The following is a 1153433-nucleotide window of genomic DNA, read 5'->3' as shown; positions in this document are numbered from 1 at the left end:
GCCAGTTCAGTTTCTTCTAAATCCAGCCGGCCTTGGTGGCCATGCGGTTCTAGGCGCTCCAGTCCGGAGCCGCGCTGCTGCTACGGTCGCAGGTTCGAATCCTGCCTCGGGCATGGGTGTGTGTGATGTCCTTAGGTTAGTTAGGTTTAAGTAGTTCTAAGTTCTAGGGGACTGATGACCACAGCAGTTGAGTCCCATAGTGCTCAGAGCCATTTGAACCATTTCTTCTACATCTTCGTGACACTCTTGCATGGGTCAAACAAACCTATCACTATTAGTACTGCCTTTCATTGTATCCGTTCACTTGCTCCTATTATGCTTATTTGGTACAGGCCCCACACACTCGATCAATATTCTACACTGTGAAAGGTGGCTACACTGAGCCACAGCGCCAGAGATTGCGCCAAAGAGTTTTATTCCGCCGCCTCCACTGGAGTGCTTGTCGAGATGTGTGCTTGTTGAGAAGTAGTAGGAGTCTAGTCGTTGTTGAGATGTCGTCGTAGTGAGTGCTTGTGCAGATCTTGCTGAGACGATATTGATAGCTGTGCTATTTGTGGCCATGCTGTATGCAGTTGTTTGATGGGCTAGACAGCAGATGTTGTTCGAATGGAGTTATTGTAATGATCAGGGTGCTTTTCGTCAATATATATGAAGGTAAAAAAAACTCCTTTTTTTATTGTGTCTTAAACAATGCCTCGTCACAGGTTCAGTCAACAAGCATCTGACATACTTTTGAGAAACCAACAGTTATACGTAAACATGCGGAGAGGACAAGGATACCGCGCCGTGTTCCGGCGGCGGCATATACTCAAAGCAACAGTCAAGTCTGCGCGCCGCACAAGGCAGTCGTTGACCGCAAACAATCACTTCCCACGTCACGCGCCTACAACTGATCGAGCGCTCAGTGCGAATGCACTGACAGCCGTAAAAAAAATACACAGTATAATTTCTCTGATTAAATTCAGTATAAAGCTATAGTGACTTGATAAATCATGTTATTAACGTTCAGTATTTTTCAGGATACGGTTGTATAAAATATTTAAGACCTTCAGGTAAATCTTGTATGTGTCCGACGTTAAGAGGACTTGCTATCGAGAAATTTTCAGGAAGAATGTCATTTCCAAGAAGAAAGTAATAAACTAAAAAGGTAACTATTAATTGAGTTCATTTTTCAGGTAACATATTTCCACTTAGGTACGTACTTTAGACATAATTTGCTGCTCGCGATTACGTGATTCATACTTCGTGTTAACTGATATTGACAATGATTGATTAATGAACAGGGTTGTTACTTGTGTATATTATGCATCGCTTGGCTGCACTGCTTTTTCACTGACGTCATATTTTTTTTTTTTAATTATGTGGTTATGTATGTAGGTTACACTTTGTGATTTATCTGCTTGCGCCTTCATGTTTACTTATTAAGATTACATATGAACATTTATTTGCTTATGCTGATATGATGCTAATGACCTGTTTATTATGTAAGATATATATTTGCTGCTTTGCGTATGGATTGCATATTTACACATTTCTGTCATAACTACTCTTTAATTAGGTATATAGAAATGCTCACATACTGTGTATGAACATAGAGTTTAGGTCACACTACGGTATTAATTATAGATTGTTTGCTTGGCAGAGCCTCGTGGTAGGAATTGTGCTGCATCCACTTGTTGACATTATGTTCTCTACTGGTATATTTACCCGCTATTGCATGTTTTTCTTACGCTCAGTGCCTTATATTTTTAAGATAAAAAAATGAACTGCTATAATTCGACGAACAACATTAGTACAAGAAACTTCATAGAAGTCACATGAGCTGGAGGTTTTATGGAAGCTGTATAAATTTATGCTAATAGGAAGGAAGCTAACGACATGACATACCAACACTAGGGTTAGACCATTGACAGTTATTACACTGCATTCTTCGTGAGCAATTGAAATAGGAAGTGACACTTGACACAAGAAATACTCCACATGTATGTTTCTGATTTGCCATGATTCTTGAAATGGTGTACACACTGTGAAATATTTTGATCATTCACACTCCGTACTCGTACTTACTTACTGAAAGTTATTCAAACTAAAGGCTGTTAGAGGTCATGTATGCATTTCTTTTATTTAATGATGGACAAGGTAACCAAAATGTATTTTATGATTCATAATGAGTAGAAGATTTGGGTCAGATGGATTACACAGAGGTTGTGTGTGGAGACTGTGTCTTCAGATTGCATAGGATGATGAATTGAAGTTTGCACTAGGATTTTATCTGTACTTGTTCGAGGAGACTGACTAGAGCAAAGAGTTGTTATGGAAGTGAAATGATATTGGTAATAAGGTTTATATGTATCGACGTATTAAGAGGTATTATTGAGGTATTGAGATTATGTGAAGTTGATGATTATTGGAGTTTTGGTGGACAAGAGGTAAGGTAAATGATATTGATGATAAGATTTATATGTATCGACGTAAGAGGTATTATTGAAGTATTGAGATTATGTGATGCTAATGATTATTGGAGTTTTGGTGGATAAGAGGTAAAGTAAGTGAGGAGCATATTTTTTTTGTTGGTTTATATGGAACGAGGAGGATGAAGATGGCAGACTAGAACACTCAAGTAGAAGGAAGATTGTCTACACGCACACTTTGTTAAATCACTAAGCAGTATATACTTTTTTTTGAGAGACGAAGCAATTGCATGTCTTGGCTCACTGACAGTTGTTCAGCAACCGTACATTTTGATCTGGCTTGGCAAACATTGGTCTTGACATGATGACTATGACGTTGACTAGCTATTATTGACTGTTATACATTGCTGCCACTACTACTTGATACACATGATGAACATCAAATTTTGACAGAATTGCATTTACACAGTTAACACTATTCAATTACACAGTAGCACTAATGTGGACGAAAGATGAGTGAGTGTGTTTTGTGTGTTTTCCCTTCCTAATCCCAGATAAGTGGTACCGACCTATCTCCTAAATATTATTTTACTTATTTGTTGTCGCTTGCACTGACACCCATAAATATTATAGGTTTACTGTTATTTGTGTATTGTAATAGTTAATATGACAATTATCTGATATCATTAGTGTGTTTATTATAATTTGTATGTTTAGTGTAAGAGCATTGATAATAATTTTGTAAAAGCAATTGTGTGTGCATTCAAACTGTTGTTCACACCTGCACCTGCTCCTGTTTAACATTGATGTGTGACACTTAGAAATGTTTAATTTCTGCTGATGAACTGTGTGATTAGTGATAGTGAATATTATGGACTGTTACTTGCACTTTTTCTACATGATTGGTGCCACTAGGACATGTTTAATTTCTGCTGATAAACTCTGATGAACAGTGTGATTAGTGATAGTGAATATTATGGACTGCTGTCTGCACCTGCTCAACATTGCTGGGTGCCACTGACGAAACTGTTTCTACTGACATAATGTCACTTGTTGCTGTCTGCACCTGCTCAACATTTCTGGGTGCCACAGATGGAACTGCTTCAACTGAAATGAAGTTACTTATTGGTGTCTGCACCTACTCAACATTGCTGGGTGCCACTATTGGAACTGTTTCTGCTGAATGTTGTCACTTGTTGCTGTCTGCACCTGCTCAACAATGCTGGGTGCCACTGATGGACTGCTTCTACTGAAAAGATGTCACCTGTTGGTGTCTGCACTTGCTCAACATTGCTGGGTGCCACTGGTGGACTGCTTCTACTGAGATGATGTCACTTGTTGCTGTCTGCACCTGCTCAACATTACTGGGTGCCACTGTTGGAACTGCTGAACCAGTGATGAGATGTCACTTGTTGCTGTCTGCACCTGTCAACATTACTGGGTGTCACTAATGGAACTGCTTCTGCTGAAAGATGTCACTTGTTGGTCTGCACCTGTTCAACATTGCTGGGTGCCACTGATGGACTGCTTCTACTGAAATGATGTCACTTGTTGGTGTCTGCACCTGTTCAACATTATTGGGTGCCACTGATGGACTGCATCTATTGAAATAATGTCACTTGTTGGTGTCTGCACCTGTTAAACATTGCTGGGTGCCACTAATGGAACTGTTTCTGCTGAATGATGTCACTTGTTAGTGTCTGTACCTGTTCAGCATTGCTGGGTGCCACTGATGGAATTGCTTCTACTGAAATGATGTCACTTGTTGCTGTTTGCACCTGTTGACCATTGCTGGGTGCTACTGCTGGAACTATCAACTACTTGTTTTTTGAATCATTGAAAGCATTTTATGTGAACATTTGTATAAACTGATTTTTTGTGTATTGTGTAAACTATTATGTAAAGTCACATGTATGAAAGAATTTGTATTGCTTTCTGTATTTTATATGTTAGGATATGGAACGGTCAGTGCAAAGCCAAAATTTTATCTAATTATGTGATATTTACGTATTAATATTATCTTTCATTTTTGTCTGTATTTTTGTGGACGAATTTGGTGGTATTTTCACCACCAATCCTGGCAAAGATACCATCAAATTCTGGCCCGTGGAGGAAGGGCATATGAAAGGTGGCTACACTGAGCCACAGCGCCAGAGATTGCGCCAAAGAGTTTTATTCCGCCGCCTCCACTGGAGTGCTTGTCGAGATGTGGCAGTAGTGAGTGCTTATTGAGGAGTAGTAGGAGTCAAGTCGTTGTTGAGATGTCGTCGTAGTGAGTGCTTGTGCAGATCTTGCTGAGAGGATATTGATAGCTGTGCTATTTGTGGCCATGTTGTATGCAGTTGTTTGATGGGCTAGACAGCACATGTTGTTCGACTGGAGATATTGTAATGATCAGGGTGCTTTTCGTCAATATATATGAAGGTAAAAAAAATTACTTTTTTTTATTATGTCTTAAACAATGCCTCGTCACAGGTTCAGTCAACAAGCATCTGGCTCGTGTTCTTGTATTAGAGTGTAATTCTGGTTTTCTTGCGCAATTATAGTATTTCTATTTTTTTAATTACTTCAGTATAAATGATATTTAAAATTTATTGTCTTACTGAAGAAGAACCGTGCCAGATGTGTACGTTGAATCACACTTCCACACACAGAACAGTTACACTTGTGCTTTGGTTTCGTACATTTTATAGTTGCTGGGGACTTAATTAATTAATTGTGTTAATGGAAACTTTCTTTCATTCTTTGTTGTTATTCTATGCAGTCAGATTGCGTACTAAAACTAATCAGGGCCAACCGTTTACGAGACTTCGTAATCGGACAGACAGCTACTAAAAAGAATTAAAAAGTATTTGCATTGCATTCATTTATATTTAATTAAGCCCCCATGCAACTGCGTATAACAATTAAACGAACATTTTTTCGCCGGCCGGAGTGGCCGAGAGGTTCTAGGCGCTACAGTCTGGAACCGCGCGACCGCTACGGTCGCAGATTCGTATCCTACCTCGGGCATGGATGTGTGTGATGTCCTTAGGTTAGTTAGGTTTAAGTAGTTCTAAGTTCTAGGGGACTGATGACCTCAGAAGTTAAGTCCCATAGTGCGCAGAGCCATTTGAATTTGAACGCTTTTTCTAAACGCCGTAATTATTTCCTATTGTGGCGTACAAGTCTGAAATTTGGCTCAAAGGTTCCCACAACCTTCCTCTGGAATGGTGCAAAAGCGTATCACTCTGCAACATCACTCTCGGGCTCAGCGACACTTCAAACAGCAAGGCGCCGACACATGCGAAAACGGGTCAAAGCTCAGAAGTTAATGTGACACAGGTGGGTTTATGATGCCACATTTGCACCAAATGGGCAGGTCGTCGTAACTATTCTTACTCATATTTTACCTCTTCTTTAACGCCTCCACTATTGTGTTTACAACCGCGAACACTGATGTTGAAATCACGCGGTTTTTTTTATGTGTGGCAGAGGAAAACGTTTCATACACAGCCGCCCTAAAAGGCATCAGAGTGTGGCATAAATGGCGTCAATGAAATCACCCCTTGGCTTGAGGCGTTGATTCCCACACATTTTGCGGCCGTAAACGACAGTTCGCAGAGCGCTGCTCTAAACACATCGTTGGTTATCAGTTCCACTGAAAATGATCACACCCCTTTCGACTGCAGTGAGTCCCCAGCTTTCGCTTTGGGGTACAGTGTGGATTCGCAATGGACCGTTCAAAACCATTCGATGAAATTTGAACTTGACCCGAAGCGGCAGGGGGTGCTTATGCTTTTTCTGCCCTCCTCTTTTGCTCTGTCCTGTGGCGTGATCACAAAGGGGACATTTACACAAGCGTGAATAAAATGGCAAAGGGTCCCTTCAAGCCCCTCACTTCCATTTTTGCAATACTGCCAGTGCCACACACCCATGTCTGTAGAGCACTACAAAACATATACTTGCGCACAGAAAACCCGTGAGAGGGTCCTGGCGACCTTTATACACTGAAGCGCCAAAGAAACTGGTATAGGAATGCGTGTGCAAATACAGAGATGTGTAAACAGGCAGAATACGTCGCTGCGGCCGCCAACGCCTATATAAAACAAATGTCTGGCGCAGTTGTTAGATCGGTTACTGAAGCTACAATGGTAGATTATCAAGAGGAGTTTGAACGTGGTGTTACAGTCGGCGCACGAGCGATAGGATACAGCATCTCCCAGGCAGCGATCAAGTGGGGATTTTGCTGTGCGACTATTTCACGAGTGTACCGTGAATATCAGGAATCCGGTAAAACATCAAGTCTCCGACATCACTGCGCCCGGAAAAAGATCCTGAAGAAAATCGTTCAAGGTGACTGAAGTACACTAGACTCTCGCTAATCCGCCCCTCAGTAGTCCGGCCTCTCAGTAATACGGCGCACATCCACAAACACGTGCACAATGAATTATCTTGTGCAACAATGCTTAATTAAACAATGTTTTTTTTATACTGTGTTTGAAATTGTAGCTTTCGTTACAGTCCTGAATCATGTCTTCTAAAAGCAAATACGTTACGCTAGACCTCAAGCAGAAACTCGAAATTTTACGTAGATAAGTTAAATCGAGGTTCTTCGCAAAAAGCCATCTCTGCTAAGTTCAATGTTGGAGAGCAACAATTTATGACATCAAAAAGAAAGAAGATGTTATTGGACAGTACACATCACAAATGCATAGTGAGTTGGGAAAATGCAAGGTTATGCGAAAGAGTGAGAATGAAGAACTGGACGTAGCTGTTTATAGATGGTTCACACGGCAACACAGTAAAGGAATTCCAGTCTGTGGCCATATTACAAAGGAAAAATCAGCTGCATTTAACAATTTGGCGGTAGTGACTTGTTTGCAGGGAGCGAAGGTTGGCTATCAAACTGGAAAAAACGACATGGCATTCGGCAGCTGACAGTCACCGGAGAAAGTCGCTCAGTTAACGATAAGGATGCTGATGAGTTTGTAAGCACGATACGGAAGGTAATAGAAGAAGAAGATTTAACTGTTGATGTCTTGTATAATGCTGATAAAACAGGACTCTTTTACAAGATGCTTCCTTCAAAATCATTAGCTGCCAAGAACGAGAAGAAAGCTCGTGGTTACAAGCAACAGAAACAGCGAGTAACATTAATGGCATGTTGTAATGCAAATAGGAGACGTAAACTAGCCCTTATGGTGATTGGGAAATCCTAACATCCACGTTGATTTCAACACACTGACATAAATAAAACTCAACCAACGCAGTTTTGTGCTCAGAAGAAAGGGTAGTTGGACAGACAAATATTCCCTCGGTGATTGCATGAAACGTTTGTACCAGCAGTGAGAAAAGAGCTACAGAAGAAAGAGCTTCCACTGAAAGCAATCCTTGTAATTGACAATGCTCCCAGTCATCCTTCAGATGTTTCTCTAAAGTCCGATGGTATTCATGTAGAAGCACTCTTTCTCCCACCCAATGAGAGAGCCCTACTTCAGCCCATGGACCAGTGAATTTTGGAATCAATTAAACGTCATTATCGACATTCACTTCTCTTCTCCTTCCTGAACGAAAGTGAAAACGACCCTATCGAGACTATGCTGAAGGCGTGGAAAGCAATTAACATACGTGATGTTGTTTTCCAAGCAGCCGAAGCATGGGATAAAGTGGAGAGCGCTACCATAATGAAGAGCTGGAGAAAATTGCGGCCATCCACTGATGCCGAGTTGGATCCAGTAGTGATTAACAGCGATGAGCCAGTCAATTCGGAATTATCAATTACTTTGTACACTGACATGTTCCACAACATTACATGAGGAGAAGAAATTCAGTATGAAGATGTTACTAAGTGGCTGAAGAGGAAAACTGTGATAAGGACCAAACTTTAACAGATGAAGAAATAATCAAAAGCGTGCAAGAAGGTAATGATGAAAGTAATGAAGAAGAGGAAACAGGAGGAGAGGGCATGAAGATTTCTCACACCGCTGGTGCTGAAGATGCCGAAGTCTTCCTGGAGTACATTATGCAACAACCAGATTCATACAGTACCGATGTAATGCTTGTAAAGCGGTTGCGTGATAAAGTATGTCACCGTCGCGTATCATCACTGCGAAAGTTAAAAATTAGGGACATGTTTCATAGTGAGTGATGGGACTGTATAATTATGTACAGTATATTGTACATTCAAGGACTAAGTTTTCTGAAAATTAATGTATTTAATAAAGTTTATCCTCTATGTTTTAAAATTGTATCGTTCCGTTTAATAAAGCACAACACACTATATCCCCTATGTTTTCAAAATAAATGAATAAAACAAATTTCAGACACTCAATAATCCGGCACTTCCGCTAATCTGGCACCCATATGTGCCAGGAATGGCCAGATTAGCGAGAGCCTAGTAATCCTTCCGCAAATTGCTGTAGATTTCAATGCTGGGCCATCACGAGTGTCAGTGTGCAGATCTTTCAACGAAACATCTTCGATATGGGCTTTCGGAGCAGAAGGCCCACTCGTGTACCCTTAATGACAGCACGACATAAAGCCTCGTCTGGGGCCGTCAACGCCGACTTTGGATTATTGATGACTGAAAACATGTTGTATGGTCGCACGAGTCTCGTTTCAAGTTGTATCGAGCGGATGGAGGTGTACAGGCATGGAGACAAACTCATGAATCCAAGGACGCTGCATGCCAGCAGGCGACTGTTCAAGCTGGGAGATGCTCTGTCATGGTCTGGGGCGTGTGCAGTTGGAATGACATGGAACCCTGATACGTCTAGATACGACACTGACAGGTGACACGTAGGACAATGCGACACTCCACACGTCCAGAATTGCACACAGAGTGGCTCCAGGAACACTCTTCTGATTTAAACACGTCCGCTGGCCACCAAACTCCACAGGCATGAACATTATCGAGCATATCTGGGATGCCTTGCAACGTGCTGTTCAGAAGAGATCTCCAGCCCCTGGAACTCTTGCGGATTTATCGACAGGCCTGCAGGTTTCATGATGTCAATTCCCTCCAGCACTACTTCAGACATTAATCTATTCCATGCCACGTTGCGTTGCGGGACTTGTGCGTGCTCACGGGGGCCCTAAACGATTTTAGGTGGGTGTATCAGTTTGTTTTGGCTCTTCAGTGTAGCAGACATGTCAGAATGGGGAAGTGTCAAGTGGTTGCTTACTTGCAGGTGTCTATGACTCTCGTCACGGGTTTCCTCTCTACAGGTACATTTTTAAAGTGCTCAACGAACGAGAGCTGGTGGCACCGAGGGTGTTGCCAAACGGGGGGATCTCAGAGGGACCATTTGCGGTTTTACTCACGCCTGTGTAAATGACGCAACCCTCCATGATCACGCCACAGGAGGGCGAAAAACAGAAGGCCTGAAAAAGCATAAGCATCCTTTACTGCTTCTGATCACGTTCAAATGTCGTCGAATGGTTTTGGACGGCCTCTTGTGGCTCCAGTGGACGATCTCTTGTGGTTCCAAACTGTACACCAGAGCAAAAATGCCAGTCGCATTCCACTCCAAAGGTGGGGCGATCATGTTCAGTGAGGTAGCTGGCCCACGATGTCTCTAAAGAAGGATTAACCCTTCCGTGGGGTGTCAACAGCATCAAAGATTCTCAGGAATGTCGTCCTGTCAGTCATCACCGTATAGGATGGGACAGACGAGTGCTCTATATGCGCAGTCTCTTTAGCAGACCGATTGTAGTTCCCTAGTGTTGTTCTAATCAGCTGCAGTCTAACATTAGTTTTACGTATGGCTCAACCTATGTGATCGATCCATTTCGTAACCCTACAAAGCATCCAAGTATTTGTATGTGTGACGTCTCTGCACACCAGATGTCCATGGCAACTTTGAGGGGTGCGCCAGCAGAGCTTCAGTCGCACCAGTGCTGCAGCGAGAGTACGTTGCTGTTGGGAGAGGCGCTGCACCATTGTTGTCCGGAGCCAAAGTAGGAGGCTGTTGTGTACTACAGACAGAATGTCGAGACCCACAGTGAGAAGAAGACTGACCACTAGAAGGCAGAGGCAGTCAAACAGCAAGCACTGACGGGGGCACTTCGATAGCTGCTGGTTCCTGGACAGTGGTTACAAAAATGTGAAGTTTGATTGTAGCAACTATGGCACATCTGGTGTGGTTTCAGTGAAGCAGTCTGTCCTGTTCTTTTACTGGACTGTGATATCTGGATTTAGACTTGAGCTGTCTGTGTGTATGAACCTGTAGTGCATGCAGCTCTATCCAAGCTCCAGTGCATGTTGTAAGTCTACCTGTGGTACTGACGGTGCCGTACTTACAGGAAGGCAGAACGGCATACTGGATGTATACAGTCGCTCTGTGTAAGTTTGACTATATTAATTTACATGTGTGTTGAACGTTTATGGGACTGATTTAGAGCAGAAGCAATAAACTGGATTATATATTTACGTGATGTTGATCAGTTAACTCGGCCGCGGTGGTCTAGCGATTCTAGGCGCTCAGTCTGGAACCGCGCGACTGCTACGGTCGCAGGTTCGAATCCTGCCTCGGGCATGGATGTGTGTGATGTCCTTAGGTTGGTTAGGTTTAAGTAGTTCTAAGTTCTAGGGGACTGATGACCACAGATGCTAAGTCCCATAGTGCTCAGAGCCATTTGATCAGTTAACTAAACTGGCTTTGTCTTAGCATTGCACACATATCTCAGAAATAGGCTGTTCGACATACGTCAGGCGTAGTGTTGATCCTAGTTAATTCACAGTGACCATTTCAGCAGGACCACGGGCTCTCTTAAGTGATACTGAAAATCCTGAGTATTCTGTAGGCTAATTTTATTTGGTTCTGTGCTCTCACTTGCATTCACTCTGTGTAAACCTTTTTTCTGCATTTAATGTTTTAATTATAACTGAGTACTGCACTGAGTGAACGGAGACGAAAATTTAATAGTCATGGGTGACTGGAATTCGAGTGTAGGAAAAGGGAGAGAAAGAAACGTAGTAGGTGAATATGGATTGGGGCTAAGAAATGAAAGAGGAAGCCGCCTGGTAGAATTTTGCACAGAGCACAACTTAATCATAGCTAACACTAGGTTCAAGAATCATAAAAGAAGGTTGTATACATGGAAGAATCCTGGAGATACTAAAAGGTATTATAGATTATATAATGGTAAGACAGAGATTTAGGAACCAGGTTTTAAATTGTAAGACATTTCCAGGGGCAGATGCGGACTCTGACCACAATCTATTGGTTATGAACTGTAGATTAAAACTGAAGAAATTACAAAAAGGTGCTAATTTAAGGAGGTGGGACCTGGATAAACCGACTAAACCAGAGGTTGTACAGAGTTTCAGGGAGACCATAAGGGAACAATTGACAGGAATGGGGGAAAGATATACAGTAGAAGAAGAATGGGTAGCTCTGAGGGATGAAGTAGTGAAGGCAGCAGAGGATCAAGTAGGTAAAAAGACGAGGGCTAATAGGAACCCTTGGGTAACAGAAGAAATATTGAATTTAGTTGATGAAAGGAGAAAATATAAAATTGCAGTAAATGAAGCAGGCAGAAAGGAATACAAACGTCTCAAAAATGAGATCGACAGGAAGTGGAAAATGGCTAAACAGGGATGGCTAGAGGACAAATGTAAGGATGTAGAGGCTTATCTCACTAGGGGTAAGATAGATACTGCCTACAGGAAAATTAAAGAGACCTTTGGAGATAAGAGAACCACTTGTATGAACATCAAGAGTTCAGATGGAAACCCAGTTCTAAGCAAAGAAGGGAAAGCAGAAACGTGGAAGGAGTATATAGAGGGTCTACACAAGGGCGATGTACTTGAGAACAATATTATGGGAATGGAAGAGGATGTAGATGATGATGAAATGGGAGATATGATACTGCGTGAAGAGTTTGACAGAGCACTGAAAGACCTGAGTAGAAACAAGGCCCCACGAGTAGACAACATTCCATTATAACTACTGACAGCCTTGGGAGAGACAATCCTGACTAAACTCTACCATCTGGTGAGCAAGATGTATGAGACAGGCGAAATACCCTCAGACTTCAAGAAGAATATAATAATTCCAATCCCAAAGAAAGCAGGTGTTGACAGATGTGAAAATTACCGAACAATCAGTTTAATAAGCCACAGCTGCAAAATACTAACACGAATTCTTTACAGACGAATGGAAAAACTAGTAGAAGCCGACCTCGGGGAAGATCAGTTTGGATTCCGTAGAAATACTGGAACACGTGAGGCAATACTGACCTTGCGACTTATCTTAGAAGAAAGATTAAGGAAGGGCAAACCTACGTTTCTAGCATTTGTAGACTTAGAGAAAGCTTTTGACAATGTTGACTGGAATACTCTCTTTCAAATCTTAAAGGTGGCAGGGGTAAAATACAGGGAGCGAAAGGCTATTTACAATTTGTACGGAAACCAGATGGCAGTTATAAAGGTCGAGGGATATGAAAGGGAAGCAGTGATTGGGAAGGGAGTAAGACAGGGTTGTAGCCTCTCCCCGATGTTATTCAATCTGTATATTGAGCAAGCAGTAAAGGAAACAAAAGAAAAATTCGGAGTAGGTATTAAAATCCATGGAGAAGAAATAAAAACTTCGAGGTTCGCCGATGACATTGTAATTCTGTCAGAGACAGCAAAGGACTTGGAAGAGCAGTTGAATGGAATGGACAGTGTCTTGAAAGGAGGATATAAGATGAACATCAACAAAAGCAAAACGAGGATAATGGAATGTAGTCGAATTAAATCGGGTGATGATGAGGGAATTAGATTAGGAAATGAGACACTTAAAGTAGTAAAGGAGGTTTGCTATTTGGGGAGCAAAATAACTGATGATGGTCGAAGTAGAGAGGATATAAAATGTAGACTGGCAATGGCAAGGAAAGCGTTTCTGAAGAAGAGAAATTTGTTAACATCGTGTATAGATTTAAGTGTCAGGAAGTCATTTCTGAAAGTATTTGTATGGAGTGTAGCCATGTATGGAAGTGAAACATGGACGATAAATAGTTTGGGCAACTAGAGAATAGAAGCTTTCGAAATGTGGTGCTACAGAAGAATGCTGAAGATTAGATGGGTAGATCACATAACTAATGAGGAAGTATTGAATAGGATTGGGGAGAAGAGAAGTTTGTGGCACAACTTGACTAGAAGAAGGGATCGGTTGGTAGGACATGTTCTGAGGCATCAAGGGATCACAAATTCAGTATTGGAAGACAGCGTGGAGGGTAAAAATCGTAGAGGGAGACCAAGAGATGAATACACTAAGCAGATTCAGAAGGATGTAGGTTGCAGTAGGTACTGGGAGATGAAGAAGCTTGCACAGGATAGAGTAGCATGGAGAGCTGCATCAAACCAGTCTCAGGACTAAAGACCACAACAACAACAAACTGCACGTTTCGTACAGTGGAATTCTTTTTGGATTCTGCTTATTTTCAATAGTGTTAACTCATTACCTGATTTTAATATTTTTGAATCTTACCGCTCTTACTCTTTGGGGTTGCACAATCACCATGAATTTAAATTACCCATTATTGTCTCCTGCATTTGGCTTCTATTGAGGAAGCTAACAGTGTCGTATCTATAGGAAAGCAATTCTTGTTGCTGTTTTGGTTGGACAGAAAATTAGAAATTAAAAACATTTTAATTAAATTTTGTAAACTGAAATTTAATGTGTTTAGTAAATGAATGATGAAATAACAGCTCAATTCCATCCTCCCATTCCTGCTGCCACCATTACAGTATGAATTCACTAATTCCAACTCATTGATATTGTAAATTCCTTCCACAAGACCTGGCGGGTTTATCGTTACTGACCGACCATCGTATCTTACTCCACCGGTTGCGTCATTGGGTGCGATTTAGAGGGTTGGTTGGTTGGTTTGGGGGAAGAGACCAAACAGCGAGGTCATCGGTCTCATCGGGTTACGGAAGGACGGAGAAGGAAGTCGGCCGTGCCCTTTCAAAGGAACCATCGCGGCATTTGCCTGGAGTGATTTAGGGAAATCACGGAAAACCTAAATCAGGATGGCCGGACGCGGGATTGAACCGTCGTCCTCAATGCGAGATTTAGAGGGGTTTGGAGCCATAGGACAGTACGTTTTTTCGTTCCGTGAGATGCACCATCCCGGCATTTGCGTGGAATGCTTTAGTGAATCTGAATGGCCGAATGGGATTTGGTCCGTCGTCATCCCGGATGCGAGTCCAATGTGTTAACCAAGAATGCTATTATATATGGTAACTGTAATGTTGTGCAGTATGGGATAAACGCGACTCGGTGGCACCTGTTGCGTCATGATCACGCATTTGGCGAGTGTTTCGACAAGTGAAACTAACGCAAGATACGTTTCTTCCATCCCATTGACTGTCAAGGCGCAAGCCCTTGTAAGGAAGCGATTCTTTTGTCGCCTTTAATATCACAGCATTCGAAAACAGAAACTCCAAAACTGCCTGACAGAAAGGAGTGGCGAGGCACACTGAGGGTGAACTTGTAAGGAGGAAGATGTAGGAGTAGCGTTCAATAAATAATATAATACTTTTTTTCCTTGCCCAGTTTCGTTGAAAAATGTGAAATTTGCTGTAGGACAATAGCGAAATATTCCCGCTGCAGTCTCTATAGTTTCAGGAAGTTTCGATAGGTGGCGGCGCTGTACATAGCCTTCAAATTGGGATCTGCATCGGTTGTGCGTTCCAACCAGAGTTATATCCTTACGTTTCTCTTGGCGGCCAATCAGAGCATCGCAGATATACATAAGCGCTTGAAGAATGTCTGCAGAGACCAGACAGTGAAAAAAGGTGAGCCGTGCTGGCCCCGGCTTATCCGTTGGTTTAAACCTTGACTGTTACTCTGCGTTTGGTTTCCCGTGGTTATTGTGGTTATGCCGTGGTTCTTCCTCTTTCTATGTGTGGCAGCAACGGTGTGTATCGGTATTCACTCCTCATACTATCTTTGGTCTGGTGCTGATAGTTTCCGGTTAGCCGGTGTGCGGCAGTCGGTCGGTTGGTGTGGATCAACCAGGAAATCTCCGAGCGGCGCAGTGGGCCGGGCCCGCTGGCGGTCTCTACGCAGTGTCGGAGTGTGTGGGAGCTGTTCCGATTGCTACGAGGTTCGTGGTTCACCGACCCAGGATATCAAAATTGAGTGATGATTTAATTGCCGAAGCCAGTCTGTTCACATTGTGCTGTTGGTTTTCATGGTTGGCTGTTGGTAGTGTTCCCATGAGCAAAATGGTTCAAATGGCTCTGAGCACTATGGGACTTAACTTCTGAGGTCATCAGTCCCCTAGAACTTAGAACTACTTAAACCTAACTAACCTAAGGACATCACAAACATCCACGCCCGAGGCAGGATTCGAACCTGGGACCGTAGCGGTTGCACGGTTCCAGACTGAACCGCTCGGCCACGCCGGCCGGATCCCGTGAGCAGCAGCGAATGTTCGAGTTGGCGAAAGTTTCGCCGCCATACGGTGGAGTTTAAGTGTAGTTTGGTTATTTGAAGTCTAAGTGCACCACGGAATTTTCTGTCTTGTGGCCCTTAGTGTTCCGGTTACCTGCCCTGGCCGCTGACGGACTTCGCTTAACGACCGACAGCAACGAAGTTCGCATTCAGTTGTCAGTACTAACTAACAAACAAGCAACACTACATTAAATAAACGCCGAAATCAACGTGGGAAATACGACGATCCTTTCGGGTAGGACTGTGCGGCGAAATCTGTTGTTAATGGGCTATGGCAGCAGACGACCGACGCAGCGAGTGCCTTTGCTAACACCTCGACATCGCCTGCAGCGACCCCCCCCCCCCCCCCCCGGCTCCTGAACATAACGATTGAATCCCAGATCCCAGACGACTGGAAAGCCATGGCCTGGTCATATGAGTCCCGATTTCGGTTGGTAAGAGCCGATGGCAGGGTAAGAGTGCAGCGCAGAAACCATGGACCCAAGCTGTCAAGAAGTCACTGTGCGAGCTGGTGGTGGCTCTTTAATGGTATAGGTTGTGTTTACATGGAATGGACTGGGTCGTCTGTCCCAACTGAACCGATCATTAGATGGGAATGGTTATGTTCGACTACTTGGAGACCATTTGCAGCTATACATGCACTTCATGTTTTACGCATAACAATGCGCTATGTCACCGGGTCACAATAGGTCCCGATTAGTTTGAAGAACATTCTCCAGAACTCGGGCAAATGATTTGCCCACCCAGATCGCCTGACATGAATCCCGTCGAACATTCATGGGGCATAATAGAGAGGTCAGTTCGTGCACAAAACCCCTCACTGCAACACTTTCGCATAAATGGACGGCAGGGGACTTCCGACGACTTGTTGAGTCCATGCCACATCGAGTCGCTGCACTATGCCGGGTAAAAGGAGGTCCGATACAATGTTAGGAGGTATCCCACGACTTTTGTCATCCCAGTGTTATAACATGGCTATAAAGTTAAATGTTCTTTTCTGAAAGTCTTGTCACAATTGGAAACGAAACGTTAACAAATGAATCAAATTGGGGAGAAAAGAGCGTTAGGGTGCATCATAACAGAAATAAGGGAGAGTTTGACAGGACACATCCCGAGGCATCAGTCAACAGTCTGCGAAAGTTTGTTTAATACATAACTTGGAACGCCATATCTACTTGCAGCAATCACTATAAATTCCGTGGACGCCAGCACAGTTTTTGTTCCACATCTGCACTCCACTGGCGAATTCGGTAATGCTTCATAATTGCTAAATCTCCCTCTTCACCCTCTCTCTTTCCATATCCTCCATCCCCTCTCCTTCTCAATCTCCTTCTCTTACCCCCTCTCTTTGTCCACCACCTGCTTCTCCCCACTACCATGGCCCACCTCCTCCTCATCCCTCTATCTACCCATCTCTTCGTCCCCCTCTCTTTGTCCATTTTCATTCTCCCACTACTTCCTCTCTCCATCTCCTCTTCCCCTCTCTATTTGAACTTCAACCTTGTTTATTGTTTTTGCAAACGAAACGTCTACTGGGAAGATGAAGTCAATTAACGAATGGGTAAATCGATTGGGATCATTAATATAAGGTTACAGGTGAGACTTCTCCAGCCGCTGAATCTGCGAGGATAGTATCTTCAGTGACAGTATAGTTTGCATCTGTTAATAAGTAGGACCACACTTCCCGTGCCAGCCGGAGTGGCCGAGCGGTTAAAGGCGCTACAGTCTGGATCGGCACGACCGCTACGGTCGCAGGTTCGAATCCTGCCTCGGGCATGGATGTGTGTGATGTCCTTAGGTTAGTTAGGTTTAAGTAGTTCTAAGTTCTAGGGGACTTATGACCACAGCAGTTGAGTCCCATAGTGCTCAGAGACATTTTTTGAACACTTCCCGTTTATATATTTTATATAACTTTATGTAGCACGTATATGAAAGAAACATATAGCTTATGTCCATCCAACTGTATATTAGAGTGCCATGTAAAAATTTGATTTAAATCAGTCAAGTAATTTTCCAGATATTTGCTAACAACGGTTATTATTTACACATGCTCTTTATATTTCTGCACCATGTATATTACAAAATATGTAGACTATGTCAGTCTAAATGTTTATGACTAAATGTCACAATGTTTATTTGAAGTAAATCGGCCAAGTGCTTTTCGAGATTTTTTGTAAGAAAGTTAATCAATTACTTGTCGTTTCACAGAATGTTCATAAGAGCATAGAGTAAAAATTTCATGTAAATCGCTCAAGAACTCTGAGACTTTTGGTGAAAACTTTAAAAAACGATCTGCCTTTTATAGCTGTACAGACTATGTATTAAAAATGTGTAGCATTCGTCCATCTGAATGTTTTGTCGTGTAAAAATTTGAAGTACATCGGTCATAAACTTCCCCTTTTATAAAGTATATACGAGTATGTCTACACGCCCTATACATAAAAAATTAAGTAGTCTATGTCCAGCTGAACGTTTATTAAGTTGTCATGTAAAAATCTGAATAATTCGCTCTAGATGTTTTTGGTAACAACGTTGATTCAAATGGTTCAAATGGCTCTGAGCAATATGCGACTTAACTTCTGAGGTCATCAGTCGCCTAGAACTTAGAACTAATTAAACCTAACTAGCCTAAGGTCATCCCACACATCCATTCCCGGGCCAGGATTCGAACCTGCGACCGTAACGGTCGCTCGGCTCCAGACTGTAGCTCCTAGAACCGCACGGCCACTCCGGCCGGCGTAATAACGTTGAACAACTACTTATTTTTATGTAGTAGTATTATAGATATGGGTTTTTACACACAACGTATGTTAAATATGTGTAGTCTATGTCCTTCGGAACGTTTATCAGAGTATCACGTAAAAATGTGAAGTAAATCGGTCAGAAACGTTAAAGAGTTTTTTGCTAATTAAGTTTCCCCATTATGTAGTACAGATTGATATACCATATACATTAGAAAATATTTGTGGCTTATGTCTCCCTGAACGTTTGTTAGAGTATCGTCCAAGAATTTAAAGTAAATCGCTCAAGAACTTTTCGAGCCTTTTGATAAAAATTTTTTCTTTTTATATAGTATACATACTTTTGTATACCATGTACACTAAAAACGTGTGGCCTATGTTCGTCCGAACGTTTGGAGTAAATCGGTCAAGAACTTTTCGAAAGTTTTGATAACAACAACTTGCCTTTGTACAGGATTTATAGAAGGGAGTGAGTACATATTATATTGAAAAGGAGCCCATGTCCGGAAACGTATCGTTTCCGTTCTACAAATGTTTCAGTTCACATGTTTAACTCATTCACTTATGCTTGAAGAATTGAGTTAGGCGTGATACAGTGTAATTATTAGCTAGCACTTCGAAAGGAAGCACAACAAAGCATATTTGTTTCTGTTAACACTCTAACATTGTGTTCTGTACCAAACGTTTACTGGGTTCTGTTTTGTTTTGAAATAATATGAACGTGTAATGAATAAGTATTAATACAAACTAATGTTCTTAGTTATAAATGGATGTATTATTATGTTTCCTTTCGACTTGTTACCCAATAATTGTACTGCCTCACGCCTAATTCAATTCCTCAAGCAGAAGTGGATGAGTTAAACATCTGAACTGAAACCGTTGAAGAACATTCCTGGACAAAGGTTCCTATTCAAAATATTTTGTACTTACTGCCCCCTCAAGTCCTAGATGCTTGTAATGGGGATTTCCAACACCCTGTCTATACATTTATACACTATACAGGGTGGTCCATTGATAGTGACTGGGCCAAATATCTCACGAAATAAGCATCAAACCTAAAAAGTACAAAGTACGAAACTTGTCTAGCTTGAAGGAGGAAACCAGATGGCGCTGTGGTTGGCCCGCTAGATGGCGCTGCCATAGGTCAAACGGATATCAGCTGCGTTTTTTTAATAGAACCCCAATTTTTTATTACATATTCGTGTAGTACGTAAAGAAATATGAATGTTTTAGTTGGACCACTTTTTTCGCTTTGTGATAGATGGCGCTGTAATAGTCAAAACGTATAAGTACGTGGTATCACGTAACATTCCGCCAGTGCGGACGGTATTTGCTTCGTGATACATTACCTGTGTTAAAATGGACCGTTTGCCAAATGCGGAAAAGGTCGATGTCGTGTTGATGTATGGCTATTTTGATCAAAACGCTCAACGGGCGTGTGCTATGTATGCTGCTCGGTATCATGGACGATATCATCCAAGCGTCTGGACGGTTCTCTGGATATTACGTTATTTAAGGGAACAGGAAGTGTTCAGCCACATGTGAAACGTTATCCACGACCTGCAACAAAATGATGATGCCCAAGTAGGTGCTTTAGCTGCTGTCACGGCTAATCCGCACATCAGTAGCAGACAAATTGCGCGAGAATCGGGAATCTCAAAAACGTCAGTGTTGAAAGGATGTCGTTAAACACATTGCTAAATGCACTGAGGATGACGGACATCATTTTCAGCATTTGTTGCATTAATGTGCAATTTACAGGTAATCACGCTGTAACATCATGCGTTCTCAGAAATGATAAGCTCACAAAGGTACACTCTTTGCCATAAAACTCGACCGGCGGCCGGCCGCTTAAGAGGCTAAGTCCTCGCCGATCGCGACATGGGACAAAAAAACTGGCCAACTCGCTAATTCTCTAAGTCCGGTTATCTGCACAATCTGGCAACACTGTAGACTGCGGCACTTCCTGGAGGAAAACTAGTCCCATGATAGAGAACCGCTAGGCTTATTACGCCTATGGATCAGTCTGCTTTCGGCCGGTGAGCGGCGAGGACGTCTTGTTTACGTCCCGTCCGCAGTGTCGCGGTCCCGTCGGCAGAGTCGCGAGCGCGCGTAGTTTGTTTACTTCCTCGCCGCAGCTAATACTCGCGTCCGTTAACACTGAGTCGCCATGGCTCATTCGTACAGAAAAGCTACCATCAAGATCAGCTTCCAGCCCGACTACGCACGACCACGAGCCTTTGAAGTCGAACGATTTATCCGTGACGAAGTTCAAATACCAACACAGCACATCATCGGTATCCACCTATCCATCACAAGCAGCGTCGTTTACGTCAAGATGGTCGATGACGAGTTATGTCACGCAGTTGTGAACAGATGCGCGAACACTCTCAAGTTCAAACACTCCGATGGTCACATCGGAGAGGTTACTGTTGACCATGCTGGACTAGGATTACGCACACTAAGAGACTTCGAACTCCCTTTCGAAGTACCACCGGACGTCGTTACCTCAGCTTTCCGCCCTTATGGGACGGTAATTAGCCACGTGGCCGAAAAATGGAACACCTTCGAGACGTACCAAGTCCTCAACGGCGTCCGACAAGTGAAAATTGAATTAAAGAAACATGTGCCGTCCTACTTAGTCATAGGTGGTTGTCGAGCAATAATAATGTACGACGGCCAACCTCGTACTTGTTCTGGTTGCGGTCAGGAGGGTCATGTCCGCTCGGCGTGTATTCAACGTCGGATTACACAACTTCCATTGCATGACACGACACCACCTCCTACGCTCACGGCCCTCCCCCTCAATTACGCAGAGGTGACACGATCGACCGTCATGACAGACGACAACCCCCCCGGAAGACAGGAAGCGTTAGAATGCGCACCTGTCGCCGGTCCTGGATTGACCAACACCATTACGGTGTCTGCAGGGGTTGAAGAACGCCGCCCATCGACTCCACAAGAAGATTCGGACGAGAGAATGGAACTCGACGCTAGGGTTGTACCGACCTCTGCCTTTCTCCCTGAGGGGGATGCTATACGGGAACCACAAACTCTTTCGGACTCAGAAACCCACGTCCGCAAACAAAGGTCACCGAGAAAACATAAAAAGCGACGTCGCACACCCTCAGACGATTGCCTCCAGCGGACGTCTTCTCCAGTTGACGACCGGACGGCCGACGGAACGACGAGGAGAATGGATGACACGAGATCGCCCTCACCTGTCACTTTGTCTGATTTTGACAAATCCGTTTCCGCTCCCTCGGACAAACGGATGGCCAGCACAGCGCCCGCCGTTGGTACACAACCGGAAACAACTGCGGATTCACCCTTAGTCACTCAGCCCACAAGTGTTCTGCCGCCGCCACCGTTAACTTGCGGACCTTGGGCGGATGACATTGAAGACGATTCTACGGCCGCTGTGGTGGATGAGGAGAGGGGTCTCTCCTCCCACACCTCGGCCCCTCCCGAGTAGCAACAGATGACGGCGCGGACGCGGCCAGCAGATCACAGGCCCCACCTTTTACGGCGACACTGACGGCAGCCCCCACCGCAGGAGACGATCTACAAACCTATCGCTTAACGACCATCAACATTAACACCATTCGGACACGTACGAAGTTGTCGCTGCTCCAAGACATGCTCAATGCCGCAGACGTTGACATTGTCTTTCTCCAAGAAGTCTTCGTCGAAGATTTCCCGGGTATGTATGGTTATACGGCTCATGTGTCCCACGCCTCGCCAACTAACAGTGGAGTCGCCATTCTCCTCAGAGAGGGCCTCGAGGCGGACGAAGTCCGATATCTCCCCGACGCTAGAGGAATGGCCGTAACGGTGCAAGGCGTCCGGTTTATCAATGTGTACGCCCCTTCCGGAACGAATCGCCGTCGTGACCGATCGCTCTTCTTCGCAGAAGGAATAGCACCGCTTTTTCAGGGCAGGCACGATGACTTGATATTAGGGGGCGATTTCAATTGCACCCAAGCACCTAAAGATCAGCTGCCACGCCATTCACCGTGCCCCGAACTTGGGACACTCATCGGCGATCTCCAGCTGGTAGATACATGGGAACATGTCCGAGGAAATAGACAGGGATACACCCATTTCACGAGTCACTCGTCTAGTCGCATCGATAGGATTTACGTCTCCCGTTCTCTCGCGGCAACGGTGAGTGACGCGGAGGTGTGGCCAGTAGCCTTCTCTGATCACGAGGCCTATATATGTGCCGTCACCCTTCGTCGCCAGCGGGTGTGGCGCAGCCGACATCCCTGGAAATTAAACCTTGCTCATCTCGCTTCTCCGGATTGTCGACGCGCCATCGAAGACACGTGGAGTTTGTGCGTCCGCCGCCTCCCAACGTATCCTACGTCGATTAGTTGGTGGTTAACCTGCGCCAAGCCGGCCCTACGGCGAACCTTTATTACGTATGGTCGTGAGACTGCTGCTTGGAGGCGGCAGACCCTTGATTTTTATTTCACCGTCCTTCGCGAATGCGCCTCCTTGCCACCCACACCGGAACGACAGCTGACAGTTCAGCGTGCGAAAGCACAGATCGTAGCCCATATGCGCCGACACCTCGAAGGGACGATCGTCCGAGCGCGGACACCAGACAGACTCGCAACGGAACGACCCACCATGTACCACGTCATCCGAGAACGTACACTGCGAAGACGGGCGCTGATACATGCCATCACCACTGAGGACGGCCTTCATCACAGCACACAACGCGATATTGCTGCAGCCTTCTTCGACCATTACGCACGACTTTATTCTGCTCAATGTTCCGACCCGATGACGGTGACAGCAGTCTCACAACTGGTTTACGGCATTGTCCCACAGGATTTACAAACTGAATTATTGAACGACATTACGGAAGACGAAGTTATCGACGCCATCGGTAAAGGAGCGGCGAATAAGTCTCCTGGCCCCGACGGGCTCCCTGTGGAGTTTTATAGAACTTTTCAGTATTTACTGGCTCCCAAGTTAACAGACATCTGTCGGGAGCTTATGTCCCCCGCGGTGCCGCTCCCTGCGGCCTTCGTAGAAGGAATAATTATACCGGTTCACAAGCCTAAAGGTGGGGCTCGGATACAAGATTACCGCCCGCTAACACTCGTCAACTGCGACATGAAGATATTCACCAGACTATTAGCAAACCGTCTACGACCGACCCTACCTTACGTCATCTCGCCAGATCAGACTTCCCTAGGGGGTATCAACAACATCCACACAGCACTGTGTCGATACCGTGACTTAATAGCCCTAGCCAGGGCACGCCGCGTCCCGGGAGCGCTGGCATCACTAGATTTTAGCCAAGCGTTTGATCGAGTGGATCACGCATACCTAACGTCCGTTCTCCAGCACATGCAGTACCCACAGCAATTCACAGCCGTCGTGATGCGCCTACTCCGAGGAGCGACTTCCAAAGTGCTCGTTAACGGGCGTCTCTCGCAGTCCCTCCCGATTTTCCGCTCCGTCCGTCAAGGCTGCCCCTTGTCGACGTTACTATATGCTCTGGCACTGGAACCGCTCCTCTGTGGTCTCCGTCAACGCCTCACCGGTCTTACCCTACGTGACGTCACATTTCGCTGTACAGCATATGCAGACGACCTAGTTCTCGCGTTCCGCAATCGCGATGATGTCAACAGAGCACTAGAATGGATTACCACGTACGGTGTGGCTTCCGGCAGCTGTCTCAACGTCGCCAAATCAGTCGCCATGGCCGTAGGAGACGGGTTGACCCCAGCGTATGTCGAACCCCTACAGCTTCGTGGCACTATCAAATGTCTCGGAATAGAGTTTCATGACGACATACGGCGCACCGCGGCTCTTAACTACCGCCGCTTATTACAACAAATTCGGGTCCAGATCTTCAACCTTCGTCTGCGGACCCTCGACATTCTCCAAAGGACACACTTCGTTAATGTTTACCTCGCATCGCGCCTTCCACACATAGCGCGTGTTCTCCCAATACCGTTACTGATGGCTCGACGTCTATTAGCGGCATTCGGAGCCTACGTCAGTACAGGCATGCTCTTCAAAGTCAGTTATGAGTCACTGACCCTTCCCCCAGAAAGGGGAGGTCTTGGCCTAGTCCATGTCCACGACAGAGCTGTGTCCCTGTATGTCAGCTCACACATCAAGCTGTGGCGCCACCACCCGGAAAGTTTGACAGGTTTGCTGTTGGAGTCCTTAGCTCCGCCGTCCATTATGCCCCCACTGACGACGCAAGACATACCCCCACCTTTCTACTACTTCGGGAACTTTTACATTGAACACAGCTACTTCCGTATCGCAGTACCACCGACGAAACAGGCGTCGGCGCGGGATATATATCATGTCCTACAGCAGAGGCGCCCACCAAACATCGTGGAGACGAAAAGCCCTCAGGTTCATTGGAAGGTGGTGTGGAAGACGATTCACGCAATTCCACTGGACACAGCCGTCCGATCCACATGGTACATCACAGTCAATGGTAAACAGATCACCCGATCACGCCTCCACAAGATAAACATGGCGGAATCGCCTCTCTGCGTCGACTGCGGGATACCAGACACGGACGAACACCGTCTCACATGTGGCGCGGCAGAAGACGTATGGCGCTTGGTGCGACAAATTTTGTCGTATTTTCTACGAGTGACTCCGGAACACATTACACCTCGGTTTCTACTATTTCCGGATCAACAGTATTTCCCGCGCGCCAAGACCAACGCTGTCACGTGGATCCGTGCGCATGCGGTACACTACTTATTTCACGATGGACCTAAAGATGTATTCGACTTTTGGAACTACCTACAAGAGCGTCATTGCAAGATCGTACGGAACCCAAAATACAGACAGTATTTTTCTAACTACTTAGGGTGTGCCCTACGCGACCCTCCACGCAGCTGGATCATCAACAGGTAGGAGAAGATACCCATTGAGTGAGCTGACATGACTAAGTTCGATTCTCGGTGGAACAACATGATATACGTGAAGACGTACCTGGATGATGAAGCGTAAGGAGTGTAGCGACACACCCTTCTGTATCCTGTATGAAGCACTTTTTTTTTCGTTTTCCCCATATACATTACCTCGGTGTAGGAACGTGCCGAGATATTGTTTTCTTTTTCTCAGAGCACGATGCGGTGCTAGATACATTTATTTTTGTTGTGGTATAAAGTAAAACCACATTACGAATGTATTAAAACAGTAAATAAAAATAAATAAATAAACAATAATTCCTACAAAAGATTTCCCCTTCCCATCCCTGATTCCTTGACGGACGAGGGGGACACTGCGACCAGGCCTCGGGTTACGACCCCTGATCGCTCTGCCTTCCGCGCCCTCCCACACCCACACATTCTTAAAAAAAAAAAAGGTCCTTGGTAAAAAAAAAAAAAAAAAAAAAAAAAAAAAAAAAAAAAGTAGCGTAACGGTGAGCGTCGCGATCCGTAGATAAGACTTCGCGAGTTCTATTACACTCGCTGCTAAATTTTTTAAAACGTAATTCTGCTGTCTGCTGATGTTATCAATTTAATGGAACTTTGAACTTAAAAAAAAAAAAAAAAAAATAAAAAAAAATAAAAATGGTCTAGCGGTAGCGTGCGTGGTTTCTGTTCATAATGTCGGTGGATCGAGAGCAGCTGGCATAAAATATTTTTATAGCCTCTTCTCTCTGAATGCTGAAGACGTGAACGTAATGGTAGCGCAGATTGAATCTATTTCGCTTTCTGACACACCGATATCAAAATTTTATCCAGTAACGATTTTGCGGCAGATTTCCTGCAGACTGTCCTCCTCTGGACGCCGTATGCGGCAAAGCTCCGGGATCCATTTGCTGGCTACTGGCAGCGGCCGTGGCGACAGCAGCGGCGCTGCACTCCCCCGTTCTTTATCGAAAGCGCCTGCTGCCGCTCATCGCTTTTGATGATTTAAAACGCTTTATTATTCAATGTTGCTCCACAGAAAATTTCTACAACTTCCATTCACGCTCAAAATCAACGGAGACAGACGCCCTGATTAGTAGGCGGGTATGAAATGAAATGAAATGTCGTGTGACGAGGGCCTCCCGTCGGGTAGACCGTTCGCCTGGTGCAAGTCTTTCGATTTGACGCCACTTTGGCGACTTGCGCGTCGATGGGGATGAAATGATGATTAGGACAAAACAACACCCAGGCCCTGAGCGGAGAAAAATCTCCGACCCAGCCGGGAATCGAACCCGGGCCCTTTCTATTGAAAGTCTGTCGCGCTGATCACTCAGCTACCGGGGCGGACAGTAGGCGAGTATTATATTACATTAATAAGCAAGAGCTGAGTATGGCCCGAAATTAATTTTATAGACTGGGACGAAATTAAACCACCTCACTACATTCGATGAATTTATAAATGCTTTATACCTCGTTTCTTTTCCTTTCAAACTCAATTATTTGTGCAACTTTAGGTCAATGTTTGGATCTTTTCGTCAAGCCAGCGTGAGGGTCTGTGGTGTAAAGTGTATTACAGTTCTTGTTTCATTCCTCATGGTAAGCCTATGCGATAAATTGTGTTAATACCTTGCAATGCATGCTCTGTAGCAGTGCAGGAACACTGCACATTTGGAGTTCCATGTATGGGTTCATGAAGTATTTAATGTTGATCGGAAGTGGTAGTTAAGGTCGTCAGATTCAAAACCAGAAAAATTTGTCGTTTTGGAGGTTTCAGAGAACGGAAAGGAATTGCTAACGCCGGTGTTAGAAAACGTATACAGTTAAATGCTATTGCAAAAATTTAGAACAAGTGAACTATATTAATCAACATATGCAATTCATGTCAGACCTACATGACGAACCAAGATCAAATTTATATCGTTGGTCGGTTTGAAGATTTCAGGATCTATTTTACAGTGAAGCACCTTGGCATTTGCAAAGCAGACATCCATGATATTAACTTAATTTACTATGTCGAAATCGGACGAAGATTGATGTTTAAAGGCATTCTTCAGACTTCGTATAAGGAATTTTTACTAGCAGTTTGCAACTCCATTAATTAAAACGGAAAATAAAAGGTTGTAGTCAGCGGCTTCTACCGAGATTGGAACTGCTATGTTATACAGTACGAGCACCTCAACGCACAACGGAATCTCTTTTTTTTTTCAATTTTGCTTTTTTTCTTTTACTTTTTTTTGACGATTACCCCTTTTCTTTCTCTCTTATTTTAAAGCTCCATAGGAAAATGGCACTAAAAAAAGAAACTAAGTGCCACCGACACTTTTCATCCTATAACAAAAAAAAAAAAAATCTGGTCCACTTCAGGGGTTGGCTCCTGACTAAACCTTCCACAGAGAGCTGCCTATTTACCAGGGGAAATATGGGAATTCAAGGTTAGGGCTATCCTTACAAACAAAACAAAATCTTCCTTTTTCTGAATTTTATTCTTATTTTCATTTTTTTTGTTTATTTTTGTTGTGTAATTGATCAGACGCCTTCGGCGCCCCGCTGGTAATATGTTGAGTCACGTCTTCTCGAAATTGATGTGTTCTGTTCAATAGTTCAGAAATGTTCATTGGTTCAAACAGGAAACCTTCTTCACTCTTGCCTTAACACATTCCAGCTGCGAGGCGTCAGAATCTAAAATAAGGATACAAACTTTTGTGCCTAAGCGACAATCGAACTGCACACCTACCGTGCAGACACCTAGCGGGTCGTAAGAAAAACCGATACGTAACATTTGATTTTTCTTAGTTAACAATCCGATTACGTGTTGAGTTCGTATCTCCGTCACAGAACTTCACATCATGCACTTCATCTTTAAATGCATGCACACTTTGTTTCTTCAGAATGGAGGTATATCAGACATTTTTCGTGATTAGATAACAGGGACGAAAGGGTCTTGATAGGAGTCACAGTTTATTGCAAAAATTGTCGTCTTTTATTTTCAAGTTTAGAATTGGCAAAAATTTCAGTAATTCATGACTCTTCATGGCTAGTCATCAATATGATGTGATTACATTAGATTAGATTACATTAGATTAATTCTTGTTCCATAGATCATGAATACGACATCTCGTAATGATGTGGAACGTGTCATTTTAATGAAAGATTTCTTTAAATACCATGATTCAATTTCTTTACAACAATTTTTACACTCCCACTCATTGCTTTTTATTTCTCTCTCTCTCTCTCTCTCTCTCTCTCTCTCTCCCTCCCTCCCTCTCTCTCTCTCTCTCTCTCTCACACACACACACACACGCACACACACATTCACATTCTTTTTTATTTTTATTTGTTTGTTGTGCTCGACTATCGGCGAGGCACGAAAACGCCTGTGAATGAGTTTCTTAGTTTTGAGTACACTCACGAAAGAAATATAAAAACAACAATGAGAGTTACTGATTTATGATGCTTAGTTTGCAGTCAGTTCTGAGCATTATTAGTAACTACGCTCCAGTCCCTAAACCTAGTTACAGAAAGCGAATCAGACGCATTACGTATTCCAGGCCGTAGCAGCTGCGACTTGGAGACACCAGCTATGGTCACTTCCCAGCCCGCTGTAGGATCACATCGGTTCGTCTTCTTCCTGCTGGTACTGTAACTGAGATTTGGCAACTCTGTGATCGACGAGTTACTTCCTGGTGTGCACGGAAATAAGCCTCAAAGTTCACTTGATTTTACCTGTCATTTCCATTGAATAATCTGAGTTATTATCGCTTGAAGGGTATCAAAAGATTGTAAATTTACGGTTTTCAGCCCAGGAAAGTCGTTGCAGGTTCAAATCGCAACTAATCTCGACCTTTAAACAGCGGTTTACGAGTTCTAGCTCACTATTGCCCTCGTAAGAGGAAGCTCAGACCCATACCTCTTCGCCAGCTCTGTGGTAACGTGCTGACCTGTGAAAAAGCGTCTGTTATGGTTCCAGTCTCACTGAGTGCAACGTTTTTATCCCTTCTGTGAAAGAGCTACAAGCAGTCGGATCAAACATCAATAAGGAAATCGCAAGAAAATGCTTTCGGCTCATAGTGCAATGTTGAAAAACTTACAATGCTGCACAACAGGTAACGCCTCTTTCCGCTGTTGACAAGCGAATTTTGGGTTTCTAGGAATACGTAACTATATTTATGAAATGCCACATTTGCATACCTCTTGAGTATGACACAGCATACCAATTAAACACAGACCCAATCAAAATCTAAGAGAGTAGTATTTTACTAATTCGTGTCGATAGAGGCACGCTTGTGTACAGATACTCGGTTTTATTAAAACAGACTTTCGTCGTAAGGTTATCGTGGTTAGTTTTATTTCATTTCTTATAATACAGTGCACAATTATTGTAAGGTTTCCTTTAGTGTTGTTAAAACAATAGTAAACATGAGAGAGAAATTAATCATCAACGATATATGCGAATTCTCTGATGTTACCTATGACAGTCTGACAATGCACATGCAGTTTATTGATTACATGCATGTAGAAAACTTGTTCTGAGTTAAAGCTGTCAAACAAAGTTTGAAGAAGAATAAAATCTCACTACCACACGACAGATAATGTAAAAAATACTTTTCTGACATATTATGGCACGATGCGCTCTCCCTACACATCTTCGAGATGTATCTGCTGCCTGCTATCTATTAAACCTGAATAGAACAAAATGTCACAGTAGTTAGCCCTTTTTCCACATGCGACTGCTTTGGGTTGAGAAGTGAAGGGAATTGTGTTCAAAGTTCCATTAGATTGATAACTTCAGCAGACAGCAGAATTGCGTTTTAAAAAATGTAGCACTGAATGTATTCGAACTCGCGACATCTTATCTACGCTATTAGCTGACACGTAGCTACAAGAGCTCCCGAGCTCGTCAACTATTCCTCCAGAACTTTTGAATTCCACAGCACTGTGAGATTATGCATATGGCCAGGTTTTGACTTCTGAGAGACAAGCAGTTACAGCTTTTCTTTTGGACAGAACGACGTTTTCTACAAACAGATAGCGCAATAGAATAGCTCAAGTGGAAAGGAACACTTCCTATTTAAACTTCTGCATCCTACACTGTTGGCAGTTGTGTGTAGGTGGCAGGTACGTGATTTTATTTCGGTGATTACAAAATAGAGTCGAATGTATGCACTGGGTAACCGAGGCAGCTAGTTCATGGTGATTCGGTCAACCAAGTAAATGAATTTAATGAACAATCTGTAAATTACTACAGGGAGCCGTGTGTCATAATTCTTATCCAGTGTGGCGCAACGGCGTTACGATAGAGAAATGAGTAGCAGAGAAGAAGATTTGGTGGTCTGTTGGACGGATGGTAGGTTGTTCGATTCCCACTTCTGTCAATGATTTTTAGATAGGGAGAGACAGATTCCATTTTCTCCTGGCTACACCAAGTGAAGAAGATATAATGGCAGTGTGGTCTGAAAATTCACATTAAAGATGATATTCCTTCTCAACCAAGTAGACGGTAGGTTGAACCACAATAAAGTCTGGAGTGGCGACATGTAGAAACTCTATCACCAGTAACCTTTCTTATACTAGTTATTTAATTCAAGTTGCGAAACAAACGCTATGTATGGTCACAGGACACTTATTCCATCTTTTATCCGAGCTTCTGTATGTCGATGAAATTGGTTCTGAACTGGGAATGCAACTCAGACCGCCCTTAACGCGGAATTTGATCCCTTCGTGGCAATACAGCTCAGCTACAATTTGTTGTTTGTTCAAAACTGCAGATTCCTCAACATCTCCACATATCACGCATGAATGGGAACGAATCCTGGCCCGGCACTAAAGATTTAATTATGTATTATCAAGCTCTAGCATGAGAACACCTATCAGCTGGTGGATAATAATTTTGATTTTTAATGTATTTTCATTCGTTGTCAACACTAACGATATCTGACGTTTTTAACTCCCAGTGAGACACAGAACTATTTGCGAGATGACTGTAAGTTCAAGAAGTTATTCTGAGCAGCTGGTGGAGAAAAATTCGGTAGCTGACGTCTCTTTGTGTGTAGTCAACAACGATATGTGTGGGGCTCTATTCCCAGTGAGAGCTGAACTCTTCGTCATATTATTTCTAGTTCAAACATGCTCACATGTCACTGCTGGTGCAACAAACCCATATTTAACGTTCGTTTTCTCTAGAATATAACAGCGATAGGTGCCGGGTTGGAGTCCTGGGAAGGAAAAAATTAATGTTTCGTCTCGTCATTTCAGTTAAAACATCTAGCTACTGCCGCGAAAATCCGATATGTCACGTTTGGCTGTGCTTCGATAGCAATCCGATTAGGTTCTGGGTTTGAATCCATGTCCAACACAAAGCTTTACCTCACGGCATTTCAAGTAAGTTACTTGTGAAGAAGCAATATTTAACATCTCTCGTAGTTCGTTAAAAGGGACGATAGATGCTGGGTAGGAATTCGCGTCTGTTAAAAATGTTTGCGTTATGCAATTTAAAGTTGATGTTTGCTAACTGATACTGTCTAAAGTCGAGGTATATCACTCTCTGTGTGCCTAATCAGGAATGACTGTTAGTTTCCGTCAGTCACGAAATCTTTGCTTAGTCTACGTGAGCTGGGTTTGAATCCATATGCGGAACAAGACGGTTTGTCGTGTCATTTGAAGTTCATAGATATTCTCAACTAGCTGGTCGTGGATAACTTAAATTTTTAATGTCATTTTGTGTTAAATAATAAGTACGGTATGTTACTTTGAAGAGGAAATCATGAATACTACGAACTTACTACGTGCATTACCAATCTGACGTAATAATGAGAGTGGTAACGTTACAGGTATGTCATTTATTGTAATAAATGTGAGCTTACAAGCCTTAAGGACAGTCTTATCTGTGATAAGGTGTTCCCTGATATTTGTAGTATCGTGGTATTACTTTACATCTTGAGTTATTGCGATACAGAGCAGTGTTTCCTAGTGGTGACTTATTGGAACCATTTTCAATAGCCAAACGACTGTACCAAGGAGCGATTAGAGGACCTTCTAGACAGCTGCGTTATGCTGGTTGCATGCGAATCAGGCGAAATGCAATTCAGGTCGTTCGGATACTTTTGAGCACGACTGTACATCCCGAGGTGAAAACGTACGAAAATGCACAACTGCACTTTTGCGAACTTCTGTTTTATCTATACTGTTGTGAACCCACCATCTGGTATCAATGCATTACATTATCATCCATTATATATAATCATCTTGACAGTACACTTGATATTGTAGATGAGTAGGACACAAGACATGACATAGATAATGTCCGTTTGACGTCAACAGTGTGTCACATTTTACTTTTTTTGTATAGGATAATGTTCCTCTCCAATAATTTTTAGATTAGTTACAATAAGCTTACGCTGCAAGAGAATTCGCTTGTATTTTTCAATATGTGGTCGGTTGTCGGTTTGAAGGCCTTCCATTACATCGGCAACGTAGTGTAACTCCACCGAGGGCTGTCTGGAGTAGTGTTGAGATAGCAATGTGAAAGTTGCGAGCTGTCGAAGACGATCTTCATATTCCTAATGCGATTAGGACATCGTATACTCTTGACGACGTTTAGCACCTGTGCGGTCAGTCACCCAATTTCAGAATTCATGTTGAATAATCCTGCTAAATTCCCATAATATTGTCTTTTTATATTGATGAGTAATATGGATAGTCGTCACGTTCATGTGCCGTCTACAACGCAAATTTAATGTTACTGTCCTAGGAACTAACCTGCAATACGTTTTGTATTTCATAATCGGAACTATCTGCATTAACCGTCATCAGAGCAATGTCAGGGAACAGAATGCAGCAGTGCCTTGGTACCTACTTGGGGACCTGCTTGAGTCGTGTTCTAAGGAAAGGGTAGTTGCTGGTTCACATTATATTGCACTAGCGAGAAGTACCGACTTTTCCTTTTCTCTGCAAACATCCAGAACTAAATTCGGTAACTAAATGCTAAGAATATATTTGCATAGTGCCAACTCAAAGATCAGTAGATTTAGATGTAAATATAGATTTTTATATTTAAAGCCATTCTCGTTCTGCGTTGGAATAAACTTCATTCATTACTTGTTTGTTCTTGTTACGAATGTTATTGTCATTCTCTCACTCGCAAGAGTTTTCACATTCCTATTTGGTATCGATGCACATGAAGAGTGGCTATGAAAGAAGGGAATACTGAATGTTACGTCATGCAGAATTCACTCATTTGCTTCGGCTCCTCGTGATCAACGCTACAGGAGAAGTGAGATACATAAAGTTGACAGTGTGAGGACAGACATGCTGGCACAACTCTGCAACTACACAGTGTTGCCAGATAAAATGGTGCTGCGGAATCGAAAGTGTAGTACGGACTTTGCCACAGTAGCTGACAGCTGCTAATTTCGGACCATGACCGTGGATTACACTTCGGTCAGTGCTGGTTAGAGTGTTGCAACTGTAAATGGAAGGCTTTGTTTGATAGCCTCGTGCTGATGCTGTCTGAATAAATTATGCCACTGGATAAAAAGCGGTTTAGTTTTGAGACCTAACCCACGAGCGGGGAAAGCACAGTGGTCTGCTTCAGGAATTCCAAGCAAAAAGACACAAAAAACAACCCAGGAAGGGTTCGAACAGCTACTTTCATGCAGAGACATGCATTTGGAATCTGTTCATCGTTACGGGGTCAAACAAGAGTGTAACATAACTGAAACAATGATCGGGCTACTTAGTATATAATAGAGCATACAGATTTCAAGGAGAAAACGTATGAAGACGCAGACTTCCTCGTTATCAATATGTGCGGCATATCTTTCGTGTTAACGAAATCAGTATATCGCTTTACCTCTTCTTACGTATCAAATGAAATGAATGCCATGAGGAATATTTGTTGACTGCGTCTCTTCTCGCTTCCATCCTTACCAACATATTTCTTCATTCTCGTGGTAATCATGACATTCTATGTGTATGTTGCAAAAGATTGCACGTGGACAGATTCGACATGGAGGTGTAAAGCGTTTGGTATCTTATATTATATTCAATTCGAATAAGCTTCCAATGTATTTTTACTTCGTTTGTATTTTTAGATGATTATGAACGTTACGGAAAATTATCTCACATGCTTTATGTTGAATGAGAAACATTGAATGACCCATTTTGCTTTCCCAACGTTGAAATGATATAATGTCGGCGTCAACAGCCTTCTTCCACGCCGGAAGCTGAAACTTGTATCATTCTAGATTAATGATAATTGAATGTCTCAAATGTATACATAGCCCACAAGGCGACGTCAGAAACCATCAGAGGAGAACGCCGCATAAAAACCAAACGTGCGCGCGCGTCTCCACTCTGAAGAACCGTATCGGAGAATCACGGCAAGCACTTCGCTGAAGAGCTGCCTCGTAAGAGAGCCGAGAAATGCCAGCGTCGTAGCAAGTATTTGTCAACACTCAGATAGTGCATTTACTTCCGGGTGTAGGCCGGCATTACCTCGCTAAATTCACTTCCCATTCGTTTTCCACATCGAAGACTCGTACGTTATAATCCACTGTAAGATGACACAATTAGAAAGTATATTTAATTTCTCGACTCCAAGAACGGCGTTCTTCACATAAGTAACACCTGTTTCTGTGTGCATTCGGGAGGACGACGGTGCAATCCCGCGCCCGGCCATCCTGCTTTAGGTTTTCAGTGATTTCCCTAAATCGCTTCAGGCAAATGCCGGGATGGTTCCTTAGAAAGGGCACGGCCGATTTCCTTCCCCATCCTTCCCTAAGCCGTGCTTGTGCTCCGTCTCTAATGACATCGTTGTCGACGGGACGTTAAAACAGTAATCTCCTCCACCTCTGTTTGTGTGTTTAAGGTTGCGTTTTGAGGCTCAAGCAACATCGCAGTGACTATAGTCCGTCTCTTGCTCACAGTGTGTAGTTAGCTCAGAGGTTCCCTTGTGAGTTGCAGTGCTCGTAGTATATGACATAGCAGTTCCAATCTCGGTAGAAGCCGCTGACTACAACCTTTTATTTTCCTTTTTAATTAATGGAGTTTCAAACTGCTAGTAAAAATTCCTGATGCGAAATCTGAAGAATGCCTTTAAACATCAATCTTCGTCCGATTTCGATTTAGTAAATTAAGTTAACATCATGGATGTCTGCTTTGCAAATGCCAAGGTGCTTCACTGAAAATAGATCCTGAAAAGATTCAAACCGACTGTCAACGATATAAATTTGAGCTTTGTTCGTCATATAGGTCTAACATGTCAGAAGGTTGTTTATGAAGTGCACATGTTGATTAATATAGTTCGCCTCTTCTAAATTTTTCCAATAGCATTTAACTGTATACGTTTTCTAACACCGGCGTTAGCAATTCCTTTCCGTTCTCTGAAACCTCCAAAACGACAAATTTTTCTGGTTTAAATCTGACGACCTTAACTACCACTTCCGATCAACATTAAATACTTCATGAACCCATACATGGAAATCCAAATGTGCAGTGTTCCTTCACTGCTACAGAGCATGCATTGCAAGGTATTCACACAGTTTATCGCGTAGACTTACCATAAGGAATGAAACAAAAACTGTAATACACTTTACACCACAGACGCTCACGCTGGCTTGACGAAAAGATCCAAACATTGACCTAAAGTTGCACAAATAATTGAGTTTGAAAGGAAAAGAAACGAGGTATGAAGCATTTATAAATTCATCGAATGTAGTGAGGTGGTTTAATTTCGTCCCAGTCTATAAAATTAATTTCGGGCCATACTCAGCTCTTGCCTATTAATGTAATATAATACCCGCCTACTAATCAGGGCGTCTGTCTCCGTTGCTTTTGAGCGTAAAAGGAAGTTGTAGAAATTTTCTGTGGAGCAACATTGAATAATAAAGCGTTTTAAATCATCAAAAGCGATGAGCGGTAGCAGGCGCTTTCGATAAAGAACGGGGGAGTGCAGCGCCGCTGCTGTCGCCACGGCCGCTGCCAGTAGCCAGCAAATGGATCCCGGAGCTTTGCCGCATACGGCGTCCAGAGGAGGACAGTTTGCAGGAAATCTTGCCGCAAAATCGTTACTGGATAAAATTTTGATATCAGTGTGTCAGAAAGCGAAATAGATTCAATCTGCGCTACCATTACATTCACGTCTTCAGCATTCAGACAGAAGAGGCTATAAAAATATTTTATGCCACCTGCTCTCGATCCACTGACATTATGAACGGAAAGAACGCACGCTACCGCTATACCACAGGCGTAATCAACCTAGGATTTCTCTATCATGGGACATGTTTTCCTCCAGGAAGTGCCGCAGTCTACAGTGTTGCCAGATTGTGCAGATAACCGGACTTGGAGAATTAGTGAGTTGGCCAGTTTTTTTTGTCCCATGTCGCGATCGGCGCGGACTTAGCCTCTTAAGCGGCCGGCCGCCGGACGAGTTTTATGTCAAAGAGTGTGCATGTATCACATTGGAACAACTGAAATAAGATGTTCAAACGTACCTATGTTCCGTATTTTAATTGAAAAAAACCTAGATGTTACCAACTGTTCGTCTAAAATTGTGAGTCATATGTTTGTGACTATTACAGCGCCATCTATCACAAAGCGAAAAAAGGGGTCCAACTAAAACATTCATATTTCTTTACGTACTACACGAATATGTAATAAAAAATACGGGTTCCTATTTTAAAAAAACGCAGCTGATATCCGTTTGACCTATGGCAGCGCCATCTAGCGGACCAACCATAGCGCCATCTGGTTTCCCCCTTCAAGCAAGACAAGTTTCGTACTTTGTGGTTTTTTTCGTTTGACGCTTATTTCGTGAGATATTTGGCCCGGTCACGATCAATGGACCACCCTGTATACATTTAAAAAAATGTGTAGGCTGTGTCGGTCCTAATGTTTTTCGGAGTATCATCTACAATTTTGAAATAAATCAGCCAAGAACTTTTCGGGTTTATTTGTAACAACGTTGAACTAAAAAATCTATAGTGGTATAGGTTTATGATCATTGGCGATGCACGCCGCGAGTGTGTCGTTCGTGTAGACTGTAGATGGACGAAAAGCTGAGTTGTGCCCGCGGCGCGTAACGGTCAGTGGTCGGCAGGTATTTAACGCGCCGCATCATCCTTCGTTCGCGATTAGTGGCGGATACGGCTTCTTGCTGAGCCCGGTACGCTTTAATTACCGCGGCGGCGTCCCGCCCATGTCTCAGGGAGAGTGATGGCTCTCAGCTGCCATTACTCTCGAGTCGGGCGCTATCCCCCGACTGCAGCTGCGAACGGCCGGCGATGAATGTGCTGTTTCCGCATTGCCGCCAGCCTGTAGTACTTAAAGAATGGCTGAAGCGTTTCGCTTTCTTCCCATTCCATGCTTTATGCGCGTCATTCTCACTAAGTGCACCAAGCACCTGTACCTTTACATTTTTTGTGCCTTCAATCACATCTAATCTAATGTTAAGCGTTGCGTGCTCTGTACTGGATCAATACAAGACGAATGCAGGAACAGTAGGCGTCACAAAAAAGATTAATTTTCGTAGCGAGTAAGCTGAATTTTCCATGTTATTGGTAGAAGACATCGGGGTGTTGGTGTATACCTTTCACGGAAATACTGTGCTTCTTAATACATATCCCAACACGTTTCGACACTCTTTTTTCGTATTTCAATACAAATATTTACATTGATATTTTGTGTGAAGCTTCCACGTGTGTTCTTCAACTTATGCACTACAGTCGTCTTTTCGTGGTTTTACAGCAGTCAGAATGTCTTGTTATTTTTTTTGTGCCATGCTACAAAATTATATTTTGTTTTTGTCTGCTTTGCCTCCCTCATCGTGCAGAAACCCACACACACTCAAACCATTAGTCACACTGCTTCCGCCAGAGTGGGGGCTGTCTGGGATAGATTTTCTGCTTCTTTTTCTCCTTTTCTGCTGCTGTTCTTCTGTATAATTTGAACACAACACCAGCAATTACATGAGCAACCTGAACTCGCTGAACAGAGCTATGGCGAAATTCATTAATCGAAAGGGTTGGGGAGAACGTCAAAGAGCAACCTGCCGCGAGATTTATTCCGGCGTACGTGCCTTGGAAGGAACTAAACCGATTGAGGTCTGGGGTGTCACAATGCCAGATGAACCCTAGAAAGTGAATGTAGAAGAGTCCTATGAGTGTAGTGAACTGCAGGACCTACAACATATCCTGATCTGCAGAAACGTGCCTGATCCTTGCATCACGTAAGACCTGCCTACTGCAGCAAGCGATTAGCTCGTCAAGGCAGCGAATTCTGAAGCTTTCGGTCCATCTAATAGAAATTCAACATTGTCTTGCAGAATATTGTTATTATTTTGTATTACTATGTTGTACATTTACATGTTGCATTTTTATTATTTCGTGTTTTCTAAATCCTAGACACGTAAAATAAACAAAAATAACTGTTTGTTTATACGAAATCAAAACACAGTACAAAGATATTACGACTGTATGCCCTTCCAAAGAGTTTGGACACAGTCAGAGGTGTTCCACTTTTCATGGATTACCTCATTTATATCTTGTTGTCACTTATAATGTCTATCCTAACACTACCGACATTTACATACCATGTATATTCTATTTCATGCTATTTTGTTTGAAATATTAAATGGAATGGATGAAAGAATGAACAAATTTATATATTTTCTATAGGAATTATACACATGGGAAACATTTGAAGAAATTAATCGAGACACTACCTGTTTTTTCACTGAGAACTTTTTGTTCTCAATTTTTATGATGTACAAAAGCTTTCAGGTATTCAAATTCACTGTATGTGATTTCTGGAAGCGGTGGCATGTTTTAAGATGTTCTTTAATGTTTGTCAATGCTTGTCAAGTGTGTTTATGTCTATTGCTATTGCTGATTTTGTGAACTGTGTTCAGCGTATCTAGTGGAAAGCTTCTACCAGCATGTCTATGCCGTAGCTTGAGCATGTTCTATGCGTGATTTTGTATAGTATTTATCTTTTTTTACGGTTTAAGTTGTGAACTAATTCCTGATGTAGATTTTGTTTGTGGAAAAAGTTACTTTTCACTTCATATTATCTAAGTAGGTTTGCTATTCCTTGGGAAACGTTACTTATGTAAGGTATCCTGGCCACATAGAACACAAGAGACAACGCGAAGCTGAACAGTAATGAAAAATCTGCCACAGGTCACACACTAAACAAACTCCTAGAGAAGAACTAGTGAGATATGACAATAACAGCTGTAGACACATACAGGAGATTCAAAAATAATTAGCGGTATAAACAAATAACTAAGAACCAGATAATAACTACAAAAGCGCATATGTGGATTTCTTCACAATTATGGAAGCGCAATACCTGTAAAAGGCAAACAAAAAAAAAAATTATACTTTCTAACGCTGTCACATAAAAAAGAAGGGATTTATAAATTCCGGTCTTCTGATAGCAGTGCAACCACAAATAGACTGTTCCAGTGCAAGAGAGTCAGAACAACACATATGCAAACATCACACTCAAAGCAGTATAAATATTTTCACTTGATTATAGGAACAAAATTCTCAAAACCTATACGTTAGAAAATGCGTAATAGGTGCAATGTTTTATTTTTTTATTTATGGATTCTTCCGGTACTTATTGGTAGAACAGTTATGTATATAATTTTGAATAAGAAATATACTGTTTTGTTCTACTGATTTTTGTTTATTTCAAACTAGTTTTCGGCTAGTTAGGCCATCTTCAGGAAACAGCTGATCAGCGTCTGAAAGGGCCACTAGTTCTTTTATTTATTCTATCGTGAGTGACACAGTTGCCTGCTTTCCAAAAACATTGATTCTGATTAGATGAAGAAAAATTCCAGTTGTAAGGTTACTTTTATTGCAAATAACGCGTTCTGCCGGGTTAAGGCTTCGCTAGATTTTATCTAAAAAGAGTAGAAGAGCAAGGGCACAGTCATACAAAAGTATAATCCTAGGGCGCGATTCCAAGGTGTGCCAAAAATTAATTTTTTATTTAAGAAACGAGGGAACATATCTCACGAAAGGCTATCAAGATCATTTCATATTACCGGCTGGAAAGGTGGTTGATCAGAACTTACAGTAAATAAACGATCTAAAATTTATTGTGTCGGACCAGATCCATTGAAACAATACCATACGGAAGATGGTAACAGGAACAAACCAGGAGTAAATGTATAAAAGTAAAAGAGATGTCTTTACAAACCGATAGAGGTAACGAAGACTTAGTTGGAAATCGTGACCACTACCGAGCGAAGCGCAACGTAAATCCTCAAGTACGTTATGTGACGTACCTGAACCTGAAAATCAAGTAAGTAAACCGTCTACGTGGGGGCTACTTTGGAGCTAGGATGCGAAGTGAACACGTAGTCCCCGCTAGCTGAGAGGAACGGCCACAGAGGGCATAAGTGTGGGGAAGTCTTCGACTAAATAGGGAACGTCTCCAAGTGTCAATAAGCGATCTTCATGAGTGTATAGAGGGAGCAAAATAATGCAACACGTAGTTTTCTTGTGCCCAGATTTACTATTAAGGATAAAACACACCGCAAAACGAAATTTAGCATATTAGGTTTGGAGAGAATATCTTCAAAGCAATGATACATAAAAACGTTTCTCATGTAAAAGTTGATAAATAATTTATGCTCTTGAAAACAGTAAAATCGAATTTTAAAATAATTCGAAATTTTGCAAAATATCCCATCACCATTAATTAATTTTGAAAAATGATAACTTTTGTTACAACATATATTACATTCATTTCAAAAATACATGTATATGAAATAGTACACTAAAAACAGAAAAAGTAATCTAAAACGTAAAATAGCAATTTAAAACATAAGACAAATTTATGTAAAATAATTAAGTAAATTAATAATAAATGTTTGAATGTTTTAATTAGGTATGCTGGAAATACTCTGACAGCACATTGCGTACAGCTTATTTTCCAAATACGACATTTCGAAAAAGTTTTATTGTGCATGGATGTTTGTTATTGTTGTGGTCCTCAGTCCCGAGACTGGTCTGATGCAGCTCTCCATGCTACTCTATCTTGTGCAAGCTTCATCTCCTCCCAGTACCTACTGCAACCTACATCCTTCTGAATCTGCTTGGTGTATTCATCTCTTGGTCTCCCTCTACGATTTTTACCCTCCACGCTGCCCTCCAGTGCTAAATTTGTGATCCCTTGATGCCTCAGAACATGTCCTACCAACAGGTCCCTTCTTCTTGTCTAGTTGTGCCACAAACTCCTCTTTTCCCCAATTCTGTTCAATACCTCCTCATTAGTTATGTGATCTACCCATCTATCTTCAGCATTCTTCTGTAGCACCACATTTCGAAAGCTTCTATTCTCTTCTTGTCTAAACTATTTATCGTCCATGTTTCACTTCCATACATGGCTACACTCCATACAAATACTCGATGTTAACACATTTATCTTCTTCAGACTTGAAAGCTTCTTTAATTTATGTCGTAACAGAAGTTTTCACTTTTCAGAATTAATTAATGGTGGTGTAATATTTCGCACAATTTCAATTTATTACAAAATTAGATTATACAGTTTCCAAGAACGTTAATTACGTTTTATATTAGAGCAATATTTCACATATAATTCTTTCGAAGATATTCCTAATAAATCTAATTCACTAAATTGCCTTTCAGCATGTGTTCTACTTACAAGCGAAACTATTCACAAAAAAAAAAAAATACGTATTGCACCATTTTGCCCCCTCCATACACACGTCAACTTTTATCAAGATCATTTATTGTCACTTACGGACGCTCCCTTGTAAAATGGGCATAGAACTATAGAAGAAAATGACTGAAAGTTACAAGTAAAATTAATAAAAAGCAAATTATCGTTGATTTCGAGTAATGAAATTAAAATTGTGTTCCGGAGCGGAGCTTATACCTGAACATTGTAGCGATACAGTCCTCCACTGCAGTTATTAAAATGAACTAAAGAAAAAAGGCGCTTGGATTCTGTAGATTCGATTTTCCGTGCTGGACAGGGCGCATGCCACGGGCGGCTTGCAGTGACATTTATGATCAAAGACGCCTGAGATTCTCAGAAATGAAGGCCAGCACGTAGGTATACGTGGGTTTCTGCGAGCAGCAAGGGCGCTTAACACGGTCCCCCCAGGGAGTGGCCAATAGTGGCCGCCCGCCAAATGCTTTCTCGGCAAATGACACTATAGAGGGAATTACAGAAATACAATAATAATTACAGCTAGATATAAGCGTGAGAGTTTTTCACTCCGAGAGAGTTTCTGCGAGTAATACGTGCCGTGTAATCAAGGCTAGAGTGTGAGAGTGGGGCAAGATCTAAGATAGTCGCGCTCTGCGACCTCTCGTGTAGACAGCCAAGTCCGTCTTTCGAGACATGCTCGCCGTAGCTCTCAGACAACAAAAACTGTACTGGCACTGTAGGAAGAGATGAGACTTCTCGGTGAGGGCTTAGCAGCCATATTTTATCCAGGATTTATGTGGTATTTCTCAGACTTTACGCTACCGCATCATGGTAATATATTTTGCCGCAGTAACGTACATATCAAACAAAAGTAGTAACGAAACTGCGTGCTTTGGGACAGGATTTGTGGCCATGGCATGTTTCTGAGGGAAGGAATGGCTCGCTTTACCTCCTACAAAAACAGCACGAGCAGCTCTAGACTAAAATGCAGCGAAGAACTTATAATAACGTAACCGACATTTTGAAAAGTGACAAGCCGTTCAGATCATCTCTTTTTATTTATATTTGATAAGAAATTCGACCATACGTGATCTGAGTTAGACAGGTCTGATAAAATGAATTTTGATATGTATTGATGCGGTTACAGTGGTTGTACGTGCTCATTAATCTACTTTTTTAACATTCTTTAATTTAAACAGGTGCTGGCTGTTTCAGCTGCTTTTCTGGGTGAGCTTTAGCACTGAGATGTGCTAAGGACACGGGACAGGAAAGTCGCAAAAGTGGCACACAGAAACCGCGCTACTGAATGCTGAAGGAGTACACCCTCCGCGGAACGACTACCAGGAGCTGTACTCACTAGAGCATTCATTACATTCAGTATGTCCTGTAATTCATTCTCACTTTTATGATGATAATAATGTCATTAGCAAATCTAATCGGGGTAATATCCTATCTCTCCGAATTTTATCCCCACTCCTCAAACTTTCTTTTATTTCCTTATTTGCTTCTTCTACGTTCGGGTTAAGCAGTAGACGCAAAAGTCTATATGCCCGTCTTAGACCCAACCTAACCTCAGCACTTCATTCTTAGTCTTCCATTCTTATTTTTCCTTCTTAGTTCTCGTACGTATTGTACAATCCCCGTCTTCCCCTGTAGAATGCCCCTATATTTTTCTCAGAATTTCTATCATTTTGCACTGTTATGCACTGACAAACACTTTTTCTTAAGTCTTGCTTCCATCATCAGCCGCTGCCTTCTCGTGCCCTTCTCTTTCAGAAAGCCTAACTGATCGTCGTCTAATAAAACCCCAATTGTCTTTTGCATTATTCTGTATGTTATTAGTTACAACCTCCACCAGCTTCGTACGTGTAGTACTAAGTATCTATGGCTGGACTAATTGTCTGGCGCAGCTGGAACAAATAATATAAACAAACCTTCCTTTTGAATCAGTCTATCTATTAGTGAAAGCTGTATCAAAATTTCTACAGTAGTTCCTGATATTAGTTTTCACAAACAAACAGAAAAGCGGGACAGGGGCTGTAATTCGTCATAGCTCAGTTAGTTCGCGGAAAATATTTATTGTTTATATAGACACTTCTTCCTCGCGAATCACTCTATAAGTAGAAACTATATCAAAATCCCTACAGAAGTCCCTGATAATAAGTTTCACATATGGACCGGAAAACGATGTGAGTGTGGGTTTATAATATGTATAAATACATCGTTGTACAAACACACCTAATTTTGTTTCTTTTGGACCATTGTTATTAGTGTCGCAAACTACCAAACAGTGAAGAGAGGAAATGAGGAGTCGTATGGTATTGTTGGCTGTAAGAGCTACAGGAATAGCGTCAGCCTTTTAATCATCTCTTACACACAATGACCTCCTTCCTGTTTGTCGGATCAGTATTATATCTGCACAAGACGTGTAACTGTAATGGATCCGTCTAATTGATTCATTACTTTTTTATGATGAGAGCGATATGACGCGACCTGATGCCAGCAGATACAGTACTCCTCTCGAACAGCACCGTCGCCGAGCTTAGCAGACCCAGCAGACGGACGAAACACTCTCAATACTGACACTTCATGAGATCTGTGGCGGCGTCTGCAATTTAATCGAAGACGTTGGCGGGAAGTCTCTTGATCAAGATCTTTCCACCAACACATCTCTTCCTGTTGACGCGCAAATACAGGTGTTGAAAATACACTCCTGGAAATGGAAAAAAGAACACATTGACACCGGTGTGTCAGACCCACCATACTTGCTCCGGACACTGCGAGAGGGCTGTACAAGCAATGATCACACGCACGGCACAGCGGACACACCAGGAATCGCAGTGTTGGCCGTCGAATGGCGCTAGCTGCGCAGCATTTGTGCACCGCCGCCGTCAGTGTCAGCCAGTTTGCCGTGGCATACGGAGCTCCATCGCAGTCTTTAACACTGGTAGCATGCCGCGACAGCGTGGACGTGAACCGTATGTGCAGTTGACGGACTTTGAGCGAGGGCGTATAGTGGGCATGCGGGAGGCCGGGTGGACGTACCGCCGAATTGCTCAACACGTGGGGCGTGAGGTCTCCACAGTACATCGATGTTGTCGCCAGTGGTCGGCGGAAGGTGCACGTGCCCGTCGACCTGGGACCGGACTGCAGCGACGCACGGATGCACACCAAGACCGTAGGATCCTACGCAGTGCCGTAGGGGACCGCACCGCCACTTCCCAGCAAATTAGGGACACTGTTGCTCCTGGGGTATCGGCGAGGACCATTCGCAACCGTCTCCATGAAGCTGTGCTACGGTCCCGCACACCGTATGCGTGTTTGGCGCCGTGCAGGTGAGCGCCACAATCAGGACTGCATACGACCGAGGCACACAGGGCCAACACCCAGCATCATGGTGTGGGGAGCGATCTCCTACACTGGCCGTACACCACTGGTGATCGTCGAGGGGATACTGAATAGTGCACGGTACATCCAAACCGTCATCGAACCCATCGTTCTACCATTCCTAGACCGGCAAGGGAACTTGCTGTTCCAACAGGACAATGCACGTCCGCATGTATCCCGTGCCACCCAACGTGCTCTAGAAGGTGTAAGTCAACTACCCTGGCCAGCAAGATCTCCGGATGTCCCCCATTGAGCATGTTTGGGACAGGATAAAGCGTCGTCTCATGCGGTCTGCACGTCCAGCACGAACGCTGGTCCAACTGAGGCGCCAGGTGGAAATGGCATGGCAAGCCGTTCCACAGGACTACATCCAGCATCTCTACGATCGTCTCCATGGGAGAATAGCAGCCTGCATTGCTGCGAAAGGTGGATATACACTGTACTAGTGCCGACATTGTGCATGCTCTGTTGCCTGTGTCTATGTGCCTGTGGTTCTGTCAGTGTGATCATGTGATGTATCTGACCCCAGGAATGTGTCAATAAAGTTTCCCCTTCCTGGGACAATGAATTCACGGTGTTCTTATTTCAAGTTCCAGGAGTGTATATTTCAGTAGGGGTAAGCCTAAAAATTAGACAAATCGGAAATAATTGCTACAAAAGGTTTTATTGTTTTAATGGCTTCATTTTTGGCCCAATATGACTATCCTAGGTTTTCCCCCTCGATGGAGATGTGGAAAAATCGTGGGGGGGGGGGGGGGGGGGGAGCAAAAATGTACCCGAAAAAAGGGTATTTTTCGGTTTTGTCATTATATCTCGTAAATGACGCACAATATCGAAAAATAATACAGTAAAAAATTGTAGGGCGTGAAATTCTGCATTGAATGAGACCATCCGAATATTTTTTGGAGCACCTGTTTCCATACCAGTGATCTTCAAAATTAGACCAATTTTACATGTTCATCATTGAAACTAACCCATCTATCAATAAAGTGGTTCATACAAACGATATAGAGGAATAAATTCTGCGTTTGATGAGACCAAAAGTGAAATGGACAGGGATGTATACAGGGATTTAAATCTGAGGTGACCATTCATGTTTGGCTCTGAGCACTATGGGACTTAACATCTGCGGTCATCAGTCCCCTAGAACTTAGAACTACTTAAACCTAACTAACCTAAGGACATCACACACATCCGTGCCCGAGGCAGGATTCGGGATTCGAACCTGCGACCGTAGCAGTCGCGCGGTTCCGGACTGAGCGCCTAGAACCGCGAGACCACCGCGGCTGGCGACCATTCATGGGGAGGATATACCAGGGAACCCTGAAACCATATTCCGCCGGATAGCACTTCTCAATAAACCTGACCAACAGCTTAAGGAATTCTTCCGATATGAGCTGGCACACTATCCTCTCTCTCTGTTCGATGGATTTGGAATGAGGAAGACTCCCAAGTCAGTGTTATATGACTTGTTCTCACCACTGAATGATGTAAACCTGGAAGTAGCAGCATTTGTCATCGATTGTGGATTTCTTCTCCACCGGGTTGTGTGGAAGAATGGTGGAACATTCCAGTTAATGCTAACCAAATACGTAGACCTGCCCACCAAGAGCATCAAATATGCTGAGCGCCTCCGCCGAAGCAAAACACACTACTCCTGAGGTCATCTTCACCGAGTGATTATGACTCAGGAGCAATTCCTTTCCAATGACAGAAATAAAACACGTCTATTAGCTTGCTTATTTTGAGGCTTGAAAATAAAGGCTTCTCAGTAAAGTAAGCTAATGAAGACCTAATTGTTGTCACAGGAACATGAGAAGGTTGTGGTTGTTGGTGAGGATACGGACGTTCTCATCATGCTCAATGCCCTAACCACACCATCAGCAAATATATATTTCTTGAAACCTGGAAGAGGAAAGACCTCATCAAAAGTATTTGGTTCCAGCAGTTTCAAACTGGCAAATAACATAATATTGCCACTCATATTGCTCCACGCCATAAGTGGATGTGACACAGCTTCAGCACTCTTCGGTCAGGGCAAGAAGAAGGTGGTCAATCTACTGGTCAAAAATAAATGTCTTCTGTAAGATATCAAACCTTTCTTAGAGCATGACACTCAAGAGGAAGCTATTGTCGAAGCTGGTCTCCGATTTTTAACAACCCTCTATGGAGGTACAGCAGGTGACACTTCAGACAAATTGCGATTCGACCTGTTTTCCAAAGCGACAGCTCGCCAGCATTGCTTGAGGACCTACTTACAAGTACAAATGTGGATTGGACACCAGATGGATCCGCTGCTCTGGGGATGGCAGGCTTCAGAGTCTGGTCTTGGCCCCGTTCATACCTCCAAAGAACCAGCTCCACAGTCTCTTCTCTCAACAATTTTCTGCAAATGCAACAAGGGCTGTGCAGGTAGTTGACGGTGTAGGAAGACTGGTATTAAGTGCTCATTAATTTGTGTCAACTGCAAGGGGATCTCATGCACTAACTCCCTCCAACCAGATGAAACTGACGAACCAGATGTTGACGAAGACCTGGACTGTATATATGAGGTGACGAAAATTACTGACTTTGAGAAGCGGAGTGACGGGGCGTCGGACTCGGAACTTACAGACTTTGAGGAGTCGAGTGGTGCAATGACAGTCAAACGTCGACGTATTTTGTGTACATACCTTGCTTTTATCCTTTTCATCTCATACATTTATGTAAAACTTTGTAATTACGAAAGATAATAACCACTACTTAATGTCAAGGAATGTCTCTCTCTTCCTGCCTCCTTCATATCAGTTGAATGGGTGTCACTATATTATATCGAGGATTAGGAAACGGAGACCACGAATCTGACAAAAGACAGATTTTACAGGGGAGCTAAAAAACATAACTTTTTTTTATAAAAATTTTGATTGCTTTAATTTTTTTATTTAGAGCATAATCATTTATTACTCTCAGGTTGTGCATTGTCTTTTTTGCATCATTTTGTCATAACATTTTTTTTTTTACTTACAAGTTTTTTGAGCCAGGAGGTTTTCTGGCATCTGTCAGATACGAGGTCTCAGTTCTTAACCCTCGATATATGAAAAACATTTTTAATATTATTTACAAATTTTACAAAATTTTAATATTTTATTCTATTACTATAAGTACAAGACAATGGGTTACTATAGTTCTGTGTTCGAAAGAGTGTACATAAGAATTACTGAGGAACTACATTTGAAATTGTCTTCATTAATGATGAGAAATGGTCCAACTTTAATGAGGAGCTGTACACAAATGGGTGGTCCAATAAATTCACTTTTGGTTTCATCGAATGCAGAATTTATCTCTCCATATCTTTTTTATGAAAGACATTATTGATAGGTGGGTTAGTTTCAACTATATTACCAAAAAACAGAGGTTAAAACGAAAATTTTTCAGGAACATGTCAAATTGGTCCAATTTTGAAGAGCACTAGTATAGAAACAGCTGCTGCAAAAACAGCAATGTTTCACTTAGGAATGAAATAAATAGAAATTGCGGGGAAGCAAAAGCGAAATAGTTGCAATAAAAACGTGAAGAATCTAAAAAGAAATGTTTGGCGGAACGGCACATTCAGTCTATAGAAAAGTCAAAGCAGTCTTCTGCGAAATTAAAAACAGAGCTGTCAGTATTAAGGTGCAAGCGGAATTGCAGTGTTATACACAGAGAAAAGAGTGGATAGGTGTAAAGACTACACTGAAGGGGAACTATCTGTCTGATGTGATGAAGGAAGAAATGGGAGCCTATTTGGAAGATACAAGGGATCTGGCTTAACAGAACTTTCCAAGACTTGAGATCAACTAAGTCAGAATGCATAGATAACATTCCTTCGGAATTTCGGGCATCATTCGGGGAAGTAGCAATAAATAACGATTCAGTATAGTTTGTAAAATCTACGAGACTGAAGATATACGATCAGACTTCCTGAATAATAATATCCATGGAGTCCCAAAGAGAAGAAGGGCAGACAAGTGGAAAACTATCGTACAATCAGAATAAAAAATCATGGGTTGCTGAAAAGAATTATACAGGATGTAACAAATATGTATGGCAGAAATTACTGGATACATTCCTCACAGGTAGACGAAAGTAGTGGGACAACAGAGGTGTCACCTTACTCTGCATTGCTGACAAATTTATTTAAGATGGCGGATCCAAGATGCCGGAGATAGATATGGCAATGTCGCAATGACCTCATGGTGGGAAGTTCAGATTTTGGTGGAAAGATAGATTGATTGGGCTACCTCCCCTCCCCCTTCCCCTCCGCCCTCCTCTCCCCCCAGAAAATGGCGGGAAGTTCAAATTCCAGCAGGACAATGCAACACAGCACATCTATGTCCAATAACCTAAGAAATGGTGGGAAAAAATGTCACTTGGGTTACCTCCACTAACTTAAGTCATCTGACTGCCACCTCTTTCTAGAAATTGATGGGAAAAGGACCCAGCCTGTGCTGGATAGGATGGACATAAGTCTTTATTTTCAGTCTTTATTTAAACAATTTGAGGCAGTAGCTCCATCCAGTGTGTTCACCTTAAGGTCCAGGGTCCAACTGACCTAGTACACAGTATTGCCACCAGAGGGCACTGTAATCCCTTCTGTGATGTAATCCAAGATGGCAGTTGGCGGTAAATGGCAGGTAAAGGACTCAGCCTGTTCTGGGCTGCTCAAGAGAGGAATAAGTGTACTTTACATATTTTGGGACAATTTATTTAGGGATGTATTTGATGGTGTGGGTTCCTGTTGTCATGTCCTAGTTCATGAACCACGGTCAACGTATGAGTGGCCAAGTAAGTGGTCCTGACAGTCAGGATACCAGTTACATTGGAATAAGGCTGGACATCTCGGACATATTCTGAGTCGTGGTCACCTTTGTGCTCAGATGGCAAAGATTACCAAATCCACCGGTTAGTCCCTCAACCGTTAGGGGTAAAACCCAATGGGACTCGGGGCAAGTAAGGCTAGCAACCTGCTTCCCTGGTACTTTAAATATGATGCTGGCAACAATCACAGCAAAATGCCTCGGACCTTTGGAGGAGACGGAGCTCCACTTCCAATTGACAAACCAGGGACTCCTAAGACATGACTCGGCAAACGAATGGTAACGAGATGGGGAGCTATTAATATCAATGGGGGCTACTCTGGGAAGAAGGCAGAGGCTGCAAGTAAGATGGGGTTGGACGTTTTAGCTGTTAGTGACATTCGGATAAGGGGTGAGAAAGAAGAGGAAGTGGGAGAATACGAGGTTTACCTGTCAGGAGTCAAAGCAGGAATAGCACAATGGGGTGTAGGGCTTTACATCAGGAAAGAAATGGAATCCAGCGTAGTTGCAGTAAGATACGTAAACGAACGACTGATGTGGATAGATTTGACAGTGTCTAACAAGAAAATTAGGTTTGTGTCAGTACATTCGCATTGTGAAGGGACAGATCAAGATAAGACGGATAGTTTTTATGACGCACTCAGTGACATAGTTGTTAGAGTAAAAGACAAGGACAGTGTTCTGCTCATGGGTGATTTTAACGCCAGGATTGGAAATCGAACAGAAGGGTATGAAAAGGTTATGGGTAAATTTGGAGAGGATATGGAGGCCAACAGGAACGGGAAACAACTCTTGGATTTCTGTGCCAGTACGGGCTTAGTAATCACAAACTCCTTTTTTAAACATAAGAACATTCACCGGTATACTTGGGAAGGCAGGGGAACCAGATCTGTCATTGGCTATATAATAATAGATCAGGAATTCACGAAGGCTGTGAGGGATACACGTGTATTCAGGGGATTCTTTGATGACACTGATCACTATTTAATCTGCAGTGAAATTGGGATTGTGAGGTCGAAAGTGCAGCAGGTCAGGTCCATATGTAGGAGGATAAGAGTGGAGAAACTTCAGGATAAGGAAATCAGGCACAAGTACATAACAGTGATCTCAGAAAGGTACCAGGTAGTTGAATGTCGGCAATTACAGTCACTGGAAAAGGAATGGACAAGGTACAGGGACACAGTACTAGAAGTGGCTAAAGAATGTCTTGGAACAGTAGTGTGTAAAGGCAGGATGAAGCAAACAGCTTGGTGGAATGACACAGTCAAGGCAGCCTGTAAAAGGAAAAAGATGGCGTATCAAAAATGGCTACATACTAGAACTCAGGTAGACAGAGAAAGGTATGTTGAAGAAAGAAACAAAGCCAAACAGATAATTGCAGCACCCAAGAAGAAATCTTGGGAAGACTTTGGAAACAGGTTGGAGACTTTGGGTCAAGCTGCTGGAAAACCATTCTGGAGTGTAATTAGCAGTCTTCGAAAGGGAGGTAAGAAGGAAATGACAAGTATTATGGACAGGTCAGGAAAACTGCTGGTGAATCCTGTTGATGCCTTGGGCAGATGGAGGGAATATTTTGAAGAGTTGCTCAATGTAGGTGAAAATACGATGAGTAATGTTTCAGATTTCGACGTACAATGGGATAGGACTGATGATGGAAATAGGATCACATTTGAGGAAGTGGAGAAAATGGTCAATATATTGCAGTGCAATAAAACGGTTGGGGTGGATGAAATTAAGTCGGAACCCATCACACACAGTGGAATGTCAGTTCTTAAATGGCTACACAGGATAATTGAAATGGCGTGGGAGTCGGGACAGGTTCCATCAGACTGGACAAAAGCAGTAATCACACCAGTCTTTAAACATGGAAACATAAAAGATTGTAACAACTACAGAGGTATCTCTTTAATCAGCGTTGTGGGTAAAATCTTCTCAGGTATTGTTGAAAATAAAGTGCGAGTATTAGTTGAGGACAAACTGGATGAAAGTCAGTGTGGGTTTAGGCCTCTTAGAGGTTGTCACGACCAGGTCTTTAGCCTACGGCAAATAATGGAGAAGTGTTACGAGTGGAACAGGGAATTGTATCTATGCTTTATAGATCTAGAAAAGGCATATGACCGGGTTCCTAGAAGTAATTGTTGTCTGTTCTCCGAGATTATGGAATAGGAGGCAAACTTTTGCAAGCAATTAAAGGTCTTTACATAGATAGTCAGGCACCAGTTAGAGTTGACGGTAAATTGAGTTCATGGTTCAGAGTAGTTTCAGGGGTAAGACAAGGCTGCAACCTGTCTCCACTGTTGTTCATATTATTTATGGATCATATGTTGAAAACAATAAACTGGCTGGATGAAATTAAGATATGTGAACACAAAATAAGCAGTCTCGCATATGCAGATGACTTAGTTGTGATGGCAGATTCGATTGAAAGTTTGCAAAGTAATATTTCAGAGCTAGATCAGAAATGTAAGGACTATGGTATGAAGATCAACATCTCCAAACCGAAAGTAATGGCAGTGGGAAATAAATATAAACGGATTGAGTGCCAAATAGGAGGAACAAAGTTAGAACAGGTGGACGGTTTCAAGTACTTAGGATGCATATTCTCACAGGATGGCAACATAATGAAAGAACTGGAAGCGAGGTGTAGCAAAGCCAATGCAGCTACGATTTACTCTCTTCTACAAGAAGGAAGTCAGTACCAAGACTAAGTTATCTGTGCACCGTTCAATCTTTCGATCAACTTTGTTGTATGGAAGCGAAAGCTGGGTGGATTCAGGTTATCTTATCAATAAGGTTGAGGTTACGGATATGAAAGTAGCTAGGATGATTGCAGGTACTAGTAGATGGGAACAATGGCAGGAGGGTGTCCACAATGCGGAAATCAAAGAAAAACTGGGAATGAACTCTATAGATGTAGCAGTCAGGGCGAACAGGCTTAGATGGCGGGGTCATGTTACACGCATGGGAAAAGCAAGGCTACCCAAGAGACTCATGGGTTCAGCAGTACAGGGTAGGAGGAGTCGGGGTAGGCCAAGCAGAAGATACCTGGATTCGGTTAAGAATGATTTTGAAGTGACAGGCTTAACATCAGAAGAGGCATCAATGTTAGCACTGAATAGGGGATCATGGAGGAATTTTATAAGGGGGACTATGCTCCAGACTGAACGCTGAAAGGCATTATCAGTCTTAAATGATGATGATGATGATGATGTATTTCACATAGTTCATTTATTACACTGATACAAAACACTCTCCCTGATGTGCTTGGGGTCACGTTACATAGCCTACAGACCTGCCAACTACTCGCAAATCACCGAAATAATCCGGTACACTGATGTGCAGGCATGAAAAAAATTCGTAAATTATCAAAATAACGCATGTAAAAGGCTCTGAAAACATGCTCACTAATTGTAAACTGTCGAAATAATGCAGTACACTGATGTACAGACACGCAAACAACTCGTAAATTGTCAAAAAGTAAAAGGGTCTGCAAACACACTCACAATTCTTAGACAGCCGAAAATAATGCTGTGCACAAACACTCAGTGCATGTAAAAAACGCCTTTGAACTATCGTCAACTATGACATATCAGGAAACTGCTCCAATGCACACATGTGCTGACACTGCACAGGCGCTTAGCAGAGCCAGTTGGATGCAAGCCAGCGCCAAAGTTGAGCCATCACTCTCACGCCGCAACTGCCTACAGCAAACAGGTGAAGGTCACGTGTATTTTCGGGTATACAGTTATAATTCTTCGATAGTTATACTGACGTCACATGTCTATGTCTCTGGACATGCACGTGGCCACAATCCGACGCCTTGGGTTCACTGTCATCCATCATCCTCCATTCACTCCTGACCTGGCCTCATCCGATTTTCATCTGTTCCCATGACTTAAGAGAACAATTTCGAGCTTTGACAGTGATGAAGCGGTGCAAGCAGAGGTGAGATAGTGGCTCTGCCAGCAAAGTCAAACGTTCTATAGTGACCGTATTAACAAACTGAGACCTCGTTGGAAGAAATGTGTTCGTTGCCTTGGACACTATGTTGAGTACGTAGGAGTGTGGAATAAAAATGTATAATATTACTAAAGTTTTTTTTTTTACACTGAAGCGCCAAAGAAACTAGTCTAGTCATGCGTGTTCAAATACGTACATACGTATACAGGCAGAGTACGGCGCTGCGATCGGCAACGCCTATGTAAGACAACAAATGTCTGTCGCAGTTGTTGGAACTTTTACCGCTGCTGCAATGGCAGGTTATCAAGATTTAATGAGTTTGAACTTGGTGTTATAGTCGGCGCACGAGCGATGGGACACCGCAATTCCAAGGTAGCAATGAAGTGGGGATTTTCCCGTACGACCATTTCACGAGTGGGCCGCGAATACCAGGAATCCAGTAAAACATCAAATCTCCGACAACGCTGCGTCCAGAAAAAGGGGACCAACGACGACTGAAGAGAATCGTTCGACGTGACAGAAGTGCAACCCTTCTGCAAACTGTTGCAGGTTTCAATGCTGCGCCATCGACAGGTGTCATTGTACGAACCATTCAACGAAACATCATCGATATGGACTTTCGGAGCCAAAGGCCCACTCGTGTAACCTTCATGACAGCACGACACAAAGTTTTACGATTCACCTGGGCCCGTCAACACCAACATTGGAGTGTTACTGACTGGAAATATGTTGCCTGGTCGGTCGAGTCTTGTTTCAAATTGTATCGAGTGGATGGACATGTACGTGTATGGAGACAACCCCTTGAATCCATGTAACCTGCATGTCAGGAGGGAACTGTTCAAGCTGGTGGAGCCCCTGTAATGGTGTGGAGCGCGTGCAGTTGCAGTGATATTGGACCCCTGATACGTCTAGATACGACTCTGATAGGTGACACGTACGTAACCATCCTGTCTGATCACTTGCATCAATTCATGTCCATTGTGCTTTCCGACGGACATTCCAGCAGGACAACGCGACACCCCCCACGTCCAGAATTGCTACAGAGCAGCTCCAGGAACACTCTTCTGAGTTTAAACATTTCCGCTGACCATCAAACACCTCAGACGTGAACATTATTGAGCATATCTGGGATACGTTGCAAGGTGCTGTTCAGAAGAGATCTCCACCCTCTCGTTCTCTTGCGGATTTATGAATAATTACGCCGGATTCAGGATTTATGGACAGCCCTGCAGGACTCATGGTGTCAATTCCCTCCAGCACTTCCTCAGACATTAGTCGAGTCCATACCACGACGTGTTGCAACACTTCTCCGTGCTACGCAATATTACGCGGGTGTACCAGTTTTTTTGGTTCTTCGGTGTATACAAAAAGCTTTAAGAGTGCAGAAAAAAGTTGAAGACATTACTTTCCAGGGCGCCCTCTTAGAGTACTTCAGGCCTCCAGATAAAAAACTGATGCTACCACAGAAGATTACTGACGCAAATCTTTAGTCTTTCCCACTGTGTAAAATAAAACTATGAACACGGTGTCATAGCTACCGGAAATAGGTAAATGGATAAAAAAGGCCTTAATCCGTAACGAAAGCGGAAGCGTGGAACATCGTAAGGTACTGCTAGCTTTTTAGGGTTCCGCATCTCAGTCGTTAAGAATGGAACCCTTATAGGGCCACTCTTTCGTCTGTCTTTCTGTCTGTGTGTCCGTCTGTATGACTGTCTGACTGCTAAGACTTGTTTTTCTCAAGAATGAGTATATGTATAAAGGTGAAGTTTACATCACAGACTGATGTCTAAAGTCGCTTGGCAGTGGGATAAATTTAAGCTTCTAAGTCAAATAAATCAAAAGACACGGCCATTTTGTCACATATTTGGATACTCGCAAACTCACTAATCAGAAACTGTAGGGCACTTCCTGTTGACCTAGAATCATGAAATTCAACAAGAACCAGGGTTTCACAGTACAAATAAAGGAAAAACCCGAAAATTGTTAATTTACAATTATGTCACATAGGAACTTAATACACCTTTTTATCAGGAACGGTCATAGGCAATTTATGTCAAATACTTGGCAGTGGAAAAAATTTAAGCTTCTAAATCAATGCAGCTAAAAGAGACGGCCTTCTGTAAAGACCCATTTTTCTCAGTAACGGGTTGAGATGCCAATTTGAAACTAATGTAACATAGTAAGAGCTATGGTCCCTTGGCCGTGTGAATAATTTAAGCAGCTAAATCAACGCGATCGAAAAATACGGCCATATATGTAGCATATTTTAAAAGTTGCGAACTCACTCGCCATAACCTGCAGATGAAGTGTCTGTACACATATGGGACCTCGTAGTGTAACAGTAAAGCGCATGCCTGGGAACTCAGAGGTACTGCGATCGAATCTCGGTCGGACTAAGGATTTTTCAGTCGTCGTTCTAACCTAGCCTTCACCTCTCCACTATGTGAGGAGTCGCCAGAAACAACACGCGGTTCGGATTCCACGTTATACGGAAGGTCCCATTTCGGTAACTAGGTTCGATTGAGGATAAGCAAATTGCCGAAGTGGCGTTCAATTGAAAGATTTGCGCCCGGTCACTGAGCCACCGACAATTACTATTATTATTATTAACATACGCAGTTACGTTTGCGCGGAGCCCTCAGAGCTCGAGTCCGACTCGCACTTGTAGGGTTTTTATCTGATGTTGTTGGAAAGCGGCAGTCGATTTTTCTTCTTCCCGTTGCTCAGTGACAGACAACGAGGAATCATCGTTACTCGGGAGCGAAAGCACAATGCGACTGTCACAGGAAAAAGAACTCGCAATTACCTGGCGTCTCACGGCACGTCAGAAAGTAAGAAAAACGTGAGTTTCCTTCATTATTTGCAATTAGGATGGCAGCAGCGGCGTGCGTTTTCAAAACAAGTCGAGGGCTTGCGCAGCAGCCCGCCTCTGGAATGCAAATGGCGGAAGTGGGACGGGAGAGTCGTAATAATTGCCGCCATAAATCGGTGCGAGGTGCGTACCTGTCGACGCACGCACACGGCAGAGCGTGCGTAGGAGCGCAGCGCACCCACTGCGTGCTGAAGCGGTGACGGAGGAGCGATGCTTTGTCGTAAAGGTGGCAACGCAAGCATCCGGTACCGTACGTGGCCGAACACACATCGGCAGTTTGCTTGCACTCGAACACTGCCACACGGTTGACGATCAAGTACACGGACGGAAATAAAAAGTTTTGCACCAACAACATCTTAATCTAACCCAAACCAACAGATGCTGCAGTATTTTTCGGAACACTGTTCGTGGAAAACAGCGATCAAAAATTAGAATAAAAGTGTTTAAATAAAAACATACTAGGTTCGCATTTAAGCTGTTAAAATTTAAAATTTATTAATGGGGTGACCTGTCGTAATGTTTATAGCAGGTTGTTCCTCGCCACTATCTTCAGCCGTCATCACGGAGTTTTAATGCTCTGATGATATCGAAACCGGTGGACTCGCATTCGTGGGCAGGACGGTTCAAACCCGCGTCTGGCCATCTTGATTTACTTTCTCCATGATGTCCCTAAATCGATCCAGGCAAATGATGGGATGATTCCTTTGAAAGGGCACAGCTGGTTTCCTTCCCCACCCTTGACACAATTCGGATTGCTCCATCTTTAATGTCGTGGGATGTTAAATCCAATCTTCCTTCCTTCACCTGATCATCTGGTTATATTTTTTAACTTACATGCGATTCTAGGCTGTTCTTATTTAAAATCTTTGGTGGTAGTCCAGTATTTCCTCGCGTGTGGAATGCTGTACCTGATCAAAAGTATTCGGACATCACTATGTAATCAGGAACTGACCACTAGATGTCACGAGCGGCAGACGGCCAATATAAAGAGAGGTGGGGAGTGTTATGTTCCACCTTACTCCACTTGGCCTGGATCTCCGCCCCCCCCCCCCTACCTTTTATACATCCCTTCAAATCCTTGAACGCCATGCTCTCCACCTCGCCTATCGCATCCGTCTCCCCTCCCCCACGCGGATCCTGTACGATCTCATTCCGTTCCCCCACCTCCTCCTTTTCCTTGAAAGGATACGGATCCTGTACACCTCCCGCAAACTCGATCCTCCTCACCCACTTGTCTCGCCCATCCTCTCCCGCCCCCGCCCACTGCCGTGCCTGTATTCCCACGTCCCACCCGGTCTCCATCTCTCCACCCTCCTTACCAAGGTGGATTCCGCCAGCTCCCCCTCCCTGATGATGCCCTCCTCCCCTCCGTCTACCCCTCCTACCAACTTTGATCCTCCCTCCCTCTTCCTGTTTTTGGCTCCTTTGGGCACCCTCCCACCCTTCTCTCCCTCTTCCCTCCCTCCTCCATTTCTCCCCACTCCTCCCCCAGGCTTCCCCTCCCATGTCCCTCTCCTCCTCCCCCCATCTCCTCAGCTCAGCCATTGGCATCTTTGTTCTTTCCTCTCCCCCACCTCACCCTTCTTCCTCTCTTGGCAGGTCCCTGGACTCGCACACGCTCAGTGGACATTCGCGCGCCGGAGATCATCGCCATCAGTGTCTCGTGTGTGCCGTCGTGTTTAGTGTTCAGTGTTCACGGTCACACTCCATCGTTCACCTGTGCCATCGCCATCTTCAGTGTTAGTGCATCGTGACAACAGTTTGCAATGTGGATTATCGTCGAGTGTGAACGGCTCCGTGTTTGTCTTTATGTGTCTACTGTTTTATTACCCACCGTTATGTCACATCTGTGTATTCTTTCTGTTGTTTATTTATCTACTCTATGGCTGAAGAGCGGCGTAACGTGCTGCTGACAGCCTGTCTGTTTGTACGGGTTTGAAAATAACAATAAAGGAAAAAAAAGTGTCATGTTATCAATGGAAAAGCGGTAACAACAGAATGGGTCGGACAAGAGACCGCAGTGACTTCTGTCATGAGCTGGTCTTTAGATTTAACGTGCATAACAAATCCTTCAAAGATAAGAAACCTTCTAAAGCTGCGCCAGTCGACTATTGGTGATATTACTGTCAAGTGAAAACGCGAAGGAACAGCCACAGCTAAACCACGACCACGCAAAACCTCAGGTACTGACGAACTGGGATTTGCGTGCACTGCGGAGGGTGGTTGTAGAAAAATCACATGATCAGTAGAAGGGATCACTCGCGAGCTTCAAAGCACTACCAGCAGTCCAGCTAGTACATTGACTGTGTGGACGAATCTGAACACATTTTACAGAACTGTGCGCCACGGAAGGTAGAGAAACAGTTCGGACGCGATGCCTGTTTCTAACAACACGACAGTCTACAGGGTGGTCCATTGATCGTGACCGCGCCAAATATCTCACGAAATAAGCATCAAACGAAAAAACTACAAAGAACGAAACTCGTCTACCGTGAAGGGGGAAACCAGATGGCGCTATGGTTGGCCCGCTAGATGGCGCTGCCATAGGTCGAACAGATGTCAACTGAGTTTTTTTAAAATAGGAAACCCCATTTTTTATTACATATTCGTGTAGTACGTAAAGAAATATGAACGTTTTAGTTGGAGCACTTCCTTCGCTGTGTGATAGATGGCGCTGTAATAGTCACAAACATATGGCTCACAATTTTAGGCGAACACTTGGTAACAGGTAGGTTTTTTAAATTAAAATACAGAACGTAGGTACTTTTGAACATTTTATTTCGGTTGTTCCAACTTGATACATGTACCTTTGTGAACTTATCATTTCTGAGAACGCATGCTGTTACAGCGTGATTACCTGTAAATACCACATTAATGCAATAAATGCTCAAAATGATGTCCGTCAACCTCAATGCATTTGGCAATGCGTGTAACGACATTCCTCTCAACAGCGAGTAGTTCGCCTTCCGTAACGATCGCACAGGCATTGACCATGCGCTGACGCATGTTGTCAAGCGTTGTCGGTGGATCACGATAACAAATATCCTTCAGCTTTCCCCACAGAAAGAAATCCGGGGTCGTCAGATCCGGTGAACGTGCGAGCCATGGTATGGTGCTTCGACGACCAATCCACTGCTTCAACCGCACACTAGCTATGTGCCGGACATCCAACATGTTGGAAGTACATCGCAATTCTGTCATGTGGTGAAACATCTTGTAATGCCATCAGTAGGAAATCAGCATACATTGCACCATTTAGATTGCTATCGATAAAATGGGGCCCAATTATTCTTCTTCCCATAATTCCGCACCATACATTAACCCGCCAAGGTCGCTGATGTTCCACTTGTTGCAGCCACCGTGGATTTTCCGTTGCCCAATAGTGCATATCATGCCGGTTTACGTTACCGCTGTTGATGAATGACGCTTCGTCGCTAAATAGAACGCGTGCAAGAAATATGTCATCTTCTCATAATTTCTCTTGTGCCCAGTGACGGAACTGTACACGATGTTCAAAGTCGTCGTCATGCAATTCCTGATGCATAGAAATATGATAGGGATGCAATCGATGTTGATGTAGCAGTCTCAACACCAACGTTTTTCAGATTCCCGATTCTCGCGCAATTTGTCTGATACTGATGTATCGCCTATTTGGGCATCATCATTTTTTGCGTCCGCCCCCGGTAGCTGAGTGGTCAGCGCCACAGAATGGCCGGCACGGTAGCTCAGGGTGTTCGGTCAGAGAGCTCCGTGCTCTCCGTAATAAATAAAAAAAACTGAGTTAAGGAATCAAAAATCAACTTGAACGGATGTCTTGTGACGTCCACCCAGACCAAACGCAACGAACTATATCTAACAAAATGAAGAAAAAAAGCGGTAAGAGATCGGATTTGCATTTAAAGGGTAGCAGGTTCGATTCCTCCTGGTAGCAAATATTAGCCGGCACGGTAGCTCAGCGTGTTCGGTCAGAGGGTTAGCTGCCCTCTGTAATTAAAAGAAAAACTGAGTTAATGGATCAATAACGAGCTGAAACGGGTGTCTTGCGACGTCCACCCCGAGCAGATACCACGAACGAAACCAAACAAAATAAGATAAATAAAAATGTCAGTCCTAAGGGCCCGGGTTCAATTCCCGGCTGGATCGGAGATTTTCTCCGCTCAGGGACTGGGTGTTGTGTTGTTCTAATTATCATCATTTCATCCCCATCGACGCGCAAGTCGCCGAAGTGGCGTCAAATCGAAAGACTTGCATCAGGCGAACGGTCTACCCGACGGGAGGCCCTAGTCACACGACGCTATTCTTATTGTTATTATTATTTGTTGCAGGTCGTGGTTGACGTTTCACGTGTGGCTGAACACTTCCTGTTTCCTTAAATAACGTAACTATCCGGCGAACTGTCCGGACACTTGGATGATGTCGTCCAGGATACCGAGCAGCATACATAGCACACGCCCGTTGGGCATTTTGATCACAATAGCCATGCATCAACACGATATCGACCTTTCCCGCAATTGATAAACGGTCCATTTTAACACGGGTAATGTATCACGAATCAAATACCGTCCGCACTGGCGGAATGTTACGTGATACCACGTACTTATACGTTTGTGACTATTACAGCGCCATCTATCACAAAACGAAAAAAGTGGTCCAACTAAAACATACATATTTCTTTACGCCGGCCGGGGTGGCCGAGCCGTTCTAGGCGCTACAGTCTGGAACCGCGTGACCGGTACGGTCGCAGGTTCGAATCCTGCCTCGGGCATGGCTGTGTGTGATGTCCTTAGGTTAGTTAGGTTTAAGTAGTTCTAAGTTCTAGGCGACTGATGACCTCAGCAGTTAAGTCCTATAGTGCTCAGAGCCATTTGAACCATTTTATTTCTTTACGTACTACACGAATATGTTATAAAAAATGGGGGTTCCTATTTAAAAAAAAACGCAGTTGATATCCGTTTGACCTACGGCAGCGCCACCTAGTGGGCCAACCATAGCGCCATCTGTTTTCCCCCTTCAAGGTAAACAAGTTTCGTTCTTTGTAGCTTTTTCGTTTCATGCTTATTTCGTGAGGTATTTGGCCCTGTCACGATCAATGTATATCTCCCACTATATCAGTACTGCACAAGCCACTTCATGAGGGTGGAGGGTACATTTTGCACCACTAACTAGTCCCCTCCTCCAGTTTCCATCCAGGAATGACGCGAGCGGAAAATGACTGTCGGCAAGTCTCGTATTAGCGCTAATTTCTCGCATTTAGCCGCGCGGGGTAGCCGCCTGGTCTAGGGCGCCTTGCCACAGTTCTCGCGGCTCCCCCCGTCGGAGGTTCGAGTCCTACCTCGGGCATGTGTGTGTGTGTGTGTGTGTGTGTGTGTGTGTGTGTGTGTGTGTGTGTGTGTTGTCCATAGCGTAAGTTAGTTCAAGTAACATGAAGTGGTGTGTAAGCCTAGGGACCGATGACCTCAGCAGTTTAGTCCCATAGGAACTTACCACAAATTTCGAATTTTTTTTCTCTCGCATTTTCTCGTTGCAGTCATTTCGCGAGACCTATGTCTAGGGAACACTGTTCCCGAAAAGTGTTCTCACTAAATTGCAACAGTAAACCTCTCCGTGATGCACAACGCCTCTCTTGTAGCGCCTGCCACTGGAATATCTCTGTAACGCTTTCGCGCTCACTAAACGATCCTGTGACGAAACGCGCCGCTCTTCGTTGAATCTTCTCTACATCTTCTACCAGTCATACCCGATAAGGATCTCAGATTGATAAACTATACTCAAGAATATGTCGAACAAGTGCCTTGTAAACCACTTGTTTAGTGGATGAACTACGTTTTCTTAAGCTTCTTCCTAAGAGTCTCGGTCTCGTACCTGATTTTCCTGTTATTTTTTTATGTGGTCATTCCACTTAAGGTTGCTCTAGACAGATATTCCTGAATATTATATGTTTTTTATTGTTCCCAGCAATTTGTCATCAATAGTGTAGTTGTAGACTGGTGGATGTCTTTTCCTATATATGCGTAGTATGGTTCAAATTGTAACCTCCCCGTGAAAATAAAAGACAATGATAATGAGCCAAATGTTGACTCCACACAAAAATGAATAATAAAAATGAGCTAAGCGTAACCTCCTTGCAAAATTAAAGAATAATAATGGCCCATATGTAAACTACCCACAGTAATAAAACTCAATGATAATAAAAATGTGCAAAAATGTTAAGTCCCCACAAAATTAACGTTAAGATGAACCTGATAAATTTTATAAGGGCAGCTGCGCTGACCTTCGGCCCTGTGCAATAATTAAACCTGAACACAAAAACCAAAATTCTTACCTCAGTAAACTGCATCTATATCTGCTCTTATTTTATAGCACAGCTTCGTGCAATGCTGGCCCATGTTTAATTTTGATTATTGGAGGGAATGCATAGGAAATATTATTTAACTTGAAATGAATCTTTTGTTTAAAACATTTACTTTAAAAGAAAATTATTATTGGGGCAATTCCTGAACAAATTAATTAGAATTAACATAAGTCATTAGCTGAGCGCAATGCTGCTTCATTACCTTCGATAACAATATACCTCGTCCAGAACTGTGACCAGAGACCCATGTCGACGCCCGCTCAGTACAACCGTCCACTCGCTACTGCTACTGCCGACTTCTCCTACACACAACTACCGACTGAGTCCAACTCACAACTACAACTTGCGACTCCCTACACGCAACTGAACACTCGCGCGGTCAAGCGTAGACTACCAACGATAAATAACTCTCTGGTCAGAGATTCTGTCATGCCTCGCCATCGCTGTTAATGAATACACTGAACACATACGTGTTTCAAAATGGCTCTGAGCACTATGGGACTTAACTTTTGAGGTCATCAGTCCCCTAGAACTTAGAACTACTTAAACCTAACTAAGCTAAGGACATCACACACATCCATGCCCGAGGTAGGATTCGAACCTGCGAACGTAGCGGTCGCGCGGTTGCAGACTGTAGCGCCTAGAACCGCTCGGCCACCCCGGCCGGCTCCCATGCGCAACAGCGAGTGTTCGAGTTGGCGAGAGTTTCACCACCGTACGGTGGAGATTAAGTGTATTTTGGTTATCTGAAGTTCAAGTGCACCACGGAATTTTCTGTCTTGTGGTCCTTAGTGTTCCGGTTACCTGCCCTGGCCGCTGACGGCTGCATAGTAAGTCACATTTATTTACGCTCAGGGTTAACTGCCAGTCCCTGCACCATTCATCAATCCTCTGCTTTTACCAGCTACTCAGGGAGGTAATACGACATTTTTCAATCCTCTGTAGGTCTTGTGCAAATCTTTACTCTCTGGTATTTCTACCTTCTTATATGCAACCGTGTCATCTGTGAACAGCGTTAAAGAGTTTCAACGTATTCGACAAGATCAGTTATCTGCATTGTAAACAGTAACGGCCCATCACACTTCCTTGGGATGCCCCCGAAATTACCCTTACATATGTCGATTTTGTTCTGTTAAGCGCGACTTGTTGGGGAGTCTTCAATGAGGTCTTGATATCAGTTGTACTTCTGCTGTTAGTGGCGACGAGAGGTTTGTAAATTCGATCCAGATTGCACTCAGCCCTGGATATACACGGTCCAGTCACATTAATGTGATGACCGCCTGTGTTATATGTCAATGTGTAGGTGGCAGCACCATCTGTGGAGAATGTATAAAGCATGTCTTACGGGTGCGGTGGACGCGGAAACAACCAGTCTTTGTCTCAATGCGGCAACGGAGCGATTTACCTGAAGTCCAAAAGAGCGCGAGCGGCATCTTTCCAGTCAAAGGCTGAAGCGTTTTCGTAACGGCTAAGTTGTACCCTGTCCGTGGGCAGCCGTGGTTAAAGTATACCGTGCATGGCGAAATGGAGCTGTCCAAAAAAGGCGTTGATGCAACTGTTGTGCACCACAGGCCATAGATGACAGGGATGAACGACGACTTGCGGAGGTGTGTACTGGCGGATACACAAGCAAATAATGAAAAACTGATGTCCGAGATGAACCAAGGAGCCACCAACAGTGTCTCCTCAATGGCCGTTCAGCGAACGTTGATAGGTATGAGACTCCGCAGCAGGCGCGTGGTGCATGCACCCATGCTGATCGTTGTTAATCGCCGATGAACGTCGCAATTTGCGCACCAATACGCAACTGGGCAACCACTGGGCGGCGACTGGTTGTCTTTTCAGATGAATCACGTTTTATGCTCCACTGGACAGAAGGCCGTTGGCTTGTACGGCATGAAAACTTCTGAAAGCAAACATCATCGGAAGGGTCCAGGCAGGAGGAGGGAGCGTTTTGGTCTTGGGAATGTTGTCGTGGCTTCTATGGATGACCTCATCATTCTGCAAGGCACATAGATCAACAGAAGTATGCATACATCGTTTGAGACCACGTCTATCACTACATGCAGATTTTCTTTCCTCGGCACGATGGCACCTACCAGCAGGACAATGCAACGTGTAACACAGCTCGCAGTGTACGTGAGTTGTTCAAAGAGCACCAAGATGAGTTTACCGTAGTCTGCTGACCACCAGACTCTCCGGATTAAAACCCGATCGAGACTGTGGGCTCAAATTGATCGGGTATCATCGAGAAACGTAGCGTAGCTGACTGTGGCCCTGGAGTCGGTATGGCTCCACATTCCTGTCGGTACCTTCCAAAACCTCATTGTCTCTGTTCCTGCACGTCTCACAGTGGACCGCATCGCTAAAGGAGGTTATTCAGGCTTTTGACAGGTGGCCACATTAATGTGACTGGACGGCGCACATTCTGTATAGTTCGCATCGATCTTAGGTTCCAAAATGGAATCATGTGACTACAGGGAATAACTGCATGGCTGCTCTGTTGGAGGATATCTTCGTAATATATGGAAGATTAAATAAAAATCTGCGGAACAACAGTACGTTTCTGCCTACATATAAGATGTGACATCAGAGATGGGCGGATATTCAAAGTTTTGCAGATAGCGGTGCCCACCCTCCGCCCCATTCTCCCTCCTGCCACACTGCGTACGGTTAAATCTTCTAGAACTATAAACCGAAGAAGCAACGAACAGAGATCATCAACTTGTCTATTAGACAACACTGCTGTCTACAAGGTCAGTTAGACTTGTTACATACGAGTAAGTTTGGCTTCACTCATAACAGGTGAAATACGATGCCTGGCGATAAAGCGAGGCACCCAGAATACATGTTCGGATGTCAGTGTAATTTCGTACACTTAAACATCTTCGGCATCTGTGTGAATGATAAGAGTTGCAGTTCTCTTCGACTAGTAGAACGGCCACCAGAGAGCATTAGTGTTGTTCGTGTTTAATGTTCTTACCAGACCTAATAGGTTCTACAGGGTGAGTCACCTAACATTACCGCTGGATATATTTCGTGTACCACATCAAATACTGACGAACCGATTCCACAGACCGAACGTGAGGAGAGGGGCTAGTGTAATTGTTTAATACAAACCATACAAAAATGCACGGAAGTATGTTTTTTAACACAAACCTACGTTTTTTTAAATGGAACCACGTTAGTTTTGTTAGCACATCTGAACATATAAACAAATACGAAATCAGTGCCGTTTGTTGCATTGTAAAATGTTAATTACATCCGGAGATATTATAACCTAAAGTTGACGCTTGAGTACCACTCCTCCGCTGTTCGATCGTGTGTATCGGAGAGCACCGAATTACGTAGGCATCCAAAGGGAACGGTGATGGACCTTAGGTACAGAAGAGACTGGAACAGCACATTACGTCCACATGCTAACACCTTTTTATTGGTGTTTTTCACTGACGCACGTGTACATTACCATGAGGGGTGAGGTACACGTACACACGTGGTTTCCGTTTTCAATTACGGAGCGGAATAGAGTGTGTCCCGACATGTCAGGCCAATAGATGTTCAATGTGGTGGCCATCATTTGCTGCACACAATTGCAATCTCTGGCGTAATGAATGTCGTACACGCCGCAGTACTTCTGGTGTAAAGTCGCCGCAGGCTGCCACAATACGTTGTTTCATATCTTCTGGGGGTGTAGGCACATCACGGTACACATTCTCCTTTAACGTACCCCACAGAAAGAAGTCCAGAGGTGTGAGATCAGGAGAACGGTCTGGCCAATTTATGCGTCCTCCACGTCCTATGAAACGCCCGTGTTTGTTACAACACGCAACTGAACGTCGGAGGTTTCAAGCGTCAACTTTAGGTTACAATATCTCCGCATGTAATTAACATTTTACAATGCAACAAACGGCACTGATCACGTATTTGTTTGTATGTTCAGATGTGCTAACAAAACTAACGTGATTCCATTTTAAAAAACGTAGGTTTGTGTTAAAAAACATACTTCCGTGCATTTTGTATGGTTTGTATTAAACAATTACACTAGCCCCTCTCATCACGTTCGGTCTGTGGAATCGGTTCGTCAGTATTTGATGTGGTTTACGAAATATATCCAGCGGTAACGTTAGGTGACTCACCCTGTATAAGGTGCGTTAACAGCGTCTGATGCTGAGTGATTACTAACAAGGCCAAAGGGATGTCGCGCCCTCTTATGAGACAGCGTTATCAGCACCTGACACAGTTTGAAAGCGAAATTATTTGGATCTAAATTTTGGTCCGTAATCTCCTGAGATGTGGGGCATTCGTGTATGACAGTGGCCTGATGTTGGACTGCACGTCTAAGTGTGGGCAGGCTTAGTCGTCCTCAAGTTTTCGGTCGACCACGTTTGACCATCACAAGGGATATGCTACACCAAGCATATCGTAACATCTTCATACCTGTGACTGGAATCTGATAGCTAGCAATGAAGTCCCTGCATCCTTCTGGGGTACCCCGCATCATTGGTTGGAGACAACACAGTCGGACTAGAGAATTACAGTCACATCGTGTAGGCTGCCGTTAACACCACAAGGCAAACTGCTGAGTGTAGAGTGGTACCGCGACCGGGAAACATCGACTGCTGATGAGTGGCATCTGATTGCGTTCAGCGATGAATCGCAGTTTTGCATTGCCTCTGGTGACCATTGTCAGCGATTACGGCGGCGTCTTCCATTCTTTTGGAGAGGCGCAACTGAGTTACTCCTGGCGTCGTGATGTGGGCAGTCATCGAGTACGACTTCAGGTCACTGCTGTTAGTGTTTTAAGGAACTCGGACTGCACAGTGTTAAGTCATAGGCAACCTGCATCCTCATGTGTTGCCTCTCATGGACCGTTCGTGGAGGCCGATGCCTCGATGAACAATCTGACAGATCCCCTGATCTGTTCCCGATGGAGCGTGTGTGTGGCAAGCTTGGACATCGACTCCATTAGATTGCCAGAATCCAGTGTACTAAGGACCAGTTACGACAGTTGTGGGTCAGCTTAGCTCAGGAGATGAAACAATGGCTTCATGTAACGTCTCAAGGCACGCATCCTACCGATAGATGGGCTCATACTATCAACTTCTTTGTAAATCTAACTCTATTTTATAATCACTGAAACAACAAACACCTCATATCAACTCAGCCCATGAAGTTTAATTTTGTTTCCTCGTCTTTTTCTTGGCGCTTCACCTTTTTTGTCAGGCAGTCTACAAAGATAGAGTTGTTGGTCAGTACTTACCTCAAGGAAGCGAAACTTCTCGTCTCTTGTTTGAGAAGGAATAGTCTCGCCTTTCGTCCCAAGAAGTGCGTGCCTTACATCCTGGGATCTGAATGACCCTCAGTTTTTCTGCTTCCCCAGACTATCCCTCATTCCTCGCTAGAGAAAGAATGGAAAATTCCGAAAACTGGAATAATGTGGAATAATGATTATGTTTACCGACTGAAGTGACAATTGAAGGTACTCGCCAGCAATCTTGTTCCACAAAGTTATAGTTTTCTCAAGCAAATTTCCCATTCGCTAGAGCTAATTATAGGTAAACAGCGATATCGTAGAGCCACCAGTGACTGTTTTAATGTATGTTTATCTCCAGAGAACTAGTTTGGTCAAGGAAACACCTTCAAGTCACTGATTAAGACCACATCAAGAATACGAAAATTCCTTGGCATCAGAAACATTTTCGTTTTCAGATTCAGCACCAATAAGTTTCACACTCATTTTTCAACTGCCAACTAGTGGAATGTTGACAGAATGTCACACTACTAAGCGTAGTATCTCGTTAGCTCGTAACAGGAATCAAATTGTCATAAATCATAGACAACAATAATCACAGACCACAACTAGGATAGGCTGTAATAAAATCAAAACATTTTAAAGTCCACTTCAGATGCTGGTTGATCTCTTATATTGCCAGCACCTTAATATACTTGGTTATTATCACAGAAATAACAGCAAAAAGTGGCAGCAATGCTGCTGAAGGTGTTTAATGCATAAATAGTCGTATGGTATTGCAGGTTGGGCGACCCCGGAGGTAACTCAGCCGCCTAATCGCGAAGTGTTTTCTTCCTCCACACATAATGGCCTCTTACCTCGCTGTGTGTAAGCGTTGTGTTCTAAGTGTGTCTGTTGAATATGGCGAAAATATGTGTGGTGTCGTATCTGGTTTGTGTTGTATGGCGACGAGAGAAGAGGGAAGGTGAAATCAAATGCATTCCTATAGTCCCACTCCTCTCGTATAACACGAACGGGGACCGCAGACCTTGACGTTCTCACCCAACGCACAGATCATACCTCTGCTCTTCTTGTTCCGTATCTTAAGTGCTGAAAAATTCGTTAACTATGTTTTCATTATTGGCTTCCAAAAATTCGTTGAAGGACTGACTCATCAGTTTCATAGGTACGAAAAGTGAGTCGCTACGCTTTCAGCTACCTAGTTTCAACTACTTTTCAAGGTCTTGTAACTATCTACATACCATACATGTGCATAAACTTTATTCTTGCATATACATCTAAAAACATGAAACACCTCATTGTTAATTTTTATCTGATGTAGTTTTAATAATTTTAACTCACAATTTAAATGTACATATGTATTGCCATTTCCTTGTCCAGCCAGTAATGTGACACATACAAATTAGGAATATTCTCAAATTCTAGTACATATCTAATTTTCTTCCTGTAAAATATCTGTGTTATGGCTTTAACAATTAGATCTGTTCCTGCCCACAGTTCTTCTCGGCGACAGCATTCAGGGATTTTAACTTTGTCTGATATCTTCTGCATAACACTCTTGTTGAAAACCTCCACATCTTTCTGGATGTACGTTGCCAACTATTCTGCGCCACACTCTTGCAGAATTTTTTTAAAGGTTTACAATTTTTGCAAATGAGTGTCCATTAAATATTGCTACTCCATCGGTTTTAAACTCTGCAAATGGCTGTTCTGTTTCTGTGTGCTCAATATCCTGGAAGCCAGAGTCAGAGAATTAACATTCCTTTTTAGCAGATCCGAATGGGAATGGAAATTTATGAAAATTTGTCGTGTGTCTTTTAATGTTTTAAACATTCTTGATCCGACTGACTTCTGCCAGTGGTCCGACACGTTTACTGTAAATGTAGATATTTTATATTCCCCAATCGTAGCCAGATTTCGCCATACACTGAGTTTAAAGCAATATGTAAGCCTTGCTTGCCCATCTGTAATAGCTCCTCCTTTTTCAATTACAGCTTATATTTGTCCTTTGTGGTAGTTATCTTCACTATTTGCTCCAGTTTTCGTTTTTGGCTTCGATGTCTTCCATTTTCAGTTCTATTTTTCTTACACACAACACATGAACTGCACTTGAAGGAGTAGTTCCTTTGTTGGGAAATACATTTACTCTTTTCCTTAGAACTTGTGGGATAAGATTCTTTGTGCGAACCAGTTCTACTTTGGTGATATCCTTATTTAGTGGTATTGTGGAGAAAAATGTCCTGGCCTGCGAGAAATATATTTCTCCTCCTTAATACAGCACTTCTTGGTAAGACATATGTTGACCTTGTTGTAGTCAGTGTTAAGAATCTCCACGTAGTTTACAGGTAGATAATTAAAACTGCATCCAAACAGAACATAATATATAAGCTTTTTATGGACTAGAGTGTCAAGGAGTTTCATTTGTAGACAAGTCAGTTTTCGAGTATTCTTATTATCCCAGTCGACAAACTACAGCATATTGTTGAACACCATACAGCAGCTCTTCTGCAGGTTATCCGTTAGATGACACCACATGGGCACATTGTAAATACTATTTAATAGAGTTTAACACACATAAACACTCTTGCGCATGGTCAAACACACGATTCATTCTGTAGTAGTATATTGTAACCTCCAGCCTGCTAATACTATGTTCTTTAGCCTAGGAGCATTTAAACATTTCACATAGTCACATGTCTGGGCACTTTACAAAAGCTGTAACATGATTACCGATAATTTTGTTCACGCCTGGGTTTATGATATGACGTATAAATTTGATGTATATCTTTAATCTACAATTAGATGTCATCCGCGGTTCATACCAACTGTCTTACCGTTGTCCACAACAACACCGCTGTTTCCCTGGCAATCTCGTTGCATGCAGAAGTCGTGGACTGATATTAGGTGGTCGCACATTTCCATTTTATTAAAAATTTCTGCAAAAACTTGCGATATGTCTAAATGAAAAAGATAATAGTCGCCTACACAAAGCTGTTGCAATATTCCAAGCAAGTCTTTCACTGGAACATCCAATTTAAGTTGGCTAATTATATGGTATAGCCAAAGACTCTTTATTTTTGATTGAAATATTTTTAATGGCTTCCTGCGATTTTTTCCTGAATTCTTCTTGCTGTCACACTGTTGTTCTCATGTAGGATAAAAGGCAGCTTTGCCTTGACCCAATGTCTCACGGTGACGAACTTGATTAACTTACTATGCAGATATTAGTTAAATGACCCAATTCTTCTTTAACTTTACAGACCACCCCTTCACATACCGCTCCTGACAGTCTAGTTCATCACAGATTTTATTTAACATAATGCTATCCCAAAATAGGTCTGTAATGGGTGTAAGTGTATTTCAATTCTTCTTGCTAAGGAGATACCATTTTCGGTGTAACAAGACTGTCCAGGTTCGTGTACGAAAAATGGTAACGTAAAAGATTGAAGTCAAAAAACTAAAATTGAGGTATTTGGTGAAGGCAATTGCGACAAAGGACGAATATAAACTGCAGTTGGAAAAAGAAGGAGATATTGCAGTTGTGCAAGCAAGGTTTACGTATTGCCTTGATAGGTCAGTTCGTGCACAAAATCCTGCACCGTCAACACGTTCGCAATTATGGACGGCTATAAAGTCAGAAAATGGTGTAACGGGAGTAGAACTCGTTATGAATAGGAGTGTAGGGCAGAGAGTGAGTTACTGCGAACTGCTCAGTGAGATGGTCGTTCCTATCAGAATCGACAGCAAACCAACACCGACGACGATAGTTCATGTACACATGCCGACGTCGCAAGTTGAAGATGAAGACATAGAGAAAGTGTATGAGGATACTGAACGTAAAGGGAGTTGAAAATCTAACGATCAGGGGGCTTGGAATGCGGTTTCAGGACAAGAAACAGAAGAAAGGTTGCGGGAGAATATGGCTTGGTAATAGCAATGTCGAAGGAGAAAGACTAATTGAGTTCTGCAATAAATTTCAGCTGGTAATATCAAATACTCTGTTCAAGAATCACAAGAGTAAGAGGTACGCTTGGAAAAGGACGGGGAACATGGCAAGATTTCAGTAGAATTACATCATGCTCAGGCACAGATTTCGAAATCAGATGCTGGATTATAAGGTGTATAAGATGTACCCAGGAACAGATATAGACTCCGGTCACAATTTAGTAGTGATGAAGAATAGGCCGGTTTAAGAGACTAGACGGGATCAATCACTACGCGAAGAAGTGGAATACGGAAAGGAATGAAGGGCTACGCTTGAAGTTCTCTGAGGCTATAGACACTGCAATATTGAATAGCACAGTGGGCAGTTCCCTTGAAGAGGAATGGACATTGCTGAAAAGGGCAATGACAGAAGTTGAAAAGGTAAACATAAGTATAAAGAAGATAATTGTGAAAAAGCCATGGGTAACAGAAAAAATACTTCAGTTGATCGTTAAAGAAGGAAGTGTAAAAATGTTTAGGGAAATTCACGAATACGGAAATACAAGTCTCAGAGGAACGAAATAAACAGGAAGTGCAAGGAACTAACACGAAACGGCTACGTGAATAATGCGGAGAAATAGAAAAAGAAATCTTTGTCGTAAGAACTGACTCAGCTTATAGAAAAGTCAAAACTACCTTCGGTCAAACTAAAAGCAGGAGTGGTAACATTAAGAGTGGAATGGGAATTCCATTATTAAATGCAAAGAAGGAAGCAGATAGGTGGAAAGAGGGCAGTGAAGGCCTTTATGAGGGGGTAGACTTGTCTGATATGATAGAAGAAGAAACAGGAGTCGATATAGAAGAGATAGGGGATCCAGTATTAGAATCATAATTTAAAAGAGCATTAAAAGACTTAAGATCAAATGAGGCAGAAGGGATAGACAATATGCCATCAGAATTTCTAAAATCATTGCCGAAAGTGGCGACGAAACGCGTATTCACGATGGTGCGTAGAATGTATGAGTATGATAGTGTACCACCTGGCTTTCGTAAAAATATCAGCTACACAGTTTCGAAGATTGTAAGAGCCGACAAGTCCGAGAATTATCGCACAATCACCTTAACGGCTCATGAATCCAAGTTGCTGACAAGACTAATATATAGAAGAATCGAAAAAAAATTGAGGATGTCTTAAATGAGAATCAGTTTGGATTTAGGAAAGGTAAAGGCGCCGGAGATGCAGTTCTGACCATGAGGTTGATAATGAAAGCAAAACAATAGATAAATCAAGACACGTTGAAAGGATTTGTTAACCTGGAAAAACGTTCGACAATGTCAAATGGTGCAAGATGTTCGAAATTCTAAGGAAAATTGGGGTAAGCAATAGGGAGAGAGGGGTAATATACAGCAAGTAAAAGAGGCAAGAGGGAATAATACGAGTGGAAGACCAAGAGGGTGTAAAACAGGGATGTAGTGTTTCGCCCCTACTGTTCAGTCTATACGTCGAAGAAGCAACGTAGGAAACAAAGGGAAGGTTCACGAGAAGAATTAACATTCAAAGTGAAAGGATATCACAGATAAGATTCGCGGATGGCATTGCTATCCTCAGTGAAACTGAAGAAGAATTACAGGATCTGCTGAACGGGATGAACAGTCTAATGAGTACAGAATTTGGACTGAGACCAAACCGAAGAAGGACGAAAGTAATGAGAAGTAGCAGAAATGAAACCAGCGAGAAACTTAACATCAGGATTAATGGACACGAAATATATGAAGTTACGGAATTCTACTGCCTAGGCAGCAAAATAACCTGTGACTGTAGGTGGCAAGGAGGACATAAAAAGCAGACTAGCACTGGCAAAAAGGGCATTCCTGGCCAAGAAGTCTATTAGTATCAAACATAGGGCTTAATTTGAGGAAGAAATTTCTGAGAATGTGCGTTTAGAGGACAGCATTGTGTGGTAGTGAAACATGGATGGTGGTAAAACCGAAACAAAAGAGAATTGAAGCCTCTGAGATGTGGTGCTACAGACGCATGTTGAAAGTTAGGCGAACTGATATGATAAGAAATGAGGAGGTTCTGCACAGAATCGGAGAGGAAAAAGAATATATGGAAAACACTGAGAAGAAGAAGGAACAGGATGATAGACTTCTGTGAAGACATCAGGGAATAACTTCCATGGTATTAGAGGGAGCTGTAGAGGGTAAAAACTGTAGAGGAAGACAGAGATTGGAATACATCCAGCAAATAATTGAGAACTTATGTTGCAAGTGCTACTCTGAAATGGAGAGGTTGACGCAGGAGAGGATTTCGTGGCGGCCAGCATCAAACCAGTCAGGAGAATGATGGCTCAAGAGAAAAATGGCTCAGTATTTCTGCAGAGGACTTCCAATGACAAGTTGAATCCAAGTCATGTCGATTTTCTGCTTTAGCCGGGTAAAAGGAGGTCGACACTACATTAGGATGTATCCCATGGGTTTTGTCACCTCTGTGTAAAGCTTCCATAGGCGCAGTAATAGTGACATCCTTTTTACGCATTATATTCAGGTTCTTCTTTAACACAACGTACAACGTAAGAATCAAGTCATCATGTCGTAATTCCTTATTGTCTGCGTTCCTGCTGTCTCTCACACCCTTCTCCGCCCTCCCCATAAACTCTCTCTCTCTCTCTGTGTGCATGTATGTGTGTGTGTGTGTGTGTGTGTGTGTGTGTGTGTGTGTGTGTGTGTGTCTTTCTTTGCACAGCGTGTTTGTAAACACATAGAGCAAACTATTGCAGACTTGTTTGCTCTTCACATACCGCGATATAGCAGCCGTAAAGGGCGTGAGAAACAAGTAGAGATAAAAAGTGGAGTTCTGCACATGAACGAATCTGCGATCCCGGTTATTAAATAACGCTCTTTCAGTGGCGTACAAACAGAATTTCGTTTGCCAATTACAGAAGTCCAATAGAAGCGTCAAATCGAGCTGTTTTTTTTACTTTTTAAAAACGGTGGCGAGTGTTAGCAGAAAATGCTCATAATTTCTGGAAACGGTGTTTTCCACTTTGCGAGCTAAAACATGTTCGTGCCCCTTTGGAAGAGGCCAACATCAATAAATGAATCTGTCATTATATTTAAATATCGGAGCTGTTTACTTTTGCTCTCTAACAATCATAATATTGAGAGTAAGCTATTCTTTATTGCTCCAGATATTTCCATGACTTTTCACCACTGCGTTACGTGTCATTAGCCTGACAGTTACCACCGTATTGTCGACATAAATTTCTTTTCATAATGTCGTCCTAGTATTACACAATACTGTACATTTATCTATTCTAAACACGCCTGCTCTGCTAATCTTCTCATATTTTGGGCCACAGTCATGTAATAATATTTGAATGATATGTTCGCCATTTGACTGTACAAACTTCTTTATTTAACATTACTATCGTTATTTCGGCCGTAAGTCAGTATCAAGTACAACAATGTTGGTAGACTCTGTGAAGTTAACTCATTGGCAACTCCTGCTCAACTGTGTGTCCCAGCATGTAGATAACTACAAAATCACAAAAATATTTGATACACAGGTAGTAAACATGTTTTTCAATCATAGAACATTTGAGCAACAGAATGAACATCGCTATAGTCGTTACATGTGCAGTGAACATGGTCTGAAAAAATAGCATTTAAGTTATTCGTTCTCAGCTGGTCAAAGATGAACAGTCTGCCGTTCATCTTTTACCACCCGTCAACCAGCGGTTTCCACAGTATATTTTCAGACAAAGTTCACTGCACGTGTAACGACATATTGATCTTCACTTTGTGACTTAGTTGTTCTGTGGATGGAGAACGTGTTTGCTACCTATCTACCATATATTTTTGTGATTTTATGCTTGTCTACACGCTGGGACAAATAGTACAATGTTGACGATGATCTCACTTAACAAAGTCTAATCATACCCAACATTGTTGTACATGATAGTAGCTTAAGGCCGACATCATGATAGTAATTTAAAATAAAGAAGTTTATACAGTCAAACAGCGAAAATATCATTCAAATACGTGTGCAATGATCTTGTCATCAGTGGGAGATGGAACATCAATATCCCTCTCCCCTACTTCAATTTACAAGCTCCTGGTACTCATTCGATAAAACCTCTGTCTCCTCAGAGGTTAGAGTATAGCTGTCACAAGGCAGGATGAAAGGGGAGTGTTGGAGGAAGAAGACCTCAAAATACTCGTATATTGATCCAACTGTACAGCATGGTACGATGTCACCAGAGCTGTGGTGAAGATTGCAACTGTCTGGAAGGTTAACGGGATTAGGTTACCGGGAAAACGTCTTGCAGTAATAGCAACCCTTTCTGTGGGGGTTGGTGCACGTCCTGGAACAAGGAAGCAGCTCATCCAGAAGTTAAAATTGGCTGCAACTGTGGTGGTATCGGCAGGTGTGGTCGAAACGACTAATGACTGTTGCAGCAGGATGTGCAATGCAACAGAAGACCATCCCTTTGCCAAGTAAATGCAGTCCTCTGAACGAAAAAGTCATGATGCCTTTCTCCTCTAAAATATTCCGAGGATAACATAGTCCATTCGGAACTCCACACGAAGAGAGGTCCATTATTGATACGTCAATGACGACGTTATTGGAGATGGAGCGCAAAGCCCGATTGGGAAGGCATGGAAAGCAAATGGGGAAGGTCGGAGATTTCAACCGTTGTTCTCCGGAAGCGTTTAGAGTGTCTTACCACAGCGCAGCCTCGCTTAGTGGTGGGTAACTACTATTTTCATTTATGTGGCCGTATTATTTTCATTTGTTATGCTAAAAGAACGAGTGAATATGTGAAAGCAGCGTGTATGAGGGGTATTCAAAAGAAAAGGTACCAAACCGCACTGTGAGTGTAATTGAAGTCTTTATTTAAAAGTAATCACCAGAGGTCTGAGCACAACTATCCCACTGATTCACTAACCCGAAGGATTACCTGCTCGCAGAATTCCTGTGGTTGTGACACTGTATCCTTTAGATCCTAGTCCAACTTGAAGTTGTAAGTGGGCTGCTTCTGTGTTGGCAGCGCTGTGTAGCGCTTTGCATTGGATTTCTGACTGTGCTTTCTTTGTAAGAGACTCTGTAGCTGGTTGGAATCGTTGTTGGAAGTTAATCGCCAGTAGCGTTGGGCAGTTGGAAGTTAATCGGCAGCAGTAATGGAAATACTTCTGGGTAGTTGGGGTGAACAGCCAGCAGTGATGGATGTTAAATGTGAGAAGTTAGCATTAATGGAGGGTAGATGTCTGAAGTGTTAGCGTAGGCTAACGATCTGCAAGTATCCGACTTGGAGATTGAAAATTATTCATGATTATATATCTTTGCGCTGCATGTCAATGACGATTTATATTCGTGTTTGAACTGGATGTCACATTATTAAGGTAAAAAATGCATTCTTTGGTTTGCAACAAAATCTTTCCTTTGCTAACCACATGTCTGTTAGTAGTTAATGGCTTTAGTAGTTAGAATCTTTTATTTAGCTGGCATATTGAAGCTCGCTGTATTTCAGTAGTTCGGATAATGAAGATTTTTATGAGGTAAGTGCATAATGAAGTGTATAGGTTATTGGCAGGATTGCTTGTTATTCAGGGCCATTCTTTTGCATTAATTATTTGAAATCAGGTGGTAATTTTTTGAGCAGTCAGATTGCGATGGCTAGAATATTGTGGGTAACTGTTGTCATGATAAGAAAAAGTAAAGAGAAAGTAGGCTCAGTACGTTCAGTTTTACTCAACTGTGTCAGAATCAAATAACGTAGATGTTTCATCTCCTCAGAAATTCAGCAATTTAAGTACAGATTCACACATTTAAATAAAGGAGTTTCAAAGTGCTTACCTTTGAGATGTTTCTTTCGCAGACCAAATACAAGGAGCCGGCCGTTGTGGCCGAGCAGTTCTAGGCGATTCAGTCTGGACCCGCACGACCGCTACGGTCGCAGGTTCGAATCCTGCCTCGAGCATGGATGTGTGTGATGTCCTTAGGTTAGTTAGGTTTAAGTAGATCTAAGTTCTTGGGGACTGATGAACTCAGATGTTAAGTCCCATAGTGCTCAGAGCCATTTGAACCAAATAAGAGGCAGTCTGGGCTTTAGGATGTATGCTCAAGTTGCTGCAACGTGAACTTCGCCATGAAGATTTCTGTGACGTGCGTTATCATGGAGCAGAATCAGTGCCTCCGTGGGCAGTCCAGACTATTTGCTCTTGATGGACTTGCGTAGGTTAAAGGGTGTCTCAAAACAATCATCAACGTTAAATGTCTTTCGGTGCTCAAGGAATTTTTTAAAAAAATCGTCAGGTTAGCGCGCGCGAACGCAATCCCGATTTCCAAAAATTATGCGCCTGAAGGAAGCGGTTCATATTTTTTTGTGAAATTTATTTAGTTATTTACTAACATTACATCATTACAACATAACATCTTAACAAAAATACATGAACAGAAATGTAATTATGAATAGCAGGTGAATATTATACAGAATCTAAATCCTCTAAAGAAAACAGAATGCCGGCCGTTGTGACCGAGCAGTTCTAGGCGCTTCAATCTGGAACCGCGTGACCGCTACGGTCGCAGGTTCAAATCCTGCCTCGGGCATGGATATGTGTGATGTCCTTAGGTTAGTTAGGTTTAAGTAGTTCTAAGTTCTAGGGGACTGATGACCTCAGATGTTAAATCCCATAGTGCTCAGAGCCATTTGGACCATTTTTGAAAACAGAATGAAAACAAAAACAATTGAAATGTGTGACAAGTTATCCACAGAGTTCTTTTGGTAACAATCCTAAAAGAAATGTGTGTTAGTTGAGTTCGATGAGTATCGGATCTCGGACTTCGAAACAGACGGTGAGCATGACTTTGCCTGCTGAGGGATCTAATGACCCTCCCTTGGCCACTAGAAAAATTATTAAATATTCCTGATAAGAGAAAGAAGAACAACCAGACAAGCAGCCTCGAAATTTTCCACTACAAAATTGATTATTACTACTGTCTCCTACACTTACCAGGTCCTCATTCCTTTCTAGTATTAAATGATTTAAATAAATCTGTCTTTTTCATCAAAAGTAAAATATTTAGTGCTGTGGATTGTGGATCTTAATTACTATCATATTGGCTGAAAAAGAGTAAATTATTAATTTTGCCGTAATACCTGGCGTCTCCGGAGTGAAATCGGGCGCACCCAAGGTTAAAGTTCCTCTGAGCAGCCAGTGTAAGAAACAGCTTGTCAAGATCTGCATCGTAATTTAGCTCTCAAAAATTCTTGACACTGTTATTGAAAAGCAAGTCAGATGGTTACTATTCTGAACAACTATGATAGTCTGTGTCGGTAGTGCAAGTTCCACAAATTTTTGCTTTTCACAAAAGAGAATCTGTTCATTCCAAAAGACCGTGATATTAAACAGGGATCTCACAGTACTACCTAGCATTCAAAATTCTAAGTCTTCTGCTTACTTGCACTTTCTACCGTAATTACTAGGACAGGAAAGATGAGCATAATATTCACTTAAAAAATCAGGAAAAGTTTACCTTTTAATATAACAATTATTATTTCATAAAACGTTCTTCTCAATGGTCAAATATTACGAGATTCGTCATCTTATAAGAGTGTTGTTGTTGTAGTCTTCAGTCCAGAGACGGGTTTGATGCAGCTCTCCACCCTACTCTATCCTGTACAAGCTTCCTCATCTCCAAGTAACTACTGCAACCATACGTCCTTCAGAATCTGCTTAGTGCATTCATCTCTTGGTCTCCCTCTACAATTTTTACCCTCCGCGCTGCCCTCCAATACGAAATTGGTGATCCCTTGATACCTCAGAACATGTCTTACCAAACCGATCCCTTCTTCTAGTCAAATTGTGCTACAAATTACTTTTCTCTGAATTCCCATCTAATCTTCAGCATTCTTCTGTAGCACCACATTCGTAGGCTTCTAATCTCTTCTTGTCTACACTATTTATCGTCCATGTTTCACTTCCATACACGGCTAAGCTCCACACAAATACTTTCAGAAGAGAGTTCCTGACACTTAAATCTATACTCGATGTTAACAAATTTGTCTTCTTCAGAAACGCTTTCTTTGCCATAGCCAGTCTACATTTATATTCTCTCTACTTCGACCATCATAATTTACTCCCCAGATATCCAATCTCATCTACTACTTTAAGTGTCTCGTTTCCTAATCTAATTCCCTCAGCATCACCTGATTTAATTCGAAGACATTCTATTATCCTCGTTTTGCTTTTATTGATGTTCCTCTTATTCCATTCCGTTTAACTGTTCTTCCACGTCCTTTGCTGTCTCTGAGAGAATTACAATGTCATCAGCAAACCTTAGAGTTTTTATTTCTTCTCCATGGATTTTAATTCCTACTCCTTATTTTTCTTTTGTTTCCTTTACTGCTTGCTCAATACACAGACTGAATAACATTACAACAGCGCATACTGACAAAAATTTATATTTTCTTATATCTCGCAGCAGTGGCGGCTGTCGTTTTCTTTCTAACAATAGAAGTACACTTCCTTTGAAAATACTTCCTTCCGTAGTCAAGTCGACTATCAGAGAAAAAACATTAGTAAAGTCACGGAATACAAAAGTGTGTTAAAATTCACGGAACGCTAACAAGCCATCGATATTATTTACAATGCTGCGCTCTCGCAGGCGACAGTGACAATTCAGGTGATTAAATTGTACTGTATAGCTCTTGTGTGTCACGGAATTGCTTTACATATTTAGTTGTCTATCGCTGCTTTATGACTCCAGTTGGTTGAAAAGTTTTGTATCTGCTGGATTAATTGCATATAATAAATTAGTCTTATTCGTCCGGGAAAAGCTGCCTAAGAAAATTAACGGGTTAAACCTGTAGAATGAGATTTAATTCACAAATAATAAAGTTTCAAAATAATGGTTCAAATGGCTCTGAGCACTATAGGACTTGACTTCTAAGGTCATCAGTCCCCTAGAACTTAGAACTACTTAAACCTAACTAACCTAAGTACATCACACACATCCATACCCGAGGCAGGATTCGAGCCTGCGACCGTAGCGGTCGCGTGGCTCCAGACTATAGCGCCTAGAACCGCTCGGCCACCACGGCCGGCAATAAAGTTTCCTTTTGACAAAAAAATTAAATGTCTCAGATCATCAGATACACATGTGACAGAACAAATACTTTGAAATAGTGGTAATTTGTTCGTTGGTTGTCAGTCTTTTTGATTTTAATGTACACAATGCATAGTATCATTCTGTGTGTTTTAAAGTTCGTACGTTTTGTATACAATTGCAAGTAATACGACGACCACGACGGGGAGATGCTGTCGAAGAATGCCGATGGTTGCAGAGACGGACATCGTCATGAGGTGCTGTTGATTGCGACGATGGTGATGGTGGAACAGTGGAACCGAAGGTGGGGATGGTCTGGATCCAGACCTCACAGCGCCAAGATCGACTCCCCGCCGCATGAAACAGAATACAACAAGAATAAGCAAAGACAGATACTAATAATCCGACAGCGCCTAACTGAAAAGAAACGGATTAGCGTTCAATTTCTAACTGGTCGCTGTAGCAATCAGTATTTTTCGGTTTGTGTATAGATGCACCTTTTCGTGTCCACAAACGAAAAGAAAACGCGAGGGAGCCACGTAATCTGAAGATAGCACTTCAACTACACCATTGTCTATAATATCCGCAGATACATATACTCCGACACAAAGTCTTCAAAGAAGAATCGGTGCATTCACAGTACATGTTCCTAGCAATTGAGCAGTAAATCACTGCCTATGCTTAGTCACATGTCTGGCAAAAAAAATCACTCCCGTCACGACAGCAAAATCACTGTCCACGGCACAACAGTCCAGTTGAAGATCGTTGCATGAAAGGATAACTCCACATCACAGCAATAAGTATTCACTGTTCACGGATATCGCAGAAACCGATAAACACATTTCCAAAAGATACTGTTCGTAACGGACACTAGTCAGGGTTTATGTTACACAATAAAACTGCACAATTAGATCACAATTACGTTTACAGAAACATTTTACCTCTTGACCTTTTCAGGAAACCAAAAGGAAGATTCCGTCTGTGACCTCAGGTATGCTCTGAATGTGAGCAACAATTCCCTATTTATCTGTTAGGTAAAAACAAAAAATCAAACCCGAAGTCTAAACAAGGAAAGGACTATGCATGAAAGAAAACAAAGACAAAACACTGAGAAGAAAATAACTAATATAATAGACTCTCATGCCAATCAGCCAGTTCAAAAATCGTTCAAATGGCTCTGAGCACTATGGGACTTAACTTCTGAGGCCATCAGTCCCCTAGAACTTAGGAGTACTTAAACCTAACTAACCTAAGGACATCACACACATCCATACCCGACGCAGGATTCGAACCTGCGACCGTAGCGGTCGCGCGGTTCCAGACTGAAGCGCCTAGAACCGCTCGGCCACACGGGCCGGCGATCAGCTAGTTACCAAAGAATAAACTTGTAAATGCATCACACATATACTCTATCACATTCAGCAGAGAAATATAACTTCAGATAATCTGATTTGAATACTAGCATTGCTTGCTGCAAAACATGACTTACATATTTACATAAACTTATACTAAGGTAAAAATAATCATAATTCAAAATCATTTATCATGACAGTTGACTCATGGATTATTTAATCACAAAGAACACACATAACAAAACATTTCATATATCCAACCAAAATCATATACACTATAGCTACGTAAGAAACACTCAATTTTTACTGTCTTTAACAGTCATTTGTAAAATGGTTTCGCATCTTGATGTGGGTAAACACCTTTTCTCTTCATCGTAGCAGGACATGCAAGTACATATGCCCCTGGACGTGGTATATTTACAATCATATACGGGTATTTAAACGTCATTTGCCATTTGCGGTTCTTCTTCTCCAAGACTGAAGGTTGAACATGTGATTTCAGCAATATGAAGTCACCTTCAGCATATATTTGTCTTCTCTTCAGCTTTCGGTCATGATAAGTCTTCATTCTTGTGGCCTTCTCCTTCATATTCAGGTAGGCTGAGCTAATCTTTTCTTCCCATGCAACTTCCTTTCGAGGTAATCTTGATAAAGTCTTGATCCATTCATTATCTTTTGTTTCTTTAAACATAAGCTCCTCAGGTGTGTAACCTGTGGTTATGTGCTGTAGCGTATTCACGATTCCTTCAAAATACTCTAAGAAGTCTATCCACTTAGTTTGTTTTGTGGCACAATATGTCCGCATGAATCTGTTAAGTTCGCGAAACACGCTTTCTATGGAACTGGCCTAAGGTTGGTAAGCTTTATATGGGCTTACAAGTCTTATTCTTTGAGCTATGTCGTTTAGAAAACTGACAAAGGTTTACACTTAGGTTCACAAACAAGTTCCCTTAAAGAGCATAAGGACATACACAAGATATCTACAGCTCAAATTTTCATTCAAACGACTAGCAGTTAATGTCATTACTGCTTTTCAGACTGATACCGGTGTTTTTAAGGTAAGATTTTCGAAGCGAGAAAATTTTTTATGTTTTTCTTCGCATCGAAGCCCTCAATCCGGACGTTCTTTGCCCTGAAAGTATAATCAACGGTCTCCACGCATGCACGAATGCATATTTTGCAGTATCTGGATGTAAGTTCTCTACTAAATCTTTCAATTTCCAGTGCAGCCTTGCACAATTGGACCATACCTTCACGAATACTATTTTCTTTTTCTTGCGGATTTTCTGATGATGCCCCAGAAGAGCGGAATGCTTCAATATGAATATTGTTCTCCCCAGCAACCAAGACTGTTTTCCTTTCGAAAATGCAGTTTCTTCTCTTCTAGTAGCATTCGACAAGTCCGCTTCGTTCTTTGTAAAATACCCTCAGCTGGCCAGTTAGTTCACACTGTAAAGGCGGCTTCTTTCTAAACAGTCCGTGTACGCACGCTAAGCGGCAACACATGCCTCGTAAACAGGCAGTTATCTAGGACCTTTCCCATGCTCACACCCGGGAACGTACTTCCCACCACTTTCTGAACTTTCTACACTGCAAGGGCAACTTTACTCATTCCTGATTACGGACTCCCGAAATGTGCCCCCACACCATCTCCACAGAAGAGCGCTCAAAATTCGCCTCCTGCAACGCGCCAGGGCTGGCGACTCGACTCCTCGATTGCGCCAACTGCCCACCGCTGCGCGACTTTCTTTTCGCATGCAGAAGTTTCAGCCAATCAGCCTCCAGAGAAGAAAGTAGGCACTTGAGTCCATTTCCTGTTAACGCTCGTAGTACTACGCAAAATTTTGCAGTCCGCCCACATTTTCAAGTTTGTTCCCAAAGGGTGCTAGGAAATGCCTACCATCCTGTGAGAAACATTCATCATTGAAAACTACCAGGTCAGGCCAGGCCACCACACTTTAGCCTATTAACCAAAGATCGGATATTTTTCTCGAGTTTCCGCGTCCCCGTTCCCCAGAAGCCAAGAAACCAACACTGTCGTTCACAATAGCGACCAGCATTCGCCTACAATAGCGACCTAAAATGATTTATTGCGACAAATCTAGTACAATATCCCTAAGGTCATGTAGCCACTTTAAGGATTCTAGATGTAAACTCTTTACTTCTGTCCTCAAGCCTAATAAAGATGAAATTATTTTCAGTTCATTTGCTTTTTGGAAAACACTAAGTTTGGAAAATTATTAAATTAAATTAGGAATTGGGGCTTGGTCAAGAAGGGAATCGATAAAGTTATCTGCGAATATCTATGAAGTTCGTTGGCTACAGTATGTTTCAGCTAACCAGAATTGAGAATGATGGCGCATTTCGTAAAAATGATGTATGTATGAAACAGAGTATTCAGGAAAAGGATGAGATGGATAGTAAGCAACGGTTCTGAAAGTTTCGAGAATTTTAGAGAATTCTGTGACTTTCTTTCGATGGGACAAAGAAGACAGTATGGCGTGCTAAGCGGTCGACATTCCCAAATTTCAGATTACTGAATGTTGATGAATCGCGTAATAATGAGGGAGCATACAAAATTGATAACAATCATGGGAACCTTACAACTGTTTACTAGTTGGTAAAAGTTGATGTTCTTTTGATAGCAAGTCGCGAGTTCTGTAATTAAGCTGGCTACTATTGACAGGAGTTGCTACGTGCATGAACATGATAATGCTGAAAGGTAACCCTTTGAGGACTGTATAAAAGATTGAGAATGAAGCAAAATTTACTAACAATATTTATTTTATAAAACCAGACATTAATTATGCTAAACAATTTATTGATTGAATACTGTAAAGAACTAATAGGTGGTTTAAGACCACAATGACCAAGGATCTTGTGTGGCATAAGTGAGTCAAGTAATCTGGCCCTAAAAATGTGGATAACGCAATCTGAATTCATTTGACGCTGAGCAGACTTTGATTGATCAAATCTACTGTGGTTTCACTACACAGGTGCAGCTGAGAGCAAGTGGCGATTGAGATCTTTACGCCCTGACAATGCCTGAGCGGCAGTACGTTACCCTATTTGCTTCAAGCGACGATGTAACTTGCATTTGGCCAAATGTGTGCGGCAGAAGCGAGACGTGAGGCGGCACCTGTGAATCGATCGCGGCCACAAAAGAAATGCAAAATTCTCACGGTCTAAAATCAGGCAGACAGATCGCAATTTACTCTCTACCAGAGCCCTGAAATAATGACTGATTTCAGTGTGTGACGCACCCATTCACTGATCGTACCAAGGACCAATTTGGCTCACTTATACGACAGAGGGCACAAGGACACCAAATGTCAAGACTGGTAAATCAAAAAGTGTGCCCTCGGCAAACGAGTGGTCCGAGACGTTTGAAGTCACTCTATCGGTACAGTAAGAACTTCACCACAGGCTTCCCAGTCTAAACTACTCACAAGTGAAGTCAGACTTAGGATAGGTCCCAAGTACCAACCACACATGCCAAAGCTTCGACCAGAAGTGCCCTTACCAGACCAAAGTCCAGCACCCGAGTGCCTCGCATCTCTTCAGAAAAAAATCCGTTTTCCCGCAAAGTGCACGAACGACACCGCCTTCACGCCATCTTGGGTAAATCACAGGGCTCTAGAGGCCCTAAATCTCCCCTCCCACACGACAGCACAAGCTCATGTCAAACCAGGGCAATAGTTAAGAAACCTGTGTCTCTGGACAAAAAGTAAACCGCCAATTACTGTTTTTTTTTTTAAGTTTTCGTGGAGGGGGAAGATGATTTTCACCAAAGTCATGCCACTTCCCACAGCAACAAGAGAGCAGATACAGTCTTAAAGATCTTTATCTAAATCGCTTGTTCATTGGAGCTTGTTAGTCCTAGCTATGTGGTGTAATAAAGAATCTATCTCCGTTTCTCAAAATGGTTCAAATGGCTCTGAGCACTATGGGACTTAACATCTGAGGTCATCAGTCCCCTAGAACTTAGAACTACTTAAACCTAACTAACCTAAGTACATCACACCCATCCATACCCAAGGCAGGATTCGAAGCTGCTGACTGAAGCACTTAGAACCGCTCGGTCACAGCAGCTGGCTAAACATTTCTCATACGCCGGATTTTTCTTATACAACCGAGGCAGCTGGGGAATTGGTTCACTAGCCTGCTTGCACTATCTGAAAACACGAAAACAGGTGAATTTTTATTACACATGGCTCTGCACACAATGCCCAGTTTATGACTCCACTGTGAAGGTGTGTTCCTTCAGTCCATCGCCCCCAGCCAGGCCTTCCAACGGCGCCACAGCAGGTAGCTTGGCATTGTTCTGCTGGAGACCTGTCTTGACAAGGGTCAGCCCTGTCTGCCCTGTATTGCTGTGGGCCTGTCCGGCAAGATTTACTGAGGGATGGACTTGCCACCAATTGCTTTCAACTCCAAACATGCCATTTCTACGAGCTAAGAACCATAAAAATACCTCATGCTTTTAGCACCCTACCAGGTTCCATTAAAGTCTGCTCAGGCCATTAACTTTCTAGAGTCTCGTTCAAGGGGCGTCAGGTTGTAACGAAATCTAATAATTTTCCATATGTGGGAAATAAGTGAGAAAGTAACTTGTCCTCTCGCAGTGCAACTATGAGCAAATGTGTGTTTTTACGTCAGGGACTCTATGTTAGGACGGTCTTAATAGCAGCATGCATATTGTTAAAGTAGGAATATGGCACTAATATTTTAGACAGGAACTTCTTTTACTTATCTTCAATTAGGCGTGTTGTAAAGAGCCCTTTTTGCAGCAGGAAACCGAAAGTACTACACATATAGTGCTTCATCTTAAACAGTTTTTTGGTTGGACCACATTATGGGCTGCTTCACGTTGGGCTATGGTTCTAAGAAACTCATAAAGCAAGTAACAGAAGTTTCATTAGACACTACAACATTGGGCAGGAATTTCCACAGCTTGCTAGATACGAAATTCTGGAAATGGATTCTGAACTAATTACTGCATAAACTATGAGTTCAATGTAATGGAGGATACAGTCTCTGAGACTAAAAGTTATTAAAAAAGGTGTGGGTCAAGGCAATTTTTCTATAAATCGAGCAGACCCATGCTTCTTTCAGTAGTATTTGAAAATATGTTATGTATTGTCTCCTGGAAATGGAAAAGTACTAAAGAAATATTTTCATTCGTGTGAAAAGAAACAAAGGGACAAACTAAGATAATAATCGTAACTGCAATGAAACAAATCAAAGAAAATACAATGTTCATTGTTAACTCTATTTGCGTAGACACTGAATACTAGTAAAACTTAGGTCTGTTCCAGTCCTTGCAAGAATAAGACGCAAACTTGCACGCTGACATTCTGTTCCATGGATGGAAAGGTCTGTCATTTAATAATTTCTGTTTGTTATCTCAGAACATAATTATTGTTCGTTAACATAAAATAACGGTTTTTCTGTAATGTTCGTATGTCTATAAAGCATCTTTCCTTCAAGTTATTGCTATTTTCATTCTAGCAGATGTACGTTAATTGTTGGCCGTCACTGCTGCAACGTTCTCTAAATTCACCAAAAGCTAGGCGCGACGCTCACATATCGCTAAAAAACTGGCTTCATTAATCAAGAGACATAAAATGTGCAAGCAATACAAGCACATATGGCCAGAATTTTAAGTTATTTCAGGTTCACCAGGACGCAGCCAGCCGTGTGTGTTAACGTCGCAGCTCTTTTTTTTTAAGCTTTTTATGAATGTTTTCTAAGTCATTATCAGCTGTACATGCAGAACCAAAATTTACTTGAAAATAAGATAGCTTATGTTCTCCTATTAATTTCTTGTTTAAGAGAAAATTCGTCGTCATACTGTAAAGAAGCTACCCACATCTTTAAGGAAATAGCAATTATCGTAACACTTTCGGCTTTAACTTTACATGAAATCGACAGCATTCTCTGAACAGTGTTGTATATATCCAACTTATATGAATCTCGTATGAAACTTAAAGAACTTTATATTTTTCATCAACTTTGGGGAAATTAAAGTGCAACATTTTTTTGCTCCCCTTTATTCATCACACAATTTTTTTAGTAAGTTAGTATATACTATAATGGTGCCCAACGTGGGCACCCAGAGAATCATAATCTTTATGTATACAATGACGAACATTTTTCAATATTTGTTGATAACTGAAATTGTGTACATGTAAATACCTTTTTTTAATAAGTTAATGGGATTGTAGCTTCTTTTTTATGTGCGGCTATCGGGAACCTTGAACTTGAAAGAGAAACATACTAACTATTGAAGAGAACAGACCACTAAAATTAAACGACATTAACAGAATCAACAGCCTACACAAGATAAGGAACTGTGTGCATGTTTTTGCAGTTTACAGGTCCCGTATCACTGAGACTGCAGGGCACACAGCTAAACAGATTTGCGTATAAAATTCTTAAACAATTTACGCCGCACCAATTGCTTGACCCTTAACTAACATCAAGAGTAATTTTCTCATGCCAATAAAAGAATTTTATGTATGTATTTGTGTGTAGTTAGTTGTTATTAGTGCAGCATTGTGTGTTCGTACTTACTGGGTTCTCATTGTGTATCATTACGGTTAGGCCAAAGAGGGAAGACAGGACTGACGTGGAAGAAATCCCCAGTGCAGAACATCACGACAGTTTAGCAGATTTAGACAGTACTGTTAACATGAACAGAATGACTTACGAAACCCAAATTTGCGGGACAGAAGGGCGTGGCGAAGGTTTTGAGATACTAAATCCCGAGCGCCGAGATGTGTTTAGTGAAAGTGTACTTATGGTGTTAGGTAACAATAAAGTTGTCGATTTTACGGGGTAGGCAGCAGTCACAACTGATCCTTTGCCGGTAATTGGACAGAAACTGGATCTAATTTCTGTATTGCTGTAGAAGTCATAATTTCATGAAAAGGAAAGAGAGCAGGAATGTTAAGAAAAACAAGGAGTCCTAGAACAGGAACGCGAAGAAAAACAGAAAATCTTAGAACAGGAACGAGAAGAAACACAGAGACAACTTCTCGCTGACTTTGAAAGATTATAGTATCAAGGAAGGTGTGTCACGTGTACGTAGTGACATTAGCGCTTTGAAAACAAGGTGCCAAAACTTACCACAAACTGTGGAATAACATAGTGACGATGTGGCAAGTTTACATCTGAATCAGGATCAGTTAGAAGAAAATGTGGAAACGCTGGCCACATCGTAGACGTAATAAACAAAGACATGAAAAAGACAATTAAAGAGGCAGTTAAGTTAGAAGTGGCGAATGTAGCATCAGACGTAGCCTCTGGCAAGGAACATAACAGCCAAGAACTGCGAGGGGAATCTGATAGTCTTAAGAATTTAGTTCAGTCCACGTTTGCAGCGTGGCAGTATCAAAGTACCAAGCAGGTCCGAGAACCTAAAAAAGAAATAGGAGGTGAAAGACATTACGAACAAAGGAATGTGTCTCGTTCTTCATCATAGCAAGGGAAAAGATACATCACCATTTGAAACTGTGTTTCATGGAGATGCCAGTTGTGTAGGTTCACATTTCCCGGAGGTAAACAGAATGAGTACTAGCTTGGACCAGCAGTACCAGAATTGGCCAGTCTGATGCAGGAGAAAGGCTTGAGTAAGCATCGGCATTTCCAGAAATTTATACGTTGCTGCGGTAATGGACTCTCGAGTCCGGTATGACCAGTGAGTAAGTAAGTAAGTAATTCCAGAAATTTAATGAAACCAAAAAGACAGTCCACCCTGTTGTATTTGTAAGGAACTTCAGTAGTGTTTTGCCTCGTTCGTGGACAGAGACAAAAAATACAATTTGCAATATCACACATAACAAGAGACGCCTCGTTGAGGGCGCTACAAGTGGCGGAAAGTTTTCACATTTTCACAGAGTTCGAAGAATGTTTCCTTGGAGGATTTTGGTCAAGTTCTGCACAAGGACGTTCACGTAAACTAATATTTGGCGCAGAAGTAAATAACCCAAAACATGGCAGTCTCAAGAAATATATTGAGAAGTATCTAAACACGACAAGGTATGGGATGAGCCAATGTCACACATAGATGTGCTGCGAATATTACAGACACGTGTGCCTACCTCGAAAAATGTGTGCATGTGCCAGGAACAGATGTCGAAAACTGCTTTGCTGTGGTTGACCCGTTGGACCTCACACAAGAGGATGATTTTTTTTAGGTCATCAGTCTTCTGACTGGTTTGATGTGGCGCTCCACAAGTTCTTCTCCTGTGCCAACATCTTCATTTCAGAGTAGCACTTGCAACCTACGTCCTCAGTTAATGGATGTATTCCAATCTCTGTCTTCCTCTACAGTTTTTGCTGTCTAGGTCCCCTCTAGTACCATCGAATTCATTCCCTCATGTCTTAACAATGTCCTATCATCCTGTCCCTCCTCCTTATCAGTGTTTTTCACATATTCCTTTCCTCTCCGATACTTCACAGAACCTCTTCATTCCCTACCTTAGGAGTCCACCGATTTTTCAGCATTCGTGTGTAGCATCACATCTCAAATGCTTCGATTCCCTTCTGTTCCGGTTTTCCCACACTCCATGTTTCACTATCATACAACTCCAGACGCACGTTCTCAGAAATTTCTTCCTCAAATTAAGGCCTATGTTTGATACTAGTGCACTTCTCTTGGCCAGGAATGCCCTTTTTGCCATTGCTAGTCTGCTTTTGATGTCCCCACTGCTCCGTCCGTCATTGGTTATTTTACTGCCTAGGTAGCTGAATTCCTTAACTTCATCTACTTCGTGACCATCAATCCTGATGTTAAGTTACTAGCTGTTCTCATTTCTGCTACTTTTCATTACTTTTGTGTTTTTCCGATTTACTCTCAATCCGTACTCTGTACTCATTAGATTGTTCAGTCCGTTCAGCACATCATGTAATTCTACTTCACTTTCACTCAGGATAGCAAAGTCATCAGCGAATCGCATCATTGATATCCTTTCACGTTGACTTTTAATTCCACCGCTGAAACTTTTTTTTATTTTCATCATCGCTTCTTTGATGTACAGATTGAAGCCTAAAGGATTTATTGGTGGCCAACTCCTTCTACTCCACTGATGAATTTCTCAGTAAACCAACTGATATATATATATATATATATATATATATATATATATATATATATATGTACAATATAACTTTTGCGCAATTTCAGTGCAGTAATGTCTTCATTGTAAATGTGTGTGTGTGTGTGTGTGTGTGTGTGTGTGTGTGTGTGTGTGTAAGTACAATCGAACTTCTGCACCATTTCAGTGCAGTAATGTGTTCATTGTAAATAAGTATTTAGTAGTTGTATTACTTGTTTATTACCTTATAAATAAATAAAAACTTTTTTATTTTAAATTCAGTGCATTAGTATTTGTAAAATGACTTTCATGTAGCGTTCATTAAAAAATGACGATCATTCCACTTGGGACCTGTGGAATGGTACATTAGCTTATTTGTTTTAGTTGTAAATATTTGTCATGTATTGTTGTTTTTCTGACATGTTCCACGTCCTGGAGGACCTCCTCACTATGGATCAGTTGGATTGAAAGTAAATCTAATCTAATCAAAACAGCAGGGGAAAGACTGCATACCTGTCTTACACCCTTTTTAATCCGAGCACTTCGTTCTTTGCCATCCTCCTTATTATTCCCTCTTGATACTTGTACATATTATGTATTACCCATCTCTCCCTAAAGCTTACCCATAATTTTTTCAGAATTTCGGGCATCTTGCACCATTTTACATTGTCGAACGCTGTTTCCAGGTCGTCACATCCTGTGAAAGCGTCTTGATTTTTCTTTAGTCTTGCTTCTATTATCAACCGCAACGTCAAAATTGCCGCTCTCGTTCCTTTACCTTTTCTAAAGCCAAACTGATCGTCATCTAGCACATCTTCAATTTTCTTTTCCATTCTTCTGTATATTATTCCTGTCAGCAACTTGGATGAGTGAGCTGGTAAGGTATTGTGCGGTAATTCTCGCACTACTCTGCTCTTACAGTCTTCGGAATTATGTGGAAAATATTTTTTTTCGAAAGCCAGGTGGTATGTTGTCAGACTCATATATTCTGAACTCCAACGTGAATAGTTGTTTTGTTACTACTTTCCCCAATGATTTTAGAAATTCTGAGGCAATGTTATCTATCCCTTCTGCCTTATTTGATCTTAAGTCCTCCAAAGTTCTTTTCAATTCTGATTCTAATGCTGGATCCCCTATCTCTTCTAAATCGACTCCTATGTCTTCTTCCCCCTCATAGAGGCTTTCAATGTATTCTTTCCACCTATCCGCTCTCTACTCTGCATTTATAAGTGGAGTTCCCGTTGCACTCTTAATGTTACCACCCTTGCTTTTAATGTCACCGAAGGCTGTTTTGGCTTTTCTGTATGCTGAGTCTGTCATTCCAACAACCATTTCTTTTTCGATTTCTTCACATTTTTCATGCAGCCATTTTGTCTTAGCTTCCCTGCACTTCCTATTTATTGTATTCCTCAGCGACTTGTATTTCTGTATTCCTGAATTTCCCTGAACATTTCTGCACTTCCTCCATTCATCGAACAAATGAAGTGTTTCTTGTGTTACCCTTGGTTTCTTCGCTTTTACCTTCTTTGTACCTATGTTTTTCTTTACAACTTCTGCGATGGACCTTTTTCAGAGATGTCCATTCCTCTTCGGCTGTACTACCCACTGAGCTACTCCTTGTTGCTGTATCTGTAGTCTTAGAGAACTTCAAGCACACTTCGTCATTCATTAGTACTTCCGTATCGCACTTCTTTACGTATTGATTCTTCCTGACTAATGTTTTAAACTTCAGACTACGCTTCATCACTACTATATTGTGATCTGAATCTATATCTGCTCCTGGGTACGCCTTACATTCCAGTATCTGATTTCGGAATCTCTTTCTGAACGTGATATAATATCTAACTGAAATAATCCCGTATCACTCGGCCTTTTCCAAGTATACCTTTTCTTCTTGTGGTAGAATTTGGAAATTTGTGGTAAGTTCCTATGGGATCAAAATACAGAGGTCATCGTTCCCTAGGCTTACACACTACTTAATCTAACTTAAACTAACTTACGCTAAGGACAACGCACACACACCCATGCCCGAGAGAGGACTCCAACTTCCGATTGGGGGACCCGCGTGAATCTACGGCAAGGCGCCGTAGACCGCGGGGCTACCCGGCGCGGCCCTCCTCTTGTGATTCTTGAACAGAGTATTTGCTACTACTTGTTGAAACTTGTTACAGTACTCAATTAGTCTTTCTCCTCTTCATTTCTTGTCATAAGCCTATATTCTCCAGTAACCTTTTCTTTTACTCCTACGCCTACAACTGCATTCCAGTCTCCCATGAATGTTATATTTTCGACTCCCTTTATGTACTGTATTACCCTTTTAATGTCCTCATATACTTTCTCTATCTCTTCATCTTCAGCTTACGACGTCAGCATATATATGTGAACTATCGTTGTCGGTGTTGGTTTGCTGTCGATTCTGATAAGCACAATTCTATCACCGAATTGTTCAGAATAACTCACTCTCTGTCCTACCATCCTATTCATAACGATTCCTTCTCTCGTTATACCATTTTCTGCTGCTGTTGATATTATCCTATACTCATCTGATCAGAAATCCTTGTCTTCTTTCCATTTCACTTCACTAACTCCTACAACATCTAGATTGAGCCTTTGCATTTCACTTTTTAGATTCTCTAGTTTTCCTACTACGTTCAAGCTTCTGACATTCCACGCCCCGATTCGTAGAACCTTATCCTTTCGTTGATTATTCAATCTTTTTCTCATAGTCACCTCCGCCTTGGCAGTCTTCTCCCAGAGATCCGAATGGGGGACTATTCCGGAATCTTTTGCCAATGGAGAGATCATCAAGACATTTTTCATTTACAGGCCACATGTCCTGTGGATACACGTTACCTGTCTTTAATGGAGTGATTTCCATTGCCTTCTGCATCCTCATGCTGATTTTTCCGCCTTAGAGGATGCTAAGAGGACAGTAATGGGAAAGGGGTTGGAAATCACAATAACCATCGGAGTGATGGTAAGCATTAGAAAGTGGTTTCAATCCTTATACCAACAATAGCAATGTGACCATCGGTTGCTATAACCAAGATTCGAACGACAACGTTAATCCTAGTAACAGTATACAGCAGTCTGAAAATCCAAATAATCGTAACTACCAAAACAACTGGAACAATCCAAATCACAAAAGATGAGGTGATAATGGATTTAATTCCAACAGGCATAAGGACATGCACACTTAAACGGGTCTTCGCGGGATCCCAGACCCAGTAGCTGGAATCCACAACAGCAACAATAACAACAACATGCACCGCTAAAACATGTTACCGCGATGCCAGTGACTGAGACATCAAACCAGTCGCAGTGTAGCAAATATAAGCAAATACCGCCGCGCTGCATACATATTGTGGAGGTAACGGAAAACCATCGAAATTAAACTTCACAAGCGTCAAACTAGGCACGGCCCCTGTAAGCCTTTGGCAGGAGGTCGTGACACGAGTTGAACGCATACAGTATAATATCGTAAACATGGTTAGATATGGTGACGGTCAAGACCTCAGTCAAGAGTCGTCTGAGGAAAACCGCATATGCAAAAAGGAATGTGTCGAAATATCCGCAGTATAAATGGTATTCAAGTGCAGTTAGTAATTGATACCGGCGCAACTGTTTCGGTTATGGATAGCAATTTCAACAGACGTGGGAACCAAGTTGAGAGGTTACCCATCCTGCCGGTACAGAATTGCAAAGTAGTGGGTGCCACTGGGGCAGAGAGTTAAGTAATTAAGCACCAGGTGCAGGTCGAGGTGGTTTTCAGGAAAAGAAATTCTGTGCACTTTTCTTTAAGTGAGTAATGTATTGGTACCTGTCATCCTACATTGGGACATTATACGAGAGAGGGACACACAAATTGACCTCTCCCGTGTACTTATTAGCTTCAGGGACCATTATACACAGTTGGTGCTGGAGATGGTGAAAGCTGTAAATGGTAATTTTTGTCAGGCAGTTCGTGTCCGGTATATCCAACCGAATATATTGTGGGGAAGATAATCAATCACAAGAGGGTTATTGTCAGGTTGGGAATCGTCACATGCCAGAAACACAAGAAATACCTGACTTAATAGAAATGAAAGTTAAAGGATCTCAGTACCTAAGCCCGCCACAGCAAGGTGAATTATTACACATTTTGAAACAATATGAAACCGTATCTCCCAGAATACGGCTTCATATTGTTTCAAAATTCTGGGAGATACCAAGTGTTATTCGGGGATAAGTGTGTGACAAGCAAGTTTATGAGCATCAAACGTACTGTTGAGCTGCCTACTAGCTGCTGTGGATCCGAAAAGAAGCTGCCATGACGGAGATAAGAAAGATGCTGGCTTGAGGTATAATATAACCGTTATTTTCCCTATATAGTAGCCCATTATTGGCTGTTGTGAAGTCAGATCTTATCTTTAGCTTGGTACTCGACGCTTGGAATATAAATAAAATAATAATCCCGCAGAGGAATGCACCTGAGAATTTAGAGGAACAGCTACAAAAGTTTTTTGTATGAAATATCTCACCTCGATTGATATGTGGTCATCGTACTGGCAAATAGCATTGCCTGAGTCACCCAGAAAACACACTGCGTTTACATTTGCTGGACAAAGTTGCCAATTTAAGGTATTACCATTTGGTATTAATGTAAGTGCGGGCGTGTTTATTGCTGCACTTGATACTGTGTTAGGTCCTGAGCTGATAGACCAAATTGCTGTCTATGTTGATGACTTATTTGATGCCACCAGTACTTGGCAAGGGCTTGTAGAATTGGTGGATAGTTGGCCGCCATCACTACAACATTTTCTAAATTCGCCTAAAGCTGTCCGCAGAGCTCATACATTCACTGAAAACTGGTTTCATTAACCAAGAGAAGTAAAATTTGCAAGCAATACAGAAACATAAGGCCAGAATTTTAAATTATTTCAGGCACAGCAGGACGCTGTGTTTGTTAAAAAACGATGCAGCTCATATTCCTTTACTTTTTTTCAGCTGCTTATAAATGTTTTCTAGGTCATCAGCAACACACATTTAACTTGAAAACAAGATAGCTTACGTTCCCCTATTTAATCTATTGTGTAACAGAATAATCGTCATCACACTCTTATGAAGCTAGCCTTATTTTTAAGCAAATAGTAAGTATCGTGAGACTTTCGACTTTAACTACGTGTAGTATTACATGAAATGGACATCGTTCTCTCAACACTGTTGTATATATCCAACTTATATGAACCTCGTATGAAACTTAAAGAACTTTGTATTTTTCATCAAGTTTAGGGAAATGAAAATGCAACTGTTTTAGTTCCCCTTTATTCACCACATAAATTTTTTTGGTAAGTTAGGATATATAACAGTTGCAATACTGAAATGTATTAAAAGCGGTCTACTCTTTTTGATTCCTATTAATCCAGATAGGCAATACCAGGTAGAAATCTTCTACTCCCTTCTCCAACTGTACCCCCAACAGGTTTAAATGTCTAATTTGCCGTTATCTTAGTAGAAGCACTTTTTGACATGTAACCATGTACCTTCTATTCACCTTGGACTAGAAAGGGGGGATATTAATAGTTTATTGATATTTTTGCTTACCAGAGCAGTATGACGTAGACAATGTCGTCTATTCCTGGTAACATATATTTTTTACTGAGCCCTGAACGTAGTAGGGAAGCTAGGAAAACTGAAAAGGGAAATGCTAAGGCTCAATCTAGATATAGTGGGCGTCAATGAAGTGAAATGGAAAGAAGAAAACGGTTGCTGATCAAAAGATTATATGTAACATCAACAGCAGCAGAAAATGGAATAACGGGAGTAGGATTCGTTGTGAATAGAAAGTAGGACAGAGAGTGAGTTACCGCGAACAATTGAATGATAGAGCGTTTCTGTATCAGTAACACACTAACGGATTTCCGCGTTTTCCTGGTTCATCGGCTACACTTCGTTCTACATCTGTGACAGTTAAGTTTGGCCAATGAATAGCGAGATTGTGCTCGCCTTACTTTGGCATGCTGGTTTTCGAAAGAAGGAAATGGCAGGTGTAGTTTAGTAGTCACCTGGAGTACATTTGTTGTTGTTGTCGTAGTTGTTGCGAGCAGACAGACAGTACTGACCCACAAGTGCTTGCTAGTTGTTGTATGTGATAGCCTGACAACTTTATGGTTTCTTCAGTTATTTAACTGCTGTGAAGAGAAGACGTGTTCCTTTTCTTGTTTTATCGGCTACTGTGGGCTGTCAGCACCGTTACAATCAAGGATGAAGAGAAGTTGCAATGGACGCTGGCGGGAATCCAAAATGATCTGTACAATAAACTTTCTAATTAAAGGCACTTTGTTTCTAAAAAGAAAAGTAACATAACTTCTTTGATGTGCTTCTGTGCCTCCTATGCGCAATTACTTCTCGCAGAACGCAGGCTAATTACCGTCTTCCTATCACTCAGTACCGAAAGTCTCGAAGTCTGCGACCGAAATGGAGCCGACCACTGATGGTCGGCTGGTTAAGTCAGCGTCGACAGGGGGCGCTCAACTCGGTCTTCTTCGAGATATGGCGCTGCCCGCTCTTTCCAATGAAGCGCGGGTGAACGCCTTCTTGATGCCGTTTCACGGGGCTGCGCTGGTCTGTGTGCAGTCGATACTTTAAGACCGCACAGTTTTAATGCGTTAATGAGCGTCACAACAACAAGACGCACTGAAAGGGGCAGAGAGAGAGAGACAGAGAGAGGGACTTCTAAGAGTGCAATAAGAACTTTGTGGGTACGTGAGAACAACAAGCATATATCACTCCTCTCTATTTGTCCACTCACCAACACAGGATCATGTGTACACTTCCTCTGCAATTTTAGATGTTACACTGTAGCAATGTGGTCGATCACGTACTCTTGTTAAATGTGCAGCAGAATGGCAATAACGTCTACTACGCCGGCCGCAGTGGCCGAGCGGCTCTAGGCGCTACAGTCTGGAACCGCGTGACTGCTACGGTCGCAGGTTCGAATCCTGCCTCGGGCATGGATGTGTGTGATGTCCTTAGGTTAGTTAGGTTTAAGTAGTTCTAAGTCTAGTGGACTGATGACATCAGAAGTTAAGTCCCGTAGTGCTCAGAGCCATTCGAACGGCTACTACAAATGTGTGGCACATCTTGCTCTGGTTATGTACTGAACTCTACTCTTGGTCGGGTTAAAAGTGCGTACTTCAGAATGAGATTTTCACTGTGCAGCGGAGTGTGAGCCGATATGAAACTCCCTGGCAGATTAAAACTGTGTGTCGCACCGAGACTCGAACTTGGGACCTTTTCCTTTCGCGGGCTAGTGCTCTACCGACCGAGCTACCCTAACACGATCACGGCCCCGACCCCCAGCTTCAATTCTACCAGTACCTCGCCTCCTCCCTTCCAAACTTAACAGAAGCTCTTCTGCGAACCTTGCAGAACTAACACTCCTGGAAGAAAGGATCGGCGGAGACATGGCTTAGCCACAGCCTGGGGGATGTTTCCAGAATGGCATTTTCACTCTGCAGCGGAGTGTGCGCTGATATGAAACTTCCTGGCAGATTAAAACTGTGTGCCGGACCGACACTCGTAGTTAGTGCCTTCAGTAGTTATAATCTTTTATTTATCTGGCAGTATTGGCGCTCGCTGTATTGCAGTAGTTCGAGTAACGAAAATTTTTTGTGAGGTAAGTGATTCATGAAAGGTATAGGTTATTGTTAGTCAGGGCCATTCTTTTTTAGGGATTTTTGAAAGTCAGTCTGCGCTGCGCTAAAAATATTGTGTGCCAGTTTAGTGATGATCAGAATAAGGAAAACTGCTTGAAAATCAAATAACGCAGGAGTTTACCAGCACAGTCATTCATAAATTTTTGAGGGGACGTTTCACTCTCTACGACAGTTATTCGCAATTGCGGAATGGAATTTGTTATGGGACATCCTGGAATATTCCTGCTTCAGCACCTATAGCTTCATGAAGTACCGATAGATAGCGACACTATAGCCTTCAAAATGGCGTCTGTAAGGGAGGTACGTTCCAATGCAGGGAGCCGTCATTAAGATTCTTTTGGCGGAAAACTAGAGCATTGCAGATATTCGTGAGCGCTTGGAGGATGTCAACGGAGACCTGGCAGTCAACAAAAGCAGGGTGAGTCGTTGGGCGGGGCGTCTGTCATCACTGCAACAAGATCACGCAATCCTGGCCGATATCCCACTTGCCAGCTGGCCACACACAGCTGTGACTCCTGCAATGTTGGGATGTGCGGACACTCTCAAAATGAAAACGAATTTCTACTTCTCCATCAAACCATCCCGTCTCCTCTATATCTCTTTTGTTACGCAACCTTCCCTTCTACAATAACCTATGAAACCTTCCCTTAGGATTTCTATCTGTTGCTTAATAATAACAAATGAAATCTGCCCTTTGAAATTAATTCTCTTTCTCAATAGTAATAAGTGTAATCTTCGCATATAAATTTAAATGCTGCTTATTAAAAGTGATTTGCTGATTATTTCGACGAAACGTAGAATGTGTCGTCGTCGTGGCCCTGAGTCGTTACATGCAATAACCCAAAACTGTTCCTTGCCTTTTATACTGTTACTGGATCGCCATCTGACTGCTACATCGAACTACGACATGAATACACTTACTCTGTTTTACTATACTCTATTAGCTGCTGGTGGGCTGTCATAATAAGCGGCTGCATTTATTAGCAAAGCTGACGTTATTCTTCAATAGCGAAGCTCACGTTATTTTTTAATTAATTTGACTGAAGTTATGTAACTCATAGTTAAACTTTTTCTTGACAACAATAAATTTTGCAAAGTTTTACGTTGATGGTTTTTGGGATGGATTATAATCAGTAGTGCAGTATTGCTGGCAAAAATTAATTATATTCTGAAAACGATTCTTCCAATATTTACTGTTGGCAATGAAATGATTTTACAAACGTTCAAATGGGACTTCCTTTTTACAATAATCTTATAACTAGCATTGCGCAAACATACCTTCAGTAGTCACGAGTTTCTCAAAAAAATTAATTCAATAATATGAATTCCTCTTACGATGATAATTAGCTGATGTCTCTGTACATCCGTTTATAATCTCTTGTAAATCATAGCTGGTGGCTGGCAGACACACCACTCCTCTCAAACTCTCGCTTCAGACCTGGTACCGACTCGCTTCACATCTCGCTTACTACTTACTGACTTCCTACGAACGCTAAAGTGCGGTCTCTCCCGCCAACAATGCTTTCTGGTGCAGGCAATCCCCGCTACCATTACAAAATGTATCAATGCGCGGTCTTTCCCGCTCTTTTCTTGAAATGTATCCATACGCGGTCTCTTCCGCCCTTTTTAAAATTATATCAATGTGTGGTCTCTCCCGCCAACAATACTTTGGTGCAGACATTTCCTGCTACCACAATTGTTTCCAAAATAACAAATATTAATTATTCCTACTTAATCCTATTAATAAAATATAAACATTTTTCTTAAATTGTGATTTGACAATAGACAATAGCAATATACACGGCTTACACCCATGATAACACAAGGCCCTATATACGCGTAAGTCTGCGCAGCCGAGAGGAGCTCACAAAACTTCATTAGACTGTTCTTCCTACAGCCCGGAGCTCTCACCCTCCGGTTTCCACCTGTTTGGCCCAATGAAGAAGGCACTCCATGGGAAGTCGTACGTGGATGATGGGGAAGTTATTCATACAGCAACACGTGTTTCCGATGTCGACCTATAGAGTGGTACCATGCAGGCATACATGCCGTCTTAGGATGGTGGCCTATGGGCTCCTCATTGAAAGGAAGTTATGTTGAAAAATAGGGTTCTGTAGCCATAAGAGTGGGAATAATATGGTGTATTGGAATCCTGAATGAAACCAAACAGCTTTCAGAAAAAAATGTGTTGTATTATTTATTGAACGTCCCTCGTAAGTACTAATAACACTCTTCTGTAAAATGCTGCTTACTACCAGCTTTTTAAAAACTGTATTCCCTTCAGATGATGGTGAACACCTGCCACTACGGAAAAATCACTCGCTCTTGAGCCAGCCCTGTATGTTTCTACAACAATCCATTTAGGAGGGTTTGGGAAAGATCGGGTCATCACCTCGATGCTGGAGAAAGCCTCCTTTCTCCGCATACCTAAAACCGGCTGTAGAGTACAAAATAGCAAAAGGACGAACGCGCAGGCGCGGGGGCTACAAGCACTGAGTAACATAGACTACCGGCCATTAAAACTGCTACACCATGAAGATGACGTGCTACAGACGCGAAATTTAACCGATAGGAAGAGGACGCTGTGATATGCAAATGATTAGCTTTTCAGAGCATTCACACAAGGTTGGCGTCGGTGGTGACACCTACAACGTGCTGACATGAGGAAAGTTTCTAACCGATTTCTCATACACAAAAAGCAGTTGACCGGCATTGCCTGGTGAAACGTTGTTGTGATGCCTCGTGTAAGGAGGAGAAATGCCTACCATCACGTTTCCGACTTTGATAAAGGTCGGATTGTAGCCTATCGCGATTGCGGTTTATCGTATCGCGACATTGCTGCTCGCGTTGGTCGAGATCCAGTGACTGTTAGCAGAATATGGAATCGGTGGGTTCAGAAGGGTAATACGGAACGCCGTGCTGGATCCCAACGGCCTCGTATCACTAGCAGTCGAGATGACAGGTATCTTATCCGCATAGCTGTAACGGATCGTGCAGCCACGTCTCGATCCCTGAGTCAACAGATGGGGACGTTTGTAAGACAACAACCATTTGCACGAACAGTTCGACGACGTTTGCAGCAGCATGGACTATCAGCTCGGACACCATGCCTACGGTTACCCTTGACGCTGCATCACAGACAGGAGCGCCTGCGAAGGGGTACTCAACGACGAACCTGGTTACACGAATGACAAAACGTCATTTTTTCGGATTAATCCAGGTTCTGTTTACAGCATCATGATGGTCGCTGCGTGTTCAGCGACATCGCGGTGAACGCACTTTGGAAGCGTATAATCGTCATCGCCATACTGGCCTATCACCCGGCATGATGGTATGGGGTGCCATTGGTTACACGTCTCGGTCATTGACGGCACTTTGAACAGTGGACGTTACATTTCAGATGTGTTACGACCCGTGGCTCTACCCTCCATTCGATCCCTGCGAAACCGTACATTTCAGCAGGATAATGCACGACCGTATGTTGCAGGTCCTGTATGGGCGTTCCTGGATACAGAAAATGTTCGACTGCTGTCCTGCCCAGCACATTCTCCAGATGTCTCACCATTGGAAAACGTCTGGTCAATGGTAGTCGAGCAACTGGCTCGTCACAATACGCCAGTCGCTACTCTTGATGAACTGTAGTATCGTGTTTAAGCTGTATGGTCAGCTGTACCTGCACACGCCATCCAAGCTCTGTTTGACTCAATGCCCAGGCGTATCGAGGCCGTTATTACGGCCAGAGGTGGTTTTTCTGGGTACTGATTTCTCAGGATCTATGCACCCAAATTGCATGAAAATGTAATTACATGTCAGTTCTAGTATATTTGTCCAATGAATACCCGTTTATCACCTGCATTTCTTCAGCAGTTTTAATGGCCGGTAGTGTATATAGTGTTGCGTTGAAAGTGAGAGGCCAGTTGCCGCTTCCCGGGAACCCGACCTCGTGATAACGAAATATCGGCTCCGGCGAGATTATACCAGGGAAGTGAAGCGTACGTGCCGAGAACGCGGATGGCTGGCGTCGGCAGGCAGATCGTTCGGAAATGAGCGCGCTATCTGGCGAGCAGGATCAGCGCAGGGCGGCAGGTGCGTGCGACTGGCGGCTGGCTAGCACGGTGGTCCGGCGCGCTAAGCAAACACCGGCTGATAAATGGAGGCAGATTGCGCCCTGACCTGGCGCCCGTCATAAAGACGTCGCTGCCGGCCTGCACTAGCTGAGCCGGTCCCGGGCCCGGGTCCGACACCTGCGCCGTGGGAGCCAGACGGACTTCTCGGCTAGTGTGGTAGCGCAGATGGTGCTGCGAGGCGCACGCTGGTCAGATCCACTGTCGCCGACCGTGCGGTGGGATCTCCGAAGTCGCGATTTGTAAGGCACTCTTCCAGTGTACGTTCACGACAGTAGCCAACTAGAGGTGTTTGACGAATGGTAAAGGACCTCAAAACATTTGTAGAGTGCAGCCTTTTCGTCGACTGACCACAAGGCCTATCGCCAGCCTGTACTGCCGCACGGTCCAGCTCAGTGACAAAGGGAGAGTGTACAGATCAAGCTAAATCAATAACTTTGACTTCAGATTCGGGTTGTTCGTTAAATTACTTTTCGTCTGATATACCGCTAGAACTGATAAAATAATTATATCAGAAACCTTATAATTAATATTTAATCGTACAATCTCAAATTAATTTCTCCCACGACTTGTTACTACCGTCGGCGTGGATAACCAGCTGACTAGGAGCTCGTAGAGGAGGACGAATATTCAGAGGAAAAATTCAGTTAAATCTGCAATTCCCCAAGATGGCGAACATCGGCAAAGGTTAGCTTCAAATTCAGGTCACGGCTACGCCGCTGAAGGACACACGAAGGCCTGCCGTTCCCGCAGAATTCCTACCTCTGTAAGAGCATCAACCTCCGAGTAGGAGGACTCTCTTCGCTAGACAGGGTTGCTAATGGTAACAGCCACGTCGGTTGGGTTGGCTACACGCCCCTCCTCTCGTCGGCAGAAGCATATTATCACGTATTTTTTTTATTTTTTGTAAATGAGTTAAATTAGAATGACGTCATGCAACGATAACTGTGCCGTTATTCCTATTACATGAAATGTTTGTTAAAAGCCACGGCTAATTTTTCTCAGGGCACTATCGCCAGAAATATCATACGTATCCCAACATGAAGACATCCATCTTACTCACGATGGATTAAAAGTCTTTCTTTAATATTACGCAATGTGCAATGGCAGCTTACACATTTGTAGATATCATTATTAATAAAAAAACTGTACCTCTGGCCTAATATGACTTGGAAAATATTGCAAGACGCCGTTTTCAGTTTATTGAGATTATTCTTTTCAATAGTTTTAGTATTAAGTGACTGTTAAAGAACTTATATGATTTTTGTCATCAATGGCGTCGCTACAGTAATGAGTCTACACAAAATGGCCTGGGCAACATTTAATTATTACGTAACTGAATCATATGCAGAATAGGAACACGCTACTGACAAAAATACGTATTACCATAATTAATTTCATATATATTAAACAAAATGCTATTATTCCTACAGATAATTGTATCAGTTACAGACTGTGAACAATAAGCGACCGTCAGCTAGAACACCAGAATCGATAAGACAATGAACCAAAAAAATATGCTCACTCTTCTTCTACAAAAGGACAAAGATCATAATACAAATTGCTATTCTGAGAGCGCAGATTACGCTTCAATTGCTGAGTATCGATAACTTATTTATACTCTTTTTAACCGGAGGCTGTGCTATAATATCGTGCTGAAGGCTCCTCGTGTAAGTGACGAGAGACGGCAAGGAAAGGCAGTTGTTACTAGTGGATTGAGTGGAACAGTCATCAGTTCGGAGCCAGCCGCCATCTTAGCATCGCTAATCAAGTTTAGTACACTGTTTCCCGCAGTGGTCAATCCAGTCGCGAGACGATAGACAGTAATTTCTATCAAGACCTACATTCAGCGGGGATCGCTGTTATGCTAATTATCGTGCGGCAGTCCAAAGGCAGGGCGATATTTAAGATGACTGCTCAGTAATTGAGTGAAGTGCCTTGTCCGTGCTTCCGTTACCTTTCTTGCCGACAGTCAGCGCTCTCCGTAGTTTCTCTCCTCGCACTCTCGCATACTTCAGTAGCTGGACCATGCTAATTCAAAGCTTTTCTATCGATTAAATGATTTATGTGTAGTATTCTTTACCTGCAGCATGAAGAGACAAGAACTACTTTTTATAGATGTACCACCACACTTATGAATCAGGCTACCTTAACTTCCTGGGACTACAACATACTACGACTTTACCAGAACAGATGCATTTTCCCTGGTCTGTAGCTTCCCCTGTTGCCCCGTTTGTTATTTCAATCAACCATCAACTAAACCCCTGCTAGAAGAAAAGAAGTTCGATGCCAGCCACATCCGAACAGCAGCCGATAGCTAGGTAGATGTCACGTCTCACCGCTTCACAGTGAACGGAGAATTCTTATGCTCCTCTGATCATCTTAATTAAAGTTCATTAGTTATCATGTCATCGTCTCTCGCAGAGCACTGGTGGCTACACATTGATGACAAATTGCTGGAAACAGTATCTACCGCACAATATCTAGGAGTAACTATCCAGAGAGACCTTAAATAACTACATAAAATAAATAGTAGGAGAAGCAGATACCAGGCTGAGAGTCAAAGGAAGAATCTTAGCTCATTGACAAAGGAAACGGCTTGCAAGGCTTGTTCTATCGCCTTGAATGCTGTTCAACAATCTGGGACCAATTCTAGGTAGGAATCACAGAAGTGATAGAGAAGACCCAACGAAGAGCGGCACGTTTTGTCACGGGGACATTCAGTCAGCGAAGGAGCATTATAGAGATGCTCAACAAACTCCAGTGGCAGATGTTAAGTTAGAGGCGTTATCCATCACAGAGAGGTTCACTACTGCAATTTCGAGTGAACACTTTCCGGGAAGAGTCGGACTCGTATTACATACTTCAAAATAACCATAATGAAAAAAAATTGAGAAATTAAAAGCTAATACAGAGGCTTACCGAAGCGCCATTCTCTTGGAAACTGGGAAGCGGGGATCTGCTAGTGGTTCCAGACCTACCCTCCGCTACACACTGTCAAGTTGGCTTGCGCAGTACGATGTAGATGCAGATTCCACAATGTATCTCGAATGGCGGCACTCACACAGGCCGTCAAGGTACGGGACGGATCGGAGCGAGACGTAGAAATAAAGTTTTGGGGAGTTGTATGGCATTCATCAGTCTATTATTTACGTAGTCGACTTACAGATCCGCAAAGCCCTAATACACTATCTGATGAAATGTATCCGCCTACGCCTGTGTAAAGCGGAATTAGTCACCTGACGTCACGAGTCATGGGTAGAACAGTGTAAAAGGGGGCAGGGAATATAGTGTTGTAGCAGAGAAGTAGTGATAGCACAATGTATAGATCAGGAACGTTCAGTGACTTCAGATGTGGTTCACTCATTGGATGTCAGCTGAGTGACAAATCCAGCAAGGAAATTTCAACGGTTCTACGTGCCCAGATTTACTGTTGGTGATGTAGTGGTGACGTAGAAACATGAAGGAACAGTTAAACGACGGCCTCCTGTTCTGATTGACAAGGATCGTCGATCTCTTGCGAGGATGGCTGCAAAAATCACAAAGGAATCACTCGAGAGTTCCTTTGTCGTTTTTTTTTTTTTTTTTTTTTTTTTTTTGTCATCAGTCTACTGACTGGTTTGATGCGGCCCGAATTCCTTTCCTGTGCTAACCTCTTCATCTCAGAGTAGCACTTGCAACCTAAGTGCTCAATTATTTGCTTGACGTATTCCAATCTCTGCCTTCTTCTACAGTTTTTGCCCTCTACAGCTCCCTCTAGTACCATGGAAGTCATTCCCTCATGTCTTAGCAAATGTCCTATCATCCTGTCCCTTCTCCTTATCAGTGTTTTCCACATTTCCTTTCCTCTCCGATTCTGCGTAGAACCTCCTCATTCCTTACCTTATCAGTCCACCTAATTTTCAACATTCGTCTATAGCACCACATCTCAAATGCTTCAATTCTCTTCTGTTCCGGTTTCCCCACAGTCCATGTTTCACTACCACTACTGCTGAACTCCAGACGTACATCCTCAGAAATTTCTTCCTCAAATTAAGGCCGGTATTTGATATTAGTAGACTTATCTTGGCCAGAAATGCATTTTTTGCCATAGCGAGTCTGCTTTTGATGTCCTCCTTGCTTCGTCCGTCATTCGTTGTCCGTCATTCGTTGTTTTACTGCCTAGGTAGCAGAATTCCTTAACTTCATTGACTTCGTGACCATCAATCCTGACGTTAAGTTTCTCGCTGTTCTCATTTCTACTACTTGTCATTACCTTCGTCTTTCTCCGAGTTCCTAAGTGCTACCAAAGGTCCAGCTAACACAATGACTGTGAGTGTGGACTTAATAGGATGGGGTACAATAGCCGATTGGCCCCTATAAACCACGCATTTGCGTAATCAGTGCCAAGCGAGGTGGTGTAAAGAGCGGCGTCACGGCACAGTGATTTACAACTGAATTGGAACCATGGACCTTGCCGTTGGTGGGGAGGCTTGTGTGCCTCAACGATGCAGATAGCCGTACCGTAGGTGCAACCACAACGGAGGGGTATCTGTTGAGAGGTCAGACAAACGTGTGGTTCCTGAAGAGGGGCAGCAGCCTTTTCAGTAGTTGCAGGGGCAACAGTCTGGATGATTGACTGATCTGGCCCTGTAACCCTAACCAAAACGGCCTTGCTGTGCTGGTACTGCGAATGGCTAAAAGCAAGGGGAAACTACAGCCGTAATTTTTCCCGAGGGCATGCAGCTTTACTGTATGGTTAAATGATGATGGCGTCCTCTTGGGTAAAATATTCCGGAGGTAAAATAGTCCCCCATTCGGATCTCCGGGAGGGGACTACTCAAGAGGTCATTGTTATCAGGACAAAGAAAACTGAGATTCTACGGATCGGAGCGTGGAATGCCCTTAATCGGGCAGGTAGGCTAGAAAATTTAAAAAGGGAAATGGATAGGTTAAAGTTAGATGTAGTGGGAATTAGTGAAGTTCGGTGGCAGGAGGACCAAGACTTCTGGTCAGGTGAATACAGGGTTATAAATACAAAATCAAATAGGGGTAATGCAGGAGTAGGTTTAATAATGAATAAAAAAAATAGGAGTGCGGGTAAGCTACTACAAACAGCATAGTGAACGTATTATAGTGGCCAAGATAGACACGAAGCCCATGCCTACTACAATAGTACAAGTTTATATGCCAACTAGCTCTGCAGATGACGAAGAAATTGAAGATATATATGATGAGATAAAAGAAATTATTCAGGTAGTGAAGGGAGACGAAAATTTAATAGTCATGGGTGACTGGAATTCGGCAGTAGGAAAAGGGAGAGAAGGAAACATAGTAGGCGAATATGGATTGGGGCTAATAAATGAAAGAGGAAGCCGTCTGGTAGAATTTTGCACAGAGCATAACTTGATCATAGCTAACACTTAGTTCAAGAGTCATAAAAGAATGTTGTATACATGGAAGAATCCTGGAGATACTAAAAGGTATCAGATAGATTATATAATGGTAAGACAGAGATTTAGGAACCAGGTTTTAAATTGTAAGACATTTCCAGGGGCAGATGTGGACTCTGACCACAATCTATTGGTTATGAACTGTAGATTAAATCTGAAGAAATTGCAAAAAGGTGGGAATTTAAGGAGATGGAACCTGGATAAACTGACTAAACCAGAGGTTGTACAGAGTTTCAGGGAGAGCATAAGGGAACAATTGACAGGAATGGGGGAAAGAAATACAGTAGAAGACGAATGGGTAGCTTTGAGGTATGAAGTAGTGAAGGCAGTAGAGGATCAAGTAGGTAAGAAGACGAGGGCTAGTAGAAATCCTTGGGTAACAGAAGAAATATTGAATTTAATTGATGAAAGGAGAAAATATAAAAATACAGTAAATGAAGCAGGCAAAAAGGAATACAAACGTCTCAAAAATGAGATCGACAGGAAGTGCAAAATGGCTAAGCAGGCATGGCTAGAGGACAAATGTTAGGATGTAGAGGCTTATCTCATTAGGGGTAAGATAGATACAGCCTACAGGAAAATTAAAGAGACCTTTGGAGAGAAGAGAGCCACTTGTATGAATATCAAGAGTTCAGATGGAAACCCAGTTCTAAGCAAAGAGGGGAAAGCAGAAAGGTGGAAGGAGTATATAGAGGGTCTATACAAGGGCGATGTACTTGAGGACAATATTATGGAAATGGAAAAGGATATAGATGAAGAAAAAATGGGAGATACAATACTGCGTGAAGAGTTTGACAGAGCACTGAAAGACCTTAGTGCAAACAACGCCCCGGGAGTAGACAACATTCCATTAGAACTACTGACGGCCTTGGGAGAGCCAGTCCTGACAGAACTCTACCATCTGGTGAGCAAGATGTATGAGACAGGCGAAATACCCTCAGACTTCAAGAAGAATATAATAATTCCAATCCCAAAGAAAGCAGGTGTTGACAGATGTGAAAATTACCGAACTATCAGTTTAATAAGCCACAGCTGCAATATACTAACGCGAATTTTTACAGACGAATGGAAAAACTGGTAGAAGCCGTCCTCGGGGAAGATCAGTTTGGATTCCGTAGAAATGTTGGAACACGTGAGGCAATACTGACCTTACGACGTATCTTAGAAGAAAGATTAAGGAAAGGCAAGAGAAGCTTTTGACTGGAATACTCTCTTTCAAATTCTAAAGGTGGCAGGGGTAAAATACAGACAGCGAAAGGCTATTTACAATTTGTACAGAAACCAGATGGCAGTTATAAGAGTCGAGGGGCATGAAACGGAAGCAGTGGTTGGGAAGGGAGTGAGACAGGGTTGTAGCCTCTCCCCGATGTTATTCAATCTGTATATTGAGCAAGCAGTAAAGGAAACAAAAGAAAAATTCGGAGTAGGTATTAAAATCCATGGAGAAGAAATAAAAACTTTGAGGTTCTCCGATGACATTGTAATTCTGTCAGAGAAAGCAAAGGACTTGGAAGAGCAGTTAAAAGGAATGGACAGTGTCTTGAAAGGGTAAGATGAACATCAACAAAAGTAAAACGAGGATAATGGAATGTAGTCGAATTAAGTCGGGTGATGCTGAGGGAATTAGATTAGGAAATGAGTCACTTAAAGTAGTAAAGGAGTTTTGCTATTTGGGGAGCAAAATAACTGATGATGGTCGAAGTAGAGAGGATATAAAATGTAGACTGGCAATGGCAAGGAAAGAGTTTCCGAGGAAGAGAAATTTGTTAACATCGAGTATAGATTTAAGTGTCACGAAGTCGTTTCTGAAAGTATTTGTATGGAGTGTAGCCATGTATGGAAGTGAAACGTGGACAATAAATAGTTTGGACAAGAAGAGAATAGAAGCTTTCGAAATGTGGTGCTACAGAAGACTGTTGAAGATTAGTTGGGTAGATCACATAACTAATGAGGAGGTATTGAATAGGATTGGGGAGGAGAGAAGTTTGTGGCACAACTTGACTAGAAGAAGGGATCGGTTGGTACGACATGTCCTGAGGCATCAAGGGATCACAAATTCAGCATTGGAGGGCAGCGTAGAGGGTAAAAATCGTAAAGGGAGACCAAGAGATGAATACACTAAGCAGATTGAGAAGGATGTAGGTTGCAGTAGGTACTGGGAGACGAAGGAGCTTGCACAGGATAGATTAGCATGGAGAGCTGCATCAAACCAGTCTCAGGACTGAAGACCACAACAACAAACAACATCGCCAGTTGGTATTTGTTTGTGATTTTCCCATTTCCCTTGATTGTGTAGATCATGTTACTGTCTTGGAAAACTAAATTTTTAGGGGATCGTTAGCTTTACCGCTTAAATTTTGATTACTAATATGCATTGGCGGCTGAAGAATTCCGGCATAAGAAGTCACCCTCATTCTGCCAGCGGCGTTGTCAAAGAGGGCGGAGGAGCAGACAGAGGTTCGGGCACTCTCTTGTCCTTGGAATGGGAAACTGCCCCTAAAGGCGGAAGAATCAGGAATGATCAACGGCGTGAGTCTGCAGAAGGCAATGAATACCACTGCATTAAAGATACGTAACGTGTATCCACAGGACATATGGCCTGTAGCTCAAAAAGTGTCATGACGATCTCCCCATTGGCAAAAGATTACGGAATAGTCCTCCTTTCTGATCACTGGGAGGAGACTGCCAGGGGGAGATGATCATGAGAAAAAGATTCAATAATCAACTAGAATATCAGAAGCTTGAACGGGGTAGGGAAACTAGAAAATCTGAAAATCGAAATGCAAGGGCTCAACCTAGATATAGTAGGGGTCAGTGAAGTGAAATGGAAAGAAGACAAAGATTTCTGGTCGAATGAGTATAGGGTAGTACCAACAGCACCAGAAAATGGTATAACGGGAGTGGGATTCGTTATGAATAGGCAGGTGGGGTAGCGATTGTGTTACCGTGAATAGTTCAGTGCTAGGATTGTTATCAGCAGAATCGACAGCAAACCAACACCGACGACGATACCGCTGGTATAAATGCCGATGTCGCAAGCTGAAGATGAGGAGATAAACTATATGAGGATATTGAAAGGATTGAAAGGGAGATGAAAATCGAATAGTCATGGGGGACTGCGAAGTCATGGGGGACTGTAAAGCAGTTGTAGAGGAAGAAGTAGAAGAAAAGATTACAGGAGAATATGGGCTTGGGACAAGGGATGAGACAGGAGAAATACTAATTGAGTTCTGTAAAAAATTTGACCTAGTAATAGCGAATACTCCCTTCAAGGATCGCAAGAGGAGGAGGTATACTTGGAAAAGGCCGGGTGATACGGGAAGATTTCAGTTAGATTACATCGTGGTCAAACAGATATTTCAAAATCAGATACTGCATTGTAAGGCGTACCAAGGAGCAGATATAATCTCAGATCAAAATGTAGTAGTGATGAAGAGTAGGCTGAAATTTAAGAGATTGGTCGGGAAGAATCAGTACGCAAAGAAGTTGGATACGGAAGTACTAAGGATTGACGATATACGCTTTAAGTTCTCTAAGGCTATAGATACAGGGAATAGCTCAGTAGGCAGTACAGTGAGTCTAAAAAGGGCAATCAAGAAGTTGGTAACGGAAACATAGGTACAAAGAACGTAACTACGAAGAAACCATAGGTAACAGAATAAATGCTTCAGTTGATTGATGGAATAAGGAAGCACAAAAGTGTTCTTGGAAATTGAGGAATACAGAAATACGGTCGCTGAGGAATGAATACATAAGAAGTGCAGGGAAGCTAAGACGAAATGGCTGCATGAAAAATGTCAACAAATCGAAAAAGAAATGATTGTAGGAAGGACTGACGCAGCATATAGGAATATCAAAACAACCTTCGGTGAAATTAAAAACAGTCTTAGTAACATTAAGGATGCAACCCGAATTTCATTGTTAAATGCAAGGAGAGAGCGGATAGGTAAAATAGTACATTGAAGGCCTGTATGAGGGGGAAGATTTGTCTGATGTGATTGAAGAAGAAACAGGAGTCGATTTAGATGGGGGAATTTAAGGGAGCTTTGGAGGACTTAAGATACAATAAGACAGAAGGGACAGATAACATTCCATCAAAACTTCTAACATCATTGGGGATACTAGGAACAAACCGACTATCGTGTTTGTATGTAGAATGTGTGTCTGGCAAAATACCATCTGACTTTCAGAAAAATGTCATCCATACATTCCGAAGACTGTAAGAGCTGATAAGTGCGAGAATTATCGCACAATCAGCTTAACAGCTCATGCGTCCAAGTTGCTGACAAGAATATATACAGAAGAATGGAAACGAAAATTGAGAATGTGTTAGCTGTAGAAAGAGATCTACTGCTCAGAATGACGCCACATTTGAACAGCATGTTATTGACGCAGGGGGAAATGAATGTCATGGGACAAAAAAATTAACTAAAATTTGACCAATAGATGGTGCTGAAGCGTCAGAATACGCAAGCCAACATAGGCACAGGACACTGCAGTTTGCGTCCAAAACCTACAAAATGATTGTCTCCATGAAGAATAGCGCACTGCTGGTGAAGCTCTTTATACAAGAGTTGTGTGTGTGCGGCAGTAGCCCTGCAGAAGTTCCGGACACCTAAGGTATGAGAAAAGGCTCTGGTCCGATGTCCGCTAAGGGTCTGGAGAAAATGATTACAAAATATGAAAAGACATGTTCTTCTGAAGGGCAGTATTGCAGAGGGGGAAAGCGGTTGATTGACGTCTGTTGGACGTGAGGGCATAGTACTGCGGGAGGGCTTGAGCAGTGATGTGCACACATGCAGTGCACATGGAATAGCACAAACGCTGGACATGCATGAGAGCACAGTGCATAAAATCCTACGAAACATCCTGCATTACTATCCACACCAACTCAACCGTGTTCAGGAGTCTGCCTACCCTCAGCGAGACAAACGTTGCCCTAGAACGTTTTGCTCGCATAGAAGTGAATAATGAATGGCCAGGGAACATTCCGTGGACAGGAGAAATCCATTTCCACCTCCAGCGATATGTCATTACGCGGAATTGCAGAATATGGGCGACGGAAAATCAAAGTGCACATCAACCGATAACCACTTCATTCTGCAAAGGTGGTAGTGTGGTGCGGGTTGACGGCATCGTGTATCGAAGGGGTCATATTACCTGTACCGTCACTGGTAAACGTTACGAGAGTCTTTCGGGCACCAACGTCATTCCAACCCCTCAGCATCGTAATTGTTTGAGTAGGAGCTTTTTGTGCATGATGCCGCTCCTTCGAGTCAGTGAAGCGGCTGCCGCAGAGGCAACTAGAATTACCAGCCGCCGTTTCCTTACAGCCTGGCCGTTGAGATCACCCGATATTAATCATGTGACTTCTGTCTGTGGGGTTATCTGGAAGATGTTGTGCTCAGCGCTGAACTGAAGACACGCATTGCGCAATGCATTTTGAACGTTACCTCCGAGCCACTCCGATCTGTTGTGTAACATGCTGTTTCTCGATTTCAGCTTGTGGCAGAAAATGGTGGACAGCACATTGGTCTTGCGCTAGACTCACGACTGGTGTCATTTTGATTTTTAAGCGGTTTGTGGCCCCAGGACAATTAAGAACGGATATAATTTCGCTTTTTATGCTGTTTTGGTCTCAGACAGTTAAAAGCCGATTTTTCCTATTCGATATGGTACGACATTGCATGGTGGATAGGCATACCTATCTATCAGTGCCACAACTGTTGACTGCCGAACTTTTGCAGTCATGCACATTGAACAGTACGAAGGGTGTAATGTACAGTTCAAGCCACAGTCATTGCGATTCATCTGTCATTTGTAGCCGACCCCATTTACGTGCATTGATAAAATTTTCATTAGTTCTTTTTTTCTTGACATTTCCTTCTGCATCAATAGTATGCTGTTCAAATTCGATGTCATTCTGAGCAATGGTTCTTTTCCTACAGCGTTTTGGAACTGGAAATGAAAGATGACACCATGTATATTCGTTTCTTTTGGAAAAAAAACTACCGGTCATGACCACCGATTACTGAATGTTTCAGGCCTAATGATTCTACAACAGTAACGTAAACAGTCGTGTTTTAGCAACACAACAAACAACGAAGTCGTATCACCAGTAGCAACGCTAATGTCGTTTGAGCGCATCCTCGTCGTAACTTCACTCGGAGAAGCGCACGTAGAAACTGCCGCACGCTAGTTGCTTCTGAAGGTAGGCCAGCGCGATTGTGGCGGTACGGCTGTAACAAGTTCTGCGAAAGCCGAGCTGGCCCATTAGCGGATGTGTGGCACGTGCGTGCCCGTTCCCGTCCTTAATCATTGCCCATTACAAGCGAAACTTACAGCTGCGGCGCAGGAAGTCGCTAAGTTGCCCGTATCACGTCTTAAATCTCTACACGCGATTTACCTTAGGCCTGCGACTGTTTCGCCCACACGCAACTGAAGTTAGTCGCAACATGTACATACGCGTGTTTGTGCAAAATTTTAATTCAAGGAATTTACTCGTAACGAGGTATCGTCGAAATTTCGTTTTCAGCAACTTGCTCCTCAAAATACAGAGAAGATGAAAACTTACTCTTCCGTCTTTTACCCTTTAATTGAAAAGCAACAGCGATATCTAATAATTGTTGTACGAGTAAACACCTATAATTTTTACAGAAACCAGATGGCAGTTATAAGAGTCGAGGGGCATGAAAGAGAAGTAGTGATTGGGAAGGGAGTGAGACAGGGCTGTAGCCTCTCCCCGATGTTATTCAATCTGTATATTGAGCAAGCAGTAAAGGAAACAAAAGAAAAATTCAGAGTAGGTATTAAAATCCATGGAGAAGAAATAAAAACTTTGAGGTTCTCCGATGACATTGTAATTCTGTCAGAGACAGCAAAGGACTTGGAAGAGCAGTTAAAAGGAATGGACAGTGTCTTGACAGGGTAAGATGAACATCAACAAAAGCAAAACGAGGATAATGGAATGTAGTCGAATTAAGTCGGGTGATGCTGAGGGAATTAGATTAGGAAATGAGACACTTAAAGTAGTAAAGAAGTGTTGCTATTGGGGAGCAAAATAACTGATAATGTTCGAAGTAGAGAGGATATAAAACGTAGACTGGCAATGGAAAGGAAAGCGTTTCTGAAGAAGAGAAATTTGTTAACATCGAGTATAGATTTAAGTGTCACGAAGTCGTTTCTGAAAGTATTTGTATGGAGTGTAGCCATGTATGGAAGTGAAACATGGACGATAAATAGTTTGGACAAGAAGAGAATAGAAGCTTTCGAAATGTGGTGCTACAGAAGAATGCTGAAGATTAGATGGGTAATTCACATAACTAATGAGGAGGTATTGAATAGGATTGGGGAGAAGAGAGGTTTGTGGCACAACTTGACTAAAAGAAAGGATCTGTTGGTAGTACATGTTCTGAGGCATCAAGGGATCACCAATTTAGTACTGGAGGGCAGCGTGGAGGGTAAAAATCGTAGAGGGAGACCAAGAGATGAATGCACTAAGCAGATTCAGAAGGATGTAGGTTACAGTAGGTACTGGGAGATGAAAAAGCTTGCACAGGATAGGGTAGCATGGAGAGCTGCAGCAAACCAGTCTCAGGACTGAAGACCGCAACAACAACATACACCTATATCTACACCCAAAAAGACAGCTTATGGTGTGTGCCGCATACTTTATGTATTACTGTCGCTCCCTCCTTTCCAGTTCCAGCCGCGAGGAGTACTCAGGAAGAACGATTGTTGGTATGCCTAGGTGCGAGCTGGAATTATTCTAATTTTGAATTTTCGTCGTCTTTTCGCCAATCACACAAAAAGAGAAAAATAGACTTGCGACGAAGGAATTATCCGAATTGGCGGAAATCAGTAGATGTGATGTGCACGTATAGACAAACAAATGATTATACAATTTCAGATTTATCCAAAAGAACGAGCATTACAAATTGAGCAAGACTGTAATGCGTTGGGTCACCTCCGGTTCTTCCGCAAGAAGTTATTTGGTTTAGCATTGATTGACAGAGATGTTAGATGTTGTGCTGAAGGATAGCGTGCCAAATTCTGTCCAATTGGCGCATTACACCGTCAAAATCTCGAACTGGTTGGAGAGCCCTGCCCATAACGCTCCAGACTTTCTCGATTGGGGAGAAATCTGGCGACCTCGTTGGCTAAGACAGGGTTTGGCAAGCATGAATACAAGCTGAAGAAACTCTTGCCGTGTGCGGACGGGCATTATCTTGCTGGAATGTAAGCTCACGTTGTCTTGCCATGATGAGCGACAAAAGGGGCGTAGAATGTCGTCGACGTGTCGCTGTGCTGCAAGGATGCCACGGATGACAACCAAAGAAGTCCTGCTATGAAATGAAATGGTGTCCCGGATCATCACTCCTGGTAGTTGGACCTTATGGCGGGAGACAGTCGGACTGGTATCCCACCGCTCTACATTGCGTCTCCAGACACATCTTCGGCCTGGAATCTCATTGACTGGAGTAGAACTGTCTTCAGTGATGAATCCCTCTTCGAACTGGACATCTATGAGCAGCTGAGACGTATCTGGAGAAGCCCCAGACAGTGATGGGGTACCAACCTGACTGCTGCCTCCATACGCCCTGACAACCAGGAGTGATGGTCTGAGGTCCGTTTTATTTTCATGTCATCCGCCACGTCTTTACAACACTTCATTACATTAAGCCTCGGCTTACATTTCAGCAAGATAATGCCCGCCCGTACATGGCGAAAGATTCTACTGCTTGCCAAACCCTATCTTGGCTATCACGGTAGCCGGATCTCTCCCCAGTTGACAACTTCTGGCGCGTTATAGCCAGGGCCTTTCAACCAGCTCGGGATTCTGACGATGTGACGCGCCAGTGGGAAAGAATTTGGCACTTTATCGCTCAGGATTACATCCAGAAACTCAGTCAATGGACGCCAATTCGAATAACTGCTTGCATAAGGACCAGAGGTGAACTACCGCCTTATTGACTTGCTCAGTTTGTTAAGCTCTTTCTTTTGAATAAATCACCCAGTTTTTCTGAAACTGTAAACCTTTGTCTGTACATGTGCACGACATCTACCTACTTTCGCCTCATTCGGATAATTCCTTCGTGGAGCGTCGTATGTTTTTTTCCCAGTATATAAGCAGATGAAAACATATTCGTTGACTATTCCAGGAACGTGCACTCTCGGCATTTTAAGAGAAAACCACACCATGATGCGCAACGCCTCTCGCGTAGCATCTGCTACTGGGGTTGGATGAGCATCACTGTTACAATTTCGAGCTTAGTATCTGAATATTTGACGAAACGCATCGCTCTTCTTTGGACCTTTTCTGTTTGCTCTATCGATCCCAGATGATCCGGGCCACAGACTGATCAACATTATTCACGTATCGGTCGCGCGAGTGTTTTGTAAGTTACCTGTCTCGTCGGTGAACTGTAACATCTCTCTGGATTCTTCCGATGAATCTGTCTGTTCCACCCTTATAAATAAATAAATGTCGTGTGACGAGGGCCTCCCGTCGGGTAGATCGCTCGCCTGGTGCACGTCTTTCGATTTGACTCCACTTCGGCGACTTGAGTAGGACAACACAACACCCAGTCCCTGAGCGGAGAAATCTCCGACCCAGCCGGGAATCGAACCCGGGCCCTTAGGATTGACAGTCTGTCGCGCTGACCACTCAGCTACCGGAGGCGGACTTCCAGCCTTATGTACTAATGTGTTTTAACTGACTTATCAGTCTCAGTCATTCATTGGGTACGCACGTACGGCAGTGACCATGTTCGTAGCACGATGCTGGATTGCCACGCACGAGGGGCCCGGTTTCGATTCCCGGCTGGGAAGGGAGATTTTCTGCCCTCAGGGACTGGGTGTTGTTCTGTCTTCATCATCATTTCAGCCCCATTGTCGAAGTGCAGGTCGCCTAATGTGGCATCACACTCAATAAGACCTGCACTTGGCGGCCGAACTTCCCGTCTGGGAACTCCCAGCCACCGACGCCATACGATAATTTCCATTTTTACAGCACAGTATTTTGTCGTCAGATGATACATTTATGGCGGACAGCATGAAATTTATGCGCTGCCAGATGGCACATGCTATTTTGATTTAGTATTATTGTAACAGTATAATGTAACATTTTAGTCAGTGAAATAACTATTTCATACTAAAAACTCACATATTTTTTAAATAAATTTATATCAACATTTCATTACACTCTAGAAGCCCCACATAATGCAAAAATAAAAGTATGCCGTATGTCTCAACACTTCGAATATGGGTAATGTCGGACACTTCTGCACTTATTTAAAAATAGAAAATCCAAAATTTATCGTATACTGAAATTTTTTGCTAGCTCCAGTATGGCCGGTCGGGGTGGACGAGCGGTTCTAGGCGCTACAGTCTGGGACAGCGCGACCGCTACGGTCGCAGGTTCGAATCCTGCCTCGGGCATGGATGTGTGTGATGTCCTTAGGTTAGTTAGGTTTAACTAATTCTAAGTTCTAGGGGACTGATGACCTCAGAAGTTAAGTCGCATAGTGCTCAGAGCCAGCTGTAGTGTAAGTCCAGTTTTCGATCTCTATCGCCATATCTGATATGTCAAGAGAGTCCGCTGAGTCCTGATCCACATCCACTGCACTCCCCAACTCATGGGCAACGAATTTCACTGCCTGCACTCCCCAACTCATCGGTAACGAATTTCACTGCCGCACTTAGCCGAAGCTCGCCTGTATTCGCTGCATTACAACGTATTGGTTTTAGGTCCGGGCTCGGCGTATCCCGCCTCAGCCTGTAGGCAATTTTCTACTCTATGCACTCCTATCCGATTTGCATTGATACTTTTCCGTAATACATCGCGATAATTTAAGAAACTCGAGAAATTCCATTTCATTGTACTATCTTGTAATTTTTGTGATATACACTTCGAGTCCAGGAGGGCTTGTAGCACGGGCACTTCAAAACAACTCTCTGACCACTCAAAATGAATAACTACTTTATGAGTTTCGAAGTTGTTTTTGAACACTTGTTATAACTTCGAAAACTATTGCACTCATTTCGAATGAGGTTTTGCTACCGTGAGTATCGGAGTTGTACGGGCACAAACTTTCATCCTTCCAAATAAAACTCCTTTTCGATATTAGGACCCGTTATTAAGAAACAGTAGAATGTGGCGTTACGATCGTTTTTGTAGCATTCCGCTACAGGGTGACTAACCTGCTGCATTATATTGATGGTCTTCCCTATAAATTGCCCTATTTCTGTTGTCACAGACAACGGATGTCACTTTCTGGAACGGTGTTGGACAGTACCAAGTAGAGACACCTTTGAAAGGCCGTTGCCTATGGTACTCTGGCAAATGATTGCCAAGTAATAGCGAATCGGTAGTTTGTACGAAGGGGTACCATTGTCCTGGCCGGCCGGTGTGGCCGTGCGGTTAAAGGCGCTTCAGTCTGGACCCGCGTGACCGCTACGGTCGCAGGTTCGAATCCTGCCTCGGGCATGGATGTGTGTGATGTCCTTAGGTTAGTTAGGTTTAAGTAGTTCTAAGTTCTAGGGACTGATGACCACAGAAGTTAAGTCCCATAGTCCTCAGAGCCATTTGAACCATTTGAACCATTGTCCTGCAGCTAGACGTCAATGCCGCACTGCAGTTCTCTTGTGATTGTTGCTTTATACCGTTAAGACCGGGTCTTCAAGCCCTGATGCCTGGCTAGCTCACGCGTCACGTTGGACTGGAATCGCTGGCGGTCAGACCGTCAGCAGTTGGCGGCTATCCTCTGCGTTCACGATCCTCATGATCTATAGTGGTACTGGATAGAGTAGCTGGAACAAAGGACTGAATATTAAAACTTCGTCAATGATAAGCCTATTACTGTGGCGGAGAGAATAAGCAGAGACTGACTTCGCACATGCTCCTGAAGAAAGAGAGAAGAACTTGAACTTCCACGACCAACAGCAACAGCAAATTGATAATATTAGTAAAACTTAACGTCTCAACATAGGTATGAATAGAGCACGGTAAGTAATGTGCCGATACCTAGTTTGATCATTTTTCGGAAGGACACAGCAGTATAAATGGTATTGAAATTTTAAGAGTTTGCGTTTGGACGTGATATACAGGCGAATAATTTTTGATTTCTTTGTAAAGTTTATCAGCTACCGTATTTTTCTGTTCTTGTTTACGACTACGCAAAGCAAGCGTGACGGCAAGTGTCAAATACGTCGCAAGGTCTAAAAATAATTTTAAGCCTGTACGATTTTGATATAAGGGGTATCTGTTACGCTCTGTGGGACAATGATAATGGTAACTGGATAATTATTATTATCTTTGTTGCGACTTATGCTCCATACGATGTGTTTTCGTTAAATCTTGGGATTCAACATCATCTTCATTGGGAGCTACGCTTAGTACACTGAGAATTTTTATTCAAAACATCTTAGAACTTGAAAAGAAATGGCGAATAGATTTGGATATTTTATCTTCTGAAAAACGAACTTCTAATCAAAATGTAAGTAGTGCCAATTCTTTTAAGTATACGTCTAGATTCCCTCGTATTGTATCTGACACAGAGATTTTGCACTGTAGCCAATTAAATCAGGAAAGATCCTTTCGTTATTTACTCAAAGGAGTACGCAGAAAATTTTATTTTAATCTGACTGGGTATGTTACTGATTTTTTTTAAAGTGGTTGCTTGACCTTAAATTCATATTTAAATATAACTTTTTTCTTTCCTTCATAACCTAACGGTTACAGAGTTATAACTGTACTGGTATTAAGGAATCAGCTCTTTCCATTAACCATAGAAATAGGTTTCTGAACTACTTGTTACTTTATTTTACCAAAATCAGCACACTCGTGATCGTGGTGTTGAGTCGAAAACATCTAATTATCCCACTACTTGTGTATTATATCCGAATTAAGCTTACTTATAACAAAAACGGGAAAGTTGGAGCAGGACTCACGCACCGAGGGTTTCGTGCAAACTTAATTATATAACACTGAAGAGCCAATGAAACTGGCACACCTGATCGTGTAGGGCATCCGAGAGCACGCAGAAGTGCCGCAAAACGACGTGGCATGGACTACTGTCTGAAGTAGTGCTGGAGGGAACTGACACCATGAATCCTGCAGGGCTGTCCATAAATCCATAAGAGTACGAGGTGGTGGATGCCTCTTCTGAACAGCACGTTGCAAGACATCCCAGATATGCTCAGTAATGCTCAAGTCTGGGCAGTTTGGTGGCCAGTAAAAGTGTTAAAAGTCAGAAGAATGTTTCTGGAGCCACTCTGTAGCAATTCTGGACGTTTGTGGTGTCGCATTGTCCTGCTGGAATTGCCCAAGTCCGCCGCAATGCACAATGGACATTAATGGATGCAGGTAATCAGACAGGATGGTTACGTACGTGTCACATGTCAGAGTCGTATCTAAATGTATCAGGAGTCCCATATCAATACAACTGCACATGTCCCACACCATTACAGAGCCTCCATTTAAGTGAACAGTCCCCTGCTGACATGCAGGGACCATGGATTCATCAGGTTTTATCCATGTCCGTACATGTCCATCCGCTCAATACAATTTGAAATGAGACTAGTACGAAATGGTTCAAATGGCTCTAAGCACTATGGGACTTAACAGCTGAGGTCATCAGTCCCCTAGACTTAGAACTACTTAAACCTAACCAACCCAAGGACATCACACACATCCACGCCCGAGGCAGGATTCGAACCTGCGATCGTAACAGCCGCGTGGCTCCGGACTGAAGCGCCTCGACCACAGCGGCCGGCGACTATTCCGACCAAGCAATATGTTTCCAGTCATCAATAGTCCAATGGCGTGCTGACGGGCCTAAGCAAGACGCAAAGCTTTGTGTCGTGCAGTCATCAAGGGTACACGAGTGGGCTCTGAAAGCCCGTATTAATGATATTTCGTTGAATGGTTCGCAAGCTGACACTTGTTGATGGCTCGCCAATGAAATCTGCAGCAATTTTCGGAACAATTCACTTCTGTAACGCTGAACGATTCTCTTCAGTCGTCGTTGATCCCGTTGTTGCAAGATCTTTTTCCTACCGCAGCGATGTGTTACCGGATTCCTGATTTTCAATGTACACTTGTGGAATGGTCGTACGGGGAAATTCCCACTTCATCGGTACCTCGGAGACGCTGTGTTCTATCGCTCGTGCGCCAACTATAACACGACGTTCAGCTCACTTAGGTGTTGATAACTTGCCATTGTATCAGCAGTAACCAATCTAAGAGCTGTGCTAGACACTTGTTGTCTTAAATAGGCGTTGCCGACCGCAGTGCCGTATTCTGCCTGTTTATATATGTCTGTATTTGAGTACGCATGGCTATACAAGTTTCTTTGGCGCTTTAGTGTAGATAGATCATCCATTCCGACTATTTTTGCCTGTTATCGATATCGAAAAAAATCTGTCATAAATGACCTTATCTTTTGACTGCATTGAAGTAGAAGCTTAAATGCTTTACGACACAAAGGAGCGTGGACCCTAGTAAGTGACATAAATATCAACTTCATACGTCCACCCGTTCTTAAGAAAATGAAGTCTTGACTGACGGACGGACAGACAAACAGACGGATGACAGAAGTGATAATTTTTTTTGTGTGAGACAATCACAAATGAACGATTTTCGGCTTTTTCTTTTACATTTACAGTGAAAGCTTACTGCTTGCCAAATTTCATAATTCTTTGTCAACGGGAAGTACGCTAAATGTTTTGACGAGTGCGTTTGCGAGTGTCAGAATATGTGACGTAAATGGCCGTATCTTTTGAGTGCAATGATATAGAAACAAGTTTTTTACACCACCAATACACCTTAGACCTTAGTATCTGAGATAAATTTGAAATTGATACGCCTTCGGGTTACTAGGAAAAAGGAGTCTCAACCCACACACAGACACTGTCGGATAACAAATGACAAGAAAAAGTTTTTGTTTGAGATAATTACACATTAACAATTGTCAGATTTTTTGCTTTAATTTAACTGTGAAACCTTGCTTCGTGCCAAATTCCATGATTCTAGGCCCAAGAAAAGTGCCCTAATGGTGTTAATGAGTGAGCTTAAGAGTATCAAAATATGTGATATAATTGGTTGTATCTTTTGATTGCATTCACGTAGAAGCGTAAGTTATTTACACTGACACAGAACCGGAGATCTTCGTATGTGACATAAGTTTCAACTTCATAAGTCTACCGGTTCCTGAGAAAAAAGTGTCTTAAAAGACGGACTGCCAGGCAAGCGGGCAGTCGGATAACAAATGAGAAATTTTTTTGCGTGAAATAATTACAAATTAACAATTTTAGAATTTTCTTCTTTTAGTTTTACCTTAACACTTTGCTACTTTCCAAATATTACGCTTCTAGGCCAAAGGGAAGTACCATATAGGTGTTGATGAGTGATTTTGAGAATATAAAAATGTGTGACGTAAATGGGCGTATCTTTGACTGTGTTAACTTAGCACTGCATTTTTTACAGACGAACAACAAAGTGATCCTGTAGGGGATCCACTTTAGTTGATTGAGGTACAGAACCCTAAAAATAAAACAAAAATTGTATTTAGTCTTATTTGGGACCTCCACATTTCAGCTATAGTACTCTAACAGTACGTCTGAGCTGAGAATTAAAATACGCTCCTTTTAATATCTTCCCAGCGTGTTATCATAAAAAATCTTATACATCACCAAATTTCAATTGCTGACACCGATTTCATACTCTTTATGAAAGTTACTTGAACTAGAGAAACTGTGTACAGCGTTTCTGTATATCTTAAGCTCTCTCAAGCAGCATAAGATAAATCCAAGATACTAATTACAATAAATACTAACCTTCCTGCCACAACATAGAATATGAGGACACACGTCACAAGGCCGTGTCGAACACAACACTTAGCTAAAAAAACTTTTACACCTTACAGGTGTTTCAAAAATGACTTTTATGTTGTGGTTCTGTGCAAGCTTCTTCATTTCGCAGTACCTACTGCAACCTACATCCCTCTGAATTTGCTCGGTGTATTCATCTCTTGGTCTCTCTCTACGATTTCTACCCTCCACGCTGCCCTCCAATACTAACTTGGTGATTCCTTGATGCCTCAGAGCATGTCCTACCATCTGATACCTTCTTCTAGTCAAGTTGTGCACAAACTCCTCCCCATATCTATTTAGTACCTCTTCATTCGACTTTGCAATTTTACAACTTTAAAAATTCATATATACATATTTACTGAAAGAAGATATAGAGCTGGGTTTATTGTTGTTCTGTAGGGAAACACACCAAGTTTTTTTTTTTCTTTTTTTTTTCCTTAGACTAAAGATGTTGCACGTGGCTTCCGTTGGTTATCGTGCACACATCCCATCGGAAGTCAATTTCTTCCAAAACTCGCTGCAGCATTGCAGGTGTAACTCGCTCAGTGGCGGCGTCAGTTGAGGTTGAGAAGTCAGCACAGGAGTTACAAACGCCATATCCTTGATGAATCCCCATAAAGAAATCAAGTGCTATCAGATCTGGGGAAAGTGCGGGGCCATGTAATTGGCGCATTGCGGCCAATCCATCGACCTATAAAGAAGTCACTGAGAAAATCCCGGACGTCAGCCAGGTAGTGGAGTGGTGCACCATCTTGAATGAAGTAAACATTTCGTTCTTGATCATTCTCATCGATGTGGTAGTAAGGTTAATATACATAATACGGTGTCAATTGGTTCTAAGCGCAATTCTTCGTTAAAAACTATTTAATTATAGTCTCGATATTCTGAGTGGTGAAAATATGTAACAATAAACACCCACTGAAATCAGGTGAATAAAATGGTATCTTTCAATTGATAAACTACACACAGAATTCAAAGACGTGCTAGATAGTATAAAATGAGCTCAAAGCACTAACTGCAAAATTGGACTTGTGGGGGAATAAAAAAGTCCAACAGTCTCCATCGAGTTAACTATACAGAGTACACCTGCCACAAGATGAAAGCGAAAAACTGCTGTATGAAAAGGAGACGACGGAATTACCCTGGGTAACAGCTGCAGAAATAGATTTGGAGACAGACTGACACAATTCTGACGATTGTGCAACCACTACTTATTAGTAGATCCACAACGGCGGTTCATGGGAAAGGAAGCTGCATTGCTTCTACGAGAACACGTCTTCCTGTTAACTACCCACTGTGTGCTACTCAGTAGATGGCTTGGTGTACTAAGGTGTCCACTTGGGTACGGGGAACGCCAGTATCTCTAGAACGACTGCAGCAGAGAGGCACAAATGCAGTGCAGAACAGCGGGTCGAAGGAAATCTCAGCGCATCTTCGGCTGGCTTAAATATAAACGTGAAGGCTCCGAAGCGAGTTTCCCCGGCGGTGTGTGTGGTGTGATGAGTGAGCTGCCGGCGGCGCGTCCGGACGTGCTGGTAAGCGGCACGATTTTTAATGGCGGCGCCTTACAGAAACCAGGGGAGAACTTTAGAGTCGTCGTGGCCGCTATTCAGAGGGAAAAATATCACGGAAACTTTCATCGTTAAGGCGCGCACGTGAGGGAGTAAAAGTTAAAATCGTAAAATTATGGTGCGACCGCGTCCGAAGGGACGGTCGCGCTCTTTAACGGCTGCGTGCGAAGGGCGCATAACCGCGCCCACTTCCGTCAACAGGTCATTCAAACTTGTCTGCTCTGCCTACCGCGGGCTGCGGCGCCGTAATCCCGCCGCCAGCTGGCGATTTGATTTATGACCGATGGAGCACGCTCTGCGCGGCTGTTCTCATCAGGAGTACAATTAAAGAAATTAATGGGCTCGTAATTCCCACCAACGCCACTGGGAGTTATTGAATATGTGTGAAGGTACGATGAGGATGTCATACCAAGAGCGTTCATTCGGCAGTGGAGGGACTCTTTCCGTCTGAGATACGAGCATAAACACAGCGTCCGAGGGCACACGCTAGTTGCTAGCGTATAGCATTTCAAGATTCTCCGCACCCGCCAGGGATTTTGAGCCCTACTTAACAAGTGCTGGCTCGTCGTCACAGAAATTGCTTCCCTTTCATTACTTGCAAGTGTTCATATTAACAGCTATGCGGGGTCTGTTATTGAACTGAGCTTCGGTTTTTCGATTAATACACTGCGCAGCAGAAGTACAGGATTTAATTTTCGACATCCCGTAATTGTTTCCTGTCGGGACGCAAAAGCTTGAAATTTGGCTTAAAGGTGCCCCTATATCTTTCACATCGATTTCAATTTCTTCTTCTATCACACCATCAGCCAAGTCCTTCTCCTCATAGAGGCCTTCAATGTGGTCTTTCCATCTAGACGCTCACTCCTCTGCTTTTAACAACGGAATTCGCATTGCAGTCTTGCATACGCCCACTGTAGCAAATTTCAGTAGTCAATAATTTTTTTGTAAATGACTTTATGCGTCGTACCGTAGGCTAAAGAAACAAAAAAGAAATAGAAGGCAGACGCGCACTAACCTAAAACAGAAGTAATCAAGAAAGAATGAAAACCATTCCAAAGAAATACGCGAGCAAGTAGAAGAATGTTTTAGGATATCTAATTCTAAAGCCGGCCGAAGTGGCCGAGCGGTTCTAGGCGCTTCAGTCTGGAACCGCGCTACCGCTACGGTCGCAGGTTCGAATCCTGCCTCGGGCATGGATGTGTGTGATGTCCTTAGGTTAGTTAGGTTTAAGTAGTTCTAAGTTCTAGGGGACTGATGACCTCAGAAGTTAAGTCCCATAGTGCTCAGAGCCATTTCTTTTTTTTCTAATTCGAAATGTGGTTTTCAAATTAACAACACTCTAAAACTTCGTGTAAAACGTACGTTGAGAAGTGCATACAACAAATTCGATATCTCTGGGATATGGAGCTTTGGCTGTAATAATTGTGGTAAGTACTATATCGACCAAACCGACCGCTCGTTTAATGGAAAATTTCAGATGCATTTAAAGACACGTAACAAAGCCGCCTTATGACTGCATTTACCAGAAACAGACCACACCATAGGAAGCACTGAGAACAGTGTGCGTAATTCATACAGCGCGTAAAAAGGCCGTGCTCTCTGTTTGTCACAAACGTTTAAAATTTATAAATGCTAATGTCAGGAGCCATCAACAGTGCTCAATGGACAAAGCGAAATCGAGAGCAGCTACTTTGTTTTGTTTAACAATGTTTTACATTAGGCTCCGAATGCCTCTCTTGTTTATATCGTGTCTTGTCTTAATATAGAGTAGAATGCATTACATATTTGCTTCGTTTCTTAATGTTGATTGTATTATCATCGGGTCTGATCCTTCTTTGTTTATGCTCTTATAATGTATTATTTTTATCTAAAATCACAGCAAGAGTATCTCAGGATCATACTTTATCAGTTAAACATATCCTTTTTAATCATTTTAAAATGTAACTTTATTCATATTTTAAATACGAATTCCATTACCGTAATAACTTACAATCAGGTAACAAAAGTTATGGGATAGCAATATGCACATACTCGTATACAGATAGTAATAGTATTGCGTACACAAGATACAGAAAGGCAGTGTATTTGCGGAGCTGTCATTTGTACTCAGGCGTTTCATGCGAAAAGATGTCCGTTGTATTTATGGGTATTAACAGACATTGCTCACGGAATGGTGGCTGGAACTACAAGCATGGGACATTCCATTTCGGAAATAGTTAGGAAATTCAATATTCCGAAATCGACAGTTTCAACAGTATGGTTAGAGTACCACAGCAGTAGCACCGGCACATGATCAACATGCCGTATATTGTTCTTAATACGGTGAGGAAGTTGCCTTCCACCTAAATATTAAGTTGTGGATGTATGTGTACGTAATTTTTAAGTATCTGAAATTTTCCGGTTTTATTGCATTGAACATTTTTAGTTAAATTCTGTTCTAATTAAGCTCTATTTAAACAATGCATTGGAGTCTGTTTTGCTATTCAAATTGTTGAGCCTGCCTACAAAATACAAGCAAAATTTTTCTTTCACTTTACGGCAAGTTGAATAAACGAGTGACTGCAGTACACGCGAGGTGCCTATTTGCTTCCAGCACCCTGAGTGGCATGCGTAAGTTCTTATTAATGTTGACCAGTTTGCAGTCTTCTATAGTTGTTGTCACTTGCACAGAAAACAGCACGTCGGTTGATAATCAGTTATCTTGAATTTACAATGAAATGTAAACCCTTAGCTGCTTACAGGCGTTGACATACGTCAACGGTGACAGATGAAAATGTGTGCCCCGACCGGGACTCGAACCCGGGATCTCCTGCCTACATGGCAGACGCTCTATCCATCTATATATACTCCTGGAAATGGAAAAAAGAACACATTGACACCGGTGTGTCAGACCCACCATACTTGCTCCGGACACTGCGAGAGGGCTGTACAAGCAATGATCACACGCACGGCACAGCGGACACACCAGGAACCGCGGTGTTGGCCGTCGAATGGCGCTAGCTGCGCAGCATTTGTGCACCGCCGCCGTAAGTGTCAGCCAGTTTGCCGTGGCATACGGAGCTCCATCGCAGTCTTTAACACTGGTAGCATGCCGCGACAGCGTGGACGTGAACCGTATGTGCAGTTGACGGACTTTGAGCGAGGGCGTATAGTGGGCCGGGTGGACGTACCGCCGAATTGCTCAACACGTGGGGCGTGAGGTCTCCACAGTACATCGATGTTGTCGCCAGTGGTCGGCGGAAGGTGCACGTGCCCGTCGACCTGGGACCGGACCGCAGCGACGCACGGATGCACGCCAAGACCGTAGGATCCTACGCAGTGCCGTAGGGGACCGCACCGCCACTTCCCAGCAAATTAGGGACACTGTTGCTCCTGGGGTATCGGCGAGGACCATTCGCAACCGTCTCCATGAAGCTGGGCTACGGTCCCGCACACCGTTAGGCCGTCTTCCGCTCACGCCCCAACATCGTGCAGCCCGCCTCCAGTGGTGTCGCGACAGGCGTGAATGGAGGGACGAATGGAGACGTGTCGTCTTCAGCGATGAGAGTCGCTTCTGCCTTGGTGCCAATGATGGTCGTATGCGTGTTTGGCACCGTGCAGGTGAGCGCCACAATCAGGACTGCATACGACCGAGGCACACAGGGCCAACACCCGGCATCATGGTGTGGGGAGCGATCTCCTACACTGGCCGCACACCACTGGTGATCGTCGAGGGGACACTGAATAGTGCACGGTACATCCAAACCGTCATCGAACCCATCGTTCTACCATTCCTAGACCGGCAAGGGAACTTGCTGTTCCAACAGGACAATGCACGTCCGCATGTATCTCGTGCCACCCAACGTGCTCTAGAAGGTGTAAATCAACTACCCTGGCCAGCAAGATCGCCGGATCTGTCCCCCATTGAGCATGTTTGGGACTGGATGAAGCGTCTTCTCACGCGGTCTGCATGTCCAGCACGAACGCTGGTCCAACTGAGGCGCCAGGTGGAAATGGCATGGCAAGCCGTTCCACAGGACTACATCCAGCATCTCTACGATCGTCTCCATGGGAGAATAGCAGCCTGCATTGCTGCGAAAGGTGGATATACACTGTACTATTGCCAACATTGTGCATGCTCTGTTGCCTGTGTCTATGTGCCTGTGGTTCTGTCAGTGTGATCATGTGATGTATCTGACCCCAGGAATGTGTCAATAAAGTTTCCCCTTCCTGGGACAATGAATTCACGGTATTCTTATTTCAATTTCCAGGAGTGTATATACTAAGATGGTATCTTTTCTTTCGGACATGTCCACGGAAGACAAACAAAGGGGTCCTGATATTAAATGAAATGACGTTCCAGATCATGTTATACACTAAATGTTCGGACATGTCCGAAAGAACAGATATCATCTTAGTATATAAATAATTCTCAGCATCTTAGTATATAAATAGTTATCTTGAGGCTGTAATAAACTCTTAGCGAGGAACTGATGTTTTATAAATTATTAAATTTCCAATTAATTAATTTATTTGGGATGTCACTTGCTTTTTATTGACAGAATACGAGAAACCGCACAACTATATTCCACTTTATGAATCATAAATAATCTCCAGTCTTCACACTTTCATAAAAAACAATGAACTGAGGTTTTGCATAATTACTATCAAATTGTTCTTAATTACGAGTCCACATAACCAAAAATTGCGAATAAAGTCTTAACTGGCACGGACCGCGGCAGAGAACATTTCTGTCCTACGAGACTGCCGAACCAGTTCTCATCTTACAGCCAGACCACTTCGCCCGCCATCCAAGTTAGGCGCTAACGGAAGATCTCCGAAGTGCTACGTTTGCCTTTTTGTTTAACAACTGTCTATTAATCTGCTGGTAATTAGCACATTTGAAATAATGGAATGATAGCCTGTTATTGAGAGATGCTTTTACATGAAATTCATGTAAACTCACTCTTTAGTTTTCCTAATATTAATAACAGAAGATTATCATTTTGGCGCTCAACTGCCGAACGCAGCAATCAATGGCGGAGAAGGGCCACAATTTAAGTGGCCTTCCTCACGATACCCGTACCGAGCGAACCATCTGTCATCAGAACCTCACACCACATTACTTCATCTTGCCACTGCTGCCTTTTCAACTTCTTTAAGAGAAACTTTTGTACCCGAAAATGATGGCTGTAAAGCCAGAAATATTCCAACTTACTCTCCGTCCGAACCTTGGACTTCCATCTGTTGTGCTATTCAGATTGTTGAGCATTCCTGTGAAACCAAATTTTGTTTAATTGTTTCAGATAAATTGTTCTTTGATTAAAGTCTGTCTGAAAGTTCATAGTGAATCTCGGTTGCGCTACTTAGATTCCTGAGACTGCCTATAAAATCAAATTTTGCTCAATTGCTTCAAGTTAAAGACTTTGTAATGTCTCTTGCAGCGGTCTCTCCGCGATATTTTCAGAAATTTTATAAATTATATAACTCAGTACATATCTCGAAATATCTCTTCTTATCTTACCGATTATCAATGCAAAGTAGTTTCAAGCCCAATTATTCCTTGGAGCGTTCATTTACTCCATGGAATAGCTTCTCTGCTATCTATGTTTTCTCTTTTGAAAGGAATGAAGGAATTCTTGCCGATTAGTCGTGAAAGAAGGAGGATGTATATGTATGTATTGTTGAGCTAGTCGCCATCTTGATGAGATTCTGTATGAGAAGGAATTTAATACATGAACTAAGCTAAAGTAAGTGTGTTCGCGTATTATTTAACTGATTATTATTGACAGTGTCTGCTTACTATGCTGTGTTGCACGGGATCTGTGGGGAACGTCTGATTTACACTGGACGAACCTGCCGTTTTGTATGCTCAAGATATCCAGTTACTTCAAATAAATAGGCTAACACGGTCTTACCAGCAGATCTCCGGTCTTCCCCATGTGATCACCGAAAGTTAATAATTATTACAAATGTTTACAGGAGATCGACTGACAATTTTCGTCGCACCGAGACTTCGAAATGGCTTCACTGCCTTATGGAATTTAAGTTAAGCTCAATTTCATCAGGATAGAACAGTATTGAACTGTGTGACTGTGATAAGCCTGCTTTGTGAATGAAAATTCCCTTAATATACGCATGTTTTTACTTTCCTGATCAGTGAAGCTAAATCAGGCCGGTGTGAGAGACATTTTTTTAAATTTTAGATCCCACAAAAAAAAAAAAAAATATTAAAACTTGCCTTAATTAAAGTCTGTTTAAAAATTTGTTCTGGATCTCGGTTGTGGTACTGACTCTGCTGAGCCTGTCTATAAAATCAGAAGTTGCTTAATTGTTATATATATGCTACTAGTGTATTGTGTACTGGCAAACAAAAAATAATCGTATTTTTGCTGTAGTCTCGACTTGGATTTGGTCCTTCCACTCCAGCAGCCCGTGTCCTACTACCCTAACACACCGTTTTCTTACATCGGAAGGAGTGCGCAGAACGGAAATTCTTCGAAGAATCGTGTAAGTTTACGGAGAGCACTGAATGTGCGTTGCAGCTCCGCCGCTCAGTCCGACCTCTGGGGTAATGGCTGCCAAAATAGTTGGCTCTGAGCACTATGGGACTCAACTGCTGTGGTCATAAGACCCCTAGAACTTAGAACTACTTAAACCTAACTAACCTAAGGACAGCACACAACACCCAGCCATCACGAGGCAGAGAAAATCCCTGACCCCGCCGGGAATCGAACCCGGGAACCCGGGCGTGGGAAGCGAGAACGCTACCGCACGACCACGAGATGCGGGCGCCAAAATAGTTCGCCGTTCTTCAATAATAAGCGCTTCCTCTTACTGGACAATTGCATTGATCTAGACTGTGCGTGGTCGGCTAACAATATCCGTCCCCTGAACCGCTTGTGCCACAACTTGGCCCTTGCAAGGGACATGCAGTGGCATTTTTTGATGAATGCCCGTTCCTCGCACGGCTTACCCTTACGCTGTCAAGAGACACACTACAGCCGTTCGTTCTTATTTTTAAACCTTCATTTCTCCCTACTGAGCACGATTGGGTGCATTGGATGGCCTCCGCTTGAGGTGCTCACTCCGTCGTCACCTGGGTTTGCGCCCATGTCTCTCTAGCAACGAGTTTGGACCTCAGCGCTCTTACACAGACCACATCTTATTCCGTAGGCAATGCTATTACAATCCGTTCAACGGCTCGTTTCTTTCTGAATGACCCTAATAATTCGCTTTCAAGGTACCATAATTTCTTCAATTCATCTACTTGTTGGTCAGGAATTTTGATGTTAAGTTTATCGCTCATTTCTGCTATTACTCAGTTCTCTTTTCACTTTACTCTCAGTCCATTTTCTGTACCCAATAGACCGTTTATTCCACTCAACGAACTCAGTTTCACTGAGAATAACAACGTCATCCGCGATCATTGATACACTATAGATACGTTAGTATATGTATTACTGATACACTCGTCATTCTTACACCTGAATTCTAATTGCACTCCCGAACCTTTCTTTTATGTCCGTATTGCTTCTTCGGTGTATTGGTTGAACAGTAGAGGCTCAGGACTAAATACCAGTCTTGAGCCCTTATTAATCAGAGCAATTCGCTCTTGATCTTCCATTCCTGTTGTTGCTTCTTCGTTCTTGTACATAATGCGTATTACCCATCTTTCTCCTACAGCATATTGCTACTCCGCACAGGATTTCGAACAATTTGCACTGTCTCAGGTCGTCGAGCCCTTTTTCTACGTCGAGAAACCATGTGCGCTCTTTTTTAAATGTTCTGCTTCAGTTGTCAAGGGTAAAGTCAGAGCAGCTTCTCTGTCTATCTTCCCTGTCCGAAGGTCAAACTGTACACCCAAGAGTTCTTCAATTGTTTCCCATTCTTCCGTATCTTATTCTTGGCAGCAAGTTTGAAAGAGTTCTATTACAGGGTATAGCACGAAAAACCGCCCCCGAGTACTAGACTGCTCATTGTCGCTCGCCAGTTGTCATCTACATAGACTTATGCATTAGTTATTTGTTGTTTGTTTATTACCTAATTATTGCATTTTTATCTATTTGTCGCTGTATCTACCCGTGGCGGGCAACAATTCCTGCGTAATTGGTTAGCATTCTGCACTCGGGGTCGGTTTTCCGCGCGTCACCCTGTATTATCGCGAGTAGTGCGGTACTAAATATGCTGCAGTTGTTACATTTTGCTAATGACTCAATACAGGAGTTGCCAAATGCCTGCACAGAAATGATTAATACAAAATAAAGGAAGATGTCCTATAGTCTGTTTACTGATTAGAAGCTATCTGTTACGTAAAAGAAGATTTGAGCCACGAATTTGTCACAGGAAACAACGACAGTCACGTATAAGTATGGCTTATGGCCTTTGTCAATCTATATTCAAATTAATCCATATTCAAACAAGATGAGATCAGTTAACTACCGAAATGACGTCAAGGAGAATTCGATTGCCTCACATTTATTTTACAAATAACTGCCCACATGGGAAAAGCTAAAAATGGCCAACGTCTTCGTTCAAAATAACGAGAAGCACATGAAGTATTAAACTGTGCCAGTTACAAGTAATGCATGTATAATTGGTCTGCATGATACTGGGAAAAACACAGTGTAAAAGAGGCACTACAACAGAGATCGCGACTGAATAGACTTTAAATGATGTGGCAGAAATAATTGCGTAGTCCACGATATTGAGGAGAGCTTAGACATTATCCAGCATTAATAGGTGCATAAGGCAAGTTAATGTGCAAGTCAATGGTAACTCGAGATTCACTGTAACACATGTGTGTCCCGAAATGTGAAGGAATGGAATTTAAAAGTTAAAAATCATTAGTATAGTTGTAAAAGAACTCTAAATGCTTAGTTTAATTAGTGTGTAAACCTAGGGATCGATGACCTCAGCAGTTTGGTCCCATAGTCCTTACCACAAATTTCCAATGTCCAATTTTCCTGAACTTCACACGGCGCTGAACTCGATTAAATCCTGACATTCTGTCTGTCGCCTCGGATCTCGAATTAAGACGAACTGCTTTCCATCGATATCAGAACCAGGAAGCTGTTGTTCTCTACCTCTTTCCAAAACAGAAAGTTTTCTCCACTGCTCTCCGGAACAGAATGTTCGTTGTACTCTTCGTTTCTCTAAATCTGGCGTCTCTACAAAAGTAATTCCGCCAAAATCTCACGTCAGCCAACTATTGCTCAGGCTTAATCGTTTGCTCTATCGGAAGAGAGAAAATTTTCCAGTCGAGCCCCCACCCCATGTCGTCTTATCAACTTCAGGAAGATCTACACCACATATTTGCAGCCAATAAGAGTATCAATCTTGGCGTCAGCCTACGAGACATGAGGAAAATGCTCGTTTCTCTCCCTCGCATGCTGATTTTTTTTTTTTCAAAATGTCAATACGTGTGCTAAGGCTACTTGATCAGCAGACTTCCTAGTGGCGCCTGGGGGCATATACGGTCATCAGTCTCTGAGCTGATTTTTCGGTGCTGGAGCCAACCACCCCTGCAACAGGGGTGTCTCAACCGTTAATCAGTGAAATGTCGTCCCCTGTGTCTACCGCTGAGGGCGAAACATGACAAACCCCTTCTAGACTTGTAAAGCGACCTCCCCGGGCAGGGTCTGCTCTGAACATATTACGTGAAGGTTCTGCATTGCGCGAGTGACACAACGAGGTCACCTTGCCAGAAAATGTGAGCGAAATGCATGTGAAACTCAGTCATCCTAAAATTAACTCACACAAACAGAAAACTATTATGTCAGCGAGATTAGACTTGCTTGTTGCTTGACCAGATAAGAAAAATACTGAGTTGTCTGTCTAGATTCTATTAAAGTGAGCTAATGACAAGAGTGGTTGCAATTTTTTCTACTCTGATTTAAACGAAATTACTGATGGAAACCAATCTTAACTAACTTCTAACCGCAGCGAGCCGATGTCTCCGTCAAAATGCAAGTAATGAGACACATTCCAGCATCTTACATTTTCCCCTTATTAATCTTCCTCTTTGTCGTCTGTTGTCAGACTGGATTATCATATTAGTCGGAGTAGGAAGGAAGTGAGAATTGCGGGTCCAGCTACCATTTGTGAAATGTAGAAACCTGAAGAAAATAGTGACACACTTAATTTCCGAGCCCTTGGTTGTTTTCGAAAACATTTACCAATTGACAAGAACCAATCAACAGATTAGTAGGCAAAAAGATATGAAATGGATCTGACGGATCTCTCTCAAATTGTGCCGGTAAGCTGTTTGCGCTATAGGTGTCGCACTTATCTGCCCTTGCTATCTTCTCGATTGTGAGTACTGTATTTTCATAGTCCGTCTATTGACAAGTTGCAATTTTTTCATGTTGCACTTTTGCTGCTAGGGCCCGCCATCTAATAACTTTTGTCTGGGCCGTAGTTCTCCACCCAGTCGGCTTAGCCAGAATCAGAGGCCCACATCGTACTGCTGAGGCCACGCACCACCACGTGGAGGTGAGACCACATGGGGATCTTTTCTGCTCTTTCTTTGTGCAAATAGCAGCTGTGTTATAGTGATCAGCCAGAACATTATGACCACAGACCTACTACCGATATAACACCGTTCAGGTGATAGCACCGTCAGTTGGCGAGGACTGACTGCTAGTCAGACACATGCACGGTTCACGTACTATCAGCGAGCCTGCTGTCTGTGTCCAGAATGGGTAAGGCGCGCGAACTATCCGAGTTTGACAGAGGGCAGAGTGTGAAGGCCCATGCAGCATGACCACTTCGACTAATGCACTACTTGTCGTGTGTTCGAGAAGTGCTGTGGGGAGGTTATTCAACACGTGATGAAACCAAAGTGGAACCACGTCCACGACGTCGAGGGGTTGGGCGACCACCCCTCATTACAGATGTCGAACGTCGAGGGCTGGACAGAGTGGTAAAACAGGACACGCGACGAACTGTGGAAGAACTAACATTAGACGTTAATTCTGGGCAGAGTACAAGTGTGTCTGAACACACTGTGCAGCGAACGCTCCAACGATGTGCCCTCCGCAGCCACTGTTAACACCACGACATTGGCAGCTATGACTGAAATGGGCACGTGACCATCGGCACTGAAATTGGCGTAGTGGGAGAGCGTTCCATGGTCTGATGAATCTCGATACCTTCTGTATCAAGCCAATGGGAGGGCACGATTCCGTCGTCTTCCAGGGGAACAGCTCCTTGACACATGTACTGCGGGACAGAGACAACCTGACGGAAGCTCGATTATACTCTGGGAAACATTCACGTGGGTGTCCATGAATTCAGTGGGGCCTATTCAAAGCACCACGATGGTTAAGGAATATTGTACAATGGTTCAATGGTTACAGACCAAGTACACTCCTTCATGACGATCGTGTTTCCTGACGGCAGTGGCATTTTTCAGCAAGATAATGCCCCGCGTCACAAGGCCAGGAGTTTAATTGAGTGGTTCGAGGAACACGGTGGCAACTTCCTATTGATACGCTGGTCCCCAAACTGGCCAGATGTGAGCTCGATCGATTACATCTGGGTTGTGAATGTACTTGGCGTCAGAGCTCATCATCCCCCTCCCCGGAGTTTACGGGATTTAGGTGACTTGTGTGTGCAGATGAGGTGCCAACTCCCTCAAAGGACCTACCAAGGCCTCATTGATTCCATGCCGCGACACCACGTCGCCACTTTCATCCATGCCAAGGTGGAGATACCAGCTATTAGGTAGGTGGTCATAATGTTCTGGCTGAACAGTGTACAAAACTATTGAACATCATATTGGAGAGAGGAAATTATAAGATAAAAATAAGAAGATCCTCGTTCACCACGTTGACAGTTACCGTCGGCAGAAAGTGACAAGTACTGTAGCTGGAGGTGCCCTATAGGGATCTGCTCACAGACCCCTACAGTCGTCAGCAACAGGGTGCAGAGGTAAGGACCTAGCTACGCTCCAGGGCACCAAGAAAAAATTATTGGCAATAACACATTTGTTAAGCAGTAATATAGGATTGCCTACCAAGACATCGCGGTACAGTCGTACCGGCAGAATGACAATCTCGTCAACAGGAGGAGGTCACCATGCACTCGACTTGCATTTCCGCCAGCACATTTGCATTTCGGGTAGCAGTGGTTATATCACTGGGCAGCCATCTCTAAATATCGACCTCCAAAGTGCTCTTATTGATGGCGAAGATTTGCACTCAGGAGGCACACCCGCAGGTCCTTTTGGAGTACTCGCTGTCATGCAGGGGTCAGCCTTCAGCACCCATTTAAGACACAGGTGCCAGCAGCATTGATGTCAGCAAGAGGAGCGGGATGAGCAGCAGCAGTGGCCCTTCCTGGCGGAGCTGGACGGTGGACAGCGTCCTGGCAACGGAAGCCAAGCCTCCAACAAGCCTACAGTGTGATGGGAGTCTCCACGCCCCATCACCGTTGCTTCGGAAGTTGGCACTGCAGTTGGCCATGTCAGACTCCTTCCAGCAAGACTTGTGGCTACACAGGAGATGGAAGACGGCTAGGCGTGCTGAAGGTCGACTCCCATAGCTCCACTCTCACTGGGTAGCTGTAACTTAGACAAGGGCTGAGACTACGCACTGGGCAGTTGGCAGTCAGCACTCAGTAAAGAGGCACTTACGTTGGCACTTTCAATGCGCTCTGTGACAGTGGAGATGGAAATGACATCAGGTGTCCTGGTTTTCTATCTCAGTTACACTACTGGCTATTAAAATTGCTACACCACGGAAATGACGTGATACAGACGTGAAATTTAACCGACAGGAAAAAGATGCTGTGATATGCAAATGAACAGCTTTTCAGAGCATTCACACAGGGTTGGCGCCGGTGGTGACACCTACAACGTGCTGACATGAGAAAAGTTTCTAACCGATTTCTCATCCACAAACAGCAGTTGACCGGCGTTGCATGGTGAAACGTTGTTGTGATGCCTCGTGTAAGGAGGCGAAATGCGTACCATCATGTTTCCGACTTTGATAAAGGTCGGACTGCAGCCTATCCCGATTGCGGTTTATCTTATCGCGACATTGCTGCTCGCGTTGGTCGAGATCCAATGACTGTTAGAATAATATGGAATCGGTGGGTTCAGGAGGGTAATACGGAACGCCGTGCTGGATCCCATCGGCCTCGTATCACTAGCAGTCGAGATGACAGACATCTAATCCGCATGCCTGTAACGGATCGTGCAGCCACGTCTCGATCCCTGAGTCAACAGATGGGGACGTTTGCAAACGACAACCATCTGCACGAACAGTTCGACGACGTTACAGCAGCATGGACTATCTGCTCGGAGACCATGACTGGGGTTACCCTAGACGCTGCATCACAGACAAGAACGCCTGCAATGGTATACTGAACGACGAACCTGGGTGCACGAATGGCAAAATGTCATTTTTTCGAATGAATCCAGGTTCTGTTTACAACATCATGATAGTGGCATCCGTGTTTGGCGACATCGCGGTGAACACACATTGAAAGCGTGTATTCGTCATCACCATACTGGCATATCACCCGGCGTGATGGTATGGGGTGCCATTGGTTACACGTCTCGGTCACCTCTTGTTCGCATGGACGGTACTTTGAACAGTGGACGTTACATTTCAGATGTGGCTCTACCCTTCATTCGATCCCTGCGAAACCCTACATTTCAGCAGGATAATGCACGACCGCATGTTGAAGGCCCTGTACGGGCCTTCTGGATACAGAAAGTGTTCGACTGCTGCCCTGGCCAGCACATTCTCCAGATCTCTCACCAATTGAAAACGTCTGGTCAATGGTGGCCGAGCAACTGGCTCGTCACAATACGCCAGTCACTGCTCTTGACGAACTGTGGTATCGTGTTGAACTGCATGGGCAGCTGTACCTGTACACGCCATCCAGGTTCTGTTTGACTCAATGCCCAGGCATATCAAGGCCGTTATTACGGCCAGAGGTGGTTGTTCGGGGCACTGATTTCTCAGGATCTATGCACCCAAATTGCGTGAAAATGTAATCACATGTCAGTTTTAGTATAATATATTTGTCCAAAGAATACCCGTTTATCATCTGCATTTCTTCTTGGCGTATGAATTTTGATGGCCAGTTGTGTAGCTCTTCTAGTGCCTCCAAACTTTGGCACCTTCACCTTTCAGAAGCTTTTTTTCTGCTGATTCGGCATGTGTATACTTATTGTTTTGTTGTGCCTAGGCCTTCCTTGAGACACTCTCCTTGGCCACTAGTATGGCGTTGTCTCTCGGCTACCACGATGATATTATGCTTCGGTTGCAGACTTGGGCAGTGGGTCGTTCCGTGCGGCCGCCATAGCATCCGTGGTTGCCACAATTCGTTCAGCATTTTCCTCTGACAGTGTGTTGATCGTTGACACAGGTGGTTCGGCTTCCTAGAGTTGCCAAAGTAGAACTTGGACGAATGTTTACTGTCCACCTTAGATATTATCCTCGGGTGTAAGAGGGCCACAGGCAGTCAGGAAATGAACCGTGCCACGATGTGCCTCTACAGACAGTGGACAGTAGTCCCCCTGGCGAGTGCCGGCGGTAGGGGCCTCGTACCGGAGTGGCAGGCGAGACACCGCTGCTCCGCCGCAGCCGCCGCTGCCGGCGCTCGGCGTCGCGTCGCGTGGCGCGGCGGCGGCTGCTGCTGGCGGCTTGTTAGCGTGCGCTGTCGTGATTACCCGTGATTTAACGTGTCGGGGCGCGCAGTGCCTAGCGCCGCCCGCCACCGGCCATTAGCCGCTGCCGGCATCGGGGCCGCGGATGGGGGGCGAGGGGGGCGCGCCACTTGGCTAACAGGTGACACTGTCACAGCACGGCGATTACCCGCCATCGATCTGCTTCGGCGGCTGCGAAAGGCCGCGGCGCGGCGCAGCGGCCCGCCTCGCTCCGTGCCTTTGTGTAACAGTTACCGCGGCCCGGCCCGACGCCGCCGCCGCAAATGCCGACGTCTCTGCGCCGCGCCAGGCGACGCCGCGTGGAGGAACGCGGGACATCGTTGCCCTCGAATTGGCTTCGTCATACATAGTGTCACCAACATATTTGTGAAACTCATTTTTCGTAACACTCGACCTAATATGCGAGTGGCGTTCAATGAGTAATGCAACACTTTTTTTCGCAGAGTTTCCGTTGAAACAATGCGGAACTTGTTGTGGGACATCATGGAATATTCTCGCTTCACAGAATGAGATTTTCACTCTGCAGCGAAGTGTGCGCTAATATGAAACTTCCTGGCAGATTAAAACTGTGTGCCCGCATCTCGTGGTCGTGCGGTAGCGTTCTCGCTTCCCACGCCCGGGTTCCCGGGTTCGATTCCCAGCGGGGTCAGGGATTTTCTCTGCCTCGTGATGGCTGGGTGTTGTGTGCTGTCCTTAGGTTAGTTAGGTTTAAGTATTTCTAAGTTCTAGGGGACTGATGACCATAGATGTTAAGTCCCATAGTGCTCAGAGCCATTTGAACCATTTTTTTAAAACTGTGCCCGACCGAGACTCGAACTCGGGACCTTTGCCTTTCGCGGGCAAGTACTGGCAGAAGTAAAGCTGTGAGTACCGGGCGTGAGTCGTGCTTTGGTAGAGCACTTGCCCGCGAAAAGCAAAGGTCCCGAGTTCGAGTCTCGGTCGGGCACACAGTTTTAATCTGCCAGGAAGTTTCATTCTCGCTTCAGTTCCTATAGTCTCATGAGGTTCCGACAGGTGCAGGCCCTATACATAGCCTTAAAAAAGGCGTCTGTAACTGAGGTGCGTTCCAAGCAGACAGTTTCTTTTGGTGGAAAACCAGAGAATAGGCACTTGCTGAATTTCTACGTGAACAAAAGCCTGGTGAGTCGTTGGGTGAGGCGTCTGTCATCATCGCAACAAGGACGCACAAACCTATCCGATCTACAGCGTGCCATGTGGCCGCACACAGCTGTGACTCCTGCAATGTTACAACGTGCGGACACTCTCATTCGAGGTAATCCACCTATCACAATAAAACGCCTCGCTGCAAAAATGGACGTCTCTGTTGGTAGTGCTGACACACACGTTCGCCAGGTGTGGTACATACATGTGTGTGCCCGCTAGTTTCGTCACCGACTAACAAAAGATCATAAAGAGTAACTAATGACTATTAGTGCGGAGCTGCTTAACGCGTTAGGAGGTTGAGAGTACAATTTTTGTTGAATTTGCTTACAGGCGATGAACCATGGGTTCATGACCTCCAACCGGGAACAAAATGGCAATTCATAGAGTGCGGTCACACCACCTCTCCTCCGAAGAAAAAGTTCAAAGCCGCAACCTCAGTCAGGGCGACGGTCTTCTGGGACTCTGAAGAGGTCATTCAGTTTGATATCCTCGCGACGCAACGATCTGCTCGGAAGTGTACTGTGGTATCCTCAGGAAATTGAAGAAACGACTCCAGTACGACCGTCAACACAAACATGCAAACGAACTTCTCCTTCTTCATGACAACGCAACACATTTGGACCTCACAGTGGATTCATGTAAACAGAGTCAGATTGCGCTGTAAGAGAGATTATTTCTGGAGAGAATCGGTATAACTTCTATCCCAATATATACTTTGCCAATGAAACACCATTCCTTTTCTGGTCTGTGTCTGTCATGTTTGAGTAAAATTTATCAGCTAGTTGTATTTACAAAAGGATTAATAAAACTTGTCATTATCTCGTGAACTTAAATACGCCACTGTTCCCGTTCACACAAGTCTCCGCACACGAGATGAGCTGCCGGCCGATGTGGCCGAGCGGTTCTAGGCCCTTCAGTCTGGAACTGCGCAACCGCTACGGTCACAGGTTCTACTCCTGCCTCGGGCATGGATGTGTGTCCTGTCCTTAGGTTATTTACGTTTAACTAGTTCTAAGGTCTAGGGGACTGATGACCCCAGATGTTAAGTCCCTTAGTGCTCAGAGCCATTTTTCGAGATGAGCTCACAAGACTTCATTGGACTGTTCTTTCTCACCATCTCTACAACTCGGAACTCGCACCTCCCGACTTGGCCCTATGAAGGGTGCACTCCCTGGGAAGCAGACCCTGGATGATTGCGGGGTTATCGATGCAGCGAGACGATTGCCCCCGACGTCGACGGATAGAGCGGTACAGTGTAGGCATACAGACCCTCACAGTGAATCCAAACTGAGCTTTTCTCTAAAGTTTTCGGTTGCAACAGGAGGAGAGTCTGGCGGTCGACAGGAAGATCGAGTTACAATCTTATGCCGACCGCTGATTGGAGTCCAAACGATATCACAGGCAGCTTCAATTTCTGTCTCGGTGGATTTGAGTTTCTTGTCTACTGAGACAAATACAACACCTCCATTTCCCATTAGCCTATCCTTTCGACACACATTTAATTTTTCCCCAAAAACCTCGCTGCAATCAATTTAAACCAGCTTTCTGTACCTAGTACTATGTGAACTTCACTGTTTTTCAGGAGCGCTTCAGACTCTGGTATATTGTTGAGAATGCTTCGAAAGTTAACAGGTGGTATTTTAATATTCATGCCTATGAATGGCACATACCTTTGGGTCTTACACAACTGATTTCGAATCTCATCTACATCCATTCAGACAGCCAGACAGCTCTGAAATCATTGGCAGCTCCTGCAACAAGACCTAAGATCCCTGGCTACTCAGGGATCTGTGGCAATGAACAAGCCGACAGATTGGCTAGGATGGGGACAACAACTCCATTTATTGGACCGTAACCTGTCCTGACAATCACCAAGGCTATGATCAAATTAGAACTACGGAACTGGCTCAGGAAGCAGCACGTAGGATACTGGACCAAGGTCCAGAAACAAAAACGTGGTAAGGTAATGACGCCCAAGCCATGTTTTAAGAGAAGCTCTGTAATTCTGGGATTGAACAGGAAAGAGATCAAACTCATGACTGGACTGATGACCAGCCATGGGAATTTCAAAAAGCACCTACACACAATGGGTATAACGGAAGAGGACCCTAAATGTAGGATTTGTGATGAGGGTGAAGAAACTGCATCACATCTAATCTTTGAATGCAGGGCATTGGAGAGTAAAAGATACAGAGTCTTCGGGACAACTAGACCTGAAGAAATTATGTCTAACAAAAAACTGGTAGAGGGACTCTTTGCACAATTTAAGAGCACTGGTTGGCTTTACTAGATAGACAGGAAGCGATACCGCACAATAAACTTAGTTTCGGTGAGGGCAGTGGCGGGTTGGACCTAAGCTATTTTTGCTTCCCTGTTATAATCAAATCAAATCAATTTCGAATCTTCTACGGTGTGGGCACGGGGAAGAATCTCCTGATATGAAAAAACCCTTGTGTGCACCCCACACACAGTCAACCACCTGGTCAGCAGCCTCTGACGTGTAGTGCACTCCTGACCCATTTATGTGGAGTCTACGGTTCTCCACTCTTTTGTGCAATTACAGGACGTTGCAGACTAGCTTGTCACAGAACCTTCGAAGTCTGTGGTTCAATCCTTCCACTAGACTCAGAACCATGAAACCACGATCATTTCTGGGGAAAATTCTGCAAATTGTGGGCCTCTTTCTAACTCCATGTGCAGGGCTGGTCCGCTCAATCTCTCTGCCAGTCACTGGCATGATCCAAGTATGAACTTGGATTCCATACACAGATATAGAATCTTTCCAGGTGGCGTTATTGTTAGATTTATTTGTATTCGTCAAGCTGATTTAAAGTTTATAATTGGCCTTTTTCTGCGCCACAATGTGCAGTTGGTTGCACCGTGTTCCCTCAATGACTGCTGGAATAACCTCTTCATCATCTTCAACGTACAAGCCGTCGTTTATATGTCTGAGTGACGCTAAATATTATTTTTACATAAAGAAAAGTATTATCTTCTCAATAACCTTCAAATCGTGAGTTACACTCTTAATTTTTGTATGTGAATTGATGAATTTGCTTACGGCACTTTCGTTGCCTATTCCTGTTGTCACTTTCAGATCTTAAATTAATAATCAAATTAATTAATTTAATAAGGTTACACCTCAAATTGCTGTTGTACCCCTGTACTACCACAATAAAATAAGAACAGTGAATAGTTGATGGAGTATGAATCATAACAGTGGCATATTTAAGTTTACAGAATAATGACGAGTTCTATTGATCTTTTTCTAACTACAACTAGCTGATAAATTTTACACAAAAATGGCAGACACAAATCAGAAAAGGAATGATGTTTGATTGGCAATGCATACATTGTGGTGCAAGCTACACAAATTCTCCCCTGAATTAATTCCTTTTACAGCGCGCTCTGACTTTGTTTATACGAATCCACTGTGAGGCCTAGCTCTATTCAAATGGAATCGACTACGACCAAGTAAACCACAAACTATGGTTCACCTGAGAATAGATAGCTGTGAATATCATTTAACAACCCTACCCCGGTGCAGCAATATTTTACCCTTTCAACTTGATTCTGGTGGCAGCTATGGGCGAGGACCGACACAATGCGGCAACTGTAATGTTCTGACACATTCAGGAAAATTTGCAAACTACGAAGCAAATTTCAGTGTGAACCCATTCACTGGTCTGGCCAAACCAAATTGACTTACAAGCACGATAGTGTGTGCAGGAATTGTCAAGCATCAGGCAGTCGATTTAGGACGAATAAGTTGACTCTCGTGACACTCGATATGTCCGAGATGATATGTAGTTCACAGTCAGTACCGTTGGCAACTGACACTGGCTCATAGTCCCCCATATTATATAGACCACAAGTCTCACCCACTAGGGAAAGATCTGAAGTTCTCCACCAGCGGAGGACCAGAAGACGAAGAAAGAAAAGAATTACAACCACTTTCCACTAAGCCTTTGTACAGGAGCCGAATAAACAAAATGAAACTGCCCCCACTTTGCACAAAAAATCAAACTACCCTGTACTCATTGAATCTCCCCTCTTGATTGGTAGCCTGGTAGCCAACTCAGACACAGCACTGGGGCTGCAAGCCTCCACTTTGCATATCCCGAGAAGATCCTATCAGCGACTCCAAATCTCCTATGAAACAAGATTTTAGACTGAGGAGGCGACGTTCTCATGATAAGCATGGCCATGTTTTGGCAAGAAATATCAGCCTAGATGAGACCACAATCCGTAATTTATAGAGAGATCTAATCTTTTCAGATTCTGAAAGAAGGCTGTTACGTTTCCCAGACAATCATTCCTGTCGAATATATGTTTCTGCCACTCGCTTAAAGAACCTGGCGGCAGAGAGGATTACAGTCTTGCCTCCACTAAACACGTACACCAGCCACTACGTCTGTATCGTTCCAGCTTCTAACAGGAGAATGCTTGGAGTTTTATGACCTTCCTACCGTTTGCTAAAAGGGCCAGTTTACAGCATTCTTTCCTAAATGGCTTCCTCCACCCACTTTATGCCAAATGGGTGCCGTCACGACTGACTGGCGCCTGGCACAGGTAAAATGTTTTGTGAACTGTCACCCCTCTGTCTGACCCTAAATGGGAAGCAGGATATTGCTTTGGCCAGAAGACTCTCTGCAGATACGATCCACTGAGTGCTGCTTCGCAGAATAACTCACTGCTGGTTCGCTGCACTCAGTATTTATGGCCCCTGATTCACTTCTCTCCCTGTCTCCATCGCCTCCATTACGGCCCCTCGGGTACAAGTTTGGTACAGCTTACTCATGCAGTTATAAAAACAATCTGCTCACAATTTCCTCACGTAAAAAGTCATAAACCACAAATACCAAATGCATTACTGGCGGACACCGAGATCATGACCCAAAATATGTCCGTTAATCTGACAGACGAGGTTGTTAAGGTGAGAGAGTGGTGTGCCAGCTCTCAAATGAGGCGCCCAGGCATACACACTGAGGGCATCTGGTGTCCCTTGCTGCCATTTTTCTAAGAGGCACCATTACCTGTCATATTGTTGAAATGCCCATACCTTCTCGCGTTTGTGTCCTCTTGGCACAGAACAAAGCAGGTTGCCAAACAAACGAAGTGAATCCCACTGGCTCAGTTTCAGTGGAAGACAACATCTCGAGCCTGTTGATTGGGGGGATATCCTGACTCCTTCCTGGTTCCTGTCAACCCCATACAGCAGGCAGGGCACTCTTTGGTGATCCATGGACCTGATTCTCATATTTACTTCTCGTGAGCCACTTCGTCATGTGACGCGACAGCAGTGCTCCTTGCACATGAAATCACAACTGCAGCGTCCTTTCACGTTAATATTCATGGGGTAACGCATCGATATCAATGTCACTCCTTTCACAAGACGCCAAGCCACGTTAATAAATGCCTCAATACACGAGTTTTTAAGAGTACATTCATTTAATGTTCATCCCATCTTCAGATGTTTACATTTATTTACGTGTTCGATCATTGTTTATTCTCTCTTGCCGCGCCCGGGTTCCCGGGTTAGATTCCCGGCGGGGTCAGGCATTTTCTCTGCCTCGTGATGACTGGGTGTTGTGTGATGTCCTTAGGTTAGTTAGGTTTAAGTAGTTCTAAGTTCTAGGGGACTGATGACCATAGATGTTAAGTCCCATAGTGCTCAGAGCCATTTTGATCATTGTTTCTTTGCTTACGAGATTTTACAATAGCTGTCTTAAAAACTTCCATTGCAAAATTCTGCAAGTCCGTTAGTAAAGAAACAGTACTGACGACACACCATTAAATCTAAAGATCTGGAGATAGGACGCCAAGCACATTGAACTGTCATGAGAAAATAAATGCCTATGAAAGCAAATAGTTGCAGCTAATTCATTATAAAATGCCTTAAACAGTTGAAACTTATTTATTTAAATGTGTGAATCTGTACTTAAATTGCTGAATGACTGAGGAGATGAAACTTCTACGTTATCTGATTCTGAAACAGTTGAGTAAAACTGAACGTACTGAGTCTACTTTCTCTTAACTTTTTCTTATCATGTCAACATTGGCCCACAATATTTAGCGCAACGCCATCTGACTGCTCAAAAAAAATTACAACCTGACTTCAAATAATTAATACAAAAGAATGGCCCTGAGTAATAAGCAATCGTGCAATAACCTATACGTTTCATAAAGCACTCACCTCACAAAAATCTTCATTATGCGAACTACTGCAATATAGCTAGCGTCAATACTGCCATCTAAATAAAAGATTCTAACTACTAAACCCACTAACTACAAATAGGCGTGTGGTTAGCAAAGGAAAGATTTTTTGCAAACCAAATAATGTATTTTGTACCTTAATAATGTGACATCCAGTTCAAAAACGAACATAAATCGTCATTGACATCCAGTACAAAGATATATTATCATGAATAATTTTCAATCTCCAAGTCGGATACTTCCAGATCGTTAATCTACGCTAACACTGCAGACCTATAGCCTCCATCAGTGCTAACTTCTCACATTTAACATCCATCACTGCTGGCTGTTCACCTCCAACCGCCCAACAGTACCTCCATCACTGCTGGCGACTAACTTCCAACTGCCATTACACTACTGGCGATTAACTCCCAACAATGGTCCAACCAACCATAAGAGTCTCTTAGAAAGAAAGCGCAGTCAGATATGCTACGCAAAGCGCTACACAGCGCTTCCAACACAGAAACAGCCCACTTACACAGTGTTCTAATACATCCACAATGAACATGCATTATTACTGATGTCAGTACGAGAAATGCTTCGGTCGCAGGTTCGAATCCTGCCTCGGGCATGGATGTGCGTGATGTCCTTAGGTTAGTTAAATAGTTTTAAGTGTAGGGCACTGAAGACCTCAGACATCAAATCCCATAGTGCTTAGAGCCATTTGAACCATTTTTTGTATACGAGAAAGAATAGGTGGTATTGTTGAGCGCTGTGTTTCGTAGAAAAGAGCCTTTTAATAGCGTCTTACTTCGCAACAGATCGTGATTCAATACACAGCAAGTAAACAGGTTTGCCTTTGTACATGGTACAGAAACAATCCCTCGTCCATATCTCCTGGAACTGGCGACGTTCAACATCTACTTTTATCTTCTTAATGAGAGACATTTTGCGAACAAACTAGGTACAGATGCACGGAAACACCAGCACGAAATTAGCAAACAACTAACACACATTTTTACGCGTGAATGGACAACAGACAACGAGTCTGTTCATAAAGTTCTGTCCTCTGCTACCCTAGTTCAAATCGGCACATGTCACGAGTAGTCGATAATTTTAGTGCAACTGTCGACTACTAGTTTGAGATATGTTGATGTCTAGCACTGACGTAGTAGGCAGTAACCAGTAAATAACGTGTGTATGTTGGTAGCATTGATCCAGAAGTGAAAATACTTCTCCCCACACTTCCTCACGGTAGTGGGCTGTTTACCCCACTCTCCGCACGCCCATTAGCCATAACTTCGTACTAATACTGGAAACGTGCTTCTTTTTGTAGCTGAAATCAAGCGGCAACGAAATGCCGTTGTTCTTGTGCGAAGTAAGCAAAACGTTCTCTGGTCTGCGTCGTGAGCAAACTCGAGGCGAGTCGAGTGTCGACGCAAATATTCGAAAATGTGGTCCCGGGCGCAGTACAACTTGAACGTCTCGCTCTGTCTTCAATGCATTTTTTCCGCGAGCCGGATTGAAACCAGTCGAGGGCCGGAACCGCCGTTGCCCACCCGTGCTGTACGGGATGCCTATAACTACCAGACTCATCACTTGCAGTCAAGTGGACAAGTAGTGACAGATCCGCACTTCCTGCAGTGCAGGCAGGATTCACAGGAGCAGACACCTTAATAAACTCTGGTACACGACTCTTCACAGTTCCACCAACATACCGATTCACAGCAGCCAATCGCTTGACAGTACTCTGGGAGATTTCCAGCTGCTGAGGGACGTCAGCTAACTCATCCTGTGTTTCGGAACAGCATTCACAGTGAGGTTGCATTGTGGCTGGTGCAATATTATGTGACAGTAAACAAATAACTTTAAATTAAACCCGGTGATCGCCTTTTAATCTCTTGAGCTAAAAGTAGCAGCTTGAAGCAGTTAGTACGTCAAAAGTGATTTCTGTTAAGGCAACATAATAATTACGAGACCTGTTGTTGGGAATATAGATTAAGGCTAAACCGTCGTAAGTAATTAGGAGTACCAGAGTTGAGATTAGCGATAAACTTAACATCCACATTGGAGACCAAGTACATATAGTAAAGGAAACGAAGGAATGACAAACTGTCTATTGGCTTCTGTCTCGGATTCTTCGGCCGACGTTCATCTAATGATTTTTCTGACGTTTCGCCAGCACGAGTGGCTGGCGAAACGTCAGAAAAGTCATTAGATGAACGTCGGCCGAAGAACCCGAGGCCGGCCGAAGTGGCCGTGCGGTTAAAAGGCGCTGCAGTCTGGAACCGCAAGACCGCTACGGTCGCAGGTTCGAATCCTGCCTCGGGCATGGATGTTTGTGATGTCCTTAGGTTAGTTAGGTTTAACTAGTTCTAAGTTCTGGGGGACTAATGACCTCAGCAGTTGAGTCCCATAGTGCTCAGAGCCAAGAACCCGAGACAGAAGCCAATAGGCAGTTTGTCAGCAAGTGGCAACGAAAGCCTTAACAATTTTGTAAACGAAGGAATGATAGGTTTGTTTCTTAACAACTTTACTGCTACCAGTCAAGATTTTATTTTATTTATATTTCACAGAAGGGTTTCAAAAAATGTTTCCCATTTTGAAATGCGTTTTCCTCTGTGTAAACCATCAGTTTTTTCGTAATTTTTTTATGTGTGTGGTACTGCACTGTTCTGTTGCCTTTACTGCAGAGTATGAAAACGCGCAACTTTTTTGGAAGAACTTGTACTTACAGTTATCTTGTGGTCCATTTGTGCAGAGTGTCACGCATGTTAAACATCACTATTTTCTGTGCACAGTGAGACGTGGTTTTTACTGGTATTAAGGAACAACGTGGACGGGAGGACCCACCAATGTAGCTTTCTTTTCACACAACCTGTTTATTTAACAATATATAATCATCAATTTGTTTCGTTTACAAATAGACAAATTTGTGAAATGAATAAGCTTTTGCAAGAGAAGTCAAAACAAGAACAACATGACAATAATTACAAGGGCCGGACCTACAGCCCGCCCGTTATCGGGTGAAACAGCGGTGTTTACTACCGCGCTAGACACAGTTTCTCTTACTAAACGCCCTTCTGCAACACATGAAAGCATATAAGTAATATTGTGGCAAGAGAGTTTCAATTACTCAAACAAATACCTACAACCTTTTTAATTTTTTACTAGGAAACTGTATGTCGAAAGGTTCGGGGTTAAGATAGGCACCTATGCTTAAAGGTTAAACAAATTAGGAAACAATTATGTCAATGACGAGTCTTACTTAAAAGCGAGCAATCTTGTCGTTTCAATCAGCAACAAGGTGCGACTGGATCCCAACCCGTCCCTTTTGATTGTCTTATTCTGACTGAAGCCCTGGTGACAGTTGACAGTTGTTGTTGTTGTTGTTGTTGTTGTGGTCTTCAGTCCTGAGACTGGTTTGATGCAGCTCTCCATGCTACTCTATCCTGTGCAAGCATCTTCATCTCCCAGTATCTACTGCAACCTACATCCTTCTGAATCTGCTTAGTGTGTTCATCTCTTGGTCTCCCCCTATGATTTTTACCCTCCACGCTGCCCTCCAATACTAAATTGGTGATCCCTTGATGCCTCAGAACATGTCCTACCAACCGATCCCTTCTTCTGGTCAAGTTGTGCCACAAACTTCTCTTCTCCCCAATCCTATTCAATACTTCCTCATTAGTTATGTGATCTACCCATCTAATCTTCAGCATTCTTCTGTAGCACCACATTTCAAAAGATTCTATTCTCTTCATGTCCAAACTATTTACCGTCCATGTTTCACTTCCATACATGGCTACACTCCATACAAATACTTTCAGAAATAACTTCCTGACACTCAAATCTATACTCGATGTTAACAAATTTCTCTTCTTCAGAAACGCTTTCCTTGCCATTGTCAGTCTACATTCTATATCCTCTCTACTTCGTCCATCATCAGTTATTTTGCTCCCCAAATAGCAAAACTCCTTTACTACTTTAAGTGTCTCATTTCCTAATCTAATACCCTCAGCATCACCCGAGATTGAATAACATCGGGGAGAGGCTACAACCCTGTCTTACTCCCTTCCCAACCACTGCTTCCCTTTCATGTCCCTCAACTCTTGTAACTGCCATCTGGTTTCTGTACAAGTTGTTAATAGCCTTTCGCTCCCTGTATTTTACCCCTGCCACCTTTAGATTTTGAAAGAGAGTATTCCAGTCAACATTGTCAAAAGCTTTCTCTAAGTCTACAAATGCTAGAAACGTAGGTTTGCCTTTCCTTAATCTTTCTTCTAAGATAAGTCGTAAGATCAGTATTGCCTCACGTGTTCCAGTATTTCCACGGAATCCAAACTGATCTTCCCCGAGGTCGGCTTCTACTAGTTTTTCCATTCGTCTGTAAAGAATTCGTGTTAGTACTTTGCAGCTGTGGCTTATTAAACTGATTGTTCGGTAATTTTCACATCTGTCAACACCTGCTTTCTTTGGGATTGGAATTATTATATTCTTCTTGAAGTCTGAGGGTATTTCGCCTGTTTCATACATCTTGCTCACCAGATGGTAGAGTTTTGTCAGGATTGGCTCTCCCAAGGCCGTCAGTAGTTCCAAAGGAATGTTGTCTACTCCGGGGGCCTTGTTTCGACTCAGGTCCTTCAGTGCTCTGTCAAACTCTTCACGCAGTATCGTATCTCCCATTTCATCTTCATCTACATCCTCTTCCATTTCCATAATATTGTACTCAAGTGCATCGCCCTTGTGTAGACCCTCTATATACTCCTTCCACCTTTCTGCTTTCCCTTCTTTGCTTAGAACTGGGTTTCCATCTGAGCTCTTGATGTTCATACATGTGGTTCTCTTATCTCCAAAGGTCTCTTTAATTTTCCTGTAGGCAGTATCTATCTTACCCCTAGTGAGATAAGCCTCTACATCCTTACATTTGTCCTCTAGCCATCCCTGCTTAGACGTTTTGCACTTCCTGTTGATCTCATTTTTGAGACGTTTGTATTCCTTTTTGCCTGCTTCATTTACTGCATTTTTATATTTTCTCCTTTCATCAATTAAATTCAATATTTATTCTGTTACCCAAGGATTTCTACTAACCCTCTTCTTTTTACCTACTTGATCGTCTGCTGCCTTCACTACTTCATCCCTCAGAGCTACCCATTCTTCTTTTACTGTATTTCTTTCCCCCCATTCCTTTCAATTGTTCCCTTATGCTCTTCCTGAAACTCTGTACAACCTCTGGTTCTTTCAGTTTATCCAGGTCCCATCTCCTTAAATTCCCACCTTTTTGCAGTTTCTTCAGTTTTAATCTGTTGACTGTTAATATGTCAAAAGTTAAATTGCTTCTCAGTTATGAAGGTCACTCTGAAGGAACTTTTTAAAAAATTACGTATGAGCACTTATTACAAGAGAACTCACTCGGCGGAACCACACGATCCAGTTAAAAATACACCAATAACGACCCTGTCTTTCAAAGACAGGAACGCACATCTTAGTACAACAGGTAGTTCAGATTATATCAAATACAATTACAATCAAGGAATTGAACCGATTGACTTCTAAATCTAACCTCAAGACCCCTGTTTGTTTAACGGCAACCTGTGCCTTGGTACAATTGCTCCGACTGTATTTCCGGCCAGGAGCTGATTCATTAAAACATTAATGATCGGGTATGAACTATAAAGGAATGGTAATATATCAGAACAAATTTTCGAACGACAACTAGTGTCTAGTACAATACTACGGTTATATTTACGACCAAAGAGCCGGCCGAGTTAAACTCTGAGGGTCGGGTACAAACCAGAAAATAATAGTGAGGACAGGCAGACAATGACACAAACCACCACGAGTATTATAGAATGTTACTTCCCTTTATCACCAAGCAGCTCCACGGATCCACGGTGCGTCGCGGCGGTTACTGTGTGGTGCCGATGACAGCCAGGTAGAAGGAGGCAGCCAGGCCACGAGCGGTCGTCCGACTCGAATGTTGCCAACCAACAGACGGGATCGACTCTGATCTTGGTGAAGTCCTCCGGTATCCTTCCTCGGCGCAGGCCCTCCTTGCACAGCTCGTGGCTTGGGCCGCTCGGATCTCTTGACCGCCTCTTGTCGCGACGCTATCGCCAATCCTCAAACGTGGTGCCTCCTCCCTCGGGCCAGCGAACCCGTATGTATATATCCACAAGCAAAGAGCTTCTGAGGACACAACTCACCGATACCAACTGTTCCTCACAGATATTGGCAACGAGGCCGCAAGAGGGATAGTCGATACCATGGAGGTAAGAATAGAGGGAGACGCCGTGACGTCACAGCTGTGAAGCTATGTGAAGCCGAGGGTAGCCATCTCAATCCGACCAAAACATTGCTGCTGTAAGCTTGTGTGCATGGGCTTATCGCTCGCTTTTGGAAGAATTTTGCGCTATTATGGTGACTTGTGTGGTGTTCGGATGTGCGAATCGTTCTGATTGTGATGCGAAATCGAAGGGAATAACATTTCGTGTGTAAGTTGTCTCGTTAAGTGAGATTTTACATCTTCATTGTGAACGAACGTGTGCTACATCGGTACTTGTACTATAGCGTGTTTTTCTCCTGAATGATTTTAGATTTCCTAAAAATGAAAGTCGGAAAGCTCTGTGGGAGAATGCCGCGAGGAGGAAGAATTGGCGTGCGTCTAAATGGAGCACTATATGTTCTCAGCATTTCCGAGAAGAGGACATAGACCGAACTTCCCTTTCAACAGTAAGGCTGCGTGAAAATGCTGTACCATCAGTTTTCCCTACACACCCAAACCATCTGCAAAAGGTATGTTAGTTCAAAGAATTAAATTCTTAGTTTTCAAGTTCACGTTTCAGTATAATACGTAAGTATCGTCGATAATCCAAGTGTTGAGTAACTCACTTTGTCTTCATCATGTACCAAATTAAAAGCTAACACAACATTAACTGGCGTAAAGTATAGGCCTAAACAGGACACTGTGTAGATTTGCCGTTCTATGTACCGTATTTCAGTAAATATTGGTGCTAATGAACAGTGTTTCCCAGTAGTGTAACGTAACTGAAATGTCCCAGTACGTATTATAAACAAGATGTATTTATGAGGCTTTGGAGGGAGGGTATAGCTAACTTAGTTTTCAGTTTCTATTATTTAGTTTGTGATACACGTTTATTACTGAATTAACAAAATTGTATCGTTTACATTGAAGACTAGCTATTCGTAATATTACATTAAAAACTATTTTTAATCAGAAGAAACGCGGAATTTCGCCTTTACGAGATTTTATTTTAAACAAAAACTTTGAAACAACCAATCTGATGACGTTAGATGCGTATATGGTGCAATTAGCGACTGTAATACACGCAGCGCTATAGCACACTGGCAATGTTTTGGTCAGAGTGTCATGGCAGCGAGCCACGCCCCCATGGCTTCAAAACGTAGTACGGCTGGGATACGTAGCGCCATCTCCCCTTATTCTTACCTCCATGGTCGATACTACCCTTGAGCTAGTAGCGCCAGACAGGTCTACTAACTTAATGGCGCCACGGGTGACACAGTACACATCAACAAATAGTGACAAAGATGTTTTTAGATGTAGTCAACAGAGATAATGCTACAGAATGTGATATACCTTTGTGCAGGGTATTTAACCTAAGCGTCTGGGTCATAATTTGCTAGCTCTGGTACGAAAGCATATCATACTCTGCGCAAGAGCTGTACCATTATCTCTGTTGACTGCATCTAAAAACATGTTTGTAACTGCTTGTTTGTGTACGGTTGCATTCTCAATGTATACTCTGCACAGAAAACTGTATGTGATGCTTAACATATGTGAGACAAGAAAACTGTAAGTTCAAATTCTTACAAATTTCGCCACTAACTATATATAAAGATCGATAATCAAACACAACCTTCGCTTTTTTTGTTTGTTTGAATACATGGTGTCTGTTCTTATAAGAGAACAGACACCACGCAGATCCCGCAGCTATGAAACATTATATGCAAACTGCAGGGGATAACCGCTATCTGCTGAAGTGGGATACCACGCATTCAAATAACTGACAAGCCTGGCTGGGCACTGGATCCACTTTCTTCAGTGCGAACGCACAAATACATCCAACCTCCTGTGGGAATCTCTAAGTAGCGAAATGGAGTATGATGGACAGGGACTGCTGACAGATGGTGCGCTCCGTGGTAGTGTGGAGCGGCCGTGAGACGTGTCGAGATAATCCTTGCGGTTCCGATGTCACCGTGTCCCTGATGGCGCAGTGGTTACCGCACATGCCTAGTAAACAGGAGGTCCCGGATTCGAATCCCCGTCGCGTACGTATTTTCGTTGGTCTCCGTTGATTCCGCTAAGTGTCCCACTGCAGCTGATAGATCCCGCTTCAATGTACATAAAACACTGGCTTTTGTATGTATTGTAGTAAAGTAAACAGAACAATTCAGAACCTCACACACCAGAAACATTAGCAAAAAATGGCATAGTGTACAGAGAAAAATGCACTTGAAAATGGAAACATTTCACAAAACGCTTGTGTAAAACGCAAGTAAAAGAACATAGTGATTGGGAGCAGAAAAGAGATTTATAAACAGATCTATTGTTTCCGCAATGGAAGTCTTTCACAAACCATTTCTAATGGATCCAATCAGAAGTGAAGGAATTCTGCTACCTTCGAAGGAAAATAACGCATGATGTACGAAGCAAGTAGGGTATCAGAAGTAGTCTAGCGTAGGCAAAGAGAGCGTTCTTGGCCAAATGAAGTCTGTTAGTATCCAACAACGGCCTTAGTGTGTGGAAAAAGTTTCTTAATATGTATTCTTGGCTTATAGCACTGTACGGAAGCGAATCATTGACAGTGGGAAAACCGGAAAAGAAGACAGACGAGGAGTCTGAGATGTGGTGCTTTGTAAGGATGTGGAAAATTGGGTGGGCTGCTAAGGTTTTAAGGCTGTCCAGAAAATCTGCAACGAAACGAACATGCGGAAAACTCTAAGAACGGACAGGATCTTAGGAAATGCCTTCGACGGTACTAGAGGGACATGTTGCGGGTAAAAACTGTAGGACAAGACAGACATCAGAACATACAGGCGGTTCTAGGCGCTACAGTCTGGAACCGCGCTGCTGCTTCGGTGGCAGGTTTGAATCCTGCCTCGGGCATGGATGTGTAATGTCCTTAGGTTAGTTAGGTTTGAGTAGTTCTAAGTCTAGGGGACTGATGACCTCAAATATTAAGTCCCATAGTGCTTGGAGCCATTTGAACCATTTTTTGAAAATCGTCATAACTTCTGAACGGTTTCCATTAGAACATTCAAACTGCACGGTTTGCCGCGGGGCATGATGGGACTTAGTGTGCGCATGCATGGTTTGGTTTAGCCACGAAGCCCATTTTCTTTTGGATGGGTTCGTCAATAAGTAAAATTGGCGCATCTGGGGGACTGAGAATCAGGATTTCGCGACCGAGAAGTCTCTTAACCCTCAACGGGTGATTGGGTGGTGTGCAGTGTCTAGTTTTAACTGGGCTGGCAGAGCTGTGTAGCGCTTTGCATTGGATCTCTGACTCCGCTTTCTTTGTAAGAGACTCTGTGGCTGGTTGGACTCGTTGGAAGTTAATCGCCAGTAGTGTTGGACAGTTGGAAGTTAGTCGCTAGAAGTGATAAAAGTACTGTTGGGTAGTTGGAGGTGAACAGCCAGCAGTGATGGATGTGAAATGGGAGAAGTTAACATTGATGTAGGATAGAGGTCTGAACGTTAGCGGAGGCTAACGATCTGCAAGTATCTGACTTGGTGATTGAAAATTATTCATGATTATATATCTTTGTACTGGATGTCACTGACGATTTATATTCGTATTTGAACTGGATGTCACATTATTAAGGTAAAACAATACATTATTTGGTTTGCAACAAAATGTTTCCTTGCTAACCGCATGCCTATTAGTAGTTAGTGGCTTTAGCAGTTAGAATCTTTTATTTAGCTGGCAGTATTGACGCTCGTTGTATTGCAGTAGTTCGCGTAATGAAGATTTTTGTGAGGCAAGTGCTTAATGAAATGTATAGGTTATTGTTAAGATTTCTTTTTAGTGAGGGTCATTCTTTTGAATTAATTATTTGAAGTCAGGTTGTAATTTTTTTGAGCAGTCAGATTGCGTTGCACCAGAATATTGCGAGTTAGTGTTGACATGATAAGAAAAAGTGAAGAGAAAGTAGTCTGTGTACGTTCAGTTTTACTCAGCTGTTTCAGAATCAAATAACGTAGAAGTTTCATATTCTTAGTCATTCAACAATTCAAGTACAGACACACACTCATTTAAATAAAGAAGTTTCACAGTGACGGAATAATAGGTGTGATATTCCTTGACGGCACGATGACTATCGAACGGTACGAGAATATTTTGGAAGATGATTTCATCCCCATTATCCAAAGTGATCCTGCTTCCGACAAGATGTGGTTCATGCAAGACGGAGCTCGACCCCATCGAAGCAGGAGAATGTTTTCTGCCCCGTAGGAGCACTTTGGTGACAGCATTCTGGCTCTGGGGTACCCAGAGACCACTGGTATCGGCCTCGATTAGCTGCCCTGGATCTGACCACATGCGACTCCTTTTTGTGGGGCTGTATTAAAGACAAGGTATACAGCAATAACTCCAAAACCATTGCTGAGCTGAAAACAGCCATTCAGGAGGTCATCGACAGCATCGATGTTCCGACACTTCAGCGGGTCACGGAAGATTTCGCTATTCGTTTGCGCCACATCATCGCCAATGATGGCAGGCATATCGAACATGTGTTAGCAAATTTGTGGTAAGATCTTATGGGCCCAAACCGCTGAGGTCATCAGTCCCTAAGCTTACGCACTACTTAATCTAGCTGAAACTAACTTACGCTAAGGACAACACACACACACCTATGCCCGAGGGAGGACTGGAAGCTCTGACTGGGGGAGCCGCACGGACCGTGACAAGGCGCCCCAGAGCGCGCGGCTACCACGCGCGGCTATCGAACATGTCATAACCTAAATCCGATGTGAAGTGACGTTAACATGTTGAATAAAATGTGTGCATGTCGTAATTTGTAACTAATTTACGTTTTTTATATAATTCAATATTTGTAGCTCCGAATATAACAAGTAACTGAAGTCGTTGGATGCAAGCACCACTCTGAGGTGAAGAAGTTGGCACAGAAGTGGACATCTTGGCATGCTGTATCAAACCTGTAAAAACACAGAGGAATACAAAGTAAAAAGAAGAGACAAAATAGTGTCAGTATACATAGGAAGAAACGTGCTTATAATGAAATTGAGATCCCTTCATTTTGACGGCAGTTATAATGAATATATCGATAACAATGTCGACAGCAAGACGGAATAATCTCAATAAAAAACTTTGAGTTTTGATGTCTTGTTTATGTGTCAAGTTACGAAAAAGAAATCACTCCTTCCTCCTCTACTGACAATTTGATGTTTTGATTCGAACTGTGAGGGAACCTCGGATTACGCAGCTGGTAACGCATTGCATGTGAGAAATAGGGACCTGAGTTCGAATCCCGACGCGACGGACAGTTTTAACTTCTCACAAGAATTCAGAATAACATATACCCCGCTCAGGCGTATAAATGCGTCGTCTACATCTATAATCACTTCACATTCCCGTATTCCTTTCAAATGAAACGAATTTAGAACGCTGTGAGATCTGGTATACATCCGGAAACAACATTTGCTGCTGCAACAACCGCACTCTGATAATAGTTGCAGGACGTTACGTACCAATGTTGTTAATCAGTCCCACATAGGATTTCACTTTGAGATTTTTCTCTTTTTGCCACAGTCGAAACCTACACCTAGCTATCGATGTTTTCAGACTGGCACTATTGTTTTTCTTGTTGCGGTCTTCAGTCCGAAGACTGGTTTGATGCAGCTGTCCCGCGTCAGCCTCTTCATCTACGAATAACTTCTGCAAACTACATTCTTGTGAATCACCTTACTGTACTCATCTTTTCGTCTCCCTTCCACCCCCCACACTTACGTCCAATACTACATTCGTGATCCACTGATATCTCAGAGTATGTCCAGTCAATCGGTCCCTTCTTTAAGTCACGTTGTGCCACAAGTATCTTTTCTCCCCAGTTCTGTTCAATACCTCGTCATTAGTTAGGTGATCTACAAATCTAATCTTCAGCATTTTTCTGTTGCTGCACATTTCAAAAGCCTCTGTTCTGCTGTTCTGCTCTTGTCTAAACTATTTCTCGACCATGTTTCAGTTCCATACATGGCCACTCTCCAGACAAATGCCTTCTGAAAAGACTTCTACACTCTTAAATCTATATTCGATGTTAACAAATTTCTCTTCTTCAGAAACACTCTTTTTTCCACTGCCAGTTTACATTTTACATCCTCTCTACTTCGATCAACATCAGCTATTTTGCTGCCCAAATAGCAAAACCCATTTAGTACTTTCAGCGCCTCTAATTCCCTCAGTATCATCTAATTTAATTCGACTACTTTCCAATAAGGATATTGTTTTTGTTGCTGTTTATCCTACAGTCTCCTTTCAATACGCTCGCCATTCCGTTCGATTGCTCTTCCAAGTCCTTTGCTCTCTCTGACAGAATTACTACGTTATCGGCAAACCTCCTAGCTTTTATTTTTTCCCCCTGAACTTTAATTCATACTTCAAAATTTTCTTTGGTTTCCTTCATTGCTTGCTCAGTGTACAATTTGAATTCCATCTGGAATAAGGTACAACGCTGCTTCACCCCCTTCTTATCCACAGCTTCCCTTTAATGTCCCCCGAATCTCTGCCGTCTGGTTTCTGTACAAGATGTAAGCAGCCTTTCGGTTCCTATATTTTACATCTGCTACCGTCAGAATTGGGAGTATTCCAGATAACACTGTCAAAAATTTTCTTCAAGTCTACAAATGCCGTAAAGGTACTTTTGCTGTTTTTCAACCTATCCTCTAAGAGAAGTCGTAGGGTCAGCATTGCCTCCTCCATGGTGGCAGTATTATTTCAGCAATGAAATAGACTCCAGTCTACACGCCTCTTACTTCACAAGAGCACGCATACACATCCCTCGATAATTCAAGGAGTGCTGTCTTCTTCAACTACTCAAGTAACTAGCAGCTGTCTAAATCGTTCATCTGGCAAATTAATTCTATACTCGTGAGGTACAAGCGCTGAATCGGCGACAAAAGGAATACATGGAAAATACTGACAACAAGAAGGGCCAGGACGTGTATTAAGACATCAGGGAATAACTTACATGGTTCTAGAGGGATGTGTAGAGGATAAAAACTGTAGAGGAAGACAGAGATTTGGATACCAGTACATACAGAAAATAATTGGGAACGTAGTTTGCAAGTGCTACTCTGAGATGGCTCTGAGCACTATGGGAATTAACTTCTGAGGTCATCAGTCCCCTAGAACTTAGAACTACTTAAACCTAACTAACGTAAGGACATCACACACATCCACGCCCGAGGCAGGATTCGAACCTGCGACCGTAGCGGTCGAGCGGTTCCAGACTGTAGCGCCTGCTACTCTGAGATCAAAAGGTTGGCACAGGAAAGGATTTCCTGGCGGGCCGGATCAAATCATTCAGAAGACTGATGACTGGAAAAAAAAGACTCATGAAAGTGTGACAGCTATCCAAACAGAACATACTCGCACGTCGTCGCTACCTTGTGTCTTGCTGCTGTTGTTTACAATACTCTGTCGTGTCACGGGCAATTACACCCGTATTTATACGCCCTGCACTTCGTGAGGGCGTTCCTTTTACCATAAATTATAGAGGGTTATTGTTATGACCTAAGATAATTTCGGAATAAGTACGTCTACAAGGCATTTACCATCACTGTGAAAACAATGAGATTTTTAACGTTTGTTCCCCTTTTCGTGAAAGTTCCTTGTACTTCGTAGCACGGAGCACTTCCGACGTCTAATACGACGTAGCAGAGGGATATCTTATCGGGGCACACGTCACGGTATCAGATTACACGGCGTGGAGGACGCTCCCCTGACCAGAATTCATCGCCCGCTCATTGGCCTCACCCTTTGGCCCGACTTCCGAGGCGACGTCTCACGGAACGGTGCGTGGCCGCATATGATTTACGTTGCCCCGCGTCCTCTCGTTAATATTAAAACGTGCCGCAAATACATCTGCGTCGCTGGGGCCCAGAGATGTCGCGGGGGAGGTATTAATATTTCAGTAAATATTTATAGCCCTTTGCTGCCACTACAGTGGAGTAACCGATGCGCTGGCGCAGCGACGAGGTGATGCTTCACTTGTGATTATCTTATCGCCCCGCCCATCCCTCGTGCCGTCGAAACGCAAAGAAAAATTCAGACATAAATGCCTGCGGGACGAGATAAAAATTTTCCTGAAAGATATTTCACGGTCAGTTACTACACATATTTTTTTAAAGTCTAAAAATTACATAATTTCCATCTTTCCTATTGGGTAACAGGAAAGTCCAAGGACTTTCCCACTCAAGGTGTGCGTGTTTAGAAAGTTACATACCATCTCAACTGATGTTACGCTCTAGAGTCACTCTCCCATTTTTAGAGCATAGTTACATACATGTTAGCACGGTTAACTTACATAATTTAGTTGTATGTTTATCTTGATCACGGGTATTTTATCAATTTCCTAATACGTTTCGGTCACTGGCCATAGTCAGAAGTCACAAAATAGGTTTACACAGAGCATCTCACCAGTGTTGTCGGTACAAATCATAAGTGCGAACCGAATTGAAGACGTTTTATGTGACAAAATGAGTCATTAAATTAATAAAATATTTGTACTCCAGACAAACAGACAAACATAAGAGAGGAATTCAATACCTAATGTAACACGTTTCTTTCCCCGCCAATTTCGAATGAAAAACGCGGAATTTCTGGTGGGACACATGAATATTTTCGCTAAAGCCCCAATAGTTTCATGAAGTTCCGATAGATGGCGGTGCTACAGGTATCCTTCAAAATGGCGTCTGTAGCGGAGGTACGTTCCAAGCAGAGAGCTGTCATTGAGTTTCTTTTGGCAGAAAGCTAGAGCTTCGCAGATGTTCACAGGCGCTTGCAGAATGTTTCACCTGGCAGTGAACAAAAGCACGGTGAGTCGGGTAAGGCGTCCGTCACCGTCTCAACAACGTCGCGCAGACGTGCCCGATTTCCGGCATGCGGACTGGCCGCACACAGCTGTGACTCCTGCAACGTTCGAACGTGCGGACACTCTCGTTTCACCTGGTCGACGGATCACACTCAGACACCTAGCTGCAGAAGTAGACGTATCTGTCGATAGTGCTGACACACTCGTCCACCAGTTGTGGTACACAAAGATGTATGCCCGCCGGGTTCCTCGCGGCCTAACCATAAAGAGCAACGAACGACCGTCTGTGCGGAGTTGCTTGCGCGTTACGAGGCTGATCGTGAAATTTTTTTTGCCAAACATTGACACAGGTGATGAAACATGGGTTCATCACTTCCAGCCGGGAACAAAACGGCAGTCCAAAAGTGGCGCGCCGGCCGGAGTGGCCGAGCGGTTCTAGGCGCTACAGTCTGGAACCGCGCGACCGCTACGGTCGCAGGTTCGAATCCTGCCTCGGGAATGGATGTGTGTGATGTCCTTAGGTTAGTTAGGTTTAAGTAGTTCTAAGTTCTAGGGGACTGATGACCTCAGAAGTTAAGTCCCATGGTGCTCAGAGCCATTTTGAACCATAAGTGGCGCCTCTCCATCTCTCCTCCGAAGAAAAAGTTCAAAGCCCCAGCCAAAGCCAGTAAGCTTGTCGCGCCGGTCAACTGCAACTCTGAAGGGGTCATTCCGTTTCATGTCCTCCCTCATGGTGCAACGATCAGCTCTGAAGTGTATTACGCTACCCTCAGGAAACCTAAGAAACGACTGCAGCGTGTTCGTCGCCACAAAAATGCAAACGAACTTCCCCTTCTCCACGACCACGCAACACCTCACACAAGTCTGCAAATACGAGAGGATCTCCCAAAACTTCAATACTTATTGAACGCCCCTCGTATAATGAAACTATACCGATATACACTGATCAGCCAGAGCATTATGAGCACCTACGTAATAGTTGGTATGTCCATCTTTGGTACGGATAACAGCGGCGACGGGTCGAGGCATCGAAGCAATGTGTCCTTGGTAGGTCACTGGAGCGAGTTGACACCACATTTGCACACACAACTCACCTAATTCCGTAAATTCCGGGAAGCAGAAGGTGAGCCCTGACGTCAATCACATCCCAGATGTTTTCGATCGTGTTCAGACCTGGCGAGTTGTGGTGTCAGAATATGAATTGGAACTCGACTTTCTGTTCCTCGAACCACTTCATCACACTCCTGACCTTGCGACATGGCACATTATCTTTTATGGTTGGTTGGTTGGTTTGGGGAAGGAGACCAGACAGCGTGGTCATCGGTCTCATCGGATTAGGGAAGGATGGGGAAGGAAGTCGGCCGTGCCCTTTTAGAGGAACCATCCCGGCATTTGCCTGGAGTGATTTAGGGAAATCACGGAAAACCTAAATCAGGATGGCCGGACGCGGGATTGAACCGTCGTCCTTCCGAATGCGAGTCCAGTGTGTAACCACTGCGCCACCTCGCTCGGTATCTTTTATGAAAAACGCAACTGCCGTCGGGATACTTTATCGTCATAAAGGGGTGTACGTGGCCATCATGGTGCGTTGTACGAGCTCCAGTGAACCCATGGATGTCCACGTGAATGTTCCGCAGAGCGTAATGGAGCTGCCGCCAACTTGTCTCCGTCTTGTACTACAGGCGTCAAGGAGCTGTTCCCGTGGAAGACGATGGTCAAGTTCCCATTTCAGTCGTAGTTGCCGTTATCGTGGTGTTAGCATTGGCACATGCGTGCTTCGTCCGCTGCGGAGGCCCACCGTTAGCAGTGTTCGGCGCGTCGTATGTTCAGACACACTTGTTCTCTGCCCAGCATTAAAATCGAAAGTTAGTTCCACCACAGTTCGCTCTTGTTCTATTTTACCAATCCACCTAGCCTACGACGTCCGACATATGTGATGAGGGATGATTGCCCAACAGCACAATGACTGGACGTGCCTTCATCTTGGTTTCGCCACCCGTTGAAGACACTCACCACAGCAGTTCTAGAACACCCGACATGTCATGCAGTTTCCGAAATGTTCGTGCCGAGCCTTCGGGCCATAACAATCTGCCCTCGCTCAAACTCAGATGGCTCGCGCGCCTTCTCAAGTCTACATACAGACAGCACGCACACTGGTACTAGACTCATAAATTAAGGATAATTGCAGAATGTGGTGCCACACAACGTGGCACTACACAAAACTGGCCCTAGCACAGGCGCATAGAGAACACACACGATGAAAACCCGGGGAGAATCAATGTGCAGACTATTCCTCCAGTGACCCTGTACTGTGTTCTTGACACCAGACTTTACGGGCTCTCCTGTGACCAGGGGTCAGTGGAATGCACCTTGCAGGTCTCCGGGCGAATAAACCATGTCTGTTCAGTCGTCTGTAGACTGTGTGTCTGGAGACAACTGTTCCAGTGACTGCAATAAGGTCCCGAGCAAGGCTACCTGCAATACTCCGTGGCCGTCTCAGGGCACTGATGGTGAGATATCGGTCTTCTTATGGCGTTGTACACTGTGGACTTCCAGTACTGTAGCGCCTGGACACGTTTCCTGTCTGATGGAATCGTTCCCATAATCGTGAGATCACACTTTGTGGCACACGAAGGGCCCGTGCTACGACCTGCTGTGTTTGATAGCCTCCAGTCGCCCTAGTATTCTACCCGTCATAACGTCATAAACATGTGTTCTTCGAGCCATTTTCAACACACAGTCACCATTAGCACGTCTGAAAACGCCTGTACACTTACTCGCTGCACCGTACTCTGACATGCACCAAAACACCTCTGCGTATGTGGACTGCTGCCAGCGCCACCATGCGACGACGGCAGGTCAAATGCACCGCATGGTCATACCCCGAGGTGATTTAAACCCTCAAACCGCTCACCAGAGCGTTGTTTCACCATGTATCAGCATTATCCATAATTTATGAGCATGAGTCTACATGCACCGTGCATGTGTCTGACTAGCAATCATTCCACGCCAGGTGACGGTGCTGTCGCCTGGGCGCGTCTATATCGATAGTAGGTCGGTGGTCATAATGTTCTGACTGATCAGCGCATATGGATGGTGCTTGTTCCCTTGGATTTGCATGTCCTCGCTCTGTGACGTATCGCTTTTGCGACTTAACGTGTCACAATGTGGTGCCGCACACGCAATACACACCAAATAAAGGTCACTCTTTAAGAAGAATAACACAGATCCGCAATCCAGGATCGAGCACGCCAACTAAGTGGTGCTAACACCACACCCAAGTCCACGAAAGGGATGCTTAGTAGAGCGCAGAGCAGCACCAGTTGCAAAGTATCGCCTATAGGCATGGCGTCTGGTGCCCACGAATATGCCGTCATGTCACCGAACCAGAAGATCGCTGCAATTGACGAGCTATTAAATGACATTGGGGCGGAATTAAAGGCCAAACACGTATCGAGTAGTGTACTGAATACGATAAGGAATAAAATATTCCCTTTGGCTTTCCAAGTCACGTAAGTAGAAGCAAAGGTTGAGCTGCTGCAAGAGCAGAACAAAGATCTACTGCGCGAACTTCAGCACTCAGCTGAGCCAGTTAAGGACCTTAGAATTGAGTCTCTCACAGAACAGGTCAACAAACTCGAGGAAGACAATACAAAACTCGCTGAAATAAACCAAGAGCTCAGGGACCAAATTAGGGATCTGACAGGAAAGGTTACTGAACAGGCACAGCAACAGGCCAAGACACTAACATACGCTGCGGCACTCTCCACCGCACCCAAAGAACATAAACGCATTGAGGTGGCAAAAGCCAAGCAGGCAACCACTCTCTTCATAAAGTCTACCAACAACCAAGACACGAAAACAATAAAACTAACGTTGACAAAAAACATCAACCCAAGACGAGACAACCTACACATTAAGTCAATAAGAAACACGAAGACAGCTGTGATTGTCGAAGCAGCAACACAGGAGGACTGTAGGAAAATAATAGAAAAGACGAAAGATATTGAGAATATCGCGTGTGAGGGGCCCAGAAAGCGGCAACCTTTGGTGATAGTCTATCGAGTGACAGACGCTATCTCGGATAGAGAATTTCTTGAGTGTCTATACGACCAAAATTTCAGTGACGATTTCACAAAAGACGAATTCGACAAAGACATGAAAATCAGATTCCGCACAGGACCCAAAGGAAAGGGATACAACCATCAAGTGTTGGAAGCCACACCCAGAATTTATTGGTATGTCACCAAAAAAGGAAGGGTGTACATAGACTTCCAATCCCTATCTGTCAAATACTTTACGTCAGTGAGCCAGTGTTACAACTGTTGTGACCTTGGCCATACAACCAAAGCCTGCGCAGACACAGGTACGACCCGTTCAAGGTGTGGCAAAAAGGGCCACAAACGCGCGGACTGTCGAGCATCAGAGCCCATCGATTGCATTCCGTGCAGGAACAGAAACCGAATTTGCAATAAGAGCAGGGGTGGAGTCTGCCAGACATACAAACAGCTGCTTCGTAGACTAATTGACAGGACTGACTATGGCAACTGAACATCCCCCTGAGTCAACCAACATACTCCATAAATCAACCCCTGAAAAAACAAGATCATACAAGTCACCATCCACCAGGCACAGAAACCATCTACGTGCAATACTCTGGCGTAAGAGGCAAAAACTATTACCTGACGACTACCCCAACAATGGTCACATTCCAGGCTTGATACACAATACAAACCTGGAGGACAGCCATCATGCAATCACTGAATACATAGACGACCTAACACTCACAGGACAAATGTCACCAGAAGCCGCCAAACTAATCAAAAGACAAATAATGTACTGGATGACATTCCAGACGACCCTTATGAACAGGATAGACGAACTCGAAAACGAACTACTAAGAATAGACATGACAACCCCAAATCCTGATACCGACAGACCAGAAAACCATACCACACATGACCAACCAAAGCAACTGCACAAAACAGCGTTGCTAACGACTCAAGATCACCCATCCACTCCAGCACAACGACGCACATACGACACTACAAAATGCGAAGAACGCGTCAAACCAATCAAATTCATACAAGGTGAGACCTTGAACCCAACGGTGCTAAACACAACCGTAACGGAAGCCAGCACAACTGGAGCCGAAACGGAAAACATGGACCAATCAGACACCTCAGACTGTAATCAAATCAAACGCAAAATAACTCTCTCTGACTCACTGACAGAGGAAGAAGACGACGTCTGTTATTGCCCTTACGCCAGAGATTGTAGTGTTCATAACAATGATATTCGAAACCGTAATACCGACCTTGAACAGGCCACAGCGCCGGCAGACACCACAAATGCCACACAAAAAGCCGCAGCAACAACCGCAACGAAAGTCTGCGGAGGGTCTGGCAATAGAGGCGACAGTGCGCATAACATACCAAAAGCTGTTATGTCTCAGATAGCGTAGACGAGCAGTCAAGTGGGAACCAAATCACGTCAAATCAATGTAGAATGGAGGCACAAACAACCAACACATCTGATACACATCAAGACTGCACAAACGAAACACACACAAAAAACAAACGAATCATTACAGCCTTTAGGAAACTAAACCGCATAGAAAACCCAAACAGCCTAAGACAGTCAAGAAAGTGAAAGCGTGTGACGAGCAATCGCGGCAGTCGCAGGCTGCCTCAAAACCTAGTGATACGAAAGTGCATACCCCTGATGATACCAACACCTTCGCAGCCCCCCAACCAACTACCTCAATGCCGACACCCAAGGAAACCCCCATAACAACCAACGAGGAAGCCAATCCAGCGCCCCCCACAGAGGTGCACAGCAACGCCACTACACCATCACGACAAGTCACGGCTGCAGAGACGCCAACACACGCCATCGACACCGATAGTTTTAGTTACGACATAAATGTAAAATTAAGTAGGCTAGAAAAAAAAGAGACATCTTAAAGACAGCACAGCGGATGCTCATCCGCACCCTACACCCGTACGGCCAATCTGTTTGTTTCCGTACATCAGAGCAAACCGACAGACTGATTCTCAAAACGGAGAATATTCCAACAGATCCAGACAGCCTACTAGATCTGCTCATGCAGGTGTGCGCCCGCAGGGAGGAACCATTCGATATGGACAAGCTTTACAACGATCACGTAAGGGCTCATGGGAGAACATACTTCGATTACAGTCAAACTGGCAGCAAGTGCTACGCCACCATTAAACACCCAAACTGCTAATAGCACAGCTTAATGCTATGCGGAGTATACTTGTAAATTCGGAGCTCCCACGGGTCCTATGTGAACTAAAAAGTGACATTCTATGCATACAGGAGCCCTACACTAGACAAGGGCATATCTCCAACTTTCCTCCAAGTGCGGTGACAGTTGTGGAGGGGACAGGCTGTATGGCATCTGTCATAATCCTAAACAAAGAAATACATCCAGTCAAAATTACAGAACTCTGTTCCGAGCACCTAGTTACAGTTGAAGTCACACACAAGGGGGATACTTGGATCATCGCGTCGCTGTACGCTCAATTCTGTCATTGCATCAAACCATATGCAGACCTCATCAGAGATGTTGCGCAATACGCTGGCAACAAAAAACTTCTCACCTGTGCAGACATAAATGCCAGATCAACCCTGTGGCATTCAGACAGAACTGACGACAGAGGTAGAATAATAAATGACATCATCCAAGAAAACAGACTACACGTACTCAACAAGGAAGGACATCACCCGACTCACATCGGACACAACGGTCATTCATCAAACATAGCCATCACCCTCGTTAATAATGCCGCCATCAACCACGTACGAGACTGGACCGTACATGACCAGATCACTCCTAGCGACCACAACATCATCACACTAACCTTAAGTGGTACATCAAATGTCAACACAGAAACACTACCAAAAAGACTATTATTTGACAAAACAGACTGGGACAGGGTCAGACAAAAAATACATGACCACATACCGCAAGACATCACCGGCAGTGTTGATTACAGAGCACACATGCTGACAGATATCATCACACACACACAGAACACCTGCATACCCACACAAAGAATGACAAAACACCAAAATATTCCCTGGACTACACAATTAACACGACTCAAACAAGACTCAAGACTCGTAAGCTTTACCAACGAGCAATTTCAGATAGAGAAAGACAATTACGACTACACGACTACCGGCTTGCCAAGGACAAATATAAACTTGAGCTGAATAAGACCAGGAAAGACCATTGGAACAGCCATGTAGCAGCACAAACACAACTAAACATTTGGGGGGAACCATACAAAATCGTGACAGAGAAAATTAAGAGCCCACTGGTTCTGGGAACGCTGCGACAGGAGAATGGTGAGTTGACTAAGGGCTGGAGACGCACAGCGGAGTTCCTGCTGAGCAAACTCCTGCCCGACGACATCGCAGACACAGACACACCACAACATGCAGCACTGGGACGCGAAGTGGATACAGTATACACCACATCAACCGTCACCTGTCCATTTGCGCAGGAAGAAGTGGCGACAGCGATCTCAGAACTAAAAAACAAAAAGGCGCCTGGACCGGATGGTATCCACTCTGAGATACTGAAACAAATTGCACCGCAGATCACCCCGTTTCTCACAACGTTGTTAAACGATGCATTAAGGCTGGGCCGTGTGCCTGCAGTGTGGAAGACCTCGAAGGCGGTTATCATCAAAAAGGCTCCAGACAAAGACCCATCAGACCCCAAGTCATACAGACCAATTTGCCCTATCCATACACTCGGTAAAGTACAAGAAAAACTACTCTGCAAAAGACTACAAGCACACCGAACACTACGGGGACTGACACCACACAAATACGGCTTCAGGGAAGGGAAATCTATAGACGACGCAATTAACAGAGCACTCCAAATAGTACACGACACACCCTCCAAATACACACTTGTAATTATGATAGACATCTCAGGTGCCTTCGACAACCTCTGGTGGCCGGCCTTGTTCAAGAGGCTCAGACACCTGCAGGTACCGGAGTCTCTGTATAATAGTTTCATGGACTACTGCAGAGACAGAACGGTCGTTTGGCAAATGGACAACCAGAAAGTGACTAAACGAATTACAAAAGGCTGTCCACAAGGGTCGATCTGCGGCCCCATCTTCTGGGACATAGTTATAGAACCGCTCCTACAGTTACTAGAGGAGCACATCCTGACAGATGGAGTTGTCGCTTATGCTGATGATCTACTCGTCGTAGTTTCAGCAAACAACCGTGTCCAGCTAGAAGAAAGAGCCGATGGAACACTTAGGACAATAACCCAATGGTGCACAGATAATAAATTAAAGATAGCAGGAAACAACTTACGCATTGCTAAAGGGTATCCTGCGCAGGAACCCAATAGTCAAAATCGGGGACACAAACATAAAAAGACTAGCAGTCACACGCTACCTAGGAGCATACGTTGATGAACGATTGAACTTCCACGAACACATGCGAATATGCACAAACAAAGCAGAAAAGATACTACACAAACTGGCTAAGCTAAATTCGGAACAATTCAGACTATCTCTGTCAGTGACACGAACATACCATTGCGCTCTCTTCGAGTCAGTACTACGCTTTGCTGCCAGTACGTGGGCCCACAGGTTAAATCTCTCAACCAACAGAACCATTGTACGTCGAGGCCAAAGAAGTGTTCTACTTCGACTAACAGGGGCATTCAACACAACATCAAATGACGCACTATGTGTCGTCATGGGAATCTTCCCCATAGATATCACCATCAGGTACCGCGCAGCAATGTACTGGCTTAGGATGGGGAGAATAGACCAGGTTCGGCAGATCACTGGTGTACCGATTGAGACAACACGCCAACTCAGAGCATGGCGAGTGGATACCTGGCAGAGCGAGTGGGCCAACAGCGATAAGGGCCGCCGAGTATACAACTTCTTCCCTGACATCCGGGAAAGACTAAAACTAAAACATGTTGATCCCAGCCACGGTATGGTACATTTCATCACAGGACATGGCCCTTATCCCACGCACCTGTACCGCGTGAGTCAGCAGCAGACTAATAGATGCACATACGGGGAAGAAGGTTCCCCTGAACATATTGTCTTCTTCTGCGGACAACGCACGAACATATGGCACACAGTACACATAAATCGCCTGAACATACAGAACGAACTATATACCATAATACGCGACCCGGAAAGGTGGACTGAACTCAACAAACTAATGGACGAAATCTCGAAGATCCAACAAATAGAATACTTGCGCAACAGACCCTACCGAAGGCAAGTCGGTCCAAACAGACGTCACGATGCCCAGGGGGACACAGATGTGATTAGCACCACGAGTGATGAAGAAGAAACAGATACAGACCAGGGCACCAACACAGATATTGAAGCGTCCAGCGCGGATGATCCATAGTGTCAACCAAGTCAAATTCAAAGAACAGAGTGGAACAACCGACAAGAGGTGCACAAGTCACACACAATCCTAAAAACAGATTGCACCTTATATGTAAATAGTTAACAGCATCTCCATGTCTAATGAAATGAAATGAAATGTCGTGTGACGAGGGCCTCCCGTCGGGTAGACCGTTCGCCTGGTGCAAGTCTTTCGATTTGACGCCACTTCGGCGACTCGTGCGTCGATGGGGATGAAATGATAATGATTAGGACAACACAACACCCAGTCCCTGAGCGGAGAAAATCTCCGACCCAGCCAGGAATCGAACATCGGACCCTTTGGATTGACAGTCTGTCGCGCTGACCACTCAGCTACCGGGGGCGGTTCCATGTCTAATAAGTGCTTAAAGCTGGGTACCTCTTCAAGGGACCTACGCCTTCCGTTAAGAGGCAGCGCACAGTCTGGATGGAAGGATCTTAATTGTGGTCCCTCTCTTTTGAGCCCAACCCGACGGATACCTATGGTAGTTCGGGGAAAACCACCGTTCAGGCTGTGTTGCTGGCGGGGCCGGAAGGTGCTAACTGCCACACCACGTATCATTGTAAGTCTCATTGGCTCAGCGTGAACTGTTTGTACAACCAACCTACACAGCCTACACCTCAACCTCCACTACACTAATAACTTATGATCTGAAGCTTAAAGTTAGGCACCTCTTCAAGGGACCTACGCCCCGTGGTAAGAGGCGGCGCACGTCCTGGATGGAAGGATGTTAATTGTGGTTCCTCTCTTTTGAGCCCAACCCGACGGATACCTATGGTAGATGGGGGAAACCACCGTTCAGGTCGTGTTGTCGGCGGGGCCGGGAGGTGCTTGCGCCTGATGTACTCTACTAGGAGCCTTGTAGGTTCAGCACAAACCGTTAGCGTCATTACCTTATTACTTTTACCACAAGTAACCTTTCATTAGCAACTTTGAGCCAAGCGCAAAATCAGTTACCTCTCTATTGTATATCGTAAATAGTTTAGCAGGCTGGACATGGAGGTCTTAGTCTTAGTTTCTAGCTTTAACGTACTCTAATCTCTTCTAGTTAAGTTAATTTTTAGGATGGTAGATGTTAAAGGTATGGTGAGCGACGGGCAGCGTCTTGAGGGTCATTCCAAGACACGAGCCGCCGCCCACAACCAGGTGACGGGCAATATTATACCTATCCCTTCTCTATTCAGTTCTCTTCCTTCCTTCTTTCTAAATATTTAATTTCGTTTTGTTTATTAATATCTTACTTGATTTTGTATTAGTTATAAGTTTTTCTAATGCTGCACAAAAAAAATATCAAATGGATCTAAACAAATAGAGCCCGCCTCCACGTGGCGGGACACGGGCAACGGTGTGAGTGGAGACGGGAGCCGGGGTGGTGTTACTTTCAGTCACTCCGGACCCCGGACCCAGTCACAGCGGATAAGTGGCAACATACGACCAACCATAAGAAATTAGACGGTGGGTCATAAAATATAAGCAGCTAGTGAAAAAAAAAGTGTCCGGAAGATCAGATAGTTCGATCGACAGCTATAAACAAGACATGACGGAATAAGTATCAGATATTTAGCTGCAGTGGGGCTCTGAGAGAACTCAACGGCGAGATATGAAAATCTGCGCCGGTCCGGGATTCGAACATGGATTTTCCACTTTACTCGAGCAGTTGCCTTAAACGCATCGGCCATGCGAGCACGACCCCCCCCCCCCCCCCCCCCGATCCAAATGTCCATCCGCCGCACGCTGCCGTCACGTGTTCCTACAGGAGGTAGTATTCGTCAAACCTACAAATGGGTGGGAAATCTTATGGGACTTAACTGAAAAGGTCATCAGTCCCTAAACTTACACACTACTTAACCTAAATTATCCTAAGTACAAACACACACACACACACACACACGCCCGATGGCGGATTCGAACCTCCACCGGTTCAAATGGTTCAAATGGCTCTGAGCACTGTGGGACTCAACTGCTGAGGTCATTAGTCCCCTAGAACTTAGAACCAGTTAAACCTAACTAACCTAAGGACATCACAAACATCCGTGCCCGAGGCAGGATTCGAACCTGCGACCGTAGCGGTCTTGCGGTTCCAGACTGCAGCGCCTTTAACCGCACGGCCATTTCGGCCGGCCCTCCACCGGGACCAGCCGCACAGTCCAGGACTGCAGCGCGTCAGACCGCTCGGCTAATCCCACGCGGCAATTTCCTATAATGATATGTCCGGAAACCAATACCTGCTAAGGTATAGGCCGTTGAAGATCCGCAGTTCACTGCCTCCATTTTATTTACAGATGAAGTTGGATTCACAAGAAATGTCATAGTAAATTACCACAAGGCGCACTTCTTGTATATACAAGTCTTCGAGAGATCATGATGGCGAGACATCAAGATCATTTCAGTATGAATGTATGGGCAGAAATTATCGATGACAAATTCATATCGCCTACACTCTTTATCAAAGAGATTAAAATGTGTATCATCAACTGCTGCGCGATGCATTGCCAGCGACATTGGAGAACGTTACCCTTGCAGAAAAACAGCGACTGTGCTTTATGGACGACGGTGCATCATCCCATTTTGTACATATAGTGAGCTAGTGCTCCACCGCAACGTTTGGTGGGCGATGGGTTGGTCGAGGCGTTCCAGTAACATGGTCTGCCTGTTCACGGTTCACGAGATATAAATCCATTGGATTTCTGCTAAGGGGACATTTAAAGCCATCGGTATACGCCCAACCTACTGACAACGTGCATACATTACAGGAGCATGTGACCAATGATTGTGAGCCAGGTGTATTTGAAAGAGTACGAGATTCATTGAGAAGAAGGACTAAAAGATGTTCAAAAAATGGTTCAAATGGCTCTGAGCACTATGGGACTCAACATCTTAGGTCATAAGTCCCCTAGAACTTAGAACTACTTAAACCTAACTAACCTAAGGACATCACACACACCCATGCCCGAGGCAGGATTCGAACCTGCGACAGTAGCAGTCCCGCGGTTCCGGACTGCAGCGCCAGAACCGCACGGCCACCGCGGCCGGCACTAAAAGATGTGTCAGGAAGCATGGTAACTACATGCAACGCTGCCTGTAGTGTCTGCTTCTACGTAACACTCAGATAGGAAGGAAGGGACAAGTTTGCCTATATCGCAGCAGATATTGGTTTCCGGACATATCATAGTGGGAACTTTTCTTCTAGCTTTGGCCAATACTACTGAGCCGTGTGCGGCTCGCGTTCATGCCTTTTGTTCCTTGGCATTTTGTCACATCGAGTGGCGTCCTGTTTCTTCCTTACTTACTGGCGTAGCGAGGTTGCTGGCTTGCCTCCTTGAGTGGCAGCAGCAGCGCTTATCGATACTAGTACTGTCTTACTATCTTTGGTATAATAATAATGTCGTGTGACTAGGTCCTCCCGTCGGCTAGACCATTCGCCGGCGCAAATCTTTCGATGTGACGCCACTTCGGCGACTTGCGCGTCGATGGGGATAAAATAATGATGATTAGGAAAACACAACATCCGTCCCTGAACGGAGAAAAACCCCGACCCAGCCAGGAATCGAACCCAGCCCTTAGGATTGACATTCTGTCGCGCTGACCACTTTTTTTCTTTTTTTATTTCTTTTAATAATTTGTATTGAACAAACTAAAAGTATATATATATATTCACTATGCAAGAGTTCTTCAAGGTGCCATTTAAAACATATACAAATGACTGTTAGTTAAACAAAAAAATATTAAAAAGAAAAGCATTAAATACAACAAAATGTAGCATATTCTGTCTTCGTCCATTTTTTTTAATTTGTTTTTTTGGTCGATGCATGAGAGCGTGGATAAGGGTGTTGCATCATGTTGGTTGGTTGGTTTGGGGAAGGAGACCAGACAGCGTGGTCATCGGTCTCATCGGATTAGGGAAGGATGGGGAAGGAAGTCGGCCGTGCCCTTTCAGAGGAACCATCCCGGCATTTGCCTGGACTGATTTAGGGAAATCACGGAAAACCTAAATCAGGATGGCCGGACGCGGGATTGAACCGTCGTCCTCCCGAATGCGAGTCCAGTGTCTAACCACTGCGCCACTTGCATCATGTGACAGGTAGGTATGGTACACCCCAACTTTGAGGGGGCTCAAGGAAGACGCTGCGGAGATAACCGGCAAAAGTTTCTCGGTAAGATGGTTTTCGGGTGAGGGTGCTATGCGAGGTCACAACTTTGTACCAGAAGTCAAGGACTGTATGCGGACCCATCAGCTACCGGGGGCGGTGGTGGTGGTGTGTGTGGTAGTCAATCGGTTGGGACGGAGCAACGAGGAAGTCTCCGCAGAGCGAGCCAAGCTGGGACTGCTGGCGGTGTGCACGCGCTGTCGGATCGTGAGGCGCTAGCTGCGAGAGTGACGAAGTTCATTGCCCACCGAACCTAGACGCTGAAGTTGAGTGATCACTTAACCTGTTATGAAACCTCAACTATTGTGACATCTCTTCGTTTATTTGCGGGTTGTTGCACCCTGGGCAGTTCGCGCTGGGAACAAAGTATAATGTGTTGGAGTCGGCGAAATGTTGCAGCCGTCTTCCCATATTGTGATTAATTATGAAATTGACTGTTACTTGCCAGTGAACTGCACTAGCGGTGTTTAGTGCCCTGTGGCCGTTAACGCCCCAGTTACCTGTCCTGGTGGTTAGTGTAATTTTCCGGCAGTGTGCCTTTCCTAGTCGTGTTGATGCTGTCTGGCACGGCGTGTAGTTCGACAGCGTCTTAAGTTGTTTGGTTCATATTTTGCTTAGACTAGTTATTGTTCCCTTGGCTGTTTTTAGACGCCAATTTCTGAAGACGTAGTGTTGTTCGTATCCTCGTCCTCGGCTGATATTTTCCCTTGTTGTGCCGTTGGTCGGACGGAAGGGAATTGCTGAAATTGTTGGTCGGAACTTGGGCCGTACCCAGTTCGGGTTGCCATCCGATTAATTAACTTCAACTCTTAGCTGCCTGTCTCACCGTACCTTACGTTTGAGCTACCTTCTCAGGCCGATCTTGGAACACTACTGAGCACCACTTGTTCTGTTTGTTTTAGTTTGAGATTTTCATTGTAGTTTGAAGTATTGTACGAGGCCTCCGGCCGTGTATTAATTCAGTTCTTTTTTAATTTTACATAAAGGCCTTCAGCCGTGTTAAATTAAAATTTTGAAGATTGATTTTATTTTTAAAAAATATTTTTTCCTTAAAATTTGTTCTATCTCAAATTGTTTGTAATCCAGGCCCTAAGCTGCTAGTTGTTCGATGTGTTATGTGTGCCTTCAGTCAAGGTTTTACGTGAACCACTCTTAATAAGGCCTTCAACTGTGTGTACTCTTTAAAGAAATTTTTTTATAAGAAGCAAGGGGTTTATTTTAAATTGTTTGTCTGACTTGTTGTTCAGGCCTTCAACCGTTGTTTCAAATTTGTTTGTGGCCTTCAGCTGTGCAATAAGTTAATATTTCTTTAATTAGGCTTTCGGCCATTCTGTTGTAAGTTTCAAATAAATTTCTTGGTTAGAAAAAATTGTTTATTAATGTGTTGTCCTTCAGACGTGTAGTGTAGGTCTTCAGCCGCTAATTGTTTTCAATTGCATGTTTTTCTTTAATTTTAACTTCTATTTTTAATTGCTTTTGATTTCTAAGCCTTCAGCCTTTCTTGTTTTTGGTGTGGTTTTGGGCCTTCAGCCCAGAACGCATCTCAAATTTTCTGTAACTAAGGCTTCAGTCGTATTATATAATTGTGATCTTTTAAAGCAATGTGTAAATAAGTGGTTCTAAGGAAAATAAAGTTGTGTGTTTGATTGTGCAATTCACAGTGTTTACGGCCCCATTCACAATCGTAACCTTATCCTGTGTAGTCTCTGAGTACCTACCAACCAGGTTTCAACTACCATGTGTACGAAGATGTGACACCTCTCTCTCAAACTCCCATAAAAGCAACTACGACTACAAAAATGGTTCAAATGGCACTGAGCACTATGGGACTTAACTTCTGTCGTCATTAGCCCCCAGAACTTAGAACTAATTAAACGTAACCAACCTAAGGACATCACAAGCATCCATGCCCGAGGCAGGATTCGAACCTGCGAACCGTAGTGGCCGCGCAGTTCCAGACTGAAGCGCCTAGAACCGCTCGGCCACTCCGGCCGGCGAACTACGACTACAGCATCTCATTTTACGTTAACGCAATGTATTTCTAGGGGAACGTTCATGTAGGGGAAATGTATTCGCAGCTGTGAATAAGGAAACGGCGAACATGAAAACTTGTGCCGGACTGGGACTCTAACCACTTTGGCTATCCGTGCACGACTTACGGCCAGTCCCAAACCTCTATGTCGTCGTTCCTGCATGACACTGTGTACTCGTACACACATTATGTAATTCCGGTTCTGGGGAGGACATTTTAACTGAAAGCCTCTTCCCGGTGTCGTTGGATAAATGTGATATTGCAGTGCCTGCGTTGCTAGGAAGAACGATGCATCGTTCTTCCTAACAACACTGGCAGTGCAATATCGTAACTTTCACGTATTAGCAGAATATGCTTTGCAGAGTTTAAACAGGTCGGTAGTGCCTGGATTCCACTCTTACTACAAACTGTTCAAGACTGTAGACACAAAATAAAGCATTTCATAGTTAACATTGCCGGCCGCGGTGGTCTAGCGGTTCTAGGCGCTCAGTCCGGAGCCGCGCGACTGCTACGGTCGCAGGTTCGAATCCTGCCTCGGGCATGGATGTGTGTGATGTCCTTAGGTTAGTTAGGTTTAAGTAGTTCTAAGTTCTAGGGGACTGATGACCATAGATGTTAAGTCCCATAGTGCTCAGAGCCATTTGAACCATAGTTAATATTGGACTGCTGAATTTCTTTTACACATAACGTCGAAATCCCATGATGTGATACCTCTATGCATCCCAACACATTCCACCGGTATTCGGGCTAGTCTATGCGGAAAGTTCCATCACTGGAGCCCTCATTAACGTTGTTGGCTTATCTCACATAATGTGCGCCGCAGCATTTTTTTAAAGCTAATCAGAATATCTAAACAAGGTCTTTGATAAATAATAATATGCAAAGGGTTAATACTCGTACTTATCTACCGAGATACTGAACTGACCACTTTTTTCTTCATAAATAGAATACCACACGCATTAACGCTGTCGATACAATATAACGAGGGAAGTATAGCGATGCAACACACGCTAGAATTAAGGGTTAAACGTTCCCCAAAAAACCTGATGGTGTGAAGGCGAAGTCTGGTTACACAGAACATAACGGATAATTATAATACATGAAGTGTCCTGTATTGACCCGCAAATACCTGTGTATGTAATTTACTGGCCGATTACAACTGTGTGCCGTGAACGGTATCTATTGAAAGAATATGATCGTTACATTCAATATACTGAATGGTATATAAAAGATATGTTCAATAAACTATGTATATTCAGATTTAATTCAAAGAGAATTTAATGTAAATTTGGTTCAGTGTCACAATTAAATAAAATTAAACGATTGGTGTACAATTACAACACATCACGATCACGAGTGGAGAAGGTGGAAGAAACACAGATACTTGATAAATCAACATATGTGCATGTAAAACAGATGCAAAAGAAACATGAATTCAAAGAATGTATGGAATTTTTCCTGATAATTACACACTCAGCTACTGACTCCTCCACCTGGCATGATTTATTAAGCGCACCGAAAGTATGAGATGCTAAGGACATGGGAAATGCAGTTAAATTTCGGTAAAACATTATTGATTGACTCATATAGAGCCTTTTCAGCCACTGCAGGTCTCGCATCTATGATCTTTTTTTTTCTTTTCACAGGCAAGTGCCCTACATATTGAACTAACCAAGCACTATCCGCGCCCTCCTTGACAGCTTTACTTCCGCAGGACTGAACGCTTTTTCAAATATATTTAGATGCTCCTGCGCACAAAATGATCAAAATTAGAGTCGCTTTACTTTCGAGCGGGGTGTCTCCTCAAGCTCTGTTATCAAGTAGAAGATGACCAACTGAATCCCTGTCACCGACTGACTTGATGATTAACATAAAGAATAGGGATAATGATGCCATGTACTTGAGAACATACTGCATTCCTTTAACAAAGCACATTGGTATTCAGTACATTCGCCTCTAGAATGGTGGACCGAAGGGGATAACAGCAACAGCATCATCCAAGTTCAAATACAACATTTTATTTAATAAAACATGCAGCAAAATATCCACAGCATCTTCGTGAGTCAGTGGCGTGACAGTGACGAATTATTGCAAACAAATCTTACTACAATTGTTTGGATTATTTCTCATAAATCGTTGAAACTTCTACTTGAAATCCAAAATTATTTGCAGGTGTTAAGTTAATGAATTTAACGAATTTAAAAGTAAACAAAATTCAGAATCTTGAAAACTTAAGTTTAAACCATTTGCTAGTTGCATTAAAAATGAAAAGGTTGTTCTTAAATTTAAAAAAACCAACTGAACGAAGTGGATCAGTAAAAGTATCCATGATTAAAGTTAGCAACATTATATAAGATACAACAATAGTAGAATGTTTAAGGAAACTGCTTAGTTCCCCAGGGCTCCGTGTGAAACCGCGGTGGCTTTACGGTCAGGTAGGACACCGAAAAACTGTCCGGGAAACACCGGCCGCTTCCGCGCGCCAGGGCACGTTCACAGCCTGCCAGACCAAATGGAGCACTGCCGAAACCTATTTCAAAAAAACGAAAGTTGTATTACATAATTATAGGCCAGTTAACACACGAAGTAACACATCGTTAGAAGGAGGCGTGAGAGGGGCGTGATAGTAAAATGAGCAGGCTCATCTGACAACGCCTAATGCTGCAGAAGGTCTTTTAAAATTTGTCAGTAGCGACAGCAAAATTAAGTTAAGCATTAATGACAAAATTGAAGAAATCATTTCGTAACACGCCAGACAGACATGGGGTTAAATATGTGGCCTAAATATTTCGCCAGCTAGCACCAAAATCATAATTACAGACGCGCGGGGTAACCGAGCGATCTCAGGCGCCTTGTCACGATCCGCGCGGCTCCCCGCGTCGGGGGTTCGAGTCCTCCCGCGGGCGGGGGTGTGTGTGTCGTCCTTAGTGTACGATAACATGAGATAGATTAAGTAGCGCGTAAGCTTAGGGGCTGATGCCCTCAGCTGTTTGGTCCCATAAGACCTTACCGCAAATTTCCAATTTTTTTCATAATTACATTTTGGGCGAATATTCAGGGAACTGTTGCTATTACTAAGCAATTAGAATAACTCAACCTGCATCTAATGGCCTTTACGTAAGAGTAATCATTACACTCCTAGAAGTCCAACTCAAAACAATGTTCTTACTCAGGTCGTAGTTTACAGACAACTAGGAACCCACGACATAACACGCGGCCAAAAAGCTTAATCAATATGCTTACTTAAAGATGCTTATACAACTAACAAGGAAGGAGTTCTATATTTCAAGACTTTTGAAAATAACCCACAATAAGACAGCCGTTACGGCTTGTACCGCAATACTACACTACTGGCCATTAAAATTGCTACACAAACGAGAAATGCAGATGATAAACTAGTATTCATTGGACAAATATTTCATACTAAAACTGACAGGTATTACATTTTCACGCAATTTGAGTGCATAGAACCTGATAAATAGATACCCAGAACAACCACCTCTGGCTGTAATAACTGCCTTGATACGCCTGGGCATTGTGTCGAACAGAGCTTGGAAAGCGTGTACAGGTACAGCTACCCATGCAGCTTCAACACGATACCACAGTTCATCAACAGTAGTGACTGGCTTATTGTGACGAGCCAGTTGCTCGGCCACCATTGACCAGACGTTTTCAATTGGTGAGAGATCTGGAGAATGTGCTGGCCAGGGCAGCAGTCGAACATTTTTTGTATCCAGAAAGGCCCGTACAGGACCTGCAACACGCGGTCGTGCATTATCCTGCTGAAATGTAGGATTTCGCAGGGATCGAATGAAGAGTAGAGCCACAGGTCTTAACACATCTGAAATGTAACGTTCACTGTTCAATGTGCCGTCAATGCAAACAAGAGGTGACCGAGACGTGTAACCATCACGCCGGGTGATACGCCAGTATGGCGATGACGAATACACGCTTCCAATGTGCGTTCACCGCCGTGTCGCCAAACACGGATGCGACCATCACGAAACTGTAAACATAACCTGGATTCATCAGAAAAAATGACGTATTGCCATTCGTGCACCCAGGTTCGTCGTTAAGTACACCATCGCAGGCGTTCTTGACTGTGATGCAGCGTCAAGGGTAACCGCAGCCTTGGTCTCCGAACTGATAGTGCATGCTGCTGCAAACGTTGTCGAACTGTTCGTGCGGATGGTTGCTGTCTTGGAAACGTCCCCATCTGTAGACTCAGGACTCGAACCTCCGCCGGGACCAGCTACACAGTCCATGACTGCAGCGCCTTAGACCGCTCGGCTAATCAAAAATGTTCAAATGTGTGCGAAATCTTATGGAACTTAACTGCTAAGGTCATCAGTCCCTAAGCTTACACACTACGTAACCTAAATTATCCTAAGGACAAACTCACACACCCATGCCCGAGGGAGGACTCGAACCTCCGCCGGGACCAGCCGCACAGTCCATGACTGCACCGCCGGAGACCGCTCGGCTAATCCCGCGCGGCCGGACGTCTGTTTCACTCCACATTTTCAGATTTCCAGAAGGGTGTTGATACCGATAAACGACTTTCAATTAAGTTGCATGACTATGGGTTGTTGTCTCACTTGTGTGACTGGATTAGTGGTTTCCTGCCAGAAAGGTCACAGTTCGTAGTAATTGACAGAAGGTTATCGTGTAAAACAGAAGTAATATCTGGCGTTATCCAAGGAAGTATTACAGGCCCTCTGCTGTTCATGGTCTACACAAACGACATAGGAAACAATCTCAGAGGTCCTCTTAGATTGTTCTCAGATGATGCAGTCATCTACCTTCTTGTAAAGTCGTCAGGTGATCAAAACCAATTGCAAAATGATTTAAACAAGATGTCTGTATCGTGCGAAAAGTGGCAATTCACTCTAAATACCAAAAGGTGTGAAGTCATCCATATGTGTACTAAAATAAATCTGCTAAATTTCTGTTACATGTTAAATCACGTGAATCTGAACGCTGTAAATTCAACTGAATACTTAGGGACTACAGTCACGAATAACCTAAATTGAAGTTTGACCGTTGGGTAAAGCAAACCAAAGACTGCGATTGGCAGAAAACTTATAAAGTGCAACAGGTCTACTAAAGTGACTGCTTACAGTACACTTGTCCGCCATCTTCTGGACTATTGCTGTACAATGCGAGATCCGTATCAGATGGGACTGACGGAGAACATTGAAAAAGTTCAAAGGAGGACAGCTCGTTTTGTATTATCGCGAAATAGGGGAGAGAGTGCCATGGACAAGATACGTGAATTGGAGAGGCAATCTAAAAACAAAGGCTTTTTGCTCATGAAACTTCAATCAAAAAATTTCTCCTTTAATGGTGTCCACCAACACAGAGAGAAATAATCATCATGAAAAAATAACACTAATCCGACCTCGCACAAAAAGACTTACGTGCTAGATTTTCCAGCGCGCCGTTCGAGAATGGAACGGTAGTAAAATAGCTTTAAGCTGGTTCGATGAATCCTCTACCAGGCTCTTAACACTGAATCGCAGAGTAATCATGCAGATGTAGATGTAGAGGTAGAGAAAGCTTTTGACAGTGATGACTGGAATACAACCTTAGAAATTCTGAATATAGTGTGGATGAAATATACGGAGCGAAAGGTTGTCTACAACAACTTGCATACATTGGAGTCGAAGGGCATGAAAGAAAAATGTTAACTGAAACGGGAGGGAGACATATTTGTAGCCCATCCACGATGTTCTTCTGGCCCTGTGGTAAACATGCTGTAAGGGAACCAAGCAGAACTTTAGAAGAGGAAGGGGAATTTACGTTCTTGGAGAAGAACTTGAGACTAAGATTTTCCGCTGTTACTATAGTTCTGTCAGACATCGCAAGGGAGTTCCAGGAGCAGCTGAACGGAATAGATAACATCTGGAAAAGAAGTTGTGCAACGAACGCCAACAAAAATAAAACGAGCGTAATGGAATGTAGTCGAATTAAAGAAGGAGACGACTTTTGTTATTTGCATTACAAAATAACTCAAGGTGGCTGAAATAGACAAGATATAAAATGCAGGCTTACAACAGCAAGAACAGCGTTGTTTTAAAAAAAGAAATTTGTAAACGTCGAATAGAAATTTAAGTTAATAATTGGATTGTATACCACTACTTTATTTCCGATACAAGCAATCGATTTTGGTCATCAGTGTGACCTTCTTCGTGTCCCAAAAAGGTGTTCAGTTGTGCATTGTACAACTGCAAAGCCCGATGAAACCCCATAAACGTTCCATTCTTAGCACAGCAGCCTATAAAATTAAAATAGCATAGCTGCGTATTATAAAGTGCAATTTTACTTTCACTAAAGCTGTTTAACACCGCCTACGAAAGTTAAATGTAAGTATTTGAAAGTACGAGGCTTTTTTTTAAAGTAAGGTCCGTTTTGTTGTAGACACTAGTAGTTCGCGCGAATACCGCAACGAGAGCTTGCGTCGTGTACAGGCATGCCTTAGGAACAACTATTCTCAGTTCCAGCTCTGTAGCTAACATGTACGGTTCTGTTAGGTGCTTTCAAAATGTTTAAGACTATCAATTCGCCAGCTGCGTGTGAGGTTCGCTCAGTGATACGGTTTCTGTCAGGAAGAAACATGTCTGCTGCAGAAATGCATCGGCAGATTTGCGAAGTGTACGGTGATACTGTTATGAGTGAAATCAAAGTGCGTAAGTAGGTTCGAGAATTCAAAGATGGTCGGGACAACATGCATGATGAAGACCGCTCCGGTCGCCCTTCTTTGATTACAGACGATTTGGTGGCTTCAGTTGAAGCGAGGATTCGTGATAACAGGCGCTTCACGCTAACAGGTCTCTCAAACGAATTTCCTGACGTGTCAACATCAGTGCTTTACAACATTGTTTCTGAACACCTAAAGTTTAGGAAACTGTTCTCCTGTTGGGTCCCAAAACTCCTAACAGAGGACCACAAAAAATAAAAATTGAGTGTGCGATGAAGTTCTTGACCTGTTATCATGAAGAAGGTAACAGCTCCTTGAGTCAGATCGTAACTAGAGACGAAACATGGGTTTCACATATCACGCCCGAATCGAAGCAACAGAGCATGGAATGGACACATACACACACACCCCTACACATACACACACGCGAGCGCGCGCGCCTGTAATGGTGAAGGCCAAACAGACTCTGGGTGATGGCCAAACAGACTGTCTCAACGCAAAATCATGGCGTCGGTGTTTTGGGATAGGCATGGTGTTTTGTTGGTCGACGACTTCATGCAACGAAGAACCACTATCAATGCAGAAACATACTGCCAAACCATGAGTAAGCTACGCAGAGCGATTCAAAGCAATAGATGCGGCGTGCTGACAAAGGGAATTGTCGTTCTCCATGACAATGCAAGACGTCACACTGCAGGTCAGACCCGCGATTTATTGGACAGTTTTGTCTGGGAAGTTTCAGACCACCCACCCTACAGTCCTGATCTTGAACCGAGCGTTTACCATCTGTTCCTCCACCTCAAACAACACCTCAGTGGCAACTGTTACAATTCACGTGAAAACGGCAGTGAATTCTTGGTTATTGGAGCAGGCGGCAAGTTTAAAATTAGTTGAGAGGTATGATACGTGTTTGAACAAACTTGGCAACTATGTCGAAAATTAGAGTGAAGTATGTACTTCCCGAAAATAAATTTACTTTTTTGAAATAACCTTTCGTTGTGTACTTAAAAAAAAAAACACGCCTCGTATTTCCACGTGCTATTTGTCTGTAGAGTAGCCTCACTTCAGAAGCAAAACATCAATGATAAACTGTTCAGACGGAAAGCGATGTTTTTAAAAAGTGCTGCAGTGGGAGAACGCTTAAGATTAGAAAGGTAGTAGGGGAGTGTGGCTTGACTGCAGTAAGCTGATTCAAATGGATGTAGGCTGCAGTAGTTTGGAGATGAATAAGCTAACACTGGACTGACCGTCGTGGAGAGCTGCAGCAAACCAGTCATCGAACTGAAGAATGCAACAATTGCTGCTCTGTTGGATTTATTCGGGCCTTTGTGTCTGTGTGATGATATTTTTACAAACATTGAAACGAGCAGCTGGTACGACCGTTGCTGTGTGAGCATGACGTGTTGGCACTCGGCACTGGGAAGTGCTATCTGCCTGGCACACTTTCGTGCTGATCACACAAACGATATTCAGACTGGTGTAAGTCTTATATTACTTTTAGCCAGCAAAGTGCTAATCACAGAAATTGAAACTGTTCTGTGATTCCAAAACTGTTAAACGTAAATGAGAGCAATTCTCTTTAGTCGTTTATAATATAAATTAATCACATTTCTCACCGTATGAAGGCACCTACTTTAGGAGTGCAAGCCATCCCAAAGAGCACAATTAAGTTATGCGGAATAAATCGTTCAAATTTCTTTATTGGTGTCGCTTGATCTAATTTGTTGTAGTAGCAAAGAAAGAAACACTCCAGGCCACAAGTGGCCCATCGGGACCATCCGATCGCCGTGTTATCCTAAAAAACAAAATTGTTCAAATGGCTCTGAGCACTATGGGACTCAACATCTGAGGTCATCAGTCCCCTAGAACTTAGAACTACTTAAACCTAACTAACCTAAGGACGTCACACACATCCATGCCCGAGGCAGGATTCGGACCTGCGACCGTAGCAGTCACGCGGTTCTGGACTGAAGTGCCTAGAACCGCACGGCCACAGCGGTCGGTTTGTCATCCTCAGTTGAGGATGCGAATAGGAGGGGCGTGTGGTCAGCACACCGCTCTCCCAGTCCTTATGATGGTTTTCTTTGACCGGAGCCGCTACTATTCGGTCGAGTAGCTCCTCAGTTGACATCACGAGGCTGAGTGCACCCAGAATAATGGCAACAGCGCATGGCGGCCTGCATGGTTACCCATCAAAGTGCCGGCCACGCCCGACAGCGCTTAACTTCGGTGATCTGACGTGAACCATTGTAGCCATTGCGGCAACGCCGTTGCCACTACTAAAGAAAAGGAGAAAAACAAATCAGTTCTTTTAAAGACTAGATTTTTTTTCCCGAAACTTGTTCACAAGCGAAGTAAATATTTTCTCAAAAATGAATCTATGAATAGTTTAATATTTAATGCTCAGATAAGAAACAAATTGTCTGTACAAAAATTTAACAAATCAATTACCACTACGAAATGCACGTTTATGTGCCATAAATAATCGTTTGAGCAAACCTCTCTTGTGAGAGGATTTTCTGATACCAAGTGGTTTAACTGAACAGAAGATTGCTATGGAACAGCGATAGGCTATCCAAATTCTGTGCAGATCGTAACCGCAAATTAAAACCAGATCCAAGATCCAAACAAGTAAACACACCGAGGACGAAACACAACGTGAGAAATTTACCTGGAAAATTGTCAGCTGCTCCGAGCAAAAGCCGGGTTAACTCCAAAAAGGAGACACTTACTCAAAAATGGTTCAAATGGCTCTGAGCACTATGGGACTCAACTGCTGTGGTCATAAGTCCCCTAGAACTTAGAACTACTTAAACCTAACTAACCTAAGGACAGCACACAACACCCAGCCATCACGAGGCAGAGAAAATCCCTGACCCCGCCGGGAATCGAACCCGGGAACCCGGGCGTGGGAAGCGACAACGCTACCGCACGACCACGAGATGAGGGGCGACACTTACTCGATCGATTCAGCGTAAACTGTCATGCTGCTACCAGTCGCCCCCCTCTCTCAGTGTGACCTCTTGGACACTCGTCCTCACACCAACTCCAAGACTGACTAACGCTCCTCCCAGAAAATTATCACCTGGAGGAGAGGATTTACAACTTTCACACAGTGACGAACAAGAATTGTTCTTAACACGCTGAAATTCCAGGGAGGCCTGCCCAAACTTCTCCACCATCGCGTACAGTATGCCCATTAACTGCCCAGACGTTGGTACTGTCGTGCACGATTTCGTACACAACGGTAAGGAGAGGTGGGCTGCAGACTGTCGTAGGAAAGCTGGACAGGAGCAGAAATAATTAGTGAACACGTTAATACAGTAATCGAAGAATTACTTAACTTGTATTTGTCAACTACTAAGACTGACTACAAAATGGTTCAAATGGCTCTGAGCACTATGGCACTTAGCATCTGCGGTCATCAGTCCCCTAGAACTTAGAACTACTTAAACCTAACTAACCTAAGGACATCACACACATCCATGCCGGAGGCAGGATTCGAACCTGCGACCATAGCGGTCACGCGGTTCCAGACTGAAGCGCCTATAACCGCACGGCCACACCGGCCGGTGACTCATTACAAATAATGCAGCAAGAAACAGTCTGGCAGGCAATGTCAACAAGGATGAGGCCCTCTCAACCAAAGCACGGACAATGGTGACGGAACCGCAGCTAGGTGGCATCTCCGTACTATCACGCACCGAGTAGGTTCGAAGCGCTAATAGGCTGTCCGGCTGCCGCAGGCCGTCACATACCGCGGCGGCAGAGGGCCCTCGTGGAACAGAGCTGCTGAAGGCGTAACTTAGCTGTTAGGTCCATTTCATCCCGCACCAACGCTATCGTTGTCTGATGCGAATTACTCGCCATTAAAATTGCTACACCAACATTAAATGCAGATGATAAACGGGTAATCGTTGGACAAATATATTATACTGGAACTGACATGTGATTACATTTTCACGCAATTTGGGTTCATAGATCCTGAGAAATCAGTGCCCAGAACAACCACCTCTGGCCGTAATAACGGCCTTGATACACCTGGGCATTGAGTCAAACAGAGCTTGGATGGCGTGTACAGGTACAGCTGCCCATGCAGCTTCAGCACGATACCACAGTTCATCAAGAGTAGTGACTGGTGTATTGTGACGAGCCAGTTGCTCGGCCACCATTGACCAGACGTTTTCAATTGGTGAGAGATCTGGAGAATGTGCTGGCCAGGGCAGCAGTCGAACATTATCTGTATCCAGAAAGGACCGTACAGGACCTGCAACATGCGGTCGTGCATTATCCTGCAGAAATGTAGGTTTTCGCAGGGATCGAATGAAGGGTAGAACCATGAGTCGTGTCGGCCGGGTGGCCGAGCGGTTCTGGGCGCTACAGTCTGGAACTGCGCGACCGCTACGGTCGCAGGTTCGAATCCTGCCTCGGGCATGGATGTCCGTGATGTCCTTAGGTTAGTTAGGTTTAAGTAGTTCTATGTTCTAGGGGACTGATGACCTCAGAAGTTTAGTCCCATAGTGCTTAGAGCCACTTGAACCATTAGAACCACGGGTCGTAACACATCTGAAATGTAACGTCCACTGTTCAACGTGCCGTCAATGCGAACAAGAGGTGACCGAGATGTGTAACCAATGGCACCCCATACATCATGCCAAGTGATACGCCACTATGACGATAACGAATACACGCTTCCAATGTGCGTTCACCGCGATGTCGCCAAACACGGATGCGACCATCATGGCGCTGTAAACAGAACCTGGATTCATCCGAAAAAGTGACGTTTTGCCATTCATGTAACCAGGTTCGGCTTTGAGTACACCATCGCAGGCGCTCCTGTCTGTGATGCTGCGTCAAGGGTAACCGTAGCCATGGTCTCCGAGTTGACAGTCCATGCTGCTGCGAACGTCATCGAACTGTTCGTGCAGATGGTTGTTGTCTTGCAAACGTCCCCGTCTGTTGACTCAGGGATCGAGACGTGGCTGCACGATCCGTTACAGCCATGCGGATAAGATGCCTGTCATCTCGACCGCTAGTGATACGAGGCTGTTGGGATCCAGTACGGCGTTCCGTATTACCCTCCTCAACCCACCGATTCCATATTCTGCTAACAGTCATTGGATCTCGACCAACGTGAGCAGCAATGTCGCGATACGATAAACCGCAATCGCGATAGGCTACAATCCGACCTTCATCAAATTCGGAAACCTGATGGTACGCATTTCTCCTCCTTGCACGAGACATCACAACAACGTTTCACCAGGCAACGCTGGTCAACTGCTGTTTGTGTATGAGAAATCGGTTGGAAACTTTCCTCATGTCAGCACGTTGTAGGTGTCGCCACAAGCACTAACCTTGTGTGTATGCTCTGAAAAGTTGATCATTTGCGTATCACAGCATCTTCTTCGTGTCGGTTAAATTTCGCGTCTGTAGGTCGTCATCTTCGTGGTGTAGCAATTTTAATGGCCAGTAGTGTATTTACTTAAATAATGTTCAAAAGTCGTCATATATGTATCAATTCATGACATCAATCTTTACAAATTTGCTTTTTCTTGCGGACACACGTCCAGGTCGTCTGCTTATGGTAACTTCTCAAAACTCTGGCATTTCTCTCTCCACATCCACCACTGCTGCGTCTCACCTCCAACTGCGCAACGCTACGCGCTGTTCCCATCCAACTGCCCAACACTACACAAGCGAATATTCCAACAATGCCAACCACCCACAGACTGCACACAGCACAGCAAGTGATTTTCATATAGAGCGCTACGTGGCGTTACCAACACAAAAACCTAAACAGCCTACTTACACAGGTACACTGCACAATCTATTTCACTGGTTCAGACATTTACGCTACAGCACCTATGCCGATGAGCCTTCTGGTTGACTGACATCATCTGGACAGTTAGATTCTAGAATTTCCTCACACTGAACATGTCACAATATCGGTGTCCCATACTTGCAACTGTCGGTAGGAAATGCAGAGTCGTTAGACAAGAAATGCTCCACTATCTTCCAAGACTGTGCCACCTCGCAGACACCACAGATCAGTCAGCATGTTGCCACAATATTTTTGCAACCAGCAGCCCAGCAGGAGAGAGCTTAAGCCTCCGTGCATTCACAGCGCTGGGGCCACCCAAGTCCATTACTGGTCCCTCACAGGAATGCCTTGGGGAATGGAAATTCACGAATCTTACACCAGAAGCTGTGTCGCTACCACTCGGGTCCGTACACCGTCGTAAGTAAACTTACGGTGTACTCAACGAATGTAAGATTTTAACACTTTACTGATATTTACGCCCGAAAGAGCGTGAATAGAGCACTTAATTGGCGGAGCGGACACAGGAAAAATTCACGATCACATGTGGGAGCTGAATCTAAACTTTGGTAAAATAACTCCCTGAATTCCGATTATTCAACAGCACGAATCACCGCCTTGTTAATATCGGATTGCGTGAGGCACTTTTAGCATTTGTTAAAACTGAAGTCTGCATGGAGCGTTCATGATGACAAAAAAAACGTAAACCTAATCTCAGGGATTGTATTTCGTGTTATCAGATTAAAATATTGCTGCAGGATATCTTTACTGTAGTGAAATTTAATTAAAAGAAACCTTGCACTGAAAACAAGTATTTCCATTTGTCATAATATAATAATCTTCGTCTTGCCGAGAAGCGGCCAATATCTGAACTTAACGGAATGTTCTTAGTTTTTACTTATACAACATAAAATAGTATATTCACTTTCTTTTCTTTAGTAATTATGGTGTAAGTCTTTTAATACATCCGTTGATGATGGAACGCAATGAAATTTATAATGAAATTTTTCCTACGCATGATGTCTGCCAAGAATGGTCCATTGTTCGATCTCTCTTGTCGTTTATCTAACGTGCTGAAAACCTTACAAATAATATTTTTATTTCTGCATGAAGGTCACTCCGCATATCAAGGAAAAAATACACGGTCAGCACAAATTATCGTATGTTATTTAAAATTTACAACTTACAATGCTTAGTGGACGCCGTAGCGTATATTAGCTTCGAGACTAGAACAATGAGTGAGTACTAAGGTTGGTCTTTTTCGTTTCTTTCGTCAGCGAGTAAAAGAATAATTAGCACAGAGATCTTATACCATTATCTTATAGAGTCTGTTTGTAATATTATTGTTTCATTTTATTATAAATTGCCGTTATGAGAGCTAACTGCACGCTCATTTTCAGAGTTTTTTGCTATTTTCATTTTACTTTGTTTTGTGTCTGACGTTTCGTCGCACGTTTTAATATTTTGTACAGTATATCGGTACAAAGCCCCTAACGATGTATTTCCGTCCCGCACAGTTAAGAATCTTAAGCTGCCAATTTTACTCGATATCGCAGTGATACACTATGTGATAAAGTATCTGAAAATGACTTTCAAGTTCATGACGCAGTCCATCGGTAGGCTGGAATTCAGTATGGTGTTGGCCCACTCTCGCAGGCATACGTTCAACCAGCAGCTGGAAGGTGTCTTGGGGAATGGCAGCACAGTCTTCACGGAGTGCTGCACTGAGGAGAGGTATCGACGTCGGTCAGTAAGGCTTTCCAAAACATCCCAAAGGTGTTCAATAGGATACAGGTCTGGGCCCTGTGCTGGCCAGTCCATTACCGTGATGTTATTGTCGCGTAACCACTCCGCCACAGGGCGTGCATTATGAACAGCTGACGATAGTGTTGAAAGATGCAGTCGCCATCCCCGAATTCCTCTTCAACAGTCGGAAGCAAGAATGTGATTAAAACATCAATTTAGGCCTGTGCTGTGATAGTGCTACGCAAAACAACAAGGGGTGCAAGCCCCCTCCATGAAAAACACGACCACACCATAACACCACCGCCTCCGAAATTTACTGTTAGCGCTACACACGCTGGTAGATGACGTTCACCGGGCATTCGCCGTATCTACACTTTGCCATCGGATCGCCACATTGTGTACCGTGATTCGTCACTTCACACAACGTTCTTCCACTGTTCAATCGTCCAATGTTTACGCTCCTTTCACCAAGCGAGGCGTTGTTTGGCACTTACCGGGGTGATGTGTGGCTTATGAGCAGCCGCTCGACCATGAAATTCAAGTTTTCTCACCTCCCGCCTAACTGTCATAGTACTTGCAGTGGATCCTGAAGCAGTTTGGAATTCCTGTGTGATTGTCTGGATATATGTCTGCCTACTACACATTACGACCCTCTTCAACTGTCGGTGGTCTCTGTCAGTCAACAGACGAAGTCGGCCTGTACGCTTTTGTCCTGTATGTGTCCGTTCACGTTTCTGCTTCACTACCACATCGGAAACAGTGCGCCTATGGATGTTTAGCAGTATAGAAATCTCGCGTACAGACGTATTACACAAGTGATGCGCCGGCCGCGGTGGTCTAGCGGTTCTAGGCGCTCAGTCCGGAACCGCGCGACTGCTACGGTCGCAGGTTCGAATCCAGCCTCGGGCATGGATGTGTGTGATGTCCTTAGGTTAGTTAGGTTTAAGTAGTTCTAAGTTCTAGGGGACTGATGACCACAGATGTTTAGTCCCATAGTGCTCTGAGCCATTTGAACCATTTGAACACAGGTGACGCCCAATCACCTGATCACGTTCGAAATCTGTGAGTTCCGCGGTGAGCCACTTTCTGCTCTCTCACGATGTCTAACGACTACTGAGATGGCTGATATGGAGTACCTGGCAGTAGGTGGCAGCACAATTGAGGTGTCCGGATACTTTTGATCACACAGTGTATATGTAATGGCACTATCGCAGCGTGACTGTATGTGTCACATGCGTTACCTTTCCAAATTTCGAGGATTCTTTAACATACTGTATAATATTCTATTTCAGAACTACCAGGCTATACATACTTTGGCGCCATAGCTAAAAAGGTGAGGTTTCTTAGCTAGTATCACTGTTGCGATTCTCTTACGCAAAGTAGCTGAAGGCTACGAAGTATTTATATTTTGGGCTGTAGGTCATCTCTTGAATGTCACCCAAGCGATGGAGCAGTGAGGCGTCATGCTGATAATCTACAGACGTGAAAGGTATCAATCAAACGGTACTACTAGTTGACAGCTGTCAGCTTTCGCTGTGTAAACGACTGGATCAGAGTTCCCTTGTGTCAGAGGCTCAGGAAATGCCGCTCCGTAGGTGACACAAATATTTTGCATCAGTTGACAGGTGGAAAGAGAAGCAGATGTATAAAAAAACTTCAAAGGTATTCCTACCGTTGTAAAAATAAGGTAAACCTTAAAATAAGTCACAATGACATAAGCTCGATCTACATCTCTGCAACTTCCGATGTATTTCTCGTAATCGTTCACGACGTGTCGCTTTGTGGTATGAATTCCAGTGTGCACGCAATAAAAAGCTGTCTCTGCAGCTGCTACAGGCTTGTACGTTCACAAACGGGTACACTACTAAAACAGCTCACTCACTGTGTTGCTAAAAACCCATTTCTCGGAAGGTACTAAATGTAAAATATAAAAATGTTGAAAAAACGGTTCAATGTTAAGTGAAATGATTCGTTTAAAAGGAACAAATGAAACAGATTATCGAAACATTTCACACGCCTCATTTGCTGCATGGAATCTCGTGCATCATTCAAAGGCGACTCTAGTGTTTCATAATCTGATTAACTTCTTATTTTTAGGCACATCACAACAAACTGATATATTTTTCATTTTTTTTTTTTTTTTACTTTCTGATTTGGTTCAGAGAGCCTTTTTGTTGTTGTGGTCTTCAGTCCTGAGACTGGTTTGATGCAGCTCTCCATGCTACTCTATCCTGTGCAAGCTTCTTCATCTCCCTGTACCTACTGCAGCCTACATCCTACTGAATATGCTTAGTGTATTCATCTCTTGGACTCCCTCTACGATTTTTACCCTCCACCCTGCCCTCCAGTACTAAATTGGTGATCCCTTGATGCCTCAGAACATGCCCTACCAACCGGTCCCTTCTTCTTGTCAAGTTGTGCCACAAACTCCTCTTCTCCCCAATTCTATTCAATACCTCCTCATTAGTCATGTGATCTACCCATCTAATCTTCAGCATTCTTCTGTAGCACCACATTTCGAAAGCTTCTATTCTCTTCTTGTCTAAACTATTTATCGTCCATGTCTCACTTCCATACATGGCTACACTCCATACAAATACTTTCAGAAACGACTTCCTGACACTTAAATCAATACTCGATGTTAACAAATTTCTCTTCTTCAGAAACGCTTTCCTTTCCATTGCCAGTCTACATTTTATATCCTCTCTACTTCGACAATCGTCAGTTATGTTGCTCCCCAAATAGCAAAACCCCTTTCTACTTTAAGTGTCTCATTTCCGACTCTAATTCCCTCAGCACCACCCGAATTAATTCGATTACATTCCATTATCCTCGATTTGGTTTTGTTGATGTTCATCTTATATTCTCCTTTCAAGACACTGTCCATTCGATTCAGCTGCTCTTACAGGCCCTTGGCCGTCTCTGACAGAATTACAATGTCACCGGCGAACCTCAAAGTTTTTATTTCTTCTCCATGGGTTTTAATTCCTACTCCGAATTTTTCTTTTATTTCCTTTACTGCTTGCTCAATTTACAGATTGAATAACATCGGGGATAGGCTACAACCCTGTCTCACTCACTTCCCAACCGCTGCTTCCCTTTTATGCCTCTCGACTCTTATAACTATCATCTGGTTTCGCTGCAAATTGTAAATAGCCTTTCGCTTCCTGTATTTTATCCCTGCCACCTAAAGAATTTGAAACAGAGTTTTCTAGTCAACATTTTCAAAAGCTTTCTCTAAGTTTACAAATACTAGAAACGTCGGTTTGTCATTCCTTAATCTATTTTCTAAGATAACTCGTAGGGTCAGTATTGCCTCACGTGTTCCAACATTTCTACCGAATCCAAACTGATCTTCCTCGAGGTTGGCTTCTACCAGTTTTTCCATTCGTCTGTAAAGAATTCGTGTTAGTATTTTGCAACCGTGGCTTATTAAACTGATAGTTCGGTAATTTTCACATCTGTCAACACCTGCTTTCTTTGGGTTGGAATTATTATATTCTTCTTGAAGTCTGAGGGTATTTCGCCTGTCTCATACATCTTGCTCACCAGATGGTTGAGTTTTGTCAGGACTGGCTCTCCCAAGGCTATGAGTCGTTGTAATGGAATGTTGTCTACTCCCGGGGCCTTGTTTCGACTTAGGTCTTTCAGAGCTCTGTCAAACTCTTCACGCAGTATCGTATCTCCCATTTCATCTTCGTCTACATCCTCTTCCATTTCCATAATATTGTCCTCAAGAACATCGCCCCTGTATAGACCCTCTATATACTCCTTCCACCTTTCTGCTTTGCCTTCTTTGCTTAGAACTCGGTTTCCATCTGTGCTCTTGATATTCATGCAAGTGGATCTCTCTTCTCCAAAGGTCTCTTTAATTTTCCTGTAGGCAGTATCTATCTTACCCCTCGTGAGATAAGCCTCTACATCCTTACATTTGTCCTCTAGCCATCCCAGCTTAGCCATTTTGCACTTCCTGTTGATCTTATTTTTGAGACGTTTATATTAATTTTTGCCTGCTTCATTTACTGCATTTTTGTATTTTCTCCTTTCATCAATTAAATTCAGTATCTCTTTTGTTACCAATGGATTTCTACTAGCCCTTGTCTTTTTACCTACTTGATCCTCTGCTGCCTTCACTGCTTCATCCCTCAAAGCTACCCATTCTTCTTCTACTGTATTTCTTTCCCCCATTCCTGTCAATTGTTCCCTTATGCTCTCCCTGAAACTCTGTACAGCCTCTGGTTTAGTCAGTTTCTCCAGGTCCCATCTCCTTAAATTCCCACCTTTTTGCAGTTTCTTCTGTTTTAATCAATAGATTACTCTATCTTACCATTATATAATCTATATGAAACCTTCTAGTATCTCCAGGGTTCTTCCATGTATACAACCTTCTTTCATGATTCTTGAACCAAGTGTTAGATATGATTAAGTTATGCTCTGTGCAAAATTCTACCAGGCAGCTTCCTCTTTCATTTCTTAGCCATATCCATATTCACGTTGAACGTTTCCTTCTCTTCCTTTTCCTACTGCCGAATTCCAGTCACCCATGACTATTAAATTTTCGTCTCCCTTCACTACCTGAATAATTTCTTTTACCTCATCATACATTTCATAAATTTCGTCATCTGCAGAGCTAGTTGGCATGTAAACTTGTACTACTGTAGTAGGCGTAGGCTTCGTGTCTATCTTGGCAACAATAATGCGTTCACTATTCTGTTTGTAGTAGCTTACCTGCACTCCTATTTTCCTATTCATTATTAAAGCTACTCCTGTATTACCCATATTTGATTTTGTATTTATAACCCTGTATTCACCTGACCAAAAAGTCTTGTTCCTCCTGCCACCGAACTTCACTAATTCCCACTATATCTAACCTTAACCTACCCCTTTTTAAATTTTCTAACCTACCTGCCCGATTAAGGGATCTGACATTCCTCGCTCCGATCCGTAGAACGCCAGTTTTCTTTCTCCTGATAACAACGTCCTCTTGAGTAGTCCCCGCCCGGAAATCCGAATGGGGGACTATTTTGCCTCCGGAATATTTTACCCAAGAGGACGCCATCATCATTTAACCACACAGTAAAGCTGCATGCCCTCGGGAAGAATGACGGCTGTAGTTTCCTCTTGCTTTCAGCCGTTCGCAGTACCATCACAGCAAGGCCAGATCAGTCCATCATCCAGATTGTTGCCCCTGCAATTACTGAAAAGGCTGCTGCCCCTCTTAAGGAACCACACGTTTGTCCGCCCTCTCAACAGATACCCATCCCCACCATCGTCAAGGTCCATGGTACATGGGGGGGGGGGGGGGGGGTCAGAGAGCATATAATCCGTATATATTATAAAAATATATGTATACATTTATGTATGTATGTTCCACATCTACTCCTGAACTGCAGAGGCCGCGCGGTTAGAGGCCCCATATCACGGATTGCGCATTCCCTCCCGCCGGAGGTTCAGTTCCTTACTCGCGCATTGGTATGTGTGCTGTACTTATTATAAGTTGAAGTTAGTTTAAGTAGAGTGTAAATCTAGCGACCGATGACCTCAGCAGTTTGGTCCCTTTGGAATTCATACACATCTGAACACGTTTGAACTGCTGGATCCATTCTAAGCAAACTTCCTACACATACACGTTACAGCCAAGCAACAATCGCTGTGGGGGTGGGAACCACCTATCTATAAAGGGATGTGGGTAAGGGTGAAAAATAAGCGTAGCCCTAGCCCGTGAAATGTGAATTCCCAGTCTTTATTAGTCCATCATTTGCAGACGAGAGCACTTAGCGACTTGCTCCAAACTTTACAAATACTTTCAAACCTCCAAAAAAAATTTTCACTCTGACGACCTATACAAAATTATGAAAGAAAAACTGATTATAGCTTACCACTTTTCCGCTGTCCATGCAGTGAAAGTACCGCATGAGTAATGACGTTACAGTTTATTACTTCTTCATTACTGTTTGCATTCGTGACACATTTCAGAGACATTATGGGCACATACTACTGAACTTAAGTGCAAAATTGCATCATTATACGACACACATTTCAGCATGAATGACGCCATAAATAGTGAGATGCGTGAAAAGCTACCGCATTATGCCTGACGTTTAAATTTATTACATCTTTGCTACTAACTCCATTCGCAGCGCACTTTGCAGACGATATCCACATATTCCGCTGAATGTACCCACTTAATCATATCGTTGTACGACACACAGCTCAGAACATATGATGCCATAAAAATTAAGCACAGCTAGAAATAAATACCTGGGAGCGCAGCGTTTTCCCGCTAGTATAATGCATTTAAATATCGTATCGGCATTCTATTAATTGTTATTAAGAGTGTATAGATAAGGAAAAAGCAGAAAAGTTTCAATTTACGCTGTTAATCTGACATTTATTTTATTTTTCCATAATGAAGGAAAAAACTGCACGATTTCCACACCAGTATAACTTTTTACCCGAAAGTAGCTAGGTCCTGGAAAGATGAACTTTTTGACACTTCATTTACATAGCTAGCGGCAGCTGTTCTTGAAAAATTTCAATTTTTCTCAAATAACTAAGTTTTTCTTAATTACCCTGATTATTTTCAAGCAATTAATTACTTTTTTGCAAAAAAAGGTCAGTTTGATATCCAATTCGTCCTTTTCCCACTCTTCGTTGGCGATGAAAATTCGGACGAAAATCTTCCATCACTAATTACGTTTTTCTTCATTACCCGTATTACTTTCAAGCAATCAAAAGATTCAAATGTCAAATGTGTGTGAAATCGTATGGGACTTAGCTGCTAAGGTCATCAGTCCCTAAGCTTACTACTTAATCTAAATTATCCTAAGGACAAACACACACACCCATACCCGAGGGAGGACTCTAACCTCCGACGGGACCCAAAAGATTCCTTGGAGAACTAGACTTCTCGCTGCTCTATTTGATAGCCCATTTTTTCACTTCCCATTCTTCATTTAGCTAAGAAAATTGGGATCAAAATCTGTTGTGTTTGTTTCTAGAGAGCTTCGTTTTCACTACGAACATTTGATCAAAAAGTAAACAAAACACAATTATAGATCGATGAAGAAGCCCATATTCAGTTGCAAATATTGAAAATATTGTACAGTAGTTTGACTTAATGTTTTAGCTCTAGAGAGTGATAAGCAACTATCAGTATTCTCGGGAAGACCTATACGTACACTGGAGCCATCGAACTCGAAAACTCACACGAAGTTGTTCAGAGAAAGTCGTTAGCAGCTTACGCGTCATTGACCCTAGTCCTCTTATTTAACTTTAGAAGGTGATTAGTGCTCTTAAGTAGAGTTATAATGCCGCGTTTGAAGGCTTTAATTTTATCGGCATAACCGGTCCTGTCCGGGCAGGTATGCCAATCTCCAGACCACTACATTCACATTAATTACACAAATAACGTGTTTAACAACATTTCATAACAGTTATGGTGCTGCGCGAAAAAGTATTTAGGCTATTAGCTTCATTTTCCCTTGATTTAGAATGACTAACAAGCCTTTAAAACCCTACACTGTATGCTATACATTTAACGTCAGCTATCGAAAGAAACAGAAAGGAACGAAAAATCCCAAATTGACTTCCTTGCGTTCCTATCATTTTTTTAAATCCTCCGTTAGTTGTAAGAATTTTTGTGAAACCACACATTATTCCTAAAACAAAACAGTGACTATTTTGATCGTACGAATTCATACATTCATACGCCGTTCTTTTAAATTGCAGTTCTTCACAAGAAGTAACATTTTGATTTATTGTTAAAGACTTCGTGCTAAGTAAAGCTGCATAGATATTATCATAGTTGCTACAACTACAACTTAGGTCTTGATAAAACATGTTGGACAAATGTTACATAATAACGTAATGTAATTCTTCAGAGCGCACCCTGTTGTGAAATTTACGCACTACGAAATTAATTCAACAAGAGAAATTTTCTATCACCCTGAAAACGGCAGAGTTATTTTACATACATACTGTCACTTAATTCAATGATAATTGCAAAATAACTGACTTTTCTCGACTGTTGACTGTGTGCTGTACTTATTAATGGTCACATCCAACATCGGTGGCCTTGTAGCCACTGACACGAACAGTACCATTTCAGTTCCGTAACTGTTACTAACGTCTTTGAAATTCAAATAGCTGTAAACATTATTCTGGAATCTCCTACATGTCTAGTGTTAAGCCTCAAATCCTCAGTTTCAGCTTTCCAAGTCCTAAGTATGCAGAAGCACGGGACACAGTTAAAGCAGTCAACTAAATTCCAATCCTTTGGAACATATTGGTTCCGTTTATATTTCTTCAACACTTTTTAAGTATTACATTCGCTATTCGTCGTCTAAAGCTAATGAGATGACAATGCAGATGACAAGCAAGCTGTTAACTACTTTCTCATGCGATTTTTCAACTTACTTGGCTGCAGTAAATGTAAATGTCGTGTGACTAGGGCCTCTCGTCGGATAGACCGTTCGCTGGGTGCAGGTCTTTCGATTTGACGCCACTTCGGCGACTTGCGCGTCGATGGGGGTGAAATGATGGTGGTTAGGACAACACAACACCCCGTCCCTGAGCGCAGAAAATCTCTGACCCAGCCGGGAATCGAACCCGGCCCCTGAGGATTGATATTCTGTCGCGCTGACCACTCAGCTACCGGGGGCGACCTTGGCTGCAGTAAACGCACCAGACTTGCAGAAAATAAATTATATCTACATATAATTCCCTGTATCTACCATCTGATGAGTCATATTCTCGACGTTTTCACAGTTCCGCATACTGCCGCGTTGTTTACGCTGTAATGTGGCTGAAGTACCTCCTTCTGATTTTTATACGCTTTAGATCGTTACCCCATTTCGCGCGAAGCGTGTTTATTGACTCCATTTGCATCCCACAAGTAAGAAATTCAAGGAGAAATAGATTAGTTCACATCGCCACAATATTTTTACTTTTCAAAATTTTTCATCTGGCTTTTGACGTCATGATTAGACAATTCTTACTTGAAACTTCTGAAGAGAGCTTCTGTGAAGTTTGGGAGGCAGGAGACGAGGTACTGGCGGAATTAAAGTTGTGAGAAGGGGTCGTGGTCGCGCATGGGTAGCTCAGATGGTACGTTATCAACGAATGCTAATGAAATCAACAACAAGAAATTGCTGTACATGGACGTTAAAGCATTTCCAGTGTGTGAGGCAAGAACACTCACTTCGTTTATATATTCTTTCCTCTACTATGTCTTTAACGAGGGAGGAGAGTCAATATCTGACTTTCAACAACACAGCATTCATGAGAAACAAGCGATTCTCACGAATCCATGGACAAGAGAAAAGTTTTTACCATTTACCCACATTATCTAAAAGTAAAAAGGGAACACAGGGCACGGACTACAAACCAAAGATATGAGCCCAAAGAAACCGTCGCCAAACGAGATGCGCATCTCATATGTACTACCAACACATACTAATTTCTAAATGCAAAAAATTTGATACTCTAGAACATCAACTGGTTGGTTGGTTGGTTGGTTTGGGGAAGGAGACCAGACAGCGTGGTCATCGGTCTCATCGGATTAGGGAAGGATTGGGAAGGAAGTCGGCCGTGCCCTTTCAGAGGAACCATCCCGGCATTTGCCTGGAGTGATTTAGGGAAATCACGGAAAACCTAAATCAGGACGGCCGGACGCGGGATCGAACCGTCGTCCTCCCGAATGCGAGTCCAGTGTCTAACCACTGCGCCACCCCGCTCGGTTTAGAACATCAACTGTCTTGTCGTTCAGACAGAAAGAAAGTCACCTTTGCAAATTCCTGTGGTTTAACCACAAACCGCAACTGTGTTCCAGGGAATTTTGCACTCATGAAGAGAGAACATAACTTCATAACTTCATTACATATAATGAGGAATGATTTTAGTTTCATCACACAGCAAGCAGAAATTTTCTTACTTTACTTCAGTTCGATATATTCCTGAGGGGAGGAATTGTTTCTTAAACAGTTTTTAACAGTTCTAGGAGTCACATTACTTTGAGTTTTCTGAATGGCAAAGAAGCCAGGCCGATGAAAGCATTTTTGGTGAGAGCAAGGAAGGGGTACAAGGAGAGTTGCGAGGCCCTAAAACAAAAACCAAAAAAAACAAAAAAAGGGAAGATGGTAGAACACTTAACCCGCGAAAATCAAACGTCCCGAGTTCGAATCTCGGTCCGTGACACAGTTTTAATCTGCCAGGAAGTGTCATATCAGCACACACTCCGCTGCAGAGTGAAAATTTCATTCTAGAATTCTCATTTACTTACTTTTGTCCATGATCCTTTCATTTGATTAGTGAGCTGCTGTATCCGATTTTATGATCACTTTGTAGCAGTGTTCATATCTGCTTTCTTTCAGTTATAATAACGTACAATTTCCTTTCCAAGTATATCGACTAGTGAAACCCATCGAATTTGTTCATATTCATGCTATTATCAACTTCCAACTACATATTCTGTATGTTTTGATAATTTTATTAGTTTTTATTTTCTCTAGAATCATATAGAATCATTACAATAACACTTAATGTAAGCAATTAACATGTCTTTGTAAGTAATTCTTCTGCATCTGTACCAGCGATTATCTTCCTTGACTTCGCGAATTGTAAGTAGTGATTACAATATGTTGCCTAGTTTTAGAGTGGAATGATTAGAAATTGATTATGTCATTTCGTAAGAAAGAATTTATGTCTACTGACGATCGGAAAAAATACCTGCGTTCTGTTTCATTAGAAAGAATTGTGTGTCATTTTATGAGCATTGTAAGAGAGTTTCTACTGATATTTACAGCGCAACATGAGATAACCACCATACGTATCGTCACTATACAGGTAAATGTGCTGTGCTTCTAGCAAGATGTTTACGCTGAATTTACGTCGCTTAACCTCAGAATACTTGCTCTTAACTCGGGGTGAATATAGCTATTCGCTACTATAACGTACGCGTGGTTATTCGTACAGATAAATTATAATTTCCAATTATTTTAAAAGCTTACTGCGTCTTACGAAAATTAGAATGTCCTCGTGTCTCATTCCTCTCAGGTCACTTCTTATTTTTCGTATAGAATCACTGTGCAAATAGCAATTGCTACGAAGTGAATTAAAGTGAAGAAATTTTTAGAACAAATTCCAGCCAATATAAAAATGTAATATTAAATATTTCCATTTTGTTGAGGGGATACCAGACTCTAAACGAGGTATTTAGTCATCAGGATACTGGCGTACATTTAGAAACAGTTGATGTCATACTCCGTTCGGGGTAAAAATTGTAAGTGGTGGTACCCGATTTAAAAATACATACACTTTACTAAACAAACGGAGTTGCTTTCCAGATTGTCATTTATTGACTAATTTGCTTTACATTTGAATGATTATTTAAATTTTGTTGATTATGAGATTTTTTTCTGAAAATTCTGCGTTGGTTTTCCCGACAAGCGAACAGGAAAAATTACGTGCTTTTTAAACTAAATTCGAGAATTCTTCCAAAGAGAATACTTACAGTGACACAGTTTTGCAGTGATAGTTTTCTCAAAAGCAGGCGCGAAACTATTTAAATGTGGGGAACAAGGCTGCCGACATAGTGGAGTTTGGTACCGTTGCAACGTAAACAATGCTTAACGATGTTCAGAGCGATGTTTTGGCCTTATGTGAACAGTTTCTGTCTACTGTTTACCAATAATTTCACGAGGAACTGTAAGAACTTTATGCGAGAGCTTCTGACTGGTTTTAAAACTGTCAATTTACTAAATAATAGAGTTGCTCCAGTAGCACAGTAGCCTATAAAGATACAAATATTAACACTATGACAAAGGACTCACCCCACAGTACGACAAAGAACTCACCCTATTGCGTCTATCATTCGTTGAAGTATTTGTTTTATTACATTAAATCATTCTTAACCGGGAAGTCATACACATAATACATACAGGGTGTTTCAAAATGACCGGTATATTTGAAACGGCAATAAAAACTAAACGAGCAGCGATAGAAATACACCGTTTGTTGCAATATGCTTGGGACAACAGTACATTTTCAGGTGGACAAACTTTCGAAATTACAGTAGTTACAATTTTCAACAACAGATGGCGCTGCAAGTGATGTGAAAGATATAGAAGACAACGCAGTCTGTGGGTGCGCCATTCTGTACGTCGTCTTTCTGCTGTAAGCGTGTGCTGTTCACAACGTGCAAGTGTGCTGTAGACAACATGGTTTATTCCTTAGAACAGAGGATTTTTCTGGTGTTGGAATTCCACCGCCTAGAACACAGTGTTGTTGCAACAAGAAGAAATTTTCAACGGAGGTTTAATGCAACCAAAGGACCGAAAAGCGATACAATAAAGGATCTGTTTGAAAAATTTCAACGAACTGGGAACGTGATGGATGAACGTGCTGGAAAGGTAGGGCGACCGCGTACGTCAACCACAGAGGGCAATGCGCAGCTAGTGCAGCAGTTGATCCAACAGCGGCCTCGGGTTTCCGTTCGCCGTGTTGCAGCTGCGGTCCAAATGACGCCAACGTCCACGTATCGTCTCATGCGCCAGAGTTTACACCTCTATCCATACAAAATTCAAACGCGGCAACTCCTCAGCGCCGCTACCATTGCTGCACGAGAGACATTCGCTAACGATATAGTGCACAGGATTGATGACGGCGATATGCATGTGGGCAGCATTTGGTTTACTGACGAAGCTTATTTTTACCTGGACGGATTCGTCAATAAACAGAACTGGCGCATATGGGGAACCGAAAAGCCCCATGTTGCAGTCCCATCGTCCCTGCATCCTCAAAAAGTACTGGTCTGGGCCCCCATTTCTTCCAAAGGAATCATTGGCCCATTTTTCAGATCCGAAACGATTACTGCATCACGCTATCTGGACATTCTTCGTGAATTTGTGGCGGTACAAACTGCCTTAGACGACACTGCGAACACCTCGTGGGTTTATGCAAGATGGTGCCCGGCCACATCGCACGGCCGACGTCTTTAATTTCCTGAATGAATATTTCGATGATCGTGTGATTGCTTTGGGCTATCCGAAACATACAGGAGGCGGCGTGGATTGGCCTCCCTATTCGCCAGACATGAACCCCTGTGACTTCTTTCTGTGGGGACACTTGAAAGACCAGGTGTACCGCCAGAATCCAGAAACAATTGAACAGCTGAAGCAGTACATCTCATCTGCATGTGAAGCCATTCCGCCAGACACGTTGTCAAAGGTTTCGGGTAATTTCATTCAGAGACTACGCCATATTATTGCTACGCATGGTGGATATGTGGAAAATATCGTACTATAGAGTTTCCCAGACCGCAGCGCCATCTGTTGTTGAAAATTGTAACTACTGTAATTTCGAAAGTTTGTCTGCCTGAAAATGTACTGTTGTCCCAAGCATATTGCAACAAACGGTGTATTTCTATCGCTGCTCGTTTAGTTTGTATTGCCGTTTCAAATATACCGGTCATTTTTGAAACACCCTGTATGTTTTTGCGAAAGGCAACAGGCTACTCTAATTTTATTCTTCTGCTATGTACATGGTTTATATTTAGTATTTGAAACTACCATAATTATCTTTCGCTGCCTGCTCTTTCTCGTCTAATGTCTATAAAAAAAGTTTTGCTTTTTGTCCTCATTCATACATTAGTATCATCATCATCGTCAGTTTTCTGCAGTGTTAGCAGGTCATTTGTGTCTGTATTTCCGGCAGTCCATCGCTTCTCCCTTGAACGCAGCTGTATGTGCTGCTGTCTAGCACTTGGTCCAGGAATTCCGCCATGCAGTCTTTTCCTCCCTCCTCCTCCCTTACTCGTGCCCTTCTAAGGCTGTTTTTATTAGCTAGTTTCTCTTTCTTATTTTCCTCTTTCTTCTTCTTTTTTTCCACTCATTGGCTGTCTCTGCTCTCCCACTTTTTTCATTACCTCGTGGTTTTAGTTGCTGTGCTGCACTTTCAGTTGCTTTCTTTTCTGCTTTCTAGGTATTTAAAACTTTGCACATGCTCTAATGTTACTCCACTGAGCATTCTCTTCATCATTTTATTTTCTGCTATTTTCTTGTGTTTTCACACTGATTTTCATTCCGTAGCTCTTTTCTTCAGCTACAACGACCTCCGCTGTTTCCTGAAACTCTTTTTCTTCCGTTACTAGAAGGATCATACCGTCTTTAAACCTCGAACTCTGTACCCTTCGTCCTCCAGTTTGTACCCCCATGTCGTCCAGTGGGCATTGCTCAATCTTATTTATCACATTCAGACTGGATATTAATCTAATCCAGTTTGTACTTTCTCTTCTCACTCTCACTTCTACTTTTACGTTTAAATGTAACGAGTTTGTAAATCTCCAGCTTTGTCAGTCAAATGATATCCCTTTGCATAGTTGTAAGCTTATCCGAAGCATCGTGATCAAATGCCTTTTCCAGGTCGACAACCACGTGTGTAAGCTGTCCCTCAATGTGATCAGTATGATTTTTAGGAGAGGTACAGGCGAAGAAACCATGTAACATAGCAGCCAAAATGATGGCTACGCTACTGCTCTCAGGCACGTAGTACGCGTTGTGATTTAATATTTGAATCTGTTCACTGATATTTTAGTTTTTTTAACCAACAAGTTGTTTATGTTATTTACTTTTACAGTGTTTCGGATACCTGATACTCTGAAAAGGACTCTTGGATTTTGGTCTCTTGACTAATTCGTTGCTAAAACTGAATGTTGTGCGTGTCGTTTATAATATACAGGGTGTTGCCGGGGGGTGGGGTGCGAATGGTCAATATTCAGAGAAATGACAGGAACGATCATTCGAAGCTCTCCTAGTACAAGCTCTTTGCTTACCACATTTCGAGAGGTGGTAGTATGGATAAAAACAAGAAAAACTGTAGTAATCACGGGCTCCAAAGTGCGTAATTTAACAGATAAGAGCACTTGTTCATCTTCGCTACTGTGAAACCCGTTTCTACTGAACAAGTGCTCAAAGCTCGTAAGGAGAGGTTTACTATCTTTTGGTTCAAAAAATCGATTTTTTTAATTGCATTTTTGGATCAACAAAAGTGTTTAGCATCCACCCCTGCAACGGTTTTTCCTAATACGGAACGGAAATGTTTGTTATTCGTGGTTGAACAAAAAATAATGCACCTGCCTGAAATCGGCCTTTTCCATGCACCAGTTTTTTTTTTTCTTTCGGAGGAAGAGTTATTGTACCGGTGCTTGGGAGGAAACGCACAAAATTCAAATGAAAGTTTGAACAAGTGTGTTTGGAAGTTAGCCCCCAAGCATTTGCATTCTGGTGCGAAGACTGTGGAGATTACGACTTTCCTGGCAGTGGGCAGCTTCAACGAAGGGTATTCAGCAATTCTGAAGTCCATGACAACGATGGACGTCACCGTGGGACTCTATTCGACGCAGTTCGCCAAGCATTCGGACGACCACCTGATTCAAGCGGCCGAAAACCGCTTGTCACCGGCCGTACGAGCGGCTCTGGAGCAGCGCAGGATGGCCCAGATCTAGCAGAACGCCCTCTATGAGGAAGAGGAAGGACTAGTTTATGGACCCGATATAGCAGACAGAACGTAAGTTGCATAATATTGCATTTATATGTAGTCTAAACTTCAAACGCGTTTTTCTCCTAATGACTTTTTTTATCGCGCAGTATGGTAACTTCACATCTACTGAACCGAATGGCATGGTTCTTTGTTTCCGACGAAGTTAACTAAATTGTCTAGGAGTTGTACCACTTTTATTCCGATTCATCAACTATAAATAGTTTTACTTGGCCGACGAAGTCGAAAAATCGATGAAAAAAAACCTATTTTTTTCAAATGGCCACCATTTTGTTTCTTATGGCCCAAATAACTTAAGCGTGGTACAACTCCTAAATAGTCTTATATACTTTGCTAACGTCGACTCAGTTTTTATTTCAGACGAGCCGGCTGACCTGTGACATACCACACGTGGAGGTGTACATCGAAATATTGTTTCGTTCCGACGCCACTTCCGCCTTTGCTCTTCGATATTTCCGGTCGAAAAAATTCCAGTTTGTAGAGGAAATGTTCATAAATATTTTGACAAAATTTGACATTGATATCTAGAAGACATCCGAAGAAAAAAATTCTCAAAGAACATGCTTTTTTCGGGCCAAAGGTAGTAAACCTCCCCTTAAAGTACCCATTTCAGTTCAAATCTTTACTAGACTTTTTTTCCTGTTTTGGACCCTACTACAACCAAAATATGAAACGTACAGGGCTTGCGGCAAAAGAGATTTGTTTCAAAATATGAAAGATAAAGGAGTGTTCATAGCGCTCTTAACGTATGCATTTTAGAGCCCATCTTTTTTGCTTCGAATGATCGTTTCTTTTATATCCCTAAATGCTGACCATTTCCTCCTGGGACACCCTTTAACCTCAAAAGGGTACAGTAGTGTTTCACTTAACTAAAAAACTAGACGTTTGATGAAGTCTCTATAAGAACTTCACATAGCAAGGTTTGAACAGTACGACGCGACAACAGAGACCGAAGGGATAAGGTAAACTAGCACCTCTACAACGACGAAGGTGCGCTATGTAATTACAAGTACCGGACCTCCATTAGTGGACATTTATGAGTGCTTGAATTCTGCTGCGGACACTTTCAGTGGGGTGTCTGAAAGTCTGTGGAGAAATAGCAGCCCATTCTTCCTCAGGAGGCGAAGCTAGAGGAGGTATTGATGTTGCACGCTAGGGCCGGGAGAGAGGTCAACATTCCCAAAGGTGTTTCGTTGGTTTGAGGTCAGAACTCTGGGCAGGCTGATCGATTTCAGGAACCTTGTTGTCCAAAAAACCTTGCCTGAGAGATGCTGCTTTATGAAATGGTGCATTGTCTTGCTTATACAAACAATTATCATCTGCGAACTGTTCTTCTAGTCTACGTAGTATGTTGTAAAAGTGTTCATATCCTTCCTCATTTAGCGGTTCCTTAAGTGCAATACGGGGATCATACACTGACAACGAGAAACATCTCAATACCCTAACACCACGGCTCCACAGTTCGGTGTTGGTACTACACATGATGGTATGTAACGTTCTCCAGGGATTCGCCAAACCCATACCATTCCTTCGGATTACCACACGCTATACCGTGAATCATCACCACAAATCACTCATTTCCAGTCATCCACTATCCTGTGGCGTCGCTCTTTACACCACATCACGGGTCGTCTAGCACTGACTAGATTTACCTATGGTCACTACTTCGCGTTTCCACTTCAGATCACATTACCAACAGTCGACTTGGGCAGTTTTAAGAGGGTTGCAAAGCCCCTGATGGAGTTTTTACGCAGATGATATCCAATGTCTAGTCCACGTTCGAAGTCAGCTCTTCTGATCACTCCAATCTACTGTTCTTGCCTCTCTACTGACAACATAACACTCTTCGCCTCCAATTATACTAGCGGATACGCCTCTCGTAACATCTAATGGTAAATTCCGTATTACACAGGGGAGTCAATACACGAAAATTGTCTGGATCTCTTCTTTTATTACCAGCAGCCGGTTTCAAACTACTCTGAAAGACCATCTTCATCTACATCTACATCCATACTCCGCAAGCCACCTGATGGTTTGTGTCCGAGGGTACCTTGACTACCTCTGTCGGTTCTCCCTTTTGTTACAGTCCCGTACTGTTCGTGGAAAGAAAGATTGTTGGTATGCTTCTGTGTGGGCTCTAATCTCTCTGATTTTATCCTCATGGTCTCTTCACGAGATATACGTAGGAGGGAGCAATATAATGCTTGACTCCTCGGTGAAGGTATGTTCTCGAAACTTCAACAAAAGCCCGTACCGAGCTACTGAGCGTCTCTCTTGCAGAGGCTTCCACTGGAGTTTATCTATCATCTCCATAACTATTTCACGATTACTAAATGATCCTTTAACGAAGCGCGCTGCTCTCCGTTGGATTTTCTCTATCTCTTCTATCAATCCTATCTGGTACGGATCCCACACCCGGTGAGCAGTTTTCAAGCACTGGACGAACAAGTGTACTGTAACCTACTTCCTTTGTTTTCGGACAACATCTTCAGGTTTAATTAGACCAGGAAAAGAGGTAACGACAATAAAAGTTACAAAAGTATGACATTACAAACATTACCATCATACGCTGCAAAATTAAAATATAGCTTTAATGAAAATAAGCTCACACAAAGTAAAACTAAGCTAGGTGTGCATTTATCAACGCATAAACATGAAATTACTACTATTGACAGTAACATGGAGGTTTTGCGTTGAGCAAACTAAGGGTGGTATCTTTAAGTAGTTGAGAAACTTGAAATTTATGCTGCAAAAAGAAAAGAACCTGACAAGAGTCCTAAAGAACAGAATTAGTTTTCTTTAATGTTTATGATGATTCCTCCAGTAGGTACGCAGTACCGGGTGTTCTTCGTTCCAAAAAGAAATTAATTTGTTAATGAAGATAGGAGGCAGTCAGCGCGGAGTACAACTAGTGATAGGCATAAATATACTAGCGCATCACACGTGCTCGAACTGCTCACTCTAGCGGCCGCTCTATGTCTCACACTGTTATCAGTAGACGTCTTTATAATTGCCGGTCGTTGTGGCCGAGCGGTTGTAGGCGCTTCAGTCCGGAACCGCGCTTCTGCTACGGTCACAGGTTCGAATCCTGCCTCGGGCATGGATGTGTGTGATGTCCTTAAGTTAGTTAGGTTTTAGTAGTTCTTAGTCTAGGGGGCTGATGAGCTCAGATGTTAAGTACCATAGTGCTTAGAGCCAATTGAACCATTTTTTTCTTTTTATAATTCGTATTGTTCGCAGAAAAGTTACTGTTATTCTTGGAACTGTATTTCCTCTTATCCCTTTTTTTTTTAGTAATGGTTCTCAATATATTTGTATTATTATTCATTAAAATGAAGGGCCTTTCTTAAAGTTGTATTTTAACAAATGGAAGACTCGAACTATGCTGATCAGATATGTTCGTTAATTTTTCAGCGTTGTTTAAAGTGTAGAAATGAGAACGAAAATGTACGAAGTACAGTGTACTGCAAGGTTGTTTTCTACGCCTCTTTTATCTTTTATTGTATGACGCATCACACTTACGGAAATTTATTTCTTGGTCACGTCTTTTAGTTTATTTTATTTTGTGATGCAGGAATCCCTTTGACGCTGTTGTTTTAATATACTAGCCTATGACATATGCACAATTTTTTTACTTTAGTTACCAAATTGCACTTTACAGCGCCAGGTATGTGTGGTTCTCATAGTATTTTGTTGTTAATTCAAAATTGGCTCTGAGCACTATGGGACTTAACATCTGTGGTCATCAGTCCCCTAGAACTTAGAACTACTTAAACCTAACTAACCTAAGGACATTACACACATCCATGCCCGAGGCAGGATTCGAACCTGTGACCGTAGCGGTCACGCGGATCCAGACTGAAGCGCCTAGAACCGCACGGCCACACCGGCCGGCTGTTGTTAATTGTGCAACCTCTGATGTTAATGTTTGTAATGTCAAGCTTTTGTAATCTTTATTGTAGTTGGTTCTTTTTCCTGTTCCAAACAGACCAGAAGATGTTCTGCAGCACAGATTGCAATCGGCAGTCAGCAGTAAAAGAAGTGATCCACGCGGTGTTTGTTTACTTTTTACAGCAGCAGGGATCACAATTCCGTATGAAACGTCGTCAATTATGAGTCTCGATACTTTTCATCAGGTCAAGGAATTCCCTTGTTTCACGGAAGATGAGTTTTATTGATGCTTGCAGTTAATAGCTTGTTTTATGTATTGAGTGACTAAATCGCTCAAGTAGTATATTTAACTACACAGGGTGTCACAGGAGGAATGATCATTATTCAGGGATATAACAGGGAAAGGTTTCTGTTGGTTCAGGCAACCTTCATTTCGATTACGAATTTGTGCGTATCGATAGCGGGAGAGTTCTTTGGCATATTTTTCGACCTCTCGCTAGTGGACCTAAATATCCCTCTGCTACAGAGGAAGTATATAGATGTCACGAGTGATTGTGGAGTGAGTATCTTGGCCAATCAACGCCTAGAGCGTAGTCGTGCCATGTGAGCATGAATTTGAGGGAAGGAATGAGGCTGTGGAAGGGAGGTAGTTGTAAGGCGGCAGCTGTATAGCAGAAGCTGTTCTGTGGCAGTCAGCCTGTTTTTGTCTGATGTGCGCAGTCCTAAGAGGTTTTTTCATTTAATGCAGTGCATGTTATTATTAGTTAGTCGGTGATGAGCAATTTTGCGCGTGAACTGCGTGTTGGTGCGAGCAGACAGTGCTGAGCCGTAGCAGGCCGATTGCAAGTTGTTTGTATCAGACAAGCTGTGGTCTCATAATTATATTGCCATTCAGTTGAAAAGAAGGAGTGCATGATATTGGTACTGGTGTTGAGAGTGGCTGCAATGTTAGTTTTGAGAGAGCAAGCTATGTTTTTTTTATTGACTTTGACAAGCGCATGTTGCTCCTTCCTGTGTATTGTTCTCAGTGAACCGAGGTGAGGTTAAGTTCCTTGTTCTTACGGCTTGACGTGTGTCCAGTGGCAGTGTGCCTCATTAGGTTTCCTGGCGAACAACGTAGGAGAGTGACTATTAGGCTGAGCCCAAAATTCGGTGTTTGGTTACTATAACGTCCAGCATTTAACTCGCAATAGGGAGTTAGTAAATCATTGTTTTCACTCATCGAATAGTCGGAAAATACTTATGTATTTTCTTAATATTACCGATTCAGGAATTGAGCCACATGTAACTTTATTAAGTGTAGCAGATGCCATGTGTTGTATTAAATTATACAGTGATTGTAGTAATTATCCTAATAAACCAGAAGTTTATTTGAATCTTCCTGTTCCTTCACTTTGGTCAGACTAATACTCCCATCTCATACATTTTCTAATAATCAATAAATATTTTGAATAAAAAGTTCTCAGACTTCCCCATGGGAAAACCGCGCTGCACTAACTAACGGAGTGATGGAAGGATCCGAGGAGGTTAAGCAGCGTGGCTGCAGTTCCTCCTTGATCTTCTTTGGTGATGTGATGACCTCTCTTGTAACTTGACATAACTCTACTTCTTCAGGTTGTTGAAGTAAGCGATGGAGGCAAGACCTTCTGGGGCAGACTTCTTCCTGCCTGAGCACCACTCTTCCTTTATCCACTTCTCCGAGACTCGGTAGATGTGCTCCTAGTCCAGGGGGGGGGGGGGGGGTTGAAAATCGGTGGGCGTTGATTATGCGTAGCTCCTTCCTGAACGCCACCTTGTACAACAAGCCACGAATGTGGCTGTGGTCCTACGGATAGTGGTGAAGGGGAGGCTTGGGGTTGTCTGCTGGCGTGAATGGGTATGGATTGTACCAATGGGGCAACTGGTACCCCCTGATGTACATAAGCAGCCGGCTGTAACGTCAGTCTCGCTCACAGCATCGCGGTATACGAGGTGCGACAACAAAGTAATGAGACTGATGTGAAAAAAAAGTTGCTTACCGTTTTAGTCGAGATTAGTGTTGTCTCCTTCAAAGTAGTTCCCTTCTGATTGCACACACTTTTTCCAGCGCTTCTGCCATTGATGGTAACATTTCTGGAACTCATCTTCTGTAATATCCTCCAAGACCCTCGTCACAGCTTTCTGGACATCTTGTGTTGTTTGAAAATGGTGTCCCTTGACCACCGTTTTGACTCTTGGAAATAGAAAAAAGTCGCACGGAGCGATATCTGGTGAATAAGGTTGCTGTGGTAGTACTGAAATTTGTTTTGAGGTTAAAAATTGCTGTACTGAGAGAGCAGTATGGGATGGCGCATTATCGTGATGCAGAAGCCAATTATCAGCAATGTTGGCGCGGACACGAAGAACTCTTTTACGAAGTCTTTCTAAAATTTCTTTGTAGTAATATTGGTTAACTGTTTGTCCAAGAGGCACCCACTCTGTATGAACAATTCCCTTGGAATCAAAGAAGCATACAAGCACGCATTTCACTTTTGACTTTGACTTGCGAGCTTTTTTTGGTCTGGGTGACCCCTTTGAGCACCATTGCGAACTTTGGCGTTCTGTCTCTGGATCGTACTGAAAAAAACAACTTTCATCACCAGTGATAACACGGCTGAACAATTCTGGATTGATTTCCGTTTGCTCTAACAGATCGGCTGCCACATTTTTCCGTGTTTTTCGCTGTTGTGGTGTGAGATTTTTGGCGACCATTTTTGTACAACTGTTTCTCATACGAAGATCTTCAGTTATTTTAAGACGAACCGTTTCTCTACTGATGTTCAGTTCCTCTGCAATCATTTTCATAGATAATCTTCGATCAGATCGTACGAGTTCACGCAGCCTGGCCAAGCTGACATCCGTCCGTGAGGTTGATGGTCGTCCACTGCGGTCTTTATCTTCAACAACGAAAAACTTGAGCTCTTGATGTAAACTCCTCTCCAAAGGCCTTCTGAAGCTTACCGTAAGTTGTCGTCACGTTTTCGCCTAATTTAATGCAAAAAGAAATGGCATACCGTTGCGCAGTATTATGCGGTGTCATTTCTGTGACGAGAGACACAAACACGTGTTAACTTATTACAGCACAACTCACGACTGAGCAGTTGCATCGATGTGCCGCTTGGACTAGAAGCAGCTTATAGACCAAGGTCAAAGATATTGTGCCTACGCAAGCCTGCAGGGTTGCCACATCTTGCAAAGAAAATCAGTCTCATTACTTTATTGTCGCACCTCGTATGAGCATACCAACAATCGGCGTTCGATGTGTCCACTTCTACTGCGCAATCGCTGGATCCCACGCTGGGTACTGTCCCTAATTAGGGCGTTATCGGTGATTTTTCTTTGAATGGTGTCTTTAATTACACAGGCAAGAAGCTGTTAGTGCGAGCCACAACAGGGATTTCATCAGCTTTAACCGGTGGCACTCAGCCAAAGCGGACTTCTCGGGATAGTGTAGGCGATAAAACCTCTCATGCTCCTTCCTGCGTTGTTCTGCAGTTTGTACTGTTTGTCCGACGTAAGACGGCCACAATCGTAAGGTATCTTGTAGACCCCAGGTGTTTTCAACTCGTCTTAGTAATTGGATTTTTGTCAGAGGCCTGAAAATCGATTTGACCTTGTGTCTGTTCAACAGGCGGATTATCTTCCCCGACATGGAGCCACAGAATGGCAAGAAAGCAAATCCTTTTTCCTGCCTCTCGTCGGTGTTCTTATCGTGATTCTTGCATGAAATCCCTTAATTTGATGAACGTTATAGCCATTGTTACCAAAGTCCTTGTGTAGCTGGCTCACTTCAGGGAGTAGGTTTTCAGCGTCTGAAATCACCATGCACGATGCAGCAATGTTTGTAGCACAGTCCGCTTCTGTCTCGGCTTCTGATGGCTAATGGCGTGCAAATCGGTGGGGTAGATTTTCTAAAGACGCTATGACCAAGGCATCCACTTCACTTGCGACGGGCGAGGACGCCGAGGAAGGGTAATGCATTGTCTTTTCTGCCTCCATGATGAACTAGATGTTACCGTTAGTGCCACTGAGGTGTTCCAAAAATTCTAGTGACAAAGACGAACGTCTCGTCAACGTATCGAAAGAAACAACTAGGCTTTAATGGTGCCGTGTTTACAGAAATATCCTCAAAATCCTTCATGAAGAGGTTTGCCGCAGCTGTGTGGACGGTATTATTAAAGAAGCCACTCAAATAAAAATCAGCGCTGACGCGTAAATAGTTACAGCGTGGGATCCAGCTAACGCGCGGTTGATGAGGGAGTCAACGTATGCTCATATATGGCAACGCCGCGACCACCAGTGACGTCACAACCAGCAACTTGTGTATATAAGGCCATACCAGCAGCCCACTTGACAATGGCCTAGGAGTGACTGGCCGTAAGCTCGTGTAGTTTTAGTCACTTGACGCTGCTGGAGATCCGAGAAGTTCTGTTACGGCCGGCAGACCCTGAATTCACACAGTAAATTTTTGTAGCTAATGTTAATGTGGATTGTCTCCTCAGCACACAACGGCCTTGCTGCAGTGGATACACCGGTTTCCGTCAGATCACCGAAGTTAAGCGCTGTCGGGTGTGCCCAGCACTTGAATGGGTGACCATCCAGGCCGCCATGCGCTGTTGCCATTTTTCGGGGTGCACTCAGCCTCGTGATGCCAATTGAGAAGCTACTCGACCGAATAGTAGCGGCTCCGGTCACAAGTTTTTACCTTAATCTTTTTACTTGGTATGGCGTTGTCAGTCCATGTATGAGTAATTGCATCTGCGATTTAATTTTTTATTCCCATTTCTAAGGATAGAACTGCTCGTCAGTAGCTTACAGAACTTGTTTATTAATCGAGGGCACCAGAACATCTCTAAAATTCTGGTAGATTGTACCTTTGCACAGTACATGTATTGGCGTCTGTGGAACGATGCTTCGATTTAGTCCAATGCTCATCATCGATTAGATATCTTCTTTTAACAGACAACATACAGTAGGAACAAACATACAGAAGGAACGATCATTCGTAGCGGAAGAGTCTAGTAAATGTGGGCTCTAAAACGCTAACCTCACCAACTATGAGCACTTCTTCATCTTCGATTCTGTGAAACAAATCTCTTCTGCCGCAGGCTCTTTTTTCCGTATTTTGAGAGATATGGAACAAAACAATACAAAACAAAACAGTAAACATAGGCTCTATAGTGCGTACCATAAGAGCTTTCAGAAGTTGTTCATCTTAAAAAAATTGTACATTAATGGTAAGGTCATATGGAACCAAACTGCTGCGGTCATCGGTCCCTAAGCCTACACTCTACTATCTAATCTGCCCGGCGGGGTCAGGGATTTTCTCTGCCTCGTGATGACTGGGTGTTGTGTGCTGTCCTTAGGTAGTTAGGTTTAAGTAGTTCTAAGTTCTAGGGGACTGATGCCCATAGATGTTAAGTCCCATAGTGCTCAGAGCCATTTCTTACTATCTAATCTGACTTAAACTAACCTACGCTATGAACAACACACACAACCATGCCCATGGGAGGACTCGAACCTCCGGCGGGGGGAGCCGCACAGACCGTGACAAGGTGTCTACCGCGAAACAACTGTTCTACTGAACAAGTTCTCATAGCTCCTAAGATATGCGTTGCAGAGCTCATATTTAGTTACTGATCATTTTTTCTTATTTGAACCATACTACACTCTCCCAAAATAAGGAAAGCCAAGATCTTGCAGTTGTAGCGTTGCTCTTGGGGGGGCAAAAAGAAAAGAATTGTTTTTTTTTTTTTTAATGTCGAAAAAGTGAATATTTTGGTGGGCCACTTGGCAACAGAATCAGGGATTGATTACACTATTATAATAACATACGCTGAGCATTAATTACCTGAATAAGAGAAACATTATCATTTCTGAGCATTTTTATATTCGCGATGTAGTCATACTCGGAGCAACACGAAGGGACCAGAAGATTTATAGACTTTAAAAGAAATGCAACACTACACAATTTAAAAAAAGTTGGTTCAGAAATAATAGGAAAACGATAACGTTCCTTCTGCCTCATGCTGCGTTCAGCCCATCATCGTGATCGTAATTTCTGGTGATGAACTAACACAAAATAATTATCAAATAAGTAAATGAGGAGATGGAAATCATCAAGGTTAATTTACTAAAATAAGCACACTTATCCTTAACACACTTTTTTTTAATGCTACGCACCTTTCCACATTAAATTACAATAGATGACCATTGTGGTTAAATATTTTATACATAACAGTCAAAATGTCCTTTTGATGCTGCCTGTTCGTAATCAGTTACAAGAAACTACATGTTTTCTGATTGGAAAAAATAACAATTAGCATATTCACTCAATATTTTCACATGAAATATAAAATACCGTTGCGGAACGCAGCAAGTCCGCGTCCGCCTTTCATGGAATACAAACAGTAAAAGGTGTGGCGCCAAATGCCTCACGCGTCCGGCCATCCTGATTTAGGTTTTCCGTGATTTCCCTAAATCACTCCAGGCAAATGCTGGGATGGTTCCTCTGAAAGGGCACGGCCGACTTCCTTCCCAATCCTTTCCTAATCCGATGAGACCGATGACCACGCTGTCTGGTCTCCTTCCCCAAACCAACCAACCAACCAACCAAATGCCTCATTTGTCTTGAAACAACAAAATTCTTTTTTATATCATTAATCGATACATGTACATAGAGATTTACAGACACCGCGCAAGAACGGCAAAGATAAGGAATAATCGATTCTGTCGCTGCTATGCGATGGTTCATTTCTTTTACTTTACAATTCTTCGATAACTTTAGGCCATCAGGCGTTTACTACTGAGCGTATATTAATGTTTGTTAGGCGAAAATTACTAATATTACACAGTATAAGAGGTTTGTTTCACAGTATCAGAGACAAAGAAGTGAGCATAGCTCTTAAGGTACACCCTAGAATCGATATTTACATTTTTTTCTTTGCAAATGTTCCTTCCTGTCATATGCCTGAATAATGACTATTCCTCCCGGGACACGCTGTGTGGGACTGTGTTGTTACTTTGCAATAGGTTTCATGCAAATTTTGGGAGAGATGTTTACTGAAACAGTACATTAATGCACATCGATTTTTGATCTTCTCCGATTCTTCTCTGTATTCGTTAGTCCCTCTTCACGTTACTGTTTTTCTTGAAATTTATTTTATTCCTCTCCCCTTCACCCACTCCCCCATCCCTCAGTTTATTGCTTTGCGTATGCTCCCCGCAAAAGTTTTTGTAGACGTCAGTTTATGTGGAGAGGTTTCGTCGCCCGCATGCGTAAGTCAAACCCCTCGAGTTCGGTAGCAGGGACAGCCGACTGGCTAGCTCTGACGCTCCTCCAGCCTGCGGAGCGGGTGCGCGTGGACAATAACTCGGAACGAGCGCAGCACCACCTGGTACGCGGGCGCCGCTATAAAACCCCTTCCCGGGGCGGATTTAAATTCTCCACCCCCGCCGCCCCCGCCGTCCTTCGCGCCGACGACAGTGAGGAGAGAGAACGCGTTTGTATCTGGCGGGAGGTGGCACCGCTCGCCCGGCCGCTCTTGTTAGCGACACGAAGGGTGGCGGCCGGGGCCGTTCTTTAACAGCGCGCCAAGCGCAGCGATAAAACTAACTGCTTCCCCCAGCTCGCTCCCTCCGGCGTCGTTTGCCGGCTCCAGGCGCACCTGCCGCCACTTCGCGCCGCGCGAGTCAATTGTCCGGAAGGCCGCGCACTCTCCGTCACTTCGGATCCCGAGTCCGCCTCATCCTCTCCTAAAGACGCACGGCAGCTCCTAAAGAGCAGTCGAAACGCTCACCCTGTTTCTTACCTCCACACGAGAGGGGGAAGCCAGTGAAAATGGGGCTACACTGTGTCGCAGTAGCAGTTACTTCCCCATCAAAGCCTTGTTCGCAACTGTATCATTAAATAAGATACATTCTTCTTACAGGACTGTTAATGCAGGCATAGATACAAGGAGCGAGGGTCATGGGGCTAATGTTCAGAGATTTGCTATTATTAACGTCCTGTACGGAACACCGGCTACTGGCACATGTATAGTCACGTCCCGGCACAGCCTCACTATACCAGAATGAAGTGAGTACGAACTGCGTAGCGCAATCGGGACGTTAACGACAATGGGTTAGTTATAAATTGCTGTCAACCTTTATATCGGAGATGAGAGGGAGAGAATCTCCTTGGTTTGAAGCAAATAAGTTTCCTGAAAATAGGTTACAGAACTGCAATAGGCAGAAAAGATTGGTTAGTTTCTATCAAGTTTATTCTCACATATACTTATGCGAGGTGTTGTACCATAAACCTCTTAGTAAGATTCAGTCTATTTATTCGGACTTGATGCTTCAAAGCTAATTGCCAGTACATATAAGAAACAAGTACAAAGCAATCACTTGTTCTTGGTTAGCACTGAAATCTCTCTAAGTAATTGAGACAATGACTGACAGCCTCTGTTCAACACTATTCCAATGAAACTCTAAAAATCCTACTTGACCTGCAGTTCCTGAGTGTCCACCAGAGTCTATCACCGTCTTCTCGTAGTTGAAGTCTTTATCAGCTGTATCGGCTGCTATGGGTCTACTCGGCCCCACTGGCGTCTCGCTGTGGAATCTCCAAACTGCCGGCACTGGCTCTGAATCTGCATCTGAATCTCTGCCTTTAGCCACTCCGCTGCCTGGCCTTTTATTTCGTTTCTCATGTACTTGGGTGCACATAAATTAATTTGTTTCACACGACCCTTTCATTTCTAAGTGATCGGATTGCACAAGACTGCCTATGGTTCCACACGACACTCTCGTTTCTAATTGGTCGGCTTGCGCAAGAATGCCTTCGGTTCCACACGACACTTTCGTTTCTAGCTGCACACAAGTTAATTTGGTTCCACACGAGTCTTTTCCGCACGTGACTGACACTCTCTCTTGCTGTATTATCGCCCTGGTGTTCGCGTCTTCCATTGCGCAAGTTTGATTCATGCTGCTTCCTCTGGCAGCAAGTCAAACACTAAGTTATTTGATCAACATGCCATACTTGGCAGCCTCCGCCGCTTATGTTGTCCCTACGTCCTGGTGGACTATTTCTTAATGTCGGCTGGCTGTTTGCCTATGGAGCCTAGACCCTTATTATGGTCACAAAAGCAAGAATAAACATTAAAATTTTCTACAGTCACAACATAGTTTCGAATTTGAGTCATAGAACGCCCAGGTTGTCCTCGCCGCCTAAGGGCATCTAGGTACATCCTCGGACAGTAAGCAGGCTATATCAGCGTCCGGATCTTTGAACAACGTGGTCACTCATTGCCACTTTTTCGACACCTACTCTGCCTTGTGGACCGGTGTTCCGTATAGTGTAAATTTCTTACCCTTCTGACAAAATGCTATTTCTCAGTGTGCGTATTATTCACTTGGCCTCAGAGACTCGTGTTCCCTTTGTCGTGGAACAGTTAATGAGATCGATGTTTTTCTTTAGGTAAATTTTGGAAAGACTTTGTTTTTTGTGTTTTTTTTTATTCATATCCAATTTTTCTATAATACATACTCACAGAACCTGTATCATTTGTTTTGTTCATCAGATTGGTGGACATGAGCAGAGCACCCACCAACATTTCTGCGCGGACTAGAAAGGTTTTAGGTCTTCCATTAGCTGCAAGTTCGGATGAGGACTCGACCTCTACTCAGAAGACTGTTACGTTCCTTCGGAAGATGATGAGGACGTTACAACGCAGCTCTGACAGTTGAAACTTCCCCTTTGAATGAAAAGAATGACTGTGCTGATAAAACTTCTACGTTACTTGATTTTCAAATTCCAGAGTGAAACTGAACGTACTGAGACAGTTCTCTCTTTACTTATTCTGATCATTTCTAAACTGACACACAATATTTTAGCGCAACGCAATCTACCTTTCAATATTCCCTACATAAGAATAGCCCTGACTAACAATAACTTATTCCCTTCATGAATCACTTACCTCACCAAAATCTTCGTTACTCGAACTACTGCAATACAGCGAGCGCCAGTACTGCCAGCTAAATAAAAGATTCTAACTACTGAAGGCATATAGTTAGCAAATTAAAGATTTTGGTAGAGAACAAACAATGTATTTACCTTAATAATGTTCAAAAGTAATTTTATATATATATATATATATATATATATATATATATATATATATATACACTCCTGGAAATTGAAATAAGAACACCGTGAATTCATTGTCCCAGGGAGGGGAAACTTTATTGACACATTCCTGGGGTCAGATACATCACATGATCACACTGACAGAACCACAGGCACATAGACACAGGCACATAGACACAGGCAACAGAGCATGCACAATGTCGGCACTAGTACAGTGTATATCCACCTTTCGCAGCAATGCAGGCTGCTATTCTCCCATGGAGACGATCGTAGAGATGCTGGACGTAGTCCTGTGGAACGGCTTGCCATGCCATTTCCACCTGGCGCCTCAGTTGGACCAGCGTTCGTGCTGGACGTGCAGACCGCGTGAGACGACACTTCATCCAGTCCCAAACATGCTCAATGGGGGACAGATCCGGAGATCTTGCTGGCCAGGGTAGTTGACTTACACCTTCTAGAGCACGTTGGGTGGCACGGGAAACATGCGGACGTGCATTGTCCTGTTGGAACAGCAAGTTCCCTTGCCGGTCTAGGAATGGTAGAACGATGGGTTCGATGACGGTTTGGATGTACCGTGCACTATTCAGTGTCCCCTCGACGATCACCAGTGGTGTACGGCCAGTGTAGGAGATCGCTCCCCACACCATGATGCCGGGTGTTGGCCCTGTGTGCCTCGGTCGTATGCAGTCCTGATTGTGGCGCTCACCTGCACGGCGCCAAACACGCATACGACCATCATTGGCACCAAGGCAGAAGCGGCTCTCATCGCTGAAGACGACACGTCTCCATTCGTCCCCCCATTCACGCCTGTCGCGACACCACTGGAGGCGGGCTGCACGATGTTGGGGCGTGAGCGGAAGACGGCCTAACGGTGTGCGGGACCGTAGCCCAGCTTCATGGAGACGGTTGCGAATGGTCCTCGCCGATACCCCAGGAGCAACAGTGTCCCTAATTTGCTGGGAAGTGGCGGTGCGGTCCCCTACGGCACTGCGTAGGATCCTACGGTCTTGGCGTGCACCTTCCGCCGACCACTGGCGACAACATCGATGTACTGTGGAGACCTCACGCCCCACGTGTTGAGCAATTCGGCGGTACGTCCACCCGGCCTCCCGCATGCCCACTATACGCCCTCGCTCAAAGTCCGTCAACTGCACATACGGTTCACGTCCACGCTGTCGCGGCATGCTACCAGTGTTAAAGACTGCGATGGAGCTCCGTATGCCACGGCAAACTGGCTGACACTGACGGCGGCGGTGCACAAATGCTGCGCAGCTAGCGCCATTCGACGGCCAACACCGCGGTTCCTGGTGTGTCCGCTGTGCCGTGCGTGTGATCATTGCTTGTACAGCCCTCTCGCAGTGTCCGGAGCAAGTATGGTGGGTCTGACACACCGGTGTCAATGTGTTCTTTTTTCCATTTCCAGGAGTAAGTATATATATATATATATATATATATATATATAATTATATATATATATACTTTTTTCCATTTCCAGGAGTATATATATATATATATATATATATCATTGCTTGTACAGCCCTCTCGCAGTGTCCGGAGCAAGTATGGTGGGTCTGACACACCGGTGTCAATGTGTTCTTTTTTCCATTTCCAGGAGTAAGTATATATATATATATATATATATATATATATAATTATATATATATACTTTTTTCCATTTCCAGGAGTGTATATATATATATATATATATATATATATATATATATATATATATATATACTCCTGGAAATGGAAAAAAGAACACATTGACACCGGTGTGTCAGACCCACCATACTTGCTCCGGACACTGCGAGAGGGCTGTACAAGCAATGATCACACGCACGGCACAGCGGACACACCAGGAACCGCGGTGTTGGCCGTCGAATGGCGCTAGCTGCGCAGCATTTGTGCACCGCCGCCGTCAGTGTCAGCCAGTTTGCCGTGGCATACGGAGCTCCATCACAGTCTTTAACACTGGTAGCATGCCGCGACAGCGTGGACGTGAACCGTATGTGCAGTTGACGGACTTTGAGCGAGGGCGTATAGTGGGCATGCGGGAGGCCGGGTGGACGTACCGCCGAATTGCTCAACACGTGGGGCGTGAGGTCTCCACAGTACATCGATGTTGTCGCCAGTGGTCGGCGGAAGGTGCACGTGCCCGTCGACCTGGGACCGGACCGCAGCGACGCACGGATGCACGCCAAGACCGTAGGATCCTACGCAGTGCCGTAGGGGACCGCACCGCCACTTCCCAGCAAATTAGGGACACTGTTGCTCCTGGGGTATCGGCGAGGACCATTCGCAACCGTCTCCATGAAGCTGGGCTACGGTCCCGCACACCGTTAGGCCGTCTTCCGCTCACGTCCCAACATCCTGCAGCCCGCCTCCAGTGGTGTCGCGACAGGCGTGAATGGAGGGACGAATGGAGACGTGTCGTCTTCAGCGATGAGAGTCGCTTCTGCCTTGGTGCCAATGATGGTCGTATGCGTGTTTGGCGCCGTGCAGGTGAGCGCCACAACCAGGACTGCATACGACCGAGGCACACAGGGCCAACACCCGGCATCATGGTGTGGGGAGCGATCTCCTACACTGGCCGTACACCACTGGTGATCGTCGAGGGGACACTGAATAGTGCACGGTACATCCAAACCGTCATCGAACCCATCGTTCTACCATTCCTAGACCGGCAAGGGAACTTGCTGTTCCAACAGGACAATGCACGTCCACATGTATCCCGTGCCACCCAACGTGCTCTAGAAGGTGTAAGTCAACTACCCTGGCCAGCAAGATCTCCGGATCTGTCCCCCATTGAGCATGTTTGGGACTGGATGAAGCGTCGTCTCACGCGGTCTGCACGTCCAGCACGAACGCTGGTCCAACTGAGGCGCCAGGTGGAAATGGCATGGCAAGCCGTTCCACAGGACTACACCCAGCATCTCTACGATCGTCTCCATGGGAGAATAGCAGCCTGCATTGCTGCGAAAGGTGGATATACACTGTACTAGTGCCGACATTGTGCATGCTCTGTTGCCTGTGTCTATGTGCCTGTGGTTCTGTCAGTGTGATCATGTGATGTATCTGACCCCAGGAATGTGTCAATAAAGTTTCCCCTTCCTGGGACAATGAATTCACGGTGTTCTTATTTCAATTTCCAGGAGTGTATATATATCCAATTTAACGGAGTTCCTTTTTCTGACGGACAGACGTCCAGATCGTCCGCTCATATTAACATCTCAGAACTCTGGCCAACTACACTGGCGAATAACTTTCAACAACGAGTCCAACCAGCCACAGACTGCACACAGCGCAATCAGCGATTTTAATGCAGAGCGCTACGTGGCGTTACCAACGTAAAAACCTAAACAGCCTACTTACACAGTGAACTCTCGTATGATGAAGGCGAGCAGGCAAATTCAATGAGAGCAGAATATGTGGGATCAACTACCGACAAAGAGAGCCGCGAGTATATACTCAATGGCAGACCATCAAGGGGTGATTTTAGAGGGAGGAATTATATTTGGATAAAAGACACTTACCCATAAACATCCGCTCGAGCAAAAATATTATAAATATTAAAACATCCACTCTCAAAGACCCCGCGAAAATTTACGTCATCCCTGCCCTGATGACTGGGGACTCCTTCTCACTCATGATATTCCCGAAGAAATTGTCACATGGATCTGAAATTGAATTCTAGGCGAGAGAATAGCAATTTAAGTGATAACTTATATCCGCCGACAAACGTCGATGAAATAAATGTGTTATTAATATTGTTGATTTTAAGCTGTATTTACAAATCGGCTAGAGTCACTATCGTCCCTTTTTTTTCCACAGGGCCGCGCATGCAGGTCAATATACCACGCTGTGATGTCAGAAAAGCGATTCAATATCCTTATCAGAGCATTACGGTTTGATGACTCCAGTACTCACCGTACCAGGGAAGGAAAGGATCCGGTAGCTGCGATTTCTGAAATATTCTGTCGGTTCATAAAAAGCTACCAGCAACTCTACGAAATCGGGGCCCTTTGGCTGTGTCGAGGAGACACTTGTCCCATTCCGGGAAAGAAACAAGTTTAGGACGTATATGCCTAATAAACTAGCTAATTATGGCATAAAATTAGTTTTCCTGGCTGACGCTCGACATTTTTACCTTTCACACGCTTACATCTACGTCGGAAAATATAGTGATGGGCTGACTCTCACCATTGAAGAAAGAAAGTTAAAAAGCCGAATCGAGCGAATGGTACGGTTAGCCAAGCCTTTCTACTGCACCAATAGGAGCATCGCCGTAGATAATAAGTTTATGACTATGAATCTAGCAGAATATTTGTGGACAAGTCCTTGACAGTCATGGGGATGCTAAAAAAATTCCAGAAATTACTGCTGTTCAGTCATATTTGTGTGGAGTCACCAGATCACCAGAGGATTGACACTTTTATCGCATGTGCCTAAAAAATCCATGGCTATCATTCTCCTTTCACCAGTGGATCACGAAATATACGTAGACAATAACAATAACAAGCCGGAGATAATTTCATTTTGTAATTGCTCGAAATCTGGAGTCAACACGTTGGATATGAAGTGCAGCATGTATTAGGCCAACCGAAAAACCAGGAGATTGCCTCTGGTAATTTTTTATCATTTCTATTCATTTTCTGCAGCAATGGCTACGTCATCTACGAAACATATGACAAAAACAAAGATCTACGTCGACTTGACTTCATAAACAAATCAGGGCTGTCACTGGCAGCAAACCGTCTTCGACGACGACTTACCATTTACAACCTCCCAGTGGGTGTCACAGCAACAATAAAAAATTTCCTGACAAGCATCCATCCTGGAGACGGCCCATACCAGAGAGAGACGAAGACTAATTGCTCGGCTTGCTCTATGGAAATATGCACGGATTATGTCTCGAAATTATAATATAATTCTAGCATTCATCCATTTGTTTCATATCTTCTTGTGACATGAATCTGTCGTCTAAATTGTTTTTATACTTTATATGTTTCTTCTTAGTTAACTGTTCTTTTTTCTATTTCTTTTTATTTTACACTTTTTGCATGAATGACATCTGCATGTGCTTTTAATTTGGTTCAGGCAAAGTGTGATAATTAGCTACATAAAATGTTCGTAACTTCATAAAATAGCGTTAGTTCCTAATCCCACGCTAATAGTCATATTTCATTTGGCTCCTCCGTTGAGGCCTGTCGCACTAGAATGGTTGTGCCAACAACTGTGCCGCTGCCTTCATCATTTAACCGTTTATCGTTTACCACTCTACATTCAAACTATTCTCAATGTACGAGGCGTGTGTTTTAAGGAAGGTCCGTTTTGTTGTAGACACTAGCAGCTCGCGCGCATACCGCAACGAGCGCGTGTGTCGTGTAGCAGCATGCCTCGGTAACAACTGTGCTCAGTTTCAGCTGTGTATCTAACCCGTACGGTTCTGTTCTGTGCTTTCAAAATGTTCACGACTATCAATTCCCCCACCGCGTGTGAGGTTCGCTCAGTATACAGCTTTTGTCAACAAGGAACCTGTCTGCTGCAGAAATTCATCGACACATTTGCGAAGTGTGCGGTGATACTGTTGTGAGTGAAAGCAAAGTGTGTAAGTGGGTGGAATTCAAAGATGGCCGTGACAACGTCCATGATGAGGACCGCTCCAGTCGCCCTTCTTTCATTACAGACGATTTGGTGGTTTCAGTTGAAGCGAGGATTCGTGAGAGCAGGCGCTTCACAACAACAGGTCTCTCAAACGAATTTCCTGATGTGTCGAGATCAGTGCTTTCCAACATTGTTTCTGAACACCTGAAGTTTAGGAAACTGCGCTCCCATTTGGTCCAGAAACTCCCAACAGAGGACCAGAAAAACCAAATATTTGAGTGTGCGATAAAGTTCTTGACTCGTTATCACGAAGAAGGTGACGGCTTCTTGAATCAGATCGTAACTGGAGACGAAACATGGGTTTCGCATATCACGCCCGAATCGAAGCAACAGAGCATGGAATGGAGACACACACACACTCGCCTGTAAAGGTGAAGGCCAAACAGACTCTGTCCCAGCGCAAAATCATGGCGTCGGTGTTTTGGAATAGGGATGGTGTTTTGTTGGTCGAAAAAGGGAATTGTCCTTCTCCATGACAATGCAAGACCTCACACTGCAGCTCAGACCCGCCATTTATTGGACAGTTTTGGCTGGGAAGTCTTGGACCACCCACCATACAGTCTTGATCTTTCGCCGAGCGATTACCATCTGCTCCTCCACCTCAAACAACACCTCAGTGGCAACCGTTACAATGATGACGACGACGTGAAAACGGAAAACGGCTGTGAACTCTTAGTTATCGGAGCAGGTGGCAAGTTTTTATGGAGAGGTTATTTTAAAATTGATTGATAGGTATGATATGTGTTTGAACAAACTTGGCAACTATGTCGAAAAACAGAGTGAAGTATGTACTTTCTGAAAATAAATTCCCGCTGTGGCCGAGTGGTTCTAGGAGCTTCAGTCCGGAACCGCGCGACTCCTACGGTCGCAGGTTAGAATGTCTTTAGGTTAGTTAGGTTTAAGTAGTTCTAAGTTCTAGGGGACTGATGACCTCAGATGTTGAGTCCCATAGTGCTCAGAACCATTTTGAAAATAAATTTACTTTTTTGAAACAACCTTTCGTTGTGTACTTATGTCCAAACGGACCTTGCTTAAAAAGCAGGCCTTGTATCAAACTGGCCAAAAATGAGAGGACTAGAAAACTATTATAAGCTTGTAGTGACAATTAAAATTCGTGACAGAACGCAAAAAGCTCGATAAATGATAATTTTATGGAAGAGTTTACTTTTGAGATATCGACTTGGTCTTGTTGCTCCATCTTCTTTAAAGATGTTATATCTCTGTCGTTGTCTCTGTCTAAACAGAATTAGTCAGGAAGTTTATGCCACCATTTCTCTTCCACCTTTCCTTCCTGATATGGTATTTGCTCATGTCGTTTCCTTTTTGGCTATATTGTATGAGAAAGATTATGTTACTAGCTTTATAAAATAGCGTTAGTTTCTCTGACTCCAGCGATCTTGTTCTCGGCTGTGCGGTACTGGTGGTGCGGCAGAGTGCTGTCACTGTGAGACATGAAAGCGGCGCTAGTGTCTCCATGGTCGTGCTGCGGAGAGAATTCATAGATTCGAGCAGTCGGCTGGACTCAAGTAGAACGGACACCTCTCTCACAAACAAGTACCAAGTCCGACATCGGGGCCACTGGAGCGCCGTCGATGGTCAGTGCGGCAAGGAGGTCTGTGTAGGCTGTCAAGGCTGGAGGCTCAGCCTATGTTTAGAGATGGACAGCCAGTGACAGGGAATTGTTGCAGAGACCTCGAGGAAAGTAGTCCTGCGGAAAGCCAAGAACCTCACCGAGTTGGCTTACAGTGGATGGACACTTCCAGCATGGGTGGTGCTGGTTCGCTGTCAACAACTTGTAGGAGCCCATGCTGTTTTCTCCAGTCTCTACAGAAAGGTGAAAAAAAATCTTTGGCATATTGCAAGGAGCACAAACGGAGTGTTTTTGATTTCCTGGTGATATCCTCGTGCTCTTGTGTTCAAGTTAGGTCACAGTGTTTTAGGCAAAGACGCTTTAAGTGAGCGTAATTGCAGCTCACTTCATCTGGAAGTTGTGAGTGTTTAGTTACGGCCTGTTGTGGCTGTTCCACATGTCGTCTTGCTAAGTGAATATTGTGTATTGCACCTGGAGTGAGCTAAAGTGAATATTGTGTCATAAAGCAAGTCGGCTCGTATCAGTATGTGCAGTGCGTGTGATTGCGCAGAAGTCAAATTCAATTTAAAATCTTGTTACAGTGGTGGATCTGTTACTCTGTGGCTTATATTTTGATTCAGTATGGATCTTTTTATTGAATATGTGGTTCATTCATGTATATGACGAATTGTAATTGGTGTACTGATACTTAGACGTAAGCGTGGGTAGTTGAGTAGAGTGTTAATAGGTGTATTGCTGACTGGACGAAACTAGCAGTAGCCACGCAACCTGTAGCTAGTAACAATTTTACTCAGAAAAGTGAACATTTCGTTGTATAATGAGTTACTATTTTCAAGAGTGATGGAGACAAAATGGCGTATATTGAAAAGGTACATCGTTATTTCGGTCTCCCATGGGAGGCCATGTTGAATTGTTTTGTATGAATTATTGTTACTATTTCAAGGAGATATTCTGTGTTATTAAAGCTCTGTTTCAAGTTTATTCAGGTCACGAAGAATCGGTTGTTTACACTAGTGTTTTCTGTCTTTTTAAATTGGGTTTTGCGTGGTAAATAAAGCGGTAGTAAAAATATTAAGCCGCACGGCTGCACTACCCACAGCCCAAACACTACTCCACATAATTCCCAAACTACAGTAGTGACATCAATATTTTGATTTGTCAGTATATAGCTGGATGTGTGATATTGAGCCACGTTATTTATTTATCAATTTATTTTTAAAAATTCGATCATGTAAGTGAGGGAGATAAGAGAAGAAGAGTATGGTACACATTTTTTGAAACTTGGCTGTTTGTTGTGGCTCCTGGAGACAAGAAGTGACAAGAAGTGAGAGTGAGAACGAAGAGGACAAAGATAATGTTAGTCTTAGGCCGCACGCAAAATTGATCTCACCAGGAAACAAGAAAAAAAAATTCTTCTGTCGTTGTTGTGGGAGGAGTGTGTGTATAAGGGGCAGTCAAATGAAAACAGGACAGATGGAAATAAGTAAGTAAACAGTTTATTATTTCAAAATTAGTCGCCATAATTCCTAATACATTTCTCCCACTGTGAGACAAGACACCCAACGCCTTCCTGGACAAATGTTTGCAGTTCTACAGAACCATGTTCTTACACAGACGTGTACCCCTTTGTGCGAAGCAAATCTACAGCCACAACTGAGAGAGGCCAAACCGTTTTGGCTTGTACTCTCATTTATTTTCTTCAACTGCCCTCTCGGGGAATGATGTTGGGAAGGTGATCGGGTATCAAGGGCTCTAATTACTCTTTGCTGAATTTAAATGTGATAGGTCTTACTCCATTTTCTACATTTTTCAAGATCTCTTGGTTGACATTTTGTGCGGGAGAGGCATGTGGGACAGGGGAGTGGCGCTCCATTTCAAAGACACCCTCAACTTTCTCTCGGCTGGAGGGAAGGCAACGAGGATTGCGTGTCTCTCTCAGGGCAGCGCTGTGGGAAAGAAGCCACAGCGGTTTCTTTTTCTGTCATTGCGTCCTTTTGACTTGTACCCTGGTGACAGGTGCTGAGACCCACGACCAGGCACAGTTGGCAGCCATCTTAATTTTTTCGGAGTTTGTGTAGATAACTGAATTTCTCTTGAAACTCTGTTCTGGACCACCGGAGAGGAGAAGTCGTGAAACAGAGATTGGAGATTGGATGCGTTAAGAGTATTCACTGTGTCAGTAGCTCGGACAGAGTTTTTGCAGGTGCCGATCCGGACTGCTGGTCAGCATAACTTGGGCTCGATTTCGCGACTTATGGGAACATCGTCCACAGCAACAGCTCGTTAAGGTGGTCATCAGTCCTGATTACACCCTACAGTGTAGTCCATCGCTGATAGCTGAATCCACACGAATTGCCACAGCGTTTGGTAAAGTATTCGGGTATATCTTTTTATAACGGGTTTTATTCAAAGGATTTAATTCTTGAAATGGTTTGTTTAAGATGAATTAATAGTTTTAAACATGGCTGCTTGGTTCAGTGGCCGTTCCTAAATTAAAATTGAAACAAATGAGCCCTCGGTCACAATTACTTTTAGCTTTATTGACCAGGTTTCAACACTTCTAAGAGTGCCTTCATCAGAATTAAAACAATTAAAATGGCCTATAACATAGTTGCAGATTTATAGGCCATTTTAATTGTTTTAATTCTTATGAAGGCGCTCTTAGAAGTATTGAAACTTGGTGAATAAGACTAAAAATAATTGTGACCGAGGGCTCATTTGTTTCAATTAGAAATAATTTTTTTTTCTTTATTTTTTTTTTCTACAGGCAGCTGCAGTGCCCCCATCACCGCCCCTACCCACACAGTGCCCAAAGCAGGTTTAATTTACAAGTGGGAAGACTGTACCAGAAATTAGCAAATAGCAATCTTTTAGGATAATCAGCCCACTGAGAGTGGACGAAAGGGGATTACGATCATTTGATAGACCCCCACTTCAACTCTGGCAACTAATTATTCATGGAAACTTGTTTTACTTGTCATGTTTTTGAATAGTCACATACCGTCATAATATTTGAACATTTCCTTCATTTCTGCTTTAAATCAATAAATCTCATTGTGATAGCAAATCCCTCTATCGTTTCAGTAATTATAGAACCACATATGAATACCAAGCAATTAATCACATTTTTGGGGGAGGTTATTAAGTACATGTAAATTATGTAAAGTGGCCAATCCATGAATTGTCATTAAAAGACAGGGCCAAACAGATTCTTTTTCATTCAGATATCCTTGCGCAGAACAGGGAGAGTGACAGTTCCTGGCATGGTGTGTATCTTCACAACATTGAGATGCAGGTTTTACTCAAATCAGTGCACTAGTTTCATCTCGCGACCAAGCATCCTTTCATGTCTTTCTTCAGAACTTGAAAAAATTAAAATCCCCTCGGGAGAGAAACTCGAAGCGCAATAATAAGTCCAAACGCCCAGGAATGTTGACGGACTGCATCATTCTATTGCAGGATAATGCCCTCCCACATGTTGCCAAGGTTGTTTCGACTACGCTGTAGAAGTTTCGCAGGAAAGGCCTTACACATTCATCATACAATGTCAATATCTCCCTATACGTTTTCCATATTTTTGGAGCCCTGAAGAAAGACATTCGTAGACGTCGATTTGCTTCATACCTGGGTGCAGTCATGGTTCTGCAGGCATTCGTAAACATTTTCCGAGGAGGGTAGTGACCATCCTGTCTCACAATGGGATTAATGTATTAACAGTTATGACGATTAAGTTCGAAGTAATAAACGGATTAATAAGAAGTTTACTTACTTTCTGCTATTTACATCGTTTTCTTTTTACTGCCCCTCATACAAGAGCAACTGGCTTGACAGCTCGGCAGGAGCCAGTGCAGGAGGTTATCTGAAGCCAGCTTCCGAGCAAAGGACAATAGATTTCGTGGTGGAACAAGAGAGCTCTGTTAGAAACGTGTCTTGAGGCAGTCTCCGAGGAGGGTGAGTTTCTGAAACTGGGTCTATGTTCCCTTGAGGTCACTCACCACAGGAAACTACGTTACAGTCCGCAGAATGGAAAAAGTTAAGTTGTATGGCGTTGTTGGGTGGGAGAATCCGAATAGTATGATCAGCCCCCTAAGTGGAAAGGTTCGTGGGCAATGACAGCTTTCCTTCGCGAAGTGTGACACTTGTGTGTTAAAATGTATCCGACAGGTGTAAATGACTGTAGTGTGTGTGTGTGTGTGTGTGTGTGTGTGTGTGTGTGTGTGTGTGTGTGTGCGCGCGCTTGAATGTGGTGTGTGTGTCTGAATGTGGTGCCCGTGTTTGAGTGTGGTGTGTGTTTGAGTACGGTGTGTGTCTGAGTGTGGCGTGTGTTTGTGTATGGTGCGTTTGTATGTGGTATCAACGTCTCCATTCGATGGGCAGTCACCATCAAGTGTGTCACGTTGCCCGCACTTCGTGACCCACCGAGGGGAGGTCTGGAATTTGACACAGAACATTGATGCAAAGTTTTCGACCAGGAACTTCATACCACCGTACTTCTTCCACTTTGCCTTAAAGGCATAGAGAAAGGAGCAAACAGCCTGTGACATACTCAGTCGTTTATTCGTGCAAGTTCTGGCCTCATCTGACATTGTTTAGCTTCGGCGATCTGACGAGAACCGATGATTCAGTGAAGCAAGGCCGTTGACACGTGCGGGTTAACTCCCCATGCATAGCGCAGCCCCGGTGCGACTGCTGCTGAGATTACTCCTATGGCCAACGACATTCTGTAAATTATGAAAGCCAGTAAGAATATCTCTGGTTTTTTTTTTACCACGATCATTATGTTTACAAAATCACTGTGTTCGCATGCTTCATTCATCAAATAGACGTTAATGCAGCATAATGCTGAATCATTTTAACTTTCAATACACTTGTCACTGTCAGTGTAATAACCCTTCCATTCTGAAGTCGTAAAGATTTTTAAGAGGGCCGTTGACAGATTCATTGATCTTATACCAAACATTTCTAGTCATACGTGATACACAAACAGCAGCCAGACCATGAGACAAAGTTTCCAATGGATGCATTACCCTAGAGCAACCTCCAAGGTAGCTTTATGACAGTTTTCAGCAACTACACTGACCACTGTTACTGCAAACGAAACAGGAACAAGTTCAAATGGCCCCGAGCACTATGGGACTTAACATCTGTGGTCATCAGTCCAAATAGGAACATGTAAGACATAAAACAAATGCTGGTACGGTGGAAAAAGGATGCATGCGAAATTACACATAAAATCAGAAAGAGGGGTGTTTTACATGTCAACACTGCAGCTTCTCTTTCCACTACACAGTGCATTGAAACCAATTTAGTGGCACTTCCTCCCAAATGGGTTATAATAATTACTTAATAACTATTCTTATTATAGGTCGAAAGTAATGCAAATAGACGAAAATCGTAATACCGGCACTGTTTTTTAACTTTTGCAAGGGGTGTCCAGAAAGTAAGTTCCGATCGGTCGCGAAATGGAAACCACAGTGAAAATCCTATGAAGCTTTGCACGCATATGTTGGACAGTGTCTCTAGTATGCCTTCGATCTCGTCACGTTGCAGTTTGCAATTCTGAGATCACAGTGAGTACGTAAAGATGCCTAGAAAATAGCGTCTCCCGCCATTTGTGAGTGCCTGTTGAGAGATTTCGCATGATTTCATGCAGCTCACATAACGTAAATCTCATGAATTTTCTTCCTCGTGACAATTGTCTTGTGACAGCCAGAGCGAGAGCACCAGCAGCAGCGAGTACTGTTTGTATAAAGCGTTTATTTTGCATTTTGTTTACGACCTTCCACTAAGGAAGGGATTCTATTTGTGTTTATCTGCTCTGCATAGTAACTAACAGTTCTTGATAAAACTTTACGTAGTTTTCGTGTTAGATTTCTTAGTGTTTTCTTGATCGTTTAGAACAGAAAGCGCCCTAAAACCGTCTTTTGTTTGTTTCGCGGCCGTTAGCCACTAGTCACTTGAATCAGCAGTTGTCTTGTGACAGCCAGAGCGAGAGCACCAGCAGCAGCGAGTACTGTTTGTATAAAGCGTTTTTGTACTTATTTGGTGCGCTTAGCTTTTAAATAGTTTTTCTGGGAAAACCTAGCGTAGTTTTCGCGTCTCGTATTTCAGTGAGTGTTTCTTGATTATCAGAGTAGCTCATCAGAAGATTATCTTGGGAATTTGTCACCGTATAGAGTAGGGTAAACATAGTCATGTGTAGGGACTGTGGTTGTTGTGAGCGGACGCAAGGAGAATTGGCCACTCTTCGGGGGCAGGTGGAGGCTTTGTCTGTTAGGCTCATCGAGCTCGAGGCGCAGGCGTCGGCTCGTAGTGGCGTTGGGGCAACTGTGGTGAGACCTATGCCTACTTCGGTGGCCTTGGAATCACATGGAACCCCTGATGTCGCTGCGTCTTCCGGCAGTGAGCATCTTACCGGTCAGCCATCACTCCAGGGTGAATGGCGGACAGTGGTGGGCTCGCGCGTGCCTGGCCGAAAGGCGAAGGTGGGATCTGGCCGCGTGGCAGCTGCCTTACCCCTTTCCAACAGGTACGGGGTGCTTCCTAGTGGTGATGACATCGTTTCCGAGCCACCACAGGATGCCTCGCCTGTTGGGCCAGTGGCCGATTCTCCGGCAAGGTCCCGACAGTCACAGAGGGCGGGCCTATTAGTTATAGGGAGCTCCAACGTTAGGCGGGTTATGGAGCCCATCAGGAAAATAGCGGGTAGGTCGGGGAAGAATGCCAGTGTGCACTCGGTGTGCTTGCCGGGGGGTCTCGTCCGTAATGTGGAGGAGGCCCTTCCGGCAGCTATTGAACGCACTGGGTGTGACCGGCTGCAGATAGTAGCACATGTCGGAACGAATGACGCCTGCCGCTTGGGTTCTGAGGCCATCGTTGGTTCCTTCCGGCGGCTGGCTGATTTGGTGAAGACAACCAGCATCGCACGCGGAGTGCAAGCTGAGCTTAATATCTGCAGCGTAGTGCCCAGAGTCGATCGCGGTCCTCTGGTTTGGAGCCGTGTGGATGGTCTAAACCAGAGGCTCAGACGACTCTGCGACTATAATGGTTGCAAATTCATCGACCTCCGTTATTGGATGGAGAACTGTAGGGCCCCCCTAGACAGGTCAGGCGTGCACTACACACCGGAAGCAGCTACTAGGGTAGCAGAGTACGTGTGGCGTGCACACGGGGTTTTTTTAGGTTAGAGGGACCCCCCCTTGGGCGAAACGATAAAATACCTGACGGCTTACCAGAGAGGACATTATCATCGTTGATAAAGAACGTCCGTCCTCAGAGACCAAAAACAGGAAAAGTTAACGTAATATTGGTAAACTGCAGGAGTATCCAGGGCAAGGTTCCTGAATTAGTATCTCTTATTGAAGGAAATAGTGCGCATATAGTATTAGGAACGGAAAGTTGGTTAAAACCGGAAGTGAACAGTAACGAAATCCTAGACACAGAATGGAATATATACCGCAAGGATAGGATAAACGCCAATGGTGGAGGAGTATTTATAGCAGTAAAGAATTCAATAATATCCAGTGAAGTTATTAGCGAATGCGAATGTGAAATAATCTGGGTTAAGTTAAGTATCAAAAGTGGGTCAGATATGATAGTCGGATGCTTCTATAGACCACCTGCATCAGCAACCGTAGTAGTTGAGCGCCTCAGAGAGAACCTGCAGAACGTCGTGAAGAAGTTTCGTGATCATACTATTGTAATAGGGGGAGACTTAAATCTACCAGGTATAGAATGGGATAGTCACACAATCAGAACTGGAGCCAGGGACAGAGACTCTTGTGACATTATCCTGACTGCCTTGTCCGAGAATTACTTCGAGCAGATAGTTAGAGAACCAACTCGTGAAGCTAACGTTTTAGACCTCATAGCAACAAATAGACCGGAACTTTTCGACTCCGTGAATGTAGAAGAGGGTATCAGTGCTCATAAGTTAGTGGTTGCATCAATGACTACAAGTGTAATAAGAAATGCCAAGAAAGGAAGGAAAATATATTTGCTTAACAAGAGTGATAGGGCACAAATCGCAGAATATCTGAGTGACCACCATCAAACGTTCATTTCTGAGGAAGAGGATGTGGAACAAAAATGGAAAAAATTCAGAAACATCGTCCAGTACGCCTTAGATAAGTTCGTACCGACTAATGTCCAAAGCGAGGGGAAAGATCCACCGTGGTATAACAATCATGTACGAAAGGTACTACGGAAACAAAGAAAGCTTCATCATAGGTTTAAGAGTAGTCGAATCATAGCTGATAAGGAAAAGCTGAACGAAGCGAAAAAGAGCGTAAAGAGAGCAATGAGAGAAGCATTCAACGAATTCGAACATAAAACATTGGCAAACAATCTAAACAAGAACCCTAAAAAGTTTTGGTCATATGTAAAATCGGTAAGCGGATCTAAATCCCCTATTCAGTCACTCGTTGACCACGATGGCACCGAAACAGAGGACGACCGAAGAAAGGCAGAAATACTGAATTCAGTGTTCCGAAACTGTTTCACTGCGGAAAATCGTAACACGGTCCCTGACTTCAGCCGTCGCACGGACGCCAAAATGGAAAATATTGAAATAAACGATATCGGAATTGAAAAACAACTGCTATCACTTAGTAGCGGAAAAGCATCCGGACCGGACGAGATACCCTTAAGATTCTACAGTGATTATGCTGAAGAACTTGCCCCCTTTCTATCAGCAATTTATCGTAGATCGCTGGAAGAAGGTAAAGAACCTAGCGACTGGAAGAAAGCGCAGGTCGTTCCCATTTTCAAGAAGGGTCATAAATCAGATGCGAATAATTATAGGCCTATTTCGCTTACGTCAATCTGTTGTAGAATAATGGAACATGTTTTGTGTTCTCGTATTATGACGTTCTTAGATAATACAAATCTCCTTCATCATAACCAACATGGATTCCGCAAACAGAGATCATGTGAAACTCAGCTCGCCCTATTTGCCCAAGAAATTCACAGTGCCGTAGACACTGGCGAGCAGATTGATGCCGTATTCCTGGACTTCAGGAAGGCATTTGATACGGTTCCGCATTTACGTTTAGTGAAAAAAATACGAGCTTACGGAATATTGGACCAGGTTTGTGATTGGATTCAGGATTTCCTAGAAGAAAGAACACAACATGTCATTCTTAACGGTTCAAAATCTGCAGATGTAGAGGTAATTTTGGGAGTACCGCAGGGAAGCGTGATAGGACCTTTATTGTTTACAATATACATAAATGACTTAGTTGACAACATCGGTAGCTCCGTGAGGCTATTTGCAGATGACACGGTTGTCTACAAGAAAGTAGCAACATCAGAAGACTCGTACGTACTCCAGGAGGACCTGCAGAGGATTAATGCATGGTGCGACAGCTGGCAGCTTTCCCTAAACGTAGATAAATGTAATATAATGCGCATACATAGGGGCAGAAATCCATTCCAGTACGATTATGCCATAGGTGGTAAATCACTGGAAGCGGTAACGACCGTAAAATACTTAGGAGTTACTATCCGGAGCGATCTGAAGTGGAATGATCACATAAAACAAATAGTGGGAAAAGCAGGCGCCAGGTTGAGATTCATAGGAAGAATTCTAAGAAAATGTGACTCATCGACGAAAGAAGTAGCTTACAAAACGCTTGTTCGTCCGATTCTTGAGTATTGCTCATCAGTATGGGACCCTTACCAAGTTGGATTAATAGAAGAGATAGACATGATCCAGAGAAAAGCAGCGCGATTCGTCATGGGGACATTTAGTCAGCGCGAGAGCGTTACGGAGATGCTGAACAAGCTCCAGTGGCGGACACTTCAAGAAAGGCGTTACGCAATACGGAGAGGTTTATTATCGAAATTACGAGAGAGCACATTCCGGGAAGAGATGGGCAACATATTACTACCGCCCACATATATCTCGCGTAATGATCACAACGAAAAGATCCGAGAAATTAGAGCAAATACGGAGACTTACAAGCAGTCGTTCTTCCCACGCACAATTCGTGAATGGAACAGGGAAGGGGGGATCAGATAGTGGTACAATAAGTACCCTCCGCCACACACCGTAAGGTGGCTCGCGGAGTATAGATGTAGATGTAGATTCTTAGCTGCACACTGCAACGGCCATGAAATCGCTCCTGTGGATTTTCGATGGGATATTTTTGATCATCCGCCACCAGCCCGGACGTGGCTCTCTCTGTTTTTAATCTCTTCTCACATGAACTACTAGCTATGGAGAAAATATTTTGGCGCAGACAAGGAACTGCAGACGAGAGTAGGGAACTTACCGAAACGACAGGTGGCTGTCTTCTGTAACAAGGGTATTGGTAAGCTGGTACAACGCTACAACAAGTGTCTAAGTCGGAGCGGCGACAGTGTAAGGAAGTGACTGGAAGGTGTTGCTAACTGTTTCAAATAAAATATTTCTGATTTTCACTGTGGTTTCCATTTCGCGACGGACTGGATCTAATTTGTCCACGACCCTCCTAGTTGTTACTGTGAATATTCACATATTCATTCACATCTGCGGAAACGTGTCATGGTCAGGGTTTTCTGCTCTGTAGATTGCTCCTCGTCCTACACTAATGGACATTTTTCATTTGGTTCCTCCTTTGAGGCCTGTCGTACTAGCATGGTCGTGCCAACAGCTGTGCCACCGCCTTCGACTTCGTTCACCATTCATCATTTAACCGTTTAACGTTTACCATTCTACAATGTATTAAACTGCCCAAAAATGAGAGAACTAGAAATCTATTATACAGGGTGAGTCAGCTAACTATTACAACCTAGAATAACCCGAAAGTATGATAGTAGCTGAAAAGTTTGTGGGACGAATGCTGCATGGGACAACGGGAGCCATAATATGACGTTGGTCTTTTGCTGTTAGGTGAGGTCGCGTCAGAGATATGAAGGTCAACTTTGTTTCTTTTTAAATTGGGATGCTATAGTTTGGTAGTTATTTTCTGATAACGGCTAACGAGACGAATGCAATGATGTGTAACAGTAAAGTCTTTGAAGGTCAACGAAGGTCACAAAGGTGGCATGAAAGTCCATTTACAGGTGTTCGACGTGATGACCATTGGTATCAATGCAGTGCTGCAATCTTCTTATCATGGATTCAGTAGTATTCCTTATCACTTCGGCGCTTATCGAAGCACATGCTCTGACAATTCTCTTTCGTATATAGTGCAAATAGTAAACATTCGCCGAATACGGCGCATCCATCTAACATGCCATTGACATGTAAACGCCATTCGACGGTTTCTCAATACAGCACTAATAGGAACGGTAAGAGCATTATCACCTAATCAAGTGAATGTGAATGATGTATTTCTTCGAAGAGCAAGTCCATATGCTTCTCATTTACGGACAATGCCAACAAAATTCAGTGAGAGCTAGAGACTTAAAAGCTGAAAGATATACTCAACGTACTCACACTACACGTCGTACATTTAAATATATGTCTGTGATAAATTGAGAACAACTGGATCTTTAACGTATCAGAAACATATCCGGCAAAGGAAAGTTACTAACGAGGAAACGGAAATTGATACTCTTGCCACTGTGGTTCGAAATCCTTATGTCAGTTCGCGTCAGATCGCAAGGGAATCTGTCATGAGCCAGAGTAGTGTTGTTCGTGTTCTGCATCGCCTTAAATATCATCCTTACCGTAACAGTCTCCGCCAAGAATTAACTCGTACGGATTGTATGCGTCGCGTTGAATTCTGCCAATGGGCTCATCTTCATTCTCAGAGGGATGACACATTGATTTTATTTACTGATGAGGCTACATTCACGAACCATGAGAATGTTAAATTGATTAACTGCATTACTGGGCAACTGAAAAGCCATGTTGGCTGCGGCGAGTTACACACCAAAAACCGTGGTGGGTGAATGTATGGTGTGGGATCCTGGAGGACAGAATTATAGGCCCCTATTTCATCGAAGGAAAATTCATTCAGACAACAATCTAGAAGGTGAAACCGCAGCAGAACTCCATGCAGAATTTGCAGGCTTGGCAAGACGTACAGTTAGTGAGAGCGACAAATCTGACTCACGAAAAAACGTCGCAGAGCTATGGAATCGCGTTCGTCGATTCCTGGAGGTATTAGGGGAAGATCACAATTTGAGGGCGTCATGCAATTTATGCAGGAAGCAGAGAAGAAGAGGCAGGAGAAAGTGAAGATAGCCACGAAGGAGATGAGGGACGTAATCACTAAATTGACGTGGGAGCTACGGATGGTAACTGAACAGCTTGTTGAAAGTGTAGAGCAGGTTAAGAAGGAAGTCGCACGTATTAAAGAAGAGGCAGAAAGCGTCAAGAAAACATCAACAGAGACGCAAGAGATCGTGAACAAGGCAAAACGCGATGCAAGGGCGGCAACATTAGTAGCCGAAGGTGCACATAAGGACGCTTTTTTAGCTAAAGAGCATTCACAAGACGCCAAAACCAGATGTGCTAAACCAAAAAGGTACTTGCCAAGCTCCAAGGACGGGGAGGAATGATCGTAAAGGAAACACAAGAAAAGAACAGTGAGAACGTAAAACGCTTCGAACAGATCATGAACAAACAGGCAGAAATTTCAGAGGTTAAAGAAGAGCAGAGTCGGATCAACTCACAGCGGAACGAGCTAGCAAAAGACGGCCTGCAAGCAGGTGAGCGGGTTGCGCAATTGCAACCATGGTCTGGTACAGCAGCATTCCAACATGACCAGGGAAGCAGATAAGAGTATGTATTACTACATTTTGATGCGCAGTATGAGGCTACATCACCAGCACAAAGGCGAATACCGCAGGGGAAGACACCAGCCGCCATAGGGCACACGACAGAGTGCGCCGTCGATGACGCAGAACAAGAACACGATTGTGTAAGCATTACTCCGTAAGTCTGACGACACAAGACGAGGCCTTAAGGGGCTCCGGAACGCCCTATACTTGCAATGTTAAAATAACGCTTATAAATTACATCTTTCCTCACAAAGTATTTGAGGTAGGAAGTTGAACTTTTTACAGATTATTTATTGAAATATGGGCTACAACTTAACACAGGGATTTTACAAAATTTTAGTTCAGTTATTAAGGATGATTTTTTTTCAATTGTAATGAAAATTCACAACATTTTTTTGCAATTTTTTATTTATATATTCAAAAATATACAGTTTTTTGGAAAAAGGCTGTGTTAAATTATGCAGAAGGTACTGTGTAACATTTACTGAAAGTTTGAAACAAATATGTTTGGAAGATCCTTAGAAAACGTGTAATTAGTATGAGAAAATAAAAGTTTTGGGAATCGAGCGACAAAGATTGGATTAACTTTTTAGTGCATTCCAGGTCCATAGGATGGATTATCTTCATGCTCTGCCAACTCCTCCTCCAGCTTCCTCTTGTTGCTCCTCCTGTTTACTCTTGCTTGCATTTCTAGACTCTTTACAGCCCTGTCTGCAGCCCGAAGGCGTTCCTTTTCTAAAGCAAGCATCGCTCGTTGTTGTGTTCGTAGATTTTGCTACCGTTTTCTTCAGTTGCAGTTACTGCAACACTGTTCCAAAAGGTGGTCATGTATGAACACTTATCACATTTCAGTTGTATTTCACTAGCAAGTCCTACGTGCTTTATTATGGAGAGTTCCAGACCAACTTCACTACAATGAATACATCTTACACAGTTCGAAAAAATTCCTTTGAGAACCGACATATCAAATATTTCATTCACATCCGATTCGCCCATAAAACATTCATAGTTTTCACTCATTGAACCGAGCTTCTTCTGTGAAGTATTTTCTTTCCCACTTTGACTGCTATGGGCAGGTGTACTTGAGAGGTTAGGTTCACTCACTTGGTTATCGTCTTTATTGTTTACAGTAATAACACATACCTTTGGCTTTCCAACATTTCTCCTTTTCTTAAAAGCCTTCAGAGGATTTCTAATAACTTTACTTTTACTCATTATTACACTTCAACAAAACAGAGACTCAAGAAACAGAATTAATTACGAATATTTTCGAGATAACGACAGATTAAATAAACATGAAACAATCGACAATCACACCAGCGATATATATTGAACCATCACAAGTTAGCCACAACACATACTTTATCTCACATCACTAAAATGTACCTGATGAACACGGACGTTAATAATAACACCATTTGATAGCAGTTTAACAGCGCCACAGTGGGTCACGCCCATGTAGAACACATTTCAAAAAAAATTTAAAAATAGTTGTAGTCTTCGGAATTGAATAAATTATATATCTATTAAAAGGTAATAGTCTGCAGATTCAGGAAACGCAAAAAAGTAAAAATTGAACTTTTCATGATTTTGAGCCTTTCCGGAGCCCCTTAACAGTGCACGAGGATCTACATCTATATCTACATCCATACTCCGCAAGCCACCTGACGGTGTGTGGCGGAGGCTACCTTGAGTACCTCTATCGGTTCTCCCTTCTATTCCAGTCTCGCATTGTTCGTGGAAAGGATTGTAGGTATGCCTCTGTGTGGGCTCTAATCTCTCTGATTTTATCATCATGGTCTCTTCGCGAGATATATGTAGGAGGGAGCAATATACTGCTTGACTCCTCGGTGAAGGTATGTTCTCGAAACCAACAAAAGCCCGTACCGAGCTACTGAGCTCTCTCCTGCAGAGTCTTCCACTGGAGTTTATCTATCATCTCCGTAACGCTTTCGCGATTACTAAATGATCCTGTGACGAAGCGCGCTGCTCTCCGTTGGATCTTCTCAATCTCTTCTATCAACCCCATCTGGTACGGATCCCACACTGCTGAGCAGTATTCAAGCAGTGGGCGAACAAGCGTACTGTAACCTACTTCCTTTGTTTTCGGATTGCATTTCCTTAGGATTCTTCCAATGAATCTCAGTCTGGCATCTGCTTTACCGACGATCAACTTTATATGATCATTCCATTTTAAGTCACTCCTAATGCCTAGTCCCAGATAATTTATGGAATTAACTGCTTCCAGTTGCTAACCTGCTATAGTGTAGCTAAATGATAAGGGATCTTTCTTTCTATGTATTTGCAGCACATTACACTTGTCTACATTGAGATTCAATTGCCATTACTTGCACCAAGCGTCAATTCGCTGCAGATCCTTCTGCATTTCAGTACAATTTTCCATTGTTACAACCTCTCGATATACCACAGCATCATCCGCAAAAAGCCTCAGTGAACTTCCGATGTCATCCACAAGGTCATTTATGTATATTGTGAATAGCAACGGTCCTACGACACTCCCCTGCGGCACACCTCAAATCACTCTTACTTCGGAAGACTTCTCTCCATTGAGAATGACATGCTACGTTCGGTTATCTATGAACTCTTCAATCCAGTCACACAAGTGATCTGATAGTCCATATGTACTTTGTTTATTAAACGACTGTGGGGAACTGTATCGAACGCCTTTCAGAAGTCAAGAAACACCTCATCTACCTGGGAACCCGTGTCTATGGCCCTCTGAGTCTCGTGGACGAATAGCGCGAGCTGGGTTTCACACGATCGTCTTTTTCGAAACCCATGCGGATTCCTACAGAGTAGATTTCTAGTCTCCAGAAAAGTCATTATACTCGAACATAATACGTGTTCCAAAATTCTACAACTGATAGACGTTAGAGATATAGGTCTACAGTTCTGCACATCTGTTGGACGTCCCTTCTTGAAAACGGGGATGACCTGTGCCCTTTTCCAATCCTTTGGAACGCTACGCTCTTCTACAGACCTACAGTACACCGCTGCAAGAAGGATCGTTTGGACACCGATTTTCGGAGACACTTGCTACAGCAAATGTCGAACCATTCGACCACAAATATTTCTTATCCCTTCAAAATTTACAAAATATACAAAAAGAATAACAATAGATTACATCCAAAAGTTTGGATAGCTCAATACGATCAAGTGCTAGTGGAATCATGGCCACTGAAATACGAGCTGGAATTTATCTGCGGACTTTTAGAGGGTTCGATTGCGGCACATATGCACAGAGATGCTGAGAGCTGTCACTCATGCAAAGAGTTCAAGGACATGTTCCTTAACACATATTGGTCGCAGAATACGCAAGAAAGAATCACGCAAGAATTGTACTGGACAAAGATCTAGACACGTCAGGATGCCGTAGTCTGGTGAAGTTCTTTGAGTCGCTAGTCAAGAACAATCGGTTTTTGGACCAGCCGTACAGTCCCAAGGAAATTATGAGGCACTGTTACGTCAAATTACCTGTGCACCTCCAACAACTCCTCATCGGAAGGTGCAGTGATTCCACTGACTTCTTCCAGAGCGCGTTAGGCGAATTAGACTATGTTAACGAGATACAAAACACAAGAGGCAGGCACAGAAACTATAACCGCGGTTGGCAAGGTTCTTCAGAAGAGAACGACAACAGACGAAATGGGGGAAAATGTCGAGCACAGTGAAACAGCAGTTCAAACTAAGGTTGTCACCTTAAGAAAGCACCATACAGACAGCACAGAAAGACATATACATTGTACAGTAACAAATCAACCAAAAGTATAGCAGATAACGGGAAACACATAAAAGAAACTTCATTCACAAACAAGGCTTATCCCTGAAATACAATTCCTCAGATAAATCATTGCTACACAAAATTCAGGCCTCATAGCGGCCTCAACATGTTTCACCAAAATACAGTTCAAACATACAGCGCACTGCTCCATGATTTACAGGCCCATAAGAGGCCACACAGTGGTTCATCAACTATAACCTTGGCAATTTCAATGGGTATCAGGACAAAATGGTGCTCTACACGCCTGTCTTAAAGGAAGCATTCTTAAAGGAAACCCCTCTTTCAATAGCAATTTGTCTCTCCTAGCTAGCGTGAATGACCTTGGCTGATTCATTAGTATATCATCAACACAGACTTCCAAGACGATAACAGCCACACAAATCTGTGAATATCCCAAGGAAACGACATCTCTATGTAACATGGAAAACAATAAAAACTTTTCAAACATATTTAAACACATCAACATTTAAGACTGAGAAATTCCAAGAATCAGGCACGTACAACTCAATGCAGTGCAGTGTATGCTCGAGTGATAAGCAGGGATTTAAGTCCAAGATATAAATAATATATCACATATTGGAAGTATGACATTAATTACTCCACATCTGCAGAATAGAGAACTTTCCGCGTCTCAAACATCTATGATGTATATATGCAGAACAGCGACGAATGAACATTTGCATCAAGGCCAGAATCAAATACAGCAGTTCACCTGCTCACTAGCCACATTCTCTAACCACTGTGCCACATTATCACAGTGCCTCCCTCCTCAGTAGGAATGTAGACTGAGAAGGGAGGTGCGCTACGGTATTCTGTGAAGTTGTGCAGAACCACTCGGCGAGGGTGGCGTAGTGATTAGTGCATCTGCCTAGTGAGCAGGAAACCTGGGTTCGAATACTGGTCTTGGGACAAATTACATTCTTCGCTTCAGTCTGCATATATACAAAATAAACATCACAATTATTATATCATTCAAAAGCAGTAGTGGAGAGTGAACAACAGATAAAACACCAGACAAACAAAAGTAACAACGAGCTACTGAAACTGCCCTCTCACTTTCTCTACCTCCCTCACCCCTCTCTGTCTCTGTCCCTCTCTCTCTGTCACACCCACGAAAATATATAACTTTTGTCCACAGATTCACAAAATGCATTCCACAGCTGGTAAAACTATATAACACAAAATATTCTAACAATATATTAAACTTTCAAAACGCTGTAGGAATGACACCACTGGTCAGAATGACGTCAAATTGCAACGGAATACTGTCGGAGAAGGGGAAAACGTAGGGCAGAAGGAAAAAAATAGTATGAAAATTGATCAAGGATGGCGCTGTATGTGTCAGAATACGTAAATGAAAACACCTGCAATGCGCAGAACCCATTGAAGTTGGTATAAACACTGCGGGTACACGGCTTTTCCTCTTTTCGCATCTGCGACGTCCGTCATGACTGTTTCAATGCACGATCGCGCTCTGCTTGTAATGGTGACTGTGCTCACGTCGCTCCGCAGAAGTACCGGACACTTAAGGGTTTGAAAAATGGCGTTGGTCCGATGACTGGCATGGGTTTGGAGAAAATGATTCGGAAATTCGAAAAGGCAGTTTGTTTTGGTGTGCATCCTAGTAGAGGAAGGAAACGAATTGATTCGACGTCACTGGAAGCAGTGGCCACAGCACTGCAGCAGGGGACGAGTGGTGGTGTGCAAACGTGCAGTTCACGGAGAATTGACAGATCATTGGACATACCAGCAAGCACGGTGCGTAAAATCCTAAAAACATCCTTCTTTGCTATTCATTCAAAATTACCATGTGCACGAGTTGCTTCCTGTTGACCTGCCAGCGAGAGAGACTTTTGCTTTAGAATTTCTTGCTCGCATGGAAGTGGACGACGATTAGCCGCGGAAGATTTTGTGGACAGACGAAGACTACTTCCATCTGGCAGGACATGTCAATACACAGAATTGTCGAACATGGGCAATGAAAGATCCACACGCAAATCAATCAGTACCACTTCATCCAGAAAAGATCACTGTGTGGAGCGGGTTTACAGCATCATTTATCATAGGGCCATCTTTTTTCGAAGAGACAGATGCTTCCGGTCCTGTTACCTGTACCGTCACTGGTAAGCGCTATGAGTGTCTTTTGCGCAACCACGTCATTCCAGCTCTCCAACAGCGTGGATGTGTGGATGGGATCATTTGTATGCAAGACAGCGCACCTCCGCACATTGCAAATCGAGTTAAGCAGCTGCTGAAGCGCCATCTCGGAAATGCCGCCATTTCCCTACAGCCTGGCCGTCGCGATCACCTGATCTTAATCCGTGTGACTTCTGGCTGTGGGGCTGCCTGAAAGATACTGTGTTCAGTGATCCGATAGCAAACTTAGTTGCATTGTCAGCACGCATTGCGCAACACAGCCTGAACGTGACCCCGGAAACACTTCCATCAATTGTGGAACACGCTGTTTCTCGATTTCAAGTTGTTGCGAAAAACGGTGGACACCATATTGAACATACAGAGTGATTATAATTATGCACATAAATTAAGGATAAAGCTGATATGCTGATACATTGTGAAACAATTCTCTGGTGGGCGGTTTGCGGGTTTAAGCCACCGTGGGGTACGTCAATGCGGTGCATTTGACCTGCGGTCGTCGCACGGTGGCGCTGGCAGCAGTCCACATACGCAGAGGTATGTTGGTGCATGTCAGAGTACGGTGCTTCGAGAAAGTGTGCAGGCGTTTTCAGACGTGCTAACGGTGACTGTGTGTTGGAAACGACTCAAAGAACACATATTGGTGACGTTATGAGGGGTAGAATACTAGGGCGACTGGAGGCTGGTCAAATACAGGAGGTCGTAGCGCGGGCCCTCCGTGTGCCACAAACTGTGATCTCAAGATCATGGCAATGATTCCAGCAGACAGGAATTGTGTCCAGGCGCTACAGTACGGGACGTCCACAGTGTACAAACCACAAGAAGACCGATATCTCACCATCAGTGCCCGCAGACGGCCACGGAGTGCTACAGGTAGCCTTGCTCGGGACCTTACCGCAGCCACTGGAACAGTTGTATCCAGATACACAGTCTACAGACGATTGAACAGATATGGTTTATTCGCCAGGAGGCCTGCAAGTTGCATTCCACTGACCCCTGGTCACAGGAGAGCTCGTAAAGCCTGGTGTCAAGAACACAGTACATGGTCATTGGAACAGTGGTCCCAAGTTATGTTCACAGTCGAGTCTAGGTATAGTCTGAACAGTGATTCTCGCCGGGTTTTCATCTGGCGTGAACCAGGAACCAGATACCAACCCCTTAATGTCCTTGAAAGGGATCTGTATGGAGGTCGTGGTTTGATGGTGTGGGGTGGGATTATGATTGGTGCACGTACACCCCTGCATGTCTTTGACAGAGGAACTGGTGTATCAGGACGTCATTTTGCACCAGTATGTTCGCCTTTTCGGGGGTGCAGTGGGTCCTACCTTCCTCCTGGTGGATGATAACGCACGGCCCCACCGAGCCCCCATCGTGGAGGAGTACTTTGAAACAGAAGATATCAGACGAATGGAGTGTCCTACCTGTTTTCCAGACCTAAACCCCAACGAGCACGTCTGGGAAGCTCTCGGTCGACGTATCGCTGCACGTCTTCAAACCCTTAGAACACTTCAGGAGCTCCGACAGGCACTGGTGCAAGAATGGGAGGCTATACCCTAGCAGCTGCTCGACCACCTGATCCAGAGTATGCCAATCCGTTGTGCGGCATGTGTACGTGTGCATTCTGATCATATCACATATTGACGTCAGGGTACATACGTAGGAAACAGTGGCCTTTTGTAGCACTTGCGTTTCGGGGCGGTTTTCTCAACTTATCACCAATACCGTGGACATGCAGATCTGTGTCATGTGTCTTCCCTATGTGCCTAGCCTATACTATTAGCGCCAGTTTTGTGCAGTGCCACATTGTGTGGCACCATTCTGCAGTTATCCTTAGTTTATGAGCGTATATATATATATATATATATATATATATATATATATATATATATATATATATATATACGTGTGTAGTTTATGCCCCGTGGTGAAAACAGCATCGTCACCGGCACTACATCAATAGAACATGTAGAGAAATATTAACAAATACAATGCAAAGTAATAAAACACTTACTGAGCAAAAGATGCCTACGTCAGAAACGTTTGTAGTTTACGCAGTCAGAGAATACGTAAATTGAAAGTGCTTCATGATGATAATGAGTAGGCCACTGATGATGCCTTAATAAATAGAGGCGAAACATGCACACATATTGCCTTTATTTAGTTGCATACAGACGGTCCTAAACTAAACATTATTAATGTGTTGGTGTGCTTGTCCCCCTCACCTAACCCCCAACATATCAGAATACTCGTGTTTGTTAGTACACCACCTCCGAGACTCGGTGAGGCGCGCCGACAGAGTAAGTAATAAAACATGTATTGACCAAAACGTCCTTAGCTCAGAACTGTTTGTGGCTTATGCTTGCGTGTACGACAAGAGAATATGTAAATTGAAAGTGTTACATACAAATGACAATGCGCATGTATTGGGTTGGTGCTTAAATTCGTAACGTTTTTCCATACGTTCAGATACACGTAACAGAGACTTTAGTCATCATTCACTATTTACAACAGTCTGCCACCGCTGGGGTAGCTTTTCGATTCAGCGACTGTAGAAATCACGTGGTTTTGAGGCGAAGAACTCGTCGAGTAGTGCTCGGAACGCATTTTCATCCAGAAAGAAAGTTCCTTGAAGATTCTTCGATAGAGAGCGAAAAAGATGCAAATCTGAAGACGCTAGATCAGATGAATAAGGTGGGTGCAGAATAAGTTTCCAACCCAAACTCCTGTGTAGTTTTTGTCGTCAAGTGTATTAGTATGCAGCCGGGCGTTATCGTGATGTAGCACACTTCACGCAGTCTTCCTGCTCGTTGTTCTTGGATTTCGTCCGCAAGACGTCTCACTTGTTGACAGTACATGTCAGCAGCGATGGTTACACCTCGGAGAAACGATTCATGGTACAACATACCGTTGTTGTCCTACTAGATGCACAACATTATCTTTTGTGGATGCGCGCAGGTCCTATTACGGGGAGTTGCTCCATTGTTTGGGCTCAACCGTTCTATTCTTTTCCTTACGTTAGAATAAAGACAGCATTTCTTGTCACCGGTAATGATATACAATATGAATGGTCGGTATTGTTCAGTGGATGACGACCAAGCAGAGATTCACTGTATGTATGACCACCTAATGATCTTGGCTTAGAGCATAAGGTATCTATTCACCCGATTTTTGAACCTTCCCCATTGAAGGCAACTATCGCACGATGGTAGAATGATCACAGTCCATCATATTTGTCAGTTCTCGAGTAGAGTGACGAGGATCATTGTGTATTAATGCGTTTAAACTATCTTCATCAAACCCCGAAGGTCTCTCTGAACGTGGAGAGTCACTGATATCAGAACGATCCGCCTGCATACCAGAAAACCATTTTCTCGCCGTCCTCTGTCCAGTGGCAATACACCGTACATGGCCCAAATGTTTCTGACTGCCTCCACTGCTGTCACCCCTCTATCGAACTCAAACACAAGAATATGTCCAAATTGCTCCGATTTCTCCACTTAGCACTCCATCTTCTAGCGTCCACAGCTTTGCAATATGTAAACTCAAATAGTAACAGTCAAATGGTTCAAATGGCTCTGAGCACTATGGGACTTAACTGCTGTGGTCATCAACTTAGAAAAATGGTTCAAATGGCTCTGAGCATTATGGGACTTAACATCTATGGTCATCAGTCGCCTAGAACTTAGAACTACTTAAACCTAACTAACCTAAGGACATCACACAACACCCAGTCATCACGAGGCAGAGAAAATCCCTGATCCCGCCGGGAATCGAACCCGGGAACCCGGGCGTGGGAAGCGAGAACGTTACCGCACGACCACGAGCTGCGGACGAACTTAGAACTACTTAAACCTAACTAACCTAAGGACATCACACACATCCATGCCCGAGGCAGGATTCGAACCCAGATTGTAGCGCCTAGAACCGCTCGGCCACGACGGCCGGCTAGTAACAGTCAACTACAAACAAAAAATGATGTTATACAAATAAACTCATAGCGACCGAAATACCAACATGCAAAACAAAGCCGCTACGAATTTACGCACTAACCTAATATTTCATGCTACTGCTGATGCCTTAATAAATAGAGGCGAAACGCGTCGTGCAAAACAAACGTTTTGCCTTTATTCAGTTGAATACAGATGGTGGCAACACAAAAATTATTAATGTAATGGTGTGTGTGTCACCTCTCCCTAGCCGACACTTCCGGGCTTTGGTGAGGTGCTGTTGCCCCCCCCCCCCCCCCCCCCCCCCGGATCGAATCTGCCCAGCAGATTAACGACAAGGGTCGGTATGCCTGCATGTGTTTTTAGGTGGTTTCCCACATCCGATTAGGTGAATACTGGGCTGGTATCTACGTTCCACTTCGGTTATACGATTCACAAACAGTTCGATAAAACGTTCTCACACTACACGCAAACAGATGGGGAGCACAAATTCCGTTCCGGAAGGGGTAGGGGAGGGGGAAGAAGCGAGGGTGGCCACAGGAAGGGCATTCATCCATCCTGTGCCTGCCGAATCCAGAACAGAATAACGTATCAACTCCGTGAAGGTAAGACCAAGTAAAAAGAAGAAAGAAGATGCCCTCCACTTCTTTTTTTCCACTGTCCAAAATCCATTGATAGATACCCAGTTTAGAATGTTTAGTGAGGTCGGTCGAATGAGATGTGAGGCAGGATGTCTCTGACATTTATGGGATATGCAAAGTATCGACCGATCACTCAGACACTCGTGACAGAGTTAGTCGCGTGCAGTTTGCGGTTAGGAACTTAGACCTCTGCGTCCATATCAGAAATCAAAGATTCTCGTGCAACGACTATCACGACAATTTCGCATATTACCAAACATACTGTATGCTCAGTCGGAAGAACCATAACTAATTCAAAACCTCGACAAGTAGGAAAGCAAAATAATGGAATACGAACGATGATAGCAATTTCAGACGTAACAGTACTAAACCCGGTAACTAACTTTCAGACATTCGCCGTGTAAGGGATTTGGGATTTGTTTGCTGTATTCTGTTCCTACACGTACTTTGTACATACATGCATGCATGTATTCTATTACAGGCAAATTTCCTTTAGATTTCAGTAAGTATCTAAATCAAAAGGAGTGAAGTTATTTATTTAAAAAATATTCATACACCAGTTCCACTGAGTGGTAAGCAAAATGCGACTTAAAAACATTACAGCAGGGACACAATTCGAAATCGTAATAGCGATGGATAAATTTCTGCTGGAGGTTCTATTTACGTTTTCTTGTCTCTAAACGCTGTTTGAGGTATGTAGTTAGTTACAAGTCTCATAGATCACATTCACAATAAATGTTGTGATGCGGATCATGTCAACTGAACAAAATTTGCACACATCTCTAAAAAAAAAAAAAGAAAAAAAAATGCTGCCAAATGCCAACCTTTGACATGTTTATACTTCTACTTATTTATGTTCAAGATATCCTCGATGTCACTGGAGAAATTTTTAAAAAATTAACTTTAATCCACAGTTGATAACACTGTAGCGATCAGTCAGACCTTTTATTTCCATGGGTCAAATATGTTTATTAATGTGCATTTCAGAGAGCAAGATGTCTAAATATCATCAAACACATAAATCGCCCACTTTAATGTTCTCAGAACCAGATCGTTATTAGAAACGAGTCTCACGATTTTTGGAACCCATTCTCTAAAATACCCTTCTCCCTGAAGCTGTTGATAGGAGGTCGCGGGGAGGAACTGAGAGAGGCTGCGGACAGGAGCATTGATGGACGAAGTAGAAGGTAGAAGTGTTCAAGATCCCGTCTGAGTCACCTCATTAATCTGGCAAAAATACGCAAGAGTACGAATGAATTCGAACATGCATTTAAACAAAGTACAAAGATTTACTGGCAATAAATGACAACTATGGTGGACATATTTAAAGTTGTAATTGTGTTTCTGACAATATTTCATCCTAACTTTGCAAGCAGAAGCTGTTGAAACAAAGAATTACAAGTACGAGGGGCGTTCAGCAAGTAAAGCAAAACATTTTTTTCCTCCCAATTTCGGCTGAAAAATGCGGCATTTGTTGTGGAACATCGTGGAAAAAAATGTTCAAATGTGTGTGAAATCTTATGAGACTTAACTGCTAAGGTCATCAGTCCCTAAGCTTACACACTACTTAACATAAATTATCCTAAGGACAAACACACACACACACACACACACACACACACACACATGCCCGAGGGAGGACTCGAACCTCCGCTGGGACCAACCGCACAGTTCATGAGAACATCGTGGAATATTCTCGCTTCATCCCCTATAGTTTAATGAAGTTCCGATAGATAGAGCTATATGTGGCCTTCAGAATGACGTCTGTAAGCGAGATGCATTCCAGGCTACCACTAAGTTTCTTTTGGCGGAAAACCATATCACTGCAGATATTCATAGGCGCTTGTAGAATGTTTACGGAGACCTGGTGTTTCGTTGAACGAGGCGTCTGTCATTATCGCATCAAGGTAGCGCAAATCTGTCGATTTTCCGCGTGCCAGCAGACCGCACAGCTGTGAGTCCTGCAATGTTGGAACGTGCGGACCCTCTCACTCGAGGTGATCGACGGGTAGAAGTCAAACACATCGCTGCACAACTGGATGTCTCTGTTGGTAGTGCTGATACACTCGTCCACCAGTTTGTGATACTCAAAGGTGTGTTCCTGCCGGGTTCCTCGCCCCCTAACAGTAGACCGTGAACAGCAAAGAAGGACAGTCTCTGTGGAATTGCTTGCGCGTTACGAGGCTGATCGTGACAATTTTTTGTCGAACATCATCACAGGCGATGAAACGTGGGCTCATCACTTCGAACCGGAAACAAAACGAAGAAGATATTCAAAGCCGCGCTCTCAGCCGATAAAATAATAGCGATAGTCTTCTGGGTCTCTGAAGGGGTTATTCTGTTTGACGTCTTCCCTTATGGGACAACGATCAACTCTGAAGTGTATTGTGCTACCCTCAAGAAACTGAAGAAACGACTTCAGCTTATTCATAGCTGTAAAAATGCAAACGAACTTCTCTTTCTCTATAACAACGCAAAGCCTCATACAAGTCTGGCCACTCGAGAGGAGCCCACAAAACTTTATTACATTCTACATCTACATCTACGTGATTACTCTGCTATTCACAATAAAGTGCCTGGCAGAGGGTTCAATCAACCACCTTCAAGCTGTCTCTGTACCGTTCCACTCTCGAACGGCACGCGGGAAAAACGAGCACTTAAATTTTTCCGTGCGAGCCCTGGTTTCTCTTATTTTATCGTAATGATCATTTCTCCCTATGTAGGTCGGTGGCAACAGAACGTTTTCGCAATCGGAGCGGAAAACTGGTGATTAAATTTTCATGAGAAGATCCCGTCGCAACGAACAACGCCTTTGTTTTAATGATTGCCACTCTAATTCACGTATCATGTCTGTGACACTATCTCCCCTATTTCGCGATAATACAAAACGAGCTGCCCTTCTTCGAACCTTTTCGATGTCATCCGTCAGTCCCACCTGATGCGGATCCCACACCGCACAGCAGTACTCCAGAATAGGACGGACAAACGTGCTGCAAGCAGTATCTTTGGTAGACCTCTTGCACCTTCTAAGTGTTCTGCCAATGAATCGCAGTCTTTCGTTTCCTCTACCCACTATATTATCTATGTGATCGTTTCAATTCCGGTTATTTGTAATTATAATCCCTAAGTATTTATCTGAATTTACAGCCTTCAGATTTGTGTGACTTATTGCGTAATCGAAATTTAGCATATTTCTTTTAGTACTCATGTGAATAACTTCACACTTTTCTTTATTCAGAGTCAATTGCCACTTTTCGTACCATACAGATATCTTATCTAAATCATTTTGCAAGTCGTTTTGATCATCTGATGACTTTATGAGACGGTAAATGAGAGCATCATCTAAGACGGATACTCAGATTGTCTCCTATGTCGTTAATATACTCGTAGATCAGGAACAATAGAGGGCCCATAACACTTCCCTGGGGAACGCCGGATATTACTTCTGTTTTACTCGATGACTTTCCGTCTATTACTACGAACTGTGACCTCTCTGACAGGAAATCACGAATCCAGTCGCACAACTGAGGCCATCTCCGTAAGCACGCAGTTTGGTTAGAAGACGTTTGTGAGAAACGGTGTCAAGAGCACTCTCAATTTCGACTTGCGTGTGTTTGGCCCAGTGAAGAACGCACTCCGCAGGAAGTAGTATGTGTATTATGGGGAGGTTATTGATGCAGGAAGACATTGTCTATGACGTCGAGCAGTTCAGTGGTACCGTCTGGAAATACAAGCACCCCCTCCCCCCCCCCCTCTCTCCGCCACTCCCCTCTCCCTCCGCCTTAAGGTGGCGTCAGACCTTTGCACTGAACTGAGATTATGTTGAAAACTAAGGTTTTTTACCCAAAAGAGTATAAGAGAGGGCAGTAAACTTTCGCCCATGGCGTTGAATGTATACGTCGTAGAAGCAATAACGGAAATAAAAGAAAGGTTCAAGAGTGGGATTAAAGTTCAAGATGAAAGGATATCAATGTTAAGAATCGCTGATGACATTGCTATCCTCAGTACGAGTGAAGAAGAATTACAGGACTTCTTGGATGGAAAACAATCTAATGAGTAGAGAATATGTATTGAGTGTAAAGATATGAGAAGCAGAAGAAATGAGAACAGCGAGAAAATTAATTGGTGATCACAAACTAGATGAAGTTAAGGAATTTCGTTACCTAGACAGCATGACAACCGATGATGGACGGAGTAAGGGGGACATTAAAAGCAGTCGAGTACTGGAACAAAGGGCATTCCAGGCGAAGAGAAGTCAGCTAGTATCAAACACAGACCATAATTTGTGGAATAAATTTCTGGGCATGTGCGTTCCGAGCACAACATTGTATGACAGCGAGATGTTGACTGTGAGAAAACCAGTACAGAAGAGAATCGAAGCATTTGAGATGTGGTGCTCCACAAGAATGCTGAAAATTAGTTGAAATGATGTACTGTTTCTCCTGGGTGGAGTTGGGTTTAAAAAAACGTAAACTAAATATTACGATAAATTTTATAAATAATCGACAAGTACGCCAAAGAAGAAGAGATAGAACTACAATGGACATGTTATTCCATGGACTCTTGCCCTTGTATGCATGAACTATCTTTCCTTTGTTTTACCTGCTTGGATTCGGACCTAAGACGACGTTCTTGTGTAAAGCTCATCTTGCTGTACCAGCTGATAATGTAAGTCGTATTTAAAATCCCAAAAATATAATGGTTATTTTGTCAAAAGAATTTGTGTATGTGGTCAATCAATTGGTAGTCTGATACCTGGATTGTCTTAAGTAAATATGGGCGTCAACAAAGAATTTTCATTGTTAGGCGCCATCTTACAAAAATCTTTAACATTTTTCTTGTAGCTCATGTACAAGACGTGCCGTCGGTTAGGACAGTTAACTTTATTTCAGATCCCACGAGACCGGAGGCAGCTACTAATAATTTAACAATTTTACTTACAGATTTTCTTTATATAACGACATAACATCACAGGCAGAAAAGATCTGCTCACAGGATTCCAGTTCCATAATAGGATTTCATTTATAGATGCTACTCTTGCTATCTTATATTGGGGAATCGAGACGAAACCACGATGTTAAGTTACGTATTGCAGTAGTGTGCATCGAACAGACTTGGCAAATAGTCTCTGGTGCAATAAGCATACGACTTCTCACGAGCCTGGAATAGTATCAGCAGTGTTGAGTAAATAAGAAAAAGACAATTAATTATCGACGATTACGTAACTACCCTGAGAACTGAGCTAGTTTACTGAGTGCTTATACACGTCGGGCTAAATTAAACAACATGTTACACTGTTAATAATATTCATACATTAGTTATTTCTCTTTTATGCTGAGCCATTGCATTAATGTGTGTTTCTTTTTTAACTAAGTCACGGCTCATATTCATTCTATTACATTACACTGACAGCAAAGGAAAAGGAGTCACAAATAATTTTTATTTTATTACATTAAGGTAACGAATGAGGAGGTACTGCACAGAGTCGGCGAGGCAAGTAATCTATGGAAAAGACAGACAAGAAGAAGGGACAGGGTGACAGGACATCTGGTAAGATATCAGGGAATAACGTCCATCATACCAGAGGGAGCTCTAGAGGGTAAAACAAAGATTGGGATACAGCCAGCAAATAATCCAGGACGTAGGTTGCAATTGCTATTCTGAGGTGAAAAGGTTGGCACGGGAGAGAAATAAATTTGTGGCGGGCCTCATCAAACCAGTCAGCACACTGATGACTCAAAAAAAAGATGAGTGGGGAATAATATGGTTTATTGGAATCCTAGGTGAAACTAACTAATGATTGAGAGTAGTGTGAGGGAATGGATGGAGCAGAAGAGGAATAAATGAAGGAGGATTTAGCTGGGAAGAAGAAATACAAGAGAGGAGAAAACCTCTTGGATTTTTCAGGAAATTAGAGAGACGAACAAATAAGTGCTCTTCCAAAGTCTTAAGGTGAAGTTTACCTGGGAAGTTGACGTACATCATTATAGTAGAGTTGTTTGTGTGGAAATGTGACCAAATGGAATCTACATTTACTTTCCGCATTCAGAGATAAAGCTGATATTTTGTTCACAGAAAATGTTCCTTTGAGATATGTCAGAGCATCGGATGCTCATTTTCACACAAGTAAACAATTACGCTAACACTTAAACTGATTAAATACTATTTTCAAAATTAAAATAACTATTCATTGCTGAAGTTGTTGAGATGGGATTAACTGAGCTCTGAGACACGTCATCGACATAGTTTGGTCTGCACGTTGTTGTTGTAGTTGTCGTCTCTAAAATTTCCCTTTCATTTAGCAATAATTTGTAATATTAACACTGTCTTTAAAACAGCCTAGTTATTACTAGAAGAATTGTCTATCGCATTAGCCGTTGGAAAGATGATAGCAGTGAAAACATTCCCGACACTGACTTGCCTTCATAAAAGACGGACATCTACTGCCTATAACACAGTAGGGTATGTATCTTAGCGGCACTGATGTCTTGGAGCCGATAACAGTTAGGGGGTGTACTTCCTCTCCACGTTGGCACGGAGCTGCTCCGAGTGAAACATTTCGTTATACGGTGTCTCACTATGTCTTGAGACTACATCACGACTTCAATGGCTCCACAGGAACACAGATGGCACCACACTGATTGCGAAGCGACTAAAAACTATAAAGGAGTTTGTATCTGAACTGTAAACATTAGATCCGTAGGCATGTCTCGATTGTTACAGCCGGCCGCTGTGGCCGAGCGGCTCTAGGCGCTTCAGTCCGGAACCACGCGGCTGCTACGGTCGCAGGCTCGAATCCTGCCTCGAGCATGTGTGTGATGTCCTTAGGTTAGTTAGGTTTACGTAGTTCTAAGTCTAGGGGACTGACGACCTCAGATGTTAAGTCCCACAGTGCTTAGAGCCATTTCACCCATTTCGATTGTTCTTGTCCTCCGCTAAATACATAAGACGAATAAACATTAGAAATTAGTTTGATTCTTACTTGTTACGGGGCCACATTTTGATTGCGACAGCCATCTGCGATTACTTTGTACGGGAAGTATTGCCATTGTGATGTTCGATAGTAAGATCAGGCACTTTTAGTACAGAATGAGATTTTCACTCTGCAGCTGAGTGTGCGCTGATATGAAACTTCCTGGCAGAGTAAAACTGTGTGCCGGACCGAGACTCGAACTCGGGACCTTTTCTTTCGAGGGCAAGTACTCTACCATCTGAGCTACCCAAGCACGACTCACGATTCGTCCTCAGAGCTTTACTTCTGCCAGTACCTCCTCTCCTATTGGGTAGCTCAGATGGTAGAGCATTTGCCCGCGCAAGCAAAAGGTCCCTAGTTCGAGTCTCGGTCCGGCACACAGCTTTAATCTGCCAGGAAGTTTCATATCAGCGCACACTCCGCTCCAGAGTGAAAATCTCATTCTGGAAACATTCCCCAGGCTGTGACTAAGGCATGTCTCCGCAATATCCTTTCTTTCAGGAGTGCTAGTTCTGCAAGGTTTGCGGGAGAGCTTCTGTAAAGTTTGGAAAGTAGGAGACGAGGCACTGGCAGAAGTAAAGCTGTGAGGACGGAGCGTGAGTCGTGCTTGGGTGGCTCAGATGGTAGAACACTTACCCGCGAACGGCAAAGGTCCTGAATTCGAGTCTCGGTCTGGCACACAATTTTAATCTGCCAGGAAGTTCCACTTTTAGTGCAGCCTAAGTACGTCACGCTTCAGATGGAACCATTTGGTTCGCACTATTCGCCAACATATGTACTGCAAATGTGACAGATTTGTTAATCGAACGGTTGATGAAATATGAAAAATTATTTGGTCTGTCACAGTAATGTGGAGCGTACTTTACGAAATCCCAACGTACTTAAATTTGAAAACGCTTACTGTGTTTGAACCTAGTTCTCTCTCTATAATTTATACAAGCCATATTTCCCTGCATCACCTAGCATACGATTCCTTAGTGCCTCTTTTAACCAAGGTTGCCTCGTAAACTTTTTTTCTTCCCAGTTAGATTTAGTACCTCCTCTTTTGTTATTTCACCTACCAAGCCAGTCTTCAGCATTCTTCTATAGCATCATATTTCAACAAATTTCATTGTGTTCTTGTCTAAAGTGTTTATCGTCCAAGGACAAGACAGACGTTAGGAAGTAGAATGTAATGGAAAGGTAGTGGGTCTCTTTGCCTATTTGTGCGCAACAGATTGCTTTTACTGACTTTAAAAATTGATTAAAAACAATCTTGACCAAAATACAATATTTATTTGAATGGCAACCAGTTTCGGGCAGAATTTGGCCATCTTAGCACCATTTATACTGACATATAAGTACAGAATGGATTTAGAGGGAACTTTTAATAGAAATTTAAAAAAGTAATTATACCCATGATGGTTGGTGGTGGCGGTGAAGAGAACAGGTGTCGTGGCTCTACGAAAGTCAGCTGCGTAGAAGAGCAGTGGAGTCACTGCTTAAATACACGGTGTTCCGCCCACCGCATAACGCGTTACGTCAGCAATAGCCAATCAGGCGTGCAGGACGTAACACAGTAATAACGATACGGTATATTCAGAACAGTTACACAAAAGTTAATAACAAATGAACAAATAGGTACATTACATTATATAAAGTAACTGCTATAGACAGCTTTCGTCAATATGTGACGAAATATGTACGGAAGACATAACCAGTAATAATCAGTCGCGAAAAGATGGGTAGCGTTCTGTGGAGATTTGCCAAAAGCTCGTTGATGGTATGACAGCCAAGATAGTGGTAGACTGACGCCAATAATTTCCATGGAAACGGCGTAGACATACCAGTCTGCACCATTCAACGGAGACGAGTTCAGAGCTGCAGCAGCGGCTGGGTATTAAGAAAGTACTGGCATGCAGGAAGAAATGTAGAAATTGTCTGTCAGGTACTCTACAATGCACCTAAACGTAGTGCCAGTCAAAACAGTGCTTGAGCGAAGCCGTTATTTACCATGGAGGTGGCGTGGAAATGAAGATGATTTCAAAGCTGCCAATGGGACTAGATGTTACAGAATACTGGTGTGAAAGAAAGACAACTGTATGTCAGATCTCCAGATTATGATCAAGTGGCCAAAGATGTAGTAAGGAAAGCAGGGGTACAAAATATCATAAGCATGGCCGCTGTCGCAACTCTGAAATCGTCTCCACTGGATGACGCGTATCGAAACCTACACGCCGTTTCCATGGGAACCATTGGCATCAGTTAATCACTATCTTTGCAGAAATAAATCTACCAGTTTTCGGCAAATCCTCTCAAATGGCTATCGGTCTTGTCACAGTAAGCTTTTGTGTAACTATTCTGTATACACCTTATTATAATAACCGTTTTACGTCCTGTACGCCTTATTAGCTATTGTGGACATAATGCGGTACACTGTGAGCGGAGTATCGCATATTTACGCAACAACTCCGTTGCTCTCCTCAGCAGCTGACACCTGCTTTCTTCACCGCCACCATCTACCATCATGGGCATAATTTTTTTTAACGTTGGTTACATATTTAGTATTTTAAATGTCACTGCCGTTAAGACTTCCCTCTAAATCCATTCTGTATTTACATTTCATTATAAATGGGCGAAAGATAGTTACATTCTGACCGAAACCGGTTACCAGTCAGGTAAATACACTGGTCAAAACAATTAGGGGATCAGTTGAGATATCTAGGTTCTGAAGTATTGTCATCGGCAGAATGAACTAAAATGGTTCGACGTCTTTCTGTCGGATCTACTGAGTAGAGACAACAACATTACGGTCACCGAGACGGTGGTAATAACGGAAATTTGCTGCAGAGAGGGTTATTGTTGACTTGTGTTTACTTTACCAAACGAATTACACAAGCAGTTGGGTTCAGATAGTGAGCAAGTAGTGCAAAGTAACAAAAACGTGACTCACCCGAAGCTGTGGCATGAAGAGCTGTAGGACGGTTGGAAGCAGGACAGACACAGATGGAGGTGGCTGCGGCTATTAGACTATCCCAAAGTGTAGTTAGCAGGACATGGACGCGATTTCAGACAACAGGAACCGTTAAAAGAAGGCAAGACCAAGGTCGTCCACGGACAGCATCAACAACAGATGAGCGTTGGTTAACAGCCCGTCGAGACAAGAGGCTGAATGCAACTCGGGTGCAGCTTACCCTCCAGGCAGCAACAGGACGCGCAATATCGACACAAACAGTCCGAAATCGCCTGGGAGGAAGTGGCGTCTACGCACGGGGGCATATGGTGTGTGTCCCATTAAAACTACGACATCACTTAGCCGGCTGAAACTGGGTGGAGGAACATCAGGATTGGAGTAGTAACGAATGGCCTCGGGTGGTGTTCACAGATGAGTCAAGATTTTGTGCTCAGCCGAACAGTCGTCGTTCCCTCATCTGGAGAGAACGTGGAACTCGGAACAGTCCTGCTTATTTGCAAGGAAACATTGCCATATCATGGTGGTGGACGAATGGTGTGGGCAGAAAGAATTGGCGGACATACAGACCTCTATTCCGCTCAGAGTGGCGCTTTGACTGCTCAGAATTATTGAGACGAGATCCTTCGACCTTTTGTTGCGCCCTACGCTGGTGCCATAGGAGGTCGGTTCCTTCTGGTGGACGATAACGCTCATCCCCACAGAGCCGCATTGGTGGACACCGTGGTTGAAGCTGAGGGAACTGAACGAATGGAGTGGCCAGCCTGTTCACCGGACTTAAACCCGATTGAGAATGTCTGAGATGGACTTGGCAGACGCATTGCTGCCAGGCCAGCACCTCCTACAACTGTTGCAGAACTGGATATTGCACTCATGGAAGAATGGCCAGATATCCCTGAAGAGCTGCTTGATAACCTCATACTGTCCATGCCACGCAGGTGTGCAACTGTACTGGCCGGCCAGATTCGGGGGGGGGGGGGGGGGGGTTGGGTTGTTTTGGGGAAGAGACCAACCAAACTGCGAGGTCATCGGTCTCATCGGTTTAGGGAAGGACGGGGAAGGAAGTCGGCCGTGCCCTTTCAAAGGAACCATCCCGGCATTTGCCTGGAGCGATTTAGGGAAATCACGGAAAACCTAAATCAGGATGGCCGGACGCGGGATTGAACCGTCGTCCTCCCGAATGCGAGTCCAGTGTGCTAACCACTGCGGGCCGGAGTGGCCGAGCGGTTCTAGGCGCTACAGTCTGGAAACGCGCGGCAGCAGGTCCGAATCCTGCCTTGGGCATGGATGTGTGTGATGTCCTTAGGTTAGTTAGGTTTAAGTAGTTCTAAGTTCTAGGGAACTGATGACCGCAGAAGTTAAGTCCCATAGTGCTCAGAGCCATTTGAACCATTTTTTGTAACTGAACTCGCCGTCCGAGGTGATCACACATAATATTATAGGGCAACGAGATTGACTGTTTCACTACTATGGGGCCCCAATGGTGCCTCGCTCTACGTAAACGCCATGTAAACCTCAAGTAAAGAGTTGAGACAGAAAAATATCTTACTGTATGACACACAAATTACAATTGTAACCAATATCTGAATGAAATACATTAACATGTGTCTATCGTGTGTGATATCTCACCTGATCCCCTAATTGTTTTTAGCTGTGTATTTTACTACAGTAAAGTATTTTAATGGGGGTAGGACGTCAAACGGGGTGACTTGGAGCAGGAGAGGCATCACAGGACATTTTAATTTCCACTATCTATACTTTTACAAATAAATTCATGAAATTTTGTCAGCATGACCAGGAAGTATTCAGAATTTACACTCACAGCTGTGGAAGTTCGAAAACATAAGAAAATAATTTTTTTTTTTTACATGTGAAATTTCATCATTTCTTTCACTTACTAATGACAGCATTTGTTGCTATAGGTACACTTTTCTTCATAAGTAAGAGACATTCTTCGATGAATTTTGCACAGCATTCAAACCATACGCAAAGGTGTATGAAACTCTAGGATTTTACAAATGTATTAAAAACGGTGGTAAAAATTGAGGTAATTAAGTAGAAAATTTGTGTTTTTTCTAGCATGAAGTTTAAAATATAAAAGCTCATTCGTTTTTTCATAAATTAAATAAAGTCTAGAGTTTGATACACCTGTAAGTATGGTGTGTATGCTGTGCAAAATTCATCGAAGAATCTCTCTAACTTATGAAGAAAAGTGTACCTATAGCAACAAATACAGCCATTAGTAAGTGAAAGAATGATGAAACTTCACACGTAAAAAAAAAAAATTATTTTGTTACGTTTTCGATCTTCCACTGCAATGAGTGTGAATCCTGAATCCTTCCTGGTGATGCTGACAAAGTTTTATGAATTTATTTGTAAAATTATTGAAACGTCTCCTTAGAAAAATTATAAATGACTGTCCTTAAACTGACACACAATATTTTTCGCGGAACGCAATCTGACTTTCAATAATCCCTACAAAAAAATAGCCCTGACTAACATTAACCTATACCTTTCACAAATCACTTACCTTACAAAAATCTTCGTTACTCGAACTACTGCAATACAGGGAGCGCCACTACTGCCAGCTAAATAAAAGATTCAAACTACTGAAGGCACTAACTACTGATAGGCATAGTTAGCAAATGAAAGATTTTGATGGAGAACAAACAATGTATTTACCTTAATAGTGTTCAAAAGTCATAATATATACAGCAGTTCATGGCATCCAGTCTTACAAATTTACTGTCTCTGATGGACACACGTCCAGATCATCCGCTCTCAAAACTCCGCCATTTCTCTCTCCACGTCCACCACTGCTGGCGGCTCACCTCCAACTGCGCAACGCTACGCGCTGTTAAACATCCAACTGCCCAACACTACAATAGCAAACAACAATGCAAACCAGCCACAGACTGCACACAGCACAGCCAGTGATTTTCATACAGAGTGCTACGTGGCGTTACCAATAAAAAAAACTAAACAGCCTACTTACAGTATAGACAGGGGAAATTAAAATGTCCTGTGATGCCTCTCCTGCTCCAAGTCGGTCCGTTTGACGTCCTACCCCCCCCCCCCCCCCCCTTAAGGTATTTTAGCCAGACCGCTGACTGTCTGCACAAGAAATGTTCTCAAAACTTGCATTTATTTACGTTCGGGGACAATCCCATTTTGAGAGTCAGGGAGGCGAGGGAGGAGGGGGAAGATTTCAGCTATGTGAAATAGTTTGTCTCGACGTGCCTGTTTTCACGGTCACTCATAAATTTGCCTTCGGACCTCCACTCAGCTTGCTCTAGCGCCGCGTAATTACGCGATTTGGGGTGTCACACTGACGCCGCTTACAGCGTAAAGAATTTGGGCCTGGGTGACTCCGGTTGCTTTCCCCCTGAGCTGTCAGGGCGCGTGTGCGTTAAGCGGCTGAGTGTTTTCGATCGACGAGCACGGAGCAATAACATTTCCCAAATGGCGGTAAAACACGTGTATTCCGACAGGCAGGCGATCGAGGCCGTACATCAAAGCCAGCGCGCGGCTTCATTTTCTGTCTCCTGCAGGAACAGCCACGGGGAATGGCTCGGGCAGACGGCGTGGCGTGGGAGGTCGCAAAGGGTGACGGGTAGGGGTGGGGGTGGTTGGGGGGGGGGGGGGGGGAGAGTGGCTGAAGTGTGGGAGAGGAGGTCCGGGGCAGGAAAGGGTGGCCAGCACGAACACGATTTATCGACGATAATTCCAAACACGAATGCTCTTCTGCGGTCTGAGCCGGAAGGGGGTGGACTTTACAGCATTTCGGACCTCTTTCTAATGTCCCAGTATTATTTCCTGCGTTATTAATAGACAGTGGCCCAGCAGTAGCTCATCAGCGTGCCGCACAGCCAACTTACATTAATGAGGGACCCTGACTCGTTCTGCTTCGTTCCTGGCGGTGAGCAGCCAGCATTCTGTCGTGACTGTGTGGAGGGTGCAAATCAATTACACACCTTCACGCTCGATCCAGATAACAGATGTCGGAAATTTACTGTGTTATGACGGGTAGAAAAATATGACTTGTGTGACGCATCGTGTCGTGAATTGTAGCAATAAAGACGTGGATCTGAGCCAGTTGCTTGATTTTGTCTTCAGTTGTAGAGATATTAGGTAAGAAATGTTTCTCTGCACGACACACAGAACTGTACTTACTACAAGCGTAATGTCGCACAATGAATCTGTGGAATATGAAGTAGTGTCGTGTGACCGGCTTAATTAGCTGTTTTTCAGCGCTTGTGATCCCTAGTAGGAAAACAGTTTGTGAAACATCCCCTTTGAAAAATTAATGAAGGACTGTGCTGGTAAAACTCTTACGTTATTTGATTTTCAAACAGCTGAGCAAAACTGAACGTACTCAGACATTCAGTAAACTGACACACAATGTTTTTACCGCAACGCAATCTGACTTTCAGTAATCCCTACAAAAGAATGGCTCTGGCTAACAATAACTTATACCTTTCATGAATTCTTACCTCACAAAAATCTTCGTTACTCGAACTACTGCTATACAGCGAGTGCTAATACTGCCAGCTATATGCAAGATTCCAACTACTGAAGGCATTAACTACTGATGGCATACTTAGCAAATGAAAAATTTTGATAGAGAACAAACAATATATTTACCTTAATAGTGTTCAATATATATATATATATATATATATATATATATATATATATATATATATATATAAGTTCATGACATCCAGTCTTACAAATTTACTCTTTCTGATGGACACACATCCAGATCGTCCGCTCTCAAAATTCTGCCATCTCTCTCCCCACATCCACCACTGCTGGCGGCTCACCTCCTACTGCGCAACGCCACGCGCTGTTCACATCCAACTGCCCAACATAGCACAGTCAGTGATTTTCATACAGAGCGCTACGTGACGTTACCAACATAAAAACCTAAACAGCCTACCTACAAGTTGCTTTAATTTATTGCGTGAAACTTGAAAGCTTCGTCTGGCACAACAGATCTGACTTAAGGAGTGGAATGTTTGTTATAAACCAAAGTCTGGATCACGCAAGAGGAGCAAGAGTAATGCTTGTTTATTTCTCTGAAGTATTAGTGTAACTGATCGCTAAGTTTGGCCACTGTGCACAGCGAAAACTCCACCACATTAAAAAAAAAAAAAAAACTGGATGTACAACAGGATATTTTTGTTATTTTTGGGTCGCCCAACAGGGAAAAAACTGAGGCTGTTATTTATTTGCTCTAATCATTGATACAAATAGCAGTAAAATTAAAAGACAGTAAAGTTATCTAAAACTCATTTCAAATTACAAAATGACTCTTTAACGCCATGGGAAGGCACCAAAAAGGGTGGAAGATTGTTTGGAAAAAATGTAACAAGATCATCTCATCTGGGCAGCTCGCAGGATCAGAGTTAACGATAACCAATTTAAGCAATGCAAGTTGGGTTGCAAAGTGAGCAAATAACGAACTGCCCAGAATGTAGACCACAGTACCACAGTTTGTGACGCTTCCATTCTCCAAACCAGCTAGCGTGCACAAATGGGCACCATCCAGCCGGAGGCGACTTCGTCTCATTGACGGCCCAGAGACGAATGCCCAGAATCTACGTTCACAGACTGCCGTTCTATGGGGTATTACAAACTCAATGACAAAACTACAGAAATTGATTCCTCATGTAACAATGTAAGTAGGCTGTTTCTGTTTTCTTATTGGTAACGCCACGTAGCGCTCTGTGTGAAAATCGCTGGCTGTACTGTGTGCAGTCTGTGGCTAGTTTGCATTGTTGTCTGCCATTGTAGTGTTGGGCAGCTGGATGTTAACAGCGCGTAGCTTTGCGCAGTTGGAGGTGAGCGGCCAGCAGTGGTGGATGTGGGGAGAGAGGTGGCGGAGTTTTGAAATTTGTAAGACTGATTGTCATGAACTGCTATATATATTATGACTTTTGAACACTAGTAAGGTAAATACATTGTTTGTTCTCTATCAAAATCTTTCATTTGCTAACTATGCATATCAGTAGTTAGTGCCTTCGGTAGTTTGACTCTTTTATTTAGCTGGCAGTAGTGGCGCTCGCTGTATTGCTGTAGCTTGAGTAACGAAGATTTTTGTGAGGTAAGTGATTTGTGAGAGGTATAGGGCCATTCTTTTGTAGGGATTTTTGAAAGTCAGATTGCGTTGCGCTAAAAATATTGTGTGTCAGCTTAAACACAGTCATGTATAATTGTTCAAAAGGGTCATGACATCCAGTCTTACAAATTTCAAAATTCCGGCATCTCTCTCCCCACATCCACCACTGCTGGCGGTTCACCTCCTACTGCACGAAACATTTTACATCTATTGTCTTTCTAGTTGAGAGATTGCTCATTTTGTTTAATATCTGGTTTCCAGCTGTGTTGCAGCATTGATTTTATAAAATAAAATAAAATGCATTTGCTAATGTGAACACTTTCTGTCAACAGATCTATTAAATAATTACTTTATGATCCACATTCTTCGAAAAAGGAGCTTTTAGAATGGAAAGAACAATAAGAAGGGACTAATAACAGTAACTGCATATATAATTTTCTTTTCAAGTACTTGGTAATTTTTGTAGAATTAGTTTTTGTGGTGCACCACTTTAATGACATAGATAAAAAATATTGTGTGTCAGTTTAAAGACAGTCATGTATAATTGTTCAAAAGGGGACGTTTCAACAAGAACAAAAAAGGCCGTGTCATCATTGGTGCTGAAATGCATCATTACTACTTTATTCGACCTCCATTTCCTAGGAGCTGTGCTGTAAGCCTGTAACGCCAGGTGGTGCACACTGGTTATGTATCAGAGGAAATATTCAAAGTGATCCCCTCCAGCCTGAATAGGGGGCTACGTTCGTCGCCTCACTGAATTCCGTACACGATCAAAAATGCCTGGTGTAGTTCGTACTGTATCAAATGCTGCTAGAATGGATGCATGGAGAGTAGGTCCATCCACAACAGCACTCGAATACACAAGGGACTTGACAAGTAGTCACAGGTTAAAAATACAGGATGTGTAAGTGAGGAAAATGTGGATTCAGGTAGCGCCGGTTCAAATGGTTCAAATGGCTCTGAGCACTATGGGACTTAACACCTATGGTCATCAGTCCCCTAGAACTTAGAACTACTTAAACCTAACTACCCTAAGGACATCACACAACACCCAGTCATCACGAGACAGAGAAAAACCCTGATCCCGCCGGGAATCGAACCCGGGAACCCGGGCGTGGGAAGCTAGAACGCTACCGCACGACCACGAGCTGCGGACGGTAGCTCCGGATAGACAGACTCAAATACGAAACACAGTTGTTGACGAGAATACTCGGGCATTGCAGTAAGCAAGAAATCTGTGTACTTATGTCCAGTAAGTCCTCCTGGAAAGACCTAGGGCTCCAATAAGCAGTCTCCAACAATAGTTTACCAGATGTTAATTGAGGACATCTGTTAGTGAGACGATTGGCTGTTGCATCAGAATTTGTGTCCATCCACACGTGATGGTTGAGCAAATTTTGGATTCCGTCCCTTGTGAATGTCACTTCATCTGTGAAAAACACGACAGCTGCGAAGTCAGGAGTCATAAAACACTGCTGTCGGAATCACTGGCAGAACGTTGTCCTTGGACAAGGCTTGTAAGCGCTGCAGATGGTAAGATACAGCACGTCTTCACGTAAACGTCTCGAGATCGTCACGTACGGCACATTCCTCTGCAAGCCAAGCCGCCCTGTGCTGACGTGAACGATAAACAGCTCAGACAACAAGATAACAGAAACCTTTGAAATGTGGTGCTACAGAGAATTAGAAGGGTAGGTCGCATATCACTAGGGGTAAGACAGATACTGCCGACAGGAAAATTAAAGAGACGTTTGGAGAAAAGAGAACCACTTGCATGAATATCAAGAGCTCAGATGGTAACCCAGTTCTACGCAAAGGAGGGAAAGCAGAAAGGTGGAAGGAGTATATAGAGGGTCTATACAAGAACGATGCTCTTGAGAACAGTGTTATGGAAATGGAAAAGGATGTAGATGAAGATGAAATGCGAGATATGATACTCCGTGAAGAGTTTGACAGAGCACTGAATGACTTGAGTCGAAACAAGGCCTCGGCAGTAGACAACATTCCATTAGAACTACTGACAACGTTGGGAGAGCCAGTCCTGACAAAACTCTACCATCTAGTGATCAAGATGTATGAGACAGGCGAAATACCCTCAGACATCAAGAAGAATATAATAATTCCAATCCCAAAGAAAGCAGGTGTTGACAGATGTGAAAATTACCAAACTATCAGTTTAATAAGTCACAGCTGCAAAATACTATCGCGAATTCTTTACAGACGAATAGAAAAACTGGTAGAAGCCGACCTCGGGGAAGATTAGTTTGGATTCCATAGAAATGTTGGAACACGTGAGGCAATACTGACCCTACGACTTATCTTAGAAGATAGATAAGGAAAGACAAACCAATGTTTCTAGCATTTGTAGAGTTAGAGAAAGCTTTTGACAATGTTGACTGGAATACTGTCTTTCAAATTCTGATGGTGGAAGGGGTAAAATACAGGGAGCGAAAGGCTGTTTACAATTTGTACAGAAACCAGATGGCAGTTATAAGAGTCGAGCGGCATGAAAGGGAAGCAGTGGTTGGGAAGGGAGTGAGACAGGGTTGTAGCCTATACCCGATGTTATTCAATCTGTATGTTGAGCAAGCAGTAAAGGAAACAAAAGAAAAATGCGGAGTAGGAATTAAAATCCATGGAGAAGAAATAAAAACTTTGAGGTTCGCCGATGACATTGTAATTCTGTCAGAGACAGCAAAGAATTTGGAAGAGCAGTTGAATGGAATGGATAGTGTCATGAAAGGAGGGTATAAGATGAACATCAACAAAAGCAAAACGAGGATAATGGAATGTAGTCGAATTAAGTCGGGCGATGCTGAGGGAATTAGATCCGGAAATGAGCCACTTAAAGTAGCAAAGGAGTTTTGCTATTTGGGGAGCAAAATAACTGATGATGGTCGAAGTAGAGAGGATATAAAATGTAGACTGGCAATGGAAAGGAAAGCGTTGCTGAAGAAGAGAAATTTGTTAACATCGAGTATAGATTTAAGTGTCAGGAAGTCGTTTCTGAAAGTATTTGTGTTTAGTGAAGCCATGTATGGAAGCGGAACATGGACGATAAATAGTCTAGACAAGAAGAGAATAGGAGCTCTCGAAATGTGGTGCTACAGAAGAATGCTGAAGATTAGATGGGTAGATCACATAACTAATGAGGAGGCATTGAATAGAATTGGGGAGAAGAGAAATTTTGTGGCACAACTTGACTAGAAGAAGGGATCAGTTGGTAGGACATATTCTGAGGCATCAAGAGATCACCAATTTGTTATTGAAGGGCAGTGCGTGGGTAAATATCGTAGAGGGAGACCAAGAGATGAATACACTAAACAGATTCAGAAGTATGTAGGTTGCAGTAGGTACTGAGAGATGAAGAAGCTTGTACAGGAGAGAGTATCATGGAGAGTTGCACCAAACCAGTCTCTGGACTGAAGACCATGACAACAACATCGCGTAACTTACGCGGAAGTACTGGAGGGAAAAGCAGTTTGTGGCATAACTTGACAAAAAGAGAGGATCGATTGATAGAACACTTTCTGAACCCTCTAGTAATCACCAATTTAGTATTGGAGGGGAATGTAGGGGTAAAAATTGTAAAGGCAGACCAAAAGATGAACATAATAATCAGGTTCAGATGGATGTAGGTTACAGTAGTTATTCGGAGATGAAGAGGCTTGCACATGTAGCGTGAGGAGCTGCATCAAACAGTCTCCTGACTGAAGAGCAAGACAACAATACACTGTAATTATTACATCAGTGTTGGAATAGGTCACAGTATTTGTCTTGTTCAGTGTCGAATACATCGCTTTTTCTTTCGAGATGTTTAGTGAATGAGTCCGGTTGTTGGTGTTCTTACCGCGGGAGCCTTGGATTCTACTGCTCAGTCGTTTGATCACAAGCAGTTGTCAGAGAGAAACCTGCCAGCAACGATACCCGAATGCACACACACACACACACACACACACACACACACACTGAGGAACCAGCCGGCGGCAGCGGGCGAGAGTAACGCGATCAGTGCGCACGCAATATCCGTGTGAAGCGGCGCGTACAAATGTCACGCGGAGGTCTTTGTGTGCGTGCGGGGGGACGCGTGCGTGCGTCATCGCCCCCGCCCCCGCCCCCGCCCTCTGCCCACCTCCACCCAGCTCCGTATGTCACGTCGCGTCACGACCAGCAGGAGTCGCAGGCGCTAGGACTCGCCGTGCAGCAGCGGCGCCCAGCTGATAACTGGACGCAGCTCCGCAGTCGCGAAAAAGCATTCCGTACGGGACCGCAGCGGCGGGCGAAACACACAAGGTGGCGTTGTGCAGTCGGACCTGCTGCAATGAGAATTTCTGAACTAGCCCAAGTCTCCAGAACGAATTTTCGCTTTGCGCCTGTGAGGCCGGCTGGTGGGTCCTGACTGGGTGGCTCTGTAAGTAGAGCTTTTGCCCGGCGAACAGAAAGGTCCCAGGTTCGTGTCCCGATCCGATACACAGTTTTAATCTGACAGAAAAAGTCAAGCAGGAGATTTGTTAAGTAGTAGAGTAACTGACAGAGAAAAGTACCTCTTTAACGCAAGGTGTCAGCTAAAAAGATCATTTTTAATTAGTGCCTTCTAGATCTTTTCCGTTCAGCCATAATCCGATACACGATGCTCTACAAATCGTGAGGAACAATTACAACACGTTACCAATACGACAGACATTTCAGTCATGTCGCCGGCCGCTGGTGGCCGAGCGGTTCTAGGCGCTTCAGTCTGGAACCGCGCGACCGCTACGGTGGCAGGTTCGAATCCTGCCTCGGGCATGGATGTGTGTGATGTCCTTAGGTTAGTTAGGTTGAAGTAGTTCTAAGTTCTAGGGGACTGATGACCTGAGATGTTAAGTCCCATAGTGCTCAGAGCCATTTGAACCAACAGTCATGTCATAGACTTCTAAGATATGATAATCCATACACATTGTAAAAATGGATGTGAGTGTGTGTGTGTGTGTGTGTGTGTGTGTGTGTGTGTGTATGTGCGTGTGTGTGTGTGTTTCACATCTCCTCCTAAACCACTGGACAGATTTCAACCAAACTTGGAACGCGTATCCCCTACTGTCAGACAGCAACCGCTGTGGGCTAAGAACCACCTGCCTATCATAGTTCAGAAGATATGGTGACACAAACACTGAGATGCATGAAAAACTGCCGTATCATGTATAACGTTTAAATAGAGCTACAAGCTCTATTCACAATAAATTTCCCAGGTGGTTTCCATAAATGCCACTAAATGCACCTACAAAATTATGTCATGGAACCACACATAGTACAAGAGATGTGGCGTCGTAAACACTGAGATGCGTGAAAAGCTGCCGCATCGTGCATGACATTTAAATTTATTACTTTTTTGCTACTGACGCTATTAGCAACATATTACGCATCTATCCATACATGTCGCTGATTGTGCCTATACAAATATCTCATTGTTCAAGAGATATGACGTCATAAACACTGAAATGCCTCAACAAATTCCGCTGTACAAGTAACTGGAAATATTGAAACTTCCTGGAAGATTAAAACGGTGTGCCAGACCGAGACCCGAACTCGGGTCCTTTTTCTTTCGCGGGCAAGTGCTCTACCGGCTGAGCTACCCAAGCACGACTCACGACCCTTCCTCGCAGCTTTAATTCCGCCAGTACCTCGTCTCCTACCTTCCAAACTTTACAGAAGCTCTTCTGCGAGGAGTTGTGCTTGGGTAGATCATACGGTTGCCGGCACGGTAGCTCAGTGTGTTCGGTCAGAGGGTTACGTGCTCTCTGTAATAAAAAAACTAAGTCAAGGAATCAACGATCAACTTGAACGGATGCCTTGTGTCGTCCGAACAGACCAAACGCAACGAACTATATCGAGAAAAAAAGAGAAGGTAGAGCACTTTCCCGTGAAAGGCAAAGGTCCCGAGTTCGAGTCTCGGTCTGGAACACAGTTTTAATCTGCCAGGAAGTTTCATATCAGTGCACACACCGCTGCAGGGTGAAAATTTCATTGTGGAACTATAAATATTGTTAATAATCAAACTCTGAATTAAATAAACGTTACAGAGACTTTGTATGTTGCATACTACGTTTCTTAATTTGTATAATGCACTTGCACATTTCTGTATTATGCATATTTCTTTGTACGACTCGTTCATAATTTAGAAGCTGATTTCATGAATACATGGAAATGAAATTTTTTCGGAATTGCGTTACAAACACAGTTCCCTTTCTCATTTCTAGGAGAAAATTTTCAGCTAGTAGTAAATAAAATACTCTCAACTTGCAGTTGTGGCTTTTATTTCATGATTTCATGATTGATTACGAGACTTCATGTCTCATCTTCAGCTACAGCTGTGCACATAGTATAAATTTTAGTCAGTCAAAGAATATGTCGTTGTTGTTGTGGTCTTCAGTCCTGAGACTGGTTTGATGTAGATCTCCATGCTACTCTATCCTGTGCAAGGTTCGTCATCTCCCAGTATCCTACTGCAACCTACATCCTTCTGAATCTGTTTAGTGTATTTATCTCTTGGTCTCTCTCTGTGATTTTTACCCTCCACGCTACCCTCCAATACTAAATTGGTGATCCCTTGATGCCTCAGAACATGTCCTACCAACCGATCCCTTCTTCTAGTCAAGTTGTGCCACAAATTCCTCTTCTTTCCAATTCTATTCAATACCTCCTCATTAGTTATGTGATCTACCCATCTAATCTTCAGCTTTTTTGTAGCACCACATTTCGAAAGTTTCTGTTCTCTTCTTGTCTAAACTATTTATTGTCCACGTTTCACTTCCATATATGCCTGCACTCCATACAAATACTTTCAGAAACCACTTCCTGACACTTAAATCTATGCACGATGTTAATAAATTTCTCTTCTTCAGAAATGCTTTCCTTGCCATTGCCAGTCTACATTTTATATCCTCTCTACTTCGACCATCATCAGTTATTTGTCTCCCCAAATAGCAATACTCATTTACTACTTTAAGCGTCTCATTTCGTAATCTAATTCCCGCAGCATCACCCGATTTAGTTCGACTACATTCCATAATTCTCGTTTTGCTTTTGTTGATGTTCATCTTATATCCTTCATTCATGACCATGTCCATTCCTTTCAGCTGCTCTTCCAGGTCCTTTGCTGTCTCTGACAGTGTTACAATGTCATCGGCGAACCTCAAAGTTTTTATTTCTTCTCCGTGGATTTTAATTCCTATTCCAAATTTTTCTTTTGTTTCCTTTACTCCTTGCTCAACATACAGATTGAATAACATCGGGGATAGGTTACAACCCTGTCTCACTCCCTTCCCAACCACTGCTTCCCTGTCATGTCCCTCGACTCTTATAACTGCCATCTGGTTTCTGTACAAATTGTAAATAGCCTTTCGCTCCTTGTATTTTACCCCTGCCACCTTCAGAATTTGAAAGAGAGAATTCAAGTCAACATTGTCAAAAGCTTTCTCTAAGTCTACAAATGCTAGAAACGTAGGTTTTCCTTTCCTTAATCTATTTTCTAAGATAAGTCGTAGAATCAGTATTGCCTCACGTGTTCCAACATTTCTACGGAATCCAAACTGATCTTTCCCGAGGTCGGCTTCTACCAGTTTTTCCTTTCGTCTGTAAAGAATATGTACATAAGATTATTTCTTGTACAATATGCATCGTAAGCTAACCAGTCTACCTGTCATAAGGTTGGGTTAGAGGTCTTGCGCTAAAACCATGTAACATAGCAGCTATAACTAGTCACACCAATACCAATACCAGCTCAATAACATTTTCTGTCTTCAAATGTTTAAATAGTTCTACAGTTTCCGGGTAAAGTGAACCTTGAGTGTATAACCACTCTCTGACACAGTAATATTGACAAGTATTACGCCCCACAGTCTATACATTCGAAACGAAGTTATGCCAAGATCCTCTTGTAGGAACCTCATGAGATAATATAGAACAGATAACAGAAATAGTAATTAATCACAGCAAATACTAACACTAAGTCAATAATATTTTCTGTCCTTATATGTTTGTCATTACACATTGTTACCATTCATATACTAGGTGGAATGAACCGAAATGCGCTGTTAGGTATGCATGCATGTCGGGATGAACATTACATCGTAATTCAGAATAAGGAAGGCACTGCAATGTCGTATTTATCCGGTGACACTGGGCAAGCGACTTTAGAGAAAAATGTCTCCCGTGTACGGGAATATGAATAGTAGCTGTACGAGTACAGGACGTGGACACGTCGTTGACGACACGTGGAAGCCTGGGTCTGAACGGGAGTGGTACTCGGATATCCTAATGGTAGCCGGTACGGTAGCTCAGCGTGTTCGGTCAGAGGGTTAGCCGCCCTCGGTAAAAAAAAAAAAAAAAAAAAAAAAAAAAAAAAAAAAAAAAAAAAATACCTGAGTTAATGGAACGACGATGAGCTTGAACAAGCGTCATGGGACGTCCGCCCGAGCAAATAGCACGATCAGTCACGACCAAAATGAGACAAAAAAAAGCTAAGGCAACCGCTCGCGATATGCAGGAAATCGGGGCTCGAGTCCCGGTTTGTCGCAAATTTTCATTGTTTTCATGCCACTATACAGCTGATGGTTGTCCGTATTCGCAACTGCGAATACATTTCTTCATTTTAAGACAGTTAGATCTTTATTTTTTCAGCTGCTAATAGGTGGAATATATGCTTCTGTATGGATACTGTTTTTGTTTCAAGCACTGTCTTCTCTCCGGTAAGAGTTTATCCAGCTGCAACAGACTGAGTGTTGTTGCTTGGTACCGCTGTGGGTAGTCGAAAATGATGACGTCGGTCTTTTCTTCTGTGTCACAGTCATTCAATGCTGTGTCAAGCCGTTGTAGACGGTGTAAGTCTTTTGAGAAATCAGAAACGAAATATTGTCAGAAAAAATGTTCTATGGTAAATCCCAAAGAAGTACCACAGTCACGTGAGGGTACTCTGCACTACGTATAATTAATATTTTCTCGTATGTTAGTATGACAGGTGCCACTTGTTACTCCATAAGGCTCTGATTTTCCGTCCCACATCCTGGCTAAGGTCTGTGTATGGAACACGGTCATACGTATTAGTTCTACGGTGGATATCACTCTGATCAAGAGTCTCGACAATTTCGTTTCCTCTGATCAGTCCACAACATCGTAACCCTCTTGTCGCAAGGTGTAGTATTGCAAATCGTTCTCGTATTTGGTGCACCAATTGATTGTTAATGACCATGTTGTTGTGGTGGTGGTGCAAATTAGCAAGTAACTCCGTTTTAAAAGTTAATTACATCCTCACGGCCGGCCGGAGTGGCCGTGCGGTTCTAGGCGCTACAGTCTGGAACCGAGCGACAGCTACGGTCGCAAGTTCGAATCCTGCCTCGGGCATGGATATGTGTGATGTCCTTAGGTTAGTTAGGTTTAATTAGTTCTAAGTTTTAAGCGACTGATGACCTCAGAAGTTAAGTCGCATAGTGCTCAGAGCCATTTGAATCATTTGAACCATCCTCACGGTTCAAACAAAATAGTGTCAATGTGGCGAGAAGGATACGTAAATTACGAATATCGATTATACTGGCTATATTCTCTCTGAAGACCATCTAGCTAACACGTTCTGCCTTTGACGAGCGCAGGAGCTATGACACTCTGTGCCTATAAACGTCACTGTCCCAAATAAACTTAAATTCGTACCATGACACCTGCGCGTTACAAATACCCTGTCTGTCTGTCTGTGACATGGTTTCAGCTTGGTGCCTGGCCTGGACTAATTAGTTACGTATCGTACACAGAAAAGGGGACTGCTGTATTGAGCAGTGTAAGTGGTTATATTAGAAGAATGTTAAATGTTAAGAAAAATGCAAGAGTTGCAATGTAGATGGAAGATTATGAGCAGGAGATAAGTGACCGTCTAGATCCGATGACATACTGAAAGCTAAGCGCGCAGCAGACGCAGCGTATCATACGGTGTATGAATCGGTCAGTCTAGGCGTCTTCTCTCTCGGGAGATGTACAGAGGAACCTGCACAACATAAAAGCTCTATCATCTTGGCTGTACGAGTTAACGGTACAATAAAATCGAGAAAGATGGTGTACATTATGACCGATAGCACGCGTTCCTCGCTCACCGAAGTATTAACTAGCGAAAACTTTGATCTCTCTTCTTCAGCTGCACGTGGAAAAGACGAACACAAACTCGGGAACTTACGCTCCGAAGTTTGACCAGATGATATTATGGTCAGCTTTGATGTTGTTTCTTTGTTTACCAAAGTACAATTCAACGATCTCTGGAGCATGTCAGTTCTATTTTCGCGCAGAACTTAAGCTGTTTTACGTACTTTTACCTCAAGCTACTTCATGTGGAATGGTGATTTCTACAACACCTGGAAGGCGTCCCATGGGAAATGCACTCAGTTCGGAGACTGCCAATTTCTTCATGAAACATTTCGAAAGAGAAGGGCTGGACTTGGCACATTGCAAACCAGACTTGTTGTAGAGATAGATCCGCAATGCCTCCACCGTGTGGAGACATTATGAGGAACACCTCAGAGTATTCTTAAGACATCTGAACAGTCTCCATGCCATCATCAGGTTCACTACAAAAAAAAAAAAAAAAAGAAATAAAGCCACACTAGCTTTCCAAGATGTGTTGGTTACGAGGAATAGTGAGAACCCAGGGCCACAGCATGTATACAAAACCGATACACGTGGACCAATACCTGCACAAAAATTCAAATTTTTTCCCTAGCCAGAAAAGAGAAATGGTTAATACGCTCGTAATGCGCGCAAGCACATCGGACGCGAGTTGCTACATCTGGAATGCGTTCTCAGGAACAATGGGTACTGCACTAGCTGTATAAGAAGAGTCACGAAACGTAACAATTGGCGAAATAACAGGTAGGAAGAAGGAATGTCGGGGAAGGTCTTTCTGCCACACATCCCAGGGGTGACGCACAGAATCGACCGTACATTGTGCAAACATATTTACAAGCCGACCAAGAAGATCAAACGACAAAACGGACACACTCGCCATGTTGGGAATATACTGCATGACTGGGAGAACCATCAGCGCTAGGATCATCAAACATAAAGTGTACACCAGTTTTAGGCAGGTGGAGAAATACAATGCAATATCGTATTTTTAATCGTTTTTTAACAGTTGCACAGTTATATTCTGCAGCAACATTGAGGTTAGGGCCAGTTTTTCCAGCTCGGCTTTTATTTGAATATCATATGTGGCAAACTATCCGAGCAGGTTCTACTTCTACATCTACATGGATACTCCGCAAATCACATTTAAGTGCCTGGCACTGTTATTACAAACTCGTATAGCGCGCGGGAAGAATGAACACATATATCTTTCCGTACGAGCTCTGATTTCCCTTATTTTATCTTTGTCATCGTTCCTCTCTATGTAAGTCGGTGTCAACAAAATATTTTCGCATTCGGAGGAGAAAGTTGGTGATGGGAATTTCGTGAGAAGATTCCGTCGCAACGAAAAACGCCTTTCCTTTAATGATGTCCATCCCAAATCCTGTGTCATTTCTCTGACACTCTCTCCCATATTTCGCGATAATGCAAAACTTGCTGCCTTTCTTTGAACTTCTTCAATGTACTCAGTCAGTCCTACCTGCTAACGATCCCACGCCGCGAAACAGTATTCTAAAAGAGGACGGACAAGCGTAGTGTAGGCAGTCTCCTTAGTAGGTCTGTTACATTTTCTAAGTGTCCTGCCAATGAAACACAGTCTTTGCTTAGCCTTCCCCACAACATTTTCTATGTGTTCCTTCCAATTTAAATTGTTCGTAATTGTAATTCCTAGGTATTTAGTTGAATTTACGGCTTTTAGATTGATTGATTCATAGTGTAACTGAAGTTCAACGCGTTTTTTTAGCACTCATATGGGTGACCTCACTCTTTTCGTTATTTAAGGTCAACTGCCACTTTTCTCACCATTTCGATATTTCTTCTAAATCGTTTTGCGGTTTGGTTTTATTTTATGATGACTTTATTAGTCGATAAACGACAGCGCCATCTGCAAACAACCGAAGACGGCTGCTCATATTGTCTCCCAAATTATTTATATAGATAAGGAACAGCAAAGGGCCTATAACACTACCTTGGGGAACGCCAGAAATCACTTCTGTTTTACTCGATGACATTCCGTCAATTACAACGAACTGTGACATATCTGACAGGAAATTACAGATCCAGTCACATAACTGAGACGATATTCCATAAGCACGCAATTTCACTACGAGCCGCTTGTGTGTAGTTTTTCCACGAAGTTTTTAGTAGTTTTCTTCCCGTAAAAATATTCAGAAATCGTAAAAGAGACAGAGGAGAAGTTCCTCTAGACGCCATGTTTGCAGCAGTGAAGACGTTAAATAAAGGACGGATTACCAATTCGTAAAACTCCAGTTGATTATCAAAACAAATATCAAAATTTAACTGTAAGAAAATTCCTCAAGATGAAATTGACGGACGGTGAAAATATAGTTCAGCCTTCCATCACCGTTTGTTATTTTCCAAGCAAAACAGTGTTTTCTCATTATGGCGAGAAAGAATTCAAGAAATGTGTTCATAAGACAGCTGAGGTTTACTATGTTTTAAAGCCAAGACAAATCAAAACTTCGGCTAATGATCTACACTCCTGGAAATTGAAATAAGAACACCGTGAATTCATTGTCCCAGGAAGGGGAAACTTTATTGACACATTCCTGGGGTCAGATACATCACATGATCACACTGACAGAACCACAGGCACATAGACACGGGCAACAGAGCATGCACAATGTCGGTACTAGTACAGTGTATATCCACCTTTCGCAGCAATGCAGGCTGCTATTCTCCCATGGAGACGATCGTAGAGATGCTGGATGTAGTCCTGTGGAACGGCTTGCCATGCCATTTCCACCTGGCGCCTCAGTTGGACCAGCGTTCGTGCTGGACGTGCAGACCGCGTGAGACGACGCTTCATCCAGTCCCAAACATGCTCAATGGGGGACAGATCCGGAGATCTTGCTGGCCAGGGTAGTTGACTTACACCTTCTAGAGCATGTTGGGTGGCACGGGATACATGCGGACGTGCATTGTCCTGTTGGAACAGCAAGTTCCCTTGCCGGTCTAGGAATGGTAGAACGATGGGTTCGATGACGGTTTGGATGTACCGTGCACTATTCAGTGTCCCCTCGACGATCACCAGTGGTGTACGGCCAGTGTAGGAGATCGCTCCCCACACCATGATGCCGGGTGTTGGCCCTGTGTGCCTCGGTCGTATGCAGTCCTGATTGTGGCGCTCACCTGCACGGCGCCAAACACGCATACGACCATCATTGGCACCAAGGCAGAAGCGACTCTCATCGCTGAAGACGACACGTCTCCATTCGTCCCTCCATTCACGCCTGTCGCGACACCACTGGAGGCGGGCTGCACGATGTTGGGGCGTGAGCGGAAGACGGCCTAACGGTGTGCGGGACCGTAGCCCAGCTTCATGGAGACGGTTGCGAATGGTCCTCGCCGATACCCCGGGAGCAACAGTGTCCCTAATTTGCTGGGAAGTGGCGGTGCGGTCCCCTACGGCACTGCGTAGGATCCTACGGTCTTGGCGTGCATCCGTGCGTCGCTGCGGTCCGGTCCCAGGTCGACGGGCACGTGCACCTTCCGCCGACCACTGGCGACAACATCGATGTACTGTGGAGACCTCACGCCCCACGTGTTGAGCAATTCGGCGTTACGTCCACCCGGCCTCCCGCATGCCCACTGTACGCCCTCGCTCAAAGTCCGTCAACTGCACATACGGTTCACGTCCACGCTGTCGCGGCATGCTACCAGTGTTAAAGACTGCGATGGAGCTCCGTATGCCACGGCAAACTGGCTGACACTGACGGCGGCGGTGCACAAATGCTGCGCAGCTAGCGCCATTCGACGGCCAACACCGCGGTTCCTGGTGTGTCCGCTGTGCCGTGCGTGTGATCATTGCTTGTACAGCCCTCTCGCAGTGTCCGGAGCAAGTATGGTGGGTCTGACATACCGGTGTCAATGTGTTCTTTTTTCCATTTCCAGGAGTGTATAAGTGTTAAGTTTAAATAAATCTAATAAATAAAAATGGGTGTCGCTGACATAAATGCTTCGCTGATTTTTTGAAAAGACAGCCAAATGTGACAATCTTACCATGTGATTCTAGCATCAACCAAAAAGTACGGAAACTTTTTTCAGTAATACGACAACAGTTCACAGAAGACGTAATCTACCTGGTGTGTAGAAAGTAAGATTTGGTCTCACGAAACTCGCATTTATATGAATGTTATAAGGGTGCACTCAAAAGTGACTTGGCTAATGCAGGATATGTTCTTAAATACTTACTTAAATTACTATTCTATTGTGCATACTGGTCTTCAATATGCATTAGTAGTTTATCACTGTCAATGTTCGATATTACTTTCCTTAACAGAACTTCTTTGAATAAATAATTTTATTTTTGCTATCTAAATATAGCGTGGCAACCAATCCCAGTGTCTGTGACAATTAACCTGGAGTCGGGGCAAGTTGGCACAAAAATTTCCTCCTACAGAACTTTTCTTTCTGGAAAGTCAATTATTACTAAGGCCTCGAATTAGTGGTAAAATATAGGCAAGGACACATACCACGAGATGAAAAGACAGAAAAGGAAACTGTTAACACTGCCTCATCAAAAGTTAAAAAATCATAAATTGTCGCAACCAGTCCTGGTGTCTCCTACACCTTTATACATTTCAGGTAATAGCTCCAAACTCAAAGTAACCGTAAACGCAATACGCACAGCCTGAGAGGAAAAAATGAAGCACCCAGAAGGAGAGGAGGAGAGAAATGACATCTCACGGGTTGAGAGGGTATGTCGTGTTATTTCAGTGATTACAAAGTCAAGTTAAATTAGAAAAAAATTTGGCAGTACCAGTTCACTTATCAGAATGAGGCTACACGCCAAACAGCTGGATACAATTTTGAACGAAACTAGACGCATTTTGACTGGCTGCCTATGACCAATTCCTGTGACCCACAATTTATCAAATTACGGGTATAGCGTCACCTGACAACCGCAGAAGAACACTAGCAGAAATGGAGAAAAAAAGAAACAGGAAATCGATCCCACATATCCCCTGTCGGCAAAATGCTAGGCAAAGGTCAAGAAGGAGTTTCATGTACACAACATCAGCAGTTCCACCAGTACCTGGAACTCGTCGAACAGAGCTACGCTGAAATTCATCAACCAGAGTGGTTGGGGAGAATATCAGAGAGGAACATGCCACGGGATTCCATCTGTCGCAAGTGTGACATGGAGGGCACTAGATCAAATGAGGACAGGAGTGTCGCGATGCAAGAAGAACATTAGGAAGTACAGCTTCATTCGTGAATACGAGTTCTGTGAGTGTGGCGACGTGCAGGACCCTCTCCTAGTCTGCAGAAACATGCCCGATCCTTGCGACACAAAAAACCTATTTGCAGCAGGTGATAAGGCCGTACAGAAAGAGGGATTCTGGAGCTTACAGTACATTTGACAGAAAATCAACAGCATCTCGTAGAATTTTGTCATTAATTTGATTTACTTTGTTGTATTTTCATTTCTTGTACTGTATTTTTATTATTTTATGTTATCTAAGTCCTGGACATGAAAATAAATAAATGAGAATGATTTACGTATGTTTGCAGGTAGGGATATTCAGCCACCAAAGAATTGTTAAAATTCATGGTGAAACCTTCAGCTGTCATTTACTTTGCCCAGTTGGCCACTAGTTTCCGTCAGTGACCATTATCATGGCTTCAATGCCGTATTAGAAAAGCGCTACGTAAACAAGAGCACTTCATCTCAGATACAAGAGAAATAAAAACCTAGCTGGCAAACAAAAGCTGAACGAATCGAAAATGAGCGTAAGGGGAGCAATGAGAAAAGCGTTCAATGATTTTGAAAGTAAGACGTTGTCAACCGACCTGAGTGAAAACCCTAAGAGTTTTGGTCGTATGTAAAATCAGTAAGTGCGTCAAAATCATCTATTCATTCTCTCAGCGACCACACCGGCACCGAAACGGAAGATAACAGAGAGAAGGCTGAAATAAAGAATTCGGTCTGCTGAAGTTGTTTCACCGCGGAAAATGTTAACACTTTCCCTCCCTTCAAACGTTGTGCGAAAGTCGCAATGGCAGATATTGAGATATCCGATCGTGGAACTGAAAAGCAGTTACAATCGCTTAGTAGTGGAAGGGTGTCAGGACCAGATGAGATATCTGTAAGATTCTATAAAGATTATGCGAAAGAGCTTGCTCCCCTTCTGGCAGTAATTTATCGTAGATCGCTTGAGCTACGAAAGCTACATAACGACTGGAAAAAAGCTCAAGTCATTCCTGTCTTTAAGAAAGACCGTAAGACAGATCACACAATTATAGACCTATATCGTTGACGTCAATATGTTGTAGAGTTATGGAACATGTTTTATGCTCAGGAATTATGACGTTTTTGGAAAATGAACACCTCCTCTATAAAAATCAAAAATGCTCAAATGTGTGTGAAATCTTATGGGACTTTACCGCTAAGGTCATCAGTCCCTAAGCTTACACACTACTTAACCTAAATTATCCTAAGGACAAACACACACACCCATGCCCGAGGGAGGACTCGAACCTCCGCCGGGATCAGCGACACAGTCCATGACTGCAGCGCCCGAGACCGCTCGTCTAATCCCGCTCGGCTCTATAAAAATCAGCACCGATTTCACAAACAGAGATCCTGCGAAACACAGCCCGCTCTGTTCCTCCATGAGATCCACAGCGCAGTGGTCAACGGCCCTCAGGTTGATGCCGTGTTTCTTGATGTCAGTAAGGCATTTGACGCCTTCCCGCATTGCCGTGTAATGAAAAAAAATACGGAGAATCGGAGGAGACTTGTGATTGGATTCAAGACTTTATGGCCGATACAACACAACACGTCGCTCTTAAAGAACAAAATCGACAGATGTAAAGGTAATATCTGCAGTACCACGGGAAGTGTTATAGGACCGTTGCTGTTTACGATGTATGTAAATGATCTAGTAGAAAGCGTAGAATGCTCTTTAAGGCAATTCGCAGATAATGCAGTTTTTCATATCTAAGTAACAACGCCAGAAAATAGTAAGAATTTGCAGAACGAGCTGCAGAGAATTGATGGATGGTGCAGGCTCTGACAGTTGACCCTGAACGTAAATAAATGTAACATACTACGCACTCATAGGAAAAAAATCCACTACTGTACAGCTAAACTATTAATGACGAACGGCTGGAGACAGCGCCTGCCGTAAAATATGTAGGCGTAACTATCCAGAGCGACCTTAAGTGAAGTGACCTCATAAACAGATAGTGGGAAAAGCAGATACCAGATCACATTCATCGGAAGAATCTTAAGTAAATGTGACTCATCCACGAAGGAAGTGGCTTATAAGGCACTTGTTCGCCCGATTCTTGAGTACCGTTCATCTACCTGGCATCCCTATCATGTAGGACTTACAGAGGAGATAGAGAAGATCCAACGAAGAGCGACGCGTTTCGTCACGGGATCGTTTAGCTGGCGAGAGAGCGTTATGGAGATGCTAAACAAACTCCACTGGCTAACGTTACAAAAGAGGCGTTGTGCGTGACGGATAGATTTACTATTGAAATTTTGGAACAAGACTTTTCAGGAGGAGTCGGACAACATATCGCTTCCCCCTACATACATATCGCGTATTGACCACTAGGAGAAAATTCGAGAAATTAGAGCGAATACAGAAATACAGAGGCTTACCGACCATCATTCTTCCCACGCACTATTCGCGAGTGGAACAGGGTTGGAGGGATCAGACAATGGTGCCGAAAGTACCCTCCGCCCCACACCATTAGGTGGCATTCGGAGTATGATGTACATGTAGATGCAGCTGGTGTAAACAGCAGCAGACTATACCGTAATTTGAACAAAAGTATTTTGCTCTTTTAAGTCCACCATAGTACGTAAAAAATTTCTCACGATAATTACTGTGTACGATAATGGAAAAGGAAGAGAACGAAATGTAGTAGTTGAATATGGATTGGGGCTAAGAAATGAAAGAGGAAGCCGCCTGGTAGAATTTTCCACAGAGCATAACTTAATCATAGCTAACACTTGGTTCAAGAATCATGAAAGAAGGTTGTACACATGGAAGAACCCTGGAAATACTAGAAGGTTTCAGACAGATTATATGATGGCAAGACAGAGATTTAGGAACCAGGTTTTAAATTGTAAGACATTTCCAGGGGCAGTTGTGGATTCTGACCACAATCTATTGGTTATGAACTGTAGATTAAAACTGAAGAAACTGCAAGAAGGTGGGATTATAAGGAGATGGGACCTGGATAAACTGAAAGAACCAGAGGTTGTACAGAGTTTCAGGGAGAGCACAAGGTAACAATTGACAGGAATGGGGGAAATAAATACAGTAGAAGAAGAATGGGTAGCTTTGAGGAATGAAATAGTGAAGGCAGCAGAGGATCAAGTAGGTAAAAAGACGAGGGCTAGTAGAAATCCTTGGGTAACAGAAGAGCTACTGAATTTAATTGATGAAAGGAGAAAATACAAAAGTGCAGTAAATGAAGCAGGCAAAAAGAAATACAAACGTCTCAAAAATGAGATCGACAGGAAGTGCAAAATGGCTAAGCAGGGATGGCTAGAGGACAAATGTAAGGATGTAGAGGCACATTACACTAGGGGTAAGATAGATACTGCTTACAGTAAAAATAAAGAGACCTTCGGAGAAAAAAGAACCACTTGCATGAATAGCAAGAGTTCAGATGGAAAACAGGTTCTAAGAAGGAAAAGCAGAAAGGTGGAAGGAGTATATAGAGGGTCTATACAGGGGCGATGATCTTGAGGACAATATTGTGGAAATGGAAGAGCATGTAGATGAAGATGAAATGGGAGATATGATACTGCGTGAAGAGTTTGACAGAGCACTGAAAGACTTAAGTCGAAACAAGGCCCCGGGAGTAGACAACATTTCATTAGAACTACTGACGGCCTTGGGAGAGCCAATCCTGACAAAACTCTATCATCTGGTGAGCAAGATGTATGAGACAGACAAAATTCCCTCAGAAATCAAGAAGAATATAATAATTCCAATCCCAAAGAAAGCAGGTGTTGACAGATGTGAAAATTACCGAACTATCAGTTTAATAAGTCACAGCTGCAAAATACTAACGCGAATTCTTTACAGACGAATGGAAAAACTGGTAGAAGCCGACCTCGGGGAAGATCAGTTTGGATTCCGTAGAAATGTTGGAACGCGTGAGGCAATGCTGACCCTGCGACTTATCTTAGAAGATAGATTAAGGAAAGGCAAACCTACGTTTCTAGCATTTGTAGACTTAGAGAAAACTTTAGACAATGTTGACTGGAATACTCTCTCTCAAATTCGAAAGGTGGTAGGGATAAAATACAGGGAGCGAAAGGCTATTTACAATTTGTACAGAAACCAGATGGCAGTTATAAGAGTCGAGAGGCATGAAAGGGAAGCAGTGGTTGGGAAGGGAGTGAGACAGGGTTGTAGCCTCTCCCCGATACTATTCAATGTGTATATTGAGCAAGCAGTAAAGGAAACAAAAGTTCGGAGTAGGTATTAAAATCCATGGAGAAGAAATAAAAACTTTGAGGTTCGCCGATGACGTAATTCTGTCAGAGACAGCAAAGGACTTGGAAGAGGAGTTAAACGGAATGGACAGTGTCTTGAAAGGAGGGTATAAGATGAACATCAACAAAAGCAAAACGAGGATAATGGAATGTAGTGGAATTAAGTCGGGCGATGCTTAGGGTATTAGATTACGAAATGAGACGCTTGTACCCTCTTCTGAGGTAAGCAGGCCTTCAACTGTTGTAACTGGTCGTTGATATCCTCGACACTGGCACAAAGACGGGGTTGACGTCCGAGCTGCTCCCATACATGTTCCATCAGAGACACATTTTGGGATCTTGTTGGCCACTGCAGTACCTCGACGTCACGTAGACAGTTGTTAAAGAGACCGGGCGTGAGTCGTGCTTCGGTAGCTCAGATGGTAGAGCACTTGCCCGCGAAAGGCAAAGGTTCCGAGCTCGAGTCTCGGTCGGGCACACAGTTTTAATCTGCCAGGAAGTTTCATATCAGCGCACACTCCGCTGCAGAGTGAAAATCTCATTCTGGAGACTGGATAATGTAGTTCAGCTGACCAAGCTATACCACAAAGCCACATGCAAACGTATGCTTGAGCCTGCTTAACTTGTGACACCTTTAAGCAGCACACATAGTTCGAGGCATTAACCTCGATTCATAATAAACGTTCACAACCAGCTTGTGATCCAACTCGGCACTTTATAAACAGTCGTTACACGCAGGTTTGCCAGACGTGCAGCAATGCTCAGCGCTTTCAATCGCCGAAATTAGTCCCATCAGGCATCGTACCCAGTGGTATCAACATGCAAGAGGCCATCATTTCACAGCTCCACGGATCACTCTACCGAAGGACAAGCGTTGCCGACCAAGGCAGCAGCAGCCGATTGATTCCGGGCCTTTCTCCACACCCCGTGCGGGCACACAAGACTCCTCTCGGTTCCGATCGACCTCTCGAAATTCTCGCAAAGATCTTCTTGCTGAATCAAAGCGACCCCTCGCACTGAGCGCCCAGGCTCATGGTGACCCTCTTTTGAGGGGTTCAGATTTGGTCGGCAGACCGTTGAAAACTAGTACGCCTGGGGTCACTTTCCCATGGACCAACACCGGCCCTCTGTTACATCCGAAAGCCCCACAAGTCTTGGTAGCCGGTGAAACTGAGGACCACAGTACGGTCTCTTTCGAACTCCTTTAAGTGCTGATAAAGCACATACGAGTAATCGGCATCTCCGTGACCTTCAGAGTGATCAGTCAACAACTGAACTGTTCACGCCTCTTATATACGTTGCCCGGTCTAGTAAAAACGCTAAACCTGAATAACAGTAATGCTCTCTGGTGCCGTTCTAGCTGTCACAGGGAACTGCAATTCAAATCATTTTCACTACTGGCCCTTAAAATTGCTACACCACGAAGAGGACGTGCTACAGACGGGAAATTTAACCGACAGGAAGAAGATGCTGTGATATGCAAATGATTACCTTTTCAGAGCATTCACACAATGTAGGCGCCGGTGTCGACACCTACAACGTACTGACATGAAAAGTTTCCAACCGATTTCTCATACACAAACAGCAGTTGACCGGCGTTGCCTGGTGAACCGTTGTTGTGATGCCTCGTGTAAGGAGGAGAAATGAGTACCATCACGTTTCTGACTTTGATAAAGTTCGGATTGTAGCCTATCGCGATTGCGGTTTATCGTATCGCCACATTGTTGCTCGCGTTGATCGAGATCCAATGATGGTAGCTGAATATGGAATCGGAGGGTTCAGGAGGGTAATACGGAACGCCGTGCTGGATCCCAACGGCCTAGTATCACAAGCAATCGAGATGACAGGCATCAACAGATGGGGACGTTTGCAAGACAATAAACATCTGTACGAACAGTCCGACGACGTTTGCAGCAGCATCGACTATCAGCTAGGAGACCATGGCTGCGGTTACCCTTGACGCTGCATCACAGACAGGAGCGCCTGCGATGGTGTACTCAACGACGAACCTGGGAGCACGAATGGCAAAACGTCATTTTTTCGGATGAATCCAGGTTCTGTTTACAGCATCATGATGGTCGCATGCGTGTTTGGCGACATCGCGGTGAACGCACATTGGAAGCGTGTATTCGTCATCGCCATACTGGCGCATCACCAGGCGTGATGTTATGGGGTGCCATTGGTTACACGTCTCGGTCACCTCTTGCTCGCATTGATGGCAGTTCTAACAGTGGACGTTACATTTCAGATGTGTTACGACCCGTGGCACTACCCTTGATTCGATCCCTGCGAAACACTACATTTCAGCAGGATAATGCACGACCGAATGTTGCAGGTCCTGTCCGGGCCTTTCTGGACACAGAAAATATTCAACTGCTGCCCTGGCCAACACATTCTCCAGATCTCTCACCAATTGAAAACGTCTGGTCAATGGTAACAGAGCAACTGGCTCGTTGCAATACGCCAGTCACTATTCTTGATGAACTGTGGTATCGTGTTGAAGCTGCATGGGCAGCTGTACCTGTACAGGTCATCCAAGCTCTCTTTGACACAATGCCCAGGCGTATCAAGGCCGTTATTACGGCCAGAGGTGGTTGTTCTGGGTACTGATTTCTCAGGATCTATGCACCCCAATTGCGTGAAAATGTAATCACACGTCTGTTCTAGTATAACACGTTTGTCCAATGAATACCCGTTTATCATCTGCATTATCGCAAGTCCAACCAGTCTTCCGGGTGCTTCACACCTTTTTGACTGACAGTGTGAATGAATATTTGAGTCCAACAAATGGCAGCCATTGCGGAAGACTGTGAAGAGTCTGAAAAATTTGCCGCTTGCACTCAGAGGTGACGCCGTAACAACGCCTACGCACACATGCCCGCTTTATTGCAGTAGCTTCCGCTTCAGGCAGCCCGTTTTTCTGCTCCGGCGTCGTTACCCGCGACACGGCTGGCTGGCGAGTAAGTTACGCCAACCATCGTCTTCACGTCCACCAACGCGGCCACAATGCGACGGGAATAATGCCCGAACTCGGCCCGCCGGCTATCTCCGCAGATTATCTAAATTTGCCGCAATTATCAGATCCATATTTCTGCCGTGCGCTCGAGCACCCACGACATGTCGGCGCGGTTACGGCGGCAGAGCGCGGCGGAAACGCTTCCGGAGCGAATAAAAGAAACATGGTAATGAGCCGGCGAATAATGGGCCCCGAACTGCCGCCCACCCCGCGACAAACTCGTGGACGCTCGCCACGGAGAGGCGAGCCGAGCTGCTGCTTTCAGTTCTGTGCAACTTCTGTCCCACCCTGTGCCCTGCGTGACTGGTCGGGCAACTTTTTAAAGAGCTATATCATCAGCAAACGTCCACCTCTTCGAAAATATTGTTTCAAGTACAATGAGATGGCGCCAGGTAGCGGTGACAGAAAATAAGACGTAACCAGAGAAGTACAGAACTATGTGAAAATTTTATCAGAACACTCACGACATGGGGAAACATTGTTTAGTATGCAAAGGTAGATCAAAAATACAAACGAAATAACTGGGCGTACTGTTATAGAGATAAGTAAAGCGCTGTGGATTTGGATTGAGAAGGGAAGCGTGCTAGGTTGTCCGTGCAATTGTGCAAAGCCACTGTGACCCGCTGGCGAAATGCTTAGTGCACCTGCCTACCGAGCAGGAGACCCGGAATCGAATCCTGACATTGAAACAAATTTTCATTTGTCGCTTCAGTCTGCATTCATGCATCATGAATGTTTGACACTTCAATAGGTGTCTGTGACCACATACAGTGAAACCTCTCGAGGAGACATCAGCTTTAAGCCGATCCCCTCTCTAAACAGTTCTGTTTTTTCCTCTGTAGTAAAGAGTCATTGCTTCTTCAAGTAAGAGAAAACTAGTTGTTCTTTCACTTGAAAAAGCGAATTTTTGCTATCAGGGAGAGTGAAAAAGGAAAGTCTGAGCGTTGGTTAGCGAATGACTTTAACTGCGGAAAAAGTCAAATACAGAATACAATTGCAAATAGGGAAAAGTATGTTAAGGAATGGGAAGAAAACGCCAGCAAAAATTCAAAGGAAATACGGTGGCAACCATTTGAAGATGTTAATAATGCAGTCTCAAAGTGATCTAATAGAGCACGTGTCAAAGGTTTGCCTATTAGTGGACCGATGCTGCAAGAAAAAGCTCTCAAATTTTCCTCTGCTCGCGGAATTCCTTATTTCAATGCAAGCAACGGCTGGTTGGGCTAGTTTCGTGTTCGACACAGTATTGTTTTCCGAGGATTCTGTGGAGGAAGAGCAGAAGTTAATTAAGACGTTGAATCCGATTGGAAGTCGAGGCTGGGCGTAATTACAAGTGCATATTGTGATAGAGACATTGACAAGGATGAAGCAGGTCTATTTTTTAAACTTATTCCAGACAAAACACTGACTGTGAAGGGTGGACAGTGCAGAGGCGGCAAGACAGAGAAAAACAAGGATCAACGTTCGGTCTTCGTGCTAACCTCTACGGTGAAAAGAAGAACCAGCGGAGATACATACAGCAAACCGTGCTTCAAAACCAGTAGCATTTCCTTCAAAAACAATGACATTTTCTTGCTTGGTGTCTCTTGGCATTCAGATAAAAATGCATGATTGACGTGTGACATTTCTCGTTCTTGGCTGAATAACGTAAGTTCAAAAATGACCATCCAGAAACGTAAAATCCTACTTTTCGTGGATAGTGCACCATGTCTTTGCAACGAAAAGTTATCAAATGTGGAAGTAAAATTTTTTCTGCCAACATAACACCGTGTATTCAACCTCTTAATCTAAGAGTCACCCGGCCTTTAAATTATCGAAAGAAGTTTCTGCGTTCCCTAGTTACGAAAATAGACAACACCACGACCTAGCTGAGTCTGTGAGCATAGGTGATGCTGTCATCTGTATTATAAGCGCGTGGAATGCAGTGGAAAACGATACAGTTAGATAATCCTTCATTAATCCCGCTTTTTAGTCTTCACAAAATGTGGACGCTGGAAAAGGAAGCAAGACTGGCAGTCCTTGCCACGTCAGCCAGCCGGCCGAAACCAGAAGAGAAATCTCTTCTGATCCGAAGCGACACACATCGTTGGTACCGACGTGAGCCACCACCGGCAGGTAGCTGCACCTTCTGCACTTCATGGTATCCGGAAGGACCCTTTCCACATCTGTAATGACTCCACCCAGTACACACAGGGGGTGCACACTGGACTCCTTCCCCTCCTTTGCAGCCAAGTCCCTAAGGGTCTCCATAACGCGCCTAACGTTGGATCCCACACCTACTAGCAAACCCACCCTCTGTGAATGTTCAGACCTTGTGGGTGGAGAGGTTTCCTCTACGACAGGGGGAGCATCTGCATCTGACTCAGCGAAACCATCAGCCACAGATAGTGCCTGAAACCTGGAGGTGTAACCCAAGGGTCACCAACTCAGCTCGCATCTATACACACCAATCACAGTCTCTATCCATACTAACGAAGGTGTACACTTGACAGTTAACAAACGCAGAACTGCTCATGAAAAATAACTAAGCACAAAACTAACGACTTTAAACCAAAGAGCACTCAAACATGAAAGAAATTACAAAAATAAACTATTAACTACACAGATAACTGAAAATAAGTCGCTCCTGTTTGCAGCTTGTAGAAATATGTAAAAGGCGTATTCCGAAAGCAGGGTCGGATCAGTCGTGAAATGGAAACCACAGCGAAAATCCGTTAAAGCTTTGCATAAGAGTGTTCCACAATATCTCTAGTATGTCCACTGTTCGGATCTGTCTTTTTAGTTTTGAGTGTACATTGAGCACATGAAGATGCCTGGAAAATAGTGTCTCCTGCCAAGTATGGGTGCCCATGAGATTTGATGCAGCCCACACAACATAACTGTCAGGCATTTCCTTCTTCATAACAGTTCATGGCCGCACTCTGCAGGGCCAACGAGGACGCCCCAGCAGCGTTTTCGATGGGAAGCGTTTGATCGGCCTCCACACAGCCCCTTCCATGGACCATGGACCTTGCCATTGGTGGGAAGGCTTGCGTGTCTCTGCAATTCAGATAGTCATATCGCAGGTGCGACTACAGCAGAGGGGTATCTGTTGAGAGGCCAGACAAACGTGTGGTTCCTGAAGAGGGGCAGCAGCCTTTTTAGTAGTTGCGGGGGCGACAGTCTGGATGACAGACTTATCTGGCCTTGTAACATTACACAAAACGGCCTTGCTAGGCTGGTATACGGAAGGCTGAAAGCAAGGGGAAACTACGGCTGTAATTTTTCCCGAGGGCATGCAGCTTTACTCTATGATTTAATGATGATGGCTTCCTGTTGGGTATAACATTCAGGAGACAAAATAGTTTCCCATTCGGATGTCCGGTCGGGAGGACGCTGTTATCAGGAGAAACAAAACTGGTGTTCTATGGATCAGAGCGTGAAATATCAGATCCCATAATCGGATAGGCAGGACAGAAAATTTAAAAAGGGAAATGGATAAGTTAAAGTTAGGTATAGTGGGAATGGTGAAGTTCGGTGGCAGGAGGGACAAGACTTCTGGTCGGGTGAATACAGGGTTATCAATACAAAATCAGAGAGGGGTAATAAAGGGGCAGGTTTAATAATGAATAAAAAATAGGAGTGCGGGTAAGCTACTACGAACAGCATAGTAAACGCATTATTGTAGCCAAGATAGACACGAAGCCCAGGCCTACCACAGTAGTACAAATTTATATGCCAAGAAGCTCTGCAGATGGCGAAGAGATTGAAGAAATCTATGATAAGATAAAAGAAATTATTCAGATAGTGAAGGGAGACGAAAATATAATAATCACGGGGGACTGGAATTCGATAGAAGTGCAGGAAATGTAGTAGATGAATTTGGAATAGGGGTAAGGAATGAAAGAGGAAGCCACCTGGTAGAATTTTGCACAGAGCATAACTTAATCATAGCTAACACTTGGTTCAAGAATCATCAAAGAAGTGTGTATACGTGGAAGAGGCCTGGAGACACTGGAAGGTTTCAGATAAATTATATAATGGTAAGGCAGAGATTCTGGAACCAGGTTGTAAGATATTTCCAGGGGCAGATATGGACTCTGATCACAATCTATCGGTTATGAACTGTAGATTAAAACTGAAGAAACTGCAAAAAGGTGGGAATTTAAGAAGATGGGACCTCGATAAACTGAAAGAATCAGAGGTTGTAGAGAGTTTCAGAGAGAATATTAGAGAACGATTGACAAAAAAGGGTGAAAGAAGAAGAATGGGTAGCTTTGTGAGATGAAATAGTTAAGGCAGAAGAGCATCAGGTAGGTAAAAAGACAAGGGCTAGTAGAAATCCTTGGGTAATACAAGAGATATTGAATTTAATTGATGAAAGGAGAAAATATAAAAATGCAGTAAGTGAAGCAGGCGAAAAGCAATACAACGTCTCAAAAATGAGATCGACGGGAAGAGCGAAACGGGTAATTAGGGATGGCTAGGGGACAAATATAAGAATGTATAGGCATATACCACTAGGGGTACAATAGATAATTCATACAGGAAAATTAAAGAGACGTTTGGAGAAAAGAGAACGACTTGTATAAATATGAAGAGCTCAGATGCAAAATCAGTTCTAAGCAGAGATGGGAAAGGAAAAAGGCGGAGGGATTATATAGAGGGTCGTACAGGGGCGATGTACTTGTGGGCAATATTATGGAAATGGAAGGGGACGTAGATGAAGATGAAACAGGAAATATGATACTGCGTGAAGAGTTTGACAGAGCACTGAAAGATCTAAGTTGAAACAAGGCCCTGGGATTAGACAACATTCCATTAGAACTGCTGATAGCCTTGAGACAGTCAGCCATGACAAAACTGTACCATCTGGCGAGTAAGATGTACGAGACAGGCGAGTACCCTCAGACTTCAAGAAGAATATAATAATTCCAATCCCAAAGAAAGCAGGTGCAGACACATGTGAAAATTACCGAACTACCTGTTTAATAAGTAGTGGCTGCAAAATACTAACACGAATTCTGTACAGACAAATGGAAAAACTGGTAGAAGCCGACCTCGGGTAAGATCATCTTGGATTCCGCAGAAATGTAAGAACACGTGGGGCAATCCTGACCCTACGACTTATTTTAGAAGATAGATTAAGGAAAGGCAAACCTACATTTCTAGCATGTATAGACTTAGAGAAACCTTTTGAAAATATTGACTGGTATCCTCTCCTTCAAATTTTGAAGGGGAAATGTTAAATACAGGGAGCGAAAGGCTATTTACAATTTGTGCAGAAACCGGGTGGTAGTTGTATGAGTCGAGGGGCATGAAACAGGAGCAGTGGTTGGGAAGGAAATGAGACGGGGTTGTAACCTATCCCCGATGTTATTCAATCTGGATATTGAGCAAGCAGTAAAGGAAACAAAAGAAAAAAATTGGAGTAGGAATTAAAATCCACGGAGAAGAAGTAAAAGCTTTCAGGTTTGCCGTAGACATTGTAATTCTGTCAGAGACAGCAAAGGACATGGAAGAGCACTTGAACGGAATGGACAGTGTATTGAAAGGCGGATATAAGACAATCATCAACAAAAGCAAAATGAGGATAATGAAATGTAGTCGAATTACATCAGGTGATGCCGAGGGAATTAGATGAGGAAATGAGGCACTTAATTAGTGAAAGTGAAACATGGACAATAAATAGTTTAGACAAGAAAAGAATAGATGCTTTCGAAATGTGTAATTAAGTAGTAGAGGAGTTTTGCTATTTGGGGAGCAAAATAACTGATGATGGTCGAAGTAGAGAGGATATAAAATGTAGACTGGCAATGGCAAAAAGGCGTTTTTGAAGAAGAGAAATTTGTTTAAATCGAGTATAGATTTAAGTGTCAGGAAGTCTTTTCAGAAAGTATTTGTATGAAGTGTAGCCATTTACGAAAGTGAAACATGGACAATAAATAGTTTAGACAAGAAAAGAATCGATGCTTTCGAAATGTGGTGATGCAGAAGAATTCTGTAGATTCGATGGGCAGATCTCGTAACTAAAGAGGAGGTACTGAAGAGAAGTGGGGAGAAGAGAAACTTCTGGCACAACTTGACTAGAAGCAGAGTTTGTTTGGTAGGACTTGGTGTGAGGCATCCAAGGGATCACTAATTTAGTATTGGAGGGCAGCGTGGAGGGTAAAAATTGTAGAGGGAGACCAAGAGGTCAATACACTAAGCACATTCAAAAGGACATCGGTTGCAGTTGTTACTTGGAGATGAAGAGGCTTGCTCGCTGCATCAAACCAGTTTCTGGTCTGTAGACCACAACAAAAACACAGCCCGAACTTTGCTCCCTCTGATTTTCATCTCTGTTGTCATGAACCGATGGCTATGAAGTCAACGTTTTGGCACAGACAACGAACTGCAGATCAGTGTAGAGAATCGGTGAAAAGTGCAGGCGGCTGCCTTCTATGACGAGGATATTGGAAAGTTGGTACAACGCTACGCAAATGCCTCAGGCGGAGAGGCGACTGCGTAGAGACGTTGCTGTAACGAGTGGCTAACTATTGCAAATAAAATACTTTTTGATTTTCACAGTGGATTCCATTTCACGACTGGTTGGGCGTTACTCTCGGAATACGCCTATCAACAATCGAACGGTGTATTCGCTTTGCTAGCTGCAGGAAAGCGAAGTGCACTCACACTGACGTTATAACCGTATACGACACGAGGGTCGATACAAGCGGCGATAACAACGGTGGTAAAATGGCTCTGAGCACTATGGGACTCAACTACTTAAACCTAACTAACCTAAGGACATCACACACATCCATGCCCGAGGCAGGATTCGAACCTGCGACCGTAGCGGTCGTGCGGTTCCAGACTATAGCGGACAACGGTGGTACTCCACGCTACACTGTTATTAAAATTTCAAGATGTGGGGCCTTCCAGATCCCCCGATATGAATCTATGTTACTTCTGCTAATGGGGATATCTGAAAGATCGTGTCTATCAGGAGCTATCGAGACTCTTCTTGATCTGAGCGATAGCGTACGATGACATATCGCTCTGATTACTCCGGATATGCTGCGAGCAGTTGTCGACCATGCCGTGTTGCGGATGCAGCATGTTGCTGAGTCGGAAGATCATATTGTAACTTTTGACCATATCCTAGTAAGCATGCCGGAACTACCTTTATTATTGATCTTTCCTCCCCTTTCCTGCAGCTACATATTTTTCTCACTGCTTACAGCGTCATGTTTTCACCTAGTGTCAAGAAGAGTAACTATGATTTTTTTCTGCATTCTCCGCGAGCTCACCGATCAATGAACACACCTCCGATGTTTCAGCGTCCTGAGAACCACCCTGTATATTGAGGATCCGGTAGACATCGTCGGAAGCTCCGTGTGGCTCTTTGAATACGGTACTGTTGTGTATATAAATGTTGCAACGCCGGACGACTTTAGCGAAATGCAGGAACATGTGCAGAGCTTTGATTTGATCCATAATGGATATGCGGTCGTAGTTCCAATAAGCAATGTTAAAATGGCCGTTCAACCATCAGTTTACAGTGTAACAAACAACAGAATTTACGCGTTTTGCAGGTCGCACTATCATCAGAAATGCTGTACAAAAACCTGTAAAAGTGAAGAATACAAAATTTTAACAGTAACAATAAACTACAATAACTTGGTTCTTCCCTTGCAGTAGTTTCCTTGAGACACAACGGAAGCACCAACTTTTTTTCGTTTGTTTGTTTATGTTTTATATTGGTCGCTTTTGCAGGTTCTTGCACAGAAATTCTGTTGATAGTTTGAGCTTGATTTCTAGTGTTTTGTGCACCTACACTAGTTCAGCTGGGCGGTCTGTTGCTCAGCAGTTAACTGCACGTCTATTCGCCCGCGCACATCTCACCCCTGTTATATATGGCCCGTGGTGCACCGCTGCTGCCTTGGCACCGGTTTCAGGTAGCGCCGTTTTGATATTCACGGTGTACTTTAACCATGGGAGGATGCGGACAAGTTGCAAACTTAGTCGTTTCGCAATGCTCTCACGCTTGGCCCGAAAGCCAATGATCATGCCCTTTTGAATGTCACGTAAATCGCTCAATTTCCGCATTACGACAATGACTGCACTGTTTCCCGCTTCCCCCCGACATGCTTTGTATGCCTTCCACTGCTACTGTTGCCACTGCCGCCTGTGAATGGTTTTACTCGATGACGCCGAACATAGGAGGTGGTCACATTAATGTGATTGGACCATGTAAGTATACTGAATTAATCCGTCGTTGGAAACGAGGTTATTTCGTTACTAAACACTCTTTCTTTGTACAGAATTGGACTGCACAGCTGCTCAGGATTCTCCACGTGTGTTACATTTCTCAGAAAAGTCTCAGGGTTAGACAGAAGAACTACAAAGCTCAAAGTCGAAAAACGGCCACCGACTAATACGCATCGACGAATAACCATACCGGACAAAAGATTAGTCGCTTGTAGGAAACAGCAAGGTAAAACCGTAACAAGGCGAAAAAGTGAGTCAAGAAGTTCCATTAGGTACGCTACACCCAGATGAAGACCTTCGCTGATTATTAGATCCAGTATGGCTAGCATGTAGAGAGGATGTTGATATTTACGTTTTTCGCGATGACACACATAGCTTGTGTAACTAAATGGTTCAAATTGCTCTGAGAACTATGCGACTTAACTTCTGAGGTCATCAGTCGCCTAGAACTTAGAACTAATTAAACCTAACTAACCTAAGGACATCACACACATCCATGCCCGAGGCAGGATTTGAACCTGCGACCGTAGCGGTCGCTCGGCTCCAGACTGTAGCGCCTAGAACCGCACGGCCACTCCTGCCGGCGCTTGTGTAACTGCGTAACCTCTTTTGATGCTAGTCAGTTGTCAGGATGAGCATTACTGCAAAGGGCATTTGATTCTAAAGCTTTATGTCAGGGTGGAAAACAATAAATTACTTTTTCTCTCTTAACAACATGTGGGCAGGGTGGGTTCTTCCTTGGCTCGGGTATGAGGTAGAATGAAACAGCATTTTTAAATAAGATAACTTTTATTGAAAGTTTTGTACAATGGTTTCCTTACTGGATTGTTCTGGCTGGGAGAGCGGCAGCTGTGTCGTTTGCGAAGCCTTCTGCTGCGTGAGTGGCGGCGTCTGATTACCCCTGACGGTGTGTATCCCCTGTCGCTGTTTCGCCCATTTGACTGGAGACGCGCATCGTGACGTCGCCCGTTTAGTTATTGAGAACGAAGTCGTGAATCGGATGGTGATTCCTTGGATGTGGCGTCCCAGTGTTTCTCTTCTCTATGCGGCCGCATGTGTCAGTGTTGTGCGTCGGACAGCGGAGCGGCGCGTGCGGGGCAAGGCCAGTGTCCCGGACAAACAACGGACTCCAGCTTGCCAGTCTTCGGCTGTCAGATCTTCATCACCAGCTCACAGGTGACTGCTGATGTGAGGCCGTCTCCTTGCCGTCCTCACGAGTCACCCGGGTACGTAAAAATCAGCCTTCAAATACCTTCTAACTTCTGTCTTCTGGCGGTGAGGCTGCTGCTTGCTATGCCATTACAGCGGCGGACTTGGTGCTTCTGTGTACGATGTAGCCTCTTCCTGCATGACGGTCTTCAGCACCGACTGAACTGTACTGGAACTGAACTCGAACCTAAACTGAACTGAAAACTACTGTCATACTCACTGCGTCTCGCGTATTTATTTACTTCAGTTCATTGGAGGTGAACGACTTCACGGTCATTGCCTCTTCTGTCACACTGAAAAGCTTCCCGAAGAATAGTCTTAACGTTGGTCATTGGCCCTTGGAATGTAGGCGAGGGCCTTTGATCACATGTGACAATTGAGAAACACGTGAGCCAGTCGGGTGATGCCCTGACGGCTGAATTGACAGCTTCCGCTTATATGGAGAGGGCGATGGCTTCTCCTGAACGTGCTGACTTGGAAGTGCCGGCCGTTGCCACTGCTGTTTGCCAGTTAATATTTATTTCTAATTTCTACACACTGATCTTGCCAAAAGCCGAGAAGCGATTCTTCTTAGTGTTGTAGCCCACTGGGGCACACTGGGATGCTCTCAGGGCACTGTGGGATGCTCTCTGGGCACTGTGGGATGCTCTCTGGGCCTGTTTTTGATGCTGTCTGTCGACTCTCTGATTATCTATCGCTCAGTTTTTGATCCTTTATCTCTTATTTTTTATTTTATTGTTCAGTATAAAGTTGTGAAGCATCCTTATCTATCTCGTGATTTTTTTTTTTTAAGTATACCTCTACTTAACTTTAAGCTCTTATCTTTTAGATCTATTCATTAATTAATATTCATTATTATAATGTATGGGTTGCAGGGGTTCCGACCCCTGGGGAGGTGGGTGGGTGTATATGCATGGCTGTGTTGACTTAGCTGCTGCAGCTACATACAGCGCCAGTGGCTACGTAGTTCGCCTGGCTGCCGCTAGAGCTCGGAGGATCGCGCTATAATTCTAAAGTAAACTAAGTGTTTCATTTATTTTCTAATTTCTACTTTACTTCACATTGATTTCAGTAATTTATTTACCTATCTTAAGTATCACTCAACACTTGACATCCTTCCATGAGATAAGGTTGAGGTGGTGTAATGGGGCAGTCGAGGTACAATAAGATCCCATTGTGTTCGCGAAACCAGGAACTTCTGCGTGCAGTCCTATGAATGAACATGACTGTTGTCATGCTGGAAGGTGGGAGTGTCCACAGCATGCTCACAAGAAGATGTAGAAGAAAGGAATACACTAGGCCACAACTGAGAATGTAGAAATAAACGACCTGGTTCACATTCATGGTAACCTGAACGAGTCCCCCCAGGTGACTCGTAGTTCTTTCGTGAGTTTGTGCGCGGTGGACAGGAGGCCCAAAGGTACTGCAGCCCGTTCTTCCTTCCCTGACTCCAAATCCTTCAACGTGCCCCTCCCTCCCTATCCTCACTCCTTCCCCATTGCCCCCTCCTTCCCCTCTCTCAGTGTCCTGACCTACGTCGACCTGGCTAGTTCCGCATATTGTTCGTAATTTTGCCCCTCCTGCCTGTTCTCTTTCATCCTTTCCAGTGTTTAGGTCCCCATTTGAGGTTTGACCTCCAGTTCTAAATTTTCTGTTTTTAATGTGAGCCTCCCTCCCTAATGTCTATGGCAAGGATTCCTCTCCCTCTTTCCTTCTCCTCCTCCTTCCCCACTGTAGTCCCCTCTATCCCACTAGTTCACCAACATGTATACCCAGTCCTTGTGGTGGGGCTGTTATGTATCCATCTGGCTGAGCCCCCTGACAACACAGCTATCACACTGCTGATACCTGAGCTATTTCCTCCCCAAGTATGCCAAGGAGTGGTTGCCTATCTTCCTGGAGCATCAGAACTCCCAGAAAAAGTCACTGTGCCAGGTGGCCCATGATGAGCTGGATGGCGTGCATGGGGAGAGCACATGATCGGAATGGATGGTATCAGGGTGGGTGCTTGCCGCACGAAACATATCGAACTGCAAAAATCTGGCCATTCTCAAATGGCCGTATCTACAAATGGTAAAGTATCACTGAACAATACTTCGTATGACCTGGCAGCCATCGCTTCCCTGGTTAGACCCTGGGAGGAGGGTCAGGTTCGACATCTTGGGATGAAACGCCTTCCCTGCTACCTCATCTGTACTAAGATAGTGGAGCCTCTCAGTAAGATGCGATCGGGCTCCCTGTTGATCAAAGCTTCTTCTGCCTCCTAATCTGCTGCTCTTCATGCTTGTAACATGATCCAGAAAGCAATTTTTCATAAGGGCCTCAACCTACAAACTGATGAGGAATTCCGGGCTAATCTGGAAGGACACAGTGTTCATTTTATTCGATTTGTGCAGAAGGATCATAAAGACCACCGCACTGATACTGGCACCTTCATTCGGGCTTTCGAGGCAGATACCCTCTGATAAAAGCTCTAGGTTATGTGCTACAGATGTGACTTGAAGATGTACATCCCACCACCTCTGAGGTGCTTTTGGCGCTTGCGTTCTGGGCATATGACTTCCTGCTGTATGGCGGACCCTCTGTATGTTGGCTGTGGACACACACACCAAGAGGGAACCCCCTGTGTGTGTCAATTGTCATGACCATGACTGCCACTCTCCAAGCTCGCCAGATTGCAAAACTTACAAGAATGAAAACAAGGTCCAAGAGTACAACTCCCTGGATCATCTATCTTACGCTGAGGCTCACCAAAAATATAATAGTGCCACTTTCTTCAACTTTTGCGTCCTTTACACCCTTTTCCCCTCCTGCCTCTTTCTTACCTCAGCTCCATCTTCCCATCCCCTCTCTCTAGGAGAGAGTTCCCACACCCCTCTGGGAGCCACTCTTCTCCCCAGCCAAAGAAGTGCCCCCTTTCTTCGACACCTGCCGGTGATGGTATTCCCTATGGGACCCCTCCCCCTGGTGTCTCTCAGGCTGGAAGCCTACTACTACAATTCGCCCACAAGATGAACCATCTGTGCACCCTAAGGTCACCCATTCTCTTTTGGTTCCAGAATTGGAATTGTAACGAATATTATCGTCACCTACGGGAAATACAACGCCTTTGTTAATTTATGGCAAGTCTTGAGTTTGAGTCCTGTTATGTTAATGACATAATCTTAGTTACTAGAAAATGGCATAAAAGCCCTAAACCAGGGTCGTAATTAAAAAACCAACAATTCAGTCAAACGGCAGTGTCATCATTTAAAACTTATTGTATGACTGTTGTTCAGCAACACAGAAAAAAATTTGTTTCCTACACTCCTGGAAATTGAAATAAGAACACCGTGAATTCATTGTCCCAGGAAGGGGAAACTTTATTGACACATTCCTGGGGTCAGATACATCACATGATCACACTGACAGAACCACAGGCACATAGACACACGCAACAGAGCATGCACGATGTCGGCACTAGTACAGTGTATATCCACCTTTCGCAGCAATGCAGGCTGCTATTCTCCCATGGAGACGATCGTAGAGATGCTGGATGTAGTCCTGTGGAACGGCTTGCCATGCCATTTCCACCTGGCGCCTCAGTTGGACCAGCGTTCTTGCTGGACGTGCAGACCGCGTGAGACGACGCTTCATCCAGTCCCAAACATGCTCAATGGGGGACAGATCCGGAGATCTTGCTGGCCAGGGTAGTTGACTTACACCTTCTAGAGCACGTTGGGTGGCACGGGATACATGCGGACGTGCATTGTCCTGTTGGAACAGCAAGTTCCCTTGCCGGTCTAGGAATGGTAGAACGATGGGTTCGATGACGGTTTGGATGTACCGTGCACTATTCAGTGTCCCCTCGACGATCACCAGTGGTGTACGGGCAGTGTAGGAGATCGCTCCCCACACCATGATGCCGGGTGTTGGCCCTGTGTGCCTCGGTCGTATGCAGTCCTGACTGTGGCGCTCACCTGCACGGCGCCAAACACGCATACGACCATCATTGGCACCAAGGCAGAAGCGACTCTCATCGCTGAAGACGACACGTCTCCATTCGTCCCTCCATTCACGCCTGTCGCGACGCCACTGGAGGCGGGCTGCACGATGTTGGGGCGTGAGCGGAAGACGGCCTAACGGTGTGCGGGACCGTAGCCCAGCTTCATGGAGACGGTTGCGAATGGTCCTCGCCGATACCCCAGGAGCAACAGTGTCCCTAATTTGTTTGGAAGTGGCGGTGCGGTCCCCTACGGCACTGCGTAGGATCCTACGGTCTTGGCGTGCATCCGTGCGTCGCTGCGGTCCGGTCCCAGGTCGACGGGCACGTGCACCTTCCGCCGACCACTGGCGACAACATCGATGTACTGTGGAGACCTCACGCCCCACGTGTTGAGCAATTCGGCGGTACGTCCACCCGGCCTCCCGCATGCCCACTATACGCCCTCGCTCAAAGTCCGTCAACTGCACATACGGTTCACGTCCACGCTGTCGCGGCATGCTACCAGTGTTAAAGACTGCGATGGAGCTCCGTATGCCACGGCAAACTGGCTGACACTGACGGCGGCGGTGCACAAATGCTGCGCAGCTAGCGCCATTCGACGGCCAACACCGCGGTTCCTGGTGTGTCCGCTGTGCCGTGCGTGTGATCATTGCTTGTACAGCCCTCTCGCAGTGTCCGGAGCAAGTATGGTGGGTCTGACACACCGGTGTCAATGTGTTCTTTTTTCCATTTCCAGGAGTGTATTATTCTGCGTTCTGTCTTGCTCTTCAAGAAACGCTCTACTGTGATGACCCCTCTCCAGAGTTCCATGGTTTTTGGGCGTTCTGTCGGAACAATGCCGTCCCCAGAATAGCATCTGGAGGGGTCTAAACTTTGGCTCGAGCCGATGTCATTAGTGACTGAATCCTACTTTGTACCAACGGGGATGCAACAGCGGTTAGAGTACAAACGACTCCGACAGTCACCATTTGCAATGTCTGCCTCCCACCAGGTAGGTCATTTCCTTACGTTGAACTGTCTACCTTAATACAGCAACTCCTGCCCCCATATCTCCTCTTCGGGGACTTCAATCCACACCGCTCCCTGTGCAATAGTGCCAGTTTGACAGGTAGGGGTCTTCCAATTGACCAACTTTTTACAGATTTGTGTCTCCTCAATGACGGTTCCCCTATCAACAACAGGGGCTCTCGTAGCACCTTTACTACTATCGGTCTCACGATCTCTTCCCCTGCCCTCGTGGCTTCCCCATGACGATCTTTGTGACAGTGGCCACTTTCCGGTGATTCTATCGTTCCCCTGCCACCACCAGGCAGACAGGCCATCATATTGTGGATTCCACAAGGCCAATTGGTTTTTATATACTTCTTCTGTGCACTTCGACACCTCTCTCTCGAACTGCATGGATGCAGTCGTGCAGGGCATCTCTGCTGCCACTTTTCTTCGTGTTTCTGTCACTGCTATGCCCTTATCCACAGGTGCCCCTCGTCGTCAACCGGTACCATGATGGCCCAGTGGGCCATGGACGTAGCAATCGCTGTCCAGGATCGTCGACAGGCGCAGCAGTGATTTAAACGAAACCCTTCACAGACCAGTCTCCTCTCTTTTAACCGTCTCCATCCTAAGACGCGCTATCTTATTATGCAAAGTAAAAAGAAATTCTAGGAGCACTATGTTTCCTTTCTGGGAATGTATGCTTCATCATTGAAGGCTTGGTCCAAGCTGCATAGCCTTCTGGCCCGCCAGCGACGGTCAACCATACAAAGTCTTATCCTCCACGGTGCTCTGTGTACTGATCCATTGGTCCTTGTAGAACAACTCGCGACACACTTTGCGACAGCATCGACATTCTCTTCCTGTCCTGTTACTTTCCTCTGGCAGAAATGTTGAGATGAACAGACTCCCCTCTGTTTCAGCTCCCACCAAGCTGAACATGTGGGATCCTGCCCACTCGGTTCTTACAGGGTGCCTAAGAAGCTGTTTCCGCGGATAGCTAGACAACATACAAGTAAATCATTTTAATGGAGTTTATGACAGTAATTCAATTGACAATACTTAACTTTCGTTTCTACATGATGGGTCGCGAGCAAAGGCTACATGCAAACAAACAGTTTCCTTTGATAGATACAATTTCCATGGAAGCTAATCACGCAAGTTCATAAGTAACTGCTATCCTTGATATCACTGCAGCTCTTCTCGTGCGGCTCTTCTAGTGCTTGCTTCCAGTGCGTGGCCACGGCTAGGCGGCGCATCGCTTTTATGCTCTTCGTGTTGATGCCGCTCCTATCGTGATGACGTCCTAGTCAGCGTGCTGTTGGTTCACGTCGTCTCACAGCTATCTCTCCCGTATCGTTCTTCACCTTAGTGCTGGTGCTTGTTACGCCGGAACAGAGCTCTGTACTGAATTTTTGCAGGCTCTTACCTCTGAACATGACATGGCGCCACATCCGGATTCCATCCACAACTAGATGATCCAGCACTTGGACGTTACAGGGTTCTCAACCGCATTTGGCTCACAAATGCCTACCCTTCTCAATGGCGAGACAGTATAGTTACCCCGTTCTTAATCCTGGGATGAACCCAATGTTCTGGACAGCTACCGCCTGATTGACCTGACGAGCGTACTTTATAAACTGCTTGAGAGGATGAAACTTCCTGGCAGATTAAAACTGTGTGCCAGACCGAGACTCGAACTCTGGACCTTTACCTTTCGCGGGCAGGTGCTCTATCAACTGAGCTACCCAAGCACGACTCAAGCCCCATCCTCACAGCTTTAATTCCGCCAGTACCGCGTCTCCTACCTTCCAAACTTTGCAGAAGCTCTCCTGCGAACCTTGCAGAACTAGCACTCCTGAAAGAAAGTTTTAATCTGCCAGGAGGTTTCATATCAGCGCACACTCCGCTGTAGAGTGAAAATTTCATTCTAGAAACAACCTGAAGGCTGTGGCTAAGCCATGTCTCGCAATATCCTTTCTTTCAGGAGTGCCAGTTCTGCAAGTTTCGCAGGAGAGCTTCTGTAAAGTTTGGAAGGTAGGAGACGAGGTACTGGCGGAATTAAAGCTGTGAGGACGGGGCGTGAGTCGTGCTTGGGTAGCTCAGTCGGTAGAGCACTTGCCAGCGAAAGGCAAAGGTCCCGAGTTTGAGTCTCGGTCCGGCACACAGTTTTAATCTGCCAGAAACTTTAATATCAGCGCACATTCCGCTGTAGAGTGAAAATTTCATTCTATGCTTGAGAGGATGGTTAGCTTCCGATTATGTTGGGTACTCGAATCTCAGGATCTTTTGTGTGACTTCAAGGGAAGGACGATCTCCAACTGACCGTTTACTCAGATTGGAAACAGCAATCCGACAGGCTTTTAGTAACAGCTGGCACCTTGTTGCGGTCTTCTTTGGCCTCCATACGGCATAAGACAGGGGTTGGCGACATCACATTTTAGTTAACCTCCATGACTGGGCTTTCGCGGCCCCAATCCGATTTTTATCAGCAGGTTTTTATCCCACTGGCTCTTCCAGATTCGAATTGGCACTTCTCTCAACGCCCTTCAGATTCAGGAGAACGGTAGACCACAGAGTTCTGTGTTAAGTGCCACACTCTTCCTCATAGCCATCAATGGGCTTGTAACCTCTTCTCGCTGAAGACCTTGCTGTCGTGCGCCCCCAACACCCCTCTACTACTACTACTACTGTAACCTCTTCTGGGCCTTTGGTGACCCTGACGCTGTATGTTGAAGATTTTTGTATCTGGTACAGTTCCCACTCGGTAGCATCTGCTGAGCGCCGGCTCAAAGGCGCCATCCGACCGGTCTCTGCATGGGCTATCTCCCATGGCTTCCAGTTTTCTCCCTCCAAATCGCGGGTTATGCATTTTTGCCTTCGGCCCATGTACACCCCGATCAAGAACTTTATTTAGGCGATCCGCTCCCAGATGTTGTAGCACAGTCCCATTTCTTGTGCCTAATTTTTTATAAAAAGCTGACGTGGCTGCCCCATTTTCGCCACCTGAAGATGATATGCATGCGAAAGCTTAATGCTCTCCTCCTCCTGGCCCACACATCTAGGGATGCAGACTGTGCTAATCTTCTCCATCTTTACCATGCTCGGGTCTTGTCCATACTAGATTATGGTAGTCATGTTTATGATAATGCAGCTCCTTCCCCTCTGAAAATACTTGACCCAGTTCACCATTGTCAGGTGCGTCTGGCTATTGGTGCCTTTTGTGATATTCCCATTGACAATCTCCTTGCAGAAGTGGGGATTCCCCCTGTACAAACACGACGGAGCCAATTCCGCCAACTCCTGGTTTCTTACGCAATCGCCATTCGCCAATTCCCTGACCACACTGTGTATCCTGTTCTCTTCGCAAATGAGGGATGTATGCCTCCTGATAACCACTCACAGGTGGGATTGCCGGTTGGAATGCATCTGAGTTCCCTCTGTCAGGATATCTATCTCCACTCACTGGAATGCAAACTGTGTATTTCCTTCCACACATCCCTTGGAAGGTGCCTAGACCATGGATTAGGACCGACCTATTCCAGTGTCCTAAAGTCTCTATCGCCCTTATTGTGTTCCGGGCTCTACTATGTTCCATCCTTGCTACTGTCTTGTACACTGATGGTTCTCAGACGATAGGTAAGTTCGGATACGTTTTCACGTCTCCTACTGACTTAGAGCACCACTTATTGCCGGAATCATGTACTGTGTTCACGGCAGAGCAGCTAGCCATTGACAGGGTCCTCCACTTTGTTACTCAGGCCTCCCTCCACACTGTTTTAATATGTACCGACTCAATGAGCAGGCTGCAGGCAATCAACCAATGCTACTCTCATCAGCCTTTGGTCTCTGCTATCCATCACCTTCTCTCTACCCTTGACCATGCCGCCTGTTCAGTTGTCTTTCTCTGGGTCCCAAGACATGTGGGTATCCCATGGAATGAACTGGCCGATCGTCTGGCTAGAGAAGCAGATACTTGCTTCTCATTCCCTTTCATGATTCCAGCCGCAGATATGTGGATCTTCGTCAAATATCTCTTCACCCAGAAGTGGAATGACATCTGGTGCGCTTCTGCTCCACACAGTCAAGGAGACTACTGCGGTTTTGTGCTCTTTCTTTAGTTTTCTCGGAATGAGTCTACTGCCTTCTGCCGTCTACGCGTTAGTCATAAAAGGCACACCCATTGTTTCCTCTTGCGTAAAGAACCACCCCTACAATGTGGTTGTGGAGCCAGACTGATGATATCCCATATATCGGTGGAATGTCCCTTCTTTTGGCCATCCAGTATAGTCTTCCAGATTCCTTACTTTTAATATTAGCAGACGATACGCGGGTGGTTCAACTGGTTCTCAGTTTCCTTCATGACAGTGGTCTTTATTTTCAGATATAAGGTTTTGCTTTACTTCTGGAGCAGGGCCTGGTGGTTGTGGTTGAGTGATTCATGTTTCCTCGGTCTGGGACCACATGACCACTCCCACATGGAAACACCGCACTTTTTTCCAGCTTTTATATTTGGTCTAACTAGTTTTAGCTGATCCTCTCTCTTCCGTGAGTAAATTTGGAATCGTGGGACTGATGATCTGTTTAGTCCCATAACCACTCTCAATCAGTCAATCAATCAACCCAAACGAGTGGCCTCACGTTATGGCACAAGAAACACCCAACCACATCACAGAAACACCTCTAGCCCGAACCGCACCTTCCACCAACTACGGGCTCAATGCCTCATTCGACCTGCAGTGCTCTCGACGACTTGCCTGATTTGAAAATAGGAAAAATCACGACTCGTCAATTCACGCCTCCATTCAGCTGCTGTCCAGTTTCTGTGTTGTTCGTCCTGCAGAAGAAGTGCTGCTATGAGCAATGGCATTTTGCACGGTAACCGTTTCCACTTGTTGATGGGAGCGGAATACGCTGGATGCTATGTTTCTGTATGATTTCCTGTCCTACTCGGCGTATGGCGAAAACAGTTTATAACTCGAACTGACGATGACACAGAGAACCGGTGGAACAAACTGCCAGTGCTTGAGGTCGCCGATGGTGGAGTTTGTAAAGTGAAAGGCTTGCAAGAAGCAGAAGTCCAGAGCCAAACATATGTACTGTAACTTTGACAAAGTTGTTAAAAAACGCTTGATGGAGCAACAAGTGGCTGAAAAGGGCTTTGCCTTCCTGGAGCCCGCAATCCGTCCCAGTGATGAAGTAAGGCTGTTTGGAATCCACAGTCCAGGCAGAGGGTAATCATAAAGCCATAAGTCATAGCACACGAAGAAGACGGCAGGGTCAGTAGTCGAAGTATTGTGCGCAAATGGAATTACAAATTCGGCTGAACATACAGAAGCACACGATTAATTTGTAGCCACTCATTTCCGTGTATAAATGGCTAACAGAAAAATACCAAATGAAATACATTGCGGCGATAAAAGTCGTGGGATACCTCCAACTATCGTGTCGGACCTCCTTCTTTCCGACGTAGTGCAGCAGCTCAACGTGGCACAGACTCAACAAGTCTTTGGATGTGCCATGCAGATATATTGAGCCATGCTGCTTCTATGGCCGTCTATGATTGTGAAAGTGTTACCGGTACAGCATTTTGTGCACGAACTGACTTCTCGATTATGTCCCACAAATGTTCGACGGGAATCACGTAGAGCGAGGCGATCTGGGTGGCCAAATCATTCGCTCGAATTGTCCAGACCATTCATCAGACCGAACGGGAATAATTATGGCCCAGTGACATGGCGTATCGTCATTCATAAAAATTCCATCGTTGTTTGGGAACATGATATTCGTGAGTGGGTGCAAATGATCTCCAAGTAGACGATCATAACTGAGCTGTGCTGCGGCTCGCGTTGGTGCTGTTTGTAGGTTTCTGCCCTCTGTTGGAGGCCAGACCACATATCCTTTAGTTGGCATGGTTGCAGTTGTCCGTCTTCTTCTCGTCTTGACTGGCACCCCTCGTTTCGTAAGCGTTGTCTGTCCGCTAGTGGCAGCAGCGGCGGTTATCGATATGTAGTAGCTGTTGCCCTATCTTTGGGGCGACGTCGTGTGAGTATGGGAGTTCGGTTGGGGATTCAGGAGGAGCCAGGTCCGCACAGTGCGAGAACACGCTGGGATCGCTGGCGGCGCGCATGGACTGCCGGATGGAAGGGCTGTGGTCACGAGGGTGCACGACCTCGTCGTAAACCAGATTCTGCAGGCTTTAAGACGAGTGCATTTCAATTCAAGTAGAGAAACCTCCACCATTGTGACACCTCGCGATTCTCCAGTGACTTGGGTTTGTGTTGCTGCTCGTAGTGTTGCCGAGGTGAAGAGCAGCGAGTGGAGTCCTTGGGGAAGGCGGATCTGGTTAGTCTGATTAGCTTTCCTCGAGTTCTTATTACTATTTACTGCGTTCAGCTTGTTACAGTTTGTTAAGTTTAACCAGCGGTATTTTTCCTGCCTGGTGGTCGCTAACGCCCCAGGTACCTGCCCTGGGGGTCAGTGTATGTAATGGCAGTGTACGTTTCCTCGCCTCGCCGCTGCTGTCCGGTGAGGCGTCTAGTTTTGACAGCTTTCTTGACTGTAGGCCGTTTGTGATTCTTCTACTCTGGTGGCAGTGAGTTCCGGGCGCTCTAAGCGCAGTATTCTGGGGGCGTAGTGGAGTCCGCCGCTTTGGCGTGTTGTTCCATTCTTGCATTTGGTATATTGGACGTCCGGTAGCTTCAGCAAGATTATCATTAGTCATTCGTTTGACTCCCACTAGTCTTACTTACCATCTTGTGAAGTGAATGTAACTCTTGGCTGGCTATCTCATCGCTTGCGAAAGTGTATGTTGCCGGGCCTTCTCAGAGGTCGATTGCTGGAGCAATGTCTGTGACTGGTCCTTGTGTTTTATTATTGTATTATTTATTACCATACCTTGTAATGCTTACATTAAAGGTTATGTATATCTAGTTATAGTTCCGGTCACCTTCTGGAATAAATCTAGCAGTGTAATGGTTGTGTTACAAGGTTACGATCATCTATCTTATTTTACCCGTTTGGTGGTCAGTTGCTTGTTTCTTTGAGTTAACCTTTGCTTGTATTTGCGGTTTTACAGCAGGTTTCTAAAGTTTTTATATAATTGCCGTTCCTGGCGTATAAGGCCTTTAGCCATGATTGTGGTCATTTGCTTTGAAAAAATATTTCGATATTTCTATTTTAGTAGTAAGCCTTAAAACCTTATTTATAGCCATTCCCGGCGTCTGATACCTACTGCTGTGTTTATGGCCACTTACTCTTTAATATTTCAATACCTGTAAGTTGTAATTGCAGCGAGTTCTTAAACATTCTTAATTTATTGCCATTCTTGGCGTGTATGGCCTTCAGCCGTGATCACAGTGGCTTGTTTTTTTAAACATTTGCTAAACTGTAAAGCACTGGAAACACTATTATTTACACAGTTGTTTATTCCTTCATTAATAACGTGTGCTATTTTGTATTTATTGTTGAGTCTGGAATTGTGAAAGGCAATCAATAGTAGCTGATAACGGCCCCACAGTCGTAACCGAATCTGCCTTCCCTTGACTATAAGGTTTCAATAACCTTCCCCACTCAGTGATCCATGTAATCATAGCTCGCACCGTTATGAAGCCACCAATAACTTGCACAGTGCCTCGTTGACAACTTTTGTCCACAGCTACTTGGGGTCTGCGCCACGCCCGAAACCTACCATCAGCTCTGAAATCGGGACTCGTCTGACGTACTACAGTTTTCTAGTCGTCTAGGGTCCAACCGATATGGCCACGAGCCCAGGAGAGGTACTGCAGACGATGTCGAGCTTTTAATAAAGGAACTCGCGTCGGTCGTCAGCTGTCATAGTCCATTAACGCCAAATTTCGCCGCACTGTCCTGACAGATACGCTCGTCGTACATCCCACAATATTTTCTGCGGTTATATCAAGCAGTGTTGCTTGCCTGTTAACACTGACAACTCTAAGCAAATACTGATACTCTCAGTGGTTAAGTGAAAGCCGTCGGCCATTGCGTTGTCCATGGTGAGAGGTTATGCCAGAAATTTGTTATTCTCGGCACGCTCTTAACACTGAGGATCTCGGAAAATCGAATTAGCAAACGATTTCCGAAATGGAATGTCCCTAGAGAGCCTATATATGGAGAGAGTGGCCAATCGGTCCGTAGCCGCCAACGTTTTTACCAGATCGCGCGCGGGACGTGCAATTAGGTAGCGACGCAAGCAGAAAGCTAGCCACTTCACGAGTAAAATAAGGCATGTGTTTGACGCACGAGACCAAAGAAGATTTTCTAGCTTAATACTCAGTACATGATTAAAACAAATGCCATTCGTCTATGTTTATATAGGCCTAATAAATATGTGAGCCAATGGAAGTATCATGAAGCAGTGTGTATGTCTGCCGAATTTCAACAGCTGTATTTTATGATGCTATATAAGCACTGACAACTGATTAATGGGAAAAAGAAGTTTCATTTAATGTATCTCAGAGTACATGATGCTATTTCAGATTTTTCCGTACGGATATTCATCGCTGAAATTGGTAAACTCTTGTCTGTTTCCGTCCCCACATAATGTACACTCCTGGAAATTGAAATAAGAACACCGTGAATTCATTGTCCCAGGAAGGGGAAACTTTATTGACACATTCCTGGGGTCAGATACATCACATGATCACACTGACAGAACCACAGGCACATAGACACAGGCAACAGAGCATGCACAATGTCGGCACTAGTACAGTGTATATCCACCTTTCGCAGCAATGCAGGCTGCTATTCTCCCATGCAGACGATCGTAGAGATGCTGGATGTAGTCCTGTGGAACGGCTTGCCATGCCATTTCCACCTGGCGCCTCAGTTGGACCAGCGTTCGTGCTGGACGTGCAGACCGCGTGAGACGACGCTTCATCCAGTCCCAAGCATGCTCAATGGGGGACAGATCCGGAGATCTTGCTGGCCAGGGTAGTTGACTTACACCTTCTAGAGCACGTTGGGTGGCACGGGATACATGCGGACGTGCGTTGTCCTGTTGGAACAGCAAGTTCCCTTGCCGGTCTAGGAATGGTAGAACGATGGGTTCGATGACGGTTTGGATGTACCGTGCACTATTCAGTGTCCCCTCGACGATCACCAGTGGTGTACGGCCAGTGTAGGAGATCGCTCCCCACACCATGATGCCGGGTGTTGGCCCTGTGTGCCTCGGTCGTATGCAGTCCTGATTGTGGCGCTCACCTGCACGGCGCCAAACACGCATACGACCATCATTGGCACCAAGGCAGAAGCGACTCTCATCGCTGAAGACGAAACGTCTCCATTCGTCCCTCCATTCACGCCTGTCGCGACACCACTGGAGGCGGGCTGCACGATGTTGGGGCGTGAGCGGAAGACGGCCTAACGGTGTGCGGGACCGTAGCCCAGCTTCATGGAGACGGTTGCGAATGGTCCTCGCCGATACCCCAGGAGCAACAGTGTCCCTAATTTGCTGGGAAGTGGCGGTGCGGTCCCCTACGGCACTGCGTAGGATCCTACGGTCTTGGCGTGCATCCGTGCGTCGCTGCGGTCCGGTCCCAGGTCGACGGGCACGTGCACCTTCCGCCGACCACTGGCGACAACATCGATGTACTGTGGAGACCTCACGCCCCACGTGTTGAGCAATTAGGCGGTACGTCCACCCGGCCTCCCGCATGCCCACTATACGCCCTCGCTCAAAGTCCGTCAACTGCACATACGGTTCACGTCCACGCTGTCGCGGCATGCTACCAGTGTTAAAGACTGCGATGGAGCTCCGTATGTCACGGCAAACTGGCTGACACTGACGGCGGCGGTGCACAAATGCTGCGCAGCTAGCGCCATTCGACGGCCAACACCGCGGTTCCTGGTGTGTCCGCTGTGCCGTGCGTGTGATCATTGCTTGTACAGCCCTCTCGCAGCGTCCGGAGCAAGTATGGTGGGTCTGACACACCGGTGTCAATGTGTTCTTTTTTCCATTTCCAGGAGTGTATTTTAAGTGTGTGTCGATCTTATGACGCCTCGCGGGATTTGCCGAGCGGTCTCAGGCGTTGCAGTCATGGGCTGTGCGGCTGGTCCCGGCAGAGGTTCGAGTCCTCCCCGGGCATGGGTGTGTGTGTTTGTTCTTAGGATAATTTAAGTTAAGTAGTGTGTAAGCATGAACCATGGACCTTGCCGTTGGTGGGGGGCTTGTGTGCCTCAGCGATACAGATAGCCGTACCGTAGGTGCAACCACAACGGAGGGGTATCTGTTGAGAGGCGAGACAAACGTGTGGTTCCTGAAGAGGGGCAGCAGCCTTTTCAGTAGTTGCAAGGGCAACAATCTGGATGATTGACTGATCTGGCCTTGTAACACTAACCAAAACGGCCTTGCTGTGCTGGTACTGCGAACGGCTGAAACCATGGGGAAACTACGGCCGTAATTTTTTCCCGAGGGCATGCAGCTTTACTGTATGGTTAAATAATGATGGCGTCCTCTTGGGTAAAATTTTCCGGAGGTAAAATAGTCCCCCATTCGGATCTCCGGGCGGGGATTACTCAAGAGGACGTTGTTATCAGGAGAAAGAAAACTGGCGTTCTACGGATCGGAGCGTGGAATGTCAGATCCCTTAATCGGGCAGGTAGGTTAGAGAATTTAAAAAGGGAAATGGATAGGTTAAAGTTAGATATAGTGGGAATTAGTGAAATTCGGTGGAAGGAGGAACAAGACTTCTGGTCAGGTGACTACAGGGTCATAAACACAAAATGAAATAGGGGTAATGCAGGAGTAGGTTTAATAATGAATCGGAAAACAGGAATGCGAGTAAGCTACTACAAACAGCATGGTGAACGCATTATTGTGGCCAAGATAGATACGAGGCCCACGCCTACTACAGTAGTACAAGTTTATATGCCAACTAGCTCTGCAGATGGCGAAGAAATTGAAGAAATGTATGATGAAATAAAAGAAATTATTCAGATTGTGAAGGGAGACGAAAATTTAATAGTCATGGGTGACTGGAATTCGGCAGTAGGAAAAGGGAGAGAAGGAAACATAGTAGGTGAATATGGATTGGGGGTAAGAAATGAAAGAGGAAGCCGCCTGGTGGAATTTTGCATAGAGCACAACTTAATCATAGCCAACACTTGGTTCAAGAATCATGAAAGAAGGTTGTATACATGGAAGAACCCTGGAGATAGTAAAAGGTATCAGATAGATTATATAATGGTAAGACAGAGATTTAGGAACCAGGTTTTAAATTGTAAGACATTTCCAGGGTCAGATGTGGATTCTGACCACAATCTATTGGTTATGACCTGTAGATTAAAACTGATGAAATTGCAAAAAGGTGGGAATTTAAGGAGATGGGACCTGGATAAACTGAAAGAACCAGAGGTTGTACAGAGTTTCAGGGAAAGTATAAGGGAACAATTGACAAGAAATGGGGAAAGAAATACCGTAGAAGAAGAATGGGTAGCTTTGAGGGATGAAGTAGTGAAGGCAGCAGAGAATCAAGAAGGTAAAAAGACGAGGGCTAGTAGAAATCCTTGGGTGACAGAAGAAATACTGAATTTAACTGATGAAAGGAGAAAATATAAAAATGCAGTAAATGAAGCAGGCGAAAAGGAATACATACGTCTCAAAAATGAGATCGACAGGAAGTGCAAAATGGCTAAGCAGGCATGGCTGGAGGACAAATGTGAGGATGTAGAGGCTTATCTCACTAGGGGTAAGATAGATACAGCCTACAGGAAAATTAAAGAGACCTTCAGAGAATAGAGAACCTCTTGTTTTTGTTTGTTTGTTTTTTTTTTTTTTTCATCAGTCTACTGACTGGTTTGATGCGGCCCGCCACGAATTCCTTTCCTGTGCTAACCTCTTCATCTCAGAGTAGCACTTGCAACCTACGTCCTCAATTATTTGCTTGACGTATTCCAATCTCTGCCTTCCTCTACAGTTTTTGCCCTCTACAGCTCCCTCTAGTACCATGAAAGTCATTGCCTCATGTCTTAGCAGATGTCCTATCATCCTGTCCCTTCTCCTTATCAGTGTTTTCCACATATTCCTTTCCTCTCCTATTCTGCGTAGAACCTCCTCATTCCTTCCCTTATCAGTCCATCTAATTTTCAACATTCGTCTATAGCACCACATCTCAAATGCTTCGATTCTCTTCTCTTCCGGTTTTCCCACAGTCCATGTTTCACTACCATACTATGCTGTACTCCAGACGTACATCCTCAGAAATTTCTTCCTCAAATTAAGGCCGGTATTTGATATTAGTAGACTTCTCTTGGCCAGAAATGCATTTTTTGCCATAGCGAGTCTGCTTTTGATGTCCTCCTTGCTCCGTACGTCATTGGCTGTTTTACTGCCTAGGTAGCAGAATTCCTTAACTTCATTGACTTCGTGACCATCAATCCTGATGTTAAGTTTCTCGCTATTCTCATTTCTACTACTTCTCATTACCTTCGTCTTTCTCCGTTTTACTCTCAAACCATACTGTATACTCATTAGACTGTTCATTCCGTTCAGCAGATCATTTAATTCTTCTTCACTTTCACTCAGGATAGCAATGTCATCAGCGAATCGTATCATTGATATCCTTTCTCCTTGTATTTTAATTCCACTCCTGAACCTTCCTTTTATTTCCATCATTGCTTCCTCGATGTACAGATTGAAGAGTAGGGGCGAAAGGCTACAGCCTTGTCTTACACCCTTCTTAATACGAGCACTTCGTTCTTGATCGTCCACTCTTATTAATCCCTCTTGGTTGTTGTGTATATGACCCGTCTCTCCCTGTAGCTTACCCCTACTTTTTTCAGAATCTCGAACAGCTTGCACCATTTTATATTGTCGAACGCTTTTTCCAGGTCGACAAATCCTATGAAAGTGTCTTGATTTTTCTTTAGCCTTGCTTCCATTATTAGCCGTAACGTCAGAATTGCCTCTCTCGTCCCTTTACTTTTCCTAAAGCCAAACTGATCGTCACCTAGCGCATTCTCAATTTTCTTTTCCATTCTTCTGTATATTATTCTTGTAAGCAGCTTCGGTGTATGAACTGTTAAGCTGATTGTGCGATAATTCTCGCACTTGTCAGCTCTTGCCGTCTTCGGAATTGTGTGGATGATGCTGTTCCGAAAGTCAGATGGTATATCGCCAGACTCAGATATTCTACACACCAACGTGAATATTCGATTTGTTGCCACTTCCCCCAATGATTTTAGAAATTCTGATGGAATGTTATCTATCCCTTCTGCCTTATTTGACCGTAAGTCCTCCAAAGCTCTTTTAAATTCCGATTCTAATACTGGATCCCCTATCTCTTCTAAATCGACTCCTGTTTCTTCTTCTATCACATCAGACAAATCTTCACCCTCATAGAGGCTTTCAATGTATTCTTTCCACCTATCTGCTCTCTCCTCTGCATTTAACAGTGGGATTCCCGTTGCACTCTTAATGTTACCACCGTTGCTTTTAATGTCACCAAAGGATGTTTTGACTTTCCTGTATGCTGAGTCTGTCCTTCCGACGATCATATCTTTTTCAATGTCTTCACATTTTTCCTGCAGCCATTTCGTCTTAGCTTCCCTGCACTTCCTATTTATTTCATTCCTCGGCGACTTGTATTTCTGTATTCCTGATTTTCCCGGAACATGTTTGTACTTCCTCCTTTCGTCAATCAACTGAAGTATTTCTTCTGTTACCCATGGTTTCTTCGCAGCTACCTTCTTTGTACCTATGTTTTCCTTCCCAACTTCTGTGATGGCCCTTTTTAGAGATGTCCATTCCTCTTCACCTGTACTGCCTACTGCGCTATTCCTTATTGCTGTATCTAAAGCGTTAGAGAACTTCAAACTATCTCGTCATTCCTTAGTACTTCCGTATCCCACTTCTTTGCGTATTGATTCTTCCTGACTAATGTCTTGAACTTCAGCCTACTCTTCATCACTACTATATTGTGATCTGAGTCTATATCTGCTCCTGGGTACGCCTTACAATACAGTATCTGATTTCGGAATCTCTGTCTGACCATGATGTAATCTAATTGAAATCTTCCCGTATCTCCCGGCCTTTTCCAAGTATACCTCCTCCTCTTGTGATTCTTGAACAGGGTATTCGCTATTACTAGCTGAAACTTGTTACAGAACTCAATTAGTCTTTCTCCTCTTTCATTCCTAGTCCCAAGCCCATATTCTCCGGTAACCTTTTCTTCTACTCCTTCCCCTACAACTGCATTCCAGTCACCCATGACTATTAGATTTTTGTCCCCCTTTACATACTGCATTACCCTTTCAATACCCTCATACACTTTCTATATCTGTTCATCTTCAGCTTGCGACGTCGGCATGTATACCTGAACTATCGTTGTCGGTGTTGGTCTGCTGTCGATTCTGATTAGAACAAAACGGTCACTGAACTGTTCACAGTAACATACCCTCTGCCCTACCTTCCTATTCATAACGAATCCTACACCTGTTATACCATTTTCTGCTGCTGTTGATATTACCCGATACTCATCTGACCAGAAATCCTTGTCTTCCTTCCACTTCACTTCACTGACCCCTACTATATCTAGATTGAGCCTTTGCATTTCCCTTTTCAGATTTTCTAGTTTCCCTACCACGTTCAAGTTTCTGACATTCCACGCCCCGACTCGGAGAACGTTATCCTTTCGTTGATAATTCAATCTTTTTCTCATGGTAACCTCCCCCTTGGCAGTCCCCTCCCGGAGATCCGAATGAGGGACTATTCCGGAATCTTTTGCCAATGGAGAGATCATCATGACACTTCTTCAATTACAGGCCACATGTCCTGTGGATACACGTTACGTGTCTTTAATGCAGTGGTTTCCATTGCCTTCTGCATCCTCATGTCGTTGATCATTGCTGATTCTTCCGCCTTTAGGGGCAGTTTCCCACCCCTAGGACAAGAGAGTGCCCTGAACCTCTATCCGCTCTTCCGCCCTCTTTGACAAGGCCGTTGGCAGAATGAGGCTGACTTCTTATGCCGGAAGTCTTCGGCCGCCAATGCTGATTATTTATCAAAATTTAGGCAGTGGCGGGGATCGAACCCGGGACCGAAGACGTTTTGATTACGAATCAAAGACGCTACCCCTACACCACAGATATTAGGCTAATAATATGAATATAAACACTCAGATGGAGACCCAGTTCTAAGCAGAGAAGGGAAAGCAGAAAGGTGGAAGGAGTATATTGAGGGTCTATACAAGTGCGATGTACTTGAGGACAATATTATGCAAATGGAAGAGGATTTAGATGAAGATGAAATGGGAGATATAATACTACGTGAAGAGTTTGACAGAGCACTGAAAGACCTGAGTCGAAACAAGGCCCCGGGAGTAGCAACATTCCATTAGAACTACTGACAGCCTTGGGAGAGCCAGTCCTGACGAAACTCTACCATCTGGTGAGAGAGGTATGAAACCCTCAGACATCAAGAAGAATATAATAATTCCAATCCCAAAGAAAGCAGGTGTTGAAAAATGTGAAAATTACCGAACTATCAGTTTAATAAGTCACGGCTGCAAAATACTAACGCGGATTCTTTACAGACGAATGGAAAAACTAGTAGACGCCGACCTCGGGGAAGATCAGTTTGGATTCCGTAGAAATGTTGGGACACGTGAGGCAATACTGACCCTACGACTTATCTTAGAAGATAGATTAAGGAAAGGCAAACGTACATTTCTAGCATTTGTAAACTTAGAGAAAGCTTTTGACAATGTTGACTGGAAAACGCTCTGTCAAATTCTGAAGGTGGCAGGGATAAAATACAGGGAGCGAAAGACTGTTTACAATTTGTACAGAAACCAGAAGTCAGTTATAAGAGTGGAGGGGCATGAGAGGGAAGCAGTGGTTGGGAAGGGAGTGAGACAGGGTTGTAGTGGCTCTGAGCACTATGGGACTTAACAGCTATGGTCATCAGTCCCCTAGAACTTAGAACTACTTAAACCTAACTAACCTAAGGACATCACACACATCCATGCCCGAGGCAGGATTCGAACCTGCGACCGTAGCAGTCGCACGGTTCCGGACTGCGCGCCTAGAACCGCGAGACCACCGCGGCCGGCAGGGTTGTCGTCTCTCCCCGATGTTATTCAATCCGTATATTAAGCAAGCAGTAAAGGAAACAAAGGAAAAATTCGGAGTAGGTATTAAAATCCATGGAGAAGAAATAAAAACTTTGAGGTTCGCCGATGACATTGTAATTCTGTCAGAGACAGCAAAGGACTTGGAAGAGCAGTTGAATGGAATGGATAGTGTCTTGAAAGGAGGGTATAAGATGAATATCAACAAAAGCAAAACGAGGATAATGAAATGTAGTCGAATTAAGTCGGGTGATGCTGAGGGAATTAGATTAGGAAATGAGACACTTAAAGTAGTAAAGGAGTTTTGCTATTTGGGGAGCAAAATAACTGATGATGGTCGAAGTAGAGAGGATATAAAATGTAGACTGGCAATGGCAAGGAAAGTGTTTCTGAAGAAGAGAAATTTGTTAACATCGAGTATAATTTAAGTGTCAGGAAGTCGTTTCTGAAAGCATTTGTATGGAGTGTAGCCATGTATGGAACTGAAACATGGACGATAAATAGTTCAGACAAGACGAGAATAGAAGCTTTTGAAATGTGGTGCTACGGAAGAATGCTGAAGATTAGATGGGTAGATCACATAACTAATGAGGAAGTATTGAATAGGATTGGGGAGAAGAGAAGTTTGTGGCACAACTTGACTAGAAGAAGGGATCGGTTGGTAGGACATATGTTGAGGCATCAAGGGATCACCAATTTAGTATTGGAGGGCAGCGTGGAGGTTAAAAATCGTAGAGGGAGACCAAGAGATGAATACACTAAGCAGATTCAGAAGGATGTAGGTTGCAGTAGGTACTGGGAGATGAAGCAGCTTGCACAGGATAGAGTAACATGGAGAGCTGCATCAAACCAGTCTGAGGACTGAAGACCACAACAACAACAACAACAACAAGCTTAGTGACTGATGGCCTTAGCAGTTAAGTCTCGTAAGATTTCACACACATTTGAACATTTGATCTTATGACATTTTCTTATGCTGGCAAAACACATCATTCTGTACATACTTTTAGGAACTCTATACCACAGAAAATCGGAAAAATGTCAATACATAGGTACTCTACTGAAACAGCACAAAGTAATTCAAAACAGGTAACTGAATATCCACACGGTAATTATAATTTACAGAAATGTGAGTAGCCAAGACTACAGAGCCAAGTGCGAGTCGCCAATAGGAAGTACGGAGACTTAGGGTTCCGCATACATGTTAAAACACCATTAAAAGTCTAGAAAATAACGTTCAAAAAAAACCTGGATAGAGCAAGATTCTAACTCACGACTTTTGGATTACAAATTTTAAACTCAACCATTTTTTTTAATCTCATTTCTTTCGTTGTATCTGCTCGGGGCGGACGTCGCAAGACACCCGTTTCAGGTCGTCGTTGATCCATTAACTCAGCTTTTTTTTTTTTTTTTTTTTTTATTACAGAGGGCAGCTAACCCTCCGACCGAACACGCCGAGTTACCGTGCCGGCCCCTGTCTGCTACAACGCCACGTTCGTAGAGCTTCAGTGTTTATATACTTTTACTTTCCTGGAGGGGATGTATCAGTAAAAAGATTGTTTTGTAATTTTTTAATTTCGTTTTGTAGGCATCATAAGCATATAGAAAGAAATTGATTGTTCGATACACAAAGAAACCAAACGAGCTTTCTTACAGTTTCTTCATTTCTTGGGAAAACGAGCATCTTCACTTCGGTTTTTGCACCCAACACCGGAGCAACCAGGAATTCCTCTTGACTGTCCTTGATGATTTTGTAATTCATATTATCAGTGACGCTCAGTAAATCACTTTAAATAAAAATTTTGCCTCTAAAATTGCTGTGAAGTTCTAAAAGTATCGTCATAGATCCGATCAACAGAGTAACTGTAAGGCAATTTAAGCAAATAGAACCGACAGAGAACATGCAAAAGTACTTCAATATTACCGTATTACAACCTGTACATAATTGTACAATGCAACTGGCGTCCGAAGCGTTGAAGAGAACCAATGGTACAGAATTACACACAGTATTTACTTATACTCGTACCAAGTCAGCGTCCTCGGCTCTTAGCCAGTCAGCGACGTTATCACCATTGGCCACTCTCTCCCTCTGTACAGGGTGTTACAAAAAAGGTACAGCCAAACTTTCAGGAAACATTCCTCACACACAAGTAAAGAAAAGATGTTATGTGGACATTGGTCCGGAAACGCTTAATTTCCATGTTAGAGCTCATTTTAGTTTCGTCCACCTACGCTCAATGGACCATGTTATCATGATTTCATACGGGATACTCTACCTGTGCTGCTAGAACTTGTGCCTTTACAAGTACGACACAACATATGGTTCATGCGCGATGGAGCTCCTGAACATTTCAGTCGAAGTGTACGTACGCTTCTCAACAACAGATTCGGTGACTGATGGATTGGTAGAGGCGGATCAAATCCATGGCCTCCACGCTCTCCTGACCTCAAACCTCTTGACTTTCATTTATGGGGGCATTTGAAAGCTCTTGCCTACGCAACCCCGGTACCAAATGTAGAGACTCTTCGTGCTCGTATTGTGGACGGATGTGATACAATACACCATTCTCCAAGGCTGCATCAGCACATCAGGGATTCCATGCGACGGAGGGTGTATCCTCGCTAACGGAGGACATTTTGAACATTTCCTGTAACAAAGTGTTTGAAGTCACGCTGGTAAGTTCTATTGCTGTGTGTTTCCATTCCATGATTAATGTGATTTGAAGAGAAGTAATAAAATGATCTCTAACATGGGAAGTAAGCATTTCCGGACACATGTCCACGTAACATATTTTCTTTCTTTGTGTGTGAGGAATGTTTCCTGAAAGTTTGGCCGTACCTTTTTGTAACACCCTGTATAGGCTCTCTAGAATGTCCCACGCGTCTAGCTCCACCTACCATTCGGAGTTCAAAGCCTATTAATTCCCGTTGCGTGGCCGTAGCCACGTTGGAAACCTTTTCACAAGAATCGCCTGAGTACAAATGACAGCTCGGTGAGTCCACTGCCCTTTTAAACCTAGTGACCGCCGTCTGCATAAGACTATAAGTGCTATCGATATCCCGTGACTGAACTGTGCGGCTGGTCCCGGCGGAGGTTCGAGTCCTCTCTTGGGCATGGGTGTGTGTGTGTGTTCGTCCTTAGGATAATGTAAATTAAGTAGTGTGTAAACTTAGGGACTGATGACCTTAGCAGTTAAGTCCCATAAGATTTCACCCACATTTGAACCTTTTTATCACGTGACTTTGTCACAGTGTAAACTTCAAAGAAAATGTCGACGAATATTGTCAGTGTATTATTGGACACGTGAGCGGTTAGCGGATGCGGCTGCCGGCGCAGTTTGTCCTGCGGTGGCCTTCCAGCCGGCGCGGCCGGGCCCCCGCGGTGACGAGTGGTGTAGTGTGTGAGTGTGCACGCTGCCGCCGCCGCCGTCGCCCCCGCCGCCCCCGCAGCCTTCCGGTGTCGCCCGCTGTGCTCGGCGAGGCCAGACGGCGATATTTTTCCACGCCAGGGCCCTCTGCCCTGCCCTGCCATGCGCGGCCCGGCCCTTCCTGCTGGCCACGGGGAGCCGGCCCGCTCATATCCATCCACACACCCACCCACCCTAATGGAGTCATGCGCGCCGCCACACTGTGCTCCGCGGGCGATTACAGACGGCTTCCTGCCGCCACTCCCCACACCGCCTGTCGGCGCAGCCTTAAGGTGTGCCTAATGGCGGTTGCCTGCCGGAAGCGCCTGGGAGTAATCAAAAAGCTGCAGGTGGGCTTGTCTAGCGCTAACTGGCTGTAGCTCATTTGGATTACAATACAACATCAGTCCTGCGCAACTGTGCTCAATGACTTTTCATTTTGAAGGTAAAATCTTTTAGCCTGTTACACCATGTCGAGTTTGATATGGCGCGTGCCGCTATCCTGTGATGTTTAGAGCGCGCGCTGTAATCGATTATAGTTCGCTGTTATGGTGCGGGTGGTGCTCCGGTGGTGATTTGCTATTACGTCGCTGGCGTGTGTGTGCGGTGGCCGGCGGAAAGCGAGAGGGTAGTCGGTTTCCGGGTATTGCACGGAACGTGAAGTTCGCTCTGCCTTACCTGCTGGTGACGATTCAAATGGCTCTAAGCACTATGGGACTTAGCATCTGAGGTCATCAGTCCCCTAGAACTTAGAACTACTTAAACCTAACTAACCTAAGGACATCACATACATCCATGCCCGAGGCAGGATTCGAACCTGCGACCGTAGCACCTGCGTGGTTCCAAACTGAAGCGCCTAGAACCGCTCGGCCACAGCGGCCGGCCCTGCTGGTGACTAGCGCTAAGGTTGTTGTGCCTCGCAATATGAGCAGAGTGGTCTGGGGCGGAGTTGACTCGCCGCTGTGCTGGTCATACGGTGGTGATTAATTGGAGTCGGCGTACTTGATCTGCCTGCCTGTCTGATGTGCAGGTCCGGTGGGGTCCTGTGATACTCTGGCCAGGAGACAACTAGTTGCTGAATTTTGGAGTCGTCTGCCAGGTTAGGGTGTGGGCTCTGTTGGCTCGTCAAATTTTCCGCTCGAAGCTCCAGCAGCGGCTTCTGAACTTCATTCTGTGGGATGGCGCTGATGGAAGTTTTGCTGTGTGTGTGTCGCACGTTACGATATTTGTTGGTACTAATAAGCTCAACTGGAGTATCTTTTGGTTATCCCGCTGAGTGGGTCGTTGCCCACCCGGTCTGCTCAGCGCTACCTTTGGTGGTGCCTGTTTGTTCCTTTTTGAAGAAATTCACATAGGTGGTTCCTGTTACCTGTCCGGAGTTCCGTTCATGTATGGTATATTTGGCATTTGACGTGTTAGGTAAAGTCTGCCTAAGAAAGGCGGTTTTGGACAGTATATGCATAGTGAATTACTGCTGATTGGTTTATGTAGTCTTCTGGGACCTGAACAGCACGATCTCGTTTGGTTTGTGTAACGGCATTTAGTGGTATGTTCTGTATTTTCATCTCACTGTATTATTATTAACTTGGTGGAATAGTCGCGTTTGCTGTCGTTAAGGCATTTCTAAGACTATAGTTTGATTATTCATGTGCGCTTGGCTTTTATTGATTTGTTTTAAGAAGCGAGAATAGTTTATTAAGATTTGTGTGTTGGCTTCTGGCACTTGTTAGGAGCGCCCGAGTTAACGGCGCCGTGGCTGTCATGTGCTGTCGGGATGTTATATTGTTATTTGAGTTTTGAATTTTATCTTGTGTTGATATTATCTGTCGTGTGTTACAGAACATAACCAAGGTGCGTAAGTGATGGGCAGTTGTGGGAGGCATGTCGCGGAGCACTCAGCGGTTTATTTCGGGGACTGTTTCTAGTGGGAAGGTTCCGAAGTGTTGAGAGCTCGCTCGTCTGTGATTGCGTTGGGAGTTGCCCTTTCCCTCTGGTTGTATCAAATTCTTATTTTGTTATTATATGTATTGGTTGTGTGTTGCCCTTATTTGATTCTATGGTGCCAAATGCCACTATCTCTCTCAAAGGGTCCGCAGCTCGTGGTCGTGCGGTAGAGTTCTCGCTTCCCACGCTCGTGTTCCCGGGTTCGATTCCCGGCGGGGTCAGGGATTTTCTCTGCCTCGTGATGACTGGGTGTTGTCTGCTGTCCTTAGGTTAGTTAGGTTTAAGTAGTTCTAAGTTCTAGGGGACTGATGAACATAGATGTTAAGTCCCATAGTGCTCAGAGCCATTTGACCCATTCTCTCAAAGGTTTTTATGTAAATGATTTTAAGTTGTATTGCCAAGTTAACTTATTATTGGATTTTGTCTCTTGGGTAAACTCTAAAAGCACTATTGTAAAAGGTTCTTTGATTTTATGGCGGCAAGCCGCCGTTATTGTTTTTAAAGCTCATTCTTTTAACCATTTGTTAACTTCTGCAAGTTATATGAATTTGTTGTTACTTAAAAGAGTTTAGTTTTGGCAATTTAATAAATTTTGTACAGAGTCTGCTGTTCGGATATTATTGGGAGGAATCCTTGGATAGTTGTCCTATAAGAACACACATTCCAGGGTTCGTCTCCAATTTCTTCTTCACGTTCGAGGATTACATCACGGTGATACGATCTTCCTCAAGATCTTCTGGCGTTCACGGTTAGCGGCTCAAATCCTGAATAAGATCCCAGCAGATGCTAAAAATCGATCGTGGCCAAAAAAATTCAAGAGGAACGTCAAGCAAGTTTGTAACAGTTGTGCAGTGTGATATTTGTGTGGAGATAGAATGTGTTGACATTACTGCGGAGCCCAAGACACTTCAGGCAAGTTTTCGCTTCCACATTCGTTAATTTGGCCAACTCACAATCAGACTGTCACATTCCAACGTAACCAAGAACTCGGGCTAAGCTACAGACCAGACTGTCACCAAACCAGGTTTTTTGCTTTCACATCTGTCGGCTTCGCCAGCTCACTACCAAACTGTCACTTTCCAACCTAACCTAGTCCTTGGGCTGCGCTGCAAATCGGTCTGTCACCACAGACAGGTTTGCCACTTTCACGTTCGTTGACATGGCCAAGTCGTAAGCAAACTGCCACATTCCAACCTAACATGGACCTTGTGCTAAGCTGCAGATGAGTCTACCACCACAACCAGGTTTTTGCTTTCATGCTCATTTCTTCACCATCTCACAACCACACTGTGCGGTCTACTCTAACGTAGACCTCCGGCTAAGCTACAGATCAGTCTGTCACCACAAGAAGAGTTTTTTTGCTTTCACTTTCGTTGGATTCACCAGCGCACAATTGACCTTTCACGTTCCAACTGGCTGGACGGTGTGGCCGAGCGGTTCTAGGCGCTTCAGTCTGGAACCGCGCGACCGCTACGGTCGCAGGTTCGAATCATGCCCCGGGCATGGATGTGTGTGATGTCCTTAGGTTAGTTAGGTTTAAGTAGTACTAAGTTCTAGGGGACTGATGACCTCAGATGTTAAGTCCCATAGTGCTCAGAGCCATTTGAACCACGTTCCAACTAAACCTAGACCTCGGGCTTTCGCATTCGTTGGCTTCGAAATCTCACAAACAGACTACCTACAAAAGTCCTCTTATTTCAGCAAGAGCCCCATGCTGCTTAGAAATGTGTCTACATAGATGTGTCACTACGCACAAGTATTCCAACCCCTATCAAGCGGCCTAATGACTTAGAACATTTTACCTCCATTGATAACGGCAACAACCTATACACTTTCAATGTTCTTCCCAATTTTATATTTTTTTATTAGTATTTCATTTGACCCTCTAATGGCTACACAGATTCACTGGTTGGCTTTATTCTTTTCGTTCTTCTTTTCCTCCCAAAACTTCTTCATCCTTATGGTATTTTCCCATTCGCTTGGGGACATAATTCAGCTGACGTATTTACGCAGTAAAATAGTCCGCGAGATTTTATTAGCTTATACTTAGCTAAGACGGCCTGGATATTACGAAGTAGTCTGCAATCTCATGCCGGAGACGTCAAACGTAATTTAGATCATCATATATTTTCGTACGAAAGCTCCACGTTCGAACAGTAATTAACAAATTGAACTATAAAGGTAATTACTGATAATCTGTACTAATTATACAAAATAAACCACATATTTTGCGTTCATTCTTTAAACAAATGTGTTATACTGCGAATTCTTCCGTAGCGCCACGTTTAAAATGCTTCTGTTCTCTTCGTGTCTTTGCTGGTTATCGCCCGCATTTCAGTTACCTCCACTGAAACGCTAAAAGAAAATGTCTTTAGAAAAGACTTCCTAACACTTCAATTTATATCCGATGTTAACAAATTCCTCTTTTTCAGAAATGCTTTTCTTGCTGTTCCCAGTCTGCATTTTATACCTTCTCTACTTCGATCATCTTCAGTTATTTCGCTGCCCATATAATGAAAGTAATCTACCTCATTTCCTAAACTAACTCCTTCATAATTGTCTAAGTTAATTCAGCTACTTTCCATTACCTTTATTCTAGTTTTGTTGATGTTAATCTTATAACTTGTTTTCAAGATATTACTTATTCTGTTCAACTGATCTTCCTAGTTCTTTGCTGTGTCTGATAGCATTATAGTATCAACATCAAACCTAGAAACTTTTATTTCATGTGCCTTATATTTAATTCCCTTTCCAAATTTCTCCTTGGTTTTATTCTCTGCTTGCTCAATGTACAGACTGAACAACATATGGGATAAGCTAAAACACTGTCTTATCCCCATCTTAACTGTCATTTTCGTTTCATGTCAGTCGACTCTTAAAACCATAGTCTGGTTTCTTTACGATTACAGGTAGCCTTTCGCTCTCCTTATTTTATGTCTGCTATCTTAAGAATTTAGAAGAACGTATTTCAGTAAACATTGCCATAAACTTTCTGTAAATTTGCAAATGCTATAAACTTACGTTTGCCTTTCATTAATCTGTCTTCTACTATAAGTCGTAGGTTCAATATACAACCATTATTTGGTAATGTGAAGATCTAGTGATAGACTTGTCATTCATTGAACCCCAGTAACAGCACACAACACACTCACTATATACTAGGACCATAATTGTGATATCTGCTTTCCATTCTGAATACTGCAACTTCCCATTTCTTTGTTAAAAAATTGAGTGAGTGAGATGTTAAGGTCAGAAATTAGAAAATTGTAGCGAAATGCAGGAAGATCTGCAGCGGATAGGCACTTGGTGCAGGGAGTGGCAACTGACCCTTAACATAGACAAATGTAATGTATTGTCAACACATAGAAAGAATGATTCTTTATTGTATGATTATATGATAGCGGAACAAACACTGGTAGCAGTTACTTCTGTAAAATATCTGGGAGTATGCGTGCGGAACGATTTGAAGTGGAATGATCATATAAAATTAATTGTTGGTGAGGCGGGTACCAGGTTGAGATTCATTGGGAGAGTCCTTAGAAAATGTAGTCCATCAACAAAGGAGGTGCCTTACAAACACTCGTTCGACCTATACTCGAGTATTGCTCATCAGTGTGGGATCCGTACCAGATCGGGTTGACGGAGGAGATAGAGAAGATCCAAAGAAGAGCGGCGCGTTTCGTCACAGGGTTATTTGGTAACAGTGATAGCGTTACGGAGATGTTTAGCAAACTCAAGTGGCAGACTCTGCAAGAGAGGTGCTCTGCATCGCGGTGTAGCTTGCTCGCCAGGTTTCGAGAGGGTGCGTTTCTGGATGAGGTATCGAATATATTGCTTCCCCCTACTTATACCTCCCGAGGAGATCACGAATGTAAAAGAGATTCGAGCGCGCAAGGAGGCTTTCAGACAGTCATTCTTCCCGCGAACCATACGCAACTGGAACAGAAACGGGAGGTAATGACAGTGGCACGTAAAGTGCCCTCCGCCACACACCGTTGAGTGGCTTGCGGAGTATAAATGTAGATGTAGATGTATATGTAGAAAGAGGGTAGGATGTTATTATTATACATTGGCGGTTTTTTTTTATTTAAGGTTTCCTGGAAAAGAAAAAACGAAATTATACAGCGATAAATGTTTTGAAGTGAGGTAGGTATTTTCTTACTTTTTACTTGTGATACATTTTTACCACATTCCTATTCTGTGATTTGTTAGTAATCCGGCACCATGTAAAATATATGCTTGAAAGCAACTTCTTAACCGCTTTTTCAACAAAGATTTTGCTAGTGTATTTAATCTCAGGCAACTTTTCAGTTTTTGATTTTATGTTTATACTTTCTTAGTAAATGTAAATCCATTATAGATCTAATTTCACAGTCATGGAAAGATTTTTTTGTGTAGTAATTACAAGAATATTTTATATGAACTAGTAAATGCACTCACATGGTACAGATGAAATCCTCAGTGCTTTGAACAGATCTATGCAATATACCCGATTACTGTGTTTGTTATTGTTACGCCACTTTTCTGTAACTAAAAACAGTACTCATATTTTCTATTTTGTTCCACAGAAACGAACTCCATAACTAAGGACTGAATACATATATGTATAGTAAGTAACTAAAAGGCACTTGCTATTACACATTGATCATAGTTTTTTAGCGGCGTAACATGTTGATGACATTCTGCTTGCAAGTATCGTTGTGTTTTGATACCACATCAAATAAGAATCGATATTCATTGTTATAAATGTTTTGTTTCTTACGCAGTCGTTAGCGGTACCGTCTATATTTAGTTCAACAGTGTCATTTTCCCTCTTCAAACTGAAGTTCATAGGTTCCGTTTTTTTTACGTTTAGAATAACCTTATTCCTTACTGACCAACTGAAAACTTCCGTGATGGTTTCACTTGTCTTCTAAACAAGGAGTTCACTTGTTGCTATAGTGACTTTAACGTTGTTGTTATCAGCAAAATGAATTTTTATACCATGAGTGACACTAATTGGGAAAACCATTGATGCTTAAATCAAGAGCAGTGATGAATGACCTTGAGTCACTCCTACATTCACGTATTTTGGCTGTAATAAGTGTTTAACCTTTTTTTTAGGTTTATTTTATCTTAAGCCTATATATCTATTTACTACGTACGATCGGGACCAGTCGTTAGCTACACCGTTTACGCCTAATGATTCCTGCTTATTTAGTAGAATGCAATGTTCTACAGTATGAGAAGCTTTAGACAGATCTAAGACTGTGCCTGTGACACACAGGTATGCAAGTGAATGTCAGGCGCTGCTCTTAAATAGCAGAAGAGATTCATTACTTATCAATTTTATTATTGGTACTAAATCACTGGACACATTAACAACCATAACATACCTATGGACACCCATCCGGATCGATCTCAAGCCCACTTATTACATGTAATTAGTTCTAAAAAGCAGATGCCAGGCTGAGATTCATTGGAAAAATGTTAAGGATATGTAACTTGCCCATAAAAGAAGTTGCCACAGAATACTCGTTCAACCAATTCTTACGTATTATATGTCTCATTTGTACTGTTACTAGATGGGCTTAATACAGGAGATAGCGAAGATTCAAGGAACCACGGCACGTTTACTCACGGGTTCGTTTAGAAAGCGGGAGAGCGTTGTAAAGGTGCTCAACTCCTTGGCAGACACTACAAGAGAGGCACTGCGCATCGCAGAGAGGATTAATGTTAGAAGTCCGAGATCATTCGTTCCATGAAAGCCTTGGCAACATTTGTCTTCCTCCCACATCTTATTTATTACTTTAATTCGTTTTTTTTTTCAGTCATCATTTTTCTGACTGGTTTGATGCTGGCCGCCCCGAATTCCACTCCTGTGCCAACCTCTTCGTCACTGAGTAGTACCTGCACTCTATGTCCTCAATTATGAGTTGTGTGTATTCCAATCTCTGTCTTCTCCTACAGTTTTTACTCTCTACAGCTCCCTCTACTACCTTGGAACTTACTCGCTGAAGATATTCATATCGGGTATCCAACCGGAACATAAGTTATCTTGACACAATATTTCTGCGGTCCGCCTGGCCGCATTCTTAAGGTGAGTAAGTCGTCGCACTAACTCTCCCGGCTGCGTGTAGTGGCCGCACGGTTTGAGGCGCCATGTCACGGACTGCGCGGCGTCTCCCGCCGGAGGTTCGAGTCCTCCCTCGGGCATGGGTGTGTGTGTTGTTCTTAGCATAAGTTAGTTTAAGTAGTGTGTAAGTCTAGGGACTGATGACCTTAACAGTTTGGTCCGTTAGGAATTCACACCCTCTTTTTTTTAACCCGCCGGAACAGAAATCAAATAGCAGCGGCGGTTCCTTAATACCGCCTGTAGGTCCTCCGCGCGTGCGCGGACGTAACCGCCATCTACGCAAAGGACGACACCTCACCTGTTGGCGAAAACTCTCGCAAACGATAAATCTAAACCAAACACTGTTGACATCTTTTGATGGCCGAAACAAAGACCGTTATCTTTTAATGTCAGAAAACAGGATTCCAACTCTTACTTAAAGGATACCGACTTATCTCTGTTTATTACAGTGTCAGACACCGGATTTCAATAGCTTCTTTCACTATTAAGTCCCAATAACGCGACGCAGGGGTAATCACTTGCGTCTCATCATACAACATTTTATGTCATTCTGTAAGGCAATTTTCCGCAACAGCGGATGTGTCTGGCTGAAATGAACGCGTGTGGCGATGGTGTTGCTCGTATCGATCCTGGACCGTACGAATTTGTGCAGTACCGGCTTTCCCGCAATGGCAGGGAATTTTGTAGACACCGGACTTCCTCAAACCCAAATCATCTAGTCTTGGCTGGCGGATGGAATACACCGTTAATATCAAATCTTAAATTATTCCTATTTTTGAACATATGCTTCCGCGAAAGGTAGGAACGCCACCGATTTGCTTGTACGAGGGTAAGTCAATTATTATCCGCAAAGTAGTTATAAAATTTTATTGTCATCAAATAGGAAACTTACAAGAAAATCATTTTTCGACATAGTGTCCTTGCGTTTCAACGCACTTGGTCCATTGTTGTACAAGCTTCCTGATGCGCTCATAAGAGAAGGTTCTCGGTTGAGCTGCGAGCCAGGAATGCACTGCTTCTTTCACTGCTTCGTCCGAGGCAAATCGACGGCCCCTTAATGCGTGTTTGAGTGGACCAAACAAGTGATAGTCAGAAGGGGCAAGATCGGGACTATATAAAGGATGTTCAGTACTTCAAATTTAAGTTTATGGAGCGTTTCAGCAGTGTGGGCAGCAGTATGCATTGTCGTGCAAAACACAACAGCTTTTGACAGCAATCCTCGACGTTCGCTTCGAATTGCAGGCTTTAGCCTGGCAGTAAACAAATCATTGTTACGTATACTGTTTATTGTTGTGCCCCTTTTTTCCCCATAATGTTCCAGTACTGGATCTTGTGCGTCCCAAAAGACCGTAAGCAGCAGTTTTTTTGCGGTCGGTTCGGTCTTGAACATTTTCTTGCAAGGCGACTTTGGATATTTCCATTCCATACTCTGCCTTTTACTCTCCAGCTGGTAATGATGAATCGATGTTTCGTCACCAGTAATGATACTGTCTAAGAAGTTGTCCCCTTCGTTACCATAGCGATCCAAATGTACTTTACAGAAGTCCAAGCGCGTTTGTTTATGCAACTGTGAGAGTTCTTTTCGGGCCAAAACTTTATGAAACCTAAGTCTGTTGTGGATGATTTCGTAGGCAGAACCGTGACTAATTTGCAGACGATGTGCTACTCCGTCAATAGTTAATCGTCTAAGAGACTCACTTCACGTGAAAGCTCAACGGTTTCTTCATTTGTGGCGGTAAACGGTCGTCCGACTCGTTCATAGTGCGTAACACTTGTGCGACCATTTCGGAATTTTTCAAGTGGTTCAAATGGCTCTGAGCACTATGGGACTTAACTTCTAAGGTCATTAGTCCCCTAGAACTTAGAACTACTTAAACCTAACTAACCTAAGGACATCACACACATCCATGCCCGAGGCAGGATTCGAACCTGCGACCGTAACGGTCGCGCGGTTACAGACTGTAGCGCCTTTAACCGCTTGGCCACCCCGGTCGGGGGAATTTTTAAATCCATTCGTAGATGCTCCGCTGTAGCAAAACACTGTTCCCGTACTGTACCGAAAGTCTTCGATGAATTTCGGCCCCTGATACGCCTTCCAGCCACAAAAAACGACCACTGAACGTTGCTCATCTTGAGTGCAAATACACAGCGGAGCAGCCATAATTAACCGCACGACACCGATATTGCAAAGATACAATAACAAATAAACAAAGCATACATCATCAACGTAAAACCAAAGTACTACCAAAATAAACAAAAATATAACTAAATTTCGGATAATAATTGACTTATCCTCGTATCTTCTGTTTGTGAAACGTCCCCTTTGAACAATTATACATGACTGTGCTTAAACTGGCACACAATATTTTTTTTTAGCGCAACGCAATCTCACTTTCAATAATCCATACAAAAGAATGGCCCTGACTAACATTAACCTATACGTTTCACAAATCACAAATCACTTACCTCACCAAAAATCTTCGTTACTCGAACTACTGCAATACAGAGAGCGCCACTACTGCCAGCTAAATAAAAGATTCAAACTACGGAAGGCACTAACTACTGATAGGCATAGTTAGCAAATGAAAGATTTTAATAGAGAACAAACAATGTATTTACCTTAATAGTCATCAAAAGTCATAATATATATAGCAGTTCATGACATCCAGTCTTACAAATTTCAAAATTCCGCCATTTCTCTCCCCACATCCACCACTGCTGGCGGCTCACCTCCAACTGCGCAACGCCACGCGCTGTTAACATCCAACTGCCCAACACTACAATGGCAGATATTCCAACAACAATGCAAACCAGCCACAGACTGCACACAGCACATACAGAGCGCTACGTGGCATTACCAATATAAAAACTTAAACAGCCTACTTACATTTGTTCCCGCGAGGGTCCATTGTGTACAGCACGACGGATCTGATTGTCGATATAACCATCCTGCTTCAACAGTGTTTTTAGGTGATACAGTTTTTGTGTCAAACTATCTGCATCTGAGTTGGCATAAGCTCCTTTTACCAATGTAAGTATGATCCTTTGCGCTGGGACCCTGCGGTTTCATTTCAGTTGTGGTGAGTTAGTGCGACGGCTTACTCACCTAAGACAGCGGCCAGGTGGACCGTCGAAATATTGTGTCAAGATGACGTTAGGTTCCGGCTGGGGACTCGATAAGATTATCATCGATTACTACGCCACGAAAATTTACGGAGCTTTATTCACTGATGTCTCAACGCATGTCCTACCATCCTGTCCCTTCTTCTAGTCAGTGTTTTCCATATGTTTCTTTCTTCGCCGATACTGCAGACAACATCCTCATTCCTCATGTTATGTGTGCACCTAATTTTCAGAATCCTTTTGTAACATTATATCTCAAACGCTTCAGTTCTCTTCTGTTCCTTTTTTTCCGCTATCCATGTTTCAGTACCATGTAATTCTATGCTCCAAACGTACGTTCTCAGATATTTCTTCTTCAAATGAAGGTCTCTTTTTGATGCCAGCAGAGTTCTCCTGACCAGGAATGCCCTCATTGCCTGTGGTTGTCTGCCTTTTATGTCCTCTTTGCTTCGCCCGTAATTTTAGTTTACTTCCAAAATAGCATAGTTCCGTAACTTTGTCTATTTCGTGATCACCAATTTTTATGTTAAGTTTTTTGCTATTCTCATATCTACTACATCTCATTACCTTTATATTTGCCGGTTTACTCTCAAACCATACTCTGTAGTCATTAGACTGCTCATTCTGTCCAGCACATCCTGTAATTCTTCCTCAGATCCACTGGTGATAGAAGTGTGATCAGCGAACATTTTCATTGAAATCCTTTAACCCAGAAATTTAACCCCACTCTTGAACCTTTCTTTTACTTCCGTCATTGCTTATTCAATGTATAGCTAGGACAGCAGGGGCGAAATACAGCATCCCTGTTTCACACCGTGTTTAAACGAGCACATCGTTCTTGGTCTTCCAGTCTTATTATTGCCTGTTGGTTCTAATACATACTGTACATTATCCGTCTTTCGCTATAGCTTAAAACTACGCGTGTTGGAACTTTAATAGTGGCAATTATTTATTTACAGCTTGTACAAAATAGATACGTGTGTTTTACTGACCTTCAAAGTAGTACAGCCCGTTGCCAGCGATGTGGAAGTCGTAGGATACTCTTAGCAGTGCCAGTTGCGTTGACAGTTCGAGAGGCGCGGTCTATTGCCCGACGAATTTGTAGCAGAAAGTGTCATCACTTCTGTCTGTATGCTGTTCATTTTTGGAACACAACCTACGACCAGCTTAGAGACAGTAGTGATGACATTTTCTGCAGAACCTGACCATCATTTTGCAGGGCAATGCTCAAGCACGTACAGTGCAAGCTGTTACTGATTCTGGCCGTGCGGTTCTAGGCGCTTCAGTCTGGAACCGCGTGACCGCTACGGTCGCAGGTTCGAATCCTGCCTCGGGCATGGATGTGTGTGATGTCCTTAGGTTACTTAGGTTTAAGTAGTTCTAAGTTCTAGGGGACTGATGACCACAGATGTTAAGTCCCATAGTGCTCAGAGCCATTTTGTTACTGATTTGTTTGATTGATGGGATTGCTATGCGCTATACCACCTACTGCACTCCCCTGACTTAAGCCCTCGTAAGTTCAACTGAAGGAAACACTTCACAGCATTCGCTTCAGAACTGCTACAAATTCGTCGGGCAATAGACCGCGCCGCTCGAACTGTCAACACAACTGGCACAGCTAAGAGTATCCTACGACTTCCACATCGCTGGCAACGGGTTGTACACAATGCTGGTGACTACTTTGAAAGTCAGTAAAGCTTCGAAACACGTATCTATTTTGTACGAGCTTTAAATAAATAGCTGCCACTATTAAAGTTCCAACCTTCGTATTTTACTCAGGATTTGTAACATCTTGCAACGTTTTACATTGTGAAACGTCTTTTCTTGGTCGACAGATCCTATGACCGTGTCCCGATTTTTCTTCAGCCTCGCTTGCAACATCAAACGCAACGTCAGAACTGCTTCACTGGCAGCTTTACCTTTCCTACAGACCAAATGATCGTCATCTAAGAGATACATTTCCTTTTATATTCTTCTATATATTATTATTCTCAGCAGCTTGGGCCCATAAGCTATTAAACTGACAAAGTGATAGTTCTCGCACTTATGTGCCCTTGCTGTCTTCGGAACTGTATCGATGATACTTTTACGAAAATCTGATGGTACGTAGCCAGTGATCTCACGTTTACCTCCCACGTAGACTCTAGTAATGACCACGACCAACAGATCATAGAAGTCACTCATTTGGAGGTCTACTGGAGACTACCTCCGACTCAAGCGCAACAGGACAGGCGTGCGTTAGTGACGTTTGGGCCGGGGATTGGGGAGGTATGGTTTTTACATTTGACCAGGCTAAAGATACACAAACAGGTCGAAAGACTTTAATTAACTCTTTTTGGGTATTAGACCGTCTCATTATGAAGCGCTAAAATAACTAAAATACTGATCTTCTTTGCAGCGGTCCTCTTCACGGCGACAAACTGCACGATCCTAGTGATGGTCTCCCCCAATACAAGATGATTATGCTAAATGGGCACAAACTGCAGGAAGTGCAGATATGCCTCGCCTTTGAGACGTTGTGGAACGATGACTGGTCCTCCCGGGACGGACGCCAATAATCCCCGCCCACATATTGGATCTGAACCCCCATAACATGGGGAATGTCCGAGGCGCACAAGCGTGCGTTCTGAAGGTTGACGATACCGCAGGGTCGCATAATACAGCCGCTATAACACTTCTGTTTGACGAGAGGACATTTGCTCAGACGTTTTAAGCCCTGGTGTGATTACATGTAAGTACATTCTATTTGTACATAATTTATAGAAGTAATTCTATCAAGTGCATATTATTCCTATCCATGTTATTATATTTTTAGGTATTCCATGTAACTTTATATTCTGATGAATATGGCTCTGGTGCAATCTAAATTTGACAAAATTGACAAAATTTTGTGCAACTGAAGTTGCTGTATATACGTCCTGTAAGTTTTCAGCGTACGGTTGATGGATCACAGCCAATCAAAGGTTTCAAAAAATTTTAAACTAAATAAATAAAAAAGCTACACACACGTGGGCAGTGCCCAATATCCACCCTTCCTCCATTCTCACCCGAACACCTCACTTCAATCTCCGAATATCCATCTGTCAGTTTCCATGATCCCTTAGTCTAAGACAAATGACCAAGAACAGTGCAAACATGTGCAGCTTTCTATGGTATAGGCTATGTGCAAAAAACTATTTACTTGAAGATATCTATACCATGTGCATTTAGCTGCCGGCCGGTGGAGCCGAGCGGTTCTAGACGCTTCAGTCTGGAACCGCGCGACTGCTAAGGTCGCAGGTTCAAATCCTGCCTCGGGCATGCATATGTGTGATGTCCTTAGGTTAGTTAGGTTTAAGTAGTTCTAAGTTCTAGGGGACTGATGATCTGAGATGTTAAGTCCTATAGTGCTCAGAACAATTTTTTTCAGTTAGCTCATATGATTAGGAAATGAGACACTTAAAGTAGTAAAGGAGTTTTGCTATTTGGGGAGCAAAATAACTGATGATGGTCGAAGTAGAGAGGATATAAAATGTAGACTGGCAATGGCAAGGAAAGCGTTTCTGAAAAAGAGAAATTTGTTAACATCGAGTCTAGATTTAAGTATCAGGAAGTCGTTTCTGAAAGTATTTGTATGGAGTGTAGCCACGTATGGAAGTGGAACATGGACGATAAATAGTTTGGACAAGAAGAGAATAGAAGCTTTCGAAGTGTAGTGCTACAGAATAATGCTGAAGATTAGATGGGTAATTCACATAACTAATGAGGAGGTATTGAATAGGATTGGGGAGAAGAGAGGTTTGTGGCACAACTTGACTAAAAGAAAGGATCGGTTGGTAGGATATGTTCTGAGGCATCAAGGGATCACCAATTTAGTATTGGAGGGCAGCGTGGAGGGTAAAAATCGTAGAGGGAGACCAAGAGATGAATACACTAAGCACATTCAGAGGGATGTAGGTTGCAGTAGGTACTGGGAGATGAAGAAACTTGCGCAGGATATAATAACAAGGAGAGCTGCATCAAACCAGTCCCAGAACTGAAGACCACAACAACAATAACAGGAATACAAACGGCTGCATGAACAAGACACAAAAATGAATGCAAGCAAAAACAACACAAACATACAATTTCAAACAAAAGTAGTTAGATCCAAGCAAACTGAAAAAAATAATTAAAACGCTACAATTCTCACATCAAAATATAAAACATGTATAACTAAATAATTTTATACGTATTATAGACCACTGAAGATGCCGAACATGAATAGGCGAAACATGTCTGGTACACAAGAATAAATTTCAGTTTTCTTATCTATATGATGAAACATAATTGAAGTTATTTGCTACTGATGAAAATGGCTGAAATTATTGACAATACCACGAGCTGTAAGGTATAGTGAAAAAAATAACAGAAAGTTACAAAAGAATTTATTCTTGTTGTTCGTTTACCTTATCGAGAGGTGTGCAGTTGCTACTCTGAGATGAAAAGATTGACACAGGAGAGGAATTTGTGGTGGGCCGCATTAAACCACTCAGAATACTGGTGACTCAAAAAAAAACTTTTATTTTTGTTAGACGAAAATAGGTTAAAATTTGATACATGTAAGCAAAATATATTACTGTTAAATGAAAAGTTATATACAGAAGTAATACTGTGCAATTTCTTGAAATAAAAATTATTTTATTTTGTTTCCATGTCGTACTCTTACTGTATGAACGGCGAAAAAGTAGTAGGCGAAGACTTTCTTCCTTACGTGGCTTAGTAGGAGTTGTCAATGAGAAAAAGTTTCCTAAATGTTTGACGTTATGTGTAAAGTTTGTGGCAAGTCACTGAGTGCGTTCATTCTCAAATACTTGGTGAATTAAGTCTGGGAATTCACGCGTTGCGGGAAACGCTTCTTTTTCACCAACAGCCCCATCGCTTTAATTAGCTATTTGGTCCTTACCCAACAGCGATTGTTAACTGACAGTAAGGTATTGTGTACCAAGTTTAGTTGTAACCGGTCCAGTAGTTTAGGACGAGATATGCAAATACGCGCACCCACTTATACATAAATACATCCCTTTTTTAACATTCATGGATATGAGATAACTTGTTTTCTCCATTAACAGTTGCATTTGAAACTTCCTGGCAGATTAAAACTGTGTGCGCCGAACGAGACTCGAAATCGGGACCTTTGCTTTTCGCGGGCAAGTGCTCTACCATCTGAGCTACCGAAGCACGGCTCACGCCCGGCCCTCACAGCTTTACTTCTACCAGTATCTCGTCTCCAACCTTCCAAACTTTACAGAAGCTCTCGTGCGAACCATGCAGAACTACCACTCCTGAAAGAAAGGATACTGCAGATACATGGCTTAGCCACAGCCTGGGGGATGTTTCCAGAATGAGATTTCTGCAAGGTTCGCAGGAGAGCTTCTGTAAAGTTTGGAAGGTAGGAGACGAGATACTGGTAGAAGTAAAGCTGTGAGGACCGGGGGTGAGTCGTGCTTCGGTAGCTGAGATGGCAGAGCACTTGCCCGCGAAAGGCAAAGGTCCCGAGTTCGAGTCTCGGTCGGCGCACACAGTTTTAATCTGCCAGGAAGTTTCATATCAGCGCACACTCCGCTGCTGAGTGAAAATCTCATTCTGGAAACAGTTGCATTTGATAATAAATAATGAATCTAAAATAAAGTACTAGTGACAATGGAATAAGTATAACACACTATCGTTTCAGCTAATGACGATATAACAACTACTTTTTTTGTTTTTGTTATGTCAGTGAACTTCAAAGCCTCTAATTTTAAAGGAAATCGAAGAGGACCACTTCGTAAAGTCTCCCCGTAAGTTCAAACCAGTGGACTGACGATTACTGTGACGGCAGCACTGCACTTTTCTCGCCTGGTTCCGAGTTGCCCCTGGCGACTACGCTGCCCGCGGCGCGCCGCGGTGCCGCTACTGTGGTGTCGCCGCGACGGAAGCGCGCTGGCGGGCGCGCCCTGTCGCCGAGCCTTATCTGCCATCTGCTTTTCGGCGTCGGCGTCAGGAGGCGCCGCGGCGCGTGACGCCTGGCTGCGGCGCGGCGTTTGACACAGGATTTCCAGCGGCGCGCTTCCGGCGGATGGCCGCCGCCTCAGGGCGTTGCCGCTGGCACCGGCCGGCCGTGGCCGCGCAGGGGCGCGCCCCGCTATTAGGCAGGCGCTCTCATTAGGTACACGGCGGCGCGGCGCCGTCTGTGCTTTGTTCTGCCGCGGCCCGCTTCCTTCCCGAGATGAGTAACGCTCTAAACGGTGCTCACTCTGTCGCCGAGCAGGAAATTCGCCCTCGTGTAAGTCGAGCTGGAAGCTCTCCATCAAATCATCCGGTCGCACGTTGTGCCGTTGTCGAATAATTCCGACTATGGATTGGAGCAAAGGCCCCCATATACAGGCCGATCAGTCAGCCAAAGTCTCCACTCCCCCGCCGGGCGGGTCTACCTCGACCCGCTCACCGTTGGGTGGGCGATTTTATAGCAGTCAGGTCCGCGGTGTGTGTGCGTCGGTTGACTGGCGGACCTCTACCTCTCGCCGCGACCATTGCCTGCCATCCCACCTTTCATTGGTGCAGGCAGATAGTGTCAGTGACGCAGTCACAGTGTGCCCATACATACCTGCACAGACAAAGTAGCGCCAAGTATCTGGGCGTCTACATTGATGAGAAGTGGACCTTTACACCTCATATTGGTCGAGTTGCCACCAAGGCTATTACTTTCTTCGGTAAAATAATAAGCATTGGCCAAAGACAGTTTCATCTGCCTGCAGAAGCCACAAAGATTTGTCACAATGCTATATTAGCACCAATAGTCGGGTACAGCTAATGTATATGGACCCACAGACTCACTTTGGTGAGGCCAGCTATGATGGTGAGGCGAATAAAAGGAATTTCATCATAAGATGTATCGGAACGCCGCCCACTGACGCTCTGTTGCCAATAATGTGGCTATGTCGTTTGTGTTATGATGATGACGAACAAGTCGTCGCCAGTGTTGAATAGTGGCCAATGCTCAAAAGAAACATATGAATCGCAGCAGGTTTGTCAGTAACGTCGGTATGGTGCTGGCTGCATGGTCTGGATCTGCAACGACTAAAATAATTAGAAGTCGTTGGTAAAAAATAATACATATTGTACTTAACTGGTTGTACAGGATTCTTCTTGGCTGCATACATATAATTATAAACAGATAGCTATTCAGTCCTCACTTAGGCCATAGGTTACTAAGCGCCTTGTTAGAGGTTGCTTCCTATCAGCTGAAGGCTATGCTACTTTACTACTTGACGTCCGAGCAAGAGTGGGCGAGAGCTCGCTAGAAACTTGACACAAGCCGCGGTGCGGCGCTAGCGGCGTTAGCAGCGCTGGTCGAGACTCACGGGTCCAACGATACTAATACAGACCGTCGTCGATAACTGCAACCCCAACAAGTGTGGTATCGAACGTTGATATCACAGTTTGGATCTTCTAATGAGACAGAAAGCAGCCGTTCACTGGCTTAAGAAGAGTAATCCAGGAAGGGTAACTCAACTAACTGGAATGCTATTACGTACAATTAAGAATATTAAAATTCGAATAAGAGAGTTGCGGCAGTCGCAGTGGCAGACGTCAGACATGGATCGAAGAGTATTCGACCTCTTTCCGAACATCGATGAAAGACTGGAAATTAAATATTTGCAATTAACACAGGGACATGGTCCTTATCCTGCGTATTTACACAGAACAGGGAGAAGGCCGACTCTCGGGTGTGGCTGACGAGCTCCTACGAGAACGCCAGAACATATCGTATATTACTGTCCAGACTTTGCACAGGTTGCCTCTGAGGAGAAGCGATTTCTCTGGACAAATGTGAGTCGGGATATTATTCTTAACCGAGAGAAATACTTCGTATTCCAGAGGATGGTTAATAAAGTCTCCAGGCACGCTAAACAAGAATTCGTGCAAAACAACTAATGATTGAAACTTAGGAGAAAAAAGCCCCACCCCCAGCATGAACTGAGGTGTGCTGGCATCCATCTCAAAGTCAGAATACGAGAAGTTATGACCTGGCTACATCTCGTTATCTTAATACTCGTTTGAGACAAGACAGTGTAGAGGGCAGAGTAGCTGTGCTGGTAAGACTCCCCTGTCTTCTAGAAGATAGAGAAGGAGGCTGGCTCAGGGTGGTTCCTCGCTGATGATTGCTTCCGCAATAGTCCACACTACGAACAGTTGACTCGGGACGAAAGAGACCATCCTTTAACATGCAAAGAATGAACATCTAAATCATATTTCGTATCCGTGCAAGCAATAGGTTGTTGCAGGCCCAAAAGGCGCAAAATTGTAAACTAAATCGTTTTTGTATAAAATGGTAATGGTATAAGGTAGTTATTATATTAATATAAGGGTTGTGGAGGGAACAGTAAATTAAAAATTACAGACAGTGGTTAACAGCTAGTACGGCCCCACTCAACGTGCCTAGGGAAGGGCAACGTCCTGGGGATTGTCCTGGGCGGCTAAGACGCCAAATGTAGATTAGGAATAGTATGCACTGTCTAAGATGTAGAGTATGTAAAGCAGCATAGAAATGTCTACTAAAATGTACTTTGGTGGAGAGCTTGGTTTGGATAATAAACTTGGGAGAAAACTTGGGAACTTGTGCCCATACACAATCAGATGGGTCAGTCAGTGGGTGAGGGAGGGGAGTACTCGGCCGACCAATCAACCAGCCCCCATGCTAAGCTGGTCTGCCCAAAACGTTCGCCTTTGCACCGGCCGAGATTACAGTCGTCGGCTCCAGCGTCCGGTTGCGTCGGCCCCACCAGCACGCCGTTGCCTGCCACCCCACGCCCCATCGTTAACTCTTCCCTTTTGGCATGGTGGAAACTGCCTTCCTGCGGCCATCCTGTAACCCACCCCTGGGACAGAACTCCCAGCTCTCTGCATGTAGTGCTATTCACGTGGAAAAAAGTGAGTTTCTTCAAAATGTTGGCGAATCCTGTATCGGAGGCGGGGTTGAGTGCATATCCAGTTCAAAAATGGTTCAAATAGCTCTAAGCTCTATGGGACTTAACATCTGAGACTTACAACTACCTCAACCTTGTAAGTAGGCTGTTTAGGTTTTTATGTTGGTAACGCCACATAGTGCTCTATATGAAAGTTCTGACTGTGCTGTGTGTATTCTGTGGTTGGTTTGCATTGTTGGAATATTTGCTATTGTAGTGTTGGGCAGTTGGATTTGAACAGCGAGTAGCGATGCGCAGTTGGAGGTGAGCAGCCAGCAGTGGTGAATGTGGGGAGAGAAATAGCAGAATTTTGAGAGCGGACTTTCTGGACGTGTGTCCACCAGAAAGAGTAAATTTGTAATATTGGATATCATAAACTGATATATATGATGACTTTTGCACATTATTAAGGTAAATACATTGTTTGTTCTCTATCAAAATCTTTCATTTGCTAACTATGCCTATCAGTAGTTAGTGCCTTCAGTAGTTAGAATCTTTTATTCTGCTGGCAGTATTGGCGCACGCTGTATTTCAGTAGTTTGAGTAACGAAGATTTTTGTGAGGTAAGTGATTCATGAAAGGTATAGGTTATTGTTAGTCACGGTCATTCTTTTGTAGGGATTATTGAAAGTCAGATTGCGTTGCGCAAAAAAAAAAAAAAAAAAAAAAAAAAAAAAAAAAAAAAAAAAAAATGTTGTGTGTCAGTTTAGTGATGATCAGAATAAGTAAAGAGAGAAATGTCTGAGTACGTTCAGTTTTGCTCAGCTGTTTGAAAATCAAATAACGTAAGGGGTTTATCAGCACTGTCATTCATAAAATTTTTCTAAGGGGAGGTTTCAACCTAACTAAGCTAAAGACATCACACACATCCATACCCGAAGTAGGATTCGAACCTTCGATTGTAGCAGCAGCGCGGTTCCGGACTGAAGCCCCTATAACCGCTCGGCCACAGCGGTCGGCGCAGTGAGCTGTGTGAAACAGAGTAATGATGACACAAAAGGGGTCACACGTCAAATGTGTTCAAATGTGAGTGTGAATTCCTAAAGGACCAAACTGCTGAGGTCATCGGTCCCTACGCTTACACACTACTTAAACTAACTTGCGCGAAGGACAACACACGCACCCATGTCCGAGGGAGGACTCGAACTTCCGGCGGAGGAGGCCGCGCAGTTCGTGACATGGCGCCTCTAGCCGCACGGCCACTCCGCGTGGCTCAAAAAATGGCTCTGAGCACTATGGGACTTAACATCTGTGGTCATCAGTCCCCTAGAACTTAGAACTACTTAAACCTAACTAACCTAAGGACATCACACACGTCCATGCCAGAGGCAGGATTCGAACCTGCGACCGTAGCAGTCACGCGGTTCCGGACTGAGCGCCTAGAACCGCACGGCCACCGCGGCCGGCTCCGCGTGGCTGTATCACATTTCTCAGTGATCTAAAACACACATAATGAACAATTGTAACCCTTGTCTTAAAATGAAATGAGCAACTTCATCCTTTACACTCTAAAGGAAGGAGGAACAGTTTCACGAGTAATGTGATTTGAAAAAAACAAGTAATGGAGCTAAAACAGATCTAAATTAGGGGCCCTGTTGAATAAAACTCTATTCTTGACTACGACTTAAACAATGTTTTAACAATACTTGGACAAAATACGAGGCATTAAAAGATTAAAACAAGTTCCCCATCGTATGATTTCAAAAGCACCCTGGGTGACATGAACCACAGATTAGCTAAAATCTGTCATTCTCTAAGGGAAACAGATCTCTAATCTTAACCAAGAACAGAGCTATGGAAATATATTGGGTCTTTGTGGCAATTAAAAAAACACATTGCAAGGATGAAGGTGTCTGCTCACACATAATTTTTCAAAACACTGCACCAACAAGCATCAACGTGAGTACACAAAACTTAAAGGCACTCTACCAAAAAAAAAAAAAAATAAAATAAAAAAAATAAAAAAAAAATACTGAAAGGTCTCGAAACCGTCTGACTACACAGTGTACAACTCGCAATAAAGTCTTGAACACAATCCTCTCAAACACCTTGAGATCACTAAACAATATTAATCGGTGGCGTACATTAATTTCAAGGATGACAAATGTTTGCAGATCAAACTGCAAAGCTATTCGTTTATTCGTATGGACTGTCCCTTCATTTGCTACGATGAAAATCCAGAAGCAGTACGGCGAAATCCGACCAAATTTCTAAATGACACGAGCAGCACATGTGGCGCTTGTTGAAGTTTGGATAAAACACACAGCACATACACAATTCTTAGTCCGGACGGAGAATTAGCTGAGCTAGCAGGCATAACACTTTCATGTCACGCTTAGTTTAAACTCCAAATACATCTGAATTCCACTTCAGTTACAGATGACCCTGCGAACATCTACTGCAAATGCTGCCACCGAACTTCCGTCCAAGGTAACACTTTGCCATCTCAGCCGTATCAAATTCACATCTGAACAGCTCCCCCGTTGTCCGACAAAACTTATACTTCTTGATTCGCTGGAGATGACAAGACCTTGAGCCAGTCCGCGTATAGTGCTTTAAAGCCACATCGCACGAGTCGGCCTACACCTGGCGAGACGTCGGGGAAGGCGTTACCAAGAGACGCGGCCTCGATATCTTCGAATATCGATAGTGGACAAGCTCAACTGGACAGGGCATTGTTACGTCACGTTCAGCGTCACGTGCATAGCTGTCATAGGAAGTGGAGGCGAGCAAGCAACTGCCGGTATGCCTCGTCGATGTCAAAGGGTGCGATATCTGTATGTGAGTTCGAACAGGTCTCTGGGAAACAGGTTTGCTGTATCTTAACAATGCGGCTTTACAGGGCAAGCTGCTATGACGGTGGTGCGTGAGTGAAAACAGTGGACATAAGAGGGTCGACCACTGCCACGGGCGCGTTACAAAACGTGACCAGACAACTAAATGACGAAATGACGACCGTCTTATCTGCATGGCAGTAACCGACATAACACCTTTTCCTCAGTGTTGGCTTGCCTTTGGAGGACTGCAAAGGCTGTAAACATATCTGCGTCGAAGCCGCCAACTGAGGACAACTTGCGGCACGCGTGCCACTCCGTCGGTTTCCATTGCCCAGAAACTACCAAGTCAAATGCAAAGGGCATGTGAAAGCCGTCACTGGAGTGTCTAGGGGCAAAATGTTGTACTTTCGGACGATTCCAGGTTCAGTTTGTCCTACAGTGATACGTACATTAGACGCTACTGAGGTGAACGCAATCGAGCGGAATGCATTGGAGTGTCGCAGCAGACAAAAACCAAGTTCGATGCTTTGGGAGAATTTGGCTATAACATCCTATCTAGTTTCCTATGTATTCAGTACTATTTGAACAGCAAGCGCTAAATCACGCTGTTTTTAGAGCTCGCGGCACTGTCCGTCCTGCATGCAGCTCCATATGCCACAAACATACCCGCAACCATGTGGTTCATGTCGGATGATACCCTCTACCACTACGAGTCACTTACTTTACTGTTCCACTCTCAGTTGGAGCGAGGGAGAAACGATTGTCTTAATGCTTCCAAGCGATCCCAAATTTTTCTCGTCTTCTGTTCGTGGTCCTTGCGTGAAATCTAGGGGAAGATGGCTATCGATCGACCACCTAAGGAAAATTTGTAATAAAAACCTTCGGATATTTAATAAACATTTTATTATCAGTGTACCTTAAAAATTTTCTTTTGCATTTCACTATAGCAGGCACAGAAGTCATAAATATACACCAATAATGAAATATTTGAAAAATAAAAAGATGTCATTGACCCAATCAATAGACCGGTTTCCTTCAGTGGGCTAGGCATTTTCCGTAAATGGAAACAATAACTGTGTAATAACTGGCAAATATTACACACATCCGAACAAGTATCAGTAGATTTCATTTTTTTTATTTTTAGCAGCTTTTTGTTGGCGTCTGAAACCGAATAACATGTATTCGAAACCAAGGAAGCTGAAAACAGTAATGTCATATTTTAAGGTAAAAAAAAAGCAAATTTCACTGGCTATCAAAACACAGACTATTAGGAAACATATGTATAATAAAAACAATTACTTAAATTTTGCTCATAGTGGCCTACTTCGTCCTAATATTAAACAAAATTTGAGGAAGCTCACTCATGGCAACTCGCACTCCGTAGGTTAACAACACCAAGTCTCCGTCCACAGCACGTAACTTTATATTGGCAATACGTCAAAATTCTGTGAATTGCTCATTCTCTCCAATGATGGCTGCAAAAATTTAATCACTATTACTACATCACTACGACGTTTCAATCATTAATGCTAGTCAATTACAAGAACATAGTGCAAAGTCTACCATTTTTCACTGTTGTTTCGTGCCTTCGTGGAACAAGTCAGCAAAAAGAGGACAAATCTGTGGCAACACAAGGTAGACTTAATGCCAGCTAGTATGTGCCTATTGTTAGTAGCCAGAAAGATATCGAACTGGCCCGTCGGTGGAGTCGGTGCATGGATAGGAAACCCTCCCTACGTTGATGGGAGTAGACCCGCAGTGCAGTTACCAGCGTATGCCGGTTCTCTACATTTTCTAACAGCGTTCCGCGCGGAGAACGTAGTCTTCCTTCCATGGATTCCCATTAGCCTTTACGAAGCACTCCCGAAATTCTCATGTGTTGATCGAAACTACAAGTAGTAAACCCAGCAGCAAATATCTGAATTTGTTCAATCTCTTCCTTTCATTTGACCTGGTGAGGATCGTGCTGCAGAGATGTGTTCCACTTTCTCAGAATTCTCCCAGTTAACTGAAGACGACTATTCGCCTTCCCTACTACCTACCTTACATGCTCTTTTCATTTCAAGTCGTACTGCAACGTTGTGCCTACATATACAGGGTGGTCCATTGATACTGACTGGGCCAACTATCTCACAAAATAAGAATCAAATGAAAAAACTACAAAGAACGAAACTCGTCTAGCTTGAAGGGGGAAACAGGGATGGCGCTATGGTTAGCCCGCTAGATGGCGCTGCCATAAGTCAAACGGATATCAACTGCGTTTTTTTTTTTAATAGGAACTCCCCTTTTTATTACATATTCGTCTATTACGTAAATAAATATGAATGTTTTAGTTGGACCACTTTTTTCGCTTTGTGATAGAGGGCGCTGTAATAGTCACAAACGTATACGTACGTGGTATCACGTAACGTTCCATCAGTGCGGACGGTATTTGCTTCGTGATACATTACCCGTGTTAAAATGTTTACCAATTACGGAAAAGGTCGATATCGTGTTGATGTATGGCTATTGTGATCAAAATTCCCAACGGACGTGTGCTATGTATGCTGCTCGGTATCCTGGACGACGACATCCAAGTGTCCGGACAGTTCGCCGGATAATTACGTTATTTAAGGAAACAGGAAGTGTTCAGCCACATGTGAAACGTCAACCACGACCTGCAACAAATGATGATGCCCAAGTAAGTGTTTTAGCTGCTGTAGCGGCTAATCCGCACATCGGTACCAGACAAATTGCGCGAGTATCGGAAATCTCAAAAACGTCGGTGTTGAGAATGCTACATCAACATCGATTGCACCTGTACCTTATTTCTATGCACCAGGAATTGCATGGCGACGACTTTGAACGTCGTGTACAGTTCTGCCACTGAGCACAAGAGAAATTACGGAACGATGACAGATTATTTGCACGCGTTCTATTTAGCTATGAAGCGTCATTCACCAACAGCGGTAGCGTAAACCGGCATAATATGCACTATTGGCAACGGAAAATCCACGATGGCTGCGACAAGTGGAACATCAGCAACCTTGGAGGGTTAATGTATGGTGCGGCATTCTGGGAGGATGGATAATTCTCCCCATTTTATCGATGACAATCTAAATGGTGCAATGTGTGCTGATTTCCTACGTAATGTTCTACCAATGTTACTACAAGATGTTGCACTGCATGACAGAATGGTGATGTACTTCAACATGATGGATGCCCGGCACATAGCTCGCGTGCGGTTGAAGCGGTATTGAATAGCATATTTCATGACAGGTGGATTGGTCGTCGAAGCAACAAACCATGGCCCGCACTGTCACCGGATCTGACGTCCCCGGATTTCTTTCTGTGGGAAAAGTTGAAGGATATTTGCTATCGTGATCCTCCGACAACTCCTGATAACATGCGTCATCGCATTGTCAAAGCATGTGCTAACATTACGGAATGCGAACTACTCGCTGTTGAGTGGAATGTCGTTACACGTATTGCCAAATGCATTGAGGTTGACGGACATCATTTTGAGCATTTATTGTATTAATGTCGTATTTACAGGTAATCATGCTGTAACAGCGTTCTCAGAAATGATAAGTTCAAAAATGGTTCAAATGGCTCTGAGCACTATGGGACTTAACATCTGGGGTCATCAGTTCCCTAGAACTTAGAACTACTTAAACCTAACTAACCTAAGGACATCACACACATCCATGCCCTAGGCAGGATTTGAACCTGCGACCGTAGCGGTCGTGCGGTTCCAGACTGAAGCGCCTAGTACCGCTCGGCCAAATGATAAGTTCACGAAGGTACTTATATCACATTGGAACAACCGAAATAAAATGTTCAAACGTACGTACGTTCTGTATTTTAATTTTAAAACCTACCTTTTGCCAACTGCCCGTCTAAAATTGTGAGCCATATGTTTGTGGCTATTACAGCGCCATTTGTCACAAAGCGAAAAAAGTGGTCCAACTAAAATATTCATATTTTTTTACGTATTACACGAATATGTTATAAAAAATGGGCGTTCCTAGTTAAAAAACGCAGTTGATATCCACCAAGCGGGCCAACCATCTGGTTTTCCCCTTCAAGCTAGACAAGTTTCGTTCTTTGTAGTTTTTCGTTTGACGCTTATTTTGTGAGATATTTGGCCCGGTCACGATCAGTGGACCACCCTGTATAACGTCGTGACTTTGTCACGCCGCACACCTCTAATACAGTATTCCGAACATTAGAAGATTATTTCTCCCAGTCGACTGTCTTAACTTACACTTTTTCCTACACTTATAGCAAGCTGCCATTCATCACATCAAACAGAAATTCTGTCTAAGATATCCTGCATCCTTACCTACAGTCACTCAACGACGACACTTTCCACTACACTGAAGAGTCACCAGCAAACGTTGCGGACTGCTGCTCGTGTTGTGAGCGATTTCATAGACAACTGTAACGAGAGGTGCAGATCAGAGTGTTGCAGCAAATGTCATTGCAGGAAAGCTGGGCAGCAACAGAAATGATTAGCAAGCAAGTTGTCATGACAAACAGAAGATTAACTTAACTGGTATTTCTCCAAGCATACAATGACTCAATACAAATACTGCAGCAAGAAACAGAGCCCAGCTTTCACAGAGTCAACAAGCATGAACGACGGAGTTGGAGTCGCGACTTAGGCGGTACCTGTGTTGTGAAGTGGTTCCAAGCGTGAGTGGGCTGAGTTGCTGCCGCCAGCCATCCTACACTTCGCGGCAGAGGGTGCTCTTAATCCAGAGCCGCTGGAAGTGTGGCTCGGCGGACATGCTCCATTGGGTCTTCCGGGTCTTGTAGGACCACTGTCGACGTTATGGAAACTTACTTCATTGCTAACACTGAAACGCCAGCAGGGTGACATCGATACGCGATACCACAGCTCGCCCTTCCCATCAGATCACTTTTGTAAACAGGGTGTTCAGAAACTATTCCTTCAAATTAATGCTAGATATAGAGAACATCAGAGCAAATATACACTACCGTTTGTGAAAATTGCAACACCAAAAAGGAAACACATGAATTCAATTAATTTAATACTACAGGTTAGGTACATGACAAGTAACAAATGATTACCTTTTCAAATCTGCACATGTCCTTTGAGACCTACTATTCAGTATGTCGTGTGGCCACCATGCGCTGCAATTAGAGCTGCTATATGCCGTGGCATTGAATAAAAAAGGTTCTGAATACGTTCCTGAAGGATTTCCCTCCACACAGTTTGTGTTGGAGCCCACAAATTTGTGACACCAGTTACTGGAGGACCGTGAGGCACCAGGTACCGACCAACCGTATCCCAGACATGTTCGATGGACGACATGTCTGGCGCACGTGCAGCCCAGGGAAGTAATGGTACCCGTCACTCTTCGAAGAAGGCCTGTACATTCCTCGCAGTATGTGGCCGGGCATTGTCCTGTTGAAATGTGGCCTGTGGAGATGCCTGGAGCAGTAGGAGTACCTCAGTCTCCACAACCTCCGTTGGGCACCGGTTATCGGTTGTTGCAACCAATGGCGTCCCAAACTATGACACCTGGTGTTTGCCCGCTATACCGTTCCACAATGCAGCCCTCCAGGTTGCGCTCATCACGGTACCGCCGAACACGTATGCGGGCAACACTGTAGGACACTTTGAAGCGGGACTCATCCGAAAAGATTACATGTTGCTACAACTCAGCACCCCAATGACGGTGTTCACGTGCCAATTGCAATCGGAGGAGCTTGTGGTTTCCGGACAATGGAAGCCGACGTAATGGTGTGCTTGAAACCTGTCCAACCTACAGCACACTGCGACGAACTGTCGATGCAGACAAGTTCACACTTGTTGCAGTGCTCCAGCAACGAGCCAACACTATGAATGACGCTGTACGGTCCGTAATGGCCATGCGGACAAGATGCGTAGCAGCATGTCCAGTACGAGCCGAAATGTCACGGTATGACAATCCCGTTTCCTGGAGACCGATCATTCGGCCGCGTTCTAGCTGGCTCACTTGACGATATGGCTCCCTTAGACATCGACGAGGTATACTGGCACTCACTGTATTGTTTCCACCTTTTGTGACAGCTTTGCTCCGACTACACTAGGCGCAACACCAACCCTTTCGGACCGACACGAGGGGGCTCTGTTCGGCCTATGTGTACCCCATCTCACTGCATAACATATCACGTATTGCTTGCAGACCTGTCGCCACTTCCACCAAGTGTAGCGCTATTCGGGTAATTCCTTCTCGGTGTTGCACGTTTCACAAACGGCAGTGTATTTCCACAAGAAACTTATGGTCTCTGAAGTCAGCTTGTAATGTTATCGAACATTTTGTTAGTGGTGCGGACATAAGCTTTTGTGTCGGTGCCACTGAGTGGGAATGTGTACTGATATTCAAAACTGCTCTGTGCGCAGATGGTTGGCTCTGAGGTCTGCTTGGAAATGGACAGATTCATTTGCGAGTATCACCGCCTTGTCGCAACACCGGTGATTTCCTTGTAAACACTTCGATTCAGTCACAAGTATTACCACCTTGTGACAACAACAGTGAATATGAAACGGTGCTAAAATGGCTGACATGCATGGCTCTAAATGGTTCAAATGGCTCTGACGCACTATGGGACTTAACATCTGAGGTCATCAGTCCCCGAGAACTTAGAACTACTTAAACCTACCTAACCTAAGCAAGGGGCACTTCTTGTGTATGACACTGCTGTAACTAAAATGCTAAACTACCTTCGGTGTACAAGACATGTATTCGCAGTTGCGAATATGGACAACAATCAGCTGTATAGTGGATTGATGACAATGAAAATTTTTCCCAGACCCGGACTCGACACCAGATTTCCAGCTTATTGCGAGCGGTCCCCTTACCATTTGGCTATCCGGAAGTTTGGGTCTGGCCTTGGATGGGGCTCGGATAACCAAATGGTAAGGCGACTGTTCGCTAAATACGGCTTCGTGTCCCGGTCTGACACACATTTTCACTGTCGTCATTTCTCTGTACAGCTGCTGGTTGTCCATGTTTGAAACTTCCAATACATTTCATAACGGGCCCCAATGGCTGCTGCTTTGGACATGCGTGAATGTCCCAAAGAACATTACAAGATTGTCAGTGCTACTCATTTGCATTAACTTGCATTTTTCTACTTTTCCAGTAAACTGCCATTTGTCACACCAAATAGAAATTTTATCTGAGTCATCCTGTATCCTCCTACAATCACTCAACAACGACAGCTTCCTGTACATTACAGCGTACTCACCAAACAGTCCCAGACTCATGTTCATTCGACCCGTAAAATTGTGTCCGAATATAGAAAACAGGAACGGCACACCCACACTTCCCTGGGACATTCCTGGCGACACCCTTGTCCATGATGAACGCTTGCACTCCAGGACAACGGACTGAGTTCCATTCCTGAAGAATACTTCGAGCCATTCACGTATCTGGAAACCTATTACGTACGCTCCGACCTTAATTTACGGTCTGCATTTGGGAACTGCAACAAGACAGTTCCAAGGCACATGGGACGAAGAACATACAAGCCCTCTTCGAAGAACGACCGGTGTAACTACTTCCTTTGTTTGCGCATACTCCTTAACACATTGCCGATCGATGTTGTCTGGAACACGGTCGGTCGGCAGCATGTTGATTCTGATTCTAATGCAACCACTATCGATGCTTTGAGGACGCGCCTACATATCATGATGCAGTGTGTTCTGCGGCATTATATCCATGCCTTATTTGTCTCCATGCGATGTGGTCTAGAGGCTCGTTCGGCATCTTGGCACCGTAATAAATTCTCACACTCAAAGAGCTTGTACAGGTTTGTAATTCTAATCATTTGTGTAGTATCATTCCCTAATCTATGGATTAATTTCACTGTAATCGCTGAGGAAAAGGTTGTAAGGTGTAGCACCTTTCCAAACATGTAGCTACACTCCTGGAAATGGAAAAAAGAACACATTGACACCGGTGTGTCAGACCCACCATACTTGCTCCGGACACTGCGAGAGGGCTGTACAAGCAATGATCACACGCACGGCACAGCGGACACACCAGGAACCGCGGTGTTGGCCGTCGAATGGCGCTAGCTGCGCAGCATTTGTGCACCGCCGCCCTCAGTGTCAGCCAGTTTGCCGTGGCATACGGAGCTCCATCGCAGTCTTTAACACTGGTAGCATGCCGCGACAGCGTGGACGTGAACCGTATGTGCAGTTGACGGACTTTGAGCGAGGGCGTATAGTGGGCATGCGGGAGGCCGGGTGTACGTACCGCCGAATTGCTCAACACGTGGGGCGTGAGGTCTCCACAGTACATCGATGTTGTCGCCAGTGGTCGGCGGAAGGTGCACGTGCCCGTCGACCTGGGACCGGACAGCAGCGACGCACGGATGCACGCCAAGACCGTAGGATCCTACGCAGTGCCGTAGGGGACCGCACCGCCACTTCCCAGCAAATTAGGGACACTGTTGCTCCTGGGGTATCGGCGAGGACCATTCGCAACCGTCTCCATGAAGCTGGGCTACGGTCCCGCACACCGTTAGGCCGTCTTCCGCTCACGCCCCAACATCGTGCAGCCCGCCTCCAGTGGTGTCGCGACAGGCGTGAATGGAGGGACGAATGGAGACGTGTCGTCTTCAGCGATGAGAGTCGCTTCTGCCTTGGTGCCAATGATGGTCGTATGCGTGTTTGGCGCCGTGCAGGTGAGCGCCACAATCAGGACTGCATACGACCGAGGCACACAGGGCCGACACCCGGCATCATGGTGTGGGGAGCGATCTCCTACACTGGCCGTACACCACTGGTGATCGTCGAGGGGACACTGAATAGTGCACGGTACATCCAAACCGTCATCGAACCCATCGTTCTACCATTCCTAGACCGGCAAGGGAACTTGCTGTTCCAACAGGACAATGCACGTCCGCATGTATCCCGTGCCACCCAACGTGCTCTAGAAGGTGTAAGTCAACTACCCTGGCCAGAAAGATCTCCGGATCTGTCCCCCATTGAGCATGTTTGGGACTGGATGAAGCGTCGTCTCACGCGGTCTGCACGTCCAGCACGAACGCTGGTCCAACAGAGGCGCCAGGTGGAAATGGCATGGCAAGCCTTTCCACAGGACTACATCCAGCATCTCTACGATCGTCTCCATGGGAGAATAGCAGCCTGCATTGCTGTGAAAGGTGGATATACACTGTACTAGTGCCGACATTGTGCATGCTCTGTTGCCTGTGTCTATGTGCCTGTGGTTCTGTCAGTGTGATCATGTGATGTATCTGACCCCAGGAATGGGTCAATAAAGTTTCCCCTTCCTGGGACAATGAATTCACGGTGTTCTTATTTCAATTTCCAGGAGTGTATTTTGACAGCGACAGGACAGTATATGCATATGGGGACATGAAATGAAGCACTTTTATTTGCACTTTCTTGTGTGACTACTGCATTTGGCTCCTTTTCCCTTCTATTCCACATCTAGGCAATTTTTACTGATTTTTACCTGCTTGTTTAGTAGATTAGACAGTATTTTTTCTCTTCTTGCATAGGATTTAAAGATACTGTTTAATCAGATTTTAACAATGGTCAACAAGTGTTAAAATACAATTTATGGAAAGCACAGTAACTATTCATACCCCAGGTACAATCGTCAGCTTGAGCAGCAACACTGAAACTCAGTAAAAGCTGGTCAAACTGCACCTGGCAAATCAAATCAAACCTAAAAACAGTCAGTGCTGGCATGAGCAGTTCCTATTTGTCGATTGCGTACTTTCTTTTTGACAGCATTGGTGTTTTACCAGAATAGATCTTTCAAAACAAAATCAGGCCGCAAGATAAGAAGGAGAAGTTGCGTGCCCATTCCAAAGAGATCAAGACTCAGTTTATCGAAACTAATGGCATATTACTGCGATGTGCCCCCTCTGAAGTAAATATTGCAATCGATGAGCTTGCATCAAAGAAACAGAATAAACCAGCACATCCAGCCCAAAAAATGTTCAAAGACCACTGAGCCACGCAAGTCGCAACCTGAATAAAGTTCCGTGATACAAGCCTTCACTTCAGGATCTGAAAAACAGCGATCATTGAATTAGTTTAGTGACAATCTTGCAACAGCATTATTCCCCTCAAGGATTCCAATCGACAAGGTAAATAACTCCGCACTCATGTCATTTCTTGAGAAGTACACATAAAGGTCAATACGGAATGAGATCTCGGAGAAAAAGTTACATACAACCAAATTTTGGAGAAAATAAAAGGCGGTCGCCAAACGTGAAATGGGATTCGTTTGGATCAAATGTTGTGAGCTAAAAATATATACACTACTGGCAATTAAAATTGCTACACCAAGAAGAAATGCAGATGATAAACGGGTATTCATCGGACAAATATATTATACTAGAACTGACATGTGATTACATTTTCACGCAATTTGGGTGCATAGATCCTGAGAAATCAGTACCCAGAACAACCATCTCTGGCCGTAATAACGACCTTGATACGCCTGGGCATTGAGTCAAACAGAGCTTGGATGGCGTGTACAGGTACAGCTGCCCATGCAGCTTCAACACGATACCACAGTTCAACAAGAGTAGTGACTGGCGTATTGCGACGAGCTAGTTGCTCGGCCACCATTGACCAGACGTGTTCAATTGGTGAGAGATCTGGAGAATGTGCTGGCTAGAGCAGCAGTCGAACATTTTCTGTATCCAGAAAGGACCGTACAGGACCTGCAACATGCTGTCGTGCATTATCCTGCTGAAATGCAGCGTTTCGCAGGGATCGAATGAAGGGTAGAACCACGGGTCGTAACACATCTGAAATGTAGCGTCCACTGTTCAAAGTGCCGCGAATGCGAACAAGAGGTGACCGAGACGTGTAACCAATGACACCCCATACCATCACGCCGGGTGGTACGCCAGTATGGCGATGACGAATACACGCTTCCAATGTGCGTTCACCACGATGTCGCCAAACACGGATGCGACCATCATGATGCTGTAAACAGAACCTGGAGTCATCCGAAAAAACGACGTTTTGCCATTGGTGCACCCACGTTCGTAGTTGAGTACGCCAACGCTGGCGCTCCTGTCTGTGATGCAGCGTCAAGGGTAACCGCAGCCGTGGTCTCCGAGCTGATGGTCCATGCTGCTGCAAACGTCGTCGAACTGTTCGTGCAGATGGTTGTTGTCTTGCAAGCGTCCCTATCTGTTGACTCAGGAATTGAGACGTGGCTGCACAATCCGTTACAGCCATGTGGATAAGATGCCTGTCATCTCGACTGCTAGTGATACGAGGCCGTTGAGATCCAGCACGGCGTTACGTATTACCCTCCTGAACCCAACGGTTCCATATGCTACTAACAGTCATTGGATCTCCCAACGTGAGCAGCAATGTCGCGATACGATAAACCGCAATCGCGATAGGCTACAATCCGACCTTTATCAAAGTCGGAAACGTGATGGTACGCATTTCTCCTCCTTACACGAGGCATCACAACAACGTTTCGCCTGGCAACGCCGGTCAACTACTGTTTGTGTATGAGAAATCGGTTGGAAACATTCCTCATGTCAGCACGTTGTAGGTGTCGCCACCGGCGATAGCCTTGTGTGAATGCACTGAAAAGCTAATCATTTCCATATGACAGCATCTTCTTCCTGTCGGTTAAATTTCGCCTCTGTAGCACGTCATCTTCGTGGTGTAGCAATTTTAATGGCCAGTAGTGTATTTTGAACGTATTGTATATTTTTAATGAATGGGTAAAACTCATGCTTCTAAAAATGTACCAACTCGAGATAACAAGTTCCTGCGCTATAATGCAGTCATTCAACGACTCATGAATGAACCTGTGGCCAAAAGGCTTACAATGCGAATCAGTTAGGCTGGTGGTGACTGATCCAGCACGCTACATGCTTTTGGCTTTTCAATAATTGCAGGGCATGTAAGCCAACCTCAACAATGTGACACGTATTGCACATTATGTAAGCCGTGTGTGTGAAAGTATCAGTCGGCATTACTGCCGTATAAATGACTTCATTACTCCTCTGAAGAAGATTCTGGTAAAGACTCCTAGTCGTTGAGTTACGTATCAAGAAATGATTGAATCAATACCTTCGCTACGCAATAACAATGGTAATGTTAGTGATGATAACGCACTAACAAAGAGTTGTTAAAGAAGTTTTTTCCGAAATTCCTTCACAAAATAACACGAAGTAAATATTTCAGAACCCGAGTCAAGAACAACTGACAAGATGAGTAATTTAGAAACAGATATCTTCGTTATATCGAACCAGCTTAAAACGCCTACGAAAGCCAAGGCCCCTGGTTTACACTGTATTCCAGTCCGATTCATTTCTGAGTGTGCTGATACAGTAGTTCCATACTTAGCAGTCATATGCTAGACTGGAAAGTTGCACAAATCACACGAATACCAAAGAATGGAGTAATCCGCTGAATTACAAACCCATATCAAACTTCGATTTGCAATAGGCTTTTGAAACACATGCTGTGTTCGAAGATTATGAATTACCTCGAAGAAAAAGATTTTGACAAATAGCCAACATGGATTCAGAAAATACAGTTCTTGTGAAAAACGACTAGCTCCTTATTCTCACGAAGTAATGAGTGCTATCGACAGGGGATGTCAAATTGATTGCATATTTTTAGATTTCCAGAAGGCTTTTGACCACCGTTCATCACAAGCGACTTCTAATTAAGTTGAGTGCCTATGGAGATATCAGTTGTGTGACTGGATTCATGATTTTCTGTCGTAAGGTCCACAGTTCGTAATAACTGACAGAAGGCATGGAGTAAAACAAAAGTAATATCTGGCGCTTCCCAAAGAAGTGTTACAGGCTCTCATGTGTTCCTGATTTACATAAACGGTTTAGGAGACAATCCGAGCAACCCTCTTAGACTGTTTGCAGGTGATGCTGTCATTTACCGTCATGTAAAGTCATCGCATGATCAAAATGAATGGCAAAATTGTTGTGTCCTGCCTACTCGTCGAATGTGGGGTGCCTAGGAAACCTGCTTTCTCGGATAGCTAGACAACAATTCAAGGAAATCGTATTAGTGGATTTTTATTACAGTAAGATAAATGAAAATACTTTGAGCATTTACAATGGCGTGTTGCAAGCAAATGGCGACAGACAAATGAAGACGAGGATGATGTTTGGTTTGAGGGGTGCTCAACTGGGCGTCCATCAGCGCCCGTACAAAGTCACAATTTTTACACAGTCCAATGTTTAACTGAATCCAATCTAGAAACTGTCACGAATGATGGTGAAGATGAAGATGATGAAATGAAGAGGACAACACAAACACTCAGCCCCGAGCAGAGAAAATCCCAACCCGGCCGGGAAGCGAATACGAGAACCGCGACAGACAAATAAGAAGGCTCCTCGGTATATACGCTACTGGCCATTAAAATTGCTACACCACGAAGATGACGTACTACAGATGCGAAAATTAACCGACAGGAAGAAGATGCTGTGATATGCAAATGGTTAGCTTTTCAGAGCATTCACACAAGGTTGGCGCCGGTGGTGACACCTACAACGTGCTGACATGAGGAACGTTTCCAACCGCTTTCTCATACACAAACAGCAGTTGACCGGCGTTGCATAGTGAAACGTTGTTGTGATGCCTCGTGTAGGAGGAGAAATGCGTACCATCACGTTTCCGACTTTGATAAAGGTCGGATTATAGCCTACCGCGATTGCGGTTTTTCGTATCGCGACATTGCTGTTCGCGTTGGTCGAGATCCAATGACTGTTAGCAGAATATGGAACCATTGGGTTCAGGACGGTAATATGGAACGCCGTGCTGGATCCCAACAGCCTCGAATCACTAGCAGTCCAGATGACAGGCATCTCATCCGCATGGCTGTAACGTCTCAACGGCAGCTACGTCTCAATTCCTGAGTCAACAGATAGGGACGCTTGCAAGACAACAACCATCTGCACGAACAGTTCGACGGCGTTTGCAGTATCATGGACTATCAGCTCGGAGACCATGGCTGCGGTTACAAGAAGCTGTTCAGCTCAAAGCAACTGCGACATTGTGTCAGAAACGCTGAAATGATGTTTGTAATCCAGTGTAACAGAACCCTCTAAACGGGATAAAGAATGTTAATGTAGATGGTTTACACCCAAATAACATCATGTGCATCTTTTTTGCACCTTTTTGTATTGTTTTCATAGTCTTTTTCCCTCCTTTTCTGACCATAATTCGCACCTTAAAATTCTTTCACTAGTAATCACACTCCCTTGCAATTTTCACAAACAGTAGTGAATGCAGAATTCGTTTATGTCAGAAACTTGCAACGAGCAACTCGGTAAGAGCCTTAGAACACTGACGTTGATGGGGTGTGACGACCAGCGTAGGTATGGAAGGAAGACGGAAGCGTGCCTGAGCCGCAGAAGGCACGCGCCCACACGCGCACGCAGGTTTGCTCGCGGTGCGTGAGACACGCATCGCCTGTCCACCGAGACGCGCGTACCGCCCGCGTTTATCTGAAGCGCGGCTCGCTCTCTTCCCGAGGGACGCGACCTCCACGAGTTCCCCAGGGGACACTAAATACGGCCCACTGGCAGCGGCAGCGGCGTCCGTATGTGCGATAGCAGAGGCTTCTATTGTCCGGCGCTGTGCATCGCGGGAGCTCAATCAGCCGAGATAGCGGGGAGCGTGCGAGTACCCGTCTCTACCGCGCGCTGCTAATAAGGATGGAACGTCTCAGAAGGGAAGGCCACCACGCTGGGGATCACAAATTTACTCCAAACTTTGTACGCTTTTAGTAGAACATTAACACGTCATAATGTGCAAGGAGTAAGGTGCACTACACTGGCAATTACGAGAAAATCAAAAGAGAAGTTTTACTCGTCTATTATGTAACTGATCAAAATCAAATAGGGGTAATGGAGGAGTAGGTTTAATAATGAATAAATAAATAGGAGTGCGGTAGACTATTACAAACAGCAAAATGTTCAAATGTGTGTGAAATCTTATGGGACTTAACTGCTAAGGTCATCTGTCCCTAAGCTTACACACTACTTAACCTAAATTATCCTAAGGACAAACAAACACACCCATGCCCGAGGGAGGACTCGAATCTCCGCCGGGACCAGCCGCACAGTCCATGACTGCAGCGCCTGAGACCGCTCGGCTAATCCCGCGCGGCTAAACAGCATAGTGAACGCATTATTGTGGCCTAGATAGACACGAAGACCACGCCTACCACAGTAGTACAAGTTTATATGCCAACTAGCTCCGCAGATGACGAAGAGATTGATGAAATGTATGATGAGATAAAAGAAATTATTCAGATAGTGAAGGGAGACGAAAATTTAATAGTCGTGGGTGACTGGAATTCGATAGTAGGAAAAGGAAGAGAAGGAAACGTAGTGGGTGAATATGGAATTGGGGGTAAGGAGTGAAAGAGGAAGCCACCTGGTAGAATTTTGCTCAGAGCACAACTTAGGCACAGGTAACACTTGATTCAAGACTCATGAAAGAAGGTTTTATACCTGGAAGAGGCCTGGAGATACTGGAAGGTTTCAGATAGATTATTTAATGGGTAGACAGAGATTTAGCAACCAGGTTTTAAATTGTAAGACATTTCCAGGGGCAGATGTGGACTCTGACCACCATGTATTGGTTATGAACTGTGGATTAAAACTGAAGATACTCCATAATGGTGGTAAATTAAGGAGATGGGACCTGGATAAACTGACAGAACCAGAGGTTGTAGAGAGTTTCAGGAAGAGCATGAAGGAACAATTGACAAGACCAGGGGAAATAAATATAGTAGATGAAGAATGGGTAGCTTTTAGAGATGAAATAGTAAAGGCAGCAGACGATCAAGTAGGTAAAAAGACGAGAGTTAGTAGAAATCGTAGGGTAACAGAAGAAATATTGAATTTCATTGATGAAAGGAGAAAATATAAAAATGCAGCAAATGAAGCAGGCAAAAAGGATTAAAAACGTCTCCTAAATGAGATAGACAGGAAGTGCAAAATGGCTAAGCAGGGATGGCTAGAGGACAAATGTAAGGATGTAGAGGGTTATCTCACTAGGGGTAAGATAGAGACTGCCTACAGGAAAGTTAAAGAGGCCTTTGGAGAAAAGAAAATCACTTGTATGAATATCAAGAGCTCAGATGGAAACCCATTTCTAAGCAAAGAAGTGAAATCAGGAAGGAGCAAGGAGTATATAGAGGGACTATACAAGGGCGATGTACTTGAGGTCAATATTATGGAAATGGAAGAGCATGTAGATGAAGATTAAATGGGAGATATGATACTGCGTGAAGAGTTTGACAGAGCACTGAAAGGTCCAAGTCGAAACAAGGCCCCTGGAGTAGACAACATTCCATTAGAACTACTGTTTACGCTGGAAAAAAATTAGCTCCAGGTTTGGCCGTCAAGTGCAAAAATCTGGCGCTGGAATGCAAAAAATACGCATAGAAAAATTTCAATATTTAATGTATTAGTAACAGGACGTGGGCAGAAAAAGTGAAACGAGTGAGAATGCGTAATGTTGATTTTATTACTAACAGCTCTTACAAAAATTATTCAGTACGAGCATCGGAGACGGCGACGAGAAGCTGCATTCGTAAAACGACATGATCAACAGTTGCTCGCAGCAGCTGCAGTGGAATCTCAGCAGTGCGTCTCTGTATATTGGCCTTTTCAGGTGGGGAACGAACGTGCTCTGGAAAACGCGGTTTTGTACATATCCCCAGAGCCAAAAGTCAAATGGATTCAGAGCAGGTGATCTTGCGGGCCTTGTATCTGGAAAACCTCTGAAGATAACACATTTGTGGAATGTTTCATTACGCAGACCTTTCACTGGCCGAGCGACATGAGGTGTCGCCCTGTCTTGCATAAAAACCATGGTTTCCACACAGTTGCACTCTTAAAAAACAGGAATCAAATGCTGCTGAAAGAGGTCTCGATAATATGCAGAAGTCACAGTGCCCCTGACAGGCTCCCTCGGTGTATTCTCTTCAAAGAGTAGTGGGTTGAGAATAAAGATGTTTGTGAATCCACATCACAGTCACATACGCATGGTACAATGGATGTTCGTGCACAACACACTGTTTAACAGTATCTCAAATTCAACAGTCCTGTGTAGCCACTGCAGCTTGTAGTGTAAAATGTGCCTCGTGACTCCGTATAATCTTGCCCAGCCACAAAGTCGATCCTTGCCAGAAACCGAAGAGCAAATTCAGAACTTTGCTGCGGGTCATGAAATTTCAGTTACTTTACCGTCTGGATCTTGTACGTGTGCATGAAAAAAAAGAGTGTAGAGCCTGTAAGACGTCGTGGTCTCCTGACCTTCATTGCTTACATATTCTGCCCTCACAATCACATTCCACACATCAAGACGCTTCATTCGAACCCGAACTCGATAAGATAAAATCAATGTTGTATGAATTCATGTAAACGATATGCAAATAACAAGTTAGCACTGGGGTTGAAATACTGGAGGCTGGCATACACACACTCATTCCAGACACGACGGTCACAGGAGCTTTTAGTTCGAGAGAGGCAAACCACACACCGGAAGGCCGGTCCCTTCAGAGGATAAGTCAACCTCGGTCGCCCGTGGAGCAGACAGCGTGTGCCCGAGTGAAAGGGGAAACGACCCCGTGTTCGGCTTAAAAGCAAATTCCGCTACATTGTGTGGGAGCGTCCAGCCTACGCATTCTTTACACATAGCACGCAGTTTCAGAGATTTTCACAGGGAGACAGCAAACGCCAAAAGCCGATACTACAGATTTCCGGATTGGTCGCCTTAAACGAAACGTCCCGTTTTAGAAGAGCAATGCTGATTGGCAGACGATATTTCTGACGCCTTGAGCTGAAGGAGTAATGGAAGAGACCGAAAGATATACCCCATCAAGTCTGGCGTGGAGAGGCGCCGTTCCGTTGTCGCTCTTGGAGTGAGGAACAAGTCTCTCCACCGTACTTCACTGGGAGAGCACCTCTGTCGAGAGCGAATCGAAGTGCGACTCTATTTTGAGTCCTTGCGATTAAGCGTTGTTCACTGTGTTGGCCGACACACTTACCGTGCGGTGTGAACGGACAGAGTTATAGTTAAACGCCTGCGAGCGAATTTTTGAGTGGCATCGCGGTGGACTGGTTATCTGACCGGTGTACCACGCCAATAGTTAGACTAGGGGCGAATAGGAATCCTGGACTTCATCAAGGCGTAGTGGGAGTTTGATTGTCGAAGGTCAATCCAGATAGAAGGAGAGTTATCTCATTTGTCAGCAGCGAGCGGCGCAGACAGCAGTCATCGCAGCTTAGGGTATTGTGTGCTACAGCTATTGCGAGCCCCATATTTCCTCCACAACAGTACACTTCATTGCATTTCACACGTGACAGCGTCGACCGTACCTAGCAACATTCTAAAGCATAGTTATTCAAGTTGAGTAGGCGCGCCTCTCAGCCATTCTGCCAAGTCAATAACAATCTTAAACTTTGTATAGAAATTTCATTAGCGAATCCTATCCTTGAGAGGTAACTTCACATTCCGAAAAGAACCAGGATATAACTTGTTCAATTCATAACTAAAAGTGCCATTGTGATTTCTCAGAATTTTTGCAAAATAAATAATAATTTTCGTTAGTTTCATGTTTTTCTTATACTAACTAGCATTACTCCAGTTCCCAAGTATCCCACTAGTTACGTAAGAAATTTTGTGAATTTTTGTGTCATTTCCTTACAGCGGACGACTCCAGAAGATATTTATTGCTGAAAGCTTTTCAGGCATTTCTCTTTAGAACGTTAGGAGCGTCTGTCTGACTTCTGTAGTAGTGTGGGGGTGGAAATTGCATCTTGCAGGAGCCACAGGGTAAAGGGTACATCTCAGATTAATCCGTTGCGCAGAATAACAGAATAGCAGATCAACCCCACACCACAGAAACCTTCCATACTGTTGACTGTGGACTGGACAATTCTTGTGACATTGCATTACCACTACCTGGGGCACGTACTGCATGGTCAGTTGCAGCAACAGCCGCGCCGTCAATAACTCCCATTGGGATAGGACGTCTTCTCCTTCCAGGTGCCACAACAAACTTACCCGAATTTTCGAATTTCAATAACATCTTCTTTAAAGTATTTAATGGCATGGGACCTTTCCTCAGACCCTTCAGTGGACGATGCCTTCTCAGTGTAGTGCTGTCATTTCTGCTGTTCACATAAAAGTTTCACTTACAGTGCACGGTCCCGCTTCTCGACAGCCATACTGCTCACTCACGTTGTAGCTTGTCAAATAACAGCGTGGACGTCATACCGTCAAACAGACAGTGTACAGCGCCAGGTTTGCACCTGGTGGCCAAAACTGGAACTAACTTTTTCCAGCGTACATCGGTTCCACATTAGCGCATTAACAAATTTCCCACGTTTCGCTGCCATATGATAGTTACAAACCCCAACGGACCTCTGTGAATAGCTGCACTTTAATTATAACCACCCAGTATTAGTAAGTTGAAAACCACACGAGACAGTGTATTCCACTTGCCAGTATGTGGGGTGGCGGGTGGAATTATGTCAATGTTATGTTGTTTATATAAATGTTAGGTTTGTAGAATGTAAAACCAATTCCTATTATTTAGAATGTTATTTATACTGTCTTTCGCCGTTCTCAACACTGGCTCTCTAACTACAATATTGACAACCAGAAAGTGATTAGCAAAACGTGAAGCCTGTAATTAGAATTCCTAGTGCCCACTTCATCTGAGAATACACTTATAGTTACAGCTTATAGCTCTGATGAATTAGGAGATTGTCTGGGATTTATAATCAAAAACGGTCGTGAAAAAACGTTCTGTATTCTCAAAGTCACAGATGAAAACAAAAGAATCCACACGATCTAACAGAGCACTTCAGAGTCTAATGCGCTGATGCAACTATAAATGTCCAAATTAAATGTTTAAATGAATGCTCGCCATAATTTGATGATTAGGTGCCGGCCGCGGTGGCCGTGCGGTTCTGGCGCTGCAGTCCGGAACCGCGAGGCTGCTACGGTCGCAGGTTCGAATCCTGCCTCGGGCATGGGTGTGTGTGATGTCCTTAGGTTAGTTAGGTTTAAGTAGTTCTAAGTTCTAGGGGACTTATGACCTAAGATGTTGAGTCCCATAGTGCTCAGAGCCATTTGAACCATTTTTTTGATGATTAGGTTCATCAAACGCCACGCTAAATAATGGTAGAATGTTTGTCCCGCGGCGGCACGTGAAAATACAACAATACGCAAACTGAAGATCGATAATTAAAGTCATCCCAGAATTAACACTTCACTCGAAAATGATTTCATGGTTACGCGTATCCCGAGTAACTTAATACGGCATCCGAGGCTGTTTGTAGCAATGATACCGACGCGACGCGACGCGACGCGACTCCCGACACAGATGGCGTGCTATTCAGCGTCTGGAGAGAACTGGGGCCTTGCTTCCTCTCGCAGCGTTCTTATATATAAAGCCGCGGTGCGGACGGCTAAGGGAATGCCTGATCAAATCGGCTCTCCCGACTAGCCGCTGGGCTAGTAATGCACCACATTAAGTTACCGAATAAATCATAACTTCTTTTGCTGATGGCCGATTAAGCTCTTAATTTAAATGTGCATTCAGCACACAGGTAAGTAATCATAATAAAAGTTTGACGTGGCTAAGTTAAATATTTTGGGCGAGAGAACTAATTTAATTACACTTCACGCAGTAGATGAGCTCTGAACTTGCCCTTTTGAGATACGCTATCGCTATAGTTTTATAGTTATTCAAACGAAACTTCTCACATCTTTATGGTTATAGCGGATCTCCATTCTACTTAAATATAAACATCCTAGCCTAATTTATTAGCCTACTTAATCTATCTTGCTTCCTTAATTTTTAAGACAAAAACCAGAAAATCATGAATTTCAACTAAAATCTTAATTTGTGAGATCCAGAAGACTGTTTCTATTAAATTATTATTGAAAAGGAAACTAAGTATAAATTTTTAAATCTCTAGCTCTTTTCTGTTGCGCCAATGATTTTTACAGAAAAACGTCGAAATATCGAAAATGGTTAAAGTTATCGAACTGATATTCAACACATATTAATTTTGTATCACTCCTGACATGCTAGAAACATTTTAGGTTATTTACTTGATTTTTAAAGTATTGCGCAACATTTATGACGTCAGAGCTAGTTACAGCGGACTGGCAGGCACACAATGGAAAGACTGATGTGAATTTAATATGGCGTGAGTAGGCTGCTTCCCTACAAGTAGAGTTCAGACAACGACATAGATACTCTCTTTTGGAGGATATTTACGCTGGATGGGATGGAGCCCTTGATAGGTTAGCATCATCACTTCGAGTAAACGAACTCTCTGTCAGCATATGGCTAATGGAAAAAGTAGATCGCCCAAATTTTACGTACGCCAAACAGATTGAACTTCTGTTGTCCACTTTAGAACATTGTAACGTAGGAAATAATAAAGCAGCTTTTGATACTCAATTGAAAAAAGGAGACATCAAGTACGACATCTACACTCCTGGAAATTGAAATAAGAACACTGTGAATTCATTGTCCCAGGAAGGGGAAACTTTATTGATACATTCCTGGGGTCAGATACATCACATGATCACACTGACAGAACCACAGGCACATAGACACAGGCAACAGAGCATGCACAATGTCGGCACTAGTACAGTGTATATCCACCTTTCGCAGCAATGCAGGCTGCTATTCTCCCATGGAGACGATCGTAGAGATGCTGGATGTAGTCCTGTGGAACGGCTTGCCATGCCATTTCCACCTGGCGCCTCAGTTGGACCAGCGTTCGTGCTGGACGTGCAGACCGCGTGAGACGACGCTTCATCCAGTCCCAAACATGCTCAATGGGGGACAGATCCGGAGATCTTGCTGGCCAGGGTAGTTGACTTACACCTTCTAGAGCACGTTGGGTGGCACGGGATACATCCGGGCGTGCATTGTCCTGTTGGAACAGCAAGTTCCCTTGCCGGTCTAGGAATGGTAGAACGATGGGTTCGAAGATGGTTTGGATGTACCGTGCACTATTCAGTGTCCCCTCGACGATCACCAGTGGTGTACGGCCTGTGTAGGAGATCGCTCCCCACACCATGATGCCGGGTGTTGGCCCTGTGTGCCTCAGTCGTATGCAGTCCTGATTGTGGCGCTCACCTGCACGGCGCCAAACACGCATACGACCATCATTGGCACCAAGGCAGAAGCGACTCTCATCGCTGAAGACGACACGTCTCCATTCGTGCCTCCATTCACGCCTGTCGTGACACCACTGGAGGCGGGCTGCACGATGTTGGGGCGTGAGCGGAAGACGGCCTAACGGTGTGCGGGACTGTAGCCCAGCTTCATGGAGACGGTTGCGAATGGTCCTCGCCGATACCCCAGGAGCAACAGTGTCCCTAATTTGCTGGGAAGTAGCGGTGCAGTCCCCTACGGCACTGCGTAGGATCCTACGGTCTTGGCGTGCATCCGTGCGTCGCTGCGGTCCGGTCCCAGGTCGACGGGCACGTGCACCTTCCGCCGACCACTGGCGACAACATCGATGTACTGTGGAGACCTCACGCCCCACGTGTTGAGCAATTCGGCGGTACGTCCACCCGGCCTCCCGCATGCCCACTATACGCCCTCGCTCAAAGTCCGTCAACTGCACATACGGTTCACGTCCACGCTGTCGCGGCATGCTACCAGTGTTAAAGACTGCGATGGAGCTCCGTATGCCACGGCAAACTGGCTGACACTGACGGCGGCGGTGCACAAATGCTGCGCAGCTAGCGCCATTCGACGGCCAACACCGCGGTTCCTGGTGTGTCCGCTGTGCCGTGCGTGTGATCATTGCTTGTACAGCCCTCTCGCAGTGTCCGGAGCAAGTATGGTGGGTCTGACACACCGGTGTCAATGTGTTCTTTTTTCCATTTCCAGGAGTGTAGATTATCTTGATATCTGTCATTACGTTCTGTAAAAAGAGCGGCAGGTGTTCTCTGGTGGTGGATGGTGCGTTGGGGTGAGTCACTGCAGCTCGTTGTCAGTAGTAGCCTTTACTTCTGTCCCAGAGTATTCCATGAGGTTCGTGCCTACATCTGACGAGGGCTTGGACAGTGAGTATCGTGGTCTCGGTCGCCTGTGTACAAATGTAGTAGTGACGTAGCCTGGCTGTCACTTACATATAGCTCAGCACAGTGGCACAGGGACCCCTTGGCATGATCGCGCTTAGGGTGCCGACTACGCTGGCACAGCTGTGGAGCGAGATGGCATGAATGGTATTGGCTATGACGGTGCTGCCTGGCTGGCAGTGTCCGGTGCCGACGGGAGTCCAGTGACTCAGTAATTGAGAGGGCCTCTAAAATGAGATTTTCACTCTGCAGCAGAGTGAACGCTGATATGAAACTTCCTGGCAGATTAAAACAATGTGCCGGACCGATACGCTAACTCGGGACCTTTGGCTTTCGCTGGCAAATGCTCTCCTGACTGAGCTACCCAAGCATGACCCACGACCCCTCACAGTTTCATTTCTGCCAGTAGCTCGTTTCCTACCTTCCAAACTTCACAGAAGCTCTGTTCGACACTGGCCCATCAATGATGCAGTTGCACTCTCTGGCAGATGGTCCTGTCAAGATGATGGAGCTGTGTCGGCATCACGCCAGAAGCGCGTCCTACAGCGGACGCCAACTCTATGACTCACCGACGGCCAGTATTTATCTACATCTATATCTACGTCTACATTTATACTCCGCAAGCCACCCAACGGTGTGTGGCGGAGGGCACTTTACGAGCCACTGTCATTACCTCCCTTTCCTGTTCCAGTCGCGTATGGTTCGCGGGAAGAACGACTGTCTGAAAGCCTCCGTGCGCGCTCTAATCTCTCTAATTTTACATTCGTGATCTCCTCGCGAGGTATAAGTAGGGGGAAGCAATATATTCGATACCTCATCCAGAAACGCACCCTCTCGAAACCTGGCGAGCAAGTTACACCGCGATGCAGAGCGCCTCTCTTGCAGAGTCTGCCACTTGAGTTGGTTAAACATCTCCGTAACGCTATCACGGTTACCAAATAACCCTGTGACGAAACGCGCCGCTCTTCTTTGGATCTTCTCTATCTCCTCCGTCAGACCGATCTGGTACGGATCCCACACTGATGAGCAATACTCAAGTATAGGTCGAACGAGTGTTTTGTAAGCCACCTCCTTTGTTGATGGACTACATTTTCTAAGCACTCTCCCAATGAATCTCAACCTGGTACCCGCCTTACCAACAATTAATTTTATATGATCATTCCACTTCAAATCGTTCCGCACGCATACTCCCAGATATTTTACAGAAGTAACTGCTACCAGTGTTTGTTCCGCTATCGTATGATCATACAATAAAGGATCCTTCTTTCTATGTATTCGCAATACATTACATTTGTCTATGTTAAGGGTCAGTTGCCACTCCCTGCACCAAGTGCCTATCCGCTGCAGATCTTCCTGCATTTCGCTGCAATTTTCTAATGCTGCAACTCCTCTGTATTCTACAGCATCATCCGCGAAAAGCCACATGGAACTTCCGACACTATCTGTTAGGTCATTTACATATATTGTGAAAAGCAATGGTCTCATAACACTCCCCTGTGCCACGCCAGAGGTTACTTTAACGTCTGTAGACGTCTCTCTATTGAGAACAACATGCTGTGTTCTCTTTGCTAAAAACTCTTCAATCCAGCCACACAGCTGGTCTGATATTCCGTAGGCTCTTATTTTGTTTATCAGGCGACAGTGTGGAACTGTATCGAACGCCTTCCGGAAGTCAAGGAAAATGGCATCTACCTGGGAGCCTGTATCTAATAATTGCTGTGTCTCATGAGCAAATAAAGCGAGTTGGGTCTCACACGATCGTTGCTTCCGGAATCCATGTTGATTCCTACAGAGTAGATTCTGGGTTTCCAGAAATGACATGATATGCCAGCAAAAAACATGTTCTAAAATTCTACAACAGATTGATGTCAGAGATATAGGCCTATAGTATTGTGCATCTGCTCGACGACCCTTCTTGAAAACTGGAACCACCTGTGCTCTTTTCAATCATTTGGAACCTTCCGTTCCTCTAGAGACTTGCGGTACACGGCCGTTAGAAGGGGGTTAAGTTCTTTCGCGTACTCTGTGTAGAATCGAATTAGTATTCCGTCAGGTCCAGTGGACTTTCCTCTGTTGAGTGATTTCAGTTGCTTTTCTATTTCTTGGACACTTATTTCGATGTCAGCCATTTTTTCGTTCGTGCGAGGATTTAGAGAAGGAACTGCAGTGCTGTCTTCCTCTGTGAAACAGCTTTGGAAAAAGGTGTTTATTATTTCAGCTTTGCGCGTGTCATCCTCTGTTTCAATGCCATTATCATCTCAGAGTGTCTGGATATGCTGTTTCGATCCACTTACTGATTTAACGTAAGACCAGAACTTCCTAGAATTTTCTGTCAAGTCGGTACATAGAATTTTACTTTCGAATTCACTGAACGCTTCCCGCATAGCCCTCCTTACGCTAACTTTGACATCGTTTAGCTTCTGCTTGTCTGAGAGGTTTTGGCTGCGTTTAAACTTGGAGTGGAGCTCTCTTTACTTTCGTAGTAGTTTCCTAACTTTGTTGTTGAACCACGGTGCGTTTTTCCCATCCCTCACTGTTCTACTCGGCACGCATTTTAGATTGCCTTGTACTTTTTCCATAAACGCTCAACATTGTCAGTGTCGGAACAGAAATTTTCGTTTTGATCTGTTAGGTAGTCTGAAATCTGCCTCCTATTACTCTTACTAAACAGATAAACCTTCCTCCCTTTTTTATATTCCTATTTGCTTCCATATTCAGGGATGCTGCAACGGCCTTATGATCACTGATTCCCTGTTCTTCTCTTACAAAGTCGAGAAGTTCGGGTCTGTTTGTTATCAGTAGGTCCAAGATGTTATCTCCACGAGTCGGTTCTCTGTTTAATTGCTGGAGGTAATTTTCGGATAGTGCATTCAGTATAATATCACTCGATGCTCTGTCCCTACCACCCGTCCTAAACATCTGAGTGTCCCAGTCTATATCTGGTAAATTGAAATCTCCACCTAAGATTATAACATGCTGAGGAAATTTATGTGAAATGTATTCCAGATTTATACGCGCCACAGCGGTTTTGTTGGTATGTGATTGCGGCAGGTGTAAGGCATGCCATGTGTCGAAGTGTCCCTGGTTTCGGCAATCAGCCGGTCGCCGACCGGCAGGCGGGCTACTCCGCCTAAACGGGTGTTGTGGCGCAATGCCGCATCAGCGTACTGCAGCAAGTGGCTGTCTGGAGCTATGTTTCCCCTTGCGTTAGCCGCCAGTGTGACATTATTAACCCACCTAACACCTAATATGAACTTTTGAGCTCTGGCCTTTTCTTCGCGAGTGTCGACATCTTGCTGTTTGAAGCATATCCGAGCCCGAAGATAACATCGCAGAGCGCCAAGCTTTTGGACCATTACAGAGGAAGATTGCAGGCACCTTTGAACCAGATTTCAAACTTCTGCGTCGTAATGGGAGACAATTACGGATCTTCAAAAAAGTTAACCTTCAATTACGCTGCGCCCTGTAGCTACACCTAGGTATTTGTATGAGTTTTCTGATTTATGGCTCATTGAAATTGTAGTCGAAAGGTACAAAGTTTTTAGATTTCTTAAAATCTGAAGTGAGTTTCCAATCTTTGCACCATTCTGAAAGTTTATCAATTTCTACATGAGTATTAGAGCAGCGTTTCTCGTACGATTCACTACGTCCATTGAGAATGGCGAATTGCAGCAGCTATTTAGACGGATAAATTAGCTGGTTATAATATGCGGATATGAAGCCAGTGACTATTTTTTTTAAATTTTGATACGATTTATTTTCTGTACCATTAACTAGTTCCGAGACACTGCATGCTCTTCATCAGATGGAGGAATATTATGTAGACGATGTACAACAAGACGCTGACGTCGTGGTGCTGGTAATAATAATGGCGTGTGACGAGGGCCTCCCGTCGGGTAGACCGCTCGCCTGGTGCGAGCCTTTCGATTTGACGTCACTTCGGTGACTTGTGCGTCGATGTGGATGAAATGATGATGATTAGGACAACACAACACCCAGTCCCCGAGCGGAGAAAATCTCCTACCCACCCGCGAATCGAACACGGGCTCTTAGGATTGACAGTCCGTCGCGCTGACCACTCAGCTACCGAGGGCGGACGTGGTGCTCGTGGAAATGACGGAAATTTAGTTACCTGTACCTAAACGTTTACGAAACGAAAAGGTAGTCACGTTTTAGGATACTTACATTGCATTGCCTCGTGTTAGATATGGGAAATCCATCCTCATAATGCACATTTTGCAGGTTATGAGCACATATACACAGTATTTAACTGCACTTGACTTCACAGTCATTCACTGTAAGTAAACACCGACCGTAAGTACATAGAATGTAAGTATGCTAGATACCACATTTTTCCGTCTCGCAGTCTTTGACTTGAGGTGCTGTGCACTATAGAATAAATATTTAAAGGCACAGATAATGTATGCGCGGAAACACTGCAAGCTGCAAGCTGTTGACAATGTACACTATGTGATCAAAAGTATCCAGACACCTAGTTGAAAATGACTTACAAGTTCGTAGCACCCTCCATCGGTAATGCTGGAATTCAGTATGGTGTTGGCCCATCCTTAGCCTTGATGACAGGTTCTACTCTCGTAGGCATACGTTCAACCAGGTGCTGGACGGTTTCTTGGGGAATGGCAGCCAATTCGTCACGGAGTGCTGCACTGTGGAGAGGTATCGATGTCGGGCAGTGAGGCCTGGCACCAAGTCGGCGTTCCAAAACATCCCAAAGGTGTTCTTTAGGATTCAGGTCAGGACTCTGTGAAGGCCAGTCCATTACAGGGATGTTATTGTCGTGTAACCACTACGCCACAGGCGGGCAGGTGCTCGATCGTGTTGAAAGATGCAATCGCCATCCCCGAATTGCTCTTAAACAATGGGAACCAAGAAGGTGCTTAAAACATCAATGTAGGCCTATGCTGTGATAGTGCCACGCAGAACAACAAGAGGTGCATGCCACCTCCATGAAAAACACGATCACACTATAACACCATCACCTACGAATTTCGCTGTTGGCACTACACACGCTGGTAGATGACGTTCGCCGAACATTAGCCATACTCACACCCTGCCATCGGATCGCCATATTGTGTACCGTGATTCGTCACTAGACACAGCGTTCTTCCACTGTTCAATCGTCCAGTGCTTACTCTCCTTACACCAAGCTAGGCGTCGTTTGGCATTTACCGGCGTGACGTGTGGCTTATGAGCAGCCGCTCGACCATGAAATCCAAGTTTTCCTACTTTCCACCTAACAGTCATAGTACTTACAGTGGATCCTGATGTAGTTTGGAATTCCTGTTTGATGGTCTGGATAGATGTCTGCCAATTACACATTACGACCCTCTCAACTGTCGGTGGTCTCTGTCAGTCAACAGACGAGGTCGGCCTGTACGTTTTTGTGCTGTACCCGTCCCTTCACGTTTCCACATCACTATCACATCGGAAACAGTGGACCTAGGGATGTTTAGGAGCGTGGAAATCTCGCGTACAGACGTATGACACAAGTGACACAAAATCACCTGACCACGTTCGAAGTCCATGAATTCTGCGGAGTGCCCCATTCTGCTCTCTCACGATGTCTAATGACTACTGACGTTGCTGATATGGAGTACCTGGCAGTAGGTGGCAGCACAATGCACTTAATATGAAAAACGTATGTTTTTGGGGGTGTCCGGATACTTTTGATCACATAGTGTACATGTAACATGAATCAAAAATTTCCACAAAAAATAAACAAATAGAGTGAAATCTTTACGACAAAGCGTGAGTTACACCTCTATATGACAGAGCTTTTCTTCGTGGGTTCATTGGCAATATAAATAATAAAGAACAAAATGGTTATGAGCAAACACATCCTGACACAAAAACATTCTACAAAAACGACATAATATATATTCATCCTCCTCCATAGCTACTATTATTAATAGGTGTAAGGACTATGTCAGTCTGGCTTTTTCTTTCTTTTTTTTTTTTTACTCATATCTGTTTCGCTCTTTGTTATTTATGCCGTCTTGGTACTACGAAGAAAAGTTCTGTCTCATATAAGGCAGTAAGACGTTCACTCTTTAATTATACGGTAAACATTTTGCTCTACTTCTTTATGTTTTGTGTAACATTTTGATTCATATTACGTGTACGGGTACTTTGTCAATTTATGACATCGTCAATTTCTTCGCAGATAACTGATAACCTACAAAAAGTTTGAAAACAATGTTAATGTGTCTGGCAGGTCTCCGTGAGTTGTGGATGGCAGCTGATCGGCCATGGATCAGGATACAGTTCCATATCACCTTCGGTGTCTCGTAGCGTCAAAACCACGATCACAGTCGACTCGTTGTCATCAGCGTCAAATAGGATGCGACAAGCTCCTAGGTAGGTGAATCTAAATCAGTTGCTGACGACTGTATAAAGACGATGTTGCGATATGTATTGCATATTTCTGCTTCTGTCCCACTATACAGTGTGTCCATAAAGTTCCACCATCATTTAAAAAACACACACAATTTAGAAACTATAAGAGACAGAGAATTGTGGTTTGCTGTAAAATGTTTAGCAGCTCTCAAAGTTTTTTCCTTTGTGCTTTGACGTGGTTTTGAAATGGAATGCTTCAAAATGGCGACAGATCGGGTGAAGTCGGGAGGTGTCATCTGGCGTGCAGAATTGTGAGAAATATACTGTGGGATTATCGAAGCTGATACGGGAGAACACCAACGACAAACAACAAGCACAGTGTGATAGTTCAAAAGCTTTGAAGAGACACGCATTGTAAAGACCTTCCTCAAAGTGGGCATCCTGCCGTGTCTCAAGAACACATTCACAGAGTGCAAACTGCATTTCAGCAAAGCCCCCAGAACTCATTTCGTCGTCCATTACACTAATGGCAGGAAGCAAATCAACTGCTACTAAAGTGTTACATAAGCGGTTATACGCCTTCTTGCACGCAGAGTGCAAATGATCCGAGCATTGCAGTCTAATGATTGTGCTCTGCGGTACGTATTCGCGTGTTCCACCCTGGCCTCCACAGACGCTGACAATGACTAGCTGAAAAAGTGCCTGTTTTTAGAGGAGGTAACGTTCTGGAATTGTGAATCACTACAAAATTAGGACTTGGGGCACTGGAAAACCATACAACACACGTGAACACGTTCGTGACAGACCGAAACTTAATGTCTGGTGTGGCCTATTGCACGGTAGGGTGATGGTCATACTTTTCTTCGAAGAGAAAACCGTAATGGGAAAAGTTTATCTGGACAAGCTCGAACAATTCCTGCTTCCAAAGATCGAAGATGCGGCAGCCGTTCGTCGCCTTACAGCAATGCAGTTTGAACCCGATGTCACGCCGTTAGACTTCTGTTTGTGGATTACATCAAGGTTTGCGTGTACGCAACATTGGTCAATGACATTGCTACCCTTCGACCACGAATCAATGAAGTGATCAGAATTGTTGATGCTGCAGTACTGGCCAGTTCTGGGGCATAACTCAAATACCGCCTGTAAGTGGTGCCACACACTGAAGTTCTGGTACAACGGAAAAAAAACCATTGAGAGCTGCTAAATGTTTTACTACAAACCACGATGCTGTATCTTTAATAGTTTCCAATTTATGGTTTTCTGAAATGATTCCGGGAATTTATGGACATAAACTGTACAGATATTAATCACTCATGTTTTCCACACACACGTTGTGACGTTGGAGGCAGTCAGAACAAGTGACTAGTCGTTGGAAGACTCTAATGCTCCAGTCACAGAAGGAAATACGATAACAACAGCGTGCAGGAGACATAGCAGCCGAGCCACTGTAGGTCTCGTACTGAAGTGCAGAACCCTCGCGAGGGCGCGCCTGGCGGCTGCGAGTGACAACTTTAAGACACGCACTGATTACCGGCCGCCCTCGGGCGAGAGCGGGGTGGGGGTCTGCGAAACAGGGGCGACAGCGAGAGGGGGGAAGGTCGGTGGGAGGGGGAAGGGCGGGGGGAAGGGAGGGAGGCAGTCGCGAAGAGTGTGCCCTGCGACGTCCAACTTTCGTTATTTACTTAATTTGTCAGGGTGACCCCCATATAAGTTGCGAGCACAGAGCGGACCAGAGGGAAATTAACTCGTAACTGCCGGGGAGCAAGACGTGGGGGCGGGGGTGTTCGATGTGTCTGCGGGGTTTGTGTTCACTCACATGTGTCCAAGTGGCCGTGGGGCTGGGAGCGAGTGGGTGACAACTTCCGGCTGCTTCCCGATACGTCGCATCCCTAACAGGTGAAGTTGCGCACTTGTGGATAAACGTACAGAATTGATCAAAGCTGTTCGGGTTTTTCCTTAGTAAACGGAGTGCACTGCACAGTAAGAAAAATAAAGACATCTTTGTAGGATATGTCGACCTATAAAAAGCTTTCGACAAAGTAAAATGGTGCACGATGTTTAGGATTCTCAGGAAAAGTAGATGATATGGAAGACGGATAAAAGGTCGAAGAATTTACGATAAGAATTAAAAATCAAGAGAGAAGTGCTCGCACTAATAAAGGCACAAGACAAGGACACAGTATTTCTCTCCTCTCCCCCCCCCCCCCACCCCCCCCCACCCCAATTCTGTTCGACCTCTCTATCAAAGAAATAATGAAATATTTTAGTTGCCACGTGTGCAGAGTTTAATGCTTTGGAAATGTAAAATTGCATCATCTCACAAGAAGGTGTGCACTTCAAGATTGCCGATGACTGAGGCTAGCTGCTTATTGTAAACTAGGTGCATCAACGTGCGTTTTATAATTTTTTTATAAATTCTTTTGGTACCTGTGGGGCAAGTAACGCATTTCTGTAAACTGTGTCGTTTTCTGTAAAAAGCAGCACTAACCTCTAGTCAAATAAAACAACTTAGGTTTCTTGGTTAACGGCCAGGAAAATGAAAATCGTGAATTTTTTTTCTGATTTGTACATTTGAAAACGCTTATGCTATTCACAGTAAGTCATTACACAAGTATGCTACTCGTCAGTGCGGTGTTTTCCAAAAAGGTACATTGTTTCAGACGCGCTACCAGAAGCTGGTCACTCGTGGCCTCTCCGAACGAGGCGCGCCTGACATTTCTCACGTGCGTCGGGGACTGTGGCTATATTGAGCCAACCACGAGGAATTTCGGTTGTGTGAAAGCGTGTATTCTATTTAGTTCGGACGCCCCTGGCCTCATAACTGTGAGGTAGTGGACTCTGGCAGCAGTCTTCGTCAAGCTGCATCGTGCTCGCTGGGTGGGACTGAAACATGCTCTACATGCAACACTTTTCATCGATGTCAGAGTGCATTCGTTTAGACGCGTTAGTTTATCGAGTCATAGTTAGCCGGAGTAAACTTTCATGTGATGTGATTGCTCAAAACAAAATGTAATTTGGCTTTCCTTTATTATCAGTACTGGGTTACATGTCCACATGGATAGTAATATGCAGTCGTATCTCAATCATCCGTGAGCATATGTGGCATCCAGACCCACTCTCATTCTGTTATGTGTGAACAAATTGAATTACGAAAAATATTTTTTGTGAATATTGTAAAACTGTGTATATTGTGTGCCTTTGTGTAACACCAGAAATTGCTTATAATCGCCTGTGTAAACCTGCTCGTTAGGAACCTCAAATAGTCAGCACCAGATTCATTGTACAAAGCTATCTGCATTCGCCTGCTTACTGCCTTTGTTAATTCTCTGAATTACATGGTTTGCATGTTCGCACCCAACAATCGTTGTCTTTGTCCTGTTTAGCGGCTATGGTTAAACAAGCCACGCACTTGGTTCGTAGCACCACATGTTATTCTCCATTTTTGCATTTGTTTTGTATTTCAGTCTTCCGGTAAGTATTTTGCTGCTCGCTGCAGTTCCGCAGGCAGCTCTATTCTTCAGACCAGAGTCCTCAGCTCGTGGTCTAGTGGTTAGCCTTGCCGCCTCTGGATCACAGGGTCCCTGGGTCGGTACCCGGCCGGGTTGGGGATTTCCTCTGCCCGGGGACTGGCTGTCTGTGTTGTCTTTATCATTTCATCCTCATTCGTGACAGTGGCTAAAGCGAACTGTGTAAAATTTGGGACTTTGTACGGGCGCTGATGACCGCACAGTTGAGCCCCCCATATATCCTGTGCAGCAAGCTACGTAAATTTAAGTATTAACTGTGTTTTTCTTACGTGTCACTTCTTTTTCCGTGTGTTTTGCTTTTAGGTTCAAATGGCTCTGAGCACTATGGGACTCAACATCTATGGTCATCAGTCCCCTAGAACTTAGAACTACTTAAACCTAACTAACCTAAGGACATCACACAACACCCAGTCATCACGAGGCAGAGAAAATCCCTTGCTTTTAGGAAGCTTTAATTTTCGAGTACTAGTAATAGTGTTCCACAGATGTCGTGTTTGTTGTGAATACTGTCCGGTGACAGTTAGTGCTTATTTTCATTGTTTCCAACAAGAAGTGTCTAGTAACCACAGTTTACTCAGCTATCAGTCGCCTTTAGTGAATTAGCAATCTAGTTAAAAGTTGATTTCTTAACTCTCTACAGTAAATTATTGGTTTCTTAAGATGGATAGGATGTGTGAATGCTGTGTACGGACGCAGGAGGAGCTGGCCACTGTTCGCGAACAGCTGAACGTGCTGATGGCCGCGGTCAGCCGTCTTCAGGCTGCTGCCTCGGGGTATAGCGGCAGTGGGGAGTCAAGTGCGCCGCATGGTACACCCAAGGTGTTACATGCTTCACCCACGGCCCCTGCTGTCGAGACATCTTCTCGGGTACCGAGAGCGGTTGGAGCACCCTCTCCCGAAGGGGAATGGCGGGTTCAACGGCGTTCGCGTCTCACGAGACGGAGGGTCAATGTGGAGGCTGGCCGTGTGGCATCGCCCGCTCTGCCTGTGAGTGGCCATGTGGCCGCTCCTTCAGCAAGATCCGAGCAGGCACACGGGGGGAGGGGTTTATTAGTGATTGGGAGCTCCATGTTCGGCGGGTGATGGAGCCCCTTAGGGAAATAGCGGAAAGGTCGGGGAAGAACTCCAGTGTTCACTCTGTCTGCTTGCCGGGGGGTCTCATCAGAGATGTGGAGGAGGCCCTGCCAGAGGCAATAGAGAGCACTGGGTGCACCCGACTGCAAATTGTTGCTCATGTCGGCACCAATGACTCCTGCCGTCTGGGTTCAGAGGTCATCCTCAGTTTATAGGGGCGGATGGCGATGTTGGTGAAGGCGGAATGCCTCGCTCGCAGGGTGGAATCTGAGCTAACTATTTGTAGTATCGTTCCCAGAACCGATCGCGATCCGTGGTTTGGAGCCGAGTGGGAGGCTTAAACCAGAGGCTCAGACGATTCTGCGGAGATCTGGGGTGCAAATTTCTCTACCTCCGCTATCGGGCGGAGAAATGTAGGGCCCTCCTGAATAGATCAGGCGTGCACTACACGCAGGAAGCGGCTACAAGGGTAGCGGAGTAAGTGTGGAGTGCACATATGGGTTTTTTAGGTTAGAGAATTCCCTCCCTTGGCCCGACAAGACGCCTCCTGAGACGCGGCAGGGGAGGAGTAGGGAAAATGCAACAGGGAATAACAATATTAATGTGCTAATAGTAAACTGCAGGAGCGTCTATAGAAAGGTCCCAGAACTGCTCTCATTAATAAAGGGTCACAATGCCCACATAGTACTAGGGACAGAAAGTTGGCTGAAACCAGACGTAAACAGTAATGAAATTCTAAACTCAGATTGGAATGTATACCGCAGACAGGCTGGACAGTGAAGGGAGAGGCGTATTTACAGCGATAAGAAGTGCAATAGTATCGAAGGAAATTGACGGAGATCCGAAATGTGAAATAATTTGGGTGAAGGTCACGGTTAAAGCAGGCTCAGACAGGGTAGTTGGATGTCTCTATAGGCCCCCTGGCTCAGCAACTGTTGTGACTGAGCACCTGAAGGGTAATTTGGAAAATATTTCGAGTAGATTTCCCCACCATGCTATAGTTCTGGGTGGAGATTTTAATTTGCCGGATACAGACTGGGAGACTCAAACGTTCATAACGCGTGGTAGGGACAAAGAATCCAGTGAATTTTTTTTAAATGCTTTATCTGAAAACTACCTTGACCAGTTAAACAGAGAACCGATTCGTGGTGATAACACATTAGACCTTCTGGTGACAAACAGACCCGAACTATTTGAAACAGTTAACGCAGAACAGGGAATCAGCGATCATAAAGCGGTTACTGTATCGATGATTTCAGCAGTAAACAGAAATATTAAAAAAGGTAGGAAGATTTTTCTGTTTGGCAAAAGTGACAAAAATCAGATTTCAGAGTACTTGACGCCTCAACACAAAAGTTTCATCGCAAGTCAGATAGTGTTGAGGATCAGTGGACAAAGTTCAAAACCATCGTACAATATGCATTAGATGAGTATGTGCCAAGCAAGATCGTAAGAGATGGAAAAGAGCCACCGTGGTACAACAACCGAGTTATAAAACTGCTACGAAAGCAAAGGAAACTTCACAGCAAACATAAACATAGCCAAAACCTTGCAGACAAACAAAAATTACACGAAGAGGAATTTAGTGTGAGGAGGGCTAGGCGAGAGACGTTCAACGAATTGGAAAGTAAAGTTCTATGTACTGACTTGGCAGAAAATCGTAAGAAATTTTGGTCTTATGTCAAAGCGGTAAGTGGATCAAAACAAAATCTCCAGACACTTTCAGACAAAAATATTACTGAAACAGAGGATGACAGACTAAAGGCCGAAATACTAAATGTCTTTTTCCAAAGCTGTTTCAAGGAGGAAGACTGCACTGTAGTTCCTTCTCTAGACTGTCACACAGATGACAAAATGGTAGATATTGAAATAGATGACAGAGGGATAGAAAAACTATTAAAGTCACTCAAAAGAGGAAAGACCGCTGGACCTGATGGGATACCAGTTCGATTTTACACAGAGTACGCGAAGGAACTTGCCCCCCTTCTTGCAGCGGTGTACCGTAGGTCTCTAGAAGAGCGTAGCGTTCCAAAAGAATGGAAAAGGGCACAGGTCATCCCCGTTTTCAAGAAGGGATGTCGAACAGATGTGCAGAACTATAGACTTATTTCTTTAACGTCGATCAGTTGTAGAATTTTGGAACGTGTATTATGTTCGAGTATAATGACTTTTCTGGAGACTAGAAATCTGCTCTGTAGGAATCAGCATGGGTTTCAAAAAAGACGATCGTGTGAAACCCAGCTGGAGCTGTTCCTCCATGTGACTCAGAGGACCATAGACACGGGTTCCTGGGTAGATGCCGTGTTTCTTGACTTCCGCAAGGCGTTTGATACAGTTCCCCGCAGTCTTTTAATGAACAAAGTAAGAGCATATGGACTATCAGACTAATTGTGTGATTGGATTGAAGATTTCCTAGATAACAGAACGCAGCATGTCATTCTCAATGGAGAGAAGTCTTGCGAAGTAAGAGTGATTTCAGTTGTGACGCAGCGGAGTGTCGTAGGACTATCCACAATATACAGGGTGGTCCATTGATCGTGACCGAGCCAAATATCTCACGAAATAAGCGTCAAACGAAAAAACTACAAAGAAAGAAACTTGTCTAGCTTGGAGGGGGAAACCTGATGGTGCTATGGTTGGCCCGCTAGATGGCGCTGCTATCGGTCTAACGGATATCAACTCCGTTTTTTTTTATAGGAACCCCCATTTTTATTCCATATTCGTGTAGTACGTAAAGAAATATGAATGTTTTAGTTGGTCCACTTTTTTCGCTTTGTGATAGATGGCGCTGTAATAGTCACAAACATCTGGCTCACAATTTTAGACGAATAGTTGGTAACAGGTAGGGTTTTTAAATTAAAATACAGAACGTAGGTAAGTTTGAACATTTTATTTCGGTTGTTCCGTTGTGATACATGTACCTTTGCGAACTTATCATTTCTGAGAACGCATGCTGTTACAGCGTGATTACCTGTAAATACCACATTAATGCAGTAAATGCTCAAAATGATGTCCATCAACCTCAATGCATTTGGCAATACATGTAACGACATTCCTCTCAACAGCGAGTAGTTCGCCTTCCGTAATGTCCACACATGCATTGACAATTCGCTGACGCATGTTGTCAGGCGTTGTCGGTGGATCACGATAGCAAATATTCTTCAACTTTCCCCACAGAAAGAAATCCGGGGTCGTCAGATCCGGTGAACGTGCGGACCATGGTATGGTGCTTCGACGACCAATCCACCTGTGATGGAATATGCTATTCAATACCGCTTCAACCACACGCGAACTATGTGCCGGACATCCATCATGTTGGAAGTGCAGTCGTGCTCAAAAGTATCCGAACGACCTGAATTACATTTCGCCTGATTCGCAAGCAACACACATATCGCAGCTGTCTCGCAGGTGCTCTAATCGCTCCTCGGTACAGTCGTTTCACTATTGAAAATAGTTCCAACAAGTCACCACTAGAAAACACTGCTCTGTATCGCAATAACTCAAGATGAAAAGTAATACCACGATACCACAAATATCAGTGAACACCTTATGACAGATAAGACTGTCCTTAAGGTTTATAAGCTCACATTTACTGCGTTAACTGACATATCTGAAATGTTACCACTCTCATTATTACGTCAGATAGGTAATGCACGTAGTAAGTTCGTCGTAGTCATGATTTCCTCTTCAAAGTAACATACCGGTCATATTATTTAACACAACATGACATTTAAAAAGTAAGTTACTTACGAGCAGCAAGTTGAGAATATGTATGAACTTTAAATGACACAACGAACCGTCTCATTGTGCATATGGATTCAAATTCAGGTCATGGAGACTAAGCAAAGATTTCGTGACTGATGGAAACTAACACTCATTCCTGACTAGGCATACAGAGAGTGATATACATCGATTTTAGACAGTATCAGTTAGTAAATATCAAATTAATTTACATAACGTAAACATTTTAGCGGATGCAAACTCCTACCCAGCATCTATCGTCCCTGTTAACGAACTACGAGAGATGGTAAATATTGCTTCTTCACAAGTAACTTACTTGACATGCTGTGATGTAAAGTTTGCATTGGACAGGGATTCGAACACAGGACCTAACCGGATTGATATCGAAGCACAATCAACTGTGACATATCGGATTTTCTCGGCAGTAGCTAGATGTTTTAACTGAAATGACGAGACGAAACATTAATTTTTTCCTTCCCAGGACTCCAACACGGCGCCCATCGTTGTTATATTCTAGAGTAAACGAAGGTCAAATACAGGTTTGTTACGCCAGCAGCGACATGTGAGCATGTTTGAATTAGAAATAATATGACGAAGAGTTCAGTGCTGACTGGGAATCGAATCCCACACATAACCTTGTTGACTACACACAAAGAGACGTCAGCTACCGAATTTTTTTCCACCAGCAGCTCGGAATAACATCCTTGAACTTACAGTGTTCTTGCAAATAGTTCTGTGTCTCACTGGGAGTCAAAAATGTCATATAACGTTAGTGTTGACAACGAATGACAATACATTAAAAATAAAAATTATTATCCACCAGCAGATAGGTATTCTTAAGCTAGAATTTGGTAATACATAATGAAAACTTTAGTGCCAGGCCAGGATTCGAACCCATTCACGCGCAATATGTGGAGATGTTGAGAAATCTGCAGTTTTAAACATACAACAAATTGTAGTCGAGCTGTATTGTCCCGAACGGATCAAATTCCGCGTTAAGGGCGATCTGAGTTGCATTCCCAGTTCAGAATTTATCGACACACAGAAGCTCAAATAAAAGATGGAATGAGTGCCCCGTGCCATACATAGCGTTTGTTTCGTCACTAGAAATAAATATCTAGTATAAGAAAGGTTACATGTCGCCACTCCTGACATTATTGTGGTTTAACATAACGTCTGCTTGGTAGAGAAGGAATATCACGTTTAATGTGGAGTTCAGACCAAATGCCATTATACCTTCTTCACTTAGCGTAGCCAGAAGAGAATAAAATAGGTCTCTACCTATCAAAAATCATCGGCAGAACTTGGAATCTAACCCAGACCACAAAAAAAGCGAGCATAACACCAATCCAACAGCCTACTGAAACATCTTCTCTGTGACTCATTCATCTATCATAACGCCGGTGGGCCACACTGGATGAGAATTCTGACACACAGGCTCCCTGTAGTGGTTTGCAGCATGTTCAGTACATTCATTTACTTGGTTGACCGAATCGCCATTAACTAGCTGCCTCGGCTACCCGCTGCATACATTCGACTCAATTTTCTAATCACCCAAATAAAATCATGTAACTGCCGCCTACACAAAGCTGCCAACAGCGTAGGATGCAGAAATTTAATTAGGAAGTGTTCCTTTCGACTTGAGCTACTCTATTGCGCTATCTGTTTGTTGAAAACGTCGTGCAGTGCAAAAGAAAAGCTGTAACTGTCTGTCTCTCAGAAGTCTAGATCCGGCCATACGCATAATCTCACAGCACTGTGGAATATTGAAGTTCTGAAGGAATTGTTGTTGACTTCTGGACCTGCTGCAGTTACATGTAAGCTAGTAGGGTAAGGGTAAGTGTCGTGCACAGCAGACACACTGACGCGAGTTCGAGTACATTCACAGCTACATTTTTTTAAAAAGCGGTTCAGCTGTCTGCTCTAGTTACCAATCTAATGGAACCTCGAACATAATTCCCTTCACTTCTTCACTCATAATAGACGCATGTGGAAAAAGGGCGAACTTCAGCGACATTTTGTTCTTTTCAGGTTTCGTAGATGGCCAGCCAGCAGATGCATCTGGAAACTTTTGTGTTATGTATGAGGAAAGTGCATCGCGCCAAAATACGTCAAAAAGTATTTTCTACATTAGCCGTCTTGTGGCAATGGCATTTTATTCTTCTTCGAACTTTGTTTGACAGCTTTTACTCAGAACAAGCTTACTACATGCATGCAATCAATAAACTGCATGTGCATTGTCGGACTGTTATAGATAACATCAGAGAGTTCGCATGTATTGTTGATGATTAATTTCTCTCTCATGTTTACTATTGTTTTAACAACACTAATAGAAACCTTACGAAAATTCTGCACTGTATTATAAGAAATAAAATAAAAGTATCCAAGATAACTTTATGACGAAAGTCTGTTTTAATAAAACTGAGTATCAGTACACTAGCGTGCCTCTATTGGCACGAATTAGTGAAATACTACTCACTTAGATTTCGATTGGGTCAGTGTTTAATTGGTATGCTGTGTAATACTGAAGAGGTATGCATATGTGGCATTTCATAAATAAAGTTATGTATTCCTAGAAACCCATAATTTACTTGTCAGCATCGGATAGAGGTGTTACCTGTTGCTCAGCATTGTAAGTTTTTGACCATTTCACTGTAATCCTAAAGTATTTTCTTGGGATTTCCATATCGATGTTTGATCAGTCTTCATGTAGCTCTTTCACAGAAAGGATAAAAAAGTTACAGCCAGATATACTGGAACCGCGAACCATGGCAATAGGATTTTCACTGGTCAGCACATTACCACAGCTGAGAATTGGCAACGTCGTCACAAACATTTGGCAACACTGTGACAGTGCTTTCACTTCCTCATATGGTACTGAACTGACTCGCTAAATTCACTTGATATTCTCCTTCCATTTGAATGACTCGTGCTGTATAGTCCTCATGTAAACTAAGACACTGAGACAGGAAATTCAATTTTTGGCTAAAGAAATGATATTCTTTACATAAGTGATGACTTTTATTATCTTTCACGATGCGTTATGAGGCTGAGCGACCAATACCATAATGAGAGTGGCGTGCTGGCAGAAGTGTATCCGTAGCCCTGTGGTACCTCCCGTGTCTCGTGTCGCAATGGCTCAAAGAATCGTCAGATCTAACTAACAGCGGTAGAGGCCAGCGTGTGCGAGCTTATATATATATATATATATATATATATATATATATATATATATATATATATATATATATATATATATATATATTATGGAGCTAAGAATTTCCAAAAAAAATTCTGTAACGAAATCGGAAGAAAACTTTTACACATCAAGTCCTTTTGGTAGCTCGACTCAGTAAGTTGTGTTAATGGTCATAGATCTCGGCTTTCTGTCTGCCAAGCTACTTCACAATACAAGCGTCTCTGAAGAAATTCGAATTGACTGTCAACGACACGAATTTCAATATTGTTCTTCACTTAAGACTCATATGCCAGAGTAATAACTATGAAGGAAATGAACCTCTTGATTACTATAGGGCCTCTATGCTAAATTTACACAATAGGAATTAGGAACTATATGCAGACATTCACTAACAGCGGCTATGGCAACTTACTTTTTCTCTGGATAGCTTCAAATATGGGCAATTATCAAGTGACAGAAAGTGAAATATATTGTAGATTCACTTCAGTTACACTCATTGCTTCAGCACCGAGAGGAAAGGGGCGATAAAAATTTTGTTGATGTGTGCTTTCGGTTGCCAGACGTCATATTAGCTAGTCTCGCGTTTTACCTCAAAACTACGGTCGTATTCAAGAGTGATGTACTCAGACTTCAGTAAAGACTTCCTCTGGGAAGTGCTGCAGTTTAAAATGTTGCCAGATCGAGCATATTGCCGCACATAGATTTCTGAGGGGAGCACGACCGTACTGTCTACCTTACGTGAACGACGCGGCGGTCAAATTTTTTGTCTAAGACAGTATCTACAACACAGATTGCACGCTGAACACACAGAGCAATTAAAAAACAACATTAGTTTATGAGAGCAATGTTAACTATAGCGTTCGACGTATTCATAGGATTGTATACGTTTTTGTAAACGCTTCCAGTGCCCACTCAGGGAAGACAAGGCTACACAGCCTAGCTTCAATATTATAAATACGCCTACATTTGTGGATGAACTCAGACGTAGGTTCATAACCATTTGGAATATTTAGCAGTACTGTACCCATTGGTGTTAAATTCGTTTTCAACCAATGATTCCCACAGCTACAGGAACACTACTTGTGACACCTCTTAAACAAAATAGTTACGCAGTGCTATCAGACGAAAAGATCAACCTGACACAAACTGTGGGATGTTTGTTTTACAACCTTCGTACCTGGATAAAGAGCTTTTCCTATTTGAGATATCTGTGAACGTTGCTGCATAAGACGATTTAAGAAGAAACTAAATTCCTTCAGCTACGACAATGTTTAAAGAAATCGTCTTACCGGCACTAAATCGTGGTTTGTGAATAGTTTACCGGCCGTGGTCTGCCGCATTTCGCTGGTTGGAAGGCAAAAAGTTTAGTGAAAAATTTTACAGAAGGAAAAGGGGGACGAAATGTCTCCCACTGGAACGTCATGTTGTTTTATTTAAATGATTACAAAATCGGGTAAAACGAACAGTGAGGCTGTCAGTGTAAGCACATTACTGTTGTCAGTAACATGTTGCACTGCCCAGAGCATGTAATGATAAAGGGCCCGTTTAGGTCAGGCATATTGTATACAGAAGTGGTAGAGAGAGCACCACTAAATTCTACCATCCGTATTCATTGTATACACACAGAAAATACTGTTACAGTATAATTATAGAGCCCAATGAGTGAACTGCGTATTTTCCGGTGAGAAAGAGCACTGGCAAACAGTCTTCGCTACATTAGGTTATTTACACTGGTGTCACTCTGAGCTAGAATTTATGGTCAGCGACTAAGTGTAAGGTCAATGAGTCGGATGCGAGTTTTGCAACTGTGAAATACTTTGCTACATTATAGAAGCCAATATTGAATTTGAACTAATATTGCGAAAATTTTGAAGTTGGATAGCTTGGAATGAAAATCCTTCTGTTTATTGCAAAGGAAAACAATTGATCTTCTAAAAGATTCTGTCACAGACAACTTCAACAGGTCACGTCGACCAAATCATATGGAAGAACTGACAGCGACGTATGTCGGAAGGCAGTTAGACCCCTTGGCTTTTTTTTTTGGCAGTATTCGGCAGCCATTTCTAGGCGCGAGTAAATTAAGAAAGCCAGCTCGTTTTTGTTATCAAGTAACGTCTTCATCAATTGCTTTAGTTTTAATGTAATCTACGAGTAATTGCTGATGTTTGATATTAACATGAAAAGGATTCCGTAGACAGGGAAAGAACCTGTTCTCGGGCAACTACTTCTATAGTGACCAAAAGGCATTAAATCATCTTTAAGCACATGTGTTTCAGCTGCAGTATGAAGAAAATGATAGTAATAATGACGGTAATAATCGAATTATGATGTAACCTCACACTTCACAGTGGATTTTCTCAAACTAAGAAATTAGCTGAATTAGAGGAAATTTCAAAATGGCTTCACATCGAGGCTATGATGCCTAGAAGACTCTTTACGTCCTGCTGACATGAGAATACCATAATCTCCGCGTCAAAAGCTTGCATCTCCTTGACCATTTAATAGACTCGCATTTTTTCCACCGTGACTAATTTTGTAAGCTAAGCACATCATCCGATACAGCACACTCCTGGGGCTGGGAAATGTGGCCACAAGGCCACAATGGTCTGGTGGAACGAACTATCACAGGTGCAACGCGTGGGTTCAGGCATTTACTTTTAAGATGCACAAACAGATTTACTTTACCTCTGGTAACCTCAAGAGAAAGACGTTTAATCCAGAATCCGCATTAAACGTCATGTTCCTTCATTACCAACTGGGCAGAGCCGGTTTACGTTGGTAAATGACATAGGCGGAAGTCATGGTAAACAGAAATAGTGTCGCCAGTAAACTTACTTACATTAGGAAATTTTATTTTATTTGATGAACCGATAGCCAGTTAAAGGAACCGGGCTCTTATTTTACTTGTACTTGTTTGAACTATAGACGTTGAAAAATTTGGTGCTGGGCTGTGATTCGAATTCGTATCTCGTCTTTCGAGGATCTGAATCTCTCGGAACAGTATATTTCCTTTTCCCAAGAGTGCAATCTTCTCTAGGTCTCCTCCACAGGTAAGTAGGTAGGTCCTAATCCTGATCCAGTACAAAAATATTCATAATTTCGTTTCAAGCCCCATCAAGTACACACCGGCCTGCTAGTAAAATTAACGTGCGTTTTTAATGTCTGTACATGTGTTCCCAAAAATCACAATAGGTGTTGTTCTTTTTGGTCAAACACACACACATCTTACTGTTGGTGAGTAACCAACTGATATTTAAGCTATATTCGTGGATGATAAAGAAGGACGGTAGGTGTACTGTTCGACTGTCGCTCAGGCACAAAGGTTGCATCCTTATTTTAGATCCAAACACCTAGCAGCTGGTAAGAAAAACCGATACGTAATATTTGATTTTACTTAGTTAACAATCCGATTACGTGTTGGGTTCGTATCTCCGTCACAGAACTTCACATCATGCGCTTCATCTTTGTTACTTCTGAATGGAGGTATATTAGACTTCTTTCGTGGTTAGTTAACGGGGACGAAAGGGTCTTCATAGGAGTCCAGGTTTATTATAAAAACTGTCATCCTTTATTTTCAAGTTTGGATTTGGTTACTGATATTGGCGAAAATTTCGGTAATTCATGACTCTTCATGGCTAGTCAGCAATATGATATGATTAGATTATATTAGATTTAATTATATTAATACTTGTTCCATAGTTCATGATTAGGACATTTTTAATGATGTGGAAGGTGTTACTTTAATGAAAGATCTCTTTACATACCTTGATTCAATTTCATAACAACAATTTTTTACTCTCTCTCATTTTTTTACTTTTATCTCTCTCTCTCTCTCTCTCTCTCTCTCTCTCTCTCTCTCTCTCTCTCACACACACACACACACACACACACACACACACACACACACACATTCTTTTTTATTTTGATTTGTTTGTTGTGCTCGACTATCGGTGAGGCACGAAAACGTCAGTGAATGAGTTTCTTAGTTTTGAGTACACTTACGAAAGAAATATAAAAACAATTATTAGAATTACTGATTTATAATGCTTAGTTATATAGAGTATATAGAGGGTCTATACAAGGGCGATGTACTTGAGGACAATATTATGGAAATGGAAGAGGATGTAGATGAAGATGAAATGGGAGATACGATACTGCGTGAAGAGTTTGACAGAGCACTGACAGACCTGAGTCGAAACAAGGCCCCCGGAGTAGACAACATTCCATTGGAACTACTGACGGCCTTGGGAGAGCCAGTCCTGACAAAACTCTACCATCTGGTGAGCAAGATGTATGAAACAGGCGAAATACCCTCAGACTTCAAGAAGAATATAATAATTCCAATCCCAAAGAAAGCAGGTGTTGACAGATGTGAAAATTACCGAACAATCAGTTTAATAAGCCGGAGCTGCAAAATACTAACACGAATTCTTTACAGACGAATGGAAAAACTAGTAGAAGCCGACCTCGGGGAAGATCAGTTTGGATTCCGTAGAAATACTGGAACACGTGAGGCAATACTGACCTTACGACTTATCTTAGAAGAAAGATTAAGGAAAGGCAAACCTACGTTTCTAGCATTTGTAGACTTAGAGAAAGCTTTTGACAATGTTGACTGGAATACTCTCTTTCAAATTCTAAAGGTGGCAGGGGTAAAATACAGGGAGCGAAAGGCTATTTACAATTTGTACAGAAACCAGGTGGCAGTTATAAGAGTCGAGGGACATGAAACGGAAGCAGTGGTTGGGAAGGGAGTAAGACAGGGTTGTAGCCTCTCCCCGATGTTATTCAATCTGTATACTGAGCAAGCAGTAAAGGAAACAAAAGAAAAATTCGGAGTAGGTATTAAAATCCATGGAGAAGAAATAAAAACTTTGAGGTTCGCCGATGACATTGAAATTCTGTCAGAGACAGCAAAGGACTTGGAAGAGCAGTTGAACGGAATGGATGGTGTCTTGAAGGGAGGATATAAGATGAACATCAACAAAGGCAAAACGAGGATAATGGAATGTAGTCGAATTAAGTCGGGTGATGTTGAGGGTATTAGATTAGGAAATGAGACACTTAAAGTAGTAAAGGAGTTTTGCTATTTGGGGAGCAAAATAACTCATGATGGTCGAAGTAGAGAGGATATAAAATGTAGACTGAAAGCGTTTCTGAAGAAGAGAAATTTGTTAATATCGAGTATAGATTTAAGTGTGAGGAAGTCATTTCTGAAAGTATTTGTATGGAGTGTAGCCATGTATGGAAGTGAAACATGGACGGTAAACAGTTTGGACAAGAAGAGAATAGAAGCTTTCGAAATGTGGTGCTACAGAAGAATGCTGAAGATTAGATGGGTAGATCACATAACTAATGAGGTGGTACTGAATAGGATTGGGGAGAAGAGGAGTTTGTGGCACAACTTGACCAGAAGAAGGGATCGGTTGGTAGGACATGTTCTGAGGCATCAAGGGATCACCAATTTAGTATTGGAGGGCAGCGTGGAGGGTAAAAATCGTAGGGGGAGGCCAAGAGATCAATACACTAAGCAGATTCAGAAGGATGTAGGTTGCAGTAGGTACTAGGAGATGAAGAAGCTTGCACAGGATAGAATAGCATGGAGAGCTGCATCAAACCAGTCTCAGGACTGAAGACCACAACAACAACAACAATGCTTAGTTTGCAGCCAGTTCTGAATATTATTAGTAACTACACTCCAGTCCCTAAACCTAGTTACAGAAATGCGAATCAGACGCATTGCGTATGCCAGGCCATAGCAACCGCGTCTTTGCGACGCCAGTTATGGTCACTTCCCGGCCCGCTGTAGGATCACATCGGTTCGTCTTCTTCCTGCTGGTATTGTAACTGAGATCTGGCTACAAGGTAAGCTATGTTTGGCAACGTTGTGTTCGACAAGTTACTTCCTGGTGTGCATGGAATTAAGCCTCAAAGTTCACTTGGTTTTTCATATCGTTTCCATTGAATAATCTGAGTTATTATTGCTTGAGGTGTAACAAAAGATTGTAAATTTACGGTTTTCAAAGCAGGAAAGTCATTGTAAGTGAAAATCGCAACTAATCTCGTCCTTTAAGTAGCGGCTTACGACTCCTAGCCACTATTTGCCTCGTAAGAGCTGTTTGCTAGCGCTGTGGTGATATGGGAACCTGTGAAAAAGCGTCTGTTATGATTCGCAGTTCCAGTATATCTTACTATAACGTTTTTATACTTTCTGTGAAAGAGCTACAAGCAGTCAGATAAAACATTGATAAAGAAATCGCAAGAAAATACTTTCGGCTCATAGTGAAATGGTCAAAAACGTACAATGCTGCACAGCAGGTAAAGCCTCTTTCCACTACTGACAAGTAAATTTTGAGTTTCTAGGAATACGTCACTTTACTTATGATATGCCACATTTGCATACCTCTTCAGTATGACACAATATACCAATTAAACACAGACCCAATCGAAATCTAAGTGAGTAGTATTTCACTAATTCGTGCCAATAGAGGCATGCTTGTGTACAGATACTCAGTTATACTAAAACAGACTTTCATCGTAAGGTAATCGTGGGTACTTTTATTTTATTTCTTATAATACAGTGCACAATTTTCGTAAGGTTTCTATTAGTGTTGTTAAAACAATAGTAAACATGAGAGAGAAATTAATCACCAACCATACATGCGAACTCTCTGATGTTATCTATAACAGTCCGACAATGCACATGCAGTTTATTGATTGCATGCATGTAGTAAGCTTGTTCTGAGTAAAAGCTGTCAAACAAAGTTCGAAGAAGAATAAAATGCCATTGCCACAAGACGGCTAATGTAGAAAATACTTTTTGACGTATTTTGGCGCGATGCACTTTCCTCATACATAACACAAAAGTTTCCAGATGCATCTGCTGGCTGGCCATCTACGAAACCTGAAAAGAACAAAATGTCGCTGAAGTTCGCCCTTTTTCCACATGCGTCTATTATGAGTGAAGAAGTGAAGGGAATTATGTTCGAGGTTCCATTAGATTGGTAACTAGAGCAGACAGCTGAACCGCTTTTTAAAAAAATGTAGCTGTGAATGTACTCGAACTCGCGTCAGTGTGTCTGCTGTGCACGACACTTACCCTTACCCTACTAGCTTACATGTAACTGCAGCAGGTCCAGAAGTCAACAACAATTCCTTCAGAACTTCAATATTCCACAGTGCTGTGAGATTATGCGTATGGCCGGATCTAGACTTCTGAGAGACAGACAGTTACAGCTTTTCTTTTGCACTGCACGACGTTTTCAACAAACAGATAGCGCAATAGAGTAGCTCAAGTCGAAAGGAACACTTCCTAATTAAATTTCTGCATCCTACGCTGTTGGCAGCTTTGTGTAGGCGGCAGTTACATGATTTTATTTGGGTGATTAGAAAATTGAGTCGAATGTATGCAGCGGGTAGCCGAGGCAGCTAGTTAATGGCGATTCGGTCAACCAAGTAAATGAATGTACTGAACATGCTGCAAACCACTACAGGGAGCCTGTGTGTCAGAATTCTCATCCAGTGTGGCCCACCGGCGTTATGATAGATGAATGAGTCACAGAGAAGATGTTTCAGTAGGCTGTTGGATTGGTGTTATGCTCGCTTTTTTTGTGGTCTGGGTTAGATTCCAAGTTCTGCCGATGATTTTTGATAGGTAGAGACCTATTTTATTCTCTTCTGGCTACGCTAAGTGAAGAAGGTATAATGGCATTTGGTCTGAACTCCACATTAAACGTGATATTCCTTCTCTACCAAGCAGACGTTATGTTAAACCACAATAATGTCAGGAGTGGCGACATGTAACCTTTCTTATACTAGATATTTATTTCTAGTGACGAAACAAACGCTATGTATGGCACGGGGCACTCATTCCATCTTTTATTTGAGCTTCTGTGTGTCGATAAATTCTGAACTGGGAATGCAACTCAGATCGCCCTTAACGCGGAATTTGATCCGTTCGGGACAATACAGCTCGACTACAATTTGTTGTATGTTTAAAACTGCAGATTTCTCAACATCTCCACATATTGCGCGTGAATGGGTTCGAATCCTGGCCTGGCACTAAAGTTTTCATTATGTATTACCAAGTTCTAGCTTAAGAATACCTATCTGCTGGTGGATAATAATTTTTATTTTTAATGTATTGTCATTCGTTGTCAACACTAACGTTATATGACATTTTTGACTCCCAGTGAGACACAGAACTATTTGCAAGAACACTGTAAGTTCAAGGATGTTATTCCGAGCTGCTGGTGGAAAAAAATTCGGTAGCTGACGTCTCTTTGTGTGTAGTCAACAAGGTTATGTGTGGGATTCGATTCCCAGTCAGCACTGAACTCTTCGTCATATTATTTCTAATTCAAACATGCTCACATGTCGCTGCTGGCGTAACAAACCTGTATTTGACCTTCGTTTTCTCTAGAATATAACAACGATAGGTGCCGTGTTGGAGTCCTGGGAAGGAAAAAATTAATGTTTCGTCTCGTCATTTCAGTTAAAACATCTAGCTACTGCCGAGAAAATCCGATATGTCACAGTTGATTGTGCTTCGATATCAATCCGGTTAGGTCCTGGGTTCGAATCCCTGTCCAACGCAAAGCTTTACATCACGGCATTTCAAGTAAGTAACTTGTGAAGAAGCTATATTTACCATCTCTCGTAGTTCGTTAACAGGGACGATAGATGCTGGGTGGGAATTTGCGTCCGCTAAAGTGTTTACGTTACGTAATTTAAAGTTGATATTTACTAACTGATACTGTCTAAAATCGAGGTATATCACTCTCTGTATGCCTAGTCAGGAATGAGTGTTAGTTTCCATCAGCCACGAAATCTTTGCTTAGTCTGCATGACCTGGGTTTGAATCCATAAGTCGGCCGCGGTGGTCTCGCGGTTCTAGGCGCGCAGTCCGGATCCGCGCGACTGCTACAGAGTCAGGTTCGAATCCTGCCTCGGGCATCGATGTGTGTGATGTCCTTCGGTTAGTTAGGTTTAAGTAGTTCTAAGTTCTAGGGGACTGATGACTACAGCTGTTAAGTCCCATAGCGCTCAGAGCCATTTGAATCCATATGCACAACGAGATGGTTCGTCGTGTCATTAAAGTTCATACATATTCTCAACTAGCTGCTAGTGAGTAACTTAATTTTTTAATGTCATGTTGTGTTAAATAATATGAACGGTATATTGCTTTGAAGAGGAAATCATGACTACAACGAACTTACTACGTGCATTAACTATCTGAACCGAGCGAGGTGGCGCAGTGGTTAGCACACTGGACTCGCATTCGGGAGGACGACGGTTCAATCCCGTCTCCGGCCATCCTGATTTAGGTTTTCCGTGATTTCCCTAAATCGTTTCAGGCAAATGCCGGGATGGTTCCTTTGAAAGGGCACGGCCGATTTCCTTCCCAATCCTTCCCTAACCCGAGCTTGCGCTCCGTCTCTAATGAACTCGTTGTCGACGGGACGTTAAACACTAACCACCACCACCACCACCACCACCACCTATCTGACGTAATAATGAGAGTGGTAACATTTCAGATATGTCATTTATTGGAGTAAATGTGAGCTTACAAACCTTAAGGACAGTCTTATCTGTCATAAGGTGTTCCGTGATATTTGTGGTATCGTGGTATTAACTTTTCTTCTTGAGTTATTGCGATAAAGAGCAGTGTTTTCTAGTGGTGACTTGTTGGAACCATTTTGAATAGTGAAACGACTGTACCGAGGCGCGATTGAGCCCCTGCGAGACAGTTGCGATATGTGTATTGCTTGTGAATCAGCCGAAATGCAATTCAGGTCGTTCGGATACTTTTGAGCACGACTATACATCGCCATTCTGTCATGCAGTGAAACATCTTGTAGTAACATCAGTAGAACATTATGTAGGAAATCAGCTTAAATTGCACCATTTGGATTGCTATCGATAAAATGGGGGCCAGTTATCCTTCCTCCCATAATGCCGCACCATACATTAACCCGACAAGGTCGCCGATGTTCCACTTCTCGCAGCCATCGTGGACTTTCCATTGCCCAATAGTGCATATTATGCCGGTTTACGCTACCGCTGTTGGTGAATGACGCTTCGTCGCTACATAGAACGCGTGCAAAAAATCTGTCATCGTCCCGTAATTTCTCTTGTGCCCAGTGGTAGAACTGTACACAACGTTCAAAGTCGTCGCCATGCAATTCCTGGTGCATAGAAATATGGTACGGGTACAATCGATGTTGATGTAGCATTCTCAACACCGACGTTTTTGAGATTCCCGATTCTCGCGCAATTTGTCTGCTACTGATGTGCGGATTAACCGCGACAGCAGCTAAAACACCTACTTGGGCATCATCATTTGTTGCAGGTCGTGGTTGACGTTTCATATGAGGCTGAACGCTTCCTGTTTCCTTAAATAACGTAACTATCCGGCGAACGGTCCAGACACTTGGATGATGTCGTCCAGGATACCGAGTAGCATACAAAGCACACGCCCGTTGGGCATTTTGATCACAATAGCGATACATCAACACGATATCGACATTTTCCGCAGTTGGTAAACATTTTAACACGGGTAATGTATCACGAAGCAAATACCGTCCGCACTGGCGGAATGTTACGTGATACGACGTACTTATACGTTTGTGACTATTACAGCGGCATCTATCACAAAGCGAAAAAAGTGGTCCAACTAAAACATTCATATTTCTTTACGTACTATACGAATATGTAATAAAAATGGTTGTTCCTATTTTAAAAAACGCATTGGATATCCGTTTGACCTATGACAGCGTCATCTAGCGGGCCAACCATTGCGCCATCTGGTTTCCCCCTTCGAAGTAGACGAGTTTCGTTCTTTGTAGTTTTTTTCGTTTGATGCTTATTTCGTGAGATATTTGGCCCATTCACTATCAATGGACAACCCTGTATATAAATGACCTTGTGGATAACATCGGAAGTTCACTGATATTTTTTGCGGATGATGCTGTAGTACATCGAGAGGTTGTAACAATGGAAAATTGTAATGAAATGCAGGAGAATCAGCAACGAACTGACGCATAGTGCAGGGAATGGCAATTGAATCTCAATGTAGACAAGTATAATGTGCTGCGAATACATGGAAGGAAAGATCCTTTATCATTTAGCTACAATATAGCAGGTCAGCAACTGGAAGCAGTTAATTCCATAAATTATCTGGAGTAGATATTAGGAATGATTTAAAATGGAATGACCATATAAAATTAATCGTCGGCAAAGCAGACGCCAGACTGAGATTCATTGGAAGAACCCTAAGGAAATGCAGTCCTAAAACAAAGGAAGTAGGTGACAGTACACTTGTTCGCCCACTGCTCACCGGTGATGGATCTGCACCAGGTAGGGTTGATAGAATAGAGAGAGAAGATGTAACGGAGAGCAGCGCGCTTCGTTACAGGATCATTTAGTAATCGCGAAAGCGTTACGAAGGTGATAGATAAACTCCAGTGGAAGACTCTGCAAGAGAGACGCTCAGTAGTACGGGCTTTTGTTGAAGTTTCGAGAACATACCTTCACCGAGGAGTCAAGCAGTATATTGCTCCCTCCTACGTATATCTCGCGTGGAGGATAAAATCAGAGAAATTAGAGCCCACACAGAAGCATACCGACAGTCTTTCTTTCCACGAACAATACGAGACTGGAATAGAAGGGAGAACCGATAGAAGTACTCAAGGTACCCTCCGCCACACACCGTCAGGTGGCTTGCGGAGTATGCATGTAGATGTAGATATAGATCATCATCATCATCATCATCAGATCAGATCTCTCAATACATTCTTCGAAAATCACTAGATTTAAGAGGTACACGACTTTCTGGTGTGCAGTTCGGATTTTAATGCTAGTTGAGACCACAGAAATGCACGAGTGCCTATAAGATCTCTTATGCTGAAATTATCTAATATATTTCGTACTGCAACACGTGAACAAATGTTACGTTACAGCTTGCGAAAGTTTGATCGTTGTCACTGAATATTTTTGGGTTAGACTAAGTTATCACACAAGTCTGCCTAAAATCTGGTTAAAAAAATTATTAAAAATGTTCCAGAATTTTATTACACAGTCATGTTAAAGCTTCAAGGCAAGGAATGTATTTCAAACTAAACTGGGTTTTCAAAACTAAAATTTAATTGTGTCTAATAAGGGAAATTTACAACGACCGTGTTTCAAGTTTTGCCTTATGTCAGTGAGACATTGACATTCAGTGTGTTCAAACATCTCAGTAAGGAATGCAGAGCAGAAAGTTAGGAATCATTAGAAAAAATAAAAACAAATATACAGATCAGAGAGCAGACTGGTATGCATGACACAATTAGGAGATCTAGAAGGCTACCTGAGAGACGGATGATAGCAAAAAGAACTTGAAGGAGTAACGTAGACGCATATTGCTGAAATCAGTGCATGGAGACATCTGGAGTTGTCTTTTATCGAGCAGTGGATACTAAATACAATCAAGCACAAGGAACTACAAGTAAACAGAAACAGTCTCGACCGTAAGAAACCTTTATTTGTGTTGTTACCGGTTTCGGTTAGTAACTGACCAACTTCAGGCCACATAACATGATGGTAGGCGGTGGCGGAGAAGGGAGCAGGCGTTACGAAGTCGTTCGTCTGCTATACTCCAGGAGAACGTTCTTAGAAGTTTCTTCCTCAAATTAAGGCCTATGTTTGATACTAGCAGACGTCTCTTGGCCACGAATGCCCTTTTTGCCATTGATAGCCTACTTTTGATGTCCTCCACACTCCGTCCATCACTGGTTATTTTATTGCCTAGGTTGCAAAATTCCTTAACTTCATCTACTTCGTGGCCATCAATTCTGATGTTAATGTTCTCGCTGTTCTCATTTCTGATGCATCTTATTACTTTCGTCTTTCTTCGATTTACTCTCAGTTCATATTCCGTGCTCATTAGATTCCTCATTCCATTCAGCAGATCATTTAATTCTTCTTTACTTTCACTCAGGATACCAATGTCATCAGCGAATGCTATCGCTGATATTCTTTCACCTTGAATTTTAATTCCACTCCTGAACCTTTCTTTTATTTCCATCATTGCTTCTTCGATGTACAGATTGAACAGTAGGGGGGAAAGACTACGTCCCTGTCTTACACCTTTTTCAATCCGAGCACTACGTTCTTGGTCGTCCACTCTTATTATTCCCTCTTGGCTCTTGTACATATTGTATATTACCCGTCCCTATAGCTTACCCCTATTTTTCTCATAATTTCGAACATCTTCCATCATTTTACATTATCGAAGGCTTTTTCCAGGTCGACAAATCCAATGAACGTGTCTTGATTTTTCTTTAGTCTTGCTTCCATTATCAACCTCAACGTCAGAATTGCCTCTCTCGTGCTTTTACCTTTCCTAAAGCCAAACTGATCGTCATCTAGCATATCATCAATTTTATTTTCCATTCTTCTGTATATTTTTCTTGTCAGCAACGTGGATGCTTGAGCTGCTAAGCTGATTGTCCGATAATTTTCACACTTATGAGCTCTTGCAGTCTTCGGAATTGTGTGGATGATATTTTTCCGAAATCAGATGGTATGTCGCCAGACTCATACACTCTACACACCATCGTGAATAGTCGTTTTGTTGCCACTTACCCCAATGATTTTAGAAATTTTGATAGATTATTATCCTTCCCTTCTGCCTGATTCTAATACTGGGTCAACTATCTCTTCTATATCGATTCCTATTTCCTCTTCTATCACAGCATCCAAATCTTACCCCTTACTGACACTTTCAATTTATTCTTTCCACCTATCCGCTCTCTCCTCTGCATTTAGCAGTGGAATTCGCGTTGCACTCTTGATGTTACCACACTTGCTTTTAATGTCACCGAAGGCTGTCTTGACTTTCCTGTATGCTGAGTCTGTGCTTCCGACAATAATTTCTTTTTCGATTTCTTCACATTTTTCATGCATCCATTTCATCTTAGCTTTCCGGCATTTCCTGTTTATTTTATTTCTCACCGATTTGTATTTGGGTATTCCTAAGTTTCCCGGAACATTTTTGTACTTCCGCCTTTCATCGATCAAATGAAGTATTTTTCCTGTTACCCAAGGTTTCTTCGCAGTTACTTTCTTTGTACCTACGTTTTTCTTTCCAACTTCTGTGATGGCCCTTTTTAGAGACGTCCATTCCTCTTCAACTGTACTGCCTACTGAGCTATTCCCTATTGCTGTATCTATAGCCTTAGAGAACTTCAATCGTATCTCGTCATTCCTTACTATTGATTCTTCCTGACTAATGTATTAAACTTCAGCCTACTCCTCATCAATATTATATTGTGATATGAGTCTTTATCTGCTCCTGGGTACGCCTTACAAGACAGTAATGTAATCTAACTGAAATCTTCCGGTATCACCTGGCCTTTTCCAAGTTTACCTCCTCCTCTTCTGATTCTGGAACAGAGTATTCGCTATTACTAGCTGAAACTTGGCAGAACTCAATTAGTCTTTCTCTTCTCTCATTCCTTGTCCCAAGCGCATAGTCTCCTGTAACCTTTTCTTCTACTCCTTCCCTTACAACTACATTCTAGTCTCCCATGACTATTAGATTTTCGTCTCCGTTTACGTACTGTACGAGAAGGTACCTGGATTCTGTTAAGAATGATTTTGAAGTAATAGGCTTAACATCAGAAGAGGGACCAATGTTGGCACTCAATAGGGGATCATGAAGGAATTTTATAAGGGAGGCTATGCTCCAGACTGAACGCTGAAAGGCGTGATCAGTCTTAAATGATGATGATGATGATGATGATGATTTACGTACTGTATTACCCTTTCAATATCCTCATATACGTTCTCTGTCTCTTCGTCTTCAACTTGCGACGTCGGCATATATACCTTGAAACGTCCCCTTAGAAAAATTATGCATGACTGTGCTTAAACTGGCACACAATATTTTTAGCGCAACGCAATCTGACTTTCAAAAAAATGGTTCAAATGGCTCTGAGCACTACGCGACTTAACTTCTGAGGTCATCAGTCGCCTAGAACTTAGAACTAATTAAACCTAACTAACCTAAGGACATCACACACATCCATGCCCGAGGCAGGATTCGAACCTGCGACCGTAGCGGTAGCTCGGTTCCAGACTGTAGCGCCTAGAACCGCACGGCCACTCCGGACGGCCAATCTGACTTTCAAAAATACCTACAAAAGAATGGCCTATACCTTTCACAAATCACTTACCTCACAAAAATCGTCGTTACTCGAACTACTGCAATACAGCGAGCGCCACTACTGCCAGCTAAATAAAAGATTCAAACTACTGAAGGCACTAACTACTGACAGGCATATTTAGCAAATGAAAGATTTTAATAGAGAACAAACAATGTAATTACCTTAATATCATCAAAAGTCATAATATATATAGCAGTTCATGACATCCAGTCTTACAAATTTCAAAACTCCGCCATTTCTTTCCCCACATCCACCACTGCTGGCGGCTCACTTCCAACTGCGCAACGCTACGCGCTGTTCACATCCAGCTGCCCAACACTACAATGGCAGACAACAATGCAAACTAGCCACAGACTGCACACAGCACAGCCAGTGATTTACATACAGAGCGCTACGTGGCGTTACCTATATAAAAACCTAAACAGCCTACTTACATAGCACCTAAACAGCCTACTTACAACCTGAACTATCGCTGTCGGTGTCGGTTTGCCGTCGATTCTGATAAGAACAACCCAATCAATGAACTGTTCACAATAACACACTCTCTGCCGTATCTTCCTATTCATAACGAATTATACTCTCATTATATCATTTTCTGCTGCTGTTGATATTACCTTACAATCATTTGACCAGAAATCCTTGTCTTCTTTCCATTTCACTTCACTGACCCCTAAGATATCTAGATTGAGCCTTTGCATTTCCCTTTTCAGATTTTATAGCTTCCCTACTACGTTCAAACTACTGATATTCCACGCTCCGATTCGTATAACGTTATCCTTTCATTGATTATTCAATCTTTTTCTCATGGTCACCTTCCCCTTGGCAGTCTTCTTCCGGAAATTCGAATGGGGGACTATTCCGGAATCTTTTGCCAATGGAGAGATCATCATGACACTTTTCAATTATAGGCCACATGAGCTGTAGATACACGTTAAGTGTTTTTAATGCAGTGGTTTCCATTGCCTTCTGCATCCTCATGTCATTGATCACTGCTAATTCTTCCGCTTCTACAAGCAGTTAAAGGCATCTTACGTAGACACAGGTAACAGAACACTTGTTTTCTGCGTTTATTGTAAACTATGAATGAACTGTTAAGTTTTAAGTTTTCTGCTTATGTTTTGTGACAAGTTTGTTGTGGCCCCTCCTGTCTTTAATTTTTTAAATCAAATGGAAGATTGTACTTCATTGATACCGCATTTTGTAAAATACTTCCAGATTAGGGTTGGTATCAATCTGTGATACACCTGCTGTCCGAAGACGAAAGTGAGACACTAACATATAGCCCAGATGGGAAAAGCCGGCCGGAGTGGCCGTACGATTCTAGGCGCTACAGTCTGGATCCGAGCGACCGCTACGGTCGCAGGTTCGAATCCTGCCTCGGGCATGGATGTGTGTGCTGTACTTAGGTTAGTTAGGTTTAAGTAGTTCTAAGTTCTAGGCGACTGATGACCTCAGAAGTTAAGTCGCATAGTGCTCAGATCCATTTTGAACCAGATGGGAAACGTCCTGCACACTGTGTGTGCACGCGTACCATCTAATAGCCCACAACACATGGTAACAGGTACATTATTGTCTCAAGAAAACTGTATCAGTTGTTACGCCATGTGTTTGTTGCTCGTTTCTGTCAGTATTTTTATTCAAATAGCACTGATGCATCTCCCAATTTCTTTGATAACACAATATTAAAACGCAATGCAAATTTTATAAATAAAAATTACTCGTTCTTTAAAAAAGGTTTGTTTAACAATGAAAATTTTGGCACTGGTTGTATGCTTAATTGATATTTCGGTATTTTTGCCCTGTTCTCGTCACTGAATTTGATAACACGTTCAGGTTTGTATGTAAATCTGTTCGTCTGTGCCATTTCGGATTTCAAGTTGCGTAGCTTTTCAGATTTTAAGTCGTGTAGTCTCGGTAAATTGCTCGCATTAAACGCGTTGCGCGAGTCTGACAAATGTTCGCAAAGTGGCGTCTGCTGTGTTGAGTTATTAACTGAAATATTTTCATATCTGTTACCTCTTGCTGTAAATTTGACAAATTTCTCCGTAATGAGTGATTAGCTGAATCGATCTCATTGACTGTCTGTTGTAGATTTTGAAATTCCGGCGTTTGACTGAATGAAACCGGTGAAGTATCGTCTGATTTGTTGTCATTACTACTTTCTATAACGTCACACGACTGGCCAATTCATCACATTTTTCAGTCAGTATTTTTACCTGCTCATCAGACTTAGTGTCAGAGGCATTAATCTGTTTTTGCAATTTACGTGTTGTTTCGTTCAGTTTTTTAACGTCAGTTTTGACGACATCGGAATCCTGTGTTAGTTCTAATTGTTCGAGTCTGTCGGTCACTGTTTTAAAATCGGTTGTGTATGTGTCTGTTTTCGATTTAAGATCAGAAATTTCGTCACGTAATTCTGTGTTCGACTGTTTGATGGAATTAATTTCGTCGCACACTGTAGCAATATTGTTATCTACATATGTCTTCGCTTTCGCGAACATTTTACGTTTGTCTTCTTGTCTCTGTGCTGTGATTGTTTCCATTACTTGTCGTTTTACTTTGTTTTGATCCTGGATAAATTTACGGAAACGCGTATCACTGTTTTGTATGTGAAGATTAAAGCGTTCGTCGATTTGAGAGTTCTGTTGGTCGAATTTCGCGTCTATCCTTTCATCCATTGCGCGCGAAAGTTCTGCTGTCATTGTTTTAAACTCGTCACGTAATTGTGTAGCCTTTTCAGAGCATTGTTTAGCGACTGTACTAATTTCCGCTCTAAGTGTTTCTGTTGCGGCTGTTTGCATTTCCCTTAATTCTTGAGCAACGGATCTAATTTCTTCGCTATTTTTCTTTGAACAAGCCTCAATTTCCTCGTGTAACTGTTCCTTAGTGTCATGACACTGCGCGGCAACGGCTCTAATTTGTTCACTAAGCTGTCTGGAATTGTCGTCTAATTTTTCATTTAACTGTCTGGAATTGTCGTCTAATTTTTCATTAAGCTGTTGGTTCTGTTCACTAAGTTGTTTGTTACCCTCACTAAGGTTGTCTTGTTTTTCAATAATTTGGTTAACTCGTTGCAGCAATAGTGCCATAATTTGATCCGAGCCAAAATTAGCATTTCTATTCTCAGTGCTGTTTAGTGGTGTACCTGCAATTGTCGCGCTTTGTGTGACCATTTGGTCATTCTGCAATTTACAAAAAGGATTATCAGTCGGATGTACACTGTCAGACACTATTTCGGAATTAAATAAATCCGTCGTACTTTGTGTACACTGTTCATTTTCACTAGAAAAATTTGTCTGTACATTATTTGAATTTTCTAAAACGGGTGTGTTACGCTGGGCAGCGCTCATTACAATAGAGCTCCCCACATCATCAATTGTCGTCAAATTAACACAGGAGACAATTGAGTTCGCTTGTTCATTATTAAGATAAATATCATCATTAGCGGTTGGAATGCACTGATTCTCAGTGAGCGCAGGATTGTCATCATTGCACTGCGTGACACAAGTCCTATCGGTAAAGTTGTTTGAGTCGGTGATTTCATTCATAATACCTCGCGATACACTATTCACAGTCTTTCGCGGCATTTTTACAATAGTCACAAATTATTCACAAAATAAATAAGCACAATGCAAAAGCAACACACAAATACAACAGAGCAACGAATTGTCGTTGACCTGTGGAAAGAAAGTCACAAGATTAGTAAAAGCGTTGCGCCAAATTCTAATTATATCTAAGCAAATAAGAGCAGATATCTGACTGTTTTTCAAAAGACTCTCAACGAAATTCGATCCTGGACTGGGTGTCGCCAAGTGTAACCTCCCCACCGAAATTTTGAAGATATTATTTTAAATGCTAATGCACATTGAGCTCAGTGTAAGCTCCCCAGAGAAATTTTGAAACATAATAGTTGAATGTTAACAAGAATACAACCTAACGTAAACTCCCAGCAAATAAATTTAATGACAATAAAAATGAGAATCGCAATCTGACTCGAAGTGTAAGCTGTCACGAAAATAATGAAAAACAATTGAATGCTAATGAGACTTCAGTGACAATGTAAACTCAATTAAACCAAAATATCGGTCTTTGACCCTGTTCATTAAAAGCATAATTAATTTCTTACCTCATTGAAGCTGCATGTCAAAGTTCTGCTCTTATTGTTGACCACGGCTTGGAGGAAATACATTGCAAGTATTATTTTTTTTTTTTTTTAATTTAACTGAAACTTTTCTTTAAAGGAAATGGAAGGAAATCGTTCGTTAAATTAAATAGTTCTACATCTACATCTACACTGATACTCCGCAAGCCACCCAACGGTGTGTGGCGGAGGGCACTTTACGTGCCACTGTCATTACCTCCCTTTCCTGTTCCAGTCGCGTATGGTTCGCGGGAAGAACGACTGTCTGAAAGCCTCCGTGCGCGCTCTAATCTCTCTAATTTTACATTCGTGATCTCCTCGGGAGGTATAAGTAGGGGGAAGCAATATATTCGATACCTCATCCAGAAACGCACCCTCTCGAAACCTGGCGAGCAAGCTACACCGCGATGCAGAGCGCCTCTCTTGCAGAGTCTGCCACTTGAGTTTATTAAACATCTCCGTAACGCTATCACGGTTACCAAATAACCCTGTGACGAAACGCGCCGCTCTTCTTTGGATCTTCTCTATCTCCTCCGTCAGACCGATCTGGTACGGATCCCACACTGATGAGCAATACTCAAGTATAGGTCGAACGAGTGTTTTGTAAGCCACCTCCTTTGTTGATGGACTACATTTTCTAAGCACTCTCCCAATGAATCTCAACCTGGTACCCGCCTTACCAACAATTAATTTTATATGATCATTCCACTTCAAATCGTTCCGCACGCATACTCCCAGATATTTTACAGAAGTAACTGCTACCAGTGTTTGTTCCGCTATCATATAATCATACAATAAAGGATCCTTCTTTCTATGTATTCGCAATACATTACATTTGTCTATGTTAAGGGTCAGTTGCCACTCCCTGCACCAAGTGCCTATCCGCTGCAGATCTTCCTGCATTTCGCTACAATTTTCTAATGCTGCAACTTCTCTGTATACTACAGCATCATCCGCGAAAAGCCGCATGGAACTTCCGACACTATCTACTAGGTCATTTATATATATTGTGAAAAGCAATGGTCCCATAACACTCCCCTGTGGCACGCCAGAGGTTACTTTAACGTCTGTAGACGTCTCTCCATTGATAACAACATGCTGTGTTCTGTTTGCTAAAAACTCTTCAATCCAGCCACACAGCTGGTCTGATATTCCGTAGGCTCTTACTTTGTTTATCAGGCGACAGTGCGGAATTGTATCGAACGCCTTCCGGAAGTCAAGAAAAATAGCATCTACCTGGGAGCCTGTATCTAATATTTTCTGGGTCTCACGAACAAATAAGGCGAGTTGGGTCTCACACGATCGCTGTTTCCGGAATCCATGTTGATTCCTACATAGTAGATTTTGGATTTCCAGAAATGACATGATACGCGAGCAAAAAACATGTTCTAAAATTCTACAAGAGATCGACGTCAGAGATATAGGTCTATAGTTTTGCGCATCTGCTCGACGACCCTTCTTGAAGACTGGGACTATCTGTGCTCTTTTCCAATCATTTGGAACCCTCCGTTCCTCTAGAGACTTGCGGTACACAGCTGTTAGAAGGGGGGCAAGTTCTTTCGCGTACTCTGTGTAGAATCGAATTGGTATCCCGTCAGGTCCAGTGGACTTTCCTCTGTTGAGTGATTCCAGTTGCTTTTCTATTCCTTGGACACTTATTTCGATGTCAGCCATTTTTTCGTTTGTGCGAGGATTTAGAGAAGGAACTGCAGTGCGGTCTTCCTCTGTGAAACAGCTTTGGAAAAAGGTGTTTAGTATTTCAGCTTTACGCGTGTCATCCTCTGTTTCAATGCCATCATCATCCCGTAGTGTCTGGATATGCTGCTTCGAGCCACTTACTGATTTAACGTAAGACCAGAACTTCCTAGGATTTTCTGTCAAGTCGGTACATAGAATTTTACTTTCGAATTCAATGAACGCTTCACGCCTAGCCCTCCTTAAGCTAACTTTGACATCGTTTAGCTTCTGTTTGTCTGAGAGGTTTTGGCTGCGTTTAAACTTGGAGTGGAGCTCTCTTTGCTTTCGCAGTAGTTTCCTAACTTTGTTGTTGTACCACGGTGGGTTTTTCCCGTCCCTCACAGTTTTACTCGGCACGTACCTGTCTAAAACGCATTTTACGATTGCCTTGAACTTTTCCATGGAAATGGAAATGAGCGTTTGGCGTCATTGGCCGGGAGGCCCCTCGCGGGGCAAGTCCGGCCGCCATAGCGCAGGTCTTATTACATTCGGCACCACATTGGGCGACCTGCACGCCGGATGGGGATGAAATGATGATGAACACAACACAACACCCAGTCCCTGAGCGGAGAAAATCTCCGACCCAGCCGGGAATCGAACCCGGGCCCAGAGGACGGCAATCCGTCACGCTGACCACTCAGCTACTGGGGCGGACAACTTTTCCATAAACACTCAACATTGTCAGTGTCGGAACAGAAATTTTCGTTTTGATCTGTTAGGTAGTCAGAAATCTGCCTTCTATTACTCTTGCTAAACAGATAAACCTTCCTCCCTTTTTTTATATTCCTATTAACTTCCATATTCAGGGAGGCTGCAGCGGCCTTATGATCACTGATTCCCTGTTCTGTACATACAGAGTCGAAAAGTTCCAGTCTGTTTGTTATCAGTAGGTCCAAGATGTTATCTCCACGAGTCGGTTCTCTGTTTAATTGCTCGAGGTAATTTTCGGATAGTGCACTCAGTATAATGTCACTCGATGCTCTGTCCCTACCACCCGTCCTAAACATCTGAGTGTCCCAGTCTATATCTGGTAAATTGAAATCTCCACCTAAGACTATAACATGCTGAGAAAATTTATGTGAAATGTATTCCAAATTTTCTCTCAGTTGTTCTGCCACTAATGCTGCTGAGTCGGGAGGTCGGTAAAAGGAGCCAATTATTAACCTAGTTCGGTTGTTTAGTGTAACCTCCACCCATAATAATTCACAGGAACTATCCACTTCTACTTCACTACAGGATAAACTACTACTAACAGCGACGAACACTCCACCACCGGTTGCATGCAATCTATCCTTTCTAAACACCGTCTGTACCTTTGGAAAAATTTCGGCAGAATTTATCTCTGGCTTAAGCCAGCTTTCTGTACCTATAACGATTTCAGCTTCGGTGCTTTCTATCAGCGCTTGAAGTTCCGGTACTTTACCAACGCAGCTTCGACAGTTGACAATTACAATACCGATTGCTGCTTGGTCTCCGCATGTCCTGACTTTGCCCCGCACCCGTTGAGGCTGTTGCCCTTTCTGTACTTGCCCAAGGCCATCTAACCTCTTCTTTGTTAAAAGTATTGCTTTGAAAACCAAAATTATTATTGGGCCGATTATTGCACAAATTAGTTACAGTTAATTTACATTATTAGCAGAGCGCACTTAAAAAATAATATACCTCATCCTGAATCTTGACCAGAGTGCCATGTCGACGCCCGCCGACTCCTCACACACACAACTGCACTGGGCTGCTACTACCGACATACTGCTCTGCCCTACTGCTACTGACAGACTGCCCACTGACTACTGCTCGCAACTGTACTGCACGACGACTACTGACAGAGTACCGCTCGCAACTCTCGCGCGGTCAAGCGCAGACTAGCCACGATAAATGGCTCTCTGGTCAGAGACTCTGCAATGCCTCGCCATCGCCGCCACACAACATACGTGTTTCAACTAAAAGCGGAAAAAAGCCGTCATGGGAACAGGGAGGTGAGCCGAGGGTGGGAAGAGAAGAGAAAAAATATGTAAGAAAAAAAACAGCGGTGACCGCGGTGTGGTTTTCCGCTCGGCGAGGCTGGCCCCAGGGAGCGTCGGTGCGTGACCAGCAAACGAAATGAGCGCCAGGCCGGAACTCAGCAGATAAGGTAGACTGCGCTGCTGGCCCGGCTCTGCTCTGCTCTCTATGGTAATGCGGCCGGCGTCCCTCTCCGTCGCCTGAAGCGACGTGGTCAGCGGTCAGCCGAGGAGGCGCCCCGGGCGGCTGCACGCAGTTCTCGCCAGCTGCCGGCGTTCCACGTGCTAGAATGTCTACACTGCTTGACAACTGCTGAGGGACAGAGATATTGTTGGATAATCACAGGAAATGATGGACGACAAGACACAAAGTACATAGATAACAGAGATGGAGTCGTACACTACTAACCATTAAAATTGCTACACCACGAAGATGACGTGCTACAGACGCGAAATTTAACCGCCAGCAAGAACATGCTGTGATATGCAAATGAATAGCTTTTCAGAGCATTCACACAAGGTTGACGCCGGTGGCGACATCTACAACGTGCTGACATGAGGAAAGTTTCCGACCGATTTCTCATACACAAACAGCACTTGACCGGCGTTGCGTGATGAAACGTTGTTGTGATGCCTCGTGTAAGGAGGAGAAATGTGTACCATCACGTTTCCGACTTTAATAAAGTTCGTATTGTAGCCTGTCGCGATTGCGGTTCATCGTATCGCGACATTGCTGCTCGCGTTGGTCGAGATCCAATGACTCTTAGCAGAATATGGAATCCTTGCGTTCAGGAGGGTAATACGGAACGCCGTGCTGGATCCCAACGGCCTCGTATCACTAGCAGTCGAGATGACAGGCATGACTGTAACGGATCGTGCAGCCACGTCTCGATCCCTGAGTCAACAGATGGGGACGTTTGTAAGACAACAACCATCTGCACGAACAGTTCGACGACGTTTGCAGCAGCATGGACTATCACAGCGATTCCCAAAGTGGACCCCAAGGGGTCGATTTCGGTTTCCTAGGGGTCAACATAAACGAAAACTGATTTTGGGGCTCGATGAGGTCTAAAAATCGACCCCTATTAAATTAACACAAGTTCTTATTTAAAACTTTCAAGATAGGTAGGTACTGTATTGTTTATGCTGTGTTACGTGTACTAAGAATAATTAATATTTTTGTAGGAAATAGCATTGTTGTAGTAATGTAAAGTCTCAAGTTCGTACAAGATGAAAAACTCGGCAAGTCTGTGTGGACAAGTTTGTGCAAGATAATGAGTTCTGGGGGACTGAGGTAACAGTTAATTTTGGAAAACGGGTCACTTGTCCAAAATAGTTTGGGGATCCCTGGACTATCAGCTCAGAGACCATGGCTGCGGTTACCCTTCACGCTGCATCACAGACAGGAGCGCCTGCGATGGTGTACTCGACGACGAACCTGGATGCACGAATGGCAAAACGTCATTTTTTCGAATGAATGCAGGTTCTGTTTACAGCATCATGATGGTCGCATCCGTGTTTGGCGACATCGCGTTGAACGCACATTGGAAGCGTGTATTCGTCATCGCCATATCGGCGTATCAACCGCCGTAATGGTATGGGGTGCCATTGGTTACACGTCTCGGTCCCCTCTTGTTCGCATTGACGGCACTTTGAACACTGGACGTTACATTTCAGACCGTGGCTCTAGCCTTCATTCGATCCCTCCGAACCCCTACATTTCATCAGGATAATGCACCTGTACGGGCCTTTCTGGATACAGAAAATGTTCGACTGCTTCCCTGGTCAGCACATTCTCCAGATCTCTCACCAATTGAAAGCGTTTGGTCAATGGTGGCCGAGCAACTGGCTCGTCACAATACGTCAGTCACTACTCTGGATGAACTGTGGTATCGTGTTGAAGCTGCATGGGCAGCTGTACCTGTACACGCCATCCCAGCTCTGTTTGACTCAATGCCCAGGCGTATCAAGGCCGTTATTACGGCCAGAGGTAGTTGTTCTCGGTATTGATTTCTCAGGATCTATGCACCCAAATTGCGTGAAAATGTAATAACATGTCAGTTCTAGTATAATATATTTGTCCAATGAATACCCGTTTATCATCTGCATTTCTTCTTGGTGTAGCAATTTTAATAGCCAGTAGTGTATATTTATAACGAAAAATGGTACCGATATTACCACACTGGAAAGCAGGATAACATGCATAAGAAACGTTCTGGTTTTTCACCGGTCAGGCTCGCAACATACAGGTCGATATAAGACTCCTAGTAATGAATATGTCCTCCTCGGGCACTAATGCACATTTGGCACCCGTTATTCATGGTGGCTACCAACCTGTTTAGGAGTCCTTGTGGGATATTGTACCTCTCCTCTTTCAAGGTGGTTTGCAAATATTTGGGGAGACGGTGTTCGTTGAGAAACACGTCTTCCAAGAGCATCCGAGGCATGCTCCAGAGGGTTTACGTCCACGGAGTATGCAGACGATTCCATACATTCAATATCTTCACCTTCCGGAGTGTCCAACAGCTCTACGGTCTTATGTTGGCGGACACTGTCATCCACAGACAGAAAGTTGGGACCTACAGCAACCCTAAACAGACGGACCTAATCTCCCTACTGTAACAGTACCACACACAAAGATATGCAGCGGTGGTCACTCGTTGTACATAATGACTGCGCACATCATAACGCCAAGGCCATACCGATGATGTTCATGAACATTTTAGTTTTGTAACTCGTCCACCTCTCTCCATACTGACTGGTGGCCAGAATCATTTGCCACAGTAAAAAGAGTTTCGTCGGAGAATATCACTCTTGACCCCAACCAACATGCTCCCCGTTCCAAAGAACTCTTACTCGGCGAAGGCATTTAACAGCCTTTCGAGCATGCAAACCTGCCTGATTTAATCGCCACGAAATGGTTCTGACCGAGACGTATGTTCATAAACGGAAGGGTTTCACGACCGGATGATTCACCAGCAAAACAGACACTTCTACCGATAGTGGTTGCAAGGTCTACAACGATCTAACTATGAGTGAGATGGCTGTTCCTTTTCGCCACTAGTGCTACGGTGTGCTGCGGTGTGGTGGTCTGCCTACGATGGTCCGTCTACGACCCTTCAGCGGTCTGTTTTAACAGCGAGATGACACTTTTAGACACCCCCATTACTGTGCCCATAGTAGTGGCACTTTAGTCGGCCAGGCCGGCCTCTATGGACGAGCGGTTCTAGGCGCTTCAGTCCGGAACCGCGCGCCTGCTACTGTCGCAGGTTCGAATCCTGCCTCGGAAATGGATGTGTGTGATGTCCTTAGCTTGGTTAGGTTTAAGTAGTTTCTAAGTCTAGGGGACTGATGACCTTAAATGTTAAGTCCCATAATGCTTAGAGCCATTTGAACCATTTGAACATCTAACAGTCTAGCTGCTCGTCCACAATAATAAACACTCATCTGGTGACTTGCACACATGTTGCCGTACCACTGGAATGTCGAACTAATCTGTTCCACAACAACCTTCGTAGCACACTGTACTGCATGAACTATCGAATCAATGCAGAGGGTTGGTGTACAGGCTTCGCTGCAGTTAACACGTTCCGCCCTCTGCATTTTCTCCTACTATATAAAAAAATTGAGGATGTGTTGAATGACAATAGGTTTGGGTTTAGGAAACGTAAAGGCACTAGAGAGGAAATTCTGACGTTTCGATTGCAAGACGTTTCGGATGCAAGACTAAAGAAAAATCAAGACACGTTCATAGGATTTGTCGACCTGGAGAAAGCGTTCGACAGTGTAAAATGGTGCAAGACATTCGAAATTACGAGAAAAATAGTGGTAAGCCACAGGGAGAGACGGGTAATACACAATATGTATAAGAACCAAGAAACGATAGTAAGAGTAGACGAGCACGAACGAAGTGCTCGGATTAAAAGGAGTGTAACGTAGGGATGTAGTCTTTCGCCCCATTGTTCAATCTCTACATCGAAGAAGCAGAGATGGAAATAAAAGAAAAATTCAGGAGTGAGATTAAAATTCAAAGTGAAAGGATATCAGTGACACGATTCGCTGATGACATTCCTATCCTGAGTGGAAGCGAAAAAGAATTACATGATCTGCTGAATGGAATGAATAGTCTAATGTGTACAGAAAATGGATTGAGAGTAAATCGAAGAAAGACGAAAGTAATGAGAAGTGACGTTTGAAGTCAGTTGTGCACTTTGCGACATATTTACACTTAGTCTTAAATATGGATATTTGTGGGAATGCACTTTGTTTGTTTCGTCACAGTCTGTGCGTGTAAAATGTCATCAACTTTTAATGCATATCCTTTGTCAAATTTGTGAGTATCCGTTGAAACTGTCCAAATTAACTTTTATTCACTTTTCTTTTCTCTAGTCGATTTCAGTGGGTTCATTTTTTGTTACGTAATCCTTAGATTTAAGAAATTTGCGAATTTTTCTTTATATTTGTTTTTGTTTACCTTAGGTTGTGATGCTGTGTAGTGGTATACAACCCGATATCTACCTTGTCTACCTTGCTGTTATTTTCTTCTGTTAGTATGTAGCGGATTGTAAGTCCTTTGATCCAGTTCACGGCATTGCGTTTCTGGGTTCAGAAAATATATTGGTGTAATGTATTTCAGGGCTGTTCTCTTTGTACTCACTAGCTACAACCTGACAACTTGCCAAATTTCAGTTGCTTTTGTACGCACAAATCTCTACTCTTCGCTGTCGATTACAACAGACACGATGGTGAGTCTCCTAGGTCGAAATCAGAAAGTCTTGAGTTGCTCCATACTTTTCTGTTAACTGCTTTATACCAGGATGCCTTCACGTTTGATGGTAGATTCCGACACTTTTTTTCAGATGGCTTTCGAATCATAGGCTGGAAATTTTAATTCTGTCGCGTTTTTCCTTTTGTTTTCCATCAGTTTGAGATATATTTCCCTTGTTTTCGTCATATTCTGCATCGAAATGTTTATATAAATATAAAACTGAATTCGATTAAAAATATTTTCAGATGATGAAATCCGGTTAGGACACATTGCACATTTATAGGCGTATTCACAATTAACTGTAGTGATTTCGTTGAGCAAATGGGAAGTTAACCTGTTGAATGATCTTTCCCTAAGTTATACATTGCACGTATAAATAAGGCTTTAAACTACATACTAACATCTACGAGCTTTATTCCACGGCTTACTGCAGGGAGAGTTAGAGAGTGTCAAATTTAACTTCGAATAATTTTCCACGGGTTGCAGTGATCCAAAGGCGACATGATTCTGGTAGCCGTGTCTCAAGAATGGGTATCGCTTAAGCCACGCAAATGAGTTTTGCAACGATATGTATGTCTGCCAGGGGTAGCCCATGAAATTCTCGGAGTTTCCTCACGCTATGCTCTTGTACACTTACCCATACGCGTGCGAGTACTTTTTCTGCGGTTAGCGGCGATGGTGTGCTTCATGTTGGATCTGTAATCGATACTTGATATTTTCATATGGGAGACAACCTTTAATTTTCCTGAGTTTTTCATGGTTTTGCTGCTGACACCAGTTCGTACTGGCCAGTGATTTGTAGGACCCTCTTTACATCATTTTTATTGGTAATCACGAGACCCACGTCATGAGCGTGTGCCCTACATGCGAGCATTTATGTTTATTCCGCATAACTGTTGTTCAGAGTGCCTAGTAGAGGTTCTAATGCGATGGCGAACTGGGCCATCGGCACTAGACATCCTTGTCTTACCGAACTAATGCAGTGAAAAGTTCTCGTTAGCTCATTGTTTATTGGGATTCTGGACGAATCATGGCTTAATATCCAGAGTGTTAGTTTGAGAAAGCGTTGTGGAAAAACCATTGCCTTCATCTTTTCGAATGGGTAATGATGGTTTACTGTGTCAAGTGATTTTTGAATGTCCAGTTTCACAGTTATCGCAGTTTCAGGTGAGCAGTTGAAACAAAAAAAATTCAAATATTATAGTTTTGGGGCCGCAAATAGAATAAAAATCGTGAAATTTGTATGAACTTTTTACAGAAATTATCGAGACCGGCAGAAGGTGTCACGTAGGTTTCGAAACATGGTTTGGTAAAGAGACAAAGAAATACATTGTGTTTTGCAGGACGCGGAGTTTAAAAACCCAAATTTAGTCTGCAGACATCTACATCTACATCCATATTCCGCAAGCCACCTGACTGTGCGTGGCGGAGGGTACCTTGAGTACCTCTACCGGTTCTCCCTTCTACTGCAGTCTCGTGTTGTTCGTGGAAAGAAGGATTGTCGGTATGCTTCTGTGTGGGCTCTAATCTCTCTGATTTTATCCTCATTGTCTCTTCGCGAGATATACGTAGGAGGGAGCAATATACTGCTTGACTCTTCGGTGAAGGTATGTTCTCGAAACTTCAACAGAAGCCCGTACCGAGCACAAGGAAAAAAGTCAACAGGAGCTTCCAAGCCTAGCGAGGCTGTATTTGTTTATATCAACAGACAGTTACGGCCGTTAAATGACTGATACGGCTCTAGAAATCCCACGGAAACATCAAAAGATATGGAGGCGGTACGGGATGTAATCTGTGTCCCTGATGGCCCTCATGCGTCTCCTCCGTTCTGACCCTCGACTGCGTTCGACCTCTGGAGACGGCGTGGGGACCGGACGTGGCGTGGTGAGCGATCGAGACGTGTGTCGCCGGCGCCAGACGGCCGGCATCACCCCCCCCCCCCCCTATCCTGCCCCCTTGTCACCCCCCCCCCCTCCTCCCCAGAGTTCTTTTAAAGAGCGCCGCTGGTCCGGCGTAACTCGACCCGGGGCGCCTAAACTGCGCCCCCAGCACCCCCTGGGGACAGAAACGGCCGCCTCATGCGGGCGCCTTGTTCTTCATCGCAGCAGGGTGGCGGCAGCGGCAACCGTCCGGCCCATCACACCGACACGCTCTGCCTTCCCCGTAAGGTCACTACACGCCGAGGTCCAGCCAGTACTCGACGTACAGTCCACTCGTGTTATCGTCACCACGCGCTACAAGGAGTTTTCTATGCTAACAAGGGAAACTCCCCATCGCACCCCCCTCAGATTTAGTTATAAGTTGGCACAGTGGATAGGCCTTGATAAACTGAACACAGATCAATCGTGAAAACAGGAAGAAGTTGTGTGGAACTATGAAAAAAATAAGCAAAATATACAAACTGAGTAGTCCATGCGTAACACAGACAACATCAAGGGGGGTGTGAGCTCAGGAGCGCCGTGGTCCCGTGGTTAGCGCGAGCAGCTGCGGAGCAAGAGATCCTTGGTTCAAGTCATCCCTCGAGTGAAAAGTTTACTTTCTTTATTTTCGCAAAGTTATGATCTGTCCGTTCGTTCGTTGACGTCTCTTTTCACTGTAATACGTTTAGTGTCTGTGTTTTATGACTGCGCCGCAAAACGGTGCGATTGGTAGACGAAAGGACGTGCTTCTGCAATGGGAACGGAAAACGTTTGATCGCAAGGTCACAGGTGAATCGATTCCTCCACAGGAAAACACGTCTGATATATTCTATACGACACTGGTGACGGCATGTGCGTCACATGACAGGAATATGTTGTCGACCCACCTAACTTGTACACTTGGCGAATGGGTAAAAAGATTCTCCTACCTTGTCCCATTTAAGTTTTCTTGTGGATGTGATAATCATTCCCAAAAAAGTGATGAAAACGTAAGAATTTGTCACATAAATTGCAACAAATGAATTCAATAGTTTCACAGTCGCACAGTTTTCCCTGTGCTCTGTCAAAACGTATGTTTCTAACGTTTTCAGATTTTTCCGTGTGAAGACCGTCAGTTACCTCGCATCGGACGGACGGACGGACAGACAGATAATAATTGTCTGAAAATAAAAAATTAAACTTTTCACTCGAGGGAAGACTTGAACCAAGGACCTCTCGTTCCGTAGCTACTCACGCTAACCACGGGACCACGGCGCTCATGAGCTCAGACAGTCCTTGATGTGGCCTATCTTGCGCATGGACCACTCAGTTTGTATAATTTTGCTTACTTTTTTCATAGTTCCACACAACTTCTTCCTGTTTTCTCGATTGATCTGTGTTCAGGTTTTCAAGGCCTGTCCACTGTGCCAACTTATAACTAAACCTGAGGGGGATGCGATGGGGAGGTTCCCTTGTAAGTGCTCCACAAACGACGCAACCGGCGCGTCTGCAACTAAGCGGGAACAGGCATCCCAGTAGGCAGGTTGAGATCGCATCATGACGCTGCGACCCCTTCCCCCAAGTCTGGCGGATATACTCCATTCACCGAAACAAGAGACGAACTGTAAACACGGCAAGGCGCGTGGCCACAGCGCTGCCATCGAGGGGTGTACAAGGCAGGGGCGTCAGAAATTAAAAAAATGAAAGTCGTGTTTTTTTATAATTTGGCACCTGAACATGATAAAGTGATCCTAGAACTACCTTCCGACACCTTTTTTTACATGACATTAAAATTTATTGTCACTGAAAAAGAGAAATATTTAAGCTCTCAGGAAAAGTTGTTTTTCGCGTTACTCTATATTTATCACGCCATATCTCCTAAACTCTGTGTCGCACAGCAAAACAATTTTATAATTGCCTTCAGTACTATATATTGATGACGTCTGCAAATTTTCTGCTCAATAGAGTCAGTAATAGTGAAGTAATAAATTAAAATCTCACGTCTGACGCAGAACTTTTACCAAATCATCATCCGAAATATTGTAAGCAACAAACTTTTCCCCTTTAAATTTTTTTGTGGAGGTGTAAGCGAGAAAAGTTTCAGAAAGGTTTGAATTTCAATTTTGTAGTTTGTTTGATTGCGATGGGTGCAACCGTTTGTGCTTCATGAGCGAAGCATTGTGCGGTTCGCAGGGGCGGCGCTCAGTCAGTGTGGCCGTCTCAGTTGCAGATGTGAGTTCGTTAGTGGGTGTTGCACAGCGACGATATCAGGATATCTTAAGTTCATCTGTAAAGACCCTTGAAAGACTAGTTGTTGATTATTAGAGTAAGTATAAGTGTTCGTAGTCACGCTGAGCATTCACTGTTTATCTGCGCATCCAATAGCATCGCATGGTTTCTTATTTTATATATTAACTTATTTCATTAGCATCACATACGGCTGTCCTCATTATGTCATCCACGGATTCAGCGAGCGAGGTCGACGTGTCAGTTCTGAGTCCACCAAAGAAGCGAGCAAAGAAGAAATTATTAAGTTCTTCTGAGAAGCACATGGTGCTTAATGAGTATAAAATGGAACTCTTACATCCACAGCAGTCGCTCAGTGACATTGTTTCGAAAACAGCTGCAGCTACAGGTGTTGGACGTTCTTCAGTGTATCGTGTGATAAGTGAGTACAAGGCCACACACTCTTTGAAGTCTCCCAAGAAAGGAAAATCACGACAGAAACTTTCTGAAAGTGTTGATGACTTCGATATATATGCGATACGAAGGAAAGTACACGAATTTTTTTTTCGTAACGAACTTCCAACAACTGACAAAGTGCTTACAGTCGTGAACGAAGATGCAGATCTGGGCAATTTTCGGAGAACTACATTTTATGAGTTATTGAGAGATGAATTTCAAATATGTCCGGCGTGGGCGCCATAACATGCTAATGGACAGGGATGACATCATTTTATGGAGGCGGCGTTATCTTCGAACCATTAAACGGTTGAGAGATGAAGGCAGACCCATTTACTATTTGGACGAGACGTGGGTGAACGCAGGACATACCCGAAGTCGAAGTTACGTCTGGGCAGATGACACTATAAATTCCTCAAAACAAGCTTTTCTGTCCAGATTATCCTCCGGAAGCAAGGGCCCATCAGGTAAAGGGAATCCTCTGATTATCGCACACATTGCCAGCAAAGCAGGGTTCGTTGAAGGGTGTTTGTAGACTTTCGAATCCAAGAAAAGTGGACATTATCATGAGGATGTGCGCCGAAACCTTCGAGAAGTGGTTTCAAGATGTTCTTCCTCGACTTCATGAAAATGCAGTTATTGTTCTTGATAACGCGCCGTAGCATTCTCGTAGAAAAGAAAAAGTTCCCAATGCGAATTCCAATAAGCACGAAACATCAGAGTGGCTAAAATCTAAAAACATCGATTTCGAAGACGGTATGTTGAAGAAAGAACTTTTAGATATAGTTAAAAATCACAGAACAGCGCACAACGAATACGCAATAGATGAAACGGCGAAGAATGCAGGGAAAACTGTTCTCAGAATTCCTCCGTACAACTGTCAATTAAACGCCATCGAGTTATTGTGGGCCAGAATCAAAGGCTATATTGCAGCGATAAACAAAACATACAAAGTGCCAGAAGTTGAAATACTGATAGAAGAAGCAGTAAGAACAGTGACTGCAGAGGATTGGAACAAGTGCGTCCTCCATGTCGTAGAAAAAGTGGAAACTCAAGTGTGGAAATTAGACTGCATTATAGAGGAGAGGACTGAGCGGTTTGTTATAAACCTCAATGAAAACAGTTCAAGTTCGACAGAGTGAACCTTGTTTCGTCCTTTATCATTATTATTAATGGTATTGTTAAAATTAACAATTACTTGTGTTTGAATGGAGCGTTTTGTTAGCAACCCGAATGAAAATAAATCTGCTTCGACAGAATGAACTCAGTTTAACATTATTTTAGCATTATTGTTAAATTTATTTCGTACATTGTTGCCCAGAGTTCTCACGGTCCGCTGTGACAGCTCGACAGCCAGCCGAACGCCGTCAGCTGCAATGCGTGCGCCAACGATTTTCCACACACCTACGTATCACGTGAACACCGGATGCTTTCTCTGGAAACAAGCGTAGTCGCTCACGTGACACTGTTTATGTTTCGTCCCAGCTCTCGGTGAATAGACTTTAGACTACGGTACTTTTTCTTGTAGCTTTGGTCAGTTTTGATCGTAACCGCTTTACCTGTGTGTTGCATACCTATCAGGTGTTATCTCAATTCAGTCACTTTGTTTACATATGTGATCAGCGTCTGGGCTGCGCAACCTACAGAACATTTTGGTATACATACCTATCCTCCTGCCTGTTACTTAAAAATAAACAGTATTTACGGCAAAATTAAGGACTGTCATTGTTTAATTCAGGTCTTATTCGAAAATTGTTGATTTGTATTGAGAAACTAAGGGAAGTTGTAGCCAAAGAAAAAATATGTATACAGATATATCATATAGCGCTAGAAAACGCAATTTCCTCAAAAAAGTTAAAATTTTAAAAAGTGAATTAACAAAAACATATCAAACATAGCTTCAGTATGTCCTTGAGCACGTGTAAAACATGTTTCTGTTACTTATTAACAGCTTTCACACTTATAAATAATAACAGGAAACTCTTGCCCTTGATCATGTTGAATAAATTTCTACTGGGTACAAAATGACATCAATAATTATATAATGTTCATGCAGGAAAGTGTATTTGCATCAACAGAAATTGCTTTGCATACACAAAATAGCAGAAGTTCAGTAATGAGTTAATTTTTTTACTTACAAAATGCAGTTTATATTTTGTAAGGATGTAAAGTACGCAAGGAACTGATACCGAATAACGTGCGGTTCTAGTTAAGTGCAAAACAAACAGTCAAACAAACTAGAAACAGAGAGAGGTCCTCAGCTCCCAGTTTCTCTGTCACACATTCATTTATTTTTCTTTCCCACCAATGCAACCAGTACCACCGGTAATACTACCGTTTACTACATCGTTCATCTATTGTTCTATTGTACTAAAACTACTAGTTTTGGTACAGAGCAAATCTAGGCAGGTGGCGTATCGCCCGTGTAGGCGAGTCAGTAGCGGCCTTGACACGAAATGATTGGGCCTTAAGGTAGTAGATGGTCGTTACGAAACCAGATGGCTCAAAGTCATAACTTCAAGTTGCAGTGTTGTGAGTTAGCAGCAATTTCAAATATTAGTAAAAACACCGAAAAAATTTACACATTATGAAGTATGGGTAGCTACAAATTAGTTACAAAAATGACCTTTAATTGTGCAAAAGGTAAATGTCTTACATAAATATTTGATACGGCACTGAATACACGAATGTCTTGGAGCAGTAGTGTGTAAAAGTAGGATGAAGCAAACAGCTTGGTGGAATGATACAGTCAAGGCAGCCTGTAAAAGGAAAAAGTAGGCGTATCAAAAATGGCTACATACCAGAACCCAGGTAGACAGAGAAAGTTATGTTGAAGAAAGAAACAAAGCCAAACAGATAATTGCAGCGTCCAAGAAGAAATCGTGGGAAGACTTTGGAAACAGGTTGGAGACTATGGGTGAAGCTGCTGGAAAACCATTCTGGAGTGTAATTAGCAGCCTTCGAAAGGGAGGTAAGAAGGAAATGACAAGTATTTTGGACAGGTCAGGAAAACTGCTGGTGAATCCTGTGGATGCCTTGGGCAGATGGAGGGAATATTTTGAAGAGTTGCTCAATGTAGGTGAAAATGCGATCAGTAATGTTTCAGATTTCGAGGTAGAATGGGATAGGAATGATGATGGAAATAGGATCACATTTGAGGAAGTGGAAAAAATGGTCAATAGATTACAGTGCAATAAAGCGGCTGGGGTGGATGAAATTAAGTCGGAACTCATCAAATACAGTGGAATGTCAGGTCTTAAATGGCTACACAGGATAACTGAAATGGCCTGGGAGTCGGGACAGGTTCCATCAGACTGGACAAAAGCAGTAATCACACCAATCTTTAAACATGGAAACAGAAAAGATTGTAACGACTACAGAGGTATCTCTTTAATCAGCGTTGTGGGTAAAATCTTCTCAGGTATTGTTGAAAGGAAAGTGCGAGTATTAGTTGAGGACCAATTGGATGAAAATCAGTGTGGGTTTAGGCCTCTCAGAGGCTGTCGGGACCAGATCTTTAGCTTACAGCAAATAATGGAGAAGTGTTATGAGTGGAACAGGGAATTGTATCTATGCTTTATAGATCTAGAAAAGGCGTATGACCGTGTTCCTAGGAGGAAGTTATTGTCTGTCCTACAAGATTATGGAATAGGAGGCAAGCAATTAAAGGTCTTTACATGGATAGTCAGGCAGCAGTTAGAGTTGACGGTAAATTGAGTTCATGGTTCAGAGTAGTTTCAGGGGTAAGACAAGGCTGCAACCTGTCTCCACTGTTGTTCATATTATTTATGGATCATATGTTGAAAACAATAGACTGGTTGGGTGAGATTAAGATACGTGAACACAAAATAAGCAGTCTTGCATATGTGGATGACTTAGTTGAGATGGCAGATTCGATTTAAAGTTTGCAAAGTAATATTTTAGAGCTAGATCAGAAATGTAAGGACTATGGTATGAAGATTAGCATCTCCAAAACGAAAGTAATGTCAGTGGGAAAGAAATATAAACGGATTGAGTGCCAAATAGGAGGAACAAAGTTAGAACAGGTGGACGGTTTCAAGTACTTAGGATGCATATTCTCACAGGATGGCAACGTTGTGAAAGAACTGGAAGCGAGGTGTAGCAAAGCTAATGCAGTGAGCGCTCAGCTACGATCTACTCTCTTCTGCAAGAAGGAAGTCAGTACCAAGACTAAGTTATCTATGCACCGTTCAATCTTTCGACCAATTTTGTTGTATGGGAGCGAAAGCTGGGTGGATTCAGGTTACCTTATCAACAAGGTTGAGGTTACGGATATGAAAGTAGCTAGGATGATTGCAGGTACTAGTAGATGGGAACAATGGCAGGAGGTTGTCCACAATGAGGAAATCAAAGAAAAACTGGAAATGAACTCTATAGATGTAGCAGTTGGGGCGAACAGGCTTAGATGGTGGGGTCATGTTACACGCATGCGAGAAGCAAGGTTACCCAAGAGACTCATGGATTCAGCAGTAGAGGGTAAGAGGAGTCGGGGCAGACCGAGGAGAAGGTACCTGGATTCGGTTAAGAATGATTTTGAAGTAATAGGTTTAACATCAGAAGAGGCACCAATGTTAGCACTGAATAGGGGATCATGGAGGAACTGTATAAGGTGGGCTATGCTCCAGACTGAACGCTGAAAGGCATAATCAGTCGTAAATGATGATGATGATGATGATGACTGAATACAGCGTATCTTCAAATTTTATTTACAAATGTTCAATGTGGCTTAATCTTGTAGCACAACAAATGTCTCGTCTGTAAACAGTTTCCTCCCAAACCCTACGAAGCAAGTCTTGGTGTTTGATAGCAACTGACAGTGTTGTATGTTGTCCACAGTTCGTTGACGCTCCCTAGAAGCAGAGAAAGAAACACTCTGTGTTTAATGTAACCCCATACTTAGAAGTCCATTGGGGTTAAATCAGGTGATCCTGGTGGCCAGAATATTGTTCCACGACTTCCAATGCATTCAGCACTTTCCTACAGAGATATACGATAACTTCGCATTGATAATGTAGTGACGCACCGTCTTGCTGGGAAATAAATTCTGTTTCCACATCGTGTTGTAATTTAACCGTTAGATAATGTTCAACAATGTCCAGGTAACACTGCAGAATTTCTTCAGTTGCTGCTTCGGAGACTTCCAGCCGACCTTGACCTGGCGTCCCATTATGGGACTTAACATCTGAGGTCATCAGTTCCCTAGACTTCTAACTAGTGAAACCTAACTAACCTAAGGACACCACACACATCCATGCCCGAGGCAGGATTCGAACTTCGACCATAGCAGCAGCGTGTTTCCGGACTGAAGCGCCTAAAACCGCTCGGCCACACCGGCCAGCTGATTACTTTTGTATAACTAATTTGTAAACCCCCTGTACTTTCCAAAAGAAATGTCTTGAAAGTCACCACGAAAAAATCTAACAATTGAAGTTAAACGTTTAAAATAATTACTTGGGTGAAAGCAGACTGCATTGTTAGCAACAATGAAAAACTAGACGAACTTGCTTAAGAAACCATAACAGCACAGTTACATTTAAATATAAAATTACCATTATATAGATTTTTACAGCGTTTTCTAATCTAGCACTAATTTCCTTTAGCAAGAAGACTGGAATTCATCAAGACAATTAAAGGATGGAACGTCCCCTTTGAACAATTATACATGACTGTGCTTAAACTGACACACAATATTTTTTTTAGCGCAACGCAATCTGACTCTCAATAATCCCTACAAAAGAATGGCCCTGACTAACATTAACCTATACCTTTCACAAATCACTTACCTCACCAAAAATCTACGTTACTTTCAACTACGGCAAAACAGCGAGCGCCACTACTGCCAGCTAAATAAAAGATTCAAACTACGGAAGGCACTAACTACTGATAGGCATAGTTAGCAAATGAAAGATTTTAATAGAGAACAAACAACGTATTTACCTTAATAGTGTTGAAAAACCATAATAGACATAGCAGTTCATGACATCCAGTCTTACAAATTTCTAAACTCCGCCATTTCTCTCCCCAAATCCACCACTGCTGGCGGCTCACCTCCAACTGCGCAACGCTATCTGCTGTTCATATCCAGCTGCCCAACACTACAATAGCAGACAACAATGCAAACTAGCCACAGACTTCACACAGCACAGCCAGTGATTTTCATACAGAGCGCTACGTGGCGTTACCAATAAGAAAACCTAAACAGCCTACTTACAAGGACAGTCACTACGTAGCAGCTCAAGACGAAATCCCAGCGAAATCTTGGTTCCACAAAATAACAACGATGAGGCTAAACCAAGGGAATTTTCCAAGCCTTTTGTTGGGCTTCGGTCTTTGTGGCACATAAACACACACGTACACACACACACACACACACAAGGCCCTTGTTAGGGAGTCAGCAAGAAGAATATATCATGGAAAAATGTACCTATCTCTTTGCCCTGTAGCACTCTATTGGGATTCGGAGTGGTTTCTGTCGACGACGTAGTTATAAGATACCTATACAAAAATAGTCTAGGCGACGGTTGTTCAGTAAGTAATGCAACACATTTTTTCCCTCGGCTAACTTCGGTTTAAAAAATGTGGAATTTGATGACACATCGTTGAATATTACCGCCTTAGCCCCTATGGTTTAATGAAGTTCCGATGGATGGCAGCACTGTACCTAGCCTTCAAAATGGCGTCTGTGACGGAGGTGCGTTCTAAGCAGCGAGGCGTCGAGTTTCTTTTAGCGGAAAACCAGAGCATCGGAGCCATCATAGGCGCTTGTAGAATCTCATCGGAGACCTGGCAGTGAAGAAACGGACGGTGAGTCGTTGGGCCAGATGCCTGTCATCGTCGCAACAAGGTTGCCAAACCTATGTGACCTTCCGCGTGGCGGCCGCCCGTCAGGAAATTGAAGAAACGATTTCAGCATGTTCGTCGCTTCAAAAATGCAAACTTACTTCTCCTTCTCCATGAACAACGCAATCACTCACACATATCTGCACACCAGAGATGAGCTCACATAATTTCATTGGACTGTTCTTCCTCATCCATCGTGCAGCCTATGTCTCGTATCTTCCGACTTCCATCTATTTGGGCCCAGTTAAGAATGCACTCTGCAGGGAGCAGTACGTGGATGATGGCGAGGTTATCGATGCAGGAAGACGTTGACTCTGACGTCAACCAGTAGTGCGGCACCGTGCAGGTATTAAGGCCCTACCAGTAAGGTGGCGTAAGGCCGTCGCATTGAACGAAGGTTGTGTTTAAAAATTGGGTTTTGTAGCCAGAAGAGTGGGGAATAATATAGTGTATTGTTAGCCTTATAAAACCAACCTGCTTTCAGAAAAAAAACGTTGCATTACTTATTAAACACCCCTCTTATACAGGTTGAGTCACCTAACGTTACCGCTGGATATATTTCGTAAACCACATCAAATACTTACGAACCGATTCCACAGACCGAACGTAAGGAGAGGGGCTAGTGTAATTGTTTAATACAAACCATACAAAAATGCACGGAAGTATGTTTTTTAACACAAACCTACGTTCTTTTAAATGGAACCACGTTAGTTTTGTTAGCACATCTGAACATATAAACAAATACGTAATCAGTGCCGTTTGTTGCATTGTAAAATGTTAATTACATCCGGAGATATTGTAACCTAAAGTTGACGCTTGAGTTCCACTCCTCCGCTGTTCGATCGTGCGTATCGGAGAGCACCGAATTACGTAGGGATCCAAAGGGAACGGTGATGGATCTTAGGTACAGAAGAGACTGGAACAGCACATTACGTCCACTTGCTAACACCTTTTTATTGGTCTTTTTCACTGACGCACATGTACATTACCATGAGGGGTGAGGTACACGTACACACGTGGTTTCCGTTTTCAATTACGGAGTGGAATAGAGTGTGTCCCGACATGTCAGGCCAATAGATGTTCAATGTGGTGGTCATCATTTGCTGCACACAATTGCAATCTCTGGCGTAATGAATGTCGTACACGCCGCAGTACATCTGGTGTAATGTCACCGCAGGCTGCCACAATACGTTGTTTCATATCCTCTGGGGTTGTAGGCACATCACGGTACACATTCTCCTTTAACGTACCCCACAGAAAGAAGTCCAGAGGTGTAAGATCAGGATAACGGGCTGGCCAATAAATGCGTCCTCCGCGTCCTATGAAACGCCCGTCGAACATCCTGTCAAGGGTCAGCCTAGTGTTAATTGCGGAATGTGCAGGTGCACCATCATGCTGATACCACATACGTCGACGCGTTTCCAGAGTGACATTTTAGAGCTACGTTGGTAGATCATTCTGTAGAAACGCGATGTATGTTGCAGTGCTCTCCGATACACACGATCGAACAGCGGAGGAGTGGTGTTCAAGCGTCAACTTTAGGTTACAATATCTCCGGATGTAATTAACATTTTACAATGCAACAAACGGCACTGATTACGTATTTGTTTATATGTTAAGATGTGCTAACAAAACTAACGTGGTTCCATTAAAAAAAACGTAGGTTTGTGTTAAAAAACATACTTCCGTGCATTTTTGTATGGTTTGTGTTAAACAATTACACTAGCCCCTCTCCTCACGTTCCGTCTGTGGCATCGGTTCGTCAGTATTTGATGTGGTTTACGAAATATATCCAGCGGTAACGTTAGGTGACTCACCCTGTATATGGTGCATATTCGTAATAAGGAAAGCATCTATATATATTCATAAAAAAATTAACATCAATTAAAGAAAAATTAAGATTGCAGTGTTTAAGATGTGTTATCAATAATTATTCTAATATTTCTCCAAAACTTGAATCTACACACTCTTTGTTATTGTATTACCTGTTCAGCATCTTAATTAATATTTTTCTTCTTGTGTTTATTTTATACAAGTGTGTACATGGAAAGATGGTTGTATGGCGAAAAGGCCGAGCACCAATAAAGAATCAATAATAATATTAATTCTACAACTTTGCTTCCGCCGTTTTGCAATAGACGGCAGTAGTGGAAACTAGTGGTGTAAGTGTCATACAGTAAGCTTAGGCATTTGAGAAAATAACGCCATCAAAATATCAGTCGATTTTTGATTGCATCATAACGCTATTCTTGACTGAATAGTCAACTTATGAGCTCAATTCTCGTCATCAGCAGAAGGTTTTAATTTTGTGCTTTGATATGAAGAAATGTACGGCTGAGGCACATAAAAAGTTGGGTAAGACCTATGACCTATGATGAGACGCCTGTTATTGACAGAACTTGCGTAGAAAATGGTTTCCATGCTTCGGGAATGGTGATTTTGACGTTGAAGACCGGCATCGTTGTGAAAGAGAGAAAGTTTTCGATGCTGCTGCAACCGACGGGAACAGTCACAGGAGATCGTTATCGAAAGCAGTTGATGTGTCTGAGCTGAAAAACAAACGGCCGTAATACAGCGATAGACATGAAAAGGTGATTTTGCAGCATGACAGTGCACGACTCCATGTCGAAAATCCCGTCAAAACATACTCTGAAACGTTGAAATGGGAAGTTCTACTCCACCCGCTTTATCCTCCAGATATTCCTCCCTCTGACTGCCATCTTTCTCGATCTATGACACACGACCTAGCTGACTAGCACTTGCACTCACATGAACAAGTGCATAATTGGATCGCTTCATGGCTCCCCTCAAAAGATGCCCAGTTTATACTCTGCGGGATTCGTATGGTACCATAAAGCTAGGAGAAAGCAGTGGCCAACGATGGCCAATACTTTGAATCGTAAATTCTTTATAAGTTTTTCACAATAAAGTCTCGAACTTCGAGGAAAAACGGCGGGAGAAAAGTTGTAGAACTAGTAATAAACTCAATCGCCGGTTCTACAAGCAACGCAGCAGTGAACATTTAGACTGTGAAGACGTAAATACAAAATTTTAGCAATAAGTCTGAGAGGTGGCATGAGCCCCCTCTCATATTTCTATCTTACGATTTTCGTCTCTAATTGCACGCGGTGAAAAGTTGCTATTCCTTCACTCGCGGACTTCCCACGCAGCGTCTCTCGTCACCCAGGTGGTCCGGTGACAGGCGGGCTCTGCGGATCTCGAGAGGGTTAAGCCGACGAGTGTGAGGCAGTCGAGTGAATGCTTTCCAGACGCCGACATTGTCAAGAGACACGCCCGCAGGGGCCTGAAGTAGCGGCTGGGCTAGAGGTTCCGTTACTTCGCAGAAACTTAGCGAAAACACTTTCTGGTGGGCTACCAGCGAGGCGTGGGAATGACTTGTGTACCCAGGCAGTTGTGGCGGGAAAATTCCCGCGCTTTCTGAAAAATAGTAACTGTGATTGGCTTGCTCAGGGCATAGCTCCGTGACGTAGCAAAATCAGCGCAGAAATTGGCGCCAAGAATCTCCATTGGTGGAATGGTAGTGCTCCGGCAATAGAGTGGAATTTTCCACCGGTTTTCGAGTTGCCGATTGGAACGTTTAACCACGGCCACTGCCGTGGGGGCGGGAATGTTGTGTGTTCGACCTGTACGGGTGCTCTTGTGTAGTCGGCTCTCGCCTTTCAGTCGAGGACGTCGAAGCAACCAGCCATCGCCTCCGGTACGCCAGATCGTGTTCTGGCAGTCAAGAAGACAGTTTGGTAATGTATGTCCGCAGCACCGGCAGATAGGGATTTTCCTAGTCAATCAGAGCTCAGCAGAGCGCGCCTGTTCGTCTTTTTCTAACTTTGTTCTGTCTTGAGTAGCAGCAATTACTGTTGGTTAGCTGTGTGTCTCTCTTAAGATTTGAGTGGCAAGGAATTGGCTTCACATACCACTTCGTCTTAAACCTCACAATCTAGTTTAGGGACAACTTCACCTTCACAGCGTTTGTTTGAGTATCCAATTTAAGCCAATTTGATGTATTATAAATGTTTCATGTGTTTTTGTTTATTATTTTGTGTTTAGTCTTAATAAATCATATTGTTATTTTGGACAGAACTTTCATTCTGTTAATCGGTAGAGCAACCCTATCATTCCTCACTATGTTAATGAAACCTTCGTTTATTTAACTTATTTATCAAATTAAATTATTGCAGGTGCCAAACTCTCTTCTACTCCACTGGCAGGGTTGATTAGACTCAGTTCGCGTGTTTTTTTTAATCCTTGTGCAACAGCAAAAGTCGGAGTTAGAATAGGGGGGGCTTAGAGCATCATTTACATATGTAGATTCTAGAAGAATTTAGTGTTAAATACACTGCTAGCCCCGGCACCTCGCAAGTCATTATCGACCTCGCTCCTGTGCAAATCTTTTCGTGTATCAATAACCATGAAATCCTACATCCAAATGAATCAGCTTATTGTATTCAAGCCTTAATCTTCCGCCAGACTCTTTACTAGGGGTGCTATAATCCAAGAACCAAGTCGAGGAAATAGTCCAAGCATTAATGGCGTAGGCAAACGAATCGTTATTAACGAAGAAAATTAATTTTAGTTTGCATTAACCAACATTTTAATTAAAACATTAAACGCAAATTACTAAAATATACATAACTGCGTTGCTAGAGCTGATATTTATTGTACACTAAGCTACGTACCACTCATATTTCTCTGAGCTTTGAACGGGATAAAGGAACTTGCTTTGATTCTGAATGAATCTGTGAAAATCAATGGAACATTTTTCATGTACGAGTATTTGGAGCATTGTACTGATTGAAGTTAATGCCAGCCTGTTCTTTTCTTGTGTACGGTGTACATTCACTAAAGAAAATACTCTCTCCACATTAGCATTATGTCCCGGAATGGAGCACTAGTATTGCACAGACTCGAGCAGTTCTGAATACTGCTGTGCAGGAACACAACCTTTTAAAAAATACCCTCGTACTTTTTACGAGGCATAATCTCCAAATTCTTATTCTTTGGCTCTCCTTGAAAACATTTCAATTTTACTACGTGGTCAAACAGCTAACCCCCACCCACTTTGCAAGTTGCATTTCCTTGCATCCACTTCGATGAAGATCGTACATTTTCCCAATCAGATACGGCCTTCAACAGTACCCGTCAAAATGATCAAGTTGGAATAAATGCTGCTGACTATTAACCTCATAAAAAACACAGAACAAGAGATACAAACCCGAGGTAGACACCAGAAATTTAGGAACCAGAAACAGCAAAATCCTCAGTGATGGTTCAAATGGCTCTGAGCACTATGGGACTTAACATCTGAGGTCATCTGTCCCCTAGAACTTAGAACTTAGAACTATTAAACCTAACTAACCTAAGGACATCACATACCTCCATGTCCAAGGCAGGATTCGAACCTGCGACCGTAGCGGTCGCGCGGTTCCAGACTGAAGCGTCTAGAACCGCTCGGCCAAGCAGGCCGGCGACGGTTCTGATCAGAGAGTAAAGTAATATGGGAGTATAGCGTTAGCCACGGTATTGCCATCCCTAAATTTCTCTCGCAAGGATTGGTAAAACACCTGAACGGCGGCCGGCGGTAAAACTCAGGGTAATATAAAAAAAAAACTGAACACTCGCTTCTTTCGCAGACTTTTATCTCTTTATCCAGGACATACGTCTCCTAGCATAAAATCGAGGATTTTCTGCGATGTATTGCAATCCTACTCTTTTGTCAGTTACCAAATTATCTCTTGATACTTCATGAAGTTTTCTATAAAGGTATCCCTTCTTTTAGGTAGAATAGTGTGATGGAGCTCTTTTACTCACAATTCGATTCGGTATCTCTTCATTAGTTACTCGATCTCTCCTACCTGATCTTCAACATTTTTCTGGTGCAGAATATTCCTTAGCATTTACTCTGTTGTTGTCTGTAGAGTTTGTTGTCCACGTTTCACTTTCATATAAGGCTTAATTCTAGATAAATACTTTCAGAAAAGATTTGCTAGCACTCAGATTTATCGGGTGATCCAAAAGTCAGTATAAATTTGAAAACTGAATAAATCACGATATAATGTAGATAGAGAGGTACAAATTGACACACATGCTTGGAATGGCATGGGGCTTTATTAGAACCAAAGAGAAAAATACAAAGTTCAAAAAATGTCCGACAGATGACGCTTCATCTGATCAGAATAGCAATAATTAGCATAACAAAGTAAGACAAAGCAAAGATGATGTTCTTTACAGGAAATGCTCAATATGTCCACCATCATTCCTCAACAATAGCTGTAGTCGAGGAATAATGTTGTGAACATCACTGTAAAGCATGTCCCGAGTCATGGTGAGGCATTGGCGTCGGATGTTGTCTTTCAGCATCCCTAGAGATGTCGGTCGATCACGATACACTTGCGACTTCAGGTAACCCCAAAGCCAATAATCGCACGGACTGAGGTCTGGGGACCTGGGAGGCCAAGCATGACGAAAGTGGCGGCTGAGCACACGATCATCACCAAATGACGCGCGCAAGAGATCTTTCACGCGGCTAGCAATACTTTGTTTTTGTTTTTTTTTTTTTCCTAATAAAACCCCATGTCATTCCAAGCATGTGTGTCAATTTTTACCTCTCTATCTACATTATTCCGTGGTTTATTAAGTTTTCAAATTTATGCTGACATTTGATCACCCAGTATGTTCAAAGTTAACATATATTTCAACAGTTTACGTCCCCTCTACTTCTGCGGTTACTTTGCTCCCTAAATAGCACTATGTTCAGCGTGTCATCTCCTAGTCTAAATGTCTTGGCATCACCCGGCTTACTTCGGCTATACTGTTCCATTGTTTTAGTTATGTTAATCTTACAGTCTCCTTTTAAGACACCATTATCATCGGCTTACGAAGTTTACCTTCCTTCTTACTGGACTTAAATTCCCTTTCCAAGCATCTCCTTAGTTTCCTTTCCTTTTCTCCTGGCTTAGTGCAGCCACTGAGTAACTTGGGGGATAGGCCACAATCCTGTCTCACTCCCATCTCAATTACTGTCTCCCTCCCACTCTTATCAACTACATAACCCAACCCGACACTCCCTCATTCATTACACTCCATACGCGAAACAAATTGCAGTTAAGACTCGTGACACGCAAGCCACCCGAATGGAGACGGCTACAGATTTCCACCAGTGTATGAGAAATAAAAAATAAAAGTCGCACGAGACTGCCAAATCACACTAAATATTTATTAGTGTTGTAGTCACCTCCTTGGTCAACTATAATCTGCACGATGATGACATATCTGCAACCAATGTTCACGTTTAATTGATAAATTAGTGCCCCTCCCTGTCACAAAAATACTTTTTTCTTCTTACTGTGCAATGTACTGAAAGCCCTACGGCTCTACCTTTAGATGCTTTGAATCTTATACAGCGAAATGTGCCCTCTCGATTGATAAAGTTCATCTAAGGAACAATCCACCAACTAAAAGACATTAAAAAATGCGAATGTTATGAAAGTTTCGAGTGCGTATTTCGCCGCGTCACTAAGGCATATTGCAACGGCGGTGGGATTAGCTTTTATACTTATAAAGGACGTAAAAGCCTGCTATAAAAATGTGATAGCTATCTGAAAAGATGACAGTTATCTGTAAGGTATATTCCTATTGCAATTAGAAAAAAATGACGATATCTCAGACAAGTGCGTTTTGGTTGTCTGCTGTCGTTCTGTGCGTGGCTCCCGACCGTGAAAATTTAATAAAATTCTTACAGTGAGAAAACGTAGAAATTAATGTAATCAGACATCGATATTAACGAAGATAGGTTATTTCTCTATCAAGAAAATTATTAAAGAAACATAACAAAACAAGTTCGAATCGTTTGGTCGTTGAACAATCCAGCTCCGCCCTTTAAAGACGAACTCTGAAAATCATAAGAAGCACATGTAAGCATAATATGTTATTCACATAGGGTATTTTATCTACGAAATTAAACACAGTTAGATAGTTAATTTTTAACTTATTATTCCGTAAGTGGGTAGTACGTGAAACTTGCGTGTTGCTTCCATCTCGATCAGACAGAGAAAGATAAGTGGGAACATAAATGACAATTGAGGCTAAAACGTAACCTTGGCAAACAAAACAAAGGTAGCACGCTAGGCTAGTAGGCTCGTCTCCTTAGTAATATTCATTGATATTTATACGTCTAGTGATGAAAGTTTATTATTCGTTTGATTTTAAATACAGTGTGTACAAAAAAATGTTGTCTCGCCTTTTTTACTTTGTAATTAAAAAAGGTAGTGCTATAATAATTATCTCTTGACAGTCCTTACAAGTTTTTAAATTTCGTAATTACAGAAGCAATTTTTTTGTTGTAGATAACCGTTGCCGAACAAGAATAAGATGTAAAATGTTTCTCCTATCGGTTTCATTGGTAACGTTCTTAACTAGATTTTTTGTTGAAGAGTAGCTTGATAGTAAAGCTCTCACGAAACACAAGTTTCTTTGAAGACCACAGCACTGTTTTACAATAAACAATCTACAATTGGCTGTGGAATCCGACCCTAGCCTTGCCTGACCTGACAACCAGCTGTCGGGTAACATAATGTATTATCGAGTGAGAGTAGCGGAGGAGGGGAGGAGGGAGCTTGCAATTTCGCGTGAAAACAAAGGAAATGTGTCGTTTGATGTTTCCATTTATGAAAAACATTTTCAGGAACGAACGAGACGTTTAAGGCTCACAGAAAATCCTAGAACCCAGAAACTTTGCACATTTTGGCAGCCTCACTGCCCTTAGACATACGTCGTTTCCGGACTGTGTTCTAAAGAAGGCTGTTGAAATACGAGTGGTCGACGGCCTGATTAATAGAGACAACGACTTCACTCTCAGTAAAGCGAGGAACCCAGAGCTTAGCCAATTGAAGCCACTGGCCTCGGTTCGGTAGAGCAACTTGCGCGCCCGACAGGGGTGCAGCACATCTGAGATCGGTCCCCCCCCCCCCCCCCCCCCCTCCGATCACCATCGCCATACTCCACCCGACGCAGCGTGCAGCTGGATAGTGGGAGAAGGGGTGTGTGGCGGTAACAATATAAACGAGGCGCGATGTAGCGAAGATGGTCATTCTATAGGTATCGCCTGAAGTTATGGGTAAAGTACGCTGTCGAAAATCGTGTTTCATAAACGGCAGTAGCCGGCTGGACACCCGAGAGCAATACAAATTACTGGACAAGCTCCGAAATATTGTCGGTGGAATTATGGGTCACCCTGTACCCGTTCTCCACCAATGTCTTTATCAAAATACCAGTCTATTTAACTCAAAACACCAATAACGAGCGCCGTTTCCAACAAGATAGTGTATTTCCAACACTATTTCAGGAACGTAAATGTACCTTCACTTGTGAAAATATCCTCCTTCGGTGCCATCGAAGGAAAACCAAATGCGTCTATGTCGCTACGTTTCGCTCCGGGAATACTTGATTACCAAACGTCTCACTCTCGTGTGTAAATATTCTCATGCAACACAAAATTAAATAATGTGTTACCTAAGGTGACTGGCAGTTAGGTTGCTCATTTTCTTGCTTCAGGGGTCGGCTGTGAATTAAATAGAATCTCGAAACCACCTGCTGTCTTTCTAACCAGTCACTTGCAGACCACCAAATATTTCTAAACGCCATTTAGTTTTCTTGTAATGTATAGTGGCAATAATTCACCATTTCGAGCTATATGTCTTTCGCTTGCCTATTGTGCTCAAAGTACCTTCATTTTCCTGTAATGCATCGATAGTATTGTACAATATTCGAGACTAGATTCCATGGTAAAATTCGTAAAACTGCCGTTGGACACAACCCAAAGGTATGTGGTTTTAGTCGCGGCGGAGAAAATACTTTTCGTTTTAGAAATTCTGAACCCGACAACAAAGAAAATGTTATGATGGATGGTTGCGAGTTTTACTACCATAAGCATATCCATTGATTTCATACCACCATTGATGCCATGTAATTCATTCTATTAAGTAAGTATTTTGCTGTGTGTGAATCGTCCAGTTGTTTAGCAGACGAGTAGCTCCAATTTTCCTGACATTTTGTGCCTTTGCCCTTGTAATATCTTCTTCTTTTCCTCGTACCTTTATCCAACAGTTTCTCAGGGTCGGCATGATTGTGGTAAGATTTGGTAGATTTAGTATATGGGGTGGCTGGATGCCCTTCCTGTCGCCACCCCGTTACGCGAATGATGATGACGATGTTGAAATGATGAGGACAACACAAACACCCGGTACCCAGGCAGAGAAAATCCCCAACCCGACCGAGAATCGAACCCGGGACCAGAGGCGGCAACGCTAGCCACTAGACCACGAGCTGCTGACGCCCTTGTAATATACCAAAGGAATAGTTTTAACTAAGAGTAATTGACAATTACAGATTTTTTAAAAAAAATGGGTTGTATATTGGTCTTCGTTGGACGGAGCAAACGTAATTCAATTATTTTTTATCCTGCCACTGCACTATTTTAGTCCGTAATTATCTAAGAGTGCTGACACATCTGGCGTCTAGCAGCTCAATAGAAATCATCTCTCTTCTATGGTATTGGACATAAAGTTATTAATCCCATAAAAATGTAGGTATCATAAGGCGCAGTTAGTTTGACTGTGATATAAACATTTAAACCCTTTTGCATCTGTTCGTTAGCTGTGCTGCGCAAGAGTTAAGTGTTGTTTCGAATGTGTACCTTTCTCGCGTAGGTGGCAGTGATGGGCGCCTGTAGACAGTAATATCTTTACTGTTATTCATGATGATAAGAAATTATCACATGGCTTTCTCTTATCGAACGCTACCTAGGGGCGTCCCTCGGGAAAGGACATTGTCAACAGAGTCAGCAACCCCTCGTGCGTTAGATCCTACTAAGACGTTTGCGAATCAGCATGTGACATTGATGCAAAGTGTAACTAGGAACTTTACGCACTACATATCCTTGGCGAAAAGATGTAGATTGTGAAAATTTCTATCTTCCAAGGTGAAAAATATATATTGTGAAAATTTCTATCTTCCAAGGTGAATGTCACTATTCTGAGTACGTTAGCAACGTCGCCTGTGGATTAACGCAGCACATCTTCTTTACTGTATTTCAGTTACATCGTGCCAATCCAGACGAGGTGCTTCAAAGAAAGTTAATCGTTGCTCCGCAGGCTAACCACAAAATCTGACGTAGACACGAGAGCCCAGATACACCACTTGGGGAAGAGGGATAGTGCGGCACCCTACACAAAGCCATTCGCGATGTATAGTCATAAAAGCAAACGCGACGGGGCGTACTGTAACTGCCGCATTTAAAAAATGATGAACGTAGCGGAGCGTATTGCGGTAAACCATGTTTCCTCTCGCCCAGACACTGAGCAGAGCGCTGCTATCACCCCGCGATGACATTTTAATATACAGCGTCAGTGGTCGCCGCGCAGTTTTAGTAGCAGTAACAGCGTGTGATGGATGACGCGCGTCGCAAAACGTTAAACCCGAGGCGGAACAACTGCCGCGCGCGCGCCCGGGACCATCAGTCACTGCGCGGCGACGGTGGCGCCGGGCTTCGCGCGCGGCCGGATAAAACTTCCGGCGCCGCCGGTGCTGCGCCCAGCGGAGCGTGTCGCAACTAAATCACCGGCCAGCCGGCCGGGCAGCGCGCAGTAACTGCGAAAGCGGACGGGGGCGAAAAGGGAGCTGCGAAAAATAGGGTAGGAGAGAAAAAAAAAGAAACTAGGCAGGGGAGCGTGCACAGAAGGAAGTGAGGAGAAAAAGAGAAAAAAAGGACGCCGTGCCGCGACTTGTAAGGAACTGTCACGCGCACCCACATGCGTCCGGAGTCAGCCGCGCGTCCAGCGCCAGAGGAGGGTACAGGGACAATAAAATAAGCTGTAATTTGGCGGAACCGTAGCCATCCATATTACATGACCAACACATATCTGCGTTAAATGGCTGGGAAAATTTCGACTAATAAATTTTGTGTGCTAGCCGTCAGCGTGGGCAAACCACCGCTGCCTCCACCCTCCCGACACCCTTCCTGCAGACACACACACACACACACACACACACACACATACATACACACACACACACACACACACACACACACCAGCTGACTGGGCTTACTGACTGTCGTGTCTGTGTAGGCGGCGGCTAACACGTCATTCGTGGCATGGTACCGGCTAAATGTATTAAACGTTGCCCCGTTTTCCACGCTCGGAAACTCACCATTCCGCTCCATCTCCACCCGCTGCTGATTGGAAGCGAACCTCGCGGAAGGACTGTTTATTTATGTAGGATTTATTCAACATTTCATCCGAACGAAGATAACGGAAATGACTACATAACCTATTGCGAATATCGGCTCTTTGTTCTTTAGCTTTATTTCAGGGAGGGCACAACTGGAACCTAACTATGGTGTAGGTCGTCTAGCTAAGAAACGTAGTGAGACGCCCTGCTACACCCGCAGGACAGGACAAGTAGTAGAAATTGTGGAAGGGGGCCAGAATGAGCAGCTGTCAGCAACACTCCAAACATAACACTTTATTTAGTTGTCCAAACATTACAGCACAACTTCTAAGCTTGAACATCGACAGAAAACGTCTTTAATTCTAATCGTTTACGGCTGAAGGCCCATCAATTAAATACAACTCTTTTTTTTTTTTTTTTTTTTTTTTGAGACAAAAGGCTCTAGGCCTTTAATCTTAAATAGTATTGAAGGCCAAGCGATGTAAGACTTGACTAGTCAGATAGATTAAATTTTTTAAAGCGGCTAAAGGCCGATAAATTTAAAACAACATAACTACAATAACCTTTCAATCGGCAGAAGGCGCAAGCTTTATAACCAATGAGAAACCTTACTCCAAAACGGCTGAAGGGCTTTGTTTAAACAACAAAAAAAACTGCAACCAATTTTCCAAGGCAGAAGGCCAAAAGCTTTTAACCTTAAATAGTATTTAACAATAAAAAATACACAATCAAACGCCAATAAGGAGGGCAGTATAGGCAACAGCGCAGAAGTTTCCAGGGGGCTCAGTCTGCCCTTGAAATCTTAATATTCGCTTAGATGAGACAAGAAGTCGGCCCAACTAAACTCGATCCGCCGCCAACACAACCAATAGACAGTCAGGGACACACCGGCAAGACGACTCCCTAACCACCGACCAGTATACGAGAATTCCAAAGCTACAACGTTACAGACATAGCCGCCCACAACCAAAACTACATTAAGCTGTCAAAAACTACACACCATGTTGGACAGCGACAACAGGTGAGGAAAGGACACTGCCTGAATTTACGTCAGCGACCAGGGCAGGTAACCGGAACACTAACGGCCACAAGGCAGAAAATTGCGCTGGTGCACTTGAATTTCAAACCGGATTCCACCACACGGCGGCTAAATCTTCACCAACTCGAACACTCGCTGTTGCTCCCAGAAATACCGCCAACAGCAAACCACCAACCAAGAGGACAACGTGAACAGATGTGGCTTCGGTAGTTAAATCATCACTCAACTCTCATGTTCTGGGTCGGTGAGCCACGAACCTCCTAGCACTCGGAACAGCTCCCACACGCTCCGACACTGCATAGAGACCGCCAGCGGGCCCGACCGACTGCGCTGCGTGGAGACTTGTTCGGTGATCCGCTCTAACCGCCCGAATCACTTCCAGTATGCCGACAACATTCGAAACAAGTTGTCGGTGGAAGTGACACCAACTACACACACAGTTTGACAAACACTTGCACGAAGACTTGAGCGACACTCAGCCGTGGCTGTGCAATCACGAAGACAAATCGGGGGTCGATACACACACACAGCCAACTCATCAGCGATCAGCAAGCCAATTCACGACGTCCAGTAGGACGACCGACCGACGATCCACGAAGACCGTCCCCGGCTCAAGTGATGCGTGGCGGCAACGGTCGGGCGAGCCATAAACTCCCAGGCCTCACTGCTGCTCCAACCCGACTGAACTAGTGCCGCGTTCCAACTCCACGACTGGCAGGTTCCTACTCCCTCCACGACAGACGACAACCGGGAAGTAATAGCATTGCAGCAAAGATAACATGTGAGGGCTATATCGATAGCTGCTGCCGCTGACGGGCAGACAAAGCAGCAATAGAAATGGAAACTAACATAACGAGGTGGCAACACGAAAAAAAAAAAAACAGGATATAAAATAAGAGATGGCACGAGCGCGAGCCACGCATGGCTCACGTAGTTTGACGCTATCATCATCTGCAATGCATATATATTCTGAGAATCGCTGCGATTATGGATGGGGGGAGGGGGATTCCCTACACTAGTTCTTTTGAATGATTTTGTTCCATTAGCGGGTGACTCCTGAATAGTGCCAGCTCCCACAGCACTGCCCAAACAATAGTTTATGCCACGTCATCAATATTCCTTAGTGAGCGATATATCTGGGACAAAAATCCTTACTCTGAGAGTTCCAAGAAATAACTGTTCAACTGCACTCTCTGGTTGCTGAAAACCAAATTCAGAAATATCAAACCACAATACTGCTACCTAAGGCAAAGATATTACGCTGTCCAGTCACATCAATGTGACCACCTGTCAAATGCCTGATTAGCCACCTTTTGCAGCGCAGACAGCTGCAACATCTGCAGGAACAGCCAAACGAGGTTCTTAAAGGTACCGACAGGCATGTGGAGTCATGCCGGCTCTAGCACCGTGGCAAGTTGCCCTAGGTTTCTCTGTTGAGGGTACGTGGCGCGAACTACCGGAACGAGTTGACCCCACAGATTCTCGATTAGCTTTAAATGCGGGGAGTTCGTTGAGCAGGGGAGTACAGTGAACTCATGCTGGTACTCTTCGAACACGCACGTGCACTGCAAGCTGAATGACGCGTTACATTATGGTGCTGGTAGAAGTCATCATGTCGAGGAAAAATAAACTGCATTTAGGGGTGAACATGTTCCAGAAGGATAGATTCATACTGGTGTTGACCCATAGTACGAGGTGCATTCAAGTTCTAAGGCCTCCGATTTTTTTTCTAATTAACTACTCACCCGAAATCGATGAAACTGGCGTTACTTCTCGACGTAATCGCCCTGCAGACGTACACACTTTTCACAACGCTGACGCCATGATTCCATGGCAGCGGCGAAGGCTTCTTTAGGAGTCTGTTTTGACCACTGGAAAATCGCTGAGGCAATAGCAGCACGACTGGTGAATGTGCGGCCACGGAGAGTGTCTTTCGTTGTTGGAAAAAGCCAAAAGTCACTAGGAGCCAGGTCAGGTGAGTAGGGAGCATGAGGAATCACTTCAAAGTTGTTATCACGAAGAAACTGTTGCATAACGTTAGCTCGATGTGCGGGTGCGTTGTCTTGGTGAAACAGCACACGCGCAGCCCTTCCCGGACGTTTTTGTTGCAGTGCAGGAAGAAATTTGTTCTTCAAAACATTTTCGTAGGATGCACCTGTTACCGTAGTGCCCTTTGGAACGCAATGGGTAAGGATTACGACCTCGCTGTCCCAGAACATGGACACCATCATTTTTTCAGCACTGGCGGTTACTCGAAATTTTTTTGGTGGCAGTGAATCTGTGTGCTTCCATTGAGCTGACTGGCGCTTTGTTTCTGGATTGAAAAATGGCATCCACGTCTCATCCATTGTCACAACCGACGAAAAGAAAGTCCCATTCATGCTGTCGTTGCACGTCAACATTGCTTGGCAACATGCCACACGGGCAGCCATGTGGTCGTCCGTCAGCATTCATGGCACCCACCTGGATGACACTTTTCGCATTTTCAGCTCGTCATGCAGGATTGTGTGCACAGAACCCACAGAAATGCCAACTCTGGAAGCGATCTGTTCAACAATCATTCGGCGATCCTCCAAAACAATTCTCTCCACTTTCTCGATCATGTCGTCAGACCGGCTTGTGCGAGCCTGAGGTTGTTTCGGTTTGTTGTCACACGATGTTCTGCCTTCATTAAACTGTCGCACCCACGAACGCACTTTCGACACATCCATAACTCCATCACCACATGTCTCCTTCAACTGTCGATGAATTTCAATTGGTTTCACACCATGCAAATTCAGAAAACGAATGATTGCACGCTGTTCAAGTAAGGAAAACGTCGCCATTTTAAGTATTTAAAACAGTTCTCATTCTCGCCGCTGGTGGTAAAATTCCATCTGTCATACAATGCTGCCATCTCTGGGACGTATTGACAATGAACGCGGCCTCATTTTAAAACAATGCGCATGTTTCTATCTCTTTCCAGTCCAGAGAAAAAAAATCAGAGGCCTTGGAAGTTGAATGCACCTCGTACCTCCAGGATTACGAGATCACCCAAAGAATGCCTCGAAAACGTTCCTCAGAGCATAATGCTCCCTCCTCCAGCCTGGGCCCTGTAATGTCTCTTGCAGCGGCCTCTTCGCGATATTTTCAGAAATTTTTATAAATTATATTACTCAGCACATATCTCGAAATATCTCTTCTTATCTTACCGATTCCTAAACTTTACTATACGATGATTATAAATGCAAAGTAATGTCAAGCCCTATTATTCCTTGAAGCGTGCATTTACTCCATGGAATAGCTTCTCTGCTATCTATGTTTTCTCTTATGAAAAGAATGATTCAGATCTTGCCGATTAGCCGTGAAAGAACAAAGATGTATATGTATGTATTGTTGAGCTAGTCGCCATCTTGATGAGATTCTGTATGAGAAGGAATTTAATACATGAACTAAACTAAAGTAAGTGTGTTCGCGTATTATTTAACTGATTATTATTGACAGTGTCTACTTACTACGATGTGTTGCTCGGGATCAGTGGGGAACGTTTGATTTACACTGGACGAACCTGCCGTTTTGTACGCTCAAGATATCCAGTTTATTACTTTCAATAAATGAGCTAACACGGTCTTACCAGCAGATCTCCGGTCTTCCCCATGTGAACACCGAAAGTTAATAATTATTACAAATGTTTTCAGGAGATCGACTGACAATTTTCGTCGCACCGAGGCTTCGAAATTGCTTCACTGCCTTATGGAATTTAAGTTCAGCTCAATTTACTCAGGATAGAACAGTATTGAACTGTGTGAATGTGATAAGCCTGCTTTGTGAATGAAAATTCCCTTAATATACGCATGTTTTTTACTATCCTGATCAGTGAAGCTAAATCAGGCCGGTGTGAGAGAGGTTTTTAAATTTAAGATCCCACAAAAAAATATTAAAGCCCCTCCGATGATTGTTGCTTTCCGTCCCATGGCGCATAGCTCATCTTAAACGCCACTCAGTGGACGCCCAGTTGCGGTAATAACCTAGAAAACGTGATAAAAATTAAATTTTGTACATTTGCTTCCACGATCATAGTTTCATATCTCAGTGAAATGTGGATAAGAAATGTCAAGGACGAAAGTGGAATCCAGATGACAAAAATGGAGCGTTTTAGACTTTTAACAGATGTGTGAGAGACTCCATGTTCCGAGACTCCTGCCCCGGCGCGTGTTAAGGCAGGTTCACAATGAGCGCGCCGCGCCGCGTCGCGCCGCTGCAGCCCGCTCACAGCTGTAGCAGAGAGGAGTGCGCCGTCCGCGGCCCGGCGCGCCGCTCCGAGCCGCGCACCGTGTTCCAGTTGGAGCGCGAGCACGGTATGAAGATGGAGCGAGCCGAAGCCCCGTCTAAACTGAGCGCGCGCAAACGTGCCACTTCCATTGATGTACCGACAACAGCCGGAAAACTGCGCGGCACGACGCGGCGCAGCCTGGTTCGCCGTCCACACTGAGCGCGCAGAGCCGCGCACCGCAGCGCGGCGCGGCGCGCTCAGTATGGACCCGCCTTTACAATTCGAAGGCTGGAGAGCTGTTCTGTCCACTGTTATCTCTGGCTTTTGTGTATTAACTTATTTACTCAGGCACTAAATGCTGCTTTACGTAACTGTGCAACATTACGGGATACTGCTAGAACAAAAATTTACATACACTACTAGCTATTAAAATTGCTACACCAAGAAGAAATGCAGATGATAAACGGGTATTCATTTCTCAAATATATTATACTAGAACTGACATGTGATAACATTTTCATGCAATTTGGGTGCATAGATCCTGAGAATCAATACCCAGAACAACCACCTCTGGCCGTAACGGCCATGATACGCCTGGGCCTTGAGTCAAACAGAGCTTGGATGGCGTGTGCAGGTACAGCTGTCCATGCAGCTTCAACACGATACCACAGTTCATCAAGGGTAGCGACTGGCGTATTGTGACGGCCCAGTTGCTCGGCCACCATTGACCAGACGTTTTCAATTGGTGAGAGATCTGGAGAATGTGCTGGCCAGGGCAGAGTCGAACATTTTCTGTATTCAGAAAGGCCCGTACAGGACCTGCAACATGCGGTGGTGCATTATCCTGCTGAAATGTAGGGTTTCGCAGGGATCGAATGAAGGGTAGAGCCATGGGTCGTAACACATCTGAAATGTAACGTCCATAGTTTAAAGTGCCGTCAATGCGAACAAGAGGTGACCGAGACGTGTAACCAATGGCACCCCATACCATCACGCCGGGCGATACGCCAGTATGGCGATGACGAATACACGCATCCAATGTGCGTCCACCGCGATGTCGCCAAACACGGATTCCTCCATCTTGATGCTGTCAACAGAACCCGGATTCATCCGAAAAAATGACGTTTTGCCATTCGTGCATCCAGGATCGTCGTTGAGTACACCATCGCAGGCGCTTCTGTCTGTGATGCAGCGTCAAGGGTAACCGCAGCCATGGTCTCCGAGCTCCATGCTGCTGCAAACGTCATCGAACTGTTCGTGCAGATGGTTGTTGTCTTGCAAACGTCCCCATCTGCTGACTCAGGGATCGAGACGTGGGTGGACAATCCGTTACAGCCATGCGGATAAGATGCCTGTCATCTCGACTGCTAGTGATACGGGGCCGTTGGGATCCAGCACGGCGTTCCGTATTACCCTCCTGAACCCACAGATTCCATATTCTGCTAACAGTCATTGGCTCTCGACCAACGCGAGCAGCAATGTCGTGATACGATAAACCGCAATCGCGATAGGCTGCAATCAGACCTTTATCAAATCGAAAACGTGATGGTAGGCATTTCTCCTCCTTACACGAGGCATCACAGCAACGTTTCACCAGGCAACACCGGTCAACTGCTGTTTGTGTATGAGAAACCGGTTGGAAACTTTCCTCATGTCAGCACGTTGTATGTGTCGCCACCGGTGCCAACCTTGTGTGAATGCTCTGAAAAGCTAATTATTTGTATATCGCAGCATCTTCTTCCTGTCGGTTAAATTTCGCGTCTGTAACACGTCATCTTCGTGGTGTAGCAATTTTAATGATCAGTAGTGTAGTTTGCACAACTGAACAAAGGTGAAAACTAAATCACCCTTGACAAGCTACCCGTTGGCTTCTGTCTCGGGTTCTTCGGCCGACGTTCGTCTGGTGATCTTTCTGACGTTTCACCCTCCATTGCTGCTGGTGGACTGAAGCCGAGCTCGCGGCCGCAGACTATATGTACCTGGCGCGCCAACGTCCGAGGGCTTCTCCGCGGTCATTTCCGGTGCGGTTCTCTTCTTGCTGCCGGCCGAAGTGGCCGTGCGGTTAAAGGCGCTGCAGTCTGGAACCGCAAGACCGCTACGGTCGCAGGTTCGAATCCTGCCTCGGGCATGGATGTTTGTGATGTCCTTAGGTTAGTTAGGTTTAACTAGTTCTAAGTTCTAGGGGACTAATGACCTCAGCAGTTGAGTCCCATAGTGCTCAGAGCCATTTGAACCATTTTTTTCTCTTCTTGCTACCTGCGACGGTCGTTCCCTGCAGCACGAGAAGCCAGGATCAGTTTACCTTGAGGCTTTCCTCTTTCTTGTTGAAGCTATTCTCAAAAAAAAAGAAAATGGCTCTGAGCACTATGGGACTCAACTGCTTAGGTCATTAGTCCCCTAGAACTTAGAACTAGTTAAACCTAACTAACCTAAGGACATCACAAACATCCATGCCCGAGGCAGGATTCGAACCTGCGACCGTAGCGGTCTTGCGGTTCCAGACTGCAGCGCCTTTAACCGCACGGCCACTCCGGCCGGCAGCTGTTCTCATGTTTGTGTATTTATACAGATTCTCTGAACAAACGGGTGTACAGTTCTTCTCTACAGTCAGAACTTCCGTGTCGGCGAATTTTACTTCGTGGTCGCTCTCACACAGCGCGTGCTCTGCCACAGCCGATTTATGCACCTTCCCCAACCTGCAATGTCGTTTATGTTCTGTAATCCAGGTGTTGATCGATCGTCCAGTCATTCCAACGTAAACTTTTCCATATGCACACGGTATGCAAGTAGGTCCCTTTTCTCCTTTGCCGATCTCAGACTCTCTTCGATTTTCTTTGTCGGTTTGTAACTAGTCCTTATGCCGTGTATGCGCAATATACGGCCGATTCTGTCCGTCACTCTGGGAATGTACGACAGAAAGACCGTACCCGACATTTCTTTTACTGATTTCTCACTTTGCCGAGTTTTTGGCTCTATTATGCTTCTATTATCACTTGTGGTGTACTCGTTGCTCCTCAGAACAATTTCCAAGAGTTGTATTTCGCGTCTGAGGAGCTGTGGCTCACTTATCCGTCTTTCCCGCTTTACGAGCGCCTTAATCATGCCTCTTTTCTGGCTCAGGTGGTGATTTTATAGTTTGTGCAAGTATCTGACCGTGTGTGTCGGTTTCGATACACGCTGTGTTCCAGGTTTTCACGATCCCTTGTGACCAGCACATCCAGAAATGGTAGTTTTTTGTCCTTCTCTACTTCCGTAGTAAGTTTTATGCTGTCATGGAGACTGTTGAAGTGTCTTAGGAAGTCACCGAGCTTTTCTTCACCATGGTTCCACACAACGAAGGTATCACCGACATATCTGTATCACACTTTAGGTTTACGAGGTGCGAAGTTCAGTGCCTGTGCTTCGAAGTGTTTCATGAAGAGGTTGGCCACCACTGGACTAATTGGATTACCCATGGCGAAGCCTTCCAGCTGTTCGTAGAAGTTGCCATTCCACGTGAAATAGCTTGTGGTGAGGCATGCAAGGAAGAGCTTTGTGATGTCTGCGGGGAGATGGAACCGACGTGCTCCAGGAGCGCTAACAATCGGTCTTAGTGGAACGTCATTCTTATGGATCTTAGGTAATCCACACAGCCGAGGTGGTAGGGCTCCTGTGTTGCGCAGGTTCCTCTTTATGTCCGTCGGCAGAGAAGACGTCGTGATTAACCGATTCGTATTCCGTGTGGTACGCTGCGTCGGATCTGCGCTTAGTTCCCGGTACGTCGTCGGGTCTAATAGGTCTCGGGTCTTTTGTTCATAATCTTCGGTCTTCATTACGACAGTCGCATTTCCCTTATCAGCAGCCAGAACCAATATACTCTTGTCGGCGTTAAGGTTCTTAATGGCTTGTACCTCTTCTTTCTTGAGGTTTCAAGCTGGTGATTTTGCTCGGCGCAGTATCATGACTGTTTCAGTGCGTATTTCCTCTGCCCTTTCACAAGGAGGAGTCCGAATGGCCGCTTCGATGTTAGCATAGGTTCAAATGGTTCAAATGGCTCTGAGCACTATGCGACTTAACTTCTGAGGTCATTAGTCGCCTAGAACTTAGAACTAATTAAACCTAACTAACCTAAGGACATCACACACAACCATGCCCGAGGCAGGATGCGAACCTGCGACCGTAGCAGTCCCGCGGTTCCGGACTGCGCGCCTAGAACCACTAGACCACCGCGGCCGGCTCCTTCATAGGTATAGTGCACGAGATGATAGAGAAATTCCCTCCTTTTTGAAGAACGAACACTTCCTCTTCGGTCAGTTGCCTATCAGTGAAGCTGAAGACTGTGCGTGACATGTCGGGAATCACCTCGTCAGTCTTCTTCCGGCATCTTGCAACTTTTTTCTTCTGTCGCTCAGTGCAGCGCTCGAGTTTGTTCCGCATGCTCCTGTGGGTGATGCTGTCGATCTTGTCTCAGTCGTCTCGATGCATTCTGCTACTTAATTGATAGTAAATGTCCAGAAGTTCCTCATCCGTTCTTGACAAGTCCCTCCATGTTATGTGAATTCGCTCACGAAGAAAAGCCCGTTCCATTCTGTCGTAGATACGATGTGCTTGGGCGGTGGTGAATAGGCGCTTACATTTCAAGAAATGTCTACAGGAGATGGGGACGCAAGTACACGTATGTCTGAATGGCACACAAATGACAATTCCTACCTTGGTTCCAGAACATAGGTAGAGGTCGCTGATAAACAAGTTCACTAGCTAGGTTGAAAAAGCTCCTGACTAGTGCAAAGGTTCACAGGACTTATTGACTGCAGTAACTTGACGTAGGGGTGTATATTAAGTTCAACCGTCGGAATACTTTCCTTGAATCACAGAGTCCAATGAGGTTGTGGGCAGTGGAGAGAAAGCATCCGTGGCGACTGCATGGCTGCTCGTCATGGTGCTTCTGGTCGATCCTCCAGGACAGGTGCTGCAGTTGGAACTGGTGGCTCTGATGTCAGGAAGTCATTTAAAAACAGACCCAGTGAATGCATACTTCCCGTGGACTCAGTGGGAAAATGATCCGTAGAGGCAAAGTAGTGTCGTGGATGTAGCACCGCCTGTAGTAATCCAAGTTATATAAATGCACTTTTAATAACTTGGAGTTTAATCTCGTAGTGCTCTTCGTTATACCTCGGATATTTGCGAAAGAATAGGCACCACGTATTCATGTAATTAATAGGCCTAGCTGGGCAAAGGATCCGCCTGCTTCAGAGCGGATGCACAAATACGTCCGACCTCCTGTGGGAGTCTCACAAGGAGGCGGCACGACCGTGGGGTCCGGGATTTGTCCGAATTTTTGTGTGGTGAAAGAGGACCCCTGACACCTCACGTGGTTAAAATATTAGGACGCACTACCCGGAAAATCCCGGGAAAAATCGATGCAAAGTTTCTTAGGTGCCTTTTGAGTATAAAATCTTAGTCCATTGCCGAGCCGCCTTCTGGCCTACATGTTTAGGACTCGGACTCTTACGCCAGAGGACTCACCAATCATCTGTCATGCTCGCAGCCGAAACAGTGTCAAAAGTATGCACAGTAGTACTACCAGTTTTTTTTAATTAACTTTTCTTCCATTGTTTGTACTATACTGAATAGGAAACAAGCATTACTTAGTGGAAAGTGCCAACTAATTATTATTATTAGATTTTTTTTTAAATGATTTCCTTTACTTTGTGCCTATAAAATTCTATTGATTACTCACACTATCCTTTCTGCTTCTCTTATGTAATATGACAAAATTTTCTCTCTTCTTCAATTTAGGTATATTCTGTAGTATATGTAAAAAAAGAAGTTTCTTCCACTTCTGCTCCATCTATCATGGTGACGTTTCCCTCATACTGTCCCACTTAACAGTGTAACTAGGGGAAGAGATCAAACCAGAATACACAATGTGCCTGTGGCATCACAAGTGCATCACATACAGAAACATAAACTCAAAATCAATGCATCGATGCCAAATGGCCATGTAAAAGGGTTTAAGGAACAACAATAAGAGAAAAATGAAAAAGGAAAATATAAAAACGAAAACATATAAAATGACAGTAATATTAACCAACACCAGGAATATAATAGATTAATAGAATAAAATGTCTTTTTCTTAAATGTATCGTTGTTAATATATTTAAATAAGTATATACGGTTACAAAAAAAAAAGAGGACTAGGGTTCTATTCTTCCTTTGGCACTTTTTTTTCTGTTTCATTTTCTTTTGTTATTCCACCAATTATTCAGAAAGTTTCCCAAACCTACATTATCTTTAACAAATTAGTCACATTATTGAATAAAAATTATTTTCTTTTTGTCCAACAACACTATTCATGGCGGTGGGTTTTCCATTTTTCATTGTAAAGTATTTGAGGAGAAACATTGGATTTTTAGTCAGAATAACAAAGTCGATTGGGAAACATTCAATTTTTATACACATAATAATTATAAACAAGAACAGCAATGGTAATTATCGTAAAAACAAACAAAGCAATAATGTTTGCGACGTCTTGCACAACATATAACAGCGGATTTTTTATAATCACAGGGAGTTAGCAATAAATCTGTACAAAAACATGCCCCATTAACATTTACGAAAATATTTCAAGTTCCTGATAATTTTGAGGCAAAGCAGGAATACTGAATCATGTCTCGGAATATTGGTGACGATAATTGATGGTGGTTTATAGAATGAATTTTTATACAATCTTCCCAGGAATTAATTTCACAATTCTCCTGTAACAATGCGCTGCAATTTTGCAAGCAACAAAAAAAAAAAAGTGCCGGAGGAGGAATCGAAACCGAGACCTCTGGCGTAAGAGTCCGACCGCTAACCACGTATGTCAGACGGCGTCTCGACAACGGACTAACATTTTATACTCATAAGACACCTAAGAAACTTTAGATCGATTTTTCCTGGGATTTTCCGAGTAGTACGTCTTAATATTTTAACCACGTGAGGTGTTGTAAGTAGGCTGTTTATGTTTTCTTATTGGCAACGTTACGTAGCGCTCTGTATGAAAATCACTGGCTGTGCTGTGTGCAGTCTGTGGCTAGTTTGCATTGTTGTCTGCCATTGTAGTGTTGGGCAGCTGGATGTGAACAGCGCGTAGCGTTGCGCAGTTGGAGGTGAGCCGCCAGCAGTGGTGGATGTGGAGAGAGAAATGGCGGAGTTTTGAAATTTGTAAGACTGGATGTCATGAACTGCTATGTATATTATGATTTTTCAACACTATTAAGGTAAATTCATTGTTTGTTCTCTATCAAAATCTTTCATTTGCGAACTTTGCCTATCAGTAGTTAGAGCCTTCAGTAGTTTGAATCTTTTATTTAGCTGGCAGTAGTGGCGCTCGCTGTATTGCGGTAGTTCGAGTAACGAAGATTTTTGGTGAGGTAAGTGATTTGTGAAAGGTATAGGTTAATGCTAGTCAGGGCAATTCCTTTGTAGGGATTATTGAAAGTCAGAAGTCAGATTGCGTTGCGCTAAAAATATTGTATGTCAGTTTAAGGACAGTCATGTATAATTGTTCAAAGGGGACGTTTCATATGTCGACCCTTAGCCGAGGATACCTCACTGGAATCTTCTGATTTTTTTCTTGTAGTTTGTGTAATTAGTGTAGCTATTGTTTATTGCTAGCTCGTAATTGTAGAGAGAATTTCCTTTGTAGTTGTAGTTTTTCATTCTTGTATAGTAAAACAGTTGTGGCATGCATGTAGATTTGCACCAAGTATTTCGCAGCTGCGCTTGCAATTAACTAGATATTATTTTCAGTGCTATGTTAATGTGTTTTCTTATTTTGCTCTTTAAATTGTGCTTTTCTGTGTTGTCGTGTGAAATATTGTGACAATAATGGCGTGTGAAAAACATAATACTAGGCTCCAAAGTAAACTGAGAAATGACAGTGAAGTCGAAAGCAGTGTGTTAGCGCCACTGTGTAATGAATTAACTAATGTTCAAAGTAGTAATTTGGTAATTGTGCATAGGGAAATGGAGCGGGCGGCGAATAATAGTGTAGACAGTGAAACAATTAGTGAAAAGGGAAGCATTATCGATCGATCGGTCAGCAGCAGCTCGTCTCAGGAATCCGAAATGACAGGACACAATCTTGCCAATACTGTAGATTCAGGTTTTGCGTCCTCACCGTTTTCTCAAATACGCAAAGACACATTTTCTGCTTGTCAAAACGTGAATGTTGCCGGTGCAAATTCACTGCCGAAAAACACTGAGGAACATGTTTCAGACACCAGTGCATTGTTATTACAATTAATACAACAAATGAGACAAACACAGCAAAAGCTTCAAAAGTTATACACAATGGAACAAAATCTTCGGAAGTTAGACACCACGCTTGAACAAACACATGAAGATTTAACTACTGAGTTACATAACATTGAATCTAAATGTCAAAAAGTCTGTAATGACGTAAAAACACATATTTGTGAGCATTTTCAACCTATTTTTTCACGGCATGAAAATGCATTACAGAATCACGAAGCAGCCATAAAAGAACTGCACACTATTGTTCATGAAAATCATGAGACCTTGCAAGCTAAAATTGACTCAGTTGCATCTACCGATTCGGTTACGCAACTTGCAAAAGTTCAGGAAAACTTAAAGGACACAGTAGATACTCTGAAAATTGTTTCAGAAAGACACATGTAGGAAATTACTTCATTATCAGAGAAAGTAGTTGAACTTTCGGATCAGCTAAATAATTTATCAACGAAGGTAGATGATAATCTGAATGACACAAAACCGGTAGTCTTTAATGACACAGAAGAGTGCGAACAAATTAGGAAATTCAAACAAAATCAGAATCAAATTAATACGTAACACCAAAGAGAAATCCGGGAAGTACAAGATCAGCTGACACAGGTAATACAAGAATTACGTATTTCAGAGGAAACTCGCGCCCCAATATGGGAAGAGGGACATAGAAATACGGAACAGCCACAAAATAATAACACAGCGCATTTCGGAAATTATGAAAGAAATTGGCAAGGTGCACCGAATTTTGAAATGGAACCGCCGAAACGACGTAACAATGACCGATATGCGACTCGCCGACATGATGATTTTGATTATAAGCTGTTCATTACTACACATAAATTTAAAACATTTAAGAATTCTGGCAACGACATTCATCCACAAGCGTGGCTCCATCAATTCTCTCATTGTTTTCCTCCCAACTGGTCATTAGAGCACAGATTAGAATTTATGTGTAGCTATTTAGAGAACGAACCAGCTGTAAGAATGCAATCGGTCGTTCACGATTGTCACAGTGAAGGAGAATTTTACCATGCCTTCCTCTCAGCATATTGGTCTCAAGCTACACAAGACCGAGTAAACCATAGCATCATAATGATGGAACATTTCGAACAATCTGAATTTTCCAGTGTTGTGAAATATTTTGAAGACATGTTGCACAAGAATCAGTACCTGTCAAACCCATACAGCCCCTCAGAACTCATCCGCATTTGCTTAATCAAATTCCCTGAACATTTACGACATATTATTTTGGCAGGACGTTGCAAAGACGACATTGAACCTTTTCAGGGACTCTTACAAGAATTAGAAATTGACACTGACAATCGTGGGACGCGAAAACAGGAACACAACAATTGCAGATCACATCCGTCACAATTCCGCCATAAAAGAAATAATAACTGGACACGACAAGGCTATTCTCACAACGTAAATCGTGACCAAAACAGACACCACCCATATGACAACAGTTGGCAGAGTAGTAATAATTACAGGGAAAGATCACCTCTCCGCGGTAGTAACTATCACAGAGACAATAAGAGAAACAGACAATTTGGGAACCAAAATAATTATTATCACGGGAGACAGAGTAACTTTAGACGCAATGGTCCAGCGCGCAGTTACGATTCAGGGAGAAATTCTCCATCACGTGACCAACAAGAAAGAAACTATGGAATCTACCGACATGACGACAGACGATATGATCGTAACGACAGAGCTGAATTGCATCAGAACTGGCGGGATTCAAACAGAGCAGGGCACTCCCGACAAGGTGAATTTGTAGAAGTTAGGTCTCCTAATCCCAATAACGACGCGCGCCAACAAAGAGGCAGACGATGACTCGCACCGCAGGCAGCCACGTGTGCCGGCTGGCTCAGTGAAAAATAACATAGACGCTAACCTTGAGAAAAATTTTAGCATTCTTTACCGACATATACCGCATAATTGCGTTCAAGTTGATTTACTGAGGAAAGGTAAAGGATTACACCACATTTCACTTTTAAAACCGTTTATTGAGAGATAATTTGCTTTTTAACTTTGTCTTTGCCATAAAACGTTTCACTTCACGTTACTAGTATGCTTTGTCAGACTTAGAAACTGTTACCAAGCAACAATGTTTGAAGTTAAATATTCAATCAAGAACCAAGAGAACTTATTTAAACAGAAATTACGAATGCATTGTTATAGTGAACAGACGCCACAGTGTTATTGTGTGTGTACATTCTTGCTTGTTAGTTGCACGATTACATAACGACTATAAGGCTTACATACTTAGAACATATACTGGTACTGCTAATGAGATTTTAGTGCAACATTTTGGTTTACTTGAAAATACATTCTGGATTTAAAGTACTTTCTGTGAGATACCAGATGACACAGTGGTTAGTTTATGTGACAGCTACACGATTTTATCATGAAGCTATTAATGAGTGACAGTTTACAATGTTGCTTTTGCGGTGTTTCTGTGTTATATCTGTACAGTTTTTCTGTATTATTCTGGAAAGTAAAACATGTTTTAGTAGTAACTTTTGTGGTATAGCTACAATGAGACTGCCTTTTCCATAGCACAACAATACGTTACAGCACAGTACTTTCTTCATCATGGTAATAAGCGTAATAACTAAGATATCTATACGCAAAGCATTTCACTTTTGTTTATCATGAAGTAAGTACATTGGCTTCTGCAGAACTTAGCTTTCGGAGGATGATAACTATGACACTTCCACAGAGATTATCTTACAACAAGACGCACAGTTTAGTGCTACAGTACACGTATTTGAGTGATTAAATTTGTACTTAAAACATTTATTTTTAAAGATATTTGAAGTACAAAGATACAAAGGTTTTCCATGATACATTTCATTCCATTTCTGTAATCTGTAACACCTGAGGGTATAATTACATTAATCCTCAGGGAGGTACACACTTACTTTGTGTACCATGTGCCTGGCAAGCACAAGGAGCCCTAGCTAATATGGTATTTGCTTATACAACTTTACACATCGGTACCACACAACTTACACAGCTATCTGATCATTTAACTGAGAAAGACAAACATTTATTTTACTACATCAGTGACAGATGTTTACGTAATTACACCGTTGGATAACTTCACACTTACGAAAGTGTATTTTGTCTGTACTTTGTGAACTGTTCATATTTTTTCGGAACCATTGTGACACTATGAGAGCTTTGAATGATGTATTTGGTAAGGGAGCATGATTTTAAAGTACGTTTGAGGTAGCTGACACTATTGAAATGAGCAGAGAATTTTTTCTAGGTTTTGACATTATTGCAGAAAGCTACAACGTTTTTGAGATTTGACTAAGGTGTTATGATGTTATTTTTACGACAACGATGTGTATTATGCTGTTGAGGTATGTTTATGACCAATAAGCTGATGTTATATGAGGAATTTGATTATGCTACGTATTTATTAAGATGAAATATTGAAGAAGTGTCGACGACTATGTATATGTGTAATAAGGTAAGGAATAATGAGTAGTGGTTAGGGACTCTGACTTGTGAAAAAGGATGTTGGAAACCAAGAATCATACTTTAAGAGTTATGAAATGTGTGTAAATGCGTGAATGTATCACAATGCAGGTGAAAATTTTTTCACACTGTTATATTCATAGGATTTTGTTTCTACACATTTGTAACGCAAATTCTCGAACTTTGAATTTTTTTTTAAATGAGACTGTCACTGTAATGCAAACTGGTGTCATAAATATTTCAGTAAGAAAGTTAAGTGACCACTTTCACGTAATGAGTCGTGGGCACCCAGCTGTGTGACAGTCACCTGGGAAAAAGCCATTAGTGTGTGCCTTTCAGAGGCACAGGTGGAAAAAAAAGGGGCCATTATCCTCGCTATTGACATTCCTTTGTAGAAAGCATCGCAAATACGACACGCCCAAACTTGAAAATATATGATAACACTGTGGAGCTCTTAATTTATGATATTTACTGAAATGCCTAATGAAATGATGAGAAATATTTTTATGTCTATACACCTGATTATGACTACTGTCTTTCTAGTTGAGAGATCTTTTTACTGCCTTATGAAATGCCATATGGTTAATGAATGGTGTTTCATGCCTTCCTTTGTACATATTTGCTCATTTTGTTTAATATCTAGTTTCTAGCTGCACTGCAGCATTGGTTATTATAAAATTTAATAGATGTACTAATATCACTGTTTTCTGTCTACAGACCCAGTAAAGAATACGTTTATGATGTACTTTCTTAGAAAAGAAAGCACAAATAGACATTTCCCTTCACAGGAATTGCATAAATAATTTTTTTAACGACTTGGCAACTTTCTTCCAGAGTAAGTTTTTGTGATGCATCACTCTAGTGTTAAGATGTGACATAGGTATTAAACATAGCCATTTTTACTGTAATATTTTTTCTGCTTGAGCTATGTCATGTTTAGATATAAGTTATTACATTTACTGCTGCTAGCTTTGCCAATCTGCATTTTTTTATTGCTGTTTGTATTAATTGTTTGTTGCTGCTGCATTGCCTCGTCCCTTAGTTTAGCATCTGAGCTCAGTAGATTTAAGTTAGCTTAAGAGGGGGTAGACTATACAAGTGAATGAGTTGTGTTGAATTGGAAGAAATGCATTGAGAACTTATACAGAAAAAAAGAACAGAAAGCAGTTATAGGTAGGGTTTTCTTGGAAATAAATGATGAGGTAAGATAATGGAAAATAAATAATGAGGTAAGAAATGTGTGAACATATAAATACAGAAAGCCTGCTTGGACAGAATTTTTTTGGTGGAAACAATTGTTGAAATAAGAGGAAAGACATATGGAATGAAGTTTTGGGGTGGACTGCAGTACCAAATGTCACACTGAAAACAAACCCTGCCGTTTCCTCTTGTGTTATCCCAGTATGTGTTTGTGTACCCTTGGGTATTTGTGTTCTTCCTGTCTTTATGTGTTTATCTGATGAGAGTTACATTGTAGAATTTTTCTGATAATATGTTATTTACTTTGTAAAGATGTTTATACATTATTTATTTATTCTATTTTGTTGCTCATATGTGAAGGTGATGTTTCAAAAGTTACTCTGATCTTTATGTATGTACTTATGTCATAATTCCTGTAACACTGATGTATATGTTAGTTCAATTCTTTTGTAAAGCCCACATTATGACAAATGTTATCTGTATTGTTATGTTCTTTAATGATATATTTTGACCCTTTGTTATTGTATTCTCATGTTACAATATTGTAATTGACACCAGTTCAGCAAATTAAGTAACTTGTAAGCATTCATTTCACTGCACACGTTTCTGTTGGTCATAGTATATGCACAATATGTAAAAAAAAAAAAAAAGAGGACTGTTAGTGCTCCCACGTGTGTTGATAAGTCAGCAAGGGACTGGGTAATAGCAATGCTGGTGCTAAGGACAATTCCAAAAACTTTGTGAGTGCACAAGTGGTGGTTATGGACTTGCTATATTATCCACAAGACCCTTCAATGGTGATTGTGCACCTGCACAGTCACAAATGATGGCTGCTGGCCATCTCTACAAGGACTACAGTCGGTCTACACCTTTGATGATCCAACAATACCATTATTTCTACAAGGACTGCAGTGGGTCTGCACCTTTGGTGGCCTACCAATACCATACTCTCTACCAAGACTATAGTGGGTCTGCTCTGTGAGGACCTACCTACCAATATTCTTCAAAACGTCGAATGACTCTGCTGTGGGTTTGCTCTGTTGAGGCCCATTACCTGTCTGCATGTCGAGAGTCAGCACTGTCTTTCCGTTGGAAGGACAACACTACTTCTTCAAGACTGCATGGAAATCCACTACTTCCGTGTGCAGTTTCTTTTACTGCTCCGACTTTGCGAAAAACACTGCAATTTTACTGTGATGAATGTTCAGGACTGTCTTTATAGACTGTGAGAAAATTTTAGCTTTTGACCAACATTGTATCAATAACTGTGTGCATTTGATATCTTTGTTATTGTAATTATGAAAAATTTTATCAAATCATTGTTGGCCACTGCCCAAAACAATTTGTAAAATTTTTTGTGGGGAGCATGGGGGCTATGTAAGTAGGCTGTTTATGTTTTCTTATTGGCAACGTTACGTAGCGCTCTGTATGAAAATCACTGGCTGTGCTGTGTGCAGTCTGTGGCTAGTTTGCATTGTTGTCTGCCATTGTAGTGTTGGGCAGCTGGATGTGAACAGCGCGTAGCATTGCGCAGTTGGAGGTGAGCCGCCAGCAGTGGTGGATGTCATGAACTGCTATGTATATTATGATTTTTCAACACTATTAAGGTAAATTCATTGTTTGTTCTCTATCAAAATCTTTCATTTGCTAACTATGCCTAGTAGTAGTTAGTGCCTTCAGTAGTTCGAATCTTTTATTTAGCTGGCAGTAGCGGCGCTCGCTGTATTGCAGTAGTTCGAGTAACGAAGATTTTTGGTGAGGTAAGTGATTTGTGAAAGGTATAGGTTAATGTTAGTCAGGGCCATTCTTTTGTAGGGATTATTGAAAGTCAGAAGTCAGATTGCGTTGCGCTAAAAATATTGTGTGTCAGTTTAAGGACAGTCATGTATAATTGTTCAAAGGGGACGTTTCAGTGTTCCAGGGGTCCACTTTCACCACACAAAAATTCGGACAAATCCCGGACCCCACGGTCGTGCCGTCTCCTTGTCAGAGCAGCGAACATGCAGTCAATGGAAAGAGACTGCGGATAGGTCGCGCTCGATGGAAATGTGGATCGGTCGTGAGGCGTGCCTATATAAACCGCGTAGTTGCTATAACGCTTTGTCCCAGATGACACAGTTGTTAACAAACATACCTAGCAAACAGGAGATCCTGGATTCGAATTCCTGTCTGATATACATTTTCGCTCGTCGCCGTTGATTCCGCGAAATGTCCCGCTGCAGCTGACAGCAGTGATTCCCTTCAATTTACATACAGTGATGCAAGTGCAAATGGTTGCGATACGGGCGCCACACGTTCCCGTGGAGTCCACCATAGGCTAGCATGTAAACATAGTACCGTGTATCGGTCTGGCGATGTGCGAAGCCGGCGGTAAACTTATAGCACGCAGCCAGCCGGTTGCGGATGTGTAACAGGTAGATGCAGTCGCAGGATAGAGCACATACCGGTTATAATTAAAGTGACGGTGTTCCAAGTGCTGCAGAGTGTGCAGCGCACATCGCAGGACGCTCTCATAATATGTTGAAAAAATAATAGTTCCCCTTTCTGCCCCCAGCTGAAAGAGTGGCGATGTAAGCAGTCTGAATGTAGTGTGACGGCAGGAAAAGGGGAGATACGGTCAAAAACAGGATAAAGGTGGTTCTGGCACTTTTTTTAGGATACGTTCACACGTTACAATATGTATTCAATATACTCTCCCGACTCAACAATGTGCCGCAAATTGGGTGAGAAGGAGATGGAGAGAGGATGAGAAGATGGACAGAGAAATGGAAGTGGAGGAGGTGGACAGAGAGAGGGGCGCAGAAGATGGGCGGAGGGACGGAGGGATAGAGTGAGGGAGAAGGTGGAAATCTACTAGAAAAAAACTGGAATAAATGTATAAGCGGGAGACGCCAGATACTCAGCCAGTAATACACTGAGGGAAAAAAAAATCACAACACCAAGAAGGAGTTGTGCGACATGAAGGAAAGTTGGTGGCGTATTTCTACATCTGAAATATAATATGTATTCGAATTTCACGCCAGTCGCGTAATAGTGGCTCTAGCAGTGCCACTTCCAGGATGCAAATCAGGTTTGCTTCAAATACAAGCTGTAACGATCGGAAGCGTTAGTTGTCTTTGAGACCGGACGTGGTGAGATGGTGTTAGTCATGAATGCCTTGGTGACAAAGACGCCATTATCAACATCTCGCTGAATTTGAACGCGTTCGTGTCATAGGGCTGCTAGAAGATGGATACTGCAGAAAGACTATACAGTAATCTAGCCACAACACATGTGGCCAACGGCCTTGCCGCAGTGGTAACACCGGTTCCCGTCAGATCATCAAAGTTAAGCGCTGTCAGGCTGGGCTAGCACTTGGATGGGTGACCATCTGCCGAGCTCTGCTGGCAAGCGGGCTGCACTCAGCCCTTGTGAGGCAAACTGAGGAGCTACTTGATTGAGAAGTAGCGGCTCCGGTCTCGTAAACTGATATACGGCCGGGAGAGCGGTGTGCTGACCAAATGCCCCTCCAATCCGCATCTGGTGACGCCTGAGGGCTGAGGATGACACGGCGGCCGGTCGGTACCGTTGGGCCTTCATGGCCCGTTCGGGCGGAGTTTAGTTCTTTTTTTAGCCACTGTACATAACTGATGGGAGCCGTGGTGACGAGAATGTACAGTCGCAAGGAGACTGGGCTTCGGACGGCCACGTTGCAGTGCCAAGAGGGAAGATCATCGTGTTCAGCGTATGGCTCTGACACATCGTACTGCATCTGCAGCAGCAGTTTGAGCAGCAACTGGCACCACTACGACTCGACGGACTGCTACAAATTGGTTACCTGAGGACAGCTCCGAGCCAGACGCCCTGTAGCGTGCATTCCTCTGATCCCAAACCAGCGCTATTTGCGACTTTAGTGGTGTCAAACGAAATCTCATTGGAGGACAGATGGTAGGGGGTAGAGATCCTGTTTTCTGATGAAAGATGGTCCTACCTCGGTGCTAGTGATGGCCGTGTGTTGGTTAGAAGGCAGCCAGTTGAGGGCCTACAGTTAACCTTTCTGCGTGCGAGACACACTGGAGCTATACCTGGAGTTATGGTTTGGCGTGCGGTTTCGTATGACAGCATTAGCATTCTCGTGGTTATCCCACGTATCCTTACTGCAGATTTGTACGTCAGTCGGTGATTCGGTCTGTTGTGCTACTATTCCAGAATTTCAGGAGGAGTTTTCCAACTGGATAACGATCTCCCAAAAACCGCTGTTGTAACCCATCATGCCTTACAGAGTATCGACATGTTGCCTTGGCCTGCTAGATCACCAGATCTGTGTCCAAACGAGCAAAAATGGGACGTCAGTGGACGAAAACTCCAGCGTCATCAACAAATAGCAGTACCTGTCCCTGTCTTGACCTACCAAATGCAACAGGCTTGGAACACCATCCCACAAACTAAAATAGGTACCTGTACAGCACAATGAATGCACATTTGCATGCTTGCATTCAACATTCTGGCGATTATACCGGTTATTAATGTACCAACATTTCACGTTTGCAACGGCTTATCTTGCGCTTACATTTACCTGTGAACTTGCAATGTTGAACACTTCCATACGTTACCTAGACAAATGTATTTACGAAGTTTCGTTACTCTACATTAATTATTTTTGTTGTTCCGATTTTTTGAAAGTCGAAAAGAGTACAATACTGTGTATAGATAGTGTAACTCGTCAAGGTAGTCGGCGTTTAGACACGATCCAAGCCAGATCTTCGTGTATGCCACGATTTTAATACTTTCCATTTGCGAGTTAATTATGTTAGCTTTGTCAGAAGTGTTATTTCTAAAGTTCACGGTGATTATTTTCAATAAACTAATCATGATGGCATTCCTATTTCCCATTTGTTAATGATACCTATTTGAATTTCTATAAGACGCCAAGCTTTGTCAATTAATAGGTCGATGACGCTACTGGCTATGATGGCCATTATCAAAAGAACTGCTATAAGGAGCAGGTAGAACAAGGCCTAAATTGCTAGGCGGGAGGGTAAGTCGAGGATGGTTTAACTTCACCTTGCATTTGTCAGTACCATGATTTTGCCCGGTATATCGATATGACAGCAAGGTCGTTGCCCACGGGCAAAGCGTCTGCTTCCAATTAACAATGTTAGATAGCAAAGCATGACGGGACTGTTGCAATTGGGGTAGCTTTCAGGAGAACGGCGGTTCTAACCTCCGTCCGGCCATACAGATTTAATTTGTACGCAGTTTACGTAAAGCACTTGATACAAAAGACAAAATGATTCCTTTGGAAAGGGCACAGTCAATTTCCTTCCTTACCCTACTCCAATCTCAACTTGTGCCCATCTTTAGTGACCATGTGTGACACCAGTCGTTAAAACCTAATCTTCCTTACTTTCGCGCTGTTGAAGCACCAACAGTTAAGCTAATCGTATTTAGCCTGTGCACGTGTTTGGTTGTGTGTTTCTATCCTCAGTGCCTATCAACAAAAAATAAAGAAAGCTGGAGTTTTTAGAGGATTGCAAGCTTAATCTGGAAGTGCATTTCAGAAGATTTTGTTAATAAAAATGTGAGAACAGACCAGTGAAAAGCCCACGACCTAACAAAATTTAAATATGATAAACTAAGAAATATAATGAAGAGTCAGGTTTTAAATAAAATGCTGTACTTGCACATGCGGGGTCCGCCTCAGTAACGGAGCATTCGGCATGCCTGATTGCCAAACAAAGAACATGGGCTCAATTCCGCCTACTACTAGAGATTTGTTCCTCGGTGGGAGGACTGGGCTGGACTACATTCAGTCTGGTGAGGCAGTTTGAGAGGTTTCTTGAATGAGAAGTAGCGACTCCAGTGTCTAGAAAGCCGACAACGGCCTCGAGTGCGGTGTGCTGACACCAAGCCACATCCAAATCACATCATATGACACAGGATCACATGGCGTCTGCTCGGCATCGCATGCCCCTCTGGACTTGATCGCAGCGTTACGGTTTTCAGTTGCTTCTACTTACAAATGTGGATCTGTGACCGAAGAATTTCGTCATCCGCTTAACGTTCCATAAGTCTCTATGAAATGTCAGAACTTTTACAGTTTTAGAAAAATCTCCAGTAGCAGATTAATTAATACGTTATATTATTATACCATTCTTATCTGAAACGAAATAAAATGTCAGTCACTTGGTACTTCCTTCGCTTACATTGTAGACACGGGACTGATCATACCAAGACAGCTGACTGAATTACTGGTGTGAATTTTCGTCGTGTTTCCATTTGTTCGGTGTAAACTCCAGCAGCCACTCGAAATAATTGCTACATGTGCTGGTGCAGGAGAGTCAAAATCAATTTTGTGTTGGATTTCTAATAGCATGATCTGTTCGTGAATGTTACACTGTGATACGTCTCTGAACAGGTCTTGAGGAGAGGAACTGGGTTAAAGAATATAAATACAGGGCGATATTTAAAGGAGACAAACTGCCGTTCATATCTCGTAACGAACAAAATTACAAGAAAAACAGTCATGCTGGTTAATGTCAATCTGATAGCTGAATAATATTTACTCGATACATTTTTTTTCTTTTTTTTGGGATGGTCATACGTATTATACGAGACTATCTGTAACTGTGATGTCAGCTCTCCAACCATCAACTGCCGACTCTGTTGGCAGTTAATGGTTGAAGTGCTGACATCACAGTTACAGGTAGTCTGTATAACCAATTACGTTGGCCATTGATGCAGCGCATATGTGGATCGTGATAATCCCTTCACCATGAACAACGGCCTGAAGATGGCACGCTGATGCGCCGAAACTGGTAGCTACACATTAAGTAAGGTCATAAGGACGGCTGTAGGCGTTTCATTTTCTTACAATAGTGAACGGACGTGGTCTCCAAGACCTCCAGTCAAAAGGATGGACGTATAAAAACTTGTGATTCTTCAATTTCTCCCGGGGTACTTCATGACGAAAGTGTTCACGGGTGAACAGTCGGGTGTTAGTGTCTAACGCGCACAGTATTTCGGCAAGCGACCACGTTGCCATCATCAGGTCCACAGACGAACTGAGCCCCGAGGCGTCGGCGCAGGACGCCGGGCTTTTATCTCCTCCCCCCATCCCTCCCCCCTCCAGGTGTTACCAACGCGGTCTGCGACCAATCGCGGAGCGCCCAGCATCCGTTCCGTTCGCGGTCCGTGCCCAGGGGCACGTGCCGGCGGCGTCTTCTTAGTATCTCTGACAGTTCTCGAAGTCAGTTCGTGGTGGGATGTCTTCTTTCTCCTTTTAATCAGATTCAAAGCGAGTTCCCAGGCCTTACTAATTATGTAACCGCTATCTCGATTGATCAGCGGTTCCGTTCTCGAATCTCGATAGATTCTTTAATGACACAGTCCTAGTATTTGCACACGTCTTTGTCAGAACCTTCATCTGGTCGTAATTCATTCTGTGTAATTCCGAGAGGCAATGTTCAGCAACCGCCGACTTGTTAGGCTTCTGCAGTCTGGCGTACCTTTGGTTATCTTGGAAACGATCTTCGATAGTACGCACTATCTGCGGGCTTTCAAATAATGATGAAATGATGTGATGGTGGCCCTCTACTACGTATCCTCAGACTCAGAGTTGAAATAGAAAAGTTTTGGCTGGTATCGTTGTCTAAGGGCTGGGATATGTAGTTGACGCATTACAGGCCGAATACTGCTGAGTCGACAGCATGCAATATAAACACACACATGAATCGAATGGTTGAAGGTTCCTATCACTCGGCAATTGCGAAATTTGAATGTTATATAGACATTTGTAAATTAAAGATTGCAATTAAATAAGTTCTGCAGGTACTATTTTAACGACTTTAAATTTGAGTACGATAGCATAAGTACGTTTAAGAATGCCCTTTATTACGATAAAACACTTATTGGTGTCGATGGTCCAGCAATTAAATAAAATATAAGAGGAATAACAGGGAAACAACAGATTCCTGCTTCACGTAATTAGTTATGAACAACAACATAGTTCGCAAGATATTTACTTCTAAATGCATACTATGTCTTCACTGCAGAATCCATGGAAATCTCACAAGTGCACAAGTCCGCAATACGACATATTTCCATCTCTCGCGACCACGCGCAAACTTCTCCACTGTCCTAGTCTTTCCTGCGACTGTGCGTCCGTCGTGCCGTACTGTCCAGCTCTCTCCATCCAGCACCTCCTGTGTCATGTGCTATACTCCCTCGTACTGTCCAGAAGCCCCTCCATTCACTTCGGTAGTCGCCTCCCTTAGTAACGAACGCTGTGATTGGCGACAGCGCTCCCGCCATGTCTCCAAGCCAACGCACACTCACAAACATTTTGAAACACATTCGAAATACTGGATTTACATTTAAATACCTTGAAATTAAATAAATATTCCTACTGCTGGACCATAAACACGCTCTAACACACGTTATTAAATACATAAACAAATTAAATAAACATATATCAAAGGAATGGAACAGCAGTAAGCCAGTAGCCTAATGTCTCTGTGCTTTCTGAAACACAGTAAATAACTGACCAATTTCTTCATGAATAGTATATGTCAGATATAAACAAAGACACAGATGAATTAACATATTAATGAGCATACTACTACCGTTTTTCGTGTAACTGTGGAGCACTTATGGACTGACACGATCGATTACATGCCTGTAATTTATAGCAATTTAAATTTACACTAATAGCTTTCTAAAGGCACGTCAATCGACAAAATCAGATGAACCATTTAGATTTTGGAAATTCGTTGCTGGGTGTTACTCGTATAATTTATCGTCAGATACTAAACTTTAAACTAATACAGATATTGAAAATCTGATTACACCATCGGAATAGTCGTGCAAATAATGGTAAGGCACATGTTTCTGTTTGGGGTCTCATGATTCATCTGGCTACTATTAATTTCTATATGAACTGTGAAACGGCTGCCATTAAGTTTTCACAAAATCCGCCATCTTTGGCACTCCCAGCATGTCTCCTTTATCGACACAGCCATCACCAGGGAATTCCCAGCCACGTGGTCGGCCTGGCCACCGGCTAACGTACGGCACCACGGGGCTGCCGACGAGCCATAGCCCGCTGAGAGGCCCCAGCGCGGCCACGCCATCTCAAAACTTAGAATTTTTCAGGGCGTCAAAACTCGCCCGTTACCTCACACATCTAACTTATGTAAGTCAAGCCACATTTGCAGGGTATATGGTAGACTCCAGATTTCCGTAGTCCTAGATCGTCCTTGACATTACCAAGCAGTGCCTGTGTCTTAATTGGTGGGAGGAAGACAGTCTTCACTTGATGTTTTTGAAGAATTCCATCTATCTTTCCCGATAAAGCGCCACAGAACGGAATAAATGCTATGCCCCCATCCTGCTGAGTTTCCTCTTTTGTTTCCTCCAGTTGTACAGTCGGTGTGGGACGAAGAGCTCTCCGAATTTGCTTCTCTGTGTAGCCGTTTCTTGCGGTAAACCGACCTGAAAAGACTTGACAAGCTGCACCACAGGAGAAGCCGTTTACTGAGAGCATTTGCATTCCTTATGAGATGCGGGAAGAGTGTACGGTGCCGAACTCCACCAAAGGTGACGCATCACAGTGATTCAGCTGCAGCCAGAAGAATCAAGAATCGTGCCAGTCTTGCCATTGAAAGAATACGTTTTACTCGCTGGAGCCTAGAATCGACCAACAGAGAACCTCTCAAACTACGTCTACAGCTGGCCAGCCAGGTCAAGTCATGGACGTGGGAATGGATTGATGGTGTCACACGGGCCTCAGCAGTCTCTACACAAAGGAACGCCACTGTACGTCAGACATCAAAATTCGAGCGTTTATCACACGACAACCTTCTGAGGCTCCCTGCAAGACCATCATCAATCTAAAGGCCAGGCAACTGGATGAGGACGCGCTCTCAGCTCTCAAGAGAGGACTCAACTTTGCACTAGCTCCTAAATCGGCATCTATAATGGATATCATCCGTGCAGTGGAACAGGCAGCTGCACGACTTCCAGCTGAAGCAGCTGAAGAAGTAGGTCGCGAAACCTGTCGTGCTCTCACGCAAACTAAAACTGTGAAACGAACATCTCTAGCCGGGAGAGGACGGCCACACGGGAACTACGAGAAGATCCAGATATCGCGGTCTTACCAGCCAACAACGCAACTGTGATCGTATCAGGATTACATTTAGAAAATGAAGGACTTGCTAGAAGGCAGTGCATATCGGAAGATCAACACTGATCCTACCAAGAGAGCGGAGAGGAAGACCATGGCTCATCTCCGGGAATCCGATTGTAAAGAAGCTACAACGGAGACCATGTGTTCCACCGAGACTTTACGGACTCCCGAAGGTACACAGACAGGGACTGCCTTTGCGTCCGATTATTAGCAACATTGATGCTGGAAATTTTATGAAAGATCAGTTCTGAAGTCTAAAGTGTAGCCTGAGTTTTTGACCAGCCTATACTGTCTGTAATAACTTATGCCTATGAGACATGGTCATTAAACGAAATAATTATAACAAATCTAATAGTAGCCCAAAGAGGAATGGCAAAATCAATTTTGGGCTGCTCAAAGAAAGAAAGCAGTTGATATCAGGCAGATAACAAAGGCCAGTGACATAACGTAAAAGACGAATACCTAGAAATGGCAGTGTGCTGGTCATGACACTCGAAGAAAAGGTGAGACTTGGTCAAACAGGTACTAGACTGGATCCCAGTTTGATAAAAAAGACGAAGGGGAAGACCACTGGACAGATGGGACAGGTATTTAAGGAAGCAAGATTGAACAAGCAACAGGAAGCTCAAGATAGGCAGAAATTTATGTTCCATGCCAACTCAAAGGGGCCACTTCACCAAGTGATCAAATGTGGTTCAAATGGCTCTAAGCTCTATGTGACTTAACATCTGAGGTCATCAGTCCCCTAGACTTAGAACTACTTAAACCTAACTAACTTAAGGACAGGATTCGAACCTGCGACCGTAGCAACAGCGCGGTTCCGGACTGAAGCGCCTAGAACCGCTAAGCCACAGCCACTGGCCCCAAGTGATCGAACTTGCTGATGATGTCGATGATGGTGGTGGTGATGAGTCCAAAGCCTACCAATAACTCTCAAGAAATGGACGAAAGAGGTTCTAACTGCTGGTCGCTGCTTGTTTCCAGCGCGGCTGGCTGTCTTGGAATTATACTCGCATCATGAAAATCTCATGCTCATCATTGCGGAAAAAAGTCATCAGATTGCAGCAGGGAATGAGTATCCTTTCTGTATCTGATAAACAACATTGTACTTAGTTTTGTTAAAATAGCCCATTAGCGTAATGTTTCAGAGCTGTCGTGTGGAGACTGTGTTAACTTAAGGTAAGATTGGGAAAATTTAAGGAAAATTGGAACGAAAATGAAAAACAGCGACATTCTGCAAGTTCTAGGGCGAGTTTGTTTCAGCAGCTGTTTACTATGAGCCCTATATCGTGAAAATAAGTAATTATCTAAACGGTTCAGTCACATTAATGCGACCACCTCATATGTTCGACGCCAACGTGCAGCAACCACTCACAGACGGTGGAAGCACTAGCCTAGCAATGAATGCTGGACAAAGAGTGTCGGAAGCAGGGTGGAATGCTAACTGCTGTTCATCGGCGATGAAAACTGGAATTTGCACGCAATTTCGCAACAGGGCTGTCCACTGGGTGGCCTTTACAGATGAATCACGTTTTGTGCTCCATTGGATAGATGGCCTATGGCGTGTACGGCATGAAACGTCCGAAAGCAAGTGCCCTGCATGCTTATAGTCTGAGGAATGTTTTCCTTGCATTTCCTGGGTGACCTCTTCATTCTGGAAGACCCAATGAATCAAAACGATTATTCATCTGTCCCTGCCGACCATATTCGCCCCTACATGCAGTTTGTTTCTACTCGGCGCGAGGGCATCTACCAGCAGGACAATGCGAACGTGTGACACCACACAGTGTACGTGAGCATCTGGACTAGTTTACCGTACTACCTTGACCACCAAACTTCTCGGATTTAAACCTAATCCAGAATCTGTGGGACTATATGAACAGGGATGTCAGTGCCATGGATCGCCAACCGAGAAAGCTAGCCCATATGGCCATGGCACTGGAATTGGCGGACGATACATCCCTTTAGGTATCTTCGAGATACACCAATTCACCACTTAATGTAGATTATCGCCAACCGAGAAAGCTGGCCCAGATGTCCATGGCACTGGAATTGGCAGATGCTACATCCCTTTAGGTATCTTCGAGATACACCAACTCACCACTTAACGTAGATTATCGCCAGCCGAGAAAGCTGGCCCACATGGCCATGGCACTGGAATTGGCGGAAGCTACATCCCTTTAGGTATCTTCGAGATACACCAATTCACCACTTAATGTAGATTATCGCCAACCGAGAAAGCTGGCCCAGATGTCCATGGCACTGAAATTGGCAGATGCTACATCCCTTTAGGTATCTTCGAGATACACCAACTCACCACTTACTGTAGATTATCGCCAACTGAGAAAGCTGGCCCAAATGGCCACGCCACTGGAGTTGGCGGACGCCACATCCCTTTAGGTGTCTTCGTGATACACCAACTCACCACTTACCATAGATTATCGCCAACCGAGAAAGCTGGCCCAGATGGCCATGGCACTGGAATTGGCGGACGCTACAATCCTTTAGGTATCTTCGAGATACACCAACTCACCACTTACCGTAGATTATCGCCAACCGAGAGAGCTAGCTCAGATGGCCACAGCACTGAACTTGGCGGACGCCACATCCCTTTAGGTATCTTCGAGATACACCAACTCACCACTTACCGTAGATTATCGCCAACCGAGAAAGCTGGCCCAGATGGCCACGGCACTGGAGTTGGCGGACGCCACATCCCTTTAGGTATCTTCGAGGTACACCAACTCACCACTTAATCTAGATTATCGCCAACTGAGAAAGCTGGCCCAGATGGCCACGGCACTGGAGTTGGCGAACTTTCTTTTAGAGACATGATCCGTAGGACGTTTCATTTTATTTCATTCATTATCCTGTTCCTCCTTGTCTTAGCGACGATCCCTCGTAGAACGCGCATCTCTGTTCCTTGTATTCTGCTCAGATATTTAAGTCCAAAATTCTAATCTATAGGTTAAAATTCTTAGAATGTCACGTAACACGATATCAGGAGATGAAACCGGTATCAAACATAGGCATTAATTTTGACATGTAACGAAAATCTGTGTTCTAAAAGCAGCGGAAGCATTGTCTATTCGTGTACTCATCTAACTTCAACCTTGGACCACACAGACTAACAGACTATGCACACACGAGAAGGGTAGTGTTTACCGACCGTGTGACTTCCGACAGGCTGAGCATGACGAAGTAGGCTGCGCTTCAGAATATGCTTAAATATAGCAACCTTCAAGCAAGTGACTCCTATGTAAGTCAGACGTAATTTTCGAGGGCATCCATAATATGGTATTATACAGTGGTGACGGGTATTAAGTTCGGGACCCGCCACCAAAATGGAAGACAGTACGGTAGGAATCTGTGACGCTACTCCTGTGTCGCTCGTCGCCAGGCAAAGGACATAGAATAATTAGAGATATCGCCTTGTACCTTCACGAAGGAGATAGGCGCGGTTTTGTAGGAAGCTGGATTGAACTGCTGCGAACTCTGAGTTCATTACAGGAATCACTGACAAGGAACCCCTTGAGTGCGTGCACGAAGAAGGCCAATGCTGTCTACGACGTTCGACGCCGCACATCTTGTCTGCCATGGAACCACAATATTGGCTACTAATGGCAACTTGGGAACGGGAACGGAGTTATCCAACGATGAGCACATCATGACGCTACGGAGCATAGTTGAACAGCTTAGTCGACGAGTAACTCACAACAGTGCTACAGTTCTAGTGATGTTGATGCAAAGCGTAGGAATGGCAACGACAAACAAATCAAACATTGCATTATATCTACAACAACAGTTTCCGAAGTTGACGTTTCTTGGCCGCGCGGGGTAGCTGTGCGGTCGGGGGCGCCTTGCCACGGTTCGCGCGGCTGCCTCCGTCAGACATTCGAGTCCTCCCTTGGGCATCGGTGTGTGTGCTGTCCTTAGCGTACGCTAGTTTAAGTTAGATTAAGTAGTGTGTAAGCCTAGGGACCGATGACCTCAACAGTTAGGTCCCACAGAACTTGCCACAAATTTCCAATTTTTTGACGTTTCTTCAGAAAGAAACCCAAGAAAATTCGTAGAGTGAGAAAGAAGCTGAAGATGCAATAGTAGCGTTTCTGCAAGATGAGTCAGTGGAATAAGTGCGTGTGCGTATACACGCGACTATGAGGACAATGTAGGCTACGTGAGGAGTACAAGGATGACGATACGTGCTTAGCAAGTGAAATTGATACTGAAATAGGTGTTGAGCCATGTAGTTCATCATTCTTCTCGGACAGGGAGCACACTTCTCGTCTCCAGTGAAACATGGTAATGGACAATCGTTGTCCAAGGAGTGGTTACTAAACGTAATGACTTACATGGTAGATCATCCGCACCGTAGTACAAAAAAATTGAGTAGATTTCGTGTAAGTCCTCAGCAATATGATGACGTAGTGCACACGAAAAACTACGGATATTCAAGGGAGAACGAGGGGCACTTGTTACGAAAACTGACGTTTGTACGTTTCGGTGAAGCTCGACACCATTTGCAGGCTGTGCATGATAGTGGCCTAATACGTTACGCACATGGAATTGTGTGCGAAATTACAGTGATTTCAAGGGAAGCGGTTGATGGTTGCGTAACTTCAAACGCCGGTAATAAGATAACGAAATTTCAAGCAAAGCGATAAGCTGACGATGCACACCAAACTACGAAATCGACCGAAATATTTGTGGATGAGATAAACAAACTATTCCCATCGTTCAGTAAGGAATTAGTTTTCACCTCTGACTAATCAAGATTAGTAGAGGAAACACATATGAAAGGAACCCTGGAAATTAGAGATACCAGGAAAGTTGTATCAAGATCAATTAACATCAGTGCCATAACGCTTATGTATGCAACTATGCCGACTGTTAGTCTGGATGGTAAATTGACTGGAAAGTTATTTATTGTGGTGCGAGAAGCTGGAGGTGCTCCGGCCCTACAATTCTTTCTCATGTGTGTGATCTTGAAAGGGCTGACGGGAGTATTTACGTCACAACAAGCGTGGTTGGGAAAATAGGCTTAAGAGGACTACAACTATGGTATGAGCCCTGCTTTTGGCCAATATGTGCTCAAAATAACTTGCTTTTGCTTCATTCCTTGTCTGCGTATAACAAATCATACTTAATTAGAGGAAACTGTCCCTCCTGAAAAATCTCTCGATGTTTATTTTTTTTCGGTGCCTGTAAAACAGATTAACGCACTATCTGCAGCTAGTCCTTAAAGGATACCCGTTTCCATGACAAGCTCCACACAGATTGTTTCGCGTTCGGTTACATACCCTTACATTCCATCACTCCCCATCACGCTTCTATATGCTTTCTTTAAGAGTGTATACCTAGCTGAACGTCCTGCACGGTTTGTAGCTCCCAAGGAGTTCCCCTTCGATGTAAATGTAAATCTCGTGTGACTAGGGCCTCCCGTCGGGAAGACCGTTCGCCGGGTGCAAGTCTTCCGATTTAACGCCACTTCGGCGACTTGCGCATCGATGGGGATGAAATGATGATGAGTAGGACAACACAACTCTCAGTCTCTGAGCGAAGAAAATCTCCGACCCAGCCGGGAATCGAACCTGGGCCCTTACTATTGACATTCTGTCGCACTGACTACTCAGCTACCGGGGGCGGACGCCTTCGATCTTGATGCTGCTTACCTTTGTGATCACTGTGGCGCCCCATTTTTCGTTCTGTGGTGCAAGTTAATGATTTGTTTTGAACCTTTCTTGAATGTCGACGATATCCATTTTATGAAGTGTAATACAAACATCCCATAGAAGGTTGATCTCTGCACCTACCAGACATTTATTTTCTGTCGCTTTCCTGATGCACAGGATGAGTAATTAGGAGTTTCTATTTTCCGGTCGTATTTTTAAAACAATAATTTGAAATGAGCCTTACAAAAGATTGAATTCGAGACTTCGCACTCAGTGGGTTCCTTGTGACGCAGAACCCGTCAGTCAGTAGTACCAGGAACAGATTTCCGTAGTTATGAGAGGTTATTATGACTTTCATTTACGCTGAGTTTGCTTCAGAACTACACCGAGTTCCGTATCACTGAAAACACTTTGCAGCCTTTAGGCGAGTCGCAGTTGGAGTTCTGCAGGCTGCCCACACTATCGTCCCTCACCAATTGCGTCGATCGAGGTTAAGATCCCTGTCGTCCACAAAGAATCCTTCTTCTCCCTCTCGGGACAAGGCAAGATAATATGACTTGTAGATTATGATTTTTGTTGTGACAGGTCTTTTCCAATTTCTAATTATAGTCCCTTCAAGTTTAGGAAACTAAATACTACACAGTCATAAGGCGGCTCCATATTGTTTTGACTTCTGTTGTGGAATGCTACAATACCTTGGAGAGGTGATTTCAGTCCTTACCAGTACTGCAGACATGTACCAGCAAACAGAAAAATTAATTACGTGATATTAGTTTTCGATGTGATAAACTGTATGAGTGACCCTGCTGTGCGACGCACTGGTGTAAGCTGTCAGCATCGAACATGAAATCTACTCGCAAGCTGAATAAGGAAATGACGACAGTAAAAATCTGTACCGGACCGGGGCTCGAACCCAGATTTCCCGCTTTACGCGAGCGGCCGCCTTAGCTGCTTTGGCAATCAGTGCAGGATTCACAGCCATATCCAAACTCCCATATGTCGTCGTTCCTGTGTCACAAACTGTACTCGTACACACATTATGTAATTCCTGTACGGGGGAGGCCATTTTAATTGAAAGCCGCTGCATGGAATCGGCGGGTAAATATGATATACAGTGCCTGTGTTGTTAAGAAGAAAGATGCAGTGGTCCTTCGGAACATAGGCACAGCAGTGGGGTATTTATCAGCCGACAATGGGCAAGCAACTTTCAATTAAAATGTCTCCCCTACACCAGAATATACACTACTTGTCATTAAAATTGCTACACCACCAAGATGTCGTGCTACAGACGCGACAGGAAGAAGATGCTGTGCTATGGAAATGATTAGCTTTTCAGAGCATTCACACAAGATTGGCGCCGGTGGCGATACCTACAACGTGCTGACATGAGGAAAGTTTCCAACCGATTTCTCATACACAAACAGCACTTGACTGGCGTTGCCTGGTGAAACGTTGTTGTAATGCCTCGTGTAAGCAGGAGAAATGCGTACCATCACGTTTCCGACTTTGATAAAGGTCGGATTGTAGCCTATCGCGATTGCGGTTTACCGTATCGCGACATTGCTGCTTGCGTTGGTCGAGATACAATGACTGTTAGCAGAATATGGAATCGGTGGGTTCAGGAGGGTAATACGTAACGCCGTGCTGGATCTCAACGGCCTCGTATCACTAGCAGTCGAGATGACAGGCATCTTATCCACATGGCTGTAACGGATTGTGCAGCCACGTCTCGATCCCTGAGTCAGCAGATGGGGACGTTTGCAAGACAACAACCATCTGCACGAACAGTTCGACGACGTTTGCAGCTCGGAGACCATGGCTGCGGTTACCCTTGACGCTGCATCACAGACAGGAGCGCCTGCGATGGTGAACTCAACGACGAAACTGGGTGGACGAGTGGCAAAACGTCATTTTTTCGGATGAACCCAGGTTCTGTTTACAGCTTCATAATGGTCTCATCCGTGTTTGGTGACATCGTGGTGACCGCACATTGGAAGCGTGTATTCGTCATCGCCATACTGGCGTATCACCCGGTGTGATGGTATGGGGTGCCATTGGTTACACGTCTCGGTCACCTCTTGTTCGCATTGACCGCACTTTGAACTATGGACGTTACATTTCAGATGTGTTACGAGCCGTGGCTCTACCCTTCATTCGATCCCTGCGAAATCCTACATTTCAGCAGGATAATGCACCACCGCATGTTGCAGGTCCTGTACGGGTCTTTCTGGATACAGAAAATGTTCGACTGCTGCCCTGGCCAGCACATTCTCCAGATCTCTCACCAATTGAAAACGTCTGGTCAATGGTGGCCGAGCAACTGGCTCGTCACAATACGCCAGTCACTACTCTTGATGAACAGTGGTATCGTGTTGAAGCTGCATGGGTAGCTGTACCTGTACACGCCATCCAAGCTCTGTTTGACTCAATGCCCAGTCGTATCAAGGCCGTTATTACGGCCAGAGGTGGTTGTTCTGATTTCTCACGATCTATGCACCCAAATTGCGTGAAAAAAATGTAATCACATGTCAGTTGTAGTATAACATATTTGTCCAATGAATACCCGTTTATCATCGTGCACGTGCAGCCAAGGCGGTTAAGACCACCACTCGCGTAAATTGGAAAAAGCGGGTTCGAGTCTCTGTCTGGCGGAAATTTTCATTGTCGTCATTCCGTTATACAGCTGAGGTTGTTCGTATTCGCAACCGTATTTCATAACGGCTGCATTCATGTCAGAAGAACATCGCGTCGCTCTTCTTAACGACACAGGTTCTGCAGTACGGTATCCTATGAGTATCGGCTCGACTCGGGAATGCTGCACGGAGTTCTTCCAGCAGCCTTGAGTCGGAGGAGGCCCGGCTAAATGGCACGCCTCAGGGGTCGCGAAAGATCCCCCAGCACAAACCGGAGCGAAGGAACCGAACGAATCAATAAAAACGGAAACGAATTGGGGGTCTTAACTAGATTGCAAGCGCCGACCACCCCAGATCCACCAGCCCACGCCCCCGCTCGATGTCGCGGCCCAGGCTGACCCCCCACCTTCCCCTACCCCTCTTCCGGAACACACACACACACACACACACACAATGCCGCCCGCTGGATCGGCCAATTCGCGGAACCTAACTTCATGTGACATGTTGTGGCAAATTGCGCGAAAGTAGCAATCCCTTAATACCGCGCGTGGCTGGGAGACGGGCCTAACAGCTTCCTCCGTGACGGTACACCCGGAGGCAGCCACTCATGACCCTCACCAGAGCTCCCCCGCAGAGTCAAGCGTTTCGCCGCTACTGTCTAAATACTTCCTCCCTGTATTCCCTCCAAGTAAAGCGGTATGGCGTTGCTTTCCTCTGCAGTGGTCGCGAATGTTTTGCGTTAACTGTTAAACACTGTCGGAAAATGAAAATGCAGCACCCTCTGGACAAGGTCATTCTATTCACGAGTGAGAGTTTAGAATCCTATGAGAATACTTTATTGGCCTAGATCACAAGTTTTGTTATCACTTTTAGACAGGTCAATAGCCATTTTCAGATCCATGGTCACAGAACTCATTACACATTGTATAAAATGCTAATCACTCACATGTAGTGCAAAAAAAAAAATGGATGAGAATCCCACGTGTATGATTATCATACATTTTCTGAGATAATAACCACAAGCAATGTAATATGCTATTCTGCATGACATGGGAACCAATTGAAGTTGTGCCACCGACGGAAATATTTTGCAAGTTTTGTGATCATGGATCTAAAGACGGCCATTGAATTGGCTGAAATTGGTTATCTACGTAACAAAACTTGCTATCAAGGCAATAACGTATTCTAAAAGGATACTAGAATCTCGATTTATAAACTCGCCACCTGGTTCCACTGACTGTAGTAATCAAAATATTTTTGACAAGTGATCATTCTAGAAGAATATGATAACAAATTCAGACCAAATGAAACACACAGGGGGCCCAAACAGTCGCATCAATACACAGCATCAATACAAAGCAGGCGTGTATTCTCGCATGCAAACAGTCATAAAGGAGCATACGCAGCATCAATACAAAGCAGGCGTATATTCTCGCATGCAAACAGTCATAAAGGAGCTGAAGAACATCCTGCGATATTTTGTCTCAAGCGTCTTGCATATTTTGTTGCAATTAGAATCAAGCAGGCTTTTGGGAACGAGTAAGTTCCCGCTTCACCACACCCATATGTGCTCAGTGGGCAAGTGATCTGGTGATCTTGCTGGACAGGGTACTTGTTGTACGCCATGTCGCAGTCGCACATGGATATGCATTGTCCTATTGAAAAAGGCATCATTTTCCTGTCGAAGAAATCTCAGAGTAGCACTGGGATAACAACCTGTGCACTAGTTACTTTACCCTGCAGCAAAATAAAATGTAATTGCAACTTGTAACTGATGCCCTCCTCCCCACCATGAAGCCTGAGATGGGACCCGTGTCTCGTGCGGGGGTGGGGAGGAATGAACATACATATGCCTTACATATGTACATACATCACTCGCATGCAGAAAGAAGCTACTAGCATCACTGAAGACAACAGAGTGCAGTTCCACTTCCCAGTCGACTCTTAAACGACACCACAATAGCTATGCTTGGTGGTGTCCAGAGGCACACATTTCCTTAGTGTTGCTGCAAGCAGACGGTTCCCAATAGTCCTTCATGACGCAGCAAGGCTAACAAGTGTCCAGATTTCTTCCCTGGATGATATTCGGTCGGCCACCACTGCTCGCAGAATGCGTCGATTTTGATGTGCCTCTGTACTACTTGGATTTACAGGTGCGAGAATGTTACAAAGGTCACTGCTGAATGCAGCGACATGCCGTCGATACATTATACCCAACTTCTGCAGCAATCCGGCGATATGTCCATTCAGTTCCTGTAGACCCACAATGCGCGCCCGTTCACCTGGTTAATGTCGATCAGTAGGAGTACGCATTTGGCAGTGGAACGTGGTTGTACCCTAAAACGAATGTTGCAAACTCTGTCGACCTCTAAACTCAGCACAGTTATTGGTTGCAGAGTCGCGTACGGGCCTCCCAAGAGCCATCTGATCTCTGATGACGACGACAAATGAATCACAACTACAACCCCTTTGTATGCAGTTACTGTAACCCACTGCCACTGAACACAATCCTTGAAGATGTTCCGACTTTTTTCCAGCAGTGTAGTTTCACAGTCTTCGAGAGTAAAACTAGTCGAATGAAATAAAGTTAAGGGAATATATTTCTTCACATTTTCGGGTTTTTATCCCGTAATAAAAATAGCAATTTTCTCAATACAATGGTATTTAAATCACTTAACATCTCCCTTTGGAAGTATTCTCTACCTTTTTTTTAAAAAAATATCGTTTGCACCAGTTTAAAATGCAAAAGAAAACATTTACATACATGATAGTTAACTGAAACCCTCAGCTGCTGACAGGTGTTATTGATATACTTCGATGGGGATAGCTGAAAATGTGTGCCCCGGCTGGGACTCGAACCCGGGATCTCTTACTTACATGGCAGACGCTCTATCCATCTGAGCCACCGAGGGCACAGACGAAACGTGCCGGCTCAGATGGATAGAGCGTGTGCCATGTAAGCAGGAGATCCCGGTTTCGAGTCCCAGTCGGGGCACACATTTTCAGCTGTCCCCATCGAGGTATATCAACAACACCTGTCGGCAGCTGAGGGTGTCAGTTAATGATAATTTATTCTAGATAAGCTGCACGGTAATCAATGGTATTTGTTCTTTCGAGAACACTTACTGTCTTCATATACATTTACATACGTTCAAGACCATGAACAATAGGTAACTTTTTATATAGAAGGCTGTAGATGGGAGCGTTACAAAGGTGAAATTATGTTGTTTCCATTGGCAGCACTGCCGAAGCTTTTCATGATATAAGTTTGACATATTAATGAGCACCCCTGGCGTAGAGAAACAACTGAAAGATTTGAAAGCAAGTAACTAACCAGGTCTGGATGCAATCCCAATTCGTGGTTACAAAGAATACTCTGCGGCATTGGCCCCTTGCCTAGCTTGCATTTATCGCGAATCTCTCGCCCAGCACAAAGTTCCAAGCGACTGGAAAATTGCGCAAGTGACTCCTGTGTACAAGAGGAGTAAAAGATCGGAACCGCAAAATTACAGACCAGTGTCCCTAGCTTCTGTTTGCTCCAGAGTCCTTGAAGATATTGTCAGCTCGAATATAATAAACTTTACTGAGACTGAAAAGCTTATTTGGACGAATCAGCATGGTTTTAGAAAGCATCGCTCATGCGAAAACTTCCCCTTTTCTCACATCACATACTGCGAACTACGGATGAAGGGCAACAGGCAGATTCCATACTTTTAGATTTCCGGAAAGCATTTCACACGGTCCCCCATTGCAAGCCGTTGACGAAGATACGAGGGTACGGAATAAATTCACACATATGTGAGTGGCTCGAAGACTTCTCAAGCAATAAGCCCCAGCATGTTGACCCCGACCGCGAGTGTTCATCAATGAAAATGATATCGCCAGGAGTGCCCCAGGGAAGTGAGATAGGTCCGCCGTTGTTCTCTATATACGAGGGCAGTTCAATAAGTAATGCAACACATTTTTTTCTCGGCCAATTTTGGTTGAAAAAACCGGAAATTTCTTGTGGAATATTTTCAAACATTCCCACTTCGTCTCGTATAGTTTCATTGACTTCCGACAGGTGGCAGCGCTGTACGGAGCTGTTAAAATGGCGTCTGTAACGGATGTGCATTGCAAACAACGGGCAGTGATCGAGTTTCTTTTGGCGGAAAACCAGGGCATCTCAGATATTCATAGGCGCTTGCAGAATGTCTACGGTGATCTGGCAGTGGACAAAAGCACGGTGAGTCGTTGGGCAAAGCGTGTGTCATCATCGCCGCAAGGTCAAGCAAGACTGTCTGATCTCCCGCGTGCGGGCCGGCCGTGCACAGCTGTGACTCCTGCAATGGCGGAGCGTGCGAACACACTCGTTCGAGATGATCGACGGATCACCATCAAACAACTCAGTGTTCAACTTGACATCTCTGTTGGTAGTGCTGTCACAATTGTTCACCAGTTGGGATATTCAAAGGTTTGTTCCCGCTCGGTCCCTCGTTGTCTAACCGAGCACCATAAAGAGCAAAGGAGAACCATCTGTGCGGAATTGCTTGCTCGTCATGTGGCTGAGGGTGACAATTTCTTGTCAAAGATTGTTACAGGCGATGAAACATGGGTTCATCACTTCGAACCTGAAACAAAACGGCAATCAATGGAGTGGCGCCACACCCACTCCCCTACCAAGAAAAAGTTTAAAGCCATACCCTCAGCCGGTAAAGTCATGGTTACAGTCTTCTGGGACGCTGAAGGGGTTATTCTGTTCGATGTCCTTCCCCATGGTCAAACCATCAACTCTGAAGTGTATTGTGCTACTCTTCAGAAATTGAAGAAACGACTTCAGCGTGTTCGTAGGCACAAAAATCTGAACGAACTTCTCCTTCTTCATGACAACGCAAGACCTCACACAAGTCTTCGCACCCGAGAGGAGCTCACAAAACTTCAGTGGACTGTTCTTCCTCATGCACCCTACAGTCCCGATCTCGCACCGTCGGATTTCCATATGTTTGGCCCAATGAAGGACGCAATCCGTGGGAGGCACTACGCGGATGATGAAGAAGTTATTGATGCAGTACGACGTTGGCTCCGACATCGACCAGTGGAATGGTACCGTGCAGGCATACAGGCGCTCATTTCAAGGTGGCGTAAGGCCGTAGCATTGAATGGAGATTACGTTGAAAAATAGTGTTGTATAGCTAAAAGATTGGGGAATAACCTGGTGTATTTCAATGCTGAATAAAACAATCCCTGTTTCAGAAAAAAAATGTGTTGCATTACTTATTGAACTGCCCTCGTACATAAATGATTTGGTGGACAAGATGGGCAGCAATCAGCGGTTGTTTGCTGATGATTCTGCGGTGTATGGAAAGGTATCGTCGTTGAGTAGCTGTAGGAGGATACAAGATGTCTTATACAAAATTTGTGATTGGTGTGATGAGTGGCAGCTAGCTCTAATCGTGGCCAAAAGTAAGTTAATGTGGGTAGGTAGGAATAACAAACCTGTACTGTTCGGGCGCAGCATTGGTTGCGTACTGCTTGATGCAGCCACGTCGTTTAAATAATTGGGTGTAACGTCCCAAAACTATATGAAGTGGAAAGAGCATGTGAGGACCATCATAGGAAACGCTAATGTTCGACCTGGTTTATTGGGAGAATTTTAGGAAAGTGTTGTTCATCTGTAAAGAACACCTGTTCTTGAATTCTGTTCGAGTGTTTGGGATCAGTACCAGGTCGAATTGAAGGAGGATATCGAAGCAATTCAGAGGGGGCTGTAGATTCGTTACCGGTAGGTTCGAACAGCCCGTAAGTGTTACGGAGATGCTTCCGGAACTCCAGTGGGAATCCCTGGAACGAAGGCGACGTTCTTTTAGAAGAACACTATTGAGAAAATTTAGAGAACTGCATTTGAAGCTGACTGCCAAATGATTCTACTGCCGCCAACATACGTTGCGCGTAACGACGATGAAGATAAGGTACGAGAAATTAGGGTTCATACAGGGAACAGGATAGGAAATGAGTAGTAGTGATACAGTTGCCCTACGCCACACAGCGTACGGTGGCTTGCGGAGTATCTACGTAGATGTAGAAAAGATATTTTCTGATGGTGAAAATAACACTATTGATGCACTACAGCAGTATTATGAAATTGTCATTAGAAATAACATATGATTTGTTCAGAATGAAACAGGCAGTGTGAGTTACCTTCTTCCGCAATCTGTCAGCAGATGCCAAATTAATACATCAACTTTTTCCTCCTGGACCAGTTTCACGAAGCAAGCATCAAATGATCAGTCCTTAAACATTTCATACAGCCATAAATATTCCATCCCAGCAGCACTTACGCAAGTCCTCAAGCCCGTTTACAGAAAGCTGGCACAACCTGACTTGCTAATGTGTCTACATGGGCAGCCTCAGATTGCAAATGAGTCTTTCAACAGTCTCATATGATCTCGTATGTCAAAAAATGTTTTTGATGGAAGGAAGACGCTAAAATGCGAAATCTATGAGGTTGTTACTGTCTTAATGATAGCAGCACTACTACGATAAAAGTACTGCATCATATGACAATTAATCCTGGACTAAATTACGTAAGAGAACTTCAACAGATGAATGGTGTTTCTTCGATAAAGCACAGTACCCAGCAGAAACGGCCACTGAGCGATCCAGAAGGGAGAAAAGAACGTGATCTATGGAAAATGAATAATCGTATGATGCACCATATTGTGCAGTTGTGCATGGAAGGTTTTAGTCATTTCAAATTGAGGAATCTCTTGGAGTACGGAATCAAATTTTCAGGGAATTTCGAAATACGTGTACTGCGTCCACTGAAACAACGAAACATAATTAAAAATATTTTGGGGGAAGTCCGAGAGATTTATACAAAATTTTAACCACAATGTTAAAGAATTGGTTTATCCAACCAGGTACTCAAATGCAATGATTTTATTTCAGGACAACAGAGGGTTGGGTTGTCTGGGGGAGGAGACCAGACGGCGGGATCATAGGTCTCATCGGATCAGGGAACGACAGTGAAGGAAGTCGGCCGTGCCCTTTCAAAGAATCATCCTGGAATTTGCCTGGAGCGGTTTAGGAAAATCACGGAAAACCTAAATCAGGATGGCCGGACGTCGGACTGAACCGTCGTCCTCCCGAATGCGAGTCCAGTTTGCTAAACACTGCGCCACCTCGCTCGGTAGTACGCTAAGAATATAGCTTGTAATGTTCTATAAAAGTGTCATGTACATTCGAAGTGGTTTCTGAAGTACAAAGAAGCCAAGTAACAACATTTAAGTGTTAATATAGGGCACTCTAGCTCCACTTAATAAATGAGACACTAAAAATTGCAAAAGATTTTCGCTATTTCGACAGCAAACTGGCTCAATTAGAAGGTGTATGTGATACACATTGATAACAGCAACAAAAACGCTTCTGTAAAAGCGATAAAAGCGAAGTAGTTCAACATTAAAGGTAAATCTAAATTTTAGAAAAAATTTAGAAAATTTAAGAATGTGGTGCAAGAGAAGAATACTGTAGATTAGATGGGCTGGATGTGTTAACTAATGAAGAAATAATTACTGAATCGAAGGGAGAAAAAAAATCTTATGGCTCAACTTGACTAAATGAAGGGAGCAGTTGATAGGACACATCCTGAGGCATCAATGAATTGTCATTTTGGTATGGAGCCACGTTTGGGAGTAAAAATTGTAGAAAGACACCAAGGCTTTTCTACAATAAGAAGGTTCAAATGGGTGAGGGCTGCAGTAATTAGGCAGAGGTGAAGAGGCTTCCACAGAACAGACAGTTCTGAACAGCTGCATCGAACCAGTCCTCAGACTGAAGACCACAGTAACATAATCTTCCCTTAGCGAATAAAACCATCTAGGTTGGTAAAAAAATTCTTTGTTTACTACGACGTTTTGAATACTGGCATAATCAGATATCAAAAACTTTGAACTTGCGAAACAAGGTTTGAGAAGTACCAGCCGGTTCCCGAGCTGTCACTTCTCACTTTTAATAAGCAAAGGAAGGGAAAGCAGAAAAGTGTAAGGAGTATATAGAGGGTCTATACAGGGGCGATGTTCTTGAGGACAATATGATGGAAATGGAAGAGGATGTAGATGAAGATGAAATGGGAGATATGATACTGCGTGAAGAGTTTGACAGAGCACTGAGAGACCTAAGTCGAAACAAGGCCCCGGTAGTAGACAACATTCCACTAGAACTACTGACAGCCTTGGGAAAGCCAGTCCTGTCAAAACTCTACCATCTGGTGAGCAAGATGTATGAGACAGGCGAAATTCCCTCAGACTTCAAGAAGAATATAATAATTCCAATCGCAAAGAAAGCAGGTGTTGACAGATATGAAAATTACCGAACTATCAGTTTAATAAATCACAGCTGCAAAATACTAACGCGAATTCTTTACAGACGAATGGAAAAACTGGTAGAAGCCGACCTCGGGGAATGTCAGTTTGGATTCCGTAGAAATGTTGGAACACCTTATCTTAGAAGAAAGATTAAGGAAAGGCAAACCTACGTTTCTAGCATTTGTAGAGTTAGAGAAAGCTTTTGACAATGTTGCCTGGACAACTCTCTTTCAAATTCTGAAGGTGGCAGGGGTGAAATACAGGGAGCGGAAGTCTATTTACAATTTGTACAGAAACCAGAGGGCAGTTATAAGAGTCGAGGGTCATGAAAGGGAAGCAGTGGTTGGGAAGGGAGTGAGACAGGGTTGTAGCCTCTCGCCGATGCTATTCAATCTGTATATTGAGCAAGCAGTAAAGGAAACAAAAGAAAAGTTCGGAGTAGGTATTAAAATCCATGGAGAAGAAATAAAAACTTTGAGGTTCACCAATGACATTGTAATTCTGTCAGAGACAGCAAAGGACTTGGAAGAGCAGTTGAACGGAATAGACAGTGTCTTGAAAGGAGGGTATAAGATGAACATCAACAAAAGCAAAACGAGGATAATGGAATGTAGTCGATTTAAGTCGGGTGATGCTGAGGGAATTAGATTAGGAAATGAGACTCTCAAAGTAGTAAAGGAGTTTTGCTATTTGGGGAGCAAAATAACTGACGATGGTCGAAGTAGAGAGGATATAAAATGTAGAGTGGCAATGGCAAGGAAAGCGTTTCTGAAGAAGAGAAATTTGTTAACATCGAGTATTGATTTAAGTGTCAAGAAGTCGTTTCTGAAAGTATTTGTATGGAGTGTAGCCATGTATGGAAGTGAAACATGGACGATAAATAGATCAGACTAGAAGAGAATAGAAGCTTTCGAAATGTGGTGTTACAAAAGAATGCTGAAGATTAGATGGGTAGATCACATAACTAATGAGGACGTATTGAATAGAATTGAAGAGAAGAGGAGTTTGTGGCACAACTTGACTGGAAGAAGGGATCGGTTGGTAGGACATGTTCTGAAGCATCAAGGGATCACCAATTTAGTACTGGAGGGTAGCGTGGAAGGTAAAAATCGTAGAGGGAGACCAAGAGATGCATACACAAAGCAGATTCAGAAGGATGTAGGCTGCAGTAGGTATCGGTAGATGAAGAGGCTTGTACAGGATAGAGTAGCATGGAGAGCTGCATCAAACCAGTCTCAGGACCAAAGACCACAACAACAACAACAACAACAACAATAAGCAAATCCAATCTGACTTTGTGTGAACAATGGCACTACTTGGTGGCTAGCAGGTAGCGGTTTGCTGTGAAATTGACACATCCAGACCACAGACCCGCCCACTAGAAAGTCACCCATACACAGGCAAACTGGTCAGGGCAGACACGCTCAACAGGGGGGAGGGGCCAGTTGACTGGTCAGCCTGTGTATGGGGCCTTTAGACAGGCCAGGAGAAGTGAGCCAAGATGCCCCACTGTATTAAGGTCCTATACACGGGTCAACCAATCAGCCAACAACCCCTCCCAAACAGGTGTGTCCTGACCCATTCGCCTTTGTGTGGGCGATTTTACAGTTGTTAGGTCTGTGGTCCAGAGGCATCAATTTGTGGCGAACCTCTAACTGTTTTCCCCAACCGCTACCTGCAATCCCACACTCCATCAGTACAAGCAGGCACACTTCACCACAAAGTTACAGGACGCCCAAACACAGTGGGACGAGTTGGCAACCCACAGAACTGGGGGAGGGGGGCAGTCAGCTGACCAACTGGGCTGTGAATGGGCAGCTTTACTCTCCTAGGGATTGAAGGTGACTTGTTAAGTTTTCGCGGACCAGGGTGGTGAGATTTTGACCCTAGCCAGTTGAGGCAGGTATGCTGCCAGCCTTCTTGTTTCTTAGCATTGTTCTGGTGCCTGTAGCAAACGTATTCCTTGTTATTTAGAAAACAGTGAACAGGGTGAGAGTCCAGCACAACGTTAAAAACAGTGACCCATGCAGATTTGACAGAGCAAACGAATTGCTGTTTTACAGCTGTGGGCATTGTACCTTGGTCAATCACTTCTCAGAATGCTGGTGGAAGGGGGTTCCATTACATTTCTAACAGATGGCTATCTGCCTGCCTCTCCCAAAGGCAACCATACTATTCACACTCATTCTCCATGATTTTTACCTATTGGTGAAAGTGTGTTTTGATAGACAGATGTCAGGACGTGGTGCGGTGTGAGATTTTCTTTTTTCAGCTCATGGACAAGAAAGAAATGCATTAATTGTTCTTAAAAACAGCTAGAGTGGTCGTCCAGGACCCATTTTTTTAATTTTTGTGCATGAAAAGACGAAGCATTGGTAGTATAAATAAGCGAGATGATGGTGCAGGCTCGCAAACCTCAGAACAGCAAAGGTGAAAAGACAGGCGATCAGAGATTGATTTTTACACAGTTTCTGGTGAGGGAAAACAGTAACATAACAATTATACCATTGGTTGGAGCTGGGCGACCTTTTTCTTATTCATGAGTGTTTTTGAGACGTGAACTCTGAGTGGAACAGGTACAAGAGACTTTGATGCAGAGACCCAATGATTTCATTTGGAAGTATAGATATGGAGAAGCTAGATTTGCACTTTAGACTCGGAGGAGGAAGACAGGTGCTTTAGGCTTCGTGCTGCTTGTGAGACTGCTTGAATCGGCAGCTGAGTTCCGTTGACATCCAGCGGCGCCATTCACAGCTGTGATGAGTATATAGAACAACATTGGCTGGTTATGATGGATCAAAGTTACGGGTTTTAGTATATTTCACTAACTTCATATAGGCTCATCCACGACCAAACAGACAGGAATTGTTGCATTTTTAATTTCATTTCTCCTTCTGCTGTGAATGCACAATCACTGATATCCAAACATGGCTATGAGTGCTGAATTAGTATGTTCGGAAGATGATTACCACTGGCCCCATCTCCTTGTCAAATAAGTTTGTCAAAGTTATTAATGTTTATTACAGTGTAATTTCAGGTTTCAGTTAGATGTACTTTGGCATGTGTTCAACAAAATTCTGTGAACTTCCTTATTAAATTGCACAAAGTGATCAGTTTGACATAGAAATTGATTCAAATTAGCCAGGTTTTTGATTTTTTACTTAGTGAATCCCTCTCTAATGCGATTTACTGATACTGAATTATGGGATGCCAGTACCCAAGAGAACGAGTGCTGCACCCAACCTCTTCTATAACAACATTACATAAACTCTGTTCCATAATATTTTTGTGGAGTATGCGATTTCTTCGAGGAGAATCTGCCTCACAGCATCTCAACTGATGCAGACCATTATAGTAGTAGGACAAAGCTGATGTGGCCCCATTCTCCATTATTGCAAATTAAATCAAGATGGCGAATTCAAGATGGTGGCAATAGATATGACAATGTGTGAATGATGTCATGGCGGGAAGTTCGAAATTTGGCGGGAAAAAAGGTCAGTTGGGCTACCTTCACTAACCTAACCCCCTCCCCAACCCACTCTCCAAGAAAATGGCGGGAAGTTCAAATTTTGCTGGGAAAAAAGGTCACTTGGGCTACCTCCATTAACCTACGTCATCCGACCGCCACCTCTTCCTTGCAGTTGGTGGGAAAAGGGCTCAGATTCTGCTGGATAGGATGGAAGTAAGTCTTCCATCTGCATGCTGTGTTTATTTAAGCAATTTGAGTTGTTATTGGCAGTAACTCTACATAGTGTGTTCACCATGAGGTCCAGAGTCCAACTGACCTAGTACACATTACTGCCACCAGAGGGTACTGTCATCCCATGGCAGTCTGGGGGAAAATGGTGGGAAAGAGACTCAGTTTGTGTCCAGCTGCTGGAGAAAGGAAGGAGTGTACTTTATTTATTTTGGAACAATTTATTTAGGGATGGATTTCACCTAGTTTATTTATTACAATTATACAAAACGACTCACATTGACGTGATTGGAGTCACAATACACAGCCTACAGACCTGTAAACTACACGTTAAATATCGAAATAATGCAGTACACTGATGTACAGACACGCAAACATTTCGTAAATTACCGAAATAGTGCACTGCAGAGCCCACAAACCTGCAAACTACTCGTAGATCACCGAAATAACGTACGTAAAACGCTCTGCAGACACGCTCACTAATTGTAAACTGTCGAAATAATGCATTCCATAGCCTACAGACCTGCAAACTACTCGTAAATCACCGAAATAATGAAGTACACTGAGCTACAGACACAAAAAAACTCGTAAATTGTCAAAATAATACATGTAAAACGCTATCCAAACACGCTCGATAATTATAAACTGTCGAAATAATGCATTGCACAACCCACAGATGTGTTCACAAAATAATGCAACAGACAAGAAAACAACTCGTAAATTGTCAAAAAATAATGCATGTGCAGCATAATGCAAACACACTCACAACACTTAAACAGCCAAAAATGTTACACTGCACAAACAATCATTGCACATAAAAACACATTCGAACCATCGTCAACCGCAAGTTATGAGTGAACTCTTCCCTACAGAGCTCCAAGGTGTGCAAGCCGGGCGGCGCACTCACGCCAGTCACATAGGCGAGACGCTTCTGGGCTGTGTGCACATCTATACCGTTGCTACCACGATGTCTTTCTACCTGCGATCCATCAAAGACCTAATTGCTGAGCAACTCACCATCGTAGGTGCAGATACAACGTAGCCAGTGGTATACCAACGTCACAGGTCGTGCTGTAGAAGTCTGTTACAATGCTCCCCAGAATAGCACAGGGTGCATTGTTCGTACCAATCCTAAAGGTGCATTTGAGATGCATCTAGCTGCACACGTGTTTACTGTGGCTGACACATAGCTGCATGTAAAGCATCAAGCGATAGACGTCTGACTAGCTACTCACCACCACAGACACAGCTGAAAGATTCTCAGTGTTACACTGACTTCACATGGCTATGTAAATAAGAGCCACGTCTGCCTCTCAGAAATAGTAAAGTGCCACAGAAATAATTAACGGTCGCATTTGTAGGAGCTTTTGTGATGTCTCAGCTTATCCGCATGGAAATTCTTGCCCTAACAGCAGCTGTTAATGAAAATAGCTCAGAATAACACCGAATGCATTCTTCCTGATGATGCTAACAAGACATCCTGTGCTACGCTTCCTGGAAATCGTAATATCCTGCTTTCATCATACATCTCAGAAATGGTAAACGTTCCCACCACTATGTACAGGCTCCTACCTCCCAGCAAAAAGGATGTCTTGTGAATGAATGGAGCATTCTGATTGGCTCTTACTGAATTTACCCACCAAACTGCTGCTGCTACTGGTGCGGGAGCACTGTCCACCATTTTTTTCTGCTAAAGAGTCTTTCAGCAGCAAAACTATTTTGTACAGATATCCATATTGCGCTGAGAGTTAAACCCTGCGAAAGTGGCCTACAGATCATATGGAAAGACATTTGCTCAATTACACTGCTCTGCCACTGCGGACAGAAGCTTGGATATTACAGCATGAAACCAATCTCCAACCTGCCAATATACCATCGTGTACCGTATCAATGTAGTAAATATACAATTTGTATCCTGTGCCATACAAAATCGCCCCTTTTGCATCATGCATATAGCTATTGACCGTTAGACATTCGTCCATATATCGCGAAGACAGACAGAATAAACACATACATATACACCTCACAGCACTAGATATTTTCCGCAAGGTCGGGCAGTCATCCACCACAGCCGACGATCACAAGTCATCTGGTCCCCGACGTGTGGCCAGAGTGTCCTCATCGGACCGAAGTATCTCTCCAAACTGTTCTACAAAGTTGGTGTTGGTTCCCCTCGGCACAAATGCGTTAGTGTTTCTGACCCCGAGCTGCTTGCTTGCTTGCTTTCTACACCCATCTCTGGACTCTGGGATTACGAGTGCATATGTAATTTCACAAGGTCTGCCTGAATATCGTACCATTTTCGCGATACTTCTCGATATCAAGTACATAGCAATATCGCTTGCACAGCAGTATCACTTCCACAGTATAATTCCGAAGATATAGACTGGAAATATATTTCTCTAGAAACCCGAAACTTAAGCGAGGTGCAGCATGTTGTAAACCACTGAGTAACTAGAAACTTATCTCGTCTGGAATGACCTTTACGTGAAACCTCGAAAAAATAGGGGAAACTCATATTTCCAAGCACAAATACCAATGTCGGTGGTATAAGAGATTCCAAATCATCCTTTTGGCCTCTACAGCTCCATGGAAGTCATTTCATGATATCTTAATTGATGTCCTATCATCTTGACCCTTCTCCTTATCAGTTTTTTCCGCATTTTACTTCCTTCTCAGATTCTGTGCAGAACCTCATCATTCCTTACCTTGTCAGTCTACCTAATTTTCACCAAGATTCGTCTGTAGCACCACATCTCAAATACTTCGATTCTCTTTTATTTCTGTTCCCATAGTCCGTGTTTCACTACCCCAATGCTGGGCTCCAAACGTACATTCTCAGAAATTTCTTCCTGAAATTAAAACCTACGTTTGATACCAATAGAATTCTCTTGGCCTGGAATGCTCTTTTTGCCAGTACTAGTCTGCTTTTGATTTCCCCCTTGCTCTGTCCATCATTGGTTATTATGCTGCCTAGGTAGCAGAATTTCTTATTTTCATCTCCATTGTGACCATCAGTCCTGATGTAGCTTTCTCGCTGGTTTCATTTGTGCTACTCTTCATTGCTTTCATCTTTCTTCGATTTATTCTCAGTCCATATTCTGTACTCATTAGACTGTTCATTCAATTCAGAGCAACATGTAATTCTTCTTCACTTTCACTCAGGATAGCAATGCCATCAACGAATGGTATCATGGATAACCTTTCACCCTGGACACAGTTCAAAATTTTAATTCCTCTCTTGAACCTTTCTACTAGCTTTTATGTAGGGCATATTATCATGTCAGGAAGTTCTAAGCTCAGTGTTTACATAAATTTGTGTATCCAAAAAGTTACTTTAGATAATAAGCTAATTCATATTGTTGTTAATTATTATTATTATAAAATTTTGTACAAAGTTTCATCACATTTGGTTATGGCAAAGGTCTGTTTCAATTTATATTAAAGAATATGAAATTATCTTCAGGTACCTACACACAGGACATGACTCATTGCGTGTATCAAATTAGCTACAGTCTGATTTTATGTGTGCTATACACTGCTATGCCACAAGGTGACACAAAAAAATTATGTTGCAGAGAATCAATGATCAACGACTCACTTCGAGAAGTGTATGAGAATATAATAAATAAAAACTCTGAGCTCCAGGTTGCAATTAGGTGGGTGGGTGGGTGGGAGGGGAGGGAAGTGAGAAAGGATGAGGCAAGTTCCCCTTCCCCTTTTGCATCTCCTTGCAGGTCCCTGTGATCACATGTAAGTTAGTTATTTAGGTACAGGTCTGGAGTGTGCTTAAATGGATATCACAAATGCATGTTGTATGAGGAGATGCTGTTTCTTTTTCTGTAAGGGAGTACCTTGATAAATCTAAACACATATTAATTTTACAGTGTATAATACAATTTTAATATACAATATTGCAAACTTGTATACTTTTATTGGATGTGCTATTTTAAAACTCCTCAATTTCATGAAGACAGAGAATGGACCACTACTGAGGACGGTTTTGAAAAACGTCCTAGGCAGCTGAAGTGTTATTGATCTAACACATATTGTCATATAATGACGTATGCCTCAAGAAGTTTGTAGGACAGTCGTTTATCCTAAAAGGGACAAGGTTGTCTCAAGAACTTAACTAGACATGAAGTGCACTAAACTTAATGTATTTTAAATCATAGTTAATTATTCACTCAATATATTTTATAGGAGCATTTTTTGGTACTTGAATGGTAAGCGTTTTTCGCCAGTATAAGTAAAATACATTTTTTATTATTAATATGGTTGGTTGGTTGGTTCAGTAATTAAAACTTCCGGGCTAAGAGGCCGTGGTCCAATAGCAGAAATACTTCTCCCTGACGTTTCGTCGTCAGCTGCGGGCAGCATCATCTGAGGTGAGTCTACGACTGGCTGCTAGGCCGTGGAGGTCCTGTTTATATAGAGCGCGTAGAGGGCGCCACCACTCGTCACGTGTTGTCAACAGTAAAACTATCTCTGGCTGACGTCATTACTCTCGATCGAAGGTAATTGATTGTCACATCTTTGGTACGAAGTCGCCATATCTTATCTAACTTCAAGCCTTCTTCTTTCCTGTTAAAATTATTGTGGTGTTTAAAAGTCTCTACAGCCTCTCTATACATACGTGCATAATAATGCGATGTCTTAGCTAGCACGCTCGTCTCACTAAATTTTATTTCATGGTCACCCGTTTCAAAAACATGTTCCGCTGCAGCCGATTTGTCCGTGTGTCCCAGTCGACAGTTCCTTTTGTGTTCAGTTAGGCGAGTATTGATACTTCTTTTTGTGGTTCCAATGTAAACCTCCCCACAACTACACGGAATTTTATACACACCAAAAGTAGCTAAAGGGTGTCGTGCATCTTTCGCCGATCTTAAGCATTCACTAATCTTCTTGGTGGGTATGAAGATTGTTTCAACTCTGAACTTGGCCAGCACTTTCCCGACACGGTCCGTAATATTGTGGATGAATGGAAGAAAAACTTTCCCCACCAATGGTTGTTGTTGCACGTTTTCGGACATTTTTCTTCTGGGATGGAGTGCGCGATCTATCTCCATGCCAGTGTACCCATTTTTCTGGAAAGCGGTTCGCAAGTGGTTTAATTCCTCTTGCAAATAAGTTGGCTCACAGATTTTATTAGCCCTGTCCACCAATGTCTTGATAATACCTCTCTTCTGCCTGGGATGATGGTTCGAATCCTTATGAAGATAACAATCGGTATGCGTATCTTAACATTTAGATCCATGGAACATAGTGCAGAAGTGTCTACAATAGGCAGAAGAAGACGTTTGAAAATCTACAGAAGAGCAGACAGGAAACACCGGTTATAGACAATTCTCGAACGGTTATAAATTTGTCCGGAAAAGAATTATCCAGGGAAGAAACTTCTGTTCTCTCGAAAGGAGGAAATTCTGCAATTACTCCACTGAAGATTCCAACGGAGGATATTGTAGCTAATATAGAGGCGGGGATTCGGCTATTACCATCACACACTGCTGATGAAGTTAGGATGGAATCAGCCAGGATACTGCGTAAAGCTAACCCACCTAGCAGTAATCTGTCTCAAGGAGAGAAGAAAGCATTACGGGAGATTAATGCGGACAAGAGTATTATTGTAGTTTCTGCTGACAAGGGAAATGCTACCGTGGTGATGAAGAGTGAAGACTACCACAAGAAGATCAGTGACCTTTTGGATCTTACCACTTATAAAAAGTTGAAAAAGGATCCTACAACGAAAGTGTTGACAGTTACCAATCAATTAATAAAAAAAGTCTTCTATTCCTTCAGAGGATAAAAAAGATCTTTGCAAAACGGAAGCTTATCCTCCTAGATTGTATGGGCTACCTAAGGTGCATAAACCTAATGTCCCACTGAGACTGATAGTAAGTGCTATTGGATCCCCCACTCAAGAGCTGGCTAGACATCTTGCCACCATGTTACAACCGTTAATTGGAAAAACTGATCATCATATTAAAAACTCTATGCACTTCATCGAAAAATTGAAGGAGATTACCGCCAGCCCCAGTGATATCCTTGTCAGTTTTGATGTGGTGTCTCTGTTCACCATGGTTCCTGTCAATGAAGCTCTTGCTTGCATATCAGACATAGTTCCTACTGATATAGTAGCTTTGTTTAGACATTGCCTTTCCACGACTTATTTTCAGTACAATAATGAGTTCTATTAACAAATTAATGGAGTGACAATGGGTAGCCCTCTAAGTCCAGCAGTTGCTAATATTTTTATGGAATTTTTTGAATAGCAAGCACTGCAGTCAGCCAGAAAAAGGCCTTTGAAGTGGTATCGGTATGTGGACGACACTTTTGTTATATGGAATCACGGTGAAGAAGAACTGAACCGTTTTTTGAAGCATTTGAATAGCATCAATTCAAAAATACAGTTCACTATGGAGACAGAGAGTAATGGACAGATTAATTTTTTGGACGTCTCAGTAATTAGACGAGCGGATGGGACACTGGGTCACAAAATCTACAGAAAAGATACGCATACCGATCGTTATCTTCATAAGGATTCGAACCATCATACCAGGCAGAAGAGAGGTATTATCAAGACATTGGTGGACAGGGCTAATAAAATCTGTGAGCCAGCTTATTTGCAAGAGTAACTAAACCACTTGCGAACCGCTTTCCAGAAAAATGGGTACGCTGGCAAAGAGATAGATCGAGCACTCCATCCCAGAAGGAAAATGTCCGAAAACGTGCAACAACAACAACCATCGGTGGGGAAAGTTTTTCTTCCATTCATCCACAATATTACTGACCGTATCGGGAAAGTGCTGACCAAGTTCAGAGTTGAAACAATCTTCAGACCCACCAAGAAGATTAGTGAATGCTTAAGATCGGCGAAAGATGCACGACACCCTTTAGCTACTTTTGGTGTGTATAAAATTCCGTGTAGTTGTGGGAAGGTTTACATTGGAACCACAAAAAGAAGTATCAATACTCACCTAACTGAACACAAAAGGAACTGTCGACTGGGACACACGGACAAATCGGCTGCAGCGGAACATGTTTTTGAAACGGGTGACCATGAAATAAAATTTAGTGAGACGAGCGTGCTAGCTAAGACATCGCATTATTATGCACGTATGTATAGAGAGGCTGTAGAGATTTTTAAATACCACAATAATTTTAACAGGAAAGAAGAAAGCTTGAAGTTAGATAAGATATGGCGACTTCGTACCAAAGATGTGACAATCGATTACCTTCGATCGAGAGTAATGACGCCAACCAGAGATAGTTTTACTGTTGACAACACGTGACGAGTGGTGGGGCCCTCTACGCGCTCTATATAAACAGGACCTCCACGGCCTAACAGCCAGTCGTAGACTCACCTCAGATGATGTTGCCCGCAGCTGGCAACGAAACGTCAGGGAGAAGTATTTCTACTATTGGACCACGGCCTCTTAGCCCGGAAGTTTTAATTACTGAAGACGCCGGCCGTGAAAGCCTACACCCTATGATTGGTTGGTTGGTTGGTTGTTTGGTGGCAGAGACCAAACAGCGAGGTTATCGGTCTCATAGGATTAGGGAAGGATGGGGAAGGAAGTCGGCCGTGCCCTTTCAAAGGAACCATCCCGGCATTTGCCTCGAGCGATTTAGGGAAATCACGGAAAACCTAAACCAGGATGGCCAGACGCGGGATTGAACCGCCGTCCTTCCGAATGCGAGTCCAGTATGCTAACCACTGCGCACCTCGCTCGCTCTGTTATTAATATGAAATTGATATAAAGTTTCTTCAGTTAATGATCTTGAATTACAGCCTTATATAGTAAAATCAAGCTTATGCGATTAATAAGGTAGTAAAGCTATAAAATCTTCATGAGGTATATCTCTCTTTATATTGTGGTAATGTTTGGCTCATACTGAAATTTAAAAATTGGAAATATAAATGGGGTCAGAACCACACAGAACATCTTTCTGGATATTATCAAAATGAACCAGCAAGCAAGTCCATTCGTTACTATTTGAGACAAGAAATAAAATTTACGATCTCATTTATACAATTTGTTTATAATGCTTTATAGTGGATCGTTTTAACGAATCTACTGCTTTACTTACATGTATGACATTACTTTCACATATCGCTAAGTAATATTGTTTGATTTTCTGTCACTACAGGAACTGTGGGTTTGGATGAGAGGTCCACTCCTGCTCTGGTCTCAAGAGTCCTATTGCCATCTGAAGGCAGTTTTGAGGAAGTAAGACTACAGTTTGCTTTGGGCTTTTGTGAGTAGAGCCATTATTCGACCTGGCTGAGGACAGGTGACATCATGCCACCACTGTGTGTGCAGAGAATAAATGAGTTAGAGATTGTTGCCTTTTTTGTGTTGAGACCAGACGTCGAGACGCCACAGTTCCGCCTGGCCAGCATGAGAAAAACGGATGCTTCAGTCCACAATTTTAGTCACCCTGTCCAGTTAAGTTGCCACACCAACGTGCTTGGCACATAGAAGCTTATCAATCAAAGAGATACTGCAACAGCTCGTTACCCCCATCATGCATGTTAAAATGTTAACGTGCATTTTTTGTGCTGTGTTCTCCTGTTTTCCATGAAATAAGTAACTCGCATTCTGGAGGGCGACGGTTCAATCCCGCGTCCGGCCATCCTGATTTAAGTTCTCCGTGATTTCCCTAAATCGCTAAAGGCAAATGCCGGGATGGTTCCTTTCAAAGGGCACGGCCGACTTCCTTCCCCGTCCTTCCCTAATCCGATGAGACCGATGACCTCGCTGTCTGGTCTCCTTCCCCAAAAACAACAACCCACCCTCAGTGAAGCATATTTGGTTTCTGGAATTGTAGAAGTACCATATCAGCTGTAGCGGAATTTACAAAAGTGGTACTTGATGCACTAGACACAGATGAAGGTATTATAGCTATATTTTTACTTTCATCAAAGAACTTTAATACTTGTAATGTAACATACTGAGACTCTAATACTGAAGTACATAATGCATCTATATATTACCAAATGTGATACACACTTCTTAGTATAACACACAGTGTATGATATCAAATATTCCAATATTTGATAGTCACATTTTCCATTTATTATTCCTTACATAATTCTGCGAGGAAATATTGTGAATTATATGACTTTTGATTATAGAATCATTAAGTCATTAACCAAACAAGAAATTTAATAATTTGTAATAAGTCATTTATGACTTTATAACTAACTAAATGAATATTGTCGAATTTAAAAGAACAGCTAGTTTTGAAAGAACGACTGTTTTCTTATAAAATTATGATTATGCAAATTTTGGAGAAATGAGAAAGTAGTACTAAATATCTTTGGTATTATACACCATAATGTACAAAGAAACAGCTGAACTATAATACAGAACTCCCGAATGATGTCTTGTGTGAATGTTGGCAATTGAAATATTTATGTAATAAAGAAGGAGTACAGAGTTTTTTGGAACTAATATTTACAGAACATGCAAGGTTTGCAGGAGAGCTTCTGTTAAGTTTGGAAGGTAGGAGATGGGGTATTGACAGAAGTAAAGCTGTGAGGATGGGGTGTGAGTTGTGCTTGGGTAGCTCAGTGGTAGAGCACTTGCCCGCGAAAGGCAAAGGTCCCGAGTTCGAGTCTTGGTCCGGCACACAGTTTTAATCTGCCAGGAAGTTTAATATGGTATATTATTGCTAAGGAATTTTCAATCATTTTGCTTAGTCAATGAATGCCAAATTGATGTTCCTAACATTAGTTGTACATAATTTTTTTCTCTGTTATTACATTTCCAGTGAGAGCGCTTTATCAATATGATATACATAAACTTTTTAATATAATTTATAATGACATATTTCATGATACATGGAATTGAGTACTGTTATATCTTGTAACCATATGTCACATGTATTGTTTTCTTATTATTTAATGTTATCCAGAAATATTGGTAGTTATATGCCTCTTGACAATAAAGACTTGATGTCATTAACCAAAGATCAAATTTAAGTAATTCGTAATAACATATTTACAAATGTATAGTTAGCTAAATGATTGTTGTCAAATTAAAAAGTATATGATCTCAGTTCTATGGTGCACCTATTTGCCTAAAAATTATCACTTTGAATGTTCTAGGGAAATGACAAAGTAAAATTAGACCTGTTTAGAAGTGTATATCATAAAATACAAAACATCAGCTGTACTTAAATACACATCTCCTGAGTGACTTCTTGTGTAAATATTTGTGATTCGAATAATTGTCCAATTAAGAAAAAATCTAGAGTTTTTAGAACCAGTTATTTATAGATTGCACTTTACTAAATGTTGCACAGAAAATAAAATCTTTTTCGAATTCATTTTATGTCTAATATTTTCCTCCAGTTTGTAAAGCATAATATTACACTTTGATGCATGTGAATGCATAAATTTTCGTTATAAGATAAATAACTATTTGAGTAATATGCTTGTAATCTTGTATCGTTATACACACCACTGCCACAGCACCCACACACTTAAGTGGTTTTTATGATATAATCTGACAGTAATTGTATTGAGTAACACTTATGACCTGTTAATTTGTAATGTCAAAATCGCAAACTGGGTTAATCTGAAAAACTGAATAGATTTTTGCTGAAATTTGTAAATTTGTCTGCTGCGCCTGCAAAGAATGGAAGCTATACACTTCTGGTTCATATTTACACCATAGCACCTATAATACAGAGACTTTGTGTAGGTACACAACACGCAAAATGGCATAACAGCAGTCAATGTCATTCCTTATAACAGATAAAGAGAGCCAAATAAAATTAATTTCATAATGCCAAACACAGATTCAAGTTTTCCACAAAATTCTGAGCTAATTGATGAGAATCTCAGACTGGACATATAGTTAGTTAATTGAAAAGACATTAAACTCAATCAATCAATTTATGTAATTAAATTAATTTGCACCTACCAATAAATATTGGCGATGGATTGCCTACACAGAGGGGCTGAAGTAATTTTCACATTCAGCATTGGGTAATTGTAAAAGTGCTCAAGATGACATAGTTCTTTAAAAGTCTCTGGCCATTACAGTTGAATTTAAACTGAAGCCACATGGTGGAAGAGGCATATCATGTCACCCTTATTTGGGGAACTGGCATCCAAACAAGTGTCCCAAATTAAGAGTCAAAGAAACTGTCATGCCCATTGGAGTGAGACTGCACTAGCAGTTCATTTCTTCCCCCTTCCTTGTTGGTTATGGGAACCCATTTGTTATCTGCAGATGCACACTGCCAGGCAACACCTGAGTTCACAATATCCTGGACAGAAACTCCTCTCCAGGCCCATTTGTATACTTCACAAATAATAGTAGTATAGCAATTACTGCTGTTTCGATAAGGAAACGTTGCCTTCCATCACCTGTGGGCTAGCCATATGTTAAGACTATCCGGTTTGAGCAGCTTGTTTCAAGTTAGGAAACGTGCAGCAGTTACGATGGTTGCTTTTGTGTGATCACGCTGTTTTTCACCACAAGAACCCAATATTGCAGTTCCACTGACTGCAATGTGGGGATCTGTGTCGTTCACCCTTGGCCAGTGTGTATGTAATACAGAACTACAGAACACATGGCTTTCAACTCTCAGTTTCTTGATTAATAACAACTTAGAGTAGATTAGATTAGATTTACTTTCATCCCATTTGATCTGTAGTGAGGAGGCCCTGCAGGATGTAAAACATGTCAGCATTTCTCACTCGCTTTCTCTAGGCTCTACTCTCATTTACAGTTCTCATTGTGTGTGTGTGCTTTTATTAACTTCTTGTCCTGCAGCAAGGTGGTATCTTGCCAAATGATCCAGAATTGCACATTCTTTCTATAAAACACTTGGACAGGCACCTCACATTCTTGCATCTTCCTACAGTATATATTTAAATTTTATCTCATTTACTATCATTTTTCTGTAGATTTTCCTCTGTCCCTTTTTTAAAAATTAAGCTATGGATCAATGAAACATCCGTCACTAGAAGAACCCTGACATCTTTACGGCCCAGGGACAGAAGATTAGCAAATCTGTGCTACTACTTGTCCAATAGGAAAATGGTCACTCGCAGTGATTTTCCCAGTTTAATTCTTACCAGTCATCAATTGTCAGCCAGTTGATACAAACCCAGGACCTTTTTATTCAACATAATTGTTAAGTATAGCATTTTTTTCTCACTGATAACCAATCAGATATAGACTTTTGGTGATAACTTATTTGGTTCACGTTCCTACTAAATTGCAATGTGAATACATTTACGCAAAAATCAAATAATTAATTTATTGACCTCAAACAGTCGTATTGGAACATTAGATACTGTTGACCATTAAGTTCTCCTAGAATCATTAGTGTAAGAGAAACTGGCAGTGACTGGTTCAGTTTAGGTAATAAAAGCTTTAAATGAAGCAAAGGTTTGGAGGAAAATTATTGGATTATTATTCAATATATTAACATAAGAGTCATTCTGGGCAGCATCTTAGAGCCAATATTACTTTTAATATGCATGAGTGACTTTCCAGACAGTGTTACATATGGAGGAACAATTCTTTTTGGTGATAACAGTAGCATTGAAATCACAGTTTGTAGACAAGAACTGCTACTAGATAAAACAAATGTAACACTAAAAGATGTTTATAACTGGTCATCACGCAATAAATATATGCAAAATGTAAAGAAAACGAACTGTATGAGTTTCTGGTTAACAATGTAAAATAATTCTGTACAGTTAAATGTGAATGAAAATTTCATAAATTGTATAGCAAATACAAAATTTTTAGGAAATAGTGTGACTGTCACCTGACATACAATGAGCACCCAAGTACACGAAAAAGGAATGCAGCAATATGCTAAGTACTTGGAGTCCTGTCATCAGTGTGTAGCAGACAATGCCTTATTGTTACATGATTTCCTGTATGCACCCGATATTTGGCAATGGAATCGTCTTTTGGGAGTCCCACATAAAAAAAACATGGTCGCATTTTACAAGCTACAGAAAATGATCAGTAGAATAATAATTAAAATTAATAAATGAGTCAGTCTAAAGATCTGTTTAAACAGAAGGGGATTCCACTTTCAGTACGCGAGTGCCTCTACCGATTGGTTACATGCACCAGAAAGAACATCAGTTGTTATCTCAAAAACAGTAGCATTCATAACCTAGACTAAATTTATAAATGCAAAACAACATATTCTACAAGGGAATCAAACTTTACAATAAATTTCCAAAGAAGAGTAGAGAGCCAGCTAAAATCCAAATACTCAAAAGTCACTTAAAGCATACCTCTTATACAGGGTGAGTCACTTAACGTTACCGCTGGATATATTTCGTAAACCACATCAAATACTGACGAACAGATTCCACAGACCGAACGTGAGGAGAGGGGCTAGTGTAATTGTTTAATACAAACCATACAAAAATGCACGGAAGTACGTTTTTAACACAAACCTACGTTTTTTAAATGGAACCACGTTGGCTTTGTTAGCACATCTGAACATATAAACAAATACGTAATCAGTGCCGTTTGTTGCATTGTAAAATGTTAATTACATCCGGAGATATTGTAACCTAAAGTTGACGCTTGACACCTGCGACGTTCAGTTGCGTGTTGTAACAAACACGGGCCACGGTCGGCGAGCAGCATTTGCAGGGACATGTTTACGATGACTACCGTGTTTACGAGTGTGGCTGTAGTACACTGTTGTGGTTTGGTCTAGCTGTCGCAGTGTCCGCATGTAGCGCTTGCTGCTATTGTTAACTCTGCGTTCGTCTCCGCACGCAAACCAACTGTAGTACACCGTGTTACCAGACGTCTGTGATAGTGTAGTGTTGTGGGAACTGGGACCATGGTGTATTCGAACTCTGAAAAGGCGGAGATGATACTCATCTATGGCGAGTGTCGACGAAATGCAGCTAAAGCCTGCTGGGTGTATGCAGAACCGTACCCGGACAGAGAGCATCCAACGTGCCGCACATTGCAAAACATTACCGCCAACTGTATGGTCGTAGCACGCAAACGGGTCCGTAACAGGCCCGTCACGGGAGAAGCGGGTGCAGTTGGTGTGTTAGCTGCTTTTGCCATGAACCCACACATGAATACACGGGACATTGCGAGAGCCGGTGGACTGGGTCAAAGTAGTGTCATGCGCATACTGCATCGTCACCGCTTTCACCCGTTTCATGTGTCGCTACATCAGCAGTTACATGGTGATGACTTTAATCATCGAGTGCAATTCTGTCAATGGGCATTAACAGAGAATGCGTTGCAGTTCTACCTGTTTACCGATGAAGCGGGTTTCACAAACCACGGGGCAGTGAATCTACGGAACATGCATTACTGCTCCGTGGACAATCCTCGATGGCTCAGACAGGTAGAGCGACAGCGACCGTGGACTGTAAATCTATGGTGCGGAATCATTGGCGACCACCTCATTGGTCCTCACTTCATTGCAGGGGCCCAGACAGCTGCAACATACATCGCGTTTCTACAGAATGATCTGCCACCGTTGCTCGAAAATGTCCCACTGGAAACGCGTCGACGTATGTGGTATCAGCATGATGGTGCACCTGCACATTCCGCAATTAACACTAGGCTGACCCTTGACAGGATGTTCGACGGGCGTTTCATAGGACGTGGAGGACGCATAAATTGGCCAGCCCGTTCTCCTGATCTTACACCTCTGGACTTCTTTCTGTGGTGTACGTTAGAGGAGAATGTGTACCGTGATGTGCCTACAACCCCAGAGGATATGAAACAACGTATTGTGGCAGCCTGCGGCGACATTACACCAGATGTACTGCGGCGTGTACGACATTCATTACGCCAGAGATTGCAATTGTGTGCAGCAAATGATGGCCACCACATTGAACATCTATTGGCCTGACATGTCGGGACACACTCTATTCCACTCCGTAATTGAAAACGGAAACCACGTGTGTACGTGTACCTCACCCCTCATGGTAATGTACATGTGCGTCAGTGAAAAAGACCAATAAAAAGGTGTTAGCGTGTGGACGTGGTGTGCTGTTCCAGTCTCTTCTGTACCTAAGGTCCATCACCGTTCCCTTTGGATCTCTTCGTAATTCGGTGCTCTCCGATACACGTGATCGAACAGCGGAGGAGTGGTACTCAAGCGTCAACTTTAGGTTACAATATCTCCGGATGTAATTAACATTTTAGAATGCAACAAACGGCACTGATTACGTATTTGTTTATATGTTCAGATGTGCTAACAAAAATAGCGGGGTTCCATTTAAAAAAACTTAGGTTTGTGTTAAAAAACATACTTCCGTGCATTTTTTTAATGGTTTGTATTAACCAATTACACTCGCCCCTCTCCTCACGTTCGGTCTGTGGAATCGATTCGTCAGTATTTGATGTGGCTTACGAAATATATCCAGCGGTAATGTTAGGTGACTCGCCCTGTATAATTCATACTACAGAGTCAGTATTATTTTGATAACACGGAGTATGAGCAATAAAAGATTAACATTCTTCGGCAGTAAACAACTGTCATTCTACAGTAAACTATCATAGTTTAGTGAATCTTATTGTAAAATCCTGTGCTCAATATCTATGATGAATAATCCTAACCTCTTTCCGTTTCCTTGAGATGATCATCTCTTCCACTGCACTGATGTGTTAACTCAACCTTAACAGACAGGCCAAGGCAACAATACGAATTCAATGAATGGCAGATACATGAACAAGATCCTATTGTCAGCCAAAAGTGTGTGTGTATATATGTATGTATTTGTGTATGTGTCTGTGTCTGAGGTATGTGTGTGTCTGTGTAGTGACCAGTGATGTGATGAAAGTGAATAGTGTAAAAGTATTTTGTTAGATTAATTGTAAACTTGTTTGCAAATATATAAGAAAGACTCTGCACATCGTATCACAACTAACAACAAAACATTTTAACATGATTCATATGAGGTAATGCAACTGTATGCTTGTCTGAAGGAAAAATATAATTTCTAATGAACAACCATGCAGGAAGACCAAATGTAAACATAGTGACTGCTAAATCTACAGTATTTCCGCTTGCCAGGTGCAGGTCCAACGAGGAAAGGGAGAGGAAATCATGGAGTTCATGACCACTGTGGTGTCACCGCCAGACACCACACTTGCTAAGTGGTAGCCTTTAAATCGGCCGCGGTCCGTTAGTATACGTCGGACCCGCGTGTCGCCACTATCAGTGATTGCAGACCGAGCGCCGCCACACGGCAGGTCTAGAGAGACTTCCTAGCACTCGCCCCAGTTGTACAGCCGACTTTGCTAGCGATGGTTCACTGACAAAATACGCTCTCATTTGCCGAGACGATAGTTAGCATAGCCTTCAGCTACGTCATTTGCTACGACCTAGCAAGGCGCCATTACCAGTTACTATTGATGCTGTAAAACATGTACCGTCAAGAGCGATGTACACCAATTATGGATTAAAGTTAAGTATTCCAGCAGCAACGTACCTTATTGGCTATATTAATTACATTGTCCTGTTCCAGACCTCACGCCAGCCTGCGTGAGCTAAAACGCGTGCCTTTCGGCTTCCTCTCAAAACCGGGTTGGCTCTCTTGCCAATCCACAACAACCACCCCTCTCCAACAAAATACACTGCACAACCTGCATTAATATTTTAAATAAATCGATGTCCAAATTATACAGACAACTTTTGGAAAATAAAGTATCATGAAAACCAAGAGTGGTAACAAATTCTACAAACTACAAGCTACACTTACATATATATCATACTCCGCAAGCCACCTAATGGTGTGTGGTGGAGGGTACTTGCAGTACCACTATCCGATCCCTCTAACCCTGTTCCACTGCGAATAGTGCGTGGGAAGAATGATTGTCGGTAAGCCTTTCTATTGGCTCTAATTTCTCACATTTTCTCCTCGTGGTCAATACACGAGATGTTTGTGAGGGGAATTAATATGTTGTCCAACGCCTCCTGAAAAATGCTGTCCCGAAATTTCAATAGTAAATCTCTCCATGATGCACAACGCCTCTTTTGTAACGTCTGTCAGTGGAGTTTGTTTAGCATCTCCGTAACTTTCTCTCGCCATATAAACGATCCCCGACGAAACGCGCCGCTCTTCGTTGGATCTTCTCTGTCTCCTCTATCACTCCTACCTGATAAGGATCCCAGATAGATGAACAATACTCAAGAATTCGGAGAACAAGCGCCTTATAAGCCACTTCTTTCATGGATAAGTAACACTCCCTTAAGATTCTTCTAGTGAATCTGAGTCTGATGTCTGATTTTCCCACTATCTGTTTTATGTGGTCATTCCACTTAAGGTCGCTCTCGTTAGTTACGCCTAGATATTTTACTGCAGACGCTGTCTCCAGCTGTTTGTCATCAACAGTGTAGCTGTACAGCAGTGGATTTTTCCTATGTATGCGCAATACGTTACATTTATTTACGTTCAGGGTCAACTGCCAGAGCCTGGACCATTCATCGATTCTCTGCTGGTCGCTCTGCAAATTCTTACTATCTTCTGGCGCTGCTACTTTGGTATAGACAACTGCATCATCTGCAAATAGCCTTAAAGAGCATCCGACGCTTTCTTCTACGTCATTTATGTATACTGTAAATAGCAACGGTCCTATCACACTTCCCTGTGGTTCTCCGGACATTTTTTTACATCTGTCCATTTATTTTCGTTAAGAACGACGTGTTGAGTTCTGTCTGCAAGAAAGTCTTGAATCCAAGCGCAGGTCTGCCCCGACACTCCGTAAGCTCCTATTTTTTTTTCATAAAACGGTGATGCGAGACGATGTCAAACGTCTTATCGAAATCAAGGAAAACGGCATTAACCTGTACACAGATGTCCACTGCGCTGCGGATTTCATGGAGGAACAGAGCGTGCTGAGTTTCGCTGGATCTCTGTTTGCGAAATCTACTTTGATTTTTATGGAGGAGACGTTCATTTTCCAAAAACGTCATAATTCTTGAGCATAAAATATGTTCCATAATTCTACAACAGATTAACGTCAACGATATAGATCTGTAATTGCGTGGATCTGTTTTACGGCCTTTCCTAAAAACGGGAATGATCTGCGATTTTTTCCAATCTTTAGGTACCTTTCGTTGCTCAAATTACTGCTAGGAGGGGAGCAAGTCCTTTCGCATCATCTTTATAGAATCTTATAGGTATCTCATCTGGTCCTGAAGCCTTTCCGCTAATAAGCGATTGTAGCTGCTTTTCAATTCCGTGATCGGTTATCACAATATCTGCCATTTCGATGTTCGGCCGACGATTGAAAGGAGGGACAGTGTTACGATCTTCCGCGGTGAAAAGACTTTGAAAGACCGAATTCAGTATTGCGGACTTAATAAAGATTACTTTTTCAGTTGCTTATGTGGGAGCCTGTACATGTGGCTAGGATTATGACTTGACTGGTAACATGCTAGCCAGGTAAAAGTGCACATACCCAGGCTGACTATACCTGCTATTAATAACCATAGGAAGTTGAGTAAGGGAAGCCAGAAAGCGAAAGACCACCCATTAAGAAAAACAGAACAGGAGAAAGACTGACATAGGTCGTAATGACAGAAAGAAACAACATTTGTTTACGTATTCACGTGATCAAACACTTCAGACCCGTTGGTATGCTCTTAGTGCTAAGTAAAGTACTGATAATGGTGCGGTAAGCTTCGATTTTATTGTCTAAACTACACTCCTGGAAATTGAAATAAGAACACCGTGAATCCATTGTCCCAGGAAGGGGAAACTTTATTGACACATTCCTGGGGTCAGATACATCACATGATCACACTGACAGAACCACAGGCACATAGACACAGGCAACAGAGCATGCACAATGTCGGCACTAGTACAGTGTATATCCACCTTTCGCAGCAATGCAGGCTGCTATTCTCCCATGGAGACGATCGTAGAGATGCTGGATGTAGTCCTGTGGAACGGCTTGCCATGCCATTTCCACCTGGCGCCTCAGTTGGACCAGCGTTCGTGCTGGACGTGCAGACCGCGTGAGACGACGCTTCATCCAGTCCCAAACATGCTCAATGGGGGACAGATCCGGAGATCTTGCTGGCCAGGGTAGTTGACTTACACCTTCTAGAGCACGTTGGGTGGCACGGGATACATGCGGACGTGCATTGTCCTGTTGGAACAGCAAGTTCCCTTGCCGGTCTAGGAATGGTAGAACGATGGGTTCGATGACGGTTTGGATGTACCGTGCACTATTCAGTGTCCCCTCGAAGATCACCAGTGGTGTACGGCCAGTGTAGGAGATCGCTCCCCACACCATGATCCCGGGTGTTGGCCCTGTGTGCCTCGGTCGTATGCAGTCCTGATTGTGGCGCTCACCTGCACGGCGCCAAACACGCATACGACCATCATTGGCACCAAGGCAGAAGCGACTCTCATCCCTGAAGACGACACGTCTCCATTCGTCCCTCCATTCACGCCTGTCGCGACACCACTGGAGGCGGGCTGCACGATGTTGGGGCGTGAGCGGAAGACGGCCTAAAGGTGTGCGGGACCGTAGCCCAGCTTCATGGAGACGGTTGCGAATGGTCCTCGCCGATACCCCAGGAGCAACAGTGTCCCTAATTTGCTGGGAAGTGGCGGTGCGGTCCCCTACGGCACTGCGTAGGATCCTACGGTCTTGGCGTGCATCCGTGCGTCGCTGCGGTCCGGTCCCAGGTCGACGGGCACGTGCACCTTCCGCCGACCACTGGCGACAACATCGATGTACTGTGGAGACCTCACGCCCCACGTGTTGAGCAATTCGGCGGTACGTCCACCCGGCCTCCCGCATGCCCACTATACGCCCTCGCTCAAAGTCCGTCAACTGCACATACGGTTCACGTCCACGCTGTCGCGGCATGCTACCAGTGTTAAAGACTGCGATGGAGCTCCGTATGCCACGGCAAACTGGCTGACACTGACGGCGGCGGTGCACAAATGCTGCGCAGCTAGCGCCATTCGACGGCCAACACCGCGGTTCCTGGTGTGTCCGCTGTGCCGTGCGTGTGATCATTGCTTGTACAGCCCTCTCGCAGTGTCCGGAGCAAGTATGGTGTGTCTGACACACCGGTGTCAATGTGTTCTTTTTTCCATTTCCAGGAGTGTATAATGCTTACAAAGTTATGACTTTTGTTACTGTCATAGTTCTTAAATTAGTTGCCACGTAAATTTTATTCTGAATTTTTCAATGCTGTGTACATTTGATCTGCTGTAACTTGGATGTTATGTATGTTACTGTAGTTATTATTAAAATAACATGGACAGTATGTGTGACCACAAACAAGGCATAGTTCTCACTCAGGCGGTACAATATGTGGTATGATACATAATGCAACTTGTGATATGATGAAGAAGCAACCTGAGTTGGTGGAGTGCATAAAAAAGTAATTGAAGTGATTTAACTGGTTCACGCTGGAATAACAACGATATGACACCGACAAGTATCTCTATCGTATCACCTGGTGCAGCCCGAGTGCTGGTTGTTCCACACAGCTGGAGTCACCAGAAGCGCCCCGAAAAAAATTGTTTATGTAAATGACGCTGCTGTGCGACTAATTTTTCTAAATCTATCCCGTAGCTAATATAATTTCAGAATATAAAGATGCCTTAAATCGGAAAAATTATTAAACATCGAGAAATGAAAAGCATATTAGTACCAGTGATTGTCAGCAGTTAATTACCTTAATTTACATTTTTATTCGGGTTTGTTTGGGGTATGTTGGGTTTTGACACTCAGGCGGTTGGCCGCAGAAATTGAAGCGCCCCGCTAAACACAGTTAGTGTCAGTCGTTCTTATATCGTACATGATAGTGCACGAAACTGCTCAGCCTTTGGTTCGAGTTTGATCCTTAATATCGCCCCACGTCCACCTATTACATCGCTCTCTTGTCGAACTTTAGGTAACCGAACGGAGAACTGGTTTGACGTCACCATCTCTGCCTGGACACTTAAATATGGGCACGCAACAGCCTGATTGACGAACTTCAAAGTTAATTAACTTAGGAATGGCGCAACATATCCATTTTTGTCTTAAAATTAATTTCTCAGTACAATCTACCCTGCAGCATCCTTACCGGTTTTTCAGACTGTTTCTGAACACCCTGTATAAGTATGAAGCCATTTGGAGGCTTACTAGGATGAGCAGCCAGCACTTGATCAAGGTTCTGTAGCTGGATAGGAGGGCTGCCCCAAAGGAGTTCTTTGAAGTACACGCCAGACAGGGCACAGGTCAGTGCCACCCGCTTGACCAGAATTCCCTGGAGTTGCCTCAACTGGACGCCGTTAATCCTACAAGCAACATAGACACAATCTGCCAAGGCATAAGGCCTCCAGCAGCCAATTTTTATAACTCGAAGGTGTAAAGAGGAGAAAAGCCGGTTTTAGCAAGGTCCAGAAAACGCACTATTGTGAAAAAAACGTAGAAAGCCATCTCTCTTTGGAATTACCGGACACCGCAAGTAACATCTAGGAAATGGTGTTTGGAACCACTTTGTAAACACAGGATGCTACAGAACATCGAATTCACAAAAACTAAATATTTAGGCAGTAAATAAACCTGAAGTTAGAGAGAGAAACTTGACTGTTCTACTAAGGTCCCACTTCATTGCCCACAGAAAGCGAGAGAGATACCATTTCTTCAGCACTAAATGCTACAAAGCTCATTACTGGTTAACCAGCTGAAGAAAAACTAAGCAAAGAGGACCACCATCTTTTAAGGGATCTTTTTAATGACTGACTCCCGGAATAATTGTATTCCAGCTAATCCATGCAAACTAAAGAACACAAAAAGCATTTTCCTTTTTATGAATTAGTAGGTCAAAATTCATTTGACACTTCGACTTCTTCTTAGCTTGACCACTTTGTAAGAATCAGTCAGTACAAATTAATTTGACACTAGGCCTTCTTCTTCGCTTGGCCACTGGGAGCCGTCTCCTCCGTTGGCCTTTTTCCACTGGCGGGATCCATCGCCTAGCAGTTGAGCTAAGTGATTTAGAAAGTTTTGGGTTGACTCGACCTTGGCCACGGGTGTGCGTTGTTCGTGTACTGCCAGTGACTGATCCTTCAGCCGCTTCAGCCTCCACCTACAGTCTGATATGGTGATATCGAGCCGCGACAGCAGAATGTTCAGTAGAGATAGTAAAGTCATTTTTCATAATTTCAGTAATCTCAGTCTTCACTCTGAAGACTTGCTTTCAGCTTCGAGTGACCAATTTTCTTACAGCTCTAGCCACAAATGAAACACATTCCTTTCTTTAGTACTATCTGTCTTTTATACTAACATTGCGACAATCGTGACACAACTTTGCGACTGTAACTATTTCATTTTCGTATTCGATTATTACAGTCTTGCCCCAGCCCCTTCAGTCATATGTGCCAACGTATTAGTTAAGAATTACTATCGTTTGTCAAATGATCCGTCCCTTCACAAAGCAAAGTCACATCTGTCTTAGTAAAGCTTTTACACTTGATTAAAAAGTTAAAAACTATGGTTTTTATTTATTTATTTATTTATTTAACCTGGCAAGATTAGGGCCATCAGGCCCTCTCTTACATCTAACCAGGCATTCTACTTATTTTACATTCATATGTTTTAGTAGGCATGTTAAACTACATCTAGTACAAAAAGTGAAATAAACAATTAGAAAGGTACACCTGGAAAAATACATACATATAGAGTTTGTATTCGTAGATCATAAGTACTGTTATAATTAGACATTATTGAAGAGACAGATTTTAGATAGGAGTGCTAGCAGCAGGGAGTATGAGGGAGACTCATGATGAAGGGAGGAGAAGAATAGAGAGACACGATGAAACATAATTAAGGAAATATAAAGGAAAAGAAGATTGCGTGGCTAATAGAGATAGATGAAGAGGAAGGCATCTCAGGAGCAAGATAGGAGACGCTAGCTTTGCTATTTGACAGATGACAGGATTGGCCTGGTACATTAATTTTGTGGAGAACTTTATGAGGATGATAGTAGGAAATGCTTCAATTTCTTCTTAAAAGCAGCAGGAGATTGAATTTTGCGCAAGGTAAGGGGCAGTTTGTTCCAGAGGCGGACAGCGGCAACTGAGAAGGAGTTTGCAAAAGTTTTTGTTTTGTGAGTGGGCACAGTTAGGATACCAAATAAGAGTGACCTCGTGTTTCGATTATGATGGCATGACAGGTTTTTAATCTCTGAAGCAAGGTACTGGGGTGCTTGCGCGACGAGGAGTCGGTGAAGTAGACATAGAGTGCGGTAGTCACGCAATTTGTCCGACCGCAGCCACCCTAGCTCGGAGTATGAAGCACTAACATGACCATATCGGCGAATGTTGCAGGTGTAACCCACACAGGCATTCATGGTTAGCTCTAGCCGTCTTTTGTTTTCACTACTCGTGCCTTGTTGAATCACATCACAATAGTGGAGGTTCGGTAGAACGAGTGCTTGCACGAGCTGGCGTTTCAAGTCCTGTGGAAATATGTTCCGAAACTTTCTGAGAGCATAGAGACAAGCAGACGTCTTTCGGCACACTGCGAATGTATTCTCCGCCCAGTTGAGATGCTCATCCAAAGCTACACCCAAGTTCTTCACTGTTATCTGATATGGTATTGGAGTACCGTCGAGCAGAATAGGAGGTAGCCGTTCGCGGAAATCTGAACTTATTAATTTCTGATGGGCTATTAAGATTACTTGCGTCTTTTTTGCACTTAGTTTAAGCCCCAGGTTTTTCGCCCATGTCACTACTGAAGACAGATCATCATTCATCTGAGCGATTGCAGTGTTTACATCTTCAGGTCTGACGCTTAGGTAGAGCTGGAGGTCGTCGGCATAGAAATGATATTTACAGGAGGACAGGACCGACGAAATATCGTTGACATATAAAGAAAACAAAAGTGGTCCTAAGACTGATCCTTGTGGCACTCCCGAGGAAACATGTTTCCAGGAAGATTTTTCATTTACGCAGACAACACATTGCTGTCTGTCTTTTAAGTAGCTTTCAAACCATCTCGTTGCACTATCAGAGAAATTAAGCTATTGCATTTTTCTGAGCAATATGTCAAAGTCAACAGTGTCAAAAGCTTTGCTGAAGTCCAGTAGCGTCAATATTGTTGCCTTTCGATTGTCGATGGCGTATTTCAGGTCATCAGTTACTTTAATTAGAGCAGTGTTTGTGCTGTGATGTTTACGGAAACCGGATTGAAATTTGTCATATTGGCTGAATTCATGCAAGTGTTCAGTGATTTGGTCATGAACAATATATTCAAGTACTTTGGAAACAGCAGGCAATATGCTAATTGGTCGGCAATCACTAGGCAATTGCGGGTTTTCGATCTTAGGGATGGGTCGAATTATGCTTCTTTTCCATGCAGTGGGGTATATTCCGTTCACGAGGGAAAAATTAAATATGTCAGTTAAGACAGGTACTAAGATATCGGCAACATTCTTAATCATGGTTATACCGATACTGTCGTTGCCTATTGCATCAGAAGAGATTCTCATTATTGCTTTTCTTGCCGTATTTGTTGTTACATGTTTTAGATGGAGGGTATCGTTGTTAGTTATCCTGTTTGGGGATTCTTGTGGACGGTAATTATCAGCCGTGCTGGTATTCAGAGGTGAAGAGAAGAATTCATTTAATTCGTTAGCTGACACATGAAAAGTAGTTTCCGATTTTGCCTTTCCGACCCCCAAGCTACGGAGATTCTTCCATAGAATCGTGGGCGTCAGATCGCTGCATACAAGGGAGCGAGCGTGCCTGATTTTAGCATTGCGAATGCATTGTTTCACTCTGTTCCATAGCTTTCTATATTCTTCGAAACGCTCGGGTTTCGGATCCGCCTTGAAACGCCTGTGGGCAGCATCCCTATTAGTCATCATTTGACGTAATTCAGCTGTCAGCCATGGAGCAGGAGATTTTCTTACACGGATTGTGCGCACAGGTGCATGTTTGTCACAGAGGGCGGTGAGTTTATCACCAAGTTCATTAATTTTGCCGTCGATTGTAGGCTCTCTGATTATTTGATGCCATGAGATTTCTGAGCAATCGGCTGTTAGAGCATCAAGGTCAATACGTTTCATGTTCCTACAAGTTATGTAACGCGATTTGATCCTTGGGGGCTGCACAGAGTAGGCCAGGAATATTACATCATGTGCTGAGAGGCCAGGGGCCGATGTTTGACCAACATCTCTTACTTTGTCAGTCTGTTTCGTTGCGATTACGTCTATAAGAGTATGACTGTGCGCCGTATAGTGTGTAGGTTGTAATGGAAGAATGTTCATGCTATTGCAACTAAACAGTCTTCTTAGGTTTATTGCGGAGGGAGTGTCTCTTAGCAGGTCTATGTTCAAGTCACCCATTACGATGACATGTTCGTATTGACACTGAAGTGAATGTAATTCCGACTGGAAGGAACTCATTGAGTTTATTTTTGGCGGCTTGTACACGACGCCAGTCAAGAATTTCCGACTTTGTATATTTATTTAAATGAACATGAATTCAGCCTCTTTTTCTTCAGCAGGATTTGACGTACATAAGACTTTCGCTTTTAGATCTGTTCGTATATACGCGCCGACCCCGCCACCTCGCTTTTTTGATCTGTCTGCCCTAATAAATGTGTACCCTGGGAGATGAATAGATGCAGAGGGTATGTGTGGTTTCAACCACGTTTCGGATAAGAGGATTACGTGGTAGTTTAGTTGGTTGAAGAGGAGGCTAAGTTCTTCGTAATGTGCAGGCAAAGACTGGATGTTGCAGTGAGCTGCTAAAAGCTCTGACGCGTTCCGCTGAGCAGCCTGGAGTAGGGTGGCAGACTGGCTTGTCCCTTTGTTAGGCACTACCTGCCGCGAGGGGCACTGGCAATATTTTATATTTAAATGTGTAATTTATTTTTCCCAGGGGCATTTTGCCTTTTTCTTGCTCTAAGGCATCGTCAGTGGGATTTATAACGACACAATTTTGTTATTTTTAGATTATCAAACAGTTCACGTGGCGATTTTTTATGTAAATAAGTAATTACTTACGGTTTGCTGTGATCTGCGTTTCCTCTCATCTCATCTGGAGGTAGCACTACCACTTTATGCTTATGTATCGGTAATAAATCATTAATCATTCTGCAGAATTCATGGAATTTGTGTTTGTTCTGACAGACCTCACGACAAACCACAGCCGAACTATGTTTGATGTTTGTAGTATTGTATGGCTGCACCCAGTAGGTCGCAGGTTCGAATCCTGCCTCGGGAATGGATGTGTGTGATGTCCTTAGGTTAGTTAGGTTTAAGTAGTTCTAAGTTCTAGGGGACTGATGACCTCAGATGTCAAGTCCCATAGTGCTCAGAGCCATTTGAACGTTTTTTCCACCCAGTACGACTTTCCTTTTTTCAGTTGTCTGAGCTTTAAACAATGATAGGTCACAATAACCTCCTCTTCAGAAGAGCACATAGTTGAAACTGAAACAGATACATAATTCCTACTGTCTAGTTACTTTTCGTATCGCGAGTCACACTGCATGTTGCATTATCCAGTGTGATCACAAATGTTGCACGAATAAGCGTCGCACCGCGCGACCTTTATTGCACCGAGTGGTATCGCAAGTTGCTTCGCCTCAGTGAGAACCGTACCTAATATTTGGTGGAGAAAGAGAGGGGGGGGGGGGAGGAGGGGAGTAACGAACTTTCACACACCTCCGTAACAGAATCAAACTCTGAATCTGCACTTGACCGTCGCACTTGTCAGTATTCTATATGCGGTTTAGTAGACGATTATTTCTGGAACTGTGTGAGAATTCTGCCATTACAAATAATTAAAAATTATGTACCCGAGATTCCAAGAGGGGCAAAAGGTCTCTCCCTTCCAAATGCCTATGACTTCAGCTGCAAGCTAACAAACAATGTTCTCCTAATGGTTCTTGTAGTTCGTAAGTCTGCTGCTTTACTTGTATTAATGCAAGATACAATCGGAGAGCTAGCGATGGTAATTTATTTCAAAACAGCAATCAGTTTGTGTTCTACAAAATACTACTCTGCCAGCAGATTATTGCTTGATTGGTGACAATACAGTCCCCATCAGACCTTGCTTAAAACATTTCTAGCAAGCCAATTGACAGCTATGCATAATACGCTTTTCAGGAACAGTACTACGAAATCTTATAGAATGATCGAGTTCTTGGGAGTCGAATGTGATTTTCTAAAATGACTGTCGGAAATTTACGAATCATTCTATCAAAAATTTAAATAAACCTCATACTCATCAACAAGTTAAGGACAAATATGGTTATTTAAAAATGTTTACGAAATTACGACAACTTTCGATTTTGGTAGCTTCTGTATTAATATTATGGAAACCTTTGCCTAATATCTTCAGCCATTTAATGCGAGGCACATTTACTGTGTCAGTGGCTTTTCGAATCCTTGACTTTGTGAAACGTATGAAAGTATGTTGGTTTGTATGTCTCTAACAATAACATAGTTTCCCTAATAATACTGTACTATACTGTACAATAAATGTATAAATAACAAGTATAATACATCAGTACCTGGAAATTTACAGTAATATCACAAAATCCAATATCATGATGTATCACAGAACTGCTCTTCGTAATATCGTCCTAAAAAGTTCAAAATATATATAAATTATAACTTAATATTTTCCGTTTACTGGCATACCGCCTACTCTCGAAGTCCAAGTATTCCCACTGCGTTTTTCAGCTCATGGGCCAGGTCTCCCTAGGCTAATTTTCTTCTGTACAGTGGACATTTCGCAATTACTCCTGGCCCAAGTAAGGAACAAATTTGATCAGTTATGGAGAGGGGGCAGAGAGGGAAAAATTTTGACTATAGAAGAAAATAAGAATTGCGTCTGACGTTCTTCACCCATCTAAAGCTTTCCTAAAAACATAATTTATGCTTAAACCTTCCCTTAATGGCTGCATTTATGGACGAAAAAAAAAATAGGGAGCTTCAGGTAAATGTCTTACAGTTATCTCTAATGAGACCCTGTGCAGTTCCTCTAAACCCAGTAAGTAAAAGAACGTAAATAATTAAAATGGGCATTAGTCTGCGACTGTTGATTCTGTAACTGGGTTGAAACAAGGGAAAAAAGAGGATGTGTAAAATTTTTAGCTGTAAATTTAAATGTTTCTACGCTATTAATAAGTAAATAAATTAAATAAATAATGTGTAACTTACATTCGGAGTAGCTCTAAATTCAAAGAAGTACTACTGCAGGAGTCATTCCTCATTGATATTTTCCTGATGAATGGCTCTTTTTCAGCAAGTCCACTTTACTACATAACATTTTTAAAAATCGACACAGGTGTGATTAAAGTTCTCCTTCTTAATAAATGTAGCTTCCAAAGTATGTACTGAAAGAGTGTTCTCGTCATTTGTCCACAAACCATTAATTAAGGGACCATTTTTGTAACTGCTCAGTACCCAGAATGCAACAGTGCTCTGTAACAGTTGCACGTTATTAAAGCTTACAACGAAATGAATAATAGTTGGCACAACATGATAATATAACAAACACAACCTAAAACACAGGCACATTCCTCGTCAGTGTATAGTTAAAACATACTTAAATCTTAAACGTTTCTAAACAGAGCACACCATTTGCTTAGGTAACTACACAAAGATTTTAACACTCATTTGTTCATGCTTCCATACTTCTGTGGTGAATGAATTTGATTCAGCAAATGTTTGCTTCCCCTATAAATTTAAGAAGTTCTAGAATTACAAACTCTCTTTATTATGAATGGGTATCTGTTTTAAACGTAAATGAATTACATAAAGTGTGAGAGTTTGTTTGCCCAAATTTGACGTAACTAAATCAGGGTTACATCACATTTTTAAGATTTAAGTATGCTTTAACTATACAGTGACGAGGAATGTGCCTATGTTTTAGGTTGTGTTTGTTATATTGTCATGTGGTGCCAACTATTATTCATTTCGTTGTAAGCTTTAATAATGAGATTATGAGTACGTTGCTTACATTTCCTGAAACTCTGAATTGAAAATGTAGTGCCGTTTTGACATTGTGGAGTTGCTTGCAGTCCAAACAAAGTAAACAAAGAACCTATTAGCTGTTCTAAACATCCTGCAGTACTCACACCAACGAAATAAAAGTACACATGGAATCCTTAGGGTTACTGCTCAGAAAATTCATCTCAGTAATACCAACTTCAGAACAATGATAACTGAAGATCTTGAACTTGAACACGTCATGACGTAAGCCATGTGAACACATTTCATAATACGGCGCATCATGGTATTTTAGATTAGGGATACGATACGGAAATGAAGTACAAACACTTTTACAACGCTAGAAATATAAGAAGTTATATCTTGAAATCGTGCACTACCGAGAATTTGATTTGATTTATAAAAACCGGAAAATTTTGGCGACCTGGCAGAGACTCTGATGGGGATAAGGGGACTGGACTCAAAAAACAGGAATCGTCTTTGTCAAATCCGGACGTGTGGTCACTTTACATTCATATGAGAAACATTCGTTCAATGGGGGCGTTAGTTCAGGTAAACAAAGAAGAAATTTTAATATTTTAAGAAAACTGGTATAAGGCACATTGTTCATATTACAATACGAAATAATTTCTACCCAATAGTCGCTAGGCGATGTTTTTTTTCCTGTTTACATTTTTTCTACTATTTTCGATGATATATATTGTTTGGTTACACAACTCATCGTCTATTATACTTGAAGGAACCAGTTCACAAACAAAATCTTCAGTCTTTCATATGCCCATTAATTGGGGTACTCCTGCCTTATATGTTACCCAGCAGCAGTTCCACATACTTTTAATGGGTTGAAGCCACTTAATTAAATATTCAGGTGCAGTCTGAAAATATGTATGAACATATAGCTAAAATTTTGCAATCTCTGATAGTAAACTCGCGTTTACCAGTTTCCAATTGCTCTGGTAGCTGATGTTATGAAACAGTTCTCATCCTTCGAAAGTAAATTAGTTTTTAAATCAGTTAACTCAGAAATTACTTAAAGGACTGTAATTGTTTCACCCTCTACTCTTTGAATTGCAGCGTGAAAAGTCAATGCTTTGTGGTGAGGAAAGTACAACCAAGCTTCTGATAAAAAATTATCAAACAATGATTTGATGACAAATGGACATTTATTCTGAGATTCGAAATATTATTTCAGAGAAACAAACATAGTCAAAATACATTCTATTGCAGGGAGTAAAGCAAGTTAACTTGTCTTGCTATAGCCTAAAACTTATTTGTACTCATGGTCTACAAATTTACCAGATGCCTTAAGGTTTTCAACCCCTACAGGATATACAAGAAAAAAGAATAAGTTGTAGAAACAACATCTTCAGTATCAATAGGAAGGATATCAGGAGATATCTGGATAGTACCAGTACTGCGTTATATGAGCAGAACACCCATTCCCAAGTAAGTTATGAACTAAATTTCCACTCAGTTTTGTGAAGGAGTTGTTGATGCCCTTTCTACATACACCTTCAACTTACCACTGCGAATTATCTGTACAATTATTTGTATTTTTTCTTTAAGTTATCACTTTCCAAACACGCACTCAAAAACATACCAACGATTTGCGAATTTTCTCCAGGGAAAGATAAAAAACATACCAACGATTTGTGAATTTTCTCCAGGGAAAGATTTCAGATCCAATATTTTAACTTGAGTCTCATCAGCAGAATCCAAGTACTTAACAAATAATGTAAATGTTTTTCTGTCCTTGTGTTTCGATGCATTCGTCATTACTGAAATAAAATTAGCTTTCCGTAAATCAAATTCTAGTTGTGAAATGGAAAAAATGGGGTTAAAACATTTAATGTATTTGCTTTGGATTTGCTAAGGTTACAAACAAATTTGGTTCAAAAGTGCGATTGATAAGTTTAGCAGTATAGACTGTTGATCTGAAGAGTTGGTTTTGATGGACAGTATAGTAAGTGAACGCTCCTTCAACAGCTGGTAATTTGTATGTTTACCATCAAAACCTTCATTTTAAAAAAGTGGTCAATATGATGCTGAAGAAGTACTTGTATATGCCATTAATTTATGTTTTTCACTATTTACGTGTTGCGGTATATCAAATCATGCCTCATGTCTAACACTGAAAGCGAATGGACACTTATTACATCGAACATCAGAGTCAGAAATCTTTTTTTTCTGATGTATGGGTATTCCTTTTGTAGGTCACTATTAAAAAAGCATTTCCTTTTCGGCAGTGGTATATTATTAATTTCAAGTGTTTTACCACTCGCGGCTTACAAAAGTTCATCGTGTTTTGTTTCACAAATACAGAGCACAGTACCATGTACTGTCTGCTACCAAAGTCACAACTGTAATGACTTTCTTTTGACTCACACTCAAATATATGCAAGGCCATGCTAGGCGTTTTGCCGGCCTAGTCTGAACAGATTAACGACGCTCCCTCTTTTTTACTTTCATTAGTTTCCCAGATATTCTCCCTCCACCATCACCAACATCCAACGGCACAACAGTGCAAATTTTCTATTATACTTTTAATCATTAATCTTAAGTGACCAGACGTCCTCATTTTCTGGTGACAGTCCTCAGTTTTCAAGCTTTGTTCTTTAAAACTGACTGAGGGCAATAGCTGTAATCGGTTTCTTATTTTTTTGTCCCCAATTTTTTTCGAATTTCTCGAAATAACTGAACTAGGAAGATTTGGCGAACATTTTAACTAGAACTCAGACTGAATATACCAGTGCAACCAAATTTGGTATCAATAGCTTATTTTATTTCATTAAAAAAAATGTTCTGATAAAGGTGTGGAACTATTTTCTGGTGCTAATGAATCTTTCCTTGAATTCAGAACTTACTTTATACTAATGGGAGACATTCCGAGCCTCAAACCTAGTCATCTGGATAATGTGGTGTTATTTCGTTTCTCTTTTAACTGAAATATTTTTAAAATGAGGAATAAAGCAGTCTTTTTTGCCATCCACTTTCTTACGATTAAATATATAAATTACGCTTTGTCTGCATTTTTTTGTTGAGAGTTCTACAACTTTTATTAGCCGCCCCCGTGGCGCAGTTGTCTCAGCGACTTCTGTTTTGTACACATAGTCAGTAGCGGCAGCTTTAGTTTTGAGGTAGGTGGAGGCATTGCCTAAATTTTCACCGAAGTAAGTAAAGACGCCTTGTCTGCATTTTTCGAGTAGAGTGCTACACCTTTTATTAACCGCCGTGGTGGCGTAGTGGTCTCAGCGATTTCTATTTTGAAGTCATAATCAGTAGCGGCAGCTTTGCTCCTGAGATAAAAAAATGGTTTAAATGGCTCTGAGCACTATGGGACTCAACTGCTGTGGTTATCAGTCCCCTAGAACTTAGAACTACTTAAACCTAACTAACCTAAGGACATCACACACATCCATGCCCGAGGCAGGATTCGAACCTGCGACCGTAGCAGTCCCACGGTTCCGGATTGCGCGCCTAGAACCACGAGACCACCGCGGCCGGCGATCCTGAGATAGGTGGAGGCATTGCCTTTACTTTCGCCAAAGTAAGTAAAGACTGTTATGTAACTGTTTTACTTGCTTCTTTTTCTCGTTATTTGCTCAATTTTTTCGCTGTTTGATTTGAGGTTAATTTTTGCCCTAAGATTCTGCCGCCCTAGGCTGCTGACCCGTCTTGCGGAATGGTGGAAAGGGGCCTGAAGATATGAGTTCACGGTTTCCGTTACTGCTGGCAGCTTTCACGTTAAACACAAGTGATTACCATTTGTTGTTGATAACGCAGACAGGCACTGTTCAATCGTAGTACGCAACTATGCTTTTCCAAGCGAAGTCTCCAAACCGTGTCAGGTGCACGGCATATGTATCGTAGACCCAAAAAATTGGCCGCGCTTTCCTTTGTCAGCTATTAGTATCTTTAAATTTTTCATCAAACTGAGGTAAAACAGTATTTTTGAATTTTTGAGAACTATAGTCAATGGTGTTTTATGCCGATAAGTCACTGAGACAAAAAAGGGACGTTTTGGCGTACCGTTCCAGCTTCAGAAAAAAAGGAAAAATACGGGACGCCTGGTCGCCTTACAACTAATATAAGTTGGTACGAATTACATGAAAATCACAGACATTCAAACTAGCCTGAAGCAGATGTGAAAGTTAGGTGGACCTTTTGTGACAGGTAATGAAATGTTATGCACAAGTCAACTGACCTTTCGTGACAGGTAATGAAATGTTATGCACAAGTCAACTGAAGATTTATTACAAAGAAAAAAAAATGTTGTATTTATATGCAGCACAGAGTTAGTAATTTTGACTTTACGTTATCACCGCATATGCAACTGTAACTTATTTCGTGAATTAATTGTTACCGTAACGTAAGTACTTGTCCAAGCAGGCCCAGAGTTACATCTGTCAGTAGAACGAGAAAGGTTAAGTGTCATGCTAGTGCTAATGCAGACAGTAGTTGGTTGGTTGGTTGGTCTCATCGGGTTAGGGAAGGACGGAGAAGGAAGTCGGCCGTGCCCTTTCAAAGGAACCAACCCGGCATTTGCCTGGAGTGATTTAGGGAAATCACGGAAAACCTAAATCAGGATGGCCGGACGCGGGATTGAACAATGCAGACAGTAAATTATGATACATGTATTGTAAACGTTGTAATTCACAACTTCGTTCTTATTGTCTTCTGAAATTTTCATAAAAACCCCTGCAATTCCTTTGAAATACATTTTAAAAGTGCACAGCTTTAACATTTTCATTCTGGAGTTAATTTCACGACACGAAACATATTTCTGACTCCTTCACCTAACTTACTGCTAAAGTAAAGGTCACATGGTGGCACGTCTTACAACGGGCAAGTCAAATCACGCACCTAGTTGTATCGTCCTACCAACATAACTACGATACGTCGCCATGCATGCAAATTTCGCTGAAGGCAGTAGTTGTTGGCGACACTGACAAAACACGATCGTGTCACGTGGCGTTGATAAACACAAGAAGCGCGCGCACTCACGAAGTGATAAGCTTGTCAAGTCAGGCTTTTTAGTGCAAGAGCGTTGTTGTTTTATAAAGTTTTTGTTTACTGCTTGCACTTAAAAATGTTTAGTGTATATTACTGTGTTCAGTGATGAAATTTGCAGTGAATATATCGTGTGGTTACTGTTTCGGGGCACGAAGAATCGGTATGTTTACATCTGCTCCCAGTCAATGAATCAGCTGTTGGAAGCTTAGAGGTAAATCAGAATAAGTGATTAATTCATTCACTTGTACGATTACATGGGTCGTCATTCTTGACATCTTAATACGCGACGTAACGTACAACTTGTCACAAGATACACCTAACCTATACTGGTCTTTGTAAATGCGAAAATCTGAACATATTTCAGTAGTTCAGAGTTTTTCTATTTGTTGTGCCAAATGGGAGAAAAGAGTCTTACTCAGAAACTTGTATATCTACCCAGCAGTGTTCATCTGGTAGCTGTTTATATGCAATCTATTACAAATTAAGCGGTAGTGGCAATGTCATAAAGTTGCTCATGAGAACATCAGCGCAGAAATGTACATACAGAAGCCTATTATAGACATAGTGGTCTACAAAACAGAAAAAAATCTTCCTTAATGTAAATGGTTAACAGTAACAGGTAGCCCAAATGATTGATTCTATAATCCTATCGTTAATTTACCCTTGAGTTATTGTTTAGTGGTTTCTCTAGTACTAGTGACAGATTAATTCACTGTGTACTGATTCTTCATACTGTATAAAAGATGATTTCCCAGTCGCATGTGAAAGCTTTTGCAACATCTGTGGTTAGCCAAATGGTGTGTTATATACAGTTTACATTTTCGGTGTCATACCTCTCTTTGAAGTTTGGGACATTTCATTTCTCATATACCGGTACATACAGCAACTGAAAAACAGCACAATCATGTCTAGGAGACGAAAGTGCTTCGTTGTTAGCCAAACATTCAGCAAGGAAAATACAGGTGTGATATACTTTGTGTCTTCCCAACTTATTTGTGATTTATGTATCAAGCATTGCACAAAAACATGAGAAAAGTGTTGTTAAACATGATGAAAGTGTTGTTATTGGTACATGGAGCCTCATGTTTGTAGCTGACAGCAAAAGTGCAGTGTAACTATTGGTTCATGAAAAATTGTTTGCGTTGACAGTTATATTTCAAGGATTTATATTAATGTTTGACAGTTGGTCCACATACGTGACAACATTTTACAGAATTGTGGATTTTCCCCCATTAAACAACAAGTGCACATGTCAGACACTATCCATAAGTTTTTGCACATTTGTAGGATTGCCAATGACATGATATTTATACATTCAAGATATATCCACAAGTTTTTGTGCACAATTGTAATAATGTCCAGCATCATAGTTTGTGCTGTAACAGCAGGGCACAGTGCTTGGATTGATAGTATGGTAGGCTAATTCAAGTGTTCAATATGTGATTAGTGTAACTGTGAACTCTTTGGTCACATTCCACATAAAATTTGAGTGGCACATTTTTGTTTATTGGCAAATTGAGGTGATTCATTACAGTGCATGTTAAGCATGGACTGTTTTGCAAAAAGAATGGAATGAGGTGTCCTGAAAGAACATTGTTACTGGTTTTTAAAAATATATGGCTGAATATAGTCACAAAATATGTCTCCCACAAAAAGTGTATGACAAAGGCAGCCAACATGTGAAAGAGACAGTAATCATATTAAACAAGGTTCCTGAGATATTTATGTTTTAAAGAATCTGATGAGCGGATCAGTACTTAAAAGAATTGTTTGAGAATCAGCCTTTAACATGACTTTGTGCTCTGGTAAGGTTTCATGTGTGTGAAGAATTTGTAGCCTCACTGTTCTTCAGATTTTGTATCAGGTTGCTGTCAGACATTGGCATAGTACCTCCAACAGTCATATACTAGTAAGGGGTCTAGTGTAGCAGGGGATACAACCCATCGGCTTTGGACAATGACGTCACAAGTCGCCAGAGAGCAGTTTACCATTTTCGCTTTTTCTGTTATGTTTCAGTTTCGTTTTTTTACTGATTGCTTAATAAAGTGGATCTGTTTATTCTATCTCGTGAGATTTTTTTTTTTTTTTTTTGAAAAAGCCAAAAAACACTTATCAGCTATTGAAGGGAGCTACAACACTAAGAAGAATCGCTTCTCGTTTGGCGACTTGTGACGTCATTGTCCAAAGCCGACGGGTTGTATCCCCTGCTACACTAGTCCCCTAGTAAGAGCACTGTGCTCTTTTTAAACAACCTTCCACTTCATGAAATTTTTAACTTTGATTTAGAGTTCACATGTATGATGAATGTGAGAGTAAGTGAAATAAACTGGCCTGGTTATTGAAATGGTTTTCTCAATGCTCTATTGATAATGATAGCAAATTTGAAGTACAGGTATGTAAAAAAGTGGGAATCAAATCAAAGAATAATGATCCCAAAAATGTCAATAGATTAAATTGAAGATGTTGTGGAGATCTGATAGAGTGACATGGTGGCAAAAACATGTGCCATGTTATTTGGATGAAATACTGTGCATATTGATGTAACTGCTCTTTTGTCTGTGAGTTTTACAGTTTTTTTGCTTAACTAAACATTACCAAAGTACACACACGAGACTAAAGAAAATTGATAGAAAGAGGGAGTATTACATTGTAAAATGCTAGACTTGTAGCAAGGATGAGGTGGGAAAAAAACAAAAAAAAAAAAAAAAACACAGTCTGTCCATTTAACTTTAATCTTGTATTGTTTTCAAGAAGCATCTAAGCAATTATTGGGATGTCACCCTCAATAAGTTCATGACTGGTTCCTTCTATATCATTAGTCAAAACTGCTGGAATGTAATAACAGAGAATGGAGTTATGTTTAAACAGATAAAATAATCAAGATGTGAATTCAAAATTAGTGTTCATGGCTGTGTTACTTTTGGAACCTAATGGCAGATACCCTGTGTGCTTTCATTTCTTACAATGATGTGTTTATGTGAAAATGCCAAATTGCACCATGATTCAGAGTCCATGTTAAATTGTGGGCTTCCTATAACTCGCTGAGAAAATAACCTCGAATAGGAATATGCCTAGTAAAACAATAATGTTTAAACAGTCTTTGCTTTAAGCACAGCTTTGTTTTACATTTGACAGAGTCCCTTAGAGCTCTCCTGCCCCTAAATTACAAAACTCATATATGAAACCACATTTTTTGTCATTATTACTACAATACAAAATCAGATAATGCATCTCAGTCCTAGCAATACAACCTCTCTTTTTAGCTGCATGTCTCAGAACATTCAATTAATCTCTTGGAATTCCAATCTACTTTGTTGCCACACTGCAAGTTGTTGCTATTGTGGTTATCTGTTTGTGTAAGTATAACAGGTTGCTGCTGTTGAAAAATTCATATCTATGTACCAACTGCATTGTAATCCAAGCCCAATGTTCAAAATAGACATCATCAGCAAAAAGCAGTGAAAAATAAAGTTTTGCATTGGATTTGCTTGAGATGTTTATGATGTTATAACAAAGCCAATAATATTTTTGCCAACAGAAGTAACAATCTAAATTAACTCTTCTCTTCAACTCTTGCAGGTTTGATTGTACCAAGGAATTTTCATTCAATTATTGCACTGTTTTCTTTCTTTTTCTTTTGTCAATGGTCACACATTCTACTGCCTAAATGCCAACTTAAGACTTTATTATACTGCAGAACAGCTGGTATTAATTTATGTTTATATATAAAAAGTTAGTTTAATCTTTTTTGTGGCTAAAATCTGTGTCAATAGATTCTTAAGAGCAGTGGTCAGATAGGAGTAGGCTAGTTCATTTTGCTGTTCATTTTAGAATGTTAACTGTTTATGAATGCTCCTGAATATTAGTGTTGTAGATATCTTGGCAGCAAAATGAATATAGGAAAGAAACACACTGCATTCCTGAAAACCAATAAGCGGACTGTTGAACGTTCTCATCAAATTGATGGACCACCTGTCAGTAATGCCTTGTGTTCTCCCATGGTCTGGGTCATGTAGGGCTACCTTGGACAATAGCATGTTGTGTAGAAATCAACAAGCTTCATGTTGCTACTTTTCTTGTTTTGGTGTCCAGTTTCCAAGGATGAGATTTTATACTTATTACAATTTGAGTTTTGTACTTTCTGTATAAGCACTTATGTTTCACTATTCATTAAGTCTTGCAGCAGCTAAACAGATGGACACAACATAATGTATGGAGTTTCGAGGTTTAGGAGTTTGAGGTACTGTTTAGAGGGAGAGCACTGAGGAAACCATGTCTGTATGAAAGTAGATACATATGTAATAGTAATTGGAGTGTGAGAAACAGAGAGGGGAGAATGAGTCAAGAAGTGGAATTTGGGGCTAGACAGGGGACTAGTGGAGATTGAAACTAAGAATATTACAGGACTGAAGCATGTGTTGGAGGGTGTTTATTACTGGAACAATTCTGATAAGTTGGTATGAGGGGTGAATATCCAGATGGCACATGCTGTGAAGTAACCAATTAAGTTCAACTATGCCGTAAGCTTACTGATTTATATGCCTTGACAGTAGATGATCAAACTTGGTATTGGTAATTTTTGAACATTAGCCATTCATATGGTTGGTTGGCGATAATGCTCACATAAAAGATGTGCAGTAGTTACAACAAATCTGATGTAGTTGCAGTTTAAGTAGGTGACTGTGCCTCTAATGGGATAGTGATAAGAATGAATCAGTTTGATTAAATTTTTTTTGGTTATCACCTGAGTCACGATGTAGTGTTGTCACAATGTTATGATGAGTTTTCTACATTTACATCTACATACGTGCTTTAAAAGCCACTGTATGGTGCGTATTGGAGGGTATCTTGTACCACTACTAATAATTTCCATTCCTGTTCCAATTGCAAATAGAGGGAGGGAAAAACAACTGTCCACATGCCTCCATGTGAGCCCTAATTTCTGTTACCATATCTTCATCTTCCTACATTGGCGGCAGTAGAATCGTTCAGCAGTCAGCTTCAAATGCCGGTTCTCTTTAATTTTCTCAAAATTGTTCTGTGAAAAGATTGTCATCTTCCCTCCAGAGATTCTGACTCGAGTTCATGAAGCTCCTGCGCAGACTTGCGTGTTGATCAGATGTACTCATCATTTTCAGGTGAAGTTCCCATCTCATGTCCAATGTGTTCCTTTATAGCCACTGGACCACGGACTCCTCCACCTAGGGCTCAGTGGTTTGGGCAGTCACATGCCTCCAGAAGAGATGTTGAGGGCAGCATCGGTGGAGGGTGGGTGGGAGATGTTGAGATAGTGGGGCAGACTGTGCGTCGAACCCTGGAGTTATTTGTCTGTTCTGCCCACTGCATTCACTTCAGTGATATCCTGGTGTATTTCTGCTAACAGCAGAGGCAGCTGGTGAAGTAAGCAAACAGCTCCAGAATTCAATAATAGGGCTCCTCCACTATGCAGAGAAGCACCCTCTCCCCCAACACCACCACTAACCACAGTGTCTTTTACAAAAGGCAAATGACTGATCCATCTGTTGGGCCTGGCAGAGGAATCTTGGGTCCAGGGACTATAAGGGAACAAACCAAATGTGAGCCCAACACATTGACTGAAGATGTTGAATAAGTAACTCATTGAAACATTGCAACAACATGTTTCCGCAACTTGTCTGATAATCCGAGGGGATTTCATCAATAAAATTCACCAAAAAAGCCCACATTCCCATGTGGATCAGTAAATTTTGAGTAAATTCATAGGGCAGACATTGTAGCTTGGTCTTTCAATCAGGTATAAAAAAAAGTGGAGAATATTTTGTGAGCAGGAATGACCCAAGGGTATTCCGTAAGTTGGGCAGCTGGTGGAATACCACGTGGAAAACAGCAGGATGAAATTTAGCGAGGATATTCATCATTTGAGAACATGATGAAGAGTATTCAAGGCATTGTGAGAGAATGTACTTCATCTGTTATCATTTTTGGAAGGGGGTGCGAGGTTGTGGCTGGCTAATGTGCATAGTTAGGGTATTAGGATCCTGGGAGCATATGGCTTAGGGTGCTTGTGAACCAGATTTGAAAGGTGGGAGACATTGCATGTATCTGTGAAGACCTTGACAAGGTTTGCAGCATAATGGGGAAGAGATTGCTGATCACTACAGATGTGGTGTCCATTAGTGGCAGACTGTAAAAGCACCAGAATAATATAATTGCCAGACTTCTATGGTTGAGTGGGTTTCAAGCCAAACAGAGGTTCACATTTGCTTGTGATTTCAACTGGAGTTAGGAATGTGCAGAATTTACTAATTTTCTTGAAATTCATCAAGTGTGCATGCAAATTTATGTTTAATGTCCACATTTCTTGCAGTTAAGGATGGATTTGTATGACCAGTATCAGTTTTATCTGCTAGTTCCCATATGTTTTGTGTTCACACTGCTCTGTCATTGAGCTGAAAACAGCTTGACTGAACTGTATGTAATACCACTATTCCCCCACCCACCCACCAACCCAGGGGCTTACAGTCCTTTCGTGAGTATGTGCATGGCGATTACGGGGCCCCGAGCTATCGCATCCTTCCTTCTTTCCTGGGCTGCATTTCCTTTCCCTTCCCCTCCTTTCCTGTCCTTGCTCCTTCCCCTCCAGCACCTCCTTTCCCTCTCTTGGTGTCTTTGCTTGTTTGTCCCCACTATTCTCCTGGTTAGGTTGGTTTTGCGATTTGGTTTTGTTGAGTAATTACCTCATCCTTTTGACATTCTCTGGTCCCCCTCTGGGATTTGATCTCAATTACTAAATTTCTATTCCGTAGTGTGAGCTGTTTGAGGAAAATCACCTTACCTAGTGTCTCCTGCATTTGCTCTCCTAGTTCCTTCCATCTTTTCCTTCACGTCGTTGTCTGATGCTAGGGTACATAGCACATTAGCCAGCCCATGTGGTGGGGTCACTATGTACCCTTTTGTTTGAGCCCCCAGAAAACACAGGGATCACACTTTTGATACCTGAACTGTGACCACCTCAGGTAAGCCTAGGAGTGGTTGCTTGTCTTCCTGGAGCATCAGAACTCCCGATAATGGCCGCCGTGCCAGACGGCCCATGCTGTGGCTGGATGGCGCCCATGGGAAGAGCCCCTGATTGGAGTGGGTGGTATCAGGGCAGATGCTATGCAAATGGAATGCATACGGGTCTAGAACTCTGTCCGTTCTTCTACAGCTATCTCTTTGAATGGAAATGATTCTTTTAGTGCTGCTTCCTCAGCCCCTTCCTTGGCTACCCCCTGGGAGGAGGGTCAGTCTCGTTGGCTAGGGGCGAAACCTTTCCCCTGCTATCTGGTTTGCACCAGGACTGATGGGGATACTTTCACCAATGCCAAACCTTTGTTTTTTTGTGGGACACATTGAAGACAAGTTTGGCTAGGTGGACTCTGAGCAAGATGCGATCGGGTTCTTTGTAGATCAAAACTGCTTCAGCTGCCCAGTCTGCCACCCTTCGTGCCTGTGACCATCTTGGCACAGTTCCTGTGTCCATTACCCCCCACCAGTTTTTGAATATGGTTCAAGGTGTAAATTTTCACAGGGACCTCATCCTTCAAACTGATGGAACTTAGGGACAATCTAGGACAGCGAGGTGTTCACTTTGTTCGCCGTGTTAAGAAGGGCCTGAAGGACAATCGCATTGATACTGGTGCCTTTATCCTGGCCTTTGACGGGGATACCCTCCATGTGAAGGTCAAGATTATGGTTTATTGGTGTGATGAAGCCGTACATCCCACCACCTATGAGATGTTTTAAGTGCTTGCATTTTGGACACGTCTTCCCACTGTTTGCAGACCACTTTCTGTGGTGAATATGGACGTCCACTCCATGAGGGGAGTTCCTGTGTTCACCCTCCTGTGTGTGTTAAATTCCATAGCAGTCATTCTCCATATTCACTGGATTACCCGGCTTATAACAAGGAAAAGAAGATACGGGAGTATAAGTCCCTTGATCGTCTAACCTACACTGAGGCTCGTAAGAAGTATGCACGTCTTCATCCTGTGTCAATGACATCAAGCTATGCTTCAGTTACATCTTCATCCCTTCCTTACCCCAGTCCTGAACCCCCCTCCTCTCCTCCATATGGTTCCCACACCCTCCCCTCTGGGCGCCGCTCCCCCTTCCCAACCTGAGAAATGTTCCAATTCTGTGACATCTGCCGGTCAAGGGCGCCCCTCCCGGGACCCCCCCCCCCTTCTCAGCACAAGGTCTGCTGCCACACGACGACCATGAGACCCACGGTCTGTGGGCCCCCAGGTTGCCTGCTCTGTTTCTGTTCCAGATCTTGCTGCAGCTGGCTCCTTTTTGCAGCACAGCCCTCCTCAGTATCAAACAGAAAAGAAAAAGAAGCGTAAGTCCTGGGACAAGGAGCCTCTGGTGTCGCCAGAGGTCCTATTCCCACCTTTGCAACCTGACTCTGACCTGCTGTTCACAGATGTCGCCCCCTCCTTGTCGGTGACAGATGGTGACCCAGCGGCATGACTGGCTTTAGCCTCTTCACCCCCCATTTGAATCATCATTCTGTGATTAGCCAATGGAATTGTAATGCATATTACCATCACCTTGCGGAGTTGAAATTCCTTATTTCGTTTTACTCTGCAGCTTGTGTGGATCTACAGGTATCTCATTTTACTGATGATCCCTCACCAACCCTCTGTGGTTTCCGTGCTTTCTGTCGAAATTGGGTCTGCCCCCTGTGGGCCTTTGGTGGCATTTGTATGTTGGTCCGTACGGATGTTGCTAGCACATGGATTCCTCTTCAAACTACATTGGAAGCGGTTGCTGTTAGGGTCCACCTGGACTCTGGGGGTCACAGTTTGCAATATTTATCTCTCTCCTGACCAGACTCTTAACACCTGCTGCCTTAACTGCCCTTCTTCAGCAACTTCCTACTCCCTCCTCCCTTCATTACACTGGTCAGTACATGACGACCTTTGCGATAGTGACCACTTCCTATTGATTCTCTCGCTCCCTGATGGACAGGTTACCTTGTTAGTCTTTCCAATGTGCCGATTAGCCTCTATATGCTGCACAGGTCGTTTTTTCTCCCTCTTTGTTGGGTTGTATTGATGATGTCCTACGTGGCGTGTCTGATACGATTGTTCGCACTGCTAGCCTTGCTATCCCACGCTCATCTGGACCATTTCATCGCCGGCAAGTCCCGTGGTGGAGTACGGCCATTGCTATTGCCATCTGTGATCACCGTCGAGCTATGCAACACCTTAAGAGGCACCTATCCGCTGCCAATCTTATTACCTTTAAACACCTTCACGTCAAAGCCCTTACTTAATCAAATGGAGCAAATGGGTGTGTTGGGAACACTTTGTTTCGTCCCTCGATCATACTGTCCCTATGTCACGGGTATGGGCTACTCTTTGCGCTCTCCAAGGTTGCCATCGGCAGTGTACGCTCCCAGGCATTGCCCTCCCAGATGGCCTTTGCATGTACCCATTGGTTTTCGCGGAACATCTTGCGACCCATTTTGCAACAGCATTAGCATCAACCTCCTATCCAGCTGCTTTCCTTCACCAGAAACAGCGGACGGGCCGAAGCTTCCGCCTTATGTTTTACCCCTTGTCAGTCACAATCTTATAGTGAACCTTTTACTGAATGGGAACTTCTTTCCGCACTTTCTTCTTCTCATGATACGGGACCTGACCCAGGCTCCATTCATAACCAATTGCTTCAACATCTCAGTGCTCCATGACGACGTCTTCTCCCGGGTGCTTAACCGTATTTGGTTCCAGGGTGACTTCCCTTAAACCCCAATCAACCAACCAACCATTATTTCCTCACTTGAAACTCCAAAATTTCCATTAATTCGTAAGTGTGTTCCAGAAACCACATTTGACTGTGACCAGCTGCATTGGATATACTTCTCTGCCTCTCTTCTGGATGAATTTACAGTTGTTTTGCTCTGACATGTGGGTCACAGAAAGAGGCAGTGGGATTTGTTGAGGGCAGCCTCAAACTGGTTTACTTATATAGACAAATAAACTTTCTGGCAAACTGAGGTCTTGATGTGTGATGATTGGTGATTGTGACCCTAGTTGTGGTTGCTGAATTTTGTATTGGCTTAGTACTATGACAGTTTGGTACAGGATTCCTCATAGTCAGCCTGGGGTGATGTAAAGTGCGTGAAAAATTGTCTGATCTGTTATTTTGTTTGGAAGTGCTAATATTTGAGGAAGGTCATGACTGGTATTTCAAGCTTTACTATCTAAGAATCATGTTTATTCCTTCCATCACACAAGCATTGAGTATGTTATCTGTAGACTTCAGTTTCTATAATTATGGTCTCACTCCTCCTGTGTATTTCCTGACCTTAAATGAAGATTATTTTCATGTTTAACAATATTTAACTATTTTAAATATGGAGTTTCATGTTCGAAAAAGGTCGTAGTTCATGTGAACTGACATTGTGCCTGTTTACTAAAGTTCTGCCAGGTAAGTCTGTAAAGTATTCACCACCGATGATGCAGCAAATCTAAGTTTAGACAAGAGATTGTTTTTTTTATGGCAGTGTTTTCAAATCCTTTAAGAATTTATTTATCGTGTATGTTGATGGACTGTGTGTGTGTGTGTGTGTGTGTGTGTGTGTGTGTGTGTGTGGACTGTTTCATTTGGCTATCTGATAGAGTGAATGTGATGTCAAATTCAGTAACATGAAAATAACTTAGAATTATTTGTTTTACAAAAGATGTTCTAAAAATTAAGTCTCTACAGTGTTTATGAAAGATAAATTTTTAGTTTATTAGTTTGGTGTATATAATTCTTTAGAAATGTTTGGGCTTTTTCTGATTAGATTTGCCTTTCTTAGCATGTATCTCATATCTCCTCATCACATATAAATTTTCTCCTTTTCTTGTCTCATTGCCATGTATTGTTGTATTTATGAAATCCTGAACAATATTTTTCTTGGTGTGTTTTATGTAGTTAAGATCCCAACTTCTTAGTGATAGGGGAGATTTGTGGTTTTGACTGTGGCTCTGTTACTAAGAACAGCCCCAAAATTCGCTTGTGATTTGGCAAAACAAGGTCAGATTTGCAGGATCAGATAAAAAATAACTCGTATCCATTGTACAATCAATCTCTTTACAGTTTTTCATAGCTGCTAGTCATGTGGCCTTTTGTTTTAACTTGAAATGAGTGTTTGTTATATGCATTTAATCCACAAATGATTGCCAATATATTGCAGCCTCACATTGATGATCTTTTCACTATTAGTTTTGTCTGGTGACGGGCCCATTTCAATTAGCAATTTCTTCAAGGAAAAAGTAAGAACACAAACCTAATGAATTATTTAAGTTTTCTGTACACAGTTTTTAAGGGCCTGCCAGTTAAAATGGGACTTTCATTACAGTACTGTTTTAACTCACAGTTTGTTTTAATAATCTGTTTGTTATGTAAAAGAAATTTGCAATGTATGCGATCAGCATTTTGATTTTGTAGTCAATACCAATATTTGCCCTGTGATCAGATGGTATGTCCCTCTTTCACAAAAACTCTCTGCTGTATACTTGCAGAATATACACAAACCCTTACTCTGGAAGCATATCACCAGATAAAAGAATAGATAACTGTCAATAATGCGAAACCATCATCTTGAATCCTACTAGTGTGTGGCATCTGCTAGAAATGACTGAAAATTTACCACAAGATAAATGCTACCAGTGAATTCATATTAATAAATAAATAAATATCTTCCATCCAATAAATTAGATTCGCAGATAATCAATAACAGTGTGAGTAGTTGCGTCCACAATGCTGAGAGTTGTACAGATTTATGGATTTCGTCGCCCTTTATAATGCTTCAAAAACTGCCCAATTCCCAAATGTATTTGACATGGGTCTAAAAGATACCAGTACTAAAACATATTCAGCACACTCCAAGTCGGAGGCTAGAATGATATACCCTCCTTATAACATACTTTGTTTAAAATGGAAAGAGTATTTAATAATAATTATGTATGTTGTGCTTGGAATCCTTCTGAATGAAATGTGTATTAGGTTGCAAAATAAAATTAAGTTGACATGTCATCTGATTAACAAGGATTTAGGTCGAAACAGAGGTTCTTACATATGGGATTTCCCTGTGTATTTGCTCTTCTTTGGTTTTTAATGAGGTCAGTGACTAGATATTCCAGAGATTTCATTTGACTTGTGTGGAATCAAGTCCAGTTTCAGACCTGGTAGTGATTGATTGTTGTCGTCATACCTCTCATTGTCAGTTTGAAGACTGCTTTGATTTAGCTGTTCTTGCTCTTCTATTCTATGCAAGCCTCGTCGTCTCTAAATAACCTCTGCAACCTACATCCATTTGAACCTACTTACCGTATTCAAACCTTGGTCTCTACTGTAATTTTTACCCCACGCACTTCCTTCCATTATCACATTGACAATTCCTCCATGTCCTATCAACTGAAACTTCTGTTAGTCAAGTTGCGCCTAAAATCTATTTTCTTCCCAATTAGATTTTGTACTTCATATGTAGTAATTCAATCTACCCATCTAATCTCCAGCGTTGTTCTGGTAACACCACATTCCAAAAACTTCTGATGTGAATTGTTAATCTTCCACATTTCACTCCTGCATATGGCTCAAGACAAAAGCCTTCAGAAAGTACTTGTATTATCTACATTTAGTTTCCGTATTAACAAATGCTCCGTTTTCCGAAATGATTTTCTTGCGCTTGCCAGTCTGCATTTTATATCTTCCCTACTTCGTTCTTCATCAATTATTTTCCTGTCCAAATAACAAAACTCATATACTGCTTTCAGCGTTTCGTTCCCTAATCTAATTCCCTATGAATGGAATGATTTAATTGTACTGCATTCAGTTTCCCTTGTTTTGTTGATGTTTATCTGATAACTTCTTTCCAAGACAGTATCCATTCCGCTGAATTACTCTTCAAAGTCCTTAGACATCTCTGACAGAATTACAATGTTATCAGCAACCCGCAAAGTTCCTATGTCTTCTCTGTGAACTTAAATTCTCTTTCCAGATTTATCCTTTGTTTCCTTCAATGCCTTCTTAATGCTTAGAAGATAACTGCGAATTGGTACCCAGTTGTCAGAGATAGTGTTTTCCTTTTGACGTTCAGCTGTAGCTCAGTGAAGGCATGAGGATACCGCTTCTAATAGGGCCAAACCAAGTAAAGAACTGAGGTGCTCTAACCACCATTCAGGTCGAGGATAGCTTTATTTAATGCTCAGTGGTCGTTGGTTCATGTGCTTACAAAGGTTCTTTGTTTTGTTGACTTGCCAACAAATGTGTCAACTCGAAACTGGAGATAATATAGAGTGAAAACCCGTCTGTAATGAGCGTCGGTGGAAGTCCAGCACATTATCGAGCCTACGTGATTTAATTTTAAGATTTGGCAGACCATTTCTTTCAGAAGGATTTACATAATAAAGCTGACACCACCAATGAAATTCCACCTTGTTATATCTGTATCTTTTTCTTTGCAGGTCGGCGTATTGAATAATGGCAGCACACCAAGGAGCATTTGAAGATATCACCAGCATGTCTGCCTCCGTCTCAGACATGGACGAGACAGTGTTGTTTCCTCTTACGCCAGGCGCCGAGAACCACAAACAGCGTTTCCAGCCGTCAGTGACGTCAACACAGGTTGACCCCGGGGGGGACGGTGACGGCGGAAGTGATTTAGACATAACGCTAACCCAAGCTGCCAGTAGGCTGATGGACAGCGCTTCGAAAATCGTGGGTTTGACACGCAGTAGGGAGTTACGGACGAGTACTCCTAAGAGAAAGAGGGGTCCTGAGGGAGATGGAAACAGTGGCGGAGGAGTGTCGTCAAGTTCCGACGATCGCCCCGACTGGCAGGAGAGCACTACCGTTAGAGCAAAGCGTTATCGCAAACGAGAAATGAGAAATCAGAGAAGAAAACTATTGAAAGACATGACGCAGCTACTGAAAGTTATGGTAAAGGAAGAAGAGGAGTTGTCCTCCAGCTCAGATGAGCACCCTGACTGGATCGAAAGCCCCTTTGAAAGGCGCCGGCAGCCTTTCAAAATAGGAAAACAACAGTCGAAAGATAAGAAACCAGTTCAACCTGCTGTGGCTGCGAAATTTAAGACTGCTGAAAACGCCAAGAGAACATCTGTACACAAGAATGTACCAGAGTTTGACAATTATTTAGGCGATAATTTATTTCTTGACGCAACTCCCGGCACCATACCGCGCAAGGACGCTTACACTGCCGAGGACAAGGGAGAAACCGCACAAAAAGCTAATAGTCCAAAGACAGCTCACGAAACAACACTCAGCGAGGAGGAAGCTATTCAGCAAATGCTCGACGCTGCTACACTAGAGGATGACGTTTCGTGTTCAGCGACATGTACCTACCAAACCCAGCGGTCAAGGACACCCGTAAACAGTCTTTCGTCTGAGAAAGTGAAATCTGTCGCGATAGTGGACGAGACCTTATCGAGTGGGGATGACATCGCACAGGACTTGATGAATGTTGCCAGAATACATGAGGCAGTAGACAGTGAAATTTCCAGTTCGCGGAAAGATGTAAGTCAGAATCCTAACGATGCTACCACTGATGCAGAATTAGCCTCACATCATCTCAGACACGATGTTACTTTAAGCGAGGAAGAAGCAATATACGAGCTGCTCAATCACACTGTGGTGGAAGAAGACCAGGAGGAAGATTTGGAAGAGGAACTGGTTAAAAGAACGGTACAATCAATACAATCCCCAGTGAAAGCAGAATCATCTAGCAGGGACAGCACTGCAACAGAATTTCAGCAGCCTGGGACTACAGGAGGATTTGCTAAAACGTGCGAGAACTTGCGGAAAGAGGACTTACAGACAGTTGACGTGTCTTCCCCATCTTTGTTAACAAATTGGGGTCGAGAGGCAGCTGCAAGTGGGATGCAATTTCTCCACAGTCATGATCACCATCTGGACATGAATAATGCCGAGGATCGTAATAAGGACAGTGGAATTATGAAAGTAGAGCAAAGAAGCCACAAGGAGGAGAAAGAGGCTAAAATGCCGAAATCACTTCGAGAAAATGCGCCCTCGCCGTCCTTTGTAGAGTGCTGTGAAGAAGAGGCAGTAACTCGCGAGGAACAACTAGTTGATAATAATAAAAATGCTGAACAATGCACCGACGAAACAGTGTACATGGCACCTACTAGCACCAATTCCGAGTTAAAAAATGACGATGTGGATACAAATTCCAAATCGGTAAACAATACTGCTGTGTCGTCCTCCAGTTCCTCTTCTTATGAAGAGTTACGTGCCTATATGGCTAGAATAAGGCGAAACCAGTCTGTGCAACCCTGTCTTGAAAAAATCTCCCCGCACCATACTGCGTCATCGCTTGGCATCGTCAATCACATGGAGTATAGCGATAAGCAGGCAGACCCTGCGGGACGTGCTGAAGTGCAAGAATGTAATATGTCGCCTCAAAAGGATGTGGCCCAGGATTCCGGGGAGAAAGATTCATTGAGGGTTCAGGTGGCAGTTTCAGAAGACAAACACTTTGCAAGTGCATACCTCGATGCCAAGAAGAAACGGAAGAAAGCGGATAGTCCATCATTCCACCGCCAGAAGAAAACAAATAAGGACGAGAAACGTCGTACTTCCCAGACGACGTTATCTCAGTGGTTCAAGGACCAGAAGGATGCTGGTAGTAGCAAACAGCCAGCGAAGACAGAACAGCACTCGAAGCCTGTCGAAGTGGTTCAGCTGTCATCACCTGAAGACGAATCAGTTCGTCTTGGCCCATGGAGTACAAGGGAAGATTCACCGGAGCCTGTCCACTTTGATGTTTCTTTGGTCAAGAAGGTACTCCAATACGACGACAAGCCTTATGAACGAAAGGAAACTGTACCAGAAGCGCGGGTGGAGACGCAGTTATCTTTCTGGTTCGGTGGCGTCAACGTCTTCTTCCCCTGCAAGCCATACAAACCGCAGAGGGCGATTATGTCGACAGTGAGTAAAAATCAGCATACCACCCTTCTACAGTTTGGTACGTTTTAAGTTTCTCATAGTTTTTTATTTATAATGTCCATGTTTTATTATTTCTAGACTTATTTGGATGCGAAATAGCCCCTCTAGTACCGCACAAAATACTTAAAAACATCAGTTGACCTCCCTTTGTGCCCATAATTCTTTCACTCTTCTGCAACGAGTTTGTTTTGTTTTGACCAAGAGCAGCGTTGTTCTTGGTTCTCTTTTGGTCATGTTGCCATTGTTGAAGTTTGGATCCAAATACTTCCCTTTTGTGGATGTTTTATTTCATGATTCCTACTAATTATATATAAATTTTAATTTCCTCGATCCTTTTCATGTTTTCTTGAAGTTCAGCAATTTGTCTTTTAAGTGCCTGGTTTTATTTAGTGTATCTGTATGACCCGAAAGCTGTAATCTGCGTTTTCTAATGTCTGTAATGTGTGTGTGCCGTGCGAACTACTGGTTGCTTACTAGTCTAAAGTAATCGCCCTCTCAATTTGCTTCCGGAATTTTCCTTACAATTTTTGTCACTGTTTTTCAATCTATCAATGTCGATTTCCTTTTAAAATGTAGTGCGTCTCGAACCTAGAGATATTATGGTTCAGTGACAGATTTGTAAAGGTTTGTTTCAGATTTTGGAGATGCACTACGTCTTGTAGATATTTTGGGTTTGCGTACGCTTTTTATTCCGACCTTTATTAGATTTCTCTTCAGTTCTGTTTTCCCGATTTAGGCTATCACAGTACTTGCATTGGAGTCTTTTGTTTTTATCAGATTTTGCTACCTTATATATTTATGCTTCTTTGGCTCAAGTATACTCTGTTTTCTAATGAATCTTGCAGGTCTTGGCTCGTGGTCCAGAAAGCGATTAACCACTCTAACGTGCAGAAAACGTTGGTTTGCAGACAAACCAAACTTTTCTGCAATTTTGTAAAGAGATCACTCTGTTTCTCGACCACGAGCCAAGACCGCAACATTTTTTGTTATTAATTGTAACGAATGCTTCCACACGGGGAATATTCTCAAATAGTTGTCATTTACAGTGAATAGTTAATTATTTCGATTGACAACTATGCAAAATGTGCAATTAAACCTCTAGTATCTCTCGATGCATGTGCACAGTGGGAAATGCCACATGGTCTTCGCCTAGAACCGAGCAGCTTGCATCGGACTCTTTCGTCATGCGTAAGCCCGATCCTTTCGGTTGGTTCGCTCCATAATTATGTCACTGTTTACAGTACTTTGTAGGAGAACTGATATGGACTCAAGGAGAAAGTGCTTGCTCCTTCGTTAACTAAATCATTTTCGTGGTCATTCCATCCACGCTCACCCTCATCACGTAACTACCAAGTCTCAAACTTTGCAGCCTGCTTTCTTTCCTCTAACCTTTTCATGGTCGTTACTGTCGTTTTCGCAGTGACACCGACCTTCCATCGATCAAACGCTTCCATTCTTCACCTGTCGTCTCGTCCACTGTCTACGTCTTCGCTCATACTCCACAAGCCATTTTACAGTGAATGGCGAAGGATATTTGGTAATCATGTTAACAGTTTTCTGTCCTGCTTCGTTCGTGTATTGAGCTAAGGGAATAATGACTGTTCCTTTGCCCCTGTACGCGATCTGCTGTAACCGTATTCTCGCGATCGATACGTGAGATAAACGATGGTGGCAGCACTAAGGACAACGTCAGTAAATTTGGACCAACTCCAGTGAAGCAATATCATGTTTTGAATTTGTCAGAACACACACAGTTTTTGTAAAGTCAAGCCACAGCCCTATCAAAAATGAGACAATTACGTAGTCAAAGACTCCTCCGAATATAGGTTCTGTAAATTGGCCCATCTTCGGGAGAACAGTGTCATCTTCCTCTTTATTCAGCACTGGACGATTAATTTCATCATTCATTGCTGTATTCTGAAGTACTACGAGTCTTTCTAAAGAGCATAATTCCACTTGAAACTTCGTGAAAGATTAAAACTGTCCCAGACCGATACTCGAACTCGGGACTTCTGCGTTTCGCGGGCAGGTGCTCCACCAGCTGAACTACCCAAGCACGACTCCGACGTTACAGCTTTAGGCTACTTCTGCTGTTACCTTGTTTCCTACCTTCAAACATTTCGTATCAGCGCAAACTTCCGCCGCAGACTGGAAAAATTCAGTCTGGAAACATCACCCCGGCAGTGACGAGGCCATGTCGCTGCAATATCTTTTCTTTCACAGTACTAGTTCCGCAAGTCTGGCGAGAGAGCTTCTATAAAATTTTAAGGTATGCGACGAGCTAATGGCGGAAGTAAAGCTGCGAGGACTGGACGTGAGTCGTGTTTGGGTAGCTCAGTTGGAGGGTAGTTGCCCGGGAAAGGCAAAGGTCCCGCGTTCGAATCTCGGTTCGGCTCACCGTTTTAATATGCCACTAAGTTTTATGTCGGCGCACACTCTGCTACAGAGGGAAAAATTCATTCTGAATTCCCCATCGTCTTGTACGTTTGTGTCTTTCGTCGTAGGAAATTTTCGAATACCGCAAGTATGCTGAGAGTTTTTAGCAGCCTGTGTGCAGGGTGTATCATAATTAACGGCGTAAACGCATACAGTTGAAAGTACACAACGATAGAAGCAAAAGAAAAAAAGAAATTACAACTCCATCTTGGGCCCAGGAGCGTGGGACAGCGGCTAGTCGATGAAATGTAATAATACTGTACCAACAGAAGTTATTTTGATATTGTTTTATTAGCCAACCAGTTTCGACCCGCACTTCATGAGCATTTGCTCATGAAGCGTGTGTATCTACGGAACCAGATATGAATACTGAAGCCTTGTCTTACACATGCACGTGTGCTACTTGGTGTCACTCATGCAACAGGCGTGAAGATGACGTGATTGGAACATCGAAACTGGTCGCCCAATAAAACAATATAAAAAATAATGGCTGTTGGCACAGGATTATTAATTAGAAGCAAAAAAGTCTAGTCAACATGAACTCTGAAATTGATGCCTCAAGAGCTATATGAGCACTTACTTGTTCATCTCCGCTACTGTGAAATACACCTCTTCGAGTGAACAAGGCTTCATAGATCTTAAGGTATCCATTTTAGAGCCAATGTTTATAAAACTTTTTTTTGCCCCTAGAATCGTGTACTCTCAGTTCTGTGCGCTCACTCCATTAATTATTGTACAATGCATAGTTTATGGTGATTTTTTGCATGGTACAGGTTGAATTACAGCTGGGTTGATAGACGCTGGTTCGCTCCTTGCAGATAAACCTCTGTTGACAGGTGGCGCAGAGCTGTAGGCTGGGCCAGTTTGCGCTGCTGGAGAGCCCCACTGGTACCGGGAAGACGCTGGCGTTGCTCTGTGCGGCCCTCGCCTGGCAGAAAGCTGAGAAAGGTAGGGCCAAGTTACAAGTGTACGGTTTATTTCGTGATCTGTTTTTGCAGGTGCCATTATAATCCGCAGGCACAGTGTTTGATTGGCCACCGTCGGCGAGAGACAGTGTCCAATTCTGATAAAACCCAAAGGTTTCGATGACTGCCTCCATCATCCTCACCAGGGGCTAACTCTGTCGTGAAATCGTCCGGATATCGTATATTATTCCTTAGAAGCACAACAAGACTTTGCCCGTCTTACCTCTAGCATGGCTTTGTAATGACTGAAAATGCCGGGTCCTTATTGCTGTAAAAGATTGTGTTTATTTAGGATTGTTGTCTGTAATGTATTGCCGGCCGGGGTGGCCGAGCGGTTCTAGGCGCTACAGTCTGGAACCGCGCGACCGCTACGGTCGCAGGTTCCAATCCTGCCTCGGTCATGGGTGTGTGTGATGTCCTTAGGTTAGTTAGGTTTAACTAGTTCTAAGTTCTAGGGGACTCATGACCTCAGAAGGTGTGTCCCATAGTGCTCAGAGCCATTTGAACCATTTGTAATCTATTACATCCTGAATTGTCTGATGAGAGTGGACAGGTCTTTTATATGAAGCACCGGAGTATTGATGAATGAGTTAGTTGGTGGGTCGAAGTGGAAGCCTTCTCAAAGAGCTTTTCTGATTTCATATTAATGTAGGTATAGATAGATGGTTCGCTTAAGAGGTCTCAAATGTGCGTGTTTGGCGTGTATCTGTCGGCGTCGGCTATGACACGGAGGATTCTGTTCTGCAGTGATTGTAACTTGTTCAGATTTGTTTCTGCCGCCATGGACCACACCTCTGATTGGTACAGCATGGTTGGAAGGATCACATTTCTGTAGATCCGTAGATTAGTCCCTACAGGTAGCCCCCCCCTCCGTTTGTGAAGCTGGTACAGCTTATAGGATATAGCACAACCCCTAGTTCTTGCTGTATTAATTTGTCTTACAAACGTTACGCCTCTATCAACCTGCAGGCCGAGATAGGTCACCGAGGTGCTCCATCCTATTACTTTGCTAGTCACAGAGATCTGGTGGTTTGAAGGCGTTATCTTGCTTGTGAACATTATTGCGACGCTTTTGTCAGACTTAATCGTTACTTTCCAGATCTCGCACCACTGGGTCATAGCATCTAGATTTTCCTGTAGTTTCTGTGCAATGAATTTGAGGTTTCTACTACTTCTATAGACCACCATGCTAATTTAGCCACATCGTTGGTATATAGTGTGCATAGTATGGGGCCCAGAACTGAGCCATGCGGGATCCCGGCCACAGTGTTCCAGGTAGTGCTAACATGCTTGCCGCACCTGAAAGAGTGTTGCCTCTCAGTCATGTAGATCATGAGTTCATGCTCCCATAAACCAAAACATTAATGACCACCTGCTTAATAGCTTGTTTTTCCGTCACTGGAACCCAACCGATTCTGCATATGAGAGATCCGACAGTTTGTCGGTAGGTTTGTGGAGGTAAGTGGCATTAAGTGTCTACGCATAGGTCATGTAACTCGCGTAAATAACGGGCCGCTGATTTGCGTACGCGGTGATCGCGCCCCATAACGACCCAGATGGGTTCCACAGGATGTACATCGGGCGAATTTGGTCGCCGAGACATCAGCGACATAATGCGCCTCAAACCACTGCAGCACGGTTCTCGCTGCGAGACACGGACAACTATACTATTGAAAGATGACATCGCCGTCAGGGAAGAAGGGATGCAGGTGGTTCGCCAGCGTGTCTTCGATTATTACCATAGGTCCCATGCAAGCGCAAGAGAATGTCTCCCGTAGCATAATACTACTCCCACGAGCCTCCGTCCATGGAGCGCTGCACGTTGCGAGCCGCTGTTCATTTGTTTGACGGCATTTGTGGAGACGACCATCGACCTAGCTTAGCAAGAATGTGATTCTCCCGAAGAGCCGACACGTTTCCTTTGATTGACGATCGAATCCCGATGTTCCCGTGCCCACTGCAGTCGTAATTGTCGATGTCGTTGGGTCAACGTGTGAACACGTAGGGGTGGTCCGCCGCGAAGCTCCATTTTCAACAATGTACGATGAACAGTGTGCACCGAAACTTTTGTGCTTGCATCAGAATTGTGCACTTTTGGCAAGATGCCACATATCACCATCCATCCTACTTCACAGAGCAGACTAGCCTCCGAAACCTACGTTCTGTGACGAGTCGTGGACGTCCAACCATTTAGCGCCTAGTGGTAGTTTCACTGTCTTTCCACCTCTTTCCGTAGATGCTCACGACAATAGCACATAAAAATTCGACCAGCTCTGCGTAATAATAATCAGCACTTTGTCAAAGCCCTTATCTCAACGGATTTCTCATTTTCAGCCCATACCTTCGCTATGGTCATCCCCCGCTCGTGTCTGCTCCGCGTACTTGCCACGTGTCCGCAATGCCACCAGGCGGCATCAACGCCACGGCTAGCAGTGGTCATAATGTTTTGACATATCAGTGGTGATGAAGTAGAGTTACACCTTGTCGGAAATAGCACCGTACATGTGGTGGAACATGTGTGCAGGGCAAGAATTAGGAAACACAGCTCTGGAGCATCTTTCTCGACATCGAGAAAGCCTTTGACAAGGTCTGGCATGATGATTCAATTACTGTCAAAGTATCTTCTACAAGGTCTGTCGTAAAATGGGTGCGCATATCGAGGCTGACCATGACTTCGCGTGGGTATATCTCCATCTGCTTCATGATATCTACAAGGGGCGTTCTAAAAGTCCATGCAAAAAGAAAAACTACTTACGTGTTTGGGGTAAACATTTTTTATTTTTCGACATAGTCTCCTTTTAGACTTATACACTTCATCCAACGGTGTTCTAATTTGTTGATCCCTTCCGAATAATAGGCATTGTCCAAGTCTGCAAAATAGCTATTAGTTGCTGCAATCACCTCCTCGTTTGAATAAAATCTTTGTCCCGCCGGCCATTTCTTCAAATTGGGGAACAAATAGTAGTCCGAGGGAGCCAAGTCTGGAGAACAGAGGGGATGTTAAACGAGTTGGAATCCTGTTTCCATTAATTTTGCGACCACAACTGCTGAGGTGTGTGCTGGGGCATTGCCGTGATGAAAAATGACTTTTTTGCTGTCCAATCGCCGGTGTTTTTATCGCAGCTCGGTTTTCAAATGGTCCAATAACGATGGATAATATTCACCTATAATAGTTTTACCCTTTTCCAGATAGTCGGTAAGAATTATCCCTTGAGGATTCCAAAAGACAGTCGCCATAACCTTTCTGGTCGAAAGATTGGTCTTCGCTTTTTTTGGTGCAGACTCTCCCTTGGTAACCCATTGTTTAGATTGCTGTTTGGTCTCAGGAGTGTAGTAATGTATCCATGTTTCATCTACAGTGACGAAACGACGCTTAAAGTCCTGCGAATTCTTCCTGAACAGCTGCAAACCATCCTTGCAACACTTCACACGATTCCGTTTTTGGTCAAGTGTGAGCAATCGCAGAACCCATCTTGCGGATAGCTTTCTCATGTCCAAATCTTTATGCAAAATATCATGTACCCCTGCAGTCGAGATGCCCACAGCACTAGCAATCTCACGCACCTTAATACTTCTGTCGTCCATCACCATATCATGGATTTTATCAATGATTTCTGGAGTCGTATCCTCCACAGGGCGTCCAGAACGTTCAGCATCACTTGTGCCCATATGGCCACTCCGAAAATTTTGAAACCACTTATAAACTGTTCTAATCGAAGGTGCAGAGTCACCGTAATGTTTATCAAGCTTCTCTTTAGTCTCCTGAGGCGTTTTGCCTTTCATAAAGTAATGTTTAATCACCACACAAAATTCTTTTTCGTCCATTTTTTGACAATCACTCGACTCCCTTGATTCACACGAATGCCAAACACAAAGAAATAGACCAGTATGGCTGAAACTTGGTGTGGGCTCTTTCCAAAGATCCTACTAACTAAACATGACGTCGATACGCGCCGTTCGTGCTATCTCTCGGACTTTGCACGGACTTTTCAAACGCCACTCGTACAAACATTTGACAGTTCTTGGTATGAGGAATAGGGCGATCGACTGAAGGTGCCAGTGATCTAGTTAACTACTTTGCCAGCCTGTTTGTAGGCAAGCCGATAAGAGTAAGAAATGTTGGAACTGTCGGCCGATCACGAGGACTGGTACCACATTTTGCTGTATGCTATGAAGAGCAACGGCGGTAAACGAAATACGTACTTACGAGATTCTGCTTTATTGGAATAATAAGCTGGCGGAATTGGGTAATATTTTATTGCAGTGCCGCTTAGAGACTGCACACTATAATGTGGATTGCGTGACTTTCTGACTAGCATCATGTGCTAAATGCTAAATAACGTGGTACCCAGCGTGATGCGATAAGATAAGTCGCACAGTCATCACGGCAGTACTTGAACAGCAAATATCTCGGACGATAAGCACTTCCTCTATAAATGTTGCGTAGTTGTCGAATATATGTGGTTGAAACCTGTTGGTTGTGTTTCTGAGGCAGTGTCTAAACAAGTTGTCAAACGTTGAAGTTGTAACTGTGTCACAGCTACAAACCTAACTGTTATTAGAACTTAACTGTTATTAGTATGTAATATTTTGTGTATTCTGCCCACTTAGTTGTTTTCCAATGACCTGGTTTTGAAGACGTCCCTCTGCGCCCCCCCCCCCCCCCTCCCTGCCCTCATTCCCAGTATTGAGTGTTCAGATGTGTGATACAAACATTTATGATGCGTCAGAAGCTGGCTTAGTAATAATTGCAACATTTAATTACAAATATAACGCCCAGCAATTGATAATTAGCGAAATTCCTGATCTGTGGAAGATCAGGAAATAGTAATAATAATAATTATTATAATTATAATAATTATTATTATCGTCTTTTTTGCTGGTCTTATACCGTTTGTACACGGGTTTCTGCATGTTAATCTTCATTTGGCAGTGTTGATAGTATGGGTTGCCAGATGTGGTCACTGTAGCCACCTCTTCTAATCAACAGCACATTAAAATACCAAACATCTGAAGAGACAATCTTTAGATTACGAAATATCCAAGTATTGACTGCTTCTCTACACAGTGCGGCTATATGTTATACTGATCTCTAGTTGAGTTAGTTACTTTTGAACAATCATGTTGACAGAATTCGAAATAGCCACTGCCATCGTACAAGGCGAATTTACTTGCTGGCACTCATCGATTTTCTTCAGACTTGCTGGATGTGAAGGTCAGTGCCAGGACATACATTTCCTAAGGCAGTATGACGTGATTATAGAAAAAAAAACTGGAAGAAAATCGCCAAGATTTCCGACCGCTCTTACCTAGAAAACATTCCCATCATACTAGCGGTAGCCGAGTGCATAACATTAAATTTTAGTAAGCGTAAATTCATTGGTTTCAATCTCGTTGGTAGCCATTTTTTAATTTATGGAAATTCCACATTTATTAACAAATGGAAATGTTAACCAACAAATATTGAATCATATTTTTTAAAATAGAAATAACATTTATATTTTTGTTACTAGTTGCATGAAAATAAAGTAAGATGTTATACATACGCAAAATGTGTTGTTGTGCAATGAAGTTACATACATGAGCAATATTGTTTAATATCTAGAAACAAGCAAGTGAATTTTTTGTACAAGGTGATACTTGTAGAGAGGAAAAGAGCCTCCAGGCACTGTTAACAGTGTTATTTATTCACACAAATAACGCAGTTAGCAGTTTCGGACAGACGGGGTCATCTTCAGATGGCTGTCGATGTTTAGATTAGATGTATTGTAGTTTACTTTCGCAATAGACTGCCGTCACACCTTTCTCTGCTGTAAGGCACCACTACCCCAAAAATCTTTCGCCACAGGAAAAACGACAACTACCGTAAAGAACAACAAACATAATGCAAACGTGAATAGTTTTCTTCTTTGCAGAAATCAACTTGCATTGTGCACACAGCTACAGTCTCAACACGTGAGTTTTCGACAAAATACCATTTTATTTCGTATTTAATGTTTTGCCTTTTTGTATTAAATTTTAATTCGCGATGTTTTGGGTATAAGTGAAGATAGTGTTTTTGATAAGTGAGGACAGTGAACTGAGCAACATTACATCAGTATTTACTTCATTTGCTGACGAATAATTATAGCTATTATGAGTAGTATGTTTTTAGCTTGGTTAGTACCTCCAAGTACGCATGGCACTCGCAATCCGTTAATTTTTATTTTCACCTGGGCAGTAGGTCATGCATTGAAATGTGGACACATGAATGCAATATGAAAAATCTACAGTGACAAGTATAGTCAGCTTTGCTGTGTGGTTGCGACTGTCCACAAATCATCAGGCAGTAAATTATGTAATGTGTTTGTGGGGAGACTGTTAGACGCAGAGAAAAAACAACACACTGAAGTGGGTGCGTGTTATGGTACCAATACTCTCAGTACCTGTACCTGTAGTAACCGGAATCGAGCGAGACCGCAGCGCGCCGGCCGCCGGGCTGACGGCCTCAGTGGAAACGCCGGTACAACGCAGACCGCACGGTGAAGTACTAAGACCAGAGAGCAAAACCAAATCGGGTTCCAAGGCGTAGCAACTATCTGCGAATAGAACAACGACGAATAGAATAGTGATCAAGAGCGCTGTCGGAATACGTCTCCGGTCTGAGCTCCTGCGCTGCCGGCTTTATACATTGAAGAGCCAAAGAAGCTGGTATACCTGCCTAATATCGTGTAGGGTCCCCGCGAGCACGCAGAAGTGCCACATCACGACGTGGCATGGACTCGCCAAATGTCTGAAGTAGTGCTGGAGGGAACTGACACCATGACTCCTGAAAGGCTGTCCATAAATCCGTAAGAGTACGATGGGGTGGAGATCTCTTCTGAGCAGCACGTTGCAAGGCATCCCAGAATGCTCAATAATGTTCATGTCTGAGAAGTTTGGTGGCCAGCGGAAGTGTTTAAGGGGATACGGAATCGGATTTTGGGTTAAAAAATCGAATTTTTTTTTATTGGCGTATTATATTCTGCCATGTTTCCTCTTTAAAATGACGTATCATACATAGCTCTACTACAATTATAACTATTTTATTTTTATATATTTGTGAGATCGGGTATTGCGCTTTAGTTATACACGTCTCTCGTGGCTGACCATGAACTTTTTGGCAGTACCTTTAAAGTGACATGAATTCAAATATCCCGGTTTCCAGCGACTATTTATACACTAGTTGCCCGAAAATGTGTCTCTCTGGTTTCCTCAAGTTACTCTTTGACTTTGTGGCGGGACTGTTTTGTAAACAGTGTGATATAAGAAAGTAGTTGTTGTTGAGTTATTTCGTATTTAGTGCTTCATTTTTCGCAGTGAAAATGCCTAGAGCTAAAGCAAAAGTATTTAAAAAGCGTGTGAACTGGCAAAAGAAAAGAAATAATGATTCATTAGCAAAGCAAAGCAGTTCATCATCATCACTGTTGGAAAATGTGAATCCACTTATTACTGATTTGCCGAACGAACTTACACCAAATGAAAACAGTGCTTCTCATAAAAAACTAAGAGATTTGGAAGAGAAATATAATTTACTTGATAGAGGGAATGAAGTTTTTGAACTCATTGATACGAATATATTGTGTGAAGCTCTTGAAAACAGTTTGTGCTGCAAAAAATGTCATGGAAACGTTTCTCTGAAAGTAGAATCCCATGTTGGCCTGGCTGCCCAGTTTAATTTAATATGCAGTGTTTGTAAATACAGCTGTAAGTTTCCAAGTTCGGTTTCAGTAACTGTAAATAATGGATACAAGAAAACTGAACTTTATAGTGTAAATATTAGGTTAGTTTATGGATTGCGAGCAATTGGTAAGGGCAAAGCAGCTGGTGATATGCTATGTGGTGTTCTAAATCTTCCAAGTGCACCTTCAAAGTTTGAAGCTTACAATTATGTACTAGGATCTGCAGTTGAAGATGTAGCACAGAAGTCAATGCAGGTTGCTGTGGAAGAAGCAGTGGAAGAAAATGACGGCAGTCGTGACCTCACACTGGCGTTTGATGGCACGTGGCAGAAAAGGGGCCACACCTCCAACAATGGTGTTGTAACAGCAACTAGTGTTGATACTGGCAAGGTTATTGATGTTGCAATAATGTCTAAATACTGTAGGTGCACAGGCAGGCTGAAAAATGAACACAGTGATGACTGTATTGCTAATTATTATGGTAGTAGTGGTGGCATGGAGGTTGCTGGGGTGAAGAAAATTTTTCATCGCTCTTCACAGTGGTATAATGTTCGCTATGTCAAATATCTGGGAGATGGTGACTCTAAAGCATTCAAAGAAGTTTTGGAAAGCAAACCATATGGGAACAGTGTAAATATAAGCAAACTTGAATGTATAGGACATGTGCAGAAGAGAATGGGTGCCAGGCTGAGAAGGTTAAAATCAGTTATGAAAGGGAAAAAACTAGATGATGGGAAAACCTTGGATGGCAGAGGAAGATTGACTGATTCCATAATAGACCACATTCAGAACTGCTATGGCCTTGCAATCAGGCAAAATACAGGCAATCTTGAAGAAATGAGGAGAGCTATATGGGCTTTATATTTCCACACCGCATCCACGGATGAGCATCCACAACATGGTTTGTGCCCCAAAGGTGAAAACAGCTGGTGTAAATACAATAGGGGACTAACAACAGGAGAGAAATACATTCACCACCACAGTCTACCATCAGCCATCATGGCAGAAATAAAGCCCATTTTCAGAGATCTGGCTGACAGAAGTCTTCTGATGAAATGTCTTCACGGAAAAACGCAGAACCCCAACGAGTGCTTGAATAGTGTGATATGGTATCGTCTCCCAAAAACAGTGTTTGTCGGAATTAATACACTACATTTTGGTGTGTATGATGCTGTGGCAACCTTCAATCTTGGAAATATAACTAAATGCCAGGTCCTTCAAAAGTTGGGTATGTGTGTTGGTTCCCGTACGGTACGTGCTATGTTCTTTTTAGATCAGCACAGACTAAGGCATGCTGATAATATAATCAAGACATTAGTGAAAAAAGCAAGACAGGTGCAGAGGGGTGCCAAAAGAAGACTTGAAGATGATTATGAAGACTGTGAAGGGGGTATTAGCTACGGATCAGGAATGTTTTAATCTTCTTTCTCCGTTTCCCGTAAGTTTACTTTTTACTTCATCTAGGAACATTATCTCAGGTACTGGTCAACCTAGAAGTCTGAAATTTTTATGACGTAGTGACATAGGTCCCTATTACATACTGAAACAACAATTTTTTAATTACTTGATTTACAAAAGACTTAGGGGTGATAGTCTAGTAAAAAGCGATGGAAAAAATTTACTTAAAAATAAATGTACAATATCTCTGTAAGAAAATACTTTGACAATAAACTGTTGTTTCAGTATTGTTGTAACATATGAATGCACATACAGTAAAATTTTTACCTCTCTGTCTCCAGTAGTTTGTGAGAAAATGTTCCCTATAGTAGGCATATATTAACATTGCGGGGATAGGTGATTCCGTATCCCCTTAAACTCAAAAGTGTGTTCTTGGAGCCACACTATAGCAATTCTGGACGTGCGGGGTGTCGCATTGTGCTGCTGGAATTTCCCAAGTCCGTCGGAATGCACAATTGACATGATTGGATGCAGGTGATCACACAGGATGCTTACATATGTGTCACCTGTCAGAGTTGTATCTAGTGTATTAGAGGTCCCATTTCACTCCAACTGCACACGCCCCACACCATTACAGAGCGTCCACCAACTTGAATAGTCCCCTACAGACATGCAGGGTCCATGGATTCATGAGGTTGTCTCCATATACATACACGTCCATCCGCTCGATACAATTTGAAACGAGACTCGACTGAGGAGGCAACATGTTCCCAGTCGTGTTGACGGCCCCAGGCGAGGCGTGAAGCTTTGTGTCGTGCAGTCTTTAAGGGTACACGAATGGGCCACCGGCTCCGAAAGCCCATAACGATGATGTTTCGTTGAATGGTTCGCACGCTCACACTTGTTGATGGCCCAGCATTGACATATGCAGCAATTCGCGGAAGGGTTGCACTTTGTTGTCACGTTGAACGATTGTCTTCAGTCGTCGTTGGTCCCATTCTTGCTGGTTCTTTTGCCGGCCGCAGCGAAGTCGAAGATTTGATGTTTTACGGGATTCCTGATATTCACGCTACACGCGTGAAATGGTCGTACGGGAATAAACCCACTCCATCGCTACCTCGGAGATGCTGTGTCCCATCGCTCGTACGCCGACTATAACACCATGTTAGAACTCACTTAATCTTGTGGCGCATAGCGTCCACTACAGTGGACAGCTGTTAATGGTCGCTTCTTTGGCATTTTCAGTCAGTCCTGAGGCCGCGAATGCACACAGTTGACTGCAGTGGGCACTCCCTACTGGTGTTGTGTCCTGTATGCATTTGCAGTCTTATGACTGATTGAAAACGCCAGAGAACTGATCATTATAAGTTGTCCACTGCACTGAAATTCATGCACCACAGGGTTAAATATTGATAACCTGCCACTGTAGGAAAAGTAACCAATCTAACAACTGCGCCAGACACTTGTCTTATATAGACATTGCCGACCGCAGCGCCGTATTATGCCTGTTTACATATATCTGTATCTAAATACGGATGCCTATACCAGTCCTTTGGCGCTTCAATGTAGGACATCCGTGAGCGCTGATAGGTCGGCGCAGCGGGCGTGGCCCGCGCATAGTGCTGTGGCGGCGACAGCAGCTCTCGCAGATCATATAGGAGTCGCCTAGCGGATGTCTTCTACCTCCACGCCTTTCGGCGGGCTGTCAAAATTGTCGGACCAGAATACCAGACTACCCCTAACACCCTGTATATTGTGGATAATCGGATTTTTAGAAGACTGGCAATCAGACATAGATGTTCCTTTTTTCTTTCTTTTTTTTCTTTTTTTTTTTTTTTAAAAAAAAAGCACCACGTCTTCAGGCCACTCGTGGCCTACCGGACCATCTGACCGCCGTGTCATCCTCAGTAGAGGATGCGGATAGGAGGGGCGTGGGGTCAGCACACCGCTCTCCTGGTAGTTATGATGGTATTCTTGACGGAAGCCGCTACTATTCGGTCGAGTAGCTCCTCCATTGGCATCACGAGGCTGAGTGCGCCCCGAAAAATAGCAACAGCGCATGGCGGCCTGGATGGTCATCCATCCAAGTGCCGACCACGCCCGACCCTTTTTAAATAAAATAATTAAGATTCAGTCTTTTCCAACATTTCTATTTATGTAATTTCAATAAATGTACAAAAAAGTTGCTTCGAATCAAATTCGAGCCAAGGAGGTTACGATTAGTAGACTTTTTCGTTAAGCTCTCAGCCACTTGCAACTTCGTTATTAAACTAGAATTGTTCACACTGCCTTGGGAATTTGGCTTGTGGTCACTGATCTTCGTATCCTGTAGCCTAAGTAAGAAGAAAATCGAAGAGGGCGAGTCCTTCCGTAGAAGCCAGCGACGCTACCAGTAAACAACGGAGCCAGGTATCAAAACTTGTTTAAAGACGGAAGAAGATACGGGCAGGTTGTCTTGGCTCTAAGCACTATAGGACTTAACATCTGAGGTCATCAATCCCCTAGACTTAGAACTACTTAAACCTAATTAACCTAAGAACATCACACACATCCATGCCCGAGGCAGGATTAGAACCTGCGAAAGTAGCAGCCGCGTGGTTCCCGACTGAAGCGCCTAGAACCGCTCGACGACAGTGCCGGCGCAGGTTGTCTGTCGCAAGACTTTCGCTCTTAAAACACTGTGTGTTTATACCAGCCACCGCGTTCATGACTGTTTCACGTAAAACTCGCGCGTGTCAAAAAACAGTGCCGTACGCTGTCATCTTTGAGGGCCGCGATAAATTCCCTAGAGCTAATAATTTTTGGTGTGGAATTTCAGCTAGTTTCATTTCCGCATTGTGGGGGTTTTAGCGGCATTGTGACGGCGCCTTCCGCGTCGCCCGGCGCCGTCTCGTGATCTCATTTGGTCGAGCCGTTTCCGCTGTCCCCCCCCGGCTGATGACGATCTGCCGCTGGTGCGGACGTCACCGAGACGGATGCCCCACCCGCCCCGGGGTGCAATTTCGGCCGCGGGCCGGGCAATTTGCGGTGACAGCTTGTCAGATAACTGCCGCAATACGCCGCCCGTCCGGAATGCGTGCCGCGCCGCCGCTGTGGAATGCACCCTACGCCCCACACCAGCAACGCGCGACGCTTCCCCGTTGCACCCAAGCGACGCCTCCCGTGCTTCTCTCTCGACGACTTTCGCAAGAGATATGTCGCGTTATGCTAGCCTACATGCAAAGGGGTAAGCACCACGGACGAAAAGCTATTCACCCCAAGGACACACAATGGTAATCCCGTTAAGTGATAATGATCTCATTGCGGCAAGCCAGAGTCCACAAATTTCATTACGTATTTCATATTAGTCTGAAGCCACTCATTGATGATTAGCTGCTGTAAAGCTACTGTAGAGACGTTTCACACATTGTGACAAATAGTCCAATGACATAAAGACTAGAACTTAAAGGGCCAGTCGAGGTGCGTTAGTCTTCGTCAAACTAGAAACTTACTTTTTCTGACCAGAAGTATCCGGACACCTCTGGCCTCTAGATGTCACGAGAGGCGGACCCGCCAGTATAAAAGGAGTTTGGGGGGGCGGGGGGGGGGGGGGGGGTATAGCGTTGTCAGTAGAGAAGTAATAACAGCAACATCGTTAGGTCAGGAGATCTTAGTGTCTTCAAACGTGGATTAACCACTGGATGTCACCTGAGGAACAAATCCATCAGGGACATTTAAGCCCATCTAAGGTTCCCCAAGTCGACTGTTGATAATCTGATTTTGAAGTGGAAATGTTAAGGAACAACCACAGCAAAAGCAAGATCCGGCAGACCTCATTTATTGACAGACAGGGACCCTGAGTCACTGCGCAGGGTCATCACAAGAAATTGCGTTAAATCATCAGAAGGAATCACTAGTGAGTGCTGAAGTGTTACCAGCAGCATAGCCAGCACAATGACGATATTGTGTAGGGATTTAAAATGAATGGGGTACATTGGTCGAGCAACTCCTCATGAGGCACACTTTTCTGTAGTGAGTGCTAATCGATAATTGAGATAATGTAAAGAGGAACACCACTGAACAGTAGATGACATGGAAATATGTGGGGATCGTGTACTGCAGAGTCCTGTGTTCAACGATGGGCGGTGAGTGGTGTGCTCCAAAACACTTGTCTGCACCAGCATTGTAGTCTGTTGAAATATCTCCCACACGTCAGTGCGCATCCTGCTTTGTAGAGTTAGCAAGTCTCCAACCTACACATTCTGTGATGTTGTGTAGATATCCAACACCTCCCCACCTAATTGTGGTTTCACTATCCTTCAGACACTTTCCGTAGGTGCTCATGATAGCAGCATGTGAACAGTCAACCAGATTTAGTATTCTGAGATACTCATTTCCAGGTATTGGGCCATAATAACCAGCCCTTTGTCAAAGTCTCTTATGTCAATAGATTTTCCCATTTGCTGAATTTATCATTGCTAGCTCGTGGTCTTGCTGTAGCGTTTTCGCTTCCCGCGCACAGGGTCCCGGGTTCGATTCCCGACAGGGTCAGGGATTTTCCCTGCCTCGAGATGACTGGGTGTTGTGTCGTCTTCATCATCATCATCCCCATTACGGTCGGAGGAAGGCAATGGCAAACCACCTCCGCTAGGACCTTGCCTAGTCAGCGGTGCGGGTCTCCCTCATTGTCCCGTACGCTCCTCGGAGTATGGGACATCATCATCATCATCATCATCATCATCATCATCATCATTGCTACAATGATTCCCCTGCCACAAGTGGGCATACAACTTCATGGTAGGTGTAGTCATCATGTTTTGACTCATCAGTGTATTCTTTCTCCATATCATCCCAAAAACTCATTTAAAAATGTACAGACATAGCATTATCATCATAATAGTAGGAACGCAACATTATCCAAAACTTGAGAAAATTTATTTTATTGCAGCAGTTGAAACACATGATCCACATGAGCCACATGAAAGCAATTTTAGTTTTTGCAAACATGTTTGTCTGAGGTTACAAAGGAGATATTCTACAAAACGCTACCTTTCTCAGATACCTGTGTACAGGTAGGTAGTTAATGCAAATAGCCTTAATAGGTTGCGACTGTTGTATTTCAAAAGCTCCAGAAGCTTTTCAACACTTTAATAGAATTTATTTGAAAATATTGAAGTGCCATTAGTGTCGGTTTTGTGATGAGTTGTTAAGTTCTTACTACATTCGCCTATATTAAATAGCATTGTGATTACTCACTGATTTGTGTTCTCAGGTAATAAACATGTATGTTATTGTACTATATGTCTCAAGAATTAGAACCAACAAGACCAATAACTATAAAAAACATGTTGAAGAGTGGATATAATGTTTAGAAAATCACATACAAATAAAAAATGCATAAATATATAATTTAGTAAAATGCACGTTGTTGCAACCAATATCAGTGGTGTGTGGTATGTACAAAATGAAACATTTTGAAGGTACTCACAAAATACGTGAAAAATTTGACTGAAAGTAGTGAACCCCACACAATAAGTGATGTATGTATATAGAACTGACAAAAAACTTCTCTGTGAATAATCTATAGGCTGACAAAGAGGTCCTATATGAGAACCAAGCTTTAAGGGATGAATCAATAACGTCTGTAAAAAAGGAGAACATCTGACTGCAATTGAGTTACTTGAAGTGATGAAGTACTGTATACCCTGTTGAAATCCAATAGAATAGTTTGGATTTGGCAAATGCCAGAATAATGTTATTTGCCATCAGATGTTGTGTCAACAGTGAAATACAAACGAGATGATGTTACGGTATGAGGGTATTTTTCGTGGTTAGGGCATTGTCCCCTTATTGTGCTCGCATTCGGGAGGACGACGGTTCAATCCCGCGTCCGGCCATCCTGATTTAGGTTTTCCGTGATTTCCCTAAATCACTCCAGGCAAATGCCGGGATGGTTCCTCTGAAAGGGCACGGCCGACTTCCTTCCCCATCCTTCCCTAATTCGATAAGACCGATGACCACGTTGTCTGGTCTCCTTCCCCAAACAACCAACCAACCTTATTGTGCTGAAGAGAACACTAATAGCGGAAGGATGTGAACACGTTTTGCAGTGTTGTGTACTGCGTATAATAGAGGCACAGTTCACAGATGATTGTGTTTGCATGACATTGCATCCTGTCGTAAAGCAGCACCTGTGATAGTAACATTCTAGAAATGGACTGGCCTTTGGAACGAGTTAGAACGTGGACTTCGCTCCAGCCCCCAGTGTCCAACATCACTATCTTTCCTGGTTTCGGCTCTTGAGGAGGATGGGCTGGCATTCTTCCACAGACATTCAGACACCTCACTGAAAGTGTCCCCAGCAGAGTTCAAGCCGTCACAAAGGCAAAGAGTGGACACACCCTATATTGGTGCCCACTAATTGGTGTGCTGACACTTTTGATCAGATAGCGTGTGCTTGCAGCCCTGTGAAAACAGTTGTTATTATCTGCAAAGATATGCAGTATACTCCTCATGAAGACGTAGAAGAAAAGGGAACAATTGGTCATCAAGAATGGTGAAATAAAAACATCACGCATCATGTCAGTGGTAACCTCAGTAAGTAGAACCAAGACACGGTTCCAAAACATCACTGTCCTGAACTGTGCTCTCAACACACTTCCGGATAAATGCCAGATCGTCAGTGCACTAGACACTTTTCGTTATATGAAAAGAAGCAAAATTACTATACGGCGCAGCACACTTCACGCCACCAGTCAGCAACTGTCGTGTTTCTGTATTGTTTGCCCCATTGATGATGTAGCTTATTATGTGCCACTGTGAGAAATGGCTTTTTGCGCGGTACACGAGTCCAAATGTGCATTTTCCTGAAGTTCCCCTCGCAATGTTCGCTCGGAAACTGTTTGAGATGGTCCTGCGTTCTTTGACAGCAGTAAGTCCTGTCGGTTGTTAAAATGATTGTCATGGACAATGCGTGACATTCGTCGCCGAGCCCTGTCAGTTAGAAACTTGTTTACGACCAATGTTCTTACGCCTTGTTGTGTGGCTGCGATTGGTATGCCAATCTTTGTACCCTCACTGGATACTCCACTTTGACGCACCAAAATATCTGGCAGCCTCATTCACGGTATGGTCAGGGCCACATCAGCAGAGGGTATGCCCTTTCTGCCATTATCTCACGCCTCCACGTTTTACGGCACTGATTCCATACAGTCGACCACTACATACCCACGAACTCACTGCCTTGACCAGTGGACGGTCACATGATTGCCCGGTAACAGTTCTACACCACCTTTAGCGCTACAAAGCGGCCAATATGTGTTTTAAAGGAGTGACTAATATTTTGACCGGTGAACTTCCAACTACCGCCACTGCGTTAAAGATGGAAAATTAGGGTTTAACCTCACGTCAAAGACGATGTCGTTAGAGGCGGAGCACAAGTTCGGATTGGGGTCCATGATGGGGAAGGAAATCGACCGTGTCTTTTTGACTGAAAACATCATCTTATTTGCCACAAGCTATTAGGGAAACGACATAAAACCTAAATCAGGGCCAGGCGGGGGTTTGAATCTCAATGCCGCCGAACGCAGGTACATCGTCGTAACCCGTACGCCTCCTTGCTCAGTCAGACAATGGACCGTTACTGGGAGGGAGCAGAATAAGATTCTCATTCAAGCGAACTGACTCGGTTCTAGCGAGGTGGCACTGTAATAATGCACTGGACTTCCATTCAGGATTAAGATTTTTTGCGGGTTTCCCTGAACAGGTTAAGGCACGTGCTTGGATGAATCCTCTGTAAAAGACTAGTGCGATTTCCTTTTCCATCCTTCCATAATCCGATGTTGTACTTCGTCTCTAACGATCACGACGGGACATTAAATCCTAGTGCTCCTTTTGTAATTTACGTTTTATTCCTGAGTTTTTTTCTACCGAGTCCATGATGGTATGGCCTTGTTCGATTTCATCCCACGGTCTGACCGCATGCTGACGCAGTAGTTAGCACACTGGACTCGATTTCGGGAGGACTGTAGTTCAGATCCCCGTACGGCCATCCAATTTGTTTTTGTGCTGTTTCCTTACACATATTGAGGCAAATTCCGGCAGGGTTCGTTTGAAAAGGACAGGGCTGGTTGTTTAACCAACCATTGTGCTACCCGAGCTTCTGCTCCTTCTCCAGTGATTGCATCGTCGACGAGACATTAAACCCTATCCTTCGTACCTTCCTAATGCATTCTTCGTCGTCTGCAGAGTCCAAAGAGTACGAGTCTTACGAACGAGTGATCGAGCGATCTGACGTTACCAGTACCATCCCTGGAATGAAACCGCTAATCAAGCAGGCTCTTCTGAGCCATTTTGCGTGTAGGCAACTTAGATGCACGCACACGTAGTTAGCTAACATCTTGTTAGGAATAGAACTTAGTTTGTGCATGCCTTTCTTCAGCTCTTAATTATGTCCAAATATTAAATAAAACTTCACGGATTTTTTTTTTTTTTTAAAGATCTATAAAAGATGTTCCCTCTCTTAGTAAGTATTTGGACTAAATCTTCGTTGTGGTGTTGCTCGACTGTTTCGCAAACCTTGTTATTCTCTAGTATATGCTCAACTAGTTGTAATAATTGTGTTACCAAATATTGAAAGGTTTTTCTGTACAGTTCTCAAGAAATTATATGCCACAATAATTATTCACATATTCGTTAGTCCCCCCCTTTTTTTTACAGCGGATGAATCAAGGTTAATTTCCAGTCTTGATGTACTTCGTCTTTCTCCGTTATGCTTACTGTGCTCATATCTGAAATATCCGTTGACCAGCGGAAAAAATGCACCTGCCGGAGCACAAAAAATGTGAATATTTTTCTCTTTAAAAGATTGTGATAGAAAAGTAGGGAACCAGCTCCCTCAATCATCTTTTCGCCTTCCTCACACATGCTAACATATTCACATTCTTTTAACACAGAACACCGTAAATCCTTTTATACCCAGTTTCTCTTCACACTCGCCATTTCCCTCTCACTGCCACAGTCTATGGATGTGTATCCGCCTATCCGCGACTACCTCCTTTTCCTCTCATTGATATACAGTATATCCTATTGTCACTGTCTCCACAACACCGTGACAGCTCAGAAATTCCGGGGAATTTTTTCCTCTATAACCACGTGTTCAAAATTTCGGTCCAAAATGCGCCTTCCCCTCTACACTACGTGTTCGAAGATCGCCGGTCTGGGAGGATTGATACGTCCACACCCCTACCTCCAAGCCTGCGTATGTTCTCCGCTCATCTGTATTTTTCATTTCCACTGCCTCCTCTCTCTTTTGCTCCCACTGCTTCTGTCTCCATTTATCTCTTCTTATCTTTTACTGCCATTGATCATCAATATCTCCTCTCTTTTTGGATACCATTTCTATTGTCTTCATCCATCCATCTTTCATTCTCTTCCACTGCCACTTTATCTCCCCCACTGTCGCTGCCTCCTCTCTCTTCCTCTCCCACTGGCACTGTGTCATCTCCCTTCCACCGTCACTGTCTTTCTGCTACTCTCTTGTAGCACAAAAACTGCGGATATGTTTGGTGAGGAAGGTGCAATGAGAACTAAGGAAGATAGGTCCCCATTTCTCTTCCAGAGTCTTTTGAAGAGGAACATTTCCCCTTTTTTGTGCTCCCACAGGAGAATTTTTCCGACAGTTCCCTTCTTGTTCCTTGTACAGCGTGGTGTGCTCCTTATGTAAGACGAATTGTATAGATCAGTAAAGTTTTAACAGTTTATTTATATTCTTAGACACCTTTTTATATTTCGGCACGTATAAAAAGCAAATAAGTACATGTAACATACTGTTAACAAAAAATCGTTTGCTTTACATTTTTTCTGGATACTTTGCTCATCGATCGTAATTGATCGAAAACGGAAGTCATTTTAAGCTCTTTTCAGCCATATTGAGACCCTTTTTAGCCAATTTTTTGTCACTGCATTACCACTTTGGGCATATTTGTATAGGTGTGAAGTGCCCATTTTACAGAGATAAAGCGTAAAAGTTTTATTGGTGAAAAAATTCGGACTAGAAACCTTGTGTGATGACCTCAGAATCCTTGCGACGATGCTAGAATTCTTGTCATGTGTTCTCTACGTCACTTAAAGCTACCTTTATGCCTGAGACCAGATATTACGTGTATATTTTACGGGCATAAGTATGGTAACTTTGAACCTCTTGATTTCGGTTCCGGGTACTGATATAGAAAAAAAAAAATATTCGAAGTTCCCGGAGAATTTAATCTTAAGAACGTGGTTAAGATTTCGACCTTCTGCTGTGAATGGAATTACAGAAGTGGCCATCACCACCATTGGTACTTTTCGTACACAGAAATCGTGATTTTTTGAGGCGTTCCGAGGAACCACCCATTAACAGATGATGCAGTTATAAGCCGCCTAAGGTCCAGTCTATACCGTCCGCAGCTCGTGGTCTGGCGGTCGCGTTCTCGCTTCCCGAGCAGGGGGTCCCGGGTTTGATTCCCGGTGGGGTCAGGGATTTTCACGTGCCTCGACATGACTGGGTATTTGTGTTATCCTCATCATTTCATCATCATTCATGAAAGTGGCGAGTTTGGACTGAGCAAAGGTTGAGAATTTGTACGGGTGCTGATAACCGAGCAGTTGAGCGCCTCTCAAACCAAACATCATCATCATCATCATCATCATCATCATCATCATCATCCAGTCTATACCACACCTAATCCAAAATAACCAAGATATTTGCTTGGTTTTCTTGGGCCGGAGGAAGTGTGTAGTGTTTAAATTTCGACCTGTGTTGTAGGATAGCTACAGTATACTCGTTCTTCCGATAGGTATACAAATGGTTACTAGGCCAAGGACTACTGGACTCGCATTCGGAAGGACGACGGTTCAATCCCGTCTCCAGCCATCCTGATTTAGGTTTTCCGTGATTTCCCTAAATCGCTTCAGGCAAATGCCGGGATGGTTCCCTTGAAAGGGCACGGCCGATTTCCTTCCCAATCCTTCCCTAACCCGAGCATGAGCTCCGTCTCTAATGACCTCGTTGTCGACGGGACGTTAAACACTAACCACCACCACCACCACTAGGCCAAGGACTATCCAAAACACTTGACCCTTTATATCTATGATCAGTAGGATCCGAGGAATGTCCTCGTGAAAAATCGCAGTTTCGCTCTCGGCTTTTTGAAACATACTGGTACCGTGTACTGTTGTGCACGGATCGATGACAGAGGACGAAGCTACCGTAATGGTGTTGTTAAGGAGCCTACTCCAACAGTTTTGTTGTTTCACAAACTTTGTATATTTTACGTTAAATTTTTCCTCCTCCTCCTCCTCCCCTTCTTCTTTGAACAAATACTTTTTTGTATTGTAATCAAGCGGTCAGCAAGACTTGTTGGCCCGTCTCGCGTAAATCATTTCGTGTTGCACGCGGCCTTTCGTAACAGATCCATCACCAGATACCTCTCACGTGACGGGAACTGTGGTTCATCTGCCCAAGCGGGCATGCGCGGGCTATCGCAGTCGGGCTTAAATTAAGTCGCAGCCTGTCCACGTGGTAGAGGCACGACAAGTGCCGTGATCCTATCTGTGACTGCGGAAGGAACTTGTAATTCCGCAGAGAATCTGCTGTCCTGTCCGGGCCGCCGCAGTATCAGTATCTGTCGGAGGAGCCGCGTGTGAGGGATATAGAGTCGTCAGGGGATTCGGTGAGGGAGAGGGAGCTTCGAGGGTCATTTAATCTCGGCGTATATTGTGCGTCCTCCGGTTATATAACGTCCAAATCAGCCGTATGTTTGCGATCGAGAGCGATGGCCGGCGGTCGCGGGCGTGTATCGGCGCCTGCCATCGCCGCCGACAATTACGGTATTGCGGCGAGTCCATTAGGGCAGCGAGGCGTCGTCGCACTGAGGAAGCTGCCGCGCTCCGCGGGTATCAGCAGATAGCGACCGCCGGCGTCGCCGCGCTGGAATGGGGCGACGTTACATTACTGGGATTAGCCGGCCGTCTGGTGCACTCGTGCCTGTCTGTCTCTGCCACTTTTACATCTCCAGGAGGATGGACTTGAGTAATTGGGGTCGAGATGGAGTCAGGATCAGTTTTTAGCAGAGTAAACAAAGAAGTTAGCAAGTAGTACCTCCCGTTGCCTTCATGTCTGAGATTACTATATATTGTGGTATATAACACGCGACCCATGAGTCCGTGTTTCCCTGTTTAGAGTTATCGTAGTGAAAAGTATTTTCTCACTGCTTCACTGTGGAGAGGGTACGGGGTGATAATGTACGGTTCACGAGCAAGTTTGGGCCAGTGGCTCGAATTAAATTGCAAGGCTCCTCTGAAATCAAAGAAAAACATCATAATTTACCTCCCTTCAGCCGATTCTTCCAAGAGTCGATCGCCCGTGCAAAAAACAGCTTCAAACGTCGTATTATTTTACAGTATTTGACTTTAAGCTTGTAAAAACCTTTGAAGTTGAAGACGCAAAACCTTTATTATGTTGCTTTTATTTGTTTCGGATTTTTGCGCCATAGACTAATGGAAAAGCCAAAACCAAAACAGTGGTAACTCCTTTATTTGTTTGTGTAAGACCTTTTTGCAAATGGTGCAAAATGTCAAACATGTAATTTTAGCCTTTATCGCAGTTCATTAATTTGTGGTGCTCTATGCGAAAAGGTTTAGGAAAGACTTGAAATTGTAAGGTGCACTCAAATGCAATCCAGACATCCGTCACAACGGGACTATGGAATGGTTACATTCAAAAGTAATCACCACTCTCGTTAAGACATTTTTCCCACTCTGAGACGAGACGATCAATTCTTGTTCCGTACAACGCGGTCTGCCGGTGCCGCGCGGCATTAGCCGAGCGGTCTCGGGCGCTGCAGTCATGGACTGTGCGGCTGATCCCGGCGGAGGTTCGAGTCCTCCCTCGGGCATGGGTGTGTGTGTTTCTCCTTAGGATAATTTAGGTTAAGTAGTGTGTAAGCTTAGGGACTGATGACCTTAGTAGTTGAAGTTCCATAAGATTTCACACACATTTGAAAATTTGGTCTGCCGATGACGTATCCTCAAGTGCGCCCACGTCCTCGTCCGACTGAACGCGACGTCCATGCATGTTCTATCTTCAGATCGCCAAAGATGTGAAAATCACACGGTGAAGGATCTGAGCTGTACGGAGGATGTTGCAGTGTTTCCCCAACCTTCATCCAGTTGACAGTGGGACGGCAGACGTTATCGTGCAGCAGAATGATTCTGTCCAGCAGCATTCCTGGGCGTTTTGACTTCAAGGCGCGTCGCAGTTTCTGTAAAGTGTCTTAATAGCACTGCGCATTGATTGTTGTTCCATGCTCGAGGTACTCGACGAGCAGAGGACTCCTGTAGTCGAAGGAGGTCATCAAGACGTTATCGAAACATGTCGGAACTTTTGGAAATACTCGGATTAATCCACTGTTCTACTACATTAATAAACGTGTGTAAATAAGGGTCACCAGCCTCATTTCAACCCAACGTTAATGGTTGAAAGCCTTGCAACTATACCACTCTTGCCGAGAAGATTCCGAGATTTGGCTACAGGACTGGAATACGTTCATCACAGCACCCCCATCTGGTTAGTAGCAGCAACTCACGCCAATAATCACAACAACAAGACAGGAGTACATTCATTCTCGAGTTTCCACAGAAACAAAGCGAATTTATTGGCACGAATTCACACTAGCCAAGTTCCTAGCTTCTATTCCACACCACCTCCAGCTACCTAATGGTCCCATACTCTGCTATGACGTTTCTCTCCTTTACCGAACACACTCTCTGAGAAAAGCAGGCAGAATTACACGCCCACGCCCGAGAAAGCACTTCGGATTCTCTCAGTCTTCTGTACTGGAATAAGTAAATCACTTGATGCCGAAGGATCACCTACAGCCGACTTCAGAAAAACACCTCTACCGCCCCAGAGGCCAAACGACTTCTACACCTCACAAGGGCCTCTGGCCGCTTCTTCCATTTCGCGATCTCCAGCCCTACACGAAATTATTTAAGGCCTTTCTCCCAATCAGAATTAGCTGCATAATGTAGGCATTTTAATTGGCCATTTACTGTACCTATTTACAGTACTTGTTTAGGTACTGCCTCCTGACAGGTCTTAAAGAATTTTTTGTTGTTGCAGCGTATGTTGGAAACACCAAACATCATGGGTAAATTACTCGCTCTGTAAGTCAGCCATGTACGTTCTGGCCACAATCCATTTCGGAGGAAAAGAGATGTTAGGGGGAAGTAGAATAAAAAGGGTATCTTAACTTTTGTGCGATTTAAATTATTTTAAGTGGTCAATAAATTTGTAAATTGAGTTACTCAAATCTCGTACCTATTCAACGACAAGGCAATAGTCCGGTTTCTGCTTAAAATAAATTATCTCAGCATTAAAAAAATATTATCCTCCTGTGGTGCAAAATACCTGGTTTTGTCCCACCTGTGGGGTAAAATGGGGTACCCATTAAAATGAATGGGACAAATTTAAAATCAAGAAAAAAAGATCTGTTCTGCTGCTGAAAATATATGAAACCATGCAGAAATTCTTAAATTAATACCAAGGGAATCCATAAGTCTATTTTAAGCACCTAACTGGTGTCTGACAAATATCCTTATTTTTTCAAAATATTGCACTAATATAGACAAAGTTCTCAATAACTGGACCTAAAACATTTTAAAACATGTTATTAATAACAAAATCGCAGTCGAAGGTGTCTTTTCTCAGCCTTGGAACATTGCTCCTGAGTAAAGCCATGACAATAGACACTGGTTCCATCCCACCTTCTACGTATAATCAGCCTATATCCTGTTACAAAATGTGCATGCTTCGTCTGGGTCGGCTGCGGTGGCCGAGCGGTTCTAGGCGCTTCAGTCCGGAACCGCGCGACTGCTACGGTCGCAGGTTCGAATCCTGCCTCGGGCATGGATGTGTGTGATGTCCTTAGATTAGTTAGGTTTAAGTAGTTCTAAGTCTAGGGGACTGATGACCTCAGATGTTAAGTCCCATAGTGCTCAGAGCCATTTGAACCATTTTTTGAGCTTCCTCTGGGTCTTCTCAGTCTGATGAAGAATAATTTTTTTCAGTTTTTTAGCCCTTCTATGCTTTCTAACTATTATTTTCTGCTTCTTCGCCTTCTTTACGGCTTGACCCGTGTGGCTCTCCTCTACAAAAAAAATGTTTTCGGTTTGAGTTTTTCTTTTCTCCTTTGTCTTCTCTTCTTTTTCTTCAGCAATGAAATAATTTTTCTCCGGAGAGGAGGTCAGTATTACTATTTTGCCCTTTTTCCTGTTGGTGATTTTCTTTGCAATTTTTACCAAGTCAACCTTTGGAGGAGGGATTAGAAGCTTTGGCACCACACAGAATGACGATGGCATGCCGCCACAGAGAGTAAAGATGGCGTGCCAGAAATTCCACCAACCTCAGCCAGCCCATCGGATGTCATTTCTGAAGCCCCAGAAACAGCTATCAGCTCATCTTCTGGTTCTGGAAATTTTTCGGTTGTAGGAGATCAAGAAACCTCATCTCGTAGCACACTTTCTGGACGGACGTCGTCTTGAGGTGTCTCAGGTACTGATACTTTCTCTTAAGGTTGTTTGCCACGTTATTCTCTTCTGTTTTGTCCCACAGTGCAACACTACACGAAACATGGCGGTGGAAGATTAGCATTCATCACAAAAACATTGAAATACACTGAAAAACGCGCTTATTCGAATTACTTACTTACCTGTTTCTTATCAAGTGATGTTTCTTTTTAAAACACTGTTATAAGAAATGCCTAGATCGGAGAAAATTTTAGCAAGAATATTAAAGGACTCTAGAAGGAAAAGAAACAGGTCTCTGGTAATCACGATTATCTACAACTCCCCGATATGGGAGCTGCTAGTAGCTCCGAGCGTTATCAGACAAATGTCAGCACTTGTCACAGATATCTGGAGATACCCAGTTGTACCCTACTCTTCCCTACATCCTACCAAATTGAAAAGATAATCTGCACAAAGATGAAGCAGGATAACAGTTTACGTCAACAGGGAACATGTCCCACAAAAACGTGGCACATTTCCACGGAAACAAATGGAGTTTATTGGATACAATTAGACCTCACCAAGTCCACTAATTTCATTGGACATAGCCTCCAGCTAGCAACTTTACCAGCAGTGTGGTATAATTCCCTGTCTGCCGGCCGGAGTGGCCGAGCGGTTCTAGGCGCTACAGTCTGGAGCCGCGCGGCCGCTACGGTCGCAGGTTCGAATCCTGCCTCGGGCATGGATGTGTGTGTTGTCCATAGGTTAGTTAGGTTTAAGTAGTTCTAAGTTCAAGGGGACTAATGACCTCATCAGTTAAGTCCCATAGTGCTCAGAGCCATTTGAACAAGCCATAATCCCCTGTCTACTGATCGCGTGCTTCACGCTCCCAAAACCGCAACACTGGCCTATATGACTAGAAAAAATTCGATCAAAATTCTACATCTGCATCAATGGGAAGACCCCTGCGAACCCTTTCAATGCTTTCCGTACGGGCAGAACAACTTCATTAATCACTGAGGATCACTCACTCCTTACTTCGTACCTGCAACGCCACCTTCACGCCACAGGAGCCCACGTCTCGCTTCTTCCACTTCCGTGGTCTATCGGCCGTCTCCTCCGTTTCGCCAGCTCCAAATCGCACTATTAAGTTATTTAACATGTAGCTCTCAGGGACAGAATTCAGGAATTTCCGTTCCCTGTTTCTTGCTCCCTCTAATAGCACTTATTATAAGGTGCTGCATTCTACCAGGACTTTTAGAAGTTTATTTCCAGTGGATATTGGAAACAACAAACCTACACAGGAAATCACCTGCGCTTAAGCCAGCCTAGTCGACTCCGACCACAGCCCATTCAGAAGAATTATGGAAATACACTCCCAGTATATAAAAGCCAAACAAAAGCATTAATGTCCTGTGAGTTTATGACAGAATGAAATTTTCACTCTGCAGCGGAGTGTGCGCTAATCTGAAATTTCATGGCAGATTAAAACTGTGTGCCGAACCAAGACTCGAACTCGGGACCTTTGCCTTTCAGGGGGCAAGTGCTCTACCAGCTGAGCTACCCAAACACGACTTACGAACCGTCCTCAAAGCTTTACTTCCGCAGTTACATCGTCTCCTACCTTCCAAACTTTACAGAAGCTCTCCTGCGAACCTTGCAGAATTAGCACTCCTGGAAGAAAGGGTACTGGGGAGACATGGCTTAGCCTCAGCCTGGGGGATGTTTCCAGAACGAAATTTTCACTCTGCAGTTCAGTGTGAGCTGATCTGAAACTTCCTGGCAGATTAAAACTGTGCGCCGGACCGAGACTCGAACTCGTGACCTTTGCCTTTCGCGGGCAAGTGCTCTGCGAAAGCTCTGAGGACGGGTAATAAGTCGTGCTTGGGTAGCTCAGTCGGTAGAACACTTGTCCGCGAAAGGCAAAGGTCCCGAGTTCGAGTCTCGGTTCGGCGCGCAGTTTCAGGTTCATGAGAGTTGTGCGGAGAACATTTGTGCAGAGATGGAATTCGTTGACATTTATGCAGAGCCCAGAACACTTCAATAAGTATCTTGCTTTCAAATTCGTTGACTTCGAAAACCCAAACCAAGCTGTAGCATTCCAACCGAGCCCAGATCTCAGACTAAGCTACAGATCAGTCCGTGACCAGAACCAACCGGCATTTTGATTTCAAGATTTTAAATTGGGCTGAAACAGCAAAAATGTTCAAGTGTGTGTGAAATCTTATGGGATTTAACTGCTAAGGTCATCAGTCCCTAAGCTTACACACTACTGAACCTAAATTATCTTAAGGACAAACACACACACCCATATCCGAGGGAGGACTCGAACCTCCGCCGGGATCAACCGCACAGTCCATGACTGCAGCGCCTAAGACCGCTCCGCTAATCGCGCGCGGCCACGGAGGCACCTTCAGCTGAAACAGCAACTGTTGAAATTCTGCACGGTACATGATAACAGCCAAACAGTTGCGGGATAAAAATTTATTAAAATTGTTGACCACGGTTTCGGTATATGTAATTATGTTGTATAAATGGAGATAATGTTTTAACTACTGACAACGCCTTTGGCACAATTGTTTTATGTATCTCCAGTGCAGGATGTGATTTTAGTGTATTTTACTTCTGATGAAGGTATATTTACTTATACCAAAACTTGGCCGGCCGGAGTGGCCGTGCGGTTCTAGGCGCTACAGTCTGGAGCCGCGATACCGCTACAGTAGCAGGTTCGAATCCTGCCTTGGGCATGGATGTGTGTGATGCCCTTAGGTTGGTTAGGTTTAAGTAGTTCTATGTTCTAGGGGACTGATGACCTCAGAAGTTGCGTCCTATAGTGCTCAGAGCCAGTTTTTATACCGAAACCGTGGTCAAGAATTTTAATAAATTTTTATGCTGCAACTGTTTGGCTGTTATCATTTACCGTGAAGATTTTGATTTTACATTTGTTGGCTTCCCAGCTGAAAACTAAATTGTCATATTCCAATCTAATCTAGACCACGGGGCTAAGCTACAAATCTGTGTGTCACCATAACCCGATTTTTTGCTTTCACGTTAGTTGGCTTCCACAACTCACCACCAGACTGGCTTATTCCAATCTAATCTACACCTCGTATTACGCCACAAATCAGTGCGACATCATAACCAGGATGTTGTTTGCTTCGCCGAGTCAAAAACAGAATACCTGCGACAAGCCACTTATCCCTGTAGGAACCCCAGGTTTCATAGACATGTCTCTCCGCGGAAGAGTCACTATGCACAAGTGTTCCAACCCCTTCCCTTGATATGGGAATCCGGACACTATCGTCCACAATAGCGAACGGGACGAGCACACTAGCACGCCAAGGAGATATGTGACAAATGGACCTCAAAACCCATAATAATCACTTCTTAGAGGTCAAAGAAACAAGTGGTGTATGAATAGGCGTATTAGGCGTGGCCTACTTTCTCAGCTTCATTCACTGGCGTCAGTGCAGAAACTGGTCAAAATAATATTTCTCGATTGCCTATCCGTCAACATTTCGATTGAATGAGGACCCGAATTTGTGGGGCGCGTTTTAGGAGGCCGTCTTACAATCTGCAGCTGACGTTTCTTTTGCTGCTTGCAAAGCACGACAATTGGGCCCTCGGCGGAACAAGTACCCTAGCGCTCGGTAGCAAGGGCACGGGGTGGGGGGACACGAGATCCGGAGTACTGGAGTGGGTGCGGGAACCACACCAGCAGCACTCCTGCGGCCTAAACAAACCGCCGGCAACTGGTGCGCTGTCGCGGCGCCTTTGATGGCGAGGCACGGCGCGCTGGCGTCTTCACTTTCCTCGGCGGCCGAGGCGGCCCGTGGCTCGGGACATCGACCCGCGCGTCGCTTTGTTGTCGCAGCAGCGCCGCCTCGCCGCTGCTGGCTGGCGGCCAGAATGGCGTTCTTCTTAACCCACTCCTCCTCCCACGCGCTCGAGTACGCCGCCGCAAGGTGAGGCGGCTGTGGGAGGGCCCGCGGAGACCCCCGAAAAATAATAAGTAGGTCCTCGGCGCCGCGCCGCCTTTGATGTCTGGCGGCGCGAGTTTTTGGGCGCTCCTTTTCTGTCGCCTCGGCGCTCTTTGCAGATCCTCCGTAGCGCTAAGCGGCTCTCGAGGGCTATTGGCGCGCAACAGGGATTTAGGGGACGAGGACTGGCGAGGATTGCCCGAGTGAGATAATGCTGCCGAGCTGCGGGCCCTCGCGGAGAAAGGAGGCCGAGAGAACCCCGCCGGAAAGGCCGGCGTCTCCGAACGGCGAAGTCACGGTGTCTGCCTTTGTCACGCGTCAGTTTTGCCGAGATCACTCGTGCAAATCCAAATAGTGCGAACCGTTTTTTGACAGGCGCCATTTTCACCCGAAGCGTAAAACGGGCGTGCGCTTTGTCACCAATACTGCTCAGTTTGTCTATGAGAGATGCATCTAGAAACGTGCTGTAGAAGTTATACACTACTGGCCATTAAAATTGCTACTCCACGAAGATGACGTGCTACAGACGCGAACTTTTACCGACAGGAAGAAGATGCTGTGATATGTAGATGATTAGCTTTTCAGAGCATTCACACAAGGTTGGCGCCGGTGGCGACACATACAACGTAGTGTCATGAGGAAAGTTTCCTACCGATTTCACATACACAAACAGCAGTTGACCTGCGTTGCCTGGTGAAACGTTGTTGTGATGCCTCGTGTAAGGAGGAGAAATGTGTACCATCACGTTTCCGACTTTTATAAAGGTCGGATTGTAGCCTATCGCTATTGCGGTTTATCGTATCCAATGACTGTTAGCAGAATATGGAATCAGTGGGTTCAGGAGGGTAATACGGAACGCCGTGCTGGATCCAACGGTCTCGTATCACTAGCAGTCGAGATGACTGGCATCTTATCCGCATGGCTGTAACGGATCGTGCAGCCACGTCTCGATCCCAGAGTCAACAAATGGGGACGTTTGTAAGGCAACAACCATCTGCACGAACAGTTCGACGACGTTTACAGCAGCATGGACTATCACCTCGGACACCAACGGCTGCGGTAACCCTTGACCCTGCATCAGAGACAGGAGCGCCTGCGATGGTGTACTCAACGACGAATCTGGGTGCACGAATGACAAAACGCAATTTTTTCGGATGAATCCAGGTTCTGTTTACAGCATCATGATGGTTGCACCCGTATTTGGCCACATCGCGGTGAACACACATTGTAAGCGTGTATTCGTCATCGCCATACTGGCGTATCACCCGGCGTAATGGTATGGGGTGCCATTGGTTACACGTCTCGGTCACCTCTTGTTCGCATTGACGGCACTTTGAACAGTGGACGTTATATTTCAGATGCGTTACGACCCGTGGCTCTAGCCTTCATTCGATCCCTGCGAAACCCTACATTTGAGCAGGATAATGCACGACCGCATGTTGCAGGTCCTGTACGGGCCTTTCTGGATACAGAAAATGTTCGACTGATGCCCTGGCCAGCACATTCTCCAGATCTCTCACCAACTGAAAACGTCTGGTCAATGGTGGCCGAGCAACTGGCTCGTCACAATACGCCAGTCACTACTCTTGGTGAACTGTGGTATCGTGTTGAAGCTGCATGGGCAGCTGTACCTGTACACGCCATCCAAGCTCTGTTTGAGTCAATGCCCAGGCCTATCAAGGTCGTTATTACGGCCAGAGGTGGCTGTTCTGGGTACTGATTTCTCAGGAACTATGCACCCGAATTGAGTGAAAATGTAATCACATGTCAGTTCTAGTATAATATATTTGTCCAATGAATACCCGTTTATCATCTGCATTTCGCTTTGGTGTAGCAATTTTAATGGCCAGTAGTGTAGAAACGTGCTATAGAAGCTATACTTACTTATTGGTTACAGTTTATAATAATGATCTAGTGGGTGTCGCTGGTCGAGTCCCCGCGAGGCTGCTCCCAGATGATGCTATAGTCTATAGAAAGGTTTAGTGCCAGCAGAGTGTAGCGAAATGCGTGCACAGGGTTGCCGATTGGTGCGAGGAATGGCAGCTGACCCTAAACATAAATAAGGGTAAGCTATTGAGCGTTAATAGGCGAAGAAGTCCACTAATGTACGATTATGCTTTTAGTGACAGATCATTGGAAACATTTAACTACAGTAGAATACATTGATGTGTCAAAGTCATGGGACTGCGATATGCACGTGTACAGACGGCGGCAGTATCGCTTGCGCAAGGTATAAAAAGGCAGTGCATTGGCGGAACTGCCATTTGTGCTCAGGTGATTCACGTGAAAAGGTTATCCCGTATTTGTGGCCGCACGATGGGAGTCAAGACTTTCAGTGTGGACTGGTAGCTATAGCGAGATTCATGGAACATTCCGTATCGGAAATCGTTTGGGAATTAATTATCACGAGATCCACAGTATCAGAAGTGTGCCGAGAATACCAAATTTCAGGCGTGTCCTCTCACCATGGGTAACGCAGTGGCCGACGGCCTTCACTTAATGACCGAGAGCAGCGGCGTTTGCGGAAAGTTCTCAGTGCTAACAGGCAAGCAACACTGCGTGAAAGAGCCGCAGAAATCACTGTGGGATGCGCGACTAGCGTATCCGTTACGACAGTGCGGCGAAATTTGGCGTTAATGCTCTACGGCAGCAGACGACTGACACGAGTGCCCACTGGAAAACCGTAGCATAATCGGATGAGTCCTGATTTCAGTTGGTAAGAGCTGAAGAGCTGATAGAGGGTACGAGTCGAGTGCTGTGCAAACGCGACGAAGCTTTGGACCCAAGTTGTCAACAAGGCGCCGTGCAATTGCTGGTGGCCACATAATAGCGTGGGCCATGCTTACATGGAATGGACTGGATCCTCTGGTCCAATTCAATCCATCATCGATTGGAAATGGTTATGTTCGGTTACTTGTAGGCCATTTTCATTCACGAAATTCGTATTCCCAGACAACTATGTCACAAGGCCACAGTTGATCGCGATTGGATTGAAAAACATTCTGAACAATTCGAGTGAATGATTTGGCCCCCATGTCGCCGACATGAATCCCATCGGACAATTATGGGACATAATCGAGAGGTGATTTCGTGCACAAAATTCCTCACTGGAAATACTTTCACGATTGTGAACGGCTATAGTGGCAGAATGGCTCATTATTTTTGCAGGGGACTTCTAACGACTTGTTCAGTTCGTGCTGCGTCGAGTTGATGCAGATACAACACGATATTAAGACGATATCCCATGAGTTTTAACACCTCAGTAATTATTGATGGTGTATCGCATAACGTTGGAGGCTCCTTGAGGCTATTTGGAGACGATACTGTTGTCTATGCAGGAAGGCTGTGACGCCAGAAGACTAACGAAATGCAGGAAGACCAGCGGATGATGAACGACTGGTGGAGGCTCTGGCAGATGACTCTGAACGCAAATAAATGAAACGTATTGCGCATAAATAGGCAAAGAAGAGAATCAAAGCGTATGAGATGTGGTGCTACAGAAGAATGTTGAAAATTGGTTGGACTGATAAGGAATGAGGTGGTTTTCCGGAAAATCGGCGAAGAAAGGAAAAATCGGCGAAGAAAGGAATATATGGAAAACTCTGACAAGAAGAAGAGACAGGATAATAGGACTCTGTTAAGATACCAGAGAATTACGTGCATGATACTAGAGGGAGCTGCAGAGGGTAAAAACTGTAGAGGAAGACAGAGGTAGGAATACGTCCAATAAATAATTGAGGATGTTAGGTGCAAGAGCTACTCTTAGATGAAAAGGTTGGCACAGTAGTGGCGGGCAGTATCAAAAGTCAGAAGACTACCATTGTTGGTGACAGATCACTGGGAACAGTAACCACCATATAAATACGTGGGAGAAATCAACCGAGGTGATCTAAAGTGGAATGTCTACATAAAACAAATAACAGAAATTTAATTCATCTGTAAACTAAGTGTTTAGTAAAACACTTGTTCTACCGGCTCTTGAGTGTTGATCATCAGTGTGGGACTGTAACCAGTTTGGATTAATAGAAAAGATAGACAAGATCCATTGAAGAGCGGCGTGTTTCTTCACAGGATAGTTTAGTCGATGCAATAGCATCACGGACATGCTCAGTAAACTTCCATAGCAGGCGCCACAAGAAAAAACGTTGTGCGTTCGGAGAGGTTTGGTGCTGAAATTCCAAGAGAGTGCTTTCTGCACAGAGTTTGACAACATATTACTTCCTCGCACATACGTCTGGCAATATGACCACAACGAGAAAATCGGAGAAATTACGCTAATACGGAGGTCTACCGACAGTCATTCTTCCCACACGTCATTTGCGAATGGGACATGAAAGGGGGGGAACAGAAGTATCTTCCGAAGTATCTTGCGAAGTGTAGATGTAGACGTGCATGTAGAGCAGAAGCGCAAAGACGACATATAACCATGCTGTTTTCGCGGAAGGGGGGGGGGTCCTCGTCATCGGTATGGTGGCTGATTTAATGCAGCCCGTCGCGAATTCCTCTCCGATGCCAATCTTGCCTTCCCCTACAGTTTTTTCCCGGTTTTGGCTTCCTCTAATACCATGGAAGTTATTCAATGAAGTCTTAACACATGTCCTATAATTCCGTCCCTCCTTCTTGTAACTACTCTCCATATGGGTTTTTCCTCTTTGATTCTGTGCAGAACCTCCTCATTTATTCTCTTATCAGTCTACGTAGTTTTCGACATCCTCTAGAGCACCGCGTCTCAGACGCTTCGAGTCCTTTTCATATTACGCGGAAAACATCTTCTGGCAGGAAAATTAGATTCATCCAATGTGGGTAGTGTAATGATCTCTTTTCTTTTCCTGCCTCTGTGAGAAATTCCATCCTACACATTGCGCAGGCTTACAACAGGCCGAAAATAAGTGAATCTTCGAAAAACAGGAAGGGAAATCTCAGTCATAATTGCTAAACACTTTCGATGATTTTAATCTATAAATTCACAGATTAAGGATATGTTTTCTTAGAAAAACACTGAAGAATATAGAGCCTGCAGCAAAGACGTAGCAAGTGTCTTTTAAATTTGTAACCACGTATGCTCATTGTTTTTTTCCTTACATCTTGTGCCCGTTTGATGTATTCCAATCTGTCTTCACCTACAGGTTTCGCCCGTTGCAGTTCGCTCTACCATGGAAATTATTCCCTGATGTCTTAACACGTTTCGTATCATCCTTTCCCCTCTTCTTTTCTGTTTGTTTCCTTATATTTCTTCCTCGTTAAGTCCTCAAATAACCTTCTCATTTCGTAGCTGTCCACCTAATTTTTGACAGACTGTACAACACCATATTTCAAGCTTTTCCGGTTTTCCACAGACCATGTCACCCTCCAAACGTTCATCCCAGAGAAGTCTTCCGTAAAATCAACGCCGATGTTTGATACTAGTAGACTTCTTTTGGCCAGGAAGCCCCCTTTGCCTGTGCTAATCAGCTTTTTATGTCTTTCACGCTTCGCCTTTCATTCGTAATTTTGCTTCCAAGGTACCACAATTCCCTTGCTTCACTCGTAAGCATTTTCCCCGCCAGTGTGAGAATCAAAATGTTTATAAAAACAAAGTTATTACCTGCCTTTTTTTTAAAGTTATTGCAGCAAGTAATATTTACATCCTACATTTCCATATTGTGTGAAAGTGCAGTTAAAATTTTGCGTTATTTCTTATATTTGAACTGTTTTTGTTGATATGAATTCGGAAGCGCAGTTCTTAGCGCAGCGTAGGACTATCACAGATGATAAATCTATGTTCTGTCGACTGTTCAGCGTCAGTTGTCAAAGGACTTGAGGGAAAGATTGCATCCCACCCTCAATGGGAAAAATCAGTTCTAATTTCGCCATTGCCGAAGTTTCAGTACGCCAGTAGAAGAGACGTTGTACAGAATTGAGTTATCTACACAGTAAAATTAGTGTAAGTATATCATAACGCAAGTTACAGAAAAAGTATTGACTGAAATAAGTTGCTGTGCATGAAGTGCTGTTTGAACCGTTTCGTGTATGAAACATTGGCAGCAGAAGTAAAAGATTTTAGGTGTCGATTTCAGTTGCAATTTGGATTTCAGTTAGTAGTTAAATGAGTGCTTTTTCCGCGACAGTAGAATTCACTTTACGAAAACAGTGAAAACTAGTAACTTCTGCGCGATAAGTGACGAAGGGAAAAAAGTTTCATTTGTTGACAAAACAATCGTATAAAATGAAAACCACAACTGCATTATTCGTTTTCAACACTGTAGAAGACACTTAAATCAGCAGAGAGGAGAGACTCAGATAACTCGAAGGATGCCCTGTCGTTCCGCAGAATACATGTGTTCGAGGAGCAGGTACCGTTTTCTCATCTTTCAAAAATTGCAGCCTCAGTGCGTATTTGATCATAGCGCTTGTGATATGTGATGTAGAAGTGCAACCAGTTGCAAATTGCAGGCTCGTCGCCTATTTACTCATAATGCTCGTAAGATGACCTACAGGGGGACGTGTTTATTGAATGAAACACGTAATTCCCGGATAATTCCATATTTTGTAGTGATAGATGTACTTAATCTAGTTCAAACCAACCACTGGTCATGAGAGATCAGTTTAACCTTCGATTGACGATAGTTGGCTATATTTCTCTCAAGCAAACTGAGTTCCAATAGCCATTTTACGAACACTTCAAGACATAATGCATTTTAAGTAACATTGTTGCTGTCAGTTATCCATTAGTTCCACACGGTTGGCAGTACATATGCTTGTAGTCACCAGATTGTACATTTACGGTTGGTTATACAAAAACTGTGAGCTGTTGGGTGATATGTTTTTTACTGGTTTTATAACACAAAACACAGGTTGATCTTCATTGATCTACATAAAAATTAAGTAATATCTTAGACATTGGAAGTACTAAATTTATTAAAAATCATTAATTTAGAAAACCCCTGTTACTCGGAAAAACAACATTTTTTCAGCAAATGAAAGAAACGGCTAAAACAAAGTGAAATTGATAAATGCAGCAGCTCTTCATAAGCAAAATCGTTGTTTCGCGGCCGTCATTGTGGATAAATGCTACGAGGGCGTGCTGAAAAGTAGTCCCTCCGAGTTTTGTTTGTGTAAACTCTTAAAGCTTTTTGAATAAAACAAACGTTATTAACATTGTACATCTTTAGACTTCATGTCTACATATCTGCAGTCCTCTGCCGTTAGAGGGCTCTGTATTGTAGCGTGTAACATGGCGGTGTGTAACGTAACAGCCGGCCGGAGTGGCCGAGCGGTTCTAGGCGCTACAGTCTGGAACCGCGCCACCGCTACGGTCGCAGGTTCGAATCCTGCCTCGGGCATGGATGTGTGTGATGTCCTTAGGTTAGTTAGGTTTAAGTAGTTTCTAAGTTCTAGGGGACTGATGACCTATAGTGCTCACAGCCATTTTATAACGTAACTATGTCGTATCGTGAAAAACAGCATACTGTAATCGAAATTCGAATTCGAAGAGTTCGCCCACACATGGAATACCATCTGCTTGAGCATGACAATGCCAGGCCACATATAGGAGCGCTGCGACGTCTGCAACTATCTGACGTCTTGAGTTCACCGTCATAGATTATCATCCATACAGTGCCGATTTGGCCCCTTCGGATTTTCGTCTGTTTCAAAAACTTAAAATACCACCTTCGAGGACTTCACTTTGACAGCGATGAAGCGGTGCATAAGTGAGGTTGTGGCTTCGTCAACTAAGTCTACAGTGATGGTATCAGCAAACTGGTCTCTCTTTGGGAGAAATACACTCCTGGAAATTGAAATAAGAACACCGTGAATTCATTGTCCCAGGAAGGGGAAACTTTATTGACACATTCCTGGGGTCAGATACATCACATGATCACACTGACAGAACCACAGGCACATAGACACAGGCAACAGAGCATGCACAATGTCGGCACTAGTACAGTGTATATCCTCCTTTCGCAGCAATGCAGGCTGCTATTCTCCCATGGAGACGATCGTAGAGATGCTGGATGTAGTCCTGTGGAACGGCTTGCCATGCCATTTCCACCTGGCGCCTCAGTTGGACCAGCGTTCGTGCTGGACGTGCAGACCGCGTGAGACGACGCTTCATCCAGTCCCAAACATGCTCAATGGGGGACAGATCCGGAGATCTTGCTGGCCAGGGTAGTTGACTTACACCTTCTAGAGCACGTTGGGTGGCACGGGATACATGCGGACGTGCATTGTCCTGTTGGAACAGCAAGTTCCCTTGCCGGTCTAGGAATGGTAGAACGATGGGTTCGATGACGGTTTGGATGTACCGTGCACTATTCAGTGTCCCCTCGACGATCACCAGTGGTGTACGGCCAGTGTAGGAGATCGCTCCCCACACCATGATGCCGGGTGTTGGCCCTGTGTGCCTCGGTCGTATGCAGTCCTGATTGTGGCGCTCACCTGCACGGCGCCAAACACGCATACGACCATCATTGGCACCAAGGCAGAAGCGACTCTCATCGCTGAAGACGACACGTCTCCATTCGTCCCTCCATTCACGCCTGTCGCGACACCACTGGAGGCGGGCTGCACGATGTTGGGGCGTGAGCGGAAGACGGCCTAACGGTGTGCGGGACCGTAGCCCAGCTTCATAGAGACGGTTGCGAATGGTCCTCGCCGATACCCCAGGAGCAACAGTGTCCCTAATTTGCTGGGAAGTGGCGGTGCGGTCCCCTACGGCACTGCGTAGGATCCTACGGTCTTGGCGTGCATCCGTGCGTCGCTGCGGTCCGGTCCCAGGTCGACGGGCACGTGCACCTTCCGCCGACCACTGGCGACAACATCGATGCACTGTGGAGACCTCACGCCCCACGTGTTGAGCAATTCGGCGGTACGTCCACCCGGCCTCCCGCATGCCCACTATACGCCCTCGCTCAAAGTCCATCAACTGCACATACGGTTCACGTCCACGCTGTCGCGGCATGCTACCAGTGTTAAAGACTGCGATGGAGCTCCGTACGCCCCGGCAAACTGGCTGACACTGACGACGGCGGTGCACAAATGCTGCGCAGCTGGCGCCATTCGACGGCCAACACCGCGGTTCCTGGTGTGTCCGCTGTGCCGTGCGTGTGATCATTGCTTGTACAGCCCTCTCGCAGTGTCCGGAGCAAGTATGGTGGGTCTGACACACCGGTAACAATGTGTTCTTTTTTCCATTTCCAGGAGTGTGTGTTCGTCGCCAGGGTGACTATACTGAGAAATAAATATGTACGTATGAAAATGTAGAGTGTTAATAACCTTTGTTTTATATTGAAAGCTTTAAAGGATTGTCACATAAAAAAATTTGCAGCCGTTGCTTTTCAGCACGCCTTCGTACGTTTACTTCAGTAATGAACTGTGAAGCGATGGGTTGACCCGTAATTTCATTCATGGAACGGGTGTCTAACATTTCATGCATGTAAAGTATATGTCGACTGCACGCAACAGTTTGAACAGGAAATGCGTTTTTAAATTGTCTCATTCAGTAATGTACGGTGTATTAGCCTAGTTTTACCGACAAGGAACCCATCGAGTGCCAGGTCGCTAGTCCAATCTTTAGCAAGACTAATTTGAAAGGGTCGTGTTAACAGTTATAAAGGGAAAAACATTAGCCGCTAATGACTCACCATGTGCATCAGGAGGGCGACTGAAAATGTGCATGCGAGAGGTGCAGAGATCAGCCGTGGGATGTATGTATTACAGTTCACAAAATGAACTTCGTCGATATTGAAGAAATGCTCCATCAAACCATTCACTTGCACCATGAACACCGAGTGAAAAATGGCGCGCCACAGTGATCACAAAGGTTCGTATCATCAAGATCGAAGCGAACTCTTTGGGAGTAACAAGTCGTGCGGCCGCCCAGGTAGGTATCCGCCCCTAAAGAATGTGTATAGTATCATATTGGTGTAACGGGGCTGATGAGAACTGACGAAATGTGATGGGATGCAACCGAATGCGAAACAGTCTGTCGTGGAGCTTATCGTGAAACCGGCCATACTTTAAGGCATAGCTGTAGATAGGGTGATAATACGTTTCATAGGCACGGAAAGAATAAACATCAAGAGGCCGAATTTGCCCAGTGGTTCCGGGTGGTATGAACACAACCCTTTCAACTGAGCCTTACTGGAGATTGAACTTGCACCCTCGCACTCGAAGGGTTCCTTGTCAGTAAAACTAGCCTAATACACCGTTCATTACTGAATAACACAATTTCAAAGTGCATTTCCTTTGCCGGGGGGATGGTTTTCTCTAAAGGAGTATGATTTTTTTACGCAGATCAGGAATCAAACAAAAGCAAATTATTTTGACCAGCTATTGGCCAAAAGTAGTGCTCATAACATAGTTGTAATCCTCTTATGCCCATTTTCCCTACCCTTGCTTGTTGTGACGTAAATATTCCATACTACCGTTGCAAGATCACGCACACGAGAAAGAGTCTTAAGGAACGGAGCACCCGCAACTTCTCGCAGCTCAATAAACAATTTTTCAGCCAAATTATCATCCAGATTAAGTCGACATAATTATATACGAATGGGGATGGAAATTAGTAGGACAAAGTCAGAATATTTAGCCCTGAAGGATGTGTAGATGAGGTCTTGCAAGATCCAGGATGATGAGCTGAAATCGGTCTGCAAATTTAAATACCTGGGGTCGTACATACAGAGGGTTGGAGGACTGGAAAGCGAGATACAACACCGAATAAATTGCGGTAGGAACAACTGGAGGAAAATGAGTGCAGTGTTGTGTGACAAGAAGGTGAGTATTGGGTTGAAAGGCAAAGTGTACAAGTCGGTGGTAAGGCCTGCTATGATATACGGGGCAGAGACATGGCCAATACAGTAGCCCAGGAAAGGAAGATGTAAGTGGCGGAAATGAGGATGCCGAGGTGGATGTGTGGGGCAACAAGGAAGGACAGAATTAGGAATGAATTTGTTAGAGGAGCTGTGAAAGTGGGACCCATGGGGAAAAAGATACAAAAGAGCAGACTAAGGTTGTACGGACACTTACAGAGAAAAGGGGAAGAGTATATCGAAAACAGAGTTGAAGATATAAAGATTGAAGCAGCGAGAAGGAGAGGAAGACTAATGATGAGGTGGAAGGATAAGATATCCTGGGACCTAAGGGAGAAAGGATGGAAGAAAGAAGAGGCCTTGGATAGAGAACTATGGAGGAGAAGGATCCAGAAGAGCAACGCCGACCCTACGTGACGTGGGACAAGGCGACGATAAAGAAAGAAAGAAAGGGTTAAGGCTTTGATGTTAGTTGACCTTGATACAACTCTCTTGGTTCCTCTAGTTTCTAGGGTTCCTTTCACATATGCATTTCCTCTTCAATTCCCGATTGGTCGGAGCTGAAATCAAGTTCCTTACTGAACAATGGGATACGTTTGTTTATCTCATCTACAAATTTTCGGACTGATTCTGCAGTTTGGTGTTCGCCCTCAAGTTGACTCTTTGCTTGAGATTTCATTATTTTACATCTTCCAGTTATGTAGCACTGTTAGAAGTTGTGCAATCATCCACTATCTCCCTTGAAATCACTGTATCTATGTCGCCTCGGAACCACGCGACTGCTACGGTCGCAGGTTCGAATCCTGCCTCGGGCATGGATGTATGTGATGTCCATAGGTTGGTTAGGTTTAAGTAGTTCTAAGTTCTAGAGGACTGATGACCACAGATGTTGAGTCCCATAGTGCTCAGAGCCATTTGAACTATGTCGCCTGTAATTTTATGAGTATAACGTAGGTCACTATCATGCACTTATTGTAAATGGTGTCGAGCATCCTTGAAACGCGCGAACACCAGTATTCGTAACAAGTGAGCCTTGTTCTTCCTTGAATACCCATAGTTTTTCTTATGCACTACATGGCCATATTGCTGCTGACGTACTCAAAATCTGTACTTTTACTTACTATGCTGCCGATGATTTCCCCTGTACGTAATTATGTCTAGTACCCGCTCCTTGCTCAATGATTGTCTTTTACTACAGTTCACTGGAAACGGGATTTGTGGTTCCCTGTCCGACAAGGCTGAAGAGCTATATATGGCTCGACACCTGTCTTAATGATTTTCACTTTTTAACCACATATCGTCATCATTGTACGTTTCATATGCTTTGTCCGCACAGTCGAGTGTGTACGACACCAGGCATTTCACAGACTCATCTTACAGAAACGCTAATATTTCATCTGTCACTTCTTTCTCACTCCGCGAGATTCTTTGGGTCCCTTGTTAACGAAATGTCAACTTTGGCAACTGTTGTAGATATAATGCAGTGATTAATTTGTTTATCGTTGCCATTTTTCTGCTTTGTATCAGCGCCACTAGCACTGTAGCAATATTGTGCTTACATGGTAGGCAATGTGTGGAGCGTCGAATGCCGTGAACATCATTGGCCTTTTGCGACCTCGCACTGAAGAGATTCCTTGTGAATCTGAAAGCGAGACTTACGCCATAATAGCTTTTTATGCAGGAATTGTTCCAGACTTCAGATGCAGTGATATGCAAGTTGCTTTTCGTCTTTAGGCTATTTGTTTCAGTTTCAAATATTGTGAATCAGGTACACTGTAAACGATAGACTAAAATTCTATAGAGGGATGAATACATGTGTAGGTCACTGACCTATATTCAGTTGTAGTCAGTACCTAGCGATTGTATTGTTTACAGTGTGAGATAACACAAATGATTTCGCGCCATCAATGAGCCATATACATTTTCACTATAGTGAAGTTAACGTATTACGTCGTTATGCACATGGTAGCATTCAAACACACAATTATAGCGCCTGATATAAATGTAAATTCATTTCGTTCAGTATTAGAAGTCCTCATTCAGCGATTTGATTTATTGAAATGTACGTGTCCTAAATGCAGTATTATATGGGACTGAAATTGATCTCGCAAATAACAAGTCAGTAATGAATAGCAATTCTTGACTTAGTTATTTTATCTACTGAACGTAATAATAAATCAAGCAATGGAAAATCCAGGATGGAATTGACGAAGGTTTTGCTGGCCGAAAGCTTATTTGTGACAGTCTTTTTGTTGTGCCTATCTGCAACTCAACATCTCCGCTATATGGTGAGTAGCAGCTTTGCTTTTCATAGTATTGGAACATAATAATAAACATTTATATAAATTATAAACATAGACGCAATAAATATATTAAAAATATGTATTAAATGACGTCACGGTTGATCAGTATGGTAGTCATAGGATGCTACGTCATTGGTTTTGAAGAGTTAGGTTGGGCGCTGGTGTAGTTCCCTGCTCCATCTCTAGTGATGTGGACAAGATATTAAATTCTAATCTTCTATTTTCTAAACATGAAGAACTGCACTAGCCCCATTTAGCTTTACTCTGTATAAAACACTTTTTCGGAAATGGTTTATGGAGTTACTTCTCTTTGACGGGACTAAAAAGGAGGAGAGAAATGCATTAGCGCTTGCCAGGAAGTGTCCATTACATTTCTCCCGTATTCCCGCTGAGATGTGAGCGCGGAGAAACGAATGACAGCGGATTCGAGCACCGCATTCCGGCAGCTGTTGGGGAGCGCCTAAGGCTTGTCTCGATAACCATCGGAGCTCGGCCGAGCGGCCAGTCATCCGCGGGCCTGTAAGAGAGCCGAAAGGCAGGAAATGACATTTCACCCACTCTGCTGCCTGCCGCCTACAAGATAATAAAACGGCCTCCGTTCGGAAAGGAACAAAATTCTTAGGACCCGATAGGGATCGCGCCACCCTCGAAACAATGCGCCGCCTTCGTACAGTGAGAGGATTAAAAAGGTGCCTCCGCTCCTCTGTCCGACGTGGCGGAAGGAGCATCCCCTGTTTACGTCTTGTTGTACCTGTCGAACCGGTGTTTCGGACGGTATCAGCTGTTAGTCGCTGTAGGTTTACGTTGTTCTCACCTACCCATTAAAATTTGCGCCTGAGTACATTTGATCGCAATAACCGGGTTTGTTGCATGCATTACAAAATGCTCTAGTTGATGATCTATAATTGAGCTTTTGTACTTAGCAGGTAATTTCTGAAATATTCAAAAGTTCGTTTTAACTGGGCGTTATGCAGATTCCACAATTGCCCTGAATCCTTTGTCAAAGTTTTATGGAGTTGATAATTCGGAGTTTACTTATTGACTTATAATTTTTTTCCAGATTTTAAACTGCAGCATTATTTCCCGCTGTTTACAGAACACTATTTCTAGCAACTGATTCCATCTTCTTATTCCTACTCAAACTAACTCCAGACTTGAACCGCAAAAAAGATAAGCTCTCAGGAAAGAAGACATAATGAATAAGCATGTCATTTCAGAGGCAAATTGCATGTTGCGAAATATTAACTTTTTATATAATCTATTTATATTCTTAAATTTTATTGTTGTTGTTTAGATTTACAAGAATAAAAATAACTTTTACATTCGTACATTTTATTAAATTTACTTCAGTATACAATATAACTTCAGTTTAGAATAGAACTTTAGAGGGAGAGAGAGAGATTGGAATACATCTACCAAATATTTGAGGACGTGGGTTGCAAGTGTTACTCTGAGGTGGAGAGGTTGGCACGGGAGTGGAATTTGTGGCGGGCCGCATCAAAGCAGTCAGAAAAAAAGATCACAAAAAAAATCTTACATAACTCCACGAAGTATAAAAAAGGAATTAATTGACACCGCATGGGGCCAGTAAATGAAGAGAGTGATACCCCGTGGACCGAAAACTCATCCAACCCTTCAGCTTGTCATTTGTTTCACGTCACAGTTCCCCAGCTCCACAGAGGCGCTCTAGTTTGCGGTCAGTCCGTGAAACGTGTTGTAATAGTCGACTGGATAACATGCTTCTCGCGAAATGCAGCGCGATTTACTTTCTATTGTTGTTCTGACGCATATTTTTAACATTTTACAAGTGTTCCTCTCAGCCCGTTTTGTAACTATACTCAGGAAGCCACAGTACACTGAACGGCGAAGACCACCTCCTCCCCCCCCCCCCCCTTCCCAGAGTGGTGAGAATGACCATGGGAGTATGACTGCGTATGACCTCTTATTTGCCTAGTTTTTCCGTGCTGGTCATTTCGCAAGGTTTATTTATTTAATCGTATGGTGATTTTATACAATATACAGTTGATATAAGGCAAATGATTTTATACGCTATAGATATAAGACAAGATAAAACCTTAAGGTCCGTGTTTTTCAACCAGTTAATTAAGCTAGGTGAGAGAGTGAACAAGTCATCGGGAATTCCAGGGGCCGGCCTGGGTGGCCGAGCGGTTCTAGGCGCTACAATCTGGAACCGCGCGACCGCTACGGTCGCAGGTTCGAATCCGGCCTCGGGCATGGATGTGTGTGATGTACTTAGGTTAGTTAAGTTTAAGTAGTTCTAAGTTCTAGGGGACTGATGACCTTAGAAGTTAAGTCCCATAGTGCTCAGAGCCATTTGAACCATTTTTGAATTCCAGGGTATGAATGAAGTGAACAGCGTTGGACTAAATGTTCAGTTGTCTGTCCTTCTTGATTACATTCACACATTGGTGAACTGATCCACCCCCATTTGTACCTGAAGTAGCTACAACAACCGTGTCCAGTCCTTAACCTGTTGAGGCGGCACCAAAGTTTCCTCGGTAGGACAAAACCGTTTGGCTTCTTTGTGGGATCAAGGTGATGGGCTCTTGTTCCCAATGTTTTTGTTGACCATTCATGCTTCCAGCTTGCATTTAGATCAAAACCATCCGTGATGAGTTGTCTTGCAGTAACACTTGCTGGTCTTCTTGATCGCAATCGTTGCTGTGGCGGATGACAGAATTCCTGGTGCAGTGATAGAGAAGGTGATGCAGAGATTTTCTTGGCCTCACTCAGTAGAGCTTGTTTCCGCCTTAAGTGAGGTGGAGGGATGTGACTCAGTACAGGTAACCAGTGGCATGGGGTTGATTTGATGGAACCAATAATGCAGCGCATTAAGTTTTGTGTCTACCTTCTTCACATGTACACTTTCCAACCAGACAGGTGCACAGTATTCGGCAGCAGAGTACACAAGACTGATGCCAGCTAAACGCAGACGGTCAGCAGGGGTTCCCCAGGTGGTACCACTGAGCTTACGTAGTATGTTGTTCCTTGCAGCAACTTTATGAGAAAGCTTGGTGATGTGCTCTTTACAGCTCAGGGTTCTATCAAGCAAGGTGCATTTGGGAGAAAATAATATGCAGGAAGACTCTCTTTGGAAATTAACGCTATCACATGTTCAACAGTAATCATCTCTGTAATGAACATGTTCATAAAGCTCTCATGCTTACAAAACGAATCAGTATCGATACGCGCTCCTCTTCTTTGGCTCTTCTCTCTCTCCTGCAGAACAGTATGAATGCTTTCTGGAAGTCAAGCAACAAGACATCAACTTGTGTACAGTCCTCCGGATCTCGTGCCCTATCAGAGCTGGGATTTATCAGGTCCTCTTTGGTCGTCTTAACATATTACTCGCGTAAAAATCAGGATGTAATTACAGTCAAGCCCTTATCATAGTTTACTAATTGCGTCCTGTTCCGTGGTGGAAAGTTTACTTTCGTGAGACCGAGCGAGGCGGCGCAGTGTTTAGCATACTGAAGTCGCATTCGGGAGGACGACGGTTCAAACCGCGTCCGGTCACCCTGCTTGAGATTTTCCGTGATTTCCCTAAATCGCTTCAGGCAAATGCCGGGATGGTTCCTTTGAAAGGGAACGGCCAACTTCCTTCCCCATCCTTACCTTATCCTATGGTACCGATGACCACGCTGTTTTGCCGGCCGGTGTGGCCGAGCGGTTCTAGGCGCTTCAGTCTGGAACCGCGCGACCGCTACGGTCGCAGGTTCGAACCCTGCCTCGGGCATGGATATGTGTGATGTCCTTAGGTTAGTTAGGTTTAAGTAGTTCTAAGTTCTTGGGGACTAATGACCTCAGATGTTAAGTCCCATAGTGCTCAGAGCCATTTGAACCATTTTTGAACCTCGCTGTTTGGTCCCTTCCACCAACTATCCAACTTTCCTACGGGAACGTTTTTGTTAGTTCCAAAGGTGTTTTGCACCTTATTTCTGCTGTAGCACCTCCGGAAGAAGTCAAACCGCTTCCTCAGTAGAACTACAGTGTAGGCGATGCGGCGTTGTCCAAGGTTATGTGCGTGAAACTGGCCGTGGTGCGTCGAAATGTATTTCTCGCTGTGACTGTTGACAAGCGGACGAACTTCCGTAATTGTCAGGAGGCCTTGTCGCCCGGGTCAAACAACCGAGCCGTTCCGAGGCGAAGGAAGGGGAGACTGAGGGTAATCTCCAATTGCCGGCAGCACGGCTGTTGTGAAATTGCCTATAGTTCCCGCCGAGTAAAATTAATCCTGTACTGCATGAGTGTTAGGCGACCCTTCTTGATCTGGCGAGTCAATGTTTCAATTAGAGACTCTAGGTTAGTTCTCATCGTGGTTCTCGCAACAGTTGGCCGTACATTTTTCGTATTTCAATCCTTTAATTACAAACAGTATGAAATATTAAGGCTCAAGGGCGCGAGCAGGGCTGCAATTGAGAAGCAGCAAGTGACCATTCTGACAGTCAGCCGCAAGCGTAATCTACTGCAACGAATGTAGTAACGGAGCATATTGGACTGGAGACGGTAGTCCACGTGTGAGAAGCATATAACATAACGGCGGAACACACTCGCAACGTAGAGCCACTACGGAATAATTTGACAATAAATAAACAACAGCCACAAATATTGACTAAAGGAGAAATCTTCTTATAAATTTCCTGCGTTGGTTAACTGAAAAGTGAGAGATCTATAAAACAGTTGCTGGCATCTTGACGAGCAAGAAAACGTCGAAGGCGACTCGAAGCTTGCCTAAATTCGAATGCTGAAATTTATCAAGGTTGGGTGTCAGCCTTTGGTCGGTTTTGAACTGGGATTAATTATGTTTTGCGTGTGATGAAATTATAGTTACTCTTTGATTTTTTTGTGCCGTTAAATTAATCAGTACTTAAAGCAGAATATAAGAACTTAGAAATTATGACACATCACGAGTGATTTTGTGTAATATATGTAGTTAGTGTGATTGTAGACAAAGTTGGAAATTTGTAAGGTTTTTTCAGTTGAACATTCCTCTGCTTCGAATAAATTTCTATTATGGCATCCCCCTATATTGTTAAAGGCGACTGCACCACAATATCGCCCACAACATGCGACTGAAGTTACTTTCAGCTGAGAGCCACATCTACGAGGGACAAGAAGTGACAACCTAGGGTTGGGTAAGTGCATCGCCGAGACTAGATCGACGGCGGGTCAGAGTTTAGCACAGATGAGTACAGTAGAAACCTGATATGAGGCAGCTGTCGAGAGTCATGTTTTAGCCTCACATTGAAGCACAATTGAGGTATGTCGAGAGTGTGCTGTGGAATGACAAACCACACATAAAGAGTTTAGAAAATCACAAAATGAGGTCCATACTGTACTGTGTATGTTGCAGTATATAAAGAATATTGGAAGTAAAACACACAAAAAACGATATACAGTCTCAGGTACACGTCAATCAGTTGGCGAGCAAACAGTAATATTACTGTAGTTACGAATAAAACACTGTAATGCGCTATGGTATATAAAACACTTGACGATTTTGACATTGTTTGCAAGCTATTGTAGATTCGTTCTTTAACTCGGTAAGAACTCAGGCTGTGGCGGGTCATTTTCTTTTCTGCGGTTGCTTATGTCCATCACATGCGGTAACTTAATATGATCTGGTTCACTGGGTCTGCCCATCCACGTCGTCACTTCATGTATGTTATCCAGCGTTTCATGTGTGTTGGGAACATCCATGTTTGATTCTTCATCATCCTTATCATCTGCAAGGGTAAATGATACTACAGAAACGCTCATGCAGAGTAATAAGGTTTTTACACCGCGTTACATTCGAATCCACAGTAAATCGATGTGGTATATCAGGCTTTCACTGTACTAGACCCAAACAACAACAACTCCCTATACGACATATCCGCGAGAGAAATTATATGATGGCGTCAGTAAAGGCCACGCGTAATTTGGTAGGACTGTTATACAACTGATCACAGAGGATCAGTCCTAGGTGAAACAGGTAGCAGACAGGGGTTCGTTGGGAACCTCAATCAGTCTACCAAGGAGAGTGCTTACAAATCGTTCTTGCGACGAGTCCTAGAATACAATACGAGTGTGTAGGACCCGTACCATCAAATAGGTCTAACAGGGGATGTTAAACGTGTACAGAGAAGGGCAGCACGAATGGTCACAGGGTTGTTTGAACCATAAGGAAGTGTCACAGGGATGATGAAGGTATTGAACTGACAGACAATTTGACACACACTTGAAGACAGACGCAAAATATCCCGAGAAAGACTACTTAATGAAGTTTCAAGAACTGACTTTAAATGACAACTGGAATATGCAACAGCCCCCTACGTATCTCTCCCTTACGGATAGGACTAGATTAATTAAAGCGCATTCAGAGACATTTAAACAGTCATTCTTCAAGCGCTCATTACGTTAATGGGACGGGAAGAACCCCAGATGGGAAGTTCCTATGCCACGTTCTTCATACAGGTTTGTAAAGTATGGGTGTAGTATAGATACAGACCATGGAGGTAGCTCGCAAGTGGTGTTCAAATCCCTGTTCACCCATACAGATTTAGGGTTTCCGTAGTTCCTTTAAGTCGATGAAGACTAATACCAAAATAGTTCTTTTGAAAAGGACGCAACCGGTTTTCGGCCCCCCATCCTTGATCTATCCCAATTTGTGTTCCCTCTCTGACTTCTTGGACGTGGCGTTAAGGCCTTTATTTTGGCCGTATCACACGAGGCGATTTTTGTCGCTGCTACTTGAATAGCAGAAAGTCATTTCTTCATGTGACGAAATACTCGGTGCTACTGGCTCGATTAGCAACTGTTAAAAACTAACGAAGACTGAATTTGAGCGTGTCCAATTCTAGTAGCCGCGTGTGGCCGTCTTATGACCTAGTCTCCGCTACACAGCGCTGTTGTCGCCTAGTCTGACAGCTCAATCGCAAGTCGCTCTCTTGTTATCGGACGTAGAGCTCAACTCTCTTTTTATTTGTTCATTGGTTTTGTTTTGTGCATGTTTCTTTAGTGTCGTGGTGGAAAAACTGGAAGGAAATGTGTGCAACTGGCCAGGCAAGGACTTGTTGGAAATTTTTGGATATTTATCGGAAATTTAAACGACTATGGGACGCGAATAACGATAACTACCTGAAGAAGAATGCGCGGCAAAATAATTGTTGAACGTTACTTGTACAACAGAATGAATTTCGCTTGATAATTGCCCCAGAGAGGGAAATCTGAGAAAAGAAATTCAGAGTATTAACGACGTATACAGAAATGGATTAAACAAACTGAAGAAATCATTGGAAAGTGGCAAAGTAGCTGAGAACGTCTATAAACCCAAGTTATTTTGGTTCAACAAAGATTTTTTTTTTTTAAGTAATGTCATGAATGCTCGTCAATACAGCTCAAATATGGCAAGTCTATACAATTAACTTTTAGTTGGCCGATTGCGGCCACAAACTGATCGCTACATGTTTAAGGTTAACTTTGTGCACTGTGGTTTGCTCCGGGGACAAAATCTGCTCGGCGTTGCTGACACTGTTGTTTAGAGATGCTGGCCGTGTAGGACTTCGTGAGTTACTTGCGTTTGATGGTGCCCGGTATGAAAGGAGGTCTGAATAAATAACGCAGAGATTTCAGGCTATCATTACTTTCCAAGTAGCGCAAGTCTGTTTTTTTATGGAATCGCACCACCCATCAGTGTAGTATCTTTATTCGCAGTTCAAGTAATTCATCAAACTATCCTTCAATTAACCATACAGTATTTATGTAGGCAAGTGGATCCTCCAAAGCTAGTTCTCTCAAGTGCAACGTAGAATCATCCACTTTTTCTTTTCGACTCATCCAGTCGCGAACCCATTTTCTTTCTTTCTTTTTTTTCAGAGTTTTTGTATTTTACTCGACAAATCTTTACCCGACACAGCAAAGTCGTTTCAAAACTATTCGGATAGATTTGTTCCGTATTACAGACGAGGAATGAGGTTTGTACGACACTTCACTAGCTACTGTCAACTCGTACATATCAACAGCTCACATCCGACCAGTGAGTAGCGGCTACTTGAAGTGTCGACCACTCGCAGCGAGGAGTAGTAGTAGTATTAGTGACAAAAATCGACCCGTGTGACAGAAGATTTTCTTTCCTTTGGAACGAGTGGAGTTGAAATCGCCTGCGATCATCCTAATTGAAGTTTGGTGTGGTTTAATAAAATCATGTAATGCTAATGCCGTGATGGTTTCTTCTTCAAGGGCAGTCCCAGTTTGCTCCATCGGCCCTGTTCACCTGATATTACGCATCACTCTTAATAACATGTACGTGGACGAGACGTTCGTATTAGTTAACTTGCATTAGACAATTTAGCCCGTATAGCTACATCATCAGTTTTGTTAATGCTTGTGACTTAAACGTATTCATCATCTAAGTAGTGTGACCCAACAAGACGGGTCCCAAACCCGCGACCTCCGCTTTACATGGCCACGAGCCCGCAGAGGCTACATATTAAAACTCAACTTTCCTCGCTTCCTGTTCCTTCCATCTGAATTCGATGTATCATTTTAATAACACTTTATTTTGAGTCATAAGTATTCATGTTTTAGTGTTGCACTTGAGTTTCTCTTCAGTCATCTATGATATTCACGTCGATCCACCAATTTTTGTCTTGCTGTGTCCGAACTCTGCCATTTCTCCTCTTTACCTCTACTTACGTTCGTATGCATCGGCTGGCGATTGCAGTTACGCAGTATGGTCCAGTTCCATTAGAACAGCCTGTGTGAAATTCGACTTCACCATCCATGAATTTTGAACAACAGCTGTGTAGAATATCAAAGCGCTAGCATCGCTGCAGCAGGCGTCCCGGCTGCGAATGTGACAGTAAGTGTCTTATACTCGTCGACAAATGGCGGAGGAGCAATGAGGCTACGTCAAGTTTTGCGTTAAGTTAGGCGTATCAGCTAGTGAAGTCTCCGAATTCGCCCAGAATAATACTAAGAGGCAGGGTTATAGTCGCTCCTCCACAACAACGTCCCAGCCCATAAAGTGAAGATAATGCGCAAGTGTTTGGCCAGCAAGCGGATCTCAGTCCTGGATCACGTGCCGTGATCGCCAGATTTCGCCCCAACCGACTTCTGATTGCTTCCCAAATTGAAGGTGACATTTAAAGGACACTGTTAGATGTATTTAAGGACATCGAAGAAAGTTGTGCCGCAGTACTAAATGAAACTCCCCCCCCCCCCCCCCCCAAAAAAAAAGGACTACGGTGACTGTTTCAAGATATTTTTCAAACGATTTGAACTGTGTATTGATTCAGGGGGAAACTATTGTGAATAAATACAGTGATTTTTTGAACATATTTCATCACTTTTCTTTTGCATAGACACAGTCCTAATGAAATTGGATGCACTGTGTATACTAAATTATGCAGTAATAATAATTGGACAACATTTCAACGACGCCGGCCGCTGTGGCCGAGCGGTTCTAGGCGCTTCAGTCCGGAACCGCGCTGCTGCTACCGTCGCAGGTACGAATACGGCTTCGGGCATGGATGTGTGTGATGTCCTTAGGTTCGTTAGGTGTAAGTAGTTCTAAGTGTGGGGGACTGATGACCTCGGATGTTATGTCCCATAGTGCTTGGAGCCATTTGAACTTCGGCGACTGGCGTATCCCTAACCTAACCGAGTTATCCAACCGGGTAAAGGGGACACGCAGTTTAACGTAGAGTCCGAACCACTTGTCGTTTCTGGCGACTCGTCAGCTCGTTGAGAGCCGAAGGCTAGGTTAAACCGCAGAAAAATCCAAAGTTCGACCGGGATTCGATCCCGCGACTTCTTGGTTTCCAGTCAAGCGCTTTACCGGTAGGCAACCAGGGCAGACAATTATGAAATAAATTTCAGAGAACCATCTAAGTTCTGGTATTAATTTTTTTATTACTTGATCATTAGTTTTGATGCTACGCTTAGGCAATATTAATTTTCGTTGTTAGTTGATAGTCCACAGCTCGTGGTCTCGCGGGTGCGTTCTTGCTTCCCGAGCACGTGGTCCTGGGTTCGATTCCCGGCGGGGTCAGATGATTTGACGGTGTTTTGTCATCAGCACCACCATCATCATTCATCCCCATTACGGTCGGAGGAAGGCAACGGCAAACCACCTCCATTAGGACCTTGCCTAGTACGGCGGTGCGGGTCTCCCACATCGTACCCTACGATGTCAAGAAACATGGGACTTCATTTCCGTTTTTCCATTAGTTTATAACTAGAGGCTAAGATTAGGCTCGAAACCAGTCATCAAGTAATTAAGAAAATTAATATCTCGGCCTTGACAGTTCTCTGCAATTTATTGCATAATTTGGTAAACCATACAGTTGCTGACGTCATGCCGTACAGAATGCCAGAAATCAGTAAATAGTTTATGGTTGTTATCTGGCGCGGTTAGATCTGCAAGAATAAATAAGAGCGAGCTATACCTGCCCTGCCGACACAACGGAACACCAACGGGTACGAACCACCTTTCCTTCTACGTGTCAAGCCGTGCAATTCTGGCCTTGCGGCTGCAGAGTTTTTCGCGGTGCACGAGACGAGGTATAAACAGAATGTGACGAAAATCCTTCCGATTGCCTTTTGTCTCCGCGATGCCGACTGACGACGAGGTGGCAGCTGAAACACAGACGCCGACACAAGACTTCTGTACACCTCGCAGGGGAGCAGAAGAAAGGTTCCGCCCAACAAGCCGCCAAAGGCTAATAACAATAATAGTGGTAATCGAAAGCTGATGACGCAAAGAAGAAAAGAGCGTGGGGGTTGGGGGGGGGGGGGGGGAGGCTCGCGGGTGGAAGAAGTAAGAAAGTACGGCGCGGCTGGCTGAATCGCGAGGGGAAGTGGTGGGGGGGGGGGGGGGGGGGGGAGTGGGGAGGGGTGTAAGACGGCAGGAAACAAAACTGTGCCACCCTGGCGGCAGCTGCCATTGTGCGGCCGCTGCTCCAAACAATCGCTTTCATTATGACGGCTCGTCAAAAGCGACGCGGCGGCGGTGGCTGTGGCGGGGGCGGCAGAATCGATGCAGAGGCACAAAGCGTCGCCACAATGGCAAACCGTGCCGCGCCAGCCGCCTGCCGCCTCTACAGCCGGATCTCTGCGGCTGCGGCGACGCTTTTCTCCTGCTGCTCGCGGTAAGCTTGGAAGCTGGTACTGCACGCGACAGCGCAAGCCTCGATTGACGGAAGGGGATCTGGCGAAATTCCTCAGCATCTGAGACACATAGGGGTGTTTCAAAGTAATTTTATCAAACGTCTAAGGGTGATAGATCTCGTCATGGGAAACAACTTTTGTTACAGACAAAATGTTCACTGACGCTACCCGGCGACGCTAGACGTTCTGCAGTACGCGCCAATCCCGGACGACGAGGTTTCACCGATCTAGCAGGGTTTACTAATCATGTGTGCTACATACTTCAGCTTCTTTTTCTTATGCCTTTGTCCCGCTTCGGCGCAGGGTCGGCATGGTTATTAAACCTCCGTTACTCGCGCGATACTTCCTAACACGGTTACTCGTGCGGATGATAGGAGTCATTCATAATATAAACTGTGTGTTTGAACACTTTGAACAGTGTACATGAATGATTTTAATAGAGCATTGTATTTAAATCCAAATATAATACGCTTAATACATAAACATAGTAAGGTATGCACTAGGTGATAAATATTTTTGGCAGCTGTTTGTAAATAGTTCCAGTACTTCTCTGATAGCAGCCAACTTGTCATTATCTCTGCATACACCTCTGTCAAGGTTATTATCAAACCTTAGACACCTGAAGTGCAATCTGAATCGGTTTTCACTCATGCATAAGTAGCATGATTAAAGTTCGTTGTCCTTTTGAGTTACCCACAGCTCTGATAAACTCTTTGTAGAACTTCTCAGAGATCGACGCAGATGTTACAGACCACTGAAAGCTCTGATCTCTGCAACATATGTTTGTTTAGTATTCCTTTTCCTAGAAGAGTTACCACGAACTTCATTGATGTAGATATTAGTACATTAGTAAATGTTGTAATAAGCGGTATTATATTTTTATCCAAAAATAACTTAGTACTATCTGTTTCTGTTCTGTTTCTGTCTTCGTTATACATCTCACGTTTTTGGGTCTAAGTAAATGCGTAACAATACTACAAGATCTTGCTCTAAACTGGTAGTGCATGTACTTTCCCTCCATTTACCTATTCCATCTTTTCCTAAAGGAAATACGTCCTCTTAAATTAATTCTTCCTGTGATTTATATTTATCATTTTCTGACACTTCTTGTTCTCTTCCTGAATCATGACCACTTTCATGCACACAGCCTTCGTTCTCTAAGTGAGCAATATCACTGTTAAGATCTTCATCACTCAGCTCTTTGAACCATTCCAGCCATACATCAGGAGCTCTGCTAAATTCTGTCTTAAGTTTTTTTACCTTTGGCTTTTATTCCACAAACTAAAAGTACAGAGAATATTTACTTTTCTTAGGTAAGTATTCTAAGTAAAAAGCAAATTAATTGTAATTAGTTTTGATATGCCTGAAGTTACGTACATGAACGATCGAACCTAGGAAAGCAGTGGAGGAACATACACTTAATTTGTTTGACATTGTGGCAGCAGTGTTAGCGCGGATGGCCAGTGTCCTCCGGGGCATAATAACGATTCGTAAACAATACAGCCCTGCGTAATTGAAACCCAATCATGGCTGAAGCTAACGGATGAAGAGTTAACGGAAAATGAAGCGAACTCAATCCAGTCCAGTCAGGTAAAATCATCTGGATGGCGAGTGTCATCCGCGTGCAACGGGGGGTTTCGTCTTTGGCGCCCCCTTCCTGTCACCAGCCCGTTACTACCTCCCCCCCCCCCTCCGCCCCCACAGGCGGGGAAGAGGGAATGTGTGTGCCGCAACTGTGTCTGCTTGTAGTGCTATTCTTGTGAAAGTGAGCGAAAGGTTTCTAAATGTTTGCAGATTGTATAACTGAGGCGCGATTTGGGTACCAGCACGGTAGTAGTCACGTGGTGGGAAGGGGGAAACCGCATGAAAACCAAATCCAGGCTGGCCAGCTTACTGACCTTCGTTGTCAATCCACCGTGCGAATTCGATCCGGGCTCCGCGCACCTCTCCGTCCCGGAAGCGACGCTTTAACACCCACGGATGTCCGGGCGGGTAGGTGTGCTGCATACTACCTACCCCAGCAAATTGTTAGAGTAATTTTCTTCCAAGAAAACCATAAGAATGAGTGTCTCTAAGTGGAGAAAGATATTTAGAATCGAATTAGGAACTAGACCTACCCCTTTTCATACGGAGCGATGTCAAGGTTGTAGGCCACGCACGTTCCTTACGCACGCAGCAGTTGTTGTCAGATTACGGATCGCGGGCCACATGTGGCCCGAATCTAGTATTAGTGCGACTCCAAGTCCTCAACCGTATTATACTGTGTAATAATATGCAACTAGCAGACGAATCCAGAAAGTCAGCTAACGTTAACAGATCTTTAAGATTGTAGTTTTCTTGCTCAGTAAGAAACCAAAATACTTACAGAGCCAGTAATAGTGTAAGATGTGCTTAATTTTAATTGACGTTGGTGAATTCGGCCGTGAGAGAAGTAATGTTGGGCGCTCACCTATAGGGCGGTAAGTTTTGCCATCGCTGCGGGAAGGAGGATGTAGGGGGGGGGGGGGATGTTTTGTGGTTTCTCTTCCAGCACTGACAACTCAGGGACACGCGCCACTCGTACCGCTCAGCTGCTGTGGTACAAATTTCAAACGGGAATAACAGGGATTCCTAAATGTGCATAGTAGAGACGCTCATCTTCAAATGTGGTACATATTTATAGCCAGGAATATCAAGTTAAATTAAGGCTGTAGTAATATAACACAAAGAGTAGAAGAAAAATTACACTGAAAAACATTTATCAGACATTTGTGACCTTGTCTCATACTGCACAATGGATTTAAATGTAAGTTCAGTAATTATTACTGTTGTTAATCATCTGCTCACACAGGCAACACAACACATCGTCAGGCAGTTACAGTGTCACAACTTTGGGATCGCTGAGGGTGGCAAGAATCTGAAACAGAGGACAGTCGACACGAAGTGTTCGAATGGCATTGACTTCGACGATAACGCCTATCGCGCCTTTACCAAACCTAGCCTACTGAGAGCTCACTACATACTAATTCAGGTAGGTTACCAATTAATAATAAGTTCGGTACGTATGCGGTGCAAGGTGCTGCCCCACAGTCAGTATTGGCTCTTGAGCAAAGAAGTTTAACGATCACTGGCCTGAACCGTGCCGCCTCTTAGGGGCGTAACCAATAAAGGAGAGTGCAGCATCGGCAGAAAGTGTCAGCGAACATTTTGTCTCTAACAAAAGTTTTTCCACATGACGTGATCTACACTACTAGACGTCCATTGCAAAGACTGAAATACCCCGTATAGAAATTGGATTAGTCGCACTGTCAGACATGTTGGCGTCTTAAGGAGACGGCACGCGGAAAATAGAAAATCCAGGTTCGACTCGCGGTCTGGCACGGAATATCTGGTGTGTGTGTGGGGGGGGGGGGGGGGGGCGAACTGTCACCAAATGAACAAAATAATACGTGCATGTGGAAAGTCGGACCAGCTTAGTGATTCAGTGATAAAGATTGAAGAGTTCCTAGAAAATAGAACACACCCTGTCATTCTATACGGAGAGAAATTTGAAAACATATAAAGTTATGCTGACCCACCGCAGGGCCATTACTGTTCATAATATACGTGAACGATCTAGTGGATAGCCTCGGAAGCTCCATAAAGCTGTTCGCAGATGATACTCTTGTATTGAGAGAAGTCACAGCGGTAGAAAACTGTAGTAAAATTCAGGAAGACCTGCAGAGGATCGTCGCAGGTTCAATCCTGCCTCGGCCATGGATGTGTGTGATGTCTTCAGGTTAGTTAGGTTTAAGTAGGCCCCTAGTTCTAAGTCTAGGGGACTGATGACAGATGTTAAGTCCCATAGAGCTTAGAGCCATTTGGAGAGGATCGGCGCTTGTGCAGGGACTGGGACCTGATCCTCAACATAAGCAAGAAATGTCACGTAATGCGCATATGTATGCGGAAAGAGTCGTTCTTGTATAATCGCACGATTGCAGAGCCACCAGTAAAAGCAATCGTGTCCATTAAGTATCTGGGTGTAGGGGAATCGAGCGGTTTAAGGGGGAAAGATGGCATAAATCTAATCGTATGAAACGCAAATGTATGAATGAAATTCATTGGAGGAATCCTGAGGAAGTGTATTCCACTCAACGAACTTAGTTGGTTGATTTGTTGGGGAGGGGACCAGACAGTGAGGTTATCGGTTCCACGGATTAGGGAAGGGTGGGGAAGGAAGTGCCCTTTCAAACGAACCATCCCGGAATTTGCCTGAAGCGATTTAGGGAAATCACGGAAAATCTAAATCAGGATGGCCGGACGCGGGTTCGAACCGTTGTCCTCTAGAATGCAAGTCCAGTGTGCTAACCACTGCCCACCTCGCTCGGTCACCCACGCAGTAAGTGACTTACAACACTCTCGTCCGACTGTTACTTCAGTAATTGTTAGTCAGTCTAGGAACCTTACCAGACAAGTTTGATAGAGGAAGTAGTGAAGATGAAAGGAGGAGTTCGACGCAGTCCGCAGCGAATTCTTCCCTTGTGCCTAATTCTTCATCTCAGAGTAGCACTTGCACCCAAGGTCAACAGTTATTTGTTGGATTTATTCCAGTCTCTGCCTGCCCCCACAGTTTTTACCCTGGGTTTTCTTTATGCTAGTGGTCTTTTCTGAGTCAAGAACGCCCTCTTTGCCTGTGATAATCTGCCCTTTGTGTCCTTCTTACTTCGTCCTTAATAAGGAATTTTGTTTCCAAAGCATCAGAATTCTTTAACTTCGTCTACTTCGTTGTTGCTAATATCATTTCAGCTACTCATTATTGTCGTCTTTCTTCGCTCTAAAATCCATTTTCTGTACTCACTACATAGTTCATTTATTCAGCTTGTGCTGCAATTCTGCACTTCACGTACAATGAGGTTATCAATGTCATTATCTAATCATATCATTGATATGTTTTCACCTTGAATTTTAATCCCACTCTTGTACGTTCCTTTTATTTCCTGTCCAAAAGAAGACTGCTAGTATCAAACACAGGCCGTGGATTTCAACAGAGTTGGGGAGAAAGGAACAATTAGGAAATACTGACAAGAAGAAAGTGCAGGATGTTAAGACACGAGGGAAAACTTCCGTGGTAATAGAAGAAGCTGCAGACCGTGAAAAGTGTTGACTGAAAGACATCCAAAAAAATAATTGACGTAGGTTGCAAGTGCTTCTCTGGGATGAAGACCGTTTAAATTCGATCAGTTGTTTTACGTCCTCAAGCGTTACTGTTTCCTTCTTCGTTTGGAACATATTTCATATTACCCATATTTCATATTACCGTATAGTTTACTTCTAGATTTGGTAGAATTCCGAATATGTTGCGCCATTTTAATTGTCGAACGCTGTTTTGATGTTGATAATTCCCACGACGTCTAAGGGGCGTTGCTGCAGCGTATATGCAACATAGCGCGATTCCGATGCGGGTATATAAGCACCGACATGTAGGCGACGTATTAGGGTGGCATTCGTGTCTTTCCGAAGTGCATATGGTAAATGCGGAAAGGTGAATTATGGCCCGTTATTATCAAGTAAGCCTAACATGCTGTTATTCTCTTTTTATCTGCTGGCTGACAAACCCTTGTAGACATTCATCGCAGAATGAAGAATGTGCGTGGCGCATCGTGTCTGTCGAAAACCACCTTTGTGGAATAGTGCGGCAAAGGGTCTGCTGCTGCTGCTGCTGCTGCTTCATAATAACGCACGTCGCCACGCCGCAAATGATGTGACATAGAAGTTACACCAACTCAAGTGGGAGATACCAAGCACCCGCTCTATAATCTTAATCTCTCCTCATACGATTATAGCGCCTTCGGTCCATTAAAAAAGACATTGAAGAGTCGAAGATTCCTGTCGGACGAGAACATCCAGTAGGCAGTTGAGGACTTCTTCACATAGCAGGATACGGTGTTTTACCAAATGGGTATCTTCAACCTGATGCGGCAGTGGGATGATTGCTTCAATGCTCACGTCGATTTTGCCTGATTGGACTGTACGGCCTTCGAACGGAAACTTTTTGACCGCCTCTTATATCGTAATTTTTCTTAATTCTTCCTTCCATTATCAATCACAACGTCAAAACTGCGTCTCTGGTGTCTTTACTTTTCTTAAAGACAAACTTATCGTTATTTGGCAGCTCCTTGATTTTCTTCTACATTCTTCTATATATTATTCTTGTCAGCGACTTTGATAGTCGAGACGTTAAGGTTATTGGGCGATAGTTCTCACAGTTATCTGCCCGTGCTACCTTCGGGATTGTGTGCACGTGTTTTTCAGAAAGTCTGAATGTATGTATCCAGTCTTACAGATTCTGCAAACCAGCTTGAATAGTTATGAGGTTGCCACCTTCCCAAATGATTTTAGAAATTCCAACTGGATACTTTCTATTCCTTCTGCCTTATTTGTTCGCAACTCTTCCACAGCTCTATCAATCTCCCTCCTCTCTGTTATTGGACCCCCTTGACTTCCATATCGACTCCAATTTGTTCTTCTATCACGTCATCAGACAAATCCCCCGCCTCGTAGAGGCCTTCATCATACTCTTGCCACATATTCTCTTGTATCTTTGAGTTTATCATTAGAATTTCCTTTGCATTATTAATGTTGATGCCTTTGCTTTTAATTCTACCGAAGCTTGTTTTTCTGTTTATTCGATGACCATTTCTTTTTCGAATTCTTCACGTTTTTCATTCAGCCGTTCCGTCTTCACTTCCCTTCTAGTTACTTCGCTCCTAATTGCTGTATTCCTGTATTTTGGTGACAAGTTTTGTAATTTCTTTTTTCGTCGATCAGTTGAGGAATTTCTTATGTTAACCCAAGGCTTCTTCGTGGCTATCTTCCTTGTACCTATGTTTGACGGTCCAGCCTCTGTAGTAGCTCTTTTTTGAGATGTCCGTAGTCTTCAACTGAGCTGCCTGCTGTCGTGTTCATTATCGCAGTGTCTGCAGCCTTAGAGAATTTCAAACACATCTCATCATTCCTAAGTACTTCAGTATCCCACTTCTTTCCACATTGATTTTTCCGGGCGATTCTCTTAAACTTCCATCTACTCTTCGTCCTAGCTTCTGCTCTTGCGTACGCCCTACAGTCCAATCTCTGAATCGGAATCTCTGTCTGGTCATGGTGTATTCCTGCTGGAATCATCACATGTCTCCGGGCCTTTTGCAGTCGTACCTCTTCCTCTTGCGATTTTTGAAAAGTGTATTCGGTATTACTAGCCGAAACTTATTGCAGAACGTAGTCTTTCTCCTATTTCATTGCTACTAACGAGCCCATATTCTCCTGTCGGCTTTCTGTTCATTCCCCTACTACCGCATTCCAGTCCCTCATGATTATTCGATTATCATTTCGCTTTACAGAGTGGAACTATTTTAATACCCTCATCTTCATCTTCTGCTTGTGACGTTGACATATATACTTGAAGTATTGTTGTCGTTGGTTTACTAGCGATTCTGATGGTAAGTCCACAATAACTTACTTTCTGTCCTACTTTCCTGTGACTGACTGTGGCTACTCCCGTAATCCGCTGTTGATGTTAGCCTATATTCGTCTTAGCATTTCTCCGTTCTTAGATTTTGTAGCGTCCCTACCACGCTCAAACTTCTGGCATTTCACGCTTCAATTCTTAGAATGTTGCCCTTTCCTTCCAAGGTCAAGACACTGCCTTTAAACCACTTGCTATAGAGAAGATACTGTAGCCCGCCACATAATCTTCAAACTTGGCTGAAAACCATAGGTGTGTATTTTAATGTTATATCGTTCTTCAATATTGCATCCTTATCGGGGACTAGCTTCTGCATTGGCTAGTATCAGTGATTCAGAATGAGATTTTCGCTCTGCAGCGGAGTGTGCGCTGATATGAAACTTCCTGGCAGATTAAAACTGTGTGCCCGACCGAGACTCGAACTCGGGACCTTTGCCTTTCGCGGGCAAGTGCTCTACCATCTGAGCTACCGAAGCACGACTCACGCCCGGTACTCACAGCTTTACTTCTGCCAGTATCTCGTCTCACCGGGCGTGAGTCGTGCTTCGGTAGCTCAGATGGAGAGCACTTGCCCGCGAAAGGCAAAGGTCCCGAGTTCGAGTCTCGGTCGGGCACACAGTTTTAATCTGCCAGGAAGTTCCATATCAGTGATTCACTTTGATTGCGTGCTCTAGTCGTCTGTAAGAGCGAATGAGACCGTGGAGTCAGTGACGTGTTGGACTCGTGTTCCAGAGGGTCTAACATCCCGTCCTGCCACCATGATCTGGATTTGCTACCCTAAATCATTTCCGGCGGATGCCTAGAGATTCCCCTAAAAGGCCACTGGTGATTCCTTTGCATGTCTTTGTTCAGTCTAGTTTGTGCTTCGATGGAATGGAATTCAAATCCCGTCCGGTAACCTAAATTTAGACCTTTCATGGTTTCCCTTAGTCGGATAGTGGTATGGTTTGTTTGAAAGGACAGGACTGATTTCCTTCTCTTTCCTCCCCCCCCCCTCCCCCCCCCCCCCCCCCCCCAAATCCCCCAACCCCGATTTGAGCGTGTACCCCGTCATTGACGGCCTCAACGTCCACAGAATATTACATCATGCTGTTTATTTCTTCCTTCGGCAGTGCGAATGCTATTGGCAATGTCATTGCGAGAGTCAACAAAGTGATTTACGGCTGTAGCAAAGTGTATATAGGCAGAATTGGAAGGACAGTAGGAGAACGTACTAAAAAGCACCAACATCTGCGGACGGGATGTCGTTCGGTGTGCTGGCCAAGGACTGCAACATTTATGAGAAGAAAGTCGGAGAAAAGGTTGAAATTCCTAAGAAATTCCCCGGCACTAAATCATATTCCGGAGTCAAGGAATCACCTCGGCTGACGGAGTCAAATGTCTAGGGGTAGCTGTAGATAATAAATCACTCTACAAGCGACATATTCAGGACAAGAGGATAAAGTTATTACATTTACTGCGCCAACTTTACCCCATATTGGCCGGAATGCTAATGAACGCAAGGAAAAGCTCAAGTTATACTAAGCAGAGCTCATATCTGCTATATTATACGGATGTTCAATGTATGGACATACCAGCCCCACAAGCCTCAAACCAATACAAGCGATCCAGAACAGATTCTTCGGGCCCATCCTCGGTGCTCTAAGGTGGGCCCGAATACGCGACTTACATGTGGGACAAATGTGTGTGAATTCCTAAGGGGCCTAACTGCTGAGGTCATCGGTCACTAGACTTACACACTACTTAAACTAACTTATGCTAAGAGTAACACATACACACACCCATGCTCGAGGGAGGACTCGAACCTCCGGCAGGAGGTTCCGCGCAATCCGTGACATGATGCCTCTAACCGCGCGGCCATGTGGAACATACTATGCCAATGAACCAAGAACAAATCAAGAAATGTACACAGAAACTTCTGGAAAAATAGACGTCCTAAGTCGGACTACAAGACGCTTGTGTCCACAGATTCCGTAGCTAATGAATGATGGCGCCGGGCAGAGTGGCTCACGAAATGGTGGGGGCATCCTAATAACAATTAAAACGTAGGACCATCGCCACCGCCGAGCCTATGGACCAAGAACCGAAGGCTATACTTAAGATTCAATAAAGTCAAAATAAAATGAAACTCTTTCCTCAACCCTGAAGTCCAGCCACGAGGGAACTAACTTCAGAGACACGAAACAAACAACAAACCACACACACACACACACACACACACACACACACAGAGAGAGAGAGAGAGAGAGAGAGAGAGAGAGAGAGAGAGAGAGAGGGGGGGGGGGGAGGGAGGGGGGAGTAACAATTAAAAAAAAAACGCTGCGTCTCCATTGACGATAACCCACCAGTAGTAACCGGAAAAATTTCACTTAGTAAACCCCACTTATTCAGAACAAGCGCAGGAAAAATTCTCTTCTATAAGTGTGCGCGACACTGGTGTTCGACAGTGTTTAGTCAGCCGGGGACACCGGAAGATCCTAAAGGAGGTCACATCTGAGAGGTCGAAACGTCTACTGTGTAAGAAGTAATTGAATAGAAATGTTTGACGCGGCCTAACAACATAGAAGATTTTGCCTTCTATGACAACGGCCACCGAAAGTCTGCACACTTCATAGAACGTCGCCACCTGGAGCATCAGTAGCTCATCCGTCTCTAATCAGCGTGATGTCGACGGGACGGTAATCCTTAATCTACTTTACTTCCAGTAACTCATCTTCAATCTTTACAATACAAACCAAGTAGTTGTCAGTAAAATTTCTTTCTTCGTTTTCTTATGCATAAGGACGCCCTGGTAAGGCATGCCATTATTTGAAACACAAATAGACGTGCCTTAGCACATTTAACGAGCTGTCATACCTTCATTTCTTCAGTAGTGTATCTTCTTATATTGTTGGTATTTAATGCCTGCAACTTTGCCACAAATATTTCACTTATGAGGCCACCGACAGACTGTTTTTCCAGAATCAATTTATTCACCGCGTTCACTAAGTGGCTGTGTGTTGGATGAACTACTCTTTAGTCAGCTTCAGTGATATGTGACTCCAGTCAGCTGAAAGAGGAATTTTAGACTTCTTGTAGCTGATGCACATTGCCTCATAGTCGGTTCTTCAAGCTGCAGGAGAGGGGCATTGTAAAAAATGGTGCAGATAAAAGTCGGCCGTATGCATTCGTTGAAATTTTTGGTAGTTTCTCCGTTTCTTAGGATGATTTAAGACCAGTTATACCCACGTATTAGGTAATTAACTGTTAGCGAAGTGCTAGGCAGAGAATACTTCTCAGACTTTTTGAATGAAGTGATGCGCATTGGCTTCAAAACACTTTTTACGAAAAGTCACGACCGGTTTCGCGTCAATTGAAGGTGCAACCTCAGATGATCTGAACAAAATTAATAAGGAACTTTTTTATACGAAAGATTCTTAACAGTGGCCTGAAGAAAACTTGATGTATAGAAATACTTGAAAGTCCTCACAGATTTTCTGTAACAGGTCTTAGCGGAAAGGTAACTGCCTTAGAGCCACTCACCATGATTCACGTCAGGTTATGAACAGAGCGGTAAAAGCGGTGGTCCTTAGTTAAAATGAAGAGGATAGCAGAACCTACGGAAATAAAGACCAAACAGGCCAAATAAAGCTGTAAAGTAGTAACGCACCCTGACAATTTCAATTGGATTCATAATCCAATAAACGAGAAGGTTCTAGGCGCTCAGTCCGGAACCGCGCGACTGCTACGGTCGCAGGTTTCGACTCCTGCCTCGGGCCTGGATGTGTGTGATGTCCTTAGGTTAGTTATGTTTAAGTAGTTCTAAGTTCTAGGGGACTTACGACCACAAATGTTAAGTCCCATAGTGCTCAGAGCCATTTGAACCATTTTGAAACGAGAAGGGCTTCACCGTCCTACGAACACGAAGGTGGTTGAGCAGCAGCAACCAGAGGCCACGGAAACAAAACCATCGCTTTAGAAGGCGTGAAGGCTGGGGGACGGTTGTACATGTTCTAAACCGCTTTAAAAATAGGTAAAATGATTGAGTCCCATTTATAAAAATACTGAAAGCGGACAGTTAAATTATTAATAAAAACTGAGTGGTATTGCTATATAATACTGTATATACTACTTTTTAGTATCGTTTCATTGTCATACCACTGTTAAGAATTCTTTGTAAAAAAAGCTTTTCCTTATTATTTTTGTGCATATAACCTGAGAATGTATCTTCAGTTGACACTAAACCGGTCGTGACTTTTAATAAAAGGTATTTTACATCCAGGGCGGATCATGTGGAAATTTGGCTGCGATCGCCGGCAATTTAAAATAGCGTTTCTAGGGCTGCCATAGGGATGGTTTTGATTATAATGATTGTAATTTTTTTTTTTTTTTTTTTTTTTTTTTTTTTTTGCATGTTGTGCAGTATAGTGAGTTGTGTGTAAATTCTCTGCGGAATAGTTTCATTTATACATATTTAAAAATAGTCCTGTTATATTTGCCTTGTTTAAATTGATAAACTGGAATACGATACCAAAATCAGTGTGGTACATATTATTCGAAGAATTTATATGAAAAAGCTTTTGTGCAAAATGGGTGTTGCACTAATTACGTAAATTAAATGTGAATACTGTTTTCTTAGTGATTTTGTGGTAGCTTTAAATTTAACCCAGCTTATTTTGTGCACAAATTTGTCACTATGAATGACACGTGATTTAACTTCTTAGTGCCAGAAACGCAACCTCAGTCACGGTGGTGGGTGTAAACCGGTGGTTCTCAAACATAAAAAGTAAAATCTATTTTGCCTGCCGCAGAGATTGCAACTAATGGTTGCTGTAATGCCAAAGAGATTCACCTTAGTGATTAACAAAATTGTCCAATACTATCCGAGACGTTTGGGTCGACTGGATAAAAAATACGGCGAAGAGACGTGGAATAATAAAGGGATCATTTTCGTTCTGGAAAATTCACATTCCTTCAAAGGTACTTAGCCAAGAAGGATTTGAAATGCGAGTCAATGGAATATCCACCAGATTCTCCCTATTTGGCACATTGTGACTTCCAGATTTCTCAAATTTTAAGAAAATTACATCATGGGAACGATTTGAGTCTAATTTAATAGGTAATGGCAGAAATAGGCTGGTATTTTCCAGTGCTTTTTGACCTGTCAGATAAACAAATTTTCTCCTTGCCATCGTGCTGAGACAAAAATTGCAGCGCTCAATAATCATTTATTACGACTTCAACTAGCGCTATATTGTAAGTATTTGTTACCTATAGATTACCTCAGCTTGAGTTCAAAGTATTTTATGTATCGGATGTAAATAATAACTTAGTTATTGAATATTCGTGGCAAATTTAGGCTGTATACCGGGAGGCACATTCCTAAAAACTTGGCCTATTTTGAGCTACGGTTTCACCATCTGAATAAGCCGAGAACGTCCCATGTCCCATTTTACAACTGTACGTTAAATGGTGCAGCTCAGTGTGTTATATCTCTTACGATGTCGGTGTGCAGGTGATGTGATAACCATGTTGTTGTTGTAGTTTTCAGTCCGAAGACTGGTTTGATGCAGCTCTTCACGCTAGTGTATCCTGGAGTAGCCTGTTTTATCTCTGCATAGCTACTGCAATCTACATTCATCTGAACCTGTTCACCGTATTTATGCCTTGGTCTCCCTTTACAATTTTTGCCCCTCCCTCCTCTCGTTGCCAAATGGACGATTCTTTGATGGCTCAGGATGTATCCTGTCAACGGATACATTCCTTTAGTCAAGCTAGGCAAAAAAAATCCTCAATTTTCTTAAGTATCTCCTCACTAGTTATTCAATATATCCCTCCACTTTTCAGGATTCTTCTGTAGCATCTTCTTGTTTGAGCTGCGTTAACGTCTGCGTTTTACTTCCGTACATGAGTACATGCCAGACATTTACAGTCTGTTGCGTAAGATCGTGATCTGGTTAATTAGTAGAAAAATATAGTTGACAACAAATTAAAACATGTGGACATAAATTATATACGACACACAGAAAAATGAAATTACAAATAATAATACATCCGATCACCCGCAGCGTCGGTAAATGCAGTGCATCTCCGAGGCATGCTTGAAACGTAATTTCCACGTATTTACGTGGAAGAGACCTCCAAATTCGTCGAATTTGCGTTGACAGCCATTTCAAAGTGGATTTTGCTTACGCTTGACGTAATATTAAAAATGGCTTCTCCGAAAAAACGTTGTTGTTGTTGTGGTCTTCAGTCCTGAGACTGGTTCGATGCAGCTCTCCATGCTACTCTATCCTGTGCAAGCTGCTTCATCTCCCAGTAACTACTACAACCTAAATCCTTCTGAATCTGCTTGGTGTATTCATCTCTTGGTCTCCCTCTACGATTTTTACCCTCTACGCTGCCCTCCAATACTAAATTGGTGATCCCTTGATGCCTCAGAACATGTCCTACCAACCGATCCCTTCTACTAGTCAAGTTGTGCCACAAATTTCTCTTCTCCCCAATCCTATTCAATACCTCCTCATTAGTTATGTGATCTACCCATCTAATCTTCAGCATTCTTCTGTAGCTGTAGCACCACATTTCAAAAGCTTCTATTCTCGTCTTGTCCAAACTATTTACCGGCCATGTTTCACTTCCATACATGGCTACACTCCATACAAATACTTTCAGAAACTACTTCCTCACATTTAAAACTATACTCGATGTTAACAAATTTCTCTTCTTCAGAAACGCTTTCCTTCCCATTGCCAGTCTACATTTTATATCCTCTCTACTTCGACCATCATCAGTTATTTTGCTCCCCAAATAGCAAAACTCCTTTACTACTTTAAGTGTCTCATTTCCTAATCTAATTCCCTCAGCATCACCCGACTTAATTCGACTACATTCCATTATCCTCGTTTTACTTTTGTTGATGTTCATCTTATATCCTCCTTTCAAAAACACTATCCATTCCGTTCAACTGCTCTTCCAAGTCCTTTGCTGTCTCTGACAGAATTGCAATGTCATCGGCAAATCTCAAAGTTTTTATTTCTTCTCCATGGATTTTAATACATACTCCGAATTTTTCTTTTGTTTCCTTTACTGCTTGCTCAATATACAGATTGAATAACATCGGGGAGAGGCTACAACCCTGTCTCACTCCCTTCCCAATCACTGCTTCCCTTTCATGTCCCTCGACTCTTATAACTGCCATCTGGTTTCTGTACAAGTTGTAAATAGCATTTCGCTCCCTGTATTTTACCCCTGCCACCTTCAGAATTTGAAAGAGAGTATTCCAGTCAACATTGTCAAAAGCTTTCTCTAAGTCTACACATGCTAGAAACGTAGGTTTGCCTTTCCTTAATCTAGCTTATAAGATAAGTGGTAGGGTCAATATTGCCTCACGTGTTCCTATATTTCTACGGAATCCAAACTGATCTTCCCCGAGGTCGGCTTCTACTAGTTTTTCCATACGTCTGTAAAGAATTCGTGTTAATATTTTGCAGCCGTGACTTATTAAACTGATAGTTCGGTAAATTTCACATCTGTCAACACCTGCTTTCTTTGGGATTGGAATTATTGTATTCTTCTTGAAGTCTGAGGGTATTTCGCCTGTCTCATATATTTGCTCACCAGATGGTAGAGTTTTGTCAGGACTGGCTCTCCCAAGGTTGTCAATAGTTCTAATGGAATGTTGTCTACTCCCGGGGCCTTGTTTCGACTCAGGTCTCTCAGTGCTCTTTCAAACTCTTCACGCAGTATCATATCTCCCATTTCATCTTCGTCTACATCCTCTTCCATTTCCATAATATTGTCCTCAAGTACATCGCCCTTGTATAGACCCTCTAAATACTCCTTCCACCTTTCTGCTTTCCCTTCTTTGCTTAGAACTGGGTTTCCATCTCAGCTCTTGATATTCATACAAGTGGTTTTCTTTTCTCCAAAGGTATCTTTAATTTTCCTGTAGGCAGTATCTATCTTACCCCTGGTGAGACAAGCCTCTACATCCTTACATTTGTCCTCTAGCCATCCCTGCTTAGCCATTTTGCACTTCATAATCATTTTTTTCCACTTTCAGAGTCACTTTACCAATTGAACCATGTATTTCAAAATCATCCACGTTTTTAACCAATTTACAGCTGTTACCAAATTTTGTACAAATGACTTTGATTTCCCGGTATATTTCGAAGCCGCGACATGTCTCATTTTCAGACCTTTGGGACCGTTACGGAGAAACCCCGCCTCAAAACGCGATGCGTAAGCTGCACATATTTCTCTTCTTCTGTATCTCCCTGAAGAATTCAAAGTAAACTAATGCTTTATGGCCATCGCATGACGAACAAAGGTTCCGTCTATTGGGTTGTGCAAGAACTAAGGCAATATCTTTTACAATCTGTGTGTAATACCCACCACGTTCTTACATAACAGACTGTACCTTCAGAAAAGACACTTAAATTATATTTGGTGATAACGAATCTTGCTTTACAGACAGAAACTCGGCTGTTGCCAGTAATTTTGCTGGTGGTAGCACTAACGCAGCAAAAATGGGTGCTCTGTTCCTTTGCTCTAGCGTACTGTCGTTAGAATAAGTACAAAGGAAAAGATAGGATCGCGAATGATACATGTCGAGTAATCAGAATAACTGGTAGTTGCGCAGTTCCATAATTCCTCTCCACTGACCTATTTTTCTGATTTGTAATTTTTGTTGTTTGTGAAGTTAATGTTAAAGTGCTGTGGCAGCGCCCTCGTTTTTAAATTTTTGAGTGTTCTGCTGCTGCAGTTTCTCCATTTTCATAGTAATTTCATACTAATTCTAGTGCGGGTAGCTGCAGAGTGTAGTTAAAAACTTACTGCCGTAGTCACTGTAAAGGGTGTGTCAGAAAATAACGTAAGTATTTCGGGAGCTGATAGTACGAAATATTTGGAATTAAAATGTTCATACAAACAAGTTTCTAGTGGATGTCATGTTGATAATAAAGAGGAAACACATAGCTTAGTGAATCGATTTATTGATACAAACAACGCGGATATTTTACAGCCACTTAGATTAACATGTGAGAATACTGCCACGGTATTCAAACAAACGCATTTCAATGAAGAAACAAACAGTCTTGGTTCCAAGGTTGTAATTATTATTTATTTATCAATGACGCGTTTTGCCTGATTCACGCATCTTCAGATCGGCCAACACAAAAAATTTACATTTCGTTAGAAGTGGCAAGACCCCATTTTGCAAAACTGGAATTACTAGCAAGAAGTTGTAACATGACTTACTGATATTAGATGTTGTTAGGCACGTAAGCATATAGGACGTCCCAGTAAATAATTGCCTTTGTTAGATATTCGGAAACATTCCGCAGTATTCTGTAAATAAGTAGAACGGTATAAACCGAAAAATAGTCGCACTCGGTGAGCGCAATTTTCATAAAAATTTGTGTTACACCACCACGAAAATACGAGAGGAAAAGAAAAACAGAGAAAACAACCGATTACCGTGTTGAGCCACGCGACGTAGCCCGATGAATGCTAAATTTCTTGCTAGTAACTTCAATTTTGCAAAATGGTGACCTGCCACATCTAATGAAATATGAATTTTTGTGTAGGCCAATCTGAAGATGCCTGAATAAGGCGAAACGCGTCATCGGTAAATAAATAATAATTACAACCCCGCAACTAACACTTTGTTTCTTCGTCATATATTACCGGTTGCTGTACCAGCCCTTCCATGAACTGGAGTAAGTTTTAAACGCGTTTCAGTTATCGCCACTACATGTACACGTCAGTGAGAATGCCTTTCGCAAAATGGGAACTGCATTCTCAGAATGTCTTCCCATCATCTGAACGGCTGATTCGTGTATTGTGTCTGTATTTTTTTTCTATGTGGGGTTCGTATATTTATTCAGTTTCACGTACAAAAAACTGCTACAATAAGGTCCACTTACTTTGGTGATAAAGGAACATAACTGCTGTAACCGATCAGGGAAAGTTTGATTAATGTACTGTGTGACTAACACCAAAATGTGCAAATAGTCATTCTCAAATAATAGACATGTTGCCAAAGTAACATCTTCAAACTGTATCCAAAAATCTATGACGGACTGCAAATTATGTCGATTCGAAGCTTGTAATAGAAACGGTGTACCTCGGGAATGCAGCAGCAGAGCAAAGTTCAACGTCGGCGCATGTTGCGTTCTCAAGAGGCTTATTTGCGGCATGTAAGAACAATTGAGATTGTGTTCATACATTCATCTGCGCAAACTCTCCCGTCCGCACAAAGCACCGAAACGAATATTAAGAGCAGAGATAGATAAATATAGAGTACAGAGAATTAGTTGCATTTCTTAAGCGAAGTTGCTTTGCCGGCTGTGCACGTGGTGCTTCTGAGAAGGCAGCGCTCCTGCCATCTGTAGGCAGCGTCGCCAACTAACAAGCGTCTTCTCGCAGTTGGTGCATGCACGGAGATCTTGGCCGGAACATTATGCGAAAAGTAGTACAGATGCCACACAAAAACATGACGGGCTTGAAGTGAAGTGTGATGGTCTCTATATATGTGACGGAAAGCGCAATGTTTCAGGAAGTGTAGACATGAAAGGGACTGTGCGGTTAAACGTTTCTGCCTTACGAGATGCTTAATTGTCTCCTCTCACTGTATTTATCTTCAAAACTAAAAAAAACGGGTTCGATTCCCGGCGGGGCCAGGGATTTTCTCTGCCTCGTAATGACTGGGTGTTGTGTGATGTCCTTAGGTTAGTTAGGTTTAAGTAGTTCTAAGTTCTAGGGGACTGATGACCATAGATGTTAAGCCCCATAGTGCTCAGAGCCATTTGAACCAAAACTAAAAAAAAGTTACCATATAGGAAATCATCGTTGAGGACTATAAAAATGTATACGAAAAAAAAACGCCAGTACGCTAATGGTATGCTTCGAGCATATAAGACGTGGATAATGCTTTCACGGAGAAACTCTCATGCAAAAGAGAAAATTTGAGTCTACTAGAAAACAAAGTTATTTTAGCTCTTTGTATTAACGAACTGGAACTTGAAAAAGGTGTAAGGCAGATTAGTGCCTGTCTCCTACTGTTTACAAATTGTATCAAGAGGCTGTGATAAAGAGCGGTTCGATAAAAATAAAAGGATGCAAACTAAACGTAAGACATGATAGAATTTGAAGTTTGGTCCTGTTAAAAGAACTTCAGGAAATGGTTGTGGAGTGAAAAATGATATTTATGCACATTTAGGGACGGAAAAAAATCAGAAAATTATGTCTAATGGAGAAAACCTAGAATATTCTCAAAATATTGCAGTAAATTGGGCACTGATGGAGGAGGGGAACAGGAACGAAGCTTTCGGTATGGGAACATGTAACTTTAAAACCAGGTAAAGCACAGCTGAAATTCTCCACAATGGATAAAATGTTCTGCGCTCAGGTTGCGACCGGTGTCGCATTCTTAAAATGCATCATAAGGTGAGATATATATTTCAATGTAGTGTACAGGAAAAACATTGTAGCCAAGTCACAACGGCCGTGTTACCTCCCTGAGCAGTCAACGAATAAGGTGGTTGTTCTGACCCCGTCATTTTAATTTGGACCACCGCTTTACAGCGAGTTACTTACTTTTATTGCTTTGACGATGAACGATGTGACTAGGTTATAATTGATTTCCTGTGTACTACAACGATTTAAAACAAAGTATCACATGATGATGCATTTTAAGAATGTGATACCGCTGTCATCTTTCAATAAAAAGACTTCAACAGCCTGAGCGGAAGACTTTTTATTCCACATTTCGGTATGTGGATGTGGTGAAGAATGCAAGGGATAGAATGGGTCAGCAAATTGAGAAATGAGTCAGAACTAAGAAGAGTATAAGATACCAGGCAGTTATTGGCTGAAATAAAGACTGGTGGGGTAATTCTGAGGGAAAAAAGAATCATAAAACGGGAAGGGCAGGAAGGCAGAAAGTAAAAAAAAAAAAAAAAAAATGGCGATGCATGATACTAATCACATTTACTCATCAAATTTTTACGTCAGCATTCAGCAGAACTGTAAGGAGCCAGTAGCCTGTCTAGATAGTGAAAAATACCAAAGCTACTGAGGTAACCTTCGCAAGTCATTCACATGCCACATAGGAAGTTTCAGATCCTGTAAGAATATTGATATTGCAACATTTTAATTTTCAGAATATCTAAAAAAAAGTATTTTGTCATAGTGTAGTGATGCTATTTTATGACACGTGGTGTTTCGATTTCTCGCTTTCCTGAGGAATTATATTTCGAGGTTGGACAGCAAGCATATTTTTCTCCTATTAGATCTTCTGCTACCATATAACATTTCTTGGATAACCAGCCGAATCAGATAGTGAATGTATTTTCTTGCGATGAGCTCGATTTGCAGCTGATTTATAGTCATATTGCACTGAAATAAAAACGACTTGTTGTACATACAAAGTTTTTAAAAATTCGCGACGGGTCAGAGAAGTGCAAGATAATCTCTGTACTTAGAACGGCAAATATTTGCAATAAATGCCTTCATTTTGTCCGTGTTTCTGCACGTCCTCATCATCCACTGCTGGATATAGGTCTCTTCCAGACTTCTCTTATGTGAGCCATGTCGTCAGAACTATCTGCTGTTTGAATTTGTTTACTCGTTCTGTTTGCCATTTATTTATGCGATTTTATTTCGTGTACACAACTGCGTGGTAGACTTTGCATTCACCGAAAACACAGACCATAATTAAAACATTTAAGACGAACTTCCTTTAAGATCTTAGACATTATGCCTAATGATACTGGTTGTGCTAATTTTCTGCAACAGCTCGATGTCGCTCGTCGTGATACGAAAATTTTTCGTTTACTCGTATGCTGTAGATTTAATGCTGACTTTCAGCTGCAGCTTCGAAGTTCTTGCATAATTGTATTTCGTAAACCAGTCACTCACGTACTGAAAGAAATAGGTTACAGAGCAAAGAATACTGAATGAACTTTTTCCTGTCCTCTAAACCAACACTGATTTCGTCAGCCTCCGCCAGTTATCTAGATTCAGTGTCCTACATGATGAGTGTGTGCCGTGCTTGTTTACCTGCAGCGCATGTAGCAGCCACATTGTCGAACAATACAAATTTTTGTTGGTACTGTTTTTCTCGGTCGTAATTCGTAACGTACCACATTCTCACACAAGTCAACTTTTCTAATATGTTGTTGTTGTTGTGGTCTTCAGTCCTGAGACTGGTTTGATGCAGCTCTCCATGCTACTCTATCCTGTGCAAGCTTCTTCATCTCCCAGTACCTACTGTAACCTACATCCTTCTGAATCTGCTTAGTGTATTCGTCTCTTGGTCTCCCTCTACGATTTTCTAATATGTATATGTAATTAATCAACAGGGAGATTTATACAGATCTTACGAAACCTGCAAAATTGTCGTTTTCGAATACGCGCGCGTACGGCGATGGAAAAAAAAGACGCTGTTTGCTAATGAATCATCGTTATGGTAATGAGAGCTACTGACGGACACAAACGAATTATTTTATATACGTAAAACGGTTTATTGGATGTAAAGCAAATTACGATATTAGATTGGAACATTATCCCGCTCGCTGTTCGTAGCGTTGCGTAATTCCATCGGATGTACGGGAGGGCAAGCATTAATTATTTCGTGCGTGGAGCGTAGGCGTGGTATAGCACGCGCTGTACCGCCACGGAAGTGAGCACGCGCGCCATCTGTGATCTCACCGCGGAACTACCAACTCTGGCGCTTCGCACCGGATACCGCAGAATCCTTTGTCCGCCGAGCGAGGCAGCAAATGGCTGAAAATTACTCAAACGGAAAAACGGTGAACCATTTTTTTTTTCTGGCAGAGAGGGGAAAAAAAGACGAAAGTATTTTAACTCAGCCTAATTTTTTTTCCGTATTTTCATTAAGCTACAACGCGCATTGTAAAAGGAAACTTTCAGTTCATTTTTACTTATTATTTAATAAATCTCTCATAATAAAAAAAGGCACCTCCGTGGAAAAAGGACTTAGTTTCCCGGTGGCTGTCCCTAATTACAGTAAATCCAATTGCTAAATTTTGCTAATTAGACGCTGAATGGGGACTGTGAAATTACACTGAATAATTTAGAGTTTCGCGTTTAATGGGTAGCTGACTGACGTCCACAGGAATCGGACTTTTGCAAAAATTTCTCATTTTATTAACAGTTTTGCACATTTTCCGGATCTCGCAGTGTTGTGTGCAGCGTGCTTTATCCTATTACGCTAAAGAATCGCTTAAATTTACTCTGGGCGTTCCGCGAGATTAACTGCATTCATCAACGTACGCTATATGCTGCAAATTCTTAAATTCAAGCCACTTTTCCTCTCTGATTTTCGTTACAATCTCTTGGTTATGCCATGCTTATGACTTGAGCATCGTTGGTCATACTTATCTTTCAGCCGTGTTAGGAAACAGATAATTCGAATAGATAATGGTTCAATTGTCGTACGTTCAGGCTTAGACATTAAGTCTAATAGGAACGACGCGATCCGTTATCAAGGATGTTAACAGAGAATATTGAAGTACTGGGTCCCAGTTTGAGGTACTGTTGAAATGTGGCGGGACCTACACAATAGTAAGCACATATTTATGGGCAAAGCCGGAAGCTGCCAGTAGTGCGCTCTTCCGGCAAACATAAGTGTCTGCTGAAAATACAGCCCCCATATAATGGAAATTGTAGCAGAAAAAAGAATCTTAAATAAACTGAAATAAAATTTGAGGCTCGTGATGCGAAATGCTTAGGCATGAATGATAATAATAAAGACTGGGATGAAAGTTGTACTAGGCTCATTCTGTCATCACCAAACCAAACTGTACTAGTAACTGGTAACGTCAGCGAAAACCTTCGAATACGCATGTTTCCAAGCCACGCGTGCTACAACAGACGGAGAAGCTTTTAACTACCACACAGTTGGTTGGAAAAATTACGAGGGATTGCTGAAAAGTAATGCCTCTGAATACTGTATGTGAAAACTCTGAAAGTTTTCTAAATAAAACAGACATTCTACATCTTTATTCTTTATGTCTGCGTATCTGCAGCCCTCTGCTGCTACAGGGCTCCGGGTGTAACGTGGCGGTGTGTAACGTCGATGCGAGAGAAACAGAATGCCGGAATCGAGTTTCGATTCGAATAGATCGTCCACAGGTGACAATGCCAGATCACACACTAGCGCTGCGACATCTTCAGCCGTCCGAACCCTTGGGTCCACTATTATCGATTATCCTCCATACGGTTCGTACTTGGCTCCATCCGATTTTCATCTTTTTCCACAGATTAAGGCAAACTTTCAGGGACTTCATTTTTGATAGTGATGAAGCGGTGCAAGTAGACGCGAAGTTGTGGCTCCGTCAGTAAACTTAAACATTCAAGAGTGACGGTATCAACAAACTGATATCTCGTTGGGAGAAATGTGTTCGTTGTCATGGTGACTGTGTTGTGAAATAAATTTGTAGACCTGAAGAATAAAGATGTAGAATGTTAATAAAGTTGGTTTTATTTGAAAAGCATTGCAAGCTTTCAAATGGCTCAAATGGCTCTGAGCACTATGGGACTTAACATCTATGGTCATCAGTCCCCTAGAACTTAGAATTACTTAAACGTAACTAATCTAAGGACATCACACAACACCCAGTCATCACGAGGCAGAGAAAATCCCTGTCCCCGCCGGGAATTGAACCCGGGAACCCGGGCGCGGGAAACGAGAACGCTACCGCACGACCACGAGCTGCGGACTGCAAGCTGTCACATAAGAAATTCAGAGGTACTACTTTTCAGCAGTCCCTTGTACAACTTCACGAGAGGCAGACGAGAGAGAACTTCCTCCCAAATAATTATAAAAACTTTGTTTGAAAGTTACGTAGACCAGTGGTCCACAACGCTACCGATGATGGAAATATACTACCTACTCCCCTGGGCGCCAACTAGAGCAGACCTCCTTGAGGACATTTCAGTAGGTACTGAGATCAGTGACAAAGTCAGAGTTGGAGCAACAATGAGCAACAATGAGAACCATGGTGCGAAGAGCTAGGAAAGTAAACAGAAAAGTTTACGTATCCATTGTCTGACAAAAATCATTTGATTTGCGCCTTGAACACACAAACGAACTGTGGATAAAGTTCAAAAGAATAAATGAACCAGGTCGTTCGAATTTGGTGGCGAGGACACCATTGTTGAGCTCAGTATCTGGCTCTTCAAATCACTGTAGCAATGTTCTGCTCTTCTGAGACACAGTTATCTGCTAAAAGCTGCCATTGCCGTCAGGCAACATGTCAAGCATGTGGGTGGTAATCAATAAAGTTCCACTTCTTTCTTTTCAGCACCTCCTCCCCTCTCTCTGTCCATTTCCTTCTCCCTCTCACTTTGTCCGTCCCCTCCACCCTTCTCTCTGACCGTATCCTCCTCACCCCACTGTCTGTCCATCTCTTCCTCCAACCCTCTCTGTACATCTGTCTCTGTCCATCTCTTCCTCCTCTTCTCTGCTTGTCTATCTCCTCCTGCACCCTCTTGTTCATCCATCTCCTCGTCCCACTTTCCCTGGAAACCTCATCCTGCCTTCTTTCACTATACATCTCCTCCTCCCCTTCTCATTATCCATTCTCTCCTTCCCCTCTCTCCTTCTCAAGCAACTCTCTCTGTCCAAACCCCTCCCCCTCTCTCTGTTCACTACACCCCTCTCTCCTGGCCATCCCCTTCTCCACACACTATCTCTCCACCTCTTCCTCCTCTTGCTGTGTCCAAGTCTTACTCCCCCCTCTCTTTGTCCATCTTCTCCTCCCCCTCACTGTCGATCTCCTCCTCCTCCTCTTCCTCCCCTATGTGTATCCTTCTATTCGTCCCCCTTTTGCTGTCCACCTTTCCCTCCTACTCACTATCCATCACCTTCTCCTGCCTCTCTCTGCTTAGCTGTGACCATCGGCATGCATAGCCCCTAAAACACATTCTAATAATACTGGCACAACATGCATGTCATTCAGGGTAGCCTAGATGTTTGGAGTTACGAACCCCATGTATCCCTTCTGGCAGTGTATCAAGTAGTGCCATTCAAGACACACATTCATAGCTGGTAGAAGATAAATCACAATAAGACTCAGTTTTTACAGTTTCTAATGCATTAAAACTGACAGTCTGATATACAGAGTGTACGTGTGATTAGTGAGTCTGAACAATTTTTATTCCTAGGAGTTCAGGTAAATGCTAAGCTGCTGTGGAAAGTGCATGGTCAGGATATTGTTCAAAAACAGAGTGCTGCTGTATTTACCATTAGATCATCTGTAATAAGTGATAATCAAAGAAGAATACTAACCCACTTATTTTCATTCACTTATGACATACAGTTTTATATTCTGGGGTAACTGTTACCACTCACAAAGGACACTTGTGACTCAGAAATGAGCAATTTGAACAATATGTGACATAATTTTGCAAACCAGTTGTCACCCTCTGTTCAGAAGTCTGGGGATTCTGACACTGGCCTCTCAGTATAAATTTTCTGTAATGTCTTATGCTGTTAACACTGTGAGTTTATTCAATAGAATTAGCTAGTTTCACCCAGTTAATATTAGGCAAAAGTCCAATCTGCATTTGGATTGTACCTCCTTGAGTCTTGTGCAGAAAGGCAGTAATCTACTGCATTGATTTTCATTAATGTACACGATAAGTAAAAAAAATCTTAGCAGTAATCGTCGCAGTTTCGAGTCTAAAACGGAAGAATTTTCTTGTTGTTCAAAGGTTACTTTCTGTTGTCGAGTTCATGATAAATGTTAAGCAAATTGCTGTGGTATGTCGTTGTTACGCGAATATATAATTGGCAGCTTGTTATCTGAATAGGATCCGTGTAAATTTTATTATGTTTATTTTTAACTTTACTAATGTTAATACCATGTACTGACTTATTGACCATGGAGATTATTGACACCTCAATTTGGTTCTACGTAAATAGACATGTAAATAACAAATAAAAGCAAGATGTGTAGTATAGAAGTGGCCATTCTAGTCTCTCATACACGATTCTGTTTAACAGGTGCATCACAGTTTTCCAGAATCCTCCCATTGTTTCCTAAATAACGTGTAGCATTTTTTAAAGAAGCGATTGTTTCCTTGTGGATAGCTGAAGGCCTTTTCGAAGGTATGAGCTAACATAAAGCGTTCGTAAACATACAGCGATTATTGAAAAATTTGTACCAATCCGGGACTCGAACCCAGATTTCCTGCTTATTGCGAAGCCACCGTAATTGTGTACATTAGGCTATCTCAGTATGCATTCAGGTCAGAATCAAACTTTCATTGTCTCTTATATTTTCTCCTAGGATTTCCTAGCACTGATAACAGACGTTTTCGCCACTATAACATTCTTTTTATCAAAAACTGAAGGACAATATTATGTGCTGAGTCAATGTCTCTGAGCATAAGTATCGCCTTATCCAATGTGGTCTCGAAGGTTATCATCCTTGCCAGCTCGATCAGCAAAACCTTATCCCCATTAAGCCTGTGAATGGCGTGATTGGTCTACCTCTCGTCTGGTTTTCATTTTTACCGCAGCCCTTGACTACACTTTCGGATCAAAAGTATACGGACACACCTGTGTAATGCAGAATTGACCTCTAGATGTCATGAGAAGCGGACCCGCCACTACAAAATCAGGCGGGGAGCATTGTGTAGTCACTAGAGAAACGGTAACAGATGAACGGGTCTGCCAGGAGAGCTAAGTGACATCGAATGTGGACTAGTCATAGGATGTCAGCTGACTAACAAATCCATCAGTGACATTTCAACTCTCCTCTTAAGCTGGCCAAGGCTACTTTGGATGATGTGATTGCGAGGGACCAACCAACCGCAGCAAAACCAAAACTAGGCAGACCTCATGTACTGACGGATAGGGGTCGTCGAGTATTGCGGAGAGTGGTTGAAAAAAAAAAAAATCGCGTGAAGTCAGCGGGAAGTATCGCTCGTCAGTTCCAAAGTGGTATCAGCGGTCCAGCTAGCACAGTGACAGTGCATAGCGAGTTTAAAAGAATGGGATTCAGTGGTCTGGTAGCTCCTCGTAAGTCACGCATTTGTGTAGTTAGTGCTAAGCGGCGCCACTGCACGGCAGATGACTGGAAACGATTGACTTGGAGTGAAGAATCATGCTATTTGCTGTGCAGTCGGATATAGGCGTTTAGGTTTTGCTAATGTATGGAGAATGTTACCTCTCATCACGTGTAGTGTCAACAGTGAAGTATGGGACTCTTGTTGGTGGTGCGAGTGTGGTCCCCATGTTGTACTTAAGAAAACTCTAAAGGCGGAAGGGTACATACAGACTTTACGTCATTGCGAAGTGCGTACGGAGGAGGAACAGGTTTTAGACGATGATTTTATCAGCACGACAATGCACGCTCTCATAAACAGGCATCTGTTGCAATGGTTTGTGGGCAATAACATCCCAGAAACAGACTGGCCGGCCCGTACTCCAGACCTGAACCCAGTTGAACACGTTTGGAATAAGTGAGAACGTCGACTTCGCTCCAAACCACAGCGTCCAAAGCCACTGCCTTTTCTGGCTTCGGCTCTTCATACCTCCACGGACACTGACACCACCACTGAAAACGCCCCGAGCAGAGTTCAAGGCGAATGGGGGGGGGGGGGGAGGGAGGCGCATAACTGTGCCAGATACTTTTGATCTGATAGCGTAGTTACGGCAATAAGTGGAAGTAGCGCGGAATACTATCTTTCAGCTGACATCGGCCGTTTCCCATGATCTTCTGTAGGTTTGCTAGTCTGTTTTGTAGCCAAAGAGACCATTCAAGCTACTGAAATTGTTGTCCAACTTATTCTGTTCATAGGCTTGTGTCCCACAAATTATTACGCTGTAATGTACATTGTTTAAAATATGTGACTGTGATTTCATTCGTATTTCATGTTAGTCACTTCACACCGCGTCCGCCATGTTAGAAGAATGATCCCTCTTCCCATTTCCCTATAAGGTAGGATTCGGATCACACTCCTTGAATACTAACCTGTGGTGGTGGCTCTGTAATTCGAGACATGAAACCGTAAGCTCTCGTTTATAAGGTCGGAATCCTGGAGCAATTGACATTCGCTACGCTTAAGGTGCACCATAACTTCGCTGCCGACTGACAAGCTTTAAATACGGGTTGCCAAGCTGCGCTCTTAGCAATTCCTTTATCCCGGTTATAAAGAGGTATAGAGTGAATTTTATCCATAGTGTATGCTGTTGAACTCCGTGACTGTTCCTTTATACGGTGTAGAAAAATTTCCGCTACCAGTCACAATAAAAGATTATTTAGTCGTCACACGGCCGGTTTCGGGCTTGTGCCCATCCTCAGGTGTTTATACATTAATGTACATGTTTATATTGCTGGAGATCACAATATGAATACAAAGAAAATTATTTGCTGGTGACTAAGCAGATACAAGTGGAACAATTGTAAGTGGCAAGGCAGCATTTGTCGAAAATATATCTGTACTTACATAAAGATGAAGCATCGTTATTATAATTACGCTGCGGTGACAGTTTCTCCACTTAGTTGCACATTTGTTATGATATTCACTGTCACTTACTTAAAATTACAATCGATGTTAACATCTTTCTCTTTTACGGAAACGCATACGCCATATCGAAATGATGTTGTATGACGGGGGACGGTACGGCGACAGGTCGGCATCGCGAGATCCTTTGGACCAAATCGTGGAGTATCTTTTTAATGCCGATTTTTAAGGTGGTAATCGGTTGTCGTGAAAACTGGTGCATGTAACACACGCCAAAGGCGATAAAACTCACATTGCGTACTTTTTTGCACCATTACTCTTGCAACATAGGAATGTTTTCTCATTTTCAAACACCAGTCCATTTCAGCTTTTGATATTGATACTAAGAGCCCCTTTTCAGCTCCCAAGAGACCGAGAGATGTAGAAACGTAACACGTATCACCAACAGATCGTCATCTTCGGTGTATATCCGGCCTCTGGCCTCGCGAGTAGTATGTAGCGATGGCGAATAACGCCGACTGATAATGTGTAATGTCCTGTTTCATTACATCTTACTGTAGTAATCTCTGAGACGGAAAAAGAACGAAATGGGGCTGCCAGGGGGCACATTTACAGGGTTTGCACCAGTAAGCCCATGAAAATCTGATTATGCCGCTTCCATATCCTCCAGGGTATCAGGAAGCGGTGAAATAACGCGAAACCTTTGCTCGTATTGTAATCAGAGAACTAATGACGTCACGAAAATTTCACTCGCTGCCTCCCTGGAATACGAGTATACGCACTGTCACAGATGTCAGCGTGCGAGACTAATTACACGACGTAATGCACCACTGATCAACGAAGAAACAATTGGTGGACGTGGGTCAGTTGTCGGCACTGCTACACTTAATAAGGGTTGTCATTCTCGGTATGTCCTGCGAGACAGGGCTAAAATTGACAGTACTGTAACATCAATGAAAAATTTCGTGCACAGTCTTATTGCGCATAGTTGAACCACAACTTCCACAGCTGACTGTTAGTACAATGCACCCAACATACAAATTCTGCACAAATCTCCACAAACGCAAAACGAAGCAACAGTTCGAACCTATGAAATTCAAAAGTTACACTACAAGCATAACACTTCGTGCAATTTACTAACGGTAATAAGACTGCACCAGTTCCGTTTTTTCCGTCAAAAACTACATAGCTAGCTACAATTCCCTTTTAGGAGACCTGTACTTGTCTATAGTCGCACCTTTTAGTAAGCTCCTGAGATCACCAAAAAACCGAATTCGATTCCCTAGCGCGGTAACGCTTTCTTAATTTGCAAACATAAGTTTGTCCATCAAATGTCATCAGTTTTCTGGCTGACCTCTGCGATGCAGCCCGCATCGAATTACACTCCTGCGCCAGTACCTTCATACCAGACTAGATGACTCAGAGTCACCTTCAGATATACGAGTGTTCCTATCTCTGTTTTCTCCTATAGTTTTCACTCTCTGCGGGTCTCACAAATACTGTGAAAGGTACTTCCTCTTGTCAATGTATTCCACTTGTGCCTCTCCTCGTCGGTTCTACGAGGAAAATCATTTCTCATCAGTCCACCCAACTTTCAACATTCTTCTTCAATTACACGCCTCGTGCCCTGTGGATACAAGTTGTGTGTCTCCAGTCCTTCGCTTTCTGTTGCTTTGCATATTCTCATGCCTTTGACCTTTGCTGATTCTTCCGCCCTTTAGAGGCGGTTTCCCATCTCATGGGGAAGTGAGTGCTCCGAACACTTGTCCAAACCTCCGCCCTGTTAGAAAATACCACTGACCAAACGTGACTCCTTATACGGGAAGTCTTCGCGCAAAGATTTTGGTTCCCACAGTAAAAACTCTTCTCCCCTCCCTGCACTCGGCGCTGTTTCAGAGTGAGATAGGTTCATCATAATCATCATCATCATCATCATCTTCTTCTTCTTCTTCATGCATTACGCTCTTCGATCTGTTGCGAACTTCAGATGTTCATATTTCCATCTTCTCTTTGATACACACACAGATTTTGGCAAATGTTCCATCGCTAATCCGTTCTGCATGAGCTCTCCAATTCTTATGTTGTTCCGAGCTCCTGACTTTTAAACTGCAAATGTTGTCCGTCCATCGCCTTCATTCCTCTTCTTGTCCCTCGTTGTCAACTCCACGGCAAACTTACGATGCTGCGCTCCTACTGCAAAGCTATGCTCGTGATAAACGGTGGGCGATAACGTGAGCAGAATGCGAGCTTACGGAGTATCAGACCAGATTTGCTGCTGGACTCAAGATTTCCTGGTAGACAGAACTCAACTCATTGTTCCTTTCGGTGCGAAATACACCACTAGCCATTAAAATTGCTACACCACGAAGATGACGTGCTACAGACGTGAAATTTAACCGCCGGGAAGAAGATGCTGTGATATGCAAATGATCAGCTTTTCAGAGCATTCACACAAGGTTCGCGCTGGTGGCGACACCTACAACGTGCTAACATGAGGAAAGTTTCCAACCGATTTCTCATACACGAACAGCAGTTGACCGGCGTTGCCTGGTGAAACGTTGTTGTGATGCCTCGTGTAAGGAGGAGAAATGCGTACCATCACGTTTCCGACTTTGATAAAGGTCGGATTGTAGCCTATCGTGATTGCGGTTTATCGTATCGCGACATTGCTGCTCACGTTGGTCGAGATCCAATGACTGTTAGCAGAATATGGAATCGTTGGGTTCAGGAGGGTAATACGGAACGCCGTGCTGGATCCCAACGGCCTCGTGTCACTAGCAGTCGAGATCACAGGCATCTTATCCGCATGGCTGGAACGGATCGTGCAACCACGTCTCGATCCCTGAGTCAACAGATAGGGACGTTTGCAAGACAACAACCATCTGCACGAACAGTTCGACGACGTTTGCAGCAGCATGGACTATCAGCTCGGATACCATGGCTGCAGTTACCCTTGACGCTGTATCACAGGCAGGAGCGCCTGCGATGGTGTACTCAACGACGAACCTGGGTGCACGAATGGAAAAACGTCATTTTTTCGGAAGAATCCAGGTTCTGTTTACAGCATCATGATGGTCGCATCCGTGTTTGGTGACATCGCGGTGAACGCACAATGGAAGCGTGTATTCGTCATCGCCATACTGGCGTATCACCCGGCGTAATGGCATGGGGTGCCATTGGTTACACGTCTCGGTCACCTCTTGTTCTCATTGACGGCACTTTGAACAGTGGACTTTACATTTCAGATGCGTTACGACCCGTGGCTCTAGCCTTCATTCGATCCCTGCGAAACCCTACATATCAGCAGGATAATGAACGACCACATGTTGCAGGTCCTGTACGGGCCTTTCTGGATAAAGAAAATGTTCGACTGCTGCCCTGGCCAGCACATTCTCCAGATCTCTCACCAATTGAAAACGTCTGGTCAATGGTGGCCGAGCAACTGGCTCGTCACAATACGCCAGTCACTACTCTTGGTGAACTGTGGTATCGTGTTGAAGCTGCATGGGCAACTGTACCTGTACACGCCATCCAAACTCTGTTTGACTCAATGCCCAGGCGTATCAAGGTCGTTATTACGTCCAGAGGTGGTTGTTCTGGGTACTGATTTCTCAGGATCTATGCACCCAAATTGCGTGAAAATGTAATCACATGTTAGTTCTAGTATAATATACTTGTCCAATGAATACCCGTTTATCATCTGCATTTCTTCTTGGTGTAGCAATTTTAATGGCCAGTAGTGTAGACACATGTTAACAGTAATGTCGAGAGAATCTCAAGGCAGTGTTACAGCGTCGTTGCTGTTTATAATAAGTACACTGTTCTATCACATAAATGTGACCACCTGTCGAACGCCTGAATGGCAAGGTTTCGCGGCGTGGACCGATGCGAGACGTGCAGGAAGAATGTCAATGCGCTAGGTTTCTGAGTTGACGATCCATGACGTGAGAGACTGATCGAAGAGGTCCCACAGATTCTTGAGTAGGTTAAAAACCGGGCACTTCGGTAATCAGGGGAGTACGATAACCTCATCTTGGGTGATCTCAGAAACACACACGTACACAGCGAGGTGTGTGACACTTTGCATCGTCCTGTTGGTAGGGGGAAAAAACTGCTTGTAGGAGTGGACATGGTCTCCAAGGACAGATTCGTGCCGGCCGGAGTGGCCGAGTGGTTCTAGGCGCTACAGTCTGGAATCGCGCGACCGCTACGGTCGCAGGTTCGAATCCTGCCTCGGGCATGGATGTGTGTGATGTCCTTCAGTTAGTTAGGTTTAAGTAGTTCTAAGGTCTAGGGGACTGATGACCTCAGCAGTGAAGTCCCATAGTGCGCAGAGCCATTTGAACCATTTGACAGATTCGTACTTGTATTGAGCCATTGTAGCTTCCTGAATGATATCATCCAGGGAATGACACGAAAACGTACCCGAGACCATGACGCTACTTCCTCCGGTATGGAGCCTTTGCTTGCAGACGTTTCTCTGCCTCGTGATGACTGGGTGTTGTGTGATGTCCTTAGGTTATTTAAGTTTATGTAGTTCTAAGTTCTAGGGGACTGATGACCATAGATGTTAAGTCCCATAGTGCTCAGAGCCATTTGAACCATTTTTGCTTGCAGACGTTCCACGCTTCAAACGCAGACATCTGTCCGATGAAGCATAAAGCGTGATTCATCTGCAAAGGCCACTTGTCGCCACTCAGTGGATGTCAGCTGTAGTATTGGCGTGCAAATTCCAGCCTTCGTCGCAGATGAACAGCAGTCAGCATGGTTGCATGAACAAGTCGCCTGCTGCAGAGGTCCATACGCAGTAACGTTCGCTGAATGGTTGTTAAGAAGATATTTTGGTAGCTCCTTGGTTTATCTGGGTGGTCAGTTGTTCGACAGTTGCACGTCCATTCGCCCGTACGTATCTCCATAGCGCCGTTCACCGCTGTTATGTATTGCCCATGGTGCACCACGGTTACCAGAGCACCGGTTTTGGATACCGCCATTTTGTCATGCACGGCATACTTTAACCAAGGCACCACGCGAACGGTTTACAAACTTAGCCTTAACGAAAATGCTTCCACCGTTGGTTCGAAAGCCAATGATCATGCTCTTTTGGACATCAGATCAATCGCTACGTTTGCACATTACGACAACGACTGCACTATTTTCCAGCACCCCACGATACGCTTTATTATACCCTCTACTGCTATTGCTGCCACCTACCGTCTTTGCATTGTTATTGCACGTTGACGTCGAATATAGCGGGGGCCTTATTAACGTGACTGGACCGTATGTAGTGGGCAGTCAAATAAAAATGAGACAGGTATGGAAAAAAGAAAGTAAACTCTTTGTTACTTCAAAAGTAATCGGCGTAACTCTTAGTTCATTTATCCCATTGTAAGGCAAGACGGTGGTACCAGAACTATCCCATGCTACATGCCGTAAGGTGATTGATCTGTAGACTATAGTTGCAGATGCAGTCGTATACGTGGATAGAGGAGTAACCTCTCTTTGAAAACTCTTACCATGGTATAGCTAGCAAGGCTGGTAGAACTTTATTTGTGTTTGTGGCCAGGATTACAGTCGAAGATGGCCAGCGGTCACGAAAATGGTGAAGAGAGCATAGGAGGCTAGCGGCACAAACCCCTGAAAGAAAAGCCTGCCGGTCAGGAAGCAGTAAGCTAACAGCCGTAGCATCAAACCTACACTGCGCGATGCCTATAGCGGTACCAGGTGAATGTGAAATCACGGACAAACTTACGCCTAACTACGGAAATTGGACAGTTAGTTTATCAACGTATTGTCGTGTCGGCTACCGAAGGAGTCAGCACAGACACAAACAAGGAGGATGGCCGTGGCATGAATCCAAAATAACCTGCACAAAATTTTAAGATTAATTGAACACTTTATTCCTAGAAAGAAAATAAACATAACTTCTCTTTATGAAGCGGCTTCCTGTGACTCCTGCTTGCAAGTACTTTAGCCACTATTACTACCAGCAGAACGCAGACTAAGTAACGTCTTCAGTACTGGTGCTCTCGAAGTCTGCGACCGAACTGGGGCCGACCAGCGATGGGCAGCTGGTTAAGTCAGCGTTGACGAGGGCGTTCAACTCTGTCTTCCTGGAGTTGTGGCGCTGCCTGCTCTTTCCATTGGCGCACGGGTCGGCGCTTTCTTGATACCGTTTCGCGGCGCTGCGCTGGTTGGTGTGTAGTCGATGCCTTAGGACTACGTTTTAGACTTCCCTGTTACGCCTACTTATAGAGATTAGACGGTCCTTCTATTTGGTTTCGGGCCTCCCTATGTTTCTTTGTGCTCTTGGTTTCAATTTGTATAGTATTTCTTGTAGTCTGTTATCCTCCATCCTCCTCATGTGCATTTTCCGCTTCCTCTTTTATTTTCTGTCGTTTTCTTTTTTTAATTTGGAGAGGTTAACCTTAATTTTGCTGTTATTTCCATATTTCATTTTTAACCTTGTGTCTTGCGGACCCTGCCAAGTACTAAGAAATCTCATTGACACACTCTGGATTCTGGTTCTCTCATACTTTTTTTTTTTTTTTTTTTTTTGTCGTTATACAGTTTTCGTTTCCTTGTGATGTTTCACATTCCGATACTTTGTTGCTTGCTCTACTATTTTCACATTTATTGCAGTTTTGTATGTTCCACGTAATGTTTTCTATTAGGTATCGGTTAGTCATATGAAGCACAGGTTTTCTGTGGTTGAATCTGGTTCTTGGTTGGTTGTTAGCGGTTATCTCAAAATAGCGTCATCGGTATGTACTCTGGATTTTTGAGATTAAAAGAGTAAAAAGTTAATTTATACATTCAAAATGTATTTCGTTTATGTAGATATTTAAAAACACTACTGATTAACTGCACAGTTATAAACTGCTCTATTTTGATTACTTGCGATTGCAGCAGATATATGTGGCTTCTCATACATACTGTTTGTGATTTTTTACTTAATGGTTGATTGGACGCACTGTTTACAAGTTATCTCGAAGACGTAGCTATTTTGACACGATCGAAAGCATCAGTGACATCAGTGATGATTTGTAAGGGAGTCTTGGAGTAGAAGTACGCAATTAGTGGAACAGTCGGGCTATCTACCTAATCTGACTATTTGTACATGAATCTGCCAGCCAAACCCCTAGTTATTAATAATTCCAAAAATAAATTCATTTTTACTCTTGAGACTTACATAATATGTCCAATGTTTGTTCGATGGACTTCAGGATGAAATAACAAGTTATCGGGCCTCCACTATCTGCATATTCGAATATTATCGAGTATTGTCGTCTGCGTAAGGAGGGGTCCTCATTTCTCTGTAAAATCTCTCAGAGTATTGAAACAGTTCCTTGTGAGAAGTGGTACAAAAGTTCATTGACCAGAAGACAAGTTAATGAAAATTAGAGTTGAGTGTTCGGCGACGATGAGGTCATTGGTGACTGTAATACATTATTCCTGGCTTCTCCTTTTGACTAGTGTGGAAGCGAGGGCCGGCTTCTAGATTGAAGCGCCAAAGAAACTGGTATAGACATGCGTATTCAAATCAGAGATATGTAAACAGGCAGAATACGACGCTGCGGTCGGTAACGCCTACATAAGACAACAAGTGTCTGGCGCAGTTGTAGATCGCCTACTGCTGCTACAATGGCAGGTTACCAAAATTTAAGTGAGTTTTGAACGATGCGACACAGCATCTCCGAGGTAACGATGAAGTGGAGGTTTTCCGTAAGACCATTTCACAGTGTACCGTGAATATCAGGAATCCTGTAAAACATCAAATCTCCGACATAGCTGCGGTCGGAAAAAGATCCTGCAAGAACGGGACCAACGACGACTGAAGAGAATCGTTCAATGTGACAGAAGTGCAACACTTCTGAAAATTACTGCAGATTTCAGTGCTTAGCCATCAACAAGTGACAGCGTGTGAACCATTCAACGAAACATCATCGATGTGGACTTTCGGAGCCGAAGGCCCACTCATGTACCCTTGATGATTGCACGACTCAAAGCTGTACGCCTCCCCTGTGCCCGTCGGCACCGACATTGGACTGTTGATGACTGGAAACATGTTGCCCGGGCGGACGAGTTTCGTTTCAAATTGTATCGTTCGGGTGAACGTGTACGGGTATGGAGACAGCCTCAAGAACTAATCGGCCCTGCATGTCAGCAGGGAACTGTTCAAGCTGGTGAAGGCTCTGTAACGTTTTGGGGCGTGTGCAGTTGGAGTGATGAGGGACTCCTCATATGTCTAGATACGACTGTGACAGGTGACACGTACGTGAGCATCCTGTCTTATCACCTGCATCCATTCATGTCCATTGTGGATTCCGACGGACTTGGGAAATTCTAGCAGGAGAGTGCGACACCGCACACGTCCAGAATTGCTACAGAGTGGCTCCAGGAACACTCTTTTGAGTTCAAACGCTTCCACTAGCCACCAAACTCCCCAGACATGAACATTATTGAGCCCCAGACATGAACATTACTGAGCCTGTCTGGGATGCCTTGCAACGTGCTATTCAGAAGAGATCTTCACTCCCACGTTCCCTTTCGGATTTATGGGCAGCTCTGCAGGATTTATGGTGTCATCCCTCGAGAACTACTTCAAACATTAGCCGGGCCTAAGACACGTCGTGTTGCGGCACTTCTGCGTGCTCGCAGGGGCCCTACACGATGTTAGGCAGGCGTACCAGTTTCTTTGGCTCTTCAGTGTAGCATCCAGTGGAAAGCAGACTTTATCCAGCGTGGAGATGATGGATCTGTCTTCCTGTAGTCCTTCTGAAACGTTTGTGCTTAGGGCTTACTATGCTGACTTCAGCGCTAGCGACTTTCCCATTATGGCAGGAGTTTTTACAGCACCTGGTGGAAATATACTGTTGAAAAGTCGTGGCAAGAAGGAGTGTTTTACTGAGGAGTTCTATTTGCACGAACAGGAGATGGCTAGCGATGGTACCTGCATTCTCTTTGAGATTCGTAATGGTTGAAAGCAATTTCGTGAAACGGGGGAGCTCACGAGAACAAGGAGTCGACGAGTAGCTTTCCCTGGTGTAAAAGGCGGGACGTGGCTCCTCTGGGGTCGGAGGTGATGTGTTAACAGTGTTCTGTGTATCCACTCGTGAGTGAATTTCCGATCCTTGAAAATTGCAGACATAGTATTGTAATTGACAGTTTTCCGGCCGCCTTGTGAATGTGAATGTGCACTTGGTCGTTAGGCAAAGGCGAATCCATAAACTGGCTGGAAAAGGCGTTTAATGAAGGGGACAGCGTTGGCGAGATGTAGTAGAAGCCTTGGAAACTTCGCTTGTGGAATTACTGTGTGACTTTTTTCTCTGTTGGCTTTGAACTGATTGGCCACATTATTTCATTGTAGCAGATTGCCCTGCAAAAGACAACGTCAGTGACGGGAACTCATGATTTATACAGCTTCCATATTCCGGCTGCTTCCACGCTTCGAGAAATGTGGCATACGAGCAATGGGAACAAAACTGGAAAATATCGCAGCGGGAAAAGGGATTTCCGTTCGATTCAGTCCGCTACACTGCTCCAACAAAACCCTGGTACAGCCACAAGAAACTTCCGAGGAGACATGTGACATCAGTTCTTCGAATAAGTTTCGGACACACATGTTGCCCTTTGCAGCTCTTTCAAGATCGAAGTGATAAACTCTCTCGAGCAAACATCCAGAAGACGACGGAGATGTTAGCCATATCATTTTGGGATTTTTTGAATTTGCTCCACACCAAAACAAACTGCGGGAACACGTTCCAGAAATGAGGATTTCCTTACCAACAAACAGTAAAACAGTGATAAGTGAGAATAATCTCGAAATTAACTGCTTAATAACGCGTTACGTGCAAGAAGCTGATATAAATCTCGGACTATAAAATACTGACATTTGTAATTTTATACGCGGTGTAACGTAAGGTACAGATATTTTTATTGGCGAATCTGGGCAGTGTACTGAACAACATTACATCAATTTGTACGTGATTTCCAAACTAATAGTTATAGCTATTAGGAGTTGCATGTTTTTATGTCGGTCAGGACATCCAAGCACTTGTGCCAAGAGCACATTGATGTTTATTTTCCACTGAGCAGCAAGTCAGATGTTGAAGTGCGATGCAAGTAGTTAGTCTCTACTGACAGGCGTAGTCGAGTTGGTGTAGCAGTTAAGAGCATGTAGAAAATGTCAGGTACAAAATTATGTGACGTGTATGTCAGACACAGAGAAAAAGAAAGATAAGCGCACTGATATGTGTACATACGAGTATTAAGGTATCACGTATGAAAAATCTGCACTTACGCCTGTTACACCCTGTACAGAGTGCATGACAAAGTGAAGCACACAGAAGTGGAGGAGGACACTAAATAAAATTTCACGGGTTGAAAGGGTATGTGATGTTATTTCAGTGACTGCAAAATCGATTCAAATTTACAACCAACTTCGCAGTGCAGTATGATCGCACTTATCGGTATGATATTCGTGGAGTTACAGCCCCTGGTTCCCATGTATAACAGTTAAGTTTTAGTTAATCAGCCTTGCACTCAACCTCAACTAAACATATGATTTTTTTTTTCTTTCCTGAAGATGTTCAAATTTATGTTACCCAGGATGTAAGGCACGACTAAATTTTTTGAAGTCTTCTGATAAGCGCTTAGTAGATTCGAACGTCGAAAGACTCTATCTTGGGCAGAAGCACTTTCACCTGTCCTGGTAAAAAATGTGAACTTCACCGAAAATTGATGAAGCCTATCTCTGAAATAGGCAGCTCCAAAACTAATCTGTTGGCAGAGTTCTCATATTTGCGCCATATTTATACGCGGTGTAACGTAAGGTACAGATATTTTTATTATTTTGAACTATCGATAGCAGTTTTTACTCAACGCAGTTGGAATAAATTTTTTGTAGATATTACAAATATTCAGTCATGTATGCTTCTTGAATGATAAGTCTAATGACTAATTTCCACTTCTTGTGGACTTCATCATACGCAAATGCGTAACAGTTCTTGACAGTAAGACACCAATCGGCCTGCTGATACTTAATCCTCAATACGCGTCAGTCAGTTAACACAACGACATTCATTTATTTTCAGTTACAATACTTTCCTTAAGTAATTCAAGTGACGGCAGTGATCGGCAACAACTGCTTCTTCTGCGTGCTGGCCGTCATTTAGTACGAGGCAGTAGTCGGCCTATTATCTGTGGCGGTAGCGACGAAATATGCTGCCGTCGGTGCATTATGGCACTCTTAATCACGACGTAAGACAAACGAAAACAAACGTCTATGTACAAAAATTATCAGAACAACATATTTAAATAAGATACAAATTCGGAATCCAGTAACTTAATAGTTATCATACCATTATTTTCTTTTTCTCATCTGTACTCACTGGGGCGGTAAGAATCCTGGTTTAACTGCCTCCAGTTTTCGTTACATCACACGTAGCACCCCCTCAGGGCTGATGCGTCTGCTGATTCCGTTGGGAAGGCTGTCACTAAGCCGTATTATGCTCTCATGAGGCAAACTGGCTCACAATGGGTGTAACTGACTCTAGATATCTGGATATTGGCATTGGGACGAGGTTGATGTCCGAGATGGTTGTATCCGGGGCGGATCTGGGGATCTTGCGGGCCACGAGAGTACTTCAGCTTCATGCAGACAGTTCATAGAGACACGTGCTAAGTGTGGACGAGCATTGTCTTGTTGAGGAAATGGCACCGCGATACTGTTGCATGTGAGGTAACACACGAGGTAGCAGAATGTGCGTTACATCCCGTTGTGCCGTCTGAGTTGCCTCTGTCACTGCCAGCAGTGAAGTGAAGTCATTCCCGATGGTTTCCCACACTATAATGCTGGGAGCAACACCGCTGTACCTCTCCAAAACATTCGAAGAATGGAGCCTCTCCCCATATCGCCACCATATTCGCCGGCGATAGTCATCCGGTATAGTTCATAACCCGAGTTCATCGCTGAAAACTACGATGCTACTCATCAGCATTCCGGTCACTCCAAACACAGCCTGCGCATGGAGGGGTAGGGGGGGGGGGGGGAGAGGAGGAGTAATTCCATAGTCCGGCTGCTGACAGTCTTCGGCCAAGTGTACGGATGGTGCAGTGAATCCATTACTTGTTCTCAGATGTCAAGCGCAGACGTGAAGGGGTTGCAGTGTGTTCGATGCACAGTACAGCCATTCTCGCTTTTGGTAACTAGACTTGGTCGAACGGAATACTGAAGACGAGTAGCCCGTATGCCTGCTCTGATATTCCCATGCAGTCCAGCCTTGGGCCGCTCCAACATCCGAATGTCCCACAAATCTGGAAATTGCACGATTTAATAAGCCGGCCAAATGGAGACACACTCTGAGGTTCCTTTCAAACTCTGTCAGGTGCTGTCTCACGCGACGTCTCTAGGTTCTTCACAGCGACCACTCAACGTCTGACGTTGCTTACACCCTGGTACACCCTACCAAGACTAATGACAACAGTAAACTCGAACAATAGTAAAGCACTCTGGTAGTTGTTCTACCTGTCACTGCTGCTCTACATACTCGACGATGATATGTGCGAAGGTACATTGACATTCGACCATATCTTCTTCGATGCATTACGTTTCCGATGAGGCAGTGTATATACAGTGTGTCTCAAACCTTTTGGGTCAAACTGAAATGGATGATTATGGGTTCACAATCGATTGTATTGCGATAGAGAGGCAATGGTCGGAAACGCGTATTTATTGTGTTATGGACATACACAGCGTACACTCCATAACAACGTAGCTCATAGTAATTGTTCAAAATGACGACCGGCAATTTCAATGCATGCATGGCAACGGTGCATGAAGTTGTGCCGCACTCTCTTAAAGATCCCTGTACTAGGAGACAGGCAACTTGGACCGTAGCAATCGGGTCTTCATTCGCTTCTAGTGGGTCTCATACACTAATGTTTTGACGTAACTCGAGAGGAAAAACTCTAGAGGTATGAATTCGGAGATCACGCTGCCCATGGGACAGGACCTCCCCTTCCAATCCATCGATAAGAATACGTGTTGTTCAGATGTTCTTGGACATAGACATCTAAATGGGCTGATGCTCCGTCGTGTAAAAACCACACCATTTTGCGGACAAGCTGGGTAAGTCTCCAAGCGGCACATCTCGCAGGAACACGGTGTAACCTGGACCAGTAAAATGGGGAAGCAAGAGATGAGATTCTCTTAGGTGATCCTGGACAATGTCCACCCACACGTTGACAGAGAATTGTTGCTGGTGGCCACAAGTGTCGGTGGCGTGGGGATTGTCCTTACCCCAGACATGATTGTTGTGGCTGTTGCCAACTCCGTCACGGGTGAATGAGGCCTCGTCCGTGAACTAGATAAGCTACACAAAGTTCGGCAGGTTCATTTACAGTGAACAGCGTAGGTAATCTGAAACAATTACTTTTCTTCTGATAGAGCAGTATTCTGTTTTTATGAACATTTCAAATCAGAAATTGCGCTTAACGTCACGAAACTTTGATAATGTACTTCAGTAATGAATTTCGGTTACATAGTTTTCACTGAGTACACAATTAGTTGCTTTTGTCGTTTAATGAGCTTAGTTTTCGTTAGTTCAAAGTCTGTATTTCACTAAGTTTAAAGTTTTGTTTCACGACACTGTTGACATGCACAACACAGGGACAACGAACAGTCAGTTTTACTCAGCTGTTGAATACGGTATCTAAAGCACACGTCACTCGAGGAGAAAGTTTTTGAAAAAAGAATATTCAGTATTTTAATTTATAGTTAAATTATTGTTCAAAAAAATGTGTGTGAAATATTATGCGACATAACTGCTAATGTCATCAGTCCCTAAACTTACACACTACGTAACCTAAATTATCCTAAGGATAAACACACACACCCATGCCTGAGGGAGGACTCGAACCTCCGCTGGGACCAGCCGCACAGCCCATGACTGCAGCGTCTTAGACCGCTCGGCTAAGTTAAATTATTAGAGAAAACTTACACTGCATGCACCGTTGCAGTGCATGCATTGGGACTGGCGTCATCGCTTTGATAGTTACTATGAGCTACGTTGTTGTTATTCGGTGATGTTGTATATGTCCATAACAGAATAGCTATGCATTTCCGATATGTGGTTCTCTGTCACGTTATAATCTGTCGTTGACCTTCTGTCACCTGTTCGAATTTGACCCAAAAGTGTTGGGACACTCTGCATAGAATAGCTGTCTACTTAAGAATTAACTGTCTTCATTAAACTTAATTAAACACTGCATTGTTGTAGCATAAAAACCAATAATATTAAATTAATGAAAAAATATTATATCATACAGTTCCTGTAGCTGTGAGTAGAGGCAGATAACAGTGAAGTTGGAGGGGGGAAAAAAAAGAAGTGGTATGGAGATAGCTTGAGAAGTCGCAGCTCGCTGCAGAATGAATAACAAGTGCATAATAGTGTAATTACTACAGAGTATAAAATAGTACGGCTGGGAGCTGGAGTCGCAGGGAAGAGTGGAGGCACGTCGCGCAACGCCCGAGGGTACTCCCGGGTTGCAATTTTGTCGCTGCCCGGCCCGGCCCGGGCCGCTGACAATGGCCGTGCCGACGCTGCAGGGAGCGAGAACAGAGCAGAGGAGAGGAGAGACGCCGGCGCTGGCGTCGCGCGGCGTCGCCGTCTGGCGTCCATTGTGCGCGCGGCGGATCCCCGGGCCCGCCCGCACTCGGCAGCGGACGGGACCGGCGGAGCACGCCGCTGCAGATTGCCTCGCCGCGGCTGCCGCCGCCGCCGCCTTGTGGGTGGGCGCCGCCGGGCAGCACAATGGAGGCGCCCGCCGAGAGCCCAGAGGCGGGCAGGTAATGGGAGCCGATTTGGCGGCGCGGAGAGGTCTGCCGCGGGCGCGCGGGGAGCCGGGCCGGCAGTCGGAGGCGCGCGCCCGCCGCCGGGAAAAGTCGTATCGCCGAGGTGCTCCACTGCCACATTTACCCACACGTCTACTGTACACTCAGCTGACAGAAGTCATGGGACACCTCCTAGCCCCGGTAGCTGAGTGGTCAGCGTGACAGACTGTCAATCCTAAGGGCCCGGGTTCGATTCCCGGCTGGGTCGGAAATTTTCTGCGCTCAGGGACTGGGTGTTGTGTTGTCCTAATCATCATCATTTCATCCTCATCGACGCGCAGGTCGCCGAAGTGGCGTCAAATCGAAAGACCTGCACCAGGCGAACGGTCTACCCGACGGGAGGCCCTAGCCACACGACATTTCCATTTATATACCTCCTAGCATCGTGTCGCACCACCTTTTACCAGGCATGGTGCAGCAACTCGAGTTAACAGAGACTCAACAAGTCGCCGGAAGTCCCCTGCAGAAGAATAGAGCCATGCTGCCTCTATGTTGTTGTTGTTGTGGTCTTCAGTCCTGAGACTGGTTTGATGCAGCTCTCCGTGCTACCCTATCCTGTGCAAGCATCTTCATCTCCCAGTACCTACTGCAGCCTACATCCTTCTGAATCTGCTTACTGTATTCATCTCTTGGCCTCCCTCTACGATTTTTACCCTCCACGCTGCCCTCCAATACTAAATTGGTGATCCATCGATGTCTCAGAACTTGTCCTACCAACCGATCCCTTCTTCTAGTCAAGTTGTGCCACAAGCTCCTCTTCTCCCCAATTCAATACCTCCTCATTAGTTATGTAATCTACCCATCTAATCTTGCCGGCCGAGATGGCGGATCGGTTCTAGGCGCTACAGTCTGGAACCGCGCGACCCACTGCGGTCGCAGGTTCGAATCCTGTTTCGGGCATGGATGTGTGTGATGTCCTTAGGTTAGTTAGGTTTAAGTAGTTCTAAGTTCTAGGGGACTCATGACCTCAGAAGTTAAGTCCCATAGTGCTCCGAGCCAACCCATCTAATCTTCAGCATTCTTATGTAGCACCACATTTCGAAAGCTTCTATTCTCTTCTTGTTTGAACTATTTATCGTCCACGTTTCACTTCCATACATGGCTACACTCCATACAAATACTTTCAGAAACGACTTCCTGACATTTGAATCTATACTCAATATTAACAATTTTTTCTTCTTTAGAAACGCTTTCCTTGCCATTGCCAGTCTACATTTTATATCCTCTCTACGTCGGCCATCTTCAACTATTTTGCTCCCCAAATAGCAAAACTCCTTTACTACTTTAAGTGTCTCATTTCCTAATCTAATTCCCTCAGAATCACCCGACTTAATTCGACTACATTCAATTATCCTCGTTTTGCTTTTGTTGATGTTCATCTTATGCCCTCCTTTCAAGACACTGTCCATTCCGTTCAACTGCTTTTCCAAGTCCTTTGCTGTCTCTGACAGAATTACAATGTCATCGCGAACCTCAAAGTTTTTATTACTTCTCCATGGATTTTAATACCTACTCCAAATTTTTCTTTTGTTTCTTTTACTGCTTGCTCAATATAAAGATTGAATAACATCGGGGAGAGCCTACAACCCTCTCTCACTCCCTTCCCAACCATTGCTTCCCTTTCATGTCCCTCAACTCTTATAACTTCCATCTGGTTTCTGTACAAATTGTAAATAGACTTTCGCTCCCGGTATTTTACCCCTGCCACCTTCATTTGAAAGAGAGTATTCCAATCAACATTGTCAAAAGCTTTCTCTAAGTCTATAAATGCTAGAAACGTCTGTTTGCCTTTCCTTAATCTTCCTTCTAAGATAAGTCGTAGGGTCAGTATTGCGTCACGTGTTCCAACATTTCTACGGAATCCAAACTGATCTTCACCGAGGTCGGCTTCTACTAGTTTTTCCATTCGTCTGTAAAGAATTCGTGTTAGTATTTTGCAGCTGTGACTTATTAAACTGATAGTTAGCTAATTTTCACATCTGTCAAGACCTGCTTTCTTTGGGATTGGAATTATTATATTCTTCTTGCTCACCAGATGGTAGGGTTTATAGTCGATCATAACTGCGAAAGTGTTGCCGGTGAGGATTTTGTGCACGAACTGACCTCTCGATTATGTCCCGTAAACGTTCAATAGAATTCACGTCGGGCGATCTGGGTGGTCAAACCATTCGCTCGAGTTGTCCATTTGTGGCCCAGTGATGTGCCGCATTGTCATCCATAAATGTTCCGTCGTTGTTTGGGAACGTGGAAGTCCATGAGTGGCTGCAAGTTGTCTCCAAGTAGCCGAACCTAACAATTTCCCGTCAATGATGGATTCAGTAGGACCAGAAGATCCTGTCCACTCCACGTAAACACAGCCCATATCATTTTGCTGCCCCATCAGCTTTTACAGTGCCTTGTTGACAACTTGGGCTCATGGCTACATGGGGTTTGCGCCACACTCGAATCCTATTATCAGCTCTTACCAAATGATATCGGAACTTACTCGACCAAGTCCCGTTTTACCAGCCATCTAGAGTCCAACCGATACGGTCACGAGTCACGTATTCAGAGGAGGTTCTACACGCGATGTCATGCTGTTGGCATAGGCACACGCGTCGGTCGTATGCTTCCAAGGCCCATTAACGCCAAATTTCGCTTCATTGTCCTAGCGGATACGTTCGTCGTGCGTCCCACTTTGATTTCTGCGGTTATTTCACGCAGTTAGCTTGTCTATCAGCATTGACAACTCAACGCAACCTCCGCTACCCTCGGTCGCTAAGTGAAGGCAATCAGCCACTGCGGTGTCCACGGTGGGAGGCAATACCTAGAATTTGATATTCCCGGCACACTCTTGCCACTGTAGATATCGGAATACTGAATTCACAACGATTTCCGAAATGGAATGTCCTGTGCGTCCAGCTCCAACTACCATCCCGTGTTCATAGTGTGTTAAATCCCGTCGTGCGCCCATAATCACGTCGGAAGCCTTTGCATGTGAATAACCTAAGTACAAATGACAGCTCCGCCAATGCACTGCCCTTTTATACCTTCTGTACGCCATAAAACCGCCATCTGTATATGTGCATATCGCTCCCATGACTTTGGTCACCTCAGTGTATTTCTCTCAAAACTGGACAGCAAGTAGCGCTACTGGAAAAACAATCGCCGGGACATTAAAGCAGTCCTCACACGGGTCGTGTCTTTCATTGTCAAATACCCCAGATGTGCCTTTCATCGTGGTTGGATCGCGCTTAAAAACAAACTGGTACATCGCACGGAACGTGCTTTTCAAAGTGATTTGCGACTACAGCGCTCTCCAACGCAGTCGTGGGTATATCCTGCGCGCAAATCTCGCAGTTATTTACGAGAATGGAGGTGCTCATAATTGTTACGATACGTTACTATAGCGCACTGCTCCACTGCTCATATGTTACGCTTGAAGTTCTGTCCGTAGTTCACATATATCAAAACTTCAATATCCATGAACATGATACAAAGGAGAAACTGAATTCCATGTCCAGTCGCTAAGGTCATCAGCCTTTACAACCTCTAGTACAAGTAGTGTGATACTGTTTACAATAGTCTTCAACTAATATAAAAATTGTTTCATCTTTCTCAATTCTTGGTAAAACCTTAAGGGAACCAGGTAGAAAAAAAAATGCAGGAAGAAGATGACTTGATAGATTCGAAGGAGGCTGTGAAAGAGTAGGTGTAAATTCTTGTAGCCTACCTCGACGTGTATTATACCAAATACTGAATGTTCGTATTGCAGGTGTTCGCAAACTGCGTATTGGAAAATTAATTAGGAACTGTACATCTACGTCTGTCTCCATAAGCCACCGCACGGCGTGTGGTTGAGGATTCAGCAGATCTTTGTGAGAAAGGAGTGCCCCATGTACTTTTATGGGATTACACATGAGACTCAAATCGAATGTACTTATGTCGATGGAACACATTGTACTACCCTTTTCTTATAGGGTATTTATTTTCAGTGTTAATGAAAACAGCTTTATGGAATCGTCTTACAATTTATAATCACTCTGTTTCTCAGTCAGATGAAGCCATGCCATATAATGTTTGTAAGCTTTCACTCCCTGTCCATATATTTCAATGAAGCTATGGTTACAAATTTAATTTAAGGCAGTCGGAAATTATTTAGTTAGGGCGAAGAACGCTCGTACACGTGAACAAGATAAGGTTAAGAATTGTGACAGTGTTCATAATAACAATCTAATATCTCTATTTCCTGGAAATTTCCCCTCGAAAATGACTAACTTTTTAAAATATTGTTTGTTGCTAATGTTCACAGATTTGATAAACTATAGAAATGACGTAATATAACACTTGAAGCTGCTGAATAATTTATTTTTAGCTGAATGGCCGGTTTCGGTCAGAAACAATTTTACAATACCTCTTGTACAATGTCATGGGTACAGGATGAGTTTCTTGTAAAAATGATATTTCAAAATTGTAATAAGATACGTACCATACACCGCATAGTAAGGTACACATAGTACTTACAGTTGGTATTAACAGGAGTCGAATGTCTTATAAAACAGAACATCAAAATATATTAAATTACGGAAGGTAGGTGCATGGAGGGTCCATTGCACAACTGTTCAAAGAATATATAAAATGAAAGGAGTTACTATTATGACCTGATTAACTAGATTTAAAGTATTAACATCCCACCGAAGAGCAATTTTCCTTCATTAGATGTTGTAAACTTATATACAAATGTCTGTATGAATGAAACAATTAATATTCTAAAGAACAAATTTCTGAAATATGGGAAAATTAACCAGGCAGAAATTGTTGAACTTACTGAACTTTTATAACTAAACGTATCCTACAACTACTTCATTTTTCAAAGAGCAACCTATGCTACTTGATAAGATAATGTGTGTGGGGCGGTCAAAAAGTTTCCATTTGAGGCCGTTGCTGCAAAGGGCACAGGGGGCCGAACCGCACAATAACCCCTGGGTTCGGTGTGGGGGTGGCGGTGGGGTGAGTGGACTGCTGTAACCTGTTGTCGGGTTGTGAACCACTGAGGGCTACGGCAGGGACGAAGCCTCTCCGTCGTTCCATACAGTACAATATAAACAGACTGTCAAAACTTTACTGACCTATAGGATTTTTTTATATTATCTACATACGCCGTTATAGCAAGGAAAAAACGGGAAACGGCGGAAAATGCTCCTGTCGGAGCACAAATAGACGAATATGCTTCTCTCGAAAAGACTCTTTGACAGAAAATTGAGGAACCTGTCGCCTTAATCCTCATTCTGGCTTCGCGTTTTTTTTGCACTGAAAGATAGTAGCTAGGATACAGCGACTGTGGACGAGAGAGGAGACAATGCCGGTGGGCGAGAGGAGGAGACAGTGATACTAGGAGAGAAAGTGTCATTGAAAGAAAAAACAGAGATGGGTGAAGATATTAGCAGATGGAACCAATGGAAGAGGAGATATTGATGGTCAATGAGAGTCAGTGATAGTAAAAGAGAAAGAGAGATGAGTGGAGACAGAAGCAGATAGAGGAAAAGAGAGAGGAGATACTGGAAATGAAAAAGAGAGATGAGTGCACACTACACACAGGCTTGGGGCTTCTAGACCCTCCCAGACCGACGAACATAGGGAATGGTGCATTTTGCACCGAAATTTTAAACACGTGAGTACGAGGGGAAAGTAAGTATGAGTATTCTATCTCCACTCGTTCCCTGGCGTGCTCACATATTTCACTAAATAAACATCACCGCAGTCGGATATAAACCGTCATTAGTCGCGCAACGGGTAGCGTATTATAATCTACGTACCTGTAACACAGTCAATGTCACTTTGCGAGCCTTTCTTTCCGGAAATGTATGAATCGCGGTAGTGAAGGCTAGTTACTTTGCCAAATTGCCAAGGTTCCCAAATCTGTGAGACGTTATTGATGCGTAGTTCATCTGAGACAACTTTTAACACGAGCCAGGGTGCTGAATGACCCTTCTGCTCCATATACAGACACTGGAAGACTGTGAAAGATGCCCATAGCTCTGGAAGACTGTAAAAGATGCCCATAGCTACATGTGCGAGTACATTCGGAAACAAGCTTAAATTTTTACGCTATTGCCTCTCACTCAAGAGTTGCAATGGTTCCAAAGTAATATGTTAAAAGTCTGAAGTATGAACAGTTTTCAAATATTTAATATCTTCTTCTAAATCAATTTTGACATCCTTACGATATTCATTGATAAATAACTTGCGTGCCTCAGCCACCTGATAGTCGTCTTTGAGTATTTCCGTAAAACCCAAATATTTCATCTAACATCGTCATTGTTTATAATCGGGGTTTCAGTTTAGACACTGGTTTGTCAATAATGACAAAAAGAACATTTGTTTTGAATAAATCTGTCACTTCATTCCTAGTTTCATCATTAAATGATTACCTTTTCTTAGCGCGCCTCCGAATGTTCAGGATCTATATTAATTGTAGTAGCAACAGTTTTCGCTATGATATTTTAAGTCATTTTACAAGGTCTCGTGCAAATAGATCCCACGATTAAGCGCTTGAGTGATCTCATATAATCCAAAGCACCTCGTACCATAGAACGTGTTTCAGTTGACAAGTTTAACTTACTGAGAGTTCCAACAGCAATGGGAATCTTTTACAAGTGTGGTGCAGTTGACATTGTAGCGTCAACCCGAGCACTCCAACGGGTATCAGACATGGAATATAAACACCTTCCAGCACACTGTTTCATAATTTTCCATCGTTGTGGACTGCTAATAAACAGATTGTAAAGAAGTTGAATCTTTTCGAATAAAGTGTCTTCTTCATAACAACCTTCAGCTGCGTGTACTCCACATAAGACTATGAAAATCCCGTGGAAAAACTTTACAAGAGGATCTCACTGAATAAAATGTGTCTGAGCTCCTTTCATTATCATAACCTTGTCCGCGTAATTCACCGTACGAAATGAGCGTTTCACAAGTGTTGATCGAATTAAATATGAAATAGCAACTTTCGTTTTCTGATTACAATCTACAAATTCCAATCCCGGTCATTTATTTCTTATTTATCAATTTCTTTATTGATATAAATATACGGGAAGAATACTGTCTGTTCAGTATGATCTGAACTAGGAGTTGCATCAACAATTAGTGAATAGTACTTCTCATTTTTTCTCTGTTCCAGGACACAACTAGAAATAAATTCATTCTGAGTGTCACTTGACAGATAATGCTCCTGTAAACGTTTTCCAGCTTCTTTTCGCTCTGTGACCTTGCCAGTATGTTTTGCAATAGCTGGGCCATAGTGATTCAAGAGCTCTAGTATTCTGAGAAAATTTCAATTATTTGGTTCTCCAATTTGCTGAGGTGAACCTCTCAATGACAGGCCTCCTCGTCCGACGAATAATGTCACATTAAGTAACATGAGAGTTACCATGTAACGCAGCTATTCTACGATCGAACAAAAGAAAAACACTCTCTCTTTTCTTCCGAGCATTAGCATCGCCAGTGTACCTCTTTCATGTCATTTCATTTCTTCACTTGCACGATTCTTCTAGGACAAGTTTTTAGAAATAGAAATATTTTATTTTGTGTTTATTCTTGTATGCAAAATATTTTGTGTGTACTCATTTCTCGATAAAATCATCTTAAGTGCCTTACTTTTGAAAGCTGTTGGCAGACGTACCAAATTATAAGAACACTGCACAGCTGTTACCGTGTACATTTTTGTCGGGGAAATGGTTTTGTAGGATTTCCAACAACATGTAAAGAAAACACATTCTGACTCCATCACAAGGTGGTTTTAGTGCACGATGTCTACAGAAAATGTAGTGAATTCAATATTAAACACGAAATAGAATTCTACGCAATTTGTCTGCATGACTCATAAACGTGTAGAACTGAGATTGAAATGAATAGCTAGATTGGTGATGCCGGTGCCTGGGTAATGTTCTTTTATTTATTGTATAATATAAAGCTTACTTTACCATAGCAGCCTGATATTTTCCAAGTTAGTACCCTGGAGAATACGAATCCGTGAGAGACTTGGGCCCTCATTAGGCTCGGACGCCGTGGTTTTGCCCCCCTTACCCCATTCTCTCGTTAGGCCTGCCTGTATTCATAAAGTTGTAGAAAAGGTACTGGAAAGTGGTCTCTGACCGAAATCGGTGGATCAATTAAGAATAAATTACTCAGCAGCTTCACATGTTACATTATGCTGTTTGTCTTCATGCTTACGCAATTGTTGGCTCAAAGTACTTCAGCCATTTAGACACCAACACAACTTCTTACTACCAATTTTGCTCGAAATTCTCCAATTAACATCCGTTCTCTCATGGCATTTCCATGTCGTACTTGTCGTGGACATTTATTTGAAATTTAAAATTCACTAAGTTACGTCTGCATACACACTACTCTGGAATTAACACTTCTGTTTGGCTGAGGGTCCATAGAACCAATCTCAGACCGTTTCTCGGCCGTTGCAGTCTCGAACAGCACGTCAGAAAAACGCACGTCTCAGTCTTTCCGTGTGAGGTCTGATTCTCCTACTTTATAACGATCTTCTTATCTATGTGAGAGTCAGCAACGTATTCTTACTTCAGAGGAGAAGTTAATGACCACTATTTCTCGAAAAGATCATGCTGCAAAGAAAGATGTCTTTACTTTAATGATTGCCACCCCAACTCACGTACTATAAGTGTGACACTCTCTCCACTGTATCGCTACAATACAAAACGAGCTGCTCATCTTTAAACTTTTTCGGTGTCCTCCGCCAGTCCTCCAAGGATACCATATCGCGCAACAAAACTCCAGAAGAGGAAGGACAAGCACTGTGTAGACAAACTTATTACATCTTCTAGTTGTTCTGCCAGCAAAACGCAGTATTGGGTTCGCCTTCCCCACAGCATTTTAAGTTGTTCGTAATTGTAATCCGTAAGTAATCGGATCAATCGACGACTTTAAATTTGTTGTATTTATAGCGCACCGGAATTTAACAGAGTTTTTTAATACTCACATGCTAGACCTTACTCTTTCTATTGTTGTGCGTCGGTTGTGACTTTTCACTCGATACTCATATCTTGTCTAAATCATTTTGCAATTCGTTTTGATTTCTGATGTCTGCTAGTCGGTAAACGACAGAATTGTCTGCAGACAGTCTAAAACTCACTATAACTGTATTCCGTCCATAATTCTATCTCTCTGCACTTGCGACGCAACCCACAGATTCACTCTCCTTCTACCTTGCTACGAAACGCACGTCCGGTAAAATCGTAAACCTCGCATTGTAAGCATGACGATGCCAAACGAATGTCCGCCTCCCAAAGAACTTGACCCCTTCATCATAAGTCGCTGTATTCATTGCTGAGAGTCGTGACCCAATGTACCAAGCGTCTCTATCCTGGAAGGTTACTGGCTTGTCTTAGACCCTGCTAGAGACTGGCGATCTTCTTGATTTGATCTACACCTTCTCGATGCTGTCTTTTGGTCTCGTGCCCCCTTAATCTTTCCTTCCATTATTTTTTTTCTAGATTTTCTCCTCTCTTCTCACAATATGGCGAAAGAATTGGAGAATTTTTTGGTTGACCGAGAATAAAGGCTCCTGGAGATATTAAGTTGCTCTATAATATGTACATTAATTCCTCTTTCGGCCCATTTTATGCCCAGCATCCTGCGCAAGCACCGGAGCTCAGATGTGTCAACGCGTTGCCAGCCTTTCGCCTTGAGGATCCACGTGTCGCAACCTTGAAGGAAGACGAGAAAACTTGTCCTTCAGTCAGACAGATCTTTGTGCTGTCCACTATCGCTTTGCTGTACCAGATACTGGTGAACCCATTCATAGCCAATAGCCACTCACACTAGTACATTCCGCCTTCTTATCTCATCTTCACAACTTACCGTGTCGCAGATGTTGATCCAACATAGTTGAAAGAATGCACGACTTCCAGTTCATTTAACCGACCTGCGACTTGAACCTGTCCCCTATCATGAATTTGGTCTTGCCTTGCCGAGACTGATGAATACGCTATCGTCCATTACTTTGTTTTCAGTAACTCATCAAGTTCATCTTCACTTCTGGCTAAAACCACTATGACATCGGAAAATCTAAGGTTTTTAATAGTTCATCCGCCAGTTGCTTTAGTTCAGTTGCTGAGGCATCTTCGGTGTACACACGGTCCAGTCACATCAATGTGACCACAGCCTATCTTCGACGTCAACGTTCAATAACCACTCACAGACGGCAGGTGGCAGCACTACCGCTGGAGAGTAAATGAAGCGTGTGGGAGAGATGAGGAAAACGAGCAGTCGTCGAAAGCGGAAATGGAGCGGGTTATCAAGGTACGTTGTCCAAGACGCGACGCACACTAGCGACTGCGACGGGTCGCTACGTGACGTCAGAAGTTGCCTGCTGGCGCATGCGCTGTTCGAGTTTGGGATGCGACGCGCGCCGCAGCACTGCACCAGAGAGCAGTGTTGCGACGGAAGTCGGACGACACAAAGACGTACGGCTGCCAGAAAGATGTCGAGCCACTCAAGGAAAACTGAAATGAGCCACTCACAGGATGTGATGCTCTGTGAGCTGGTCTCGCAACATCCTTGCCTTTACGATTTGAAGAACCCTAAATATAGGGACACTTTGTTCAGAGACAGAATTTGGGAAGAAATTAGTGCACAGTTCAAACTGGCAGGTGAGTGAAATATATATTATTTTCCCATTAATGCAAATTTTTCAGTCCTGTTATGAAAATCAGTATAATCCATACAGATGTAGAATTAGAATGATAAAAATGAACTTGCAGGTCACTTTTCGCATTACTCTTTTTTGTGACGATAAAAATTGAAAACGGCAAATACATTATGAAATGAACAATCTAAAGTACAACGAGAAAGTTACATTTTACAATACCTTTATTTTGAAAGTAAACGGTAGATTGGTGTCTTGATATTAAACTAATTTGAACGTTTTTTCGCTCTGTTGAAAAACGTAAATTTTTGACATTTGTTGGTTTTGTTAGGACGTCTACTTCTACTTGGGTATCCTCGTCCAGGTTCAGAAGAAAATACTAGAGGTGAGTAATTTATCCTCTTCCCAAGAATGAGAAGAAAATATATTGAAGGCAGCATGTTCAAATGGTTCAAATGGCTCTGAGCACTATGGGACTCAACTGCTGAGGTCATTAGTCCCCTAGAACTTAAACTAGTTAAACCTAACTAACCTAAGGACATCACAAACATCCATGCCCGAGGCAGGATTCGAACCTGCGACCGTAGCGGTCTTGCGGTTCCAGACTGCAGCGCCTTTAACCGCACGGCCACTTCGGCCGGCGAAGGCAGCATGTCTTTACTTTTAAATGAAATTGTCAAGAGCATATGGAGAAATATTAGTAACTCATACCGGAGAAATATATGACATAAAATGGTTTCATTAGGTCCAAATGTGTCAACGAAACAAAACAAATGCATTCTCTATCGTGTGATGACCACATGATTCACATTGCGCGTCGACAGAATTGGCGGCTAGTCGCGACGCTCCCGGAGATATATGAGCCCAAATCTCGGAAACGGAGATCGATATCATTCTGAGCTCAACTTTAAAAATTATTTCGATATGTTAGCTTCTTTTCATCGGCAACGATGTATGACCTAACATGAACCATACGCAAAGTAGCCAGCGACCACATTTTTCACTGTACACAATTCAAATTTTATGCAGTAGGTTACTTGTAAATTAAGTATCGGAATAACTGCGACGAATATCGGAAAAATAGATACCTCATTGTCAAGCTGTGATGTGAAACTGTAAGATACGCAAACATCAATTTTTTGTGCCTTTTACTTTCCTCACAATCGATAGAGAAGTAATATACAGCGAAAAAAACACGCAAAACCGGAAGAGATACTTTTCAATTTTTTAAAGTAAAAGGAGAATCTGTATCGAAAAACTAACTCTGGGAGCCGATGTAACTTTGTTCCATTAACATATAGTATTTTTTACAGCAAGAAAATCGGAATTCTTATTTTTCTTATGTATTTGAATCCGCCGCCGCCGACCAGAGCTTGGGAAACAGCGACGACTCCTGTCGTGTTGCGGCCTTGTCGCCGTCTGCCAGGGTGGGAAAAGAGGAGGGGGCAGCGTCGCAGTCGCAGCCAACTGTCGCGTCTTGGACAACGTAACTTAAAGTCGGAATGGGACGGTCATAGAAGCATTTCCGAAACAGCTAAGTTTGTGTAGACTGGGGCTTGCCGCCGTGGTAAAAGTATACCGCGCATGATAAAATGACGCTATCCAAAACTGGCGCCGAGGTAACTGTGGTGCACCACAGGTCATAGATGAAAGGAGTGAATGACGTCTGCAGAGATGTGTATGGACAAATAGGCGTGCAATTGTTAAGCAACTGACAACCCAGATGATGTGGTACAAACAGTATATCCTCAACGACCTTTCAGCGAACGTTGCTGCGTATGGGCCTCCGCAGCAGGCGTGTGGTTAATGGACACGTGCTAACTGCTGTTCGTCGGCGACGAAGGCTGGAATTCGCACTCCATTGCTTCAACTGTGCGTCCACTAAGTGGCGACAGGTGGCCTTTGCAGATGAATCACTTTTTATGACCCATCGGTTGATGGTCGTTGGCGTTTACAGCATGAAATGGCTGAAAGCGTCGGGTCAAGGCCGGAGGAGGTAGCGTTACAGTCTCGGAAATATTTTCGTTCCATTCTCCGGGTGATCTCGTCATTCTGTAAGGCACCGTGGATCGACACAAATACGCATCTATCCTTCGGGACCATGTCCACCCCTACATGCAGTTTTTCCCCTCAGCATGATGACATCTACCAGCAGGACAATGCAACTTGTCATACAGCTCGCTGTGTACTTGCGTGGTTCGAAGAACAACAGGATGAGGTTACCGTACTCCCCTGATCACCTAACTGCCTAGATTTAAACCCAATCGAGACTCTGTGGGACCACCTCGATGAGTTTGTTCGTGCAATGGATCCTCAACAGAGAAAAGTAGCGCACCTGGCCGTGGCACTGGAGTCGGCACTTCCAGAACCTTATGGATCTCTTCCTACACGTCTTGCAGTGCAAAAGGTGGTTGTTCAGGCTTTTATCAAGTAGTGTATGTTGTGCAGTTGGGGTATGATACACAACCCTGTCATCTTTAGATACCGTGAAGAAATCAGTTATCTTCCATGCTACGAGGTGATTATTGCATATACATTTGATCAATGCAATGTAGTGTGTTGGTACAGTGACGTCGGCAACAACCTGCTACAACTTTTCTCAGACTTTAAATGTAACATGCAGAATGCTAACACGAATTCTTTACAGACGAATGGAAAAACTGGTAGAAGCCGACCTCGGGGAAGACCAGTTTAGATCCCGTAGAAATATTGGAACACGTGAGGCAATGCTGACCCTACGACTTATCTTAGAAAATAGATTTAGGAAAGGCAAACATACGTTTCTAGCATTAGAGAAAGCTTTTAACAATGTTGACTGGAATATTCTCTTTCAAATTTTGAAGGTGGCAGGGGTAAAATACAGGGAGCGGAAGTCTATTTACAATTTGTACAGAAACCAGATGGCAGTTATAAGAGTCGAGGGGCATGAAAGGGAAGCAATGGTTGGGAAGGGAGTGAGACAGGGTTGTAGCCTATCCCCGATGTTATTTAATCTGTATATTGAGCAAGCAGTAAAGGTGGTGGTGGTGGTTGTTGGGAAGTTTAAGGGGGACTAAACAGCTAAGGTCATCAGTCCCCCAAGCAGTAAAGGAAACTAAAGAAAAATTCGGAGTAGGAATTAAAATCCATGGAGAAGAAATAAAAACCTTGAGGTTCGCCGATGACATTGTAATACTGTCAGGGACAGCAAAGGAGCTGGAAGAGTAGCTGAACGGAATGGTCAGTGTCTTGAAAGATGTAAGATGAACATCAACAAAAGCAAAACGAGGATAATGAAATGTAGTCGAATTAAATCCCGTGATGCTGAGGGTATTAGATTGGAAAATGAGACACTTTAAGTAGTGAAGGAGTTTTGCTATTTGGGGAGCAAAAAACTGATGATGGTCGAAGTAGAGAGGATATAAAATGTAGACTGACAATGGCAAGGAAAGCGTTTCTGAAGAAGAGAAATTTGTTAACATCGAGTATAGATTTAAATGTTCAAAAATGGTTCAAATGGCTCTGAGCACTATGGGACTTAACATCCGTGGTCATCAGTCCCCTAGAACTTAGAACTACTTAAACCTAACTAACCAAAGGACATCACACACATCCATGCCCGAGGCAGGATTCGAACCTGCGACCGTAACGGTCACGCGGTTCCAGACTGAAGCGCCTAGAACCGCACGACCACATATTTAAATGTCAGAAAGTCTTTTCTGAAAGTATTTGTGTGGAGTGTAGCCATCCATGGAAGCGAAACGTGGACGATAAATAGTTTAGACAAAAAAAGAATAGAAGCTTTCGAAATGTGGTGCTACAGAAGAATGCTGAAGATAAGATGGGTAGATCACTTAACTAATGGGGAGGTATTGAATAGAATTGGGGAGAAGAGAAATTTGTGGCACAACTTGACTAGAAAAAGGGATCGGTTGGTAAGGCATATTCTGAGGCATCAAGGGATCACTAATTTAGTATTGGAGGTCAGCACGGAGGGTAAAAATCGTAGAGGGAGACCAAGAGACGAATACGCTGAACAGATTCAGAAGGATGTAGGATCCGGTAGGTACTGGGAGATGAAGAAGCTTGCACAGGATAGAGTAGCATGGAGAGCTGCATCAAACCAGTCTCTGGACTGAAGACCACAACAACAACAAATGTAACATATTTAGATTTAAGAACAATTCTAGTCCACTGAGATACTACAGGTGGAGTTGCACTGCCAGATTCGACGTTTCATTTGCAGTCGTCTCTGACAGTACCGTCCCGGGCATTATTTGTTTTCTGGTGGTCGCGATATTTGACAGCAGCCGCAAGTGAGGCGCACCCTGAAGGCGTAGCCCTCGCTCTGCCCTGCAGGTACCAGGGGGCCGGCGTGTTTGTTGTTTCTGGCGGAGCCGGCTCGCTTCGCTTCGCGTTTATCCGTGCGCGACTGGTCGCGCAGCCTTCTGGGATCCTGCCCGCCGGTGTCGGCGGGCTTCGCCCGCCGGCAGCCAGCATTCGTTCCGGTCCCCAGCTATCTTCCTTTACTGCGGAGAAGTATACACAAGCTGTTTCGCTACTGGTCTCGAAATACTCGGGCGGCCTCGGTGAGAACGAAAAAGAAGAGATAGTCAATGGAGAAGACTGTTCGCGCCGTAATACCACTGACAAGCGCTCAGGGCAAAGCATTCCTTTGCTGATCTGTATTTTTTCTCCGTCGGTTGCGGTGGCTCAATTTCTCTCTATAAAGCTGCCGCCTTGAACGGCAGGGAAACTACTGTGCGTTGCAGTCTCTTGTAGTAGCCGAGAAGACCCCGCAGCCCACAGTAGAGGAATTGTTGTGCCACTTGGGTGGGAGGGTGATCCTCGTCCGAACGGGAGATAACCCGCAAACAGTTTACGTAATAGCGACGTACGAGCAACCCGCTTTATTATTGTCCATCTGTTAAACAATCTGTCTGGCGCATTCGAGAGCAGAGGCAATTACGAGTATGTTTTCCAAGGTTTCCTAAATCGTGTACGACGAATGCCAAAAAGTATCTCTTCCAGTTGTCACATCAAACTTCATTCTTGCTGCGTGTGACCATAAACTCTATCTCAAATGACGTCCACATCTGCATCTGTACTGCGCAAGCCACGTTACGGTGTGTGGCGAAGGCTACTCTGTGTGTATCATTGTTACTTATTCACTTCCTTCTTCCACTCGTGGATGATCCGCGGAAGTAACAATTGTTGACAACCCCTGTGTGAATTCGAGTCTCTAATTTTACTTTCGTGGTCTTCCCGCAGGATATAGCAAAGACGAGTCTCTAATTTTACCTTCGTGGTCTTCCCGCAGGGTATAGCAAAGAAGAAGCAGTATATTTGTGGGATCTTCTAGAAACGTAAGCTCTATGAATTTTTACAGCGGACCACACGTTCATGCTGAATGCCTCTCTTGTAGTGTCTGTCACTGAACTTGGCTGAGCATCTCCGTGACGCTTTCGCGCTTACTAAATGAACTTGTGACGAAACACGATGCTCTTCTTTCGTTCTTCTGTATTTCTTCTATCAACCCTAACTGGTACGCATCCCAAACTGATGAGCACTGTTCAAGTATCAGTTTAACGAAGGTTTTGTAAGCTACCTCCTTTGTGAATGGACTGCACTTCTTGAAGATTTTTCCAGTGAATCACAGTCTGGCATCTGCCTTCCCTGCAATTAGTTTCATACGGTCGTTTCACATTCAATCGCTCTGCACGTATACTTCTAGATATTTTATGGATGCGACTGTTTCCAGTAATTGTTCTGCAATCGTGTGATCATAGAATAGTAGGTCTTTCCGCATGTTTATGCGCAGTATTTTAACATTTGTTGAGATTTAACAGCCAAGCTCTTCACCAGACGTTGATTCTCAGCAGGTCTCCTTGCAGTTCGGTTCGATTACCTAGTGTTGCGATTTTTCTGTGCATCATCCGCGAAAAGCTTCATGGAACGTGCGACGTTATCCAGTGGGTCATTTCTATATATTGTGAAAAATAATGGTCCTACAACGCTCCCTTGTGGTAAGCCGAAGTTACTTTTCCGTCTGAAGATTTCTCTCCAATCGCGGACTCCTACCTTTCCATCCAAACCGCCTCAAGCATGGTGGTGCGCATGAAGAAGAGCTCCTGCCGACTGAATTGTCACGGCCAAGGGAAATGGTTTTTAATCTGTACGCCCTTTGTATAAAGGGGGTCGTGTTGCGTTAAGACAGCAGCCTGGTTTGCTTTCTATTAGGGCTGTTGATAAAATATCGATATATCGATGGGTTTTCCAGAATGTATCAATATATATACGAGATATTCCTCTCCGCGATATATCGATATATTTATATCTAAACGGCAATATCGAATACCGATATTTTTATTTTATATTATATTTTTTCGCAATTTTCGGTAAATATTTCAAATTGTTCTTTTGAAATTGTAGTAGGACGTAATTTTACTTTCGCTGTGAAGGAATCTTACTACTTTTGAGCTATCATCACGTTCTTTCTCTTTGACTGTGTGAAGCAAGTATAGGTGGCACAAGTAGTAGTCCGATTGCACTGGGGATGACAGTGTGAGTAGAATAACAAAGACTCCCGATATGGAGAAATAGCACACCACTTGCGTTAAAAAACAATTTTTAGCGCAGCTTGTGTGCTATTTCTTCCCATCGGCTTTCTTGAAAAACAGTTGCTGAGAAATGATGAACAAAAATCTGAATGACAAGATTGCTCTTTGCGGTGAGCGGACACGTATGAGGGGAACTGCTGACGTAATCGGCACTCGGCGCCAACAACAGAGATTGCAACGTTTAGCTTCTTCACGCAATTTTGATACTACAGCTGCTAGGTCGCTGGCGTTTGCTGGTACGAAAAACGGAAAAGTCGACATGAAGTAATGTGTTCCGGACGTACCTGAACGACAACCCATCGGACACCTTTTATTGTGCTATTTACCTGCAGTTACCATTGTTAAAAAGTGGTTATCGCCAAGCATAAAAGTGCATCGTTTTTTCAGTTCTTGCTCTAAGAGGGATAGACATGCTGCTAGCTTGTTGATATATAGAAGAACTAATAACAAATCAATGCTTAAATATACAGCTCTAAAAACGGCAGTATGTTTAAATTGTGGAGCCAATATTTTTATAGGCCAGTGCTTCGATATTTTTTCCGCCAATATATCCATACTTTTTCTCGTCATATATCGAGGGCCGATAGTGATATCTTTTTAAATATCGATATATCGGATTCCTGATTTTTTTTAAAATATCAACAGTCCTACGAATTAAGTCAGGTGATGCTGAGGGAATTAGATTAGGAAATGAGACACTTAAAGTAGTAAAGGAGTTTTGCTATTTGGAGAGCAAAATAACTGATGATGGTCGAAGTAGAGAGGATATAAAATGTCGACTGGCAATGGCAAGGAAAGCGTTTCTGAAGAAGAGAAATTTGTTAACATCGAGTATAGATTTAAGTGTCAGGAAGTCGTTTCTGAAAATATTTATATGGAGTGTAGCCATGTATGGAAGTGAAACATGGACGATAAATATTTGGACAAGAAGAGAATAGAAGCTTTCGAAATGTGGTGCTACAGAAGAATGCTGAAGATTAGATGGGTAGATCACATAACTAATGAGGAGGTATTGAATAGAATTGGGGAGGAGTTTGTGGCACAACTTGACAAGAAGAAGGGACCGGTTGGTAGGACATGTTCTGAGGCATCAATTGATCACAAATTTAGCATTGAAGGGCAGTGTGGAGGGTAAAAATCGTAGAGGGAGACCAATAGATGAATACACTAAGCAGATTCAGAAGGATGTAGGTTGCAGTAAGTACTGGGAGATAAAGCAGCTTGCACAGGATAAAGTAGCATGGTGAGCTGCATCAAACCAGTCTCAGGACTGAAAACAACAACAACAACAACAACTGTCTACTGCTACCATATAGGTTCGCCTGTAAAGAAAATAAAGGACTACACAGCAACAGTAACGTAAAATAAAGCTGTCTTCAACTTGAAGCGAAATTGAAAACTACTTTACTAGTCATGATTGTGCTGAAGGTGGCACCCTTTTACGTTTCTCTGACGGTTGAATCGAGTTCTCTAGCCAATTAGAGGGACCTACAGTGGTCTCATTTTCAGATACTGAGTGAATGAAGTCTGGGAATTCACCCGTCGCGGGCTATGCTTCTTTTTCCCCTTCATCTCCTTGACAGGTAGGTGGTTCTTATCCCCACAGCGATTTTACCTGACACTAAGGTATACAGGGTGGTTCATTGATCGTGACCGGGCCAAATATCTCACGAAATAAGCGTCAAACGAAAAAACTGCAAAGAACCGGTAGCTTGAAGGGCGAAACGAGATGGCGCTATGGCTGACGCACTAGATGGCGCTGGCATAGGTCATACGGATACCAACTGCGTTTTGTAAAATAGGAATCCCCCTTTTTTATTACATATTCGTGTAGTACGTAAATAAATGTGAATGTTTTAGTTGACCACTTTTTTCGCTTTGTGATAGATGGCGCTGTAGTAGTCACAAACGTATAAGTACGTGGTATCACGTAACATTCCGCCAGTGCGGACGGTATTTGCTTCTTGATACATTACTCGTGTTAAAATGGACCGTTTACCAATTGCGGAAAAGGTCGATATCGTGTTGATGTATGGCTATTGTGATCAAAATGCCCAACGGGCGTGTGCTATTTTAAAAAACGCAGTTGGTATCCGTTTGACCTATGGCAGCGCCATCTAGCGGGCCAACCATAGCGCCATCTGGTTTCCCTCCTCAAGCTAGACGAGTTTTATTCTTAGTAGACTCTTCGTTTGATGATTATTTCGTGAGATATTTGACCCGGTCACTATCAATGGACCCCCCTGTATGTGTGTACCAAGTTTGATTGAAATCGGCCCGGTGGCTTAGGAGGAGATGTGGAAATCGCGAGAGCGCGTGCGCTCTCTCTCTCTCTCTCTCTCTCTCTCTCTCTCTCTCTCTCACACACACACACACACACACACACACACACACACACACACACACACACACACACACACACACAATTTGTATAATATGTAGGGATTTGTTTACTTATTTATTGTCATTGATAGTCTTTTTACATTTTAGGCGCTATATCCGATTTACGTGAATGCGTTAATTTTCTGTTAAACGTTTCTGGGCAAAGTTCTCAGCAGAGGACGAAAGGTACAGCTGTAGTGGCAATTTACAAGGTCAGTGCTTGAAATAAACTATTCTATACACGTTTTCCTCTAGCAGAGTAGGCGGCCGAAAAGACCCGAGTGTGCAGAAGCAATCTTTCTGGACGAAGATGTCCTAAGTGGTTGGCCAGCCCACTCAAAGGACGGCCCGGTAAGGGAGAGCAGTCGCCGGCACAGTACTGGAAACGCACGATGGGTCTTCCCAGCTCCAGTTTAGAAATCGATCTGCGAGCGAATGGCTCACCGTGCGGGTGCGCGCCGCAGGTATCGAGTTCTCTGCCGTCCATAGAGCGCGACTGCGGTGGGCGGCCTGTTTATCGCGGCGTGTGCATCTCCCCAAATTTGTACAAACGTTTGTCCAGCCGGCACAATGGGCGCTGTCTGTCTGCGCGCTTTGTGTCGCCGCGGGACGCGCCCTTGTGTCTCTGCGAGCCCTCGGGACTGTTTCCGCGTCTTCGGCGAGTCCTCGAGGCCGGCAGCTGCGTTGCATGCCGAATGCAGTTCGATACGTTCCACCGGGTCGTGGGAGTCGGCACAGCTATTGTTGACGGCTGGCTTTGTTGTCAGGTTTCTGTAGGACGATCCCGCACGCACAAAATGTAATACAGTCGATGGAGTTCTTTAAGGACGGGAGTCTGGATTGGGGGAGGGGGGGGTGGTGGGGGGGGGGAGGCAGAGGGAGAGAGAGAACAACACTGAGTGATCTGCTGGCAGGCTACCTGCAAAACATTCTGTTGCGTCAGGCCAAGTCCCAGTGGAGAATAAGAATGCGTGGCATTATGTTGTGTTCGATCAACTAAGCGGGCAATAGCGAGTGGTGGTCGTGTTTTGGTGACGCCGCTTAAGTGAGTCGGTAATTCCATATTTGTGTCTGTACTGGTGTTCAAGGCGTCCTGAAGGTCAAGATTTGCAGTGGAGGTGGCAGCATAGTCGTCATCTCGGCGAAAGCACGCGTACACTTTATGGTCCATAGATCAGGCTTTTTTATTGGTCGTCCAGTACTCCTTCTTCATCTGGTCTGTACTCTGCAGCTACATCGCGACTCTCTGTTCCTAAATGTGTTCGTGCACCGATGTGTTGACCATGAAAACTGTAAGACCTCAAAAGCGGCCTACAACAAAAGTCAAGTTGGTCTGAAGTGTTCTACATACTTGGATACACAAATGACTGGCATTTCTGTGCAACTGCACAAAGTACGAGGAACGCCATCGACATTCTGTGTATAAGAAAGGATAACGCAACTGTTTTCTTAATGAGAAATCGCTTTTAATTGTTAGTTGTTGGTGAGAAGATCGTGTTGTGATCGTGTAATGAGAAATGTCAACTAGCAGGTATCTGAATTTTCGACAGCGGAAGAATAATGGCTCGTCAAGAATGCAGTTTTGCTGCTCCTAATATTTGGGATCCTCCGATTGTTATGGCAATAAAGGAGGTGTGGATTCAGAAGGACCATGTCCAATGCCATGCAGGATCTAACAGCCCCAAGCGACTAGCGCTCGAGAGGGCAGAAATATTGTTCGCCCGGCCATGCAGGATCTTACAGCTCCGTCACGTACGTGGAATCAGGAAGTGGGCTTGTTTGCAGCAAGACCAGTAATCACACAGATAGAGCGACTACGCCTGGAGCATGACGGGCAGCCACAACGGCGACCATTGTTGCGACTTCCCCTGACAGTGAGATACACGAAGACAGTGGTGTGCCCAACAACACTGGTCACAGGTGTGGCACCGCGTCGTCTTTGCAGACGAGTCGCGGTTCTGCTTACTGCGTCAGGACGGCCGTGTCCTTGTGTGGACTCTCCGAGGAGAACGAAAGTTGCTAGACTGCATTCGCCAACGGCATACCGGCCCTAGTGCCTGCCCTGATGGTAAGGGGTACCAAAGCGGGTAATTTGCCGAAATAGTTTCTCATATTGCGACTGTACGTTGTCGTCAGCTGCTTGCGACACATGAAAATTTGTGCCGGACCGCTACTCGAATCTGGATTTCTCGCTTATCACGAACGGTCGCCGTAGCCACTTCGGCTATCCAAGCACGCCTCCAGAGCCGATCAGAACTTACGTATATCACCTAGTCACGGTCCTCCTGAACGCGGAGACAAATACCATATCGCAATTTTAGCCCGTCGAGGCATAGATCCATCATGTCTGTATATGCGTACAGTGTCCGTATTTTCACGGCAGAGCAATGTATAGTCGCAATATGCAAATCTGTTTCGTAATGTTTACCAATGCTGTAATGGTATGTGTTCCTTCAGACATTTTATTGTGAAGACACTGTATAAACACAGATACTATAACCTTCAGCCGTGTAGTGTGGACTGAAGCTCTTACATTTCTGAGGTGTTGAGCCAGTTTCTGTGTCCTGCATTCGAGATTCCCGTGACATTACGTTTCAGCACAGGACCACTTGTTGCCAGTGCTATCCTGACACATCTCGACACAACGGGTGTTCGACTGTTGCTGTGGTCAGCACTTCCTCCACATGTGTCACCCATTGAAAACATCTGGTCATGTGGTGTCGAGACACTGATGCACCACAACTTTGCTGCCACTGCGACTGATAAACTCTGTCATAGACTAAAAGCAGCACGGAATGATTTAGCCGCGTCTGTTACCCAAGCTTATTTCGACACGATGCGCAGCTGAGTTAGAGCCATTGTTGCTGCTAGACGTAGAAACTCGGTACACTGTAATTCGCGCCCTGTATACTTCCATTGCATCTACAAATTTAATCACGGGTTCTTCCCACCAGACTGTATATGCATAATAAGTAAAATTTTGTCATTTGCTGCCCTTCATAGTGTTGCAGTATTAGTGGCCAGCAGTGTACACCCCCCCCCCCCCCCCCCACACAAGTGATTATGGCCAGTGAAAAGACAAAACAATATAAAATTGCATTGTATTGTTTTTAAATATTTATTAAGCTCAAAAAGTACATAGGTACCTGTTAAATTTTAGATTCCCCAACATAACCATCCTTCGCTTTAATGCTGCCTTGCATACTCTCGGCATGCGATTGGTCACTTTTGCCAAGGTTACAGTTAGAATTAGTCTCCATTCTTGCCGCAGGGCCTCGCACAAGTGTGTCCCACTCAGGATTCTCCGTTTTTGGATCCTCCTGTCGAACTAATTCCATAGTAGCTCGACTGCGTTGCAGTCAGAGGACTGGGGAGGCCATTCCACGGTTTTCAAAATCTTCTGAACCTCCGTAGGCGTCACGTAGTTCTGGCACAATCGGGATGTATGTATCGGGTCGTTGCCTTGCTGCAAGGCAAATCTTTTCCCATTGAGATGCAAATCAGATGTTTTGCCATGTCGCTAAAGATGGCATGATAATCCTTTTGGTTCATTTTTCCATCTTCTTTCACCAAATCTCCGACTTTATTCTGTCCAAAACGTCCTCACGCCATCACAGAACCCTTCTATGCTTGACAGTCGGGATTACGCAGTGAAGATTCAAGCGTTCATCTGGTAAACGGTGTACAAATTGACGGCGTTAACTTCCAAATATTTTTAACTTGGATTTATCAATGAATAAGACTCTTTCCCGTTCACCTACTGCTCAATATTGCTGTGTCGTAGCCCATTGAAGCCTTTTCTTCTTGTTAACAGGGCGCAACAATAGTTTCCTTGCTGCTACATAACTCTGGAGGTTGTTTTCTGCTAGGTGCCGTCTCACTGTTGACTCATCCACCAGTGTATCTCTAGTTCTGTTTAGTTCAGCAGTCAGTGGTTTTTTATGTAATACGTTTACTGTTCACTACCAAATACTTTCCCTTCCATTATGAACATTTTCTGGATGCTCCTGAGTGAGGACGATCATCATAGGAGCCTGTATCTCGATGCCAGTGCGTGATCTCGACATCTTCACTGATGGAAATCTTCAATTTCATTGATATTTGCTGGACACTATTGCCTTCTTGGTGCAAAGTGCTTATATTTACCCGTTAACCATAAGTAATCTGGCGCTTTAGGGCCATTTTAAATTACGTTCGTTGCGTGTACTAACTTCTTTCGTGGCGTGTTCTACCTTCACACAAACGGAACTACAACAGAACCGAACTGTAAACGACGTAACTATACACAGTCGTCCAGTCTATTGGCGCCACCTGACTTGTTCAGTAGAATGGACAGGTAAAGGCAATTTATATAAAACTGAGCAATACCAGTATGTACTAATATGTATGTATGTGTACAATAATTATCTGTACAATACTTTAAGTGTCATTATTAATCATCGTTTGAGCATACTATTCTTTATTCTAACCAGTAACTCGCTTAGGTCACTCCCATCTTGCTCCATTGTAATAAGCAGTACGGTATTTCCAAACTTACTCACACACAAGTCACCTAATTCCCGTAAATTCCAGGGAGGGGAGGGGGGCGATGAGCCCTGACGTCAAGTTCAATCACATCCCAGATGTGTTCGATAGGGTTCGGACCTGGAGATTTGGGGGCCAGCACATCAATTGGAACTCGCCACTATGTTCCTCGAACTACTCAATCACACTCCTGACATTGTGACACGACGCATTACGTTGTTGAAAAATGCCACTGTCGTCGGGAAGAACGGTCTTCATGGAGGGGTGTACGTGGTGTACAAGCAGCGTACGGTACTCCTTGGCCGTCATGATACCTTGTACGTGCTTCACTGGACCCATGGATGCGCACGTGAATGTTCCCCAGAGCATAATCGAACCGCCTCCAGCTTCTCTCCGTCCCACTGTACCGTTGTCAAGGAGCTGTTCCTCTGAAAGACGACGGATCGCGCCCTCCCATAAGTGTGATGAAGAAGGTATCGGCATTCATCAGAGCATGCAGCGTTCTGCCACTGCGCCAACGTCCAGTGCCAGCGGTCACGTGCCTATTTCATTTGTAATTGCCGATGTGGTGTTAGCATTGGCCCATGCGGGGACCATCGGCTGCGGAGGCCCATCGTTAGGAGTCTTCGGCGCGCTGTGAGTTCAGACACACTTGTACTCCGGTCAGTATTGAAGTTTGATGTTTGTTCTACTACAGCTCACCGCTTGTCCTGTATTACCAGTCTGCCCACCCTACGATGTCCGACAAATGTAATACGGGTGGCCGCTTAACCCCACGACGTCTAGACTTAGTTTCACCTTGGTTTTGGCACGTGTTGAAGACACTCATCACAGTACTCCTCGAACACCCTGCGTGTCATACAGTTTCCGAAATGCTGGTGCCGAGCCTCCGGGCCATTTCAATCCGCCCTCTGTCAAACTCAGATCGCGCACCTTCCCCATTCTACACACGGTCAGCACGATCACTGATACTACATGCACCTCGCGTGCGTCTGCCAAGCAGTCATTCCTCGCCAGCTGACGCTGCTATCGCCTGAACGGGTTTATAACCATAGTAGGTCGATGGTCATAATGTTCTGGCTGAGCAATGTACTTATTAGTCATACACATGTGAAAGTCAACTGTGACGTAAGGGAAAAAGAGGGGGTGACTTTCATTGGAGTTCGACATGTTCCCTTTCTGCAGTACAATGCATTTTCAAATTAATTGTTTTTAAATAGAATTCCAAATGTAAACATTTTGTATTCTGTTAAACACTGAATTAGTGAATAATATTTGACGTTTTTCATGGTTGCATTACTCAATTTTCTTCATTTACATCATGAGATGCCGTTGTTGTCGGTCATGTTGTGACTGAATTACAAAACTGGATCTTGTCATGAGAGTTATAGTCTAAAGATTTTTTGATGTCGTCCATTTAGTTATTATTTATAGGCTGTACAGATCTTTAGGCGTCTTTGAAGCGAGTTCCAAACATTGTACAACCTTTTTCAGCTTAAAGGTCTCCATCTTCAAGTCAGCAATATTCGTGTTCCACGGAACACCATGCAGATTTCCAGCTGTCCAGCTGAAAAGATCATGTGATGGTATTTTGATATAGTGAGAACCTTTTTCGGATGTCTAGAAATGACTTTACCGTACGAGTCATCACTCAGGCAAGTTCTTTCATGGAAGATAGATCACCAGGAACTATAGTCGATGAAAGAGTCCGCCTTCATTTTAAGAATTGAAAAGTTGTTATCGTATTCTCTCTCTCTCTCTCTCTCTCTCTCTCTCTCTCTCTCTCTCTCTCTCCCCTCCCAATTGTTTTTTTGACAATGTGATCGACCGTATAGTATTATTCCTCCTTTCGCCAACATGCTCCGTACTAGTTCCCTATCTGCAGTAAACAAAAAATTGACATTGCCAGACACACGTCATCGTGCAAACTGGTTTCATTTTTGTGGTAAACGCCGGCCGCGGTGGCCGTGCGGTTCTGGCGCTGCAGTCCGGAACCGCGGGACTGCTACGGTCGCAGGTTCGAATCCTGCCTCGGGCATGGGTGTGTGTGATGTCCTTAGGTTAGTTAGGTTTAAGTAGTTCTAAGTTCTAGGGGACTTATGACCTAAGATGTTGAGTCCCATAGTGCTCAGAGCCATTTGAACCATTTTGTGGTAAACAATGCATTGATCCACTCACTCAGAACCATACTCGTCAAAAAACGGAAATTTAGAAGTTTTGGTCTAGTCGCCTTTCTGCAGTAAGCAATTCATATCCTCTTCAGTTTTGTTATTCTCGGCAGAGAAGTGTATTTGTTCTCGCGATTGTGTCATTTATTACGCAATTTCACAGCAGGGAATATCTCTGTCAGACACAAGTTCTTTTTGAAATGATTTTATTGTACTGTTTCGGGTCATAATAGATGCTGTAATTTCTTGCGCAGCCTCATATCGTTCGTCCCGTAACCACACTAAGAAATATCATTCGATCACATGATTTCTGCTTGTAATCTTGGCTTCTATACGCATTTTCTCTCCACACAGTGTGAGTGTGGCATTTTCTTTAAGGAAAGCTCATTGTGTTTTAGAAAATCCCACTTTGTGTTTCGGCTAAAGTGTGCTTCACAAAACAGTACTTTTTAAAAGTTTCTTTGTACGAGGGCAAGTCAAAAATTATCTACACTTTTCATCCTATCGTTTATTAATATGAAGCTTGGGGTATACAATGCACATCATTTTCCTACGTAATCTCACTCCTCAATGCACTTGGCCCAACGGTCAACGAGCTTACGTATTCCTTCCAAATAAAAGGTTTTCGGTTGGTCGTGAAACCACTTTTGCACCGCATTTCGCACGTTCATATCTGAGGCAAATCGGCGACCACGCAAAGCATCCTCGACTGGCCCAAACAAGTGAAACTCACTTGGAGCAAGGTCTGGGCTGTAGGGAGGGGGTTCCAATACCTCAGATTTAATCTTGTCGATGGTTTCAATAGTGTGACGGGCCATGTGTGACCGTGCATTGTCATGCAGCAACAATACCTTCTTCGACAGCAAACCTCGGCGTTTGGTGCGAGTTGCCGACTTCAGCTTCTTTTCCAACAATTCACTATACCCCGCGCTGTTGATAGTTGTTTCGTTTTCCATGAACTCTGCCAGTATGGGTTCCTGTGAGTCCCAAAACACGGTTAACATAACCTTACCTGCGGATGGCCCCGGTTTGAAGTTTTTTCTCGTCGGCGATCCAGGGTGTTTCCACTGCATACTCTGGCTCCTTGACTCAGGCTCGTAGTGACGCACCCATGTTTCATCTCCGGTGACGATTCTGCTCAAAAATGCGTCACCTTCGTTGTTGAAGCGATTGAGTAAGCGTTAACAGACCCTTACACGGGTGAGCTTATGGTCGTCGGTAAGCTTTCTTGGTAGCCACCTTATGGAAACAGAGTTCGTCGTGAATGATGTGATGGGCGGAGCCATGGCTGATGTTCAGAGCAGATGCTACCTCATCAATAGTGATTCGCCTATTCGCCACGGCCATCTCTCGAGCTTGCTGAATATTCTCATCTGTAGTGGAGGTTGATGGCCCTCCCGCTCCCTCGTCATGCTTTACACTTGTTCGACCACTTTTAAACTTATCGATCCACAAAAACACACGTGTTAGTGCACTTCCCCCATATTGCGACCGAGCGAGGTGGCGCAGTAGTTAGCACACTGGACTCGCATTCGGGAGGACGACGGTTCAATCCCGTCTCCAGCCATCCTGATTTAGGTTTTCCGTGATTTCCCTAAATCGTTTCAGGCAAATGCCGGGATGGTTCCTTTGAAAGGGCACGGCCGATTTCCTTCTCAATCCTTCCCTAACCCGAGCTTGCGCTCCGTCTCTAATGACCTCGTTGTCGACGGGACGTTAAACGCTAACCACCACCACCACCACCACCACCACCACCACCATATTGCGATGATAGTCTTCAATAAATACCTGTCCCTTTGACACCCTCCAACCAGAGGGATCGGATCACTGCCCGTTGTTCCTCTTTGGTGCACGCTTCCAATGGAGCTGCCATGTTATATCTGCAACAGAAGGAAAAACAATGGCGGAAATAAGGTCAAACTGTCACAGCATTACAACAATATAACACTGACATGTGCGAGGACAGAAGACAATGTGCGCAATGTAGGAAACGTTATGGCAAGAGTGTAGATAATTTTTGACTTGCCATTGTACATAGCATGTACTGTTAGTGATGTTCAGATGTTCAGTGACGTTGGAAACGTAGTGAAAGGTGATTGAATACCTTTTCTAAGGCAGTCCAGTCCGATGTAAGTGATTAAAAAATGAGCTCCTCGTCTAGGCCTTGAAGGCTCAAGGGAAGACGACCGACCGCCGTGTCATCTTGTGCTTTCTGGCGTCATATGGACGCGGTATGGAGGAGTCACCACGACGTTCTCCCGGCCGTTTTGCCGACGTTCTGGACCGTGGAGCATCACTTGTCATTAAAATAGAGGATGTGTAAGGACTTCCCAGCGAACTTGCAACGTAGTCGAAACAACCTACTAACAAAATGGTCGCACCCACACGTTGCCAGGGTTGTTTCCAGAACGCTGCAGAAGTTTCGCTGGAATCCCGTCCACATCCCCAATACAGTCCTGATCTCTCTCTATGAGATTTCCACACTTTTGCAGCTCTGGAGAAACATATTCGTGTCCGTCGATTTGCTTTGGACGAAGATGTGCGCGCCTGGGTAAAATCATGGTTCCGTGGGCAACCACAAACATTTTTCCATGAAAACGTTGATCGTCTTGTGTCACAGTGGGATAAATGTATTAACAGTAATGGCGATTTCTTTTGAAGTAATGATCAGTGTACTTACTTTTTTTCCATCCGCCTCGTTTTCATTTGACTACCCCTTATATGTTCTGAAAAGTAATGCTCCTGATTTATCTCCGTTAAGAATTAAGCACTCTGGTCTGTTTGTTGGTAACTTTTCAGTCCAATCTCAGAACTTATTTGATGTTCCATGCCCTCGTATTTTATACATTAGGCGGGAGTGCAGAACTGTGTAGACTGCATTTCGGAGTCAAGGAGTACGTCTTCTGTTTGGGCGCCCGTATCTGCTGCCTTCTGGGGCCCATGTATGAAAGAGCGAGCCGGGTTTCACATGATCGTTGTTTGCTGGATCCATATTGATTAGAAGAGCAGATTTTCAGCGTCCAGAAAGGTATTTTGATATTTACTCTTCAATTTCTGAAGGATTGTTCAAATAACTCATGTTGAAACTTGAGTTAATATTTCGATGAAACTGAATATGTGACGCTGTCAGCCGTGCCATGAATCGTTGCGTGTTCCTTGTAACAGGAGGATACTAGATGAATTATTTGTCCGACCGGCCCTTTATCACTGAAGGGAATTTTCCTGGTGCTACGCTATGCAGATAAGACGAAAAACCTGATAAAGAAGGTGCTCAGTGCTCATTGGTAAATTTCGGTACTGCAGTAGATTTGTCCGCAAATTTGCAAGCAGTGTTTTATTTGCTTGTCAGACATACTGCTGTTATTGTGCCCAGTGAGACGCCTAGGGCGTAGCTAGACGGCAATTTTATTGTAGCGTTTATCGAGGTTGATTTAGGGAATACTATTAATGCGCTCCCAGCTGCACATTTACTGGAATTATCAAACACACAGTAATTTGTTGTTGCAGTATGTTGTTTTTAGCTGCGGGGTAATTTGTTTGCATTATTTTGTTTACGTTATAAACAAAAGTAGCTTACATACTCTCACGTAATAAGAAACATAATACGATGTCGTTACTGCTAATTTGATTTAGTCCAGCTCCGAAAGAATGACTTCTCACTGTTAGTAAGCAGCACCAGCAGCAGTGGTGGTGGTAGTAGTAGTAGTAGTAGTAAAGCTGAAGAGATGCGCGCCGTTTTTCTTACGATATTTATCGGAAGTTAGTCTGTTAGTAGCCCAAGAACTAATTTAATGAGTGGCTATTTTGATGGTAGCCCTCTTTTGATGACATAAGTTGTTAATGCTGGTCGGCCGGAGTGGCCAAGCGGTTCTAGGCGCTACAGTCCGGAACCGCGCGACCGCTACGGTCGGAGGTTCGAATCCTGTCTCGGGCATGGATGTGTGTGATGTCCTTAGGTTAGTTAGGTTTAAGTAGTTCTAAGTTCTAGGGGACTGATGACCACAGCAGTTAAGTCCCATAGTGCTCAGAGCCATTTGAACCATTTTTTGTTAATGCTGAAGAAAGGCTATGAACAAAACTATTTAGAATTGCTGTTTTTCTTTCTGGGGGGAGGGGGGGGGGGAAGGTGGGCAGGTCTTTTTTTTACGAAATTGTGAAGTCCCAGTATAAAAGTAATTCATATTTGGGTGCTAGTTGTTTACGTAAGTAGGTAAATTGTGTGACTGAAACGAAATATTTCGGCTGGTGTGATGTATTCTAGAAATCGTCTGCTTTCTTTTGTATTCGTTACTTCAGACATGAAAGTAAACTGTTCCACATGAGTCACCTACAGTCACCTTAAATTTGTTGATAGGGTCGTTGGAAAGTGCTTTACATCTGTATTGGAAGTTACATAGAATGCACCGGTGCGGTCAGTTCTGAAGTATTTGGAGTCTTCGTTTAGTAGCCGTGATAACAGACATCGGTGAATTCAGAGACACGCTTTGGTGGTCGTAACAATCAGTGTAGCCCATAAGTAAATGTGGCAGTGATGCTCAAGGAAGTTACATGAGTATCGCTGGAACAATGCCGTCCTTGCTCTCGCAAAGAAGACCGTGCTTCGCTTTTGCTGCCACAGTCACAGTTAGGCGTATCTCGTAGCGATCATGACTACGAAAAGAGGTTATGTGACTCATAGCGGCAATCGGTAAAGCATCGCTCACTGAGCGAACGCAGTAGTACAGAAAATTATATGTACATGTTGCCCCTAGATGTTGTATACACTCTGAAACCGAGTCTCTATTTAATTAAAGAAGATAGAAGTAATTATTTGTGGATAATAATTAAGAATATGGTGGAAAAATTGGCAACGCTTCCGTTCGGTACAGGACTGGAAATAAATATCGCGTTATGGTTTGAAGAACAAAAGTAAGTGCTAAAGGATTATTGGGAAACAGAGAATGTGAGTGAGAGTCGACAACGTTGGAGAGTTGAATTTGGAACACGATCACCTTCACGGTTAACATTTACAAGAATATAAGACAGGTTTGAAGTCGATGGAATGGCACACGATGTGCAGAAGGAACGTAGCAGAAGAGAGAGACATTGAACGGATAATGAAAGTGCTGATGCATCGATTCAGGCGTACACACAGTCCACTTATTAATCTAAGAGGGGATTCTGTCATGAGACCGGGATCACCGGAACCAGTGTTCAGATTTTGGGGACACCCTATGCTCTGCACAAGCATGGTCTCGATAGGCGGATTGAAGTTTGTCAGTGTTTCATCAATATGTTTGAAGAAGATGGACGTTTTCTTGATGCAACTCTTTGGTCGGATGAAGCGACCTTCAAACCTAACGGAACGATTGAACGCCATAATTCTGTGTAATGTGATAAAGAGAATCCATACATAACTGAAGAAAGGCATGCCAATCTACCGGGAGTATCGGGCTGGTATGGTTTGCTGTCTATTCTAGAGGGTTAATCGGACCGTACTTCTTTGAAGAGACTGTCACAAGTGGCTCTTACGTAGAAATGTTACACTTGATAACTTCACGTCTTAACGACGGATTTGTCAATGAAGATTATTACTTTCAATAGTATAGAGCGCCACCTCAGTTTCAATTTGATGTGAGGGAATTCCTCAGTCGCACATCCGCTTCGAGGTGGATACGACGAAGAGGAAGTGTTGTGAATTATCCAGCTCGATTACCGGATTAAACCCCCTTTAGACTTCAAGAACAGTGTACGCCGCAAAAAAACAAACACTGGATGATCTAAAAGAACAAACTGAGAATACCTGGGTTGCTGTTCCACGAGAAAAAAATAAATTTGTATGTCATTGTCATCCAAATCGTTTTGACAATGTATTGCGGTGGAAGATGGTCATTTAGATCACATGCAACGATAAGTTACACCCTGATTCATACGCCACCAAAACATTTTATTTCCCGATGATTTAATTAAAGAGGTATTCCATTATTTTGGGGTAGCCTGTACATAAGGGGATGGGGCTGTGTATGAAATATAACAAAAACAAAAGAAACCGGTTTAGTTCAGCTGCAGTAACCCTCTACCAGCCCCCCCCCCCCCCCCTCCAATTATTACAAAACACTGGTTCGGTGTAGTTTGGATAATTTGTGCTCAGATTTAAGAAAATCTCAATGTTTATGACGTCATATCTCCTGAACTCGTACAATGATGTAATTTTGCAGATACATTCAGTGATGTGTGATATATATGGATGCTGTCTTAAGATGTACTCTGGATAGAATCTGTAGTAAAGAAATAGTAAATTAATATGTCGTGCTTCATTCTAAAGTTTTATATTATGTGAACAGTGAAAGTGTAATGAGCGATAAATATTTTTCCTTTCATTATTTTGTGCAGGAAAAAGTTCCAAAAATTTTGTGATAATGAAAAAAGTGAGAAGGAACCTCAAGAACGCTCACTCACAAGTAATTAATGTATAGAATCTGGATAAGTTGCCTTGAGTTAACAAGCCTGAGTACATGTACACAGTTTCTAACTTTAATATGTGACTTATTATGTTAAACCTGTAGTATAAGATTATACATCTTAATGCGTAAATTATGACAGCATTTTAAATATTTAAATCCAGGCAATAATTATATGACACGTTGAAAATCAAATTTTGTTTGCCGCTGGAAGCTATTAGATACGCAACCTGCAACTGGAACCGATTGACCGTTTTAGCCGTTTAGTAATATAAACCACTACAGTAACATGCCTATTCCACTTCGCAAAAGCCGGAGACAGAGAATCGCTCGATGCTTGGTAACGTCACCCCTGCAGAGCAGTAATTAGGCAACTTGCCGGGCAGCGGAGGAGTGCGGTTAGCGTCTGCTTACGCCTGCTCGATATTGGCCGCCCTTGTCCGTGAAGCCGGCAAGAATGCAAGCAGGTACAATGGTGAGCTGCATTCCACTCTGCTCGGCCTGTTCTGTCGAGTTCGATCTGCACCGAAGCGGACTACAAGACCGCGGCCACCGCAGAAAGTGGTCATCCACCATTCCCCACTCAACTTCGCTCCGCATTGCAGAATTGGGGACAGGGTAGGGACGCCAGCACTTGAGAAAGGCCAGTGGCCTCGTGACCTGTTCTGTTTTCGCACAAAACCTTCCTTTATTTGCATGAAAGCAGATGAGGAGATAAACCTTTTTCTCAAAGTGCCAGTCGTGATGAAATTGCTGTCACCTGAAATATTGCCATTGTTCTCTGTAAGAGCCTGCAGTTGGGAACTATAATGGTGACAAACTGCCTATTGGCTTCTGTCTCGGGTTCATCGGCCGATGTTCATCTAATGATTTTTCTGACGTTTCGCCAGCACGAGTGGCTGGCATTGTCAAAGCTTCACCCTCCATTGCCGGTGGTGAAATGGAGCCGAGCTCGCGGGCGCAGACTATATGTACGTGGCGCGCCAACGTCCGAGGGCTTCTCCGCGGTCATTTCCGGTGCGGTTCTCCTCTTGCTACCTGCGACGGTCGTTCGCTGCAGTACGGGAAACCAGGATCCGTTTACCTTAAGGCTTTCCTCTTTCTTGTTCAAACTTTCGCGTGTTTTTGTATTTCTACAGATTCTCTGAACAAGCGCGTGTGATAATGGTTCTCTACAGCCAGAACTTCCGTGTCGGCGAATTTTATTACGTGGTCGGTCTCTGTCAGTGCGTGCTCTGCCACGGCCGATTTCTCCACCTGCCCCAACCTGCAATGTCGCTTATGCTCTTTGACCCTGGTGTTAATAGATCGTCCAGTCATTCCGACATAAACTTTTCCGCATGTGCATGGTATGCGGTGTATTCCCGACATTGCAAGTGGGTCTCTTTTCTCCTTCGCCGATCTAAGACACTCTTTGATCTTCCTTGTCGGTTTGAAAATCGTCTTTACGCCATGTTTACGCAATACACGGCCGATTCTGTCCGTCACTCTGGGAATGTATGGCAGAAAGGCCGTACCCGACATTTCTTTTTCTGGTTCCTTACCTCGCCGAGTGTTTGGCTCTGTTACACTTCTAATATAATTTGTGGAGTACCCATTGCTCCTCAGGACAGTTTCCAGGTGTTGCATTTCTCGTTTGAGGTGTTGCGGCTCACATATTCGTCCTGCTCTCGTTACGAGCGTATTAATCATGCCTCTTTTCTGGCTCGGGTGGTGGTTTGACAGTTTGTGCAGGTATCGGTCCGTGTGAGTCGGTTTTCGATACACGCTGTATCCCAGGTTTTCGCCGTTCCTTGTGACCAGCACATCTAGAAATGGCAGTTTCTTGTCCTTTTCTACTTCCATGGTAAATGTTATGTTGGCATGGAGGCTGTTCAAGTGTCTTAGGAAGTCATCGAGCTGTTCTTCACCATGGCTGCACACCACGAAAGTATCATCGACGTACCTGTACCACACCTTAGGTTTGCAAGTCGCCGAGTCCAGTGCCTGTGCTTCGAATTGTTCCATGAAGAAGTTGGCCACCACTGGACTGAGAGGACTACCCATGGCGACGCCTTCCAGCTGTTCGTAGAAATCGCCATTCCACGTGAAATAGCTCGCAATATTCTACATCCCATCTGGTTGCCCTTCCTGGCAAGCCATCCTGGGCTTACATTTCAGAAAGATAAAGCCCGCCCGCACGCGGCGAGACTTCCTACTGCTTGTCTTCGTGCTTGCCAAACGCTACTTTGCTCAGCAAGGTCGCCGGATCTCTTCCCAGTTGAGAACGTTTGGAGCGTTATGTGAAGGGCCCTCAGTTGGACAGAATTTAGCACGATATCCCTCAGGAGGGCATCCAGCAACTCAGTCAATCAATTCGAAGTCGGATTACTGCTTGCGTCAGGGCCAGAAGTGGACCAACGCGTTACTGACTTTCTCAATTTGTGAAGCTCTTTCTCTTGAGTAAATCATCCAATTTTTTTGGATAATATCTTCGTGGTGCGTCTTTTCTTTTTAAGTGTAGTTCACGTAGTCCAGACTCTTTATAGTTCCTTCGATTACTACATAGGGTCCTACGGTAGTCCAGGTGCATGGCACCCAATGTGTACACTGTCACCAACGGCCGGTGCCCGTGGCGCGGTGCACGCTTCGAGTAGCCTTTCTCCTTGATGATTGTGTAGGCGTAGAGGACCAACGACCTGCTATAATAAGAAATGTTTCCATTGACCCACGGTCCTATCTCGATGATCCTGTGCTCACTGCAGTCGCAACTTACGCTGTCTCTGGTTCAGCATGTCACTTGCAGAGTCCCAACAATGTGCAGCCGGCCGGTGTGGCCGTGCGGTTCTAGGCGCTTCAGTCTGGAACCGTGTGACCGCTTCGGTCGCAGGTTCGAATCCTGCCTCGGGCATGGATGTGTGTGATGTCCTTAGGTTAGTTAGGTTTAAGTAGTTCTAAGTCCTAGGGGACTGATGACCACAGATGTTAAGTCCCATAGTGCTCAGAGCCATTTGAACCATTTTGAACCCAATAATGTGCACGGAACGGTGTACTCCGAAACATTTGTGCGTGCACCAGCATTGTACTCTGTCCTGCTTTAAAGAGGGGCAAGCGTTTGGCGTCCACGTTCTGTGATGAAGCGCGGACGTTCAGCACATTATGACATACTCGTGGTTTCATTGCCCTTCAGCCACTGTTCGTTGATGTTCACTGCGCGAACGGCCAACCGCATTCGCTGGTTCCGAGATGCTCCTTCCCAGGCGCCAGACCAAAACATTCTGCCCTATGTCAAAGAGGCTTATGTCAGTGGATTTTTCCATTTGCTGCCCATATCATCGCAGCAGTGATTAGTCTCTGTTGCTTACGTGCGCGTGCCTGGATCGATGAGGGCTGTCTTTTCCTTCTGGCAATAATCCAATCTGAGAACAACATGTTTAGGGAAAGCTTGTTCACTGCCATGTGCACACATTTGTCGTCGGCGAACAACATCGCGAGGCTGCACTTCTAGCAAGAATATAATACCTCATCCATGAGATACTTTTTTTGGAGTCTCTCACGTTGTTATCTATATAATCTAATGCGGTTTTTTTTTTACTGTTGCATTGGCCCTTGTATACACGATGTCTCGGAAGGAATGGCCACATTTCAGGGATGTGACGGGAACGATCATTCAAAGCATGAAGTCAGGTTAGCTACGAGCATTTCTCCGGCTTCAATACTGTGAAACGCATCGCTTCTACTGAACAAGCGGTCATACCTCTTAAGGTATATATTTTAGAGTCAGTGCTTGCAAGACAATGTTTTCTTGCTTTGGTTCATGCTACCTCCTCCCAAAATATGGAAACCAAACATCTTGCAATTGAAGATACTTGTTTGACAGTATCAGAGATTAAGAGGTACTCACAGCTCCTAAAGGAAGTTTGAGAGCCAATGATTAACAGATCTTTTGCTTCGAATGATCATTTCTGTCATATCCCTGAAACTGAGCACTCCTCCTGGGAAACCCAGTTTTGAAACAAGAAAATCTTCAGTTACAAATAAATGACACCCTTACGTAAATGAATTTGAAAGAAGAAATTATGCTAAAATCCAATGTGCGGGCGGCTCGACATATCACGCAAATTTAGAAATTGTGGATGAATTATCCAAAATATAAGAAGTATTCTAATGTGTAGAAGGGGACATAAATGACAAATGGTTCAAATGGCTCTGAGCACTATGGGACTTAACATCTATGGTCATCAGTCCCCTAGAACTTAGAACTACTTAAACCTAACTAACCTAAGGACATCACACAACACCCAGCCATCACGAGGCAGAGAAAATCCCTGACCCCGCCGGGAATCGAACCCGGGAACCCGGGCGTGGGAAGCGAGAACGCTACCGCACGACCACGAGATGCGGGCCATAAATGACATTTTATGAGAATATGTCGCCCCCTTGCTCACACATGGGAGAAGGTTCTCGGTATTTATTAATAATCATCAAAGTAGAGTACCAGAATGAGAAATGAGCGTTCATAGAAGAGTAATTGGCTGTTTAAAAAATCGAATTAGAAATTAAACGATGAGAGAAGAATTACAAACACGCAGCTCCGTTGAAAGATTGGATAAGCATCGTTTGCGGTAGAACGAGTTTCTGGAGAGAATGGACATTGAAATATTACCCTTACGAGCTACAGCTTACAAATGTCTATGTAAAAGAAGGATGGGCATTCCACGCAACATATGGGTGTCGCAACGGGGTATACTGTTTAATCATTAATGTGAAGAAGATAACTTCAGTGTTAACGGTGGTACAGACCTGCCGAAAATGCGTAAGAGTTTTCACTTTTCTAGACTGCAATGAATCACATTTGATTCGCGAAACCAGTTACAAGTAATTACACAGAGAGAGAGAGAGAGAGAGAGAGAGAGAGAGAGAGAGAGATAGATAGATCGTAGGTAGGTAGGTAGATAGATAGATAGATAGATAGATAGACAGACAGACAGACAGACAGACAGATAGATAGATAGATAGATCCCTTATCATTTAGCAACAATATAGCAGGTCAGCAACTGGAAGCAGTTAATGCCATAAATTATGTGGGAGTACGCATTAGGAGTGATTTAAAATTGAATGATCATATAAAGTTGATCGTCGGTAAAGCAGATGCCAGACTGAGATTCATTGGAAGAATGCTAAGGAAATACAATCCGAAAACAAAGGAAGTAGGTTACAGTACGCTTGTTTGCCCGCTGCTTGGATACTGCTCAGCAGTGTGGGATCCGTACCAGGTAGGGTTGATAGAAGAGATAGAGACGATCCAACGGAGACCAGCGCGCTTCGTTACAGGATCATTTGGTAACCGCGAAAGCGTTACGGAGATGATAGATAAACTCTAGTGGGAGACTCTGCAGGAGAGACGCTCAGTAGCTCGGTACGGGCTTTTGTTGAAGTTTCGAGAACATACCTTCACCGAAGAGTCAAGCAGTATATTGCTGCATCCTGCGTATATCTCGCGAAGAGACCATGAGGATAACATCAGAGAGATTAGAGCCCACACAGAAGCATATCGACAATCCTTCTTTCCAGAACAATACGAGACTGGAATAGAAGGGAGAACCGATAGAGGTACTCAAGGTACCCTCCGCCACACACCGTCAGGTGGCTTGCGGAGTATGGATGTAGATGTAGATAGATAGATAGAGAGAGAGAGAGAGAGAGAGAGAGAGAGAGAGAGGAGGGAGGGGTGGAGGGTTGGGAGGGGGTTTAAATCACAGAAACAAATAGCAGAAATGAAATAAATTGCGTCTGGTAGCAGTAAACTGTCTTGTTTCAGCCGATATCAGTGACAGTCACGATAAAGCCTACTGTGAAATGTTCGCATCTAAGTTGAACGGAAATACTGCTGTCGCTCTTGGTTCGGGTTGTATCTCTTAAAGCAGCACAAAATTACTTTCGTTTACCGCAGACTGTAGGCAGAGATAAACCATCCAGCTCGTCAAGAAGTATCTGTTGCATACGGACATTTGCCCTCTTGGCTGCCCCTCGTTTTACTTATATTCTTAAACGTTTTAATAAAGCAGATAAACCTATGCCCATCATTCTTCTTTCTTTCTCTGCTTCTTTTCTTTCACCTCCTTTTTATTTTTCATTTTTAAAGGGAACGTCGTTTTATTAACATCTCATTCCCGTGTCTTTCCTGTCTCAATTCGACGGGAGGGGACAGGGGAAGACACTTTGTGTAAAGACAGAAGAAGACCGCTGGCACCACCAGGAGATGGCAAAGGAGGTCAGACAGGCTACGGGAAGAGAATATAAGGTCTCTCCGGCAGGGGCGGCGTAGTTACAGCCGCGGGGCTTCGCTGATGCAATATCGCGTCCCCTGGGACCTCCCGCGGATCGACAGGCGCCTGGCGGGGCCCTTCTTTCTCCTTCTCCCACCACTGCCGTCATCTCACCAGCCTCCCCCCTCTGCCCCTCCCCCTACCCTACCCCCTTCACCGCCTACTTGTGTGGTCCGCACGTCCTCCATCTCTCTCGTTCCCGAGGTCGGCGGCCGCCCCAGCCTTTCGTCGTAATATCGGCAAAGCGACGTTTGCGGATAAAATATATCGCGTAACAACTCTCTGGATTGCCGCGTTTCGTGACCCCCATAAAAAGGAGGAGAGGTTAGGTAAATGCGAGACTCGGTCACGCTGCGTAAACACGAGCGTCTTCTGCCGGCAGTGTTTGTCCTCCGTTAAAGCGCTCTCTAATGGCGGCCTTTCTCCCAACTTTTGGACTCTGGTCTCGTGAGAGTTCACTCTTGCCTGCTTCCTCGTCGTCCTGTCCGACACACGTACCGCTGCCTCAACAGCCTTTGGGGAGCTCCAGCAGTGGCTGTCATTGTTTTACAAAGTTTCTGCACCAAATATTGTTTTTATATCGTGCCCTGAACCTCTCTGGTCAGTAGCATCAACTTATAAACCGTGTCCTCCACCAATGCACTAATTGGAGGCTCTAGCAATACCACTACTTGCAAAGTAGGTTAGAAATCAGATTAATAATGTTGCTAACGCAGCATATGTTCGCTTTATCGGGCAACAACAAAGTTATTGACTGTGGATGGTATCGTCAGAATGGAAATAATGAGGTCATTGTAAAAAAGTCATTAATTTCGCACTTATCTTGAATGGACTCCCACGTAGATTTCGTCGAAGTCGTTGTGGCTCATCTTGTTGATTCCACTTTGACTGCTAGAAGGTCCAGATCTGTATTTTAGCAGTATTTGAAGACCTAACAAATGCGTTTTTCAGGATATTCTTAATGATCAAACAATCCCAGATCAGAACAATGTCATGGTAGAAATAATTTTTGACTTGGTGTTCACGATCCACATTTTTAATAAACTTCTTGTAAATTCACATATAGTTCTTCTTAATTGTCACATCATCAAGAAAACAGTTTTGTATCAATCTTCATGTATTTAATTTCCGCTTTAACCAAACACAAGACTTGATTGTTCTTTTACAAAGCGAAATAACAACACAACTTCTGCCAAAGTGAAACAAAGACTGCTCTTTGCGCATTCGCGGCAAAACGGTTACAAGTAAATAAAAGAATATGACAGTCTCACAGAAATGAATACACACAAGAATCGTATCACTGTAATATATCGAGACATCGGAGTACCTATACATTAATAAAACCAAATCTGAATAATGTCACAAAAATATGTTTGTTACTTCGCAGAAAAGTAGTACCATATTACTGGTATCGAGAACTGGGGTTGGAGTGCCGTAATGGTCACGTAAATAAAGAACCTTTACAAGGCCCTCTCAAGTTTTGCCTCGCCATCTAGTGCTAGCAATAAAAATAGAAACTGTACACCTAAGGAAAAGCAGGCTGAATAGCCCGAGTCTGTGCAAAGCATATTTTGTTCCCTCTGTGCTCTACAGCTCATAATTTTTAGGAATTTTGCGGTGACTAAAATATTGACATAATTTTTCTTTATTCCAGCGTAAGTTCACAGAGAGCTGACGTGAGACTAGTTCCGTCCATAATGACCGCCTTCAGATACGATTAAAGCAGGCGAAGCCTGATTTGGTAGGATATTAGGATAACAGAAGAGCAGGACGGAATAGAAGAGCTGGACGGAATGGACAGTGTCTTGAAAGGAGGATAGAAGATCAACATCAACAAAAGCAAAACGAGGATAGTGGAATGTAGTCGAATTAAGTCGGGTGATGCTGTGGGAATTAGATTAGGAAATGAGACGCTTAAAGTAGTAAATAAGTTTTGCTATTTGGGGAGGAAAATAACTGATGATGGTCGAAGTAGAGAGGATATAAAATGTAGACTGGCATGGCAAGGAAAGCGTTTCTGAAGAAGAGAAATTTGTTAACATCGAGTATAGATTTAAGTGTCAGAAAGTCGTTTCTGAGAGTATTTGTATGGAGTGTAGTCTTGTATGGAAGTGAAACGTGGACGATACATAGTTTGGACAAGAAGAGAATAGACGCTTTCGAAATTTAGTGCTACAGAAGAATGCTGAAGATTAGATGGGTAGATCACGTAACTAATGAGGAGGTATTGAATAGAATTGGAGAGAACAGAAATTTGTGGCACAACTTGACTAGAAGAAGGGATCGGTTGGTAGAGCATATTCTTAGGCATCAAGGAATCACCAATTTAGTATTGGAGGGCAGCGTGGAGGGTAAAAATCGTAGAGGGAGATTCAGAAGGATGTAGCTTGCAGTAGGTACTGGGAGATGAGCAGCTTGCACAGGAGAGAGTAGCATGGAGAGCTGCATCAAACCAGTCCCTGGACTGAAGACCACAACAACAACATTAGGATAATACAAGGATTCGTCTGTTTTAATCAGACCTGTCATTATGGAGAGAAATCGTTAGTCTGACGTCATTTAGACTGGAATTAAGCGAACAAATTCTGTACTTATTGGATCACCATTCATATATACATCTGCGCACGGAGGGTAGACAAAGGCGTGGAAACTCCACGACCAATGAATGCTTGAACGTAAATGTAGATGTTAGGCAAGCCTGCAGATTGCGCTGTTGTATTTGTCCTACAACGGCAACTGTGCTACGTCCTCAATACATTGCAGTGTCAGTCATAGTGTGAACAATGTTCTCCGTAGTTCTGAGTGCATTATGTCGGAGCTAAGTGAATTCGGACGTGAGCAAATTGTTGGTGTTCGTATAACGGGAGCTTCCGTAATCAAAATAGCAGAATTGTTTGGTATTTAATGAGACAGCATATCGAAGAAAGTGGGTAAAACGTCATCTGCTGAGTCACAACGTGGTCGAAAATGTATGTTAATTGATCGTGTCGGACAGTCATTGAAGAGCATTGTGACGAAAAATAGGAGTACGACAGCTGCATAAGCCATTGCAGGACTTAACGTCGCGCTCACCAGCCTTGCCAACAACACGAAAGGAGCTCCTCAAGTAAGGAATAACAGAGCGGTTTGGAATTTCAAAAGTACTCGTCATTGATGAGTACTTTACTACAAGAAAAACGTGGTGCTGAAGCCATAGCGATTGAAGCAATGGAGCAATGGAAAAATGAGATTTGGGCAGATGAGTTTTATTACACTCATTTTCCAACTGTTGACCTAGTTTACGTTGCAGAAGTGAAACATGGCGGGGTTCGATGATGATTTGGGTAGCGATATCGTTGTATTCCATGGGCCTCATGGGTACTCTTCAAGGTCACATTACTGCCAAAGATCATGTGACCATTTTGCCTGCTCAAGTCCATCCCATGGTACAGTGTTTGTTCCCCAATGGTGATGCTGTGTTCCAAGACGACAGCGCCCCCATTCACGAAGTTCGCATCGTCCAGGACTGGTTTTCTGAGCACGATGATGAACTATCGTATCTTCTCTGGTCACAACAGTCACCATATCTCAACATTATTGTACCTCTGTGGCCTACTTTGGAGAGAAGAATGCGTGGCCGCTGTCCACCTCCATCATCGTTATCTGAACTTGTCACTGTTTGCAGGACAAATCGATGATATTCCCTTGAAAATCATACGTGACTCGCATTTATCCATTCGAGACGACTGCAAGCTGTTTTGAATTGCAACGGTTTTCCTACACCGTATTTGGCATGGTAATGTGTTGTGGCTTTTCCACATGTTTTGCCCACCCCTTGTACACAGGGTGGTCCATTGATAGTGACCGGGCCAAATATGTCACGAGATAAGCGTCAAACGCAAAACTACAAAGAACGAAACTTGTCTAGCTTGAAGGGGGAAACCAGGTGGCGCTATGGTTGGCCCTCTAGATGGCGCTGCCATAGGTCAAACGGATATCAACTGCGTTTTTTAAAATAGGAACCCCCATTTTTATTACATATTCGTGTAGTACGTAAGGAAATATGAATGTTTTAATTGGACCACTTTTTTCGCTTTGTGATAGATGGCGTTGTAATAGTCACAAACATATGGCTCACAATTTTAGACGAACAGTTGGTAACAGGTATGTTTTTTTTTTTTTTTTATTTCGGTTGTAACGACATTCCTCTGAACAGCAAGTAGTTCGCCTTCCTTAATGTTCGCACATGCATGTTGTCAGGCGTTGTCGGTGGATCACGATGGCAAATATCCTTCCACTTTCCCCACAGAAAGAAATCCGGGGACGTCAGATGCGGTGAACGTGCGGCCCATGGTATGGTGCTTCGACGATCAATCCACCTGTCATGAAATATGCTATTCAATACCGCTTCCACCGCACGCGAGCTATGTGCCGGACATCCATCATGTTGGAAGTACATGGCCATTCTGTCATGCAGTGAAACATCTTGTAATAACATCGGTAGAACATTACGTAGGAAATCGGCATACATTGCACCATTTAGATTGCCATCGATAAAATGGGGGCGAATTATCCTTCCTCCCATAATGCCGCACCATACATTAACCCGCCAAGGTCGCTGATGTTGCACTTGTCGCAGTCATCGTGGATTTTCCGTTGCCCAATAGTGCATATTATGCCGGTTTACGTTACCGCTGTTGGTGAATGACGCTTCGTCGCTAAATAGAACGCGTGCAAGAAATCTGTCATCGTCCCGTAATTTCTCTTGTGCCCAGTGGCAGAACTGCACACGACGTTCAAAGTCGTCGCCATGCAATTCCTGGTGCATAGAAATATGGTACGTGTGCAATCGATGTTGATGTAGCTTTCTCAACACCGACGTTTTTGAGATTCCAGATTCTCGCGCAATTTGTCTGCTACTGATGAGTGGATTAGCCGCGACAGCAGCTAAAACTCCTACTTTGGCATCATCATTTGTTGCAGGCCGTGGTTGATGTTTCACATGGGGCTGCACACTTCCTATTTCCTTAAATAACGTAACTATTCGGCGAACGGACCGGACACTTGGATGATGTCATCCAGGATACCGAGCAGCATACATAGCACACGCCCGTTGGGCATTTTGAATACAATAGCCTTACATCAACACGATATCGACCTTTTCCGCAATTGGTAAACGGTCCATTTTAACACAGGTGATGTATCACGAAGCAAATACCGTCCGTACTGACGGAATGTTACGTGATACCACGTACTTATACGTTTGTGACTATTACAGCACCATCTACCACAAAGCAAATAAAGTGGTCGAATTACAACATTCATATTTCTTTACGTTCTACACGAATATGTAATAAAAATGGGGTTTCCTATTTTAAAAAACGCGGTTGATATCCGTTTGACCTATGGCAGCGCCACCTAGCGGGCCAACCATAGCGCCATCTGGTTTCCCCCTTCAAGCTAGACGAGTTTCGTTCTTTGTAGTTTTTTTGTTTGATTCTTATTTCGTGAGATATTTGGCCCGGTCACCATCAATGGACTACCCTGTATACGCCTTAAGCCACTATACGTTGGATGGTGAACGGTACGTCGCAACAGTATGATCGATTTTCTTTCCTACACCATACATGCATCGAGCATGGTGAAAATACCTGCTTGTGTCTCTCTGTACGTGTCCTAATATCTCTTATATTATTCTCGTGGTCCCCACGCGAGATACATTTTGTTGGCAGCGTAATGATCGCACAGTCTTCTTAGAATACAGGTTCTCCAATTTTACCCAATAGGGTGTCATGAGAACTAAGTCGTCGTTGACTTCACCTACGCATAGGATATACTGCACTAGTTCGATCTGGCCATTGCTGTGTCATATTTTCTGACCAGTCACCCTCCACTTTCGAGATGACCCCCTTCGTTGTTTTGTCATCGCACGACTCATAGACCGTTATATGTATTACATACTTTCCAAACAGAGACATATATACTTCACATTGTAAAAGCGGTGATTTACCTTCAGTAAAGGTCTCATGTACTAAGTGGTCGCAGTAATGTTACTGTACAGAAAACAGTGCGCGGCTACACGAGTCGAAGAACATGAAAAGAAAACCGTTTTGTTGAGAGAGTGAGAAATATTTGTATCCTACTCCTGATGCTATTAAATTTCTATATCGACAAAGCAATAAATGAAACCAAGCAGAAATTTTGAAACGAAGGTCAAAGAGAAGAAATAAAAGAATGTTTGCCGATGACGTAATTCTGCCTGAGGCAAAGGAATCGTAAGATCAGTTAAACGGAATGGATGCTGTCGTGAAAACAGATTATAAGATGAATATCAACAGAAGTAAAGCAAGAGTAATGGAATATAACCGAATTAAACTAGGCGAAGCTGAGGGAATGAGGAAATGAGATACCTAAAGCAGTAGATGAGTTTTGCTATTTGGGCAGCAAAAAAAAAAATGACTATTACCGAAGCAGGGAAGAAATACAATGCAGACTAGAAATATCAAGAAAAGAGTTTCTGATAAACAAGAATTTGCTTTTCTCGCTTATAAATTTAAGCATTACGAAGTCTGTTCTGGAAGTACGAGTACTTGTCGGGGATGTTGCCTTGCGCAGTAGTGAACTTGGCCGTGCGGTTCTAGGCGCTCCAGTCCGGAGCCGCGCTGCTGCTACGGTCGCAGGTTCGAATCCTGCCTCGGGCATGGGTGTGTGTGATGTCCTTAGGTTAGTCCTTAGGTTAGTTAGGTTTAACTAGTTCTAAGTTCTAGGGGACTAATGACCTCAGCAGTTGAGTCCCATAGTGCTCAGAGCCAGTAATGAACTGTAGACAGTGAGCAGTTAAGACGTGAATAGAATCGTTTGAAATGGGGTGCTATAAAATAATGCTGAAGATTAGGTGAGTAGATCCAATAACTAATGAGGAAGTACTGAATCAAACAGCGGAGAAAAGAAATGTATGACACAGCTTGACTAAAAGAAGGTATGGTTGATAGGAGACATTCTGAGCCATCAAGAAATTTTCAGCCTGGTAATGGAGTGAAGAGTGTGTGGGGTAGAACTTGTAGAGGGAGACGAAGATTTAAGTGCAGTAAGTATGTTCAAATGGATGTGGGCTGTAGTAGTTACGCAGAGATGAAGAGGCTGCCACAGTATAGGCAAAATGGAGAGCAATACCAAATCAGGCTTCGGACTGAAGACCGCAACGTCAGCGCCATTACGTATTACGGATACACAGTATACTACAGCGACAATTCCCATGTGCATACAGTGACGGGGAAGAAAATCACAGCGCCAAGGAAGAGTTGTACGACATAAAAGAAATTTGTTAGGCGTGTTGCTACATCTGAAAGATTGTGTTTTCAAATTTCGAGCCAGTCGCTTAAGAGTTGCGCTAGTTGGCTTTAAATACGCGCTGTAATGATTGTGAGGTTGGTTACCTTTGAGATTGGACGTGGTGAGTTGAAGTTACTCACGAATCCCTTTAAGGCTTCAAAAACATCATTATCTACAATTCATTGAGTTTGAAGGAGGTCGTATAATAAGCCTATGAGAAACTGCATGTTCCCTCTGCGATATTGCAGAAAGATTTACCAGGAATGTAGCCACTGTACATGATTGCTGGCAGCGGTGGTGACGAGAATGTACGGTCGCAAGGAGACCGGGCTCCGGACGGCCACGTAGCACTACCGGGAGGGAAGACCATCGTGTTTGATGTATGGGTCTCGTGCATCAAAATGGGTCAAATGGCTCTCAGCACTATGGGACTTAACATCTGTGGTCATCAGTCCCGTAGAACTTAGAACTACTTAAACCTAACTAACCTAAGGACATCACACAACACCCAGCGATCACGAGGCAGAGAAAATCCCTGACCCCGCTGGGAATCGAACCCGGGAACCCGGACGTGGGAAGCGAGAACGCTACCGCACGACCACGAGATGCGGGCTCTCGTGCATCACACTGCATTTGCACCAGCATTTCGAGCAGCATTTGGTTCCACAGTGATACGACGGACTGTTGCGAATCGGTTACCTCAAAGTCAGCTCCGAGCCAGACGCCATGTAGCGTACATCCCACTGGCCCCAAACCACAGTTGTTTGCGACTTCAGTGGTGTCAAGCGAGAGCTCTTTGGAGGCCAGGGCGGAGGTCTGTTATGTTTTCTGGTGAAAGCTGGTTCTGCCTCGATGTGTTGTTTAGGAGGAGGCCAGTTAATGGCCTACAACTAATCTGTCTGCGTGCTGGACACATTGGACCGTCAAAAATGGCTAAAAATGGCTCAAATGGCTCTGAGCACTATGGGACTTAACATCTATGGTCATCAGTCCCCTAGAACTTAGAACTACTTAAACCTAACTAACCTAATGACATCACACAACACCCAGTCATCACGAGGCAGAGAAAATCCCTGACCCTGCCGGGAATCGAACCCGGGCGCGGGAAGCGAGAACGCCACCGCACGACCACGAGCTGCGGACCTAGGGACCGTCATCTGGGCTTATCCTCAGGGGTGCGATTTCGTATGACAGCAAGAGCACTGTCGTGGTTATACCAAGCAGCCTGACTGCAAATTGTTACGCCAATCTGGCGATTGTGCTGCCATTCGTCAACAGCATTCCAGGAGGGTGTTTTCCAACAGGATTCCTCTTGTCCACATACTGCTGTTGTAACACAACATGCTCTCCAGAGCGTCGACATGTTGCCTTGGTCTGTTCGATCACCAGGTCTGTTTCCAGTCGAGCACATATGCTACATCATCAGACGACAACTCCAGCGTTATCCACAGCCAGCATTAACCGCCGCTTTATTGACCGACCAAGTGCAACAGGCTAGGAACTCTATCCAACAAAATGGCATCTGGCACCCGTACAGCACACTGAATACACATTTGCATGCTTACATTCAACATTCCGATGGTTACGCCGATTATTAACGTACCGGCATTTGAGATTTGCAGTGGCTTGTTTCGCGCTTACATTAACCTGTTGTGTTGCAATGTGAATCTTATGAATCTATTACCTAGACAAATGTATTCCCGAAATTTCATTATTATCCATTACTGCGATTTTTTTTGTCAGTGTGTATACAACGGATACACAGTATATTACAGTCGCAGTTTATATACACTGTGTGTTTGTTTGTATTTTTAAAGACTCCAAGTCTCCGCGTGGCTCCATACGAGTGGTACCGCCACCCCCTTGTGTGGAGGGGTGCTTCTGCTTTTCTCCCGTCGCTAATCGGATTTGCAGAGACTGCTGAACTCTTTCGAGCCCACCTCTGATACGGCGGCAGATATCTGCGATCTCGTCGTCTTGGCGTAATTATCCCCGCCCGTGCACGTGTACTCCGGTGGCCGGTTCCGGCGAAAAGGAGCGGGGTAGGGGGGGATGAGCAGATGGCGCTGCGGGCGTATCTGCCCATCAATGGGAGGCACCCGCGCCCGTCTACCTGGCTGGTCTGCTCTGCTCACATAACTACTCTGATTCCCTATTATCTCCCGGGGCCCCGGACGCGGCAAGAATCGCGCCGCCCGGGGTGAATGCCTCCGCCGACAATGCTCCGCAGTAATATTATTTCTTTTCAAGGAGTGCGCCGCTCTCATCCCTCTTGCCTCCTTCCGTTGTGCCGCCGTCACGAACAATGACGTCATATTTTTACTGTCGAGTGGGCAGAAGCAAAGAAAGCGAGCGAGCAAGCAAGCCAGCGGCAGAGAGAAAGAGAGGGCGATTTAAACAGAAGGGATAGAGTGGCAGAGCGAGTCTGTTTCTCCTGTTGAACAACGCGGCCCGAATGAAACGTTTCGGTGGGATGGGCAGCAACCGATCAGATAGCAACAGTTACCGTCTCTGCCTTGTGAGCGCAAGACGCGAAGTTCTGCGCGGGGCCCTGCGATGTAGGATTTCTCTCGGGGCGCACTCCACGTACAGTGGGCGGTAGATCCACATCTTTCGTGTCGATACATGTGTATCGGTTTGATGTGAAATGTCGCAGATTTGTTTTGTAATCTCCCTTGCGACATTCGCCTAATGTGACGGTCACTAACGGAACTGTCGGCTGATGTTGTTCCCCTATCGACCCTACGAGAGCGATGGCCGGTTGCAAAATGTAAGTATTTTACAACGAGCGTTCCTTGTTTCTCGTTTTCCCATTTAAATTATAGCTGGTGCACGTTCTTTGTTTCGAATTCCTTCGTTGTCAGCTAAACTGACAGTTGTTGTATATTTTTGAAAATCAGTTTTTCGCGAAGCCACCATCTGATGCAGCAGTAGCTTCGATACATCTGTGCATCTACTGGAACCGGAGTTACTCAATTGCCGTTACCATGCAGCTGCGTTAAACTGTGTGCTGTACTGTGACACAAAGCTGCACAGGAGATCTGCGTCCGTTAAGCGATTAACTGAACACGCCCTTAGCCGGCCGGAGTGGCCGAGCGGTTAAAGGCGCTACAGTCTGGAACCGCACGACCGCTACGGTCGCAGGTTCGAATCCTGCCTCGGGCATGGATGTGTGTGATGTCCTTAGGTTAGTTAGGTTTAAGTAGTTCTAAGTTCTAGGGGACTTATGACCACAGCAGTTGAGTCCCATAGTGCTCAGAGCCATTTTTTTTTTGAACACGCCCTTAACGCTGCTTCGCGTCGCTAAATAACAGGATTTCACTTCCTGTAAAACTTCATGGACCTTTTTCGGGCGTGGACTGGACTTATTTGGTGGAAGTGACCAAACAGCGAGGTCATCGGACCCGTCGGATTAGGGAAGGATGGGGAAGGAAGTCGAAGGTGCCCTTTGAAAGGAACCATCCCGAAATTTGCCTGAAGTGATACAGGGAAATCACGGAAAACCTAAATCAGGATGGCCGGACGCGGGATTGAAACGTCGTCCTCCCGAATGCGAGTCCACCTCGCTCTGTTCAGGTGTGGGCGATCATCAGAATATCAGAAATGAACTTGGTATAAAGTATCGCGTCAAGTGATAACTCCGAGCACCAATGTTTGTGAAGTTACCACTTGACACGCGATACTGTGCATCTAGTTCATTTCTGACATTCTGATTACGGATCCTGCCCGAAATGCGCCTGTTTTGATAGCAAGTGGATATTGTTACTCAGGGTCTGAAGGAGCGTTTAGGGCGTGCTTAGTTAATCAATGGTACTGATTATTGCAGAACATCAGAGACCTTGGTGCTTAGGCGTTTCACAAAGGTTTCGATATTCCGGGTTCTGGTAATGTAAGGGCGGGCGTAATTTCATTGGAATTAAGGGAGCGATTCAAAAGTAACAGGGAAAGTGAAAAATTAACAATTCGAAAAGTACTGCTGCTATCGCTTTGCGATATTTGCAAAACTTCTCAAATATATGGCATTTTCTTTAATAATGAAAAAATATACTGTTTGAATAGTTAACGTTTGTCATTGACAAGTTAAGAAACGCTTGAGAAATTGTGGTTTTACACTTACTTCAAATAAAAAATGACTCATTATTGTGGACGTTTAACAGTCCATGAGCAATATTTTCATTTTCTGCATGTCAGCAAGTGTATTCAAATAATCGCAGGTGGCGCGTCTGGAAAAACTACAGTATCATATGTGGGCAAGAAATTGAATTGCTTTGGGAATATTAATATTTTGGTTTCTAAAAGCTGCATTTTCTTTCTTTGCTTTCTGTGAACATGTAGTTGCGCTACTGGATATTGTTATCAAATTCATTTCTTTTTATATTTTTGTGCTGCCAATTTTTCCCTTTGGATAATATCGGCATTGCGATCGTGTAAAGATTGCTTTAGTTAACTCTTTTTAATTGGATGTCTGATCGTTTAGCTGATATTACTGAAATTGTCCATTAACAGCTACAGCTAGTACGACAGAGCTGGCTTTTTTCCAAAACGTCACTCATAAACACCTGGAGGAATATCATTGGAGGGATGATATACAAGGTGTCCACATAGAATCGGTGCGCCACACGTACCGGTTAATCATCTCTAGCTGAATTGCTAGTGAAGTGACATGGATGCCCATGGCCACCACTTCCAACAAATCCTATAAATAGGTAACTAGAAGATTTTTAAGGTCAGTATTGTCTATTCTTAGTAGTTAGTTCTTCGTTACTTGAATCTCGGGCGTGAGGCATACCGGTTTTATGTGTGACTCTCTGTATATCAGTCTGAGTGCGTGAGCCTATATGAACATGTACCTCGTAGCTCCCGTCTTCAGTGTATCGTCACTATATTTCTTTGATTGAAGAGGCTGCACAGAACCATACACTCTCTGAAAAAGAGTGGATTTCAGATATACTAGATGTTGTAGCGTGCTGCTTCGTGTAGTATGCTCTGAAGACGACCAGTGATTGGTTGGAACTCCTACAATTCGTTAAACTCTAACTACCTGTGTCACTCAAATAGCACGAAAGGCAGATACTTAGTCACCTATACGGAGGAAATTATGTTTTCTACGTTGAGCACAATTTTTTGCTGACCATATCTCAGTAAACAGGCTTCCTTACTGTGATGGTAGTTGTGAAATGTTTCATTGTTATCTTAATGAAAAACGTTTAATGAACATCTGGATAAAGGAAAAGAAAGTTATTGGGTTTGATAACGGAAATGTGACTCTTCTCGTTGGCCTCTCGCTAACGTATTATCTCACGTTCACACACAAAATTGATTTCTTAACTTTAAGTCTACTTTTTTAGCTACTTGTGCACAACAGAAGTATCTACAGTTGACCAGAGCTGGTCGAAAGCTAACGATTTGTTTGTAGAAGCCTAAAACTCAGGTCATAGGCCTACTGCCTTCAGGGAAAAAATTGCTGTTTTTCTGTTCTGTCCAAAGCAGTGTTCGACGATAATAAAATTGACCGAAGATGAAATAGAGAGAAGAGGCTAGTTGAAGTGCAATATCAGACATGAACTAGAAATGAAACACAGCGGGTGCAACTACAGAGCTGTGATGTTCAGGCATCGTATGAAATTAAAATCGAGCTATTGGATGCGGATCATGACATCGTGTGACAGTTAAAGAAGTTCGCAATAACATCTTTTGTGTATGAAATTACCTTATTTGTTCCCTATGTGCCATTATTAATATAACTGTTATGGCATTTCTCATATTTAATTTCATGAGCACACTTGGCTCGTTTCGTATGTGAAATAAGTGCCTAAATAAACAATAACGAAGTCGTATCGCGGTAGGTGACGTCAGTTGTAAAAGGAGATATTCTGCTTGTTTGTGGTCTGTCTGAGTAATCAGGGATGGAATTCCATGATTAATCAGGCACGGTTATCGTTGTGTCCCTAGACCATCCACGCAATCAGTGCTTCTGTAAATTTGAAAATTTGTTGCTTCACATTCAAAAATCACACGTTATCGTTTATGAATTGAAATTTTTACCTGTTGATCAATTCTGGTTTCATCTACTTCGAGTCGCTACGGTCGCAGGCTAGAATCCTGCCTCGGACGTGGATGTGTGTGATGTTCTTAGGTTAGTTAGGTTTAAGTAGTTCTAAGTTCTAAGGGACTGATCACCTCAGATGTTAAGTCCCATAGTGCTCAGAGCCATTTGAATCATCTACTTCGAGCCGTCACTCGACTGCTGAGAAGGTAAGTGTGAGGCTACAATAGCAAAGGTCTGGAGTTCAATCCTGACGTTGTCCTACGCCGTTTTTGTCGCGGGTCCCTTCTTCTACTTTTCATAATCATTTGTTGATGTCCAAAGTGCCAAGTTGGACCTGGCTTTGGAGTCCACGATAAATTCTGTGTTCCCCTGTAGCTGAGTAAGTAAATTCAGATAACGGAGGAAGGCAAGGGCTTCAACAGGACCATTTCTAGTAAAACATTTTGGAGTTAAAAACCAACTTTCGGTCTGAGGACAGCTTTACTTTGTGTGTAGTAGAGATATTTGCTTGCCATATCATCAAGTTCTGATACGGTAGGTCGCTCATTTTGGTAAAATGACGTCGTAGCGGAAGGTAACTCAAATATGCAATATAGTTAGTAGTAAATTAGTTCGAAAATTATTTTGTCTCCGAATTTCAGAGATGTCTTCAGTGCATCTCTAAACATTCGCAGAATCAACATAATGATAGGTGACTGAGAACCACGAGCGCCTTCTGGGTGCTACTATGTTTTCGGAGCGCGTGTGTAGGAAATAAGTTCTCCAACAACAGAAAAATTCTAAATTTCGCTGTTTAGTCTATGTAAGGATAAGACCCTTTTCAGAGCGTTGCCTGTGAAAAACAAATATCTGCGTCCTACTCCTTTTTTGGCGCACAGTTCTAATTCCCAAGGAGCAGCAAGGAAAGACTTGGGTGGCAGGAAAGATGTGTCATGTAGTAGATACCCCGTGATGCTCATATACATCAGCTCTCGCCGGCATTTATCATTAGACGTCACTCCAGTCACAGATCCAGGGTTCGGTTCGGGGTGGGGTGTTCACAATTTGTTACTGCATCTCTCTTCTCCGTGACACTCTGAAGAAAAAAAGAAAAAAGAAAAACGTACTGTCACTCTCACTTTTAACGAGTCACAGGTGCGTAAGGTTTTAAAAATAACAACAACGTATTATTATTATTCCATGAAAACATTTTTTATAATTTGTCTGCATAAATGATTACCACATCGTTTTAACATAACTTCCAAGAAACTTTAATTCAGATAAATTATCATCTGAAAACCATTTGCTCGAACTTTTGACACATGCATGTGAAATGCAGTTGTTCTAAGAACTACAGAAGCAACAAACGTTGACAGCTCTGTGACAAAACCTTTGCACAGCATAAAATCAAAGCTTATACTCACATGCTGTAAGACTGTGAACATGGATCTGCAGACAACGGTTATACGCTCAAATAAATGGGAGGTGGGGAGGGCGGCTGTATCTTTCTGTCTTTCCCACTGACCGTAGTGAGTCTTTCTGCTTTTTTTTTCCCTTGGCGAAGCGTTATCATTTTGACTCACGAAACGTGTCAGATTTGTTGAAAGCAGGTACCCTTTGTGTGGGTGTCATCGCCCAGTCAGGCCGCAAACCAGTCTTAATGGGCTAGTCCTCAGAAACGCAACTGAAAACTAGCCTGTGTTCAACTAAGCTTGTAAATTTTGTTTAAAGAACTTTCTGTCGTCTTCCATGTTTTTAGTTCTCACAGTACTTTATTCTCCGAAAGTTATCTGAAATTTTTTAAAAACATGTTGTTGGGAGGAGGGGGGGGGGGGGGGGGGGGGGGGATCATACCCTCGTGAAACCTCTGCCCCATTGGATCTGCACAGGCGCCACTTGCCGTACTGTTGCTCCCCTTTTTAAGCCACCCAGCTTCAGTTCACACGTGACGAAGTCGTAAGTCGTTAAAGTGTGAATTAACGCCGAATTTTTAACCCCCTCTAGAAGGGAAAGAAAAAACTAGGCTTTACCCCGAATACCTTCACTAGTAATTGCAAATATCTGGATTTGCAAACACAGGTTATTTACCGATCGGATATTTTAACTGCGATCTCATTAGTTGACGTTGTCAGCGTGTGCGCACGAGTTTAATTTATTTTCGGATAGTATTGGCGCCATTACAGGAGGCCGGATTCGATTCCACGCCTGCCAACCGCCACCCCTACCCCAAACCCCCGCTGGCGCCACCCGTTGTTTCATAATGCATTTTTGCGCGCCGGAATTGGATCTATATCGCTGGCAGAACCCAATTACTAACCTCATAGCGCGTGATATTATCGGGGTTGGAAATTCTGAACGCGCCGCACCGCGGATTATACACGAGTGCAGTGCGAACGCCGGCGGAGCCGCGACGCCCCCTGCGTGTGTGCGTGCGTGCGTCCGCGCGCGCGCGTGCGCCTAATGAATTGATTTCGCGTGCGCTGTTTGTCTGTCGGCGCGGTTTTTAATAGCTAAAGGGCTAAATCACAGCGCGGCGTATCGCCGAACCTGTTATATCGGTTTATTGGCCCAGATCACAGCGCCGCGCCTGCACGAAGGAGGGGTAAAAAACGAGGGGAAAGGGGAGGGCGTGTAGTGCTGTGGAATTACAACTGTTGGTCACAGATCGTTTCTTTATCAAGGATCTCTCTCTCTGCGAATGGGTTCACGCTGACTACTCGTTGATGACTGTGGACACGGTTTCATCGCCTATTTACGACACTAAATTGCTCCTTTAGGGATTTCACGCAGGTAGTAGATTGCAACTTATTTTCGCTGGTGGAACTCTGTTGCATCTACTTCTACGTTATTACAGTGCAGTTCCCACTTCACTGTTGTACTTTCAGACTGTTTTTCACTCGGTTCACCCTCGAATAGCAGCTAGGGAAAATGAGCACCTAAATCTCTACCTGGTAGCTCTTGTTTCTCTTATTTTGTTGCGATGGTCATTTTTGCATTCGAAGGAGAAAGTTGCCGGTTGTAATTTCTTGAACAGATGTCACTGCAACGAAAAATGCCTTTGCTCTAATGACTGCCATTCTAACTCTTTTATTGTATCCGTGAACTGCCCCTCTTGGAACTTGTCAATCCTACTTCAAAACAGGACAGACAAGCGCATTACAGGCAGTCACTTCAGTAGATTTTTTACGTCTTTTACGTGTTCTGCCAATAAAACGCAGTCTTTGGTTAGTGTTTCCTTAATAACTCCATTTGTGATGGTTTCAGTGTAATCCCCATCGACATTCAGGTCACCGCAGTGGCGTCACCAAAAAAGACTTGCACCAGGCGACCGGTCTACCCGATGGGAGGCCCTAACCACACGACATTTCCATTTTCAACGTAAGTTTTCTGTAATTGCAATCCCTAGGTATTTAGTTGAATCTACAACTCTTAAATTGTGTTATTTTTGTTGTAACCGTAACTTTATAGATTGATTAGTATTCACGTGGAGGGCCTCACCTTTTTTATTGTTTAGGGTCAATTGCGATTTTTCGCACCCTGCAAGTATCTTGTCGAAATACGTTGTGTTGTGTCAGCTACTGTAGGAGTCAGCACCGACGCAAACAAGGAAGGAGAGAAGTTGCGACGGCCAGTAGCAGCAATCCAAGACCATCTACACAAAACACTATTTCATTAGGAAGCTTTATTTCCAAAAGGAAAATAACGTAACTTCTGTTTATGAAGTCGCTGCCTGTGCCTCCTAATTGCAATTGCTTATACAGACTATTATTACTCGCAGAACGCAGGCTAAGTAACATCTTTCTTTTACTCAGTACTGGTGCTCTTGAAGACTGCGACAGAACTGGGCCGACCAGGGATGGGCAGCTGATTAAATCAGTGTTGACAGGGGGCACTGAACTCTGTCTTCCTGGAGAAGTGGTGCTGCCCGCTCTTTCCACTTCCGCGCGGATCAGTGTGTTCTTGATGCCGTTTCGTGGCGCAGCGGTGGTCGGTGTACAGTCTATGCTTTAGGACTGTATACGTTGACATTACTAGACGATGAACGGCAGCACATTGGGAAATAGTGTAAGAGGGCTGTGTCTCCTGAATTTTTTGTGTACTCTGTGAACAGCAGAGAGTCTGTAACGCTACCTTGAACCTCAGATATCACTTTCGTTTCTCTAAATCACTTCCTGTCGGTTACAAGGAACTGTGTTCTTTTGGACAGGAAATCACGAATCGCTTCACACAGCTCAGACCATACTCTACAGGCACGTAATTCGATTTGAAGGCGCTTATGAGAAACCGTCTCAAAAGCGTTCTGGAAATGTGGAGATACGTAATCAATTTTAGATTCCCAGTCGGCAACGCTCATTACTCCGTCTGTTTCTCAAGGACGATATTTTCTGAGTTCTTGCTTGTTATGTGTCAGTAGATCATCTTGGTCGAGCTATTTCAAGATGTTGAAGCACAGTATTTGACATAGATTTGCAGTAGAATTGTGAAACAATGGTGTGGATCTGGAATTCAGCGGATACGTTCTTTTGTATCGGTGTGCCCTTCGCAATTTTTCAGTCTTAAGGTACGGATCTTCTGTCTAGCGAGCAGTGTTCTGTTCTTTCTTATGGTGCAACCTTCCAGGAGAAAAAAAAAAACAAACAAAAAACAAAAAAAACAAACATGTTTATAGCTTGGAGAATGTACTTGGATTTTGGTAGGGCCATTTCAGTGACTATGCTTTTATCGTTTTCGACCGTATGCCTCATTCGTTTACAATTTTTTCCTTTCGAAATTTTTTTTTCTGCACTAGAACCAAATGGTGTTGGATTTCTGCTCTCTCTAATTTCTGCCTTACCGGCAAGTCTCGCCGCAGCACGCACAGTAAGCTCTCGTTTACCCGGACTAATGTGGACCCGAGACTGCAGAGACAGGCTAATCGAAAACAAGAATAATCCAAAATACATATGTGTTTTTCATCGAGAACTTCTATTTATTGCGTTTACAAAAAGTTCTCCATCGCACATTTCAAAGTCTACTGCGTCATTTACGCACTATTCTCCATGCTTACAGTTCACTTTCTGGACATAATCGTCAAATTTTTTCTTTTTCTCTTTTTTTTTACTTTTTCTGATGGTGGTCTCCATTTTCCGCAGTCAGTACAACCAAAAGAATTTTGTCCTGCGCACTCCAATAACAGATTAACAAATTTCATTTCCTCGGTGTGTGTGTGTGTGTGTGTGTGTGTGTGTGTGTGTGTGTGTGTGTGTGTGTGAGAGAGAGAGAGAGAGAGAGAGAGAGAGAGAGAGAGAGAGAGAGAGAGAGAAAGGGGGGTGGAACCGAAAACCATAAATTCTTTTGGTGTATTATTTTCTGAAATAAATTTTATTTAAATTATTTATCACACGATCCTTTGGACTATCATAATGTATTCTCTCTCTACCAGAATGTGTATCTACTTACATGACTAGTCAAGTAAAAAGACGAATAACGAGTACCGTTTATAACAAGACAAAGTCTCTCCAACCAAGTTTCAATGTAATGTGTAGTGCCTTTCCTCCCCTCCCCCCCCCCCCCCCCCACTCTCTCTCTCTCTCTCTCTCTCTCTCTCTCTCTCTCTCTCTCCACCTCCTCACCCCCCCCCCCCACACACACACCCCTTCTTCCATCTGTAAAGTAATAAATAATGGAACTGGGGAAGAATTTCATGTAGTTGTATTCGCTTTCCACAGAGAGTTGCTGCATGTTTAAAGTAAGACACAACCTTTCAGCAGCCATGAGTGGTCAATCTCAACAACGTTGCGCCAGTGACCCTCGCACCAGGACCTCGGCTCACCTCTCCAAAAGGCCCAACAGTATCTACATTCGGTCGATATACGGTCTGTATATGCATTGAGTCTCCTGAACTAAGCCTTTCATACGAATATAGCTGAAAAAAAAGTTGTCGTTGACCTGATAATTTTAGAAGAAACAACCCCACTTCTTTTCTGCTTTTGATGAAAGTACTCGGTATGAAATTATCTAGCATAATAAGTCTGCAGGTCATGGACTTGAAGGTGTAACTTTGCATTTCGGTGGCATTGCTCATACTGGTTGAACTATCCAGGAACGAGTCGGTCCCTCCCTCACAGCTTAACTTCTTCCAGTGTCTTCACAGCAGTTGTTCTGCATGCCTTGCGGAAGTGAAGCTGCGAGGACGGCGTGAGTTGTGCCCGAATAACTCTGTCAATAAGAGTATTGCCCGCGAAATGCAAGGTGCCTGCTCCGAGTCGCTGACCTGCACACTGTTTTCACCTGTCAGGATGTCTCAAAACAACTCATATAAAGCTGCAGAGTAAAAGATTCATTTTGGACGCCTCAGTATGTTAGGTCTGGCACCAAGTAAGTGTATGAGGAAGTAATTTGTATGAAGCACCCAAAGAGTATACCTATGTGATGTTTTCCAGTTATTACAAAGTCGAATAAAATTTATAAAGAACTTGGCAGTGAGAGTCCACTTATTCACTATGATATTCCGCCCCTCTCTGACATGGATGAATACGCTGAGTCGATGAGGGGGGGGGGGGGGTTCACAAAGTGTTCCCCTAAGGCATGCTGGCCCGCAACAGTTGCAAATGGTTCTTAATACAGTACGCTGGATCCGGTACTGGGACAGAGTTGGTCCAACACGAGTTCTATTTAGTTAGATATGGAGATCTTGTTGGTCACACGAGTACCTCGTCACTAGGAAACGTGCCATGTAAAGAAGAGCATTGTCTTGTAGGGAAACAAGCACCACGATGCTGTCGCATGAACGGTAACACACGAGGATGCAGGATGCCCGTCACAGTTCGCTCAATCACTACCAGCAGAGATCTTGTGCCATACAAGATGACACTACACATAACACCACTGTGCCTCTCCCAATACACGGGAAGAATGGAACATCTCCTCAGGTCGCCCCCATAATAGCTGACGATCGTCATCCAGGGTACAGGAAAGCGATCCATCGCTGAAGGCAATACGATAGCAGTCCGTGCCTCCCGGTCACGCCACCGCTGCAAACGCAGCCCGGCTGCTACTAGTCTCCGACCAATGGCACGGGACCACACTGTATGTTACAGGGATTCCGTTACTTGTTCTCGAATGGCAGGCGCTGATGTGAAAGGGTTACGATATGCTTGGTGCACAGTACGGCGATCCTCTCGTATGGTGGTCGACCGGAACATATACGAAGAGCGTTCCTGCCGCCAGGTTGGCATGCAGTCGAACATCGGGCTACTGCCGCATCGGAATGCCACACAAATCTGGATGTTGCACGATTCGACCAGTCGGCCAAATGCGGGCCGACAACGAGGCCCCTTTCAAACTCTAGCATATCTTGGTAACGCTGTTCAAATGGCTCTGAGCACTATGGGACTTAACAGCTGAGGTCATCAGTCCCCTAGAACTTAGAACTACTTAAACCTAACTAACCTAAGGACATCACACACATCCATGCCCAAGGCAGGATTCGAACCTGCGACCGTAGCGGTCGCGCGGTTCCAGACTGAAGCGCCTAGAACCGTTCGGCCACACCGGCCGGCTGATAACGCTGTCTCACGGAAGTAGATAACTTCTGACGCTGTTCACGCCCCTTATGTATCCCACCACGACTGGTAACAACACTAAACACGAAAAATACTACTGCACTCTGATGGCCGTTCTACCTGTCACAGATACTTGCAACTCATAATCATTTACCTATTTGCCGATGATACGTAGATGTACGAAGGTGCAGTGACATCAGACCACGTCTTCTGGATGTTTCTCTTTTTTTTCAAGTAGTGTTTGTTCCCTGTAAACATAAATGGAGATAAACGAGGCGAAAATCTGTGCCGTTGAGATCGTGATAATCCAAAGACGCTCCGAGCACAGATTTTGAATCTGCGTCACCTCTTTCTTTCTTTCTTTCTTTTTCGGCTTTACGTTACGAAATATATGAAATGGTATATTAAAAAAACCTCGACATCGTCTTTGCGAGTTAGAGAGACTGGAGCTATATACGATTGGTGCGGACGCCGTATTGTAATTTGCGTTGTACGATTTAATTTCTTATCTTACTCGGTAAGTTATATTAATATAAAAAGGATAATTCTTATTTCATTGACACTATTCAGCCGGCCGGTGTGGCCGTGCGGTTCTAGGCGCTTCAGTCTGGAACCTCGAGACCGCTACGGTCGCAGGTTCGAATCCTGCCTCGGGCATGGATGTGTGTGATGTCCTTAGGTTAGTTAGGTTTAAGTAGTTCTACGTTCTAGGGGACTGATGACCTCAGATGTTAAGTCCGATAGTTCTCAGAACCATTTTGACACTATTCAACTGATATTAAACGTGTATAGCTGTGCGTGTTAAATCGCCTCTTCCGGTACGGGGAGATGCCCAGCCGGATTGGGCTTTTCTCTGCCCGGGGACTGGGTGTTTGTGTTGTCCTTATCGTTTCATCATCATTCGTGACAGTAGCTAGATTGGATTGTGTAAAAATTGGTCTCTGTAAAAACTGGGACTTTGTACGGGCGCTGATAACCGCGCGGTTGAGCGTCCCACAAACCAAACATCATCATCGCAGGAAGGTGCGCTGGCCACGGATCGAGTCCCCCCGGCGGATTAACGACGAAGGTCGGTGTGCTGGCCAACCTGGATGTGGGTTTTACGTGGTTTCCAACATCCGGCTACGTGAATACCGGGCTGGTATAGTTTCCGCCTCACTTATACGTTACGCAGACATTTAGAAAGCACTCACGTACTTTCACATGAATCACACTACACGCAAACAGTTGGGGATTGGGGTGCACACACATTCCTTCCCAAGAAGTGAAGGGTACCGACAGTGTCATCTGGTCCCCCTCGAACTATGTCAGATCCGTTCATAGCCATGCCGACCCTGCGCAGATAATATGTTTAATGAGAAGGGTGATACGGACATTTCAAGTACTAATGTAATGTGATGCTTGTGTATTTATCTAACGACTTGTTCATTTGGTTATTACTTTCTTATGATTTGAAAGATGTGGATTCAGAAAACCCCTTAATAGTCAAGATCGAAAATACAATTTTATTTGATTACTAATTTCCGCTTATCTACAAGTCATCTTCAGATCATAAACTGATACGGTCATTAGTGTGCACCTGCCAAACGGCGGGACACAGCGTCATAACTTGTGTGAGCGGTATCGTTTGCTGTACGATCGAAAATAAGTCAGTTTACGTATGTCGATACTGCGATCATACTTGCCACATTACGTTATTCCAAAGTAACGTCAGAACAAGAGTCCATAACAATCACTGCGTCTGATCTTACTTTAAAATAACGTGATGTGAAAAGTATGGTCGCAGTATCGACGTACGTAAACTGTTTCAGTCTGTTAGTGCACATTACATATGACTGATTATTCTTGGATAATTTACATCATTGTTCCATTGTAGTGTGTAACAAACGATTCTGCTCACACAATCTATGACGAAGTGTCGCACAGTTTGGTGTTTGTACACTATAATGGATGTATTTTGTTATAATCTGAATATGGCTTGTAGAAAAGCCGAAACTAGTAAACAAATACAATTGTATTTGCGGTCTTGACTGTTAAGAATTTTTCTGAATCCACAGCTTTAAGTATTAATCACAAACCTTAAGTATTAGTCACAAACCTGCATCTTCGTTTTTCTAAAGAACGGGCCTAGACTATAGCAATTTTAACTTCCCGTAATCGCTTGTAGAGGGTGTCAGAAACAGGTTGTTGCAGGATGGGTTGTGCTGATAAATAATTGTTAAGAAAGAGGGCGATAAGTTGCGGAGTTTCTGATTTAATTAACATTGAAATTAACCAGCCAGGGCATTGTCCGTGCAGATTCAAGGAGTAGAAAGTTTCGCGAAACGTGTTCTTCGTTTGGTTTCCTAAGACCGAACAAGAGAGCGATACGAAAATTGGACATAGGACGTTATAAGAACCGAACCCAAGTCAGAGGGTGAGCAGTCTCGTGCCGCATCATCCAAGCTATGAGAGTAACTGACGCTAATTGAATCTGGCTGGCCGCTTGAATTTGCCCTCCGAACGGCCTGATTGGCTAACTTCATTTCTAACTCGGAAACACCGCAACATATCGATTTTTTTTCTTAACAATTATTTGTCTGCACAGATTACCCTGCTACATCTTTACGATCTTTTCAGACTGTTTCTGACCATCCTGTATTTTATTTTTGGCAGTCGTCAGGTAGTACAGACGAACGTTTGCGTTTCACTAGGGGTATTCACGGTACTTAAATGGCCGCTATTCAGGTACTTCCGTGGACACACGAATAGATGTTAAGCTGTTTACCTCTTATCTGCGCGATGTACTGTGTTCTCAGGACTATTTTTGCTACAAAAGATTTGCTATTGTGTAATAATCGCGGCGTAAGGGGTCCACCGTTGTGTTGAAGCAACCATACAGCGTCACCGAGCGATACCAGAAAGTTCGCCGATGGACGTGTCAGGCACCCTGTACATCAAACTATGACGCTGTGTCAGTACATTTAGAGCGCCAGAAAAGCGCGAACCGATACTGACGATTTGTATTACGCGCAAATGCTATTCGGAGCTGGGATTCGCCTTGAAACTGAAGTGCAAGCGCTGCGCCTGGCGCGCGCGCCGTGGCGACGCCTTCGGAACACCCTGTGTTTATTACGGGCGCGGGGCGCAAAACGTCCCTGGTGGTGAAACTTGCACCAGGCGGGGCGCGGCGCCGGATATCAGCTTTCGCCCTCTCTCCATCCCCCATCCCCCGACCGCGCCGGCTGTGTGTGCGTGCGCGCTGGCGCTGGCGCGAGAGCTGCAAGATGGCGAACGTGTTCAATAAAAATGGCGGTGGCGGTGTCGGGTGTGGCGCATTAGCGGCGAGGGGCGGCCGTCGCCATGGCAACCCCGCGCCTCGGTACAGTCGGCGCCGCTGCCGGGCGCCCGACGCCGACGCCTGGCGTCGCCGCGGCGAGAACAGCGACGCCTGCCGCTCTGCGGCACCCGCCACGCTGCGCCAAATACGTCGCCGTAGTACTGACAGTGCCGCCGCCACCAACAGGCACAGTACCAGTACCCAGTAGGGACGAAGCGACAAAAGAGTTAGTAAATGACGTTTTCCAAAAATTTCCGTAAATTTTCTAAAAACACACTACATTCAGTTCTGTACAATAAATAGTCATACCAATAACTGAGGTAGCACGTGATCAGCAGTCAGTAAGTAGCGTAGGATGCTCCGAATTTTTGGGTATATGTAATGATGAGAAGTTGGGCTAGAAAAGTATATTACTGAACTTCTCAAACAATTAAGTTCAGCTACTTTTGCTCTTCGTATAAATGCTAATGTTGGAAACTATCAGCCTCCTGACATATTTTGCATATTTCCACTAAATAATGTCGTACGGAATGCTTTTCTAGAGTAAATCATCACTTAGAAGGGCCGGCCGTTGTGGCCGAGCGGTTCTAGGCGCTACAGTCTTGAACCGCGCGACCGCTTCGGTCGCAGGTTCGAATCCTGCCTCGGTCATGGATGTGTGTGATGTCCTTAGGTTAGTTAGGTTTAAGTAGTTCTAGGTTCTAGGGGACTGATGACCTCAGATGTTTAGTCCCATAGTGCTCAGAGCCATTTTGAAATTAGAAGGAAGTATTGATTGCACAAAAGCGTGCATCAACAATATGTGGTGTTCGCCCACTGACATCATCTAGGTAACTCTTCAAGGAGCTAGGCATGTTAACTGTGCCTTCATATTACATAGCGGCCCGGCGTGGCCGTGCGGTTATAGGCGCTACCGTCTGGAACCGCGTGACCGCTACGGTCGCAGGTTCGAATCCTGCCTCGGGCATGGATGTGTGTGATGTCCTTAGGTTAGTTAGGTTTAAGTAGTTCTAAGTTCTAGGGGACTGATGACCACAGTAGTTACGTCCCATAGTGCTCAGAGCCATTTTTTCATATTACATATTTTCGCTAATGAAATTCGTCGTAAACAACCCATCACAATTTGAGAAGAACAGTGATGTACGTACCTAAAACACTAGAGGGTAAAATGATCATGTGCTTATTAATATTAACTGTGATAATGTATAGATATCCTCTAAGCTCACTCGTTCCACATCATTTGGATGAAACAATCGTTCAAATGATCTGTGGAACATGTAACTAACTAACTATTAGCTTTTGATGGCCCTCCATACACGAGTGTACGCGGAAAGGGTACGCAATACGTCTGATCAGATTCTCCACAATTACGTTCTGCGACCGTCATTATAGACCGCGTACGCCTCTACATCGGTCGTTTTAAGACTTGGAATCACGCTACGGATGCCAAAAAGCCAATTATACTGTCATTACTCACTTTGAAAAGTGGAGCCGACAGTTTCATTTACACCTGAAATCAAGCTTTGATCTTAATAATTTAGCGGCTTTTTGTATTAGTATTACTCACGCAGGAGAAAAATTAACCTAGCTTTTCTGGAATTTCCAGTATTAATGCAGCGGGTATGGTTTTTACAGTTAAAAGTTTTACGGTTTCAGATATCGTATTGACAGTTCTTCCTTTTTACAAAAGATAGTATTAGAATTATTCAGTGAATTCGTGTTATTGTTGCACTGTGAATCATTTGTTTTATCGCATCCATGCGAATGGAAGACCAAATAGCAGTTCAGCTGAAAAATTTTAATTTGCTGACGAATCTTCAAGAATACGTGTGAAATGCTTTTATAGGAAAATGACATCGGTGTCCGGTTTTTATACAAAATAAGTGTTTATGTTTTATGACTTTTGCTTAATGCCGTAGTCAGTGGGTGTCCAATCCGCGGCCCTGGGGCCGCATGCAGCGCAAAGCGAATGTCTGTGCAGTCCAAGAAATGAACATCTATCACATGCCCGTTAAAAAAATAAATTAATAAAATCCGTTTGTAAATTTATGATTAAACTGAATATTTTCAATCTGAACCACACTATGCTGTTCTCTCATTCATATGTCATGTTTTTTGTCCTTCTTCAAGCTATAGCTAGTGGTGTTAAGTATATTATGAGTGGCCCAAAAATGCTTGCCTTCTTCCAATGTGGTACAGGTAAGCTCAAAGATTGTGCACCCTGCTGTAAACGTAACAGTATCAAAATAAGAAGTATAATATATTAGAAGACGTTGATTATAGAGAAGACTCGTGTAATGAGTTACAAATTAACATCCGTCGTTTCGGAATCTTCTTCATTCACCGAGTTTTAGATTTTAGGAACAACGTATAATTAAGAGATACCTGGCACATATATAAAAAGCCGTACCATTCAGTTCGTAATGTACTGACACCAATAAATAGTTTTCGCATAAGCTTGATAGCCATATCGCCTCTTGATTGAGTTAATCTCGAAAAATGACTTCGTAAATACTTTAGTGTCTTTAAAATAACTTCATCTGTGGAACGAAATATTACTTTTTTCACATTTCTTTCCTTGCAACCAAACACTGCACAAGATTTCGTCGCTGTGTTTAAGAAACTTTTACTATCTTTACCACTATTAGGATAAAGATAAGTGCAACAGTATTCCAGAAGTCGCCTGCAAACGGATACCTCCACTTCAAATTCCGTTCCAGCCATTCTGTATTAGGATTCCCGTTGTTTTATAAATCGCTTAAGGCAAATATTGTGAAGACTCCCTTGAGATCGATGCAACTGACTTGCTCTCTCACTTATGTGCCATCCGAGCTTGTGGCTTCTGACGACCCTGATCTTCCTTCGTTTCATTTTCTCTGCAGTATTTTTCATCGCGGATCAGAAATTCAGCGTTTGTCGTGGCTGTGGGTAGTTCCGCTAATGGAGGGCTATTATACGTTTACGACTAGGCAGTTACTTTTAATTCCACGGAGGAATATCGTATGCGCCAGCCATCTACATTACTGGTAACAGCATCCCGTTTTGACTGTTCGCCCCGTTTGTGAGACGGGGACATGCAATGGGACCCAAATTTGATAAATGTAATATATATATATATATATATATATATATATATATATATATATATATATATCGCAACTATCATAAGCAGGTGAACAAATCAAAATAAAATTCTCGGCAGTAGCCGCATTGTTTGAAATGAAAACGTCCGAGAAGTTGGATAACACGTCGAAGAAAGACGATACCTCTAACCGATCAGAGCTCAGACGTCTTAGCAACAACAGCCTAAAGTTTCACTGTAGTTGAAAGGCCGAACAGTGGCTTTACGGAAAGAAGTCTAACTTCCTAGCCAGCAAAATGTCTTCCAGTACGGTGTTAGTGTTGTCTAACGTAGTCTCTAATGATACAATACTGATTTAAACAATACGAGACTTTGTCTGACGTAGTGAGTTTTGATGAATAGTATTCCACTTCATTCATCCTACTCACGTGAAGTGTTAAAAGAGACTGCTAAGATTCTCGTTAGTTTGGGTGAGTATGCAATATCTGAAGGCAAAGATTTAGAACGGACCGTACGATTCGGAAATTTCGTACCATGTACCATATTACGGTCGAAGACAGGCCGTTAACACATTAAATGCTTTTTATCACAAGGACTACTTCAAGCTAAATATTCCGAACGTTCGTCCCGTGCGCACAGTGTTGAAGAAACTCGCGAGAAATCGGCTTGCTGAATAATTTTTACACCGTATAGGAACCAGCTGATATGTTCTCACAGAAAACGTTGGTGAAACATGATAATAACTGCACTCTCCGGAGTGGTTGTCTGAACCATAATTTCCAAAAACTGAGCAATTGCATTTTGCGAACGTGATTCATGCTGTACAGTGTGGCCTTTTCAGCATTTAGATACAACAGTACTCGACAGTGATTTATCTACAAATAATTTTTCTAAATTTAAATTGTGAGGATGAAAAACAAAACGCAGTTCCGAAGTGTTACGCCTTTTAATCACTCTTTCGGGTGAAAAGGCTCGGTGGAGAAGAGAATACACACACTTTCGGAAGCAGCAGAAATCCTGTTTGCGACCAGCCATCTTCATTGAGGTATTCCGTAAATCGCTTGAGGCACACGATGCGTTAGTTTTCTCATCAAGGCCATTATCGGTTTCTGTTCCTCTTTGTGAAATGCTAGGGCTTTGTCTCTAATAACGACGACGTCGACCATTTGCGTAACTTTGTCCTATCTGTCTTCATACTTTCAGTGTCACTTCCACACAGTTTTAATTTCGGACAGCTGTTTCTGTTGGTTCCAACTTTATGTTAAGTGTAAACTGTGCCGTTCCTTACCCGAATGATGGATCTTGAGTCATTTATCTTCGGCTCGATTTACCTGCTCCCGATTGTCTGCGGCGCTGTTACTACATTGAACACATCTTACTGTGGGGCACCTTAGTTTGAATTTTAGTCTGTTAACAATTAGTTTTGCAGTTGCTATTCAGTGTCGTCGCCAGAATTATTAGTGTATTCCATCAAATTCTTATGCCTTCTGTGATAAGTTGAAAACGTAAACACGATCTTACCTATCGAAGACGCTCAGCCAGTGCAAATTTGAATCAGTTTGTAACAACGAAACCTATTTGAGACAAGTTAGTGGTTAAACGGTCGCTTCAGTAAGTCTCTTATTTTTCTCCATATGCTAATAAGCACAATACTCTATGCGTGCAATAAATATAGGTTTATCGAACACTGAAATCTGTTACGACCATCTCCAGGGGAAGTACATGAAACATTTTAGTTTTGGTGTTCTCCACCGCCGTTTCCTAACCGTTTACGGGGTTCACAGCGCGAGCTCACAATTTTTCACAGGCAAGCACGAATGCAGCACCACTTCATGCGTTACTAATGCTCGCCGTTATTACTGTAAATATGACACTATAAACGCGTCATATTTGCGGATGGAGGAAAGTGCACACTGAGCAGTGTACGACAAATAAAAATGTTATACTAACCCTTTCTAGCGGTAGTACTGTGCCATATATTCTCACCTAACTTCTAAAAGGTTTCCACTCTGCACTTCCTCCTGTGATACAACAGCAGCTTTTCACCTTTTGTTTATGGATCTGCCTGAGCGAGAAGTGAAACAGAACCATAACAGCATTTCGCTAAGTGCCTGACTGTGTAACTGCAGTAGGAATGATGCCGAAAGATTTTACGCACGACAAAAGGATAGGTATATCTTACAGATTTATATCATTGTGCAGCGAATAACTACTGGCCAGAATACCGCAGCGAAATCGAAAGCAAAAATAGGTAGTTAACTGTCTAATGCTAGCCCGCATTCATTTCATTGCATCTGATGAATATGCTATACGGATATAAGTCCTGCCTCTTAAGTTTAAAGTGGAGACATCGCTCTGAAATCCTTGCATTTCTGGAAGAGCAAAGGAGTACCAATTTCATGAAGACTGTTTTTATCAAAATGCATCACTGGAATCATAAAGCCAGAGGAAAGGCTACGTTTCTTGTCGGTGAGGTAGTAAATTTGAACTCTCTCTACCCTTTCTTGAGCGTCCGGCACAACATGGCACTTCGCCGTCGCCCGTCATTTTGAATCATTAATATTTCTTTTGAAAGTTTTTTAATACCTGATTGGTGGTGCTATAAACGCTGTTTGCTTCCGCTTATTATTATTATTATTATTATTATTACTGTTGTAATTTTGAAGGGGTAAACTGCTGTGTCGTCAGCGCCCCGTTGAGCAAATTTTTTGATATTGGAAAAAAGTGACTCAGAGTACATGTTGAGAGGCTTGTTCATGGGGAAAGATCGTGTTTATATTGTAAACTTTTCTGTAAACTCGTACAAATTTGATGCACTGAACTGGAAATTGTGACAACACTGAACGATCTACTTTTTGTGTACGGAGCGTCACAATTTCCATGCGGGGTGTATAACATACTTTTACTGCACAAATTTCGCAAGTCAGAAACTCGTATGTGCGCCGCTTTCCTGTAAGACACCCATGCTTCGCAGAATATTGACTGTTGCACCGTTGCAAACTCTCCCGGGCATAGTGGAACGTTTTCGCAGACTTCCTTTGTATTTCGCCTTATTCGCAAACAGGATTGCAACCATACCGTAGAACATTTTTAGATCCAGTAACCAAAGGGCACTAGTTCAGCACTTCGTTACAGTATCCTAATTTAGGATAACTGCCTGGAACACGGGATACTTCTGACGAAAAAACCAATCTGAATACTTTCAGCGCTCAACACCGTAAGATCGAGCAAAAACGGTGGTAGTTGCGCATTCACACCGTAAGTACAACTTTGATGAATGTCTTTTTCGGTTACACATAGACTGTAATGGCAAACGAATTATGACTGCCTACTACTTGCTTCTGCCATGAATATTACAGCGACCGCGCTACAAAAACACACAGGATTTCTGTTAACGAGAACAAAGATAATTATGTATTGTATGTACAATCTAGGAAGACACTTGGCACTGTAGGTGATGCTACCGGGTGAATCAATTGAAATCGATTGTTGTATTGACTGCTTTCTCTGCGTTACCATTTAAAGCCAACACGGCGTTTAGTGCGTCTACGTCTTCGAAACATGAAGTGATACGCACAGTTCACGGTCGCTGAAATGTTAAATGTAATTAAGTGCGATATCTTCTTATTTATCGACATATTGGACGCATGAAACACAGACAGAGTGTTGTATACTGGTTAAAGTCGATAGCGAACGGAAAATGATCAGTACAACTCCACGTCATTCGATTTCTATAGATGCAGTTATTCGCGCTTGCCACCTCGCCGAGCGACTTCTTGGACCGCGCTTTTAGTGTGATTGATCGCTAATTTCTCATAATTTACAGATGTCTCATCTGAGCCTTTTTTTCAAATATTTTCATATCCAAGGAGAGTTACTTTGTTACCATTACAAAGTTAGCGCCCTACGCAGTACATTTTTTCCCCTGTGAACAGACAGTTTCACTATTAAAGTGTTCCAGTTCTCTCTGCTGTTGAGCAATACGCATAACATTACATAAACGATACCTCGACACTTACTGGTCTTTTAACTGCGATTATTTCTCAGTGGCTGCACTCCGTTCCACATCTGTTACAGTCCACTATTCCTCCCTTAAAAAATGTTTCAGTGACGGATTATGTTAGGAAAACAGTTCAGATGGTTCAAATGACTCTGTGCACTATGGGACTTATCTTCTGAGGTCATCAGTCCCCTAACTAACCTAAGGACATCACACACATCCATCCCCGAGGCAGGATTCGAACCTGCGACCGTAGCGGTAGCGCCATTCCAGACTGTAGCGTCTAGAACCGCTCGGCCACTTCGGCCGGCTAGGAAAACAGTGACTTTTGAATAAATAAAAGTTTGTTAATCGCACTCTCTGGCTATTGCCCACAGCATTTGCACGTGTGGCGTTCGGCAGACGTACATTGTTGAAACAATGTGTATAACTCCCGGAAGAACTATGGAAAAATTAGAGGTTAGGGCTCAAGCAGAGGTTTACCAGCAATCGTTCTTCCAGCTGACCATTCATGATTGTAACAGGAGAGGCAGAAGTTGACACTTGTACGCAAAGTACCGCCCGCAACACAGCAAGAGACGGCTTGCAGAATTTAAATGTTGTCGATATAAACAGTTTTTTTTTAAAAAAAAGCATGATGACACGCTTTTTGTTATATACGATGAGCGTCAATAAGTAATGCAACATATTTTTTATCTCGGCCAATTTCGGTTGAACAAATCCAGAATTTGTTGTGGGACATCGGTGATTATTCCCGCTTCAGTTTATATTTTCGTGAAGTTCCGACAAGTGGCAGCGCTATAAGTAGCCTTCAAAATGGCGTCTGTAAAGGAGGTGCGTTCCAAGCAGGAAACTGTCATTGAGTTTCTCTTGACGCAAAACCACAGCATCGCAGATATTCAAAGGCTCTTGCAGAATGTCAACAGAGACCTGACAGTGAACAAAAGCACGGCGAATCGTTGGACGAGGCGTCTGTCGTCATCGCAACAAAGTCGCGCGAAGCTCTCCGATCTCCCGCGAGCCGGCCTGCCGCACACGACTATGACTCCTGCAATGTTGGAACGTGCGGACACTATCATTTGAGATGCTGGCAGATCACAGTCGGACACCTAGCCGCACAACTGGACGTTCCTATTGGTAGTGCTGACACACTCGCCCACCAGTCACGGTACTCAAAGATGGTTGCCCGAAGGCTTGCTTGCCGCCTAAAAGAAGAGCAACGAAGGACCGAAGGTGCGGAATTGCGCGCGTGTTACAAGGCTGATCGTGAAATTTTTTTGTCGAAGTCCTCAGAGGAGATGAAACGTGGGGTTATCACTTAGAACCGGAAACAAGACGGCAAACGATGTATCGGGGGCACACAACTCCTGCTCCAAAGAAAAAGTTCAAAGCCGCACCGTGAGCCGGTAAAGTTATGGGGGCGATGTTCTGGGACTCTGGAGGGTCTGTTGAGCTTGGTGCAACGATCAACTCTGAAGTGTATTGTCCTGCCCTCAAGCAACTGAAGGAACGTGTTCGTCGCCACAAAAATACAAACTAACTTCTCCTCCATGACAGTGCTAGGCCTCACACAAGTCTGTGCACCCTAGAGGAGCTCACGAAACTTAATTGGACTGTTCTTCTTCATCCATCCTATAGCCAGGATCTCGCACCATCCGACTTCCACCTTTTTGGCCCAATCAAGTATGCACTCCACGAGAAGCAGTACGGGAACGACGGGGAGGCTATTGATGCAGGAAGATATTGGCGATGACGTCGATCAGTGGAGTGGTACGATGCGGATATACAAGCCCTCCCAGTAAGGTGGCGTAAGGCCATCGCGCTGAACGAGATTATGTTGAAAAATAGACTTTGTAGCCAAAAGGGTAGGAAATAATATGGTGTATTGTAATAATGAATAAAACCAACCTGCTTTCAGAAAAAAAGCGTCTTGCGTCAGTTATTAAAGGCTCCTCGTATTTTATGTATTGTTGTAAAGTTCGTGTATGTATATCTGTGTTCAGAAGCTTTTACCTGTTGTTACGAAACTCTATCAGAAAGAATTAATGAGTACAAATGGCCAAGCGCTGCAGAATATAGTACGTTCCCTGCTTGTTTCCTGTACGTGTGGATTCAGCAACTCTGGCGTGAATAGCGCTAGGGGAGGCGCTTGGCGTGTACGCCAGGGACCAAGTGGCAATACTGCAGCGCAGTTGCCTGCCTGCGAGGCTCGGCGCCGATAGCGGCCAACGCTGGGAGGCGTCAGCATCGGCACGGCCGATGGGGACACGCCATCGGTCGGGTCAGCGTCGGCCTGTCGATACCGCCTCCTCTCTCTCTCTCTCTCTCTCTCTCTCTCTCTCTCTCTCTCTCTCTGTCTATCCCTCATCCGCCCTCCCCTTTCGCCCTGTCTCCCGTGTCCCGCGCTCTGCCTCGGTCCTGCCGCGGGGCTGATCAATACCCCTGCAGCGGCTGCGGCCGGCCACCCGCAACACTTTCGCGGGCGCGGTGACTGCAAGTGACAGCAGAGCAGAGCGCGGCCGACCTCGCCGCTGTGCTGAACGTAGCGCTGGGCCGCCCATCGCACTGTGCACATGTCGGCCGACTATGCTGCAGAGACTAACTAATCCGCCGCCCCAGTTGATTAAAGCTAGTTTTCAGAATCAGGCCATTACAGTTTTTGTTAACTAACAATATACAGGGTGTTCCAGTTTCAAGACACTTTAAAAACAGCACCACTCCTCAAAATTTGAACAGCATATTATCGTCGCGGCCTCATCGAATAAAAAGTATAGCGAAAATTTTACCAGTAGATGGTGCTGTAAGTGTCTAAATATACACTGAAGTGACTAAAGTCACGGGATACCTCCTGATATCGTGACAGACCTCTTTTTGCCCGACGTAATGCAGCAGCTCGACGTGGCACGGACTCAACAAGTCGTTGGAAAACCCTTGCAGAAATACTGAGACATGCTGTCTCTATAACCATCCATAATTGCGAAAGTGTTGCCGGTGCAGGATTTTGTGCACGAACTGACTTGTCTATCGGACCCCATAACTTCTATGGGATTTACGTCGGGCGATCTGGATAGAAAAAATCATTCGCTCTTATTGTCCAGAATGCTCTTCAAACCAATCGCGGACGATTTTGACCGACTGACATAGTGCATTGTCATCCATAAAAAAACCGTTGTTTAATAGCAGTAAATGGACTCCAGGTAGCCGAACGTAATCATTTCCAGTCAATGATCAGTTGGGTTGGACAAGAGGACCTCTAAACACACCCCACAACATTATGGAGTCAGCACGAGCTCTCAGAGTGCCTTGTAGACAACTTTAGTCCATAGCCTCGCGGGGCTTGCGCCACACTCGAACCCACATTCGAACCCTCTTACCAACTGAACTTGGGACTCCTTTGACCACGTCGCGGTTTTCCAGTCATCTAGGGTCCAACCGATATGATGACGAGTGCAGGAGAATTGCTGCAGGCGATGTCATGCTGTTAGTAGAGGCACTCGTGTCGGTCATCTGCTGCTATAGTCCATTAACGCCACGTCTCACGTTGATTTCTGCGTTTATAACACGCCGTGTTGCTTGTCTGTTAGCACTGACAACTGTACGCAGACGCCGCTGCCCTCGGTCGCTAAGCGAAGGCCGTCGGCCACTGAATTGTCGGTGCTGAGAGGTAATGTCTGAAATTTCGTATTCTCGGCACACTCTTGACACTGTGGATCTCGAGGTGCCTAATACTCTAACGATTTCCGACACGGAATGTCCCATGCGTGTAGCCCCAACTACCATTCCGCATTTAAAGTCTGTTAATTCCCGTGCAGCCATAATCACGTTGAAAACTATTCAAATGAATTACCTAACTAGGGAAACTCTTCATCGTACCTCTCAGATTTAGTGGTTAAATGGCTCAGTGGACAGCCCGTAAAAAACTGAACACAGATCAGACATGAAAACAAGAAGAAGGTGTACAGAATTATCGGAAAAGGAACAAAATAGAAACAGTGAAAGATCCAAGCTTCGTGGATGTGTGGTTCCGGTGTTGGACTGTAAAGTGGTGGAACCGTTTTCAAATCTTCCTCCTGTCCATGTTCTTTTCACAAAATTGCTAACTTTCTGCCCTGTCATTGACCTGTCTATTATCCTTCTGTAGTCTTGGCAATTGACGTACTATACATTGGTTATACCCGTAGAATATGAGTTATGTGGTAAGACTATATTACCGTCGCAAGTGAACGTTTTGAATAATGAGATCAGGCGAGATGCCTTACAGACCTTTCACAGAAATGGCTGTGCACTTACGTTACATCAAAGAAATTCAGGAGTCAAAACTTCTAAAACGGAACGCAAGAATCGTAACATGGGGTACTTGTGGAGAACAAATAGAAGGTACGTACTTCTGGAGGTCCCCTCCCTACACCTCGCTGTTGCAAACGGACGTTGCACCACAACACAAACACAAATCTGAATACAGTGAACAGACATGTCAATGACCGGACGGACAGTTCATAATTTTGAGGAAGAAAGGGGGACACGAGGGAGATTTTAATACGGATCTCCTCTTCGCACTCAACCGCCGTGACCACATAACCACGGCGCCACAGCTACTGAAGTGCGCTCGATGTTGCACATGTTGAGCTTGAGCTTGGACCGTCCACTGTTTCTATTTTGCTTCTTTTTGCACAGTTCAATACACCTCCTTCTTGTTTTCATGCTTGACTGTGTTCAGTCTTTGACAGTCTATCCACTAGGCCATCTTACCACTACATCTAAGGGGGGTGCGCTGGGCTATTTCCCTTGCAAGTACAACTGATAGCTCCGCAAATTCCCTGTCTTTTATACTTTTATACCTTGTGTATCATTCTCCCATGACTTTAGTCACCGCAGTGTTAATGGGGTTGGCTGCAGATGACAGATGATTCAGAATGTGGTTCGAGCTGCACATTACACCATTCCTACTGCTCAGTGCGCATACGTGCACAAGTTCGGCAGTCCACACTTGGGGGCGCTTAGTTCCGTATGGCCATCCACCACGACAAGGTCGTGTACCACATCGGATGGGAAAAATCGGTTTTGAATTGTCCTGGGATCAAAAATCGCATAAAGAGCAAAATGACATCGATTTTTAACTGTCCGGGGCCAAAAACCGCATAAAAAACAAAATGACTTCGGTTTCTAATTGTCGTGAGACTGGTGCAAGACATTTTCAATATGCTGTCCATCGTTTTCTACCACCTGCTGGAATCGGAAAACAGCATGTTCAACAACAGATAGGAGTGTCTCAGGGGTCACATAGCGAATGCGTTGCGCAATGCGTGCCTTCAATTAATCTACGTTCGTAATTGGAGCACTGAACACAACATCTTTCAGACACCCACACAACCAGAAGCCGCACTGATTAACATCATGTGATCTGGACGACTGTAGGGAAATAACGGCTGATAATTTTCAAAATGCCTCTGCAACAGCTGCTTCATTGGCTGTGCAATGTGCTGAGGAGCGTCGTCTTCCATAAAAGATGATCCTACCCACAGATCCACACTGTTGGAGCGTTGGAATGACGGAGATGCGCAAAAGACTTTCATGGCGTTTATCAGTGACGGTACAGACAACAGGACCCGCAGGAGTCACCTCCTCTCAAAAAGTACTGCCCTACTGTCAGCCCGCACCACAGTGTCACCTTGTCGCCTTTGCATCACGAAGTGGCACTGGTCGGTGTGCATGCGGATTTTACGCTGCCCATATTTTGCATTTCTGCGGATTGGCGTGTCCTAGGAGATGGAGATGGGCTTCGTCTGTCCACAGAATGTTCCGTGGCCATAAATTGTCTACTTCCACGCTAGCATGTAATTCCAGTGCGAACGTCTGTTCGCAGGTCGGCAGGAAGCAACTCATGAACATGGGTGATTTTGTATGGATAGCAATGCATAATGTTTCATAGGATTTCATGCACCGTTCACACAGGCATGACCAACGTTTGAGCAATTCCCTGGGCTGTGCATGTTCGCACACCACCACTCGGCCCCACTCCCGCAATGCTGTGGTCACATCCTCGACAGATATCGTATCAACTGCTTTCCACCCTCTGCCACATTGCAGTTGAAAACAACGTGTCTTTTCGAATTCTGTCATCATTTTTTCCACATCCTTAGTAAGATTCGGACCAATGCCCTTGAGCATCCGGAAGATCTGCAGAGCTATTGGCGCACGGTCACCGTTCTTGTAAAAGAACTGTATCAGCGGCGCGGGACCTTCATAGAAATAGTCGTGAGAGAGTCATGTTGGGTGTCTCCGACGCATACTAAGGAACAGCCATGTGTTGTGCATCTGCTGACACTTATAGCACCATGTAATTTTCCTTATTTCTGTTGATTTGTTTGTTTCATGACATTTCCTCCTGTGTCAGTAATACTTTGTTCAAATTTGACGTCATTCTGAGTGATGGTTCTCTTTCTGCAGTGTTTTGAAATTGTAACTTTAATTGTGGACACCTTGTACTTCTCACATATTCTCGGCTACTGAACCAGTAATAACTGGTAGCATTCAACGACTTTAAATACGACGAAATTGCTAATGTGACCTTTGACGCACTCGGGCATTGAAATAAATTCAGCTGCGACAAGCGAAAATTTTTTTCCAGACCGGGTCTCGAACACAGATCTCCCGCTTTACAAGAGCGATCGCCTTAACGGCGCCGGCTAACCGAGCATTCGGAAAGAACAGACATCTCACATATAAACTTCAGTTGTGCTTCCCGCAAATCAACAAGCCGTTACGAGAGAATTTTCTCACCACAAAGTTGTCAGCACTCAGTATATTTGGTTAAAATCTGAGGGCGTTTGTAAAATAAAATAAAAACACATTGTAGGGGGACCCATGATTCCATGCCATTTAGTTTTCTGTTTTTGCGCTACGTTTTGCAGGGTTATTCACTTACTAGCCTTCAACGAGCGTCTTTGATTCGTATATTACAAGGAAAGCAGCTCAAATTGAACTCTTGAGAAGGTAACCAGGACACTGTTTTGAACGACTAGCCTCTGAAATCTTCCCCAAACTTCAGACATGCTAACTGCAATTGAGACAGGGAAGTTCCATGGAAGGCAACAAGACAGGTGAAGAGCTTATGATTGTCTTGGCGCTGACTAGTGTGCGTGAATGCCTCGTCCCAAGAAGACGTCTCGTGGTTACGAATCTTCAGGGCCTACATTTGCATCTATACTCCACAAGTCAGCTTACAGTATTTGGCTCGGAGTATTTCTGACACCATTGCAATTGCCCGCTTTCGCCGGCCGGAGTGGCCGTGCGGTTCTAGGCGCTACAGTCTGGAGCTGAGCGACCGCTACGGTCGCAGGTTCGAATCCTGCCTCGGGCATGGATGTGTGTGATGTCCTTAGGTGAGTTATGTTTAATTAGTTCTAAGTTCTAGGCGACTGATGACCTCAGAAGTTAAGTCGCATATTGCTCAGAGCCATTTGAACCATTTGAACCATTTTTTGCCCGCTTTCCTTTTCCTATTGGGAGGAACGTAGCCGCTGTACATGATTGGCAGCGATGGTCACGGGGAATGTACGACAAGAAGACTGGACTCGGGACGGCCACGTGGCACTACCGACGTGGAAAACCATATTGTTCGGCGTATGGCTCTGGCGCATGGCACTGCATCTGCAGCATCAATCTGAGCAGCATTTGGTACCACAGTGATACAACGAACTGTTATAAATAGGTTGGAGCTCGGAGCTAGACACACTGTAGCGTGCATTCCACTGAATCCATACCGCCGCTATTTGCGATTTCAGTGGTGTCAAGCGAGAGCTCGTTGGAGGTTAGGGTGGAGGTCTCTTGTGCTTTCTGATGACAGCTGGTTCTGCGTCGGTGCCAGTGATTGCCGTGTGTTGGTTAGAATGAAGCCATCTGAGACCAACATATCTTCATGATTTACACACTGGGACCTACACCTGGTGTTATGGCCTGGGGTGCGATTTCGTAGAGCATGAGCAGTGTCGTGGTTATCCCACGCACCCTGACTGCAAATTGATACGTCAGTGTGGTGATTAGATCTGTTGTGCTGCCATTCATGAACAGCATTCCTGGAAGTGTTTCCCACCAGGATAACGCTCTCCCGCAGTTGTAACCCTTCACGCTGTACAGGATGCTTACATATTGCCCTGACCTATTTGATCATCAGATCTGTTTTGAATCGAGCACATATAGGAAATCAACGGAAGACAGTCAGCCCCATCCACAAACAACCGTCCCCATTCGTGGTCTAGTGGTGCCGGCACGGTAGCTCAGCGTGTTCGGTCTCTGTAATAAAAAAACCGAGTGAAGGGATCAATAACGAACTTCAACGGATGTCGTGTGACGTCCGCTACGATCAAATGCAACGAACAATAATGAACAGAACGCAAAAAAAAGAAAAGAAAAAAAAACATGTGGTTAGCGTTGCTGCCTCAGGATCACGCACGGCGTCCCGGTTTTGATTCTCGGCGTGATTGGGTATTTTCTCTGCCCGGGGACTGGGATTTTGTGTTTTCCTCATCATTTCATCATCATCATCATCATTCGTGACAGTGGGGAGATCGGAATGTGAAAAAAATTAGACTGTGTGAAAATTGGGATTTTGTACGGGCGCTGATGACCGCGGAAGTGAGCACCCCCCAAACCGTTCATCATCATCATCATCATCATCATCATCACAAACAACCGCTCCTGTATGGACCATCAACTGCAACAGACATGAAATTCCGTCCAACAAACTGACCTCCGGCACATGTAGAACACAATGTATGCAAGTTTGCCTGCTTGCATTCAACATTCTGCCTGTTACACCGGTTATTAATGTGCCAGCATTTCACATTTGCAACGGCTTAGCTCACAGCTTGCATATATCAGCGATGAAGAACCAAGTAAAACTCTGGCATCACTTCAGCTAACACTGTCATAAAATCTGCAGCAACGCTCCTGATGTCAAGGTCCCCACCCCCCGCCCCAAGCAAGCACCGGCTGGTAATTCTCTTCCTCGAAGAAACTGACACGGTACGGGCCATATCGGCCCTGTGATCTTGAAATATTAATGAGTAAAATATTTTCATAGACAAATGTATTCCCGAAATTTAATTACTCTACATTAATTATATTTTGGTATTGCGACATTTTCAGTCAACGTATGTATGCACAATCTGTATTACAACTTTTATCGAATGCAGCGAGATTTGTCTCTGCAGCGAAATTTGTCGCTGCAGCTTGCATATATCAGCGATGAAGAGCCAAGTATAACACTGGCATCACTTCAGCTAACACTGTCATAAAATCTGCAGCAACGCTCTTGATGTCAAGGCCCCCACCCTCCCGCCCCAAGCAAGCGCCGGCTGGTAATTCTCCTCCTCGAAGAAACTGACACGTTACGGAGCCATATCGGCGTAGCGTCGGCAAACACCAAAGCGGCCGCTTCCTACGGATCAACTGACGGCGCACAAAAGACTGCGGGGAGCGCTGGAGTCAAATTAGCGGTGTGGCCGGCTATGGTAGCGCCCGCACGCTTCCGAGTCTGCAGCTGCTGCGGAAGCGGGCGGCAAGCAAAGGCGCCGACTCTGCTGCTGTCAGGACACACGCTGACGGCGAGTCAATCTTGGGGGCTTGCCTTCCGTTTTACGGTTTTCCGGAGTGGGGAGGAGGCGGTGGTGGTGGAGTGGGGGGGGGGGGGGGGAGAGGAAGAGGAGACGTTCGGTACCAAGTCGGCGCGAGTCCGAAACCAACTACAAGTACTAGGGTCATTGTAAAAGTATTCGAATATTTATTTCTCACATCATATTTGTTCAAGGTAGTGAAAGAAAACTTAGTTTGCAACATATTGTGATACTGTATGAAAGCGTGGTGTGTTCTTTGGGACATCTCCGAAAGAACAGACACCGTAGATTCATATTACTGATTCGCCTCGATGAGCATTGAATCCGCAACGTTGAGTGCAGATGAACGTTTACGTTCGACCTGCAGCGGGAATCTAATATCTGCGAGCATGGGGGACATGGACAGGGACTACAGATAGGTTGATCTAGGTAAGAGTGTGGGTCGGCGGGGGAGCATATGGAGATAGTCCGCGCATTTGCGATAAACAATGTGTCCGGGTGGCGCATTGGTTAAGGCATCTGCCTACTAAGCAGGATCTCCCGGGATCGAGTCCCGATCTGGCAAATATTTTCATTCGTCGCCGATGATTCTGCACGAAGTTCCTTCCCTTCTTTCTTTTCCTTTCCCCCCTTGCCTTTCAATGTACATGTTGTTGTTGTTGTGGTCTTCAGTCCTGAGACTGGTTTGATGCAGCTCTCCATGCTACTCTGTTCTGTTCAAGCTGCTTCATCTCCTAGTACGTACTGGAGCCTACATCCTTCTGAATCTGCTTAGTGTATTCATCTCTTGGTCTCTCTCTACGATTTTTACCCTCTACGCTGCCCTCCAGTACTAAATTGGTGATCCCTTGATGCCTCAGAACATGTCCTACCAACCGATCCCTTCTTCTAGTCAAGTTGCGCCACAAACTCCTCTTCTCCCCAATTCTATTCAATACCACCTCATTAGTTACGTGATCTACCCATCTAATCTTCAGCATTCTTCTGTAGCACCACATTTCAAAAGCTTCTATTCTCTTTTTGTCCAAATTATTTATCGTCCATGTTTCACTTCCACACATGGCTACACTCCTTACAAATACTTTCAGAAACGACTTCCTGACACTTAAATCTATACTCGATGTTAACAAATTTCTCTTCTTCAGAAACGCTTTCCTTGCCATTGCCAGTCTACATTTTATATCGTCTCTACTTCGACCATCATCAGTTATTTTGCTCCCCCAAATTAGAAAAACTCCTTTTTAAGTGTCTCATTTCCTAATCTAATTCCCTCAGCATCACCCGATTTAATTCGACTACATTCCATTATCCTCGTTTTGCTTTTGTTGATGTTCATCTTATATCCTCCTTTCAAGACACGGTCCATTCCATTCAACTGCTCTTCCAAGTCCTTTGTTGTCTCTGACAGAATTACAATATCATCGGCGAACCTCAAAGTTTTTATTTCTTCTCCATGAATTTTAATTCCTACTCCAAACTTTTCTTTTGTTTCCTTTACTGCTTGCTCAATATACAGATTGAATAATATCGGGGAGAGTCTACAACCCTGTCTCACTCCCTTCTCAACCATTGCTTCCCTTTAATGTCCCTCGACTCCTATAACTGCCATCTGGTTTCTGTACAAATTGTAAATAGCCTTTCGCTCCCTGTATTTTACCCCTGCCACCTTCAGAATTTGAAAGAGAGTATTCCAGTCAATGTACATAATGTTTTGATGTAGTATCTATATTTCTACGTGTTGTCGTCCAAATTTAAACGTTCGTCGTAGCGTTCGACAAGCTTTCCTATTACTTCCGCATTCTTAGTTGCCACCATATTGTTGAACCAGCCACCGACGTCCTCTTTCAGTACGTTGTCATTTCTGTAGTGTTGTCCGCCCAGAAAAAAAAGCTTCAATTTGGTAAAAGATAGCAATCACTCGGGGCCAAGTTCGGGCTGTATGATCGAATGTTCAAAAACGTCCCACTTAAACTGCCGACGCAATTCCTTCGTCAACGAACGCAACCGAGTGACTACAGCTTTGTTTCTGGAGAAACCCAGATTTCGTTACAGCCAACATTGTGGCTCAAGAACTCGTGACTTTCCTTTTCGTACCGAGTGAGAAAAGTCAGTGTAGTTCCCACTAGCTGTATTTTGTGTTCATAAAAAGTCGAGGGAGCCACCTGGCCCACACTTTGCTGTAGCCCAATGGTAGTCAGTCTGTTTCCTAACGCTCATTGGTGGGCGTTGCTTTCGTTTACCACGCGCAAACTACTCACATACTACAATTAAAATGTGAAGCTGGTTTACGACAATTAAGTTATTTAATTTAGTTGTTCTAATTAACAATCAAATTTAAGAGAACGGAAGTACCATCACAACTACACACAGTTGGCGCGATACTGTGCATAGCTATTTCTTTTGCTAATATTCGTAAACTATTTTATAGTCAAAATGTAAATTGTAATGTGCCGTTTATCGCGAGATGACAGTATATTGGTCTGTGCCGTTTACAGCGTAGTAACTGGCAGGGGTGCAGATACTAATCCCGTCGAAGATGCGCCTTTCGAGAAGGAATTTCATTCAGACGAACGTTGTGGCAACAAAGGGAGTCTGCTGCCTGTTGAGCATTCCATTAAGTTCTCTGGCTTACGGCTTCCATGAACAAAGGTAGTGCGCGGCCTACTCGAGTGACATTAGCAGCTGAGAAGTCATTATGGCCCCTCTGTGCGAGCTGAAATGTCCTTGGGGCGCAGGGACGGACAAATCTCTGCATCTGTGAAGTGGAGCGTGGCCTTGGCGAGTGACGTTCACTTTGAGAATGAGCTTTACGTACCTTTCTCCAGTTTCTGCAGCCGTCCCTACCCGCCTTTCTGAACTGTGCTTCTTTCTTTCCTTAACAGTTAATACTAACATTATTCATGATATATAAAAATTCATTATATGGCATTTGTGTCATCATTCTTATGCCTTTTTGTTGTTTAACATCTTCAGCAATATCGAAGAAAAAACCGTGGCGAACCAGTGATAACGAAAGACATACGAGCAAGGTTACAGTAGTGTTTTCAGGTATACTGTTACACCTTTTTGGTACAACACATAGCATATAAACTGCCCATGATAACCCATAAAGTGTATTCAATAACGACTCCATGAGGGATTTCTGTAAAGAACCCTCATGCTGAATGATAAGGAAAGAAAAGCGGATGATTAAGAGCAGAAGTCATACAGACGGAGCAAAAGAGGTGATCTTGGAAGGAAACCAGCCGTTATCTTTTTAAAGGTTTTATCCCAGCTTTGCCTTCTCTTTGGCCAGACGAGGACTAGTACGACTGTCCCCCAGAAAGCAAGTCCAACATTTCAAAGCCTTTGCGTCACCTCGCTCGGTGCTGACCGACAAGATACCCACGAGAATGGAATAACTGACTCAGCAGTTGATGGGCATCGTAAAGATTCATTGCTACAGACTGTTACTGTGCAGTACTTCGGAAATCGAACTCGGATACATGCCTTTCGGGATCACATTTCTACCAGCTAATCTATGCAGCACGCATTGCGGGCCAACATTCCAGTTACTGGTTAGAATCACATCTCGTTCTCAACGTACTAGAAACCACTGGCAAGTTCAAGATTTGGATCAAACAACTGTGAGTGTGAACGAGACGAGGAAATCTGAGAAACTACGAGGGTTGCCCAGAAAGTAATGCACCGCATTTTTTTCTTCAACAGTTCTTTATCGAACATAATGAGAATTACACACATGGAAGAATGGTGTTTTATCTACACACTCTATTTTTCCACGTAATCTCCATCCCTGTCCGCAGCTCGTGGTCGCGCGGTAGCGTTCTCGCTTCCCGCGCCCGGGTTCCCGGGTTCGATTCCCAGCGGGGTCAGGGATTTTCTCTGCCTCGTGATGACTGGGTGTTGTGTGATGTCCTTAGGTTAGTTAGGTTTAAGTAGTTCTAAGTTCTAGGGGACTGATGACCATAGATGTTAAGTCCCATAGTGCTCAGAGCCATTTGAACCATTTTCTCCATCCCGTTCTGTGGCCTTCTACCAGCGCAAAACAAGGGGGTGTATGCCCTGTCGGCACCAACCCATGTCATGGTGGGTACCAATCCACGTCCTGGGGGCGGAGTCAGTGCTTCACTGTGTGAACTTCCTTTGCTGGTTGACAGATGCAGCGCCAGCTGCCGAGTCGTAATGCGTTTGTCCCCGCGAATGACATCAGCTCGCTGCAACACATCAGGTGTGACAGCCACGGATGGTCTCTCCGACCGCCGAACCGTCTTCTGACGACCACAACCTCCGTGCCCAGCGACTAACTGTGCTTATGTCGACAGCAGATGCTCCATAGACTTTCCGCAATCGTTTTTGAATATTACCCACGGTTTCTTCTGTGCAGTGAGAAATTCAATGACGACATGTTGCTTGTAACGTACATCGCCTACAGAGGCCGTTTTGAAACAGTCTACAGATATGCTACCTGTCGGAAGTGGGGGAAACTTGGCGTGCTATCTCAGGAGACTTCAAATAATACATGTGTAACGTTACGCATTCGTAGGATTGCTTTCGGCTGAGAAAAAAATGCAGTGCATTACTTTCTGGGCAACCCTCGTAATACACTGTGCAGTCTCATTAATGGTACCGCCGCCTGTGTTCGACATCAAAGTGTAATAACCACTAACGGCAGGTTGCAGCACTAGTAGAGGAGGGTGTATAAAGCGTGTCGGGGGATGCCGAAAGCAATGCAGTCGATGTCGTAATGCGAAAATGGAACCATTTATCTGACGTGCAATAGGGCATTATCATTTGCTTTCGAGCCAAGTGTCGTAGCATTTCCGAAAAGACTAAATTTGTAAGCCGGCCGTTGTGGCCGAGCGGTTCTAGGTGCTACAGTCTGGAGCCGCGCGACCGCTACGGTCGCAGGTTCGAATCCTGCCTCGGGGATAGATGTGTGTGATGTCCTTAGGTTAGTTAGGTTTAAGTAGTTCTAAGTCCAGGGGACTGATGACCTCAGATGTTAAGTCCCATAGTGCTCAGAGCCATTTGAAGTTTGTAAAATGTCTGCATGCCACCATGGCTAAAGAATACCGCGCATGGCAAAATAGCGCTATCCAAAGCCGGCGCAGATGCAACTGTGGTCCACCATGAGCCATAGATGACAGGGATGAACGACGGCTGCGCATATGCCTACGGGCGGATAACGTGCGACTGTTGAGTGAGCAACTGACCGTCGCTGTGAACCGAGGGATTACCAAGTGTATTACCTCAATAACCGTAGAGCGAACGTTGTTGAGTGTGGGCCTGCGCAGCAGGCGTCTGGTTGGTGCACCCATGCTGAATGCTATTCATCGGCGAGGAAGGCTGGAATTTGCACGCCAGTTCAGCAACTGAACGTCCACTGAGTGGCGACAGATGGCGTTTTCAGATGAATCACTTTTCGTGCTGCATCACACAGATGTCCTTTGCCGTGTATGGCCCTGCAGCAATCGTCGGAAGGTTCCTTGGGAGAGGAGTGAGCGTTTGTGCTCTGGGGAACGTTTCCTGGATGATTTTGTCTTTCTGGAAGGCACGCTGGACCAACACAAGTTTGCATCTATACTTGGGGACCATGTCCACCCCCTACTTCCACTTTGTTTTTCTCGGCACGATTGCATCTACCAACAGGATAATGCAACATGTAACACAGCTCACAGTGTTCTTGCCTGGGTCGTAGAGCTCCAGGATAAGTTTACCATACTCCCCTGGCCACCAGACTCTCCGGACTTAAATCCAATCGAGAATCGGCGGGACCACTTCGGTCGTCGCTGATCGCGCCATGGATCCTCAACCGAGCGCAGCTGGGCACGAAACTGGGAGTTAGCCTGCCGACATATCTCTGTCGGTACGTCCCAGAACCTCATTAACTCTCTACCTGCAAATCTCGCAGCGGTACGTACAGCCAAAGGTAATTATTAAAGCTGTTGGCAGGTGGTCACATTACTGTGACTGGACCGTGTAAATCCAACCGGTGATATGAGCTTCGTTGAGAAAGTGTGAAGTTATTCACCTACATCATTCTCGAAAATCTCTTCAACGTGAACACCGTCCTTACGTAGTTCTGATTTTTAAAAAAATCTTTTCTCTTTTTTCGTTTCCAGCAGCAGGGTGAAGAATCCTGTACAGATTTAAATTTGTAATTCCGATGTGTTGATTGCGTATAATACTAGATCAACGCTCACCGGACAAAGTATTAGCCACCCCCTTTACAGAATACGCTTCTCGCTTTGGCGCCCTGTAGATGTGGTTCAAATGGCTCTTAGCACTATAGGACTTAACATCTGAGGTCATCAGTTCCCTAGAACTTAGAACTACTTAAACCTAACTAACCTAAGGACACCACACACATCCATGCCCGAGGCAGGATTCGAACCTGCGACCGTAGCAGCAGCGTGGTTCCGGAATGAAGCGCCTAGAACCGCTCGGTCACAGCGGCCGGCGTGTAGAAGTGGTATTGTGCAGTTGTGCAGACATGTGACCCTCCGACGCTGAAATATTTCTTGCCAGTTATGTGTTGTCGGTTGTGTGGAATCAGCACAGTAACACCCGTCGACGTAGAGAAGTGGCAGAATGGCAGAAAGAAGCAATCCGTTTGAATGCGCACATGACCGCCCAGTGAGAGTAAAGTTGCTCTACTGGCTGGCGTCCAACATGTCACAGAGTGACGTGGCGCAGCGGTTAGCACGATGGACTCGCGTTCGGGAGGAAGCTGGTCCAAATCCCCTCCGACCATCGAGATTTAGATTTTTGGTAATTTTTCTGACTCGCTTAAGGTGCTTAATGCCAGCCGATTTTCCTGCCCACTCTTCCCCAGTTCGAACTTGTGCTCCGTCCCTAATGACCTCGTTGTCGACGAGACAATGAACTCTAATCTTCCTTCTTTCATCCAAAGTTTCTGCAAGGAATGGTGTACCATTCGCTGCCACGTAACACGAAGTAAGGACAGTGGTCGTAAAAAGGTCTTAATCGACAGGTACCAAAGATGACTCCCTACAGACTACGTTCGCAAAGGCACATAAAGCTGCATGTCTTCAGTGGGGCAAACAACTCAGGAACTGCAGAGTAACTAACTGGAGGCCTGCATTGTGGTCCAACCAGTCACGATATCGCTTCTTCTCAAGTGATGCAAGGAGTCGAGGCTTTTAACCTGGAGTGTGTAGTTCTTTCCAGAGGTGATTATGTGATGTTTGGGGTGTGTTTTTTTGTAACATGAGGTGGGCCCACTCTTTTAAGTCACGGCGAACACTGAAGTGGACATTTGTTTCAACATCTCGGTGATCAAGTGGTACTCTTTCTCCTGTCTTCATGATTATTGTGTGGACACTTCTGTCTTCCAAGCCGTGTTCACAGCATTGCACGCTTCATTCATGCGTTCCTGTTTTAACGAACATTACTGGCCTGCTAAATTTCCAGATCTTAATTACATAGAACATGTCAAGGACTATTTGGAATTGCGGGTGAAGGGTATAAACCACAATCTGCGCAGTTTGATATAATCATCAATGAGCGGTTTCAGCTGGATATTGTATACCTGAAGAAACCTGAGCACTCTCAGTCATCAACGAGGCGATGTTACACACCATTATCGTGAAACGACAGCGCCAGTCACTCATGCTGTCGGAATATCAGAGTAATACTCCAGTAACAAGCAGCCGAAAAACCCGAGAAAATGTTGAACGGTAGCACATTAAGAAGAGTACAATAAAGTTTCGTCACTTAAAATATTTGTTTGAAATACATAATTGGCATTGTTATTTCTTGAAAATACCCCGAAGCGTGTTTCTTCGTGTTTCCACGGCGTATTTCTTGATCCAGTTGTCAGCAGCAATCCTGTCACAATGTCGGCAGTGTTCTTTAACTAGAAAGTCGTAATGTTCACGGAAGGGAGTCTGCTACATCTCACAGCAAAATATCTCTGTGCACTGAGGCTAGGTACGTCACCAGACGCTTCCTCTGTGAACCGCGAAATACGTCGCTAGTATTCCAGACTCCCGCCAAGCAGTGATTACAGCTTTGTAATGAGGACAGTCATCAGTTTCTCTGACCGCAACCCGTCTCTGGAGCAACGTAGGTGGCCGATGTTGCCTGCAGTTCGTGGCTACGTGAAGACTCCGAAGTACCGTCAAGGCGGACCACCCGGGATAGGCGTGCTCTGGTGTGGGGAACAGCTCCGTGGTGATCAGAGTAATGAGCGTCTCATTGAGAGCCTCATAGGCAGCTGCCATGAAGGCCGAGATTGCCTTGCTGGTCGTGGGACAGGGGTGTACACGGAGCGTACAGCGCGATTGGTACTTTTCCTTGAGTTCATCATTCGCCGAGTTTTTCGCCCTCCGACTATTCTTATCTTGTGCTAATCATTTCAGCTGTACACAGCTACTTTACTCAACATCCACGTATCCTGACAATGTCTACCTGCTTCTACAATATTTTGCCTATGCAGCTGCTTCCAGCTCTGAGATAACTAACTCCGATTGGTGCTGTGTTCTCTGACGTCAGGAAGTCATTTGACACCACCCCGCACTGTCGGTTGGTAAAAAAAAAAAATACGAGTCACCGAGTATCGGACCAGATTTTCGATTGGACTCAAGACTTCCTTACAGATGGTACTCAACACGTCACTCTTAACGGAATGAAATCGGCAAATGTGAAGGTAATTTTCGGAGTATCCCAAGGAAGTGTGATAAGACCTTTACACTGTAGACCTGTATTAACGATCTAGAAGAAAGTGTCCGGAACTCTTTAATACTGTTTGCAGATGATGCGGTTGTTTATAAGAAAGTAGCGACGCCATAAGACGTAATCGATTCGCAAAATGACCCACAGGAATGGTGAATGGTGCAGTCTCTGGCAGCTGACCCTGAACGTAAATAAATGCCAGTTTTTGTGCATTCATGGGAAAAGAAATCGCCGGCCGGAGTGGTCGCGCGGTTCTGGGCGCTACAGTCTGGAGCCGAGCGACCGCTGCGGTCGCAGGCTCGAATCCTGCCTCGGGCATGGATGTGTGTGATTTCCTTAGGTTAGTTAGGTTTAATTAGATTCTAAGTTCTAGGCGACTGATGACCTCAGAAGTTGAGTCGCATAGTGCTCAGAGCCATTTTTGAAAAGAAATCCACTACTGTACAAGAGCGCAGTTGATGACAAACTGCTGGAAACACTATCTACCGTAAAATATCTAGGAGTAACTATGCAGAGCGACTTTAAGTGGAATGCGGGGTCCCACACGATATTAGGCAGGTGCACAAGTTTCTTTGGCTCTTCAGTGTGTAAAGAAACTATGAACTCGTCATATAGAGTACGTTATCAAGGACAGAGGCGGTATTGACCCTTTGACTACCGACAGGACACTCGTGTTCCACGATAGGTTATCAGAAAACCATTTGGAATTCGTTGCATGTTATTGCTATGTATCAGCGTCCCACTGATAAATGTAGGCCTTATGGTTTGCAGAATTTTAATAATCACAGATTGCACTTGTAGGCTGTGCTGTCCCCAAGTTGCATTGTTAATCCTCGTCTCCATAGTGTCACATCGAATTAGTTCGCACCTGCAAATAGGCAACTCAGTCACCAGATTCGCGAAGCGGTCCGCCTTCGCTTGTTCCCGTACACACCGCGTCAACGACTCGTACCCACGACGTGACACTTCTCAAATCACAAACGAAGACCAAACTGAGCACCCGTAGTGTGAACTAGAAACATGGAGAGATGCTCTGTTGACTGATGTTGTTTTCCGTATGTCTTGTAGGTTTTGCGCAGTCGTTTTGTGAAACAGTGGGGGTACTTACGTCCTTCCCCGCAACCCCCAAACCCTCTCGAAAAACGGAACAGCAGAAAATATTCTTTTCATATTGTTACTTATGACTAAGACATTAATTAAAATAACCCTACGTTAATATTTTCGAAATAAAATTGGTTCTCATAGGATTAAGCAGTATTAGCGTGATGATGTCTACGAGAGTTCACTTTTTTGTCCGATGTGATTATGGCATGCTTTTCCGTGTAGTCACCACACAGTGCCACCATAACTGAAAATTTCATCGTAATGCTAGAAGAGCACTTAGCTTACGGACATGCGTGTAGTTAGCTTTCCGATGTACTCGTATCAGTGCGACCTGAACGGCAAAAAATTTAAATCGAGCTCTCCGAAATAAAAACATTTATCTCTCTACCTTACGTTTACGGTTCGGGCGATTTATCAGCTAGAAATATGACCGGCTGCGGGATGTTTCCTTTAATCACTCGCTGGTGTTGCCGGAATCGTTTCTGTGTATACCACATTCGGGGGCTCGGTGGTAACACGTTTTTTCTGTGGCGATTAATTCTCTCTTCGCTACTGCCGAAAGTAATCCTCCGCAAATATACTGCACCATCAATCAAACGGCCACAGTTCATTTAGTTTGTACACAATTTAATGTCTCTGAGCAGGAGATCTCGATGTCAAAGCGAATTTAAATAAACAAAATAGCTCTTTCATGGACACAGGTGTTTCTTAAATGAGTCACCACGAAATGAACGAAAATATGGCAGTGACACGAAAAGTGACAACTAGCTTTCAACCCTGTGTCAGAGAACAACTCTGAAATGTTTATGTACACGTGTTAAGAAAAAGAAATTAAACAATATTTTCATGAGTCGGGAGAGGTAACAAGATCGTTCACACCGCGGTATGTAAACTTCAAAACTCAAGTGGAAGTGGCGTGCCATTAACTGCTTTCGATCAATGTACTACTTGTCAAGCGAAAGATTCTGTATATGCCGTCATTAGTACATGGGAAAGTGTGAATGCTCTAGGGCGTTGAACCATTTACGGTCATATAATTTCCTCCTCTTGGAGAGCACAAAGAATGTTTTGTGTTCCTTTCGGGCTTAGTAGAGCCTTGTCTTGCAGAAGGAAGAGGTGAGAACATAATGTAGGTCACTGGTACACTATTTGTTTATGAGCAGGTGTACGTCGCCCTACATCGTCTTACTTGGGCAAAATGTCGTTGGTGACAAACCATTAGTTTACTAGCAGTAAAATCTTTACTAGAATTATTATTTTCGTGGTAGATACAATCAAGTACAAGTCAGAAAAAGGTGTTTTATTGTATTTTTGTTATAAGTGGTTTCACACTGAAACCACTGATCAACAACAGCGATTGTTCTCTTTTCGTGGTACTCTCCAAAACAGTTCATTTTACAACTCATGTAGAGCGCAACAATACATGTCTGTCACTCTCATTTGGTGTAGTGACGACGTGTAAACAAGCTGCAAAGCGCACACCTCCTAGATTTTCTGACGCCGGCATATGTGTTGCTTCTTTCAGCCGTTCAGCTTGTGAGACGTACGGTAGGTTACAGCTAAGGTGTGCTTTATTTGCTGTTGTTGGTGAACACATCCATGTCGCCATAAACTCCGCAGTGACACAGGTTTAAAATCTTCCAAATTCATTCTGTCCTTTGCATTAATTCCGCTGAAGATTATTCTGAAATTTACTACCACCACCTTCTTAAGAAATCGCATTGTTATACGTCATCATTTAACATCCGTTATATCTGTCAGAGGTTGCCAACTTTCGATCACCTGCTAAATATTTCGATATGTGACATATGATGTCACTGGTTTGATCAGCAGTACTTGCGGCACACGAGACACAATTTTAAAGGAAAATTAACACGTACCATCAACAAAAATGGACGTTCTGTCGATTGTATGATCACCGTACAACTTGCAAAAGCTAAGAACATAAAAACATGGGCGACAGCAATAGTCTCAAAGCTAATTAAGGCAGCAAATGCATGCTATTCAATATCGAGAACTCTGGGAGTGGTCACTACAGGTCAATAGCTACCAGCAAACGTCCTGGTTCCTTGGGTAAGCTAGGTATTTCATCTAAAAAAAGATGGCTTCTGCATAGTAACCTCTTGTAAACAAAAGGTTAAACCAGTAGAACTAAGCAACGTTCTGGTCAAACATCAGAATGTAAATACACGGGTATCCTACAGGGGTGGGTGTATGCACAGTGCCTCTACTAAACCTTCGTGGTTGACTAGTTCTTTCTGCCAGACTGGAACTTGAACCTAGATACTATTAATTCCATTGATTGGGCATTGCCATCTATATACCACTGTTTGCATATCATCGAAGTACACGTTTTTAATCTTTAAGGATAGTTAACATTAGTGTACAGTCCATTGCGGACAGTTGAAAGCTTTCAGTTTGTGGTTCATAAATGTTTCGAATTTGGTGGTTTTACCTTACTGATTCTACTTATTATCCCCCGACGAAGGGTAGTTGTTAAGTGTATCAGCAGTGACCTTCAAACTTGCTTATAATGTTACTACTTCGCTACGTTACCAGACTTCACTGGGACACATTCTTCCCAATGATAGTTGACATGGCAGATTTGAATTACAGGTCGGTGCTTTGGCTTTCAGGAAGTGTTCCACCTCGAAAATCACCTCTCTAAATGTCTGCCACGCAGTGATGTGTTCCTCCTCGGAGGTCACTGGTTGCCATGTCAGATGATTTCGAAGTGTGAGGCAACATTTCATAGCCCAAAGAAACGTATGTGACCGTTTCTTGGTCAGAAAGAGCTGGGGCATTGTAGCATAGCTGGAACACCCTCTTGGAAAACTTCCTGCTGCACTTCGGTTAACAGCAGGGTTTCAGAATAGGCGTGTGCAGTCTCGGAACGTAGCGGACGGCGACCTCTGATACGTTCAAAATGTCCCGCAGGATGTTGAAAACTGATCGAGCAATGTTTTACACTTTTTCTGCTATCTCCTCGATTGTGCTTTTTCAACAGCAATCCACTTCTCTTGAGATTCTCGTTTGCTCGCAGGGAATTGGACGACTTTGCTCACAGGGAATTGGACGACCACTGCACTTCGTACATCGTTATTCAGTCTTGTTTGACCGTACTACAGGAACCAGTCACATTAACGTGACCATTTGCCAAAACTCCGAATAACCACCTTTTGCGACGGGGATGTGCAGGAAGTGAATCAGTGAAGTTGTGGAAGGTACGGAGAGTGCTCTTTGAAAAATGCACGTACGCTGTGAACCGTGTGACACTGCATTGCCGTGCTGGTAGATGTCATCGTGCCGACGAAAAAACAAACTGCATATAGGGGTGGACGTGGTCCCCGTGGATAGATGCATACTTTTGTTGATTCATTGTGCCTACGAAAATGCCAAGATCACTCAGGAAATGCAACGAAAACATTCTCCAGACCGTAACGCTCTCTACTCTGGCCCTGGACTCTTCTGACGATTGTCGTAGGGCCATAGAGGCCAATAGCCATCTGTCCGATGAAGCATAAATGTGATTCATCTGAAAAGTACCCCTGTGGTTACTCAGTGGATGTCCGGTTGGGGTACTGATGTGCAAATTCCAGCCTTCGTCGCCGATGAACAGCAGTCAGCATGTTCGCGCGAAATAGGTACCTGCTGCGGAACCCTTTATACAACAATGTTCGCTGATCGGTCGTCGAGGAGACAGTGGTGATAGCCCCCTTGGTTCATGTGGGCAGTCAGTCGCTCAGCAGTTGCACATCTATTGACCCATACACGTCTCGGCAGCCATCGTTCACATCTCTAATGCATGACCCTTGCTGCACCACATTTGCCTTGGTACTGGTTTTGAACAGCGCCAGATTCCCTTGCACGGTATAGTTCAACCACGATGGTACGTGGACAGTTTGCAGACTTAGACGTTTCGGAAATGTTTCCACCCTTGACCCGAATGGCAATGGTCATGGCTTTATGGACGTCAGATAAATCGCTCCCTTTCCACATTGCGGCAACGACTGCACTGTTTTCCGCATCCCCTGAGACGTTTTTATATACCTTCTAGTGCTAGCCCTCCTATCTGACGTCTGTGAATGGTTTTTGTACGTTGAGGCCGAACAAGCGATGGTCGCATTAATGTGACTGAGCCTGTAGAAGCGTCTGCGCCACCAAACCAGTGTGACATATGTGTGGAAGTGTCTGCACCACCACCACCTAACCAGTGTGTCATGATGATGATGATGATGATGATGATGATGATGATGTCCCATACTCCGAGGAGCGTAGGGGACGACGCGGGAGACCCGCACTGCTTTACTAGGCAAAGTCATAGTGGAGGTGGTTTGCCATTGCCTTCCTCCGACCGTAATAGGGATGAATGATGATGATGATGAAGAAGACGACACAACAACACCCAGTCATCTCGAGGCAGGGAAAAATCCCTGACCCCACCGGGAATCGAAACCGGGACCCCGTGCGCGGGAAGCGAGAACACGAGCCACCACCACCTAACCAGTGTTTTATAGGTTGGTGTATTGTTGCCACTGTGCTCTTCCAGCAACTCAGCGTGGTTTGTTGCATCGTCGTGTTCCTTCAAGCAGAAAACGAATTACTACTGTATACATTTTATCAACGTGCTGCTCCATGTGGTTTTGGCTCCTCTAACAGCGGGTTGTGGTAGTGTGAAGCTGGGCTGTCAGTTTGTACGAGAAATTTATGTATACATATATATGAAAATAATGGTTAATTACGTAAGGTAATTTTTCAGAGGTGACGATTAAAAGTTCGACGGCCCGCCCTAAGTTACAGACACTGCCACCGTCGGCTGCGGACTTGCGTAGCAGACTACGGCGGCGCTTGTGACGGGACGCGACTGTACGCGCTGGCGGCGGCAGCGGCGTGTCGGGCGCGGCGTGTGTGCAGCGCGGCGCGGCGTGTGTCCAACCAATCACGGTATGGCCGCCTCTGCCGCCGGCCGATACTGTGTATTAATTATGGACGCGGCGTGGCGTGGCGCTACGCGGCCCGCAGCCAGTGGAGAGCGGCTCCGCGGATTAACTCCGGCGGGTCGCAGCGCAGCCGCTCCCGTGGGCCGCCACAATGGAACGGCCGCCGCCGCCGCCGCCGATCCATATCCGATTGCGCTGTCGCTCGAGTACCGATTAATATGTATCGTGCGCGCCGCGTCTCGGCCGTGCACACGCCCGTTTTGATTAGTCGCTGCCCGCCTCTTTTTAATTATTATTTAATGGCAGCGCCGGTGGTCCGAGTGTCCCTCATTTCCACAAGAACGCAGCGGATCCGCCCGTCCTTCGCGATCTGCTGGTTTCGGAGAGTGGTACCTTTTTTTAAACGAGACTCGTCGAGTACAACAGCAGGATTTTTTACAGGACGTTTCTCCTAAAATCTGACGCTTCATTGTCATTGCTTTAAAGTTCGGTGATGTGTAAACACAATGTGCCGATTAGCACCTTTCGGTCCCACATCGGACGTTATTTCATACAATATCCGATCAAAAGTCTCCGAACTCTTATTAGTCGACATAATATAGAGTGTGTTCACATTGCGCCTAAGACTTTCATGAAGTCTGAGTGCCTGTCCAGGAATGACAGCTCATTCTTCCTCAAGAGCCGAAACCAGAGAAGATAGTGATGTTGGACGTTGGGATCTGGAGTGATGTAGGCTTACAGCTCATCCCGAAGTTGTTCCGTTGGGTTCAGTTCGGGACTATGGACAAACCAGCCCATTTCAGGAATGTTTTTTGTCCAACGACCATTGCTTCGCAGTTGGAGCTTTTTGACAGTGTGCACTCTCGCCCTGATGGAATCAAGCATCGTCTCCGAACGTTTCCCCTACTGTACGCTGTACTGTAAAATGACTTCATATTCTTCCGCATGTAGAGACTTCTTAAGCGGATTAACGGGACCACATCTGAACCACGAACAACATCCCTATACCGTAACTCAACTCCCTTCGAAATTCACTATTGGCACTACGCGTGATCGCAGGTGACGTTCTCCAGGCGTTCGCCTAACCCAAAGCGTTCCATCGGATAGCCACAGGGTATACCGTGATGCATCATTCCAAATCACTCATTTCAAGTCATCCACTGTACAGTTACGTCGCCACACCCTCCGAAGTGATCGAAGGCTCCTTCCGTCAGTACACGAGGAGTGGCTGCTCTTGGTTTAGCTATGATTGTTCCTTCACGTTTCCACTTCACATTCACATCACCAACAGTCGACTTGGCCAGCTTTAAAACGCCTGAGATGTTCCTGGTGGATTCGTTACTCAGGTCTGGGATGACAACTAACGACTAGTTCACGGTTGATGTCACTGGGCTCTCCAGACTGCCCCATTTGCCGTTACTGTTTTTTCTGCCGACGACATACACTGAAGAGCCAAAGAAACTGGTACACCTACCTAATATCGTGTAGGGCTCCCGGGAGCACGCAGAAGTGCCGCAACGCGACGTGGCATGAACTCGACTAATGTCTGAAGTAGTGCTGGAATGAATCCTACAGCTTTGTCCATAAACCCGTAAGAGTACCAGGGGGTGGAGATGTCTTCTGAACGGCACGTTGCGAGACATCGAAGATATGCTCAATCATGTTCATGTCTGGGGAGTTTGGTGGCCAGCCGATGTGTTTCAACACGGAATATGTTCCTGGAGCCACTCTGTAGCAATTCTGGGCGTGTGGGGTGTCGCATTATCCTGCTGGAGTTGCCAAAGTCCGTCGGAATGCACAATGCACATGAATGGATGCAGGTGATCAGACAGGATGCTTTCGTACGTGTCACCAATCGGAGTCGTATGTAGACGTATCTGACGTCCCATATCATTCCAAATACACACACCCCACACCATTATAGAGCCTCCACTAACCTGAACAGTCCCCTGCTGACATGCAGGGTCCATGGTTTCATGTGGTTGTCTCCATACCCGTACACGTCCATCCGCTCGATATAATTTGAAACGAGACTCGTCCGACCAGGCAACATGTTTCCATTCATCAACAGTCCGATGTCGGTGTTTGCGGGCACATACGGGAAGTAAAGCTTCGTGTCGTGCAGGCATCAAGGGTATACAGGTGGGCCTTCGACTGCGAAAGCCCATGTCGATGATGTTTCGTTGAATGGTTCGCACGCCCAACATTGAAATCTGCAGCAATTTGCAAAAGGGTTGCACTTCTGTCACGTTAAAAGATTCTCTTCATTGGTCATTGGTCCCGTTCTTCCAGGATCTATTTCCGGCCGCAGCGATGCTGGAGATTTGATGCTTTACGGGATTCCTGATGTTCATGGTACACTCCTGAAGTGGTCGTATGGGAAAGTCCCCACTTTATCGCTACCTCGGAGATACTGTGTCTCATCGCTCGTGCGCCGACTATAACACCACGTTCAAACTCACTTAAATCTTTATAACCTGCCATTGTAGCAGCAGTAAGCGATCTAGCAACAGCACCAGGCACTTGTTGTCTTATATAGGCGTTGCCGAACGCAGCACCGTATTCTGCCTCCTTACATATCTCTGTACTTGAATACGCTTGCGTATACCAGCATCTTCGGCGCTTCATTGCATTGCGTCCGTATGCTTTGGTTTCGTGGCAGGCCGCATCGAACAACTCAGAAGATTGATGATAAAAAAAGTACTTTTGGAAAGATAGAGAATAGTAATGCTTTGTTAGACACCATTTTGAAACTTTTTAGATGGTGCCGTATTAATTCGATATCTAAATTGAAAGGTTAATTTATTTTATTTACAACTTTTTAAAGTAAAATTTGCTCTTCAACGCGGAATTTAAAATCACTCACAAAGAGAAGTATTTGTTGTAATAAACAGTTGTTAGTGCATGGTAATCCGACCTTTCGACAATAATAACAATTTGTTAGGAAAGCTACTGACTGTCGAAGAAAATGGTTCAAATGGCTGTGAGCACTATGGGACTTGATGTCATCAGTCCTGAGGTCATCAGTCCCCTAGAACTTAGAACTACTTAAACCTAAGTAACCTAAGGACATCACACACATCCATGCCCGAGGCAGGATTCGAACCTGCGACCAAAGCAGCAGCGCGGTTCCGGACTGAAGCGCCTAGAACCTCTCTGTCACAGAGGCCGGCGAAAACCGGTTCTGTGACGTCAGACAAAAGAATAACACATTATGGGCGAATAGTTTCTATTTTTATTTGTTTCAAACTTTGGAGTTACACTAAAAAGAATTAACGACAAGTAGAATATGAATGACGACTCTATACCTGAAACTATGACGACATGCTGAGGTTCACGTCGCGTTGTCGGAATTCAGTACTCGTGCGTTGGTAGTTTGTGGCTCTCAAGTTACACATCCTAGGATTTTTTTCTTTAGCACTGCTTGTTATGTTAAACGTTTACGCATGCACGTTATGCTGTAGATGCATCCCACAACTGGAGTAGTGGGCCACTTCGTTGTGTCATGTAAACTTACGGGGTAAGCGGGATCCCACATTGGTAGATAAGTCATGTCTCTGTAATCGCTCATAGACCTTTCATTGAGCGAGATAAGAGCCTTCGGAAGCGTTGTTACAGTAAGATAATGCCTTGCTGCATTTAGCTTCGATTGTGAAGAACATATTCTACGAACAACTGTACAAATCCTTTCACGTTTATCTGATAGGTGAACGACCCAATCCGTGTGTAATCTATTTGCACATAGATTATTCCGAATACTCCAGCGAATACTGCAATTTTTAACCTAATAAGCGGTTACCTTGATAGTTTCAGACCACAGGAACCACCATAGTATCTTTAAGTCTTAGATAAAACTAGGATCGAAATTCCTGGGCCCGCATCTCGTGGTCGTGCGGTAGCGTTCTCGCTTCCCACGCCCGGGTTCCCGGGTTCGATTCCCGGCGGGGTCATGGATTTTCTCTGCCTCGTGATGGCTGGGTGTTGTGTGCTGTCCTTAGGTTAGTTAGGTTTAAGTAGTTCTAAGTTCTAGGGGACTGATGACCATAGATGTTAAGTCCCATAGTGCTCAGAGCCATTTGAAATTCCTGGGCCACTTCAAGAAAACTATGGGACGTTTCCTTCTGTGAGGCTGCTGTCAATTCCTTCCATTCTGCTTCTGTTTGTTTGCACCGTGTATAATAAACTTGGTTCGGTGATGAGGATTTTTTTTTTTTTTTTAGGGGGGAGGGGGGAATTGGAGAATGCTTTCAGCAGAAACTGGGTTTCAATTCGCATTCTACGTCCTGGTATAGATTCTCTGTGATATCCGAACATTACTTCAACCTAATATCGAGATGATTATTTCCACTACTCAACAGCCAATTACTTTTATCTTCATTGTCAATATGAGATTGTGCTTATCTTTGACGTAGATGTTACTGACGAGACATGAATCCACAATCATCTTTCCTTCTTCCTAAGCATACCTTTGTTATAAGACGCCGAAATGCAACTCTTGTAATTCCTTCAGCGTTTGGCTCTTGTTTACCACTAAATGGAATTAAAGAAAGTGTCCTCAACCTGTGGGTTGGTTCGTGAACACAACAGTGGTCAGTTAATCGTTGTCACATCGGAGGTGGTAAAAATAGTCGCAACACCAAAAAGTAATTAAGGTAGAGTAATGAAATTTGTGAAATACATTAGTCTACGTTACATATTTAAGTGATTAACATTGCAAGATCACAGGTTAATGTAAGCGCGAGGTAAACTAATGCAAATGGTGAAATGCTGGTACATTGATAGTCGGTGTAACCGCCATAATGTTGAATGCAAGATGCAAACGTGCCTGCATTGTGTTGTACAGGTGGCGGATGAAAGTTTGTGGGATGGAGTTTCAGGCCTGTTGCATTTGGCCGGTCATTGCGACAGTTAATGCTATTTGTGAATGACGCTCAACTTGTCGTCCGATGATGTTCCATATGTGCTCGATTGGAGAGACTTGGTGATCGAGGAGACCAAGGCAACATCTAGACACTCTGTAGGGCGTTCTGGGTAACGACAGCGGTATGTGGATGTGCGTTATCCTGTTGGAAAATATCCTCCGGAATCTATTAATGAATGGCAGCACAATAAGTCGAATCACCAGATTGACATACAGTTTTGCAATCGGGAATGTGTGGGCTAAACTCGAGAGTGCTCCTGTTGCTATACAAGATCGCACACCAGACCATTATTCCAGCTGTAGGTCCAGTGTGCTCAGCACGCAGATATGTTGATTGCAGGCTCTGAATTGGCCTCCCTCTAATCAACACATGGCGTTAACTGGCACTGAGACAGAACCATCTTTGATCAGAAACCCCAATAGACTTCCGCCCGGCCTTCCAATGATATCTCGCTTAAAACCACTGAAGTCGCAAACAGCGGTTATTTTAGGTCAGTAGAAAGCACGCTTTAGGGCGTCTGTCTCGGAGCTGTCCTTGAAGAAACCTATTTGTAACAGTCCGCTGTGTCATTGTGGTGCCAATTAATCCTCAAATTGCTGCTGAAGATGCAGTACGCTGCGCCAGAGCCATACACCGAACTCGATGATCTTCCCTCTCGGTAGTGTTACATGGCCGTCGGAGTCCGGCCTTCTTACCACCGTACAGTGCCGTTACCATCGCTGCCAGTAATCTTGTGTAGTGGCTGCATTCCTGCGACGTCTTTTAGCAGTATCACAGAAGAAACATCCAGGTTCTCGTAGTCCTATTACACGACCTCGTGAGATGTTGACAATGGCGTCTTTGCTGCCTTAAGGGCGTTCTTGACTAACATCAGCTTACCACGTCCAGCCCCAAAAGGTAACTAACGCTCACGACCGTTACAGCGTGTATTTAAAGCACGGATGGCCGAGACTTCGGCAAGCCGGCCATGATTCGGCCCGAGTGCCAAAGTGCTCAGCTTCGCTTCACATATCCCCCACTGTCCGAGCGCGAGGAAGGAAAAATAGCGAACGCGCTGTATTTAAATGGCAATGCAGTCGTACTGCTTACGACTTGGTTTTATATTTCACGTTTCTGAACAACATAGATCAAAATGGAAATGGGCGTATGGTATCGTTGGGTGGGAGGTCCCATTCGGGGAAGTTCGGCCGCCAACTACAAGTCTTATTTCATTCGACGCCACATTTGGCGATTTGCGCGCCGGTAATGAGGATGAAATAATGATAAGGACAACACAACACCCAATCCCCGAGCGTAGAAAATCTCCAACACGGCCGGGAATCGAACCCGGGCACGCTTGCATGGGAGGCAAGCACGTTACCACCATGCTAAGCAAGCGGACAATAGATCACAAAGAAAATAAGTTTCAGTGTTAATCACTTTTTGCGCGCTGAAGACATAATTGTTTATCGGGTGCGTACTATCGGCATACCGACACTCAGAAAATTTCACAGCGTTTCACACTCAAATTGCCACGTAAACGTGACTTATTTAATTTCTTAATCGTAAAAAGTTATTTCGTACAAATATATCAATCGAAATATCGGAGTACTTTTGAAACATCATTATGGAGACTTGAAAAATCTACCTGAGAAAAGTAATGTAGGCGTCTTGGACGGTTTTAACCTCAAAAGTTTCTTAATTAAAACTGGAATTGCCTTGCTGGTCAGTCACTTACACCTGCAAGTGCACTTGGGGGCTTTTAGCTAAAATGGCAAACGGTCTGGAAAACAGCTTGAAAACAAATGTAAGACTGACGTTTATCGTTGTAATTCTTCTATCTTCAAACGCCACGCGTTGTTTAACGGCATTGACCTTAGGAAACTGGATTGTCTTTGTCAGAATGTGTCCTTTTACAACGCTATTTTCTTTTTAAATCATCCCCATCAGGTTAGAAAGACGTTACCGTGAAGTGTCTTACTGTGAGCCATGTGCAGTCAGGTCTACTTAAAATGCAAAGTTAGCAATCCATTCCAGATGCTCTAATCTTCGCTCCTCCACTCCTTTTTACTTCATAAATCCAACAGTAGCGAGATTTAAATCGAAAAATCGTTCCAGGCATGCCAGTTAACTTAACCAACGTACTTTGCCGTAATATATGAGGCCTCCATACCCCTCGTTGCCATTGAAAACAGAATAATGGATGCGACTTCAGAAATTTTATTGTTCGTACCAACAATTTCTTGACGTGCTCCATGCCTGCAAATTTAGCACCAAGTGTTTCTTGATGTACAGGACAGTGAACCATGTCTGTTACAGTTTGTAATTTTTTGCTCTTTCGTTGTCCACTAAATGTTTAAATTCGTTCTGCGTGGTATTGTAATGTCGTTTCACACCAGATTTGTAGTACCCGTCGCTTTGCGACAACATAATACAGGGTGGAGCGGTGTAAATTGCTGATTTAGGAATGAAATAAAAAAAAATACACACTTAGAAATCTTCATTTTTATTTTTCTCATATTGGACAGTAATGGAAGTTTCTGATTAATTTGTTTAAACAATATATCTAGCAAATGTCTACCTTCACAATCCACACACTGCCGCAATCGTTTTCTGAAATTCTCATGCACTCTATCAACGATGTCTTCTGGTCTTCTTGCAGTTTCACCCTCAGTGTTGTTCTGTAGGTCTTACAGGGTGCTGGGACGGTTGCAATACACCTTTGACTTCAAGTAACCTCAGAGATTAAAATCGCATGGGGCAAAGTCCGGTGATCGTGCCGATCAGTTGAGATCCCCCGTGCGAAGGATAAGCCTTCCAGGAAACGTTTGCTTCAAAAAAATCATGTTAATGCCCGCTGTGTGTGCAGTGGCACCGTCTTGTTGAAACCAGACATTCTGTAGTTGCATTGCCTCTAAAACCGGGGCCGGCCGAAGTGGCCGTGCGGTTAAAGGCGCTGCAGTCTGGAACCGCAAGACCGCTGCGGTCGCAGGTTCGAATCCTGCCTCGGGCATGGATGTTTGTGATGTCCTTAGGTTAGTTAGGTTTAACTAGTTCTAAGTTCTAGGGGACTAATGACCTCAGCAGTTGAGTCCCATAGTGCTCAGAGCCATTTGAACCATTTTTTTTCTAAAACCGGCTGGAAAACCTCTTGCAGCATAGTTAAGTAACGATCCTAATTCACAATTACAGCATGACGATTTACCTGGAAAAAGTAAGGGCCAATGATGCCTACTCGTGATATAGCGCACCAAACAGTGACACGGTTTGGGTGTAGGGGTCTGTTGAATTTTTCTGGGGTTCGTGTCGTTCCAGTGCCGCATATTCTATTTGTCTGCACTCCCACTGAGGTAAAAATGTGTCTCATCAGAAAAGAACACATTCACGTCACGGGGTATGGTTGCAAGCATGTCTTCACAAAATGTTCTTCGTGTTACATAATCCCGTACTGTCAATTGCTGGAGCGTGCACATTTTACACGGGAGAAAATTCGGTTCATTATGATGAATCCGATGGAGAGAACGTCTTGAAATGCCAATAGCAAGTGCGTGTTTCCGAACTGAGCGTTTCGAAGACTACAGTACTGCTGCTCCAACTCGTTCGACATTTTGTGGTGTTGTAACGCTTCTCTCAGGTTCTTTCCGTACGGATGACACATCCCCTGTTGTTCTGAATGCATTTACCCAATTTAAAATTGATTGCCGTCCAGGAAAACGTCCGCGTGGGGGTACTGCAAATCGCAAACGAAAAGCACGCTTCACTGCAATGATCGAGTGAGAATTCGAGAAATAAAATTCAACCCCAAAATGAGCGCTCCTGAGGTGTCCACTGCATTACTGCAACCGAACAACAGTTGAATACAAAACTCCCGTCGGCCGCTATAAAACACGCTCACTCTCACCTCTATTCGACCAACAGTGCCGCCACAACGTGACCACTAAAAAAGCAATTTACCGTGCTCCGCCCTATATACAGGGTGTTACAAAAAGGTACGGCCAAACTTTCAGGAAACATTCCTCACACACAAATAAAGAAAAGATGTTATGTGGACATGTGTCCGGAAACGCTTAATTTCCATGTTAGAGCTCATGTTAGTTTCGTCAGTATGTACTGTACTTCCTCGATTCACCGCCAGTTGGCCCAATTGAAGGATGGCAATGTTGACCTCGGTGCTTGTGTTGACATGCGACTCATTGCTCTACAGTACTAGCATCAAGCACATCAGTACGTAGCATAAACAGGTTAGTGTTCATCACGAACGTGGTTTTGCAGTCAGTGCAATATCTACAAATGCGGAGTTGGCAGATTCCCGTTTGATTTATGGATTAGCACGGGGCAATAGCCGTGGCGCGGTACGTTTGTATCGAGACAGATTTCCAGAACGAAGGTGTCCCGACAGGCAGACGTTCGAAGCAATTGATCGGCGACTTAGGGAGCACGGAACATTCCTGCCTATGACTCGTGTCTGGGGAAGACCTAGAACGACGAGGATACCTGCAATGGACGAGGCAATTCTTCGTGCAGTTGACGATAACCCTAATGTCAGCGTCAGAGAAGTTGCTGCTGTACAAGGTAACGTTGACCACGTCACTGTATGGAGAGTGCTATGGGAGAACCAGTTGTTTCCGTACCATGTACAGCGTGTGCAGGCACTATCAGCAGCTGATTGGCCTCCACGGGTACACTTCTGCGAATGGTTCATCCAACAATGTGTCAATCCTCATTTCAATGCAAATGTTCTCTTTACGGATGAGGCTTCATTCCAACGTGATCAAATTGTAAAGTTTCACAATAAACATGTGTGGGTTGACGAGAATCCGCACGCAATTGTGCAATCACGTCATCAACACAGATTTTCTGTGAACGTTTGGGCAGGCATTGTTGGTGATGTCTTGATTGGGCCTCATATTCTTCCACCTGCGCTCAATGGAGCACGTTATCATGATTTCATATGGGATACTCTACCTGTGCTGCTAGAACATGTGCCTTTACAAGTACGACACAACATGTGGTTCATGCTCTTGTCTACACAACCCCGGTACCAAATGTAGAGACTCTTCGTGCTCGTATTGTGGACGGCTGTGATACAATACGCCATTCTCCAGGGCTGCGCCAGCGCATCAGGGATTTCATGCGACGGAGGGTGGATGCATGTATCCTCGCTAACGGAGGACATTTTGAACATTTCCTGTAACAAAGTGTTTGAAGTCACGCTGGTACGTTCTGTTGCTGTGTGTTTCCATTCCATGATTTAATGTGATTTGAAGAGAAGTAATAAAATGAGCTCTAACATGGGAAGTAAGCGTTTCCGGACACATGTCCACATAACATATTTTCTTTCTTTGTGTGTGAGGAATGTTTCCTGAAAGTTTGGCCGTACCTTTTTGTGACACCCTGTATACTGCGCTCCGCCCTATATATACTGAGAATTCTCATCCCTCTATTCTGTTTATTTTTAAAGGCTTGTGACGATAGATCGCCAGACTGCCTCTTTTTGTGCAGTCAGCCACTGGATCTTTGAACATCGTCCATATCACGAACAAGTAGCGGAGGGTAAACAGCGCTGACACCATGGTGCTGCCGAACACAAGAGACTTATGCCGACCGAAAAATGTCGTAGCCGCCCCTGATTTAAAGCAAACCTGATGTATATCCTCATAGTGACGCTGCTAGCGTTGACTTCATCTTTCATATGTAAAAACACGCCTGCCGACATTCGTTTGCGCCGCACAAGTCCTTCTTGGTGTTGCGATTCGTTTTACGTCAGTGTTTAAATAAACGCGATTTGGTTTGTGAACTCATGCAGTTTTTCGTGTGGCTTCATAAAGCTAGACAGGTCAGACCTACGCATATCGTAAAAATTAGGTGACATCATAAATATAAGACGATCATGATTCTTACTCGCTGCCAGAAGGTTCGCGATGTAGTCTCGCAAAAGTGACTGTGGTCGAATTGCAGGTACGTAAGGCAGTCGTCGTCGCCAGTTGGACGGCTGCCTAGCACAGTCGCTACCAAGATATCAGCGGCCGCATTCTGGAGCTCGGAATTCTGGCATGGACTCCTGGGAAGGGTCAGTCGAACCCCTGTCCACCGTCGGCGGCAGCGGCTGGATGCCGCGCATGCGCGCTGCGGTCCGGCCGCATCCACAGCGCGCGCCGTATGCCCAGAATGCGAGGCACGAGCGGACCGCCGGCGCCGGACTCGGACGCTGCCCCCCCCCCCCCCCTCCTCCCTCCCCTACGCCCGCACGGCTGCTGTCTATTAATTATGGACGGACTGGCGCCCGCAGGCGGACCGGGACCCTGGATTAACTGGCCGGCTCTCCTGGGACCGCCGCGCCCGCCGGATAGATAGCCAAACCCGCCTCGCAAGTATCGCTTTCCGCTTTGCGCCGCTCCGGCAGAGGGGACGACCACGGTTGAGACCGATGGAGCTGGCGGGCGAAACTAGTTCTGAGCGGATCTGCTCTCGATTGTCGGTTTCTCCTCCTTACGAGTGACTTTTATCTAACCTAAAGGCAACCATTTCTGCTGCTGTCTATGTAAGCGCCACTTAATACACTATCTGATCAAATGTATCCGAACACCCCTACGAGAGGTGCACCCGCCAGTATAAAAGGAGGCGGTGCCGGGGGGGGGGGGGGGAGTGGAGGGGTGTACTGTGTTGTCAGTAAAGAAGCAGCAACTGTAGGAGAGTTCGGTGACTTCTAAAGTGGACTAGTCGTTGCATGTCACCTGAGTAGGGCTGTTCTACATGAGATCAGCGGAATGAATCACTCGTGACTTCTGAATTCCTACCAGAAGTCCGACTAACAGAGTGAGTGTGCGTAGGGAATTAAAAAAAAAAGTGCAGTGGTCGAGCAGCTCCCTGTAAGCCACACATACCTACAGTCCGAGTTTCCCCAAACTGTGTTCCGGGGAACACTGACGTTATTCATTTCATGAAAAAATGTTCTGCGAAAAATTATTAAGAACACAGTGTTTTCTTTTTCGTTATTTTGACGATGTTAAATTTTTGGTGAGTTCTGTGTTATTATTTGTGATTTGAAATTGAATCATCGAATAAAACAAGTTTTCTTGAGTTGACGTTAGCGAAGTATATATGATTCTTTAGGAGTTGCACCTCGCTTAAGTTATTTGGACCATAGGAAACAAAATGGCGGCCATTTGAAAAAAATAGGGTTTTTTCATCGATTTTTCGAATTCGTCGGCCAAGTAAAAATATTTATAGTTGATGGATCGGAATAAAAGTGGTAAACTCCTAGACAATGTAGTTAACTTCGTCGGAAACAAAGAATCAAGCCAATTGGTTCAGTAGATTTGAAGTTACCATGCCGCGCGATAAAAAAAAAAAAAAAAAAAAAAAAACGTCATTGCGAGAAAAACGCGTTCTGCTCGATCTGAGCCATCCTGCGCTGCTCCAGAGCCGCTCGTACGGCCGGTGACAAGCGGTTTTCGGCCGCTTGAATCCCGTGGTCGTCCGAATGCTTGGCGAACTGCGTCGAAGTGTGTCCCAGGGTGACGTCCATCGTTGTCATGGACTTCAGAATTGCTGAATACCCTTCGTTGAAGCTGCCCACTGCCAGGGAAGTCGTAATCTCCACAGTCTCAATGCTTGGGGGCTAACTTCCAAACACACGCGTTCAAACTTTCATTTGAATTTTGTGTGTTTCCTCCCAAGCACCGATACACTCACTCGTCCTCCGAAAGAAAAAAACTAGTGCTTGAAAAAGGCCGATTTCAGGCAGCATAACAAACATTTCCGTTCCGTATTCTGAAAAACCGTTTCAGGGGTGGGTTCTGAACACTTTTATCGATCCAAAAATGCAATTAAAAAAAAATCGACTTTTTGTACCAAAAGATAGTAAACCTCCCCTTAACGCTGTACCATGTTTTCTCAAATATAAATTTTCTTTTTCAGAAGGAAAATGGACTGATAAAATCGCATATTGACATAAACGGATGTTGAAGCCATTAAGCTCTTGCCTCGTACGTTGTGCATGTCACTCATAAATATCAACGGTTAAAATGCATAATGGAAAGTAGTAGGCCAATACTGCAGGGCTTTGTCGTAAAACTTTGAACCAAAACACACGTCTCGTTGCGTCCAGCAGACATTTAGTATGGCAAATTCAAGGCTAGTGACGTGAGCCGACTGACTAAGACATGCAGGCACTGGCGATAGTTAAACTATGCTAGCCGCCCGGTGTGGTCGTACGGTTCTAGGCGCTACAGTCCGGAACCGCGCTGCTGCTGCTGCTGCTGCTGCTGCTGCTGCTGGGGCTCCAGGTTCTAATCCTGCCTCGGGCAGGGATGTGTGTGATGTCCTTAGGTTGGTTAGGTTTAAGTAGTTCTAAGTTCTAGGGGACTGATGACCTCAGATGTTTAGTCCCATAGTGCTTAGAGCTATTTGAACCATTTCATAAAACTATGCTAAGTAGCCCTGATTTGGGGAACGAGTGTGCTCATAGCCACACTGGGCACCCAACACCAAATTCAGCAAATAAAATGGTTGATAGCTAAAATTAAAACAGAATAAAACCAATGTAAACGGAAAAACGGGGAGGGGAGAGAGGGGTAGAGTGGCGTTAAAGTCATATGACATGTAAAGCCGTGAGAGGTAAAGTTTGGGAATTCTTGCTGTAGAGTGTAGCGCAAACAGTAAAATGCGGAGGAAGTGATGTTACGGTACGGGGGGGGGGGGGGGGGGGGGGTTAAGAAAGTGCTACATGGGAAAGAATATGAACACGTTCAATAGCATTGTGTACTGCGTACAGTAGAGGAACAGTTCGGAGGCGACGATTCTTTGCATCAGCATTACAGTGCTGTCATAAAGTAGCATCTGCGAGGCAACGGTCGGTGGACAATAACATTCCTGAAATGGACTGGCCTGTCCAGAGTCCCGGTTTGAACCCAATGGAACATCTTTGAGATGAGTTACAACGTCGACTTCGCTCCATACCCTAGTGTCCAACGCTACTGCCTTCTCCGAATTCGCTTCTTTAGTTCTGAACGGCTGCCTGCGCTCCACAGACATTCAGACACGTCACTGAACGTGACCCCGGCAGAGTTCAAGCCCTCACTGTAGGCGAAGGGTGGACACACTCCATATTATGTCTTCTAAAAGATGTCTGGATACTTTTGATACGATAGTGTTCACAAGAAAGACTTGATTTCATTTGGTCTTAGGTCTATACTTGCTATGACTTTTTTCAGTGACTGCAACACTTAATTTTTGTTATATTTTCGTACTGTTGTGCAGTTTCGACCTTGGGCCATTTCCAAGTACCTTGCTCGAAGATTTTCTCCATTAGACATTATCAGATCTCCAGCACGTCGTATTTAGTTAAAGTCTAAAGCAGAACACAAGTTAAACCAGATATAACCACTTACTGCATACATTGCAGACACATCGCGCTTTTCTGAGGTACATCAAGAATGATTCTTTTAACCAAAACGTAACGATCCCCTGTGATCAGAAGAGTATTGAGAGAGAGAGAGAGAGAGAGAGAGAGAGAGAGAGAGAGATTACTGCGAGTATATATTGGATTTTCTCTCTGGGCCGGAGTGTACGCTGACTTGAAACTTCCTGGCAGATGAAAACTGTATGCCAGACAGGCTGCTGAAACCCGAACATGGGACCTTTCCCGTTCGCGAGCACCAGCTCTACCGACTCAGCTATCCACGCACTTCTGACAACTACTTCCGCCATTATCACACCTCCAGGTTCAAGTCCCGGTCCAGCTCTTAGTTTTAATTTGCTAGGATCTTTCCAGGAATTTCTGATAAATATTGAGCAAAAGTGAGCAATTTTCATTCACATGTATTGAATTTAAGATACACTATTTTGAAAATGGAAGTATAATAATAATAATAGTGATTATTATTATTTCATTGATGTTCTAGTCACTTGGTACGAGCGAAATCAGAAAGGTTATTCCTCCACTTTTCGAGTTCTGAGTCTTGTTCACAGATGTGTAAGAAGGGTTACAAGCGCACGAGATCTTACTACATGCTGCCCTATTTCTTGACTTCCGGAAGGGGTTTGATACAACTACGCGACTTCGGCGAATAAAATTTTGTTCTCATGGAATAGGGATACAGGGGTGCGATTGGATTGAAGGCTTTCTTTGCAACGGACTCCAATACGTCGATCTTAATGGAGCGACAACTTCAGACGCAAAAGTAGTGTCTGATGAACCTCAAGTGTGATTGGACTATTGTTATTCACGATGCGTGTAAGTGTATTGACAATCAATGTACCTTTCCCAGCCGGCCGGTGTGGCCGAGCGGTTCTAGGCGCTTCAGTCTGGAACGGCGCGACCGCAACGGTCGCAGGTTCGAATCCTGCCTCGGGCATGAATATGTGTGATGTCCTTAGGTTAGTTAGGTTTAAGTAGTTCTAAGCTCTAGGAGACTGATGACCTCAGATGTTAAGTCCCATAGTGCTCAGAGCCATTTGAACCATTTTGTACCTTTCCCAGAGGATGTTGGCTGACGACGCAGTTGTTTAGTGACGTCACATTGTTAGAGAATAAATACTGGTTGCAAGATACATCATTGATAAACAGTGTCTATTATAAACATCGGCAGCAAATCTTCAGTATGAATGAGTGTTATGTTATGCGCATAAATACCAAAAATATCCGATATCCTCTGCCTACCTACACTATGTGATCAAAAGTATCCGGACACCCCAAAAACATACGTTTTTCATATAAGGTGCATTGTTCTACCACCTACTGCCAGGTACTCCATATCAACGACCTAAGTACTCATTAGACATCATAAGAGAGCAGAATGGGGCGCTCCGCGGAACTCACGGACTTCAAGCGTGATCAGGTGATTGGGTGTCACCTGTCTCATACATACGTCTGTACGCGAGATTTTCACACTCCTAAACATCCCTAGATCCACTGTTTCCGATGTAATAGTGAAGATGGAAACGTGAAGGGACACGTACAGCACAAAAGCGTACAGACCGACCTCGTCTGTTGACGAACAGAGACGGCCGACAGACAAAGAGGGCCATGATGTGTAATAGGCAGACATCTATCCAGACCATCACACAGGAATTCCAAACTGCATAAGGATCCTCTGCAAGTACTATGACAGTTAGGCGGTAGGTGAGAAGACTTGGATTTCATGGTCGAGCGGCTGCTCATAAGCCACACATCATGCCAGTAAATGCCAAACGACGCCTCGCTTGCTGTAAGGAGCGTAAACATTGGACGATTGGACAGTGGAAAAACGTTGTGTGCAGTGACGAATCACGGTACGCAATGTGGAGATCCGTTGGCAGGGTGTGTGTATGGCGAATGCCCGGCGAACTTCATCTGCCAGCGTGTGTAGTGCCAACAGTAACGTTCGAGGGGGTGGTGTTATGGTGTGGTCGTGTGTTTCATGGGGGAGCCTTAACCCTTTGTTGTTTTGCGTGGCACTATCACAGCACAGGCCTACATTGATGTTTTAAGCACCTTCTTGCTTCCCACTGTTGAAGAGCAATTCGAGGATGTCGATTGCATCTTTCAGTACGATCGAGCATAATGCACGGCCTGTGGTGGAGTGGTTGCACAACAATAACATCCCTGTAATGGGCTGGCTTGCACAGATGTTTCGGAATGCCGGCTTCGTGCCAGGCCTCACCGACCGACATTGATACCTCCCCACTGTGCATCCCTTCGTGCCATTCCCAAGAAACCTTCCAGCACCTGATTGAATGTATGCCTGCGAGAGTGGAAGCTGTCATCAAGGATAAGGGTGGGGCAACACCATATTGAATTCCAGCATTACCGATGACTTCTAAGTCATTTTCAGCCAGGTGTCCGAATACTTTTGATCACATAGTGTAACTGGAGATTAGCGCCTGGACATAGAACACCTACCAAGTGTGTACGAATATCTGTGCGGCGCGATATAAAATGGAAGGACCACGTAAATCTTTAGAGAAATAGACAAATTCCAGCATTTCCACATGCCAACTGCAAATGGAATGAGGAAAATCATTCAGGAATATGAACCTTCCTTTCAAGTTTCTACATATAAGATGGAAGAAAAACATTTTTTAGTCCAAAAACTCGTAGTTTATGTGGAAGGAGTAAACATCTTACTGGAAGATGCAGTAAACCAGTGCAAGTTACAAAGAACTTCTGGTTTGAATGGTATCAGAGGAGAGCAAGTAAGGAACTTAAATATGACGACGAAGGAATGGTTGATATAACTTTTTCAAAATTTCTTAAGGAGTCCAAGTATTCCAAAATATGGCGGAGAGCAAGCATAATTGCCATTCTAAAGTCTGTAAAACACACTGAGGACCTCGACAACTATATACCTATATTTCTCCTCTGTCAGTTTTACAAGATATTCCAAAGAATGCTCCTAAGCTGACTTCTTCAGGGTGTTGACCAACAGCTCATCCCACAACAGACAGGCTTCAGACTAGGCAAGAGTGCTGTTGCACATACCCTCAGCCTAACTCCACATATTGAAGATGCTTTTGAAAACAAACCCATCATAGGAATAAGCCTCATCGACCTCACTGCTGCATACGATAAGGTTAACCATCGTATTTTCTTAGAAAAGTTATTTAATCTCGCCAAGGATCCAATTACAGTCTGATATCAACAGTATAGCAGAATCGTAAGTTTTTTGTCGATTTTCAAGAGCAAAAAATTTTGTGGAGAATCCAGAAAAATGGTCTTCCTCAAGGAAGCGTGCCTGCTCCGTTGCTGTTTAACGTCTACCAGCCACTTCAACACAAGAAGTTTTATCTTTGCCGGGGACCCTGAAGGGGGAGAACTCGACACGTACTGTAAAGCTGACCGTCTAAAGCGTAATCCCTCAGAAGCTCTGAGCTTTCCATCTCAGATACACGATGCCTCATGAAAATTGGAAAATTGCATCACTCCAAAGTGCTTTGGAGTAACACGGCACCGTCACCACACCTGCAGAAAACAGTTCTCCAACGTCAAACAGAAAACCAGCACTCGGAATAACATGTTGAGAAAGTTAAGAGGCACAAACTTTGAAGCTAAGCCACAACTTCTTAGAACCTGGCTGTGCATGAAGCGTGCAGGATGATTACAGGATGCTAAAAACCTACTCCTGTTGAAAAGATTACCCTCTTGCCGGTATCACCCCTTCAAGTATTCGTCGAAAAATAGCAGCTGATCATGAACGACTAAAGGCTGAAAACGTGGAAGTTCACACACTGTGTGGCCTGTACTATCTCAGTCTAGGTTTCAACCAAGAAAAAAGTTTCCTTCCGACAGCAGAATCTTGAAAACTACCCCAAGACAAGGCAAGCCTTTTTCGCTGAAAATGCGTATAAGATTGGATAGAACCGCGAGAACACCTTCCGACCGGCCCCAACAAGGAATGAGTGGACTGAAAGTCCCTTAACCCCTGAAGAACTGACCGAAGGGGATCAACATTGCGTGACACTAAGTGTGAGAGTGATAATGAACAAACTGTGGAACATCTATGACAGTGCCTACTTTGTCCATTTACATGTTCAGCGCAGGAGATAATAGGATAGCGCCATAGATGTGGCTCAGTTTTGAGCGAATTTCGTCTGATTTTTAAAACTGGGCGGTGATTTTTCTGGATGATTTTTAAAAAATATGTATCCACTGTGTTTAGCTGTTTGTACTATAAAAATAGGCATGCGCCACGAGTAAATAAAGCCCTTCTTGAGGTGATGATAATCGGTGTTTCTCCGTCAAATAATCGCTTGTGTGACGTGCTGCGTGACAGTTGGCGTTGTTATAATGAAGTCTTATGCGACCTTTTTTGACAGTTTTTCCTGATTTCATCGGTGCTCTGTGGCAAACAAAATATTGTATACCATTCAGCACTAACTGATCTTCGATCCTGTCCAACACTAGTCACGAAATGCCCACTGTAACCAAAGAAGCAAGCGATCATCTTTTTAAGTGCATCGCAGACGAACCACTTTCATTGTTTTCGTTTCATACTGTGTGCCGCTTAGTTTCCTGCTCTTGCGAATATATTCAAATGTCTCGTCTTGTTACGACTTTGTTCATCGAATTTGCATTTCCTCGGTTTGTTTGTAATTGTTTCCGCATTTCCGGATACCATTTGACCTGAACTTCAGTCAGATTGTGCCTAATTTATTGGGAACACATCTTTCTCACTATAAATATTCACACAGAATCGAATGTAGTACAGTCTTCGATATGACCAGCCATTCATCTATCTCACCGGAATGCACAGGGCAATATCTTGCAGTCATGTTGTAAACATCTTCATTGTTTTGTCGAGCATCAATCGCGTTTGATCGATCCTCACGAAATCCACCTCTTTCCGATCTAACATGAAAGATAGCGGTCTCATCGTGGGCGTGAGGGAATGAATCTTGTGTGGGGACAACTGTAATCCTCCGCAATTGACCATCTCCTTCAGCGGAACGAGGGTCAGCAGAAAGTGTGTTTCATTTCTGATTTATGTCCAATAATGAGTGGAAATGAGACATTCCAATCTACACGAGAGTTCAGCTATCCCGACTAATTCGTCGTAAACTACATACAAGGCCGAGCTAATGTTATTTAGCCCATTTTCTGTTCTCATCGGCGTCGCGGATGCAACTGGAGCGAGATGTAATGGGAAGCCTGATGAGATATTGTTTTTATTGATACCGCCCCGGTTCTTGTGATTCTATAATTGTTCTGTATTATGAGTTTCCTCTGTTCTTTCCAACAGCCAAATGCTGTTTGCGATATCAGCCACGTTGTCTGCTAAGAGTTCATAAATGCATTGCGTTTTGTTCTGTACAGCATTTGAAAAGCGAGCATGGACATTTTTCTGTTAGTGTCTACAGCGGCAGTGTTGTTTGATTCAGAACACAGTCAGCAGTTGGAGGATACTCCGCCGTCTGGATATAATACGTCGCCAGCAAATAGCTCATTTGTAATGTCCCGTTTCAGAATTGCATTATCGAAATGTGTACTTGATTTAGTACCGGGATGTTACCTCACCGTTGTTTTAGAGACAGCATGAAATTTACTTACAGTGCCCGCCTTGCTTTATTTCGCATTTAATGAAGTGAAATGCTCGTAAGCGATTTGTTTGGAGTGCCTTAGGCGCATATCTTGTCTGAAGCTCCCGTAGTACAAAAAAGGAACATTTGAATTAATAGTTCCGTTGACCTACATGTTACAGGGTTATGATAGCTTCTACAGCACAGTGAGAGTTCCACATCAGTTGTTTCGACGCATTGACGTGAAGCCACCGTTGAGAACACCAGCAACAGGTCTGCCTTGCGTTACGCGCTAGAGATGAGCAACGGACCGAGTACGAGTCGAATATTCGGGTTGCATATTTTACAAATCAAGGCGCCGCTGCTACATCAGTGGTAATGGGCTTCCTTCGTTCCCGCTGTAGTTCCGCGAGAAGTGTAGCCTTGCGGTCGCTTCACACTGTTCGACTCCTCTCTTACTGAAACATGCAGGAGTGTCACTTATTGTTAGTTCGGAAGATGAGTACACGATATTTCTGCTCTAAAGAAGCACAGACAAGGCGACCAAAGACATGACCGATCATCGAAATCAGATGATCTTTAACAAGGCCGTAAGACGAAAATTAATTGATACAAAATACACAGTTACAATTGTATTCCATTGGAAGAGTGATATCTGGAATAAATTTCACACTACGATTCACGCTTCATGCTTCAGACGACAAACACACAAATTTTATCCAATGGAAGCAAAGTGGTTGCTGCTACGCTCGCAGGTTCGAATCCTGCCTCGGGCATGGATGTGCGTGATGTCCTTAGGTTAGTTAGGTTTAAGTAGTTCTAAGTCTAGGGGACTGATGACCTCAGATGTTAAGTCCCATAGTGCTTGGAGCCATTTGAAACATAGTGGTGTATTCTTCTTTATTCCGCCGCCACCATGAGAAAAACTATGTGCTGCGTCAACCGAAAACTGGGCACAGAGAAACGTCATTGTTATAACTCTGTGACGTTTGTACTTCCACTTGGGAATGACTGTAAATCCGAAATCATAGTTGTGTGGCGTAAATGAATAGTAGTTTACAGTTTAATGGCGGAAATTTCTTTCAGAACTGGTGCGTATGTATTGGGAATGCCGCGAGTCCACGGGTATACTTGCGAACTCGTGTACTCGCTCTCCTTTCTGAGCGAGTCGAGTCCACATGTACACGATATGAGATTCAGGTGACGCGTGGGCTACGACGGAGACTGACACGAGTCGAGTCTTCCGCCACACGCAGCAGCAAGTTCGGGCATGACGTCATAGGAGTCGCTGGCGCGCTTAAAGCGAGTATGCGGAGCTCATTTCTGTTCTGTAAGAAAAGCATCAGCTGTTTATAAAGCCGCTCGTGAGAGGAAGCTTGGTGGCTGCAGAATACGGGGCGCATCCAGAAAGTAAGTTTACCGATGTAGACGTATTTAGCCGGGAAGATTGCGCATGCGCATAAGATCTATGACGTGACGATCAAATGCCGGCCAGACAGGTCCCGCCAGGGTGCAGGTATCGCGACAGCAGTGTCCCAAAATGGCGTCCCTTATTCGTTCTTTCGCTGGGAGGTTCGGTCAGTGATAACGTTCCTCATTGCAAAAAACATAGCGCCTATCGAAATTCATCGTCAGCTCTGCCAGATCTACGGGCAGAACATCTTGAGGAAACAGATGGTGCGTCGCTGGTGCAGACTTTATTCCAAAGATCATCAAAGTGTCCTTGATGAAGAGTGCAGTAGTCAACCGTCCCTCGTCAATGATCACCTGTTTGAGCTGGTGCGGCAGCGCATCGTGGAGAACCGTCGCTTCACAATTACTAAGCTTACCAGCCATTTTCCGCAGATATCACGATCCTTGTAGCATGAAATTGTCACAAAGCACCTGCTGGTCAAGAAATTGTGTTCCTGACACCCGAGCACAAAACGAAACGCTTTGGAGCAGCACTGACGTTTCTGCAGTGATGCCGTGATGACGGCGACGAGTTCCCCTACAGGATCGTCACGAGCGATGAGCATTCTGCTTATTTATTTTCTTCCCAGAGGTGAAACAGTGAACGCTACTGTGAAAGAATGCGTAAAATGCGACGTTTGTTCCATTCACAAGCGACAGACTTCTACGACACAGGATTACAAAAGTTGATCCCACGCTAGTACAAGTGTCTCAATAGCTCAAACGTTGTTGTAACTGTTGCCAATAAAGTTTTTCCTGTAACTACGTTGTCTTTGTTTTTAAAAAAAAATAGAAAATCTTACTTTCTGGATCGCCTTTCCGGATGCGAGGAAATTATAGTAGGCAACAGCTGTAAGTCTGTAGCAAGTTGTGAATCAGCAGGCGGTTTTACTTGATGCTGGAGGCGCATCCTTCAGTCAATTACAATAAAAGGTAACAACCTGGATACCCGAGCACGTTGAATTGCCCCTTCCAGGAGCCGAGCCTGCCGTTGACCGAAACACTGCGGTTCCCCACATCGAACTACATAAATACCACGGTGATAACCAAGTCGCGACTCCGATAGACGCTATGCAAACATCTAGAAACGTTCTCATACTTGAAGATGAGATTTAAGCCGCGTTTTCCTAGGTGCAGACTTTATCGCAGCGTGCTTATGAATACGCTTGTGTCTTCCGCTGTCCGATGCAGCCGCAAGACGCGAGGCAGTGCAGCGCGGCTGTAGTAGCGTGGACAGTCAAGGCCAAACATGCAGCGCAGTGCTCGATCTAAAAGCACTCCGAAAGTACATCGAAGTTAGGGACGCTGAGAATGACTGTATATTATTGGGAAGAGTGCTCAGGAAGCGCAAAGCAGTCAGACAGACGTTCTTCCATCATGAACAAGGAGTGTATAACGTTTTAGTACATTTGATCGGGCCCGCTTCTCGTGGTCGTGCGGTAGCGTTCTCGCTTCCCACGCCCGGGTTCCCGGGTTCGATTCCCGGCGGGGTCAGGGATTTTCTCTGCCTCGTGATGGCTGGGTGTTGTGTGCTGTCCTTAGGTTAGTTAGGTTTAAGTAGTTCTAAGTTCTAGGGGACTGATGACCATAGATGTTAAGTCCCATAGTGCTCAGAGCCATTTTTTTACATTTGATCGAAGATGCGGACAAGTTTAAGGCATTTCAGATTAACACCCTAACGGTTTCAGCAACAAACTTGGCAAAGAGGGACATGGCTGAAAATTCAATAAATCGAAAATTGAAAGACTAGTAAAAAATGAATCAGTTCACCAGCCACAATAATCAAAGAATCACTACAAATACATTTACAAGTTTACTACACTGAACATAATAAAAGACGTCCTGGTGAATGTTTCAATAATTTGATCTGAAGAGTTAGATTCTCTGTTGCTGCGCGTGCGCGCGAAACAAATACTGGAGCTGTCATGTAGTAGCTCGCTGCTCCGTCTGTCGGTGTGAACACCCTGAGATACCGTTAGGACCCAAAGATTTCGGTGCATCTGGTGTTGCGATTCAATAAAAGCATTAGGAACATTTACGGGTACCCTGTACTCAAAGAAAATAGCAGGGCAAAATAACATTAATTGTAACTTCGGACTTTTAGCAGATGATGCAGATATCTATACGGGAATACTGTGTGAAAAGAAAAACATTACTGCACAAACAGCCAGTCAGAAGTGGAAGAGATTTCACAATCGTGCAAAGATTAGAAACTTGCTTCGATGTTCAGATATTTAAAATTGTACGCTACACAAAATACAGGAAAGTAGCATGTGACTACAATATCAACCAGTCACAAAGTGAGTGAGTCACCTGATAAAATACCAAGTGTAACAATTTGTAGGGATCACGATATTTGATATTAGCCGGAGTAGGATATTGAAGTAAACTCAGTGGCGATAAGTGAAAATCGGTGCCGGGTCGCGAGTCGAACCCTAAATTCCCCCTTTATGCGAGCGATCACCCTAAGAACTCTGGCTAACCGAGCACGCTTCCCGTCGAACCCAAATTCCCAACCTGTCGCATACAATATACGTGGCGTCCCCTATCCATTACCCTCATTGCTCACAGCCTCACTCTGCTTTCCCGTAAGAGGTCAGACGGAGAGTGCATCTGCATTGAATTATCAGTAATCTCCGTCAAGGCGCGTATATTTATATGTGTGGTATCTGTTCTTTCGGATGTGTCCGAAAGAACAGACACGCATAAAAATTGTGGGAAAATGAAATGATCACACCCGAGACAAGCCGGCCGGGGTGACCGAGCGGTTCTAGGCGCTACAGTCTGGAACCGCGCGACCGTTACGGTCGCAGGTTCGAATCCTGCCTCGGGCATAGGTGTGTGTGATGTCCTTAGGCTAGTTAGGTTTAAGTAGTTCTAAGTTCTAGGGGACTGATGACCTCAGATGTTAAGTCCCATAGTGCTCAGAGCCATTTGAAACCAGTTTTGAACACCCGTGACACGCGAAATATATCAGGTGAAAAACTTGGGTTCGGTGGTAGAATACCGGGAAATTGTGGTCAGTCTACGAAAAATGTGGTCAGTCTTCGTAGGAAACACACATTCGACCCATCCTAAAATGTGGAACCCATTTCTAAAAGGTCTATTGAGGATATTGAACACATACAAATAAGGGCACTAAGATAATCAGAAGTTTATTTGACCCACGGAGGGAGGGGGTGGGGGGATGTCGTGGAAGTGCTATGAAGGTTCACCTGGCAGCTGCTTTGAGACAGACACCTACTATTCCATGAAATCCTTCAAAGTTTCAAGAACCAGTTCTGAGTGAAAAATTACGGAATATACCTCATCCTCATCCCGTCGGAGTCGCGAAGACAGGATTAGACTAATCACAGCGGCGTTTAAGCAGTCATTCCTCCAACGATTCTTTGTATCTAGCCCGGTGCCATGCACTTCACAGTCGCGCATCGGAATGACAACTCGCTGAGATGAAGGGTTGCTTGGCCTCGGTACGATGTTCGACATCGGGCATTCAGGATCTAAGGACTCCGTTTCCGTTACTCTTTACTTCCTTTCAGATTCTGGAAAGCACTTGCCAGAAGGGGGAAACGTCCAACCGTAACGTTTGTTGAAGGAATACTAGAGTGAGTGTGTGAATCAGATACTAGCTTCTTAACGGGAATTTGTAGATTTTATTTCTTCCTTGGACATGTGACGTTTCCTAGTGTAATTTCCTATTCAGGCTTCCAATGATCGATGGGCCCTGTATAAATAAACTGTGGTGACATAACTCCAAACTCTGTCTTTTCTCCAGATCCTGTCTGTCTTTGTCCACTAGATTCTTACAGATACCAGTCAAGTTGACATACCAGCGCGTGCTGAAAAGTAATGTCTCCGAATTTTTTTATGTGGAAACTATTAAAGCGTTTTAAGTAAAACAAACATTATGAACATTCAGCATTTTTATTCTTCATGTCTGCGTATTTATTTCTCGACAGTGTAACCCAGGTGACGATCTCATTTCTATAATAAGAGATCAATTTGTTGATACCGGCACTGAAGAATATTTGACCTGGTTGACGGGGCCACGACCTCACCCCTGCTTGCACTGTTTCATCACTGTCGAAGTGAAGTTCTAGAAGGAAATCTTTATGTTTTCGAAACAGAGCATAATCGATGACAGTGAACCCAGTGCTTCGGATTGTTGCAAATGTCGCAGCACTCGTGTGTGGTTTGGCATTGTCGTGCTGAAAGAGAGGGTACTCCATGTGTAGACGAACTCTTCGAATTCGAAACTCGATTACAGCACGCAGTTTCTCAGGCACCGACGTACTTAGGTTATATAGCGCCATGTTAGACACCACAATTCGGAGCTCTCTAGAGGCAAGGGTTGCAGATATGTAGACATGAAGAATGAAGATGTAAAACGAAATAAATCTCGGGTGAACAGAATGGTATGAGTGTGCATACCAGGCTGTTCACCCGAGATTTATTTCGTCATAAAAAACATTTATGAAACTTTTATATCACAAATAATATAATCCTGCTGTGCAAGAGAGTAATAACGTGGACATGGAGTATATAGTAAATTAGAGCCCAAAAAGCTGTTTTACTTCTTGTTTGCTTGGATGTTTACTTCCTGAAATGTCTACGCGTACTCCCATTGGTACGCGTACCACTGTCTGGAACCCCTCCTCTAAGGTATACGGAAATTAGTAACTGATTTCGCCAACGCCAGGAACGCACCCTATCAAAATGCACGTAAATCACTTCACTGCTCGTTGCACTGCACTGCTAAAGGGAAAGATTGTTAGTCATCGTGTACGGCAGTTGTAGCTTCCTTCCAGGAAAAGATACTCCTCCCCCCCCCCTCCTCCTCCCAAACACACACACACACACACACACACACACACACACACACACACACACACAAACACAAACAAACCGTGCTCGCTGTTTAGTCGATTTGGCTCTTGTTTATCAGATACCAGAATTCTTCCGCTGATATGACATGTCGGAAAGAACAGACTCCGCACATATAATTAAGGCGATGACGGCCAATGACCCTTTCGGTGCAGCAGATGCTCACCAATCTCGAAGCATTACGGGAATCGAAGAGATACCGTGACTAATGAGGCTAATGTGCAGGGGCACTACATCAGTAGTGTGTGGTAGCCTGTAAGTTGAGAATTTAGATCTTCCGGTAGGAATGCCAGGGTAGTCTGTGCGGTTGTGGTGACCATTGTGACTGGATGACGAAGTGGTCACCGCCTCAGCCGAATAAGCAGGAGACCCGGGTTCGAATCCTAGTCCGCCTCCATTGATATCAATCAATGCACACTTGCAGCTAATGTGTTTAATTACTTTTGTGTCTTGATCCCTCTGCTTATTCATCCATGCGTTGTGCAGTTTCGATCTTCACCAAGCTACTACGCTTCTTTCTTCTCCTCTTTAGCATTTTTGTGACATACTGCGCGTAGTAAACGGACGGACGAGTTATTTTGGAAGTACGTGGCACTGTAATGTGGGACGTTACGGTACGAAAGGAAGGCCTGGTCCCATCTACCCCTGCCCCCTCCCTTCTCTCTCTCTCTCTCTCTCTCTCTCTCTCTCTCTCGTGTTGTCGCGTCTCTCTACGCTTCGGCGTTGGTTGGCGTGCCGTTGTCGTGCGCAGCGCTCCGTAATTTTTCGCTCTCCGGGGCGGGGGCCAGGGCCGGCTCTCAGGGGCAGGTACGGCGAACGAAACGAGCACGGCCAGGCAGGGTCCCTCCTCTTGCTCGCTTTTGCTCGCATGTACGAGCATGCGACGCCCTTAGCTCCCGCTGCCAAACGTAGGCGCTCGTCGGCCGTCTGCGCACCGTGCAAACCGTTAATGAGCGTTGCGAAAAATAAAAAAAGAAGAGAAGTTGCCGCGCAAGCGGGAGAGTTACTGGAAGGGGAGAAAAAAATACAAAAAAGAGGAGGAAGAGTGGTAGCCTGGCACGCGGGCGTCTAATGCTGCACTGCAAATTACTTGCGGCCCGCTCGCCGTCCTAATGATCACGTTTTGTCGGAAAAATAATGCATGGCAGGCGTACGAGGGCGCCCCGGGGACGCTGAAAAGGTTACGCGGCGCAGCCGGGCCCCCGAGGTAATGCCGGGACGGCGAGGCGAACGCTGCGCCGTCCCTGGGGCGACGCTAATTACGGGCTGGTACTGAATGACGCGGCCGCATGGAAAGGTAAGGCAGGTCGCCGTTGCCGCAATTAGGCCGGCCGGCTGCGGCAGCGCTCTGCGCGGAACATCATAAGCACCGGCTGTGCGCACTTGGCGTGTGCGGCGACTGCATGTCGAGAATGACGTCACCAGGGGCGGGAGAGGTTGCCTCTGGCGGATGGCGGAGCTCGCCTGTAATGGTGACCGCTTTTGCTGTCTCTGGAATGCCTGTGGATACACAGTCGACACGGCACACTCAAAAAGGCACATCACGAAGCAGTTACGCATATTGGTGACAAATTGATCTTCGCCCAGGTGTCGATGGAAAATGCAATTTTGTGAGCTTTTGCGGCTGTGCACCGGCAGTGCACATTTTCGGGAAGATGAACAACAAGTGAGCTTCATCAGTTGGCGCTCCCCGCCCCATTCAGCACGGTGTGCACATGTTAAGTCCCTGACGTCATGACGACCCATTTACCCGATATCTTTATCCACTTTTCATAAAAGTAAGATGTAGATGCATTGCTCCAGAAGAAGAAGATTTAATTACTCGATGTAATCTTGCGATTTTATCGGGGTAAGGCGCGTCAAGAAATCGATAACGTTATGTCGACGGATATGCGAATATTGTCGTAGTAAAATGACGCCGACCTCCAGACCTAGGAACAGACTCTCTGTGGGAGAATCAAGTTATTTTGTTGAAGCCGTTGTAATAGTTTTATCAGGCGAGACCACTGTTTTCTAGTGCTCGTCTTCGACGTATGCTCGGCCTCACCGATGTAAAGATGTCTACAGTTCACTACACTCAGAGCCATTACTTTTTTTTTTTTTTTTTTTTTTTTTAAGTTTCGGCTACTATCTGTTCCGTTTAGCGTTGTCTTCCATCTTCGCCGGCCGCTGGTGCCCGAGCGGTTCTAGGCGCTTCAGTCTGGAACTGCGCGACCGCTACGGTCGCAGGTTCGAATCCTGCCTCGAGCATGGATGTGTGTGACGTCCTTAGGTTAGTTGTTGTTGTTGTTGTGGTCTTCAGTCCTGAGACTGGTTTGATGCAGCTCTCCACGCTAATCTATCCTGTGCAAGCTCCTTCATCTCCCAGTACCTACTGCAACCTACATCCTTTAGGTTTATGTAATTCTAAGTTCTAGGGGACTGATGACCTGAGATGTTAAGTCCCATAGTGCTCAGTGCCATTTGAACCTTCCATCTTCCCGTTATCTTCTGACATCTCATCTCTTCTTCATCCAAGCACTTGAGGAGAGCTGCCTTTGGAAGCGTAGTACCCACCATCATCTCCACTTACTGCGCCCGTCTCCGTGTTTATTCTTGCATCGTGGTATTGATCTCTTTTTACTTTCAATCCCCTTCATATATTTATTCCTAAGCCCGCAATGCCGTGCACATCATTCGTTTGTCCTTAAGATTTGAGTTCATACCTTGCACGTTAGTCATTGTTCCTGTATTGGGACCCAGCACTCAGACCAATAGATCAGTTTAAAATCTGCAACGCTAATGTAAAATTTAATTCTTGTTTCTGGTCTTGTTTATTCCTTGCAGACTTATGTCTGGTAAATTTAGAATCACAAAATTGAGAAAACATAATAATAAATAATGGGCATAGACGAGACTGCTGTACGGTACCAACAGTTTTGAACACGTAAGTTCCGTAAATGACATTTTAAAACCAGATGTTAACCTAAGTATACAATCAACTGAAGATACAACTTCAAGCATTTTGTTATGTACGAACGATCATTAATTACAACATTCCATACACAGCATGAATCAGGTCTTTAAAAAAATGCTGCCTGATGTATGCTGTGCCAAAATGCAGAAAATAACGTGCTTGAGAAAACAGTCAATTGTAGTTTAGTTTTTGGAAGAAAAAAAAAACAGATGAAAAAGATGGAAAGATCAATTTGCAAACAAAAAGAAAGTGCTAACTTGACTAGTAACATGGGCAAGTAAACTTGCACGGCATGGTTCGCTTCTTCATGCAATCTAATGCGCAGAGGGTTAACTTAAGGGATTAGGAGGCAACCCAGACCTGGTTAGAATCCCCGTGCCGGGCTGACGACTGTTGGTGTGACTCGCTTGCCAGGGACAGTTAGCCAAACTCCGGTCTGTTGATTCACTTATGAGACAAGGCTCTCAGGCACTTACAAATGAAAAGACGAGCGACATGAATGACGCGAATCACTGGCCGATTTGAACCTCACCATACGTCTTCTCATGTCGCAGGTACTAGAAACTTGGTAATGACAGGGCGGACAAGCGCGAGAAGAAACAGAGCCAGATCTACAGGGTGGCCGGAAACAGTCTGAGAAGCTTGCGGCGTAGGTTATAGTGAGAAATAATGGTTATGAACAAAATTCTATACCTTACGCCGTATCCGAGTTAATTAGCATTGAAGTTAGCCAATCAGGCCACTGCGCGCGCAAATTCAAGCGGCGCGCCAGAGACGGTGTAGTCAAACGTCTTCTTCGTTTGATTCCCTAAAATCGACCAGGAGACCGATACAGAAATTGGCTGTGGGAGAGTAGTGAGGATCGAACCCGAGCCAAAGGCTGGGCATTCTCGTGCTCTATCGTCCAATTCAACACTCTTTTCCTAAAAGAAGGTTATTCAGGATTCCAATACACCATATTATTCCCCACTCTTTTGGCTATAAAATCCTGTTTTTCAACATAATCTCCGTTCAGTGCGACGACCTTACGCCACCTTCCTGGGAGGGCCTGTATGCCCCAATGGTACCACTCTACTGCATGAATAATCTCCCCATCGTCTACATACTTCTTTCCGCGGAGTGCACCCTTCATTGGACCAAAGCCTTCTGTTAGGCGGCGTGAGAGACAGCGGAGTGTGTGGCGGAGGGTACTTAGTGTACCAATAGCACTTCCCCCGTTCCTGTTCGAGACCCGGATGATGCGCGGGAAGAACAGTTGTTGGTAGTCTTTCATTCGACTATTTCTTATTTTTCCTTCATGGTCTTTTCGCGAGATATATTTAGGAGAGACTAATAAGTTGGTTGCCTATTCTTGGAAAGTCAGCTCGCAAAATTCTAATGGTAAACCATACCGTGAACGACATCGCCTCTCTTTTAGCGTTTCGCACAGGAATTCGATGAGGGCTTGCTAAACAAATCTGTGACGAAACGCTCTGCTCTTCGCTGTTTCTTCCAGGGTGACCCCAGCATGATGTGCAGTATTCAACTCTCAAGCGAGCGAGAGTTTCGTCAAGTCCTCCTTTCGTGAAAGGAGTGCACTTCCTAAGGATTCTTCCAATGAATCTTAGGCCGGAATCTCCTTTCGCTACAGTTGGTTTTATGTGACCGTTTTGCATAGATCGATCCGTACGCATACTCCCAGACATTTAATTGATTTGACCGCGTACAGTGATTGTTCAACCAATATGTAGCCATTCAGTAATCAGGATCTCAGCCAGTTTATGCAAAAAAAAAAAAAAAAAAAAGTTTCAAATGGCTCTGAGCACTATGGGACTTAAGATCTGAGGTCATCAGTCCCCTAGAACTTAGAACTACTTAAACCTGACTAACCTGAGGACATCACACACGTCCATGCCTGAGACAGGATTCGAACCTGCGACCGTAGCAGTCGCGCGGTTCCGGACTGAAGCACCTATAACCGCTCGGCCACCGCGACCGGCCCAGTTTATGCGCGGTACGCTACATTCATTCATGTTGAGGGTCAACTGTCAGTCTCTGCACAAAGCGTTTGCAGGTCCTCCTGCACTTCCCTACAACCTACAGCAAGCGCGCAGTGCGGACAGTGGAAGGTAATACAGAGAAAAACGAAAATCACCAAACGGAAATGATGACTGATAAGTTTGTCTTGATGTGAGTTCTCTCTCGCCTCCGTGCTGCGAATGTCCTTCCCATGTAATGATGCTTCCTTGATTATAATGCTGTATCCAGATTTTGTATTTTGCTACCTTGTGTTTGCCATTGATAGGTTACTGCCATCAGCTTCATTTAGTCACCTTTCCGGACTACAAGTAGACGATCCAAGCAAAACAAGAAAAAAGAGTGATTACTTGTACGTTTTTGTATGTCTAAATCTATAAGCTAGGTCTTAAATTCTGAACACTGATTTAATGTCTCTAAAAATCACATTGCAAACACATGATATTGACGACGAATAATGTTGCAGATCACAGGCATGTGCTAGTCACTAATGACCTTACAACTGTACAACTGAGCGTATTGAAAACTGAAAGCATATATGTGAATGTTTGGTAGATGACAAACCATTGTAGTCCGAGATGCAGATGCTGTTATGGCAGAGAACGTACAAATACTGCCATTGTTGAAGCCCAACTATCTTTAGTCAAGATAGCGGTGGCTGAGCACTGCATCTATGGATTCATGTATTCAAGAAATAGAGTACCCAGCCCCTTTTAAAATTTTTGCACCGTAACTCGTTTCTATCTTTCGCCAATCTTGAGGGTATTTTTTTTCTTCATCTCGGAGTAGCACTTGCAACCTACGTCCTCAATTATTTGCTGCATGTATTCCAATCTCTGTCTTCCTCTATAGTTTTTGCCTTCTACAGCTTCCTCTAATACCATAGAAGTCATCCCCTCATCTCTTAACACAGTCGTATCATCTTGTTCCTCCTTCTTGTGAGTGCTTTCCAGATACATCTCTCCTCTCCGATTCTGCGGAGAACCTCCACCTAATTTTCAACATTTGTCTGTAGCACAACATCTCAAATGTTTCGATTCTCTTCTGTTCGGATTTTCCCACAGTCCATGTTTCGGTACCATATAACGCTGTACTCCAAACGTACATTCTCACAAATTTCTTCCTCTAATTAAGGCGTATGTTTAATACTAGTAGATTTTTCTTGGCCAGGAATGCTCTCATTTGCCAGTGCTAGTCTGCTTGTGATGTCCTCCTTGCTCCGTCCGTTATCGGTTATTTTACTGCCTACGTAGGAGGATTCCTTAGCTTCATCTACTTTCTTGGACATTAGTCCTTATGTCAAGTTTCTCGTTGCTCTCATTTCCGCTGCGTCTCATTACTTTTGTCTTTCTTCGATTTAGTCTCAATCCATTTTCTCTACTCATTAGACTGTTCTTTCAATTCAGGAGATCCTGTAATTCCTCTTACTCAGGATAGCAATGTCATGAGCGACTCTTATCGTTGACATCCCTTCACCTTCAATTTTAATTCCAGTCCTGAAACTTTCTTTCACTTTCCCTCAGTGCTACTTCGATGTATCGATTGAACAGTAGGGGCGGAAGTCTGTAGTCCCCTCTTACACCATTTTTTAATCGGAGTACTTCGTTCTTGGTCTTCCACTTTTATTATTCCCTCTTGCCTCTTGTACATGTTATATATTAGCCGTCTCTCCTTGTAGCTTACCCCTATTTTCCTCAGAATTTCGACCATCTCGCACCATTTGACATTGCTTTTTCCACGTCGACAAATCCGATCTCCAGGATACTTGACGATATTACTAAACGGATACGGCGACCACATTCTGTACGCTGCTGTGCGACACTGTACAGCTTTTAACTGCATCTAATAAGAGTGATATTACAACGACCGGTTCGTCTTTAAACAATATGACAAAAATACTAGTGCCCCTTTTCGATAAAAGGCTCACGAAACTCAGAGAACCAAATGCCCTGAATCATAGTCAATACGGAGGCAGAAAAGGACGTTCGATAGAAGATGCTATAAATTAAGAAATTAGTCTTGTTCAAGACTCTAATGAAGCTTATCTCGTGCGATCAGTGCTCGATATAGCATGTGCATTTGATAACCTGTGGTGACCTGCCTTTTCACATGGCTTCGTGAAGTGGAATGTGGTGCAAGAGACTAGGGGATTTAATGCCGAGATTAATCACCACAAGTTGTGTGTTTGATTTATTTGTCTAGGTCCGCTCATCGGATGCGACCATACTCTGATATTCAGTGCTCTGTTGACACCACGTAGGATGTTTAAAGCATTGCTCAGCGCAGTATTCAATTGTACCCCGATGTCGGCGAACAGCTGAACTCTAAGGATTTACAGATATGCAGGTCTTGTACAGATTACACGGTCTTTCCTTGAGACTTATCTCATATTAATCCGTTTGCCGTTTAGGACAATTTCTTCTTTTTACAATGGCATACTTGCAAGAAATTAACTGTCCAGTTGCACGTATAAGGAGGTGTTCCACAAGCAAATAATATTAGATAGCCCTCAAATGCTTGGAAACACAGCATCAGCGTGAGCGACACTGTCTCATTGCCCGTTTCGCAGGGCTTTAGAGAGAGACTTCGGTTTCTGATCACTGTGTTCAACATCTTGTTCGATTTATACTGAGGAGATAACAAAGGGCTTTGGTTCTACAGATACGCCAGAACAACTCTTTTGACAGCTGTTCTTATTTATCCACACCAAAATTATGGCGGAAGGAAAAAACTTCAGAGAAAGGGCGATAAAAAGAATGTACGGTGGTAATGATGATGTCGAAAAGCGCGGGGACCTTTGGAAAACTTCGCCGCATCGGGACCGAAACTCTGCCCGTCTGTAGTGAGGACTTTACAAGGTGGCTCTTTTGTCTCGCCCTTGACGCTCGCTTCTTTCCCCTGTCAACCCCTCCTACTCCCTCCCCTCCTCCCCCCCCCCCCCTACTCCCCTTCCCGAGCAAAGTTTTTAACTTTTAGCGTAGTCGCGGAGTGTCGCCGAACGCAGCTACGTGCAAGAGAAGCGGCCGGGGTCGGTGGGTGGAGTTTTCCGAGGCAGCTACACAATAGCGGCGTCCCCGGACGGTGGCGGCTTTTCGCACGGCCGAGCGAGCAAAGCGTAGCGCGACGGCGGCGTCGGCGGCGTCCGCCCCCGACCCCAACCCTGTCCGACGCTGATGAATAGGGCGGTGCGCCTGTCCACCGCTCCGGGGACCCGCCTCTGTGCGCTAACTAAATTCGTTCTCCGAGCCGAGCGCCGGACGGAAAAAGCTCTGCCCGTCCTGGCACGGTCGCCATTCTCCCTCTCTTCCAGCGTTGCTGCACTTAGCGCTGCAGAGAGGCGGGGTCGCATCCAGTAAATTACGACCCCCACCCCTCCCCTCACCCTTCATTCCGTGCGTCTTATATAAAATGCACAGCCCGGGCAGAATATTGCGCCGGCTCACTCTCCACGACAATCCACTTTGCAGGCGGGGGTGGCGTTCGGACGCCGTAATCGCGCCGGATATCGCTTCGTCCCTCTGTGACGCCACCCTCCATAGAACTTCGCGCTGACTCAACGGTTTGCGCCTGTCGCCTGGGATGTATATTGAGCGCCCATGGGGGCCGGCAGGGGAAAGTGCCCTGAGGACCTGAAATGACGCGGCAGGAGGGTGGGGGGTGGGGGGGGGGGAGGCAGAATACTAATCTCGTCGCCGGCTGTGGTGGGGCGTCTCCTGTTCCCGCATCGTTCTCGCCCCCCAGGACGAACTGCTGCTGCAACGGGATTAAATGGCGGCACCCTTTGGTGCCGCAAATGGAAGTTGCCTCCCCATTCCCCTCTCTTCGACGCCCTCGGCGTTTTCAACCGGCTTCGTTTCGTACTGAATTCGAACGCTGCGGTCACCTGCGCTTATGGTGAACGGGTCTTCTGCACTAGATGGTATCGGCGATAGCAGAATATTACGTAGGAACACCTGAGAAACTGACGGGGCAGGTGTTATCTACAACAGAGATTGGAAGAATCACAGGCGCCATTTTGCTATCGGGGCTTTTATTATGAAGTGTGATGTTACTCCAAAAAGTGCAGAGGACAAAATTCAGAGAAACTGGTCTCCAGTAATTAAATTTATATCTGAGTACCACAAGCTTAACGATCAAGAGCACATTCTTGTTCCTGTTGTTCTTTTTATTATTAGTGTTGTTATTATTTTCATTCAGATCAATGCTCAACCCACCTGAGGCTGGTAAATACTCTACAGTATGCTAAGATCAAGCACAATTCAGCCGACAACAGATATTCTTGTCAGTCGATGTACGATTGGCGTTGTAAGTGCCACGAAGTGGCAGCATGTGCCTATATACCATGGAGAGTTATTTTCTGTACAGTTAATATTCGTTACTTTCCCCTCTACCGTGATAGTGAATATGTATGTCATGTGTTGCTAAAACTGGGTCGGACAGTGCTTTCCGCCTCTGTGTACCGAAAGTGCCTCTGCGAACGTTCTTGAATGTCGTTACGTAATTACGTAGTTCTCATTAGACAAACCTTTGGTGTTCAACTTATCAGTAGTTGAAACTTTACTCATTTCTGTGATTGTAGCCAGTTATAGTCCGATTAAAATTACTTGACAGTTGACTTTTGTCACTTGCCGCTACATTGTTGCCACATCGGCTGCTGGCTATCGTTCGGTTATAGCTGATGCAGAAACACGGCGGGTCAGTTTACAAATGTTGTTGGTGTATAATGCGCTCCAATATTGGAAGTGGCCGCCGCGAGGTGTGTCTGAAATGCGAGATACTCCGTCGATAGCTGATTTTAAATGACCAGTGATGAAACTACGGCAGACAACTCTAAGCTAACCACAACCTCGCTATGTGTAGAGTATCCGAGAAAACTGTGGTCACCAATCTGCGGCACAACTGAAATGACGATCGCTTTGTTCACGGCGAATAAAGCTAATCCCTACGAGCAGAATGAAGATAGAAAAAAGTTCAGTTTCAGCGCTGCAAGCAGTCTTATTTCTCGCAGTCTTTTTTTCTCTAACTATCCTCTCGCTGGCTACACGAGCTGCCGCATTACCGATTGTTGGCACTTGGTTGCAGGTAGTAGGTCACATAGATTTCGAACGAAAGGAAAATGATAAGAAAAAAATAATAGCAAATAAGTCATTGCGGTGGTGTAAATAACGCGGCAAAGCATTATAAATAAGAGTTACATATAAGCCACTTAACTGAATGAAAATAATAACAAAACTCTTTTGATTAGATTTAGAAACAAAGAAAAAATTCGGTACATTTGATGAAATTCGAACATCCAACCTTCTGTACGCCACGTTTATACGCTCACCATTGCACCACACCACAACACTGGGTTTATTTGTTACATTTGTGACTGCGGTGAGGCAGTCGCAACGATGAATTGCAGCCTTCAGAAATTCGGCTTCACGCAATGTCGTGCGAAACTTATCTAATGAAAACCGATCTCTGCGTCTATTATAACTGTGTGCAAGCTGAGTCGCGTCTTGTAGTATCCGGAACTGTTTCGAGAGTGCAGCGTGTGAAATTGTGTGTGTGTGTGTGTGTGTGTGTGTGTGTGTGTGTGTGTGTGTGTGTGTGTGTGTGTGCGTGTGCGCGCGCGCACGCGTGCGTTTATATGGTTATCTTGTGTGGTGAAATACGAAATAAAAGTTCCAGACCCACGATTTGGAATCCACACACGTCGAGAAAGGAAGCCGCACAAGAAATTGGAAGTTAACTAACCGTTGTGACAGTCTGGCAACGGCGAACGGTTCGGGCGTGAGCTCTCTGATTGGAGGAAACCACGTCCAACGCGTGAAGTGTCAACTATCAAGTAATTTTAATCGGACTATAGTCACATCTTTGTTTCACTTCACTTCCCGATAAACTTGTTTTCATATCTTCAATCGTTTATCAAATATGATGTGTACCTACGTTAAATGAGACACTAAATCTGCTATTTGGTTCTGTCTCACTTTCTTCCCTGTTATTTCCCGCCGGCCGGAGTGGCCGAGCGGTTCTAGTCGCTACAGTCTGGAATCGCGCGACCGCTACGGTGGCAGGTTCGAATCCTGCCTCGGGCATGGATGTGTGTGATGGCCTTAGGTTAGTTAGGTTTAAGTAGTTCTAAGTTCTAGGGGACTGATGACCTCAGCAGTTGAGTCCCATAGTGCTCAGAGCCATTTGTTATTTCCCAGTCGGTGTTTGTCCTTGTCTGTGACGACCTCGTCGACTGGTCGTTAAACCCCGATACTCCATTTTGAGTTGAGGGGTAATGATAGAGACGCTTGCGATTCTACGAGCATCGGCTTTTAGCAAGAATATCGATGTATTAGTTCCATTTTTGCACTTTATTGACAGTTCCAGAAAAGGGGAGACATTAGGGAACATTTGGTAGGTCAAGCAGGACCTGGCTCGTAGTCGGTGCTTTCGTCGCATTTAACGTCCGTCTAATTTGTTCTTTGGGGGGTTATCTAGAGTGTTATTTTATGGCACCAGAAAATGCCTCAATGCCCCACTTGGTTATACGCTTCACGACATTGTGACTCAGGGCAGATGGAATATAGGTTGTAAATTTATCGAACATGCTTTATAAAAGGCGTTATTTATTCTCAAAATATTAGTGTGTCGACTTGCGCATACCGATATACGATGGGCTAAACAGGCAAAATCCAACCCCAATTTTTGACTTGTCTTTCCTCAAAGCTTTGTGCTGCAACACCTTTAAGACGACTTAATTATGTACTGCTTACATTTTAAAATTTCGAAAATCTGAATAATGAGAAACACTCGTGTACTTACAACAGTTTTCTGCAGAAAGTCTGTCATTACACCCATCATTAGTCGTTTCTCGATCGTTCTAAAGCACTTACAGTGTACGCAACTTTGTTGACCAGTTGTTAGACCTGCACTACAATCTAAATTCGATACCAATTTTTTTTTTTTTTTTTTTTTTTTGGAACAATGTGAGCGGTTTTTCTTTATTAAAATTCCAGCCACCTCAGGTTCGCAATAAGCTTGAAACCATTATGATACTTGTACTCATTTCTTTTCTCGTTTGAGTCATATCTTTTTCATCAACAGTCTGTGTCTAGTGCAGTATTCATTTGACCTTAAGTGTAGCAATTCGCCGTTTGTCGTGTCGGAATGTCCCAACGTAATTACAGCTATTCTGAAGATGTCTGGGTTGATTTTCGCACGCTAATAGAATTCGTTGAAGTAACTGTTGAATTTCAACCTGATTTTGCTGGGGTCATTGTGAATTTGGAAGTGCTGTATCAGTCGCAGATGCATGTAGGATTCACTGTTGTGTTCATCGTATATAATTTGACATTCTGCCTCAGGGCTGTAAAGCAGTAATCACTCTCTGTCAGAGTATGTTAAGTTTTGTAAGCTATGTCGATATTCTACATTCTACGCATTAGAGATCAACAAAGCTGTTAGAGGCTGAGCACAAACTTAATCGAACAAAGGTGTCGTAGTGTACCGGCCGTGACCTTACCGACCTATCGCAGTATTCACTTCAAGTAGCACAGGAACATTATGGGCCAGCTAAACAAGGTGCTTATATGGATGGTCGCATGTCCTCCCGTGTCTTATTCGCAATACCAACTTGTTAATTCTACCGAGCGCCAAACAGTTTCTTAATCAGGGTAGTAAAGCGTCCTCCTCCAGTTCTTCTCCAACTAGCTAATGTTCCGTCTGTAAAATCCTAGACGTTGACGACGTGTCCGTACTGTGCGTTACGGAATGAATGCACAAAACACCACTCGTAGTGGTCATCCTGCCTGATGGGAAGATGGTAAGCTGCGTGCGCCCCCTTATACTCCACTCGAATGATAACCCTCACCACCAAATTCCACTGTTTCTTCCTTCCAGTACAGTCCCTCTAACAATCGATATGCAACATTGTCCTTAAAATGTATTCACCTCTATCACATTATCACCTTTCACTTTCTGCACAGTTCGTAGGGGCTTGAAAGTTTCTACAACTATTACATTATATCAATGCGACAGTGTTAAAATAATAATTATAATAATAATCTCCCATCACATCAAGCGGTACTGTCTTTCCCAGTCCATCGGTCCAGCTTTTCTGTCTTCTTCCATGGATCGATGTAGCGCGCTGTTGAGGCAGTCGACTCGCATCTGTTCTGGGGCGTCCAGATTTACTTTTTCCATGGTTTCGTTATATCAATTTTACCAATCCTGAGATGGTTTCTTCAAAAAAAGACGCGGTCGACTGTCTTTCCTATCCTTGTCACATCTGATCCTCTCATCCGAATTAAATGAACACGTCATCGAATTGACGTCAGCTGCCATCCTTTAGCGTGTTATTTATTTCCCCTATTTTTTTGCCTCTACCTTAAAAAAAATATTGGTACGTATGTAACTTTATCAAGTTTGATTTGTGTGTCTTTCACCTGTAGTGCCGTCTCGAAATTCTTCTAATCGTTCCGCACATTGTTTGTTTTCGGTATTCCTACTCTAATGGTGTTGATTTGTGTGTCTTCCACCTGTAATGCCGTCTCGAAATTCTTCTAATCGTTCCGCACATTGTTTGTTTTCGGTATTCCTACTCTAATGGTGTACGGCCTTGCATCCGAGACGTTTAAAATGTGTTAGTTATTTTTATTTAACTTTATATGTATTTTTGGTCGTACATTTTACTTGCTGTAGAATACTAGCGCTGTGGAAATGGTAGCCGATGTGCCACAAACAGATGTTTGGGTAAAGGGTAGCCGAGGAGACGTACAGTTTCTGTTAGAGTTACCATACCAGTGTGAAGCAGAACTGCCAGTCCACGCACATTACTAAGAGGAGCTTGGCTGATTTGAGAAGCGACAATCAAAAACCTCTTTGAGAAAAGAGAGCCGCAGGTCAAGTGGTAGTTGTTATGACGCAGTATTCACGGGACTTTCCTACCTTTACGGATCCGTTTCCTATGATATCTCATTGTTACAGATAAAGTCTCAACAAACGATAAACTGCACCAAATTCACATTCGTGCGAACTCCGTCTGCAGAAAATTTGAAGATGTTAACTCGCTCGCGCAATCATTTTTCTCTGGAGTGGAGAAAGACATGTGGAAATTTCTTAAACTATATATACACTTGAGAGTTTTTCACTCTCAGGGGCTTTTTGCGAGTAGTGCGTGTAGTGTAACAGGATTTTGGAACTCGAAAATTACAATTTAACTCAAAGTAATATAGCTGTATTTATAATTTAGTATGACGTGGTATTTGTTGATTATACAGGGCGGGGCAAATAAAAGTGACCCTGACAACAGAGTTCCAGGCTACGAAGAAACAAAGCAGAGGAAAGGAAATACAGTACTAGCCTGAGTATAGCAGCTGCTGAAAGTGACGCATCACTCAGCTGTTGGCATTTTTGGCAAGTTGCTGAAGGCGAATCGAAGCTGGATCGCTGGAATTGCTGCAATCTCATCCGAAATATTCTGCTGCAGTTCTTGAAGACTATGAGGGTTGTTGCATTACATCTTAGACTTAAGGGCTCCCCAGACGAAGTGATCGCACACTGACAGGTAAGGTGTCGCGGGTGGGATGCTAGGGCCGCGTCCAGACTGACCCCTGCTAACAACTACATCAGGCTTGAAGACTGTAAAAGTGGTCCAAGGTTCGGACGGTATATGGGCAGTTGCTCCATCCTGTTGGAAGTAACTGTAGGCCTTTTCCTCCTCCCGTAAGAAGATGGGACCAATAATGCGACGTGCAGACACTGCACCCCAAACTCCAACGTTCTGATCATGCAGTTTCGTCGAAGTTAATGCTGATTATCCACTGCCCAGAACCTGTGATTCTGTGAGCTGACATAACCACTCAAGCGAAACCAGGCTTCATCAGACATAAAGATGATATCCATGTCCAAGCAATTTATAGTTATCTCAGTGAGCAGCCACTCACAAAACCGATGTCACTGAGGAGCACCTGCTGGGTTTAATGCATGAACAACTGACACTCGGTAGGGAAGCATGTGCAGGTCCAGGTGGAGTATTCGTCCATATAATCGACGTAATATACCGGTCTCTTGCGGCAGGCGTCATGTTGATTTGGTAGAACTCTGAAGCATTATCTGTTCAGATGCAGCCACATTTTCTGGCGTGCGGGCTCGTTTCGAAATGTTTTTTGACTTTTTCAAAACTGATCCTTTCTTATGCTTTTTTCGGACTAGGCACTCTGCGCTGGCTCTTTGACACCATTGAAGTCCTCAGCAAGCAACTGACTGCAACGTTTCCACGACTTGACTGTCACGTAACTTTCCACAACGAACAGCTGCTGCTTCACTGCACCATCGTCCCCTTTGCACTGCTCCACTCACACTGACACAGCCCGCACTATGCTCTGAATCGGTGTGAATCACGTGGCGGGCGTACACGTGGTGTACGCATCACGGGGTGTGATTAGATGCATATATTCACGTCCAGTAGTATCCACTCGTCCGGACCACTTTTATTTGCCTTACTCTTATTACCGTATGGATGTTTTATGCAGGACTTTAGAAGTGGTTCCTTAAGACAGTACAAGTAAAAACGTTCAAATAAATGTATGTTCGGGAATGGTTGAAGTATCAGATACCTGCCCCATTTAGCTTTTGAACGAGTGTGGGTATCAAGATAAAATCTGGTGTAATGTTATTTCATCGCGATTGTTGCTTTACGAAATGTTAAAAACAAGAAACATACCTGATGCTAGGAATCGTAGTGTCACAAGCAGTCTGTTTTTAACACTAATGGGTGTAGGCATAATTGTATTTGCATTGGCAATTTGAGTCGATTTATAAGGAGTATCTCTTCCATCTCCATGGATGTCATTGTCGTGAAATTTCGATATTTTTGTGTATTTTCCGTGGCAAGCTATACAGTGAGGTTCCTGCATGCTCCAAACTCATCACAAAACCTAATTCACTCTTATCCAACACGAACACGATCGCTTAGGTTTTTACCGCTAAAAGTATTAAAAGTGCAGCTGCAGTCCGGCTTCAGTCCGGAACCGCGCGACCGCTACGGTCGCAGGTTCGAATCCGCCTCGGGCATGGATGTGTGTGATGTCCTTAGGTTAGTTAGGTTTAAGTAGTTCTAACTCTAAGGGACTGATGACCTTAGATGTTAAGTCCCATAGTGCTTAGAGCCATTTGAACCATTTTGCAATCCGGCGCTCTTCCTTCGGGACTTCTTCCTTCACGCACAGAACTACTGAAAAATATCGCGGAGAACGATCTGTCAGCCCTCGGACACTCTCACTCTATTATGTGCAAACGCTTCCGAGTTCTGCTCTCGCAAGACTTTCAAACACTTACAGAGAGTTTTCGCAAGTAACTAGCAACAATAATTATCCGCAAAAATTCACCAGTAATGTAAACAATGTGAGAGTACTATCTCAGAGTACCAAACTGTCTGAGAGCAAAAAACTCTCAGGCGTATCGCAGCCCTTAGCGACCAGCCGTCACCGATTGTGGAACGCACGTTATTTGAACGTTTACTAACTGATGCAGTCTGACCGCACATTATACCCATTTACGAAACAAAACCAGTATTGGGATGATACAACCTAAGACGACTTACATTATCGGAAGCCGTGGCGCTACACTCTCGGGATACTTGTCTTATATTGAAGGGGAGAGCAGAGTCGATTAGCACGGAATGCAAAAAGTCTTGGCACCGTGCTATACATCATGACCAAGTGCCCCTGCTGATGCGCATTATCACAACCAGTCATCAAGTAGTGTGTATCTACACGATTACTCTGGAATGCACACTTAAGTGTTTAGCATAGGGTTCGTAGAGCCATTTGCAGACTGTTTTTTCGACCCGCTCTCGAGGCCTGATTTCTCTTACGTTATTATGATGGTCATTTCTACCTACGTAGGTAGGAGTCAAAGAAACATTTTGGAATACGTCGGAGAAAGTGAAAAGATCTACCACTACGGAAAACAGCTTTATTTTAATAATTCTCTACCCCCCACCCCCCAAAATCGCTTATCTGACCCGAAACTCTCTCTGCCGTATTTCGCGTAATACAAAATGAGCTGCCCCTCCCTAACTTTTCGATGTTCTTTGTCAGGGATGTCTGCTAAAGATCCCATAACGCGCAGTAATACTGCGGAAGGTGATGTACAAATGCGTCTTCTAAGTGTTCTGACAATAAAACGCAGTCTTTGGTTGGCATTCCACACATTTTCTGTGTGTGTGTTCCGGCCACTCCATAACCCTCGGAATACTGACGGGGGTACTTTACGCCCATGTTTTGAAAATATTGTAATGTAGTCACTACTTTATATTTTAAAATTTTTGAAGAAGTTATTGTTTTTAATGTTTGTTTTATCAGATTTCACAATTGTTTTCAATTTTTAAGTAAAATGATGTAACCCAAAAATTTAAGTCTTAGTAGTAAATCTGACTTTTGCAACAAATGTCATATTCATGTTTTCAAGTTCAGGACCCTTCTTACACATCTATATATATTTAAAAGGAATTTTATGAGTAAAACTCAACGTCAATTAACAAAATGTGTTTCTTTAATTTTTGTAGTGGTCACAAAGAATCCCTCCTATGTGCATATGTTAGGTACAGAAAATGTGTTGGTGCTGCCAAGACTGAGCTAAAAGCTACTTTCAGGTTCTGGAGCCTACTTATATATCAGGACCTACTTAAAAGAAGAGACGTGTTAGAAAAAGTGAACAAAAGTCAACGAAATATATTTTTTTAATAATTTATGCAAAATACGTGGGTATTAGTGTCAAGGCGCCCATTCACAGCCCGACTCGTCCGACTATGTGTGGATACCGATGACTCCGTGGCGGAACCAATCTACCTGCACTGACGGATTCTGGGCTGGCAAGTAGCGGTCGGAGCACGCAGGTAGAGGTTCGTCGGTCGAACTGTTGGACTCTGACCGCGGACCCGTCGCCCAAACCTAGACAAACGGTTCGGGGCGGACCCGCTCGGAGGACTCGTCCGCCCGTGTGTGGGGGGTCATTTGCACCAACCGTGCCATGTCCTTTAATAACCATGCCGACGCTGCGCCGATGCGAGACAAGAAGAATGCTGGCTTGTAATATTTTTGCTATCGAACCGTAGCTGGTCGGGCGGGTAGCGGCCCTCGGCCGGGGCGCCACCTCCTGCGACTTCTCGCCGTCTCGGCGACCGCTGGCCACTCGCGCCGCCGGGCGCCGTATTGATTCCAAACGCAGCCAGGCCCACCTCCCCCCCTTGCTCCTACTGCTCCTCGTCCTCCTCTTCTCATTTTACCCTCACGTCGCGACTTTTTTTTCCGCCACTCCTTTTTTTTTCGCCGTATTTTCCGCCTCTCTTTTCCGCTGCCGCCTCTTTCTTGCCACTGTCGCTGCAGCCGGGCGGCGCCTTCCCACCTCCCGCTTCCCTTCCCCTTTCGCACGATTTCTCTCGCAATTTCCCGCGTTACACGGCGGTTCCTCGCCACTCCTCCCTGCCCGCAGGCGACGACAGGCTTGCCAGCCACCGCCAGAAATTTCGCCCCGTCGTCCGCACCCCAACCGTTCCCTCGTTTCTTTCTCTCACCCTGCTTCCCCCCCCCCCCCTCCTCTCCCGCACCGGTCCGCCACCCCATCCCTCTCTTATCCTGCTCGCTTTTTTTTCTATTTTCCACAATTTTTTTTATCCTCCCTTGCGGACCGGTACCGAGCTCTCTCGGCCGAGGCAAGTCGTTCTTCCCCCGGCCCGTGTTGTAATGATGTTATTCATTAGTGCGTGTTCATTTTCCCGTCGCTGACTTGGCTGCCTCTTATCGCCGCCCCCCCCCCTCCTCCGCACCGCCCCCCTTCCCCCCTCTCGCGGGATAATAATTACCGCAGACGGACCGCGCTGCTCCGGATCCCGCCGCCTCGCCACCGCGTCTTCTCGAGCCGCGTCCGTTAATGAGCACAAAACCCGTTTTCCTGCAGCGAGCCTCTCGCACGACACGGCAGCTCCTCCCGCGCCTGTGTACACACACTATTCCTCCGCACCCCTATTCGGCATCTTTCCTCCGCTCCCCTATATTATATACGGATTTAATTTTTTTCCCCCCGTCCCACGCGCCCTTTCGTTAGAGCGCGGTGCTGAGCACGGCACCGTGCGGCTCGTTACTCGAAAAGGGCTACATCAGCATCTGCGCGCCGCAATCCACCGCAAAAATACTTTGCGACGCCAGCGCCGGTTCTCTCACGCAAGTGCCCCGTGCACTCGGCTGTCCTACAGGCGCCCCTCTGCGCTTTTTTGTGCCACGCAGGCGCGCCTTCCCAAACGAGGCACTCCCCCACCCGCTCTTTTTCCGTTCTGACTCGGCGCCGTAATTAGCAGATCACCCCTGCGGACTCACGAGAATGGAAGCTGCGCTCGCCAAGTCGTTCGCAGCCGCCTTTGTGCGGCCAATTTTACAGCATCTGACGTGCAGCGCCAAGCCACTTCCCGATACGCCCGCCGGAAGGCTGATCTTCGGATCTCCGAACCAAAGCTTAGCACCATTTGTTACTAATCGTCCTTCGCAGCCGCTCTTGACGTGCAAGCTCCCAGAAAATGACTATGTTCTTGTTCCTTACCATAAACTGGTGCTGAATTACATCAACAACAGCCATCGAGGAAATTATTTGCTTCGTCTCGAACGTAGCTTGTCTTCTTTCACTGGTTTATGAGCATCGCGTCGGATAACGTCGCGAAAGCTGGACAATATTTCAACGAGACAGTTGCTCGTCATCTTCAGGTACTTAATGAAGCGTTATTGCATTGGCTTGCCAATATGCACACTGGCTCGCTAGCTTTCTAGCGAGCCAGGCCATGTATTGGCGATCCGGTGCAACGACACTCTTATAATCACCTGAAGATGACGAGCTTCATAGCCAGACAGCGTACGTATTGGCAAGCCAATGCAGCGATACACCTGTAAGCACCTGAAGATGATGAGGTTTCCTGCGGGCACCACATATATTGGGGAGCTAACGCTTCAATACATCAATAAGCACCTCAACATGAGCTTTCTAGCGAGCCAGCGCATATTTTGGCTAACCAGTGCAACAAAACGTCAGTAAGCGCCCGAAGATGACGAGCACGCAGGTTCGAATCCTGCCTCGGGCATAGATGTGTGTGAAGTCCTTAGGTTAGGTTTAAGTAGTTCAAAGTTCTAGGGGACTGATGACCTCAGATGTTAAGTCCCATAGTGCTCAGAGCTATTTGAACATGTCTAGGAAAACACGCAGGTTTCTAAAGTCGCAGGCTTCAAGGCGTGTTCCTCGGTGTCTTCTATTCTCTGCAAACCGAGGATTTAAATTCCATTGCACAACGCTTACATGCTGCAGTCTTGCCGTGAAAATGACAGGGTATGCTCCTGTCGAAATATCGGCGGTTGTCGACGAAGTCACCCGGCTGCATTCCAGTACGTTATTTGAATGCCTGTTCTGTTTTAACCCCCTCCGGGTTGAGGCACTTCCCTCGTGAGTGCTGCGTTGAAGGCAGTAAGCAGTAGTGTTCAGTTCTAAAAACCAGTTTTGCACCGCCCATATCGTTTCCGCCATCATCCATCCAGTCACCCTGCTGCGTGCACAGCGACCCATTGGCGCGGACATAAAGGTCGCCGTGGTGGGGCCCCTGTTGAAAGACGCGAGCGCCCTGGCGACAGGCGGTGATTCGCAGATGACGCACCCTCTCGGTTTCCCCTCTAGTCACCCCTCTAAAATGCGAGAGCAGGAGGTAGACAGGCAGCGGGAGAGAGGAGTCGACGCTGCGGCCGGGCCCGCATTCGTGGCCAAGTGGCGGCGGAGTACGAACCCGGGCCTCCTAGCATCGAGTGCAGCCCGCCGCTAAGCGCCCGAGGCACTCCACGGCCTCCGCACACAGCGTCCCGCGGCCTCTCAGGAGCCGCCAGCCAGCCCCGGGCGCTTCATCCATCAGCCGCGCTGCGAACTGCAACAAAGGCCCAAAATGGCCTTTTCTGCTGTCTCTTCCCTGTCGGCGTATGCCACCCGGCAACTCCCCACCGTCCTCCTCCTCCTTCCACGACTTGCCTCGACCGTGAAGAACTGCAGGCAGAGGGAATGGCCTGCTGCTGCTGCTGCTGCTGCTTTGACAATCCCAGCTAATTTGCATCTCGGGGAATACGGCGCCATATTGCGGGACAAAGAATCCGCTCCGCTTCATTGCGCTACGCACGGGGGATAGACAAAGACGGTAGGGAGGGGCAACTTAAATGAGGATTAGTCTTCATTTCGGGTACAGATTACGCCGGCAAATACTGTCGTAATCCCTGTTTACGGCTGATTAAGAACGGGGAAATGAGCCGCCTTCTTTTAAGGCTTTCTTTTATTCATCAGTGACGCATTCTTTTTGATGGAGCATTATTGATCTTCCGTTGTTCCGATCCAGAGGAAGAAATTGCTGTGAGGCGTTTACTGTAGCGAAGGTATTCTGTTGCACGTAATGGCATGTACCATCTGATTTCGAAGTAGAAGAAACCAGCGTACGTAATTTCGTGGTGTACTTCGGAATATATACTAAAGACAAAGAAACCAACATCTACATCCATACTCTGCAAGCCACCTGACGGTGTGTGGCGGAGGGTACCTTGAGTACCTCTATCGGTTCTCCCTTCTATTCCAGTCTCGTATTGTTCGTGGAAAGAGAGATTGTCGGTATGCCTTTCTGTGATCCCTAATCTCCCTGATTTTATCCTCATGGTCTCTTCGCGAGACATACGTAGGAGGGAGCAATATACTGCTTGACTCCTCGGTGAAGGTATGTTCTCGAAACTTCAGCAAAAGCCCGTACCGAGCTACTGAGCATCTCTCCTGCAGAGTCTTCCACTGGAGTTTATCTATCATCTCTGTAAAGCTTTCGCGATTACTAAATGATTCTGTAACGAAGCGCGCTGCTCTCCGTTGGATCTTCTCTATCTCTTCTATCAACCTCATCTGGTACGGATTCCACACTGGTGAGCAATATTCAAGCAGTGGGCGAACAAGCGTACAGTAACCTACTTCCTTCGTGCTTCCAGTTGCTGACCTGCTATATTGTAGCTAAATGATAAAGGATCTTCTTTCTGTATATTTGCAGCACATTACACTTGTCTACATTGAAATTCAATTGCCATTGCCTGTACCATGCGTCAATGCAGATCCACCTGCATTTCAGTACAATTTTCCATTGTTGCAACCTTCCGATATACTACAGCATTATCCGCAAAAAGCCTCAGTGAACTTCCGATGTTATCCACGAGGTCATTTATATATAATGTGAATAGCAACGGTCCTACGACACTCCCCTGCGGCACAACTGAAATTACTCTTACTTACGTTAGAGATATAGGTCTATAGTTCTGCACATCTGTTCGACGTCCCTTCTTGAAAACGGGGATGACCTGTGCCCTTTTCCAATCCTTTGGAACGCTACGCTCTTCTAGAGACCTACGGTACATCGCTGCAAGAAGGGGGCAAGTTCCTTCGCGTACTCTGTAAAATCGAACTGGTATCCCATCAGGTCCAGCGGCCTTTCCTCTTTTGAACGATTTTAATTGTTTCTCTATCCATCTGTCGTCTATTTCGATATCTACCATTTTGTCATCTGTGCGACAATCTAGAGAAGGAACTACAGTGCAGTCTTTTTCTGTGAAACAGATTTGGAAAAAGACATTTAGTATTTCGGCCTTTAGTGTGTCATCCTCTGTTTCAGTACCAATTTTGTCACAGTGTGTCTGGACATTTTGTTTTGATCCACCTACTGCTCATCGGTATGTGATGCACACGTACAGGCAAACAAATCGTTACAGTTACTGAAAAATTGGATGATTTATTCAAGAGAAAGAGCTTCAGAATTTGGCAAGTCAGTAACGCGTTGGTTCACCTCTATCTCTCATACATGCAGTTATCAGACTGTCGTTGTGGATGGAGCTGATGGATGTACTCCTGAGGAATATTTTGCACAATTCTGCCCAATTCGCGCGTTAGGTCGTCAAAATCCCGAGATGGCTGGAGAACCGCGCCCATAATGCTCCAAACTTTCCCGATTGGGAAGAGATCCGGTGAACATGCTGGCCAAGGTGAGGTTTGTTCAAGCTCAAAGACAAGCAGTAGAACCCCACACCGTGTGCAGACGAGCATTGTCTTGCTGAAGTATAAGCCCAGGATGGCTTGCCGTGAAGGGAAACAAAACGGGTCATAGAGTATCGTCGAAGTACAGCTGTGATGTAAGGACGCCGCGGATGACAACCAAAGGGTTCCTTCTTTGGCTGTCGGGCCATGTGGCCTGTGACAGTCATGTTCCTCCAGACACGGCTACGCTGGTCATCGGGGCTCAGTTCGAAGCGGGACTCACAAATCAAGACAATTCTACTCCAGACAGTGAGATTCTAGGCCGAATGTGGCCGACGCCATTGCAAACCGACTTGTTGATGTACAGAGGTCAATAGCAATCATATATCTGACGTGCCTGGAGAGACTAGTTTCATTCAACTGAGAAAACGCCTGAACGAGAAAATAACCTGTCGGTTGTCGCATCATTAAATGAAAGAAGATACGGGTTTTACGTATGGTTATAGTCAAGAATTCAAATACCTAGGGGCACTTTTCACTGAGAACTCGTCATGAGAAATAGAGATCAATGCCAGAATACAGGCAGGAAACCGATCTTACCACAGCGTAGCACAACTGCTTCGGTCCAGATATCTCTCCAGACAGTTCAAGATTCGACTGTACAAAACCCTGATCCAGCCTGTTGTTCTATATGGCTGTGAGACATGGAGTATCCGGATGCAGGACTTCCATAAGCTCCTTGTTTTTGAGAGAATAGTGCATCGGAAGATCTTCGGTCCGGTTCTGGGTGCAGACACAGGGGGATGGAGGATCAGATACAACCAAGAGCTTGAGGAACTATACCAGCAGCCCAACATAGCAGAAAGTGTCAAGGCCAAACGAATGCAGTGGGCCGGCCATGTGGCCCGGATGGAGGATTGCAGATGGCCTCGGAAGCTCCTGGATTTCACACCTACAGGAAAGAGACCGCCAGGGAGACCGAAGAAGCGTTGGAGGGATGGACTCCATGAAGATTTAAACCAAGTGTCAATAGATGTGAACAGATGGCGGATAGCAGCAATAGACAGAATACAGTGGAGGAGGAAACTTGTAGATGCGTGCGGTCCACTGGGCCTGATCACGTAGCAGTAGTAGCAATAGTCATACTAAAGCTGTATTATTGATGTTTGTTTTCTACCGAAAATATTCAGAGGACAAAAATGTAGTACATATTCCAGACGTTCTATCGGCTGGAACAGCGATCAATACACTTTAAAAGTAGTATATGTTTTAGTCTATAGTCGCATTTTTTTTTATTTTGCCTACTAACTATCGGTTTCGGTACATAGTACCCTCCTCAGGGTGCGTGCCACGTGCGAGTGGATGGCTTGAGGATGGAACTGTGCGTCGTAATTGGGTGTATGTATGTATGTAAGGAATCGCGCTATGAGCTGAAAGTGCGAGAATTTTTCTTCTACGGCCGAAGTTGTCATTCCAGTCACTTTTATTACGACTTCGAGCTTATGCTCAGAATAAACGTTCTGTGCATCGCAACCAACAGCTAATTTTGTTCTGAGTAACTTAGTGAGATGCGGCAGAAATGATAAGCATCGAAGTGGGCGGTATGGTGCAGTGGTAAATACATTGACATCGTTATAGGAAGGAGCAGAAATTCCCATCACTGGCTGAAATGGGTTATAAGTAGTTCAATTCACCCACTTCAGAAGAGTGATAGAAATTCAATCTCTTCCGTACGGGCTTATAAAGGGTGCCTGAGATAAGGTGTTCGCGTCTGTAACGTACAAAAAATGGTTCAAATGGCTCTGGGCACTATGGGACTTAACTGCTGAGGTCATCAGTCCCCTAGAACTTAGAACTACTTAAACCTAACTAACCTAAGGATATCACACACATCCATGCCCGAGGCAGGATTCGAACCTGCGACCGTAGCGGTCGCCCGGTTCCAGACTGTACCGCCAAGAACCGCTCGGCCTTTCCGGCCGGCTGTAACGTACAAAATAATAAGTGAAAGGATTACTTATTTATACAGATAAAGGTAAGAAACGTTCAAGAAATTTACGGCATCATCTAAACCAAGTTCGTCAGTATCACTTTACATCAAATTTTTATCAATTTTAGTTCATGGCCTAGAAGTATTGAGGTTTAGCGATGGAAGCAATATGCTATACTTTACTGGCTGTGTTCAGATGGATTTTCTGGTAGGGGAATGTTCATTTTACTTACGTGTTCAAGCGAGTGCCCATTTTCCTGAATACACAACTCAGTGTACCTTCTAAGTAATCCGTGGACGAGATGTAATGTTGGTGGTCTAACGGGGGATTGTGAGTTCGCTGACGTAACCACGATTTTTTACTTATCCTCACAAAAAAAATCTACAGGTGTTAAATCGTACAACCATGCAGGCTACTCCTGAGGACCATTGCGTCCTTGCAACAACGGCCCGAGGCGAGGTACTCGTCTCACGGCGGCGGTGTAGGGTCACATGACCGCCTGATACCACTTCTACACCATCTACAGCAGCGGTTCCCAACATGGAGTACTTATCCCCTGAGAGTAAAATGAAACTTTCAGAGGGGCAAAACCCAAATGGATTCAATGATGATTTAGTGATCACTCTAAATTGTTTTGAAAGTAATTGCTGTTGTAACTATTATGGTAGACTAATTGTAATGGATCATCATCATCTTTGCCATTTGTCGTTCACTGCTCGATGAATGCCTCCTCTAGATATTTCCTTAGATTGCGACCTTATTTTCTATTGTCGTCTACCAACCTTCCTTTAATGTGTATTCTCAGTCTTCCGTTATTTCTTGGACTCCAGGAAACATCTGTGTTTGCTCATGTACCTTCGGTCCTGCTGTCCACCCCACATCTACTTTCTTATGTTTTGTTCATCATTATTATAGTTACGTCTTCCCCTGTAGCCTCTTCCCTAATCCTTGTACATGAAATGTCATCTGTCCCAGAAAATTGCAATCTGCATCTGTCTGTTGATCGATGAGTTGCTCTAACGTTTTGAATGGTTTCCGTCAAAACCGCGAACACGAACTGTTTGCAAAAGTTAAGTTTCATACACAATAAAAGCTCGAGTTGGAAATTTTATTTATTTTATCAAGACCATTGCTGTCCACCCTGTGATACTAGTTATCCCTCGTCGTCATTACAGCATAGCAATAGCAACTATTTTTGTGATCGGTGAATGAACGAATTTTTGCCGACTATGACCAATTCGTGCGGAAGCATATTTTATTAGATATCGGGAAGGCAACATACTCCAAACGGATTGCCTGGAAACCAAAACTGATTTTATTTTAGCGAAAGGTTAGTGATTAGTAGATGTTATTATTGGAAGAACTCTCAAGAATATCGATTCCATACGCAATTTACAAGTGTGAACATAGACCTTCGACTATGCTAGCAATGAAAACAAAAGTGAAGAAGTGAATGAACGCGGCGCACGACTTTACGATGTACAGTGGTGGACACCAGACCAAATATTAAAAAATGTGCTACTACAAAATAAGGAGAACCAAACACCACATTGACGCATTGTGGTCACAACTCCCTCCTCCCTCAGCCGGGGAACGAAGGCGATTAAACACCAGCAACGGCAAGGGCATCCTGTGTCTGAGGTCCTAAAAGACGAAAGTAATTACAAAGAACAAAAGCCCGTACAAGAATTTCTTGGTGTAGTGAAAAACGAACAACACTGACGTCTCAAGCTAAACAGTGGTAGCATCTGCAGAGACACGGGGTTACCGAACCAGGCTGTCAGTTTTTTTAGTATTATAGCTTATTTGTTACTTTAAAAGAAGAGTGTTAGTTATTGACAGTCTTATGCGTAATTAGGTTGCAAATTTTGTGCGTGTGAGAAATCTTATGGGACTTAACTGCTAAGGTCATCAGTCCCTAAGCTTACACACTACTTAACCTAAATTATCCTAAGAACAAACACACACACCCATGCCCGAGGGAGGACTCAAACCTCCGCCGGGACCAGCCGCACAGTCCATGATTGCAGCGCCAAAACCACTCGGCTAAGACCCGCGCGGCCGCAAATTTTGTTCAGGGTGTTGGATGTCATCAGATCTTCACGGGTGGTGGCCTCAGAAAGATCGGGAACCACTGATCTACAGCATCCGGTGTGCTGGATTAAGGGGTGACCAATGTTTTGCCCTATGAGCTTATCACTTGCATTTTAACCAACATTAGTTTCAGCACCACAAAATGTTTCAGTGGTTTTTAATTGCTCATCCAAGCGGTCCAAAACCGCTGACGACATCTCTGTAATTGCTTCCACCGTGAAATAGAAAACATTCGCAAGCTGAGGCAGATTCTGCAGGGTCTGGCGGCGTGCTCTGCGCAGCAGGCATTTGCGGCCCATGCGGTGAGCCGGGGACGAAGAGCAGCCGCGAGCGCAGCTTTGGCGAGGGTGTCCCCCGACCGAGCCCCCACAGTTATTAATTTCGGCATCGCGGCCGTCTTCCCCGCCCTGGGCGATCGGCTGTGGCTGTGGCTGCGGCGGCGGCGGCGGCGACTGCAGGCGCGTGGCTCTGCCGCCGGCGGCCATCGGCCGCAGATCCAATTTCCATTCTTCCGCCCCCGCCGCCGCCGCCGCCGCCGCCGCCGCCGCCAGTCCCCCGGGCCCTGCACCGCCGCCCTTCCTCTCGCCGTCCTTCCTCCACTTCGCAGTTTCCTCTCGCCTCGTGTCGGCGCTTGTCGCGAATTTTGCCACTTCCGACGGCGCCTGCGGCCGGCGCTCCACACTGCATTCTTCCTACTCTTCCTCCCCCCCCCCCCACCACCACCACCCCATCCTTCCCCCTCTCACCCCGCCCACACCATCAAAGTTATCGAATGCTTCTCCGCCGTTCATTCTTCGACACCGGCAGCTGCTTTTCCTATCCTCATTTCGGCTGTGCTTGCCAACATTGCGGTTTTTGCGGGCTGCCGCGGGAGATTGTTATCCGGCTGTGGTCCCGCGAAGTACGCTCAGCCCTCCTTTAAATTTATTAAAAAAAGGTCTTCCGTATCTGGCACACAGACTATAAATGTCGTCAATCAGAAGCCTGGAAGAGATCACATCTCTCACACGTCTACAAGGACAGCAGAAGTGATCAAAAAAGCTATCAAACTTCCTGGGCAGATTAAAACTGTGTGCCGGACCGGGACTAGAACTCGGGACCTTTGCCTTTCGCGGGCAAGTGCTCTACCAACTGAGTTATGACTCACGACCCGTCCTCACAGCTTTACTTCTGCCAGTACCTCGTCTCCTACCTTCCAAACTTTACAGAAGCTCTCCTGCGAACCTTGCAGAACTAGCACTCCTGAAAGAATGGATATTGCGGAGACATGGCTTAGCCTCAGCCTGGGGGATGTTCCCAGAATGAGATTTTCACTCCGCTGCAGAGTGAAAATCTCATTCTGGAAAAAAGCTATCGTCCACTATCAGTGTTGTAGAATCTTAGAGTGGATTCTGTCGTGAGAAGTAATGAGATGCTTCGAACAGAGTAACTGTCTCCACGCCAGCCTGGATAGATTTCGAAAACATCGATAATGTGAAACCCAACTCGAGTTCTTCTCACAGGACATCCAGAAACCCATGAATCAAGGTAGCCAGGTAGATGCAGTATTTCCTGACTTCGGGAAAGCGTTTTACCCAGTACGACACGTAGCGTACATACAAAGTTCGATCGTTTGGGGCTGTTATTTTGTGGTCTTCAGTCAAAAGACTGGTTTGATGCAGCTCTCCGCTACACTGCCCTGTGCAAGATCCTTCATCTCTGAATAACTACTGCAACCCACATCCATTTGGTTAGTCTTACTGCTCTAGTATCTTCCTCTCCTCCTGCAGTTTTTACCCCTCACACGTTCCTCTAATACTAAATTGACGTTGGCTACCCATCTAATCTTCAGCATTTTTCTGTAACAGTACATTTCAGAAATTTCTGTTCTGTTTTTCTCTGAACTTTGGGGTATTAAACGAAATTTGGGTTGAGGGTTTCTTGGTAGCGAGGATTCTGGTTCAAAATGGTTCAAGCGGCTCTGAGCACTATGGGACTTAACATCTGAGGTCATCAGTCCCCCAGAACGTAGAACCAGTCAAATTTAACTTACCTAAGGACATCACACACATCCATGCCCGAGGCAGGATTCGAACCTGCGACCGTAGCAGTCGTACGGTTCCGGACTGAAACGAGGACTCTACGTGTTATCTTGGATGGAGAGTCATCGACCCAGAATTAACTTCAGATGTGCCACGGGCAACTGTCTTGGGCTCCTCGCTGTTAATGTTACACGTAAAAGACCTTGCAGACAATAGTGACCTCTGACTGCAGAGACCGACACAAAACTGTCATGCGAACCATCCTACAATAGTACACAAGTGTGTGGGACCTTATCCAGACATGACTGACGGGTATATTGAACATAAACAAAGGAGGACAGTACGAATGGCCACAACTTTGTTTGACCCATGGGAGAGCGTGACAGAGATCCTGAAAGAACTAAACCGGAAAATGCTTGAAGAGATATGTAAACTATCCATTGAAATCCTATTTTTGTAAGTCTCATGATCGAAGTTTAAGTAATGAATCTAAGAATACAACGTCCTTCGCATCACTCATGTAGGAATCGCGAAGACAACATTAATCTAATATTAAGTGTACACACAGGTGTTTAAACAATCAATTTTCCCGTACTCCGTAAGTGAATGAAACGGGAAAATCCCAAATAAACTGGTGCAATGGGAAGTACCCTCTGTCATGCACTTTACAGTAGTTGTCAGAGAATCGATGTACACTGTACGATCGACAGTATCCGGACACCGGTTAGTGACATTAATATGGGGTGTGTCTCCTCTTCACCTTTATGAAGGTTTGAACTCTGCTGGGGGCACTTCCTGTGAAGTGTCTGAATTCCCGTGCGGGACTGGAACCCGTCATTTTCCTCAAGAGCAGAAACCATTGAAGGTAGTGATGTTGTATGCTGTGGTCTGAAGCGAAGTCGACCTTCAGATTCTTCCCGAAGGTGTTTCATTAGGTTCATGCTGGACTCTGGCCAGGACTGTCCACTTCAGGAATGTTATTGTCTACAAACCATCCCCTCAATGATGACACTGATAGGGCACTGATCCAAACAGTCATCGTGTCTGACTGGTTCCTCTACTGTATACAGTACACAATACTGTAAAATGTGTTCATATACTTCCGCACTTAGCGCTTCCTTAAACTCAATAAACAGATCACATCCTAAACATTGAAAGCCCTCCCATGCCGTAACACCAACTCCTCCCAACTTCACTGTTGGCACTATACATAATGGCGGTGAACGTTCTCCAGGCATTCACCAAATCCTAGCCCTTCCATCGGATGACCGCAGGGTCGTCCACTGTCCATTGACGTCGCTCTTTATATCACCTCAGGCATCTCTTACTATTGTTTACAGACGTGTTTGGCTTACGGGCTGCTGTTCGACCCCTTTCTTTTTAATCCCCTATGCACCGTTACTGCACTAGCTGGACAGTGGTAGCACTGTGGAACTCGCGAGCAATTTCTTCTGAATTTATGCGGTGTTTTACAACCGCCCTCCCCAGTGCTCGATAGTCCTTGCCCAGAAGTACGTGAGATCTGCCTGGTTTTTGTTTAGCTACGGTTGTTCCTCCGAGTTTCCACTTCACAATCGCATCACCAACAGCCGACTTGCCGCGCGGGGTAGCCGCACGGTGTATGGCGTCTTGCCACGGTTCGCGCCTTCCTCCCATTCGAGTCCTCCCTCGGACATGGGTGTGTGCGTTGTCCTTAGCTAAAGTTAGTTTAAGTTAGATTAAGTAGTGTGTAAGCTTAGGGTCCGATGACCTTAGCAGTTTGGTCCAATAAGAACTTACCACAAATTTCTAGAAAAACACAGCCGACCTAGGCAACTTTACTTTAGAAGGTTTGAAATGTCCATGACGGTTTAGTTACTTAGTGATTAGTACACGTTTCTAGTCGCTGAGCTCTCCTCACCGACCCGTTCTGCTATTACTGCCTTTCCATTGACAACACAGTACTCCCCCCCCCCCCCCCCCCCCCTCACCTGCTTCCCTACTGGCGTACTAGTAACATCTTGTGGTCAGTTACAGCTTACGTAGGGGTGTCCGGATACTTTTCATCAGATAGTGCAGATACAGGTGCAGCTCTGTCCGCTAAGGATGCTGTTGTGTACTGGAAAGTACTGTCTTTGGAGGACTGTAAGGAAGTGCATAACACTTGGACAAAATTTAGACTTGGTGCAATGAATACCTGTAACAGAGAGATAGAACGCGATAGTTTTTTATTACTAGAGCAGCGGTGAACGTCTCGGGTAAGTGAAATCGTATATTTATGGATAATACGAAGAAGGTAGTATCAGTTAAAATCAGAATTCGGGAAGGCGAATGAAAGACTGTGATTTATTGGAACAGTTCTGCGAAGAAACATGGCATCTGCAAAGAATATCACTTACAATACGCTATTGCTGAATTAGATGTTTGAATTCTATGTTTGTTGCCATGTCTACTTGATAAGGACTCCAGATATTCGCTGATGAGGTTCTAAAAGGTCTTTGTACTCCATATCAAAGTGTAACAGATACGCTTGGAGAATTTAAATCTTTAGAAGCTGAACAAAGTAGTTGTCGCCAAACGCTGTTAGGTAAATTTAGAGAACCTCTTTTCTACGAATAATGTGCGATCTTTATGCTGCCACCATCGTACATTGCAGGAATCATGAGAATAAGCTATAAAAAATAAAAACACCTATGTAGGCGTATAGTTCGCACGCTCAGTTCGGAAATAGAGGAGGAAAGAAAAGTTGGTAATTTCGTGGATGTACTATCCACGAAGCGCTGTACAGTGGTTTGCGAAGTTAATATGTGATGCAGGTACAGTCTGTCCTCTGCAAGCCTATTCATCTCCGCGTTACAACTGCACTGTGCATCCATTTCATCCTGCTTACTGTATTCAACTCCTGGTCTCTCTGTCTACAATTTTTACCTTCTACACATACCTGCATTACCAAATTCACGATTCCATAACGTCTCAGAATGTGTCCAGTTAATCGATAACTCCTTTTGTTTAAATTATCTCACAAATTTCTTTTCTCCCTAATTATATTCAGCCCTTCCTCGTCAGCATCCGTTCTACCCACATAATCTTCAGTATTCTCATGTAGCACCTCATTTCAGAAGCCTTGGTTCTCTTCTTGTCTGAACAATTTAACATCCACATATCACCTCCGTCCCGGCTACACTCCCAAGCCAACACTTGCAGGCTTGACCATTGAGATTAACAGATGTCTCTTTTTCAGAAATGCCTCTCTTGCTATTGGCAGTCTGCGTTTTATATTTTCTGTACTTCGGCCACCGTAAGTTATTTTGGTGCCCAAATAGCGAAAAGCATCTATGGATTTTAATTTCTCATTCTTAATCTAAGTTCCGCATCATCTCATGATTTAATCTGAATATCGGTACTCATGCTACAGAATGCGCTATCAGTATGTTCCACAACACCGCGCATAAAAACCGGAATTTTCCAGGGTTCCATACCTCGGGTTCTATTGGTGATCGAAAGGTAATGTCAAGAGTTTGGGATACCCCTTGCGCTAGGAAACATTTATGTACCCAACAGAAGCGTCGTCTCAGTATAACTATCTTGCAATACAGGGTCAGTTTTTGGATTTTACACACTTCTCCAGCTTAGGCAACTGGAGCAAGTCGGTTGATTCTTTTTGCATTAGATGTGGTTCCAAAAAAAAAGAGCGTTTTTCGCCTTTTTTTTGGCCCTCAACAGCGGCTATGTGAATAACTAACTACAGCAAATGGCTCAAAATTTAAGGGTGTATTCTCTAGGCATTTATCTAGAAGCGTCATATTACCATTTTAAAAATCTATCCGTTATCGATAAACACCCAGCACCGAAACCGAGCCGCGGATTCCAAGACGGCTGTGCACGCAAATAGCTGAAATCTCGAACAACCTTCAAAAATTTTTTTCTTGATATCTCTGTCCGTTTCCAAAATACAGAGGTTTCAAGTTACGCTACGTAAAATCCGTTGTGAGACGAAAATACAGTTTATAAAGTTGCGTAACACAGAGAAATACGTTGCAAAGTGCCACCGTTATCATCGTAATGGTTCTAAGAACACCATGTTGTATTACTGAAGCACACGCAAACTTTCGTGCTAATAAAATCCGGTTTGAGGTATAAAATTAGTTTTGTATGATTTGAATTTCACGTAGATAAACTACCAATATTTTAATGAGCCATTAAAAAATGAGCCAATGTTTAATTGAGCCATAAAGTTCTTTTCACATGAGTGACATGCCCTGCTTTAGCAGGGGAAAGAAGGCAACCGGCGGTAAAATTCTCCCATTGGAGCACAAAAGCGGCGATACGCTCCTGTTTAAAAGACTCTGATTGAAAAGTGTGGTGCCAGCTGCCTCATTCTACCCTCCTCAGCACCTTTAAAGTTTTTTCCAGAAATTTTGGTGTGCCAACATGATCGCGCTTTTTGTACTGAGGCTGGAGGAGGAGACAGTGGTAGTGGGAGAGAGACGGAAAAGTAATAAATACCGGAAGTTAGTAGTAGTTGTGATATAGAAACAGCGAAGAAAACATCGGTAGTTTGAGAGAAAGAGGAGGACAAGTGGCTGTGGACCATAGCTAACAGTGACAGAACAGTGCTAGAAAAGATTGAAGCAGACAGTGCCATTGGGAGAGGAGTAAAGAAAAGGAGAAACTGGAAGTGGGAGAGAGCCAGTGATAATGGCAGACAGAGTACATGAAAATGAGAACGAGTAAGAGAGAAATGGTGACAGTGTGGAGCGATCAACAGTGGGACGGAATGAATGAGGCAGTAGCAGTAAGAGAGCGAGCAAGAGGCAGGCAGTAACACTAAGAGGAGATAGTAATAGTAGTAGAGTAGAACGAAGGAGACTGGCTGTGAAACAAGAGCCCATGACACTCAGAGAGACAGAAAGAGATAATGACAATGAGTTGGGTTGAATGACTGAGTGAGAATGGGGAAGTGGGTGTGGTTGGGTATGAGCGACTTACAGCGATGGAGTAGTGGGTATGAGCGGGTTACAGTTAAGGGGGTGAGAGGTGAGTTGCATGTTAAAAAGAACGCGAATATATTCGCATCCCAAATTTTTTTAAAAATTTTGTGAAGGTTCTGAGGGAAAACAAAAGAGAAAAATCCATTCCATTCAATTGATCTTTCCATTGGCGGCTATGACAAAATTGCATTGTCTTTGTCAAACTGTTAAGTGTCATTTATGCCTTTCGACTTTGATTACCTTCCCAGATTGCTCTTTGGTTTCTTATAGTGCTTGCTCAGAGTACGGACTGAATAGCGCCCGGAACAGGATACAAATGTATCTGACTCACTTTTCATCTACTGCTTCCCTTTAAATGTTGTTACAACTCTTGATATATTTACGCATTGAATACTGGATATATGGGATCCTCGACTTATAAATGTCCATTGCCCACAGAATAAAACGAATGAGAAATGGGAGAAAGCTAAAATGATTTGTAATCATGCGAAACGCCTCCACATGACTATACTGTGATCACACTACTACAACAAAACTTTGCTCCGTTCTGGAATTAACTTCATTTTCAGTTTATCATAGGGCTCGAATAAAGACGCCCAGAGAAATTTTTATGACGTATCTCCTATCGAGTGCAAAAAATTTACTAATACCTGTGAAATCGACAGAGCCTCACAAAGCTCTTTTCGCCTGTCCGGGTAAGACAGAGGCTAAAAATGCAAAATTGTAGATTTTGTGGTGTGGTGTGTATAGTGTGGAATTAGGCATATATTTGGACTCGTCCACAAAGTCTTTTGTTTTTAACACCATTGACAGTCTCTGGAAACGCCTGCGAGACTGCGACAGTCTCATCTACGATATCAGTGCTGTCAGCCCATCCTGTGAGAGGACTTGCAGCCAGAAGTGGCGTTGCATTGTCCACTTGAACAGTCTGTGCCACATGGAATGCCTCTGTTATCGAGGCTTGTTGAACAGTAGCCGTTATTTGAACGAAGGTGACAATTTCTTTCAGCTGAACTACAGGTACAGCTATGAGATGCATATATTTAAATAACCGGCCGGAGTGGCCGAGCGGTTCTACGCGCTACAGTCTGGAACCGCACGACCGCTACGGTCGCAGGGTCGAATCCTGCCTCGGGCGTGGATGTGTGTGATGTCTTTAGGTTAGTTAAGTTTAAGTAGTTCTAAGTTCTAGGGGACTGATGACCTCAGAAGTTTAGTCCCATAGTGCTCAGAGTCATTTGAACCATATATTTAAATGAACAAAACATGAACGAGTGTCTCTTGCCTCTAGACAAGAAGAGAGTAGATGTCGTTGAAATGTGTTACGGAAGAGTGCTGCCAGGTGGCCTTTCCATTTGAATCCAGTTGCGGTAATGGCGTACAAATTCCAGCTTTCGTCGCCGATGAAGAGCAGTCAGTATAGGTGCATGAACCAGGTGCCTGCTGCGGAGGCCCATATGCAGCAACGTTCGCCGAACGGTCATTGAGGAGACATTGTTGGTAGCCCCTTGGTTCATGTGGGCAGTCACCCACTCAACAGTTGCACGTCTCTTCGCCCTTACACATCTCCGCTGCCGTCGCTCACGCCCGTCATCTGTGGTTCGTGGTACACCACTGTTGCCTCGGCGCTGGTTTTGGATAGCACCGTTTTGCCATGCGCGGTATGCTTTAACTACAGCGGCAGGCGAACAGTTTACAAACTTAGCTGCTTCGGAAAGGCTTCCACTCTTGACTCGAAAGCTAAATGTTCATGCCCTTTCGGACGTCAGGTAAATATTGGTTTCCACGTTAGGAGAACAACTGCTCTGCTTTCCGCGTCCCCGCCCCCACCCAACATGGTTTATACACCTTCTATTGCTAGTGCTGCCACTTGCCGTCTTTCAGTGTTTATTGCGCGTTGACGTCGAAAATAGGCGGTTGTCACATTAATTCAAATGGTTCAAATGGCTCTGAGCACTATGGGACTTAACATCTGAGGTCATCGGTCTCCTAGAACTTAGAACTGCTGAAACCTAACTAACCTACGGACATCACACACATCCAAGACCGAGGCTTGATTCGAACCTGCGATCGTAGCGGTCGCGCGGTTCCAGACTGAAGCGCCTAGAACCGTTCGGCCACAACGGGGGCGGTCACATTAATCTGGCTGGACAGTAAATATGCCGAAACTGAAAGAGAGCTTATTAGGTTGGTAGGGCACTGTGAAGCGTGAAAGAATAATTAATTTCTTAACCTCGTGATGTGACTGGGTTAGTGGTAAAAACTGTAGAGGGGAACGAAGGCTTGATGTTACTACAAAAGTTCCAGAGTTCGTGAACTGGCTAGAGTACGCCATTATTGATCACAGCGACTTACCAAGCTTTCGGGCCGAAATACTAAGCTTGCCATCTCAGGTTTCTCTTGGAACTTCTTCGTAGCATGGGCCCCAGTGATCCGTTAATCAGGATTTTGTATTTTCAATTGTGATATTGGTTTTTCCTGGCATGGTTTTCGGGCTATATTTATTTTCCTTCTCTGTTGTCACTTAAGCTTACCATCGTCCACCCTCTTCTCTCTCTCTCTCTCTCTCTCTCTCTCTCTCTCTCTCACACACACACACACACACACACACACACACACACACAAAATTAGCATAAGTGATATAGAGGAGGAGAAAAGAAATTAACTGTGGTACCCTGTAACCAGATCGGAGGACAAAGACGCACGCTGGCCGTTCGTTCTCTCCTCCCCCTCTCCATCTCTGGCCCTCACGGTGAAACTAATCGAACCGCCGCGCTTTCCGCTTTCCTCCGTACGAGTGCTGGGGGGTTAGCGGGATAGGTACGAGAAAGCGAGACAGCGCGCGCGAAAGCCAGGCGCCGCGATGTTGACCAATCCGCAGCCCGGTGGTGTGAAATCCGCGACTGTCATTGGTCGCGGCGCGCCTGCGGGCTTATCCTGCCCCGGACCCTGCCGTGCCATTGTCATCGCGGCCCGCACCCCCCTCCGTGCTTCGCCCTCTCCGCCTGTCCGTTTCTCTCTCTCTCACTTTTCCCTCTCCCCGTCCGTTCGCCGCCAGAGCTGACAATCCGCTCGGCCTGCGACAGCTGCCGCCTGCAGACTGCCCTTTGCGCCGCCGGTCCTAGCCTTATATATTATACCACGTGGCGGAGACGACCTACTGCAAACCCCCACTCCCCCACATCACCACTTTTAATTCTCTCCCTGTATCGATTTACCATATGAACACGCGACCTCTGTGTCGCAGCTGTATTTCAGTCTTTTTCCAGTAAGCGGAATTAAAAGTTTTTCTTAGGTTTTTCTTTTTTTTCGCGTAATCCAACCTTCGAATGTGAATATCACACTGGTAGCGTCACATCTGCATCTACACGTTTTCTCAGTGCAGTGTGCGCCGGAGCTTGGAGTGTGTACCAGTTCATCTACATATATCTGGACTGCTCTGCAAGTCATGCTTAAATGTTTAGCAGAGGTTCACAGAATTTCTCAATCGCTCCACTCTCGAATAGCGCTTCGAAAAATGAAAAACTAAATATTTCTGTGCTAACGCTGATTCCTCTTATTTTATTGTGGTGGTAATTTTTCACCACGTAAGGGGGAATCAGTAAAATATTTTGAATTCGGAGGAGGAAAGCTGGTAATTGAAATATTTTTGAAGAAAATCTCATCACAACGAAAAACGCCATTGTTTTAATGAATGCTACCCCAACTCGCTTATCGTATCCGTGAAACTCTCTCCCCTATTTCGCGAATATACGAAACAAGGTATCCTCCTTCTAACTTTTTCGATATTTTCCGTAAATCCTCTGTGGCAAGGATCACAGTACCGCGCAGCAATTCTGCTCAAGAAGACAGACAAGTGTAGTTTAAAAAGCCACTTCAGTTCACTTGTTTGATTCTTAGGCGCGTACACACTAGACCGACGAAGGCCGACGAATAACAGATACAGGTTTCGGCCGAACGCTGGTCGCCAACGTATTTGCGTTCTGCTTCTCATCCATACCAAACGAAGGACTTCATGCCAAGGGATTCTACCACGTGGAATCGAAGTTGACTCTAACTTGCCAACATTGCTCCTGTTTTGTTATTGTTATAAAGATGAGTTTTAATTAAAATTTAACCGACCGATATTATGAGAGAAGAAAAGGATTTAGCATTCGTCTCACGTAAAATGAGTTGAAGTAAGGGCTATTTTATAATTTTTTACCTAATGAGAGCAACAGATCTCGAATTATTATTCAATTGTGTCGGCCCTAAAATTTCCAAAGATAACACCTGTTTTAGGAGAGCGGGACCTGCAGCAGAAAGTTAAAGGTCACTCCCAGTTTTGTTTGTTTCTCTTTACCAATCACGGTGAGCTACGTCAATAAAGACGCCATTTTATTTTTCACATCGTGCATATCAGTTTCTATTAGCTGAGTTATTTCACTCCAAGCATGTAGTCTTTTTTGCAGTTTGTTTTTATAATAGTATTTCATAGGGACCCATAAACATTCCTGTTCACGATAAAACCTTATCACCTCTAATGCTGTCTCCGTATTTCACTCTGTACTCCAGTATTTTTAAACACATTAAATACACACTCCTAGCGAGAGCAGGCATTGCCTGCAAAGGAAACGGCGACTGTTGAAATTAAGTTTTTCCGGACAGCCATAAGTCGCACTCAGTATGTTCTATTGATTGGTTTCGTTCTTTAACAGCAAACTACTCTTCTCTAACCCATTGGCTTATATAGACGGCCGCAGGTTTCAAGCTCGTTATTACATTGTCAGCTGTGAGACGGGTAGAGCAGCTATAGCTTCTTCTTCTTCTTCTTCTTCTTCTTCTTCTTCTTCTCTGTTAATAGATGGCATGAAATGCTGTATACCACTGGAAAGCTGAGGGTCGATCTATTTAGTGTGTATAACACACTCGATTTCTTTCGATATTTTGCGAGTTGTAATCAATCGTTTTCTAGTTTTGTTACGTTTATCCCCCTCCCCAATGCCATCAAGAAAGCATCCTCCGGAAATTGTATAGTATCCAAAGCAAGGAAGAAGAAAAATGATACACGGTATGAGTGTGAGAAATTTCTAGTGGTGTTACGAATGCCTGAATTTTTTTGGCTGTACCACACCAACGAAAACTTTTAAAGCAGTATTACCTTCACTCATCACTTCAATAAATGATACGGATGGATTTATAACGATTCCCTTTAAAAAAATCATATAATTTTGAGGAAAGTATGTGAAACAAAGTATGCTGATTTTCGTAAATTTAAGTTGTAAGTATAGGGTCGACAATGCGGAAAAATTTTAGTAACTCAGTGGGTTATACCGTGGATTCTGGAGTTTCTGAGGATGCTCTTGTTAAACTAAAAAGCGAAACCGCTCAGTGAAACATATTAAGAGGTACTTCTGGTTCTTCTGAGAGACAAATACACTACCGTTTTAGACACCCAAAAAGGCGCTACTGAACCAACGAACATTCGAGCCAACGTCCACACTAGGAGAGGGATCCCGTCGATAACCAATCGTCTATACACTTTGATGTTACAGCCAGTAGACCGAACCGCAACCAAGTCCAACCACTTCGTTGGCTCCGAATTGCCGCCCGTACACACTAAGCAAACCTCGACCAGCGAAGCGGTCGTTTGTCGTTCGTTGGCTTTCGTTGGCCTAGTGTGTATGCACCAGGTTTTGCCCATAAAACGGTCTTTGGTTCGCCTTCACGACAGCATTCTATGTGTTGTGGTCCGAATTTAATCTGTTCGTAATTTTAATGCCTGCGTATTTAGCTGAGTCGGCAGCCTTTAATTTTGTGCAATTTATCGTGTAACTGCAATCCCACCTGCGGATAGTACTCCCCAGTAGTAGTGTGTGAGCCCTAGTTTCTCGATCTGTGTCATGAGACACATTATAAGAAACGTATTTCGCAAAAATCCAGTGTTTCTTGTAGGGTCTGTTGCACATTTCTGTGATGTTCTTACACTGCCAAAATATATTTGCCACGAATGGCATGTCTTTGCTCTAAAATTTGCGTATGTCTACTGCTAATCCAATTTCGTAGGAACATAATTTATCGTTTCTTTTCGAGCCCAGATGCATATAGTGATCACTGCCATTCTTATAGGTACAGCTTCCTACTGTCTAATTGAGAGATTCAGAATACTAGACACACAGTTCTGTCTCTTCCGCGAGCTTTTGTATCGTAGTTCCCAACCATACGGGGTGCGTTTTTAATTAATTAATTAAATATGCTTAGATTAAGACCTTCAGACATACTCTAACATCGGAACACGGTTTTACACAGACTTTTTGAACTCACTGATTCTTAATGGGAGGTGATCATTTAAATATGAAACATACTAATTGAATGTTACACTATAATTGAAAATAATTTGAAACAAGATTTGAAATATATTATGACATTTAAAATAGTAATAGTGACTAATATTGAATGACAATAATTCTATTGATATTACTACTGGTAATAGTAATGATAACATACTGACAGTATAAGATTAAAAAACCTATTACTGGGTGTTGACGGACAAACTAATGAAAATATCTTAGAAACGTATACGATCAGTCTTCTTGCTTTTATAGGTCCTCCGTCACACTTTTGCTGGTTGCTTTGATGATTTATAGTTTCTTTCAGAGCTTGATGTTAGCTTTTAATAGGTATTATGTGTCGATACTGATGGGTCATTGGGATATAATTTAAAACATACGCGCATCAAGCTGCGGATTTTAAATTAATCGTAGACGTGCACTCACGTTATTGAATAGCTGATTGGACTGACGAAGTATTTTCAACGTTTGGTGACATTTATTCGGAAATTAGCACCGATGTAGTGAATATAACCTTTCTTTCCGCCGGGTGGTACCGATAGCTTCGTTTTGTGACTTACTATTTTTTGATCTTGTCATAGTCAGTGACAAACGGAAGGTAAAACGTTCGTAGCTTAGCAGTTTAGATCGTCCACTTTCTCCAGTATTTTTAAAGTAAGCATAGTTCATACAAAATGTCGATTGTGAACTGCAGAAGACACACATACGACGGTGATAACCTCTTCATTGGAAGAAATTTCCAGCCTGATAGTTCTTCAGTTGTGGGAACATTATGCATTCCGGCAATACACCACGCGAATTTAAACACTCGAAAGTGATCGCTATATTAAAACCTGGCAAACTAGTTGATAGTCCTAAGAGCTATAGACCTGTAGCTCTGCTGTCTGTGACATACAAGCTACCAGACCGGCTTATCCTTAGTAGAATAAGTACAAAATTATCATATCAACACCTATGGAATGGCTATCAGAACTAAGCCACATTCCATCCCTTCAACTACGACGCATAAATGCTCTCGCAATCGAGTACAAAAAGATCATGGATAATAAAAATCTACCAGTCCACCAAGCTGATGATGTAAATCATAACGCTCAAGGCGATTAGATTCTGCACTCTCTCCAATGTTTTAAAAGTGAGCGTAGTTCAACCAACAGATCAATATTGGAGCAAATTAAACCAGATTTCTCCCTGGAAGGTCTAATGTTAAAACAAAAGCTGACCTAATTTGGACACACAATGCGAAGGCATGCCTCGCTGGAAAAAAACATTAATGCTGGGGAATATTGAAGGAACTAGAAGAAGAGGACGTCAGAGGATGAGATGGATCGATGGCATCACAGAAGCAGTGTGTTCCAACCTGGAAGGTCTACGGGAGAAAGTGCAAGACTGGAAAAAGTGGCGTGATTTGGTTCATGGGGTCACGAAGAGTCGGAACCGACTAAACGAATAGGGAGAGAGAGATAGTTCACCCAAAATGTGGATTGTGGGACTCTAGCAAGGGTCGCTGTGGAGGATAATATGAAGTAGATTGAAGATTTGGGGGGGGGGGGGGGGGGGGTTAACGTCCCGTCGACATCGAGGTCATTTAGAGATGGACCACACGTTCGGACTGTTTCAGCGATGTGGAAGTAGGCCGTGCTCTTCCAAAGAAACCATCCCGGCATTTACCTGGAGCGATTTAGGGAACTCACAAAAACCTAAATCTGAATGGCCGGACGGGGTCTGAACCATCGTGCCCCGAATGCGAGTTCAGTGTGCTAACCACTGCGCCACCTGGCTCGATCTCGAAGCAATCTTGCAGTGCATGGACTCACGAATGGACTGTACAATAAAATAACATGCTGTGTATCACCCAAAAACCACTTTTATTTTCCCGGGTTCGATTCCCGGCGGGGTCAGGGATTTTCTCTGCCTCGTGATGGCTGGGTGTTGTGTGCTGTCCTTAGGTTAGTTAGGTTTAAGTAGTTCTAAGTTCTAGGGGACTGATGACCATAGCTGTTAAGTCCCATAGTGCTCAGAGCCATTTGAACCATTTTGAACCACTTTTATTTCATTTATCACACAAAACACAGCCAATGCCAAATAGAATTAGAGTCCAACATGGGAGATGTACATATTATTTAGACAAATGGGGTAAACAACCGTCTCTACTTTGCGATGCGGAGGTTCACAGACCCACACACATTACAGAAGTATGCCCCTTAAGATCATACGGTGGTAGACCAGAAGAGTTCCTGCTGTCAATCCCAAAGTCGATAGATTACATAAACACTCCAGGTATTTGTTTATAAAATTTTATATTGTATATATTATGCTCTACACTATGTGTATTTTTTTCCATTGTGCCAAAAAGCCATGCCATAAAGAAATGTAGTTGCTCCAGATAACTTTTGTAATACTCGCTAGGGATTTTTTTTTTTTTTTTGCTTGTGCAAAGTAATCAATAGGAAGAGTGTTTTGCACGCTGGAAAGAAACTGACTGTAACCCGTACCACAAATGAAATAGACTTCGCCTGTTTCAGTGCGGGAAATGAGCGACACAGGTTTAAACTACCGTAGTTTATCGGCGACCAAATTCAGATGTATTCTTATTTTTAACCAAAACTTTTGAGACATTCGTTTTCATATTTTTTTTCGTCAGCGTTTGTTTAATTCCGATCTAGTACTCTGTTTCCTGATTTTTCGTTGTTCATGTAAATTGTGCAGTGCTTATTCTTCTGAAACGACTCTGGCGCCTTTAATCGCTTCTCGTCCAACGCCTTATTGTATACGTTCTCAATATTTAAATATGTAATAGCAGTTTTGAAATGTTCTACTCGTCAAGCACCTTCAGGAACATTAGAAGCACATTTCAATTCATCTGTCCATTTGTTAGGTATTGAAACTAAAGGATGAGGCGGGTTATAAATCACCTTTTTTTTCTTGATAAACGGAGGAGGAAGACGCCATGTTTAAAGAGCGGAAATCAGAACTCGTCCTAGTCCCGAGAACAAGTTTTTAGGTTTTTTTTTTAAAAAATCGCTTAAGGCATATACTGGAATACTTTCTTTCAAAAGGACACGTACTATTTTGTTTCTAACCTTCGCGAAACAGAGGATCTAATAGTCGATTGATGGTTACATCGACATTTTCCTTCCGACCGTCCTTCTGTATGGAACGTTCTTCAGTTAAAACCAGGAAATACAAAAGAGGTAACTATAATGTGCAACAATTACATTAATAACATAATGATAATAATGAACTTGTTTAACAGATTTCAATAATTGGGAAGATATCGGTCTTGGCTTCTCAGTAGGAACCAACCAAGCATTCTTGAAATGATTCGGGAAAACCCAAATGGGGTGTCTAGTACATGGGTTACATGAACCATAATCATGAACAACCGAAAGAAAAGGAAAAGTATCCAGTTTTTTTAGGGTTGCGTTTACTTACCGCTGACAAATTCGTTGCAATTTCTAAAGAAGTATGGCTGTTGGATTTTATCTTTACCTTTAATTTAATATTATTAGTCTTTTGAGAAGAAAGGAGTTCAGATCCCCAACGGGCAGTCCTCAGTAAGGTATTTTACTAGCTTGTGATGTACGCTGTTGGGTCATTAAAGCCTCAACTTCCTCATTTCTGCTATACATACATTCAAAAAAATAAAACCTACAAATTTCTGCTTCTATCTTAATTATTCTTGCCTTTACTAAATTCTTAGTAGTGTGTGTAAGAAAAACAGGCAGATTCCACATTCCTAGATTTCCGGAAAGCGTTTACCATAGTGTCATACTGCAAACTGTTAATTAAGGTACGAGTATACGGAATAGGTTATTAGATGAGTGACTGACTCGAAGGCTTCTTAAATAATAGAACCCAACAAGATGTCCTGAACGTCGAGTGTTCATCGGAGACAAAAGTTCTGACAGGAGTGCTCCAGCGAAATGTGATAGTACCGCTCTTGATCACTACACTGGAACTCCACCGATAAATTTTCAGAGGTGGTAGTATGACGGAAAAGAAGAAAAGGTCTAGTAAACATGAGCTTTAAAATGCCTACCTTACGAGCTGTGAGCACTTGTTCATCTTCACTACTGTGAAGCGTAAGGGCTCTACTGAACAATTGTTCATAACTCATAAGGTGTGCATATTAGAGCGCTAGTGTCCTAGGCATTTTTTTTTTTCTTGTTTTGATCCGTACTGCTATCTCTGAAAGTTTGTCGATGGAGTTCTGGTACATCTTGCATGCATAAACGACGTAACATATAGGGTGGGCAGCAATCTGCAATTGCTCATGACGCTGTAGTTCACGGGAAAGTGCCGTTGCAGAGTGATGGTGGTAGGATTCGTAATTACTAGGGTAGAATTTCTGTTTGATGTGATGAATGGCAACTTACTGTAAGTGGGTAAACATGGAAGTTGCTGCACACAACTTGGGAAAACAATCCTGTAATCTTCGAATACAGTATTAGTAATGTGCTGCTTGGTACAGTCACATCGATCAAACACCTAGGTGTGCCGCTGAAAGCGACATGAAATGGAACGAACACGTAAGGTCGGCTATGAGGAAGTGGTTTGTTGCAAAGTGTAGCTCATCTATAAAGGAGACGGCGTACGGAACACCTGTGTAACCCATTCTTGTGTACTGCAGAAGTATTTGAAATCCCCACACGGACGTATTAGAGGAAGATATCGAAGCTTTCAGAGTCGTGCTACTAGATTTGTTGCCGGTAAGTTCGATCAGAACGTGTTACAGAAATGCTGCGTAAGCTCAAGTGAGAAACCACAGGTGGAAGAATACGTTCCTTTTGAAACACAGTTCAGAACGTTCAGAGAACCGGCACTTGGCGACAGATTGCAGAGCAATCGTACTGCCCCCAACATACATCTCGCTTAAGACAAGAAAAGAGAAATCAGGCCTCATAGAGGAGTGTGAAAACAGTCATTTCTTCCTCGCTCAGTTTGCAAGCGGAACAGTAAAGGGAATGATTAACAGTGGTAAACTGTCCCCTCCGTCCTGCACTGTGTGGTGGTTTGCGAAGTATGTATACAGAAGAAGGTGTAGAGGTCAATAGAGCCAGGCATTAATCACGTCAGAGACAGGCAGTATAGCTGGAGAAAGTACATAGTCCAGGCGTTACCGTGTTACACGGAATATTTTTAAACAGTAATTCCTACTTCGAAGGAATAGCTGCATAACGTTTGAATTTCACATACAAAAAACGCATCAAAGCTGTCGCGGCACGTTTCAAACCGCATCCCATCGTCGGGCGCGCGTTGCGTATGTGAGTGCGCGAGCGGCCACTACGCGGCGCGGCGGTTGCGGCGGACGTTTTGATGCGGCCGGGCGCGCCTGTCAGTCGTGGACGGCGGCGCAATTTGCGGCCTGACAGGCGCACCTGCCACTGGCACGGCCCGTGTTTGTTTATTCCCGGCGCCACGCCGCGTCACGTCACAGCAAGGAGCACCAGCTCGACCACGCCCGCGTCATTAGCGTTTGCCGGCACAGTTTTTGTATCCCGTTATGATTTTTGTTGAAAATAATGTTTTGACCGCGGATGTGACGTGCCGCTGCCCCGGTACCCTCAGCCACGTGTTCGTGCCTGCTGTTTCGACACGTCTGACAATAAACCTGTCCTGTCTTTATTTACTACCGCAACATTTGTTTTGAAAAAATAAGCAGAAAAAGCTTTGTATCAGATACGCTACTGTAAAAGACAACTCTCCCAGACACGCCCCTTAACCTTTGTCCACCATTGGGACGTACGTGTCCCACGACAGGATGTCAGCGAAGTAGTTCGAATTTTTTGCAAGATGTTGCTATGTACCAGTTCCATTTGGTAAAGGGAAGCCTGCTAAGAATTCATAAAACTACAGATTGCGCCTGTAGACTGCGCTGTCTTCAAGTTTCGTTGTTAACCCTCTGCTCCGTACTCCGTATTGTCGCATCGCATTAGTTCGCGCCTGCGGTTAGACAACCCTCTGAACATATTTGCAAAGCGGGCTGCTGCAATTTTTTTTCCTTTAATTTACTGTCTTTTGGGATGTGCCCACACAGCTGTCTCAACAGTAGAAAGACGATACGACAGTGTGCTGCGACAGTTGAGAAAATTCGTCTCTTGTGAATCGTAACCCTGTACGAAGTTAATACATATATCGTGTGACACCAGGTAGGCGATGTTCGTGTCAGTAATGACGATGCGGAGAGGAGGACAACACCGAGGCCTCGATCGTAGAAAATCTCCGACCCTTCCGGGAATCGAACTCGGAGCCTCTATGGTTAGCAATCTTCCGCGCTGATCCCGCAGCTACCGAGGCGGGCTGCTGCTGTCAAATACATTCACACAGCCATCCACTTCTTCATTCTCAGGAAGAAAATATGAATAATCATCTCGAAAACCTCTGAAAGCATTTCAGATTCGTTCACTTTTATCCGCTTCCTGAATAGGGCCATCTATAAAAGCAGGAGGAGCTTCAAGAAGAACATAGTAATAGTAATTATTTGAAATTGGAAAATACTATCAAAATGCTACATAATTGAAAATTACATGAAAGCAATCAAATCTGATACATTGACTACTGGTGTAAACACCTATATATAAGAAGTAGTTAAAATAGATTCGACTCAAATTTCCAACTTATAGCATGAAACGCCATTGAGATCTGTCCGACAGAACAGACACCACCCACATTTCTGTAAGAGAGCGAGGAATCCTTGACGTTTGTTTCAGAGCGGGTGCAATAATATCGTCCGAACTTCTACGGGAATCAGTAATTTGCGATTGGGATATTTATGGCTGAGAGATGCTTCATTGCAGCGTGGCTAAATTTGGAAATTTGAGTCCATCAGGGACCGTGTCCGGATGCTCAAAGCTGTTAAGTCAACCGCCCATGAGAAGCGGTAAATTCGGATTCGAATCCTAGTCCGGCACAAATTTTGAACTTGCGCCATTGCATTACCACAGTGCCCTGTGCGGCTGGAAGTCACTAATTCATACCGATCCCTTCTCTCTCATTCCCCATTTGCTATTTCACATAAATATATGCACCAGCTGCGTTATCACAAGTAGTGTCTGTTCTGTCGGGTATGTCCAATAGAAGACAGACCAAGTAAATACATACATTCCTAATAGCGCGCGAAAAATTCGGGATCCGTCTGCAGTGTATTAACAGGATTACACGTGCGTAAGAATTAGTTCCCTCGTGTGAGCTTTCATTTATCGAATACCTCGTTTAGGTATCTCGACTCATACATGGTGTTACATCAGAAGAAGATCAAAGACGAGCAGCCTGGGGTTTTTTTCCGACAAAGGGAAGGGAATGTCATGGGTATGATACGCGAGTAGGGGTGGCAATCATTAGAACAAAGACGTTTCTCTTGCGTGAATACGTAGTGTCACTTCTTTCTGGCATGTCCGAAGGAATAGATAGCAAGCAGACTGATTCGCCTCGATGGGCACTGAATCCACCACTTTCAGTGCAGATGCGCAATTACGTTCGACCTCCTGCGGGAATGTTAAAGTAGCGAGCGCGGAGGACATACGTGGCGCTAGGTGTAAATGTGGGTCGGCCGAGAGGCGTGCGGAGGTAGTGCGCACAGTTGCGATAAATACTGTGTGCGGGTGGCCCAGTTGTTAACGCAACTGTTTAGTAAACCAGAGATCCCGGGTTCGAATCCTGGTCCGACACACATTTTCACTCGTCGGCACTGATTCCTCATAAAGTCCCGATGCAGCTGATATCAATAGTCCCTTTTCTTCCCTTTCTTTCCACTCCCCCCCCCCCCCCCTTTCTCCCTTCACCTTCAATTTACATAAGGGCGTTTCTCGTTGCGGCGAGATCTTTTCACGAAATATAAAGCACCATCTTCTGAATGCTAAAATATTTTTTTGACTCTCACCTACGTAGGGGCAATGACCTTTAAGAAATAAGAGAAATCAGAGTTCGCACGGAAAAATGTAACTGTTTTTCCCTCGTGCTGTTGTAGAGCGGAACGGTAGCGAAATAGGCTGAAAGTGGTTTGATGGATTCCCTACCAGTAATTATCACCTCTTCCACTTTTGTGTGTGACTGTATAAACACTCTTTCGCAGCGTAGTCCAGTGGTCCAGATACCACACTAAAATTTTTGTCCCCAACCATAACTGGCTGACTTAATTGGTTCTCGTATAGAACAACCAAGTGCTGTAATGCACACCAGTGTTCAAATCACCTTTCGGCCCACATGTGGCACCTTCGTGGCTGATAGCTGTCTCTCACCTCTTTAATGTTACGGCGTTCACAGAAGTAACGGGTTCGAATCCTATTCGTGTAATTCAAAATAACCATACCATGCGTCAGCATCCTGCTTTAAGAACCAAAACTCTGTCAACTGTCTCGTAGACTGAGTGACACTTTTCTGTAAACGTCCGTTGAATGAGGATGGTAATTTCAGCTACAACCCTGGCACTCTTCCACAGCAGTAATCTGTCTGCTGCGGATTTATTCTCTCGTTCACTTTCATTTCTCACTTATCCGTAATAACACAAACGCAACAGTTTGTTGCTCGAAACACAACATTCGGATACACATTTGAAAATTCATAAGGAGTCGCCGGCCGCGGTGGCCGTGCGGTTCTAGGCGCTACAGTCCGGAACCGCGGGACTGCTACGGTCGCAGGGTCGAATCCTGCCTCGGGCATGGATGTGTGTGATGTCCTTAGGTTAGTTAGGTTTAAGTAGTTCTACGTTCTAGGGGACTGATGACCTAAGATGTTAAGTCCCATAGTGCTCAGAGCCATTTGAACCATAAGAAGTCGGATAGGATGGTAATGGCAGTACATCTCCACTTTGTCCAGAATAGTAGTGCGGGCTTCGTACACCTTCGCAGACACACTCGTCGATGCGTTTGTGATTAATTCTTCTGTATAAGCAGTAATATCGTCTCATTGAAGAACGATACTTCGAATCTGCAGAGGAACGCGTACTTAATGACCGTTTTTGACATGTTAAACCCGTGTACCAGGCAGCGTTTCACTTCACAAAATACTCTACCCACGCGTACGAACACGTATCACAGCCCGGCACGAAACAATGATCTGCCAGTACTCTTGTTTTTCATGCACCATGAACACCCTGCCTTTTACCTTGCTGGATTAGAACCCCTGGAACGGAAAAGACAGGACTGAGAGTGCTGCATGCACAGCCTAGGAACTAATTCCAGCTCTTAGTTTCAGTCTATCTAGAAGATTAGTCCCACTACAACTCTCAATAGTGGTCATCTGAAGCCTGTGACTAGTGGATAAGCGTCATTGTCAAGTGGAAGCTTTGAATTTGCCAGTGAGGGCCTCAGTAGAGTTTATGCCATGGAAGACAGAGATCTACGTTAGTTTTCCGGTCGGGCATACGGATTTCTTTCTTCACGTAGTCTTACTCTACAATCGATACTGTACCAGTACTCACACTTAAAAATTGCAAGTAAAAAGTACGGACAGATTGTCTTTTTTTATTCACATGGTTACTTGTAATTTGATGCAGTAGGTAACACAGCAATACACGTAAAAAAGCACCTCCGTCCCTGGTTCGTTTCTATACTGTCTTTCGTCTAAACGTAAATTTTTAGAAACATCTTGATGAGTTTTAGGTCAGTGGGTCAAGCAGTAGATTTGTTTTGTTGAAGGATACTTTCTTCCTCTATCTTAGGTAGTCCTTTGTGTGTTGATTGTTGTGTATCTCCTACAAAATTTTGTGACTACCCCAATTTTGATATTCAGCTGTAAAATTTAGTTTTAGTTGCTTAATTACTTCCGTGGTATGCAAATAAACACTAGAGAAAAGCTACAACCCTGCTTTACAATTTGTTTTCAGGCTGCAAATTTCATGTCTCCATTTTGTAATCAGTGTGAATAAATGTTTTGCCTCGACATCCGTTCAGAAATTCTGAAAAGTTATTGAAATTTACAGTCTCGATATCTATGTTCATAATGAGGAAATAATGTTTTATTATTCCTTTTACAATTTTAATGTTTTACTTCTCGTCTGTAATCCACTTTATCTGGAAATAAACTGATTATTGTTCTGTTTTTCTTTTTGTGCCCTTTCCGAAAAGAACTATGCCTAGTACTGTGATGCTCAAAGTCATGTATAAATTGATTTATAGTGTGTGTTGCTAGTAGAAAATTTGCCATAATGGTACACTGGAGATTGTATGTTTACCTCCTCTGTACTGACGTCTCCTGAAATAGTTTTCCAAGCTTTTCCTACACGAGAGTAACATGTCATCAACTGTTCCGTAACATGAAAAGTTTTTCCAAAGAGACCTGTAAAACCGGTGAATATATTAGTAGTGTAGAGTACCCAGTTTACTGGAGTTTAGGTTTAGTTAAATTTTGAATGCAAATAATATTGCGAACAGTCCTATAACAAAGGCAGATATTTTTCAGTACATAAGCGATTTTGTTTTGTTCGCAGCCGCCATTGCCCAGCGTCTGGCAGCGAAAGTGTCAGAGTTTGATCGCCAGGAAGAGCTCAGGTGGCAAGCCGCTGCCAACGCCGCAGCAGCCGCCGCCGGCCACGGTGAGTGTTTGAGACCCACAGTTCTCTCCAAGAGTTTCAACTCGCTCTGTGTTCCTGCCACTGCCGAATCCACACATCTACATTGTTCACACCCATCAAAGGTGACGGACAATAATATTGTCCAACAGTATAGTGGCTTGGAGAGTGAGATTTTCTCTCGGCAGCTAGTAGTGTGCGCTGGTATGAAACTTCCTGGCAGATTAAAACTGCATGCCATACCGAGACTCGAACGCGGGACCTTTGCCTTTCGCGGGCAAGTGCTCTAGGAGACGAGGTACTGTCGGAAGTAGAGCTATGAGGACGGGGCGTGAGTCGTGCTTGGGTAGCTCAGATGGTAGAGCACTTGCGCGTGAAAGGCAAAGGTCTCGAGTTCGACTCTCGGTCCGCCACACAGTTTTAATCTGCCAGGAAGTTTCAGTGTAGTGGCTTGTCTGAAAAACCGAGAATTGTCGGGGAAAATGAATTTACAAGAAAAGTTAGGGGAGTCAGGAAGAAGGGTTTTCTCTGATACAGCATTGCTGCTCAGTTGTCCTGATGATGGCTAATCGTGGCTTCTATCGTTTAACAGTATAACGTTTTTGTGCTTGCTCCCATCAAAATAACAAACAACAAAAAAGCTCCATCAGTGTCTCCCGTTACAATGGGATGGGTGTCGTGGCGGGGGGGGGGGGGAGGGGAGACAGATGAACAGTTCGTTACCGAGCGAGATGGCGCAGTGGTTAGCACACTGGACTCGCATTCGAGAGGGCGACGGTTCAAACCCGCATCGGCCATCCTGATTTAGGTTTTCCCTGAATCCTGTTCCTTTGAAAGGGGACGGCCGACTTCGTTCCCCATCCTTCCCTAATCCGATGGGACCAATGATCTCGTAGTTTGGTCCCCTCCCCCAAATCAACCAACCAACCAACCAACAATTCGTTGATGGAAAGAAATATACCGAGTCATTTTCTAAGAATTACTGTGAGTTTCCGTTTCGGAAACTGCCGACTGAGCGGTCACGCAGTGAAAACTGAAGAATTACATTGAAATGTAGTATTTTTACTCGGCTACCTTCGGCGCGCTCACTAGTGGTGGATTCTCTGTTTCCAGATCTACATGATTGTGAGGGCGACGGATGCAATGTGCGCGTGAAAACTGGTCTCAGGTTTTGAACTTTTCATTCGCTTAAAAACAAATATGGATTTTTTTTTTTAATTTTGTGAATAACATGCATACGGATGCCAATCTTTTGTAGATCAGCATTGAATATTTAGTCTTCAGTTCCGTTTTATTAATGTCATTGTAAAAGTAGTACCTTGCCGACTTTATCGCTGTTGTACCGTGAGTAAGCCTACCTTGATTCGAGGAAAACATTCACCGCCGCCATTGAGTTGTGTAGGAAACAACATGATGATGAGTGGCTTCGCCGTGCCGGCCGTTGTGACCGAGCGGTTCTAGGCGCTTCAGTCTGGAACCGCGCGACCGCTACGGTCGCAGGTTCGAATCCTGCCTCGGGCATGGATGTGTGTGATGTCCTTAGAACTACTTAAACCTAACTAACGTAAGTTCTAGGGGCTCATGACCTCAGATGTTAAGTCCCATAGTGCTCAGAGCCATTTGAACAGGCTTCGCGTGTACTGTCACGGCTTGGAACAGCGGATAAACAGGCCTCAGTGCTGTAAATCTGTCGCTAATTCAGCGCTCGACAACGACAATCGGAGAGCAGCGGTACCATCCAGAACTGGTTCCTTGTCCACCACCCCGTGAGTACACCACTACCAGGGCACAGAAATTGAAAGAAAAAGGGCGTTCGTGCGGGGACGCTGCCGTTGGACGTCGAAGAATCTAAACGTTTCCCGCGGACCGATGACACACTGTACACGTTGGTTCATAATGACGGCGGGATACGAAAACCACATGAGGCGATGCTAACATCGTACTGTTCGGGCAGGTGTTGGGTGCTGAAATGTTCTTATATCCCGACTTCCGTGGAGTTGCGTCGGAAACGTTGATTTGCGGACCAGGAGTTGTCCTCAGTACTGCTGTACCATGACATGAGTCTAAAGAAGTGTTGGCATCACATACGGTCACGATAACGTTTCCAGCTTGTTCCTAGTAACGCCCGCCGATAATCTCTCCCATAAACAAAAGGGGATAACAGTTTAAAGAGAAAAAGGAAAAAATCACACGAAACATTACACTTCCAGTTTCTACGGAAAAAAATTTACATAAATGACTTCAATCATGTCCGGTCAGATTGGTCACTTTCGTCAAACACCATCTTAGGGATGGCGGTTATCACCGAGGAAACCCGTTCAACTATACCGTTTTTTTTCCATATCCAGTTTAACGTGACTGTTAAAACTTTTCAAAACAACGGGTTTCTGAAATAACCGATTTTCGGTTTTTTATTGCTACTATTCTAGCAATAAATGCAGACATCGAACAAAGATTGAAAAGATCTGAGACTCCATCAGGCTTTTGCATTATATGTTCCAAGGTAGGTAAAACCAAGATATCAAAAAGTAGATAAATAAAAGAAAACGTATTGCGTATACTGTGCGTTCCTTTTCTTGAAAAAAAAAAAAAAGTAACGACGGGTCGAATAGCACAAAACATTCACCTAATCGAAGATGACACTATTCGGAAATTACGAGTAGTTAGTGCTAAAAGGTGAAAACTGGAGTTTCGAAAATCTATTTTTCGTGGCAAGTTGTCCATTTCTAATGGCTACAAGCAGATAAACATCTATGAGGACACAGCAGTTCAGCTATTTTCATTGTAAACTGTGAATGAATTGTTAATTTTTTAATTTATTACTGTTTCCATAACATCCTTGTTTATTTATTATCTCGTAGAAGTGACAGACACATAATAACTTATGTGTAAAATTTTAGAGTTTCCTTTAATTACTTCGAATGAAAAACCCGTTTTAATCGAATATATCTTTGCTTTTTAGAGAGAATTTGAAAACAATGTTTTTATTGATATAACAAGAAAAATGCTCACCAAAGAATTCAAATGAACAATTTAGATAGGAGACAAAATACAGCATTTACCAGGAAAAAATTCATGACACTTACTACAGTTTCAATAACGCATTAATCCATTGGGCAATATTTATGGCCACATAAATAGTCGTTCTTTAAAGTGTTGTCCTGTAAATCGACTTCTTTCATCAATATCATTCGACGATGACACGAATCCTTCAGAAGCTACAGAACTTTCTACCAAACTCGACTCGAAAGAAAAAAAAAAATATAAAAACCAAAAATTTTAGCGTTAGTGCTGTGGCAAAGTGGTACATCGGTTTTGTATCCAGATATCAGGAAAAAATAAAAATTCCTGCTATAACGGAGACCAGCCCAAAAATTATTCAGAACTAAAATTCCAGTATCGGTTTTAACCGGTCGATTTTTCCCATCCTCACACTGTCTCGCTGATGGATCTACGCTTTGCTATGAGGCTTCTGCTCGCTAAGTGCTCGCTTACTAAATCCTTACACTCGCCCATAACACCAGAAAATTAGTAAGGCGAATACCACACTCCGACCTGGTAACACACTTTCAAATTCCTTTATACTTCCTTACCATCTGAATATCTTTCTCAATATTTGAGTGTCACTCACTCCCGACTTCATACACGCATCTCGTAAAATACTACGTAAACCCCACAGTGCGGACGACTTGATTCCTAAATCGCCACGGGCGCCCACCGAACCGCTCCACGAAATTGTTTCAACATTGAGGCCTTCCAGCGCATCAGGCCTCTCTAACAGAATTCAGGCATTTCCATTGGCCATTTCCTGCTGCTTGTAATAGCATTATTTAGAAAAGAAATATTTCTTACCAGGTTTACTTCCAACAGGAGCTGGAAAAGAGCTGTCATCTTGTGTAGAGTACTCGCCCCTAGGCCAAGACTGCAATCGACTTATAATGATTCCGAAAGACATGCTCAGTATTTCCAGGTTAGACTAAGCCATCTTCCCCCGGGTACCGGAAATCGGCTGTGGAGTCCACAAGAACCAAAGGATCAGCCCAAGTACGCAGCCAGGAAACAATTTGTTACATACTCGTGCGAGGGATTTTTACGTTGGATGAAATGGGGCACCTGTTGCATCTGTCGTGGCATATCACTGCCTTACCGTACGATAACGTACTGTCCGAAATCGTACATCCGTTTGCTTCCCTACGGCGTCCTACAAGTACATGTACCTTCAACGAGACAAATCGCCAACCTATATTTGTCGAGTTGTGTCAGAATCGCTTGCGTGCGACTCCACATCGTGGGCGGAGGTAAAACCCTGGATTCAGAGTCGGGAGGACAGCAATTCCAATGCTAGTCCGCCCATCCCGATTTAGACTTTCCGTGGTTCTCCCAAGTCGCTTAAGGCAAATGTCGGGACAGTTCCTCTGAATAGAACCTGGTTGATTTCCTTCCACGTCCAGAGCTTGTTCTCCGTCTCTTATAACCTTGTCGTCGACGGGTCGATATACCATAATCTTCTGTCCTTACTGGCCCAACATCTGTTCACTTCGTTGTTAACATTTTCTAGTCGGACCGAATACCGGTGGTGTGTATCACTGACGTTGATTTTTGGTATGATTTTGGAATCTGCACTGTGTTCGAAAATTACAGATTACCTCGAGGAAAACGATTTATTGACACGCGGTCAGTACTGGTTCAGAAAAAATCATTTTTTTTGTGAGACACAACTAGCTCTTATTCGCACAGAGCTATCGACAGGGAATCTCAAATTGATTCCCTGTTTCTAGTCCCAGAGGGCTTGTGATACCGTTCCTCACAAGCGACTTCTAATCATATTGAATGTCTGTGGTGTATCGTATCAGTTCTACAACTGGATTCGTGATTACCTGTCAGAAAGGTCACAGTTCATAGTAAACGACGGAAATTCATAGAGGAAAACAGAATTGGTGTCTGGCGATCCCTAAGGAGATGTTATAGGCTCTCTACTGTTCATAATTATGTAAACGATTTAGGAAACAATCTGAGCAGCCCCCTTGGATTTTTGCAGATGCTACTCTCATTTAGCGTCTAATAAAGTCAACAGAAGATCAAAAACAATTGCAAAATAATTTAGACAAGATATCGCTTTGGTGCGAAAGGTGGCAGCCAACTGTAAATAATGAAAAGTGTGAAGTCATTCACTGGAATACTAAAAGGAATCCGTTAAATTTCGGTTCCACGATTATTCACACACATCTAATGGGTATCAGTTAAACTAAATACCTAGACATTACAGTTGCGAACAACTTAAATTGAAACGATCACATAAAAAATGTTGTGGGAAGCCGATCCAAAGACTGCGTTTTGTAGGCAAAATACTTAGAAGATTCAACAGGTCTACTAAAGACACATCCTGCGCTACGCTTGTCCATCGTCTTCTGGAATGTTGTTGGGCAACATGGGTCCCTTACGAGATAGGATTGACGAAGGACACCGAAAAAATTCAAAGGAGCACAGCTCGTTTTGTATCATCGCGTAATAAGGAAGAGAGCGTGACGGAGATGATAAGCGAGTTGAGGTGGCAATCATTGGAGCAAGATCTTTTCACGAAATTTCAATCGCTACTTTCTCCTCTAATGCGAATATATATATAATCATTAGAGTTATTTTTTCCTGGCGCTAATCGATAGTCAGACGATAGAGAAATAGTTACAAAATGATTAAGTGAATCCTCCGCCAGGTACTGAGTGTATAGATGTAAATGTAGCTACACGTTCACGTCCTGTGGGAATGCTGTGTTACGATCTCCTCGTGAAACGTTCTAGTATTGTTATACACCCAATACCCATCGTTTACTCACACCGATATTCATCTCTAAGAATGATTGTTTTCAGTACTGCAACTGCTGAAAAATAGCTTGCATAGGATGAAATTTTAGTCAACGTATTCTGCTGGTATGGCATTCTGGACTAACGTTTTGGTAGTGTTTTCTCATAATGTAACCTAATGTAACACTTTCCGTTTTTGTCAGCGCATGAACTTCATGACTAAGTGTTTGTCCTCCGTATTTGATTTCCTGTATCTCAAGTGTAAGCAACCACTAAACTCCGTGTTCATCCTCAGTAAATCACGCCCCCTTGTCATCTCCTATCCAAGACAAAACTACGCACCAATATGAAGGGGCATTTGGATAGAACATCGTTCCCCCAATATTGATATCGGATTTTCAAACTCGGAGCTGCTACGTCAAGGTGTAACTCTTTCGTTGTCTTAAGACTGTTGACTGTTTCTCGTTCAGTACTTCGTACGAAGGAAATATTCCTTGGCACTGTTGCAATTCTAAGGTGGGACCTCTACGTGGCAATCAGGCATGCTGACTACAAAGTGGAATTAGTTGACGTCTACTGTATGTGCTACAAGATAAATTAGTAATATTTTCGCAGGCTAACTCTATAGTACGAAAGTAGTTCATGTTGTTCAGAGATTATGGAACACGTATAACAACTTACCAGGATCTCTGCAAGCTCTTCGTATTCTCATATATTTAAGCGCGTGTCACAGTTTTATCGAATGTGTATTCAAATCCGCTTGTTGCGAAAAATTATAAATAAATAAAAATGAGAGGCACGCAGATAACTAATTAACGCAAAACGCATGAAACAGACGGCTCCTGAACGTGACAGCTTGCTGTCGGGACACACAGTGTAGATAAAACTTGTCTAACTCATTAACTGAATGCTACTCAGGTCATGTTGTAAAAACTACCATGTCTTGGTGATACCGAGACTGGCACCGTTATTGTGAGAAAGCGCGTTCATACTTCGTAACGCCAATCCTCACTAACATTTCTGCCAATGACCTAGTTGAATACATCGTCACTCGTCAGATTATTGAAGGTAAGCAACGCCGACTTGGATGGGTAACCTCCTGATACGTTCTGTTGGTTGCTTTCCCTTTGCTTTTACAGCGACGGGGAGGAGGGATGGTCATGGGAAGTTCCTAATAAGCAGCCGAAGTGGCTCATGGAGTAAGACAATGTGACACAATTGGTGGTCCGTCCAGATTGGGATGTTCAACTCGGCGGGCCCCTTAGTGTTATTCGAGAAGAATTGGCTATTTGCCAGCGCCGGGTATCAGCCTCTCCATTCTCTCATCATCGTCATCATCATCATCATCATCATCATCATCATCCAGGATAAACATGATACTATACTACTGACACTCACTGCAGTCAGCTACACTTACCAGGCACGCTTAAACACCCAACTTTTTCACTTCACAAAATAAGGCCAGAAAAACCTTCCGCTTAGGCAGCTGAGACTGCCCTTCGGGGTCTCCCAGCCAACAGTAGCATTCACTCTTTTATAACAGCGATACACAGACAGCATCGGGATTCGAACCTGGGTCTCTTACATACTAGGCAGATATGCCAGCCATTACACAGCAAAGTTACAACAGCTGCACTGATTACCCCAGTATGTCTCCCTCACCAATACAGATTCCAACTACCGCCTCAGCAGCAGAACCGGGTTCGAATCCCGGTGCTGTTACAAATTTTAATTCATTGCATCGGCTTACATCATTATTATCGATAAAGGGGAGAATCCACTGTGTTTGATTAATACGAGTATATGACCTACACTTGAGCTACAGGCAGGATTAACCCCATTTTGTTCATTGCTAAGGTACTATTCCAATATTGGAGATCCTCAGCAATACTGATGTAAGTTTGGAAGGGGAACAGCAGCGGGCTGAGGCTTGAGTTGGAATTTGTATTGCGGGGGGAGACGTACTAGGTTAATATGTGCAACTGTGGTAGCCACAATGCCACAGAATAGGTGAAACTCTCGACAACTTCAGCTCTTGCTCGTCTGTCCCGTATCATTCCTTTCGTCACACACAGCCAGAACAAGGACTTTAGTTTTTCCTTAGTCATTTTCCGATTGTATCAAATGCCAAGAACGCACTCCCTTACACTTCAGTTCTGTTAGGCATCTTTCAGTTTCAGAGAGGACCGCAGTATCGTCCGTAAGAGTTTTTGTGGTTTCCTTCCTGATAAATCTCCCAGTTGCTCTCCCCCCGTAGCGGATGAAAGTGCTAACGAAACTGTGGTATAACGCTGCCAAAACGTATGTGTTGTGTAGGTTCTTGTAATTACTAAACCACGAAACTGAGTGTCATTTTTCTGTGGTTGGATTTCAGCTCTCAGTAGCAATACGCGAGATGCTTTCAATCTGTTCTGGAAATACTGTCGTAGGACAGCTCTTTGTTCACTCATGCGCATTAGCAGCAAATATTACCCTCTTTGTTGTCGTTCGTGAAGGGAACAAAAAATAAATATACCCCGTCCTCTCGCTCTTTTTGCGGCGGACGATATGGCCCTCAATAGTTACCCAGCATTTTGCAATTAGTCGTAATTCGCCGTTTGGAAAATTTTTAAACATTTACCCGCCCGCGTGTACCTGGCGGCCCGGGCGGTCTTATTATTAATTTTGGCGTCGGCGCCGGTGATCGGCCGCGGTGGTCCCGCGGCCCCCGTGCGCCGCCGCCCCACCCCCTGCGCCCTTCATAAAATATTCAGTGAGCGCAATATCGCGGCATTTTCCAGATTCCGATTTCATCTGCAGCCGCTCCCTCTGAAGCTGCAGCCATAACTGGCATATTTTGCGCAATGCAGGCGCCGCGAGCCGCCAAATTAAGGCCGGAAATATGCACCTGCAAACTATTTGTGCGATGCATTCCTGCTGAAAATTGAAATGTAATCGCGCCCCCGCTACCGGGACACTTCGGCAGCTGCGTTCTCTTTTTATCAATGGCGGTTCTATTTTTTTTTTCGTCTTTGACGTCACAACCGAACAGTTTTATAAAAAGTAAATTCGTCCTAGTGACCTACAAAAATTAAAGATTTTTAGAATGTTGGATCGAGCGCAGAAACAGCCAGGCTGTGGCACCGGGCAATGTGGCGCGCTGGTTGAAACACAGTTCTCGTATTTGCGAAAAATTGGTCCAAATAGCTGGCCTGTTGTTCTGAGTTAGGGTTTCTGCAGTTTTCCCAAATCATGTCAGGAAATTAAAGAACGGTTTCCTGCAACAAGATAACGGCTGATTTCCTTTCCCTATAGTTGCTCTACAGCAATGATTTCCAACTTTTCTGAGACATTTACCCATAAGTGCAATCAAATATTAGCTGGAACCCCTGCTCCCACGCATCTTCACCTCTGGCATCATCAACGTTACGGCGTAATTATGTTTTAGAATGAAAAATAATTTTCTTTGAACGCTTACTTTTAAAAGAAGGAAAAATAAATATTGAGTTATTGTTGGAGTTTTAAAAGCACGAGCTAATGACTCATTGATAAAGTTTGAACTGCTTATTTCAAACACTTTTTTTTAATAGAATGATGGAGCAACTCTCAGTGCATAGCGAGTACTGTCTACAACTCCTGAGAAAAGGCTGATTGGTTTGAGATTAGACACTTGTTACAAAACATACTTCCTCTGCACCGCTCCTTTCCCTGGTAACAGTTACTTCAATCACCCCCTCTATCCCAATTTAAAATCAATCAAATTAAAATGTATAGCCTATTATAATTACTATTCGCAATCACTTGATTGCTGGACTCCTTATTTTTAAAGTGATAGAAACTGGAAGACATCAGAATGTCAGTGCCATTTGTGCAACTACTGCCACCAATAATAATAATAATAATAATAATAATAATAATAATGTGTAGGCCTTACAGCAAAGTAGTAGCCATTATATAATTGCGTATCGGTCGGCTCAATTATCTTTTGCAAAGTGAAGAATAAAGTAATAGCTGGTTCATTGCAATAACTACCTGTACTCGCAGCAGACGTTTTTACGAGATATTTAAGAACATGTCATCTGTATGTGTGCGTGTAGTGTGGATGGACTATCTGAGAAAGATGTTTTTCGTACTTTCCTCTCATAACCTGCAACTTCCAACGCACTGTGTCACGCATTAATGTTAGTATTTTTTTTTAAAAAAAAAAAAAAGTTAGTTGGTGGTGGCTTACTAATCAATGTTACAGTCTTGCGAAATAGTGATAATAGTAATGATCTGTGCCCCTCCCGCCAGAGGTTCGAGTACTCCCTCGGGCATGGGTGTGAGTGTTGTCCTTAGCGTTAAGTTAGTTTAAGTAATGTGTAAGTCTAAGGAACGATGACCTCGGCAGTTTGGTCCCTTAGGAATTCACACACATTTGAACATTTGAGTAATGATCTGTAATAGCCGCCCTGTGTGGCCGAGCGGTTCTGCGCGCGTCAGTCTGGAACCGCGTGACAGCTACGGTCGCAGGTTCGAATCCTGCCTCGGGCATGGATGTGTGTGATGTCCTTAGGTTAGTTAGGTTTAATTAATTCTAAGTTCTAGCGGACTTTATGACGTCAGATGTTAAGTCCCATAGTGCTCAGAGCCATTTGAACCATCTGTAATAAATTAGTTAGTTTCGTTAGCTAACCACAGTCGAACCGTTTTGTTTTTACTTCTACGAATATTTTAGTTTACTACACATGATGAGAACCATTGATCTACAGGGATGATTGTTCGGGTGTTGTATAGTAGCTAACCTTCTTTTCCTTTCATTAGACGTAAATAATGAAATTGTCGTCCAAGAGAGTCGTTTCCCTTTTTGTGTTCTGCTTTAACGACCTATCGACATCAGAATCGTTAGAGATAGCACGTTAGCTCAGTTGGACAACGAGAAAGCAAAGAAACAGTCTTGACCGAAGAAAACGAAAAGTTTTCTCCTGAAGTAAAACAAGAACCAAAAAGAACTGAATTCAACAAAGCTGAACAGGAATTCGAACAATGTTTCTTCGGATTACACGCGCAGCATCTCTTACGTTTCGCCTTTGTGTAAAGTTTGATGTTAAGTAGGCAATGGATTCAAGAAACCCGGTTTTGGAAAGTTGTTCTGTTAGTAGTTGAAATGGTTTAAATAGCTCTAAGCACTATGGGACTTAACATCTGAGATTATCAACCCCCTAGACTTAGAACTACTTAAACCTAACTAACCTAAGGACATCACACACATCCATGCCCGAGGCAGGATTCGAACCTGCGACCGTAGCAGCCGCGTAGTTCCGGACTGAAGCGCCTAGAACCGCTTGGCCACCACGGCCGGCTGTCAGTAGTACCATATTTTCCTGTTGGCTGTGAATGGGTCCGCCCTGTTACACATTGTAACCTGTCTTTTTCGCGATAAAGTAGTGAGAATATGCTTGAAAAAATCGTTTTATTTACAGGTAGCATGTTAGAGTATCAGTATGTCACAGGGCAGCCAGCACATAACGTCTTACAGATGTTATACGTGTCAATGTAAGATGAAAATATGCTTTTAAAATAAGTGCAAGGCACTTCAAAATGAATGTAGCGATTACAACCGGTTGTTCTAATTAATGTACAGCGATACGTCGATAAGAATTACAGACAGTGTAAAAAAAGTTCAAAATTTCTTTCAGCAGGTTGAAGCATCCAGCCATGCGATATGGAAGTTCGAGATCTGAGAACTAGGCACCCATTGATTGTCCGCGGCTCGTGGTATAGTGGCTAGCGTTGCTACCTCTGGATTACGGATTCCCGAGTTCGATTCCCGGCCGGGTTAGGGATTTTCTCTGCCCAGAGACTGGGTGTTTTGTGTTGTCCTCATCATTCGTGAATGTGGCTAGATTGGAGTGCGTACAGATTGGGAATTTGTATGGGCGCTGATGATCTTGAGCGTCCAACAAACCAAGCATCATAATCATCATCGCCCATTGATTTCTTTTTGTGGGTTTATTTGGAAGACCTTGTGTATGTGCCTATTTGGCCTAAACGATTCCAGAACTCAGAAATGAGCATTTCTAATATCCTCGTGTCAGTGATTCCAAATATGCCTCAGAATGAATCGGTGAGAGGGGCATCGCTTAAATGTTGACCTTGTGATTAAGGAGAGTCATACAGAAAACCTACAAAGTACGCAAAACAAATTTTGAACTTTCTTTTACATTCTCTGTAACTCATACCAGCATGTCGCGAAGCATTGAATAGATACAGCCGTTTGTAGTAGATATATTCATTTTGATTTGTCCTGTGTTCAAGCAAAATTATTCATGTTTCATGTGCGTGTGTTACGTGCAATTTTTGAACAAAATTTCCGATCTGTAAATAAAGAGCAACCTTGTCTGACACTCTGATTCACAGGTTTCATATCTGAAACTGCGACACCTGTTTTAATAATTATGTATTTTTGTCTGTATACATATCTTCCAGAACCTTTATGATGTGTTTAGGATAATCTCGTTTCTCTAGCATCTTACCCTACAACAACATGTATATTGCTGAGTAGTGGATGACGTTAGTATTGCAATCAATATACTGTCACTCGCTCTCTTCACTCTCACCGTCACATGATGATGATGATGATGATAACATTGTAACTTTGCAATCACTGTTTGGTCCTATCGGTGTCGTGCCGAAAATTGTCCGTGGTCAGTGCTGTCTGTTTGTTAGGTACATCCTATATAGGTTTTTGAAGGCTTTGTTTGCTGTCTCGTAAGTATGTCATGTACCTTGTTCATAGTGGGCGACTCAGCCATAAATTTATTAAGCAGGTGGGACACTTTCCCCCGTACGTTGTATTTGTTTAGACTAATACTTCTTTTCACCGTTAATTTCGGCTTTTTCAGAGTAGAAAACGGTACTATACATATGAAAACATGATGTGCTCCATTCGTTTTGATTTACAAGTTGTACTGTTCTTGATGGTGGTTTATCTACTATCCCCCGAAATATCAAGAAAGTAAAATTTCTAAACCCAAACGTACAGAATCAAATCGTGTGAATAGCCTGCCATTTTAATGTATGTGTCACTTTTATATAGCTTAACATTCGATAAGAGCTTAAAAAGGCGAAACTAGTGTTGAAACAAAGAAAAAGTCTAAATAAAAACAGCCTAAGTGAAAAACTACCGCATTCATTTTAAAGAACTGTATATTCTGGGATTCTGTTCCCTCACAACCACACACAATTTCTTGAAAACTCACGCGATGTGTATTAGGCGATCAAAAATTTTCCTCGCATTATTGCAGAGTAGCGCTTCTCCGATGCGGGTATGTAAGAACCGACGTATAGACAAGGGGTCAGTGTGGCATTTGGGTCTTTCCGACGTGCGCGCGCTAAATTCGGAAATATGAAATATGGTGATGTTATTACCAAATTCGTCCAAATAAGACTAACGTGCTTTTATTCATTTATTGGCTGCCGAAGGGCAAATAGCGGTAGAGATCCATCGGAAAATGAAGAATATGTTTGCTGCAGCGTGTGTGTCGAAATCCGCCGTTGTGGAATGGTGCACCAAGTTCCGTGAGCCTACATGATGATGCACGTCCCCTTATCGCAAAGCCGGCCGCGGTGGTCTCGCAGTTCTAGGCGCGCAGTCCGGAACCGCGCGACCGCTACGGTCGCAGGTTCGAATCCTGCCTCGGGCATGGATGTGTGTGATGTCCTTAAGTTTGTTAGGTTTAAGTAGTTCTAAGTTCTAGGGGACTGATGACCATAGATGTTAAGTCCCATAGTGCTGAGAGCCATTTGAACCATTTTGAACCTTATCGCAAATATCATAACGCAGAAAGTACGCCATCTCTAATGGGAGCCACTCGAGCACCCGTCCTGCAGTCCTGATTGCTTCCCATGTGATTATCACGCCTTCGGTCCCGTAAGAAAGGCGTTGAAGGGTTGACGATTTTTGGGTGACGAGGATATGCAGAACGAACGTATGGACTTCTTCACGAAACAGGACACAGTTTTATATACAGAGTGTTACAAAAAGGTACGGCCAAACTTTCAGGAAACATTCCTCACACACAAAGAAAGAAAATATGTTATGTGGACATGTGTCCGGAATCGCTTACTTTACATGTTAGAGCTCATTTTATTACTTCTCTTCAAATCACATTAATCATGGAATGGAAACACACAGCAACAGAACGTACCAGCGTGACTTCAAACACTTTGTTACAGGAAAAGTTCAAAATGTCCTCCGTTAGCGAGGATACATGCATGCACCCTCCGTCGCATGGAATCCCTGATGCGCTGATGCAGCCCTGGAGAATGGCGTATTGTATCACAGCCGTCCACCATACGAGCACAAAGAGTCTCTACATTTGGTACCGGAGTTGCGTAGACAAGAGCTTTCAAATGCCCCCATAAATGAAAGTCAAGAGGGTTGAGGTCAGGAGAGCGTGGAGGCCATGGAATTGGTCCGCCTCTACCAATCCATCGGTCACCGAATCTGTTGTTGAGAAGCGTACGACCACTTCGACTGAAATGTGCAGGAGCTCCATCGTGCATGAACCACATGTTGTGTCGTACTTGTAAAGGCACATGTTCTAGTAGCACAGGTAGAGTATCTCGTATGAAATCATGACAACGTGCTCCATTGAGCGTACATACTGACGAAACTAAAATGAGCTCTAACATGGAAATTAAGCGTTTCCGGACACATGTGCACGTAACATCTTTTCTTTATTTGTGTGTGAGGAATGTTTCCTGAAAGTTTGGCCGTCCCTTTTTGTAACACCCTGTATATATCAGCTGGGTACCTTAAACCTGGTGAATTGATGAGACGATTGCCTCAGTGCCCACGGCGATTTTGCCTGATTGTCGTACCGATTCTGCGCTGTGCGGCCTTCGAACGGAAACTTTTTGATGGCTCCTTATAAATGGGTGGAATAGGGACCATATCAACTGAGCTGGGGTCGTCGTGCTTCATCCTCAACTGGACAAGTAAGTCACAGAGCATTGTCGCCATTGGAGTGTCGGGCGATTCAGCAGCGACGCGTAACGTCTGCATCGCAGTGTGAAGGGAGCTCGCTCCCCGGAGGCTGAGGCGATACGATATTTCTGCGCGTTTTATTCTTCACGCACAAACCGGTTCCTCCGCCCTCGGGGCGGCTGGAAGAGGAGCAGGGAGCTGGTGGAAGAGGCGGCTTCGGCCGCACTAAGTAGTAATAAGAGGCCAGGCCGCTCCCCGCAGACGACGGTAAAAGCTTTCCGGGAGGTTTGCGTTCACGAGAGCCGCCCGCCGCTGCGGCGGTTTGGAGGAAGACGGGCAGCGAGCGCCAAGGGCCTCCGGAGCGGGGCGCGGCGCGGCGCGGCGGGGGAGCGAAAGGAGAAGACAAGTGGATTACATGCGTCTCTTTCTTCGCTCCTGCACTGCGGGGGAAGGAGCGAGAGAGACAGCGGAGGGGGCTCTAGTAGTGAGGCTGCGGCCTGAATGCGGGAATAAATGCCGGCGTGCGCTACGCCGTCTTGAGAGCGGCAGCACAATCCTTGGTGCCTGCGGCGGCCGCACAGTGTTTTGTGAGCGCCACAAGTGCCGCCCGCCCTGATAGACACACAGCAGACAGATAGGCGGCCGCTTCATTCAGCGGATGCTACCCGCGGATGCGTGCAAAGCGTTTGCTCTCTTTCATCGCGCGCCCGGAGCTTTCCGTGGGTGGGCATTATTTCTCTGGCAACAAAGGCCACCACGCAGCGGCAGCGACGGCGGGTGGTGGTGCGCGGATCGGGCCCCGTGTATCGCTAAGCAGCTTCCGCCTAACTGCCGCAGCAAAACTCGCGTAAACGCGAGGCTCTTCTTATCACTCTGAGATTTCCGTTGCGCCGTTGTATCTAGGCTTCTCGAACTTGGGAACTCTCGAGAGCTCCTTTCGCGATTTTAAAATGTAAACTTTTATGTCTACAACTGTCACTGTTATTAAAATTTTCCGAGCTATTATTTCACGGTCGTTCGTTCCACAGGATTATATTCTGGCCACTATTGACTGTACATTAACTTTCATGCACCGTTGTCTGAATGGATACCAAAAACTACCTGCAAGAAATATGCATATTGCCACAAAATTTTGGGAACATCTTGGGATGCAGCAGCAGAAAACACTGATTTATCACTCAAAGACAAAGAAGACGAAACAACAGGAAGGTTTTATCCGAATGAGACGGAGATCGGTAGATGTGATGTACGTGTGCAGATGGACAAAGAATTACAATTTCAGAAAAATTTATGATTTCTTTAATAGAAAGAGATTCACAAAAGGAGCAAGTCAGTTGCGCATTGGTCTACCTCTCGCCCTTATGTAAGCAGTTATGCGGCTTGGCTTCGACTTACAGAATTGTTGATTGCCCTCCTGAGGGATGTCGTGCCAAATTCTGTCAGGTTCGCGCGTTAGATCGTCAAAATCCCGGGCTGGTTTTAGGGCTCTGCACGTATTGTTGCGAAAGTTCTCAGTTGGGGAGAGATCCTTCGACTTTGCTGGCAAATCTAGGGTTCGGCAAGAACGAAGACACGTCGTACAAACTCGCGTCGCTTGAAGATGGGCCTTATCTTGCTGAAATGTAAGCCCAGTTTAGATTGCCATGAATGGCGACAAAACGGGGTGCAGAATATCACAAATGGTTCAGATGTCTCTAAGCACTATGGGGCTTTACATCTGAGGACATCAGTCCCCTAGACTTAGATCTACTTAAACCTAACTAACCTAAGGACATCACTCACATCCATGCCCGAGGCAGGATTCGAACCTGCGACAGTAGCAGCAGCGCAGTTCCGGACTGAAGCGTCTAGAACCGCTCGGCCTCAGCGGCCGGCCAGAATATCACGGACGTACCGTTGTGTTGTAACTGTGGCGCGGATGGCAACCAAAGGGTACGTGCTATGAAAATAAACGGTATCCGAGATCGTCACTCTTGTGATTGGGAGGTATGGAGGGCGACAGTCCGGTTGGCGTCCCACCCTTGTACGCGGAGTCTCCAGAAACGTCTTCGGCCTTGAATTTCACTAAATGGAGTAGAATTGTCTTGAGGCCTGCCTCGACTGAGCCCCGATGACCAGCGAGGACGTGTCTTTCTACACCCCAGATAATGGTGGAATACCGACTTGACTGTAGCCCGCCATATGGTCCGACAACCTGGTGTGATGGTCTGGGGTGCCATTTATTTTCACAGGACTCTTTACATCACAACCGTACGTCGATAATATTCTACGCACCATTTCGTTGCTCTTACGGTAAGCCATCCTGGGCTTACATTTCAGCAAGATAATTTCGGTCCGCACACGACGACAGTTTCTGATGCTTGTCTTCGTGCATGCCAAACCCTACTGTGGCCAACAAGGTAGCATTATGGGCAGGGCCCTCCAACCAACAACATTCCAAAGCGCCAATTCATTTGTTTGTCGGTACATATACATTACATCTACTGGTTTCAGTCCCATTCAGATAATTCCTTCCTGGTGCGTCTTTTTTGTTTTAGAGTGTAGTTGTATTTATACAGCTGTGTTACGCTGCAGGTGAATAGACTAGCCTTCTGCGGTTTAATTCTGTCCACGCTAAACATGGGGATGTTGCTGTTAACGAGTCGTGTGGACCAGTGACTGCATGTCTGAAACCTTCACCACGGGATAGTCACTACCATTTAGCTGGAAGTGCCCATCCAGACTTCAGACGCGAGGTAGCTGCGTGCAGGGAAAGGGATAAGGTATCTACCTACGATAAACGCCCATCATATAGTCACCGTCCGTCTCCTTCACGACTGACGTCCAGGAAAAGTTTCATGAGGATAACATATGTGTTCAACAGGTTTGTTCCCGCAGCTCTCGTCCTTAACCCGCGAGGCAGATTCGACCGGTGCAGGTTCGCCTCCCCGTAACCGGAAGCTTCGCTGTAACGCGTGTCAAATGTTTTCCAGACTAGAGAGCCGTTGGTCGTCATGGGTTGCTGTCATATGCTAGCGTGTCCTGGTGGAAGACAGGTACACATGTTTTGATCACCGGAATCGAAATATCATTCAGTGTTGACAACCCACCTTCTGACTGAACACGATGAATGATATCTAGGTTCCACTGCTGGAAAAGAGATATGCCAGTCTTCCACTGAAGTCAGCAGAAAATCAAGGCGGGCGTCGGTCTTTCGCAAAATCTACGGCACCCCCTTTGTTGATTTCCCGTGTAATTGGAATAACAAGATATCTGATAGCACACCAGCTGCCATCTGTACAAGAAATTTGTTCGATCACGGCATAATAGCTCGGAATGTTTTAATAAAAGCCACCTTTTCGGTTTGGCCAGAACGTTCAGCTTTCTGATTCGCAGCAGTCAGGAGATGTACCTTGTATTTCCGATATATATATATATATATATATATATATATATATATATATATATATATATATATATATATATATTGCAGATTTAGACACCTGTTACCTGACATTTTAAAACAGCCGTACATATTACAGTTTTCGTTTGTCATGTTTTTTGTACTTTTGTTTTTATCTGCAATATTTGACACCGAGTATACACTTTTTTAAGAAATAACGGTAAGTTGATATGAAATATAAATAAAATTTGTTGCTTTAAGAAGACTGTAAAAAGGTGATAGGATAGGGGAGAGACTTGTGACTGGCAGCGAATACCTCGGAATGGTTTCTTCGAGCTGTTGACTGCCAGTCACAATAATCTAATTAACCGTGAGTAGTAGGTAAAAATGGTATTACTTATCATAAGCATTAACGTTTGGTATTCATCTATGTACGACATTGGTTGCTTTCGTGACTAGAATGTCAGCACCTTACACTTAATTAACTCTAGTATTCGCAATCCTTTAGTATTATTTGACTGGTGAAAAATTTGTCAGTGCATTTTCGCACGCTGTGTATGATTCATAATTATAGACTTTTACGTACTTTTACATCTCATATTCCTTATCGTCCCAAATTTCACCGTTGTTGCTGTCACTGTGGGTGCCGCTGTCCACCCTTTGGCGATTGTTCAAAATGGTTCAAATGGCTCTGGGCGCTATGGGACTTCAACATCTGACGTCAGCAGTCCCCCAGAACGTAGAACTACTTAAACCTAACTAACCTAAGAACATCACACACATCCATGCCCGAGGCAGGATTCGAAACTGCGACCGTAGCAGCAGCGCGGTTCCCGACTGAAGCGCCTAGAACCGCTCGGCCACAGCGGGCGGCTTGGCGATTGTTGTTAAGTTGCATATATCCATGTCTGTTATGTTTTGTCCGCGGGTACTCTTCATGTGTTGGTTTTGAAATACTGTTTGTCAATGCATGTTGTCTGTATCGGTACATCTGTTACTGTGTGTATCTTATGTACTCTCTCCATCTTTAACCAGTACCACGTAGTTCTGTATTTGATCGTGATATCTATCGGGCACATTCCGAGCACAATACACAGTACATCCACTGAGATGGTGCCGAAGGCTACTGATAGTGTAAGTAGGACACTTCTCTACCCTCGTCTGAGTGACGCTTTGTTGGTGGCCACGTTCAGTCTGTACGCCCACGTGTTAACTGCGGAACTGAGTGCTGGTTCGAAGACCGCGCATGGTATGTCCTGATAACTGGTAGAGGTAGTCCGTACTGTTTTGAATTTAGCCTCACCAGCTTATGTAGTATTTTTTTCTGCTGTGTCTGTTGTAAGCCTTATGTCTTCGCGGAAATTCAGTTTCTCATCTATGTGTACCCCAAGACTGCGTGTTACATATGTTCGTTTGAAGTTCGTGTCCCCTATTTTAGCTGAAGTAGTGCTTTGGACTGATCCTTCCGGTAATGTGTAGTTGTTTTGTTTCCGGTTACCCTGAGTTTGTTGTTGTGACATCAGTGTACAATAGTTTATAGTATTCCACTGGCTTTCTCTTCTAGCCGGGCAATGTTTGCAGTGACTACAACTTAAATGTCAACTGCGTAGGCGACAAATACGTCTGACGTTTCATTCCCATCTCGAATTTCCGATAATGAGTGATAGTGCTTCTTTCTTGAGACATGCTGCATAACTACGTGTTTTTCGTGGCATTTCCCATTCCCCTCCGGCCTCTTTGCAGTGCCATTTTTCCCAATCAGTAACAGGTTTGTAATTAGGGCCAACGAGCCTCGTGTTCTTAAGAGATTATGCCATCACTTTTCAGCTTGTTGGCATTCCGGCCACCGGTCGACCCAAGGGAAGCTAGACTTACCCACTATGCTTAGAAGTTGTAGAAATGTGTGCTGTATACATTGACTGGCTCTATGAAGTACCGGAACGCGCATTATAGGTGCTCACTTCCATAACATGCTGATGTTTGCCATTTCCCGTTCATAATGCCCGACACTCACTGCCAACGCCGTACAGTGGAATAATGTAGACTACTGACTCATTTCTCAGCGTAATACGTTGTCCAACGCTAATTTCGCCATTTCACTTCGTTTCACTTGCATTATCAACATCTACAACCACACAGTCACAACACTGCTCTGTACCAGCAGTAATCAGTCGTCCATACAACACCTACAACATTAGCACGAATTCTTTAAGATTTTTTTAATTTCCATTAATAACATTTCACGTCACTCACAGTTGCTTAACAAAAAAAGTTTGTATTTTGTGTTTATCACTTAAGGTCTGCGCTATAAGTCTAAATACTCGCGAAAATTTCGTCAACCAACATGTAATTTTACTTCATGCTCGGTCGTGATTTAGGAAACGCTGTCTTGTTATATGGGTTCAATTTAGGAAGAGGGTGGCTATGTTTGTCAGTACACCCACGAGTTTTTCTCGTGGAACAAGTAAATTTCTCCCCCGTAGTTGGTCTCAAGGCAGATAGAAAAAAAAAAAAATGAATTTCCATCGTTCTCCGGCCTTACTGGATCTGTTGACCCACGATGAATTAATTTATTGCAAATTCCTAGAAGAAAGCAACAGAGGGCGAAGCTAAGGCGAAGCATGAGAGAACATCCGCGACAGAAGAGTCATCTCGTAGACCACAATTGCCCGAGCAACCGTCAAAGGGCCGGAAGTTCGCAATCGAGACGTGCACGCGCTTCATCTCTCGATGACTGTGCTTGTACCAACGGTCGATTTCAACACAGAAGATGAAAGACCTTCCGCCTTTGTATAGGACCCATCGTCATCGAGCCAGCCGCCCATCCTCCAAAGTAGCTCGAAGCCCCGCCTTCGATCCTCGGCATTCAGCACTTCCTTCTTCGTTTTCTTTCATGTGTAGACCTGCACCAGTATCTCTTCGGTAGAACGGATGGATGACGACTCTGTCTGCTGAGTGTTCCAGCGGAACCGCAAGCTCGGCTTCTGTCATTACCACAGCGCGGCGTTGGCAAAGGGATTTTCTGCGCAGAATGCAGTGACGGATGGCATTAAGGGCGCGTGCGCTGCCTGCTTCGTTGCATGTATTTACGGCGTCATGAAAGCAGGCTCACCGAAGTACCTGCTATCACCGCGTGAGTTCGTCCGTAAGATGAAAGCCAATCCGAGATGCTCAAAGAGAGCATCTGGGCAGCATGTGACAATTCAGTATCTGTGCGCCGGCTGCGTTTGAGGACGTTTCGTAGCTGAGGTGGAAAATAAAACGGGACGTGCGATCCAAGGAGAATAACACAAGGAACGCATCCTTGTACCCTTCCCTGTAGCTTCGTTACTAGCCGAAGTAGCTGCTGATATCAAAATGCATCCGTGACTCGCATAAAACTTTTATTACGGCTTGCTCCCTGTCTCTTCCTCCAAATATCACCTCGTAAGTCGTCATTTCTCCTTTGAAAGGCTTCTTACAGATTGAATCGAAATTTTCCTACGTTGTTCTGTGAGTCTGGCATTAAAGAGCGAAAGAAGTAAATAACGGGAACACAAAGATTTTCAAAAGTGACTAGCAGCAAGAAACGACTGTTCTTGTACAACAGTCCTTTGTTATCACGACGTTTTTCGCATGACGTCTAATACAGTCGCGTACAGCCGATGGTCAAAAGGCCGTGTGTGATGGAAAACTGATCGGTGTTATTGTATGGGTCAGTGTTCACTGGAGAAACTCTTGCGGAAGGTGCTATGAAATTTGTTGTACCATGGATGGAAATCGATTAAGGGTATGAAGATTATGACTGTCAGTACAAATAATGTGCTAAGAGGCGTAGTGATGGAGAATGTGCTCTGATTGCAACATTTAACACATCGCCAGAGCCCCCACACGGCTCACGACTTACCTACTACACCCATGAGGACCCTCTTATTTTCGCAAGATCCAATGAGTTTCACGAAATTAGTTTACATCTTAGCTAATCTGCTTCAGGAACAGAATTCACACATTTTATTGATTTGGTAATACAACAGTCTGTAACTCGATAGCCGGCCGCGGTGGCCGTGCGGTTCTAGGCGCTTCAGTCCGGAACCGCGGTACTGCTACGGTCGCAGGTTCGAATCCTGCCTCGGGCTTGGATGTGTGTGGTGTCCTTAGGTTAGTTAGGTTTAAGTAGTTCTAAGTTCTAGGGGACTGATGACCTAAGATGTTAAGTCCCATAGTGCTCAGAGCCTTTTTTTTTTTTAACTCAATAAGGAGCGAGGAACTGTAGCATAATCTGAAATAACAACTTATGGCTGAAAGATAACCAAGAGCCATACATAATGACATTAAGACGCACCACGGCGGAACACTTGCCTAGAACAAACCTCAGGGAGGACCAGGAAGGATTTCCTGAGACACTGACAGCCATCTCCCAATCTCTCAGTCTTGGATGTAACAGCAGCAAAGCCCTTCTGAATCCTGAGTTGTGCCTCAGTGCGCCGGAGGCTAACTATCAAGATAAATGAGGAAGCTAGCTTGGTTCTGATACCATGTAATAATGTGATTTGTTGTGCTCTATAGTAGTGTAGTTCAGAATTATAAATTACAAAATTTATGAACCAGCAATGCAGCATAGTGTACCAGACCAGAAGCATGTGCCCTTTGGATTCCAGAGAACGTATAGCGACCCGCCAGATGACCAAATTGAGCATGTAGACTTTTCTTCTTTTTTAAAATTATTACTTTTCTTCTGGGTTAGATATACTGTGCAGTTTTTTTTCCTTGAATACCACAATGCTTAGTTATGTTAACACATCTGAAATTATGTTAAAATATTGTGCGCTGTATTCATGTCAATTAGTGCGCAGCAAATTCTGCTCTTCCTTATAGATAACAGACTAAAAGAAAAAAAAGCAAATACATAAACAAATAATTAAATTATCCTTCTACTGCTCCCGCTAACTGCAGTCAACAGCAAAGATGTGCTTTCTGTTAGGGCTTTTCAAAATTTATTTCAAACACGAGTTGAAAAACATTAGCCATCATGGGAAAATAACTCGCTCTTAGGTAAGTATAATAGACCACTACCTACTTAAGTGGATTACGGAGATAATGGCCCGTCATCTCCAGGCTTGACAGATCCTCCTTCCATCGGATATCGGAAATCGGATCTGGCGTTCATGTTAGCCAAGCATACAGCCCACAGGCACGATCATAAAACGCTACAGTATCTTCTTATTATTATTTTTCTTCTGCCTGGCCATATCCCATGTCTGCGTGGGGTTGGAATATTATTTCGATTGTGGAATTTAGCGGTATAGAGCTAAGTTCTCTGAGACGGAATTTGCGTACGCCATTTGTCTGCGTCTGATGTCATCTCATGTGCAAGTGTGCGAACTTTTTCTAAATATTTGCGAATCATGTAACTGAGGCGAGATGTGGTTACCAGTCCGGTATTCACCTGGTCAGATGTGGGAAACCGCCGAAAATCACAACGGGCAGTAGACTCGATCGCGCAACCCCGTGTCCTGGGAGCAGGCGCTTTAACCCTACGATGGAACATTTACACTGAGGTGAACAGGTTTCATTGATCATTTCTCTGGCGTTTTCAGTCAGTCATTAGGTTGCAAATGCCTGCAAGGCACAGCACCATTTAGGGAGTGCCCACTGCAGTGGACTGTGTGCATTTCCAGCCTCAGGACTGATTGGCGTTTCCAAAGAAGCGACCATTAACACCTGACCACTGTAGCGAACGCTATGCGCCACAGGTTTAACGCGCGCGGTTATCGGAGCGCATCGATATGGTACAATATGTTTGTATATTATGCTTAGAACAGCTCTGGAGAGCTGCAAAGATTATCTAGCAAGTAACTTATGCGTATCGTGACTAGTTGCGGTTCTAACTTACTTCCATGAGGTGTACGTCGGACCCTGTTTTCGTTTGTAGCGAGTGCTCCCCATTAAGAATGGCATTCAGAGTTCAGTTTCCTGTGAAATTTCAACCCAGTCTCATACCTGCTCTGATATCCGTGCGTTCATGCCGCAAGTGGGGTCAAAAGGCACGCCGTTAAACTAAACCTTTACCTTTTGAAATGTCCCAAAGTATTATTGCGTATGGTCAGTGAATAGTATGTGGAGTTACACCACGCTGAAGATCAGTGCAAGCGACAGTATTTTGAGGAAAGTCACAGCCACCACCTAGCGACCTATTCCTTATGCCCCCCCTAGAGTAAACTGTTGCTGGATATCCGTCAAAAGGAATAGCTAGTCCTAGGAAGCGATCTGTCCTATCCTGTTTGCATATCGCCAAATCAGTTATGATGGGCATTCCCGTTGCAACTTCTGCTCTTGCTTTGTGTACGTGTGTGTGTGTGTGTGGGGGGGGGGGGGGGGGGGGGATAGGTTGGCATCGGCACTGCGTCGGGATGTATGACGCGAACTCCAGCTGACAGACTCTACCCTACTATTGGAATAGCTCCCTCCCCCTTCCCCCACCCCACCCCCTCTATACCAATATCCGAAGGAGCTGTTTCCGCCCATGCGGAGATGGTGACGCAGGTCAATGATCCCATTCATCTACTGCATAATCATCAAGCTGTACTCCGTCTAGTTAAATCTAGTGTGAGTTTCATTGCTGGAACTCAACCTCTGGAGGGAACACTAGAGTCTAATCACGTCACCAGATGGAAGAGCAAGCTACTGCTGGATATCCTTGCAAAGAAAGAGCGTCAGGAAACAATGTGCCCTGTCCAGTCTGGATATCACTATATCTCTTAGGGTGGGCGTCTCCCGTGGTAAGGCCAGCATGTAAAATGATTATTTAAATAAAAATAAATTTTTAATATAACTTATTTTTAAACTATGAACATACCTCTGAGATTTATAACGAAAAATGTTGGATACATGCAATAGATAATATTTAGAAGGTTCAATTCATGCAACGATTATGTATTGCTTGCGCTTCACTTTTTTCGTTATAACTCTAACAAATATTTACATAGATATTAAAAATTCACAATCACAAATTTTCAGAACTATCTGTAAAGGATTGGAAAACTGTCGAGGAGAAATTGTCTTATACATTTAGTCCGATTTAAAAACTTATATATTAAAAAAAATTTCTGTTTGAATAATTATTTCATACTGTTAGCCCAGTTTAAAAACATGTTATATTCAAACAATTTTTATTTAAATTGTATTTATAGTTGCAAACTATTGTGATTGGAATCTGACAGGGATCGGAAACGATCAAATAACCAGCAGAGGCAGGCAGACTGTGCAGGGGTGGTCAGTAGCGGTTAGCTGAGTGTGAACAGGAGTACAACAACAAGAGAAAACCAGACGGCACAGAAGAATAACGACAGTTCAAACGAATAATCCAAGAATGAAAAATTCGTACCAAAATCCGAGACCAGAGCAATGGTGTCTAGCAAGACCAATACGAGAGCGCAGCAAACACACAATTGAAGGCAGACCTTTTTTTTCATGTTGTGTCCAAAGAGTGATCGCCGCAATTTTTTCTTCTGGAGTGGCAAGGTGTGAGAAATGGTTTCACTTAATTGTGTAGTCGCTTGCAAAGGCGTTGGGCTCTCTGTGGGTCCTTAAGTCCTTTGAGGGTTTTGGTCAAGTATTCGTTAGTGATGGATAGTAACTACCACGAATAACGAAGGCAGACCCGCGGCGCGGCTAGCTTTGTAGTGTGGCTCCAAGCTCTAATTAGCCGGTAAGGTGGGCGTGGTCCTGCAGCGTAGCAGAGGCGATACTAGCGCTCGCAGGTGTAGCAGTGCCGTCTAGCGGCGGGCTTAGAGTTCCACGCATACCGCTTGGAACGCGTTCCAATATTACCTACGCAAGATGCCGGTTGCGCAGGACAGGCTAGATGGCAGGCGTTGCCTGCTATATTTACCCAAACTCCACCCCCATGTCAGCTAGGTGGATCAGACAGACAAGAAAGCAAGTTAACACTACATTGTCATCCATTTCAGAGTTGTGTTTAAAATTTCAGATGTCTCTGTCACTGGGAGGTTAGTTTAACCTTTTGAGTGGCAGTGGTTTCTGCCTGAAACCACCATTTAATTAATTTTGCTTTGAAGTACTAGTGCCCTTAGCGTGAAGCCGCTGGTGTTATTGCAAGACAGAGACATCTAGTGTACATTGACATACTTTCATAAATGTAGTGCATTGTAGCAGTCATTACAGGCATCTAGGACTCTTAGAGGGGAATGAGTACATAATATTTGAAACAGGAACCCTTGTCCAGAAACGTATTGTTTCCGTTTTATGAATGTTTCAATTCAGATGTATAATGCGTCCTCATCTGCTGAGGAAAAGTCTCGGAGCTGCTTGTCCTGATATGCTACATGGTAAACAGGGTCACGTGTACTACTTTTTGTGGGGTTGTATGCAAAGTTTGATTTATGAGACTCCTGTAGAGACGGAAGATGTGCTGGCACAAGTTCTGGCCGCTGCTCTATATTGGGGAGGCCCCAGGTAGGATGGAGAGTGTGTAACAGAACATGCTTCATAGGTACAATGTCTGTATCAACGTTGGTGGTCGCCACATCGAGCGGCTGTTCTAATCCATCACTACTGTTCCGTACGTACAGTTTGTTGGGTTCCTTTTTGTTGTGGAATGATGTAAACACGTAATGTTTAAGTTTGTGTAAGTGATAAATGGATGTTTCGTCGTGTTCCTTTCGAATTGTTACCTAATAATTGTACTGTGTCAGTTGTAATTCGATTCCTCAAGCAGAAGTGGATGAGTTACACGTCTGAATTGAAATTGTAGTAGGATGGAAACAGTATGTTTCTAGACATGGATTCCTATTCAAAATATTATGTCCTCACTCCCCTCTACAAGACCTACAAGTTTGTATCGGGTATTTCCGAACACCCTGTATAACGTTGAAAGCAACTGTCGTTGCAGAGATTATGCTACGTGACTATAGGAGATTGTGAAATTCAGTTTTATTTATGGTGGCCATAATGACTAGATCTTTGACAATGAAAGTAAGCATCTCTAAAGTTAAGTTTGTACTGCTGCTTTTATGAATGGACTCGGAATGAGACCACTGGGGCAGTATATAGTTTTGACACGAAGTTTGTTACATTTTTGGCCCATTTTTGATTGTTATTTATGACTGCAATTTGTTTTAGGCTTTATGAGTTCACAGAAGTCTGAAGATGAGGGATTATGTCTAAAAAAATACGAATAAGCTTTCAAATATATCACATAAAATGATAATTTGTTGGAAACTGTATATCGTAGCACTTCCTAAGTAAAACCACCTCCTTAAAGCAATTGATTGTTTACTTTTTGCCAGTGTCTACTTGTATTCGTTGCTTACTGTGATAATAAAGGTTACTTTTATGAAAATTTTTAAAATTGAGGTTTTTGCGTATTGTTAGGACTCAAAGGGTTGAGATCAGTGCAAAATGTATGGCGGACAGACAGATACACAGACAAGAAAGTGAAATAAAAGACGTTTTAAAATGGGAATCCTTCCAGCAAATGGAGACGTTTGCTCAGAATACGGAACACGAAATCCGCACTTGTTCGTATCCCCGCAAGTGGAACGTCCTCGCACAACACAGGACTTGAGCGAGGCAGATAAACTAACCATCAGAGCTGCTGTGCTCTAGAAATCCTGACTGGACACGAAAATGATTGAATGATAGGTAGATAGTTGAGGCTGACAGTACAGTGTTGTAAAAGACATGTATATCCAGCATCTCCAGGAGGTAATGGAAATTTGCCTTCATACTAGACATCTGATGTGTTCCACTTCGCTAATCTTGCCACCGCAATAAAGAAGTGGAATGTCACGCCTTACACAATTGTTGGACGATAACCGTTCGAAGAAACCAACGGAGCCTGAAGAGATCACGGAGGTGGCGGGGAAGTGTAGCCGCAGCGGCGGCCGATAAGGCAGGCGACTCCCCCACCCCGCGCGCAGCGTCGGTGTGGCATTACTCACGCAGCGCCGACGGTTTAATTAAGGAGGCTAGACGGCCGCGCTCGGTGAGTCAGCGCCGCCCGCCCCTATAGCGGCGCCCGACTGCGATTTCCTCGACCAATTAATTTTTCCTGCCGGCTCGGCTGTCTCCCCCCTGGCCCCCCTCACTGGTTTCCTGGGACTTCCGGGCGATGGCTGCTAGCAGGCCAATCAAGGCGCGTCCCTCGTTGCTCCCTGCCTCCCCCAGCGGGCCGACGACAGCGGCTGATTAGCTGCATCTCCCCGCTAAACCTGTCACGCGCCCTGCCTCACGCCGCTCCATTTTCTGTACGCTTCAGATGACGTCACCCACGTTGCTGTCTCTGCTAGCCGTGTTCTTTTAACTCTCTGCTCAGGTAGTTGCAATATTTCAGGAATTAGCGCACTTAAGCCGTTCTCACACGGGAGGTGTTAGCTAACGTTGGCGTGGAGCGTACGACTTCTGTGACATCAGTTATTGTTATTCGAGGCGCAGGAGAAAGACACAGCACGTGACACTAAAGGTCTGCAGCGACCGTCTTCGGCAGGTAGCGAGTTACTATATGAGACCATTTTAAAACGTTGTAGGCGCGCGTTGAAATAGATTCACGCTCGCGATAACGTATGACAAGTTAAGGACTTTGTTCGGTGCTCCTTCATCACGTACTGATATCCCACCTGGTCCCGGATGCAGCCGAGCGTTCACGAAATATGTCTGACAGTGCGACTAGTCTGACGTCTTAAGTTAGTTGTGGGGCCCATATAAGCAGATACTGTGAGACGCCGTATTGTATTTCTCGTTTTCGGTTGAATCCCATATTTGTTGGGTTTTATAGAGCAACTTACACCCGATGAATATTTGCTGTTTCTAAGAACCGGTACATTGAGGACTTCTCGAAAATGCTTCGTTATTGGTACGATTAGTTCTAATAAAATGACGAGAAACGTCATATTAAAGAATTATTGTACTTAGTTATTTTCGTGTTATAACTCGCGTGTTGTGAAAGGACGCCGTTTTGGGGCAACAACACATTGAAGATACATAAAAAATGCGTCGTTCTTGGCAGAATTTGTTGTTGTTAAATTCAGTTATAAAATATCGGGATTAAAGCCTTCAGAAGACCATTTATTATAGTAGCTCATTGTAGTGCAGCTGCTGGCGTTAGTGAGTTACGAAACAATGTATAAGGAATTTGCGTCTTGCTATATCCTATTTTTTTCACAATTTGGTCTTTTCTAGGTTGTGGGACTTTGTTAACGAATTAACAGAAAGATCTTCTGTAATATTCCATGTTGTGTAAATATACGCTCTCTCTTTCTCTCTCTCTCTCTCTCTCTCTCTCTCTCTCTCTCTCTCTCTCTCCCCCCTCTCCCTCCCTCCCTCCCCCCCCCCCCCCCCCCGCTCCCTCTCCCTCGGCAGTGAGTTTGTCCGATTTTTTTAATTTTTATAAACTGATCTCGTTACTGACTAGACATGGAAATCTCCTTTTTATCTTATTATTTTTGTTTAAGCGTACTGCAGACAGAACAACATGACTAGCGTGTAGACAAGGAAGATGATGTACGTTTTAATAGAGGTAACGTCCGCGTCCGTTTTCGTAAACAAATTGTGTCGTTTGCGGTCCAGATATATCCGACAGCTGCCATTGGAGAGCGCTACAGTCGCCATTCACGTTAACCAGAACTTCCCCATGCGATTCTGGCGCTGAATCACGTGTGGTTGGATTTCCTGTCCGCGTCCATGTGAACTTTAGCTGCCTCTTCCCGTGTGAGGAACGTTTTAAGAATATATGAAACGCTTCTTTCGTCTGTGTCCCGTAGCCGCCTTTGCGTCAGGGCCGCGGCCAGAATCCTCGTTGCCTTTCTGATTTGCGACGCATGAGACAAATCAAGCCACGTGTTGCGCGCTGATTTACGTAGTAACGTTTTGTGTCACTCCTGGTTTAATCCTTTGCTCTGCTATAGTGTTGAGTCAGTGTAAATAACACTAGACGGCCATGACTTACCGTGAATCCTTGTGTGCGTTACATCTACAGTGCCCCTCTATTTGCCCACGGCGGTGCTTCTCACTCCCGCTCAGGTTGGCTACGGGCAGACAAGTTACGTGAATAAAAATCTCTCGGTGTACATGCCGCGTCAATTCAGGATAAAACTCCAAGCGGCATGTACACCGAGAGATTTTTATTCAAGAAATACGTCGCGAAAGACTTCGTAGCCAGACAAGTTACGTGACTACCACACGCGATGTTTATTTCATCACATTTACCCCAGTAACTTGCGTCGGAGATTAAATAACTCTCATCTCATTATAATCGAAACTCAAGGTCTCACTTACCTAGCACACTAGCTGCGCACATCCATAAAATGAAAACATTCACAAACTCCTCTGTTGCTGCTGTTCACCTTTGAAACAAGTTATCCTGAATTCTGCGCACAATTAAATGGCATACTGCTTCTGAGAAAAAGGTGAAACTTTGCCTTGTGCCACCTGCGTAACGTTTCACCAATAATTAATGTTTATGGTCAGTTTGTGCCTCTGTCAAACAGTGAAGTAAATGCTTCCATCATCTCCCATTTCGCATCTTACTCTTTTCTTTCCTCGATCAGTTACGCCACTTTCTCTTCCCCTATCTTCATTCATTTTTTAATCACATTCTTCTTTCCTGCCGTATTCCACAGCTTCCCCTATGCCCTCTCATTGTTTAAATCTACTTTATTAGACTTAATTCTATTGCCGTACTTCCTCGTGTCCGTAAACTTTACTTTTTTCTCTTTCTGCACTATGGTAGTTACTGAATGTTTTACAATTTATCTGTGTACATAGTGGCGTAGAGATGTACGTATAAAAAAATTATGCAATACCGGAATATAGTGTTTCTGTTATTATTTTGCTGTATGTCGAATCCGAAAGCTTGCATTATTACACCTGGTACTAGATATGAGATTTTTCACCAGAGCAACACTTCCTTCTTTTTCAATGCGTTACACTGCTTATATTTTTGATCCATCCCCCAGTATGACTAACTTACGATTAACATAATCAGTTAATAGATCATAATCAAATACAGCGTAACCAAAAGCCTCTCACGTTCCACATGTAAGGGTGCGGCCTCCGTCTGTTTGTCGTACAACCTTTAAACGACGCAGTCATTATGAATCTTCAAGCATCTCGGAAGCTATGAGAGACGCGTGAAACGTAGGGTCAAAAATGGGACGGGCTTGTGAATGATATCAGTATGGAACTAGAGATTTACAAACATTATATATATTCATTACGTTGAATCGTATTATGTAGAACATGTCAAACAATAAAAGCGTTTTCACAAATATGGTAAGGTTCAAAAAAGTCAAGGAATAAATAGCTTTTTCAAAGAATAATTACTGTTCCGCATTTCACTTTTTATTCTGGAAATCAATAAATATGTTGTACTACAGACTTTCTAAATTAGCCTATGTTCTTCCTCAACGTTCAAGCTATCTCCATACCAGATTTCACCAAAATCGTTTTAGCAGTTTAATCTTGAAAGTGTAAAAGACAGAGTTACTTTTGCAAAATGGTTCAAATGGCTCTGAGCACTATGGGACTTAACATCTATGGTCATCAGTCCCCTAGAACTTAGAACTACTTAAACCTAACTAACCTAAGGACATCACACAACACCCAGTCATCACGAGGCAATTACTTTTGCATTTATGTTATTTGCAACAATATAATTAGAACGTGCTTATGGGAATGAATGTGGTACACAATATGTTGAATGCCTGGTTAAATGTAACAGAGCGCATGATGACCCTAACCTTGCCCTGTTCAACAAACAGGTAAGTAAATAAAGAAAGAAACGTCACCAACATAGCTTTGAGCCGCGAGACAGAGTGAAAATTTTCACTTCTCGCACAGCACTTACCAGTTGCCTGTATCAATCCATACTTTCAGAACTCCAACATGTTGCTACTCTCTCCTGCTGATAATTGCCTCCATAACAGAGCAGGATAAGAGGCTAAAATCAAAGAGAATGACACACAAAAACAACACGGTTCCAGTTTCCACTGGAACAACCACAATTTACATATATGTTTTGTAGTACATATTGTCAAGTTTTCCTCATTCGTTAAATACAACGTCCATCTTGGTAATAGCTCGACGCTCTGCTATGTGTCCTTTTCCCACAGAGCTCCTCTACACCCACTAAACTGCAACCCTCACCTAGAAAACCGGCTAATGACCAAATTGGTAACTCATGGCCGCGCACGATAATTCGTTTGCGAACTTTTTGGTACCTTTCCTCATGGGCAAAACAACTTTGCTTATGCCTAATGATGACTCACTCGCAACTTGATACACTCATCACTCTTTTGAAACACCAGCACTCACTACCACCACCACCACCACAGGACTCGTCGCGATTCATCTGCCAGCCGAATTCTCTATTTCTCGAGCCCCGAAACAGCTCCACGATATTATTTTAGCATTCAGTCTCGGGAACAGAATTCAAACATTTCCGTTGGCCGTTTCCATTTCCCACTAATAGCACTCAGCAAAGAGCTGGTTTCTGCCAGGACGTTTCTAAGTTTATTTCTTACAGGTGCTGGAAAATACATGCCGTGCTGGGAAAATAAATCGCCCTCGAGAAAAGCATACTTACTCGACCGGACCACTACCCATGTAGGGAAACTAAAGAAATGATTTATTACGTACTCTCCAAGAAATTATGCCGCAGCAGCACTCGAACCCGGGAATTGCAGTGCTCTTAACGACTGAGCTATCCAGGCACGCTACAAGCCACTTTCACAGCTCTCGCACTTTCCAAAAATTCCCTCCTGCGTGTCTTTCTGGGCTAGCGCTCTTGGATGGTAAGGTGTCAGGAATCACCAATAAAGGTTAATGCTTTTTCCATACTTGTTTTTTTGAACTGTTTGAATCGGGTATTTGAATATTTTACCAGCGTGCACTTACACTTTGCAGTCCTATTGGAGGGTGTGTCGCATAGTACTTCTGTGGACTCCAACCCTAACCAAGGGTTGCAGGGGTACGACTTCTGTTACATGTAGTATAGTCTGCATGTAGCCTACTATTGCCTCTCATCCTCACATAATCTACACTGGTGTCCAAAATTAAAGCAACAAACGGAAATTTTGCAACACTGCGTTTATTTTGCCACAAATCAGTATAAATAGGTAAAGTAGTATTAATAGGTAAAGTAGAAACAATGTAAAAATAAATAACGTAAACAACTAACAGGCATAACGGCAGAGAAAAATGTTCTTAGTTTTTTCCAACTTAACGGATTTGCACACACATTGTGACAACTCGGATAATGTGCTCAGTATGGGGCGTGATCACCTCCGCCAGCAGTGCAGGCTTGACAGCGACAGGACATGCTGTGAATGATGCGATCAATCTCATGTTGAGGCAACATGCAGCGCCACTCACAAGTGTTGTTGAGTGGTTGGTGGATGCTGACGTGCTGCAACCCTTCTCCCTAGTGCTATCCTAGTCATTCTCTATAGGATTCAAATCGGGAGAGCGAGCAGGCCACGTCATGTGTGCAATATCTTCTATTTCCAAGAAAACATCAAGCTCCCACGCTCTTTGAGGTCGAGCATTATCGTCCATCAGTACGAAACCTGCGTCAACAGCATCGTAACAACCGCACGTGAGGCCCCAAGGTCTTAACAAGATACCTGACAGCAGTTAAACCCTGCCGAATCATCTGTACAATTTCTTGAAGAGGTGTTCGAGTGGTCAAGATAATCCCTGCTCACACCAGTAGGGTTCTTCCTCGATGTTGGTCTCTTTCCACAATATTTGGGACCCGAAATCTTGTTCCGCGTTACCTCAGATACAAATCCGTCAAGAATCACTCTCCAGAGCATATCGGAACTCATCTGTGAAAAGAACATTGGCCCACTGTTCCACCGTCCAGGTGGCATAGCCGGCCGCTACGGTCGCAGGTTCGAATCCTGCTTCCGGCGTGGATGTGTGTGCTGTCCCTAGGTTAGTTACGTTTAAGTAGTTCTAAGTTCTAGGGGACTGATGACCTCAGATGTTAAGTCCCATAGCGCTCAGGGCCATTTGGACCAGGTGGCATGTTGACGACTCCACTCGAGGCGCTCTCTTCTGTGAAGATGCGTCAGAGGTGCACATACCGCAGGTCTCTGACAATAATGGCCACTCTGCCGAACCACTCTGTACACCGCGTGCCTCAATACAACACGTCCAGTGGATGCTGCGAGATGTGATGCCAGTTGCCATGCAGTACTAAGGCGATACAATTATGCCCTTACAGCCAAATAACGGTCCTCTCTTTCTTATGTCACACGTGGTCGGCCCTGCCCTGGTCTTCAAGACACAGTTTCGTTCTCTATAAACAGTAGTCACATCCGAGAAACAACAGAATAATTCACGTTAAGCCACGGGGCCACACCACTTTGCGACTGTTCTGCTTTCTCTTTCATATGTCCCTCCACCGTAGAGAGTCTGGTAGGCATCTTGTCTGTGCCATACTGCACCGATTGTGACTGTGCACACAACGATTGTGGATGTGGGACTATCCGGAAACACTACCCCATTTGATAGGTGCCCTGCCGCCATCGTTGGCGTGATTGCCTGTTGACCGGAATGTCATCTTCTGTGCAGAACACAGTCATACGGACATCTGTTGACAGTTTGTATGATTATATTGTGAATTAGACAAAGGACGGGAAAAGAGCGGTTTGTTTGCTTTAATTTTGGACACCTCTGTATATAGCTCTACCTAGTAGGGCCTTGATATACAGTTACGTGCGAATATTTTGTTGTAGGCTTATCGCTGAAGTCGTCACTGGATTGGTGTTCGAAGTAGATTTCGACAGTTTCAGAAACTCGTGGTAAACTTCATTACCTGCTGTTTCTCAGTGTTGAATTTTTGTCTCGGATGCCTGTTAGAGTACAGTTGTATTTAAATTGGTTTAGCATCTGAGCTTCAAAATCCTAAGTTCGCACTTGTCGGGCCAAGTACTGTGTCTACAGGCAGCCACCACAAATCAGCGCTGTCAGTGGCAATAAAAAATTGCTTTAAAGTTTATATCTACTGCAGAAATGACGTAAAAATTCCGCAATACACGTTCCGTATGTATGTCTAAAATGTCTCCAAGCATTTAAAAATATACGAGGGCTTGCTGAAATGTAATACCACCGAATTTTTTATGTGAAAACGTAAATCCTTTCACATAAAACGAACCTTATTAACGTTCTACATCTTTATATTTCATGTCTGCATATATCCAGCCCTCTGCCACTGGCGCTGCAGTCCGGAACCGCGGGACTGCTACGGTCGCAGGTTCGAATCCTGCCTCGGGCATGGGTGTGTGTGATGTCCTTGGGTTGGTTAGGTTTACGTAGTTCTAAGTTCTAGGGGACTTATGACCTAAGATGTTGAGTCCCATAGTGCTCAGAGCCATTTGAACCTCTTCCACTGGGCCCGAATTGTAGTGTGTGCAACAACTATGTCAGTGCGTCAGAAACGGCGTGCTGTAATCGAGTTTCAAATTCGAAGAGTTATTCTGCACTTGGAGAACCCTCTCCTTCAGCATGATAACGCCAGACCACACAACCGGCCGCTGTGGCCGAGCGGTTCTAGGCGCTTCAGTCCGGAACCGCGCTCCAGCTACCATCACAGGTTCGAATCCTGCCTCCGGCATGGACGTGTGTGTTGTCCTTACGTTAGTTAGGTTTACGTAGTTCTAAGTCTAGGGGACTGATGACCTCAGATGTTAAGTCCCATAGTGCTCAGAGCCATTTGAACCAAGAGCGCTGCGACATCTTCAACAGTGCGTCGTCTTGGGATCATTGTCATCGATCATTCTGCATACAGTCGCGACTTGGCTCCACCCGATTTTCATGTTTCCAAAACTTGAAGAACATCTTCAGCGACTTCATTTCGACAGTGATGAAGCGGTGCAAGTAGAGATGGGGTTGTGGTTCCTTCAACAAAGTCAAACACTACGCACTGACGATATGAATAAACTGGTCTGTCTTTGGGAGAAATGTGTCCGTTGCCAGGGTGACTATGTTGAGCAATAAATACGGAGACGTGAAGAATAAAATTGTAGAATGTCTATGTTTTTTTAATTTAAAAAGCTTCAAGAGTTTGCACAAAAAAAATTCGGAGTCATTATTTTCAACACGCCTTCGTATGTTCCTAACGAGGGACGGAGTATTTATTTTGAAACGGATGAAAGACTGTTTTAGACTTACACGTCATATTTCGTAACTATTCAACTAACTGAAATACGGTTATTTTTCTCGTTGACTGCCAAAGTATCTCTCTCGTCAATAGATCCTTGAGAAGTTTCGTATCGCATTGCGTTCCCTATAAGCTTTCGAAATCAGCGATTTTTTCCAGTTTCATTTATATTAGAATAGTAACGAATATGCAGTTAGTCTCCATATCCTACAAAAAATTCTGAAATTCACTACCGGTATAGGCATCCATAGTGTCTCTAAGTATGATAGAAATCTATTTTTTTTATTATTTTAATTAGGGCAGGGCGTTTTATTGGAATGGCAGGAAGAATGCTTCATGTAGCGGAAGCGGTAACACAGTGGAAGCCGACAGTCTCAGCATCCCTGTATTGTACTCTGGTGGGGGCATTCAAATACCAGCTAATTTCTTTAGCACTGTATGTCTTGTAGGTAGCTGTGTAACGTATCGTTTCTTACTGGCAGAATAAAATTTGGAAAAAAATATTTAGCTGTTATTAAAATGTATGGAATGAATTTAAGAAAGATTTGCCTCAGTAAATAGACGTCAGAAATGCGATGGCACGATGCGATTTCTAGATTAACACTCAGCACAAAATTTAGTATTATTTGGCTAACTTTTATCAGCTTTAGTATCTTACTCCTGCCATCGCGGATTGATGCCCTCTGGATGTATCTGGCTCTGGTGCCTGTTGTACATCCCAGTGCTTGAAAGCATTGACCATGAGAATATATTATACTGAATTCCACGTACGAAGTGCCAAAAAGTATGAAATTGGACTTACGACACAAATAAATTAAGGATATTAGCTGCAAGTAGGCATTGGTTTATATCTATGGGTAAAGTTAAAAATTTGTGCTGGACCGAACACAAATTTTCAACTATACCCACTGATTTATCAGTGCCCACTGGCAGCCAGTGTCTTTAGTTCCATTGCGTCTTGATTCATAATGGCTGCAGGATCAAAATGATGTATGCTCTTTCGGACATGTCCGAAAGAACAGACACCAAGTGGTTCAAATGGCTCTGAGCACTATGGGGCTTAACATCTGAGGTCATCAGTCCCCTAGACTTAGAACTACTTAAACCTAACTAACCTAAGGACATCTCACACACAACCATGCCCAAGGCAGGATTCGAACCTGCGACCGTAGCAGCAGCGCGGTTCCGGACTGAAGCGCCTAGAACCGCTCGGCCACAGCGGCCGGTAACAGACACCACTTACAGGAAATTGGACCATGTAGAAAAACAATGGAAAGGTTCGTCTTTGTATGTACTTAATGGTGAAACGACCAGACACGGTAGCTGTCGGCCGTTTTGCTTCCGAATAGATGTATGCACAATCCTCATACACAGATCTGAACTTCTAAAACACACAAACCAGATTGAAATATCACTAATAATAGTAAATTGCACAAAGCAGTTACACGTACCTCTATTCACTAACCACACACAAGAAGTAGAGACGTGAACATGAGAAACGGATGACCTCGCTTCCCTACTTCTGTTTTAAAAGGTGAATAACATTCAGATGATGCCTTCGGTGGTTCTCGCTATACGCAATCTATGACGTTATAATTATCTTTTACTACGCAGCCGTCATATATCATTTCGACAGAACATAAATAAAAAATGAAATTTAGTACCTTTCTGTGCGTACAAGATTCGCTTCATTTGATAGCCGAGTTGTAGTTAGTAAAGCAAGCAAAGCACGCGCTGCTGGTCGGTCTACACTAGCACCGCTGAAGGTTTCTCAGTTGGCCGTCATTCCCTTTGCTGAGGCCGGTCCGGTGTTAGACGAGGCCTGCAATATCTTTGTCTCCGCGGCAGGCACCCATTTTACAGACGCCGCGAAGATGTCGGGTTCATCCCGTCGCAAAACTACCGTCCGCCCTTCCACCGCACAGTAGTACCGCGGTGTAAGAAAAAAAGAAAAAAAAATCCGATGGCGCCGCAGGGGGCACGCGCCGTGCTGCGGGAACAAAACGAAAGGCAGCGGAAGAAAAGAGCAGAGGAGTGGGAGTGGGAACGGGAGAAAAGCGCCGGAAGCGTTTTTAATTTGCGCGGCCGGCGCGCCGTGTTGCGCCGCGGGCGTCGGCGGCGGCGCCGCTGCCGCCGGCGGCGCTGACTCGACGCCGGTCCGGTGATAATGCCCGCCGGTCCGCTGTTTATTAGCCGCCGCCCCCACCTCCGCCCCCGCCTTTATTACGCCACTCGCGGGGGAGGAAAATCCACCCGCGAAAGGCTACAGTGTCTCCTCTCCGCTGACCGCGCCGCGCGGAAGGTCAGAGGGGGAGCCATGCCGTTAAAAAAATATTACTCTGTACCACCTATTTTTAATTTAATTAGTCGTGAAAGTAAGTATAGAAGTAAAAGTAATGAATTAAGTCCGGGATTTGAACCCGAGTCTCCTGCTTAGTAGGCGAATACGTTATCCACAACGCTACCCTGGGATTGTGGCTGAAACAGCTGCACGGACTGTCATTTTCAAAACCCTCCCTGGCTTCCAGTTCACGTCTAAGCCCATCTTCTACATCTACATCCATACTCAACAAGCCATTTGACGGTGTGTGGCGGAGGGTACCTTGAGTACCTCTATCAGTTCTCCCTTCTATTCCAGTCCCGTATTGTTCGTGGAAAGAAGGATTGTCGGTATGCCTCTGTGTGGGCTCTAATCTCTCTGATTTTATACTCATGGTCTCTCCGCGAGATATACGTAGGAGGGAGCAATATACTGCTTGACTCCTCGGTGAAGGTATGTTCTCGAAACTTCAACAAAAGCCCGTACCGAGCTACTGAGCGTCTCTCCTGGAGAGTCTTCCACTGGAGTTTATCTATCATCTCCGTAACGCTTTCGCGATTACTAAATGATCCTGTAACGAAGCGCGCTGCTCTCCGTTGGATCTTCTCTATCTCTTCTATCAACCCTATCTGGTACGGATCCCACACCGGTGAGCGGTATTCAAGCATTGGGCAAACAAGTGTACTGTAACCTTTGTTTTCGGACTGCATTTCCTTAGGATTCTTCCAATGAACCTCAGTCTGGCATCTGCTTTACCGACGATCAGCTTTATATGGTCATTCCATTTTAAATCACTCCTAATGCGTACTCCCAAATAATTTATGGAATTAACTGCTTCCAGTTGCTGACCTGCTATATTGTAGCTAAATGATAAGGGATCTTTCTTGCTATGTATTCGCAGCACATTACACTTGTCTACATTGAGATTCAATTGCCATTCCCTGCACCATGCATCAATTCGCTGCAGATCCTCCTGCATTCCAGTACAATTTTCCATTGTTACAACCTCTCGGTATACCACAGCATCATCCGCAAAAAGCCTCAGTGAACTTCCGATGTCATCCACAAGGTCATTTATGTATATTTCGAATAGCAACGGTCCTACGACACTCCCCTGCGGCACATCTGAAGTCACTCTTACTTCGGAAGACTTCTCTCCATTGAGAATGACATGCTGCGTTCTGTTATCTAGGAAGTCTTCAATCCAATCACACAATTGGTCTGATAGTCCATATGCTCTTACTTTGTTCATTAAACAACTGTGGGGAGCTGTAACGAACGCCTTGCGGAAGTCAAGAAACACGGCATCTACCAGGGAACCCCCTTCTTAAAACATCAGTATTGCCAAGGCTTTCCGATATTGAAATAGCATACCAGCCTTGTACGTAATGGAAGAATCCTGCCTGTACCTCAGGTGATGATCTACGAGGGTAATCCCAAAAGTAAAGTCTCCTATTTTCTTATACGTACATAGACCACCTTATTTCTACAATGGTTTACATCAGTTTACAGCTTGAACATTTAGCTATTTTTCGACATAATCACCATTTCCGTCGATGCATTTTTGTAGACGCTGTGGCAGTTTTTGTATGCCCATGTCATTCCAGCCCGCCGCCATGCTGTTCAGAAAGATAAGAACCTCTTCCTTCACCTCGTCGTTGGAGCTGAATCGCTTTCCGGCCAAATGTTCTTTTAACTTAGGGAACAGGTGATAGTCACTGGGCGCCAAGTCAGGACTATAGGGTGGGTGGGTGATTATGTTCCACTGAAACTGTTGCAGGAGAGCAACGGTTTGCCGAGCGATGTGTGGCCGAGCGTAGTTCTGGAGAATGTGTGCGCTTTTGCTCAACATTCCTCCGGTTCTGAATTGCCCGCTTGAGTTTTTTTTTTTTTTTTTTTTTTTTTTTCAGAGTCTCACAGTACCTGTCAGCGTTAATTGTGGTCCCAGTGGGCATAAAGTCGACCAACAATACCCCTTTCCGATCCCAAAAAAACGGTTTTCATGACTTTACCGGCAGACTGTGTCCGTCTGAATTTCCGCGACTTAGGCGGAGAAGTATGCCGCCACTGGCATGATTATTGCTTGGTCTCAGGTGTAAAGTGGTATGCCCAGGTTTCGTTTCTCGTGACAGTTGAGTCCAGAGAGTTGTCCTGTTTAGCTGCAAGGCGGTGAAGAAATGCGCAGGAGGAATCAACTCGTTGCGCATGTGGTCCTCAGTCAGCATGCGTGGCACCCATCTTGCGCACACCTTGCGGTAGTTCAATGTTTCCGTTAAAATTCTGTGAGCGGTGCTTCTGGAAACCTCAGGAACCAACGTGCAGAGATCATCCAGGGTGATCGGCTTATCTGCACGCATGCTTTGCCCAACCTTCCGATCAGCTCAAACTCTCTACGCCACTTACGAACATTTTTGACATCCATGCACGACTCGCCATACACTTCCGTCAATTGGCGATGGGTTTCAATCGGCGCAGTGCTATTTGCGTTCAGAAACCGAATAACTGCATGCAATTCGCACTTGGCGGTAACATTCAACGGGAGCTCCATTCTCAACGGCTGCCAAGCCAAGACTGAGCGCCTCAGCGCGCCGTGAGCGTATTTACACACAGCGCATGAAGCACTCTTCATAACAGTGTGACCAACTGCCACACAGAGTTCTGTACTTAAAAAAAACAGGAGACCTTACTTTTGGCATTACCCTCGTATTGATGGAATGTAATTATATTAACCTGGAGACATTTAAGAAGGGGAAAATCACGATGGGATGATATATGATTTGAAGTTTGTGTTAGGGAGGGCATTGGACTAAGGTGCTCTTTCCTTCTGTGTCAGCCACAATACCAGGATGGCGTACTGGATGACACATCTGCCTAGTGAGCAGGAGACCCAGGTTCTACAAGTCCAGGCCTTGCTATAAATATTAGTTCATTACATCATCTTCTACCCTTACCGAAGATAAGTTTGAGATTCGGTGTGTCTCCCAGAAAAACATAATTTCGTAAAGTAGGGATTAAAAAAAATCATTTAGAGTCGTACATGCATACAATGGCTTGACTGCCAAACGGATTCCCGTGTGGAGGACATACGAGGCCCATTTCAAAACATCTGCACACCGTAAAACTGTGATTCAAAATTGTCTTTTTTTCATAAAATAACTTAACAGGCTTTCAACGTACTCTGAGGTGACAAAAGTCACGGGATAAGGATTTGCATATATACGGATGGCGGTAGTATCACGTGGTGGTGATTAGTGTTTAACGTCCCTTCGACAACGAGGTCATTAGAGACGGAGCACAAGCTCGGGTGAGGGAAGGATGGGGAAGGAAATCGGCCGTGCCCTTTCAAAGGAACCATCCTGGCATTTGCCTGAAGCGATTTAGGGAAGTCACGGAAAACCTAAATGAGGATGGCCGGAGACGGGATTGAACCGTCGTCCTCCCGAATGCGAGTCCAGTGTGCTAACCACTGCGCCACCTTAGTATCGCGTACACAAGGTATAAAAAAAGCAGTACATTGCCTGAGCTGTCATTTGTACTCAGGTGACTCGTAGGTAAAGGTTTCCGACGTGATTGTGGCCGCACGACGGGAATTAACAGAGTCTGAACGCGGAGAGATCCATGGTGTCAAGAGCATGCCAAGAACACCAAATTTCATGCATTACCTCTCACCGCGGACAACGCAGTTGCCAACGGCTATCGCATAACGACCGAGAGCAGCGGCGTTTGCGTAGAATTGTCATTGCTGACAGCCGGGCAACCCTGCGTGAAATAACCAGAGAAACCATTGTGGGACGTACGAAGAACGTATGCGTCACAACAGTGCGCCGAAATTTGGCGTTAATGGGTTCTGGAAGCAGACGACCGACTCCAGTGCTTTTATTAACAGCGCGACATCGCCTGTAGAACCTCTCCTGGGTTTGTGACCATATCGGTTAGGTCTCAGAGGACTGGAAAACCGAAACCTGATCAGATGAGTCCCAATTTCAGTTGGTAAGAGCTGATGATAAGGTTCGAGTGTAGCGGAGACCCCACGAAGCCATGGGCCCAAGTTGTCCGCCTAGCCACTGTGCAATTTGGTAGTGGCTCCTTAATGGTGTGGGCTGTGTTTGCGTGGAATAGACTTCGTCCTGTCGTCGAACTGAACTGGCCATTGACTGAAAATGGTTATGTTTTGCTATTTGGAGACCACTTGCAGCCAGCCATTCAAGGATTTCGTGTTCCCAAACAACGATGGATTTTTAAGGATGACAGTGTCCCATGTCACCGGGCCAGAATTGTTCACGATTGGTTTGAAGAACATCTGCACAATTCGAGCGAATGGTTTGCCACTCAGATCGACCAACATGAATCCCATCGAACATTTATGGGACATAATCGAGAGGCCAGTTCGTGCACAAGATCCTGCACCAGCAACACTTTCGCAGTTATGGACGGCTATAGAGGCAGCATGGTTCAATATTTCTGCAGGGGACTTGCAACGAATTGATTCCGCATCGAGTTGCTGCACTACGCCGGGTAAAAGGAGGTCCGACACGACATTACGAGGTATCCCATGACTTTCCTCACCTCAGTGTATATTCCATACTTCTCAGTAACAGCGGTCCAGCGTTTTGGCAAGTTTCCTATTCCTGTTAGGACTCCATCTTTGTTGACGTGCCTGACTACTGAGATCGTTGCATGAGAAGAAGTGGTTTTGGAAACGTTTCCTTTGTAATGGTTTCTTGAATCAAAATCTGGTGATTTCTTTTTATTACTGTAGGATGGACTGGGTAACATTTCCCGTCCATAATTCTCCAAAACTCTGTCTACTGGTATGCTGTCGTGCGTTATCATGCAAAATGCGTAGCCAACTCCAGCAGTGAAAGCGTCGAGCCTTATTTGGCGAACCTCTGACTGCAAAACATTTCGCAGGAAGTCCGTGTAGTACTGCCCTGTCACAGTGATATCGTAGGGCACTCTTACCTGTTGCTGTCGCTGCATTCTTGTGATAATCCATATTCGACATCTATATTTTGAATATGGACTGCTGAGGATGGCCTTTGCGGGTACAGGAGGCGGACCGTGATAGTGTGCTTCGAGAAAATACTCTGCCCCCTCCCCCCACAAACTTCAACTAAATGGCTGTGAATTTCAACAATCAACATGGCAGACGCATCAGAGAAGGAAGGCAAAACTGACCCGATCAACAATACAGACGATGATGAAAACTTCCTGGACTAATGATTTACTACATTAGCTGTGACAGGATATTTTAGCTGGAGTCACGTAAAACCTGTACAAAATATTTGAACAGCCGAACATCCATAACAGAGGAACATACTAGTAGAATAAAAAATCCGCTTAAGTTGTCAGTAATTTCTTATTTATTGCACGACCGGTTTCGAAGCCTAAAGCTTTATTTTCAGGTGCCACCAAAGAATTATGGAAACACAGAAGTGTGGCGGTCTGTCTAGTTAGTAATGGGGGATCATAATAATTTCTAACCAAAGCATGGGAGCGTAGCATCAGCAACCGCGGCGCCCGCCTAGGCAGCACAGAGCTGTCACGTAGCTACGTTGCAGCCGTGAGCGCACTGCACATCTACAACTACGTGATTACTCTGCTATTCACAATAAAGTGCCTGGCAGAGGGTCCAATGAACCACCTTCATGCTGTCTCTCTACCGTTCTACTCTCGAACGGCACGCGGGAAAAACGAGCACTTAAATTTTTTTGTGCGAGCCCTGATTTCTCTTATTTTATCATGATGATAATTTCTCCCTATGTAGGTGTGTGCCAACAGAATGTTTTCGCAATCGGAGGAGAAAACTGATGATTGAAATTTCATGAGATCCCGTCCCAACTATAAACGCCTTTGTTTTAATGATTGCCACTCCAATTCACGTATCATGTCTGTGGCACTATTTCCCCTATTTCGCGATAATACAAAACGAGCTGCCCTTCTTTGTACTTTTTCGATGGTAACCTCCTCCTCCTCCCTCCGCTGGACTTAGGTGGCAGAAATCTACGAGTCATCTCTAATCTTTACCAACTTTAAACTTCCTTAAATTTTAACAGATTACTTACACTCTTATTAAATAACTTCCATTTCCGTTCAGTAGTTTAATTATTCTTAGTAACTCATTATTATGACTCCGATTTTTTATTGCTAAACAGTATTTGCTTGGAATAAGGAACAATTTACGTTATCACATGAAATATTTTAAACATACGACTTGATTGTAAAACACAAGGCAACAGGTCTCTAACTGTGCAATAAATTGCATTAAAATTAAATTAAATGAATGTGAATTTCCCCGCAAACTTTAAGTCTTGGTGGAAGGTCGCTGGTCACAATGTAAGATTTGACCTCAGTCATTTTCTCCTTCCATTTCAAAACAGCATTTCTCACTCAAAACTCAAGTTGTCATAATACTGAACACTCGTCTTGGTACCTGAAAGTGCGGCTCAACAGCTTTTACTTCGTGCGGAAGTTGTTCCAACGGACGAACACGCTCTCTGTGCAGAAGTTTCGAAATGGCCCTCGAACAATTAGGCATCCCTCGCGTTGACAAGCAGCTGAAAGAGTTGAAAACAAATGACTCAGTAGGTTCAGATGGAATCCCATTTCGATTTTAGGAGATCACAACTACCGACCCTCAGAATTACGTACCAGCGTAACGTCAGTTTGCTGCAGAATTCGTGAGCGTGTCCTAAGTACGAATATGATAAATTTTGTTGAGACGGAAGAGCTTATGTAAGGGCCAGTCAGATGATAACGAGACCGATGGCAAAAATAAGTAAACTGTTTATTATTTCAAAACTAATCGGCATGTCTTATTACCGGTACAATTATCCCACTGTGAGACAAGGCAGGTCATTTCCTTCGTGGAAAAATGTATGCGGCAGCCTACGGAATCATGATTATACCCAAGAGTTCACCTCCTCGTCCGAATCAAAACGACAGTCACGAATCTCTTTCTTCAGGGCTCCAAAATATGAAAAAAGCATAGGAAGAGATAGGGACTGTAAGGAAGATGTGTAAAGGCATCCTTCTGCAGCGTAATCAAAAAAACCTTGGCAACTTCCAGGAAGACACATCCATTCACAAAGTGACCGTACCTGCTGCCTTTAGTTAGTCCACTGGTAGAGCCAGTGGACGATGGGAAGCTGAGAAAAGGCAAGACAGGAGGCGAAAGATGGAGTAAGAAAAGAAAAAACCGGAAAGATTGTCTTTCTCGAACGTCAAAAATGACAGAACGATACAGCGCGCCCCTATTGACATGTGTTCACAATCTTTGAACCTATTTAAATAATGATAATGCTGTGTGGAGTTTGTACCATTTAAATTATGGAGATGTTAAAGTTTGTAACTAGTACAGTTCCAAAAGCAAATGCATGACAACAGATACTTGTCTACTTTTTGGTCACGCGACCTACAGATGATATATAATATGTTTTATGAACATAATAATAATAATAATAATAATAATAATATAAGATTGGTGCCTGAGTTCGTAGCGTTTATGTTTTGCATGTTGGTATTCCGGTTGCTAAGGGTTTATACATCGAATGTCATTTTTTTATTAACAGTTCACTTGTGCTATTTGAATTTACACATTGTCATTTGTAGATAGTGAGTGGAGCTGTGCACGCTAGAAAATGGAGTGCCAAGTGGAGAAATCGGAACTGTTTCAACATATTCTTCTGTTTGAGTTCAATAGAGGGGCGACAGCAGCGCAAGCAGTCAGAAACACTCGCGCCCTGTATAAGGATAATGCGATTGGAAAGTGCACCGCAAGGAAATAGTTTTCTCTGTTTAAGGTGAATCGTTTTGACATTAGTGCCTCCCGACGTTGAGGGATATCTTCGAGGGCTTGATGAAGATCGTTTAAACGCATTAATTTACAATGATACACGTCAGTGTACTCGAGAACGGGAAAATGTCATGAATGTGATCATTCAACCATCGTGCGACATTTTCATGCAGTGGAGAAGGTTAAAAAAAATTGGATGTGCGGGAACCGCATGCTCTACGCTAAAATCACAAAAATCAACCGGTGACCATACGTGCATCTCTGCCTAGTCGTCATCAATTGTCTCGTGAACAACACCAACCATTCCTATCCTGTATCATTACTGGTAACGAGAAATGACGCCTTTATAGAAACGTACGGAAAAGAAAGGAATAGTTGAGCCCAAACAAAGCAGGAACACTCCTTACAAAGACCTGAGTGCTTTCACAAAAGATAATGTTATGTGTCAGGTGGAGCAGTGACGGTGCGGTGTACTACGGATTGCTTCCTCGACGTGTAGTCATCGCTGCAGACATTTATTGTCAACGACTGTGATGTCTTGCAGACGGAGTCCAAGAACAACGACCAGGAAGACTGAATGAAGTGTTGCTACTCCACGATAACGACCGCCCGCATTCTGCTAAGACTGACTAAAGACCCATCTTAATCACCTGATCATACGCCATCAGATTTCCAGTTCTTGCGCTCTTTATCGAACGACCTTCAACGAACTTCCTTTCCGGATGAAAATACGCTCCGAACGTGGCTCTATGATTTCTCCGCTTAAAAACCACCTGATTTCTACTGTCGTGGAATCGAAAAGCTACCCCAGCGTTGGCAGACTGTTGTAAAAGCTGTAGGAAAATACGCAGTAAAGCGCCAAAGAAACTGGTATAGGCATGCGTATTCAAATACAGAGATATGTAAACAGGCAGAGTATGGTGCTGCGGTAGGCAACGCCTACATAAGGCAACAAATGTTACTGCTGCTACAATTTCAGGCTTTCAAGATTTACTTGAGTTTGAACGTGGTGCTACAGTCGGCGCACAAGCGGTGGGACACAGCATCTCCGAGGTAACGACGAGGTGGGGATTTTCCAGTACGAACATTTCACGAGTGCAACGTGAATATCAGGAACCCGGTAGAACATCAAATCAGCGACATCGCTGCGGCCGGAAAAAGATCCTGCACGAATGGACCAGCGACGACTGTAAAGAATCGCTCAACGTGATAGAAGTGCAACCCTTCCGCAAATTGCTGCAGAGTTCAGTGCTTGGCCACCAGCAAGTGTCAGCGTGCGAACCATTCAACGAAACATCATCGATATGGGCTTTCGGAGCCGAAGGCCTACTCGTGTACCGTTGATGAGTGCACAACACACAGTTTTACCCCTCGCCTGGGCCCGTCGACACCGACATTGCACTGTTGGTGACTGGAAACATGTTGCCTGGTCGGACGAGTCTCGTTTCAAATTGTGTAGAGTGGATGGTCGTGTACGGGCATGGAGACAACCTCATGAATCCATCGACCCTGCATGTCAGCAGGGGACTGTTCAAGCTGGTGGAGGCTCTGTAATGGTGTGGGACGTGTGCAGTTGGGGTAATATGGGATCCCTGATACGTCTAGATACGACTGTGGCAGGTGTCACGTATGTAAGCATCCTGTCTGATCACCTGCAACCATTCATGTCCATTGTGCATTCCGACAGACTTAGGCAATTCCAGCAGGACAATGCGGCACCCCATACGTCCACCATTGCTACAGAGTGGCTCGAGGAACACTGTTCAGTGTTTAAACACTTCTGCTGGCTAATTCCTTGCACCGTACTGTTCAGAAGCAACCTCCACACCCTTATACTCTTACGGATTTAAGGGCAGCCCTGCAGGAGTCATAGTGTCACTTCCCTCCAGCACTACTTCAGACGTGAGTACAGTCCATTCCACGTCGTGTCGCGGCACTTCTGCGTGCTCGCGTGGGCGCTACACGTTATTAGGCAGGTGTACCAGTTTCTTTGGCTCTTCAGCCTGTTATTGGTGATTAAAGTCTCCGTTATGTTTATTAAACTTTTGGGAAAGCACTACGAACTTATGCACCAACTTAATATATCGGATGAAAGGAATAACCTAGATCTGCGCGTTGCGTATTCTGTTTGCCGTGTCGGCGTGGCGGTATCCGACGCGTCGTTTTTTCTGCGCTGCAGGGCAGGAAGGCTGTACTTCAGCACCCTTTCGTTCAACTGCGGCGGCCGGCGGCAGCGCGTAACGAAGTTTGGCCGCTTACAATGGCGGACCGCATCATTTCCTGGTTTGTGACCGCCGGCGCTGCTGCCGCCGCCACCGCCGCCCACGTGCGCTGGCGAGGGCCGTCCATTGTGAGCGCGGTCGGCCCTGGCGTTTGCCGGTGCGCGGGGCCGCACGCGAGCCCATCCTGACGGCGCGCTTGGGTTGGCCGCGATGTCATTAAAGTACTGCAATGTCTGTTGGGGAACCCTTCTGCCCCAGGCGGGAGTGTGAGTCGCTTCGGCCACTGCCAGCACACGTGCAACTGCCTTTATTAGTTAACATGGAAGTTTTCTGGGTATGGTACCGCGTCACACTGAAGGGGGGCGGGGGGGGGGGGGGGGGAAGATAGACGACAAGAAGGCACTGTAGCCGTGGCCGAAAAAATGGTCAAATGGTTCTAGGCACTATGGGACTTAACATCTGAGGTCATCAGTCCCCTAGACTTAGAACTACTTAAACCTAATTAACCTAAGGACATTACACACATCCATGCCCGAAGCAGGATTCTAACCTGCGACCGTAGCAACAGCGCGGTTCCGGACTGAAGCGCCTAAACCGCTCGGCCACAGCGTTGGTTTCATCAGTGATATACTTTATATACTTTTTTACAGTATGACGTCGTTCCACACCCTGAAGACTTTCATGTTAAGTGACGCTAAACTCGGAAGGCTACTCAACTACCCTACCTGCCTGTATTCGTATCACAACTGGTACACAAGGGTCTGAACTTCTCCTCTATTCTAAATTCTGGTGGCAAGTCAGATTGTAAACCAGTCTTGGTACGCCCATCTTCCGATGGACCTCTAGATGACAGCTGTTACTATATCTTCATGCGGTAGCAATGACACCGTCAACATTTATATGGCTTGCTTTTATTGGCAAGCGATTTCGGTGTATCATTATACTATCTTTAGGGTCGCCTATGATACTATGTAGTGATGGTAATACCGGGTAATCATCGTTGTTACACAGCAGTCCTCTGCTTTGATGCTGTCCGCCAAGAATTCCTATGCTGCTCCAGCCTCTTCATTTCAGAGTAGCACTTGAATGCTACGTCCTCAATAATTTATTGGATTTATGCCAATCCACTTCTTCCGCTACAGATTTTATCCTCTGTATATCCCTCAAGTACCTTGGAATTTATTCCTTGACCTCTTAACATATGTCCTACCATCTTGTATCACCCCGCCCCCAACCTCCCCTTTTTCAGCGTTATCTACACATTCCTCCCATCAGCGGTTCTGCAGCAACACATCTTGCAGACAGTATCCAAATATATCACCGAATGTACCTGCAAAATTGCACTGTCCAGTCACATTGAAGTGACTACCTTTCCGAAGCCTGAATAACTGTCTTTTGCAGCGCTGAGCGCTTTGAGACGTGCAGGATGAGAGCCAGTGAGGCTCTGGACAGTGATGTAGAGCCCTGCCGACTCCAGTGCCGTGGCCAGCTGCGCTAGGTTTCTCGGCTGAGAATCCATGGCGTGAACAGTCCAATCCAAGTGGTCCTAAAGATTTGCGATTGGATTTAAATCCGGGGAGTTGGTGGCCAGGGACCAGGGCATCCTGGTGCTCTTCTAACCACGCACGTACAGTGCGAGCTGTGTGGCACGTTGCATTATCTTGCTGTTAGATGCCATCGTGCCGAAGAAAAACAGGGGTCGGCATTTTCCCCCAAGGTGTGACGTATATTTTTATATATATAAATTTTCGGTGCCTTACAGTGTCACGTCTTTCAGTGTCACACAAATTTTTATTTTTAAAGGGGATCACTTAAGACTATTTCCAAGGGTTCGCCCCTCAAATTTCTCCCTCATATCACAAAATTGTCGTCTGATGTAGTACAAACTGAAAAAATAAATTCCTTTTAAAGCACAGTTTCGTATATAATTTATATTCAAAACCTTACACCTGTGTCACAGAACAAATCCTACATCGAGAATACTTTACACAAGTTTAAGGGAAGAAATGCTTCCGATAATTATTACAGTATTTAAAGAACATCAAATTATGAACAGACTGAAATGAATAAACAATACATGAGACTATGTTAATCAATTCTACTGTAAAAAGCTAAGGAGCATATTATTAGCAAAATGAAAACTATGCAAAAGTGAAATGCCAAAATGAGCACTTCTCACGTGGGAATAAATCAATACAATCAGAATGGCTGAAAGAGAGCACAATAACATGAGCCATAAACGAATAAGTGCTAAGCAACTAAGCAAATAAGAGAATAGGTAAAAATGAGAGCTGGCCGAACTCCGTCGGCACTTATATATGGTTGCGCTCGTGGCGCCACCTCGCGGCCCGTACGCAACACGCGCGCCTACTATCGCAATGCACTCTTAGCGCTCGCGGCGGCGTCTAGCGGCCCGTACGCAAGTTGTGCGATTACTGTCGCAGGTCGACCCTTAATCTATGATGTTACAAAGGGTAGATGCGTACTTCTGTGAACCCGTTGTGCCTTCCAGAACGACGAGATCACCGTGGGAATGCCACGAAAACATTTCTCTGAGCATAATTGTTGCAGTGTGTTTGCTTCAGACGCTTCACACAGTACATGCCAACGGCCGTCTTTCCAGTGGAGCATAAAACGTGATTCATCTGAAAAGGGCCACCTGTCGCCGCTCAGTGGACGTCCAGTTGCGGTATTGGCATGCAAATTCCAGCCACCACCAGCGATGAACAGCAGTCAGCATGAGTGCAAGAACCTAGCACGCGCTGTGGGGCGCCGTACGCAGCAACATTCCCGGATGGTCGTTGAAGAGACACTTTAGTAGCCGCATGGTTCAACAGTTGCACGTCTATCCATCGGTGCAAATCTCCGTAGTCGTCGTTCACCCGTATTATCTGTGGTGCATAGTACACCACAGCCCGCCCCGATAGCTGAATGGTCAGCTTGACGGACTGCCGTCCTAAGGGGCCCGGGTTCGATTCCCGGCTGAGTCGGGGATTTTCTCCGCTCAGGGACTGGGCGTTGTGTTGTCTTCGTCATCATTTCATCCCCATCCGGCGTGCAGGTCGCCCAATGTGGTGTCGAATGTAATAAGACCTGCACCAAGGTGGCCGGACCTGCCCCGTACGGGGCAAACGCTCATTTCCAGTACACCACAGTTGCCTTGGCGCCGGTTTTGAATAGCGGCATTTTGCCATGCGCGGTATACTTTAAGCACGGCTTCACGCGAACAATGTACAAACATAGCCATTTTGGAAATGCTTCCACCCTTCGTCCGAAAGTCAATGATCGTGTTCTTTACGACGTCCGATAAATCGCTCCATTTCCACTTGTCGGCAGCAACTACAGTGTTCTCCGCCCCCTTCCCCTCTCCCACACCCCCCGCCATATCCCTCCTTCCTCCCGACACGATCTATATACCCTGCACTGCTAGTGCTGCCACCTGCCACATAGTTCAGGAGATGTGTGAAAACTTGAGTTTTTTTTCTTTAGCCACAGAGGCATTACACGCGTAACGTCAAATATTAACACATTAAATTATCTGTAAAGAGATAAGACATTTATTTGCATTGGTTGGTACTCGGGGGGGGGGGGGGGGGCGTGCACTTTTACTGGTCATCATCTAACAGATCCTCAAATTTCTTTTCCATTATTCTGTATATTGTTCGTGTCTGCAACTTCAGTGCAGAAGCCGTTAAGTTGATTTGCGATAGCTGTCACGCTTATCTGCCATTGGTATCTTCAAGAATGTGTGGATGATGTTTTTTTTTCTGAAAATCTGATGGTATGCCTCCAGGCTCATACATTCTACACTTCATCTTTATGATTAGCGCACTCTCTCTAAAATTCGTGTTTAATGGAGAAACTGCTGCTCGCTCGTCGATGATGGACTACTATTTTATGGTCGTAGCTCCACTAAGGAGCAATTCAGACCAATGATTATTTGAAAAAGTTTGTTGTATTCGATGTTCCCTATTGTACTTTGACCTTGTTTTCACATTGTTTTTTCTCACGCTTGACGCGTAGGCTCGAATCACGTGAGATGTCTTTGACTATTCTGTAAGCAATATTTCTGGATGGCAGGAAAGCGCTAATACTAATTTGAATCTGGTCTGTTGCCCATAACAACTTGTTGACCACAATGAAAAGACTATGTAATTTAAATCAGTAGTATTTTTGGACGGAGCACCCCCTTACTGCTTTGGAATGGCTGCCAGACACCCTTCTCCCCCCTCCCCGCCACATACCTCCTCACCTCTCTGCCCAACACCGCCATACCACGCCACCATCTCCGGCTACCGACTGTCAACTCCACAAGTCTTTCTAGTTACGTCTCAGCCAATATTTACCTTGCAGACGAATTATTACGAAACATTTTTTAACTTCTAATGAAATTTTTAAAGTTTACGTTTGTAATATTCAATCGTCTATTTCAGAATACTGAACATACTTTTATAAAATTTTATAGATACCACATCAAAAGCCATCTTGTCGATTCTTTTCAGAATTGTGTCAGTACTAAACTAATTGATTTCGTCCTGGATACACGTCAGGCCTTTGCGCACTAATTATAATGTCTGCTACTGTTAGAGATATAAGCGTTTTCGTCATTGTATGTGAGTTACCACATATCACTCTTAAAAACGACGCAAAGGCCTTCGTCAGCAGTGAAAGTAGGTTCTTCAAATAACCTGCCCCCAGTGTTGCATTTCCCAGAATTTGGTTTTAAAAATTGAAAAAAGTGAATTACACTTATCGGCTTTGTCACCACGCAAGTTTTGAATGTGACCACCTGCTCTGGAGGGCTGCAAAACTTTATTTGAAAATATGAAGAAAGTCATATATATATAGGAACCACTAAGAGCTTTCATTTCATTTATTCATCGTATGTTACATGGCAGCAGCACATATGCTAGTATGAACACAATAGTAAACAAGAACACAATCTGTAACACATATAACGACGTAATAAGTACAATAAATACACACAGTTTATATATGCTACATGCGAGTTTAGTTGTTATCTACGTATCGATGTACAGATCTTGTTTCCACTTCGTAGCACTGGGCATGGCTTTTATAAAGTCCTCAGCTGATCCATCATATTTCCGTATTGGGAAGGAATAATACGCCAAAAATTCTATTCAAACGCTGACCGTGCTGCGTCAACCCTATTTCACAGTATTTATCAGCTGCATCAGAAACAAAAAATCAAGAGCTGCTGGGGAACTAAGCAGATTCACCATCTAATTTCGATCAGTCTATCATCATCGGATAAAACGAAATTATTTACAACAGCCTGTACGGTATTGTTGCTACACTGGCGGAAAAATAATAAAATCATTTTTCTTCTCTGAAACTGTCGTTAAAGTAAAATTCCTTAACATAGTTTAGTAAACTTAGCTCAGGGTTATATTAACTTACCATCATTCTGTTTGAAGTACTACACTCTGCATAGTTTCGGGGTAGAGGGGAAATGAGCTTAATATATAGAATCAATGAAGACTTCCCAATATTTGTGTCAGCAAACAAATACAGTTGAGGTTTCCTCGCCTTCGTAGACTGAAAGGACGCATTATGCCAGGCTACGACTTCCTTAGCCCAACCGGAATACAACAATCTAAAATGCGACAATTCACGACGTTCCTTCAGATTTTGCTGAAACGCTTCCCAGTACTTCTCAATAAACTTCGCACGCGACCAATGACTAACCAAGAACGGGTCGGTGTAATCGAACTTCTTGGTACGTTTCGCCCACCTACGTAATCGAACATTAAATGACATGGCGGATTCATTATAATTTGTAAAAGGTTCAGTATCATACTTTGTAATATATATTAATGCTGACGTCCTACTCTTACAAGACTGGACATCAAATACACCTACAATAAGACCCAACATCCATTCCAACTTAGTCCTAATATCGGACAATAAATAAATACTGGATGTTTTAAAATACGCATGTAAATGCGCCTTCTCATCTTCAGCAAATTTCTCTTCGCACACACAAACTGTTACAAGTGTTCCGCCTCTTGAAATTGTTTAAATCAGATTCCCTAGAGGTAGAGAGGAAGACGTGACTGTAGAAGAGAGATACGGTCACTTTAGCCTAGTCATCAAGCAATCTGATTTGCAGTAGGTAATATTATAATAAATACAACATATGGGAATGAAAAGAATAAGATAGATAGTATAACAGTGATCTTGGGATTATATAAAAATTAGAATAGGAGATGCGCTTAGATGTTTTAAATCTGAGTGAAATCGGAGTGGAAAAGTTGTCCTATAATGCCGCCTGTCTTTCCCACAAGATAAAACCTGGTAGAGGCGTTTCTCGTTTCAAATAAAATCTTTTGGTCGTAATGTTTCATCGTATTGGCCCAACTGTGATGTACTAGTTCTAAGTATGCTTATAGTAAATTACAAGGAATGACATATACCTCGCTTTTCCAGCACTTTTCAGAATTCCCGCAGGATAGCACAGGTATCTTCCACCCTGGTACTTCTATGTTTGCTAAACTTCAATTGCGCGGAAGTTTTTCAACGAACAATGCTAAGGTTGAAGCTGCAGTAGTTTTTACAACCGCGTTCTTTGGCGCATTCGAAGTCGAAAAAAACGCGGACATAATAACGAGACGTTTAGTTATGTGGTCACCATTGCTCGTTATAGTCTCGTAAAGATGCGCTCGAGAGCATACAGCCAGCAATCATGTGCATTAAAATCCGTAGAAGGCCAACGGCGCGGCTGCAAACCAAATCCCTCTAATTATCGTTACGCGTGTTACCGAGCACGGCACGACACGAAATGCTGGCACCAAAGTCAACGCAACGCTCCTTTTTTTATGGTTTTGTACCGACCATATAGATGATGTAAAAATCAGGTAAAAAAGTAATATTGTTTTTTGTTATAAAAATACGTGAATCTGTTCGTTTGCACGCGCACTATCACGTCAGCGACTGTGGCAGGAAATAATTAACGTTTGTGTAATTAGAGGCCGCAGTCAGAAAACTGATACGCGATACTCATCATACGTCATTGTTCAACGTTTTCATAATCTCTACCTTCGTTTTGACAAGCGTTTGGCTGTTCGAAACTAATAAATTTTGTGTCGCAACTGCCTGAACTGAATGGATAAAAGGTTGGTGGAACACCTTAATTCCCCCCTCTCGCAGTCAGACGGAGGCAACCCTGCTGTCGAACTCTTTTAGGAGATGCGTCTAACTATAAAACGTGCCATGAAATCCACTTGCAGGAGAGATTTCGGGGAATTAATGAAGCTGATGAAGTACACTTTGCAAGAATATCCATCGGAGCGAAATGCAGCTGTTTGATCTTTAGCTGTGAAGCCCCTCGTCCAAAAGGAACGCGACTTCAGTGTAATTCTGTATTGATTTAAAATACATGTGATGAAGTTACATATCTTTTTATGGCAATGTTCATAATACCTTGGAAAAACATTAATACTTTTGAAAGATGCGTAATTTTATTAGAAATCTGTATCAGTTCTCATTTTTTTTCTTTTAATACTGGGATGGTTAATCCTTGGTAGGCAATGCGCAACACTATCTCATTAAACGAGTTATGGTAGAAGGAATCGATCGCGAGTACGTACTACAACGTGACAGTCACATAAAAAAAAAGTTTTCTGAGTTCACAATTCACTGTCTATTGACAAAATGCTTCACGTTGAGCTCCACCTGTAGTACTGTTATCAGATTGTTAATTTTTTTTAAAAATTACCATCTCTTTGTGTAATCATCTGAAATACAGTGGCTAAATGGACAAACTTGATTTGCAGTGGTTACAACGGAATCTAGTCGGAAGTTCTAAATTGCTTTTTAACTTAACTGGTTTCCAATACATTATTTTCTTTTTAACTTAAAAATATTTCGTATGAGACCTCATAATACGTAGATTCAAAATGTGTAAGTGGTAAGCTTCTGTCAATAAATATGGTTTGGTGTATATTGAATTTCTCTCTGAGTGGCCACTTTACATCCACCCCGCCACCCTCTTCGTGTGTGGTTCGAGTCGCCCTACATGTCAGTATTGGCTCTTAAGGAAAAACGTTTTGCGGCAACTGATACAAGGGGACCGCAGGGAATGTTTTGGGTCCTTTAATACCATACTTGAATAATTTTGTTATTTTCGTTTTGGTAGTTAATTTTTTATTTATCTATGAGAAATCCTGGGCATTGAATTTTACTGCCATATTCGTTAAACTCTGACAGTTTATCGCAAATTAACACTTGTTTATTGTTAAATAATCTAAATTTTCACCATTCCCTGCTGTATTATCTAAATAGTCCTTTCTCTTTCACTTAAAATATTTCGTATGATAGTTTATAATGTTTAGATTCAAAATGTGTAAGTGGTAAGCTTCCATCAGCAATCATGGTTTGGTGATAACTGAATTTCTGTTTGATTGGCCACTGTGCATTCTCCCCCCACCCATACCCCCACCGCTCCACCCCGCCACCCGTTTGTAATGCAGCCCGGTGTTATTTAAGAGGTACGGTTCAAATGAGTTTTTAAATATCTGGATTATAATTGTATCTTTACTCTCAATGTTATTCCTTTGCAGGAAAAAACTTTTTTTCTCGTGACTAATGTAACTTTCATGTGTCTCTTGCGCCATGATCATAAATGCTGCTGCCTGCGTGATCATTCCTGATGTTCTTGTTCTTTATGATGTACATAACAGATGAGTAGATTATTCACATGGCGTAGTTAGAGTCCCCAGCTATTTACACAGTTCTTTGCAGAGAGTTCGGTTACTGATTTTTGTTATTAATTTAATGGCCCTTTTCTGTAATTTCTGTGCATGTTTTGTCTATGGCGTCGCCTAAAATTGTTCCATAGCCAACGACGCAGTGCGTGTAGAAGTCGTATGTAGTAATAAAGCATTGTCAGTTACTCATTGAAGGCACTGGACTTCTTAAAACCATTTCATAGGCATGTGAAATACTCACCCTTCGGCACTTACTTGATGGCTAGTTCATAGTTAGAAATGGTGTAGTGCATTACTTCCGCCAAACGTGTTAGCAGTGTAAAGTGCTGTCTATCATAGGCCTTTGCTAGATGGCAGTACCTTCTCGCAGAAACACACCGGCGATAGTCTCAGCAGAGAACCGTCGCTTCGCTGGCACAGTCCTTCGGCCCTGCGCAGTACCGCCGTTGTTTTGACGGAAAATATCCGCGGGCCAGGTTGTTTATAAACACAGCGGCGGCGGGCTTCTTTCTCGCTTGTTTATGGACGGCGCGGATCGTTGCCGTAGCAACGCCTTATTTATGTTACATCTCTAGCGGCGCCTTACTATCTGCGCAGAAACATGCTCCCGCCAACGCCATGACTGGCGGGCAGCAGGTGTTTCGTGTTTCTTGGTCACCGGACCGTCTGTGTTGGCAGAGAACTCGCGGTCCACTGTAAACTTCAACCTAGCAGGTCGTGTCGTGCTGCCCCCCTGTTTACTGCCTCCTTGTCTCTAAAAAATATATATGGAAGAGTTCTGGGCTCAGCAGAAATATCAGCACCTCCCATCTCCACACATTTCGGTTGTGCCTCTCCCTCCCTCCCTTACCATCACTTGGTTCCTCACCTGTTGCTGTCAGTGGGGGAGGGGAGGGGGGGGGGCTGCTTCCCGCGCTCCCCACAATAGTCTGGTCAGTTTTCAAACGTGTTACTAAATCTTTATTGCCTGTATTGCAACAATGATAGCAATGAAATTCTAAATTCCAGCTGGAGTGTACGTCGCAAAGATAGATTTAACACCACCGCGGAGCCTTATTTACAGCTCTAAAAAACACGATATCTAATGAGATTAGTACAGATTCCTAATGTGAAATAATTTGGTTAAAGGGAAGTGTTACTGGAGAATCAAACATGGTCATCGCATGTCTTACAGACGTCGGGCCTCAGCAGCAATAGTGCCGGAACATTTGTGGGAAAAGTTGGAGAAGTATAGCCTACATTTCCAAGCCACGTTGCGGTATGATAAGGGTATTTCGGCTTGCCAGCTACAGACTCAAGGTGTGTAATCAGGAAAGGAAGTCATGTGAAATCATTCTAATTACCTTGAGCCGCTAATCAGAGAACTAATTATTGAAGGCAGCATACTAGACCTCCTGGTCACTAACAGACCCGAACCTCTCCACTCAGCGTAGAACAGTCATCAGAAAGCCATTATAGCATCGCTGAATACAGTAGAATATAAGAACGTAATGAAGAGTAAGAAGATATTTCTACTTAGCAGGAGCTACAAAAAACGGATTCCAGATTGCTTGAGTGGTCAACATGACAAATTCTTCTCAAGGACCGAAAATGTTGAGCATCAATGGATATAGTTCAAGAGTTTTGTACAAATCGCCTTAGTCAGGTATTTACTGAGAAAAATTGCGAGAAACGGGAAAGATCCAACTTGGTTCGACAGCCGTATTAAAAAGCTGATACGGAAGCCGAGAGAGCTTCGCTGCAAATTTGAACACAGCCAAAACCCCACAGACAAACAGAAACTGAACGAAATCCAAATGAGGGTAAAGAGAACCACGGGTTAAGCGTTCAACGAATTTAGAAGTAGAGTTTTCTCTACCGACTTGACAGAAAATCGTATGAAGTATTGGTCTCGTCCTAAATCAATAAACATATCAAAGCCATCGGTCCAGACACTGTCTGACCATAATGGCATCGACATGGAGGATGACACAAAGAACGGCGAAAGACTAAACGTCTTTTTTCACAACAGTTTCAGGAGGAAGATCTTACTGTGGTTCCACCCTTAAATCGTCGCACGAACATCATGACAGATATCGAAACGAGTGAGTGTGAGATAGTAAAGCAACTAGAATCATTCAACACAGGAAAGGCCTCTTAGATCTGACGTGATAGCAGTACGATTTTACATAGAGTAGGCGAAAGACGTAGCCGCTTTTCTGGCAGCAGGGTACCGTAGTTGCGGCGCGGCAGCGAAGTATTCATGTTGATTCGAAAAAAGCACCCATCATTCCCGTTTTCAAGAAGAATCGTTGAAGAGACGCACTAAACTATAGACGTATATACGCTATGTGATCAAAAATATCCGGACACCTCGCTGAAAATGACTTAAGAGTTCGTGACGCCCGCCATCTGTAATGCTGGAATTCAGTATGATGTTGGCCCACCCTTAGCCTTGATGACAGCTTCCACTCGCAGGCATACTTTCAATCAGGTGCTGGAAGGTTTTTTGGGGAATGGCAGCCCATTCTTCACTGAGGAGAAGTATTTATGTCGGTCGGTGAGGCCTGGCAAGAAGTCGGCGTTCCACAACATCTCAAAGGTTTTCTATAGGATTCAGGTCAAGCCTCTGTGCGGGCCAATCCATTAAAGGGATGTTATTGTCGTGTAACCCCTCCGCCACAGGCGGTGCATTATGAACAGGTGCTCGATCGTGTTGAAAGATGCAATCGCCATTCCCGAATTGCTGTTCAACAGTGGGAAACAAGAAGGTGCTTAAAGCATCAATGTAGGCCTATGCTGTGACAGTGCCACGCAAAACAACAAAGGGTGCAAGCACCTCCATGAAAAACCCGACCACACCATAACACCACCGCCTCCGGATTTTACTTTTGGCACTACACACGCTGGCAGATGAAGTTCACCGGCCATTCGCCATACCCACACCCTGCCATCGGATCGCCATATTGTGTACCGTGATTCGTCACTCCACACAACGTTTTTCCACTGTTCAATCGTCCAAAGTTTACGCTCGTTACACCGAGCGAGGCGTCGTTTGGCGTTTACCGGCGTGATGTGTGGCTTATGAGCAGCCGCCCGACCATAATATCCAAGTTTCCTCACCTCCCGCCTAACTGTCATAGTACTTGCAGTGGTTCATGATGCAGTTTGGAATTCCTGTGTAATGGTCTGGATAGATGTCTGCGTATCACACATTACGACGCTCTTCAGCTGTCGGCGGTCTATGTCAGTCAACAGACGAAGTCAGCCTGTTCGCTTTTGTGCTGTACGTGTCCCTTCACAATTCGACTTCACTATCACATCGGAAACAGTGGACCTAGGGATGTTTAGGAGTGTGGGAATCTCGCGCTCGTGTTAGACAGCCGCTGGAGATGTGGCTCAGCAGGTGTGCTTCATTGGGTCCGCCAGATCCCACACGGCCGCTATCGGCGTCTGACGGAAACTTGCAATCTCATTGCAAACGCCCGTGGGATGGTATCGATACGTGATACCACATGCTCTCTCTTCCGATGTCATCTCCGCTGCGGCCATCGTCATTTATTTTGCTACCCAAACCGCAATGCATCGACTACTCATAGTGCTTCATTTCTTAATCCAATTCTATCAGCGTCACCTGAATAATTTGTTTGCATTCCATTACCCTCCTTTTACTTTTGTCGATATTCATTTTATAACCTCTTCTCAAACCTGGCTTCGTAGCCGATGTCGCTAATGCACTCCTGTATGACGGCGCTCGGTTCAGAGGTGAGCCGGTTAGAATCCTGGTTGTTGATGAAATTTTCGCTGCCAGTATTTGGCCGGCAAAGGGAAGGGAGGTAGTGGTGTAAAATTTCTGATCACCAGTCTTTGCGCCATTGCCGTGGATTAAATCTCAAACCTCTTTGCAGAGTCTCATGAAGTGAGTGCATGTGAACATTGATAGTGATCGCCCATAGGATGGAAACATTAAGATCGGCGGCCACCTTGGTGCCCTTCGAGAGAAGTAGGCTATATGCCGGCACCGGGTTTCATCCTTTACCTTCTTTCATAATCTCCAACACGAACGTGACACTAGACTACACACACACAAACACACACTCTATGGTCACCGACACTTAGCAGATACATTTGCAAACACCGATCGTAGTACATTTACAAACACCGATCGTACGCGAAGGAAAAATTCCTGCGGGCGAGGATGGAAAAAACTTTCCGATTTGGCGACTGAACCTGCCCTCCGGGTTCTCCCAGCCATTCGTTCTATACGATTGTACTTTTACATCTTCTTAAGACACTGTCGATGCCGTTGAACAGCTCTTACAAGTTCTTCGCCGTCTTTGTGAGAAATACAGTGTCACTGGCAAAACGGAAAGTTTTCATTTCCTCTCCTTTCGCCTAAAGTCCCTCTATATATTTCTCCTTGGTTGCCTTCACTGCTTACTCAATGTACAGAATCAGTATCATCGGGGAGAGGCTAATTCATCATAAAGTTTCACTTTTTGAATTAAAAAAGTCTTGGTTACGATTTATTCTTTTATTAACAACGCGTTTCGTTAGATTAGATTATCTACAAGAACAATAAAAATAAGCAAAAATAAGGGTATGGTCCTAACATGCACGATTCTATCTGTGAATAAGGGATGGTTATTAGCTTTAAAATTTTGCTTTTATAACATTTCAAAAACCATGAAACGGCTCTATGCTAGATTGAAGCATGCGTCAAATTAGATAAACCCGCAGAGGCCTAGTCAAAAAAACAACTGATATAAAATCGTGTAACGGCTGGATAAAATTATATAAATAATCAAACTGAACGAAACAACCTTAATAAAGTCGTATCAGCGGGCCAGAATGGTGCAATGGTAGAATCACGCTCACAAAGAAGTATACATATTTAAACAGAACACACAGAGATGTCGCCGCAATTTCACGACAGGAGCGTCAAGTGGGCACACATTCAAGCAGTGGAATGAGGCTTGCATACAGTGACTGCAGAGGACACACACGGGTGGCGCTCAAAGCAGTTATATCACTGTCAGCATATTTAATATTTATAAAAAAAATTGGTTGAATCACTGTAATGAATACAATTAATCAAAACACAGTCGCGCTTAAAGGGAAACTTTAAATTACTCCAAACAGATAAAATAGTAGCATCAGCCGTAACTAAATAAAGCGTAAAATAACCGCCAAAGATGGGCATTATTCCGATAACTGGGGATAAAACAAGCTCTTAAAACAGCAAGTCCCGTCTCGACATGAAAGGTGTAATGTCTAAGAGCGAATCAGTCGGGCCGGGGTGAAATTAATAAAACCAGAATGGAAAACCATTAGAAGAGCATAACCAAAATTATATGTATTTGGAAAACTGACATCACTGAGTCATAATAGCTTTGGTTTTTACTATTGAGATGAACGTTCAGCAACTGTTCGGCGAAACACGTTGTTAACTAAAGAATAAATTGCAATCAAGACTGTATTTGATTGAAATATTCTATATGCGGTTGTTGTACCAGACGGTCTAATGTATTGAAAGATTTTAGGATAAATTTTCACTTTTATCTTTGTTGTGTACACTATTGCTGTACGAGAAGGCCTAATGGAATGAAAGATTTTACATTAAATTTTCACTTTTATCTTTATTAAAAGGTACAAGTAGACTCTGGTGGATAGAGGCTCAGCACTGTATCATTGCTCTGAGTGACCTTAAACCGACGCTAACATTACCAACTGAACACTATGGTAGATCCCATGTTGTTACCTTTGTCCTACAGTATGTGCAAGGAGTAAGCCAATAAAGCCGCAGGGCGATGCACTAGGGTCATGGGACACCTCGTAATATCGTGTCGCCGGCAAGGGTGGTCGAGAGGTTCTAGGCGCTACGGTCCGGAACCACGCGACCGGTCGCAGGTTCGAATCCTGCCTCGGGCATGGATGTGTGTAATATCCTTAGGTTAGTTAGATTTACATAGTTCTAAGTTCTAGGGGACTGATGACCTCAGCAGTTAAGTCCCATAGTGCTCAGAGCCAGTTTTGAATATCGTGTCAGATATCCTTTTGCCCGGCATAGTGCAGCATCTCGGCGTGGCATGAACTCAGCAAGTCTTTGGCAGTCCCCTGCAGAACTATGGAGTCTTGCTGCCTCTGTACCCTTCCATAATTGCGAAAGTGATGCTGGTGCAGGATTTTGTGCACGAACTGACCTCTAGCTTATATTCCATAAATGTTCGATGGGGTTCATGTCGGGCGATCTAAATGGCCAAACCAGTCTCTCGAACTGTGCAGAATGTTCTTCAAACCAATCGTGAACAGTTTTGACCCGATGACAGGCACATTGTCGTCCTTACAAATTCCATCGTTGTTTGGGAACATGAAATCCATGTATGGCTGTAAGTGGTCTCCAAATAGCCTAACATAACCATTATCAGTCAATGATCGCTTTAGTTTGACCAGAGGACCCGGAATAGACACTATTATGGAGCCACTACCAGCTTGCACAGTGAGGGCCTTGTTCACAACCTGGGCCCATGGCTTCTTGGGTTCTACGCTACACTCGAACCTTACTTCAGCTGTTACCTGAAATCAAGACTTATCTGACTAAACGATGGTATTCCAGTCGTGTAGGGTCCAACCTATATGGTAACGAGCGTAGGAGAGGCGCTGCGGGTGAAGTCGTTCCGTTAGCGGAGCCACTCGCGTCGGTCGTCTGCTGCCATAAACAACCGACGTCATATTTCGCCACCGTGTCGCGACAGATACGTTCTTCGTGCGTCCCACTCCGATTTCTGAGGATATTTCACACAGTGGTGCAAGGTGTCAGCAGTGACAACTCTACACAAACGCCGCTGCTCTCGGTCGTTAAGTGAAGACCGTCTGCCACTGCATATTCCGTCATGAGAGGCAATGCCTGAAGTATGGTATTCTCGGTACACTCTTGACACTAGGGATCTCTGGTTTCTTGGCATGTTCTTGACACCATGTATCTCGAAATACTGAATTCTCTAACGATTTCTGAAATGGAATGTCCCATGCGTGTAGCTCCAACTACCATTCCGCGTTCAAAGTCTGTTAATTCCCGCCGTGCCGCCATAATCACGTCGGGGACATTTTCACGTGAGTCACCTGAGTGCAAATTAAAGCTCCGCCAAGCACTGCCCTTTTACATCTCGCGTACGCGATACTACCGCTATTTGTATATCTGCCTATCGCTATCCCATGACTTTTGTTCCCTCAGTATATGTCGGGCATGAAATATGGCGCATGATATCACTAGAAAAACTTAGGCTTTAGACGAGAAATCGCATTACGCTGTAGCAGTAATCTCCCATCAGAACTACTTCGACAGACACTTTGCCTTTGGGTTGTGCTCGGGTGACCGTAGCGATTGTTGCCGCGTTGGCGGAAGGCGGTTATTTGTCGCTAATCCGGTGCCATGGATGCGTACGGCGGTGTGGCCGTAATTTGGCGTGTCTCGCATTGAATCGATTTGTTGCGGTCGATATGGGAAGGCAGGTGACACGCGACGCTGCACCTGTCGCGCCGCTGCTGCGCGTCGCTTTTGTGAGTCTGCACGCAGCTCGCGTGGGACCGCGCTCCAGGGGCCGCGTACACCTGCCGTCGCAGAGGAAGCCGCCAAATTCGGTCTTCTTTTACCTGGATTTGTAACAAAGTAACGTAAGTCACACTTGAAGTTAACTACTACCGGTTGGGGAACGGACGTCATTCTTCAGTCGATCATCAGTTTTGTATCGTTTAGAGGTAGTTACTTTCGTATATAAAATGCGAGGCCTTTCTTTGACGCAGTTACCAGACCAAAAGAAACAAATTACGTTTTCGCTTTGTGAAAGTCATACCCAATGATCCCTAATGCTTCCTTTGTCCCGTGTGCTAAACACAGAGCTTTCAAGTAGGATCGTTTGCGCTACTTGAGGCGGCGTCCATCGCATTCATAGCGTATCCCGTCGAGTGGGGCCAGCTGTTTTCATTATTTCGCAAATATAAAGTGCGAAACAAAAAGATATAGCCAAACTTTTAGGAAATATTCCTAACACGTAGAGGGAAAAAATATGTTATTTGGACATGAGCCCTGAAACGCGAGATATACGATGGATGCAGTAGTTATTCCAGGGCTGCTGCCGATACTAACAGTTCAAGTTCATCAGGCATTGTTCCGCAATAACTTCGTCACCTTGATTTCGATTATATCCATTTCTGTTGCACTGCGTTGACGTTAATTCATTCCACGACTCACGAGTAGCATTCCTGCGCTGAGTCGTTCGGCCACATTTTCTACATATCCACTGTTCATCAGCCTTTGTCATTACTATAAAGCCGCTGATTAGACAGCAGTCATGTGTAATGTTCTGAGAGTCTAGGATTAGTTTTCAGTGATAGCTTTTTAAGTAGTATACTTAGGAGGGAGCAATATATTGGTTGACTCTTCCAGGAACGTACGCTCTCGGAACACTAGGATAAACGAAACCGAAATGCGAAATTCCTCTGTTGCTGGGTCTACCAATGGAGTTGGCTAAACATCTCCGTGGCGCTTACGAGTTTACTAAATGAATCTGAAACGAAAGGCCCTGCTCATCTCTGGACCTTTTCTATTTCCTCTATCTGTCCTATGTGGTACGAATTCCAGACGGACGGGCTATGATCATAACAGTCACTGTTCCTTCAGTACACTAGTGTCCTCTACACCCCGTGTGGATTTGTCCCAAAAAGTTTGACACCTCTATAGTTCTTATACGTTCTGCTGCTGTGGCATTATTCTCTGATCTGCAGCGAAACAGTGGCGATACACTATGATCGGATTCGATTGACGAAACGAATTTTCATCTCCACAGTTTGCCCGGCAAGGAGACAAAAATGAGTGGTTTGTTTGCCACTGCGGTTCGTTAAATTTTAAACCATTGAAAATTAGTGATAGTCGGCATTATTCTCAAGTTGGAGGCCAAAAGTGACTTCGGTGTTTCGATAGGAGTAGGCTATTTCTCGCCATTGCAGTTCAACCACTCCCTCCCGTTCACTGGATACTCATCCAGAACACAGCCACATCGTAACACTGCGTCCTCTTCAGCCAATTCACACCTCTACAGCGTTTGACACACTTGTGAGATCTAAAAGTAGAGGAAAGAGTGTCGGTGCCTCTCGAGAGCCTAACCAAGAACACCAATAAGAGATTTAAGCATTGTCCGATAGACTCACTGAGTGCAAGGTTATTAACCAAGTGTTTATGTTCGCATTAAACTCTGTAACAGTAATTGAATAAACGAATTGAGAGAGAAAAGGAGTCTACACCCTAGTTCAAGTGGAACAGTGCGGCTCTGCAACTTAAAAACACTGAATGTGCCTCGTTATCGGCTAAACCACACTACTCAACGTGATAAACTGACACGCAACTATGCACTTACAACATGACTCTTGGTTATAGGCCCCAGTCGTACCGCCACAAGACAAAGGATACAGGATGACTGAGAGCTAGAACTCATGCAAAAATTATGTTTTATAAGCCATGCGGTCCCTAACGAGTAATCCGTGCGGAGAACGTGTTTACACTCTGCTTTATCTCTAATAGCGAACAACTGCCTACCGCCATCGACGTCGAGGGCCTTAGCTTTCTAAAAAGTACACGTTGTCTAGCTTATGGTTCACGGCTGGTTGTCCGAAATGAAGGTTGCAGGTAAATATTAAATATGTCCGCCGCGGTAGATGTGGGGCAGATTACTAACTGAAGGAGTCTGCGTTCGATTCTCGGCCGTGTTGTGTTATCCTTACCTTCGTTCCATCATAACTGTCACTAAAATCGCTTGCATGGCGTCACATGACAGTCTAAGCTTACGGAACTTCGTCACAGGGTGCGGGTTGGACACAATGAATATTCTGAACTGTGGAAACGTACTGTCGTATCTTCCATTGTTGTACACAGAGTAAAGTCGTAACAGACGCCATCTAAGCTGTACAACCCAACGGAAAGGTCAAGGTATCGAATCCCTGCCGGAGCTCGGAATATTTTAGAGTCTACTTTTCAAACTAGTCTTCTATTCTAAATGGCGTGCAGATTCGCCGTCTTCTATTCTAAATGGCGTGCAGATTCGCCGTCTTCTCTTCTAAATGGCGTGCAGATTCGCCAGGAATTACCGTGGTTCTTATTCCACGTTGAAATGTAGGTCCAAATTCCGCGTTAGGGTAACTAGGTTAGGTTAGGACGCACAAGTCGCTGAAGAGACATCAAACTGAAACACTTGAATCGGCGGTTGAGCCACACGCGGTTACTAGGGGCGTTCAATAAGTAATGCAACTCATTTCTTTTTCTGGAAGCAGATTGGTTATATTCAGGATTTAAATACAGCATATTATTCCCCACTCTTTTGGCTACAAAACCTTGTTTTTCGACTTAGCGTTCGTTCAATGTGAAGACTTTGCGCTACTTTGCGCTACTTTACGGGAGGGCCTGTACACCCCCATTCTACTAGTCAAAGTCGGAACCAACATCTTGCTGTACCAGTAACCTCGCCATCATCCACGTACTGTTTCCCGCGAAGTGCATCCTTCATTAGGCGAAACAGGCGGAAGTCGGAAGGTGCGAGATCCGGACTGCAGGGTGGATGAGGATGAACAGTCCAGTGAAGTCTTAATGAGCTCCTTTCGAGTGCGCAGACTTGGGAGAGGTCTTACGTTGTCACGGAGAAGGAGATGTTCTTTCGCATTTGTGTGGCGACGAACATGCTGAAGTCGTTTCTTCACGTTTAGCCTCGTAACGTGCAAGCAACTCCGCTCATACGGTCCTTCTTTGCTCTTTATGGTCTTCTGTTGAGGGGTGAGGAACCCAATGAGCACACACCTTAAAGTACTCCAACTGTGTAAGCACTAACAGCATATACTTCCACGTGAGCATTGAGGTGTTTGATAGCGATCGCTCGATCACCTCGAATGAGGAGGTCCGCACCTTCCAACACCACAGGAGTCGCGGCTATGTGCGGCCGTACGGCACGCAGAAGTTCGGACAGTTTGCGCGACATTGGTGCGTTGATGATAGACGCCTCGCCCAACGACTCACCGTACTTTTGTTCACTCCCAGGTCTCCGTAGAAGTTTTCAGCCAAATTAAACTAAATAACCGGTATCTGCTTGGAACGCACCTTCTTTTAGATACGCCATTTTGGAGGCTACCTATAGTGCTGCCACTTCATGATACTATAGGGGCTGAAGCGGGAATATCCCACAAAACATTCCGCATTTTTTCAACCGAAATTGACCGAAGACAAAAAGTATGTTGCATTACATATTGAACGCCCCTCGTATTTTTATCTTTGGCGAAGTGGCATTGAAGAAAGTACTGATCGACGTATCTCGGAACGACTCTCGGAGGAGACCTGTTCTTTTAAGGAAAGTAAATTACAGATAAAATGATTGTATGGCATTATTGGCCGCCTGATGCAAGTCTTTCTGCCTGATGCGTCTTCTATGCGTGTTTGTGATGGAGATGAATAGGACAACACGAACACAGAGTCCCAGAGTGGAGGAAGTGTCCGGCCCGGTCGGGATTCGAAGCCGGGACCCCGCGACCTAGCGGCAGTGGAACTAATCACTAGACCACGAGCAGCGCACAGCAAATGAGAGAAACTGCTTCTTTTCCCCTGTAAGCTTTCGCCCTTGGCAGAGCGTGCCCCTCGTCCGACAGCTGTCGTTCCTTCACGCTGTTACTATGCCGCGGATGCGTCACCCTGCTGTCGCCTAGAAAGCTGAATAGTCTGCTCATCAGTGGCGTCTAGCCCCGGTAATCGTCACACTGAAAAATGCAGGCGGCGCGGAGCTTAGCTCATTCGCCTGCGCCTGCGTCACCCCGCCTTCCTCGGCACTCCACTAGCTGAAGTGACACAGCATAGACGCCGCTGCCGGCGACACTGGGCGCTTTTGTGCGCTGCTAATGCGTGCGCCATTTCCACCACGGCCACGTCGTTACCAGCGTCGCTTATTACACGTCTCTGACGTCAGAAAACGCATTTCTGCACAAAAACAGTGGCCACTCAGTTCGTCGCGGTGTTCTACTGCCCATCGGCCTCCTCTGAATTAATAATTTGACTATAAAAGTAAAAACATAATTATTTCGTCTCGTTTTGAAAGTTCCCGCCAGATTTGCAGTATTTACCGGACCGGGATACTGACCCGGAAACTAGCAGTTACTGTTTCCCAACTTCACGGAAGCTCTCCTGCATAGCTAGGCTAGCATTCACGAAAAATGTGATATGATGGAGAAATGGTTAAGTCAACCTACGAATTGTTTACAGGATGACTGTTTCACTGCCGGCCGGAGTGGCCGAGCGGTTCTAGGCGCTTCAGTCCGGAACCGCGCGACCGCTACGGTCGCAGGTTCGAATCCTGCCTCGGGCATGGATGTGTGTGATGTCCGTAGGTTAGTTAGGTTTAAGTAGTTCTAAGTTCTAGGGGACCGATGGCCTCAGAAGTTAAGTCCCATAGTGCTCAGATCCATTTGAACCATTTGAACTGTTTCACTCTGCAGCGGATCGTCCGCCGTTGTGTACCTGCCTGACAGATCAAAGTTGTGTGCTGGGTGAGACTCGAACCTAGAACCTTACCTTTCTCAGGCAATGCCCGTACCGACTGAGTTATTCAGGCACGATCCCCTGACCCTCCTCGTGGCTTCAGAGCAGTTTCAAAACAGTGCACATTCCATTGCGAAGTGTAACATTCTTTCTGCGAGTGCTCCCGACTACACTGAATTTGGGCTGATATTCACGTAATTTGTTAAATTCAACTGACCAATGGTACTGTACGACACCAGAACGAGAAACAAAGACAAATAGAAGCGTATCTGCATCGAGTATTGCAACGACCAATCTCCTTTGCACGTCCAAGAAAAATGAGTTGGTAATTCAGTGGACTTCTCGATGTCATCTTCTGTTACCCGCATCGCACCGCCCAGGGCAGTGAAATTATCTCTCCGTCCGAACAGGTCTCGGAAGGGCCAACGGTACTGACCGACCGCTGTGTCAGCCTCAGCCGATAGGCGTCACTGGATGCGGATATGGAGGGGCAAGTGATCAGCATACCGCTCCCTAGGCCGTCCCGCTTGCCAACAACGGTCGGCAGACCTGTACGGTCACACATCCAAGTGCTAGCCAAGCCCAACAGCGCTTTACCTTCGGCAATCTTACGGTAACTGGGATTGCCACTGCGGTAAGGACAATGGCAGGCTTACAGTAAAGTTTATGCAAATTGCTGCATTGAGAATGAATAGTCTGAATCATTCCAAACTTGTGCGAAATGTTGAACAGTGTGCCGCCAGTAATTGACTAAGACAGCAGAGAGATGGTGCATACGTCCATGCAACAGTACCCTCTCTGATGTGACTTGAAAGATTTGTATTACACCCAACTTAGTTAAGGACCATCAAAAGAAGTGGAAACGTATATCCAAATGCCAGCATTTCTCGTCAGTGTCAATGGACGGCGTTTTAGCAAGCGATTGAGCCCCTACAGGGTGGAATGCTAAGTGTTGGCCAAATAAGTTTGTCATACCTTGACATTTCGTCCTGTACAGGCCTTTCTGCGTCGTCAGGTATCTGCCTAAGGAAACAGTGCACGCAAAAGGATCTTGTGTTGGCATGAGTGCAAACTGGTCCGCGCAGTCTAGTCACAAGCTTGGGCTGACCGCCATCATGTTCGCGTGGCCTTAGCAGGCTGCAGAGCTTCGTCTATGGTGTTGGACTGAAGTTAGAGGCCTGTAAAGTGAGTGGACCTGTCTGCGTCGACGGATGGAGGCCAACTGCTGAGGGGTGAATTTGTGGTGCGCACGTCATTTCGTCGGTTTCGTTATCGCCTCCTTCCCCAACGTTCTCCCAATCCGAGCCAGTACTCCGCCTCGAAAGACATCGTGTGGGCGCTAAATCTGAACTACTTTCATTTTCGCTTCAACCTGGTCTGTTATGGTCGTCGTATACGTTTTAGAAGCTTTGGTGGAGACTGCAACTAGTGGTGTATGTTATTTAATAGCATAGCAAGTATGCAAAAAGCGCGACGTTTCTGAGCACTATTAGGTACAAAAAAAAAAAAAAAAAAAAAAAACCGCGACGCCTGCTTATTGAGGACAATCTGAACAGTTACCGTGACATCAGTGCAGGTTTAGAACTTGGAGTACTGCGCCTTCCACGGGTACCTCCAAGCGTCTTGTTTCGGCAGAAGAATTCCCGTTTATACGTAGCAAGAAATTTGCTGGCCTTCTCCGAGGGCCAACAGGTGTCAAAGCAAGTTTCTCCAGAACCACTGTTGATACTTTGCGTTTGTGTACAGACTGTGTAGGGCAAGCATTTCCAGGAGCAAATCCAAGCCTACGAATCAGTGGCATGACATTTAGTGACTCTAATTGCACCATCGATTACTGCACACTAGTCTGCTGAATTCCCAGCGTCTGAGGGATAGTATATACAATCTTAACAATTCTGCCACGTGTATCGTTTTAATTTGTGTGTGGAGTTGATCAAAAAGGTTCGTGGTGCTGCTGCTCACTTTTGCCGACTATGAGAGGACCGAGTGTCAAATAGGGATGAACGATATTTAACACAACTATGAAAATAATATTATTGCTGAGTCATGTCTATTAAGCAAACAATAGGTGCCACTCTGCACCCTATTACGTTTTTGGCAAGTTGGGATTCACCAGTAAAAAAGTTCGTTTTCGTCGTTCATTTCATTTTTGAACAGGTCTGAAGAACCAATTCACTATTACCCTTTTTCTTACTGTTAAAATTTCAGTAGTTGAAAGTAAGTGTCTTGTCATTGTAGTAGGCCTAGGCAGTCCCTGAGTTCCTTCTCACAACCTGTTACACACGGATATCTCCGTGCAGTTACGGTGCTATTCGCGCGCCTGTAACATATTCCGAAGGAATCTGTGACCTATTGTCAAAGTCGCGGCTCATTAAGATCTCCATACATCAAAGTGTTACTCGTAGCCTGAGTGTGATTGTTTCGTAATCATCAGCCATGCCTACGCTCCCTCGCGGAAGCTGTGTCACGTTTACAGCTCGACTAAACGGTGAGTGGAACACTAAGACATCATCTCGACAGAAAAAAAAATATCGAATGAGCAGATCAAAGATCAAAAAATGCTGATTTACTTTTTTGACAGTACTGGTGTCTTCCATAAGTTTTTTGTTACTCCAGGACAAACTATTAACAAAGTCTTTTACAAACGTGTACTTGAAAGGCTCAGAGGCTCAGGAAAAGGGTGAATCGAATGAGACCGGGCAATGCCGACAAGTAGATGCTGCACCAAGCCAATGCCCCGTGTCACATAGCCACTTCCGCAGGCGCCGCCTCTCTGGGGCCTGAGGGGTCCCGAGCCCCCTCAAAGATTCGGTTGGGGGGGGGGGGGGGGCGGGGGGCGGAGCCTCCCCAATAATTTAAGAAAATTATTAGTTATATTATGCTTTGTAAAATCACAAAATTATGTTGGAATTTTTTATTTTCCTTGTTTGACGATAGTTGCCTTTTAAAATACATTCAGTAATGAGTTAAAACAAATAATTATTACAGTAGTAAGAAGGTTAACTGAAAACGAGTGGTGTGGAGCATGGTAGTGTTACGGTACTGCGGGCACACTTAGAATTTGTCCCGGTGCGCGAACTTTCGGGTAAAGCTGGTGCTGGCGGGCCAGCGGTGCAGCTGCGGCGACATCAAAAGGACTGGAGCAGAAGTGCCTGGAATCCTCCGCCTTACGTCGCCTTGACGCTTCGAGACATTACGACGCCGCAGCTATATCAAGCATACCCTGCTGTCGCAGTCATTCAGTGTAGATAGTTTCGTTCCGTTCATGCTGCAGACGTGTTTGGTGTTCCGACTATAGTGTCTAGTGGACTATTTTATATGACTATATTTTATTCGTTTACTTTAGTCTCTTGGTGTATTGTGAATTAAGTTTGCAATGGATAAATTTGTTACCATAAAGGCGCGCTTGGGAGTTCGTGATACTGCAAGTCAACCTCCAACAATTATTGTGACGTCAATTGCTTCGTCGTCGTCAGGCGAGAACTGTTCACAGCCGAAACCTGGAAAACCGGCAAGGGAAAATGATTTCAGAAGTCTTGGTTGGTCAAAAATACATGGCTAGAATATGAAGCATCTACCGAAAAAGTTTTTTTGCAAAACCTGCAAAGAGCCAGATGCTAAAAATCTATTACAATTTTCATTAAAAAAAGAAGACGCATTTACTTCTGTAGGGTTTTCTAACTGGAAAAAGGCTTTGGAAAAATTCCATCTTCATGAAAATACTTTCACGAATAAAGAAGGTGTTCTGAAACTAAATTACATCCTAACCGAAGTGTGGCGTCACAATCTAATGAACAGTTAGATAGTGATAAGAAGAAAGGTCATTTAGCTCTTGAGACAATTTTTACCAACACGTAATTTCTGTGCCGACAAGGACTAGCAATTAGAGGGTACGAAAATGTAAACTCAAATTTTTTGCAGCTGTTGGAACTCCGAATGAATGACATACCTGAGTTTAAAGATTGGTTAGGGCGTTCGGGGTATAAGTGGACGTCCCACGATATTCAAAACTAGATCATTGATCTACTAGGAAAGTCTGTGTTGAGAAAGGTACTGGCTTCAGTCAAGAAGACTAAACATTTTTCTATTATGGTTGACGAAACAAGTGATTCTCGATTCACGAATAAGTGTCATTTTGTATTCGTACTGTCGATGATACCTTAATCATCAACGAAGCCTTTATTGGCTTATACGAGACCCCCAACAATGAATCAAAAACTCTGTTTAGTATTTTAAAAGATTTAAAAGACGTTTTTGCTCGTCTTGATTTTTCAATGGATAACTTAAGAGGACAGTGATATGATGGCACCTCGAATATGAGAGGTAAGTTCAAAGGACTGAAAAAAGTTAGTTTTGGATACAACCAAAAGCACGTTATGTGCACTGCACTGCTCAGTTTAGACTTTGCAGTTGTAGACAGTCTCCGCCATCTTACGTCTATGAGGGATATTATGGCTTTAGCCAAGGACTTTATAAACACCGTAAGGGAATCCAACAAAAATGTTGGGACTTTTCAGAAAAGTACGCTGTGAGAGCGCCCCTTTGCCCGACTCGATGGACTATGCGAGCTACTCGTATCTTGAGAATACTGAAAAACTTCGAAGAACTCCTAGAGTTTTTTGAAACATTTTCTGCAGAGGACAAAACGGAGGCAGGTTACAAATGTGCAGGCTACCTTGAGTCAATGCTACAATTCAAGACTTATTTCTTTTTACCTATGTATTGGCATGCAATGAACCCAGTAGAGGATGTCAATGAAGCCAGCCGGTTTGGCCGTGCGGTTCTAGGCGCTTCAGTCTGGAACCGTGTGCCCGCTAAGGTCGCAGGTTCGAATACTGCCTCGGGCATGGATGTGTGTGATGTCCTTAGGTTAGTTAGGTTTAAGTAGTTCTAGGGGACTGATGACCACAGATGTTAAGTCCCATAATGCTCAGAGCCATTTGAACCATTTTTGCTGTCAATGAAAAAATTCAATGCCCTCATCTAAGTGTTGCTGATCTGGAAAAAAATATGAGGGCTAGATTTGTATACTGAATGGAAGGCGTGGTAGTTTTGAACCCTTTTAGGAATTGTGTTTAAAAGAAAAATCTTCACAAGTTGATGATCCTTCGCTGCCTCGAACTCGAAATATACGAAAGAAGTATGAAAACAATGAAGCCAGCTCACCGCACACTTTCAAAACCCCAAAGGAACACTACAAAGCTATTTAAATTGAAGATTGTGAAACGGTGCAATCTTGCATTACTGAGCGGTTTGCTTCAACTGGACTCACACAGGTCATTGCAGTAGAACAAGAGTGCTTGCTTTTAGTAAAGAGATGTGAAACAAAATTTGGAAAAATCAACTGAGTTTTTCAGAAATGACCTAGACATTGAGAGACTGCGCTTACGCTTGAATATGATAGCCGATATCGCTAGTAAAAAAACAACTGGTCGTAAAAAACATGCGTGATGTAAAAAAGTACATTACACAAGAGCCTGCACTTGGAGAAATATTATGTGAAGTAGTGAAGTTCGTTAAGCTTCTCCAAGTAGTTCCGATCACGACAGCAACAGCAGAACGGTCATTAAGCGCCCTTAGACGTCTGAAGTCATATCTCCGATCAACAACGGGACAGAAGCGATTGAACAACTTGCCTGTTCTTCATGCCCACCAAGATGTTTTGGACGAATTGGATATACGACCAGTCATCAACAACAATATTCAGTAACCCAATCAGATGGTCGACATTTGCACCTTTCTAAAGACACTCAGCCCTAAAAATGGTATTTAGAGCAATATTAAAAATCTTTATAAAATAGAGAATTAAATAACTACATAATGTTAAATTTTCAGTTTCGAAATATATTACTATACTACTGTAATAGTTATTTTCAAATACTTAAATGTTTTTAGAGTGTAAGACCCAATTAAAACACGCTATTTACATAATTTTTGACTGAAAGTGTTAGGCTTACTGTATTAACTGTATTAAAGCAATAACTCTGAGATATTGTTTTTATTTAACGAACCCTGAGCCTGATTCAGAGTAAGCTCAAGTTAGCTATTTCACTTATTAATCAAACTGCTATTACTGTGCGGCAGCAGTATTTTATGTTTTATTCTTTTAATGATAGTTTAGGATTTATTTAAATATAATTTCAGTCTTTTCAGACTGAAATAGTCTCTGTAATAGTCTATAAGCATGATTATTACTGTAAATTAAGTTAGCTTTTTATTAAAATACCGCGCGTGTTTATATTTTGTTTCTTTTCTCAAAGCCAAAAAGTATGTCAGGCTTGTCGATTTTCCCAGAGTGTCGAGTTATCGAGAGTCCAGTTTTCGGGGTCCTAGTGTTGATCATATTACTATAAAATGCTTAAAAAAACTTTAAAACTCACTGTTTTTCATCTGTTTTTCCCGGGACAAGATCCCAAGTAAGGGCCCCGCCAATATTTGTTATAAGTCGGCGCCCCTGCCACTTCTATCGCGGAATTTTTGACCTCAAATGACATTCTTGTTGTTCCACAGTCCCGACTGTTCATCTGATTTGAGTCCTTGTGACTTTATTCCTTTTCCAAAAACTGAAAAATGTTTTAAAAAGACATCGTTTTTGGATTGTGGAGAAGATTCAAAATATTGCGACCGACAGTTGAGAACTTCCTGCGCTGGTACCTGGACTGCGAATATCGACTCCGCTGGTGTGTAGTTGCCGACTGGTACTACTTTGAAGGTGACATTATATTTGTTTGAAAGAAAAAAAAAGCAGTGGTGGATAAAAAATCAGTCTCATTACTTTTCTCACACACCTCGTAGGTCTTTGAGACCTATTATCGTGGTAGAACTGGAACATTGTATCCTCTTACTGGTAGGCAATAGTTTAGCCCATTTCTGTTTCGGGACCGATGGTCCTAGCAGCCTGGTCCCTTCAATCCCACGAACCAACCAACCATTCCTGTTTCACACCGCACTACTCAGCGCCAGAAGATGGTCTATGTGAACCTAAAAATTCAGTCGTGTGCATCCTTTTTGGTGTAGACGTATCGTTTCTCAGTTATGGCGACCGTGACAGGATAGAGTATAAAAGTGTACTGAGGCCCGCAGGTGACTTGCGAGGGCAGGAAGAGACAGCGACCTTGCGGGGTCAGTACGCTGCCGCAGCAGCTGGCACAGGAACGTAATCGCCGGCAGATGGACGGTGCGGCTGGGCGCCGTACAGACGGCCGCAGCAGCCGGCGCGGCGCGGCGCGGCTCGCGTGCCCATTGTGCTACGCGGTCAGACGCGCAGGCAGGCACGCACGAACACAAGAGTCCTCGTGGCGGCGGCACCGCTAATCAGCGCACAGCACCGGCCTCCTGTGTGCCGCCGCCGACGCCGCCGCCGCCGCCGCGTATCGTGGCTCGAGGATCGCTTTCGGCGCGGGCGCGGGCCCACAATGCGCTTCAAACGGAGCCGCGAGACAAAGCGCCGCAACCCGACACTCGCGCTGCGCCACGCCGCGCCAGGCACCTGCGGCCAGTCGCTTCCGCGCTCCCCGTGCTCCTGAGGACGGAACCCAGCCGCCCTGCCGAAACTGTTTCTATTGGGTTGGTGCATAAGTTCATAGCGTTTAACGAACACAATTGATAACGTAACAGAGACTTTAGTCATCAATAATATGTGGACAGATACGAAAATTACCGAACTATCAGTTTAATAAGCCACGGCTGGAAACTACTAACACTAATTCTTTACAGACGAATGGAAAACCTGGCAGAAGCCGACCTCGGGGAAGATCAGTTTGGATTCCGTAGAAATGTTGGAACACGTGAGGCAATATTGACCCTACGACTTATCTTAGAAAATAGATTAAGGAAAGGCAAACCTACGTTTCTAGCATTTGTAGAATTAGAGAAAGCTTTTGACAATGTTGACTGGAATACTCTCTTTCAAATTCTGAAGGTGTCAGGGGTAAAATACAGGGAACGAAAGGCTATTTACAATTTGTACAGGAACCAGATGGCAGTTATAAGAGTTGAGGGGCATGAAAGGGAAGCAGTGGTTGGGAAGGGAGTGAGACAGGGTTGTAGCCTCTCCCCGATGTTATTCTATCTGTATATTGAGCAAGCAGTGAAGGAAACAAAGGAAAAATTCTGACAAGGAATTAAAATACATGCAGAAGAAATAAAAACTTTGAGGTTCGCCCGATGACATTGTAATTCTGTCAGAGACAGCAACGCACCTGGAAGAGCAGCTGAACGGAATGGACAGTGTCTTGAAAGGAGGATGTAAGATGAACATCAACAAAAGCAAAACGAGGATAATGGAATGTAGTCGAATGAAATCGGGTGATGCTGCGGGAATTAGATTAGGAAATGAGACGCTTAAAAGTAGTAAGTGAGTTTTGCTATTTGGGGAGCAAAATAACTGATGATGGTCGAAGTAGAGAGGATATAAAATGTAGACTGGCAATGGCAAGGAAAGCGTTTCTGAAGAAGAGAAATTTGTTATCATCGAGTGTAGATTTAAGTGTCAGGAAGTCGTTTCTGAAAGGATTTGTATGGAGTGTAGCCTTGTATGGAAATGAAACGTGGACGATAAATAGTTTGGACAAGAAGAGAATAGAAGCTGTCGAAATGTGGTGTTACAGAAGAATGCAGAAGATTAGATGGGTAGATCACATAACTAGTGAGGAGGTATTGAATAGAATTGGGGAGAAGAGGAGTTTTTGGCACAACTTGATTAGGAGAAGGGATCGGTTGGTGGGGCATATTCTGAGGCATCAAGGGATCACCTGTTTAGTATTGGAGAGCAGCGTGGAGGGTGAAAATCGTAGAGGGAGACCACGAGATGAATACGCTAAGCAGATTCAGAAGGATGTAGGTTGCAGTAGGTACTGGGAGACGAAGAAGCTTGCACAGGATAGAGTAGCATGGAGACCTGCATCAAACCAGTCTCTGGACTGAAGAACACAACAACAGCAACAACAACATGTTCTTCACTATTTACGACAGTTTACGAACTCGTGGTTTTGAGGCGAAGATCGCCTCGAGCCAAGTTCGGAAGTTCGGAACGCATTTTCATCTGGAAAGGAAATTCATTGAAGGAGGTAAAAATCTGAGGGCACAAGATCCTGTGAATAGGGCGGATGCGGAATGACTTCCCAACTCAACGCCTGTGTATGGTTTTTGTTATCAGTCTAGCAGAATGCAGGCGGGCTTTAACGTGGAGTAGCATCACTACAACCATTCTTTCTGGTCGTTTTTCTTGAACTGCGTCTGCAAGACGTCTCACTTGTCGACAATAAATGTCAGCAGTAGTGGTTAAACCTCAGGGAAGCAATTTGTAGGACACCACACCGTCGCCATTCCACCGTCGGATGCATAACATGCGCGAAAGTGTTTGTATGGGGAGTTGCTGCTTTGTTCGGGCTCAACCAAACCTTTCTTTTCCTCGTGTTAGCGTAAAGACACCATTTCTCGTCACCAGTAACGATGCAGGATAGGGATAGTAGGTGCTGTTTACGAGCGAATTGCTGAACAGTACACAGAGATGCACAGATACCAACCGCTGATTTCTGTCATTTTAGCTTAAGTCGTGCCGTACCCACATAACCAGTTTTTGAACCTTCTCATTCCATGCAAATGTCGCACGATGATGGAATGAGTACAGGAGGAGATTAGTGTTTAACGTCCCGTCGACAACGAGGTCATTAGAGACGGAGCGCAAGCTCGGGTGAGGGGAGGATGGGGAAGGAAATCGGCCGTGCCCTTTCAAAGGAACCATCCCGGCATTTGCCTGAAGCGATTTAGGGAAATCACGGAAAACCTAAATCAGGATGGCCGGAGACGGGATTGAACCGTCGTCCTCCCGAATGCGAGTCCAGTGTGCTAACCACTGCGCCACCTCGCTCGGTGCTGGAATGAGTACAGCTCATCACATTTGTCAGTACTCGAGTAAAATGACGTGGATCGTTGTGGGGTAACACGTTTAAACAATCTTCATCAAACCCCAAAGGTCTTCTTGAACGTGAAGAGTCACTAATGTCAGAACAGTCCACCTTAAAACAAGAAAACCATTTTCTTGCCCTGCACTACCCAGTGGCATTATCCCCATATATGGCGGAAATATTTCTGGCTGCTTCCGCTGCTGCTGTCACCCCTCTATTGAACTGGAACAGAGGAATATGTCTGAAATGTTCCGATTTCTCCACTTAGCACTCAATTTTCTACCGTCCACAGCTCCTCCCACTAACTTCACATGACGTAGTGACAATAGGTGAACTCAAATATCAACAGTGAGTTACAGATAAAAAATGACAATCGATAAATAAACCTAGAGCATCCGGAATACCAGCACGCAAAACAAGACCTAATACACCTGTAGCCCTACTGGGGCCATGGCCTCTGCAGTTTTCGCTCAGGGATTGCGGAGCTCCGACTAGTGTTTAGGCACACCTGTATACTCTGTCTGTAAACTAAAGAGTGAGCAACGCTTGTCGTTTGGGAAGTTGACTTTCCCTGAAGAAAGCTATAACTACCGCACTGTTTGACCAACGAGGAGAACACAAGTGCCATAATCCGATTTCCTGGAAACTTCACTCAGTGAAAGAGGGATTAAAATAAGAGAACACGTGTCTCGGATTATTCGTAGACACTGAACCGTTTCTGAGAAAGCGGCGGTCAAAGTTTTCGAGGTAGGTGATGTGCCTTTTAGCGAACGAATAGTTCAACCGATGCGGTGGCACAGTGGCTACCGTCGCGTAGAAGATTTCTCCAAATCGTAATTTTGGCTTAAACAATTTATCTACTTTAAGGTATAATTGGTTGCAGATGACAAACTGTGGGACAAAACAGTCACTGCAGAGACACAACCCATAAGAAAAACCACACCATGTGGTAAAAAGGTATGAATTCATAATTTATGCGTTTTTTCAAATGTCTGTAATTACCATTTAAAACTAACAGTTACAAGTATACAAAGAGTAAAGAACATTCTTTATCTTTAACAGATGAGAAATAAAAGCCCACTGAAGATGCTGCAACTGCGGTGAACTATGTTTGGGTTAAAAAACAAAATTGTGTTTTGCTAAAGGCGGACCCTATCCAAAAACATACATATTCTCCATAAATGTTCACAAATTTATAATGAAATGGTGCTGTCTTTATTCATTTACTAATTTTATGACTGGTGTTGTATTTTAAGAAAGTAAGTAAAAAGTAAAAAAGCAAGAAATAAATGTGCGTTTTTTTAAAAAATTGTTAATGGTAAAAGTTCTGTAGTGTATCTTGATTCCTAAGCAATTGCAAGAGCAAGTGTTCGGTAAAGTTATCCGTTACGGGTGGTTTCCCGCGAAATTATCGCCAGCGCTTATCTTCTGCAATGTTACCGACGTTATATACGACGAAATGTCGCTGTGGAAAACCTTCTTTCGAGTGATGCTCACGGTGTTCAGAATTTCTGTGTTTCGAATGTTTCTACGATCAGTATCATCAAGGAAATGCATCAAATTGTCCTGAAGAATGAAGATAATAAAGTATAAGACATTGTGTAAGAAAGAAATATAAGAATATGAGAATTTAAAAAGATTGTAACCCTTGTTGTACCCACACATACATTACGTAATACATGTAAAGCTCTTGTTGTGAAACCCAGTTGTATTTTTCATTGTTGTACTTCAATATGACGCCCTTGTATCCCCTAACTTGACCTTCTACTCGGACATAGGTAGATAGATGAAACAAATTAAATAAATGAAAACAAAATCGGGTTTCGATCACAGGGCGCAAAAGTGAGAAGCCGCAACGCTAGCCACTGCGCCACCATTTCAGCTGAAATTACCGCGCGCTGAAAGGTACGTAAGTTGCGTTGACAACTTTCATCGTCGTTTTCTCAGAAACGGGTGGGTATCTACGAATAACCCGAGACACGTGATCGCTTATTTCGACTCCTCCACCACAGAGCAAAGCTTCTGAGAAATAGGGTTATGACACTTGCTGTGTTCTCCTCGTAAGTATCAGCTCCCCCTCGAGCAGGAGGGTGCAAAGTCTTGCATTACCATTTTCCGTATTCCGTGAAGTGTTAACAAATTTCCACATTTAGTGGAAAATAAATGCTCTCTGGACACGTCGTCGCAATCTACCAACAGTTTGATAAGGCGCGCTGGGTAATGGCAGGTACAATCCTATGAAGCGGAATGTAGTTGCTCCTTCTGACGCGATTGGGTGGAGAGAGAGGTAAGGGGGACTCACCTGTTCGTTCATCAGATTACACGCTATACCAGCCGGAGAGGGTCCTCGACACTTTTGTGGGTTGAGGTAGGAAATTTTTTGCATTGACAGGTCCAGAAGAACCGCAAATCTTAACTACAATCTGCACCGAGTTTTGTCAGTCCTTTTCCGTTGATGTTTTGAATTGTCCCAAGTCTAGAACGCAGAATTCAACGATGCCGTCGTAACTCTCTCATAACTGAAACGAGGGTGTTTAAGTAGGTAACGCAAAAGACTAATAAGCTACTGTTAAAAGACACTAACAGGAAGTTAGGGTACCAGCTGCCTCATTCCAACTTCCTCACCACGTTTAAAAACGTTACCAGAAGTTTTGACATGCGAGCACATTCGAGCTTTCTTTAATATGCAACTCGCACTTCTCCAAGTTGTCCTAGCTATAATTCGCCCTTACCCATGAATAAAATTATACCTTCGCCGACTGTAATTGCACTTTCATTTTTTTTTCGTTAAAGGAAAGTTTCACAGCTTGCAATGTAGGAACTGCTAAATCGTTGCATCTTTTTAAGTAATTCGGAGTTTTTTTCACCCGTGCTGAGTGTAAACGTGTATTTAAGTTGTACAAAATAGTATTAAATATGTGGAATATTTATTTACACTGATGAGTAATACGACGAAAACTAACTGGGCAAAGAAAACCATGGAAGACTTCAAGAAACTAAATATCTCCACAGAAGGCTGGCCGGAGGGGCCGAGCGGTTGTAGGCGCTACAGTCTGGAACCGCGCGACCGCTACGGTCGCAGGTTCGAATCCTGCCTCGGGCATGGATGTGTGTGATGTCCTTAGGTTAGTTAGGTTTAAGTAGTTCTAAGTTCTAGGAGACTGATGACCTCAGAAATTAAGTCCTATGGTTCTCAGAGCCATTTGAACCATTTTTTACCTCCACGGAAGAAATAACAGACAAAAATACAGAGAAAAAAATCAGGAAACAGAAATTCGAGGAAACACCAAAAGAGGAAAAACCAGGAAAGAAGTGGACAGAAGAGAGGAAGAAGAAACACACTGAATATATGAGAGGTTTTTGGGAAGAGAAAAGAGAGACAAAAAAGTGCCACGAAAATTGTGTTTTAACGCTCTCCAAAATGGGGAATCAACGACGGTAATAACAATAATAATAATAATAATAATAATAATAATGAAGAATATGCACATATTTTTGGAGTCAAACTATTTCTTGCAGAAAATTAAGCGTATGGAAATGATAAGGGTATGTATTTTGCCGTTAGATTTTAGGCACATTATGCATTACAGGTATATTACTGTAATTTGTAATTTATAAAGAAATCAGAATGTGATCTGTGATGTAATTATTATTAGCAGACATTTGATTTGAAATTGATGTGTGTTGGCAAAAGTCAGAACCGGAATTTTAGAACCTGATTGTTATGAATGCCGCAGATGAAGACACATTCATTCGTCACATTCCGTTGACAGCCACTGATTCAAATACACGCATCAATTTAAAGCGATTGCAGTTTCCCATGCGGCTTGGTTTCGCTATGAGTGGCAGCAAGGCACGGGGCCAATAACTCCGTGTGGCAAATATTAAACAACTCGGGCAACGCCGGACACTGCAACTATTTCGTTATAATTGAAACATCCTGTATATTTTCTTTGCATCTAACATATGCGGATGTACAGGCGAAAGTTCTCTGAGCGGGGAATAATGGTAATGAGGCGAGTGAGTTTGCAGGAGGGAGTGCATTTGGTCAGGGCACGGAATATGTACTTGCGTTTCTTACCATTCCTTCGTGAAGAACCAGACACACATTAGCATACCGTATTTTTTAGCTGCGCTAAGTCATTTTCGCCCCGCTCTGCCCAACAGACAAAGCGAATTTTTCTACCCTCTTTATCTCGCACATGTGTGAGCGTTGCGCGCGTAAGCCAGCGAACGAGAGGCCGCGGCCGCGTGCTCAAACAGTGCGGCGCAGGAACGAAGCAGAAAGAAGGGAAACAGTATTAAAATAAGCGAGACGCAAAAACCTCATTATCCGCAGCAGGTGGAGGACGGGGGGCGGGACGGGGGAGCAGAACAAGTGCGCGGCGCACGGCTAGCTTTGTTGTCCGCGGCCAGGTAATGAGTAACGGGAATTGCCTCGGTTCTGCCTTGTCACCGGCAATTCTTCCCCCGACCGGCGAGAGCGGGGCGCAGCGGAGCGGTGCGTGCCGGTTATTACGACTTTCGGACGACAGCGAGAGTTTTGTTATAAAAAAGATAAAAAGGCACTCGCGCGCACGCGCTCGTTCGCTCGCTCGCTGTGCCAGTCAGCCAGCCAGCGCCGTGCTCCATTCAGCGACTGCAACAAAAGCGTAGCGCTTTTCGCCAGATGTAGCCCGACGACAAGAGGCAGTTTTCCAACCCCCCCCTCTCCCTCCCACCTCACCCGCCCCCTCATCCAACTATCAGCACAGTCGCCGTGTTTTGCTGTCTTTCATAATGCAGCACTTCCCCCGTTCCCGTCAAATGGGTTTTTCCGTCTGCCTTTGTGCGCCCGCTCTGCGGAGATGTGATTGGGAGTCGAGAAAAAGAGGGGCGGGAGCAAAAAGTCCGCAGTCAGAAGTGAGGAAACTGCCGTAAGGCATCGCTTCGGGTAGTTTAGCCACCCTCCCGCGTTACCACCCCCCCCCCCCCCCCCCCCCTCTATCTTCACATCGAGTAGCTGGTTTCATTTTGCGGCGCTTTCCTTGGGAGGCGAAGACGCGCAAACAATCCTAATTGGCTCATGCTCGTACACATTAATCCAGCACTACAGTTTTTAATTATTCACCCCATACACACCCAAGCCCAGTTAAAACTCAGCTGTGTGCTTTCTATCGTAAATACAGAAAGACACGTCGTAATCGCGAAGTCTCATGACAAGGAGTTCAGTTGCATGCTACACCATATTTAAAATATTGGGCGACACACTTGGTCTTACGAGTCGACCTCAATGTTATTGCATCTGGGCGTGAGGGCTCTATTATAATTACAGTACGAGTACCAAACTTGACAACTTGGGGTACATCACCGCCTTGGCTCCGGCCCCGGACCTGCCTGTTCCGTGACCTTTGTCAGTTTCTCATGGATGGTACCCTTCTCTTGTTTATCGTCGGGCATTTGTTGCTCTGTGCGCACAAATGAAGGATGCCACATTTATTTACACTGATGGCTCAAAAACATCATTTGGTGTTGGGAGTGCCTATATTGTTGGCGACACCCCTAATCGATTTCGGCTTCCCGACCAGTGTTCGGTTTTTACTGCGGAGCTTTACGCTGTTCTCCAGGCTGGCCAATACATCCGTCGCCATCAGCGGATACAGTATGTTATATGCTCAGATTCGCTCAGCTCTCTCCTCAGTCTTACCCTGTCCACCCCCTGGTTCACCGGATTCAGGACTGCCTCCACTTGCTGCACTTGGGGGGCGTCTCTGTGGCGTTCCTCTGGATCCCAGGACACGTTGGTATCCGTGGAAATGAGGCGGCCGATATAGCGGCCAAGGCTGCAGTCTCTCTTCTTCAGCCTGCTGTTCGCATGGTTCCCTTCGCCGATCTACGGAGTGTTTTATGTCGTCGTGTTGCTCTTTTATGGTACCCACATTGGTCGACACTTCCCAATAATAAATTGCAGGACGTGAAAGCTTTTCTCAGTGCTTGGACCTCTTCCTCCCGAACCCGTCGTCGGGAGGAGGTAATTTGAACTAGACTCCGTATAGGGCACTGTCTTTTCAGCCATCGACATCTTTTAAGTGGCGATCCTCCCCCGCTTTGTCCCCATTGCTCTCAACTGTGGACGGTGAGACACCTTTTACTTGAGTGCCGCTATTTTACTCCGTTACGCGCCCATCTACAGCTGTCGCCTGATATACTTTCCATTTTAGCAGATGATGCGAGGTCAGCCGATCGCGTTCTCGAGTTTATTAGTGTCATTGAGATGACGTCCGTCATTTGAAGCTCTTTTTGGGGACAAACAACCCTCCTTCTATAGTGGTTTTTGAAGCTTTCCTTCTGTTTTTAGTTTCCCCCCTTTTTTTGAGTTTCGCTCCCATTGCTGGTTTCCAGATTTTTTTCCCCTATGTCACAGACCGGGCGCTAATGCCCGTAGCAGTTTTGCGCACTAAAACCATAACAAAAAAAAGTACCAAACTTGGTAGCATTACTGTTCAGAGTATGAGGTGCATGATTTCCATGCGTTACAGCGCCACTGTCCACTTCTAACTATGGCCACCAGGTGCCGTGATCAGTCATCGTGATTCATAGTCACACACACTTGATCAGTCGCAGTGCAGTTGTTGACGCGTCAACATGAGCTTGGACAAAAGGAGCAGTGCATTATTGGTGAAGTTCTATTATTAAAACATCAGCAATGCTGCAGCTGCTCTTCGAGAATATCGCCGGCTGAAAGCATTATGGAACAGTCTTCTTTCTGCACCTGCTGTGTGGAGCGTGATGAAGAAGTTAGAATCAACTGGAGAACTGGGCGTAGCTCCGGGAAGAGGTCGACGACCGGTTCTACGACAGGTTGTTGATGAAATTGCTGTTGCTGTGGTAGACAACGCTCCGCGCAATTCCCGATCGTCAGTCAGTACGCGTGCTGTGTCACCACAGTTGAACATCCTGTGGTCCACTGTACGGAAGGTGCTTCGAACGACTCTCAGGCGGTATCCGTACAAGATCCACATCGTACAGCAGCTTGCACCACAGGGTATACGACGTATTGACTTCGATCTCCACTTTCTCTCTCAGGCGGTATCCGTACAAGATCCACATCGTACAGCAGCTTGCACCACAGGCTATACGACGTATTGATTTCGATCTCCACTTTCTCGCGAGCATTGGGCGAGGGCTGGCATTTGACCATTCTATGGACAGACGAAGCTCATTTTTATCTGACGGTTGAGGTGAACACACAGGATTTCCGAGTGTGGGGATTTTCATCTCCAGCCACTGTGCATTAGGTTGTTCTTTGTGGTGAACGTATCACCTTATGGTGTGGCTTCACGGCTACATTCATTATTGGCCCATTCTTTTTTGAACAGGTTGGCGCTCAACGACCAGAGACGTGCAGTGTCACTGGCCACTGTTGCTGCGGCATGCTTCACCAGCATGTCATACCCGCCCTGCAGGATAGAGACGCATTCAACTCAACAGTTTTGATGCAGGATGGGGTCCCACCGCACTTCGCTCGTGAAAGTCACCTGCTTCTCCGAAACATATTTGGTAACGATCGAACTATCAGCCGATCGTTTCCAAATGCTTGGCCGGCACGATCACCTGATCTCACTCGTTGTGATTTCTGGTTGTGGGGCTACCTGAAGGACAGGGTTTAACAGGGGAACACTCACACATGTGATCATCTGAAGCGCAACATATCAAGAGAGGTAGCCAGCTTACTTACGGACATACTTCGCTCTGCAGTGCAGAATGCAATCCTGTGCTTTCAGCCTCTTCTGGACACTGATGGGCGCCATATTGAGCCCCTTTTGTAGCAATAATGGTACCGGTATGCAATGGTATGATGCACCGTAGCAACACATTAAAAATGTTTCAGTTGAATTTATTCTGCATTGTTTCTCTTCTCCATGTCCTTGACTTTAATGCTACCAAGTTTGGTACTCGGGCGGTATTTAGTTTCCGTGTTATAACGTGTTAAATAAGGAAAGTTTAATTGTAACCACCCGGTATTTGCACAACTGACCTGAAAGCATTGTCAGTCCGATGCGTTTTGCTCAGTCACCAATGTTCTTGTTTACTGTAACGTCACCGCGTGTTTCAGCTAACCGGCCAAGTGCAGTAATATAGTGGTTGAGCTGTACCTTGACTTACAAGCAGCATCGTCATAATATAAGGCTGAAAGGCGAAGCGGGAAATAACGTCCTAAAGATGACAATCAGCATGTATGTGGTATCAGCCTCGAACTTTAAAGAACACCGACGTTTCCAGTCTGCTGTTCCGTGACAGAATGCGCACTCCCTGTATTGAAAGGGTCTGCCCACGGTAAAGAAGTCTTCAAGCCACTAAATGATATTGCACACCGAAATACAAATTCTGCGCATTGTTAGAGGAGAAGCAAGGAAAAGCCATCAGTCTTCGAACGAAGTGAAGAGTTATGAGAAATGTGTAAGCGTCTCTGGCACAGTTGGTAAAAAAAACTACTGATCATCTTCATTTTCAATATCTCTCTTCTATAAACACAGCATTCAGTGCTGCGCACGTTAATGAAGGCAAAAAAAAAGAAGAGAATTAGAACGACGCCGCGTATTGAGCTATTGCTACAAAGTTCGGACAGATAGAAGGAAAAACACATCGGAATGTTACGAAAAGAGTGCTGTATACGTGAAACTACTTTTCACAGGTTGGGCAACGTTTTTCCTGAATTACGTTAAAAAGTTTTAAGAGCCGCGGTTCGGAAAAGTTCTATGCAACGCAGATCAAATGTGGAACACGTGAAACAATATAAGGGGCCATCAAAAAGTTCGAAGGCCGTACATTCCAAAATAGGTATGCCATCAGTCCAAATCGCCTGAGCATTGAGACAATCATCCCACGAACGTATCAAGTTGAAGATACCCATTTGGTAAAAGACGGTGTCCTGTTGCGCGAAGAAGTCCATAGCTGCCTGCTTGCTGCACGTCCTTGTCCAGTGGAATCGTCGACCCTTCAAGGCCTTTTTTAAGGGACCGAAGGCGTGATAGTCGTAATAGGAGAGATCAGGACTATAGGACGGGTGCTCGAATGTCTCCCTCTTGAGTTGGCGTAACTTCTATGTTACGACATTTGCAATATGGTGGCATCTTGTTTCGAATCTCGACGTGCACTGAACTTGTCGCACCATTCCACAATGGTGGTTTTCGCCAGACATGCTGCCCCATACACATTCTTCATTCTCCGATGGATGACTACCGCTGTTTGTCCTTAGGTAGCTAAGAAAAGTGCAACAGCGCATTAATCCTGTTTGGGTGCTTTTGGTAATAACGTCACCATAGTTAACGTTTCCACATTTACCGCACGCACGTCGGACAGACACGAATGCCACACTAATCCCTTGGTTAGATGTCGATACTTATATACCCGCATCGGAATGGCTCTATGTTGCAGCAACGCCCTCAAACAGAAACTTATTGATCGCCCCTTGTATCATGGTATCTTACCAACTACCGAGACACAGTGATAGCGGAACGAATTACAATTTCACGGCATGTATATAAATTTGACGAAGATATGAACATCACTTCTCAATCTCTAACATGCAACAGTGATGATAATGTCAACAGAGGAAGCTTGTTCGTTCATCTGGCCACAAAACTGGGAAGAGGACGGTTAAGCATCCAGCTGACTAGTGCTAGGTTTCTGATGTCAGAAACAGGAATACATGTATGGTAAGGAAGCGTGACGGCTGGTCTCGTGCAGGATTATTACAAGGATGTCTGTGGCCTGCACCATTTGCCAACGTATGGTATCTGACTGGTAATGCTGCTCCAGACGCGCGTCGTGAGAGTGGCTGCCAGGGGGAAAGAACCAACCTAGTGATCAAATGCAACCATCCATTACGTGATAATGTACCAAGTGTCCAGAGATTGAGGTCCAGAAGAAGCCTCTTCCAAATGATCATCCAAAGCATCAAAGAAATTGTGGAAGGCACAGATAGTAGACAATCCGCATAGGCCTCAATCATATGAAAATCTCCTTCCTGGTCACGAAGAGAAGTGGACTACATAGTGTCCTCTCAGTCACCTATGGTCTAAAGTCTGGGATTTCCAGTCGTCACTAGCAACTGCATCTGCGCAGAAACACAAACCGTGGATCTCTTGTTCTGCTGGCGTATTGGTCCTGCGTCCTACACCGAGGCAGGGCTTCTTCAGATAGCCCCAAATGCTCTTGAGGTCGATCTTCCACGCGCTTATATCCGGACATGTTTACATTAAGTTTCTCGTTCTGTGTATTCTATAATGTCTATTTCCCGTTTCTGTGTATTAAAGTTCCTCGAGTAAAACATTAACAATACACTCTCAACTGATTGGCTCGAAGTTCCAGCCACAACCAGTTTTATTCCACGTTCAGTTTTGAAATTCTAGCTACCGCATTGAAGTCTAATGAGTGCTATAACATTGACTATTATACTGTTTTAGTATTCTAATGTAATTTTTAATCAGCGTCTTACAATTGCAGTACACACAAATTAATAAAAGATGTAAGAATTAAATACAGTTAACGCTAAATGATACGTCTTGTGTGGATGGCGTTCGTGTTACAAGTTCTTACGTTTCTTCTGTAACCATACGCAGAGAGCTCGTTTTCTATTCCTTTCTATTATAGTGAACAATAGTTTGTCTATCAAAGCCACAATAGCCGTCGTGTGGTGTGCTAGATATTAGGCCTCCAACAAATGACATAATCCATATAGGCTATAGCAGCCTGTGTATAGTGCATCGAATAATTAGGGTACTGCTTACTGGCGGTTTTCATGCCCCTTAAGAAAACAATCTGGTTTCGTATCTCTACCGGAGAAGCTGAGCTTGTATGCACTGAGGACATAAGGAGCATCTGGCGCAAAGTTTGGATGGTACCCTGGTCAATGACGTTTGGCTCCTCCCCGGTTAGTTGGTTAAATTGTCCTAATTAATTGTTGTGTGTCCAGCTAGGCCACAGTCTGTTGGAAAAAATACGTGGCATGTAATCACGGTTTAAAAAAACTTTTCGTCATTTCAAACGTATTTTCACAAGTTGGTTCTTTCTCTATTCCGCTTGATTGTAGAGTTATGTAACACATGTCAAGATTCTTTACCACATGTTTCGCTCTAACTTTGAAGATGGTTCAACTGGTATTTTACCGTCCTCGTTTCAATTTTGTAGTGAGACCAATTGCTCCAAAACGTTAGATGTGATCTTTATCATTTTTTTTCAGTTACCTCTACAGTTTCTCCCTTTTTCTTGTTGTTTGTTCTTTAATAATGTTCAGAATTTGTATTTCTCAGTGTGATATAATGAATTTGGGAAATATTCGTCATGAAGTATTGTGCATACGTTACTAGTAAACCTAGTTGCGTTTGCTGGCAATGCAAAGTAAGTACAGCGAGCTATGTCTACATCGCGGTGAACGCTCTAGACGTAGATTTCATTCTCACAATTTTCAAAAGAATTTGGTACTGTTGCTGACATCAGACATCTAGCATTGTTCGGTCTTAGTGCAAAAACAAGAAGAAGACAAATAATTGACGTACGCATGTAGGTAAAAATTGGTATAACGAAGCTTACATTATCGCTCGTGAGTGGTACATTAAAAGCATGCAAATGTTCCATTAATTATTCTTTTTATTTCAAGAATTTCTGCCCGCAGTTATTATTATTATTATTATTATTATTATTATTATTATTATTATTATTATCTTTATTATTATTATCATCATGTAGACTCATTTTGATTATTGACACCTCTTTAGATATGAACATCAAGGTATGTGTAATAGTGAATATGTGACTTGCTGATGCATTCCATTACTTGAATCTAAACAATACTGGAAACATTTAGGCAAGTGAAATTCGATGGGCCTTCTTTAACTGAATAGAATTCCTGCCGGTGTGGAAGCTGAAACATGTAACTCTTCATCCACACACTGTGTTTACAGATAACCAAAAATATGACATACGAGTAAAAATACCTACGTAATTGTTGTTTCAGTTGCGTACAGATTAGACATGTATTTTCAGTTTCCAAGAATATCTCTGTTCTGTTGTTATGCTGTCGGCAATGGAAACATTTGGTAAAAAAAACTGACATCTTTACAGCCGTGCTCTCCGTTTAACAATTATTTCCGTGCATTTTTGTAATGTTACTAAATTCCTTCACACAGTTACTCGCAGTTACACATACATGGTGGACATTAATAATACCGACAAACAGTAGGGACGTATTCCTGACTAGAAATTGAATAAACAAGGTCCTATGTAAATGTGTCCGAAAGCAGACGGAATGCATGCAACAACAAATCGTCTGAGAACACAGTACAGAGCCGCATCGCATTCACACCACAAGAGATGCTCAAAGTTGGCTCCATGGGATTGCAGGCGATAGGTGTAGTAACGCTTCTCATGTAGGACACACATAATCGTACAATGGCTTACACCTTGTTGACCTTGCCTGGAGCCTTGTACTATTATTCATCTCAATATTCTGTAGAATTCCATCCTCCAAACCTTGTTTACGCACATTCCGACGCCTCCCTGTACGCTCGTCTGTCTTAAAGGGACCCTGATTAGAGAAACGGCCAAAGAGGGCTTGAAATGTTTTGTGATTTGGTTGGTGTCTGTGAGGGGACTTGATTTGCTATAGCCTTATTGCCTCTAGACCGTTTCCATCTGCTTTGCCGTACACCAGCTCTGTTTGTTCCCAACATGAATACCGGACCATTCTGAGGCCTATAGTATGCTGTATATCTAGGCTGAAGGTGAGTACGTTGTCATTAGAACTGATGACATGCAGAGGGTCATCTGATTTAGTGAGATCGTAGAAGAAAGTAAGTAACTGTCTACATGAACACTAACTGTTAAGTTTGCTGCAACCCCCTCATTGTTTTTATTTTTTTAATTTTTTTTTCAATGCTATGTAATAATTGTAGAAAAAATATCTTTAAGCGTTACCTGTAATAACTCGTCTACGGTACTGTTTCGATGAGGTACCTGTGTCATCATTTATTTTAAAAATGGTTCAAATGGATCTGAGCTCTATGGGACTTAACTGCTGTGGTCATCAGTCCCCTAGAACTTAGAACTACTTAAGCCTAAATAACCTAAGGACATTACACACATCCATGCCCTAGGCAGGATTCGAACCTGCGACCGTAGCAGCCGCGTGGTTCCGGACTGAAGCGCCTAGAACCGCTCGACCACGGCGGTCCTCTTTTATTTCTCTCTCCTTCCGCCACCAGTGCAGTAAAGTAGTGGTTGGGTCACCGAACTCGTGTTCCAAGCGGGTATTGGACGTTCACATTTAGTATTCCGTAAACCATGTGTGTCCGCCTCCGTGGCTGAGTGATCACCGAAAATGGCTGCGCTACCATGCGAAGGGCGACGGTTCGATTCCCGGTATCGCCAAAGATTTTTCCTTGATGGAAGGACTTAACCGACATGCACTGAGTCTCGTGAAGCCAATTGAGGAGCTACTTGACCGAGTATTAGCGGCTCCACGGTCTGGATAATCTATAAGACGGTCAGGAGAGAGGCGTACTGACCATATGGTGCTTTCATACTCCCATCGGCATGACGCCGCAAGGCAGAGGACCAGTAGGCATATCTTGGGCCATCACGGCCTGGAGAGGATCTCGGGCAAAGAAAAAAAAAATACATATGGCAAATCCTAGATATGGCGTAGTCGTTTATACTTTTTAAATTTTTCATTCTCGTCTAATTAGTCTAGCGCCCTAACTAATCACCTCGGACTCATGGATACGTAGTTCAATCTTCCTTACGTCTCTGTTTACTCAATGTCTGCATAGTGCTTGTGAGAACAGATGAGTCACGGAGTAAAGCCTGGAACAACAGAATTCTACAGTAGCAGCTCTCTTTCGAAACTGATGAAGGCCACTGATGAATAACAGTGCATTGGGGCAGCTTAGTTACCGACAGTAGTAGGGGACATCTCGTGATCGTAGCAGGCAGTCAATTTTCACTGAAAACTGTATAATTTTTACGCAACGGTTTTGCATAACAGGCTCCAAATTGTATGTTCCGTGGCAAATTATGAAACGCCGCAACATTTCACACTTCATTTTTACGACAGCACCGCCAGATACGCCATGGGAAAAACTCATTAGAATAAGAAGTTTCAGTTTGTGTGTTATATATTCCGGATTTTTCTGTAACGATGTGACACCTTACAGCAGAGATCGGACTTCCTCACAGGAGCACTGCAAACAGCTTTTTTTTGTACGACGGAAACGTTATTAATATTTACGATATGCAGTCATTAGCAAATTAAAAACTGACCATTATTTCTCTACCGGTGTTGCTTATTCTTCTGTCATTGAACTAAATAGATATTTGGTTTCATATTACAGATATTACCCTTGTGTAGTTAAAATAAATGTATATCTACTTTCGTATCCCGTTCTGCCACGGCTGACGTACAGAAGAGCTTTGTGCAGATTGTATGGTTCTTTATAAGAATCACCAGACGTAGTTTCTCGTGTCTTGTTAAGGACAGATAAAAAAAATTGAAGTGTTGGTAAAAGTTTGTTATAAGTTCATTGGTGATTGATTTGGGCTACTGACTAGTCAGCTGAGTGGTAATAATGATGGGAATGATGGGTGATTAACAGTAGTAATTGAAATGTCTGTATGGAAAGGAATCTTACACATGTTAAAGCTTAGCACCCATTTCGCAGAGCTGCAGATGATGTCTCATTCGCGTAACTTTTTTGTCGAATCTACGATGCACCACAATTCGAATTCCACTATCATACCAGTCATCTGGACAGAGCTCTCACGCCTTTTCACTCACCGAGCGAGGTGGCGCAGTGGTTAGCACACTGGACTGGCGTTCGGGAGAACGATGATTCAAACCCGCGTCCGGCCATACTGACTTCGATTTTCCATGAAGTTCCCTAAATCGCATCAGGCAAACGCTGGGATAGTTCCATCGGAAGGGTACGGCCGCTTTCCTTCTCCGTCCTTCCCTAATCCGAGTTTGTGCTCCGTCTCTAATGACCTCGTTGTGTCGGGACGTTAAACACTAATCTCCTCCTCCTCCCCTCCTCCCCCTCCTTTTTACTCATAGGAAGCTCTCCACCTGTACACTGACCAACTTTATTCTTTTTGGGATACATCGTAGCCATCGCTATCTATGGTACCATTTTTAAATGTCTTTGCTTACCAGGAACAAGGAATAGAAATGATGTGTAAAGTAGAATATTGACCTCTTTTCAGAGGCCTCTCCAAGAATTTTGAAAACTTTCACGTTTTCTTCTTATTGGTGCTTATGGCTGAAAATAAAAATAAATGAATTTAACATTAATTGCTGTTAACACTCCCACAGTATGAAACTCTAAAAAAGAGTTCTTTGTAGATTTAACTTATTTGTTTTTGGCTGAAAGTGAGATGTATTCTACTGCAAGGGTATTCAACGAGCTCACGTAACTCATATTGCGAGAAACTGGGAAATAGTGAGCACAGAAAATTCTCCACATTCATCCAGAAGACATGGTCGGATGTCGATGGAACTTCGAAGACCTAGGTAGTTAGACACTATCGGCGCGTATGTAAGTGACTAAGAGTTCAGTTCTCTGTGATAGATAGGTCAACAGCCTGACCGCATTAGTATTATTCGTGTTAAGTGTTGTAAGGTACTTAAGGGGCGTGACAGCGAGTGATCACTGTGAAGGAAATTGAGACCCTGCTTACTTGTGTGTGACAGCAATATCAGCACCTGACAGAGTTCGAAAGGGCCGTATTGTGGGTCTCTATTTGGCCAGCTTGTCGAGCCGTGCGATGTCCAGATTTGTGAGGCATTCAGATGTGGCAATGGGCCGATGTTGGACTGCATAGAAACGTGAGGGCAGGCATACTTGTTGTCAAGGTCTTGGCAACCACGTCTGACCACCGTAATGGAGGATCGCCGTATTGTACATCAGGCACATCGTAACCTCTTCACATCTGCGAACAAGTAGTGGACTCGTTGCATCATTCTGTGTTGTTGCATATCATTAGTCTGAGACTAGCAGCCGGCCGCGGTGGTCTCGCGGTTCTAGGCGCACAGTCCGGAACCGCGCGACTGCTACGGTCGCAGGTTCGAATCCTGCCTCGGGCATGGATGTGTGTGATGTCCTTAGGTTAGTTAGGTTTAAGTAGTTCTAAGTTCTAGGGGACTGATGACCACAGCTGTTAAGTCCCCTCGTATTTTCTATATACCTGAATGTACACAGGAAACAAGTGTTGTCTCGCACTTGTCTCCTGTTGTGATTAAAGACCGGCCGAGGTGGCTGAGTGGTTCTAGGCGCTACAGTCTGGAACCGCGCGACCGCTACGGTCGCAGGTTCGAATCCTGCCTCGGGCATGGATGTGTGTGATGTCCTTAGGTTAGTTTGGTTTAAGTAGTTCTAAGTTCTAGGGGACTGATGACCTCAGAAGATAAGTCCCAAAGTGCTCAGAGCCATTTGAACCATTTGTGATTAAAATATTTGATTACTTATTGTCAGAGCGAGTTGCAGGCAGAGGTAGAACTCAAGAACAGAGAGCTGCAGCAAAACTCTAACATATGGAGTGGTAATGCGTATTCGTTAATGTGCGAAGTGCGAATATAAAGCGCCACTCTAAGACATCTCTCCGAATTACGTTGACTACTGGGAAAATGGTTCAAATGGCTCTGAACACTATGGGACTTATCTTCTGAGGTCATCAGTCCCCTAGAACTTAGAACTACTTAAACCTAACTCACCTAAGGACATCACACACATCCATGCCCGATGAAGGATTCGAACCTGCGACCGTAGCAGTTGCGCGGTTCCGGACTGAAGCGCCTGGAACCGCTCGGCCACAGCCTACTGGGAAATAAATTGTTCTTAAATTGAATCCATAAGTACTTGTGCCCTTATTCACTTGCTACAAACCAACCCCTCTCCGGTCCAAAGTCACCTATTCTATGCTAACAGACTTTTTCATTCTCATTCATAAATTAAAAATATTAACCTCAGCCCCCATTGTTGTCAACATACTAATTGCGTCACACAGACCACACCTTCGTCCAAAGCTGGTAACAGGACCTTTGCCAGGACGCGACATAGAGATACAGAATACAATGAATAGCTGGATGGACGGATGGAGAAATGATGAACCACTGGACACTTCGTAAAACATTGAAGGAGGTACGTCAGTAGCAAAAGCGTGTCCTGAACCACTTTTGGTGTCTGCCTTCTAGCTACTCAGCACTCTGCCTGATCCGTCCGTCGAATGTCACCTCGTATTCTGAGTCCCTTTGTTGGGAGAAAGCTAATCAGAGGGGAGAGAGCTGACGCAGCGAGCGCGACAGCCGTGGGAGGGTGTTACGAGCCGCAGCTTACGAATCTATTGGCTGAGTGACAGCCCGTCAGGGTCCTTTGACAGTCTAATACGACTTCTTTCTGCCCGTTTCTTTTTTTATTATTATTTTCTCGAGTGCCGATTCGAATGTAGTGCGTCTGTGCGCGTGTGAGCGAGACAGAGAGGAGAGCTCGGCGCGGCATTAAAGAAAGGAATAAAGAGCGAGAGGCCCCGCGTGTCCAGAAAGCCTGCCCGGCCGGGGGTGGGCCCTAGATGCGGACCGTCCATTCATCCCCCGGCGGCCGATCTTAATTAATTTGGCGAAGCGCGCAGATGAAAAGCGCCGCGTGCGTGTGCGCTCGCCCCGGCGCGTATCCGGCCGCCATCGCCACCACCGGCGCAGTTCCCGTGGGATGGGGAGGAGGGGCAGATTGCCTCGCCATTTTACATGATAATGCTCCCCCGGGGCGCGGGCAGGGGGACGTGCCAATCAGCCGGGCCAGAGCCCTGCTCCCAGGGCGGAAGAGCGGGCGAGCGAGGCCGGTGAAGGGGTTAACCGTTAGTCGCGACAGGCCCTCCACGGGCGCGGATCCTGCCCCCTCCCGTGCACAAAAGGGGGAGCGGCCCAGTGACACACCCGCCTGCTTGTTGCAGGGGCGCGAGGCCTGCAGCGCGGCGTCGCTTTCATGGCGGCTGCAGATAGCCGCTAAAGAGAGAGATGGCCAGTGTGGTCTTCATCGCGCCCTTCAAAACAAAACCAACTTCTAAGTTTCGTATCTGTCTGTTGTTATCACTCCTAAGACATTCTGATGCACTTTTGCATACCAGCCTCACATTGTGCGAATCTCTTCATACACTAAGGTGACTCATGGCATAGCGATATGCACATATACAGATGGCGGTAGTATCGGGTACACAAAGTACAAAACGGCGGTGTATTGGCGGAGCTGTTATCTGTACTCAGCTGATCCATGTGAAAAGGTTTCCCACGGGGCTTGCTTTGGCCGCACGACGTGAACTAACAGACTCACAGCGCGGAATGGTAGCTATAGCTAGACGCATGGACATTCGGTTTCGGAATTCGTTCAGAAATTCGATGTTCCGAGGCCCACAGTGTCAAGAGCGTGATGACAATACCAGATTTCAGGCATTACCCCTCACCACAGACAACGCAGTGGCCGACTGATTTCACTTAACGACCGAGAGCAGCGGCGTTTGAGTGCAGTTGTCAGTGCTAACAGACAAGCACCTTTGCGTGGAATAACTGTAAAAATCAATGTGGGACGTCCGTCGAGTGCATCCGTTAGAACAATGTGGCGAAATCCTTAATGGGCTATGGTAGCAGACGACCGACGTGAGTGACTTTGCTAAAAGCACGAAATCGCGTGCAGCGCCTCACCTGGGCTCGAAACCATATCGGTTGGACCCTAGAATACTGGGAAACTGTGACCTGGTCGGACGATTCCCGATTTCAGTTGGTAAGAGCTGCTGGTAGGGTTCGAGTGTAGCGCGGACCCCAAGAAGCCATGGGTCCAGGTTGTCAACAAGGCACTGTGCAAGCTGGTAGTGGCTGTGTTTACATGGAATTGACTCGGTCCTCTGGTCCAACTGAACGGATCATTGACAGGAAATGGTTATGTTCGGCTACTTGGAGACCATTTCCAGCCATTCAAGGCCCTCGTGTTCCCAAACAACGATGGGTTTCTATGGATGACAATGCGCCATGTCACTGGGCCACAATTGTTCGTGATTGGTTTGAAGAACTCTCTGGATAATTCGTACGCCCGACATGTATCCCGTCGAGCATTTATGGAACACAATCGAGAGGCCAGTTCGTGCACAAAATTCCACACTGGCAGTTATAGAGGTGACACGACTCAGTACTCCTGCAGGGGACTTCCAACGACTTGTTGAGTCCATATCACGTCGAATTGCTGCACTACACCTTGCAAAAGGAGGGTCGACGCGATGACTTTCGGCACCCCAGTGCTTAAGCTGCAATAAACTGCGGGAAAGCAGCCGGATGAGGTCTGCGACAACAGTCGATATTTCGAGAGGTGCACGTCCTGTCACTTTCAAGGCTGTGTGACGAGAGAGAAGGTATGACAGGCCACGACTGCAAGAGACCCGCCTTCGCAAAGCAAGATCATCCATTACAGACACTAAAAGTGCCCTAATATTAGACAGTGGGGAAATGTGGGGCCTAAAAATTGTAGAGAGAGACCAAGAGATAAATACAGTAAGGAGATTCATAAGGATGTAGGTTGCAGTGCTCACGCTGAAGTAGCATGGAGAGCTGCATCAAACAAGTCTTTGGACTGAAGACAACAACAACACGTATTTAGTTAAATTCTCTGCAACAACGGAAAAAATAACAAAATTCATTCTCTCTCTCTCTCTCTCTCTCTCTCTCTCTCTCTCTCTCTCTCTCTCTCTCTGTGTGTGTGTGTGTGTGTGTGTGTGTGTGTGTGTGTGTGTGTCGCGAGCGACCGTGCGTGCTTCGTCTGTTGTATACCCACACTAGCGCCACAGGGAGCGGTGTACACGACCGTTCGTGGGAAGATGAGCAACGTACCCACGAGGATCAGCGGCGGCGTGGTGCCGCTGGTGTGTAACAAAATGGAGCAGAGCGGAGCGGCTGACCGCGGCTACAAAACTGGCGCGGTTAGCGCGCCTTTGTTCCACGCGAGGCCACTTTACCTCGGCAGCGGCTGCGGGGCGAGGATTAGCGACGCCGGCGTGTTTGCCGTGACGCGCCACGTAAATGTAAACCAGGCCAGCCGCGTCACACAGCGCCGCAGTTTGTTCAAACAAGCCGCGTCAGGTGCCTCCTCTGTACGGAACGCTAACGCTGCGCTCCGGCCGCCGCACGTAACGCAGCTGGCGACGTGCGCGTCAGTCGGCCCGGCTCCGAAACACACACACACACACACACACACACACACACACACACAGTTCCCACCCCACGGCAACAAGGCGCGGTCGCCTCTAGCAGGCTGCTCGCAATTGAAATGTAAATTTCCGCTTTTCTGTCCGATTACACAGCGAGCAGCCGCGGTTAACACTCCTCGTGGTCCAGCAAAGGTCTCACCACATCCGAAACTGCCTCTTACCGAACAGGTGCTGTAAGAGATACTCATTTGCACCGACTCTTCTTTACTTACATACTTAATTCGCAACTTAGCTGAGGTGTTTATCGACTTCAGCAAGTAGCGACCTGTAATAATACATTAGGGAAGATAAATTTCTTTGCTATGATCGCTAATAACAACCTTTATTCTCGATAACCGGTTTCGTTTATCAATGTTGCCATATTCAGATCTAGAGAGACAGGGTATTGCATATTGAATATCTGGCAGTATGCGTAGGGAACGATTTGAAGTGGAATGATCATATAAAATTAAGTGTTGCTAAGGCGGGTGCCAGGTTAAGATTCATTGGCAGAGTCCTTAGAAAATGTAGTCCATCAACAAAGGAGGTGTCTTACAATACTGTACTTGAGTATTGCTCATCAGTGTGGGATCCGTCGGGTTGACAGAGGAGATTGAGAAGATCCAAAGGAGAGCGGCGCGTTTCGTCACAGCGTTATTTGGTAAGCGTGATAGCGTTACGGAGATGTTAAGCAAATTCAAGTGACAGACTCTGCAAGCGAGGTTCCCCCTACTTATACCTCACGAGGAGATCACGAATGTAAAATTAGAGAGATTCGAGCGCGCACGTAGGTTTTCCGGCAGTCGTTCTTCACGCGAACCATACGCGACTGGAACAGGAAAGGGAGGTAATGACAGTGGCACGTAAAGTGCCCTCCGCCACACACCGTTGGGTGGCTTGCGGAGTATAAATGTAGATGTAGATGTCGTAAAATAGCAGTAAAAGTATTCTTTCTCATGAAATGGCAGGTACGTAACAGACTACAAGAATCATGCAGCAGCATGTCAGAATTAAAATAGCTACACATCTCAAAAAAAGTTTTGCATCACCTCGGTTCCGAGAGTTCCGGAACCTGTACAGAAAATTTGAATAGATATCAACATAAACACCATTTCCGCCCTTTTTATTGCCCATGAAAACAACACATTGCATGTCGTACCACAATACAGCGAGACCTTCAGAAGTGGTGGTCCAGTTTGCTGTACACACCGGTACCTCTAATACACAGTAGCACGTCGTCTTGCATTGATGCATACCTGTATTCGTCGTGGCATACTATCCACAAGTTCATCAAGCCATTGTTGGTCCAGATTGTTCCACTGCTCAACGGCGATTCGGCGTAGATCCGTCAGAGTGGTTGGAGGGTCACGTCGTCCATAAACAGCCCTTTTCAGTCTATCCCAGGCATGTTCGATAGGATTCATGTCTGGAGAACATGCTGGACACTCTAGTCTAGCGATGTCGTTATTCTGAAAGAAGTCATTCACAAGATGTGCACGATGGGGCCGCCAATTGTCGTCTATGTAGAAGAGTGCCTCACCAATATGCTGCCAATATGGTTGCACTATCGGTCGGAGGATGGCATTCGCGTATCGTACAGCCGTTACGGCGCCTTCCACGACCACCAGCGGCTAACGTCGGCCCCTCATAATGCCACCCCAAAACAGCAGGGAACCTCCACCTTGCTGCACACGCTGGACAGTGTGTCTAAGGCGTTCAGCCTGACCGGGTTGCTTCCAAACACGTCTTCGATGATTGTCAGGTTGAAGGCATATGCGACACTCACCGGTGAAGAGAACGTGATGTCAATCCTGAGCGGTCCATTCGGAGTGTTGTTGGCCCCATCGATACCACGCTGCATGGTGTGTCAGGTTGAAGGCATATGCGACACTCACCGGTGAAGAGAACGTGATGTCAATCCTGAGCGGTCCATTCGGAGTGTTGTTGGCCCCATCGATACCACGCTGCATGGTGTCGTGGTTGCAAAAATGGACCTCGCCATGGACGTCGGGAGTGAAGTTGCGCACCATGCAGCCTATTGCACACAATTTCAGCCGTAACACGACGTCCTGTGGCTATGTTGACGTTGCTGCCAGGGTTCTTCCGAGCCATAGTCCGCAGGTAGCGGTCATCCGCTTCATTAGGAACCCTTGGGCAGCCTGAGCGTGGCATATAGTCGACAATTCCAGTCTCTTTGTATTTCCTCCATGTCCGAACAACATCGCTTTGGTTCACTTGGAGACGCTTGGACACTTCCCTTGGTGAGAGCTTTTCCTAGCACACAGTAACAATGCGGACGCGATCGAACCGCGGTATTGGCCGTTTAGGCATGGTTGAACTACAGAGAACACGAGCCGTGTACCTCCGTCCTGGTGGAATGACTGGAACAGATCGGCTGTCGGAGACTGCCCCCGTCTAATAGGCGCTGCTCATGCATGGTTGTTTACGTCTTTGGTCGGGTTTAGTGATATCTCTGAACAAACTGTCAAAGGGACTGTCTCTGTGATGCAATATCTACAGTCAACGTCCGTCTTCAGGAGTTCTGGGAAACGGGCTGATGCAAAACTTATCACCACATACATGTCTTACGTCACTCACAACGTAGTACATAATTCCAGCCAGGGCACCGCTAGACAGTAGAAACCTACAATGACAATTTTGGTGCAAACTATAGTTTCTCGTATACAAAGTGCTTGACATGGAATCGAATCCCAGAATCTCATGAGAGATAATCACGTGACCTACCGAGCTTTGTTATTAATCCAATTAATTGGAAAAGATTAAGTTACAAATAGATGGACTTAGCTTTCTGTTCCGTAGACACATTCTGAAAAGAGATCCTGAACGACGCAGAACATACCATAAAAATACATAGCAGCTACTTACATAAAAGAAAGATTTGTGGTAATGTTCCTTCCACGGATCCTAAGTGAAATTATGATCAAGGATGTTTATAAAACATCTGAAAGCTATTTTCATTTAAAAATTAGTGATAGTGAGTGTGGATTTTTAAAGAGACTAAAAATCAAAGGTTATCACCTCCCCTGTCCACCGCCCCCTCCATGACGGAATGTGTGTATCCCATCTGTGTGCGTCTAGAGTAAATCTCGTGTGCAAGTGTGAGAATGTTTTCTAAATGTTCTCGTAGCGTATATAGGTGGTGGAACGTGCGCAACAACCTGGTATTTACTCATTGGGATTTAAGGTTTAATATAAGATGCGTCATAAACATGTAAAAGTAGAACATAAGGTATTTCGTAGGATGTAGTGGCTGCGCATCATCAATCAGAAAGTAGTTTACAACACGTATTTCCACATATTACATAACTGCGTGGGAGATGTGGCAAAGTAAGATTGCACATATTTAATATTATTCGTACGTTATTTGATGTTATATATATCCAAAGATATACCGTTTAGACTCCTCTAGTTATATTTTATTAGTAGTTAAATCTTTTTAACTGCTGGCAAGTTGAAACTTCCTGGCAGATTAAAACTGTGTGCCCGACCGAGACTCGAACTCGGGACCTTTGCCTTTCGCGGGCAGGTGCTCTACCATCTGAGCTACCGAAGCACGACTGACGCCCGGTACTCACAGCTTTACTTCTGCCAGTATCTCGTCTCCTACCTTCCAAACTTTACAGAAGCTCTTCTGCGAACCTTGCAGAACTATCACTCCTGAAAGAAAGGATACCGCGCAGACATGGCTTAGCCACAGCCTGGGGGATGTTTCCAGAATGAGATTTTCACTCTGCAGCGGAGTGTGCACTGATATGAACTTCCTGGCAGATTAAAACTGTGTGCTGGCAAGTTACTGAATAATTGACACTTGTCTTGAACAAAGTGACTTTATATCTTTATGTATAAGGTGACAATTATTGAACTATGTGAAAAAAAGTAAATTAACAACAAATCCCGGTGTGCACACACTTTATTAAACATGTAAACGTCACTACAGATATTCAGATTTAGGTTATACATGTTCGATATGCCTACCATCATTGGCGATAATATGTCTGTTTTCAGCTCAGCATTGGTTTTCCAGTTATTGCTGTACACCTTGTGTTTAAAATAGCTCCAGAAAAAGGTCGCATGGGTTCAGATCCGGAGAATATGGCGGGCAATCTAGGATTGTGCCAGTGGTCTCAGGGTACTCCAGAGCCATAATGCTCTCCCAAAATTGCTCCTCCAGGACATCAAACACGCTACTGCTTCGATGGGGTCGTGCTCCATCTTGGGTGAACCACATCTTGTCGAAATCAGGGTCACTTTGGATAATGGGGATGAAATCATCTTTCAAATGCTTCACGTACCATTCGATAGTCACTGTGCCGTCAAGAAATATCGCACCGATTATTCCGTGATTGGACATTGCACACCACATAGTCATCTTATTGACGAACCCATCCAAATGAAAGTGGGCTTCGTCACTAAACCTGCACATACTAATTCCCATCATGCTTCGCGGCCAACCGTGCAGTTTGAACGTCCTAACGCAAACATTTCAGAAATTATGACGATTCTATTTCATATAGTTCAATAATTGTCACCCTGTAAATTATTCTTCCTTCTGTCATTGATCCTAGGAACTGATTTGTTGGATTGCAAAAAATATACACTGACGTAAAAAATGCGCAGTACCCAAAAATAATTGATGTAGTGTAATGAAATTTCGGGGATACATTTGTCTATGTAACATATTTAAGTGCAGAATCACAGCTTAATGTAATCGCTAGATAAGCCATTACAAATGTGAAATGGTGTTCGATTAGAGACAGATCTCGTTACTGAGCAAGCCAAGGCACTCTGTAGAGCGTGTTGGAGTACAACAGTGGTATGTGAGGGAGCATTGTCCAGTTGGAAAACACCCTCTGGAATGCTGTTCATAAATGGCAGCACAACAGATTGAATAACCAGACTGACGTACAATTTTGCACTCAGTGTGCGTGGGATAACCATTTGACGAGATAGCCAAAAAACGTTTAGTTGGCAGTAGCCAGTATTGAAAGGAGAGAGGTGAGGTTACAAATGACTACCCATAAAAGAGATCGACTGTTGTAATCCGTGGGCAGACGATGTAAGTGGATAGGGTAGGCATAAAACTGGTCAGGCAGAAAAATAGGTGATGCCTTACCAGTGGACCCTAGACGACAGCGTTTCGAAGCTCTGTTAATCTTCGCGTTTGTTCATCAGCACTTGCGCCGGAAGATCCGTGTTGTCTGGGGCGACAGCGAAGTGCTGAGTGGGTGTCGCTGCTTGAAGAGGTCACGTTGTCGTCGCGCCGAGTGGAGAAGACGAGGCAGAGAGACCGCCAGCCCCTCGACGCGACAGTGCGCACTTACTGGGGCTCTCCAGCGACGCACTGCTCTGCCCTAATTGGCCGTTAATTAATGGACCCATTTCGTCGCGCCAGGCACTCGTCTGGAGCGCTCCAGCCTCTGATAATTTCTCTTTGTCGTCATCCTCGTAAATTGTTAATGGAGCTGAAAACTCGCTGCCAATCACTCGCGTTCACTTATTTCTGCCTTCCGAGACTTGTTATCAAGTCTGGGTCTGGCTTCTAAATGGTACGTCGGGATATTCTGTAACCTGCTAGCAATCGTGGTCGAACCTAGATTGGTAGCAAGTTATGAAACATTTCCGCGTACCTCCAGGATACGAAGTGAATGTGAGTGGCGAGCAGAACCTGACTAAACGAGAGGTACATTAATAGGACGCATCGTGATGCACCAGGATGTGGCTTTAGTTTCGTGTTTATTTTTGCCTATGGTTTCATGGCCCTTACAGACATTGATGATTTAACCCGCCAGGATAGCCGAGAGCGCTAACGCGCTGCTTCCTGGACTCGGGTAGGCGCTCCGGCCCCGGTTCGAATCCGCCCGGCGGATTAACGACGAGGGCCGGTGTGCCGGCCAGCCTGGATGTAGTTTTTAGGCGGTTTTCCACATCCCCCTAGATGAATACCGGGCTGGTCCCCACGTCCCGCCTCAGTTACACGGCTCGCGGACATCTGAACACTTTCGCGCTATTCCATGGATTACACTAGTCGCAGACAGTCGGGGTACACTACGGTCGCAGGTTCGAATCCTTCCTCGGGCATGGGTGTGTGTGATGTCCTTGGGTTAGGTAGGTTTAAGTAGTTCTAAGTTCTAGGGGACTGATGACGTCAGCTGTTAAGTCCCATAGTGCTCAGAGCCATTTGAACCATTTGAACTAAATTAAGTATCAGTCAACCATCATGTAAGGATGCTGGTAAGATGTCAGTAAACAAGTTAACATTGAACTGTACGTTACTTTATTGTGCCCGCCCTTGGTTGCGATTGTAAAATGATGTCAAAGACAGAGATGCTCGGAGAGCCCAGTGCCCATGGACGAAGAAGAATTACTGAAAACCATAAAATGTCGTTTGCACCTTCCCTAGTTGCATAACTTGGGTAGGTTAGGAACAGGCTAATCGCCGAACTGGCGTCCAATAAAACGCCTTGCAGCAGGTCATTCACTCGAAATTATTATACTACTGAAAATCATTGATACTGGTACTTCAGCGGTGTCACTTTGGAAGAATAGTCTATGACCAGCTATTTTTGAGTCCGCTGATGTAGTTTGCTCACGGAATAAATACACTGGTGGTAATGTCGACCTGTCAGAGTTCGTTTAAGCATTTGCAAGAACGGGCGTTAATGATGCAAACGACCGGTTGCAAAATGATGACGTTGGCTACAGTATGATTTCTTATGAAATTATCGTAGTTCGTTTGTATGCGGCAATGACAACAGAGATGATGGATTATCGGAAGAATTTTTCATTCAATCTATAGACATTACGACACGTACAGAGCCAACAACGCAGCTGAACTAAATTAATGTTCATTTGGAACTCCAGGGGGGAAAAATTTCGACAGATTTGGTACTGGGGTAACACTTACCTGATTGTGCTGCACATAAACCACGTCAGATCTGGTACGACAGAAGTTTACGTATTATTTCAATGTACGAAAAGTCACTGTGTTTTCGTTTCTGTATGTGCTCAAAATTTAAGTGAAAAATGTACACTTCTGTGTTTACATGAAAATACACTATGTGATCAAAAGTATCCGGACGCCCTCATAAACATACGTTTCTCATAGTAGGTGCATTGCGCTTCCACCTGCTGCCAGGTACTCCATATCAGCGACCTCAGTAGTCATCAGACATTGTGAGAGAGCAGAATGGGGCGCTCCGCAGAACTCAAGCACACAGAACGTGCTCAGGTTCTTGGGCGTCACTTGTGTCACACGTCTGTACGCGAGATATCCACACTCCTAAACATCCCTTGGTCCACTGTTTCTGATGTGATAGTGAAGTGGAAATATGAAGGAACACGTACAGCACAAAAGCGTACAGGCCGACGTCGTCTCTTGACGGACATAGATCGCCGACAGTTGAAGAGGGTCTTAATGTGTAAAGGCGAACGTCTGTCCAGACCATCACACAGGAATTCCAAACTGCATCAGGATCCACTGCAAGTACTATGAGAGTTAGGCAGGAGGTGAGGAAACTTGGATTTCATGGTCGAGCGGCTGCTCATAAGCCACACATCACGCCGGTAAATGCCAAGCGACGCCTCGCTCGGTGTAAGGAGCGTAAACTTTGGACGATTGAACAGTGGAAAAACATTGTGTGGAGCAAGGAATCACGGTACACAACGTGGCGATCCGATGACAGGGTGTGGTTATGGCGAATTCCCGGTGAACATCATCTGCCTGCGTGTGTTGTGCCAACAGTTAAATTCGGAGGCGGTGGTGTTATGGTGTGGTCGTGTTTTTCTTGGAGGGGCTTGCACCCCTTGTTGTTTTGCGTGGCACTATCACAGCACAGGCATACATTGTTGTTTTAAGCACCTTCTTGCTTCCCACTGTTGAAGAGCAATTCGGGGATGGCGATTGCATCTTACAACACGATCGAGCACCTGTTCATAATGCACGGCCTGTGGCGGAGTGGGTACACGACAGTAATATTCCTGTAATGGACTGACCTGCTCAGAGGCCCGACGTGAATGCTGTAGAACACCTTTGAGATGTTTTGGAACGCCGACTTCGTGCCAGGCCTCACCGACCGACATCGATACCTCTCCTCAGTACAGCACTCCGTGAAGAATGGGCTGACATTCCGCAAAAACCTACCAGCACCTCATTGAACGTATGCCTGCAAGAGTGGAAGCTGTCATGAAGGCTAAGAGTGGGCCAACACCATATTGAGTTTCAGTTTTACCGATGGAGGGCGCCACGAACTTGTGTGTCATTTTCAGCCGGGTGTCTGGATACTTTTGATCACATAGTATAAATATGACGTGTGTGCATGGCATGTAACCGATGTCATTCTAATCTTTTCTGGATTACGCGGATTTTCGATAATCCCGATGACCTAAGGTTCCACCTAGTCCGGTTAAACAAGATTCCACTGTACGATAGGAAAAAAATTAGCTTAGACAGTATGATTTCATAAATGTAGAGGAAATTTATATCACCGGCGCACTACAGTGTGTATGGCCACTTCATCTTGTACTGATTTAGGTCAAGTTGGAGTCACTCATTCATGTGATGCGTTTTTTCGTGTCTCTTGTTCTCCATCCTGATGTCGACATCTCGTTGCTGCCTCATTCACATGTGGTCTTTTATTGCATGTCTTACTGGCTCATTCTCGGTCCGCATCTTGACTCATTTATAGAATGTAAATGTGCCATTTCCTGAGTATGGTAACACCTAAACCCTTGAAGAGTGTGTACTGAACTCCGAGTATGAACTCTGATGTCTGTTGTCCTAAGCAGAGTGATAACGCGGTAGAAGCCTTAGTTCTTTATATCACAAACTGTCGTGAACTTTTTTTCCGTGACATGGTACTGTGATGTAGTTCACATCTTTTTCGTCTCTACACATAAAAAGACGGGGGCTTAATCAATACAAGTCGAGTAGGTGATATTGAAACCGACCATGATAGAATGTCATACGTACTATTGTTGTATAAAATTCTCTTGCCACCGTCTGACTGAAACGCCTGTGAGTTGTCGGAGTCACAGGGTGTATTTCTGTATGTTTCCTTTTGGTATTAATTGTTGTCCTCCGTTTCGCCCACCTGATTTAGGAGGGAAATCAGTATGCGGTACCTTTGAGTGATATGATATGCCCAGCGTAATTCCTTGTTTAGCCATTTGGTTACTGTGTTTGTTATCGAATGTGCCACTGTGCTCTTTGGTGCAGATTAATGTAACTCCTTTGCACTGATGTTGCAACCAACTCACTTCTTGCATAGTTTCATAGAAAGCAGGAATGTTGAAGAATAGTTCATTTTTTAATGGAGAGAAATGTGGTGGATAAAAATTGTAGGGGAAGACGTAGGTTTTAATACAGTAAGCAGCTTCAAGTGGATATACGATGCAGTAGCTATGCAGAGGTGATGAATCTTACACAAGATGGACTAGCGTCGAAAGGTGTATCAAACCAGTCTTCGAACTAAGGACAACAATGATTACTGTTACTAATTCTTCTTTTTCTTCTTCTTCTTCTTCTTCTTTTTCTACTACACATCCCATCCTTAGTGACTTTTTGTTATATGGGACTTACATCGTGGTCCTAAGCATATTTGTCTGCCTCACGTTACGTCTCATAACGCTGCAGAGATAAGAGGTTTGTTAGAGATTGAACCTACTGCCTGAGTCGTTAGCTTCTGATGATGTTTAGAGAATTAAGAAACGAAACTTCAGAAATATGCCTTAGTGTCCTAACGCCCATACAACAATATTACATCGCATTTTTTATCGTTGTTTTAGAGGACTTCTCCAGCAATTGTCATATCTCTCGTTTTCCGTCATTAGCCATCCGTGCAAGACAATTCCTCATACATAAATTTGTCCTCAAGACGTGGTAGTACAAGGGTGAGGCTACTATAAGACCCGCCTGTCGGAAACGTGTTATATCCATTGCACTTGGTGAACTGGCACTGGTACTTAGCGACGAAAATTACACCACTAGCGGTGTAGAGGTATGCGCTATTTAAACATTCACAAGCGTTGCACTTGCGATGTTTTCATTTTGACGTTACTGTGTCAGTTGCTGTTCGCCGCTTTCCGGCAGTTTTCGCTTTAACTGTGTTTGCTTGCCTGTTGACGAAGGCTAATTATTTTCGCAGTTTTGCGAGTAGCATTTAATTACTGTTATTAACGTCTAGATGCTGCAGTGTTACGTGTTGCTGATTAAAACTCTGTGCAAAATTACGTTTATAATTTCTTCGGGTAATTAAAAGTTGTTTTGTTGTTACTTCCATCAACGCCAAATCTGTCTTTTTCCCGTAGTTATTTAGTACTTCAGTGAACAGTCCCTCTATTTTATTATACCATTTTCTGCGCCAGGTGATAAACATATCATAGTGCTCTCGCTGCTTCATCTACGAGTGTGTTCTATAAACAACTGACGTTCGGCCGCATGTACTTCGTTCCATTAATAGCCTCTCCCTGTTCTCTTCCATTCGCATTTGACCGAAGAATATTGACTCTTTTTATGCTTCTATGTGCATCATTACATCTCTGTCTTATTCGTACGATGACCCTGTTGTTGTTGTGCTGACGGTGGCGGTCTTCCGTCAGAGGGCTGGTTCGGTAAGTATACCTCCTCTAGTCTCTTCACATACGCAAAACTATCGCGTGGTACGTTCACTTGAACCAGCTTATTGTATTCATGCTTTGGTCTCCCGCTAAAATTCTTACCCTCTATACTTCCCTCCATCAGTAAATGAACTATTCCCAGATGCCACAGAATGTGTCCTCCTAACCGATCGCTTCCTTTATCCATGTTGTCCCCAAAAAATTCTTTTCACTCTAATTCAGTTCTGTACCTCCTCATTTGTTATCCGACGTACATTTTTCTGTTGCACAACATTTCAAAAGCTTCTGCTACCTTCTTGTCTGACCTGTTTGATTTCACCTACATTGCAATAAACACTTTCAGTTAAGGGTTCCTACCACTTAAATTTATATTACATGTTAAATCTAATACGAGAAACGCTGTTCTTGCTATTGTAAGTTCACTTTTACATCTTTCCTATCTCCACCATCATCAATTATTTTGTTGCCTAAACAGCAGCTCTCATCTACTTCTCACAGTGTTTCATTTCCTAATATATTTTCCTTCAGCATCTCCTTATTTAATTTGATTACATTCCAGAATATAAGGATACTAAAGAGACGCAGTAATAGGGAATGTAGTGAAACAGTGTTGTAGCATGTTCCCCGCGGTGTACAATCTGTACGTTGAACGGACAGCAAAGAAACCGAAGAAAATCTGGAAATGTAGTTAAAGTTCATGGATAAGAAATTAGGTTTGCCAGTGACACTGTAATTCAGTCAGTAACAACCTTGTAAGGTAATGCCTTCAAAACGAGTTTAAAGGCGAGAGTGTCATGCCACTGTGACATCTTTTGATTAACTTAGCTGACGGTGGACGAGCAGTTAAGTACACGCGTGTTCTTACGATCAGTCTAACACTGTTGTTGACGATGTCTGACACGAGACAGGAGAAACTGACGCTGCAGATTTGATTACTTGACAAATATGTCCAGTTAACGATGAACGCACACACACACTACTGAATTCCATTCTTGACCTGCTCGTAACATTTTTACACTTCGTTTTCAGCGAGGTTGCCAGGACATTCCTCTATTTTTTTGTTCATCGGGTGGAGTTGAAGAAAAAGTTCGTAGTAAAAGGCTCGTTCATCGTCACTAAGGCACTCACTTATAAAGACACTGTTGCCACAGTGGAAGGTCACAGTTCAAGGTTGAAAAACGGGTGCGCGCTAAGTTGCCGCGAGAATAGTTCCTTAGTGGTGGGTGAGCAAATTCGAGATGGTTGAATAGTTGCGCAGTTTCGAAAATGGGTTCTGTAAACTTAGCCAATAGCCTTTCCGGAAACACTGTCACCTTCCTTTAATTTATTTTACTTTGTGCCCCAGAAATCGTATGCACGGGATAGGAGAGAAATACATTCTTACTGAAAATTGGTTGTAACCTAATCCTTAGTATCCACAAGGGACATTTTCGGCGACCTGATCTTCATACAGCGTGGGCCCGGAACTCCTTTACATTTGCAATCCGTGCATGGATCGAGACCTGTTTCTCACGAGAATGGTTTGGTTGGAAGTCTAGCAATGTAGACACATTATACTTCAAAAGAATCGATGAGAAATGAAATGAGTTTTGCATTTAGTGTTCGGTAGGCAGTTAATTCTCAATCGCCTTGTACACACTGTCGTGTTAATTATAGAACGTGGAAGAGAAATTCGGTTTATGCGTCCACCAATAAGTGTTTTTATGATATGGAGCACTTCTCTGGAAAGAGCGGAATAGTTTTCATTAGTTGTTCGTCGAAAATCTGTGTCGCCGCGCGGAGTGGCCGAGTGGTTTGAGGCGCCATGTCACGAACTACGGGGCCTCTCCTGTCGGAGGTTCGAGTCCTCCCTCGGGCATGGGTGTGTGTGTTATTCTTAGCATAAGTTTAAGTAGTGTGTAAGTCTAAGGACCGATGACCTCAGCAGTTTGGTCTCTTAGAAATTCACACACATTTGAACCATATAAAAATCTGTGTCAAGGATCATTTAGGGGCGCCTGGTACTGGAGAGACAAACTACACCGAGAGTTTCATTGACGTTATTCGTAAATTTTAAGGGCGTGTCTACTTTTCTGTGACGGGCTACATCAGATGGGAAAGAAACATGTGAACGTACCACCCGAAGGAACTTACAAATTAACTACGGCACGTACCTTTAAACTTAAAACTAACAATAAAACAGCTGCAGTAGTCTTTACACTGTAACTACGTTTCGTAATAAATACAGGAAGTTGCAAAACATCAGAAAACGGCAAGCCATTTCGTGCCCTCCCAGGCGGGTTAATATGAAAACTGACACAAGGAAGCAAGTCGGTGCGCCCGGTTGGGGATTTTGGTGTTGGTCGTTTTCATCTGGTACTTTTTAGTCTGGTATTAGCACCGGATTCTAGGTTTCCGGTTTTGAGCAGTCGTTCCCTACACACGTCCCCCACAACGTGCCATTCGGTGACTCGGTGGCCTTTGTGAGCTGCTTCCACGCTTGTTGGAAGAGTAATGCGGTAATTAATCCGCCTGTATCGGCCTGGAAATAGACGGGACTTGAAACTGTTAGTGGGGGGGGGGGGGGGGGGAATGGAAGGATGAATGGTGGTAGGGCGAGGGAGGAGAGGAGAGGGGGAGGAGGGGAGGGGAGGGGAGTTGGGCAGGGGCATGGAATTAGGGCGGTTATCCAGTTTCTGTTATTGGGTTAACTTGCGCTGGGAACTTCTTTTAAATAGCTACCAGTAATAAACCGTAACGACGGAAACGACACGCAGACGTAGGTATTTTTTGTGTGTTTTGATTTTGATTCTTTATCACGTTTGTCCCGTCAGTAACCGTTCACCTGAATAATTATATGGTCATTTTTTTTAAAATTCATGTGTTCTTCCTCACGTTATTATGAATTATTACCGCCATGTGGACAACAGCACTACCCATTTTTTTATTACTACTTGAAGTCAAGTTACAGGAAAACGCCTTTCGAAGCCCCTTTGGTTGGACTGGGATTTTTTTACTTTTTTTATTTGATGACAAATTATATATCATGACTGAAACAGGTAATTTACACATGGAGCAGCCTTCTAAGCCGGTTATAAACATCATAAGCAACAGATTCTTTCGATTGTCAATTTATTCATACAGCCTGCAAAAATCATGTGTGTATAACTTGCACTAAGTTGTAAAGGGTGACCTGCAATTTCTGTTACATATTTCTGATTTTTATGAACGATCCTCAGTAGATAAAGTTTTTATACAATAACTTATTTGCGGAAAGGAGGATAACCTAATCGATCTATTTTACTTTTACTGTCATCTTGTTGAGTTTAAGTCCGCCTTCCTCTATTGTAGGTGATCACACTGGGTGCCTACGTTGTACGATCACACTGTTCCATGATTACCCCATTTTTCAGGCTGCTTCATAGATAGGATTGGCTCTTGTCATTCAGTAGCTTGTGAAAGTGGCAGTTAGCATGCGTGAGTACACGTGGTCAAAAAATGATTCAAATGGCTCTGAGCACTATGGGACTTAACTTCTGGGGTCATCAGTCCTCTAGAACTTAGAACTACTTAAACCTATCCAACCTAAGGACATCACACACATCCATGCCCGAGGCAGGATTCGAACCTGCGACCGCAGCGGTCACGCGGTCCCAGACAGTAGCGCCTAGAACCGCTCGGCCACTCCGGCGACCACGTGGTCAGATTTGACTCCTGTAGACCGTTTCTTGTGAGATCATTGAAGGAGTCTGCGTCTGCGAGGCCCCTCTACTTTCTGAGGAAGGCTTTGCTTTCTTAATGTTACATGTGTGGTAGAAATGATTCGCTATTCTCTAGCTGTTCTTGGCAGAGTGTATCACGTCTTACTTTCTATATGCCTGTTGTCATGCTGGTCCTTATAACGAGTAATTTTTGTACTTAAGCACCTAGGAAATACTAACAAGGGAATTAAATATGAGAGTCGATTTTGTTACGTATTCTCCTTCGTAAATTTCATCGACAAAATTCCCATTACCCTCTAGAAGCGTGAACTAGGAAATGCGGAACACACTATATATTTGACAGTGATTAGCAATCCTGCCAGACGCAAGTAATTACGAAGGAACATTAGTTTGTGTAACATTAAATATTATAAACGGGACCGACGGAACTCTTGATTCTGTGAAGACAGTCCATCGTGTTCAATTCACGGTTCAGATACTACCACTTACCTTTCGTGTAAGACCCCCAATTCCTACCAGCCATTGACGCTTCCATGAACATGTCTGTGGCTGAAACCTTCCTCCATCCTTCTGCATTCGTTGTGCGCTTTCCTTAACCGTAAGATTGGTTTTAATGCCACAGTGATTAATTAGGCATGGCCCTGTTGGATGTGACATGACCCTTGCTTTAGTCCGATCTTTGAACTGACGAGCATAGCTAGTTACAGGGGCCTGCAGTTAAACGCGGTCTCCGAGCCTGGTATTTTTCACGCACGCGAATAATTACTAGAAGTGAAAGAAACTATAAGTGACAGAAAAAACTCCCAGAGGCAATTGAAGGTTGAAAGGCGGACTTGTGCAACAGTAGTCTCCGAAAATTACTCACTAAGCCAGTGAGGTACTCGCTTTTGGTCCTTCGTTAATGATATCCACGTGAATTTGATATTGTAATATACAAATCATGCTCACAGAAATAGTTCGTATTATATAAACTATCTACACCTGCTGGCGGTGTTTATTGCAAATAAATGCATTGTCTGAAATGGTGAATAAATATTTGTTGTTAGCTCGTACTTCGGTTAAATCTTTCTGCGTCCATAAAGTGCCGTTGCGAAGCAACCAGGTGAATACTCGAATTGATTGAAAACTCAATTGTTTCAGCGGCATTATTCGCGTAAGAGTGTTAGAAGCGAGAATGCGTCTTCCTAGAATACTTCCGACCAGTGTCAGTCGTAGCAGTCAAACGTGGGATCTCAATCACTATTCAAATGTGTGTGAAATGTTATGGGACTTAACTGCTAAGGTCATCAGTCCCTAAGCTTGCACACTACTTAATCTAAATTATCCTTAGGACAAACACACACACCCATGCCCGAGGGAGGACTCGAACCTCCGCCGGGACCAGCCGCACAGGCCATGACTGCAGCGCCCTAGACCGCCCCAATCACTGTGAATTTGACATTTTTCTCTTGTACAAGCGTAGTCGAAGACGAAAGTCCCTTGAAGAGCTGGAGAATATCAATTTACTAACATGTGGAACCCGCAACTTTCGTAATAATTAACAGAATAATACCACAACAGTCGCATTCTTTGAACCTCTTGAAATCTCTTGGCAAGCCTGATATCGAATTATACACATGTACGATGACATTGATAGCTGCTTTGTGTCACAAAACGTGCCTCTATGTTTTGGTTTGTTTTGTACAATTATATTAAACTACCACATCTTCCATAGACAACATTTACAGTCCCTCTTGGCCATGTGTCGTCTGTGTCCTACATAAGTATTACAGGGAACATGTTGCATTACCCTTGGTGGCATCCCTCCAGGGCGAAGGTGCAACCCCCTCAGGCAGCCGCTGAAGGAGCACCAAAGAATAGGGAGGCGCACAGTACCGGGCGATTCGCAAACCTCGTCGTCATTCTACGAAGCAAAGCATATGCGACCTTAATAGCAGCCAGACAGCAGTAAATCCAAGTTTGTATTAACAACGCACTCTGCGCCGCGTTTGCATATTTAACCATTACACTCTAACCGAGCTGAAAGCGCTCGTTGTCTACTTTTAGTTACGGAGGCAGTGTTACATAGTTATGACTGTGCCTAGAGGCTCGCAGGGAAATTTCTCAGGTAATAAATATACGATCCGCCCTGATGCAGTTGTACTGTGCAGTTTCTTTGTATTTATTTCTTATTCAAAATCCTGTGGGCTATTTCCCTGTACTTAATATTCACTACTAGTTTGCTGAACTTAGATATGCTGAACAACAGCAGCTAATGGTACGGACACAAGAAATTGCGGGCGAAGTACTGATCTACAAGCTTCTTTCAATCGCTTCACTTGTGTCTAGAGTATCCGAGAAAAAGAATCTTGCACCGAGGCTGAGGTGTAACATCTATCACAGAACGTCAGTATGCCGTTTCGCGCCGTAGGTGCGTACAGTTAGCTTTTATCCAGTAAGTACGAGACTTAAAAAAATAATCCATCGCCGAATAATGCTCCGTGCGATACTATTCTATACAATTACAAAACTTGGTCTGAGAGCTGTGACTCATCCTATACGACTCACTGTTCCTCATTATTTCCTATTTCACAGTACTTGAAATACGGAAATCACCTTTTGTCTTTTCCGTGTTAAAAGTAAAATTTTCGGGAACCGAAAAATATACTAAGGAAGCGAATGGAAAAAACATACACTAGTCAGTTGTGTTGAAAAAATCTCTCTGGGTAACTCATTTCGAGGTCATTGTAGCATTCTTGTTGTTTCATTTATATACTGTGGCTATCTCGACTGTAGCCATGAGTCGTATGGTTGTGTAGATTTGCTGAAAGAAAGCTGTCCCTAAAGATTTTTGTAACACTGAATTGCGCAGCTAAATGGCGTTCGATTTTGTCGGACATTTCTGCAGGATATTTTTCACGTGAGCGGTGAGTCATATAGAAACGTTCGCTGTGCTATCCATCAAACTTTCATTGCTTAGCCATCATACCGTCCACAATACTTAGACAGTCAAATAGTTGCGTGCTGTAAACAAGGTGCGCCTATTTTATTCCAAGATATCGAAATAAGGTTTTCGGCAAATGATAGTAGTAAGAGGGTAACCTAATTTTGTTTGGGTAACCGAGATATTGATCAAGTATGTTTTTTTCAGATAAGTGAAAGATGTACGTTTCTCATTGCATTCGAAAGCGCATGAAAAAACGAGTATAGTGCATATCCATTCACGGGGAGGGAAGGGGGAGAGGATTACAGCGCCTCCCCCCCCCGCTGGAATCTGCAGCACAGAATTTTTATTCTTATATTGAGTGACGACAACGCCGGAAAGTTGCATGAGAGCCCCACTGACGATGCTTATGTGGAAGATATCAGATTCCGAGCTCTTTGCCTTTCAGTGTCATCAAATTTCTCGCATACTTTTGTGAAAGGTTGCGATGCCACCCTCAGCGTCACTGTACTCGCCTTTGCATAAACCTTTGTACGCCGTTAAAAAAGTGTGTCGCTCTACAAATGAAATTGGAGTTACTGCGTCTTCCGTGCCTGTAATAAACTCTCACTTGGACCAGACGCAATTAGCTAAATTTAAAGCATCTTTAGTGGTCAGTCTTTTGACTCATACATTGTTTCCATGCGTTCTTCTGCTAAAGAAGTTCGATTATGAGCACTATGCACTGTGCTGATACACAATGTTTTCTCGATTGCATATTTTCTGTATCCACATTCATCTTGTGTATTCGTCAACCACAATTTTATTACATCTGGGAGTGAGGGCGCTTCGGTCGGCATGTCGCGAGTTTTTCTTATCGTGATATTTCACGAGGACACGCTGAACCGCTTGATAGTACATGCATAGCTGTCTCTAAATTTTTCACAGTGCGATGCGTTTTTCCTACTATCCACAGTACTTGTTTATTGTAACGTCATAGCGTGTTTCCGATAATGGCCACGGGAGGCCAAGTGCAATAATATCGTGGTCGGGTAATACTTTCGTGCGCGCAAAATGCAATCGTCTTTTATTTTGTTTTTATGGCTGTGGCTACTCCTCTGTGTTTCGATGTTTCCATATCTCTCTCTCTCTCTCTCTCTCTCTCTCTCTCTCTCTCTCTCTCACTCTCTCTCTCTCTCTCTCTCACTCTCTCTGTTCTGTGTGTGTGTGTGTGTGTGTGTGTGTGTGTGTGTGTCTCCTACTGGAGATGATTTAAATAAAGCAAAACGCGTCCGCTCCATTTAAGACATTATTACAGTCACAAGAGACGAAACTACTCGTATGGTAGTTGATAACTGAGATTCTGTAAAAGAGGCTCCAAAAAAGAAAAAGACACCTTGTATATCGCTTCAATATCTCGGTTGTCACAACCAAATTGCTTGCCCCTCTGCCTAGCCTATTGTCATTTGCCGAAAACATCGTTTCGATACCTTCAACCGTTCACGAAATAAAAGGGGTGCAAGTTTTCGGCAATTGTCTCTGTTTGTGAAGGCCTTCGTGCCCGCAGTAGTTTTCCATACCACTGTGGTGCAGTTGTTCACTGCAGTGGACAGCTGTTAATGTCTCGTCTTCAGCGTTTTTAACCAGTCGTGGAAGCTGAAAATTCACCCAGCACACAGCATCAGTAGGAAGCATCCACTGGAGTGGACTGCGTGAATTTGCAGCCTCCGGACTGATTAAAAACACCAAAGAAGCGATATCATCAGCCGTCCACTGCAGTGGGCAACTGCTCCGCAGGGATAAAATTATTTTGACTTGGTGACTGGGTCACGGAAAACGAACGACAAAATAATTTGATGGAAAAAAAAGTACGTGACGATTGAGCGTCTACTTCCAGTAACGTTATTTTAATACGTTTAACGTGTTATTTTCTGCGTAAGTGACACCAAATCTGCCCGTTTATGGGAGGGGTGTGCTCGCGGACGTCACCGGGCGCCGCCAGCCGCGCACCTGCAGCGAGCGCGGGCCACCCAGCGGCGGTGTGCTGCGCTGCGGTCACCGCGGCGGCATCGGCGGGCGACGCGCCGCGTGTCCCTGTCCCCTGTCCGACGGCGACGGCGGCGGCCGCGGCGGCCCGCCATTGGCTGGCGGCGGCGCCCCGCAGCTGTCGCCATTGGTCGCGCCCGCCTCAGCCCATTGGCCGAGGTGTCAACATGGCCGCGCCGCTCCCGCCGCCGCCATGTCCGGGACCCCGCAGGGGGACCCCCCGGGGCGCCGCGAGCGCTCTAGTGATGGGGTGGGGGGGCAGCAGCCAGAACCCCAGTCGCGCAGCGCCGCATCCGGCCTAATTGCATCGCATCGCGCCGCACCGCGGCCCGCGCGATAGCCGCGGCTGCCTCCCAAAAGCGGCCACGATCCCCGCACAAAGACTAAACCTGTATATATAGATATAGGCGGCCGCGCACGCGTGTGCGTACGCGTGCGTGCGGGATGTACCGCCCGCCGCGCTAAAACGAAATTACGGCGGCAGGTCATTGTGCGCCGGCGCTCTCTCTCCTCGTTATGGGATTTGGAGAGCGGCGCCCGCTTCCCGCTAATTGCCCAGCCGGAGCGACTTTGAAAAGGCCGCTCGCCCCCCTACCGGCGTCTCACTACCACCGCCCACCCCACCCCCACTCCGAATCCCGACCACTGCAGCACACCGATTTTGCCGGATTTACGCAGAAGCAGTTCTGACGCTCTCGACAAGCGGTCGGCTCTGCTCACGCCCTTTGCCCTGCCTTGCTTGACTCTAACAAATGCTGCACAGGTAAGACGTACCACTTTCATAAGACACTTAATTAAAATCAATACCACCTACTGCAACTTCCTGAAACGAGAAGCCGCTGCAGCTTGCAGGCACCTGAGCTGTCGCCGCCGCGGCTACTTCCTGAACCACCAACATTGGGCTCCTTACCACAACACACTGAGACGACAACAGTCATGAGACAGCGGTATGCAGACACAAATATGGCGTTAGTATCGCGTACACAAGGCATAACTGGGCAGTGCAGTGGCGGAGCTGTCATTTATATTCAGGTGATTCGTATGAAAAGGTTTACGACGTGATTGTGGCTGTACAACTGGGATTAACAGACTCTCAGCACGGAATGTTGGAGCTAGACGGTTGGAATTAGGGAATCCAGTCTCAAGAGTGCGTCGAGATTACCACATTTCAGGCCTTACCTCTCACAGCGGGCAACGCAGTGGCCAACGGCCTTCACTTAACGATGGGGAGCAGCGGAGTTTGCATAGAGTTTTCAGTGCCAACAGACAAGCAACACTGCGTGAAATAACTGGAAATAACTGCAGAAATCAATGTAGGACGTGTCCGCCCCCGGTAGCTGAGTGGTATGCCGCCACGGTAGCTCAGCGTGTTCGGTCAGAGGGTTAGCTGCCCTCTGTAATAAAAAAAAAAAAACTGTGTTAATGGATCAACGACGAACTGAAACTGGTGTCTTGCGACGTCCGCTCCGAGCAGATGAAACGAACAAATGAGATTTAAAAAAAAAAAAAAGTGGTCAGCGCGACAGAATGTCAATTCTAAGGGCCCGGGTTCGATTCCCGGCTGGGTCGGAGATTTTTCTCCGCTCAGGGACTGGGCGTCGTGTTGTCCTAATCATAATCATTTCATCCACATCGACGCACAAGTCGCCGAAGTGGCGTCAAATCGAAAGACTTGCACCCGGCGAACGGTCTACCCGACGGGACGCCCTAGTCAAACGACTTTTTTTTACTCATTTATTTTTAATGTGGGACGTATGACAAACGTATCCATTAGGACAGTGCGGCGAAATCTGGTGTTAAGAGGCTATGCCAGCACACGACCGACGCGAGTGACATTGCTAACAGCGTGACATCGCCTGAACGCTTCTCCTGAGCTCGTGACCATAGCGTTTGGACCCTAAAAGACTAGAAAACCATGGCCAGGTCAGATGAGTCCCTATTTCAGTTGGTAAGAGCTGATGGTAGGATTTTAATGTGGCGCAGTCTCCATGAAGCCAAAGAGCCAAGTTGTTATGGCACTCTGCACGCTGGTGGTGGCTCCTTAATGGTATGGGCTGCGTTTACGTGGAATCGACTGGGTATGCAGTCTGAACCGATCATTGATTGGAAATGATTATGGTCGAATACTTGGATATCATTTTCAGCCACTAGTGGACTTGAAATCCCCAAACAGCGATGGAATTTTTATGAATAACAATGTACCATGTCACCGGCCAACAATTTTTAGCGATTGGCTTGAAGAACATTCTCGACGAATAGAGCGAATGATTTGGCCACTCATCCAACATTTATGGGACATAATCGAGAGGACAGGGCCGGCACAAAATCCTGCACGGGCAACACTTTCGTAATTATGGACGGCTGTAGAGGCAGCGTGGCTCTCAGTATTTCTGCAGCGGACTTCCAACGACTTTTTGAGTCCGTGCCATGTCGAATTCCTGCTTTCCGCCGGAAAAATATTAGGAGATACCCCGTGACTTCTGTCACCTCAGTGTAGAATAGATTCGGAGTGAGAACTTATCAACGAGAATATTCGTTGATGACGTTCCTATCCCACTAAAAGTGAGGAATAACTGCAGTATCTGGTGAATGGAATGAACAGAGTACGGGGACGAAATACGAATTCACACTAAACAGAGGAAAGCTGAAAGGAATGAGGAGTAACCGAAATAAGAATAGCGGGAAACTTAACATCAAAACTGGGAACCACGGAGAAGAGGAAGTTGAAGAACTCTGCTACGTTGGAAGCACACAATCTGAACGAAGCAAGGAGGATGTAAAAAAAGATACTAGCACAGGCATAGAGGGCGTTGCAGGAGTCTTAAGTTGCTAATTAGTATCAAATATAAAGCTTTAATAACAGGAAGAAATTTCTGAGGATGTCCATTTTGAGTCCAGCGTTGTGTGGAAGTGAATCATGGACTGTGGGAAATCCAGATAAAAGAGAATCGAAGAACTTGGGATGTGGTGGTGTAGAAGGATGTAGGAAACTGGAATAGTTTTTAGAAGATGATATATGAGGAGTTTCTCCGTAGGTCTTTGAGGAAATGACTAAGTGGAATACATTGATAAGAAGAAGGGAAAGATTATACGACATAGATTAAGAAGTCTGGGAACAGGTTCCATTGTGCAGGGGGTAAAAATTGTAGCGGATAGACAGAGATTGGAATACATTCAACAAATAAATGTGGACGTTCGGTGTAAATCGCACGACAGGATGAAGGCGTTGAGACAAGAGAGAAAGTCGTGGCGGACCGCATCGAACCAATCAGAAGAGTGACAACCTAAAAGTAAATAAATGCCTACAATGAGCTGGTTGAGGTTTGCCTCTAGGATTTCGCCAATCGTGTTGCGCATATTCGTTATCCCTCTGATAGAGTACAACTTACGGCGCGACCATAGTAAAACACTTCAGCGGCATCATAAAGGAGTTTACTAAGAATTAGATTTTCGTGGTGCAAAGGTGCACACGATAATTCGCTTTTTTATTAGGTGTACATTAAGTACCATTTGGTAGTTCCAGTAGCACAGATAAGCAGTCATCGTTTTACAGCTAAAGGTCAATCAAAATGCCCATGTTGGGCAGTCTCGATCCATGGTCCACATCTCTGAAATACGAAAGTTTGCTTCAATCTCGCACTTAAAAAGAGCTCATTCTGCTAGTGAAACACAGTCCGCAAGAGGTGATAACAGAGTAAACGGCATATGATTTTCTCTCTGTATTTTTTTGAAGAAAAGTCCGTCGACTGTCTAAAATTCCCTTTTCCGATAGAAAATTTCAAAGTGAAACCTCCATCGTCATGGTTTTCAGAATGATGTGAGGCTTCCCGTCATGACCCGGTACACCAGTCGTGCATGAGGGAAGTTATGTTATATAAATATAAGCGCTAGTAAAGACAAGCCACCGCGCTGTAAAATAATTATATTTTGTGAGAATGTATTTCACTGATAAGAAGAAATGTAAAGCTACGTGTTCGAGAATTAGCACGTGCAAGGTCCGTAAAGGTTATAACGGCTGACACTCATATCCCTTCAAATCGTACCCAAATAACAACATTAGCAGAGGATGTCACGGTATTCATGGTCTGAACGTACAGTTTTCAGAAAATATAGAAATATTATCTGGACTAAGAGTGAGACTGGAGAGAGAGAGAGAGAGAGAGAGAGAGAGAGAGAGAGAGAGAGAGAGAGAGAGAGAGAGAGAGCGTGGTGTGAAGGAAACATTTCGTTTTACATTGGTGGCAATACTCAAGCCATAGGTACAGTAGTAAGTCGAGGGTGATTTTATGGTGTAAGTTATTTCGTCACTCGGATCGCAGAACAGTATTGACATCCATTGCCTAGTTTCTACAAGCGGTAAGATAAATTGTGTAATTGATAACACTTCGCAATTTCACTGGTCTTTCATTTTCTTTTGTCAATAGTGCAGCTTCCGCTTTATAGTCCATTTCCAAGAGATTGTTATCCTAGGTAATTAGCCACATTACATGACTTAGCATATGTAAACGTCATAATATGAAACTTCTGACAAAACACTGACGAAATGCTAATCTTATTTGTCCATTTCGCAGTCACTGCAGGTCATAAAAAGCGAACAGCGCGTAGCTCCCACCTTCAGTAGCTTGGTAGTTAGCGATAATGGAGGCAGATCTGTCTCGCATTTTTAAACCGTGGCGCTTCACATTCTATTTGATGATGACAGAGAGACCATCTGTTTGAAAGTGTGTTCGTATTTACAGGTAATTAACTTCCGTCGGGCTTTTGTTCCTGTATTTGACTGCGCCTGTTCGTCGGCCGTTACACAGTCCTCCGCATTGCAACAATTTGTTAAGTGTGCAACATTTGCACTGTAGATTTGGACAGAGCGCGAGCTTTCACATACCAGCCTTGGTAATGACGCACAAACCGCCATCGCGTCGCTTTCAAATACCACAGAACAGCGGTGTTAGCACAGAGCTAAAGCGCGTAATATCGCCACGCGACTCTTACGGAGAATTAATGATACTTTTGCTCTTTGCCTTGTTCCTGGTTTTTTAGCACGTACGCGTTCACGCGCGTGTGCATTTTATCGTCGAGGAGACAGCGGGGCGATGCATATCTAGATTGGCGTGATCCTGTTTCAAAGATGATTTAAACTGTCATTCTTATTCTGATCACTATCTTTTTTTTTTTTTTTTTTTTTTTGCTTGAAATGTCTATGCTTTCGGAGCCTTGAGGTTGCGGAAGAAACATGTGACGCAACGAAGTTCATCATTACATAAAATTTTTGGAATAGAGGCAGCGGCAGCTCCGCTTTCATCACGGAACTTTCAAGAACAAGATAAAACTGCCAAAAGTGCTGTTTTCTGAGAAGACATTGGAACTATACTGAAATCGGATTGATTCCAAAAAATTTCATGGAAAGCGAATACAGATCCACACATTTATTTATTTAGTGTTTGGTGTAACGGGACATCCTCCTCTAGCATTACTTTTCCTCAACAGTAGTTGTCTATACCAGTATTGTTTTTCGAATTTTGGACATGTCAGTATTATCTCAGTTGCTTTCCTGAAAACTTTAATATACTTTTGTACACAATATGTTATATTTCAAGCAAAAATCGATCAAAAAGCAATTACTTTGTTTTCGATGTTACAATAAGTTCTAGATTTGTGTGTGTACAGTTAAAACTATTTTTTTAGAATCATTTAAAATTACTAATTATTTGGCAGACTTAAAATTTCTGTTATTAATTACCCAATGTAGTACTGTTTACTATGTTTATATCTGCATTCATTTGTGAAATAATATTCGAAATTAATAGAAATTCATATGTCAAGAAAATTTTTAAATCCTTTGGAATATGGTTATTACGGCAGAGTGAAGTAGTAGTAAGCATGCCTCTGATGTGATGGGACGTATATTTGTATTTTGGGCGAACATTGTAATTTTGTTTTTGTTAATGTGAAAATTCAAAAAACTGTATGAGATAATAAAATCTGACCAAATACATTAACGTAACAACAAAAATTCTGCAACAACAATCTTCAAATTTATTTAGATCAATTCAAGTAGGAGAGCTAAAGTTTGAACGTTGTCTAAATGATCTGTCAGAATTTTTTCTCCCCGTTGTACATATGAATGCCCTTTTAATTATCATAATCGTTGGCGCCTGCTGATAGATGTATCATAGTTCATAGAAATAATTTAGCAAGTATCCTTCAGTTAAGTAGTAACATAATAAATATGCATCGAGGGCATATTGCGACTAACGAGACTTACACTGGCAAGTGTGTAACGAACGTTGGTAGCTCTCGAGTCTTACATTAGATGGTAACTCTAAAATTCTCCAAAATACAGCGTCTTCAGGCGATGACGTTGACTTTTGTGTGAAGAGTTCAGCAGAATATTAATTGTGGCAGAACTTCACAGCACATGTGTCAAACAACGGTCTGTCTCATTGGCTGTCTGTTGAACTGCGATGTGAAGTGCTTTTTGTCCTAAGAAAATGATAACAAGGTTTCATAGAAAGAAATAATTTCTCAAGCTATGTACAGATAGTTCGGAACTCCTAACACTTTCTGTTGGATACAGCTGTTACCATGGGAATCTAGATTCTCTTTTCTCTTTCGATTTCTCAAATTTTATTTTTCACTTAAGCAGGTCACGAAATTTTCATTCTTCAGTGCCTCGTATATCCTCTGCAAATTGTGATGTGGACACGAACGCTATTTCTTGATAATGAAATCATTCTATCAGCTTTCACTTATCCAATATGTTCGTATTCAAGCAGAAGATGGGGACTGTTATACTACTGGGAATAGCTTTATATTATTGCTGGTTATAGTTTGCTCCGCTTCGTTACATCAATGTAAATAAGTAAGCAGATGTAATCACATACTGCTTGTGAAGCTCGGTTATATCTTTCGTAAACTGTTCGAGTGTACGTTGTTAGTATATTTTAGTCTCGTACGTGTAATATTTTTGCTAACAACGTTGTTTTCATTGTCTTCTTTTCTAGTTCATTAGGTCTTAAACTTGAAACCTTTCTCAGCGACTTGTCCAGTGCAGATCCGTTCCGCTTTTAATAACATCTATCTTACACGGAACAACCTAAAATGATCGCTAAGTAGTGTTAGCTTTTATTTTTCTTTCTATTTCAACGATGTCTGGGCACTTTCCAATTGCGTGCGCTTCAATAAATGACATATTTTCGCCTGGCTTCCAGTTTGTAATAAACGCAATGTCACTTTACTAATTAAATGCTACTCTGTTTGGGGTAGCTCTGTTTCTATAAATATTATCTATGCAGTTGAGTTTGTTTACTTTCAGTCTTAGTAGGACAGAGTACAATAGGAAAACACAGCAAGAACTAAAAAAGCAAAAGGAATTTTATACCGCCTACCAGCAGACTTATTATCAATTTGCGAGGCATTTTATAGGCTACTCCTTCTATACACTGTATTAGCGGCTGAAATTTAATGTGAATGAAGAATTATATCGGCGCATTTTGTCGTTGGAAAAAAAAAGAAAAAAAAACTGTATCGGATTCCTAAGTAGATGCCGTTGGAAAGCGTTTGTAGATCTTTCAACTTTCTGTATAGAACTGGCACAACTACCGTAGGTATTATGTCGTGACTTTATAGTATAATAAATTTTTAGGCCTACAGATGGAAGTATTTTGATAATACTTCATTAGACAAAAGGCCAGTAAAAGACAATTTTTACTACACAGATTACATGTTGAACTCCAGGCAGGCAAGTCCGAATCCGCTTAATTTAGTTAAGAAAAAAAGAAGAGACGTACCTAGTGCATTTTTAAACATACGTGTATTGCATGAAAAAAAGACCTCAATAAGGCATCAAATAGCAGAATATGGTGACCGAAGCAATTAGAGTACCTGCCAAATAGATCTGGTACTCTGTAAATTATTCAAAATCATTTAAATAGGCAAGATTCAGTCTCCATTACAAGTTAAGACATACGTTGTGAGCATTATGAGGTCCCTGGTTCGTCTCCCGATCTGCTTTGTATTAACCGCGCATACCACGGTCGTCTGTGGTCCATGCGAGCAGCAAGTTCGTCGCGCCACATTTAACGCCGACACTAGAGTGGCTATAATTGCAATGAGTACAATAGTGACATTACGCGAAAGAAAAGCATGTACTTGTCGGAAGTATTGCAGCGTCCTCTTGGTCGACCTGCCTACAACACCGCATAGAACGCAAATGACTTTAGGATTCCGTGATAGTAGTGCGTAAGTACTTCCAAAAACAACTGAGGCCTTTTGCATACACTAACTACGGCAAATATACGGGGTTCTAGATACGAAACAGATTTAGCTATTACACGGAGGAATTAAATGTTTCATATTGTAAGTTCACCAGAGATGAAATGCAAAGAGGAATAATCATATTACACTACATATGAACATGAGAAAGCATAGATAACTAATCAGCAATTATATACAAGCACATAAGCTAAAAAAAATTCGAGAGCAGTGTAAGATATCACGAAAAACTAACATTTCTGTAACACTGAGAAAAGGGTATCAGTTACATTTTATAAGTAAAAGAAAGAATTGTTAAATCGATTGGACTGACCATATAAGGTATTTGGCTTTATGAGGAAAGAAAAACTTAGGAGTAACAGCTGAGAACGCTATTTTATTTCGCTACTTCAGAAAGAAGCTGCTAAATAAAGCTGTAAAACTGAAGGTTCATTGAAACGCCACAGTGCCGTACTAGACTTGGTCGTATTAGGAAGTGGAATGTTTGAACTTTGAACTGATTTACCTTGTGGGTTACTGGGCGGCGTGTGCAGTAATGCGCACTCGGAACTGTGGTGCTTCGTGCCATTTTTCATATATGCAAGTCAAGAAGAGCGCAAACAAGAAATAATGAAATGGGTACGGATTAGTAGAGGGAAGTATCAGAGCTGCAATAACCCTGTAATACCATAGGGGTATACCCTTGAATACCATACTGGGGAACTGTGTACCTGAATTAGCTAATTAATTAAAATTACTGTTTGAGTAGTGAAAATTCATTGTTTTACTGCTATTGAATTGCTGTTGACAGTCTAAGGGATTAATGGACTTAGTTTCCCAGGATATTTTACGGACAGTCGGGGCGTTAAGACATTTGATGCGTGTTGCAAACAAACTTTCCGGCCAGAAATAAGTACAGCAGCGTCTTTCTCCGGCAGTATTCACGTTTTGGATGCTGTGTGGGTGTACAATGTGAGATTCTTTCCCAAAAAATATCATTTCATCATCGAATATGACATCCCCTTCAACTGATCACCATCATTGCACGCATCTTAGTCTATATTAGCCTCCACAGTCGTCTCTTTTGTGAGCATCACTTTCATCTTCACTGTAAAGCATGTAGTGAATCCCCTCATTCAACAACTTTTTCCTCGCCGTTTTAACCAATTCTGCTTGATGAAATAAATGATTAGTCTACTTATCTCTGGAACATGTGTAATTTATAATTATTAGTTCTACAATAATCATATTATTATTAATAATAATACTAGCACAGTTTTCTATCACTATCAAAAAACTTCTTTAAAATAGGGAATCTGAAAAAGAAATGCTTACGGTAGCACTAGTGGGATACGTGTGCCCCTAGAACGCTGTTAATGAGAAACAACCGATTCAGAGTGGTTTCAGCAGGCTACTGGATAACGTGTCCACAGATTAACTGTATTCTCAAATAACAAGAACTGCGATCTTCTAGAAATACTGGATAGTGCAGCTGTTCACAGATGTCCAGTTTGGGCTATAATTATCATATGACCGCGAAGCTTGGTGTTTACTCTAATCTGTTAATGCGGAACCGATTTACGCTGAAAAAAATTAGTTCAAATTTTGGCCTCCAGGTTAAAATCTTCCGCTGTGGATGCAAGAAAGAGGTATAGATTTTGTTTCAAATGAGTAAACTGCAGTTTGACTGTGTGTTACTGTATCGTCTGTACTATCTAGATTTTGGCTTTTATGCCATTATCAAGTACAATGCTGAAAGTTGATAGACCTTTATTATGTCATGCGATGACATAATAATGATCTAACAGCTTTTAGCATTGTGGTTACTAATGGCATAAAAGCCGAAATCTAGATAGTACAGAAGATAAATACAGTAATACTCTGCCAAATAGCGGTTTACTCTTTTAAAAAATGTTGCATTTCTGTGGCTCAATACCATGGAAAACTTTTTACTTATAGAAGTAAGCAAAAAAAAAGAATTAGGAACGAGACGTGAGAAGAAAAGGTGAAACAAGCGATAAATGTACAAATTTGGTTTTATTATTAACCGCCGCTTACACAGTTTGTTCAATATGAACACCGGAGACGTGGACGAGATTCTGTACAACCCCAGATTTACACGTGGTGGCCAAAACCAGAACTAATTTTTTTTCCCCCAGCGTAAACCGGTTCCGCATTAACGCATTAGCATGTTTACCAAGTTTCGCTGCAATACGATAATTACAGTCCACAATGAACCTTCGTGAGTAGCTGCACTTTAATTATAAGCACGAGGTATATAAAATAAAAATCGATGGGGGATACAGTATCCCACCATAGTACACCAAGGTTGAAGAAGAATAATAGCGTAAGGCTAACTACTGACAACGATAGCAATGTGCACACGACTCGATGGGAGACAGAATTAACGTTCAGCCTCCAACGGATCTCACCAACGAGCCAAGCGCTGCGATAGTGACAGTTCTGCTGGCTTGTGGCGTACCATTCATTTATTCAATTTATTTTTATTTTTATTTTTTTTAAAGTAAGAGTGTTTCCTTTCCTCTCGACGGTATAGGCCCCGGCCGGACTGGGCTGTGCGTAAATCTGGCACTGGGAGCTATATTGCATCTGAACTGCAATATAACAGAAGCATGGCACAAGTTAACTTAGAGATGATGTGGCAGATTAGGTGGTCTTTGGTTGGACGAATGCGAAGAGCAAAGCGTGGCGGAACATAAACAAAAGGCGCCTCTGTTACTGCAAGACGGGGCTGCGTCCAATGGTGCGGCACGTCTGCTTTAACGTCTATCTTACGAACTGACAGCAGGCGGAGCGGTCGCTTTAACGGAGGTCGCTGGCGCCACCGTGCCTGCCGCTAATTACGAGTGGCGAGAGTACACTCGTGGTTACGGCGGGCCTCAAATGTCACCTCGGCTGGCGTGAATGTCATTCTAGGGTTATTCGGAAAATCACGTGCAATTTCTTATAAAACATAAACCAACAAATGAAGAAAATCAGAAACTTCAAATATGCAATAATTTCGTGAATTTTAAAAAGGCATATGGCTCACTTGACGGAAATGCACTAATGACCATTTTAAAATAGCTTTAACAGACACAAAATCAAAAGTAAAATTAATGTGGGAACTGTCAAAACCTTTTAAAATAAAATCAGGAGTAAGACAGGGACATGATTTATCCACCCCTACTTTTTAGCTGCACGTCGGAGAAGGTAGTGACAGAATGGAGAAAAAAGCCACCAGTACTAAGGGTGTTCAACTAGGAAGAAACCCAAATAAAATCACCGTAGATTGTCTAATTTGTGCAAATGACGTGGCATTAGTTACTGACTCACTGGAAAGTGCCAAAGAACAAATCACAGAACGGCAGAAACAAGCGGACAAAGTAGGACTAAAAATATCATTAGGAAAAACACAATGATGCCTCTCCAAATCTTAAGAATAACAACAACACAATAGGAGCAAACTGTTTTAAATACCTAGGAGAATCGATAATAAGCAGCACAAGGAAACGATAGCTATAGAAAACAGTACATAAAATAGAAAGGGCATTCCAAATGAGAAAAACATATATAACAAAAAAACTTTGTCCTGGAACACAAAGCGCGAGCGCTACGGTCGCAGGCTCGAATCCTGCCTCGGCCATGGATGTGTGTGATCTCCTTAGGTTAGTTAGGTTTAAGTAGTTCTAAGTTCTAGGGGACTGATGACCTCTGATGTTAAGTCCCATAGTGCTCAGAGCCTTTTGAACCATTTGGAACACAAAACTGTGACACTGGCACACTGCGGTAAGGCCTGAAACGCTGTATGCAGCGGAAACATTTAAACAAACAAGATTTGGGGATCGTGAAAAACTGGGAAAAGTTTAAAGAAGAATTCTGAGGAAAATACTGGGACCTAGAAGTAATACTAGTGCTGAATACAAATTAAGATCAAACAGAAAGCACTATTTGAAAGTGGAAAAAGTAGCTGATCTAATGGGGAAAAGAAGACTACAGTTCTATAGACACACATACCGAATGAGTAATAACAGACAGATCGTCATCTTACTAAACAGCTACAAATCCAAATCCATACGGTTCACCGGAATTGACAAAGATATGAAAACCAGAGGAATTAGAGTGAAGTAAGAGATAACAGAATATTTTTTAAAGAAGCGACACAAAAGTCAGGATTACATGAAGGAAAGAGGTCTGTAAAACGAAGAACATGGACTCAGGAAGAAAAGGAACGGAAATCTCGAAGGATGAAGGAAGACTTGGAGTAAAAATTAAACATAAAGGCGTGAAACCAAAGTTGATTTATCGTATCCTCCGGTAGGGTTAATCGAATAAATAAATAATATAAAGCGTTACAGATTTTTAAAAAACTGTTTTTTATTTAATTCCTTACATATTTCCCTGTTTTGTACATAGTTTTCATATTTGTTGAAACATTTGCCACAGCGTTCTACAAGTCATAGAGGTCTGCCGCTGTGTGACGCCATTCCATTGATTGTCGTTTAGACTCTGGAACCATGAGACAATCCCCTGTATCGTCTCCTGTGACAGTGTTCTCTAAAAAGTGATCACCTTAACTACGATATCGGACCAAGAAATCAAGAGCAGAAGCCTTTCTTTCCATTTAGTGTTTCTCAGTACCAAGCCTGGAAACCCAGCGTGTGCGCGATTTGCGGAACTGCAACTTTTCGGAGACAATTTTGTGCAAAGTTGTTCGACCCACATACGGAAATTCCACTGCTAAAGTTGAATTTATGAGTCGGCGGTCTTCATGAACATTTCCGTCCACAACTTTCACCAATTCTTCTGAGATCACCGGTGCTCTTTCTCATCGCGGTTCATCATTAAGACAGGAGTGTAGTCTTGTGCCCCTGCTGCTCGATTTATACATCGAAGAAGCTGTAACGGAAATAAAAGGAACGTTCAAGATTGGAATTAAAATTGAGGGTCGTAAGATTAGCTGATGACCTTGCTATCCTCAGTGAAAGGGAAGAGGAATTACACGATCTCTTGAATGGAATAAACAGTCTCTAATGCGAAGCGAATGTCGAGTGAGAGAAAACCGAAGAAAGACGAAAGTTAGGAGGAATAGCAGTAATGATACTAGCGATAAACTTGCCATCAGAATGGGTGACCACCAAGTAGATGAAGCGAAGGAAGTCTGCTACCGTGAAAGCAAAATAACACATGGCAGACGAAGCAAGGAGGACATAAAAAGCTGACTAGCAGAGGCAAATTGAGCGTTCCTGACAAAGACACATCTGCTAGCATCGGCCTGAATCAGAGGAATACATTTACGATAATGTACTTCTAGAGCACAGCATTGTATAGAGGGTACGTGGACCGTGGGAAACAACTGAAAAGAAGAAAATCGAAGCGTTTGGGATGTGGTGATGTTGAAGGATGTTAGAAATTAGATGGACTGGTATGATAAGAAATGAAGATGTTTCCCACAGAATCGGCTAAGAGACGAACATACGGAAAAAAAACGCTCATAAGAAAAAGGAAGTGTCAGGGCGATAGGACCTGTGGTAACTTCTGCGGTACTAGAGGGAGCTGTAGAGAGCCGGAAGTCGAAGTTTCACCTGGGCGCCTGTTACGCCACTGCATGCGTGTCATGTAATACATACTGCGGGACTACAGAGGTAAGCCAGAAACGGAACAAACCACATGGTTCATTAACAGCAGCTGCTCTGGCGGGACCAGCTAGTCTGCGTGTAACTTTTAAACAAAAAAAGAAAGGTTCAGATGGCTCTGACAACTATGGGACTTAACATCTGAGGCCATCAGTCCCCTAGAACTTAGAACTACCTAAACCTAACTAACCTAAGGACAACACACACATCCATGCCCGAGGCAGGATTCGGATCTGCGACCGCAGCGGTCGCGCGGTTTCAGACTGAAGCGCCTAGAACCGCTCGGCCACACCTGCCCAACTTTTAAGCATTTTTACACTACTTTGTTGGCAGAGACTGAAGTGATCACCCGTTTCAGGTCAAATGTCGAATGAAAACAGTTATAATATGAAAGCACACAAAACAGAGAGCTAACAAACAAGACTGCACACACACTATTTCCACGCGCCTCTCCCAACCTCTGCCCGTCACCTACCAAGTTTAAACATTGTGTTGACAGGAAAGGCATCATACCACAAAATTAGAAATTCTGCATCTACCGTGGAAACACACCTTTAACATTTTCTGGAAAACAAGCTTCTCGTCACTTATCCGCCAATGATAAACTCCTGCTGTGGCTAAGCCATGTCTCCGCAATATCCTTTCTTTCAGGAGTGCTAGTTCTGCAAGGTTCGCAGAAGAGCTTCTGTAAAGCTTGGAAGGTAGGAGGCGAGGTACTGGCAGAAGTAAGGCTGTGAGGACGGGGCGTGAGTCGTGCTTGGGTAACTCAGTTGGTAGAGCACTTGCCCGCGAAAGGCAAAGGTCCCGAGTTCGAGTCTCGGTGCGGCACACAGTTTTAGTCTGCCAGAAAGTTTCTAAACTCCTTAGACTCAAAATCAGCCGCCTGATAAAACTAAAAGAAGTTTATTAGTTATTTATTCACCGTTCACATAAAATTCCTAGAAATATAAATTGTTATGCCAAAGACGAGAGACCATTATTGTTAGTACCTAAATATTTCATAGCATGTTAAATGGAAATGAGCGTTTGGCGTCATTGGCTGGGAGGCCCCTTGCGGGGCAGGTCCGGCCACCTTGGTGCAGGTCTTATTACATTCGACGCCACATTGGGCGACCTGCGCGCCAGATGGGTATGAAATGATGATGAAGACAACACAACACCTAGTCCCTGCGCGGAGAAAAGCTCTGACCCAGTCGGGAATCGAACCCGGGCCCGTAAGACGGCAATCCGTCACGCTGACCACTCAACTATCGGGGCGGACTTCATAGCATGTAAATTTTGTTTGGTTTTCAGCTCACGAATTCCATAATCTCTCTGCTCAAGAATAACTTTTTACTTTAATATAATCGTCTAACAATTACGTAACGACATAACAAAATCTGGTAACGAGTTAATTATATTCTTTTGGCATGCATGATTTCGATTTTTTTCCTCGTTCGCCGGCCGAAGTGGCCGAGCGGTTAAAGGCGCTGCAGTCTGGAACCGCAAGACCGCTACGGTCGCAGGTTCGAATCCTGCCTCGGGCATGGATGTTTGTGATGTCGTTAGGTTAGTTAGGTTTAACTAGTTCTAAGTTCTAGGGGACTAATGACCTCAGCAGTTGAGTCCCATAGTGCTCAGAGCCATTTGAACCATTTTTTTCCTCGTTCTGTATCTTAGGCAGCGTTTCAAGTTTTCTAATATTTTGTACCATCTAAGTTTAACTTAATTTTTAAAGCCAAAATGTAAAAAAGAAAAAAAAATAGAAAAAATTGATTTGTGGACTTACCCCGATGACAATAACATTAAAGTATTCTAAATCTACTTTGAGTCGCAAGGAAACGATTTGTAGTTTTGATATGCCAAAACCTCTCAAGAATACGAACAGGAATTTAAACAGATCAGCATCAGTACAAAAGTAGTCAAAATTTTAGAACCACAAAAAATACTTCATCATCTGGAGTGAGTGTCACTCGCAAAGAGGGAAAAGATGGACTACCAGATTTCATGCTTCTTTAAAATTGTGTCATGTCAGAACTTATTACAAGTAAATAATGTTTTAAAGATTGAACGCTTGCAACATCGGTATACTTTGTAAGTCGTTGCCGACTGGTTTTCGGCGAAATAACATATCCCCTTCAATCGCCTAGAGGCGACCGCGAAAATTATTGAACATCGCGCGACGGTGGAAAACGGTTTTAGACCAGCACTAAAAGGGAGATGATGTATATGTTAAGATTGGCGTCCACTACAAAGTGAAACATTTTTTCAGCTTTAAAGTAATCTTTAATCTGTTGTGCTACTCTAAGCCTCACACCAGTTACGAAAGATTAAATAAAGCGGATGTGGCGCACTATTTATACGAGTATATTAAACGCGGCGCTCTTTTTCTACCGCAGTGAGTAAACTCGTTGACTGATGTCGTTTGATAAAATACACTATTTTTGGACGTTCTGTTAAAATTTGACAGGCGGAATACCAGTTCCACAGGGACTTGGCGAGCAACAGTGTGTGTTTTAGTCCAAAGACGTGGCACTACAAAGAGGTATTTGTAACAGTGCAAATTTCGTATTACTGTAATGATATACGTACTTTGTGATACGCACTATACGGAACTTACCCTTCCCTGTAAGTATATCGTATCCACGTATCAAACCGTTGTTCAAGCAACGATATCTTTTTTTTACTTTATTTGTATTGTATGTCAAAATCAATACTAGGAACTTAGCCGTTCCATGGCTTGTAATATTGTCCTAATTTTTTGCCGAACTTTTAATCTCCCGTCCCCCTCCAACCCATCCCCAATTCTTCTGCAAGAAATGTGTCTCGTCATAGTGGACAACGTTCTTTTTGCAGAAATAACTCCGCTGAGAGAAAATCTGCTTTCCGCGCTAACGAGTGTCATTGATTGTAGGCTTGAAGTCTACAGAAGTCCATCTGACCGTATTACAAATTCACGAATATTATTTTACAGTTGTCTTGAACAACTTCCTTATAGATAAACTAGCTCAATTCGCGGATTATAAAATATATTTAATCGTGTACGATTTACAGAAACGGCAGACACGGGACAGCCTTCCTTTTCTTACTTTTTCGTTTCTCATTCAGATCTTTCATAAACTTCACAAGTAATTTTTATTCTTACATTGAAATAACTTATTAGTTTGCTTGATACCTACTAAACAACGACTCCTGTGTCACTTTATTCAAATGTCGAGTATGATTTGACTGCCTGCAAGAGCAAATTCGATGGCAGACACTAAAGGGTGGATTTTAGATTATTGCCCCTGTGGTTTCACTTTTACGCTGGCGGAGTTTGGGAGGACATTTCGGAAGAGTAATAAAAGTGTGTAAGTGTCAGAGATGCCAATGCGCAAGTTTGCCAGTAATGATGATGAACTCCTGGCCGAAAAAAAAAAAAATGGCTCTGAGCACTATGGGACTTAACTTCCAAGGTCATCAGTCCCCTAGAACTTAGAACTACTTAAACCTAACTAACCTAAGGACATCACACACATCCATGCCGGAGGCAGGATTCGAACCTGCGACTGTAGCGGTCGCCCGGTTCCAGACTGAAGCGCCTAGAACTGCTCGGCCATCGCGGCCGGCTAATGTGTCCACATACACTATCAGCACACCCCCTGAAAGTATCCGGACACCCCCAAACACAATATGTTTTTCATATTAGGTGCATTGTGCCGCCACCTACTGCCAGGTACTCCATATCAGCGACCTCAGTAGTCATTAGACATCGTGAGAGAGCAGAATGGGGCGCTACGAGGAACTCACGGACCTCGAACGTGGTCAGGTGGTTGGGTGTCACTTGTGTCAAGCGTCTGTACGCGAGACTTCCAAACTCCTAAACATCCGTAGGTCAGCTGTTTCCGATGTGATAGTGAAGTGGAAACGTGAAGGGACACTTGAAGCACAAAAGCGTACAGGCCGACCTCGTCTGTTGACTGACAGAGACCGCCGACAGTTAAAGAGGTTCGTAATGTGTAATAGGCAGACCTCTGTCCAGACCATCACATAGGAATTCCAAACGGCATCAGGATCCACTGAAAGTACTCTGACAGGCGGGAGGTGAGAAAACTTTGATTCCATGGTCGAGCGGCTGCTCATAAGCCACACATCACGCCGGTAAATGCCAAACGACGCCTCGCTTCGTGTAAGGAGCATAAACATTGGACCACTGGACAGTGGAAAAACGTTGTGCGAAGTGACGAATCAGTACACAATGTACGGTCCGATGGCAGGGTGTGGGTTTGGTGAATGGCCGGTGAACTTCATGTGCGAGCGTGTGTAGTGCCAAAAGTAAAATCCGGAGGCGGTGGTGTTATGGTGTGGTCGTGTTTTTCTTGGAGGGGCTTGCATCCCTTGTTATTTTGCGTGGCACTATCACAGCACATGCATACATTGCTGTTTTAAGCACGTCCTTGCTTCCCACTGTTGAAGAGCAATTGGGGGATGGCGACTACTTCTTTCAACGCGATCGAGCAATGCACGGACTGTGGCGGAGTGGTAACACGAAATAACATCCCTGTAATGGACTGGCCTGCACAGAGTCCTGACCTGAATCCTGTAGAACACCTTTGGGATGTTTTGTAACGCCGACTTCGTGCCAGGCCTCACCGAGCGATAGCGAGACCTCTCCTCAATACAGCACTCCAGCGAGACCTCTCCTCAATACAGCACTCCAGCGAGACCTCTCCTCAATACAGCACTCCGTGAAGAATGGGCTGCCATTCCCCAAGAAACCTTCCAGCACCTGATTGAACGTATGCCTGCGAGAGTGGAAGCTGTCATCAAGGCTAAGCATTACCGATGGAGGGCGCCACGAACTTGTAAGTCACTTTCATCAGGTGTCCGGATACTTTTGATCACATAGTGTACGTGTCATCAAATAGTGTTGGAAACAAGAAGTACATTGATGCAGGCAATGTATGCTTTCTTCTATTAAATGATCTCTTCCTGAGTTAGATATTCAGATGGAGTTGCGAAATATGTTCCTGAGAGTGTACAACTAGAGCTCAGTATTGTATGGAACTGAAATGTCGGCCGTAGGAATCCTGGAGGAGAAGACACTGGAAACATAAAAAATTAGTGACTAGAAACGTAGAAGTGTTTGGAAGAAATGTGGACGAGAAACGTCTGTAGAAACCCTTACCAAAAGCAAAAACAGGACTGGAAGACTGCTGCTACGGAAGTGCCATCTTTAATTTAATAGAAACACAGCTGCCACCAGGAGTGCAGAAACATTGTAATACTACTTTGAGAATCGTTAGGATTTACTCATGCGCGTAAGATGTATAGGTCATATTGTGATACGCATACTTCCTTTCCTCGTGTGATACTGAATTTCTTTTCTTTTAGTGTAAAGCTTGCCGTTTGTAGTTGCAAAAGTTACGATTTTTTCTATCTGGAGCAAATTATTGACTGTGTAGTATGTAGTCCTTTAAATCACGCGTTGAATATATAGTCTCTCTTTTTTTGCCGCTGACGTTTAGGTTTTCTGTAACCGAAATGGTGATGACATGCTCCTGCAGCTGGACCATTACTCCGCTTTCACTGCTTCGTAACAGCGGAGTGTAATGTTGAGAGACCGGTTATCAACGGCGCCAGCGCCAAAGCGCTGCATACATCTGCTCATTTCGGCAAGCCTTAAGGACCCTTTGCGCAAGGGTCGTAACGTTTGTGTAGAGTACCACGGAGGTCTCTAATCGGCTCTAACAGCGGTCTCATTGTTGCCTCTAATTGCTCCATTTATTGCTCTGAGGTCTGTCGGGTCGAAATATTTGTACTGCATTGTAAACAACACTCGAGATGAATCCTGTACTTTAGCGATTGTATTAATGCTCTTTTGTTGATCCATTTAACTGTTGTCCTTTTTTTCTGTTGGCAGTGCAATGAGCGCTACAAAGAGTTTGAATTTTTCTCATTTTACTTTGTGATAGATTTATGATACGCGACAGAAATTCTCATTGTTTTTAAGGAACTTCAGTAGCTCCTCGATGAATTATCACCAAATTCTCGATTAAGACACTGGAATCGCAGTCGGCAGGACTACATTTCAGACCCCCGCCCGGCACTCCAGATTTACGTTTTCCGTGATTTCCCTAAATCGCTCAAGGCAAACGCCGGGATGGCTCCTTTGAAAGGGTACGACTTTTTTTCCTAACCTTTCCTGAAATTGAGCTTGCACTCTGCCGCTAATGACCTCGTTGTCGACGCAACAAACCGTAATTTTCCTTACTTTTACATATCATTAATTCTTTTATGGCTTTCTAATAACTGTTGAAAGGCCTAAAATTTTATGTACGGTGGTAAGAGCTCTCGTTCAATTTTATTCCAAGCCAGTATATTAATTGCGTTTATCTTTTATGATTCAGTGTTACTAAAAGCATTGAATCCTTGAACAGGTATAGTGCTAAGTTGTTTGCATCACACGTCGCGCCATGTTACTAGGAGCTGTAATGGGAACCTGGGACTGAAATGAGAAGAACACAATAATAACAACGGGAAGATACAACTAAGCAGCTTCAGTATCGATGAATGTAGTGCTCGAGGTAACCACTCGCGTTGAAGTATTTTCATAAAATCATGCGTTGAACGTTCAAAAAGAAGTAAACCCATTGTCGAGAAATCTGGCACAATAACAGTACAAGTATTTACTCTCTAAGAGAAACTTTAACCCATATATCCCCACAACTTTTTTTGAGGAGGAGTTCTATGTTTTTCACATGTGCCATGATCATAGACAACAGGTGTAACAGTACTTTGTAGTTGTGAGTTCTGAAAGGACGTGTCTTTCAGTTTGTCACCAATGACACCGTGGACACACACAGTCGTGCACACTTGTGGAACAGCTGGTCCAAATGGTTCTGAGCAATATGGGGCTTAACATCGGAGGTCATCAGTCCCCTAGAACTTAGAACTATTTAAACCTAACTAACCTAAGGACATCATACACATCCATGCCTGAGGCAGGATTCGAACCTGTGACCGTAGTAGTCGCGCGGTTCCGGACTGAAGCACCTAAAACCGCTCGTCCACCGCGGCCGGCTCTTGTGGAACAGGAATGATCAAAATGAGAGAGATTTTGCACTAATCAATCTTTATTATTAGGGATTTCATAATCAGTCTTTATTATTACGAGTTATGAAACATTAAATAATCGTATTAGGTGGGTAAGGAACATGAAACATCATTATGCGTAACTCTGCAATGCATTTATCATGCAGGTTTAAGTTACATTTGAGGCACATTTTGACGTCTTATTTTCAAAAAGCGGAAACCTACCTCTTCTTCTGACCTTACTACTGAGGATAATATGGCGACCTTGTCGGCTCGCAGGGTCGTTATCGGACCTGTGGGCATATATGGGTTAACGACGTCGTACAAAATTTACATACCGTTGCCGCTGTTATGTTATAACTAAGAACTACAGTTAAAGCGCCACGGGGTAATTGTGTTATTTTTTAGTGTTTTAATTGAAAACAGTTTTTACGAGCGCAGAACTGTGTTTTTTATGAGAACTATCTGTGTGCACAAAAATAATACAGAAAACAGGATAGATGACACCCCGCATATTTTCGTGAATTATTCATAATAACTTCAATGCTGACGATTTACCGATAATCCGAATAACACAGTCTGTAATAGATTCATTTACAGTTGCTACCCTTTGAACGTTTTCTCTGTCGTGTGTCTACAACTTTCAGCACCCTACCCGCGATTTAACCGTTTACTCGGTTCTCGGACTACCCTACCACGTGGCGACTATCGCCAACGCGTATGCTCCGTAATTTGTAAGGGCAGTTTAAATCTGAATGTGCTTCTGAGACCAGGCACCAGGCTTCTGAAGTTCCTTTTGCTGCTTTACTTGCGTTACTTAGACAGTTCCTCAAGATCGATGGAGTCCTCTAACGGAAAAACTGGTTTGGCTCTACACTCTTTTCAGTTGACGCGGTCCAGTTTCTGCTTTCCTTCTCTTTTGTTAGCCACGTTAAGCTGGTGCTACAGTCTGGCCACGCTACAGTCTAGCCACGTTAAGCTGGTGCTGTGATTCTGACTGTGGTTACCGTTAAGTCCAGACCATTGCAGATCCTGTTATTTAGCACGCGTAAAATGTTTTGTTAGAGTTGGAAGTCGTATCTAATGCAGAGAAAGGGAACAACGTTTGGATGAATAATATAATACTTTAATGCGCTTCGAAATCACACAGCGGTCAGTCTCTCTGTTGATGGTACTCTACTGCGACATAGCAGATACAGCGAAGTAACAGAAAATTCGCCAATTCGGGAAATATTGGCAGTTGCGCGATGCGGTTGCCATATAAATGCACAGAAGAATTGGGATTTTTTTTAACTAATGAAACTATTTACGGATAGTGTAATTGAATATTTCAGCAACTGTTGCAGTCTCGCAGCGCCCGCCTGTATTTAAGTAAACTGATTTACTAAATTAGTCCAAATGGAAAAATAATACGGGCTTCCCACTAAAGGACGTGTAGACAAGCGAGGAGTATCTATCACTCAGTCCCACTGTTTACACGGGTAAAAATTTGTTTTGTTCTTTTAGCCTTTTCATTAACCTTTCTCGCTGCTTACTCAATTTCCATAAGCAAATCTTTTGTCGCGTGTGTTTGACTTCTCCCGGCGTAATTCATGATTAGATAATTTGCGAGTAAACGGTCGGATGTCATTGTCCAGCATGCACAATATCTCGGCAGCCACCCAATATGTAAACTGATACGGTCCGCTCACATCTTGAGTAGCTAGTAGTTACAGCTTACACGTATTGTAATGCGTTCATATAGATTTAATGACTTCCTCTCATTCACGTGTCGTATTGGGTATGGACTATATAAAATCTGGGTCGGCCGCCGTGGCCGAGCGGTTCTAGGCGCTTCATTCCGGAAGCGCGCGACCGCTACGGTCGCAGGTTCGAATCCTGCTTCGGGCATGGATGTGTCTGGTGTCCTTAGGTTAGTTAGGTTTAAGTAGTTTCAAGTTCTATGGGACTGATGACCTCAGATTTACGTCCCATAGTGCTCAGAGCCATTTTATATAAAATCTGGCTACAAATGTGGAACAGAAATTTCAATTACGTGCCATATTTTATGTGGTGCTCATCCACGCGTGTTTGATTATAATGTAATTGTGGAAATCGGCTGATATCACAACCAATAAGAAATAAAAAGGGTACAGCCTACTAGGCACCATGCCTTCCTTCATCTAATCATTTACATACCCACTGATGGTTTGTACGTGTACCAAGTTACATTGGCATTGGGCACGTCTCGCGAGTGCTTCATTCTTTTTGACAGCCATTGTGTATAGAGACTGTGCTTCGAATTATTGTATACTGCTATCTCCTTAAATATTTACTATTCCTGCTGAAACACCTTTCATACAGGGTCCCTCTCCTAACAGTCGGTAGGCACATAAGTGTAATTTTACGTGCTCATTCGAGAGAGCGTTCCCAGACTAGTGTGGTGCGGATTTCGTTTTATCGCTGCGTGGAAACAGTAAAACACGAAGAATAACGGATATTCCAGTAGCGACAGCATCGCCCTGGCCCGCGCTGATTGCCACCACCATGCAGAAGCGCTGCTCAGTCGCTACTGGAGTTTTGATTATTCTTCGTGTTTTACTGTTCCTGCTGATGCATATCGATAAAACGAATAATGCATTAGACTAATCTGGGCTCATTCTGTCGAAAGGGCTCGTAAAATCCCACGTTAAAAATCATCTTTTTTCTTATGGGAAACAAACCGTCGCTTTCCATCCATGATGAGCGTCTTATGAAAGACACGATGAGCAGGAGGGATTTGTTTAGGCAGATTCCAGCCACACGATTCAAAAACGAAATAGCAAATATATTTCGAAACACCAGAGAAAATGTGCCTGACGAACCATGGAACAGGCAGCCGGTGTGCACTGAGGTGACAAAAGCCATCCAGGGGATACCTCCTAACATCGTGTCGGACCTTCTTTTGCCCGGTGTAGTCTAGCAGTTCGACGCGTCATGGACTCAACAAGTCGGTGGGAGTCTCCTACAGAAAGATTGAGCCATGCTGCTTCTATAATTTGCGAAGGTGTTGCGGGTGCAGGATTTTGTGGACGAACTGACATCTCGAACATCTCCCGTAAATATTCGATAGAATTCATGTCGGGCGATCTGCGTGGGCAGATCGTTCGCTCGAATTGTCCAGAATATGCTGACATGGCTAATTGTCATCTATAAACATTCCATCGTTGTTTGAGAACATGAAGTCTCCAAGTAGAAAGTGGTTTCTAAGTAGCCGAACATCATTTCCAGTCCATGGTCGGTTCAGTTGGACCAGAGGACCTAGTCCATTCCACGCGAACACAGTCCGCATCATTATGCAGCCACCAGCAGCTTGCACATCGCTTTTTTGACGATCTGGACCGATGGCTTCGTGGGGTCTCGATCCCTACTACCAGCTCTTTCGAACTGAAATGGAGACTCACCTAAACAGGCTACTGTTTTCCTGTCAACTGAGGCCCTACCGATGGGGACACGAACCTTGGAGATATGCTGCTGGCGATGTCGTGCTGTTACCAATGGCACTCGTGCCGGTAGTCCGCTACCATAGCCCTTTAACGTCACATTTCTTTGGACTGTCCTAACGGATACGTTCGTAGTACGACCCACATAGATTTCTGCATTTATTTCATGCAGTCTTGCTTGTCTGTTAGCACTGACAACTCTATGCCAGGCCGCTACTCAAGGTCGTTAAGTGAAAGCCGTCGGCCAGTGCCTTGTTCGTACGCGAAACGTAGTATTCTCGGCACAGTCTTGACACTGTGGATGGCGTAATATTGAATTTCCTAACGATTTCCGAAATAGGATGTCTCTTGCAGCCGGCCGGTGTGGCTGAGCGGTTCTAGGCGCTTCAGTCTGGAACCGCGCTGTTGCTACGGTCGCAGGTTCGAATCCTGCCTCGGGCATGGATGTGTGTGATGTCCTTAGGTTAGTTAGGTTTAAGTAGTTCTAAGTTCTAAGGGACTGATGACCTCAGACGTTAAGTCCCATAGTACTCAGAGCCATTTGAACCATTTTTTTGGTTCAAAATGGTTCAAATGGCTCTGAGCACTATGGGACTTAACATCTATGGTCATCAGTCCCCTAGAACTTAGAACTACTTAAACCTAACTAACCTACGGACATCACACAACACCCAGTCATCACGCCATTTTTTTTTGTCCCTTGCATCTAGCTCCTACTTCCATTCCGCGATCAAAGTCTGGAAATTCCCATCGTGCGACCATAATCACGTCGGAATCCTTTCCACATGGATCACCTGAGTACAAATGACAGCTTCGCAAATGCTTTGCCCTTTATATGAGCGTTGGAACTTAAATAGTGGCAACTATTTATTTACAGCTGAAACAAAATAGATACGGGTACAAAGTTTTACTGACCTTCAAAGTAGTTACCAGCATTGTGTATAACCTGTTGCTAGCGATGGAGAAGTCGTAGGATACTCTTAGCAGTGGCAGTTGTGTTGACAGTTCGAGCGGCGCGGTCTGTTGCTCGACGAATATGTAGCAGTTCTGAAGCGAATGCCGTGCAGTGTTTACAAATCGAGTTGAACTTACGAGGCCTTAAGTCAGGGGAGTGCAGTAGGTGGTAGAGCACTTAGCAGCCCAATCAGTCGAACAAATCAGTCAGTAACAGCCTGCACTGTACCTGCTTGAGCATTGACCTCCAAAATGATGGCCAGATCCTGCAGAAAGTGTCATCACTTCTGTCTCTAAGCTGGTCGTAGGTTGTGTTCCAAAAATGAAGAGCATAGAGACAAAAGTGATGACACTTTCTGAAGGACCTGACCATCATTTTGCTGGACAATGCTCAAGCACGTACAGTGGAAGCTGTTGCTGATTTGTGTGACTTATGGGGCTACTAAGTGTTGTACCACCTACTGCACTCGCCTGACTTAAGCCCTCATGAGTTCAACTCGATTTCTAAACTGAAGGAAACACTTCACGGCATTCGCTTCATAACTGCTGCAAATTCGTCGGGCAATAGACCTCGCCGCTCGAACTGTCAGCACATCTGGCACTGCTAAGAGTATCCTATGACTTCCATATCCCTGGCAACGTGTTATACACCCACCATACTGGTGGCTACTTTGAAGGTCAGTAAAACTTTGAAATGGTTCAAATGGCTCTGAGCACTATGGGACTTAGCTTCTGAGATCATTAGTCCCCTAGAACTTAGAACTACTTAAACCTAACTAAACTAAGGACATTACACACATCCATGCCCGAGGCAGGATTCGAACCTGCGACCATAGCGGTCGCGCGGTTCCAGACTGTAGCGCCTAGAACCGCTCGGCCGCCCTGGCCGGCAAAACATTGAAACACGTATCTATTTGGTACGAGCTGTAAATAAATAGTTGCCACTATTAAAGTTCCAACCCTCGTATCTTTTGTAAGAGTTACTACTGCCGTCGGTATGTGTGCGTATCTTTATCCCGTGACTTTCGTCACCTCAGTGTATGTAGGCGCAAGTTCGTATTTTCCATCTGTTGTAAACGGTTGGCGAAAAGCACTGTCCTCGGGTCGTGTTCTCGTTCGTCATTGCCGTGACTGCCCATTCCTGGCGACTGTCCGATATATATTGGGTCCGGCCGGCTCCGAGGTCCGACCGGCCGGGCGGTGTCGCCGGGGATCGATACGGGTGCCCGAGAGACTGCCTCTCTCCTCCCTGCCCAGCGTGCTCGAGAGCGCTGCCCCTCTCCCGCCCCCCGCCCCTCGGAAAGCCGTCCCTTCCCGCCGCAGCGACCGCGCCGTCCGCCCCCGCGGCCGCGTCGTCTCTGGCCCCGTCGCTCCCAGCCGCGCTGCGGTTTCGGGCCGAATAAAAACCGCTCGCAGTCGCCGTCTGCGAGACGACGTCGTAGGCAGTCGCCGGCGCGAGATGAAAGCGGCCGCCGCACTAGCTATTAGATCAGCTGCCGGGCGCCCCTGCGGCGGATCAAAGCGTTATTAGCGGCCGGAGGCACGGCGCCCCGAGCTGCGTCGAGTGCTGCTGCTGCTGCCACCGCTACCGCAGCTCGCTGCAGCTGCGGCAGAGACCCCAGCTGCCGGCACAACGCCAGCCACTCGCCTGGCGCCGCGCGCGCGCTGACGGGTTCCCACTGGTCGGACCACTGACTCCTTCCGTAGCAGTCACGAATAATGTAATCAGTGACGCAACTACTGAGAATTCAGCTGAACCAAACTTTGACTGCAGCTAACATTTCGGGCCGGCTGCGGTGGCCGAGCGGTTCTAGGCGCTTCAGTCCGGAACCGCGCGACTGCTACGGTCGCAGGTTCGAATCCTGCCTCGGGCATGGACGTGTGTGATGTCCTTAGGTTAGATAGGTTTAAGTAGTTCTAAGTTCCAGGGGACTGATGACCTCCGATGTTAAGTCCCATAGTACTCAGAGCCATAACATTTCGGCTGTAAACCGGGGAGCCACCTTCGGAGCAAGCCGGAAAGACTTCCGCTGCCGTCCACGTTACACAGCAGGACCCGCCACGGCGTCCTTAACTTCACGCGCGCGGCGTGTGCGGGCCGCGGGCGGGCCGATGCCCGACTTGTCATTCGGCTTCGCTCGTCCCTTCTCGGAAGTATCCGGAACAGCGCGACATTTCAGTTGCCATAGCAGTGCGGTATTTTGTGGTGGGCACAACTCCCTCGAGTTCGGCAGACTCGTGGTGTCAGCGCGTTTGTTCGTAGTATGAGGGGCGTTCACAGGTCCAGTGGCGCTCTGCACTAAAAGAGACAGTCTAGCGACCTATAGCCACAAGCCTTTAAAATGAATGTTAATGACAGAAGAGAGGGATGAGAATTCTCACTTCGCATAAGCGACGGGTACTGCGTATTTGCTACGAAACGACATTATTGTACCATGCTGAAAGATTTCAAACTTTAAATGACAATAAAAGAGCAAAAAATGACAACGACCGAGAGGCGGCATTCATTGTTCTGTACATAAAGAAACACTTTGTGTCAAATTTGCAAGCATGGAGAACTCCAAGAAACTGATCGTACAGATAGTAAAATTTCTAAAGTCTCGCCAGTTATTCCATTTTCAGTTGCACCAGTTTGCAGTGAAAGTGAGCGAAGAGTATGGAGATTTCATATATTAATGCAAAGTACGTTGGCTAAGTAAAGGGGCATGCCCGGAACGATTTTTCGAGTTAAATCTCGTTGTTGTTGAATTTATGAAGGTAAAAGAAGTACGGGAACAGGAAAATTTTAATGCGACGCGTTCCGTGTTTTCGCCTCTTCCCCCCCCCCCCCCCCCCCCCCCCCTTGGCGCTCAGACAGTGCGGGGTGGGAGTGAGGGAAATGTCAAGCGAGGCTAAGCGCGTTCGCACTGGGGCCCGGATGTGGGAAAATCTTGGCCACCCCTTTTATACAGGGTGATTCAGCCGCCTCTACCTATTCGTTTTATGCAACCCGCAACGCCTTCAAAAACCACGCGCTAGGTTTTAATATTCTCTTACTCACTACACGTAAACCATAAGCCCTACAGAAAAAAATTAACAGGACTTGTTTGGGGAAATTGAATGTAGCTAAATTTTGTATTGGGAGGCCACAGTTTGAGTTTTTCAAGAAAAACTCATTTGAAAGTCACTTTTGTGCGATTTTGTGGAATACCATTACAGCTGGCACCTGCAGCGAAAATGTATTCTGATGCAAAATTTAACTGTTCTAAATTTCCTACAAATAAGTCCTGTGCTAGCTTATCGAAAATATCCAGACACCTATCCATGGTCGTTAATATGGGACTTGTCCAGTCTTCGCGTTTATGGCGACTTAAACTCTGCTGAAGACTCTTTCAACTAGGTCTCTGAATGTCTGTGGTGGTAAGTATGGAGATGGTAGTGTTGGAATGAATACTGGGATCTGGAGCAGAGACGACGATTTAACTCAGCCAAGAGGTGTTCCATTGAGTTCAGATGGGAGTCTGGGCGGGGCAGTCCATTTCAGGAATGTTATTGTCCACAAACCGTTGCTCCACAGACTCTGCTTTATGTTCAAATATGTGTGAAATCTTATGGGACTTAACTGCTAAGGTCATCAGTCCCTAAGGTTACACGCTACTTAACCTAAATTATCCTAAGGACAAACACACACACCCATGCCCGAGGGAGGCCTCGAACATCCGCCGGGATCAGCTGCACAATCCATGACTGCAGCGCCCAAGACGTCTCGGCTAATCCCGCACGGCTGCTTTATGACAAGGTGGATTGTAATGCTGGTACAATCAACATCTCGAACTGTCCCTCTGCTATAAATCTATGCAGTTCACAATGCTGTAACATCTGTTCATATCCTTCTGCATTTAGCATTTGCAATAAGGAGACGCCACCACAGTCACGTGAAATACATCCATACTGTAATACTGCTTTCCCATATTTCGATGTTGGCGCTACACGTGGTGGCAGGTAATGTGATTCACCACTCTAGGTCACCTGTTTCCAGTAATCCAATGACCAATGGCGTCGCTGTTTACACCATCTCAAGCGTCGCTTGGCAATGGCTTATGAGGATCTGCTTGATCATTGTACCCGATTCTTTTTAACACTCTGCCCACAGTGATTGTGCTAGCTGGACTGCTGGTAGCACTTTGGAACTTCGAATGATTCCTTCCGCTGATTTCATATGAATTTTTTTTTACAACCCTCCACAATGCTCGAATGCCCCTGTTCATCAGTATATGAGGTCTGCCTGGTCTTGGGGATGCACCGATTGTTCCTTCGCATTTCCACTTCACAATGAATCACCAACAGTCGACTTGGGCAGCTTTATGAACATAGAAGACATGTCCGTGGTGGATTTGATATATAGGTGACATCCAATGACCAGTTCTCGTGATCGACCAATACTGCTGCCACGTGCTCTCTGCTGAGAAAGCAATACTGCCTGCCCCCTTTTATATAGGTGGGTCCACCTCCCTTGACATCTAATGGTCAATTTCACATTACATAAGGTGAACGTGTGACCTTTACCATCATTCTTTCTGGCCCAGTTCGAAGATGTCCGAAATGTTCACAGCCGAAAATATTATCAGCAGACAAAGTTTGGTTTTGGGTGAATTCTCGCTTTTTTTATGAATCAAGGAATGAGTAGTGAGAATATGAAGATTTACATAGAAACGCAACAGCTTGAAATGAACTCGACAGCCGGCCGAAGTGGCCGTGCGGTTAAAGGCGCTGCAGTCTGGAACCGCAAGACCGCTATGGTCGCAGGTTCGAATCCTGCCTCGGGCATGGATGTTTGTGATGTCCTTAGGTTAGTTAGGTTTAACTAGTTCTAAGTTCTAGGGGACTAATGACCTCAGCAGTTGAGTCCCATAGTGCTCAGAGCCATTTGAACCATTTGAACTCGACAGCACAACAGATTTGACGTCTAAGTCCCTGCACTCACAGAATGAACGACAGAAGAGACTTGAACTAACACACATGATACAACAGACGAACCGAGAAGTAGATAACGAAAACAAAGTAAGTGACGGGACAGAGGAGAATGTCGATCACGACACTAGTTAGACCATAATACATGACGAATTGTGCTGTATCTGTAGCCAGTTTGTATCTGTAATATGGGGAAAATAGATAAGCCTCACTAAAGAAGAATGCCTAGTAGGGGGTGCGAGGCTTGAAGTCCTTCTGAGGTATCCCTCCCTAAGGGGGCAAGGTGGTGGCAAATCTAGCTACTCCTTCCAACTTTCCAATCATATCTATGCTTTCTTCAGTTTAAATAATTAATTTGTAATTTCTCAATTTTACATGAATGGTACACTGTGTTATGTCTATAAACAGATCTTGAGGAGAGGAAGTGAACTAGCAAATAAAAGATGTAAGGCGCTATTTAGAATAGATGTACTGTTGCTTATATCGTTTTAACAACAAAGTTACAAGAAAGACAATAATGCTGGTTAAATTTACAGCTACATCTGTACTCTGGAAACCACCTTACGGTGTTTGACAGTAGCTAAATAGCATCCACTTCATACATTTTTATTTTGGTTCTGAACAAAAGGCTATTTGAGATGGTCAAGGTATTGTAGTGGCTCCTTATCAGTTAGAGGGCCCGCACAACAAACGAGCAAGGCGGGCTGCCGACCTCCGTTCAAGAGCTCATATCAAAACATTGTCAATTAATGTAAACATCAACAAACTTTCTGCATAAACACAGCACTACTTCGTGAAAAGCCATTTTACAGAGATCCATCAATTAGAACTAATGTGACTAAGTGTAGCGTTCTGCAGAATCGGTGTTATAAGCGTGCCAGCAGAGTGAGGCCGCCAGTGTGTACCTTCAGCTAGGACAGCTCCGGCCAATACCTACGCCGGCTCTAGCCCAGTAGACGCTCGCCCTAGTCTTTCTGTAGAAATTTGTGTCTTGTTGGGCGTAATGCCACTTTGGAATTGTGTAGCGTACTATTTTGGTTGCTATTATTTCTTTTCATTATCTTGAAACTTTTATCTGGATTTTGTCACTACAAGAATTATTGTGTTTCTTGTTGTTTTTGAGTTTGGAAATTAGTACACGCCAAGAAGGCGTTTTAGTTAAACAAAGTGTATTGAAACTTGATAGTTAGTTCTTTCGGGCAGGTCACGGGCAAAATAGCGTAGGATTCCGAACCAGAGACCCACATTTATCATAGTGGACAACTCGGATCTGGGTCGCGGTGAGAACACGATCAGTCGTAACCCATATGGCGATATGTCCATTGCGACCAGCAAGCGAAAAAGAAATCTGAAGTCGCTGTATGAAGTCAACAATAATGCAGAACTTCTGAAACATATCGTAACAGGTGATTAAATATGGATTACTGACATCACGTCGAAACTAAAGCTCAGTCGTCGTCGTGAAGCAGTGTGGGCCACCAAGATCGGAAAAAACTCGCCTAGTGAGCTCAAATGATAAGATTATTACTCACATTGTTCATCAATTTTAAGATCATAGTGCACCATGATTTCTGACCACAGGGTTGAACGATCAGTAAGGGACAAGGATTTGTAGTGAAACAATTCATAGCATTTGCGCATTGATAATGTAGCCGACCGCACTACATTGCTTGTTCGTGAGTTTTTTTTACCAAAAACCTTACTGCAGCGATGCCTCAGCTCCCATATGCGCCAGACATAGTCCCGTGGGACTATGTTACTCCTCACTGTTCACAAAAAAAAGAGAAAACCTCAAGAGACCGTTGTTTTAAAAGCACAGATAACGTTAAAAACGCATCACTAACAGAGCTAAATCCTAACACACATATCAAAGTCCTCAGTTGTTTCATATTTGCCTAATATTACACAATGTGAGCAAAAGTATCCGGACACCCCCAGAAACACATGTTTTTCATATTAGGTGCATTGTGCTGCCACCTATTGCCAGGTATTCCATATCAGCGACCTCATTAGTCATTAGACATCGTGAGAGAGCATAATGGGGCACTCCGCAGAACTCACGGCTTCGAACGTGGTCAGGTGATTGGATGTCATTTGTGTCATACGTCTGTAAGCGAGATTTCCACTGTCCTAAACATTCCTAGATCCACTGTTTCCTATGTGGAAACGTGAAGGGACATGTACAGCACAACAGCGTACAGGCCGACCTCGTCTGTTGACTGACAGAGACCGCCGGCATTTAAAGAGGGTCGTAATGTGTAATAGGCAGACATCTATTCAGACCATCACACAGGAATTCCAAACTGCATCAGGATCCACTGCAAGTACTATGACAGTTGTGCGGGAGGTGAGAAAACTTGGATTTCATGGTCGAGCGGCTGCTCACAAGCCACACATCACGCCGGTAAATGTCAAACGACGCCTTGCTTATTGTAAGGAGCGTAAACATTGGACCACTGGACAGTGGAAAAACGTTGTGTGGAGTGACGAATCACGGCACACAATGTGGCAATCCGATGGCAGGGTGCAGGTATGGCAAATGCCCGGTGAACGTCTGCCAGCATGTGTAGCGCCAACAGTAAAATCCGAAGGCGGTGGTGTTATGGTGTGGTCGCGTTTTCCATGGAGGGGGCTTGCACCCCTTGCTGGTTTGCGTGGTAGTATCACACCACAGGCCTGTATCGATGTTTTAAGCACCTTCTTGCTTCCCACTGTTGAAGAACAATTCGGGGATGGCAATTGCATCTTTCAACAAGATCGATCACCTGTTCATAATGCACGGCCTGTGGTAGAGTGGTTACACGACAGTAACATCCCTTTAATGGACTGGACTGCACAGAGTCCTGACCTGAATCCTATAGAACACCTTTGGGATGTTTTGGAACGCCGACTTCGTGTCAGACCTCACTGGCCGACATCGAGACCTCTCCTCAATACAGCACTCCGTGAAGAATGTTCTGTCATTCCCCAAGAAACCTTCCAGCACCTGATTGAACGTATGCCTGCGAGAGTGGAAGCTGTCATCAAGACTAAGGGTGGGCCAACACCGTACTGAATTCCAGCATTACCGATGGAGGGCGCCACGAACTTGTATGTCATTTTCAGCCAGGCGTCTTGATACTTTTGATTACATAGTGTATATAGGGTAACCGTGGTCTAGGGATAGCGTCTTTGATTCATAATCAAAACGTCTTCGGTCCCGGGTTCGATCCCCGCCACTGCCCAAACTTTGATATATAATCAGCATTGGCGGCCGAAGACTTCCGGCATAAGAAGTCAGCCTCATTCTGCCAACGGCCTTGTCAAAGACGGCGAAGGAGAGGATAGAGGTTCAGGGCACTCTCTTGTCCTAGGGGTGGGAAATTGCCCCTAAAGGCGGAAGAATTAGCAATGATCAACGACATGAGGATGCAGAAGGCAATGGAAACCACTGCATTGAAGACACGTAACGTGTATCCACAGGACATGTGGACTGTAATTGAAGAAGTGTCATGATGATCTCTCCATTGGCAAAAGATTCCGGAATAGTCCCCCATTTGGATCTCCGGGAGGGGACTGCCAAGGGGGAGGTTACCATGAGAAAAAGATTGAATAATCAACGAAAGGATAACGTTCTACGAGTCGGGGCGTGGAATGTCAGAACCTTGGACGTGGTAGGGAAACTAGAAAATCTGAAAAGGGAAATGCAAAGGCTCAATCTAGATATAGTAGGGGTCAGTGAAGTGAAGTGGAAGGAAGACAAGGATTTCTAGTCAGATGAGTATCGGGTAATATCAACAGCAGCAGAAAATGGTATAACTGGTGTAGGATTCGTTATGAATGGGAAGGTAGGGTAGAGGGTGTGTTACTGTGAACAGTTCAGTGACCGGGTTGTTTTAATCAGAATCGACAGCAGACCAACACCGACAACGATAGTTCAGGTATACATGCCGTCGTCGCAAGCTGAAGATGAACAGATAGAGAAAGTGTATGAGGATATTGAAAGGATAATGCAGTATGTAAAGGGGGACGAAAATCTAATAGTCATGGGCGACTGGAATGCAGTTGTAGGGGAAGGAGTAGAAGAAAAGGTTACAGGAGAATATGGGCTTGGGACAAGGAATGAAAGAGGAAAAAGACTAATTGAGTTCTGTAACAAGTTTCAGCTAGTAATAGCGAATACCCTGTTCAAGAATCACAAGAGGGGGAGGTATACTTGGAAAAGGCCGGGAGATACGGGAAGATTTCAATTAGATTACATCATGGTCAGACAGAGATTCCGAAATCAGATACTGTATTGTAAGGCGTACCCAGGAGCAGATATAGACTTAGATCACAATATAGTAGTGATGAAGAGTAGGCTGAAGTTCAAGACATTAGTCAGGAAGAATCAATACGCAAAGAAGTGGGATACGGAAGCACTAAGGAATGACGAGATACGTTTGAAGTTCCCTAACGCTATAGATACAGCAATAAGGAATAGCGCAGTAGGCAGTACAGTTGAAGAGGAATGGACATCTCTAAAAAGGGCCATCACAGAAGTTGGGAAGGAAAACATAGGTACAAAGAAGGTAGCTGCGAAGAAACCATGGGTAACAGAAGAAATACTTCAGTTGATTGATGAAAGGAGGAAGTACAAAGATGTTCCGGGAAAATCAGGAATACAGAAATACAAGTCGCTGAGGAATGAAATAAATAGGAAGTGCAGGGAAGCTAAGGCGAAATGGCTGCAGGAAAAATGTGAAGACATCGAAAAAGATATGTCGGAAGGACAGACTCAGCATACAGGAAAGTCAAAACAACCTTTGGTGACATTAAAAGCAACGGTCGTAACATTAAGAGTGCAACGGGAATTCCACTGTTAAATGCAGAAGAGAGAGCAGATAGGTGGAAAGAATACATTGTAAGCGTCTATGAGGGTGAAGATTTGTCTGATGTGATAGAAGAAGAAACAGGAGTCGATTTAGAAGAGATAGGGGATCCAGTATTAGAATCGGAATTTAAAAGAGCTTTGGAGGACTTACGGTCAAATGAGGCAGAAGGGATAGATAACATTCCATCAGAATTTCTAAAATCATTGGGGGAAGTGGCAACAAAACGACTATTCACATTGGTGTGTAGACTATATAAGTCTGGCGATATACCATCTGACTTTCGGAAAAGCATCATCCACACAATTCCGAATACGGCAAGAGCTGACAAGTGCGAGAATTATCGCACAATCAGCTTAACAGCTCATGCATCGAAGCTGCTTACAAGAATAATATACAGAAGAATGGAAAAGAAAATTGAGAATGCGCTAGGTGACAATCAGTTTGGCTTTAGGAAAAGTAAAGGGACGAGAGAGGCAATTCTGACGTTACGGCTAATAATGGAAGCAAGGCTAAAGAAAAATCAAGACACTTTCATAGGATTTGTCGACCTGGAAAAAGCGTTCGACAATATGAAATGGTGCAAGCTGTTCGAGATTCTGAAAAAAGTATGGGTAAGCTATAGGGAGAGACGGGTCATATGCAATATGTACAACAACCAAGAGGGAATAATAAGAGTGGACGGTCAAGAACGAAGTGCTCGTATTAAGAAGGGTGTAAGACAAGGCTGTAGCCTTTCGCCCTACTCTTCAATCTGTACATCGAGGAAGCAATGATGGAAATAAAAGAAAGGTTCAGGAGTGGAATTAAAATACAAGGTGAAAGGATATCAATAATACGATTCGCTGATGACATTGCTATCCTGAACAATTAAATGATCTGCTGAACGGAATGAACAGTCTAATGGGTACACAGTATGGTGTGAGAGTAAATAAGAGAAAGACGAAGGTAATGAGAAGTAGTAGAAATGAGAACAGCGAGAAACTTAACATCAGGATTGATGGTCACGAAGTCAATGAAGTTAAGGAATTCTGCTACCTAGGCAGTAAAATAACCAATGACGGACGGAGCAAGGAGGACATCAAAAGCAGACTCGCTATGGCAAAAAAGGCATTTCTGGCCAAGAGAAGTCTACTAATATCAAATACCGGCCTTAATTTGAGGAAGAAATATCTGAGGATGTACGTCTGGAGTACAGCATTGTATGGTAGTGAAACATGGACTGTGGGAAAACCGGAACAGAAGAGAATCGAAGCATTTGAGATGTGGTGCTATAGAGGAATGTTGAAAATTAGGTGGACTGATAAGGTAAGGAATGAGGAGGTTCTACGCAGAATCGGAGAGGAAAGGAATATGTGGAAAACACTGATAAGGAGAAGGGACAGGATGATAGGACATCTGCTAAGACACGAGGGAATGACTTCCATGGTACTAGAGGAAGCTGTAGAGGGCAAAAACTGTAGAGGAAGACAGAGATTGGAATACGTCAAGCAAATAATTGAGGACGTAGGTTGCAAGTGCTACCCTGAGATGAAGAGGTTAGCACAGGAAAGGAATTCGTGGCGGGCCGCATCAAACCAGTCAGTAGACTGATGACAAAAAAAAAGAAATGGGGACTATTATGAAGGAAACAACAAAGACGTAGACGAATAAGTAAAATTATTACCAAAAAAAAAATACACGTCGTACATCGTCGTCGATGGAAGTTCGTTTTCAGAAGTAAAAAGTTACCTCGAGCGTAAAACGATTGCGTGTAATAGGACCATAACTGTTCACAATTACTTAATGACCGAGACTACGTACTAGTTCTGATCTCTGGTTGTTATATATTTAAAAAAAGCTGTTCCAAACTTGGAGGGAAGTATGCAGTGATGGCGCAAAGACTAGCAGGTGACTCTAGCAAATATAATGCAATATGCAATGGGAACGTAGCAAGATATCGATCTGGTCTTATCCTCATCATCGATAATGTGAAGAAATGTAGGGAGCTAAGTGGTGATTTTCATTCCGTAGAGACAGAGATCACTGCAGAGCACTAGCCCTTAGTTAGTCTAGGATGAGGTAAAGGCATCAGCCTCCGTCGCGTTGTAGGAATAACCGTAGAATTCACATTAAGGATGAGGGTCGAACACGGCAGATCTGCATCGGGATGGACGGATGAGAATCTGAAACGGCCACGGCAAATGTCGAGATGGTGCCTTTCAAAGAATACGGCTGATTTCTAGTCCCCAATCCGATGTTGTGCTCCGTCTGTAATGACCCCACTGTCGACAGGACGTTTGTTCTTGACAGGCCGCTTTACCGGAACAGAAGTGTCTCTTCTGCATAAGTGCCGGCTACAGACGCCAACACAGAGAGAAATTTGTCAGACTAAATCGTGTTGATGAAAGGGACCCTAGTAGCGTTTTTAAACAGAGTTTCTACCGGGCTCGGTATACAGTTATCTAAAGTTTTCTTGTTGTAGCAACTATTCCTAAATTAAGGGGGAAAAAAGGCAGGTCTGCTTGACAGATTATAACTAAGATGGACGAAATTCACCCGGGCTCCAATGCTGAAGACAATTTACTTTTGAAGTGCTTGAATTTCAGAGTGACCGTGTAGGTACTGAAGAAGAACATAACTCTTTCCGCCCAGTGGAGGAAGGGAGGGAGGAAGATCAGAGTTTTAACGTTCCGTCTACGTCGAGGTCATTAGAAAGGGAGCACAATAATGAATTGTTTATTATAGGAAATGGCCCTTGCTCTTTCAAGGAAACCCTCCCGGCATTTGTCTGGAGCAATGTAGGGAAATGACGAAAAACCTAAATCCGGAGGGCCGGACGCGGATTTGAACCGTCGTCCTCCCGAATGCTAGTTCAGTCTGCTAAGCACTGCGCCACCGCCCGCAAGGTTGAAGTTAAAACAACGGACATCTCTAACATTTCTGTGATGTAATGCAAGACCACAGAATGAAAATACAGGAGGACGACACAATATCCTGACGAGAAACTAGATTGTTGACTTGACTACAAACGTTTCCGAGAGAAAGTTTCGACGCAGTCTTTTTTACAGATTCGTTATTGCAGTTGAAATCCGGTTCAGTCACCACCCGTGAAAGAGTGAAGTTCGACGAGAAGCTGCCAAAATCGGTTTCTTCAGCTATTAAGATGACCACCGTAGTCCTTTTAATTTTTATCTGAGGGCGTAATGCTCATTTATTACTTGGAAAATGTGAAGAACCTTAACTGGAGTCATATTGTTCTTCGTTGTTGGCTCCTGTGAAACATTCCTTGAATGATCGGGATGCACGAAATACCCGTTTGCTTTAAGGGGTGATGAAAAGGCCTTGCAATGCAAAATCGATGTGCCAATCAGGCAAAATCGCCTTGAGCGTTGAGACATTCATCCCACTGACGCACCAAGTTGAAGATACCCGCTTGGTAAGAAAAAAACCATGTACTGCTGCTTGAAGACGACGTCCTTAGCTACCTGCTGCACATTCTCGTCCGACAGAAAACGTCGACCCTTCGAAGCCTTTTTTAAAAATGGGACCGAAAGCGTGATAATCGCATGGGCAGAGATCAGGACCATACGGCAGGTGCTCGAGAGTCTCCCACTTGAGTTAGTGTAACTTCTGCGTTACATTTGCAACACAGGAACGTGTATTATCGTGAAGCAGCTGCACCCCTTGGCACACCATTCCACAGTGATGGTTTTCGACATACATTCTGCCTTATAATATTTTTCATTCTCTGATGGATGTCTATCATGTTTATTGTTCAACAGCTAAGAATAGACTAACAACACGTTGATCATGTTTGAACGCATTTGGTAATAACGTCGCCGCAGTTCACGTTGCCGCATTCACCGCACGCGCCTCCTAAATACACGAATGCCATAGTGAACCCTTGCCTTCATGTCAGTGCTTACACTGAGGTGACAAAAGTCGTGGGATACCTCCTAAGCCGGCCGGAGTGGCCGAGCGGTTCTAAGCGCTACAGTCTGGAAGCGCGCGACCGCTACGGTCGCAGGTTCGAATCCTGCCTCGGGCATGGATGTATGTGATGTCCTTAGGTTAGTTAGGTTTAAGTAGTTCTAAGTTCTAGGGAACTGATGACCTTAGAAGTTAAGTCCCATAGTGCTCAGAGCCATTTGAACCATTTTTGATACCTCCTAATATCGTGTCGCACCTCCTTTTGCCCTGCCCGGCGTAGTGCAGCAACTCGACGTGGCATGCACTCAACTAGTCTTTGGAAGTCCACTGCAGAACACTAGAGCCATGCTGCGTCTATGGCCGTCCATAATTGCGAAACTGTTGCCGCTGCAAGATTTTGTGCACGAACTGACCTCTCGACTATGTCCCATATATGTTTGATGGAAGTCATGTCGGGCCAAGCCATTCGCTCGAATTGTCCAGAGAGTTCTTCAAACCGATCGCGAACAATTGTGGCCCAGTGACAAGGCGCACTGTCATCCATAAAAAATTCATCGTTGTTTGGGAACATGAAGTCCATGAATGGCTGCAACTGGTCTCAAAGTAGCCGAACACAACCATTTCCATTCAGTGATTGGTTCATTCCAAGTTAACACAGTCCACGCCAATATGGAGTCACTGCCAGCTTGCACAGTGCCTTGTTCGCAACTTGGGTCCGTGGCCTTGTGGGGTCTGCGCGAAACTCGAACCCTACCATTAGCTCTTACCAACTGAAATCGGGAATCACCTGACCAGGCCACGATTTTCCAATCGTCTATGGCCGAAGAGAGTCGCTGCTGGCGATGTGCTGTTACCAAAGGCTCTCCCGTCGGTCGTCTACGGCCATAGCCCCTTCACGTTGTCTGTTGGCACCGAAAACTCTACTCCAACGCGCTCTGTCGTTAAATAAAGGCTGCCGATCACTGCGTTGTCCATGGTGAGGAGAGGTAATGCGTGAAACATGATATTCTTGGAGACTCTTGGCGCTGTGGATGGCGCAATATTGAATTCCCTAACGATTTCCGAAGTCCACGCGTCTAGCTCCAACTACCATTCCGGATTCAAAGTCTGTTAATTCCCGTCGTGTGACCATAATCACATCGGAAAACTTTTCAAGTGAGTCATCTGAGCACAAATGACGGCTCCGCCGATACACTGCCCTTTTATACCGTGTGTACGCGATACTGCTGCCATCTGTATATGTGGATATCACTACCCCATGACTTTTTTCAAGTATATGTACCTGCATCTGCGTAGCGCTACGTTGCGTAAACGGTGGAGCAACGCGCTCAAAGGGAAACTTCACGATCGCCGCTTACAGTACAGTGGACGATCCCCAAACTGATGTAGTTACAGTGGAAAAATATATTAATTGGGATTCTAATCGTACTTCATTGGTACTGTCCTCCTCATATTGTTCGAAGTGAGTTTTTTCTACTGCGCAACTTGAAAATTCCACTTAGTGAGAAGAAATCAGCGTAAAATCAGGAACTGACCATTGCCTGTTATCCATAGTTTGCAAAAAATCTATTTCTTCTTCGTACTGAAAATGTAGGAATTCTTAGGAAAAAGTGTGCAGCTATGAATGGAGAATGTGTTGTAAAATAAAGTGACTCTTTTATTTTAAATATATGTTTGTTTGCTGTTTTATCACATTTATCAAAGACCCTCATACGCTAAAGTACATGCAGCCGCTTTTTTCACGCACGGTTCACGAATGGAATAGAGGGAAGGAATAACGATACTGGTGTGCACTGCGTACACACGGCTTCTTTGGCAGACTGTAACAAAGACCTGCCTACAGACGAAGGCACGCCAGGGTAATTGATGGTTTTAATGCCATTGACAACAAAAGCTCGAAAGATAAGCTACGTTCTGCGTGGATAAGCACAACTCTCACGCCCTGAAACAGAGAACTTCCATTCAACTGTTGGGCTCAGTACACTGGATGATGATCAGATAACTATGTATGGAGCTCAGTATCAGATGCCAAGGCCGAACTCCATGTCTATTAACGTGACCCTTTCATGCTCAGTATGAAGCCTGGGACAGCTCTTTGAGCACTGGGTTCTGACACTGGACTATGATTGTGCTTATCCATTGAGAATGATGTAGCATGGGCAAAAAGATGCCCTTGTCAAGTTTGTTTACTTTCTCCATCCCGCTGTGTTTTAAGCACTGCATTCAGATTTCACATTTTCACTTACACTGGCCAGTCAGATAAATGTTACAACGTGTGAAAAGCTTGAGTAACCACCGCTTGGAGCGCAGACCGCTGCGAGACGTGCAGGAAAATAGTGAGGTTCTGGAAGATTCCGACAGGGTTGTGAAACCAAGCCGACTTTCCCTAAATCACTCCAGGCAAATGCTGAGATGGTTCCACTGAAAGAGCACAGTCGATTTCCTTCCTCATCCTTGAATCAGTCTGAGCTTGTGATCCATCACTCGACGTCTGAACGTTAAACCTCATTTTCCTTTTCGCTGCGCCAGGTTTCTCGGTTGAGAATCCATGGCGCGAACGGCCCGATCGAGGTGGTCCAAAAGATTCTCGGTTGCGTTTAAATCCGGGGAGTTCGATGTCCAGTGGATTACGGGAAACTTATCCTGGTGTTCATCGAACCACGCACGTACACAGCGAGCTATGTGACATGTTGTATTGTCCTGATGGAAGAGGCCATCGCGCGGAGAAAAACAAACTGCATGTAGGGGTGCTCGTGGTCCACACGTTTAGATACATACTTGAATTGATCCGTCGTGCCATCCGAAATGACGAGATTACCCAGGGAATGCCATTAAAACATTCCTCACACCATTAACGCATGCAGGGTGTGTGTTTTCAGAAGTTTCACGCCGTACACGCTAACGGCCATGTTTACGATGTAGCATAAAACGTGACTAACCTGAAAAGACCACCAGTCGCCGCTCAGTGGACGTCCAGTTGCTGTTTTGGCGTGCAGTTACCAACCTTCGTCGCCGATGAGCAACAGACAGTATGGGTGCATGACCCACACACCTACTACGGACACCCATATGCAGCAACGACCACTGAACAGTCGTTGAGGAGACACTGTTGGTAGTCCTTTAGTTCGTCTGGGCGGTTAGTTGTACAACAGTTGCACGTCTATTTACCTGTACACATCTCTGTAACCGTCGTTCACCCCTGTCATCTATGGGTCGTGGTGCATTACACTTGGCTTGGCGCCAGTTTTGGACAGCGCCATTTTGCCGTGAACGCCATACTTTAACCGTAGTGGCATGCGAACAGTTTACCAACGTATCCGTTTCGGAAATGCCTCCACCCTTTGCCCGAAAGCCAATGATCATGCCGTTTTGGACGTCAGACAAATCACTACGTTTCCGCATTACTACAACGGCTGCACTATTGTCCACGTCCGCACCGACACGCTACATACCCTCCACTGCTGGTACTGCTGCGAGCCATCTGTGTGTGGTTATTGCGCTGTGAAATCAACGTGACTCGACCGTATGGATAACCAATAAGAGAACAACATTTAGGGAAATAAGCCTCTGTACTGTATGTGTTAACAAACATTGTTTCAAATAAATTTTTACCTTTCGCCAAATAATATCTCTTTACCTACTCCAGTGACTCCGCTGGTCGTAACTGCCTGTCTCTCCTGCGGTTTCTTGAGCGACATATGTTACACTGATCTTTAGATTTCATGATCTTCAAACATTTATTCTACACCATGAATGGCAGAACAGACATTTCTGTATTTTAAAATAATTTTTTATTCTGTTATAACCTTTATAGCTGGGATACTTTACTTGTTAGCTTAACGCTGTGGACGAAGTCTAATCAAAAGCGTCCACACACCCCTATGTAATGCGGAAATGACCACCACGTGTCACGAGAGGCGGGCCCATAAGTATAGAAGGAGATGGGGAGTATTGTTCTGTTAGTAGGGCAGCAGTAGCCGCTCAATGTGTCGACTAGGAGAGCTCAGTGACTTTTAACGTGGACAAGTCTTTGGATGTTACCTGACTAACAGATCCATTAGGGCAGTGGTTCCAAGTCTGAGAGGTAAAAACTAAACGATTCGATATTATTTTAGTCACGAAACTAAATTATTTTCAAAAGATCAGTACTATTATCACAATTTTGAAGACTCTAACATTGATTATATAAGTTATCAATAATTGCTTTTTCTCGGTTAGTAGGATTCATGGGTTGGAAGTTACATGTTCCTCACATAGTCCACCTCCGTACACACGTATGTTGTGCTCTGCCCCGTACATCACTGATGATAAAAGTGAAACATATACATAACAAATGATAATATCTCCAAAAAATGGCTTCTCCGAGTTGTAGATAGCAACTGCAGTAGTCCAGAAATTGCTTCATTACTCGCATCGAAACAGATAAATGAATTAATTGACAGCACGACACAGCAATAACTACATAATGGCTACTAAACTGCTGCGCACGCGTTGTTATTATTATTATTATTATTATTATTATTATTATTATTATTATGTTAGTGGCTGTGGTCAGACACAAAGCATTAACAACCTGAAGTCTTCCAATTTCTGCCAGTTCAGAAGTTAGGAGTGCAGCAGTCATGTGATTTACGAACAGTAAGTATAGTGCACAAATGCACACATTTTAAATGGAGTTGGTGTGTGCAAGAGAAGCAAGTGTCGCAACGGAGAGGAGTAATGGAGGGGAAATATGTTTTTTAACAAGTGTCTACCCTTACTGTGGATAGTTAGCTTTATCTGAGAACGAGTTGTGGGTTGCGTAGCACTTGCGATGCACCACGAATTCCTTCGTCATTAATTCTAAACACACACACACACACACACGCACACACACACACACATACACGCACTAAATATAATTCATCGTTCATCATTTTAAAAATAAAAGTGTTCAAAGAGAAGTCTTTCATTTCCCAGAATAATTTATGGGAGGGGCGGCAACAGCCAGCAGGGTGGGGGGAGGGAGGGGTACTAGCTAATATCTAATTGCACTCAGAAAGGTTATAGACACTTCAACCCTTCTAAAGCTGCCTAAGCCGACTACGGGTTATGTGATTGACAAGTGGAAACGTGGAGGAATAACCATAGAAAAACCAAGACCTGGCGGACGCCATATGTGACGGACAGGTACTGTGGAGAAATGTGGAGGGTGGTTGTAAAACATCGCATGAAATCAGTGGAAGGAATCACCCGTGCATTCCAAAGTGCTATCGGCAGTCCAATTAGCACAATGACTGTGTTTAGCGAGTTAAAAAGAGAGGAGTATGAGCAGTTCCTCATAAGCAACCCATTTCTATAGTCAGCGACACTTGAGGTGATGTAAAGGGCGACGCCACTGGGTAGTGGATGACAGGAAGAGAGTTGGAGTGAATCGCGCTATACCCTGTGGCAATCCGATGGAAGGGTTTGGGTTTGACTAATGCCTAGAGAACGATATATGCCATCATGTGTGGAGCCAAACAATGAAATACGGTCGAGGTTGTGTTACGGGTGTTTTTCGTTATTGGGGTGTGATCCCTTTGTTGCGCCTAAGAACACGCTAAATGTAGAAAGTTATGAACACAATTTACATTACTTTGTGCTGCGTAAAGTAAAGAAACAGTTCGGAGACGATGATCGATTGTATCAACATGACAACCATTGTCTCATAAAACAGTACCGATGAGACAGTGGTTTGGTGTCAATGACATTACTAAAATCTCCTGGCCTGCCCAGAGTCCCGATCTGAATTGAATGGAATACTTTTGGGATGAGCCAGAATGTCAACTTCGGCCCGGACCCCAGGGTCCATCATCACATCAGTGCCTTCTCCAGTTTCGGCTCTTGATGAAGAGTGGACTGTCATTCCTCTACAGACATTCAGTTACTTCATTGAAAGTGTCGCCAGCAGAGTTCAAGCCGTCATAAAGGTGAAGGTTAGAGATACCCTATATTACTCTTCACTAACGGGCGTTCGTGTGCTTTTGATCAGATAGTCATTTTGTTCTGCTGTTAATGTAGCTGCTAGAATATTGCAGACGCCCATTACTACAATATATTCAGACAAAGACTTTAGTACCCTGTATGTGCGACAAAAAAAATTAATTCACGACATGACTTAAAAATCCAGGCCACAGAGAAAGCAGTACTTTACTAGCTTGCAACTACAGCTTTGTTCTTGGAGCAACATTGTCATTTTCCTCCTTTTTTTATTCGCTGTATGCTGCGCGGGGAGGGGTTAATATTCAGGAAAGTCGGCTTCATAATACACATATTACAAAGTGAGGACGCTACTGTACAAGAGGCTTTTGAATTTTGTTGAGTGCTGTCGAGCTTGTTTATCGACCCGGACAGGACGCGCCTAACCGTGTTCTGCTATACACTCCATGCAACATGGCAGTAGTGCGTGTGGCCTAAGCGGCCTGGCGTAAACGTTGCTTCGGCAATGTAGTAAGCGAGGACCATGTCCGTTAACTACGTCTACCGCATGTTCCCGCAAGAGAAAAGTTGTCCGTATCTTAAACGACGCTCCTCTTTTTACACGCCCTTCTGTATTGGTTCCATTTGTAAATGTCCCATCTCCTTAGTTTCTCACATGGTGCCGACAGGCTACAGTGTTCAATTGTGTTATTTTGAAATCAAGTTCAGGAATGACCAAATAGTCCCCGGAAATTTCCTTTGCGGAGCGATTAACATATCAGAATGACTCAGATCTGCTCATCGCTTCTCTCAAGCCTTGACTCTTTCAGGAAGATTTTGCACTCTCAGTACATATCTGTTGATACATCCTTCCATAGTTCCTCCACCTTGCTTACAATTCCCTTGTCATTTTGCCATCCGTGCCTGAAATCATCCTTGAGATAATCACTTGAGTTGACAGGAGACCGTATTTTATTCACTTGGACTTCGCCAAGCAGTACGGATTGAAAAGCAGAACATTGCTAAGAGTGTATCCCAAATACTAGCAGCTGACGTCGCGTGAATGCGAAGCATCCGATATTGCGTAAAAGGCTTCGCCATTTGCGGTTCAACGATCTGCCACTGGTCAGCGAAGACCAATACGCCGGTAACTGGTTCATATCGTAACACTCCTTTTAAACTGCACAGTGAGATCAAAGCACTAAGATGGGCAGGGCACGCGGAAAGTTCGCCCTCCGCACGCATATCCACTCACTTAGTAACTCCGTACAGTGCTCTTCCCTCAATGCTTCGAGCTGCTCGTGTGGCTCCATAGTACGCAGAGCATCGTTATGTTGCACTATTCCTGATTCGTGGCAATATCTTCTTTCTTTTGATATTTGTAGCCAACATATTGGTTGAAAAAGGGGCGAGATAACATGGAAACATTTACGTAAAAGGATGCTTTTCAGGTCTTTTTTGGGAACAGACAATTCTGATAAGCCACTGTCCCAGTCCACATTTTCGAGAACGCAGTTTAAACATTACGTGGTATAGAATTTTAATTATCACACGAAAAATTCTAGATACTAAATGAGTAATAACAAAGAACAAGCGTGAGTTTGAAAGCAATAGAGGAAGATAACAATTTTATTCCGGTAAACAGCATATGAACGGTGGTCATAAAAGTAGTATTTTTACTTTAAAAAATCAAGCTGCGATCGCGAAACTTGCTGATGAGACGGTCGAAGAAGTGTTCGAGTAAAAGTGTCATCGAGGTTCTTGCCGTGTGAGGCGTGGCACCGTGTTGTTGAAACCGGTCATCCACAAGTCCATTTTTTCAAGTTCGGGAAGGAAAAAAAAGTCAACACAACCCTCAGAAGAGACCGTAACTGCTCTATCGCCAGCCGGTGTGGCCGAGCGGTTCTAGGCTCTACAGTCTGGAATCGCACGACCGCTACGGTCGCAGGTTCGAATCCTGCCTCGGGCATGGATGTGTGTGAAGTCCGTAGTAGTTCTATGTTCTAGGGGACTGATGACCTCAGCAGTTAAGTCCCATAGTGCTCAGAGCCATTTGAACTGCTCTATCGTATTCTTCGAAAATCAGTGAGCCAATAATTCCATTTTGGATAATGCACGCCAATCACACGTTGTGTATGCAGGGGCCGATCATGAAGTTGATGCCACTCCAAAGTCGCATATTTTGTTGATTCACGTATCCAGACAAATGAAAATACGCCTCGTCAGTGAAGAACACGAGTCATGAGGCAGGCTTTCGATCAAGGCTTCACATGCGTTTTTTCGTGAAACAAAGTCACGTGGATTAAGTGTGTGCAGCACTGCTAATTTGTATGGACGATATTACAAGTTTCCATGAAGAATTGGTCTCACTGTGCGATCAGAAATTGCAAGAGCGGCTATATGTTTGCGTGCAGATCGCTTGGGGGAAATTCAACATCTCCAGCCTTACTTTATCGGTGTTTTCTGGTGTCCTGGTGTTCCTGAAGGTCCAGGTTTATTCTTCTGCAGTCCACAGCTCCTGGTCTCGCGGTCGCGTTCTCGCTTCCCGAGCACGGGGTCCCGGGTTCGATTCGCGGCGGGGTCAGGGATTTTCACCTGCCTCGAGATGACTGTGTGTTTGTGTTGTCCTCATCATTTCATCATCATTCATGGAAGTGGCGAGATTGGACTGAGCAAAGGTTGGGAATTTGTACGGGCGCTGATAACCGCGGAGTTGAACGCCCAACAAACCAAACATCATCATCATCTTCTTCTTCTTCTTTTTCTTCTGTACACTACCCGTATTCACGTAAGAAACGATTTTCGACCAGGAATATTGCCTGCATGCGCGTTATAAATATACCCTGAATGCACGCTGGGTTGCGATCACCGAACGTCCAGTGGAAAAGTAAGACACCACCGTGAACGCTCGCTTCCACTGCACGATCGCTATTGAACTAAGCTTTAAAAAAGTTGGGTCCGGGCCTTAAGGAATGCGGTCAACTCCACACAACAATAACACCTGCAGTGTGGCGCGCGTTTGAAATGAGGAATTCCCGCGCTGCACCCTGTATTTCATGAAACCGAAAAAATAGATTAGAAAAGTGGACTTAGAAAATGTAAGATATTGGAAGTTTTGCAACAATACCACGCACTGCCACTGATAAATATAGCATTAGATGTATCTCTGTGTTACATTTTACTTCATTCCACAAATTCGTGATTTTACGTAGATGTCAATACCATCAACGTTTTATGGTCGATTATTATCGGCCATCGATATGTAGACATTGATGATGATGATTCGCCAGCATGGCACATCCGTAATGTCAACTGACAGCATACTCCCTTTCTTCGGCACACGACCCGCAGCTCCGAGTCATATGCGCGAACAATAAGACGTTCCAACCCTTGCCTCGCTCGTCGAGGCACCCACGCGGGTCTCCTCGTGAGTCACTCCTGTTGCCATCGAGGTCGGTCACATCGCCTTCCCTTATCCGCGCCGGCGGCCAGGCGCGGCGTTACCGTCTTGGTAGTGGGCGGCGGCGTTATTGTTCTAAAGCCGTGTCCAAACACGAAGATGGGCCGGCCCCACAATGGGGGAGCGGCGCTCTCAAACACGCTCCCGTCTCTTTGCCTTCCTCTCCAGCCGGGCCGTAATGTGCGCTGCGACCCTCCGCCGCCGCTGCCGCCAGCTCTGTCGGCACGTTTCATTGTCAGCGCCCCGCGGGCACGCCGGATCAATAGGCCCGCCGGCTGCTGCCATCTGCCGGAGCCGCCCGCGCACCTGCCGGTGCTGCCATCTCCGCGCGCTGCCGACAACCGCGTGAGGGAGGTGAGAGGTGGAGGCTGTAAGACCTAAAAGTAATTATAACTACAGGAACCGCGATGGGCTGCGAGTTGGTCACAGTTATTACTTCAAGATGGGGCGCACTGCTGCGCCTCACGACATACAGTTTACCCTGGACTCTGACGAGAGCAGAATTTAGTGTGCACTAGGTGGAGAAATCTACTCCAAACGATGAAAGTAAGAAGAAAATTAGAGACATTCGGTTGATAAAATTTGAACTCTACAGGGTGCACCAGAAATGTTAAGACAAACTTCAAGGGGTCCTAGAGAGTGTCTTGAGGAACAAATAGAGGACAGCCACCCACTTCCGGAAATGTCATCCAACGAGGCTACAGAGCGTCGAAGTTATAGACACAAAAGTGCTGCATGGTTTCAAGTCATACCTCGCTAACAGGAAACAAAGGGTGTCAGTGCAAGGGACTAGTGAATTACGTCATCACAAGGATCCATCTTAGGGCCATTGCTTTTTCTTGTGTACATTAATGATCTCTCATCAGTTACACTGCCAGAAGCAGAATTCGGTTTGTTTGGAGAAGACACAAGTATTGCAATAAATAGTATGTCGAGTATAGTTCTAGGAAGATCTTCTAATGATATTTTCATGGATATTAATAAATGGTTTAAAGCCAACTCACTGACATTAAACTTCGAAAAGACTCACTATATGCAATTCAGAACCTGTAAGAGGTTTCCACCCAGCATATGCATAAAGTATGAAGAAGAGCAGATAGAAGAGGTTGACAGTCTTAAATTCCTGGGATTACAACTTGACAATAAATTCAGTTGGAAGGAGCACACCACAGAACTGCAGAAACGCCTTAACAAATCTGTATTTGCAATTCGAGTGTTAGCTGACATACGCGACATAAAAATGACAAAGCTTGCATACTTTGCCTACTTTCATTCCATAATGTCATATGGTATAATACACTCCTGGAAATGGAAAAAAGAACACATTGACACCGGTGTGTCAGACCCACCATACTTGCTCCGGACACTGCGAGAGGGCTGTACAAGCAATGATCACACGCACGGCACAGCGGACACACCAGGAACCGCGGTGTTGGCCGTCGAATGGCGCTAGCTGCGCAGCATTTGTGCACCGCCGCCGTCAGTGTCAGCCAGTTTGCCGTGGCATACGGAGCTCCATCGCAGTTTTTAACACTGGTAGCATGCCGCGACAGCGTGGACGTGAACCGTATGTGCAGTTGACGGACTTTGAGCGAGGGCGTATATTGGGCATGCGGGAGGCCGGGTGGACGTACCGCCGAATTGCTCAACACGTGGGGCGTGAGGTCTCCACAGTACATCGATGTTGTCGCCAGTGGTCGGCGGAAGGTGCACGTGCCCGTCGACCTGGGACCGGACCGCAGCGACGCACGGATGCACGCCAAGACCGTAGGATCCTACGCAGTGCCGTAGGGGACCGCACCGCCACTTCCCAGCAAATTAGGGACACTGTTGCTCCTGGGGTATCGGCGAGGACCATTCGCAACCGTCTCCATGAAGCTGGGCTACGGTCCCGCACACCGTTAGGCCGTCTTCCGCTCACGCCCCAACATCGTGCAGCCCGCCTCCAGTGGTGTCGCGACAGGCGTGAATGGAGGGACGAATGGAGACGTGTCGTCTTCAGCGATGAGAGTCGCTTCTGCCTTGGTGCCAATGATGGTCGTATGCGTGTTTGGCGCCGTGCAGGTGAGCGCCACAATCAGGACTGCATACGACCGAGGCACACAGGGCCAACACCCGGCATCATGGTGTGGGGAGCGATCTCCTACACTGGCCGTACACCACTGGTGATCGTCGAGGGGACACTGAATAGTGCACGGTACATCCAAACCGTCATCGAACCCATCGTTCTACCATTCCTAGACCGGCAAGGGAACTTGCTGTTCCAACAGGACAATGCACGTCCGCATGTATCCCGTGCCACCCAACGTGCTCTAGAAGGTGTAAGTCAACTACCCTGGCCAGCAATATCTCCGGATCTGTCCCCCATTGAGCATGTTTGGGACTGGATGAAGCGTCGTCTCACGCGGTCTGCACGTCCAGCACAAACGCTGGTCCAACTGAGGCGCCAGGTGGAAATGGCATGGCAAGCCGTTCCACAGGACTACATCCAGCATCTCTACGATCGTCTCCATGGGAGAATAGCAGCCTGCATTGCTGCGAAAGGTGGATATACACTGTACTAGTGCCGACATTGTGCATGCTCTGTTGCCTGTGTCTATGTGCCTGTGGTTCTGTCAGTGTGATCATGTGATGTATCAGACCCCAGGAATGTGTCAATAAAGTTTCCCCTTCCTGGGACAATGAATTCACGGTGTTCTTATTTCAATTTCCAGGAGTGTATTTTACGGTAACTCTTCAAGTCAAACAAAAGTTTTCAGAGTCCAAAAGCGTGTAATACGTATTATTTGTGGAGTAAATTCACGGACGTCCTGTAGAAACCACTTCAAAGAACTGGGTATACTGACAACTGCCTGTCAGTATATTTACTCCTTAATGAAAATTGTCCTAAATAATATATCTCTCTTTCCAACAAACAGCTCAGTTCATACATACAATACCAGGAACAAAAATGATCTGCAGAAGGACTTAAAAGCATATACTTTAGTTAAAAAAGGGGTCCACCACTCAGGAACACTCATCTTCAATAATTTGCCAGCAAACATAAAAATTTTAGTTGCAAATAAAGATCAGTTTAAAAGGAGCCTGAAAGACTTACTAGTGGCCAACTCCTCCTACTCCAATGGAGAATTTTTTAATCTAAATAAATGATGTGTTGTATAGATTCATACTATTACTATTGTTATTTCAGCTTTAAAAAAAAATATTGACATGTTCCACATCCACGAGGATCTCCTCAGCACGGATCTGTGGAACGAAAAACTAATCTAATCTAATCTAAAGACGCCCGGCGCCCGCCACTAGACCACCCTTTCGCCAGCAAACATGTCTTTGTACGCTGACGTACTGTATGCGAAGCGTCTCGCAATATTGTTATTCGGTGATAGCCACTAACGGCAGTGGAGAAGATTGAGCTAGCTTATGCGTAGAAAGGCCTTGTCTCCTGTGAATGCGATGCTCTGTTGCCTTAGTGGATGACAGTTTGGACACAGGTTTCCGTCTGCAGTTTATTTTTATTATACCGAAAACAATGGAAATTTTAGAAGCTTCCAAGAAAAAAATTAACTGCGGATGGAAACACGTGTCCGAAACCCCCATCTACCGAGGCAACAGAGTATCGCATTCATAGGAGACGAGGACCGTCTACGCACCAGCTAGCTCCATCTTCTCCACTGGCGATCGTGGAAGTCAGTTGCGATCACTGAATAACAACCATCACTGGAGACGTTCCGCCTACGCCGTCAGCGTACAAAGGCACCTCTGCTGACGAACTGATAGCTTAGTGGCAGGCACTGGCGTCATTAACTTCGATGCTCTGTAGGTTTTGTGGATGACTTTTCCGGGCAGTGGATTGCTCTCTTCGATTTCTTGCTTAAGACACCTTGTATAACAGCATCACCGACAAAAAGCTCCATTGAACTTTCGATGCACCCATTCGATCATTTATACATATTGTGAAAACTAATGGTCGTATGAACACCCATGGAGAAAGCCTCAACTTACTTTTACGTATGAAGATTCCTCTCCGTTAATCCTTTCACTATCAAGGGGATGTGTATGTCTAACGAACCAGTGAGAATTTTCTGCATGTTATTGATATGTATCAATGGCAAACTGGTATAGGGAAGCCTGTTAATGTTTGCAGAATTCTTATAATTACAGTCTGCACCTGTAGGTTGTGCTGTCTTCATGTTTCGTTGTTAGTCCTGTGTTCTGCTCCGCATCGAATTACACTCATCGTCATAAATTAAGGATAATTGCAGAATGCGGTGCCACACAGCGTGGCACTACACAAAACTGGCGCTAATGGCATAGGCACATAGGGAACACACACGACACAGATCTGTAAGACCACAGTGATAAGTTGACAAAACCGTCACGAAACACATGTGCTACAAAACGCCACTGTTTCCTGCGCATATACCCCGACATCAATATGGGATATGATCACCATGCACACGTACACAGGCAGCACAACCGGGTTGGCATACTCTGGATCAGGTGGTCGAGCAGCTGCTGGGGTATAGCCTCCCATTCTTGCACCAGTGCCTCAAGTGTCGTAGGGGTTTGAAGACGTGCAGCGATACGTCGACAGAGAGCATCCCAGACATGCTCGATGGCAGCTCAGTGGGGCCGTGCGTTATCATCCATCAAGAGGAAGGTGGGGCACACTGCACCCCTGAAAAGGCAGACATACTGGAGCAAAATGACGTCCCGATACACTTGACCTGTTACAGTTCCTCTGTCAAAGACATGCAGGGATGTACGTGCACCAATCATAATCCCACCCCACACCATCAAACCACGGCCTAGATACAGGTCCCGTTCAAGAACATTAAGGGTTGGTATCTGATTCCTGGTTCACGCCAGATGAAAACCCGGCGAGAATCACGGTTCAGACTATACCTGGACTCGTCCGTGAACATAACCTAGGACCACTGTTCCAATGACCATGTACTGTGTTCTTGACACCAGGCTTTACGGCCTCTCCTGTGACCAGGGGTCAATGAAGTGCACATTGCAAGTTTCCGGGCGAATAAACCATGTCTGTTCAGTCGTCTGTAGACTGTGTGTCTGGAGACAACTGTTCCAGTGGCTGCAGTAAGGTCCCGAGCAAGGCTACCTGCAGTACTCCGTGGCCGTCTGCGGGCACTGATGTAGAGATATCGGTTTATAAATGAGTCTCTGCGAGAGAGTGGAAGTACAGCAGAAAAGGGAAATTGGTCTGAAACTTTGAGAGTGGTCAGCTGGTTTACCTGGTTTCAATTTTTTTTGGCCTGTAGTTCATTGGCCAATGATCCATAATGTAGAACGTTGGAGAAGAAGGGAACCAGCCATTTTTTTGCACCATGGCCCATGTTTGTCAGAAATTGTTGTATTCTAAATTGTCCCCGATAAAACTTTCTCAAACAGGTACACAAGGTCTGTCAAAAATACTTGTACAATCTTCTGCGATTGGCGTCCTCACACCAAAACGAGAGAAAAGTCCATACAACAATATTTGGTAAATTATTCTTTTTGTCGTTAATAATGAAGCAACATTTTACAAAGCTTTCAAGTACAAAATCTGCCAAATGGCTTCCGCTATCTCGTACACAAGCATAGACTCTTAGCATCGAGATCTGTTACACCCTTTCATCCCTCCCCGGACGCTGTCGAATGATTTTACAAGCTTCCATGTCACTTCGTTGAAATGCTTGTGTCTGCGTTAGGAACGTCTAATGCACTGTTTTATGGGTGGACCACAGATAATTATCCAGACGACTGTGGCCGGGGAACGTGCAGGCCATGGAACAGGTCCTCTCCTTCTGTCATGCAAAAAGCACATGCTTTCCCGTTTTTCAGGGCACTTCCTCATTCACTACATACTTTACTTCGAAAAGCTTTCATTAATAGCTCAAAAACCTAATTTCTAACATTCTAACATCGACCTTTCTTTTGTTGTTTTGGTATGCGGAGTTCGCAAGTCTCTAAAAGTTTTGCTGATAAACCTTTCACATCTGCGTTAGTCTCTAAACAAACAGAGAACCAAGTAACACTAACATGCACCATAATATGTGGTACTCATTAATTGGCCTCACCATATTTCATGTATTATTGGAACGACTTCCGGAAAATTAGCTTTACTATCTCCTGGAGGTTCGAATGTTGGGCAAAGCGGAAGAGGTCTTTTTTAAAGATAGTTGTCATTAGTTTGTTATTATTTGTTTCTTTTGACTCATAGGAGCCTCGTGCACGATAAATTTTGTTTCGTAGAGAATCCCGCTCCATTTTTAACCCAACCGTCAGTTCGCGCTTACAAAGGGAAATGCAGTTATTCTCCCTTTGTAATAACGTAATCACGCAACAAAAAGGTGCCGTAATACACAGTACTGGTGGACAAAGAACTTCACGATATTTTTTTGCCTCGTTTGTTACACACGGCTCGGACTGTAATACCGCGTCGGTCCTCATTGTCTGGTACACTCTGAGAGGTCGGGCGCAGCTTGTTTTCTGTAGTATTGCGCAAAGAAAGGGGGTATCACACCGTGTCGTCTGCTACCTGTCAAAATATGATAACAATAACGGCCATATGCTGTACGCCAGCACGTTCCTATGTGTGTGGGAATTTTTTGTAAAGAGGTTTCCTCGTAACTTTGTTATGACAACGCTTGATGTTCTGAACAGATTCTGAAAACATCTGCGAAATCATTGTTAACCATTGAAACGTTCTATAGGGTGGTCCATAGGAGTCGGCCGCTGTGGCCGAGCGGTTCTAGGCGTTTCAGTCCGGAACCGTGCTGCTGCTGCGGTCGGAGGTTCGAATCCTGCCTCGGTCATGGGTGTGTGTGATGTCCTTAGGTTAGTTGGGTTTAAGTAGTTCTAAGTCTAGGGGACTGATGACCTCAGCAGTTAAGTCCTATAGTCCTTAGAGCCATTTGAAGCATTTTTTGGCCCATAGGAGTTGGATCACCTTTCCAAAACAAATCAGGAGGACAAACAGTCAAATGACTTTCATCACTGGCGATTCTTCGGATAACTGAAGGAAATAAGGTGCTGAATCCGTGTGGAACTGCTTGGTCAGTGAGAACTGAATCGATGAGTGTGTTCTCAGATCGAAGGAAGGTACGGACATGTCGCCTCCAATAACGGCGTATATAGTAAACATTGTTGTATTCCAAGCAAACCTAAGGTTGATGAAAGGTATACTTTTAATTTTATGACACTGAATGATACCTTGTAGAGGTGGGGTGTCTTACGTGCCTCAACTGTGCAGACAACCGCTAGTGGGTATCTGTGGAGAGGCCAGAATAACCCATGGCTGTATGAATGCATTATGTGTTCTTTAGGACATATCCGAAAGAACAGACGCCACACATTTTCAAAGTAGCGAGAGTGGCCGATAGGTGTGCCGAGATAGTCCGCTCAATTGCGATAAACACTGTGTGCGGGTGGCGCGGCGGTGAACGCCACTGTCTCGTAAGGAGGAGACACCGGGTTCGAATCCCGGTCCGGCACACATTTTCGCTCGTCGTCGCTGATTCCGCAGAAAGTCCCGATGCAGATGCAGTTGACATCCGTAGTTCCTTCCCTTTCGTTTTCTTTCTTCCCCCTCCCCCTTCAGTTTACATAGCCCTTAGCTCCTGGCGAGCAGCAGCATCCTTGATGTGCTGTTGCTGCGAACGGCTGAAAGTCAAGTGAAACTACAGTCGTTATTTTCTTCTCCATTGTCATGCAGTTTTGTTGCATGATATAGTGGTCCAGTCTCTCCAGTCATCTTATGAAATAAGCGAGTTTTACTTTCTTTGGGAAAACTATTTAAGCAGTCAGCGTAAATATTTTTGGACATTATTTATTGATTCTTGTTCATTTCATAAAATGTCCTTTGAATCCCCTCCACCTCACGAACCCACGCTTGGAAAAACCGAGTTGTCACTGCTGCAAATTCCGACAAACGATATCACTTGTAACGCCCCAATGCGGCGTGCACAGCTGTGGATAGCCCTACACCTTCCCCAAGCGTGCGCTTCCACGTTGGTGGGCTGATACGATAAGGGAAACTCCGTTCTCATTTGCGTGCCAGGCCGTCGCTGTAGGGGAAACGTTCGGTTTGAGTTGGCCTGTGCGTAGAGGAGGGGCCCCCTCGCCAACACCCCGCCTCCACGAACGTGTGTCGTCTCGCACAGGATTATTTAAAAATAAAAGCTTCGGATAGGGTAGTTTCCCGAGGGCGGCGACCAAAGGCGAGCGTCTCCACGCACGCTCGCTCTCTCTCTCTCTCTCTCTCTCTCTCTCTCACACACACACACACACACACGCACGCAACGGGCACAAGGGCAAGCAGCAGGCGGGGGCGCGTCGTGCTCACAAAAAGCATGCGAAATTTGTTTCTAAAACGTATTTCGCCCCCGCCTCACAGGCGGCGCACGCAGGCAAAACTCCTCGCCTCCCTGTGCCCTCTCCCACCTCCTTGCAGCTTGTCCTGCACGCCTCCTCCTCTTTACTACTTCACTTTTTATTTTTTATTTTTTCTTTCTTTTTTTTCCTCAGCCAACACACGCAGCCTCTTCTGTCAGAGACAGTTTCGCTCTCTGTGTTTGTCAGCAAGTGCGCCGCTATCTGTAATCTGGATTCTTTGAGAGTACTCGGGTCGGAGCAAGGAAATGGTGGAAGGGAGAGAGGTGAACATTCTCTCTCTCTCTCTCTCTCTCTCTCTCTCTCTATTCTTCACGTTTCTAGCAACTAGCTCGAGGCAGCTTAAAAAGAAACAGAAAACTGCGACGAAAGGTGGAACAAACAATAGTTTAAAATTAAATTCGTGTAATTTCTCTCCGGTGTCGGAACCACAGTTCCTGGAATCTTAGATACTCCTTGTAAAATGAATGAGAAAAAAAGAAAAGGACGTTATTTCCTTCCAGCTGTTCTTGAGTACATCATTTCACATAGGTTACATTCACGAGAAGTAGAAAACTTTTTCTTGTATTTTTCAATTAACACAATGTACTTTGGGCCAACTTCTGGAAGCGCTGCCGTGTTTTCTGTCTTTCTCGGAGACGAGGTATTTAATAATTCTTCTTACGAACTACGAGAAGGAAGGAAAGGAGTTAGATTAGGGTTTAACATCCCGTCCACGACGAGGTGAGTAGAGATGGAGCACAAGCACGGCACCGGGAAAGGACGGGGAAGAAAACTGGAAAAAGGAACCATCCAGGCATTATCCTTAAGCGATATAGAGATATTGTGGAAAACTTAGATCTGGGCGTCATTTTGAATCCTGCTCCTCCCGGAGACTAGAGTCTTAACCAACGCGCCATTTCCTTTTCTTGTAGATTAGATCTTGTCACGCAAGAGGAATCTGTTAAGTGAGGACCTAAGTCTGTTATAGTAACTTTTGGCCATGCCAGCTGGCGCGCGAAACTACAGCCTGATCTACGAACATTGACCCACTTACGACCACTGACAATAACTGCCAAGACGGCTATCTTAGAATTGGATACCCTCGACGTAGCGAAGCAGCTTAATCCGCGTAATAAAGGGAAAGCATTCAGTCCAGATTGTATACCAGTCAGATTCCTTTCAGAGTATTCCCATACAATAACTCTGTACGTAGCAATCATATAGAACAGCTCACTCTTCGTAAGGTCCGTACCTAAAGTCTGCAAAGTTGCACGAGTTACACCAATATCCAAGAAAGGAAATACGAGTAATCCGCTCAATTACAGATCCATATCATTACCGTCGATTTGCAGTAGGATTTTGGAACATGTACTGTGTTTGTACGTTAGGAATTACCTCGAAGAAAACGATTTATTGACAAATAGTCCGCAAGGATTCAGAAAATATCGTTCTTGTGAAACACAACTTGCACTTTATTCTCACGAAGTAATGAGTGATATCCACACGGGATGTCAAATTGATTCCATATTTTTAGATATCCAGAAGGCTTTTGACACCGTTCCCCACAAGCGTGACTACGGGGTAAAGTCTCGGTTGTGCGACTAGACTCATGATTTCCTGTCAGAAAGGCCACACAGTTCGTAGTAACTGACGGAAAATCTTCGAGTAAAACAGTAATATCTAATCTCTGTTCAAAAATGGTTCAAATGGCTCTGAGCACTATGGGACTCAACTGCTGAGGTCATTAGTCCCCTAGAACTTAGAACTAGTTAAACCTAACTAACCTAAGGACATCACAAACATCCATGCCCGAGGCAGGATTCGAACCTGCGACCGTAGCGGTCTTGCGGTTCCAGACTGCAGCGCCTTTAACCGCACGGCCACTTCGGCCGGCTCTAATCTCTGTATGCACATCCTTGTAATAGATGGTTACAACGACTTCGGCTGTTCAATACGAAATGAAAACACCTGCAGCCGTCTTTTTTTCACTTAATTTATTTGCGCAACCACTTAGGCGTTGCTTTACACCATCTTTAGGCCCCCTGACCAATGTAAGTTGAGAGGAATCCAACCTCGTGTTTGATCATAGCAGGAGCTAATAGAAAGTAACCGGTGTCCGTTCATCTCTGCTTTACACGACACTACCCCTTCGTTCGTCAACCGACCGTAAAAAACATTTTGTACCTGAAAATATTTTTCTGTCATCGCTTTTGTGAAAACTTTAAAGGTGTACCTCGCCGTGTTTGGGGTGCCTATGTAGGTGGTACAGTCTGGGGCCAGTCTTATATCTTAAGAGCCAATTAATTTTCAGGATCCTTCCAGAACACCACATCTCCAACGCTCTAGTCCTCTAACCTTTTAGGTTTCCTCGCCGTCCATGATTAACTTCCACACAACGCTATACTCTAGTGGTACATTATGAGCTATTTCTTCTTCAATTTGAGATTTATATTCGATACTATCTGTTCCCGGCCTCGCATTACTGTGGCTCACTCTGGTGAAATGGAAAATAAAGAGAAGTGGAAGCTCACGTTTTTAATAAGTGTGGGAATTGGCTATATCCTTCTCCTCCCTGTCTCTGTCCATATGCGCCTTTCCCCCGCCTTATCTATATTCTCCTTCTTCCCTCTCTCCCTGTCCATCACCTCTTCCCCCCTTCTCGTTCCATATTCTCCTGTCTCCCTCTCCTTCTGCCTCGTATCATCTCCTCCCATCTCTCTAACTCCTCCCGCCGGCCGGAGTGGCCGTGCGGTTCTAGGCGCTACAGTCTGGAACCGCGTGACCGCTACGGTCGCAGGTTCGAATCCTGCCTCGGGCATGGATGTGTGTGATGTTCTTAGGTTAGTTAGGATTAAGTAGTTCTAAATTCTAGGGGACTTATGACCACAGCAGTTGAGTCCCATAGTGCTCAGAGCCATCTATCTCCTCCCACATTTCTGTGTCCATCTTCGCCACGCCCCTCTCTCTGCGTCTCCTATCTCCTCCTGCCCCCTCCCCCCCCCCCCCCCCCCCCCGTTCGCAGTCGCGGCTCGTGGTCTAGTGTTGCCTCTGGGAACTGGGTGACGAGATCGGACAGTGAAAAAGAGTGGAAATTTGTACGAGCGCTGATAACCACGCAATTGAACGCCTCACAAACCAAATATTATCATCATCATTATCATCATGCCCCTCCCTCCGTCCATCTTGCCCTGCCCGCCCTCTGTCTTCATTTCTTCCCACCCCTTTGTCCATCTGCTATCCCTCCCTCCCCCCCCCCCTCTCTGACCTTGAGCCGTGTTTATTGTTGTTATAAATTCAGATTCTATAGTAGTATTCTAATCATTAACCGATAAACCACAAATACAACTTTCCTGTTTCCTAACAACGTTTCACTTATACGGTAACGTGTAAAAATCTGAATTAAATTCGTCGAGTACTTTTTGAAATTTTTGGTAACAGTATATTTTACATATACTGTGTGAAGAAAAAATGCCACACTTGGAGGTCGGCATACGCCGCCCCGTCCAAATTCAAGACGAAAGTTAGCAAAATCATATAGGATGCATTTTGAAAACACGTGTATGAAAACGAGGAGCTGGCAACACGGCCACATGGTGCAGCGCATCGGAATGTACTGAGGGACGTGTGTCACCCCCCACTACCGTGCCAGCCGTCGTAGCTCACTGAGTAGGCTGGTGGGATATCAAACCCATCTCCACCATGGAATGCCAGCACGGTAGCTCAGCGTGTTCTGAAAAAAAAAGCTGAGTGAAGTATTCAACGATTAACTTGGAGCAGTGTCATGTGACATCCGCCCAGACCAAAAGACGAGAACAGTGACGAGCAAAATCAAAAGAAAGAAAACGAAAAAAATGGAGCTATGGTTGGAATCGTCGTGATGTTCCTTTTTTATTTTTTTTAGTCATCCGGTCCCTAGTTCTCGTCGTTCGGAAGCAGGATATCATTTTGTCACATGACAATAGCCTATCACATGACAGTGGATTCCATCCATTAAATTGCATGCATGTGTCTACTAACAGCATAGTGCGCAACCATAACTAGTCCTGTCGTGGTAAAATATGGCGGTTTCCCGATGGAGAGCACAAACGATGAATACGTTGATATCCCATTTGATGATGCGGGTATCCGATAACTTAGGTGCTGCCGCTGCTCGTGCGTATGCTGCACGGCACCCGCAAAGGCGCCATCTCGCTAAGAATGTTTTTCATTTCCTGTAGCAACGCTTTCTGGAAACCGGCAATCTTCGTCCACAGGTAGTAGACATACTCAACAAACAGTGGACACGATGTTTGAAATTGTTCCCAATTACCTCACAAAAGTACCCGTAATACTGCAAAGAATTTCCAAATATCTCAAAGACTCGCTGTTAAAGTATTACACTTTGTAATACTGCACCCAAATCATTGCATGTTAAAGTAACGAACATTTTGTAAAAAAAAAACGTGACATCAACTGACGAATCTAGCTTCCCTCTTGAAGATATTTTCAACCTCCACAAAAGCCGTTATTGGTCGGAACACAGCCCACATGCTTTGGCGTTAACCTGTGGGTTGGAATCGTGGGAGGATTGTTTTTGGGTCCTTACCTGTTTCCGGAAAAGCTGAATGCGCCCGGGAATCGTACGTTTGTTTGCAATACTTTGCCTGACCCATTAGATAACGTTCCACGTGGTGTTCGGCGACAGTTATTGCTTCAGCATGATGGTGCACCGCCATACTTTAGAGTGATTATGCGACGCTATTTAAATGAAGGATTTCCAGGGAAATGGATTGGTTGAGGAGGTCCAGTGTTCTGGTCTCCACGTTCCCCGAACATTAATCCACTAGATTTTTATGAATTTACACGACCTGATAGCCGCTTCGGCAATGGTGAATGCAGGTGTGTTGCGGAGGGTCCAACAAAGTGTGATCCAGCGAGTGGCGTAGTGTTTACAAATCCAAGGTGGTCGCTTTCAACATCTTCTCTGAAGTGAACGTTACTCATAAGTGTACATATCGGCTCCGTGAAGACAGACCTGGACATCAAACGTACAGAATAGAATTGTTGTACCTAGCATAACATGCAGTCTAGTGTAGCCTACCTATTGTGTTTTTATTGGATACAAGTGGTAATATGAATACAATTTGGTATTTTAACTGAAAAAAAAAACGTTTGGCCGAATGCGATTCCAACATCCTTATCTGCATGTCCGCTCCCCATGGCATTCAGCTCCAGCACAGTACAGAAGTTCATGCTACCTGTTCTTGGCCACACTGCACCCAGTTGCACATGTATACGCCATATGGCGCATCATTAGATACATTGAAACGGGCGCCTATTCGAATGTAGCGTTGTGTCAAAATTTCAAACGAATCGGCGAAGAACTTCCAGAGATTTAAGATGTTGAACAAACGAACTTGAGATGTTTTCTGACAACGCCCCCCTTTTATTACTTTATATATATTTATGTGTCACATGGCGCTCCAGTAGGTACATAAAAAGATGCTCATATTCGATTGCAAGGTTGTGTTAAAATTCCAAAGTGGTTGGTGAAGAACTTTCGGAGATATACGATTTTGAGCAGACATACATTCACATTTACTTGTATACATTATAGACTCGCCTTCGGTAGAGTGCAGTTTAAATTCCTGTCTGGTCATTCTCATTTACTTTTTGCGTGGCATTCCTAATAAGTATAGGAGACTGCTTGGTCTTCATTGATCTTGTCAAAGAGATGTTAAATTCCAAATTTCTTGTTATTTTTCTCTTCAGTGACGAAGCATTTTCTAAGGTGTCAAGTATTGCGAAAAAAGCTAGTTCATTCTTTCACTGTTTGTGAAGGTTTTAAGTCGCACACTCGCGTTGCACTAACACTGGTCTCTTTCCGGGAGATCGTTGTCATTTGAATAATATTTCGTTTCAGTGTAGTTCAAAAAAATTTGTGTCACACACAAACTCATACAGACTTCCACTATGGCGTTCATTGTTTGGCAGTTAGTGCCAGGTGCTTTGCAGTAAAGCGAAATGCTTGTGATGAAATATTTTTCATTCTATTGCACCAATTCAACAAATACAATCTCTTGTGCTAAAAGAAAATGTGATTGAACTTCAAAATATTTTCGGCCAAGTCATGCAACTGATCATATAGATCTGTGCTACTCTTACGTCAGAAAATTTTGTGTGGATATCCTCTCCCATCAGTCATCCCAAATGGAAAAAAAGTGCCTACATTGTACGTGACCTTTGCATGTCAGGTGGCTGTGCAAATCGAAAAGATTTAATGTCATACTCATGATGTATATTTATTCAAGACTGTCTGTTGTTCCCGTTTTTTTCGATGATTTTATAACCCAGCTTTTCGTGAGACCGTGCCTGACTTGCCTCCAAGGTGTGTGTGACGCAGATTATTTAGTATCTCGTATCAGTCAATAGGACACTCTGATAACAATGTAGGACTAGTACGAGCAAAAAATGCGATTAAGTTCTCAGCGCATCTGCCATGATTCAGGTTTTCTATGGAGTTCACCAAACTGCTTGATGTAAACACACAAGTTTTTTTCAAGGGTTCAACAATCCCTTTTTACGACATCCACTTATCTGTCCAAGTCAGCGCTGCGTGACTGGTAGAGTCGCTGTAGATATGCAGCATAGCTCTTCTCTTTAATCAATATCCTCCATTAATTTACTCTGGAAAGACATTCAACATTACTGAACAGTATTTAAGAGGAATTTTTAGAAAATATGTCGCTGACGGCCTGAGAGTCGGCTGCAGTTGTATCTCAGGTTGTGTGCGACATTTAAGGAAGTGATGCCTGTTGCCACCATGTGTTCATTTTGTTGCTCTTATTTTGCATGACGCATTTTTTCTTTTTTTCCCAGGTGCAGCACTTTTTGGCCCAGGAGGCATTTTTGATATTCATCTTCAGAATCAACAACCCAGCGTGCAGGTAACGCCACAGCGATGTTTACTGACATTACATCATTCCTAACATATAGTGGACCATCTTGTGTGTTTATTTATTATCTTTAAATCATTAAGCTTCAGATTTCACTGCATCATCATCTACATTCATACACTGCAAGCCACCATATGGTACCTGGTGGAGGGTACCTTGTACCACTACTAGTCATTTCCTTTCCTGTTCCACTCGTAAATACTCATAGAGCGAAGGATAAATGACTAGCTATATGCCTCCGTATGAGCCTTAATTTGTATTATCTTCGTGGTCCTTTTGTATGTATATTGGCACCAGTACAATCGTTCTGCAGTCAGCTTCAAATGTCGGTTCTCTAAATTTTCTCAGTACTGTTCCGCGAAGAGAACGTCCTTTTCCTTCCATGATTCCCATTTGAGTTCACAGAGAATCTCTACAATACTCACATCACGATTGAATCTATCAGTAATAAATAAACAAATCTAACAGTACTTTTCTGAATTGCTTCGAAGTCTTCCTTTAATCCGACTTGGTGGGAATCCCACACACTTGATAAGTATTCGAGAATGGATCGCACTAGCATTCTACACACTGTCTCCTTTGCAGATAAACCACAATTTCCTAAAATTCTCCCAATAAACTGAAGTCGACCGTGCGCCTTTCCTACTACCCTCCCTATGTGCTCATTCCATTTCATATCGCTTAGCATATTTAATCGATGTATCTGTGTTAAACACCACAGCACTGATACTGTATTCGAAAATTATAGGATTGTTTTTCTTATTCATCTGCATCAATTTACATTTTTCTACATTTAAAACTAGTTACCATTCATCACACCAACTAAAAGTTTTGTCTAAGTCATATTGCATCCTCCGTCAGTCACTTAACGAGTACATCTTCCTGTACACCACAGCATCATCAGCAAACAGCCGCAGTTACATAACTGGGGATCCAAAAAATTATAGGCCAGTATCCTCAACATCACTTTTGTATGGAATCCTTGAACATGTTCTTAGTACGGATATAACAAATGTGATTGATAGGGAAAAGCTTTCATCCACATATCAGTGTGGATTACCTTGTGCTTCCTGAACAGACCAATTCCATTAGCGAGCCTTTGTCTGTATTACCATCAAGGAAAATGTGGCAGTGTTGATTGAGACCAACTGCATTCACATTCCGTTATAGTAACATGATTTAAATGTTCTTTAATATGCATTATAGACTCCTAAATCCAAGGCTTCTAACGCCTAGCATCTTTTGACTTTGTGTCAAAAAAGCATTGCACTTTGATACAAATGTCTTTTGTTGTAATTAAAATTTGTTCGCAGATGTTTGTCAAAATCATGTATGATATGAAATGCTACATCGTATCAAAATCTGAAATCTCATAACACTCACAATAAGTAGACTGTAGCTGGTATTTGTTAATGCAGTGAAGAAAATAGCATGCATTTTCCCAACATAGGTGAAGCACAGTTGTTAAGATATCTTACTTTGAACAAGAACAAACTGTGAGAAATTTAGAATGTACAACTAGATGCAATGATGCTCTGATTTATGTATGGCTTGGCTCTCATAAAATGAAAATTTGAAAGAAACAATTGCAGTACTGAATACAAATTAGATAAATGTTAGACTATAACATTTTGATGGGCAACCAAGTCAGTCACATTGTTGTTAATCAACAGGGTGGGCCTGGTCCAAGATTTACACTTCAGGTAGATGCTGGAGAAGGAAATGGCAGAGAGGAAATACCCCCATGGGAGCTCGATGCTCTGCAGCAGGAACAACTGCAGTCTGCCGGGTAAGCTAGAATGTCTTAATTACATCTCTGCCTAGCCGATTTTCAATTTATATTTGTGTAGCAATGTTACTTCTTATAATAATGTTAAGTTATTACTTGCATGGCTCATGGTCTAAACTTTCAAGGCTATGAAAAAGTTCAGGTGTACATTAAGTGTAGCAGCTGTCAGAAATTGCATTAATAATCAACGGTTGTTTAAGTGCAGTAACCATTTCTGACTGCTGAAGTTGCTTAAAGTGGATGCACTCATTTTTTGTCATAGGCCCCTTTTAGGTTAATTCACTTTGTGCAGACTTCTGATGGGTTTGATGCCCATCACGAATTATTGTCCTGTACCAACCTCTTCATTCATAGCAGCACTTGTACCGTACGTCCTCAATTCCACTCTCTTTCTTCCCTTGGAGTTTCTACCCTCTACAGCTTCCTCTAGTACCATGGAAGTTACCCCTGGTATCTTAACATCTGTCCTGTCATCTTATCTCATCTTCTTTTCACCCTCTTGCGTGCATCTCTTTCTTCACTGATACTGCAGACAAGTTCCTCATTCGTTATCTAATAGTCCACATAATTTCCAACGTGCATCTATACCACGACATCTGAAAATCTTAAATTCTCTTCTTTACCACTGTCCCTACAGACCACAATTCACTTCCACACAGTGTTGTGGATTTAAAGCTGATGCTTGACACAAGTAAATTTCTTTCAGACAGGAATGCCCTCATTGCCATGCTAGACTGCTCTTTATGTCCTCCTTGCTTGATATGTCATGTATTATTTTGTTTCCAAGGTGGCAGAAGTTTAACTTTACTCATTAGACTGTTCAGGCTGCTCAGCAGATCGTGCAATGTTTCATTGTTTTCACTGAGGATTGCAGTGCCACTAGCAAATTTTATCATTGGCACCCCTTCCCCCTGAATCCTAATCCCACTCTTTCTGTTTCTGTCATTGCTTCTTTGATGTATAGATTGAACAGTAGTGGTGAAATACTGCATGCCAGCCTAGTACCTAAACTGAGCACTTTGCTCTTTGTCTTCCATACTTACTGTTCTCTCTTGATTCTTGTATATTACCTATCTTTCCGTATAGCTTACTCCTATTTTTTCAGAGTTTTGAATATCTTGCACCATTTCACAATCTCAAATGCCTTTTCTAGGTCAACAAATCCAATGAACATGTCTCGAGTTTTCTCACATCTTGCTTCCATTATCAAGTGCACATCCTTGATTTTCTTTTCCTTTTTTCTGTATAGTAGTCTTGTCAGCAACTTGGATGCATGAGCTATTAAGCTGCCTCTGCTTTAGTTCTCATTCTTATCTGCCCTTGCTGTCTTCAAGATTGTGTGAATGATATTTTTCTGAAAGATTGATGATATACACCGACTTGAATAGTCACTTTGTTGCCACTTCCACAATTGATTTTAGGAATTCTGAAAGGATGTTATGTGTTGCTTCTATCTTTTTTGGTCACAAGTCCTCCAGTGCTTGGAATCTTCCTGTCTCTCCATTCCTTTCCCAAGTATACTTTCTTTTCTTGTGACTTCTATAGAGTGTATTCACTATTACTAACTGAAATCTGTAGCCTAATTCAGACTGACTTTCTCCTCTGATTCCTACTGCCAAGTCCATATTCTCCAATAACTCTTCTATTCATTCCCCTGCTACAGTGCTCCAGTCACCCAAATTGGTATACTTTCATCTACCTATATAGATTGAATTAACACATTCAGTACAATCAAATACTTTCTATACCTCATCATCTTTTGCTTGTGATGCCAGTATGTATGCTTCAGCCATTGTTGTTGACATTGTTTTTGCTATCAATTCTAATGAGAATTACTCTGTCACTGAACTGTTCGCAGTAAATCACTCTCCCCCCTACCCTCCTGTTCATAACAAATCCCACTCCCATGATACCATTTTCTGCTGCTCGTTGTAGCACCTAATATTTGTGTGACCAAAAACCTTTATCTTCCCATTTCACTTCACAGACCACTATATTTAGACAAATGCTAAGCCAAGGACATATTGATTACTGGTCAAAAATGCTGCCCCTAGACCATGGGTGTACAGCACCGTAGTACACAGAATCATTGCCTTGATCGAAAACGATTTTTGTCCTTCAAAAGCCAGACATCCTTTCATGTAAACTTTTATCCATTATGGATGAGGAACACTGCAACTGTGATGAATAGAGGTTTCTTGAAATTACAGCAGACAGTTGCCTTTTGTTTTGTTCTTCAGTTCTTTTATTTTCCCATTACCAGTTTCAAACCGCTTAGCGATTCATCGTCAGATGATACATATTTATTGTTTGTCTGCAGCAGCGTGGGAGTTATGTAGCTGCGGCAAGATGTATAAACAAAACATGTAAGCACTGAGTATGGCAAGAATTATTCACATTATGCAATAGATTTTGTTGCTTTCTTACTGTTAATCAGTATCAGTTGGTTGCATGTTCATGTACACACCACTCTGGAAAACATAATGAATGTTTTCCAGTGATTATAACTGTACTATACTTTGCATGCTTAGCCACAGGTAACAAGTTCCACATGCTTTACAAAACATAAATAAACGAAAGAGTATGGCTAAAGTTATGTCAAGAAGTTTCTGTTTGGATGAAGAGTCTCTTTCTCCATCTCTTGTAATACACACTGGCATCAGTAAGTATCTCTCTCTCTCTCTCTCTCTCTCTCTCTCTCTCTCTCTCTCTGTGTGTGTGTGTGTGTGTGTGTGTGTGTGTGTGTGTGTGTGTGTCAATTCTCACCACACTCAATGCTTACATGTTTTGTTTACACATTTTGCCACAGTTACACGACTTCCACACTGCTGCGGACAAAACAATAAATATGTACCATCCGATGATGAATTGGTAGGTGGATAGAAAAACAAATAATGGGAAAATGAAAGAACTGAAGAACAAAACAAAAGGCAAGTGGTTGCAGTAATTTCAAGAATTCTTTATCCTTTCATGTATCATTTCATCCAGTTGATAGAGAATAATATGTTTCTTTAATTCAAGTCCATCATCACAAAAGTTGTCATCAAACTATTAACTTTGGTCTGTTGTGACTACCTTCAGGTCTGTTTAAACATATCCTAATATGAGAGTGGCAGTATCAAGATAATAATAAAAATAATTTATTATGTGGACGACTTACCAGTTGTTGTTTTACACTATCCGACCTAAGTTGTCTCATAGTTAATTCCTGATATAAAAATTACATATCCTTTCTTCTTATATATGTACCATATCATTAGTTTCTGCACCTGTAATCACTTATCATCCAGCACCATACTGTGTAATTCCTTTATCTCAACAAAGGTGAAAGGTCAGTCGACAGCTGCACAGGAAAACCTTTATTTGGTTTGCATATAGCTGACAAAGGATGCAAAATGAATCTTTAGAAGTTGAAATTTGTAAACATACCTGCTTTAACTCTAAAAGATTTACTGAATGTCCAACTTGCATTGAAAAACAGACTGTTCTTTGATTGTCTAGCTTCTCTGTTAAATGATTAATAGTAACCTACTTCATGTCCAACTCGTGTTGTATCTGACTACACAATCAAAGCAGGCTTTCTCACAGATTTTAAAGTAATTTTATATTGTTGTTTGTATCCAATACGTATTAATGACTTCCTTGTAACATAGGGTTTTTACTTTCTGATGATGTCTTGTCAGTATAGCCATGAATACTCCTCATTTTAGCCATGACTACTCCTCATTTTAGCCATGACTACTGCTTATTTTTAATATGTAAATATCACATGCAAACTTGCTAAAACTCCTACCAATATGTATTAGCTTCCACACCCTAGCTTTTATTCAGCATCTGATAAGCTACAGGCACAGCTCTGCACACCAAGTCAGCTTTGTATACCCACTCTGGGGCCCCTCACACACTGTTGGGTCAGGGCAGTCCACTCCCTGCTGTCAAAGCCCCGAGTGCAATTCACTCGCTTGTGTTTGCTGTTGACGCACATCCAGTGGCTGGCCTCGTTTCCAGGATACTGAACAGTTCAACATATTGTGGCTGTTCCAGGGGCCCATGGCATCACCATAAACTGATAATCGCAGTTTACCATCCTTCCTTTGCTTAGCTCTCTTTACAAAGTACTGATGTTATTTTTTTGTATGTCTGCTTAACATGTGATCCATGGGTTATTGTCAGTTTAAATGCTACTGCTAATCTTTTTGTACAATTTTATAAGGCTTGTTGCACACTTGTCTTGCAGCTGTTGTGGGTTTAATTACAGTTTTTATGTACACTGGCACTCCCACTTTGTGATAAGCATGGTCAATGCACTTCATGTCATCAGTGTGTTGGCTGACTTGTGTTGCATGTACTATGCACGATTTCCAATGTGGCAGTTCATGTTTGCGATTCATCATACATATATATATTTTTAGTGATGTCCCTCTATTTCATTCATTTCATAACAAAGATATCTTGTGGCTCTCAAGCTTAACATTTCACATTTGCTTTAACAAACCTCCTTCTGCTGTTCAATCTTTGACTATTTGTTTCCTATGTACTTGCTTTATATATGTATAACTTGCCAAGCCATTATTTTTGTAGTTGGCTTACCAGTGATCTGAGCCTATTTCACTTCTGAAGATGACAGTTTAAAGTGTCAAAACCAGTGAAGTTAAACAAACAAAATTTTTCTTGTGCATCTGTAAACTGATATTTTTTCGTCGATGAAATATTCTGGAGCTACTGAATTCCATATGTCAACAAAATCATAATTTATGTTTTATTTTGCTTGCAGTTTTGAAAGATCAGTGATGTTGAGTATCTGCAGTGTGAATACAGTCACATTTGTACCAACCACACCATTTCTTAATTGCTGAAAATGAGGACATAGACTGTGTATAAACCTTCATCGTCTTTGTAAGAATTCCATTCATGGTGAACTGTCAAAAATAATTTATTTACTGATTGCATGTTGTTCTCATTTATATCCCTTTGAGTGAAACATGCATAAACAAAACTATTCTGTTGTTCAAGCTCATTATGTGCTATCCTTGACAATGCCAGATACATGTACAGACAAATCATCAAAAAAAGTCACTGTGAAAATGTCGTCTGAAGATTCTGAGACACAAACCCACAGGCAATATGTCAACAAGTGGCCACAGAAGCCTGAACAACATCTACTAACTTAATGAAATACCAATGCCTGTGTCAGGATACAACAGACTAATAGCAATAGCAGTAATAGTAGTCATAAAGTACTCAGAAGGTGAAAATGAAGCAAGGAAATACCTATATTTTCCATAATCTTGGAGAACAAAGACAAATAAACTTCTTTTATTTTATGAGCAGATATATGAAACAAAACAAATGCTCATCATTAAGCTTCTAAAGTATAAAGTTTGATCATTAACTTTGGCGGGTGAAATTTTATAAAATTCCATTTAAGAGAGACTGCACAATATTGTTATATTATTTTCAGTTTCTGCAGGTAACAATGCCACATGATCTCTTTTTGCAAACACAAAGATTTGCAAGATGTGTACATGCTATTAATTGCTGGGGAAAAAATGTTAGAACCAACTTATCATTGAATGTGACCCTTGACCGAGTGAGACAGTGCATTAGTTAAGGTACTGGGCTTGTATTCAGGGGTCATTGGTTCAAATACCTGTCCAGCCATGCAGCTCTAGGTTTTTAATGATTTTCCTAAATCAATTAAGGGACATTCCGTCTTCCCAACATGAGCTTGTACTCCACCTCTAAATACTTCATTGTTGATGGGCCATTAAACCATAATCTTCCAGTGTTTCTTTCCTAGACCTTTGGAATAATAACTGAGACTTGCACATGCAGCCGTCAATCTACAATTTATCCTATTGTAGTTTATCAGAAGACATTGTCACTGTAGAAAGATACTCAGACAGCAGTAATAAATTACGAGTGCGTATGTACTCATAGGTGCCTCAATATAGCTATATGTTTAAAACAGTAATGTATTATAAATAATTTTGTATAACTTACAGCTGTAACTTTATCAAATTGTAGATTATCAGAAGACATGGTGATTGTTGTGAGATACTCAATCAGCAGAAGTAGATAGACTTTTGAATTATTATGTTCCTGTGTTTCCTTTGGGAGGGGGGAAGGACAGATATTTTATTAATTTTTATATGAGCTGAAGTTGCAATATTGTTGTAAAGTTTTGTCTTCTGTAAAAAATGGTAACCAATGTTACTAAAACATCATAATTTAGATCCAGCTTCCCACCCTTTCCCTGGTCATAGGAATTTTGAGCTTTTACATTACATCTTAGTTCTTTGTAACTGAAAATTGCACTTTTTATTTATATTAATTTGTTTCATCTGATGTCACTGATGAAAATAAATGCACTGAACATGTATGTCAAGACAAAATGTATATAGTGAAAAGAAGTTACTATAAGGTACCATACTATTTGAAGAGATATCGCCTCAGGGCAGAAAAAAATTACGTTGCGGTTTGGGAAAATACAATGAAATAAAATGCAAATTATATTTTGAATTATACACCAAGTGAGACATTATAATAATGCAATGAAACAAATTTGTTCTCATGATACTAGTGTCAAGATTTAATCAAGTTCAGATTACATATTACTAACAAATGTGACTTCTGTTCATTGTTGACCATCAGAATTTCCTAAAGCTTATTGTTGTTGCATATTCTACCACATTTTATTCTAGAGGGATTATGTGTCAACTGATAAGTTCTATTGCACTTGTGTCTCACATGACAGTCTTTGAAACAATCATTACAACTGCGTGTTGTTCACACGCCATGACTTCCAACTGTCTCAGACTCAAGTCCCCAAAATGCATATACTCAAAATAATTTGATCTACATTCTTATCATTTTACATTGTGAATTGTGAGCCATCTGTTTTGAATGTATTCAATTATTAAACAGCTCTTGCAATGAAATGATGCCTATTTGCTCTTTCCTATGTGATAACCAATTCTACCTCTCTGTGTGCTTTGATGGCTGTTTGTCAGATTTTCTACTTTTGCTTAGGAAAAGACCTAACATTCTTCTACTTGTTTTGTTACATTATAATAACTTTTTCTGTCTGTTACTGTAAAATGGGGTGAATAGAGACAGTTTTCAATTTTAAAAGAAGAAACTGATAGTTTTGAAAAGAAATATGAAAATCAGATTTATAAGATAGTGTAGCTCAATCTTTTATAACATAAAGAAATAAAAACTATACATCAAGTCACTGATATCATGCTCAAAAACAGTGTCTTTGAATCTACACGTCATACCACAAGAACTAAGGAAGAGCGTTTGAGCAACATCTCCTTGACTAAAAAATGGCTCCTTATGTTTTAATCAGTTTTGTTTTTCTTTCAAAGAGATATAAACGTAACCTTTGCCATCTAAATAATAAATTCTACATGCATACAATCCAAATGACTGCTTGCGTTTTCATATACTTTAATGACAACATAATCTCCTCGGCTGAGAAAAGTGCCAGATGGTTCTTCATTTCTGTCAAATTCTGGGTCTTCCTCTGAAGAAACACTGGCGGTCACTGCTTCAGTTCACCCCACAAATTCCAAAAGCAGAATCCTACATTTTCAATTAGCTGAAACATAAGTCAGATTAAAGAATACTTTAAAAGTTACTTTTGGTTAATGAAATGGGATTGAAAATTTACTTGCTGTGTACTTAAATTAAAACAACAAAATTTATACTGACACCTTATTTGTAAGTTTGAAGTAATCAAATTCAATGGTACATCCAATTTTTGTTATAGAGTGAACAAAACATCAACTGACAATAACATCAACTTATTTCCCCGTTAGACTGGTTCACTACCAACCTAGACAAACAAAACTTTTAATTGTTTGAATTATATTCACATTTGTGTACCAACACAATACCAGAGAACTTTCTTGGATGTTTCATTTCTATTTACCCCATTTTATAGCATTCATTTTATTCGTGCATTCCATTATGAGGTGGAATCCAAAATTTTCGGGACTGGTGCTGCCATCTGGAAAGTAGGAGTAGTAGATCTTTGCACCGCTAGCTGGCGAGAGCTGCATATCTGGCGAGTCAGTGTGCATAGTGGCATTCAGCTGGGGGTAGATGTTGCGTGTCCACAGTGATTCCTGTCATACTCTGTGTTTGATGTGTGGCGATTTTAAGATGGATCTGCGAACAGAACAGCGCTTGTGTATCAAATTCTGTGTGAATCTCAGGAAAAGTGCTACGGAGACCCTTGCAATGATTCAAAAAGTATTTGGGGAACAGGGCATGAGCCGTACACTGTGTTTGAATGGCATGCTCGGTTCAGGGCCAGCCGTACAGACGTCGAAGATGATTCTCACACTGGAAGGCCTGTTAGCCGCACAACACCAGACATTGTTGCCAAACTTCAACAGTTTGTTTGTGCGGATCGATATCGAACCATTCAAGATGTTGCAGATGAAATCGGTATTGGTTATGGGACATGTCAACGAATGTTGACTGATAAATTGGGCATGCAACGTGTCACCACAAAATTTGTTCCAAGGATCTTGACTGCTGATCAGAAGCCACAGTATGTTGAAGTGTGCACAGACCTTCGTCAGACCGCATCTGATGATCCAACCTTCTTGTCACGGGTTATCAGTGGTGATGAGAGCTGGATTTACGGTTATGACCCAGAGACAAAGTAGGAGTAGTAGATCTTTGCACCGCTAGCTGGCGAGAGCTGCATATCTGGCGAGTCAGTGTGCATTCAGCTGGGGTTAGATGTTGTGTGTCCACAGTGATTCCTGTCATACTCTGTGTTTGATGTGTGGCGATTTTAAGATGGATCTGCGAACAGAACAGCGCTTGTGTCTCAAATTCTGTGTGAATCTCGGGAAAAGTGCTACGGAGACCCTTGCAATGATTCAAAAAGTATTTGGGGAACAGGGCATGAGCCGTACACTGTGTTTGAATGGCATGCTCGGTTCAGGGCCAGCCGTACAGACGTCGAAGATGATTCTCACACTGGAAGGCCTGTTAGCCGCACAACACCAGACATTGTTGCCAAACTTCAACAATTTGTTTGTGCGGATCGATATCGAACCATTCAAGATGTTGCAGATGAAATCGGTATTGGTTATGGAACATGTCAACGAATGTTGACTGATAAATTGGGCATGCATCGTGTCGCCACAAAATTTGTTCCAAGGATCTTGACTGCTGATCAGAAGCCACAGTATGTTGAAGTGTGCACAGACCTTCGTCAGACCGCATCTGATGATCCAACCTTCTTGTCACGGGTTATCAGTGGTGATGAGAGCTGGATTTACGGTTATGACCCAGAGACAAAGCAACAATCATCCCAGTGAAAGAGCCCGGGCTCTCCAAGACCCAAAAAAGCGAGACAAGAGCAAAGTGAAGAGCATTGTGGACAAAGAATTTGTCCCACCCAACCAAACAGTGAATTCCGCATACTACTGTGACGTTTTGCAATGGCTCCATGAAAACATGCGGCGACAATGGCCCGAACTTTGATGTCAAGGGAACTGGCTGCTGCATCACGACAATGCACCCTGTCACACATCCATGCTCACTGGGACCTTTCTGGCAAAAAACAATATGGCGCTTGTACCCCACCCACCGTGTTCGCCAGATTTGGCACCTTGTGACTTCACGCTATTCCCAAAACTGAAACTCAAGTTGAAAGGTCGTCAGTTCGACACTCTAGAGAGGATTCAAGAAGCATACCTGATGGTAATAAACTCCTTCAAGGAACAGGACTTCCAGAAATCGTGATGGTGACCATTAGTCCAAGGTAAGGTTTTCAACAGATGGCAGCACCAGTCCTGAAAATTTTGGATAGCACCTCATATTATCAATTTTTGTAAAATGTTACTGTTTTGCACCCTTAATTCTATTAGACACTGTTGCTTTAGGATTCCTTGCATTAAATCAGTAACTGAATTTTATTATTCCAGGTCTAGTATAAAGTGTCCCAAAATCTTCTATGGAACCAGAACACACATGCAAATAAAACATGTCGTTTCTGAGCTGCGCAAAACAGCATATAGGGATGTGAGGTAAGATAGCATAGCATACTGTCTGCATAATGTATAAACACTCTTCAGTTATGAACTATTTGTAGCCTGCCTCTGGTTTGATATTTGTGACTTAAAAGCACAGCCAGTATGAAAGTCATGTACATACATTGAGTGAGATGGAGCAGTGATGAAGACTCTAGACATATCTGGATTCCTGTCTGGCCACTTTATAAATACTATGTAGTATGTTAAGTGAAAAATGTAGTATTGCAAACTCTTTAGGTAGCTACAGTTGAAAATGCTCTTACTAAGTGTGTTACCTTCTCATGTGTTTTTTATTTGTGCAGTGAAGATGCACCATGTGTTATGCAGTAATAAAAACATCAGTGACTTGTATCATTACATGAAACCACAGTTTCTCATAATTTTTTCAGGATGTGTGTCCTGGCTAGTCGTGAACAGTTTTGCATTCATGAAGCAGCTGATGATAAACAATTCCAAAGCAAAACTGAACTCTGCCGCCAACTGCTAGAAGAGGAATCAGTGAAGGTTAATGGCGCTATGGTAAGTACCAAAGGCAATTAATTTCTTATTTCTGATGTTGATGAGGTTGGACGCAATGTTAATCATTGTAATATGCACAGATTGTTTCATCTATGTAGCCCAAGTGCTTCTATAAGCTGGGCTGCAATTAAACAGAATTCCTGCTAAGCCCTTGCTTGTTGCACTGCCATGTATTTTCTTTCTTCACCACAAAGAACATTATACCAAATGCCTACATACCCGTTTTCCACAGATCATGAACTTCATACAGTTCACAAAAAAAAATTCAGTAAAAATGTTGTGAAATGTTCAACAAGTTATTTTAAACACAGAAAAATGTTTTAAAATGATCAAAAATTATCATGTGTCTAAGAAAAACCTTCATGATTTGGAATGAGTAAAATATTGATCAGTTTAAATGGAGCCAAGTATTAAAAAATTGATTCTGAACCAAATTCACACTTGGCTTCATTCAGGCTTCATTCAACATGCAAGTGACTTACCGAGCCAGTTATAGGACCAACCAATAGATATATGTAGCACCCTAACCACAGTGGAACTCTATTTCTCACATATACAAAGCATTTCTTAATGTTAAAGGTACATCAACTGGCAGAAAAAGTCTAACAATCTCTAGACCTATGGATTTGTAGTTTTAACTCTTTTTTTGTACTCATCATATAGTCATGTCTATGCAATATTATTATTTTTTTTTTTTCAGGGTACTGGCTGTTCCTATTGTGACAATGTAGGCATCATAAAGACACATGATAATCTCAGCCGTCTAGGTTGCCCAACACCAATGGATATAGAAGATCTTGTTGATATAGGGCGCAAAAAAAATGCTTGCCCTTACTTTGCATCACGTTCCTTAATTACTACAGCAGACCTTATTATCTGCCCATATAACTATCTGCTTGAGCCTGCTGTAAGAGATTCAGTAAGTAATACCAGTTAAATTGTAATAATATAATATAGCATAAGAAGTTGCATTCTTCAGGAAAATATTTTTAGTGTAATTAATAATCACTTTGGAGCTGGGATTTTAAATATTGGGTGAGTAAAATTTCTCATCATCCTTTTATTTGAGCATAAGAAGAAATAAAATAAATTATGAGCAATTTAGAGCTGGCCGAAATGCAGATGGAAGAGTGAATACTTTTGTCTCTTCAAATTGTGAAAAATTAAGGAGAAAATGCAATCGTGCAAATGTATGATGTTTCCGTGATTTATCATTAAGCTGAAAAGCACTGTGCACTATCAGTAAGACAGAAATGCACGAAATGTTAAGTTAGTGTAGTAGTGGAAAATATAGATTGACATAAATATGGAAATGCAAGCCTGACAGAATTAAAATAAGATTGCAAATAACAGTCTGTGACTATTGATAAGTTTGACATAAACAAAAGTACGGCGTTAGACAGCCCTCAAAGGAAATATTATCAAATCTGGAGGAGGAGCATATAAATATTGTAATTAAGAACTTCTGATGCAACAGACAACATTTTTAGCAGAATCTTACCAAAAATATTTCAGTCCATCATAAGATACAGACAGCCCTACATCAAATGTGAATTTGAGACAAAACAGAAATTACTACTACTGAAGCTAAAAGAGTTGCACTCTTGAACTGCTTAAACACTTGGTCCACAGATATGAAGCAATTGTAAATCTAAATAAAATTCATTGATTTGATAATGATTTGCTATCTAGATGTTCATCCAGAAGTTGCTGTACTTCATCAGCAAGAAATGTTGTGAAAATATCAGTAGGAACAGTGGAGCAGGTATAAATTTCAGACAGTGATGAAAGTGGTAAGTGTGCTTACTGAAAGACAAGATTTTGTGTACAGCAGACACTAATATGGGACATTAATACTACAATAACTGAAATTGTCTAGGGGTGTCTTCTAAACATTTGAGAATTACCATAAATAAAAATTTACTGCAAAAATTTTTCGGTACACTGCTTTTGAAAATGTAGTTTGTGTAAAATAAGTGTATTATTCGAAAGAGAAATCTTAGTGGACTGGATGGTAACACTTACGAAAATATCTGATCTTTATAATACTGTCTCCTCTTTTTTATCATTGTGATTTAGTGCAACTAGAAAACAAATACTGGACTAAATATAACTGACTTGCATTTTACTTTTCAGATGCAGCTAAATCTGAAAGGAGAAATAGTAATCCTAGATGAAGCTCATAATATAGAAGATATAACAAGGGAAGCCGGAAGTGCATCTTTCAATATGCTGTCTGTTATAAAGGCCAAGAAAGACTGTTCTGCATGTGCTGTAAACAATCCACTTTATACTCCACTGGTAGGCTTTGTTTTCTGCAAGTAAAGTCTCATAATCATTCTCATCCAATTGCATTTGATTTCTTGCTCTTATGCCAGCTGTGACAGCTAGTAGCAGCTCCTGTCATGTACTAGTGAAATAAAACCATGGAATTCATACAGACACTTATTCAGTAATGGAATGCTAAGTATTTTTTAAAATCATTAAAAATAAATAATAAATAAATAATAGCAATTGGATCATCTTTGTTATAATTAAGAAAAGTTTAGTATTTATTATTCACAATCACAGCACTTCCTTATGCTAACAAACGAATTACTGGTAAATTCTACACCTATTGATTTTTGCTTCTCATGTTTCTATATATTTTATTTGCATCTGCATACTGTGCATTTTTACTATCTTAGCTCTCATCCTTGATCTGTTAGTTTCCTGGAGCCCAGTATTGTCAGTAGTTTCAAATTTTAAACTTTGCAGTTAGCTTATTGACTGTTCTAATTCTTTCTGTCAGATTCATGTAGTAGTAGTAGCAGCAGCAGCAGTGACAGTAGCAGTGTGAGAGTGTCTGTAGCCATACCACTGGATGGTGGTCTGGATTACTCCAAATCCTGAATCATGAGAAAGACAAGACAGAAATGAGTCAGATTTACTAATTTAATAACAGTTGTGATTCAGTTTCCAAGACGAGTTGCCAGTGCTTTATACTTATAGGTAAAAAATACAGTTAAACTCAAAAGAAATCTTAGTATTTCATAGGATTGTTAGATAAAATAAGGGGATGAGAAAAATATGAGACCTGGCGAATCAAGGAAAAGTATATCATTACTTTTATATACAAAAGAAAGTATTAAAGTGTGTCAGACTGGAGAATGAAAACGGAGAAGCAAAGGGAAAGAAATTTGTTAAAAATAAACGTAAAACAAACCTTGAGAAAAGTATATGTTTACTTTCTTGTTTAATAAACCTGATAAAATGCATGTTTTTGTGAAAAACTGGGGATAATGGAAAGTTTGTGATGGAACATACATTCTGAAATATAGATTTATATTGAATTAGACAAGAGAGGCTTTCAAATGCACTAGTGCAATACATGTGAATGAAAGCATATATTGGCCATTTCTCCTCCCCCTCCCCCTACCTCCTCCCCACTCCCTCATCCCCCCTCCCTCCTCCCCCCCTTCTGCCCTCAGTCTGTGTCATATACAAGTACTATTGTGTGTATGTTTCCTGTTTTCAGGCGGAATTTTTAAACAGCTTCCATACCTGGTTCACATCACAGACATTGGGTCAAAGAGATGATGCAGGGAAGGAGACACTAATTCTTCCAGGAGCAAAAGCTATTGCTAGTCTGGGCCTGCATAAAATAGATGAGCAGAGAATTGTACAACTTAAGGTACGGCACTGCTTAGTGTAGAAAAGTTTATACGGCTTCGTACTTGCCTTATTTATATTGAAGTGAACTTTTAAAAAGTTTTATCTGTTTTTAAAATAGTTGTAACTTCTGTTTATACCTTTTTTCTGATGATTAATATTTATAAATAGAAAATTGTAGTTTTCTTACATGTCACCTTTACACTGCAACATAACCATGAAATTATTCATCAGTCAATGCAATCAAAGAGAAAGTTGAGTGCCTGCATTGCTCATATGACTGCTTCTTTTCATGAGAAACTTTAAAAACTGTCCCAAGTGCTTGAAATGTATGGACACAAGTTTATGACATAGGGGTAGGGTAGGGTACATGTAGCAACATGATTCAGCTGTTAATTTACATTAATTTGTTTTGATGGTCAGGACTGCAAATTTTCCTAATTATTAATTACATGTGTTTATAAACTTCACCTTACAGCAGACGGAGCCCCCTCATCCTATGGTCTGACTGACATGCTCTTCTTTTTTAAACTTTCTCAACTCTAACATATCTTTCTTTCATCCTTGACATGGGAACAAATAGTCTCAAAAGCTAGGATAGCTTCTTCTAATTTTATTGTTTCTGTGTTACAGTACTAAGAATTTTGCATCTTGTAGGTAAGTAAGTACTGATCAATAGTATGTCATAATTTTATAGTTTTCTCAAGTGAATTTTCCTTTTGATACAAAAGTAAATCATATGCACTTAGAATAGAGTGATGTAGAAACAAAACGGAGAAACAAGTAATTTAAAATATCATCATCCCAGTGGAGCAAAATGATTTTGTAGATATGGTATATACTGAAGACCAACTTGCAAAGTTTCAACTGTGTTCAGGTCAAATTACCATTCTCCTGAGACATTAAAAAAATAGAAAAAACTGCTATTTCAATTGTTTGAAAAATATTATCCGAGTTAACGTGTGCGAAACAGAATAAAAAAGGAAGACTTACAAATTCCATTACAGGTTCAGCTCAGTGACATAGTAGAAGAAATACGACAAAGGAGAGAAGAAAGGAAAGAGAGGAGACAGAGAAACAACAAAAAAAATCCTATATCATTTTCTCCAAACACTCGTCAGTTGCTTGAAAGTGTTGTTCGTGTTCTTCAGTTTGTTTATGGTGAAAATCTTAAGCATCTGGAGGATTATGATTTTGTCCTTACAAGAGATAAGCATCAAAGAATGCCAAAGGGTCTGGTAAGTTCATTTCTAACTACCCACATGTTGTAAATCCATCATACAATAAACACATAATCAATATATGTAGTGTTCTTGTATGGTCCCAAATTGTGTTCTGTAGATTTCAGCCTGCAGGAGAAAATTCAAGAATTGATTTAAAGTCATGAAGTATATTCTTAAACATTAGTGACTACTGCTGTACACTACACTAATATTGGCAGTAGTTTCATGTACCTGATGTCAGTTAAGACCATGTGGTTCATTCTTTTCCAAAGGTTCATTTGAATATCCCAGTGTTCTACAGGACTAGGCTTTATTGGAGAGGGTATGTCCTTGCCCTCTTTTAACATGTTAATCTGCTCACTCAGACACTCAAAGTAGGCCACATCTCATAGAGCGTCCGTACCATACCAACTTGACTTCCTCACATACACAAGAGAGGAAGGTACTTCGTTTGCAGTAAGGATTCTAGTTTCACTCAAGTTTGTATTCCACCTTTAATCACCAAGTAAGGTGGTGCAGATGTTAGCACACTGGACTTGTATTCAGGAGGGCAACAGTTCAAATCTGCATCCAGCCATGTAGAGGTAGGTTTTCCACAATTTCTCTCAATTAACCCACTCAAATGCTGGAATGTTAACTTTGAAAGGGCACAACCAATCTCCTTCCTCATCCTTGAAACATCCCAAGCTTGTGCAGCATTACTAATGATCTCAACATTGACGGTATGTTAAACCATAATCATCCTTCCTTCCTTCCATGTAAAATTACTGACTGATATGTCCTCCCCCATAAACAAAACAAAAATTACATTCTGAGTGCTGAAATAAATTAAAATCAGTGGAATTGTCTTGAGAAAATGTAGATAGTAGGAAATAGACTATTTGAAGTGAGAATGATTACAGCTATTGAAATTATGATACATTGATTAAAGTAAGTTTATGTAACTTATGAAACTTTCATATAATTCATTCCTATCTCTAGCTGATAATAACTTTTTGTCTGTTGCATTGTCTTTGTAGAATGAAGCTGACTTGCGTGCTGGATCACTGTGGCAGTGCAATTTGGATATTTGGTGCCATAATTCAGCTGTTGTCTTCAGTGAACTTAGTTCTGTTGTGCGCTCCTTGTTACTATCTTCAGGGACATTGTCGCCAATGCATTCCTTCTCATCAGAGCTGGGAGTCAGTTTCACAAATTCTCTACGTGGTCAGCATATTGTTGACAGTTCCCAGGTATATACCAGTTTATAGTCTCTGAAAAAATTTTGAAATTTTATTTGTCATTACCTCATGTCTCCAAAAATGACATATAATTCCAAAGATGGTCAAATACAGTAGAAACATAAATAAAAATGTGAATAAATAAATTTTACAGTTCTTATATTCAGGAGGTGGTTTCCATTATTGCTGATAAACACATTTAAGAGGTGGGGATTAATAGTCCATCCTCATGGAGGAAAGGTGTGTCATTATGATGCCAGCTCACAAGTGAGAGAAGGTGAAGAATGTTTGATGACTCATGTATCCAGTCAACCAAGGCACGTAGCGAGAGACAGAAATGCAAAGCATTCAGGCAGCAGTGATGGCTAAGCAACAGGATAAGAGGTTTTCCCCTGTCCATATAGCATACCTGCTGGCTGAGAAAGTTAGACTTGAGACAAAGGTAGAAAAAAGGACAAAACAAAGATGGAAATCAATATATTTGAATGAAAATATATTACAAACCTTCCAAACATATTACAGGAAAAGCAGGGATGCCAAAGAAATCTTGGCAATGAGATGAGATCATTGCAACTTAATTCTTGACCTAAAATTATGAAAGTTGCGATTTTTTCTAATTACTGTAGTTTATAAAATTAATAACAAATGAACCACCAATGCAATATGCTCATAATGTGTGTCATAAGAAAGTTGAGAAAGCCAGTAATCACCTCAACAAATTACATTTCAAATTGGGCATATGTATAAAGAATTACGGAACATTTATTAAAAGTTAATATGTAATGTGCCAATACCAGTGATGCTCCACAGTTACACCTAAAATGAAAGCACCATGCATGTCCCACAGCTTTACCTGACATCTATAATGGATGAGAAAACACTATCTGCTATTTGATAGGTTTGAGAATGAAAACATGGTCCAAATAGGCTGTATTCTTATTTTCTGTGCAGTTGGCTAGTTTCAACCATGGGTCATTTTGAACACATATGTTAAGATTCCAGCTTCATTTCACATTCTAATACATCACTGGTGCGTGTGGACAGGTATACATCATATTTCTGCGAGTATGTGGCACAAAAACAATACAGTCGTATACATGATTATTTCCATTAGCTGACTCAAACAATAAACTACCATAGTATAGATGCAGCTGTTGATATCTTAACAGCTGTACCTATACCATGAAGTGACAGCTTTTTGTTTGTGTCAGCTAATAATCACAATCATGTGTATTGTATTGTTTTTGTGCCACATAAATATGATGTATACCTGTTCACATGTACCTGCAATTTATTAGAACATGAAGTGATGCTGGAAGCTTATGATATGTGCTTGAAAATGACCCATGATTGAAACGACCAATTGCATGGAAAATAAAAAGAATACAGCCTGATTCACAGAAAGGAAAAAGAGTACAGCCTACTTAGACCATGCTTTCATTCTCAAAACATGGTGTAGCCATGGACCCTGCACAAAGATAAAATTTTAAAATATTTGATAGATATTTATAATTTGGAGTTAAGTTTTGTTGCATTGCAAAGATGGATGTAGGTATGCAGTCATTAACTTTGTTGATAAAATGTTTAAAATAGTGTAGATACTTTCATGAGAGGTAGCAAGGTAATCACAGTAATTTTGTCTGTTTTGTAGTACATTATGTCTATGTATAATAAACTTTAAATTTGAATGGAGGCCATTATTTAAGCAAGCAAGGATGACATCACAAAGGGCATTTAAGCATAAGCAGTAAGCCGTAGATAGTCTTTTGCTGGTCGGCAGTTCTTTGAGCAGTGCCTTTAGTAAGTTGTGAGAATCGGTGAGTTTGTTGAGGAGGCTACACGGTGAAGCAGATGTACGTGTGTGGTAGAGACATTGGAAAGTCCAGGATGGAATAACAATAATACTATGAAAAGGGTACATTGCTGCTCACCATATAGAGGAGATTCTGAATCATGGAGAGCTCAACGAAAAGATTGATATACATTCAAACGTCTTCTGAAGTAGAATACACACACATCCACAACTCACATGCATGACCATTATCTCCAGCTTCTGTGGACAGAAGGCAGACAGCAACTGCAGCTGATTGGAGAATCAGTCTGGTGTGGGTGTTGGATGTAAGGAGGGTTGGGGCAGGGGGGGGGGGGGGGAGCAGAGTAGGGGTGGAGAAAGATGTAGTGTTGTAGTGTTACTTGGAGGAGCATTCAGGGATGTGATGGGGGCAGGTTAGGGCTACTAGGTGCAGTCAGGAGGTGGGGGGGGGGGGGGGGGGGGAGCAGGGGAGTCGAAAAAGAGAGAAAAGAAAAAATATTAGTGTTTGCACTAGTGGAATCAAAGGCAGAATAGTGCTGGAGTGGGAGCAGGGTATTGGATAGGTAGGTGAAGGACAGGGACTAGCGAAGGTTGAGGCAGGGGGGTTGAGGAAACATAGGATATATTGCAGAGAGAGTCCCCACCCACGTAATACAGTAAAGCTGGTGATAGAAAGGATCCAGATGGTGCAGACTGTGAAGCAGTCTTTGAAGTGAAGCACACTCCATTGAACATTGTGTTCAGCAACTCAGTGATCCAGTTGCCTCTTGGCCATAGTTTGTCGGTGGCCATTCGTGCAAACAGACAGCTTGCTATTTGTCAAGTCCATGTAGAAATCAGGACAGAGGTTGCAGCTTAGTGTGTAGATCACATGACTGCTTTTACGTGTTGCCCTGCATTTGATGGTATAGGAGATTCCTGTGATTGGACTGGAGATGGTGGTGGTGGCAGGGTGTATGAGGCAGGTCTTGTATCTAGATCTATTACAATGATATGAGTCATTAGGCAAGAGGTGGGGAGCAGAAGTAGAGTAACGATGGGGGAGGATATTGCATAAGTTCAGTGGGCAGAGGAATACTACTGTGGGAGGGGTGGGAAGGATAGCGGGTGGCATATTCCTTATTTCAGGGCACCAGAGTAGTTGGAACTTGGGCAGAGAATGTGATTGCTCCTTTGTGGCTGGATGGTGGGTATGTGGAAGGTGGTAGTTGACTCAAATGGTAAGGCATAGGAGATCAGTTTCTACTCAAGGTTGGAAGGGTAATTTTGGTCTCACACTCCAAATACACCAAGGGCCTCACTGAAGCCTTCACAAAAGGGAATTACACTCATAACCTTGTACAGAAACAGATCTCCAGTTCCTTCTCTTTCCAGTCACCTTTTGTCCTTCATACCCACTGACTGGGTATGAAGAAGCAATCCCCTTGTGACTCAGTGCCACCCAGGACTGGAACAACTGAACTGCATTCTCCACCAGGGTTTCATCTACTTTATTTTTTGTTAATGTGTCTGTCTACTACATCAGAGTTTGAGAAATATTTCTATATTAAATGAATGGGTTTCAAAGCAACTGTGTGTGACGGGTTCCTGAGACATAATGAGGAGACAAGCCAACAAAGAATTAGATCGACCATCACCCACACCGGTTGCGACATATAAAACTGCCAATGTGCATCCCACATGGTAGCTGGACTATGGCCCGAGGTGCAGAAGTTGGTAATCGTGTGCATGGCGTGTGCCTGCTTGTATGTATGAATGGTGTGTTTCTCTCTTTTGCTGATGAAGGCTGTGGCCTAAATTTTTATGTAAGTGTCTTTTAATTGTGCCTATCTGCAACTTAACATGCCTTGTTTATGGTTAGTAGCAGTCTGTCTTGTTGATATTCCTTCCTGGAGTTTCCATTGTTTAAACTTCAGTTTATGTTGCAACTGAAAGTGGGAGCTGCAATTATGGACATAAATGTTTCTGTTTTCATGAGGTACAGTGCAATTAAATTAACTTCGTTCACACTTGTTTCTGTATTCAATGCTTTGCTTACACTATGTAACTACATATTTTGCACCACTTAATGAATCATTTTAATTGTTTTCATTTGAATGTGAAAATCCATGTGAGGCCACCATTCTTATATGTCCAAAGTTAATTAAATAAATATGCTTTAATTTGAAGTTTACCTATCTGATTTAGCTTACATCATTGCCATACGAGAATTTTATCCACTTATTTCATATATTTTGCCCGCATTAGACTTATGTATGTGTCCTTTATTTTTTGTTAATGTGTTTGTCTACTAAATAAGAGTTTGAGAATTATTTCTATATTAAATATTTGGGCTTCAAAGTGACTGTGCATGACCAACCCCTCAGACGTAATGAGGAGTCAAACCAACAAAAAATTAGGTCGACCATAACTCACACTGGTTGCAGCATATAAAACTGCCAGTGTGCTCGTAATAGGGTCTTTTTAGGGAAGGAGGATAGTTCACCCTGGCCCCAGTTTGAGTATGATTCACATATTGTGTATTTTTTTATTGTGTGCCACAGCAATATTGAAATTTGACCTCCTGCTTGGAAGTACTACTTAGTCATTCTGTCTCCTTGTAATTTTACAACTCACTCAAGCGAGCTGTCCTGCTTGTATGAGTAAATAAATTAGCTAGTTGAAACATGTTAATAAAAAATTAATGTTAAGAGTGCTGAAAATAAATTAATATACATCCCCTCAAAATTCCAGTATTTGTAAATGTCTAGTCAAATATTAGTGGGTTCTAAAAGGTGTACAGATTATGTAGTGAAGTACAGCATTATTATGTATATAACATTGGTATGTGTAAAGAGAGTCACTCATGGAAGGAGGGGTCCAGCAAATGATAGATACAGAACAAGAAGTTGAAAATTCTAACACAATCTTCATTTTTTCTGTTTTCTTTTGTTCCGAAGTTGCTCCAAATTCATGGAGGTATGTTCCGTCTTTGCAACTAAATCAAAGGCAGTTTTGTTTTTGCCATACACATTTCACTTCTTTTCTTTATGAAGCAACTTCAGTGGTGATTTATAATGTTGTTATTCTAAATGTGTGGTCCTGTAGATATGTGCATTCGGTTCCCATGCTCCAGTTGGCTGATTTCCAGCATTTTACACTGAGATTTATTACAGCGCATCACTTGCACTTTTCATGGAAGTGCATGTGATGTTTTATAATAAATGTGGGTGAAATAATGCCGAAAATGGCCAGCTGGCGCATAAGAACCAAATGCACACATGTACGGGACCACACATATAGACTAACAACATTTTAAATTGCTACTGAAGTTGCTTCATAAAGAAAAGAAGTGAAATGTGTATGGCAAAAACAAAACTGCATTTCATTTAGTTGCAAAGACGGAACACATCTCTATGAATTCAACATAAAACAATACACTGAACTATATTCTCCTAGTTTTGATGATATATTACCTCTGTGTTGTGAGTGAGTGGTTGACTATACTCATTCAGTTACTTACAGTCCACCAAAGTAATTTTTTGTTCATGTAGCACAGCAAAAACTATGGAAGTATAGAATATAAATTTATTTTGTAGAAAATGGGGTTAACAGGTTTCATCATCAGGGCAGTCACAGAAACATGAAATTCAATAGAAGAGGAAATAAACAAACGCTTCTTGATGCTGCTGTGGTGAAACACATTTGGTCAAAGACAAACAGATAATGGTGTTCTTGCTAGAAGGCAGACCATATTACACATGTAGGCCTTCTTACTGTGTAAAAATGATTCTGATTTTATGTTCCCAGGTGTTTGTTAGGTCTGTTTCAAAAGGACCAAGAGGCAACCTTCTGAGCTCAGAGTACAAACATGCTAGGAATTTGAACTACCAAGATGATCTGGGAGAGCTGCTGTTGGGCATCTGCCAGATTGTTCCACAAGGAGTGCTTTGCTTCTTCTCTTCTTACAGGTTCATGGAACTAATTACCACAAGGTGACTAATCATCTCTTGCTCATATTCTTTCTTCTACTACTTAGAAATAAGATTCTTATAAATATTATTAAAAATAGTGTAGTGAATATAATGGTATAGATGTTGTTTTTAATTATTGCTGCTTACCCCCTTTTTAAATAAATTCATTCTTGAAGATTCAATTTGTCACAAATCTGTGGAATTTATTTAATAAAATATGTTATTGTTCCATACATATTTTGTTACTCATCAACACTTTAAGCATAATCTGTCTTTACTTAGTAATGTCCAATTTTTTCACTTGTAAGTGCAGATAAATCATCTGTGTGTTTGTTATAAGTTTATGGAATTATGCTGCTTGTTAAAACTGTAGGCTATTGTAAGCTTCAGGTTTACAGTGAATATCTGACTTCCAGAGCCATAGATTTCCACCTTACGACAAAGAAAATGGAAGAAACTGGGAACACGGAGAATAAAAACACTAACTAGCAGTCGTAGAATACTAGGGAAGTGCAATCAGCCTGCAGAGGAGATTGCATGCAATACAAGTATGTGACCCATCCTAGAACACTCCGCAAGCATGTGGTACCAGATAGAACTACCGTGGGACTACCGAATGTCCACAAAGGGGAGGGGGAGGTGCAACACAAATGGTCACAGGCTCACTTCACATAAGAAAGAGTGCCACAGAGGTGCTGAAAGCACTGAATTGGCAGACTCTTGAAGATTACACAGACTGAAAGAGGGCTATGGGAGTGCAGCAGTATATTTCAAATTGATGTGTTCAATCCCTGCCCACCATTATGTCAGATAAGTATTTGTGTGTGACAACTTATTTGTTGTGAAATTTAAAACTTCACATTGTAGAACATCAGCAGTATACTCACCTTCTCCATCCCATAAGTTCGCTGTTGCCAAATACTGTATTTTCATTGGTCATTTGATGAAATACAATGAAACACACACAGTGGCCTATGCGTCAAACGTTTGGAGCTCCACCATCAGGGAATCAGTGGAAACATGACTGTCTGAGTTCCTTATCAGTTGATATGGCACAGGGTGTCTACAACCCGGGACAACTGGGGGATCCGGGAAAAACCCAGGAATTTTTTCATCTGGGAGAAAGCCGGGAAAAACCCGGGAATTTTTTTGAATTCTGGGAATTTTTCATTGTTTTGGTTCTCAGTTAAATTTTTGTAATTTTGACTGGTAAGAAGCAATACGCTAACAAAGAATATTACTGTATCCTGCTACTGCAGAATAATACTGCAGCCATAAAACATGAACGAGAGAAAAAACTAAAATAAAACTTAAATTGCAAAGCAAATGCGCCATATACAGCAACAAAACATAGTGCTCATACAAGCGTCTGCCAACAGCAAAATGTTTCAAAGGCTTTAGGAAGACTATGCAATGCTTCGTAACAACAAATTGCCTCCGATGAGCATGACATCACAACTGTTAACATTAGATTTATTTTAGCAGTTACGAGTGGGATCACGCACATGTGCAGTTGAGTAGTATCTTCTTCCACTTCTGGCTACAGAAACATGGCCTTTGGCTGTGTAAGCAGTCGCAGTTAAAAAAAAAAGCTAGGTGCTACCGGGGTAAAATTTTGCTGGTGCACCCAAGCTGCCAGATTGCACAGCAGCAGCAGCCCTGGATCTAGTTGGGGGGGGGGGGGGGGGGGGGAATTCGTATAAAACTTGTTTCTCAAAGCGCTTAGCATTCAGCGCACGTTGGTCTATCGATAATTTGAATGACTTTGAACATTGTTGAACACATTCTAAGTTGATTTGTGAATCCGTGCATAGTGTACGTGATGTCTCTGTCAGTGGAATCCTCGTCACATCTAGAAATAATCTTTCCTGCAGACAAAAGGGGCTATATGAGCTGAGCAGAGTATAGCTGAACGAAAGAAAGCCAACCACTGTCTGATTATGTGGTTGATAGGGTTTGAGAATGATGAGCGTTGTTACGATTGCCAGCAAAATCCATAGATTCAGACTACCAGAGTGTGAATAAACGACTAAATTTACTGGCACATTTGTGTGATATGTCTTAAAATGTAATACGTGCATAAAAGACCAACATTATATGTGAAAGCTTTGTTTTTCGTGTAGCAACATTATATATAACCTTTAACTTTTCCTGTTCGTGTGTTCGTGCTACTTAATGGTGATGTCGCTATTGGCTGACTACACCACATGTCCGAAGCTCTGAATATCCACTGTCATCGGCTGGCGAGATCACGTGACATGATCTATGACTGGCTTACAAATACGCATCGCAATCTCGATTTCAATGCTTCGGAAAGTAACATGCGGTGCCTGGTGGAATTCGAATTTATACTTTCGTAATACAAAAATATGCAGCGTACATGTTACTGCACATCAAACATCTTTCCAAAAGGTGTTTCGTTTTCTAAAGTGCCGGGAAATTCTACGCCCATGTATAAAAACATAACCATTCAAAGGATTGATAAGTTATACAGTTCCGAGAGAAAATATACTGTCAATTAACAGGGAAAAACTATGTTTCCACCCGGGAAATACGGAAGAAATCTGGGAATTTTTTTTCCTTGTCCACATATACACCCTGTGGCAGCTTGTGGATACGTTCTGCATACAATTCTGTCATAGGAAAATGTTGTACTCTGCATATCTAGCATATTCTGTGATTTTACTGTATGAAGACATTAGATTTTATATCAATGAGACAAGCTTTCACCATGGAGGGTGTGCGGCACAGTGCACATACTTGCAGCAGAATAGCATGCGCTCAAACAGCACATGCACATTGCCAACTGGATACATCACACTTGTGCCAGTGGGGGCTTAAATATGAGAGATCAGTGCATTTTTGTCAGTATTCACTAAATGACAGCCAGAATACTCCCTGCCGAAATATCATTCCATCAGTTCACCTGAAGTTGTATGGAACAACTTGTGTGTTGTCCACCATGTTGTCACCTATTGATACCATTACGTATCAAAATAAAAAATTTGGTTTCACAATTGAATAAATGTCTCCTTTACAGTGTTATAATACATCTGTTGTATATTTTGGTAGTTTTGATTGGAGAGATTTTCATTTCCTACATTCTGTTTTTCATGTTACCTGTCTATCGCTATCTTAGTGTCAAAAAATCTGTTTATAAGTGTTGAATGTTAGACTTACCCTTTTGATCAAATTTGTGCCTGATGGAATCCCTGTTGGTTCTGTATTAAATCTGTGGTTGTTTTAACTCTTCTTTTAACTATAGCAAAATACTGTGCCCAATGGTAGGAAGAAAACACAGGTTGTACTCATTTACAAGAAGGGCCACAGAAGCGGTCCCCAGAGCTATTGGCTAGTAACTTGGACACCTATTTGTTGTAGAATCTTAGAATATATTCTGACCTCAAATGTAATGAGGTACCTCCAATAGATTGTCTTCCTTCTTGCCAGCCAGCATGGATTCCAACAACATTGATCATGTAAAACATTTTTTGTTGGGGGAGATTATAGCAAACTTCCTCACATGTTCAAAAATGTAAAACTGTCCTCTTCAGAAAGTGAGAAAATGGAGTATCATATGACTATCATATCAGTGAGTCACAGTTGGAATCAGTCAACTCATACAAATACCTTCATGTAACCGTTTGTAGTGATATGAAATAGAATAATCACATAGGATCAGTCATAGTCAAATCTCTTGGCACAGTGGGGTTCATTGGTAGAATACTAGGGAAATATAATCAGTCGACAAAGCAGATTGCAAGAAAGACACTTGTGTGACTCATCCTAGAATATTGCGCAAGCATGTGGGACTCAAACCAAATAAGACTAATAGGGGATATTCAGTGTTTTGTTTGAACCACGAGGGATTGTCATGGAGATGCTGAAACAATTGAATTGGCAGATTCTAGAAAATGGACACACACCATTCTGTAAAAGCCTACTTAGAAAGTTTCTAGAACCAACTTTGATTGATGTATTTGATTAGTTGTTCTGGTTTTAACATCTGAGGAAGTAGTAGATACTGCTGTCAATAATCTTAGGATTATATTGTGCAACATTTTTACGTAGTGTAAAGCCTCTTGCATCATAACTCATGCCATCTTGATTCACGTTACGTTAATAATATTATTGAAGACACAGTTATTACATTTGTGTATGTGTGTGCGACACACAAGATCAACATCATGGCAATTCCGTGGCATTTCATAGTCCTTGAGATTCTTTTTAAGCATTCTTGAATAGATTTCCACTTTTTCTACTGCAGAAAAGAAACACTATAGTAAGAATTAGGTTTCTGTGATACTAGATTTCTTGGCACAAGTTAGTGATACTTCTTAGTGTTTGCTTATGTTCTTCAATACGTTTAAATTCTCGTAGTTTACCTTATAGTGTTGTTATTACTGTTCTTCAAGTTACCTTAATTTTGTTCGTTCAGTTAACAATAAAGTCTGGTGAACTGTGCTGTATTTCACAGATGGCAGCAGACTGGCCTCTGGGAGAAAATTTCACAGTATAAAAGAGTCTTCTTAGAGCCACGAACTTCTGCTGAATTGGAACCAGTGATAACTGAGTATTATGAATGTACAGCAGCAGGTGCACTGATGATGGCCGTTATGCGTGGTAAGATATCAGAGGGATTTGACTTTGCTGATGGTAGAGCTCGTGCCGTAGTTGTGGTGAGTAATTTTGTTTTTTCTTAATCTTAATACTAGACATTCTGGCTTCTCATTTGTTGTCACATTTTGGGGCGTTAGGAATTCAGTTTATGGTAATCTCAAAATAGACCTTAATACTACTTTCCTTCTAATCTTGTATTACAGTACCAACAATGTAGGAGAAGATATATTGCTACTTACCATAAAGAAGACATGTTAAGTTTCAGACAGGCACAATTAAAAGACACTTACACAAAACTTTTAAACAGAAACAGAGAAACACACCCTTACCCTACTATCCCTCCCCCTCCCTGCCGCAGCCTCCTCCTTACCCCTACCCAATCGCCACTCCCATCATGCACTGGTGCTGCAGCTCGCAGTGTTGCTTCAGTTGCCTGAGACTGCAGTCGTGTGTGTGTGTGTGTGTGTGTGTGTGTGAGAGAGAGAGAGAGAGAGAGAGAGAGAGAGAGAGAGAGAGAGAGAGAGAGACAGACAGAGAGAGATATATATATATCTATTTTTGACGAAGGCCTTACAGCCTGAAAGCTTTATTTGTGACAGTCCTGTTGTTGTGCCTGTCTGCAACTCAGCATCTCCGCTGTATGGTGAGTGGCAACTTTCCTTTTCATAATATGGAAAAACACACCATCCATGCTCAATTTCGATAGTCAGAGTTCAAATATTGTTGCTCCATCCAAGCAACTATAAGTCAGAACTCAGTGTGGTGCTATGGTGTGAAAAGTGTCAGCTTGGTGATATGCTCTTGTGATATGGCTACGTATGCAGAAGAGAAAATATGCAAAACTGAAACTAAATATAAAAAGTTATTTGTAGAGAAATTAAGATGAATCTGGCCAGAATATGTTAAAAAAACAAAACGTGGGAGAATGCCGTAAAACGAACTAGTAGCACCAGAAAGAGGCAAAAATGTAGATACTTTTTCGTATGACAAAATAAAGGATAGAACTGAGAAAACAAGATTGTGAACAAGTAAAGCAATCAGCAGTTCATTGATTAATGTAAAAGCTGCATTTATTTACTAGTCACTGTCCTGCTGAAGAACATATGTCCTTACATTCTCTGACCTGATAAACCTCCAGCCACTAGTGTTGCAGGAAATCCTTAAATCCAATTGCCAAAATATTGCAAGTTTCCATGATTCTTATCACTCAAAAGAATTCATTATTGATTGTAAATACCACTTCTAAAGCATCTTGAATTTATGGTCATCCCACTTTTGTGTGTTTCATTTTATTTAAGAAAGAATTTCAACTCTCTTATTATCAATGTTCTAAGCTACTGAACATGCCCTCTTCTAAAAACCATCCATTTCCTAAGGGAAAACTTAATCATATATCATTAGCAATTTATTTTGAACTGTAAATATTTCATCAGGGCAGATCTTATAACAACATTGTTTTGATCTCCTGAATTTAAAATTTCCAATCCACTATCTTATGCCATACTAATTACCCAGATGTTTCCATTTTGTGTACTAAACATGCACACTTTTTTGTGAGACAGTACCAAGCTGATGATGATAAGGATGAGTTTGTCCCAAATTCATAATCCCACTCAGAATTTATAAAATACTTAACAAGTGGCAAAGAAGGATTGTACTTTCAACATACTGAAATCCCTACAGAGAGAGTTTTCTTAAATTGAGCAGTTCAGTGTTATGTGTGCTATCCAAGATATTCCAATGCAATCAAGAACAGTGTGTTGTGAATAATGTTCCATTTACATAATTAGAAAAATACTTGATAATACCAGAGCCTCATAATTGTGGATTCCTGACATTTATTGCAATGTCAAAATATAATTTTAGTTTTGTGTCCATGCAACATTTGTGACAAACCATAATGTACCTCATAGAACATAGTGACAGAACAAATAATCAGTAGGTAGCGGCAATTTGATTCTAATGAAAAAGTGTTTTCCCACCTAAAAAGCACAAACACTTGTATGAGATGTGAGATATTCCTTAGTTAAACTTCATCAGTATTTGATTTCAGTATTGGGACAACTCAAAAGACACATTGTTCCTTCTAACTTTGATAAACCACTTTTCTCACTTTTATTTACCTTTATTCTATCCCGATCTCTGCTGGCAATGAAGACTCAGCCTCTCAGAAAGCTTTAAATTCAACAAAATGTTAGCTACTGTTATTCTTTTAGTTATTTTCTGATTTTACCAACTAGTAAGCAGGTACTATTCTTGTATCTCAAATACTGTTTCATACATTAAAGAATTTGTGGCAAATGTATGACAGTCCATTCCATGTTCTACCAGTTGAAACTACATGTATTAACCACTGTGATGTTCCCAAAAGTGATAATTTCCTTTTTGTAGCTTTCCTGGTTATCACATTTTTGAGAAATTGGAGACAAAATTGTAAAGTAGCAACACACAAAAAGCGTCTGTCCAAATTTATTTTTTCATAGTGTTAACTTTAATTATATTAAGATTTTTTATACTTTGTTACTAATTTTAGGTTGGTATTCCATACCCCAGTGTGAAGGACCCACAAGTCACATTGAAGCAGAAGTACAATAACCTGCACCCACAACTGCAGAATGGACGACAGTGGTACACTACACAAGCATACAGGTTTGCTAAACATGATTTATATTAAATATGACAATATATTTATTTTGAGTATCCTGAAGTAGATTTGTTTATAAGGGAACAAAGAAGACTCGTATTTGAAAACAACAAAATACAAAACAAACTAAAACCCTTACTTCATTTTTATACCTTCATTTCTTTGCACAATGAAGGCATGTATAACTATTTGTTTACTTAATTGTTTCCACATTGAGATTTTGGGATGGTCTCAAAGTCTGCTGACACAAGAGGTCAGAATTCTCAAAACATTACACCTTACATTGCATGTCACAGACTGGTACAGCATTTAATGTCATTTCCTCTTTGACTCATTTTTTATATGAACACACAGTCTGATCCATAAGCTCCCAAACTGAGGCAGCAACAAATTCAAAACCAGCTGCAAGTAAGTTTTAGTTGTCTATTCACTCAATTATGTCATTCAGTGTGAGTTCTGGTAGTAGTAGTGTGTCAGGATTGAGGGTAAGGTCAGATACCCCACTACAGGTTGCAATGGCTGAATCTGGTCAGATTTGCTGGTACAGATGTGTGACTCAGTGCGGAAAGCACTTGAGCGTGCAGTGTTGAAAAAAGGACTGCTTCATCATTGATCTGGACCTGCAGGGGAAAGTTGGCAGTAGTATAGTGTGCCCACATAAGGCAGGTGGCCGCTCAGCAGCTGGTCAGGCTCCAGGTGTGAACCATGGAAGACCCCCCACCCCCCGATAGGTCCCCTGAATTTGGTAGAAGTCAATCAGCATTTTGGTCTCCCAGATTGGAGGCATCAGTTCAACTCCCAGTGGCATTAGGACTAAGTGGTGCAGCTAGTAGTCCCACAGCCAATAGAGGCGATGTCTAGTAGTAGCAGCTAGATGGTCCATTTAAGCACTACAACTGTAGGAGAGTACCTCTCGTAGCTGGCTGCAGGTGACGATCGACACTAAATAGCTGAAATTGGCAGTATTTATGGTGGTTTGACCCCCACTGTTTTGCCAAGCCATCACTCCTCATCACTTTGAACAAGGAAGCAGTCCATAAACGGGCTTGGACGTGTGGTGATCTAGCTTGGCATTGCTACATTCTGTTTCTGCAGTCAGTGTGTTAAATTCCTGACAGCAGTTGTCAAAGTTAGACATGTGATAACTTGTTCCACAAAGAGGCCCAGGCTGCAATTCTTGCTGTGTCGGACTTGTAGCTTCTTGTGAGAATATGCCCAGCTAACTTCCCTTCTCAGAGGCTTCTTGCGTCAGCCCTTGGTGATACTTTCTAGTAACCGAGCCGTGAGTTTTCAACTGCCAAATGAAAGAGGCCATAGTGCAACACAGTCTTGTCATATCCTTATAATTGTTTCAGAATTGTTTTGCAGTTATCAGTCAAGCCTCATGGGTCTACTCAATTAAAGTGATTTTGAATCCTAAAAGGAGAAATATTTCAGAGGTGTCATATTTGGTGAAGAAGTTGTAATGTTGAGACTTGCTTTCCAGTGAGGAAGCAGTGGCTCACTACTGCTGATTGAGTCAAGGCATTGTTGTGTAGTACAAAGAAATCATGAATGTGAAGAGGTCTAGACAGATTCATTGAATTCAAGCTTGAATGCATTTTAACACTTTCTGATATATTTTCTTGTTTACTGTCCTGCCTGAAGGCAAGATTTCTTTGTGGGCAATACCACAGCTATTGCAAAAATGTGATCACCATAATTTCAACCAGTAGGCCGTAACAGACAGATGTCTAATAAATGCAGAAAGAAGAAATGATTAAAGAAGCATCAAGAAAAAAATTCCTAAGTTAAATATCAAATATTTCTTTAAACATGTATATGGCTCATGATAAACCATTTATTATTCTAATTACTTCACTGGACTCATGTGAAACACTCTTTAGGTGAATTACCATCACAAATATACACCAATGAGTGAAAATATCATGACAACTTGCTTAATTGGGTGTTGGTTTACCTTTTCAGTGCAATGCATCATTGATTCTGCGTGGTTTGGATTCAACAAGTCCTTTGTAGGTTTCTGGAGGTATGTGACATCAGATGCCAACACACAGTTCCTGTAAATTATAAATTATGGGCCAGTGGTTTGTGAGTACAGAGCCGGTATCCAGTAGCGTCCCAGAAATGTGCCATCAGTTTCTGACCAGATTAATTTGGTCTCCAGTACATCAATATGAGTTCACTATTATGCTCCTCAAATTACTGTAGCATGATTCTGGCCTTGTGAGATGGGCAGTTATCCTGCTGGATGATGTCATCCCAATCTGGGAAGAGATGCTGGTGGTGCACAGTAATGTTCATATAGTCCACACCTGTCATGGCACCCTCAGTTACTACCACAGATCACATGGAAGCCCAAATAAATGTCCACCATAGCATAATACTGCTCCCATTGCCCTGTGTCCATGATGCAGTGCATGTTTTGAGCAGCCATTTACCAGATGTTGGGTCAACATGGGAACACAAATGGGTGCTGTGGAACCCCATGATCAACAATGTACTCTGAATGGTGTGAGCCCAAACACTTGTGCCTACTTGTAATTGTACTCTTTAAGATATGCTGGAGATCCCACCTGCCCTGCTTCATAGAGTGGGCAAGCCTCCAGTCTTCACGTTCTGTGATGAGGCTTGGACATTTGCATACTTAATGGTTTCACCGTCCTTCAGCTATTTTCCATATACACTCACAACAACACAGAATGAACACCTACCCGGCTTCACCATTTCGAAAATGTTCATTCCCAGGCATCAAGCCATAACGATCTGCTATTTATCAAAGTCACTTACATAATAGGATTTACCCATATGCAGTCCATATCACTGCTAGAATGATACCTCATCACATTAATCTCTGACCCACTTATATACTCTCTTTACCGTGTCGTATGCCTGGAGTACCACCAGGTAGCATTCAGTCTCTGGTCAGCAGTAGTCATAATGCTGTGGCTAATCAGAGTATATTTCTATATTCCTGCAACATTGTCCTCTCTTTCTCCACACCTCTCCCCCTCCCACATTGTCCTCTCTTTCTCCACACCTCTCCCCCTCCCACACTCCCTTCCTCCCTCCCCTCCACCTCTTACTCAATTTCATTTTTGCCCTCATTGTGTACTTGTGGATTTCTATAGATTAGTTATTGTTAATATTTTTGTCATTTGTAAATTTTCAGGGCACTCAATCAGGCTCTAGGAAGATGTATAAGGCATATTGGTGACTGGGGAGCTATGATTCTAGCAGATCATCGATTTGAAAAAGAAAAGGACCATGCTCGCATTTCTCAGTGGCTTTTGGAACAGGTAAGTCAACAATGACTTGATTTATTGTTGTCGCTACAGCTTCACATTCAGTTCATTGCAAAAACTACTATAGACCTGTTACTATCATATCTGGAAACTAACAAACAGTGAAATTTGTAACTATAATTCGAAAAATCTAGAAATAATGTTAATAACTTGCCCAACTATGGCACAATATGTGTATATAGGTTGATTTAGTACCCTGTAAACAAGCATAGTAATAGATGTCAGGCTTTGTATTTTTCAATCTCTAGCAAAAGTGGCTTAAAAAAGTCTTGAAGCAAACAAGATAAAGATTAATAATGTATTTTGTAATAAAAGTACCAATGTAGTTATACTAGTGACACATTAAAACTGTATTCTAAACAGGTACTGATGGAGGTGTGTGAGGAATGAGAAAGTTGTAAGTTGTTGATAAGCAGTCACATAAGTTACTAATAAAAACAACAGTTGTGTAGAATATCAAAGAAAAATAAATTTCAGTAGAGTGAAGAAATGTAGAACTTCATACTGTACATGTTTTTAAGCTTTCATAACTATTGGCATATATTTATTTAATATTTTGTTAAATAGTTGCTAAAATGTTGAAGCCAGGCTCAGGAGCTGACTACACTTTTCATCATGACATTAAATTGCTCACTTCAAGAGTCACTAAATTTATGAATACAATAAGGTTGGTTTGTTATCAATATGTGACCTGTGTGAAGGCTTCACAATTGTTAACATACACATTAGTATGAAAAAATGATTACCATTCTACTTACAAATGGTTACAATAAAATTAAACAAGTATGTTTTGTTTCTGTAGCTTTCCCAGCAGATGTATTGTTCCATCAATTTCTCAGGGTGGTGTCTGGAACATTATTATTTCATCTTCAGGTGATTTTGCTACATTGCATAGCAATTACTGATTGACTTCCAAGGATATTGCTCTATTTGTTTATTCACTGAGATACCAGTGTGATTTAACAAAGAAGTCACAGAATGTGCACTAAATTTCATTTAAAACATGGAAACATGAGGTGAAAGATGCAAAACCATAAATGCTTATGCATCATATAGTTCATCATTCAGATTGTCAGGCAATGCAAAACCAAATCTAAAATGCCTATGAGAGCACACAAAAAATATGACTGGACTCCAAGTGGTGTCTAAATTGAAACTCTCAATCCAGTTATAAGATTGTCTGGTAGTAAGTGCTTCTTTCACCATGAAATCTGAGATTGTTGAGTATCTGTTGTTATGACTGATGGTGTGGACAGTACAAGGAGCAAGTAGTGCTGATCTAGAAGCAGTTTTTCCAGAGGCAGAGTGTTTATGTCATTTCAATCAGAACCTCTGAGTAGTTCCTATTAAATAAGGAGTGAGGGAATTTCAGTTAGCTGGGGTACATATCAGAATAATGTTGCTTCCTCAGATCCAGTATTGCAGTGTGACCAATTCTGATATCTTTACAAAGGCATCAGTCTGGCTGATAATGGCTGGTGTGCTGCTGATGTTCAATGAATTATTCTTCTGCAATATGTTGGACTTCCTGTACACTATGCACCTTATTGATGAAGAATTCTATAGCTTCCTGCCTTTTCTAGCTACAAATCCTCTTATTGATCCATACATTTGCTTAGGAATTTTTGTTCGTAGTTTGTACTGCCTGATAATTTTAATGGCAAACCATTTGATGTGTCATTACTATAGATTGGCAGTCTAGTTTGAGTGTTCATGGATCTTAGATGAATGTTGGTGCATGTTATTCATGTCTTATTGTGTATTCACATTGGCATCTCAGAGAATAAATAGTCACAGCATAATTTGGTCAACGTACCACCTTGACATTGCCTGTATGGTTTGTAAACAAAATGTTGAAAGATGAAATAACATTGCCATGGACACACTCCTGAAGGTTGTTGGAATAACATGTATGATGATGAAGGAAAACATAATGACATTCCAATCACAATCCTGAATAAGGCCCTACAAATAAAGAACTGAAGAAATGTTACTAACACAGAAAGAAAAAAAAAGAGATTGAACCTTGAATGGCATGATAATGAATGTTGCTAATATACAAGTGACAACCTATCAAATAAAAATAATATAAGTCCTTGAGCTGTGAGCGAAATGAAGAATGGGTTTTGCTTTTAGAATTTTAACATAAACTACTACAACCAGGTTACTTTTTAGTTTATGCCTTTCTTAGTAACATCCGAGAGCTTCAAAAAATTTGGTAAACAAACATTTGTTTCAACATTGCCCGTATTGTGGTAATAACTGCCTTTCATCTACATCTACATCTATACTCTTCAAACTACTTCGAAGTGCATGGCAGAGGTAACATTTAACAGCAGTGTTTTCTCCTTACTACGGCTCCAGCCACCTTTCCCCTTTTCTCTCTTGCTCCACTGACTGCCAAGATGCAACTTCCTTTTGTCAATAGTGGATCTAATAAACCTAAATCCTTATTTTCAGCTTGGCCACTACCACAGCTCCAGAGATCTACTGGAAAATCTTCACTCTTTCATAAAGATGCGGATGTCTGTTCAGTAAGTATTTAGAGATATAACCACATTCTGTAGATCCCATAATGAGGAAGAATCGTTAGCAACTTAGACGTGAATGTGATGTACAGCTTCAGAGATTCTGTAGACTACATAAATAACTATATTTAATTATAGGCATCATATGTTATACAGTATATCAAGGGCCTTGTCATATGATGTCTATTTCAAAACACCACAAATTAGTTTCAGGAAAACTATTACACCGAAAGAAGGTGCTCCTTATAAATGGTACAATGAAATACCAGAACTGAGCTAGGCATCAGAGTGGTGAAGATACGTGATATACATTCTGTATGGTGCTTTAAATACTGTCAGCTCACACACAGATGTTTCCCATGTTTTCCCTAAATCACTTAAAATAAATGCTGTAATGGTTCTTTTGGAAACAGTATGTGCAGTTTTCCTCCCTATCCTTCCCCAATCTAAGCATGTACTCAAGTCTCCAATGACCTCATCACCAGTGGGATGTTTTCTTCGTACCAATATGCTAAAATTTGGATTAGAAGATGGAAGACCTCTGTGAAGTTACAGAAGCTGATAAAAAAGAGTGAATTCCACTGCAAGATGACAATTTGGTATTTCAATGCAACAAAAAAAAAAAAAAAAAAAAAAAAAAAATGGTTCTCAAGTGAGAAACTTTTGGAATGACACTAGAAATGAAAAGTTAATACATTGTTGGATTTTTCTGAGGACATCATGTTTGTCCTTAACACGTTCAATCAGATGAAAACAAATAGAAAATAGACTTAGCAAGGATCAAATTATACTAAAAAAGCAGCTGATTATAATTTAAACTTACAAGGAAACAGATTGGCTGAACAGTACTTAACTTTGGGAAGTAAAATGTCAAGTACTGCTGGCACAAACATTTAAAAGCAGAAGCAGTGGTCTATGCAAAGTTCGATATATCTTTCCCATATTTAAAGACATACTAGCACAAAATTATGCTATTGCACATTCAGAAAGTCTTTTGTAGAGTAGGAGTTGAGGCTTGCAATGTACCCGTCCATCACAATTTGTTGTCGCCACTACTATTTTCGATGGTAAAGTATCATTTTTTTTCAAAAATACAAGAGGAGTAAGATTTACAATAAACTTTTTACTTGTCTGCTTTTCTTGTAGTTGACTCCAGTTCTTCACATCTAGGGCTGTATTCTTGAAGCTGAAATTTTCATATTTTAGGATCTCATGGTTCCAATTGACATAATTAACTTTGAACTAAGCCTGTGCAATTTTTTTTTTTTCCATGATAATTTATTCTCTCACATTTTTCTGTATCACATTGTCTTTTGAATCTTCACATTAACAATGCCAAAATTACATTGTTCTTCCCAATTAAAATAACGCATCTGGTCACATCAGAGGCATGCCCACTATTACTTCACTCTGTGCTAATAACAATATTCCAAAGGGTTTACAAATTTTCTTGACAAATGAAATTCTGTTAATTTATAAATGAATCCAGAAATAAAGATAATAAGCAATATCAGATAGTGTAATTAATAATAGAAAGTTTCAGTGTGCCAAATATTTCAAAGTTTCAAATGTTTCTAAGAATAATAATTTTAACTGTACATTCAGAGCTAGTACTTATCTATTGTAACAAAGAAAATAAACTAATTTCTTTTTATAGATTTTAGCTTGAAATATAACACATTGCGTACAAAATCATATGAAATTTTTCAGAAAAACAGCTGAGATAATATTAACTTGTTCAAAATTCAGATATGTTTCTGGTATTGACTACTTCTGTTGAGTAAAAGAATGCTAGAGGATGGTGTCACTTTATAATGTCCCCCTCACAAAATTTGGAAATAATGTGTTTACAATATTTTGTGACTTACTGTAAAGTAAGAAACGGTGTACAAAATGATACCAAAATATGGAATACAGATGTATAGAAGTATCTGATACATAATATTACAAAAAACATGAGAAAAACATCTACTATACAAGTAATAATTTATACATATACCAGGACATGGCTTTCGGATTTTCAGATCTGTGGAACATTCTGTCACAAGACAAATGATACAAAAGTCAAAACTGCGGCACGACCACACTAAACTATATAAATAAGAGCAGTGACAATGTAAATTACAACCATTACAAATTGCAAGCTTACATCTATAAAATCATATCTTCAAAAGAGAAGAGCAAAAATTCAAAGCATAAGTGTATGACGAGTGAGCCAACTCGAAACACTTATGACGACAGGTACAGAGCAGAAGAATATACTCAGTCATGAGTAGGAGTATAACACAAAATCAGTCAGCCACATAAAACATAGTATTTAGGATATGTGGACTCATGAAATGAGAAAATAATGAAAAAATATTAGGGCCTAAGCTTATGGTGTGGGGACCGACCCATGAATCCAAACCACACTGGGTACACACCAAACAAAAAATGTTTAAACACAACAAAATCAATAAAGTTCATAATCGTATCATTAAGTTCAATCATATGTAAAGAGTAATTATAGGAAGCATCTAACCTCAATCAATAGTTACACACTCTCCTTGAGTACACTCACAGTCACAATGACCAGGGGTACCCAAAATAGAGTTAGGCATGAGTTTTCCCACAGCTCAAGTTCCATTGAGATACAGTATTGCAGTACTCAGGATAAATACAGATAATCAGAGTCATAAATAGGTTTAAATGATGACATAATCGAGTAGCTTGAGGACCAAAATAGTGTATGAAATCTGACATTAGTACATCTTGTTATACTGTCTATACTAATAAATGTCTTCCACACTATTTGTTAATTGTTTATACAAATTAACCTATGTACATATTGGCCTAGAAGATTCATTTACAATTGATAAAAAAATACATAATATATTGGGAAGTTAATCCGCCTACTTGAAAAAACAAACATTTATGTGGATTAACACTGTCCATAGCAGTGACTGTTCTAGTTCCATGAATTCTTCATGTGGGATGAATACTTGGCTAACAATTTACAAATCCCAGTGACAACACTGATGTAGTTGACAAAGGGTTGAGTACATTACCCAGCATGTGTGATCTCTTGTGAGTCGACTGGACCAGCAGGGTACAGCCATACAGCAGTGTGGGAATGGATCCACCCACATCTTTCAGTTTTCTCCCTAGATTTCTCATCACACAGTCCAACAGATAGGTAACTTCCCATCTAGCATTCACATCAAATCCTGAAACATTGTTTTGTGTACTAAATATGCTGTTCAATACCTCCCTCACATCACATGGCTCTGTCTATTTATATATATTTTTAAAAAAAAGTATAGGATTTACATCAGATAGAATTAAAAAGTGTCTGTATATGAAACTTTAATAAACAGAGATAAATGCAATGAAAAATGAACTAATAAGGTGATACATACAGATATACTGAGATACTATTTCTAACTAATTTTAAAGCACAAAACATAATTGTATAGTTGTATGAACCTCCAAACATAGTGTTTCATAAATTTAACTCAATCAATAGATAAGACAGAACTTTAGAAATCTCATGATCTTACATACTACATTCCTGATAAACAAAACACAATTATGTAGTTGTATAATCTGCAAATATAGTGTATATTTTCTTCCAGACTAGGGATCATTACGCATTCATGCTCATAGGTTTTGTCCTCTATACTAAAACTTAACAGTACTTGAGATTTTACAAATTTGCTTTGCATACCAGAAGCTCCTCTTATCTATATACGTACAATGGGCATTTCCACAGAATTCTTACTGTATTTGATCGTGTTTCTAAATTGTTCGTATATACCACAAATTGGGCTTCCTGTATCAATCAAACAGTTCCCTTCCCACTGATCAGACTTAATCTAAGGACACCCAAAATCTGAATCATTTGCTCTGTTATCAGACACTTCATGCAAAATATTACTTTCGATTTCATCAAGTGCTACATCCACACTGTCTTTACAGGGTTTTATCAACTTCGCTGATATCATAACATTACTTTGATTACTCATGTTGGCAGGTAAAGATTGAATATAATGAATGGATTCCGTGATACAACTAACATCACTTGTTACAGAACAAACACAAAATATATTATTGTCAAAATTACACATCCTGCTTAGATCTTCTTTCACTTCATTCCACCAATTTGGATACAAATTCTGACTAACCATAGCTAACTTATTCCAGAATGCACGTTTATCTATGTTGTCATCAATCTGGTCCCAAACAAACTTCAAAAAGTTTTCACCTTTATTCTCTAGGCTCACAGATAACTCACCTTTACTGTTTGGATCATTACTCTGCGTGACATTAATGAAAAACTGTTTTTACTGGACTGGTATTCCATGACTTTCACTTACAATGTCACATACATCACTTACCTTACCTGTCTTGTCAACATCATTCACAAATAACTCTGAAACTTCATTAAATTCCACAAATACCTGTTACCCATCATCATCATATTTCTCCAAAATTACTTCATCAACAACATCACTAACATTTCAAGTCTCATCTCCATCAAAGTCACTTACCTCACCTACATTCATTTGCAGCAAGTCACCAGTCTAAGACTTACCAACCTCAGTTATTTCACATCTCTCATTCACATCTACATCAAAAATAACATCTAGTTCAGATCCAGTACAGTCATCACCTGATTTACATACATCAGTAACACTGCTTTCCAACCAAGAGAAGAAATCATTAGTAAATACTACATCAAAATTCTCACTGCTCTCACATTCTGGTTTGTGATTAGTACCTACTTAACCATAATTAAACATAGTATCCCAAGACTTTAGATCAAAACATAAATGAGAAATCTGATATTCCTCATGTTCAGTTTCGGATACATGTGCCACATCATTAAGGACCTCCATTGAGGCAAACTTCCATTTCTTGAGTAGTTACTTCTATGATTGTTTGTCCTATTAAAATGCCATGGTTATCTCCATTATTCCTATCCTGCTGATGTTCAAAATTTCTGTCTCTATTAACACTTTGATTCTGTTTCTGTAATTATTCCCATTGTGATTTCTATCATTCTGATTATTATGGTACCTACTTCTTTCTACTGAGCTATCCAGCCTGTCAACATATTGCAAAAATTGTTCAAGACAATCGTCAGGTCCATGTACTAAATACCACTGCAACCTTTCTGGTAGTCTCCTTTTAAGTGCATCAGACAAGGTCATTTTGGCGAATGGTTTGTCAAGGTGTGTTAATTTTTTAAGTTGATTCTTACAAAACTCTTTCAAAGTACCGTCCCTACTCTTACAATTAGGACCATTCAAAAATTCACTTTTGATTCTCCCCTGTTCAGCTTCCAACCAAATTTTATTTTAAAAAACTTTTTTCTGAATTTTGATATGTTTCCCACTGACTTAAATTTGAATGTACCCATGATAGAGCTTTGCCTTCAAGAAATCTTTTAACAAATTTAATTTTTTGATTGTCATTCATGACTGGCACAAAACTATCTCTACAGGAATGCAGAAAATCCACTGGATGTAAATTGTCTGATGGAAAACTATTGATAGGAGTGTTGGACCACACGACACCATTGTTTGTGCACAATCTTTGGTTTACATGAATTTCTTGAAACGCTGGAATTTTTTTAGCTATAACAGTTACATTAATTTGCATTTTTTTTTTTCAACATTACATTTTTTTTTGGTTTAAACTAGTGAAGTTTTACGCAGTTTTTTCCTCTACAGCCTTCTGTTCAATTCTGATCTCATCAATATTCTTCGATTGTCTTGCTGATTCAACTATGTACTCATTTTCCAAAACAATAAATTTATTTTTTAAAATATCAACTTTTTCATTCACACTTTTTAACCCCTCTGACAACCCATTTTTTAGCTCTGAAACTTGGTCCATTTGCTCTTGTACCCTGTCCATTTTACTGTTGTTTTCAGTTCTTATTTCAGTTAACTGATCATTAACTGGACTAAATTTGCTATTGTTATCTGCCTTCATTTCCTATAGTTTTGCCAAAATTAACTGCAAAATATCAGTTTTTACTGTTTCTTTGCTGAGTACGATTCCACTTAGCTCAGACATGTCATGACTGGATCCTACAGCTTTCACTTCTACCTAGTGTCTACCCTCGTCTCTATTCATTTTGTTTACAAGCACATGAGTCCACAAACAAATTAACTCCACAAATAGTTTGTACTTATCTTTCCTTTTTGTAAAGTGCTCTTTCATTCGATCCGGTCCATCGTTGGCGGTAGTACATCATCACTGTTGATACTATTTACTTTGTTGGGCAGCCCTTGGTCTTCTTTCTTCATGTGATCAGAAATCCATTCATACATTAACTGCAAATGGCGCAAATCACTCTCCCTTCTTCTGAAACAGACAAAACTTCATTATTAGTCAATTGATCCCAGACCACACCACTATGTGTAATCTCTCACTGCCACAATTTGTTGTTGTCACTGTCTTTATAGTTAACTGTTTTAATAAGTTTTGAGAGGAGTAAGATTGGCAATAAACTTTGTACTTACCTTCCTTTCGTGTAGTTGGCTCCAGTTCTTCACGTCTAGGACCTGATTCTTGAAGCTGAAATTTCCATATTTTAGGATCTCAAGGTTCCAATTGACTTAATTAACTTTGAACTAAGCCTGTGCAATTACTTTTGTTTTCATGATAATTTAGTGTCTCACGTTTTTCTATATCACACTGTCTTTTGAATTTTCACATTAACAAAGCTGAAATATTATTTTTCCCAAATAAAATAACACATCCGGTCACATCAGAGGCATGCCAACTACTGCTTCACTCTGTGTTAAGAACAATATTCCAAAGGGTGTACAGATTCTCTTGACAAATAAATTCCTATTAATTTAGAAATGAATCTGGAAATAAACATAATAAACAGTATAAGGTAACATAATTAATAATATAAAGTTTAAAGTGTGCCAAATATTTAATAATTTCAAATGTTTCTAAAAAAATAATTTTAACTATTCATTCAGAGCTAGTGCATATCAATTATAACAAAGAAAAGAAAGTAATTTCTTTTTATAGATTTTAGTTTTAAACGTAACACATTGTGTGTGAAATCATATGAATTTTTTTAGAGAAACAGCTGAGATAATGTTAACCTGTTCAAAATTCATATATGTTTGTGGTATCAGCTACTTCTGTTGAGGAAAAGAATGGTAGAGGGAGGTGTCCCTTTACAGGCTACGGTTGATATATAAAACATTTTCCCAGTGTTATATCTCTGTGTGTGGAAGACACTTTTGGAAGTAAAATGATAACTGCAGTCAGAGACAAAACATCAGATTGCAGTTTTATGTATCAACCATAGGCTCTCAGCCCAGAAGTTTTAACTGAAGTTAACCCCAGCCACAGGCACCTACATTGTAAGATATGATTTCATTTTGTGCTTGAAGTTGATACATTAAATTTTTTATGTCACTGGGCAGATGAGCAAACATTTTTTTTGGTTGAATACCTCACCTGTCTACAGACTGTGATTGATTGTTGATAGTAAATTTCATAAGAGCATAATACTGTGAGGCTGTTGGCAGTGTGCCCAACTGTTAGAGGTTGTAGAGTGGACACCAAATTTATCCTCGTCTCATGCTTCTGTGCAACAAACACATTATTTCTCGATGATGAGCTATGCTAGAATATGATGACATAAAACATTAGTAAATGAAAATATGAAAAGTAAGTCAACTTTCTGACATTTTCAGCTCAAAATCTGACATTATCTATAAAGCAAAAGTTGCAGACTTTGGACATTAAAGATGATCTGTGACTTCTGAGATCTAATTCAGGTTCTTCTCAATATGAACACTTCAGAATGGAAAATGCAGGATGGATTAATGACAGTATTATGAAAAGAATAGTTGCTACCAACCATATAACAGAGACACTGAGTTGCACACAGGCACAACAAAAAGACAGACCTTCATCAGAATTAAGCACCACACAGGCATTAAAGAGACTGTGGACATGTGTGTGTGAGCTGCGTTTATGTGAGTGTGTGTGTGTTTGTATGTTGTCTAATTCTGATGAAAGCCTGTTTGTCCAAAAGCTTTGTCTGATATACTTTTTGTTGTACTCATCTGCAATTCAGCATCCCTGCTGTATGGTGAGTAGCAACTATCCTTTTTATTGTCATTAAACACTTAAGAAATTAGAATACACTGCTTCATTTATTGATTTACACATGAGCATTATTTCTAATGGTGTAACTGGGCCATGTGCAGTATTTCATTGCATGTTGATAAATTCTGTCTGTGCTTGGGCCCACAGACTCAGTATGCAGGCCCACCTCCCCTTTGAATGTGAATGCAATATTTCGGCTTCTGAAAGAGTAAACAGCTACAAAAAATTGACAGCTTTATGCAATAATTGATTGTTAGCTTTCTTCTGTCAGTGTTTCGGTTTATTTCATCAGTGAAGCTAGACATTTGTCTTTGCAGTCTGCAAAATTGCCTTCTTGATAGGAGAAAGAATTGAAATTATGGAAGCATGTGTGAAAACAAGTTTGATTAAGGAAACTAGCAAAAGCCAACCTCGGGGAAGATCAGTTTGGATTCCGTAGAAATGTTGGAACATGTGAGGCAATACTGACCCTATGACTTATCTTAGAAGAAAGATTAAGGAAAGGCAAACATACGTTTCTAGCATTTGTAGACTTAGAGAAAGCTTTTGACAGTGTTGACTGGAATACTCTCTTTCAAATTCTGAAGGTGGCAGGGGTAAAATACAGGGAGCGAAAGGCTATTTACAATTTGTACAGAAACCAGTGTGCAGTTGTAAGAGTCGAGGGCATGAAAGGGAAACAGTGGTTGGGAAGGTAGTGAGACAGGGTTGTAGCCTCTCCCCGGTGCTATTCAATCTGTATATTGAGCAAGCAGTAAAGGAAACAAAAGAAAAGTTCAGAGTAGGTATTAAAATCCATGGAGAAGAAATAAAAACTTTGAGGTTCGCCGATGACGTTGTAATTCTGTCAGAAACAGCAAAAGACTTGGAAGAGCAGTTGAACGGAGTGGACAGTGTCTTGAAAGGAGGGTATAAGATGAACGTCATCAAAATCAAAACAAGGATAATGGAATGTAGTCGAATTAAGTCGGATGATGCTGAGGGAATTAGATTAGGAAATGAGACACTTGAAGTAGTAAAGGAGTTTTGCTATTTGGGGAGCAAAATAACTGATGATGGTTGAAGTAGAGAGGATATAAAATGTAGACTGGCAATGGCAAGGAAAGCGTTTCTGAAGAAGGGAAATTTGTTAACATCGAGTATTGATTTAAGTGTTAGGAAGTCGTTTCTGATAGTATTTGTATTGAGTGTAGCCATGTATGGAAGTGAAACGTGGACGATAAATAGTTTAGACAAGAAGAGAATAGAAGCTTTTGAAATGCTGAAGATTAGATGGGTAGATCACGTAACTAATGAGGAGGTATTGAATAGAATTGGGCAGAAGAGGAGTTTGTGGTTAGAAGAAGGGATCGGTTGGTAGGACATGTTCTGAGGCATCAAGGGATCGCCAATTTAGTACTGGAGGGTAGCGTGGAGGGTAAAAATCGTAGAGGGAGACCAAGAGATGAATACACCAATTTAGTACTGGAGGGTAGCGTGGAGGGTAAAAATCGTAGAGGGAGACCAAGAGATGAATACACTAAGCAGATTCAGAAGGATGTAGGCTGTAGTAGGTACTGGGAGATGAAGAAGCTTGCACGGGATAGAGTAGCATGGAGAGCTGCATCAAACCAGTCTCAGGACTGAAGACCACAACAACAACAACAAATGCCTTTGAGAGGATTTGAGAAGGTACAATAAAAATTTGTTAGGAGAAACAGCTAAAAACACTTACAGCTAATATATCAATGAAAATAATATTTTTGAAAATTCCTGTATATAAAAGTCGATGTTGTGACTGACTGACTGATTCATCATTGCCCAGCCCAAACCATTGACGATATAGACTTGAAATTTCCAGAGGGTGTTGATCTTATACTGTAGATGTCATTTAATAACAGATTTTTCAAAATTCCATCCACAGGGGGTTGAAGTAGAGGCTGAAGGGTTTATTGAAAAATGTTGCTATTAAGGTAATTTTGAAAATGTTCGAGCATTTTTTGGAAATTTTAACCTTGTGGGAGTGAAATAGTGAATGAAAGCTGTTTTTGGAAATATATTGTTATTAAAGAACTATTAAAGTAGTTTTAAAGCTACATCTATGAACACTGGTATTTGATTTTTGGGGTACAAATAAAAAAAAAATTTGTGTTTCAGTGTTTTTGGAACTTGAACCTGTAATGGAATAAAATAGGGGATTTATGAAAATATTTTATTATGTATGCATTTTTAAAGCTATATCTATGAAAATTTCAATCTGGCTTCTCAGTTTGAAATGGGGGGAAAAAAAAGTGTATCACTGTTTTTGGAAATTCATCCTCTATGGGGGTGAAATGTGGGATGAAAGTTTTTATTGAAATATTTCATTGTGCAAGCTCTTCTGAAGCTAAATCTATAAAAATAATTTGTATTTTGCTTCTTTGTCAGAAATAAAAAATATACATCACTGTGTTTGGAAATTCAACCACTAAGGGAGAGAAAGGGGGGGGGGGGGGGGGGTGAAATATTTTATGAAAATATTTCATTGCGAAAGCATTTTGAAAGCTAAATCTTTGAAAATTGGGGTTTGGCTTCTCGATTGGAGATGAAAAACATGAGTGTTTCACTGTTTTTGGAAATTCAGCCCCTAAGGGGATGAAATAGGACCACACTGAATCACTGACTCATCATCGCCCAGCTGAAACTGCTAAGGATAGAAACCTGAAGTTCGGAGATGGTGTGAATCTTAAATCATAGGCATCGTTCAAGAAGGGATTGTCCAAAATTCCATTCCTAAGGGGGTTAAATAAGGGATGAAAGGCTTTTTGAAAGTATGTCACTATTAAGCCAATTTTGAATCTAGAACTACGAAAACTGGTATTTGGTTTCTCAGTCAGAAATAAAAAATATGTGTTTCAGAATTTTTGGAAATTCAACCACTAAGAGGGTAAAGTAGTGGGTGAAAGTTTTTTTTGAAAGTAAATCATTGCTAAAGAACTACTACAGTATTTTTAAAGCTACATCTATGAAAAGCAGTATTTGACTACTCAGTTAGAAATTTAAAATAATGTGTTTCAGTGTTTTTGCCAATTCATCCCCTAAAGGAGTGAAATAGCGGCCGAAACTTTTTCAGAAAATATTTCATTACATTAAAAAAGTTTTAGGCCTAAATCTGCGAAAATTGGTATTTTTCTTATCAGTTAGATATAAAGAAATATTCGTTAGGGAATGAAAGTTGCTATGGAAATATCTCCACAAGAATGCAAAAGGCATGATTAATAAAAAGTTTGGACTCCAGCTACCAGAATCACTTTTTGGTCAGAAGTACATTTGGAAAAGAGCATGCTTCTATGGCCTTAATTAGCTTGAAAAGCTTAGAAGGTGTTGCAGTTTGTCAGCATCATAAAAATTTGATTAAATAATAACAGAAAAATCTCTGCAGATCTACACTCTTCGCAGGTGAAGCAGCGGGCACTACGCTACCATAATCTAATTGGATGGATAAAAAAATCTACTCACTAGGCGGCTGCAGCAGGAGAAAACATTTGTAAAGGTTTAGGAAATTTGCATGCTTTTGGAGTCTGTGGTTCCTTCTGATAGAGGGGTTGGAAGGGAAACCCTACTGGTTTAACCGGCATGAGTTCAACATATGATCTTTTGTGTTTGTGAACCTGCTCCAGTCTACCATTTTCAGTGATTTGTGAGAGTAATTTCTGTGAACATTTCTCTTGGATGCAAGAAAATATTTATTTTTGATGGTAACTGGTTTTGATCATAAAATGACCATCTTCAGACCATATAAAAAGTGTGATCAAAAAGTAACAGGAATGTTTTAATTTTGTTGTTTTGAAACATCCGTTTTTTTTTTTTTTTTTTTTTTACCCATGTTTCTGATGACATTTGCATTTTCACCTGTTTTGAATTTTAGCTTATCATTGACACTTTAAAACATTATACGTGTTTTTGAGTGCTTGGCATATTTTTAGTTTAGAAAGAAATGGTTCAAGGAATTTGCATTAAATTTCACTGGAAAAATGGAATAAAGTGCAGCATCGCATTCTGAAGGTTGACTGTAGCTTTTGGTACGTCTACTTTGGGTAAGGAAAGAGTTTACAAGTAGTATAAACTCTTCAAAGAAAGGCGTGTAAGACATTGAAGATGATGAACAACCTGGATGCCCTAGAACATCAATTACCAATGACAGTGTGGAAGAAGTAAAGAAAATAGTTCTGGAAAATTGCTGAAACGCTATCAGAGAGGTTGCTGATGGCGTTGGCGTCTCTTTTTGCTCATGCCACCAATGTTTTCAGATGTTCTGGCAGCAGCAAAGTTTGTTTTGAAATTGTGGAATTCCAGCAAAAAGTGAAGTCATGTGGACATCACACTGGAATTTTTGAATGAATCTGGCAATGGTCCAGAACAAACATGGGTATACAGGTATGACGTCAAAAACAAGGCCAAGTCGTCTGAATGGACACTGCATGAAAAGCCAACACTGAAAAAAATTCTGCAAGTTATTCACATGTAAAGGTTCTTATTGCACTTTTATTCGATTACAGTGGGATAGAGCATCATGAGTTTTTGCCTTGTGCTTGTATGGACAGTAATGCATACTACCTGGAAGTTATGTGCTGTTTGCATGAAGCAGTCCGAAGAAAATGACCAGAATTTTGGCAGAACCACTTGTGGAAATTTTGTCACAGTAACGCTGCCACTCACACCTCAATGCTTGTTCATGATTTTTTTGGCAAAAAAGAAAGAAAGAATGAAAACTGTTATGTTGCCTCAGCTACCGTATTCACTGGACATGGCTCGCTGTGATTTCTTTCTATTCCCGAGGCTGAAGAGAACCATGAAAGGATGTTGTTTTGCGGTCATTGATGAGATAAACCGGAATCACTGAAGGATCCAAACACCGTAAGAAAAAGTGAGTTCCAGATATCTGTGGGGGAGGTTTCTTTGACGGTTACAAAGTTAATGTTGGTAAATAAATAAAGATTCCTTAAGAAAAACAAAAATTTCCATTATTTTTTTATCACGCCTTGTAAATCATTATGGTATGTGGTGTCAAGAAAGGAACAGGTATTTTTGCTCCATGAGCACTTGATGTTTATGGAGCCACAACACTGCCACCACCTACCATTGTGGTATAAAAGGTATAAAAATGATCGCTTTATGACCAAAACTGGTGACCATTACATATAAATATTTTATTGTGGTCAAGTAAGTTTTTAATCTGTTTTAAAGGTTGGTAAGAAATTGTGTCCTCTCTTTGTTTCTTTTGGTTTTTACTTATGTTTTACAGTAATCATTCACTCTTTGCCTTTTATGTGTTAAACCTCAACTTATGGAGATTAAATGGTTTCTTCTAGGTGAAGGAAAGGAAAGCAGTTTTTCCTACATGAGAAGCAGTGCTTGTGATGTGTAGCATGGAGACAACATTGTTGCAGCAATCTTTTCAGTCTTCATTGTGGAAGTTTTGTAAACAAAAGAGAGCTAGTCACTTGTTTCATATGTACATAGCGAGATGATGTTGAAGCTTTTACAGAACACACGAATGTGTATAAAACAAGATAATTTTTATGGTTTTTAAAGGCAATTTTATTCATGACCGTATATTTGTTTATAACTGTATCATCAAGTGAAACATGTGTTTTATCAATTGTTTTTACTGACACTATTTAATTTTTAAACCAGAGCACTTTTCTGAACACAGAATCAGTGAATAATAATTGTAGTGTATAATGGGTTCCCATTTTCAGTGCTTTTTTTTTTTTTAAGATATCACCTTAGAAGGATCTTAGAGCAATTTTTTTCATACTAAGTGTTGTCATATGACTGCAGTATGGTAACTACAGCAAATCTACTGTTATTAAATAATGAAATAATGGTTTTTCAATCTGTTGCTTGCTATAAAATCTATAAACTATGTTTATGACAGATAAATGTCAGTAAGCAGAAGTGCAATAAAAATTACTTAAATTACTTGAACGTTTGAGTTCTCCAAGACCAAACACTTATTCTATGCAAAAGGTATACAGACAAAAATGAGATACAAAGTGCCAAAAGGCACAAATATAAATCACACAATCACAGGAGATATAATGTACAGTGGAGCCGAGGAAGAGACAATAGTGTTCCTATTAAGTTAATGAAAGTGCTTTGAGGTGAAGTTGTCACATGAGGTCAGAATACAGTCTTTAAATGTTAACAAAGACTGAATGTACAAGCTCACTAGTAAGCTGAACAGAGCACAATTTTTTTATTCTGAAATTTCAGAATATGTTGTCAATCTTTGTCCATCGCCAATTATTTCGTGAATATGTCTACTGTACTTGTCATCAATGTAGCTTGCGATTTTCATGTACAATTTTTTGGCTATATTTTATAGCGTTTTTTAGAGATTTTACATTGTTGTAAATGCATATTTTTAGAAGAAGATACTGTATTTTTGTATTTATGCAATATATGTATAAAATGTGAGACTATATACAGAAGTGATTTATGAAGAATTGATAAACAGAAAATGGTAATACTATAATGTCTTTGTCTCGTGTTTATTGCGCTATTTCCTCCCAACAAATATTTCATTTATTCTCCTATGTTGTCTCCTATAAAACAGCAATTCCCAACCAGGGGCTAGTTATCCCAAGGGGTAAAATGAAATTTTAATTACAAATCAGTAACAAAACTAAATTGTTTCAAAAAATCAACATTACTTCATTTTTAGATGTGTAACTTATTGTAAAATTAAAGTTGTGGCTTCAGAAAAACCTTAATAGGCAACATCGTAAATGTAATTGTACTTGTTACTAGTTTCAAGCCATCTTCAGATCACAACAGAATACATTGATTACCATACAACTGCCAATGACAGGACACGTCGTAGTAATTTGTGTGAGTAGGGTCATTTATTACACAGTCCAATGGAGCAATTATGTAAATTATGCAATAATGCTGAGGGAATTAGATTAGGAAATGAGACACTTAAAGTGGTACAGGAGTTTTGCTATTTGGGGAACAAAATAACTGATGATGGTCGAAGTAGAGAGGATATCAAGTGTAGGTTGGCAATGGCAAGGGAAGCGTTTCTGAAGAAGAGAAATTTGTTGACAGTGAGTATAGATTTAAGTGTCAGGAAGTCATTTCTGAAAGTATTTGTATGGAGTGTAGCCATGTATGGAAGTGAAACATGGACGATAAATAGTTTAGACAAGAAGAGAATAGAAGCTTTCGAAACGTTGCTGCAGAAGAATGCTGAAGATTAGATGGGTAGATCACATAACTAATGAAGAAGTATTGAATAGGATTGGGGAGAAGAGAAGTTTATGGCACAACTTGACTAGAAGAAGGGATCGGCTGGTAGGACATGTGTTGAGGCATCAAGGGATGACCAATTTAGTCTTGGAGGGTAGCGTGGAGGGTAAAAAACGTAGAGGGAGACCAAGAGATGAATACACTAAGCAGATTCAGAAGGATGTAGGTTGCAGTAGATACTGGGAGATGAAGAAGCTTGCACAGGAGAGCTGCATCAAACCAGTCTCAGGACTGAAGACCACAATAATAATAATGCGTTAATAAAAGGTCCTCATAAATAATGCACACTGACAGAATCAGACAGTTCTCATATGTGGACAATGAGATCGTGTTTGCCTCATTCCGTTATTCTAAAGTAAAGTTGTAAACAGTGACACAACATTAACACAAGAGCTTGCTTATCCCCAAATTTGACCATGTCAGATAATAAGATAAATGTGCTAAGTCAGGTGACTGGAGGCAACAGAAAACTGCTTAAGTGAAAGCATAAAGTTTATTTCAACAAAAAGTGTTTATAGTTGAAAGTGACACCTAACAATGGAAGAATAAAAATATGTATAAAGCAAAGTTAGCACAAATGGTTAAAGTTAAAAGGAAACAGTTATAACCATACAAATCTGCAATGCACATAGGGACAAAGATTTAATTCTCACTAATGTGGAACAGCATCTCATTCTACAGTCCCTAACAGTCACTGCTTGTAACTTGACTTCATAATAACGTAATGTGGCAAGTATGCTCTATATGTCCACATATGAAGACTGCCTATTCTGTCAGTGGGCGTTACATATAACATTTTATTCGGGGACGTATGAGGTCTGTTCAAAAATTTCCTGAACATTTGTAATTTCATGCCAATAGCATGTTGTAGCGAAATGCAGTTGGCATCCCTGCACATGCCTGTGTTCAATGTGTAACTGCCAGAAGTTTCATTGTTGTATGCCTCTTATTGTTCAGTGCCATATTGAGTAGAATGTTATGTCGCACAGCTTGTGAATTAAGAGATGACAGAGTTAGAGCAATGCGTCCGCACTAAATTTTGCATGAAACTCAAGAAAACTTTTACAGAGGCACACCAAATGATGCAGGAAGCATACAGTGAACTTGACTATGGGTCAGGAAAGATTCTTCAAGACGAAACAAAGCTCATCAGGTCAGCTCAAATGCCAAAGCCGTGTTGATAGTTTTCCGTGACTTTGAAGGATTGTTTCACCATGAATTCATGCCTTAAGGATAAACTGTTGATCAGTGGTACTAACGGGATGTGTTGCAGTGCATGCAAGAAAATGTGATAAAGCCTGAAATGGCTATTGCATCATGGCTATTGCATCACGATAACACACCTGAACTTTCATCCCTGTTGGTGCATGACTATTGCACAAAAAACAAAATCATTGTGCTGCCTCATCCTCCATACTTTCCAGACCTGGCCTCGGTGGATATTTTCTTATTTTCAAAGCTGAAAACCACATTAAAAGGATGAAGAGTTGCAGAAGGTGAAATAAAAGAAAACTCGAAGACAGCTCTTCGCACAATTCAGCAAGAGGCTTACGAAGACTGCTTCTGGAAGTGGAAACGGCATCGGGAGTGGTGTATCGATTGTGGAGGAGAGTATTTCGAAGGAGGCCACACCCAATAGGTAAAAGGTAAGCGTAGAAATACTTTGTGGACATAGTTCCAGAATTTTCTGAACAGACCATGTATATCATTGTTCCATTGGATTGTGTAATAAATGATACTGTTCACATAAATTATGGCAGTGCACACTTATGTTTGACAGTTGTACGTGAATTAATGTATTTTGTTATGGTCAGAAGATGGCTTGTAGACAAGCCAAAATTAGCCCTGTAATCAGTAAAATTACATGTGCAATATTGTCTATTTAGTGTTTTTCTGAATCCACAGTTTCAACACAACAGATTTCTTATCTCCAAATTTGACTATATCAAATAATAAGATTTCATTTATTAGTCAGTCATTTGTTGGCCTACCAAGTCAATAGACACAAGCAGTGAATGCATTGTTGGTGTCTCCAGTTTCATTAACTTCTCAAAGTATTTTGTATTGTTAGATGAGAAACAAGCAAGTGAGGGAATTTTTTTTTCTATTCAAGTGCCAACTACTGAGTAAAAAATTGCTAATTTGTAGCACTGACTTTCATTTTCTATGCTGAGTTGACGTGGTGTTATAACTGTATAAGTTTCCTCCATATTTGTAGTTGCAGTGACACCAAACAGTAATCTTAAAACTATCACTGTAAATGATATACACAGTAACAGTCTCAAAATTGCTCCACAGTGAGGACAAAACTGAATGCTGCATGTCCTTCAAACTGGCTTTTCCTCTGCAGTATGAAAATTGCACACAGAGGTCTACAATTTCAAACATATTGGTTCCAGACTTTTGAAGTTGAAGAAATTTAGGGTGAGGAAAAACCTTATAGAAGTTTATGGATCTTATTTTGTTATTATATCGTCATTAACTTACAAAAGGAAAAATATTCACTTTTATCTCTTTACAAAGAGAGACTTTGCTTGCAATCAATGCTACAACGAATTTAACATCTGGTGATGCCTCAAAAGACAACACACAGTATGTGCTGCATACCGTTGTCTGTTAGCCCCGTTTTTATCATCATGCTTGTGCTTTGCAAGCTTCCCCCAAACCTTAATATGTACTGATTCATTGTTCAGAGTAATTGCCGAAATTCTTTGTAGCAGACTCTTTGCGACAGACTTTTTGCCTTGCCACACAAAGAAACATGTTCACTTCTAGGTTTGAGTCAAGAAAGGAAGGAAGCTGGAAGTTGGTTCACTTGTTGTGCTGTAGACGAAAATTCCTTTGTGTGAATGAAGCAAAGCTGCGTTCCTTGCAGAAGTAGTTTTTTTGGAAAATGTTTCATTTTTTGGATAGAAAGTTAAGAACTGCAGATATTGGATTTGCATGTTGTCAAACAATTGCAGGAAAACTATTTGGTAAAAATATTTGATTCTTTCACACTGCAGAGTGAAGTAGCTATCTTTTTGTCACCAGTCATAATTACCGTGACACTTTTAAGTTACTAACTCATTGCCTGTTGTTGCAACAAATTATAAATGTGATTGCTAATGTGAGAGAAGCAGAAACTGACCATCTGAAATTGTTGTCTCCTTTCAAAATAGTCCCAGTATTAAGAAATTTTCTGTAGTCACTGGCAAGGAATTTCTGAATCCTATTCCATTATTCATTTTTAAGGTGTAAAGATGATTGTGTCCATATCTTTCCCTTTTTAAGAAGCTCACAAATCCACCAATGGTTTTGAGCAGTGAAGCTACTTTTTGGTTGACGCACTTTAGGTTATACAGTGCTGCGTACAAAATGTAGCTATCGTATCAAAATAATTTTGTGTGGTGGTAAAAAGTGTGCACATTTTCCCCACCATTGGAGATTCATTTGCCAGTCATGTGTACAAGGGAGTAGAAAAAAATGGGATAACATTGCCGTGGACGGGGCATTTGTAGTATGCATTTCTGCCATTAGGTGTGCATAGCGCAGCTCATTGCCAATTCAGTGCCTCCTGTGTTGTTGGCCTATCTTGTTCTGTTTATCTGCAGGGATTAATTTTTGCTAGTGCTATTATGTTCTTGTTTCATTTTTAATGGTGGATAGTTTAAGTGAACAACGTGCAGCTGTAAAATTTTGTTTTCTTTTTGGTAAAAATGCTTCTCAAACTGTTTTAACACTGAAAACAGCTTATCAAGCTGATGCTACAGGAAAAACTCAAGTGTACAAGTGGTTTGCTCAATTTAAAAGTAACAACATGTCGGTTGATGAAAAACCTCATTCTGGACATCCATCAACTGCCTGAATCGACAAACATACCGAAAAAATTTGGAGCTTTTGTTCACAGACTATCAATAGACAAGTGATTAACTATCAGAGATTAGTGGGTTATCTTGGAGCTCGGTTGAGTGAATTTTAACAGAGGATTTGGGAATGAAAAGGGTTGCTGCCAAGTTTGTTCCTCGGGTTTCTGATGGACAGTCGAAACGAACATAGTTGAAACATATCATGCTTTGAGACAACAGCTCAAAGCTAATCCAGATTTTCTGTCAAAGGTCATTACTGGTGATGAGTCATGGTGCTATGATTACAACCCAGAATAAAAGCAACAGTCAAGCCAATAGAAGACATCATCGTTACCTCATCCAAAAAAATGTTGTGAAGTCAAATAAAACATCAAAACATTGCTGATTTGCTTTTTTGATGCCAAGGGCATAGTTCATTCAGAGTTTGTTCTCCCAAGTCAGACCATCACTCAAACCTGTTATTTGGAAGTTTTAAGAAGATTGCCACACACCTTATTTGCCTGACCTGGCTCCATGTGACTTTCTTGTACTTCCATGCATGAAAAGGGACATGAAAGAGCACAGATTTGACAATATTGAAGAAGCCAAGAAAAAAATAAGGGAGGAGTTGTCAGACATTTCTAAAGATGACTACAAAAAATATTTCAAACAGTGGAAGCACTGGTGAGACAAATTAATGAGTTGTAATGGGAAGTATTTTGAAGGGAATAAGGTTGTCTTGTAAACAATTTGAAAATATACAGCTTTTAAAAAAACATTCTGGTTTTTCTGGGTACCCCTCATATAATTTGAAAGTGTCCAAAAAAAAAAAACTTAATATGTTATGGTGCATCCACATTTGTCAGCAGATCAAAGGAAGCGGAGTGTTCTCACAATCTTAAGTTTGGATGAGGCTGTGCTGTGTGGTGCAGAGCTGTGCCACATCATGCGTGATGGTTCCAGTTGGAGGGTATTCAGGGTTGCAGCTGGAGAGGTTCTAGATTACAAGTCCTGTATTTATTTAAAAATGAGGGAAAAACCACCATCAGTGGGTAACACCAGTGTTAAAAAGTTGGGCAATGTACAGCAGAAATAATCTTTCCAGTGATATCCTTGCTGGCAAGAATGGAAAGTTAAAATTTTTATCAAATTTGCTCAGAGACTTTGAACATCTGTTGTATGTGAATCACAAATAATGAACATAAACTGAAGACTTGAAATAAAAAAGGGCCATAATAAAGAATTTTGAGGTTTTGTGTAAAATGAGACCTACATGCCAAGCCCAACAACATACAAAAGGTTCAAACTGTCACAAATGGAAATGTAGTACCAATGCAGTCAACAGAGGGCATGTGGTTTAACAGCTGCTCCTGTTACGCTGTGAAAGGCACTATGTTACATGCCCTCACTCCTCAGTGTTCAATAAAATGGCGGAAGTGGCAGGTGTTTGTAACAGTTTGATTAGAAACAAACAATGAAGCAAAGGAGAAGGTACTGTGGCTGCGGCAACAGAAAAGCTGAAAAACGGACAGAATGAATACAAAAGCTCAAGCAATAAGCATATTCCTGCAAAGGCGTATCCAGCCACTTTTTTTTTCCTTGCATGAAAGCAACATTTAGGTCCCACTAAATTATGTTGACTGCAACAAAATAAAAAAAATAAAAAAGTGTCATGAGATATATTGCACAGAGTTCTCCTCCTTTGTTTCAGTGTTGGTGTGCTTGCAAGTATAAATGCAAGAAACATAGCTATGAACACAGTCATTTTGTTTGATGATTTTATGCTCTGGAAGATATTAAAAGGCAAGGGAGTTGCTTGATGGTATTGTTGCAGGTATTCAGAGAAGACATCGTGGTACCTACAATGACCCTTCACAGAGCAGGAGACAAACCACCGTTCATTACATTGTTCCAGGTGGGCAAGGTGGCTTGGAGCAAGTTTGCAGAGGAACGTTTCCTAAAATATTTTCGTTAACTCAGAAAAAATCCAAATACTAACTGAGAAGAAGAAGAAAGGCATAACCATGTACAAGGGGACAGTAGGTAAAAATAAAACACAACACATAAAAGTCAGTCAAATGAAACTACATGGTTCCAGAGACCTTTTCAGTTCTCAAACATCTATGATGTATAGCTGTGGACTGAAGCGATGCATGAAAATTTGTTCGATGCTGAGTTGCTATTGCAATACAGTTGGAGAGCATCTGCAGTGCTGTTTCAATTTAGGGGAAATACCAAGTGTGCAGAGGCATGAATGGGAATTTGCATTGAGGAGGGAGGCATGTTAAGGGGACCACACCCTGCCTATCTAACCCATGTTAATTTAGACAAGTATTTGACCCATTTGTGAAAAAACTATTTGATGCAGGACAGTAATATTTTTACTGTGTGTTACATGATGCTAGTATAGTCAACTGTATTAAAATCTACTTTATCCATTTTAAAGTTTTTAAGAAATACTTTTTTAAATTTATTAACAAAAAATATGAAGTTTTTTCTGCAGAAAATATTTGTTTGTGAATTTGCTAATGGGGGAATAATAATGAATGTAGTACCAGAGGTGGCTTTTTATGTTATGCAGAGTCTCCAAAAATTTCATTCATTTATCTATGGTAGTTACTGGTATAATGGGGCATAGGTACTGAAAATTTAAGTAAGCAGGAAATTGACTTTAAAGAAAAAACTTTTGAAATTTGTTACAGTTAATTAAAACTGCCCTGCTGCATATTATGGCCCTTCTTTGGCCTCTAGGCGGTCTTCCAGCTTCTTTTTCACCTTCCTGGATGTTTGTCTTGGTTTCTTGGACATATTAGATGCAGGCATGTTTGCATCAGCTATCCTCATTTTATCGCAGTGTTGCAGCCCAATGATAATATTTTCACCAGGATTAATTCCAAGCTTTTTCAGTACCCAACACTTTCCAGTATTACCACAATTGAATGTAATAACAGCATCATGAACTCCTAGTTTCATTGTATGCATGCCTACAAATACAGTTTTGGAAGGCGGTTCCAAATTATGCTATTGAAACATTCATTTGGGTTCTGTGTCTGCCCATGCAGACATTTCCTTAGAAGGTCAGGATGAGCCAAGTCTCTGAAAATAGGTTTAATTGCTGTAATAACAGCAGCAGGAAGAGAGTGCTGGTGAGAATAAGATTCTCCAGTTGCCTGAGCCCTATTGTATTTGCACCACAAATTTTCTCCTGATGGACACAATCCATCACATGGCTTATTATCAGTAGAGGACTTATGGAAGGATATGACCCAAACATCTCCCTTCATTGCCTCCAGATTTTCTTTATTTCTCCTAATTTCCTGCCTATAGTATACCTGCAAGTTTCCTATTTCATTTTTAGTTAACCGATCCTGTCCGGTCAACAATTTTCCATCGTCTAATTTTGTTCCTCTCACAGCAACAGTTAGTTTTCTCAGCCATGTTCCCAAACGTTTTTGAACATAACCTACACATTCTGTTTTGCTAATAATGACATCTCCATGTGGCTTAGAGTTCACCATATTGTTGTATGCCTTACTGTCACCATTGCCCAAATATTTGGTGTACCATATGCCTCTTGTTTCTACGGAGCGATGAAATATTTGTTGTACTCCATGAACTTCCATACCACCACTTGTTCCTCTAAAATTTGCCACACAGTTGTGTTCTTTATGTTCATTGACTTTACAACATTTCCAAGTTTTAAACATTATCTCCTCTGTCCGCCCTGGTAGCTGAGTGGTCAGCGTGACAGACTGTCAATCCTCAGGGCCCGGGTTCGATTCCCGGCTGGGTCGGAAATTTTCTCCGCTCAGGGACTGGGTGTTGTGTTGTCCTAATCATCATCATTTCATCCCCATCGACGTGCAGGTCGCCGAAGTGGCATCAAATCGAAAGACCTGCACCAGGCGAACGGTCTACCCGACGGGAGGCCCTAGCCACACGACATTTCCATTTATTACCGGTGTCTACACTCGTGGCAGTCACTACTCCATTCAGAGAAGTATGTCCTCTTTTCTGCCAACTTCCATCAAGTGCAACTGCAATATCCAAACATCCATGATTTTCTTCCACTGCTTCCCTAGCAACGAGTTTCATGCTTTCCTCACTGACCTCACATACAGCTTTCTTTCTCTAATATTGTAGTCAGTCTTTCAAATTTATTTGGTGGTTGATGTAAGTTCATCACTGAACAAAATGTTCTCCCTGTACCCATGCCCTTGCCCTAATCTAGTATTGATATCATAAGGGCCCTTGCATCTGGTTTTGAAAAACTCATAAATGAAATAACAGCTGAGCATTTAGTGCAAATTAAATCCAAAGCAATTGCTAGGCCTTTTCTCCCACTGGCACTCTCTCAAATTTTCATACTCTGTAACTCACCACACTGTCTGCATTGTACAAATTTAGAAATTACTTCTGATAATATTCTCAAATTTATAATAATGTTACTGCACCCTTTGTCACGTACAGTAAATTCGTTGTAACTCTCTTGAAATGGTGAGAGCTTCTTTGATGATGCACTTGTTGAAGAATGACAATTAGAAACATTGTTGTCGGGCTACACAACCTCTTGTACAGAAAGCTTTCTAAACTTGTTTTCTCTAAATTGTCATTTATCTAAAAACAAAGATGATGTGACTTACCAAACGAAAGCACTGGCAGGTCGATAGACACACAAACACTTGTTTGTGTGTCTATCGACCTGCCGGCGCTTTCGTTAGGTAAGTCACATCATCTTTGTTTTTAGATATATTTTTCCCATGTGGAATGTTTCCCTCTATTATATTAATATCACTAAATTGTCATTTCTTTGAAATGCCATTACGTTTTGTCCTCTTCAATAAACACAACAAAATACACGTAAACAATCACTGCAAACATAAGAATAACTACTACTCGCAATCACGCTTGAACGAAACTAACCGCATGTTTGAAAGCATGTTATTTACAAACAGCAGAAACAAAAGAATAACGACCGTTGCATTCCAAGGATAGCCAACACACTCAGGAGAAAAAAAAATCCCTAATGTGAAATGTAGGGGGTATAAAGATCTAAAATTTATGCAGAAAAGTCGGTGACAGAAAGGTGGGCATGGCACATAAACACATGTGGTAGCAAAATGCTTGAAAAAAAAATCAGCTTAATTCTTTTCAGAGTACTTAAATAAAACCTTAATCTATCGAAATATGATGAAAACCGAAAATCTATTTTTTTCTATGTGAACCGGTGTGGTCTCCTTAAGGTAGTCTGCGCAGTTGTGCAAAGTCAGTGTATGAGTGTGGCCCATTGCTTAGCACATTTGCCTAGTGAGCAGGAGACCTGCATTGGAATCCTGCACTTGGTACAAATTTTCATTCCTGGCTTCAGTCTCCACATATACGTCATATGAAAATTCAGTGTTGAAATAGAAAATCAAGTAGTACAGTATACAAATGTTTTCCTTGAAAGCAAAGTCACTATAGCAGATGAAAAACTGAAAAGGAATGTCTCAGTCCCAATCTTAATGAACTTTGAATGTTCAGTGCCTTCAAGAAAATCTACTGTGATGCCCAAGTGACATACTATTATTATTATTATGATATTTTTAAGAAGCATTTCCATCACCTCTCTTTTCACCATCCTCGTTCAGACATATGTGAGACATGTGATCAGTTACATGCACAGGCTCTGATTAACCCACAGTCAACAGAAACTAGCCTTGAAGCTTCATATTGAATCACACTTCTGATTGCTGAAACCAAGAAACCTCATACAATAGAAGAGGGTCTCATCATGCCTTGCTTGCTAGATGTGATAAAGCATGTTCTAGGAGAGCAATAAGTGGAAAAGATAAACACGATATCTGTTTCTAGTAACACAATCAGAAGCCATACTGAGGACATATTTTGGACACAGAACTTAACTAAATAAGTTCATTTCTTTGCATTACAGTTAGATTAATTGATCAACATAGCATCTTCTTCCCAGCTGCCACTCTGTTTGACACAGATATATGATGGCCTGAAAGAAGAATACTTGTTCTCTAAATTGATGGACACTATTACAAATGTCAAAGATGTTTTCAATCACTGAAGAATTCATAGGAAAATGAGATACAGTAGTCAAAGGGTTTTTGCATGTACAGGTGGAGCACTTTTAAAGTTGGGTGTTCACTATGGGTTCCACACATTGGTAAAAGAAGTAGCTCTAAATACAACATTCAGCTACTATACTATACATTGTTAGGCTTTGGCAGTGAAAACACTTCCACCTGAAGTTTTGACAAGAAGTTGCTTTGTTTCTGAAAAGAACAAGGACAGAAAAAGAAAACACTTACATGTCAAAAAACAGAGAGCATATTTAGTTCCAAAGTGACATATTTCCTTGCAGAAATAAATATGCTTAACCTCAGCTGGCAAGGAAATATGGTGAATATTTTGACAGTATAACATAAAATAGCTAGTTTTCATCACACTGTAATGCTGAGGTTCAAGACATTTTGATGTTTTCACAACTGGTAATGATGCTTGATACCAACAATAAAAATGCTCCTTCACACATGACATGATGTAAGTCAGGACTTATCATCACATAATAGATTATATGAGTAAGTATTTTCCTGAACTGGGAAGTCAACTAGTAAATGTCTGAGTTTTAAGGCCATGAATGAAAGAGTATTTTTAGATAATAACGTTGAAATCATAGCAGAATTTCTTGGACTGCATTAAGACAACACGATGAAAAATAAATTTCTCTAAAACAGAACATTTTGGCAGAAAGACTGGTGAAGAGTATGCAATACTAACAACAATAGCCTGATGAATACTTGTTCCATTCACCACATCTTACAGGCATGAAACTGGATTTGCAATGTACATTGGCTGAGACCAAATTGCATATAAAAAAGACTCTCTGGGATAAGCAGTATAAATCATGTCATTAAATTTCATTATTTCTTGATTTAATATTGTTGTTGTTGTTGTTGTTGTAGTTGTGGTCTTCTGTCCAAAGACTAGTTTGATGCAGCTCTCCATGCTACTGTACCCTGTGCAAACCTCTTCATCTCCAAGTAACTACCACAACCTACATCCTTCTGAATCTACTTACTGTATTCATCTTTTGGTCTCCCTCTATGATTTTTACCCCCACTCCCCTCCAGTACTACATTGGTGATCCCTTGATGCCTCAGAATGTGTCCTACCAAATGATCCCTTCTTCTAGTGATGTTGTATCTCAAATTTCTCTTCTCCCTAATTCTGTTCTGTACCTTCTGATTAGTTATGTGATCTACCTAATATTCAGCATTCTCCTGCAGCACCATATTTCAAAAGCTTCTATTCTCTTCTTGTCTAAACTGTTTATCATCCATGTTTTGCTTCTTCTATACATGGCTATACTCCAAACAAATACTTTCAGAAAGGACTTCTTGACACTTAAATCTATACTCAATGTTTCTTTTGTTCTGAAATGCCCTTCTTGCCATTGGCAGTCTACATTTTATATCCTCTCTACTTGACCATCATTAGTTATTTTGCTCCCCAAATAGCAAAACTCATCTACTACTTTAAGTGTCTTGTTCCATAACCTAATTCCCTCAGCATCACCTGATTTAATTTGACTACATTCCATTATCCTCATTTTGCTTTTGTTGATGTTCACTTATATCCTCCTTTCAAGACACTGTCCATTCCGTTCAACTGCTTTTCGAAGTCCTTTGCTGTCTCTGACAGAATTACAATGTCATCAGCAAACCTCAGAGTTTTTATTTCTGCTCTCTGGACTTCAATTCCTACTTTAAATTTTTCTTTTGTTTCCTTCACTGCTTGCTCAATATACAGATTGAATAACATCAGGGATAGGCTACAACCCTGTCTCACTCCCTTTTCAACCACTTCTTCCCTTTTGCCCCTTGAACTTATAACTGCCATCTGGTTTCTGTACAAATCATAAATAGCCTTCCACTCCCCGTATTTTACCCCTCCTAGCTTTAGAACTTGAAAGAGAGTGTTCCAATCAACATTGTCAAAAGCTTTCTGTAAGTCTACAAATGCTATAAACATAGTTTTGCATTTCCTTAACCTATCTTCTATGAGAAGTCGTAGGGTCAGTATTCTCCAGAATCCAAACTTCTTCCCCGAGGTCTGCTTCTACCAGTTTTTCCATTCATCTGAAAAGGATTCGTGTTAGTATCTTGGAGCCATGACTTATTAAACTGATAGTTCAGTAGTTTTCACACCTGTCAGCACTGCTTTCTTTGGAATCAGGATTATTGTATTCTTCTTGAAGTCTGAAGGTATTTTGCCTATCTCATACATCTTGCTCACCAAATGGAAGAGTTTTGTCTTGGCTGGCTTATCCAAGGCTATCAGTAGCTCTAAAGGAATTTTGTCTACTCCTGGGGCCTAATTTTGACTTAAGTCTTTCAGTGCTTTGTCATATTCTTCACTCATTATCATATTTCTCTTTTCATCTTCCTCTCTGTCCTCTTCCATTTCCATAATATTGCCCTCAAGTACACATTTCTTGTATAGACCCTCTATATACTCCTTCCATCTTTCTGCTTTTCATTCTTTGCTTAGGACTGGTTTTCCATCTGAGCTCTTGATATTCGTACAGCTGGTTCTCTTTTCTCCAAAGGTTTCTTTTATTTCCTGTATGCAGTATATATCTTACTGCTAGTGGTTTAATATAACACCTACAAAAACATTTGAGTTTTATTTGTTGAATGTTAATGAAATATTGTTTATTTTCCAGTAATTTTGAAAACAAAAATGTTCAAACATTTTTTCCCAGCATCATCATCATCATCATCATCATCATCTTGGACAGTTTCCAGCCTCTGGCTGTGTCTGTATGGAACATAGGCCTCTCCATTGTCTTCTGTCTTGCCACCATCTCTCCATCTTCATCTTGGTCCAGGCTTCTCCATTCTTCTGGATGCATTCCTTTACTCCTTTCAGCCACCTGTCTCTCAGTCTTCCTCTTGGTGTCTCTCCTTCCATTTTCGTCTCATGTATCTTCCTGGGTATCCTCTTTTCCTCCATTCTCTTAATGTGTCCATACCATCTCAGCCTTGATTTCTCTATCTCCTGTAATGGTTCCAACTTCATTAACCCTCTGATCCTCTCATTTCTTAACCTGTCTATCTTTGTCTCTCCAGTACTGTTTCTCAAGAATTTCATCTTACTAGCTTGTACTTTGCTTTTCCCTCTTCCTTTCATAACCCAGGTTTCTGATGCGTATGTCAGGATCGGGACATAGTATGACTGGTATATAACCTTTTTACTGATTTGGGGTACATCCTTGCTCCATATCAGGCTTCTGACAAACTTCGAAAATGCTTCTGCTTTCCTCCCCCACTCATTTATTTCTCTGTCGTTTTTTCCATCTTCCTGTATCAGACTTCCTAGGTACTTGAAACTTCCCACTCTCCTCAATCGTTCCCCACCAACTGTTATTCCCATTGTTCCTCTCTCCTTCTGTCTTGTGATAATCATCTTGCTCTTACTTATACTAAGTTTCATCCCATATTATTGTACTGTTCATTCCCATATGTCCAACTGCTCTTGTACTTCCTCCTCCTTATTCTCCCATATCATCAGATCATCTGTACTCATTGTATCATCCATCACTACAATGAAGAGTAATGGTGAAAGTGCACTGCCCTGCCTCAAGCCATTCCTCTGTTTAATCCAAGCTGATCTCTCTCCTCCCAGTTTCATACAGCTCACACTTCCATGGTACATTTCCCTTATCCTCCAAATAATCTGTTTTGCTACTCCTCTGTTCTCCAGGGCTTTCCACACTTTGCTTTTATATACACTTTTTCAATGTCCATGAAGGTCATTAGTATATATATATTCCATATTCATAGTGCTGTTCCTGCAGTTGTCTTACAGCAAAAATTAGGTCCACCGTGGACCTTCCTGTTCTGAAGCCATGTTGCTCTTCTTTTATTCTTCCTTTTAATTTTACCCATATTTGTGCTTCCAAAATTTTCTCAAAAATCTTTGCACAATGATACAATCTTTAATAAACTACCAAACAATAATTGGGGGGGGGGGGGGGGGGGGGAGGCTATACCGTATGATGTTGCATGGCGGAGGGTGCCCTGCACCACTACTAGTCATTTCCTGTTACATTCACGAAAAATAGAGTGAGGAAAAAGGACTGTCTGTATGCCTCCATATGAGCCCTAATTTCTCATATCTTATCTTCATTATCTTTATGCGCAATGTATGCTGGCACAGTAGAATTGTTCGGCAGTCAGCTTCAAACTTCAGTAATCAGCTTCAGGGTAAAAGTCTCAGAAAGGTTGGGAATTTTGCAATAATATGTGTCACCTACTGCTGGTGACAAAGACTGCAATACTTTTGTACTGCTATTGTCTACATAAAACTGAATCATGGCAAGGACAAAGATTCTTGCCAGAATGATAAAACCGTCTATAGAAAAATACATATAATGCAAGTTAATGTACCCATACAGATAAATCTTTCAGGATCTAGAATTAATAAAGAGTAGCAAGAAGATTCTTAGCAAATGATTATTGTTTATATAATAGATGCCCTTAATTTTGTTGGTTTATCTTTTTCTTTACTATCTTAACTTTTCTGTAGCTCTTCCTTCCATGAAATTACTGAATCCAGTACCTATTTATGTATTAATCACTCTGAAACGATGACTAAAACATCTTGTCTTTAGCAAAACACAAGTTCGTTTTTTAACCCAAACATGTTTCACTGCAGTTGCAGCATCTTCAGTGGTCTTTTATTTTTCATCTGTTTAAGATGAAAAATAAAAGCCCACTGAAGATGCTGCAACTGCAGTGAAACATGTTTGGGTTAAAAAACAAAATTGTTTTTTGCTAAAGGCAGACCCTATCTGTTAAAGATGAAAAATAGAAGCCCACTGAAGCTGCTGCAACTGCAGTGAAATATGGTTGGGTTAAAAAACAAAATTGTGTTTTGCTAAAGGCAGACCTTATCCAGAAACATACGTATTGTTAAAGCAAACATGGAAAAAAAAGAGCTTCAACCCCAGGGTGAAGTACAGAATTTGTATCGAATCTGTTAAACAATTATGAATATGTGGCAACTTGTGTAGAATTTAAATAGAAATAATTTTCTGTCAAGGCATTATACTGGTTGTAATAGGTATAAGTGCAGAACATTAGTGTTTATATCATTTGCAGATTAACATTTATAGCCATTACAAGTCGTATGGTTTTAGGTTGGTAAGTATCTACAAATACATGTGGAAAGAGCAAGCCATTAATGCTTATGTTCCTCTGGGCAGCAGTTCAGGTGTTAAAATGTTAATTTGTGGACGCAAAATGATTATTGTATACTGACAGATATAGTCCACTTAGTTGCACAGTGCAACAGTGCAGGAAACTTCAAGTTTGTGGGAAGATTGTTTGATACAGAGAAAAACCAACACACTAATGTGTGTATGTCTTGAGGTACCACATATAAAAATATCGGCACTTACACCTGTTACATCCTGTGTGTCCAATGGCTGATGATGTTGTTTATGGCACCTGTTATAATAAGGTAAATGATAAATGGAAAGTAAAGTAGAGGCATTCTCATAGTTCACTGGGAGACCTGTAGAGGTTCATTCAGCTGTGTAATTGGACACTTTCCTCCACAAAGTGCAAGAGCTGTATTTTAAGTGTTCCTTTTGAGTGGAGCTGACTGTGATGTGTGTGTGTGTGTGTGTGTGTGTGTGTGTGTGTGTGTGTGTGTGTTGTGTTTGCATTGTATAATCATGACAGAAAGGAGAGAGTGAAACCCAGTGCCAGCATATAGCCTACTCCTCTCAAATACTGATAAAATATGTAAATCAAAATTTATTTTCCCATCAGGATTCTAACCAGCTGATTCTGAAGTACATGCCACCACACAAGCATATGTCAGAGACCTAGGTTATGATACTATGTAGGTAAATGATACATATGAAAAAAATGATCAAAATATGAAATAGAGACCGTTGTTGAAGAATAGTACAAGGCACAAGACACACACTTATCTTATGGCTATTTGCACCTCCCCTCCCCCCTGTTTTTCAACATAAAATGGCAGTACTGATACAGTTTACAGTTTTCATCTATTATGAAATTTTATTATAGTGTACATTTCACTCGAATGTGAGAATGCCTCTTTGTAAACAAACTCTAGATCATGGCTAAGTAATTTTCTATCACATGCTTTTTCCCCAGGAGTTCTAGGTCGGCAGGCATACAGGAGAGTTTCTGTGGAGTTTGGGTAGAAAAAGAATGGTAGTGGATCATGCTTGTGATAACTTGATATGATTACCTTCAGAAGACCAGATTTGAGTTGTGATCTGGAATGCAATTCTGCCAACTAGCCCCACAGTAGATAGAGATATTGAAAGGATGTATGATAAAAACAAAATTATTCAGATAGTCAAGGGAGACAAAAATTTGATTCTGATGAGTAGCTAGAATTTGGTAAGAAGAAAAGTAAAAATAGAGGACATATGCTGGGGAAAAGGAATGAAAGAAAAAGCTGCCACGTGAAATTTGCACACAGTATAATTTAGTAATCACTAACACTTGGTATAAGAATCATGAAAGAATGTTGTATACATGGAAGACACCTGGGGACACTGGAAGGTTTCAGACTGATTATGTAATGGTAGGAAACAGATTTTGAAACTAGTTTTTAAACTCAAAGATGGTTTCCAGGGACAGGTATGGACTCTGACCAAAATTTATTGGTTATGAACTGTAGACTAAAGCTTAAGAAACAGTAAACAGCAATGAAATTAAGGAGATGGGACATGGGCCAATCAAAGGAACCAGAGGTTGCTGAGAGTTTCAAAGAGAGCCTTGGGGAAAAGGAATCCAATAGAAGATGAATGGGTATTTTTGAGAGATGAAATAGTGAAGGCAGCAGAGGATCAAATAGGTAAAAGGAAAAGGTCTAATAGAAATCCTTTTATGACACAGGCGATACTGAATTTAATTGATGGAAGGCGAAAATATGAAAATGCAACAAATGTAGCACGTGAAAGGGAATAAGAAGTCTGATAAATGAGACTGACAGAAAGTGCAAAATGGCTATGCAGAAATGGCTAGATGACAAATGCAAGGCTGAGAGAAAGATAGAGAGATGTTTGAAAGTTATAGAAGCAGTTGTTGTGAACATCAAGAGCTTAGATGGAAAAATACAACAAAGCAAAGGAGGGAAAGCTGAAATATGTAAGATGTAAGCATTATATAGATGGGCTTTACAAGAGAAATGAACTTGAAAACAATGTCATAGAAATGCAAGAGGAAGTAGATGTGGAAGAGATGGGAGTTAGGATACTGTGAGAAGAATTATTACAGATAAATCAAAACAAGGCACCTGGGGTGGACAACATGCCCTTAGATGTATTGGTATTCTTGGAAGAGTCAACAATGACAGAACTATTGCATTGTCCATGCAGGATAGATGAGAAGGGTAAAATACCCTCAGATTTCAAGAAGAATGTAATCATTTCAATTCCAAAGAAAGCCGGTGCTGACAGGTATGAACAATAGTGAACCAGTAGTTTAATAACTCATGGTTGCAAAATATCAACATAAATTATTTACAGAAGAGTGGGAAAGCTGGTACTGTGTTGGGTATTGGCTCTGTGTCTGTCTTGGCTACGATAATATGTTCACTGTGCTGTTCATAGTAGCTTGCATTCCTGTTTTCTTATTCATTATTAGACCTACTCCCATGTTAATGCTATCTAATTTTGTATTTATAACTCTGTTCTCATCCAATTGGAAGTCCTGTTCTTCCTGCCACCACACTTCACTAATACCGACTATACGAGGGGCGTTTGAAAAGTCCGTGCAAAGTCCAAGAGATGTCACCACCAGTGTGTATCAAGGTCATGTTTAGTTAGTAGCATCTTTGGAAAGAACGCACTCCAAGTTTCAGTCATATTGGTCTATTTCTTTGTGTTTGGCATTCGTGTGAATCAAGGAAGTCGAGTGATTGTCAAAAAATTGATGTAAAAGAATTTTGTGTGGTGATTAAACATTACTTTATGAAAGGCAAAACGCCTCAGGAGACTTAAGAGAAGCTTGATAAACATTACACTGACTCTGCACCTTCTATTAGAACAGTTTATAAGTGGTTTCAAAAGTTTTGGAGTGGCCATATGGGCACAAGTGGTGCTGAATGTTCTGGACGCCCTGTGGAGGTTACAGCTCCAGAAATCATTGATAAAATCCGTGATATGGTGATCGATGACAGAAGAGTTAAGGTGTGTGAGATTGCTAGTGCTGTGGGCATCTTGAATGAATGGGTACATAATATTTTGCATAAACATTTGGACATGAGAAAGCTATCCACAAGATGGGTTCCGCGATTGCTCACGCTTGACCAAAAATGGAATCGTGTGAAGTGTTGCAAGGATGGTTTACAGCTGTTCAGGAAGAATCCGCAGGACTTTAAGCATCGTTTAGTCACTGTGGATGAAACATTGATACATTACTATACTTCTGAGACCAAACAACAATCTAAACAATGAGTTACCAAGGGAGAATCTGCACCAAAATAGGTGAAGACCATTCCTTCAGCCGGAAAGGTTATGGCAACTGTCTTTTGGGATTCGCAAAGGATAATTCTCATCGACTATCTGGAAAGGGTAAAACTATTACAGGTGCATATTATTCATGGTTATTGGACCGCAAAAAGGTCCTTTTCCATCACGACAATGCACCAGCACACACCTCAGCAGTTGTGGTCGCAAAATTATTGGAAATAGGATTTCAGCTCATTTCACATCCCCCTTATTCTCCAGACTTTGCTCTCTTGGACTACTATTTGTTCCCCAGTTTGAAGAAATGGGTGGCAGGACAAAGATTTTATTCAAACAAACAGGTGATTGCAGCAACTAATAGCTGTTTTGAAGACTTGGACACTTCGTATTATTCGGAAGGGATCAACAAATTGGAACAGTGCTGGACGAAGTGTATGAGTCTAAACGGAGACCATGTCGAAAAATAAAAACGTAGTAGTTTTTATTTTTGCACGGACTTTTCAAATGCTCCTCGTAGCAAACTCCAAACCATTCATTTCCTTTTGCCAGTTCTTTAATCTCCAAAGCTTATAAAGGAATCACTCAATGACACTCTCACTCAATGACAACCAGGTTTGATTTTCCTGATGGCAGTATCCTCTTGAATGGCCCCATCCTTAGATCCAAATGCAAGACTCTTTCATCTCCAGAATATTTTACCTAAGAGGATCTCATCATTCTTCAGTCATACAGGAAAACTGTTTGCCCTTGGGAAAAATAACAGCTGTAGTTTCCACTCACTTTCAGTCATTCACAGTACTGACACAGCAAGGACATGTTGGCTAATGTTACAAGGCCAAATCAGTCAATCACCCAACTGTCGCCCCTGCAGCTGCTGTAAAGGCTGCTGCCTGTCTTCAAGAAACACATCTTTGTTGGGCCTCTCCACTGATATCCCTCTATTGTGGTTACACCTGCAGTACAGCCATCTGTATCGTTGAAGCACTCTAATACCTCAGCAAGTTTGTAGTTCACGGAGATGACACCAGTGAAATGAATTTAATAAAAACAACAATTAATGTTTAGTCTCTGATATAAATGGGATATTCTGTAATTCATAGATTTGTGTGTTTGTGTGTGTTTCCCATTCATAATTCAGTAATTAAGTGTTTGCTAATTTAGAGCTTTCAGCATTTGTACCACATTGTGTTGTGAACCTTTTCTTCCTTTCTTTGCAGTTAATCAAAATGTGTTATTAATCTTTCACACACATTTCATGGTGACTTGCCCCAGTTTATTCATGACAGAAGATACATACATGATAGTTCCCAGAAACAGTGCAAATTATTTTTTAAAGAACATCACATTTACCATTGACTGGAGAGATGATTCATTTTACAATTGAAATTGTGGCATTTGGGCCATTCTCAGTGGTTCTGAAATTATTTTGCTTCAGCTCATGTCAGACATAAAAATCCTTCACCATGTCTACATGTCACTGTAAAAAATAAGCTGTTTCATTGTAGAAACATACTTTTTTAGATGATGGCAGGTGTACATGTCAGAGGATTTTAATGTATGACATGTGCTGAAGCAAAATCTTTTGCAGCACAACTTGAAAGTGGCCCAAAGGCCAAAACTGCAATTCTGAAATAAATAATTTCTACAATCAGTGGCAAATATGAAGTTGTCTAAAAAAATCTACATGACTGTGAACCCTGACCATGAGAAGTTAATCAGTGCAAGTTATCTTATATCCATACGTTCCAAAGTGAGGTCAAGTGACCTTGATTCTGACTTAGAATTTTTCGCTGCCTGAGCTGCTGCCGCCTATATATTTACTTTGCTCGTTGTTGCTCGAAAATTCACTTCCGGTTGCGTAACCGCACTGATAAGGAGCTGATAAGGTTCGCTCTTCGCTATTTCAAAGTTCCACTTATCACAAAAATTCCCTAATCTAAACACCTTAGCCAAGCTTATGGCACTCTCTCCATGCAGTGAACAGTTTGCATTACAATTAGCTCAGGCTGGTCCTGGACCAGTTTTTATGTTGCATTCTGGTATGGTTTAGTCAGAGGGCATTCCACATGACTAGCATTCTCTGCGTATTAGCTCCACTGTTGGTTAACAGCCACCATGGGAAAAGATGCACGTGGTTTGCGGCCCAGAGGAGCCAACACTGAAAAAAGTGATGGGTCGACCTCCACGAGCATCACTGCAGAAGGCTATGGTAGGGTGAGGCTTGATGGAAAATGCTCAAGTCACCATATGACCAGGTGTTCCACTGGGGACAGAGAAGCTGGTGGCTGGTGAACAGGATGGTGGAGGCAAATTTGATTTTGATGGCACCACAGAAGACAATGGATGGAAGCTGCTGTATACATAACAGAAATGCAGATCCAAGCTGGGTGCTGCCTGAACTGTGTCCACTCTGTGATATCCACATAAAAGGTAGATGCCTTGGTGACTGAGCACCAGTGCTAGTTGTAGCATATCCGAGAGGGTGTACTGAGGGGCAGTCACACAGCTGGTCCACCAGGCTGTAGCCCATGATCAAAGTAGCCCTGTGTGTTACCAGACAACTAGATAGAGTATTAGAAATGGTGTTAGACATCAGTTCCTTGTGGAACTGGGTTTTGAAGGTGTAGGTAAAGTATTCTGCATGAGTGTTGGAGATTTGAAGAAAATGTGCAATGCGAAGATGTTGAAGCTGTTATTGGCTGCAAACCAATTCAGAGTCATAAGAGGTAAATGCTGTCGCATTATCAGAAACGAAATGCATGGTACACATTCAAGGACAACGAGTTTTCTTCAAGGGTGCAATATTAGTAGTAATAGTGACCCAAGACATGTGAAGCATAGTAGGAAGCTGAGAAAAGGAATCTGTCATGACCAATCGCATGGAGCCAAAAAATGGGTCTGCAAAACCTAAGGTGATATGCCTCAAAGGCTCTGCAGCATCAGGCCAGGGAGAGAAACACTGAGAGATGCAGTTTGATGAACCAGACAGGTAAAGCATTGGTGAACCAGGGACAAGATGTCAGAGTCAATATTCGGGCAGAATATGCATTGTTGTGCCAAACATTTAATCCAGGACATGCTCCAATGGACAGTGGGCAGGAGGTACAGGAGTTGTGGCCAAAGAGAGGGAGGAATCATGATGTAGCAGTGGTCCTCATCCAAAACCTAGGGGTAGTGACCTGTATGAACGAAATTCAGGACCGAGAGGCATGTCCAGGCACTCATATTGTACAAAGTGAATGATACAGTGTAACATCAGGTTCTTCTGGGTGATATGCGTAATGTGAAGGAAGAGACTGAAACAGTCGAATCCATGTCTGAATTGAGAAGGAAACACATCAATTCATGTTAATCGGAGGCTGGGTCAGGCCCAATGGGGAACATGGGCAGCATGTCCACTTGTGCATATAATCTCACTACTTAATAGTGAATAGAATATGAAAATGAGACAATTACAGCACCTAGCACTGGAGTGAAAGACAGTCCAATGTGGTAAGTGATGCTTGGGAGCAAACATGGTGAGAAATATGCAATGATCTGTGATTAGATGAAATTTTTGACGATGAACGAACAATTTAAATCTTGGACTGTGGTAATTATAGTGAGGTCCACACACTCCATTTGAGAATGATGCTGCTGAAAAGCATATAAAGTCTTAGAAGCATATGTGATATGGTATTCAGTGCCATCAGAATATTTATGGTACGTCACTTTGCTGACACCATGAAGGTACACGTCAGTTGCTATTACCAGAGGCAGACTTCTGACGTATGTTGTCAAACACAGTGCCAATTGAGGTAATCTTTTGAACCATGGAAAGCTGGTTGGTATCAAGGTGACCATTCAGATAATGCACCTTAATGATGTAGCTGGTTCAATGGGTAAGAGTGTTCTGCTGGATTTATAATGAATGAGGCATAATAGTACATCTTACCCAGAAACACTTATAAGTATTTTATATTTGTGAGCAGCTGCATCTTACCTCTCACTGTAACATAGCCTCTTATTTCTTCTGGTCCATTTATAGGGAGTTTAAACCCTAAATATGTCAAGGAACATCACATGAAATAGAGCTTGCACAGGTTGCGTTTAAGTTGTTTCACTAGCAGCCTCTGGAACAAGAGCTTGAAATTGTGAAGGCATTCCCATGGTGCCACACATTTGACCAAAATATCATCAAGATTTGCAGCAAACTGAGAATATCATGTAGAAATGGATCAATAAAATTTTTAAGTATGGCAGGGCCTAAAGAGATCTCTAAAGGCAAATGATTATAATGCTAAGCATAATGCAGTGTATTTAGCACTAGGTAATCTTGTGATGCTGCATCTAAAGAGATTTGTAAATGTACCTCTGTGAGATCAGTTTTGCTAAATAAAGTACCACGGTCTAATTTTGAAAAGAGTTCACCTGGGATTGGAAGACGATAAGCTCCCATTTCAGCTTCTGAATTTATCATTACTTTAAAGTCATCACAGAATGTCAAAAAGCTGTTGGGCTTTTCATGATGTTCCCAATAGATTGGCACATTGACTATGGAGAATAGGCATTAACATGTAGAGCCAAGAGCTTTGGGCAAGTTTTGAACAAATATGGGGCAGCTAAGATTTTAAGTTTGATGTGAGCTTCGAAATCAGTTGTCTTCGCTAATCCAGGTGAGAAGATTTGAGCACATCCTTCACAGATAGTCTTTAATGCAATGCAAGCCCCTTTGGGCTTGCACCCTGTGCACTGTTTCATATACCATAAATCCAATTTTCTGAAGACAGGATTTCTCATTTCCAAGTTGGGCAAGACCCGCAGTATAACGCCCCTGTTTAAAGAGCCCATGTAGTTCTGGCTGTCGCAAACATTTGAAACTGCAATTCGTACTTAATCCATGTACAGCAGTGAAACAGTCTGCATAAGATAGAATGGGGCCCATTTTCCTCTGCCAAAATTTTAACCTGGCTGCAATACATGTTTTTTGGTTGTAGTAAAGAAAATATTCTACACAACTCAGGTTTCACTGGATCTATTAACAGCTGTAGTTTCTCTATTAGGTAATACAGTTTGGGATTTCTTTACAAGAATGTGGCTTCTTGTCTTTCCAAGACAGAAATTTGACAAGCTTAAAAATATGACAACAGTCATGATGGCATATGTCCCAATATTCATGTTGTTCATCTAATGGTGGGAAAGCTGTAAACATGGGTGACACTGGAGACTTTCCTATTTTAACACACTTGACACGCACTCTGCAGTGACCAGTGTAAGATTCCACACTTGCGATCCAGGAACACAGCTATGCTGCGCACCACAGAAGTCACAAGACACTAACGCCGGCAAGGGCCTCCACTCTTGTGTGTCCAGTGTCTCCGTAGTGCACTCTACCGGCCGGCTGATGGCTTATAGAGTCGGACCCAGCCAGCCTCACTCTGTCACATGTTCACATTCAGCCTATGTGTCTTGGCAAGTGTTTCACTGTACCAATATTTTTGAACTAATAAAGTCTTGTGTTTGTTGTTATCTGTGTGTTCTTGCAGTCAGAACACATTGGCGATGAGTGGGGTCATTTTTCACTTGTTGTGCCATTGCTTTCCACATTTGTTTGTGACATTTTTCTTATTGCAACATGGAAGCTCTGATTCAAACGTTGATGCAAGCACAGACAGAACTTTTTATGGTCACACAACAGGCTGTGCCAGTGTTACTCTCTCCCCCTTAATTTCTGGCTGTTTTGCCCCTCTTTCCTGCCATTTGATGAGGCAGTGGAAAATTGGGAAGTGTGTGAACACCACCTATGGCAACATTTACATGTCTTCCACGTTATGGATGCAGAGGTATGTTGTGCACTGTTTTTGTCCTGGATTTCTCTTGCCTCGTATCAGGTGTTGCGGCAGTTGGCCGTGTTGCAGGATCCTTCTCCATTGTCTTTTGACAGTGTATGTTCATTGTTGTCATCCTATTATCACTGCCAAACACATGTCGTAGCCACTAGCATTGACTTCTACCAATGCAAAACAGCCCCATCAGTCTTATTGTGCCATTTTATCACATCCAAGTCATGGTTCATGTTATTATAATCCACTCTGCCACAGATAAGGAAGTCTGGCAATGGGCCCTCCAATTAGAAAACCCTTTCGTTGACAAAGTGTTGTCTATTTACCAGTTGTATGAGGTCTAACACGCCACTGGTTGGCAGCTGAAAGCTTGGTGCAATGTTGCAGCAGTGCAGAGTGGCACAGCTGTGTCCACTGTGTTCAGGGAGGGCGACAGAGTGGCAGAGCAAGTAGGCTTATCCAGTGGCTTCTATGCACCACATAAACAGCATTCTGGTCACCACTCCCTGTTGCTATCATGTGCACCTTGTTACTCCCAACATGATAGATTAGAGTGCCCCCACCATTGTGCCATCCAGTGTAAGTGTCAGAAAAAGGCCACATTGTAATAATCTGCCACTCAGTGGCACAGAAAGCAATATCAGAGGACATGGATATGGATATCCAGGAAGTGTCATCAGGTCCGGTACCAGATCAGGAGTCCAGCAAGACTTTTATCAAGGTTTTCGTTCACTCTTGGCAGATGTGCCTGCAGGTGGGCACTGGTGCAGCAGTTTCCCTGCTTAATGCCCAAATGTATTCAGACCTCAGGTCTTCTCCACTGTCACCAGTAAGCAAGCACCTACAGGATTATGGTAAACAGCAAATCCCCTTGCTCAGTCAATTCACAAGTTACATTACCTATAGGTCAGTAGCTCAGCCTATTACCTTTATTGTTGTTCATAATGCTATTTCAGCAAATCTTTTTTGGTTTGATGCCTTTGAGGCCTTTGACTTTTCAATCGTGACCGAGCGGGGTGGCGCAGTGGTTAGCACAGTGGACTCGCATTCGGGAGGGCGACGGTTCAAACCTGTCTCTGGCCATCCTGATTTAGGTTTTCCGTCGTGATTTCCCTAAATCGTTTCAGGCAAATACCAGGATGGTTCCTTTGAAAGGGCATGGCTGATTTCCTTCCCTATCCTTCCGTAATCCAAGCTTGTGCTCCGTCTCTAATGACCTCGTTGTCGATGGTACGTTAAACGCCAATCTCCTCCTCCTCCCTTTTCAATCATGAATGCCATATCGATGGTATCTGCCGAAATTCCTTATCAGTCATTGGAATCACTGTGCTCTGAATTACAGGATAGTTTTTTCAGAAGGCAGACTTTAAAACCAGCATAACATTTAACCAGTTGGCTTGTCACAGATTTTTTTGTGCTTGGCAGATTCTTACAGCCCTCCATTCCATGTTAAGTTGTAGCTGGACCACAATGGGCCACACCCCTTGCTATTGTGATGAAACACTCTGTTAAAGTGTGACTTTTAGGTGATTTTAAGGTCACTAAGAAATCACAGTCTGCTGTTCATACCATGCCATGTTTGGAAGAACTGTTCACGTGCTTAGCAGGGGGTCAACCCCTAAAGCATATCACCAGTTACCCTTGGATGAGGAGCCCAAGTGAATCATGGTTCTTAATATGCCTTTGGCCCATATTGATACCAGTGCTTAATGTTTGGTGTGGCAAGTGGCCCCACAATTTTTTAAAACTATCTGGAGCAGGTCATGATCACTGTCCCACATTGCTTCAACTATGTGGATGACATTATCGTTACTGGAAGTATGATGAGCTACCACCTGCACAATCTCTGGGCCCTTTTTTGAAAAACTTCCAGTTTATGGGTCTGCACTGAAATCTACAGAAGTCTAAATTTTTCCACACATATCATGACAGTGCGTCCAATCCCTGGCAAATCTGGTCAACGTCATTGTGGACATGCCACATCCCTCATTGCTGCACAAACTGCAGGCTTTCTTGATTAAAACTGCCTATTATCACAGGTTCAGTGCCAAGGCATCCACCATTGTATGCCCTCTCTACTTTCTTCCTCATGAAGGTGCTTGCTTTGTCTGGACTTGAGCATGCGACCAGGCTGTTTCCACACTGAAGGGCCTCTTCTGGTCAGAACTGTGTGTAGCTACTTTTGATCCTAACAAAATGTTGGCTTTGGCTATGGACACCTCACAGTAGGGAGTGGGGGCAGTCCTTGCCCATTGGAATGTAGACAGCTCAGAGCAGCCACTGGCATTTGCATCCAAAACTCTCAGTCCAGCACATGTCCACTACTCTCAGATTGAAAAAGAGGCTCTGACCATTGTGGATACAGTCACCAAATTTCACATGTTCTTTTATGGCACCAAATTCTACCTCATTATGGACCACAAACCATTAGTTTTATTATTCAGTCCGTGCATGTGAATCCCCAATAAGGCAGACTACAAGTTACGGCAGTGGGTCTTGTTTCTCTCCAAATTCCACTGACATACATTTTCACCCCACTGGGTGCCATGCCAGCACTGATGACTTATCCATACTGCCTGTTGGCCCAGAGCCCAAATTTGATTGAGAGGAGCTCATGTATTTTCATTTGAAAGTTGCCTCCCACCAAGCCGTAGATGGCTTTCCGATTACTAGTACCTGGATTGTCAAGGCTGTCGTGTCTGACCCCCTCCTCAAGCAGATTGTCCACCTCATCCAGCAGGGTTGCTCATCTCATACTCCAGGCCATGCTTCTGAGCCACTTTATAACTACTTTGTCTGGAACCATCATCTCTTCATCTTGTGTGGTCCTCCTCCTCTCCACAGATGACACAGCTCTCAGGGTGATGATTCCTGGGAGTTTGCAGCAATAGGTGTTACAGGTGTTACATGAGGCTCATGGGCATATTTCCTGCACCGAAGCCTTGGCTTGCAGACATGTGTACTAGCCCAACTCAAGGCTGGAGCATTTGATTGCTGTGTGTCCCCAGTGTGCTAGTCAACTGGCGGTTCCCAAGGTTTTGTCTTTCCCTTGTCCTCCAGCAATCCTGGGAGTGCTTCCCTGTGGATTCTGCATGTCTGTTTCTGAATGTGTTTTCGCTGAAACCACTACTGAAGTACATTTGAGGCTCTTTCAAATTTTTTTTAAGGTCTCCTGGTTATTCTCATTTCTGCCAATGGACACCTCAGTTCTTGCCCCCAGCATTTCATCATTTTCATGTGCGATCCAGCATTTGCAATGTTGCTTCTCTCCCTTTCACCTTCAGTCCAATCGAGAGGCCGAGCACATGGTTTGCACCTTTTAAGACCCAGATGTTGAAATATCTGCTGGACTTTCCTGCTGAGGAGACATTACTGTTTTTTTTTTTTTTCTGGCAGCCTACCGGATCACTCCTATTAATTCCCTTAGCCCTGCCAAGCTTCTCCATAGGCACCAACTACGGATGCTGCTCCACCTCTGCCATCTAGGGTCTCACCCACCGTCATGTTCCACTGTACCATGCTTTCTGCCAGGGACAGTATTCTGGGCACATGGCTTTGGTCAGTATCCCCACTGGACACCGGCAACTATCATGCATCAGAATGGCCACCTTGTCTACACTGTTTGGATGGGAGACCATGAGGTCTGGTGCCATCAAAATCACCTCTAAGTCCAGGTGGGCACCCACCCATCCCAACTGCAACATCGCCTTTGCTGGTGCCCAGTCACTGGGTGCCACCTCAGTCTGTGGTGGAGTCTCCTCCACCTTCCCCACCAGTCCAGATGTCGCCATGGATCATGGCTTGGACTGCCTGTCACCAGTACTGTCTCATGCCCCCGCAGGGGGACATTGGGGTGCTACTTGCACCGGCCACTTTTGTTTATATTCCAAGGTCTCCACCAACTGGGAATTGGTGTAACCTCTCACCTCCAAGGCCTGCGTGGACATGGGCTCCCTCTCCATGTCATGGCCATCCACTCCTTGGCCAGGGAATCAGCAACATTTTGATGCTGAGGAGGGAGGCATGTAGTTATCCACATTAGATTCTACACCTATGATCTGTACATGCAGCAGTATGGCACACCACAGAATTCACAAGGTGGTAGCACTCACTCCCCATCACTTGTTGACATTCAGTTTATATGTCTTGTGCTAGTAGTACAGTCGTTCCATGGTAAGTATTCTTGAAGTAATAAAGTGTTTTGTTCGTTATTATTGTGTGCTTGTAGTCAGATCACATCACTACTGACTAAGAGTGGCCTTGCACCAACTGCTGGATTTTGATGAGATTTTTTTCAGAGGGCACTCCTGATGGCAAGTCACTGTGGGCAGTGGTGTCACAGTGGTCAACAGTAACAATGTGCCAGCTCCATTTGATGGCATCACTACAACACACAAGTGTTTTGTAAGTGATGTCTTCTGTTCTTGACCTGTATTTTAACCATATCGTACCAGCAAATCAAATCATCCAGTTTAATTTTCCCACAAATTATAAAAGTAATTTTTCATTTAATATCAGCTTACATAGTCACTCCCTGGTTTTTGTTCGACTGACTCCTGTTATCAATCATCAATTGTATAATTAAAACAAACAAAATTATTTACATTTTGGGAAGTGCACATTACTACAATATTTATGTGATAATACTTTGTTATACTATCTTAAAAATCTACACAGAAATGGACGAAGGGCACAGGGATGTGCATAAAAGTTAAATAATCCCTTGTTGTCAGGGTGGAAAGTGGAATTAAGGTGGAAGATGGGTGAAAGCAGGGAATGGATAGGGGAAACATTCTGGGCATGTAGAGGACAGGCAAGTGTTGGGAAGCAGAATAGAAAGAAGCAGACGGGCCTCAGCAGCAGCAACAAAACTGAGAATGGTCACAAGCACCAAACTCAGAAGCTTATGGACCAGGATGTGAGAAAGATAGAAAGGAGACTACCATGCTGGGTAGAGAGAGGACTGAAATCAAATGTGGAGAATGGCAAGAGACAATAGAGGGCAAAAGCAAGTGACTGGTCAGTGACAGGGCTGTAACAGGATGTGATGGGTCGTTGTATAGGACAGGTCTTACAACTGAGAATGTTCTTTTGGGTGTGGGGTTTAGGGCAGAAATGCCATAGGGATAGACAGGGATGTTGCATAAATTGGAGATGGAAAACTACTTTGGTGACAAAAGGAGAACAGATTTGACATCCACTAGAAGACTAAGGTTGCAACAAACATTAAGTCAGTGATTAGTATTATAAACAGTAATTACCTTATCACAGATTTCTGGGGCACATTTGAAATATTCTGTCATATTATATTTGATATTAAATTTTCACCCCACTCACAAACGTGGTTAAAATTTCACATGAATGTATACTGTTTAGTAGACATTGTTATGGTACTGATGAGAAAATCTTCCGAAAATCTGGAAACACCAAATCCATCCGGTCTATGCTCCTCAGAGCATTTTGAAACTGTTATTCCTGGAATCATCAGTGGTCTTCATGGAAAAATTCATTTTGTACCAGTAGGTTTTCACACATGTGCGGAGAATGTTGTAGATGTATGTTAAAAGCACAGATGAGTGACACATAGGACACTGATTCTGGTGATCCATTCTTTTGACTGTATTCTTCTTTTAATCATTGGGAACGGTTCCCTGTTCAAGGGATTTGCAGAAAATTTTGCATAAGAATGGAGATAATCCCATCAAGAATTTAATGTAGAACTTGACAGGGTCTCCACCTGCTCCAGGGGCCTTACTAAGTTGTAGAGAAAGCAACAGGATGAGTACCAATATCTATATCATTCATCTCAAAGATATCTATATCATCCATTTCAAAGTGGTATAGCAGTTGAATAATGGTAAATGTTTCTTTTTGAAGGAACATTAGAAAATGAAGTTCATTATTTTTGCTTTTGTTTTGCTGCTGCTGCTTACAGTTGTACTATCATTAGTAAGTGTGTTAGACACTGACAGCTTCAAATTTCCAAACTTAATGTGGAAGTCAGTTAAGAGCAGTAATTGAAGCCATTGCACATTGCCCAACTGATAACTAAGCTGATATCATTTAACACGTTGCAGATCTGTGCATTACTTTGTACCTTTTTGCAGCATCTTCTGTTTCCTAAACAGATTTAAATGTGAGACCATTACTACAGGGTTAAAAATATAAAACAACCCTAGTATCCTTAGGGGTGGGGATTTTGAAATTGGTGACACAAAAAATAATCAAAAACAACCAATATTTGGGTTGAATCCAGAGGTTTTGGCTCTGTAGGCTGATTGGTGGTGTTCCTGATGACAATTAATCCTTATGGGAAGAAGTAGCAGGTTATGTGCAAAGCATAACTCTGTAACATGTGGAGTAATTTCAAAGGACCTTGAAAAAAATACCATAGTGTTTGGACACTCCTAGCAATCCTTCTAATGTTTACACATATGACTTTCTATCATTAAAATTAAAATACTGTGGATTTAAGAAGCTAAAAAGTTTACTTTATAGCGTGAATAGTATATTTATACTTTAAAAAAATGTAAATCAACTGTACACATATTTCATTCATTTTTTGGTCTAATATAAGGCTGGGACAAAAAAGCAACCATATAAATCTTACCTAGTATATATTATCTATCATCTTCAGCTGTTGTGACAGGATAATCACTTAGAATTGCCTCTCCAAAGATCTCCGTGCAGTTAATTTGGGATTTTATCGTACTTTCAGTACCAATCAATTTGGTGCAGCATGTAAATTGATACTGCCACTCAAGTTGACAACAGACACCAAGGTGCATAGTTTACAGAAACAGTTGGAGCCCACTTTGGACTGTACACAGACAAGCCGTGAGGGCCGAGGAAAGAGGGCGATGTAGGGCATCTGAATTACCACCTGAAACGTAAATACTCGGATAAAGCCACAATAGGATATCGCACTGGAGACTGCAGAACATTATTCTAAAGGTAGTAACATTAAACATTTCAAATTATTTTATTTTCAATGGGCAGATTTTATGCCAAAGTTCTAGGACAACTTGAGGCAGTCAATAGTACTATCAGTAGCAATTTTCTGCATGTAAATAGTAACTTTGAAATGGTTAATAACAAATTTGAGATCATGAGACAAAATATTGGAATGTGAAATAGGGCTGGTAATAAAACAAATCTTTTTTATTGTATTTTTCCAGTGTCAGGACTCACAAATAATGTCATAGCAAGTTTCAACTTCTTAAAAAGTCATCATCAGATGATTTGAATATTGCAAGATTGTAACCAGCATCAGTATTTTCAGGGATGCTGACTCAGTTTCTCACGATAACAAATGGGAAGTTGCGGTACAGAAAATGGCCCAGAGATCACCAGTCTCTCTCTCTCTCTCTCTCTCTCTCTCTCTCTCTCTCTCTCTCTCTCTCTCTCTCTCTCTCTCTCTCTGTATGTGTGTGTGTGTGTGTGTGTGTGTGTGTGTGTGTGTGTGTAGTGAGTGAAGTGTTATGAAACTATGTGTGTGTAGTGTGTGCTGTGACTGATAATGAGATTTGAGTGAACAGTGGGGCATTACATTATTTAATAAGTGATTTGTAAAAAAAAAAGTATTGTATACCAGGAGTAAATGTAATGATTGTCTTTAACTTGTCAGAGATTTTCTTCGCTCAGGAACTGGGTGTTGTGTTGTCCTAATCATCATCATTTCATCACCATCGACGTGAAAGTTGCCGAAGTGGCGTCAAATCGAAAGACTTGCACCAGGCGAACGGTCTACCCAATGGGAGGCCCTCGTCACATGACATTTATTTATTTTACTTGAAGTCTGTATATATATTTGTGTATATGAATTAGCTTATTTTAAATTGGTCTAAAATTGTAAATACACTCCTGGAAATGGAAAAAAGAACACATTGACACCGGTGTGTCAGACCCACCATACTTGCTCCGGACACTGCGAGAGGGCTGTACAAGCAATGATCACACGCACGGCACAGCGGACACACCAGGAACCGCGGTGTTGGCTGTCGAATGGCGCTAGCTGCGCAGCATTTGTGCACCGCTGCCGTCAGTGTCAGCCAGTTTGCCGTGGCATACGGAGCTCCATCGCAGTCTTTAACACTGGTAGCATGCCGCGACAGCGTGGACGTGAACCGTATGTGCAGTTGACGGACTTTGAGCGAGGGCGTATAGTGGGCATGCGGGAGGCCGGGTGGACCTACCGCCGAATTGCTCAACACGTGGGGCGTGAGGTCTCCACAGTACATCGATGTTGTCGCCAGTGGTCGGCGGAAGGTGCACGTGCCCGTCGACCTGGGACCGGACCGCAGCGACGCACGGATGCACGCCAAGACCGTAGGATCCTACGCAGTGCCGTAGGGGACCGCACCGCCACTTCCCAGCAAATTAGGGACACTGTTGCTCCTGGGGTATCGGCGAGGACCATTCGCAACCGTCTCCATGAAGCTGGGCTACGGTCCCGCACACCGTTAGGCCGTCTTCCGCTCACGCCCCAACATCGTGCAGCCCGCCTCCAGTGGTGTCGCGACAGGCGTGAATGGAGGGACGAATGGATACGTGTCGTCTTCAGCGATGAGAGTCGCTTCTGCTTTGGTGCCAATGATGGTCGTATGCGTGTTTGGCGCCGTGCAGGTGAGCGCCACAATCAGGACTGCATACGACCGAGGCACACAGGGCCAACACCCGGCATCATGGTGTGGGGAGCGATCTCCTACACTGGCCGTACACCACTGGTGATCGTCGAGGGGACACTGAATAGTGCACGGTACATCCAAACCGTCATCGAACCCATCGTTCTACCATTCCTAGACCGGCAAGGGAACTTGCTGTTCCAACAGGACAATGCACGTCCGCATGTATCCCGTGCCACCCAACGTGCTCTAGAAGGTGTAAGTCAACTACCCTGGCCAGCAAGATCTCCGGATCTGTCCCCATTGAGCATGTTTGGGACTGGATGAAGCGTCGTCTCACGCGGTCTGCACGTCCAGCACGAACGCTGGTCCAACTGAGGCGCCAGGTGGAAATGGCATGGCAAGCCGTTCCACAGAACTACATCCAGCATCTCTACGGTCGTCTCCATGGGAGAATAGCAGCCTGCATTGCTGCGAAAGGTGGATATACACTGTACTAGTGCCGACATTGTGCATGCTCTGTTGCCTGTGTCTATGTGCCTGTGGTTCTGTCAGTGTGATCATGTGATGTATCTGACCCCAGGAATGTGTCAATAAAGTTTCCCCTTCCTGGGACAATGAATTCATGGTGTTCTTATTTCAATTTCCAGGAGTGTACTTTGACATGTCCTATATCCTTGTAAATAGAGATCTGCGGATGAATAAAGCTGCTGCTACTACTACTACTATTACTACTACTACTACTACTACTACAACATTTTAAACCAAGTGGTCCAAACAGACAAAATACTGTGATTGATGAAATTGTAAATTTTTGGGTTTATGGATTTATGCATATATGATCAGCTTTCATTGAAGCAAGAAAATAAAAAATAAAAATAAAAATTAAAAAAAAAACACAGTTTCTATGTATAAAGAAGATTATCACCATATCTTAATTCTGAAACCCTAAGGATTGCATAATATGGATTAGTGTCTTATGGGATTGTACTGTGGAGTGTGACACGCCAAACTAATATGAAAATATTGCCATACTGCAGAAGTTAGCCTTGAGGATTATAGCAAAAGTAACACCAGGAACTTCTCGCAAACACATTAGACACAATATTCTCGCAGTTTATGCCATGTATATACTAGAAACTATAATGCTAGAGAAAGAAGACACTAACATCCCTAAAAGAAACATGGATATTCACAACTATGAAACAAGGCATAGAAAAGACTTCATATGGTTAACAGAAGATTAATATTAACAGCAAAAAGCCCCTATGTCAAAGGAGCTGTTTTTAATAACTTGTTATCAAATGAAGCTAAGATATTGACAGGGGATACATTTAAAAAGTGAGTCAACCCATGGCTTAGCCCTTATAACTTGACTTTATCATGAATTATAATGTAATAATAAATAATGCAAACTAAAAAAAATAATTGTAATAATTTATATTTAGTTAAAAATGTGCATGAATGTACAATTACGTATTATGAGCAATAACTTGAAATTAAATTGAAAGTACAACACTTAGCACTGAAAGCATGTTTGTTATGAACACCAATGTACAGCCAGAGAAGAACTGAACTGAACTCCTGGACCAACCATGAATGTTTCATAATATGCAAAAATGACAACTTTCAAGGTCCTTCCAGTAATGATTAATACTAAATAACAAGTAATTGTTAATGATTAAATTAAAGCTGGTGACCTTTAGTAAACTGCCTCGTTATGCTAACCACTACACCACACAGCTTGTGACATTGCTTCTTCTTTTGGAGAAACAGCAACCTGCTGTTTCAGGAGTTCTCATTGGAGCTGACTACAGCACTCAGGAACTAGATCTTCTTCACATCTTCATCCGTATGACAAGCAATGAAGGTAGCCTCTTCCATCAAAGCTTTTGATCATTGAGTGGGTCTTTAGTTTCCTTGAACAAGGAGCCACCATTGTCAATTTGCACTTCACAGTTGCAACAGGACTTCATACAGAGGACAAGGACTGTTGTAGCCTGCACAGGGCTAGGTATATCATAACCAACTTGTTGGTAACTGGAGTATAGTGCATGAAGAATATATTGGTTCCCATGCAGACAAATAACAGGATTCATTGATACTGATACAGTGAACACTTCACACGGACTTACCAGATGGAAGCTCTTACTCAGTAGCGGTCCGTATTTCTTGATTTCCTTTTGTGTTACAAAAAGACTTAGCATTTGGCAAGTAACTTTCCAGTAACCCAAAAGTCTAAGTTGGTGTCTGGATCAACATGAAATGGCTATCATAAGCTTAGCATATGCTCCATTGGATGGGCCACTGTATATGTCTGGTGTAAAGCTGGGAATGTATGCTAGTGAGGGCTATGTGTGTGTTCTTTAGGATAGGCTACTGGACTTGCCCAGCAAAATGTCGAGTCCATACGCTGAGTGGCAAGCAAGAGGTGCTGAGAACGACAAGCCAGCATGTTTTGGTCACAGTTCAGAAAGTTTACATACACTTGGAGCACGCACCACCTGGTACTGGCTTGCCAGGATGTAGGCTGGTTCCAGCTGGTGATTGGAGCCTGGCAATCTACAGGATGCAAATATATGTTTCTTTGCCAAACTAGTTAGTGAATGGCTGTAAAGCTTCTCTACCTGCTTAGGGACGAATGGTGGAGCCACCTCTAATAATTGAATGTCATCCATCCTCTTCCCCCTTAGGGGAAAAGCGGGGGGATCATGATGGTAGTGCATCATGGCACTGGCAAGTCACGGCACTGGTGTGTCATGGTGCTGGTGTGGGGAGCTCATGGCAGCTAAGTTGTGGTCATTGGCATCCAGGACCTGTAGTTGAGAGGTGGCGTCTGATAAGGTTGTGGATGGACCAGGCATGGCTGCGAGAACTGGAATGCATGGAGCATAACTGAAAACAGCAAATGGATGCAGAAACTCAGTGTGCCAGGATTGATCGTGTAGAGGCAATGAAAGTGAGAGATGAATGGTAAGGAAGGTGTGCAGAAAAACAAGAATGGAGCACAAGAGAAATCGATTCCTTGCAAAGCCAGTGGAGTATCTGACATGTAAAAGCATGACAGCAGAGCGCCAGAATAGTCTGTTGTGTGTAAAGCTGTCAGAGCATCAGAGCAGCTGATGAATAAGAGCACAGAAAGAAGGGGGCAGGAGTGAGCCTCAGTAAGGGATGAGGATTAGTGGTTCCTGTAGATGCATTGGGGGGGGGGGGGGGGGGGGGGGGAAGCTGAAACAATGAAAGAAATAGAGAGCTGTACAAGTATCATCCAGAGGTGGCTGACCTTGGAGGCACTGCAGGGATGGTGGCTGGACATCTCTGCTGCCACAGTGATGCCGTTCAGAGCTGCTTGACTCTTTAGATACTGTAGACATGGCAGCTGGTCACCACTGGCATTGCTGATCCTTTGACCACACATAGTACCACCAGCTAGAGGAGGCCCAGAGAGGCAACCAGGCAGATGTGGCCAGAGTGTTCCTCATCAAATGGTGTTCCATTGTCTGGTTAGTTGTGCCTGCTGCAGGCGCTGCAAGAACCGGAATGGGGGCTGCCGTGTGATACTGTATGATGCACATACTTTAGCAAGAGTCAGAGTGTGCCAAGGATGTGGAAAGAATGTTGAGATGAAAGCACCATTTACCTGATAGGCAATAAAAAGATCTACAAAAACTGTCTGAAAACTTTAACACTAACAACAAAGAATGGAACATCACAAACATGGATCACCGTCATCAGTGACAGAAATATTACACCAAAATGTGGATACTTCACTGTCAACACAAGACAAATGTGGGACCTCATCATTGATGATAGAAAAGGAACTTTGCAAGAAAGTCTTCTACCCTCATTGCCAATTATGTTTTATCTCACAAAGGAATGGGTATACCAGGACCACCTGCATATGGTGCATGAAAAAGACATTGACTCCCAAGTAATCAATGAACATTCTTTGTTGGTAATGATACATTGAACACCTGACGGTGAGTTATTAGAAGAAATACTCTTAGCCAGTAACTGACTGTGCATCCCAGTTTCCCTTTGTGAGTTACAAGAAGAGATAAAACTTGGCAAGTAACCACAGTGCTTTAGTTGGTTATAAAAAGAAATTACACTTGACTAGTAACTGCCCATTAATTCACAACTTCAAGCTGATATCCTGGTCAGTATTTAATGGCTACCATAAGCTCAATGTCTACTCCAGCGTTCTGGTGACTGGACATGACCTCCTTACAGGTGAGAGAATACTTTGACGAGAGCATGGCATGTGCTCCTTAGGATGAGCCACTAGGCACAACCAGGTTAAAGCCCAGAGAGACTGCTGAGTGAGTGATAAGCAATGAGCATGCACTCTGACTGATGAGACACTGAACAATATGAGCATAGAGCCTGAGGTAGATACTAGATGAAAACTTGTGCTCCTAAGGATGAGCTGCTAAGAATGGTCAGCATAAAGTCCGGAGCATAAGCAAATGCTACTTGCTAGTCATAGAGCTGGCAGAAGCATTTCTGTGAGGAGCACATGACCTGATTGCAGTGCCTTTCTTGTATGAAGCATGCTCTGCTGGCAGCATGATTGACACTTCATATGAATGCTGCAGGAAATGCCTGGAACAACAAGCCAGTATGTTTTGATCATTATCTGAGAAGTTTACATTCACTTGAAGCATGCGAGAGCTGGAACTGGCTTACCAGCAAGTTAGCTGGTTCTGGCAGGCAACTTGTGCATGGAAACCTGCCAGCTGCCAGAGTAAGGCTGGTTGCTAAAGTTGTTATTGTTGTGGTCTTCAGTCCAGAGACTTGTTTGATTCAGCTCTCTTTGCTACCGTACTCTATCCGGTGCAAGCTTCTTCATCTCCAAGTGACAAATGCAACCTACATCCTTCTGAATCTGCTTACAGTATTCATATCTTGGTCTCCCTCTACGATTTTTACCCACCATGCTCCCCTCCAATACTAAATTGTTGATCCCTTGATGCCTCAGAATGTGTCCTACCAATTGATCCCTTCTTCTAGTCAAGTTGTACCACAAATTCCTCTTCGCCCCAGTTCTGTTCAGCATCTCCTCATCAGTTATGTGATCTTCCCATCTAATCTTCAACATTCTTCTGTAGTACCACATTCTGAAAGCTTCTATTATCTTCTTGTCTAAACTATTTATCATCCATGTTTCATTTCCATATAAGGCTACATTCCATACAAATACTTTCAGAAAAGACTTCCTGACACTTAAATTTTACACTCAATGTTAACAAATTTCTCTTATTCAGAAATGCTTTCCTTGCCATTGCCAGTCTACATTTTATATCCTGTCTACTTTGGCCATCATCAGTTATTTTGCTCCCAAAATAACAAAACTCATCTACTACATTAAGTGTCTTGTTTCCTAATCTAACTCCATCAGCATCACCTGATTTAATTCAACTACATTCCATTATCCTCATTTTGCTTTTGATGATGTTCATCTTATATCCTCCTTTCAAGACACTGTCCATTCCGGTCAACTGCTCTTTCAAGTCCTTTGCTTTTTCTGACAGAATTATAATGTCATCGGCAAACCTCAAAGTTTTTATTTCTTCTCCATGCATTTTAATTCCTTCTCCAAATTTTTCTTTTGTTTCCATTACTGCTTGCTCAATATACTGATTGAATAACATTAGGGATAGGCTACAACTCTGTCTCACTCCCTTCTCAACCACTGCTTCCCTTTCATGCCCCTTGACTCCTATAACTGCCATCTAGTTTCTGTACAAATTGTAAATAGCCTTTCACTTCCTGTATTTTACCCCTGAAACCTTCAGAATTTTAAAGAGAGTAATCCAGTCAACATTGTCAAAAGCTTCCTCTAAGTCTACAAATGCTAGAAATGTAGGTTTGCCTTTCCTTATTCTATCTTCTAAGATAAGTCGTAAGGTCAGTATTGCCTCACGTGTTCCAACATTTCTAGGGATCTAAACTGATCTTGCCTGAGGTTGGCTTCTACCAGTTTTTTTATTCTTCTGAAAACGATTTATTTTAGTTTTTTTCAGGTGTGAGTTATCAAACTGACAGTACAATAATTCAACAACTGCTCTTTTTTTGTGATTGGAATTATTATATTCTTCTAGAAGTCTGAGGATATTTCGCCTGTCTCATACATCTTGCTCACCAGATGGTAGAGTTTTGTCGTGGCCAGCTCACCCAAGGCTATCAGTAGTTCTAATGTAATGTTGTCTACTCCTGTGGCCTTGTTTCAATTTAGGTCATTCAGTCCTCTGTCAAATTCTTCTCACAGTATCACGTCTCCCATTTCATCTTCATCTACATCCTCTTCCATTTCCTTAATGTTGCCCCCAGGTACATTGCCCTTGTATAGACCCTCTATATGCCCCTTTCACCTTTCTGCTTTCCCTTCTTTGCTTAGAACTGGTTTTCCATCTGAACTCTTGATATTCATACACGTGGTTCTCTTTTCTTGAAAGGTCTCTTTAATTTCAGTATCTGTCTTTCCCCTAGTGATATATGCCTCTACATCTTTTCATTTGTCCTCTGGTCATCCCTGCTTCGCCATTCTGCACTTCCTGTTGATCTCATTTTTGAGATGTTTGTATTCCTTTTCACCTGCTTCATTTACTGCATTTTTATATTTTCTCCTTTCATTGATTAAATTCAATATCTCTTCTGTTACCCAAGGATTTCTACTAGCCCTCATCTTTTTACCTACTTGATCCTCTGCTGCCTTCACTATTTCATCTCTCAAAACTACCGATTCTTCTTCTACTGTATTTCTTTCCCCTGTCCTTGTCAATCATTCCCTAATGCTCTCTCTGAAACTCTCAACAACCTTTGGTTCTTTTGGTTTATCCAGGTCCCATCTCCTTAAATTCCCACCTCTTTGCAGTTTCTTCACTTTTAGTCTACAGTTCATAACCAATAAATTGTGGTCAGAGTTCAAGTCTACCCATGGAAATGTCTTACATTTTAAAACCTGGTTCCTACATCTCTGTCTTACCATTATATAATCTATCTGAAACCTTCCAATGTCCCCAGGCATCTTTCATGTATACAACCTTCTTTCATGATTCTTAAACCAAGTGTTACCTAGGATGAAGTTATGTTCTGTGCAAAATTCTACCAGGTGGCTTCTTCTTTCATTCCTTACCCCCATTCTATATTCACCTACTACTTTTCCTTCTCTTCCTTTTCCTACTATTGAATTTCAGTCCACCTTGACTATTAAATTTTCATCTCCCTTCTTTTATCACAGCATATCTTTCTTTCTTCAATCTCTTCATCATCTGTGGAGCTAGTTAGCATATAAACTTGTACTACTGTGGTAGACATGGGCTTTGTGTCTACATTGGCTACGATAATGCATTCACTATGCTGTTCATAGTAGCTTATCTGCACTCTTATTTTTTATTCATTATTAAACCTATTCCTGCATTAATCCTAATTGATTTTGTATTTATCACCCTGTATTCACCTGACCAGTAGTCTTACTCCTCCTGCCACCAAACTTCAGTAATTCCCACTATATCTAATGTTGTGGATTGGCAAGAGAGCCAACCCACCATGAGAGGAAGCCGAAAGGCACGTGTTTTAGCTCACACAGGCTGGCGTGAGGTCTGGAACAGGTCAAGAAAATTAGACTAGCAAAAAAGGACGTAGCTGTGGAATACTTAACTTTAATCCATAAATGGTGAACATCGCTCTTGACGGTACATGTTTTACAGCATCAATAGTAACTGGTAATGGCGCCTTGCTAGGTCGTAGCAAATGACGTAGCTGAAGGCTATGCTAACTATCGTCTCGGCAAGTGAGAGCGTATTTTGTCAGTGAACCATCATTAGCAAAGTCAGCTGTACAACTGGGGCGAGTGCTAGGAAGTCTCTCTAGACCTGCTGTGTGGCGGCGCTCGGTATGCAATCACTGATAGTGGCGACACGCGGGTCCGACGTATACTAACGGACCGCGGCTGATTTAAAGCCTACCACCTAGCAAGTGTGGTGTCTGGCGGTGACACCACATTCCTCCCCCGCAAATCGGTGGACGGTTGTGGCATAAGGCTTCCGCCCGCCGTGGGGATGACCCCATGTTGACGTACGCGACGAGGTGGGGAGCCTAACTACAGGCGAGGCTGTGCCACCCGCACCCTGCCATTCAGACCGAGGGGAGCTAGGAAACGCCTGAAAACCTGCTCCAGGGTGCACGCCAACATGCGGTGTATGCGCCCTTAGAGAGACAGGAGGGGCCGAAGGGTCGACCTTCATCGGGCCGGGGCACCCGACGGGCGAAGACGACATATGGTCCGGATCGGGCAAGAGTTCCATGTCGGAGGACAACTGGTCACGGGAAGTGAACGGCGGCACGTGGCCCAGGGAGGCAGCTGGCGGTTGCAGCGACGCGTCCACTATGGGCGTCGCCGGCGGGAGAATAGGCGGCGGCGGCGGCACGTCGCCATGGGGCAAAATGGAAGGCAGCGTCGGTAACACCTGGGGCTGAGGCGAGCCAGTAGATGGGTCCCCAGGGCGCTGACCGGACGGCACCGTCGCTGAAAGCAGACGGGGAGCGGCAGATCCCGTGCGACGACATAGGCGCAGCTGATTGAGATGCCGACACACCTCACCAGAGGCCCCCAAAACCAGATACATAGCACGGCCGAGGCAGCGAAGAATGCACCCTGTGAGCCAACGCCATGAACCTCGATAGTTGCGATAGTAGACAACGTCGCCTGGAGCAAAAGCAGGTGTCTGCCGCTGCACAGGAACCTGATGCGGCGGATGTAGCAAAGACGACAAGGTGCGATGAGGGCGACTGTGCAGCAACTCAGCCGGCGAGCGACCATCTCGGGGCTGAGAGCGATACGAGGACAAAAAGAGCAATAACGCGTCCTCCCGAGAATGCGACGCTTTCAACTTCAACATCTGTGACTTGAAAGTCCTGATCTGACGTTCATCGGCACCGTTTGACTGTGGCGAAAACGGCGTGGACGTCAGATGTTGAATACCATTGGCCTTGCAGAATGACTGAAATTCTGCGGACATGAATTGTGGGCCATTGTCGGAAACAATAGTCTGTGGAAGACCTTCAATGCAAAAGATAGCGGATAACGCTTGGATGGTGGCAGATGACATTGTGGAAGACATCCAGACAACAAAAGGAAAATTACTGAATGAATCTACCACAACCAACCATCGAGCATTCCAGAATGGATCAGCAAATTCGATCTGTAAGTGTTGCCAAGGGGAAGTGGCTTGGCCATGCAAATAATTTCCGCGGTGGTGCGGATTGTTGTTCGGCACACGCCATGCAAGATGAGCACATATGCGTAATCGCAGCATTGATTCCGAACCAAGTACAGTGCTGACGAGCAAGTTGTTTCGTTCTCACTATACCCCAATGTCCTTGGTGGAGAAGCTGTAAGACAGAGGACTGTAACGAACATGGGACCACGACCCTGGACTGATCATTATCAGAACGCAACAGCAAAACACCACGTCATACAAAAAGTCTCTCCTTGTGAGCAAAAAATCGGCGAACCAACGGATCCCTGATCCGTGACTTTGACAAGGGCCATTGCGTAGCAACAAAATGCAGAACGGTAGCAAGGATAGGGTCGGCAGCTGTGGCTATAGCTACACGACGAAAATCAATCGGAAACGATTCGACCACGTCATCGGTTTCCGAATCAATGAAAATGCAAGCAAGTTCGGAGGAATCGAATGCTCTATCTTCAGCAACAGGCAAACGGGACAACGCATCAGCGTTTCCGTGCTTAGCAGTGGACCGATACAAGATATCGTAGTGGTACTGCGAGAAGAAAATAGACCAGTGAATGAATTTCTGCACTGTACGTGGAGGTACAGGCTTGGTCGGATGAAAAAGCGTTGTCAAAGGTTTGACGTCGGTGATGATGGTAAAGTGACGACCATACAAGAAATCATGAAACATTGTAACACCAAATACGAGAGCCAATGCTTCTTTCTCGATCTGTGAATAATTTCGTTGCGCAGACAGGAGTAATTTGGACGCAAAGGCAATAGGGCGATCGTGCGATCCATCTTTGTGCGCAAGCACATCACCGATCCCAACATCCGATGCATCCACCATCAACAAAAGGGGTTTCTGGGGATCGAATGGCGTAAGGCAAGTATTTGAAAGCAACGCCGATTTCAACTGGCGAAAGGCGCGTTCGCATTCCGTCGTCCAGACGAACGGAACACCTTTACGGCGTAAGCGATGAAGCGGAGCTGAAATGGAAGAGGCATTGCGCACATAGCGATGGTAGTAATTTATTTTACCCAGCACACTCTGTAGCTGCTTCAAATTCTGCGGCGAAGGCAAGTCTTGTATGGCACGGAGGTGCTCTGGACTGGGATGTATGCCTTGGGCATTGAGTACATGTCCCAGATAGGGTAAGTCACGAGCAAAAAACACACATTTGTCCTTCCGCAAGCGAAGACCATTTTGTCGCAAGACCTGAAATAATGTTCTGAGATTGGCTAAACGTTCTTCTTCCGTCTTTCTGGAGATCACAATATCGTCCAGATAGTTTGCTGCAGTAGGGACCGACGCACAAACAGTTTGCAGATATTGCTGAAACAATGCAGGGGCGGATGCACACCCGAATGGCAGTCGTTTGAATCGATACAAACCAAGATGCATGTTAACCACTAAAACACGCTGGGATTCTTCGTCCACCGGTATTTGCAAGTACGCATCTGCTAGGTCCAACTTCGAAAAATATTTACCCGGGCACAGTTTGTCAAAAAGATCTTCCGGGCGGGGTAAAGGAAAAGTTGCAGTCACTAGTTGTGGATTCACTGTTGCCTTGAAGTCCACGCAGAGTCTCAATTTCCGGAAGCTTTTTGCAAAATTACTAAGGGTGATGCCCAGAGAGAAGCCTGCACACGTTCAATTACACCTTGTGATTCCAAATCGTGTAATGTTTTGTGACCTCATCACGCAATGCGTGGGGAACATTGCGCGCTCTGAAAAATTTCGGTTGCACGTTTACTTTCAGTTCCAAATGTGCTTTATAGTTCTTAGCGCAACCAAGGCCTGGTGCAAAAATGTCTGCAAACTCTTCACATAGACGAGAAACACTGTCTGAAGGCACAGTCTGGTTCACTGATAGGACCTGATTTACTATAGACAAGTTAAACAACTGAAATAAATCGAAACCAAACAACTTCACTGCAGAAGAAGAATGAAGGACGTACAATGACACAAGTTTTGTTTGTCCCTTGTATGTTGCAAGAAGGCTGCACTGTCCTAACACAGGGATCGCTTGTCCTGAATAACAACTTAACATTTGCGGCACGCAATGGAGGTGTGCCCAGGTGTTTGTATGTGTCGTCATTGATCAGTGAAACTGCAGCTCTGGTATCGAGCTGGAATGGTATCATTTTGCCGTTAATGTCCAAATCTACAAAAAGTTTACTGTCCTGCTGACAACAAGAGCGACTGTCTCGTGCAACGTGAACTGACACTGGTACATAATCACTTGCGACTTGACGTGATTTCCGGCGACGTCGACGCACACTGTATGTGGGACGAACACAGTCACTGTTAGAGAGAGTGGCACTGGGCGGAGTGGAATGAACTATATGAATTTCCATGGGTGAAGTGTCGTGAGCCTGAATATCCCTGGTTCGATTCCGATTCCGGCACGAAGCAAAGGGCCTGGAATGGTTTTGAGCTTCCGATTTGAGCTTTTTCTGGCAAAAACTTTGAACATGTCCTTTTTTGTTACAGAAAAAGCAAATAGCCTGGCATGACAGGCAATTCTCACGCAAATGTCTAGTAGCACACCGCGGGCAGGATTTCACCGCATTTGCTTGCCAGCGCGGTACACGTGGCTGAGAGCCAGGCGGCTTTGGCACTCCCGGGCGCGAGGACTGTTTACTGTTCTGTGCAGCTCGCCCAGCAGGCCGGTTAACCTGACACACAGCTGACGACGTTTCAAATGATTCCTGAGCAAAGTCAGGTGTGTCCTGCCGATCCAATATATCCATCACTTGTTGAAGGGAGGGATTGACTAGTTTCAAAATCTGTTCCCGTATACGAACACTAGAAACGTTCTGTGCAAATGCATCACGCACCATAGTATCTGAATAAGGGAGCCCACATTGACACTCAAAAGCACAATCCCTAGTAAGGCCTTGCAAGGTTGCAACCCACTCCCGATTAGTCTGACCTGCCGTACGTTTTGTACGAAAGAAGGTATACCGTTTGGCTACTACATTGACTGATTCTTTGAAATATGCATATAATGCAGACAAAATTTCTTTGTAGGACAGAGTTGCTACGTCGCGTCGGGGAAATAATTTGACTATTACACGGTACGTGGTCACTCCTACGGAGGACAACAAAAAAGGCTGCCGCTCGTTACCTTGAATTCTGTAGGCGGCGAGATGGAATCCAAATTGGCGTGACCACTCCGTCCAGCTTTCCAGTGCAGCATCAAAAGGACGAAAAGTTGGTGCAACTGCGTGTTGTGGCTGCGTGAGCGGTGGAGCGGCAGCTGCCGCATCGTTTTGCATTGCACGTTGACCCTGGATGAGCTGTCCAAGGGCATCCAGTAAGGCCTGCATCTGCTGATTCTGTAAGCGATAAAATTCGGACAGTACATCTGGAAATGGTGGCAAAGCCATTACACAAGTAAATCAGGGCAATATCGATACGAACGCGAATTGGCCTCGTCGCCAAATGTTGTGGATTGGCAAGAGAGCCAACCCACTATGAGAGGAAGCCGAAAGGCACGCATTTTAGCTCATGCAGGCTGGCGTGAGGTCTGGAACAGGTCAAGGAAATTAGACTAGCAAAAAAGGACGTAGTTGTGGAATATTTAACTTTAATCCATAAATGGTGAACATCGCTCTTGACGGTACATGTTTTACAGCATCAATAGTAACTGGTAATGGCGCCTTGCTAGGTCGTAGCAAATGACGTAGCTGAATTCTATGCTAACTATCGTCTCGGCAAATGAGAGCGTATTTTGTCAGGGAACCATCGCTAACAAAGTCGGCTGTACAACTGGGGCGAGTGCTAGGAAGTCTCTCTAGACCTGCCGTGTGGCGGCGCTCGGTCTGCAATCACTGATAGTGGCGACACGCGGGTCTGACGTATACTAACGGACCGCGGCCGATTTAAAGCCTACCACCTAGCAAGTGTGGTGTCTGGTGGTGACACCACATCTAACTTGAACCTATCCATTTTCCTTTTTGAATCTTCTAACCTACCTGCCCAATTAAGGGATCTGACATTCCACGCTCCGATCCATAGAACGCCAGTTTTCTTTTTCCTGATAACGATGTCCTCCTGAGTAGTCCCTGCCCAGAGTTCCGAATGGGGGACTATTTTACTTCCAGAATATTTTACCCAAGAGGACGCCATCATCATTTAACCATACAGTAAATCTGCATGCCCTCAGGAAAAGTTACGGCTGTAATTTCCCTTTGCTTTCAACCGTTCACAGTACCAGCACAGTTCAGCAAAGCTCTTTTGGTTGATGTTACAAGGCCAGATCAGTCAATCACCCAGACTGTTGCCCCTACAATTACTGAAAGGCTGCTGCCCCTCTTCAGGAACCACATGTTTGTCTGGCGTCTCAACAGATACCCCTCCATTGTAGTTGTGCCTATGGTACGGTTATCTGTATCGCCGAGGCATGCAAGCCTCCCTACCAACGGCAAGATCCATGGTTCACGGGTGGGAGGGTTTACCAAAGTAGTTGATGAATATCCATACACATGACATGGATGACATCTTTGCATTTTTGTCTTTTTGATGAAGGGTGACAGTCATTGACTTCATATGCAATAAGGGTGTACACACCTAGGGACAACTGGGAAATCTGGGAAAAATGTGGTGCTTCTTCATCTGGGAAAAATCAAGGATAAAACTGCGAATTTTTTAAAATTCTGGAAATTTTCATAGTTTGACTTCTCAGTTAAATATCTATAATTTTGAGTGGTTACAATTAATACTCTAACAAAGAATTTAACTTTAGCCCACTTTAATTATTTTATTTAATTGTATGGCTAGGGCCCCCCGTTGGGCAGACCATTCGCTGGGTGCCGGTCTTTCAATGTGACATCACTTCAGCGACCTGCAGTCAATGAGGATAACAGGATGATGATGAGGACAGCAAAACACCCAGTCCCTGGGTGGAGAAAATTCCCCGACCCATCTGGGAATCGAACCCGGCCCCAGAGGATTGACAATCTGTCACTCTGACCATTCAGCTACTGGGGGTGGACTTTAGCCCACTACTATAGAATAATAATGCAGCAGTAAAACATTAGCAAGAGAATAATACCGAAATAAAACTTAAGTTGCAAAGAAAATGTGCGATTTACAACAACAAAACATAGTGTACACACAAGTGTCTGCTGACAGAAAAATGTGTCCAGGCTTTAGGAAGAAGACTATACATACTTTATAACAACAAACACCTTTCAAAGATAGTGACATCACAACTGTTCCCATTTCTAACATGTCACAGGATAATATTGTGAATGGTGGTTTGAGAAGTATTACTTTAGAAGTAAAATCCCTGTAATTCAAGATGAATTATGTTACATGTGAGAATGTACAATGAATTTCTTAAATCATGGAGCATTTGAATCTCATTCAAAACTTAACACTTTGAGAACTAGCCACCTAGAAAAATTTTGGACCCAGAAGACCAGCCATTATTTAAAATTTAGTTGGATTTTAGTGTTTGATATTGTGGTGCCGATGGGGTCGACACCGGCATCGATGTGCGTTTGTCTCTGGACTCCGAGCATCATATTTGGACGCTGAGCAAAGATTGTCTTTACTTTCTTCCACCATGGCAAGTTCTTTGTGAGCCTTGCATGTGTAAAGAGGTGAATAAATGAACCATCATTCAAATGGTGTTGTTTGGTGTAACTAATGTGAACATTCACCTCACTGGTGACCCCGAGTTGTTATGTCATCCGTTTTCATCATTTTAATGTGTCCGTGACCTCCGCATTGGTTATTGTCGTGTGTATTATATCAACACAGCATTTGAACAATGACTTTGGCCCAACACCTAACGCCAGATTTTGTGATAGACATGCACCATGTTGCGGGCGATGTACACCCGCCAGGACTGCAACACGATGCCTCTCACTCGACGATTACGCTGATTTCACTGGACGTTTTCGAGCCCGCAACAATAAGTAAGGTTAGGAGCGTGCATGACTCCGGCTATCAGATGCCTTTGTTCCCTCCACATGTGCCCTCCCTCATCGATTGTGCAGTTACCTCTTACGGATCTCTGTGCAGTGCGGGACCAATGCCGATTTCTGCAAATGCTTCGTTGGACAACCCACCGCCGCCAGGACAACGATTTGCCATGCCTCAATCCACACTGTACCACATGGATTCCTGCCATGTGGACGGAACTGCTTCGTTCACAGGTCAACCTCCTCAGCATCTGACCACGCCTGCGCCTGCCTCGGTTCAGCATCAGCACATGCCTTCCTGCTTTGATACCTCGGCCTGCAACAGGAACAATAACTTGTTATCTGTGCCTGACCTCCATATCCGTCCCACTGCTATGCCTCAGTGTTTTGTGCTACGACGTTCACCTTATCCACACACCGTTTTTAATGGAGTGACTATGAACAGTGAACATTCACACATCCCGTCCCACGTTCGACATCATTTCCCACAATGTGCTTCTGGACTGCCCGCACCTCTGCAGCATCCCTGCAACACAGGTGGCCCCAGCTCTGATCGAGCTTTCCACGGACAAACACACAATCTCGAACTTTGAACTTTTTCTCACCTGTCGCCCCCGCGCTGACTCCAGTCGAACTTTCACTACCGTTCTCGGCACATCTCAGTGTCTCATCTGCATCAGTCTTCCACGACACGTCAATCCGAACACACCTGCAATGTGTTGGGCTTCTGCAACTGCAATCGACACATTATGGTGTCCCACCCGCGTTGGCCTTCCGTGTCGTGATTGTTTGGTCTCAACCACAATGCATCACCTTCACTCTGCCACCCTACCAGCCATCGTCGCCACATCCCCTGGAGGCACACTCTCCTGGATTACTACATCAATAACAGCTTGTTTCAGGCAGTTCCCCAACGAACTCAACTCAACCTGTTCTTCCGAACATTCTACAACGCTTGCTGACGCTGCCGCCGTTTAATCCAGACAGAGCCACAACCTGGTTCAAAATTGTCGACGAAGTGTTCGACCATTACAAACTCGACGAGTCAACCAGGTTTCTGTGCCTCATCACCCATCTGCACGACCAGGAGGACTTGATTGCTGACCTAGTCGACGCCCCGGACTCATCTACCCGGTACACTCTAGCCAAAAAGACAGTTCTACGTTGGCTTGCACACTCAACTGAGTCAGCAATACGGCAAATGCTCCACGTCGAGCAACTAGGCAATGACAAACCTCCCAGCTCTGGAGACAGCTATGTGCCCTAGTCAGTGCCGATCTACTCTCTGACACAGCTCTCCTCGCCATCTGGTCAGATAAAATATGTCCTCACATCGGCTTTGCTCTGGCTCAGAGGTCTCCCGAACCTGTCGAGCAAAGAATGACAATTGCTGACAAGCTATACAATGAATCACTGCTCTATTTCACCAGCCACTGCCTACCTGACAAGTCTCGATTCAGGCTCATCGTCCTGCGGCCGGACGCAGCCGGGGCTGCACTGTGCTGACTGTTCTGCTCGCTCCAGGAAGCAGTAAACAAGCTACTGGGACGTCACCAGCTCTGCCCAAGGTCATGCCTCCTCCTGCAACCGAGCCTGCTCCAGCCACCAAACCTCGACCACCACCACCGGCAATGAACGTTCCACAGGAAATGCAGCCACACTACCTGTGCTGTTACATTCACACACGGTTTGGTGAGGCAGCACAGAACTGCAGACCACCCTGCTACTTCCAAAACGCCAATCGCAGGTAGGTTCGGTTGTCGCCTCCTGCACACAACATGACAGGCACCCCCCAGTACTCCATTCTGTCTGGGAACAACCAGATAATTGTGGACGACTTTACATTAAAGACATTTCGTTAGGATACCTTTTCCTAATGGACACAGGCGCCGATGTTTCGCTGCTGCCTACGTCCTTAGCGTCGTTGAACATCCACCCTCATCATACTTCACGGCAGGCCGTGAATTCAACTAAACTACAATGCTTGGGTTCAACTTCCCACGTCGTCTCACTCTCTGCAAACTGCAAACTCGAGTGGACTTCTTTAATGTGCGAAATTGACGATCCTATACTAGGCATTGACTTCTTGTGACACCACAAACTTTCACTGGACCTAGTGCAAAACACCGTGTTTCATCACCCATCCAAGACTCACTTCCCCTGTGCTCCGTCAAGCAAACCCCCCCGTGACACATTGGTCTGAGCTCATCTCATCTGCACATTCTTGTCTCTATCGACGACGTTACAAAAAGCAACGCACAAGTGCCTTGTCGAGCTTGAAAATGTCGCTCGCCTACACAAGGAAAACTTTGATCTCTCCCTCCAGCTCCACGAAACTCAGCTCCAGCTCTCCGATGCAGCAAAGGAATTACAGACACTACAGCAAGGACAAAGCAAGGTCAGTAAGTACGCCGAATCTGCTTGCAGTCCCAGAATCAAGCCTCCATCTATATACCTCCCGCTACCCCTTGCAACTGTGCTATCAAGACTGCCATAACATGTGCTTACAGCTCCTCAGGACCACACCCTTCTAACATGGCAGCATTTGACAGTCAGCTGGACACAAGTGCGCATGCGCGAAGAGCGTCATGTGTGCCCAATCTGACAGCTTCCACCCCGCCCCTCGCGGACAGCACCTCAAACTATCCAACTTCGGCTCCTGCACGCCGCCGTGTGACTGCCACTGACAGCACAAACAGTGCACTTGCGCCAAGTGTTTCGCCCGCGACCGTGCTGCCACACGCCGCACCCTCGAACAATGGACTCACTAAGGCTAGGTGCAAATTGAGACGCGTATAGCGCGTGTGGCGAGACGCAGCGCAGCGCGCGTTTTTGTAACATCACAGGTTCAAATGGGACCACACAAATTGCGACATGACGCGACTGGGACCCGACACGCACCTGCGCCAGGTCGCGTTGTGGTTGAGGCACAGTTTCTCGCGCCACATGTCACGCGTGCCTCGCTAGCACCGTGGGAAATTTGAGGCGGGGAGCGGAAAAGTAAACCGGCCATATGATCACATCGGAACGGCGCATATGAGCAGTGATACTATTGCCCGTACGATAAATTTTGCCTCAGTGTGTACTAAATTTGGTTGCATTTGGGTAGTGTTTCGTTTTTCGCCAATTAATCGCTCTGGCTTTCTTCGTTAGTACGTTATACTTTTCTGTTATTTATATCTGTATACTTTTGTTTTGTTTTTCTTCTGTCAAGAAAAATGTATATTTCAGTAACTGATGAGCCACTGGCTGCTGGAATTGTATCATATGCCTCCGCGATGTTTTCAGATCGCAAGAAGGGACAGAGTGTAGTGAATAAGGAAGCAAGGAATATTATAAAATCATGTGATTAAGAGTCAAGGCAGGAAAGTAAAACAAGGTTATCTTCTCATTGCCTACTAAGCTGGTGTATCTCTACGATCTGTTACAAAAATTTAGAAAGGGATAATCTCCACAGGTGTGATCCTTTTGTGCTCCTGGTAAAAAAACATCCAATATCTGAAGTATAGAAGTCTCACTGTGTTTACTTAGATATGGATGTAATAATGTAATGTGACAAACTGTACTACATGCATGTGAACATCACATATCCACTGCAAGCTAGAAACAGTGGAAAAGCAGTCACAAATAACAATGTTTTAATTGGTTCGCCGTTATGAGAAAAAACATTTCAATTGTTTCATGCACATTATCAACATTAATAAACTAATTATACAACAGGCTACACAAATGAAGAAAATGGTCGGTATTATTATGAAAGCAGGAATACCCTAAAAGAATGTTATGATTAGATATATTTAATTTGCTGAAATGTACTGCTGACAACGGCAGACCTACTTTCATGACAATGTTTTTCGAACTCCAACTCACAAGGCACACATGGCTAGTTTGTGCATTCCTGTCGCGCGCATTATCCTCCACTGCTGACAATGCACTGACCATTGTGTTGTGCGACAGATCAATTGTTTATTTTTCTCAATAACAACTATTTTATTTGCGATCACACATTGTCAGTTTGGCAAGCCATAGGTGAGTAACCAGTATTTGACATGTGACTATCATTCCACCTGAAGGAACGCTCGTCATTATTTTACTACTGCTCAGATCAAGAGAAGGAATAGAATCCTTTGGTAAGTTTCCATTCCAGTCGCTCAGTCTAAAAAATACGATGGGTTACGAGGATTTCACCAAAATTACAACAGAATTGGCAATCTATTTTTGTGAGAGTTGTTAACCTTTTCTCATTCTAAGAAGCATCACCATTAGTGAGTAACGGCCACATTTCTCTTGGTGGCTGGTTTAACAGTACTTCCTTTGTCACAGTGTAATTTGCTAAACTCATCTCACAGCAGCTATTGAGACAGAATTCCGAAACGGGTGCCTCATTAAACAAGTATTTGGCAATCACAGAGCTTAATAGCTTATGAGAAACCTCATAGTGTCAGTTTGCAGTAACATAAAAGAAGAAATTTCATGTTTATTTTCATACTAGGAAGCTCTTGTTTCACTATATGTCGATAACTCTTAAAAAATTACAGCACTGGAGTGAAATAAATAAAAAGGGAAGTATAAGTATTGATATATCACCATAGGTAAGAAAGTTCCGTGTGTTTAAGAGTTGGCAAAACACTCTCCTCCTTGTGTGCTATCATTCGCCAAACTTTCGTTTGATGTCTCAAGCGGTTTAGGAGATATGAGAGATGTTGCGAGTATTTCATTCTCGCGGGCGTGAGATCGGAAGTGAGCGCGCTACATGGGATCCAGTTTCTTGAGATCGGAGGCAGATAGAGACCTCCTCCCAGGTCTAAACAAAAATTCAGAATGTTAGCTAAATTTCATACGCAGCAACATATGGTGTAATACACACCAAAGGCAAAATCATAGTAACCCCTAATTTTCGTTGCAAACTTTTTGAGTTTTGCGTAGTGTCTTACTAAAATGTGTACATCACAATAAGAATGGTCATAAGGCAAAAATCATATATTTTCAGTCAATAGCTTCTGTAAAATCGTTTGCGAAAGATACCAGGTTGCTCGCGCTTTGGTTCTGTCAGCGCAGAGCGTTGCCAGTCGGCGCATGCAAAGTATGGTGTACGCGTCGCAATATGCGCTGCACCCGCACGACTTGTGTGGCACGTGCGAGTCGCGCTACAGTGTCGTGTCACGTCACACATGCTATACGCGTCTCAATTTGCACCTAGCCTAATGGCTCTCAAGCTCTACTGAGCTCACCTGACCACGGTGCCACTGCTTCGGACCGGTGGCCATCTTGTCGCGTTGACTCCTGGGACACTTTGCCGCCTCGGCTCCCGTCAGATCTGCCGAGTGGCTCTGAACACCATGCCTTGCCCGCCCCAACCGCCACACATTGTAAACAAACCGCCTCCCGCGCCGCCGGCAACATTTCCGTCATCACTAACGTCACGATTCACAAGCTTTGCCTCACGCCAGGTCCCCCGATCTCCAGTAAACTACGTCGACTTTGTCCCGAGCGCCACTCCGACCTTAAAAAGCAGATTTCTGAACTACTAAGCCCCAGCGTCATTGAACCCTCTGCAAGTAGCTGGTCTACGCCCATACATATGACACCCAAGAAAGACGGGTCCTGGCGCATGTGCAGAGACTACCATTGACCAAATGCACGAACAATTATGGACACCTACCCCATACCCAATATTGCCGACTTTACCAGTTTCCTCGCAGGTGCGACCACGTTCTCTGTCATTGATTGCAAATGGGCCTACCACGAGATCCCCATGGCACCTGAAGACATCGAGAAGACAGCAATCACCACCCCGATTGGGTTATTTAAGTTTCGATTCATGCCCTTCAGTCTGAAAAACGCAACCCAGACCTGGCAACACTTCATCAACAAAGTGCTATTCAACCTAAAATTCTGCTTTGCATATCTTGATGACACTCCTGTGTTCAGCTCCTCTGTCGAGGACAACATTCGACATGTGCAAACTCTTATGAACACTATTGCGGCATCAGGCATTGAGACCAACCTGGACAAATTACAGCTACATCAACCTACTGTTACTTTTCTTGGTTTTTGGGTCTCTGCCAATGGCATTTCACTGCCCCCTGAGAAAGTACAAACAATACTAAATCTACCCAGACCTGCGTCATTCAAAGCACTCCGGCGCTTTCTGGGGATGGTTAATTATTATTACCGACATCTACCTCGAGCTGCAGAGATTCAGGCTCAACTGACAGACGCCGTGGCAAGCACCAACACTTCTGGATCTCGGCCCGTTCCATGGACCCCTGCTATGACTGACTCTTTCACTGCCCTCAAAAATCTTCTTGCTGAGGCCTGCATCATCGCGCATCCTCATCCCAATGCGCAGCTTTTCATCACCACAGACGCGAATGATACTGCCATCGGCGCTGTCCTTAGCCTCTGCAGTTCTTCTCGCGCAAGCTCACCAATGCACAATGGAAATATTCCACATTTGACAGGGAGTTGCTCGCGGTCTATGAAGTGGTCAAGCAGTTTAAGACTGACATTGAGGGATGCCCTTTCTATGTTTTAATGGACAACAAACCCCTGGCTGCGGCCATTACAAACCCACCAGCTGACCCGTCTCCTTGCCACTTCAGATACATGGACTTCATATCTCAGTCCGCCACTGATGTCAGACACATAAAGGGTACTGACAATATAGTTGCTGATTTCCTTTCATGAGTCGACGCCGTCCATTCGCTGTTAGACCTCTCTGAACTGCCTAACCTCCAACCCACTGACGAGGACACACAAAACCTGATTTCAGACTCTACCTCTTCACTACACTTCGTCTGCACCACCTTCTCTGGCATTTCTGGTGAGATCTGGTGCGACGACAGTACGGGAACGTTACACCCCCTCATCCCAACCACGCTCCGTCGAGCTGTCTCCAACGCATTGCATAATTTAGCCCAGCCAGGTGTTCATGCGTCCCGCCCGCCTCGTAGCGGAGTGCTTTGTGTGGAGAAATGTCAACAAGGATTTCCAGCAATGGGCATGCTCTTGCGTCGCATGCCAATGATGCAAAGTACACAAGCACACTTCACACCCCCCGCCCCCCTCGGCGCCTTTTCGATCCCTCCCGGGCATTTCCAGCATATCCATATTGACATTGTTGGCCCTCTCCCCCCCTCTAACGACTTTCGTTATGTTCTCTCGTCTATCAATCGAACAACTCACTGGGTCGAGGCTGTCCCCCTCCCCAATATTACAGCAGAAACTGTTGCTTGAGCTTTCGTTGAGTCATGGGTATCACGTTTCGGATGCCCAGCTATCATCACAACTGACAAGGGCAGACAATTCGAGTCGGCCCTGTTCAATGAGATTTGTAACATTTGCAGCATCTGGCACATCCGTACCACAGCATAGCACCCACAAAGTAATGGGCTAGTTGAGCACTGGCACCGCACTTTCAAGGCGGCTATTCGATGCCACGACTCTCTATGGACAGAGGCCCTTCCCCTTGTGCCACTCGGCATTTGTGCAATCTATAAGGAAGACCTCAAAGGCACAATAGCCGAGTTCGTATACGGCCAGAACATTGTTCTCCCTGGCGAACTTGTGAGCCTTTCCGCTTCTCTCCCTCAGTCTGACTTACCTTCCTTCATGGAACGCGTCAGACGCCACTTCATCAATGTCCATATCCCTCTGCCCACCAGCCACTCCCGCCCTAAGGTTCACGTCGTGAAATCTCTGGACAATTGCGAGTACATCATGCTCCGAGATGACACTGTCTGTGCTCCCCTCCAACTTCCATATACTGGCCCATACCGAGTTCTCCGGCGCTCAGCCAACACCTATGACATCCAGATGAAAGATTCAGCTGTTACAGTCTCTCTCAACAGACTTAAACCTGCTCATGTCCAGCCTTCTTCTACACCCTTCAGGCCACAACCACGCCACTCACTATCGTGGCTCACGAAGCTCCAACCACCCCCTCCACGTCAGACTTACACACTCAGTCGAGTGACTTCCAGCTCCAATCGTCGAGCTCTCCTCCAACCTCGCCCTCTACTCCGGTCTCACGCACTCCGTCGAGTGACCACATGCTCCACACGTTGAGCTTACCTACAATCACACGCTCGCTGCTGGGCCCTTCCCTGGTCCCTTCGACCTCTCCACCGTCGCCTGCCTCGCCCTGTCGAGGTTTCTCACGCCCCCCCATCTTGAACGTGCCCCCGCTCAAGGTGTTTGTGACTGTTCCCCCAGACATAATCCATGACATCTCAATAATACAATGCGATTATACACTGTTTGTCATGTATTTTCCTTCATCTGGTGCTCATGACACAACCTCCGCCATTCCCTGCCACCAGGTGAAATGTGTTCCCCTCTTGCCCGACGTCAACCTGGACACGCTTTGTGTGTTCGCCACGCCCATGGGAGACATCGTCGTCGTCACTCCGTTCCACCCACAAACCACCAGCCTACCTGTCGCCGCACAACCAGCACGCCCAGTACAACGCCCGGCGCGCTTCAACAACTTCCAGGTGGCCAAACCGTCCTTCACAACATCTACCCAAGCAGCTTCCCTACGACGCTGTCAAGCTGACCATGGTCCAGCTCCTATGGACCACCCCTGCCGACGCCTTATTAACCCCCCCCCCCCCTGGCCTCTCAAGAGTACTCCGTACTGTGGGGGGGGGGGGGGGGAGGGGGGGGGGGGGACTATGTGATGCCGATGAGGTCAACACCGGCATCGATGCGCATTTGTCTCTGGACTCCGAGCATCGTCTTTGGACGCTGAGCTAAGATTGTCTTTGCTCTCTTCCACAATGGCCAGTTCTTTGTGAGCCTTACATGTGTAAATAAGTGAATAAATGAACTACTGTTAAAATGGTGTTGTTTGGTGTAACTAACCCGAACATTCACCTCAATATAATATCTTAAAGGGTAACACATGCTAGAAAAAAGACCAAGCTTCAAGGTTAGTTTCTCATATTTATTTTACTTCTTTCATAGATTACAAATTATGCAGTAAGAATGGCAAATAGTGTAATTATCCTTAAAAAAGTTAAAAGTGAGTTCTTGACTAATGTCACATACAACTGTGTTTTCTATGGAAAAGTTGAAGTGCTTGACAGAATATGCATTCAGCCAGGTAACCCACATCAGTGAAATTTATATTAAAAAAAAAGGAAAAAAGGCCACTTTTGGTGACCTATATTATATGTGAAAGCCTACACTTTCTTGTAGCTATACTGCATGTTTTTCTGATTTGAGCCATTAACTTTTTCCATTTGTGTGTTTGCACTCCTTAACAGCAATGCTGCTATTGGCTGACTTATTTTTTTATTTATTTTCATGTTCCAAAGATCCTTGATGTGAATGAATCACTAGGATGTAGAATGTGTCAGATTATTACAGTAATAACCATACCTAAATGGTCATGAGACTTACAAACTAAATCATGTATAAACAGATACACGAGGTTCAAGTGTTTAAACAACACAGATTACAGTACTAATAATGATTACAAAACAAATCATGAGCCTTACATTCAAATACATAAAAAAAACATTCTGTCTTCAGTGATATGCTAGTGCTACATAGTCAGTTCTTATAGGAATGCTTAAAATTAACCACATATTACTAATTGCTATGCACTGTCAACAAATTCCTTTAAAGAATAGAAAGAACTATTGAAAAGATAACTAAACAAACACTGTTTTTGGCCTTGTTTCACAAATTTATTATTATTGTTATTGCACATCCTATGTTTCGGGTTATAAGCCCATTTTCAAGTACATCACTGATTCCCAAAGATGATAATGCACAGATAAACAAGATGACAAAGCAAAGATAAACATCTCAACTTCTTAAGGTATCAATCCATAGCTTAATGTATTTTTAACAAATTACGTATATTATTACACATTCAGGAATTACACTACAATGACTGAATTAAAGTTATGCATCAGCTAAGAGCTTTTTAACTACATTGGACTGGGGCCCAAAGTTTTGCTTCTATCCTGGGATTGTGATCTCATCTAAAAAGAGGTGAATAATTGAATTGGGTTTCCTCATTTAATAATAGGTGTGGGGATATACACATCTGTCTCTTAATTTCTAAAATTTCTAATTGGTTGAGTTTGGCTCCCTTTTCCTCTGTGTGTAGTGGGACTTGCATGTCTATTGTGTATTTGTGGGAGATTCCTTCTCTGAAACTTTCATCCCAGCTTCCTCCCAACATCCTACAACCTACAAACATGCAGTATTCCATCACATGATCAACCATCTCCTTTCTATCCCTATGTCCCAAGAAGACTTTGACCAGGAACTTAATAAAAACAATAGCCAGAAATAATGAATTTGACCCCGATACTGTTGATAAAATTTTAGGATAAAAATGAAGAAGCAAGCCAGCTGCCTACTGTCCCCAATGAAAATCACAGACAAACTGGAAAAGAAATGGTGCAGATTATCTTTTATAGGGAAAACATCAACTAGCATAAGTAACATCTTAAAGCCAAAGGGTTTCTCTGTGTTTCCCTATGTCTGTCAGACAATAGGTAGCTTCTTGTTCAATGCAAAAGACAAACAACCAGATATGACAAAAAGTGGGATTTATAAAATCACATGCTATGGGTGTCAGTCTGGCTACATTGGACAGATGGGAAGGTCAGTCTGTACCAGGCTTAAAGAACACCACAGAAGCTGGAGATTGAAGGAGCCTGATTCAGCCTTTGCAGAACATTGCCTGAACAATAGCCACAAATACGCAATAGATGTACAAGTCTAGTAGTAGTAGTAGTAGTAGTAGTAGTAGTAGTTTATTCATCCAGAGACAATTTACATTGCATGGATTTCATCAAAAAAAAAAAAAAAAAAAAAATATATATATATATATATATATACATATAATGGAAGGAAACATTCCACGTGGGAAAAATTATATATAAAAACAAAGATGAGGTGACTTACCGAACAAAAGCGCTGGCAGGTCGATAGACACACAAACAAACACAAACATACACACAAAATTCAAGCTTTCGCAACAAACTGTTGCCTCATCAGGAAAGAGGGAAGGAGAGGGGAAGACGAAAGGAAGTGGGTTTTAAGGGAGAGGGTAAGGAGTCATTCCAATCCCGGGAGCGTAAAGACTTACCTTAGGGGGAAAAAAGGAGGAAAAAAGGAAAAAAGGACAGGTATGTCTGCTTGTGTCTGTATGTGTGGATGGATATGTGCGTGTGTGCGAGTGTATACCTGTCCTTTTTTCCTTTTTTCCTCCTTTTTTCCCCCTAAGGTAAGTCTTTCCGCTCCCGGGATTGGAATGACTCCTTACCCTCTCCCTTAAAACCCACTTCCTTTCGTCTTCCCCTCTCCTTCCCTCTTTCCTGATGAGGCAACAGTTTGTTGCGAAAGCTTGAATTTTGTGTGTATGTTTGTGTTTGTTTGTGTGTCTATCGACCTGCCAGCGCTTTTGTTCGGTAAGTCACCTCATCTTTGTTTTTTTTATATATATAGGGTGAACAATACTACACAAAATACAGATGTGGATAATAGACTACATAACATCAGACCACACTGAAATAGCATGTACAACTTTGATTATTTACATTGATGTATGAGAAAGACTTTTTACATGGAATACACAGTTGATATTAGATATAACACATACAGTTCTAGCACTTTTGTACATATTATTTATTTAGATCATAGCAACAGTCAGATAAAAATTACTATTGGCACAGAGTACATAAATATAATTGTTTAGTATGAAGCTATTCCAGGTATTCTTTTACACTATAATAGCAGTTGGTCATTAAAAATTTGAATACTGCTTCTGTAAATGAAGACAATTTTTTTATTTCTTTTATCTTTACCGGTAGTTTGTTATACAATCTGCTTCCTTGTATGTTTGTTTGTTTCTGCGCCAAAGCCTTGTTAACTCTTTTTATATGAATGTCATTGCACTTTCTTGTGTAGATGTATGTATGTAGATTCGAGTTGGATTGGAAATTGTTAATATTTCGTTTTACATTAATTACACTTTTCTGTATATAGAGGCACGGTAGGGGTAGAATATTCAGCTGTTTAAATAATTGCTTTGAAGGAGTTAGCCTTGAACTGTTTGTAATTATTCTAACAGCTCGTTTTTGTAGAGTGAAGATGGTTTTGAGATTTTTCTTACTATGGCCCCAGAAGATGAGGCCATAGGTAATAGCAGAATGTATATAAGCAAAGTAAACAGCTCTGCTACATTCCCTACTACATACAAAGCTAATAATGCGTAAAGCAAAGCAAGCAGAGCTTAACTTATGCAAGAGATACAGGATATGGGATTTCCAGTCTAAATTTTCATCTATATGTACACCTAAGAATTTTGTGGTAGCAACTCTCACAATTTCTTTATTTTGTATTCTGAGATCTAGATCAGAGTGTGACTTTGCTTTCCTGTAATGGATATAATTAGTTTTAGAGATATTTATGGTTAATTTGTTCACTTCAAACCAATTTTGCAAATATTCTATAACTCTGGTTGCAGATGTTGACAATACCCGGTTTATGTCAGTTACTACAATGTTTGTGTCATCCGCAAACAGGGTTATATGAGTACCATTTACTGGAATCTTGATATCATTTATGTAAAGAAGAAATAGGAGAGGTCCTAGAACACTCCCCTGCGATACCCCTATTGGCACAGTCTGAATATTCGATCTGTAAACAATACTTTGGTTTTTACTGTTTGTTGTTGCAATTTCTACTACCTGTTTCCTACTATGGAGATATGACTGAAACCACTTTTTAGCTACTCCTCGTATACCGACATATTCTAATTTGTCTAGCAGGATATCATGTTGGACAGTATTGAATGCCTTTGAGAGGTCCAAATTTATTCCTATTGTACTGTTGTTCTTATCTAGCCCCGTTACAATATTTTCAATGAATTGGGTGATGGCTGACTCTGTACTCATTCCTTTGCGAAAGCCGTGTTGGTTTACAGACAATAGATTGAATTTCTCAAGGTAATTTGTAATTCTGTTTTTCATTACTGTCTCTGTTACTTTTGAAAATACCAATAATAAAGCTATTGGTCTATAGTTTCCCACCTCATGTATATTGCCCTTTTTATACAATGGTTTTACTTTTGCAATTTTTAATCGTTGTGGAAAGACACCTTCTGAAAATGATATGTTTATGATGTGTGAGAGTGGGTCTGATATGACACTAGCACATCTCATCATGACTGAGCAAGGTATCTCGTCAATCCCTGAGGACATTTTTTCTTCATTGTTTTTATTATTCGATTAACTTCCAATTTGTTCGTGGGAGGTAGCAATAATGAATTAACACTTTGTTCTTCTGGGATTGATGTTCTACTAATCTTAGAACAATTTTTATGCAGATTGATTGGACTATTTATGAAGTAGTCATTAATGTAATTTGCTAAAGTACGATTTCTGACTTGCACACCTTGATCATCTTTTAAAACAAAGTTACCTGGATTTCTAACATTTTTGCTTGGGCCTATTTCTTTTTTTACTACATTCCATATAGCTTTTGATTTGTTTGCTGACCCAGCAACTACACTGTCATTGTGCATTGTCTTGGCTTTTTTGATCACCTTCCTGTAAATTTTCTTGTATGTCTTAACATAATCTGTGAAGTGTTCATCTTTGTTATCTTTTTTGAGTTGACGGATATGTTTTAGTGTTTGACTAGATACTCTAATAGCAGGTGTTATCCACTGGCTTGTGTTCCTAGGCATGACATTGATCTTTGTGAGCTTTTTTGGGAAACACATCTCAAATAGGGACATGAATGTACTAGAAAAAGCATTGAAAGATTCCTCGGTTGTTGTTTGTGCAAAGACATCTTCCCAGGTTTCATTAGCTAACAACTAGATGAAAGTATTTACTTTTTCTGTATAGAAGTGCCTTTTGTATCCCCACTTATAATTTACTGCCTCGGGGATAGAGTAATTTATGTATGTTAATAGTGTATTGTGATCCGAAAGACCTAAGTTTATGTTTAGTGGCTCAATGATACCATTCTCCATATTTGAGAAAATATTGTCTAAAAGAGAAGATGACAGTTCTGTTATTCTGGTGGCATCTATAAAGAGTGGTTTCATGTGGAAGCTGCTGAGTATACTCAAAAGCTGTCTTTTTTCATCACTTTCAATTAACAGGTTAATATTAAAATCTCCACATAAAAATAATTTCACTTCATTACTATAAAAAGTGTTTAATGCTGCTTCTATTTTTTTGAAGAATATGTTTTTGTCACCCAGTGGAGATCTATATACTGTAATGACAATTAGTTTTTCACTCTTCTCGGGGACTGATGACCATAGATGATAAGTCCCATAGTGCTCAGAGCCATTTGAACCATCACTCTTCTCCTCAGTTTTTAACTCTATGGCACATGATTCAAAATGTTTTTCTATATTTAGATGGTCCAATTCTGTTTTCACTTTGAACTGCAGTCCTACTCTAGAGTAAATGCCATTTTTAAAAACACTTCGGCAATAATGTGTTGTTAAATTAAACTTGCTTATATTTATGAGACTTAATTCACTAGCCTTGCACCAGTGTTCAGATAAACAAATACAAGAGACATCAGCAAGATTATTTAAAGCTACTTCTTGATCTAGTACTTTGTTTCTGAGGCATTGAATATTCTGACACATTATCCTGACTGTTTTGCAAGTATTTTTTCTTTTGTCATTACCTGGTAATGTGCTGCTTTTTCCATAGTAGTTGTGACTTATCTGCAAATTTTCTTGCTGATTTGTCACAATCTTCTCCATTTCTTTGTCTGAGGCCATAAAAAATCCTTATTTAATGATGTAGATGTACCTTGTCTTTGACTCCTCCTTATGCAGTGCTGTGTTGCTGCAACTGTTGTTGATGGTTTTGTTGCTGCTGCTACTGTTGTTGTTGGTTCAGTTGCTGGTGCTGTTGTTGCTGCTGGTGCTTCTGTGGCCGGAGGTGGTGGTGGTGGTAGTGGTAGTGGATGTGGATGTAGTGGTGGTGCTGACAGGATTCTTCGTGCTGTTGCTGCCTTTGATTCTTTTATTGGCACTATTTCTGTTGGTGGTGGATCTGTTGTTGTAGTATCTGTTGGTTTTGCCCTGTAATTGCTGATGCCTGTGGTTTCCTTCCTCTTTTCTGCCAGTGACTGTAGTGGAACTGCTACAGTTGTCGACACCATTTCTGCTTCTGTTGCTTGTGCTGCTGCTGTTATTGGTCTTGTTGCTTGAGCTGGTTCAGATGTTGCTGGTTTTGCTGGTGCTGCAGTTGTTACTGAATTTGATCGTGATGCTGTAGCAATTTGTGGTTCTGCAGCTGCTTTAGTTGTTGTCTCCAAGACAGATTCACTTCCTCCATGGTTGCTTCCAGTAATGTATTGGTAGTTCATTACAATGGCTGGTACTGACTCATAGATACTTTGTTTTTTATATGGTTCTAACGTTTTGTAAATAGCTTTGCACAGAGATAACTTGCCTCTTCTATTCAGGTGCATGCCATGTTTTGTAAAGCTGCATCTATCCAGGAAATCAATTGATAGAAAACTTATGTTTGGGTACACTTTACACACTGTTTGTATCTGTTTATTTGCTTCCTGACACACAGAAGAAAAGGGGGCCAAACTCAACCAATTAGAAATTTTAGAAATTAAAAGACAGATGTGTGTATCCCCAAGCAAACCCAATTCAATATTCGCTTCTTTTAGATGAGATCACAACCACAGGATAGAAGCAAAATTTTGGGCCCCAGTCCAATGTAGTGAAAAAGCTCTTGGCTGATCCATAACTTTTGTCCACTCATTGTAATGTAATTGCAGAATGTGTAATAATGTATGTATTTTGTTAAAAAGGGTCATTGATGTAATTGTACATTAAGCTGTGGATCAATACCTTAAGAAGTTGAGATGATTATCTTTGCCTTGTTGTCATGTTTATCTGTCCATTGTCATCCTTGGGAATCAGTAATGTACTTGAAAATCGGCTTATGACCCGAAACCTAGGTTCTGCAATAACATTAACAATAAAATTGTGAAACAAGGGCAAAAAACAGTGTTTGTTTACTTAATTTACCATGTTTCACCAAGAGCCCACGCAGTTGATTCAATTAAAATGACTGGAAAGATAAAGTTCCACCTGTTTTTTGGATTTAGTCATGTCCCTAATGACTGATTGAGCATGAAATGGAAGTTTATTGTTTACTTTTATGATTGAATAATGTACTTCTTTCAGTATGATGCTGAGATTTTTTTATATCTTTGTGAAGATCATGCTTACTTCTTGCATCGTGATCACAGTATTCACTGTTTGTTTTGTAAATTGTATGATTAGGGTTCACAAAGCATATTAGTGAAAAACTGTACTGAGATGGCATGGTGAGGATCCCAAGCTGTTTGAATAAGTTTCTGCTAGAGCATCTGGGTACACTCTAGCCATAATTCTCATAACTCTTTTCTGTGCAATAAAGACTTTGTTTTCTAATGTCTTGTTACCCCAAAATATGATTCCATATGCCATAAGTAAATGGAGATATCCTCGGTATGGAGCTTTAATTGTTTCCAAGTCCAAACATATGAAATTGAATGAATGCTCCTAAATTCAGTCTTTTATGTAGGTCATCAATGTGAACTGAGCCGTTTAGATTGTTATTTACATGTAATCCCATGAATTTGGAACACTCAGCTCTCAATATTTCACTGTCACCATATTTTATTTGAATATTTTCATGTTTTTTACTTGCTGTTTGAAACTGAATGAAACAAGTCTTGTTAACATTGAGTGACAGACCACTTGAAGTGAATCAATCTAGAGCTTCTTTGAATACAGTGGTCGCAATATTCTCTACAGTGCAGTTGAGTGTTTTGTCAATCATAATGGTTGGGTCAGAAGCAAACAGAGTGAAGTGTACTTTTTGTGTCATACAGCATGACAGAGCATTGATAAAGATGAGGAAAAGTAAGGAACCAAGCATGGAGCCCTGTGGCACTCTACATTTTACTGTGCCTCAGTCATAGCAGGCAGGTGCCATTGCAGAATTGTTCAATACTGCCTTCTGTTGTCTAGACAGGACTTGAGCCACATTCTTACTTTCCCATTTAATCCATAGTGCTCAGCCTTGGTAAGTAGAATTTTGTGATCTACACAGTTGAATGTTTTAGACAAATCACAGAAAATTGTAACTGGTGACATTTTATTGTTTATGGATTCAAGAAGTTGGTTGACAACTGAGAAAACAGTGTGTTCAGTTGAAGTACCCTTTTGAAATCCAAACTGATTTTTTTAAGGATTTTATTTTTATTAAGACAATCCATGATTCTCTTGAACATTAGTTTTAGAAAGACTTGTTAACAAAGAAATTGGCCAGTAGTTCAAAACATCAGCTTTATCACCTTTTTTGAACAGTGGTTTCACAATTTCATATTTGAGTCTATTAGGGACAGTACATTGATTTATGGACTTATGAAATATGTGACAGAGAACTTCAAGAATAAATCTGCAGCAGTGCTTCAGTACTTTGATAGATATATTAACCACATCAGTGGGATTTTTATTTTTCATTTTCCTTGTTACTTGCTTAATCTCTTTGGTTGTAGTACAAGGTACATGCATCTGACTAATTTTGTTCTCACTGTTTCTTGTCAAAGACTCATGTTTCAACGCTAGACCCTTCACTACCAATTTTATCTGCTACTGTCAAAAAATGGTTGTTGAAGATTATTGGCAAATATATCATCTACCAAGCTTCCATTATGACACACTTTGATACCACCTGTACAGTATCTTCTGTAATTTTTCCTGTCTCCCTTTTGACCATCATCTTCCAAATAGTTTTTATTTTATTATTTGAATTGTTAGTTTCAGATTTAATAAACATGTGCTTGGATTTTTTAATTACACTCTTCAGGGTGCTACAGTGTAATTTGTAGCACACCCTATCCTGAGGTTTGTCAGAATTTCTTGGTGAGACATAAAGCATTCTCTTTGTTTTACAAGATATTTTGATTCCCTTAGTGAGCCATTGTCCCCTGCATTCACTCAGATGAATTCATTCAGGAATATGTTAAATTTATCATTGACACCTTTAACCTTATATACATTGTCCCATTCCAACTGCTGCAACTGCCTGCTGAAGGTTTCCAGATTCTCACTATTGATTAGTCTAAAAGCTCTATTGGTAAAACTACTCATGTTAGCCAGGCTTGCATCATTCATTTTTAACAACTGCCCATCCTATTCGGAAAGGTCATTTGAGATTTGTGTTACACATATGTTATCAATTCTGTTGTTGTCTACAAAAATAATGTCAATCAGACTCATGCAGTTCTTAGGCCCTCTTGTAGGAAAGTCAACAACTGCCCTCAGATTAAAAGAGCTTATTACATTCTCAAAATCTGTTCTATGATTATTACAGGTAATGAAATTTACTTTAAAATGACCAAGCTTTTTTTTTTTTTTCATCTACGGACTTGTGCACTATATTATTTTTAGTATACATTATTACTCCTCCTTTATTTGTTGTATTTCTAGCATAATAAGCCACTGGGTTGTACTTACCGTATATAGTTGCAACATTTCAATCCTTTCCATCAAATGTTATTCAGTAAAACATAATATATGGGCATTGTTTAATGTATCAGTGTTACTAATGCAAACACAGCTGGTCCAGCTTGTTTCTTAGAACCATTATATTCTGATGGAAAATACAAAGTTTGTCATTTCCTAAACTCTTTGTTCTGATGTCACTGTTTTGTTGTAAATTAAAATTAGAGATTATAGGCAGTGTACCTGCAGATTTTTGACTTAGGTTAGTCCTGGAGCTGAGGCTGGGTACCAAATATCCTGTAGAGTTGTGCATTTCCTGGCTCTTGTGCTTCTTATGCTTGCCTCTGTTAATGCTGATGATAGAGACACATCAGGTGGAGCAGGATCTTGTACTGCTGTAGATTATGAAGGACTAAGACTGATGAAGTGTCTTGAGCCACTGATGGAAGGTCAACAGTAGATGAAGTTTCTACCACTGCTGCTGGTGAATGCAGGGAGACATCAGTTGCAGGTGTGATGGCTACATTTTGAGATTCCAATGTTGCTGCACCTGAAGTTTGTGGTAGTGTTCCTGTTGAGTAATCTGCTGTTTGCACAGATATGGTTGGATCTTCAAAACTTGTCACTGAAGGCACGGGGATTGGGATACTGTTTATTTTACTTGTTGATAGAACAGCTTTCATTACTACAGCACACATGCCATCTTTACCACTGCTATTTTGGTGCAGACCATCTTTTGTAAAGTGCACTCTCACACTGCTGTCAAATGGCTTGGAAGTTGCAGTGGGAAATGATTTACAAATTTTTCATGTGATTTCAATATTAACACATGATTTTTCTATTAAATCATACCTCCATGGAATAACAACAACAAAAAGGTAATTTGTGGGTTATTTCGAATGCTGTCTTTCAAAACCCTTGTTTCCCATCTTCTTTCATTACAGTATATGCCGTTTGTGCCTCCTATCACAATAAAGTTGCTTGCAGACTATAGGGAGCTTTCACAGTTTTTTAGAATTTCAGATAAAGGCACTCCTGGTTTGACAGTGCCAATTCCTTTACCATAGATATCTGCAAGAATATGTATTTTGCTATTTTTCTTTGGTACATGAGTATATGCATGATTTTATGTTTTTGTTAACAGTGTCTAAAGACATGTCCTATTCTCTGAATATGTGCTGTCATTGGCTGGCAAGATCATTTGACATGAGTTATGATTGGCTGACGAAAGCATGCCACAATATTGAGTTCAGTGTCTCAGCAGCTGCTGTGCTGGATTTGATGGAATTTTTATGTACACTTTTGAAATCAAAATATAAAGTGCACGTGTTACACATTAAAAACTTTTCCTGTACTCCCTTTTTGTCCACAGGTGTGGATATCCACACCAAATCTCCTGAGCTGTACCTCACTGGCTGGTGCTCGGTATTACAGTGGTCTAAGTCTTTCCCCTGGATGTCTGGATCCGTATGTGAGCCGGCTGTCTTGCTTCTTTGGCCCTGGTGATGAGGGGTTTCACTTGAAACAGGAACAGCATTTTGGCCTCAGAATCATGATTAGAACGAAGGGCATGAAGCTTATAGTGTCTTGCTTCTCTATATTGTATACAAATGTCACAATGGGCAGTATTGTATTCAAATCTCTCTGTTTGACATTGACTTACATTGAGAGCATATCTGTCAATGATCTTGGATGGTAGGCAATTGTCTTCCCGAGGGTGACTTTGCAATATGAAATACCTCTTATACTAGTCTTAATTGGAAACCTTTACCATAATCAGAGGTCATCACATAGGATGCTCTGAGCTCTGAAATGACGTCTTCTGCAAGGAACATTCTAATTTTTGAAGTTTCAGCATTTGGTGCAGCTTTGATGTCAGCGTAGTAAGTGAGGTAGTTCGTACAGATCATTACCCATCAGTTCCCATTTGTCATCTTTGGGAACCTCCCCAAGAGGTTGATACCAAATTTATGAAATGGCTCTACAACAGTTACAACTGATACCAGATGCCCCAAGGTAATTGTGGCATGTGCTTTCATCATTGGCATTTTGTACAGTGACTCATATAATGTCTAATGGACTGGTAGAAACCTGGTCAGTGGTACATGCATCTACTACTTTTAGTATCTCATTTCAGGTTATCAGATGTTGGAGTGTCATGGGAAAACTTTGAGGTAATTGCATGTCAATGGGCTGGGAGGACAAACAACCATTTCTCCTCCATCAGATTGTAGTTCCTCTTATACGATGTTCTGTTTATTGTTTTAGTTCTCCTTTGCTTAGTTCTTCATTCTTCAAGGCTGCTGTAGTTTTCAGCAGCTCTGGATCTTCCCTCTGTTCTGCAGCAGTGTCATTCAATACAGCCATGACTGAAATTTTGTCTATGTTGCTGTAGTCCACCAAAATTTCCTTGAAAGGCATTTGACATTCTTGTGTTAGTGGTTGCTTTTGTCTACCACTCTAACACTGTACTCCTCAGGTTGCAGTACCTGTCTCTCACCAGCCAACAACCCAGCAGATCCTTCAGGCTAGTTATCCAGCATTGAGAATAGTGACATGTCACAACGATAAGTAGTTTTCAAAGCAAATATGACCTGAATTTGTTGATGGTCCAAACATTCTTTCTCATTTGCAGTGTAGTTCCTCTCAGTCTTGGAGAATACTTTGAAAGCAAAAGCTATCACATTTTCAGCATCTTCCTGAATTTGTATTAGATCGGCATTCTTGTCATACAGCATTACAACAGTATTGGAGAAGTTTATAGCACCTCCTTAAGGCAAGGAAAGATTTTCTTTGCACCTTGTTCCAGGAAAAGTTGGTATCTCGGTACAGTAATTTTTATAAGGGATGTTCCTTGGTACAGGAGTCCTTTATGAATTGCCAGTAGTATGAGTACAGTCTGGGAAAACTTCCCACTACACAAATGTGCCAAGGAGTCTGAAAATCTGTGATTGCTCTCATTTTCTATGTATGAGGTCTAACTCCATCACCAATTTTCTTTTTCAGAAACATTTTTCTTGCTGTTGCTAGTCTGCATTTTATATCCTCTCTACTTCAACCATTTTCAGTTATTTTGCTCATCAAATAGCAAAACTCATCTACTACTTTTAGTATCTCATTTCATAATTTAATTTCCTCAGCATTACTTGATTTAATTCAAAAACAGCCTTGCTTTAATTCTGTTGATGTTCGCCACACAAACTGTTTTCAAAATGCTATCCATTCCATTCAACTGGTCTTCCAACTCCTTTGCGAAATGCAACAGAATTACAGTGACATCAGCATATCTTAAAGTTTTTATATCTTCTCCATGAACTCCAGTTCCCTTTCCGAATTTCTGTTTGGTTTCTTTTACTGCTTCTTCATTGTACAGATTGAACAACATGGTGGATAGACTGTAAATTCTTTCTCAATACTGCCTCACTTACATGCCCTTCGACTCTCATAATGGGAGTCTAATTTATGCACTTGTAGATGATCCCTTGCTTCCCACATTTGATCCTTTCTGTGATGAGAATTTCAGAGAGTGTTTTCTAGTCAACGTTGTCAAATGCTCTCTCTAAATCTGGAAACACTGTAACTGCATGGTTGCCTTTTTAAGATTTGACTTCTATGATAAGATGTTGGGTCAGTATTGCCTCATGTGTTCGTACATTTCTCTGGTACCCAAAATGATAAACCCCAAGGATGGCTTCTGTCAGCCTTTTCTATTAAACTGATGGCACATTAATATTCATATCTGTCATCACTTGCCTTATTTGGAGTTGAATTATTACATTCTTCTTGACAACTTAAGAAATTTTGCCTCTCATGTGTCTTGTATACTTGATGGAATAGTTTTGTCATGATTGGTTTTCTCAAGATCTCAATAATTCTGAGAAAATGTCATTAACTCTGTGTACCCTGTTTCAATGTAAGTCTTTCACTGCTTCATGAAAATCTCCTCTCAGTACCATATCTTCCATCACTTCTTTATCTGCTTCCTCTTCCCTTCCCATAACATTATCTTCAAGTTTTTCATTTGTATGTTGCTTCTATATAGAGGATCCCAGGTAGGAAAACTATAAAAATATTGATATGAGTGCCCCCACCCTCCACTCCACCTCCCCCTGAGTAGTCCATGTTCTGTTGGTAGCTCCACACAGCACTTGCTGTGATGTAAGGGCATCTCCTGGAGAACTCCACCCATTGCAAGCTGCACTAAGAGTACTTCAAACAAATAATGCAGCACGAAACAAGTATTTGCAGTGATAGTGACTATCCTGAATATTAAAATAACACACCAGCATATTTGTGAAACCTCATTTATGTTTGTGTTTGCAAATTTAATTCTATAAAACTTCTGTAATCTTAACCTTTCTATCTCTCTGTTTTCCTTTCTGTGCTTAATGCTCCACTGCATCATTTAAAAATCATGGGTTCCCTCTGGGTAAAATATTCCAGAGGTAAAAATACAGTAGTCTGTGATTCATTTCACTTGTTGAACAATGCTCAGGGAGATATAATAAAATGAAACACCTGCAGCCACTGTTTTAATATTATTTTATTACATAACAACCAGTTTCGGTGACTCAGTACACCATCTTCAGGCCTTAACTGATATGGAAGGGGTGAACTCCAGTTGTATACACAATCCCATCAGTGGCCAAGATCTGTGAACTGGCTTTCATAGAATACTGTAACAGTGATGATGTGTCTGTTTTATGGGAGCCATCTCATAGATGTTGGCCATTGATGGGCTTATGTATGATAACTGGAATTCATCCTCTTATGGTCTTCGATAGAGAAATGAGTAGGTTGGAGTTAGATATAGTACAACCTCCATAATTGCATATATATACAATCCCAGTTGGACCTTTTATGCCAAGAAATTAATAAGTTTTATTGTCTTTCTCTTTCGCTGAAATATAAACTCAGTAGCCACTCATTCGAGCCACCTACACACGTAAGCCGAGTCAATATATCAAGGCCAAGGGCAGTACAGAGCTCATACTACGCTGCTGCATAGTCCAGCATACTTTGAATAAACAATGAAGTTGTGTGGAAAAGAGGCCATGTGATTGCCTTCTGCATCGACATACAGAGGGATGTCCTACAGGGCTGCCTTCTACATCGACATACAGAGGGATGTCCTACAGGGCAGATAGCTTTATACCATCTGCTCCTGTCTCCCCTGTGTTTTAGCTATACTCCTGGACAGATGGCCACTATTTAGAACTAGTGTCTGTCCTGCAGTTTGTTATTCAACTTTCACCCCTGTGATATGATTATTGCTTTAAAATTCCCTCTACTTTTCACCACCCAACCCTGCTGCTCATGCAACTGGCATATGCGAGAACTAATATCCTTTCTGGAGGATCCCATTGTTGTCTGAATCCACAACAAACTCAGGCATTCTATAAGTATGACTTTCATTCACCTCTGACAAACCGCTTCTTTCATTCCACCCACATCCCACTCAAGCAGTCTAGCAGAATATAGTGGGAACTAGTGAAGTGTTGTAGATCAGACTTAGAGTCTTGATGGAAATATGCAGCCATAATCACAATCAATATAAATATGACTCTAAAAATGCTCAAAACCTGCAGAAATAAAGGAGATCTTGATGTGTTTTGAGCAAAGCCCAATATCAGAGCACCTAGTAACAAATACAAAAAACAATACAAATACATACAGTGGCATAGCATTCCAATTTGTTGAAAATGTATAGAGCAACTAAACAAAAGGAAATACATACCACTTCTTGCTGCAGATGATGAATAGATTGAAAATAAGTGTGGTGAGGTAAAAGCAAGTATTCAGGGAGACAATAATTTAATTATGATGAGGGACATGAATCTGATAGTATGAAAAAGAGAATTAATAGAGAAGGTGGAGTGGAGGTAAGGAATAAAAGGGAAAGCCACCTGCTAGAAATTTTTACAGACCACAGTTTAATCCTCGGTAACACTTGGTTTAAGAGTAATGAAAAAAGAGATTTGGAGACACTGAAACATTCCATCTAGCTATATAATTGTGAAACATGGATTTAGAAACCTGATGGTAGACTTCAAAACATTTTCAGTAGCAGATGTGTATTCTGACCACAATTTTATTAGTTGTGACATGCAAATTACAGGTGAAGAATTTGTAGAATAATAGGAAACTGAGGAGGCAGAAACTTTGTAAAGTGAAACAGCTAGAGGTTGCTGAAAGTTCAAAGGGACCATTAGGCTGTAACTGACTGAAATAGTGGTTTTCTTTGTTGTGATTGAATAAGTTACAGAGAATTATTTGTCTTAGTTACAAATAAGTTCAAATGTTTACAAGAAAATATTTCAAAAATATGAAAAGTTGTCTTTATTTTAATCTTGACAGAAACTTTTTGAATTTATAAAATCTTTTATTTTTACTATTTAAGTAAATACTATATTACAATTTGAAAAACTTCTACGGTGCAAATGTCATAAAAGATGATTAATTTATAAAGTTATATCTTTTGAAGTTAACAATTGATGTGTAATTGTAACCTCTTTGAACTACAACATGATACCAGCATTGCTGTCACTTTTTATGGGAGCTGGATTTTGCCACAGATATAGTAGTTCACACTGAATACTGTACTTGAGAAAGGTTAGTCTGTTTTGTGCTGCTGTCTGATAGAAGTTGGAAGTGTTCTGATGTGTCATTGCAGATTAAACCCCTTTTTGTCTGAAAGAGAAACTGCCTGTAACAAGTTCATCTTGAGAACACATTTTTAAGTTGAACTATATCATCCTCCTGTGTCCAGAATTTTATACCTCTAGATACTGACCAATAACAAAAATGACAAACTTCAAAAATCAAAATGTTAAGTTAAATAATGAAATATATCAATTTCTTTTTATTCATGAACGTTATTTTATAAATAATTCATCCTACACTCATATTTGTCATAATTAGTTGACAGCTTGATACAAACAAACAAAGTAGCATTTTTGATGCTTTGCAATATAATTATTTTTTTTTAATTTGAGCAGGAAGGCTTGAAACAGACATAAGGGAATAACAGAAGTCTAAAAAACAAGACTGACAGAAAGTGTGAAATGGAGGAGCAGGAATGACTTAAGGAGAAATCCCAAGTTGCAGAACCATGCATGACTATACGGAATAAGATACAGCATATATTAAAATTAAAGAAACCTTTGGAGATAATAGAAGCAGCTGTATGCAAATCACGAACTCATGTGGCAAGCCAGTACTAAATAAAGATGGGAAGGCTGAAAGGTGGTAGTAAAATACAGAAGAGTTTTATAATGAAAATAAACATAAAGAATATATTAAACAAGGGGAAGGGGAAGTGAATGAAGATGAAATGTGGATAAATACTGTGAGAAGTTTTTGAGAGAGGACTGAAAGACCTTAGTTGAAGTAAGACTTCTCGGGTAGGAGCATTCCTTTAGAATTCTTGGGAGAACCACCCATGACAAAACTGTTTCATCTGGTATGTAGGATATGTAAGAAGCACCCTCAGTTGGGAAGTGTGATTATTATTGTACCAGCAGTTTAATAAATCAATATTAACATGAATTTTCCTCAGGAGAATGAAAAACTGATCACTATTTAACTGAAGGATGATGAGTTTGGGTCCTGAGGAACTAGAGCAACACCTCAAGGCAATTGTGGCCTACAATTTACCTTCGAAGATATACTGAAGAAACACATACTTAGATTTATAGCATTTTTAGATTTAGAAAAAGCTTTTGACAGTTCTGACTGGAACACTTTTACACAAAGTAGGCAGCAGTTGTAAGAATTGAAAGACATGAAAGGGTAGCAGTTGAGGAGATGTTGACCCAGGGTTGTTGCTTGGCACCTGTGTGATTCAGTATTTACACAGAGCATGTGATGAAGGAAACTGTGGAGAAATTGGGAAAAGCTTCTAAAGATCAGAGAGAAGAAATGGAGACTTTGAGATATCCTGATGACATTGTAATTCTGTCTGGGACTGCAAAAGATTTGGAAGATCAGTTGAATATAATGAATAGCACATATAAAAGAGGTATAGGATGACAATAAAAGTAAATAAAGATAATGGAGTGTAGCCAAATTAAATCAGGCCATGTTTAAGAAATTAAATCAGAAATGAGACTCTGAAAGTAGTCAGTATGTTTTGCCTGTTGGGCATCAAAATAATGGACAGTGGACAAAGTAAAGGAATATAAAATGCAGAATAGCAATAGTAAGAAATGCTAACATTGAATATAAATTTAAGTTTTAGGAATTAGGGCCTATTTTCTGAAAGTGTGGTACTCAAGGGTAGTTTTGGACAGCAAAAAATGCAGACACAAGGACAACTGAAGCTTCTGAAATGTCATGTTATGGAATAATGCCAAAGATCAGGTGGGTAGACTGAGTATCTAATGAAGAGGTGCTGAAACAAATTGGAGAGTAAAGAGCTTTATGGTTCAACTCAATTAAAAAAGGCATAACTTGACAGGAGACATCCTGAAGCATCAAGGAATAGTTAATTTGGTCATGAAAGGAAGCGTCAGGGGAACAGCTGTAGTTTTTCCCGAATTGCTCCACCCTTTAACGTGTTTTGGCAGCAAAACAACCACATAACCTTTGTGCACATCGTTGTCTACCAACCCAAGTTCACCACAGGATCAACATAGCCCAGCTATAACCAACACCTTTTCGCCTTTTTTCACACCAGATCTCCAGTTGCTTTCTAGTTCACCTAATCTCTCGCCATTTATTTTCATTTTCATTTCAGCCTCATGTTACACTTTCCACCTTCTAATACCATGTCATCCTCATAACATCCCCACAACGACCCCATTAATTTTTATTTACATTCCCTCTGCAAATATGCCTTCGCCCTAGCCAGATTACACTCCCATATTTTATTTTCTCAGGCCTGTCTGACATTTGGCATTACCCCCAAAGGCCTCACACTTAAAGTTCCCATCTCTGGCTGTAATCCTTCTTTCCATCAGTCCCTATACCAGTTCCAAACTGAACAATCCATTGCCCTCACCCACCTAATCCTTCACCTACACATCAACTCAGCCAATGAAGTGGCTTGTGTCTGTGTATGTGCGGATGGATATGTGTGTGTGTGCGCAAGTGTATACCTGTCCTTTTTTCTCCATAAGGTAAGTCTTTCCGCTCCCGGGATTGGAATGACTCCTTACCCTCTCCCTTAAAACCCACATCCTTTCGTCTTTCCCTCTCCTTCCCTCTTTCCTGATGAGGCAACAGTTTGTTGCGAAAGCTTGAATTTCATTATTATTTAGTCACATATACAAGTGTCTCCCTTGCAGTCTTGAAGCCATGTTTCCACTCATACCATCTCTCTCCTGACAGTCTGCAGAGATCTCTCTTTGTGTGTGACCATGCAACTGATTGGCAAACTCATTTCTTTTCTTTTTTTCACATTAAAACTGTTTCTTAACTGTATGCCACACACAATTCCCATGGTGAAAGATCACACACAACTGCTCAAGAAAATTATTCTTAGAAGACATTCCCTCATTTGGTTAGTTGGTTTGTCCCTTAAGTGTTGATATTCTGTGTCCTGTGAACATGGCCATTTGTTATCTCCGCATTTACAAACGTCTTCTTTCACTCCAGACTGATAATATGGGTTTGGATTCACAAGCAGTTTGATATCTGTTTGGATGTGCAATAGATGTTGGATGATTTCCTTGTGGCATCCCTTGGCCTGTGACTCCAAATTGCACGGATGTTTGCCACTTTGTCACCAGGTGGATGCTGTATATGGGAGGCATCTGGCTGATATATTGCAGACTGAAGATAACAATAAACAACAACAACAACATGTTAATGCTGAACCCAACTGTCAGAAATTGGTATAAAGGAGAACTGAAGATCCAGTTGGTATTATGACATAAGGGCTTCATACCAAAGTTATGGTAAAGACTGTGAGACTGTAAGGTAAATAGGACCAAAGAATTGCCAATGCAACTTACATAGTGGAAGAAACAACCCTCATTGTTGGGAATAGTACAAAGAGGAGCATTATCCTGGAGGACAGCAGCATTTCTTCTTGTTGTCACAATTGATGGGAATTGTATGGTCATAGTTATGCTACCTGTAGGTGTGGCTGGGATGACTTTCATGGTTACATTGGTGCAGTATGAAAGGAAATAAGAAAAAACTATGTTATTTTTCCCTGGTACATGTAACACACTATAAAAAATGATGTGATATTCTGGAGGTAAAATTTCCCTCATTTGGATGTGTGAGTGGGGACTATTTGGGAGGACTTGAACAAAGAGAGAATGCTAATTACGGTGGACATGTGGAATGTTCAGAAACTAAGACAATGTGGGAACCTAAGAAAAGAATGCAGATTGATATTTTAGAAATCAGTAAGATGTGGTGGCCAGAAAGGGAGAATTTTTGGGGATCATCATATTATTCTTACTGGGTCAGATAATGGTACAGCGAGAGTGGATATAGTAATGAATTGGGAAATAGACAATACAGCTAAGATGTAGATCCAGTAAACAGAGTAAACATTGATGGTGAAATTGAATGTTTTTGCAAAAGATATTTTAGTCATACAAGTATGCATGTTAACCACAGTGAAATTGAAGAAGTGGTTATTACTATTAATAAAATGATAAAAAATGGTAAAGACAATGAGAATGTTGTGATAATGGGAGACTGGTATGTAGTTGTTGGCGAAGGCAGGAGCAGAAAATAAAGTGAGATTCAGTCTCAGCAAGCAACATGAGAGAGAGAGAGGAGAGAAATTAATAAAATTATGTGCTGGGTACAAGTTGATCATTGTATTGCATTGTATTTATTTATTTATTTATTTATTTATTTATTGTTCCGTGGGACCACATTTAGGAGAAGTCTCCATGGTCATGGAACGAGTCAATACATGAAATTATAACACGATTGTAGAAACAGATAAAATGAAACAAGTCGTTAGTTTAAATAAAGAAAATCAAGAATGTAACACTGGAATTTGCTTAATTTTTTATCTCTTCCAGGAGCTCCTCGACAGAATAGAAGGAGTGAGCCATGAGGAAACTCTTCAGTTTAGACTTAAAAGTGTTTGGGCTACTGCTAAGATTTTTGAGTTCTTGTGGTAGCTTATTGAAAATGGATGCAGCAGAATACTGCACTCCTTTCTGCACAAGAGTCAAGGAAGTGCATTCCACATGCAGATTTGATTTCTGCCTAGTATTAACTGAGTGAAAGCTGCTAACTCTTGGGAATAAGCTAATATTGCTAACAACAAACGACATTAAAGAAAATACATACTGTGAGGGCAATGTCAAAATTCCCAGACTATTGAATAGGGGTCGACAAGAGGTTTTCGAACTTACACCATACATAGCTCGAACAGCCCGTTTTTGAGCCAAAAATACCCTTTTTGAATCAGAAGAATTACCCCAAAAAATAATACCATATGACATAAGCGTATGAAAATATGCGAAGTATACTACTTTTCGTGTTGAAATGTCACTTATTTCAGATACTGTTCTAATGGTAAATAAAGCGGCATTTAGTTTCTGAACAAGATCCTGAACATGGGCTTTCCACAACAGCTTACTATCTATCCGTACGCCTAGGAACTTGAACTGTTCCGTCTCGCTTATAACATGCCCATTCTGTCTGATTAAAATGTCAGTTCTTGTTGAATTGTGGGTTAGAAACTGTAAAAACTGAGTCTTACTGTGATTTAGCATCAAATTATTTTCCACAAGCCATGAACTTACTTCATGAACTACATTATTTGATAATGTTTCAATATTACACACAAGATCCTTCACTACCAAGGTGGTGTCATCAGCAAACAGAAATATTTTTGAATCACCTGTAATACTAGAAGGCATATCATTTACATAAATAAGGAACAGCAGTGGCCCCAGCACCGACCCTTGGGGAACGCCCCATTTAACAGTGCCCCATTGGGACTGAACATCATTACCACTCTCAATATTGCGGAGGATTACCTTCTGCTTTCTGTTCTTAAAGTAGGAGGCGAACCAATTGTAAGCTACTCCCCTTACTCCATAATGGTCCAACTTCTGCAGTAATATTTTGTGGTCAACACAGTCAAAAGCCTTCGTTAAATCAAAGAAAACACCTAACGTTCTCAACCTTTTATTTAATCCGTCCAAAACCTCACAGAGAAAGAGAATATGGCATTTTCAGTTGTTAAGCCATTTCTAAAACCAAACTGTACATTTGACAGCAAATTATGTGAATTTAAATGCTGCAGTAACCTTGTATATACAAGCCTCTCAATAACCTTAGCAAACACCGATGGCATAGAAATAGGTCTATAATTGTCAACATTATCCCTGTCTCCCTTTTTATAAAGTGGCTTCACTACCGAGTACTTTAATCGGTCAGGAAACAGACCACTGCTAAAGGAAAAGTTACAGATATGGCTAAGTACTGAGCTAATATACGTGGAACAATACTTCAGTATTCTGCTAGATACCCCGTCATATCCATGAGAGTTCTTGGTCTTTAGTGATTTAATTATTAACTCAATCTCCCTCTTGTCAGTATCATGGAGGAGCATTTCAGGTAACAGTCTCGGAACACTTTTTTCTAAGAGCGCTATATGATTCCCTGTTGGGACTAGGTTTCTATTTAGTTCACCTGCTATATTCAGAAAGTGATTATTAAGTACTGTACATATATGCGACTTATCAGCAACACGGACATCCCCACTACGCACTGATTCTATATCCTCGACCTGTCTCTGCAGACCAGCCACTTCCTTTACGAGTGACCATATGGTTTTAATTTTATCCTGAGACTTAGCTATTCTATCTGCATACCACATACTTTTTGCCTTCCTAATAACTTTTTTAAGCACCTTACAATACTGTTTGTAATGGGCTGCTGCATTTAGATTTTGACTGTTTCTAACGTTTTGATATAATTGCCACTTTGTTCTACAATATTGTATTTTACAGTCTTCTTATCTATAAAAGCAGTTTATGCATAAGACATCGAACAAGTGTGTGTATAATGGATCACGAAGCTAACACTTTGTATACATATTTAAATTACAAATCATTTCTACTTATATAATGCACTTCATACATATAAATATTTTTAATGGAATGAAGTGATGATGTTGTAAATATGACTTGAAAGATTTTCCCACATTAAGATTTTCTGTATGCTTATTCCATTTTAAATTGCCTTGGAACCATTACCCTGAGAACTGGCTTCTGAACCGTTACTATCTGGTTCATCAGTGACAAAGATTAATGAAGTGTATATGTCTTTGTTTAGAGCATTGTGAACTTCTAGTGAATTTTTTCCCCCTGCCTATTATAAACTGATTGTTCTCTGCCCACTTGCTGAGTTGCTTTGTGACAGTGTTTACTGACACCTTAAATTCTTCATCAGTTTCCTCTTTTACTGCATTTGGTCATGTCATTGGTAAATATGATGGTTTTATGAGGATCAATGTTTAAGCTTAGCTCATTAATAGGCGAAAGGAATGGAAGTTGTCCTATTACATATTCTTGAGGTGAATTATATTTAAAGGAAACTGATTCAACCGTTAGATAGATCTCAAATACCATAGTGTTCAAGATTTTATAGCAGAATCTTGACCCACCATGTCAAAAGCTTTCACTGGGTAATTTCTGTTTTATTTCTGTCAGTCTTATTATATATTTAATGCATTCATAAATCACAATTCTTGTTGCTCTCTATTTTTGAATCCTTGTTGTTCATTATATAGGCTTTTATTTTTATTTATAAATACTGTAAGTTTGTCATATGTAATTTTTTCTAATATTTTTGGAGAGCAAGAGGAAATTATGAAGCACATGTAGTTACTTAAATTGTGTCTGCCATCCTTTTTATAAACTGTTATTACCTTAGATGCAAAGAGAGAGCAGTTGTATAAGCATGTAAGTACTTCAGTTAAGATTATTCTTCTTTAAGATTGTTGTAGGATCATAATCAATGCCTGCAGAGTTAAAGTTTCTTAATCCTTTTATTGCTTTTGCTGTTTCATCCTGTGTGCCTACTGATGTACATTGACCTACTACATATTTGTAAGATTGGCTTTTCTTATTTGTGTATAATTTAGTCATATTGTCTGGAACACATGTAAAAATGTGTCACTACTTCAAAGGTATTTGTTACTTTTTTAATTTCTTGTGATAGTTTTACATTTTTATATGGTGCTCTGTTTTCACCAGTTTATTTTTTTTATTTTTACTCATTCCATGCGACTTTTAATTTATTTATTGACTTATATATGTATATATTATTATGCATTCTTTTTACTCCTCTGATTACTTTGCTAGTATTTTAGAATATTTTTTTATGATATAGAAGGGGGTACCCAAAAGAAACAAAACTAATTTTTTGGTGGGAAGAGTTCTTGTAATACTACATTTTCCTTCTATGATTGCATAGAATGAACATTCCTGTGAATAGAATGAGCATTCCAAACTTTTAAAATGTTAAAAATTGTGTACAAGTATGATGCTATGGGGAAAACTAAACTGTTTGACAGGTTTTCCCATTTCTGAATTGGTGAAATGTCAATTTGCGACAAACCTCTTTCTGGTCACGTTTTTGTTTTTTTGTTTCCTAGAATGAAAAGAGACATTAAGGGAAAGCATTTTGCTGATGTTGCTGAGGTGAAGAAAAAAATGATGGAAGCAGTGTCAAGCATCATGAAAGATGAATTTAAACAATTTTTTGAAAAACACAATAAGATATTAGACAAGTGTATTAGTGCAAGTGGAGAATACTTTGAAGGGGATTGAATATTTATGCTTAAAATGTGAATAAATAAGTTAAAAAGAAAGTTTGGTTTTTTTGAGTAGCCCTCTCATATGTGTAATTCTGGTAGAGTATTATTCAAGTTACAGTGCATGTTTAATGCAATAGTCTCTTCTTCTGGGAGAAAACTTTTATTCTCTTTGCAATACAGCTGTTTGTTCTGGAACTGCCACTTACGGTTACATTTTTATGTTGAAATGCAGTTTGAAACTAACCATATCAATATCATGCAGGGTGTATAAAAAAGAATTATCCACTTTTAAAAACTCATAACTGTTATGTTATTTGAGGAATGAGCTTGAACAATGCACTGTTGGAAAGAACAGACTCTAGAGTTTTACATGGTTCTTGCTAGGTAGCAGCAATGTGCACCCACTTTAGTTCTAGTAAAAATTGTGCTGGGACATCAGAAAGTGTTCTATGTCTTGCACAGTGTGGGTCAGTCATAACTGTTCAGCGTGACTTTTGTACTAGGTATTGTGTGGATCCTCCTACAGCACAGAGCATTAGACGATGGTTTGAACAATTCCAAACAATAGGTTGTTTGTGTAAAGGCAAATCACCGGGCAATCCCTGAGTGTCTGACACAGACATTGAACGCATCTACCATAATTTCTCAAGGAGTCCACAGAACTCCATTTGCCGTGCAGCTTGACACCTCAACATGCCCCTGAAGTCCATATTGCATGTGTTGCATCGACATTCACACATGAAACTATACCAAATTCAGCTACTGCAAGCTCTTCATGAAAGTGACAAACAACAACACATAGGATTCTGTAATTTCATTCTCGGCAATTTGGAGGATGACAGTTTTCTTCCACACTTAGTGTTTAGTGACCAGGCAACATCCATTTAAATGGAAAGGTGAACTGTCATAATATGAGAATATGGGATATGGAACAACCACATGAAGTTGTTCAACATGAGAGGGACTCTCCAAAATTTAATGTATTTTGTGCAGTTTCATGGGAAAAGGTGTATGGTCCATTTTTCTTTGCTGAGAGCACTGTTACAGGAAGTACATATCTCAAAATGCTTGAGAACTTTCTTTTCCCACAGTTGGGGACTAATTCAAATGAGTTCATTTACAAACAGGATGAGGCACCACCAGAATGGCCTCAGGAAGCGCAAGAATTTTTAAATCAAAGTATTACTGAACAATGGATCAGTCACCCTGAACCAAATGATTCAGCCTTACATTACTGGCCTCCAAGGACACTGGACCTGATTGTATGTGGTTATTTCTTGTGGGGGTTTATAAAAGGCTCTGTTTATATGCCACCATTACCAACAACAATGAGTGAACTGAGACATTGCGTAACAGCAGCTGCAAAAGCTGTAACTGAAGACATGCTCGCTGCAGTGTGGGAACCTATGGAAAGGTACGGAAAAAAAAATTGAGTTGCCCATTTATCAGAAAACAAAATTCATTCTATATGTTTCAGAAATATAGATGTGCCAAATTTGACAATTCTTTTTGATACACTCAGTGTATTAATGATAATGTTAAATGTTTCATTTAGGCCTCACCTTAAACCCTACACCCAAATTTAATGATGCTAGACTTGTCAAAGACCTACTCTCCTTCTCCTGATCCTTGCAATGGAAGCACTTCTTTGCTGCCAATCTCTCCAACCAAAAGCACCCCATTTCTGGCATTGAACCCTACCTCTTCCAGTTCATACCACCATCCAACCGTAATCGTACCTTCCTCTCACCTAACCAACTTCTGATCACCTTCCCAGAATTCCTTACCTCCAACTTAATCTCATCATCCTTCCCCAGGTCTCTTTCTCAGAACACCAACTTTTCAGTAGTAGAAAGAACAGCCATACACAATGTCAAAACAAATCCTGACATAATCATCCTACCTGCAGACAAAGGTTCCACGAATGTTGTCATGAATTGCAGTGATTACCTGGCTAAAGGCCTCCACCAATTATCTGATTCCTCCAAGTATAAACTCTGATAGAGTGATCCCATCACAGAAGCCTAACACAACCTCCAATCCCTACTTAAAGCCTTATGCCTTTCCCAGAACATCTCCCCTGAATCTATTTCCCTCATCACCCCTATGACATCCTGCACACCCACCTGCTATATGCTCCTCAAAATCCACACACTCAACAATCCTGGATTGCCCATTGTGGCTGGTGATTGTCTCCCAGTAAAAGAATTTTGGTCCTCATTGACCAATAACTCCAAGCAATTGCATGTAATGTAGCCTCCCACGTCAAAGACACCAACCACTTCCTTCACTGACTCTCCATGATCCCCAGCACTTTACCTCCTGTACCACTATTTCTAAATGTTGATTTCACCTCCCTATACACCAAAATCCCTCATGCCTTCACAACCTCAACACCTTCTCTCCCATCTGCTTCATGTGGTTCTCCTTAACCTAGCATGCCACTTTCCTAGATGTTGGCCTCCTTCTCTCTGATGGCTCCATCTGCACATCTGTCCACATTAAACCCACCAACAACCAATAGTACCTGCATTTTGACAGCTGTCATCCTTTTCCCACCCAGAAATCCCTCCCATACAGCCTGGCCACCTGGATGGTTAACTGCAGTGACAAAAATTCCCTTCCTCAATATGCTGAGGGTCTTACCAAGGCCTTGACAGACAGACACTATCCCACAGACCTAATTGTCAAACAGATCTCCTGTGCCATTTCCCCTCACACCCCCAGTCCTCCCATCATCCCCAACAACCAGCCACAAAGGAGTGTCCCCTTTATCACCCAGTACCATCCAGGACTGGAGCAACTGAACCACATCCTTCCCTGGTCTTTGATTACCTATCAACATGGCCTGCAATGAGGCACATACTACCTGAGATATTTCCCACCCCTCCTAAAGTGGTGTCCCGTCACCCACCCAACCTCCACAACATCGTAGCCTGTAGAAGACCCAGCTGTAAAATCTGCCCAATCCACCCACCCAGCACTTTCTGTTCCAGTCCTGTCACAGGTTTATCTTTTCACATTAGGGGCCATGCCACCTGCGAAAGCAGTCATGTCATTTATAAGCTCTGCTGCAATCATCGCACAGGTTTTTATATTGGCATGACTACCAACCAGCTGCCGACCAGGATGAACGGCCACCACCAGGCTGTGGCCAAGAGTAAAGTAGACCATCCTGTGACAAAAATATGCAGCTGAGCATAAAACACTTGATTTCACTGACTGCTTCATCTAGGTCCTTCCCTCCACCACCAGCTTTTCTGAATCATGCAGACGGGATTTATCCTTTCTCCACTCCCATAATTATTCCAGGCTCAACCTATGGTAACTTATTGTCCCCACACCCTCCTCCCAACAGTTTCCACCCAAACTGTCCTGTCATCTCCTTCATTTTCTCATCTCCCACTGTGTTTATTTTCTTGCCATTACCAATGTATCTGCCCATCTTTCCTCCCTCCTCCCCTTTTTTGCTCCTTTTTCCGCACCTCCTTGCCCCAAAACCTTCTGATGCTGTGTCTCTTGGCTTTCCAGTCCTGCCACACTCCACCAGATAGCTTTCATCTCTTTCCCCACCTGCACATTACTGTCCCTTCCCCTTCCCCTTCCCCACCCCCTCTGCATTGCTGTTTGTATCCCACATGATAGTTGCATTCCAGCTCGAGATGCCAGAGTTGGTGGCCATGTGTGCATGAGGTGTGCTTGCTTGTGTGTATGAATAATGTGTGCTTCTCTTTTACTGATAAGGCTGTGGCTGAAAGCTTTATGTCAATGTCTTTTAATTGTGCCTATGTGCAACTTAATGTGTCTTCTTCAAGGTAAGTAGCAATCTGTCTTTTTCCTACATTGTTGATATTCCTACTTGGAGTTTCCATTTGTTAATAAGAAAAGAAGATAGAAACAATACTTTTAGCTGCCCAGAGGAAATTAGAAACAATACTTGCAGTTGCCCAGTAGAAATTAGACCAACTGAAAATTTGATCATGGTTCATGGTTATCAACATAGGGGAGATTCAACATCTGTATCTGAATTTCAAAAATCTTTGCATGAATTTGGATAGAACAAATTCCCAATTATAGATGAAAAACCATCAGAAATCTTACCAACAGCAGGCAAAGTGATAAAGCAAGAACTTTACAAGCTCATGAAAGAAACATACAGGGGAAATTCAATAAGATTCTGAAAAGAGTGTAATCACCATGCTTCTGAAGAAAAGAAGAGTGGTATGATGTGAAAATTACTGGTTAATCAGTTTAGTATTACATCTATCAAAAAAATTTTCAAGAGTAATTTGCTGAAGAAAGAAAGGAAAAATTCAAAGTATATTAGGAGAGGGCAAGTGTTTGGAAAATCAAGGGCACTTGCAAAGCAATTTCAACACTGCGGTAGATACTAGAAAGATGTTTAGAAAAATCAATGAAACAAACTTTAGTATTATTTCCAATTTCTGTGGATGAGACAGCAGTTGCTATATTGAGTCATTATAGCTTAGAACTCTAGAGCAGTTTTTCATAAAATGCAGGAGAATCTTGAAATGCATTGCTGTATTATATAAACATTGCTGTAATGTGTATTAAATGTTACTAATGTTTAATGTAGGACCTATTCATTGCATTTGTAGATTTGCAGGAGGATTGATTAATTGGTTTTAAAGTGTTGCAGAGATTGGCAACTTGCTTTAAATGTTCAGAGACATAAAATTGTCCACAGGAATGAAAAAAGTGGCGTCCTTTGACTGCAATAACAGTTATTTAATTGGTCAACTCCATCAAACATCTGGTTTTAACAATTTGTAGGCATGTGAAATGGAATGATTACATAGGGTCAGTCATATGTTAATCAGGTGGCAGACTTTGATTCATTGGTAAGATGCTAGGAAAATACAATCAGTCTACAAAGAAGATTGTTTACAAAACACTCATGTAACCCATTCCTATAATATCACTCAAATGTGTGGTTTATGTTCCAAACAGGACTAGCAATGAATACATGTTGAAGATATATGCAAACTATTCCATGAAAGCCTAATTATAAAGCTTTAAGAATATGCTTTAAGCAAGAAATCTATCAGTATACTACAACCTCCAACACATCATTCCCATAGGAAATGAAAGGACAAGATTAGAGTAATTACAGCATTCACAGAGGCATTTAGGCAATCATTCTTCCTTTGTTACATAAGTGAATGGAACAGAACAAGCACTAATGTTGTCTGCTATGTTCATCACAGTGGGCTGCAGAGAAGGGATGAACTGTAGATGTGGAATGGATTAAAATGTTTTTTTATTCTTAAGATGTGTGTTATCAAGCACAAGGATAAAATGTAATCTATTCTCTCTCTGCAAAGGAGACTGGAATAGTCAGCACTGATGAGATTATGCAAGATGCCAAAATCAGGAAAGGTGCAGCAAGGCAGGGATTCTCATGTCAGCACTGATATTTAATTTGCATAGTAAAGAAATAAGGACAGAAGTACAGGACTATATTGATGGTTAGTAATTTGCTACAAACAGAAAATCAACAAGATGTGTCTCTACATCTACATCAACACCTACATACATACTCCACAAACTACAGTACTGTGAAAGGCACAGAGTACCACATTCCACTACTAGTCATTTCCTTTCCTGTTCCACACAAACAGAATATGGGAAAACTGTCTAGAAGCCTTTGTACAAGCCCCAATTTCTTACATCTGATCTTCTTGGTCATTATGCAGAATGTACTTTGGTAACAGTAGAATCAGTCCACAGGCAATCTCAAATGCCAGTCTTCTAAATTTTTGCAATAGTGCCTTGCAAAGAGAACATTGTCTTCCCTCCAGGGATTTCCCTTTGAGTTCATAAATCATCTCCTTAATATTTGCATGCTAATCAAACCTACAGTTAAAAAATCTAATCCCATGCCTCTGAATTGCTTAAGTGTCTTCCTTTAATCTGACCTTGTAGTACTTAAGAACAGATCAGCTAGCATTCTATACACCATCTCATTTATGGATGAGCTACACTTTCCCAAAATCCTTGCAATAAAATGAAGTCAAACATTTGCCTTCCCTACTACCAACCTGATGTGTTCATTTCGTTTCAAAACACTTTGCAACTTTATGCTTAGATATTTAATCAGTGTGACTGTGTCAAGTGGCATCCTGCTAATGCTTTATGCAAGCATTACAGGATTGTTTTTCCTACTCATCTGCAATAACTTACATTTTTCTACATTTAGAACAAGCTGCAATTCTCCACACCAACTAGGAATTCTAAGTCATCTTGTATACTCCTACAGTCACTCAACAATGACATCTTCTCATACACCACAGCATCATCAGATAACAGCCATTAACTGCTGCTCATCCTGCCTGACAGATCATTTATGTCTGTAGAGGAAAAGAGGGGTCCTGCCATATTTCTCTGGGGCAGTTCTGATGATATCGTTGTCTCTGATGAACACTCACCATTGAGGAAAGGTACATGTTTTGAGAGGTGATAGTATCAGTGATTCTGAACAAAAAGCTACATATAGACGTATGCTCTATTCCAAATGTTTTCTGAGCTAGCCCTCAGGGGCTCAGCATCTGTTTGCTAGGTATGGGCTTGGCAACCACAGGGTTCCTGAGCTGGGGACTGGTAAGTGCTGCCGGTCTCCTGTTACCGTAAGCTATGGGCATGCTTGAATGACCATTGTATGGCACAGCAGTGTAACGTTGTATGTTGCAGTGAATAGTGATCTTGGCTTGACTGCCCAGATCATGAGGATGGTAGAAACCTCTACAAAAAACCTTTCAATCTCAAGGTGTGCTGCACTGATGAGATGCATGGCTGTTGAGATGAAACAGTCATTAGTGATCAACCTCTGGGGAGCCTGCCACACCTCACTTGTATGAGGCTTACTCAGGCATGCCGGGCTCTGTCTGAGTGGATATAGTTTCCCTTGCTGCTCGTGGGACCGAGCTGGAACCCTCGAAATCATCTTCTCCTCCCAGTGGGAAGAGTGTACCGCCTGGGGGTATTCACACCCAATCCTCCAAATGAATGAGGGAGCCTAGCCCTCCTAGTAATCTGCATCAGTGGAATTATAGTAACAGGGCTGAAGGAATCATAAATCAAAATGTGTTTTTAGTCATTAAGAGGAAGGAAAATATGTTTGAAAAAGTGTCCCCCTTCTATATCCATAAAGGCTTGTAAGGACTTGCAGGAAGCCTGAAGTCTGTTAAGCGGCTGTGGAATGGTTCCCTAGTAGTCGAGACTAACAGAGCAAAGCAGGTGGGACTACTTATGAAGACCAAAAAACTGAGTGAATATGATGAAGCTGTTGATCTGCATAACTCTCTTAACTCTAGCAAGGGTGTGGTCACATACCATGACATTATGGATATTGACATAGCCGAACTTAAACTGGCATTACATGAGATAGTGGACATAGAGCAAAGCATGCATAGGAATAATGGAGAAATTGAGAAGACTGCCACCTTCATTGTGACCCTTAATTCTCCAACGTTGCCTGACCACATCATGCCAGGTTTCCTCCATCTTAGGGTTAGGCCTTATGTACCTAACCCTATGCAGTGCTACAAATGCCAGTGTTTTGGTCACACAACGCTGAGTTGTGGGGGTGAAGCAACCTGTGGGAAATGTGGAAAGGCAGCCCATGAAGCTGGAATTGGCTGTCCATCTCCAGCAGTCTGCATTAACTGCTCTGGGAGCCACCCAGTCTGGAGCCGAGACTGCCCTGTTTTTGCAGAGGAGTGAAAAATTCAGGAACTAAGAGTCACCAAGCACATCCCCTATGCAGCAGTCAAAAAGGAATATAAGGTGAGGAAACCTCCTGTCTTTACCACTTCTTCATGCTTCCATGGTGCAGAAATTTGTTCCTAAGGTTGACACCTCAACGCAGATGTCATCCAATGTACAACCATCCACCACCATCACCTATACTTGCATGTGTTCATGCCCATGCAAAATGACTAAGGATAAAGGAATCCAATCAGCCATCATAGAAAAGATCAGCAACAGTTCAGTAGTGAGTGTCAAGAAGGCACACAATAAACAGAGTGCCTCTCAATGTCCCCTTTGCCCCTCATCCCCAAAGAGACAGGGGGCAGGGAAAGGTTCACAATGTTCAGATAAAAAGCTGTCCCAAGCATCATCAGACATCATTCTTTCACATTTGACTGATGAGGAGAACATCATGGGTAGAGCCAACTGGACACTTTATAGTCAGTTGGCCCAGCTTGAACATTGTGTTTATCTCGAGACACGGGTGGATCATATGATCCACTACACTGCTGCAGCAGCCATTCCATACTCCAAGGGACACCAGAAGAGGCCACCTGTCCCTTGTTGGAGTGCCGGATGCCACTCTGCATTCAAGACCAGGCATGTGGCTCTACATAGGTTCAAGTGTCAGCCAACTGCAGAGAATCTTGCAGCCTTTTGTGTGGCAAGGGCAAAGTGTTGCCGAATTATTCAAGAGTGCAAGAACAGGTCATGGCAACAGTTCCTGAACACCATTAATCATTCCACCAAAAGTTCCATTGTGTGGGAGACCATCAGGTGAATTTTCTGGGAGATGAGGCAGGTGCCCCATGGCTATTGTAATGGGGAATGGCACTCTATAAACCAATGTGCAAGACATTGCCCAGACTATGGTGGTGTATTTTGCCACAGTTACTGCAACAGCCAATCAGCGTCCAGGTTTTTAGTGCCATAGAGTGGTTGCTGAGAGGTGTAATTTGGACTTCCAGTCCACCTCTGATAAAGATTACAACTGCCCATTTTCCATGTGGGAGCTGGATTCTGCATTTTTTGTGGCTCATGACACATCCCCTGCTCATGACAGGATCCAATACAGTGTGCTGCGGCACCTCACAAGGCAAAACAAAGATACCCTCCTTACACATTTTGATGCCATTTGGGTGTCAGGTCACTTTCCCGACTCATCATATGAGGCAATTTTAATACCTCTTTTAAAACCTTGGAAACACTGTACATGCCCAAATAGTTACCATAGTGTTGCCCTCACAAGCTGCATGGGGGAGACCTTGGAGCAGATGGTAAACTGCCGCCTTGCCTGAATCTTAGAGTCCAGGCAACTCCTTTGCCACTTTCTGTGTGGGTTCAGGAGATAATGCTCCACCTTTAATAACCTTACCCTCCTAGAGGTGGCTATACAATAGGCTTTCCTATGCTGGCATCACCTTCTAGGTATATTTTTTGACACCAAGAAGGCCTACAACACTACTTGAGGATATCTTATCCTAGAACAGCTTTACAAATGGGGTTTTCATGGTTGACTTCCTATTTTCATTCAGTCCTTCCTCTCGCTATGCTATTTTAGATACTGAGTTGGTGACATCCTATCTGATCTCTTTGAGCATGAGAGTGGTGTCCCTCAAGGTAGTGTTTTAAGTGCCATAGCTATTGATAGCATTACATCCATAGTGAAAAGTCCTGTCCAGTTTTCTTTGTTTGTGGATGACTTCTCTGAGTTTTGCTCTTCTTCAAGCCTTGCAATGACAACATGTCAGTTGCAGCTAACTCTGTGACATTTGGATGAATGGGTGCAGAAGAGTAGTTTTAAGTTTTACACCGAGAAGTCTGTGTGTGTTCTTTTTAATCATTCTCATTCCATTTCCTGAGAGTTGAGGATGAGGGACACTGTCCTTACTTTTAAAGACAGAGTGAGGTTTCTGGGCCTCATATTTGACTCCAAGCTTACATTGTTACCAGGTCTTAAGAGCCTGAAAAAATGGTCTCTTAAGGCTTCAAGTATTTTAAAATGTCTTAGCCACAGTACGTGGGGATGAGACAGGACTTGTCTTCTCCATTATGTGATCTCGGCTCAATTATGGGTCATGCTGTATGGGTTTGCAAGACCTTCTTATTTAAAGATTCTGGATGTGGTGCACCCTAAGGGATTCGGTTGGCCACTGGTGCATTCAGAACAAACCCCAAACCAAGCCTCTGTGCAGAGGGTGGTGAACTGCCACTTCATGTCAGGCAACAGCTACTTATGGTGCATCAGGTGTATAAAACACTGCCCACAGGGTACACACCCACCTACCGTACCATTGCTCAACCACCGCTGGAAAGGCTTTTTTGTAACCAGCAACAGGCAACAGGCCCAATGGGATTCATGCACAGGATTGCCTTCTAGAGATGGGTGTGGCTGGTCTTCGTGTTTTACATCATGGTGGGAGCAGATTTCCAACTTGGCTTCTCCGGAGGAACAGACTTATTTTAGACTTGGTGAATTTTAAGGAAGATCATACATCAGATTTTACATTTCAGTCTCTGTTTTTCAACATTTTATATATGCATCAAGGTTTCACAATAGTGTATGCTGATGGCTCCAAGCAAGGGAATTCCCTTGGCTGCTTTGTCATGTTGCCCCAGTCATGTCACCAGGATTCGCCTTCCTGACGAGTATACTATTTTCTCGGCAGAGCACCACATGATCCTGAAGGCACTGGAGCAGATGTATCATATTTGGGGCAAACAGTTTCTCATTTGCTCCAATTCCCTTAGTGCCTTACAATTGTTACAGAACCTATACCCAGCCGAGGAGTTAGTCCAGCTGATATATGACTGACTGTACTTGCTCCAAAGGCAGGGTATGCAGATGTGATTGTACTGGGTTCCAGGTCATGTAGGGATATGGGGAAATGAACAGGCTGATCAGGCTGCCGAAGAGGCAGAGGACAGGATGTGGCACAGTGTCCTATTCCCTTGCAGGCTGTCATTTCTGCAGTACACAGGAAGTGCATGCAGTTGTGGGATGAGGAATGGCTGGCAGAACTATGGTTGATGAAGTCAACAACCTGGCTGTAGCATTCCTCCTGCCAGTTGCTCAGGCAGGATAAAATGGCCCTCATGCATCTCAGAACTGGACACTGCTCTCTCACACATAGCTTTTTACTTCAGCAAGATAATTCCTTGTTCTTTGATGCTTGTGGTGTGCACATCTCTGTCCACCATATTTTAACAGAATGCATTTTATGTCATGATGCAAGGGCAGAAGCAAATATTGGTGAGGATCTGCCCTCTATTTTAGCTGAAGATGGGATGAGTGCGACTAAGGCTTTAAATATACGAAGACAGTAACTTGTTCTCGAAAGAACAGTTACTGTTGATGACCGTGCAGCTTTTCCCTGGAATAAATGATGACTAGCTGACAACCTCAGCTGCCGACAGGTGTTGTTGATATACCTCGATGTGGACAGCTGAAAATGTGTGCCCGGACCGGGACTTGAACCCGGGATCTCCTGCTTACATGGCAGACACTCTATCCATCTGAGCCACCGAGGACACAGATGAATAGCGCGACTGCAGGGACTTATCCCTTGCACGCTTCCCGTGAGACTCACATTCCTAACTGTCTATAAGGCACAATACATATGTAGAATTGTGGACAGTTGGGAATGTGAGTCTCACGGGAAGCGTGCAAGGGATAAGTCCCTACAGTCATGCTATTCATCTGTGTCCTCGGTGGCTCAGATGGATAGAGCGTCTGCCATGTAAGCAGGAGATCCCGGGTTCGAGTCTCGGTCGGGGCACACATTTTCAGCTGTCCACATCGAGGTATATCAACAACACCTGTCGGCAGCTGCGGTTGTCAGTTAGTCATCATTTATTTAAGGTTTTAAAGTTTTGTGATGTGTCTGGACTCTGGCATAAACTTTTAGGCTGGAGGTTTTAGTGTGTTGCAGAGTGGCTGGCTTCTCCTTTTTTTTATTCTTGTGATCAGCCAGTAATGTCCATCTGCTATGTTGTTTCAGTTCCTTATACCACTTTCTTTCTGTGTCATTAATGTTTAACCACTGGTGCAATATTTCATGCTGTGATTCTGTGCAGGTATGCACATAGCTTTCCAACTGTTGTTACCCGTGTTTTACACACTGTTTTATCTTCATGTTTTGTGTATTTTACTGACACTCATGTCAATCTGTTTTTGTGCACGTGCTAAAGACCTTGCTGTCGTGCACCCATACATACATGTCCCTGTCCATATCCATTTCTGAGTTAGAACAAATTTAATATACGTTGTTGTATTATTTAAACAGTGTCATTGCTTAAAACATACAACAGTAGTGTAGAGGAAATTGAGATGAGCAGGAACTGGTGGTCTATCAAGTGAAGAGACTACCTCAAATTGGCCTACAAAAACTACTTCAATTAAAGTGCGTGCACAATGTGGAAGATTTTCAGTATTCATGTATTCTCTTTGTGCATATTGTGGTGTCTATGGCGCAGAGCACCCTATCTTTGACTCTGATCTCTTTGAACTGCTTTGTTCTATGTCTCACTCAGCACACAACTTGTGTACTGCCACGTTTTGTTCTTCTTGCTTCATGTCTAATAAATGCATTTACAATATTATTTAAAGTGTGTTATTACTGATCAGCATTATGTGTGAACCACAATATTATTAGTTCTAGAGAAAAAAATGAGTAGAACCCTTTTTGTAGGAAAGTTAATGTAGCTTAATTTTTTACTGTGGTACATTTCCACTGGTAGGTGTTGTTTTGAAGTTATTCAAGAAAAATGTACAAAAGTGATATTAAATATGTTCTGTCTCAGAAATCATTTGGAATAGATCATATGTGAACACGAAGTTTTTTGTTCAGAATCACTAATACTATCACCCCTCAAAGCATGTACTTTTCCTCCTGACATACTCTTTATACAGGGGTCACCTGTGCTTTTTTTTTCCCAGTCACATACACTGACATAGCAGTGTTCACAGAGTGTTCCTTCTGGGTTTGAGGACTAGCGCGAGGTTTGGTGTTCTCGTAAAGATAAGTTATTTTAGATTATAAAACACATAGATTAGTACTGATTACGTGGTAAATAAGTGTATTAGTGTGCCGTTTAAGTGTACCATTAAAGGTTTCATTTCTCATTACGTAATATAGCAGAAAACGCGAAAAGACCGTACAGTCGTATTTTCTGTTTACGTTCTGCTGCAGCAAATCTATAGAATTTCGTTTAGTTGTTCCTTGCTCTCTCCAGCAATTTAACTTAGCGTACCTCTTCATTATTTAACTAGCATTTCCGGAAAGTAGCGTAAAGTTTAACTTGTTGTTTCAGAAACTTTGCACTTTTGTTTTTGTTTACACACAGTTGCGTATAGGCCAAATTTGTGTAACCATATTTTCGTGTTTATCTGTAATTTAACTGACTTATTCTTAATAAATTATTACGTTTATCATGAGTGAAAAGTGCTTGACTTGCCGTAGAATTGTTAGGTCGGGGCTTTGGTGTGATGGGTGCTGTAGTTTTTTCCATGTGGGTGACTGTAGTGGCGTGGGAATAGGGGAAGTAAATGAGACTCATCAGTGGTTTTGTAGGATTTGTAGTAGAGATAGGAAGATACTGGAACAGGAGGGGAAAATTGCTGCCCTTCAGGCTGAGTTAGACAAGGCCAGGGGAGATCTTGACAGGTTAAGGAGGGAGAAGGGTAAAGAGAGGTGGGAAGTGGCAACAGGCAACAGGAGGAACAGGCCTAGAACTTTGTCTGACAGCTTTATGGTGAATGTGGAAAATAGATTTGACCTGTTGCTTCAGTTAGAAGCTGGTGAGCCTCAAGCAGTTACAGGTGTAGACAGGGCACAACAAACTTTCAGCAGCAAATTGAAAAGTAAGAATGTAGGGAAATCAGTAAAGAGAAAGAAAGTGTTGTTGTTAGGTAGTTCCCATGGAAGAGGTGTTGGCCAACTCTTGCAGGATGAACTGGGATCAGAATACCAGGTCACCAATTTTTTTAAACCTAGTGCTGGTCTGGAGCAGGTGACAGAGGATTTAGGATCACTTTGCAAAGATTTCACTAAGGAAGACACCGTGGTTATAGTGGGTGGGGCAGGTAACAGTATTGACAGAGATCCTGGGTACAGCATAGAGTGTGACCTGGCGAAGATTGCATCAGCATCGAGGCATACCAGTGTTGAGTTTGTATCTGTTCTTGGGCGCCATGACCGACCTCATTTGAACTCTTCTGTCAAGAGAGTTAATTTGGAGCTGGAACGGCTGCTCATGTCTGGTGCGGGGTCACACATTGGTGTGGTTCATGTTGATTCTGTCAGTAGGTGGGATTATACTAGGCATGGCCTTCACCTCAACAGGAAGGGGAAGGGTAAATTGGCTGGGGAAATAGCAGGAAAGTTAAAGGGGGGAGGCACTGTCATGAGTGGTAAAATACCAGTGGTTATAGGATTCAGAAAAGACCCTTTTTTAGGGTAGGGAGGACAGAAAGAAAACAAATTTTAAGAGAGGTTAGAACTGAGACAAACCTTCAGTTTGAGAAAGAAATCAAAAAACATAATTCCAGCTTATTACATCAACATAAACAGCCATTGGTTAAGAATTTTCAACTGTCAGCAGATATTTTAACTCCATCCAATTTTAAGTCAGTCAATGTGAAATGTCAGCTATCTTTATTGCATCAAAATATTCGAGGACTGAGAAATAAAATTAATGAATTAACTATCTGCATAGATGAATTAGAGTCTTCAAACCCAGCTGACATAATCTGCCTCTCTGAACATCATGTGACCACTGGTATAGAACTTTTAAGTGTTACAGGGTTTAGGTTAGCATCTCACTATTGTAGATCAGAAATGGAGAAAGGAGGAGTTGCCACATTCATCAGGAACTGTCATAAATTTAAGAACATAGACATTCATAAATTTTGCCTAGAACAGCATATGGAAGCATGTGCAACAGAATTAGAATTTCACAAAAAATCTTTCATAATATTAAGTGTATATCGAGCACCTGCAGGTAACTTTAATCTGTTTGTAAACCACCTTGAAGCTGTACTGGCCCATTTAACAACCAAAAACAAAGAAATAGTGGTTGCTGGTGATTTCAATGTAGATTTCCTTAAAGACTCTCCCAATAAGAACCTATTTGAGTTAGTAACACTATCATTCAACTTAATTCCCACAGTAAAGTTCCCCACTAGGATAACCACTTGCTCACAAACAGCCATTGATAATATCTTTATAGAAAAGTCAAATGAACAAAATTATATTACAAAACCAATAGTCAATGGCCTCTCAGACCATGACATGCAGTTCCTTCTGTTAAATGTTAATACTGAACAAGATATAAAATCTGTTAAATCTGAGCTCAAGAGGGTAATCAGTAAGCCAAAAATTGATTATTTTAGGACACTCCTCAGAGACATTCACTGGACTGATGTTTACAGTGCTCATGGCATGAATGAAAAATATAACATTTTTGCTAATAAAGTGCTTACCTTATTTGAACACTGCTTTCCCCCAAAACTTACCAAGGTTAGAGCAAAGTCTACAAAGAAGCCATGGATTACTCGAGGAATAGGGGTATCTTGTAAAACAAAAAGAAAACTGTATCTGTCAATCCGAAACATTTCCAATGTTGATGCTATAGCACATTATAAGAAATACTGCAAAATATTAAAGACTGTAATACGGATGTCAAAGCAAATATATTACAAGGAAAAGATAGTCATATCAGATAACAAAATAAAGACAATATGGGATATAGTGAAGGAGGAGACCGGTAGAACCAGACATGAAGAGGAACAAATAGCATTAAGAGTAAATGATGCATTGGTGACAGATGTGTATAGTGTTGCAGAACTTTTTAACAAACATTTTATAACTGTTACTGAAAAGATGGGGTTGTCAGGTTCGGTAGATGCTGCTATGGATTACCTTAGACCAGACATTTCAAGTAACTTCCATAATATGAATTTGACCCTCACTACCCCAACAGAAATAATGTCCATCATAAAATCTTTAAAATCAAAAACATCTAGTGGGTATGATGAAATATCAACAAAGTTAATTAAAGAATGTGATTCTGAGCTAAGTAACATATTAAGCTATCTGTGTAACCAGTCGTTTATCAGTGGAATATTTCCCGAATGGCTGAAATATGCTGAAGTTAAGCCACTGTTTAAGAAGGGAGATAAAGAAATAGCATCAAATTTCCGTCCAATTTCACTGTTGCCAGCATTCTCAAAAATTTTCGAAAAAGTAATGTACAGTCGTCTTTATAACCATCTTATCTCAAATAACATACTGTCAAAGTCACAGTTTGGATTTCTAAAAGGTTCTGATATTGAGAAGGCTATCTACACTTACAGTGAAAATGTACTTAATTCATTAGACAAAAAATTGCAGGCAACTGGTATATTTTGTGATCTGTCAAAGGCATTTGACTGTGTAAATCACAATATCCTTTTAAGTAAACTAGAATATTATAGTGTAACAGGAAATGCTGCAAAATGGTTCAAATCTTATATCTCTGGCAGGAAACAAAGGGTGTTATTAGGAAAGAGACATGTATCAAGCTATCAGGCATCATCCAACTGGGAACTAATTACATGTGGGGTCCCACAAGGTTCCATTTTGGGGCCCTTACTTTTTCTTGTGTATATCAATGACCTTTCATCAGTAACATTACCAGATGCCAAGTTTGTTTTGTTTGCTGATGATACAAACATTGCAATAAATAGCAAATCAAGTGTAGTCTTAGAAAGATCAGCCAATAAAATATTTGTAGACATTAATCACTGGTTCCTAGCCAATTCTTTGTCACTAAACTTTGAAAAAACACACTACATGCAGTTCAGAACTTGTAAGGGGTGTCCCAAGAGTATATGTCTAACATATGATGACAAGAAGATAGAAGAAGTGGACGGTGTTAAATTCTTGGGATTACAGCTTGATAATAAATTCAACTGGGAGGAGCACACCACAGAACTGCTGAAGCGTCTTAACAAATCTCTGTTTGCAATGCGAATTTTGTCAGACATAGGGGATATAAAAATGAAAAAGCTGGCATACTATGCTTACTTTCATTCCATAATGTCATATGGGATTATTTTCTGGGGTAATTCATCAAGCCAAGCTAAAGTTTTCCGGGCACAAAAACGTGCAGTAAGAATTATATGTGGTGTGAACTCAAGAACATCCTGCAGAAGCCTGTTTAGGGAACTAGGGATACTAACTACAGCTTCCCAATATATTTATTCCTTAATGAAATTTGTCATTAAAAATATATCACTTTTTCAAACCAATAGCTCAATTCATGGAATCAATACTAGAAATAAGAATAATCTTCACAAGGATTTAAAGTCACTTAGTCTTGTACAAAAAGGTGTGCATTATTCAGGAACACACATTTTCAATAACTTGCCAGCAGCCATAAAAAGCTTAACAACCAATGAAATTCAGTTTAAGAGAAGCCTAAAGGATTTATTGGTGGCCAACTCCTTCTACTCTATTGACGAATTTCTGAGGAAAACCAACTGATTTGTATATAAGTACAACATATCTTCTGCACAATTTCAGTGCAGTAATGTGTTCACTGAAAATTTGTGTGTGTGTGTGTGTGTGTGTGTGTGTGTGTGTGTGTGTGTAAGTATAAGTATAATCTAACTTCTGCACCATTTCAGTGCAGTAATGTGTTCATTGTAAATAAGTATTACAGTAGTTGTATTACATGTTTCTTACCTTATAAATAAATAAAAAACTTTTTTATTTTAAATTCAGTGCAATAGTATTTGTAAAATGACTCTTAGTGTTCATTAAAAAATGACGATCATTCCACTTGGGACCTGTGGAATGGTACATTAGCTTATTTGTTTTAGTTTAAATATTTGTCATGTATTGTTGTTTTTCTGACATGTTCCACATCCTGGAGGACCTCCTCACTACGGATCAATTGGAATGAAAGTTAAAAAAAAAAAAAAAAAAAAAAAAAAAGTGAAAGGAAACAGAGTCAGGTGTTTAATGAAACAATGTAAGGGTTAGTTGTTGGCTATAATATGCTCATAAACAAAAAGATAACTAAGGTAATTGTGTGCAAAGCAAAAAGGCATGCTGAATGACTAAATGTTAAACTCTTGAATAGTCGTGTATGTATAGCAACCTGTTTTTAGAAGTTCAGAAATGATTCATTAATAACACTGAGTTATAAGATTTTCTTTTCCTTTCTCTCAGGGATTTTGTCTGTTCACAGGACTGTTCCTCTGACACAAGCTCCAGAAAAGGTCACTGTTGCTGCCTTAACATAGTTCCCATGGTTGGATACTGCTGGCAGAGCATACTAGCAAACATCACCTGCAGCAGTCCACATTAGGAAATGTGGAAACATGTCACATGGCACTCCAGATGTTACATGCAAAGCATGGGTTCCACAATTGGCTCTCTCTCTCTGCCTTCAGCCTCTGGCCAGACAATAAGAGCCCTTTCCTGGATCCTCCATAAGTTAGTCAAAATAACTGCTCCACACTTCTGGCAGCCTGAACATCTTCTGTAGGTGTGGCCTATGTAGTCCATATCACGAATTGCAGAATGATTTCTGTTTAGCAAATCTTCCTGTTCTTATTTAAAAATATACTTTGTGTGTACACTCCCAGGTCCTTCTGTCACCCACCTGCACACCTAACATCAGAACTGAGATCTGGCCCACCTTATGTCCCAGAAGCTACCTCTATTTTTGTGTATAGGTGTCACAATACACACATTGTCATGGTAAAGGTTGGAGTAGTCATATGAGTGGCCTGGGCCTGCCCACTGTTCATCCATTGGCACTATCAGGTGTGAGCCTGTTTGTTGTACTGGGCATGGGTTGTCCTCAGCATCTGCCAAGAATGAGAAAGCTGAGAGTCATAAAATGTTCCAAAGTCACTGCACGTTATTGACTATGCCCTGATGCCGTTATTAGAGCGTGGTCATCACTGAGGAGCTGCTTGCCTGTCCTACCACAATGGCAGCAGCCAAGCAAAGTCCAGCTGCACTGTGACACACTAAACTTGTGCCACCTACGTGTGAATAATGATCAAAGCAGAAGAAATGAATTAAACTTTGTGCTGCAGCTGGGACTCGAACTCGGATCTTCTTGCTTGTTAGGCAGAAATACTAACCATTACACTACCACAGCACAATGGTCAACATTGCTGCACAAACTACCGAAGTTGAGTGCCCTCCCCAACACAAACTTCAGTTCATATCTTCACCTTATTTTCCCGACTATTTTGTCACTCTCTGGCATTGAAATAGCACCCCAGCATTGGACATAATGGGGAAAATCCTGTACCATAGGTGATCTTATAGATTTTATGATTAAATGAAACCCTGAGACATTTAAGTCTCTTCTTTATCTACCATAATGACCTAAGCGGAAGAAATGAATTAAAATTTGTGCTGCGGACGGGACTCGAATCCAGGTCTTCTTGCTTGTTAGTCAGAAATGCTAATCATTACAAAACCACAGGACAAAGGCCAACATTGCTGCATGAAGCACTGCAGTGTTGGACATGCTATTCCAAGGCTGGAGAGCCCTGGCAGTAGTGACAATGTCACATGTCGCCGAAGTGGCGTCAAATCGAAAGACTTGCACCCGGCAAACTGTCTGCCTGACAGGAGGCCCTAATCACATGATATTTTAGTGACAATGTACTAGGGAAAATAAGCTGAAGATATGAATTGAAGTTTGTGTTGGGGAGGGCACTCAACTCGGGTAGTTTGTGCAACAATGTTGACCATTGTGCTGTGGTGATGTAATGGTTAGCATTTCTGCCTAGCAAGCAAGAACCTGGGTGCGAGTCCCAGCTGCAGCACAAATTTTAATTCGTTTCTTTTGCTTTGATCATTATCATAGATAAAGAAGAGTCTTAAATGTCTCAGAGTTTCATTTAATTATGAGATCTATGTGAACAATGCTTTGCTTTGAACACAAATGCCACCACCACAGATTTGCTGGTTATAGGCTGCATTTAGAGAAGTCTATGAGTGCATCACCCAGTGGTGCCACTCTGTCCGTTGTTGTGTGGCTGGGCTTGTGAGCCCCACTGCCTAGCTGCCTCACTGCTACATGGCGTGCTGGATGGCTGAGTTGTTTCCACCAGGAGCCACACTGTGTGCTGCCAATTATGCTGTGGCCTCCATTCTCCCCATTCATCTGTGCAGCTGACTGCTGTGCATGTACCTGCCCTGCTTGAAGGTTCCGGGTTCAACAATAGGGACCACACCACACATTGCCACCATTGCAGGTAGCCCATGTCGTCATCCGCGCCACCTTCATACGGGCACTGTGTGCTTGCTGCTTGCACCTACCACCACTCAGTGCATGCTAACCCACCTGTCACATACATTTGCTTCTCAAACATTACATCACACTGTGCTGTGTCTCATGGCAACAACTGTAAATGCCAACAAACCAGCTGGGTTGGCCCTGTGACATCGATAAGTATACAGGATGAACATTAATAAAGCCAAGAAAGTACATGGGCAGAGTCCTGACTTGAACTGGAGGGAAAAAGCTCCTACGAACATATGCCTGGAAATGGACAGTGTACATGCAACAATGACAAATCATCCCAGAACACAATACAGAGCTACATTGCATCCATCTCACAACAGATGTTCAAAGTGGCCTCCATGAGATTGAAGGTGATAAGGATAGTAGCTGTTGGCAAGCAGAAAACATATAACCATACTTTGGCTTGCACCAAGTTGGTGGGCCACCTACCTGGAGCTTGTACTAGGATTCATCTCAATATCCTGTTGAACCCGGTCCTTGAAATGTGGTGTACACACATTCCACCACCTCCTTGCATATTTGTCTGTCTGAAAGAACCCATAATCACACAAATGCTCAAAAATTGCTTGAAATGTTGTGTGATGTGGTTGGTGTCTGTGAGAGTACTTATTTTGGTACAGCTGTGCTGCCTCTCGACTATTTCCATCTGCCTGTCCATACACAAACATCATCTCAGCTTGCTCCCAATGTGAATACCAGACCATTCTGCTGCTTACAGTATGCAGCATCAATCACACAGCATGTAACACACAAGGAACACATGGCATGTGGCCAGAGAAACTGTCATTCATAAGTGCCATCTACCATGGCAACAATGCATTTCCAAACATATGTTCATAGGTCTTTTTTCCCCTCCTTTTCCAGTCAGGAATCTATCTCTGCAGTTTTCTCGGTTTTATTAATATTCACCATGTATACATGCATGCTTACCACACATTTAACAGTCACAACATATGTGGCCAATAATTCCATTGCAAACATCACATGAAACCTCAAGCACTTTTGAAAAGATATCCTGTCAGTTACCGGGCAGTTTTCTGGTACCTAGTGCTAGTACTGCTTGCTGATATGATGATAGGAAATGTTGCAAAGTCATTTTTAAACAACTTCATAGTACCTTATGATAGTCCTGATGCTATGTTAATGGATCAGGAAAGATGAAATATCCATCTTGAATGGATCCATAGAACTGTCATTCACATGTTATGTGAATAAATTGCAGTCTGGTTGGGACTGCGATATTCTGTTAATCCAGTCTGCTTGCAGTAGCAGAATTCACAAAGCAACTGGGCACACCCCCCACGATATGATTTATGCTTGTGCTATGACTTTGCACTTTGAGATAGACAAGCTACCTCCAAGTGTGGATTCAAAGGAAGTAAGAAGCTTGTCACATAGACTCAGAGTGATCTATAAATGAGTATGGTAAAATAATATTAAAGTCACAATAAAGTAAGTGCAGAGAGGAAATAATTGAATAATATTACCCCTCATCAGCTGAGTGACTGTGAACAGCTGTGAAACCCAGTAATCAAGAAGGGAAAAACAAGGAAGTTGAATCCCTCTTACGAAGGTTCACACCAAATTACATATTTAACATCACCTGACAATATGGACATAAATTAGCTGACTTCTCCATGGTAGAGCATTTTGACAGCCTAAGGCCTTATCAGGGGAATGCTGTGCCACCTCCACCTGCTGCCATAACAGAACCACCCCAAGACAAACTAAACTATACATTGGTAAAGCACCACTGAAGAGAAAAATACTACAGCTCCTATTATGAACAAGATCCACTCTATGTTCAAACCAGCCATACGTATTATGATCACATGATTAGGAGCAGCCTATTGCCCTCATTAATGAAGTTCAGAACCACTATTCTCCAGGAACTCACAATTGGTAAGATGTAGTTGGTGTCCATAGAGTATTGCTAGTTGGTTTCAGTGATATTTCCTTTTACATTTTTCTGTTGTGACGTTTCCTTCCAGCTTTCATCTTTCCCTTGGTATTCTTTCAGCAATGGTCTCTGTTTAAAGAACATGATCCCACAAGCTCTCTTGATTGGTTGCTGTGGATGATTTTATGGCACATCTATGTGTTTCCATATTATGGTAGTTTATACTTACTGACGTGCTGCACCACCTCATTCTCAACTGCCTAGACCAGCCTCATGCCTTTCTTTTGCAGTGATGGATCAATGTGACAGTGTCAAACATCTTGCATTGCTATGTTATGCTGTGATGCTGTGATGCTGGCTTTTAGCATATGGCCTATTTAAGATTATGTATATTTTCAGTTTGAGCTTTCATCCAACCTTCTGCAGTACTTGTACATGCAGAGGGAGAAAGAGTAGAGGTTGCTACCACCTTTTATGCAACGTTCTGCAGAATTTGTATATGCAGAGGGAATAAGAGTAGAGCTTACTTACAGCTTTTATGTAACCTTCTGCAGTATTTGCATAGGCAGAGGGAACAAGAATAAAGGTTAGCTCCTTTATTGTGAGACTATTTGCAGTCATTATACTCTCTTGTGAGAAATGTTATGTTGTAATGCTAGGAACAGTCCTGTGATGAGATTATGTAAGCAACAAACACTTAGAAAAATTCTAGGGTACTTCTGAAAATAATCATGTCTTAAACTTTGCATGGCTGTAAGGTTGAATGTAATTTAGTGGTAAGATACCTTCCTCACTTATTGTGTAGACACTGAGACTTATAGCTAGATAACCCAGTACATTATTCTATCATTTTTGTGTGCTTCCTGTTGAGTCCTTGGGATGGCATTGGTTCGAAGCCATGTCTTATATTAGAACTGATAGCATCTTACTAAGCATGCCTTCACAAGTGACCTGGATGCCATCAGTACAGCTAATTATATAAAATGTAGACTGGCAATGGCAAGGAAAGCCTTTCTGAAGAAGAGAAATTTGTTAACATCGAGTATAGACCTAAGTGTCAGGAAGTCGTTTCTGAAAGTATTTGTATGGAGTGTAGCCATGTATGGAAGTGAAACGTGGATGATAAATAGTTTGAAGAGAATAGAAGCTTTCGAAATGTGGTGCTACAGAAGAATGCTGAAGATTAGATGGGTAGATCATATAACTAATGAGGAGGTATTGAATAGGATTGGGGAGAAGAGAAGTTTGTGGCACAACTTGACTAGAAGAAGGGATCGGTTGGTAGGACATGTTCTGAGACATCAATGGATCACCAATTTAGTATTGGAGGGTAGTGTGGAGGGTAAAAATCGTAGAGGGAGACAAAGAGATGAATACACCAAGCAGATTCAGAAGGATGTAGGTTGCAGTAGGTACTGGGAGATGAAGAAGCTTGCACAGGATAGAGTAGCATGGAGAGCTGCATCAAACCAGTCTCAGGACTGAAGACCACAACAACAACATGGACTGAAATATACCACTTGTGGAAGTAGGTATGATGGCTTAAATAAATACGCTAAGATTCCACATACACAGATAAGAACTTTAATAATCGGCTTGATACTGCTATAGATCAACACACAATCAGTACAATTGAAAATGAACAGAAGGTCCGCACACTATCATCCACAAACCCACACTATCATCAACAAACCCGAAGAAGGCAGTCCAAAGATAGGCCACTTGACCAACTGCATGCCGCCACTGAGCCTCCCCCTTGACAGTGCAGACCACTTGTGGCATTATGCAGGGGAGAAGGCATCAGGGACACTGTGCACAGGTGAAGATCCAGGAGCAGTAGGTACATCAGAGTCTGTAGGCAGGGCCAAGTGCGAGTTGCTGCTGATGGCTGAGAGGGTGGGTTTGGGGGAAGGTATGACGTAGTCCTTATGCCACTTTGGTGGGTATAATAATTGGCCGACACATGAGGCCTTGATTTCTGTGCCTGGAGGGAATTGGAGGTGTTTGATGATAGAAATGGAAGAGGTGGGAGGGTTGTTGGCTGAGTGGGGCAGAGCATGAAGGATGAAAATGAAATTGTCACATACCTATAGAGAGATGTCGTCCGGGGAAAACTGAGATACATCTGTCTGAAGGCTAAAAGAGCTAGGAGGGGAAGGGGAAAAGTGGGTAATGGGTGAGGAAAGTCAACCCTCACCCTCAGGGCTCAGGCTTGGGCAGGCTGTAGTTGAGCCGGTGCCAAGCAGCTGTCGAGAGGCGAGATGTTGGTGTCAGTGGAGATCTTGTGCTATGGTGCAGGCAGCTTGACAGGAGCAGGCTTGTCCACAGCGTTGTCAGCAACAGTCCATGCTGGCTTCCG

At 43.3% G+C, this 1153433-nt stretch overlaps 1 protein-coding gene across 1 annotated transcript; it reads left to right on the top strand.

Moving 5' to 3' along the window:
• The first annotated feature begins 524972 nt into the window (after positions 1 to 524972).
• Positions 524973 to 1046988, top strand: LOC124545453. Its single transcript, XM_047124378.1, has 19 exons — positions 524973 to 525173; positions 538441 to 540940; positions 544231 to 544342; positions 811884 to 811988; positions 995019 to 995086; positions 996769 to 996884; positions 1006841 to 1006942; positions 1007338 to 1007467; positions 1008168 to 1008386; positions 1009604 to 1009768; positions 1010985 to 1011140; positions 1012126 to 1012356; positions 1013361 to 1013573; positions 1019164 to 1019348; positions 1023805 to 1024006; positions 1026481 to 1026596; positions 1029764 to 1029890; positions 1032357 to 1032430; positions 1045885 to 1046988. The coding sequence occupies exons 2-19, from the start codon at positions 538457 to 538459 to the stop codon at positions 1045886 to 1045888; spliced, it is 4809 nt and encodes a 1602-aa protein (XP_046980334.1). The 5' UTR covers positions 524973 to 525173; positions 538441 to 538456; the 3' UTR covers positions 1045889 to 1046988.
• The last annotated feature ends 106445 nt before the right edge of the window (positions 1046989 to 1153433 follow it).

This window comes from Schistocerca americana, chromosome 8 (assembly GCF_021461395.2).
Source record: "Schistocerca americana isolate TAMUIC-IGC-003095 chromosome 8, iqSchAmer2.1, whole genome shotgun sequence".
In the NCBI taxonomy this organism is placed as follows: domain Eukaryota; kingdom Metazoa; phylum Arthropoda; class Insecta; order Orthoptera; family Acrididae; genus Schistocerca; species Schistocerca americana.
This window is presented reverse-complemented; position numbering and strand designations above follow the sequence as displayed.

Excerpts from the sequence above, each read along its gene's own strand:
- LOC124545453 (XM_047124378.1), top strand. The coding sequence starts at position 538,457 with ATGGCAGCACACCAAGGAGCATTTGAAGATATCACCAGCATGTCTGCC. Across the intron at positions 1,019,349-1,023,804 it reads ATGGAACTAATTACCACAAG|ATGGCAGCAGACTGGCCTCT; the intron begins GTGACTAATCAT and ends TGTATTTCACAG. Across the intron at positions 1,024,007-1,026,480 it reads GAGCTCGTGCCGTAGTTGTG|GTTGGTATTCCATACCCCAG; the intron begins GTGAGTAATTTT and ends TACTAATTTTAG.